Here is a 1,147,209-nt window from a genome sequence, read left to right as displayed (position 1 = left end):
GGAGTAGCTGCCTTCCAGATTGGAGACTTGCCTCGATTTACAGTGGGGTTACTTCTCGATAAACCCATCATAAATGGAAAATATTTTAAGTCAAAAATGCACTTTAAAAATACACCTAGGTCGGGCGTGATGGTTTACGCCTGTAATCCCAGCACTTTGGGAGGCCGAGGCAGGTGAGTCACCTGAGGCCAAGAGTTCAAGACCAGCCTGACCAACATGGAGAAACCCTGTCTCTACTACAAATACAAAAATTAGCTAGGCGTGGTGGCGCATGCCTGTAATCCCAGCTATTCAGGAGGTTGAGGCAGGAGAATCACTTGAACCCAGGAGATGTAGGTTGCAGTGAGCTGAGATCGCGCCAGTGCACTCCAGCCTGGGCAACAAGAGCGAATTTCCTTCTCAAAAGAAAAAACAAAAAAACACTAACCTACCAAACATCATAGCTTAGACTAGTGGACCTTAAACAGACTCAGAACACTTACAATAGCTTATCACTGAGCACAATCATGTAACACAAAGCATATTTTATAAGACAGTGTTAGATATAATTTATTGAATATTGTACAATATCTATTGAATGTCTATCACTTTCACACCATCATAAAGTTGAAAAATCTTAAGTAGGGCTGGGCGCGGTGGCTCACGCCTGTAATCCCAGCACTTTGGGAGGCAGAGGCGGGCGGATCACGAGGTCAGGAGATCAAGACCATCCTGGCTAACAAGGTGACACCCCGTCTCTATTAAAAATACAGAAAATTAGCTGGGCGTGGTAGTGGGCGCCTGTGGTCCCAGCTAGTCAGGAGGCTGAAGCAGGAGAACGGCGTGAACCCGGGAGGCGGAGCTTGCAGTGAGCCGAGATCACGCCACTGCACTCCAGCCTGGGCGACAGACCGTAAGTTGGGGACCATTTGTATTTAATATGTTAAATTTGTATTAATATGTTAAATATTAATAGTACATATTTAAGTATTATACTATATATATTAAATAAGATGTATTAAATAGGCTGGGCATGGTGGCTCATGCCTGTAATCCTAGGACTTTGGGAGCTTAGGTGGGAAGATCGTTCGAGGCCAGGAGTTCAAGACCATCCTGCGCAACATAGGGAGACATTGTCTCCACAAAACATTTGGGAAAACAAACAACAAGAGATATATTAAATAGTAAATAATATGTATTTAATACACCATAGGAATAACAGTCAGGACTTAGAAACACGGGTTTGGGACACAGGGAAAGGAAGAGTGGTAAGGGGAAAGAGGAGAGCTGATGGAATTAAGTCTCTATTCCCTCCCCACTTGCTCTGTTTACCTCCATGTTGTGTCAATGTTCTTTATTTTTAAAATTTAATTAATTAATTAGAGACAGGGCGGAGGGGGGACGGTCTCACTATGTTGCCCAAGCTGATCCAAGGGCTCATGTGATCCTCTCGCCTTGGCCTCCCAAAGTGCTAGGATTACAGGCATGAGCCACGGAACCCAACCGAGTCAATGCTCTTGAACAACTCATCTCAGATTGGTACCCTGAGTCCAGGAACGGGTCTACGCAATCCCACTACATAGCTGTGGGACTTTCAGCAAGTTCCTTAGATCTTTTCAGTCGCTGCTTTATCCTCTTTAAAGTGAAAACAATACCAGCCAACTTTAAGGCTATTATGAGGAATAAAGGTGATTGCATACTTAATGATTCAGCACAGTACTTGGCACATTGCTCTCATTTTCAGATCATTCATACCACATCCAACTTCCCTGCACCCATTCCTCAGCTTCTAACTTACCCCCTTACCATAATTTGAAGTCCTATTGAGAAGTTAACGCCCGATCATAGCACTGCTTTATTTTTTTTTTTAAATCAGGCAGAAATTAATTTTTTTTTTTTTGAGTCAGGATCTCTGTCACCTAGGCTGGAGTGCAGTGGCAAAATCATGGCTTACTGCCATGACATTCAAGCAATCCTCTGACCTCAGCCTGCCAAGTAGACGGGACTACAGGCATATGTTACCAGCCTAATATATATATCTATACACATATACACACATATATACATACATATATATATGTATATATGTATATTGTAGAGATAAGGGTCTCACTCTGTTGCCCAGGCTGGTCTCAAACTCCTGGCCTCAAGCAATCCTCCTGCCTTGGCCTCCCGAACTGCTTGGATTACAGGCATGAGCCACTGCACCAGCCCACCTTTATTAGTTTCTTGAATATTCCAGTATTTTATGTAAATACAAGCAATTATGAATATATATTCTTCTTACACTTAACAAAGTATCTTGGAGATCTTGGCATATCACTATGTTAAGAGCGTCCTCTTTTTTCCTTTTTTAAAGACTATTCCACTGTATAGACACACCATAGTTTTTCTTCTTATGAATGAGGTGGAGGATTTTTTCATACAGAAAGCCCTTATTTTTCTGTGGACTGTCAGATCATGTCCTTTGCCTATTTATGTGTTGCACTGTTGGCACTTTTCTTAACTCAAACCTACAATAAATGCGTAGGTTCACTGGAAAAGAATCAGGTCTGAGAGGAAAGACTTTGAGCTTGTTTTGGGCACAATTATGTTTGAAGCACTTTTGAGTCATCTTAAGAGGTAATGTGGGCCAGCCACGGTGGCTCACACCTGTAATTCCAACATTCTAGGAGGCTGAGGCAGTAGGATCACTTGAGGTCAGGAGTTCGAGACCAGCCTGAGCAACACAATAAGACTGGTCTCTACAAAAAACTTTAAAAATTAGCCAGGCATGGTGGGTTGTGCTTGTAGTCTCAGCTTCTTGAGAGACTGAGACTGGAGGATGGTTTGAACCCAGGAGTCTGAGGTCACAGTGTGTTATGATCGGGCCACTGTACTCCAGTCTAGGCAACAGAACAAAACACTGTCTCTAAAAAAAATTAAAAACAGAAAATAAAGAGATTAACAAAATTAAACTGGGTGCTGTGGTACATACCTGTAATCCCAGCTACTCAGGTGGCCAAGGTAGGAGGATTGCTTGAACCCGGGGGTTGGAGTCTAGTCTGGGCAACATAGCAAAAGCCTATCTCCTAAAATAAAAAAAGATTTTAAAAATTGATAAACTGGGCCGGGCACGGTGGCTCACGCCTGTAATCCCAGCACTTTGGGAGGCTGAGGTGGGCGGATCACGAGGTCAGGAGATCGAGACCATCCTGGCTAACACGGTGAAACCCCGCCTCTACTAAAAATGCAAAAAATTAGCTGGGCGTGGTTGCGGGCGCCTGTAGTCCCAGCTACTTCAGAGGCTGAGGCAGGAGAATGGCATGAACCCGCGAGGCGGAGCTTGCAGTGAGCAGAGATGGCGCCACTGCACTCCAGCCTGGGCGACTGAGCGAGAGACTCCGTCTCAAAAAAAAAAAAAAAAAAAATTGATAAACTGCTAGCAAGACTTATCAAAAAAAAGAGGAATTGCAAATATCTGATATCAAGAATTAAAAAGGGGATGGCTCTCAAATCCTACAGATATGAAAAAGATAAGGATATTTTGAGCAATTTATGCTAATAAATTTGATAATGTAGATGAAATGGACAAATCAAACTGACACAAACTGACATAATAGAAAAATCTGAATAGTCCTTTATCTACCAAATAAATTGAAATTCACAATGAAAAACCTTCCATGAAGAAAACTCCAAGCCTAAAAGACTTCACTAATGAATTCTTCCAAATACTTAAGTAAGAAATATGGGTATAGGTTGGGGGCGGTGGCTCACGCCTGTAATCCCAGCACTTTGGGAGGCTGAGGCGGGCGGATCACGAGGTCAGGAGTTCAAGACCAGCCTGGCCAACATAGTGAAACCCCATCTCTACTAAAAAGACAAAAAATTAGCCGGGCATGGTGGCGGGCACCTATAATCCCAGCTACTTGGGTGGCTGAGGCAGGAGAATCGCTACAATCCAGGAGGCAGAGCTTGCAGTGAGCTGAGATCACGCCACATCACTCCAGCCTGGGTGACAGTGTGAGACTCCGTCTCAAACCAAAATAAATAAATAAATAAATAAATAAATAAATAAATAAGGGTACAAACCTAAGAGAAAATAAATAAGAAGGAATACCAAACTTATTATTTCAACTCATTTTATGAGGCCAATATAACCCTGACACCAAAAATCTTACAAGAAACATTACAAAAGAAGGCCCGGTGCAGTGGCTCATGTCTGTAATCCCAGCACTTTAGGAGGCCAAGACAGGTGGATCACGAGGTCAGGAGATCAGACCAAGCTGGCTAACACAGTGAAACCCCATCTTTACTAAAAATACAAAAAATTAGCCGGGCATGGTGGCGGGTGCCTATAGTCCCAGCTACTCAGGAGGCTGAGGCAGGAGAATGGCATGAACCTGGGAGGTGGAACTTCCAGTGAGCTGAGACTGTACCAGTGCATTCCAGCCTGGGAGACAGAGCGACACTCCGTCTCAAAACAAACAAACAAACAAACAAACAAACAACAGAAAGAAACATTACAAAAGAAAATTACAGGCCGGGCGCGGTGGCTCAAGCCTGTAATCCCAGCACTTTGGGAGGCCGAGACGGGCGGATCACGAGGTCAGGAGATCGAGACCATCCTGGCTAATATGGTGAAACCCCGACTCTACTAAAAATACAAAAAAAAAAAAAAAAAAAAAACTAGCCGGGCGAGGTGGTGGGCGCCTGTAGTCCCAGCTACTCGGGAGGCTGAGGCAGGAGAATGGCGTAAACCCGGGAGGCGGAGCTTGCAGTGAGCTGAGATCCGGCCACTGCACTCCAGCCTGGGCGACAAAGCGAGACTCCGTCTCAAAAAAAAAAAAAAAAAGAAAATTACAGGGTGGGCATGGTGGCTCATGCCTGTAATCCCAGCACTTTCAGAGGCCTAGGCAGGTGGATCACGAGGTCAGGAGTTCAAGACCAGCCTGACCAAGATGGTGAAACCCCATCTCTACTAAAACTAAAAAAATTAGCTGGGCGCGGTGGCAGGTGCCTGTAATCCCATCTACTCAGGAGGCTGAGGCAGGAGAATTGCTTGAACCTGGGAGGTGGAGGTTGCAGGGAGTCGAGATGGTACCACTGCACTCCAGCCCGGGCAAGAGTGAGACTCTGTCTGAAAAAAAAAGGGAAGAAAATTACAGGTCAGTATTTCTCATGAATGGACACAAAAATGCTAAAAAATATATTATAAAATTGAATTCAACGTGTGTGTGGTTTTTTTTTTGTTTTTGAAATGGTCTCCCTCTATCGCCCAAGCTGGAGGCAGTGGTATGATCTTGGCTCACTGCAACTTCTGCCTACCGGGTTCAAGCCTCCAGAGTATTTCGGATTACAGGTTTGCACCACCATGTCTGGCTAATTTTTGCAATTCATTAGAGAATGGGTTTTCCCCATGTTGGCCAGGCTGGTCTCAAATTCCTGGCCTCAAGTGATCAGGCCGCCTCGGCCTCCCAAAGTGCTGGGATTATAGGTGTGGGCCACCGCACCCAGCCTTGTTTTTGTTTTATAGAGACAAGGTCTCACTCAGTCGCTCAGTCACTCAGGCTGGAGTGCAGTGGGGAGATCATGGCTCACTGCAGCCTCATCCTCATGGGCTCAAGCAATTCTCCCACCTCAGCCTTCTGAGTAGCCGAGACTACAAGGCGTGCACCACCATACCTGGCTAATTTTTTCGATGTTTAGTAGAGATGACTCCTGGCTAAATTGCCCAGGCTGGTCTCAAACTCCTGGGCTCAAGTGATCCTCCTGCCTCAGCTTCCCAGAGCGCTGGGATTATAGCTGTGAGCAACGGCATGGCTGAATCCAATGTTGTGTGTGTGTGTGTGTGTGTGTGTGTGTGTATAAATACATTATGACTGTGGTAAGATATGAAATATATTTGGTTTTTGTCCCTGGTTCCTGTCACAAAGCTACTAAAACCCTTAGAATATTCCAATAGAAATGTCTTTATTAATAATGAGCCTCTTTTAGAAATAATACCACACATCTACAGCCATCTGATCTTTGACAAATTTGACAAAAACAAGAAATGGGGAAAGGATTCCCTATTTAATAAATGGTGCTTTATTATAATAAATGGAAAACTGGCTAGCCATATGTAGAAAGCTGAAACTGGATTCCTTCCTTACACCTTATACAAAAATTAATTCAAGATGGATTAAAGACTTAAATGTTAGACCTAAAACAATAAAAACCCTAGAAGAAAACCTAGGCAATATCATTCAGGACATAGGCACGGGCAAGGACTTCATGACTAAAACACCAAAAGCAATGGCAACAAAAGCCAAAATTGACAAATGGGATCTAATTAAACTAAAGAGCTTCTGTACAGCAAAAGAAACTACCATCAGAGTGAGCAGGCAACCTACAGAATGGGAGAAAATTTTTGCAATCTACTCATCTGACAAAGGGCTAATATCCAGAATCTACAAAGAACTTAAACAAATTTATAAGAAAAAAATCAAACAACCCCATGAAAAAGTGGGCAAAGGATATGAACAAACACTTCTCAAAAGAATACATTTATGCAGCCAACAGACATATGAAAAAATGTTCATCATCACTCTCCATCAGAGAAATGCAAATCAAAACCACAATGAGATACCATCTCACACCAGTTAGAATGGCAATCATTAAAAAGTCAGGAAACAACAGGTGCTGGAGAGGATGTGGAGAAACAGGAACACTTTTACACTGTTGGTGGGACTGTAAACCAGTTCAACCATTGTGGAAGACAGTGTGGCGATTCCTCAAGGATCTAGAACTAGAAATACCATTTGACCCAGCAATCCCATTACTGGGTATATATCCAAAGGATTATAAATTATGCTGCTATAAAGACATATGCACATGTATGTTTATTGTGGCACTATTCACAATAGCAAAGACTTGGAACCAACCCAAATGTTCATCAGTGATAGACTGGATTAAGAAAATGTGGCACATATACACCGTGGAATACTATGCAGCCATAAAAAAGGATGAGTTCATGTCCTTTGTAGGGACATGGATGAAGCTGGAAACCATCAATTTCAGCAAACTATCGCACGGACAGAAAGCCAAACACTGCATGTTCTCGCTCATAGGTGGGAATTGAACAGTGAGAACACTTGGACACAGGAAGGGGAACATCACACACAGGGGCCTATTGTGGGGTGGGGGGAGGGGGGAGAGAAAGCATTAGGAGATATACGTAATGTAAATGACAAGTTAATGGGTGCAGCACACCAACATGGCACATGTATACATATGTAACAAACCTGCACATTGTGCACATGTACCCTAGAACTTAAAGTATAATAAAAAAAATAATAATAATGAGCCTCTTTTGATCACACTTGAATTTATTCCAATGAGGTGACTTAGAGTGGAGCCCCTACATAACTTCAGGATGGGGCTGGTTACCAGAAAAACCAAATGATTACGGAATTGTAACTTCCAGCCCCATCCACCAGCCTCTGGGAATAGGGGAAAGCTGGAGATTAAGCTCTATAAAAACTCTTGAGCCAGGCATGGTGGTCCACACCAGCAGTCCCAGCTACTTGGGAGACTGAGGCAGGAGGATCCCTTGAATCCAGTAGGTTAAGGCTAGTCTGGGTGACATAGTGAGGCCCTAGTTTTTTCTTGTTTGTTTGTTTTTTGTTTTTTTGTTAATTTTGAGATGGAGTCTCTCTCTGTTGTCCAGGAGGCTGGAATGCAGTGGCGCGATCTCGGCTAGCTGCAAGCTCTGCCTCCCGGGTTCACGCCATTCTTCTGCCTCAGCCTCCTGAGTAGCTGGGACTACAGGCGCCTGCCACCATGCCCGGCTAATTTTTTTTGTATTATTATTATTATTTTTTTAGTAGAGATGGGGTTTCACCGTGTTAGCCAGGATGGTCTCGATCTCCTGACCTCGTGATCTGCCTGCCTTGGCCTCCCAAAGTGCTGGGATTACAGGCATGAGCCAAAAAACACCATTCTTCCCCTACTGAATTGTAATGGAGAGTTCATTATGAATCAAGCAACTCTATGTGTGGGTCTATTTCTATACTCTTTATTCTGTTGCATTGAGTTCTAGCACCAATTCCACAGTATATTAATATATATACATATATATATTTATCTTTATAAAATATCTGTTTCTGGTAGTGTAAGTCTCCAACTTCTTCAAAATTTTGTTTGCTATTCTAGGTCTTTTGCATTCCATATACATTTTAAAGCCAGCTTTTCAATTTCTGTTTTAAAAAGGCTCGTTGAGATACTGATTAGGATTATAGTTCATCTACAGATCAACATGGGAAGAGCTGACATCTTTTTTTTTTTTTTTTTTTTTTTTTTTTGAGACGGAGTCTCACGCTGTTGCCCAGGCTGGAGTGCAGTGGCGCGATCTCGGCTCACTGCAAGCTCCGCCTCCTGGGTTCACGCCATTCTCCTGCCTCAGCCTCCTGAGTAGCTAGGACTACAGGCGCCCGCCACCGCGCCCAGCTAATTTTTTTTATTTTTAGTAGAGACGGGGTTTCACTGTGGTCTCGATCTCCTGACCTTGTGATCCGCCCGCCTCGGCCTCCCAAAGTGCTGGGATTACAGGCTTGAGCCACCGCGCCCGGCCAGAGCTGACATCTTAACAATACTAAATCTTCCAATCTATTAACATGGTATACCTATTTATTTAGTTCTTTTTTTTTTTTTTTTTTTTTGAGACGGAGTCTCACGCTGTTGCCCAGGCTGGAGTGCAGTGGCGCGATCTCGGCTCACTGCAAGCTCCGCCTCCCGGGTTCCCGCCATTCTCCTGCCTCAGCCTCCTGAGTAGCTGGGACTACAGGCGCCCGCCACAGCGCCCGGCTAATTTTTTTTTGTATTTTTAGTAGAGACGGGGTTTCACTGTGGTCTCGATCTCCTGACTTTGTGATCCGCCCGCCTCGGCCTCCCAAAGTGCTGGGATTACAGGCTTGAGCCACCGCGCCCGGCGCTATTTAGTTCTTTAATTTCCCTCAGCAATGTTCTTATAATTTTCAGAGTAGAGGTCTTGCACATATATCTTTCATTAGATTTATTCTCATGTGATTGAAGTTCTTACTGCTTTTGTAAATTGTGTGTGTATATATGTATGTGTGTGTGTGTGTGTGTGTGTGTGTGTGTGTGTGTGTGTATATGTATTATCTATATTTATTTTTAAATCAGGCAGTCTCCCAAAAAGAATAGGTTCAAAGAGATTCCCAGATTATATTTGTAAAATCTTACTTTCAGCCGGGTGCGGTGGCTCACGCCTGTAATCCCAGCACTTTGGGAGGCCGAGGTAGGTGGGTCACCTGAGGTCAGGAGTTCGAATCCAGCCTGACTAACATGGAGAAACCCTATCTCTACTAAAAATACAAAATTAGCCAGGTGTGGTGGCCCGTGTTTGTAATCCCAGCTACTCGGGAGGCTGAGGCAGGAGAATCGCTTGAACCCAGGAGGTGGAGGTTGTGGTGAGCCGAGATTATGCCATTGCACTCCAGCCTGGGCAACAAGAGCAAAACTCTGTCTCAAATTTTAAAAAAAGGAAAAATATTATTTTCCAGGTGTTGTTGCTAGTAATACCTATTATATAGTGTTTTTGTATCCAATTATCTTGCTAAATTCACTTATTCTAATAACTTATAACAGATTCTTTTAGATTTTTAAAAAGATTTGCTATGTATACAGTCATATCATTTGCAAATGAATTATACTTCTTCCTTTACATATCTATATACTGTATTTTTTTTCTGTATGCTGTACATCTCTATTTTCTTTATTTTCTTGCCTAACTGGACTGTCTAAAATCTCCAGTACAATGTAAAGCCGACTGGTGATAGCATACATCCTTGTCTTATTCCCACCCTCAAGGGGAAAGTGATTCAACACTGCATTACCAAGTATAGTATTAGCTGTAGTTTATTTATGGATATCCGTTATTAGATTAAGGCAGTTCTCTATCTCCTTTGCTGAGAGTTTTTATAATAAAAAGATGAATTGTATCAAATGCTTTTTCTGCATCTACTGATGTGTTCGTTTTTATCATTTATTCTGTTAATGTGTCTACTTATATTGATTGAATTTGAACCCTTCATTAAATAAAATTTACAGGAGCCCATTGGTTTGAACTGAACTCCTGCACTAGGCCCAGCACACCAAATCATAATGGAGCCACTCATGCTGAAGGTCCATGCCACCAAGCTGAAACTAAGATCTTTAACTGACCTTCTAAAAAAATGGGGACATAACTTCCGATCAGTGGTGTCAAAAAATACAAATAAAAAATCAGGAGAAGTAATAGCAAAATCCTGAAACAGGCCAAGTTTAGCAGCATGATATGGAAGTCCTCTCTGCTTTGCTCTTTACAAGAAAAGTAACTGGAATCTGAAATAGTCAATTAAGATCTTTAAATTTGTTGTAATTTTGGTTTTTGATGCTTTCATAACCAGGATATATCCCACTTTGTCATTAAAGAAAAAAACTTTTTTCTCTCACACACTTAACACAGAATATTTCTGTGAGAAGATGTGGGGAAGTTTTTCCCCACACACCAAAGTATTCTCCAGCAGACACCAACTGGGTGTACTGTAATTCATTTCAATTCTTGCCTGTAATCCCAGCACTTTCGGAGGCCAAGGTGGACAGATCACCTGAGGTCGTGAGTTCGATACCAGCCTGGCCAACATAGCGAAACCATGTCTCTACTAAAAATACAAAAATTAGCCGGGCATGGTGGCGCAGCCTGTAATCCCAGCTACTTGGGAGGCTAAGGTAAGAGAATCGCTTGAACATGGGAGGCAGAGATTGCAGTGAGCCAAAACGGTGTCACTGCACTCCAGCCTGGGAAACAGCAAACTCCATCTCAAAAAGAAAAAACCAAAACCAAAATAATTTCAATTCTTCATCTACTTGGAGTTAGAGTCAAATCCTACAGGTTAATGCTCAATCCCACAAGACTGCCCCCCACTTCAGATGCCAGTCACAGGTAGATTGTCACCTATATTCTGATTAACAAGCCAAAAAACAAGATTCCCATGCCCTCTGCTTGGATTCGATTAATTGGCTATGGTGGCTCACAGAACTCAGGGAAACACTTAAGTTGACTGGCATACTATAAAGGATATTACAAAGGGTACACATGAATAGCCAGATGGAAGAAATGCACAGGGCAACGTATGGGGAAAGGAGTGCAGAGCGTCTATGCCCTCTGTGTTCCACCCAGAAGCTCATCAAATTTTATTCAAGGGTGTCTTTCTAAAAAAAAAAAATTTTAAATAGAACCTCACAGCCGGGTGCGGTGGCTCACACCTGTAAAGACCTAGAATAGCAAACAAAATTTTGAAGAAGTTGGAGACTTACACTACCAGAAACAGATATTTTATGAAGATAAATATATGTGTATATATATTAATATACTGTGGTATTGGTGCTAGAAATCAATGGAACAGAATAGAGAGTACAGAAATAGACCCACACATAGAGTTGCTTGATTTATAATGAACTCTCCATTACAATTCAGTAGGGGAAGAATGGTGTTTTTTGGCTCATGCCTGTAATCCCAGCACTTTGGAAGGCAGAGGCGGACGGATCACGAGGCCAGGAGTTCGAGACCAGCCTGGCCAACATGGTGAAACCCTGTCTCTATTAAAGATACAAAAAATTAGCCAGACGTGGTGGTATATGCCCGTAATCCCAGCTACTCGGGAGGCTGAGGCAGGAGAATCATCTGAACCTAGGAAGTGGAGGTTGCAGTTAGCCAAGATTGTGCCACTGCACTCCAGCCTGGGCGACAGGGCAAGATTCCATCTCAAAAAAAAAAAAAAAAAAAAAAGTGGCCGGGCGCGGTGGCTCATGCCTGTAATCTCAGCATTTTGGGAGGCAGAGGTGGGCGGATTCCGAGGTCAGGAGATCGAGACGACCATCATGGCTAACATCATGGCTAAACCCTGTCTCTACTAAAAGTACAAAAAGAAATTAGTGAGGCGTGGTGGCAGGCACCTGTAGTCCCAGCTACTCGGGAGACTGAGGCAGGAGAATGGTGTGAATCTGGGAGGCGGAGCTTTCAGTGAGCCGAGATTGCGCAACTGCACTCCAGCCTGGGCGATAGAGTGAGACTCCGATTTCATACTATACAAAAGATTAGAGGTAGATAATAGACCTTAATATGCTGCTTCCCAGGTAATATGAAAAGTAAACAATATGAAAGGTAAACAATAAAGCTTTGAGCAACAAAATAAGGTAAAAATTGAACAAATCAAAGTATAAAGTAAAAACATAAAATACTGCATGTTCTCTCCTATAAGTGGGAGTTGAGTACATTGAGTACACAGACACAAAGAAGGGAAAAACAGATCACTGGGGCCTACTTGAGGGTGGAGGGTGGGTGGAGGGTGAGGATCAGAAAACTACCTATCCAGTTCTACGCTCGTCACCTGGGTGACACACAATTTACCTATGTAACAAACCTGCGCATGTACCCCTGAACATAAAAGTTTAAAAAACAAAGTACAAACATGTTCATACAGGTCAGGTGTGGTATATAATTACTCACATCCGTAATTCCAGCACTTCGGAAGGCCAAGGTGGGCGGATCACCTAAGGTCAGGAGTTTGAGACCAGCGTGGTCAACTTGACGAGAGCTCAGTTTTGCAAAAATACAAAAATTAGCCAGGCAAGGTAGTGTGCACCTGTAGTCCCAGCTACTCAGGAGGCTGAGGCAGAAGAATCGCTTGAACCTGGGAGGCAAAGTGACAGTGAACCAATTTTGCAACACTGCACTCCAGCCTGGGTCACAGAGCAAGAATGTCTTAAAAAACAAACAAAAAGAACAAAAAAACCAAACATGTTCTTTTTTTTTTTTTTTTTTTTTTTGAGACGTAGTCTCGCTCTGTCGCCCAGAGTGCAGTGGCCGGATCTCAGCTCACTGCAAGCTCCGCCTCCCGGGTTCACGCCATTCTCCTGCCTCAGCCTCCCGAGTGGCTGGGACTACAGGCGCCTGCCACCTCGCCCGGCTAGTTTTTTGCATTTTTAGTAGAGACGGGGTTTCACCGTGTTAGCCAAGATGGTCTCGATCTCCTGACCTCGTGATCCGCCTGTCTCGGCCTCCCAAAGTGCTGGGATTACAGGCTTGAGCCACCGCGCTCGGCCCATATTGTTATAAATAAATAGGAGGGAGAAGGAAGAAATCCTCCTTACAGAAGAATTCCAAACAATATGGACAGGTAGATAGTTCTCGCACCCCTTGAGAGTGGGCTGGAATTAGTGATGACTTCTAAAGAGAGTATGGAAAGAGTAGAATAGTAACTTTACGGTGGAGAAACCAGGCTAACACTGCCTTAACCAAGTGATCAAGGTTAATATTACTAGCAACAAGTCAAGTTGATACTATCTACCTATAATATTGTGTCTGGAGTTGGCCGCTTCTGGTGGGTTCTTGGTCTCTCTGACTTTAAGAATGAAGCTGCGGACCTTCGCGGTGAGTATTATAGCTAAGCTGGCATGAACCCAAAGAGTGAGCAGCAGCAAGATTTATTGTGAAGAACAAAAGAACAAAGCTTCCGCAACCGGGAAGGGTAACCGACCGGGTTCACACTGCTGCCCGGGGACGGTGTGGCGGGTCACCAGCTTTTATTGCCTTATTTGTCCCTGCCCAGGTCCTGCTGATTGGCCCATTTTAGAAGGTGCTGATTGGCGCATTTTACAAACCTCTAGCTAGCCACAGAACGCTGACTGGTGCATTTTTACAGAGCACTGATTGGTGCATTTTACAAACCGCTAGCTAGCTACAGAGTGCTGATTGGTGTGTTTTTTTTGTTTGTTTGTTTTGAGATGGAGTCTTGCTCTGTTGCCCAGGCTGGAGTGCAGTGGCGCAATCTCCACTCACTGCAAGCTCTGCCTCCCAGGTTCATACCACTCTCCTGCCTCAGCCTCCTGAGTAGCTGGGACTACAGGTGCCCGCCACCAGGCCTGGCTAATTTTTTGTATTTTTAGTAGAGACAGGGTTTCACCGTGTTAGCCACGATGGTCTGGATCTCCTGACCTCGTGATCCACCCACGTCAGCCTCCCAAAGTGCTGGGATTACAGGTGTGAGCCACCATGCCCGGCCTGATTGGTGCATTTTAAAATCCTCTTGTAAGACAGAAAAGTTTGCCGAGTCCCCACCTGACCCAGAAGTCCAGCTGGCTTCACCTCTCAATATGATGTGCTGAGTATACTTTACTTATGTGGTATTCTTCCCTAAAAAACATAACCACAGTCTAATCATCAAAAAAAATCAAACAAATCCAAATTGAGGGATATTCTACAAAATATCTGACTGCTACTCCTTGAAACTGTCAAGGTCATGAAAAACAGAAAAAGACTGAGAAACTGTCATTGACCAGGGGAGACTAAGGAGACATAATAACTAATGACAAAATACAATATGGCATCCTGGATGTGATCCTAGAACCCAAAAACTACATTAGTAGACAAACCAATGAAATCCAAATAAAGCCCAGAGTTTAGTTAATATTGATTTACTGATGCTGGTTTCTTAGTTTTGACAAATGTGTCATGGTATTGTAAGATGTTAACATTAGGGGAAGCTGGGGAAGGGGTATATAGGAACTCTCTGGACTATCTTTGCAACTTTTCTGTAAATCTAAAATTATTCCCAAATATATACACTATTATCTTTTGATACAGGGTCTCACTCTGTAGCCTAGGCTGGAGTGCAGTTGAGGTAGATCAGGTAGGATGGTCACAGCCTCACTTAAAGGGGAACAAGATACTTGCCAAACAGACAGATGGAGAGAACAGCTGGATGCTGCACAACCCGCCTCAGGAACTCATGGTCAGAACATCCTGCTGCAAGGAGGAAAAAGAGCAAAAGGGGACAAATCCTCCAGCTTGCACAGGCACAGAAACCCTTGGTCAGTGTCTTTAGGCTGACCTATACTCATTTTAACAGTAAACACACTCCCCGGGGTGGAGAATTACTCTGAAATTCTTTTGTGCACCAAAGTCAAGAACTTGAATCAGTCCACCACCAACACCATGGAGCCATCACAGTTCACTGCAGCCTCCTTCTCCCTGGTCAAGCGATCCCCTCACCTAAGCCTCCAGAGTAGTTGGGACTACAGGTGTGCACCATCGCATCTGGCTATTTAAAAACATTTTTGGGGCCGGGCGCGGTGGCTCAAGCCTGTAATCCCAGCACTTTGGGAGGCCGAGACGGGTGGATCACAAGGTCAGGAGATCGAGACCAGCCTGGCTAAATACGGTGAAACCCCGTCTCTACTAAAAAATACAAAAAACTAGCCGGGTGAGGTGGCGGGCGCCTGTAGTCCCAGCTACTCGGGAGGCTGAGGCAGGAGAATGGCATAGACCCGGGAGACGGAGCTTGCAGTGAGCTGAGATGCGGCCACTGCACTCCAGCCTGGGTGACAGAGCGAGACTCCGTCTCAAAAAAAGAAAAAAAAAAAAAAAGAAAAAATTTTTTGGTAGAGAAGAGGTCTTGCTATGTTGCCCAGGCTGGTCTTGAACTCCTGAGCTCAAGTACTTCTCCAGCCCCAGTCTTCCAAAGTGCCGGGATTACAGGCATGAGCCACTGTGTCTGGCCAAAATATGTATTTCAAAAAAGACTGACTAAATCTCCAACTCTCATACATTGTTGTGGTGGTATAAACGGTACATTTATTTTGGAAAACTGAGTTGCTTACCCTATGACTCAGCAGTTCTATTCTTGGGTCTCTATCCCAGAGAAACCAGTGCAGTTTTATTAATAGCCTAAAACCAGAAACAAATGTCCACTAGCCAGAGAATACTGATACATTCAACCATACAAATTATAGAGACACGTTGAGCTAAAGAAACCAAACACAAGAGTACATACTCGGCTGGGTGCGGTGGCTCAAACCTGTAATCCCAGCACTCTGGGAGGCCAGGAGTTCAAGATCAGCCTGGGCAACACAGTGAGAGCCCCCCATCTCTATAAAAATTTTAAAAATTAGCCAGGTGTGGTGGCATTCACCTGTAGTACTAGCTACTCAGTTGGCTGAGCCCAGAAATTCGAGATTATGGTGAGCTATTTTTGTGCCTCTGAACTCCAGCCTGGGCAAGAGAGCAAGATGCTGTCTTTTTTTTTTTTTTGAGTCAGGAGTATCACCGTGTCACCCAGGCTGGTCAAGAACTTCTGGTCTAAAGCTGTCTCTTTAAAAAAAAAAAAAAAAAAAAAAAGGGAGCTGGGCTTGGTGGCTCATGCCTGTAATCCCAGCACTTTGGGAGGCTGAGGCAGGCGGATCACATGAGCTGAGGTGTTTGAGACCAGCCTGGGTAACATGGCAAGACCTTATCTCTACAAAAAATACACAAAAATTAGCTGGGTTTGGTGGTGTGTCCCTGTAGTCCCAGCTACTTGGGGAGCTGAGGTAGGAGGATCACTTGAGCCCAGGAGGTCGAGGCTGCAGTGAGCCAAGATGGCACCACTGCACTCCAGCCTGGATGACAGAGACCCTCTCTCTCTCAGAAAAAGTGTATACTGTGAGTCCATTTATATGAAATTCTTGGAAGGACAATACTAATGGATGGTGATTTTGTAGAGTAGTGCTCACTTCCACAACAGCGACAGTAACTTACACTAGTTACTGTACACTGTACACTTACCTGTACACTTAAGGTTAGTGTACTTTAAGCCTCAAATTAAAAAAAAAAAAAATCTAGTAAAAGTTTGCCATTTCAACAATTTTATTTATTTATTTATTTATTTATTTATTTATTTATTTATTTAGAGATAGAGTCTTGCTCTTGTCACCCAGGCTGGAGTGTCATGGCGCGATCTTGGCTCACTGCAACCTCCGCCTCCTGGGTTCAAGCGATTCTCCTGCCTCAGCCTCCTGAGTAGCTGGGATTACAGGCGCCTACCACCACGCCCGGCTAATTTTTGTGTTTTTAGTAGAAAAGGGGTTTCATCATGTTGGACAGACTGGCCTCGAACTCTTGACCTCAGGTGATCTGCCCACCTCAGCCTCCCAAAGTGCTGGGAATACAGGTGTCAGTCACCGCTCCTGGCCTCAACCAATTTTATTTATTTTTTAATGGAGTCTCGCTCTGTCACCCAGGCTGGAGTGCAGTGGTGCGATCTCAGCTCACTGCAACCTCCACCTCCCGGGTTCAAGCGATTCTCCTGCCTCAGCTGGCCAAGTAGCTGGGACTATAGGCACATGCCACCACGCCCAGCTGATTTTTGTATTTTTAGTAGAGACAGGGTTTCCCCATGTTGGCCAGGCTGCTCAAACTCCTGACTCAGGTGATCCACCTGCCTTGGCTTCCCAAAGTGCTGGGATTACAGGCATGAGGCACCGCGCCCGGCCTCAACCATTTTAAAGCGTACAATTCAGTGGCATTAGGTATATGCAGAATGCCATGCAACCACCACCACTTTCCATTTCCAGAACTTTATCATCCCAAAGAGAAACTCCCTTCCCCTCCTGCTCAGTCCTTGGTAATCTATATTCTACTTTGGATGGATCCGCCTAATGTAGCTACATTACCATAGTGTTCCTATGTACTTTGAAGCCAGAATGGCAGAGAAAGAAAATGGTAAGGAAACAGCTTCTTGAGATATTTGGCTGTGAATATAGTGTATGTGGTAGGTGGAGGGGATGAGGGTGGGGTTTTGGCTTTATGTTTTAAGAAGGTTGTAATTTGAACTTAAGAGTCAAAGTTGAGAGTTCCCAGGTCAGAAGGAAGTTGAATTGAGGCCTGCAAAGGCATGGTAAGATCAGCAACTGTGTTTTGGAGTGGGGAGAAGGGGACACTGGAATTGAAGTTTGGGGGAAGTTTATGAAGGGAATCGTTTGCCAGGATAAGTTTTAAACTTTAATAATATCACCACCAGGATGTGAGTACCTTTGCTAGGCACTGGGTTAGGTACTGGACATAATTCTCTTTTATAACCACCCAGCAAGACAGGCATTATTGGTATGAACTTAGTTAATTCATACTTTTTTTTTTTGAGACGGAGTCTTGCTGTGTTGCCCAGGCTGGAGTGCAATGGCACCATCTCGACTCACCGCAACCTCTGCCTTCCAGGTTCGAGATTCTCCTCCCTCAGCCTCCTGAGTAGCTGGGACTACAGGCGCACGCCACCACACCCACCTAATTTTGGAATTTCTAGTAGAGACAGGGTTTCACCATGATGGTCAGGCTGATCTCAAACTCGACATCATGATCCACCCACCTCAGCCTCCCAAAGTACCAGGATTACAGGCTCACGTGAGCCACCGGCACCCAGCCTGTTCATACCAGTTTTACTGGTATGAATTTAGTTTGAGAATTTGCCAAAGACCAGTTTTTAGTGGATAGGCTCAAAATATTTGAAACATAACCAACTTTGTGAACTCTGTACGAGAAGGCAAACAATTGTGGCCCTTTAAGCCCGGGTTGGAGTGTTACTGGCTTCACTGGGTGTCTCTGGGCAGCCTTAAAGATGCTGAAGGGTGGGGGTGGGAGGGCTTGGTGAAGAAATTAGGAGGTGCAGAAAGAACAGGAGATGGCCAAAGTCAGCCTAGTTTGGTTAAGAAAAAAATTTGGCCATGTCTTTGGTGTTTACCAAAGTGGGGAAGCCTTCCCCAGTGGGGAAGCCTGTCATGGACTTCAGGCCATGGACTCAAGGATCTATGGGACCAGGCCTAGGATTGGCTGTGCAAAGTAAACAGCAGGCAGATAATCATGCTTAAGAGTGCAGGTAGGGCTGGGCGCAGTGGCTCGCACCTGTAATCCCAGCATTTTGGGAGGCTGAGGCGGGTGGGTTACTTGAGGTCAGGAGTTTGAGGCCAGCGTGGCCAACTGGGCAAAACCCCACCCGACTCTATTAAAAATACAAAAATGGGCCGGGCGCGGTGGCTCAAGCCTGTAATCCCAGCACTTTGGGAGGCCGAGACGGGCGGATCACGAGGTCAGGAGATCGAGACCATCCTGGCTAACACGGTGAAACCCCGTCTCTACTAAAAAATACAAAAAACTAGCCGGGCGAGGTGGCGGGCGCCTGTAGTCCCAGCTACTCGGGAGGCTGAGGCAGGAGAATGGCGTAAACCCGGGAGGCGGAGCTTGCAGTGAGCCGAGATCGCGCCACTGCACTCCAGCCTGGGTGACAGAGCCAGACTCCGTCTCAAAAAAAAAAAAAAAAAAAAAACAAAAATGGCAGGGTATGGTGGCTCATGCCCGGCCTCAGCACTTTGGGAGTCTGAGGCAGGCGGATCACGTGAGGTTAGGAGTTGGCCAACATGGGGAAACCCCACCTCTATTAAAAATACAAAAATTAGCTGGGCATGGTAAGGGGATGGGGCGCCTGTAATCCCAGCAACTCAGGAGGCTGAGGCAGGAGAATCGCTTGAACCCAGGCAGTGGAGGTTGTGGTAAGCAGAGATCACACTACTGTACTGGGCAATAGAGTAAGCGAGACTGTCTCAAAAAAAAAAAAAAAAAAAAAGGCCAGTTGCGGTGGCTCACACCTGTAACCCCAGCACTTTGGGAGGTCAGGGTGGGCGGATCATGAGGTCAGGAGACGACACCATCCTGGCTAACATGGTGAAACCCTGTCTCTTAAAAATTAGCCAGGCGTGGTGGCACGTCCCTGTAGTCACAGCTACTCGGGAGGCTGAGGCAGGAGAATTGCTTGACCCGGGAGGAGGAGGTTGCAGTGAGCCGAGATCACGTCACTGCACTCCAGCCTAGGTGAGAGTGAGGCTCTGTCTCAAAAAAAAAAAAAAAAAAAAAAAGTGCAGGGAGAACACAGGCAGCAAGTGGCCACAGACCTGGTGAAACCACTGCTACAAATGGGCAGCACCCTCAGGAGACTAGCCAATGCTCTTCGGAGACAGAGGGACTAGCCACAGGGTTCTTAAAGAGTAGCAGAAGAATATTCTAGATTAAGTCAGAATATCTTGGACTTGTTAACTAAATTAGTTCAATAATGATCAACTAACATATCTAGGTTAAAAGGTTATTTTCATTCCTCAGTGTTACAGTCAGAATATTTACAGAAGTATTTATTTTAAAAGTAGACTTAAAAAAAAAAAAGTAATTTAAAGCTCCAAGGTGTATTGTTTCATGTAGGTGTTACTGCTACCTATACTTTCACCCCATTTATTAAGCCCAAAACACTTCAAGCAACTTCAGGTTCATAAATTAATAAGGAGGTACAGAAGCCCAACCAGGATGGGACAGAATGTGTTCCAGGTTGGAAGGGGACAGCATGGCTCCTCAATGGTCTTGTACGGAACACTTGTGCTGTACTGTAATGAAGATTTTCTTCCTGAAAATCTGAATGTGACCTTTTAGATCCTCTGGTTGTTGGTTTAGTCTCCGGATTATAATGGTGTGCTGGAATCAGGTGGTTGACTAGAAGGTCAATCCAAGCTCCTAGGCCCCCCTCTCTTGTAGGCCTCAATTATCCACCTGTGAGGCTCAGGAGGGCTGACCAACCTGAAGGTTGGGAAAACTTGCTTAAATGAGGAATTGCCATTTCAGCATAAACTGTCCTTAATTCTACTGTAGAAATTGCTTTCATTCTGGAGATGGTGAGTCCCAGAAGATCATGGCCAAGATGATATCCTAAGTGGCTTCCTCTGAGAGTTTATGCCCAAGAGGGAGCCATCTGGCCACTTGCTTCTTCTTACATTTCTAATAGCTGCTCCATTTCCTTAAGGGCTGTTGTTAAATCATTTACTTGATTGTTACATAAGGTTTGCTGTTCTAGGAATCGGACTCTTTCTTCTTTCATCTCCAGCTTTACCTTTAAGGCCTGCATGGAAAGACATTCCAAAGGAAAACAACACATACACAAAACTCTTGACTAACAGGAAACACAATACCCACATTATGCTCCTGTTCCACTAAGGAAGACCGCTGGAGTATCAACAGAGACTGTATCTTCTATTTTAGATTTTGCTTCTACGTGCTGGTTTTAGGAATTGTCCCCCTAGTAGTAGAGAGGGACTAGACTCCTGTATCTCTAGGTTTGGGGCAATATCCCATGATTCATCCAAGCAATCTGAAGCAGTCCAGACCAAAGAATCTGTGTTTACTACAGGTCTCCTCCTCAAGTCATCAAGTTTCCATAGAAAGGATTACATACAGTTCCCAATTCCCAACTCTGAGCAACCTACTGTGTTACACATTGCCTCATGCCTTGGCAATGTGAACATTTCTAAGAGGCCTCGCTAACAGAAAGAAAAAAAAATTGGTGGAAAAAACTGCTAAAAAATCCAAATGAAGACTTGGAATATAGTTAATAGTAATGTACTGATGTTGGTCTCTTTTTTTAAAACAATTTTTTCCTGCCGGGCGCAGTGGCTCACACCTGTAATCCCAGCACTTTGGGAGGCCAAGGCGGGTGGATCACCTGAGGTCAGGAGTTCGAGACCAGCCTGGCCAACACGGTGAAACCCTGTCTCTACTAAAAATATAAAAATTAGCCGGGCGTGGTCACAAACGCCTGTAATCCCAGCTACTCGGGAGGCTGAGGCAAGAGAATCTCTTGAGTCCGGGAGGTGGAGGTTGCAGTGAGCCGATTATCATGCCACTGCACTCCAGCCTGGGGGTAAGAGCGAGGCTTTATCTCAAAAAAAAAAAAAAATTATATTTTTAGAGACATAGTCTCACTGTCACCCAGGCCGGAGTGCAGTGGCATGATCACAGCTCACTGCAGCCTTGCCCTCCTGGGCCCAAGTGGTCTTCTCGCCTCAGCCTCCTGAGCAGCTGGGACTACAGGTATGCACCATCTCTCTCTCTCTCAAAAAAAGTATATACTGTGAGTACCTTTGCTAGGCACTGGGTTAGGTACTAGACATAATTCTCTTTTATAACCACCCAGCAAGATAGGCATTATTGGTATGAACTTAGTTTATTCATACTTTTTTTTTTTTTGAGACGGAGTCTTGCTGTGTTGCCCAGGCTGGAGTGCAATGGCACCATCTCGACTCACTGCAACCTCTGCCTTCCACCACACCTGGCTATTTTCTAAATTTTATTTTGCAGAGATGGGATCTTGCTATGTTTCCCAGGCTGGTCTCAAACTCCTGGCTTCAAGTAATCCTTCGACCTCAGCCTCCCAAAGTGCTGGGATTACAGGCATGAGCCACCATGCCTGGCTGATTTCTTAGTTTTGACAAATGTACCAGGATAATGTAAGATGTTACTGTTGGGGGTTGGGGGAGGGAGTGCATCAAGAAGAATAGCTAATAGATGCTGGGCTCAATACCTAGGTGATGGGATGATCTGTGTAGTAAACCACCATGGCACATGTTTACCTTGTAACAAACCTGCACACCCTGTCCATGTACCCCTGAACTTAAAAGTTGGAAATTTAAAAAAAAAAAAAAAGTATCAGGGTAAATTTTCTGTATTATCTTTGTAACTTTCCTATAAATCTAAAATTATTTAGCAAGTTTATTAAAAATAAAAAGAAAAACAGGAAAGAAATCTACCTATCGTGGTAGAAAATGGTCAGGGTGATGTCTGCCTCTCACCTGTAACTCCTCCATCTGCTTTTTGGCTGTTTCATTAAAAAGCTTCAGCTCCTCTTGCAAAGTTTCTAACAGCAACTAAGAGGAAAGTACAATGTAGTAAACAAATCTTCATATAAAACCAGACCTGCATTAGATGATGGCTAACATCCCTTCCACACAGTTCTCAACAAAGGAGTCAGGAAATTTGATACAGTATAGAACAGAGGAACCAGAAAGCTCTCTCTACAGGTTTACCTATCACGTGTTTTAAATTTTCTTTTTTCTTTTTTTTTTTTCTTTTTTTTTGAGACAGAGTCTCGCTCTGTCGCCCAGGCTGGAGTGCAGTGGCCAGATCTCAGCTCACTGCAAGCTCTGCCTCCTGGGTTGACACCATTCTCCTGCCTCAGCCTCCCAAGTAGCTGGGACTACAGGCGCCCGCCACCTTGCCCGGCTAGTTTTTTGTGTTTTTTAGCAGAGACGGGGTTTCACTGTGTTAGCCAGGATGGTCTCGATCTCCTGACCTCGTGATCCACCCGCCTCAGCCTCCCAAAGTGCTGGGATTACAGGCGTGAGCCACCGCGCCAGGCCCCACGTGTTTTAAATTTTCAATTCAGACTTACCTATATTTGTAAGCACAAAGCTACCTTTCAAGTAAAATATGCTATTTTGAGTGCATGTTCCATTTCTCTTTTCTACCATCGCAGATAATCAAAGGTTGTTTCTTGGGGTTTATGGAACATATAGCAGAGACCTTCTTAGATTTACAGAGCCCCACAGTCACTCAGCCCTTGTGCCCTTTCGCACCCATTCCCTCACCATAGAGTCCATGTGATCGGTAGTAGATTCTTGTCGTGATGCCAGGGTCTCACTGCCTAAAGCTGACGGATACAACAAAGTCAACTTCACTTAGGGAACTACACACTTTAAACCAAAAAAAAATAAAAACCCTCCATGAACAAGTACAGAAATATTCATGAGGGGAATTTCTCTTAAGTGTCTAATCCTGGACTTTCTCCCAAGTTTTCACCTTGGCAGGGTCACCCACATCTGCCCTGCAGAACTGCATTTTATCTCCTTTCAATCTAGGTTTGGATATGGCCAAAAATTCTGTATACTTTCTCCTTAGGTCAGTGGACAATTTGTCCAAAGGAAATGTATAGGTTGGATTTTTTGGTTTTGTTCACAATTTAAGAGCCTTTCAGGCCTTAAAAATTATTACTTTTGGTAATATCACATGCATGTAATAAATTAAAATCATACAAAATATTTATGGTGTCAGTTGTGGTGACGCATACCTGTAGTCCCAGCTACTCAGGATTGCTTGAGCCCAGGAGTTGGAGGCCAGCCTGGGCAACATAGCGAGATCCCATCTCAAAAAAAAAATTTTAAATTTAAAAATATGTATTTTACAGTGACTATAAAGAATATCCCAGGTCGGGCATGGTGACTCATGTCTGTAATCCCAGTACTCTGGGAGGCTGAGGCAGGCAGATCACTTGAGGTCAGGAGTTTGAGAACAGCCTGGCCAACATGGCGAAACCCTGTCTCTACTAAAAATACAAAAATTAGTTGTGTATAGTGGTACATGCCTGTAATCCCAGTTACTCACGAGGCTAAGGCACAAGAATCACTTGAACTCAGGAGGAGGAGGTTTCAGTGAGCTGAGATCACGCCACTGCACTCCAGCCTGGGCAACGGAGTGAGACTCCATCTCAAAAAAAAAAAAGAATATCCTCACCTGTAACCTAAAGATTAACCAGTAACATTCAAAGTCAGTATTCCTTAATACAAAAAGGCCTGGGCCCATTTCCTGGGCATTCTCTAGCTCTTTGACTCAGGCTGAGGCCCTCTTACAGTCTTTGGACAATTCTTTCTACTGCTCTCTTTGCTACAGATTCTGCTCTCTGGGGGACAGGGTAACAGTAGTCATTTTTTAGTCACTGTAATTCTACTGATTAGCCAGGTTTAAGAATGCTTGAAGTAGTATTTTCTGTCTCTTCCCATTTGAGAAGTTACTAGTATGCTTGCGAGGAAGAACATGTTCAAACAAAATGTTCCTTTCAAGCACACTAGTAACTTTCCCAAATGGGAAGAGACAGAAAATATTCTCCCTTGAAAGGAACAAAATATTTCTCATCTACTTGCAAGGTCATACCTGTTGGCATAAAGTGTTCAGGTAAGAAAGAGATAACCTTCTCTCTATATAATCCTCTGAAATTCTATTGGCCAGGCAAAAATCAACATCACATGAAAACAAACAGAAGCCCTCCAAAATCTTTAGGGCTTTACTGAAGTAACCCCTGCACTTACTGGGCCAGCTGATGCCATGCTGCCAAGATCAACCCAGGAAGGGACACATGCACTGATCCCTTCAAAGACAGCTAGCTGTGTGCTATCTCTTACCTGGATCAAGGCCCTTGCTCTCCAAAATTGCCAAACAGTTGTCCCGAAACTTCTCCAGCAGCTCTACCTTTTGGGTCAGGTCCTTCAGCTCTCCCTGTTGGAGCACCGCACAGACAGATCAGGAACTGTCCCAATCCCTAGGGGTGGTCGCCCTTTCTTGCCCTTGCTCTTGGACAGCCATAGCAAAAGCCTGTTTTGTTTTTTTTTTTCTGCCCTTGGGCATTTGTGCATTAACAAGCTTGCTCACCCAAGGGGCCATCCATCAGGATTCCATGTGCATTGCCCAGTGGCAGCTGGTAACAGAGCTCTGGTGGGTCTCTTACCTGAGTTTCAGTCAACTTCTGGTGCAACTGCTTGTTGACGGCTTCTAAGAGCTGGTTCTTGTCCTTGAGCTCGTCCTCTGATTTTTGCTTACTCAGTGGTTTGTAGCTGTAATAACAGTTGTACTTACATGAAAAGACAAAAGGGTTAAGAGCATGGCCTACACCAGGCGCAGTAGCTCACGCCTGTAATCCCAGCACTTTGGGAGGCTGAGGTGGGCAGATCACCTGAGGTCAAGAGTTCAAGACCAGCCTGACCAACATGGAGAAACCCTGTCTCTACTACAAATACAAAAATTAGCTGGGCGTGGTGGCGCATGCCTGTAATCCCAGTTATTTGGGAGGTTGAGGCAAGAGAATCGCTTGAACCTAGGAGGTGGAGGCTGTGTGAGCTGAGATTGCACCATTGCACTCCAGCCTGGGCAACAAGAGCAAAACTCCGTCTCAAAAAAAAAAAAAAAAAAAAAAATGGCCTACAGAGTTACACAAACACGTCCTGTTCCTATCCTGGCTATTTACATAGTGGTTATGACCTTCAGTGAGTTGCATAAGCTCCCTGAAGCCCTGTTTCCTCATTTTGGCAATTAGGACAATACCTACATCTCATAGTATTATTATTAATAAGAGAGAAAACCCATGTGCATTTCTTAGCCCAGTAGCTGGGCTGATATGTAATAAAATAATATAATGTTTATCATCTAATAAACTCTAATATCACCAATATTAGAGTTTTTTCTTTTTTCTTTTTTTTTTTTTTTTGAGATGGAGTCTCGCTCTGTCGCCCAGGCTGGAGTGCAGTGGCGCTATCTGGGCTCACTGCAAACTCCGCCTCCCGGGTTGACGCCATTCTCCTACCTCAGCCTCCCAAGTAGCTGGGACTACAGGCACCTGTCACCACACTCGGCTAATTTTTTGTATTTTTAGTAGAGACGGGGTTTCACTATGTTAGCCAGGATGGTCTCGATCTCCTGACCTTGTGATCTGCCCGCTTCAGCCTCCCAAAGTGCTGGGGTTACAGGCGTCAGCCACTGCGCCGGGCCTAGAGTTTTTTCTTAACGTTCTCAGTCTTTTTTGTTTTGTTTTGTTTTTTTGAGATGGAGTCTCCCACTGTCGCCCAGGCTGGAGTGCAGTGGCCAGATCTCAGCTCACTGCAAGCTCCGCCTCCTGGGTTTCCGCCATTCTCCTGCCTCAGCCTCCGGAGTAGCTGGGACTACAGGCGCCCGCCACCTCGCCCGGCTAGTTTTTTGTACTTTTTAGTAGAGACGGGGTTTCACCGTGTTAGCCAGGATGGTCTCAATCTCCTGACCTCGTGATCCGCCCGTCCTGGCCTCCCAAAGTGCTGGGATTAAGGCTTGAGCCACCGCGCCTGGCCTCAGTCTTTATTGCTAGTATTTTGTCTTCAAAACTTTTTTATTTTTTTAAGTCAGAGTCTCGCTCTGTCTCCTAGGCTGGAGTGCAATGATGTGATCTTGGCTCACTGCAACCTCTGTCTCTGGGAATGAAGTGATTCTCCCGCCTCAGCCTCCTGAGTAGCTGGGATTATAGACATGCGCCACCACGCCCGGCTAATTTTTGTATTTTTAGTAGAGATGGGGTCTCATCATGTTTCCCAGGCTGGACTCGAACTCCTAACCTCAGGTTATCCACCAGCCTTGGCCTCCCAAAGTGTTGAGATTATAGGCATGAGCCACTGTGCCCTGCTATCTTCAAAACTCTTAGGATAAGCCCAAATAATAGATCTGGAACTAAAACCTATTTGTACAGACTTTTCAGCGTATTATTTCTATTTCTGATAGTGCAAAACTTCGAAGCTAGCCTCAAAGATGAGAGATGAACCTTCTCTCCCGGATTTCACCACCACCAGAATCTTCATCTCGAGATCACTAACTACAGGCAGCCCTTCCTCTCCTGAAGGCTTCACCCTCCTGTTGATGGGCCATAGCTAAGTGTGATTTCTGATCAACAGTGGTCCTGGCGTAGAGTCCAAAAAGCTCTTGCTTGAGACTCAAGATAGTAGCACCACTGATTCTTGCACTGACAATGGTTCTTACACCTAGCTGTGCCTCACCCCTGAAAATTCCACGCAGGTTCCTGAGGTGGAACCCAGACCCTAACACAGTAAACAAGTCCCACGAGTGATTCTGATGCAGAAACAAGGATTGAGATCCACTACCCTAGAACAGTGGCCAAGTTGATTTACCCTGATGCTCACCCTTTTCTGACATTCCTTCTGGTGGTGGTATCAGTAGCTTTCATTTGCCTAGGAGGGCAGAAACAAAGAAATGAATCAGAGACTCATAGTACTGTTAAGTGTGCAGTGAACAGGCAGAACAAAGAACTTGAGTTTCTGAGGAAAGAACCAGGGATGACATACAAGGCAAATGGCACAAGCTTGAGAGCTCTGAGGGACTATGCATTATTGTTTCAGCACAGACTATTGAAAAGGCTTATTAGTAGCACCGGGGCATGACCCCGACCACCCCAACATCCTGACAGAGCTGCTCCTCTCAAGATGGCGTGGCTATCTCATGTCAACCTCACTCACCTGGGAACTGAATGCTGGCTGGGGACACACACACACACTACGCTAGGGCTGGACTGTGGTCAGACCAGCAACCTAGGGTAACAACTAGTCCCCACCCCACATGACTACCCCTCAGGGTTGGCGTATGACTACAGTGCTGCCATTTGTATCCTCAGAGCAAGCGATGAAAGAGGAAAGAACACCTCTCATAGCCCTGGCTGTGTCTCTTCAGAAAGATCAACCCAGAGGGTTCTGGCAAAGAGCTCAGGAATGCTGCATAGCTCTGGGCCACTGACTGAAGGCCAGTTGTTCAGGAGCCTTGTATTCCCCAAAATCCTGTTTTCTAATTCTTTGTATTGATCAATTTCTAGGAAGATGTTCTAACTGGATACTAATGATGCGTTCTCACCCATTCTCTCGTCTCAGTTTGGTGATTTTTGTAACATCATTCTCTGGACCTCCTGAATGAAGCTGTTTGGAAACATCGACTTCTTTGGACCTAACAGGTAACAGACTCTTAGAAGTGGCCCGAGTTTGTGTGTCTGCAAAGGAAAACGAGAGGTAAAACTTCTGGCATCGTGAGCCGACAGCTGCAACCCTATAACAAACAGAGCCCCATTCTAAGTTGTCATAAATCTTTACTGTATTTTAAAAAATATTATTAATTTTTTGAGACAGAGTCTCGCTCTGTGGCCCAGGCTGGAGTACAGTGGTGCGATCTTGGCTCACTGCAACCTCTGCCTCTTGGGTTCAAGAGATTCTCCTGCCTCAGCCTCCTGAGTAGCTGGACTACAGGCACCTAAAATATGTTTTAAAATAAAATTTAAAAAATAGAGACAGGGTTTCACTATGTTGCCCAGCCTGGCCTCGAACTCCTGGGTTCAAGCAATCCTCCTGCTGTGGCCTCCCAGGCGTGAGCCACCACGCCTGGCCAAATCTTTATTTTCATTCTGGCAAATTTCAACATGTGATATTAATTCAAAAGAATAAAACTTCCAGGCTAATTGGCAATAAAAACCAAAATTCTTTAAATGGACAGTACAGTGTGTTTGAGGGTAGCCAAAAGTTTCGTTGAACTGAAAGGTGGAGGCTGTAAAAGTGAACATGGAGATGGACACCAGCAGAGAGCAGGGTGGAAGTAAAACACGGCTGAATCCTTGTACCATCTCGTTAAGCAACTCCAAGCACGCTGCACACTCTCCTAAGGCATGACTGAGCTGCTCTGAGTTTTTTTAAATTGTTACTTCGTTCTTTTTCCCAGAATATCTTCCTAACCACTCTAAGACATCTTTGTGTCCCCATCACCTAGAAGAATATTTGGCATATGAACAGGGGTTCAATAACTGCTTGTTGAATAAATCAAACACTTCACAGTTGCATAGGTTGTTTCACAGACCATCTCTAAACTACCTGTCTGGTCCCTTCCTCTTCCATGCTGACTGCCTCTACCACCAGCTCTTTCGTTTACCCTTCGTTAAGTTTAGAGTTTCGCTATTAGGCATTCTAATCTGATCTTCTTGCCAGATAACCAGAGAAATGGCCCTGCCATAACACTCTTCTTCCCCAAAGGTGAGAATTTTCCTTCATCCTTGTGCCAGCTCCCCAACCACACAGTCCATCATTCATGTTCTACAGCAAATTCAAGTAACTTATCTGGAGTTAAAAGCACCCCCACCCTCACACGCAGGCTTTTCTGGACTCATTCTCACTTTGTTCACTGTAAAATGGCCCCTTTAAGCTTGACCTAACTTAAGAGCCATTACAATCAAATCAAATTGAAGAAATGCGGTACAAATGAGGTATTAAAAGGGTTCTTTTTGAGGTGTCTGTCTGAAGTAAAAAGTAACCTTGGAGAAATATCATCTTCTCCTCTCTCAAGTATTAGCAAGTTATAAACAACAAATCTACTCCATGTAAAATGGAATTAACAGTCGATTGATCAAAATTAACACTCTTCATTGACTAGAATTGGTTCCAATAATTCGTATTTGCTAAAACCTAAGGATTGCAATGTAGAAAAACTTAGTAGGATTTCACAAAGCTGTCTCCTAAAAATGGGAGACACTGGGAGGGGAACTGGATGGCTGGTGTCAAGGAAGGGAAGGAAACTTGTTTATCATTGTATATGGTTTTCCAACTTTTTTTTTTTACATGTGCATAAATTACTTATCCAGCCCATGCTCAAAATCAAAACAAAAAACCTGGGAGGCAGTGTAAAAATTTGAAACTGTTCCAGTTACATATGATCATAAAGCTGGGACAGAGATGTAAACCCAAGAGATGAACACTCGCAGCTTGGCTGAGAGAGCTAGTCACTGCCCACTGACTGAGGGCACTGCATCTAAGGGAAAGACACAGCAAGCAGCTGAGACCTGGCTCCAGTTCTTCCAGCAACTCCTAGTCCCCGCTGGTGCCAGGATTACCATTCAGGTGTTCTGTGGCTACACAAGACAACAAACAACCCATTAAGCCTTTGGAGAAAAGCCTATTTACTTCAGAGCTCAATCCTGCCAAGGTTTATGTACCAGCTGAGTGGAATCATCTGGGAAGAGATCATAAATAGCTACTCCACAATCTCCCGCAACAGTTTTCTGATGTCTGAAGCTTATTCTGTACTATAATCTCTAGATTAGGCAGTTTCCCGACTGCAAACCCCATGAGATGACTTTGAACCACAAGCAAAGCAACACAAAGCAGATGGCAAAGCAATTAAAAACTCTATTTTTAATCATGTCTGTCTCTTCGCCCAAGTTTCTCAAATACTTTGCCTAGGTCTAACCCCTCTCTCCCACTTCACTCAACAAACGTGTATTGAGAATGTGGTAATTCTCAATAATTATCTCGAGAAACACGGCGCAGATGTAAAGGTGAACAAAGAACCCTAAGCATTCCACTTCTCAAATGATTCTCCTCTTTCCTCCCTGAAAACAAACCCAATCCCTCAAGATGACCCAAGTCTGGAAATAAGACGGATAACCGGTTAGAAGGGGATTCCTAGCTTAATGGGAATAACATTGTACAATAACCAACAACTTAAATCTAACTGATGAATACAGTACATACGCGGGCAGAAAAATGCAGAGCAGGTCTAAAATCCTACCACATGGCCCTTCCCCTAACTCCCATCATAAGCCTACACACCCTGGTTATAGGGCGCTCGCAGGTTTTCAGGGCCGGCGGGACACCCTCCCAGTGCCCACGCCACCCATTGGATCTCCACACTCCCGGGACCATCCCCGGCCGGGCCGCAGTGCCCCGGGCGCGGCGTGGGCACTCACCTGCGGGCTGGCCGCCGCTCAGCGAAGAGGCGGGCTGCAGGCTATACACTGTCTTAACCACACTGGTCATCGTAACGAGGCGGCACGGCTGAACTCTGGAAGGTACAGGATGAATGTTACCCAGCGCTGGACTACTGGGCCCGAGAGTGGTGGGCTTGGGGATAGCGCGACCCGACAGGCCTCGGCTCGGGGTTGGAAAAGAGAAAATCCTCCTTTCCCAGCTCTTTCCGTCCTTCCTCCCATCCAGCCCAGTCCCTCGCCCCGGGAGAGCCGAACCCAGGAGCCCGCCGGTCCTGCCCGCAGTCCTTGTCGCTCTCTTTCAAAAGATGCCCTGAAGCAACTGTCGCGCCGCCTGCCAAGTTGGCCGCCTCGGTTTCAAATGGAAACTTCCGGTAGCTGGGCGGAAGTGGGTGGGAATCGCACTCCGTAGAAAGCCATGTTGTACGGAACATTCTGTTCCCTGGCGGGGGTTCGGGAGCCGCCATGCTGTACGGAAGGTTCGCTCGGAGGCCAGAGGCAGACCTAGCGAAAGGTGTTGTAGCCCCCAGGTCTGGGCGGAGGAGGAGGGTGATGCAATTTGTAGGCTTGAATGGCGCTAATGAGCTACCAGCGTCATATTCCGGGATGGAGACGCAAACGTGGCCACATTAAGGGTCCGTGTCACAATCCTCTTTATTTAGTTTGGGATTGTTAGGGATATTGCCAGGAGCACAGGTTATTTGGATGAAAACAACACATTACAGGAGGAGAGTGGCAGGTGAAGCTTGAAGAAAAGGACCTATGGGCTGAGATACCTGAGGCACCTACCTGAGGTCCTAATTTTAATAGTACTTACCCAGATTTTAAGTAGCGATTCAAAGCTACTCCTAATAAACAGGGTAGTTTGCATCATTAAATGCACTAGTTCATTCATTTCATCCAGCATTTATTGAGCACTTCCTGATTACCCAGCAGTGTTCTCAGTGGGTGGGAGGGACTGAGGGAGAGCAAATATCAAGATTGACCTTGGCTCTGCCCTCCTGGAGTTTACGACTTAGGAAACAGACAGTGAACAAATAATCACCTGAATAAAGATATATTTACGGATTGTGGTGAAATTGTGAAGAAGGCTGGCCGCAGTGGCTCACAGCTGTAATTTCAGCACTTTGGGAGGTGGAGGCGGGTGGATTGCTTGAGTCCAGGAGTTCAAGAACAGCCTGGGCAACATAGTGAAACCCCATCTCTACAAAAAATACAAAAATTAGCTGGGCGTCGTGGCATGCTCCTGTAGTCCCAGCTACCCTGGAGGCTGAGGTAGGGGGATTGTGTGACCCCCGGGGGGCAGAGGTTGCAGTGAGCTGAGATTGCACCACTGCACTCCACCCTGGGTGACAGAGCATGATCTCAAAAACCAAACCAAAACACACACACACACACACACACACACTCACACACAATGAAGAGAAAGTACAAAATCCTATAAGATAGAAAAGCAGGGAAACTTAGATTATATTGGGGGCTCAGGGAAGACCTCTCTGAGATGATGTTCGATTAAGGAAGGAGGAGAGGGAGTTAATCATTGGGGAAAGGGGAAAATGCAAAGTCCCAAGGCAGAAATGGGTTCTTCCCTAGGCACAGAAAGATAGGAAGAGAGTGGTACAGATAAAACTGGAGAAATAAGAAGTCAAAAGACAAATTTTACAGGCTAAGGTATAGAGATTAGATTTTATCTAAAAGTAATGGAAAGTCACTGAAGCATTAAAGCAGGAGAGTGTCATCCAATTTATATTTTATTTTACTGTATTTTATTTTTTTGAGACAGGGTCTCACTCTGTTGCCCAGGCTGGAGTGCAATCATAGTTCACTGCAACCTTGAACTCCTGGGTTCAGGAGATCCTCCCACCTTAGTCTCCTGAGTAGCTAAGACTAAAGGTTAAAGGTGCATGCCACCAGGCCCAGCTACTTTTTGTAGAGATGGGGTCCTGCTATGTTGCCCAGGCTGGTCTTAAACTCCTGGCCTCAAATGATCCTCCCACCTCAGCCTCCCAACAGACATGAGCCACTGTACCTGACTCAATTTATATATATATATTCTTTTTTTTCTTTCTTTCCTTTTTTTTTTTTTTTTTTGGAGATGAAGTCTCATTCTGTTGCCCAGGCTGGAGTGCAGTGGTGTCATCTCGGCTCAGCTCACTGCAACCTCCGCCTCCTGAGTTCAAGCGATTCTCCTGCCTCAGTTACCCAAGTAGCTGGGATTACAGGCGCTGCTACCATGCTTGGCTAATTTTTTATATTTTTAGTAGAGACGGGGTTTCACCATGTTGGCCAGGCTGGTCTCAAACTCCTGACCCCAGGTGATCTGCCCGCCTCGGCCTCCCGAAGTGCTGGGGCAGGCGTGAGCCACCGCGCCCAGCCCTTTTTCTTTTCGAATAATTGGGCTTGAATAATTGTGAGGACAGAGCCACTATTTTCTGCTGGGGAAATTGAGAATTCAGTTTTGAACGTGGAAAACCAGACATATCTTTGAGGCATTCCAGTGGGGTGGTCATGTAGGCAATTGGAAATACAGGCCTTGAGCCCAGAAGAGAGCCTGGATTGGAGATACACTCTTGGGAGTTATTGACATATGAATGTACTTAAAATTTTGATATTTAGGAGTTCGAGACCAGCCTGGCCAACACGATGAAACCCTGTCTCTGCTAAAAATACAAAACAATGGCCGGGCACAGTGACTCACGCTTGTAATCCCAGCACTTTGGGAGGCTGAGGTGGGATCACTTGAGGCCAGAAATTCGAAACCAGACTGGCCAACATGGTGAAATCCCATCTCTACTAAAAATAGAAAAATTAGCCAGGCATGGTGGTGCATGCCTGTAATCCCAGCTACTCGGGAGGCTGAGGCAGGAGAATGACTTGAACCTGGGAGGTGGAGGTTGCAGTGAGCCGAGATGGTGCCACTGTACTCCAGCCTGGGTGACAGAGCGACACTCTGTCTCAAACAAAATAAAATAAAACAAAACCTTGATATTTGATGAGATCAAGGGAAGAAGTGTGCAGAGAGTCTTTGGGCCAAGGACAGGGACACCAGCATTTTGAAGTTGCAATGCTAATAAGGTGCTTGCCAAGAAACCTGATAAAGAGGTGCCAGAGAGGTGAGAAGAGAACAAAAAAAGGGTGGTGTTCCAAAATCTAAGGAGGAAGTGGCAAGCTGCTGAAGGAGGGAGTGGTGAACTATTGAAAATAGTTGACTTTCTAACTCCGCTGCTGCCATGGCTCCTGCGAAAAAGCTTGTGGCGAAGGGGGACAAAAAAAAGAAGCGGGTTCTGAAGTTCACTCTTGATTGCATCCATCCTGTAGAAGATGGAATCATGGATGCTGCCAATTTTGAGCAGTTTTTGCAAGAAAGGATCAAAGTGAAGGAAAAAGCTGGGAACCTTGGTGGAGGGGTGGTAACCATCGAAAGGAACAAGAGCAAGATCACCGTGACATCTGTGGTGTCTTTCTCCAAAAGGTATTTGAAATATCTCACCAAAAAATATTTGAAGAAGAATAATCTATGTGACTGGTTGCGCGTAGTTGCTAACAGCAAAGAGAGTTATGAATTACGTTACTTCCAGATTAACCAGGACGAAGAAGAGCAGGAAGATGAGGATTAAATTTCATTTATCAGGAATATTTTGTATGAGTTCTTGAATAAAACTTGGGAACCAAAAAAAAAAAAAAAAATAGTTGAAAGGGCAAGTAGAATGAGAACGAAAAGCATCCAATGAATTTAGCAACAGAGAAGTCATGATGAGTCTAGCAAGAGGAATGCTGGTGGAGCGTTTGCAGTGGCAGTCACATGGGCATGGGTTGAAGAGTACGTGGGAGATGAGGAAGCAGAGATGGCAGGTGTAACTCCAGGAGTCTGTTGCAAAAAAAGCAGAGCAACTGGGCAGTAACTGGAGATGGGTTATGGGGGTCAAAGAAAGCTTTCTCTAAAGCTGTGGACATGTGGGCCGGGCAGGGTGGCTCAGCCTGTAATCCCAGCACTTTGAGGGGCTGAGGCAGGCGGATCACAAGGTCGGGAGATGGAGACCATCCTGGCTAACAGTAAAAATACTACTAAAAATACTACTAAAAATACAAAAAAACTAGCCGAGCGTGGTGACGGGTGCCTGTAGTCCCCGCTACTCCAGAGGCTGAGGCAGGAGAATGGCGTCAACCTGGGAGGCGGAGCTTGCAGTGAGCCGAGATGGCGCCACTGCACTCCAGCCTGGGTGACAGAGAGAGACTCCGTCTCAAAAAAAAAAAAAAAAAAAAAAAAGCTGTGGATATGTGTGCCCATAAGAACGAGCCAGTAGAATGGATGGAAAGGATGCTCAGGAGCAAGGAAGAAGGAAGATGGGATCCAGAGTAGCATCTTTAAATTCCTTTATTCATATGCCCCTACAAAAAAACAAAAAACAAAACAAAACAAAACAAAAACAAAAAAACCCTCTTGCCTGTTTTTACTTGATACTTAATATTTAAGTTTACTTTTATTTTTATTTTTTTAGAGGCAGGATCTTGCTATGTCATCCATGCTAGAGTGCAGTGGCTATTCACAGGTGTGATCATAGATAGCGTAGTGCAGCCTTGAACTTCTGGACTCAAGCCATCCTCCCACTTCAGCCTCCTGAGTAGCCAAGACTGTAGGCATGCACCATCTCACCTGGCTTAAATTTTTTTCATAACTTTAAATCATTGTAAGGGACATACTTTCTGCCTGTTGTATATTGTTTACTTTTTTCTTTTTTTTTTGAGATAAGGTCTTGCTTGGTTGCCCAGGCTGGAGTGCAGTTGTGCAATCATAGCTCACTGCAGCCTTCAACTCCTGGGCTCAAGCAATCCTCCTGCCTCAGCCTCCCAAGTAGTTGGGGCTATAGGCACATGCCACCATGCCTGGCTATTAAAAAAATTTTTTTGTGTGGAGATGAGGTCTTGCTATATTGCCCAGGCTGGTCGGGAGCTCCTGGCCTCGACTGATTCTCCCACCATAGCCTCCCAAAGTGCAGAGATTACAGGCATGAACCACCCACCTGGTCATATGGTGTATACTTTGTATTCATTTCTTTTCTTTTCTTTTTTTTTTTTTTTGAGATGGAGTCTCATTCTGTTGCCCAGGCTGGAGTGCAGTGGTGCCATCTCAGCTCATTGCAACCTCTGTCTCCCGTACTCAAGTGATTCTTCTGCCTCAGCCTCCCGAGTAGCTGAGATGACAGGTGTGCACCACCACACCAGGTTAATTTTTGTATTTTTACCAGAGACAGGGTTTCACCATGTTGGCCAGGGAGGTCTCGAACTCCTGACTTCAGGTGATCCGCCTGCCTCAGCCTCCCAAAGTGTTGGGATTACAGGCATGAGCCACTGCGCCTAGCCCTTTGTATTCATTTCTAAAATTATTTCTCTTGGTGTTTTTTGGATAATTTATATTGTTATGTCTTCAAGTGCACTACTGTTTTTTTTTTTTTTTCCTGCAATGTCTAAACTGTTGTTATTCCATTCAGTGATTTTTCATCTCAGACTTTTTTTTTAAATTTTAAAGACACTTTTAAATTCTTTATTTTAGAATCGTTATAATTGACAGGAAGTTACAATGATAGTACAGGGAGGTCCTTTGGACTCTTTACCCAGTTTCCCCCAATGGTTTTGTTTCAGTACAATTTTAACAATTTTATTGAGATATAATTAACATTCCATAAACCACATATTTTAAGTGTACAATTTGATAAGTTTAGAAATTACATATACCTGTGAAACCATCACCACAATTAAAATAATAAACACACCCATCCGTCATACCCAAATCATTCCTCCTTCCCCTTGGTACTTCTTCCCATCCTCTTCTTTCTGCCTACCCCACCCACCCCATCATCTCAGACATTTTAGTTTTCGTCTCTAAAATTCAAAGTGGGTATTTAAAAATATATTCCTAGTCTCTACTTAGTACATATGGAATACAGTTATAATAATTCTTTTAATGTCCTTGTCCAGTTCTCACATAGGTGTCAGCTGTGGTGGTTTCAATTGATTTTTCTCCTTATGATGGGTCATAGTTTGCTTGACTGGTAATTTTTTTTTTTTTTTTGAGATGGAGTCTTGCGTTGTTGCCCAGGCTGGAGTGCAGTGGCTCAGTCTTGGCTCAGTGCAAGCTCCGCCTCCTGAGTTCACGCCATTCTCCTGCCTCAGCCTCCCAAAGCCTCCCAAGTAGCTGGGACTACAGGCACCCGCCACCACGCCCGGCTAATTTTTTGTATTTTTTAGTAGAGACGGGGTTTCACCGTGTTAGCCAGAATGGTCTTGATCTGCTGACCTTGTGATCTGCCCGCCTCGGCCTCCCAAAGTGCTGGGATTACAGGCGTGAGCCACCGCGCCCGACCACATGACTGGTAATTTTTTATTGGAGAATCAGGCACTGTGAATTTTACATTTTTGGGTGCTTGTTAATTTTGGATTTCTGTAAATGTTCTTGGGCTTTGTTCTGGGAGGCAGTTCAGTTACTTAGAAACAGCTTGATTCCTTCAGGTCTCACTTTTGAGATTTGTTAGGTAGGATCTAGCAATGTTTAAACTAGGGCTAATGAATCCCCACTATGAGGCAAGGCCCTTCTGAGAGCTCTGACCAATGCTCCATAAATTATGAGGTTTTCCGATCTGGCTGATGGGGACAGGCACTGTCCAGGCTCTGTGTGACTCCTGGCTACTGTTCCAGCCCATTGTTTCGGGTGGTTCTTTCCTTTGTCTCAAGTGGTTTCTTTACACTTATATGATGAATCATACTCTGTTGAACACTCAATAGGGGCCCTTTGCAGATCCCCAGAATTCTCTATGTATCCACCTTTCTCCTCTCCAGTACCCTGTCCTGAGCACTCTAGCCAGTCGGCTGCTCCAAACTCTCAGCTATCCCCTCACCTCAAAGTCACTTGCTTTGCCTAGGTTCTCCCTCCATGAAATACATCCTCTCAAGCAGTAAACTGGGCAACCGAGGGGTTCACCTTATTTGTTTCTTGCCTCTGAGAGATCACTGTCTTTTGTTACCTCATGTCCAGTGTCTTGAAACTCATTATTTCATGTGTTTTCTGTTTGGTTGGTTGTTTTAGGCAGGAGGGTAAACTTGGCCCCTGCTCCTCCATCTTGGCTGGAAAGGGAAGTTGTATCTGTACTTTCAGTCTGTTTCTGTTCAAACTGTGGAGCTGCAGATTAAAGTTATTCCATTTTAGGGAAAATGTCCACCATACATCCTACTTGCAAAGGCTATCCTCTCTGTCAAACCTGTGAGCCAAATCTGACCTTCTAACAGGAAAAGTCTGATTTTATTTTTCCATTCAAATCGATGTGCTTAATATGTATCCTGTGTCAACCATCTCACTTTCAGTTTGATTTCTTCTTTCTTTCTTTCTTTTTAGAGTTAAGGTCTCGCTCTGTTGCCAGGCTGGAGTGCCATAATGTGATTATGGCTCACTGTAACCTTGAACTCCAGAGTTCGAGTGATACTCTTGCCTCAGCGTCTGGAGTAGCTGGGTCTACAGGCACATATCACCATGCCCAGCTAATTTTTAAAATTATTTTTTGTAGATACGGGATCTTGCTATGTTGCCCAAGCTGGTCTCAAACTCCTGGCCTCAAGCCATGCTCCCACTTCAGTCTTTCAAAAGCACTGGGATTACAAGCATGACCCACTGTGTCTCACCTGAACTTGAATTATTTAAAAAATTTTTATTGTTTTTTCTTTTTTAATATATATATATTTTACAATATAACATGTTCAATGAATTTGAATTTTTTTTTTTTTTTTTTTTTTGAGATGGAGTCTCGCTCTGTCGCCCAGGCTGGAGTGCAGTGGTGTGATCTCGGCTCACCGCAAGCTCCGCCTCCCGGGTTCACGCCCTTCTCCTGCCTCAGCCTCCTGAGTAGCTGGGACTACAGGTGCCCACCACCATGCCCGGCTAATTTTTTTGTATTTTTAGTAGAGACGGGGTTTCACCGTGTTAGCCAGGATGGTCTCGATCTCCTGACCTCATGATCCACCCGCCTCGGCCTCCCAAAGTGTTGGGATTACAGGCGTCAGCCACCACGCCTTGCCTGAATTTGAATTCTTAAATGACGAAGGCACAGAACTGAGCCACAGGGCCGCCCCGTGAACCTTCTCAAAGAAGCTCTCCAGGCTTTGCTCTTTCGAGGACTTCCTCAAGCAGAGCATTCTCAAGTAGCCCTTTTATTTGTTTTTAACAGCGCAGAGCAAGGTGCCAGAGTAGGATTCAGAATGAGGGAGGGGAGACAACTGGTGAAAGTGGAAGTGGGGAAGGAGAGCTGTCAGGCCTCTGGCTACTTCTTAGGCCCACCAATATGAGGAGGGGAACATATGGAGAAGGCGGCTCTGGAAATGGATTACTTTAAAACTATCTGTGTCCACCTACCTTCTAGAAAGTCTTCATGTCCTTGTAGGGGAGTGCAAAGCCTCTGACACAAAGTGTGAGAAGCCATTGATGGAGCCATTACTGCTTCCTTCGTTGTAGCAGAAGGGATGGGGAGAGGAGCAGGCAGGAGCGGGGGTAGGTAAGTAGGGGCTTTGGTGCCTTGAAGGTGAAATTTCTATTTGAAGGCTTCAATTTTCTTCATGAAGAATGTATTTTTTTTTTTTTTTTTTGGTCCACTGAGGGGTGGGGGAAGTTGAGGGCATCAGATATTTGAGAAGGTGGAGAAAATATAAAAGAGTCGATACAAATAATCAAAACTAGTAGCTAGAATGAATACTAGCTAGGCAGAGCTGAGGGTCCAGTTAAGATAGGTGGCCATGAATTCAAATCTACATCTATCTGCTCAGCTGTGTGATTTTCTTCAGCAGCATTAAAGCTCTTGTTTGTTTGATGGTTGTGGATTTGGTAAAATGCTGATCTTTCCCCTATATTGAGAGAAATGTGAGTAATCACAAAGAGGCCTGATAATAATTATGAGTAATTTATCAAGGCCCTTCCAGGGTTCCTCTGCATAGGGTGGTTTTGGATGGCTAGACATTTACATAGCACATAGTGGCTTTCTTTTGTTTCCCATCTTCCTGGTGAATTGAGCCACAATTTCTTCTCCTAAGCATAAATACCTGCAGACCTTAGTTACAGTCATCCCTGTGAACAAGGGTGAGGGTGGAAAGGGTAAGGAATGTCTGTGTTTCCTATCACCAGGTAAATGGGATCTTGATGCTTGGCATGGGGTCCCAAGAGCTTGCCAATACCCATGTGTATTATCAAAAAATGAGATAATGCCGCCGTCAAATAAAAGATCAGGGCCGGGTGTAGTGGCTCATACCTGTAATCCCAGCACTTTGGGAGGCTGAGGTGGGTGGATCACAAGGTCAGGAGATCAAGACCATCCTGGCTAAGACGGTGGAACCCTGCCTTTACTAAAGATATGAAAAATTAGCTGGGTGTGGTGGTGAGCGCCTGTAGTCCCAGCTACTCGGGAGGCTGGGACAGGAGAATGGTGTGAACCTGGGGGGCAGAGTTTGCAGTGAGCCGAGATTGTGCCACTGCACTCCAGCCTGGGCGACAGAGTGAGACTCTGTCTCAAAAAAAAAAAAAAAAAAAGAAAAGAAAAGATCAGAAACTCTCTGGACAATAGGCAAAGGTTGTAAACCAATGTATCCTCTTTCTTAAAATCTGATTTAAAGCCTTTTTCCCTGTCCTGTCATGCATTGGGAGAAGGACGGAATGAGTTGGAGGGGGCTAGGAAAGTTTGGCTTATAACTCTCTTGAGAAATGTCTTTTTAAAAATTGTCTCAAGCTGTAATATTGCCCGAATATCATGGTATGGGATATGCTATATATCAGTAAAATCTAAGATTCAGCCAATAAAAAATCAATCTGTCTAACATTGTCATTCTAAAAGTCCCCAAATCACCACAGCCATGGAAGTCGTGGAAGCCAAGTTTTCCTATGGTAACAGACTATATCAAGTTTATATATACATAATACATATATATACATATATATTTTTTGGGGGGGGGGATGGAGTCTTGCTCTGTCACCCAGGCTGGAGTGCAGTGGCATGATCTCGGCTCACTTCAGCCTCTGCATCCTGGGTTCAAACGATTTTCCTGCCTCAGCCTCCCAGGTAGCTAGGACTACAGGCATCCCCCACCACACCCAGCTAATTTTTTTTTTTTTTTTTTTGAGACGGAGTCTCGCTCTGTCGCCCAGGCTGGAGTGCAGTGGCCGGATCTCAGCTCACTGCAAGCTCCGCCTCCCGGGTTCACGCCATTCTCCTGCCTCAGCCTCCCGAGTAGCTGGGAGTACAGGCGCCCGCCACCTCGCCCGGCTAGTTTTTTGTGTTTTTTAGTAGAGACGGGGTTTCACCGTGTTAGCCAGGATGGTCTCGATCTCCTGCCCTCGTGATCCGCCCGACTCGGCCTCCCAAAGTGCTGGGATTACAGGCTTGAGCCACTGCGCCCGGCCTAATTTTTGTAGTTTTAGTAGAGACGGGGTTTCAACATGTTGGCCAGGCTAGTCTCAAACTCCTAACCTCCAGTGATCCGCCTGCCTCGGCCTCCCAAAGTACTGGGATTACAGGCATGAGCCACCACGTCCGGCCTCAAGTTGTATTTTAATCACATACAGGATACATACTCGTACTCAGAATGTGAGTTCAAGGATCAGTGGCACAAATAGGGGAAATGACCTCAAGTTCCAAATGAGTGTTAATGTAGTTCTATTAAAGCGTCTGAGTGCGGAGAAATCATTTCTTGAATTTTGCAGGGCAAGCATGACTGCTTTGACTCCTTTTCGTGTGCCTCACAGCGTGCTTATAAGCCATGTCTCCAGGGACATACACTCATTGTAAAGTGCCCCTAATGATAATAAAGTGAAGGATCTGCTGCAACTCAAAGGAAATTGAAAGTGCTTTAAGTTCTACATTCCAAAGTCAGAGCTAGAGAGGCAGGCTGGATTTTCTGCTGATGTGGATTGCCTGCTGTTGGTTTGGGCCACGCTAGGTATGAGATAATGTTTTAGATTACTGCTGGGTTCTTCTGGGCCTGGCAACATAAAGAACACGTCTAATCAATGCATCAGCTGCTATGGCTCATTCACCTTCCTGCAGTGTTGTGTGGCCACAGCCTGTAAGAATGTGACCCGGAAATCCCCAAGTAGGGCCCTCGGGTGTGCCCGAGTCCCTCATGCCCACCCATCCACCCCTCTGCATTCTAACATTTCAGTGGTTGTGTTCAGGCAAAGTGTCTTCTGCTCATGCTCAGGAGGAAGAGTTCACTTGACCTCCCTGTGGCTCATTGCCCCGAGGATACCAGGGCTCTCTCAGCCTGGCTGCGTGACAACAGAGGGACACCATTATCAGAGAAACCACGGCTGATGAGCAGCTCTAGGCCAGAGACGCCAAATGCTACCTGGACATGAAGAGAGAAGTCCCAGCAGACCCCCGGGGGACAGGTTTAAATTAGGTTCCAGCCTCCCCTTCCTGGTGTCAGGAGTTACTCATCTTGATTTACTTATCTTGCAAAGGAGCCAAGGTATCCTGCTGTAGCTGCCTACTATCTTCTGTCTCTTCCACAACTCCCATGTCTCTTTTGGGTTTCTGCTCCACTTCTCATGGGCTACTTGGAGTAGGAAGTAGGTTTCAATAATAAAAAAACTAAATAAAACAAAAACATCATCTGATTTGCCTCCAGCTCTGCCACAGACTATTTGACCCTGGAAAAATCCCTTCCCTTTTCTGACACTCCTCTGTAAAATAGCCTGGATCAGTAGCTTTCATTTTGCATTCTGTGAAGCTGCCAGGAGCCTGAAGGGTTCCCCAGGTCCCCGGAGAGGCTGCAGTGGAAAGAGAGGCTGAGCTGACTCCACCCCCAACACCCAGCACCCACCAGAGTAGCTGCTTTTTACCTGTTTTATATATTGTTTTTCCACACAGAGCTTCTTTGAAGAAAGAGTCCTGAGGCTACAAAGTTTGAAAACTGCTGGAATAAGTGATCGCCAAGGCCCCTTCCAGTCTGAGATGCTTGGTCTTCTGAAGCCCAGCTCGTTTTTCCTCCTCCAGAAAGCCTTTCTTGTTACCCAGTCCTGGGTACTTGAGCTCCAACAATGATGATGATGGCAGGCATATGGTGCCGTTGGTGAGCCATCCGATGCCTGCGTGTGCATATAAGCTGTCTCCCCAGCTAGAAAGTGAGCTCTTTGAGGGTGGTGTTCAATTTTTCTTCCACACGTCTGTCCCCTTGTAGTATTATATGCAAAGTAGGTGTTCAATAAACGTGTTGATGCCACCTGATGTCATGAGCTCTCACATGGGATAAAACTTCCCCACCAGACTCTGCTTTGAGAAGGAGGAGCCAGTCTTTGGTCTGCTTAACGCTCCACAGAGAGACTTGTCCTTGAAAAGATGGGGACCCTGACCTGGGAAGCAACTCACACACTCCCCAAAGGGCAGGTCTGAGTTCATGCCTCGACTGGATTTGGCTTCACCTCTTCTGCCCCTCAGTATCTCTTCTGGTGGGGCCTCTTATACACTGTGGCCGTAGAAGAGGCATGGTCCTGAAGCCTGGGAATCAGGTCAGCCAGGACGCCCCAGGGCCAGCAGACATCTCAGCCAGATTCCAGAGGGAGGCACAGGGGAGATGGAGAGGAACTCCTGGGTTTGTTTGGAATACAGCTCTCTCAGGAAGTGGAGGCCCAAAGAGGGTGGCGGGGTTCAGTCAGAGACACCAGAGAAAGCAGATTGGAAGAGGGTGCTCGAGGTGAAAGATCAAGACAGCCATATGCCAATGTCCACAAGGCAGGTAGCCAAGGGGAGACTGGAGGTTGTAGTGGTGGAATGAAACCGCTCTGCCATGTAGTGGCTAAGTGACTCTGAGGTCAGTTCATCTTACTTAGCCTCAATGTCTTTACCTATAAATTGGGGGCAAAAGAACCTGACCAATGTCAGGCTACCCTGTAGTGAAGTAGTGAGATAGATTCCAAGGAGACTAAAATGTGCAGAGATGGAAAGGATTATTATCGTTTATTAACACAGGAGAGCACACGAGCCTGCTTCCAAAGAGGGACTGTCCCGTAATTTAGAGATGCTCCGAGGCTGACCATCCTCCTTCTCCTGCTGCATTCCCAGCAGCCATCTATGGCTGGATTTGGAGAATTTCTGGTCAAACCGGTGAGTATGAGGAGAGCAGGGCAGCTGGGGAGAGAGGCCCCAGCCCAATTCTGCCCAGAGAAGCTCCGGAAAGAGAGGGAAGTGTCCTGATGAAGAGCGTATGAAAGGGGTGAGACTCAGGAGGCTGCGAAGATTCCTGCGGGCTCCTCTGGTCAGTAAGAAACCCTGACAAGATCCCTAGGATGGGGGTCCCTTAGTCTCACTGAAGTTCTTGTAACTTGGGATGGGGGCCAGGTCAGCCTCCTCTGATACCCGAAGCTACACATCCGGCCTTCCCCACTTCTAGAGGAGGGGTTTTAGATGGTGCTGTGGGGGCAGACAAGCCCTCAGCAGGTCACAAGCAGGTCCCCTCCAAAACCCCTCCTGCTGGAATCCTCCAGGTGTGAGGAGTAAGAGCAGACAGATCAAGCCTGGGACATCTGGCAGGGTTTAACATCCACAGCTGGAGGGTGAGACCTCTCCCTGTGGATCTGGAGAAATACCTTCAGGCTCCAGCCTATTGCTGCCCTTGCCTTGTCATCCCTGACAGGGTTCCGTGCCCTGTCTGGCCTCCCCGGGTCCCCCTCAGCTGCTATAGCCCGACGTGTGGGTGCTGGGCCTGCGCAGCCAAACATCTGGCAGGTCTGGCTGGCTATTGGGCAGCACCACAGGGCTGCCATCCCCTGGCCCCCCTCGGCCCTTCCAGGACAAGCTGCTCTGGTGGGAGGCGGGCAATGATGGGTCATACACTGTCTCCCTCAGCGCCAGCCACAGGGTGTCCCGCTTCCCATTGAGCTGGCCCCGCTCAAGGACTGGCTGCCCAGTATCATCCAGGTCATCTGGGGACACACCCACGGAATCTGGTACACGAGCACTGGGCTCAGAGGTGCTTAGGCAGGTCTCATCAGAGACGCTGAGCCCCTCCAGGGTGCTGGCTGAGGAACAGAAGCCATCAGGAGGTTCTGCAGCCTTGGCCTTAGGGGAGTGGGCTGGGGCTTCTGGCGAGGCTGGCAGGGGCTCAGCCTCCTCCCCTTGGGAGTCCTGCCTGGCCCGGGTTTTGGGGCTGGAGCCAGCCTGCTTATAGGGGGAGGAGGTCTGCAGGGCAGGGCACTGGCTGAAGACTGCCTGGTGGTCCAGCAGCAGCTCCCTTGGGGAGGCAGGGGCTGGTGGGGGCCGGGAACAGCAGGGACCATCATGGAGCTGCAGATCCTCAGAGAGTACTGAGGGCCGGTGGGACAGCTTGCTGGTGGCTGTGCTGGTGTCAAAGCTGGGGCTCCGACGCCGTGCCAGGGGCTGTAGCTCATATTGCTCTGAGCAGGTCCCGGGCATCCCTCCAACTGACCCTGGTCGTGGGCGGCCTGCCTTCTCCCCACCAGGGTCCCCAGTACCAGCATCCCATGGTAGGTGAGCACAGGGCCAGAGGATCTGCCCACAGTTCTTCTCTGGCCCGAAGAAACAGCAGAGAGATTGGAAGAAGAAGCTGGCAAAGCCACAACTGACGCATTTGACCATCATGAGGATGATGCCCAGCTTGCGATAAAGCAGCACTGTGGCAGGCAGCATGAGCACGCCGGCCGCAAACAGGGCTGCAGCCCCCACTGCTGTGGCGCAGCTGGTCTGGCGCAGAGAGAAGGCCACACGGCTCAGGCGGTCAGGGTGTGGGCACAGGTGATAGGAGATGCAGTAGTTGACAGTGAAGTCCACTGAGAGGCCCACTGAGGCAGAAAGAAACAGGGCCTCGGCAGTGTTGAGCTGCCACTCGAGGAGAACCAGGAGTCCTACAGTGAGCAGCACGGTGCCTGCCACAGCTGCCACGGAGAATAGGCTGAGGGGAACATTCCAGGTGCCCAGCAGCAGTGTGGCAAAGGCCAGTGCCAAAGCCAGGCCCAGCACCACAGCAGGTTCAGTGCTCAGGCTGTGCTGCAGGCTGTACAGCTCTAGACGGCTAGTGAACCAACCACGGCGCAGGCCTGGAGGTGCCATGCCCAGCTCTGCTGCCAGCCAGTGGCTGACCTCATTGTAGAAGAGTTGGGTCTGGTTGTAGTCCGGACTATTCCGGAAGTTGGTCTGGAATTGCAGGACCAGGGCGGCCAGGCTGCCATGGGCATCAAAGCGGAGTCCCAGGTCCTGGGTGCCATCCGGGCCTTGCTCCAGAGCCATCATTTTCAGGCAGTGCAGGAAAAACTGGGGGGCCCAGGGGAAGTCCGAGTGGCCGCAGCAGAGGTCAGGCCCCAGGCGGGCGCAGCCGGGGCTCTCCATCCAGCGCTGGAGGGTCTCCATGAAACACAGCGTGGGCCAGCCTTCCTGCAGTGTGTCGAAGAAGCTCTGATTCCGGGCCCGGTGGCAGAGTGCCAGCAGCCAGCGCTGGGCTTCAGGGCCACTGGCCGAGAAGGCAGGGTCCCTCACCAGGCTGCTGTTGCTACGAGGGTCCAGAGGGTCGCCAGTGTCCACAGGCAGGACGCCCCACACCAAAACCACGGGCATGTGGCCGCCCTCGCCCTGCGGCAGCTGCTCGAACAGGAACAGCTGGCGATACTCTGCGTCGAAGCGCTCGAAGGGGTGGCTGGGCCGGAAGACCTGGCCGCCGGGCGGCGGCAGCGTGGGCAGCCGCAGGCGCGGGCTGACGCCGGCGATGTAGGCGCCCCCTGCCGCCAGTGCCGCGAACCAGCAGATCCAGATGTAGCGGAACTTGATGACGCCGCAGGGCAGCAGGCGCTGGAAGAGCAGACGCGAGGTGCCGGCCGCCGCCCTCCGCAGGCCCCGGAGCCGCCGGTGCAGCGCCAGCAGCAGCCGCCGAGGCGCGCTGCCCTCCCACCGGCCCCGCGCCCGGCGCACACAGCCGCGCGCCAGGTAGCGCTCGTGGAGCACGGCGGAGGCGGGCAGCCAGACCAGCGTGAGCGCCAGGTGCACCAGCACAGCCGTGCCCATGAAGAGGGCGAGGCAGCGCACGGCCGGCAGGCGGCTCAGGTAGCTGGCGTAGAAGGCCGCGCTCGTGGTGAGGCCGGAGACCAGCAGCAGGTAGCCGAAGTGGTGCATGGTGCGGCCCACGCGCTGCGCCAGCCCCCCCGACGGCAGCTGGCTCTTGCTGAGGCGCCACAGGTCGAAGAAGATGAGCGTGTGGTTGGCGCAGACGCTGCTCAGCAGGAGGAGGGCTGCCAGATTGACGAAGGGAAAGTAGGCCATGCGGAAGGCCACCTGGTAAAGGAAAAAGGCCACCAGCAGTGAGCCCAGCACCCCCAGCAGCACCATGAGCGTGAGGAAGAATGAGCGCAGGTACAGGGCGATGCCGAAAAAGATGGCAGCCAGAGCCAGCAAGGGGTACACTGTGTCCTGGACCAGGAAGTACCTCAGCAGCTCCTGCTTGAGGCCCAGGTCCATGCCAGTGACGGAGGTGTAGTTGTCAGCGAGCCCCCAGGGGGTGGCCAGTCGGTCCAGGTAGATGTCCATCAGGGAAGCACCCTTTGGGGTGGGCAGGAAGAGCAGGCTGTACTTGAGGGAGGGCACTTGGTAGTCAGTGGTCTGGGGACTCAGGAAGTCCCTGTCGAGCAGAAAGTGCAGGAGTTGGTAGATGGCGCTACTCTGGGAGCACTTAGTGGGAACCTGGGCACAGCGTGGGGACTTGTTCTTCCCGGGTCCCAGACAAGAGGGCACCAGGGCACCACTGTGGTAGTAGAGGGCACAGGTCCGAAGCAGGGCCAGTGTGCGGGCTGCGTCAGCTTGGGTAGTGTCCAGGCAGGAGGAGCGGTTGGAGAGCACAGCCAGATAGTTGCCCAGGGACCAGCTGGGGCAGCACTGGTTGGCTGCTGTCCGCTGGCACAGAGCCCCGAAGCTGGTATGGGAGCGGATCTGTAGGGCACACGCAGGAGGAGAGAGCTCAGGGGCAGCCCAAGGGCCCAGGTTTTCCCAGTCCTATACAAGGCTCTCTCACCTCCTTTCACACTGCAGGGCAGGTGCAGAGAGGGGATCTGGACAGCCTGGTGAGACCGGCTTGTCTCCCAGCTGCCTTTGGCTCCTGGCCCAGGTGCCAGCAGCTACATCTTGACTTCATCAAAGAGGAGCCTCAGGGATGCTGCCCCAGGCTTCAGCCTAAGAGACCCTGCTCTAAGGGTCCCTGTAGGTCATACGTCCCAACTCCACGAGGCCTGAGCTAGGAGTAAAAGTGGAGGTAGCAGCCACAGATAGAACAGGGCCAAAGGTCCAAGGAGCTGAAGCAAGCAATGGGAAAAGTGGAGACCAAAACATTCCGGGTTCAGGGTCACTGCCAAACCCCAGCTCCTGTCTGTCCACTGCACCGCTTAAACCCTCTTAGGGCCAGGGCTGTTTCTTTTTCAAATCTCATGCCTCTTTTTTTCTCCTTTCCTGTTGTTGACATCACAACAGCTGATGTAGTACAGAGAGCACTGGCCTGGGAGTCAGAGGCCCTTGCTCTGCCACTAACTGGCCGCGTAACCTTGGGCCTGAGATCATGGTGACAACACAGTAACACTTATTGAGAGATTACTATTGCCAGTCATTATGCTGCATTTTTTTCAAATTCTATCTCATTTAACTGTCACAACATCCCTGTGAGGAAAGTACTTTTATTTTCCCCATTTAACGCTGATGTAGCCTGAGGGACTGAGATGTTAAGAAACATGCCTGAAGTCATACAGCAAGACAACCTTAGAGCTGGCCTTGAATTCAGGCATCTGACTCTAGAACACATGTTCTTAACCAGTCTTTTGGTACTTAGAATATCCTCGTGTGAAGTGGGGGGCTGGGCTACTGCGTGGTTTTCACACCGTTTTTAGCAGCAAACCTTTCTTCAGATGTTATTGTGTATGATTCTCCAGTTAGCATAATTGGATTGGCACTGCTCAGGTTGATGGGGACTGAGGCCTTGAAGCCCACAGTCTCAGCTCCCTGGGCCAGGGCCTCCTCACCCACTCTGGAGGGCCCTTTCAGGACCTTTTGGAAACTCCCAGTCCCTGCATGGGCTCGCTTCCAGCACTTCTATCTTGGCTCTTCTAAAAACAGCCGACTCTTCTTTTCCCACCCCAACCTGGAGCCTCTCAGCAGGGTTGGAATAATTTTCTAAGCAGGGAATGCTCTTCCCCAGTCCACCCCCTGGCAGTCCTGGCTCAGCTGTATTTCCTTGGGATCAGTTCCCTCATGTCCTTAGTTCCCCCCAAACCCCTGGCACCTCCCCAGCCAGCTCACCTGGTCCTGTTCCATGCGACACATGGAATGGATGGCATGCAGGTTCCATAGGCTGCCCGAGGAGGTGGACATGAACACCAGCTTTGCATAGCTCTTCTCTGCAACACACCCACCCCCCCCCACCCAGAGCTCAGTCCTTTGGCCCCAGGTCCTGGGCCCTCCAAAGGGAAGATGCTTACTCAGGGCCACATGAAGTTCAGATTCTCAGGCATCTCAAGCCTATGCATGAACTGCCTGATCCTGTCCCTGTGCCTCACCCCAACCCAGCTTGACCCTGTCTGGCTGGAGCATCTGAGAACTCCCTCATCCTCCCAGCTGTAACCTGGCTTCCTTGGCTTGACTGTGGCCAGCTGGCCACCTTCCCTTTCTGTCTGCCCAGATTTGTTCTGGGCCTGCCTGTCCTACTTGGTGGGGTGGGGACCACTATTAAAACCAGGAACTGGCCAGGCTGCAGCTTACCAGGGGGGCCACAGAAGAAGTTCTCTTGCCTTCTGTCCTCCAGGGGCTCCACCATTCTGCGAGGTCGAACAATGCTCTCCTGGGCACTGCCTCTGGGTGCAGGCCTCAGAGTGTTGTGGGAGCTCGAGCTGAAGTGGAGAGAATATCTATGCCAGGCACCGTTAGGGTCGGAAGACTCAGAGGAGGCCAGAGACCACTCCCCAGGAAGTCCTGGCAAGCCCCTCTGACCTGCCTTGGGGTGAGTCACCCAATGTCCCCTTCCTGGAGATCTCATTCTTCCCTCTCCTACCCACAATGAAAAGATGAGAGCCTGTTACCTGTTCAGCTCAAGGTCTGGGGAAAGGAAAAGCAGCTTCCTGGGGCCTGTGAGGGCTTGTAGTGCTCTCCAGACCACTAACTTGCTCCCAATGTCCGTGTCCCGTGGCTCAAAGCCCTGCAGGGAGGAGGGTGGAGAAGAACAGGTGGGCAGGGTAGGAGTTCTCCATCTGGGTGCTTCTTAGCTCTGCCCCTTTGACTCCTTAGAGCAGGGCAGGCCAGCCTACCTGCCTAAATTGTAGATGTGAGTCTGAACTTTATAGCATCTCCCCAACTCTCTCTGGAGGTCAAGAGCCTACCGTGGCTACCCTATCCCCAGGCCACCATGGCTACCCTACCTCCAACTTTCTGCCCCAGGCTGGGCTGAGGTGGCCAGGCCTGGGGACCCCATCCCACCCCTTGGCTCCTCACCAGCAAAGGCTTGGAGAAGTCGGGCAGCCGGGCCCCCAGCAGTCCAGCCAGGGTGCAGAGGAAGATGGCAGCCAGACACAGCATCAGCACGGCCACTGGCCACTCAGCAATCAGCTGGGAATAGCTGGGAAAGAGGGAGGAGCCCACATGAGTCTCAGGCTCCACCCTGAAGGGGTGCTAGATAGAGCAGAGAGCACGTGGAACAGGGCTAAACTGGGCAGCAGCCTGGTCACCCCTAGAGGTCCAGGGAAGGCCCAGGCCTACCTCTTTGGCATCTGGAAGGCTCGTTCCTGCCTGTGGAAGAGAAGAAAAGATGATCGCTTGCCAGAGTCCTCTTGCAGGGCGTGTTTCGGGGGTGGAGGTGGGGTGGGAGTGGGTGGGTGAGGGATAACCGATGGTATTAACCCTTTTAGCGCTTTGCCACTCCCAAGTTCCAACCCTTACTTCCTACTGCATTGGGTTAACTCCTAAGAAAGGAGTCTAGAGCCCCGGGGGTCTGCCCCACTCTTAAGCCCCACCCCATTTTCCAGTGGCAGCTGGCAGGCTGCTGGACCCCTCCTTACCTGACACTGACCACATGGTGCTGCACAGCGGGTGGCTTCCAGGTCCCATCACGCTGTGAGGGGGCTGGGGAAGGGCTGAGGCTGGAGCCGTGGGAGCAGAGAGCTGCCCGATCCCCAAGTCCTGGCAGGGAACTGCCCCCCTGGTATTCCTGCAGTGCCTGGGGATAGGCGAAGTGGGCAGGGGCCAAGGGGCTGGATGGACCCACAGGCTGGAGGGTGGAAGTTGTTGGTGGGGGTCCCGAAGAATTGGAAGGGTCCTCCAGGGGGCAGCTGTGGAGGGAGCAGCTTCTCTCTGGGCTTGCCTCAGGGGCCACAGCCTTGGTCTGGGTGCTAGGAAGAGAGGAGGCAGGCAAGATTGGGGTGGGGGATGGTGGTGGGCCACCCCATGCCCCAGCATTATTCAGTTCAGTAAGACAAGGGGACAGGGACTCAGGGTTGATTTATTAGTAGTCCTGGGGGAGCAGTGAGAGGTGAGGAGGCTGGGGGCTCGAAGTCTGTGCCCTCAGCCTACCTCATGGAGACCATTATCTCATTCACTCATTTTCCACACTGTCAAAAAACAATTGGCAGGCTGCTACATGCTAGGCCCTGTGCTAGACGCTGAATGTGCTTTCACATATATGATTTTTTTTTTTTTTTTGAGACGGAGTCTTGCTCTGTTGCCTAGGCTGGAGTGCAGTGGCGTGATCTTGGCTCACTGCAACCTCTGCCTTCTGGGTTCAAGCCATTCTCCTGCCTCAGCCTCCCAAGTAGCTGGGACTACAGGCACCCACCACCATGACTGGCTATTTTATTTTTATTTTTAGTAGAGACGAGGTTTCACCGTGTTAGCCAGGATGGTCTCGATCTCCTGACTTCATGATCCACCCGCCTCGGCCTCCCAAAGTGCTGGGATTACAGACGTGAGCCACTGTGCCCGGCCGATCTTACTCACTCCTTACAAAAACCTCACAAAGGAGGTATTTTCTTCAACTGATAGATTTGAAATCAGGTTCAGTGACAGACAAGCTGGTGCTCGAACCCAGTTCTTCTGACTTACAGTCCTGTGCTCTTTGTGTGGCAGTCGTCTGCTCTTTCTCTTGCCAGACAGATTATTGAGCACGTGCTGCTGCACTCCTATTCTCATCTTAGAGCCTTGGAACTTTCTCTTCCCTCTGCCTGGGTTGCTCATCCCCCAGATAATTGCATGGCCCTCTTTTTTATTCTGGTCTTGTTTCAACTAGTACTTCCTCAGAGAAGCCTTTCCTGACTATTCTCCCTGAAATAGTCACCCACCAGCTCTCAATCTCCCTACCTTGCTTTATATTTTTTTCATAGCATTTGTTGCAATTGAATATTATATTATAGCGTCGTCATGTTTATTACCTGTCTTTCATGTGGAATGTGAGTGCTGGGAGAACAGAGGCCTATTGCATTTGTTCATCTCCATATCACCAGTGCCTTGAATAGTGCCTTGCACACAGAAGGCGTCCTGGAAATGTTTGTTGAATGAGTGCTAGGCTGGCTGCTAATAGTGGTGCTAGGATGAAGAAGACCTGGTCCTTGCCCTCTAGGCACTCACAGTAGTTGGGAGATGTGAACAGACCAACATGTTGAATGCTGTGAGTGGGGAAGTCACAGAGGGCTGAGGGAACTCAGAGAGGGCCCAACTTTGATAGGGGGTCGGGTGGTCGGGGAAAGTTTGTGGAAGCAACTGCTATCCTTCCACCTACCCTGTCATGGGCCATGCACGGAGCAGAAGATTTGCTTTGTAAGGATGTGCACGGTTGGGAGAGGGAGTTGGGACACCCCTTCACCCCAAGGAACTTGCCAGAAAACAGTTAGCCGTGGAGTCTTCTCCCAAAATTACTCATCAGGGCAATACTCCGTGCGTGTGCGCAACCCCACTCCTTGGGTATAGGGAGAGGTGGAGTCTCAACCCCAGTGGCAGGATTGCAGACCCAGATTAGGAAAAGATGGCCACAGAACAGAGTGCCCAGGGCCATGGGGAGTTCCCAGAGGGATTCTGGGCTGGTTAGCCTTGCAGAGCCCTGTCTCCTTCTCCCCTGCCTCTGCCTGGCTCACCCAGCCTGCTCGCCAGAGTTTGCGTAGCTCCCAAGGAGAGCCAGACCTATGCGGAGCCAACCCTGGCTTCCAGTCCTGGCTGCTGCACTGCTGAAGGGGCTGTGAGCTGTAGTCCCAGCCTCAGTGGCAGATGGGCATTGCCCACAGGGGCTGAGTTCAGCCCAGAGACCGAGAAGAGGAACTAGGAAGGAAAAACGTGCTCTTTCTTTCTTTCCCAGAAGGATGGCAGGCTGGCCCAGCAGTGCAGGAGAGAATGACCCTCATGCTGAGGGTGAAATGGGGGAGCAGTGGAGGTGGGCTCCTGACTCGATCACCTTTTGGCTCTGGGGACTTGGGAAAGACACACAATTCTTGGAGCATTGGCATCCTTGTCTGTTGAAAATATGAGATAATGCCCACCTCTTGGGTTTGGTGTGGGAATTAACTGATGTAACATATGTGAGGTTCTTGGCACAGAGTCTGTCATGTAGAAGACACGTTTGCTTTTCTGCCCCTTCCCACGGTCAGTGCAGCAGGGAGCATATACTTTTAGAAGTGTGTTTGTATTTATAATTTGTCCTCTTTTGGTACCTCAGATAATATATCTCTGTTTTAGAACTTCCCACACCTTGAGAATCTCACTACATATATAAATACTTTCCTTTTTGTTATCCAAAAGCTGTATCAAAATTTGATCTCATGATTTTAATCACTGATACTTATTTTTTACAAACTCAACATCTAGGAAAATAGGAATTTGACCAAAGTTGTTCTAAAGCAAGACCTCAGATGACTCCATAAAGTTAATAATGTAAGCAGCCAGTGTCTTGGCAGATCCCTGTGGGCCAGTGAGAAGGTGGATAAATGGCCTAGGTTGTGTGTGTAAGTGTGGACATCGACTTTAAGATGTTAAATTCTGCAGGTTTTTCTTGACCACCTGTCCTGTGCTTTAGCATTGTCCTTGCTCTGGGTTGGGTCCTAGAGGCCTAAAGATGACCCATCGGTCTTGGTCTCCCTCTTCAGAGCAGAGCTTGCCTTCTAGGGGTCAGGAGAGTGGGGCAGCCTGGGTGAAAGTGGGAGGCCTGTTCCAGCTGCCCATGGCCTTAGATAACTGATCACTGGGCTTGTCTTAGGAGTCAGGGCCCCACTTGGAGTGTCGGTTTCTTTTGCATTAGGGGAAGCCAGCATTCCAGAGGATACTGGAGAAGAGTGGGTGCACTCTTGGTTACCCAGTTTGCTAAAACCTCCTAAGTCCACCGTTTTCCTTAGCTGGCTCTTGTTCAAGGGGAATCTTAGCCTCCACCGCTGGTTTGCTTCTGCTGGAGTCTCCCTGGCCCCAGCTCCTTCTCTTTAACTCCTACTATTCCTCTTCAGGGACCTAGGATCAGCTGCCCCCAGTCTCACCCTTTCTGACTGTGCCCACCATTATCAATGTGGCAGAGTTTGAAACCTTCCATATTCTGACTGCTGTAGAGCGAGGACTTTTCTTCAAATCTCCCAATGAGAAAAGCCGACCTCCACTCTTCTCAGAATAAAAGCTTTCTCCTGTCACCTCCTGCTGCCCTCTGCCCTTAGGAGGCTCAGTAATAATAGGAGTTAAATACCCCAGGGCTACACAGGGTTTTTTTATTCTCACTCCCTCAGTTCCATGACCCTCACTGGGATAAGTAACTTCCTAGGCTGCCTGCCTGCGCCTGCAGGCCTGTACGTCTAGTGAGTAGGGCAGGCAGGGGCATGGAAAGTGGGGATGCAGGCCTCACTGAAGAGGCCAACATCCCAGCAATCAGGGCCTGACTGACAGGGTCCCAGACACAGAGACCCAGCCTGGAAGCCCCATAAGGGGCAAGTGTATATTGCATTAACTATGCCCCCAACCCCACAGACACACAGCCATGTCAACCTCAATGTGATCCCACAGAGTGGCCAGGACAGATGGGGGAGCAGCTCATATCACTAGGAAAATAAAAAGGTAATTTTAAAAACACAGTGTGAACTGTTTCAAATTCCTCTCTAGCCAGTGTGTTGGTAAGGATGTGCACATATGTGCATGTTGTGTGCGTGAGTTATTCACTGTATATCTATCCCCAAAGTGCTACTCAGCAGGAGCACTTTTGTGTTTCTTGAATACGTAAGCAAGTCCCTATGCCCGATTAGTGTCCATGGTCTCTGGAGAAGTCCAGAGAGGGGCCAGAGGCCCCAGGGAGTTTCTGAAAGAGAGCAAGTGGATCCTATGCCCAGGGGAAATGAGACTGGACACGGCTGATCCTTGGCAAGATATCCAAGACAGCAAATGACTCTCCTGCCCCTTCTAAGGATGCTTCTGGCCCCAGGCCCCCGCTCTGTCTTGTCACTGCTCCATCCCTGGTCTCTTTGATCAGGCCATAGTCCCAGGCAGGTCCCTGGTCTGGTGAATACACCCATCCTGTGTCTCACCCTCTTGAAGTCTTTGTGACTTTCAGACTGAAGAGTGGCTAAATCTATCCAGGCTAATGTGTTAACAATAAAGGGAAGAAAACATTTCTCTGTACTTGTGGGGCTTTCTCTTCCTCTGGGGTACAGAATGTACATTTTAACTGGGGTAGTCTGGAGATGATGTGTCCACCTCTGCTATTACTATCAAGGAATTCCTTTTATTTCAGTCCAGGCAGGAAAGAGGCAGTGTCATGTCAGAGGAGGGATTCTGGGGGAGGCAGAGCCAGGCAGGGCACAGAAATTGCGCCATATTGCTACCTAGCTGGGCTGTTCCCTCACACATATGGTGGAGGAAGGGAGAGGAGAGGTACAGAGATCTGGGTCCTCAGCAGGAAGGTGTCCCTCCTGTCCCACCAGTCTGGGGCTCCTCCAGGGGTGGTACAGGCCAGCGGCCTGAGCACCAAAGCCTTCACATTTTAGTGGCTCCAGCCAGTGTGGCTGCCATATGCAGGGACTGGAACCCACACGTGCACAGCTGGGGGCCATGCAGGGCAGGCAAGCGACTGATGGTGACAAAGACAGTCCCTGACGTGCCTGCCGAATGTCTGCCTTCCCCAGGACACCCGCCTTGGCGAGCCTCCCATCCACGATTCACGCACACCTTCATGCACACTGGCACGCTGAAACCCGGACTGAGGTTGCTGCGGGCTTGGGGCTTCCGGAGAAGACGCAGGGGCAGGGCCTAGAAGGAGAGGCCGGAGGAGCCAGGGAGTCTTGGCGTTAGAGGAGGGGTAGGAGCCGTGGGTGGGGCAGGTTCCCTAAGCGGGGAGGGCGATGGGGACTGACACTAGGGGGTGTCAGGGAACGAGGAAATTGACCCGGCAGGATGAGGGCGTGGCGAGGGGGGCCTGGAGCTTGGCGACCCCGGGAAGGGGCTCCGGGAGGGTCTGGGGAATTAATGGGGCAACATATGGCGGCTACTGGGGATACCTGGGGCGGGGAGGGTCTGGGAGGGTCTGTGATCTGGATCTGCGGAGCGGTCCGCCCTACCTGTCCGGGGAGCCGCCGTCTGGGGCCAAGGGCTCCCCCTCGGGCCGTTGCTCCCCTTCCGGACCCGAGCTGGGAGCCGGACCGCTGCCGCCGCTGCTGCTGCTGCTGTCACCGTCCATGCCCGTGGGCGGCACCGCTGTCCGGGCGCTGGTGCTGAAGCCGCGGCGGCGGCGGCGGCGGCGGCGGCGGCGGCGGCTGCGGCAGCGGGCTCGTGCGCATGCGTCGGCTCCGAGCGGGCCGGTCGCTGGGCGGGGCGAGGAGGAGCCCAGCCAATGGGCGCGGGGCCGCGGCGGGAGCCGAGAGCGCTGTGTCTAAGATCGCGGGGCTGCGGGTGTGAGCGCCCCTCTGCTCCCGCCAGGCCTGAGAGCCGCCGGTAGGAGTCAGGCCGTCCAACGCTTCCTAGCGGCCTCGGCCTTCCCGTAAGGAACCAGGGAGCGCGACTCATGCAGAGATCCTCACAAATCGAATCGCAGACCCTTCCAGCCGGATAGAGGGCGAGCTCTACGCCCGCACTTCACGCTGGACGCCCCGGGTCGAGAGGCGGGCGGCTTCAGGCCTGCGAGGTTCCCGGCTCGCTCAGCGTTCTCCTCCCCTCCCCAGTGGGGCGAGGCATCTGCTTGGGTCTTTCTTCCCATTCTTCTGGACCTCGACTTGGAATTGAATGTGCACCCCTCAGATGTGGATCCCTGACTCCGTTATTCAAGTGCGGAGTCTGGTGGAGCGGGGGTGGGGGGAAGAAGAGAGGCACTCAGATCATCCCCAGATCTTTCTCTTTCTTTTTTAAGATTTAAAAGGTTTATAAAGCAAACAAATCACAGTAGGCTAAGGTTAATTTTTGATTCAGAGGGTACATGTGCAGGTTTGTTATAAGGGTATATTGAATGATCCCAGATCCTTTTTTATAGTCACCCCTGTCCCCCCACCTCAGCCTAGGAGGTGCCCAATAGCCACCAACTCCAGGGCACTGGGAGGTGCCCAATAGCCACTGACTCCAGTGCCATCTCCCCCACCAGGGAGTAGCTGTGAGTAGAGCACATTTGGGTATGATGGACTGTGGACAGGCCTGGCTAAGGGGTCTAGAACTAGAATAGATATTGGCAGTGTGAAAAGCCGGCGGGGGGCAGGGAGTGGAGTGGATCCCGGATGTGGGATTTGACTAGGCAGAAAGGGTTTTACGGCAAGCAGGCTGTTCAGGGTCTGGTTACTTGTGCAGGGAGAGGCCTTGGTTGAAGACATGGGGCTGAGCAGAGAGTCAGGAACACTTGGATTATAGGTATCCCAAAAATGTGTGCCAATGCCAATCTGTGTAAGACACAGGTCATAAAGAATCTAGAGGTGTAGAAGTGTTGGGTCTGCCCTGAATAGCTTATACTTGGTTGGAGAGATAAAGGGCCAGCCTATAAATTGGTGCCAATAGGCAAGATATGATCAAGCCCATGAAGTGACTGCTACCATCTCTTTTCTGCAGCTTGCTGCAGAGAAGGGGACAGTATGCAAAGAGGAAGGACCTCTTTCTTCCTAAGAGGCCTTAGAGAAGGCTTCTTGGAGATGGTGGACTTCAGCTGGCTTGGAAGAAAGGCTAGGCTTTGAAATGTGGAGGTAGGAGAGAGGGAAGGCATTCCTGACCTGGGGTGGGGGCATTCTTCCTTACCTGTGCAAACAAAGGTAAGGAGGCTGGAAAGTTCAGTGTATTTTCAGAGAATGGTGAGAAATCCATCTGGATTGGAGGGAGGCCTCTGGTCTGTAGAGTGAGGCATGCAAGTTGCAACCTTGGAAGGCCCACCAGATCTGGATGTACAGGATGGCACAGGGGTAATGAGGCCACACTTGAGGTCCCTCGATGGGAGGGGACAGGAGTGAAAAGGAAAGGAGAGGTGACCTTACACAGCCATTTATAGTGAGCAACATAGCATTGAGCTTCTGAGAATGCCAGGATGGTTGCCCCATCTTCACAACTAGGGAGCTTGGAGACAACTGGGTCCTCTGACAGCCAGGTTGGATATGAAGGAAGACAGGCTCTTTAAATAATAGAACGTGACCTCTAGGAGGCTGTTTATTAGGAAAAGAAGATTGTGGTTCAGGCCTCATTCCAGGTCAGCTGGGCAATTCTCTCAGGCTTGCCATCTTGTGTCCTGTTTTCTTCTGCTTCCTCAGTGATGTGGACCAGGGTGTGGGTGCCCTGGGCCATGGCCAGGGGGAGGCCCACAGGGCCCTGGGCCGTGGCCAGGGGGTGGCCCGCAGGGCCCTGGGCCGTGGCCGGGGGGTGGCCCGCAGGGCCCTGGGCCGTGGCCGGGGGGAGGCCCACAGGGCCCTGGGCCGTGGCCGGGGGGTGGCCCGCAGGGCCCTGGGCCGTGGCCGGGGGGTGGCCCGCAGGGCCCTGGGCCGTGGCCGGGGGGTGGCCCGCAGGGCCCTGGGCCGTGGCCGGGGGGTGGCCCGCAGGGCCCTGGGCCGTGCCCGGGGGGTGGCCCACAGTGACCTGGAGGATGGCCATGCCCCCCACAGTGACAGTGCTCCTGTGGAAAGTCAAATGAACAATGTCAGAGTCTGAGGTCAGGGCTAAGCTTACCTGAGATAAACTCTACCTCACTCCACTTCCCCGGGGGACTCAGGACTCCTAGGCACCCAAGGAGTTGCGGTGGAGGGCTGGGGACATGGGTAGCATGTCCCATGCCTTTTGTCTTGGTGAGGCCAGAACACTGAGCAGATAAAAGGGGAGCAACCTAGATTTATTGGTTTCTATTCTTTGAGCCGAGATATGACTCCCACTCCCTGGACCTCAATTTACTTTATTTGCAACTAAGAAGCAGAATTATTTCATCTTCTCCTTTCTCTCACCCAGGAACCCTGGCAGAATGATTAGAGGTTTTGCCATGCTAGGAACTGCAGGCTCATTGTACTTAGGAGCAAGGGTGAGGCTGGAGGAGGCTACAGAAGAGCTCTTTGAAGGCCAGGGGCAGGGGGAGACAGGAGGCCGGGTCAGGGGAGATGAAAGAGCTGAGGAGGAGAAGGAGGACGGTTGGAGGATGAGAGGACACGGAGGGTAGAAGGTGGCAAGGTGAGGATGTATGTATTATTTTTATGGGTGTGTGTGTGTGTGTGTGTGTACAGGGTGTGTGCCATATTTATATAAAATAGCTATGTTTGTGTACACATGTGTGGGTGGGTTCATATTCAGGCTTGCTGTGTACACAGATACGTGCATGGAGTGCATGGTTCTGTGTACATGAGTATGTGTGAGCTCATACCTGTTCCTGAGTGGATGCCAGACCCGAGAAATCAGGAAGAATAGAAAGTAAAGTAAAAGCTTTTCTGCCTCAGCCAGAAGAGGCCTGGAAAAAGTGTGGTTTAACCTTCCATCTTGGCTGGAATCATTCCTGAAGCCCCAAGGCCAGAGGAGTTTTTTTTTTTTTTTTCCTCTTGCCACAAGCCCAGGGGGCAGGCAAGAGACACCACCTTGCTTCTGTGATAGGGGACTGGGGGTCTGGGGCCCTGTGGAGCAGAGTGAGGCTATGCTCCCACTGTCCAGGCTGGATACCTCCCCAGTCTCCTTCTGCCTCCTAGGGCTTGATTAGGGCTTGGTACCAGTGGGGAAGAGGCAGGCTCCAGGGCTGGGCGCTTTCCTGTGACCATGGTAGAGCAGCCCCTGCCCCATCCAGGCTCAGTGGTGCCTGGAAACAGCCACTTCCCACCCCACCTGCCTCTCCGCTTATGGCTCTTTTGTTTGGGGGTTGGCACCCAGACCCAGGCCTAAGAACTGAGTCTGCTGGTGGTAGCCAGTGGGTGAGAAGAGGTGGAGGAGAGGCAGTCTCCTTTCTCTGGCAGGAGTAGGTCCTAGGGGCCCCATAGTGTGCTTGGAGTTTGGGAGCAAGCCAGCCATCCAGCGAGGCTGTGGGGGTAGCCAGGAAAGCAGAAAAGCATAGAACAGGCGGGGAAGCAGCAGGAGAGAGGATGGGCTGCTAGGGCAGGGAGGGGACGTGAGGAAAGGAGAGAGACAGATGGGAAAACAGAGGAGAGAACGCCAAGAAGGCTGCAGCCAGCAGAGGGTGGAGGAGTGCAGCGCTGCCCCCTCCCCCACAGGGCTGATGCCTGAGCCTGCTCCCTTCTTTTCATTTGGGGGAAGTGGTGGCTGCTCCCTGAGGGTCTAGGAAGGAGGCTGGGGGTCTGGAGGACATTACAGTGGGGAGGAAAAAGGGGAGAACATTGGAGGAACTTTCGTACCTTCGGACCTGTGGGAAAGGAAGGGAAAAAAAGCAGCAGCTTTGGTCATTTGGTTCTGCAGTAAAAACAACCTGTCTTCTCCCTGGCGCTAAGGATTTCGTGCCCACACCCCTACCCGAAGAGGGCCTCTCAGACGTGGTCACTTGCCCGTCACTTGTCTGGCAATCATTCATTCATTCTCTCAGCAAAGATACATATTGGAAGTCAATGTAAGATTCAGCGGTGTGTCCCTGTGTGGTCAAGGGCTGGCTGAGTTCTGGGTGGAGCGGCGCCTGTCAGGAGGTATGGGTCCCAACTCTGTCAGCCTGGAGCTGCTCCATAATGGCCAACCCTGTCATTCACCTGATTCTTGCTTCTACCTCCGTGCCAGCCGCCCTGCCAACCTCCCCATCTGTCCTCTGCCCCTGTCACGCCCCGGGTATCTTGGGCCAATCTCTGCTCAGTCTCTCAGAGCTGTTTTTTGTCTCCTGTTTATGACCTTCTGTTCTCAGCTCTTGGCCTTTGCTCCTGCCTCCTGCCACTTGGAAATCTCCCTGGTGCAGCTGTGTGTTGCCCTCCTGCAGGAAATCCACACGGGGGCCATCCAGGCTGCCCAGCTATGGGTCCGGTGGGCTCCTTCTGTGGCACCCACCTGAGTGGTCCTGCGTGTTCTGAAGTGCCCCATTGGTGGGGATCACCTGCTACTTCTTAAAGGCTAGGACGGTCTTTTGTTCATTTCGAGGGAAGCCAATGGCACAGCTCCCAAGAGCTGGATTCTGGATTCCGACCCAGCCGCACCTCCATGGCCTTGCCCTGAGCATAACCCCTAGCTCCCTTGGGCCTCGAGTGTGCAGTGGGAGAAGCTCCTGCCCTGTTAAGAAACATGAGTAAGCATGTTTCTTAAACTGGAACATGTTTTACAGAATATAAGGGCTTGTCTTCATTGTGGATCCCTACTACCGCCTTCATACAAACACACACGCACATACATTTTTGGCATGCACTGGTTATGGCTGACTGATAGTCCCTGTCTTTACTGCTCTCCCCCTTCTTCCAATTCCCAGCCTCCCAGCCACAGTGCTTACCTGGGTGCATATTTTTGGAGTAAGAGCAGGGAATGACACAAGGAATACCTGTGTTCAAAAGGTAACTTTTAGTTTCCTGTCATCTAAATTGTAGTTGGTCCTTTCTCCCTCCCAGAGATGCACACACACACACACACACCCCCTTCAAAGGATGAAAGGGAAAAAACTGCTCCCTCTGGCTTAGCTTGGCACTGTAGCTTCCAGGCATGGGGGTTAAATGGACACAGCAGGTTCACCTACATGGTGGGTAGATGGAGACACAACAGTACCATGTACCAGCCCCTACACCCCATACTCTTACACTTGCCCCCTCTATACTCACAATTATGTGTTAATTCGATTCCACTTGGGAAGATTTCAATATCCATTCATTTGCTAATTATTCATGTTATGTGCCTGCCCTGTGCCGTGTCATGGTACCCCTGTCCCTACAGACTCTTGTCTTGTGTAAACAGCTGGCATGGTGTGGGAACAGGAATCTCGGAGCGATCAGTGTGCCCAGAGCAGGGAAGGGGAGGAGGGGTTGCTAGGACAGGAATGGGGTTGGTGGCCCCTGAGGGCACAAGTGAATGGATTTTTGCCCTGGGGCACAAGTGAATGGAAAGCCTTCCATGGGGTCCTAGTTGCTTATACCTGTCTCCTCCCACCAGGATTGGAACGGGGTGGGAGCTTGGAGTCTGAGCCAACTTGTCATTCACCAACAAGCCGTGCTGTCATGAGATGGAGCTGCTGAGGCACCCTGGTGCCAAGGCTGGCGATGTCTTGCTTGGGGCTGGCAAGTCACAATGGACAACCCCAGAATGGACCCAGTGAACATACAGTACATTCATTTTTTTTCAGTCATTAAATGGGAGTGTAGTATGTGATGCCGGGAGCAAATACTTGACATCAGGGCTTTCTGGTACTTACAAGGTTGCTGAGCATACAAAAATAAACAGTGCCTCCAATACAACAACGCTAGCCTCTTGCAAGACATGGCCCCCTGAACCTCTTTTTTTTCTAGGGAACCTTAGTGCCTCTTCAAAAATTTTTTTTGGGACAGAGTCTCGCTTTGTCATTGAGGCTGGAGTGCAGTGGCGTGATCACAACTCACTGCAGCCTCGAGCTCCAGGGTTCAAGCAATCGTCCCACCTTAGCCTCCCAAGCAGCTGGGACTATAGGTATGTGCCACCACACCCAGCTAATTTAAAAAAATTTGTTGGCTGGGCACGGCGGCTCACGCCTGTAATCCTAGCACTTTGGGAGGCCTAGGTGGGTGGATCATTTGAGGTCAGGAGTTCAAGACCAGCCCGTCCAATATGGTGAAACTCCATCTCTACTAAAAATACAAAAATTAGCTGGGCATGGTGGTGGGCACCTGTAGTCCCAGCTACTCGGGAGGCTGAGGCAGGAGAATCGCTTGAACCTGGGAGGCGGAGGCTGCAGTGAGCCGAGATCACAGCACTGCACTCCAGCCTGGGTGACAGAGCAAGACTCTGTCTCAAAAACAAAAATTGTTTTGTAGAGACAAGGTCTCACTATGTTGCCTAAGCTCAAGTGATTCTCTCACCTTAGCTTCCCAAAGTGCTGGATTACAGGTATGAGCCACTGCACCCAGCCTCCTGCACCTCTTGAGCTACCCATTTTCCCGTTTTCATTGGCTTCTACTTGTACTAAAATGTTCGGCTGAGGTCAGCCTGTGTTCTATACCCATGGTCCTTCCTGCTCCCTCATCCTTTCCCTTAGTGAGTGATTAATTAGACTGGAAGAGACCCATGGGGCTGGGTTTTGCAGGGAGGAGAGGTAAAGAAAACCTTAGGGCCAGTCAGGATCTGGGTAAGATGAAAGAGAAAAGACAATCCTCAGAATGTATCTCCCCAGTTCAGGCCCAGGTGTTTGAGGGGCAGGAGTTGGCAGCTCTGGAAGGGACCTCATGCAGTTTCTTCCACTCTCAGCTAAGCCCTGCTGCCTGGCATGGCAAAGGCTGTGAATCAATCATAACTGAAGAAGAAAGTGGAAGTGCAGGGGCCCAGAACGGGAGTGGGGACAGGGCAAATGGACAGACACACACTCCCACGCAGAGACACCGAAGCACAGATACCAATTCAATGCACATACACACCTAGAGAGACCCTGACCACACGGACACACAACATAGCCCACAGAGACCCTCCTGTCCTCAGCCAACAGCAAGCAGAGCCAGGTCCCTACCTGAGAGTTCAGAGCAGGGACAGGAAGTCTGGAGCACTGTCTGTCCTCAGGTGTATTTGTACAGGTCAGGGAGGGGCTGGGATTGACCAGGTGCACTGGGAGGGCCAGGTGCAGAAGGCTAGAGGGAATGAAGAGGGATGGGCTAATCCTTATCTGGGCAAAGGACAGTTGAAAGCAGGATGTGTGTGTGTGTGTGTGTGTGTGTGTGTGTGTGATGGGGAGCCTGGGGAACAAGCCGTTACCAGACTGGTATGGTAATGAGATGCCACAGAATCCAGGCAGAAGTCGCCAGTGCTGGCAAGGCTGTTTACACCAGGGACTGGCTCTGAACATTTGTAGAGCTCCTACTGAATGCCAGGCCAGGCATGCGGTGCTTCACATGCATTAGTAACCCAATGACTCCTACAAGATAGATAGGATGATTACCTCCTTTCAGCAGGTGGAGGAAGAAATAGTGACCCTAGTGGAGGACCTGGTGGAATCTTTGCCTTGGGCGCCAAGCCCCAGGCATGAATTGTCAGATGTGCTGCCCAGCCCAGGGAGCTAGCCTGAGAATGGAAATTAGACACAGAACAGGGAACTTTTGGGATGGATCTAGGCAGGCCGGGAGGGAGCCCAGGCTGCCAGCGTGCTCTGCACACCGAAAGCCCCTTGTAGCTGGTCTGCACTGACCCCTGTGGCCTCTGATGCCTGCCACAACCTCTTGCTTGGCGTGCTTTAGCCATGGTGGCCTTCCTTAGTCTCCTGCAGGCAGACCTGGTGCCCTTGCTCAGCTCTCCTGTCTCCCTGGATCCTTGCTCTTAATGTCTCTTACTCCCAGTGGGGATTCGGCTCCTCAGAGGCAGGGGCTATGGTGACTTCCTTCCTTCCCTCCTTCCCTCCTCCTCCTCCTCTCCACTACCTCCTCCTCCTCCGCCACCTCCTCCTCCGCTCTTTCTTTCTCTCTTTCTTTCTTTTCTTTCTGAGACAGAGTCTCGCCGTGTCAGCCAGGCTGGAGTGCAGTTGTACGATCTCAGCTCACTGCGTCCTGGGTTCAAGCGATTCTCCTGCCTCAGCCATCTGAGGAGCTGGAATTGCAGGCGCCCACCACCACTCCCGGCTAACTTTTGTATTTTTAGTAGAGACGGGGTTTCACCATGTTAGCCCAGCTAGTCTCAAACTCCTGACCTCAGGTGATCCACCCACCTCGACCTCCCAAAGTGTCGGGATTACAGGTGTGAGCCACAACGCCCGGCCTGTGGTGGCTTTCTTAGTCATCGTTATATCCCCTCAATTAGAGCAGTAACAGAACCACCATCAGGATACAATTTGGAAAATGGAGAGGAGGAAAAGTGCGATCCTCCTTTATCTCCATGGTGGGCAGGAAAGTGTTTGTGTGCCAGGTTCTCTTACAGTATCAGTTATCTCGTATCAGCTCTTGGAGGTAACAGTTATGATCTTCCCCTCTTTTATGGATTAAAGCATGCCAGGGTTCAGAGACATTAAGAAATCTGCTTGAGGTCACCCACCAAGTGTGTAGTTAGTCCCAACTGTGGACTATTTGAGTCTAGAGCCCGGGCCCTTTCTTCACCTTAGGTAATCTCTCCTTTTAGGAACGCTCTTCTGAAAAATTCCAGCCTGCTTTGCTAACATTGTTGGTCAAAGGACTTTGGTTTATGACTAGGTGGAAGGTTATTAGTCCCTTTTGCACACATTTGCTGTGGGTCTATGGGCAACCAGGACAGGGTGAGCTACTGGGGAGGGGCAGAAGTCCCAGGGGAGGTTTACAAAGGTGTGGTGCCTGCCAGGCTCCGACCCACGCTGTGTGAATGTTACCAACTGCATCCACCACTCGCCGCGCTCACCGCCCTCACCAGCCCTCTAAGCCTTATTCTGCCTCCTTTTCCCCTTCAGGGACCTTGACACTGCAACCTCTCCACCTCTGCCCTCAGCCTTTGGCAGGAAGCTGAGAGACCTGTGTCTTCACAAACCCCCAGGAGGAAAGCAGGGGCTGAGAGGAATGCATGGGGGCCCAGTGCTGTGGGTTCCAGGCTTGAGGCCTAAGTTCTCCATCTCAGGAATCAGGGTCTGAGCTCCAGTGGGTGCCAATCACAGAACCCACTACAGCAGCAGGCAGGCAGGGTAGTGAGGCCTTGGGTGGTGGCAGTAGGCCCTGCCTTGATGGGGTGGACCGAGAAGACAGGGCAGCCCCAGAAGCCCGAGTGGGCCCGGAGACCTTTGGGAAGTGAGGAGGGCACCCACAGCAGTGGTGGCATGTGGAAGATGATCTGTAGCAGGGTGTATGTGTTCATGAACTCTTCTCCTAAGATTCTGAGGGCAAGCAGGGCCTGCTCCGTGTGTGTGGCCCCGCTACCCCTCAGCAGGCACTGTGCCTTACAGATAGTAACCGCTCACCAAGTGCTTGGGCTTATTGCCTGGCTGAGAGTGGTGGCACTTCCCTACTAGAAAGTCACAGAGTGGAGAAGGGAGCTCTGTGGAGCCAGAGGAGATACTTCTGGGGTGAGGGGCTGGGATCTGGAAGAGGAGACAGGAGATCAGGGAGAGAGGCTGAAGGGCATCTCCTGGGGCAGTGGAGCCCATGGGGGGGCTCTGGGAGGGTGAGGACACACAGTGAAGGCCCTCTCTGGAACCCCCAATGCCTGTCAGCAGAACCAGGAAGGCCCCTCTGCCTCCTGGGCTGCCCTGCAGGGTGGGGAGGGAGGCAGGACAGCCAGGCGCCGCTTCTTGGGTGGACAGGTTTTCCACGGTATGAGGCCAAAGGTATGTGCTGGAGAGAGTGCTGCGGGGATGGGCCACCGGCCACAGTGATTCAGAGGCAGTTGGGAGGGCCCCGCCCTAGAGACTCCTGGGCAGGTCTCTGACCTTCATCTTCAAAGAGAAGCTAATAGCATCTGCCCCGGCTAATTCACAGGTTGCAGAGCTTGAAGAGATCCAATGGCATCACCTGTGTGAGGCTCTGGCCGTGTTAGACGTTGGAGTGCAGGGTGTTACTGTTATCAGTGTGAATATCAGTGGTGAGCTCTATGCCTCATCAGAGGCTCCCTTGCCCAGCCCTGGGGACCTGCCTGCAGAACACTTCCCTTGCACCCTTGGCCTTTGGTCCCTCAGAGCATTTCACTGACAGGCCCCCAAGAGGCCCCCTCCCTGCCCCAGCCTCCTGTAGCCCCTCTTCCCCCAGGGCGCCGAGCGTCCAGGTGTTCTTAGGACCGAGGCATGTTCCAGACTCAGGACTTTCGGTGCTAAAACTGAGAGAGTTCCAGGCAAATGGGGACAATTGGTCACTGTGCTGCCCACTTGCAGGTGTCCAGGTCCGGCCTTTCAGCGCGCTCTCTCACCCTGGTTGCCCTTTCCTGCCTAGCCACCTCTGGGCTGGGTGAAAGCCCCTGAGCTACACCGCCTAAGGCCACTCCAGAGGCCCATGCCCTCTCCTTAGTGGCCTGGGCTCTCACCCTTCCCTCAGCCTCCTACTTACCCTTCTCTCCATGCCTCAAAGCCACACTGGACCTTTTCCCTGCCCCAGAGATGCTGCCTTAGACCCATGTGACAAGCCTAGAGAAGGGGTAGAGACTGTCCCACCCAGACTTCTAGCCTCTGCTGCCCAGCGGGCACCCTTCCCGGAGACATCAGGCCAGGCCGTTCCGTGCCTGACTCTGTGAGGGCCCCCAGGCCTGAGCGTTTAACGCTGCCTAGGCCGTTTCTCTCTCCACTGTGTCACACCAGCCATGCCAAGACTCTGAGTCCTCCTGAAGGCTCTCCCGCTCACCTTTTCCCTGGACACCCCTTGCCCTGCTGGGCCCAGATGCCTCCCTCCAGTATCTGGACACAGCCTCCTGACTGCCCCCAACCCTACCCCTGCCCTGTGCGACCCATCTAGACCACTCTGGCTTCAGCTTCCTAAACCACGAGGTGGCCTCAGCAGCAGCTGCTGTAAAACTCTCAGCCCCTCTGGATGACTCCAGCTCCTCAGTCTGCCTTCCTAACCTCCCTAGTCTGGTCTGTACCTTCCTAACCTCATGTCCTCTTGCAGGTAAAAGCCACTGCCACTCCCCTGCCTCCTGTGATCCTGCTATCTCCTGTGCGTTCATGGAATGCCCTCTCCTCCCATCCGCCTGCCTGAATCTTGCTCATCCCCTTGAAGCTCGTCTCCTTCTGGAAAATGCCTGGTGGGCCTGAGCCCTGTGCTGGCTGGGCCTCAGGCCAATGCAGCCTGGTGTTGGCAGGTGCCTCTGAGGTCTTTCCCTGCTGGTTCCTACATCGCCTTGGCCAGGTGAAGCACGCAGTAGGTGCTCTGTTCATGGCATGGTATGGGCAAGCCCCAATAGGGCAGCACTCAGCCTCTGCTTGTGGACAGCTCTGGGCTGGGGGTCAAGGTGGGGCTTCTGGGAAAACACAATGAGTCCCCTTTGCACCATGAACAGATCCAATGTTGGTGCATGGGAACAGAGCACCAACAAACAAGGGAGACCTCAGGGGCTCAGGTCCACGCCAGCGTTCACCTCCTATTGCTGGGTCTGACGCTGGAAGGTTCGGGATGCCCCAGCCCTGGGTATGTCCTGCAGAGCAGAATGGAGGAATGTGTCCTTGGTCCAGCTTTCCTTCTGCTTCTAATGGCTCAAAGGACTTCAGCCTGGGCCCCACCCTGGTCTAGCATATGTGTTCTTTCGAAAGGTATGGCCCAGACTTTGTCCCTGGCAACTGGAGCCTGCCCAGGGCTGGTCCCTCCAGCCCCACCTCATGCAGTCTTGAGTTCTCCCCACCCAGGACCAGCCCTGGCCTGACCACACCTCAAGTCCTGGGAGCCAGGACAGCAGTTTCTTGAGATTAGAATCGCCATGGTGGGGCAGGGAGGGAGGATGGGTTTGCAGGAAGGTAATGCTGTGGTTTAAGCCACTCTCTGACCCCTTTCTATCTGGAGGTTCCCCTGCCTACTAGCTGGGCTCTCATGCAATCCAGCCTGGCTCACTGTCTTCCTCAATACTCACCCACACCCCCAGGGCTGGCTAGTGGCACCAGTGACCTCTAAGGGCTCGGCCCTCCACCAAGAAGAATGGTTCCTGAACACTGGGGTATGATCCTAGAACTGGGCCTAGGGGGATCCAGAGGCAGGTAAAGTGCAGGGAGTACTTCCAGAAGCACCAGTGCTGGTTGGGGACAGATGGCAACCAGGGCCTGGGACTTCAGAGGGGACAAAGAGGGACAGGGAGGACTCCCTGGAGAGGGTGTGCTGGGCAGGAGACCTGAAGGGAGGTGGCTGAGGGAGTGCCTCAGGGTCTGCCCCACCAGATCACAAATGGTCTCCATAACCCAGAAGTCTTAATGTATTCAGGCACCAGCAGGCCAGTAGCAGGCAGCCTTTGGGCCCCTCAAAGGATGCTGGAGAGGTAGCATCCAGAAGGTGGCCATCAGGAAGTTACCTGAGGCAAGAAAGCTGTTTTGAGCCTTACTCTGGGCACACTTTGTTCCAGATATGGATGGTTACCCATGTTATTTCATTTCCTCTCCAGATGATTCTGTGAAGCAGGTACACCTCATTTTATAGATGAGGGCCAGAGTGAGAAGGGACACAGCCAGTAAGGGGTGAAGTTCATTTGGAATCCACCCACTCCCCATCCCATCTTCTGACAAAGCTGAGGGGAAGGGCAGGGGCCAGCTTGCTTATGTTTCATTGATCCAGCTGCAGGGGCAGCATTCTGGAAACAGAATGAGGTCTGAGCAGTGCGGCTCTCGTGGGTGCAGCCTCTGCCAGGTCTGTGCTCCCAGGGGCGCAGTGTCTCCGTGTGTCGTTCGGAGGGTCTTTCCTCCCTGCAGCCCCCCTTCCCTCTTCTTCTCAGTGAGAATTCCAGCTTGCAGCCATCTCTTCCTCAGGGCTGGCCCCAGGTCTGCGCTCTGAGGACCACGAATAGGGTCCAGATACAGTCGCTTCTGGACCTCAGGGGTATCCCCTGAGCCAGCAGGTGGCCTGGGAGGGTAGGGGACCACAGGGAAGAGCCTGTGCCCGAGGTGCTGGGACACCCAGCCCAACCCCAGGTGGAGAGAGGGAGGGCACAGAGGGAAGGATCAGCAGAACGGCGTTGGCAGGGCAGCTGGTGAAGGCGCCCTAGGCAGGAGGCCGCGCCCAGGTGTGTGGCCTCAGTGGCGTCAGACAGGCTGTGCTACCTGGGCAGAGGGCAACACCTCTTTGGGCTTCAGCTTCCTCATCAATAAAATAAGTCTTCTACAACTGGATGGTTTCTCTAGTCTGATGGAGTTGGGAGGTGGAGGTTACAGGGACTTGGGGGAGGACCTGCCCAACAGCAGAGAAAGGGAACTGCCTCCCGCACCCAGAAACAGGCTGTTGTCACTCTGCTGCCCCTTAGTGGCGACACAGAGAAACAGACACACAGTCTCATGGGCATGGCAAGCTGATCCTTCTCCATCTCTTCTGCTTCCTGCGGGCTTCTCCCCAGGACAGAGGGGGGCACTCTTAGGGCGTCTTTACCACCCACCGGCTCCCTGAGGGCTACGTACATTCTAGGTGGACAGAAAGGCAGTCACAGCCTGTGCACGGGATACCCACAGCCATGCACAGGATGGCAAGCACAATTCACGCATGTCTTCATTCTGCAAGCCTGCAAGCGCTGATGGAGGTTCTTTAGTATGCAGGGGCACCGTGCCAGGGACTGGGGGTCCAGAGGCACTTGGCATGTCATTCCTGCCCTCAGAGAGCCTCTGTGTAATGGAGAGCAGACAGGTCAACCGCAGACTCTGGGGAAAGTGGGAGACTGTGGGGGCTGCTCAGAGGTGTGACGTCTTGTGTGAGTAACACTGGGAAACACACAGCCAGCAGCTGCTGGTACCCCCCGTATGACTGTTGGTTCGTCTTGGGCACATACCCCTCCAGCCTGATGGACCAGAAGGCCTTCGCCCTAGGTGAGGGGAGTGTGTTCCTGCAGGCCCTTCCGGAAGAGCTGAGTGGCCATCCCATAGGTGAGGAGCTTGTACCTGTACCTTTACTCCCCTGCTGCTCTCTTGCCCCTGCCTTGTCTGGAAATGGGGGAGGTGGGTACACAGACCTTGCCTCATCCCTGTAGCCTCCTCCATCTACACATCTCCTCCCCAGACCTGGTCTGGGCCTGAGTCCTGAAGAGGCTGGAGAGCATTCGGTCTCCCTCCCCAGCAAGTGCTCCGCAGGCCTCCCAGCTCCAACACAGTGCAGGGGACGCGAAGGGAAGTTTGAGACCTCTGGAGGCTTCTGAAGCCTCCTGAGGCTGTCCTGGAACTCAGTCCACTGTGTGGGGCAGGACGCAGAGCGGGTGGGAGAAGGAGAGAGAGTGTGTATATGTGTGTGAGAGAGGCACAGGGCACAGAGCCTGGGTGCGTCATGGATACTGGGAGAGGTTGACGAGTCTGACTCAGTGGGGACATCCGGCAGGAAAGGAAGGGAGAGCGCAGTGGCATTTGCAAGCAGGATGGGAACTCTGGGGTGGTGGAGATGGGGTGTGGGGCCAGGGGTGCTGTGCGAAGGCCTGGACAGGAAGGGGGCTAAGCCTGGCGGAGCTGGGGGAGGGAGTGGGGAGGAAAGGGCACTTCTGGAGGGGTGGAGGTTGGACCTCTGGCTGCCTGGGTGGGTCTGGGAGGAGAAAGAAGGCAGCAGCGGTTTCTGCTCTGGAGACAGAGGGGACAAGTTGTGGCATCTGGGAAACTGGCCTGCTCAATCAGGGATGTGGGGAATGCAGGGGCTTCCGATTCTCACCTGAGGGCCTGGAGGTCAGGGCCTTGTAGCTGAGGAAACAGACTCCACGAATTCCTAGTCCAGAAAGACCACCCTCCTCTCAGCACCCCCAAGCCTTGAGTCCCAGAGGCTCTAGGGTGGCACTGCCAGGCAGACCCTCCCCCTCATACCAGCCTCAGCTGTATGAGGAAGATATGGGGGAGGAGCTTTCCAGAGAAGGGCTGATTCCTTTGCTGGGTTCAGAGAGGCTGAAAAAGCCAGTCTTGGAGAGCAGGGCCAGGAAGGGCCCAGACATAGGGCCTGAGGGAGGAAGGCTGTTGACCAGCTCTGAGCTGCCATGGCAAGGCCCCTGGAGGAAGGCCGGGCTTGCCATACCGAAGGGCTAGAGACCCAAACAACAGAGCCTCCTGGGAGTGGCTGTGCTTTAAAACATAGTCACGCGTCTCCTAATGACAGGGCTATGTTCTGAGAAATATGTTGTTAGGTGGTTTTGTCATTGTGTGAACACCACAGAGAGCACTTACACAAACCTAGATGGTACAGCCTACTACACACCCAGGCTGCATGGTGTAGCTATTGCTCCTAGACTACAAATCTGTACCGCAGGTTACTGTACTGCATACTGTAGGCAGCTGTAACACAATGCTAAGTGTTTACATATCTAAACATAGAAAAGATATAGTAAAACTATGGTGTACAAGGTTTAAAATGGCACACCTGTATAAGGCACTTACCATGAGTGAAGCCTACAGGACTGGAAGTTGCTCTGATGAGTCACCGAGTGAGTGAATCTGAAGGCCTAGGACATTACCATCTGCTATGATAGATTTTATGAACACTGTACACTTAGACTAAATTTATAAGAATGATTTTTTGGTCAGGCATGGTGGCTCACGCCTGTCATCCTAGTACTTTGGGAGGCCAAGGCAGGAGGATCACTTGAGTCTAGGTGTTCAAGACCAGCCTGTGCAACATAGCAAGACCCTCTCTCTACAAAAAAATTGAAAATTAGCTGCACATGGTGGCATGTGCCTGTTGTCCAAGCTACTCAGGAGGCTGAGGCAGGGGGATCCCTTGAGCCCAGGAGGTTGAGGCTGCAGTGAGCCATGATCGTGTCACTGACCTCTGGCTTGGGTGACAGAGTGAGATCCTGTCTCAAAACATGAAAAATTAAAAAAATATATTTTTCTTTCTTCAGTAATAAATTAACCTTAGCTTACTGTAACTTGTTTTACTTTATAAACTTTTTAAGTAAAAAAATTTTTTTGACTGTCTTGGTAATAACACTTAGCTTAAAACACAAACACCTTGTACAGCTATACAAAAATATTTTCTCTTTATATCCTTATTCTGTAAGTTTTTTGGCTATTTTGAAACTTTTTCTTTTTTTAACTTTTTAAACTTTTTTCTTAAAAACGAACACACACACATTAGCCTAGGCCTACACAGGGTCAAAATAATCAACACCACTGTCTTCCACCCTACATCTTGTCCCACTGGAAGGTCTTCAGGGGCATTAACAGGCCTGCAGCTGTCATCTCCTATGATAACAATGCCTTCTTCTGGAATTTCTCCTGAAGGACCTGCCTGAGGTGGTTTAACAGTACACTTTTTTGTTGTTGCTGTAAGTAGAAGAAATACACTCTAAAATAATGATAAAAAGTATAGTATAGTAAATACATAAGCTGGTAACATAATTGTTAATTATCATTATCAGGTATTCTGTACTGCGCATACTTGTACGTGCCATACTTTTGTACGACTGGCATGCCGTAGGTCTGTTTACACCAGCATCGCCATAAGCACATGAGTAGTGCCCTGTGCTATTATGTTATGATGGCTACAATGTCACTAAGCCATAGGAATTTTTAGCTCCATTATAATCTTATGGGACCACCATTATATATGTGATCCATTGTTGAGTGAAATGTCACTATATGGTGCATGACTGCACAGAGAAGACAATGTCCAACCTAAAAGAACGAATGACTAGTGTTGTCATTTTAGGGATGTGGTAGTACTTGGTGGTCCAGGGGAGGTGAGCTTCTTGATCCCTTTGAATTACTTAAACCAAGGCTGATGAGGAGAAGGAGCAGGAGAGGGGAGCATTTGTGTGCTGTAGGCCTTTTCTACTCATGGGAGGCACAGAGGCCTACGCTGGCTGCCCGTCTTGTCTGCAGGCAGGCCCAGGCTAGGGTCCTGCTAGGGCCCAGGCAGCCAGGCCTCCTGTGTGGGCTTGACCCACCAGGGAGAAGTCCCTACCAGTCTGTCTGGGGACGCTGGGGCGGGGCAGGGAGAGGTGCTAGACAGGACCAGCCAGCTGCCAGTGCCCTGGTCCTCGCCCTCTGAGAGTGGAAGGGTGGGGGTGGCGGCCCGACGTTCCTGGCTGGGAGCCCAGAGGAGTCTTTTGTAATCACAACATGATCTCGTGTGCTGAACAGCGAAGCCGGCAGGGAGAGGCCGGCAGAGGCCCGGCTCCGGTGGCTCCAGCTTTCCTCCCACTCTGGCTCCCCAGGGGCTGCTCTGGAATTCTCTCGGTGCCCGCCGTTGCCATGCACTCGGCTGTGAGTGGCAGTCTGCCTTTGGCAGGGGGCTTCTTGGGACTGGGAGGGGGCTGGGATACCAGGCAGCCACCCTTTGGGGGCAGCTGGGGACAGCTGGGGCTGGGAGAAAGAGGGCTGTGACTAGATGGGTCACAACAGAGACCCTGCATCCAGACAGAGAGGAACCTGGAATCTTGATGCAGAGACATGGCTTGCCCAGGGTGACTCCCGGGCTGGGGCGGCCAGGGGAGCTGACTCTCTCCGCCCCGACTACCAGCAGCTTTCGGCCTGGAGAGGCTGGGCCCGTGGGAGCGGCTCTTTCCTCCAGGCTGGGCACAGGCCTGGGTGTGGGGTCCAGGGCCTGAGAGCCCAGGACGGAGCCAGGGCCTCTCCTTTTTCTCTGGTTGTGGATCTGGGAGTCAAAGAGCTCCCCCCTCGACCTCCCGAATCCCCTGGCAGCTTCCCAGTCACGGCAGGTTCCGCTGCCAGAGCCATTTATAACTCCCATTCCAGGCTCTGCTCAGCAGTGAAGCTCCCTGGAGAGCTGGGGGAGGGGCAGCCCAGTGCTGGGAGCTGTGGCTTGGGGTATGAGGCCCTGACCTGAGCCCCCCGAGGAGGTAGGGACAGGCAGACAGGCCTAGCTGGAATGGGGGCTTGGGGCCTTCTTTGGGCCATCTCCCCGAGCAATCCCCTTCCTTTCTGGGTGACCTTAGCTGTGGGTCTGGGATCTGTTCCTTGGGTGGTAAAAATGTGAAAGCTGGGGACTGGTGAGAGGGGGACGCGGAAGTCAGGGGCTTGGGTTCCCTGCCTCTGCAGGGGCCTGCCAGAGCTGAGTCCCCCATGAGCAGGCAGGAGAAGGACGCGGAGCTGGATCGGAGGATAGTTGCCCTGCGCAAGAAGAACCAGGCCTTGCTCCGCAGGTACCAGGTGAGTGGGCTGCCACAGGGCCGGGAGGACCCGCTTGGCTGCCACTCCCTGGTTGCCCCACACGTGATGGTCTCTCCCTGCAGGCTCAGGAATGCGCCTCTGGGGCTGGGGCCAGGGGTAGGGTGGGTATGGTCCCTCTTAGAGGCTTGGTCAGGGTCCTGGGGATGTGTGATGTGGCGCCTCTGCCCCCTGGTGTCCCACTGGTGTCTCTCCGTGTAGGCCTGTCAGCGTCTGTGTCTCTGTGCACCTGGGGGGCCATGGCGTGTGCTGACCCCGGGCCCTCCCACAGGAGATCCAGGAGGACCGTCGGCAGGCAGAGCAGGGGGGCATGGCTGTGACCACACCAGCACTCCTCCGGCCCGATGGCCTCACCGTTACCATCAGCCAAGTTCCCGGTGTAAGCCTCACCCTGGGAGACAGGGCTCGTAGCAAGGAGGTGGAGGCCCAGACCACGTCAGGGGAAGACAGCTGCCTCTGTTCCCCTCTTCTACTAACTGTTCCGGGGTGCATCCGTCAGCTCCCAACCTCCTGCAGTAGAACCACTGCTGTCCCCACCGAAGGGCCACAGCTGAAAGCTCCCCTACGCCCAGTAGAAGCCTCCTTATACCTTTTCCAGTCCACAGCCCTGCGCCTACGCCACAAAGCACAGGCCCCTCAGCACACGCCACTCCTAAACCTCAAGCCCCAGGGGCTAAAACCCTGCAGGAAGTGGGGGACAGAGAAGTTGGGGCTGAATGCCAGGAGCAGTGTCTGAGGGACAGAGACCCATTGTCTGAGTGCTCTGGGTTTCCCAGCTCAGAGATGACGGGGGCCACTGTGGCATCTTGGGCCTCTGGGTGGCCCTGGGCCCTGGATAACCTCATGCCATTGGCATGTGAACAGCCTGTGGGAGTCAGCTCCTCTGTGGGGAATGCAGGGAGGGCTGGGGTTGGCCTGGGGAACCACCGAGAGGACCCAGCACCCAGGTCCTGCCCAGCACTGCTCATGTGGCCTGAGGGTCTTCGTTCTGCAGGAAAAGCGGGTGGTTAGCAGGAACTGGGCAAGGGGCACCTGTGGACCCGGAGTGACCAACGAGATGCTTGAGGATGAGGATGCTGAGGACCACGGGGGTACTTTCTGCTTAGGGGAGCTGGTGGAGCTGGCTGTGACCATGGAGAACAAAGCAGAGGTGAGCAGGGTGGGTGGGGAGTGCAGGCATCGGCGGGCAGCCTCTTCTTCCCTGACTCTGCTGCACTGCCCATCTTCATCCTCCCAGGCCAAACGGATTGTAAGTGAAAAGCCCATCAGAGCAAGGAACCAAGGCACAGAGGGGTCACCTGGAGGGCGTGTGACCCGGAGCCCCCCCATGCAGGTGGCCATCAGCTTGGATTCTGCACGGAAGGTCTTCAAGAGGGGATGGGGACATGGATCTGAAGGTCCTCACTTAGGGGAGGTAGAGAAGCTGAGTCAGATATGTCCTTCATCTGCGGGGACGTGGCTGAGGGAGCACCTGCAGGAGTTCCTGCTCCTCCTTCCTTTCTCCGGCCAGTCTCTGCTTTGGGTGGGCCTTGAAGTGGGAGACAGTTTAAGCCAGAGATGTGATCCAGCCCCCTCCCCTATCTAGCCCTGCTGGTGGCACGGGAGTGGAGGAGGGGCCAGAGGGTGGAGTTGACTGGCCAAGTGCCAGGTGTGACCTCTAGGTGGCAGCAGCCCCTAGTCCTTGCCCTTGCTCACAGCCTCCAGGGCCCCTCCCACTCCGGCTCGTCTACATATCCCTGCAACAACCCTGTGGGTTGGTGCTCTGGAGATCCCTATTTTACAGATGAGGAAATGAGACACAGAGAGGTTAAATTACTTGCCTAAAACACACAACAAGTGGATGGAAGCCATTTCCATGGGAGAGCTGGAACACATCTAATTTTTAGCTGGAGATGTGGAAACCTTGAGAGGAAGCACCTGAGTCTCTAGACCCCACCCCAAGCCTCTTCCTGCTTCTCCCTTTCGCTCTGAGTGTCTTCTCCCTGCAGGGTGCTTGGGAGCCCCGGAGCCGGCCGGTGGGGGAGCCCCCAGAGGCGGGCTGGGACTACGCCCAGTGGAAGCAGGAGCGGGAGCAGATCGACCTAGCCCGCCTCGCCCGGCACAGAGACGCACAGGGTGACTGGCGGCGCCCGTGGGACCTGGACAAGGCCAAGCCCACGTGGGTGGCTGGGTTGGGCAGCTTGCTGGGCTGGTGATCCCGTGGTGTGGGGTGGAGCTGGCTGCGGGCACTGCTGGGAGGGCTGCAGGGACTCTCCTCGGGGTGGAGAGGACCTTGCTGGGCTCTCTGGTCGGGCCCAGAGTTCAAGGCTCTGTGTGCACACTGGGTCTCCCATCTTTCTTGGGCCCACCATCTCCCTGCTGCCTTCAATTCTGGGCCTGGGCTTGGGGGAGAGGGGTGTCAGGGTGGGGCCCACAGCAGCTTCTGTGCACCAGCAATCTGACTCCATCTGTCTACACAGGCTACAGGACTGCAGCCAGCTAAGGGGAGAAGGCCCAGCCAGGGCAGGCAGCAGAAGGGGTGAGCTCACACCTACCTCATCTCTCCCCTCCTTGGCTTTGTTTATCTTTCACGCCCTTGTCCTCTCTTTCCTCTGTCTCTTAGTTTCTTACTTATTTTCAGAGCTGAAAGGAAGCATTGGAGAACATCTTCCTTCCTCTCCCTCACTATCAGAGGAGGGCACCAAGAACTCCCATCCTCCCCTCTGAGCCCACAGCTCTTGTCCAGGTTCTGACCAGGAGGCCCCAGAAGGAGGCTCAGTGGAAGCCTGCCCAGGGGTCTCTTCGAGGCGCTGGTCCCTAATGGGTGAAAGTCCTGGTGGTCCTTCCCCAGACACCCTGTAGAAACAACTGTGGATTGCTGGCCCCCTTGTTTTATATGTAAAGAAGCTGTGGCCTGAGAGTTGGGGCCAGACACCTAGCCACAGAGTGGCAAAGCTAGCACAGGACCCGACTCTCCTGATCCCCAGGCAAGGGCGCTTTTGGGGAGGCAAAACCCACGACTGGCCCCGAGGACTGACAGCTTCCTGAGGCTGGAAGGACCAGTGTTCCTGTTTTGGATCCTTTGTCACCCCACCTTTCCCCACTTTTTTGTCCCCGTCAGGTCCCAGAAGCCACCGGAAACTACAGCCCCCACCATTGCTCCCTGATGGAAAAGGTGAGTTGGGGAGGAGGAGGGGCCGGGTCTCGAGACGAAGCTGGCTGCTATGGGCCTCTTCTCTCCTTGGCTTGTGAACCATCTCTTGCAGGTCGGGGCGGGCAAGCCAGCAGACCCTCGGTGGCACCAGCCACAGGCAGCAAAGCCCGGGGCAAGGAGAGGCTGACTGGCAGGGCCCGAAGGTAACAGGTGGCAGGGGACAAAATCAAGATGGGCATCTGGACCAATTTCCTGGACCAGTACAGGCCCAGGTGCCAGCTCCATCCCTGGGGCCCCTGCCTCCTGGCTGACTGCAGCCTGGCGAGAGGTTAATGAGAGGGAGAGGCCATTAGCAGAGGCTGCAGCGAGAGCCTGGGGCCTGGGGAGGCTGGTGGTAATTACAGCAGCTCCCTTCCCATGGGAAGTGAGGTATGCCTTTCCCAGGCATTGCAGGCAGGGACATGCCTGGAGTCCCCACAGAACTCAAGCTTGGCCATAAACAGCAGCTGGGGACCCAGGATAGGCCCAGAGTGCGTGGCATTCAGAGGAAATAGTTGGATTTAGGGAACAAGGTCAGGCTTGGGAGGGGGAAGCCTCCTGGAGCCACATTCTGGCTCTGATCCCAGTCTGAGACCCTTGGGCTTTGGCTTCTCCCAGGGATTTCTTTGGCAAGGAGATGGAGGCCCAGAGGAGGTGGAGGCCCCTCCTCTCTGGTCCTGCCATGGCTGCTCCTCTCTGCTGAGAGCTGTGGGGCTCTAGGGAGAGTCTGGATCACCCCTGGGATTTCTCCACTGCTCAATGTGAGGCCTAAACCGTGAGGTCCCAGCTCAGCCTTCCTCACGGGCTCTCAACTCCACCCCACCCCTCTATTCAGGCAGGGGGCATGGCTCTGGAGTGAAGTGGGGTGGGGCGTGCCATGAGCTGTGTTTCCACAGGTGGGATATGAAGGAAGACAAGGAGGAGCTGGAGAGTCAGGAGGTAGGTATTTGGGTATAGGATGGGGCAGGCTGGGGACGCAAGCCATGGATTCATCAGCCACTGGGGCTGTTCTCTTGTTTCAGGGAAGCCAAAGCACCAGAGAGACTCCCACTGAGGAGGAGCAAGCACAGAAGCAGAGCGGGATGGAGCAGGGCCGACTGGGGAGCGCCCCTGCAGCCAGCCCAGCCCTGGCATCCCCAGAGGGGCCAAAGGGGGAGTCAGTGGCTTCCACAGCCAGCTCAGTCCCCTGCTCTCCACAGGAGCCTGACTTGGCTCCTCTTGACCTCTCTCTAGGAGGGGCTGGCATCCCTGGGCCTAGGGAGAGCACGTGTGTGCTCAGTCTGAGGCCTGGGGCCCAGGAGAGCCCTGTGTCTTGGCCAGAGGGCTCTGAGCAGCAGCCCGTGGGGTGGAACGATCACCAGACTGAGCTGGAAGTCCAGACTTGCCCTGAGCCACAGAGAGGAGCAGGGCTCCCAGAGCCCAGAGAAGACAGGTCTGGCAAGGCTGGGGCCCAGCAAGGCCTGGCCCTGAGAAGCCGGCCCCCCAGAGGAGGCAGCCAAGGGCCGAGAGGCACAGCAGGTATGAGGCGCAGGACAGGGCGCCCTGGCCCTGCAGGAAGATGCTGAACACAGCTCTTGGGAGCTGGGGCACCCCGGGGGAGAGGAAGAGGGAAGCACTCCGTTAAGAGCCCTCCGCATGACGGCCATGTGGTTGCTGGTGGCTTGCGCCATTGTCACTGAGCAGTGTGGCAGACTCTCCAGCACGGCGACCGTGTGAGGGCAAGGAGTGGCCTCCCTGCACCTCACATGCTCATCCCCGTGCACATGTGGGTTTTCACACACGAGCCCAGCCCCTGGTCTATTCCCCTGGCATCTGAGGCTGGTGCACCCTGACCTGGGCCTACTGCTGCCCAGGCCACAAGCCCTCTCCACTATGACGAGAGAACAAGGCTTGGTGGCACCCAGCCTGGCTCTCCTGGCTCCCCTGGCTCCCTGTCACCCCTCAGGGCCTGGCCTCCCTCTCCAGCTGCAGGCTTTCACCTCTTGCCTGGGCTGGATTCCCCCAGTCCCAGATTCCCAGGATGCCCAACCAGAGGAATCCCAGTAGCCACGTGCCAGTCTCCTGCCTCTCCTGAGTGGTGGCTGAGGCCTGGAGGAGGGGAGGCCACACAGCTGGCAGGGTCTGGCCTGGGCAAAGAAGAGTAGTGCTCACGTCTTCTCAGTGAAAAGGAGGATCTCTGGAAAGTCCTCCTCTCTGAAATGGGGTGGGATGGGGAGGGACAACCTCCTCTCCCACTGCAGGATGGGAGAGCTTACTCCCAGGCCGCCACACCCAGGTCAGACACCACGTGCACCCTGAATGGAGGCAAGGGCCTGGCCCTGCAGCTCAGGGTCATTTCCTGCCCTTTCCACTTCCTCTTTCCCCACCGCCCTGCACTAGCACCAGGGCCAGGCCAAGGCAAGAATCAGACAGGGACTCCACAGACAGAGAAACAACTTCCAGCTAAGTATGACATCAGGACTTGTCTTTCCTACAAAGCCTCCATCCCCACCCCTCCCCTGAGGCCCACGTCTGCTGAATTATCCGGACTCCGCACAAGCTGTGGCTTCCTCTCAGTTCAACAAACATTTCCTGAGCACCCACTACCAGTAATCCAGCCGGTAGGCGACGGAGACTGCCAGCAGGAGGGGGGGAAGAAAGCCAGTCATCCGGCAGATCTGGGCTGTTCTGGGCGGGAGCTGTTCTGGGCCATAGGTGCCCTACAGGGCTGGGGGCAGGATGGCAGTAGGAGCTCCAGGGGACCCTCCCACCTCTGCTTGGCACAAGCAGGTGCCCTTCTTTCTTGTTATGTGTGCCTTCTGCTCCTGAGCCCTGGTGTGGACCTCACCGCATGGTCCCCTCTGCCCCCTCCTCTCTGGTCCTGCCATGGCTGCTGTTCTCTGCTGAAGGCTGTGGGGCTCTAGGGAGAGTCTGGACCACCCTGGGATTTCTCCACTGCCCAATGTGAGGACTAAACTGTGGGGTCCCAGCTCAGCCTTCCTCACTAGCTCTCAACTCTACCTCACCCCTCTATTCAGGAAGGTGAGGGGTGTCTCTTTAGCAGATGAGACTGTTTTGAGAAGTGTCTCTCATATTTTAACTGAAGAGTCATGCAGATTCTAATGGTCTGGGGAGGGTCTGAGAGTTCATCTTTTTTTTTTTTTTTTTTTTTTTTTAAGTTAGGGTCTTGCTGTATCACCTAGGCCAGAGTGCAGTGGTGCAATCAGGGCTCACTGCAGCCTCGAACCCTGCAGGCTCAGGCGATCTTCTCACCTCAGCCTCCTGAGTAGCTGGGACTACAGGCGTGCCACCATGCCTGGCTAATTTTTGTATTTTTTGTAGAGGCAGGGTTTCACCATGTTGCCCAGGCTGGTCTCCAACTCCTGGGCTCAAGTGATCTGCTCGCCTTGGCCTCCTAAACTGCTGGGATCACAGGCATGAGCCACCACCCCTGGCCAAGAATTAATATTTCTTTTTTTTTTTTTTTTTGAGACGGAGTCTCACGCTGTTGCCCAGGCTGGAGTGCAGTGGCGCGATCTCGGCTCACTGCAAGCTCCGCCTCCTGGGTTCACACCATTCTCCTGCCTCAGCCTCCTGAGTAGCTGGGACTACAGGCGCCCGCCACCGCGCCCGGCTAATTTTTTGTATTTTTAGTAGAGACGGGGTTTCACTGTGGTCTCGATCTCCTGACCTTGTGATCCGCCCGCCTCGGCCTCCCAAAGTGCTGGGATTACAGGCTTGAGCCACCGCGCCCGGCCAAGAATTAATATTTCTAAGAGGCTTCAGGTGAAGCCCATGCTGTTTCCTGGACCATGCTTTTGAGTAGTCAAGGGCTTGGACTAGAATATATGAAGGGCTGGGAGTGAAGACAGACTCTAGACTCTAAAGGTTGGTGGCTGGCCATGTAGGGGATGGGAGAGTGCTAGCCCTGTCAGGTGGTGGGGGCTTCCTGGCTTCAGAGTTGGGTGGGAGACTTGGGGAAGATGCTTTGGAAGTAAGTGAGTGGGTGGTGTCAACTTCTGGTAGTGCAGTGGGAGAGCTGGTCAGGGATGGGATGGGATGGAGTGAAGGGGGTAGAGGCATTTGGTATGGGGTTGATCAGAGGAATTTTGGAAAGGCTTGGAAACATTCCTATATATGTGAGACACACCTATGCCAGGGCGAAGACTCCAAGCTCAAGTTTTTCTCTTGCCTTCTAGTCACAAGAACATGGCTTTGGAGTGTGACACTGGCCTAGGGATCCGTGACTCCCAAAGGATGGGGCCAGGGGTAGAGGAGGTTCAGGCAAAGACCTTGGATTTTGGAGACATCAGGCAGATGTCTCCAAAAACGATTGTGATCAAGAATCTGAATTATAAGATTCACAATGTGCTCCCCAACCCAGTGCTGCCAACTGTACAGCTGCACCTCCACAAAGGGGCATACGCCAGGCTCGTCTGACCCTGGGATGAGGATGTAGGAAGCAGGCAGAGCTCCGGTTCAGCCCTCACAACGGGACTGAAGCAGGAGGGAAGGCTGGGCAGAAGGGCTGTGGGGAAGTAGGGCTTGTCTCCGTGGAGTGACATCTCGAAGGATGTTAGGAGGAGGGGTGTCACAGGAGTTATAGGCATTGGAGGGAACAGAGACTGGCGCAGGACCTCTTCATTGCAGGAAGATGGTAGTGCAGGCAGGTAACATTGAGCTCTTCTCAAAAAAGGAGAGCTCTTCTTCAAGATAAGGAAAGTGGTAGTTATGGTGGTAACCCCCAGCTATCTGTCCAGATGGGTGCCACCCCTCCTGCTCTAGGATGGAAGCAGCCATGGAGCAGGAGGGAGGCGCAAGAAGACACCCCTCCGCAGACCTTGGCATCATGGGAAGCTGGTTCTACCTCTTCCTGGCTCCTTTGTTTAAAGGCCTGGCTGGGAGCCTTCGTTTTGGGTGCCTTTCTCTTCTCCAACCAACAGACAAGACTACTCTTCAAAGGTGGAGGGTCTTCATGAAACACAGCTGCCAGGAACCCAGGCATAGGGCTGGGGGCCCGGAAAAAGGAGGGCACACAGGAGGAGGGGAGGAGCCAGTAGGGAGATGCTGGCTTTACCTAAGGTCTCGAACCAAGCAGGGCAGAATAGGCAGAGGCCTCTCCATCCCAGGCCCATTCTTGACAGATGGCGGGAGGGAAATGCAATAGACCAGCCTGCAAGAAAGACATGTGTTTTGATGACAGGCAGCGTGGCCGGGTGGAACAAGCACAGGCCTTGGAATCCGATGGACTGACTCAGAACCCTAGGTCTGCCATCTGTTAGCCAGGTGACCTGGGTCAATTTTTAGCCTCTAAAAGCCTCAGTCTCCTTATCTGCAAAATGAGGCTTGCGATACCTACTTTGAAGGGTTGCTGAGAAAATTAAAGATAAGAGTATCCAAAATAGTCTATGGCCATACCACCCTGAATGCGCCCGATCTCGTAAGCTAAGCAGGGTCAGGCCTGGTTAGTACTTGGATGGGAAGAGTATGGAAAATGTACCTGCCCGCAGGTGGAGTTGGACTCTCTCTTAACAGTCGCCTGGCACACAGAAGGCACTCAGTGAATATTTGTTGAATAAATGAAGTAGCGATTTGGTGTGATCTCCGTGTTCTTTGTTTTCTACCTTTTTTTTACATTCTCTTCTAGCCTCATCTTTGCTGGGTGTGGGGGTGGGGGGTGGTCAATGCACTTTCAGGGAAACAAGGAATGGTCTGTAAAGTTTATCCGGCCCACCAGGCAAGCTTCCTTCAGTCCCATGGGGGGGTCCGGTGGAGTCGCAGCCTCGAGCAGTGCCCCTGCTTTACCAGTGTGTTCTTTGACCTCCCTCACTGGCTCCATCACACTTACCCCCCTTCACCCTGCACGCTGTGCTGCGCTGGAGGCTCAGAGGGGTTCCTCCTCTCTTCTGTCTACCTCAGTAGCAATCTCACACACTCACACCACAGTGTTTTGCTTATTTTCCCCAGAAACAAACCCCCTTGAGGAGTTTGCTCTGTGTGTCCCAGAGTTGTTTTGTCACCCAAAGGAGCAGCATGACTAGAGTTTGCTACGATCAAGGGACAGGCACTGGGGATCCTTGGAAGCAGGAGAGCCTAGCTATCTAACAAGGCACAAGTTTGGAATGTTGGACCACCAGTCAACTCCAGCCCCAACCCTGTCAGGGACAAGAACAACAGGAAAAGATCGCACTAACCCCCCAAAAGAACAAGGAACTGTCAAAAATCCTAATACGGCCGTATTTTCTTATTTTAGGGACTAAATCAAGGGGAGGGGCCGAGGGAATAGGAGAACTAAAGACACCACGTCACTTCTGTCTCAAGTCACTTATCCATGTCCACACACCCCACACACATCTCTTTCTGAGCAAGGGTTATCAGGGCTCATGAGGAAGGGCTGACAGTGGTTGACCACAACCCCACCAAAGGGGGAGAACTCAAGGCTGGGAGAGGGAATGAGAGCAGCCAGCAAAAAGCATGGACTGCAGCTGCTTTCTCTCAAGTCTGCTGGGCCTTACGTCACAGCTGCTCATTAAGCACCCACTTGACGCCGGGGAAGTGAAATAGCACAGACCTGGCACCAGAGAGAACAAATGTGGCACCCAGTGCTCCTTTTAAGGACTGGCTCAAGCAGCAGCAGGCCTCAGGGCAGGAGGTGAGGCAAACACAGCAGCACCTTCGCGGGAGAGGGACGGACTCGCTCAGGGCTGCCTTTTTAACAAGCTCTCCAGGGCAAGTTCTGCGGCAACTGTCAAAAATAATGGACAATGCAGCCTTTTTCCCTTCTCTTACAAGCACTAGGGACACTGTTTCCTCTTCCCCCAGCAGGGCAGCTGGCTTTAACCGAGAGAAAGGGTCAAAAGGCACCTCGATGACCATCTGTCAAAACAGAAATACCCTACCCCTAAGTTACAGCATCAGAGGAAAAGGCTGGGCCAGTGGTTCTGACTTCAGTGTGTGTCAGCATCACCTGGAAGGCTGGTTAAAACAGATGCTGGGCTTCGCTTTCTGAATTTCTTCTTCTGTTGGTCTGGGATGTGGCCTAAGCTGTCATTATTCTAACACATTCCTGGGTGACGCTGATGCTGCTAGTCTGGGCACACTGGTGTAATGTTTACCACCTACCCCCTTCACATTTCTTTCTGTGCAGCATCATATTGCCCAAGGGACAGACATTCCCTTGAAAATATATTACTTCATGTGTACACATTGTACTTTTATTCCCAAGATCTCAAAGCCCTTTCATATCATAACCTCCATTTGCTCTCAGGAATTCCCATTTATTTAGCAGAAAAGAGAGAGGTCAAAGGCCTTAACTAACGCCATTGTTGAGTCCCCAGGCTTCCCATCTTCCAGTTCAGGGTCCCTCCCGAGAACACACAGTCTCCCTGCCCAGGGCCTTGTGATGCTGTGAGCTGTCTACACCTCTAAGCCTGGCTGCCGTGACTCTACACCACCCAGGCTACCAGCAGGGAGCTGAGGGAGCAGGTGGGTCTCCAGGACACAATTGTGGGGAGACCTCAACTAACGACTCTGAACACTGAGGTAGCAGAGAAAGGTATACGTATTTCAAAGGAAATCCTTGGTAATCAATGCAATTGCTTTTTTGTGGACAAGTTGGTTTTCGGAGTTTTGAGGTTCACTTAGAACACTGTAGACACCAAATAAAGATCTAAACTAAACTAAAATTCTTGAATTAAAGGTAATGGTTCGTGGAAAACATCCCTGCGGATATTAGCTAAAATCTTACTGTTATTTAACTGATAAGCTATTGCAAAAACAGAATACTGAAGAAAACAGGGTAGTTTGACAAGGGGAGACTTGCAGGCATGACTGTAAATTCCTTGTGGATAATTTTCTGGTCCTTTAGTGGTAGCTTAACAAAGGTTTATAGAATTGAATGAGGCACAGGATCCAGTGAGGAGCACTGACTAGGTGGCTCCCATGCAGGGTGTTTCTGCACTCAGGGTGGAAAGCCTGGCAGAGTCTAGGTGAGTGGGAAAGAGAAGTTTGTTTGTTTGCTTTTTCAATTAGCTACTGGAGGGGACAAAAAGCATAACACAGGCTTTCTGGCAGCAGAAAATCACAGGCTATGTCAGCAAGTAAAACAGAGGTAACCAAAAAACTGTCGACAGAGCAGGCATGTTTATAGCTTAACATTAGGCTGCAGGGCTGGCATCTAGGAGACAATGAACGGGTTACATATTCTACGGCATGTCCATTAAGCACCATATGGAATACCACTGTGGACTTCCGGCACCCGGAAAGAACAGGAAGGCCAAGGCTGTGTCCTTCGACTTGGAAATAAAAAAACTGAGGCCAGAGAGATCAGTGCAGCTACAATTTGCAGGGGTTTTCTTTAGCAACCCACCTTCTTGAACCAGATTATGGGCTGTGGATACGGGCACGCAAGTAGATTACGACAGGGACACCACAGTGATACTAAGGTTGATTCCATCAGCACCCAGCACCCACTGGGTGCTGATCAACCCAGAGATCAATAAATTCTGAGTACCCACTGCCAGGCACTAAGTGAGTGCTGGTCATGAGAAACAGGCAAAGTCACTGCAGTTTCTCCTTCCACTGAGGGAGATGGAAAACAAAAAGTACAGCTGTGGCCCTTTTGTTACTGAATTGCAATTCCAGAAATACCTCCATTCTCTGTAGACAGGAAAGAGAGGACAATTACTACCCCTTTTAAATAGCTGTGGTAGCCCTAAAGCTTGTGACCTGACCTTTCAGCTCTCCTTAAAGAAACATGTAGAAACAAGTAGATGCTATGCATTCAGCATTTCAAGACAGGATATAAATACTCCACGAAAGAACACGCTATCTCAGAATTCCCCAGTGAAAACTGAAAAGCAAGGTAGACAGAAAAGCTTCCAAAACATGGTCTCATACCATGTGGAAATCGAGGGCTGTTAGGAACAGAAATATTTCTTATGCTTAAAACCTCAGAGAAACACTTCACTGTACCTTAACATTAATGGGTAAAGTGAAGATACCCTCACAAACTCAGCCTAATGGGTTCCTTCACTGATCTTCCACCCCTAAAACCTTCACTTTCAAAACAGGCTTCTCTCTCTTCAAGTTCAGGCTGTCAGAGAATAAATGAATGCACACTGTAACTTCCAATATAAGCAAACACCTAGAAATGGTCCTGGTAGTCCTGGTGCAAAGCCATGGAAGGAAAGTAACCCCGTTTGCACAGATCTCTCCTTCTCGGCTTAAAACTTGATGGACAACTGTGCAGCCGATTTCTAACCCTTGGAAATAAAGCTATTCAGACCACTGCTTCTCAGCCAACCAGGCCCTGTCTCATCTGCTAAGCAGGCTCCCACTGTACATATTGCTGTATGTGCCCAACATGTGAAGCCACCGTGGGCAGCTGTAGAAGCCACATGTCACTGTCTGCAAAAAGGAGGGGCCGACCAAAAGAGCCTCGGAAACTCTTTCACTCGCCTTCTGCTCTGCCTTACCAAGCCCTCTCTCAGAAAGTCATTGTGTAGGCTGAAGAGGGAAATAAAAGAAGGGCGGACTTTTTCCATGCCTCCCCGCAGACTACAAGGTAATGTGAAAGAACAGTAGCTACCCCCCAACAGCTCTGCTGAAGTGCAGGCCTCAGGGGGCCCCACCGACACTGGCTTCTCACTCCGGATTTGTACCGAGCAGCATTGTCTAATAATGAGCTGAGCTCAATTGCTTACCATGTATTTTGCAGCATAACTAATCCCTTATATTTGTGCTTTTCACCCACATCTTTTTTGTTTGCTTGAAGGGAATAAAAAAGCCTCACCTTTGAAGCAACCTACACCTCTCAGCCATTTGGCTCTCTTACCTCCTCCATGGTAGACAAAGCTCTGACCAAGCACCACAGATGCACACTTGCCTTTCTGGTGTTACCACTTCTTGAGTTATCTAGAGGCCAATGGTTGAAAGGTGAGGACAGTGATGCTATCAGGCAGCTTATCCTCACCTCTGTGCTTAGCCAGCTAAATGTTTGCAGTAAATCTTAATATTCATGCTTACTGGGCCCTTAGCTTTGTCAGCTAAGCATCTGCTCCTGTAAAGCGGAACTTCTTCTCAGCCTGTTTTAAGGTTGGCAAAAGGTGGCTGAGCTAGAGATCACTTTTCTTCCCACCCCAGGATTGCTTCCCAACTAAGATGGATTCTGCCACCCTTCACTAATCAATTCATTCCAGCCATCAGGCACTGAGAACAGCAGGGCAATTGTTTTTTCCTCCTCAACCTATTCATCACCATCCATCCATCACACCTCAGACCAGTTACTCTTCCAACCTCTACTCCGTCCCCTTGAAGCACAGTTTAAGAGAAATGATCGACTTACACAGGTTTAGGCAGAGTTCTTAGGATGTATTTTTGTTCACCTGAAAAATAAAACTTTTAAAAAATATACAGGACTTTTTGAGTACAGGTATATCTTAAATGGCTGAATTATAAATAATGTCTCTGGTCATGTTCACAGCTAGGGCTGGAGCAAATGTCCCAATTCCAGTGAAGGCTTTGGAGAGTCAGGAGGCCAGCAGCTGGAACTATGAGTGGCCTCTCTAGACTCTCTGATCCATCCCAAAGAGGATTTAAACAGTCCAGAAAGCAGGGATCAGGAAGAGGACAGGGAAGTGGACTCCCAGATGTTCTATAAGTTCAAAGGATTCTTGGAATAAGAGATCAATTTACAAATTATTAAAATATAGGACTAAAAATTCACACAGTAAATATAAATTACAGGCTATTATTGAAGTTATAAAGTGGCATTTTATGTTTCTTCCCTGTCTCACACCAAAAATGTAAAGGCCTCACAGGCTTCCCAATGACTGAAGTCCGAGTCAGCTGCTAAGAAATCTGCTATAGCCAAGAGACCCTGGAGGTGCTACCAGCCTGCTGGTAGGCTGTGACAGCTCAGTTGCTATTATCGTGCCCACAACAGGACATGGCTTAAAGCAAGGCTGCTGTCCTGTAAACTTGGCTCAGAGCTAACCAGAGTATAGGCCAGAAAACTGGAGAGACAAACTGTTTCAGGACTCAGGTGGGTAAGTTGTCTTTTTTTTTTAAAAAAATAGTGCCTCATTTCCCAAAAAGGAAACACTAAGGGGTTTGATATCTCATCACTACCCACACTCAATTGCCTAAAAGCAAGTGGCAGAAGGAAATGGAATCCAAATTGACGAAGTCTAGTTCTTGCTACCCCAGAGCTACACACATGTCCACATATTTCTCTTGATGTTTCTCATCTCCTTTATACAATTACAGGCTGCATTTATGTAGGGCTTCTCAGGAAAGGTAAAGACAGCCAATTTAACCTTCCCTTGGCTAGTCTATTAGCTGGCTCTCAAAGCACAATCCTGAGTTTCAGTGAAGCCCACCTTCCAGCCTTTCTGATTCTGTAGTATAACTCAAAACCAGAGGATGTGTGTGTGATCAAAGCTCTGGGGTCACAACAGATTTCATCTCAAATCGCAGGGCTTTGTCACTACAGGCTCAGGAAAGAGGGAAGGCAAAAGTGATTGCCGGAACAAGACAACATTTTGAGGAGCAGGAAAAAAAAAAAAAAAGATAAAAACACTTGCCAGTCACTCTACTTACAAAAGCTTGCTCTTCCTAAAAGAATTCTGTGAGGGGAAGGCCAGGATTGAAGCACAGCAGCATTGCTCTTTCCCTTCCTTCCTCCCTGGCCCATATTCAGATACTGAGGGCTGCAACAAGCCTCTTTGGTGGGGGCACTAGGATGGAAAGAGGGGATGAGTACATTCCCCACCCCCCTAAATTGCTTCTACTTCTCCTAAGGCTTTCCACAGCCACATCAACAGTCTAAGAATGCTTATACTCTTTTGTGAAAGAACGTCATAAACTTATATTTCAGAAATAGGAGGGGAACAGGAGAAAGTGAGTGATTTAAGAAGCCGTGTTTGTGCCCTTCCGGCCAGGTGTACTTCGGGGGACAGCAAATAGCCCTTGCTTGACCCCTTCAGTCAGTAGCTACCCAGGGTGTGGGAGGATATACATAGAATTCTATGTGATTATAGCTTCTAGTGCATATGTCAACAACTATATACAGGGATCTAGAAATTTAATGCATCTCTGGCCACTGCAACTAGGTTGACGTACCTGAGCTCCACTACTTTTGGTGCCCTCCTCCTTTCGAGAGCTTCAGCTTACTTAAAAAGAGCCCCTACAGCTCCATCCTTCCCCTGAGTCTTAGGGGAAAGCCCCAGTCATCCCTGCATGTAGGATACACCAGAGCGAGCAGCGCAGAAGGGTTTGGTGCCGGGATCTCCCCACCCCTCCCCCCATTCCCCTACGGCTCAGGGCCCTGGTGCAGCACGGTCCTGGGCAGCAAACCCCCAGCGCCCTGGCGAATCGTGGTCCCTTGGCTGAAGATCTGGCTGCGGGCCTCCCGCTCCGGGGCCAGCCGGCGATGGTGGGAGTGTGGGGGGTGTTCACTCCCGTGGGGGTCACTCCCGCGGGCTCTCCACCCCATCCTGCTGCGAAGTCCTGCCTCTGGGCTTGGGGAGGATGGTTCCCGGCTGCCCCCTCCGCGGAGGGCTTCAACGACTCCCGGGCGCCGCCACCGCTTCCTCCTCGTCCTCGTCCGGCCCCCGAGGCCGCTCGAGCGGCCCGGCCAGGGAGCTGTCCGCAGGGGGCTCCGGAGGCGCCGGCCGCGCCGCCTGCAGTGGGGGAGCGTCGCGCGGCGCCTCGCGGCGGGACGACCCGGTGGTGTTGGGCCCCGCCGCCGCCGCCCCCGAAGTCCCAGACGGGCCGGTGGCGTTGGAGCCGCCGGGGGGCGGGCCAGCGGCTCCCCCCGAGGTCCCGGCGCCCACCGGCTGCCAGATGAGGCTGTAGTAGACGGCGAGCACGATGGCGGCCAGCGACACGGAGAGCACGTAGGCGAACACGGTGGCGAGCCGGACCCACTTCTTGTTGGTCTTGGCCGCCATCTTCGCCTTCTTGTCCCCGGTGTAGGTGGCCGGCTTGCCCCGCTCGGCCGGGGCCGCGTCGCGCTCCTTCATCGGGGGGCCCCGGCCTTTGCCCCGGTGCTCCACGGCCCCGGCTGGAGGGGGCCTGGCGGCCTGCAAGGACTGGGCAGGGGGCGGCCCGGCGCCCTCGGTTCCCGGCGGCCCCGCGTTCCGCCGCCGCTCCTCACGCTGCCCGCCCGCAGCCCGCCACCGCGTCGCTGCAGCCGCCGCCGGGGCCTGGACCAGTCACCGCCGCCAGCGCCGCCGCCGCCGCCGGCCGGTCAGCTGCTTCCCCGCCGCCGCCACAGCCACAGCCGCCACAGCCGCCCGGCTCCGCGTCCCCATCCGCCGCCACGCCGCCGCGCGCTCCGCCGCCGCCTGCCCGGCCGCCGGCCGCCTGGTCTCCAGTGGCCGCGCGGACCGCGCGCTCCGCTCCAGCCCGGCTCCCCCGCCTCGCGCGCCGGCAACAGGGGGCGGGGAGAGCGCTGCTGGGGGCTGCCTCTTAAAACGGCGACGCCGGGGTCCGGAAGCGCCGCGAGGGGAGGCGGCTGCTGCCGGGAGCCAAGAGCCCCGCCGGGACGCCCCGTTAAGAGAGAGTTAAGGGAGGCTGGCTCTTAAACGGGCGACGTCGCCGCGGCCCCTTGCGGGCTGGCGCGGCGTAGACTGGAGCTCCGGGCACTTCTTTAAAAGGGGGAACGGCGCTGTGTTAGGCGGAGTGCGGAGCTAGAAGGGGGCGGTCGGAGCGCGAGCTGTCAACTCTGGCGCCTCCCGGCTCCGCCCCGAGGCTCCGAAGTGACAGGTGGAATAGCAGCCCGGGCTTCGGACCTCAGGCCTCAGTTTATTCTCTGGGAGGGGACGGTAAGAGGGAGAGGGAGGATACCACGCTCCAGCTCCCAGCTCGCGCCCCGCTCCGCGTACCCCCTGGGCGGGTCCCCCAGGCCCATTCACTGCTAAAGAACCTGGTTGACGCCAGGGGTAGGCAGGCGGTCCTGGCACCTGGAGCGCGCACTGGGGCCGCAGCTGCTTGTGTTGCTTCCACCTGGTCCATGCTGGGCTTCGGAACTCTACTGAAGTCTTCCCAATTTCGTACCCCAGCCCGCCTCACCCCCCAACCCTGAGCCTCCGGGACAGAGCCACGGGACTGAGTTGTTCTCCAGACTCGCCTAACACCTTAGTCCCGAAGTTCGCAGCAGGTCGCAGGTCCCGCTTTTTGGGTCTTCCAATTCCTGGGTTTGGCCTGGATTTGGACCCAAGGGGCTGCACTGAACCTTGAGGAGTTTAACTCTCAGGGATCCTACAGCGTTTTCACTCTCAGATCCCCTCCAGACCTCAAGGCTTGGGTGGTTGTCCCCTCCCCACTTTCCCATGTGAGGTTTGTCTTCTCGGGCTCCAGGCCAGGGGCCAGGCAGTGGGCTCTGTGCCTGGTCTTGGGACCCCCTAGGTGCTAACAACCCTTCATGCTCAGACTCTCCTTTGCGGCTTTACTTGTGCCCTCCCCCTCCTACCGCTCTCCTGCTCTCCCTGCCTTCTCTCCTCCCCGTTCCCTCTCTATAAGCCTTTCCAGAATTCTGGTTCCCTCCTCCTTGGATGCTACTTCCTGTGTTCCCAGAACTGGGCATGTGAACTGACTGGGTGTCTGAATGAGTGAGGGAGACTTGCCTGGGCGTGTGTTGGGGAAGAGGACTGTGGTTCTGATGGGGTTCTGTGGGTGAACCTTCTCTCAAGCCCCTGCAAATGTGAGCCTGACCTGGCTTCTACCCTGTAGGGCAGGATCCCCTCTACCCTTCTCACTTCCCCCCCTCCTCCAGGAATCTTTGGCTTCCAGAGGACCCCCCTGCACACACACACACACACACATACACACACATAAACACACGAGGAAGCCCTCCCAACACTGCTGCCTTGCCACCTCAGTAGCACAGAAGTGGCTACCAGAACTGAGTGTGCTAGTGGACTGCTGGAACCACAGGCCTCTAACCCAGTCTCAGTCTCATTCCTGATTGAGGCCCAGGTGTGAGGCTGTCACTACTAATGGCTGGTCAGATGCTATTTAAAGGAAAAAGCTGCCTTTTTACTTTTCTGAGAAATTTCAAGGATATTGGAAGTGTGGAGTGTTTATGGCCTTTTGTGGGCTGATGGGGAAGAAACAACTCACTCTTCCACCCTGCTCCTAGGTCAGCCAGGGCAGCCTGTTGACTTAAAATTCTTGAATTGTCTCTGGAAGTTGTCTCTCTTCTCTCCCCTGCTCTAGGGCTTTCCTGGCAGGACATATCATACAACTATTCCATGGTGAATTATTCTTAACGATTCCAGGTGAGGCCAATACAAAGCTTCCTTCACTCCCCTTTCCTGAATGCACTCCATATTGCTTCTCCATATTTCTGTTGCAAATTAAATGCCTTTCTTCTTGCTTGGTTCCCAGTGGAGTGGGAAAACAGCATGTCATTCTTCTGTACCAAAGAATAATATACTTGAAGCCTTTATTCAATTCCTCTCACTCTATCTTCTCTAAACCAAACAGTGCCAGATTCTTTAACCTGTCATCAATAATGTCTATTTATTATCTGGATTTACATAGTGTCTTTTACCCCAGGAACTAAGAATGCTTTCAGATATAATTGAGCCTGATCTCCCTGGTGCCTGAGCCATTAAGAAACCATTAGTGTTCTCCTGTTGCAGAAAACTAAATGGCCCCCTAGTGGCCTGAAAGTGAATATGCCTCCCCCCACTAAGAACCAGGCAGGGATCAGAGAAATCAGAGAATCCAGGCAGCTTGGGGATAGAATGGGCCCAGAAGGTCATCTTTTGTGAATACCCCTGTGGACCCTAGAGCCTCCTCCACAAAATCCCTGGGGAGCACTCAGCAGCGTCAGTCCAAAGACCATCTGGGATGGTGGCATACTTATTGTTTGCTCCCTGAGGCAGCCCTTTTTGGCTTTGCAAAGTTCTGACCAATTATGACAATAACAGTGCCCTTAGAATGTGCTATAGGCATTAGACCAAGCCCTTACATTCCTTGTCTTATCTGTCTACCAATGACCTATCAGGTAGTACTGTTTATCTTCGTTTCATAGATGAAGTCCCTGCCTCAGAAAGGGCCAAGAACCTGCTCAAGGTCACATAGCCCTAATGCCTTGGAATTCAAAAGCCCTGATGGAATTCAGACCCCTGACTCCAGGGCATTAGGCTCTTGATCCCAGCTCTGCTCTGCCTCATAGGCAAAGCTAGACTTTGTCTCTTCTCTGTAGTGGATATTGGGGGTTACTACCCAGGTCACCCTCAGGAGGGAGGTGCTCATTCTTCCAGTTGTCAGGAGTGTTGGCTATGATGGCTCAGCTGCAACTGTCCCTGGGACTTGCCTTCTGACACCAAAGGAAGCTGCCGTTCTCTCCTGGCCTACAAGCCCAATACATAGAGCCAGATCACAATAAAGCCCAGTCAGAGATGGGCAGGGGCCCACGAGAGAAGAAGGCTAGACCATGAAGTCATTGTGGAAGCAGCCAGTATATACTGGCAGGATCCAGGAGCAAATGTATAGGCTAGATCAAGGTGGGGTGTGGTGCCAAACATTAAGTTGAACAAGGGAGACGTCGTTGTTATAGGAGTATTCTCCTGTGAATCAGGATGTGATATCCCAACAAGGATCCTGGGAGACAGGAGAAAGGCAATGGCTACCAGAGTGTAATGGAAATGCCAGAACTACCACAGCAGAATGTGGAAGAAGGGTTCAAAAGCTCAGAGAAGTGGGTATATTCTATGTAAGGCCAGAAACCACTTAGGTTCTGCAGGAAGGCCCAGAGGATACTCTGGTCATCAAAGCAACAAGGAACGCACTGTTGAGAGGGGTACCAGCATCCCTGAGAAGCTGAGTTTGGACTGTCCTCTGTAAGCCATGCCTGACAGCAAGAGGCCATTCCGGAACTGGCTCTAGATAGCAGTGGGGATGATAGGATGGTGAAATCATAGAAGCTAGACAGCACAACTGTTGTAATAAGCAGCAAGTTGGAGTGGCAGTGGGGGCAGTCCTGGCCAGTAGAGGACCGTGGTTGAAGATAGTTGATAGCATAGCATCCCTGGAGCAAGCTAGCTAGGCAGCCAGTAACAGTACTGCTCGGTCTATACCAGTGATTCTCAAATGTTTTAGTTTCAGGATCCCTTTACACTCTTAAATATTGAGGTCTCTAAGCCTGATGTGGTGGCTCACACCTGTAATCCCAGCTACTTGGAAGGCTGAGGCAGAAGGATCACTTGACCCCAGGAGTTCAAGATCAGCCTGGGCAAAATAGTGAGACCTCATCTCTACAAAAAAAAAAAAAAAAGTTGAAAATTAGCTAGGCAGGTTGGCGTATGCCTGTAGTCCCAAATACTCGAGAGGCTGAGGCAGGAGGCTCGCTTGACCTCAGGAGTTTGAGACTGCACTAAGCCACGATCATGCTACTGCACTCCAGTCTGGGTGACAGAGTGAGACCTAGTCTCTAAATATATATATATATATATATATATATATATGTATGTATATATGAGAGAGAGAGGTATCTAAAGGAATTTTATTTATGTGGGTTTTAGCTATTTTAATTTGACAGAAATAAGACCAAGGGTTTTGCAAAATATTTATTAATTTATCTAAAGAATAATAAACCCCACTACATGTTAACATAGATATATTATTTATTTATTTATTTATTTATTTTCCAAGACGGAGTCTCACTCTGTTGCCCAGGCTGGAGTGCAGTGGCACAATCTTGGCTCAGTGCAACCTCCGCCTCCCAGGTTCAAGCAGTTCTCTCGCCTCAGCCTCCTGAGTAGCTGGGATTACAGGCACAAGCCACCACACCCGGTTAATTTTTGTATTTTTAGTAGAGACAGGGTTTCACCATGTTGGGCAGGCTGGTCTCGAACTCCTGACCTTGTGATCCACCCGCCTCGGCCTCCCAAAATGCTGACATTACAGGCGTAAGCCACTGCACCTGGCCAGATAATATATTTTTATGACAAAAAATAGTGAAAAGAGTGGCTTTGCTTTGTAAATTTGCAGATCTCTGGAATGTGGCTTTATACTGTAGAAGACAACTGGATCCTTATAACCACTTTTTTTTTTTTTTTTTTGAGACAGACTCTCACTTTGTCACCAGGCTGGAGTATGAGTGGCGTGATTTCAGTTCACTGCAACCTGCACTTCCCAGGTTCAAGCAGTTCTCCCACCTCTGCCTCCCAAGTAGCTTGGGACTTCAGGTGCACACCACCATGCCTGGCTAATTTTTGTATTTTTTTGTAGAGATAGGGTTTTGCCATTTTGCCCAGACTGGTCTCAAACTCCTGAGCTCAAGTGATCCACCTGCCTTGGCCTCCCAAAATGCTGGGATTACAGGCATGAGCCAACATGCCTGGCATCTCATACCTGCATCTACATTTAATCTGCTGGCAATTTGTTGTTATGGTTAAAATATATGAAGAAAATCCAGCCTCATATAGACGTGTAGTTGGAAAAGAGAGGAGCATTTTAACAGCCTTTTCAGATAATTGTGGCTGTTTTTCTTTGATACTACACCAAAACCCAACAAGCAGTATTTTCTTAAATGGTAGTTGAAGTGTAGACTATAAAACTATATCAGTGAACTTTTTTTGTATTCAATTACCTTAAAGTCCACTGATCTAACTTGCCCTTTGAATGGCACTTTTACTCATGCATGATTTTATAATATCCCGCTTTGGTCATTTGGAAACTATTGGTTCACTGAATTAAACATATCTTTGCAATATTGATACCTTTCATTATATAATAGAAAAAAATCACATTTGATAATATTACAAAAAGTTTAAGTATTAGGAATCTAGGAAGCTCATGATAGTACATACATGCTTTCTAAAATTCTAGTTTTTACTTGAAAACTCAAATTTTGTAATTGGTAACAAACACTATCAGTTATTTCTTCTCAAAGTGACAGGCTCACTTGGTTCAAATGTGAGAAAACATCTGCCAAGTAACCAAGTCTGCATAGCCATGGTTTTCCAGTTCTTCTTTCAAGTAAAACTGGTGTTCCATGAAAAAAGTGGCTAGTTGAGCTCCCAACTCAATCGCAAAAGTGCTTTTCCCCAAGAAAACCGTTATACTTCCATATGCAGTAGAGTACTTTTCATTTAATCACATGGAATATTAAAAAGACATCTATTTAAGGATCATAACTTCATCCAATTTAACAATTGTTATTGTTTTGTTAAAGATACTCTAAAGTAAAATGACTTTCTCTCTTCCTTTTTTTTTTTTTCCTTTTCTTTCCTCTTGCTTTCTGCAATGAACTACTAGTTCAGTTTGGTGTCACTGCCTTGGTTGTTTAAGATGCCAGAGGTAGGCTGGGCGCGGTGGCTCAAGCCTGTAATCCTAGCACTTTGGGAGGCCGAGACGGGCGGATCACGAGGTCAGGAGATCAAGACCATCCTGGCTAACACGGTGAAACCCCGTCTCTACTAAAAAATACAAAAAACTAGCTGGGCGAGGTGGCGGGCGCCTGTAGTCCCAGCTACTCGGGAGGCTGAGGCAGGAGAATGGTGTAAACCCAGGAGGCGGAGCTTGTAGTGAGCTGAGATCTGGCCACCGCACCCCAGCCTGGGCGACAGATTTAGCACCTTCAGTGCAAATGTCAACACAGTTAAATAGGTAAATAACATGTTAGTATTATTATGAAAGGAATTTTGACCTTGTGAAACCCCTGAAGTGATCTCAGGGACCCCAAGGGGTCTGGAGACCACACACTGAGAATCGCTGAGCTATACAATTAAAATAAATCAAGGATGAAAGACCAGGAGGTTGATGGCAGCTGCTCCAATAAAAAGTCACAATATCTTGTTTGGTTTCCAGTCCTGATTCACTTTTCAGTTCAGGTTCCCAGGAGAAAGGTTTCTGCAATACTATAGCAATACAGTAATGATTTCCCCACTTCTTCCCCAAAGGGAACTATGCCGTTTGCCTGGGTAACTGTACACTGGGGAGAGTAGAATAGTCAAACACTTTAAGGTCTGCTGGATGCAGTGTCTGCATTGACATTGATACCTGACTGGGAACTGAATCATCAGCATGGCCCCTGGTAGAGCGGCCTGAGGTGAAAATGTCTATAGGCTCATGAGCTGTAGGCAAATGGCTTGACTAGTTGGTTCGAGGGCTAGAAAGAGAAATACTGGAAGATTGGGAAGAAGAAGGTCTTGGGAAGAGACATGCGGCTATATCTATTTGAGTGAGCACCAAAGTGTGAATATCTTTATTTTTTATTTTTTGAGACAGGATCTTGCTCTGTTGCCCAGGCTGGAGTGCAGTGGTGCGATCATGGCTCACTGCAGCCTTGACCTCTGGGGCTCAAGCGATCTCCTACCTCAGCCCCTGGAGTAGCTGGGACCACAGGCACACACCACCACATCAGGCTCATTTGTGTGTGTGTGTAGAGATAGGCCTCACTATTGAAGATCTTTATATTACATGTTAATACTCATCAGAGAGCACCTGCCACCGGGGAGACTGCATAACCAAGTACATAGAATGATGTGGAATTCATGTCAGCTTGCCTCTGTCATTGACCACCCCATGCTGGCACAATGGGCACATGAATAAAGTGGCCATGGTGGCATAGATGGAGGTGACACATGTGTCACCTGTGTGTGGTGGCAGGGGTGGCTTAACAGAATGGGCTCCCACTCACCAAGGCCAATCTAGCTATTGTCACTGCTAAAAGTCCAACCTGCCAGCAACTGATACCAGCCACGCAGTACCAAGCTGGCTACCTTGGACCTGTTCCACTCCAGAAGGGTGAGGGACTGATCTTGACCTGAATTGCCATATATTCTGGATATGGATTTGTCTTTTCTGCTCAAAGGCCACTCTCTGGGGGCTAAAAGAGTGTTTGATTCACTGACATGGGATCTCACATACCATTGCAGAAGACCAAGAGTCCCACTTTAAGGACAGAATGGGCACATGATCATGGGATGTTTTAGGCCTATTACATACTTCACCACCCGGAAGCTGAATAGAGCTGACAGAGTGATAGAACAGCCTTTACAAGCGCAGCTGAAATACCATGTTAGAGATGATGGGACACCGTGCTCCAGGATGAGGTATGCATCCTAATCAATAACTATCATATATGGTGCTATGTCTTAACGTGTAGAATAGAGGTTTAGGAAACTAGGGGTAGAAGTAGGAATGACTCCACTTACCATCACTCCCAGTGACCTTTCTGGAGGAATTTGTGGCTCCCGTTCCTGCAGTTCCAAGCTCTCCGGGTTCAGAGAATCTGGTTCCCAGAATGGGAACACTTCCACCAGGGACAGAACAAGAACCCCATAAACTTAAGTATGGCTGCTTTCTGTTCGTCAGGCTCTTTGTGCCAAGAAACCAGCAGGAAAGAAGAGGAGTCACTTCCTGGAAGGGGCAATTGACCCCGATCCTTTGGAAGAGATAGGGCTGCTGTTACATAAGGGGGTCAGGAAAGAATATGTTTGGCGCCCGTGATCCACTGGGGTGTCTGTTGGTATGCCCAATTTTGGTGGAAGGTGGGCACATCAGCAGCATGGTCTGAAGGCCATGGTGATTGGTGATTGGTTACCCCAACAGGCAAGCCACCTAGACCAGCAGAGGTGCAAGTTGAAGGTAAAAAGAATCTAGAATGAGTGACAGAGGAGGGGAATGATGAATATCAGTTGTGTCACCAAGACTAGTTGCAGTAGTGGGGGCTATAGTTTCTCCATTTAATTCTTGTAAGTTTCCCAGAATCCTGGAGGAGCTATTCCCAGGTAGAGTGAACTTACCACGTAAATCAAGTAGGTCTGGGCTATGCATGGGGGTACTGTCTAGGTTGCTGTGGTGCACCTCCCAGATACTGCCTTTAGGACCAAGGAGCTTATCCCTGAAGTTGCCAGAAGTGTTGGCTGCCCATGGCTCACACATGAGTCTTTCCCTTGGCATTTCCTTCAGCTGCCAAAGGGAGCTGTCTTGCTGGACTTCACAACCCTTCCCTAGGGGTCATCTGCCAAGTCAATGTGGAATTCAAAGGTACAGCCCTCTTATCTGAGTTGGGGCTAACTCTAACGGGCCAGCTCAACCCCAGGGCTTCCTGTGGAAGCATTCTGTGTTGTGACTGCATTGTTCACCAATTTCTTCCTCTGGCTTGATTCTGATTCTTTCACTACTCCAGAGATGTCATCTCTGCAAGCACCCCCAATAAACTTCCTACAAGCAAATCTCTATCTCGGCATGTTTCCTGAGAAACCTGACCTAAGGCAGTCTCCTAAGATTCTAACTTAAAAAAAAAAAAATATATATATATATATATATATATATATACACTTAAAAAAATTTTTTTTTCAGACAGAGTCTCACTTTGTCACTCAGCCTGGAGTGCAGTGGCATGATCTCGGCTCACTGCAACCTCTGCCTCCCGGGTTCAAGCAATTCTCCTGCCTCAGCCTCCTGAGTAGCTGGGACTATAGGCATGTGCCACTGCGCCTGGCTAATTTTTGTATTTTTAGTAGAGATGGGGTTTCGTCATGGTGGCCGGGCGAGTCTTGAGCTCCTGGCAAGTGATCTGCCCACCTCAGCCTCCCAAAGTGCTGAGATTACAGGCGTGAGCCACCGCACCTGACCTAGATTCTGACTTTTGGGACCCCAGAGGACAAGTCTCATCCATGTGAAGTTGGGCCTCCTGGCCACCTGTGTCTTCTATAAAGTAGTTCCCTTCAGAGTGTTGCCTGCATCCTGCAGCCTGGCTGCTTTCCACCAAATATCCTTCAACTTATGACCTTCCCTGCAACAAAGCAACCTAAACTGAATTCCTCAAGTATTTTGGGTGTGGTCTGTTGTGCTGACAATGAGAATGGGCCTGAGTGTTCCTTGGTTCAAAAGCCCTGGGTGCATCTTGGAACGAGCGGGGATACTCTTTAGAGACAAACAGCAGTGACTCATGCCTATAATCCCAACACTTTGGGAGGCCAAGGCATGAGGATTGCTTGAGCCCATGGGCTTGAGACCAGCCTGGGCAATAGAGTGAAACCCATCTCTAAAAAAAAAAAAAAATGCAAACTCCTCACCTTCCTTTCCCTCCCTCAACTCATCCCAGATCATGATTCAGAGGGTCTTGGTACAGCAAGGAATATGCAGTGTTACCAGAGCTTTGCAGGTGGTTCTGGTGTGATATCAAGATGGAGAACCACAGGGTTCAGTACCCGACTTCAGTTCAGCAGCCTGAGTCTGTCCGTTTTTATTGGCAGCTCTGTCATTTGACTGAGATGGAGCTGGCTGTCAGCGAAAACCCTCAGTTTTATTCACACATGCTTCTGCTAAGCTGCCACTTCCCCACCCTGTCCTTGTACAGTCGGTGTCTTGGCACCAAGCCCAGATCTCTCAGTTAAGCCCTGTTCATTTCACCTTGTGAGGTTTAGGCCATCACTCTAGAGGGTTAGGATGTTTTTGGATCCTGAGTCTGTCTCCCAACATATTCCTGTCCTCACTGACTCCTTGCTATTCACAAAGTTGAGGGGCTTGTTTTCTGTGGCTTTGCCCAGGTCTTGATAAAAAGGTGGATCAGATGCCAAGTTTAGTGGTACATGCCCGTAATCCTAGCTACTGGAGAGGGTGAGGTGGGAGGATTGCTTGAGCCCAGGAGTTCAAGACGAGCCTGGGCGACAGGATGAGATCCCATCTTATATGTTTTTGTTTTGTTTTGTTTTGTTTTGTTTTTAAAGCTCTCTCTCTGCGTCCTTGTGAAAATGATCTTGTCTTTAAACCCTGCGTGGCAATCCTTGATGCACCGCCGTGATGCCCAGGGAAGACAGGGCAACCTGGAAGTCCAACTACTTCTTTAAGATCATCCAGCTTTTGGATGATTATCCAAAATGTTTCATTGTGGGAACAGCAATGTGGGCTCCAAGCAGATGCAGCAGATCCGCATGTCCCTCCGAGAGAAGGCGGTGGTGCTGATGGACAAGAACACCCTGATGCGCACGGCCATCTGAGGGCACCTGGAAGACAACCCAGCTCTGGAGTAACTGTTGCCTCATATCTGGGGGAATATGGGCTTTGCGTTTACCAAGGAGGACCTCAATGAAATCAGGGATATGTTGCTGGCTAGTAAGGTGCCAGCTGCCTCCTGTGCTCGTCCCGTTGCCCCATGTGAAGTCATTGTGCCAGCCCAGAACACTGGTCTGGGGCCTGAGAAGACCTCCTTTTTCCAGGCTTTAGGAATCACCACTAAAATCTCCAAGGGGCACCATTGAAATCCTGAGTGATGTGCAGCTGATCAAGACTGGAGACAAAGTGGGAACCACGCTGCTGAACATGCCGAACCTCTCTCCCTTCTCCTTTGGGCTGGTCAACCAGCAGGTGTCTGACAGTGGCAGCATCTACAACCCTGAAGTGCTTGACATCACAGAGGAAACTGCATTCTTGCTTCCTGGAGGGTGTCCGCGACGTTGCCAGTGTCTGTCTGCAGATTGACTACCCACCTGTTGCATCAGTGCCCCATTCTATCATCAGTGGGTACAAACGAGTCCTGGCTCTGTCTGTGGAGACTGATTACACCTTCCTACTTGCTGGAAAGGTCAAGGCCTTCTTGGCTGATCCATCTGCTTTTGTGGCTATTGCCTCTGTGGCTGCCACCACCACAGCTGCTCCTGCTACTGTAGCCCCACTGAGGTTGAAGCCAAGGAAGAGTTGGAGGAGCTGGATGAGGATGTGGGATTTGGTCTCTTTGACTAATCATCAAAAAGCAACCAACTCAGCCAACTTTATTTGCAAAACAAGGAAATAAAGGCTTAAATTCTTAAAAAAATAAAAATAAAAAAGAAAGGTTGGACCAGGACAGGAGTAAGAACAGAGGCAATTGGCCAATACTGATGACATTCCCTATATGCAATGCACCATGCCCACCCAGAGAAGGACATCACACTTACTAAAACTGGCCCATTTCACAGACAGATTGAGAGAGGCAGAGGAGTGATTGTGCCCAAGAATCTTACACTGGGGTGAGAGCTAAGCCTCTCCTGCCACTACAGCTCTCATCTCTAGGTTTGTCATCTCTCAGAGGAAAGGCAGGAGAGAGAACTGACAAGATTGGACCTTCTGAGTGGAAAGAGATTTTTAGAGCTGGAAGGAATCTTAGAAATGACCAAAAGTTTGACAGATTCAAGAGCTCAGGTAACTTGCTAAGATCACAGAACAAATCTTTGCTCCAGTGGGGACTAAGCTCTGGGTTTCTTGAAGATGGACATAGGTAAATTTGATCCAAAATGGCACTTCAAAGAGAAACATACACGGACTGATGGTGTTCCACCTTTATTTATTTATTTTTTTTTGAGATGGAGTCTCATTCTGTCTCCCAGGCTGGAGGCAATAGCGTGAACTCAGCTTACTGCAACCTCCACCTCCTGGTTCAAGCAATTCTCATGCCTTAGCCACCTGAGTAGTTGGGATTACAGGCATGTGCCGCCGTGCCTTGCTGATATTTGTGTTTTTGGTAGAGACAGGGTTTCACCATGATGGTCAGGCTGATCTCAAACTCCTGACCTCATGATCTGCCCGCCTTGGCCTCCCAAAGTGTTGGGATTACAGGCGTGAGCCACCACGCCCAGTTTGTTTTCCACTTCTAAGTCCCAGATGGTTCCTCCTGGGGTTCTAGAGGGGCTTGGAATGGGAGGACAAGCAACATCTTCCTCCCGAGCATCTACAGGAGCCTTGATTGCCTCTCTCCTCCCCGAGGGATCAGTGTTGGCCACACAACCTTGCCCATGCCTCCACTTCTGCTCAGCTCTCAGTACGCAGAGGGTGGCTGGAGCTGGGGCCACAGATGGACGTACAGCTGGGCAGCTCAGCACTCTCATCTGTGCCTTATCAGCTGGGGGGCTGTGGTGGCATGAAGCTGGTGGGAGGCTGGCACTTGCCCAGGATTCTCGGAGCCCTTGTGCTCATCACTTCATGAGTTCAGGCTGCGTGGGGACAGCTTGCTTCAAGTCCACAGTCAGGCGCAACCCTAACTCAGTCTGCCCTGCAAAGGCGGGCCCAGCCCCTGATCCACATGAACTGCCGGAAGAAAAATCCAAAGGGAAAGTCAGTGAAGACATTTGTGGAAAGAACTGTGGAAGAAGGAATAAGAACCTACCATTTTTCCTGCCAGTGTCTGCTAATAAGTAATAATAAAATAACAATGATAACTCATAATGATAATGATAGTATTATTGAGCTCTTGCATAGGCACTGTATTAAGTACCATTCATTATATTATTTAATCCTTGCAACATCCCCATGAGGCATTATTATCCCCATTTTACAGGTGAGAAGGTTGAGGCCCAGGAAAGTTAAGTATCACAAGATAAACCAGCTAGTAAGTGGCTGGGTTCCTAGAGTGGTGAGTGTGGCTCCCTTTGCCAGACTGGGAAACAGATACCAGAAGAGCCATCCTCCCTCCAAAAGACAGCCAGCCCTTGGCCAAGATGGACAACAGGGTTCCATGCTCCTGAAACCCCTGCACACATCCTGACCTCCTGCAAAGCTAGCTCCAAAAATGCAGAAAATCCAGGCAGTCAGGAGAGCTGCTAGCTTTGCAGGACTGCTTCAAAAGTCGTGGCATCAGATAAGAAACCGACCTAGTGTGATTCTTTCATTTGGCTGGTAGCTGTGGTACCTGAAGGTCTGAGTTCAACTTCTGCCACTAAACTTCTCTGATGAGCAAACTGGGAAACCAATGCATGGGGTTCCCACATAGCACTGGCAAGTGAACAAATGAACTTGGGACATATGTGCTGGGGTCCAGGTCACAAGCATGCCCCTTGTGGGAGGGAGCACTTGATTGAATATAAGTTCTTACCACGTTCTATGGCCCAAGGCTCCCACCTACCAGTCTCTCCGGCATAGGTGTTCCCGTGGGTCACAAATGACAGACCCACCAGCAACTTCCAGGACATGCATACTTTGAGTGCACCCAGCAGGGGGCATCCTTGCCCTTCCACTGCCCGCCCTGGGGGTAATACTGGCCCACTGCAGGGGGTGCCCTCTACCCAGCTCAGCCCAGGAGCCCAAGGCCACATTTCCCAAATGGGGCATTCATGTAACTTCCCTGATTTTCTCTACTAATATTTACATAACATTTTTCTTTGTCAACACACATTTTACAACCTAAATGTGTTTTTTAAAAGAAAAAAGCCCTCTTTGATGAAGATTTTTGGCTCTCCTGACTGCCTGGATTTTCTGCATTTTTGGAACTAGCTTTGCAGGAGGTCAGGATGTGTGCGGGAGAGTACAGGCCCCCACTGAAGCTACAACTGGGGTCCCAAGAACAGTGAAGGCAGTGTCATCACTGAGTAAAGATAGTCAAGGCTTTTTGTTCTGTGGATTTGGAGCTGGAGATGGAAAGGAAGAGTGAGGAGCCCTGAAATCCTGCAATGAGGAGAGAAGCCTGTCCCTTTCCTCCTCATGCTGAGGGGGAGGAATGGATGGGTCTCTCCAGGCCCAAAGTGGAGAGGGGGCTGATGGCTACAGGACAGATGAAAGGGAGGGACTTCGGTGCCGGGACCAGGGTAGCGGCAGGTGACAGGTGCAGGGGCTTTGGGAAGGGACAGGGATTTGCCTTGCAAAATCCATTCAAACAGACATCCAGGGAACCTGACCCCCAGGGAGGGACCCAGAACAGCATGGGCCACCAGATGGTCCCTGAGGGGCCCCGGACTGGAGGGAGGGAGAGAGAAGAGATGACTCTGAGGGGTCGGGGAAAGGGAGGAGGAAGAGTCCTCCAAGTTGTTACCATTTCCAGGAGGCTTGGTCAGGCCCTGTTCTGGCTCCATCCCTCTGGCCCTAGAATTGCTCTTCTGCAGATTATTTCTGTGCTGGGAATTCCCTTAGCTCCAGCCTCCACTTGGCGGTTTATTGTCTTAATTCCCCAAGAAGAGTGTCCTCCCTCACCCTCCATCCTGCCCTGGACCAGACCTCCAGCCGAGACAATTCTAGGGCCTGGGTAAGGGTCTCCACCGTTGTCGGGGATATGCAAAGCCCCATGGCGGGGGACCCAGGGCAGAAAGCCAGGCCCCAGAGGGGAAGGAAGTCATGGGTAGAGTTCCCTACCTCCCCGGTTGGGCTAAGAAGGGCGATAAAAGGAGCAGATTAGGCAAGAGGAAGTGGGCTGGGTTCAGCTGGGCTGGTGCTGAACCCCCTGGGCCTGGGGCAGAGTGTGGGTCAGGCACCTGAGCAGCTGGGGCTGAGCCTTGCCAACCAGAGCAGCCATCCCTCCACCCCAGTCCCGCTGCAGGCCAGGGTGCAGAGCAGAGGCGGGCACCCGGAGGACAGCGCGGTGGAGGCAGGGGCAGGGGCTGCTCGGTGGGGGTCCAGGCCCCAGGCAGTCCCAGAGGCCCAGAGGTGGGAGTCTGGTGAGGTGGGTGAGGGGGTGATTGCCTTGCCTCATGTGCACCTCATTTTCATGGAGAGGAAGCATTGAGAAAGAGGAGCTGTGTGTTCAGCAAACTTTGCTTATTCAAAACACTCCATTCCAGCTGGGTCCTGTCCCCACCTGACCCCTGCCTCTGCGGTGGTCCCAGCTTTTGGGGTCAGACCCCCATGCTCTGGCCCCTGCCCAAGGACGTCTTTTCTCCTAGTAAGCTCCCTGCGCCTTTCCTCCGTCCTGGCCTGGGCAGCAGTCTCCCCAGTTGATTTCCATGTCGTCCTTCTCCAGCCCTCCTGGGCCAAATCTGACCGGGGACCACCGCAGGGACTGAGAGGCCCTGGCTCCAAGGCGACTGGGCCTCATGACCACCTGTCCGTTGTGAGCAGCGCAGAGAAGGAAGCCCAGAGCAGGAAGTGCTGAGAGGCACAGGGTGGGGGTGGGGGCGGGGGCTTCCAGAAGAGGCGGGGGCTTCCTGCTTCTGCCTCCTTGGGCAGAAGCAGTGACCACAGGCCCCCATGGCAGGCAGGGCGAGTGGGAGGAGGGTGATTTACAAGGCAGATGGGTCTCTGGCTAGAGCTCAGCCCTGCACTCAGCCAGGGCCACCCCAGGGGCTATAAGAGCACCTAGATTTCTGGAGCAGCTCAGGGACGGGTGCCACGTGAGCCCAGCTTGGCTCCCCCTCCTGGCTGGCCTCCTTCCTGCCCTTCTTCTGCCCGCCTGTGTCTGCCCAGACTCTCCAAAGAGGAAGAGTTGGCACCATGTCTCTGCTCAACCCTGTGCTGCTGCCCCCCAGGGTGAAGGCCTATCTGAGCCAAGGGGAGCGCTTCATCAAATGGGATGATGTAAGTGGGGCAGGGGCCTTGGCTTCTGGGGCACTCGGTCGTGGGGGCTGGGCTGCTCCGGGGCTTTGCCGGGACGGGAGGATTGGTTTATGTCTCCTAGGACCCAGGCGCCTGTGTGGTTTGGCCAGGCAGCTGACACCACTGCCTGGATAAACAAACCTGTGGTTAAGGGTGTATGTCCCCGGCTGCAGGGCTAAGCCTCCGTGTCTAGGTGTGAGAAGTTGGTGAGCTGCCTGGTTGGTCACTAGAGGTAGTTTATTTGGGTCTGCATCTCTTCTCCTTCAAACCCCCAAGAGAACAGGAGGAAAGTACAGCCCAGAGCAGAGGCAGGCCAGGAGGAGAGGTGAGCTCGTCCCTGCTCCCAGCACAGATGCTTTGCCCTTGCTCTGGCAGGGCGCTTAGACCCAGCTCCTTCACCCCTCCATCGGGCATCATCCCATCCAGGGAAGCCTTGCTCTCCCCTGCGCTGCTGTGGGGGCAGCCACGAAAGGCCCCTGGACCTAAGTGAGAACTAGAGGCTTCTGCTTCCAGGGGAGGAACTGATTTGACTTCTGCTACCCCTTGCTGGACTCAGCATTGCTCCCCGATGCATGTCTGCAGGGAAGGGGAAGGCACTGCTGCACCCTGCAGCCCTCTCTCTGCTGTGTCTGTTCCTTCCTACACGGGGCTGCTCCCAGCCTCTGGTTCTCCTGGCCCCTGAAAATGTTCCCTTAGGCCAGGGATTGTCTTAGGCTGGGGAGAACAATATGGAGATCCTCCTTCAGGGAGGGGAGGCTGCTGGGCTGGCCCAGTCTGAGAGTTAGAGTGCTGGGCTGGTCCCAGGAAGGGAAATGAAGGCTGGGTGGGGGAGGGAAGACGGCCCTTAGTGCTAGCTTGGAGGGAGGTGGGATGAGGGGGTCTGGGTCTAGGCCCTTTGGGGCTGGGCTAGGGGATCTCACTGCTCAAGACTACGGGTTGAGGCTCTGTGGTGAGAAGCTTCCTGCTTCCCTAGGAGCGATGTGGAGTTGGTGTAGCATGGTGGTGGTGGCATGGAGGTGACATGCCCCAGGAGCCTGTGGAATGAGGGAAGTGGCTCCGAATGAAAAGCGAAGTGGCCTCTCTCAGTTCCTCTGGGCAGTGTGTGTAACTTGACTGGGCAGAGGGTTACAGGGTGGCAGTGGAGGGGCGGGTTGGCGGCTAGTGGAGACTATCCTTCTTCCTAAGCTGGCACCTGTGTACCTGGCTGTTCCCTTCCCCTCTCCAAGGTAAGGTATTGGATGTTCCCTGGATGCCTGACCTGCACAAGCAAGAATGTCCCAAGCCTAGCCACAGGGCCCGTGCTGCTGTGAGACAGGGCTCTGCTTTCAGGCTGCTTTCGGCACAGTTAGTGGATGACATGGGTATGCTGTGCCATGTTGAATAGGCAGAATACATAGGATGTAACCAAATCCCCACTTTATTTCATCCCCATGGCCTCTTTCCAGTATATTTGGTAGGAGAAGCTCTCCTCCTGGCCGTGGAAAGAAACTCTGCAAGGCCACAAGATATTATTTACTCTCAGGTAACACAGTCCAGTGGTCACTTTTCATCACAAAACCCAGTCCGATGTCAGAAACTGGCTATAATCAAAACTCCAGCCTTTATTTACATTAATGTCTTCTACCCTCCTCCTTTGAGGAATAGTTTCAGGTAGGCTGCAGGCCCCATGGAAAGGGCCTTGGTGGGATTCCCTGCTGGTCCTGCTCAAGGCCCCTCTAGGCATGAGCTGTAGGGAGGGAGGTGGGAAAGGGGCAACCAAGTTCTATTTAAACAGGTGCTGTCATAAATTGGCTCATGCTTTCTGAGGCTGGCAGAAGCTTAAAGCTTATTCTTTCTCTGGAGGACATTTTTGAGGATTCTTGGGGGACCCTCCCCTTTGAATGGGGATCTCTTGCTTGAAGTCACCCCAGCATTTCCATTTTAGAGGTCACTCACAACTATGTCTTCAGCCCCTTGTTACTACCTTCAGCTTCCTGTGGCTTTAGGCCCTTTGCCCCCACTCTCCCATGGGCCCACCCTGGACCCCAGCAAATACCCACGCATCTGCTGTCCCAAGGGTGCAGGCTCGTCTGACAGGCCAGCACCCCCGCTCTGCCCCGCACAGTTAGCCCACTGTAGCCCACTAGGTCTCCTGGGCAGAAGTCCGACCTCTGTCTGTTATGCCTACAACTTCAAGGATCACAGGGGCCTGTTGTGAGGTTGGGGGCAAGGGGAGGGAGAGCATGAGGACAAATACCTAATGCATGCAGGGCTTAAAACCTAGATGACGACAGGTTGATAGGAGCAGCAAATCACCATGGCACATGTATACCTATGTAACAAACCTGCACATTCTGCACATGTATCCCAGAACTTAAAGTATAATAATAATAATAATAATAATAATAATAATAATAATAGATCACAAAAGCTCTCCAAGTAGAGATGAAACTCCTCACTAGGCTTAAGGTGGGGGATCAGGCACTCCAGCTCTCCCTTGGGGAGGTAAGAGAATGGAGCTCCCAACACAGCTTTCTCAAAATTGGCTTCCCCACAAAAATTTTCTCTTTCCCCTGTACTCTAACCACCCCTGAGCTGAGAACATTTTTTGGATCGTTTACTTTGTAAATGCTGCATTTGGTCTGTTTTAGTGTGTGGCAACTATTGTGCCTTGCTGGAAACCTTAATTTTAATATCTTGCTATATACACATACAAAGACCATTAAACTAAAAGGTAGCCTATGTGCTCTGTGAGTGAGTGGAACAGGATTTTAGAAGGTGAGTTCATTCATTCATTCATTCACTCATTCAGCAAATACCACATTCTAGCGCCAAGCACCAAGCACCAAGCTCAAGGTCTAGCACAGACTTGTTGTCCTGTTGTCCTGGAGTCCATGAGTCCCTGGTGATTTCCTAGGTGGGCTTCTAGGTCTGTGACCCACATCTCCCTGGTTACTATAGCACATTTCAGGAAGGGTTTTTGGAAGCTGGGGGGCTCGGGTTGTCCTTGAAGTTATTTCAAGCAGAGGAGATTTGGGCACTTAGGTTTGGAGGTGGGAAGGCTTGGTGTCTTTATGGGACAGTTGAATGGATGGGGTAGGAGGTGTTCATGGAGGGAAGAAGGGGCATATGGAAAGTTAGGTGGCATCTGGATTGTGCAGGACCTTAGATGCCGGTGCAGGAGTTTGGGCTCTTGGCTCTCGCTGTGTCAGTCTCTCCTGGGTGGCAGTAGGGAGTCTCCCTCTATGAGGTGAGGTAGGTGCCAAGATCCTGTTTAGGTTCTAGAGGGAGAAAGTCTATTTGGGCTTTAGAAGGGAAAACTCTTCTCTTCCAGAAATGGCATCCCCAAATCCTCTGTCCCTCCCGGTGCTTAGCTCTAGACAACTAAAGGAAATACCTTCAGATTTCTGGGATGGGCACCTCCTGGGAAGATGATGAGCTCTGAAACCCCTGGCCTGGACCAGGGAGGCTTGGCCCGAGGTCTCGGAATAGAGTGCTGGCTCCTTCTCTCTGCAGGAAACTACAATTGCCTCTCCAGTTATCCTCCGTGTGGATCCTAAGGGCTACTACTTATACTGGACATATCAAAGCAAGGTGAGAAAACCCTTGTGTGCCATGGCCCTGGACTCCCGCTTATCCACTGAGGTCAGGCAGCCTCCTGGCTGCACTGAGGTGGAGGCATGGATGATGGGGAGTACAGAATGGCCTGGAAGGATGGCTCCAGGGGCTCCCCTGTGGGTAGGGGCTGTTTGCTCTGGAAAGGAGGATGTAGTCACTCCAACCTGTGGCTACCCAAATGTTCCATCCTTAGCATCCCTTGGGGAGAGAGAGAGACAGGCAAAAGCGCTGCTGCTGAAGGCCGATGCTCTGCCTGTGGCTGTGGGTTGACTTGGGGCTCTGGGAGATGAGAGATAGGCCCCAGCTGTTGGGCAGGAGGACGGGAAGGGGAAGCCGAAGAGGGTCCAGGATGGTGGAGGAGACACTGCAGGCTTCAGCTCCCTGCCAGGGAGGAATGGACAGAGGGGAAGGGAGGAGGATCTGCATGAATAGAGAGAACCTGAGCCATAGGAAGGGAAGGTGGGGTCCAGGTGGACCTGGGCAGCCCTGGCATCTAGAGAGAGGTGTTGGCCAAGATTTAAAGGGCGTGGAAACTCCCTTCTCCCTGTTGCTCATTCTTGACCTGGACTTTTTGTCCCACATCCTTTATTTGCTCCCACCGGGATCCCCCCTACCCCCAGGAGATGGAGTTTCTGGATATCACCAGCATCCGGGACACTCGCTTTGGGAAGTTTGCCAAGATGCCCAAGGTAGGTGTGTCCAGTAGCAGCCCGGGTTCAAGCACAGCTACTAGCTCCATGGGGCAAGGGTAGGGGGTCCCTGTGGGGGTGGGAAGCCTGACTTCTGGAGCACGGGGAATGGTTCCTGGGCTGGACAGCAAGGACCGTGCCTGGAAGCCAAGGAAGGGGAGCGGCTGCTCCTGGGCTCGCCTGGGCTCTGAGCTTCAGAACTGGGCACAGTGAGCTGAGATGGCAGGGATCTGGGAGGAGGGGTCAGCTCCTGCCCCTAAAGTACCCCAGCTTGTCTGGGAGGGGTGGCTTACACCCCCACCCCTGGACTAGTTTGCCTATATTTGTCTAATGCTGGTAGGAAAATTGGAGGAAGGGATTGGTGGGAAGCAGATTTTCTGAGACTGGGAGCTAAGAATCCATCTTCAAACAAAAGTGGCAACAACACACACAGGACTCCCAGGCCTGCCCCCCGCCCGCCTGCCACCTTGGCTAACCTTTTCCTCAGGGCCTCTCCTTCCCATCCCAGCCGCTGGAGTCAGGGACAGGAAGATGCTAAGGCCTGTGGTTCCTGGGATGGGGATGGGATTCTGCCCAGTGGGCCATAGCCCAGGTGGCTGAGGGGAGGGCCAGAGAGAGCCACACTGGGCCTGGGCAGGGAGGGAGCATACCTCCATCCTAACCATGCCACCACGTGCTGCAGAGCCAGAAGCTCCGGGACGTCTTCAACATGGACTTTCCTGACAACAGCTTCCTGCTGAAGACGCTCACCGTGGTGTCTGGCCCGGACATGGTGGACCTCACCTTCCACAACTTCGTCTCCTACAAGGAGAACGTGGGCAAGGTGTGCCAGGGAACACCGGGCCTGGATCTGGGCCCTGGGATAGCCTGGACTTCCTGAGAGACACAGGCCTGGGCGGGGGTGCTCAGGAGCCTGACTGCTGCTCTCTGTGGTCCTGCAGGTCTGGGCTGAGGACATACTGGCCCTAGTCAAGCATCCGCTGACGGCCAACGCCTCCCGCAGCACCTTCCTGGACAAGATGTAAGCGCCCCCTGCCTGGCCTGAGCCCTGGTGCTAAGTGTGCCAGCCCTGGGCCTTGACGGGCTGCTTTCTGCCCCCCAGCCTCATGAAGCTCAAGATGCAGCTCAACTCTGAAGGGAAGATTCCAGTGAAGAAGTGAGACCCCCAACCCCTCCCCAGGCTTCCAGGGGCTCCCCAAAGCCTTTCTTCTCTAGTCCTGACTCCTCTCTCTACCTGGTGCCTTTCTCTGCCCCTTCAGCTTTTTCCAGATGTTTCCTGCTGACCGCAAGCGGGTGGAAGCTGCTCTCAGTGCCTGCCACCTCCCTAAAGGCAAGGTGAGTGGATCGACACCCCCCCATCCCCCAGTATCCTTGTCCCCACCAGAAAGCAACTTGGCCAGGAATGGTGGGTCGGGCAGCAGAGATGACATCACAGCCCCAGCCAAGAACCTGGAGAGCCAATCAACCCTGGAGCTGCTGGTTACTGACACTAGGCACGGGGGTGGAGCCAGGGCCAGGGGGTGAGACACTGGGCTCCAAGCAGGTTTGTCTGTATCCCCTACCCTGGGTGGTGGGGGCGCTGGGGCCGTGGTTGGCGGACTGTGTTCAGGGCAGGCAGCAGAAACGGCGTGCATTCCCGTCTAGTGTTGGGAATGGGAGCTGAGAGTGAATGTTTTCAGCCTGGAGGAGCGAGATAAGGTCTGCGGTGGCAGGCGGCAGCCTGCAGGGATCTGGAAGTCTGCAGGGTATCGGGGGAGAGGAACTGAACCAAAGGCGGAAGCTGCCAAGATGCAGACTTCTGCTCTGTACAGAAAAGCATTTTTTTCTTGTCTTTTTAGTTAAGTAATTAAATTTTAATTACAAGTTGTAAGCAGGGTCACCCTATGAGGCACCTTATGTGAATTACAAAAAGTAGCCCTCAGGGCTGATACGGCCCTGAGCCAGGGTTCAAGCTTGGCCAGAGGAAAGGACCTCAGCCCCTGTCCCTGCTTGGCCAGTCCTCTTGTGTGGGTCCCAACCTGTGCCCCATGGAGCATTTTCTCCTGGTAAGAATTTGGAACATTATAAATAAGCAAAACTAAGACCCCCATTGATCACCTGCCCACATGAATCCCAGGACGAGCCTTTACCCCACAGCCACAGCTCTGCGGAGTTGGTGACTCCTTGATGCAGTCAGTCACAGGGATCCAAATGTGTCATTGGGGAGAGGTAGGAATGGGCTCCTGCGGCTCCCCTACAGCCAGCGCCACTTACCCGTGGTCAGCACACATCCACCTTCCCTCTCTCCTGCCGCCTGAGTTCCTCCCTTGGCTAAGTCCTCCTTATCTATCTGCTTTCCTTGTGTCTCAGTAGAGGATACTGACCTAACTTTGCTTGGAGCTGAAGCTCCAGAGGCAGGGATGGGTCTGGGGAGATCCAGTTAGACTCTCCTGCTCAGACCCTCTGCTCCAAACTAAGACTGATGTTGGCCTTCCAGTGTGATTCTGAAAGACATTTAATGTTTTTTTGTCGGGGAGGGAAGGAATGCAAAGGTGCAGAATCCATGAATACCACAAATGTACTATTTGTTTCTATTTCTATAGATTTGCCTATTCTGGTGGTAAAGTAAATGAAATCATAAATATGTGCTCTTCAATGTCATAATTCATTTGTCATAATGTTTTCAAGGTTTGTCCATGTAGTAGCATGCATGAGTACTTCATTCCTTTTTATGGCCTAATAATATTCCATTGTATGGATATACCACATTTTGTTCATCTGTTTATCAGTTGGTAGATGTTTGGGTTTTTCCTACTTTTTGGTTATGAATATTTGTGTACATGATTTTGTGTGAACATGTTTTCAATTCTCTCAGGTATATACTCAGTGATGGAATTGTTGGGTCATGTGGTCACTCTATATTTAACATTTTGAGAAACCGCCAAACTGTTTTCTAAAGTGAGAGCATTGTGTGGGGATTTATTTATCTATCTATCTATTTATTTATTTATTTATTTTTGAGACAGAGTCTCACTTTGTTGCCAAGGGTGGAGTGCAGTGGTACGATCTTGGCTCACTGCAACCTTTGTCTCCCAGGTTCAAGCGATTCTTCTGCCTCAGCCTCCCAAGTAGCTGGGCTTACAAGCATGTGCCACCATGCTGGGCTAATTTTTGTATTTTTAGTAGAGATGGGGTTTCACCATTTTGGCCAGGCTGGTCTTGAACTCCTGACCTCAGGTGATCCACCCTCCTTGGCCTCCCAAAGTGCTGTGTGGGGTTTTAGTTTCGTCACATCCCACTAACACTTGTGATTGTCTTTTATTTTAGCCATCCTAGTGGGAGTGGTATCTCATTGTGGTTTTGATTTGCATTTCTCTAACAACAAATGATATTGAGCACCTTTTCGTGTGTTTATTGGTCACTTATATATCTTCTTTGGAGAAATACCTGTTCAAATTCAATGTTCATCTTTCAATTGGGTTGTCTTTTCGTTGACTTATCTCTTATCCGATATCTGATTTGCAAATATTTTATCCCATTCTGTGGGTTACCTTTTCACTTTCTTGATGGTGGCCTTTGAAGCACAAAAGTTTTTAATTTTGATGAAGTTTAATTTATCTTTCTTTGTCCCCGTGCTTTTGGTGTCTCCAAATATTATTGTTGAATTGTCCTCCTTTCAATTCTATCAGTTTTTGTTTCTTATATTATGGGGCTCTGTCGTTAGGTGCATATATGTTTGTATGCAAATTGCTTCTTTTTGAATATTTGTCCTCCACTTAAAAAAAACAGCCTACGACCCTGGCAAGCAGCACCATTTCTTCTGACCTCTTTTCTACCTCATTCTGCTCATTCTTAGTTCTGATCCTGCCCCAGCTGATGGAATAGCCACTGTACAAAATCAGGGTCAGAGCAAACCAGCTAAGCATGCTCTCTGCTCAGCAACCAGGGCCTTGAGAAGTGGGTGCTTGGGTGTCCTTGAAGTTCTGTCTGCCTTGAGCCTGCCTTCTGACCAGGTCCCCTTGACCAGGGCTGGGCCGAGTTTGTGGTTCTTAGCTCTGAGAAGGTGAGGGCAGGGGCAATAAGGTGACTATGCCCCTAGAATGACGCCATCAATCCTGAGGACTTCCCAGAACCTGTCTACAAGAGTTTCCTCATGAGCCTCTGTCCTCGGCCAGAAATAAATGAGATCTTCACTTCTTAGTGAGTTTCTTGGGTTGTGCTTTTCATGGGAAAAGGGTGGTGGCCAACGATCCCCTCCTCCCACCTGCCATGCTGGGAATCAGGAGGCTTCACTGGACAAGGGGGTTGTCTAAGCCTCTAGGCCCAAGGGATATGGACCTGTGCTCTTCTCTCTGGCCTGCAGCCATGCTAAGGCCAAACCCTACATGACGAAGGAGCACTTGACCAAATTCATCAACCAGAAACAGCGGGACTCCCGGCTTAACTCCCTGCTGTTCCCGCCAGCACGGCCTGACCAGGTGCAGGGCCTCATCGACAAGTATGAGCCCAGTGGCATCAATGTGCAGAGGGGTGAGAACTAAGGGAACCCCTTGTCCCCTGTGGTCCTGTCCTGCCTTGGCAGCGGGGCTGCAGCCCTGACAGCTATCTCCTGTCCCCCAGGCCAGTTGTCACCTGAGGGCATGGTCTGGTTTCTCTGTGGGCCAGAGAACAGTGTGCTGGCCCAGGACAAGCTGCTGCTCCACCACGACATGACACAGCCACTCAATCATTACTTCATCAACTCGTCCCACAACACCTACCTGACAGGTGGGCCCTGATAACCTCAGTGCCAACCTCTGCTTTCACAGGGGTTCCCTGCATCCTCCATAGGGGTTGCCCACATGCTGCTGGCCCTGAGAATAAATCAGACCATGATGGAGTGGGGTGGGGGAGAGCTGGGCTGCCTTTGGGTAATGCCCTCACCTCTTCCCCATCCTCTGGCTCAGCCGGCCAGTTCTCAGGCCTCTCCTCGGCTGAGATGTACCGCCAGGTGCTGCTGTCCGGCTGCCGTTGCGTGGAGCTAGATTGCTGGAAGGGGAAACCCCCTGACGAAGAGCCCATTATCACCCACGGCTTCACCATGACCACAGACATCTTCTTCAAAGTGAGACCCAGGGCACAGAGGTGGTAGTGACAGGAAGGGCTCTGGGCCAGAAGCTTTGAGGGGTTGGAGGGCTGAAGCTAGAGAGGAGGAATGGCTGGAAGGCCTCAGACCAGTGGGGACCAGAGGGGATTGGGGGCCAATGGCGGCCATCCAGTTATATGTGTGTATTGAAACTAGGCAGGAGGGAAAAGTGCCATCATGGGACAGGCGGTCAGAATGCTGACCTTCTGTTCATGGAGTCTCCTTCTCCTCCAGGAAGCAATTGAGGCTATTGCAGAAAGCGCCTTTAAGACCTCCCCGTATCCTATCATCCTGTCGTTTGAGAACCATGTGGACTCGTGCGTATCCAGGCTCATTTAGCCACATTCTCACGCAGTCCCCAGTCTCTTGCCTGCAACTGTCCTCCCCGCAACTGCCCCAGCCTCTAGCTGTTGCCTGCAGCTTCTCCCATGTCTCAATATTATCTCCCTAAGGCCCCATGTTCTCCTGCTCAAGTCCCTCCCTCCCTGACCTCCTGGCCCCTGATCTGGGTCATCAAGGGCACAAAAGGATGCATAAGAGGGTTGGTGCTGAGTGACTGAACCCCACCCCCACTTTTGCTCCCTGCAGACCCCGCCAGCAGGCTAAGATGGCTGAGTATTGCCGGACGATCTTTGGGGATATGCTGCTCACAGAGCCCCTGGAAAAGTTCCCAGTGAGTGGGCTTTGCTGTGGGACATTTGGGCCTTGGGCCTGGGAACCTGGGGCAGGGTGAGGACCAGGTTAGGGAGGGAGACACTCCCAAGGATGCTAGGGTTCACTTGGTTAGATGTGAGTCTGGGATCCTGTCACCTACCACGTGTCAGGCTCTGTGCTGGGCTTTGGGGTATGCTAGTGACGAAGACACAGTCCCTGCCTTCAGGTGTATTACCCTCTGGTGAGGAGACAGACAAGTAACCAGGCCATTACAACTCAGTGGTTGTTATGGGAGCACCTGGGGAGTTCTGATCTTGTCTTGGGGGATCCGGGAAGGCTTCCTGGAGGAAGTGATGGACAGGGCTCCTAGAGTAGCCTGTTAGGTCCTCCTGGTGCAGACGGCCTTGGGCCAGGGTCCTATACTCAGGGAGAGCTACAACAAGCGCCAGATGAGCCGCATTTACTCCAAGGGATAAGCTGGATTTATCTCGGTGAGAATGGGATGAGGAGCAGTAGTGAGAGGTGGATCAAGAGGAGTGGTGGACACCAAGGGAGCATGCTTGGCATTAAGGAGCTCAGGCTATGCCATGAAGGTGAGAAGATGGTGCTGACCTGCTCTCCACTCCATAGCTGAAACCAGGTGTCCCCCTGCCCAGCCCTGAGGATCTCAGGGGCAAGATCCTCATCAAGAACAAGAAGAACCAGTTTTCCAGCCCCACCTCCTCCAGTAAGGATCCTGGTGGGGAGGCTGAGGGCAGCAGCCCACGCAGTGCCCCTGCAGGTGAGGGCACAGGTGAGTTGGGGAGGACTCTGGTGGGGGTATTAGGAGAAGCTGGAACAGGAGAGGGGCTGGACCTGGAGGAGCCATGCAGGAGCCAGTGCCGACAGAGCTGTCTGTGGCAGTGTGGGCTGGCGAGGAAGGGACTGAGCTGGAGGACGAGGAGGTGGAAGAGGAAGAGGAGGAGGAGTCAGGAAACCTGGACGAAGAAGAGATTAAGAAGATGCAGTCGGATGAGGTGTGTGGGGGTAGCCCTGGGCCCCCCTGTGTCATCCTTCACTGCTGAGCCCCTGGGTAGGGGCCTTGGGCCACATTCCTGGGCTCTACACCGTCCTCCTCTTCTTTGCCCTCCCCTCTCCTCCTTAGGGCACAGCGGGCCTGGAAGTGATGGCTTATGAGGAGATGTCCAGCCTAGTCAATTACATTCAGCCCACCAAGTTCATCTCCTTTGAGTTCTCTGCTCGTAAGTTAGCATGAGTGGTGTTGGCGGGTAGTCAGACTAGCCTCAGGAGGAGCCTGTTCCGAGACCAAGCAGCTTGACGGGTGGGTAAGAGGAAGGGGGATCTCCCCCTTCCTTGGACTTGGGGCCCTGCCTATAAATACCCAGCCAGGGAGTCAGGCAAAGGGCTTGCTTAAGTGGCAGTGGCTCCCAGTTTCTCTAGTGAGGAACTTGGCACCAAACAGAATGCTCTGGAGTGTGTCGGTGACAGGCTGGGCGTTATGACAGGCCACCTTGGCTGGGATGGCCTGGGGCTCCTGCAGCTGCCTGCAGGCTCTGTGATTCCCAGGGCTGAACTGTGCTGCGGGCTGGCCCAAGTCCAGAAGCCCTGGCCCTGGGACATGAGACTTCCTGAGAGGGAGTGGAGGCAGAGAAAGTCACCAGAGCATACTGCGCCGTCACATTCTTCCCCTTTTGTGCACACCCCGGCTGTTTACCTTTATCTTCTCTGGACACAAGCACAGTACGTTCCTCTCACTCTGTGCATGTCCCGCACACGAGCACCTCTTTCTGTCTCCTCCTGCGCACAGTTGGACTTCTGTGGCACCGACTTCTCATCACTGAACCCACAGCCTGCATCCCCACCTGGGCACACTCATGACATGTACTACACTTAATGTGCCCCTCTCCCCAGACGCGTTCAGCCATAGCTTACACACCTCACTCCCTGTGCACATCAAAGCACGTGTTCACATTTCATGTGTGCACAGCATGTTACTGACCCCCTAGGCTCAGCCTGGCATGTTCCCCATGCCTTCTGTGTCCATCTATGGCATGTGGGCCTCACTCTCCACATCCACGGCACACACCCCACCCCTGTGCCTACACACTGAGAACACCTCTCACCCCAGCAGCACTGTGATCCATACACTTCTCCCAGAGGTCCCTAAACCTCAGGCCTCAGTGGAAATGCTGGGTTGGAGGCATCTCCATAGGCCAGAGGGAGCTGCCCCAAAGGCGAGGCCAAGACTGAGGGAGGGGACAGCCTGATAAGACTCCTCCCCTCCCTTTCTCCCCTATATAGAAAAGAACCGAAGTTATGTCATCTCGTCCTTCACAGAACTCAAGGCATATGACCTGCTCTCCAAGGCCTCGGTGCAGTTTGTGGAGTATCCTTGAGGCTTCCGTGGCCAGGGTCCCTGGCTGGGGTGGGGAGCTAGAGGAGGGCCTGGGGACAGGGCCCCCACGGTAAGCTGTTAGGTCCTCCTGGTGCAGACGGCCTTGGGCTAGGGTCCTATACTCTGGGACAGCTACAACAAGCGCCAGATGAGCCGCATTTACCCCAAGGGAACCCGCATGGACTCCTCCAACTACATGCCCCAGATGTTCTGGAATGCTGGATGCCAGATGGTTGCCCTCAACTTCCAGACGATGGGTGAGGGCATTCCCAGGCCCCTAAGAATCCTTCCCTGGTCCCTGTGCCCCCTACCTTTATATCCCTGAGGGGTCTTTGGAACAGCCTGGGGAGTCCTCCTGTTTGTGTAGACTCTGGGAACATGCCCGGGTATGTGAGAATTTGGGGGTAGAAATGCACTAGCCTGTGTGCCTGCGCATACGTGATGGATGTGAAGATGCCAGGCTGGCCGCTCCACCCAGGTGTGTCTGTGGGCCACCTGCCCCAGCTGCCCCAGCTCCCACAACAGGCGCTCGGCCTGGCTGTGGCTTTGCTCCTTGCTGCCTCGAGGCTATGGACCCTGCCTAAGAGAGGAGACACCCCAAGGAACCAGACTGGGATAGGAGAAGCCCTCATCCTCATGGTCCACCCAACCTCCCCATTCACCAGACAGCAAATGCTGGGAATGGAGGAAATGGAGACTGGGCACAGCCACAGAGCTGGGCCTTCCTCACTGAGTGTCCTTGTCCCTCCAGACTTGCCCATGCAGCAGAACATGGCAGTGTTTGAGTTCAATGGGCAGAGCGGCTACCTCCTCAAGCACGAGTTCATGCGCCGGCCGGACAAGCAGTTCAACCCCTTCTCAGTGGACCGCATCGACGTGGTGGTGGCCACCACCCTTTCTATCACGGCAAGGCCCTGGGACAGACAAGTGGCCGGGAGGCTGAGGTCTTGAGTAGAAGGGCACAGGAGCCCACCCCTCACTCAACTCCCAACCCCCTCCCCTGATATCCTGGAAACTTCAGCCCCAGCCAGTTCCTGCAGTAGCAAGTTGCCTTGGAAACTGCCTCCTCCTCAGCACTGGAGGCTGCCACTTGGTCCCCATGGAAACCAACGGGAAGGGCTGAGGCTGGGGTGGGGGAGGGGAGGAAGAGTGGGCAGAGTGGGGCAGCCAGAGCCCCAGGTCCTGGGGGAAGGCGTTGTTCCCTCTTTGACTGGGGAGGGAGGTGGGAGGCCCGCCTCTTCCCTTCATGCTAGAAGCACCCTGGTCCTCAGAGCTTAGCTGTAACCCGTGGGCTACACAGCCTCTACTCGTGGCCAGAGCTGAATGAGCTTCTTCATAACACCCAAGAACGAACGCTTCAGCTCTAGGGAGCCGGGGCCCCAGATGCTTGGGGAAGGGCCTGGGTGGGGATTTGATGCTGGTGTCCCTGGGCCTCCGCCCCCAGGTGATCTCTGGGCAGTTCCTGTCAGAACGCAGTGTGCGCACCTATGTGGAAGTGGAGCTGTTTGGCCTTCCTGGGGACCCCAAGAGGCGCTACCGAACTAAGCTGTCACCCAGTACCAATTCCATCAATCCTGTCTGGAAGGAGGAGCCCTTTGTCTTTGAGAAGGTGGGGGCCAGGGCATGGCAGGGCAGAGTCTGTCTATTCTCGGCCTCTACTTACAGACAAAAGGAAGTAAACAAGGCAGCTCCTTGACCTTCTTCCTCCTCCTCTTTCCACCCCTCACCCTGGTGCAAAACCCAAGTTTACAGAAGTTTCCTTGGTAGGCAGAGTGTGTGTGTGTGTGTGTGTGTGTGTGTGTGTGTGTGTGTGTGTGTGAGGATTAGAGGCAGAAATGTGAACTCAGGGTTGAGGGTCCCATGGGGCTCTTTTGCCCCACTGGATACCCACTAGCAAAGCTGCCAAGTGCTGTCTGCACCAGGTCCCCTCAGCCCTGGGCTGCACATCTCGCCCTCCTCCCCTGTGTGGAACCAGCCACGGCATGAGCTGTGGGGATGTCTTTGTATATGGCCTAGAATGTGCTGTCGGTCTGTCCCCACCAAATCTGGTGACACTCACCATGTTCTCACAGTGATGCTGAGACTTCTGGAGCCAGGGAGCAGGACAGCTTGGCTCCCTTTTCCCCTCCCAGCCTGTCATGTCCCCAACTCTCCCCAGATCTTGGTGCCTGAGCTGGCCTCTCTCAGGGTGGCTGTGATGGAGGAAGGCAACAAGTTTCTTGGACACCGCATCATCCCCATCAATGCCCTAAATTCTGGTAAGGAGCGGGGTCCTTCTTCACTGTTCCAAGATCAGCAGCAGGAGCCTGTGCACAGGGTGGGGCAGCTTCTGGGAGGGCGCCTGGAGTGAGGCCTTACCTAAGCCCTCACATTTCAAGCAGTAGGGCAGGAACAGTACCTCTCCAGGAACCTGACAGAAGTGGGAACTCTGCCCACCTAACAGAATTGCTGTAATTTTCTGAAACGGCTGGGGCAGTTTCTCAAGTAGCTGACACTTATGGGCATTTAAAATGTGCTAAGGGCTTATAATACATTCTCACAATAACCACATGAGTAGACACTCATCCCCTCTTCACAGATGAGGAAAGTCTCAGAGAGTTAAAGTAACTGGCTGAAGTCACACAGCCAGGATGGTGCAGTGCCAGACTCAGACCCTTGGGTCCTGGGCTGTGTGTGCACAGCACTGGCAGGAATGGGCTCTGGCTCACTGCCAACCCCGTCCTGTCTGACAGGGTACCACCACCTGTGCCTACACAGTGAGAGCAACATGCCCCTCACCATGCCTGCGCTCTTCGTCTTCCTGGAGATGAAGGACTACGTGCCTGGTGCCTGGGCAGGTAGGAGCCCATGGCATGCCAGGAGCCCCAGGGTGTCTGTTCCCCCTTCCTTCCCATCCAGCCAGCCTCCAGAGTGGGGTGAGATCCAGATGGGGCATCCTGGAGTGGGTGAGGACAGGGGAGGCTTCCAGGCACATCTCCATATACACCATGTTGTAATGTCCTGTGCACCCACCCAGATCTCACTGTGGCCCTCGCCAACCCCATCAAGTTCTTCAGTGCCCATGACAAGAGGTCTGTGAAGCTCAAGGACATCATGGGAGGGCTGCCTGAGGTCTGTGTTGCCTGCACTGCTGCCAGGGGCTCACCAGAGCTCGGCCCTATTTGTGGGAGAGGATGGGGGGAGGGCCGAGTCCCAGGCTCTGGGAGAGAGGGCTGTCAAGCCCCCTTCCTAACCTGCTCTCCCTACACAGAAGCCCTTCCCACTGGCGAGTCCAGTTGCCAGCCAGGTCAATGGTGCGTTGGCCCCAAGGAGCAATGGGTCACCAGGTATGAGCTTCGTTCTGCACACCTATTGGAGGCACCTCCACCTCTGCACCCACAGACACTTCCCTTTAAAAAATTTCACCTGGGGAAGGAAGGGCTGTGTCTGAAACCTCAGTGCCAGGAAAGTGCGGGGCAGGGGGCACATACTGCGACTCCCAAGGGGCGGGGTGGGGGAGGCGAATGGAGCCAAGGGGCCCCCCGGAGCACCTGCCAGCCCAGCCCATGGCTCTTGCAGCAGCCAGGGCCTGGGCCAGGGAAGAGGCTATGAAAGAAGTTGCGGGTAAGGCCTGCTGAGCCCGGTGATCTCGGGGATGAGCCTGGGGCGGGTCCGGGGCTCCTTGGGGGTTGGACGGGCAGGGCGGCCTGGCTGGTGGTGTGCTTCATCCGGGCCTCTGCAGAGCCACGGACCGCCAGCCTGGAGGAGCTCCGGGAGCTAAAGGGCGTCGTGAAGCTGCAGCGGCGGCACGAGAAGGAGCTGCGGGAGTTGGAGCGGCGCGGAGCGCGGCGCTGGGAGGAGCTGCTGCAGCGGGGCGCGGCGCAGCTGGCCGAGCTCGGGCCACGGGGCGCGGGGGGTGGCGGGGCCGGCAAGCTCGGCCCGGGCAAAGGCTCTCGCAAGAAGAGGTAAGGCCCGTGGCGGTGCCCTGCCCTCTGCAGCGCGGGCGGCGGAGGATCTCAGGGCCTGTCCCCACGTGGCCTCCCCAGGAGCCTGCCTTGCGAGGAGAGCGCCGGAGCCGCGCCGGGCGAGAGCCCTGAGGGCATGGACGCGCGCGTGCGGGAGCTGAAGGACAGGCTGGAGCTGGAGCTGCTGCGGCAGGGCGAGGAGCAGTACGAGTGCGTTCTGAAGCGCAAGGAGCAGCACGCGGCCGAGGTGGCCTGGAGGGGCGGGGCGACAACCCCACCAGCCCCACCGACCCCACCCCCACCACCCCATCCACTCCTCCCACCGACCCCGCCTCCCTACCGACTCCCCCGCCACCGACCTATCCCACCCTTCCACCGACACCCCCACCAACTCCCTCTGCCCAACAAAGGGCTTCTCGCCAAACCTGCTTCCTCTCCCCGCAGCAAATCTCCAAAATGATGGAGCTGGCCAGAGAGAAACAGGCGGCAGAGCTGAAGGCCCTGAAGGAGACGGCGGAGATGTACGACTGCCTCCCTCCCACACCTGCCTCACCTCCCAGCAAGGGCTCGGCCGCCCAAAACAGCTCCTTCATGCCTGTCTCTCTGCAGCGACACCAAAGAGATGAAGAAAAAGCTGGAGACCAAGAGACTGGAGCGGATCCAGGGCATGACCAAAGTCACCGCAGATAAGATGGCCCAGGAGAGGTGAGCCCTGGAGGGGAGGCCCAGGGCTGGGCAGATCCCACTTCAGGTGGAAAGGGGCCTCTCTCCAAGTGGATCCTGACTCACTTCCCAAAGATGCACCTGTCCCCTGGCTCTCCAAAAAGCGGATCCCACCTGTCACCTTTGACCAGAGTGTCCTCCTCAGACAAAACACGGAGGCCAACACTACATGGGCAGAGCCCTGGAGGCAGCCAAGCCTGCAGGGAGGGAGCTGAGGCCTTGGGACTGCAGCCTGTCCATTGTGGTGACACTGTTTCCCACGGAAGCCTTAAAGGACAGCGTGTTTTGGTGGGGAAATGGTTCCCTCAGAGGGCCCCATGACTCCCAGTGGCCCCTACGTACTCCTTGGGTCCCCACGCCTGCCCCCAGCTGGTTCCTGCCCTATGTTGGATTTCTCATTTGCCTACACCCTGCGTAGACTGCATGTTACCCTACTCTCCCTAGGGGCTTTCTCCCTTTTCTAAAACTCCAATTACACCAACAGGTTGAAGAGAGAGATTAACAGCTCCCACATCCAGGAAGTAGTGCAGGTGATCAAGCAGGTGTGTAAGGCCTGTGTTCTTCCTAAACACACACACACACACACACACACAATCTCGCTCTTCACGAGTGGGAAGGGGTGGCCCCAGGCCCTGACTTTGCCCTTAGGAGATGCACTGTCCAGCGCCGTCCATGCAGCTGGGGTGGAAGGGGACATCCTGGGGTTCTGGCCTGTGTATGGAGGTTGGGGTACCAGCCTGAAGGGGTCTATCTCTGGCCAGTTCTCATGTGTGGAAATGATATGGGCTAACGCCCGTATCAGGGCCAGGGGAGGCTGGGACTGGCAAGGGTCGGGGGATGAGGAGGGAGTGAGGAGGCTTCCTGAGGTGCCAAGGAGTTGGAAGAGAGAATGGACCTGAAGCTCCCCTGGGGATCATTAACCACAGAACACAGCTGCCACCTACTGGGTCCTGACCTGTGCCAGGCACTCTGCCAGGTGCCTCACATGAGCTGTCTTGTATAATCTTTTACAGTCCAGTGAGACAGGTGCTGCTATCCTTATCTTACAAATTTAAAAAACTACCTAAATGTTAAGGAATTTGCCCAAGGTCTTACAACTAGTTAGCTGGGATTACAGCTGGATTCTGACCCAGCTTGCCTGTCTATGCTGTCCTGATTCTCTGCCATCCACTCCCACCCAGATGACAGAGAACTTGGAGAAGCACCAGGAGAAGCTGGAAGAGAAGCAGGCTGCTTGCCTGGAACAGATACGGGAGATGGAAAAGCAGGTAACAGATTCACTACGGGGGCCCCCAGCAGAACTGAATGGGTTCTGGGGTGTAAAGGGGCCCTGCCCCAGGGAGCTGCCAGTCAGAGGGCAGGGAAGGGGCCATCATCCTTCACTGTGGGGTCCCGAGGCCCTTTCAAATGAGGCAGCTCTGCAGATCTCTGCCTGGCTGGGATCCCTTTCTTGACAGGCTCCTGATGGGCTCCACCACTCCCCCACCCCGCCTCTCACCCCAGTCTCCTAGGAGCTCCGAACATGGATACTGGGCATCTCCTTTTCCCACTGTCCAGGGAGTGAGGGTGGACAGGGGGCCCTCCTGAGCCAGGCAGGCATCCTTGCTGTCTCCACAGTTCCAGAAGGAGGCGCTGGCAGAGTACGAGGCCAGGATGAAGGGTCTGGAGGCAGAGGTGAAGGAGTCGGTGAGGGCCTGCTTCAGGACCTGCTTTCCCTCTGAGACCAAGGACAAGCCTGAGAGGGACTGCGAGTGCCCCCCAGAGCTGTGTGAGCAGGACCCAGTCGTAGCAAAGACAGATGTCCAGGAGAGCCGCCTTTGATGCCTCCATCCCACTGGGACATTTAGCAAGGATGTTCAGCGCCTTCTCTGGGATGTGCTTCTATTTCCCCAGGAAAAAGGAGCCCCAGCCTTCTGAGGCTGTGGGAACCTGTGGCTGCCTTGGACGCTGCAGCCCCCTCCTCAATGGCCAGGCCAGAGGCCGAGACAGGACCTAGGCACCCTCACAGCAGCGCCTCTGGGGCCTAGAAGTCTTCGCAAGCTGACTTCCTACCCCCACATCTCTAGATAAGTGTCATATATTTGTTGAAGGCAAAAGACTATGGACTTGGAGGCAGAAAGTGGGGTCCTGGCCCCGCTCTGCCTTTCCTATTGAGCAACCAGCGGTACCCCACTCTGGGCTCAGTTTCCTCACCTGGAGGGTTGGACCCACCCACCTGGAACCTCCACTCTAGCCCCAAACCCTCCTGCCCCAATGTTAGCAGCTCTGCCAGGCTTCCAGGCCCCATCAGGCCTGCCCTGAGTTGGCCTTGCCCACTCCTAGAGGCAGAGCCTGGCACTACCTCACAGCTCCCTGGGGACGGCCACTCCCCGGCTGAGGGCCCACCCCTCCCCTCTGCCTGTCCAGAACAGGAGGCTGAAATGGAAAAGCTGCCTCAGCCCTGCTTGGCTGAGTCACGCGGGGCAGTGGCCTCTCGGGTGCTCTTCCACCCTGAACCTGGCTCACCCCTCTTCCTAGGCCTGGGGGCAGACTGTTCCTAGCATGTACCCCTCTCAGGCTGCCTGCCTGACAATGTCAGCATCATTTGCTCTCCTGAATTTATGAGGTTTATTTATTTTTCTCCTTCCTGCTCCTATTAAAGAACCTCATCCCAGTGTTTCCTCCTTAAGCCTGGTCTCTATTCTACAGGTAGGAAATGGGGAGCAGGGTAGTGGAATGCCCCTGAAATGAAACAGGCTGGGGAAAAAATCTCTGGGGAGCTGAACCCAGGGTTAGGTCCTGTCCAGAGTCCAGTGAAACGGCCCTGCCTCTGGGCTTGAAGAGGATTCATTTCCCCTTCTGCTGGCCCTGATGCCACAATCACTGGAAAATTATGTCACTCCCACTTTGCCCCCACACAGATGTGGCCCTTCATTGTTTCCACTCTCAGGGTTGGAGCAGAAGAGCTGAGTACAAAGATGTCCCCTATTTTGGGGGCAACTCCAAACTTTTAGGCAATCTAGGCCCCTTTAGGAAGACAGAGTGGTTGGATGCTCAGGCCCCTATGGCAGCTTTGGTTGACCTCAAAACTTGTTGTAGAGGGGCTGGTGGGCAGCCACTCACTGCACCGATGACATGATCCCATGTCCCAGATAGGGACAGGCAGTGTCTTAGGAGGGGCAGAGGGGGTTGATTCTGGGAAGAGGTTGTGTTCTTATTAGCGAGTTACAGCAGATGCCATCAGCTGTGAGCACCTGTTCCTCTGGAAGGCAAACAGGTCCTCCTGCCCGCACCCTGCCATCCCATCCCTCTGGGAGTCTGACCTCAGGGATTCTGCCAGGCCCTGGCTGTAGGGTGAGGTGAGGGGGCCTGATCATTTACTGGGCTAAGGCCTAGCATTGATCAGCCTGCTCCCTACATCACTACAGACTGGATACACTGCGGCAGACCACCTACACCCCAGGGCAGTGCCCTATGTTCAACCTTTCTGCCGGGCACTGGGCTGTAAAGGTGAGGATTCAGGCCTAGAGGAACTCACTGATCCAGGCATGTGCACGTAAGCCAGAGCCAGAGCTCAGTGGAGCCCGCTGGGCAGCCCCCAGATTTTGCTGATGACTGTTCAGGAGAAGGAAAAGCTGCCTTCCCCTCGCCTCTGGGCCAGGTTATGCAGAGTCTCTGGGCTCCCAGTTTGGAGCTGGGTAGCCCAGGAATGGGGAAGGTGATGCAATTCTGCCCCTGGAGACAGCTCTGCACAGCAGACTGGGACCTTCCCATGTGGCCAGGCCTGGATACCTGCCTCCCTGCTTTCCTCCCAAAAAGGCAAGGTGTCCCTTGGGCAAATGCCATCTCTGGGCCTTGGAGATGAATTAGTCTCTTGCTGCAGGTGATGTACAGAGGAAGAGCTGACGCCCTCCCTTGGGGTACTGGGGCAGGTGAAGGACACCTGGGTTCCATCACTGCTATGTATCTGTGGGACTGGGGCAAGGCTCACCCCTCATGCCTCAGTTTCACCTTTTGCACAAAGAGAAGGGTCTCTACCCTTTTCCCAATCCCATTGCTGACTCAGACTCGAGTCCCCTGCTGACTCACCCCGCCCCCTGCATCCCCTGAGCAGCCCTCTGGATCTCCCAGACACGTGCCACCAGGCCCTACCCTGCCAAGCTGGTGCAACGTGACAGCGTGAGGGGGCTGGTGACACTTGAGGAAAGAAGGGGCCCAGGAAGGAGGCAGTTGCAGACACAGTGACAGACCACACTGAGGCATCTTGGGGAGGGAGCCCTTTTGCCAGCCTGGGGCCTGCTGGGGGGACAGGCCCAGCAGGTGGGATGCGAGGGGAGAAGAGGGGAGGTGAGTATGACGTGTCTGCCTGCCCCCTGCCTGCCTGGGCTCCATCTCCTGTCAGCCTTCAGCTCCCTAAGCGACAGCTTCTAATTCCGGCTGTTGGTGCCTCTGTGCTCTGCAGCAAAGTCTCAGCTTTTTTTCAGCTTTGCTGTTTCTTTTCTGTTCAGAACATACTGAGCCCACAGGGAAGTCAGAGCAAAGGTTCCAGGGCTCGAGACCTGGCACCACCACCCCCTTCCTGCCATGGGAACCAACTGCTCCTTCCAAAGGGTACCCAGCACAGCACTTTCTGCCCTAACTCTTCTTCCCTGGAACTGTCTCAGTCCACCACGGGGAACAGGGACAGAAATGAAGCTCAGCTGTCTCAGGGAGGAGGGGCTCTTCAGGACCAAGAAAGTGCCCATTCTGGGTTTCTACTGTTTCTCTCCTCCATCTGGGGGGTGCGAGTCATGGCTTGTCAGGCTGGTGGGCCACACACAGGTTCCAGGGTTTCTCCCTCCTCTGACCTTGGAAACAGAAGGGAAGAAAGCAATTTCCCTCACACTGCTGAAAAGAGAAGTTGAGTCATAAAGGGAAGAAAAGCCTTTCTTCTGCTGAGTAAAGAAGGACAGCATTCCTGCCCAGTTATTGGGGGTGGAGAGTCTGTACCCATTTCTGGGGGCCACCCCAGAAGGGGGCCCTAGCTCTGGGGGCGGGAGCAGCTTTGAGGGCTGCACTCTAAATAACTATGCAGTTCTAGAAAAAACAAAACAAAATTTAAAAAAATGAAATAACTATGCAGCTCTTTCCCTGACACTCTCTAACTTGTTCTTGTGTAAAGCAGGCAGGGCTGGTATTTATCAGTCTCATTTTCAGATGAGAATATGCAGGCTTGGAGCCACAATGCTAGTAAATGCCTTCAAGCTGGGACTTAACGCTGATGTCAGATCTGTGGCCTTTCTATGACACCAGGAAAGAAAACTGGCAGAGCCCTGACCAAACACTTAACAAATGCAAAAAGAGAAAAGGGGGGCTTCATAGTGGGTGCAGGTACACATCACATGCTCCTCACGTGACAGAGGGGAGTGGGAGCCTCTGGTCCATGGCCTGGGTGCCAAATTCAAGGTGGACATCACTGGAGCCTGGGAGCTGGAGAGAGGCAAGGGGCTCAGGGTGCAGGGCCATGAGCCCACTTTGCCACGCCCATCTATGCCCAGTACCTTTCCCCAGGCATCTGCTACTGCAAAGCATCTGCTCAGGCTGAGAACACCATCATTCTTTCCTTATTTCCCCTCTCTGATAGGAAGGGACCCCTTAAAGCAGCCCTCAATAGTGTCCCCTGAAGGTTTATCCTGCTTCCAAGCCTTTGCCTCCAGAACCCGTTTGGAATTACTTTCTTTTTTTTGAGACAGAGTCTGGCTTTGTCACCCAGGCTGGAGTGCAGTGGCGTGATCTTGGCTCACTGCAACCTCCGCCTCCCAGGTTCAAGCGATTCTCCTGCCTCAGCCTCCCAAGTAGCTGGGACTGCAGGCGCGTGCCACCACACCCAGGTAATTTTTGTATTTTTAGTAGAGATGGGGTTTCACCATGTTGGCCAGGATGGTCTCGATCCCTTGAACTCGTGATCCGCCCGTCTCGGCCTCCCAAAGTGTTGGGATTACAAGCGTGAGCCACTGCACCCGGCCTGGGATTCCTTCCTTGGAAATACCCCAGATCCCGCACATCCTTGAAGTCCTATCTTTAGAAGGCCCCAGAGCCCTCTCTTCCCCGCAACTCCATCTTTTCATCCAAGGACTGTGTTGGTAGGTATTTAGCAGATGTATTCAGCCCTCAGAAGACAACGTCCACTTTTTAAGTCCCAGTGTTGTCTTCTTAAGAGGGGGAACGTCTCGCATCCAGAACCGAGCTTCTGCCTCTCTCTTACCGCTGCCGGCAACAAAATGTGCGGCTCATGAAAAGTCTCAGTCAATTCTGCAGCTGATACCTGCTTCACTCCTTTACAAATACCCATTCCAACCTTACTCACTCCCTCCCCACCACCCACACCCAGGCTCTGATGCGCCCTAACTCCGCTCCGCCCAGGCTTGTGTATCATCCCCCTCCTCCAGGACCGAGGGGGACCTGCTGGCCGGAGGGAGAAGGAGATGCAGTGGCTTCTCTAAGCATCTTACAGCAAATGGAACTTGTGCTCGCCTCCTGTCCTTAGGTGCCAGCCAGTGGTCAGAGCCAGAACCCTGTGGCCTGGGGGTTGTTTTGTGCTCAAGGGAGAAGCGAGGGGCAGGGAACCTCGCATGGGTCCCTAGCTTGTTCCAGGGTGGCGGCGCCAGGGAACTCCTAACATGCCCGGGGCACTCCCGGATCCTAAGGAGCCCCTTCCTGGTTTGGGCGTCTACATTCTGCCCGCTCGGCAGCCACCGGGAGTTGGCACGCGGGTGCGTTGTCGGGGTTGGAGACGTCTGAAATTGGAGAGCGCACTCGGCCCCCACCCCTCGTTCCAGGGAGCGTGTGCGGGAGGAACAACTGTGTGTGAGTGCGTGATTCTCTGCACTTCGAGTAGCAGTTTCCAGCCAGGATGAGCGCCCCCAACCCGCGGGACGTATACCCCCTCCCCCAAGTTACTCCTCATCCGCCTTTCGCTGCCACCCCTAGCTCGCGCGTGGTCTAGTTCTGCGCTCATGGGGTCCCATTTCCTTTCACCCTGGACTGCTGGGGGCAGCTCTCAGTCTTCCCCGACGAGCCCGAGCTCCCGCCAGTTTCTAAGGAGCCGAGGGCACGGACTCGGGTGGGGGCGGAGGGCGGGGAGAGAAGACTGAGACTTTGGGATTGGCCTGGTCGGGTGCATGTGGCCCCCGGCGAGCAGCCCCCGCCCCCGCCCCGCAACCGCCGCCGCATTCCCAGCGGAGCGCGGAGGAGGAGCCGCTCCCCGACTTCGTGGGCCACGAAGGGGTGGGGGTCCGGAGCGGTCTCCCCCGCCCCGTCCGTCTCTGCCCTGACGGGGCAGTCGGCTCCCAGGGCAGCCATTGCCATGGAGACCCCCAAGGCTATAAAGTCAGGTATCCAGGCGGGCGGCAGCTCCCACGCCGCCGAGCCCCCCAAGTAAGGAGCAAGCGCCCCGGCGTGGCCCGGCCCCCGCGAGAGGGGAGGAGGCGGAGGAACGGCGCCAGCAGCTTGAGGAGCGGCGCGCCCCGCCAGGGCTGGAGGCAGGCGTGCACGGCGGGCGCCACCGTCGCTGCGGGGGAGCGGGGGCTGCCCTGGGTGCGGGTGAGTGGCACGGCTCCAAACCACGAGGACTGAGGGGCGCCGGACACGGGGAAAGCGGCGGGAGAGCCGGGAGAGGGTCGAGACTCGGCTGCCGACATCTGGTGGCGGGCCAGGAGCGGAGCCCGGAGTAGCGAGCAATCAACACCTCCAGGCGGGAGGCCCGGGGAAGGAGCGGCGAGACGCCAGGCGTACGGCCCAGCAGCGGCGGGGCAGTCGGAGCCTCCGGGACACCGGAGTAGGAACATCCGGACCGTCGGCTGCAGCCGCCCACGCGCGGAGGGAGAGGTATCACAGCGCGGGCGGAGGCCGGTGCCCCGTGGGGCGCGAGAACAGGGGCGCCCCCGTGCGGAGCTGCCAGGCTGCCCGGGCGCGGCGGTCGGGGCCATGCTCAAACCCAAGGACCTGTGTCCCCGAGCGGGGACGCGCACCTTCCTGGAGGCCATGCAGGCGGGCAAAGTGCACTTGGCCCGCTTCGTGTTGGATGCGCTGGACCGCAGCATCATCGACTGCCGCGCGGAGCAGGGCCGTACGCCGCTCATGGTGGCCGTGGGGCTGCCGGACCCGGCTCTGCGCGCGCGCTTCGTGCGGCTGCTGCTTGAGCAGGGTGCTGCCGTGAACCTGCGGGACGAGCGCGGCCGCACCGCACTCAGTCTGGCGTGCGAGCGAGGCCACCTGGACGCCGTGCAGCTGCTGGTGCAGTTCAGTGGTGACCCCGAGGCGGCCGACTCTGCGGGCAACAGCCCGGTGATGTGGGCGGCGGCCTGCGGCCACGGGGCAGTGCTCGAGTTCCTGGTGCGGTCCTTCCGCCGCCTAGGCCTGCGCCTCGACCGCACCAACCGTGCGGGGCTCACCGCGCTGCAACTGGCTGCCGCCCGCGGCCACGGGACCTGTGTGCAGGCCCTCACCGGGCCCTGGGGCCGCGCCGCCGCCGCAGCCGCGGCCCGGGGCTCCAACTCCGATAGTCCCCCTGGCCACCCCGCCCCCGCGCCCAGCCCCGAGCGTCGACGACCCAGCCCCCGCCGCCTCCCGCGGCCTCTCCTGGCGCGCTTTGCGCGAGCGGCGGGCGGCCACGGCCACGGCGGCGAGGCTGGCTTAGCGGGCAAGAATTCGGGCCGGCACCGGGCGCAGGGCAGTGAACGGCCCGAGCTGGGTCGGAGCATGAGCCTGGCGCTGGGTGCGGTGACCGAGGAGGAGGCGGCCCGCCTGCGGGCTGGGGCCCTGATGGCCCTACCAAACTCGCCCCAGTCTTCGGGGACTGGGCGGTGGCGCTCACAGGAGGTGCTGGAGGGAGCGCCCCCAACCTTAGTGCAAGCCCCCATTGGCCTCAGCCCCCATCCGGAGGGCGGCCCCGGCTCCGGCCGCCTGGGTTTGCGCCGACGCTCCACAGCCCCAGATATCCCCAGCCTGGTCGGTGAGGCGCCAGGGCCCGAGAGTGGCCCGGAGTTAGAGGCCAACGCTCTGCCTGTCTCGGTGCCTGGGCCGAACCCTTGGCAGGCGGGCACCGAGGCTGTGGTGCTGCGTGCTCAGCGGTAAACGGCGCCAAGGCCCGAGGCCTGCTTCCCCCACCCTCCCGTTTTTACTCCACTGGTATTTCTTCCTTATAGGTCCCTCACCTTTTCGGCAGCCGCCCCCCGCAGCCCATTTTGGAACCTGCCTCTCTGCCAAGGCGAGACCTCCACCAGCCCTAAGGGACCTCCATCTTTTTTGTGCTCCTCGGTATTCCCGGCCTAGGTCTAGAAGTGTCGATTGACTGGTTCCGTAGGCTACAGCCAGGAAGGTGGATTCCCCCTCCCCAGCCCTCAAGTTCAGTCCTGGGTCTGCCTAGCCACCTGTCGCTCCTCTCCGGCCCCCCTCCCCTCGCTGGGTTTCCTAACACCCGGGCAGCCAGGCAAATAGAAGGGTCCACCTTGGAGAATAAAGACCCAGCCTCCCCACTCTCTGCCTACTGATGCTGAGAATAATCCCGCAAACTACCAAAGTCTCCTTTCCCTCGAAGTGTGGGAGAAGGAAAGGACCGAGGGGGCCCTAGAGCCTTTCTGGACTGGAGGGTTGAGGAGGAAGGGGTCTGGCTGTTACGTTTTTCTAGGGTAGAAGCTCCTGCCTCAAGACAATGAAACCGTATTTTGGGAGTGGGAGAGTCCCTAGTGTTGAACACCAATTGTCCCTTAAATCAGCTCCTGGGTAACTCCAGCTCCCTCTGTCTCTGCCCCAGGATTCAGCTTCATTGATAATGTGGGGTCACTGCTCCACACAACCCCTACCCAGGCCAAATCCGGGCTCCTGAGCCAGCCCGCTCTTCAGCGCGGGTGCATTTGAATTCCATCATCGAGGTTCAACACCTCACCCCTGGAGGCCCAAGCCCTATTTCCGCTGGCTCACAGAGGCCTGAAAGGGAAAGGACTGAGCGCTTCCCCGCCTCCCCGCCTCCCAGCTCCCCCGTCCCGCACGTGGGTGCTCCCACGGGGTGGAACGGTTGCGAAGGCTGTGCTTAATTGTATTTCTTCCAATCCTCAAAGAACTCGTGTGTTAAGCCTTTGTATATGAAGCAGAAAGCAGCGGGTCTGATTCTGAGGCTTAAGAGCCTGACAATATCTCTTTAAATAGAAGCTCCGCGAGGGGGATAATTGACTGAAGTGTTTGCGACGTGAAACGGCGGCGCGCGGGAGTCGGGAGCCCACACGAGCCGCAGGCCCAGGTTTAAATTACATCAAACTCTGGCAAGAGCTGGAAGGGGCCTGTTAAACGGCTCCTGCTTCTCGCTGGGCCGTTAACGGAGGGCAGGGCGGATGATCGATGCTGTAGGTAGAGACCCGGGACTCCTGCCTTGGTCCCACCGCGTGGGAAGCAGGCCGGCCCAGGTTTATTATTGGGCAGATGAGTGAGTCAGAGGCCCTTTCCTGACATTGCCCCCTGCCTGCTCGCCCCCACCCCTCTGCCCCGTGCTAGCCTAGCGAGGCGGCGGGGTTGGGGGCGGGGGTCCGGCGGGGCGCGTGCGCTAGGACCCTGCGGAAGTGCTAGCACGTGTGTCATTGCGCCTGGCCCGCGGGGAGGCGGCAGGTGGGGCTGTTTTGTGAACCCTGAGGGTGGAACTTGAAGCCTTTCACCTGCCTGCAGTCGGGTCTTTGCAAGACGTCGATCTGTTTGCCTTTGCAGTATGGAAGGTTTCTCGCCAGTAACCCCCAGGGAACTGCCCAGAGCGAGAATGACTGTGCCGAGATACTGCTGGGCCTGGCGGTGAGGGGTGGGGGGCCAGGAGTGGGCCTCGTGCAGGTGTCAGGACACCTACCCAGTCCTTGCACCCCGCAGCCCGCATCCGCTAGGCCACGCAGGCCGGCGCACTGGACATGATCTCTGGTGCCCCCTGGTGGCAGCGTTGGGCCCTCCCCGCTGGGTCGCGGCTCGGAGCTCAGACACCTGGTTTTCTTTGGGATCACCCCTGTGTCCTTCTTCCTCCATGTGCATTTATCGTGGGATCCTCTTCCTCTTGTAGAATATTAAATCCGGATACTTGAAGTCACTTCACAGCAGTGAAGCGAGGGAACAATGAACAAAACACTCGCATCGAAAGTAGCAGGAGCCCAGACCCTTCACTAAGGACCCCAAGTTAAATCTTCCAAGTTAAGGCTGCGTGTCCTGAGAGCTACTGCTCTCTTCCGAAAAGTCGGAGCTGCCAACCCTTCCCTTGGGACCTGCCGATTATGCAGTTTTTTCTGATATTTGCTTTGGTTTCTGAGGTATTCTGCCCTCTCCCTCTCCTCTCCTCCCAAAACATCTGCCTCTCCTCAGTCCCCCTGTCTGGGTGGTGGGTGCACAATACCGAGTGCCTGAAAAGCCTGAGAGAGAGGGTCTGGGGTGGGGTGGGGACCACTGGACACCCCGAGTGCAAACTGCTGCTTTCTGATCCTTGCTTGCTCATGTACTCCCTTTTCAACTGTGTTGAATTTTAATGACGTTTTTAGTGGTGTAGGAATGCAAGTATTTTGGCTCAACAGCATGAAGTCTGGGTTACACATTGTATCAGAGGTGCTGTAATTTTTCCAGTATCTCTGATATGCGGCTTTCTGGTTGAATGTCACCCTGGGCCCTCTTGACTGGATAAACAACCATGAGGGCTCTTCTCTGTGGAGCTGCCGAGAGCTTGGTAGTAGAAAGTGACGTTCCTAAACGACTGCATCGTGTGTCTGACTGCCTTGCTGTCCGTACAGACTCCTTCCCAGGCCCGGCTCCGTGCAGAACTTCCACATTTTTCTCCCCTGAATTCCCTTTGTCAGCCCCAGGGTGTTGAGGCTGGGTCCTCTCTAGCAATCTCTACCTTCAGAAGAGACTTTTCTAAATCTTTTGCTTTTCCAATTCTTGTTGCTTTTGTCATTGTGAAGAGTCACCCAGGATGCTGGCGCTCGGTACCCTAAGATCAGAAGCGGTCTGTGTGTGAGCTGTGGGACATACGCACACCCTTTCAGAGTGATATTGTGTGGTGGAAGGACTGTTAGAACTCAAAGAATAGTTAATAAATCCAGTATTATTCCGTTGCGAGAACTGGCCTCTCTTTGCCTTATCAAGCACTCCTGACCCTCGGCTCCCTTTGGAGAGATGTACTGAGCCCTTGCCTCCTATGGAGGCCCCTGCCTTAGTGAGCCTCTGCCAGGCCCGTCCCACTGTGCTGGCTCCTGAAGGTAAGTCACAGGTGCTGCTTCTGCTGAGCTGGGTGGCGGGGCCAGGCCGGCAGCAACACCAGGGCACCTGTCAGGGTGTGAATGCACTGGGAAGTGAAAAAGGCTGCGTGGTTTCTTGCTCCTGGCTTGCTCCTGAACCCTGGGCAGTGGGAGATCTCAGGAAGGAAGTGCGGGAATCCGTTCGGGAGCTGGAAATCGCAAGATAATTGTATCCACCTCCCCAACCCCAGGACGAGAGCCCAGGCTCCCTGGTTTCCAGGCTCTGCTCCATTCTTTCTCAACTCCACACTATCTCCCTCAGTACTGAGGAGTGAGACAGGGACTGCTCTCCCACTGGAAGCAGTTTCAGACCACTTCCTGTGGACGCTGGAGGTCCGGGGTGGGGGTGAGGAGCCGCAGAGGATGGGAGAAGCCGACACGTAGGGTGGTCGTCAGCCACTGTGCTCACCCTTAGCAAATGCAGCGCAGGGCCCTGGCTTTCCTCGTGGGCTCTTCTCCCCTGGGAGAGTAGCCCCGTCTATTTTTCATCGCCTTCATTCCCAAGGGCCGTTCACTTCCTGTTTCCCTTCCTCTCTGCCTGCCTTTCGGGCCCACAGGTCACCAGGGAAGTTGGGTGTTCTGTGGCGTGGCTGCTGGAGAGCTCATGTGGGGAGGAGGGGAGGCTCCACGAGATTCACCCACCACAGGCGGCCCCCCCTCCAAGACCGCCGGTCTCCGCTCCCAGAGGCACAGGAAGCCCAATGGCTTTGAACACTCAATTTAATTTAAAACAGGCACAAGTGCAAACAATTCACAAAAATTTCTAGGGAAGATGCTTTTGTTTTGAAAACTCTGACCCTTAAAAAAAAGTCCTTGCAATTTCTTTGCCCCCATGTAGGTCACTAGGGAGCAGAAGAATCTAAAAATATTATCTAAATAGAAAGGGTCCAGACACCTGAAGTTCTTTCCTGGAATTCCATCTCACAGCAGCCCTGAAGTGGGGCGGGGCCGAGGAGGACAAGGAGACAGCCGTCTGTGGAGGCAGCCGGGGCAGATGGTTTGCACAAATGGGTGCCTGTGACCTTGACGTGATGGAAACCCGGAGGTGGTTCGCCTTCTCTCCCAGATAGGGTTCTGAAGAGAACAATGGGTCCCTGATGACCTGGTTATTGGGATAAACTTGAAAGGTAACACAGTTACCATTCCTTACATTCCTGTCTCTGGCCCTCACGCTGCACAGTACAGGAGACGCTCAGAAGCCTCCTGAGCCCCCAGGATGTGTTAGACTTAGCATGGACCACTCCACTGGCCAGGGAGACACAGGACTGGAGAGGTGGAAGCCAGGCCAAGAAAGCAGGTCCCTTTAGGCCAGAACTTAGTGGGAGAGAGGATGGGGCAGCCTTCCTGAAGCTGGCTGTGGGTGACCTGAAGGGACCTGGGCTGTCAAGGTGGCTTTCCTCCCCTTACACACACACACACACACACACACACACACACACACACGCACACACGATGTTCTCTCCATTCTGTAAAGCGAGAGCACCTTCACCACCGACCCCATTCTTTCTTTTTCACTCAGAAATTGTCCCCTCACTCCCTGCCCACAGCCATGGCCTGGAGCAGGCCATTCACAGTTCCGGCGGGGAGGGGCCGTACAGCTGGGACTGCACCTTCAGGACATCAGATGTGAGGGAGGAAGAGGGATTCAGGTCATAAAAATCACCCCGTGGCCCGTGGCCCGTGGCCCTCTCGAGACCCGAGGTTTGAAGCTGGAGCTGAGAACAGCAAGTATCTGTGGAGACCAGCAGCCTGCCCTCTGCAGTGGCCTAGGACGCTAGTGGACAACTACCTTTAAAAAACCACAGTAGCCTTTTCTACTGTGTTGGCTGCAGAGGCCAGGAACGCTGGTCTCTGCGTTTCTTAGAAATATCCCTGTGCAAATATCAAGGGGTCATCCTGTAGAAGGGGTCTCCATCTGGGGACTCAGGAGGGAGAGACACTGAGGGGGCAGGTCCGGCCTGGCCCAGTGGGCTGAGGGGCAGAGGGTGGGGCTGGGGCTTCACATTTCAATCTTTGGAGAGAATACTGAGAGGAGGAGGCAGGCAAGCCCTGCCGGCAGGCTGACTGCCCCGTGTGCCCTGCCTGTGGGCACAGGTGGCAGGTGTACTCAGGGTGGGCTCAGCAGGTGGAGGTCTGCTTGCGGTAGAGCTGGATCAGGGGCACCAGGCACTCGGGTAGCCCTGTCTGCAGCAGGAAGGGGTGGTCTAGGAGCTCCTGGGCTGTGGCTCTCTCTTGGGGGTCCCGCACCAGCATCCGCTCCAGGAAGTCTCGCAGTACTGGGGAGACCTGTAGAGACAGGGCAGTGAGATTAAGCCACAATTTGCAGTCACTTTGGGGTGACCTGATTGCCTGGCCCTGTCATTGTTTGAAAATCTTGAATTCGCTGGTTTTTTCACTTCCTGTCCCCTTGCCCCTCCCCACCCCCCAAGGCTCTCAGTATTCAGATGCTATAGCTCTGTGGAAGGGGCAGAGAATTGGCATCAGTGATCCAGGCCTGGCTCTATCCCTGATCTCAGGCAAGTCACACTTTTCTCTAGGCCTCAGTTTTCTCATCTGTAAAATGGGCTAGTGATAAAGTATGCTTGCCCTCTCTGCCACATAGGGCTTTTGAGAAGATTTTAAAAACAGGTCGTTGGGTGCAGTGGCTCATTGACTGTAATCCCAGCACTTTGGGAGGCCAAGTTGGGCAGATCACAAGGTCAGGAGTTTGTAGACCAGCCTGACCAACGTGGCAAAACCCCATCTCTACTAAAAATGCAAAAATTAGCCGGGCGTGGTGGCATATGCCTGTATTCCCAGCTACTCAGGAGGCTGAAGCAGGAGAATTGCTTGAACCCAGGAGGCGGAGGTTGCAGTGAGCCGAGATCACACCACTGCATTCCAGCCTGAGCAACAGAGACTCCATCTCAAAAACAAAAACAAAAAACAAAAACAACAAAAACAAACAGGTCAAGGATGAGGAAGTGCTCTGAAAAATAGAAAATAAAGTGAGACCTGAAAAGGAAGATTTCTTTGTTGCTCTAGGCCTTAGAGTCTAAGGCAAGGGCTTATCTTGGTTCATTTTGAGCCAGTATCTTGGCATGAGGCTCAGTCTTGGGCAGAAGGCTACATCCTCTGAGCAATTAGCCAACTAGAGATCTTTATATGCTAATTTTGGAGTTAGCGGTGCAGGCTCCAAGGAGCAGTTGTCCTGGAAGATGTTTCCTGTTGGTCCTCTCATCCAGCTTTGTGTTGGGGCCACAGAACTCTTTTTTTGCTATTTAGAGGCGAGGCTTCAGCCCCTGAGACATTTCTAGCTTTGGCCACCAGATGGCGATGCCACTTAGCAGCCTCGTGCTGACCTGCCAGCAGGGGGCGTCCACAGTAAGGCCTGCGGGGTTGGGGCGGATTTGGCAAAAAGGGTTACATGTATACACGTCAATGCACATATACTGGCTTTAAGGGGAATGCTGTGGCTCAGCTGTGTCGGGGTGTGCAACAATGGAGCATGAGCCAACTCGCTGTGATGGACAGGGACATCGAATCATGGTATGGATCTCCCGACACTTGGGGTAGAAAGGTTTGTGCTCAGTGAAGCTTCTCCGGATTCCTTCCGGGACAGCAGGGATTGCTGGTGTTCTGGCTTTCCCTGCTCATGGGCACCCCTGGGCTTCTGACCAGTGCCTGCCGAGTAGCAACCCTCCTGCCACAGCCGTGGGAGGCGACCTGTTGGAGCGCACATGCTAACTTGTGCATAGATGCGGCTCCACACCCAGGTGCAGGTTTTGTGTGGAGAAAGAGGAGCCTTTTCCAGGAGCCCAGACCGTGTAGCTTCTGTGGGAGGGAGATGCTAGGAGCCTAGGCTCTGGTCCTCTTGCCTCAGGAGGAATGGGGTCTGCGAGGTCGCACCCTTGTGTGCCAACTGACCTTGTGAGAGTTTTTCAGCTTGGGCGGGGGGCTGTCCCGGAGCCTCTTCATGGCTTGCACTGGGGAGTCACTGAAGTAGGGTGGCTCCCCATCCACCATCTCAATCACCATGATGCCCAGAGACCAGATATCCACCTGCAGGAGGAAAATGTCCCTGACCCCATGGCCAGAGCCTGGCCTGGCCCGTTGCTAGCCGTGTTCTGGTGGCGGCAGTGGTGGAGGGGGGACAGCTGGCCCCAGCTCTCCTTGGTGAGTGTGTCTCCTTCCTCCCCCGGCCACCTGCCCCGTGGCCAGTTACTGCCTGCATGAGTGACCACTGCCTATAGGGACACAGCTGTCAGTCACTCAGAGAAAGGCCATCATCCATGGGAGGCCTGGCCCTACCCCATTCTGCCCTTGAGCTGAGGAAACATTTGCAGGACTCGTTCCTGGCAGCCCGGCCATGGGCGGGAGCAGCCCCATGGAAAGGGGGAAGAGTGTTGACTAGGTGGGACTCTGAAAACCTGGGCTGCTTTTGGTGAGGTCACCGGAGGGGCCACAGCAGAAGGGCTTTTGGGAGGTCTGCGGGGTGGAGGGAACGGTTACCTCAGTGGCATACAAAGACCTGGAGATCACTTCAGGAGCCATCCAGTAGGGGGTTCCCACCAGGGACTTCCTCTTAGGGACGTCTTTGCTGATCTGAGCACAGAATCCGAAGTCCGAGAGCTTCACCTAGGGTTGAAAGCGGAGTGAGTGGTGGACCGGGAGGAAGTGGGAGCGTGGCTATGCCGGGGACAGTATGGAACCTACCCTGCCATCCAGGGTCAGCAGGATGGAGTCACTCTTGATGTCCCGGTGGATGACACCCTGGGCATGCAGGTAAGCCAGGGCCTGCAGCACAGCCTCACACACAGTGGCGATCTGCTCTTCATTCAGCCTGGATAGGGAGGTGGGGCCGCCCGAAGGAAGAGAGCGTTAGCTTTGGCAGGTTGTGGGGTGGCTGAGCAGAGTAGGAGTCCCTGGTGCTAGGCCCCATGGCTCCCAGGCAATCTGTTTGGCAGCACAGTCAGGCCATAGCCCTGGTGAAAACGGGCCTGAGCCTTGGATAGAAGCCACCCTTCTCTTCTCTATTCCCAAGACCCCTGGATGCCAGTTACCCCAGCAGGCAGGAGAGCCCAGGATGATTCAACAGGCATCCCAAGTCTTCTGGGCCACAGGCAGAAGAACACATTGCCCTGGCAGGGCCATGGTGAGGGCAGCCCGCACTCAGGATCCAGCCCTCCCAGCTGCCCACCTGACTTGGGAGACGATGTCTGTGAGGGCTCCTCCCTGCAGGAACTCCATGAGCACCCACAGCTCCTCGCCCACTAGGTAGCTCTTGTACATCTCCACCACGTTGAAGTGCTGGTAGTCCCGCATGATCACCACCTGGGGGCAGGTGGGGGCCTGAGTGCCGGGCACGGTGCCCAGAAGCATGGCCACCCACTGCCCCTGCTCACAGATGTCCAGCCTGGCTGGCTGTTCACTGCCCATCCCCAACGCCCCCGCCCGTCCTGCCCTGTCCTCCCACCTCGTTGAAGAGCAGCTCCCTGCGCTGCTGCTTCCTGAGGTCCATCATCTTGACGGCCACCTGGCGGCCCGAGTGCTTCTCCCGGGCCAAACAGACGATGCCGGTGGAGCCCTCGCCAATCTTCACGTAGCTGTCCAGCAACAGCCGGGGGTCACCCTGGTCCACCACCATCCTGAGTGCAGCCTTGAACTGCTCATGTGTCACAACACCTGTGTCCTCACCAGCCAGAGTGCCCTTGGCAACCGTGGGGTCCTGGGGCAGGTACAGGTTGCTGGTGCTGATCTGGGTGTGCCAGGTGCGGGGGGAACCTGCTGGGGAAGACCGGCCTGGAAGCGGACCTGTGGCCGGGGCTGTGCGGAGGGACTTCTGGGGGCTGCTGGTATCCGAAGTGGTCAGAGGGCTGAAGGTCCCCACCGGCTGGTCCGAGGGCAAGGACTGGGCCTTGGCCACCAGGCTTGGAGGGTTGTCTTTCTGTGGCCGTCGGAAAGAGGAGTTGGGCTGCAGGGACAAAGCAACAGGAAGGGGCATGGCTGTGGGAGCATTTGGAATCACCTTCCCAGAGGCAGGGACTGGCCGCCGTGACCTCTGGACTCTGGCAGGGTCAGGCAGGGTGTCAGATCAAACTAGGGAGGTGCTCTGAGCAAAGATTTTCAGACGGAGCTGAAGCCCAGCCACAGTCCTGTGTGAGCAGCCCCCCGCGGGGCGCCAAGCTGGGCAGGCCCAAGACAGCTGCTTACACTCGCCCTACTGCACCTGGGAAGACAGAGAAGGCCACCTCCCCGCGGGGTCCTGTGCTGGGTATTTCTTCCTTGGCGATGGACAGCTAGACCCCAGGGAGGCTGCTGTAAGGCAGAATCTGCCTCTGTGCTAAGAGGCTGCTTGAAGAATCTGGGTCAGAGGCATTCTTCACTCCCAAGGCTCCTCCACTCCAGAACCCATGGGGGCAGAAGAGGCCTGGCAGTGGGGTGGGGAGCAGTGGGCAGCTGTGTCTCCACTCCCCGAACCAAGGCAGGGGAGCCACACCTGGGGCCCGATAGCCCTGCTTCTGCCTGCAGCAGGTAGTCTGTGAATCTGTGCTGGGAGGTTATGTCCCTGACAGAGGACCACAGAGGTATGTCACCATCTGGGGGGTCCTCGGGTGTCTGCCCTGGGCTGGGAATCTGGTGCCAGAAAGAGCTGGAGTTAGGAGGGTAGGTCCAGCCAAACCCAAGCCTTGAGGCCAGGGAGGAGGAGATGTCTTAAAGACCCCATAAAGGAATCCTTCCACTTCCTCCTTGGCATGAAACTCCTGGCTAAGGAGCCCCCGGAGGGAGGAGAAGGTAGGGGCCTATCCTCATGGGCTCTGGCGGGGAGGGAGGGAAGCTGGAGCAGAGGGGCAGCCTGGGCGCCCGGTGAGCCCTGCTCAGGTCCAGCCCTGGAAGCCTGTGAGGCTTCTTGCTTTTCTGAGCCCAAGCCCTCCTGCTCTCTCTGGCAGGAAAGGCGCCCGCCCATCTTTGGGTTCCCCCCAAGGAGCGGTGATGTGCACCATGACCCCTCCCAGGGATTATGTGTTTTTAAAGGGCACCTGGAGAGGGATGCTTCAGGGGCTGCAGAGAAGGCCTTCTAGGAACTTCTGCAAACCCATCATGTAAGCCATTGTCTTAGGTGCCCAGTGGGTCCTGGTCCTGATCCCAGAGCTGAAACAACTTATAGGAAATCTCAAGCAGTAAGTTTGGGCTGGGATGCTTGCTCAGGGACCCCAAACCCCAAATCTAGGCCTTGGGCCCCACCAGAGTCTTTTCAATGTCTTTAGCAACCCTCACTCCCTTCCTTCCCCGACTCCCCACGGCTTCAGGGCTTCCACTCTCCAGTCAAGTCCCTGGCCTGCTTAGGGTAGAACACCTACTGGCCGACAGCCACGCTGGGACAGACTTCTGCCACCCCCACACCTGCCTGCACCCGAGTGTGTGCTTGACCTTCACAGGAAAGAAGCTAGAAATTCTCCCAGGACTGCCTGGACTCACTCCATCCCTAGTGAGTGCATTTGGACAGTAAACATTCTCCCATGTCGTCGCCAGCACCTGACTGTCACCATCCAGTGTGACACTGTCACCATCCACTGTGTAGTGGAGCAGTGGGACCCCTGGACTGGGCTGTCAGGACCTGGGGCCCGGCCCTGGGCTGCTGTGCCCTGCAGTGAGCCTTAGGCGAGTCATCTTCTCTGAGCCCCAGTCTCCGCTACGAGGCAGGGACATGCGCAGTGATGGGGGGAGCTAGATGAACTGCGGACTTCCCGCCTCACAGCCTGATTCAGTGGGGCTCTAGAGCAGAGACTCTGCATTTGAACAATGTCCCTGCGTCCTAGGAGGCTCATGGAACGTACTTTGAGAAGCTCTGCATGAGTGGGCAGTATGATCTTAGGGCCTCAGGGAGCCTCTGGGAGGGCTATGAGGGGGGTGGAGGGAGCATGGCCATGACTGAGGCTATGATGCCAGGTCCTGGGAACAGAGGTTCCATGAGACGTCACCAGGCAGGGACAGGGAGGGAAGTGGGGCAGGGCTCACTGCATCACACAGTCAACCTGTAGAAAGGCTCGGGGTGCTAAGGAGGCTGCCTGCTGGCCTGAGTGTGGACTTAACTCAGAAAACATGCTCTCCAGGCACCCATCCGTGTGGGTCGGGGCAGAAGCTTGGGGACCACCTAAAGCTCCTCTTGAGGTGGCTCTGATGACCTCTCGTCCTGAAGCTCCTAAGAAAGGCTCTAAAATGAGATCATTCCCCTCCTGGCCTCCAGGGCCTCTGCATGGGCCAGCTCTACTCTGAGGATGTGTGGGCCTGGGAGCGAGAGCCACGTGGACAGGCCGAGGTGGGGGTTCCTTCCCTGTCTCCACGGACCAGGTCCCTGTGCTGCTGCTGCTGCGGGTGCTGGCAGGGCTCAGGGCGGAGCCTGCGTCTGCAGACTGGCGGAGGGGTGGCCCAGCCAGGAGCCCAGCACCAGCAGAGTCTGGGACACAGGCTGGGGAGTCCCAGGAGCTGGCTCGGTCTTCAGCCTGGCAAGGTCGGGTCCCCAGTGTCCTTTCATTGGCTTCACTGCCTGTTCCACAGGGAGGGAGCTTTTATCAATGTAATCACAAGCAAGGATCAGATGAAACTTGTGAAGCCACACAAGAAAGGGAAAGGGGGACACGACAATGGAATTAATTAATTGTTATGGGCTCTGGATTAATTCTGAAGTTACTCATGTGACAGACCTCTTGGGAAGAAAGCCACTAGAAGAGTCATGCATACATTTACATCAGTGCCTCATTTCCCGCCCTGAGCCATGGTTCTCCACTGTGGGCTCAGGGGGCTGTACTATAAGTATCCTAAAGGGGAGAGGCCATGGCATAATATTTTTAAAAATAATAAAGCCGGCCTGGCATGGTGGCTCAGGTGCCTGTAATCCCAGCACTTTGGGAGGCCAAGGCAGGTGGATCACTTGAGGTCAGGAGTTCGAGACCAGCCTGGCCAACGTGGTGAAACCCCATCTCTACTAAAAATATAAAAATTAGCTGGGTATGGTGGAGCACGCCTGTAATGCCAGCTACTTGGGAGGCTGAGGTGGGAGGATCACTTGAACCCAGGAGGTGGGGGTTGCAGTGAGCCAAGACTGCGCCACTGCACTCCAGCCTGGGCAACAGAGGGAGATGCCATCTCAAATACTACTAATAAAGCCATTTATTGAGGGCTTAGCACTTTGACAAGTGCCTTCAATGCTCTATCTCATGTAATCCTCATAACCCTGTGGGTTGTCTGGTTGTCCTGTAGGCACTGGAACCCACGGACGCCTGTGTCTGCTGACTCCCCTGCTGCAATCCCACTGGTGCCATGTATCCTTGACATATATCGGAGTACACAGTGGGTGCTTAACCAATGTTTGCCCTTCTGACTCTAAGTGGAACATGTCTAAACCCTGCAAGCTCCTAACAAACTGTCTTGCCTCTTTGGCCTCTGTGCCCCCAAGCCGTGTCTTCCTGTTCTCTTTAGCTAGAGAGACTCCAGGCCTCCCTGCCTGGGGCTAGGTACAGGCGCCCCGGAGCCTATACTCAGACCCTCCTGCAGCCATGCCTGGCACACTGCATGGCCTCTGTCTATACCCAGGAGCCCCGGAGCCTATACTCAGACCCTCCTGCAGCCATGCCTGGCACACTGCATGGCCTCTGTCTATACCCAGGAGCCCCGGAGCCTATACTCAGACCCTCCTGCAGCCATGCCTGGCACACTGCATGGCCTCTGTCTATACCCAGGAGCCCCGGAGCCTATACTCAGACCCTCCTGCAGCCATGCCTGGCACACTGCATGGCCTCTGTCTATACCCAGGAGCCCCGGAGCCTATACTCAGACCCTCCTGCAGCCATGCCTGGCACACTGCATGGCCTCTGTCTATACCCAGGAGCCCCGGAGCCTATACTCAGACCCTCCTGCAGCCATGCCTGGCACACTGCATGGCCTCTGTCTATACCCAGGAGCCCCGGAGCCTATACTCAGACCCTCCTGCAGCCATGCCTGGCACACTGCATGGCCTCTGTCTATACCCAGGAGCCCCGGAGCCTATACTCAGACCCTCCTGCAGCCATGCCTGGCACACTGCATGGCCTCTGTCTATACCCAGGAGCCCCGGAGCCTATACTCAGACCCTCCTGCAGCCATGCCTGGCACACTGCATGGCCTCTGTGGCCTAACTGCTGTTATGGAAGCTGCTGCGAGTGTCCAGAGTCAGCTCCATTGCCAAGGGCTGCTGGCTTGATCTGGGGGCTCCTGGGGTAGGTGGTGGAGGAGGAGGAGGAGGAAGGCTGATGCTCCCCATCTGTGTTATTGAATTTGCTTAAGGCAGTGGTTCTTAATGGGGGTGCTCAAGTGACATTCGGCAATATCTGGAGGCATTATTGATTATTCCAACCGGGGGTACCACCAGCTTCTAGTGAGTAGAGGCCAGGGAGGCTGCTACAGTGCAAGGAGAGCGCACCACAAAGGATGGCCCAACCTGAGCGTCAGCAGTGCAGACACTGAGAAGCCCTGGCCCAGAGCAGCTCAGGGGGTCTCAGCCTTGCCATTGAGAGGTCTGGCTCCAGAGTAGCACTCTCAAAAGGTGTGTCTGAGTTACCCAGAAGGAAACCACTGCCCTGGATTTGGAAGTATGATGTTGTCGAGCTCAAGATAACTACCACCTGCTCCCGCAAGCATGGGGGACATTCCAGCACACCCCGCAGCAGTGGCCACGGTGAGTACTCAGTGCACTGTGCAGGGATGGACAGGCCTCCCCCATGCTGTGGGGAGCTGGCAGGAGCCCAGAAGGATGCAAATGAGTGCCCAGCCCAGTGTTGACAACCCCTTTCTCAAATCCCTGAGGCCTCCCAGCAGGACTCCTGAGAGACAGAGGGAGGTCAGGCTCCGATTCTCACCTTCCCAGCAGGGTGCACTGTCCTGATCTTACCTTAGTTTTCTGGCCGAGTCTCCCCAGGGGCACAGCCTTCCAGACACCCTGCAGCTCACAGATTCTCATGTTCCTCTCACAGGTGCATCAAGCCACACCCCATGGGGATCCCAACCCACTGTCCTTTAACCTAGTAGGGGACTGGAGTGCACAAAGCCAAGACCTTTCTCTGAGTACCTCAGCCGGCAGGCAGTGACCGAGAAAGGTTGTCGTCCAGGCCATCCCCAAACCCACACCCTGTGCAGGCCACACTCACCCCACTGATGACAGGGGAGGACCCAGGCTTGTCTTAAGGCCCTCCCAGGAGGGAGGGGAGGCTCTATTATCCATCCCCCTGTCGGCAGTCGTTTCTTAGGCCTGCCTTCCACCCTCCCAGGAAGGAGCTAAAGAACAAGTGACTGCAGTGCTTGTAAAGCCTTCGTACGTGAGAGTCATGAGCCAAGAGGGCCCGGGCCAGACAGGCAGCCCCAGAGTACTCCCCACCTTCCTTCTCTGACTCATTCTCCATCATGCCTGGGGGTGTCTCACCCTCTCTGTGTCAGTCTCCTCCTCTGCCAAATGGGGAAGGAGGTTACTGGCACTATGGACAGGATGCTGGAGAGCCTGCAAGAAGTGAAAAGTGCTCCACTCTGCCTGCCAAGAAATGTCACCACGGGAGCTCCCTTCACCTTTTCCTTTCTCACAAGAAAAATGCGCATCTGAAGCAGTCACGCATGCCACAAGTCGGCCTCCTGCTGCCCCCGGACAAGGCAAATCCGGCTTTTCCTATGGCCACACACTCGGGGACAAATAATGACAGAAATGGGAAACAACACAACTGCCACAGAGAAAAGAAGGAAAGGAAGGGAGGGAAGGAGGCGGCCAGCCACCCTCCTCAGAGGAGAGGTTACCGTGCACATTTCTGCCGCCTTAGGCGGAAGCAGTCCCGGGAGCCTCTTTGCAAGTCCTCCAAGGGGAAGGCCAGGCAGGGCCTGCATCCCTACACCCACTCCCCAGTGGACACCTGCAGACCAGGCTCCTGACTCACCTTGTTCTGTGGTGGAGGGCCTAGCTTGCTGCTGCTTGGAGGGGCCGTGGCAGCAGTGGACAGGAACATGCTTCGGAATAGCCTACGCTTCAGGCTGCTCTCCTGGGTCTTAGGGCTAGGGCTGCCTTCCCCACCTGGCCTGCCTGTGGCTGAGCCCACCAGGCAGGACTGTGGCCGGGCCTCCTCAGAGCCATGCTTGGCAGCCTTCATTCCACGCCTACCAGTGGTTGTGGGGGGTGAGGCTCCTGGTGGGGAGCTCTGCAGGCAAGCACCCAGCTGCAGACAGCGCGGTGAGGCACCCTGAAATTCGGTGGGGCCCAGGGACTGTGCCTTTGCAGCCAGCCCATTGGGCAGGACCCGTGGGCTCTGTGGCTCGGGCCACGGCATCTGCTTGTGGCCTGCTGGTGTGCCCCCGTTGCAGCTGAGGTAGAGGCCGTGGGGGTCAGTGCGCTCAGACTGGGGACTCTGGAGGTACATGTCTGGGTCGGTGGCCCAGTGCTCATCCCCCAGCAGCCCCAGGGACTGTGCCCGCCGCCGGCTGGTGGGACTGCGGCCGCGCAGGGTGTTGGAGCTGATGACCGACAACTTCTGGATGTCGTTGAGCAGCCCCGAGATGTAGCCATCCACTGGCAGCGCGCTGCCCCGCACCACTGTCTGTAGGGGGAAGAGAGAAGCATGTGGGACCCGCCTGATTGTGGCAGGGAGGGGCAGCCGGGAGATCAGGGTCAGAGAATGTCCTTGGGGGCCCTGGGGAGGACTGCCTAAAGACCTTCCCTGCTGTGTTGTCCGCCCATTAAGTTTTCCATAATTGATCAGGGCCACTGTGGGTCCCACCTGTGCTGGATGCAGGGATGCGGGGAGAAGGCCCAGCATCGGCAGAGCAGATGGTGAGTGCCATGGGGCTGCATCCGGCATGCCCAGGGCTGTGGTCGGCTGGGCTAGGGAGCTGAGGCTCAGGGGGCGGGGCTCCATTCTCTAGCTCCACGGGTGGCTGGGGGAGAGGTGCCCAGCCCACTGAGGAAAAGAGACCAGGCCAGGGGGCTGCTCCACACACACTGGCGTCGTGGCCTCCAAACCCTGATAGGGCCCCTGATCCCAACTTCCGCCAGGCTCTTGGGTCTACTAGTCCTGACCCTCACAACTAAAATTCTCCTGGTCTGGGAGAGCCCTCGGTCCCTATGGGGCTGCAGGTCCACATATTGAATGGGACATGTCCTAAAAGACTCTTCGTTGTCATCTGAAATATCAATGCAATTGAGCATCTTACATTTTCATATGCTGAATCTGGCAGCCCCACACCACCCTGCAGAGAGGGTCTTCCCAGGCCCCTTCACCCTGGCTTACCCAGGGAGAGAATGGCAGGCTGACAGGCAGGGAGTTAAAATGGCTGGTGAACTGATAGCTGTGAAGTAGGTGGTTCCTCCAGGGGCCTTTCTGAAGTTTAGCCAGGCATGGTTGTCTGTGCACTGGGAGAGGCTGAACCTCATCCCTGCCTGCCCCTCTTACCTTCATGGGCTGGAGCTGCACCCGTGTGATTCGCGAAGGGTCCACCACGGGCTTGGGGCGCCGCAGTGTGTCCAGGATGTTCTGCCATTGTGGGGGAAGGCCCACAAACTTGCCTTCTTTGGGGTCGAAGGAGGTGTGGACACGGTGCTGGAAGTTCTGTGGGGCTGAGATCTCAGGGCGTTTCTTCTTTTTCTTGCGGAACATGGTGCCTGTAAAGGTAGAGTCAGGTCGAGCTCCTGCAGGAAACGGGTGGCTGCAGCAGGGCTGGGGCACCAGGCTCAGGCTCCCTCCCCTCCCCCAGCAAAGCTCCCCTAGAAGCCTAGGGCTTCCCTCCACCTTCATCTCTGCTTCCTCAAGGAAATGGCTGGCTCCCAGCAGAACAGTCCCAGAAACAACAAAAGCGCCATAAATAAGCCAATGCAGACTATAAACAAGGAAAAGGTGTCTTCTTGTCTGTGCCAAGTCCCCTGCAAGCAGGCAGACTCGGGGCGTGTGTTTTGATAAAATCCAAAGCCCATTACAAGTATCATTCCACTGTCAACGAATTTTAAAAAGGGGGAAAGAGGGAGGAAAGTTAGCAAGCTTGTTTTATGAAATGAGTATGACCTTGATTCTTAAAACCAGATAAGGAGAGTACAAGAAAGGAAAATTTGACTCAATATCATTTAGGAACATAACTATGAAAATCTTAAACAAAACTGTCACATTGAATCCAACAGTATATTAAAGTTATTTTTTTGTTGGCTTTTTGTTTTTTTTATTACAACTCAGCTTTGTCCCAGGATGGCTGAACCTGTTAATATGATACATTAATAAAAAACCAACAAGCTGATCACAGACATGCCGCCTGGGCTGGGAGTATTATGCATCAGGGAGCCCCCAAAGGGCCTTCATGATTACCAGGTGCTTGACCTCAATTCCAGAAAGGCCTTGAGCCAAGAGGATAGCCTGGGGTGGGTGAGGAGCAGCTAACTTAGGGGTAAAGCTCTCCAGAGAAGGCAGAGAGCACCACCTCCCCTTGACACTCTTCTCTCTGGTGTTGGAGCTCTATGTAAAACATCACCTGGGCTGGGCATGGTGGCTCATGCCTGTAATCCTAGCACTTTGGGAGGCCGAGGCAGGTGGATCACCTGAGGTCAGAGTTTGAGACCAGCCTGGCCAACATGGTGAAAACCTGTCTTGACTAAAAATACAAAAAAATTAGCCGGGCCTGGTGACATGTGCCTGTAGTCCTAGATACCCATGGGGTTGAGGGAGGAGAATTGCTTGAACCCAGGAGGCTGAGGTTGCAGTGAGCTGATATTGCACCCCTGCACTCCAGGCTGGGCAACAGAGTGAGACTCTGTCTCAAAAATACAAACAAAACAAAAACACTTAACCTGCAATCAAGCCTGTGTCCCGTGTCTTGCTGATTCTGGCTTTGCCTAAGGTCGTGCTGAGCTCCATCCACAGATGTGACACAGGCTTGCAATGGATAGTGTGGGTAGATCTGAGAGCGGGGAACTGGGGGCCTGGGAAGGGGAGGGACACTTCCAAAGGGCTGCTCTAGTTTTGCCTTCAGGGGAGCCCGGGACCTGGGACCACATGTTGATGGCAGACAGAGTCAGGGCTGCCACTTGAATGCTTTCGGATTTGAAGAGGCTCAGAACAGCTCACTGGGTTCTTATGTATCTGAAAAGGTCACTTCCAGGCTTCAAGAAACAAACTGAAACGTGATTCTTGAACTGAATGCTTGGATTACTCATCCACCCGAAGATCTGGAGTGCAGGGCCATCGTGTTCTCTTTCGGCTCCTCCTCTGGAAACAGCATTTTCCTTTTGGCAGGTTCTGAAGGAGGTCGCAGACCTGGGAGGCAGCTGGCAGAAAAGCAGGGACCCTGGACAGCCAGTGGTTCCCCACTAGGAATTCACCGTGCATGACTCAATCAGAACCCACGTCACATCTCAATGTCAGTCGTGCTGCTGGGTCTGAGGTTCGGGAGTCCACCAGACACTCCCTAGAGGCAGAGCCACATGGGCGGGACCCTTACAGACCAAGCACTTTGCAACAAAATAACCTGTGTGAGTTGCAGGTGAGTTGTAGGGAGTCTCCCACTAATTTGGAGAGATTTTGAACAAGTTACTGAAATGATCTGAGCCAGTGGGGTTAATGAAACACAGCTCATAGGGTTTAGGGTGTGTGAAGTAAGCAGAGTCCCCATACATGATGGCTGTTTCTCTTGTGATGTCACCTCTCTTTGTACCCCTGGCTTGAAGGCCCTCCATACACTGGCACTTGGGCAGATACAAGTCTGGGAGTAACACCAAACCACTTTCTGCTTAGACTTACCAGTCAAAGGGGTCATGCCTGATGTCAGGGGTCTGGGACCTGGGGACCTTGCCATATATACATCATGGCTTGGTAAAATTTGTCCTCCTCCCTTTTGGCCTTTGCCTTTTTTTTTTTTTTTTTTTCCTAGAAGGAGTCTTGCCGCCCTCTCGCCCAGACTGGAGTGTAGTGGCACCATCTGGACTCACTGCAACCTCCATCTCCCAGGTTCGGGTGATTCTCTTGCCTCAGCCTCCTGAATAACTGAGATTACAGGCACCCACCACCATACCCGGCTAATTTTTGTATTTTTAGTAGAGACGGATTTCACCATGTTGGCCAGGCTGGTCTCGAACTTCTGACCTCAAATGATCCACCTGCCTTGGCATCCCAAAGTGCTGGGATTACAGCCTTTGCCTTTTGCTACAGAAGAGTCTTTATTCAGCAGGTCTATTCCCCCAGTCTCTTGGACAGACCTGCTATTCCGGGATTAGTTGAGCTGCTGTTGTGCCCTCCTCCCTAGCTCTGTGAAGTCTTCTGGAGGTGCAGGGACACAGACTGCAGCTGAAGAAGAGCTGGCGAATTCGCCCCCCACCACCCACCCCAGAACACCCCTCTCCCCAACTCCCCTGCCCCTCCCATGCACTCAGCTTTTGCTCTGGGGATGCACAGGGAGAGCATCTTTAGCAAATGGTCTCAGTGACTCTGGGGGCCTCTCCTGAGTCCACTCTAATAGCGAGCCATTCCGGAAGAAGTTCTTCTCAGAGGCGGCAGGGAGGCTGGAGAAGAAAGGACAGCCCAGAGGCTGTCCCAGGGCCAGGAGTGGTGATGGTGAGGGTGGGAGTCGGCAGAAGCAATCAGCTGAGCTCAGGCTTTGGGGGCTAGGGAGTAGAGCTTTAGAAACCAGAGGCCATCACTTAGCTCTGGAAAATCAACCACCTAAAGGGAGGCTGCCAGGACTCATTTGAAATGTGAGGCCAACACTGCGTGGGACAACATGACTGTGTAAGTAGGAAATGCGGAAGAATCTACATAAAACTGGGATTAAGGGAGTGAATTTAAAAGGTCCTTGATTCAAGGACTATATATATATAAGTCAAAAAGAGATATATATATCTTTTTGAGATGGAGTCTTGCTCTGTTGCCTAGGCTGGAGTGCAGTGATCTCGACTCACTGAGAACTCCGCCTCCCAGGTTCAAGAGATTCTCCTGCCTCAGCCTCTCGAGTAGCTGGGACTACAGGCATGCATCAACACACCCAGCTCTACTTTCTGTATTTTTAGTAGAGATGGGGTTTTACCATGTTGGCCAGGATGGTCTTGATCTCTTGACCTTGTGATCCACTCACCTGAGCCTCCCAAAGTGCTGGGATTACAGGCGTGAGCCACCGTGCCTGGCCTCAAGGTCAATATTTTAAAAAATCAACTGGATTTCTACATACCAGTAACAACATAAAATTTTTACAAAGGGCCAGGCACAGTGGCTCATGCCTGTAATCCCAGAACTTTGGGAGACCGAGGTGGGCAGATCACTAGGTCAGGAGATCGAGACCATCCTGGCTAACACGGTGAAACCCCGTCTCTACTAAAAATACAAAACATTAGCCGGGCCTGGTGGCGGGTGCCTGTAGTCCCAGCTACTCGGGAGGCTGAGACAGGAGAATGGTGTGAACCTGGGAGGCGGAGCTTGCAGTGAGCTGAGATCATGCCACTGCGCTCTAGCCTGGGTGACAGAGTGAGACTCTGTCTCAAAAAAAGAAAAAGAAAAGAAATTTTTTTTTTTTTTTTTTTTTTTTTGAGACGGAGTCTCACTCTGTCGCCCGGGCTGGAGTGCAGTGGCCGGATCTCAGCTCACTGCAAGCTCCGCCTTCCGGGTTTACGCCATTCTCCTGCCTCAGCCTCCCGAGTAGCTGGGACTACAGGCGCCCACCATCTCGCCCGGCTAGTTTTTTGTATTTTTTTTAGTAGAGACGGGGTTTCACCGGGTTAGCCAGGATGGTCTCGATCTCCTGACCTCGTGATCTGCCCGTCTCGGCCTCCCAAAGTGCTGGGATTACAGGCTTGAGCCACCGCGCCCGGCCAGAAATTTTTTTAAAAAGATACCATTTTACATTAAAAATACAAAATATCTAGAATAAATCTAACAAAAAGATATACAAAGTCCTTATATTGGAAAATACAAAACATTATTAAAGATATTAAAGAATGTTCATAGATTAGAAGATTCAATACTGTAAAAATGTCAATTATTCCCAAGTTAACCTGCAGATTTACTTAAATCTCAAACAAAATCCCAGCATATTTCCTTTGGTAGAAATTGATAAACTGATTCTAAAATGTATACAGAAACATAAAGAACTAGGAATAGCCAAGACAATCTTAACAAACAAAATTGGAGGATTATACTAAATAGATACTAAGATTTATTATAAAGTTACAATAATCAATTTAGTATGGAATTGGCAAAAAGATTGACAAATAGACCAATGGAACAGAAGAGAGAATCCAAAAACAGACCCACTCTTTTGAGGTCATTTGATTAATGACAGAGGTGACCTGCAACATGCTGGGGGATGGATGATCTTTTTAATAAATGTAGTTGAAATAATTTTATATCTGCATGGAAAAAAAAATGAATCTGGAAGAATGAGCTCATATCGTATTCCGAAATTATGCAGACAGATCACAGACCTCAGTGTGAAAGGTAAAATAATAAAGCCGGTAGGAGTGATGGCGGGCACCCGTAGCCTGGCTGTCCCTTCCCTCAGGTCCAGTGTGGTCATTCCGAGGGGCCCGGTTTGGTGGGCTCTCCTGGAGCCCACAACCTGCTGGGGCCTAAACCTGTCCACACTGATACGTCCCAGACACAAATTAAACGATCAAGGTTTTCTTTGCCCAAAGTGGAATTCTTGATGATATAGATTAGGGGTAGGGGATTTCTAAAGATTTTGCCTATGGTAATTTGTCAATGCAGTGTGAATACAGTGGCTATTTGAAGGAAATACATCAAAATATTAGTTGTCCCATTTTCCTGGTGGGGCTACAGGTGATTTCCTTCTATCATATCTTTCTACTCTTTTTCTAAGTTTTCCTTAAAGATGACGGATTGCTTCTCTTAAAAAAAACACCTTTTTTTTTTTGAGACAGAATTTTATTCTGTTGCCCAGGCTGGAGTACAGTGGTGCAATCTTGGCTCACTGCAACCTCTGCCTTCCAGGTTTAAGTGATTATCTTGCCTCAGCCTCCTGAGTAGCTGGGACTATAGGCACCCACCACCACGTCTGGCTAATTTTTGTATTTTTAGTAGAGATGAGGTTTCACCATGTTGACCAGACTGGTCTTCAACTCCTGACCTTAGGTGATCCACCCGCCTCAGCCTCCCAAACTGTTGGGATTACAGGCGTGAGCCACTGCGTCCGGCCGAAAACAAAGTATTTTAAATACAGAGAAGAGTGATCCATGGAGACTGAGTGCCTAAGAGACGCTCGCCCACCTGAATGGGACCAGTGTTGCCCAGGTCATCGTGAGTGAATCATCCAGGACAAAACATGCCGTGACTCTCCTCAGCATCAGGCCACGTCCTCAGAGCACACCCACCCGGTCAGCCAGGGCCTCCACTTGCCATTTCCAGGGCTCCTTTTCCCATCCATATCTCCAAGGCCGCCAGGCTGACGGAGGCAGGTGCTGCACCAGCCATGAGGCCCCAAGGTTAAGTCAAACAGGCCATGCCAGCTGTTACCTGTCACCCCTCCAGCATCTCCATCGGCACGCAATTCATCTAGAGGAGCAGCTTTCCTTCAAGAAGACACCCGGAGGAGGAAGGAGGAGGACTTTCCCTCAGACAGCCAGACCCTGCCATTTCTCCTGCCTAGCTTGAAGGAAGTGATGTGAGCCTAAGACCCTGAAGTGGCAACAAGCAGAGCGGGGCGGCCAGCTCGGGCCCAGCCCCAGCCCCAGCCGCTCCTGGCTGACACCTCGCCCTAACACAGGGGAGGCAGGCCACACTGAAGACTCCACCTCAGGCTGGAAATGCACCGCCGTGTGTGAGGACTGCTTTGAACTTCCCTCTTCTGGATGTCTGCGGACATCTTCCTGCTGGCTGACTTGTAACTCCATCGGGGGGATGCCCAGGGCTGGGAGGGAAGGGCCCAGCCCAAACCAGTTCAAGAAGGAAGCTCCCCTGCTGTGGGGCTTCCTCCAGCCGGAGCCTGGCCAGTGGGGGCCAACAGTTCCTGGCACAGGCTTTCTGAAGGAAATGCTGCTACTTCCAGTAAACCTGAGGGCAGAGCTGGTGGACAGTTCAGGGAGCCGAGGGGAGAGCTGGTGGACAGTTCAGGGAGCCGAGGGGAGAGCTGGTGGACAGTTCAGGGAGACGTGCACCTGGGGTCGCTGAGGAGCGGGACAGTGGTGTTGGAGGAGCGGCAGTCTCAGACACAGAAAGGGAAGGAACTTTTCTTGAGTACCTATTATGTGCCAAGCCCCTTCCGAGAGTTAACTCATTTAATCCTCACAGCGACCCTGAGAGGAGGAATTGTTATCCACAAATCCAGATGTGGCTCAAAGAGGTTCAACAGCTTGCCTGAGGGTGCAGAACCAGGAAATGACCGAGTTGAGGTTTGAACCCAGACCTGATTCCAGAGCCCCTGCTCCGTCCACCATGCTCACCCCAGACTGAGTTGGCTGTGGTTCTTCTCCCTCCCTGGAGGTCTTTATGAACAGAAGCGGGTGAGATATGGTGGGAGATGTAGGACGGGGTTGGCCCCTCCAGGGAAGGAGCCTGCTAAGTTCTTTCCTGGGCTGACCTGTGAGTCAGAGGCCACGGGGCCTGGGGCCGTCCGAACTTGCAGGCTGACCCTTACCTTGCAAGGAACCAGGTGTTTTTCCACCCAGCAAGGGGTGAGTAAAATGTTTCCAGGAGGTCATGGTGGGGGCTTGATGGTCAGGGGCTGGCATCTGGGAAAAGCTACAGGGACAGCAGGCGTGTGTTCTCTCCAGCACAGGGTGCGCCCACAACCCCTCTGCAGGGGCTCAGCCTGACGCCGGAACTTAGGAACACCAAGCCGAAGGCAACCTGTAGCCTTGGCTTGAAGCGGGGTAAGTTTTGTGGCAGACACTGCTGTTCCCCAGAGACAAGGGGGTTCCCAGAGCACGGCACTGAGGCCTGGCTGGTCTAGTGTCCACAGCTGAGAAAAGCAGCTCCGCTGTGGGTGGGCTACCCTCCCCAACAACGTCTCCTCCCTGGAGAGGAGACATCCCTGTGCCGGGCCCTGGGATGCCAGGGCCACCAGAGCCATCAGGGCCCCACAAATGCAGGGTGGCACTACAGAGGATGAGTCTGCCTTTAAACCTCAAGCCAGAGCGTGGGCATTCAAATGAGCGTCGCTGTGCGAGGCAGACCCCTTGGGAATGTACCTGCCTGTTTCAAACATGCTCTGGTATTTCCAGAACTCCTCTTTGGGAACTGCCTTTGGGGCCGTTGTGAGCCCACCTCAGCTGTCCTCCTAACCCGTCACCCCACTTTTCACCAGAAGTGGTGGTCTCCCACGTGGTCACCCACCTGGCCCTCCAGACCTGGCCTACGGTAAGTTTGGGCTGTTTGCACATATTGAGTCCCTTTCAAGGAAGGGACACAGCCCACCGAAGGGATTCCCAAGAACGTGCTGAGGCTGGGAAGCTGGCTTCCAAAAAGTGAGTCTAAAGGGGTTTGCAGCCACCTGGAGGGGTCAGCATTGGGTTGGCTGGGTAAGTGCTGGGATTGCCGGGAAGCTGTTAGAAATGAAGCTGGTGGAATTCCCTGCCATTTCCCGGTGACTGGGAAGAGAGGAGGCTGCTGCCTAGTGGGCCAGCTCCTGGGTTGCTGAAGGTGCCAGGGAGTGAGAGGGGGGTGTCATGCCCCGGCTTTCTCACAGCGAGGGCTCAAGGCTTATCAGGGCTCAAGTCCTGAGCCACAAGGCTGAGCGCCGGTTCAGCGTGGACCTTGGGCTTGCTGTTCCTAAGTTCCAGCCTGTGACCTTGGCCTACTTGCCTTCTGTAGCCCTCAGCATTTTTGTAGGTGACAAGGGATGGATTAATTCACCTTTGCCAGCTTCTCCAGGCACAGTGAGGGGGAGCATCTGTTCCTGCTCACAGAGGAGCTTTGGGTATTCCTCATGGTCGTCACTCAGGAAACGCCTAGTGTAAGTTGTAAGCAGCAGGCTCCGGGCTGAGCATTTCACACAAGTGATCTCCTCGCCACAAGCCTGTGAGGTAGCACTAGCACTGTCTCCATGATGCAGAGAAGGAGAGACGAAGTGACTTGTTCAAGCCGAGAGGCAAAGAAGGGGCAGCCACGAGTCTGACCCAGAACCGGATGTGAACTTGGCTGCAGTGGCCATCTGCTCCTACCACCACCCTCTTTTATTCTCAGGCCCACCCGAGACACTTTGGGGAAGGGCCTATCCTAGAATCACAGCCCCAAGACAGAGGTGAGCCCCCTGAGTGCTACAAAACTTAGGCAAGTACCCGACTACCATCACCATCTTGTCTGAGTGGCCTCCAGAGGACCCTGTCACCTCCAGGGCTGGGCCCTGACGCCCTGAGACCTGCAGCAGGGTTTTTTGACCTCTTCGTAACCCCCTTTGGGAACTGTCGTCCCACACACATTCTGACAGGTGACAGGCCTCACCCGACCCCTTGGCTGAGAATTACTGTGAACAGAAGACAGTCTTTCACTGGACTATTCTCATTGGCCAGAAGGATTTTTCTCAAACTTTACTTTCAGAAGTTTGTTTAAAAAAAAAAATTTTTTTTTTTAGAGACAGAGTCTCGCTCAGTCGCCCAGGCTGAAATGCAGTAGCGCGATCAGAGCTTACTGCAGCCTCGAACTTCTGGCCTCAACCCACCCTCCCACCTCAGTTGCTTGAGTAGTTAGGACTAGAGGAGCACACCACCGTGCCCAGCTGGGAAATCATACTATTCCTTTATTCAAACAGCATCTGTTATGGACCTACTGTACTCCAGGCTCTGGGGACCATGGTAAACGAGAGAAAATCCTCACTCCGGTGCGGTTGTTTGCTTCTTCCAGACAGATGGTGCTCTAGGCCAACCTTCCGCAGCCAGAAGAGATGGTAATGCAAGATCTGTGGGGCTCCTGACGGGGTCTGACCTTCCCCTCGGCCCAAATTTCAGCCCCTCTGGTATTCCCAACAGGAGGCTGCCCGCCCTCGGCTAGAACTCATTCAGCGATGAAAAGTTCCCCCTGCAGCCCCTGCCTTCTGTCCCCTCCGTCCCCTCGCTGATCCTTATGTGGAGCTGAACTCTGTCTCACCTCAGCCTCCACTGGGGTCCGAGTCTGCCATCTGCTACTCTTCACGTGACTCGAGAGTCAGGAGAGGCGGCACCCCAGCACCCTATCCTGGCCCCCAAAATACACGGAGGAAGGACATTTCATCTGCTTTTCTGCTCAGCTGTCACCTGCAGGGGAGGAGGGTGCTAGACGCAGGTCGTGGCCCTCATGTGGATGCCCACAAGCTTCAGGCAACCTGCCCAGGGTCACTGTGCTGAAGTGCGGAGAGGCCCTGGGAGGATGAGCGGGACCCTGAAGCTCTGCTGTCCCACTTGAGGGACCCAGAGAGATGCAGCATGCGCCAGGGCAGACAGCATGGCACGTAACCTGCCCAAATGTTTGGGCTGCCTGCCTTTGTCACCATTCCCATACCACTGGCCCCAGTGAATCCCCAGAGGAGAGATAATGGGCTGCTGTTTAAAAGAATACAATAATACAGCTCGTTCAGTCACTTGTGTCAACACTCCAGCTGAATGAGCTGCTGAAGAGCAGGCCGGCCAGCCAAGGAAGGTCAATATTGACTCAGGCCCTCCTCCTGGGCCCAGCTTCAGCCTGCACAGACAGTGCTGCGGTCCAGCAGCAGCTCAGGCCACACCAGCCCTCTGACCTCCGTTTACTGTACCTGGAATCCCAACCCTTGCCTATCCCCTCCTGCTGCACAGCACTGGGCTTTCCTGGGTGTGCGGTTATTTCTAAGGCAAGACCTGAAGAATGGCTTCCTGGGAGGGCTGCAAGCCAGGAACCTTCTCACTACCCCAGATTCTCAACAGCCTCTGCACACAAAGGTCTGAGTCCTCAGCATAGGGTCCTCAATGCCTAGGTAGAAGGAACCTCTGGCATCCCTAATCACAAGATTGCCTTTTTTTCCTCTAGCCCTTAACTTTCCAGACCTCTACTTCACCTCCTTATACGCACAACACCACTGTGAGTTGGGCTGAACCTGCTGGGCCCATTTTAAAGAAAGCAGGGAGCTGGAGAGAGGAGGAGGAGGTAAGAAAAGAAAGGTATGCTTATAAAGTGCCCACCAGGAGAGAATGTGCTAGGTGCTTTTTATTAGTGTATTTAATGGCCAATTGTAGCTATTGCAAGCTCTGTTTTACAGATGAAGAAACTGAGCCTCAGAGAGAAGTAACTGTCCAAGACATTAAGTGTGGAGCTGGGATTCAAAGTCAGATCTCTCCGACTCCAAACTCCAGGCTCATCCACAGTGCCCAGTGCCCAGAGAAGTCAAATGACCTGCCCTGGATCACACAGGTATGCAGAGCAGAGATGGGACTGGAAGCTCAACCAGAGGCTCCCTCTGTCCCAGGCAACAGTTGAGGTTCCAGGGTCACCCATGAACACATGAACATGTGTGACATGCAGGGGATGCTGCTGTTTCTGATGCCCAAGCCAGATCCTCTTCCAGAAATGGCCCCTTTCCTTGGTCACCACAAGGTCCAGAGACCCTGAATTAGGGTCTCTCACTGCTCGCCCTCCAAGGACCCCTACCTTTACTTTATTCCTATTGCTTTGCTCTAATACCCTCTGACAATAGCTTGCTGAACAGCCAGACTGCCCTCAAAGCTCTCCAGGATGGGAGAATTCAGAGTGATTTAGCCCTTCCCAACATAGCAGCCGGAGGCTGATGAGGCAGTTACTCCCCACAACCGCCTTATGAGGAAGGCATTCGAATTCCCATTTTTACAGATGAGGCCATTTATAAGTTTGTAGAGAAGTGAAGCAACTTGTCTATCGAGTCAAAGGCAAAGTCTGGATGGATTCAAACCCCACTCTCTGTGGTTCCAAATGTGTCTTTGGCCACTGTCCTATATACCATGTAGAATTCATGGCATTGCAGGCTGACTCTTAACCTTGCATGGAATCAGGCGTTTTTTTACCCAGTGTGGCAACCTATGCCACACCAGCTACGAAAATTGAGCATGGATACAGACCTGAGCCCCTCTGCCCCCTTCACCCAGAAAAACGAGTCAGAAAAGCCCCCGCTCCCCCCAAACAAAAACAAAAACACCAGAATGGGGCAAGATACAGAAAATGCAACCCTGGGAGCTCTTCATGGCTTAGCCTCCAGTGCTCCCAGCAGCACCTGCACTCCAGATCGGATGTCGCCTGAGCAGGTCTGGAGACCCGGGGAATGAGCAGTGGGCTGGGATGTGTGGAGTGGCAGCTTCACCTGTGACTCCTGCAGGAGTCTCCCGCGGCTGCCTCCCACCCTGCCCTGCACAGCCACTGGGCCTGCCACCACCCTTCCTGTTTGGGAACCTCTTCCCCAGCATGAATTCCCTGCACTCTGCCGCGGTGACACCCTCACCCAGGACTGGCATCAGACCTGATGGCAATCAGACCTGAAGATGGGCCCGGGGGCAGGGCGGGCCATTTGAGGCCTTGACGTCTGCCAGTCTACCGTTGGGCCATGGGGCAAAGTGGTGGAAGTGACTTAACATGCACCCACTAAGGATCAAGAGACGGCACTTGGAAGGGACCACCTCCGCTGCCTAGCAGTACCAGGAAGGAGCCAGCCCAGGAGGGCCACCTGCCTTCCCACCGTCCCTCCCTGCCTGCTCTTCAAAATGGGTGCAGAAGGCTCTAGGGCCGGGGGCCGCTCGCTCACTCACCTTCCGGCGCCTTCCGCCTGTTCCTCGAGACTCCTCACCCGCTCTGGACCGCTCTCTTAGGCGCTGAGGCGAGGGAAGACCTGGGACCTTCCCGGGCCAGTCCTCCGCAGGCCTGCGCGGAAACAGATCAGAAATGCATTATGGCCAGTGTAGCAAGTGTTCCCGCGGGTGTTGCGACTGGCTGGCGTCCAGGCGTTGGGAACCGCCCCGCGCCCGCCTCCCGACTGAACTCCTGGCTCAGGTGCAAGAGGCGGCAGCCTCCTTGCGGGGCTCACGGGGAGAAGGGGACGTTGGGCGCAGCACCGCTTCCGGGGCGGCCCCTCTCCCGCCGCACTCTGACCCGGCGCGGCCACCCGGGTCGCAGGCCCCACTGCTGCGCCCTCTCGGGGACGCGAATGCCCCGCGCCAGGCGGGCGCCCGCGGAGGGAGGTCCCGCTCCAGGGGCGCGGAGCTCCAGATGCTTACGCCCAAGGCCCCTCGCCTGGCGCCGGCTGGTCCCGAACTTCGGGGCATGGGCACCCAGGAAGGGGGCCGCACGTGTTGGGAGGCCTGTCCTCTCGCCGCGACCCTCCAGGGCAGCCGGGGCACCCACCTGCGGAGCGGGAAGCCCAGGAACGCTCGAAGAGACCGTGGGAGCCGGGCCCGCCCTCCGCGGGAGGGACCTCGGCGCGAGAACGCCGAGGAGGGGCCGCGCTTACACGTTGGTGCAGCGCCGGCTTCACCTGGCCGCGGTTTTGATTTCAGGGTGTGGCCTCAGGTAGGACGCGGCGGCGAACCCAGAGCGCGGGAGAAGTTACCGAGGGTCGCTGGGGCCTTGGCCAGGAGCCCCTCTGCCCGAGGGGCGCCCCGCTGCCTAACTCTCTCTCCACCTGCTTGCCCCCAGCTCCCGCCCGCCCTTCGCCTCCGGGACCTGGGGGGCCACTGCCGCGGAGACCTGCCTGCGGCTCCACGGCCTGGTGGCCGCCTCGCGGAGACCCGACCCGGAGAACCAGCTGGGTGCCGGCTGTGTGTAATCACCTGGCTCACTGGCATCGCAGATGCACGCTCCAGAGCCGCGGGCCGACTCTCCTTTGTCGCGGGGCCGCGTGTGCCCACCCACACATCCTGGAGAGCCCACGCGGAAGTCCGAAAACCTGTCACCTTGGATGATCTGTCCCATGTGGACAGGGCCCCAAGACTGTGCTGAGGTAGCCCCTTGCGCAGGCAGGCAAGTGGGATTTAAGGGATTCGAGTTCCCTTGTCAGACCTTGCGCAGTCCTGAGTCCTGAGGACTTTCTAGCCTGAGAGTCCTAGGGCAGGAGACTCGCACTCCAGACGGCTGGGGCCTGTTCCGGAGCTCTCCGCCTGTGATTTTGTTCCAGAGTCGGCATCCCCTGCTTGTCCTCAGCAGTCTCTGCCTAAGATCAGAATGGCCATTCCAAGGGGCTCACTCCTGGCTGCCCCCGTGCCATGTTTCTTTTGGGGTAGCGGGTGTTTTCTATATTGGGGGAAGGGACAGGGATCACCTGTCTCTTCCCCAAATAAAGAAGTGAGAAGACCTTTGCTCTCCTTGTCTTGGGCCCCCAGAGAGAAGATGTGTGCTCTTCTCTGTGAGTGCTGAGTGCTGAGTGCTGAGGAGGTTCTGGCTTGGAAACTCAGTACATGTGGCCTCTAAATGGCTGCCCTCAAGTGGTGGCTGGGTGACTGCCAGTGTCACAGAGCGGGGACCAAGGACAGTGCAGGGATTTAAAAAATCATTGTTGGGCACCTCAGACTTCAATGACTAACTGAGGTCACTATGGTCACTTATTTTTGTTCACTGATTCTTTAGACGTATCAATGCTACTCATGGCTCAATCTTTTGCATTACAGGCTGTATTGGTTACACACAGTTTACTCTAAGGCACCCACCAAATAGAGCTCAGGCAACCCGTGGGAACCTGCCAGCCCCAAACAGGTCTGTACTCTGTGTGGCTGCACCACAAGCCCAATGCCCTCTGCTTTCCTTGGAAAAGCATGGTGCCAGGTGCAGATGCTGGCCCTGTATGCCGTGGGACAGTGGTGTGGGAGCGGACAGTGGTGTGGGAGCCAGCCAGCTAACCATAGGTCCTCGCTGCCATCCCCAACATCCCCAACACAATATTTATATTTAGTTTCTGTTCTCCTCCCCTTACTCCGTCGTCTTCTCCTCCTCCTCTTTGTGTCTTTCCCACGCGGATTCTTTCTCTTTCCTCTGACTGGACAATACTGTAGGCCTGACCCGCTTAGACAAACTCTGACCTCCTGTGGTCACCCAGGAAGCTGACTGCTAGGCCTCGGATGAGGGGGCAGTGGGAGGGGGACCAGGTGCTACAAGAATGGCTCCCCCCACAGATGAGATACCAAGGACATGGGTGCACTGGCCGAATGCTGGCTGCAGAAGCAGAATGTGCTGCGTGGAGGTGGGAGAGATTGGTTGCTGAGGATTTGAAAGGAACCATGAACCAAAGCTAGAATGAAATGCATTATATTGTCTAACCTAGAATTGACACCCTAAATTATTTTTACTGATTCATGAATGCACATGCAAATTATTTTCTTTTTTTTTTTTTTTTTTTGAGATGGAGTCTCGCTCTGTCACCCAGGCTGGGGTGCAGTGGCCGATCTCAGCTCACTGCAAGCTCCGCCTCCCGGGTTTACACCATTCTCCTGCCTTAGCTTCCCGAGTAGCTGGGACTACAGGCGCCCGCCACCTCGCCCAGCTAGATTTTTGCGTTTTTTTAGTAGAGACGGAGTTTCACTGTGTTAGCCAGGATGGTCTCAATCTCCTGACCTCCTGACCTCGTGATCCGCCGGTCTCGGCCTCCCAAAGTGCTGGGATTACAGGCTTGAGCCACCGCGCCCGGCCGAATTATTTTCTTTTACTGCAAATGCCTTATATACCCAAATCACAGCTCCAAGCAGTACTTTTGAACAGAACTACAATGAAGTATGAATGTTAGAATATTACCAGAAATGAGCTGGTATTTAATTTGGTTTGAATTCAGGCTTAGGTGCCCTAGAATGGCTACTAGCCAAGTCCCATCCTCACCCTATAGAGAGTAACTCTAGGAAACCCTGGGTTCCTCCTACCCCTTGGGAGCTACAGTGGGTTTGGGGCCTTGAGAGAGGCAGAGGGTCAAGTTAGACTGACCAAGGAGGTAATGAGTCCCCCATCACTGGAGGTATTCAAGAATAACTGTCAGTCAGGTAGGCCAGAGAACTGGATACAAGACTACACTAGGGAATCCCTCAGGTCCATCACAACACCAGTTTTTTGCACTTCCAGTCTCATCTACGTGAAGTTCAGCTGCACTGGGTTGCACGCCCCCCCCCCATTGCCACCCCCCTCCCCACACATTGAGACAGCTGGGGATCCACACTGAATTGTCCATTCAGGGTAGGTCCTGAGTGATTAATTCCTGTGTGTGACTCTTCCCCTTCTCTATTCTCCTCTGATCCATGCCCAGCTCAGCCCTGCCCAGGAGAAAAGGGCAGAACAACAGCACGGGAAGCATCAGGAGCAGTCTGGGGACAGTGTCTCCTGCAGCGTCCACGTGCCACCCTCTGCCTTGTTCCCAGGTTGCCATGCTGAGCACGGGGGACTCCAGGCACATCCTCCTTTGAGGAGCCTTGGCTGCTGGCACAGACCTTCTGGTTGAAGGAATTGTCCAGGCACTCCCATTCTACAAATTGGGTAGGAGCTCTGGAAGAGACACCCAAAACAGGCATTTCACCACGGGACATGGCTCTTGGAGTGGTGCCATCTCAGAGGTATTGGCAGGCCAGTATGGTCTGGGAGGGCAGCAAGGCGGGCACGTCGGGTGGGGCAGGTACTTCCTGGTTCTCCCTCAGCCTGTGGCTGTCGGGGCCTGTTGTAACATCTGAGCGCCAACAGCCAGGGCTGAGCACTCGGGCTAGGGCCAAAGAGGAAAGATAGGGATCAGCTTGTGGTTTAGAAAGACAAACACATTATCCCTTCCCTGCATCTTTCTGCTCCATGACTTGAAAAGCTTCCTGGGGATGAGGAAGGCGACTAACAAGCTCTTTTACTCCTTCCAGCCTCCTTCCTCTGGGTGACTCCGCCCTCCCCTAATAATAGAAATAATAATGGCTGCCAATGATGGCATGCTTCCCATGGACCAGGCCCGGTACAAAGCTAGTACCTGTGCTATCTCCCTTAGTCTTCACAACAACCCTGGGATGGAAGTCCTGTACAATTATTATTCACATTTGACGAATGAGGAAACTGAGGCTCGGAGTGGTTAAAGAACAGCTGAAGATCTCCTAATTACTGCTATAGACTGAATGTTTGTGTCCCCCCAAGATTCATCTGTTGAAACCTATGTCCCCCCCAAGATTCATTTGTTGAAACCTAATCACCAATACGAGGGTATTAGGAGGTGGGGTTGTTGGCAGGTGATTAAGTCACAAAAGCAGAGCCCTCATGAACGGGATTCATGCCTTTATGAAAGAGGCCCCCAGAGAGATCCCTGGCCCTTTCCATCATGTGAGATTATAGCAAAAAGACAGCCACCTCTGAACCTGGAAGCGGCCCTCACCAGACACCAGATCTGCCAGCACCTTGCTCTTGGGCTTCTCAGCTTCCAGAACTGTGAGAAATAGATTTCTGTTGTTTATAAACCACCAGCCCACAGTATTTTGTTATCCAGCCCAGAAAGACTAAGTAAGCCAGTTACTGAGTGGAGGAGCTGCAATTTGAATGGAAGTGTATCTGACCCCAAAGCTGGTTCTCTCAATTCTGCTGCTTAGAGGCTGCTGGCGCCGTGGAATGTTTGAACAGGCAGTGGAGAGAGACCAACTCAGACCTTAATATAAGGCATTTGTATTTAAAAAAAATCACTGCCCAGGAAGGCTGTCACATGAGACACAAGAGGGCTGGGGGTAGGGGTAGGGGGACTCTCCCTCCCTATTTCTGAGTAACATATGAGGACTCCCACATGGCACTGGGTGTGAGGGGCAGAGGGGTCCTCAGGTTCCCCCACTCTGTCACTGAGTTCCCTGCTAGGAATCAGGTGCTAGGCTTTCCTGGCCACAAGCCAGCACCCTGCCTGAAGTTCCTGCATCCCACATCTGCCCTTCACAGACCCAGCGCCCCAGCCGCCTCAGGCCCTCAGGCAGGACCTGCTGGGGAGGTGGGGGCACGTGTGCTGGATGCTTGGCAGGAGGAGCCCTGAGGAGCCGGGGCTCCCAGAGGGTCCCCGCCCACTCACCCTGGAGCCCGAGGCCTGGGAGAGAGGCACTCTTGGGGGAAAATCCCTTCCTCCCACTCTCCTCCAGGCTGCCGAGCACCTGCTTCTTCCTGCTCCTCACCCCGATGGGACCACCCATCTCTCTCTGCTGATGGGACCAAGAGGGAGGTGCAAGCCTCCGAACCTCTGTGCATCTGGAAGTGTGAGCCTAGGAAGCTGATACTGCCAGGCCCTCGGGGCCCCCAGGCAGGAGGGAAGTTGATGGAGTCTAGCTGCAGAGCCGTGGAGTCCTGCGGGTGGGAGCCCTCTTGCCTCTCGAGACTTATGGCATGTCTCTGGCCTCAGTCTCCTGATGCGTGTAATGGAAAGAGTACCTCTCTCCCTTGGGAGGGTGGTGGAATAATGAGGTCTAGAGCATTGGGATACAGGAGTATGGAGGAGCAGCACCCCCAAATGGGTTGAGAGGTTCTTAACCCTCAGCCCGCACAGTTGCGGAAGGGACCAAGGAGAAAGCTCCCCTCCCCGCCCCCGGCGTGCACACTGGAGCTTGGTTTGATGGGCCACGGAGTAGAATCCCAGGATTCATCCAGAAAACAAGGCTACCACTTGCTACTAAATCAACCCAACAGGTCTGTTCGCCCCAGATTCCGGAAAGAGAGCCCAGCGCCAGGGAGTAGCACTGTCTGGGGCCTGGTTAGGTGTTTTGGAAAAGCCCATGGGTCCCTGCCTGGCTGCTGGACAGACGTGTCCTGCTGATACCCTGGGCCTCAGCAGAACCTCGAGCCTCTCTCTCTCTGCCTGGCTTTCCCTCGGGTTCCGCAAGTGTACTAGGCTTCCTGTGCCAACGGGAATATATAAAACCATCCTCCCCAAACTCAAGCTGACACTGGGGGCTAAACTTGCTTGACAGTCCCAAAGGGGCCTGGTGACCCGGGAGGAGCCCCTCAGATGCAGGGACCATTGCAGGCTGCGGCGCCCATCCCAGGTGCATCCTGGGCTACCCTGGGAAGGGCTGAGGAACAGCAAGAGCCAGGTCTGTGGTAAGGACACTCATTTTAGAGACATGATGGATTCATTTAATATCTTCTCGCTACAATTGCTTTGCAGCGCCTGCTCTTAATGGCCTCCAAAGTTTCATCCAAATATCTGTTGCTGGCAGTTTAGCTCTCTGGCTGGCATGTTTGCTGGCAGAACTAACAGCTGGATGCCTCCTTGAATGGGAAACTTTCATTGTCTTGTCTTCTCCCTTCTGAGCTTCCAGCGACTGCCCCAGGTCTGAGATTGGGTGTGACTGTGACAGTCCTGCGTGGAGCCCAGTGGCTGACTTTCAGGAAGGACAGGTGAGTGTGGGGGAGCGGAGGCCTGTGCCTGACTAGGTGAGGGCCCAGGCCCAAGCTCCAAGGAAGAAAAGGGTGTGAGAAAGCAGGGTATTTGTTGCCTGAGGCCCACCTCCAACACTTTGGGCAGAACACCTTAGTTCCAGATGCACAAAACACACAGACTCTGGGCTGTGCGGCCCCCTAGGAACTCTAACTAGCTGGTCCTAGAGTCTGTGGACCTCTGCACGTGCCCTGGGTCAGAAGGCATGGCCTAATGGCCACATGGTGGATCTGTGCTGTGCTGCCACGCTTCTCAGGGTCCTCCCTCCCCCAGTATTCTGGCACACACTGGACAGAGCCCCTGGACTACTGCAGGGGTGGTTGGCCTGCTGGGACATTTAGTTGAACGCTGACATAGCAGGGTCCTGGTAACACCGCTACCATACCCTCACCAGCGGCCGGTACAACAGCCTCTGCTGGGATGACGGACCTCATCGTCCGTGAGGCAGCCCCTCCTCCTGTCCTGACCACCCTCTCCTCGACAGGAGTCCTGAATGCCTGCTCACTCCTGGCCTTGCATTCTTACCCCCGGGGCCAGCTCCATCCGTCCCCAGGATCTGAGACCTCTACGTCTCCCCACCTTTCTGGATCCCAGACACATGGTCTTGAAGCAAGATCCACTCTAGTGGAATAGAAAAACTTTTCTTGTCTAGCTTGGGCCTGGTGACCGGCGACAAGTGACAGGCCTCCTGCCTCTGGGAACTGACCTCTGATGGTGGCTATTGGACATGTAAATGCCTGCCTGGGGTCAAAAGTCTACACCAATCAGAAGATCACCTGAAGAACAGGGCCTCCCAGGTGCCTCCCCTACCCTCCGCCCCAGAACCTCTGTTTCATCTCTGACACTCATCCTGACTCCCTTCTTTGGCTTAAGACATGAAGTTACCTGGGATAAAAAGAACTTGAATCAATCCATTCATAAATTAGTTAGATCTCTTCATCAGAGAGTGGCCTGGTACCCAAGAGTGGCCTGGGTGCCGTGTGCAAAGTTCATCCTTGGGAAGCACTTGACTGACAAGCATGGGCTGGGCTATGGTTTCAGGTCTAGCAGGATGCTGGGGGGATGGCAGGAGGCACCCAGGAGCGAAGTAGGGGCCTGCCCAGACTCCCAATGTGTCAGGCCAGGCTGCGTCTCCCAATCCATCAGGTTACCCAGTGGCTGCTGCCTCCTCCCGCACGGGCCCTTGGTAGCACGGGGGTGGGATGGGGGGCAGTCTGGGTAGCAAGAGTGCTGGGCAGGCAGCTGAGGATCTCTGGGCTGGAAACTCACCCTGCCATTAGTTAGCTGTGTGGCCTCAGTTCCCACTTTCCTTCTCTGGACCTGTTTCCTACTTTAAAATTATGGGGGCTGGATGAAACATCCTCTGGGGACTCCCGCTGGCTTGAATGTGCTACAGCAATCTGAGATGGCCAGCTCATTCCTGGGGCAGCCTTTCCCGCCTCAGAGCTCCTCCTTGCTGGCCTGGGACTGTGCTCTGGTGGTGCAGGAGGCTGTGGCATCACTGGTCCCCTCGCTCCCTCCACCCTCTGTGCTTTCTTGCACAATTCCATAAGCTGAAAGAAAGAAAATGGAGGCTGGAGCCTCTTCAGGCCAGGAAGCTGAGCCACATAACCAGTCTTCCCGGTTTTACAGTTTTAACTCTGCCACTGCTGCAGCCTTCAGGAGTCCTGGTCACCAGGCAGGCAGGTAGCAGGCAGGCAGCAGGAGGCCTCGGGCGAGGTGACTGGTTTGTTGCTGTCTGCCCTGAGTTGAGCGGGCTGGTCCCTGCTGCACTGGGATCAGAGATCAAAACACAGCCCCAGCTGAACTGAGCTTTCTGAACCTGCTTCCCTGGACACCCAGAGGATTCCCTAGCCAGGTCCTTGACAGCCTGAAGGACACAGCTCTGCTTCTGGCCCCATAGCAAGAGGCCCAAGGGGCTGAATGCATGGAGGCTGTGGGCACACCAGAGCACGAGAGACTGTTGCCTGGGCAGAGAGACACTGGGATTTGCTGACCGAGGCAGCACTTTTGGGGAACAGGTTGCCACGGAGAATCCACAGGTGTGCAAAAAAAGTCGTCACTGTCCCTCTGTGAATACTTGGGTCTCTGCCCTGCCTGATGTGTCGTGATGAGGTTTGGTAGGAAATGCTGGCCAGCAGAGGTGTCCCTTTGCTGGGGCCAAGGCGGTTGCAGCCTCTCGTGTGGTTATGAGGGAACCTGTTTTTTTTGCATGTGAGTTCCCCCAGCCCAAGAAAGCCTGTCATGCTCTGGGGTTGCCTCGTTGTTCTTAGGTGAATAGGCCTTAGGATTACCTTTCCTAAATTCACAGAACAGATAACCCTTTGTAGAAAAAACAGGTTGGGTGTGGTGGCTCATATCTGTAATCCCAGCGTTTTGGGTGGCCGAGGTGGGCAGATCACCTGAGGTCAGGAGTTTGAGATCAGCCTGGCCAACATGGTGAAACCCCATCTCTACTAAAAATACAAAAATTAACCGGGTGTGGTGGTGGGTGCTTGTAATCCCACCTACTCGGGAGGCTGAGGCAGGAGAATCGCTTGAACCTGGGAGGTGGAGGTTGCAGAGAGCCAAGATCGCGCCACTGCACTCCAGGCTGGGCAACAAGAGCGAAACTCCGTCTCAAAAAAAAAAAAGAAAAAAAGGAAAAACGAAAAGTTTCTGAGATGGAGCCTCACAATTACTAGGCATTTCTTTTTTTTTTTTTTTTTTTTTTTTTTGAGACGGAGTCTCGCTCTGCCGCCCAGGCTGGAGTGCAGTGGCCAGATCTCGGCTCACTGCAAGCTCCACCTCCCGGGTTCACGCCATTCTCCTGCCTCAGCCTCCCGAGTAGCTGGGACTACAGGCGCCCGCCACCTCGCCTGGCTAGTTTTTTGTATTTTTTAGTAGAGACGGGGTTTCACCGTGTTAGCCAGGATGGTCTCGATCTCCTGACCTCATGATCTGCCCATCTCAGCCTCCCAAAGTGCTGGGATTACAGGCTTGAGCCACCGCGCCCGGCCCCGGCATTTCTTTTTTTTGAGACAGAGTCTCACTCTGTGGCCAGGCTGGAGTACAGTGGCGAGATCTCAGCTCACTGCAAGCTCCGCCTCCTGGGTTCAAGCGATTCCCCTGCCTCAGCCTCCTGGGTAGCTGGGACTACAGGCATGCACCACCACACCCAGCTAATTTTTTGTATTTTTTGGTAGAGATGGGGTTTCACCATGTTGGCCAGGATGGTCTTGATCTCTTGACCTCGTGATCCGCCCACCTCAGCCTCCCAAAGTGCTGGGATTACAGGCGTGAACCACAGCGCCTGGCCCACGATTACTAGGCATTTCCAAACCACTTGCCAGGGTGGTCCGGAGCCTGCCGTGGCCCGGTCTGGCCCCTCTGCCTGCCGCATCACCAAGTGTAGGCTTTAGATGGGACGCAGCAGAACGCGGTTCCTCATGGAGTTAGGGCCAGTATGTGAAAAAAGCTTCCAGGCCCCAAAAGGCGTAGGGCCAGGGCCACAGCTGGGCTCTGGATCCCTTCACCAGGGGCAGCCCACTTCAAGTCCTCAAGATCTCCCAGTCTAGACCCCAGAAGGAGGAGTCTCAAGTTATTCCTTAGGAAGTCTCAGTGGACAAACAATGTGCTGTTTCGGGAAAAAATAGACCTGGCATGATTGTTTCTTCCCAGCTTTCCCGGGCATTCTGAGAGCTTTCGTTTCTCCTCACAGGAGGGTTCTTTCAAAGTCACCTCCTCCGTGAAGCCTTTCCTGATTCCCCTGAACAAGGTATGGTCTCTCCTGGCACTTTGTTCCTCTGACACCCGTTATCATCACAGTGATAATAGTTATCTCTTGCTGAACATGTACGTACGTGCCAGTCATGCCGTTCAGAGCATTCACTTATTATCTTATTTAATCCTCTCAACAACCCTAACTCATAGGTACTGTAATTATCTCTGTTGAACAGGAGAGGAAATTGAGACCCAGAGACATGAAATAACTTGCCCGAGTCACCAGGAAGAGGCAGCACCGGGCCTGAGGCTCACGCTGCTGACTTCATGTTAACCAACCACCGTCTTGCCTCTTCCCGCCCTGGTCTGTCTCCCCCAGCCTTCACCTCCTCCTGCAACTGCAGATAGAAGCTGCTGCTTCCTTTGTTTGTCATTCTCAAGTTGTCTGTTTTGTCCATCTTTATAAAGTTCTATGTTAAGAACCATCGCCCAGTGTTGGTGTAAATGTATAAATTATCTGGGCTGGATGGGTCATGGCTGCCAAGTTCAGCGATGAGTCTGGGACACAGAGTGGGCAAAAGGACAAAGCCACCCGGGGGCTGATCGTGGTTTTGTGGCTCCGCTTGTTTCTGGTGCAGTTGGCCCCACGCTCAGCTCAGCTTTCCTCTCCACTGCTCTGCTCCAGGGCTATAAGCATCCCCAGGGCAAGAGCTCTGTCCTGCCTGGTCCACCCCCTCTTCCTGCCACCAGTGCTTGCACCTAGTAGGCAGGCCATGGCTGTCATCTGCTTGGCAGCCTGTGCGTCAGAACAAGGTGCGGCGTGGACCCCACAACCTGCCAGGAAAAGACACGGTCCCCTTTATCTCACACCTCACTCTTCTCGCCTTAGCCCTTCCTGGGCCCTAGGGCTGAGCTCTCAGAAGGGGGCAGCTTCCCAGGCCCAGGCAGACTGCTCGCCCTGGGCAGGAGGGCCAGCCTTGGCTTCAGGAACTTGGGAACTCATTCTGCCCTCAGAAGCTTCCATTTGCTGCTCCACCCCAACCTGCTGGCTAGTCCACCAAGCTCTCTCCTTGAGGCCCGCTAGGTGCAGGCAGCCAGATGCCTCCTGATGAGTTTTACTGGCATCCTTCCTGCTGCTCAGGTCTCAGGCACTGCTTCCGCAGCCCGGGCCTTCCTGCTCAGGGTGACGAGGGCATCTTATGGGAAGGACCTTCTGCTTCAGTCCACAGGACAGCCTCCCATGAGTCCTTCCTGCCTTCCGCACCCAGGACACTGTGCAGTGGGCATCTCTGGGCCATTTGGGTGAGGAATTCAGTCTTTCAGTGTCTCAGCCTCTTCCCTGCCCAGTCCCCTATGCAGGGGGCCTCTCCCACAGAAGTGGGCTGGCATAACAAGGCCAGCTGTCTGGAGTCCGCCCTGAGCCCTCAGGACCCCAGGCACCTTTTCCTCTCCTGCCCAGCCTGCCCTGGCCCGTACTCTCTGCTCCCTCCGGCCCAGCCTGCTGCCCGCTGCTGGCCTGCTGTCTGCCTGGTGCTCAACAGCCTCGGCCCCTCTGCCCCCAACTGGGCAGCAGCCCCTGCTCAGCTCTGCATTCGTGGAAGACTCCTAGGCACAGAGTCACCTTTTGTGAGGCAGCAGGAGATACCCCCACAGCTGGGTCATTCTCCTCATCCAGGAGCCAGGTGTGGGAATTCACTGGCGTGAGAGACACTTACGGGTTCCTCCCGACTCCGAGTGCATGTGCTCCTCCAGGACAGGGAACTTTTTGGTCATCCTTAGGAGTTGTGCAGAGTGGGCTTTCCTTGGCTGGAGACCCCACCCACTGCATCCTCCCTGTGTCTGGCAAGTCTGGGAGGGGCTTCGGTTTGTCCTCGGGGCGCTGGACAGGCCGTGCAGTCCCCACACTCCCCATCTCAGGTGCACAGAGTTTCCGTCCAAATCAGCTGCTCCCAGAAGGGCTTGCCTCTGGCGCTGACCCTTCCCTGACCAGGCGCTCTGCTCACTAGGGCTCCCAGGTACCACCTCCAAGCCTGGCCAGGACAACCGCCAGGGAAGTCTGCTTGCAGAGGGGACTCCTTGCTTGCCCCAAAGCCCTCAACCCCAGCTCGATGGGCTCCCGTGGGGCTGAGTCCCAGGCCCACCAGGCCTGGGGGCCACACGGCTCCTAAGCTCATCCTCTCCTCCTGCAGCCCAGTTCCCACCAGAACCAGCCTCAGGAAGACCACAAGCAGAACCGCGCAAACCTCTTGGTGTATGATGCCAGGCAAAGGACAACTGGAGACCACAGGACATTAGCCTTGCTTCCTGGTGGGGCCCAGTGCTTTATAAACCCGAGCTCACTGGGCCTGATGTCCCCAAAGCTGACCAGGTCATCCACCCTGCAGCAGGGGTGGGGAGCCCAAGGCCTGTGAGGAGTGACCATGCTCGGCCAGGCAGCTCCCCGAACCTGCCCTGACACTGAGTTTCAGAGTCAGAATCTGTGCCAGGTGAAACCCAGCAAAAGGGTGTGACTTGGAGCCTGGAACCCAGCAGTGCTCCCTAAATATTTGTGGAATGAATACACAAGGGAAATGTCCCAGAGGCGGTAAAGTGAGAGGGGCCTGGTATAGGGGTGTCCTGGTGACACTGGGTTGGCCCAGAAGGGGCAGGAAGTACATGCAGGAACAGCAGAAACAAGCACCTCTCCCTCTAGCTAGGCAGCCAGCATCTAGCTGGGATTGGACTGTTTCACAGTCAATCTGGAAAGAGGGCGGCAGGTCGGGTTGGGAGTGGAGCTCCTTGACCCAGGAACCCACAGCTGTGGAGTTAGCCTCCCTGTCCCAGGTGGGAGGCAGCCTGGACACCTTAGCATCCCCGTCCCTAGCCCAGGAATCCGGAGCATGCAGCGGCAGGGGGAACCTTACCGTGGCCGCTCCTTCTGGGCAGCGGGGCCCCGCGTTCTCCACTGCAGGCTGGTGCTTGTTTCTAGCCCAGGAAGCGGCACTCCCTTCAGGCAAAATAGAAAAAAAAAAAAAGGAAAAGAAAACCTCAGTGCTTTTTTCACCCAGCCTCTTCTCCTGAAGGCTCCTGGTTGGTGTCGTCCTGCCTCTGTGGGCACAGAGCCTCCCTCCCTCTGGCAGCTTACTCACTGGTGCCCGCAAAGCTGCCAGCTGTGTGGGGGAGGTGAGACCTCCCCCCTCCTGACACACACTGGGGCATGCCCTGTGGGGACCAGGGGCTTGAGGGTGGCACCCACTGGGTCCTGATCGTGGGGAAGCTGTGCCCTGGCCAGCACCCTTCTCACATGGTGTCCCTGTGAGCTCAGCAGAGACGCACATGGGTGCTGACTGGCCCTGCCTGAGAGAGTGACAAGGTTCTTGGTAGGAAGCTGTTTCCTTGGTACCCAGACCTGCCAGAATGAAGGGGCAGCCCAGCCCCCCAGTGATGGGCTCTCACGCTGGCCAGCCTCTCCGGAAGGCTTCCTACCTGGGCATGTTGCTGTGTCTCGGTCCTGTGCACCCAGACAGGGCCTGGGCCTGCCGGGGCTGGCAGCTGCTCCTCACCCTGCTTAGGCCGTGTGTCTGGCGTCCCCTCTCCCTGATGCCCATCTCAGGGCCTACGCCCACCCAGCATCAGTTAGGATAAACTGCTGTCAGGCCCCCAGCCAGCTCTGCTGGACCCAGCTGCTGTCCCCAGCACACACACTGGCTTACACACTCTCGCACTCACACACACGTGGGTCCACGCCCAGCATAGAGCCACCTACCTGCCCAGGCCAGCCTAAGCCAATCCAGCCTCGGTCTCCAAATGCCACTCCGACCCCAGAAGCCACTCCTTTACAGAAACATCCCCGTGGGAGATGAGTTCAGAGCCAGCCCGGGAGGACTCCAGTCAGCTGGGACAAGACTGCCCTTCTGTCCTTACACCTCCAGAGGACACACACGGGCAGCCTGACCACCATATCTGCTATTGCACTCTGCCTGCTGCCACGGCCCCCCGGGCACCTCTGGCCCCCACAGCGTCTTCCATATCTTTAGCGGGTGGCAGCAGACTCACAGCAAGTCCCATCTTCCTGGAGCCCAAGGTAGGGAGGGGAGAGCTAGAAGGGGCGGGACTCAGGTGCAGCTCCAAGTTTCCAGCTCCCAAAATAATCAGATGCAAAGGAGAAGCAAGAACAGCTCCAGGCGGGCGGTGACTCAGTGCTAGTGGGCCGGCTTAGTCACCTGGATGGCTGCTGGCGGCTCCTGGTACATCAGGACGGGAGCAGCGCCCTCCCCCACCTGCCTGGACAGTGGCTGTCTCCAGAGTGTGGCCGCGGAGCCCAGCGCCCAGGGCTGCCTGTCAGGCGAGGCCGCTCCACCCCGCTCCCGCCCATCAGGGCCCGGCGGCCCCGGCTGCGGCGCGCCCCTCCTCCACCGTGCGCCCCGGCTCACTTTGGGATTTCTCCATTAAATCCTCAGGCAGCGACCTGCTCGTTTGGGGCGCCGAGCTGCTCCAACGTTGCTTGGCAATTTTGATATCGTCGGGGGTTGCCATGGGGAGGAAGGTGATGTCATTGACACAAAAAAAACCCACGGAATTTACAAATCAGCTGGGGCTGGAGCTATTTATAAAAACACGTTTTTCTCTGCCTTTCTTTGCTGAAGGGGAGGAGGAGGAAGGGCTGCCTGCGGGCTCAGGGTGAGCCTCCCTGCTGTCCTCCTGACCCTTGCCCTAGAGAAGCCAGACCTCCTTGGCTCACCCCACCCCCACACCCCAGAACTTGGAGCTGCGCATTCAGACCTGGCAGGTGCTGGCCTCAGCTGGTTTTGCTTCGAAGGCTGAGCGTGGCACATGGGATGTAAAGCAGGGCCGGTGCCGGCTTCCTGGGTTGGCAGGAACCAGAAACCAGTTACTTAACTGGATCCCTTTATTTCACTGCCCCTGGTCAAAAACAGAGGCATTTGCTGGTGAGGCAGCTTGAGCTCCTTGATGCGCCCCCCTACCCGCTCCCCAGAGCGCCAGGTGGAGCCCAGATTTCCACAGTGCCCTTCCCATTCCTAGCCTCAGTGTCTCCTCCGCTGGCTCCTTTTCTTCTCCCAGTGTCCAATCGTGGGCTGCCCAAGCTCCAGGCTTGGTCCCCTGCTCATCTTTCCCCACATTCAGCCACCACTCCGTCAAAACACCTCTTTTCTGTGGCTTTGACCATCACCCGGGCAAACGCTGGCCCCAAAACCCATTTTGTGCCTGCCCCACTTCGGGCGCCACCTCTGATGGCCCAGCTCCCACTGCCAGGACCCACTGGCTATTGACAGCCAGAGGGAAGCCTGGGAGTTCTTGACTCTTTCCGTCCCCCAGTCCCTTATATCCAAGGTGGCACCTGGCCCCACATTTTATTTTTGAAAACTCTTTCTAACTTTCTTCTGTAGCGAAGCCATGCAGTGTTTGGTTAAAAGCCCAGGCTCTGAGTTTTCAGTCTTCCGCATCTGAGCTCCACTGTTTGTCAGCTGAGTGACCTTTGGCATGTTATTGAACCAACTGAACTTCAATTTCCTCATCCATAAAATGGGGATGATTTCACCTGCCTCACAGGGCTGTGGGAATTAAATGAATAAAGTTTCTGGCACAGAGACTGCTCATCTTGATCCTAATAAACATTAGTTTTTATCCACCCCTCCACTGGTGGCAGATTAATCTTCCCAAACCATGACCCTAGGCACCTTCTGCGCAAAGGTCTCAGGCCGCATGCGTAGACATTTTGATTGAACGCAGTGTTAGATATCATGGCATTAAACATAAGAATTTCAATCTGTGGCCGGGCATGATGGCTCACGCCTGTAATCCCAGCACTTTGGGAGGCCGAGGCGGATGGATCATGAGGTCAAGAGATAGAGACCAGCCTGGCCAACATGGTGAAACCCCGTTCTACTAAAAATACAAAAATTAGCTGGGCGTGGTGGCGTGTGCCTGTAATCCCAGCTACTCGGAGTAGGAGGCTGAGGCAGGAGAATCGCTTGAACCCGGGAGGCGGAGGTTGCAGTGAGCCGAGATCGCGCTGCTGCACTCCAGCCTGGTGACAGAGCGAGACTCTGTCTCAAAAAAAAAAAAAAAAAAAAAATTCCATTTGTGGTCATCATGAAACATTTCCCTCTAACTAAGTTATCAGTTCGCTTTGAAGAGGAACGCTGTATTTTTCTTCTTTTTGTATCTCCATGTAATTTTGTGTGTAAACTTATATATAATCCACTTCTGCTCTGTCTCACTAACGAATGATCCAGGAAATGCAAACCAAAACAAAAGGGATATACCACTCCCTGCCATAATACAGTGGAAAAAAAAAAAAAAAAAAGGCAGGTGGGAGAGTGAATCGGTACATTCTTCTTGGGGGGCAATTTCACAGTTTTGACCAAAATTTCAAAATGTGTATGTACTTGATCCAGCAAATGCACTTCTAGGAATCCAAGTTAAGAAATAGTTGCACATCGGCCTGAAGATATTGGTATAAGAATATTCACGGTAGCACTGTTTGTAACTGCAAAGAACTGGAAGCCACCAAAATGCGCATCAATTGGGCAGATTAATTGGGTGACAGATTAATACAGGACGATACATCCCCATGCAATGAAGTATCTGTAGCCTTAAAATGAATGAGTTTGGTCAGTCTGTATGTATGAGGAAGGATGACCACCATAGTTGAGAGAAAAGACCAGGTTGATCAATGTTAACTTGAAAATATGAGATGGCATAATCTCATATAAGTTTTTTATTTAAAGATATTTCTATATCTGTATGTTTAAACCACAAACTGTCAATATGGTTATCCTTGGAAATAGGAGTGGTGGTGACAGGGGTCTTTCACCTTGGACTTTTTACACTCTTGCATTGTTTCAGTGAACATGTATTGTTGTATTTAAACAATACAAAATTAAAAATAAAGGAATGTATGTTTTTAAAACTAATAATAGGTCAGGCGCAGTGGCACACACCTGTAATCCCAGCACTTTCGGAGGCCGAGGCGGGTGGATCACTTGAGGTCAGGAGTTCGAGACCAGCCTGGCCAACGTGGCAAAACCTCGTCTCTACTAAAAATACAATAATTAGCAGGGTGTGGTGGTGGGCGCCTGTAATCTCAGCTACTCAGGAGGCTGAGGCAGGTGAATTGCTCGAACCCGGGAGGTGGAGTTTGCTGTGAGCAGATTGCGCCATTGCACTCCAACCTGGGCAGCAACAGAACGAGGCTCAGTCTCAAAACAAACAAACAAACAAAACCTAATGATAGAAACCCAAGAGCTATGGAGAGTACTTAAAACTTGTATATTTGCACATTTTCCTCTACAAATTCCACTTTAAGGCAAAAATGTGGGGATGTGGAAAACACTTTTTCTTCCCTCGTGTCTTTCCATTTTCAGAAATGTTAAGAGGGAGGGCAGCATGACGATGTGAGGGCACTAAGGCAGGAGGTAGAGTACATTACATTAAATTCAAACCACTACCATCTTTTTCAGATAAGAATTACCATGACTCTCTTAAAGAAATGTAACATTTCTAAGTTTCTGCCTGTTTATGAGAAGCAGGCAGAAATTCCTGAAGAAACATCAGTAATTTCATAAATCAAGAAAAATCATGTTTTCCAGATTTCTGCTATAGTAGTTAGCAGAGATAATAGCCATTTCATGAAAGGAACCGAGAACAAAACAAACCACCTCCCCTGAATCTGCATCAGTCAGGTTCTGTCAGCCTGCAGAATCAAGTCCAGGACAGAAGCCATGGCAGTCCTGGGGTCTCTTAAGCATCGGGACTGACTGCAGTCCCACAGATCACCCCTGCCTGGATGAGAGGTGCTCCCACCATGCTGTCCACCTAGTGCATCCTTGCAGGGAAGGAGTCTGATTGGCTGGCTCAGGTCGTATGCCTGTTTCTCAGGGAGGGTATCCTGGAGACAGTGCTTCCGTTATCACACGATATAGGGAGGAAAGTTAGGGTGCTGTTACTAAACCAAAGGGGGAATGGGTGCTGGGGACCAAAGGGGACCAGCCAATGGTTGCCACAGCATCTCTGCCACTTTTTCTAATTATTTTCAATTCCTGAGTGTGATAATCAGCCATTGTTGATATTTGATTCCTGTCTTGTGAACCTGATGGCCTGTGCAAACTGAGACCAGTTCCTCTATTATATCATGTTTCATGACTTCCTGATTTGATGAGAGGATCTGCAAATTTAGAACCATTTTTTTTTTCCAAAGGCTGTAGAAAGGGGGCTCCACCAGCCTGCAAAGGTGGCTGCTGCTGCAGCGGGCAGGCCAGCAGATGCTTGTGTCTCTGGGCCAGTGGTGGGCCCTGGTGCTTAGCACATGGCAGGTGCTCAAGTAAACTTTGTTGAAGGAACGAATGAACATCTTTAGAGGTTCTGTGCTCTAGCCACCCTCCTTAGAATGCGTGCATCCCAGAGCTGAAAGGCACTCCAGGGTCATCAGCCCTGGCCCTCCTTCTACAGGTGAGAAGACCACAGCCCCAAGAGATTAGGTGATTCAGCAAAGCCTCAGAGAAAATTAAAGGCAGTCAGGAACTCAGTTGCTCCTCCTCACAGACCCATGGAGTTCCCTTTGCTGCCGATGGCAGCCCCATGCTAGCAGCAAGCTCTGAGTGTGACAGATCTGTAATTTGGTCAAAGGCAGTGGTGGTGCTGTCACCACAGACATTTCTACCTTTGAATCTTGGCTCCTAGGGATTTGCAGCAGCGTGAATCAGCCAAGCCAGTGTCCTTACAATTTCTTAGTCTTTTACTGTGTTTTTGTTAATGGACATATACAGTACTTGCAGTCTCAAAAGTAATTTGCCTCACCTGCATCATTTTGGTGAGTTGGATTCAGCTGGAACAACTGTTTATATCAACCTTGTCCCACTGTATGGTTTTAAAAAAACCATCTGGGGATGTCTTTGGAAAGGCCATGTGGCAATGAAGTTCCAAAAATTTTCATACACCAGTGCTTCCCAAGTTTTCCTAAAGAATAATAAAAACTTCTAGAAACAAAGCCTAGGGCTCCAGTGTGTGGGTAAAATTCATTTGCTGCCAGATTTTTCTAGATCTTTAGATTCCTCCCCACACTGCACACCCGCTTGTGCTGCATGTTCAGAAGGTGCCTCACTCAGGCGTTCTGATGGGCCTGTCTCCACCCACCGACACTAGTCAGCGCCTCTCACCGCAGGGCCAGGAAGGGAGGAACAGATTCTGCCCGCCTTCCTTCCCACCATCCCAAGTCAGGGCAGGTTCCGGAAAGGAAGGGCTTGATTAATGAGGTGTTGCCACTGGAGGCCTGTATATCCCACACTCCAGAGCTGGCCTTACCTTGGCGGCACTCGTCAGCCCTGCGCCTCCAGGAAAGCTAGGCCAGAAGCAGGGCCTCTACCTTCAAGAGATTTTTCTCAAGTGCCTTCCTTGGCCGGGAGGGTACAGAGCAACAGATGCTTCCTGGACATCTGCCCCAAAGTATTGGCAGCAAAGTAGGGGATGACTAAGTGAAGTCCTGGGGTCCTCAGTGGGAGGGAAGTTTCAGGGCCTTGTCAGATAGGTCCCTTGCAAGCCCTCCCCTGTGGCCCTGCTCCTGCTGTCCTCTTGTGGGCAAGGTGTGTGGAGGATGCTGGCAGGGGCCAAGGGTGGGCACAGTAACTGACAAGAGATTCAAGTAGCCAATGTCAGCAGACAGCCAGAGAGGGTAGCAGGAGGGCACCATTTGGCAAGGTCTTCCCTTTTTACCCAATCTGTAGTCACAAAGCTATACAAGATATGAGGGAGGGGAGCACAGACCAGAATCTCATCAGTATTGGAAGAGGCCCTGGCAAAGGACTCTGCTGTTGACTTCTCGAACAGTTTTCCCTCAGGAGAAAGGGTTTTCAGGCTGGGCGTGGTGGCTCGCGCCTTAATCCTGGCACTTTGGGAGGCCGAGGCCGGAGGATCTCTTGAGTCCAGGAATTCGAGACCAGCCTGGGCAACAGCGAGACCTTGTCTCACAAAAAATAAACAAAATTAGCCAGGCATGGTGGTGCACATCTGTAGTCCCATCTACTTGGGAGGTTGAGGTTGCAGTGAGCTGAGATTTGGCCACTGCACTCCAGCCTGGGCAACAGAGTGAGACCCTCTCTCTCGGAAAAAATGAAGAGGGATTTTCAAGTAAGTGAACAGGGAATGCAATGCTTTTTTCCAGGACTAGGTGTATGAAATTGTGAAAATCCTTGATTTCACAAGATGGGGTGGCAGCAGCTGAAAACCCTTTTATGTGAAGTCTCCGACATGTCAGGCGTGGTACATCTAGGCCTTTCCATCTGTGATTCCATGGATTCCGTAAAACACCATGAAGTAGGTATCGTTACCCCAGGTTCTACAGATAAGGAGTCTGAGGCTCAATGTGTGTACACATCTTCTCCCAAATCAGGAAGTCGCAACGCCCGGGCTTTCCTTGTGACACCACATGGCTGAGGCAGGAACTCACTGGGAGCTTTGACTTGACTTGTTTCTGGGTGACTGAACAGATGGCTGAGAGGGAGCCACTCAATCAGGGTCTGGCCACAGCCTGCTGTGACCGGGGCTGTGGGTACTGCTGCAAGGGATGTGCCTCCCTCTGTGCTGGCTGGACAGAGGCCCACACCTCAGTGGGGAGTCAGCTTTCAATCTCCAAAGGCTCAGGGGCTGGCAGCAGGCCCGGCAGAGGCCTAGCCTGTGGATGAGCCTTTCCCCAGAGCAGCGCCTATGGGAGGGGCTGGCCCATCTCTGTCAGAGCAGGAAAACGGGGAGACTACCAAAGACTGGCTGGGACTTCACTAGGGATAGGACCAAAAGCCTTTTGTCAGTGAAAGGGTCACCCCTGCAGACTCTGACCAGATGACCTTAGGAGTGGGGCTGGTCCAAGCGGCGTCTGGGTCTTGACTCTGAGGAGTTAATGGCAAAGTGAGGAGCTGCCCAGAAGCCAGTCTGAGCAGAGCTGCAAACTGTAGAGTCCCAAGTCCTGGACTCACAGGTGTGTCCTCTTTCTGGCATATGATGGGATGGGCCTCTGCCATCTCAGCCCCAGCCCACCAGGAGCAGAGCCTTCTTGACACACCTGTTTCTAGGGCTGCTGCTAAGCCTGGCAGCATAGGTGGTGCAAAGGAGCCAAAAGACACACACAGAGCAGGGGTCCCCAACCCCTGGGGTGCGGACTGGTACCGGTCTGTGGCCTGATAGGAACTGGGCTGTACAGTAGGAGGTGAGCAGGCAAGCAAGCATTACTGCCTGAGCTCTGCCTCCTGCAAGTGGCATTAGATTCTCATAGGCATTCGAACCCTGTTGTGAACTGTGCACGCAAGGGATCTAGGTTGAGAATTTAGTTTCACCCAAAACCATCCCCCACCACCCCTCATCTGTGGAAAAACTGTCTTCCATGAGACTGGTCCCTGGTGCCAAAAAGGTTGGGGACCGCTGACAGAGGGTTCCAAAGGTCTCTACAAAGCCTGCAGTGAAACACTATTTTTTTGAGCACATACTTTAGATTATGTGCTGTGTTGAACCCTTGCCATACACTAACTCACTTAATCCTCACAATACAATTAACTAACCCATTCAACAAATATCTACTAAGTACCTGCTAGGTACAATGCTTTCTGCTAGGTGCTGGGGAGAACTCAGTGAGCAAGTTGAGACCCTGTCCCCATGAAATTTATAGTCTGGCTGGGAACCATCATAATCCCATTTCAGAGATGAGGCAACTAAGGCATTGTGATGTTAACTTACTCAGGTCATTAAATGACAGGACATGGGTTTGAACCCAGGTGATCTATTTCAGAGTCTAGGATGCTATTGTGTTACCAAATCCTTCCTTTTTTCTTCCCAACAACATACTACCTATATAGCAGACACTGTTGGTTACCTTTTTTTTAAAGAAAAAAAAAAAAAGAATGGAGTCTTGCTCTGTCACACAGGCTGGAGTGTATTGGTGCCATCATAGCTCACAGTAACCTCAAACTCCTTGGATCAACTGATCCTCCCGCCTCAGCCTCTTGAGTAGCTGGGATTACAGGTGTGAGCCGCCATGCCCGGCTTGGTTGCCTTTCTAAATCCATCTCACCTCCCTTGCTGGAAGAAACCCTGTTTATTAGAATGTACACTCCTCTCCTAACTGTGTACTCAGCGAAACGCCCCTCCCCAGCCCCAGCCCTTAGGGGTGAATCTTAAGTTTAAACTAATCTTGGTAACGCCCTTCCCTTTGCCAGGGATTGGTGTAGGCCCAGATATGTGACAATCTGGCCAAGAGACATGTGAGGAAGCCAGCTGGGAGGGTTTTGGGAGAAAGTTTTCTTACGCTGCTCCAAGTTGTTGTGGAACTTGGAACTGTGGTAGCCAACTGAGACCCACAAGGGAACCAGCTCGAGGACAAAAGCCAACATGCTGAGGATGGAGGAATAGGAAGGTGGAAACAACTTGGGCCCTACATGAACTTCTGAGCTCCAGGTTTGCTGCTATGTGAAATAACAGATATTCTTACCCCTTAAGATATTTTGGTTGTTCTTCTGTTTTTTTTTTTGGTTTTTTTTTTTTTTTTTTTTTTTTTTTGCAGCTGAAAACTACCTAATATAAGCCAGCTCCAGCCCCTGTCATGCCACACTAGCCCTTACTTCAGTCTAACACATACACTGCTCCACTCCATCGGCTCCTGCTCATGGCTTCCCTTGAGATGTCCGTTTTTAACTGACTTATTTCTCTCATATATTATCTTGGCTTTTAAGTGCTGTGGCCTGTTTCTCCAAATTATAAGCTATCTGAAGGGAGTGAGCATGCCTTACATTTTGTTATATTCTTCGTGGTACCCATCATCACTGTGGAGGCCACAGTAAAACTTAATATATAGGGGCTTTTTTTTTTTTTTGGAGGTAGAGTTTTGCTCTTGTTGCTCAGGCTAGAGTACAATGGCATGATCTCAGGTCACTGCAACCTCCACCTCCTGGGTTCAAGCGATTCTCTTGCTTCAGCCTCCTGAGTAACTGGGACTATAGGCATGTGCCACCATGCCCGGCTAATTTTGTATTTTTAGTAGAGACGGGGTTTCTCCATGTTGGTCAGGCTGGTCTTGAACTCCTGACCTCAGGTGATCTGCCTGCCTCAGCCTCCCAAAGTGCTGGGATTACAGGTGTGAGCCACTGCACCTGACCCTAGGGGCTTATCTTTTTTGCCACATTCCAAGATATTATTTGCTGCCCTGGAGGGCAAAAATGAACACATTTCTGTGTTCAACAAAGAGTAAAACGGGAGTCAACAGGTTGCAGCTGCAGGCCGGAGTGAATGAGAATGTCAGGCATCTCTCTCAACAGTGGCTTAGATTCACCAGTGGTTTGCACCAGCTCCTACTGCCTCCCATGTGCCTTGCCCTGGGCTGGATGCTGGGGAAACAGACACGAATCACTGCTTGCTCTAAGTCAGGGAACTTCCATGCTCACCTACTGTCTTGTGTTCATTCTCGTAAGAACCCTTTGAGGTAGGAGCCGTCAGTACTAGTTTAGATGGGCAAGCAAAGGCAGTGACCTAATCAGATCAAGCAGCTGTTGAGCCCAGGTTTTCCAGTTCCTGAATTGAGTTCACAGGGCTTCCTATTATTTCCCCTTTCCTTTTTCCTATTAAGCAAGTGATCACCTTTTATTCATTGGCTCAGGTGAGGGATGTAGCACAGCATAAAATAGAAATACAGTCAGGCATTACTTAATGACAGATACTAGCTTAATGATAAGAGACACATTCTGAGAAATGCGTTGTTAGGTAGTTTCATCGTGCAAACATCAGAGTGTAGTTACACAAACTTAGATGGTATAAACCTATTGTACACCTAGGCTATATGGTGCAGGCTATTGCCCCTAGGCTACAAACCTGCAAAGCATGTTACTGTACTGAATACTGTAGGCAGCTGTGACACAAAGGTGTGCATTTGTGTATCTAAACATATTTAGGCTGCAGGCAGTTGCCCACACCTGTAATACCAGCACTTTGGGAGGCCGAGGTGGGAGGATCCCTTGAGTTCAGGAGTTTGACACCAGCCTGGGCAACACTGTGAGATACTGTCTCTAATTAAAAAAAAAGAAAATTAGCCAGGTATGGTAGCACACACCTGTAGTCCCAGCTACTTGGGAGGCTTAGGTGGGAGAATCGCTGAAGCCTAGAAAATGGAGCTGAAGTGAGCTCTGATCATGTCACCACACTCCAGCCTGCAACAGAGTGAGACCCTGCCTCAAAAAATAATAAAAATAAAAAGTAAACATATTTAAACATAGAAAAGGTACAGTAAAATTATGGTATTATATCTTATGGGACCACAGTCAGATATGAGGTTCACTGTTGACCGCAACACTATTGTGTGGCTAGATGCGCTAGCAACAAGAGAGTCTCAGGAAGGGACTAGATGCCTTAAATGGGATCAGTAGGTCATGCCCCCATGCTAGAAAGCCATTTCTCCTGGTTGGGGAGAGGAAGACTGAGATGCACCTGTAAGTGGCTGGTGGACAGCAAGACCCTGCCTGGTACCTCGGAGCAAACAGGACCCAAGACAGCCTTTTAAAGATCTCTGCGCTCTGAACATGGCACAGAAGCAGCCCAGCTGTAAGCCAGAGGTCCTTTGGGCTGAAACGGCCTTGTGGAATGAGAATGGGGACTGGATGGACTTTCCTGATACCTTGGTATGTAGCTGATCTTAAGGACTATCTCTTTAAGTACAAATGTTTGGTTCCCTGAAACTTATCCTGATAGAAACAACTAATTTTCCCTTATCTTTAAATTACAGAATACTGCATTTCTTTCACTTACCTTTATTATATTACAGGTTTAGCTATACTGTGTACATTAAGTCAAAAGATAGTAAGGCTCCAACCAGCAGAGATCTCAAATTACTTGAGAGGTTTCCAGAGAACCTTAGACCATTAGAACTAAATCAATACAAACATCTACAAGTATGTGTACTTAAAAGCTTCAGTTCTCAATACTCCGTAAAGTAGGCACTTCAGTTAACCTCATTTTATAGATGACACTGGTTCAGAGAGGTGAAGTAACTTGTCTAGTGCTAAACAGCTAGGATTCAAGTCCAGATATTTTGGCTAAAGGCAGAATTTCTAGCCACCATGCTAGTGTTTGGTTTGGTACCATAGGCAGAGCACCATCTCAATGCTGAGAAAGTTCTAAGCAGACCTTGGGCCTGTAAAGTCGACCCCTTATAATGTGAGCACTATATTGAAATCCTAACCAGGGCATAAAAAGAGAACTTGCCCGCCGGGCGCAGTGGCTCATGCCTGTCATCCCAGCACTTTGGGAGGCTGACGGGGGCAGATCGCCTGAGGTCGGGAGTTCAAGACCAGCCTGACCAACATGGAGAAACCCCATCTCTACTAAAAATACAAAATTAGATGGGGGTGGTAGTGGGCTCCTATAACCCCAGCTACTCAGGAGGCTGAGGCAGGAGAATCGCTTGAACCCGGAAGGCAGAGGCTGCAGTGAGCTGAGATTGTGCCACTGCACTCCAGCCTGGGCAACAAGAGTGAAACTCCATCTCGAAAAAATAAAAGAGAACTTGCCTCCAACAAACTCATATGAGTTGGAGAGGTAAGTCCATACATATAGACAAGTCCAAGGCAATTCATAATAAAATGTCACAGAGGAATGGTACAGGGAGGAGCTGTGCAGCTGCCCCCAAAGGCCTATACCATGGAACCTTGACCACTGGTCCATATGCTAGGATATTGAACATGCCTGTCTGAGTGAGTCCTGAGCAATGGCCTTTATGCCTGTTCAGTGATGGGGTACACTTGATCTGAAAAGGTCCCTCCTGGCCATGCTAGTTAGCTTTTGTCTACTCTGTCTCACTCATATTTCTGCCAGCCTGACCCCCTTGACTCGCTGGGACTCTGGACTCACTGCACACTCATTCACCCTTAGCTATCATTTCCTTGAATGAGAAAACATCATTGAAGATTCATGCATGTCATCTTTTTAAACTGTGTGATCATTTTGTTCTAGGGTTATCAGATTTTTCAATTTTGTTTAGAATGCAAAAGGAAACAAATAAGGGCCAGGATGGTGGCTCATGCCTGTAGTCCCGGCATTTTGGGAGGCCAAGGGGGGTGAACTGCTTGAGCTCAGGAGTTCAAGACCAGCCTGGGCAACATGGTGAAACCCCATTTCTTGGTGGGAGCGTGCGGGGGTGTGGGGAGCCAGCTAGGCTTTAAAATGCCAAAAAAAAAAAAAAAAAGTTTTAAAAAAGAAAACAAATAAGATGCATATCTATCTTTTTGTCCACAGATTTTAATTGGTATTTGTTTTCATGAAATGCCATCCTCACTTTAATTTCAAGACTGATGCAATTTAATAGGAAATACAGTACACATTTTGGTGGAATATACTTGTGAAAATAACATTTAATTTAAAAAGGTGTAAACAGGACGGTGAAGTATATTGCAATGTAAGGTCAGCAGTCAATTATTACATGTTAAAGAAACATGTATAAACTGGCATGCTAAAAATGAAAGTGAGATTACACTTTCAGCTACACCTAGAGCCTTATTCAGATATTTTTCCCTCTCACCAAGGCTCCAATGTAACTACTTTCTAAACTTGTGGCTCCTCCTTTCCAATATTTTAATTCACGACTTATTTTTAAGAACCATGTGCTCATTTCTGGGAGTATATAAAATTAATAGACACATAGTCCCCTGCTCACAAGGGGCTTAAAAACTAGCAGTTTGGCGGGACAGCCACAGTTTCCCGTGGAAAGGCTAACATGAATTTACAGGACAACACTGCTCATAAGCCGAAGGTTGGCCACACGAGCCTCTAAGGAGCAAGATTATCAGAAGTAATATGCTTTGAGGGAAAAAGCACATGTCTACAGAAGTTTAGCCTAAGTTCATCACTGTTTGTTCTTTTCTTAAACATACGTCACTTTGTGAAAACTCAAGTTTTTATACGAAAGCCATAAAAAATGTATTTTGTGTTGAAAATAGTTGGATTTTATATAATTTTATACTTTGTTCACAGACACAGGAAGTTGTAATAGTAGGAAGATGGTAATTTTACAAAGCACATCTCTAATAGAACATTATAAAACATTTAAACATGACTTTTCATATACTAAAAATAAAAGCTCAGATATATTATCTTCAATGATTTAAAATTATTTTTATTCTCATTTGAATTCCATATCAACCTTGCTTTCATGTTTAGATAATAAAGCTTTCCAATGTCCCAGTTTTTTAAAAAACGAACATTTAACAAGGCTTATTTTTTATAACATAGAGGAGGGAAAAGATGACAAAAACACGGCCTATAATTTCTTAGCCTAGATTAACCCAGTATGTTTTTTAAAAAAGCAATTCATGTACGTGGTCAGAAAATTCAAAATGCTTATAAATGTACAAATTGAAAAGTAAGAGCCTTCATTCTTTCCTCTCTCCACTCCCATACACTCTCCCCACGAAAGGCAATCACCTTTTCCCCACAGCTTTTTTCCCTACATCGGCTGAAAATGTCTGCCTAGCTCAGGTTCTGCCATCTACAAGGGCTCATGGCAAATTGGAAGGGCGTTCCCTGCCAATGGCGAGGCACCCTGAAGCCTGCAGAGATGGTCTGCCAGTGCCTCTGCACTAGTGCCAGGACTATCTTCCTGGGGTCTGTCACGTGGATTATCCCTCTGGGGACTGTCGAGTGTTGGAAGCGGAGAGGACAAGTGTTAGAAACAGTGCTTTCTCTGAGCTCCTGTGTCAATGCTTTTGTGAGATAAATTCGTAGAAAAATTTCTCAGCTAAAGGGAATATTTAAGTGAATTTTGCCAAATCAACTTCTAATAATGTACCAATTTGCGTCCCAATTAATAATATATGAGTGCCTGTTTCTTATCATCCTTACAAATACAATTTTCAGCCATTTAGAGTGAATGACAATTTCTCATTTATTTTGCATTTTATTTAGTTAAGAATGAACATCTCATGTATATGAGCCATTAAAATGTTTTAGTGGATTGTTCATGTCCTTTGCCTGTTTCTTTTGGTTTTCAATTTTTTATTTTTAAGAGTTTTTTGGACTTTAGGTAAAACATTTTTATTCGTTCAGGTACTGTTCCAGACAGTGCAGTCAAACAGGAAACAACGAAAATCCCTGCCCTTAAGGAGTTCAAATTCTAGTAGAAAGATAAAGAAAAAAAGTGTATGTATACACGCACACACACAACACAGACACACACACGAGGCGGTGACAGGTGCTATAGAAAAAAAATAAAGGAGGGTAAAAAGGGATAGAAAGTGACAGCAGTGTGTGTGGGATGGGATGCTATTCTGTACAGTGTACAAAATGGTCAGGGACAGCCTCTCTGATAGAGTGGAGATTTGAGAAGACACCTACCTGAAAGGAAGAAAGGGAGTAATTTACCTGAAGATCAAGGAAAAAACTTTCAGGCAGAAATGTTTTTTCTGCCAAAAAACATCTGGCCTTTAAAGCCAAAAGTCTTTAAAGAGAGGGAGAGGGAAATTAGTTGGCACATTTGAGAAGCAGCAAGGAAGCTGACTACAGCAGTGTGGGTGAGGAAGAGGGGAGTCAGGGAGGAGGTCAGAGGAAGAGTGGGGTCAGATAGGGTAGGGTCTTACAGGCCATGGTAAAGTCTTTGGAGGGTTCTGATTTGGCTGGAGGTGGGTACGAACAATAGAGATGAGTCATGAGACCAGATGAAAGTCGATGCAAGCCTGGACAACACAGTGAGACTTTGTCTCTACTAAAGATTAAAAAAATTAGCAAGGTGTGGTGGTGTGCACCGACACTCCCAGCTACTTGGGAGGCCCGAAACCAGGAGATTGATTTCACCACTGCATTGCAGCCTGGGCGACAGAGCAAGATCCCTGGGTCAAGGCAAAAAAAAGATGTAAATATTTGTTGCCAGTAAATGTTCCTAGTTTGAATTTATGGTGTTTTAATTTTTTTGGAGGGGAGGATAGGTGGCCATGCTATATTTAATTTTTTTTAATCTACTATAGTAATAGTAATCTTCTTGTTTATATCTTGCTTTTATGTCACACAGGCAAAAGATTGCAAAACCATCTATTACACTGAATTCTGATTAAAATTTCTGATTTCTCCAAAATTATTTTGGGGATAAGCAGTGAAACAGGCAAGATCAATGCATAAGACTGCACAGTGTATTTGCTGCACAAAGGTACCAGGCTGAGGGCGTAAGTGGGGACTGAAGTTCAGTCAAGCTATGGTGCATTGGGAGGTACTGAATCCACTAGAGGAAGGGGCCTTTTCTAATTTGCACAAAGGTGCTATATGAACTAGTAGTGGCACTGGGGATAGAGTTCAAGCTTTAATCCATTGTGGGTTTCCTTTCTTTCTTTCTTTTTTTTGAGACAGAGTTTCACTCTTGTTGCCCAGACTGCAGTACAATGGCATGATATTGGCTAACTGCAACCTCCACCTCCTGGGTTCAAGCAATTCTCCTGCCTCAGCCTCTCAACTAGCTGGGATTATAGGCATGCGACACCATACATGGCTAATTTTGTATTTTTAGTGGTGATGGGGTTTCACCATGTTGGCCAGGCTGGTCATGAACTCCTGACCTCAGGTGATCCACCCGCCTCAGCCTCCCAAAGTGTTGGGATTACAGGTGTGAGCCACTGCACCCAGCCTAATTCACAGTTTTAATACCAGTTATTAAATAATCTTTTCATATACTGACTTAAAATGCCATCTTTGTCCTATTAAATATTCATAGCTTCTTATGTCTCTAGTAGAACCAAGGACCCCATTAAGGTAGAAGTTTGCCGTATTACAAAAAAAAATTTTTTTTTTTTTTTTTTGAGATGGAGTCTCGCTCAGTCGCCCAGGCTGGAGTGCAGTGGCGCGATCTCGGCTCACTGCAAGCTCCGCCTCCTGGGTTCACGCCATTCTCCTGCCTCAGCCTCCCAAGTAGCTGGCACTACAGGCGCCCGCCACCACGCCCGGGTAATTTTTTGCATTTGTAGTAGAGTTGGGGTTTCACCGTGTTAGCCAGGATGGTCTCGATCTCCTGACCTCGTGATGCGCCCGCCTTGGCCTCCCAAAGTGCTGGGATTACAGGCTTGAGCCACCACACCCGGCCACAAAAAAAATTTTTTTAAATGCATTTTCCTCGCTAGGGAAACCTTAATTTTAGGAGCCAAATTAGAAGCTAATTTTGGCACATTAGAAGAACTGGTGCAGTTGGAAGAATTCCTTATTTTCAGATGCAACAGAAAAGCACTTCTTTGCTGTCTTTGCTTAAAGGCTTCAGCTTAAAGACACCAATGAGTTATTTCAAAGAACCTTGTGCTAACCTTCTCAAAGGCTTTCTTATCCATCTTGAGATAAGCTCAACCAACAGTCTGAAATCCTACTGCTCCAGGAAAATCTTTTTATTTCCAGGTTCAGGTTTGGCATCAGTTAGAGCACTATCAGTGGGTGTACAAACACTTTGTGAATGGTGAGATGCTATATGTTATGTGGTCTCTTTTCAAACAAAAGTAAAACTCCTGCCTTTTCAGCTGTCCCTCACTACCTAACCAGGTCCATCACTACACTATTACTGCCTTAGTGAGACAAGAAATAAGAACCATTTGAAACTTCTGCCAAAAAGGAAATGCTTCCTTCTCCCAAGACAAATAAGCATAAAATATAAGGTAAATAGAAAGGATCTCACTTTGTGGTTTTATGCTTAGGCAAACAGAAAACCTAAGACATTGTAAGTCCTAATTGGTCAGGTGCCTTTTCTTCTCTCTACAAAGAAGGGCTGGGGTTGGAGGAGATTGGAATGCAAGGAGGGGTGGCAAAACAGCAAGTTCTCTAACAAAGTAGCTTCCTCAGATTCTCCTCCCTTTCCTCACAGCCTACTTTCAGAAACAAAGCTTTACTTAACACAGCACCCTGCTGTCAAGGTTGCTAAAGAATTCACTACATAGTAGCTAAGCCTATATTAAGAATAAATCTAAATTTACTGTCCAGTCTCAGAGTAATAACTTCATGTGTCAACAGAGTGAACTGAGAAATGAGGAGAGCAGAGAGGAGAGGGGCTTGATTATGTAAAAGATACAGATATATCATTTTACATCATCAGTACGGGAAGCAAATGTGAGAATGTTTGGAGAGCTGTATTTTGGTTAAGAGCAAATATTTCTAAGTTGATTATCTTTCAGATCCAAGTCATGTTGCAGTGCTTCAACTATATATGCTTAAATATTTTTAGTTGAGACATACGAAGGATTTTTTGCTTTCCAGCAATCTTAGAGCAGTAACAGTGACAATTAAAGTAAAAAAAAAATAAGGCACTAGCATGGAGGAACATTAGGTAATTTTGATATTTAGATATGAAATTATTAGATAATTTTCTTTCCTTTTTTTGTTAGAGGCAGGGTCTTGTTCTGTCGCCCACAGCAAGAGTGCAATGGCGCAATCATGCTCACTAAACCTTGAACTCCCAGGCTCAAGCAATCCTTTCGCCTCAGCTTCCCAAGTAGCTAGGACTATAGGCATGTGAGACCGCACCCAACTAATTTATATTTATTTTTATTTTTTGTAGAGATGGGGCTCACTTTGTCACCCAGGCAGCTCTCAAACTCCTGGCCTCATGTGAATCTCCCTCCTTGGCCTCCCAAAGTGCTCGGATTACAGGCATGAGTCACGGTGCCCAGCTGATAGCTGGATAATTTTCATTGCCTTTTTCTACCAATTTTCTTCCCTATCCCTGAAGCCAGGTGTAATTCATGCTTCCTTTTGGGAGTCCAGTACTTTATCTAGGCCTATTCTCTTCCAAACTATTTCATACTTCAAAGTTATCATTTTATTCTGACCTCCTGCTTCCTCAAATCTTTCAAACAAAATTTCCTTTTATTCTTTCACTGACCCTTGCCCCCTCCAAGTCATTCTGCATGTAATAGAATGGTGATTTTTCAATTTCTGAAAGGTTGCTAAACCCTCTTTAACACATTTGCTTTTATTTTCTAACAGTCAGATTCCTAATCAAGAGACCCAGTAGCAGCGCCACTAGATCATATAAATAGACCAAGGGGCTTGGTGGATAAAAGTGAAAGCATTAGGGGCGGGCATGGTGGCTCACGCCTCTAATCTCAGCACTTTGGGAGGCCGAGGTGGGCAGATCACTTGAGCCCGGAGTTCGAGACCAGCCTGGGCAATGTGGCGAAACCCCATCTCTACAAAAGTACAAAAAATTAGCCAGATGTGGTGGTGTGAGCCTGTGCTCCCAACTACTTGGAAGGCTGAGGTGGGAAAATTGCCAGAGTCTGGAAAGGCCAGGTGATAGCCTGGGCAACAGAGGACACCCTGTCTCCAAAAAAGTGAAAACATTAAAACATAAGCCACATATACAATCATGCCACTTGAAATTGAAGGAAATTTGGTCTTATGCATATCATCTTACCTACTTTTCAGTCTAGACCACTTATTTGAAGGTCAGACCCACCTAAAGAAGTAGTTGGCTATTCTGTCTCATCACAACCCTATTGCAACAATTCTAAGTCTAGGATATATAAATTTCCATGGCAAAATAGCCCCTCTCTGCAAAATTAAGCCATTTGTTATTTTAGTTTGCAAAAACTACATGACATGTTAGAAGCACAAATTTAACAGATACTATTTTATTATTTACAAAATACATGGTGATCGTAAGAGAACATTTTACAAATTACAAATGGGAAAAGTACAGGGAAAAGTAGAGACAAATGGGTTAAATAACAAGGTAACCATTTGTAATGAGCCTGTTTAGAATAAAATAGTTCTTCTTAAAAGTTAGACAAGGCCATGAGTAAGCATATCACTGTGTAAAAAATGTCAGTTTTTCGTATATTCGAAATATACGTCTACCAAAAAGCAGAAAAGCAATGGTAGTGCATCTAAATGTGTCCTAAATTAAATTACAGCATATACAGTTCCAGTGTTCCACAATACAACCATTGCTCTGAGGCAGGAATCTGTGAGACTTCACTGCCTAGCTCACTGAAAGAGCAAAGCCCCAGGACTAGTTAACTTCCCTACCTTCCATAAGGCTTTGTTCAGGTGACTTTGGAATGTAGTGTCAAAAACCCCATTCATTTCTGCTGCAAGCTCCCTCAGAACAGACACTGTGGCCTCATCATTGGCATTCAGAATCCGCACAAAGAATTTATTCCACAATTCACCATCTTTTAGCCTAAAAATATATAAAACCATTTCCATCAAGATTAGGCATATGAAAATTATAATTTCTTTTAGTTTAACTCAGTGGTACATTTATGCACCAAAATGGTGTAAGGTAATACCTAGAACTCTAGGGTTAGAGATCATTCAAATAGTCCTTTGAAAGCCCAGGGAAGAACTACAAAAAAGGGCTACCATAGTGGGAAAAGCCAAGATACAATGCACATAAAGGGAAAGAAGTTCTCTCATCTAAATCTATAAATTTCCTCTGTGTACTAAGGCATAGCACTTTTCTTCTACAAATAGAAGAAAAAGGAATTTTATTTCTTCCAACTTTCCTAGAGTCTAGGTCATCAAAAAGGCTATAGCTCCTTTCTCCCACCCAAGTAGTGGATCATCTTTACAATTCTCTGAGAATTGTAAGCTTGACTAAAGTAACTACTGCTTAATATGTTTGTACCTTTGCTTATTATTATTTTCTTTTGATCAGAGAAACTTCCCTTATTAGATAAGGCAGGGCTGTTAGGAAACCCCACCTGACCCCACTTGTTTCTGCTTGTGTTAGCCAGACCTGTCTGGCCCATAGCCAAGTGGACATACCTATATCTATCCTATATGTCTTACATTGTATTTCAAGCCTATTTTAAAAAGTACATGTAAGAGATAACACTGGCCAAGTTCTCAATTAAATAAAGAGAAAACTATAATTCAATTATTCAAAGAGGAAAATAGAGAAGGGGCATTAAATCTTCAACACGGATTTTTTTTTTAACCAAAGAATATAACAATAGGTGACAGACTGGCAAACTTATGCTGGGAACTTATTTGCTAAGCTAAGCTAAAATGGAACATAGATACTTAAGTTGTTTGTTTTTGTTGTTGTTGTTGTTTTTTTTTTTTTAGATGGAGATCTCACTCTGTTGCCCAGGCTGGAGTGCAGTGGCACGATCTCAGCTCACTGCAACCTCTGCCTCCCGGGTTCTCAGGTTCAAGTGATTCTCGTGCCTGAGCTTCCCAAGTAGCTAAGATTACAGGGATGGGCCACCACACCCGGCTAATTTTCTTGTATTTTGAGTAGAGACGGGGTTTCACCATGTTGCCCAGGCTGCTCTCAAACTCCTGACCTCAGGTGATCTGCCTCAGCCTCCCAAAGTGCTGGGATGACAGGTGTGAGCCACCATGCTCGGCCAACTTAATAATTATGAGCAGGCTTGAGGGAGTACTAAGGTTCTGAGACCAAGCAGTGCTTATTAAGAGACCATTTACTTCTTCACCAGGAGATTCAATTATCTGGTTCGGTTCTATCCACTTATTAAATACATAATAGCCTAAAATTAGCATACAGTTTAGAAATGTAAGTCTTTTCAAGAGATGCTTATTAACTTTTGGTAATAATCGTTATTAAAAAGCAATTTAGGCCAGGCGCAGTGGCTCACATCTGTAATCCTAGCACTTTGGGAGGCTGAGGTGGGCGGCTCACGAGGTCAGGAGTTCGAGACCATCCTGGCCAACATGGTGAAACCTTATCTCTACTAAAAATACAAAAATTAGCCAGGCATGGTAGTGCACGCCTGTAATCCCAGCTACACAGGAGGCTGAGGCAGGAGAATCGCTTGAACCTGGGAGGCAGAGGTTGCAGTGAGCTGAGATTGTGCCACTGCACTCCAGCCTGGGTGACACAGCGAGACTCTACCTCAATAAATAAATAAATAAATAAATAAATAGGAATTTAAGGCTAACACCAATTGATTAGGAAATTATTCTCATGAAATGTTTATTTTCACATATCTAAACTGGGAAGCTTCCATACTATAGCTGTAGTCTGGAAGATACAGCTACATTCAGAAAGAGGTCCTGAAGTCTGAATAGTTTTGAATCTTATTTTTAATGAGCAGTTCTTTTATCCTGCACTAGATGCTCTGCTGATACTCTAATGAAAACTCGCTGAAACTACTGGAATCATGGCATTTGGGTTAAAAAAACTAAGGCTGCCAAAGCAGAGATAGCACCCAAGAGAAACAGAAAATTACAGGGACGGGCAGAGACCCTGAAATTCATCAATACTTACTCAGAAATATTTTGGCTAAGTTTCCAGAAGGACCCATCCCAGAAGACCTGTAGGTGTTCCTTGAACAAAAGTAAATGTGCTAAATCTGCTATACCAAACAGGTCTACCTGAAATCACAAAAAGCACCATCAGCTAAAATAATTCTCTGCCTCTACCATGGCAGCTTATTTCGGTAGGAAGTTGAAAGGTATTACAGTGCTTAACTAAGTTTATTTTATGACATACATTTTAGTAGACTGTTCCTCACCCTTACAGTAAAGGGAGAAGCTCTCCAAAGAAATGATCAATAGAGCCAACTCTAGGAGATCTCCTTAAGAACAAAAGATGAAATATTTGGATTATCACATTCAAATCTGTAGACCTACTGAGTTTGCATGAACTCCAACTGTGATCTAAATGGGGTCCACATGATTAGTTCAGGTTTGTGCTACATATTCAATCAGCAAATGTCTTATGTCTAGAGCTGAGTTAGAGTGAATTTCTGCATATAACGCCACCATACAAAAGACTTTACGTTTGTGCTAATGTTCTTTTTATATACATTACTTCATTTACTCCTCACAACAATTCTGATAAACACACAGCAGAGACTGTTATCCCTTTTTTACAGAGAAGATCACAGAAAATGACTTATAAAATATTACATGGGTGGTAGGCAGTAGGAATGGCCCTGGCACTTGGTTACAGTTAGTCATGTGTTTGCACGTGTATGTGTATATTCGTCAATGCTGTAACACAAAAATGTTACATTTTACTTCACTTGGTGATATTTGAAAACTAGGTCATCTATTCTGGGAGAGTCAATATCAGTAAACACCAGCTTTTATAGCTTATCCAGATAATAAAGAGATTAAGAAACGCTCTCCATATTTGCTCAGGCTTGTTTTACACTTACCTGGTAGGGAGAAGAACAGTTAGCCAGGATCTTTTGTCCTTCCAGGATCTGTACAGTCCGAAAGCCGCTGAGGGTAAAAACATCTAGCTGTACCCTAAGGTCAACACTGTAGGAAAAGTCCACTATCTTCAAAGCTTGATTGTTCTCGTTACAATCATAGGGATCGTGGATTCTGAGCCCAGATTTAAGAGAAGGAGATAATAAAAATAGGCCATGAAAGAAGCTGCATAGCTGGTCTTTAAAAAAAAAAAAAAGGTACCTTGAGTACATCTTAGCTATGCCGACAACTCCCTCCAGTGGTTAATTTTGAAAATGCACCTGTAAGACTCAAGAGTAGTGGCAGTGTCCACCCAATGCGGAAGGAATGTCACCAGTTTGGTGACACAAAGTATATTTCAGTCACCATGCATGGCCACCATTAAACATTTATCAAGCTTCCATATTATATAAAGTAAGTATGGAGGCAGAGCACAGGCTTCTTCCCTGTACTGTACACATTAACACATACAATTGCAATGATTTATACACTGACAGGAATTACGATGGAGGAAATTAAAATTTTATAGGTGTCATAGCCTTTCTTGTTTACTATTCCAGATAGGCTTTCCAGGTATTGTTCAGATTCTTCCTTCCAGACTTTAATGGAAAACAATGCAAGTCTGTTTCATAAAGTCCTACCTATATTGTAAAACACCATATTTTATCTTACTCTTATTCGTAATTCCAGTTCTTATTTACTAAAAAAAACCTTTATAATACTAATTAATTATCAATTAATTTTGTTTTCCTTGGGTTTATCTATCCTAATAACGCTATTCTCCATGGAGACATAGGAACTGTTTATAAATGAAAAGAGTGGGTTTTCATGTGCTCCTTTTGTCTCTGTTTTTCTCAATTAGTTCCCTCAAACTCCTGATATTGGTGCAATATTCCTAAATACAGGCTTTAACTACTCCAATTACATACCTCCACAGCACAGAATGATCTATGTATTTTACTTTAAAATTGACAATTGCTCCCATTTTTCCTTCGCACAAGATCCAACCTTTTTTGGCCACCATTAAACTATGCTATAATTAAAAAAAAAAAAAATATATATATATATATAGTATATATATCTATTGTTACAATCATAGGGATTGTGGATTCTGATATATAAAAAATATGTGTGTATTTTATATATATATAAAATATGTGTGTGCATGTGTGTGTTTTGTTTGGTCTCTTAGACAAGCTCTCACTGTCACTGAGGCTGGAGTACAGTGGTGTGATCTCAGCTCACTGCAGTCTCTGCCTCCTGGGTTCAAGCGATCCTCCCATCTCAGCCTCCTAAGTAGCTGGGACTACAGGTGTGTGCCACCACGCCTGGCTAATTTCTTAATTTTTTTGTAGAGATGAGGTCTCATTATATTGCCCAGGCTGGTCTTGAATGCCTAGGCTCAAGTGATCCTCTGCCTTGGTCTCCCAAGGTGCTGGCATTACAGATGTGAGACACCATGCCCAGTGTAATTGTAAAATATTTATATAAATTTGGAGGCACAGGAAAAAATGTTTCATAGATTAATAAAAAGAAGCATGCATGAAGGTGTCCTAGTCCTTTAATCAGCTACTAACTCACTGTTACTTTGGGTAGGACATTCCATTTTTTTGGATCTCATTTTCCTCACAAAAGATATGTAGAAACTAAAGTAAGCAACTAAACTAAGCAATTTCAAAAGGTTCTTTCTGGCTTTTATTTATTTTTGTAGAGATGGGGTCTTGCTATGTTGACCAGGCTGGTCTTGAACTCCTGGCCTCAAGAGATCCTCCTGCCTTTGCCTCCCAAAGTGCTGGGACTGCAGATGTGAACCACTGCATCCAGCCCTTTCTGGCTTTTGTTGTTTTGTTTTGAGATGGAGTCTTGCTCTGTCACCCAGGCTGGAGGGCAGTGGTGCCATCTCGGCTCACTGCAAGCTCCGCCTCCTGGGTTCACGCCATTCTCCTGCCTCAGCCTCCTGAGTAGCTGGGACTACAGGCACCTGCCACCACGCCTGGCTAACGTTTTGTATTTTTAGTAGAGACGGGGTTTCACCGTGTCAGCCAGGATGGTCTCGATCTCCTGACCTCATGATCTGCCCGCCTCAGCCTCCCAAAGTGCTGGGATTATAGGCATGAGCCACCGCGCCTGGCCTCTGGCTTTTTTTTTTTTGAGATGGAGTTTTGCTCTTGTTGCCCAGGCTGGAGTGCAATGGTACGATCTCGGCTCACTGCAACCTCTGCCTCCCAGGGTCAAGCAATTCTCCTGCCTCAGCCTCCCAAGTAGCTGGGATTACAGGTATGCACCACCACACCTGGCTAATTTTGTATTTTTAGTAGAGATGGGGTTTCTCCATGTTGTTCAGGCTGGTCTGATCTCAGGTGATCTGCCCACCTCGGCCTCCAAAAGTGCTGGGATTACAGGCATGAGCCACTGTGCTCGGCCCCTTTCTAGCTTTAAATTCCTTATCAATCTATGTGAAATTTCTGATTAAATTTGATAAGCAGTGACAAAGTAAAAAGCAATGCCTCTTTAATACTATGTGCCTTCCTAGAGCCTCTGGTGGCTGAGAGAAGGGTTATCGTACTCCATAGACCACAGATGCCTAATTCTAAAAGGCTTAGAAAATACCTCTGCTTCCAATTTCCGTAGCCCTGGGAATTTCAGCACTGTCATTTTAATGTTGTTAAGTAGAGTGAAAATATACCAGGGGTTCTCATATTTGGAAATTTTGGGGGATTTTTGGTGGTCACAACGGCTTAGGGGATTGTTACTTGCACTTAATTGGGTGGGTGGGGGGAATAGGAATATGAAACATCCTGCATTGCTTAGAACACACCTGCACAAAGAATTGTCTCATCCAAAATATCTATGGTGCCCTGGATGAGAAATGCTGCTACATTATGTCTGGGAAAGACTTTGACTCTGCTATCTCAGGGGAGAAGGTGGGATTCTCTAGTTCTTTTGGTTACAATCATGGGAACACATTGAGGGTTCTTTTAATTTCCATGTTAACTGTAATTTAGAGTCTAATTCAATCTCTTCTTATAGATTAAGTAGTCAGAAGAAATGTAAAGAATAAGTCCAGCTATTAGTATATACCAGTGGCCTCAGAAACAAAGTTAACACCTCATCCAAGACATCTGCTTGGGCAGACAAAGCATCTTTAAACCAGGTTGCTTTTACTCAAACACTATAACACCAATGATCACTAAAAGAACGTAGCAGTCCTCTAGTCCTTTTCACAAAGCAAAAATGTTGGACTGTTTTTGCCTAATTAATGCCTGAATGTGATCTATATTTTCTCAGTTCTTAGTATTCATTTATCCTGCTCTGTGCTCACTCCTTGAACCTGATGGACACACTGGGTTTAATTTGAACACTAAGCCCCATTCCTTGGCATAGTTTGTATTTGAACTCTGGTTTTACCCACTTCTCTTGGCTAACACGTCAGTCAGGCCTGATTTAAGCTTTGGTCTATGAAACTGAGCAGTGCCTTGATTTTGCTGGCATCCTCGCTAGATTGGCACGGGTCCCACTCAAAGAATGACTAAACAATCCACTTTATATTCCTCAAAATATTCATATTTTATATCTTGTCTTGATGTATATCATCACAATACTCAGTGATTAATTATTTTATCTGATTTAGTCTATTTCCTCAATGTGTTTATTTCTTTGAATTATTTCAAATTATTCTCAATGATTTTTTACTTTTAGGTAAATATTCTCTTAACATAATGTGTTCCTCCATATGGCATTTATCAAAATGCTTTAAAAACTGGCAACTTGGCCGGGTGCAGTGGCTCACGCCTATAATCCCAGTACTTCGGGAGGCTGAGGTGGGCAGATCACTTGAGGTCAGGAGTTTGAGACCAGCCTGGGCAACATGGCAAAACCTCATCTCTACCGAAAAATACAAAAACTTAGCCGCGCGTGGTGGTGCGCGCCTGTGGTCCCAGCTACTAGCAAGGTTAAGATGGGAGAATCGTTTGAACCTGGGAGGCGGAGGCTGCAGTGAGCCGAGATCATGCCACTGTACTCCAACCTAGGTGACAGAGTGAGACCCTCGCCTCCAAAAAGAAAAAAAAAAAAAGTGGCAACTATCCATGTTTTAAGAGAAAGCTGATAGAATTATAACAATGAAAAGGACCAACCTGTTTCTGAGAATCAGACTCCTTGGACTCAAGTCACCATGGACTATTTCTGCTTTGTGAAGCTTCTCCACTATTGTCAAAAGGTTATAAATAATCAACACTGCTATTTCATGGGTAATATATTCACTGTGTTGGAGAAGATCCTGGAAATTGAAGGACAGAAAACTCACTATTTCTCAAGTTTGGCAGATTGTAGTTATACTCAATACCTTGGTCACTGATGGTTTGTAGTCTTCCTTGTTCTCTACTGGAACACAGGCACCTCTGTAGACTGAGTCTATGTCCCAGTTTTAATAATACTGCAATCTCCCATAAGATTGTTTGTAAGGATTTAATGACATAATGATGAATGGCATCAAGAGTGAGCTGGCCCAAAATAGGTACTTAATAAATGTTTTAAAATACCCTCATTCCAACTGTTTTTGAGAATTTATATTATCATCAAAATCTGTAGCAAACCTTCTTAAGAAGAAACCAAAGAGTAAAATGACATATTGTGTCTGGGTTTAAAAAATTATCCAGTGGGGGTAGCATACCTAAAACAAGAGTGGCCATGAGCTAAGATTATCATAGATGACTAGTTCATGGGAGTTCATTGTACAATTCTACTTTTATTTATGCTTGACAACTGACCAAAAAAAGTTAAAAGAATACCAAAGAGATCTTTGGTCAAAATAACTTGAGAAAATGATCAATGCTTTTAACTTATAATTGAATTGGTCTATTTCTAGAAGATTGATAGGTTTTTTACTAAATTCCTATGAGAAATGGAGCACAAATCTCTCTACTGGAGGACTTTAAATTATATTTTTAGTATTACAAACCTGAAGGGTGAAGCAGTTTATATATTGGTGCCAAACAATACAGCCATCTTGATATTGATAACAGCTGCACAAATGATCAAAGGCCTCATTTAAACGTTCCTTTAACTTGAGGTTGATATAAAAGTCCCATGGGACAGGTTGAGAAGATACCTGTAAGATATTGTATTTTAAAAATTAAATTCAATTAAGTATATGGTTATGGCTGGCAGGTTGAAACACATTCCTTCCAGCCCTTCTGATAGAGAAATAATAAAGAGATATTTTTAAAGGCATAAATCTACTATAAAAGACACAATAGCAACAAATTCTGGAAAGAGAATAAGTTGGAAAGAGAAGAGGAGGTAACAATCCAGTTAGAATAAAAACTGATTTTGGCAGAGGAGAAAGCTGAGCTACATTTACACTACAAGGCTATTTCCCTATAGTATATAACCGCCAGCACCAATTACCCATGGAAGTGACGCTGAGGGTGGAGCTAAGACAGGAGTGACTGAATCCCATTTAAGAGGAAGGTAGGCCTAGTGTAGTGGCTCATGCCTGTAATTCCAGCACTCTGTGGCCGAGGTATGTGGATCACCTGACATCAGGAGTTCAAGACCAGCCTGACCAACATGATGAAACCCTGTCTCTACTAAAAATACAAAAAATTAGCTGGGTTTTTGGTGGCGGGTGCCTCTAATCCCAGCTACGCGGGAGGCTGAGGCAGGAGAATTGCTTGACCCTGGGAGGCAGAGGCTGCAGTGAGCCAAGATCGTGCCATTGAACTCCAGTCTGGGTGACAAGAGCAAAAGTGCGTCTCAAAAAAAAGAGGAAGGTAGACCCCAGCTTCCCTCCTCTGCTCCAATAGCCCAGCCCAGCAACTACCTCTCCGCTATTCTCGAAGACCAGAAGTTTATTACCTAGTGAGTATAAAACAGAAGGGCGGCCGGGCGCGGTGGCTCAAGCCTGTAATCCCAGCACTTTGGGAGGCCGAGACGGGCGGATCACGAGGTCAGGAGATTGAGACCATCCTGGCTAACACGGTGAAACCCCGTCTCTACTAAAAAATACAAAAAACTAGCCGGGCAAGGTGGTGGGCGCCTGTAGTCCCAGTTATTCGGGAGGCTGAGAAAGGAGAATGGCGTAAACCCGGGAGGCGGAGCTTGCAGTGAGCTGAGATCCGGCCACTGCACTCCAGCCTGGGCGACAGAGCGAGACTCCGTCTCAAAAAAAAACAAAAAACACAAAACAAAAAACAAAAAAAACAGAAGGGCTCTGGACTACAGAGCACTAGGCACCACTGAGGGGCATAGAAATAACATGGAAAACAGGGAAAAGTGTATATATCGGATGTTATATATGCAGCGGTTAAGATGTTAAGATGTACCTCCCTGCCCTTCCATTCTTCAGACCAATTTCCTTACTCAGCTTTCAGAAAGCTAGAAGCCAGGCTTATATGCTCCAGGCAGAAAATCAGAAGTCTCCTCTGAGGGAGAAGACTTCTCTGATCAGCTCAAGAGAAAAGATCTAAAGATTGGAGGGTTTTCCAATGCCGGGCGCGGTGGCTCAAGCCTGTAATCCCAGCACTTTGGGAGGCCGAGACGGGCGGATCACGAGGTCAGGAGATCGAGACCATCCTGGCTAACACGGTGAAACCCCGTCTCTACTAAAAATACAAAAAAAACTAGCCGGGCGCGGTGGCGGGTGCCTGTAGTCCCAGCTACTCGGGAGGCTGAGGCAGGAGAATGGCGTGAACCCGGGAGGCGGAGCTTGCAGTGAGCTGAGATCCGGCCACTGCACTCCAGCCTGGGCGGCAGAGCGAGACTCCTTGTGGAGTCTCAAAAAAAAAAAAAAAAAAAAAAAAAAAAAAAAAAAGATTGGAGGGTTTTCCAATAAAATGGCCAAGCTAGATCATTCTACCTTGAGGTCCACAGCTGTCAAGGTCTTTCCATATACACAGAGCTTTCAATTAGCTTTCAGTGTCCCATACTTAAATATGAATAGAGAGTCAGAGACTTGAAGAAAGCCTGTAGTGTGAAAGAGATCAAAACCGCCAAAAAAAAAAAAAACCAAAAAAAAAAAAAAAACCAAAAAAAAAAAACCAAAAAACAAAACAAGAAGAAACAGATGACAAAGGGAGAAAAAAATGTTAAAGTATCATTAGTATTTTCAGAAAGACAAGGAATATGGTCTTTGAAATAAAGAATAGAATGCTACAAAGAAAATTCTGAGAATAAAAAAAGCTCTTGAAAATTAAATATAGAAATAAAAACCTAGTAAAAAGATCAAAAATATTAAGCTGATAAAATACTCAGAAAGTAAAAAGAGAAAACATAGGAGAAAAAAAGTTAAATTTTTAGAGGTTCTGTCCAAAAGATGCCATATGTACCTCTAATAAAAGGAATTAGAGAATAAGAGAACAGAGGAAACTGAGAGGAAAAAATAATTTCTCCATTGAAGAAAATTTCTCAGAACTGAGGGAACTGACAGATTGAAATGGCCATTGAGTATCTAACACATAAGTGACAACAAACTTATGAAAAGGCATGTAATTGTGACATTTCAGAATAGTGGGGACAAGAATAAGATCCTATAAGGATCCAGAAAGCGGGAAAAATAACTTCACACAAAGCTTTGAGACTCAGAATGGCAAAAAAATTCAAAAGCAAAGTTAGATGCCTGTAATCCAGTTCTTTGGGAGGTCAAGGTGGGAAGATTGATTCAATTGATTGAGTCATGAATTCAAGACCAGCCTAGGCAACACAGGGAGGCCCTCGTCTCTACAAAAAATAATTAGCTGGGAGTGGTGGCGTGCATCTACAGTCCCAGCTATTCCAGAGGCTGAGGTGGGAGGATTGCTTGAGCTCAAGAGATTGAGGCTGCAGTGAGCTGTGATCATGCCACTGCACTCCAGCCTGGATGACAGAGAGAGACCCTGTCCTTAAAAAAAAAAAAAAGAAAGAAAGAAAAGGATAAAAAGAAACTAGGTATCCAATATAAGAAAAAGGTAATGTGAATACCTAGGATGATAATAAATGGAAATTCCAAGGTGACTGTGGATGGTGATTGTGTGAAAGTTAATGTATAACTTGTACAGATTGGAGCAGGCCAGAAACTATCAGCAGAGATTTCCTCAAAAAAATGAAACTGAAAGGATACTTAATATATTTGGACATATTGAGAGAGATTATTAGAAAGATGTGATGGTACCATAAGGACAGTTATTGCTTCAATCCATATTATTTACAAAGTAACTGAAATTACAAAGAATCAGTCCCACCTTTATTATGGTTAATTCTGCAGAGTTTCTTGGTGCCACCCAGAATAACTTGTAATCTTCACATATTAGGTATTCTCGTTTAATGCAGTAATCCTCATTACCTGTTGATAAAGTTTGATTCCATTTAAAAATCACTGTGAACATATACAGCCCTCTAGCTTTTACCTCCTGGTTTAAGGAACAGAGGCACTGGTATATTTGCCAGTTAGTAGTATCTAGAATACTTTTAAAAATAATTTGTTAAAAATTGTAAGAGGAGAAGACATAATTCCTATTATTAAGACATGAAGTGGCGGGCGCGGTGGCTCAAGCCTGTAATCCCAGCACTTTGGGAGGCCGAGACGGGCGGATCACGAGGTCAGGAGATCGAGACCATCCTGGCTAACACGGTGAAACCCCGTCTCTACTAAAAAATACAAAAAACTAGCCAGGTGAGGTGGCGGGCGCCTGTAGTCCCAGCTACTCGGGAGGCTGAGGCAGGAGAATGGCGGGAACCCGGGAGGCGGAGCTTGCAGTGAGCTTGAGATCTGGCCACTGCACTCCAGCCCGGGGGACAGAGCGAGACTCCGTCTCAAAAAAAAAAAAAGACATGAAGTTACTGATGTGTCATCCTCTGTATTGCTTTTTTAAAAAATACAATCTAGGAATATTTACACTGCTCAAGCATCAAGCTTAAGTACAAATAATCACTTATTTGTATGCTGTCATACACCAGAGGACATGCGTTCAATGGTACTTACCTAATTCAATTTCCTTCTCAATTTCCAACTTAGGCATTGGTCTGTCTTCTATACACAACTCTGCAGAGGCACTTAACTCTGGTAGGGACTTCAGTAGTTGTCTGCGATACTGTGAACACCATGGTGACTGAGTAGGGTTTTCTGCTAGTGGGAGGGAAAGGTGAAAAGATATCACCAAAAAAAAAACCTAATGCTTCAACTGGATATTATAACAGAGTAGAAGAAAAAAAAAAACAAGGTTACACAGTCAGCACTGTTAATTTAACTACACTCACCTGTCTCAGGTGTTTATGAAACTGTGTTCACTTCGTACTAATCTATTCTAGAAATTTCACAAAGGCAACTTCTGTCTTTTTTTTTTTGAGACGGAGTCTCGCTCTGTCGCCCAGGCTGGAGTGCAGTGGCGCCATCTCGGCTCACTGCAAGCTCCGCCTCCCGGGTTCACGCCATTCTCCTGCCTCAACCTCCCAAGCAGCTGGGACTACAGGCGCCCGCCACCATGCCCAACTAATTTTTTGTATTTTTCGTAGAAACGGGGTTTCACTGTGTTAGCCAGGATGGTCTTGAGCTCCTGACCTCATGATCCACCCACCTCGGCCTCCCAAAGTGCTGGGATTACAGGCGTGAGCCACCGCACCCGGCGGGCAACTTCTTTAAGAAAAACACCTAGGCTAGGCATGGTGGCTCACACCTATAATCCCAGAGAGTGGGAGGCCGAGGCGGCAGGATCCTTTGAGGCCAGCCTGGGCAAAATGGCGAAACCCCGCCTCTACAAAAAAATACAAAAATTTGCTGCGCATGGTGGTGGTGCAGTTGTGGTCCCAGCTACTCGGGAGGCTGAGGTAGGAGGATCACCTGAGCCCAGTAAGTTTGAGGCTGCAGTGAGCTATGATTGTGCCACTGCACTCCATCCTGGGTGACAGAGTGAGACCCTGTCTCAAAAAAAGAAGGAAAGAAAAACATAGAGCTCAGTTTGCTGAGATAAACAAGTGTTCGCTAGGCATGGATATAGTGGTATGTATGATCCTACCTGAAGTCTCATTAGTAAGTTCTAGTTTCTCAGGAATCTGAAGACATTTGATGGAGGAGGTGCTTGCAACCGAGGCAGAAGAACCAGAGAAGCCAGAGGAGTGTGTGGCTTCACGACTGTCTTCAATAATTGGGCTAAAAGAATCACAAATAAGTTAATTCTTATAGGAACAATATATATTGGCGGCCGGGCGTGGTGGCTCACGCCTGTAATCCCAGCACTATGGGAGGCCGAGGTGGGTGGATCAGGAGGTCAGGAGATCAAGACCATCTTGGCTAACATGGTGAAACCCTATCTCTACTAAAAATACAAAAAATTAGCCGGGAGTCGTGGCAGGTGCCTGTAGTCCCAGTTACTCGGGAGGCTGAGGCAGGAGAAAGGCGTGAACCCGGGAGGCGGAGCTTGCAGTGAGCCGAGATGGCGCCACTGCACTCCAGCCTGGGCGACAGAGCAAGACTCCGTCTCAAAAAAAAAAAAAAAAAAAAAAAAAAAAAGGAGTAATATATATAAACTTTGTTATAATTTCATAAATTCTTAATGTATAATTTTTTTTTTTTTTTTTGAGACAGAGTTTTGCTCGTCACCTAGGCTGGAGTGCAACTGCACGATTTTGGCTCACTGCAACCTCTGCCTCCCAGGTTCAAGTGATTCCGTCTCAGCCTCCTGAGTAGCTGGGATTACAGGCACCTGCCACCACGCTGGGCTAATTTTTGTATTTTTAGTAGAGACAGGGTTTCACCATGTTAGTCAGGCTGGTCTTGAACTCTTGCCTTCATGTGATCCACCTGTCTCATCCTCCTAAAGTGCTGGGATTATAGGTGTGAGCCACTGCACCCAGCCTTAATCTATAAATTTTATAATTTTATGTTATACTTTTATTTTTAATACAACTTAATAAAATTTAGGTTTAAATAATTTATAATTTGTTATCAATTTATTTGATACTCATTTTTTTTTTTTTTTACTTTTCATTTTATTTTTGAGACAGGATCTCACTCTGTCACCCAAGCTAGAGTGCAGTGGTGCGATCATGGCTCACTGCAGCCTTAATTTCCTGGGCTCAAGTGATCCTCCTACCTCAGCCTCCCAAGTAGCTAAAAGGTTGTAAAACAAAAAAGCTAATTTCTGCGACTACTTGGGAGGCTGAGGTGGGAGAATCACTTGAGCCCAGGAAATGATAGCTGGGTGAGTACTACCATGCCTAGCTGATTTTTTTGATTTTTATTAGACATAAGGCGTCACTTTGTTCCCCACGCTGGTCTTAAACTCCTGGCCTCAAGGGATCCTCCCACCTTAGCCTCCCAAAGTGCTGGGATTACAGGCAAGAGCCAATGCACTCAGCAATAATCTCATTTTTCAAGTCCATTATTTCCCCAAATCAGAATCTAGGTAACCTCCTCTAAATCTGGTGAACAAGCCATGTCCAGCATACATTTCTGGATTTATGCTTTATTTACCTATAGTAAATAAAGATATTACCTATAGTAAATATCTACTCTATATTCCATAATATTGAGAAACACTGACTAACATTGACACTTTCTTCCTCTTTATCCTTTCTCTGGACTTTTTTTTCTTCAATAAGAAAAGATTAGGCAAAGAAAAGAGAAACCCAAATCATGCAGTGTGAATACATCCTAGCAAATGTGCTTAAAAGCTTGTAGGGAAAAAGTTTCAAAAAAAATGTTCTTTTGAGTAGAGCTCAAAAATTTTTTTTTTTTTTTTTTTTTTTTTTTTTTGTTGCTGTTGACCAAGCTGGTCTTCAACTCCTGGCCTCAAGTGATCTGCCCCCTCCCAAATCCCAAAGTGCTGGGATTACAGAGGTGAGCCACTGCATCCGGTCTCTCAAAATGCAGCTTTAAAAGCAAAAATTAGCAAATTAAAAAGTATTCTTAAAACTGGAATTAGTTTAAATTAGCTGACCTAAAACAAGGCTCAGACCCTGGCTGTAAGCCATTCCCTCATATCTATTCCATAGTTCATTTTCACCTCTCTATCAAAAGATACTTTTTTAAAAAGCACATCTCTAGTTGCCTATTTAAAATTCACATAAGCTGGTCGGGCGCAGAGGCTCACTCCTGTAATCCGAGCACTTTGAGAGGCCGAGGCGGGTGGATCATCTGACATCAGGAGTTTGAGACTAGCCTGGCCAACATGGTGAAACCCTGTCTCTACTAAAAATATAAAAATAAGCCAGGCATGGTGGTGCGCGCCTGCAGTCCCGGCTACTTGGGAGGCTGAGGCAGGAGAATCGCTTGAACCTAGGAGGAGGAGGTTGCAGTGAGCTAAGATAGCGCCACTGCACTCCAGCCTGGGTGACAGAGACTCCGTTTCAGTAAATAAATAAATAAATAAATAAAATTAACAAAAGCTATCCTACCACTATTTTAAACTCAATATTAAAGAAAAACTAAATGCCTCCTTTTTGACAATCATGTACACTTTGCAAAGTTTCCTCAGTGGTACAATACCCCTCTCGGACCACTTAGTTTCTTCACCATCAAAGTTTACTTTTAACCCTCACATCCAAATCAACCATTGACACTTTATCTGGGGCAGCCCTACTCTCATATAAAGCACTTAGCACAGTACCTGGCAGTTAGTAAGAACTTGATAACTGATTACTATAACTGACAAACACACACAGAATAAGAGAGTAAACAATCTGGTTTGTAAAACCTGTAAATTCCCAATCACCTCAGCTTCTTGATGCTGAGAGTCTGACTGTAGATAGTGCCACAAGCTGCCTGCTGGTCCTCAGAGGTCTTTACATCTAGATCCTCTTCCTGTAACAGTCTCTCAGGATCAGAAGGGAGATTCTTCAAGGACATTATCTCATGAAAAGGAGTGGATACAAAACGAGCTGCTCTGGCAAAGTCACAAGTGTCTTCTGGGTTAGGACAAATTGTTACATTTCTGAAGCCTGTGATAATGGCATCCTCACTCAAGGGTTCAATTTCCGTAAATTCATCCTGAAGTGAAAACCATATAAAGTTTAGCTAAACTATTTCAATACATGAAGAACTTTTTTACTGAGAGAGACACATTAGCTCAGTGACATAGGATACAGAAATAGCATATCAGAATATCTAGGCAAAGATAAAAAGGTTTTTATATCATGAACACAGTAAACTATACTTCATCCAAAAAATGTACCAGGAAGATTCTCCATATAAAGAAAAATATTGGGCAATGTTTTGTTCCTCAACAAATTTCACCTATGAACTAAAGCACAAATACTATCTTTCTTCTGGCTTTCACTTAGTAAATATTCTAATAATCTGCTATCCTCCTAGTTTTTAGGTCTTCTTCTTCTATGCTACATACCTAATTTTTATTTATTTCTTAAAGATAATTCATGTATGTCTGGTAGGATACATGCACAGTATATTCTATGCATTTAAAAAGGAGTTTTAAAACCAGGGAAAATGTAACATTCATGATACTGTGTATTGCTGTTTCTCATACTTTTTGTATTTTTTCCTTCCTATGCTATATAAAATTCTTTAAAAACATAATGGCCACACTGTGGGTCTATAAGAAATTAACCAACTTTCAGGCTATTCTGTTTTTTACTCGTTTAAAACTACTTTAAATATACATAAATCTTTAGAAACACTTTAATTTTCTTAGGATTAATTCCTAAAAGTAGAGTTATCAGGTCAAAAGGTTATAAACACTAAAGTTTATATGTATTACTTAGCTGTCCTCAGAGAAATTACACCACTTTACATATTTACCTGTAGTATACAAATAGTGCCTATTTGATTTAACCCATATGGATACTAGAGATTAATCTTCTAGATCATTACCAATTTGACATATACTTTGAATTTCTGACTGAGTAACTAAAGGTGGGCGGTACATCTGGAAGAAACAAAGTATAGTTAAAAAAAATAATAGGCCAGGTCCAGTGGCTGTAATCCCAGCACTTTGGGAGGCTGAGGTGGGTGGATCACCTGAGGTCAGGCACTCGAGACCAGCCTGGCCAACATGGCAAAACTCCGTCCCTACTAAAAATACAAAAATTAGCTGGGCGTGGTGGCAGGCGCCTGTAATCCCAGCTACTCAGAAGGCTGAGGCAGGAGAATTGCTCGAACCCAGGGGGCAGAGGCTGCAGTGAGCTGAGATCATGCCACTTCACTCCAGCCTGAGGGAAAGAGTGAAACTCAATCTCAAAAAAAAAAAAAAAAAAAAAAGATTTGGCCAGGTGTATTGGCTCACACCTGTAATCCCAACACTCTGGGAGGCAGGCTGAGGCAGGAGGATCACTTGAGCCCAGGAGTTTGAGACCAGCTTAGGCAACATGGCAAAACCGTGTCTCTCCAAAAAATAAAAAATTGGCCAGGCATGGTGGCTCACACCTGTAGTCCCACCTAATTGGGAGGCTGAGGTGGGAGGAATGCTTGAGTCCAGGAGGTAGAGGCTGCAGTGAGCTGAGATCACGCCACTGTACTCCAGCCTGGGTGACAGCCTATCTAAAAAAGAAAAAGAAAGAAAGAAATAAAAAAATATATATATATATATGTATTTATATATGTGATTAAAGTAAAATAGATGTTTATAATCTATACATTTTATGCAAATACTACTTATAGCCCTAGTAGCTTAGATATTTTAGGTACCTAGTAACAAAATTCAAGTAAAAGATTGGTTAAAAAAAAAAAGGTAGATGAAGTTGGACTCCTTTAACAAATAAGCGTATCATTGAACAGCTGAATCTAGAACCACTGCATCCAAATCCAGCCTGTTAATCATGTTCTCTGGTGGTATACTCCAAAACACAGTATGTAATCAATTACTCTTACATCACTGTCTTTTCATAGCAGTCAGTAGACTAACTGTATCAGAATTATCTGAGAAAGTATTTTTTAAATGACAAAAATACATGGTTGGACTTCTTCCCTGGAAATTCCAATGGCACATTGATGGAATGGGGCTTAAGCACTGTTAGTCACAAAAGACTCCCTAGTGTCTTCTGAGTTGATGGAAATAATTCTATATCTTGATAGGAGAAAAAATTGCATGGAAAAATTCACCCTGCTGTACAATATTTGTGCAGTTTACCGGATATAAAATATACCTCAATAGAGAAGAAACTAAAATGAAAAAGTGTTTTCAAAAAAACTTCCTCCAAATGATTCCCTAGGATGTGGAAAACGCTGCTTTAAGTCACTAAAGCTACTGCTCACATCACCCCTTAAAAGCCTTCAGATTAAACATACTCAATTCTTTTCAGTCTCATGACAAGCTTCCAGAGGCTGGTTTGAAGAGAATGATTTTTCCTCCTTAAAACTTTAATAAAATGCCAATGATAAAGGTTATTTTGACTTAAATGTCTACACAGGGTCTTTTCACCCTAAGCATTATGTCATTAGTCTACAGCGGTTAATATAGAACATTACTGAAGAAAAATGATTGGCCCACATAACTTTTGCATTGCCAGAAAAGGTATTTTATATAAAAAAGAACAAATGTCTTTTGCTATGTTGGTTAAAAAATTAAAAGTGCAAAAGGCTTTAAAATTAGTGATTTATCCTCACTTATAAAAATTGATATATAATTCATACACCATAAAATTGACCCTTTTGAAGTGTATTTCAGTGGTTTTTGGTATATTCACAAGGTTGTACAACCATCATCACTATCTAATTCCAGAATACTTTCATCACTCCAAAAAGAAACCCCATACCCATTAGCAGTCACTCTCCACCACCCTCTCCCTAATCCCCTGGAAAACTTCAATCCATACCTTTGCCTATTCTGGATATTTCATGAAAATGAGATCATATAATATGTGGTCTTTGTATCTGATTTCATTCACTCGACATAACGTTTTCAAGGTCCACCTATGTTGTGACATGTATTAGTACTTCATTCCTTTTTATAGCCAAATAATATTTCATGGTATGGATATACAACATTTTGTTTATCCATTCATCAGTTGATGGACATTTGGGGTTGTTTCCACTATCATGAGTAATACAACTATGAACATTTGTGTATAAATTTTTTGTGTGAACATGTGTTTTCAATTATTTTGAGTATATACCTAGGCACAGAACTGTGGGATCATATGGTAACTGTGTTTAACATTTTAAAGAGCTGCCAAACTGTTTTCCAAAGTTGCTACACCATTTTACATTCCCACCAGTAATGTATGTTCTAATTTCTCCACAACTTTGCCAACACTTGTTATTGTGTATAATTTTTTATTATAGCTATCCTAGTGGATATAAAGTAGTATCTCACTGTGGTTTTGATTTGCATTTCCCTGTTGAGTAATAATGCTGAGCATCTTTTCATGTGCTTAATTCAAGTCAGTGGTTTCAATTTTAACCTTAAGCTTTTGTGGATTTGAATAAACAATCCACTAGCCCGTTTACATTAACTTAAGGATACTGCTCCTTACACAAACATCTGGAGACACATCTTCATTTGAGGTGATGCTTTCTGAGGTTTTGAGAACTGCAAGGGGTCTTCGTTGAGTTAAAACTCGTGGGGGATCTGCAGGAGGACTGGAAAAAGACATACCTCACTTAGCAATTTTTTTCATAACAGTAGCCCCTAATTTATCCTCACTTATAATAACAGAAAATTCTTAAGTTAAAAACAAACAAACAAACAAACCTTTTATTCTTCTTTTCTGAAAGAAGAAACTCATCAAAAATGGAGAAAGGTATACTGGGACCTAGAGAAAGAGAGACTAGATACATACTCTAGGAGTAAATGCTTTACTCTTCAAGACAACCAGATAAATTAATCAATATTTTGTATTGTTTGAAAGCAGCAAGGCAATGTTTTTTTAATAACAAAAAACTTCAAACATATAAAAGGTCATTAAACAATTTAATAATTACCTAAACATAGATGATCATGTTCCGTTTAGATTCCCTACCACTGTCACTACTCCCCAAACCCAATCCAACAGGATTATTTTAAACCAAATTCCAGACATGTCATTTTATCTGCAAATATTTCCGTACATATTTCTAAAAGAGGCTTTTTAAAAATCCCAATCCCAAAACATGATACCTACCTATAAAATGAGCAATTTATGAATATCAAATGTCCAGTCAGAAATTTCATATTTTACCAATTAAAAAAATGTTTTGGCCGGGCACAGTGGCTCATGCCTGTAATCCCAGCACTTTGGGAGGCCAAGGTGGGCGGATCACGAGGTCAGGAGATTGAGACCATCCTGGCTAATATGATGAAACCCTGTCTCTACTAAAAATACAAAAAAAAAAAAAAAAAATCAGCCGGGCGAGGTGGCGGGTGCCTGTAGTCCCAGCCTGTCAGGAGGCTGAGGCAGGAGAATGGCATGAACCCGGGACGCAGAGCTTGCAATGAGCTGAAATCGCGCCACTGCACTCCAGCCTGGGTGACAGAGTGAGACTCAGTCTCAAAAAAATATAAATAATTTTTTTTTAAAGTTTGTTTGAATTGGGAATGCAGAGTTAAGATCCGTATACTGTGATTGTTCAAATGCCTCTTAAATCTCTTTTATTCTATAGAGTTTTGGGGGGAGTTTTTGTTCAACAAACTGGGTTGCTAGCCCCATGATGCTGGATTTTGCCAATTTCATCCCCCTGTGTTATTAACAATGTTCCTCCATGCTTTACATTTCCAATAAATTGTTGGTTAGAAACAGAGGTTTAATTAGATTTTAATGTTTTTTATTTTTATTTTTGCAAAGCCATTTCCAAGTAGATATTCATGTTTCGCCACTTTTAACATGTTCTGAAGAAAACCAATTTGAATATAAAGTAGCTTCAAATTTTTTTTTCCCTGAAAAGAAACACCTTCCTTAGTGTCTTGGCTGTTTAGTGTACAGTAACTAAAATATAAGATTTGGTGGTTAGTGTAAATTTAAAATTACAATTAAACCAAATATTTTGAAACACTGAGGAATCTTTAAAAAAAACTCTTTCAAATGTCTTTCCTATCATAAAGCATATGCCTACACTAAATTCCTAGCATCCTAGTCCCCCTCTTTCAATCCCTTTATCATAATAAAAATATTTACCATTTATTACATAATACATTTGTTATCAGCAAGTTCTTCTCAAGGTTGTCAAATACAACTCACCTTTAGAATGAGGTTGTTCCTGCCAAATGTTCTCCGCAAGTGAAGTTTCTCTGTGAAGAAACTTGTTTTAAATCATGTGCTCGATACCCACAGAAAGAACTGTTTAGTTTTTAAAAGTCCAGGAGGTTTTTCCATTAAATATAATATTTACTCTAAGATAAATTATTACTGTCAATCCAAATTCTCTTAAAGAAGATGGAACCTTTGGTTATCAAAAATGTTGCAGAAATATATTTGATAATAGATGTCAAGTTGCATTAATAGTATAAGCAGATTACAAAATGGTAAGCTGACATTTTTATAAAATAAAACAAAAATGCAACACAAAAGAAAAGACAGAACAGTGTTAATGGTAGTCATCTCTTGGTGGTAGAAATGGGTGATTTTGTTTTTTAAAAACATTTAATGTATTTGTTTCTATAAGAAACATGTTTCTTCAGTGGAAAATAGTCAATGCTCTGTCCTCCCTAATCAGAATCAAAGCTTATGTTGTGACAGAGACTTATAAAAACCATGTCTCAATACTGTAAAAGAGACTTCAAGGCACTAGAGAATCAAGGGTTGTGTCTAAATGCCCTCCTATAGGCACTGTCCCTTCCACCAATGTAATCTTACTTGGCACAAGAGTTTACTTGACAAGCAGAACTGGATAGAGTCATTCCTGGCATTTCCTGAGACTCGGAAGCAATTCGCAGTTTAGTTGTCTCCTTGGTAGGCATCGTCTCTTCTTGCTGTTTGCATTAAATAAACAAAATCAATGTCGCTTGCACCCAGAAAATACTATTTTCAAGCTCTAACATTAGCTTTACTGTACTCTTTCCCTAGACATCCACTAACAAGATAAGATGAGTATACCACAAAAGTCATTTCCAATAATTTATATTCCTACTCTAAACCGGTACTGTTGTACTCAACTGAGCAGTGCCAGGCATATACTAAATTTCTTTAGGCAATCCCATTTTAATGGAACATAGCTAGAATAAATAGCTTAAGCCAGAATTAACAACATAATGATTTGGAGTATAACTAAGAAGTCAATAAACTGCACCACTTATTTCACATGACACAAATTCTATTTGAAGTCACCTGTTAAATTACTTTCCCGCTGAACTTTCCTGCTACTAACAGCTAGGAAGCTACCAGAAACTCTAAATGGGGGTTGGGAGGATTTTAACCTTCTATATTTTTACAATGTTTAAGTTTGTTTCAATAAATTTTAGTTTTGTGTATTGAAAAAAGAAAAATTACCTGATCACCTGTTCTTTCTTGCTGAGTAGTTTGGATTTCTTTTAGCTTCTTTTCCATCTCTTCAATCTGTTTCTGCATTTCTGCTCTCTTCTCTGCACTGGTCAATAGCTCGGCTAGAAACAGTAAAGTTGCTTGAGGTATTATTCCTCATAGTAACTCATTCTGTCCAAAACTGCCTTTGGAGCTCATCTCCTCAACACATATGTTACTAATACAGATGAAAATGATTTAAGTGGAACAAGGTCCTCAACTTGTGGTCTAGGCCTCTATTCTTTTATTTATCCATTCAATAAAAAAACAGAATACCTTTGAACAACACAGGTTTCTACTAAAAGGAAAAAAATATTGAATACCTACTATGTGCCAAGCACAACTCTGAGTACTTAGGTTTCAGTGGTACATAATACAAAGTCCTTGGTTATGTGATGCTAACAATCAAATTTGGGGGAAACACACACACAAGAAAATCAGTTTAGAAAAAGAATAAAATAGATGACGTGAGAATGTGTGAATGGGTAGACAGATGGAGGTGAACCAAGGGAGGGCTACTTAAGACCAGTGATCAGGGAAGATCATTCTGATAAAGTGACATTATTAAGCTGTAACTTAAATGATAAGGGGCCAAAGTTCTGGGGTAAGATTCTAGGCTAACCAACTAGGTGGCACAAAGGCCCTAATGCAGGAAAAGACCACTGTGTCTAAGAATCCAAAGGAAGTTCAGTGTGGTTGCAGCATAGTAAGAGGGTGAATAGAAAAAGATGGGTTTGGAGAGATAGGCAAAGGCTAAGTCACATGGGGTTTTGTTTGTTTTCGGATATGAGGTCTTGCTATATTGCTCAGGCTGGTCTCAAACTTCTGGGTTCAATCCTTCTGCCTCACCCTCCTGAGTAGCTGGGACTACAGGCACATGCTACCATGCTTGGCCATGCAGGGTTTTGCAGGTTAGGGTAAAGAGGCATAGATAGTGAACCATGTGCTTATTAGTCAATTAATGAATGATGGGGTGTGACTGAAAAGTCTGAGGTGAGTACACTAAGGAGGCTCAGGAAATAGAAAAGAATTAGAGGATAGAAATCTGAAAGAAGCCAGAGTTTTTGAAAGAAGAGGGAAAAATGATTTGGAAGTGCAATGCAAAGAAAAACAACCTTTGTTTAGGCCCTGATTGTGGCTTCTTCTTTTCTTGTATTCTTCCCTGAGAGTAAGTAGTTAGCAAGTCTTCGAAGCCAGTTTTTGACAATAACTAGAAACCACATTTATTGAAATGAGGATTTATATAAGGGTACAAACTTATACACAGATGGGAATTTATACAAGCTCATGAAATAGATTCAGAGACCAGCTGAGAAATGAGTATTAAGGTCTGCATGCTAGCTCATGCCTATAATCCCAGCACTTTGAAAGGCCAAGGTGGGAGGATAACTTGAGCCCAGGAGTTTGAGACCAGCCTGGGCAACACAGGGAGACCCCGTCTATTTAAAACAAAACAAAACAACACAACACAACACAATAGAAATGAATATTAAAAAATTCTCAGAGGTCAGTGCCTTCTTATTCCTAATTAAATCCCATCTAATCTAGAGTAGGTCCTTCTCTGGCTAGTTGAAAACAAAATGTACTTTTTCTTTTTCCCACAGAAATGAAAATTCACCAGGTTGCCCAGGCTGGTCTTTTTTCCCCCAAAGTGCTGGGATTACAGGTGTGAGTCACTATGCTCAGCCCTAAAATGGACTTTCATTTTCCTTCTATATACCTGGTACAGACTAAGCTTTTCCCTTAGGAAACAGTTTTTATCTAGATACCTAGTTCCTTTTCTGGTTCATATTTGGCCACCCTTCTAGCCTATTTCTTTGCTGGAGTGGTTCTCCTTTTCTAAAACCCTTACTCAACTAACACCTTGCTTTGCAACTATCCCTCTCTCCTACCTAGACACACAGGTTCAATTTGAACCCAGAGCACTTTTGACAATCTTGGATGACACTAATTAGTGTAACAAATGAAAACAATTCCAAACTTACTAACAGTCTGCTTTACCAAAGTTGTCACCTGGAACTCAGAAAAGATTGCTCCTCAAAGTATAAGTGATGGTTAAGTTTCCCAGCTAACCCCACAAACACTACATCCTCTTAAGAGAGCTGAGCTATATTAGTAGGTTATTCTGGATATCCATGTATAAAAGAAACATTACTTTCGGCCGGGCGCGGTGGCTCAAGCCTGTAATCCCAGCACTTTGGGAGGCCGAGACGGGCGGATCACGAGGTCAGGAGATGGAGACCATCCTGGCGAACACGGTGAAACCCCGTCTCTACTAAAAAAATACAAAAAACTAGCCGGGCGAGGTGGCGGGCGCCTGTAGTCCCAGCTACACAGGAGGCTGAGGCAGGAGAATGGCGTAAACCCGGGAGGCGGAGCTTGCAGTGAGCTGAGATCCGGCCACTGCGCTCCAGCCCCGGCGACAGAGCGAGACTCCGTCTCAAAAAAAAAAAAAAAAAAAAGAAACATTACTTTCTCCTTATAGATCCTAATAAAAAATGTCTAAATGGAAGTGGACCCTCCCCTACCTCATTTTCTGTACCCTTCTTTACTCTCCTTCACCTTCTCAAGCCTTAAGCCTCATATGCCTTACTTCCCTACTTTCCAGCCCATTCTGCCCCACCTCTTGCTTTCAAGTACTCAAGGCTCCAGAATCAGAACTGTTTCCTGTTTCCCAAAAATTCCCATATCTCACTTTTTAAACCTTTTTAATTTATAATGTCTTTAAAAAATATGAATATCCATAATCTAAATCATTGCAGTGTGACCTTAGGTTAATCTAAATAAGCTCCTGGAGAAATTTCAGACAAAATATCAAAGGTAAAGTGGAATATTTCAAGCAATAGCATTAGGAAAGTACTTAATAGGGATGCATGGAATGCACATATATGCATGTCAGGGATCACAGCCACCTGCTTATTGTATTGGGGAACATAAATTGTTCACACAGTTCAGAACTTCTTCCTTTACTTCTAAACATACTCAGTACCCCCACACCTCAAGGAGTTTTCGTGGAAGGCAGCAATGGGAGTTTGGCTGATACACAGAAAGAAACAGTACAACCATAGAAATATCACATAAAGGTGCAAAGTATAAGGTTAGTTTTCTTCAGACGTAGTAGATCAGCTCAACCTTCACACAACTAAGTTAAGTCCTTTTCACAAACTTGAATTACACACACCTTCCCTTTGCTCTTTTAATTTCTTCCGGAAAACTTCAGCCCGGATTTCTTCAAAGGAGAATTCCCCCACTCCTGCATAAATCTTCTCCTTACAATACATCATTTTCTCTTTCTTCTCCTCAGATGCTTGCTGATGGCTCTGAACCCTTTGTAGAGGATCTCCTTCTTCCTTTCCAGGCTTTCTGGTGCTGAGGATGTGGTTTATACTAGGTTCAATTTTACATGGTGTCCTAAAGAAGCAAAATTACTATTATTCATATGGGTAAAAATAAAAAAAATAAGATTGATAAAATAAAAAATAATTTACAAGGGCCATCAATAATTATGTTCTGCAAATCTGGAGGCATTATATTACCTGACTTCAAACTATACTGTAAGGCCATAGTCACCAAAACATCATAATACTGGTATAAAAACAGGCATATAGACCAATGGAACAGAATAGAGAGCCCAGAAATCAAGCCAAATACTCACAGTCAACTGATCTTTGACAAAGCAAACAAAAACATAAAGTGGGGAAAGATACTGTATTCAACAAATGGTGCTGGGATAATTGGCAAGCCACATGTAGGAGAATGAAACTGGATTCTCCTCTCTCACGTTATACAAAAAGTCAACTCAAGGTGGATCAAAGACTTAATTAAATCTAAGATTTGAAACCATAAAAATTCTAGAAGATAACATTGGAAAAACCCTTCTAGACATTGGCTTAGGTAAAGACTTCATGACCAAGAACCCAAAAGCAAATGCAAGAAAAACAAAGATAATTAGATGGGACTAAACTAAACTAAAAAGCTTCTGCACAGCAAAAGGAAACAGACAACCCACAGAGTGGGAGAAAATCTTCGCAATCTATGCATCTGACAAACGACTAATATTCAGAATCTACAAGGAACTCAAGCAAATCAGCAAGAAAAAAACAAACAATCCCATCAAAAATTGGGCTAAGGGCATGAATAGACAATTTTCAAAAGATATACAAATGGCAAACAAGCATATGAAAAAAGTTCAACATCACTAATTATCAGGGAAATGCAAATCAAAACCACAATGTGATACCCCCTTACTCCTGTGAGAATGGCCATAATAAAAAAATCAAAAAATAATAGATACTGGCATGGATGTGGTGAAACGGGAACACATTTACACTGTTGGGGAGAATGTAAATTTGTACAACCACTATGGAAAACAGTGTGAAGATTCCTTAAGGAACTAAAAGTAGATCCACCATTCGATCCAGCAATCCCATTCCTGGGTATCTACCCAGAAGAAAAGAAGTCATTATATGAAAAAGATACTTGCACATGTATGTTTTAGCAGCACAATTCACAACTGCAAAAATATGGAACCAGCCCAAATGCCCATCAGTCAATGCGTAGATAAAGAAAATGTGGTATATATCTACCATGAAATACTACTCAGCCATAAAAAGGAACAAAATAATGGCATTTGAAGCAACCTGGATGGAATTGGAGACCATTATTCTAAGTGAGGTAACTGAGGAATGGAAAACCAAACATCGTATGTTCTCACTCATTAAGTGGGAGCTAAGCTACAAGGATGCAAAGGCATAAAAACGATACAGTGGACTTTGGGGATTCGGGAGAATAAGGGTTAAAAGATTACACAACGGGTACAGTGTACACTGCTCGGGTGACGGGTGCACCAAAATTTCAGAAATTACCACTAAGTAACTTATCTGTGTAACCAAATACCACCTGTTCTCCAAAACCTATTGAAATTTTAAAAAAAGGAAAATAAAATTATGTTCTGAGTACCACCTCTGCTATGATAAGGAAGGAAATCAGCCACAAGTGGGATCATCAAGTAGCTTACATTATTTATAGGTGAAAATAAATCTTAATACCATATCCTAATGATACCCAGTATATAAAAAAATAAGTTAACCTATGCAATACAAACCATTTTTCATGGTTTAGTATCCAAAAGAATTAGAGTTAAGAATATAGCAGTAGGAACCCAATAATATTAAGTCCAAGGTGCTCAGTTGAGGGGGGAGAATCAGAGTGGTAGCAGAGATTTTAAAAGAATGAAGTATAAGATACTTCAACCATGATACAGCAGATATTTTCAACCCTGTGGATCAGAATAACTTATATATCTTTTCTTTTCTTTTTTTGAGACGGAGTCTGGCTCTGTCGCCCAGGCTGGAGTGCAGTCGCCGGATCTCAGCTCACTGCAAGCTCCGCCTCCTGGGTTCACGCCATTCTCCTGCCTCAGCCTCCTGAGTAGCTGGGACTACAGGCGCCCGCCACCACGCCCGGCTAGTTTTTTGTATTTTTTAGTAGAGACGGGGTTTCACTGTGTTAGCCAGGATGGTCTCGATCTCCCGACCTAGTGATCCGCCCATCTCGGCCTCCCAAAGTGCTGGGATTACAGGCTTGAGCCACCGCGCCTGGCCACCTTTTCTTATATACCTTTGTACAACAAAAGATACCGGTCCTTCCCAGACTCAGTGAATCAAAAACTGTAATGGTAGGGTCCAAGCATTTATATGCTTAAAAAGTTTCCCCAACTTGCTCAGCCTGCTAGAGGACATCTATGAAAAACCCATACTAACATCATACTCATGGTGAAAGGCTAGATGCTTTCCCCCTAAGATCAGGAACAAGACAAGGATGTCCATTCTTGTCACTTTTACACAACATTGTACTAGAAGTTCTAGTCAAGGCTATTAGGCAAGAGAAACAAATAAAAGGAGTCCAGATGGGAAAGGAAGAAGCAAAACGATCTCTTTTTGCAGAAGATATGATCTTAGATAACAAACGAGTTCATCAAAGTCAAAGCATACAAGATCAGTATACAAAAATCAATGTATTTTATCCATTTGCAGTGAACAATCTGAAAATAAAATTAATCTCATCTCAAGGCAGCATGTAAAGAAAGGGAAAAAAGAAAATGAAATTAAGAAAACAATTCTATTTACTATAGCTTCAAAAACAGTAAAATACTTCACAATAAATTTAAAATAAGGAAGTGAGAGAAGACATATAGATGGAGGTTGGGCACAGTGGCCTGTAATTCCAGCACTTCGCGAGGCTGAAGCAGGAGGATCACTTGAGGCCAGGAGTTCAAGACCAGCCTGGGCAATACAGTAAGATCCTGTCTTTTTTTTTTTTTCTTTTGAGACAGAATCTTGCTCTTGTCACCCAGGCTGGAGTGCAATGGCACGATCGCAGCTCACTGCAACCTCCGCCTCCCAGGTTCAAGCAATTCTCCTGCCTCAGCCTCCCGAGTAGCTGGGATTACAGGCGCCTGCCACCAGGCCTGGTTAATTTTTGTATTTTTAGTAGAGATGGGCTTTTGCCATGTTTGCGAACTTCTGACGCCAACATGGCTGAGACCCTGTCTTTAAAAAAAAAAATTAGGGCCGGGCGCTGTGGCTCAAGCCTATAATCCCAGCACTTTGGGAGGCCGAGATGGGCAGATCACGAGGTCAGGAGATCGAGACCATCCTGGCTAACACGGTGAAACCCTGTCTCTACTAAAAAAATACAAAAAACTAGCCGAGCGTGGTGGCGGGCGCCTGTAGTCCCAGCTACTCAGGAGGCTGAGGCGGGAGAATGGCGTAAACCCGGGAGGTGGAGCTTGCAGTGAGCTGAGATCTGGCCACTCCAGCCTGGGTCCGTCTCAAAAAAAAAAAAAATTTAGTCAGGCGTGGTGGCATGCACCTGTAGTACCAGCTACCAGGGTGGATAAGGCAGGAGGATTACTTGAGCCCAGCCTGGGCAACAGAGTGAGACACTATCTCTAAGGGCGAAAAAAAAAAAAATATATATATATATATATATTTTTTATATATTATATATTATATATTTATATATATTTTATATATTTATATATATTTTTAGAGACACTGTCTCTAAAAATAGTATATATATAGGTGGTATATATATAGATACATATGTAGATGATAATAAGCATATGAAAAGATGCTTCCCATGTCATTAAGGAATTGCAAATTAAAACAATAAGATACTGCTGCACACACATTAGAATGGTTAAAATCTAAAATACTGATGACACTGAATGCTGCCAAGGATGTGGAACAATAGAAGCTCTCATTCATTGGTGGTAGGAATGCAAAACAGTATAGCTACTTTGAAAAATAACTTGGTACATTTCTACAAAGCTAAAATTAGTCTTATTATGCAATCCAGCCAAATGAGTTGAAAACTTACGTCTACACAAAAACCTGGCTGGGTGTGGTGGCTCATGCCTGTAATCCCAGTGCTTTGGGAGGCTGAGGCAGGAGGATCACTTGATCCCAGGAGTTCAAGACCAGGCTGGGCAACACAGTGAGACTCTGTCTTTAAAAAAAAAAAAAAATAAGCCAGCCATGGTGGCACGCACCTGTAGTCCCAGCCACTAGGGAGCACGAGGTGGGAGGATCACTTGAGTCCAGGAGTCAGGACTGCAGTGAGCCAGGATCATGCTACTGTAGGTGAAATAACAAGACTATTTAAAACAAACAAACAAGCAAACAAACCTGCACATGAATGTCTACAGCAACCTTATTCATAATTGCTAAAACTTGTAAGTCACCAGAATGACCTCCTGTGGGTGAATGGATAAACAAATCGTGGCACATCTATACAATGGAATATCATTCAGCACTATAAATGAGGTATTGTGCCAGAAGAAGATGCAGAGGAACCTTATTGTTAAGTGGAAGGAGCCAGATTGAAAAGGCTATATATACTATGATTCCAACTACATGACTTTCTGGAAAGGGCAGAACTGTAAAGACAATCAAAAGATCAATAATTCCCAGGGATTTTGGGAGAGAGAGAAAGGGATGAACAAATGGAGCACAGGGATTTCTGGGACAATGAAACTATTCTGAATGACACCGTAATGATGGATATATAACATTATGCATTTGTTAAAACCCACAGAACTGTAAAACACATTAGAGTGAATCCTAATGTAAACAAAGAACTTTAACCAATAATAATGTATCAATATTGGTTCATCAATTATAACAAATGTACCACACTCATGCATGATGTTAGTAATAGGAAAAACTGTGCACAGGGTTGAGGGATGGGGAGGGAGTATATGGGAACTCTCTGTGCTTTCGACTGCATTTTTCTGCAAACCTAACACTGCCCTAAAAAATAAAGTCTATTAATTAAAGAAAAAGAAGTGCAAAACTTGTATTCTGAAACCTACAAAACATTGAAAGAATTTAAAGATATACATAACTGGAAAGACATCCCCATGTTCATGAACCAGAAGACTTAATATTTTTAAGATGTCAATATTCATTAACTTAACCTACAGATTCAACAGAATCCCTATCAAAATTCCAGCTGGTTTTTCTGCAGAAATTGACAGGTTAATCTTAAAATTGATAAGGAATTACAAGGGAATCAGAACAGTCAAAACAATCTTCAAAAAGAGGAACAAAGTTGGATTCATCCTTCTCAATTTCAAGTTACTACAAATCTGCAGTAATCGAGATTGTGTAGGGGGAAAAAAAAAGATTGTGTGGCCGGGCGCGGTGGCTCAAGCCTGTAATCCCAGCACTTTGGGAGGCCGAGACGGGCGGATCACGAGGTCAGGAGATCGAGACCATCCTGGCTAACACCGTGAAACCCCGTCTCTACTAAAAATACAAAAAACTAGCCGGGCGAGGTGGCGGGCGCCTGTAGTCCCAGCTACTCCGGAGGCTGAGGCAGGAGAATGGCCTAAACCCGGGAGGCGGAGCTTGCAGTGAGCTGAGATCCGGCCACTGCACTCCAGCCCGGGCTACAGACCAAGACTCCGTCTCAAAAAAAAAAAAAAAAAAAAAAAAAAAAAAAAAAAAAAAAAGATTGTGTGGTATTGACATAAGGACAGACGAATAGATAAATGGAATAGAATTAAGAGTCTAGAAATAAATTCATACATTTCGGTCAACTGATATTTCAACAAGAGTGCCAAGACCATTTAATGGCAAAAGAGTAGTCTTCAACAAGTGGTGCTGGGACCACTAGATATCTACATGGAGAAAAATGAATTTGGACTCCTTCCTTATACCATACACAAAAATTAGCTAAGAATGGATCACAGACCTAAATGTAAGAGCTAAAACTATAAAGCTCCTAGAAGAAAATGTATAGAAGTACATCTTCATGACTTTGGATTAGTCAGAGCCTTCTAAGATATGACACCGAAAGCTTAGGGACAAAATTTTAAAAAACAGATAAATTGCACTTCATCAAAATTTTAAATAACTTTTGGTCTTCAAAAGAGATCACTGAGAAAATAAAATGACAACCCAGAATGGGAGAAAATATTTGCAAATCATATATCTGATCAGAACTTGTATCTAGAATACCTAAAGGACTCTTAAACTCAACAACAAAAAACTAAATAGAGTAGTTTCTCCTTACTCATGGTTTCACTTTCAGCAGTTTCAGTTATCTACGGTCAATGATGGTCCAAAAATATTAAGTGAAAAATTCCAGAAATAATTCATCAGTTTTAAATTACAAGTCATTCTGGCCAGGCGCAGTGGCCCATGCCTGTAATCTCAGCACTTTGGGATGCTGAGTCGGTCGGGTGGATCACTGAGCCCAAGAGTTGGAGACCAGCCTGGGCAATATGGCAAAACTCCGTCTCTACTATAAACACAGAAATTAGCTGGATGTGATGACACAAGCCTGTAATCTCAGCTACTTGGGAGGCTGAGGCACAAGAATTGGTTGAACCCAGGAGGCTGAGGTTGCAGTGAGCCACGATGGCACCACTGCACTCCAGCCTGGGCAACAGAGTGAGACTCGGTCTCAAAAAATAAAAATAAAAATTACAAGGCGTTCTGACTATCCTGATGAAATCCCATATACTCCCATTTTGTTCCACCTAGGATGTGAATCATCCTTTTGTTTAGCATCCACATATTAGTCACTTAGTAGCTGACTCTTATCAGATCAGCTGTCCCAGCATTGCAGTTCTTGTGCTCAAGTAACCCTTATTATACTTAATAATGGTCCCAAAGCATGAGAGTAGTGCTGCTGGTGATTTGGATACGCCAAAGGTGAAAGTTCTTAACTTTTATTTTATTATTTTATTTCATTTTTAGAGACAGGATCTGGATCTGTTGCCTAGGCTGGAGTACAGTGGCGTGACCCTGGCTCACTGCAGCCATGGACTCCTGGGTACAAAAAATCCTCCCACTTCATCCTCCATAGTAAGGGAAACCAAAGGCAAGTGCCACTGTGCCCAGCCAGTTTATTTTTATTTTTAGTAGAAATGAGGTCTCACTATGTTGCTCAGGCTGGTCTTGAACTCCCGGTCTCAAGCAATCCTCCTGCCCCAGTCTCCCAAAGACAAAAAATCATACGCTGAAGTTGATAAGATTTACAGTAAGAATGAATCTTCTATCGGTGAAATTGTGAAGAAGGAAAAAAAAACTTAGTTTTGCTGTTATACCTCAAACTGCAAAAGTTATGGCCACAGTACATGTATAAGATAACATAGTATATAAACGGTTTGGTACTATGAAGTTTCGGGCATCCACTGGAGTCTTGGAACATATCCCCTACAGATAAGGAGGGACTACTGTAATCCAAAGGAAAAATAGGCAAAGGATTTAAACAGACATTTCTACAAAGAAGATATACAAAAGGCCAATAAACCTATGAAAATAGGCTCAACATCATTAGTCATTGGGAAAATGCAAATCGAAACCAGCGAAATACCACTTTACATCCGCTAGAATGACAATAACCAAAAAAGGCATAATAACAAGTGTAGGGAAGGAATTGGAGTACTCGTACATTAGGGGAATGTGGGAGTGTAAAATGGTGCAGCTTCTTTGGAAAACAATTTGACAGTTCCTCAAAATATTGAACATGGAGTTATCACATGATCCAACAATTCCTCTCCTAGGTATACAGCCAAGAAAAATGAAAACACGTGTCCACACAAAAATGTATATACAGTATTCACAGCAACATTATCCATAATAGCCAAAAAATGAAAACAATTAAAATTTCTATCTACTGATGAATGGTTAAATAAAATGTTGTGGATCCACACAATGGAATATTACTTGGCAATAAAAAAGAATGAAGTACTGATACATGTCACAGCGTGGATGAACCTTGAAAACATTACCCTAAGTGAAGGAAACCAGTTAGAAAAGACCATACACTGCCCGGACGCAGTGGCTCACGCCTATAATCCCAGCAGTGTGGGAAGCCGAGGTGGGCAGATCACTTGAGGTCAGGAGTTTGAGACCAGCCTGGCCAGTGTGGTTAAAGCCTGTCTTTACTGAAAATACAAAAGTTAGCCAGGAGTGGTGGCACATGCCTGTAGTCCCAGCTACTCAGGAGGCTGAGACAGGAGAATTGCTTGAACCCGGGAGGAAAAGGTTGCAGTGAGCAGAGATTGCGCCAGTGCACTCCAGCCTGGGTGACAGAGCAAGACTCTGTCTAAAAACAAAAACAAAAACAAAAACCACATATTATATTATTTACATGAGATGTCTAGAATTGGTAAATTATCTAGAGACAAAAACAGTTGGCCAGGCGCGCAGGCTCACGCCTGTAATCCCAGCACTTTGGGAGGCCAAGGTGGGTGGATCATGAGGTCAGGAAATCGAGACCATCCTGGCTAATACGATGAAACCCCATCTCTACTAAAAACACAAAAAATTAGCAGGGCGTGGTGGTGGGCGCCTGTAGTCCCAGCTACTCGGGAGGCTGAGGCAGGAGAATGGCATGAACCCAGGAGGCAGAGCTTGTGGTGAGCAGAGATCACACCACTGCACTCCAGCCTGGGCGACAGAGCGAGACTCCGTCTCAAAAAACAAAAACAAAAACAAAAACAAACAAAAAAACAGTTGATTGCTAAGGTGGGGATTAGGATAATGGTGGGGAATTCAGTCTTACAGGATTGGGTACAAGGTTCTTTCTGGAGTGATGAAAATGCTCTAAAATTGATTGTGGTAAGGGCTGCACAACTCTGTGAACATACTAAAAGCCACGGGATTATACTTCAATGAAGTTTAAAAAAAAAAAAAAAAAGCTCTAAAAGGCTGGGTGTGGTGGCTAACGCCTGTAATCCCAGCACTTTGAGAGGCTAAGGTGGGTGAATCACGAGGTCAGGAGTTCAAGACCAGACTGGCCAACATGGTGAAACCCCGGCTCTACTAAAAATACAAAAATTAGCTGGGCGTGGTGGCAGGCATCTGTAATGCCAGCTACTTGGGAGGCTGAGACAGGAGAATCGCTTGAACCCAGGAAGCAGAGGTTGCAGTGACCCAAGATTGCACCACTGCACTCCAGCCTGGGCAACAGAGTGAGACTCTGTCTCAAAAATAGTAAGTTTAATATTTCCTATACCATATTAATTTTAACATAAGTCGTATTTCTACAAAATGACTTGAAACATTAGAAAAACCAGACATCGATAAATGTATGTTATCAATTTCTATAAAGGCTCATAGGATTTTCTTTTTTATTTTTGTTATTTATTTATTTTTGAGACAAGGTCTCACTCTGTACCCAAGCTGGAGTGCAGTGGTGCAGTCACAGCTCACTGTAGCCTAAAACTCCTGGGCTCAAGTGACGCCTAGCCTCCCAAGTAGCTGGGACCATAGGTGCAAGCCACCACACTTGGCTAATTTTTAAATTTTTTGTGGAGATGGGGTCTCCCTGTGTTGCCCAGGCTGGTCTTGAACTCCTGGGCTCAAGCAATCCTTGCACCTCGGCCTCCCAAAGTGCTGAAATTACAGGCATGAGCCACCATGCCAGGCTGGTTTTTCTTTATTATTACAATTGATTTATTTTTTAGAGATAGGTTCTTGCCCTGTTGCCCATGCTGGAGTGCTGTGGCATGATCATAGCTCACTGTAGCTTCAAACTCTTGGGCTCAAGTGATCCTCCTTCAGTCACTCGAGTAGTTAGGACTACCAGCACCCACTGCCATACCCAGATAATTAAAAAAAAACTGTTGGCCGGGTGCAGTGGCTCAAGCCTGTAATCCCAGCACTTTGGGAGGCTGAGGCGGGTGGATCATGAGGTCAGGAGATCGAGACCATCCTGGCTAGCATGGTGAAACCCCGTCTCTACTAAAAAATAGACAAAATTAGCCAGGCATGGTGGCGGGCCCTGTGGTCCCAGCTACTCCAGAGGCTGAGTTAGGAGAATGGTGTGAACCTGAAAGGTGGAGCTTGCAGTGAGCTGAGATTGTGCCACTGCACTCCAGCCTGGGCAACAGAGCGAGACTCTGTCTCAAAAAAAAAAAAAAAAATTGTTTTGTAGGGTCAGGTTTTTGCTGTGTTGCTCAGGCTGGTTTCGAACTCCTGGCCTCGAGTGATTCTCCTGCCTTGGCCTCCCAAAGTGCTCGGATGGCAAACATGGGCTGCCATGTCTGTTGAACCAGGAGGTCAAGGTTGCAGTGAGCCAAGATGGTGCCACTGCACTCCAGCCTGCTGGGCAACAGAGCAAGACTGTTTAAAAACAACAAAAAAAAATAGCCTTCCCCTTGTCCTGAGCACTTAGGCAGAACAGAATTTTTGCTCAAAATCTTAATTATTATTTTTGCATTCCTAGCATGTAGTGGGAGTTATAAATTAGTTATGAGGTAACTCTTGGAATGGGACAGAATTCAACCTAGTATTAGAACCAGGGCCGGGGGTGGCTCACACCTGTAATCCCAGCACTTTGGGAGGCCAAGGCGGGCGGATCATGAGGTCAAGAGATCGAGACCATCCTGGTTAACACGGTAAAACCCCGTCTCTACTAAAAATACAAAAAATTAGCCAGGCGTGGTGGCGGACGCCTGTAGTCCCAGCTACTTGGGAAGCTGAGGCAGGAGAATGGCATGAACCCGGGAGGTGGAGCTTGCAGTGAGCCAAGATCACGTCACTGCACTCCAGCCTGGGCGACAGAGTGAGACTCCGTCTCAAAAAAAAAAAAAAAAAAAAAAAAAGAACTAGGCAATGTTAAGCATTAGACTAAATCTCAGGCTGGCTTGCTGACTTGTTTATTTAACCACCAGCTACTATACTTTTTCTTAAAAACAGAAACGCTAAGGATTAGGAAGAAAGGAGAAAAATATGTCCAGAAGGAAAAAGCAGGATAAAAGGGAAAACTATCATCATTTCTCATTACTATCAATGACAAAATGAGAACGTCTCACTTAAATCACATTATCTTTTCCCTACATCCCCATTATCCCATCAGACAAATCTTCGAACTTAACTGCTGAAGCCTCTCCCATCCATGCTCCCTTCTGCTTTCATTACCTACCCTGCCCAAATACCACTCCTTAACATCCTTGCCTGAACCATTCCAATAGCTTATTTATCTGTGTTCAATCCATCTTCCAGAATAGCCGCCATTAATTTTCCTAAAGCAATGTTCAGTAATGAAAATATAAACCTAATTAATAAGTTTATTCCTTAATAAAATATTAACAAATGGTCTTTTAACCCTAACATACTCAAAGGAATACAAACATGAAGTATATACAAAACTTTGGTTACTATTTTCTAATAAATAGAGACAGGGTCTCACTAGGCTGCCCAGGCTGGTCTTGAACACCTAGGCTCTAGGGATCCTCCCGCCTCCACCTGTGCTGGGATTACAGGTGTGAGCTACTACACCTGGCCTGGTTACTTTCATCTTCACAAAGAAGAAAATGCCTCTGGGAAGTAGAATAGGTGCCTCTGCCCACTCTTAATAATTCTCACTTCAAAATATCCAAAAATCACACTCACATAACTGGCTGTTGTGCAGTCTCTTCCACATATGGTGTAAAACTGGGAAGCACAGCGGGTACAGCCATCAGTGACGCTGTATTGCCACGAGGCTGGAGATGAAGAAGAAAACTAAAATTACCATAGTTTTATGTTCTGAGACAGCATATATAGACCATACCTAAATATTCAAGAGGACTTAAAAGAGGTGGTAAAAATACTTCTCTACTCTAAATGTGAAGTCTTTGTTGTGTCAGCAAAGCACTGGATCTAAGAGTCCTTACCCTGTATTCCAAGGACCTGCCTGTGTTCCAAGGGCCTGCTTGCAGCTCATTCTCTTTGGCCCTGGGCACCGGGGGTGCTATCCATGGCTGGACTGTAGGCTTAGACAACTCTGCTATAGAAGCCTCATCAGCATTTTCATCAAAAACAGTAATTCTACTATTACTTTGCATCTGTTGAGGAAATGGATTTTGGAGTCCTCTGTTCTGGCTTGGAGCTAGGAGCAAAAATATTAAAACTTCATGTAAAATGTTTCATTATTAACTTAGATGCCAGATAAAGTATACCTATTCTTCCCCAACTCAAGGAGAATATTTCCACTACAATAGAAAAAAATATTTTTTTAAATAAAAAACTTAATAAATCAAATATAGAATCGTTTTATCCATTCTTTGTTACTTATATTCTGCCTTTTCCCTCCTCCAGTCACCCCCCATCTTTTATTCACAGATTTCCAAAAAAGACATTCTACATCTTCCTTCAGTCATCATTATAACATTATCTAGTTTTATCAGAAACTAACCTAAGTTTTATTCTTCAGTTTTAAACTTTCTCTCAATGGAGTATATCCAGAGATATACTGGAACTAGAGAATACAAAATTAACCCATTTATTAGGGGTTTTCTCTGTTGTGGGGCTGGTTATTAACCAAGCTTCATCACAATCTGGATGAAATAGCCTTTGGGACCATACATTTTCTATATCCTAATTCTAGAATCACCAAGCAACATTCTGATTATTGATAAATTGATACCAGGAAAGAAATAAGAGATTTTAAAAAAGTCTGGTTTACATGTCTAACTGCTATAAATATAATAAATAAAAGCTTATTATTCTCTGTACCTTCTGGTCGATTTTGCTATGAACCTAAAACTGCTCTAAAAAATAGTCAGTGTTGTCCAGATGCAGTGGCTCACACCTATAATCCTAGCTACTTGGGAGGCTGAGGCAAGAGGACTGCTTGAGCCTAGGAGTTTGAAGCTGTGGTGAGCTATGATTGCACCACCACGTTTCAGGCAACAGAGCGAGAACCTATCTCTTAAAAAAAAAAAGTCAATGTTAATTAAAACAAAATTATTGCTGATCTTTGGGTATACAGAGAGTCTAATGTCTGGTCCCAAAGGGCTCTGAAGGCAGGGTTCTTAACCATATTAGTATCATTCTCTGAGGCTTTGGTATACATAAGTTTCACTTTAACAACACCTGCTATGTTACTACATATCTTCTTTCAACTTACAATTCAAACTCAGAAAATCTTGATGCTTCCTAAATATTAGGTCTTTCTTAATTAAGACACAAAGTTACTGATGCATTTTGATTTTACTGTACACTGTAATATTAGCTCTCCTTTGACTTCCTTCTTTGTGCTACTCAGTATTCAGCAAACTAGAACAGTGCCCACAGGTATACTTATGTATTATCTGCTTACATGAGTTTACCACTTATGTGATTTTACCACTAAAAACTAACAGTTTTCCGAAATAACATTTAACAAACTTACCCTTGAGAGCACCTCCTACACGGATGATTGGAGCTCTTGCTGTCTTTTTCCCTTTGCTCTTTAGTTCAGCTAGTGTGCTTCGTTGTGGTACAGAAGACTCAAAAACTTCCTCCTCTTCTTCTTTCTCAAGTGCCAACAGAGTTTGTCGAGACACTCGAGCTTGGAATTGTCTAAAGCAGCAGAATGGACAACTAACTTTTAGTGAGGTGACCACGACTTTACCAGACTCTAAATTTCCAATTTGTTAAACTAAACAAATTAGAAGAATAGGCTGGGGGAAGAATGCAGAAATATCCCAAAGAACATGTTTATTCTCTCGGAAGTAAAGAGAGTCACCTTAAGATCATGAAAAGTTTTGGCTAGAATGATTTAACTTTCCCTTTAAATGCCCAAGTTTGACCAATTTAAATTATTCTGAAAATCACCATTAAGTTGATCTGAGGATCAGGTTAGGGTTATTAAGACTAAGATCACAGAATTTATTAAGATTAGAGTTTCCCCACCAACTTTTTATTAGAAAACTGGACCCACCAATTGTTAATATTATGCCACATCTATTTTATCACTGAGTGTCTTTTTCTATACACATGCATGCGCACACACGCACATATACAGTTTCTCCTGACCTATATGAAATGAAGTTGCATGTGACATGACATTTTACTTTAGCAAAGCTGGCAGAAGTTTGAAAAGTAAACTTCCTATGCTGCCGCCACAGTTTTAAGTATTATCAGAAAAGATTCTCCATTCCTACCACTGCTTCATTCAACCAGCCTTGAAAAGTATTATCATAAGGGTAAAAAACCCCCAAAAAACCCAGAATAAATTGCAGGTGCTGGCCAAGATGGAGTATGCCCACTATACCTTTTTTCTCTCTCTCTCTCACTGATAGGATCAAAAACTGTAGACAATATACAAAAAAAGCAACTAACTGAGGGCTCTGAAAAGTCAACAAAAGCAAATGGACTGTGGAGAGGGGTCAAAACTTGAAGAAACAACCCACGCAGGATTGTTTCCTGTTTTTTATTCTTCTATTTTCTCTTGTGGTTTTGAACTGTTGCAATGGTGGTATGTGAATCTGAAACTCCTAAAGAAACCCCAATCCTTACTGGCATAAGGACTGGGAAAAGAGGACTCTGAAGGCCAAAGAATATGGGAGGAGAACTGCAAAGGAATGAGCTGAACAAGAGGATCTCCTAATTCTGTATGTGAATTGGCACACATCTTAGGTTCCCTCTTGAGCTGTGCATGCACAGGGTAGATTCAAAGCAGCACAGAAAAGGCTTTGAGAACTGAACTATGATTAAACCACTGCCCAAGCCCCAGATTAACCCTTAAGCAGGACGTGCATGGGACAGACCCAAAGCAATATAGCAAATGACTTGAAAACTGAACTGACAATGGAACGAATAGCCACACAAGATGACAAAGAACTTGTAATATCTGAAGTGTGGTTGTCTACTAAGACAAAAACATAGATATTCTCCAGAGAATATCAGCCAACAGGATCAGAGTCTTATAACATAGGGTCAGGATAAATGTCCAGGGTACAAGAATTACTTGACACACAAAGAACTAGGAAAATGTGACCAACTTTCAAAGGAAAAAACAATAAGCGAATGCAAACATAAAATGACCCAGATGGTATCGTTTTCAGATGGAGATTTTATTTTATTTTTTTGAGACAGAGTCTCATTCTGTCACCCAAGCTGGAATACAGTGGCGCAATCTCGACTCACTACAACCTCTGCTTCCTGGGTTTAAGCGATTCTCTTGCCTCAGCCTCCCGAGTGGCTGAGATTACAGGTACCCACAACCACGCCCAGGTAGTTTTTGTATTTTTAGTAGAGATGGGGTTTCACCATATTGGCCAGGCTGGTCTCTCAAACTCCCGACCTCAAGTGATTTGCCCGCCTTGGCCTCCCAAAGTGTTGGGATTACAGGCGTGAGCCACCGTGCCCAGCTTGGAGATTTTAAAGTACCTAATATAACTATGTTCCATAAGATAAAGGTAAAAACATTTGAAATGAATGGAAGGACAGAAATTCTCAACAGAGAAACAGAAATTACAAAAAAGAATGAAATAGAAATTTTAGAATTGAAAAATACAGTATCTGAAATAAAAAATTTATGTTGAATGGTTTCAATAGCAGGATGGAGATGGAAGAGAAAAGAATAAGTGAACCTGAAGACAGAGCAATAAAAATGGGCCAATCTAAAAAACAAAAAGAAAAATGGCTTAACAGAGCTTCAGGGACCTATGGAATGATACCAAAAAGTTTAATTTGGCAGATTCTTGGTAGCAGAGTGGGGAGAAATGATCTAAAATTTGTGCAACTGAAGTCCCAGAGAGAGAAAGAAGAAAGAGATGTAGGTATAAAAAAGCATTTAAAAAATAATGGCTGAAAACTTGTCAAATTTTGTGAAAGGCATACATTTGCAAATTCAAAAGGCCCAGTGAACCCCAAACAGATGAAATGTAAAGAAAATCACATCTAGGCAGGGTGTGGTGGCTCATGCTTGTAATCCCAGCACTTTCCAAGGCCAAGGCGGGTGGATTACCTGAGATAAGGAGTTCCAGACCATGCTGACCAACATGGAGAAACCCTATTTCTACTAAAAATAGAAAATTAGCTGGGTGTGGTGGCGGATGCCTGTAATCCTAGCTACTCAAGAGGCTGAGGCAGGAGAATCGCTTGAACCCAGGAGGTGGAGGTTGCTGTGAGCTGAGATTGTGCCACTGCACTCCAGCCTGGGTGACAGAACTCGACTCTGCCTCAAAAAAAAAAAAAAAAAAAAAAAATCACATCTAGACACATCACAATCAAACTTCTGAAAGCCCAAGCTAAACAAGAAAAAATCTTGGACAAGGCCAGAGAAAAATCAACACATTATGTATAGGTCAGGAACTACTAAATGACTACAGATTTCTTATTAGAAACCATGGAGGGCCGGGCGCAGTGGCCCATGCCTGTAATCCCAGCACTTTGGGAGGCCGAGGCATGCGGATCATGAGGTCAGGAGATCGAACCATCCTACCTCAGTGAAACCCTGTCTCTACTAAAAATACAAAAAGTAGCCAGTTGTGGTAGCAGGTGTCTGTAATCCCAGCTACTCGGGAGGCTGAGGCAGGAGAATGGCGCGAACCCGGGAGGCAGAGCTTGCAGAGCGCCAAGATTGCGCCACTGCACTCCAGCCTGGGTGACAGAGCAAGACTCCGTCTCAAAAAAAAAAAAAAGGAAAGAAATCACAGAGGCCAGAAGACAGTGGAATAACATCATTAAAGTGGTGAAAGAAAATAAATGTTGGCTGGGCATGGTGGCTCATGCCTGTAATCCCAGCACTTTGGGAGGCCAAGGTGGGCAGATCATTTGAGGTCAGGAGTTTGAGACCAGCCCAGCCAATGTGATGAAATCCCATATCTTCTAAAAATACAAAAATCAGCCGGGTGTGGTGATGCATGCCTATAGTCCCAGCTACTTAGCTACTCGGGAGGCTGAGGCAAGAGAATCACTTGAGCTTGGGAGGTGGAGGTTGCAGAGAACCGAAATCGTGCCATCCATTGCACTCCAGCCTGGGCGACAGAGCGAGACTCCATCTCAAAAAGAAAAGAAAAGAAAAGAAAAGTGGACCCAGAATACTATATCCAGTAAAAATATCTTTCAGGAAAGAACATGAAATGAAGACATTCTCAGATGAAGAAAAACTAGGAGAACTGACAACAGTCCTGCTCTGAAAGAAAATGGCTATAAGAAGTTCTTCAGGCTGGGCGCGGTGGCTCAAGCCTGTAATCCCAGCACTTTGGGAGGCCGAGACGGGTGGATCACGAGGTCAGGAGATCGAGACCATCCTGGCTAACACGGTGAAACCCTGTCTCTACTAAAAAATACAAAAAAAAAACTAGCCGGGCGAGGTGGCGGGTGCCTGTAGTCCCAGCTACTCGGGAGACTGAGGCAGGAGAATGGCGTGGACCCGGGAGGCAGAGCTTGCAGTGAGCTGAGATCCGGCCACTGCACTCCAGCCTGGGAGACAGAGCGAGACTCTGTCTCAAAAAAAAAAAAAAAAAAAAAAGTTGTTCTTCAGACTAAAGGGAAATGATACTAGAAGGGAACTTGGAGCTTCAGGAATGAAGAAAGAACAACAACAAGAAAAAAGGGTAAACACAAAAGACTATTTTCCTAAGTTATTTAAGATATATATATGGCTTTTGAAAGCAAAACAAAATATTGTCTGGTGGGGTTTTTAATGCATATAGATGCAATACATATGGCAAGTATACCAAAAGAGTAGGGAATATAAAGGAACCTTTATGGTTATAAAGCTTCTGTATTTTACTTTAAATGGTAAAATATTAACTCTAAGTAGAATGTGAAAGTTTAGGTATATTATATACCTTATAGCAACCACATAAAAAGTTGTAATAGACAAAAAGCCGATAATACAATTTAAAATGAAATACTAAAAAATATTCAGATAATCCAAAAGAAGGTAGGAAAGAGGACAAAGAGGAACAAAAGACATGGAACAAATAATAAAATAGTAGACCTAAACCCAACAACATTAAAAATTCTATTGAATGGTCTCAACATAACAAAAAAGATATTGTTAGAGTTCATGGAAAAAACACGATCCAACTATTTGCTGTGTATAAGAAACCCACTTAAAAAATATAAAGACATAGACAGGTTATAAGTTAAAGAAGTTAATTAACATAAGTGTCACTAAAGTTGGTATATAACCCTCCACTGCTAAATTCGACTGGCTTAACAAAAAGGTAAAAAGAAAATGACACAAAAACCTGTTACACAAATGTTCACACAGTACTATTTTGTAATAGTCAAAAATTGCAAACAACCTAAAGGTTCACTAACTGATGAATGGATAAATAAAATGGATAAATAATATTCATATGATAGAATATCATTCGGCAATAAACAGGAATAAAGTACTGATACATGTCGCAACTATGTTCATTTATGATGAACCTTGAAAATAGTATGCTGAAAATCCCCGTTCCACCCTCCCCTCCCTGGAAAAAAAAAAAAAAAAGGAAATAGTATGCTAAGTGAAAGAAGCCAATCACAAAAGACCATGTATTGTAGGATTCCGTTTAACTGAAAAGTCCAGAATAAGCAAATCCATAGACACGAAGAGCAGAGCAGTGGTTGCCTAGGAGCGAGGTAAGTAGGAATGGGGAGTGACTGCTACTGGGCATGGGGTTCATTTTAGGGTGTGAAAAATGTTCTAAAATTAGATTGTAATGATGATTACACAACTCTAAAAGTGTTTTGTTTTTTTTTTGTTTCTTTTTTGTTTTGTTTTTTAAAGTAAAGAAAGGGAAAAGATGTATCACACAAACAAAAAGGAAGCTGGGGTAGCTGTACTAATATCAGACCAGGTAGACTTCTGAACAAGGAGTATTATCAGGGATAAAGGGAGACATTATATAATGATACAGGGGTCAATTCTAAATGTTTATGCATCTAACAACAGAACTTCAAAATATATTAAGCAAAATTGATGGGACTAAAAGAAATAGACAAAATCACAAAAAGGCTTCAAAACCCTTCTTAGTAATTGATATAACAAGTAGACAGAAAGTCATCAATGATACAGAAGACCAGAACAGACTACCAGTCAACTTGCCCTAAATTATATTTACAGAATATTATACTCTAAAAAACAGAATACACATATTTTTCAAGTGTACATGAAACATTCAACAAGATAAACCATAATCTGGGTGATAAAACAAATCTTAACAAATTTAAGACTTGAAACCATATACATTATGTTCTCTGACCACTATGGAATTAAACTAGATATCAATAACAGATATCTGAAAAATCCAAAAACACTTACTAACTTAAGTAATACATTCTAAGTAACTTATGGGTCAAAAGGAAGACACAAGACAAGTTAGAAAATATTTTGAACTAAATTGAAATGAAAATACAGTATATCACAACTTGTGGGATACAACTAAAGCAGTGCTTAGAAGGGAATTTAGAGCATTAAATGTTTATATTAGAAAAAGAGAAAGGTCTAGAATCAGTGATCTAGGCTTTCACCTTAAACTACAAAAAGAAGAGCAAGTTATACCCAAAGTAAACGGAAAGAAATAAAGTGCAGAAATAAAATTAAGAACAGAAAATCATTAAGAGAAAAAAAAAAAAAAATCAATGAACCCAAAAGCTGGTTTTCTAAAACAATCAATAAAATTGATATCTTAGCTACACTGAGAAGACACAAATTACCAATATCAGGAGAAAGAGGGAGAATCACTACATAACCTGCAGACATTAAAAGCATAGTAAGGGAATATTATGAACAAGTCTATGCCCACAAACTCATTAACTTGGATGAATGGATCAATTCCTTGAAAGACAAAAATCTACCGAAGTTTACTTAAAAAAAAAAAAAAGCCTAAATAAATGGAGAATTATACCATATTCCTGTATAATCCTAATCAAAATCCCAGAAAGCTGATTCTAAAACTTATATAGAAAGTCAAATGAACTACCAGAGTTAAATGTAAGAACAAAGTTAGAGGACTCATTTTATCTGCTTTCTAGACTTACTATAAGGGTATAGATAGCATGGTAAACACTAATGGATAGACACAGACATTGGTAGAAAAAACAGAATAATAGAAATAAACCTACATAAATATGATCAACTAATTTTTTTTTTTTTTTTTTTGAGACGGAGTCTCGCTCTGTCGCCCAGGCTGGAGTGCAGTGGCGCGATCTCGGCTTACTGCAAGCTCCGCCTCCCGGGTTCATGCCATTCTCCTGCCTCAGCCTCCCGAGTAGCTGGGACTACAGGCGCCCACAACCGCGCCCGGCTAATTTTTTGTATTTTTAGTAGAGACGGGGTTTCACCGTGGTCTCGATCTCCTGACCTTGTGATCCGCCCGCCTCGGCCTCCCAAAGTGCTGGGATTACAGGCGTGAGCCACCGCGCCCGGCCAACTAATTTTTTTTAAATCAAGGTATAAAGGCAATTCAATGGAGAAAGATTAGTCTTCTCAACAAATGGCATTGGAGCAAATGAACATTAAAATGCTAAAAAAAAAAAAAAAAACCTCTATCTTCTACAAAAATTAACTCAAAATGGATCAGCGATCTAAATGTAAAAAGTGAAATTATAAAACTTGAAAATGAAAATCTCTACGACAACCTTTGGCTAGATAAAAAATTCTTAGACACATCAAAAGCACAATTCATACAAGAAAATCTTGTAAATTAGACTTCTTTAAAATTAAAAACTTCTGTTCTAAAAAAGACAGCTAAGAAAATGAACAGACCAGGCTTAAGCCAAGAGAAAATATTTTCAAATCACATATCTGACAAAGGCTTATATTTACAATCTATAAAGAACTTTTACAACTCAAATGCATTATGCTAAATCAAAGAAGCCAGACTCAAAAGGCTGTATATTATATGACTCCATTTATATGGCACTCTGGAAAAGGCAAAACCACAGGGCTGGAGAATAAATCAGTGTTTGCCAGGGGTTTGGGTTAAGCAAAGGCACTAACTACAAAGGGAATTCTTCTTCTTCTTTTTTTTTTAATTATACTTTAAGTTCTAGGGTATATGTGCACAACATGCAGGTTTGTTACATATGTATACATGTGCCATGTTGGTGTGCTGCACCCATTAAATTGTCATTTACATTAGGTATATCTCCTAATGCTATCCCTCCCCTCCTCCCCCTACCCCACGACAGGCCCCGTTGTGTGATGTTCCCTACAAAGGGAATTCTTTTAGGGAGTGTGAAATTATTCTCTATCTTGGTAGTGTTGATGATTACAAGTCTTTTTACTCATAGTACTGTATACCAAAGAGTGGATTTTACTCTATGATAAATAAAATTTTTTAAATATATCTTTAAAAAAATTGAATAGTAACTAACTTAACATGCCAATCCACCAGAAAGCACTTTATTCAGACGCAAAAAAGAGATAATTTATTTCTATTATTTTTAAAGAGTTAAGACAAGCTCCAAAGAAAGTTTACCGGTGCTGGGACTGTAGTCTTTCTAGTGGTTCAGCCTTCTGTTGAATCCCTTCCTGAAATATCGCATCTGCTTTCCTAAAGTTTTCTCTAGCTTCATATTCTTCTGCCCATGAGATATAGAACTGAGCAAGTGAAACACCAATCCCTTGGTTGTGCAAGTAACTGTACATATCCAAAGGCTCATTGCATAAACGCCCCTGTAACAAAAGTGTTAACAGTTAACTAATTTCTATTCACATATTGAATGCCTATTAGATGCCAAACAATCACTGGAGATACTACATGCAATTCCTGTATTGAAAAAAAATCCATTATTACAATGTGATAAGGACCATACACTGGGAGGACCTAAAAAAGAGACAAAATTGAGAGATTTGTAAGAAGAAGAGTTGGAGAGTAAAGGCTTCAAGAAGGAGTAATAAGCCAGGTGCAGTGGCTTACGCCTGTAATTACAGCATTTTGGGAAGCCGAGGTAGGAGTAGGAGGATCGCTTGAGGTTCGGAGTTTGAGACAAGCCTGGGCAACATAACAAGACCCTACAACAAAATTTAAAAATTTAGCTGGGCATGGTGGAAGGTGCCTATAGTCCCAGCTACCCAGGAGGCTGAGGCAGGAGAATCACTTGAGTCCCAGAGTTTGAGGCTGCAGTGAACTATGACAGTGCCACTGCACTCTAGCCTAGGTGACAGAGTGAGACCCTGTCTCTAAAGAAAAGAAAAAAAAGCGGGGAGGAAGGGGTTAACATTTGAGCTTAGCCCTGAAGGAGAAATGGACTTTCATCAGGTGGAAACTGGGAAGGGAAGGGTATTTCAGCCACAGAAAATAGCATAAGCAAAGATACAGAAAATAGCATAAGCAAAGATACAGAAAATTAAAAGTTATGCAGGGGTCCAGGTAAGGTAGCAGTCTGGAGAAAAAGGCTGTGATAGGCCTTGAATGTCAAGCTAATCAATTTTGAATCTGCCTAATAGTAATTGTTATATGTGTTAAGGGTGGGTGAGCGATAAGCAAAGGAATGACATAGTCAAATCTGTGTTTTAGAAGGGACATTATGAGACCATATACAATGTAGATTATTAGCAAGAGGGAGGAAAATATCACTAAAAACCTCACATCGTAAACATTTTGATAAATGTTTTCAGTCTTTTTTTCCTTAAGGATAAAAGGTTATATATTATCTTATAAAGTTTTGATCATAATAAAATTTGCTTTTATTCCACTATAATACTGCATCATTCACTTTTCCATGCTGCCTGCTTACACTTAACCATTATTTTTTATTTTTATTTTTATTTCTAGAGACAAGGTCTTGCTCTGCTGCCCAGGCTGGACTGCAGTGGCACAATCATAGTTCACTGCAGCCTCGAATTCTTTTCACTATTATTTTTAAACGAACGCATCATGTTTCATCTAATAGAGCTTCCATAATTTAACTGTTCATCTACTTCTGGATATTAAACAACTTCTAATTTTTACCCAATTATAAATAATTCTAAAATAAATAACTTCATGCATACAACCTTTCACATTTTACATTATTCCATTAAGAGAAATTCCTAGAACTATGTTAAAAGGTAACAAATTGCTTTCTGAGATGGTTGTAAAAATTGTTAATGCTAAAATTTAATAATTCGCAAAAATACTCATTCCACCAGACTCTAATCAGCATTAGAAGCTATTAAAAACAATTCCTAATTTTACATAAAAATAGCATTTCTTTTTTTTCTTTTCGAGACGGAGTCTCGCTCTGTCGCCAGGCTGGAGTGCAGCAGCGCAATCTTGGCTCACTGCTACTTCCGCCTCCTGGGTTCAAGTGGTTCTCCTGCCTCAGCCTCCCAAGTAGCTGGGACTACAGGCACGCGCCACCACGCCGGGCTAATTTTTGTATTTTTAGTAGAGACGGGTTTTCACCATGTTGCCAGGATGGTCTCTATCTCTTGACCTCGTGATCTATCCACCTCAGCCTCCCAAAGTGCTGGGATTACAGGCATGAGCCACCGCTCCCGGCCAAAAATAGCATTTCAATGTTCTAGTTAGGAGTTCTTTTACTACTAGAGAAGCTACCATTTGTTACTTTACTAAATGTCTCCTATTTATCTGTTCCTAATTGTCTAGCCTAGATTAAGTCCTTCTTGTATGTGTTCCTACAGAACTCGTAATTTTGTTTTTGTTACAGTTACAATTAATGGCTTCACATTTGTCTTTCAGATAAACTAAGCTCTACAAAGTCAGAAGACATTGCTATCTATTATATGCTAGCCCTTAATCATGGTCTAGTACAACAAATGCTTAAATAAATGAAATGTTTTATTTATATCTTTAACAAAAATGATTAGTATTTTATAGTTTAATTTTGCAGTAATTCAGTAAACGGATTTTTCTTGCTTATTTAAATTAGCGATGTTTTCTCATATGTGGTGGTGTTTCAAGAAAAGTTATAATTCTGAATGTGCTACCAGCATAAGATCCAATCTTTGATATCTGTCACTACATAAATATAGTTTAACAGTGATTTCACTACTTTGAGAGCTTTCTGAATGGTTCTGGTGTTCTTGTGCATGGGACAGCCAGTAAAGATCAGGTTATTCAGAGTGCTGAATGAGATCACTTAAGAAATAACATAAATAAAAGGACTATATGGTTAGATTAATAGATCTAAAAGTTAAATAAACCTTTTTTTTGGTAACCCTTAAATTGCCAAACTAAAATAATTTTATACCTTTAAATAAAAATACCAGATGTTTTCCAGAAACAATTTTTTCCTTAGCTAGACTGTAGGAGTCACATAAAATAACTCACTGGAGAAATCCTTCTGCAAAGCAAAAGAAAGTAGTGTGAAGAATTAATCTGTTACTCCTCTTGACCAGAACCACAAAGAAAAAGCAATAGTTTAATATGTACCAAGTTAGCCATATACAAAGTTCAGATTATTGCTGATCATTCTAGTGCTGATCATTTGAATTTGATAGTTGTCTATACCAGTGCTTCTCAAATAATCTGTGGCAAAGGGGCCAGTTTTATTGTGTGTATGTGTGTGTTCCATTATGGACTGATATAAAATACAATAAAAACAGAAGTTACTCGAAGAATGATGATGTGTTTGGATGTCCCGGCAACATCAAATTGTTACCAAAGTTTCTAAAGCTCACTTTCAATTTTTGTACTTATCTCACACAGTATGCAAACCCTTCTTTCAGTAGCACTGATCTAGATTATGCTTTTTATGATACTGGCTTGTTTTCCCTATTGATATGTAAGAATTCTTGATAAATGTGTCCTGAGTTATTAGTAGTTTATGTGGAGGTAGGTATGGTGGCTTATACCTGTAGTCTTAGCACTTTGGGAGGCTGAAGTGGGAGGATCGTTTGAGGCCAGGAGTGGGAGGCTGCAGTGAGCTATGATCCTGCCTCTGCACTATAGCCTGGATGATAGATTGACACCCCATATGTTAAGAAAAACAAAAAAACAAAAAAACAAAAAACTAATAAATAAACAGTTTAGCTGTTTAAATTTAGCAACTGTTTCTTCTAAGTTGTTCCTTGTCTTTTTTTTTTTTTTAGAGGTAGGATAATAATCTGTGGCAAAGGGGCCAGTTTTATTGTGTGTATGTGTGTGTTCCATTATGGACAGGGTCAACTGTATTGGAAGTTTAAAATAGTCCTCCTCAAGACTTATTTTAGTAAGAAATTTATTTCTTACTTTATTTTAGTAAGAAATCTTATCATTTTTAATGTCGAGAGATTTGTTTTAGAAAGAAATCTCATCAGTTTTAATGTCAATATTTCATCATATTGCAGTGGTTGTAAATAATTCCAAATATTTATTTTTTCTATTTTAGAATAAAAGCAGTAATATTAATGTCTAAGAAACCGTGGTCATTTTTTAAATGAAAAATATGCTTTTCCTACATGTCAAGTGAGACAGTACAAAGTAGTGCTGGGATTACAGGCATGAGCCACCATGCCCAGCTGAGGCAGACATTTTTGGCTGTAGCAATACACTAGGTGAAAAAAGTCCAAAGACCAATAAAAAACTAAAATATCACTTCTTTATGTTGATGACTTTCATAAAGGGGTAAAAGGGATACCAGAATCACAGAGGGAAGTTTTTCCCCAAACAACCACACTGCTGCCAAATGTTAGTTCCTGCACCTTCCCATCCAGTACAGTTGAATGGCCCAATTATGTTTTTCTGCTTTGGTTTTTGTTTTTTTGAGACAGGATCTTGCTCTGTCACCTGGGCTGGTGTACAGTGGTGCAATCTCAGCTCATTGTAGTCTGGACTTCCCGGGCTCAAGTGACCCTCCCACCTCAGCCTCCTGAGGAGCTGGGACTACAGGTGCTGTGCCACCACACCTGGCTAATTTTTGTACTTATTGTAGAGATGGGGTTTCACCATGTTGCCCTGACTAGTCTTGAACTCCTGGACTCAAGCAATCAGCCCACCTCAGCCTCCCAAAATGTTGGGACCAGAGACATGAACCACTACACCCAGTTATGTTTAGAATAAATAAGTAAGTAATCTGGGCTAGGGGTGTTGGCTTATGCCTACACCCAGCACTTTGGGAGGCCCAGCACTTTGGGAGGTCAAATAATTCCAGCACTTTGGGAGGAGGCCAAGGTGGGAGGATGGCTTGAGCTCATGAGTTCGAGACCAGCCTGGGCAACAGAGAGAGACGTCATCTCTACTAAAAATTGAAAAATTAGCTGGATGTAATGGCATAGCACCTGTAGTCCCAGCTACTCAGGAGGCTGAGGTGAGAGGATTGCTTGAGCCCAGGAGGTTTAGTCTGCAGTGAGCCATGATGGAGCCACTGCACTCCAGCCTGGGTGACAGAGTGAGACCCTGTTTCAAAAATTAAAATAAATTAATAATCCATACTCATTGAGAGATCTACAGACTTTGCAATCAATCTTAAAAGGGCGAAAATACCTTATTATACTATATTTAAGTCCACCTTTAAGTAGAACCAATTTAAGAAGTATTGCATATTTATTAAATGTTTCCAATCTACTAAATGGTTCAAAATGGCTCAGGTTTTACTTTCTCTTAGTTTAAAACTCAGATGACACTTGAGAAAGACTTACTAATTTAAGCCAGAGATTGAGAAATCGAGGATCACTATAATATCGTTTTTCTCCTTGTAGTGCTTCTACAGCTCTTTCTAATAACGTTGACATATTACTCTCCTTCCCACCTTGAGGATAGTTCTGCTCTGTCCAGCTGATATACCTAAATGGGAAGAAAAAGATAAGAACACATTTTAAACTGAACAGATACTTTTGTTCCTGCTCCAAGACCCATTCTGGATTTAAGCAGAAGTAAAGCATGTTTCTTTTGAGGTCCTCAATGACATACCCTAAGCCTGTATCCCTCAAACTTCTCCAAAGTATCTCTAATACATGCTTCTGGGAAAAACTGAGGATAGGGATACAAGGGTGTAGTTCAAAGGCATACATCATAAACTCGAAATTTTCTGAATCTTAAACACCTCAGGAAAATATATTATGATTATTCTGGATCTCTGTGCCGCCAGGACACCACTCTCTACTCTGACACACACTCCATATACCCCAATTTGAGAAACATGGCCATAAGGACTTATCTGTTAATGTTTCTATTGTCCTTGTGAAATAAAAAGACCCACCTATCCCAAACATCCAGAGGGTCATGTCCAGTGTAAAATCGAATTTCAGATTCAAATGCCCTGAAATTTAAACAGAAAAAGTTAGCATATGCAATAGTGACAACAGCCAATGAACAAGTATCACTTCCATTTTTATTCATGTAATAAGTAGGTCATATTGATCTAAATTATTGCACTAGAGTTTATGGGTTTGTTAAATAATAGAAAAAGGCCAGCCATGGTGGCGAATGCCCGTAATCCCAACACTTTGGGAGGCCAAGGGGGGGTGGATCACCTGAGGTCAGGAGTTTGAGACCAGCCTGGGCAACATGGTGAAACCCCGTCTCTACTAAAAATACAAAAATTAGCTGGGCGTGGTGCCAAGCATCTGTAATCCCAGATATTCGGGAAGCTGAGGTGGGAGGAGCGCTTCAACCCAGAAGTAGAGGTTACAGTGAGCAGAGATCGCAGCACGGCACTTCAGCCTGAGCAACAGAGCGAGATTATGTCTCAAAAAAAAAAAAAAAAGAATAGAAATAAGATTCTACTTAACATAAGAAGAGAGAGAAAATATATAGAAATAAGAGAAATAAATTTCAAGACAACATACAGAAAAGTAGTATTAATATCACACAGCAGTTAAAAACTCTGGAACAAGACAACCTAGATTCAAATTCAGCTCCACCAATCACAAGCTGAGTAACATGGACAAGCTACTTAAAACTCTGTTTTCAGTTTCTTTATTTGTAAAAGGGGATAATAATAGTACTTTTTTATTAGGTTGACCAGTCTTAAATGTAAAGGGTTTACACACATGAACAAATATATAAATAAGAATTTTAAAGTTCAAAAAAAAAATTCCATGGGTAACATTAGTCAGAGAAGAATAATACCATAGATAATTTGGAGAATACCTCAAAGAAAGGGTAACATATGACTATAAAATGCTGGCAAAGGCAGGGAGGGCTAAGACCAAGTTAAGACTGACCAGTTAGAATAGAGGAGAAGAATTAGGTAATAAGCCATAATTTGGATAAATGATTAATAAAAATTGGATAAGAAGTTATGTTTGATCTAAAAATAATAAATTAGTTCCTGTCACATGGGAATCTATACTCTAATAAGAAAAACAAAGTACACAAATGAAAAATGAACTAGTAATACAAAGCGGTATACGAAATTATAGTTGCCAAGAATGGATAGTAAAGGCTTTAAGAAGTCAAAAGGAGGTATCACAGAAGTAGCCTCAGAAGGTGAGACTCTGAAGGAACCACGGAATTTGAAAGAAAAACAGTTTTTTCAAGACAGAGGGAAACTAATATTGAATAAAATTACGAAGGTGGAAGAGTTCATCCAAAGGAAGGTGAGTGGACCCTAAGCTATAACATAAAGTCAGTACCGAGAACAAACGGAGACCCCTGGAGAAGTAAGAAGCATATGCTTTAAATGTAAATTTAAAGACTTTGGATTCCATCTACTCCAGCCACTATTGGAGGGCATCTTAAATATAAGATTTCAAAAAGATTAATCAAGAACTTTATAAGGATAGCCAGGCATAAGAAGAAGGGACCACAATTATGAGGCTAATATGGCAATTAAAGTGTGAAATAATGAGATTATCTGCAGAAATGGTGAAAAAATAAAATCTAAGATGTTACTGATAAAAATCAGCAATCTTATCAATTGATCTGTAGATTCAAACCAACGTAATCAAAATCCCAGTAGGTTCTTTTCTTTTTTCTCTCTTTTTTTTTTTTTTGAGACAGAATTTCGCTCTTGTTGCCCAGGCTGGAGTGCAACGGCGCGATCTTGGCTCACCACAACCTCTGCCTCCTGGGTTCAAGCGATTCTCCTGTCTCAGCCTCCCAAGTAGCTGGGATTACAGGCATGTGCCACCATGCCCGGCTAATTTTGTATTTCTAGTAGAGATAGGGTTTCTCCATGTTGGTCAGGCTGGTCTCAAACTCCTCACCTCAGGTGATCCGCCCGCCTCAGCCTCCTAAAGTGCTGGGATTACAGGCGTGAGCCACCACGCCCAGCCTTTTTTTTCTCCTTTTCAGTATGCTCTTTTCTAGAAATTGCCAAGATGATTTCAAAAGTTGTTTGCAAAGGCAAAGGACCAAGAATAACTAAAGCAATTCTGAAAAACAACAAAAGCTGTAGAACTCACTCTGCTGGACTTGCTATGTAAAACTAATCAAGACAGTGTATTATTGGTGAAAGGATAAACAATTTGATCAATAGAACAGCATATAGAGTCCAGAAATAACTCACACATATGTGGTCAAATGATTTTTGAAAAGGGCCCCAATGCAATTCAATGAGGAAAGAAAAAAAAATCTAACAAATGGCGGCAGAACAACTAGAAAGATAACCCATATGGGGGGAAAAAAACTTTTTTACTCCAACCCCACACCATATACAAGGATAAATTTAAGATTAAGATAAATCATACACCTAAACGTAAAAGCTAAAACAATGCTTGGCCAGGCGCAGTGACTCACGCCTGTAATCCTAGCACTCTGGGAGGCCGAGGCCAGTGGATCACCTGACGTCAGAAGTTCCAGACCAGCCTGGCCATGGTGAAACCCTGTCTCTACTAAAAATACAAAACATTAGCCAGGCATGGTGGTGTGCGCCTGTAATCCCAGCTACTTGGGAGGCTGAGGCAGGAGAATCGCTTGAACCCGGGAGGCGGAGGTTGCAGTGAGCTGAGAGCATGCCATTATGCTCCAGCCTGGGCAACAAGAGCAAAACATCATCTCAAAAAAAAGTTGAAATAATGAAACTAGTAAGAGAACATAAGAGAGTATTTTTGTGACTTTGGGGTAGGCAAAAGTCTCCTGAAGAGGACACAGAAAGTACTAACCATAAAAGAAAAACACTAATTAATTGAACTTCATCAAAATTTAAAACTTAGCAGTTAAAAAAAAACACCCAGAAAATAAACAGCCATGGGTGAGGGAAAAAAATATTTGCAACACATATTTGATAAAAGACTAATACGGAGACTACAGAGACTAAAGAACCCCTACTGGGGAGCATAGATTCAGGGAATCTTGAACTATGTTCCTGAAACTTGTATCAGGGAAAACTTGAATCTATGCTCCTGAGAAAAGTAAATAAAGAACCCCTGCAACACAATTTGAAAACTGGGCAAAATATCTAAACAGATACACCACAAAAGAAGATATACAAAAGGCCAAAAAGCATGTGAAAAAACGTTCACCATTATTAGTCACCAGGGAAATGCAAAGTAATGAGACACAACTCCACAAAACTAGAATGGCTAAAATGAAAAAGATTGACAACGCCAAATACTGGAGTGGATTTGGCACAAATGAACTCTCACGAGTTGCTGGTAGGAATGTAAAATCTTACAACCACTTTGGTAAACCAGTTTCTTCAACAGTTAAACTTACATCTATTCTATGGTTCAACAATTCCATTCCAAGGGAAATGAAAATTATGTCTACTGCCAGGCGCGGTGGCTCACGCTTGTAATCCCAGCACTTTTGGGAGGCTGAGGCGGGCGGATCACAAGGTCAGGAGATGGAGACCACCCTGGCTAACACGGTGAAATCCCGTTTCTACTAAAAAATAGAATAAATTAGCCGGGCATGGTAGCAGGCACCTGTAGTCCTAGCTACCAGGGAGGCTGAGGCAGGAGACTGGCATGAACCCAGGAGGTGGAGCTTCCAGTTAGCCAAGATTATGCCACTGCACTCCAGCCTGGGCAACAGTTTGAGACTCCATCTCTGAAAAAAAAAAAAAAAAAAAAAAAAAAAGAAAATTATGTCTACAAAAAGCCTTGTACAAGAATGTCCATAGCAACATTATTCATAAAGCACAAAACTGGAAGAATCTAAATATTCATCAACTGGTGAATAAATAAATGAAATCCTATTCAGCAATAAAAACAGTAATCTACTGATGCATGTAACATGAAAAAATATGATGAATGAGGCTGGGTGTGGTGGCTCACGCCTGTAATCCTAGGACTTTAGGATGCCAAGGTGGGTGGATTGCTTGAGCTCAGGAGTTCAAGACCAGCACAGCCAACATGGCAAGGCTCCATCTCTACTAAAAATACAAAAATTACCCGGGCATGGTGGTGCATGCCTGTAATCCTAGCTATTTGGGAGGCTGAGGTGGGAGAATCACTTGAACCCGGGAGGCAGAGGTTGCAGTGAGCTGAGATCAGGCCACTGTACTCCAACCTGGGTGATAGAGGGAGACCCTGTCATATTTAAAAAAAAAAAAAAAAATCCAAAGAGATTAATAAGAATAGTCATTACATTATAATCCCAAATTATGATAATTTGCCTGTAATGGCAGTATTTCTTTTTGTCAGAGATTGAAGGTAGAAACTGATATTTTGATTTACCTTTTTTTTTAAAAAAGCATATTTATCAAAACATGTATTAAAGGAGAACAAGATCCACAGGTCCATTTGAATAACGTAAGAGTATTTTTCAGCTTTTATTTATCCAGAGTTTGTTAAATCATTATTGAGAACTTTCTAGTATAAATTCAATTGTTCTGAGGTTTACATGTCTTTGGAGACCACTATTTTTTTTGTCATACTCTCAAAAATAACTTCCTAACATAATACTTTTGGGAAGCATTGCAATGTAATACTTGCTTTACTATGTTTATCACTGTCCCCTGTATAAATTGCATTTCTATTGATAAAAAGAGTTTGGCTGCACCACAATGAAATGAAATCCTATAGCCTTTGTTCTTAATTATACTTGAGGATATCTTCAGATGGCTGTCATGTGATATGAAGGCAGATAGAGAACAGATTTTCATACTACCAATTTTTGAAGAGTACTCATTATGCCATCCCTCACGGATCCACACCCACGTTATCTACAACATTTGGGATGAATGATGACAGGTTGAGACTCAGCCATTCTACACACCGTTTCTGCTGCTGAAGAGTATTGTTACAGGCAGATTCTTGTGCCAATGCTCCCTGAAGTGTGGACATGATCCGCCCTTGCCTTAAAGGTTGTACATTTTCTTTACTCAGTTCCCATTCATCTCCCTCCAGGGACATGGCTTCACTGTGAAGAAGGAAACAAATGTAAATCTCATACCAACATTGACTATTATAGCACTAGATTATTGTAAATGTCTTCCGATAGGTGATTATTCACGGTCTTGGGTTGAATATAGTGGACTGACACAGTATTATTATTATTATTATTATTATACGCCTAAGCTTCTTTGTTAGCTGTTTTTCAAGTTTATGGCTACAGTATTGCCCAATGGAAGACAACTTGGCAAGGATATTGTAGACAGCACTATAAGAATAGGGCATTGCCATGTGTGGTGGCTCACACCTGTAATCCCACCACTTTGTGAGGCCAAAGTGGGAGGATTTCTTGAGCCAGGAGTTTGATACCAGCCTGGGCAACATAGCGAGACCCCACCTCTTTCTTTAAAGAAAAGAAAAATGAATAGGGCTTAATGCAGAAAGAAAAGAAGAGAACAAAAGTGTTATAAATTTGGCAAAGTAGACAAAAAGGCAATAAGTAATTCTATGCCTACCACTGAATGCATCATCTAGTTTAATTTAAAATTAGTGCCGGACATGGTAGCTCATGCTTATAATCCTATCACTTTGGGAGGCTGAGGCAGGAGGAGTGCTTGAGCCCAGGAGTTCAAGACCACCCTGGGCAACACAGGAAGACCCCCATCTCTACAAAAAGTGAAAAACTAGCCAGGCGTGATGGTACATGCCTGTGGTCATGGCTACTTAGAAAACTGAGGTGGGAGCATTGCTTGGGTTCAGGAGGTCGAAGCTGCAGTGAGCCATGATCACACCACTGCACTGCAGCCTGGGCAACAGAGCAAGACCCTGTCTCAAAAAGAAAAAATTAAAATTAGCAACGTGTGGGTGTGACTAATGTCCCATGTTTCAATGATGACTCAAAACTGAAGTCTGTACATATAGGTAGCCAAAAGCAGAAGCAAACACACACAGTTTACTAGTCACAATCCCCTGTATCCCCACACCCAATTCTATCAAGCCTACTGAGAGAATCCCCAAAACGTTTTGGAGGTCATTGCCATTATGCATTCTGCACTTCAGAGGTTTGCAATTGTTAGATAGAAGACTACTTCTAAGAGACATCATCTCTGGACTTAAAAAGAGAGACACATTGGAACTAATCTTTGAAATAGAGTGAAAGTTATATGGGACTTCAGTCTAGATGAGCGCTGAAAACTTAAAGTTAACTGTGATGAATAATTCGAGTTGTAATCAGTTACATCTTTTTAACTACAATAAGTTCTCACTTAACATTGGAGACAGCTTCTTGGAAACTATGACTTTAATCAAAATGATATGTAACAAAACCAATTTTACCACAGGCTGATCGACATAAACAAGAGTTATGTTCCTATGGCATATTTCTGGTCACAAAAACATCACCAAACTTCTAAATAAAGACTCGAAACACTTTTAATATTAAACATTGAAATAAATGTGAGCTATCCATACACTTAAGAACAATTAATGAAAACAAAAAATAATCATTTACCCAATTTTTCGTGAATCCGTGAGTGACTGCAGTCATAGTGTTGGTGGGTTAACTCAAGGAATAAACATTTGAGAGTGAAAATTTCAAGAAGTACCTCCTACCACCACAAAGTTCAAAAACAAACAGTAACATTATAGCGGGCATGCTGGGCACTTTCATAAGGCATTGTTTATTGTCATGCATTTGTATGATTATCATACACACTTTCTATAAACTTTTTAAATAGAGACACGTCTTACTATGTTGCCCAGGCTGGTCTTGAACTGCTGAGCTCAAGCAATCCTGTTGCCTCAGCCTCCTGAAGTGCTGGGATTATAGGTGTGAGCCACTGCGCCCAGCCTTTACAGATTTTTATTTTACAATAATTTGTATTCATTCCTTCATTCATTTTCCAACTCACTTATTCTAGTTCAGGGTCGAGGGTGGCCAGAGCCCATCTCAGCAACTCAGTGAGGAACCAACCCTAGACAGGATACCATTCCATCACAGGGAGCACTCACATTCACACTCATTCAGACTGGGATCATTTAGACACGCCTATTAACAGGTACATCTTTGGGATGTAGAAGGAAACTGGAGTACCTAAGGAAACCGATGCAGACATGTGGAAAACATGCAAACTTCACATACACAGCAGCCCCGCAATGAATTTTTTTTTCTTCTCATCAACATAATAACAAAACGACATTATACCAGGACCTGCTCTATATTGTGTGAACCCTGTAAAGGTAAAGGCTATGCCATTTATTTTTGTATGCCCACGATCTAATACAAAATATAACACTATTATGCCCTGAATGTTTGTTGAATTCATCTGAACTTTCTTCTCTTGCTCTTAAAAATAGTGATTACATTATCTCAGTTAAATATCCCAAATTGAGCTAAGACTGCCCCCACTTCCTCCCAGACCTGCTCCTCCCACAGTCTTCCTTTTTCTCAAATAAATGGCAATCCCATTCTTCAGTTGCCCAAGCCAAAAATCTTAGTGCCAACTTTGATGCCCTTCTCATACCCCTCAGTCAGTCAGCAAATCCTACTGGTTCTACCCTCAAAATATATACAGAAATCAGCCACTTCTCATCATCTCCACTGTTTTCCACCTGGCTCAACTCACTTTTGGGCTGAATTATTTCAGGCTGAATTATTTCAACAACCTCTTAACTAGTGTCCCTTGCTTCCATCCTTTGCTGCCTTTAGTGTATTCAACACTACAGCCAAAGTGACCCCACTTAAACCCAAGTCAGATTATGTCCTTCCTTTGCTCAAAACCTTCCAGTGACTTTTGATTACAACTAGAGTAAAAGCTAAGTCCTTACAATGTCTGCATCTTCACCATTTTTATGTAATATCCTTTTTACTCTTCTAGTTAACTCTGCTCCAGTGACAATGGCCTTGGACATGCCAGATGCAACTTCCTTCCCCAGCTCTCACCCTCAGCCTTTGTACTTCCCTCAGATATAGAACCGCTAGCTTTTGAGATTCCTTCACATCTTGACCAAAATGACATCTCAGTGAGGCTCCAGTGTTCAAGCTAAAATTGCACCAGTCTCCACTCCCAATATTCCCTACCCACACTTGCTTTATTTTTTTAAATACTGACCACCATCTCCACCTAACAGTTTCCTTATTGTCTGACTCCCCCACCTTCATCCAACCCAGAATTTAAGCTTCATGAGGGTTGAGATTTGGGTGTCTGTATATTTGCTGCATTCAGAGCTTAGCCAAAAAAATACTCGTTACATGAATGAAAGAGCCCATGACATAGCACTTATCTAGGTATTGTGGGCACCATGGTGAACACACATACACATTTCCAACCTAGAACTGCAATATAGTTTTTTTTTTAATACAAGGAAAAGCCGCAAACATGCAGAGAAAGGCTTTTTAGATCTCTACGCTATTGGCATAATTGAGATGTCTATGATATTGGCTAAAGGCTTTTTAGATCTCTGTGCTATTGGCATAGCACCTGCCTTTTGTTGATGGCTTATTTGGAAGCAGTTACTTAACAAATACTTTGAATTCCCCCAGAACCACGTAAGGCAGCATTAACATCAGCGTTTTCCATACATACGATTTGCCCAAGGTCAAACAACTAGCAGGTGGCTGAGCTGAGTTACAAACAAGACCACATTACAACTTCCAAAGTCTTTGTTCCGCTGGGGTCCCGCAGCCTTCTTCGCTTTGAAGCTGGATGAGGCAGGATTCGCACGTGCCCTCAGTCCACTGCCTTTTCCCCTCCACCTCTGGCATTCGACTCCAAAAGGAAGGAGGCTCCGGCGGGGCCTGTTCTGACAGTGCCGATCTCCCCCTCGACTACTCCGAGCGGAACCTTCTATCACCTACCAGGCACCTTTGGGGCCTCTCAGGCCCAGCCCCCAGCAGCTCTTCTCCCGTATCTACCTCAGAGCACCCCCTTCCTTCTTCACCGCCGCCATCCTGCATTCCTGGCTCAGGTCCTCGTCCTGCTGCAGGTCTTTCCTCCGGGCCGCAGGCCGCCTGGGCTTTCTTCCGCAACCTGCCCTCGGAGCTACAGAAACGACCAAGGCACGCACTCGACTCCCTTACAAATCAGCCACCTCAAGCCCGCACCCCTAGCCGCCAAGTTTCAAATTTAACGGTCCCGCGCGGTCGACGTGGCCACGCCCCTTCGCTCCTCCGTGCTCTAGCCTCTCGCCCAAGGCATTCTGGGGCTTGTAGTTTATACCGGTGTAGTCTGCGAAGTCGCGGTGCATAATGGGAATTGTAGTTTCCCGGAGTCAATGGCCGCGGAAGTACAATAGGCTTAGGCGAAACATATTCTCTGCAGGTGCTGTCTTGAGTCGTGGCTGGAAGGCGAGTCTATGAGCTGAGCGAGGAACACTTAAAGCACCAGAATTTCTTTGCTGTTTTGAGTGCTGGGAGATGTCTCTGAGTGCTTGCACTTGGCCTGACTCTTCTAGAGTGACTACCCCTGCTGTCTGCCCCAAATCTCACCCGTGCGGGGTTCTTAGGCCACGGACCTAGCTGTTTCCTGCCCCACCCTTGAATTCAAAAAAGCTGGATTCTAGTTCTGTAAAATTATACCAAATGTGCAACTTTAGGCAAGCTATATAATCTCTCTGACCGTCAGCTTTCCTCATCTATAAAGTGATGATATTGTCTTGCTTTCTCTTCTGCTCAGTCCACAAGCAGTAAACACAGCCATGCTATGGTTCCCAAGGTTTCACCTCTTTTCCCCTTCAGGAGACGAGCCTTGACTGACATTAAACTGTTCGTCGCAATTTCAATTTTCTGAGGAAGAAACTGTGATAGATCAGATGTGACCGGGGAGTAGGGTCTTTTTGTTTGGTTGGTTTTGTTTTAGAGACAGGGTCTTCTTCTTGCTCTGTCGCCCAGGCTGGAGTGCAGTAGCCTGATCATGGCTCACTCCAGCCTCCAATTCCCGGGGTCAAGTGATCCTCCCACCTGAGCCTCCCCAGTAGCTGCGATTACAGGCACTAGCCACCTTGAGGCAAGAACAGGGTCGTTTAAGAAAGCACAGGTACAGGGGATTTCTCCTTTATGACTGTGGGGATGGTCGGAGAAGCAGCAGTTCCCAGAGGCAGGTGCTGAGGATACTGTCCACTACTCCCTGTTTCTTAGTTCCCAGCTTTCTGTCTTTGTTCACGTTATGTAAGTCATTCTTTCCTCTGAATCATCAGGACTCTTGATTCCAAAGAAATAGAAATCCAACTTAAACCGGCCTACTCAGAAAAGGGAGTTTACTGTCTTTTATATATAAAAGACTTCAGATAAAGCTTAACCCAGGAGTCATGTGGACTGGGCTTCTCTCCACCTCGCCTGTACTCTTGTTGTTGGTTTATTGTCATTCTCCATTAGGCAACAGATTCAGGACTTTATCCTTACAGGTTCAAATTCAGACTTAGGAGTCACCCTGCTTAACCCCTTCCTCCCAAACAGTCACTGGGGATAGTAGATTTCAGGGCTTTGATTGTTCAGAACCAAGTCATGTGTTTCACCTTGGGACTGAGAGAGGGGAAGGGGTGATTCCTCATAGGAAATTTTGGTTACTCTTTACATCCTAGTCCTCCACATCCAGGAAGCTTTCCTGGATCATGTGAGATGTGGTGCATGGGATTCTCTCACTGGCTCATTTTATCTCTTACCTTATGCCAGTACTGGCCTAGCACTTCATTTCCTTTCAACAGGGTGTCCTGTTCATATCTACGGCTTCTCAGTTTTGACTATTTCCTACAAACGATCTTGGAAATGTAGCATTTGGTCTTTTGATCTCAGTCTTTCCTATAATCTAGTCGGATTTCCCATAAACTGTGGTACAATGTAGAACTCATTCAGGCTAAACCCCTTGCTTGTTTCACTACGGAGAAAGAAGGAGGTAGGTAAAACAAAACAAAACAAAACAAAACTCCAAAATGTATGACAGGAGGTGCTCTGTGGTTTAATTTGGAAAATGAGTTCTTAGGCTGGACTGTAGCTTGGCAGCCAACATAGGGCCTGGGTGGGGATAGGCTTTAACTACACCTGCCAATTCTAAGAAAGTCAGGATTAAGCTCGTACACATGTAAGGTCTAATGAGGGTGAGACAAAGGCTCACCCCAATGTGCTGAACCAGGATGGGACACAGAAGATGAGAACAGTGAACTTGCCCTCTAGAAACTTCAGGCCAAGGCCGGGTGCCGTGGCTCAAGCCTGTAATCCCAGCACTTTGGAAGGCTGAGACGGGCGGATCACGAGGTCAGGAGATCGAGACCATCCTGGCTAACACGGTGAAACCCCGTCTCTACTAAAACAATACAAAAAACTAGCTGGGCGAGGTGGCGGGTGCCTGTAGTCCCAGCTACTCGGGAGGCTGAGGCAGGAGAATGGTGTGAACCCGGGAGGCAGAGCTTCCAGTGAGCTGAGATCCGGACACTGCACTCCAGCCTGGGCGACAGAGTGAGACTCCGTCTCAAAAAAAAAAAAAAAAAAAAAAAAAAAAGAAAAGAAACTTCAGGCCAGTAGGAAAGACAAAAACAGGCAATTTCAGCTGGAGAGAAATAAACTCAGGAGGCCATGGAAGCATATGAGAGAGGCTTCCAACCTAGTCCTGGGGAGAGGTCAGGGGAAATGTCCTGGAGAAGATGGTCAGCCTGAAGGGCAAGGAGGCCTTGGCACAAACTATTGAGCACAACAACACAAGTTGTGTAGCAGCCAAAGTTCATAGCATGTGCCCACCTATCCATTCACCGCTCTCCCATGAGTTTTCCAACCCCGGCCTCGCCTCTTTAGACCTCCATGCTGGGCCATCAAAACTTATCTGTCCTGTGTCCCATTCTTTCACTTATCACATTGAAAACATTGGAACTAAATCACACTCAGGTGTTAAAAATAGTTAATGCTGAGATGCAGTATTTTTCACATCATGTTCTAAGATGCTAATACATGTTACGGTGGATTAAGAGTTTGGTGTTCAATTAAGTCTCTAAAGTGCTGGGTTAAATGAGAAGCTTCGTGGAGCCCTTAATATGCCAAAGTGCACCTGAATCTCCAAGGATGGGGGTGTGTTTGTTTCCTAATGATACTGTAACGCATTACTACAAACTTAACAGCTTAAAACAATACACATTTATTATTATCTTACAGTTTGATAGGTCAGAAATTTGACGTGGGTCTCATTGTGCTAAATAAAATATTGGCCGGGCCGGGTATCTATCAGAAGGCTCTTTGGGAGAATTTGTTTCGTTTTTTCCAGTTTCTAGAGGCATATACTGGCACTCCTTAACTCATGGCTGCCTTCTTCCATCTTCAAGGCTAGAAATAGAGTATCTCTCTCACCTGGTTTCCGTTGCCACATCTCTTTCTCTGAGCACAGTCAGGAACGTTTCTCTGCGCGGGTGATGAATTGGGCTCACCTGGATGATCCAAGCTAAACTTTCCATCTTAAGGTCTTGAATCTTAATCACATCTGCCGGATCCCTTTTGCCACGTAAAGTAACATCTTCACAGGTTCTGTGCATTAGGACACAGACATATTTGAGGGCTGTTATTCCGCCTGCCACAGGGGGTATTAAAATATGTTTGCATCTCTAAACTTACTTGACCATAAAGAAACCTTTCCACACTCCTTTCAGAACAGATTTTGGGACGTGCTACTCAATATATTGCCCCTCCAGGGCTCCTTGTATTTTAACAGGAGGCTCCAGGAGAAGAAAATTTATGAAGAAATACATCTTTTTATTTTTCTCTTTTCTTTTTTTCTTTTTTTTTCAAGACAAGGTCTCACTCTGCCACTTGGGCTAGAGTGCAGTGCTGCAATCTTGGCTCTGCAGCCTCTACCTTCCAGGCTCAAGAGATCCTCCCACCTCAGCCTCCTGAGTGGCTGGGACTACAGGTGTGTGCCACCATGCCCAGCTAATTTTTGTATTTTTTGTAGAGATGGGGTTTCACTATGTTGCACAGGCTCGTCTTGAACTTCCGGGCTCAAATGATCTGCCTGCCTCGGCCTCCCAAAGTGCTGGGACTATAGGAGTAAGTTATCACGCCTGGCCAGGAATAAATCTTAATGGTGGAATTTCAGGCACAGTGGCAACTAGTAGCATTATGGGACTGTTCTAGGAAGCTCCTCAATTTTATGTATTTACTTTACATCAAAGCCAACCCTACCTTCATCAGTGGTTTTTAGATGGATTTAGTTGTCCAAAAGTCTATGATCTGTTGCCTGGGCTTGTGGATATGTCTGTGTTCTTAATTGTGTGAAGCCTGATTTCCCCAACTTTGCCTTGCCTTCATAGATAATACAAAATTCAGCTTTAGCAGGCCAAACACTCCAAAGATGAAGATCTCTGGGTCTCCAGGGAACTCTTGGGCTGACTGCTTGTTTACTGCATAACCACAGAAGGAAGGAGGGGCTATCTGGGGTGGGAGGAGGGTCAAGGGGGACAGAATTGAAGGAGAGGGGTGGTGTTCAGGACTAGAAATATGCCACATCTGGGAAAGCATGCTGTTCTTTTACCTTAGCGGTTAACAGATCTGCCCATCAGAACAGCAGCTGCATCTTCAATTTACCCATGATTAGGTGTCTTGAGGTGGAAGAACCAATGAGAAGGGGGCACAATAAGCCAAACCAATTTGTGTTGCCAGGAGGAAGGGAGATGAAAGGTGAAAAGATGCCTTGGCCCAAGGCTGGGGGCTGCTGGCTGCTGCCCAGTTGCATCTCACAGTAGCTGTTGCTAACAGGGTTCTAGGGAACTCTCCAAGGAGCTGAGTTTCTCTCTTCAGTTCCATGAAAACTCCTTTCTGGACTATGCTTCTGCTTTTAGGTAGAAGTACCCGACTTTTCATGGTCTTCTCAAAACATTGGAAATTGCCTAACCGAGAATTTCCACACTGATACATGCAATAAATGGAGAGATACCAGGTATCAACTGTTCTGCATTTGGCAAAAAAGAACCAAAAGGTCAGAAGTGACCACAAACTCAGAATAGAAGCAGTCATATGGCAGGGCTGTTAAGAAACAAGGGCTAGGCACGGTGACTCGCACCCGTAATCCCAGTACTTTGGGAGGCTGAGGTAGGTGGATCACCTGAGGTCAGCAGTGTGAGAGCAGCCTGACCAACATGGTGAGACCCCGTCTCTACTAAAAATATAAAAGTTGGCCGGGCGCGGTGGCTCACGCCTGTAATCCCAGCACTTTGGGAGGCTGACGCGGGCGGATCACAAGGTCAGGAGACCGAGACCATCCTGGCTAACACGGTGAAACCCCATCTCTACTAAAAATACAAAAAATTAGCCGGGCGAGGTGGCGGCGCCTGTAGTCCCAGCTACTGGGAGGCTGAGGCAGGAGAATGGCGTGAACCCGGGAGGCGGAGCTTGCAGTGAGCCGAGATCGCACCACTGCACTCCAGCCTGGGCGACAAAGTGAGACTCCTTCTCAAAAAAAATAAAAATACAAAATAAAAAAAATAAAAGTTAGCTGGGCATGGTGGTGGGTGCCTGTAATTCCAGCTACTCAGGAGGCTGAGGCAGGAAAATCACTTGAACCTGGGAGGTGGAGGTTGCAGTGAGCCGAGATCGCACCATTGCACTCCAGCTGGGTGACAAGAGTGAAACGCCATCTAAAAAACGAAACAAAACAAAGCAAAAAAAAAAAAAAAAAAAAAAAGAGAGAGAGAGAGAAAGAAAAGAAACAAGAAAAGATGTGGAGTAAATGAGCTATGTAGCTAATAGGAAGTGCAAAATGAGACTGTTTTGCCCTGGCGTTATTCTGACAGGAATTTTCTGTTTCAGGAAGGTCTTGGAGAATCTTAGAGTTTCCAACTACTCATGATTGTGCTCATTTTACACATGAGGCGATCCAAACTCTAAGAAGCAAAGAGGAGTTGAGTTGCTTATGGAGGAAGAGCAGAGTAGGATCTAAATGCTGCCAGCTTCTTACTTCAAACTCTGGGTGCCAGAAACCTCAGCTCTAATTTAAGAGATTTGACCAGTTCTGACGTTTAATAAACTTCACCATCTAGGCACCACATTCTGAGGGAGAAGCGAATTCAGGGTCTCTCAACACCATAGGTAGCGGGGGCTTCCACTCACTCCCGTATATAAGGGATGTCCCATGGACTGATGGGCGGAGCTCCCAGCAAGCAAGGTTTGCCTTTGAGGAAGAGGAATGCTGAAAGCAGCAGGGTTTGTCTGTGGGCTTGGGGGGAACTGGAGTGATGGGGGGCACAGGATATCCACCTTGGATCGTGACCCTTTCTTGGCCTGGCCCCAAGGACTTACGGTGTTGTGGAGTGAGGGCCTGAGGCAGTGGCCATAAGAGCTGGTTCTATGTACTTTGGGAGGCTGAGGCGGGCGGATCACTTAAGGTCAAGAGTTCAAGACTAGCCTGGCCAACATGGCGAAACCCTGTCTCTACTAAAAATACAAAAATTAGCTGGGTGTGGTGGTGCCTGTAGTCCCAGCTACTCCAGAGGCTGAGGCAGGAGAATCGCTTGAACCTGGGAGGCGGAGGTTGCAGTGAGCTGAGATCATGCCACTGCACTCCAGCCTGGGCAACAGAGTGAGACTGTCTCAAAAAAAGAAAAACAAAAGCTAGTTCTGTGTGATGCCAGCCTCCAACAGCACTGCCTTCGTGCCCAGGCGCCGAGGGCACAGTCTCACTTGGCCATTCTGAGAGCATAGGGAGGCCCTCCCTGGAGCTAGGACGTCAGCACCCCACAGAAGACACCAGCAGAAGCAAGTCATCCTCCAGTAGCCTTGGAGACAGAGGCCATCAACCAGAGAGAGCTTGAGCAGGACAGGAAGAACGTGGCAGACGCTCTGAAAACATCCAGACCCCCTGGGGAAGGCTTCAAAAGGAGGGACTCATTCAGGGTCACACATACAGTTGCATCAATATTGCTGCATCCAAGAGTGCCTGTCAGGCAAATGGGGACATTTTTCTGCTTTGTCTACTCAGAGAAGACACCTTCAAAAGTGCCCAGAGGGGCCACTTTGCACACAAAGCCCTGTGTGCAGCGGCCCTGGGGGCCCATGGAAGAGCCAGTGGGATTCTCCTGACTAGTGCATGTGACGCCATAGCTCTGAGGCCTGAGGAAATGGTGTACATAATGCTCTGTCCTTATTTGAGGAGGTGACAATTCTAAGATAGCTGAATGGGGGTAGGGATGGCTCCTGGCAGAGCCAATCCACTGTGGGGACACTGGCAGGAGAATGGAGTGTCTGTGGGTGGATATGTCCGAGCCTCCATTGCTTTTCTGCCAGGCAGGCTTCCTCACTTCCTCTCTGACATTGCCTCCTGGGGCTTGGTGCAAACTGTGGAGAGTTTGCTTCTTCCCTGCTAGGGGGCCCAGCTGGGAGCTACTCCTGCAGATCTGGGCTCTGCATTGCTTTTCCAAAGAAAGGCCAGAGGTCAGAGGCCCCCAGGCTGGGAGGGGCCAAATGATTGGAAACAACTTAGTCTGGCTGAATGTGGGAACGAAGCTGGCTACAGCTAGGTGCGAGAAGAGAAGATTGTTAAAGAGAGGTGACAGCTGTTTTGCCTCTTTCCCATCTCTGCCTTCTTCTCTAAAGGCTGTCCTTTTAAAGTTTTACCTGGAGGTGTGGGTCCCAACCAGAATTGGCCAATATTCTCCCTTTCTTAAAACAGCCTTAGGAGACTGAGGGCCAGTGGGAAACTTGAATTTGGGACCCCCCAGAGTAACTTTGGAGGAACTCTTTACGTTTCAGAATTTCAGGCTCACCTCTGGGATGACTGAACATACCAAAGATGAGGACCCCAGACTCTTTTCTGAGACGGAGTCTCACTGTCCCACCCAGGCTGAAGTGCAGTGGTGCAATTTCTGCTCACTACAACCTCCACCTCCCAGGTTCAAGAGATCTTCCTGCCTCAGCCTCCCATGTAGCTGGGACTACAGGCACCTGGCTAATTTTTGTATTTTTAGTAGAGAGTGGGTTTTACCATGTTGGCCGGGCTGGTCTTGAACTCCTGACCTCAGGTGATCCGCCTGCCTCGGCCTCCCAAAGTGCAGGGGTTACAGGTGTGAGCCATCGTGCCCAGCCAACCCCAGCCTCTTGAGCCCAGACAGAAAGGCAAGCTTCCCCTGTCCATGTAGGTCTTCGACACTTGTTGCTCTAAGGCATTTCAGTGCCTTTCTTCCAACATGGGCTCCCAAGCTAAAGCAGGGAGAACAGAATCCGGACAAGCAGAGTTAGAAACGTCATCTCCTAACAGCCAAAGATGGCGTGGAGGGCTGCAAACCTCTCTGGATCTATCTGAGCCTATTTCTAGTTTTCCATCCAACCCCTTTGTAAGGAGCTATTGATATGGTTTGGATGTTTGTCCTCTCCAAATCTCATACAGAAAGAAGGGGCTTCTCTCTCCATTGTTGGAGATGGCGCCTGGTGGAAGGTGTTTGGATCGTGGGACAGATCTCTTATGAATGTCTTAGCACCATCCCCTTGGTGATAGGTGAGTTCTCATTCTGAGTTCACCTGAGATCTGGTCGTTAAAAGTATGTGGCACTCCCCCTTCTCTCTCTTGCTCCTTCTTCATCTTCCACCAGGAGTAAACGCTCCTTGAGCTCCTTGCAGCCTCACCAGAAGTCAAGCAGATGCTGGTGCCATGCTTCCTGTGCAGCCTGCAGAATCTCTAGCCAATTAAGCCTCTTTTCTTTATATATTACCCAGCCTCAGGTATTTCTTGAGAGCAATGCAGAAACGGCCTAATGCAGCTATAGAAGGCAGTGGGCATTCCAAGAGAAAAGGCTTTTTTTTTTTTTTGCTAGCTCTGGTTCCCTTGTCAGTGAGGAAGATGTGGCATTTCAGAGGCTGACTGCTGCCAGCTGTGGGATGTGTGCCTGGAACAGACTCCCAACAATGAATATGAGTGACCTATGGCAGCTGACATGAGGAAGACCCCACTACACAGACAAGCATGAGAAAGGCCCATCCCTCTAGCCACAGGCTGCACCTTCCTCCTCAGTGGGAAACAAAGATATTGGACCCGTTGACCTGTTTCTAGCAAAGGCTCCAGTTGGCCTTGTTTTCTTCACTGGTGTATAAAAGCTATGAGAATGTGGGTTCTAACTCTTCATCCCTAAGTCCTGGCCCGAGGCAGGCGCTCAATCAATACTGGTTAACTGACTGATTGACAGTAATGAACTAAAGAGAATAGCTAGCACATGACCTCGTTAGACCAAGCACTCTAGGATGTCCCCCATTCATTTGACAAACATTTCTTGAATATTTTGTGTTGGGTGCTGTGCCAGGCACCAGGGATATATATATGAAAAAAGCACCAGTCCTATACTCAAGAAAAACAAAGCAATCTATGATATAACAGCTTATGAGCTGTAGCCCCAGCAGGAGCCTGGAGTTAGCGGAACTTGAAAGAGGATGGAGCCCCTCCCACACCCAAGCATGGAGGCTGAGAGAAAGGGAGGTTGGGAGTGCTGCCAAGAGGGGTCTTAAAAATGAGTGGGAGTTACTAAAAGGAGAGAAGGGGCTTTCCAGGTGGAGAGAACAGCACAGGAGAAACTGGGAGGCAGGAGAGTGAGAGTGCATTCGGCATCTGGGGAAGTGCAGGTGGTTGCAATGGTAGGAGCCTAGGAGAGTTGTGAGGACCTGAAAGGAGACCCTGGCTCACTGTGCCTGACAAGCAGCAAGCGGGGAGCAAACCCAGCCCCTTCAGTTTTGAGTCCAGCTGCATTCTCAAAGCAGGGGCTTTTCCCCCTAAGCTCTCAAGTTTCCCAGCTGTGGAGCCACCTATTCCTCCCACTTCTGGGAAGGGCCTGCAGGTGAGAAGGGAGTGAGGCACAGAATGGGCACCTCACCCACCTGTATGCATTTCCTTCCTCACCCCAGACACAGCTCTGGGATGCCAAACTGTTTTCAATCATTTGCTTTATTCTAACTAGCCCTTGGGGCTGCCAGGACTCAGGGGAAACGGGCCCAGCTGGTCTGACTGGTTGGGCAGCACTTTGTAATTCCTGCTTCTCCCAGAGGGCTCCTGTATCTCCTCTGTTCCACTCCTCAATGCTCCTAGCTCAGACATTGCCTGGGATATGCCAGGCTTATGGCCCTGGCTCCCCTTTGGTCAGTGCTTATCACCTGGCACTTCCTAGCAAGCCCCTAACCCCTTGAAGCCGTGATGAAGAGCACTGTGATGTTTTAACTTCTGCATCTTTCCTTTCCTCCCAGACCCATCTGTGGACAGGCAGTCCTATTGTCAGGCAAATTGCATTCATCCAAGGTCTTTTTTTTTTTTTTTTTTTTTTTTTTTTTGAGACGGAGTCTCGCTCTGTCGCCTGGGCTGGATGGAGTGCAGTGGCCGGATCTCAGCTCACTGCAAGCTCCGCCTCCCAGGTTTACGCCATTCTCCTGTCTCAGCCTCCCGAGTAGCTGGGACTACAGGCGCCCGCCACCTCGCCTGGCTAGCTTTTTGTATTTTTTAGTAGAGACGGGGTTTCACCGTGTTAGCCAGGATGGTCTCGATCTCCTGACCTCATGATCCGCCCGTCTCGGCCTCCCAAAGTGCTGGGATTACAGGCTTGAGCCACCGCGCCCGGCCTCATCCAAGGTCTTAAGAGTGGAGGGACTCTCCTCTTCTGGGGTTCACACCCCAAGGCAGCTGTACTCCACCAAGAGTGTTAGAGGGAATGTCTAGTTGTCTTGGGCACTGGGGAGCATTGTGAGCATTTAATGGGGATGGGATACTCTGTCCTGCAAAGCATGGGACAATCCCACACAACAACACATTGTCCCACCCAAAATGGCAGTAATCCCTCTCCCACCCTTGAGAAACACAGCTGGGCCCACTTTATTCACACACAGATGTGCAGTTTGTATAATCTCTACGAATGTGATTCTCAAACTTCATTGTGTAGACGAATCACCCGGGATCTTGTTGAAATGCGATCCTGATTCCTAGATCTGAGTGGGGCCTGAGATTCTGTATCTCTAACGAGCTTCCAGGCATCCTTCAGGCTGCTAGTTTGAGGACCACGGGTTATGTAGCTAGGCCCTACAATACAGACTGTACTTGTATTTTCTTTCTTTCTTTTTTTTTTTTTTTTTTTTTGAGACGGAGTCTCACTTTGTCGCCCAGGCTGGAGTGCAGTGGCCGGATCTCAGTTCACTGCAAGCTCCGCCTCCCGGGTTCACGCCATTCTCCGGCCTCAGCCTCCCGAGTAGCTGGGACTACAGGCGCCCGCCACCTCGCCTGGCTAGTTTTTTGTACTTTTAGTAGAGATGGGGTTTCACCGTGTTAGCCAGGATGGTCTCGATCTGCTGACCTCATGATCCGCCCGTCTCGGCCTCCCAAAGTGCTGGGATTACAGGCTTGAGCCACCGTGCCCAGCCTTGTATTTTCTTTTATGGAGGGGCATTGTATTTTGGGGAAACTTTATCTGCAGAATTTGTTGAACTGGGAGTGCTACCGGCATCTACTGGGTAGAGGCTAGGTATTCTGTTAAGCATTCTACAAGGGTCGGGGCAGCCCCTCACAACAAAGAATTACCCAGCCCAATGTGTCAGTAATGCCGAAGCTGAGACACCCTAGCTTAGGTGAAATTTCAAAACAATGTGAAATATATTTGTGGACAATCTTACTTCACTGCAAGCTGGGGACTCCAGCCACAAGGCTGTGAACATGTGTCATTGACTGACGTTCTGGTCCCTCTAGGCATAAGCAAATTCAGCCAGTTAGGACTTAGAAGCACTGGCTCAGGTCCTGATGACTAAACTGCGGTAGTAGGTGTGATCCTTTATAAGCCTCACACCGGCTCACGGTTTCATAGCTCACACAGTTTAAGAGATCAAAATTTTTTAATAATCTAGGCTGATGGCCAGGCTCAGTGGCTCACACCTGTAATCCCGGCACTTTGGGACGCCGAGGCAGGTGGATCACTTGAGCTCAGGAGTTCAAGACCAGCCTGGGCAACATGGCGAAACCCCGTCTCTATTTTAAAAAGTTGGCCGGGCGCAGTGGCTCACGCCTGTAATCCCAGCACTTTGGGAGGCTGAGGCGGGTGGATCACCTGAGGTCTGGAGTTCGAGACCAGCCTGACCAACATGGAGAAAACCCATCTCTACAAAAAATACAAAATTAGTCTGGCATGGTGGGGCATGCCTGTAATCCCAGCTACTAGGAAGGCTGAGGCAGGAGAGTCAATTGAATCCGGGAGGTGGAGGTTGCAGTGAACCCAGATCACACCATTGCACTACAGCCTGGGCAACAAGGGCAAGACTCCCTCTAAAAAAAAAACAAAACACACACACACACACACACACATACACAACGACAACAATTAGCTGGGTGTGATGGCACGCGCCTATAGTCCCAGTTACTTGGGAGGCTGAGGCAGGAGAATCACTTGAACCCAGCCAAGAGGAGGAGGTTGCAACAGAGGTTGCAGTGTGCCGAAATCAGGCCAGTGCACTCCTACCTGGGCAACAGAGCAAGACTCTGCCTCAAAAAAAAAAAAAAAAAAAAAAAAAAAATCTTGGCTGGGTGCGTTGGCTCATACCAGCACTTTGGGAAGTTGAGGCAGGTGAATTGCTTGAGCCCAGGAGTTCAAGACCAGCCTGGGCAATATGGCGAAACCCCATCTCTACAAAAACTAAAAAAGTAGCTGGAGATAATGGCGTGCACCTGTACTCCCAGCTGCTCAGGAGACTCAGGTGGGAGGACCACTGGAACCTGGGAGGTCGAGGCTGCAGTGAGCTGAGATCACGCCACTGCACTCCAGCCTGGGCAACAGAGTAAGGCCCTGTCTCAAAATAAATGAATAAATAAAATAATAATAATCTATGTGGGGTAGCAGGACAACAGACAGGGATAGAATGGATGAGGAGCATATAGGTACATGTGGGTCTGCTTCATATTTTAGTTCTAGCCCCGGGTGGTAGTTTGTGAGTGTTTCTTATATTATTTTGAAATAAATAAATAATTAAACAAAAAGAAGCACAAAGATGGGCCAGGCCTGGATCAGTAAAAAGAGAGTGTTATAGACCAAAGACTATGGTTAATCCAATGTACCTGAGGTTTTAAAAAAAGTAAATTACTCATGAAGATGATTAATAATAAATTAATACCATTATATTCATGGCAAAAATATGTATGAGGGGGAGAGCGCATGACAGGTTATACAAAAAGGCAAAAGTACGCACCTTGGGAAGAATGCCACTCGCCTTGTGTGTGACTTTCTCCCTGCGCATGCCGTGGTGCAGGCTGAACGAAGGTACAGACTGCATGACAAAGTGATAGGCTCTTCCCTCTTTCATTCTGTTTCAGCCATGCAGGGAAAGGTCTGTCCCATGGGGTATCGCAGTGGAAGACAGATGGCCGCAGACCACACCCTGACAACCTGCCCAGAGGAGTCTCCCATCAGGTCCTCTGGCCATCCTGATTGGATCAAAGCATCATTTTTTGCTCCATCCCTGTCCCAGTGCCCCTCTGCAACACGCAGCCTGGCTCATTCATGTTCAGCTATTCTGCTAGACAGGCATGAACAAACGAATGGCACTTTCTTTGGCACCTTTCTGTGCCTCCGTAACTCCCCACTGTCCTTATGTCACCTACATGCCAGTTACCCAGGCTCCCTGTCTCCTCTTGCAGAATCTCAACGAGTCCCAAAGTGACTGGACAGTATATCTCACTTCAGACTTTCCTGTCCACATCAAAGCTTATCTCTCTGTGCTTCACTCTCTCGAGACACTTCACTCTAAGACCTGCTAATCATAACGCCAGAGATTTTTCCACAGTGATGCTGATGGAGTTCTTATTTGGATAACTTCCTCATATGGTTTATGTACATTTTAACAGAGAATATCTGGATAGCTAACACCTCAAACCAAATAAATAACTCCAGAGGTGGGAGTTCTATGGTTCTATGGGAGTTAAAAATCACCAAATGTCAGAGTGAGAAGGGGTCCTGGAGATGTTCTAGTGCACCTCTCCCAATTGACAGATGAAGTACCCAGATTCAGAAAACTTATTTGCCTGAGGTCACCCAGTGTATTAGGATAGGCAGCACAACCCAACTACCATTCCTTTATTTAGTCAATCAGTTGATCAGTCAACAAATCCTTATTGAGCATTTGTGGGTCTTTTTGTTTTTGTTTTGTGTTGTTGGAGACAGGGTCTTGCTCTGTTGCCCAGGCTAGAGTACAGTGGCATAATCATGGCTCACTGCAACCTCTACCTCCCAAACTCAGGTGATCCTCCTACCTCAGCGTCCTGAGTAGCTCGGGCCACAGATGCACACTACTATGCCAGGCTTTTTTTTTTTTTTTTTCTGTAGAGACAGGGTCTTGCTATGTTGCGCAGGGTGGTCTTGACTGCCTGGCCTCAAGCAATTCTCCTGCATCAGCCTTCCAAAGTGCTGGGATTACAGGCATAAGCCACCGCCCCTTGTCCTTATTGAGCATTTGTTATTGTTATTGTTATTTTATGTCAGGCACTAACTGGGCAAGGGATCACAAATACAAACAAGACAGAATCTCTGTCCCCAAGTAGTCCCCGGTCTAGTGGGTGAGGACAGCCTTGTGTGGAAAGATAATTGCAATACAGTGGGTCAGAGGTTTAGCAGGAGCATCATATGAAGCCGGGGCACATGGAGGAGGGAGAGAGAAATGCTGAGGCGGCTGTGGAAGATTTGCAGAGGAGTCTTCTGACTGTGTCTAGGGTTTGTCTCTACACCATGTGGTCTTGATAATTCTCACTGAGGTGGGGAACTGGGCATGAGGTAGTTTCAGGGACAGTGTATCCCTAAAACCTATCTCTGGATACAGACACTGCTCTCCACCAGCTTGTCTCAGTTTCTGTTCACTGTCACATTGTACACAGGCTGCCTCCCCAGCCTTAGGAAGCTTCACTGCAACTGTTAGTATTCGTGGCCTGCCCAAAACCAATTCTCCCTGCTCTCCTTTGTTAACAGGGTGATTGATTGGGATGGCAATGTGCCATGAGTGCCCCAAGTAATGAGTCATGATTTGCCCAACTCAGTCATGACAAATCTGTTCCCCGATTTCTCGGCCTCCCTTGCATCTAGGCGTAGCCCTGTGATCCAGCCATGACCCAAATGGAAGTCTGGAGAAGACTGGGCAGAGGAGATATGGTTGGCATGGCCCTTTTGCCCTTCTTCCTGTTTTGGAGATAGGTGAAATGTCTAGAGCTGGGCAGCATCTTGTGGCCATGAGATGAAGGCAGAAAGACAGACGCCTACAGGTTAAGGAAAGGAGAGTGGAAAGGGAGAGCCTGGCTTTATGACAGCATCATGGAGCTTTTGCACCATCCTGGAACTGCCACCCCTAGACTTCTCATAATGTGGATAAAAATACCTATTTGCTTAAGCCACTGTTTGTAAGGCTTGCTGTTATGGAAGCCAGATTCATTTCTAATGGAGACACCTTCTGTATCCTCAGGGTCCTAGCAGGAAACCAATGACTCACTGTCCGTGAAATAAATGAAGGGATAATTTACTATGGAAGGGATGGGATTAAAGGGAACAAACATGAGTAGTGAAGAACTTAGAAACTGGCAGCAAGGGGAAGCTGCTACCCTTAGTTCTGATGGGGAGAGAGTTAAGAGTTGCTCTTGGAGCCCATGGGGAGACTACAGCGATGGGAGAGCCTGAAGAAAGCTGCGTCAGGAGTGCAGCCACTGGCGAGCACGGCACCACAGGAGCATGAATGACCAGCCTCCCCTCCCGCCTTCTCATGTCCTGCCAGGGCTCCCCATTGACCAACCCAACTGGAAGTCAGAGGGGAAAAGAAATGATGGGCACAGTGCTTCCAGGACACTGTTGAGAGAAGAGTGGAGAGTGGTCAGGTCGGGCAAGTGGGGAACACACAGCATGCCATCCAGTGCGGGTTTCTAACTCACATCCTTGCTGTGGGGTGATGCTATTGATAACAACAGATTTGCTTTGTAAGATGCCAGTGCTGGCCCCAGAACTAGAATCTTGTTCCTTCACCACCCACACGGATAATAAGGAATATGTAAGTCATCAGGTGTTCCTTATTTCACTTTGCTGCTAGGAAGTGAGATGTGAAATATTGCACACAGTTATAATAATGACCCCTAATTCACATTTTCTGGAATAACTGTCACCCTATTTTTATTTTATGCCTCTTATTCATTTATGCTTGTTTGAATGATTCTATCGTATCTTTTTCATTTACTATAAATTGTCTCATTATTTTTGGAAATAATTGGAGTGTAAACAGTAAATCTTAACATACTGATATCAGTTAGGATTAGGTTTGGCTGTGGTAGACAGACAGATAAAATAACTATGGTTTCAATAAAACAAAGGCCAACTCTATCTTAAGTGAATGTCTGCAGGTAGGCAGGCCTTGCCTGGCATGGTGGCTCTGCTCTGCAAAGTCCTTAGGAGTGCAATTCTCAAGGGTGCTCAACTGCCAGTTGCAATTTGGCCTTCTTCTCAATTATCTGCCACGACCAGCCAAAAGCTAAGTGGAGGACTCTTCAGCTAAGCAGAGACACTAGCCCCAGTCCTCACCCACCATCTTAACTTGGGCATTGTCACACCTGCTGCAGTAAGAGCCCTCCTTGAGGCCTAGGGACCCTCTGGAAACTTGCAACATAGGAACAGTTCAGATGTGGAATAAAGTCATCCTCCCACCTTGGAGAGCAGTGTGTGATGATGAAGAGAGGCAGGGAAGTTGGGACCCCAATTAGCCTACATGAAAGGAGGAAAATGTGGCTCATTTAGAGGTGTCTTAGTCTGTTTGCTGCTACTATAACAGAATACCACAAACTGGGTATGGTTCTAGAGACTAGGAAGTCCAAGAGCATAGTGCTGGCATCTGGTTAGGTCTTTCATGCTGTATCATCCCATGGTAGAAGTGGAAATGAGCACATGAGACAGAGGAGATGGGGCTGAACTTGTCCTTTCATCAGGAAACCCTTCTCATGATGACTAACCCACTTCTGAAGGTATTAATCTATTAATGAGACCAAAGCCTTCATGATCTAATCACCTCTTAAAGGTCCTAGATTTTAAAACCATCACAAGGGCAATTAAATCTCAACATGAGTTTTGGAGCAGACATTCAAACCATGGCAATGAGGCAAAGACCCAGACTGAGATCCCATGGGAAGGCAAGTCTGGTATGTAATTCCCTGGGATATAACCTCCTCAGATACCTGTTGCTGAATTATACTAGAGCTAGCCCATAGGTAAAGAAAGGCAGCATGCAACAATATAAGTAGTCAATGAACAGTGTTATTGTAGTTTTAATTATAATTCGTTAATTTACCTTGCCTTGGGGTAGTGTCCTGGCCTTCCCGGGTTCATATTCAGCACTATACAGGCCTTGCTGTCTCCTCAGCCCCATCCCATGAGGGGAAAGTGTAACTTCATGGTGCAAATATCCTGGAAGTGTGTGCCCTGTCCCAAGCCCTGCTTCTTCCCAGCAAGGGGCTTTGAGTCAGCTTTAGAACAGGCCTGGCTGGAGCCTGGGTGCAGTCAAGGAGTATCTCCAGCCATCTCAGATGTTGAGTCAGCCCCAGAGTGCCTCCAGGCCCCTTCTCTACCCTTCTGGAGCTGCCCTGAGGCCAGGCTGAGCTTCTAGGGCTTCTGAGAAGACTGATCTCCCTATAGGAATCCTATTCCTACTTGTACTTGATCCTGGAGGTATATCTAGAATGATTCAGAGCAGAGGAGCAGCAAAGGAGGAAGGCCCCACAGGGCCAGGACAGGGCTCAGCAACCCCCCCTCTTAGCCTTGGTGGTCAAAGTCTTGGAGTCACACTGGAGTGACCATAGAAATACTGTCTAAAACAGAATAGTTTGGGTAGTGAAAGGGGGAACCTCTAATAGTTATGCTCACATAAAAGTTATATTTTATATAATGGGTCCGTCCTAAGCAAATCCGGACACATGGCCTTTCTAAGTTTTGGGGGTGATATCCATTGGACTCCACTCTTGCTGGCCTTCTATCACTCTAGGGGTGGTGTTACACTCCAGGTTAATTTCCACCATTCTCAGCAGCCAAGTGCCCCGGCCTTCCTTCTGGTTCTGCTCCTTGGGGATATTCAGGCACACAGCCCTGCCTACTGGCCTCTGAGAATGGCCTGAAAGCTGAGCAGCCAGCCTTCCTCACCCCTGACCCTCCACCCCAGGCAGAAGCTGTACCCCCTTTCTCTTTATCCCTGCTGCCTTGCTGAGGGCTTAGTGGTGGGTTTCTACAGGGACTGGGGAGCAGTCTTCTCTAGGGGTCTAAACTCCAGAGTAAGGGGAGCACGATACCAGAGTTTGAGTTTGGGGCGTTTCCTTACCATAAAGAGAAGGTGTTGGGCCACAAGAAGGGCCTACAAGCTCTAAAATCCCATGATTCTCTGATCTGGCCTGTGACGGTTAACACTTAGTGTCAACTTGGTTGGATTGAAGGATGCAATATTGATCCTGGATGTTTCTGTGAGGGTATGGTATTGCCAAAGGAGATTAACATTTGAGTCAGTGGGCTGGGGAAGGCAGACCCACCCTTAATCGGGTGGGCACCATCTAATCAGCTGCTGGCAAATATAAAGCAGGCAGAAAAAAGTGAAGCAGTGAGATGGGCCCAGCCTCCCAGCCTGCATCTTTCGCCCGTGCTGGATGCTTCCAGCCCTCGAACATCAGACTCCAAGTTCTTCAGTTTTGGGACTCGGATTGGCTCTCCTTGCTCCTCAGCTTGTAGACAGCCTATTGTGGGACCTTGTGATTATGGAAGTTAATACTTAATAAACTCCCTTCTCTCTATATGTGTATACATATATAACACACACATATGTATCTCTCTCCTTATTAGTCCTGTCCTCTAAAAGAACCCTGATGAATATACTACTCTGCGCAGACACTGAGTGAGGGACCTGACTTAGCCCTGCCTCAGGGAGGGTGTTAGATTTAAGATTGTACCAAAATCTGTAACCATCAAAGCAGACCTGATTCAAAAGCAGCAGGCAGAGCCCTCTGCTTAGAAAGGACCATAATTCAAGACAACTCATAATGAGTCATGCTCTTGTGTGGGGAAAAGAAAGAGAGATCAGACTGTTACTGTGTCTATATAGAAAGAAGTAGACATAGTAACCGTAGTTGAAAGAACTAATAGAACACTCAAAACTCAGTTAGTTAAACAAAAAGAAGAGGGAGACAGTAAGGAGTGTACCACTCCTCAGATGCAACTTACTTTAGCACTCTATACTTCACATTTTTAAAACATTTATAGAAATCAGACTGCTATTTCTGCAGAACAACATCTTACCGGTAAAAAGAACAGCCCACATGAAGGAAAACTGATTTGGTGGAAAGACAACAAACATAAGACGTGGGAAATAGGGAAGGTGATAACCTGGGGAAGAGGTTTTGCTTGTGTTTCACCAGGAGAAAATCAGCTTCCTGTTTACCCACTAGACATTTGAAGTTCTACAATGAACCCACGGAGACGGAAACACTGCAGTCGAGCACAATTGACTCGCAAGATGAACAAAATGGAGTCTCTTATGTCTACTTCTTTCTATATAGACACAGTAACATTCTGATCTCTCTTTCTTTTCCCCACACTCTTGCTTGCTGCTTGGCCCTCTCTGCTTGCATTGCCCTTTGTAAGAAGAGTCCACACCTGAACTGGTCCTCAGGGCCTATTTTTCCGAGGTGCCTCACAGCCAATCCTGGGCCGCCTTTGCCTACAGTAAAACACCCATGTTACCCATGCCAAGACTGGGCCATGTCTCTTCCCCTTCAGCAATTTCCATCAGAATAAAGAGAAGAAAAGTAAGGATCCCAGTAGCATATTCTTCTGGGTTGCACAGACACTGGCTTCATCTACACTTCTCTGACTTTTGGTGTAGCCCAACTCTCTCTCTTACCAAATGGCCTTACTCATTAACTCTGTCAAGTGTCTACCAAAATCGTGCACTTTTTTATTGAAACCAGTGAAATTCTTCCTCTGCTGTCTTTCCACCAGCCTTTGGGCACTGCTCACTTTCTCCCCCATGCTGTTTTGTATGGATTTTAAGCCAAATGAAGAAAGGGACCTTGTCTTGATCATCTCTGAATCCCCTACCTTGATAGTCAAATAGGCTTGATAATCAAAATGTAGTTTGCATTGTAACAAGATCTCCAGGCAATTCATTAGGGTTTGAGCAGCACTGTACTAGGCCCTCAGCATAGTGCTCTTCAAGGTTTGGCCGAGCCAGGGAAGTGGGTATGGTTAAAGGCAATGCAGATGGTCAGTGGCAATGCACTGTTTTCTCTTTTGAGACAGAGCCTTGCCCTGTTGCCCAGGTTGGAGTGCAGTGGTGCACTCATGGCTCACTGCAGCCTCGACTTCCTGGGATCAAGAGATCCTCCTGTCTTGGCCTCCTAAGTAGCTGGGGCACATGCCGCCATGCCCAGCTAATTTATTTTTTATTTTTTGTAGAGACAGGGTCTCACTATGTCGCCCAGGCTGGTCTTGAACTCCTGAGCTCAAGTGATCCTCCTACCTTGGTCTCCCAAAGTGCTGGGATTATAGGCGTGAGCCTCTATGCTCAGCTGTATCAATTGTTTTTCAATATCTAATTTTGTTGCCTCTATTGGCTTTGTGTGTGTGTGTGTGTGTGTGTGAGAGAGAGAGAGAGAGAGAGAGAGACAGAGAGACAGACAGAGAGAGAGAGAGAGAGAGAGAGAGAGAGAGAGAGACAGGGTGGAGTCTAGGCTGGAGACTCTACACACTACTGCACCTAGGCTGGAGTGCAGTAGTGCAATCATGGGTCATGGCAGCCTCAACCTCCTAGGCTCAAGCAATCCTCCTGCCTCAGCCTCCCAAGTAGCTGGGACTACAGGAATGCACCACCATGCCTAACTAGTTTATTTTTTATTTTTTGTAGACTGGGTCTTGCTGTGTTATCCAGGCTGGTCTCAAACTCCTGGCCTCAAGCAGCCCTCCCATCTCAGCCTCCTGAAGTGCTGGGATTACAAGTGTGAGTCATCACATGCAGCCTCTATTAGCTTTTTAGCTATACCTCTTTGTTTTATTTTTAGTAATTTCTCTAGGGATTATAGTATGCATCTTTAACTTGTTACAGTTTATTTCGGATCTACATTATACCATTTCACAAATAATTTAAGAAACTTACATTTTACTTCCATTTGCCCCTTCCATCTTTTGACTATTACTATTATCTATTCTACTTCTACACATGTAATAAGTCCCATAATATATCGTTATTATTTGTGTTTTTAAAAGCCAATTGTCATTCAAAATAAATTAAAATAGTCTTTTATATTTACCCACATACTTACCATTTGCAATGTTCTTCATTCCTTCTGGTAGATCTGAGCTTCCAACTGCTATCATGCTATCATTTCTCATTAGCCTGAAGAACTCCCTTTAGTATTTCTTTCTTTTCTTTCTTTCTTTATTTTATTTTATTTTATTTATGTTTTGCTTGCTTGTTTGTTGTGATGGAGTCTCCCTATGTTGCCCAAGTTGATCTTGAACTTCTGGGCTCAAGTGATCCTCCTGCCACAGTCTTCCCAGTAGCTGGGACTACAGTTGCACCCAGCTTTTTTAGTATTTCTTGAAGTACATGTCTGTTGAAAATTATTTCCCTTAGCTGTTGTTTATCTAAAAATATCTTTATTTCTGTTTCATTTGTGAAAACTATTTTTCTTGGACAGAGAATTCTGTATTTTCTGGGTTTTCTTTTCATATATGTCATTTTACTGTCTTCTGGTTTGCATTGTTTTTAAAGAGAAGTTAGGCATCATTTTTATCATTGTAATGTTCCTTTTTTCTCTGGCTGCTTTCAAGATTTTCATTTTATCTTTGGTTCAACAACTTGACTACGATGTGTCTAGATGTGTTTTTCTTTGTATTTACCCCACTTGGGGTTTGATGACTTTTTAAAATCTGTAGGTCGGCCGCGTGCGGTGGCTCATGCTTGTAATCCCAGCACTTTGGGAGGCCAAGGTAGGCAGATCACTTGAGGTCAGGAGTTCGAGACCAGCCTTGCCAACATGGTGAAACCCCGTCTCTACTAGAGATGCAAAAATTAGCTGGACATGGTGGCGCACACCAGTAGTCCCAGCTACTTGGGAGGCTGAGACAGGAGAATCGCTAGAACGTGGGAGGCAGAGGTTGTAGTGAACTGAGATTGCACCACTGCACTCCAGCCTGGCCGACAGAATGAGACTCCGTCTCAAAAAAAAAAAAAAAAAAAAATTAGTTTAAATCTGTAGGTTGATCCTTTTCATTGCATTTTAATTTTTTTGCTATTATTTCTTCCTGTAGAAAAACAATTGGTGCTATTTGTTCTCTTTCTGAGACTGCAATTACACAAATCTTAGGACACCTGCTGTTATCCCACAGGTCACTGTACTCTGGTCATTAATTTTTTTTCTCTCTTCGTATCAGTTTGTATGCTTTTGATTGGCTTGTCTTTAAGTTCATTGATCCTTTTTCTGTGGTGTCCAATTTGCTATTAAGCTAGTCCAATGAATTTTTAATATACATATATATTTAGTTCTAGAATTTCCATTTGGTTCTTTTTCAGAGTTTACATTTCTTTACTAAAATAACCCTCTCTTCAACCATCATAGCTATGTTTTCCTGTGAACTTTAACATGTTTATATTAATCGTTTTAAAGCTTTTGTCTGCTAACTCCAATAACTGGATCATGTGTGGATCTGCTTCTCTATTTTCTCTTGATTATGGATCATATGTTTCTTTTTCTTTAATCTCCTGCTTCTCAAAACTGTATTCCAGAAATTTTGTATAAAAGAACAGTAGAAACGAAAATATATTTTTTTGTTTACTTCCCAGAAATTGCAATTCCTTTCCCCTGTCTGGTGGTTAGGTTGAAGCTGATCATTGGGACTCCTCCGACAGTGGAATTGAGTTAAGGCTGGATTGCAGCTTTAATCAGATTGTGTTCACTTGTAAGTAGCCCAGTCCCAAGCTTCTGCCTCCTTTTCAAGTTGTCAGTAATTGAGCTGGGTGGAGGTGGTGTACAGATTCAGATCATTTTGATTCGACTTTGAACTCGACTCCAGCAGTGTCCCAGAATCTAAGCAGGATTGTGCCATTACTCTGCTTTCCAGCCCCTTCTCCAGTGCCACTTTTGTGGCAAAGTTCAGGAATGGGGGTGGGTGGAGAACAGAGAATTATCGGCCCAAATGACCTGCTTTTATATTGGGCCTCTTCCAGACTGTCATCTGTCTTGCCAGCCCATACCGCGGTTCAGCTGATTTCTTCTTATCCTTACAAAGCCCCTGCCTATGGCACGTTTCTCCATTCACCTGTAGCCAGACTAGGCACATACTCAGGTATGGAAGCTGTGCTGACCTTCTGCTCATCTATAAAGGGCTTATTTCTTCCTGGAATTCAACTCATCAAGGCCATGCATGCACTGCTCAGTAGAAAAGTACAATTTTTATTTTTGTCTGGGTTTTTCTTGTTGATAGTATTGTAGCAAAGGCTTTTCGTATGTTTCTACATCCTAACCAGAAGCAGAGCTCTCCCAGATATTAGAGGAGCAGGAAGGAGGTCAATGTGTCTGGAGCAGAGTGAGTGAAAACAGGAAGAAGAGATGAAGTTGGAGAGGTAACCAGGAGTCAGTTCATGCTCAATCTCACAGGCCACTGGAAAGATCGGCTTTTACTTTGTGTGAGATGGGAAGTGATGGCTTTTGAGCAGAAGAATGACAGGGTCTTGTATGGGTTTTAACAGGATCACCATGGCTGCTGGGATGAAAATAGTCTGTAAGAGGCAAGGGAAACAATAGAGGGATCAGTTGTTTCAACAATCCAGGGGAGGGATGGTGGTAGCTTAGACTGGTGTGGCCATGGTGGAGTGGTGAGTCTGAGTACATTTTGAAGGCAGAGACAGCAGGGTTTGTTGACAGGTGATATGTGAAGTATAGGGAAAGAAGAGGATGACTCTAAAGTTGTGGTCTGAACAAACAGAAGGATGGAGTTTTCTACTGAGATGGAAAGATTGAGGAGAATCAATATCTTGGTCCATTTGTGCTGCTATAATAAAATACCACAGACTGGGTCATTAATGAAGAACAAAAGTTAACTTTCTGACAGTTCTGGAGGCTGGGAAGTCTAAGATCAAGACGCTGGCACTTGGCAAGCGCCTTCTTGCTGCATCATTTTATGGAGGAAGGCGGAGGGGCAAGAGAAAACAAGAGTGGGTCAAATTTGCCCTTTATAATGGCACCAAGTCTACCCATGAGGTTGGAACCCCCATGGCCTAATCACCTCTTAAAGGTCCTACCTCATAAGACTGTTACAATGGCACTTGAATTTCATGAGCTTTGGAGCAAACATTCAAACCATAGCAAGTAGGTTTGTGGGAAGTACTCTTTATTCATCCAAGCAGAGATGTTGAGTATGTTGTATGCATGAGTCTGTAGTTCAGGGAAGAGAACTCAGCTAGGCTTATTCATTAGTTTTTCTTGTATGAGAAAGTGAATGGATATGATAAATCCCATTAGTCTGGTTTTACATCGTAATAGCTAACTTTCACTGAGTGCTTACTCTGTGCCAGGAACTGCATTCTGTTCCTACATATGTCAACCCATTCAAACCTCACAACAAATCCAAGAATTACATTCTATTACTATCATCCACAAAACAAAGGTGTTACTAGTTTGCTAGGGCTGCCATTACACAATACCACAGACTAGGTGGATTAAACAACGGAAATTAATTTTCTCCCAGTTCCGGAGGCTGGAACAAGGTCACGGGGTCAACTGGTTTGGTTTCTCCTGAGGCCTCGTTCCGTGGCTTGCAGACGGCCGCCTTCTCACTGTGTCCTCACGTGGCCTTTCCCCTGTGCATGCCCCATGAATGATTTTACTTAATCACTGATGAGATACACTGCAGTTTGTCCCATGATGGCCACCAAACATGTACTGTGTGAAGCCCCTCCCATGACAGAGGGACACAGAGGGAAGTAACACAGAGGGCAGGTTTTGGTCCATGTCTTTGGTCACAGGAAAAAAAACCCTTGTGGCAACACGTTACACCGGAGAAGCTGGAGCTCCTCCTAGGGAAGGTCACAGCCTTTCTCCAAAGCGGTTTTCTAGCAACAGCTTAATTTTTTTTTTCTTTTTTTTTTTTTTTTTTTTTACCTTTTTTGATAGAGACGGGGTCTCACTGTGTTGCCCAGGTTGGTCTCAAACTCCTGGGCTCAAATGATCCTCCTGCCTCAGCCTAGGATCATTTGCTAGGATCAAAGTGCTAGGATTACAGGCGTGTCCCACAATGCCCAGCCTACAGTCACATCTTAAGAAGGCCTTCTGGATACTCCAAAGAAAGGATTCCAGTTGTGAGATCTACAGGACCCAGCACAGGCTGTGGGAGCCCAGGGGTTTGGGGCTCCATCTCAAGCCATTCCAGTGGACAGTCCTGTGAAGAGAGAAGGTGAGCAAGGCCAAGTGGCGTCTCTGGCCTGAGGGTCATGCAGGATCCAGAGACCTTGCCCACAGCTGGACTCTGCCCTAGGGAGACCAGGTGACTCAAAGGCTAAATTGGTCCTTGAGAGTGGAATTTGGGGCCAGAGTATAGGGCAGCCCAGACTCCCTGCTTGCCCAGCAAGGCTCAGGCCCAGCTGTGGATCCTGCCACACCTACTGTCCCCTCCCACTTCTTCCAGGCATTGCCTGGCTTCTGAGGCAGAGTTCTGAGCGACAGCTCATTAGATGCAGAGAGCCAGTGGAAATCCACCCTTTAGAACAATCTGTCTGGCTTTGACTGGGAGCCAGGCTGGTCAGCAATGGCCAGAGAACAAAGGGCTCTGCAGACATGGGAGGAAAACAGCATGCAACTTTGATGGTGCACTTTAAAGGCAGGTGTAATGAATTGGGGCCAAGTTTCCCCAGACTCCCAGATCTGTCCCTCTTCCTGTCCTCTTGGAGATTTCCTTACAAGGCTCCATGCTGTTGGCATGCTCCTGTATGTCTGCCCCACTGCTGTGGGGATTCTCTTGGTGTGTGTGTGTGTGGTGGGGAAGGAGGGGTATTACCGAAGATGTATGTGTCCAGCCTCTTATTCCTAGGCTGGGCAGCTCTCTGAAGATCCTCTGGGGCTCAGGTAGGGAGTCAATGAGCCATGGCGTCCCCTGGATATGAGGGAGGAAGGAGCGGGAGTTGAGAGGGGAGAGAGTTCAGAGGCATTAGGTCTCTGAGGCACTGGGCCTCTGCCCGTTACTTCGGGAAGGGTCCCAGAACAGTAACTTCATCTGGGCCGCAGCTACTGTCTTGTCCTGGGGACCTGCCCTGCTCTACCCTGTGGTCTGCAGAGCTGACCTGTCCTGGGCCCTGCCCTGCCCTGCCCTGTGGTCTGCAGAGCTGACCTGTCCTGGGCCCTGCCCTGCCCTGTGGTCTGCAGAGCTGACCTGTCCTGGGGCCCTGCCCTGCCCTGTGGTCTGCAGTGCTGACCTGTCCTGGGCCCTGCCCTGCCCTGCCCTGTGGTCTGCAGTGCTGACCTGTACTGGGGCCCGGCCATGCCCTGCCCTGTGATCTGCTGTGCTGACCTGTCCCGGGGCCCTGCCCTGCCCTGCCCTGTGGTCTGCAGCTACTGTCCTGTCCTGGGGCTCTGCCCTGCCCTGTGCTACGTTCCTGCCATCTGCTTCCCACCGGACAGCTTGTAACACTGGGGTTGATCGCAGTCACTAGTGGGTGCCAGAATTAATTCATTGTTTATGTTTGCTTCTAAATGTATGAAAATAAGTGCAACATATGTGGCTATTCCAAGAGGCCTTAGGTTATTTTTATTCAGATTCCCAGGCTGGGAATGTGGGGTCTCTTTGGGCTTTCCAGAGGGCCTGGGTCATTGAAAAGATGGGACCCTTTCCTTTGTAAGGACAACAGCCCATTTTCCTTCTACTTCCCCTTCTTCTTTAGAAATTCAGCCATAGATCCTGTGAGGGGATGGAGAAATGTGAGCCCAAACCCACAAAGGAAGCCTAGAAGAAAGCCCCGAGCCTTCAGAGGAATGGGTCCAGCCCGTGAGATGCTGTCTTCCCTGTGAAGGAACAGAGGTCACAGGATTGTCATATTCATTTTTACAATAATAATTTTAGAATTAAAATAAACTTTATTTTCTGCTACTTGAGTTTCTAAGTTATGCACTGGAAAAGTAGGTAGTAACTAAAAGTGGATTCAACCACAAATTTGCTGCAGCCCTGGTGGGGGATGTATCAGAGAAGTATTTAACATGTAAATCTTATCCTGTTTTTAACTAGCGATAGCTCTGAAAGACAGTGACACTGAGTGGCAGGTTCACTAGAGGTTCCGGGGGGTCAGAGAGTAGGTTCAGGCAGCTGACTGATCACACTCCTGCCACTCCTTCCCTTTTCTGGGAAAGGGAAGGGAAACTAACATTTCATAAGACTCTGTGTAGTTGGCACTATGCTTAGGACTCATACATTTGTCGTCTCGTTGAAGCCCCAATTTTTATAAATAGATGAAGAAATTGGGACTTGTAAGTTTAAGTAACTTATAAGGTACACACAGAAGGATTTCTATCTGCCTGAGGAGTCCAAATCTCACCTTTCTTTCACTCCTAGCTACTTTCCTAAAACAGCCTGTAGCAAAGGAACTTTCCCAGCAAGCACAACTGAGGGGCTATTCCCTCTAATCGCAGGCATGGCTGGGGTGAAAACCCACTGTTTCCAGACACCTCATCTTGTACAATCACTTACACAGGATGGCACATGAGGTCTAGGTTATCCTGCCTTCCATTTCACTCCATCTTCTGCTAAACTCCACACCAAGTTCTCTTTCTGAAATATCATCCTGGACTTTGGAGACACCAAAGATAAGCCAGGTTGGGCAGGTGTGGCCAGGTAAACAGGCTGCATCTAGGGACAACTGGATCAGGCTCTTGGGGTGCATGGTTGGGACTGATAAAGGATCTTCCTTGTTCCATGAATAATTAAAGGATTTGGGTGACACAAGAGCCTCTTAACGTCAAGGCAGATGCCTGCTTGTCCTCCAGAGGGAATTTATAGCACGGAATGATTAAAGATTAGTATCGGGCTCAAGCTCTCCATGTCTTTTCCCTAGGATGGCAGTTCTTCTAAAGGGAGGAAGCAGGATGAATTGTTCCATGACCCTCTGCTCAACCTCAGGTTACAGAAGGGGCTCTGTCTTCTTCCTGGGTCTTTTTTTATAGGGCAGATTTGGGAGGAGGGGTGAAATGATGGAAAAGGGTATTTTAGGGTCCTTTCCATAATTTACGTTAGAAAACTTACTCATTGGAAAGATTGAATAGTTTTCTTCTTGTAAACTCAGAGCTCTATGTACAGATATATTCCCAAATCCCAGATGTACATTTGAATAACATGGGGGAGCTTTAACAAATCCTAATGCCTGGATCTCACCCCTAGAAATCCTGATTGGTCTAGGTGAAGCATGGCCATCAGGTTTTTTTAAAATTATTTTTATTATTATTATACTTTAAGTTCTAGGGTACATGTGCACAACGTGCAGGTTTGTTACATATGTATACATGTGCCATGTTGGTGTGCTGCACCCATTAACTCATCATTTACATTAGGTATATCTCCTAATGCTATCCCTCCCCCTCCCCTCTCCCCACAATAGGCCCCTATGTGTGATGATCCCCTTCCTGTGTCCAAGTGATCTCATTGTTCAATTCCCACCTATGAGTGAGAACATGCGGTGTTTGGTTTTCTGTTCTTGCAACAGTTTGCTGAGAATGATGGTTTCCAGCTGCATCCATGTCCCTACAAAGGACACAAACTCATCCTTTTTTATGGCTGCATAGTATTCCATGGTGTATATGTGCCACATTTTCTTAATCCAGTCTGTCGCTGATGGACATTTGGGTTGATCCCAAGTCTTTGCTATTGTGAATAGTGCTGCAATAAACATACGTGTGCATGTGTCTTTACAGCAGCATGATTTGTAATCCTTTGGGTATATACCCAGTAATGGGATGGCTGGGTCAAATGGTATTTCTAATTCTAGATCCTTGAGGAATCGCCACACTGTTTTCCACAATGGTTGAACTAGTTTACAGTCCCACCAACAGTGTAAAAGTATTCCTTTTTCTCCACATCATCTCCAGCACCTGTTTTTTCCTGACTTTTTAATGATTGCCTTTCTAACTGGTGTGAGATGGTATCTCACTGTGGTTTTGATTTGCATTTCTCTGATGGAGAGTGATGATGAGCATTTTTTCATGTGTCTGTTGGCTGTATGAATGTCTTCTTTTGAGAAGTGTCTGTTCATATCCTTTGCCCACTTTTTGATGGGGTTGTTTGTTTGTTTTTTTCTTGTAAATTTGTTTGAGTTCTTTGTAGGTTCTGGATATTAGCCCTTTGTCAGATGAGTAGATTGCAAAAATTTTCTCCCATTCTGTAGGTTGCCTGCTCACTCTGATGGTAGTTTCTTTTGCTGTGCAGAAGCTCTTTAGTTTAATTAGATCCCATTTGTCAATTTTGGCTTTTGTTGCCATTGCTTTTGGTGTTTTAGACATGAAGTCCTTGCCCATGCCTATGTCCTGAATGGTATTACCTAGGTTTTCTTCTAGGGTGTTTATGGTTTTAGGTCTAATATTCAAGTCTCTAATCCATCTTGAATTAATTTTCATATAAGGAGTAAGGAAAGGATCCAGTTTCAGCTTTCTACTTATGGCTAGCCAGTTTTCCCAGCACCATTTATTAAATAGGGAATTCTTTCCCCATTTCTTGTTTTTGTCAGGTTTGTCAAAGATCAGATGGCTGTAGATGTGTGGTATTATTTCTGAGGGCTCTGTTCTGTTCCATTGGTCTATATCTCTGAGACAGAGTCTTTCTCTATTGCCCAGGCTGGAGTGCAGTGGTGTGATTTAGGCTCACTGCAACCATCGCCTCCCGGGTTCAAATGATTCTTGTGACTCAGCCTCCCTAGTAGCTGGGATTACAGGTGTTCACCGTCACACCTGGCTAATTTTTGTATTTTCAATAGAGATGGGGTTTCACCATGTTGGCCAGGTTGGTCTTGAACTGCTGGCCTCAAGTGATCTGCCCACATTGGCCTTCCAAAGTGCTAGGATTACAGGCATGAGCCACCGTGCCCAGCCAGCATCAGGATTTAAAGAAACTCCCCAGTAATTCTAATGTGCAGTCAATATGGAGAACTATTGCTTCTGAATCATCCAGAGAGCTTATTAAAACACAGATTGAGCTGGGCATGCTGGCTCACACTTGTAATCCCAGCACTCTGGGAGGCCAAGGCAGGAGGAACACTTGAGGCCAGGAGTTTGAGACCAGCCTGAGCAACATGGCGAGACCCTGTCGCTAAACAAAAGTTAAAAATTAGCTGGGTGTGGCGGTGTGCACCTGTGGTCCCACTTACTAGAGAGGCCGAGGCAGAAGGATCATTTGAGCCCAAGAGGTAGAGGCTGCAGTGAGCTGTGATGGTACCACTGCACAGCAGCCTGGGCAACAGAGCAAGACTTTGTCTCCAGATAGATAGATAGATAGATAGATAGATAGATAGATAGATAGATAGATATAGATTAAAACACAGATTTTTGGGTCCCACTCTCAGAGTTTCTGAGTCAGTAGGTCTGGGAGGGAGATCAATAACATGCATTTCTAACAAGTTCCAGGTGATGCTGATGCTGCTGAACCAGGGATCATGCTTTGAAAACTACCATTCTACAAAGAATCTAGGAGAATGTTATTGTTAATAACAATAACTACTGTACTACCATTTATTGAGTATTTACTATATGTAAGGCACTTTGGTGTCAAGCATTTCACATGCATAGTCTCATTTTATTTCTATAGTCATTATATTCTATTATAGTCATCTCTCAATATCTGTGTAGAATTGGTTCTAGGGCCTCCTGTGGGTACCGATAGCCACAGGTGCTCAAGTCCCTTATATAAAATGATGTAATATTTACATTTAACTTATGCACATCCTCCCATATACTTCAGGTCATCTCTACATTTTTATAATACCTAATACAATGTAAATGCTATGTAAATAGTTGTTATATTGGATTGTTTAGAAAATAATGACAAGAAAAAAGTTTATTCATGTTCAGTACAGAAGCAATTGTTTTGTTCCTGAATATTTTTGAACTGAGGTTGGTTGAATCCACAGATGCAGAGCCTATGGATACAGAGGGCTGACTGGAATATGATTTTTAAGGTAATTTATATGCTTTTTTTTTTGAGACACATTCTTGCTCTGTTGCCCAGGCTAGAGTACAGTGGCACGATCCCGGCTCACTGCAACCTCCACCTCCCAGGTTCTAGCGATTCTCCTGCCTCAGTCTCCCGAGTAGCTGGGATTACAGGCATGCACCACCACGCCCAGCTAATTTTCATATTTTCAGTAGAGACAGGGTTTCACCATGTTGACCAGGCTGGTCTCAAACTCCTGACCTCAAGTGATCTGCCTGCCTCGGCCTCCCAAAGTGCTGGGATTACAGGCATGAGCCACTGAGCCTGGCCAACACTGGCTTCTTAACTGAGTCACAGTGTTATCTCACTGTGGTCATAGTATTATTTCACTGTGTTATCTGTGGCCACCCAATTAAATCCCCAAGGAATCTTGGCTCCTTCAGTGACCCTTGGGCATGATGAAAGTGGAGGAGGGGTGGGGCGGGCCAGCGGGAAGGCAGGCAGGAGATGTGTTTTATACCTCATGGCCTTCCTAAAATTCCTAATGTGGTTTGATGAGAATAGCACGTAGTATGTACCCTATAAATACTTAAGGTAAAGGAAATAGTTTTTTTCACAGAGGAAGTAATAATTATTTCACTTCAACCTGTAGGGAATATGTAGAAAGAGGAAGGGACCCCATTGCCAAGGGGAAAATGTGATCAAATGAAACAAGGTCCCCAAAATATAAGACTAAGTTATTTTTTAAAAATCGCATTTCAAAGAAAATGACACAAACTTTATTGTAAGTACCAAAGAAATGGAATACAGAAGCTCTCTACCGACAGGGAATATTTGAGCAATAAATATTTAAGCAAAAACTTCCTGCAGACAAGGAAACTAGTAAACTCCAAAAACGCTTTACTGAGGAACTACGTTCCATACCCAAAGCAACATCAAGATTCTTTTCTCCTCGCCTCTGAGAACTTCTCCAAACCGTAGTAAAGGTCATAGTCTATGATCTTGTCTTGATGGTGATATAAACTGGAGAAGTATTTTCTCCCTCAGGTCAGTAAGAATCTATGCCACCAGCTTGTACAGGGGTCACTTTTGTATATTTTACATTCAAAGTCCTTGGGTTCCCCGTTTGTTTCTTTAGGGTTTATTACATCTAGTACAACTTTGTGACCTGATAACCTTTGGAGTGATTCTGAAATAGTCCTATCATTATCCAGGTTCACACTGCAGTCTGACATTTTTTTAAACAGAGTAAACCAGTGTTGGTAATTTAAGGCTGGGCTGGTCCTAAAAGAACAACTTGATATTTATTCAAATCACTGATCCAGGTGCCTTAACCCCCTACCAAAGAGTCAGTCAGGTTGAGCATTTGAAGAGCAATCTGAGAGCTGGGAGAAACCCATATTGGTCTCTGGCTTAGGGTAGATCTCTGTGTGAAGAGACAGTGATAACCCCACCTGCAGAGGCATTTAAAATGTCACTCAGGCTCAAGTGAACCATTTTCAAATGGGGATGATAACATTAAAAGAAGCAGCCTTTCCACACAAGATGACTTCCACTAAAATGTCGAGTATTTTACAAGCCCATAAAAGGCTGACTGCTGTTGCTGTGACCCAGGGTGAGGCCAGAGAGAGGTGGTGCATACAGGAATAAACCAGGGTAGGAAGAGAGATGAAGAGATAAAGAAAGAGTGCTACGTGGGGAGGAGGGAGACAGAAGTTGGCGGAGAGGGAAAGAACATCCAGGACAGGCAGAAGAGAAACTACAGGGACAAGGATCTCTCCTCAGTTCCAGAAGATTCCATAGCAATAGAGGGAGGAAAGTGGCCAGGCGTGGTGGCTCACGCCTGTAATCCCAGAACTTTGGGAGGCAGAAGGGGCAGATCACCTGAGGTCAGGAGTTCGAGACCAGCCTGGGTACTATGGTGAAACTCCGTCTCTACTAAAAATGCAAAAATTAGCTGGGCGTGGTGGCTCACACCTGTAATCCTAGCTACTGGGGAGGCTGAGGCGGGAAGATCACTTGAACCCAGGAGGCCGAGGTTGCAGTGAGCCAAGATCCCACCACTGCACTCTAGCCTGGGTAACAAAGTGAGACCCTGTTTCAAGAAAAAATAATAATAATAGAGGGAGGAAAGCAAAGCCCAGTGTAGCGTGTCTGCCAGTCTGATGGGCTGAGACCCCACATCAGAGACGTCCTGGCTGTGTTGGCAGGCTCTTGAGGGCCTTCTTCTCGCTGGCCCATGTCCTTGAAAGGTAGAGATAAGGTTATGGTACCTGCCTGGGACTCCCTTCCTTCCTTGTCTCCTGCAACCGACAGGACCTTCCTCTGAGCCCACAGGATCTCTGAATGGTCCTTAGCTGAGAAGCCCCCTTTAGCCGGACCCCCATCACCCACCTGGCAGTGATCAGAAAATGGACCTGTACAAATCTCAACTAAGTAGCAGACTGCAGTCCCATGCCCAGTCATCACCTTAGCCTAAAACTACAGGGCCAGGGCAGGGGCTGGAAGACAGGGCAGCCTGTTGAATGTAGTGAAGGATAGAAGTAGGAACTGAAAATGTGCCTTAGAGCTGATGCTGGGCCGCTGGACCGCTTCCTGAGGGTGATGCAATAGCTTCTGCCGCAGGTGGTGGTGGTGGTGGGAGTGTTTGCAACTGAGAGAGCTGGAATGTACCTTGCTAGGCTCCCTCAGGCTTGGCCTTCCTGTTCAGGGGGCAGACGGGGACAGTGTGTTACTGAAGGGGGAAGGGGAGTGAATCTTGTCTGTGTGGAGGGACTGAGTGTGCCTAAAGGCAGTAGAGGTAGGGGATGTGAGTGCTGGCTTTCATGCTGGGGTGGCTTCAGACCGTGCTTCTGTTGCTGTGTGCCCGTACTTGGAGAAGTAACCTTAGTTTTCTCAAGTGTAAGACGTGGCTGATGGTAATAGCTCTATCTTGAGGTTGTTAAAGCCTGAATGAGACCCCGTTTGACACAACATGTCTGGCACATAGTAAATGCTCAACAGGTGGGAGTTGTTTACATCACAGCCCAGGGACCTGGGCAGGATTGCGATAAGAGGCGGGTGTCAGCCCCAAACTCTAACCCCTGCTGAGCCAGACTATTTACCCGAGTTATGCCACCTCAGCATAAGGGCACACAAATGCATGTTGGAAAAGATCGCCTGTGGTAGCAGAGCTGGGAGCTGAATCCAGATCTCCTGACATCTAGCCTAGAGCTCTTTCTTTCTTTCTGTTTTGTTTGTTTGTTTGTTTTTGTTTTTAAAGAGACCGGGTCTCACTCTGTCACCCATCCTGGAGTGCAGTGGTGCAATCGTATCCCCCAACTCCTAGGCTCAAGTGATTCTCCTGTCTCAACCTCCCGAGTAGCTAGGACCATAGGCGGGCACCAACACGTCCAGCTAATTTTTAAATGTTTTGTAGAGAAAGGGTCTCACTATGTTGCCCAGGCTGGTCTTATGTGATCCTCCTGGCATCAGATAATCTTCCCAGCTTGGCCTCCCAAAGTGCTGGGATAAATAGGCATGAGCTACTGTGCCTGGCCACACTAGTCCAGAGCTCTTTCTACTCCACCTGATGACAGGTGGGCTTTGAGAGCGGGGAAGTGGGGCTTCAGACATTTCCAGATGCTTCTGTGTGAGGAAAGGCAAGACCATTTGGGAGAAGGCTGTTTTTCCTTAGCTTGTTTAGTTCCAGCTCTTCCTGCCATACCCTCCTCCTATCCTGTGTCTCTTTGAGTGTGTGTATAGGTGTGTATATGAAAGTTCATGTTTGAGAAAAAAGGGTTCTGATGTGTTCAATGATCCCCACAGGGACTGTGTCTGTACCTCCAGCCGCTGGCATGGAGCCTAACGTATGGCGAGTGCTCAGTAAATGTCTGATAAACTCACACCTGAGTGATTGAACTGCTCTCTCATGAAGCCCCTTCCAGAGAGAGACCCTGTTCCCCTCCAGCACAGTGGGGACTAAGGAGTTGGCTGAAAAACAGCTGATCTAACTCACTTCTCAGCCCAGATCATCTTGAACACCAAGTTCAAAACCTGGGACACTTGAAGCCAGGAAGGGACTGGTCCTCAGCTCTTCTGGGTGGCAGGTTTCCTTGATAGCAATACATCTGGCTTCAGCTAGAAATTTCTGAGATTTCCCTGCCAATCCTGAAAAGAAGTATGTACTGTTGTAGTGATGTACATTTGACCAGGAAAAAGGCTGCCATCCTGGGAGAAGTAGAGTGAAAGAAAGTGTATTTCTGTTGGATTTCTTCATTCCTTGGCAGGATAAAGCCAACTTTTTTTCCACCGGCTGCACAGTGGGTTGAGGAGAGGGGAGCTGAGGATACTGCCCTGAGGGCCTGGCTCATAGTTTTTCCATAAATTTGTCTCCAAAGACTTAGTGAGTGACTCATGTGCCAAGCCTGGAGCAGAGCGGTTGGAGGGTATCAAGGAGTAGATGGCATCACCCTCGTCTTCTAGGAGGATTGTCTCGCTGGTGAGAAGAAATTCAGTCAGATAAGCAGGGTGCAGTGGCTTGCGCCTGTAATTGCAGCTATTCAGGAGGCTGAGGTGGGAGGATTGCTTGAGATCAGGAGTTTGAAATTAGCCTGGGCAACTTAGGGGGTCCCCCGTCTCTATTTATTAAATGATTTTTTTTAAAGAAAAAAAAAAGAAACTAAGATAAGACCAGGCATCCCAAATGGCAAACCCAATGTAGAGAGGACATTTATCGGGAATGCCCCTCTGTAGCTTTCTTCCCACTTCCTAATACAGAACTACTTGTACTTCTTAAACGTGGGAATGTACGTTCATTTCCTCATTCAACAAATATTTACTGAGTAGTCCCCCGAAATGAAACTGAACATACGCTGTTGTCATACATCATGGGATCTTGGACTTCACACCTTATCTTCCCAGTTTTCCCAGACTGTAGCATGCCAGCTTTAGTCCTTGGTTTCAGTATTTCCCTTTACATCCCGGTCTCTGAATTCCCAGATGCCTTCTCTTTAGCAGAGTACCTGCTTTTTCTATTTGAATCCCTCTGAATCAGTGATTGGCAAGTAGTGAGCTCATTGACTAGGCAATCAAATTTCTTAACTTGCCCAGTTAGTAGAAGCCAATCTGTCTGTTCTGGCGCGCACACACACACACACACACACACTCTGCGACTCAGAAGAGAGGAACTATCCTTTGCAAACAGATGGATAACAGAGATAAATTCCCTTTGATAGGGCAAGTCCAGCAAGGGAAGGACACCCACGTCTTGCAGATCCCTGGTCTTTCTTACATATATGAGCTCTTCTGGAAGTAGTTAAGGGGGTCAGGCACCATGTGCTCCCCCAGCAAGACCCCAACCTTACCCATAAATCAGTTTCCAATTCTAACCCCTCCCTGGGGGTTGAGTTACAAACCTCAGTAACCCCAGGGCAGCCTGCCTGGTAATTCCTATTATTCAGCTGTCAGCTGGTTTTTTAAAAACCGCCCTCTCCAGTGATCCAGTTACTGGAGTTTTAGAGCCATTTCTTGTCTCAGAGAGAAATCCTATAGCCAGGTGAGACAATGGAGAGGGCTCCTGCCCGCTTTCTACGGGAGCTGGGTTTTCTTTCTGGTTGAGAGCAGCCTCCCCTTAACTCTTTGTATCCCTCCACGATTGTCAGGGAGGGCCCTCCTCCCTATCAGCCTCCGTGCTGATGCCTTTCTCTGGGGATGCTTCTTCCAGAGCCAGCACCAGTTAGCAGAGGAGAAAACAAATCGAGGCAAGGGACGAGAAGAGAATGAGAGAAAGGAAATTCTCCAAAACAGAGGTTGCTGTGACTGCACTGTGTATTTGCTCCGAGCCCAGTCAAAAGCTCAGGGTTCATCTGTTCCCAGGGCATTGCTATTGGTCAGGGGGCTCAGAGCCCAGATCTGCAGCGCAGCAGGTCCTGATACTGAGTCCATGCTGTGCTGAAAGGGGGAAAAGGGCATAGAGGGAGGAGTCTGCTTTGACAGTGATGAGAGGTGGGGGTGAGGCTCCTGACCTCCCTGACCCCTTTATCCCTGACAGTCCTTCTCTGGTCCCTCGAGCTCTGAAGGCTGGGCCCCTTGCTGCTTGACCTTAGAGACTGAGAGTGCAGGAGGCAAAGCCACAGGTGTCTTTCAGAACCAGCCGGAGGGAGCAGGCTGTGAAGACCTGGGAGAAAGGTCCTAAAATAAATATCACTGGTGATGTGACCCTCCCCATATCTTGCAAACTGCCAGACTCACTGAGATACCCCTTTCTGTTCCTCAGCCCCATTCTGTCACAATGACGATTTTCTGAAACCTTTATAGGGTCACAGACCACTTTATGAAAGTGTTATAAGCTATGGATCCACTCCACTCACAAAAATGTTTGTGCATACCCACAAACACAGTTTAACCAGTTTCAGGGGTTCATAAACCCTAAAGCTCAGGACCCTGATGAGCCTGGTGAGTACATAGATCCCATGTCAATATCCCATCCTTGGCTGGGTGCGGTGGCTCATGCCTATAATCACAGCACTTTAGGAGGCCGAGGTGGGAGGAGTGCTGGAGGCCAGGAGTTCAAGACCAGCCCGGGCAACATAGTGAGACCCTGTCTCTACAAAAATAAAAATTTTAAAACGTTGCTGGCTGTGGTGGTGCACACCTGCAGTCCCAGCTACTTGGGAGGCTGAGGTGGGAGGATCACTTGAGCCTGGGAGATTGAGGCTGCAATAAGCTGTGATTGCACCACCGCACTGCATCCTGGGAAACGGAGCAAGACCCTGTCTCAAAACAAACAAAAATAACCCATTCTCTCCGCTTCTTTGCCTTACGGACCCAATTTTACCATGCAGGGCTGTGATGAAGCAGACAGAGCTTTAGCATCTCAGGTGGGTCAGGAGAGCTACGATGGCCCCAGCCCTCAGGGCCTGTGCTGTCCCAGAGGGCAGATTCAGAGCTGCTGTGTCCTTTAGTTCCACTCTTGAACCTAAGGAATGCTTGGGGCACCACTGGCCAGCCTAAGACACTGACCTGATAGGAAAGCAAATGAGAAGAGAAGGGTGGAAGGAAGGAGTGGAAGGAAGTCGGTGCATTGGAAACCACGGAGGGCTCCCAGTACCTTTCACAGAGGCTGGGTTTGGTTTCCGCATCTCCTTACTTGTAGCAGAAGGGTAAGGTCCCTCTGACCAGCTCAGATATGCACTTTTGGCCAAGCCTCTGGGTAAAATAATATACCTCCTTTTGGCTTAGCGCCTCTTGCTGGACATCTATCAATTTCTGGGGGACTGCGCTACTGGCCAGCCTTGACTCCCCACTCTTTCCCTTTTCCCTCTTCTCTGTTCTTTGGAGACAGCATTTTTCTATTCTAGCAACCACAGCCCTCAATATGGCTGGTTCATTCTCTTTCAGGTGCCTTGTGAGGGAGCAAAGGAAAGAATGGATGGGGAAAAGGTACAAGGAGACTTCAGGCTCTATTGGGCTGAAGGTCCCAGCTCCACTGACCTTAAATCTGAGTTTACAACTCAGAGAGCAGCTCAGTGGTCAGAGCACAGCTGAGCCCTACCGCCCCTGGTGGGTCAGGATTGTTGCGGGAGTGGCTCCCTCTCACTGCTTTCTGGACTCATCATTTTATCTTTCCTAAAACGCAGGCTTGGTCAAGTCGCTCATCTCCAATAAAATCTTTGCCGCCTCCCCTTTATAAAATACAGATTCTTCAGTCTGGCATTCCAGAGACACCTCTGTAATCTGACCTGAACCCACCTGCCCATGCCCACTGTTCCTAAATCTCAGTGTGCACCCAATGATCCAGTCACCAAGCCTCCCTCTGCTCCCTGCACAGGCAAGCTCTCCAGCTCAGCACTTCAGCTGGCTACCCTTAGGCCTGGGCTATTCTTTTTTTTTTTTTTTTTTTTTTGAGATGGAGTCTCACTGTCGCCCAGGCTGGAGTGCGGTGGCGCTATCTCGGCCCACTGCATCCTTCGCCTCCTGGGTTCAAGCAATTCTCCTGCCTCAGCCTCCCAAGTAGCGGGGATTACAGGCATGCGCCACCATGCCTGGCTGATTTTTGTATTTTTAGTAGAGACAGGGTTTCGCCCTGTTGGCCAGGCTGGTCTCCAACTGCTGAGCTCAAGTGAACCACCCGCCTTGCCTAGGCCTCCCAGTTGGGACTACAGGCGTGAGCCACGTGCATCTGGTTTTCCTTATTGAAAAATATTTCCCATTCAATTTAAAAGCTGTCTCCCTGAGGCCTTCTCCAGCCTTTGTATTCTGAATTTTTCTGCATTCCTCAATAGTCATTATCCTTGGAACGGATACAATTCCTATGACTTTTCACTATTTTCAGGGCTACCTCTCCTAGTAGACTGTAAGCTCCTTGAGGGCAGACGCCAGGTTTCTGGCACTCAGCCCAGTATCTGGCACAGAGTAGGTGCTCGGTAAATGTCTGTGAAGTAGCCTACAGATTCCCTTGCACGGTCTGCAGGACATGTTGCTCTCCTGGCAGCACCAGCACAATCTCTAAACGCTGCCATATGCGAGATATGTGTCAACCGCTCAAGCAGCCCCTGCCTTCTTGAGCGCTCCTCTTCTCAGCCAGATCCTTATTTTGCCAGTGCCCACTATGCCCAGTCAAGAAGAGGACCTAAGGGTTCCTCTGGATGTGTTTGTTTCAAACACACCTTCAGCTTTGGGGCTGCAGTTTTCTTCTGACCTGCTCGGCAGGCGGGAGGGAGCTTTCCCCTGAAGCTGGGATCCCACAGGGACCCGCACCCTGCACCCTGCACCCACTGGACGCATCAGCCTCATCAAAAAACTCCCCGCCTCCTTCCCCCCTCCCTTTCTGGACGCGCAGCAATTATTCTGCCCATTCCCGTGAAAAAGAAGACAAAAGTTACTTTGGCGCCCCCTCTCCGACACCTAATAGAGGATTCAGGGACTCTCTGGCGCTTCCAGAGCCTGTATTAGGGACAGAATCCGCGCTGGCGACGGCGCTCCAACTGCGCTTCTGGCGACGGTCGGAATTTTGCTCGGTCCCTTGCAATGTTTCCAAGGGAAGGTTCGTACATTCGTGACCGTCCCTGGCAGCTGCCCAGCCCGGGACTTGGCGCTTCACTCGCCATTGGCCAGTCCTCGGCGTGACGCGCAGGGGGGCGGGGCCTCATCAGCTGTTTGCGGGATGCCCCGAGCGGGCGTATTTTGGAAACAATACCGCACCGTGCGGAGTGGCCTCCTCCCGCCCCGGCCCGCGCCCGCTATCGCCGCCGCCCCTGCCTGCGCCTCCCGCCTCCTGCCGCAGCCCGGTGAGCGCCCGGGTGGCGGCCGGGGTCCGGGCGGAGTTGGATCGCAGCTCCCTGGGGAAGTGGGGAGCGGAGTCGCGCTGCGCATGGGGGCCCGGGAAGGGTTTGGGCTGCGGGCGTCTGGGGTGACCATGAAGAACTGGGGCCCTGGGGTGAGAGAACGGGGTGCAGAACCCACAGCTGGGTGCGCTGCTCCAAGAGGGAACTTGGGGGTAGCATTTGGGACTCGAAGGAGTTGGGTCCAGGTAGGCAGGGGAACCTGAGGTGCACTGCTGAGCAGACCTGGGCGCCCGAGAACGGCCCAGCCTCTGGGTCTGACTTTGGGGTAGAACAGGAATTGTGGGGCATCCTGCCTCCCTGCGGAGTCTGAAAGCTTCTCTCCTTAACAGCTGGGCTTTTTCCCTCCTTCCCAATCGAGTCTGGGCGTCAAGCCCCCGAGTGCTCGTCACGCTGGACCCTGGCGCGGAGCCCTGGCATCACGACTCGGAGGCTGAGACTCTCTCCTGGAGTCACCCAGGTCTGGGTGTGGGTGTGTGTGTGTGTGTGTGTGTGTGTGTGTGTGTGTGTGTGTGCGCGCGCGCGCGCCTAGTCACTGTCGAGGCTCTGGGTGTCTGGCTGCTGCCTTCTCCTAAGAGGAGGAGGAGTCTTAAGTTCAGCATCCCTCTTCCAGCCCTTAGGGGCTGGGATGGCTGCAGCGGGGCTTGAGTTCCTGTGCTAGGAATAAAGCATTCCCTGGCCCTGTTCTCAGTGCCCTCCTGCCGCCACTCTGGACATCACCTCTTAAGCTCAGGAGAAAAGGGAGGAAAGGGTTTCTTCACCCTCTCTTAGTTTACCCTTGACCTTGCCCAGCACCCCTCCAGAGGCGCCCACCTACAAGCAAGCCACCTACAGTTTGTGGAGCCTGAGAGGGGTCCCCGGGGCTTGCAGAGCCACACCTTCTGGCTGCACCTCCCCCACTGTCCAGTCCAGGCAAGGGTTGAACTTTGGGGCTTTGCTGGGAGGGGGAGGGGAAGGTGATAGGCTTCAAAGGAAAAACCAAGACAATGACCCCTGCTTGTGATTGGCTTTGAGGGCCCCTTCTTAGGTCGGGATTGCCAGCCTGAGAAGAGGAGGCTGGAGAGCTGGAGGGGAGCCCCTGCCAGGTGACTGGCAGGACAGCACTTGGTCCTTTCATCAGGAAATTTTGTTTCCTGTTGTTAATAAGCTGGAGTGCACCCCCTACCCCCCTCCCCATACACACACACACACACACACACACACACACACACTTGGGAAACACTGTCCAAAGAACACCACGTGCCTGCTTGCCATCCTAGCAGGCATCTCTTCACTCTCCAGGGAAGAGGACAGAGACAGGACCATAGACAGCTCAGGGACAGGGATGGGATGGGACAAGGGAGGGCCCAAGCAAGCACCTCACAGAGAGCTTGCGTTTGGCAAAGGCAGGATTCTGAATTGAACTGAGATTGTTTTAGCTACTTCCCCAATCCATAGACCATTTGGCATATTCTTCAACGGCAAGGGACTGGGGGACAGAACCCCCAGGAATCTCCAGTTGAGTCTGACAAGAATGAAATTCATCCCTTTATCCGTAGCTGTTCAGGTGGTGGCTGCTTCTGGCTGCTGCTGCAGAGGCCCTAAGGGGCTCCTGGCATGTGTAGGGAGCTGGGTTGGAAGCTTAAGATGCTGAGTAGCTCCAAGCTCAGACTTCCAAGAGCCATCAGGTGGAGCAAGAGGAACTTCTTTATCACCAAGAAACTCATATCAATAACCTGAGTAGTATAGGCAGTGAGTGAGGTCATAGGGAGAGGGCTGAATTTCACTTCCTTCTGTAAGACCAGTTGTACCAGTCTCAGGTTCAGAGCTGGCAGGAGCGGGAGGCTGTGGAAACAAGGATTTGAAATCGTGGAGACTAGTGAGGAAACTTAGTTGGGAGAGGCTGAACCTACCCTCCGGGCCAATTTTGGTGGGCAGACAGCTCACCTCTGCTCAAAGAGAGCTGAGATGGCAGCTGCAATGACTAGCTTGGGTCTTTATCCCCTCTCCCAGGACACACTCTTACCACACTGCAGAGCCTGTTTGTTGTGTTGTGCAAGCAAGGGGTGGAGATTAGAGTAGATGGGCAGCAGGGCGGGGCTTAGAGGTTTGGAGGGAACCTGGCTGCTCTAGGATTGCTGGCTTTTGTTTTTGCTGCTGAGCCTGGAGCTCAGCTCAGACTGAGATAAGAGTTTCCTTGGGACAATGACTGTGTGTGTGTGTGTGTGTACGCGTGCGTGTGTGTGGTGAGCACTGTATGTATAGCCCATCACAGCACCCTTGACAGCAACTTACCAGAGGCTAGTCTTCTTTGTATTTTCCCAGGTACCCTGCATGCATATAGCTGCTGATTCTACTCCTGCTATCGCTCACAACCCTCAGAGTCAAACTTTGTGCCCGGCCTAGGTCAGAAAACGTGATCAGGAAAAAGGGTGGTTCCAGGCGGGCCCAGGGAAGAGGTGTGGAGAGCCCCTGAACATGTAGGCAGCCCACACTTTGGGAGTGAGTGTCACCCTTGGCAGTGCTTTATTACCAGGGTTGTATGTCATCAGTATGTGGTCCGGCCACCTCAAATAAGAAGGGGGAGCACGGAAGAAAGAAGGGGAGGGGAGTCCTTCCAGGTGTGGCCCTGGTGGGGCAGCAGCCCACATGACTGCATTGCCCCCTCACAGGAGAGATGGAGCCATCTCGGTGTGTGGAGGAGCTGGAGGATGATGTGTTCCAGCCGGAGGACGGGGAGCCGGGGTCCCAACCCGGGAGCTCGCTCTCTGCCGATCTGTTTGCCCAGAGCCTACTTGACTGCCCCCTCAGCCGACTTCAGCTCTTCCCTCTCACCCACTGCTGTGGCCCTGGCCTTCGACCCACCAGCCAGGAAGACAAGGCCACCCAGACCCTCGGCCCAGCCTCCCCCAGCCAAGGTGTCATGCTGCCCTGTGGGGTAACTGAGGAACCCCAGCGACTCTTTTACGGTGAGTGCTCTCAGCCTCAAGACTCCTCCCACAGATACTGGGGGAAAAGAGGGGCTTTCCCTCCCCAAACCTGCCCTTTGCTGTTTCCTTCCCCAAAGTGATCGGCGGCGCTGTTGATTCCTTGACTTCCACCTGCTGCCTCTCGGCTTGTTATTCCTCCTCACCTGTGCCTCAGGCCCCCCAGAGGGCAAATTGTCCCCTCCTGGAGGGATCCTTGTGTCCATGGTATCTCCTTTTACATCCTGTGCCCCTTGAGTGGCCAGGTCTTTAGTGTCCTAGCAGTGACTTGCCTACTATGAAGTGGCTCCTCTTGCCCTGGAGAAGGCTGGGGGATCTGTGACCGGCTGTTGACAATGAAGGGGGAAAACCCAGCTGGTTCTGGGAGGGAGGGTTCCCAAAGGCAGAAGGTGGCCCCCAGTTGTCACTTGGGACTTTCTGTGTGTGAAGGGGAAACTGGAGAAAGAGGTTGGGCCGGCCTGGGCCCAATGCCAGCAGAGGGGATGCTTCCAAGGCTAAGACAAGACCCCTTCATTTGTGGGCTTAAATAGTTTGTTTTGTGAGAAATATGCCCTCCTCTGGCAAAAGGGCAGGTTAGACGGTCTGTTTTCTTCTATTAGCACTGCAGCTTATGGAGGGAGGGTAAAGGCTAGGAGGCTGGCTTACTGTGTCTGACGAGCAGATTGAGGAGACACTGCAGTCACTCCCAGAGGGAACTGCCCCTGAGGGCAGTTCTGGCAAAGGGGTTCTGGCGGGCGTCTGAGAAGCTGGATGAGGCGGGCAGGCGGGGAAGAGGGAAAGGAGCGAGGAGGCCGGCGGACTGGCGCCCCTAGCGGTGGCTCTAACGCGTGCACTCGGTGAGTGTGGAGCGCTGGTCTGGAGGTCTTGCCTGGGGCTGTCTCCAGAGAGGAACTTGGCAGCTCCGTGCGTCTCAGGAGTTTTCCCTGCCTCGTTTTTGTGCTGCTGCCCAGGAGCTTCGGGAGACTAGCATTTCTCTACTTCACTAAAAAAGTGGAGACACTTTTTTGATTTTTTCTTTCTCTGCCCCTTACTTTGCTCAACCCAGAAACTGGAGAGGTACCTCCAGTGCTTTTCCAGAGAAGAGCTTCAACCTGCTACTACGTGAATAACCAACTGTGGTTAAGGGTGGCTTGACAAATAAGGACGGAAGGGGTCATGTTCGCCTGCACACATTACCACCTGCCCTTTGTCATGGCACTGTCGGTGAATGGAGAAGCGAAGGGGAGGCTGGGGCCACTCTCTCTGTTCTCACTTCTGTTCTGCAACTTCTGTGCACTTGGGCAGCAGGCTGTCCCAGCCTGGCAGAGTGCCCTGATAGAGGCAGGCCGGTTCCTATCCTTTCTCATATGAGGATTTACCCTCAGCCTCCGGTCTTGGCCAGGTCAGGCAGGCGTGGGGAGGCCGGAGCAGTTGTGGAGAATGCTGAGATGTGGGTCCTCTATCTTTGCAGGCAATGCTGGCTACCGGCTTCCTCTCCCTGCCAGTTTCCCGGCAGTCTTGCCCATCGGGGAGCAGCCCCCCGAAGGGCAGTGGCAACATCGAGCAGAGGTACAGATTGCCCGAAAGCTTCAGTGCATTGCAGACCAGTTCCACCGGCTCCATGTGCAGCAAGTAGGCACGGGGGTGTAGGGGAGGAGGGTTGAGTCTGCTGGGGCTTGGGGGCCAGGGCCTGCCTGTCTCCTCTTGTCAGCAACTCTGTCTCTGCCAGACCTCAAAGATATGGTCCCAGAGTTTTGGTTCTTGCGGTTGCCATGGGCAGGATGGGCCCAACTGGATGAGCGTCTTGCCCTCATCTCTGAGCTCCACATTGGTAAACTGCCCGCTCTCAACTCATGTTCCATAAGAGCCCTCTGGGGAGAGGCTGCAGTCCCTCCCTGGGAATGGGATGGCTTTCTGCAGCCCTGCTTGACAGCCTGTCTCTTCTTATGGCTGTGGCCCGGGGGTTGCCCCTCACAGACCTAACAGGAAGATTTTCAGGGTGCTGCAGTGAAACCGGGCAGTTGGGGGGTGCCTGGCTAAGGTACAGTGGGAAACGGGTAACCAGGCCAAGGGATGGGGCCTGAGTGGGGGAAAGTGGTGGAACCAGTTGAAACCTGACACTTTCCAGCTGGGGAGGCCGCTCCTCACTGTCTCTGTCTGGGAACCAGGGTCTGGGACTCCAGAGTGTACCTCGGAGAGGCTCCCCAGACCGGCGGCCAGCCGGGCGCTCAGCCGGCAGCCTGGCACCAGCCCCGCCAGGGCGGAGCATCGCGTGTCAGCCGAGCATGTGGCAGAGTCCATCAACAAAGGCGGCGGCTGGCAGGCTCGTGCTGGAGGAGCCCTCTGTGCCATGGACTGGAGGCTGCCCTCCCTGCTCCAGCAGCCGCTGTCTGGGCTGGGCCCCAGGCACTTAACCCTTCCTCTTCAGGCTGGCTTTCTGGATGGCTGCCAAGGCTGGGAGAGGAGCCTGAGGCTGCATCCGTGCTGGTACAGCCACAGCTGAAGCACAGGCATGCCACCTGGAAGCGAACACATTCTGTACTTCTGGGACTGTGTCCCCAGCCCAGCTGGCTCTGTATGTGCGTATGTGTGTCTGACTGTCAGGAAATCAAGGGAATACATAGCTTGACCATGACTGGGCAGACTCTGAGGTGAGACGGGTAGCTGCAGGTGGCCGGAGGAGAGCTATTGGTAATAGTAGGTTGACTTAAGTGTCAAACCATTGCCAGTGCCAGGGGAAGAGGAATTGACCTTGGGTTTCCTAAGAACAGGCCATTGCAGGTTAGCTATGGTTAGTGCCCTCTGCCAAGGAGTTCTGAGGACAGTTTGGGGCTAGGCCTGGGCCTGGTAAGTCCTCCCAGTCCCTTAGTTATCAGGAAGGGAGGGTGGCCCTATGCTTAGATAATAGACTTACGCTCCAGTTCTTATTCTCTCCTTTGATTATTTGGTGGAAACTTGGCTTAGAGTTTCCCCTTCAGTCCATATGTGGACTCGCTCCGATTCTTATTTTCAGTTTCTTGGCCTCCTTCCTGCCCATTCACTCCACCCTGGTTGTACAGGCCTGTGGCTGAGCCCAGCTCACAGCTTCCAGTTCTGGTACTGGAGAGGATGGGAGGACACAGTGGCTGTGGCTCTCCTAGACTCATCTAGAGGGCTCCATGGAAGGCAGCTTGCTTCATTTGCAAAAATCTGATCTCTCTCACCAGTTATTCCCCAGAATATTCCCCCATCCACTGGTGAGCCTCTATAGGCTTGGGAACAGGCTGGGAGCCCTCCCTGGCACAGGACTAGGATACAGTCCTGGGGACCCTCCTAACTTGGTCCTGAACAGGAGGAGGAGGAGGCCCTTCTCCGAAGGTCTGGCCTTGCTTTTTTTTTTTTTTTGAGGCAGAGTTTGACTCTTTCGCCCAGGCTGGAGTAAAGTGGCATGATCTCGGCTCACTGCAACCTCCACCCCCCTGGTTCAAGCGATTCTCCTGCCTCAGCCTCCCGAGTAGCTGGGATGATAGGCGCCCACCACCACGCACAGCTAATTTTTGTACTTTTAGTGAAGATGGGATTTCGCCATGTCAGCCAGGCTGGTCTCGAACTCCTGACCTCAGATGATCCACCTGTCTTGGCCTCTCGAAGTGCTGGGACTACAGGCATGAGCCACTGTGCCCAGCCTTGCCTTGCTTTTTGCTGGTCGGCATCACTTCTCCCAGTTCAGAGCTGCCTCTTTGAGGGCACAGGTTAGTTTTAGACAAGGTGCCGTGCTTTTAGCCACAGCCATCCAAGCTGGGGAGAAGGAGAACTGGAGGAGAGCTTCATGAGAGCCTCCTCTGCCTCACACTTCACTCCACACTGGCTCCCAAGTTCCCTATACCCCTACCCTCCTGCCAGCTACCTACTTCTTCTTACTCCACACTGGCTCCCAAGTTCCTATAGCCCTACCCTCCTGCCAGCTACCTACTTCTTCTTACTTACTACTTACTTCTTACTTCCATACCCCTACCTTCCTGCCAGCTACCTACTTCTTACTTCTTACTTACTTACCTACTCTTCTTACTTACTTACTTATACCCCTACCCTTCTTGCCAGCTACCTACTTCTTCATCTTACTTACTTCTTACTTGCTACCTACTTCTTTACTTACTTGAGTAAAGCTACAATTCATTGCAAGGGTAGGAGGCTGGCCAGTGAGCCCTTTCTAGCTCAAAGAGCTGATTTTCCCAAATTTTCCAGTACAAAGAGCCAGGCTTTTTGTCTTCTCCTTGAGCTGTTCTCCCCAGAGTCTTCTTGCTTTTAACCCCCTCCTCCCCACTGACCCTGCTTATAGACCTTCACCAGGAACTCATCCTGCAGGAAGGGCTAGGGCTGGGGGAGGGGGCTTCAGACAGGTGGAACACTGGTACTCCTGGAGCGTTTCAGTGGCTGGTTTTAAGAAGTGAGTCATTTTCTAAACTTGATTCTTATATAAACTACAATCTAAGATTTCGTATCTAGAAAGTACTGTTGTTACTCCTCCATTCTTATCCTTTATCTTCTTTCCCTATTCCCTTCTCTCACTTTTGCGGGCAGAGAAACTGAGGCAGTGGGAAGGAGGTTGTTTAGGATTTAGTTTCTAGGCTTTGGGTTCAGAGTCACAAAGTCCAAGTTTGAATACCAGCTTTGCCACCTACTAGTTTTCGGGAAGTCACTTGACTTCACTGAGCCTATTTCCTCTTCTATGAATTAGTGCTAATACCACAGAATTTTACTGTGATAATTGAGAAAATACCTATGAGAGTTCGGGACACCTAATAGATGTTCTTTAATGCCTGTTTCCTTCTTTGTGTTTATGATCCTGATCACCCCCCATGTTTGTTCTTGTTGGTTCACAATTCATTTCCCACTCCACCTGGTAGGGGACTCCCTGAGTAGAGCTGCTTCCCCTGAACTTCCCTCCACCTGCCTGGTCCAGAGGAATTAGTGTCCAGACTGATCATTTGTGGACCTTGGCCTTATCGATTTCCCTTCAGGGAAAGACAGTCGTTCCCCATCATTGCGGGCTGGATTGAGAGAGCCAAGGGAGGCAACCCAATAGGCAGATGGGGCTTGAGGAGGCCTGACCACCACCTTTCCCTACATCTGGGATAGTGTCCTGGGGCCAGACAGTGGCCACTGGTCCATAGCTCTGTGGAGAGTGTGAACTCCCCCTTTTAGTCCCTGGTTACAGACCTGAGTTATTTGGTTTTTTTTGCATCAGAATAATCTTCTCCCTTGGAGGTACGGAGCAGAGGGAGGGGGCGTGGTGATGCGATAAAATGGAATTATGGCCAATTGAGTGTATCAGCCTGGCTGCAGATGCAACAGGTTCCAAGTTTCCCTCGGTGTCATTTCACGCAAGCCATCTGCGCTTTCCGCACATTTCCCGAGAGCCTTGCTAGGTGGAAGACTAGCCTGGTTACCCAAGTTATCAGTTCAGGGTGGCTCTTCCAGACCCACAGGCAAAACACTGGAGGCAGAAGGTCAGAGTCAGCAGGGTGCTCCGCCTCAGCTCTGTGTCTCCAAAGCAGCAAGAGAGTTGGAGGCAGAGTGAGTGGAGGTGAAAGCCTTTCCCAACCTCACCGCACATCCCACCTTCCTTTGGCCGGGGCAGGAGTGAAGGTTCCCCTGTTTGCTCCTCTGTAAGCTGACACACTGTGGCAGGGACCCCCGATGGTCTGCTGATAATGACTTATCTTGAGGGTGGTGCTGTGTTGCTTCTGTGTCCAGCTTCTGTGCGAAAGAGCGTGGTACAGATGTGCTTCCTCCCTGAGCCCCTGGGCTGCCCTGGTCAGAAGGTCTGAACCCCAGCTTTCCTGTCCTTGTGCCATGGCCTCCTTCAGCATGAGCCTAAGGAGGGACAGGAAGTGGTATCCCCTCCCCTTGGGAGAGTCTCTTCTGTCCCAGTGGCCCATCATGACATTTGTGGGGGTATTTCTGGGCAATATTAAGAAGCCAAGAATCCTCAAAAACAGTAGTTACTGTAGACAGTCGAATGAGTAAAGCTACAGGAGGGTTGGAATTCTTCATGTTGGAAATGGCTTTTTCACTTGGATCAGGAGTGGCTCCATTCAGAAAAGCCGGGTTTGAAAATTCCCTGAATAGTAATTAGACTTTTTGGCAAATGAAATCTGAGAAAACTTTCAGCCACTCGGTTGAAACCATCTTTAGCTGTAATGTCACAAAAATGATCCTAGACTTGTAGGCAGATCTGTGTTCAAATCCCAGCTCTGCCACTTATAAGTTGTGTGTCCGTGGGCAAATCATTTAATCTCTCCAAGCCTTGATTTCTAATACTTACCTTGCAGAGTTGATGTGAAAGGCCTTTAGGAGTTGTGATACAAATAACTTGTTAAGTCAGGGACAGTTGAGTACTTTTAGAAATATGTTAAAAGATGACTTTAGGATTTTGTTTGTACCTGACTTTGTAATTTGGAGAGCTCTTTTGGAAGTTGTACCCAAGTTGGTGTTTGCATGGTTTATTAACTAGCAGCTTCTCTGCCTAGCAGACTGGATTCTTTGTTCAGGGAGCCCCTGACTGCTTCCTGACACTGGGATTCTCTCGTTATTAGTGGTTTTCTGGAACTCAAGCTGGCTAACTAGGTTGCTCAGGGTCTAGATGGGACAGCCCCGGGCAGGGGCACCAGAGGTTTGCTATAGAGTGAGAAGGGTCCCTAGGAAGCCAGCCTCTGTCCCAGGAGTGGGAGGCCCACCTAGGACGGTGTCAGGGGAAGAATGAGGCTGGGGGAGGGCCTGCGGAGAGCCAGAGTGCGTGAGAGCCAGCGCCAGGGCTGGGGGCCCTGTGTTTGCTCTGTGGCTGGCTCTGTTTATATCGCTCGCTATATTTAGCTTCTGAGTCATCAGCGTGGCAGACTGGAGGCTGAGTTCCCCACACACTCTGCACCTGACTGCTCTCTCTTCCAGGAGAAGGGCTCATAGTTCCGGAGAGTTCATCCCCTCCCCACCAAGGCAGGCCATGGGATGGAAACTGGCTTTTTTTTTTTTTTTTTGGAAAGTGGGTGATGGGAGGAGGGGACTAAGGGAGACACAAAGAAAGAAGGTTAAAGAGAAATATCTGGTCTGCCTTTTGATCCATATCTGGCAGCCAAGAGGTCCTGTTCCATGACCAGAGCACAATCAGTCCGTGTGTGAAGGAGAGGGTTCCAGCTTTCCTCCTTGCCTGGTTTGCCTTGACCTGGTCCTGGACAGGACATGAACAGTCAGCTGAAAAGACCCCAAGTTGAGAGTCAGAACCTGGGGTTATTTTGCATAGCATCATACACACAACAGGCTTGTCCCCCCCAACCCCCTCCCTCTCCCTTCTTTAACCAGGGCACACACCGTCATGCCCTCCTGAGCTCTGCAGAAGTTGCCCAGTAGTTTGATGGAGCTGTTCTCAGCTGGAGGGAAACTAAGGGTCTCGGTAGTTCCTCCCTCCAGGCTGTGGAGGTGCAAAACAAGGGTCTGGGGACATGGGTGGTACAGCACAGCTCTGTCCCCCACCCGTACCCCTCAACCCCCAGTGGCTGGAGCCAGTGTCTGCCAGTTGTGTTAGAGGAAGCCTTGCCATCTTCCACTGAGAGCTGGCTGGCTTCAGACTGCTCTTGTCCTTAGAGCATCTATGGGCGTGGCCATGGTGGCTTCACCGTTCTGTTAACACTGCTGGCTGGGCTGAAGAAGCTCTTGGCAAGGAGCCTTTTTTTCCTTTTCCATTTTGCCACATTGCTTGCTCCTCGGGCCTCTGGGTCAGAAGCAGTCTGAGGCAGTGGGCCCACTGGTCCCAAGGGTTGCCCTCTGGGTTTCAGAATCCTTGGCTTAGCCTGGCAGCCTAGAATCCTGAGCCCCATGGCCTGTGGCTGCGGTGGCCAGTCTCAAAGCAGACGTCAGGGATCTCCAAGGGGCTTCATGAGTCCACCGGGAAGACGGTGCTCCCCAGGCAGGCCCTGTTGCACAGCATGTTGAGAGAAGTGCTCTGCAAAGCCAGTGGGTCCCAGGTTTTCCTTGTGCTCCCCAGGGAAGAAGGAGCCTGCTCATTGCTGCCCCCAGGCCCGGTGCTTCGTGTATATTTTTCTCATGTCATCACCACAGCAACCTTGTACTTTTAGACGCCATTGTCCCTGTGTTGTAGGAAACTGAGGCTCGGAGAAGTGAGGTAACATGCTTAAGTCACACTATAGTTTGCTGAGCTAGGCGCCATACAGATTTGATGGATTCTGGAACCATGGTCCAACCGCCCTATACCTGCTACCCAGCAATCACATTCCAGAAAACAACGGTACAAGGGAGCACGCATTTGCTGCCTCAACCCACTCTGCCTCATGTGATACTTAGCTCTGTGTTCTTGTTCTTCTCCCCATTATATTGTAAAACAATTGAGAACCAAGTTTATATTTTAGTCATCTTTGTATCCACATAACTCTTAGCTCAGTTGGGTGCTTGGTAGCTCAGTTAGGTGCTTGGTAGCTCAGTTGGGTGCTTGGTAGTTCAGTTAGGTGCTTGGTAGCTCAGTTGGGTGCTTGGTAGCTCAGTTGGTGCTTGGTAGCTCAATTAGGTGCTTGGTAGCTCAGTTGGTGCTTGGTAGCTCAGTTAGGTGCTTGGTAGCTCAGGTGCTTCGTGGCTCAGCTGGGTGCTTGGTAGCTCAGCTGGGTGCTTGGTAGCTCAGCTCGGTGCTTGGTAGCTCAGTTGGGTGCTTGGTAGCTCAGTTAGGTGCTTGGTAGCTCAGTTGGGTGCTTGGTAGCTCAGTTAGGTGCTTGGTAGCTCAATTAGGTGCTTGGTGGCTCAGTTGGGTGCTTGATTAAAATGTGCTGATTTCAACAGAAAACATCTTCCTAGCTTCTTTCAAGTGGAATTTTCCAAAAGTCTCTCTTATCTCAGTGTTCCTGTTCTCAACTGCAAGGATCTTTCCTTCAGCCCTGGCCTGAGTAGGTTTAGAGAATGACAGGGAAAAGGGAAGAGGGAGGAAAACTTCACATCGTAGACTGTGTACCTTCCCCTTGAGTATAGACAATTCTGCATTTTGAAGAGATGGAGTGTGCTTTCAGATCATGGTCTGAAGTTGTAATTTCAGACCAGTTTTAGCTTTATTTCTGTTTGATCTTCAGTTAGCTCTGCCTCTGAAAGGTTTATTTTTTTCTGGTCTACAGCATCCTTACTAAATAGTTAATGATCTGGAAACAATGTCTTTAAATATACTAGGGGAGCAGATCAGTGGTGATTTGCTTTGAAAAGGTAATACAATTTTCATAATGCGAATAAACACACTGCAAAATTTTAGTGAAAGAACATAGCTTTGGAGTCAGAAGTCAGAGCCTCAAATAACACCCCTCCCAACTAACTTGGGATGACTTTTCTGAGCCATTGTTTCCATGGCTCTAGAATGGGTTGATAATACCTGCTCTTCCTATTGTGAGGATCACATGAGAAGAAAGGAAAGTGCTCTGTTCTATATCTCAGATATTATAAGTTGCTCTCTGTTTGGTAAATTTGCATTCTGTGAGTTAGGTTCTTTTAGAGCTGCACACGGCTTGGCTTTGCTTCTTCCTCTGATGCTTTGGGGTGACTTAGCTCTAGCTGGAGCATCTGGAACACTGGTGACACACAAAGCCCCCAGAGGGTGTGAATTGGATCTGAAAGGGGGAGAGGCAGAGGGAGATTCTTATCCAGGGAGCGTAGGGAACATGCTTTGTGCTTAGGGCAGAGGCTGTGTGGGATGAAACAGAGTTTGATTTATGTAGTCCAACCTTGTCAGACACCACAGCCAGCTCTTTAGAGGGAAAAAAAAAAAAAAAAAAAAGGAGGCCTTTTACTAGTTGGGCCTCTCCCCAGGTGAGAGGCTGATACTATGACAGAAAGTACATCTTTAGACCTGGCCAGACATCAGTTGTTGCTGGCCTCAGACAAGTGGGTTATCTTTCAGGGCTGACTCCTCTGTAGTCGGTCCAGCGTGCCCTTGTTGAGTGCCTACTGTATGCCTTCCATGTTCCCCTTTATACAGGATGAGCAGCTGTGCGTTCAGGCATAGGGTGTTGCACACAGTAGGGATGGAAACATTTGTCAGCTGACTGCCTTCATCCCCTGACCCCGGCAAGAAAATGAGACTGGGCCAAAGAAGGGGCACGGGGCTCTGACGCCTGGCTGCGCTCTCTTCACTGAAGAGAACACTGTGATCTACCATGTTAGGACGCCTGCCCTGGGGGCGTTGACCTCTGTTCATTCCCTCCATGCCTTGGCCCTGGCTTCTAAATCATGTGAGTCTGAGGGCTCTAGGGTGAGCTTCTGCTCCCCTGTATCCCAGCCCCCACCCTTGGGTCACCCCGACTGTGTATTCTGGGAACCCCCATTCTGTGAGGGGTGCCCTAGCTGAGTCTAGGAGAGCAGGCCTGGTTCTGCGGGTCTGCCCTCGTTGATCTCAGATTGTGCACCGGGTGCTGTGCCAGGTGCCTGAGGGGCAGAGGCCAAGTGCACTCATTCCTGGTTCCCCTTCCTTGTCCCCTTCTCCTCCATATCCTCCTGTGGAAGGACCCACCTTCTCTGGTGTTTTGGTGTCTTTGTGTTCTTAGTCCTGTTCGGTGAAGGCCGACTTCCTTCCTCCTCACCGTCTCTCCCACTGGCCTCCCTTCAAGCCCTTTTGCTTTCCTTTCTAGTCAGGCCCTTTTGTTAAACTTTTAGGAAAGATTTTATTTATTGTTGTATTTTGTAATCAGGGCATTCTTTGATTCTCTTGGTTTCCTCGTGGAAAAGGGTCTTGTGAGGGCTGCCCTGAGGCAGGAGAAGGCCAAAGGGAGCCTGTGTGGTATCTGCTTATAGTCGAGAGAGGGCTCCTGGGCCCATGGGTGGTTCCCAGGCCCTACACCCGGCTGACAGAATTCAGTTGTTGGAGCTCTGAGTTATAATCCTGAAGGTAGTTGTGGATGACTAACTCCTTAGGGTTGGAGAGCACCTCTGTGGTTTCCAAAAGGCTGTGGCCTGGCTGCCACAGAACCACCTGGGCAGGATTGACCTTTGGCTTGGCCAATGGATAAGACATTACTTTGGTGGGAAGAGATCGAAAGGCACTGGAGAGAACACCAACACGTGAAGTGTTTTCTTCTAGGCTGTTGGATCATGAGTGACTTTATTTCCTCCTCTGTAATGTCTTGTATTTTCCAATATTTCCACAATTAACATGTATTGCTTGTATGATTAAAATACACAATAAATGATTTCTGATCTCTAAAATGTCACCCAGGGAGCTTGTTCAGTACACAGATTCCTGGGACCCTTCCATGAAATTCTGACCCGGTGGGTCTGGGAGAGGCCTGGAGACTGTACTTACAACAGCACCTCAGCTGGCTTAGTGACACAGTTGGGTTTATAAACCGTTGATCTAGTACAATACCTGCATTTTCCTTATAAGCCAAGAGGGAACTCATGAGCAGGTTGATGGGAGATCCACCCCTAAAGCCAGGTCCTCTGATTCTTTGTCCCTGGGGATCCATACACCATAGAGCCTTCCTTGCCAATTCATGAGCCCTAAGGACTGTCACACACAGAGGCCTGGAAACTAGATGCTTCCCAAGGGCCGGCCATGTACCCTGCTTCCTGTGCCTAGGCCTGCCTGGGTCCCCTGCAGGACCTCAGTCTTCCTGTCTGAAAGCTCTCTCTGGCCCACAGCTGCTTCTCAGTCCCCCAGCACTCCCAGATGATGGAGTCTGTGCCTCATCTTCAGAGATCTCAAGTTGCCCGGGCAGTAGATGGCCTCCATTAGTGGAATTTGGGAGAAACTGAAACATACAGAGATGGGAATCGCCCCAGCCCCAAATCATAGAATTCTCACCTGCTTTCCTTGGCCATTGAGCTGTTTTGAGATGATTTAGTGAAGGGGAGGCTAGAGGGTCTGCTTTGTATAAAGAAAGGTAGTGGCACTCTGAGCACAGTGATAATGGGAAGGGACATTGCTCTAGGGCCAGATGGCCTAGGTTTAGTCCAGTCCCTGCCACTTAAACTAGCTGTGTGGTAGCTACGTAATGAGCATGATAATGTGCCTCAAAATCACCTGGGGAATCTTCCGATGCGGGGTCTGCGTTTCCAGGCTGCTCTCTGATGATGCCGAGGCTGCTAGTCCATGGACCACCCTTTGAGAAGCAAGGATGCAGAACACACAGAACAGAGCCTGGCTCCTCCCCATCCCCCGCTGCCGCCCTACCCCACGTTGCTATGATGGTGATGATTGTTCTTGCCACCAGTCTTCTCAGACAAGCACCTGAGGAGCTCTGGAATTCCAGCAGACTGGCCTTTCCAGGGCTGTGTCTGCTCCTGGATTCTCCTCTTGTTCGGCCACATGACCTCTGCACCTGTCTCGGGCAGCAGCTGGGGAGGGGAGGAGAGGGGTCTTTGGCCCAGCTGCCGCAGGCCCGAGGCTTTGGGTTTGCAGCTGAGTCCATTTTCACGCTGTTTTACTCTAACCAGATTTTGTTAAGCCGGGTGTGTTTCCTCTTTTTACTCATCTTTGTTTACAAAACACGAGGAAGCCATCCATCTCCCCACCCGCTGTCTGCCAGGCCTCTTCTGTGGCACGCCCGATTTCCCTTCCCCTCCAAGCAGGAGCTGTGTCTCCATTTTGCTGGCTTGTTTTCCAGGCTCTTCCACGGGGGAAGGAGGAATGCCGTTGCCATGGACCGGGGCACTCTGTGTTCACCTGGGTTGTCAGGCCCGAGGCCAGCTGCCTGGATGCCTCTCTTTTTGTGGCCTAGGGCAGCATGGAGGGGAAGCCGGCAACCTGCATGGTGGCCCTGGGAGAGGTCAGGGAGGCCGGGGCTGGACGGAACCTGGAAGCTCTGGGAGTCCAGGCAACCTGGGTCCCCTTTCCAGCTGTGCCACTGGCTTCTTCTCTCCTCAACTCATCTGACCGGAGTAGTTGCCTGGTGGGGGCTGGTGCTGTGGTTGAAGACAGTTTAAGAGAGGGCTCCAGCTCCCCCGGACACCTCATGTAAACTTGCTTGCTGACGGGGCCACTGAAGTAATCCAAGTCCAGCCCGTGCTGGCTCCTTTCTGCACACTAGGTTTTTATTCCCCTGTCCACTGAGAACCCTGTGGAGAGGCCCCCGCCCAGTCCTCCTGCCCTGGCAGACAAAGAGAGAACAAAGACCGCCTCTTCCAGCACCCCTCAGTTTCTCCTCCCCCCCCCGCCCCGCCCGGGCCTCTCCTGGGAAATGGTACCTGCGTGGGCAGGGCACCAGCCCCAATCTGGTGAGCCACTGACCCCTGAACTTTGCCCCTAGCTTCCCAGCCTGACAGTAGGACCTGGGATAACCTCCAGAGCATAGTATATATTCTTTGTTTTTGTTTTGTTTTCAAGTATGTTCTTGCTTAACGTTTAATTGGCTCCAGTCAGTAGGAGAGTGCTCCAAGAGGGATTATTTATGGCTTACTGTCAAGAGCATCTATAAAAAGGGCAGCACCGAGCTGGAGATGCTGGAGAGGGAGAGCGGGCGGGCGCACAAGAGTGTGTGTGTGTGTGTGTGTGTGTGAGAGAGTCTGTGTGTGTGCGTGTTTGCACTGGATGAAATCAGATTTTTGCTGCCTCAGCAGTGTGGTTTAAATTGAAGATTAACCCTTTGACCTTCACAGTGTCAAATCACTTGCAGATGGAGGCCCCCCCTTCCCCCTTGTTCTCTATGTTACTTTGGAGTCGGGGGAGAGAGGGGGGCACTTCTTCTCTTTCTGAAGCCAGTTCGTTGTTCATGCAGCTGAGGTTTGAGGGGCTCGGGAGCCAATCTGATTAAAAGCAGCACTTGGCTAAACTCTGGAAAATCCTGCAAGCAGGGGAAAAAGCTTAATCCTCTTGTGCATAGTGCATATAGAGCCTAGTCTTTTCTTTTTAATGTTAAAACTGCAATTGTTTTTGGAGAACTCTACTATCTCCTCCACATGGCAGTGTCTCTTTCGCCTCCCCCCCTCCCTGCTGTGGGCTGTACTGATAGGATTAAAGTGCCAGCCGTGAGACTTGGAGATCTGAACTTTTATTGGAAATGAGAGGGAGTCGTCTAAGGTTGTGTTTGGGAGTTATGTTGGTCTTTTTTTTTCTCCCTTCAGCACCAGCAGAACCGAAATCGCGTGTGGTGGCAGATCCTCCTCTTCCTGCACAACCTTGCTTTGAATGGAGAAGAGAACAGGAACGGGGCGGGCCCTAGGTGAGGCTGGGCTGCCCGCTTCACATGGGGCACCAGGAACACCGTCAGGAAGGACATCGGGCAGGACTGACACTGTGTCTTGTGAAGTTGTTTTTTTGTTGTTATTTTGCGTTTTAATTTTTTTACATTTCTCCCTGTGTGTACATACAACATACTGAAGTGGGACCTTCTTTCTCTGTCAGGCCCCTGACCTGGAATGGGGCTGTTGTCAAACCCTGTTGAAGGGGAGGCTGATGTGTCTGTGATGGTGAGAATTCCCAAGGCCTCTGACAAGTAGATTCTTCGACCGAGGAATCTACCGGTTGTCGAAGATGATCCGTTAGTGATGTTCTCTGGGAAGTGGACTGTGGTTTTTCCAGAGGAACTCAGTTAAGAAATCGAGTGGATTAGACTCCCAGTTCCACCACACTTTTGAGCCTTCCACTGTGGATGGGGACCATGATCCTGATGGGCACATTGCTTTAACCCAGCAGGGCCTCGGCCAGGGGCTTTCCACTTGAGGATAGCAGCTTCACTAGGCTGGCCGGCCAGCTGCACATCTGTCTGGTTCTCACTTGCCCCAGCCAGTACCTGCTCCAAGGGCTCAAGGATTCCTGGCCAGCTCCTGTCAGACCTCAGGGAGGGCTGGGTTTCTCTAAGGACCCCTCACACATGTCGCAAAATGAACCAGACTTCTGGCTAGGCCTCAAAACTGACTTGGTCCCCCTTGGAGGCCCCAGGATTGGTCCTGAGGTACAGAGCCACTGCCACCACTGGCGGCCTGGGACCAGCTGGGTGTCAGCCACGGATGAGCTGAATAGCCAGTCAGCGTGCTGCTGCCGGCAGCCTGTGCCTTCGTTGGCTCTTCTTTCAAAAGACCCCACCGACAGACCGCATTCCACCCCCAGCATCAGCACCGAGGGACATCAGGGGGCAGGTTTGCAGTGGGGCTGGAAAATGTGGTGGCTGCTCCACCGTAAGAATCAGCCCTAGCGGACCCCAGACCCTTTGGTTTCCTTGGAAACAACATACCTCTTCCCCCTCATCCCCAATCATTTTTCACACCTAGTGGGATACAGAAGAAGCCAGGACAGTGGCTTTGCCAGCTGAGAAGTGACTTTTAGAGTCACAGATAATGATTAGAGTGGGGAACCGTCAAAGCTGGGTACACACTTCCTGTCTTCCTCCAGCTTCCAGCTAGGCTGGAAGGGCCTGCTCTGGAAGCAGCAGGATCACAGCTGCCTCTACATGTCTTCCCTTCTCTCCCTGCTGCGGCACTTATGGAGAGGATCTAAAGCAGCCGGTGTGGCAGCTCCAATAGCAGGCGCGGGGAATCTGTTAACCAGACGCTGGAAGCTAAATTATAACTTTTGCATCTGTGAGAAAAGACAACATTGGTGCTAACAGTGAAGTAAGGCCCAAAGAAAAGACGGCTTCCCTGGACAAAGAAGACCTCAGGGCTACCCAAGGAAATAGGAAGAGTCCAGAGCAGACTCTCAAATCTGAACAAGCCCAAGCTCTTCCAGTTCTGAAGAGAGGAGGTCTTCAGTACTATTGAAGGAGACGTTGATCTTCTGGATGTACAGTTGTGCAGGTTGTTCACTGCACAAGGGCACCTGCAGAGAGAGCTAATGGAGGCTGGAATTCAGCTTGTGTTCTGCTCACTAAGCTGTGTGCCCTGGTGTGGGGCTACTTCTCCCAAGAAGAAGGGGTGCCTTTCCTGATTTGCACAAAGGTGCCATATGGGCTCACAGCACCCTGGAGGAGAAGGGCCTCAAACTGTGCGTGTAAGCCTTTGTTTTGTTCTGCTCAGATATTCTGGAGATATTACCTCTTCTTGGTCAGAATTCTATTCTCAGGGTGTGTACCATGATTTGTCTGCTAAGAAGACGGGTTCCTGCTCTGCAGAGAAGGAGCCGGGGACCAGCGTGATGAGGACTGGCTCGGGGACACACTGGCCGTTGTGGAATTCGGCCTTCCCTGTGGGTCTCCATACCATTTTATGATGTGTATGGGACATATGTTGTTCTCCCCTGCCTGGATCAAGGTGGTGACAGGCAGGCTGCTGCCGTATGCTTCAGTGGCACACACCAAAAAACCGGGGTTATTTACAGCAGCCACTGTTCACCCCTCTTGGCAGACTCTCCACCTGAGCTCAGTGAGAGAGAAAACGATTTCGATCTTGGTGCTAAGGCAAGGCCATCAGCTTCAGAGACCTTGCTGGGCCCAGGCTGGGTGCCCCGTGGCCTGAGAACTGAGCCCCGACTTTGACAAACCCACCTCAACATCGAGCCTGGGGCAGGTGGAAGGTGGTCTGACTGCACTGTCTCCATATTATGCAAAGCCAGGGCAAAATTTACACCCCTCACTTTTCCCTCTCCCTTCTTCCCCACCAAAAAAAGCACAAAAGACCCAGGAGGTAGCTGGCGGAGTAGCTGGCAGGAAGGAGAAAGGTTCTTTCTGGCTGGTTGTTTTTAATTGGCTTAGTGATCTAGACTGGCCCCTTCCTCCTCTGCCTGTTGAGTTGGCCTAAACATTCCTCAAGTCTAGCCTCAGGAGACCTGCCCCTCCCCCCACCTCCACCCCCTCAGACTCCATCCTCCACCCCCAGGAGCCTGGCTGTCTCTAGCGAGGGGTGGAGAATCAGATTTAGAGGGAGGGAGAGTCTGACCTGGATCCTGACCTGTAACCAGCTGAACACGGTGGAGGCTTTGTGGCTTGCTGAGGGTGGGGGTTGGGAGAGGGCCTGGAAAGCTCCCTCCTCGTGGAAGAAATGCCTGGGAGGCAGGGAAGCCTGATATTCGGGGTCAAAACAGTCCTACCAATTCACGGCGCCCAAGCAGGGGTTTCTAGAAGTTGGTGGACAGATCTGGTGAGGGAACTCCCCAGGCCAGACGTCGGACTCCTGCAGTGAGGGTGGAGGACTCAGCCTGGCCTCTGCCTGGCCTGTTTCAAAGTCCGGGCCACTGGAGCGCTGCTCCCTGGCAGCCTCCTCTTGCTCAGTCCGAGGTGGAAAAGGATCACCTCCCAGTGACCTCCCTCAGCCCCCGGGGAGCAGGTCTGTGTTCAAAGCTATGTGGCAGGCTTGTTTCAAGGGCCAGAGGGGCCCAGCTGCCCCGTCTCTGCCCCTGGCAGCCCAGCCCCATCGCAGGTGGCTCCTGCCTGGGGGTTGTTCGGGACAGTTCTGCCAGGGCCTCCCGGGAAGAGTGCTGTGGATCCGCTGTGACTGTCCTGGACAGCAGGGAGCACGCTACTGCAGTGAGTGCTTCTTTGTGAGGGACTTGATGGGGAGGTGGGGTAGGGAGAAGGGAGGTGGAAGAAGCAGGAAGACTGGTCACCATGGCTCTACAGGCCTTCTGCAAATCAGTGCTGGCCTGGCCTGGAGACAGCTCTCTGTGTGAAGGTGAGGACTTGGAAGCAGGCCATCCTGGCCAGACACCCTAGCAGGAAGGGGCTCACCTGTCACCCTCAGGCAGCCTGAGGGCAGGTGGGGACTTTGAGTCTTGAGGGAATAATGGAGAAAGCTGAGCTCATAGCTGCCCAGCCAACCTCCCAGCTGAAGGTGCTCAGAGCCCTGTGCTGGCTCCCAGGCCTGCACTGCCCCTCTCTCTGTGCAGGTGGCCAGTACCCCTCCCTGCTCTGGGAGCATTGCTAGCCTTCTACCCTATCCCTAGATCCACGGGGGCTGTCGGGGAGACCCAGTGAGAATGTAGCATTTTGTTCATCCCCAGGGTAGCTGCCCTGGGGTCTGGGCACTCTGCCTCTGGGAGAGAGGAAGAAGATAGGGGCCCCATTTTTAAAAAAACTGTACAGAGCCTTTGGCTTTATGTGTTTATGTTCTTCACATGCATATGTGTGTATGTGTGTATATCTTCCCCCCATCAATTGGTACAATTTTTAATAAAATCATTTAAAGCAAATCTGGTCTTTTATTTTTCAAGGTATAAAAATGCAAGAAGATCAGTTAGGAAATTAGAGGCTTCTAGCTTTCTCAGCTGCCAGCCTGAGTGACCCGGAGGCTCTCAGCCTTCGTCATGACTTCCTTTGCCCTCCTGGAGTTGAGAAGAGGGATTCCCACCACACGGTAGGCAGCACAGCAGAGGCCCTACGAGGGGGAAAGATGCAGGCTTTGGACCCAGTTGCCTCCTCCTCCAGCTGAATGATCTTGGGCAAGTTACATCACCTCTCTGAGCCTCCAGTTCTTCCACGTGTGAAATATAACTGTGCCTGCCTTGCCCGATCAAAGGGAATGTGTCAAAAGGGCCTGCCTGCCGCTGGGACTCAGTGATGGAAAGGACCGCAGCAGCGCCTCCCGCACGCACTCCCTCACCCCTCCGTTCCATCAGGGTAACCCCTCAGGAGGCAAGCTAGTCATCGGGGGACTTCCTGGCTTGCATTTCTTTGTGGATTAACAATGTGTCTGATTCAAAGCCGTGATTTAAAACTCTGTGAGTTCTGAAAATCCTTGGGAAAAACTACGCCTGATCCTATCAGCAGTAAGTTGTGAACTGAGGGGCCAACCCGCCCTGCATCTGTTGGGCTCTCCTTGATTTCGGAAGTTGTCAGCTCTCAGATCTAGCCTTGGCCTCCAGTTCCGACCCTCATAGAGGGCTGGAGCTTGTGTGACATTGGATCTTTTGTCCAATCTCTCTGTCTTACGGGTGAGTAAACTGAGGCCCAGAAAGGGGATATAATTTTCTATTTGGATTCTTTAAATAGCTGAGTCAGTCTTGAGGGGGGGCTCACCCCATCCATCTGTTTCCATTTGGGAACTGCACTGCTCATGCCCAGATCTTCAAGTAAGCCAAAACGTATCTATTTTTAATGCCAAATAACTGCCTCTTCTTCTGTAAAGTATGACACTTCCCACCACTCTATATTTGGACGAGGAGGTTTATTTTTACTGGAGCGTGGTATAAGTGGGGCCTGGTGCCATGTCCGGATGTTATTCTACATTTCACTTGCTGGGTTGTAGTGGAGTCCATTAAGCAGTTCCTATGAGGTTCACGGAGGATTAGTAGGTGACTGGTGATAGTGATGCCTTTCATGTCATCGAGGCCTACCTTGGGTAAGGCTGCACTCGGTTGCCCAGGTTAGAAATCCCAGAGCGCGCCTTTGTTCCCCTTGTTCCCTCCTTTCTCTCTCTGATCCCTCCAGAGGAAACAGAGACATTAAACGCACAGCTGCCCAAATGTGAACCCAGACTGTGCTGCTCACCAGTTATGTGGCATTGGGAGGCCACATAATCTTTCTGTGCCTGTTTCCTCATCTATAAAATGAGATAGTAGTACCTCCCCATAGGTATTGTGAGAATTAAATGTGCAAATATGTGTAAGGTGTTTAGAAGAGTGCTTGGTACATATTAAGTTTTCAATTCATGTTAGCTATTAATGATACTATTATTTGTGGGCAGTTAGTCAGTAAGCTCTGGCCATTCTTACTTGGAAGTGTCTCTTGCAGCCTGTCTTCCTTCTGTCTCTGCTGCACCGTCTTAATGTAAGTCCTTCTGCCTGAACAACTGCGGAGCATCTTAACTGTTCTCTCGTCAGCCTTGCGCCTTCCACAGCGTGGTCTTCTGTGCTGCCAGGGAAACTTCCTAAATGGCAGACTCAATCCCATCACGCCCACTGGAAAACTTGTCCTACTGGATCATTCCTTAGCCTGCCTCTCCAGATATCTCCTTTGCATTAGTATTCTGTACTTGTATTCTGCAAAACAAATTACCCCTACATTTAGCAATTTAAAACAACAAACATGGCCGGAGGCGCAGTGGCTCACGCCTGTAATCCCAACACTTTGGGAGGCTGAGGCAGGTGGATCACGAGGTCAGGAGTTCAAGATCAGCCTGGCCAACATAGTGAAACCCCATCTCTACTAAAAATACAAAAAATTAGCTGGGCATGGTACCTAGCATCTGTAATCCCAGCTACTCGGGAGGCTGAGGCAGGAGAATCGCTTGAACTTGGGAGGTGGAGGTTGTAGTGAGCCAAGATCATGCCATTGCACTCCAGCCCGGGCAACAGTGCGAGACTCCATCTCAAAAAAAAACAACACAAAAACCAAACAAAAATTTATTATCTCACAGTTTCTGTGGGCCAGGAATTTGGGACTGGCAACCCAAGGTGGTTGCATGATGAGGTGCTGGTATTAAGGTGGAGATTCCTGAAGCACCCATTTAATTTTTATGAAGTCAACTGCAGGAGCTCCGCTGAGAGGTGGGGAGAGCGGGAGGGACACGTACAGTGATATGCTGATGTGTGGTGATATAGTGCAGCAGCAGGCACGGCTGCAGGGCCTGGAGGGAGCACGTGCGGCCCTTCCCTGGTCTTATCTCATATCTCAAGGCAGCATCTCACCACACTGAAGATAAGTTTCTCTGGCCCAGCACAGCCCTAAATGCCACCCATGTTTTCCTCTGCTGCTCAGCTGAGGTAACAGGACTGTCTTCCAGCCTGAAGGCAGAGCTGACTGACTGGGATGTCCTGTGGAGGGATCCTGTCTGCTTGTTGTACTTGATAGGCATTTTAAAGGATTTTCAAGGGAAATTTTCACTTTATGTGATTTGGCTTTAAAGGAGGTCTTGGAACTAGTCCCTGTGTACAATGAGACTCCTTTAGACCCTTAAACCCAACCACGCTGCCCTTAATGCCCTGCTTCCTAGGAGACGCTCCTGCCTCCTTAACGGGGAAGGCTCCGTGTGGAGGTGGAATCGGAATTGTCCTAAAGGGAGGGTGAAAGTAAGTGATGCTAGTGATGTCCTGTTTGGCCACTGCTTTTGCTACCATTCACATGTCCCCTGGTTCCATGCTACTCTGCGGGGGGATCTGTCGCCAGCAATCGAACGTTCAGTTGAGTGCCAACCCTGCTCCCGAGAAGATGAGGTACACTGAATGAGTCACTGGCACTGACAGCCCCTCGCCAGGAGCAAGGCGCCACCCTAAGCCCAATGCAAAGATTGGAAAGAAATAAGCTACATGGTCCCCACCCTCAAAATTATGCCCTACAAGAAATCCAGGTGGTGTGGAAAAGTGGATAAGACACCCCGTGGGGATTAAGGAGACTGGGTTTTCTGGCTGACTGTATCGTTGGCTGACTGTATCGTTGGCTGACTGTATCGTTGGCTGACTGTATCGTTAGCTGACTGTATTGTTGGCTGACTCTATCATTGGCTGACTGTATCGTTAGCTGACTATCGTTGGCTGACTGTATCGTTAGCTGACTGTATTGTTGGCTGACTGTATCGTTGGCTGACTGTATCGTTGGCTGACTCTATCGTTGGCTGACTCTATCGTTGGCTGACTCTATCGTTAGCTGACTGAATGACTTTGGGCAAGGATGTGACTTCACCTCACTGGTCCTTGGGGTCCTTATCTGTCCAATGGGGCAGGACCAGACTGCATCTCTGGGACCTGCCCCAGCATTTTATTCAGCAGGGTTTTTTTTTGTTTTTTTTTTTTTGAGGTGGAGTCTCGCTCTGTTGCCCAGGCTGGAGTGCGGTGGCACAATCCTGGCTCACTGCAGCCTCCGCCTCCTGGGTTCAAGAAATTCTCCTGCCTCAGCCTCCCGAGTAGCTGAGACTACAGGTGCCCACCACTACTCCTGGCTAATTTTTTGTATTTTTGGTAGAGATGGGGTTTTGCCATGTTGGCCAGACTGGTCTCGAATTCCTGGACTCAAGTGATCCACCCGCCTTGGCCTCCCAAAATGCTGGGATTAGAGGCATGAGTGGTGGGCCCCCGGCCTCAGCAGGTTTTTGGCTTTTTTTTTGTGTGTGTGTGAGGTCTTGAACTCTTTTGAGATTCTGCTGAATTAAGGTAGGAATCCTCTCCTAGGGAAAAGGCATGTGATATGCTCAGACTCAAGAATTTTTGCATAAGATTTCAGGAAAATTATTGAGTCTGAACCTGTCACTTGGTCCCCAGGCTTAAGGATTATGGTTTTCTTTGTAAAGTAAAAAGCAAAAGAACAAGTACTGCAAAAACTTAGAAACCAAAGCAAGCTTTTTCTCCATTGTGCTCCTGACTTTCGTCATACTCCAGGCAGTTACTGCTGTCACCTGTTCATTTCACCCTGTGTACACGGTGACGGAGGATGGTGCAATCTCTGGAGGCACGTGTGTTTATTGTACTGCATTCTTGATTTTGGAGATGTACACTTCCTGTCAGCACATTCAGAGACTGAGGCTACGAAAATGGGCCTGTCCTTTTGGAGGTCACAACTTCAGCCCAGAGAGAGTATCTGTAGCCTTTGATCATATCCAGCTGGAAGATGGGCAATGAACCTGGGGTCTTTTCCATGAGCTCAGAAAGGGGCTTCAGAGGTTCATGCGAAATGAGCGGGTGGGGAGTGGTCAGCCGTTGGAGGGTAGGAAAGCATGGCTGGGGGCTGTGGAAGACCCAGTAGCGGACAGGGGCAAAGGCCTGGGAGTTCTGGGCAACCCTGATAAAAGCTGCTTGTTTTGCACCTGAGTGAGCCCAGGGATTTGCCCGTGATTCTGTCTTTGAAGTGAAGAGGGTTTGGTGCCTGGTGGCAACCTCATTTCTAACACGCCATTACTTTTGCCCCGTGCCCTTGAGCCCAATTTCATAGGTACGGAGCCCTTGAGTGCCAATTTCATAGGTGCGAACACACACACACACTTGAGAGGACTGGCTATTCTAAAAAGCAACCACGGAATAAATTCATCAGCCCCCAAGTCTGGTAGATCAAAGGCTGGAGTCATGAGCCTCTTGCCCGAGCACCAGGGCTTGGTACTGCCTCAATATTCTGCAGTTTACGGCCATTCTAGACCCATCATTTCCATGACTCCTTTGTGATGTGTAGAGAAGAACTGATGACATTTCACAGACCGGGGAAACCGAAATACACCTGTAAGACTGGATTTCATACCATTAAGGACCGGCACATTTCCCTTTTACCTCTTACCACAGTCAGTCACCATTTACTCAGGACAACTGTCACCATTTTCTTGACCACCAATGGACATTATCGTGGGAGTGGCTTTTCTACGTGTCTGGATGGACCAAAGGCCCCCGGTGGGCAGGCACTCATCTGTCTCCTTTACCGCCGTAGCCCCGCTATCCAGCACAGAACCTGACGCTTGCAAGGAGCTCAGCAATCTTCATGTAAGCAAAAAGTAAAGAATACCAGTGGGAGGAAGGGTGAGTGCTCGTGGTGTGATGTTCAGCAAGGCGTGCCACTCACTGCCGCCCTCGCTTCTGAACTCCTGAGCAGTCCCACGGGGCGAGGGCAAAATGAACCTTGTTTCCTTTCCTCCTCCTGCCAAAGTCTGAAAGTCACATTCTGTAGACTTTCAGGAAATTTGACTTGCTCACTTCAGTAGAGTTCAATGCAGCAATTTCTGGGTGGAAGTGGAGTTGGGGGAAGGGCACACTGGCACTGGGGCAGGTGGGCTCTGAGCAGTGTCGGCTGGTGAGCCAGGCTGAGAGCCACCTCCTTGCTCAGTGCCAGCAGAGCCCACGCTCACCAAATGTCCATGGGTAAAGGATGACACCAGTGGGCTCTGGTGCCTGAGGGTGCAGCCAGGGTGGGCTGAATCAGCAGCCTGGCAGCTTCCCTGTGGCAGGGTCCTGCCAACCACCAGCCTCCCCGCTCCTGAGGAAGCGGAACCAGGAGAGGTGTGGTCCAGGCTGCCCTGCTGTCTCCTGCGGTTCGTCGCAGCCGTCCAGGAGAAGGGGTGTGTGTGAGGGGAGCACCATCACGGGAATAGCCTGCAGTGTTTAGATGGGAGGACCCCAAGGAAGTACCCAGGCTAATCGACCAAAAACTCCCACTGGGACATTGCTGTTGCTCCTGCTTGCTTCGGTCTGCCTCTCCTCTCAACTCTGGCTACAGAAATATGTGTGTCCCTTCGCAAGCTCGCTGTTGTATTTTTAAAAGTATTCTGCTCTGCTGTGAGCCATAAACAGAAGCTCCCCTTGTGGAACAAAGAGTTAATCTCCCTGCAGTGGCATCCTGTCGGCCCCTCGGAACCTGTGTCAGCGTTCTCCTTCCCGCTCCCCCTGTGTTTAGCCTCGGGACTGCCTCTGGCTCACCCACTGCACACAAAGGCTCCTCTGTTTCTGGCCAGGCTGGAGTCACATGCTTTCACTCTTAACCCCGGAGCTTTAAAACTAAACACCCACCCTCTTTGGCCCCAGATGACCCTGTTTACGTCTGCTGAGCCAATTCCAAACAGCAACAGTAGTGAAAACTTTTGTCGGGAAAGACTTCTCAACTACTGGTGTAGAGAGAACAAATCTTCACTTTGTATAACGTGAGGACTTTAAGAAGTTTTGGGAAATGGCTGAGAGGAAAAAAACACAAGGAAGCCAGCAGCCTGCCCCAACTTCTCTATTTTCTAAAGTATCTCTTACCAGAGACCCCCGGGGCTCGGGATAAAGCTTGCAAGAAACAGAAAATGGTGAGCAGTTTTCATGGCTCAGGGGAAGAACATTCTAGATTTTCCTGAGATCCTGCTTTGTTTAACCCTTAAGGAAAGTGACATTTTCTTTTTTAAGTTTTTTTTTTTTTTTAATTTTATTTTTACAAGGGCTATTCTCTTTGTTCCATGTCACTGAGGATAGGAAAGAAATATTCCCTTTCCTGGGTTTGGGAATGACCTGTGAAACTGCGGAGGCTTCTGGAGCGGAGGGCTGGGCCAATCCGTTTCAAAGTTCTGGTTGGGGAAGACTTGTGTTTTTGTTTTTACCTAAAGTTTCCTTTTTCTTTTCTTCTTCTTTTTTTTTTCTCTCCCAGTTTATGGGTAGTAGCCCATGTTAGCTGTAAAGGAAGTCAGGTTTCCTTTGATTGTTCTTACCCTGATCAAAGTGGTAGAGAGTGGAAGGGAAAATACCAGAGCCCCAAAATGATGGTAACTCTGGAGTCCCGAGATTAGGTATTTGTGAACAGTACAGATAACAGAATTGGTCAGGTGCCTGCTAGTTTTCATGTCCATCCCTGAAGAAAGTAATGGAGTAGTGTAGATTAGAACCAAGCAAGTCAGTTCCATGTCCTCGGGGCTAGTGGAATTCTTAGGCAGGGGATGACAAATAAGTTTCATCTCTAGCGATAATGAGAAACTGGCAGCCGGCTGTAGTGGGAAGGTTTCTGATGCTACATCCAGGCTTAGCCCAAAAGAGTACCATGATCAGAGAGCAATGTCTACTGGGCATGGGAGGAGGAAACAACCACACATATTTGATGTCCTGTATCTAGCACAATTTCAGAAAGTTAGATTGTTATATACATGCAAAGATAAGTAGAAAACAGTCAGCCCCAGAAAAGAAATGGTAGACAGAATGAGAAAAGTAACTAGAGACAGTGGTGCTTGCTAAACATTGTATTTAGTCCTGTATATTAGGTGAGTCATTTGACAAGTTCCAGGCAATGAAATATAAGCAGAGATGATGCAAATCACCTCTGGGCTAAGACAGAAAATGCCACGTGCCCTTCTTTACTTTCCTCTTCCCTTGTTCCAGTGATTGAAGAGGCCGCTTGTTCCAATAGCACAACTACAAAATGAAACAGCCTTTTTCACCCTGTGTCCCTAAGTGACTATGTGGAGCCATGTCCCTGGCCAACCTGGAATGAACATGCAGCACAGAGAGAAATCAACCTTTTTTTGTGTCCACTGAAATATGGGGGTTGCTTTATTACTGCAGCATACCCTAACCTATCCTGACTAATATAGTAGTCAAAGAGGAACAATTTTTTTCTCTTTACATTTTGTGTCCATATTAACTATTTCAAAAACTGAAAGATAAAACCTTGAAAATCAACTCTGGTATATACTATGACTCATCAGTCTGAAAGATGCTATTTGACATAGAGATTATAATTATCCAAAACAGTGGCAATATATGTGAAAGTAATTTGAAAGTATAAACATATTCAATTTTATATATATATTTTATATATATATATACACACACACACACACAGACACATATGTATATTTTTTTGAGATGGGGTCTTGCTCTGTCACCCAGGCTAGAGTACAGTGGCGTATTCTTGGCTCACTGCAACTTCCACCTCCTGGGTTCAATTGATTCTCCTGCCTCAGCCTCCCAAGTAGCTGGGATTACAGGTGCTTGCTATCATGCCCAGCTAATTTCTATATTTTTAGAAAATATGGGGTTTCACTATGTTGGCCATGCTGGTCTCGACTCCTAACCTCAAGTGATCTTCCCGCCTCGGCCTCCCAAAGTGCTGGAATTACAGGTGTGAGTCACCATGCCCAGCCCATAATACATTTTTAACATAATTTCTGGTAGTAGCACTTACCTTACCCATATTACCATCACTGCCTGAGGCCAAGAAGAATGGTGAGAAGGATCAGCTATGAAGAGAAGAAGAAAAGCCTTCAAAGTTATGAAAACAATAATGTTAGGAGACTTGGACTGGAAAAATCTACATATAAAAGGTAGAAGAGACCTTGGCAACTGGCCAGGCGTGGTGACTCACGCCTGTAATCCCAGCACTTTGGGAGGCCAAGGCGGGCATATCATGAGGTCTGGAGATCGAGACCATCCTGGCTAACATGGTGAAACCCCCTCTCTATTAAATATACAAAAAAATTAGCTGGGCGTGGTGGTGGGCACCTATAGTCCCAGCTACTTGGGAGGCTGAGGCAGGAGAATGGCATGAACCTGGGAGATGGAGCTTGTCGTGAGCCAAGATTGCACCACTGCACTCCAGCCTGGGTGACAGAGTAAGACTCCGTCTCAAAAAAAAAAAAAAAAAAAAAAGAAAAGACCTTGACAATTTAATCATATGTCAAAGAATTTCTTAGAGAAAAAGAGTTGATAACCCTCTGATCACAATTAACAAAGTATTTCCATGCCAGGATCCATTCACCAAAATGTTTGTGCAAAGGGGTCAGTGTATGCACTTATTAAACACCAGGCTTGCTGATCAGTTTTTCATTTTCTTCTCAACTATTGTTCTTCTTAATTCCCATCACAAATACTGTATTTGTACTGCTGAGCAATTGTGTAATTTATTTTCTGTCCTCTGCTGTTCACTTTCCATTCCCATGTTTCAGAGGCCTTTGCAGCATTCATTGTGATTATAGCTGTTTCGGGTTTTGTCCATTGTTCTTAGATTCTATCAGTCTTTGCCTCTCTGATAATTTCTTTAGGAAACATTCCTAGAAGTGTAATTTCTGGGTCATAGTAAGCAACACGAATTGCTGTTATAGATAAGGCCCCAAATCTCAAAGACTTCACACAATAAAAGTTTATTTCTCACTCACAGAGCTGTTCAATGTTGAGTATTTGGTGGGTGGCCTTCAATGTGGTGATTTAGGATCTAGGTTCCATCTAGCTTGTCACTCTGCTGTCTTCAGCATGTGCCTTCAAAAGCCACTGTACACAGAGAAAGAAAGGGTGGCGGAGGCACATCTTTACCATGTCAGCTTGGAAGCGACACACACCACCTCCATTCATTTTTCATTAGCAAGGGCTGATCGCATGGTGCCACACCTCCCGCAGGGAGAACTGGGGAATATAGTCCCTGTCTGGGCAGCCACTTGCCTGCATCACCTGCACACTATGGAAGGAAGCATGATTAGTGGACTGCTAACCATCTCTGGATACAGAGGGTATGAATTTCTCAAAAGCCTTTGATTCCTGTCCCTAAATTGTCTTCCAGAAAGTTTGTATCATTTTATACTTTTGTTTACAGTATATGAGAGTCCTACCTAACACAAGGTCACCAAAATTGCATACAGCACAGTCCACCCTTGAACAATGTTGGGGTTAGGGGCACTGACCACCCCCACCCCTAGTAGTTGAAAATTCACATATATAACTTTTGACTCCTCCAAAACTGAACTACTAATAGCTTACTGTTGACAAAAGCCTTACTGATAACATAGTTGATTAACACATATTCTGTGTGTTATATGCATTATGTTCTGTGTTCTTACAATAAACTAGAGAAAAGAAGATGTTATTAAGACAATCATAAGGAAGAAAACATATATTTACTATTCATTATGTGGAAGTGGATCGTCATCAAAATCTTCATTCTCACCATCTTCACATTGAATAGGCTGAGGAGGAGGAGGAAGAGGAGGGGTGGGTCTTGCTGTCTTAGGAGTAGCAGAGGCAGAAGAGATGAAGGAGGTAGAAGGGGAGGCAGGGGAGGCAGGCATACATGGTGTAACTTTTATTGAAAAAAATCTGGGCTGAGCACCATGACTGATTAATCCCAGCACTTTGGGAGGCCAAGACAGGAAGATTGCTTGAGCCCGGGAGTTTGAGACTAGCCCGGGCGACATGGTGAAACCTTGTGTCTACAAAAACTATATACAAATTAGCTGGGCATGGTGGCACATACCTGTAGTCCCATCTACTCGGGAGGTTGAGGTGGGAAAATCACCTGAGCCCAGGGAGGTTGAGGCTGCAGTGAGCCGTGATCATGCCACTGAACTCCAGCCTGGGTGACAGAGTGAGACCCTGTCTCAAAAAACAAACAAACAAAACAAAAAACATGCACATAAGTGGACTCACGCAGTTCAAACCCTTGTTCAAGGGTCAACTGTATTATCATTTGAAACTTTTTTTTTTTTTTTTTTTTTTTTGAGACAGGTCTCACTCTGTTGCTCAGGCTGCAATGGCGCAATCATAGCTCACTGCAGCCTCGACGTCTTGGGTTCAAGCTATCTTCCCTCCTCAGGGTACGAGGTCTAGCTTGTTCAACTCAACAGACCCCGGATACTAAATCACCATGTTTCCACCTAGTGCTGGGAATATAGCTGTGAGCCACCACGGCCAGCCTGAAACATTTTTATTTTGCTCATTTTATGAGTGAAAATGGACTTTCGTTTTCCTTCTTTCCCCTCCCTCCCTCCCTTTTTTTCTTCCTTCCTTCCTTCCTTCCTTCCTTCCTTCCTTCCTTCCTTCCTTCCTTCCTTCCTTCCTTCCTTCCTTCCTCCCTCCCTCCCTCCCTCCCTTCCTTCCTCCCTCCCTCCCTCCCTCCCTCCCTCTTTTCTCTTTCTTTTTTTTTTTTTTTTTGACACAAGATCGCACTCTGTTGCCCAGGCTGGAGCATAGCGGCACGATCGTGGCTCACTGCAGCCTTGACCTCCTGAGCACCTGGGCTCAAAAGCCCCTCCTTCCCCCCACCCACCGCCAAGTATCTGGGACTACAGGCGTGTACCAACACGCTCGTTAATTTTTTTTTTTTCTTTTTTTTTGAGATGGAGTCTTGCTCTGTCGCCCAGGCTGGAGGGCAGTGGTGCGATCTCGGCTCACTGCAAGCTCCGCCTCCCGGGTTCACGCCATTCTTCTGCCTCAGCCTCCCGAGAACAGTTGCTGGGACTACAGGCGCCCGCCACTATGTCCGGCTAATTTTTTTTTTTTTTTTTTTTTTTGTATTTTTAGTAGAGACAGGCTTTCACCGTGTGTTGGCCAGGATGGTCTTGATCTCCTGACCTCGTGATCCGCCCACCTTGGCCTCCCAAAGTGCTGGGATTACAGGCATGAGCCACTGCGCCCGGTGCTAATTTTTTATTTTTTGTTTTGTAGAGACGGGGTCTCCCTATGTTGCCCAAGCTGGTCTAGAACTCCTGGGCTCAAGCAGTCCTCCCATCTCTGCCTCCCCAGTCGCTGGGATTACAGCCATGAGCTATACTATCCACCCAAAATGAGACATTTCATTGTTTAACTTTCACTTTCTTATTTTCTGAATTAGTAAGAAATATTTAAATAGTTAATTGCCATTGTTTCTTCTGTGAGTTGTCCCTTCCTTAGTATTTGGCTGTTTTTAACTTTTGGAGTTAGCATTTTGTTGTCTATGAGAATTCTTTATAAACTGCTATTTGTCTTACAATTTCACTTATTTGAGTCACAAATTCTTTTCAATGCAGCCAAATCAATCAAGCCATTCCTTTGTGACTTCTGTTGCTTTTATGCTTGTATAACTTTTCTTTTTTTTTTTTTTTTTTTTTTGAGACGGAGTCTCGCTCTGTCGCCCAGGCTGGAGTGCAGTGGCGCAATCTCGGCTCACTGCAAGCTCTGCCTCCCGGGTTCACGCCATTCTCCTGCCTCAGCCTCCCGAGTAGCTGGGACTACAGGCGCCCGCCCCTGCGCCCGGCTAATTTTTTCTATTTTTAGTAGAGACGGGGTTTCACCATGGTCTCGATCTCCTGACCTTGTGATCCGCCCACCTCGGCCTCCCAAAGTGCTGGGATTACAGGCGTGAGCCACCACGCCCGGCCGCTTGTATAACTTTTCATATAAAAATGTTCAAGAAGGCTGGGCGCAGTGGAATGCACTTGTGATCCCAGCTACTTGAGAGGCATAGTCAGGAGGATCACCTGAGCCCAGGAGTTCAAGGCTATAGTGCACCATGATAGTGCCTGTGAATAGCCACTGCACTCTGGCCGGGGCAGCATAGCAAGACCCTGTCTCGACTATATATATATATATATTCAAGTCTTTACCTATACATTCTTCTTGTTTGTTTTTTTTTCTTTTTAAATTGCTTCCTTTCAAAAATAGTAATTATTTAGCCTAACTGGCACGTGTGAGGTAAGGAGCTACCTTAAGTTTTTGTTTCCCAACAGGTAGCTGGCTCCATGCACTGACCACAGACCCAGAGTGTGGATCGTCAGTCAGGACTTCCATCTTGCTCCCGCAGCCCATCTGCATGAGTGAAGTCAAGTGAGCGTGAGGCCATTCGCCACTCTCCTGGTCTTTTCCATTTCTCACTTGGCACTCCCCTCAGTCGCAGCACGTCTCTAAGCCCCTGTGTATTCATTCTGCCAAGAAAATCCCAACGCTGTTGTGCCACGCGATTGGCCGAGATGACTAAGATCCTCCAACTCACTCAATTCCCTCCTTCTCTTATCACTAGACTCCAGGGGAACCATTTTCATTCCAGTGGTGTTATTTTCCTGCCCCCTGTACCTCTTTCCCCTTCAGCTTTTACCCAACATCTTACCAGTCTTTCTTTTTTTTTTTTTGAGACGGAGTCTCGCTGTGTCGCCCGGGCTGGAGTGCAGTGGCCGGATCTCAGCTCACTGCAAGCTCCGCCTCTGGGGTTTACGCCATTCTCCTGCCTCAGCCTCCCGAGTAGCTGGGACTACAGGCGCCTGCCATCTCGCCCGGCTAGTTTTTTGTATTTTTTAGTAGAGACGGGGTTTCACCGTGTTAGCCAGGATGGTCTCGATCTCCTGACCTCGTGATCCACCCGTCTCGGCCTCCCAAAGTGCTGGGATTACAGGCTTGAGCCACCGCGCCCGGCCTTACCAGTCTTTCTTACTGGAAGTTCCCATCTTCACCCCCCTCCCCTTTGGGAGGCAGGAAGTCATTTTTGCTGACTCATTGTCCTCTGCCCTTCTGCTGCCCCACGTTGCTTCCCCCTTTCTCCAGAGCCGCTGGAGCCTTCTCCACAAGGTCTACTTTGCGGCCTTTCTGGAAACCAGCCCCTCTACTCTTTTGGGATCTGGAGTTTGAGAGTGAGTTCCTGGTGGCTCTGGGCCCGCTGTTCACCTGGGCTTCTGGCTTGCTTACGGTCCTACCTATTTAGACTTGTTCCTCGGGTCTGGGGTGGTGCATGGTTGGTTTCTGGCTGCCTTCAGTGCTGACCTCGAAAGGGAAGGCCCGGGACCAGGCGTGGTGGCTCATACCTCTAATCCCAAAGCACTGAGAGGCCAAGGTGGGAGGATGGTTCGAATCCAGGAACTTGAGACCAGTCTAGGCAACATAATGAGACCCCGTTGCTGCAAAGAAAAAGGGAAGGCGTGGAGCCTTGGGCTTGTCCCTGGGCCTGGCAGGCTCTCCTCCAGTGGGTGGAGGCAGCAGCAAGCCTCCTCTACTCTCAAATCCTGTGGATCCCTTTTAATAGAGGAGGAAAGAGGGGTGGAGGGGCGGACGGAGAAGTGATGATAATGGGGCATGAGCACTCCCCGAGCCCTTCACTAGGGTTTCAGGGTACAGTTGATGCCTTGGGAGAACTGGAAACTCCTGATTTGGGAGAGTGATGGTATTGGCTGGGAGTGACTGTCATACATTCTGAACTCTGATGCCCCTTCCGAGACCCCTGGGATGCCAGGCTCTTCCCAGGGAATAGCACTGACAGCTACGCTTCTTCAACAGAAAGGCCACAGAGGGGACACGTTCCCGTTTGTCCCTGGCCACTAGGAAGTATCTCCACGAGAAACAGGTTATGAATGATCCATCTTCTTTCCAATGGGGTACTGTGGGAGCCCTAACGAGAGGTGCTAATGCTCTTCCAACCCCAGGAGCTGTCTTTTTCCCTGTCTCCCTCCCGATCCTCCAAACAGTCAGCCTCCACAGGTGGCACTGGCAGGGAGGCCCCAAGCCAGGTGGTTGGCCGACTTCCGACCTACCTTGTGCCTCAGATCCCCCACCGCCCCGCCCCGGCTTGATGTCAGGAGAACGCTCAGGAATGGACCTTTCGGGTGAGGGGGAGAGGAAAGAGACCGATTTCCTCGAGAGAGGTGGGGCAGGGGAGCAGCTGAGAGAAAGCTGCGCCGTCTGGAAAGGAAGCCAGAAAGGAAGACAGAGTCTCTTTGAACTTTTCCCACCAAGCTGACAGGAAAATTGCAAAAACATCATTGGACTGGATCAGGATGCGAAGGGAGCAGCCAGGAAAGTGCGGCCTCTTTGAAGGCTTCCTGCTCTGCGCGAGGCGTGGGTCCTGGAGGGGTCCGCCAGCTGGAGTGTGGAGTGCGGAGCAGGACTCGACGCCCGACCGACCGACTGACAGCCACACAGGAGCAGGCTGTGTTTGGTTGTGTTCCCAGTGGTCCCCAGGGCCGAATGGGAATGTAAGGAGATGCTGTTGAGCTGGCCAGGGACAGGAGGCTTGAAGCGAGGCACGCAGGCAGGCACTCCTGACAAGAACAAGCAGGAGTTACACAAGGGCGAAGGCCTCCTCCTATTGGAGAGATGACACTGGTGAGGCCTGGGGACAGCTCCGAGGGCTGGGGAAGGTCAGCGTTGGCTTCAGACAGGGGTATGAGCAGACCTGGCTACTTATCCTGTGGGGCTCAGTGCAAAGTGAAAGTACGGGCCCCTTGTTAAAAACTTATGAAGCATTTGCTGGGTGTGGTGGCACGTGCCTGTAATCCCAGCATTTTGGGAGGCCGAGGTAGGAGGAACACTTGAGCCCAGGAGTTCAAGACCAGCCTGGGCAACATAGTGAGAGCCTGTCTTTACAAAAAATAAAAAATTAGGTCAGGCACAGTAGCACGTGCCTGTAGTGCCAGCTACTCAGGAGGCCGAAGTGGGAGGATCACTTGATCCCAGGAAGCAGAGGTTGCAGTGAGCCAAGATGGCACCACTGCACTCCAGCCTGGGTGACAGAGCAAGACCCTGTCTCAAAAAAATTAATAAAATAAATAAAAAATTAGCGGGCGTGGTGGTACATGCCTGTGAGTTCCAGCTACTAGGGAGGCTGAGGTGGGAGGATAGCCTGAACCCAGGAGGTAGAGGCTGCAGTGAGCCAAGAACATGCCACAGCACTCCAGCCTGGGTGATAGAGCAAGACCCTGTCTCAAAAAAGACATCTATGTATTTATGGTGGCAACAGAGTTTTAAACCAAATGCAAGGCCCTTCTAAGCACCAGACCCTGTGCTGCTGACTGCCCAGGTCAAGGTGTGAGGTTATCCGGTATGAAGGGTCTCCAGCCTACTTCATGAAAGGCCACCAGAAGGATGAGTCCAGATGAAGGCCAGGGGAAACAAAACAGACAGACAAAACTCAGACTCCTTGAGGAGTCTTTGGATTTTAAAAAATATTGGGGAAGAATAAAGAGTCTCCATTAACAGCGTGTTTCTAACTTTTAAACAGACCCTCATATCTCTGGAACCATATAACAAAGGTGACAATTTTATGAGCCAAGTTATGCATAGCACATTTTATGTGCCTAAACGACCTAAGTGATTTGTGTAGGTCCTTCAAGGACAATAAAAAAGTAAGTATAGTAGAGGAAAAGATTTGAATGTATTTATATTTCGCCACCAAATGTCAATATTTCTTTTTGAAAAATTCATCCCTCCCACCATCCCTCTTATCTGTTCAAAATGTCTGGACATTTCACATCCCTAGTCTAGGCCAGTTTTTAATTTTAATTGTTTTCATTTTTGAGACAGGGTCTTGCTCTGTTGCCCAGGCTGGAGTGCAGCAGCTCAGTCTCGGCTCATTGCAACCTCTACCTCCCAGACTCAAGCGACCATCCCACCTCAGCCTCTCGAGTAGCCTGGTCTACAGGCGTGCACTGCCATTAGCCCAGCTACTTTTTGAAATGCTTGTAAATACGGGGTCTCCTTATATTGTCCAGGCTGGTCTTGAACTCCGGGGCTCAAGTGATCCTCCAGCCTTGGCCTCCTAAGATGTTAGGATTACAGGAGTGAGCCACCACGCCTGGCTCCAGGCCAGTTGTGTTTGTCACCTGACACTGTGTCCTCTTTCAGTTTGGAGACCACAACGCCACAGGGTTGTTGGGTTAGTGTCCTTTGGTGGACCACACATTTACCCGGCCCCCCAAGCCCCACCCCACCCTACTAGTCAGTCAGTTGGTATTATACACGTATAGAACAGAGCTCACAAAAAAGTAAAGATCCGAGAGCTTCCGGAGGGGGACAAGGGAAACTGAGGGCAGGCGCAGAAGCTAGTGCCAAGGTGAGAGCCCCAGCTGCCGTTCCTCTGCTCTCCCGCATTTCCAGTGCCTCCTCACCCTTGTGTCAGCTTCCTGCCCGCGGAAGCCGGGTTGGGTGGGGATCACCCCTGCCTACTGGGATGGGCGCCGGCTTCATCTGCAGGGATTATCAGGCCTGGTGGAGCTGGCTCCAGCAGCCACAGCCTTCAGGGCCTGACCTCCCCTGCTCTCCACCTGTGACCTCAGAGAGCAGGGGCTGTCACTCTGGGTATGTGGCCTGGTGTTTTCTCTCCTCTGTGGGGTTTTCTGGACCTCTCGGGGGAGAGAGATACTGACCATCCCCTAAAATGTGGAGACTCTGCCCAGTGGAATGATCTGTCTGCCAGCGGTCAAGCCAAAGAAACCTTTGCTCAGCCAGACTGTGGGTCCGTGGAGCTCCTCAGCTCCAAATGGAGCCGTTGCCTGCCCTGAGGACGTTATGCCACAGCCCGTCGCCCAGGGGACAGGGACCCAGAGAGCCTGGGAGGAGCAGTGAACCCACAAAGCAAGAAATGTCCTTTCCCCCAGGCCAGCCCCCCTTGCAGAGCCTGACTAGAACAGCTTCTCAGCAGGGACGCAGCGAGCCCTCAGGTGGTCCCTGCCACCTGCCAACCCCCCTGCAGGGTGGAGCTGCTGAGCCAGAGCAGAGCCCAGGCCCACGAAGCTTTCCGAGGCACAGGGAAAGAAAGGCCCTGTCCTCCATCTGGACACCAGAAATGAGGCTTGCTTCACCTGCTCTTCCTGCTGACCAGCACCAGCCGACTCAGTAGCCTCCCTCTGTCCTGGAGGGGCCGGAGGGGGCGGCGGTCACAGACGCATCCCCCAGCCCAACCCTCAGCCTCCCCACTACCCCACCCCTGCTCCGCACCCAGTCTGTGGGGCCACAGCGCAGCCTCAGAGGCAGCCTGGGACAGGAAGAGGCCTGACCAGGGACAGTCCCCTGGGGAGGACCAGAAGTCAGGGCCCGGGGGCTGAGTGCCTGACAAGAGGCCCTGCCACACTGGCAGCAAAGGCGGTGGCAGGGAGCGCAGCCGCGGTGGCAGCCGGCGCCCAGGGCAGGCCTCGTGCCCTTGTGGCCAGGGTGACTGAATCTGCCAGCTGTGGGGCCCGTTCGTGCCAAGTCTGCCCTGGCTCCGTCTGGTCGTAATCGATGCTGGCGCCAGGCCAGGCCCCCTGCCAGCTCCGGTCACACTCGGCTAACGAAAGAGGCCCAGCCCATTAACTCCTTGCCAAGGCCCATTGTCTGGGTCCCTGCCCAGTGGTTTATTTACTCCAGGGCTGGCCGGGCCAGGGCTGGGAGGTGACAGCGGGGTGGACTGCTGGGGCAGTGGAGTGGGGGTGGGGAGGGCTAGGGAGGCTTAGGCCTGAGGAGGGGGCTGAGAGCAGGAGTGGGGCAGGCAGGATGGTGGTTTCCAGAGCCCAAGGGCAGCCCACGCTGTGAGGGTTTTTTGTGTTGTGTGTGTGTGTGTGTGTGTGTGTGTGTGTGTGTGTGTGTTTTGCTACATCAAAGATTCCCTGTATAGGCAGATGCACCTCCAGAGGCCCACCCGATACCTCAGGGGTGAGAGAGGGCACAGGAGAAACAAGACCTTAACTCCCCAGACAGCTGCCTTCAAAGCCCCTTAAATGATTTTTACATGACCTCCCCTCTTGTATGTAAGTTGGCATTTGAAATTTTCCATCACAAATTTGTATAGTTCCAAAGGATATCCTTTTAAGCACTTTATGAATATTTTTTCACTTTCTATATGCCTTTATTATATTTTATAGTCAAGAAAATTCAAAGAAAAATGAATATTGACATTTTCAAACAAAAATTGTATCTTTCTTGTAAATGTCCAGTGGAATCTGAATGTCAGAGCAATTCTGTGTCCAACATTATCCATTTAAAAAAATAGGAGAACAAACTCTAATTAAACAGCTTAGAAGTTTACATTATTCTGTTCTCTCCAAGAACTTGTATTTCCTTTCTACTCCTGTTACAGATTTTATGCTAATGTAAGGTTTTTTATTTTTATTTTTGATAGGGTTTTGCTGTGTCGCTCATGCTGGAGTGCAGTGGTGTCATCCTGATTCACTGCAGTGGTGTCATCATGATTCACTGCAGCCTCGACCTTCTGGGCTCAGGTGATTCCCCCACCTCAGCCTTCTGAGCAGCTGGAACTATAGGCCTGTACCACTATGCTGGGCTAATTTTTGTATTGTTTGTAGAAACACAGTTTCACCATATTGCCCAGGCTGGTCTGGTCTCCAATTCCTAGGCTCAAATGATCCGCCCACCTCGGCCTCCTGAAGTGTTGAGATTACAGGTGTGAGCCACAGCACCCAGCCTGTATTTATTTTTTATGCTTGAAAATCTTTTATTGGCTAGGCATGGTGGCTCACGCCTGTAATCCCAGCACTTTGGGAGGCCGAGGTGAGCAGATCACAGGGTCAAGAGATCAAGACCATCCTGGCCAACATGGTGAAACCCGGTCTCCACTAAAAATTCAAAAATTAGCTAGGCGTAGTGGCACACGCCTGTAGTCCCAGCTACTCAGGAAGCTGAGGCAGGAGAATCGCTTGAACCCAGGAGGCAGAGATTTCAGTGAGCCGAAATTGCGCCACTGCACTCCAGCCCGGGTGACAGAGCGAGACTCTGTCTCAAAAAAAAAAAAATTCCTCTGTTCCCAAAGCTGAGCATTAATTTTTGTTATGATTTTAGTGTTAGAATAGTTTATACCCAATTGATCAGAGCAATGTAAATAATTATGAAATGTGATAAACAACTATTAAACATAAAAGGTAAATTTTTATTGGAAATGCATCTCTTTTTTTTTTTTTTGAGATGGAGTTGTTACCCAGGCTGGAGTGCAATACACCATCTCCGCTCTCCGCAACCTCCGCCTCCCAGGTTCAAGCGATTCTCCTGCCTCAGCCTCCCCAGTAGCTGGGATTATAGGCGTGTGCCACCACGTCCGGCTAATTTTGTATTTTTAGTAGAGACAGGGCTTCTCCATGTTGGTCAGGCTGGTCTCGAACTCTTAACCTTAGTTGATCTGCTTGCCTTGGCCTCCCAAAGTGCTGGGATTATAGGCGTGAGCCACCGCGCCCAGCTGGAAATGCATCTCTTAATAAAATTGTTGGGGGCTGAGACAGGTTTCCTTCTCAATTAGTGTATGTATATGTGGATGACTTATTGCTAGACCCACACAAGGTTCAACATGAATTTTATTCCCATGTTTAGTTTTTTGTAGGTTTAAACATGGAGAAACACCGTCCACGTAAATAAATAAATGGAAGCCAATGAGTTTGTTATGAGAATGTCATTCAATTCTTTGAACTTCTTCCAAGTTATATGCCTAATAACATTATTATCAAAATGTTTTTTATGATCCGCTGACAATTTGATTAGTGCCTCTTTCAATTTTGCTGAAAGCAGAGCTGGAAGCCACTTGACTTGCAGAAAGACTTTGCTCCTCTGTCACTTGACCCCCAGGAGTCACTTTGTTTGATGACTTGGAGATTTCTACCCCTAGGGCAGTGCCCCAGAGTGGGGGGTCCCACGGGTGAGAGGGGCAGCTTTCTCTTGTAAGTCTGCCTTCCCCAGCAAATGGGGAAGGGGATGCCTTGTCTTAGATGCCTTTTTAGGAAGATTGCTTTTAGGAAAAAGAGCATAGAAAAACTGAGGATCAGAAAATGGATTCTCCTCAAACTATCTTGATTCACAAACCCCTTTGGGCACCCCTGGTGGTATGTCACAATCTTATGAGTAAGAGACTGGAAGTGTACCTGGGGGCCAGAACATAAGTTTTGACTCCTGTGCTAGGAGTGAGCTAAAAAATGGATATGATTCAAATACGTAGATGCCTGTGGCCAATATTCCAGTTCTTCACAGTCCTCAGAATGCCCTGGCAGTGCTAACCTCCCTTTAGCCCAGGCCTCCTCAAGCTCAGACCTGCAACTTCTTCATTCTTACTGGGTATTGAGGGTTCCCTGAACTGAAGGAAGAAAGTGACTGGAGGCTGGGAAAGACCCGGTTCGGCAGAGTTAGAAACATCATTCTATCTCAGGGTTCTAGGCAAGTGATCTCCACATAATCAGCAACAGATGGACAGGCAGCACCTCCAAATATTTGTGTCCTTGTCAATCATATTTATGTGTGACTGTCAATCCATATGTCATGTGTATTGAGATTTACTTTAGATTTTTTTTCTTTTTTCTTTTTTTGAGACGGAGTCTTGCTCTGTTGCCCAGGCTGGGTGCAGTGGCGCCATCTCGGCTCCCTGCACTTCTGCCTCCTGGGTTCAAGTGATGCTCATGCCTCAGCCTCCCAAGTAGCTGGGACTACAGGCATGCACCACCATGCCTGAATAACTTTTGGTAGAGACAGGGTTTCACCACATTGGCCAGTCTGGTCTCGAACTCCTGACCTCAAGTGATCCATGCACCTCAGCGTCCCAAAGTGCTGGGATTACAGGTGTGAGCCACCATGCCCAGCCTGTATTCCCTACTCTTAATAGATTATCTTGTAAACCTTTTTTGTAGCCCATTTCTGTAGACTCAAGAGCTTTCATTCAAGGTCATTTTTAAAGCCCCAGTGGATGTGTGAAAGGGCGGTAATGGATGTCACTGACCTCTGTTCTGGCCTTGGCAAAAGCATGTGATCTTCCAGTGTTTACTAAGATTATGTGCCAGACACTGTGCTGGGCCCTAAGAATGTAAAAAGACACAATCTTTTGTTGTATCACAATGTGAGTGTAGTTAATACTACTGACCTGGACTCTTAACAGTGGTGAAGGTGGTAGATCTTATGTGTTTTTGTCCAGAATGTTTTTTTTTTTTTTTTTTTTTTTTTTTTTTTTTTTTAAGACACCATCTCTGCCCTTAAGGAGGTTGTGGCATAGTGGAGGAAACAGAGAATCCACTAATTCATTTACCTGGGAACTTTTAATTAATAGAGTGCCAATCATATTCTAGACTGGTGCAGGTGCTGAGGATAAGCCTAGAAGCAAACCAGGCACAATCAGCCTCTTATGGAGCTTACTGTCCGTGGCCAGGTAGGAAATGTGCACCTGCCCTGCCCAGTACAGAAACTAAAATTAAATTAATTATGATTAAATACAATTTAACATAGTCTCTGCAGCCACAGTTTAAGTGCTCAGAAGCCACAGGCAGCTAGTGCCACTATAGAGGACAGCACAGCTAGAGAAGTTTTCCAACACTGCAGACAGCTCTTAGCATGGTCAGTGTGCAGATGGATGAGCCAGATCGTCAAGTGGGGGCCTTGCCAGTCTCTCCAGTGCCTTTGTGCCAGTTTCAAAAGGTTTTCTCTCTGGGCAGGTGCAACTCCTTGCCAAGGATGAAGCTTGTGGAGCAGGATATGGTTCCGGGCCTAAGAGAAGTCAAGGTGTAGAGAACAGGAGATGCAGATCACCACGTGGTCACCAGGTCCCTGGAGTAAAGGACTCCAGACTCTGAAGCTGTATGATCTCATCTCCCACGACACACTCCCACAGTGCACCACGTGCGCTGCTCATGCTGTTCTCCCAGTCTCGTTCCTTTTCCCATCTCTGCGCCTCCCAAATTCCCCTCAAGGCCCAGGTGAAATTCCACCTTTTTCCTCCTCAAAGCCTTCCCTGAACCGTTTGTGAGGCAGACTGACATTTACTGAGCATAGTATTTGTACTACAGTATTTGTGTTATTGGTGGGAGTCTGGTGAGGCTGCAAGATGAAAAGGCCCTTAGACTTTCACTGTGGGTGGTTCTAACTCCCTGTCCTAAATTTGGGCCTTCACAGCCAAGTACACGCATCGCCAGTGCACATCCCCCAGGTGAAGAAAGGCTCTAGAACTCTGCACACTTCCCCTTCCCACCCCACGACTTCTGGCAAGCAGTGCCTTACATATCTTTGTCCCCACTTTTTTCCTCACTAAAAGATACCCAAAAAGGATTCTTGCCTCAATGATCCAACATGAGAAGTAGTGAGACCAACTCTTACCAGCTGACAATGACTTAATCATCTTCAGAGATTCTCAAAAGAAGCCGGAATGTAAAGAGCCGCTCAGCTGGTATTGTTCTCAAAGAAGACTTAAATGGAGACAGTTCTCACTCTTCATCTGCGTCAGAAAATCCACTTCCTCTGGGTGAGTTTCAGAAGGGGTAAATGTTGTTGCTCAAATTCCAGAGTGATGAAGATGTGTCAACAAAATGCTTCCTGTGGATCTCTGGCCAGCTGCCTCTTCAGCCCTGTAGACCCCCTCGCTGAGCCTGCGCCCTGCCTAGAGTTAGGCTGCCGTTTCCTATCCTGTTTTCACAGATGGGGCCTTGGCCAGTCAGCCTGAGGAACTGTCCCTGTGCTGATGCTGGGGGTGCAACCCAATGAGAAGAGGACTGGCTTTGAAGTCGGGCCTGGGTTCAAATCCTGATTCTGCTACAGTCAGCCAAGTGACCCTAGGCAAATAACTGAAGACTTCTGAGCCATTGCCGTGTTTGTAAAATGGATGGTAATACCTGCATCACAAGATTGCTGAGGGACCTCAATGATAATACATTTCCAATGTATGATTTAGGGCTAAGATCCTGGCCCTGCCACTTATAAGCTATGGAGTGTTAGGCAAGTTACTTAGATGTTCTATGTGTCACCTCCTCCCTAAAGCGTGAAAATAGTAGAGGCTAATTTCTAGGGCCATTGTGAGGATTACTGAATGCCTGACTCATGATGAATGCTCAGTGAATATTGGCCTCCAGCAACTGGGGTAAGCAAGGTAGTTATAGTCCCTGCCCAGAGGGCCAGGGAGAGTCACACATTTGCTATGGGTGAAGCCTGGATGAGAACCCAGCTCCCTGCATCCTAGTCCCAGGCTGCAAATCAAGCCTCTGGCCACAGCCTCCTTCTGGCTGGCTCCCTGGGCTCACTTCCAGGCCCATGGAGCTGCTGAATAGCGGACAGCCCATCCCAGGAGCCAGGCTGCTGGCTTCGCTCCCTTCCAGAGGGCCTGGGAAGCCTCTTCATGTCAGTCTGTGGCTTTGTCACTTGCCCCTGATGGAGTCTGCCCTCTCTGTGGGCAGTTTCCTCTCCCTACTCATGGCTGATGTTCACTTCCATGCCCAAAGGAGTGTCAGCCTGCCCACTTGGCTGCTTAGGATCAGAGTGGCATGGGACAGTGCAAGCAGCATTTTGGAGCCATTGAGGAGGAAGAGGGCAGGCCTTGGCTATGCCTCTCAGTGATGCTGACAGAAGGAGGGTGGTTAATACAAAGCCAGGGCTTAGCTACAAGTTGGGAGGGCTGAGGACACAGGAGCTAGAAGAAGTCAAGGAAAGGAGGAGACAGAGGCTCGGATTTGCAGAGCTAAAAGAGACCTCCTCTCCTCTCCATTTTGTAGATAAGGAAAATCATGCTCATTTTGCCCAATGTTACATCATGGTTTGTAGGAAAGATTGGGATGACAATCCAGTCTCTGGAGTGCGTGCTTGACTTTCCTTCCAGTGCCCAAAGCTGCCCTCTCCTCCCACCCCGAACACTCAGTGTCTGGCAAGTCCCCTCCAACGCCAACATCACTGCCTCACTGTGGTCCACGGCCCATGGGCCCTGGCTGGAGGAGGAGCCGGCATGAGCAGGAGTACCCACCTACCCGAGAGAGACCTTCAGGAGAGCCCATGATGCCCTGTGGCCTTGTGTCCCTAGACACCTCCAGAAGCCTGACACTCTTGGTCATCCTTCATCCCCAAGACTTTCACCCCCATATAGCTCTGTTCCCCTAATTTGACCCAATCCCCCAGATTCTTTCACTCTGCTCTAGGGAACTTGTGGTTTGTCATCAGCAAAATCTCCCCATACTCTTGACTTTCCCTTTGAACATTCCTTTAACCGTCCTGTTCTACTGGAAACCTGCCTGACCCCCAGACACAGCTTCCTTGCAGCCACCTCCTGTCTTGGATCTTTTTTCTTCTTCCACATCCCTCACACCAGTATGCCTGGAGGCGGCGAGTTGTTCTCCTTGCTTTCATGGCCACCTGTAGGTTTCTCCCCCTTCCTCCTCACCCTGAGTCTGCATGAGGGACTCCTTTGCAGCTATGCCATCAGACCAGACCAGCCGCCATCCCTTCTAGTATTTACCATACTCTAGGCCACTCCTGCTCATTCACAGATTTTAGTACCTGGTCCATGGTCTTCCTCTCCACCACCACTCCTCCATGCTTTTCCTAGACCTTAACATTCATTCTTTTGTCCAGCACATGTTTCTGAGCACGTAATATGTGCCAGGTACTGTTCTTAGAATAGAGTTTATAGGTGTAGACCAGAGAGAAAATGTCCCTGCCCTCAGATGCTTACATTCTGATGGCAGCAAGGATAATTAACCAATGAACCAGTCCTATGTAAAATAATGTTAGGCAGAGGGGCCATGAAAGGAAAAGGCAGATGAAGGGGTAGTGGCAGGATGGGGGAGCTGTTTAAGAGATGGTGGACAAGGAAGATCGTCCATGTAGATGTCCACCCAGCACCTCCCACTCTTGGTCTTTGGCCTCCTCACTCTCCACCTCTCGTTCTGCTGCCTCTGCCTTCCACTCCCATGGCAAGGGTTTTGCCTTAGCACTTCTGAACCCCCTGCTCCCTGACCACCCTTCCTGGGCTCTCAGCTCATCTACTCTATTACCTCCATTCAATGATGTGTCCCCTGTGGAAACTCTCCGCCTTTGAACTCGTCCTCTTTCACTGCCTTCAACCCCCTTCTCCAGCTGGATTCTGTAGGTCCTGACAAGAATCACCCATTTGCGGAAGCCCCCTCCTCTCTTGCTCCTTTGCCTGCAATTGGAATCTCCTGACACAGCCTCCACCCTGCTTAAACCCAACACCCCGCACCTGCACTGAGTAGCCAAGCATTGCTGAGGAAACTCACAGTCATCCTGAGTAGCCGCACTGGACGCTTCTGACCACAAACTTCAAGTGAGCACTCAGCTTGCCCAGTCATCCTACTATATTTCTCTATTAAATTCACTGCACCACTCTCCAGATGAGTGTTTCACATCTTCTCTAACCCTCAACACCTTCCCTTAGCTTCTCGCTGTTAAAGATCTTGCTTCTTATTTTGCTGAGAAACTAAATGCCATCAGCTGGAATGTACCTGCCTCTCACTGTCAGATCTCCCAAGGTGCCTGCATCTGCGCCCACTGGTGCCTTTCTTTCTCACAATGGATGCATGCATGGATGGATAGATGGATGGATGGGTGGATGGATGGATGGGTGGATAGATGGATGGATGGACGGACAGATGGATGGATGGATGGATGGATGGGTGGATGAGTGGACAGATGGACGGACAAACAGACGGATGGATGGACAGACAGATGGATGGATGGATATATGGACGGATGGATAGAGGGATGGCCTCCTCTTGCATTCCTGGCCAATCCCTTCATTTTGTGCACCACATCCCTTCACTTGCTCAAGACTTTGCCTGAAATCATCTTTCTCCCTCCTGCACTATCCAGCTCCTTCTCTCTACCAGACCATTCCCTTCAGCACATAAACGCACTATGATCACTCTCATTTTCAAAACAAACTCTTCCTTGACCCTAAACCCTCTTCAGCTTCTGCTCCACTTCCTCCTCCCTTTTACGCACTCCTCCTTGAACTGGTTGTCCCTGCTGGCTACCTCTCCGAATCCTCACCTCCACTCCCTCTTAGCCTGCACCAGCCAAGCTTTTGTTTCTGTCACTCCACTGAAATTGCCCTTGTCCAAGTCACCAGTGACCTCCTATTGGCGCATCCAAAAGGTCTGTCTCCTAGTCTCACCTCCTCAATTTCTCAGTAGCGTTTGCACAGTAGGGCACTCGCTCCTCCTTGCAACGCTATCTTTTCATGGAGTCCAGGACTCCACACTGGTCTGGCTTCCTCCTACCCCGATGGCAGCTCTTTCTCTGCCTCCTTCGCTGGCACCTCCTCTTCTTGATCTCTAAATGTGAGCGTGGTGTGGGGACTTTTTTCTTGTTTACAGTCTCTGCTGGTTAGATGGTTAGATTCCATCTAGGCCTGTGCCTTTAAATGTCCTCTAGAGGTTGGGATCTTTGAGAGGCAACATGGAAGCGAGTGGAGAAGCTTGCTGGGGTGTGAACCCCTGCTCTGCCCCTGGTGTGATGTTGTTGCTGTTAAATTCTTCACGTAGGATCGGGTCTTACATGGGGCCTGAGACAAAGGCTTAAGCATGAGTAGTTTATTTGGGAACATGATCCCAGGGAGCAGGGTGAGGCGGAGGAGGAAAGAAACAGAGAAAGCGGGGAGTCAATGTGGGAGTGTTCTCTACGTGAACACCACTCAGTCTTTCAGTGAAGCTTTGTGAAATGTACTTCAGAACCCACTGGAAGAAGGAGCACAGTTATCCATTGGCTCCTCTCGAGTCATCCCACGGAACGTTAGCTCCCCTTCACTTCTGGCCGGCTCATGTGTCAATGCCAAGCAGGTTCCACGGGTATCCCCCCATCATGGTGTCAGGCGAGAGGCATGTGGAAAGGCCCTGTCAGGCCGCATTTACACGGCGCTGGTCAAGACCTGTGCAAAACTGGTCACTGGGGCAATGGCTGGAACAAGAGGTCAGGCTGCGGGCATTTGAAGTGGCACATAGGATTCGCCCCGTATGGACAGGAATAGCTACAGCTCTCGCCTCAGAGGTTACTGAGAAGACTAAATGATTTAATGTATGTGTTTGGAGGAGTGTCCGGCTCTTGGCAGTGATCATCTACATGGTGGTGACCCTGCCCTGACGTCCCCTCTGCCTAGCAGACACCTCGGAGGCCTGTCATGTCCAAAACAGCTCATATGCCCCATCCCTCCCGTTGTCCAACTATTCCTCCAGTCTTTTTACTACAGTTAAATGGCTAAGATTCATCTCTCTCTCTCCCACCCCCCACATCCAATTAATTATCAAACTCTAGCTTCAGAAAATACCCCAGTCTGGCCTTCTCATTAATCCTCATTGCAAAGCGACTGACCCAGGCCAAGTCACTATTGCTTCTTGCCTGGTCCACAGCACTAGCTTCCCGACCATCTCCTGCCCCCACTCTCCCCTCCCTACAGTTTGTTCTCCCACAACAGCCTGAGGGAGGATGTTACTGCTGATTAAATCACCCTCTAACAGCTTCCTATTATCCTTTTTATATTTTTAATTTTTAAAATCCTTTTTAAAAAAATAACAACGCTGGGCATAGTGGCTCATGCCTATAATCCTAGCACTTTGAGAAGCCAAGGCAGGAGCATCACTCAAGCCTAGGAGTTTGGGGCTAGCCTGGGCAACATAGCAAGACCCCTGCTTCTACAAAAACAAACAAACAAACAAACAAACAAAAAAACCTTTAAAATTAGCTGGGTACAGTAGTGCTTGCACCTATAGTTCCAGTTACTTAGGAGGTTGAGGTAGGAGGATCACTTGAGCCTGGGAGGTCAAGGCTGCAGTGAGCTGTGACTGTGTCATGTCACTGCACTCCAGCCTAGGTGACAGAGCAAGATCCTGTCTCAAAATAAATAAATGAATCAATAAATAAAGCAGCTTTATTGAGATGTAATTCCCATATCATATAATTCACCCACTGAAAGCATACAATTCAATGGTTTTTTTTTTTTTTTTTTTTAGTCTATTTGCAGGGTTGTGCAAGCATCACCACAATCAATTTTAGAACATTTTAATCATCCTTCAAACGAAACCCAGCACCCATTATTAGTCACTCCTCATTTCCTCCCAATCTCCCCAGCCCCAGCCAACCAAGAATCTGCTTTCTGTCTCTCTGGGTTTGTTTATTTTGGATATTTTGTAGAAATGGAAAAATGCAATATGTGGTTTTTCTGACCAGTTTCTTTTTCTCATTATTCTTAAGATAAACCTCAAACTCCCTGCCATGGCCTTCCAGGCTCTCCATGGTCCAGCACCCCCCGGGCTCCCAGCTTTGCTGTCCCTGTCCCAATTCCTCCCATGTCACTCACTGTCTTGAGCAGGCCCCTCTCCTCTCCTTCCCCTCAGGACCTTGACCCTTGCTTGTCCCTTTGCTGGAACTTTTCTTCCCAGATCTATGAATTGGATTCTGCTCAAACGTTACCTCCTCAGAGAAGACTTTCCTCTTCTCCACCCTCCTCCACCTCTCCCTGTGTCTCTTCCCCTGACTACTGGAAATGCGTATGTATTTGCTGGACATTGTGGTCTGCACTTTTATATGCCACCTGCTATGTTCTGAATGCTTGTGCCCCCCACAGTTCACATGTTGAAATCTTCACCCATGAGGTGATGCTGTTTGGGAGGTGCTTAGGTCACGGGGGTGGGGCCCGCACAAGGGCGTTAGTGCCCTTACAAAAGAAGCACTGATAAAAATGAAGACACTCAGTCCCCAGTGACACCCTTCCACCAGGTGAGGACAGTGAGAGGTGCGGTCTATGAGCCAGGAAACAGGCTCTCACCAGACACCGAATCTGATGGCACCTCAATCTTGGACTTCCCACCCTCCAGAACATTGAGAAATAAATTTCTGTTGTTTCTAAGCCACACAGTCTATGGTATTCTGCTATGGCAGCCTGAAGGGACCAAGACACAGCCTCGCACCCCCAGGTACCAACTACACTCTCTTCCCTCAGGCTCTCCTCATAGACTGTCTTCCTAGAATCCCGTGCTCCCCCAGGAGAAAAAAACCCATTTATCAGCTGTAAGGCTTACTGCTCAAACACAAATAAAACATCATGGCCCGAAGGCACTCAGTCCCCAGCCATCTGTGCAGCCTCATAAGCAAAGCTGCAGTCAGTGGCTGCAGCTCTGTGTGCTCCAGGCTTCCGTCTGGGCTTCACCTTCTTCCTACCTTTCTTCTTTAGAGGCCTCATATTGCCTCCTTCCTTTCTATTTAAAAATATTAGCTTATCCCAATACTTTGGGAGGTGGAGGCGGGAGGATTGCTTTAGGCCAGGAGTCAGAGACCCCCCTACCCCGGGCAACATAGTGAGACACTGTCTTTACAAAAAGTGAAAAATTAGTAGGGTGTGGTAGCACAGGGTGTGGTAGCACGTATCTGTAGTCTCAGCTAATCAGGAGGCTGAGGCAGCAGGGTTGCTTGAGCCCAGGAGTTTGAGGCTGCAGTAAGCTATGATCACGCCATTGCACTCCAGCGTGGGTGACAGCGTGAGACCTTGGCTCTAATAAATAAGTAAATAAATACATAAATAAATAGCAGCCTGTTAGGGAAAACAGGAAACAGGTCTTTTCATACGTTGCTGGTGGGGATGAAAGCAGTGCAACCTCTATGGAGGACAATTTGCAATCTCTCTCAATTACAAACCCTTGAACACATCCTACAGATGTACCTGCCCACGTCTGAAAGGACATACATGGCACAGTCTGAGAGCAAAAGATTGGGGACCAGCCACCCAGTACTATCAATAGAAGACTGGTTTAGAACAAGGAACACTTTGCGGCGGTAAGAAAAAATGGGGAACCTTCTCTGTGTGGATATGGGACAATCTCCAGGATGTATGAGCAAGAAAAAGCATGTTTGCAGTAAACAACCTTTGGAATAATGAAGAGGAAAACTAAGAATGTGTATTTACATAAGTAAATCCTGCAAGGACATAACATTTTTTATATCAGAAATTGGGAACTGTTAGGGAAAAATTAGGAGGAAAACTTCTCACTGAGCCATTGATGTCATTTTTGTATTTGAACCGTATGACTGTTACATATTAAAATGTAAAATTTTAAAATATATGAAACAAATTAAAATCCTATTTGGAGGAGTTCTCATTTTCTGAAGATTTTAAAATCTTTCTTCCAAGAAACTGAAAGTGTTCAGTAGTCAGGGTTGGATGCAGATAGTGTCCTCCCTAAGATGTCAGCTGACAGGTGGGGTGTGGCCTCTCAGCTCACCCAGGACAGGGGCCTTGTTTTATTCATCACCGTGTTCCCAACACTGTCACAATGGATGACACACAGCAGGCACTCACTGAATGTCTGGAATGAAATACTAAATAAACGCATTAATAGAAAGATCCCTAACTGAATAACAGAGATATTTCAGTCTCGGTGAAGGGTCCACGCTGATACAAAATTGTCAAAATGGATGACTTGGAGCAAGGAGGAAATAGCAATGCTGTTTAAGTCCCAGATCAGAAGGTAGCACCCCACATAGTGCTGCCGCTGTCCCAACAGCAGATTTCCTGTACTTTTCTTGATACGTGGGGTCTGGATAACAATAATGAGGAAATGCCAAACATAGCGTCATCACAGTGATGAAGCCACAAATAAGCCACTGTGGGCAGATCACCTGCCTCGTGCCCTCTCCCCAGGAGTGCCAAGCTCGTCTTTCATAGGCCTTTGCCTCCACGCACCTGAGGGCAAACTGTGAATTGGCAGTGACTCCCAGCCAGAGCTCTGCGCCCGTGGCCCTGTGGCACTGCTGCAAATGGGCCAAGCACGGTCTGAGTACACAGTGGACTCCTGGCCACGGCCCTGGGTGGTTGGCATCAGTTATATCCTGAAAGGAGCATCAAGCTGTGTGGGAGCCAAGAATGAAGGCTGCTGGGTGCCGCGCCGGCATGCTCCCTCACCTCCTCCAAGCGCTGGCTGCCACCCTGCAGCTGGTCTCCGCCTGAGGTAGAGGAGTGTGGTGCAAACGGTGGCTTCTGCTGGGCCCTGCCTCTCCCTCCTCCCACACCTGACTCAGGGGCTCCTGTAGAGGGGTGTCTCTGTTTCCCCTCAGGCCTCCTTTGCTCAATCGTCCTCTCTCTTCCTGCTCTGGGGTGGGGACTTGTCTCTGAGTGGGGAGTGGGGCTTTTCTGCAGACAGGAGGCCACCAAAGTCCCGAGCCCAAGGCCCCGCGGCCCCGCAGGGAGAGTGCTGAACTGAAGCATTGCCTGGAGCTGGATCTGAGAGAAGCCAGAGCTCTGGGCCCTGTGAGGCTCGTGCCTGCCAGATTCCTGCATCTCCCTCCCTCTTCCCAGGTCCTGGCTCTGGACCCAGTGAGCAGCCCTTTGCCATGACCCTGTGTGCCATCCACCTGTCCCCGGGGGATGTGAGCACTTGCCCGGCAGCCCGGGGCTGGGGACGTGGGCAGGCTGTTAGGATGGTTCAGCCTCTGCTCCAGGCTAATGCTCCTGAAGATGTGTCCCAGCCAGGAAGCTCCTGGCACTTTCTGTCTCATTGTCTCAGCATAAGCAGTATTCAGAGGTGTCCCTGGAACACCTGGCTCAGAGGGCAGCTGGGTATTTGCCCAGGCTCTGTGGCAACCTGCCGTCTTCTGGGATAGCCAGAGGGCTGAGCCTGCCAGAGTGCCAGCACCACGGCTTCAAGGCTGTCTTGACCAGCAGAGGCCTGGTCCGGCCACACCTTACTTCCTCCTGTTCCTCCCGGTCCTTCCCACTCACCTCTACCCTCCACTCACCCTCTCTTTCTGGAGCACTGCGTCTTACCCCAGGGGAATGCCCAGCCCACACCCAGGCCAGTCAGCTTCTTCCAGAAGGCAGCAGAGCCGGAGCAAGCCCAGGGCTGAGGGGCCTCATGACTGATTTCCCTTCTCAGAAACCTCTCTGACCTCCCAAACTGGAATCTCTGCCTTTGGTTTGCAAGCCAGGAATCACAGATGGGTCACTCAACCAGAGCACTCTTGTGGTATGTCCAGGTCAGAGGGCAGCCAGGCCCTCCCATGCCATCCCCAGCAGCTGGACGGAGGGCGAGAAGCCCCTCCTGGCGCCTCAGGCCCTGAGCCTCTCAGGTTCCCTCAAAGGGAGGGGCTCTGCAGAGCCAGCTGCAGCTGTGGGAAACCACACACCGCAGCCTGCAGGTGCAAGGGGCCTGGGGGAAGGGGAGAGGATTAACTGTTTCTTGGGAGCAGGCCTTTTCCATCCCATCCCTTCCCAAATGGGGGCTCCCCCAGGATGTGGCGTAGCATGCCCCGCAGGGGTGTGGGGTGGGAAGCTGGCTGTGGAAGACTCACAGGCCTTGTGATCCAGGGATCCCAGAGACAAACCCCTGCCTCAGAGGCCCTGAAGCCCACAGAGAGAGACCAAGATACTCTCACTGACTCTGGGCGGCTTCAGAGGCCACTGAGAAACCCCGGGCACCGTGTCCCACTTCATGTCTAGTTGCCACTCTCTGGAGAAACTTCCTCCAAGTCATAGGACCTGCCCAGGGGAGGCAGAAGGGAGCTTCATTCTTGGACTGTGCCACTCACCCCATCAGGGGTCTGCCCCCTGAGGATGCGCAGAGTGCTGCCAAGAGGAGCACCGGGCCGGCCTCAGTGGGGGCTGAGCAGGCGGTTCCTTCCCCCTCAGCCTGGGCCTCTGGGTGGTGACCGTGAGTGTGAGTGGGTAAACCCTAGCTCACCGAGGCTGGGACACTGCTCTGGGGTTGTCAAAGGGGCTGGAAGCCATTCAAGGGGAAAGCCTTCACAGGTTCCGAGAATGACTCCTTTCTGCCAGGCTGTCCCCAAAGGCTAGCGGGATGCTCATGCTGCCCGTGTGCCCGCCTGTCACAGGTCCAGGTTGGTCTGACCTCTCATCCCGCCAGTTACCTGCCTCCTGGTGGAGCACCCACCGAGAACAGTGTCCTGACAAGAGACCCAGGGGGCCCCGGGCCCTGTGGGAAGAGGCCAGAATTGCCTTTGTGTGAGTCCTGCTTCAACCCCTAACTTTCTTCTCACTCTCCCACTCTTCCATGAGAATAAGTAACTCATTCCCTTACTCTTCATTTTCCCTAAATGTGAGAAAGGTGACGCTGTCTAGGAGAAAGTGACTGAGTTCACTCTGCACACACGGGCACCAGCTGCTTGTCAGGGTTGGAAGGTAGACACACATTCTTTTCCTGGAGGAGCCACAGGCTGGCAGGGCAGACGTTCACACGCTATTCAGAGGCAGGGCTCTGCAAGGGAAGGCAGTAAGTTCATGGGGCAGAGGAGGAGCCGATGATGATGGAGGTTGTCTGCAGAGCTCACAAATGTTCTATGAAGCACATAGTGCTGGCTGTTTGGAACGAAGCAGAAAGGGGTAAGGCAAAGGGCTCAGGATCAAACTGGGGAGACGGGAATGAGCCACAGTAAGTTGTCTTGACGTCCCCGTGGGGCAGTAGGGGACTATTTCAAAGGGCTTTCAGAATTCAGGGCAGGGTCATTTCCCACGTGGGTAATCAGGGAAGCCTTCTAGAAGGAGGTGGTATTTGAACCGTGGGGAATGTCAGGAGGCTGCACGAGGGAACCTGGCCCTGAGTTGTGGGGACCTTGGTGCCAAAGCCGAGACTGAAGGATGCCTCCTCCTGGATGAACTACCTGGGGGAAAATTAAACTTACTGGAAGAGTGAGAGTCTGCCAAGACACTCAAGCGAGGGAGTGGCGTCTACTGCTTCTCCTCTGCCTGCACTTCCTCGGGAGGCAGCGGTGATTTCTCCTCCCCGTACCCATCAACCTGACCTTCTCCATCTGGCCCACCTTGCCTTTCCATCCTCAGCTCCCACTTCCTTTCCCTAGGAACTGTCCATTACAATCTCTGGTATGACTTTTTTAAAAGCCCATTCAGTCTTTGTCCCCCTTTCCTGGCACAGAGCTTTAAAAACCTTTGGGATCTCCTGAGTGACAGGAATGCCTTTTGTCATTCGTAATGAGCATTTTCATCATACCTGAGGTTATGATAAGAAGGCAACTCAAGGTGGGTCCTTAATTTTAAGGGAGACTGGCCATGACAGAAAGACCAAGCATGTGATCAGAGTGGAAATTTTGTCCCTACTCCCATCCCCACCGCACCGCCAACTTCTGGGACTAGAGATTGAGTTCCTCATGTGGTTAATGATTCAATCAATGGTGCCTATGGAGTAAAGCCCCATATAAAAGCTCGACATTGAAACCGAGAGGAGCTTCCCGGTTGGTGAACACACCAATGTGCTGGGAGGGGGACATGCCCATTCCACGAGAGGAGGGTGTGGCAGGTCTGCACACATACACCCCCCACCCCGCCAACACCTTGCCCTACATAGCTCTTCCCTTTGGCTGTTTTGAGTCTATATGATAATAAAATTAATTGTAAGTTTAGCATGCTCAGTGAGTTCTGTGAGCCACTGTAGCCAACTACTGAACCCTAAGTTTGGGTGGTGAGGACTCAAATTTGTAGTCAAGTCAGACAGAAGTGCCAGTAGCCTGTGGACCCTGCGTGCGCCTGAGTTCTGAAGTAAGGGTAGTCACGGGGACTTTGACATTTAACTTGTGGAGTCCGACACTGTGAAAAAACCAAACTCGGTTTTTCCTCCTATACTCTCTCAACACGTTCCTGACACCAGATGTGGGGGCAGGGGTCTCCCCCACCCACCAAGCAAGCCGTCATTTCTGCAGCAGACACCAGTGGGGCATCCTCCAGTTCGATTCTGACTCTACCTGCCAACAGTATCAGATCACACAGGTTGAGAACTCAGTCCCCTCTCCTCACTTCTGATGCCAAGTGCAAGCCCTGGGTTGTTTCTCCACTGCTCTGTCTGACCAGCTAATTGGGGTTCACTAAAGCAGCTCACAGAACTCAGGGACAACTTACTTACGTGTGTTAGCTTATTATAAGGATATTCCACAAGATATACATGAAAAGATGCATAGGGTGAGCTATGGAGGAGGGGTGGAGCTTCTTCAACCTCTGTGGGTGCTCCACCCTCCAGGAATCCCCACGTGTTCGGCTATCAAGAAATCCTCTGAACCTTGCCCTTTTGGGTTTTTATGGACGCTTCATTACGTAAGCCTGATTGACTAAACCATTGGCCACTGGTGATCAACTTAAACTTCAGCCCCTTTTCCCTCCCTGGAGGCTGAAGGGTGGGGCTGAAAGTTCCAATCTTCTAACCTTGTCTTGGTCTTTCTGGTGCCAGCTCCCATCCTGAAGCTACCTAGGGGCTTAGTGTGTAAAAAGACACTTACCACTTGGGAGATTCCAAGGATTTTAGGAGATGTATGTCAGGAATGAAGACCTAATACCTGTTTCACAATATCACAGACGCTAACTGCAGGTAGTTAGTGTCAGAAATGACACTGAAAATCCAACTGCAGGAGGCCCGCTGGTGTCAAGGAATAGTTGTCAGAACGTACAACCAAAGAGGCCTCTCTTCCCTCAAACCCACATCACTCTCCTTCTCCCGCCTGAAATGTCTTTCTGCTCCCCGCATTAACTAGTCCACTAGTCTGTTTTTCTAAATTCTTTCTGCCCTTCAAAGTCTACCTCCTTCACAGCGAGGAACTAGTGATGCTGTCCTGTAGCCCTTTCTTGTGTGTGTAACTCCGCACCTCCCACTAGGTAGCATCCGCTTTGGAAGACAGACCTGGGGAAGGCTTGCTGGGGACAAAGGAGTTGCTCACTAAATGCTCATCGCTGGCTAGAAGGGGAAGGCTGCACTGAAGTGAGGAAGGCTGCTGGCCTGGCCAGCACTCCTCCAGAAGAAGCCTCCGCTTCAGGCCTCTCGCCCTCCCTCCTTCTCCTGTTGGCTGTGAGAAGCAGTGTCTTGGGATGGGCCCGGTTTTGGGGGTGCTGGCTCTGCAGTTTCCAGCATCATTGGCCCTGACAGTAAATACAAAATTTTGGCATCTTCTCTACTGGGATTGGCAGTGCTCACCCAGGCCAACACCCGCCCCGTACACACACCACACTCCACACACACACCACACACCCCCACACCCCACACACACATCCCTACCCTCCCCACACACCACACATTCCCCCACACCACACACACACACATCATCCCCTACCCCCACACACATCCACACACCACCCCTACACACACACCCACACACCACACACACACACACACCACACACCCCCACACACATCCACACACCACCCCTACACACACACCCACACACCACACACACACACACACCACACACCCCCACACCCCACACACACATCCCTACCCTCCCCACACACCACACATTCCCCCACACCACACACACACACACACATCATCCCCTACCCCCACACACATCCACACACCACCCCTACACACACACCCACACACCACACACATACCGCACCACACACAACCCCACACACCGCACCCACATACACCACACCCCCCCACACCACACACACACAACCCTACACACACACCACACACCACACATGCACCACAACCCCCACACCACACACACACCACAACCCCCGACACACACCACACACTACACCACACCCCCCCACACCACACACACCGCACCACACACAACCCCACACACTGCACCCCCATACACCACACCCCCCCACATACCACGCACACACCACAACCCCACACACAAACCACACACACCACAGCCCCCCACACCACACACACATCACCCCCCACACCCACACACACACACACCACCCCCCACACCACACAAACACACCAAACCCCCCCACACTACACACTCCTCACACACACATCAAACCCCCCCCACACCACACACATAGATGCACACACCACACCCCCCACACCACACACACACCACCTCCCACACACCACACCCACACACACATCACTCCCCCACATCACACACACACCACCGCCCCGGCACATACCACACCCCCTGCATACCACACCCCCCACACGCACACACACCACACACACCAACCCCCCACACACTACACACTCTTCACACACACACCACACCCCCACACACACCACACACAACCACACACAGACGCACACACCACAACCCCCCACACTACAAACACACCACCCCCCAACATGCCACACACACACACCACCGCCCCTGCACACCACACACCCCCGCACACCACACACTCCTCACACACACAACCCCACACACCACAAACACACACACCCTACCCACACCACACACACACACACACACACACACACACACACACACACCATGCCTAGCCTATATCTGCCTCATTTTGGGCCACAGTTGAAAATCACTGAACGTGGCCGTAGTCTGGCCTTGTTACTCCTCTCTCCCTTTCTCTCCATTTGCTGTTTGGCAAAGGGCCAGTAGAGAACAGTGCATTCCCTCTTACACACTTTCTCACCCGCCTTCCACCTCACACACTCCACCTTTTCCTGAAGCTGCCTCCAAAAGCCGAGGTCTGTGGTTCCTTAGACAGCTCTGACAGAGTCTAGTTGACCCAAGCCATGCGGGTAACTGGTGGGGGCAGAGAGCCATGTTACCCGTCCCCTCGACACCCTGGAAGATGAGCCGGCAGTAGAAAGGTGGGGGCTACACTGGGCTCCTCCTCCCAGGGAGGCCAATGTGAGAGGTTTCACAGAGTGACCTAGAGGCACTTAGGAAGCCCAGGGCCTTCCTCCACATCACTGCCCATGGGCAACTGCTCTGAGCTGCTAAGCCTGGATCTGGCTTCAGAAAAAGCATGACTCCTGTGTGATCTTTGGGCCTCCACCTTCACTCCTTCTTCCAGCTCCCACCTCCTCTGAAGGTCTCTCTCAGCACATGCTGGATCTTAGAAGGAGAGAATATTAGACATTTTTACCTCATGGAAATTTAAATGGCCATGTTAAGTTTTAGCTGTAACTGGAATGAAAGGCCTGGTCCCCAGTTATAGGAATTTTAAGGAGCAGCTTAAGTGGAGAGGGTTGGGAGGAGGGGATGTGTCTCTCCTGGTATTGCTGTGCCCCACTCCCCAAGTTCTGCTCATCAAGCAATCTGGAAGAATTCTTCCTCTTCCCCACCAAGTGTTGGGGCACCTTCTTCTATAACACTTCCTCTTCTTAAGACATTCTCAGTCCAAATCTCCCAAGATTTTCTCCCAAATCTCTTTACGGTGAGGATCTGGGGGAAACAAAATCTCACCCTGTTTCAAGGTCTGAATAGCATACAATTCCATTTTATCTTGCCCTCAATTGGATTCTCATCCCAATTTCTCTCCCAGCTATACTAGCCCCCAAACAGTCACTACGGCAGTCCCCAAGTTACCTGAGAGCACCGGAGTCTCACATTTAAAACTGGAAGGGACTTTACAGCTCAGTCCCAACTCCCCAAGTTACAGAGGAAGAAACTCAAGTCCAGTGAAAAGTTACTTGTCCAAGGTCCCATGCCAATTAGTGGCAGAATTCAGATTAGAACTCAGTACTTCAGCTGCCACTCTAGTGCTGTTTCTGAAAAGCCATAACCACTTCACATGCCCATTCAATTTAGGGTTTGAGGCCTGGAGTTTAGGTACTATTTTTGGAGACATTGTTGGAAGTTCTAGGATGAGGTATTTATGAAGATTCGGTTCTCATTTCCCTCTCCAAAGCTCTTGGTTGGGTAACGTGGCTCATGTCTGTAATCTCAGCACTTTGGGAGGCTGAGACAGGAGGGCCACTTGAGGCCAGGAGTTTGAGACCAGCCTGGGCAACATGGTGAGACCCAATCTCTATAAATAATAACAATAATAATAACAATATAAAGCTCTTGTTTTGTGTTGTATTGCCATAGTCAACTGCAACCTGGTCTGGGGTAGGAGGAGGCAGGGGGCTGGGGGTAAGGAGGGCTGCTGAGCTGTGTGATGTCTTTGCTGGGCTCCCAGCCTGGCTGATGGGGGTTTATCCACCCCGACCTGAGAGCAGGTGTGGGCCCTCTGTCCCCAGAGCTTCTTGAAGAACAGTTTGTTCTGCAGGGTGCAGCCAGGGTAGGGGGAGAGTTGCAGATACCAGCACAGCCCTGGAGCCTGTTGCAGCTGCTTCCTGTTGTCAGAGGGCTCCTCTACCAAGGGGCTGAGCTCCCTGACACCTCCACACCCTTGCCTAGTTCTCTGTGTGGTATCCTGCCTCAGTAGGCCAGCAACTTCCCACGGATACCAAGGAAGGCTCTGTTCAAGTAGCAAGAGCTCTGAGTGAGGAAGTGCCCTGTGGCCAGGCACATTTCCAGCCTCGTGGCTGACCACCCCCGGTGCAAACAGGGTCCTGTCCTCACATATGCGGGTTCATTTCTGCCTTGTCTTCCCTTCCCTGTCTGAAAGATCTTTCCCATCCCGTCTGCAAAGTCAAGTTCTCCCCACCATTCTCGGTTCCATCTCTTCCCCGAAGCTTTGTCTGCAGCGACTCTCCCCACCCCCGCTCCACTGGCCGTACTGGACTGTCCGGCATGAAAGTGTGGGCCCTCGCTTCACACTGCCTTGTCTTGTGGTTTGACATTTCACCTAGGTTTGCTTTTTCTCCTCTTCAAGACTCGAAGACAGGATGATTTGGGTCCTTAACCACTGCCTCCTACTTCAAACAAGATCCCTTACAGAGCTGAGCTCAAAAGCCGACCCTGAGTAGTAAGGCCATAAGAAATCCTGGCTGAATGTCCCGTCTCAGTGTCTCTGTCTTGGTTCCTGCCTGAATTTCAGTCAGCTGAGCCACAGTTCACCCCAGACCCTGTAGCATGTTGGGAGGAGAAATTTGGGCTCCTCTGCCTGGTAGTCACATTGCCTCACTGCAGGAAGTGACCCAGGCCTTGCCTGTCTCCCAGCTTGTGGGCCTCCTTGCCTCCAGGTTCCCCTCTGACTAATCATGAGAGTGCTATGGGGCTGACTGGAAGCCACCACTCCTGTCCTAGAAGGGACTTCCCCAGCCTGAATGCTTGCAGGTGGATGGCAAGGGAAGGGGGAGAGGGCTGGTAACATGCAAGGTGGTGCCCTGGTCCAGCTCCAGGGACACGGCTCATAAAACACTCCCAATAGGGGCTGTTCAGCCTGTCTCCATTCTTGCGGCTCTCTTCGCCCCAAGCCTCAGGCGGGGCCTGGCTCATTCTCCCTGGGGGGTCTGAAAGGGGCTGGAGTGGGGGTGGAGTGAGCAGCAACCCGGGACTCTCAGCTCAGCGCTCTTCCCCCCATTGTGAAATGGCCTTGGATAAGGGCCAAGCAGGAAGCTGCCTCCTATAGCTCCGCGGCCTGGCGCCTGGGGTGTGAGGACGGCCCCAGGCCCTTCCCTTCCCAAGGGAGGGCTGAAGCTGACACGGGGAGTCCACCTGCACGGAGACACTGAGCTGCCCTTGGCTAAGTCATGAGGGGCCTATGCCCTCCCTCCTGCTCTCTGTGCCAGCCAGGTGGTGGCAGGCAGAGGGGTGTGTAGAAAGTGCACGGGCCTGGGGCTCAGGGCCCAGGGCTTCCAGTCTCGCCTTTGGCATTACCAAGCTTTGTGATCTTGGTCCAGTCACTTTCCCTCTTTGGACCTCACTCAGTTTCTATTCACTTGTGAATAACTAGAAGGTAAAGGGTTGGACTAAAAAGGTCTTGGAGGCCTCTCCCAGCTCAAGATTGTGACTCACTGAAGTTGATGATTCATTGATGTTATTACCGGGACTGGGCTCTGATCAGACGGGAGTTTGTTCATTGTGTCTGCCTAGGAGTCCCTGTGTAAATCTGCATCTGTGGGTCTGTCACAGAGGTGGAGTGGGCTTCCCCAAACAATCAAGGATGAATGACGACACAGAGGCCAAGAGATGAACACCATCTGTTGCTCTGGGGAGTTGAGACACCTGTTGGGTAATTTGTACAGAACTCTGGCTATATAATTTCCTGTCCTTGACTTTCAGACAGGAAACTTTAAATTTGGGATCCCTAACCATCATGAATAAGGGAGCCCCTCCCACCCACTAAACCCATCAAAGTGTGGGGAGGAGGAAGGCAGGAATAGGTGTTCACGCCCCAGACTTCCAGCCTGGCTGCGAATGCTTGAGCAATAACTATGCTTGCCTTTCATGGTCTCAGTTTCCCCTCGTACAATATGGGGTATGCTAGCCCGCTTCTTGAGGTTCAGCAAGGAAGGAAATCCTAGATGAGAAGAGAAGAACCTGTTAAAGTTCACGCATGTTTCTTGAGTGCCACCACCTGATTCTGTACCAGGATGGCCTTCCAGGCATGTGGGGCCAGGGGTTGCCCATGGGGTGTAGCCTAGAGGGTATTGGCAATTCCTTTGTATCTCCCCAAAGCCCCATACCAGAAATCCCACCATTAGAGTCTGTTCTTTGTTTTTTTTTTTTTTTTTTTTTTTTGAGACAGTGTCTTGCTCTGTCGCCCAGGCTGGAGTGCAGTGGCCGGATCTCAGCTCACTGCAAGCTCTGCCTCTGGGGTTCCCGCCATTCTCCTGCCTCAGGCTCCCAAGTAGCTGGGACTACAGGCGCCCACCACTGCGCCCGGCTAGTTTTTTGTATTTTTAGTAGAGATGGGGTTTCACCGTATTAGCCAGGATGGTCTCGATCTCCTGACCTCGTGATCCGCCTGTCTCGGCCTCCCAAAGTGCCGGGATTACAGGCTTGAGCCACCGCGCCCGGCCAGAGTCTGTTCTTTGTTTACCATCACCTAAGTTTCCTCCACAAATGGAGGGCGGGTGACATACTGTTTGTCCTGAACATGTGTGTGATTTGGCTACCAGATGGGCTGCCTCCACGCAGCTGGCTGAGCTTGGTGAGAGCCTGGGATTCTGGTGCGGATGGACGGGAGGGTGTTTTGTGGGACTGAATATTTCTTCTCAGGGTACTGCTTGAGAAGGAGAGGAAAAGAACAATGAAACCTAGCTTTTCTGCCGCGCTTTCTCACTTATAAGGTATTTATATTCACGTTGTCACACTGAACTCACCACAGCAGTGTGAGGAAGATACTCCCATTTTACAACTGAGGAAATGGAGGCTCACAGAGATTGAGATGACTTTCCTTCAGAGATACAGCCAAGAAATGCGAAGTTGGGCCTCGAATCCAAAGACAGAACTAAGGAGACAGGATTCTGCCTGGGAGTGAGAGGGGGACGGGGATTGGGATAGGAACCCACACCCAGAAGGAAGGAAAGATGAGGAGTGGAGAGAGAGTCCCATTTTGTTCCACTGTGCCTAGAGCTGGCCTCTTTTCTGCCTTCCCTCCCTTCTTGTCACCTCTTTGGACAGCTGAGAGACAGCTGAAAGCTCGGCACTCCTGAGCTGCCCGCAGGCTACACTCATTTGCAAGTTCTTCTCTGCACAGAGGTGGCTGGCTCCTCAGTAAAACAATGCTCACCTCACAGGACTGTTGGGGACTCAAAAGAGGATATATGTAAGCACCTAGAAATGAACCGGGCACTTAGTCACTTCTCGAGAAATATAAGCAAGCTATTGTATGAGAAAAAAAAAGTCTCTTCTCTAGCGGAGAATTCAGTCAGCTTCTCGCACCTAGAACAGTGTCTAACACCGCTTGTTTAGCCTTGTTCAGTGAATGGACGAATGATAATCTTTCTGTAACATGGAAAGTTCTAGTCTCCACAGAAGTAGTTTTGAAAAATAACGACCACAATCTTGGATATTCTTAGGGTTGATCTAAGGTAAATGATAGGGCAAGATCTGGGAGCGTCTGAGGCTGCGCCCAGGGCTGCGCTTGTCTGGTGAGGCCAGGGCGTCCCCTGCTGGCCGAGGCGCGCCGCAGGCAGGTTGAGGCCACTCCTCACCTCTGCGATGGCGCCTGGAGGGAGGGCGTGGTGGCGTTGCCTACTTCCTTGCCGTGAGCGAGGGGAAGGCCAGTGCTAATCACTGACACTTGTGGGTTCTGGAAACTTCCCTAGGGCCCCCAGAAGGGGCTGCGGGGGGAGAAAAGCAGCAGTTCTCAGAATTTTGGAAGTAGAAGTGACATTAGCAATCTAGCCTAAGTCCTGAACGTAACAGTGAAAAAACTTTAAAAAATACATCAACTGGGTGTTTACTATGAGCCCTTTACTTGGATTATGTCCTTGAAAGCTGACAACAACCCTCTGAGGCAGGTTCCCTGTGGAGGATAAGGCACAGGCAAGCACCTCGTGCAGGGCCTCACAGCAAGTGGGGGAGCAGGGTGAGCCTGGGGCGTCTGACTCACAGTCCAGGACACCTGTGCTATCTCTCTAGGGCACTGGGGCTTGCGATTTCAATCCAGGACTTCATCCTGGGGTGGGGATGGAGAGAGTTCCTGGGGCCCTGAGTTGGCTGAGCAGATACAATGCACACTTGTTGACCAACTGCAGACAAGAATAAAGGAATTGGTAACTGCCAGTGTTGGAGTGGATTCAGTCCAGGGAGTGTGTCGACGTGGCTTCAGGGTGGTTACTCTCTCTGGGCATCCAGGCTTCCAGGACACACTCTCACCTCCCTCTGGCCACCCCTGTGGCCCTCTCTAGGATGACTCCACCAGAGCTACCCACCTCCCGCTGGCGTAGGAGGTCTCCCAGCCTTAGGTTCTAAAACTTGTCATGCCGAAGCCAGACCTGCCCAGTGCCATTCCTCGATGTGTTTAGATGACACCCTCCTTCCTTCATCCAGAGCTGACCCTTAAATCAGCACGCTGGAGCTATGGTGAGGCAGCTCAGAGCCCAACGTGCAGTTCCCCTCAGACTGAAACTGAAAAGTTAAACTAGCTCAGAGGCCAGTCCTCCGTAAGGTGCACAGTGTCTTGTTGCAATCTGCTTCTGTAGTGTGAATCCACCTTGACAAGGAGGACATGGGAACAGCCCACTCCCATCCAAGGGACTGCGGTGTAAAAATGCATACCTTAGCTCATTTACTCCTCCCTTTGACATGAGGTAGGCACTTTTATGACTTCCCCATTTTACAGATGAGGACACTGAGGCACAGAGAGACTTAAGCAATTTTGGAATATGCAAAAAAGATTACTGGAAACAAATACATTAAAGAAAAAGATAAACTCAAAAACAACAATAACAAAAAACAAAATGAAACAAAAAATAGTGGATGTTTCCAATGAAAAATTATACATTGTTTAGAACACAGCCTTCTGGATTAGCTGATTTCTAGCCTTTCATTTCCTTTGCACTATTTTACAACTCTGTAGGTTGTAGAGACTCAATGGCAATGCAGAGGATTTTTGTCTATGGACATACAAATGCTTCTGTTCAGTGAAGGGACAACTCTGGGTCCCTCCTGTGCAAAATCCAATTTTGCTTAACAAATTCATTCCAGAATTCCTGATGCTTACTGGATTCTCCTTTGAATGGACTGTAACATACATCTCGTTTCCTTATTTATAGGTTAAATACAATAAAAATTTTTTTGAGACAGCATCTCGCTGTTTCCCTGGCTGGAGTGCAGTGGCACAATCATGGCTTATTGCAGCCTTGACCACCCCAGCTAGGAACCCCATCCAGGAACTAGCGACTTTGTTTTTAACCATTGTACTTTCCAGGCACTGCAAAGTGTAATTGCATTAGAGTAACTGCAGCTGTAAATTAATCAGCCCTAACCTGAACAAGATCCTTGACCCTAATTCAAACCCTAACTGAATTCCTGACCCTAATTCAAAACCAACTCTAATTAAAACCTAATAAAGTGTGCTCTGTCTGAGGAAAAAACACATTACCCCGCATTTCGGGAGAGACCATCTCAGGCTGCACAAACAAGCCTACTTACTCAGGTCCCTTGGGTGGGCCCGGCCCTGAGGAGCAGGAGGTATTTTTCAGCGCCCATCTTCCTGTAGTATCCCCGCCCATGGAGAAGTGGCCAAAGCTGGTACAGTGTTTTGTGCCCAGGGCCTTCATTTTGCTCTTGGTGCTGCCTGGGCCTTTGATGAAGCCCCCATGATATCGGAAGGGATTTGGGAACCATTTTCATGTCATGCTTCTCCTAGAACTGTGAAAGGGAGAGGAAAAACTGAGGGAGAGGGAGCAGGAAGGTGTGTGGCCTGCATGACTTAGAGACAGTGACCCAGCTCCATGCCTCACATACACACTACTCTGCTCCAAGGCCAAAAGCCATTAACCTCTATTATGCATTTAGATTACAATTTGATTAATGATATGTTACCCTAATCACACATAATTGCAAGTTAGGATTTGGGGTCCTGGAAAACATCAAAATTTAACCATGTTATATTGACATAGACTCTCAATTTCATTGTATCCTGAGCTACCTTTATTCCTGATTGATCACATACAACACCATTTTTCTCACTGAGAAATTTATTTTCAGATACAGTCTTTTAAATCAATGAACTTTATCTTGCTTTTACTCATTGTTTTAATTCTTTTAAGCTCAAAAATTTAAATTTAGCAACATTATTTTAATTCATTGTACTTCCTTTTATGATCCCTTTTATTTATGGCAAATGATACTGGTTTTCCACTTATGATCATGATATTAAATACACTTAAGTATAAAATGAGTCAATTTAAAGAAAAATATTAACTAACAGTACAGGTGGTATTAAGATAATGGCAGAAATCAGGATGGTGATGTTGAAATGATGGAAGGTGTGTGGCCTATAAATAATAACACTATTTGATACTGTACTGTTTATTGGGCATTTACTATGTGCTAGGCCCAATGTAATCAATGATAGCACTGTTCAATAGAATTAGTGATGAGGGAAATGCTCTACATCCGCACTATCCAAGCCACATGTTGCTACTGAATCCCTGAAATGTGGCTAGGGTGACTGACGAATTAAAATTTTAAAATTAATTTAAACATCTATATTTACCATATTAGAGCAAGCCTAAAGGTCTTACATATAGTATTTTATAAAATCTTCATAACATCAATGAAGTAAGCATTATTATTGTTATTTTGCTAGTGAAGAGACTTAGGCCTTGAGAGGTTGCCTGAGGCCACATTATTAGTAAGTAGTAGAGGTAGGATCTGAACCCCGATCACTTTGACTTCTGAATAGGTGCTCTTGGTCATTTCCCACAGAAAAACAAAGCCCAAAGAATATTCTGTCAGTAGTTGAATTGTACTGGCTCCAGTGCTATGCACACATTCCAGGTACTAGGACATAGACATCTCTGGGGGATCATCCAGCCGGCCACCGACATTTTTGCAAAAGTCCAGATGCTAGTGTGATTGCAATCACATTAAACTTTGAAGATAGCCAACAGGACTCATGCAGGTGTAGATGTGAAAATTAAAAAGAAAAAGAACAGCTGGGGGCAGTGGCTCATGCCTGTAGTCCCAACTACTTAGGAGGCTGAGGCTGGAGGATAGCTTGAGCCTGAGAGGTGGAGACTGCAGTGAGCTGAAATTGTACCACTGCCCTCTAGCCTGGGTGACAGAGTGAGACCCTGCCTCAAAAAGAAAAAGGAATCTGAGATGACTCATGGGTGTTTTTTTTTTGAGTAACTAGGCAGATGGTGGTGCCATTTAATAAATAGCAAAGATGTGGGAAGCAAAAAGTTTTGATTTGGTCATGTAATATCCGAGATGCTGGTTATACATCCAAGTGGAACTACCAAGTAGACAGCTGAATATGTAAGTTTGGAGCTCAATACAGAGGTAAAAGCTATAATTAAAAATTGGGGAGTCATCTTCGTACACCTCAGGACTAGCAAAGGTTAGAACAGTCTGGTGAAAACCCCTGCTGTAGGGCCACCAACACACGAGCACTCTGTGATTGGCGCCGTGTGAATAACCTCTAGCGTGCACGTCCAACCGTTTGGCTTCCCTGGGCCACGTTGAAAGAAGAATTGTAAGAATTGTCCTGGGCCATATGTAAAATACGCTAACACAAATGATAGCTATGAGATAAAAAACTTTTTCAAAAAGGGCCCATGCATAATTTTGGTGGTATCTGCCAATACAGATGAGCCAAAAAAGTCCTCACATTCAAATGGCTGGACACCCATGCAAGAGCCCCGGGCCTTGGCATTACTAGCTCAGAAGCTGAAGTCCTGGTTGCGAGCACCAGATTGACCCACGGTAGGTCAATGCTTGAGCCCCGCTGCTGAGGGCAGGTGAGTGACTCTCTGACCCTTTTATTTAATTATTTATTTATTGCCTCTCACCAAAACCCACACAACAGGGGACTGCAAACAGGTTCAAATCCTGGAGAACCAAAAGCCAATACAGGTTGGCTATACAAGGTCATCAGCCTAGGGCAGGAAGTGGGCAAAGGGCGCTGGCCATTTGGAAGAAAATGTGAAATCAGAGAGTGAACATATTTAAGCCATTAAGTTTGTGAATCTCCTAACTGGGCTCCCCATTTCCTGCCTTGTCTCTCTACAGTGTCTTCACAACCCAGACAGGGCCATCTTTAAAAAATGGTAAATCCCATTTTCAGTGTTCTCTTGAAAACTTCCTTAACAAGAGTCTTCTCTTTGTATCTAGAACAAAATCCAAATTTACCATGGTCACAGGCCCTACATAATCTGGTTCCCAGCTACCTCTCCATACTCCTTCACTCCTTGCTCCACAAGCCCTCCTCACCCCCACCCGCACCTGTCAGTCTTAGACACAGGGCAACTTGTTTCCCCTTTGGGGGTTTTGCTCTAGCCATTCTCTGTGTCTGAAACACTGTGTCCCTAGATCTTTGGATGGCTGGTCCTTTCAGCTTTCAATTCAAAGCTCTCCTCTTCGACGAGAACTCCTCTGACCCCAGCCCAAAGCAGTCCCCTTCCCACTCATTATACAGCCCTGCTTAGCTGTCTTCACAGAGCTCATTATCTGAAGCTGTACTACTTACTTGTTTGCTTCATTGTTTATTTCCTCCCTGCCCCTTTTAACCCAAGTTCCAGGAAACCAGAAACTTAGCTTGTCTTATCCTGCAGCATCCCCAACCTCTACAACAGTGCCTGGCACAGACTGAGAGGCACTCAGCGAAAACCTCTTGTGTGGTAGAATGCTTGACTTTATAGAGGGCCCAGGGTTCAAGCTGGCTACTGGCAGAGAGGGCTTACAACCCAGTTCTCCTGACTAATCAGAGGTAGAACTAAAAACTGGGCTCCAGCCCCTCTTTTTTTTTTTTTTTTTGAGACGGAGGCTCGCTCTGTAGCCCAGGCTGGAGTGCAGCGGCGCGATCTCGGCTTGCAAGCTCCGCCTCCCGGGTTCACGCCATTCAGCCTCCGGAGTAGCTGGGATTACAGGCGCCCGCCACCACCCCCGGCTCTTTTGTATTTTTAGTAGAGACGGGGTTTCACCGTGTTAGCCAGGATGGTCTCAATCTCCTGACCTCGTGATCCGCCCGCCTCGGCCTCCCAAAGTGCTGGGATTACAGGCGTGAGCCACCGCGCCCGGCCCAGCCCCTCTGGCTACAGCTAAAGGGCAGCGTTTAGGGAGAATTTAAAGGATCTACAGGAACTTATAATGATGACAATAATTAAAAGAACAACAGCTGATACCTACGGAACACGCTCTATGTGCCAGGCACTGTTCTACGTATTTAATCTGAGTTTCATTTACGCTTCACGACCACACTGCGAAGTAGATACTATCATTACCCTCACTTTATGGATAAGGAAACTGAGTCACTGAATTGTTAGGTAACCTGCCCAGCATACAGCTGAACATAAACTATACGCTGCTATCAAAACTTTCTTTTGCTCTCACTCCCTCACCCTGGCTGGGGTGAGAAGTTCTCTCTCAAGCGACGGCCCAGGACAGCCCCAACGCCTCCAGGTCACTGGCCCCCGGACGTCCCAGGGCGCCGGCCAGGATTGGTGGAAGAGAAGAGATTGGTGGAAGACAATGGAAGCGTAGTAGCGGAAGTCCCGCCCAGCCTAGGCCGAACTTCCGGCTCTCACTGCTAGGGGCTTCAGCGGAGGGAGTGGAGCGAAGCGTCGCCGCGATGGTGTTGTTGGAGAGCGAGCAGGTATGGCTAGGCCTGGCCGGCAGAGAGACGGGGGCGGCTCAGGCTTTGGTCGAGACCTCTGCCTCCTTCTGCGGGAGGACCAGGGCCTTGACGCGGCGGGGCGAGGATTTGGGGCTGGCTAACGGGGCCGGGCCTGTTGTTTTTCAGTTCCTGACGGAGCTGACCAGACTTTTCCAGAAGTGCCGGACGTCGGGCAGCGTCTATATCACCTTGAAGAAGTGTAAGCAGCGGGAGGGGAGCCGGGCGATGCTCCCCGGGTGCCCGGTGTCTGGGAGCCACCGGAGTCTGTCTGCCGCGGACCGCCGCCTTCCTCTACCGTCCGTCACTCTGTACTGGGCACATTCGGGGCTTCGGGCCTGGAAAATGATGGGGATTGTAGCGGGCGCAGTCCCCAGCGCTGAGCCGCCTAGGTTGCTTCTGGTAACAATGGGTCCCAAGCAGCCCAGGGCTCTTTGTCAGGGATCCCAAACGCCGCCACTTTGAGTGGGAGTTAACGTGCTTCGCTATTCCATGTTTCCGTCGTGGAAATAATAGTTTCTCCAGGGTTTCGCCAGACCGTGGTAGCAGACGAGGTGTTTAACAGAACTAGAGCAGCGGGGCTGGATTAGGTCATCACTTACCCCCTCCTCTGTTTTAACTGTTTGTCTGCCGCTCAGCCACGTATGCGGCCGTGTTCACCAGGATGCATTTTTCCTTCAGATGACGGTCGAACCAAACCCATTCCAAAGAAAGGTACTGTGGAGGGCTTTGAGCCCGCAGACAACAAGTGTCTGTTAAGAGCTACCGATGGGAAAAAGAAGATCAGCACTGTGGTGAGCTGAGTTCCTAAGGCTATCTTTTGAAATGTAAACACTCGAATTGAAGAGAGGATGGGGCGTTTCTGAACCAGGCTTTAATTTACTTTTCCCTTTTGCCCTGTGTGGCTATTTCTGAGACCAGGACCTTCCTATACTTCAGTAGTAGAAAACTCAAGAATAAAATAAAATGAAGAAGGTAGAGGTCAAACAGTCGTTAGTTCTGCTAAAATTTTTGCGGAAATGAATGAAAGTAGCGTATTCGTCCTTATTCGTAGTACTGTAAGGAGCCGTTGGCGTAAGTATTTGATTCCTTAGCCCCTTACTGTGTTGGGCCTTCAGTAAGCAGTTTCTTGGCACCAGGTGATGCTATTATTTCCTTATCTTTGTGGTTCACATGGCGAATGTGCAGCTAAATGTTAGGTTTCACACTTGAGAAAATATGCATTTTAGTCAAGAGCCCTAGTCTTTCCTTTCAGTGGAGGTTGAATAATGCAAAGGAAGAGTCTTCTTGAGTTGAGTGAATACTACTTTATTCTGCTGTGGCAGAACCAGACTTACTCTCTAATCACATTAGTGTAGGATACTGACTGCATGAAAATGTAGACTAGACTTAGTTGGTAAGCCTCCCGTGACAAGTTATCTTGAGAGGACTTTTACAGTAAAACAAGCTTATGTGGTTTTTACAAATAAAGTTAGATATCATGAAATAACGAAAACCTAAGGAGTCTTCTTCAGAGGTAGTATTTTGTGGTAGCTTGCATTGTGCTTAAATATGCTTGAATTAATGGAAGGCAGGTTTAAAAATAAGATGGGAAGGGAGTAGTTTAAATATATCTTATATTAATGTATAAAAAATTAATACTGAGAAGTCCTCTGACTTTTCTCAGAACCCAGGGAGAACACTCAGTGCCACCTTTCTAAGGGATTTCAAGAGGTGAGAAACAAAGCTTTTTTTTTTTTTTTTTTTTTTTTTGAAGGAGCCTACTGCCTTTCACCTCTTGGTGCAATTCTCATGTGGAAAAAGATGTAGAGCTCCTTTTCTTGTTCTCTAGGCAGAGGAAAGCAGAGTAGAAAAGTAACCATTCATGTATTACGAACCCCTGAAGTTGGGAAGAAGTATTTTAAAGATAAGGATGTTGTCTTTCAGAGGCTTTTGAGATACTGTCTGGGGTGGAGAAGAGGATGCTTATATGGATAATAGGTGTGACCTCTTTTTTCCTTCTCTTTCAGGTGAGCTCCAAGGAAGTGAATAAATTTCAGATGGTGAGTTTTGGGTGTTCCTTATGTCTTCCTTCTCAGGGCAAGAGTCAGCATGATAGTGAACACTGGGTAAGATTGATACTTGGGTTCACTGCTCTCTGGAGATAAGTTTTACTGGTATTTTTCAAGTAAAAGCTGCCAGGGTGTGAATTTCAACGCTAATACGCTCTTCCTTTCTGGTTTTTTTTAGTTAGATTTTGTCTTAGGCTGTAGATATATGCTACCTATAGTATAGTTGAACAAGAAGTTGCCTGCAGTTTTCCATTGAAAAAAACGTAAAAAATGTGTGCAACTGTCTGTGGGTGTTGCAGAAGCTATTATAATGTGAAAGAGTGTTTTATGCTTATACCATTTTCCGGTACAAGTGTCCAGTGGTGCTATATTCTTTATCAGGTAGGCTTCCTGATTTTTGGCTACCCTAAATCCATTATGCAAATAGGGCTGCTGTTCTGCTAAATGGCACATCTTCCCACTAAGGTATGCTCTGTTGTATCTTTCAGGCTTATTCAAACCTACTGAGAGCTAACATGGATGGGCTGAAGAAGAGAGACAAAAAGAACAAAACTAAGAAGACCAAAGCAGCAGCAGCGGCAGCAGCAGCGGCAGTAGCAGCAGCAGCAGCACCTGCCGCAGCAGCAACAACAGCAACACCAGCAACACCAGCAGCAACAGCAGCAACAGCAGCACAGTAAAGGGCACAAATTTCCTGCTTTCACCAATTAACCACTGAATTGCTATTTTTTCCTTTTGGCCACATAGCTAGGTTTCTGGTTCCCCCATAGTAGGTGTTTTCACATAAGATTAGGGTCCTGTTGGAAAGAACAGTTGCAGTGTTTATAGGGTAGTTGTGGTAAGAATCTAGTTTATTTTGCATTTGGCTAATTGGTCTGTGTTGCATGGTTATATTCTCCTGGATTATAGATTAAGTCTCTGTAGACATCTCTGTGAAGAACAAGCTATCATTAAACATGTCTGTTTATCAGCACTGTCTCTTTATTCTTTTCCCATCTCATTTTAACAGTTCTGGCAATAACTGTTAATTCTAGAATGATGTGATTAATGAATAGGCTTTAGCTCTGTAATATCTTCTAGGTTATTAGAATTGAAACCTGACAGTTTTATAAAAAGTCATGTTATCTCATGAGCTGCTTCCTACCTGGCTGTATAATTTTATCATCATGGTTCCTCAAGTGCCAATGAGTTCTCATAGTCAAATGAGAGTTTGTTTAACCACCTTAGGATAAACATATTACAAAGTCATCAAGAATAAAGGTTCCAAAGTAATAATGATTTTTGGTTTCTTTATGCCCTTTAGTTTGGATATTTTCATGTGCTTAGTCATTATAGCCAAGGGAAGAAAAGGCTATATCTTAACGTTCTAAGAGCTCCCTAAAACCTTTAGTGTTAATAGATTTACAATTAAAAAGCAGCAGGTATATGAAAGCATTTATTATATCCCAAAAGATAAATTTATAATATATTACACATGAAAAACTAACAAAGCTCAACTTTGTAGGACAGCTTCTTAGAAAATTTTTTTTTTTTTTTAAAGACAGGGTCTTGCTCTGTTGTCCCAGGTTGGAGTGCAGTGGCGCAGTCACAGCTCACTGCAGCCTCAACCTCCTAAGGCTGAGATGATCCATCTCAGCCTCTGGAGTAGCTGAGACTACAGGCATGTGCCACCGTGCCCAACTAATTTTTTCAGTTTTTATAGAGATGGGGTCTTGCTTTGTTGCTCAGGCTGGTCTCAAACTCCTGGTTTCAAGCAATCTTCCTGCCTTGGCTTCCCAAAGTGCTGGGATTACAGGTGTGAGCCACTGCACCTAGCCTCTTAGAATTTAGTTTTAAATTATTATGAATGTACAATATTCCGTTATTCCAGTATAAGCCTCTGTTTGAATGAGGTTAATGACAGTTCTTTAGGGTTAAAATAAGATTCTGTAGTAATCATCTCTATAGCTATACAGAAATAGCACAGATACCCTGCAAAAGAAAGGAAAAGGTTATAAGGACAGACTCAGTTTAATGAGTGAAGAACAGAGCTAATAAATTTTTATAAAAACCTGTAGGAGCTTTATTTAAGGAAAAACGAGGGAAGGCTAGTCACTAAAAAATTATATAGGTTTTATACAAGGTGTGACTGATGGGGGTCTGTAGTATAAGGTCCTAATAAGGAGATAACCATTCACCTCATAGGCTTCCTTGTTGCCTTTTAAGTGTGTCATAATGTGAATGATTGATTGGTATTTTGACATTTGGTATTTTGACATAAGGACATACAGCAAAGCAGTCATGGTTATTTTCTTTCATTTAAACATACTTCTTAGAAACTGAATTACCTGGGTGAACAAAACTGTAATTGGGACAGCTACTCCTAGGACCCCTGTGTTTTGTTATTGATGAGATCATGACTGTGATTCACAGTCCAAGCAAGATTTATTGGCTGTCAGCTGCAGTTCTAACAACAGCTTACCAGGTGCCAAACCTCAGCAAGACAACGAAATAATGTCACTCTGAAACCCCTCCCTGAATTGTAACCATGTGAAACCTGCTATGCCCACCCAAGTGATAACTTACTTTTTTTCTACTTTGATGTTATAAATTTCATCACAGACTAATTTGAGGTATCTTTGCTTTGGCAGGCGTGACAGCAGCTGCTTCACAGTTGTGTTAAATGCCTGTTCATCAGCATCCCACTAGGAAAAAAATAGATAAGACTTAACAGCAGGGCACTAGGGTTTACTAGCTGGCTTTTTCTTGGTCACTAATGAAATTCCAGTGTCATTCCCCTCTTTATACCAGGGGAATCAGTAATAGGGAGATAGCAGAACTGGTTAGGAGACTGCCGGGGTTCCTTTGAAGCACCAATTTTTCTTAAAACAAGACTCCCTAATTAGGGCCTGATTCATGATGCTGCAGCCCTAGTGTGCTGATGTGACTGTAGACCAGTTATTTCTGCCTACTGCTTTTTTTTTTTTTTTTTTTGAGATGGAGTTTTGGTCTTGTTGCCCAGGCTGGAGTGCAGTGGCGCGATCTCGGCTCATCACAACCTCTGCCTCCTGGGTTCAAGTGATTCTCCTGCCTCAGCCTCCCAAGTAGCTGGGATTACAGGCACGTGCCATTACGCCCAGCTAATTTTTTGTATTTTTAGTAGAGACAGGGTTTCACCATGTTGACCAGGCTGGTCTCGAACTCCAGACCTCGGGTATCCACCCACCTCGGCCTCCCAAAGTGCTGAGATTATAGGCCCGAGCCACTGCACCTGGCCTCCATTTACTTTTTGTACAATGGTGATAGCAGCTCTCAAGTATGTATATCCATTTGACTGGATCATAAATCAGTACACTGCCAGTATAGTGGCATATGCTTATTTGTAAGAACAACAAATGAAATACAAAATATTAGTTCTAGGGCCAAGTTCACTATTAATGTAGTTTAATCTGTGACTAAACACTCTGGATAGACAAAAAAGTATTCTTTGATATGACATGTTGTAAAAGTCACCTATAGCTATGACTATAGTTAAGTGTTCTTAATAGCAAAGATAACTATTCAAATTTTTAAAGTTCTTATTTAGGCTATTTGAAGATAAAGGGATGTACCTGTAAATATATATATATATATTTATAAAGGACCTAATTAATTTTTACAAAAGGATTTTTTTTTTGTATAGTACTCATCTGCAAATGAGCTTCTCTAGCTGGAATGGAGGTTTGTTTGAGAGACAGTATATAGTATAGTGGTTAAGAACACAGATTCTGCTAGTGTGCTTAGGTTCGAATCCTGGTTCTACTACTTACTAGCTGGGTGACCATGGGTAAGATATTTAAGCTCTCTACTTCCATACTCTTAAAGTGGGGATAATAACAGTATCTACATTTTGGGGTGGTTATGATTAAATGAGTTACTACTTGTAAAATGCTTACAACAAGGCCTGCCAGACCCTGACACGTAGTAAAAGCAGTATGTGTGTGTGTGTGTGTGTGTGTGTGTGTGTGTGTGTGTGTTTAAATAAAATAAGTATCTCTGAAAAAATAAAAAGTCACCAGAAAAGTATAAGTTCATCAACATAGGATTTAGGAATGTATGTGTCACATAAAAGGAAAAATGTTACTAAATTCCTGGGACTGCCAGAAAAATACTATCACGAATGAATGCCATCTTCAGTATTCTTTTGGCAAACTAACAGCAAAGATTTGGGATCTTAAAGGCCACAGTGCAGAAGAGTTCGTATTGCTTACCTCTAATGATAAAAACTGTAATATTGTTTCTTTGGGTAGATCCACCTGTGAATACACAGAAATGTACATCATCTCTCAGGGAACTCTCAGCAGCACAATACTGCCTTGTGACCATAGTGCCACGTGGGATGCAGCAGTATGAATAGGGTTTGCAGAGTCTGAGATGCTATTGTGCTATAAAAGGGCTTAATGAACTGTGCAGTGATAAGATCTTAGCACTGGAGAATTAATAAGCAGTGGCAACTGTATTCCCTTTCCTTCTATACCACATCCAAAAGGTTTGACACTGCTACATGTATTCGGTGTAAGCTTAGTAAGGCAAAGGCCTGAAATATGTAGGAAAATGATTTTTGTTTTCATTTTCCTTCCTCTATCTTTCAGAGGAACAAAGAGGAGAAACAACCTTAAATTCTCCCCCTAGTTCTTAATAGTTTTAAATTGCATGTAGTTCACATCAGTGACAATAAGGCCTGCACCCAAATTCTGCTGACACTGAGCAGAAAAGCTCTGAACCCCGAGGCAACTACTTTGACAGTATGGATGGAAAGAAGCCACCTTCAAAATATGAAAGAAAGCCACTTACAGCCAGAATTTCAATTTCACTGCTTTTCTGATGTAAGTTGGCAAGGGAGGTCTGAAGTCGAGTTTGTACCTAATAATAAGAAAATGGAATTCAGAACATGTTAAACCAAGCCATCTTTCTTGCCATCTTATTTCCTATCCCAGGACACAATCACAGGGTAACACACCAAAGCCTAGAAAGGATTCCAAATGGTGTCTAAAAGGTTTGCCCTTGGCTGGGTGTGGTGGCTAATGCCAGTAATCCCAGCACTTTGGGATGCCAAGGCTGGGGGATCACCTGAGGTCAGGAGTTGGAGACCAGCCTGGCCAACTTGGCGAAACCCTGTCTCTACTGCAAATACAAAAATTAGCTGGGCATGGTGGCGGGCGCTTATAATATACTAGCTACTCGGGAGGCTGAGGCAGGAGAATCATTTGAACATGGGAGGCAAAGGTTGTGGTGAGCTGATACTGCGCTACTGCACTCCGGCCTGAGTGACAGAGCGAGACTGTCTCAAAAAAAGAAAAGATTTGCTCTTAATCCATTCAGAAAGGGGTGTCTAGCAATATGATCTCAGAGGAAATGAGGTTTTTATGACTTATCTTGACCATCTGTTTAATAATCCTTGTCAATTATCTCTTCATAATTTTGAAATGATGCCTTGTAAAGGCTCAGTGCAGTGAAACAGGGCACACAGAGAGATGATAGTATGAAGCTAAACTGGGAAAAAGGGAGAGGTGGCAGCAATGAGGACATGGCATGAGAACTGAAACTTGGTAGGTGATGAAGGCTGTAGGAAGATGGGAAAAATAGGTTTCCACCCAAATCCTGAGAAACAGCTAGAAGAGCTTACAAAAATAAAGTACCTGATCTTTGTATTTCAGTCTGATTACATTTCTAAAATTGACTGCGCTTTTAACACTCACTCTTTCACATATGTCCACAGCATACTCTAACATTCTTATTCTATACATTTAACTCAGAGTTCTACTATAGTTATTTTATTTTATTTTGAGACAAAGCCTAGCTCTGTTGCCCAGGCTGAAGTGTAGTGGCGTGATCTCGGCTCACTGCAATCTCTGCTTCCCCAGTTCAAGCGATTCTCCTGCCTTAGCCTCCTGAGTGGCTGGGATTACAGGCATTTGCCACCACGCTCGGCTAAGTTTTGTATTTTTAGTAGAGAGGGTTTCACCATGTTGGCCAGGCTGGTCTCGAACTCCTGACCTCAAGTGATCTGCCCTCCTCAGCCTCCCAAAGTGCTGGGATTACAGGCATAAGCCACTGCACTTGGCCTATGTTTATTTTCTTTTATTATTCTCTACATAATACATATGCTTCTAAGTTATAAACTCTTTTGAGGACTGGGGCCATGTTAATGTCTTCTACATTTTACACAGCTTTTAGCACACCATTAGGCATATAGCAAATGCCGAAACCATGTATGGAATGAGAAACCTGCCTTAAGTCTTGTCATCGGCCTCTTCTACTTTGCTGTTTAGAGCACAAACAAACCTCAATTACCTTTAGAGCCAGATTAGATAGTTTTCGTTTAGGTGCAATAACTCTGACAACAGCTGCTTCAAGGTGCCCACAGGGCACAATGGCCCCTCTCTGGAGGACAGATGGGAATTCTGGAGCCAGAGAGATGCTTTGTATTGATAATGCTTTCAGAAGCCACCCAGTTAGGGAAGTTGGAAAAAAAAAATTTTTTTTTTGGAAAAAATATTTCCAAGAAATTCCATGTTTCTTATTTTCCTTTCCTGTTATTGTTTTTCTCTTCTGTAACTCACTTTAGAAAGCCAAAGACACCCTGACCCAGTGTACCTGAGTTTCATACCGCCTCCTAGTGCTGGCTGACAGCTTCTCTGGGGCTAGCACACTCACGATGGGAACCACTGTTGCTCCATGGATTTCAAACAAACCTGAGACAGAGAGTTTCAGAATTTACGGCCTTATCTGGTCCCACTTTCTACAACATACTACAGAGAGATGGCAGAGTTTATTAGTAGACATCCTGTGGTGATTCTAAGGGCTAGATCATGGCTGGGCTGTGTTTTCCATCCCTGCAACCATCTGCACCGGATAGGTGAGGCGCCCAGAACCCCAACACCCAGCAGTTTTGATGCATCTCTCCTCAGGCAGGGATTGAGGGGTGGTGGGAGGGGCAGGGAGGCAACATGAGTCATCAAAACCTCAGGGGCCTAAGAAAATCAAGCTGAATATCGCCAAATCCTAATACTTCTTTAAATTCCTGCAAGAATTGGAAATCTGATGGCAACACAAAGTTAGTGCTAACAGAAATGAATGGGAAAGACTCAATTCTGTTAAAAGCCAAATATGTCTTCTCATGGCCTTAACTGGAACCCTTCTTTTTCAGTAAGGTTGCTAGAGGTGATGAAAGTAAAGGCATAACTATCACCACTGTGCCCTCTTGGCTTTCATGAAAACAAAATGTGTATAGTGTCTTTCTTCAAGGGATTTCAAAATACTTCCTTCAATCCTCTGTATGAGGAAAATCTCCAGGAAAATTATCCACATTTCACTTGTACAATAAATTGAGTAAAAGGAAGATTAAATCACTTGTAAAAATAAGAGTAGAAGAGTCGGCTAAATTCCAGTTGTTTTATCATTTTCTAGGATGTGGATTTCAAAGCATAGGGATGAATCCCACGTGGTACAATTTATTGTGTATATGTTATTTTAAAAATAGATTTCCAATGTCACAAGCAGTTAGCCACAGTAATAAGTGCTTAGAGCAAACATATAAGCATCATTATGTTCAGATTATAATGAGTAATTATACCTGAAGCATTAGAAAATGACCCCTTCAGATTTTGCACTGCAAGATTATCGGAAGCTTCTCTAAAAACAAGCAAACGAAAACAATTAAAGAACAGTCAATAAGGCACAAGCAACACATAACTTACAGTGAACTACATGTATAGTGAGTCACTTTTCCATTAAATATAAAAACATCTTCTTCTTGGTTATTAGTGGGTGGAAACACAAAAACAAAAAATTTGCATTTAGTTATGCTTTGGTCAAGAGCAAGTAAAAAATTATAAAGGATGTCTTTTTAAGTTAACAAATGCCTAAAGAAAACATTCTGATTTATTCAGCTGGGCTTGAAATCTTGGATCCACACAAGAAGCTGATTTCAATGAAATATAATGGCTGTTCTTTCCGCCCCCCTCATAATACAAGGAAACACGAGCAACAGCAGCTCCACCTTCATTATGGCAGCAGCCTTGGCAACCACCCACAGGAGAACATTTGGCAAATAAGGGTATTCTTTAAAAAGCTGTGAATGGATGTTCTTTCAAATGCTGTGAATTAATTTATAGCCTTTGAGAGAGACAACAGCACTCTATCTTGGGAAAGCAGGGAAATAATCATTTGCATGGAGGAAAAACTCTGAACCTTTCCCTGCTAAAACTAAATCCCATGTAGCCTTTTAAATGTCCCAGTAATGTTCCCCCATACTCACTACTTGGCTATTTCTTGGTTTCTCTTCTAAACCTCTGTCTTTGATTTAGATCTATAATTCCAATACTGGTGATTTCAAGAACATTATGTTCCCTCAGAAACACCGAATGGTGAATTTATTAAGGCTAGGTGCAAATAAGAAGGGGTGGGGGCATGAGAAGAACAGAGCAAGGTTTGTTTTCTATAAGCCAGGATTTCTTAATCTTGGTACTACTGAAATTTTAGGCCAGAAAATTCTTTGTTGGGGGGTATTAGTCCTGTATCCTTTAGGATGTTTTCACAGTATCCCTGGCCTTTCCTAGATAACAGTAGAATTCCCCAGTTATGACAACCAAAAATGTCTCCATATATTGCCAGATGTCCCCTGGGAAGCAAAATCATTGTTGGTTGAGAATCACTGATATAAGCCAAAAAAATTACAGTGTTGTATTTTCTGATAATGAGCATATATATAAGAATTGCTTTAGGCGGGAGAATTGCTTGAGCCCAGGAGTTGGAGACCAGCCTGGGCAACATAGGGAGATCCTGTCTCTACAAATAATTTTAAAAAATTAGCTGGGCAAGGTGGCACATGACTATGGTCCCAGCTACTCAGGAGGCCAAGAAGGGAGGATCACCTGAGCCTGGGAGGTTGAGGCTATAGTGAGTCATGTTCACACCACTGCACTTCAGCCTGGGCAAGAGTGAGACTCTGTCTCAAAAAAAAAAAAAAAAAAAAAAAAAGAAAAAAGAAAAAAAAGAGTTGCAAAATATAGAAAGCTTAACAAAGTAATTTCATATCTCTTGTGACCCCACTAACCAAAACTACAGTTAAAAATTTGGTACATTCTTCTAGACTTTTTTTTATGTACAGGTTGTATATTTTGTTTAAAACAAAATGGCATTATATTATACATCCTATTTGTGGACATCCTTCCATGTCAATGAACTCAGCTTTGGTAGAATCATCATAAAGACTGCACAATATTTCACCAAATTATCATAATTCAAACAATCTTCTACCAATGAATATTTTGAAATTATGTTCTCCAAGTGTGGTCTAGAAACTCTTGAAGGTCCCTCATATCCTTTCAAGGGGTCTTGCATGGTCAAAACTATTTTCATAATAATCCTAAAATATTAATTGCCTTTTCACACTCATCCTCTCACAAATGTGCAATGGAGTTTTCCAGACACTATATGATTTGTGGTATCACAACAGATTGAATACATAAACAGATATGAGAATTGTTTTTTCTACTAAAGCGTTAAAATAGATAACAAAAATGTAAAACAGTGCACTAAAAAGATTTGCAAATATTTTAAACAATGCCATTTTCCTTACTAAATTAATTTTGTTTTGGAAAACACAGTTGTTTTTCAATAGAAATAGGTTAGCATGTAATGGGGTTATTGTTACTTTTAAATGAATAAATAGTTTTTAAATGTTTATGTTTTAATATTTATAGATATAACTCACATAAACAAAAGTTCTTGGGGATCCTCAAATAATTTTTAAGGGTGTAAAGGGGTTCTAAGACCAAAAAGTTGGAGAACTGCTGTTATAAATGAGCCTTGATAGACATCTTTAAAATAATTTTTACTATAAATTCCTGAAAGTGGAATTGCTGGGTCGATTTTTAAAAAATGTTTAGTTTTAAGGCTTCTAATTTACTTTGCCAAATTCCTACCCAGATGGTTGATACTCCCATCATGAGGAAGTGAGATCTTTTCCCAGAACATTACACCTTTCAAAGTACATGGACAAAATATTATTGAAATTCACTGATAAGCAGACTGAATAAGATAATGACAGATAGATTTTGGCTCCTGAGGCTTTTCAAAATGATAAAATATTCTTGGAAATGTTATGAAGAACAAATGTTGAATGTAAGCTATGATTAGTCTTATCATACAATAAGATGGTCATACAATTAAACTGCTGTTGAGTTATTAAGAAACAACAGAATGGTTCATTAAAAGTAATCCTGACCTATCTTTGTTTCTCAAAAGGATCAGATTGATTTCTTTCTTTTTGTTTTTTTGAGACAGGGTCTTTCTCTGTCACCCAGGCTGGAGTGCAGTGGTATGAACATGGCTCACTGCAGCCTTGACCTCCTGGGCTCAAGCAATCCTCCCACCTATCTCCTGAGTAGCTGGGACTATAGGCATGCACCACCACGCCCAGCTAAGCAAAACATAATTTTTTTTTTAGAAACGGGGTCCTGGTATGTTGCTCAGGCTGGTCTTGCATGTGATTCCCCAAACTTGGCCTCCCAAAGTGCTGGGATTACAGATAGGAGCCACAGCACCTGGCTCAAATTGACTTTTAAAATAAATTTATGTAGTTTCCATATAGGTAACTGAAGTCAGTTTTCTCGGCTGTTGTTTCCTAAGTTACCTGCCATTCCTTTCATCACTGACTTTAGCCCTCAGTTTCTGCAGTACATGGTCCACAAGTTCAGTCTCCAGCACACGCTTCTCTGTCTGCCTTTCCTTCTCGAAAGACTTAACCTTCAAAAGAATGAAACAGATCTATCATTTGGAGGTTTCTGAACCTAGAAGAGTAGCTCAGAGCACCACAGTAAGACTACTAAATCAACAGTTTGGGTCAGTGGTTCTTAACCAGGGTCAATTTTGCTCCCCAGGGGACATTTAGCAATGTCTGGTGACATTTTTGGACAGTGCAACTGGCATGTAGTGGGTAGCGGTCAGGGATGCTGCTAACGCACAGGACAGCCCCCTAAAACAGAGAATTATTTGGCCCAAAATGTGAACAGCGCTGCTGTTGAGAAACCCTGGTCTGGACTAGTTTATCATAGATGATAGAATTTTTTTTTCTTAAGGCCAAGATGAATGGGCTCTCATTTCATGTGATTCATTAACATCTTCCCCTTTAAATCTGGTCAGCCACCAAGGTTTCTGAGATCTCAGCTTTATCTACCACTCCTCCCTCTCCTTTCTAAACCCAAGTCCTGTCATCCCACTTTTATGCATCTATCCCTTCATCTTCACTCCCCTGGCCAGCATCCAACCTTGGCCTAGGCTAGTATTCTTTATACTCCTTCCACTGTCTTCAGTCTCTCCCTCACTCTATTCCATGCTACGCATCCCTGCAGATTAATTTTTCTCAAACACAGCTTGGATGTCTCCTGTTCAAAACATTCGGGGCCTCCCCAATAACTGCTAAATATAAAAAACCAGATTTTTTGGTTGGTATTTGGGCTCTCCATGATGTAGCTATAACCATTTTCTGCTTCTGATCCATCTGTCTCACCAAAAATAGACTATTCAGGGTTGTACCAGAATGGTTCTCTGCCGGCCTGCCTCTATCTTTGGGACAACTACTGAAAGAACTACCATCTCCTTTGCAGTTCCCTCTTCTTAAAAGGCCCTTCCGGGACCTATCTATATCCTATGAATTCTTGAGGGTAGGATAAATCCCAGCACCCCCCCTACAGACTTCATTGCTTCCTCTTATGTAGTCTCCTAGCCTGAGGGACCTTCGGAGAAATTTATCTGTAGGACTCTCATGGCATTTAGTATTTTTGAGCTCTTAATCACGCACAAATGTCTCAAGTTCCTTACCAGATTACAGAATCCTTGACAGCAGGAGCTATGGATTAAATGTTTCTATATCTTCAATGGCCCCAAGTTCAATCCCTTCTACATTGTGAATGCTTAAAATGTGTTGGCTGAATGGATAAATGAAGTGATGTCTTGCTTTTGAAATATGAAAATGTTGCTACTGGCTGGGCGCAGTGGCTCACACCTGTAATCCCAGCACTTTGGGAGGCCAAGGTGGGCGGGTCCCTTGAGGCCGGGAATTCAAGACCAGCCTAGGCAACATGGGAAGACCTCGTCTCTACTAAAAATACAAAAATGAGCTAGTCATGGTGGCATGTGCCTGTAGTCCCAGCTACTCAGGAGGCTGAGGTGGGAGGATCACTTGGTCCTGGGAGACAGGTTGCAGTGAGCCGAGATCATGCCACTGCACTACAACATGGGTGACAGAGTGAGACCCTGTCTCAAAAAAAAAAAAAAAAAAAAAAAAAAAAGAAGCCAGGATTCTCAGAGTTAGAAAAAACAAAAAAACAAAAAAAAAGGAGGCCGGGCACGGTGGCTCACGCCTGTAATCCCAACACTTTGGGAGGCCGAGGTGGGTGGATCATGAGGTCAGGAGTTTGAGACCAGTTTGACCAACATGGTGAAACCCTGTTTCTACTAAAAATACAAAAATTAGCCGGGTGTGGTGGTGTGTGCCTATAAACCCAGCTACTCAGGAGGCTGAGGTAGGAGAATTGCTTGAACCCAGGAGGTGGAGGTTGCAGTGAGCCGAGATTGCACCACTGCACTCCAGCCTGGGCAACACAGCGAGACTCCGTCTCAAAAAAAAAAAAAAAAAAAAAGAAAAGAAGAAAAGTCAACCTAGTGACTGTGTATAAGAAACTCACTTTAAATATAAAGATAGCTAAGTTAGCCCGGTGCAGTGGCACACACCTGTATCCCAGCTGGAGACTGAGGTGAGAAGATCACTTGAACCCAGGAGTTCAAGGCCAGCCTGGGCAACACGATGAGACCCCATCTCTTTAAAAAAAAAGACAGGTTAAAAATAAAAGGATGGAGAAAGGTAGTGATATAAACACTAACCAAAAGATTTCAGAACAAGAAATATTAGCAGGGATAAGGAATATTTTATAATGATGAAGACAATTCATCAAGAAGATATAAAATCCTAAATATGTATAATAACAAAGCTTTGAATTTCTTTCTGTAAAGGACCAGATAGGAAATATTTTAAGCTTTGCAGGCCATACATACTTTGAGTCACACACTCTCCTTTGTTTGTTGTTGCTTTTTAACAAAGAATGTAAAAACTTTGGGTTCACAGACATATAAAAGTAGGCTACAGGCTGAATTTGGTCCAAGTTGTAGTCTGTCAATTCCTCCTCTAAAGTTCTATCTGAAAAAACTAAAAAATGAATCAACTAAATCCAAAATGAGCAAAAGGAAGAAAATAGTAATGGGCAAGAGTGGAGATGAATCAAAGAGAAAACACACGAGCAAATAAAAACTCAGAAAAACCAATGACACCACAAGCTGGTTCTTGGAAAGACAAAATTGATCAATCTCTAGCCAGGCTGATTAGACAAAAAAGAGGGAAGACACAAATTACCCGTATCAGGTCTGAAGGAGAGAGCAACACTGCAGATCCTGGAGACAGTGAAACAATAACAGGGAAATATTTGAAAACTCAGATGAAATGGAAAAGTTCTGGGAAAGATATAAACTACCAAAGCTGCCTCTAGAAGAAAGAGGTGACCAGAATAGCTCTCTATGTAGAAATACTTGAGGTTGGACTTCTAATATCAATCGTATACAGTATCTTACAGAAAACAGAAGAGGAGAGAACGCTCTCCATCTCATTTTATCAGGCCTGCACTACCCTGATATCAAAACCAAACAAAAACATTAGAAGAGAAAAATATTTTTAAGAAAGTTTTTTTTCCCTTTAAAAATAATTAGAAATAAAGGTTAAGAGGTGGTATATTTAGGAACACTTTTAGTTGAGTACAAAAAAGTAAAACTGGTTACAAAGCAGTGAGAGGATATGCCTATCAGCAGAAATCAACTTTACTTATTCTTATTTTCTTAGATGGAAAAAGAGAACAAGAGAAGAAAAGTAGGAAAAAACCACAGCCAGTTTTTTTGTTTGTTTTGCTTTTTAAAGTTTTAATGAAGGTGGACTCTCTTTCTTATTTTATACACATTTTCCTCAGTAAGAAACCCAACAATGGAAAGGGAGAGCAGAGGGAATAGATTTCCAGCCACCTACACGGCCCGGCGCCTCAGTGTGAAGGCAAGTGTTCCACAGGTAACACCTGACTACTGAATTGTAAAAAATCTCTGGCGTCTGTTGGCTGCATAAATGTCTTCTTTTGAGAAGTGTCTGTTCATATCCTTTGCCCACTTTTTGATGGGGTTGTTTGTTTTTTTCTTGTAAATTTGTTTGAGTTCTTTGTAGGTTCTGGATAGAACCTACCCTTTGTTAGATTCTACCCTTTGTTAGGTTTTTGTTAGGTTTGTTAGAACCTACCCTTTGTTAGGTTCTGGATAGAACCTACCCTTTGTTAGATTAGTAGATTGCAAAAATTTTCTCCCATTCTGTAGGTTGCCTGCTCACTCTGATGGTAGTTTCTTTTGCTGTGCAGAAGCTCTTTAGTTTAATTAGACCCCATTTGTCAATTTTGGCTTTTGTTGCCATTGCTTTTGGTGTTTTAGACATGAAGTCCTTGCCCATGGCTATGTCCTGAATGGTATTGCCTAGGTTTTCTTCTAGGGTTTTTATGGTTTTAGGTCTAACATTTAAGTCTCTAATCCATCTTGAATTAATTTTTGTATAAGGAGTAAGGAAGGGATCACACATGAAAAAATGCTCATCATCACTCGCCATCAGAGAAATGCAAATCAAAACCACGAGATACCATCTCACACCAGTTAGAATGGCAATCATTAAAAAGTCAGGAAACAAAAGGTGCTGGAGAGGATGTGGAGAAATAGGAACGCTTTTACACTGTTGGTGGGACTGTAAACTAGTTCAACCATTGTGGAAGACAGTGTGGCGATTCCTCAAGGATCTAGAACTAGAAATACCATTTGACCCAGCCATCCCATTACTGGGGATATACCCAAAGGATTCAAAATCATGCTGCTATAAAGACACATGCACATGTATGTTTATTGTGGCACTATTCACAATAGCAAAGACTTGGAATCAACCCAAATGTCCATCAATGACAGACTGGATTAAGAAAATGTGGCACATATACACCATGGAATACTATGCAGCCATAAAAAAGGATGAGTTCATGTCCTTTGCAGGGACATGGATGCAGCTGGAAACCATCATTCTCAGCAAACTATCACAAGGACAGAAAACCAAACACCACATGTTCTCACTCATAGGTGGGAAATGAACAACAAGATCACTTGGATACAGGAAGGGGAACATCACACACCGGGGTCTATTGTGGGGTGGGGGGAGCGGGGGGGATAGCATTAGGAGATACACCTAATGCAAATGACGAGTTAATGGGTGCAGCACACCAACATGGCACATGTATACATATGTAACAAACCTGCACATTGTGCACATGCACCCTAGAACTTAAAGTATTAAAAAAAAAAAAAATCTCTGGCGTCTTTACCTTGACATGGCTTCCTTCTTTATCCGAGACAAGGGCCACATAGGTGATTTCATGATGTCTGCAGTACTCTTGTAATTCCTCTTGGGACTGAAACAAACAAACATAGTGTAGAAAATAAACACAGAGCACCTGGAACAGCTTTAAGTAATTAAGGAGAATGAAAATACTGTTTCCAATTATATTCTCAATGTGAATTACTAAATGTGCTGACTTCAGGGAGATAGAAATATTAAGGAAGAAGCATACAGAATTCAAGGGAGGAACAAGGCCTCTCTTGCCTTCCTTACCTTCATGATTGTTCTAAGGGGCCATGAATAATCAATCAATAGTAAGAGGTTTTCAAAAGCTTCAAGACTTAATAAAAGATGCCCCAAATTATACAACACAACACAACACACACACACACACACACTGAAAAAGCCTCTGAGGAAAATGAAGGAAACGAAGGAAATAAGGGAAGGTGAAAAGCACAATTGAAGAAACAAACCAGGACAGGGCAGAGAAGCCTGCGGGATGCCACTGTACAGGACTGAGGTCACTGACCACTAGGCTTGGATTTTACTGCAGGACAGAACACTTCTCTAATGATTTATGAAACAAGTGAACAAGTAGAAGAGGACATTGTTCTGTCAAATGATTAAAAATTGTTGCTCAAGGCCGGGCGTGGTGGCTCAAGCCTGTAATCCCAGCACTTTGGGAGGCCAAGAAGGGCGGATCTCGAGGTCAGGAGATCGAGACCATCCTGGCTAACACGGTGAAACCCCGTCTCTACTAAAAATACAAAAAACTAGCCGGGCGAGGTGGCGGGCGCCTGTAGTCCCAGCTACTCGGGAGGCTGAGGCAGGAGAATGGCGTAAACCCGGGAGGCGGAGCTTGCAGTGAGCTGAGATCCGGCCACTGCACTCCAGCCTGGGCGACAGAGCGAGACTTCGTCTCAAAAAAAAAAAATTGTTGCTCAGTACACTTCTGATATGAATTTTGATACAAACCACACACACACACACACACACACACACACACACACACACAAACACACGAGTAAACAGCAGCAGCTTCAGAAGCCTCCCGGCAGGTGATGTAAACAGAGCAGGTGGGAGGGTGGTGGGTCTGTGTCCCTGGTCATCGCCATGCTCTGGGGCACCTTTAGTGTGGGCGAATGTGGGTACAACCTGGATGATCTCCTGGAAGTGTACCCCTTCTATGATCTGCTTACACCCCCCATTCCAAAGGGCAGGCATGTGTCCTGGGTGCCACTTTCCACACCTCCACACCCATGGCAAGTGTCAGGCCTGCATGCTGTGGGAGGTCTCAGGATACAGAGCTCAAAACACACTAAGCACCGAGTGCCTTCACAAGTGTGGTAGGCTGGTGTACAGCCCTGCAAAGGTGTCCATATCCTCATTCCTAGAACCTGTGAGTGATCAACCAGGATTATCTGGGTGGGCTCAGTGTAATCACAGGGTGCATATATGAGAGAGCTGGACAGTAAGAACAGAAGCACAGGTCAACGAGGAAGGAGGTGCTTCATTGTTGAGTGTGATGATGGAGGAAGAAGCCATGAGCCAAGGAATGCAGGAGGCCTCTAGGAGCTGGAAAAGGCAAGGACACAGATTCTCCCCTAGAGCTTCCAGAGGAGCCAGCCCTGTTGAATTTAACCCAGTGAAAGTGCTTTTGGATTTCTGACTTCCAGAAATGTAAGATAAATAGGTGTTTAAGCCAGTAAGTTTGTGGTAATTGGTTACTGCAGCAATCAGAAACTAACACAGGAGGCGACTCGAATTACAGAGATAAACAGAGTCTGACAGTCTAAAGGTGCAGAGGATATATGCCATGAGAGCCATAGCTGTTCGCACTTCACTCACAGGTGCCTTTTGTCCCATTACCTGCGACCAGTCGTACATGATTTCTGCTGTGATGCCTGCTGTCCAGAGTTTCTGGGTTAGGTTGATGGCCCTGGACATGGACATCTGGCCAACACTTACAACCAGGAGGTCACAAGAGCCTATTGTAACCTGGATCAGAAACAGAACGGTTACAGTTAGAGGACCAAGACTGCAGGCATGGAAGTGAAACCAGCATCAGGAGAGGAGGCAGCATTCTTGGGAGGATGGGCATTCCTGAAATCCTGTATAGAAACGCAGCGTGCCGAAGGCCTGGCTTCAAAACAACATTGTAAAAAAAAAAAAAAAAAAAAAAAAGACACAGTCAAAAAACTTTTTCTTTTTTTTTCTGAGACAGAGTCTCGCTCTGTTGCCCAGGCTAGTATACAGTGGCACGATCTCAGCTCACTGTAACCTCTGCCTCCTGGGTTTAAGCAAGTCTCCTGCCTCAGCCTCCAGAGTGGCTGGGATTACAGGCGTGCACCACCATGCCTGGCTAAAATTTTTTTTTTTAAATATTTTTAGTAGGCATGATGTTCTGCCTTGTTGGCCAGGCTGGTCTCAAACTTCTGGCCTCAAGTGATCCACCTGCCTTGGCCTTATTGGGATACAACTGGGATTACAGGCATGAGCCACCATGCTCAGCCATAGTAAAAAAAAAATGTTATATTAGTCTTTCAAGACAGAAATTATTTCAACTACCTTGAGCCATTTAGGAAAATACTATTTTTCTCTGGGAAAACTAATCTTGCCTGAAATATAAGGGGGGAAAAAAGCTATTTCTAGCTTTGCAGACCACAGCAGGATTTTTTTTTTTTTTTTTTTTTGGACAGGGTCTGGCTCTGTTGCCAAAGCTGGAGTGCAAGTGGCATGATTTCAGCTCACTACAACCTCCCCGTCCTGGGTTCAAGCGATTGTCCCATCTCAGCCTCCTGAGTAGCTGGAACTACAGGTGCATAGCTAATTAACCACGCCTGGCTAATTTTTGTATTTTTTGGTAGAGATGAGGTTTTGCTATGTTGCCCAGGCTAGTCTTGAACCCCAGGGCTCAAGCGATCTGCCTGCCTTGCCCTTCCAAAGTGCTGGGATTATAGGCATGAGCCACCATGCCTGGCCTGAATAAGAAATTTTGATAAGAGCCTGTCAATAACTCTAACATCTCACTTTTATATGGTACATTACAGATAAGGAAAGTGAGGCTAGGGAAGGATGAATTAATTGTCTAAGGCAGAAGTCTTTAACCTTTTTGGCACCAGGGACTGGTTTCACGGAAGAAAATTTTTCCATGGATGGTGCGGGGGTGGGGAGGAGATGGTTTTGGAATGAAACTATTCCACCTCGGGTCATCAGGCATTAGTTAGATTCTCATAAGGAGCGTCCAGCCTAGATCCCTCGCGTGCACAGTTCACAACAAGGTTCATGCTCCTGTAGACTCTAATGCCACCACTGATCTGACAGGAGGTGGAGCTCAGGTGGTAATGTTTACTAGCCCGCTGCTCACCTCCTGCTGTGCAGCCCAGTTCCTAACAGGTTCCTAACCCAGATGGGTACTAGTCTGCCGCCCGGGAGTTGGGGACCCCTGGTCTAAGGTCACCCAGCTAGAGAACAGATGATAAGGACTGAAATGCAGGGATTGACATCAAGTCTTAGGCTTGTCTACCATATTAAAGGTAAGTTTCAAAACCCTGGGTCTATAGCTTTCACATCTGAAGCCCCATGTAAATGACTGCAAAAGGCAAATCGTACTTTTAGAAAAGAAAGACACCTCGAAGCATGCTGGGAAGCCAAGCCAGACTTACAGGTTCCTCCATGTTGAGGACAGCAGCAGATATCTTGTCTATAGCTATGCTGACCCCAATGGCAGTGGGAACTGGCCCCAGAGCTTGTGGCCCTCTAAACTGGGGAATCTGTGGAGAGACATAAACAGTTACGGTTATGAAATAGCAAAGAAAATGTGATTACGGGGAAAACAATGATTAAAGAGTGAGCACTCTGTCAGCAGCTCATCATCAAAGAGTTCAACAAAAAGAAATGTGTGTGTGTAGTAAAAGAGAGAAGCAAGCACACATGCAAATTTAGAAAAATATTAACAAATGTTACATCTAACTCTGAACTGTTCAATATGGCAGCCACTAGTCACAAGTGACCACTGAGCATTTGAAATACAGCTAATCCAAATTGACACATGCTGTACATGTAAAACACGTACTGGCTGCAAAGACTTTGAAACAAATGTAAAATCCTTGTTAATAATTTTTAGAAGTTTGAGTACATGTTGAAATAATATTTTGGATATACTAGGTTAAATAAAATATATTATAAAATTGATACCACTTGTCTCTTTTTGCTTAATGTTACTAAATAGTTAAAATTCCAGGTCAGGTGTGGTGGCTCACACCCATAATCCCAGTGCTTTGAAAGGCCAAGGCAGGAGGATTGCTTGCAGCCAGGAGTGTGAGATCATCCTGGACAAAAATGTCCCATAACCTCAAGGACATTCATGTCACTGGGGTCATAGAAGGAGAGAAAAAAGAGGGTGAGACTGAAAAAAAAATTCAAAGAAATAACGCCTGAAGAAATCCCCCAAATTCACGAAAGACATACACCTATAGATTTAAGAAGCTAAGCAAACCCTTAACAGGATAAATCCAAAGAAACTCATGCCAAGACACATCATAATTTAACTTGAAACTAAAGACAAAGAAAAGAATCTTTAAAGCATCAAGTCAGAAATACCTTCCCTATAGGGGAAAAGTAATTCAAATAACAGCAAATTTCTCATCACAAACCAGAAATTTGGGGTAAATACAACAGACTTTCTCCTCCCCTTGAGTTTTCTAATTATATTTAATAGTAAAGTAAAAAATTTAACACTGTTTGATGTGGATCTCAATGTATTAGAAGAAATATTTAAGACAATTATATTATAAATGGGGCATGAGGTAAAGAGACATACAGGGAGGTAAAGTGTCTACATTTCATTTGAATTGATAAGATGTTGATACCCATAAATCTTTGTGGTGATAGAATAGTTCTGTACCTTGATTATGGTGGTGTTATGGGAATGTACACATGGTAAAATGGAAAAGAATGATGCACATACATTGTACAAATGTCAGTTTTCTGGTTTTGATATTTTACTATGCTTATGCAAGGTGCAGTGCGGTGGCTCACGCCTGTAATCCCAGCACTCTGAGAGGCTGAGGCGGGTGGATTGCTTGAGCTCAGGAGTTTGAGACCAGCCTGGGCAACACGACAAAACCCTGTCTGTACTGAAAATACAAAAAATTAGCTGGGTGTGGTGGTGCATGCCTGTAGTCTCAGCTACTTGGGAGGCTAAGGTGAGAGAATCGTTTGAGCCCAGGGAGGTTGAGGCTGCAGTGAGCCAAGATTATGCCACTGCACTCCAGCCAGGGTGACAGAGCAAGGCCCTGTCTCCAAAAAATAAATAAATAAAAATAAATAAATAAATAAATATATATACACACACACACACACACACACACACACAGAGTAAATGGTACATGAGACCTCTCTATACTATCTTTGCAACTATCCTGCAAAATAATATATTTTGTTTAAGTTTAAACAACTACAAATGTGGTTCACATTATATTTCTATTCCTAGATGAAAGATATATTAATAGAAGTATCCAATGATAATACTGGTTCAAATTTTTGGTGTTAGTTTGAAAATTTCAAAATAACAAGTTGAGAAGAAATAAAATTAAGTCAGAACAAATAAATAAAGGGCAAGCCCTCACCAGCAGGTCATATCTGCCTCCAGCTGCGAGGATTTCAGGTACAGCCCTTTGCCTTCGTTTGATGAATGCCACAAACTGGAAGATGATTCCATTGTGCTGTTGCACCTTGTAAACCAAGCCCAAATTAATCAAGACCTATAAAGAGAGATGCCATACAAATGTGTCAAGGGTTTGAAAGTTAGAATGTGGAATACAATGCTGAAAACGGTGTTTCCCATCAATAGCATCAGAACAATCTATTTAGCATAAACAAAATATTTAGTAAGATCTAGCACAAAGTCTGTTTAACAATAGCCTGACATGTAAAATAAATTCTCTTCTCTTTAAGAATAACCACCTCTCTGAGGCTAACACAGTAAGAACTGCTTCATGATAGGAACAGTGGCACTTGCAAAGAAATCCTGATGTAAGCCAAAATTATTACTAAATATCAAATGCTCCAAAACACAGAAAGCAGTTTTTCTGGAAAAATAAAACACTAACTAGCATTAGTGAAATGAAACACATTTCCTCCCTGTGCTATTAGTAATGCTACACATTTGTACTGCCAGTATCAAACTGTTGCCAAACCTGTAACTTGATGCCGAGTTTCTTCAACAGTCCAACAACCTCCTCTAGGTCTTTTAAGCCATACTTCACCAACTGCGCAATACTTGTTTTCTGTTTTATTAATGAATTGATTGTTGGCATTAGATCTTGCAAATCTCCCTTCTGTTCAATAAACTTGTAGAGTCGACACAGCTGGAAAGCAAAGGGGCACAGTTAGCTGCCCATCTATGGCAGGGGAAGACTCCCTTTGCACCGACTGTGTGCACCTGCAGGAGCGGGAGCACATGGGACCATACGATTATCTTTGTGGTCAAAGATTATTTTAGCCTTTGCTACAATCCTGACTAAGGATTATCCTCTTCCAACAACTCGAAAGCACCTTAGACACATACTAATGGTTCACTTTTATTCAGATACATTTACTCACACTTAATGCTGACTCAGCAAAGTAGACCCTGGCACTAGCAGAGCTTCCATTATCTATTTTCAGGCCAGTATTTTTCCTCTTTACCCTTCTCATTCTCATGAATTCCTGTTACCACAGGCATACACATGGGGGGATAAGGAGGCAGAGTCTGACTTGTTTTAATTCAGAATTAGCTAGAAATTCCCTTCCTTGGCTTGAATCCTTCCTATTTGCAACCTTGAGATGTCTTCTCCTGTGGGCAGCCTCCTGATCCTCCCCCCTTCCTTCTCCTCCCACCTGGATGCCAGATCCTGGCTCTCACCAGCTGTACTCATTGACTGCCCAAGAAGAGGGCAGTGCAGGAAACAACCATAGTCATGAAGCCAGAAAGAAAACTCACAGCAGCTAAAGTAGAAATTATTAAGAAACAAAATTATAGCCATTTTAAGACTGTAGGCAAGTAGAACCTAGTTCATCCATAAATTGGCACATGAAAACTAAGGGCTGAATGAAGGCTAAGCTTGACATAGCTTAATCTTAGAGTTAATCATAAATCACTTAAATTTTTAAAAAATCCAAAAAATGTTAAAGCCTCCTATAATCTTGATATGGTTTTGCTGTGTCCCTACCCAAATCTCATCTTGATTGTAGCTCCCACAATTCCCATGTGTCATGGGAGGGATCCAGTGGGAGGTAATTGAATCATGTGGGCGGGTCCCTCCCATGATAGTCTCATGATAGTGAATAAGTCTCACAAGAGCTGATGGCTTTATAAAGAGGAATTTCCCTGCACAAGTTCTCTCTCTTTGCCTGCTGCCAACCATGTAAGACATGACTTGTTCCTCCTTGCTCTCCACCATGATTGTGAGCCCTCCTAAGCCACATGGAACTGTGAGTCCATTAAACCTCTTTCCTTTATAAATTACCCAGTCTCGTGTATGTCTTTATTAGCAGCACAAGAGCAGACTAATACAGTAAATTGGTACTGGTAGAGTGGGGCACTGCTGTAAAGATACCCAAAAATATGGAAGTGACTTTGGAACTGGTTAACAGGCAGAGACTGGAACAGTCTGGAGGGCTCAGAAGAAGACAGGAAAATGTGGGAAAGTTTGGAACTTCCTAGAGACTTGTTGAATGGCTTTGACCAAAATGCTGATAATGATATGGTCAATGAAATCCAGGCTGAGGTGGTCTCAGATGGAGACGAGGAACTTGTTGGGAACTGAAGTAAAGGTGATTCTTGCTATGTTTTAGCAAAGAGACTGGCAGCATTTTGCCTCTTCCCTAGAGATTTGTGGAACTTTAAACTTGAGGGAGATGATTTTGGGTATCTGGCAGAAGAAATTTCTAAGCAACAAAGCATCAAGAGGTGACTTGGGTGCTGTTAAGAGCATTCAATTTTAAAAGGAAAACAGACCATATAAGTTCAAAAAATTTGCAGCCTGATGATGAGATAGAAAAGAAAACCCCATTTTCTGAGAAGAAATTCAAGCCAGCTGCAGAAATTTGCATAAGTAACAAGGAGCCAAATGTTAATCACCAAAACAATGGGGAAAATGTCTTCAGGGCATGTCAGAGGTCTTCATGGCAGGCCCTCCCATCACAGGCCTGGAGGCCTAGGAGGAAAAAAAAAATGGTTTCATGGGCTGGGCCCAGGGCCTCCCCGCCCCGCCCGCTCTCTGTAGCTTAGGGACTTGGTGCCCTGTGTCTAAGCTGCTCCACCCATGGCTAAAAGGGGCCAAGGTATAGCTCAGACTGCTGCTTCAGAGGGTGCAAGCCCCAAGCCTTGGCAGCTTCCATGTGGTGTTGAGCCTGCAGGTGCACAGAAAACAAGAATTGAGGTTTGGAACCTCCACCTAGATTTCAGAGGATGTATGGAAATGCTTGGATGCCCAGGCAGAAATTTGCTGCAGGGGTGGGGCCCTTATGGAGAACCTCTGCTAGGGCAGTGCAGAAGGGAAATGTGGGTTTGCAGCCCCCATACAGAGTCCCTACTAAATGCCAGCCCATGAAAGCATCCAGGAGGGAGGCTGTACCCTGCAAAGCCACAGAGGGGGAGCTGCCCAAAGCCATGGGAGCCTACCCCTGGCATCAGCGTCACCTGGATGTGACACATGGAGTCAAAGCAGACCATTTTGGAGCTCTAAGATTTGACTATCCCGCTGGATTCTGTACTTGCGTGGGGCCTTTAGCCCCTCTGTTCTGGCCAATTTCTCCCATTTGGAATGGGTGTATTTATCCAATGACTGTACCCTCATTGTATTCAGGAAGTAACTAACTTGTTTTTGAGTTTACAGGCTCATAGGTGGAAGGTTCTTGCCTTGTCTCAGATAGGACTTTGGACTGTGGACTTTTGAGTTAATGCTGAAATGAGTTACGACTTTTGGGGACTGTCAGGAAGGCATGATTGGTTTTGAAATGTGAGGACATGAAATTTGGGAGGGGCCATGGGCGGAATGATATGGTTTGGCTGTGTCCCCACCCAAATTTCTTTTTTTTTTTTTTTTTTTTTTTTTGAGACAGAGTCTTGCTTTGTCACCCAGGCTAGAGTGCAGTGGCCGGATCTCAGCTCACTGCAAGCTCCGCCTCCCAGGTTCACGCCATTCTCCTGGCTCAGCCTCCCGCGTAGCTGGGACTACAGGCGCCCGCCACCTCGCCCGGCTAGTTTTTTTGTATGTTTTAGTAGAGACGGCGTTTCACCATGTTAGCCAGGATGGTCTCGATCTCCTGACCTCGTGATCCGCCCGTCTCGGCCTCCCAAAGTGCTGGGATTACAGGCTTGAGCCACTGCGCCCGGCCTCCAAATTTCATCTTTAATTGTAGCTCCCACAATTCCCTTGTGTCACGGGAGGGACCCAGTGGGAGGTAATTGAATCATGGGGGTGGGTCTTTCCTATGCTGGTCTTGTGATAGTAAATAAGTCTCAAGAGATCTGATGGTTTTATAAAGAGGAGTTCCCCTGCACAAGTTCTCTCTCTTTGCCTTCTGCTATTCATATAAGACATGACTTGCTCCTCCTTGCCTTCCACCATGATTGTGAGGTCTCCCCAGCCATGTGGAACTGAGAGTCCATTAAACCTCTTCCCTTTATAAATTACCCACTCTCAGATATATCTTTATTAGCAGTGTGAGAACAGACTAATACAAATCTGCTTACTATATTAAAGATAAAAATTTTGGCTGGGTGCAATGGCTCACGCCTGCAATTCCTCTATAAAAAAGAAAAAAAAAATTAACTGGGAGGCTGAGGCAGAAAGATCTCTTGAGCCCAAGAGCTTGAGGTTACATTGAACTATGATTGTGCCACTGTAATTTAGCCTGTGTGACAGTGCAAGACCCTATCTCAAAAAAAAAAAAAAAAATTAAATTTAAAATCATGTATTTAAAATATTTTTTCAGAAAATAAAAATGATTTCTTCCCTATAAATTTGAACATTAAATTACCTCAATAATAAACTATCAGAAGCACTGGAGTCAGTGTCTCCAGATTTTGGTCCTCACCCTATCATCAACTAACTCCATGTGACTCAGGACAAATCACAACATCTCTTCAGGCCTCAGGTGTCTCATTTGTGAAATAAGAGGAGTGGGTCAGATATGTGAAACTCTTTGGCAATATTTCTACTCCCCTTCCTAATACCCTTACAGTACATTTCAAAATAATCAAAGTACCAAATGCCTTTATTAGATACTATTTTTCTGTTTTTAAATGAATCAAACACATGTCTAATTAATGCTTAGCATCATCAAATAACCAGTGGTTAGAGATTAAACAGAAAGAAAAGTTGACATGTGAACAACCAATGTGGTTATTACGTCCAAACGTATATTTATAAGACTTTCTTAAAAAAAGAAAAGACGTTCTGAAATGTGACTTTAGTTCAATTAACCTTTTGGGTTGGAAACTTTGGGTATAGAATCATTGAACTGGGTAGTCTTGTGCAGATTCTCTGTGCTATTTACACATGGGACTATTTCTGCACATAGGTGTGTGCTGTGTACATGTTCAGATTATATGTAAATACTGTATATTGTTCTTCATATTTGGATATTTAGCTGTTGGGTTACTTTGCATATCATTACTATCTCCCCCAATATTAAATATTTAAGATTTAACCTGGCTCAATTTTCAGAACTCCTAGTGCTATGCATCTGGTTTAGTTTCCCTACCTGCAAAGGGGAGATTTCTTTGAACTGTGGTTTCTGTGTGCCCTTTGAAAGTTGTTTTACAGAGTTGAGGGCAGATACGTGCTGCGCATAGCCCCTTGTGGCTTTTTAAAGGCCAATATGAACTAAGAACTGAATGCAGTGTATGGACTCCTCTTTGCATCCCTGCCACTGTGCCTGTCACACTGTAGGTGTCCGAAAGATTGAGTGACTCTGCCTTCCCTGTGTACAATCATATTTTAATCTATCCCATATGTGAATTTTGCTGATCAACACAAGATCATATAATTGAGTGTCAGACAAGAGGCTAGAAGGGTTCTGGGAAATTAAAAAAGAACTTTTCTTATTTAAATATTCAGGAAAATGTACAAAATCCCTGTTGTCTTCTGTTGTTCAGCTACTCAATTAAGTGTGGGTTACTGTACCAAAGATCTGGGATCAATCTGATGCCTATGGAGAGAATATGACCAAACTGTTTACTCCATAAGATCTCCCTTACTGATGATGGGATCAAATGTAAGATTTTAAGATTAAGAGACGTACCAGAAAAGCAAGAGCTTTATTTCAACTCTGAGGAGTTAGAAGACATGGAGGTAGGGGAAGGGTAGCTCCCCAGATGAATTTGCAGAATTCTGTGCCTCCTTCTAGTCCCGTATAATCTAATTCAAAAGAGGACAACTGGTATTAGGTCTGTTCAGCAGGAGGCTCTACCAGGCACAGTTCTATAAGGGGTGTCAAAGAAAAGTATTTGCTGATCAAGAAAGAGCAGGATGATTACAGCATATCAAGAAGAAGCATGGAGAGACACTCTTTGATCACAGCATTAGTTTCTCCCTTCTAAGCCCAGAGGTTGCCATGGTACCTAACACTCAAGGGGAAAACCGCATCTGCGAGGCAGTAGGAAGCGCTGCTGCCCAACTGCAACGAGAATTTGGTGACATTTTCTGGTAGCACAAAATTACAGAGAAAGCTGTAATAATACCATTAGAAGGTACTTACACTATTAGAAGACAAAGACAGATTACAAAATTTAGCTTCCACTTCTCTCCTCGTCAGCTTCTCTGTCTAATGTGGAAGAAAAAGGTAACAATGAGAGTCGCCAAATGTGGCCCTGAACAAGACACAATTTCCAGGCTAATTCTGAGAATTACAGCCTTCATTTTGAACAAACTGCTCCTAATGGTACAGAATAGATTTAATTCTGTGATTAGAAAACGTTTTTCCCCCAATTCACATGAAACCATAATTAACTTATTATAAAATCTGAAAAACCGTCACATAAAAGAATTAAAAGGGGAAAGTTGTACTTGCTGAATGGTGAGGTGACCCAGATCTGGACAGGCTTAATGAGGGCATTTGTTTGGGCAGGGAGGGAGTCATTTTGCTCTGGGCTCCCCTAACAAAGGCCAGGCTCTGGGCATTTCATCCCATGCTGGCAGATGTGCTGTAGCCGTGGGACATGAATCAGTAAGAGCTGAAGCCCCTCGCACAATCCCTGGGGTTTCTGCCAGTGTCCGACTGACATCATATTGTATCTGTCACTGACAAATAGCAGCAGAGCTTTAGTGGGAGTAAAGAACCACTAAGAAACAAGCAGTAAATTCTGGGCCATTGATATGTACCTGCCAGATGAAAGAAAAGCTAGTTAATCCTTTTGGTGTATAAAAACAATAAGCCATTATGTAAGGACTTCCACTACTCTGTCTTAACCATAGACTTTCTGGCACTGTTAGTTCTTACATCTCCTGGATGCCTCTTATTCAATATGAGAACAAAACTTAACATGAAAAGATATTAGAAAACATAAGCATTCACTTCCATCCTAGCATCGTAATATAACACTAATTCATTTTTTCAATGCATCCCCCTCCAAGCTCTGTACCTGCACATATACTATAAAGTAATGAATACTATGATGTGACTAAATTAGGGAAGAGTAACTGGAGGTACCATAGCCTCAGTCCCACAGGGAGGAGGTGGTAAATGAGGCCCCGCCAGAGGTCGAAGCCATTCTCCCCTAATTTAATCAATGCAAATCTACACATGACTTTACTGATAAGCACAGGAAGACTGGAAGAATCAAGAGCAAGGCGAACAGTCACTCTTCTTGGTCGCTGTAAAGGAAAGGTAATAGCAGCACTAGTGTGAGAGTGAAGTGAGTGCATCCATCAGAGGAACTCAGAACAATGCCTAGCTCACAGAGTGGGGCTCAGTCAATGTTAACTATCTTCGAAATTATTATTGGCAAGTATCAGGACCAATTACTTAGTGATTTCTTGCCTTAATAAGTAGGTTAGTGAAGAACTTTACTATCTCACAAATTAAATAATTTGATCTTTTAAAATTAGAAGTTAGCCTTTTGAAAAACACTCCAGCGGTTATTAGTAGCACAGGGCTGAGGATGGAACAAAAGCTCAACCAATACTTGTTAACTGTTGATACAATTAAAGCCAATTGGTTCTTTCACTTTAGAGCAATGAGGGAAAGAGATAAGACTCCCAATTCAGTTTCATGGCTGCATCGGTAAGAAAATCATCAGGAACTATTGTCATTATCTTTCAACATTAAGGTATTCTCTTTCAACATCGTAAGTAATTAAATGCTTACCACAGCATCATACAGAATAATGTAGACTTGACTGAGTTTGTCTTCTGGGATCCCACAGTGTAAGAGTATTGCTTTCAATAACATGGTATGGTTCAAATAAATACTGTAATTTCTTTCCTGGGATACGGAGAAAAATTACTATTTTCATTATAAAAGCAATTACTGGTACATGACCAAATCTGGGAACTTACCACGAATTTGTCATCCTAATACAATGGAAGGATTGAATTTAGCATATAGCTTCCTAGTTTATTTATTTATTTTTTTGAAATGGAGTCTCGCTCTGCTGCCCAGGCTGGAGTGCAGTGGTGAGATCTTGGCTCACTGCAAGCTCCGCCTCCCGGGTTCACACCATTCTCCTGCCTCAGCCTCCCAACTAGCTGGGACTACAGGCGCCCACCACCATGCCTGGCTAATTTTTTGTATTTTTAGTTGAGATGGGGTTTCACCATGTTAGTCAGGATGGTCTCGATCTCCTGACCTCATGATCTGCCCGCCTCGGCCTCCCAAAGTGCTGGGAGTACAGGCGTGAGCCACCGCGCCCGGCCCTAGTTTATTTTTTTACATACATTCTTTTTGCACTGTTATAGTCAAAATATACTCTAAGTTAATACCATATTATATACATCCAAAATACTCAGACTGGCTGGGGTGGTGGCTCATGCCTGTGTAATCCAAGCATTTTGGGAGGCCGAGGTTGGAGGATCCCTTGAGCTCAAGAGTTCAAGACCAGCCTGGGGAACATAAGGAAACTCCATCTCTACAAAAAAAAAAAAAAAAAAAAATTAGCTGGGGTCAGTGGCACATGCCTGTAGATCCAGCTATTCAACCGGCAAGGCAGGAGGGCTGCTTGTGCCTGGAAGGTAGCGGCTGCAGTGAGCCGTGATAATGTCACTGCACACCATCCTGGGAGACAGAGGGAGACACTGTCTCAAAAACAAAACAAAACAAAACAAAAACAACTCTGGTCTTCAGCTATGTTAAAAAGCCCGAGATAGTTGATTTCAAAGACAAAAGGATCTGATCCAATAGTAATTGACTCATAAGCACAGGCTGGTGGAATAGTTATCTTAACTTTTGTCCACGCAAATTGATTAATGAGTATTTACCGAGTGGTGAGCCATGTGCCAAGCTGGCTGCAATAGGGTATATGGCAAAGAGGACTCATAGGCTCTGCCCTAAAAACATATGCTTTGCTTGGAGAAAACAATGAACATAACTCCAGGTAGTACATGGCTGTCTCAGATCAAGACCTGTGAGAGTTGAGAAGAAAAGGTGGCCAACTAATCAATGAGGGTGCAGTCAGGCTTCCTGGGGAGAAAGGGCCCAAACCATGGCTGGGCAAAGACTTTCTAGACAAGGGAACATTTGACTGACGGTGGCAGGAATGACAGGGCGTGTGTGTGGGGTGGGGAGGGAAGCCTGAGAAGGGCTGGCAGCATGCAGACTTGGTGAAAAGGGAAGTTGGGGAGTGAAGAGATTGGGTATAGAATGGAGCCACTGAGGGTTCCAAACAGGGTATGAACAGGCTAAGAGCATCTTAGGAATCTTAGCCTGATATCTTGCATTTTGGAAAAATGGGTAGAGAACACCCATCCCCCAAAACAAAACCAGTTCCTGTGAAGGTAAGAGCCTGAGATGAAACTCAAAAGCCACATCATCAAGCTCTTCTCAGTTACTTTAGTAAAGATGTGATTCATCTCCAGGACAGACTGAGAAGCAGGTCTGTAGCTGTGGTTTTCCTCACCACACTTGGTGAAGAACTATAGTGGGGAATCTTGGAATGTTAAAATATGGAAAGGAACCTGAAGTGCTGGAAACTCTTGGATGATTTCATAGATAGTGTAGATAATTTCAGCAGTGGGCAGAAAGCTGTTGGTGGTAGAAGTGACAATATCAAATGCACACTCCAGAAGTTCTTTGGGATGAAATCGATCTAACTTGCGCGGCCTGAACACACGTTCTATGCAGTATCTGGAGAGAGAAACCCAGATTTCTAAGGTCATTGCTTACTAGAAAGAAATATGTATGAGAAATTGTTGAACAAGATATAAGAAACAAATATGAAAAAAAATTAATCAGTGGTATGATCAAGAGGACTGAAAGACAGATTTGCCCTGGAACACCCCTGCTTTGTGATCTAGGTTCCAATTCTCAGTTTTGCCACTAGTAAGCTATGGGGCTTAAGGTTTTTTAAATGTCTGAAACAGAGATGAAATTACACCAAAAAATTTTACCTTACTGATTGCTTTCTACACAGGGATACCAACACCATAGGGCTCTGATTATTAATTGTTCACTTGTAGCTAGAATAAAAACATGTAAAGAGCTTTGTTTTCAGTTGAAGAAGGGAGCTTTAAAGTAGGGTGCCTCATTGACAACAATACTGCTCCAAATTATGAAGATCTCACTGTTGGACCCCTGTGGTATTTGAATGTACAGAAAGCCTTTTTTCAGGGCTAAGTGCCTGGAGGTCCTCAGCGCTCAGCGTTCCTGCTGGGTTTACTCCACTTCTCTACAAGCAGCTTTTGTTCGGTTACCTGTGTAGGCAGTCTTCACATAGAGACCATTGGCCACTTGTCCCACCAATTAAGTTTTAAAAGGGGCCATCTGTGATCATGAACAGCCAGATGTTTTTACGAAGCAACTGTTTGTGGAAATAATTAGCTATGTTCCTTGGGGACATTTAGAAGGTACAGAATAGACTGTGGGAACATGATGGTACCTACCTGCTACATTCCTTCTAATAGTCCTAGTTACCTTACAGGAAGGGGTACTGTGGCTGGGCTTCTGGATCGTATTCTAAGCTCAATATTCTGAACCCAGAATTCTTAACTGTGTAAGGATCACAGGAAATAAAATATTCTTTCTTGGTTGACAAATTATTCAACTATTTTTTCCTATGTCTACCAAATGGAATCCCCTATTGTTTCTTACCGTTTTAAATTCAATATATTATTTCTTGCCACATATCTTGCAAAAGGGATCTGAAAAATAAACAAAATACTAAAGGTCAATGTCAAAATGTGCCAGCTACCACACTCCTTTTGTTAATAATGGCTTTATTGAAACCTAACTCCTGTCCCATAAAGTTCACCCCTTTTAAAGTACGTACCTCAGTGGCTTTTAGTATATTCACTAAGTTATGCACTGCTCACCACTCACACTCCCTGAAATGTTCTTCAGTGTTTCGGTTAGTGATGGACTCTACTGCTAGATATGCCAGGAACCTTATTCACTGTGGCATTTCTTAGGTTTTTTTTAAAAAGTTCACTTTTAGTTAAATATTCTCTGTGGAGCTTTTATTATGTCCAATTAAAATTAGTGCAAGTTATTTATTTATGAATTTTTTAAAAATGTCACTTTTATAGTAATGTAGTCAAAATGGGTATTCTCTCTTACGGTGAATTTCCTGATTTTCCTATCAATCTCTTAGAATAAATTCTTAACAACCACCTTCAAATAGTAACCACAACTAGTAAAACCATTGTCAGATTGCCCCAAGAGATCCAGCATAGTATCATTAATACTGATGGGCCAAATTATCAACATACATTCACTTTTTAATGTTTTGCATTTGAATATCAGCTTATAGAACGGGAGCTGATATTTAAAAATCTGTACTTTAGTCTCCTAATATTTAGAGAATAAGAAGCTGGCTTTAAGTATAGCTATGTAAGTATTTGCACTTCTATTCTTTTTTTTTTTAACAAAGCGCAAATGTCTGATCTGATTTGCTGTTTATTTATCTTCACCTCAGAATAATCCCACGTCACTTTATTCACTATAAATGAAAAACAGAAGCAAGGAATGTGGAAGGAATTTCTTCTTAGATTATAAACGCAAAACCTGTTTCACCATAAGCCATATGACACAGATTTAAAAAAAAGATTCCACTCCCCCCTCCAAAAAATATGGTCGAAATGAGTGTATTCTTTGACACTTTACTCTTTGGTGACACAAACAACCTGATGTGCATGGTCATTCACACACGTGAATGTGACAAGCTCAAGTTCTGCTTTTTGGAACTTTGTGAAAATTTTTTTTTTTCTGAGTATCTTCCATCCTCGGTTGGATCCATGGATGCAGAACCCACCCAAGGATGTAGAGGGCCAAATGTGTGTATCTACACATATGTCAAGTGTATGCAAACACACACAGTATACCTTATATACACAGTTTTTTATTTTTTGTTTTGTTGTTGTTGTTTTTCAGACAGGGTCTTGCTCTGTCATCCAGGCTGGAGTGTAGTGGTGCAATCTCAGCTCACTGCAACCTCCGTCTCCTGGGTTCAAGTGATTCTCCAGCCTCAGCCTCCTGTACACATACAGTTTTGTTTTTTTTAAAAAAACTTTTCCTTCTCTATAATAAAAATGGGATAATAGAGTTCCCTTGAAATTTACTTTTTAAAAAAAGCTAACAATATGCCATGCACATTCCTACAAATCAAGTATAAATATGGCTATATCTAAATATGTATATCTGTCCCTCAGAAATTGGTTCCAGGACTCCCCCAAGGATACCAAAATCAGTGGATGGTTAAGTTCCTGATATAAAATGACAAAGCATTTGCCTACAGCCTATGCACATCCTCCTGTATACTTTAAATCATCTTTAGATTATTTATAATATCTACTACTATGCCTATACACCCCTTCTTTTGTGTGGATTCAATGCAGTGTTTAGCACATGGTAAATTCAAGTTTTGCTTGTTAGAATTTTTTTTTTTTTTTCTGAGTATTTTCCATCCACAGTTGGCTGGATATGTGGATGTGGAATCCAAAGATATGTATGAAGGGCTGACTATTTTCATCTTATATAAAAATATATATTTATATATAAAATATATATATAAAATACATATTTGATCTATATAAAAATATAGATTGGCTGGGCATGGGGGCTCACGCCTGTAATTCCAGTATTTTGGGAGGCTGAGGCGGGAGGATCTGCTTGAGTCCAGGAGTTTGAGACCACCCTGAGCAACACAGTGACAGCCCATTTCTACAAAAAATTTGTTTTAAATTTTCTTTTTGAGACAGAGTCTTGCCTTGTTTCCCAGGCTGGAGTGCAGTGGCACAATCATGGCTCACTGCAGCCTCGAGTTCCTGGGCTCAAGCAATCCTCCCGCCTTAACCTCCCAAGTAGCTGAGACCACAGGCACGAGCCGCCACACTGGGCTAATTTTTAGTAAAGATGGGGTCTTCCTATGTTGCCCAGGCTGGTCTTAAACTACTGGGCTCAAGCACTCCTCCTACCTAGGCCTCCTAAAGTTCTGGAATTACAGGCATGAGCCACTGTGCCTAGTTCAATGTTCTTTTCAATAGCTCCTTAATATTCCATAATATTGTTGACAAATTATTCAACCATTTTCCTATTGATAAACAGGCAGACAGTTTTTGGCTACCTCAATAATATGACAATTAACATCCTTTTAACATTCATATACTAATGTGTTTTTCTTTCTTTGAATAAATTGCTCAAAGTGGGATTGCTGGTTCTAAGGATAGAGAATGTGCATCAAAATTTTAAAAGTTTTATTATAAACTTTTAGGTTACGTTTCTAAAGGTTTAGCAGTCCACATTCCCATCAGCAACATATGGAAGTACCTATTTTCCTACACCCCTGTCATCTCTGGATAACTTTAATTTAAAAATGTTTCCTGTCTGATGGGTGAAGTTGAGATAGCTTTGCACTTCTTTATTATTGGTGAGGTGGAACAGCTTTTCAGAAGTTTATCAGCCATGCACATTTTCTCTTCTGAGAGCTGCCTGGTTATATCCTTTGCTCATGTCTCCCCTTGTCAGTGCTTTCTGCACATGAGAGGTATTAAGCCCTTGTCTGTCACACGCATTTCATGTTTTCCTTGCTCTATCATACAGCACCACAGACAGCTTGTTAGCAGCCAACACTGTGTGAGTGAAAGACTAGTAAGACTGCTGCTGCTGTCGGGATCCCTGGGGGTCAGAAGAAAGCAGGACAGGCAAAACTCAGCATACCCAGTTAGGAGAGACACTTGCTGTTAGAATAATTTAACTGTTCTAGGCATTAACATGTTAGGATGTTTACTGAAGATCTAGCCAGGAGGTTAAAAAAAACCAAACAAACTACATTTATTTGTCTGAGTGGGTGGGGTTAACCTGCTGTGGTCACTCAACACTGAGGTGCACATGTGGCACCTGCAATGCAGGGTTCCTCCAGTTCTAGAGTCATAAACACCTGTGCTATTAGGAAGGTGGAGGCATTCAGGACCAAACATTTCCTCCACTCCAATAACGCTCTCGCTCTGACAACTTCCTCAAGAATACATTTCCTACAGGTGATATTTATAAGCCTAGGGAAAAAATCCTTTAACAGAGATGCCATCCTGTGACTAGATACAGCATCCTGATTGTCAGCAGTGTGTTCCCAGCCTCACCCGCAGGTCAAAAGGAAGCATCACCAGCATCCCACTGTGGTCCATGAATAGGGCAGCTTCGTTGTGCTCATATATTTGTCTGTTTCGGGGAAGCAGTAGTGGGGTACACAACTGAACAGCTCCTACACCAAATGAGAAAAAATAGCTCATCATCAGGTTCACATTCTTCTTAGGAGGCAACCTAAAATTAACACAAACCTGACAGTTTAGTAATTGCTGCTGGGACCATTGAAATCATATCAGTTTTTCTTTAGTTCTCTAAATTTATAAATAGAGAGCTCACCTAGAGTTAAGTTTGACAGTTTGGTCATATTTCTGACTCCACAAACCAATTGCATTTTAGTATTAACAGCGAGGCTGTAGCATTCAAATCAGTTTCAAAAATAAGCTTAAATTCCATATGATGTCAATTATTTATAACTGAATTTGAAAGTAAAATATGGTATGCCCAAACTCTAACAGCACTTTCTAATGATGAAAAAAGTCTTATGAGAAGAAATATCATTTTTAAAAAGGGCGTACATACCATGTCTTTTAAAGATGCGGATGATGGTTTCACATACATACTGCTGCATCTTGGCTGTACGGATTGAGAAGTTGCCCTAAAACAGGACCGATTAAAACGTCATCATTGAAGGCTTATCAAACGGATCCTTTAAGATATTAACCTGTGGCTTGCAGTAGGCACTACATGGCTTATTTCCAGGTTCAAAAAAGAAGTCTCGACAAGTCCCTTCCTCTTTGAACACATCAGGGAAGAGGACACATACCTTTCATGGCCTGCTTTGGAAAGCAAGAGCTAACCTTTCAAGCAATGGGAAGGTTGCCTGGGTTCAAAGTCCAAATTCTTGGCCACACTTATACTGCCTTTCAGAGGGAGCTAATCAAATAAACACATTCTCCCTGACTCAGGAATACTGTGGCACAACAACCACCTAACAGCATCAGGCCCCTCCTACATACCAAGGTGATTCATGGCAGGCCTGTTGAGAACTACATGGCATTTACATATTTTGCCAATAGCTTTCTTTTTCATTTGCTTTTGTATTATAAAAGTAGTACCATTTCACTGTAGAAAATTTAGAAACAACAGAGAAGCAAAAAGACATCTATAAAAAAGTCACCTATAATCCTGCAAATATCTTTCTATAATAATATTGCCAGCCAGTAAAAACTGTGTTTGGTCTCTAAAATCTATACTGATCTTCCATAAATTTTACTATGACTTCCTCCACTACTCTATCCTTTAAAATTATATCATATTTTAAGCATACAGAAACATATAGAGAATATAACAAATACCTGTTAGCTACTTTTTTTTTCTTTTTTTTTCTTTTTTTTTGTGATGGGGTCTTGCTCTGTCTCCCAGGCTGGAGTGCAGTGGCGCGATCTTGACTCACTGCAACCTCCCTGCCTCCTGGGTTCAAGCGATTCTCCTGCCTCAGCCTCCGAGTAGCTGGGATTACAGGTGCATGCCACCACGCCCGGCTAATTTTTGTATGCACTACTTCTTAATCTCTTGCGGGGGTAGGGAGGAGGAAAGATCAAGGACTCCTTCAAGTAGGTGATTGAAAGTATGGATCCTCTTCTCTGAATGCATATACCCACATTTTGCATGTACTTTTAGGGGCTTCCAATACCTCACATAAGAACTTATGTTGGAGGCATTAAAAGAATCTATGAGAAACTGGCTTGACCCTTTTGTGGACCAGGTGAAGCTCCCTTTGTGCAGCGTGGTTTAAGCCCACCTTCAGTATGTCGCTGTCATAGGTGTAATCGATGGCAGGAGAGATGCGTTGGGAGAAGATCTGAGCCATCATGGTGCGGTAGGCCTTCCCATCCACGTTGGTCAGCGTGTGGTGCAGCACTTCATGCAGCTCTGACTCCTCCATCTGGGGCGGGGGCAGCAGCTCACTCTTGAGCAGTTCTGTGGCTGTAGGCCGTTTTGCTGGATCGTGGTTTAACAGCCAGGAGATGACGGATTTCTACAATAAAACCCAGGCACACTGCTGATGAGACGCAATGGATAAGGCTCAGCTATTCTCTGGACAAGTCAGTAGTCAGTTCAGGTCAAAGAAAAGGTACCACTATTCTTTATTCTTACACTTGACTGGCATTCTGAAATTTCTGAATAGATCATTATTTTTTCTGCTTTATTATGACAACAGAGTTGTGCAACAATGTAGTATGAACATTTCTTAAAAGGAGGCCCCTTCTTTTTATACTTTATTGTCACAAGCAAAAAAAAATCAACTCGACAACTACATAGAAGCAGAAATTAGGCCTTATAAACACACAAAATATCATATAAAAAGGTGTAAAAAGATAAAATAAATAGCTTCACATGCCTAATTTTAGTAGAAATTGTAATGCTGCTGCAATCCTAAAAGCAATGTAAAACATCTTGTTTTAATGGTTTCTTCTCCATTTATGTTATTTGTATCGATACCATTCCCTTGAATTCTCTTGATTTATGTTACTCATTTGTTATATCTCCATAGCCACCTCATTAAAGCAGTGAACAATATGAAGGCAATCTAAACCTTTGAGAGGTTCCTTAATGATACTTAATCCTCTTGTTTATAATAAAGATTTATAAAGAGTTAGAGAAATATTTGAGATAAGAAAACCTCAATTATTAGATGGACTTTTATTAAGCATTTTCTAATTATAAATCTTTAAAATATGTCCCCCCTCCCCACTCTCCTTCTAGTCGTACGGTAAAATAAAAACTCAGGCAATTACTTTGTATGGGATATAGGAGTATTATATAGAAAGAAAATGACATGATACAACTTTTATGAAAGGTATATTCAACTGACAAAAACAAGAATACCCTACTGAGCATAACAGACCCTGCTATACTGGTAAATGTGCATGGCAAAAAGTTACGTTATGTACATTCTATAAGCATCTTCTACGTTTGCTCCTTTCAGCTAAAAAGCAATGACTATGACATGGGCAGTGGTTGTGGTTTTGTTGTTTTTTGTTTTGGTGCCAATTTGTACAGCCCAGACTCAAATGCTCAACGGTAGGAGTATATATCTGATGGCAGGAGGGCAGTCCTCATGGTGAAAAATGGTTTGTATAGTTCTTGGGCCATTATAGCTGTCAACAAGGGGAAAGACCAAGTAAGACTGACCTTGTTATAAGAAAAGGCTATGAAATGAACATTTACTTATGACACCCAGAAACAATAATAGCTACCAAAAGAAGCAGAAACATGACTCAATGTATTCCTAATGGCCTTCACCAATTAAACAGATGAGGCAGAATGGGTCCCTACAGCCATAAATAACCGTCATGTTAAACATTACCAAATGACACAGAGTTAGTGCTAATATAAATAAGGAGTATTTCATCTTTTTATTTTATAGGTGAGGGAAATTAAAGTCTAGAAAAGTGGCTTGTCCATTCAGATACATAACCAGCAAGCAAGAAGCACCAAATTAATACAATATTCTATCTATGCTTCTGTACTCAACATTAATGATTTAAATTTTAACTGTCAGTAAGTCAGTTTAAGAAATAAACTTCCATATGACAAGAGTATTAACCACTGTACCAAGACAAACAACTGGCATTCAGAAGAAAGGTGTACCAGAAGCCCAATACACAAATTCACTAAAATAGTTTTAAAAAAATATTTGCTGGATGCCAGTATTAGCCTATGTCATGAGTCACACACACATACACTCAGATATTTATGGTATATAGGATAAATTATTTTGCTTTAAAATACTGTAACAATAGACTGTCTAGAATGTGCAGCCCTTGCCCTATAATCTGAGCTACTGCAACCACAAAACAGAACAAAATTATAGTTTTAAATTATATTTTTTTCTTAAAGCCCCAAGCTTTATCAAAAACAATAAGCTGTAAAAGGATTCTTTTTTTTTTTCTCAATAGCTAAGCCAAGGGTCCAAATAGCACTTCAAAAGCACAATGAATTGCACAAAAGAGCCCTGTAGTTTGTTCATTTTCTGTGCCAGCCCTTGGCATTTTTATGGTGTAGATCAAATCTAATAACATTTTAAGTGCTTCATCTTTTGCTATTTTTTCCCCACGTTGTTCCCAGGACACAAGAGAATGAGTGGCAGAAGATTACTAATTGAAAAAGAAGAAAAATAATAATTAAAATGCAAGACGGAAGACATTGTAATTGACGCATCAGAAAATTACCTGCTTTGCATGCTCTCCATCATCAAAGTCTTCTGGAAACTTAGGCGAAGTGGGCTAAAAAAAAATTCAAATCAGCAAGGTTTTGGCAGACTGCCACAGAGAAAGCATTTATTCACCATAAGAAAATCAAATACAGAAATAAAAATTTGCTAGCAAGGAAAGCTAGGTGATACCTTCTTGAAACCTAACGCTTATTCTTCCAATTACATACATATTATTTTAATATAAACTTTATGCAAATGACATCCTCATCCAAACCTCCCTCTTCACTTTTGTCCTAATGCTGTTCGCACCTTTGACCTCACATACTATAACACTGGCCCCTTTTAGTTCAGGCAATAACAGAGGCAAGGGCTAACCCCAAAAACATAAATGGAAATTTCATTGAGAAAAAAATTTTAAGGGGCAGAAAGCACATCTGAGTACAAAGTAAAAATCTAATGGCTTCGGAAAACAACAAAGTAGTTTTATTAAACATGTAGATGAAAAAAGGCAAACAAACAAACAAAAAAACACCCATCTACCAACACAGATGGAGTAAGAGAAAAAAATCTCTACTTCCCTAAAAGTTGTCACCTTTCTGGTAAATAAACATGAATTTTAGACTAAAGAAAGGCACTTCGTTAAGGACACAATCATCTAAGAGTATTCCAATCAAGGCAAGGCAATAGTAATCACTTCACTTAGTCCTATACTTTACGAGCACAGCTGTCCATGCTGTACTGACAGTAAAATAATTTAATTGTTTTCAAGACTATCCAGAGAAGTATTCTTTCAGTGGAATACAGGAGTATTCTTACTGCATTCTAGTTACTATGTTTATGAATTAACTTAATAGATATTCCTGCTTCACTCTGCTCAGTAAGAAAGAAGGTGGCTCTCCAGATGTCTTGCTCATAAATATGTGAATTTAAATTACCCTCACCCAAACCTCATTCCTCACTTTCATCTTAATGCGTTTGCTCATGGGCACCTCTGATCTCGCACGTGTAATGTGGGTCCTTTTTTAGTTCAGGCAGAAAAAGAGGCAAGGATTAATCCCAAGAACACAAATGGAAATTTCACTGGGAAAAACATTTCAAGGGGCAGATATTTTTTTCAGACTCATTTTGACTTCTGGTCTCGGTAGTTTTCTTTAGACATTACTACACCTGGTCCACTCAACAGGCATCTTTCACTTCTAGAACTAAATACCCATTATTCTTACAATCTACTCCCTTGTTATAACCATATTAATATCAAATCCAATTTTGTGGCTTCTTCCTTTGTTTTAAAATCAAGAGTAAATCTCAGAATAATTTTTTAAAAAGCAACTATAACCTAGCAATTTCTCCAGGTAAGATTTCCAAAAACAAACAAAACTGGGGCAAGTTTTTCATCATTGGAGGTGGGGTTCCATTAATCTCGCTGTAGAAACACAGTAGGGAGACCAGTAAGATCCTCCTCCTACACGCTGATATTTGGCTCCCAAAACTGCTATTTCAATAACTTAACTGAGGTGACTTCCTTTGCCCAGAAAAATGTTTCACTAAAAATGGGAAAACTGGTTAGTCTCGCATATCTGAATACATGAGTCATTAAAATTACAGTAGGACAGCCTTTTCTATATTATAAATACCAGAGAAATATCCTGCTTTGAATTCTGATCTCTGTGCTAAGATTCGGGTTACTGAAAATGTAGGGACTGAGACACCTGATACATACATCTCTGAGTTGGTTGAGAACAAAGATCCTTTCTGAAGCCGTGACCATGGGGTGATAGGACATCTCAAAGAAGATAATTCCCAGGCTGAAGAGATCCACTTTCTGAGAGGGAAAAATACTTGCATTTAGAGAGCCTTGACATGAAAGCATAATTTACCAGGGAATTATAGGATAAGCATTGTTAGCTGAAATAAAGTTTGTATGAGTACAAAACAGGTCCCACTGGAAAAATGTGAAGATTTGTTCTAAAAAATTATGGTTATAAAGGCTAAATGATATATTTTGTATTTAGATGATGACAAAATATTTGGCATGATGTCTTTAAACATTTTCACAGAAGTTTTTTTTCCTTTTTGAGGCAGGGTCTCACTCTGTCACCCAGGCTGAAGTGCAGTGGTACAATCTTGGCTTACTGCAACCTCTGCCTCCTGGGCTCAAGCAATCCTTCCACCTCAGCCTCCCAAGTAGCTGGGACTACAGGTGTGCACCACCATGCCCAGCTAATTTTTTTGTGTGTATTTTTTGTAGACACTGTTGCCCAGGCTGGTCTCCAACTCCTGGACTCAAGTGATTCACCCACATTGGCCTCCTAAAGTGCTGGGATTACAGGCACGAGCCACCATGGCTGGCCTTCCTAGAAAATTAATGGTAATTGGTTTAGTTGTATCCACAGACAATAGAAAACCACTGATTGAAAACTGGAAATAATGGCTGAAGAGCAAGGACAACTGAGATTGATTATAAGAATTTGCTTTGTTTTGGGCCAGGTGCAGTGGCTCACGCCTGTAATCCCAGCACTTTGGGAGGCTGACGCGGGTGGGTCATGAGGACACGAGATTGAGACCATCCTAACACGGTGAAACCCCCGTCTCTACTAAAAAAGACAAAAAATTAGCCAGGTGTGGTGGCGGGCGCCTGTAGTCTCAGCTACTTGAGAGGCTGAGGCAGGAGAATGGCGTGAACCGGGGAAGCACAGCTAGCAGTGAGCCGAGATCGCGCCACTGCACTCCAGCCTGGGTGACAGAGTGAGACTCTGTCCTAAAAGAAAAAAAAAAAAAAGAAAGAAAAAAGTTTGCTTTGTTTCGCATCTTGGCTAATCATCTTAAAAGTGAAACACAGACCAAAATCCGCAGCTGATAGAAAAGGCCAGTTCCTGACTACAAGGTCATATGGCCTTCAAAAAGAAGAGAACTTTGCCATTTGTGACAACATGGATGAACCTGGAGGACATTATATTAGGTGAAATAAGCTAGACACAGAAAGGCAAATACCGTATGATCTCACTGGTATGTGGAATCTAAATAAAAGTCAAACCCACAGTAACAGAGAACACAGTGGTGGCTACCAGGGGCTGGGGACGGGGGTCAAGGGGAGATGCTGGTCAAAGGGCACACATTTTCAGTTATCAAAAATGAATACATTCTGGAGATCTAAAGCACAGCATGGTGACTATAATTAATAATAATGCATTGTATTCTTGAGGTTTGCTAAGAAAGTAGCTCTCAAGTGTTCTTACCACACATAAAAAGTGGAAACCAGGTGAGGTGATGGGAATGATGGGAATGTTAGTCAGCTTCGTTGTGGTAATCATTTCACAACGTATACATACATCAAAACATCACATTGTACACCCTAAATATAGACAAGGTTTGTCAATCATACCTCCATAAGCTACAAAAAAAATAACAAATAAGTAAAAATAAAACAAAAAGCTAGAGAAAAAAACAGTAAAGTCAAAAAACTAGAAGGATATAAATAATCAAGATAACTATTAAATAATTGACAAAAACAAAAAAAGTATCTATAATAAAAAGAAAAAAGAAGCAAAAAGGCAAGTCAGCGCAGAGGAAATTTCAGTAGGGTGCTATGAAGGAGAAGATGGCGTTGGGAAGGGAGTGCGTCTGAGGAAGCCAAGCATGGCACGGCTGCCGAGGAAAACACTGCACATGGTCAGGGGCACAGAGGTGCAGAGCCGCTTTCAGGACAATGGAGGCCATTTTCAAGAAATACTCTCGACCTCTGATGTCTTAAAAACATTCGCTGTGGCATTGCCTATACACGTTGGCTACAGAAAGCATAGAACAAAAGCACCAAGAATAAAACAGCAATTTGATGATCCCACCACTCAGGGATATTTACTACTGATGTCTAAGAAGCACCCGCTTCGGTTTTTTAAAACATATGTATGTATGGCCAGGTGCGGTGGCTCATGCCTGGAATCCCAGGACTTTGGGAGGCCGAGGCAGGTGGATCACCTGAGGTCAGGAGTTCGAGACCAGCCTGGCCAACGTGGTGAAACCCCGTCTCTACTAAACATACAAAAATTAGCCAGGTGTGGTGACCGGCGGTCTGTAATCCCAGCTACTCGGGAGGCTGAGGCAGAAGAATTGCTTGAACCTGGGAGGCGGAGTTTGCAGTGAGCTGATATTCTACCATTGCACTACAGCCTGGGTGAAAAAAGCGAGACTCCATCTCAAAAAAAAAAAAAAGAAATAAAAGACGCTAAAGGTGTCTGCCCACACTCACAGTGTGTGCAACCCATCTCCCGATACTCTAACCCTTACCCTCACCAGGTACTTAGAGGTCTGTTTCAACTTTATGTTGTTGTCCAATGCTCCCTGTCAGAACCAAAACCCAGGCTTGAATCTCCACTGCAAGCCTGAGCATTTGCTTTGATGCAAATTGCTTTCCTAACGTATTTTCTTTTATACATATATGATTGATTCAGACAGGGTCTTGCTCCACTGCCCAGGCTGGAGTGCACTGGCATGATCATAGCTCACTGCAGCCTCAATCTCCTGGCCTCAAGCAGTCCTCCCACCTCAGCCTCCTGAGGAGCTGGGACTACAGACGTGTGCCACCAGGCCAGGCTAATTTTTTTGATATTTAGTAGAGATGAGGTCTCTACTATGTTACCCAGGCTGGTTTTGAACTCCTGAGCTCAGGCAATCCTCCTGCCTCAGCCTCCCAAAGTCCTGGGATTATAGGCATGAACCACCATGCCTGGCACCTAAAGTGTTTTTAAAGTTTACCTTTACACTCTTGCCCTAAGTGATCTCATCCAGTCTCATAGCTTTAAATCCTATCTGTGTGCTGATTTCAAATTTATACTTCTGATTCTCACCATTCCTCTGAACTCAAGTGTTGGGTCTCTAACAGTCTACTTGACATCTCTAATTGGATTTCTTACCAGATATTTCAAACGAACATGCCTCAAACTGAATTTTTCTGTCATCTTCTCCTCCTTCCCCTTATGTCTTTCCCTAGGTTTCTTCACTTCAGTCAACTACTCCTCACCCAGGTGCTCCAGGAAGAAACCTCAGCCCTGGACTTTTTCCCTTCCTCGTTCTCACCCAACATCCATTCCATTGGGGAAATCTCTCAATTCCCTTCCTAAATCAGCACACTTCTCTCCATTTCTACTGCTAGGAGTCCAGTTCCAGCTGCCAACTGCCCTCCCTGGACTTTCTGCAGAGCCTCCTCGCAGCAGCCAGAGTGAACTCTCCTGCTCAAGATTCTTCAGTGGCTCCCTGTGTACTTCAAATTAAATGCACACTCCTTATCCAGGCCAACCTGGCCCTGTGTGATATTTCCCTGCCTTCTTTTCCAGCTTCACTTCATGCCTCTCTCCCCTGTTGCTTGCCAGACTGTGGCCACACTAGCCTTCCTTTTGACTGTCTTAAATGTACCAAGCTCTCTCTCACCCAGGGCTTCCTCTTTATGTGTGCACTTTCCTCTGCTTCTCACCATCTCCCTGGCATGTGTCAGCCCCCAACTCTGTGTGGCTTGTCCTTTCTCATCCTTTATCCTAAACGCCATCCTCTCAAGAGATCTTCTTTGGTTAATCTGTTCTCTTTGTCACTCAGCTCCATTTCTTTTCTTCCTAGCCCTCACCACAATTTGTGATTATATCTTTCATTTTTTACTTATTTGCTGTCTGTTTCATCCACCAGTGGACAAGCTCCTTGAGGGCTGGAGCCACATCTGTTCCTGGCACCTTGCCCAAGATAGGGGTTAGTTCTCACATTCTTTGGATGGATGGATGGATGGGATAGATGGATGGATGGATGGGTAGATGGATGGGTGGATGGATGGGTGGATGGACGGGTGGATGGGTGAGTGGATGGATGGATGGATGGATGGATGGATGGATGGATGGGTAGATGGATGGGTGGATGGATGGGTGGATGGACGGGTGGATGGGTGAGTAGACGGATGGATGGATGGGTGGACGGATGGATGGATGGGTGGATGGACTGTAAGCTCCTGGCAGCAGCAGTGCCAGTTTCAGCCACTATCCTTGGGACCATGAGTCCTTCCTGGAGTGTGAACAAGTGGATGTCCTGACTATTTTAGCTGAGACTAAACCCGAAATTCTGTGATCTAGATGTCCTATTACCTTAATTTTGAGGTTCCTTTTCCCCACAAAACCCCTTACCTGGTTGTATGCAGATTTGGTGCTTCCTTGGACCTCTGGGCTTACATAGAGAGCAGTGCCAACCATCCCAGTTAAGTGACCTGTGTGGAGGAAAACAGAGGAAAAACTTCCCAATAATAGGACTTACAGATGACACAAACTAAAACAAACAAACAAAAAAGGTTTCTTAAAACTGAGGCATGATCTGTTAACTGTCTACGCCACTCACAGGAAGCAGCAGCATGCATTGTACCAAATGAATAACCATAAGTCACGTATGGCCACACACTCTGTTCTACACAAGGATGTCTTTGCTATTGCAGAGGAGGGACAGTGCCAGGTAAGAAGACTCCAGATGGATCAGGTTATGAGGTAACCTCACATTACCAACGGAGGTTAGACAAAATAAAACTGTCTATGCCTGGGAGCCAATTATTCTACTCACTGAAGCTCTAATTTCTTAAAGTTCAAAGAACAATTAATAAATTGAAAAGGAAAAAAGATTAAAGCATTTCCATAATTTTGTTAACGTAAGGAACAATTAAAATCTGCTGTAGAATAAAACCTTTACAAGTAAAAAGCAGGTTTCAGGTTAAGAAATTCTGGGGTCTTTAACACATGGATGAAATATATAGTCTTCTGGGTTTACCTGAAGGGTCTGACTTAATCAAGTCTCCTGTCTGATCGTCTTGTTTGCTGTCAGCCTAAAAACATAAGTAAGCCAAATATCCAATCAAAACATGATATTATTCCATGAGAATGGCTTGTCCGTTTCTAAATGAAGACTGAGGAAATATTACGTGGAAATCAAAATAATATAATAATGCTTTGAGGTTTAATTTTTTTTCTAGTTTACTCAACCCACCAATGCAAGGCTCTCAGAAAACCCAATGAAATCAAGAGGGAGGGGGGCAATCATTATACAACTCTTTCTTTAGGACAGAGATATGCAAACACTTAGAGAAACCAATTTATTTTCATGTTGCAAATGCCAAAAACAGAATCTATTTTCTAAGAAGAGTAAGAGTCTATTAAAAACAACAAATTCATCTTTCAACTTCCTCACTGCTGTTACTTTCTCTGCATCAATTTTTACTCTTCTTTCCTAGAGGCTGCTCAGCAAATGTGTTCCACCCTCGCTCATGGCTAACACCTCCCAGGTAGCCTCACCTCGCTCCACTATGTGCCACAGTGTTGTCAATCCCTAAGTCACTATTGTTATGTCTGCATTTGTAATAGGTGCTTCCCATTATAAGCCATCACCATCAGTAACACCGGCTTCAACATTCTTAGTGCTGGGCACTGTTCTAGGTGCTTTACCTGCATTCTTATTTATCTTGCTGATAACTTTTTGAGCTAGGCACTAGTATTAGGCACACTTTACAGATGAGGTATTGAGAAGTTAATTAGTTGTCCAAGATCATGCTACAAAGCAGTGGCAGAGATAGGATTCTATTCCAGGTCGGTGAGACTCCAGAGCCTGAGCTCTTACCTATCTCACTATGCTACAGCCTTCCAGACATCAAGTTAAATTCTTTAGTTTGGGGATCAAGATTCCCACCATCTGGCCTGTGCTTGGTCTCAGCACTCTCCCATATGCTCCATGGGGAGCATGATCGGGACCGTGTCCTTACTGTCCGCCTTCCTTCTCCTCCCTTTCTACTCCTAGTCTCACCTTCTAACTTGGCCCCAATGGTTGTTCTGACCATTAACACAAATCCTACTTTCCTTTCCTGATCACCCTTGGAATTAACTGCATTTCCTACAGATCTTGGTGCCTAATAAGTTGGGTTTATAATGTGAAGTAAAATTCCTCCCCCGGCATTCAAGGCCTACCACCTATAAGACTGCCCAATCTTCCAATGACTCCTCAACTGCCCTGCATCCTCTCACTCTCCCCTGCACCTCACAGTTTTGGCCAGTCAGACAGTATGCTAGTCTTCCGACAGCCAAGTCCGCTTACCCTGGGGCCTCTGCTTAGGCTGTGCTTTCTCTCTGGAATCCCCATCCTGGTGTCACCAGGCCCTGCCCTCAACCTCCACCTTTTGGACTCCCACCCACCATTTAAGGACATCTGAAATGCTACTGACGTTATCCAGCCTTTCTTGATCCTCACAACTGTATGCTCTCCTGGTGTTTTATGTTTTTGAGCCTCATTTCCCCAAACCAACAAAAGCCTCTGAGGTATAAAGCATCTAGTCCAGGGCCAGGCATGGTAGACGAAAATACCAAATGATTTCATAAAGTACTGTATGCCTTTGACCACAATATTGTTCCCAAGCCAATAATTTTGTGTCCCTCAAGTGGAATGTACTCAAAAAAATATACTCACAATTTCAAAGCCTACAAGATCATTTGCAGCATGCCCCTTCAGGTTTGTGTAATCTCCTGAGGATTAGATAGCATGGTTCTGTGAATGCACTATTCTATCTGCTAACACTTTCAGGATTATCAAGGCATCTGAGTCTGTTTTTAGGTACAGTCTAATTTGTAAAATACTTACAGAAAAGGCTAGATGGTCTGTCGCCAAACCAAAATCACCTATTTTCACATGGTCATCAGAATCCAAAAAAATGTTGACAGGCTTCAAATCCCGGTGAATCATTCCCTGTTGAAAGAGAGTGTAGAAATAAACAATGGTTTCCCATGCATAAAGTTATACCTACTTCCTAATTTAGAAGGCCAACCTAGTGATGAAAATCGTACGAGGTGTTCTCCCACAGGTCCAGGCTGTCTGGCCTCTGCAATGTCTCCTGACTGTCCTATGACCTCTTTACCATCTCCTAGTTCTACCTGGTGGTATCCTGACCAGGTGAATTCTAAATAGTTCCCTGTGGCATCTAAGGCCCCTTCCACTGGGTTCACCAAGTTACCTTTACCCCTGCTACATCACAAAACCTCTGCTCTGGTCAGAGAGACACACCATTTTTACTCCTTCTTCTATTCCTTTCTTTGTATCATCTCTCCTTCATAGGATACTCTTGCTTTTTTCCATGCATTTGCACTGTACCAACATTTGCAAGTGCCAACTCATTCGTAAGCCTTCTACAATAATTCTAACAGTTCAACTTGGCATCCCCAGCACACACAGTCGGTGTGCAATAATTACTTGTTTACATAAGACTGCTTTCTCATTTCCCTAATGGCTTGTAATGTGTATTGTTTCATGCATTATAATATAGAAAATAATGATCTCTTTTACCATTACATGAAGGTAAATTCTGGCTCCCTCTAGAAGCAAGAAGTCCCTCGCGAGCATGGGTCACACACTTGTGCCTCCTTGTATTTCTAGGTATGGCACAGTGTTAGATGCCAGCAAATGGTTAGCCAATACTGAGCAAACTGGATGGAGTGGAAGCAAGCCCAGGGGGCACTGTTCTAGCATCCCAGGATAAAATCACAGTAATACAGCTTAAATGGCCCTCATCAGAACTCATTTTCATTTCTAACCTTGCAAATTCTGCTTCTACCAAATCATTTATAAACTACAAATTACAGCCCTTGCTTCTCAGTATAAATATGGTACAGCATAAACATTTTAAGGTTAAAAAAATTTGAGGCAAAGGAAAAAAATGATGAATTTATATTGGTTAATGCATTAGACAATTCCATTTTAAAAATGTAAGCAGTGTTTCATCCTGAAGCTAGGCCCATTAGCATATACATTACAATGGCAATTTCTAGCTTTAAAATCACATTTTAGACATGTGACAAGCTACTTTACTCAGAAAGTCTCATTTCTCTTCTTGCTAGATGACTTTCTGGTTTCTCCGTGTTCCTATGAAGGGCGGCACTAATTCTGTTAGAATCAGATAACTTGGCAAATATTAATCACATCCTTGCTTAATTCCTTTTTTCTCTTTTTTGAGACGAAGTCTCTTGCTGTCACCTAGGCTGGAGCGCAGTGGTACAATCTCAGCTCACTGCAACCTCCACCTCCCAGGTCCAAACAATTCTCCTGCCTCAGCCTCCCAAGCAGCTGGGATTACAAGTGCGCACCACCACACTCAGCTAATTTTTGTATTTTTAGTAGAGATGGGGTTTCACCATGTTGACCAGTCTGGTCTTGAATTCCTGACCTCAAGTGATCCACCCACCTCGACCTCCCAAAGTGCTGGGATTATAGGCGTGAGCCACCGCATCTGGCCCTAATTCTAAAGCACTCAAGGAATCATCCTCACATTCCCTACATGTTCAAATATTTTCTCCTCTCCCAGAGATCAACAAATTTTTTCTGTAAAGGGCCAGAGAGTAAATACTTCAGGCTTTACAGCCCCTGTTGCAACTACTCAAATCTGCTGTTATGGAAAAAAAACCACCATAGGCAATATGTAAACAAACGAGCATAGCTATGTTCCAATAACCTTGGGAGCATTGGAATTTGAATTTCATGTAATTTTTATGTGTCATGAAATGTCCTTTTAATTTTTTACAACCATTTAAAAATGTAGGAGCCATTATTAGCTTACAGGCCATACAAGAACAGGCAGTGGGTTAGATTTGGCCTGTGGGCCACAGTTTGCTGATCCCTGTCCTAACCTTTAAAGTTTTCTTAACATTTTTTAATGTTATACTCTGATACTTTGTAATATTTTATTGTCTTTGACACTTTGTTCTATTAGCTTTCCCTCTATTTCAGTTTTTCTGCAATCTTACATTTGATATTTTTATGCAGTCATAAATTTTTGTAAACATAAGTCTTCAGATATGAAATGTTGTAAAGTTTACTTTCTCATGGATATAAGCTAATCCATCCAGAATCTCTCGAAAAAGTCTCCAGAGTCTGATGGTGTCTTGATACAGTCCCTGGTCAATGGTGTCCCGTAAAGTGCTCTTCTCACAGTACTCCATCTATGTAAGACAAGGACAAACAGGAGAATCTGATTACGCGACAGGTTTAAGTTAAGGAGTATAACTTCAATTTACATAATCCTCCATTTTAAAACTTGTACCATGGGTTTTAAACAGTTATGGGAAAGACTTGGTTTTTTACACTGAAAAAGAAACCAACAGTATTAAAAAAATACCTTGGGGGTAAATATGCATAATCTTAGCACTCCAACATAATCATTTTTAATTTTTTATATTATTGCTTATTTAAAAATATGACTTGTTTAAAATATTTATCACGATTAATATAAAAAAACTGAGAATGTAGTAAAATTTTACAAGATGGCTTCCAAACCCAAATTTACAAGGAGAGTTAGTTAATCTAATGATGTCATTAGCTTTTCTTACATTAAAGACGACCTTCAAGTTTAGAGCAAAAATATTGTAAATACTGAAACATTCGAGTCTTCTTGGAACAGTGAGACAGCGGCTCTGTCTCACCCCTTTTTGAGTGTATTCATATATCAGAAAACAGTGCAACATGACTTAAATCTTCAATCGACATGCACCATCTGATTTATGAAACTAGCCTATATGCTTCAACTGGTGCCAGAGTTGAGATTTCTCATGAAGAAAGGTTTTATTGTTTTTAAAAAGAGGAAGATTAGCTTTTGCTCTATCATCTTCGGAATAACTGTCAGTAAACTCTGGCTCACCCTCCGGGCCTCACAAGGCCTTCTCTGATGCCCACACTGTGATCCTGATGCATGTCGGATGCAACTCCTTTGTGTACTTCTATTTCATTCTAATTGTGTAGAAGGTAATGGAATAAAATAGAGAATAAATAGTAGTTTGGGGGACCAATGCTTTATTAACTGTGTAAGTGGTACCTCAAATATATTTATGTTATAGAATACCTAAAACCAGCTCCAACTCCAGGAAAGCAAATACTTAACTCATCTCATTCAAAATGCTGTAACTTGTCTGAGGGTTCCTTTTTCCGCACAGTTCTGTAGCTCACATTTAAAGATCTGCCTGCTGGCAGTTATGACTGAAATACTAACAGTGACCCACAGTCTTGTTCACTTGGGGCGGAGGAAAGGCTTCTTTGTTTTATGGCCACTCCTCTACTAGCAGAGCCCACCCTTGTTTAGGATACTGCTGCTCTGGCAGGTAGGCAGGCCAAAGCCCAGGCTTCTTAGTCATGCCCCATTGGAACTGGCTTGCCTGTGCGCTGGTCTCCAGAGGTTCCAGGACAAGCCACTTCGCCTAAAGTCACATTGGTGTTACTTTTGCATGTACAGGCATGTGTGCATCATATCTTACTTGTCCAGATTCAGTTGGTTAGGCAAAGTGGAGTTTCTGTGCTCATGCAGTCTAGCATTTATGGAACTCAGATATGGTTCTAAGTACGTCACGTGTTATTTATTCTTTATTAGTGTATAAGAGTTACTATTATGTAATTTATAGATGGGGAAACTGAGGCACAAGATGCTGAAGAACCTTGCCCAAGTTCACGTAGTCCTAACAGGTGGATCCAGGATGTGAACGTACACAGCCTGAGCCCAGAGCCACCCTATGGCACCTCCTGACAAGCTGCAGGAAAGCAGGAATTCCAGGCTGGGGAAAAGGGCCTCCACATGGTAATCCTCTCGGCCAATTAATCTTTGGTAGTGGCAGTAAACCCTCCTCTGTCCATTATCTTGTTCCAATACCCTGAAACAGGCCCATCAGCCACTACTGGGTGTTGCTGTGTCACCTAACTACACACCACGACCTCACCTGGATGTAGAGGTAGTGCACAGCCTCGGTCGTCACTGATGGCTCACTTTCATGGCAGCCATTCTTTTCACTGCAGTCTTCATCCTAACCCAAAAGGAACACACAATAACTCAAAATGGAAGCCAAAATTAAGCACAATCATCATCATCATCATCAAGTATTTGTGCCCACCCCCAACACAGGGCCACCCTGTTGCCTTAGGGAGAAGTCAGTGAGCAGAACATAACCACTGTCCTTAGAAGCTCAAAGCATTTGGCTGTGAATCCTGGTCTGTTTTGGGTTGGTAGGCTATTAATTACTGCCTCAATTTCAGAACTTGTTATTGGCCTATTCGGGCATTCAACTTCTTCCTAGTTTAGTCTTGGGAGGGTATATATATCCAGGAATTTATACATTTCTTCTAGATTTTCTAGTTTATTTGTGTAGAGGTGTTTATAGTATTCTCTGATGGTAGTTAGAGAAGCCAGTACCATTCCTTCTAAAACTATTCCAAGTAATAGAAAAAGAGAGAATCCTCCCTAACTCTTTTTATGAGGCCAGTATCGTCCGAATACCAAAACCTGTCAGAGACACAACAACAAAAGAAAATTGCAGGCCAATATCCCTGATGAACATCAATGCAAAAATCCTCAATAAAATACTGGCAAACCGAATCAAGCAGCACATGAAAAAGCTTATCCATCATGATCAAGTTGGCTTCATCCCCAGGATGCAAGGCTGGTTCAACATAAGCAAATCAATAAATGTAATCCAGCATATAAACAGAAGCAAAGACAAAAACCACATGATTATCTCAATAGATGCAGAAAAGGCCTTCGATAAAATTCAACACCCCTTCATGCTAAAAACACTCAATAAACTAGGTATTGATGGAAAGTATCTCAAAATAATAGGAGCCATTTATGACAAACCCACAGCCAGTATCATACCAAATGGGCAAAAGCTGGAAGCATTCCCTTTGAAAACCAGCACAAGACAGGGATGCACTCTCTCACCACTCCTATTGAACATAGTGTTGGAAGTTCTGGCCAGGGCAACCAGGCAAGAGAAAGAAATAAAGGGCATTCAATTAGGAAAAGAGGAAGTCAAATTATCTCTGTTTGCACATGACTTAATTGCATATTTAGAAAACCCCATCGTCTCAGCCCAAAATCTCCTTAAGCTGATAAGCAACTTCAGCAAAGTCTCAGGATACAAAATCAATGTGCAAAATCACAAGCATTCCTATACACCAAGAACAGACAAACAGAGAGCCAAATCATGAGTGAACTCCCATTCACAATTGCTATAAAGAGAATAAAACACCTAGGAATACAACTTACAAGGGATGTGAAGGACCTCTTCAAGAACTACAAACCACTGCTCAAGGAAATAAAAGAGGACACAAACAAATGGAAAAACATTCCATGCTCATGGATAGGAAGACTCAATATCGTGAAAATGGCCATACAGCCCAAAGTAATTTACAGATTCAATGCTACTCCCATCAAACTACCATTGACTTTCTTCACAGAATTAGAAAAAGCTACTTTAAATTTCATAAGGAACCAAAAAAGAGTCCATATAGCCAAGACAATCCTAAGCAAAAAGAATAGGAGGCATCGGTCAGGCGCGGTGGCTCAAGCCTGTAATCCCAGCACTTTGGGAGGCCGAGACGGGTGGATCACGAGGTCAGGAGATCGAGACCATCCTGGCTAACACGGGGAAACCCCGTCTCTACTGAAAAAGACAAAAACTAGCCGGGTGAGGTGGTGGGCGCCTGTAGTCCCAGCTACTCGGGAGACTGAGGCAGGAGAATGGCGTAAACCCGGGAGGTGGAGCTTGCAGTGAGCTGAGATCCGGCCACTGCACTCTAGCCTGGGCAGCAGAGCGAGACTCCGTCTCAAAAAAAAAAAAAAAAAAAAAAAGAAAAAAGAATAGGAGGCATCACACTACCTGACTTCAAACTACACTACAAGGCTACAGTAACCAAAACAGCTTGGTACTGGTACCAAAACAGATATATAGACCAATGGAACAGAACAGAGGCCTCAGAAATAACACCACACATCTACAAACATCTGATCTTTGATAAACCTGACAAAAGCAAGCAATGGGGAAAGGATTCCCATTTAATAAATGGTGCTGGGAAAACTGGCTAGCCATATGCAGAAAGCTGAAACTGGATCCCTTCCTTACACCTTATACAAAACTCAACTCAAGATGAATTAAAGACTTAAATGCAGTGAGCTGAGATCGCGCCACTGCACGCCAGCATGGGTGACACAGCGAGACTCAGTCTCAAAAAAAAAAAAAAAAAAAAAAGAAAAAGAAAAGAAAAGACTTAAATGTAAGACCTAAAACCCTAGAAGAAAACCTAGGCAATACCATTCAGGACACAGGTATGGGCAAAGACTTCATGACTAAAACACCAAAAGCAATGGCAACAAAAGCCAAAATTGACAAATGGGATCTAATTAAACTAAAGATCTTCTGCACAGCAAAAGAAACTATCATTAGAGTGAACACGCAACCTACAGAATAGGATAAAATTTTTGCAATCTATCCATCTGACAAAGGGCTAATATCCAGGCCAGGCACGGTGGCTCATGCCTGTAATTCCAGCACTTTGGAAGGCCGAGGCATGGGGATCACCTGAGGTCAGGAGTATGAGACCAGCCTGACCAACACGGAGAAACCTCGTCTCTAACAAAAATACAAAATTAGCTGGGCGTGGTGGCGCATGCCTGTAATCCCAGCTACTCGGGAGGCTGAGGCAGGAGAATCGCTTGAACCCAGGAGGCGGTGTTGTGGTAAGCCGAGATCGTGCCATTGCACTTCACCCTGGGCAACAAGAGCAAAACTCCATCTCAAAAAAAAAAAAAAAAAAAAAAAAAAAAAAAAAAAAAAAAAAAAGCTAATATCCAGAATCTACAAGGAACCTAAACAAATTTACAAGAAAAAACAACCCCATCAAAAAGTGGGCAAAGGATATGAACAGACGCTTTTCAAAAGAAGACATTTATGCAGCCGAGAAACATATGGAAAAAAGCTCATCATCACTGGTCATTAGAGAAATGCAAATCAAAACCACAATGAGATACCATCTCACTCCAGTTAGAATGGTGATCATTAAAAAGTCAGGAAACAACAGGTGCTGGAGAGGATGTGGAGAAATAGGAATGCCTTTACACTACTGGTGGGAATGTAAATTAGTTCAACCATTGTGGAAGACAGTGTGGCGATTCCTCAAGGATCTAGAGCTAGAAATACCATTTGACCCAGCAATCCCATTACTGGGTATATACCCAAAGGATTATAAATCATTCTTCTATAAAGACACATGCACACGTATGTTTATCGTGGCACTATTCACAATAGCGAAGACTTGGAATCAACCCAAATGCCCATCAATGATAGACTGGATACAGAAAATGTGGCCCACATACACCACGGAATACTATGCAGCCACAAAAAAAGAATGAGTTCATGTCCTTTGCAGGTACATGGATGAAGGTGGAAACCATCATTCTCACTAACACAGGAACAGAAAACCAAACACTGCACGTTCTCACTCATAAGTGGGAACTGAACAATGAGAACATATGGGTACAGGGAGGGGAACATCACACACTGGGGCCTGTTGCGGGGTGGGGGCTGAGGGAGGGATAGCATTAGGAGAAATACCTAATGTAGATGACAAGTTAATGGGTGCAGCAAACCACCATGGCACATGTATACCTATATAACAAACCTGCACGTTCTGCACATGTATCCCAGAACTTAAGTATAATTAAAAAAAAAAAAAAAAAGAAAAGAAAGAAAGAAAAGAAAAAGAAAAAAGAAAAAAAAAAAAGAAGCTCACAGCATCATTGCAAGTTTGCTATTTCCAGAATCCTCCGTGTGGTTTACAGGTCTGTTGTTACGCAGAACAATGATGGGGTAAACAGATAATAGATGTGTAATCTACAGATAGACTCCTTGTCAAGTCAATTCTTTCTTACCACTGATATCCATCTATGGCTAAGAAGGTCAGAATGCATACAAGCTAATATTTGAAGGGTTCAGTTTTACTGGAATTCCGTACTTTTTGGTGGTAGGCTTATTTCAGAAACAGAAGACTAGAAATCCACCTTTAGCTAAAACAATTTAAAAGTGGCCAGACTGTCAAAGGGCACACTGCCCTCAGAGGTACATGCTTGAAGAACATGCCTTCAGCTGCCGCTTGCAGTGAATGACCCTCTGGAACACTTCCCATACCATTACTCTGTCCCCAACAGCTAATTTTCTTTCTCATACACGATACTTTTCTTAAAAAGTCTTTTTTCCCCAATAGATGTATTTGAATACTTATAACCCCAAGTGCAGAAAAAGCATTAGTTAGTATTTGACCATTTCTGATTTATAATTTTTTTCTGAGGAAGAATTTTTTTAAACTTTTTCCTTTATCCAAGGAAAAAAAAAGCTCCACTCTGGTAACAATCAGATTCTACTCCTGAATCATTTATGGATGCTGGGGATTATCTGTATTACACTGTTAATCTCTTGGAGACTTCTACCCATCAAATTAGGATGCCCATGGATGCTGCCCTTAACTGAGCAAAACCAGGATTTGGTGCCCCTGTAACAATTATGTGCATGACAAATGCTAAAACCAAACATTAACTTGGCTTCAGCAGTAGTTCAGACTTTTTGTTTTCAGAGAGAGTTTTGCTCTTGTCGCCCAGGCTGGAGTGCAATGACGTATCTGGGCTCACTGTAACCTCTGCCTCCTGGGTTCAAGCAATTCTCCTGCCTCAGCCTCCTGAGTAGCTGGGATTACAGTCACCTGCCACCATGCCTGGCTAATTTTTGTATTTTTAGTAGAGACAGGGTTTCACCATATTGGCCAGGCTGGTCTCAAACTCCTGACCTCAGGTGATCCACGTGCCTTGGCCTCCCAAAGTGCTAGGATTACAGTTGTGAGCCACCGCAGCCAACGTAGTTTATTTATGCTATTATTCCTGGTTAAATTTATAACTAATTTTTATTATTAGTGGTTTGACAAGGAAAGTACTTATAAAAAAACACACTGGCTAACACTCAGATCTCCTTCAAATCAACTGAACTGCTTATCTAAGAGTCTACACTTAAAATTTTCTTTATCTACTATGAATGAACCCTTATAACCGCTGGCAATTATATTTTTATTCCTGGTAATAAAGTCATTGCAGGCTGGGCATGGTGCCTCACACCTGCAATGGCAGCACTTTGTGAGGCTGAGGCAGGAGGATCATTTGAGCCCAGGAGTTCTAGGCTGCAGTGAGCTAGGACTGCACCACTGCACTCCAGCCTGGAAGACAGATGGAGACTCTGCCTCTTAAAATAGTAGTAGTAATAAAGTGGTTGTGTTCAGTCCCCAGTAGTAGAATAATTCCCCACAGCCACAACTGATGACCCTGGTAGTTTCTGGTGACCTCCCTTACTGGGCTAATCAGCACTTGATCAGAAGTCCAGGTTAGTATGTGAAGCCAGGAGTACTATTATTACTGTGTTAGCAACAGTTGCGTTAACTACCTCAAAAATTACTGCCTTTAGAATAAACAACCTCAAGCTGTATTTGTATTCATAATTGATATGTGGATTGGGTTTATGTTTGATGCATTGTTTGGGAAATTTGCAACACAAACTGGCATAAGAATTACTTATTCTGATGATGAACTTTTATGTATTTTTTATTAGAAAGTAGAACTAATTTTAGATTTTCAGCTTGATGGATTTTCAGTTTTTCCTGAAGAATTTTGTTTACCATTAGTCTTCAAATTGGATACCGTTGTGCAGTGGTATACTGTTATACTTCAGAGAAAGAGTAAGAGTACATCTAGTTCAGTTCCTATGAGGTAGCTGTAACCCTTAAAAATGAAACGTCAACTCTAGGGTACATTTGACATTGAAAGAATAGTTAGGAAACAACTTGGTTTTGATGGGGTCATGATTAAGGAATTATACATTGGTTTTATTTATGGAACTGTTTTATAGTGCATACAAATCAGCGATCAGCCAACAAATATTTTTCTTTGAGCTTATGAAAGCTCTGTATTGTTTTGCCTTCAATCTGTTGTCTTCAAAACAAACAAACAAAAAAGCTTCTTGCACCTTCCCCTCCCCTCTTTTCTTTCTTTTTCTTTTTGCTTGTATGTACAAGGTAGGACTTACTTCGTAAGAAACAAAATGCCAGTACTTTCTTAAGCCATGATGTGAAACCAATGACCCTGTGACCACATGGCACAGAACACTAAATTTTGGTTCCATGACTGAAACTTGAGGGTGACTAAAAGTAATGCCTATGAAACTTGATATCTATCTGTGATGGCCATTTGATCTCTAAGAGGAATTCTGTACACTCCACAGAACTCCTATCTATAGTAAAATTGATTCTCAGTTTTAAATGTGGGCAAAAAGGCATTTTTCCAAGATTTAAAAACTAATTCTTATTTTTAAATGGTTTACCAAAATTTGTCAGTACATTTTACATGTAGAAGCATTTTAAAAATCATTTCTAGCAAGCACTTGACATCTAGTCAACTCTCTACTCCTTATTTAGTTTTATCAAAATATTAAGAGTTCCTTTCTTTGAATAAAATAATTTCTTATAATTAAGCAGCAGAAGATCAATCTTTACAAAGTATGAGGGATGCCAGATGTTGATAAACTTACTCTTTCTTAATCTGGACAAAGTAAACTTAACAGATTTTTCTGATGAGCATGTTTTATGAATCCTTCATTGTGCTCCATTCTATCACATGCGCATTTTTCATGTTAAACTGCAACTACTTAATCTCTTCCCCTATCCTTCTATATTAATTTTCTGTAGTTGGAGTGTAGTCTTTTCCCCCTTAGGCTATGCATTAATCGAAGTTTTCTTTTCACCATGACTTTACAATGCCTAGTAAACAATATTTCTACTTCCCACATCTTTGCTTTACACAGTCACCTTGCCCTTCCTCCCAGCACCTAAGAAAAAAGATGGTCATACTAACAGGTGAAGTGTACAAGGTGTCTGTGTGTTTTGTGTAGCTTCAGAGTTAGATTGAAATTACCAGGCACAGATTTAGTCTTCTCATTTTGTTTACACACTGGGGAAAACAAACCAGTTTATTAAACATTTCATGTAACTACACCCAAGTTCTGCCAAGCTGGAAACTTGGACCTTTTCTGTGTAGTGACTTTTTTAATTGTAGTTTTTATAACCTGGAGATCAGACTGTTGCTTTCGCATGATGTATGTAGGGTCTCATGACTGGAGTTTGCTTTGTTTTATAGTATCTGTACTCCTTATATTTTTCAAGGGCTATTTTGTAAACAGATGATGTATTTCTCCATTGAAAACACAATAAAAAAACACAGCACAATCTCAAAAAAAATTATGAGATATTTTTGTGATTTTTTGCTTGTTTGTTTAGCTCATCAGCTATCATTAGTATTAGTGTATTTTATGTGTGGCCCAAGACAATTCTTCTTTTACCAATGTAGCCCAGGGAAGACAAAAGCTTGGACACCCCTGCATTATAGGATCATGATACACAGTGTGAAATCACTGTTCCAGAGATGGGCTATGAAAATAAGGAATCAGGATTAATTGATGTGGGACAGACCAAATTAACTCCATGATGAGGCTGTTTAGTTCATCAATTTGCATTCAGTTCTCATCCCCAACCACAGAAAGTTTCCAAAACTCTTAGAAAACTGTTTTCATCACATACAAAAATGCAGTGTCTCAACTTCTAAAAGGTTGAAGAACTTCTAAAAGGTTGAAGTTTTATTATTATTTTATTAATAATAAATTATTATTATTAATTTATTACTATTATTATTGACAATAACAATATTATTCTGTCTTCTAAAAGGAGGTATGTTTTGCTATGTGGATAAATAAAGGTCTATAAATAAACACAGGTATAATATATTTTAAATGAATAATCATATTTTAAAATGGATGGTTTCTGTATTTGAACATCAGATTAAAGTTTTATAATTTACCTAAGGTTTATGACATCAGATATCAATTATATCATGAATAAAATGGTATAATTTTTATTCATATGTATACCTGATTCTGACTTTTACTGTTCTCATCTTCATTGTCAAAGATAATATCACTTTCAGAATCTGAAGCAGGCCTGAAAAAGAGAAACAGAGAAATACAAAAGGAACAGAAATCGCTATTATAATTATAAACATGGACACTTTTAAATACTAGAAAGCACAAGAGGCTACAGACATCACACAGTGAGCCCACAGCCATCAATGTATACTCTACACTGTGCTGATTTGTACTTGCTATTATGCAAAACACAGAACTCTGGATTTAATAAAAATGAGCCAGATTAAGTTTCCTGAAAAAATTTAATAGCTAAGAGTAATCACGAACTGTATCCACCTGGATAAAATAAAACAAAATCATGAAAGTAAACACCCAGGGTGGATTCTGAGAAGCATAAACTTTAGGATCGTAATTATTGGTCCTATGAGAAATTTGTCCTATGAGAAATTCTATTAAATGTATAAGATGAGGTATTGGATTTTCCTTTTTCCAGGGCTTGGATTTTGGAGATCTTTTGAAAATAGCGGGAAAAAAATCCTTTAGGTTAGGGGCCCCAAACCCCCAGGCCATGGACAGGTACAGGTCCACGGCCTGTTAGGGCCACACGGCAGGAGGTGAGCGAACATTAAGGTCTAAGCTCCACCTCCTGTCAAATCAGCAGCAGCATTAGATTCTCAGAGGAGCGCAAACCCTATTGTGAACTGTGCACACGCGGGATCCGGGTTGTGCACTTTTTCATCAGGCATTATGAGAATCTAATGCCTGATGATGTAAGGTGGAACAGTTTCATCCCGAAACTATTCCCCTAACACCCGTCTGTGGAAATGCTGTCTTCTATGAAACCAGTCACTGGTGCCTAAAAAGGTTGGGGACCGCTGCTTTAGATTGCATTTGGTTACTCTCTAAAAGTGGGTTTAATTTTTTCTTTTTTTTAAAACATGGTCAACACGTCTGGGTTTCTAAATGAATCTCCTTTTCCCTGGCTTGGACTTGGTGGGGATTAATGTTGGGGGGCATTCGCTGGCCCGGGAGGCAGAGGTTGCAATGAGCCAAGGACATGCCACTGACCTCCAGTTTAGGTGACAGAGCAAGGCCCTATCTCAAAAAAGGAAAGAAAGAAAAGAAGGAAAGAAGGAAGGAAGGAAAATGAAAGGAAAAAGGAAAGAAAAAATAAAGAAAGAAAGGAAACTAGGGGGCGCGTCAGAGGCAGCTGGTCCGCGCCGTGCGCTTACAGGAAGGACTGGGAGAAGACGCCACCGTGCTCGTCCTCGTCGTCGTCCTCGTCGTCGCTGGAGCCCGGGCCGGTGGCGGGGAAGCGGGCACTGGCCGAGCGCTCGCCCGAAGTACTCCACTCCACCGAGCTGCTGAGGATGGGTGGCGGCGCGGCGGCCTCCACGCTGTCCGGGCCGTCCGTGTCGCTCGCCAGCTGCCCGCGCGCAGCTCGCTCATCCTTGGCTAGGGGCCCGGAGTCCGGGGGCGGCGTCCCCGGTCCCGCCGGCCGCTCGTGCCGCTCGATCCAGGCGTTGTAGTAGCGCACAATATTCTCATGGTGCAGCCGTGACAGCAGTGTCACCTCGCCCTTGATCCTGCGGAATTGCCGGCTGGCCGGGTTGATCGGGATGCGCTTCACCGCGTAGCAGCAGCCGTCCAACTTGTTCTGCACCTGCGGTCAGCCGGGGGAAGGTCAGCCGCTCGGCGCCTTGCACAAACCGGCATTTGCACCGCGTCACCCCATCCCCTCCCAAGGAAAGCGTGAAGTTCTAAATGAGTCCCACAGCTACAGTCAAGAACCACACGCCTGAAATTCTTAAACTGAAGAAAGCTTTGACTGCCACAAAATTCAGAAAACAGCCCACTCAACTCTAGATGTATTTAGCTTGCTGGGAGACCCTGGGGAAAACATCATCTCCATTTTAATAATTACTTTTACTGACAGTTACTTTCCTGCTTTTCCAGTGTATCTGCTATCTAAATTTCTGTCTTGATTTTAAGATAAAGATTATTTTCTAAAGTCAGTGTAAGGTTTCAGATGATTTTAGTTTCTCTCTGATTTTTTTTTACACTTAAAGTCACTAAAAACAAATTAAACTCCAAAAATATTAACGGACCTGAACACAAAGGTTAATTTCTTGATTTTTAAAGCCATGTGAACTTGGGAAAATTACTTAATTTCCTTGATACTCTATTTTCTTATCTTTAAAATGGCATTTATACCATTTCCACTACCCCAAATGGTGACTGTAAAGCACCTGTATCAAGGCCTTACAGAGAAAAGTGCTTAGCTTAGTAAATAACAGCAATTGCTATGAACACAATCACTGTCCACTGATTTTGTTCTATAATTAAGATGATGTGTACTGAAACCAGAACAATACAATCAACAACACAGTAAAATAATAAAAAAGCAAGAAAACGTTGCAAAGGCAAGTCCCCCCATCCTACATAGAGGCATCCTGATGCCAGGCAGTTTCACTATGTAATTGGGGTGACTGAATTATAGAGTCTTATTCACTGGAACATTGTAGTCCCATCCATGCAGGTCAACTGAGGTGATGATATACTTTAGAAAAGCAAATGCCATGTGGCCATGGGTGGCAGGAGAAATTAGTTCATTACAAAACACAAAACAGAATATCATTCTCTTGTTTGGCTAACAAGTTTCAATTAAACTAATGAAAGTCTAAGTGAAGTCCTGGGAATAAGGAGGGAGTACTACAAAATTGAGTTTCAGATTATCCTTTTTTGTATGGAAATAGTGACAAGAACACACACTTTGTAGTACAACAGAGGTGGGTCTGAATGCTGGTTTTATCTCTTAGTAGAGGTGTGTCATCTCAGGCAAAGGACATAACTTTATCTGAGCTTCAGTTCCCTCATCTAGAGAATGAGGATCATACCCATCTCGTAAGAATGTCCTGAGATTTAAAGACAAGGTTTGTAAACCACAGGGCACAAAATCTGAAATATGGCAGGTGCTCCAAAAAATGATAGCCCTGTGTTCTTCTACTGCCACATTAATAGGGAAGAGGACAGTGTAGGGCGGGAGGTGGGGGTCTTGGCATTGTCTTTCAATCTCCTGTCTCAGTACACATCACATACGAATTGGGTTGGGGGTAAAGCTTGCTATACTGGAAACCCCCAGGAATTCATTTACTGAAGTGAAAAGGTGCAGAAACAGTAATGGGTCCAACTGCTAATGAATGCCAGATCGCTGGGCAGACTGCCCTACTCTCACCCAGAAGCACAGAGATGGGAGGTAAGGGCTGTGGATTCTCACAGGGAGAAACTACTGGAAACGTTGGGGGCTTAAGTTACTCAGATGTTTTTGTTATATGAGCTTACCTATTATTATTAAGTACTTGTAGGGAGATGAAATTTGTTACTGTTCTAAGTTCAAGAATCTAAAATACAATGAAGTTAAAGGATTTGATCAAAATGATACTGTGTTAAAGGAACAGTATATGCTTCAATCATCCCCTCCTCTTAGACATAATTATGATCTTTCTGATCAGGACATCTGTCTTGCTTGTCTTTCTTTTACCACAGGAAAACCAATTTAATTCCTTTTTCAGTGTAAAAGTTTTTCTACAGTAACAGTAATGCTTCCTAATGATACTCTTAGAATCCTAAATAGAAAATATAGTCCATTGATGGTGGGTTACCCTCATATGTGAAAGATGACATGTACTGTATATGGACTTAATATAATAATCTGGCTTTCCTAATTTCAAAGAAATACTTCAATTATATAAAAACAGCTGAAACCTCTTTCTACAAGGGGCAGATAATACTAAAAGTCACCCAAATAGACTGGAACGAAGAAAGGAAGACCTAACACCAGCGCACCTTAATAATACATCACTATTTTCCTGTCCCAATAATAGCTGGAAAATAAAAGCCATCGAGACCTGCTGGGGCCATCTCCCAGTTTGAAGTCCATCTCTCTTTTAACCTTAGAACCTTTTTATCTACAGCAACTCTAACACCAAACAGGAGAAAAAAAGAACAATTTTCTTTCTGAACCAAAGCACACAAAAATGTTCTTTCTGTGGAGGTCTTGATTCCACTTGAAGTGCTGTTATAATCATGTGTGTTTCATGTTAATGCTCCACAGGAAGCAAGGAAAGAGTGGGACATTCTCAACTGTGTCCAGCATAACTTAAATAAAACCTTTAACTCCAGGAAGGTGACAATGAGCATAGTATCGAACATCCATATTCACTTCCCTCCCCACTCCCAAAATAGAAGTCAAGTCCATGAGTCTTTGTGGAAATGGAACAGAGAAGGAGCTCTAAAGGGGGTGGGAGGGATGACTCTGTACCACACCTTGATGACAGCTCCGAACGCTCCTTTACCAAGAAGCTGTAATTCTTCAAACTCAATGAAGTATCGGGAAAACTGTCTCTGTGTCTCACTAAAGAAGGCAGCACTGGGTAGCCGGTTGCTAGGAATGACAGTCTCAACATAATCTTGTCCTCCAGAATCTGAGATAAAACAGAGAGTAAGAGGCACATGAGGCATTGGAAATTTAGGAAGAGCTACACAGCCAACAATGATGGAAGCCCCGGAAGAAGAGCCCCAACCAGTAGTTTGAAAAATTATCTTAACCTGAGTGGCCTTTTAAAACTTTTCCTTGGCCGGGCATGGTGGCTCACACCTGTAATCCTAGCACTTTGGGAGGCCGAGGCGGGCGGAGCACAAGGTCAGGAGATCAAGACCACGGTGAAACCCCGTCTCTACTAAAAATACAAAAAATTAGCTGGGTGCAGTGGCAGGCGCCTGTAGTCCCAGCTACTCAGGAGGCTGAGGCAGGAGAATGGCATGAACCCGGGAGGCAGAACTTGCAGTGAGCCGAGATTGCGCCACTGCACTCCGGCCTGGGCAACACAGCAAGACTCCGTCTCAAAAAAACAAACAAACAAACTTTTCCTCACCTTACCCTCCTTAAAGTAGGCAGAAATATATAATTAGCCCAAGTTTATAGGTGGGAGGTTATACAGAGTAAGTGACTTAACTATAGAGTTAGAACCCAAACCCAGGTCTCATGATCCATCCCAATCTCTAATGACGTTCCTTAATCTCAGGTGCAGCAGGAAAAATCTAGTTACATGGCACTACGGGTGACTAAACACTACAAGAGACTACAGCAATGGACAGTCCATCAGTAGAGACTAGAAAAATCAGGGTGGTAAAACAGTCCCATGCACATGGCACACATCAAACTAATAGATTTATGTGTAGTTCAGAATAAAAGACATAAAATAATACATGCAGCGCCTTCCAATTTTAGGTTTATGTACACTTTCAAAATAATTTAATGTCAAACAGGATATGAAATAAAGAATGGTAATAGACTCACCTTCAGGACTTTGTTCCACTAGAGGCGTTTTTGGCTGAGGATTTATAAAGCTGTGTTTCAACAACTGCTGGGGACTCCATCTTTCCTTGTCATCCAAGCACACACATCTCAATGAGAGGGAAGGAAGAATCTCAGCATCACATACAATCAGTGCTAAACTAGTTAATCCAAGGTATTAACTATGGGTTTTTTTTTTTAAAGATACACATTAGAGAGTTCATGTTACTCATAGACCAGAATGTACTCTCACAGGTGAATTTAAATAAACATTCCTGAAGGATTTACATGCTATGAAACAGGCCAGGTACAAGAGGCGAATCAAAAAAAGGCGTCTCTAGATGCAGAAGACTTACCCTCACGGAACAATTTTTTAAAAGTCTAAGGTAGTGCAAGTAGGCTATAAATTTTCACCTCGATTAACAGTTTAATGCCTTGTCATGCCAAACTAAGCCCTTCGGGAACTGGTTATAAATAAAGCCTTCTAAAGACAAAGCAAATCAGAGAGTTGGTGCAGGAGAGCGGCTCAGTATGACGAGCTTTAGATTACGCCTGCTCATTACAGGATGAAGTAAGTTGGAAACATTTAGGGAAGGCTTTTTAAAAGTCCCATATTCTATTACATACTTTTTTAAGAAATTGGTTTATGCTTTTTTTTTTTTCTTGAAACAGGGACTTGCTGTATCACCCAGGCTGCAGTGCAGTGGTGTGATCTCAGCTCACTCCAACTTCTGCCTCCCGGGCTCAAGCAATCCTCCCATCTCAGTAGCTGGGACTACAGGCAGGCACCACCAGGCCTGGCTAATTTTTATATTTTTTGTAGAGAGGGGGTTTCCCCACGCTGACACAGGCTGGTCTCCAAATCCTGAGCTCAAGCAGTCTGTCTGCCTCGGCCTCCCAAAGTGCTGGGATTACAGGTGTGAGCCACTGTGCCCCGCCTCACATACTTTCTTTTAATCTTCATTCCTTGAACCCATTAACTTACTGTTTAATGGTATAATAGACAATTCTTGTTTTGTTTTTTAATGAAGAAAAACAAGCCATACCTTTAACCCAGGGCTTCTGAAAGTGGGGGTCCCTGGCCAGTAGCATCAGTATCCCCTAAAAAATGTTAGAAATACAAATTCTACTGCACCCCTGACCTAGTAAATCAGCATCTCTGGGGGTTTGGACAGTGATCTGTACTTTAACAAGAGCTCCAAATGATTTCGATGCAAGCTAAAGTCTAAGTTAAAGTCTAAGTAGTTAAATTCTAACTGATTTAAGCTGGCCTTTTAAAAAAAATTTTTTTTTTTTTGAGATAAGGTTTTGCTCTGTCACCCAGGCTGGAGAGCAGTGTTGTGATCATCACTCATGGAAGCCTCGAATTCCCATGCTCAAAGCATCCTCTTGCCTCAGCCTCCTGAGTAGCTGGGAGTACAGACATGTACCACCATGCTGGAATGCTTTATTTATTTTCATTTTATCTATTTATTTATTTTTTGAGACGGAGTCTTGCTGTGTTGCCCAGGCTGGAGTGCAGTGGCACTACCTTGGCTCACTGCAACCTGCAACCTCCACCTCCCGGGTTCAAGCAATTCTCCTGCCTCAGCCTCTCAAGTAGCTGGGACTATAGGCGAGTGCCACCATGCCTGGCTAATTTTTATATTTTTAGTAGATATGGGATTTTGCCATGTTACAGGCCAGGGTGGTCTTGAACTCCTGACCTCAAATGATCTGCCTGCCTCAGCCTCCCCAAATGCTGGAATTACAGGCGTGAGGTATCGTGCCCAGCTGTGCTGGAATACTTAACAATTTTTTATTTTTATTTTTAGTAGAGATGAGGTCTTACTATGTTGCCCAGGCAGGTCTTGAACTCTTGGGCTCAAGAGATCCTCTCACCTAGGCCTCCTGCAATGCTGGGATTACAGGTATGAACCACCATGCCAGGCTACTTTCATTACAATGGCACAAGTAGTACTTGACTTGGTAGCACTTCACCTATAATTATAAACAATATACTTAAAAGAATCAACTGTCATTGTGAGTTCTGGACTTAAAAATCTGTACATATAAAGTGGTGACAGCAACTATCATAAATGGTAACTTTTTTTTATGTTGCAGCAGTAAAAAGCAAAGTACTCCTAATTTCATAGCTTGAACAGGCAAAAAAAATTCTAATAAAACCATTTGTATAAGATACTGTATTTCCTTTAAATTTAAAATTAATTTTTAATTATATCATTCAAACATAAATACCTTCTCCTTGCAAATATTAAAGCATTACTGATAACGATAAAGCCTTTGACCAGCCTCCCCTTCCAATTCTTTCTTCCACTTAGTGTGTATCATTGTAGAGATTTTTCTATGCATTTACACACATAAACATACAATGATCCAAACAAAATAGTATTGTTTTTTGATTTTTTAAAGCAATATCATCTTGTATATATTATTCTTCAACTTGCTTTTTTCATTCCACCATTTGTCTTGGAGTTCTTTCTAAGCCAGTACTTAAAGATTTTTTTTAAACTTCTGTATAGGCGTGGACCTACCAGAATTTATTTACACATTCTCCTACTGTTGAGATTATTTCCAATTTTTCACATTTTCACAAAATGTTGCAATGAGCATCCCTATATATGCCCTTTTGGGTTTCTGAAGTGCATTATCAACTGTAACTCAACTGTGACATAAATGCTATTAACTTGAAAGAAAATCTGGATCAGAAAAATGTTAACGCCTACCTAGCATGCACAGTATTTTTAAGAGATTTATAGCCACCAAGATCTCACTTTAAAAATGAACTTCTCTGAACCAATAATTTTGGCAACAGGGTAGCCGTATATAGAAAAGGCTCAGCTTTGAACAAAAAGGGGTAAAACGCCTGGCAGCATCCACATTTCTTCATAGTTCTCACTCCTGAGGATGGTGATGAAAACCAGCACTGACTCAGTCTGGGCCAAGTGCCAGAAACTTTATGGGTGTTAACTAATTTAATCCTCACAACCACCTCATGAGGTGGGCAGTGCTATTATCCCAGTTTCACAGAGGAGGAAACGCAGGGCAGGGGGTTAAGTCGCTCAGCCAGTAGGGCATAGAGGTGGGACCTGAACCCAGATGTTTTGACTCCAGAGTCTTACCCATCACAGAGGCTGATTTGAAACAAAATCTTTCTCCAAAGGGTGTTCAACAATATGTAAAAATATAACTACAAATGGAAGGTTGCTGTTTTCATTCTTTGTGAATGGTGTTTTTCTTTTGTTAACTAGGGCTGGACAGCAAAGTTCCTAAAACAGTTCTTGGCAGCTCCTTAACCAACCACAGTCTATCAAACCACTCCAGGGAGAGAAGTATACAAAATATTCTAAAGAAAAATCTTGTTAAAAGAATAAGAAGGCCATGAGCTGTGGCTCACACCTGTAATCCCAGCACTTTGCAAGGCCAAGGCGGGTGGATCACAAGGTCAGGAGATCGAGACCATCCTGGCTAACACGGTGAAACCCTGTCTCTACTAAAAATACAAAAAATTAGTCGGGCATGGTGGTGGGCACCTGTAGTCCCAGCTACTTGGGAGGCTGAGGCAGGAGAATGGCGTGAACCTGGGAGGCGGAGCTTGCAGTGAGCTAAGATTGTACCACTGCACTCCAGCCTGGGTGACACAGCGAGACTCTATCTCAAAAAAAAAAAAAAAAAAAAAGAAATTGTGTGATCTCAAGTTTGAAATTGACAGAGCGTAGAGCTATTTAAGAAGAAAACTAGGAAAGTTTTAGCTACCGAGCCCATTCATTTTGCTACTAAACAGGAAAGGAAAGGTACTTCTACTTAAACCTCCCAGTGCTGTTTATAACAATACATAACGCTATTGCTAACCTTGACTAAATTACTCTTCATCAATGAAGAAGGCAGAACACTAAAGGTGACATTTTGAAGATGGAAACGAAACTTTCCATCTGTGATTCTATCATCATATTTGTCATTTTAGCCAACCTCATTGTTAGGGTGCATTTAAATAAATACTTTTAAAGTTCCATTGCATTAAAAAGATACCATAAAAGATTTCTTTAGAAATCTTAATATTTTCATACACTTTAAGGAGCAAAACCAACACAAAGAATCAAAGTTGGCCCCTTTCCACAACTGTGTATGTGTGTGTGTGTGTATATATATATATCTCATATTCACTTTACACAAAAACAATCTCATTCAAACACAAATGCAGCTACTTTCACATCTATAATGGTAAGATCATCAGTGACAGGGCATAACAGTGTAACCCAGGCCAACTGGCTACTGGGATAGATGGAATAGGAAAGAAATGTGAAGGGTAAAATAAATGTTGCAAATGGAAGAAGTGAATAAAAGCAAATGATTGGGAAAAAGAAGGTAAAAAACAAAGAGCATCAGAAATGGAAGAAACCAGCCCAGGTCAACTCCTGCAGGACAGCTGGACAAGAGGAGCATCTGGAAAAATCCAGACTGAAGGGATCTTACCTCCCAATTAACAGAAACTGAGAGAACTTAGCTGTGGCTTGGACTGAAAACAGAGGCAGCACTAAATTCGAAAACACTTAAGTGAAGGACCTGGACAAACATGTTAGGCCTGAGGAAACATCTCAAGAAAGGTTCTCCCAAACAGGATAAAACTTGGCTTTGTAATTAAACATGCACCTGTGATTTACAGGTATTGAAAATTCTCTAGCTAGAGTAAGTAATTTATTTGGATTCTACAACTTAGTTGAATGAGACAGCCAATGAAGAATGGTTAAGAAGCACAAGGGGCAGAATCTCACTCCCAAAGCTATTACTGAAGTAAGAAGCCTCGTCTTTGACCCTTTAGGAACCAGAGCAAAGGTCAGTATTTGGAACACCTAGGGCATTTCTCACCGTAACAATCTCTATTGACTTCCAAGAGTATACCAGCAGTCCCCCAAAAGGAGTTTGAAAATCAAGTGTGAATTCCAAGTGAATTTCAGAGAATGTGGTAGTTAAGAGAATCACAAACCTACGTGAGAAAGCAGAACATATAAGACTAGGACAGGACTGGAAGAGCAAAGAATGAAGTCCTTTTCCTCACTTTTCAGCTTCCATATCACTTAGATGTCTGGCACACTCCAGCACAATCAAAAGTACAGGAGTTAAAGTGCTATTAGAGAGAATCTCAGTGATACTCACTTCTTTAGAAAATCTTGAAAGTCAGCTGGTAAGTCACTAGGGATGGTCACAGGGTACTCTCCACATTCCTGTCCTTGGCTGAGGGACAGCAGCAGGAGGCCAAGACGCCAAACATCTCCTTTCTTCCCCGTTTTATAAGGCAGAGCATTGTCACTAAAACGAACTCGGGTTTGCTCAAACACATCCTCCTTGCAAATGTCTGCGAGGCGCTTAGAAATGCTATAGTCCGTAATCTTGACGGTGCCTTCTGCATCCACCAAGACATTAGATGCACTCAGGACCTTATGCACCACAGAATTGCTGTGCAGATAATCAAGGCCTGACAGGAGCTGAGCTGTGTACCTGCGAAGCTGATGCACAGGGATGGCGCCTGAGTGGCTCAGGTGTGCAGCAAGAGAGACCCCACTAATGTGCTCCACTAAAATGTCCACCACGATGGAGTCGTCTTGCTCTTTGAGATTCATTGCAAGGTAGCGTACTACATTTGGATGGCTCAATTTCACCAGTGAGTTGAATTCTGTTTCTGTTCCTTGAATCTGATAAGTTAAAAAAAAAAAAAAAGAATAATATTGGGCCAATCAACATTAACTTGGGTTTCATTTCAAAAGTGAAGTATTTGATCACACAAGGGAGGCAAAAAAAACCAAAACCAAAAACAAAAACAAAAAACCAAAAACAAAAATGAAGTATTTGATAGAAAATACACTTTCAAATGAGAGGAGAACAAATATGCCCTGAACTGAATTCTCCCCAAACCATATGGTCAACCTAATAGTTCATAAAGATGGAAAAAATTTAGTTAATTCTCAACTTCTCTAATCTCAAAACCTACTATGCATATACTATGGAATTAGTGAACAGTTTTTAAAATAAAATTCGTTTGAGGTATGGCCACCAGAAAAAAACAAACTTTAATTTAAAAATAACCTTTTCTGATTAGCTTTGTATTTGGGTTTTTAAAAATACAGTATACAATTTGAGCAGCAGAATAATGGCTCCTCAAAGATGTCCACATCCTAATCCTCAGAACCTCACATGGCAAAGAGGAGTTAAGGTTGAAGATAGAAAAAAAAAAAAAATCTTTTCTGATTTAATAAAGATCACTGTCAACATTTAAAAAATTAGTTTGATAGAAAATACCCACACGTTATCTATCTGGTCACCACACAAAGATAACTCAAGATTTTGTCACATTTACTTTTGGTTTTCTTTCTATACTTAAATACACACACATTTCTGAACACCATGTTTATCTACGATTTTTGTAAACCTTGTTATTATGTAATACTATAATATGCAATAGTGAATGTTCTCCTTATGCTTGGTTATAAATCATTAATTTATAAATTAACTTAAAAATCCTCCAGTCCCCCAAAATTCAGTTTTGAAGCAGTACTTTTCTTTTTTTTGGAGACAGGGTCTTGCTCTGTCACCCAGGTTGCGGTGCAGTAGCATGAACATAGCTCACTGCAGTCTCAACCTCCTGGGCTCAAGCAATTATCCCACCTCAGCCTCCCAAGTAGCTGGGACCACAAGTATGTGCCACCATGCCCACTAATTTTTAAATTTTTTGTAGAGACAGAGTTTCACCATGTTGCCCAGGCTGGTCTCAAACTCCTGGGCTCAAGTAGTCCTCCTACCTCGGCCTCCCAAAGTGCTGGGATTACAGGTATGAGTCACCACACCCAGCCCTGAAGCAGTATTTCAAGAGTAGGGAAAAGAAGAATTGCAAAAAACCCCAATTTTTAACTAGTATTTAGTCCCAGTTGGAAAGATGACTGTTAATGCCATACTAAGGGCTGAGAAAGGAGGTTAAGAAGGCAGCTAGGGCCGGGCGCGGTGGCTCAAGCCTGTAATCCCAGCACTTTGGGAGGCCGAGACGGGCAGATCACGAGGCCAGGAGATCGAGAGACGATCCCGGCTAACACGGTGAAACCCCGTCTCTACTAAAAAATACAAAAAAAAAACTAGCCGGGCGAGGTGGCGGGCGCCTGTAGTCCCAGCTACTCGGGAGGCTGAGGCAGGAGAACGGCGTAAACCCGGGAGGCGGAGCTAGCAGTGAGCTGAGATCCGGCCACTGCACTCCAGCCTGGGTGACAGAGCAAGACTCCGTCTCAAAAAAAAAAAAAAAAAAAAAAAAAAAAAGAGAAGGCAGCTAGAAGTGCTTTGACCATGTTGTGAAAGTTCTGAAACCAGAAGCAAGGGGCAAAGAGGTACTGGTCCTTCACGGTGTTCTCTGGTCAAACAGTTCTCATACTGCTCTGGATCATCTTTGCAGGACAATCAAACGCAGGGCTATTTTGTTCTGTCATCTCCTAAAGCCTGAGAATAGGCCTTTTGCTCAGTCAGCCACCTTGAATGCTTACCTGCTTTTTGCACTTATCAATCTTCTCTTTTTCTTGACTGGTAAGGAATGGACCCATTTTTTTCTGCCACTGAAGGACCCACTCATACAACAAGACAAAGCCGCCAGTGGCTGTTTCCAAAGCATTGTAGACTAATTTCCCAAGTTGTTCATCACCGCCTGCACATTAAACAGAAAGTATAATTAAATTCCATTGATACGTTTTCTGTGGGGGGAAAGAAGGGAGGGGGTAATACACATTCTTTAGTTCAACAATGGATACCATGTGCTAACTATGGAAAATATGACTTTATGTAATAATGTTCTTTTGTAAACAGTTTTTGATATTTTAGCAATATACCCTGAGTCCTAAAATAATTTTTTATAAGGGGCAAGAATCAACAATGAGATCTTAGTATCAGACAAATAAAGAATCAATGTTTGGCCAGGTGCAGTGGCTCACACCTGTAATCCCAGCATTTTGGAAGGCCAAGGCAGATGGATCACCTGAGGTCAAGAGTTCGAGACCTGCCTGGACAACATGGTGAAACCCCCTCGCTACTAAAAATACAAAAACGTTAGCCAGGTTTGGTGGCAGGCACCTGGAGTCTCAGCTACTTGGGAGGCTGAAGCACGAGAATCACTTGAACCTGGGAGGTGGAGGTTGTAGTGAGCCTCGATCACACCATTGCACTGCAGCCTGGGCGACAAGAGCAAGACTGTCTCAAAAACAAAAGAGACCAGTGTTTTATACTACTAGCCATTATGCACAATGTTATTTTCATAACGAGTTTACCTTTGCTGACTGTGTCTACTGGTGTACCCTCATACAGCTAAATACCAACTAAAATGACAGAAAGAATATGAAAATAGAGAACAAGTCATTGAGATTAACGTAGATTAGTGTGCGCAGTAAAACAGTAATTTGAAAATCTGAATACATCTATGACTTTCTAAATGCAAAATTTGAATATGCTCAGTAAATACAAACTGGTCAATGCTTTGGAAGGAAAGAACAAGAGATGTCAGTTTAGATTGAAGCTAGAAAATGAGACACATTTATTTAGTGATAGTCATATGGTTCTCACACAGGGAAAGCTAAATTCTGTAGCACCAAAAATTTTCTTATAAAAATCTCTATTTTCATTAAAACAATAATAGAAAATTCTAAAAAACTGGAAAAGGAGAAAAAAATTACCATTTGTTTTATTTTTCTTTTAGTTCCCTCTATTCTCCTTTACCCCATAATTTACCATATCATAGCACATATGTAGCACCTTGACACTATGACATTTTGGACCAGGTAATCTTTGTTGTAGGCAGCTGTTTCGTGCACTGTAGGATTTTAGTAGCAATCCTGGTATCTACCCACTAGATGCCAATAGCACCCTGGCCCCAGTGTTAGCCATCAAAAACGTGTGCAGACATCACCAAATGTCCCCCAGGCTACAAAATTGCCCCCAGCTGATAACCCCTGATACATGGTATTCTGCCTTTTTCTCTTATATAAGTAATAGTTTTCCATGATGCTATACTATCTTCATAATGAAAACAAATTTTTAAAGAGACCTTGATACTTATCTTTTCTATTTGAATAATCAAAAGTGAAGTAACCTGTGTATATATGATAAAGATGTCTCAGCAAAAATACTTTGGAAAAATATGGCTGAACTAGCTCACTTTGACTTCTTACCTGAGAAGCAGTTTTTACTTCATGGGAATACTGATAATTTGGAGATTTTAATTAAAATGATCTATTATGTTAGTCATAAATAACTCCTGACAGTCTTTGCCTAAGGGGAAAAATCCTGCTGTTTAAAAATTTGTCAACCAAAGGAAGCAACCTAAGAAATGTGGGATCTAAGCAGTCTACTAGAAACACAAGGCATTAAATGTTTATGGGATGGAGTATGAAGTTATTTACATAAAGCCTAATTAAATTTGTATATTATGCAGTACAGTGTTTTGCAATATTTGTTTCCCTAATTGGGACAAGGCAGGCATTTCATAGTTGCTGGGGTTTAAAAAATTATAATTTTAGTATTGCCAGCCTCTTCTTGTCAGTTTTTCACGATGGGGATTATAAAAGGGACAAAAGAATATACTGTGATGAGGATAAGGGAAAATACATTATCAAGAGAACTCTAACTCAAACTCTGGGATATGCCCACAATGATGGTTCATGCAGACAGTCTCTATAGTGCTGTAGCCATATCTATAAGTAAGTGCTCTCTTCTCTCTAGTTCTAACAACTTTAAAATGAAAAACAAATACTGTTTTTTATAAAAATACTTCACCGAAAATAAAAAATTAGTAATCTTTTATGGAAACAATTCATAGACAGGGCATATTTAAAAAATCAGACCCACTGTGAGAAAACAAAATAAATAATTTACTTGGTGATTTTATTAAAAATTCTCCAACTGAAAATGTGCCTCCTAATAAGGGTATTAACTATGGTGAATCTGTCTAATGAGTACCAGTGAGAATAAGAGACCAAGTTAAGGTAAGAAGAATTGTATTAATTTGCCTTCTTGATTTCCCCAGGTTATTGGAAGTAGTGAGTTCTATGTTATCACTTCGTGAATCTGAAATGTCTGAGTCAAGGACAGTCTCAGGTCCAAAGCCAACCACCACTACCAAGGTCTCGAACCCGCCCAATGATTCCTTTGTCTAAATACAGCTGCTCTGTGTATGTGCAGGATCCTCTACTATCCAGGCTGCTGTTTGTCTGCCAAGGCTAAGTATCCAGCTCATAGATTATTGAGAAGTTTGGTTTCTTCTCCCTCCACCTGCTGCCTCCTCCCTGGCAACTCTTTTGCTTATTTGTATCACCTTAAAGACGAAGGGGAAAAGATGCCAAAAGAAACTCAATTCACATAATTTGGCTACCTGTTACCTCGGGCAAAAATATTCACGGGATTGAAAATTAAAGTTAATTGACAAATTCACCATGTACAAAGATTTCTATACCAATTACTGGTTTTATCTGTAAGGCTAGGTAAAGATGACGCACATTTAGGGCAAAGGAAGAGACATCAAAAACTTGACTTTAGTATGAGCAATTCAAATTCTGATTTGCTGAACCAGCTTCATTCCAAACAGCCATGAGTAGACAAAACTTCTAAATAAGGCATATAGAAAATAAGGTGGTCTTCCTGGTCAGGTATAACATGCCAGGCAGGAAACAGCCAAATGGATGGATATCCACTTAAGAAAATGAGATCTGGTCAATAAAGACCACAGGCGTTACTGTAGTCCTAGCTACTAAGGAGGCTGAGGCAGGAGTATTGAGTGAACCTAGGAGTTTGAGGTTACAGTGAGCTATGATTGTGCCACTGTACCACTCCAGCCTAGGTGATGGAGCAAGACCCTGTCTCAACAACAAAAAAGGTAATAGGCATTAGAATACATTTTGTTACACATATTTTATTAGCATTAGATGTATATGATGCAAAATTCTTACTAACATTTTAATTACGTTTTTGTTTCAATAAGCTTTGATAATTATAATGACAGATTTAAAATTATCTTTACTTTAATAATATTTCCAAGAGCACGGGTTTTTAAATTTCATTTTATTTTATTGAGACAGGGTCTCATTCTGTCACTCACACTGGAGTGCAGTGGCTTGATCATGGCTCACTGCAGCTTTGAACTCCTGGGCTCAAGCAATCCTCCCACCTCGGCCCCTCAAAGTATTGGGATTATGGGCGTGAGCCACTGCACCCAGCCAAAAACACAGGTTTTTATTTCCATCTGACATGAGGGGAAACCTGAGTGACTTCTCATTCCAGTCATTAAGGATGGGAGCCAGAATGACTACCAGTTTGATGGTCTTCCTCGGACTGCACTGGTCTGAATGCCATAGTGTCTAATCTATCCCATTCCTTCGTGATTAACTTTTGCCATTACAATAATATAAATAGATTTTGTTAGTTTACTTACCAATACATTTCCCTTTGTGCACCATGAGCTGATCAGGACTCCCCATATTGAAATACAGAACTTCACAAGAGCCAGGAGAATCTTCACTATTACATACCGAATACTGTCGTTCTCGCCTTAAAAACAAATTCAAACAATACGTTTGAACAATCATTTTTTTCTTTAAGATGAACATAGGAATGTTATAGATTAACATAGGCAAGAATGCCCCCCCGTTTTCTCCTGTTTGTTGTTACTGTTTATCAGCCCACTCACAGTCTAACATCTGTTTCTACTGGGAATTGAGTAGGAGGTGCTAATGAAAAAGGCATTCGTTTCCCCACTTCCCATCATCATCTTCTCCACAGGAAAACCACAAACCCTTAACTCCAGGTCTGTGCTGCCCAACGCTGTGGCTACTAAAATAAAACTGAAAATTCAGTTCAAGTGCAGTAGCCACATTTAAGTACTCAATAGCCATACATGGCTAGTGGCTACTATATTGGACAGCACAGATACAGATCATTTCCATTATCAGAAAAAGTTCTACTGGTCAGCGGTGATTTAGATCAATTCCACATGTATCCCACATTGCTTCATTCCCATGCACATGCACATCTGGAGAAAGCTGCAGAACAGAGGGGGTTGGAGCTGCCACAAATTCCTGGTTTCCAACTGGGCCTCCAGTCATTGAGTGCACATTCCTTCTCTTGCTTGTCTTTGGTAGATATTGCCATCATTCCCTTCCATGACTTCTCCGAAACACTTAAAACCCAACCTCTCCTCTCTTTCTGTTTTTGTACTTTTTTCCTGGTGGGGAGCAATAGCTAAGAAACTAGATCGTAACGCACAAATAATAAATCAGGGGAGAGGGTGCAGGGGAGAGGTAAGGGAGAGATCTCTCGATGGTCAGGATCGAACACTTACCAGAAACACTTTGAGGAAGTGCATGGACGGCTCTCTAGAGAGATCACCCTCTCATTCTCAGCATGATTTTGACTTTTACTTTCACTGATTACATGATGCAATGAGGAATGCAGTCCACAATTTCTATTTTTCCACCTATAAAGTTACTTGACATTGGCACTATTCATTCTTTGTGAGTGACTTTGAGGAAGGATGGCTACTCCTGTCCTCAGTTCCATCCCCTACAGAGGTCTCCTCTGGGATCTTAGTCTATTAGTTAGTCCATTTCTCCTGTATGTTCAATCAGCCCCTCTCTCTGGGCTCCCTCCCCCCAGCCTATAAATCTCTCTGATCCACACATTCCCCTCTGTCAACCCGGCACCACCCACCCCGTCACCCCTCATAGTCACACTCCTGCACTTGCTGTCTCCACTTCTGCACTATTTACCCCTCACACCATTGCAATGTCAGTAAAACTGCCACCTCCCTCCACTCGCTCTAAACCTGATTTTCCTGGCTCTCTAATTTTGGTTAGAGGCATAATCATCCATTCTGTCTCACAGGTCACCTGTGAGTCTCCGTGGGCTCCTAGATCTGCATCGAATTGGTCTTCAAGTACGACCCTCTCCTCTCTGTTTCCCCTGCCCTGTTTAGTTCATCTCCAACTTTCTCCTGGACACATGCAATACTCTGTTATTATCTGGTCTTTCTGCTTCCAATCCTACACATCGTCTCTTTCCTCAAAACCCTCCCACACTGGTGACAAGATTATGTATTATGATACAGATATCTTACACCACACATATGTCCACATATTCTTTTTTTTTTTTTTTGAGATGGAGTCTCACTCTGTCACCCAGGCTGGAGTGCAGTGGTGCGATCTTGGCTCACTGCAAGCTCCACTTCCCGGGTTCACGCCATTCTTCTGCCTCAGCCTCCTGAGTAGCTGGGACTACAGGCGCCCGCCACCACGCCCGGCTAATTTTTTTGTATTTTTACTAGAGACGGGGTTTCACCGTGTTAGCCAGGATGGTCTCAATCTCCTGACCTCGTGATCCGCCTGCCTCAGCCTCCCAAAGTGCTGGGATTACAGGTGTGAGCCACTGCGCCTGACCCATGTCTGCATATTCTAAACATCAAAAAATAACAAATACGTTGTAGTTCTGTTCAAATTTCTACTTCTAAAGTTACATGTGCAACTAGGAACACACTGAGATTTATGAAGAAAAGGATAAAAGGAAAGGTTCAAAATTACATGCCAGACTTAGTAACATAAATTATGCAGAAGCATCTCTGCATCAGCTCTGGCCTCCTCAGCAGATGGTGCTAATGGTCATTTTAGTCTAGGCCATCTTTCTGTTCTTTAGTTTACAATGTGTAAATGCTTGGTTTTAAGGTGTTTTAGAATGTGAATCATCCTATTATGACTCAAGCACAAACACAATGAGTGTTGATGGCTGTAAGATTAAGGAATAATTAGTACTGAAGGAAAAGTAGACATAATCTTAAAAGTGAAAGTAAGAAAAGGACAAATGTGGTACATGCTGCATGGCATAGTTTGTAGCAGAAACAATTCTGAAGGATAAAAAGCTAAATCACAGAGTTTGAAAAGAAGGAATAAAGAGACAAGTGCAATGTCATCAATGTCTATTGTTTTCGCCAAAAAGATTCATATATATTGGATGCTTATACTGTCTACTCGGGACTCATCAAGAACTGGGTTTGGAACAACCTTTCGGATTTGAATCCATTCCTAAGTAAAACAGCTTCTGTACTCCAGCAGAAACAGCCATTCCAATGCAAACAAATGGTGTTCAGAAGTTATGACTCTGGTCTCATCAGCAACGATCTATTCTAGACTATGGATGTTCATGAGGTTTGCAATATAATATTAGAGATATCACCCATGTTATCAGTTTTGCCAAGTAACTGTGGCAGTTCCCAACCTATATAGATGAAGGGTGTTTCAAATAAAATTACCAAATAGTATTAACCTAGGTCTTTAAAAAGAACAGAGAATTAAACATAATACAATTTTAGATGACTAAATTAGGCAGCTAGGAACTTGATACCTGAAAAAAGAAAAAAGGATAATCTTTTTTTTTTTTTTTTAAACCAAGTGGCAAGAAGAGAGATGGCAATTTTTCAAGTGGGGACTTGAGAATTGGGCTACCATTCAAAAGATTGCTCTACCAATATGATCAATGTGTAGATGAAGGGGCAGGATGGAGAAAGAGGATCTCATCTGAGACACAGTGGCAGGGATAGTCTCACCTTCCTGCCTAACTCACCAAGATGCCACAGAAAATGCTAGCTCTAGGTCCCTTAATTTGAAACTCAGAGCCACTTTGTAGAGACAACGTTAGTAAGAATTCCTGGTATTGTTTAATTTGAGGTAAACCAGTCTATGCCTCCATGGAACCAACCAGAGAAAGTGAACAACAGAGGACCATGTCTGGAGAGACATATCGAGGATCCCCTCTCCCCTACATCTTTATACTTCGATGGTTCCCCAGTTTTTTGCGGAGAGCGGAGACAATCCCATGTCTTATGCCCTTAATGATCTCTTCTCTGTAAGGATGAGGAGCCAGCAGTTGCCACACCTGGCTTTAGGATAGCGAAAACAAACTAGATAACCTAATCCTGTTGATGGTGGATATAAATAGGTGATATATTCTAGATTCTGGGCTACACTACGGTAATTGGCAAAGACAGCAAGTCCGAATATGTGAAGGCAATTTTCTACCATGAGCTATTTTATAGAGGTTTTTTGGTTTTTAGTTTTGCTTCTCCTACAAAATTCAAATTGCCCACTTCTCAGGAGCAACATCCCGGAAGCAAGGCAGGGGGTTAGGGGGACTAAGTCTGCACTTCACAAATATAGCCTCACACTGAACTGTACACATTGAAATGGCTAATTTTATGTTTTTTGATTTTTACCTTAATATTCGAAAAAGTGAATCCTTCAAGGTGGGAAAAGAAGGCTTGAAGGATAGAAAATAAAGTTCTTCAACAAAGGCAAAGACTCATCAGTGAAAAGCCTTTGAGTATCAGGCCTTTACGTTCTTTCCACTAGAATAGTGAGTGGTTTTCTTTTCTCTCTTTCTCTTCTTTTCAGCAGTGAAAATCTTTTGTTAAATAAAACCTCACTGTTTTTTCACATGCCCCACAGGTCAAGAGAAGCAAAATTGCCCTGGTTAAAGAGGCTGTAGACTCTACAAACACCAGAAACACAGTGTACCACTTTCCCTGTGTCGTCTTCCCTTCCTTACTCCCTCCCTGCATCAGATGTTTACCAGGCATCTACCACGTGTCTTCCAGGCACTGTTACAGGCTTTGAGGAAAACACAGACAAGGGCTTTGCTCTCACAGACCTCACATTCCAAAACAAACAAGTGAATAACAATTTCAGCAAGTGCTAAGTGTTATGTAAAAAATAAAACAGAGGATTGGAGAGCAAGGGACAAAGTAGGGAAATAGGGTAGAGGGGGGCTCAGGAAGGCATCCCTGAGAAGGTCGCATTTGAGGGGAGAACTGAATGAGAAGGAGCTCACCAAGCAAAATGCCAGAGGGAGAGTAGCCCCGGCAGAGGGGTCAGCAGAGGCTCTGAGATGGGAAGGAGCTTTGTTGCCCAGGCTGGTCTTGAACTCCTGGGCTCAAGTGATCCTCCAACCCCAGCCTCCCAAAGTGCTGGGATCACACATATGAGCCACCACGCCCAGCAGGCTATCTTTGATCTCAAAAACAAGCCTAACCTTGGATTCACTGTTTATAGTCAGCCACAAAAATAGAAATGTTTAAACTTAAAACAATCGTTTTCCATGTATCTGAAAAGACTTATTTATATCATTGATTTAATTCAAGGGTTCTAATACAATAAAAATTTGTTAGATATTTCCTAGTGAAATTCTCTGACAACTTCAAACTCTGTTGCTTATTGGATGCCCAGATTCAAAAATAATTTAAATTGGGAAGGAGTTATAATCTTAAAAAGGAATGGTTACCAGAAACAGTATTTTTAAAAACTTTAGTTAACCCTAATAGTAGGTAAACATTAGTGTCAAAATGATTTCTGAACTGTTTTTTTAATAGTAGATAATTAGGGAAAGAACTAAAATGGTTCCTTCTAATAAACAAACCATACAGAAGTTTATATAAATCTTGTTTGGTGCCTAAAATGTTTCTTTTCATAGAAGCAAAGTGGTGATTTTAAGTTCTGCTCAGAGTCTCACAAGAGATAATTTAAACATACAATGAAGGCTGAAGTCCCCACACTATTTAGTAACCCACCCCACTCATAAACGGTTTCTGCACTAAAATTCCTTTCTGGTCTACAGGGGCCACAGCAAATAGAGAGCAAAGTCACAATTCTTCAGTGAAAAAGATATAGAACAAGTAGTATCTTTTAAGTGACCAGTGGTGACAGGGAACAGCCCAGGAGCCCACCTCAGTACTAGGGAGGGGACCCCTGGTAACCAGCTGGGGCTCCTGCTCTCACGTAACAGATGTCCCACCTGTGCTCATTTTCAGGCACTCCTTACATCTGTGGTGGGACCTAATGCGTTGTAGACTGAAACACTGGATGATGATGATTCAAATGGAAGAAAATTTTTAAAATCACTTACTGAATTTAAGTTATTAAATGTTAAATCAAATCGTACTAAGGCAAGTTTGTGATGGTTATAGGCTGTTATAAAGGGGAATGAGGCTGGGTGCAGTGGCTCATTCCTGTAATCCCAGCACTTTGGGAGGCCGAGGCGGGTGGATCACGAGGTCAGGAGTTCAAGACCAGCCTGGCCAACATAGTGAAACCCTGACTCTACTAAAAATACAAAAATTAGCCGGGTGTGGTGGCACGTGTCTGTAGTCCCAGCTACTTGGGAGGCTGAGGCAGGAGAATCGCTTGAACCCAGAAGGCAGAGGTTGCAGTGAGCTGAGACCACGCCATTGCACTCCAGCATGGGTGAGAGAGTGAGACACCGTCTCAAAAAAAAAAAAGGGAATGAGCAACAAAACTAGATTCATGATAGATACTTGGAAAGTGTTAAATGCAATTTTGTTTCATATTGCTAAAAATATACTCAATATATTGCTAATATATTAAGATATATAAGGTTTAAAAAAAGTTATTAAGACTATCGCCTTAAATTTCCATCATATTTCACTACATCTTTAATGTAGTGAAATCCTTCTACATCTTTCATTCTCCCAGATCAGAAATCCCAGGGACTTACCTAGACCTTCCTGAGGAATTTGCCCGATGTTTACCATTTCCTACAAAGTCAGGAGAGCCTCCATGTAGAACGGCAGCCGTTCTGTGTCCTCCTGGGTCCTTCTTAGAGGTATGATCTTGGTTTGACAAACTAGCAATTTCCAAACGTTCCTAGAACAAGAAAAGTAAAACCTACTTTAGATGTAAGTCACAAATGGAAGACAATTATGGTACATAATTATTAATTCAGCATAGAATGCAAATTTTAAGCTGAATGTTTACAAGTGAAATAAAATTGAACTCAACTTTTAATAGTTTAAAATAGCTAGAAGGAGGACATTGAATGTTTCCAACACAAAGAAATGATAAATGTTTGCAATGATGGATGTGCTAATTACCCTGATCTGATCACTATACATTACATGTATCAAAACGTCACTATATACCCCATGAATACATACAACTATTATTTGTCATTAAAAAATAAAATTAAAAAAATGTTAATGCCTAAAAATGTACTGGCTCAAAAACTGAAGTCCAGGTTTTGGTTTCAAGAAAATGTAAATTTTATAAATGAAAATGCTTAGAATCTTGCAATAGTGTAAAAAGTTAGGGAGAAGAGTAATAGGAGACGAACAGAAGAAGGGGGAATCAAAGAGAAGGTAGAGAGTGGCTGACAGGAAGGCAGGTCAGGCGCAAGACAGGAGCGCTGGTGGAAACGGGGATCTCATCTTACGTTTCCACGCAGGTTTAGTTTCACATAGGGCAGTACGCTTGTCTGTGGAAGTGATTATACAAGACAGAAAGAAAGGCATTATCAGTCCCATTTTAAGGGACAAGTAAAGTGAGTCACAGAGAATGTCACCTTGCCAAGGTCACAGAGCAAGGCAGTAGAAAACCTGAAGCTTTAAACCAGGGGAAGCTTGCTTGTGCTTCAGCTTCCTGCTTCCTGCTACCACATCGTGTCCCTTAAGTTTAATGCTATAATTATGTAAAAGAGAATGAGTAACATTTTATCTGAATTTCTCCAAACATGTCTGACTGGTTTTTTGCTTGAGCTAGACTCAGGAAAAATAAAGGAAAAAGTACTCTATCCTTTTTCACCACTGCCTTTTAAATCTGCTCTGTTGAATAACTCTTTTTCATCACTGAATGAAATTTCAGGCAGCTCCATATGGTTTCTATTCCCTCTTCAGTATCAACAAATCATTTTATTTTCCAGGTATTAAGAATTCTTGGTCGGGTGCGGTGGCGCACACCTGTAATCCCAACACTTTGGGAGGCCGTGGTGGTGGGTGGATCACTTGAGGCCAGGAGTTAAGGACCAGCCTGGCCAACATGGCGAAACCCCATCTCTGCTAAAAAATACAAAAATTAGCCAGGCGTAGTGGCACACACCTATAATCTCAAATACTCGGAAGGCTGAGGCACAAGAATTGCTTGAACCTGGGAGGTGGAGGTTACGGTGAGCTGAGATCGTGCCATTGCACTCCAGCCTGGGTAACAGAACGAGACTCTGTCTCAAAAAGAAACAATTTTAGTCTAAGTTAATTATTAAAGCCGCAATCTCTTCCTTCCCTCATTTGATAAATTATAGTAATTATGTAAGTCTAAATCATCTACTGACAACATAAAACTCTAAATTTTGCCACCTATTTGGGGAGTCTGAAATACATGGTGAATATTTATTTATTTTTAGTGCTTCATTTTATTTTGTATTACTGACAGTAACACAGATGTCATCAGTGGAAACAAAAACACTTTGTTTTGCAAAATGTAAATTATTTTATTATGATGGAGTTGATAGGGTACCTGCTTAGCCATTTCTTTCCTTTTTTTCTCTTCTTTTATCTCTTCTTTCCTTCTCTGGATCTCATGTAGGATTTCACGTTGCTGAAATAAATCAAACCATCATCAAAAGGCAATCTCTGAAATCTATACAACATATAAATTATGGAACTACAGAAAAATCTTTTAACTTTCAATAATTCAAACCCTCTTTTCCTAAGAGATCTTAAAATACAGCATCTTAGTACAAACTGCAGTTCTATCAGTTTTATCAGAGTTCTTATGCAATAGGCATTCCCATTTAAACAGGTTTGAGAATGTGTGGGGAGGGGCATTTACTCCCCATTCTTCATGTTTCCACATGCAGGAGACTTCCACTACAGCAACACTGTTGGCTTCTCACTTCTTCTCACATTTGTCTTAGCCCCTCCTGTTTGATATCTGTCTATCTGCAGAGAACAAGCACTTGTGCCTGCTCTCTGCCATGGGGATCTAGGTCAGCTTGGTGAAGGTGGGCTGAGCAAGCCTCAGTGCCTGGACCTGGGGTGGCCATGGCCCAAGTACCACACCTACCTGCCATTCTTTAATCACCTGCATTTTCCAATCAGCTTTCTCAATTTTTTTTTTTGTTTTTTTTTTTTTTTGAGACGGAGTCTGGCTCTGTTGCCCAGGCTGGAGTGCAGTGGCCGGATCTCAGCTCACTTCAAGCCTCGCCTCCCGGGTTCACGCCATTCTCCTGCCTCAGCCTCCCGAGTAGCTGGGACTACAGGCGCCCACCACCTCACCTGGCTAGTTTTTTGTATTTTTTTAGTAGAGACAGGGTTTCACCGTGTTAGCCAGGATGGTCTCGATCTCCTGACCTCGTGATCCGCCCGTCTCGGCCTCCCAAAGTGCTGGGATTACAGGCTTGAGCCACCACGCCCGGCCCAGCTTTCTCAATGTTAAAAGTGGTGTTTTGATCTCTATTTTGTATTATTCCTCTAAAATTCCAGATTATAAATATCAAAACTATTAAGAGATTCACCAAAAAGCATAATAGCAATAATACAACATGTAAAAACATACCTCAAACTTATAGGTAGCTATAGCAGTAGATGAAAACAAAATTGTTAGCTAAATAATCACTATCTTCTAATAAAAATTAGCCTTCCTAACAACAAGGACAATAATAAAAACTACAAACTCCCAGCAGGGCGCGGTGGCTCACACGTGTAATCCCATCACTTTGGGAGGCCAAGGTGGATGGATCACAAGGTCAGGAGTTTGAGACCAGCCTGGCCAACATAGCAAAACCCCATCTCTACTAAAAATACAAAAATTAGCCAGGCATGGTGGTGGGTGCCTATAATCCCAGCTACTCGGGAGGCTAATGCAGGAGAATCGCTTGAACCTGAGAGGTGGAGGTTGTAGCGAGCCAGTATCGTACCACTGCACTCCAGTTTGGGCAACAGAGCAAGACTCTGTCTCAAGAAATAAAAATAAAATAAAATAAAAATAATTAAAAAAAAGAACTACAAACTCCCAACAATAACTAGGCTACACACTTAAATAGAAAATAAGTAACAAAATCAAAGGCACCTAAAAAAGACAGCGTTAATGTAAAGCACAGGATAAACAAAACGAAGCAGAAACAAAATAAAATGAAGAAAGAGGCATAAGAACCTAAGAACAAAACGCTAAAAGTAACTTTAAGAGACCCTACTATCTAGAAAATTAGAACGCCTCACCAAAAGATAAAAATAGATATACAAATGGTGCTGGGCACGGTGGCCCATGCCTGTAATCCTAACACTTTGAGAGGTCGAGGCCGGAGGATTGGTTGAGCCCAGGAGTTCAAGACCAGCCTGGCAACATAGGGAGATCTTGTCTCTACAAAAGAATTTTAAAATTAGGTAGGTGCAGTGGAGTACACCTGTAGTCCCAGCTACGCAGGCAGCTTAGGCGGGAGGATCCCTTGAGCTGCAGTGAGCCAAGATCGCGCCACTGCACTCCAGCCTGGGCGACAGAGCAAGACACTGTCTCAAAAAAAAAAAAAAAAAAAAAAAAAAAAAAAAAATCCAAAAAGCAGAAAACAAAAACAAATAGTACTGGTTGGAAAAAGAAACAATCCTGGATGGGAAGTCTAAATACTGTGAAGATACCAATTCTTCCTAAATAAATATGTAAGTTTTAAAAAACTCAATAGAAATCCCAGGAGGTTTGTTTTGTTTTGACTCTGGGAAAGCAATTCTGTAGATCTTCTGTAAGAATAAATGGGTGAGAATGGCTGAGAAACAAAAACAATGGAAGACGAAGGGATGGGGGGGGGTAGGCTTGATTTGTCAGATATTAAAACATTATAAAGATATAATAATTCAAAGAGTGTGGTAGAGATTCAAGAAAAAACAGATGAGTTGAACAGATCATTGACAAACAGAATCTAGTATAGGTAAGCAGTTAAGATGCACTTAAGAATTGTGTCTGCAGCTGCCGCTGCACCATCTATAACTCCAGCAGAAGGAGAAGTGGGTAAGTAAGGAGGTCTCTATACTATGGCTTGTATAATACAAAGGAGACTGCTCACAAATCCACAGGTGGTAAAGCACCTGGCTCATTGCAACCTCTGCCTCCCGGGTTGAAGCCTCTGGCTACAAAATGCCGCTTGCAAGACTGCATCTTCTACTGGAGGAGTGAAGAAATCTACCGTTTCAGGCCTGATACTGTGGCATTCCGGGAAATTAGATGTTACCACAAGTACACCGAATTGATTCACAAACTCCCCTTCCAGCATCTGGTGAGAGAAATTGCTCAGGATTTTAAAACAGATCTGTGCTTCCAGAGTGCAGCTATTGGTGCTTTGCAGGAGGCAAGGGAGGCCTATCTGGTTGGCCTTTTTGAAAACACCAATCCGTGTGCTATCTATCCATGCCAAACACGTAACAATTGTGCTGAAAGATATCCAGCTAGCATGACGCACACGTGGAGAGCGAGGTTAAGAATCCAAAATGGATTGGGCATGGTGGCTCAAGCCTGTAATCCCAGCTACTTGGGAGGTTGAGACAGGAGAATCAATGGAATCTGGGAGGTGGAGGTTGTAGTGAGCTGAGGTCACACCACTGCACTCCAGCCTGGGACTACAAGAGTGAAAGTCTGTCTCAAAAAAAAAAAAAAAAAAGAATCCACTATGATGGGAAATTTCATTCTCCCCTCACCCCAAAAAACAAAAAAAAATTATCTTCTTATTCCTAATAGTTCTAAATGTTACATATTTTTTTCCCATGGGGTCAAAAGGTACCTACATATATGATTGTGAGTGGAAAAAGGGGACAGAAATCACGTATTGGCCGTTTTTCTATTTTCATTCATGTGTGAATTTTTAATATAAATGGGGGGATGTAAAGCATTAATGCAAATCAAAACGTTTCAGTGAACAAGTTTCGGCAGTTCAACTTTATAATAATTATAGATAAACCTGTTACATATTTCTGGATAATGCTAGTATTTAGATTTTTTTTAAAAACAAGTAAATTCTTTTCTTTCTTTCTTTTGCTTTCATGTCAGATGGGTAATGTGCTGATGTCCTAACAAGGTTCAAGGGTGGCGTATCTCACCTGTGTGTGAACACCCAATCATCAAGCTTATCAACTACAGAAGGATCAAAACAAGTACATTTTTTATTGATGGCAACTAAACGGTTTGTGGCATTCTTATCATACAGTAGATTACACCCATTCACTATGTTTTTCTTTTTTTTTTTTTTGAAGACAGAGTCTAGCTGTCCCCCAGGCTGAAGTGCAATGGAATGATCTTGGCTCACTGCAACCTCCACCTCCCGAGTTCAAGCAACTCTTGTGCCCCAGCCTCCTGAGTAGCTGGGATTACAGGTGTGAGCCACCACGCCCGGCTCATTTTTAAATTTTTAGTAGAGATAGGATTTTGCCACGTTGGCCACGCTGGTCTCGAACTCCTGGCCTCAAGTGATCCACCTGCCTCAGCCTCCCAAATTACAGGCGTGAGACACCACAACTGGCCTCACTATACTTTTCTAACTGAGTTGTCCTAGATGGAAGTACATGTTTTTAACGTTATCTGTCTTCTATGCAGTTCTTGCAAGTTTGCTATTAATATTAAAATACATTAAACTATTTTTAAACATATAAAGGAAGTATTACGAATCACTTAAAGAATTATTATTTAATAAATGTGTTAGGAAAATGCCTAAGAAAAATACACTTAGGCTTTTTTTAATAACCTGAATCAAAATAAGCTCTAGATAAGTTGATTAAAGTACTAAATAGAAAAAACAAATACAAATTTAAACATTTGGAAAAATAAATTAAAATCAAAAAGGAAATTTAGATGCATATATTATCTTTGATTTAAAAGATTTTAAAAATAAGACAGGAGTTTATATCCTTATGCAAACAAATTAAAGAAAAATACCAATGGTAACCATTTGATGTATATATTATCTTTGATTTAAATACAAATGGCAACTATTTGTATTTAAACAAACCTGTATTTAAACAAAGCTTTAGACTGTCAGCACAGGATATAAACAGGAGTTTATAAAATACAAATGGTAACCATTTAGATGCATATATTATCTTTGATTTAAATACAAACAGTAACCACTTGTATTTTTTCTTTAATCTGTTTGCATAAGGATGTAAACTGTCTTATTTTTAAAATCCTTTAAATCAAAGATAATATATACATCTAAATGTTTGAACAAAAAATTTATTATCTGACTTTTGCTACTCATTTGGGCATGAGATACTTGTCTCGCACAGGGAAGAAGAAAATAGCCTCTAAAACACAGTGAATTCCTGTACACCCTCACAAGCTCCAAAAGACCACAGGTGGTTTGGTTAAACAGCTTCTTTTCTCTTCTCTTTTATTTCTTTAAGACCTGGACTGAGGGCTCTAAGGGGCAGTATTGATAAGTGTCAAGAGGGAATCACTCATATTATTTTTTTTTTGAGATGGAGTCTTGCTCTGTGGCCCAGGCTGGAGCGCAGTGGCGTGATCTCGGCTCACTGCAAGCTCCGCCTCCCAGGTTCACACCATTCTCCTGCCTCAGCCTCCCAAGTAGCTGGGACTACAGGTGCCCGTCACCATGCCTGGCTAATCTTTTTTGTATTTTTAGTGGAGATGGGGTTTCACCATGTTAGCCAAGATGGTCTTGATCTCCTGACCTTGTGATCCGCCCGCCTTGGCCTCCCAAAGTGCTGGGATTACAGATGTGAGCCACCACATCTGGCTCACTTTTTCATACTCTCACATGCATCTACCTTTCTTGAATGAAAGGTTGGGCAAAACTTAAAGATAAGTTTGTAGGCAGAGACAGATGAAACCTACAGTAGTTTGCAATTCTCCAGGCTGGCATGCACACAGACATGGACAAGGGCATCTCACCTCCTGCTCTTCTTTCCGTTTGGCCTCCAACAGCCTCTGCTGCTCCTCCTGAGCCCGCCTTTCCAGCATTTCTTCGTGAAAAGACTTGGGAGGGGGCTTGTTATGCTCACTGAGAAATGACTGCACGTGGTAAGCCAGTTCAAAGATCATCACCTAAATGCATAAAAATCAACCACAAATGATCAAACAATGGGAAGGCCCAAACAGGAGAGGCTACAGAACAGGAAATCAAATCGGCAGTCAGAGGCCCACTTAGAATGCTATTATTCTTTTCGATATGACATATTCTGAATTTGGTATATGAGACAATCACAGCAGGAAAAAGCTTTTAAAGGGCCCATTGCATTGTGTTATTATCAAGACAGATGATTACCTAGGTAAATAAAAAGCTTCACTTTTCTTTTGTAGACCTATTCAACTTATTGGCATTTTCTCTATAATAAATCCAAAAAAATATTTTTCTTTAGAAATAAATCTGATAAAACATTTAAGACTGCATGAAAGTAAAAGCTGTCTTCCTAACTAGAAAACCTGTCTACATAATGAGAGTTGGGCAGAGAATACTCATTGCTAACATCAGAGCTTTATCTGTCTATGCAACATACTGAAAATATTCTGTTGGGAGTACAGAGGCAAATATTTAAAGGCCTCATTATCTCCTTGTTAGTAACGTTTCAATAAGAAGCTGATAAATACTTAGAAAGTATTTTATATAAGAGGCTGATAAACACTTAGAAAGTACTTTATTTCCACTTACAGAAGCATTCACATCTAGAATGAGGAAGAAAATAGTCTCCCTTTCACACATTCTTTATGTGAACATAGGAAGCCCCTTTCCCTTACCCCCAGGAGACGCAAGTCATACTTGGGTTGATAAATCAATGGAATAAAGGTTTCTGAGACCCCTCCCTGAGTGATTACCCAACCCCAAAGAGGTAAAGAGTGCCAATCCTTCTGCAGATGAGGAACATAACATTGAGATTTTTTTCTCAGTTACAATGAAGCAATTTTAAAATTCTTATTTTCATTATATGTTTGAAACCGTTTCTAAAGGGACTTAACAGGGTGGTAAATAATAATAGAAGTCATTGTACACAAAAATATAAAGTTAGTTCATTTGGTATCCTGCCTTTCTTTTGGGGAGCAAATACAAAGAAAGCACAGCTCTTGTTGGGTGATGTTAATGCATTTTTTCTTACACCACAAGCTGTGCCATTTACTGGATATATTTCACTTTAGAGTCAGAAACACTAGTCTACAGTCTAAGAGGCAGGTTATTCTAAGAAAAGCTCTTCTAAGGAAAGCTGGGGAAAGTAGGCAATTTCTATCATGTCAAAGAGAAACCACTTCTAAACCAAAAAGGAGGCAGAAGCCAAGATGTGGAGGGTTTTTCTTTTGCTGTTCTATTTACTTTGCTAGAGTTTTCTGTACAAATCGATCTGATAAACCTTCTAAGACTGGATGAAAAGAACTGCTTTCCAAACTGGCTCTTGCCTCCTACTTGCCTGGTGCTACAGGGCTCACTGGCCTCCTTCAGACCTCTGCTCAAGTCTTGAAGGCCTCTCCTGAACGCCTTGTAAAGAACAGCCACTCCACCGTCACACTCTCTAGACCCCTCTCCCCGATTTTCTTCATGGCACTTATAACTGCCTGGTTGGTTGTGCAGTTATTTGACTGCCTTCTGTCTGTTCCCTTCCCACTGCAGCCCACGGTGTGGTTTGCTCACTGTGGTTTTCCCAGTGCTGGAATAGCACTTGACACATGGTACACAAACAATAAATATTTGTTGAATAAATTAATAAAAAAATAAACTTGGCTTTAAAAATTTGAAAAAATAGAGTATACTTACGTTTACTTTCACATGACAAAGAGGTGTGTATAGATTAAAAATCATTCATAAGCAATTGGAAGTGCTTAAGAACAAGCTGTTTCTGAGTACTTATTTCCATTCAAATAATTAAATGACTCCTAGTTTTAAAAGGCAAGTTTCAGTGAATGCCATACCGCAATGAATCCCTATGCCATGCTTTAGTACCTAATTATACTCTATTTTACTTGAAAATAAAAAAAATTTCTTTAGAATTATGTCTATTTTAGACTTTCCAGTACTTCAGACTTAATGGAAACGAATTTTAGATAAACAAGAAGAGATTTGCGCAGTGCCTTCCCATGTTTAATGTCCATTCAAATCTCATTATATGACGATGACTCAGATGAACGCTAGCACAGGCGGCCCTCGGAGACATTACAGGTTCAGTCTCAGACCACTTCAATAAAGCAATGTCACAATAAAGCAAGTCACACACAGTTTTTGGTTTCCCAGTGCATATAAAAATTATGTTGGCCGGGCACGGTGGCTCAAGCCTGTAATCCCAGCACTTTGGGAGGCCGAGATGGGCGGATCACGAGGTCAGGAGATCAAGACCATCCTGGCTAACATGGTGAAACCCCGTCTCTACTAAAAAATACAAAAAACTAGCCGGGTGAGGTGGTGGGCACCTGTAGTCCCAGCTACTCAGGAGGCTGAGGCAGGAGAATGGCGTAAACCCGGGAGGTGGAGCTTGCAGTGAGCTGAGATCCGGCCACTGCACTCCAGCCTGGGCGACAGAGCGAGACTCCGTATCAAAAAAAAAAAAAAAAAAAAGTTATGTTGATACTGTATGGTAGTCTATTAGGTGTAAAATAGCATTATGTCTGTAGAAATCAATGTATATACCTCAATTTTAAAATACTTTATTGCTAAGAAATACAAATGATCATCTGAACCTTCAGGACGACATAATCTTTTTGCAGACAGAGGGTTTTGTCTTGATGACGGCTGCTGACTGATCAGGGTGTGGCTGGTGAAGGCTGGGGTGGTTGCGGCAATTTCTTAAAAAGACAACAATGAAGATTGCTGCATCGATTGACTCTTTCTTTCATGGAAGATTTCTCTGTAGCATTCAATGCTGTTTGATAGCTTTGAGTCACGGTTGAACTTCTTTCAAAGTTGGGGTCAATCCTCTCCAACCCTGCTGCTGCTTCAAAACAAAGTTTATGAAATATTCTACATGCTCGATTGTCATTTCAACAATGTTCACAGCATCTTCAGGAACCACTCAAGAAACCACTTTCCCTGCTCATCTATAAGAGGCAACTAATCATCTGTTAAAGTTTTATCATGAGGTTGCAACAAATCAGTCACATCTTCAGGCTCCACTTCTAATTCTAGTAATAGTCCTCTTGATATTTCCACCACTTCTGCAGTTACTTCTTCCAGTGAAGTATTGAACCCCTCAGAGTCATCCATGAGGGTCAGAATCATATTCCAAACTCCTGTTCATGTTGATATTTTGACCCCTTTCCATAAATCATGTATTTAATGGCACCTGGAATGGTGAATCCTTTCCAGAAGGTTTTCCATTTACTTTGCTAAGATACATCAGATCAAAGGAATCACTATCTATGGCAGCTATAAGTTTGTAAAATGTATTTCTTAAATAATAACACATGAAAGTCAAAATGACTCCTTCATCTGCAGGCTGCAGAATGGATGTTGTGTTAGCAGGCATGAAAACAACAATAATCTCCTTGTACATCTCCATCAGAGTTCTTGGGTGACTAGGTATGCTGTCAATGAGCAATAATATTTTAACGGGAATCTTTTTTCTTCAGGGCAGTAGGTCTCAACAATGGTCTTAAAATACTCAGTAAACCCTGCTGTAACAGATGTGCCATCATACAGGCTTTGCCTTTCCATTTATAAAGACAAAGGAGATTTAGCAAAATTCTTAAGGGTCCTAGAACTTTGGAATGGTAAGTGAGCACTGGCCTCAACTTTTGAAAAGTCAGCAACTGTATTAGCTCCTAACAAGAAAGTCAGTCTATCCTTTAATAAGGCTTTGGAGCCACACATTGACTTCTCCTCTCTAGCTGTGAAAATCCCAGATGGCATCTTCTTCCAATATAAGACTGTTTCATCTACACTGAAAATCTGTAGCTAACTTTATCAATTATCTTAGATCTTCTGGATAACTTGCTGAAGCTTCTTCATGACCACATGCTGCTTCACCTTGCACTTTTATGTTATGAAGATGGCTTCTTTCCTTAAACCTCAGGAACCAAGCTCTGCTACCTTTTAACTTTTCTTCTGCAGCTCCCTCATCTCTTCTCAGCATTCACAGAATTGAAGACAGTTAGGGCCTTGATCCGGATTATGCGTTGGCATAAGGGAATGTGGCGGCTAATTTAATCTTCTTTCCAGGCCACTAAAACTTTCTCCATATTAGCAATAAGGCTGTTTTGCTTTCTTATCATTCATGTGTTCACTTGAGTAGCACTTTTTTTTTTTTTTTTTTTTTTGAGACGGAGTCTCGCTCTGTCACCCAGGCTGGAGTGCAGTGGCCAGATCTCAGCTCACTGCAAGCTCCGCCTCCCGGGTTCACGCCATTCTCCTGCCTCAGCCTCCAGAGTAGCTGGGACTACAGGCGCCTGCCACCTCGCCCGGCTAAGTTTTTGTATTTTTAGTAGAGAGGGGGTTTCACTGTGTTACCCAGGATGGTCTTGATCTCCTGACCTCGTGATCCGCCCGTCTCGGCCTCCCAAAGTGCTGGGATTACAGGCTTGAGCCACCGCGCCCGGCCTTGAGTAGCACTTTTATTCTCCTTCAAGAACTTTTCCTTCGCATTCACAACTTGGCTAACTGTTTAGTGTAAGAGGCCTTTTGGCCTATCTTGGTTTTCAACAGCGTTCCTCATTAAACCTCATCATTTCTAGCTTTTGATTTAAAGATAGACATGCAACTTTTCTTTTTATTGAACATTTAAGGCTATTGTATGGTTATTAATTGGGCTAATATCAATATTTCTGTGTCTCAGGGAATAGGGAGGCCCAAGAAGAGAGGGAGGGAGAGAGGGGAATGGCTGGTCAGTAGTTAGAACACACACAACATTGATCAAATAACTTTGCTGTCTACATGGGCAGAGTCTATGGTGCCCCAAAACAATTACAATAGTAACATCAAAGGTCATGGATAACAGATCATCAAAACAAATATAGTAATAATGAAAAAGTTGAAGCATCGTGAAAACTACCAAAATGTGACACCGAGACATAAAGTGAGCACATCTGTTTGGAAAAATGACACTGATAGACTTGCTCAATGCAGGGTTGCCACAGACCTTCCATTTGTAAAAAACACAATAATCTGTGAAATGTAATAAAGTAAAGCACAATTAGAGGTACGCCTGTGTTTTTTAAATTGTGGCAAAATGTACACAGCATATTTACTATTTTAACCATTAAATATATGCTCAGTAGCATTAAGTACATTCACATTGTTGTACAACCATCTCCATCATCCATTTCCAGAACTGTTTCTTCTTCTCAAACTGTACTCATTAAATAACTTTCCATTCTCTCCTCCCCATAGCTCCTAGCAACCACTGTTCTACTTTCTGCCTCTGTGAACTCGACTACTCAAGGTACCTCATGTAAGTGGAAGCATATAGTGTTTGCCTTTTTGTTACCAGCTTCTTTCACTTAGCATAATGTCCTCAAGGTTCATTCATTCCGTAGCACGTGTCAGAACCTCCTTCCTTATTAAGGTTGAATGATATTCCCTTATATGTATATACCACATTTTGTTTATCCATTCACCTGTCAGTGGACCCAGGGTTGTTTCCACCTTTTTGTTCTTGTGAATAACGCTGCTATAAACACGGGTGTACAACACTACCATGTCTTTACCAGTTTCTGCCTCTTTCAATAATCAGGACATGTTCCCTTCACAAAAGGCAGCTGCAGTGGAACAGACAGGAAAGGCATGGGACTCTTACTAGTTACTGGGACCATAGTAAATATTAAAAATCACAAATCAGGACTTCCACTTCTGGGAAGATGGAGTATACCTACTTTTTCCTATTCCTCCTACCAAATACAACTAAAAAACCCCGGACATTACAAATAAAACAAGTGTAAGATGACCCTGAAAGGTAAAGAGTAGAACGCACACTGGCTAGGGCCTTAGGACCCAAGGAGCAACGCAGATGTGGAGAGGGTAGAGTTTAGGGAGTAGCTGCAGAAGGGCAACATGAGAGATCCTTGTGGTGAGAACAATATTCTGTATCTTGATTGTATCAATGTCAATATCCTGGTTATGACATTGTACTACAGTGCAGCAAACTGTTACTGTTGGGGCAAATTGGGTAAGAGGTATATATAAATATATAATTATCTCAAAATAAAAATTTAAATCAGGCTGTGTGTGGTGGCTTGGGCCTGTAAACCTAGCACTTTGGGAGGCTGAGGTAGGAGGATTGCTTGAGCCAGGAGTTTGGGACCAGCCTGGGCAAGATGGTGAGATTTTGTCTCTCAAAAAAAAAAAAAAAAAAAAAAAAAAAAAAAAAAAAAAATTAAACACAAATCAAAAATCCAGGAAACCAGAAGTTTCTCTGTAGTTGAATTTTCCATATAACTTCATATTTCAGTTAGACACTGGAGTCCCGTATACTAGAAAGAACTTTGGAATCATTCCCAAGGCCTAGTTTTTTAATCCAGGCTGTTCTACACTCACTTTCTATATCTCATCAATCACTGAAGTTCTTGGAAGCAGCAACTTCAATGGACACAATTTTTACAGCTAAAACGCAGTCCATGGATTGTACTATGACTCATTGTGTTATGAAAAGCAAGTAAAAATCTGTCCAGTTACTTTCTGTGAGGTGAATGTTACCTGTGGTTATCTCTAATAAAAGTCTGAAACAGACATGGAAGCCGAGGGCACCTCTTCTCAGCTTTCACATAAAGGGATCGTTAAGCATGAGCTGCCAGGTAAAAACACTGAGTGATTTTACACAAAAGTGAGGCAAACAAGTGTTATACTTCGAGGGAACTGGTCTGGCCTAAGGAAAGCACAGCCATACTCTGCCTCCAGAAGACACTTAGTCTTGCCTTCCAGAGAGAGCTGTGCCACCCAAGAGAGAACTCATATGTAGATCCTAATGTTCAGCAGATTAAAAAAGAATGAGTACTGAACTCAGTGTAAATGCTCAGGTATATGATAGACATTGAAGGAGTAGAGTGTGTCGCTAATTATTGAGAAAGAAAACAACAAATTCCTCTGATATGCAAAGGGGAGAGGTAGTCAGAAATTGCTTGTCTGACGCATTTTTCCAACAAAAAGGTTCAAGTCAAGATCAAGTCATGATGCCAGATCCAAAGTGTACAAAAAGTGTGGCTGGGTTCACATCAACTGTTTTCAGAAAAATTCTTCTTTTTTTATTTTTAAGAGACAGGATCTTGCTCTATGGCCCAGGCTGGAGTGAAGGGGTGTGATCATAGCTCACTGTAACCTCAAACTCCTGGGCTCATGCAATTCTCCCACCTCAGCCTCCTGAGTAGCTTGCACTATCGGCATACACCACCACACTCAGTGAATTTTTTAGAGACAAGTGCTCGCCATTTTGCTCAGGTTGGCCTCAAACTTCTGGACTCAAGTGATCCTCCCACCTCAGCCTCCCAAAGTGCTGGAATTACAAGTGTGAGCCACCATCCCCGACATGGGATGGGGCCCATGTTTCTGAATGTTTTCAGAAACATTCTTCAGCATCAATAGTACCATCTATAGACTACACATTTCATTAATCCTATTAAATAAATAAAAATCACAATGTTCCCTTTTGTAGAACCAATAAAACACAAAACATGCTACTCAAAATTGGATTTGAGGTGCAATGGGGAAGTTTACTGTCTTAATTCCAGTTTAACAAATCTTACCTCCCCACAGTGTTTCTTGGCCAGTTCTTCTAGGCGAGATTTTAACAAATTAACACTTTCATTTGATAGACCTTTGGCATTTTTTAACTCTATTGCAGGAACTCTGGAAAAGGCAAAAAAAAAAAAAAAAAAAAAAAAAAAAGAGTTACTCCAGAAAGTATAGCCTGTTTGCATCAATATTTGCTAAACTGAAAGCACTCTGGGCCTGAGGTCCTTAATCTCAAAGGGACTTCAACATATCCCTGTAACTCCAGTTGACACAGTGGAGTCACCCGCATCCTACAGGGAAGAACTGGGCTGGCCAAAGCCTTCTGTCTGAGCTGTCAGACTTCCTTGACCCCTGTATCTAATTTCAGCTTTACAATCCGATTGAAATTTCCCAACATCAATTACTATTTATTTCCTGTGATTTGCCCTGGATCCCTAACTCTGAGTTCTTCGCTTAAAAAACAAACAAACAAACAAAATCATTCCAGTTCTGTGGCTGACTCTAGCCTAGTAACTTAACCATGTGCTCCTCTGTATGGTAATTCTCTACCCTAGCTTGCAGCCGATGTGCATTAACCTAGCTCTGACAGCTCACTGGCAAGGCCAAGTGCTCTGCACTCAGGTGTGCTCTAGCATAAAGCAGAACAAGAATAACTAGGTGAGACGGAGCCCTGGCGATCCCTCTAGTATTCCCACAACACACTGCTGCATCCCAATCACTCATTCTGATGGAAACAAGGTGGAAATGCTCACTTCCTGTGTATAAATACATCTAGTCATGTACACTCTCTGCAACTCTGCCTAGAGCTCATCTAAGTCAACATTTTCAACTCAAGGAAATTACACAACCAGCCCTCGGATTTCATTTCATTCCCAACCAATAAATATCCAATAACAACTCTCTGAGATTAAATAGGAGTTATTTAATTTTAACTGAAGAGATGATGACTCATCACTTTTTACCAAGCATTTCTGAGTAATTCATGCCATTTCACCCCGTGAAGTCTTGAGTATGCACTTATCTATGCGTTCTCTCAATGCTTCAGTATGACAGGGTGCTATGATCATTATCTATTTCTGTAGATAAAACTTGACAGAAAGTAGTTTATATGAGGGAAAGAATAGAAAAACCAACCATACAGTCCTCAGTCTACGTATAGAATCCAGGGTTAGATTCCTCCCTCCCCAAAGAGCTGGGATGGGGCTGAAATTTCCAGAATTTAGAATTTCCAGAATTCCTCCCCAAAGGTCTGGGATGGGGCTGAAATTTCCAGAATTCCAGAATCTAACCCAGGAGTCTCTCTTTCACAGTGGTATCAAGGACTATTCTGCAGAAAAGCAATGTTTTCCTGTACTGTATTCAAAAGGGTAAGAATATTACCCTAAATTCAGCTTTTTGTCATAATTTAAAAAATAAGTAATCATTATACAGCAATATTAACAGAATGGTGAAAAATTCATCAATGATGCTAATTAAACTTCAAAGAAAATTCTAATGTTCTCTTTATTTCCTTGCCATATAATTCATAGTTTATGTAGCTGATATTATAATGCTTGCTTTTTAACTTTTTATCAGCATTTCAATGTTAAAAACAATCATCCCATAATATTTTTATTAAGTGGACACATTAAGATTTACCTGAATAGTTATCTAGTGCCATGATTCTTAACCAGGGGTGATTTTGGCCCCAGGGGATATCTGTCAACATCTAGAGACTTTTTTTGATTGTCACAACCTGGGGAGAAACGTACTCCCAACATCTAGCAGACAGAGGTCAGGGATGCTACTAAATATCCCACGAAGCCCAGGACGGCCCCCACAACAACTGCCCACATGTCAGTATTGCCAAGGTGAAGAAACCTCGCTCTAGTGTTTGACATTTAGACTGCTTCCAATTGCTTTACTTTCACAAATAATGCTATAATTAATATTTTAGCACTTATATATGTATAACATTATAGCACATATAACTTTTTCTTTATTTTGATTTTTCAAGAATAAACACTTTGAATTCTTGAGGCTATGGTATAATAAAAAATTATATATTTGGTCTTGATCCCTGTTCCTGGCACAGAGATCCTGTCACCCTTGGAATTTCCTGAGCAACAGGGGTGAGAAGAGCATCTTATGTTTTTCATAACAAATCCCTTCCAACCATACTGGAGTTAGGGCTCATGAGGTAACTCTGGTCAGTACCTGGGTAGCTTCAGGATCAGGACTGGTCACCAGAAAAACTAAGCCTTGATTACAGGGTGAGAAATTTCAGTCCCATCCCAGATCTTTGGGGAGGAGTAGAGGGCTGAAGATCAAGTTCAATCACCAGTGGCCAAAGATTTAATTAATCAATCATCTCTACATAATGAAACCTCCGTAAAAACCCCTAAACGACAGGGTTCAGGGAGATTCTTGGTTGAAGAACACAGGGAGGTGCTGGGAGGGTGCCGTGCCTGAAGAGGGTGTGGAAGCTCTGTACCTCTTCCCACACACCTGACCCTTCATAATTCTTCCATGTGGCTCTTCCGCAGCCGTATCCTTTATGACAAACTTCATGACAAAGTAAATGCAACTCACAGAAACTGAGTTCTGTGACGCATTCTAGCAATTATCGCAACTTAGGAGGGGGCGGTGGAAACCCCCAAATTTATAGCCAGTTATAAATACTGGCTATAAATGGTCAGAAGTATTGGGACTTGCAACTAGCATCAGAAATGGAGGCAATCTTGTGGAACTGAGTCCTTAATCTGTGGGGTCTATGCTAACTACAGATAATGTCAGAACTGAACTGAACTATTGGACACCCACACGGTATCAGAAAAGGCGTAATGTATTTGGTGTCAGGAAAAAAAAAAAACCTAGAGAGGCACTGTCTTAATTTCCTTTCATAAATTTTTAATGATCTTTTTCCATTAATGCTTCATTAATATTTTTATAGTAGGTATAGTATACCTACTATAATACTCTCAGTACAGTTTTGGGGGCTAAGAACGGTTACTGACTTCAAGGAGCTCAATTTTGACCTATCTGTCTTTTCATATCCTCCCTATCACTTTTTAGGATAATAAATTCCATAAATTTACCACCCACTGTGTAAAGCACAGTTTCCTTTTATTTGTCCCTTTCCTTCTCAGAAACCTTCACTGGTTCCCCATCCAGTAAGTTCTAACTACTTAACGCCATCCAGGCCAACCTGCCTTTGCATGTGGGATGTATGGGGAAAGATTACACCAAATATACATACTTAAGGGCTGATGGCTGGCTGGGTGCAGTGGCTCACGCCTGTAATCCCAGCACTTTGGGAGGCTGAGGCAGGCGGATCACGAGGGCAGGAGATCAAGACCATCCTGGCTAACACAGTGAAATCCCATCTCTAACTAAAAGTTCTCAACCAGAGGTGACATAGCCTTCAGGGGGAATTTGGAAATATGCAGGTTATTTGGTTGTTTCAATGCCTGGAGGACACTCGTGGCATTGGTAGGTGGGGGCCAGGGATGCTAAGCATCCTGCAGTGCATGGCACAGCCCTGCACGATGGACACTCGCCAGCAGTACCCCACTGAGAGGAAGGACAGCTCCAAATACTCTCCCTCACTCTAGGCAGCGAAAGGTCATCTCAGGCACAGACTTGCTGAGTTTCTAATACCAACCATACTCTAACTATGTAAGTGCTTTCAATAGTCACCATGCCTCTATCGTTTTCTTCCAAATTTTTCCTCTTCCTAACTTATGAAGAAATAAATAAACAAAAGTTAACACATCAAAGGAAGCAAAATAGTCACTGGGCAAATATTAGTATCTGCAGTGACAATTCTATAGCTACAAACAGGCTTAAAATGAGACAGGTTTCATGAAAACATCTATTGCTGATGTAGTTTTGTTGAAATATAGGAAATGAAATTTTATGTGGAATGGGAGCAGGAAGGAGAAAATACTACTAATTTCAATCTGTTTCTATGTTGTCAAAACAGAAAACTGAAACCATGTCAAAGTTATTTATAAATGTACTCACACATCTGGATAGGTAGGTGGGCATTTAACCCTCAAATCCACTTTTACATATACTTCTTCACCAGTTAGGCCTTGGGGGTACAAAACTAAATTGATTTCAGGGGGCTCTTTGACCTAAAAGAGGAAAAACAAAAACTTTTTTTCATAGCTGTAGAGCCAATCATTAATGATTAAGATAATGATCATTTTAGATCAAAAGTTCTACTTTAAAAATATTTGCAATTATATTTTACATAGATAATCTGGCATACTTTCCAAAAGCATGATTTAAAAACAAAACCTGAGCCAGAGAAAATGCATTTTCCTTTTTTAAGTTATCTAAGGAACGAACCAAAATGTTCCACTCAGCTTCCATTCATTCAGATGTTACTGAGTTATGATGTCTGGGTGCTCTCCGGGAAGCTGGGAGTGCAGAGGTAAATTTAGACAGACACAGTCCCAACCAGCTGATACAAACTGGAAGACAAGTGATTTCAAATAGTGATGAGTGCTGTAAAGAAAACAAAGCAGAGTAGAGGGACACAGTGGTGGGCAAGGAGAAGATATCCAGACAGGTGGGTTAGGGAAGGCCTCTGTGAGCAGGGGAGATTTTAATTGAGATCTGAATACTGAGATATTAACAAATGAAAACCCTTGACAAGGACAGAACTGCATGTTTTCAATCAACTGCTTTTCATCAAATCACCAAATACCCTTGTTCTTCAACTTATATACCCTTTTTCCAAAGTGGGTTTGAAGTAGTTCATATTCTATGTATATAATGAAAAAGGGGAGTCTTGAGAGAAAAAATAATGGCTGAGCACTCCCATGGCCCAGGCACCTTACCAACTTTGCAAGGCAGGTGCCATCTCCATTTTACAGATACAGAAGCTCAGGTTCAGGGAGTTTTACATTCTTGCCCACAGATACACAGGGACAGAGCTGGGATTCAAACCCGCCTTGACTCCAAACCCTGTCTCCTCCCATAAGCCACTCTTTTATTATGCCATCCTAAGTTGCTGGGATCGAGCCTTGATTTTTTTCTCAGAATGTCCTGGCAGGCGGGGCAAAAAGAGAAACGTGGTATCATCAGAAAAGAGAAAACCCAAAAATTATTTCAGGGAAGCAAAGTACTTAGCAACACTAAATGCTAACAGAAATTTATAACATGAACCTTACAAGGAGTACCATATAATAAACACTGTTCTCTTCTACCATGTGTACAAATTTCATAAGATCACTTCTTATACGGCTTTATAATAATCCTTGATAAATGTGTGGGTCCTTCCATAAAGCATAATTCTGCAAATGTGGTCCCAGCAGGGTTAGGCACTCTTTGGTCCACAGGCCTTGCATCCACTCATTCACCCATCACACATCCATCACCCACATTTGTTAAGCACTGACTCTGTGTCAGGCACTGTGCTTAGTCCACAGAGGTGAGAACACGGATATGGTTCCTGCTCTCAAGGAACTTCAGTCTGGTGGGGGAAAACAAACATCATAAACATGTAAGTGCAAGTTTAGAGAGTGCTGTTGAAGAGATGACGTGGTGCTCTCCTTAGCGAATGACTTCGGGTGTGAGGGTATGTAATTAAATGTGGTTATCAAAGAAGAAGTATCTGAGGAGGTAGCAGGATGTAGCATTGAAGCTAAGATAAGCCAGAGACCAAGCATTCCAGACAAGGAAAAAAAGAGACTCAAAATACATTTGAGAATTATTTCATTCAATAACAATTTTAGAAAGTTTTTTGTTTGTTTTACCAGGCATTGGGCTTGTAGGAATGGCATTTCAAATGAGTGGAAGACAATGAAAAATTCAACTGCCTGTATTTGTCTAGCTGCTTAGCAGGAAGAGGAAGGATGCACACGGGGAGGTGGCCTAGGCCCATACTTCGATGGAAAGAAGAACTTAAAAAAAAAAACTACTTATATCTTTATTTGATGAAAATTTAAAAACAAAGTCATGAACAAGTTGAAAGTAAACTTTGAAGAATTTGGTTTTTAGTAACATTGGAGCAGAGGGGGAAAAAAAAACCCCACAGGGACCATAACACAAAAAAATAAGTCATTTTGACTCTACTCACATTTTAAAAATCACATAAATTACGTAAATAAATGCATATGATTAGGAGAAAATATATGCATGATAGACCCAAATTGCTAATTTTCTTACGATATTTAGCTCTTACAAATAAACAAGAAAATGGACCACAGGGTGGAAGAGTAAACCAAAGAGCATGAGCAGTTCACAGGAAAAGAAAAATCAATGGTTTGTAAACAAAGGTGTTCTAGATAATTTATAAATAAATAAAAATTAAAATGAGATATGTTTCCTTTACCTGGCAAGGATGAAACAGTCTAACACATATAGTATTGTTGAAGATAAAGGAAAACAAACACCACCATACACTACTGGCGGATCCAGGGATTGAAGCAAGTTTTTTGGAGGGATGTTTCTAAAAGCTATCCAATTATCCTTTTGCTGTTGTGGAAAGCTAGCCAAAATAAGTTAGCAATTTGTAACTATCTATAAATTATAGATACTTTAAACTGGCAGTATCCAAACTTTTTACAAATGAAAAAGTTTTTAGCATGCACCTCAAAATGTTATTTATAAATGATATACATATGCTACTAAACTGAAATTTATATTACAACACATCCCCACTAAAAGAAGTTGGAAAAAAAATCTAACCTGAAATTACTGGCAGTAAATTTAGCCTGAACCAACATGAGGTTAGTAATAGTTTATCTGTTTATCTGTTCAGTGTGAAATTTGAGTATTTCTATGCTTCATTGTGTTTGATTTTCGATGCTGCCCCAGACACTGAGGAAGGTATTAGGTAACGTGTGTAATGTGCACACAAAAACGTGAACAGAAGCACTTCTGAGTTCTGAAACCCATCAAGTCTCAAGAGTTTTGGATAAAAGGCTGGGCATGGTGGCTCACACCTGTAATCCCAGCATTTTGGGAGGCGAGATGGGAGGATCACTTGAGGTCAGGAGTTCGAGACCAGCCTGGCCAACACAATGAAACTCCGTCTCTACTAAAAATACAAAAATTAGTCACGTGTGGAGGCAGACACCTGTAATCCCAGCTGCTCAGGAGGCTGAGGCACAAGAATCGCTTGAACCTGGGAGGTGGAGGTTGCAATGAGCTGAGATTGCACCACTGCACTCCAGCCTGGGTGACAGAGAGAAACTCCCTCTCAATAAAGAGTTGTGGATAAAGGATTTCGGACCTGCATCACTTTTCCCTGGCAAATAGCAGGTGATAGTAAGTGCTTGTTGAATGACTAAACTCTGATTCATCCTTGAGACCATCAATTACTTGCCTGCCGGGCCTATGAATGTGTTGAGGCCATTTGCCCTGTGTACAACAGGCCACAGACAGCTATTTAAATTCTTCTGCCTGCCTTCTATAGTTTTTGCTTTGGTTTGTCTAGTCTTTCATCTTGTTATGAAAGCCACCAGCTATAAATTCTTGGGGTTACCAATATTCCGACCTAAAAGAAGTTGCTTTTTTCTTCCATTTTTCTGCAGCCCTAGGAGCAGACAACTAAGCTTGTATAAAGTAAACAAACTGGTTCAGAACGAAGCCTTAGGGACTTTGTGTTGAGTCTGGTGTACACTTCAAGACACCTATTTTGGCTGCCTGTTGGGCCTACTTCCTGATTCTCAATGTTTGGGAACATTGAAGTTGCCCAATCACCAACTTCTCTGTCATGTTAAGGGGAATATTTATACTTTTACTATTTCAGGTTACAAATAACTTCATATTAAGCATTAGAAAAGTAAGCTCCCTGAGGGCAAGGATTTTTGTCTGTTTTGCCCACAGCTGTATTCCTAACGCCTAAAACAAATTTCATGAAGGAAGAAGAACCCTGAGTTTGAGGGAGAATATTTTGCTCTGATAGCTCCAGCAGATGGTATTTCTTGAGGAAATCCTGGATGTGTAGATAAAGCAGATGTTGTGAAATGCCAGAGTTAAAAGTAGATGAAGACGCCAGGCGCGGTGGCTCACGCCTGTAATCCCAGCACTTTCAGAGGCCAAGGTGAGAGGACTGCATGAGCTCAGGAACTTGATACCAGCCCGGGCAACAGAGCAAGACTCTGTCTCTATAAAAAATTTAAAAAATTAACCAGGTGTAGTGGCATGTGCCTGTAGTCCCAGCTACTTGACAGGCTGAGGCAGAAGGACTGCTTGAGAATAGGCCGCAGTGAGCCGTGATCATGCTCCTGCACTCGGGCCTGGGTGACAGAGCAAGACCCTGTCTCAAAAAAAAAAAGCAGATGAAGTTAGAAGTATGTTTTAAATGATATGATAACATTCAGAAACAGTTTGGTAGATCAACTCTTCAAGGATGGGGAAAAAACTGTCAGTATAAATAATTTATAATGTGCCTTAATTTCCAGACAAAAAGGCAAAATAATATTTTAAAGGCAAAATAATATTTTAAACAAAATGCCATTTTAAAAAGTCTGAAGCAAGCTGGTTCAACCCAAGGCCCATGGGCCGCCTGCAGCCCTGTATGGCGCTGAATGTGGCCCAACACACATTCGTCAACTGTCTTAAAACATTGAGGGTTTTTTGCGATTTTTTTTTTTTTTAGATGATCAGCTATCGTTAGTGTATTTTTTGTGGCCCGGGGAAGCCAAAAGATTGGACACTCCTGCTCTAGACTCAGTCTAGAACCCTCTCTCCACTACAGCTAAGATGAATGTGTGCTACATTCTGAGCTAAATGTCTTAGAGGAAGGTGCAGACGTATGCAAAGTTCCTCCGTATCGGAAAACACAGTGAGGATACCTGGGGAGTACAGCGGGAATTATGCGGCGTGCAGATCTGAATGCATGGATGAAACGAGAATTCTGATTGAGGACGTTAAGGCCTGTGCGAGCGCCCAAAAAGCGTTCTCAGAACAAAGTAGCAACGGGTGCGTATGAATGTGCTGTTGTATCATCCGCGAGGGCTTTCAGGGGGGAAAAAGCACAAGGTTGGAAGGAGGCGGATATGTTACGGGATGCAGGCAGGAATAAGAAGCACTGTCAGGTAAGAGAGAGGAATCCCGGGGAATTCCTCTGGGGAAATCATGGGGAAAGGGCTGTGGAAGAATTCGGCCTAGGTGGGGTTCTGGAGACCAGCTGCAGGTGCAAGAACTAAAAGTGAGCATGGGTGGAACCTGAGGGACGAAAGACTGCAGGATCTTAAAGCGGCGGTCCTATCTGGAAGTGTCTGGGCTTTGGCCCAGGGCCGGGGGAGGCCAGGGCACACCAGCCCGGGCCTGACAAGCCACGTTCCTACCGGTCCGCAAGCGTCCGGCCGCAGGTCTTGGAAGTCCGCGCCGTAGATGGCCTCCAGGGCCTGTAGTTCGTGGTCCTGTCGTTGCGGGTAGCTCTCCGGAGGCTCGTCCCGGCCGCGCCCGGGGGCCCCACGGCCCCCAGCCATGGCAGCGCTGAGCCCAAGGCCGGGCGGCCTTGCTGGGGAGGCGGTGGGCCCCCGGCAGCCTGCGGGGCGGGGCTCCGCGCTGGGGACAGGCTGTGGGCGGAGCTCCGCGCTGGAAACGGGCTCGTGGGCGGGGCTCTGCGCTAGGACGGGATCGTGGGCGGGGTTCCGCGCCGGGGACTGGCTGCGGTGAGACTCCGCGCGGGAGAAGGACTCGTGGGCGGGGCTCGACGCCGCCGGGCGGGGCCAGGCTCGGGGGACGGGCCGTGGGCGGAGCTGCGCGTCGGCCGGAGGCTCCAGAAGCCCAGGCGAAGGAAGAGGGCCGCAGGACAGCTTTGCCCACATCCTGCTGGGGGAAGGGGAGCAAAGGAACTCCACGAAACTAAGAAATGAATCACACAGATAGGAATGAAAACGCCACATTGTATAGTTTTCACGAAACAAGTATCTTTAACAGAAGTGCTTGCTGGAACTTCTCCACCCTGGCATGACTACTGCGGGACACTCTTTTTTTTTTTTTTTGGCAAGAGTTTCGACTCCTGTTCCCCAGTCGGGAGTGCAGTGGCGCGATCTCGGCTCACTGCAGCCTCCGCCTCCTGGGTTCAAGCGATTCTCCCGCCTCAGCCTCCAGAGTAGCTGGGACTACAGGCGCGCGCCACCACGCCCGGCTAATTTTTGTATTTTTCGTAGAGACGGTGTTTCACCATGTTGGCCAAGATGTTCTCGATCTCCTGACCTTGTGATCCGCTCTCCTTGGCCTCCCAAAGTGCTGAGATTAGGGGCATGAGCCACCGCGCCCAGCCAGGAAACTCTTAAAGGGCAGACGTCGATGAGTTCTGAAGTCACTTCTAGTTTCACCTTGAACCTCCTCAGAACAAGACTACTGGGAGTAAAAATTGTGACCGCCCCCCACTCTCCTTCCTCCACTTTAGTACCCCCAAACTTACTCTCTTAACCACAGATTCAACACCCCCACGTATGTTTTCTGTCCCTACATTCCACAGCTTTGGGGATATCCAGTACCACCTTGAAAATTCCACTGAAAACTGTCTTTCCACTCAGGCATCTTTGTGAGCTACCTTCCCGTGAAGAGAATTATGTTCCCTTCCCAGTTCACTCAATGTGAATTTAGGCAGTCTTTGTGTTATATCCTGCCTCAAGTCGTCGTTTTTCAAGTTTATAAAATAACCTGTCTACCCAGACAGTGTTACTGCATTTCATCTTCAGTAACTTACTAATGCTGCATATCCATTTAGAATAATCCTATTGTACTAACCCAAGTTAGGTTTAAGTGACATGTTTCTTCTGTCTACCTTGCTTACTCCTCCACTGTTCACTAAATAATGATTGTTTAAATACCTTGCTGCCATTTATCCACTCAGTTCTGGCCAGATAACTGCACTAGCTTGACCCAAGGCCAATTTAAATCATCATCTTCCCTCTGCTGGAGACCTGTTCCTTCTCCAGTGATCTCTGACTAGGCAAATGGCACCATCCAACTGAGTGGGATTCTGAATTCCCTTTCTCTCAACTCACATCCAAATAGTCACCACTTCTTCTGTCCATCCACTACGCTCTAACCCATTGCCATTAACTTAGTTCAGGCTACTGTCACCAATTCCCTGGGTTACTTCAATAGCTCTCTTAATTAGTCACTGTCTTCATTCTTGTGCCACATTAAGCTATTCTTCCTATTGCAGCCAGAGTAATGTTTCTAAATTGCAAATATGGCCATTGCACTCTAATCCTTAAAATTATTCCATTTCTCTATTGGTCTTTTAAAAAAATTTTTTTTAAACCTATATTTATGAAAATGTCAAACATACATAGAAGTAAACTCTTCTGTACTCATCATCCAGCTTCAACAACTATAGATATTTTGTCAATCTTATTTCATCTCTTCTCTCTATCCCTCAGGAGTGTTTTTTAAAATCTCAATCATATAATTAAAAAATATAAATACCTAAGTATATATCTCTAACTAGAAAAGGAACCAACATAACATACTACTAACCTTATGCCCTAAACATGTAACCATTTGGCCAGGTACAGTGGCTCACACCTGTAATCCCAGCACAAAGTGGAGGATCACTTGAGGCCAGGAGTTTGAGACCAGCCTAGGCAACATAGTGAGGCCCCATCTCTACAAAAAATAAAATAAAAAATTAGCTGGACAAGGTGACATGTAGTCCCAGTTACACAGGAGGCTGTGTGGGAGGATGGCTTGAGCCTAGGAGTCCAAGGCTGCAGTGAGCTATGACTGCAGCACTGCGCTCCAATCTGGGCAACAGAGTAAGACATTGTCTCTTAAAAAAAATTAACAATTTCTTAACATCATTTAATACCTATGTTCAAATATTTCCATTGTATAAAATTAGAGTCTATACTGGATGCTGGAGCTATAAAAGATATAATTAAAACAAACAGCAAAATTTGAAAGGAGTCTGTGGATTAGATGGCAGTATTATACCATTGTTGATTTTCTGACTTTGTTGTACTGGTGACATGTAGAATAGTGTCTTCTTTCTTAGGAAATTTCCAATGCAGCATTAAGGGGGCAGTGATGTATTAAATATGCAGTTAGCTCCCAAATGATTCAGGAAAAAGAAGAGAGATGATGCTAAATCAAATGTGGAATGTTGAACATTGGAGAATTTAGGTGAAGGATATATGAGAGCTCTTCAAATGACTCTTGAAACTTCTATGTAAGTTGGAAATTATTTTAAAGTCAAACTTCAAAACAAAAATGAAAAGAAACCATCAAAGTGTTTTCCAAAGTGGTTGTACCATTTTATATTCCCATCAGTTTATGGGAGTTTCAGTTGTTCCACCTCTTTGCCAGTAATTGGTATTGTATTGTTTTTAATTTTAAACATAGTAATTGGTGCTTAGTAGTTTCTCAGTGTGTCTTAACTTGCATTTTCCTAATGATTAATGATGTTGGGCATCTTTTCACATGATTATTTTCCATTCATATATCTTCTGTCTTCTGTTTTTGTTCACATCTTTGGTGCATTTAAAAATTTTGTTTTTGTTTTCTTACTAACTTTTGAGAAATATTTTTATATTCTGGACATGTCTTTTTTTTTTTTTTTTCCTGAGATGGAATCTCGCTCTGTCACCCAGGCTGGAGTGCAGTGGCATGATTGTGCTCACTGCAACCTCTGCCTCCCAGGTTCAAGCAGTTCTCCTGCCTCAGCCTCCTGAGTAGCTGGGATTACAGGCACATGCCACCACACCCAGCTAATTTTTGTATTTTTAGTAGAGACAGGGTTTCACCATGTTGTCCAGGCTGGTCTTGAACTCCTGACCTCATGATCCGCTTACCTTGGCCTCCCAAAGTGCTGGAATTACAGGCGTGAGCCACTGCGCCAGGCCGGACATGCCTTTTATCAGATACGTGATAGGCGAAAATATTCATCCAGTCTGTAGCTTGCTTTTTCATTCTCTTAACTGTATTTCAAAGAGCATGTTTCTTAGAGAACATTTAATTTGTCATTTTTCTTATATGAAGTATGTTTTATAGTCATATCTAAGAAATATTCACTTATCCCAAGGCCACAAAGGTTTTCTTCTATGTCTTCATCTAAATAGTGTTAGATTTTTACCTTTCGGCCTATCATCCATTTTAGTTAAAAACTTAAGCATATACCTATTATATGAAACAGTAATTCTATCCCAGGCATTTACGCAAGAGAAACAAAAGCATATGTCCATGCAATGACTTGTATGTAAATATTCATAGTACCTTAATTTGTAATATCCCAAACTGGAAACAAACCAAATGCCCATCAACACAAGATGGACATACTGAGGTATAAACAAATTGAGGTATATCAATACAATGAAATACTATTCAGCAATAAAAAGAAATACATTACAGATGTAGCAACAACATAGACAAACTCAAAATAATTATGCTGAGTGAAAGAAGCCAGATGTAGAGCACATACTACATAATTCCATTTATATAAAATTCTGAAAAATACAAATTTGGTAACAGAAAGAAGATAAGTGGTTGCCTGGGGATAGGGAGGACACAGAAGAGCCAGGTAGAGGGATTAAAGAGGAACAAGAAGAAACTCTTGGTAGTGATGTATGTATACATTCATTATTTTGATTGTGGTGATCATTTCACAAGTCTGTGCATATATCAAAACTTATCAAACTGTGCAATTTAAATGTATGCAATGTGTTTGTTACATGTCTATTATACCTTAATAAACTGTTACATGAAAAAAGAAAAGGTCTTTTGTTTTGTTTTGTTTTGTTTACAGTGGTTTGTTTGAATCAAAATTCAGACAAGGTCCACACATTGCATTTGGTTGCTGTATGTGCAATACAGGGTTAACTAAGCAGGCTTGGGATGTATACACTCTGTATATTTAAAAGAAAAGATTGACCCTTGACTGGCTCCTGGGAGATAACCTCTAAGTCCTTGAGACATTCTGCCTCATAAGAATGTCTTTGTATACTTGGGGTTCACAAACCAACTCATCAGGACACCCCAACATTTCCTTATTATCCAAGTACTTCCTAAACGTTTAGATCAGTACTCCAAAGAGGAGTCTCTAATCCTATATGTCCTCCTTGCTCCCCCAAACTACATCTCCCGGTCTTGCTGCTTGCCCTTGACGTTCCAAAGAGAAGCTCTCAGATTTCGATCACAGTTTCCCAAATTTTAAAACTGCAATCCCTTTCCCCTTCATTCTTGAAAGATATTTTCATTGAATATAGAATTCTGGGCCAACAGTTATTTTCTTTCAGTACTTGACAAATATTGTGCCATTTCTCTCTGACCCACATGGTTTCTGAAATCTGTTATCAATTACATTGTTTTCCCAGTGAAGGTAATGTGGCACTCCTCTTTGGCTACTTTCAAGATAGCTTTTTGTTGTTATTGTTTTGTTTTGTTTTGAGACTGAGTCTCGCTCTGTTCAGGCTGGACTGCACTGGTGCGATCTCGGCTCACTGCAACCTCCACCCCCCGGGTTCAAACAATTCTCCTGCCTCAGCCTCCCAAGTAGCTGAGACAACAGGCACATGCCGCCCCGTCCGGCTAATTTTTTTTTTTTTTGTATTTTAGTAGAGATAGGGTTTCACCATGTTGCCCAGGCTGGTATAACTCCTGGGCTCAGGCAATCCGCCCACCTTGGCCTCCCAAAGTGTTGGGATTACAGGCGTGAGCCACCACGCCCAGCCCTTGAGATAGTTTTCCATGTCTGAGTTTTCAGAAGTTTGACTATGACATATCTTGTAAATTTCATTGGGCTTATTCTGTTTAGAATTTGCTTAATTTCTTGAATCTCTAGGCTTATTATTTTTGCCAAATATAGGAAGTTTCCAGCCATTACTTCTTTGAATACTTTTCCAGCCAACTCCTGTCTCCCCTTCTGGGAGGTAAAGGCACTTGTTCTTGCAGCATGCTGTGACTTGGAGGCCAGGACCAGACAGGCAACACTGTTCCTGCTGCTCAACAAAGTCTGAAATAAAAATTGTTAGTGACTTTTGCATTACTTCGTGGGTGTTTGTGTGCATTTACATATTTCTGTACCCGAATGAGTCTTGCCTTTTAAATTTTGGAATCGGTATATACCTTTATTCCACAGCCGTGTCATTACTTCCAAGTCAGACTATGAGTCATAGTATTTTATATCCATATTCCACCTTTTACTAAAGAATATTACTATCTTAATCACTTAATTCACCAGAATTAGTCTTAGATAACTTTTGGCTCTTTAAAATAAATCCAATTTATTCTTAAAGGACATATTTATTATGATAAGTGATACAGGAAAAAAATGTGTCAGCTTCCAAAATTAATTATAAAAGAGAAGTCCTAAAAAGGTGCTGAGAAACCATGATAATCTTCAGCAGCTAAATACCTTCCCAAGGTGACTCCTTTGAAGGTGATAATACTCATGGATATTTTAGTTTGACATATTTGCTATTAAAAATTAGGCTTGGCTAGCTGGGCATGGTGGCTCATGCCTGTAATCCCAGCACTTTGGGAGGCCAAGGCAGGCGGATCATGAGGTCAGGAGATCGAGACCATCATGGGTAACACGGTGAAACCCCGTGTCTACTAAAAATACAAAAGCAAAAATTACCGGGCATGGTGGTGGGCGCCTGTAGTCCCAGCTACTTGGGACGCTGAGGCGGCGGCAGAATGGTGTGAACCCGGGAGGTGGAACTTGCAGTGAGTCGAGATCGCACCACTGCACTCCAGCCTGGGCAACAGAGCAAGACTCTGTCTCAAAAAAATTAGTCTGAGCCAGGCACAGTTTCTCACACCTATAGTCCCAGCACTCTGGGAGGCCAAGGTAAGTGGGTTGCTTGAGCCCAGGAGTTTCAGACCAGTCTGGGCAGTGTGGCAGAAACTTGTCTCTACAAAAAATATAAAAATTAGCCAGGCATGGTGGAATGCACCTGTAGTACCAGCTACTTGGGAGGTTGAAGTGGGAGGATTGCTTAAGCCCAGGAGGTCAAGGCTGCAATGAGCTGTGATTGCACCACTGCACTCCAGCCTGAGTGACAGAGCAAGACTCTGTCTCAAATAAAATGAAATAAAATTAAAAATTAGTCTGTTTGCTTTATGATCACTATGTGTGTGTGTCTGTGTGTATGTGACTACTGAGGCTTCCTGGAGAGGGAGGGAAGAAATATTCAACTTCCTCCTTCCCAGATATTCTTGATTAATTTAATAGGAAGTCTGTAGGTACAAGGACTACTAGAAACTCCTGATATACCTTCTAATGCCATTTTCCTGGGAAACTGCATTAGGAGATATATTCATAGACTCATATCAGTAGAAAACTGTTTGCCAATCCACATATTGGGATAATTTGGAATACATGAAGGGCTGTCTTATTGTCTTTTAAACAGATAATTGCTTTGGATGGTAATTTAACATGCCCAAAACTAAGAACCGTAAAAAGTAAACATATTTAGCCCAATGATGCAAAGGCTAAATTCTGGACTTCTAAATCTTCAAGTCAAAATTCCCCCAAAGCCACTCTGTCCTTTGTTAATTGCAAAATAAGTGAATTTTTTTTCATTTTTGAAATATAAAGCTTGTATTTTATTTAAATCTATAGAGAGAATGTTTTAAAATCTTGGATGGTGACTTTTCCCCTTTGTGATATTTGATTTCTTTAAACATTAACAAACAGGAATTGATCTTATATAGACACTGTCAGAGGTTTTCATTGATTCAATATTTTGTTGTCCTCAAAACAGCCTTGCAAAATAGGCATCTTTATCTCTAGTAGAGGAGAAAACTGAGTTTAGAGAGGTCAAGTACCTGCCCAGTGTGACTTGAACACAGTTGGAATGGTTCTATCTTAAATGGTTCTATCTTCGAGAAGATAGTCATCTACTTCAAGCAGTGCAACAGCACCAACGAGGAGATTACCTGTGACTACGAGTTCCCCCATTGAAGACATCAAGATCCCCTGCCTCTGTAGCTCTAAGAACTACCGGGGACCCTCAACCAGGCCCTGGTGCCAGACTCAAAGGATGTCGGCCGCAGCCTGGGGCTCTGGAGCATGCAGCCATGGCCCAGGGTCCCAGCCCCACCACCCACCCCCATTTCAGGTGCTGTCCTCTATCCAGTGGCCATGTCAGGGCCTGACACCCCCACACTACACCCAGGAGCCCTTAGCTCCGGCCCCACAGCAGGAAAGGGCTTCTCTATCATCCAGCCCACATCTCTCTCATTTTTAAAAAATGCCCCTTTCAGAATTTTGTTTAACTTCAACATCAGCTTGTCTCTCCATCTCTCTTCCTTTCTTCCTCTTTCTCTCTTTTCTCTTTCTGGTGGTTATCCTTGGCCTCTTACCGTCAATACTGCTACATTATTTTGTCTTCTCTATTTTCTTCCTCATTGTGAGAAAAGATATTTTAACCATTAAAACCAATAACAGCAACAACAAAATATTCAAGAGGTACAACTGCCATCAATATTCATACTCCCTTATCTCTCCATATTAGGTTCTTTATCTTGAAAGCGTTAGTAGAAACCTGTGTAAAGAGACAATCTAGGTCTCGAAGAAAAGACAAATGGGTTATTGCCTACCCCAAGCTTAAGTACTCTCCAAAATACTGTTTCAACAACATAAGTTTATCAGAGACCAATATGCTTTTTTTGATGTGAAAAGCCCAATAGTCTAATTCAAAGATGCCCAGAGGCTCTACTATCAGCTACCACTTTCATTTTATAAGGATAGGATATCCTTATTGCCACTACTAATATACACAGAAAAGTTTTAAAGTCCTGACTTAAAACCTTCCATTCCCCAGAAATACAATCTGTGCTCTCTTAAATATGCAGGCCCCAATTTTCATAACAACGTCTGCCAGGATAGGCTGGGTTATGCTGTGATAATAAGCAACTCCAAAAATCATGATTGCTTATACAACAAAGTTTTATTTCTTATTCACACAAACTTCTTGTGTGTCTGGGTAGTTCTCCATGGCATTTGCCCTCCCATATGGTGACTGAGACATAGACTACTTCAATCTTTTGGCTCTTCCATTTCAACATAAATCTCCTTCCACAATGCAATGGCAGAACAGAAGAGAGATTTGAGAATCACAAACAACTTTTCACTGCCTCAGCCCACAAGTGACTCGTCCCTTTTGCTCACATTTTATTAGTCATAATAGTCACATGACCCTGCCCACCTGCAAAGGCAGCTGATAAATATAGTCTTCTGTATGCCTGGAAGAAGAGGAAAATGAGATATTGTTGAATATTAGTAATGTCTACACAATAATCTGCATTATCCATGTCTTTTTACATTGGCATAGACATAGCCATTTGGAAACAGAGCTACTTACTCCAGATGGGTAGCCAAGGGCCATAAAAACTCCTCTTTTCTCAGCATGCTGCTGCTTGGGCTTACCAACACAAAATACTTCGTTTTCTCCACCTCTTCTCTTCTCTCCCTGTTTAGTAAGAGGCCACATCGGGGCATGTGAGGGTGTATGATGGGGAGCCAGAGGGAGGAGGAAGAAGAAAGGCACATAAAACCTTTACGTTCCCCAACTATCTCGGTCTTTGCAATGATCCTAAATCCTATTCCATCTCTTCTTCCCTCCACCCAGCCCTCCTCCTGCTCTTCAATAAATATCTAAGAAAGTTGGAATTGGGAATTCTTCTGAATACAAAGGTAAGACAAGTGATTATCACCTAAACAAGGTTAAGTACTTGTTGGAAAAGTACTTATTAGCACCTATGTGATTTTGCCTATCACTACACCACAAAAGTATAAGAGAAAAACAGAGAAGGAAAGAGTTTTTTTTTGTTTGTTTTTTTGTTTTTTAAATTACCTATGGCATTAGGGTTCTCCAGAGAAACAGAACCAATAGAATAAATAGACATATAGAAAGAGATTTATTACAAAAAATTGGTTCATGCAGTTATGGAGGCTGGAGGCTGACAAGTCCCAAGATTTGCAGTTGGCAAGCTGGAGACCCAGGAGAACTGACGGTGTAGTTCTAGCCCAAGTCGAAAGGCCTGACAACCAGGAGAGCCATTACTGTTGTTTCAGTTCAAAAGCCAGGAGGCTCAAGACTCAGGAAGAGCTGATGTTTCAGTTCAAGTCCAAAGGCAGGAAACAGCCACTGTCCCAGTTCGAAGGCAGTCAGGCAGAGGGAATCCTCTCTACTCAGCTTTTTTGTTCTAATTTGGCCTTCAACCATTCAGATAACGCCCACCCACATGGGGCAGGATAGTCTGCTTTACTCAGTCTACCCATTCAAATGTTAATCTTATCTTAGAAACACCCTCACAGATACACCGGGAAATAATGTTTTCCTACCTATTTGGGCATCCCTTAACCCAGTCAAGTTGGGACATAAAATTAACTATCATGACAACTAAAACTTTGGAAACACAAGGTGCCAGTAGGTTTGGAGGATACCTTCTTATACTATTCATTACAGGAGAGGACTGGGAGGAAAAATTACTTTTAACAGCATTATCTAGAGTGAGAGATTGCCTAGTTTTTACTCTACTCCATTTCCCATTAACTGCTTTGGTTGTAGCTTCAGAAAGTTTTGAATAAAAATTAGCTAGCACATAAATGTGTTGGCCGGTAATTCTAATCACCTGCCTTCACCTATGGCTGTATAGCCAGGTGTTAACACTTACCAGCTCATATCAATGTAACACCTACTATGGTGTGAATGTTTGTGTCCCCAGCCCCCCAAATTCATATATTGAAACCTCATCACCAATGTGATGGTATTAGGGGATGGGATCTTTGGGAGGTAATTAGGTCATGATGGCTATGGTGCCATAGAAGAGATTAGTGCCTTTATAAAAAAAAGAAGCACTAATAGGAACCAGGTGTTTTAATGTGTGCCTGTAGTCCCAACTACTTGGGAGGCTGAGGTGGGAGGATTGCTCAAGCCCGGAGTTTGAGGCTAGCCTGGGCAACACAGTAAAACCCCTGTCTCTTGAAAATAAAATAAAATAAATAGAGGTACTAATAAAAAAGGCACCCTTCTACCACATGAGGAGACAGATAGAAGGCACTATTTGTGAACCAAAAGCAGTCCCTCAACAGGCACTGAATCTGCCAGTAACTTGAACTCGGACTTCCCAGCCTTCAGAACTATGAGAAATAAACTTCTGTTTTTCATAAGCTGCCTTGTGTAAGGTATTTTGAACTACTATAGTCCGAACTACTATAGACTTAGACAATACCTGTACATGGTAAGTAATTGAAATGGACTGTAATTTATGTGTTTTTTGACCTTTTCAGGTTTAATTTCAGAAAAAAATTTGAAAGGGTACGTTTTAGTTTTTGTTTTGTTTTTTTGAGATGGAGTTTCACTCTGTTGCCCAGGCTGGAGTGCAATGGCAATATTGGCTCACTGCAACCTCTGCCCCTGGGTTCAAGTGATTCTCCTGCCTCAGCCTTCCAAGTAGCTGGGATTATAGGTGCCTGCCACCACACCCGGCTAATTTTTGTATTTTTAGCAGAGATGAGGTTTCGCCATGTTGGCCAGGCTGGTCTCCAATTCCTGACCTCAGGTGATCCACCGGCCTCAGCCTCCCAAAATGCTAAGATTACAGGTGTGAGCCAACACGCCCGGCCTGAAATGGTACATTTTTTTTTTCTTTTTTTTACAAAAGGAAAATATATCTTAACATTATGGGAGGTTATATTTTCCTTAAATGACTGCAATATCTCTACTATCTCTCTTTCCACATGCTCTTCTTATAATGTGACTAACACTCCTCCCAATTAGTGTCCCCTTTACTTAAATATGGTGTGTTTGTAGCTGCTTCAACAAGTAGAGGACAGTGGCAGTGACACTGTACAACCTCTGAGATTAGGTCATAAAAGTCAGTGCAAGCTCGTCTGAGTCTGAGTGCAGTGGTGTTTACAACTAATTGATCACAACTACTTTACAGATTTCTTTGTTCCTTCTCCACTACCACTGCTTCACTTGGCTAACCTAAAAAGAGAGAGAGAGAAAAAAGTATCAGTGCAGCTTCTGCCTTGTCCTCTTGGGACTCTTGTCTCTCTTGGCATGCTCACTTTTGGAGCATAACCGCCAGGCTGTGAGGAAACCAAACAGCCACATGGAGAGGCCACACACAGATGTTCCAGCTGAGTTCCCAGTCAATAGCCAACATCCACTGCCAGACATGTGAGTGAACAAGCCTTCAGATCCCAGACCCAGGCAGCAACTCTGAGCTACACTTGTGGAGTCATGCTCTAAGCCACTAAATTTGTAACGGTTTGTTGTGCACTGGTAGATGACCAGACAGTTATAAAAAACACTACCATAGACATTTAATACATATTTAAATTGTGTCCAATCTTTGACATCACCAATTTTAAGATCTTCTGACTCATCCTTAAAAAAAACTCACACAGCACACAACTATTAAGAATTGTGCTACTCTCTGTTCCTGTCCTTAGCCCTTCATTTTTGAGAGGCAATCCTTTCTCAAGTCTGAGAATCATGGTGATCTCAGCTGATTGGGTTATTTCTTGATTCTACTAACCATATACCCTAACACCAATTGAGGGGTTGTTGAGCATTTAGCGATATCTTCTCAGAATGAAAACATGAGAGTGGTTTCTTGCTTTCTCCATTCTTTACACCTGCAAAACTGATTCTTTTCTATACCTTTATCCCAACTCTTACTAGTTTTGAATTCGGGATGGAGGGTGAAGGTAGGTAAAGGAGTATTTTTATAACTGTTATCAAGCAACTCTATTTACACACATTCTTCAACCCTTCCTCAATGAATATGCTGGATGTTGGTGAATTATTATAATTTTTGGTTTCTAATGATTATAGTGTAAAAGGGTTTCATCTTGAAAACTATATTTGGACTCTTGGAACCAATGTTAACCACTGGTAATGGCGTTCTTGGGGGAAAAATACAATTAGTGTAATTAGTAATTTTCTGTCTTTTTCTCTCTCCCCTTTTCGGTCTCCAAAATGTTTAAAATAATTCTCACATAGATTACTATGTGAAGATATTGTGAGACTCCAAATATGTACAAGACACGGATTTTTTTACCCTTTCAAGAGTAAATAAGGGTTACCAGTGAAAAGGAAATAGCCATATTATACCAGGACCATCCTTGGGGCAACCAAGGAATAACTGTAATTTTAATCAATTCTTGAGTTACTGTCCTTTGTCCCAGTCCCATAATCAACATGTCAAAGTCTTCTACCATGTACTTCACTTATTAAAAAGAAATGAGTTTCCATAAAGTCGACCATGCATCTTTTTTCTCTTTACCCCAGATCCTCTCTCTGCATCCATACAGTTTCCTCTCCCACTTGGCATCTCTTACTTTACTATTTCTTCTTGTTTACTTGACTATCCCAGCTCCCAACCTTTTCTGTCCTGGAATCCACTAGGCCTGGGTTATATTGTGTACATTTTACAAATGATATTCAATAAAAAGGCCCAGAAAACCATGCACTGAGTTTCTATATTTCATTTCTCTTAAATGCTCCAGCTACACCCAAGGCCTGACTGAGGGGCCGGGAGACTGGGCTTCCTGCCCAGGTGGCAGGGACGTGTAATTCTAAGACCGCAGGCAGCCCCTGCTGACGAGATACAGAGAAGTAACGACAGTTAATAGTAAATGGAGCGAAGCTCCGGGAGGTGTAGCGAGCGTGTCCACGACAGCCAGTCACGGATCCTCCGGCCACCCACGCTTCCAGCCGAGACAGTCACGCTCCGCGGGGCCAAGATGGCGCCCTCCCCGCGGCAGCCTGGGCGCGAGAGGCGGGGCCGCGAGTGCCACGTGACCATCCTCGCCAGCCGCGCGTCCCCGGCTGCCCCAGGCGCGCACCAAGAGTCTAGCAGCCGCGCAGACGGTGCCACTGCCCCGCTGGGGGCGTCCTCCCTCTTCCCCGCCTGGCTGTCAAGCTCTGTTCTAGCGGCCGAGGGCCCGAAGGGGGATAGGAAAGGGGGCGCCCAGCCATGCAGAGGCAAAAAGGCGCTGCGGAACGGGGTCCCCGCTGCCGGTGCTGAGGCAGGAGGTCGGAGCCCCCAGTGAGGGGCTGGGAAGCAGGACCCAGCACGGGCGTCTTGTCGGGAGGCTGGGCGCGCAGGGCCAGGCTGCTGTGGGCACTCAGGGCTTTCCGCCCAAGCCATGGGCACTGTCGGGCACTCGGGGGTCCCCTCGTGGCTCCGGCCACTCGGCGTGGGCATTTCGTTGGCTTCACATCGCCATCCAGCTTCGAAGCCAGCAGGACTGAAAAATAGCTTCGGCCAAACGTTCTCCTCCCGCTGAGGAGAGGGGCCCAGTGCGTCAGCCCGAGGGGACTGGAGAGGGATGCCCTAGCCCTCGGGGGGCGGAGGACCCGCGGTTGAAGGAGGCAGCGGGAGCGGAGAGCGCCCTCCTTGAGCATCGAATGCCTCCTTCTGTGTTTCCATTCCTGCCGAGTGGGCTGGGCCACGCTGACCACCCTGGAGGAGGGACGGACGACGCTCGGCGGGCTCTGACCGTGCTGCCTTCATGTGGCTGCTGACGGGGATCCAGGAGGGAGTGGGCATGGGGCGCAGCCGCTCCTCCCTCCCTCCCCGCCTCCTGGGCGCCGGGGTTGGCGATGTGGAGACGTGAGGGGACCCGTCGGCTGCCCCGGCTCCTCCAGGACTCCATCAGGCGCCCGCGCGTCCCTCCTCACCCGGAGGAGGAGAGGCTCCGCGCGGGGCTCCGAGGCGGGCGGCGCGCGGAGCCGGAGTCTCAGCCTCGCCATGGGACATAACGGGAGCTGGATCTCTCCAAACGCCAGCGAGCCGCACAACGCGTCCGGCGCCGAGGCTGCTGGCGTGAACCGCAGCGCGCTCGGGGAGTTAGGCGAGGCGCAGCTGTACCGCCAGTTCACCACCACCGTGCAGGTCGTCATCTTCATAGGCTCGCTGCTCGGTAAGCCTCCCGCGGGGTGCCTCCGGCCCGGGCCTCCCCGAGGGTACAGGCTCGGAGAGCCGGGAGCAGGGCCGCCCAGCCACCGTGGGTTTCGGGTGCCTGGCAAAGTGCAGAGTTGGAGGAGGCTTAAGGATCCCGGGTAGCTGCAGTGTAGTTAAGCGGGGACGGTGGACTCCAGCCTCCACGCGGGAGCAGAAGAGTTCCAACAGGGCTTCCTCGTGGCCCGAGGATGGAGCGGGATCCAGGCGGGGGTCCCCCTCCTCAGATGGCCCTCGCGGAACGCTCCTGGGTGCCCGGCTGGCTTCAGCTCTTGTTTACAAATAGCGAGGAATAAAGATCCTGTGGGAATTTGTTACTGATGATTGAAAGGAGTGTTACCCATTCTGTTAAAGATGTTTTGCCATCCCATCTTTCCATATATATATCGAAATAATAATATATACGATTATTTTGATAGACCCTTATTCTGTGCATGTTTTACGGCGTGCTTCTTCAGAACACCGACCTGCTGGTAAACAACCCTGTGAAGTTAAGCTATATGTCGCCTGTAGATGATTTTAAAACAACAAAATAAAACCCACTCTACTTCCCCATCTATGTGTTAAGGTACAGAATAAAGGTAGGATAAAATACACACACACACATCCCAGATTTAGGTATAGTCGTTCAGGGAAGAAAAGATCAACGAATTGAAATGAGTGAGTAGTAACATATTAGCCTCCTAGCGTGAGAACTACCTGTACTTCTCACTACTCTTAAATGACAATAGTCTTTATCGCTCCTCTTCAAACATTAAATGATGCAAGCAATATTCATTTCTATTGAGGTCTTCTGAACATATTGCATACCACTTGGATATATGTGGCTTCCTTTCCCGTGTCCCCAATGTGGCGTTTATAAGGATGTGATGTTATTGGCAAGAACAGTCGTAAAGTTTCAAAGTAGGAATAGGTTACTTTTTGCAGACACTTGTGAATTTCTATGGAAACCAAGATAACTGACATTTAATAGACTATTTTTAGAAGAATTTCAAATGTTTGGAATTTCCCTTCATACTTTCTATTATTGTCATCATTCCATTCTACTCTATCATAGTATTTCTCTTCCATTTGTTTGTCACGAGGATATTTTCAGGAGTAGATATTAGTATTGCTATATCTAGGTGTGTGTGTGTGTTTTAAGATGTGCTTTTGTGACTGGGATGTTAAATGCACATTAGCAAAGCAAAAGCCTATGTTCAAAATACTTTCAGTATTCATGATGCATTGTAGGTTTTTGGGAGTTAAATTCTGAGTATTGTCACACTTAAAGTGTGGGTTATTGGAGAGGTAGTAGAAGTTACTGTATTTTTATTTCTGCAGGTTTCCCCCCAATATACATATACATACATACATCCATCCATACATACATATTTTTTTTTCTATCCCCACGGATAACTTTAACTCTGAAGAAAGATGGTGTTGGGAGGAGAAATTCTGAGAAATTTTCTCATGGTTTGAGTCTAAAAATTTGAGTACTATTGAAATAGAAGACAGGACATGTATGTAAAAGACATAGCAAATAGTGAATATTTAATGAATGCTACTTCTGTTACTCATGCCCTTTCCGTTATTGTAGGTTGCATTCGATTCAGGAATTTCTAGATAAATCTGCCCTTATTTCAGCTTTTGTCCACATAGCACTTGTGAGTGACATGCAAAACCTTCTTTAGTAGATGTCTCCAAAGGACAACCTGATTTCCTCTTGATCTTTGGTGCCTGATAAGCTAAGGAGTCTTTTTTTTTTTTTTTTTTTAAGACAGAGTTTCACTCTTGTTGCCCAGGCTGGAGTGCAATGGCACGATCTTGGCTCACTGCAGCCTCTGCCTCCTGGGTTCAAGCGATTCTCCTGCCTCAGCCCCCCCGAGTACCTGGGATTACAGGCACCCACCACCACGTCTGGCCAATTTTTGTATTTTTGGTAGAGACGGGGTTTCACCATGTTGGCCAGGCTGATCTTGAACTCCTGACCTTGTGATCACCTGCCTTGGCCTCCCAAAGTGCTGGGATTACAGGCTGAGCCACCGCGCCCAGCTGGGAGTCTTCTGTTACCCCTTCAACATTACATGGACTCTCCTAAAAGAGAATTAAATTTGCTCCTTTTTATATGCAGAAAAAACCCCATAAATCTGGACAGTATGTCTGGTTTCCTTAAAAGTTTAGCTGGGCTGGGCGTGGTGGCTCATACCTGTAGTCGAAACACTTTGGGAGGCCGAGGCTGGTGGATCACTTGAGATCAGGAGTTTGAGACCAGCCTGGCCAACATGATGAAATCCCAACTCTATTAAAAATACAAAGATTAGCCGCGTGTGGTGGCATGCACCTGTAATCCCAGCCGCTCAGGAAGCTGAGGCAGGAGAATCGCTAGAACCCAGGAGATGGAGGTTGCAGTGAGTCGAGATTTTGCCACTGTACTCCAGCCTGGGCAACAGAGTGAGACTCCATCTCCAAAAGGAAAAAAAAAGTTCAGCTGAATCACAACATTATGGTATACTATATACTTGTTACTTATTTATTTTATTTTATTTTATTTTTTGAGACGGAGTTTCGCTCTTGTTGCCCTGGCTGGAGTGCAATGGCAGAATCTCAGCTCGGCTCACTGCATCCTCTGCCTCCTGGCTTCAAGTGATTCTCCTGCCTCAGCCTCCCGAGTAGCTGGGATTACAGGTGCCTGCCACCACGCCTGGCTAAGTTTTTGTATTTTTAGTAGAGATGGGGTTTCACCATGTTGGTCAGGCTGGTCTCCAGCTCCTGAGCTCAGTTGATCCACCCGCGTCAGCCTCCCAAAGTGCTGGGATTACAGGCGTGAGCCACGGCGCCCTGCCTACTTAGTGGTATTCTTGATTCATTGTTCTCTAAGGACTTGTCCCATTCAAGCGCATCTGTGTACATTAGAATTCTGATAATGTCTGTTGAGGCTCAGAGCTTAAGTTTCAAAGCCATGTGCAGTCAGATGCAAGGCAAGTAAACTTGGGAAGCACATTTCATAAAGCCTCCAAATAGAGAAAAATCATAGATTAGGAATAAAAGAAAAGGAATCTGTATGATTGAAAAGTAAATTGTGGGAGGATGGAATAGTACCTGGATAAATAACTGATTTAAGTAACTTACTTTAGTTTACTTATTTCTTCTGCTCCCAAACATAGACAAATTAGTTTTTTTTCCCTCTTTAAACAAATTTAAATATACTTATATTCTCTAAATAGACTTCTTTTTATTGAGATTTCCAGAGGCCCATTATTATGTGAAAATAATTCACTTGTACTACTGGTGTCTTGTACCTCTTTTTGAAAACTATTTTAGTGTCTTGTATTAGGAAAAATCCCTAAGAACTTGGAATAATTGTAATATTCCAACCGGAAGATACATTATTTGCTGTGTTGAAAATGAACGCAAGACTTGTACATAATATTATTCAAATAATATGTATTTTGGGGGTTTGCATAAACTAGTGTTTCTTAGCTTTCTTTATACAACATCTTGGCATATCTTTAGGGTATGTTGTAGATACTGAAATAGAGTAAAATAATTTAGATTCCTCTTCAGTGGCACCAATCACTTTTAGTAGTCAAAAGTGTGAAATCAAAGACTCCAAAAGATCTGGAATCACCGTTTCCAATTTAACTGGAAATTGGAAGACAGGAACTTCCAACTGGAAGTTGCCTGTCATCTGTGCCAATCATTATCGGAGGTATAAGAGATTTTTATAAATGAATTTGCTTTTATTTAAAGAAAATTAACATGGTGGGTAATAACCCACAAGTATGTATCCTACATTGCAATTTATTTTTTACTTTTTTTTTTTTTTTTTTGAGACGGCATCTCGCTCTGTTGCCCAGGCTGGAGTGCAGTGGCACAATCTCGACTCACTGCAACCTCTACCTCCTGGGTTCAAGCAATTCTCCCTGCCTCAGCCTCCCAAGTAGCTGGGATTACAGGTGCCTGCCACAATGCTCAGCTAATTTTTTTTGTGTTTTTAGTAGAGATGGGGTTTCACCAAGTTGGCCAGGCTGGTCTTGAACTCCTGACCTCAGGTGATCCATCTGCCTCACCCTCCCAAAGTTCTGGGATTACAGGAGTGAGCCACTGTGTCGGGCTGATTTTTAACATTTTTAAAATAGAGAAATCAGCTTCCCTTTGTCTGGCTAGACTGCCAAATGTATGGTTCTTATTCTTAAGCTATATTCCCTTTCCTTTATAGACTGAATGTTTATATTCCCCCTCAGATTCATATGTTGAAGCCCTAACCCCCAATGTTATTAGGATGTAGTACTTTTGGGAAGTAATTAGGTTTAGATGAGGTCATGAGGATAGAGTTCTCAAGATGGGATTAGTAACATTATAAGAAGGAACCAGAGAGCTTGCCCTCTCTTTCTTTGCACCATGTGAGGATATGGCAGAAGGCAGCTGTTTGCAAACCAGGAAGAGGGCCCTCTCCAGAACCCGACCATGTTGGCACTCTGATCTCAGACTTCCTGACCTTTAGAGCTGAAATAAATGTCTATTTTTAAAGCCACCCAGCTTTTGGCATTTTGTTATAGCAGCTGAAGCAGACTAATACACTTATGAATGGTCTATAGTGAGCATGTGAAATTGATGACCCTAAGTAAAGATCCACCTTGCCTGTGGCTTGATTCCATGAGGTGGTTATTGAAGTATTCATTTGAAGGGAAAGGTGGGAAATCGACTTGTTAAATCTGTTCAGCAGATCTGTTGGATAGACACTAGTTTTGCTCATGCTTGCTTATAGTCTTTGAGCAAAATCATATGGGGTACCAGGAAGGTTCATGGTACTTGTTTGATAGAGAAGTACACTTGTGCTTTTGATAGTGTTTGAAATTAACCAGATAATACCTAGATAATTCTTGGAGTTCCTTAGTTAAATGTTTGATAGAAGATGTGTTAATACTATAATACTAGTTTGTGCTTATAATTTATAATTACTCAGGATCATTTTTAGTTAACAGTACTTACAGCCGATAATAATATAATATCAACAGCCTTACCTCTACATGGAGTTTCTGTCTTTTGTATGCCTAAAAACCTAGCAGACTACATTAAGAATAAGGTATCCTGGGCCAGGTGTGGTGGCTCATGCCTGTAATCCCAGCACTTTGGGAGGCCAAGGCGGGTTGATCACTTGAAGTGTTCGAGACCAGCCTAGCCAACATGGTGAAATCCTGTCTCTAGTAAAAAATACAAAAATTAGCTGGGCATGGTGGTAGGTGCCTATAATCTCAGCTATTCAGGAGGCTGAAGCAGGAGAATGGCTTGAACCCAAAAGGCAGAGGTTGCAGTGAGCAGAGATCATGCCACTGTACTCCAGCCTGGGTGACAGAGTGAGACTCCTTCTCAAAAAAAAAAAAAAAGAATAAGATATCCTGAATTGATGCCTGAGGAGGCAGGAGGTGGTGGGATCAATAGTTACTAGCTTAATGTATTGAATCAAATTGCCTTACTTTGTCTTTTATTTCTATATGTCTATATGATAGAATTCTTCTTGGAAATTACATTCTGTGGTGAAAATTTAAAAAAAAAGCTTTATTGAGATAACATTCATACAATATAGAATCCATCCAATTAAAGAGTACAACTCAATGGTGTTTTTTTTTTGTTTTTGAGACAGAGTCTTGCTCAGTTGCCCAGGCTAGAGTGCAGTGGCCGGATGTCGGCTCACTGCAAGCTCCGCCTCCCGGGTTTACGCCATTCTCCTGCCTCAGCCTCCGGAGTAGCTGGGACTACAGGCGCCCGCCACCATGCCCGGCTAGTTTTTTGTATTTTTTAGTAGAGACGGGGTTTCACAGTGTTAGCCAGGATGGTCTCGATCTCGTGACCTCGTGATCCGCCCGTCTCGGCCTCCCAAAGTGCTGGGATTACAGGCTTGAGCCACCGCGCCCGGCCTTTTTTTTTTTTTTTTTTTTTTTTTTGAGACGGAGTCTCGCTCTGTCTCCTGGGCTGGAGTGCTGTGGTGTGATCTGGGCTCACTGCAAGCTCTGCCTCCTGGGTTCGCGCCATTCTCCTGCCTCAGCCTCCCAAGTAGCTGGGACTACAGGTGCCCACCACCACGCCTGGCTAATTTTTTTGCATTTTTAGTAGAGACGGGGTTTCACCGTGTTCGCCAGGATGGTCTCGATCTCCTGACCTCGTGATCCACCCGCCTCGGCCTCCCAAAGTGCTGGGATTACAGGCGTGAGCCACCGCGCCTGGCCAACTCAATGGTTTTTAGCATATTCACAAAGTAGTACAACTACTACTACTATTGAATTCCAGAAGATTTTTATCATCCCATAAAGAAACTATGTATCCTTCGGTAGTAGCACTGCCTTTTTCCCCTCAATAGTTTGAGTCCTAGGCAACCACCAACTCATTTAGTCTCTCCTTCCTTCCTTCCTTCCTTCCTTCCTTCCTTCCTTCCTGCCTTCCTTCCTGCCTTCCTCCCTCCCTCCCTCCCTGCCTTCCTCCCTCCCTCCCTCCCTCCCTCCTTTCTTTCCTTTCTTTCCTTTCTTCCTTCCCTCCTTCCCTCCTTCCCTCCTTCCTTCCTTCCTTTCTTTCCTTTCTTTTCTTTCTTTTCTTTCTCCGGACAGAGTCTTATTCTGTCTCCCAGGCTGGAGTACAGTGGTGCGATCTCAGTTCACTGCAACCTCCACTTCCAGGGCTCAAGTGATTCTCCCCTCAGCCCTCTGAATAGATGGGACTACAAGCGTATGCCACCATGCCCAGCTAATTTTTGTATTTTTTGTCGAGATAGAGTTTTGCCATGTTGCCCAGGCTGGTCTCAAACTCCTGGACTCAAGCAATCTGCCAACCTCAGCTTCCCAAAGTCCTGGGGTTATAGGTGTTAGCCACCAGGCCCGGCCCTACTTTCCGTTTCTATAACTTACCTGTTCCATAGATCTGTCACACAATATGTGGACTTTTGTGACTGGCTTTTTTCACTTAGCATAATGTTTTCAGGATTCATCCATGTTTTAGCATATATTAGCACTTTTTTATTGCTGAATAATATTCCATTGTATGGATATATTACATTTTGTTTATCCATTTGTTTGATAGACATTTGGGTTGTTCCTACTTTTTGGCAGTTATGAATAATGCTGCTCTGAATATTTACGTACGAGCTTTTATGTGGACATATGTTTCAGTTCTCTTGAGTATATACCTAGGAGTGAAATTGCTATATCATATGGTAACTCTATTCTTTTTAGGAACTGCCAGACAGCTCCAAATACCCCTGGTTCTGCCATGAATATACTTTTGTTTTATTTGGTGACATTTTGTAGACTAGGAGGAAATTTGTCTCAAAATGGGAACATAGAAACATAGCTGTGTTTTCCTCTGGGGTGTCCAAGTCTCAAAGTCTCTTGTCCCTAGATTTTGCCAGTTTCTGCATATGTCACTTATCTGAATAAACCATTTAGATTCTATAGTGACTGGAAACTGTTGTGAAAGTTTGTTTTTTTCTTTCTTTTTTTTGAGACAGGGTGTCACTCTGTCACCCAGGCTGGAGTGAAGTCGTGTCATCACGGCTCATTGCAGCCTCAACCTCTCAGGCTCAGGTGATCCTTCTCCCTCAGCCTCCAAGTAGCTGGGAGTATAGGCGCACTCCACCACACCTGGCTAATTCTTTTTTTGGTAGAGATGGGGTTTCACCATGGTCCTCAGGCTGGTCCAGAATTCCTGGGCTCAAGTGATCCACTCACCTCAGCCTCCCAAAGTTCTGGGATTACAGGTGTGAGCCACTTCACCTAGCCATGAAAAGTTTTATTGTCAGAGAGTTACCACATTAGCTGGGTGGAAAATTGTTATCAGTCATATAGCACAAAAACATAGAGGCATTTTTGCCTAGCCTGGAAGGTAGGAGTGGCTCTAGGCAAAATTTTGTAGTAAGGATTTACCCTAGGCAAAACTAAAAAATAAGAAAACTTTATCTTAAAAAAAAATCAACTCATTTTCAGTTTTTATTGCATCTCTTCTCAGAAACCTCTTGTTTTCTTGTTCATTGTGGATGCCCAATGACCTTCTTCTGAGTTGCTGACTTGTCCTCTCTCTTCCAAAGTTAGCAGTATCTGTATTCTATTCCTTCATGGTAGCTAAATAAATCATGTTAAATGCAGATGTTAACAGATGTTAGTGTATTAAAGTATTTTAAAATCGTGATCTTTGAAGGTTTTTTTTTTTTTTAAGAAGGTATCTTAAGCAAAAAGGATGACTTGAACATTTCATATATTTGACAGGTAAGAGAGAGAAATGGGTTGGATGGATCTTTTAAGTTTAATTCTACTAAAATTGTATCATGAAGCTAGGGATTATTGACAGAAGGAAACTAAGTATAAATAAAACCTCCCTTAACATACTGTAAGGCATGACCAAAACTCAATAAGCTAAGCATATAGCCCTGAACCTTCTCAGTTATCACTGTATCAGTGTTTTTACAAAGCATCCTCCCCCTGCAGCATATATGGAGACGTTTCTTCATGGCTTCTCTTACTGAAAACTTTTGAATGCCCCTGCTCAGGGTGGAAATTTGTTGTTGTTACTATTGTTTTCATTTGTTTTTGCATTTGCAAGCAATTTCCAGAGAAGTGCCTTCAAACTGACCTGAGCGATATTTTGATCAGTGGCCACATTTCATTCGGAAGAATCGTAGGAAACAGTTCTTTCTGGTCTGTACTGAAAACTTGCTTCACCATAAATGAGATACTAAAAAACTTTCAGATTAAGCCACAAGTGTTTAGGTATGTTGGCACTAAATAAGTTTGTAACAGTGGTTTATTTTGGAATAGTTTAGTTTTGGAATAGTTTATTTTTTGTTTTTTATTTTCTTTTCTGATTAAAGTTCCTCGCTAGGGGCAAAATTACCAGAGTTAGGGGCAAAGCATGAAACCTGTCCAGTCTCTCTGATTTACCCACTTTTTTTCTTTTGCAGAGTTTAAAAAAATACAGAAAAAATTAACACATTATTAAAAATCTACCACTCAGAAATAACAGTGTTAACATTTTGTCATGTTTCTTTCATATTTTATTTTATTTTATTTTTTTGATACAGAGTCTTACTCTTGCTCAGACTGGAGTGCAGTGGTATGATCTTGACTCACTGCAACCTCCACCTCCTGGATTCAAATGATTCACCTGCCTCAGTCTCCTGAGTAGCTGGGATTACAGGTACATGCCACCATTGGCTAATTTTTGTATTTTTAGTAGAGATGGGGTTTCACCATGTTGGCCAGGCTGGTCTCGAACTACTGACCTCAGGTTATCCATCTGCCTTGGCCCCCCAAAGTGCTGGGATTACAGGTGTGAGCCACTGCGTCCGGCTGTTTTATAAAAATAAAATGTTGCAGGTACAGTTGAATCTTCCCTGTGCCTCTCCTCAACCTTTTCTATCTTGTCTATTCCAGAGCTAGTCACTGTGCTGAATTTGATGTGCAGTATAAACTTCTTCCTGTCTTTGTCCTGTTGTTTCTGCCTGTTGCTTGCCTGTGATCATGAAGTTTTGTTCTGTGTTTTTCTTTTTGAGATGCAGTTTGCTCTTGTTGCCCAGGCTGGAGTACAGTGGCGTGATCTCGGCTCACTGCAACCTCCCCTTCCCAAGTTCAAGTGATTCTCCTGCCTCAGCCCCACCAGGCCCAGCTAATTTTGTATTTTAAGTAGAGATGGGAGTTTTACCATGTTGGTCAGGTTGGTCTTAAAACTACTGACCTCACATGATCCACCAGCTTCGGCCTCCCAAGGTGCTGGGATTACAGGCATGAGCCACCATGCCCGGCAGAAGTTTTTACCAATTGATACAAATGCTTTCTGTGTAATTAGGTACCTTTGACTTATCTTCAATGTGGTAACTCCCAACCAAGAGTATTGCATTAGCCTTAGATTTACACATTTGTAGTTTACAACATATACCACATTATTTCATTCAGTCATCATAATAACCTTGTGAAACAATGTAGGGGACGTTTTCTGTTTTTATTTTCTCAGCACATCCTTTCCTCCTAACAATATTGCTCTCCCACAACACATGCACTTCCACTGGTGACATTCCCTTCCTGTATTCATCAGCGTTCTTAGTTGCAGACAACAGATCCTCCTGTCAAAAGAAGACACAGCTATAAAAGCATTTAAAGAAAAATGTTTCCTTGTGAAGATGGATTGCAAGGGAGTTCAGGCTTTAAAAAGACTGGCTTGCCAAATGAAATATACAACAGGTAATTAAAAGAAAACCTCAAGATTACCAAATTTACAGTTATTTTGGTTGTAAAAAAAAGCTAGTTATTTCATGAGTGTTATAACCTCAAAGATTGTATCATCCCTTCAGATATCAGCATTAAAAGAGCAATAACTTTGTGAAACAACAAAGTTGTTTTTATCGGAAAACAGTAGCTTACAGAAAAGGCTCAAGATTTCATTTATTTTGAGAACCAGAACTAGATAGAATGGCCTTAGTTTTTTTTAAAGTAAGTCTTTGTTTTGGGAGAGGGAAGGGGTTCCGGCTGTAAGTGCTTTGTTTTGTTTTTCTTCTGGCTGTGGGGTGTAATGTGCACACACTTGCATAATGCGGCAGGGCAAGGCATTAGTTTTACTTCTGTATCAAACTAGCCAGTTTATGAAGAAAGAAATTTATTACAAAGATTATGTTGCTTTTAGAATTTATGAGAGGGTCTGGGAACCAAGCTTAGATGCCACGGAGCCAGGGACACAGTCAAGAAATATGTACAGTCATTTCACTGTTCTGGCAGAAACCATGAAGCTGTTGCCATGTACCACCTATTATGTGAGGGATTAGGCACATAACCCTAGGACACAGCTGGTCCAGAAGAACCAGAGGCATCCATCATCTCCCCGTCCTTACAGAAAGAATCTGATGGCTCTGCATCCAGCCCCTACCCCACTTTAATCATGTCCACTTTCCTTGGGAACATCTGTTGGGCAGAACCTGGATCATAAGCCTGCACCCTCACTGCAAGCCTGTCTGCAAAGTAGTGTTTTAAGCTTTCCAGCCTTTGTAGCAGAAGGTAGCAGGTGGTTGAAAGATTACAGAGGGAATATTGAGTGAACTAGAATATGATATCTGCCACTTTCTGCTTTGTGTGTGTGTTTTTTTTAAATATAACTTCCCCTCACAGTACTCTGTATAGCCCCACTCCCAGGCTGGGATACGAGGGTGAGCACATGATTCAGGCTTTACTGATCCCAGTATCCTATTTCCCTGTCCATGAGGATTAGACCAAGAATGGTCATAGGATCAAAGCTTGATCAATCAAATCAATCAGCATCCTTGATATAGAGATATTGCTAAAGGCGCCATCTTTTTCCACAGGAGTGCTAAGCAGGGATAATGGAAGCCAGGAGTATCTGTCTGCTTAGGAGAGAATGAGGACAGAGAGGTATTGTTTGTATCCCTGGAGGGCCTGAGTCTAATTCTGCCCCCTGCATTTTCCAATTACATGAACAACAACAACAAAAAATCTCCTTTATTGCTTAAACTTGTTTGAGTTGGGTTTCTGTCACACAAATATCCTGACTGATAACATATAGTATTTTTGCGCTGTTGGCAGATAAGTCAGATGTACGATTCATATCCTACATTTGCATGAACAAGTTCAGGGGGTTAGTGACTCATTTAATAGCACATTCTCACAGCCCTGCAGGGCCTGATGCAATGGAAATCAGATGCCCAGAAGAGCAGCTGCAATCCAGAGCCTGGAGAATTGAGCAGGAGCTAGGGATGGCCTGGCCGCTGAAGAGATGCTTACACTGAGGAGGATCATAAAGTCTGGCAGTGGAAGAAGTTGGAAGGAGAAAGTCACGCTTAGGCTCCAAGAGCCCAGGCACATAAAGAAGGTTGGAAGCTGCGGGATTGGCAAAGGTTCATGGATGTGCAGAGGCAGAGGTCCAGGGGAGATTTTATTGAACCAGGAAATACTGTGGCAACTGTCCCAAATCAGCACACAGCCTGTGATTCTTTTTCTCTCTTATTTAAATGTCTATTTTAAAATTTTGTTTTGTTTTTTGTTTTTGAGACAGGGTCTCACTCTTTCACCTAGACCGGAGTGCAGTGACATGATCTTGGCTCACTGCAACCTCCACCTCCAGGGTTTGAGCGATTCTCCTGTCTCAGCCTCCTGAGTAGCTGGGATTACAGGCATACACCCCCACTCCTGGCCTAAACATCTCTTTTTAATCAACAGCTTTTTATAGATAAATAGTTTCTGATAGTTAATTAACATAAAAACCTAGTGGCAAGAAAAAAAAATCTAGCTGTGTTAGAAAAGGGAAATATGGGCACTGTTTGATGTAGCCACCCAGAAGATGATGAACTCAATAGCCTCTAGGTCATAAACCGGCTTCAGTTTTCCTGAATGTTTTAAGAGCTTCGGGGGAAGTCAGCAGGCAGGGAGGGCTAAGGGTCAGTTCTGGAAACACAGCCCTTGCTACAGTCAGTTATGGGGTATGGATGAAATACTGGACATATGGCAGGTGTGTGGTTGGGAAAACAAGCTGCTTCATGTTTTCTGGTTTAGACGGCTAGTGGCCAGCTCTCAGGACTGTGAAAACAGAACTCTCCTGTGGGGGTGAATTGAGTGTCCTCAGCTGATCCAAGCTCAGGGCTTGGAGGGGTGAGTGGGACCTTTGTTAGCACTAAGCCCAGGCATCCAAATGCAGATAAGAGTCTGGGCTCGATCACACGGGCATTGTCAAGTTAAATAGACAATGGAAAGGCAGAAGGCACCGAGCAAGAGGTGAAAGGTGGAGAGGAGCAAAGCAGAGAGATCCTGCACAACCTCTAAACTCTTTTTACACTTCTTTAACACATCAAGCTCAATACTTGCAAAGACCATTGACTTTGTTGTTCTCTCTGCCTTAGAATGTTCTTTCCTAGACACTACTCATGGCTGGCTTGTACCCATCCTTTAAATTGCAGCTCAAATATCACCTCTAACGGGTCTTCCCCCATCACTTCTATCACACCACTCTGTTTATTCCCTCTGTAGCAGTTATAACCCCAGAAATCATTTTGTTTGTGTAGTGTTCTCCCCTGCTCCATTAGAATGCAGCACCTTGAGAACTGGGACTTTGTTTCGTGCACTGCTGTGTCCCCAACATCTAGAACAGTGCCGGGTGTGTAGTCGGTGCTCAATACATAGTGATTGATTGAATGAAATGTTTGGGGACAATTAAATAAGATGATTAACTAAATAATCAGTATTTTGATTTGCATGAGACTTAGGGCCCTTGTGAAAATAAACATGAATCTCATCCATAGCCAGGATTCAAACACACATGGCCATGCCCAGTGAGCTAAAGTGGTGCTTACAAAAGCCAGATATCTGGAAGGACAACAGGTCTCTTGATAGGAAATCCACAGGGGCAGAAGGTTTCACCTGATTTAAATAAGAATGAGCCTATGAGATAAGACAGGCAGCATTTTAAACCAGGCAGCATAATGTGTGTGGGATGTCCTTACAGCTTTTGGAGGGTTTGGAGATGTCTTAGGTCAAAAGTATGGCCAGAAGCAGCCTGGGGACACATGCATTCTTTGCCCCCATAAGTTTGGGGAGTGCAGGCTGCCCACTGTAGCCTTTTCTTTGCACAGCTTATTAGCCCATATCTTGCTCTTTAGGTTTCTCAGACAGAAAACAATCACAAATTCACAGTGAACCCCAACTGCAGGGGACACAAATCAGGTGTCTGCATGGGCTTGTTGAAAACCCCTAACCAGGCCTGAGGGCTTTGATGGGCACCCCCACCCTTCCTTCCTGGGCAAGTAGGACTCACATGCACCCACAGCTGTCTATTCCATTATATCCTCCAGGTTGGTGAAGGTTTGAGTCTTATACCTCTTGACTACACTTTTGAAACATTTACATCTTGATCTGATACCTTGCTTTATATCTATTATATCTTGATGCCTTGGTAGAATTTTCTGATTCCAGTTATCAAAAGCGTGTGAACCAGAGCAACTCCATCTTGAACAGAAGCTGGGTGAAATAAGGCTGAAACCTGCCGGGCTGCATTCCCAGACAGTTTAGGAATTCTAACTTACAGGATGAGATGGGAGGTCAGCAGAAGATACAGGTCATAAAGACCTTGCCGATATAACAGGTTGCAGTAAAGAAGCCAGCCAAAACCCACCAAAACCAAGATGACAATGAGAGTGACCTCTGGTCGTATTCACTGCTACACTCCCACCAGTGCCATGACAGTTTACAAATGCCATGGCAACATTAGGAAGTTACCATATGTGGTCTAAAAAGGGAAGGCATGAATAACACACCCCTTGTTTAGCATATCATCAAGAAATAACCATAAAAATGGGCAACCAGCAGCCCTTGGGACTCCTCTGTCTGTGGAGTAGCCGTTCTTTTATTCCTTTACTTTCCTAAGAAACTTGCTTTCACTTTACCCTATGGATTCGCCCTGAATTCTTCCTTGCATGAGATCCAAGAACCCTCTCTTGGGGTCTGGATTGGGACCCCTTTCCTGTAACACAATGACCGGACACTATGTTAATTTAGAAGTGTTTTTTTTTCCCCCTACTTAAAATTCATGATGCAGTTTCGTTCAAAGTCTCCACATACCTCTTCAACATCAGCATCTGCTTTGGCTAGAAGCAGTTCAGAGCTGTCTCATACAGTTTTTTGGAGGCCCATCATCATTACTTCAACCTCTGTGAGTAAGATGCCATACTTAAAAAAACTCACATAGGATATAGCCAGTGAAAATAGGATGCTAAGCCACAGGTAACGAGTCTGATTTTTTTAGGACTGTTTTTCTTTCTTCTCCTTGTTTGTCTGGTTTCCATTCACAAATGCCATGACATAATCATGTATGGTTTTTAAAGAGAACTTATCAAACTTGCAGTTGTGAACTCACACACCCAGGAATGATGAATAATTTGCTTCTTTTTAAAACTTACTGCATCAGATGACCTCGACAGGAAGCCCAAAGTAGCATGGACAGAGATAATTTCAGGTCGTCGTGCCTTCTCCAAACAAAGTTCCAAATAAAGTAATTTATTATTTGTTTCAAATAAAGTACAGATGCTCCTTGACTTATGATGAGGTGTCCCAATAAATCCACTGTAAGTTGAAAGTATCATAAGCTGAAAATGCATTTAATACATCGAAACTGCCAAACATCATAGCTTAGCCTAGACTACTTTGAATGAGCTCAGAACACTTACATTAGCCAACAGTTGGACAAAATCATCTCACACAAGGCCCATTTTATAATGAAGTGTTGAATACCCCATGTAGTTTATTAAATACGGTGCTGAAAATATATTGCTTTTGCACCATGGTAACGTTGAAAAATTGAAAGTGGAACTATCATAGGTTGGGATCATCTTTAATTGAGAGAGTGCCTTGTATTAGGAGTGACTTTGTATTTTCTGAGCAAGAATTTTTGAGGACTTCTCTGCCTTGTGTAGAATATGTGATATTTACTCCCTGGTTCCCTGGGCATCCCCTTACGTGCTCATTTGCACCTTTATTAACAACTACTTTTTGTTGGGGCTTCCTGTGCAGTTTCTTAGGGCAAGAAACACTTTCAGAGGCTGCTAACTAGAAAGGAAAGAATAACTGTCTGAAGTCAACCTGAGTGTTAATTCAATTTCCAGGAACACAGAATTCAAGCGAGACTCCAGCAGAGACAAAATAATCAAATCTCAGCTTCCAGACCCTTTCATTGATTGATGAGAATAGCACCTTTTGTATTTGTCCTGTTGTTTCTGTGGCCTGCTCCCAAGGTTGCAAGTCTTTAGCAGCAATGAATCTACAAATGACCAGAGAAGACTTAAGATGAAGCTTTCTGCCTCTGCCACATGAAAGGCAGGATTAGGGACTAGAGAGCTAACTGCCTATTTCTTTGCAGGATGCTATTATTCTTAAGATTGGATGGAACTTTTCCCTGAAGAGTGCCAAATCATTTTCCTTGTTAATAACAAATCAATGGGCTCTAGCAGGTAAGGATCACACTAGGTGCTTGGGAAGGGTAAATTCTAGCCTGGCCTTGCTGTCAAATGGTGGGTTGAGTGCTGGTAAATCACCTTGCCTCTTTTGTGATTGTACTTGCAAGGCAGAGATTCTTCAACCTCGTGTGCATAAAAATCACTTGTTAAAATGCAAATTATTGAGTTTTACCAACAGAAATTCTGTTTTAGTGGGTTTGACATGGGGTCTTGGAGTCTTTTTTGGAGACTCTGTCTCACTCTGTTGCCCAGGCTGGAGTGCAGTGGCACAATCTCGGCTTACTGCAACCTCTGCCTCCTGGGTTCAAGTGATCCCCCCACCTCAGCTTCCCAAGTAGCTAGGATTACAGACATGCACCACCACGTCCGGCTATTTTATTTATTTTTATTTTTAGTAGAAACAGGGTTTCACCATATTGGCCAGGCTGGTCTCAAACTCCTGACCTCAAATGATCCGCCTTCCTTGGCCTCTCAAAGTGCTGGGATTACAGGTGTGAGCCACCGTGCCAGGCCTGGAGTCTATATTTTTAATGAACATGCTAGGTGACCTTGATGCAGGTGCTTCACGCTTTAACATTGATCTAAGGGATGCCTGAACAACTTCTTAGTGTCGGTGGAGATGACAGGTGAGCATCAGGGATACTCCCAGGTTATAGTGCCAGGAGAGATGGGAAGGGAGAAAGCTGTTTAGGGTAAGTGCTGAGGTCATTAGAAGACTTTTTTGTTGTTCGTAGGGGAGTAATAGCATTGCCCAAAGCCAGCTTATTCTTGCAAAGAGAATGGTTGGGACAGAGAAGAAGTAGAAATTTAATTTGGGGGTTATTGGTACCAGTCCTACCCATCTTTTAATAACTAGTGTTACTTAAGGGGTGAAGGTAAAATGGAAAAATATAGAGACTTTGATATGAATAGGGAGGGCCCCTTCCCTAATCTGACTTATAGAAACTTTCCTCAAAATTTTATACCTAAGATCATTGAATTTCCTAGTTCTGCTTCTGCCAACCATTTCCATATCATTCCATATCCTATATGTAATAATTAAATTATTTATTTAAAAAGGCAGGAAGGGAGTTCTATTTGCCTTTTGGGTACATCTTGTTATTAATATAAAGGTAGTGTTGGGTATTAATATAAAGGTAAAGATCATTGAATTTCCTGGTTCTGCTTCTGCCAGCCATTTCCATATCATTCCACATCTGATAAATAATAACTAAATTATTTATTCAAAAAGGCAGGAGGGGAGTTCTATTTGCCTTTCGTAATATAAAGGTAGTGTTGGGGTTAGGTGACCACTTCCCATTCTCTTCAGGCGCTTGTTCTCTGCCTCACAATCTGATATCTCACTATGGAGGATCAGCTGGAATACTTGGCTGTCAGAAACATGATAGAACTGTCTGAAGCTTTCTTTTTTTCTACTTCTGTTCTAATTCTGTTCTTGGCAGTTTTTTAAAAATTCACAAAACTTTCACTGAGATAGAAGTGAAAACATGAGATCATGTGCACCGTGTCAGGGGACTTGTCATCTGCCACTCCTCATGTTGCGGGCTCCTCTCCCCTTCAGCCATTTCAGTCATGCTGTGTTCTGCCTTCTTCTGCAACGGTGGTCAAAGGTTGCTTTCAGCTGGGCACAAAAGAGAACAGAGGAGGCAAGTGGGTGATCAGAAGGGCCGATTGAGGGCTGTTTGGCTTTGGGGATAATTGTGACTGATTTAGCATGCAAATCTCTTGTCAGAATATGGACAACAGGGGAGTACGTGGGCAGCTTTAAAAGTAACTGTACTTCCATTTGGTCTCTTTATTAGGCATTCTTATTGTTAATATCAGACATCTTTAATTTGTGTACTTTTTCAAGGCATGAATGCAAAGGCTACATGAAATCTCCATGGCCAACTTGTAATTTTAACGTGAGTGTTACGTTGTTGCGGTTGAAGAATGTAGGTTTAACTGAATTCACATATTATCCTTCATGTTAACTTCCATATGTTGACTAATTGAAATTAACCTCTACTACCATCCTCAAGTCTTTAGGAGCCAAGATTAGCACTTTATCTTCATCATTTAAATTTACCTAGATTTTATCCTTTAAATTTATCTAGATTTTATTTTAATTTATCTAAATTTAACCAAAATGTTTTAATTTTTTGTATCAACTTGTTAATTTTTTTGGTGGGGGAGAACATGATTATATTATTTAACATTATTGCTGTAAGTGATATTACCTTTGTATCTTGTATTTCATCTAAATTATAATTTTTAAAAAAGAGTTTCATGGTCAGGAAGAGAAGATTGGAAATCTTGCCATTGGAGACCTGCTAGAATCTAGGTTGATTTTAATTTACTAGTCAAAACCATTTTGGAATGATCATTAAGCCAGTTGTGAATACATTCAATAGAACTATCACCCAGCCCATATTTCCTTATCCTGATAACACCTTGTCAATACTTTAACACATTTTGTCAGATACATTACCAAAAGCCAGATATGCTATGTCTACTGCATCGTTTAGGCTTATTGATGTAAGAAAAGAAGGAGAATCTACATCTACATGATTTATTCTAGTGTATCCATGCTGGCTCCTAGTGACTACTTCTTGTCTTCCTGTTAATCATTCATTCTAGCATTAGGTTGACCAATATGAATTTTGCTATATTTTTCTTGTTCCCCCTTTCCTTGTCTCCAGGCTTCTGGTTCCTTTCTTATTATCTGTAATTCCTTAAAGTTCTTCAGAGTTGATCTGGAACTTCTCATACTTCAATGTGTAAATGAATCTGCTAGGAATCTTGTTACACAATACAGGTCCAGGAATCAAGGGGTAGAAACAAGAGTGGCTCCCTTTACTGTCACTCCTAGTGATCCACTAGGAAAATTGTTGTTTTCCATGCTTAGAGACTTAGTTCCAAAGGGAAGGACAGTGATTCCCTTGAACTGGAAGCTGAGACTGTCATCCAGTCCCTTTGGGCTCATGCCTCTCAGTCAACAGGCAAAGCAGGGGGTTGCCGGACTGGCTGGTGTGATTGGTCCTGATTACCAAGGGTAAGCTACTACTACACAATGGAGGTAAGGTAGAGCATGCCCAGGAGGTCTACGATGGAGTCTAGGATTCTGTATTTCCTGCAGATGTCTAGCTGATGTTGATGCTGCTGGTCCACAGGCTATACTTTGAGTAGCTAGGGACTAGAAGACTTGGTGTTTTAGGTAGGAGATCAGCTTTGAGTGCCCCTCTAGAACAGGAAGGAGGTCTCTAGTGGGTAGTGCTCTCAATTTCTTATTCCCACACTTACAAACTCACCAGTATCCTTATCTTCCAACAGTTATGTCCTTTATTCTTTCATCTTCAAGGTCTCCTGCTCCTTGACCCCTTCTCTCCCACCCACACAGTGCTTGCTTTCTTCTTCCTTTCACAGTCATCTTTCTTGGAAGAGCAGCCTTAAATTTTATACTTCCATTTTAGCCCTCCCCAGTTACTCCACAATCAACAACTCTGATCATGTCTCTTTCCTCTTTGAAACCCTGCCCTGGCTCCTCATTCCCTCTAGTTTCTTGTAGTGACATCCCCTACATGGCTCCTGTTTCCCTCCCTAGCTCGTCTCTTTACACTCCAGGAGTTCCAAATTATGCTTGGCTCCTAGGGTACATTATTCTCTTTCCAGTCTTCTTGCCTTAGCTTTTGCTCTTCCTCTGTCCATAAAAGCTCTTCTCTGCTTTGTTCACCTGCTATCTCCTCTCATTCTTCAGCTGTTCTTTTCACTCTCTGTCTTTGCTTAGGAACCTAAGTTCCTTTCTTTGCTTATATGTAGTATTTGTATAATTCAAGAACAATTGAAAGGAAGGACACCTGTGTTTTCCCTCTCTGGGGTGCATCTAACTGTAGAATTATTTTAAGGGGGTATTATCTTGACATGGTAGTGGTCAATCTTACTGAAGGGTTTTAAGGATACCAAGTCACTTGGCAAAGTCACTGTAAATCTTGTTTGAAAAAAAAGGGGGAAGACTTAATCATCACTCTGTATGTGAAGAAGAATATTTTTAATTACTTTATCATTGTGTGAGTTACTCTACTTGATCTATACGATATTCACTGACATGGTTTCATGAAAATGAAGCAATAAAATAAAGATAATAAGTTTTATCAGATGAGAATATTTTCACTAATGTGGTTCCCAGAGACAGTGATGAATGGTAAGGTTTTCAGATGATAACTCAGAATTTTGACAACTTCTTGCATTGGTCACCCTTGGGAGCAGTGACAGATAGGGTCACTTGCTGGCTAAGAGAGTGGCCTTATGCAAATCACTACGCTAATTGGGTTTTCTCAACAATAATAGGGAATAGAGATGGAGAGCTGCCAGAAAAGATGCAGACACTGAGGCCTTGATGGATTATTAGCTGGTTATTCAAGCTATAGAGGCTCAGGACCTGAGATAAATTGAATTAAGTCCAAAAGAAACTAGGCTATGGTCAAATAATTTTTTAAACATAAAATTTGGATGTTTCTCATGATCTCTCAGGCAACGAGTGCAATTTGCTATCAGCTGCATTGTTGCAATGGCACTTGCAGATAGCAGAAGGGATGGTGAAATGTGGGGGGTGAGGCACTCATAGACTTAAAACTTCATTTGCAAAGTGGCCTTAATGTGTGTGTTTGAGAGATAAGTCTTAATCCCTTGCATACAATAAGTGTTTTGTAAATGTGTATAGACTGACTATATGTTGTGTGAAATATTTAAATTAAATGAAAGGATTGCCCTTGCTTTCAGGAACAGTTTTTTATAGTGTGGTTTTGTGTCTGCTGTATCATGTGGTGTCCTAGATTCCTGTCACTATTATAGAGAAAGGCATGCAAAAGAGAATCAGAATTGCTGGCTTCATTAAGGATATAGCACAGATATAATTTCGTTTTCCTCAGGGTCATGGAACTGTTGATGAGTTATTTTCTAGCTGACATGCTTGGAGTGGGAGCTCTGGCCTCTTTTCACATTGCTGATTTCCTGGGCAGTCTGTCTCTGGGTCATGACTCTCTTGGTTTGTGTTGCCTTTCAGCATAATGCATTTTTCCAGACTGAACTCTGTCTTTTATATAGGTTGTACCAGAAAATGAAGAAACCACAACCAGAGACAGAGGCAATGTTTTAAATTGTGAAAGCTCATAGTCATAATAGTTTATTTTGTGAGAAAGTACTTGGTCAGTCAAATCTATTCCTTTCTCTCTCTTTATAGAGACAGGATCTTGCCATGTTGCCCAGTCTAGATTCAAACTTGGATCCGCTGGCTTCAGCATGTGGAGTAGCTGAGATTATAGGCAGGTGCCACCATGCCTGGCTTAATCCTCTTTTGAGGATGATGTTCCTGGGACTTTGCCTAAGACCTTTGTGGGGTAGTGGATCAAAGGGATTTGGAATCAGCCAGCTCTGAGTTTAAGTCCTGATTCTGCCCCTTGATTGTGTTTTGTCTTGAGCCAGCTTTGATTATTTTAAAAATAACTTTTTACTAATTATAAAATAGTACAGAATTTAGAGAACATTGAAAGTTACAAAGAAGAAAAGAATATTCATGTAACAATAAGATAAAATGCTCATGAATTAACATTCTTTGAAAGTATGGTTTTATACATTTATATGAGATTCAATTATGTAACCATGTAACCATTCTTATATTTTTTGACATTGAAGATGTTTCTTGGTTGGACCATTATAAACAGTGTTGTCATGAAGGCCAGTTGGGTTAGCTCACTCCTTTAATCCCAGCACAGGCTGAGGCGGGATGATGGCTTGAGGCCAGGAATTTAAGACCAGTCTCGGCAACTTAGTGAGACCCTGTCTCTACAGAAAAATGAAAACACTAGCTGGGCATGATGGCATATGTATGTCTATAGTCCTAGCTACTCAGGAGGCTGAGGTGAGAGGATTACTTGAACCCAGAGGTTCGAGGCTGCAGTGAGCCATGATCATGCCACTGCACTCCAGCCTGGACAACAAAACGAGACCTTGTCTCTAAAAAAAAAATAGTAATATAAAAAATTCTTAAAGTATTGTTGTGAAGAATCTCTTTGAATTACAAAAATTTAAGTATCTTTTTCAATGGGGTAGTTTTCTAGGAAGAGAGTTTTGCTTGAATATTTTAAATATTTGCTATTGAAGCTTTTAATACTGGAAAGTTTTTCAGAAAGGCTTTGATCGTTTATAGTTTTACCAATAATTGTGGAAGAGTAAAGGGTAAGTAATTTAACTGAGCTTCAGTTTTTAAATCTATTTGCATCATAACATTGGGAGGATGTGGCCTAACGTAAAGTACCTAGCCTAGCAACTGGCAAATATTATTAACGTTTTTAGTGTCTGCTTTAATATATTAAGTGTCCATACCATATCATTAGATGCTCTATGGCCCTCATCAGCCATTAAAAAAAAGGAAAATAAACTTTTACAGAGTTATATTTGTTGTGATGTAGAATTATGTGTGAGTACCTAGCCTAATGTTCTTTTTTTGAAAACTGCCTTTTAAAGTAAATGTATTTATTAAGGTGAAAAGTAGAGGGGAAAGACACTGTGGTATTTATTAAAAGTATTTCTTTTGAATTAATTAAAAAAACCAGGAAATTATTGCAGTTCATTGAAAGCTTAGCCCAACTGGCCATTGTATTTATACTGGTTTTAATATAGTATCAAATCTTATATTGCGCAACTGCTTGAATTCAACGTGTGTTTCAGTCACATGTTTATTGGCTGATGGGAGAAGCAAGAGAGTCAGAGATCAATATTCTCGGTATCCCAAATTGTCAGTGTTAATTAAAATGACTTGAGGGCTGTGAGCCACCTTAAAAGAAGGCATAAAATAGTATGGTAATTTTAATAACTAAATCCAGAAATAATGAAACTTTGTATCTTATTTTTCTCATTTCTACCTATTCTACAGCATAGAGCTTGGCTGCATTAGTTTCCTAAGACTGCTGTAACAAACTGCTACAAACCAAATGGCTTAAAACAACAGAAATGTATTTTCTCACAGTTCAGGAGTCTGAAATCAAGCTGTCGGCAGGGCTGGTTCCTTCTGAAGGCTCTGAGGGAGAGTCTGTTCATGCCTCGGTCCTAGCTTTTGGCGGCTGCCTGCATCCTTGGCCTTCCTTGGCTTGTAGCTGCATCACTCCAGTCCCTGCCTCTGTGGTCACAGGGGCCTCTTCCATATGTTTCTTCTGCCTCTGGGTGTTCTTTCTTCTTATAAGGAACCCTAATGCAATGTGACCTCATCTTGATGACCACATCTGCAAAGACTGTTTCTAAAAAAGGTCATATTCGCAGCTGGCCGGGGGAGAGGGTGAGGAAGAGGAGGGGTTATTACATGAACATATCTTTTTGTGAGGACACAGTTCAACTCTTTACAGTGGCAAACACTAAGTTCAAACAGAAACTCATAATCCCTCCTTCCTCCACATCCACTGCTGTCGTCTCTAACTTCAGTTTATTGAGTCATATTTACCTAATCACTGGCTTCCCATGCCTACTGTATTTGGTTTAAGTTTTTCTGCTTGGCTCTACCTTTGATAGACAAGATAATTTCTGAGAGTAAGAAATTGCTGTCCCTAAGCTTGAATCTTATTTTTTTTTCTCTCTTTGTGCTGTCACCCCTGTAGGGAAGGTCTCCTTTCTTCATCTAAGTAAGTCTTATTCTAAGGGTGGGATGCTTTATACTTTCTTTTTCCCTATAGCACCTGGCACAGTGCTAACACATATGTACTCAATAATTATTTTAATTGATTTTCAGATAAAGTAGAAGGATATAGATTATAGATTGGAAATAAAAGTAAATAATGGCTTTATGTGCTTGAATCCCCAAATTCAAGTTGCTTCAGAACAAAATTCAAGTTGGTCTGTCTTGATAGCTTCAATCAATCAAGTAGAATATTGTTTTCTCTTTGTTTTAGAATTTCTACCTGGAGTACTAGTGTCATTTTTTAATTTTAATTTTGTTTTTTTTAGAGACAAGGTCTTTCTCTGTCATCCAGGCTGGAGTGCAGTGGTGCAATCATATCTCACTATGGTCTCCAACTCCTGGGCTTAAGTGGTCCTCCAACCTCAGCCTCCCCCACAAGTAGCTGGTGGTACAGGTATGTGCCACCACTCAGTACTGTATTTTAGTCTCATTCTGGTGTTCATCCGTTTTGGCTCTAAAATAGCATGAACATGCCAGGCATGGTGGCACATGCCTGCAATCTGAGTGCTTTGGGAGGCTGAAGCAGGATCACTTGAGGCCAGGAGTTTGAGACTCAGACTGGGAAACATAGTGAGACCATGTCTCTCAAAAAAGTCGGGCATGGTGGTGTGCACCTGTAGTCTCAGCTCCTTGGAAGGCTGAAATGAGAGGATCGCTTGAGCCTAGAATTAGAGGCTGCAGTGAGCTACTGCACCACTGCACTCTAGCCTGGGTGACAGAGCAAGAACTCATCTTTAACAAAAACAAAATAAAAAATGTCATGAGCAGATGCTCCTGTTAAGAGCATCTCTTGAGAGCGGCCCTTTGGAATTGAGTAGTATAGAATCATATACTTTGATTTTGACTGTAAATTATACTTTTTATTTTATTTTTAAACAGGTTTGTGGCATTTATTATGTGCCAGGCTCTAGTCTATTTGCTTAGCAAATAGACTTGAAGTTTTTGTTCTATATTGTCAATACTGAGTTCTGTGTCTGAAAGATAATTTCTTATCAGTGATGTAATATCTAAAAGCATAAATGAAACCAGCATGTAGTTTGTTTCATCTTTATTATCATCATTGTTACATAGCTAAAAAGATTTAAGAGGTTTTGCTCATCTGGACTTCTCTGCCTCTTCAAAAAGGAGGTCCAAGGCAACACTGCTACCTCCTCCTTGGGTTCTGTCTAATTCCACTAAACACCACAGTTATAAATTTGAAGGGATATATACCAGGGTACCAAATTTAGTATATGGCCTTATGGAAGCCTAGTCAAGCCCAACTCATCCATAGTCTGGTGGACCTCAGCTCCAGCTCAGGTTCTTACCGTTACCAGGTCCAGAGCCATTAACTGGGCTCTGGTGGTGAGAAGATTTATTTTTCTGTTTTGTCATGGGAAAAGGATAGGAGTCAGCAAGGGTTCATTTGGGTGATAGTGAACACTTGTGCGTGTGTGGTGTTTGTAGCTAGAATGAATGAATATTTGCTAAGCAAATAGACTAGAGCCTGGCACATAATAAATGCCACAAACCTGTTTAAAAATAAAATAAAAAGTATAATTTACAGTCAAAATCGAAGTATATGATTCTATACTACTCAATTCCAAAGGGCCACTCTCAGCATCTCCATAGTCTCCCAGTGGTCTGAGCCTAAGGCTTATCTCCTCAGCCTTCCATTCACCTCTGTTTTGAGATCTTTGTCCTTGGTCTGTTAAGTTTCATGAACTGTAACTTTTGGCAAATGGGAAACGTCCTCACAGAGGAGTTCCTTCAGTTTTCAGTGCAATCTCTTCTATAGTGACCTGCAAAAAACCTGAATTAGAAACTTAGCGTGAATAGGTATTTTTACAAAATAAGTTGACGCTTGCTGAGCTTAATTTTTTCCTGCCTTTATGTTCACAGAAAAGAGACATTGTAAGTCTTAAGGGCAGTGGTGTGTTGGTAAATGTTTAACATCAGACTCTCTTTAAGAAAACCCATATTTGTAGTGGTTTGTGATTTTCATAGGCTCTAAAAAAAGCCAGGCATAGTGATATTTTCGTATCATCATATTGAAAATGATGACTGAAATTTTCGTCATTTTGAAATTGGCCATGATGAAAATATCATCATTCAAACTCCCAGTGTGACCTCACTGAAGTGGAGTTGGGCAGAGAAATGGACATACGCTCTAGAACACCTCTGCAATAGGCATTGGGTACATGGAGGATTGAGGGGATATGCCTTAGGTCTGGCCCTTAGAGAGGCTATGAAGATGCTGAGACTAGCTTTTCCCTGTGTTTTCATTTGTCCATACATTCATTCTACAAATATTTACTAAGCACCTGCTATGTGCCAAGCATTGCTCTAGGTACTAGGGATATGGTAGGGAACCAGACAAAGTCCTCGCTTCCAAGGAGCTTGCGTCCCAGTGAAGGTATTCACAGACTTCCAATTTCACCTCCGTGGGACCCTAGCATTCTCATATTTTAGATAGTTAAGAGTCAAGGTCCCATAACACTTTAATGTTTTATTTTATTTTATTTTATTTCTGAGATGGAGTTTCACTCTTATTGCCCAGGCTGGAGTGCAATGGCACAATCTCAGCTCACTGCAACCTCTGCCTCCTGGATTCAAGTGATTCTCCTTCCTCAGCGCCCTGAATAGCTGGGAGTATAGGTGTGCGCCACCACGCCTGGCTAATTTTATATTTTTAGTAGAGACGAGGTTTCTCCATGTTAGTCAGGCTGGTCTTGAACTCCCAACCTCAGGTGATCCACCCGCCTCAGCCTCCCAAAGTGTTGGGATTACAGGCTTGAGCCATCGTGGCTGGCCAACACTTTAATTTATTAAATGAAGAAAATAGCATGGGCCCATTTCAGTTTTCCTAGATATAAAGCAGGGATTATGGAGGAGGAGGTAGAATTGCTCTTTGAATTGTCTCCATGTTGGAGTCACAGAGACCTAAACCTTGCAACGTCAGGAGCATTGGCTTGTCTTACATGGGAAACTCATGGTAGATAAAGCTTCGTTAGAAAGTTTGTTGTGTAGATTCCTCTGATGCGCTTTCCAGGCTGATAAGGTTCTAACTTCATCTCTGGTGATCAGCTTTTGTCCTTCCTGGACTCCTTTGCAAATAGCAGGTGCCTCAAGGGGGAAAGTTGGAGAGCAGGGATAAGAGTCTTGCTGGGAGTTCCAGTCCCCTACCTAACCCAGAGGAGGTGACTGTTGCAAACCATTACCTGTCTCATTAAAGGTTATGACAGCTAGAAGCTTATGGAGTGGATAAGCTTCTGGAAACTGAAATTGTGTCTAAGAATCAGGAAGGTTCATATCCTCAAGATGGGTAGGAAAGGGGTTGATGAGGCTACTCTGATGGTAGAACTCTGGAGAGAAAGATGATTTACACATTGGAGGGGAAGAAAAAAATGTTCTCTTTACCTTTCCGAATTCTCAGCTGGGACCCTTGTAACAAAAGGTAGATGAAGAAGGGAAAAGTAAGCTGGGCAAGGTGGCTCAAATGTGTAATCCCAGCACTTTGGGAGTCTAAGGCAGGAGGGTCAGTTGAGGCCGGGAGTTCGAGGTTATGGTGAGTTATGATCACAGCATGGCACTACAGCTTGGGTGACAGAGCAAGAGCCTTAGCCAAGTGTGATGGTCTGTGCCTGTAGTCCTAGCTGCTTGGGGGGCTGAGGTGAGAGGATTGCTTGAGCCCAGGAGTTCAAGGATACAGAGAGCTATGATCATGTCGCTGCACTCCAGCCTGAGCAACAGGGTGAGGTCTCAAAACAAACAAACAAACAAATAAAAACCAGATTCCCTTCACCCCCCAAAAAAACCAACAAGAGAAAAGCAAGAAGTTAACACATGTGTGTTATATGTATATGGGAGATACCAGAGAAGTGAGTACATCTCAAAGAGGTGGCTTAGTACTCTGGCTTTACAGCATCTTCAACAAAGAACAATAATTATTTATAGAAATGACTGCAGCAAGGGAAAGGACCTTGAGTCTCTCCGGGTGGCAAACTCTGGGGAAACAAATAAAATACATGGGAAACTCCTGGTAGATAAAGCTAAGTTAGAAAGTTTGTCGTGTGGATTAATTCCTCTGGTGCCCTCTCCAGGCTGGTGATCAGCCTTTGTTCTTCCTAGACTCCTTTGCAGATTAGGGGGATGGCAGAGAGCTTCTTTTATATCTGCATCTTCCCCGTTGCCTTCAACTCAAAATAATCCTTATGCCAAAGTGGCATATTTTGGGTTGGCATATTCACCTACCCTTCAACATACTCCTCTGGAAGAGGATTTAGGATTCTCAGTGAAGAACTTTGAATCTTGCTGCTTGAAAATCATTGTGCCAGGCTTACTAATAGGTGGTATGATTTGAGGGGGTGAGATTTTCTTCTAGGAAAATAGGTCCTCAGGAAATTCCAGAAGCTTTAGATAAGTAAAAGCAGGAAGGAGACAAACTTTTTTAAAATTTAAATTAACTGTTGGATGCTGCGTAAATCCTGGTCAGGTTTGCGTGACTCTGCAGAGCCTCTGCCCTTGCTGTTTTTCACCTGTTGGATGAATGATTCATTTGCCCCTGCTGTTTCTCACCAGTTGGATGAATGATGCTGCTGTTTTACACAGCGGCATTCCAGCAAATGTGGGTGGTGGACCATTCGCCTCTTTGTGTTTATCTGGAGATATGCATCGTTCCATTTATGCCTAAGCCACCTAAATCTTCCTCATTAGCAAGGACTTACATATGCACTGTGCTGGCTTGGAATTTAACTCTTGACTCTGCTGTTTTTAACCAAATAAAGAAAACCCCAGCCTTTTTCTGCTTCTAGGACCCAACCGCTTTGGAGTCGTCAGTGTGTTTCCAAGTATGGGTTTTGGATTACCTGCATCAGAACCACCTTCCTGCGCTTGTTAAAAACACCCATTCCTGGGATGCACTTCCAGTCTGCTGAACCACAGCCTCTGGAGTGAGGCTTAGGAATTTGCATTTTTAATGAGCTTCTCAGGTAATTCATAGGTACATTAAAGTTTGAGAATCACTGGTTTAGACTCAGAATATTAGAGAGGAAATAAACTCGTGTTCCCTTGGAGTCCCAACCTGTGGCCCGTTGGAACAAACGCAGACTGCTTGATGCTGGAGTTAAGCCTGGGAAAGGTTGGTAGCATAATTTTTCTATTTAAATTAGGAATTAGGATGCCCACATAATCTGGTAGGTGAGAAAGGACAAAGCCCCTTCTTAAGGATCACCATTCTGTGACACCTTGCTATTAGCAGGTCCAGGTCTGTCATTCCAGTTGAAGGTGAACATAATTAATTACAGTCATTTCATTTTCAGCTGTTAAAGTTTAATTCTCCTAATGTTATATTATGGAACCTGAACATTTGCATAATAATTGACAAAGAAGATCAGTATGAGTAAGCACTTTTTGTGCCTTTGACTCATGCTTTGTCACTCTAATTAGTATTTGTGTGCCAAGTGTGGATTCTCTCAACTCATTAAAATTTTTGAAATCATTCAGGCTCCACACTTAGATGTGTCAGACCATTTGGCCCACTGTTGAGGGAAAAACAACACAGATATCTTAACTTGGTCCAATGCTGTAATTGTATAGATGTGAAAATCAAGGTGGGGGTGGGGGATGAAGTGACTTGTGCAAGCATGTCAGGGCTGCAACAAGTCCCCAGGTCGTGCTGCTTCTAGGTGGGCGTTCTTTCCTTCTTAGCGCTGACACTCAGCAGCAGGCAAAGTATACCCGTAAAATTCTGTGCTGAGTTTCACAGTTCTTGGCAGACAAAGTCTAATATTCCCGTTTCTTTTTTCTTTCTTTCTTTCTTTTTTTTTTCTTGAGACAGAGTTTCTCTCTTGTCGCCCAGGCTGGAGTGCAATGGGGCGATCTCAGCTCACCGCAACCTCATCCTTCCGGGTTCAAGTGATTCTCCTGTCCCAGCCTCCCGAGTAGCTGGGATTACAGGCGCCCACCACCATGCCTGGCTAATTTTGTGTTTTTATGAGAGACGAGGCTTCTCCATGTTGGTCAGGCTTGTCTCCTGACCTCAGGTGATCCACCCACCTTGGCCCCCCAAAGTGTTGGGATTACAGGCGTGAGCCACGGTGCCTGGCCTAATATTTCCATTTCTAAAGACACATTATTTAGTGTTCCATTGTGAAAGCAGGGAAATTGCATTGAGCTTTCTATTCAGTGTGAGACTTGGAGAAACTGTCTAGTGTCTTGTTCTACATTACTTTTTGGGAGAGGTACAGTGCATGGCTGAAGCAATCTGGACCAGGCGACTACCCTCAGTGCCTGTGAGAGCAGGTGTGTTGTAATTATCAAGTCCTGTGATAATTGTGCTACACTTAATTAATTGGAAGATTTGTCTCTAATTTACTTTGGAGACCTCCAGGTGATTCAGTTAATGGGGTAGAGCAAGGAGGTGGGGGATGGATTTGTTTTTATTTTGCATTTCCATTTTTCCTTCTTACTCCCTGATTTGCTTTGAAGGCCATCCTGGCTTTATAAAGGGCACAGATATATTTCTTACTGTGTAATTAGCAGGAAAAACATTCTGTTGAACAGAGCAATGCTAGAGGGTTAGCTTGATCGCCTCAGAGGTTGCTGAGGAGCTGGTGTATCTTTATGTCTTCTTTTCAAATGCTCTTTGAGATTGTTGCTAAAGTAGTTTTCTATAATAGAGTGTGTGGTCAATCCTTTTGGGGAAACATGGGTAACATAAGTCAACTGTGAAGAGTAAGTTTGATGACAAACGATTGGGAACTTAGAGCTATTTCTTGAAGGGAAAAAAACTGAAGTTAGTAGACAGTTTGAGGTTTAAGGCAGTGGTTTTTGACTTGTAGAACTTGAGCAAAAACTTAAAAATGTCCCTTATCGTGTGGCAACCTCTGCTCCTTGCCTACTCAGTATCCATGCTTTTATTGTTCCTTATTTAAAGGACCCTGCTTTTGTTTAGGGCAACAATGTGCCCAGATAAAAATACCTTCCAGACTGCTGTGCAGCTGGGGGTGGTTGTGTCACCAGGTCTGACCAGAGGGTTGTGAGTGGAAGTTTTCTGGGTGGAGCTCTGAAATGCTATTTTTCCTGGGAAAAATGAAAAGCTGGGGCATGTCTTTTGCCCTTGACCTTGACCCTTTCCCCCTTCTGCCTGGTATACAACACCTAAGGATACATTCTGCCTGGATACAACACCTAGGGATAGAATAACCATCTTGCAACTATGAGGACACAAACCATGTGGGAAGTATGGCAGGGAGGAAATGTGAAGTCGAGGTTCTTGCCATAATGACTTCTTTGAGCAGCTGCCCCAGCCCTCTTCTGGAATGTGGGTTACGTGAGAAAAACAACCTTTATAAATTAAGCCATTGTAGTTGGATTTCTGATACATAAATCTGATACATAAACTTAGAAAACTGCTAGTTAGGTGGTCCTTATACAAGGTGTGTTTAATCATATTATATTCCAATGGACAGTGTAACTTATTATATAGAGGTGGAAATTTTAGATACAGAGAGATTCCCATGTCTACAAGGCTTATTTTGTTGGAAATTATAATGCAGAAACTTGCCAAATATTGGTCCACGTAAGGCAGTGCCTAATAGCAATTGGGTCTTACCTGCTCTGTCTGCAGCCCTTTGCTGAAGGAGGATTATGTCAAAAGTCAGACGGATCAGGAGCCAGCAAGTTAGTGTGACCCCTTGTTTGAAGGGAGTGGGCCCAGAGGGGTTTGCCTACAATCCACAGGTAAGCTCTGTGAGCACAACCTGGTCATTGCTTCTGAGAGATGTTTGGAGTTCTTTTATTTTTCCTCTTCTGGGGTGGAGACGTTGGTCCAGGATCACATCCATCCATAAATCTGTTACCTTATTTGAGGCAGTTCCACTGAGCAGGCTTTCTTGAATACATTCATTAATCAGCAAATAACCATATTTCTGAATAAATATTTATCATAGGAATTTTGTAATCACACAATGTTCTTTTTTATTGCTATGCATATATCTTCTGGTTCTTGTTATATGTAAGAAAAATAGAAAATAATAGATTGCTGATTCAGTTTGCTTATGGTGAGAAAGGAAAATAATTACATGGTGAACATTCCAGGACCTTTAGGCCTATGAAGAAGAAAATTGTCCAAAGACCACACAGAATATTGTAGTGTTTGTTTATGTGCCATCGTGATGTTTCTCAGACTTTGAGCAGCTGCAGACCACTTAGACAGTGCTTTATGTACAAGTAGACCATAATTTGAGGTAAATTTTTAAAAAGTAAAAAAATTTTAATAATGAAAAGCTTGTTTGACAAATGAGATAGGAGGAAACTTTGGGAGGTGATGGATATATTTATATCTTTCCTTCATGGTGGTAATGGTTTCGTAAGTGCATACTCCAAACTGTTTGAATTGTGTACATTAAATATGTATAGCTTTTTTTATGTCACTCACACCTCAATGAAGTTTTTTTTTTTTAAAAAAAGCATGTTTGAAAATTAATAGTAAATGTTTCTCATATCAGTGAAAGATACTATAATTCTAAAGTAAAATATCTAATATTTAGCTATATGATGAGTTCCTTATCTAGTGTTTTTTCCTTCTTCATTATTTTACCAAAACAGAAAATACTTCTTTGTAATTAGAGCCTGTCAGGAATGGCAGTAAATGTGTGATGGCTCCATCAGTTTGGGAAGTTTGGATAATTCAGATTGAAACTGTCTAGAAATGATGGCAAAATTTCCACCTGAAAATCAGAGTCAGGGCTTCTTCAGGTACGAAGTCTACAAGTCTGTAAGCACATCTTCAAACTCACTGTTCAGTCTTCTCAAAGAAGCTCTATACTTACTCTCAGTGTTCAACATAAACCATGTTTGGGTTCTGGATGAGAGGATCAGGAATTTCCAGATACTAACTGCATTGCCGACATTTGCCACTTGAAGCTATGGAACTGCTCCTTCCTGACATTATCTGTGTGGAACAGGAATGTTCCAGTCTCATTCATCATTTCAAGTCTACATGAGCACCCTTGATGACAACCACAGTGCTTCTGGGGGAACAATCAGTCTCATGCCCTCCGCCCATTTCTTTGCAGAACATGCTGAGAAAACATATACTCAGATCTGATTATAGTCACACTTGAAACTATTTTCTACAACACCACATTCAGATTAGGATCCATATTGTTGTGTGTCATCTGTTTTGGTGAATAAAGAAGTGGGTGTTTTGGCATAAAGGTCACACTTTTATTTGTATCACACCTTCCTTGCTGCAGACATAGCTGGTTATTCTATCAGCACTGATCCTAATGCACCTTTTCTGATTTGTGTTATTGCTTACAAAATAAATGTTAACTAATGAAAAGTCTCTTCTGTAGATTGGGTTATTGGTAACACATAGAGCCAAGAGTTTTTAAGTACTTCTCCCTCAAATATGTTCCACTAATATGCTAGTTGGTATGCACAGGCATATCATTGGTTTTACTTAACTACAAGGCAAAATACATGCTAGTGTACATATGTGGTTGTAATTCTTCCACATTACACGCCATTGATATGTGATGTTTGATAGAGCCATCAATAATTTTGCCAATACTTGCATAGTCAAATTTTCCTCTGAGCATGTGATTTGTCATTAACCTTGTGGCTAGTTTTATTGGTTTCTTAGAAATAGAATAATCTTTATTTGTTTTGTGTCAGGAATGTAACTTTGAGTAATGCCCTTAGTGACAAAATGAGTGAATTTAATACCAGAAAGCGTTATTTTTTACTTGTTTTGGAACAATTCAGAAAGTTTAATAGGGAGGTTGCTGTGCACATTTTGAAATGTAGTTTGAAAATATTATGAAATCTTTGATGCTTCAGTTTGCTCTTTGATAAGGGTTTGTGACAGAAACACATTGGCAAATGGAATAATTGTCCAATATATTCCTTGGCAGTTGCTGGGACCAACTTCACTTGTGAGAAACCATCCCAGTTGCATATTCACATTCTCTACTTGTACTAGAGTGAGATTCACTGTTTGTGTTTAAAACATGATTATGAGGTCTGGGATTTTTGTTCCTATATTCATTACTATGTTTATGCTGTAAATGAGCACTTTTGAACCATCCATTCATTTGTGTGAGCTAAGGATAAAATACAACACATTAGTAATAGTGAGAAATGTAATTTTTATTAACAGACAGTAACACACAAAGATGTTAAACTATGTTAAAAGGGGCCAGCTGCACCCAGTACTGCTTTTAGGATTGTGGTGAGTGTGATGATTAAGAACATAACTGGATTGCTGTGAAAAATCCTAATCAGTTTTGCATTCAAGTGTAAGGTATATGGGAATAAAACAATTTCTCCCAAACAGCCACATCCCCACTGGACACTTGACTGACTGATTGCCTGAGAACTCTATACTGTTAGGTCCTTTAGTGACATAGTAGGTAGTAGGTAGACAGTCATGCCTTTTAATAGGAAGTTTCTAAATGTACCCATTCATTCATCAGCAATAATTGAATGCTAAATATATGCCAACCACTTTATTAAATGCTGGCGATATAAAGATGACTAAGATTCAGTTGCTTCTCCAGGGACCCAGTTTATAGTCTGTTGGGGAAGACACAAATATAAACTAAGTTATAATTCATTATGCTAAGTGCGTGCTGGAGACAGGCCAGTGAGAGCACAGCATGGTACTTGGAGATCATAGACAGGGTTGTGGGAGCATACATTATAAGGTGAAAAGTGAGGCTGAAGGGGTGGGCAGAAACTAGATCCCACAAGACTGAACTGGCTGGTTAGGAAGCTTTGAGTTTGTCTTCTAGGCCTCAAGAAGCCATGGAGTAGTTTTAAACAGGGCAGTGATAAGGACAGGTTTATGTTTTAGCAAGAGAATTCTGTGGGCTGGGTGAAGGTTGGAGATGATGGAGGTAAACCCAGAAGTAGGGAGACTATGAGGCTGTCCTGATTTCTAGGTAAGATATAATGAGGGCTTAGGCAAGGGCATGGCAACAGGGTTAAAGAGTTTGTGACACATTCAAGAAGTAAAGGAGATAAAAGTTTCAGGACTTGGTGATTGACCAGGGGTGAAGGTTGGGTTAAGACAGAGCGAAGGATGATGCTTAGTTCTCTATATTGGACTTCTGAGGGGGTGGAGGGGAAAGAGTAAGTGAGAGGGAGAGAAAGAGACAGAGAAAGATAGAGAGAGAGAGACAGAGAGATTGAGTTTAGGAGAAGCAGGTGGGGTAAAATAGGGTATATAGGAGATAAAGCATTAAGTATTAAGTTTGGTACAAATTGAATTTAAGGTACCTGTGAAATACCCAATTAGATCTAAGAATCTAAAGCTGCTGGAGGGTATAAGTATGGAAATCATCAAAATGGGTGGTAGCTCAAACCATGAGAGTAGATGAGTTCGCCTGATGTTGAGTGGGCATTTTAACAAGCAGGCTGGAGAAGAGGAGTGTCATATAGGAGACAGCAGATAGTAAATAAATGGTCAAAGAGGTGGCAGGAGAGCTGTGGTAGTGAAGTGCCTCAGAAGCAAAGGGAGCAGAGGGTTTCCGGGAGGGAGTGATCGATAGCATCCGACCCAGCAGGGAGAGACCAGACAGTGTCCACTGGATGCAGAGGAATCCATGATGACTTTGAGAGAGAACTGTTTCAAAAGAGTGGCGGGGGCCCATTGCTGTATTTTTGGAAGTGAGTGGAACGTGAGAAAGTAGAGAGTGAATTTCTCCCTTTGAAGCCATTGTACCAAGAGTTTAAGATTTCCTAGCCAGAGAAGTTCTGCGTCTTGAGAAGGTTGAAGGTGTTTACTATGTGCATGAGTAAAGAGAAGTTTAAGTTCATTGGAGTTGATAAGCATAGGAATTGTGAGTCTTGTCACCCACATAGGACTTTGAACTTATCCTAAATAATGGCAAGGCCTGGGTGGGAAAGAGGCTATGAGTCAGGTACTAAAATCTTTAGCAAATGAGAAGGAGTTACCCGGAGGCTGATAGGTTACAGAAACAAAGAGGGAGTAGAAAGAGTTGTAACCAAATGACAGGAGTTAAAGGAGTCAGAGTTTTAGATTAAATATAGAAGGGCAGTGTGTTAGACGTACAAATGGGGAGTGAGTGAGGAATAGGATGACCTTATCCCCAACCTTGAGGTAGGCTGCCCAGGAGACTGCACAGCATCCAGTGGGGAAGTGGTCCATTGCGTTTTGGTTAAGGCCAAGGTCTGTGAGGTAGGCAGGATGTTGCCAAGTGTTAGTCCTATCATGCAACAAGTTGCAGAGGGTCCAGTAAGAGGTTGGAGAGGAAAGGGGAGTAAGGTCAAGGAGGGGAAGCTCTGAACATCATGGGTAGGAGGGTGTGAGAGTACAGTTTTGGACATATGACAAGGATGTGAAGTGTGATGGGATTAACTGGCCTAAACATTTCAATAGACCTTTGGGATGAAGTTGCTTTAGGTTTCCCACAGGCATCTAAATATCAGCTGATGACCACTGACCTGTTCCAGTCAAGGCTGTGTGGCTCCTGGGACCATATTCTTCCAACATTACAGAAGGAGGTTAAGTGAGCTTCCAAGCAGCAACACCGTCATTGGTCAAGGTTTTAGTACTGGACAGGGAGTTATGAAACAGGGTTTTAGTCCTAGCTTTGCCTCTAACCTACTTTATGGACTTGGGCAAATCACTTGAACTTTTAAGGCCTCACTTTCCTTATTTTTAAGTGAGGGGTAGGCCCAATAGTCTCTAAAATGATAGTTGATCCCATTTATTCTCTAGTTTTGTTCCATTAAATGTGGCACTTATGGTACTATTGTGGTATTATCACAGCACTCAGTAACCCCTCGGTAATCTTCACCGAGGTGTACCACCCTTCAGGCCCAGCCACATACACATACATCCAGCAATGCCTACTCTCGTCTTACCCCATCTATGATGTTCAGGAAGGACCATGTCCTCAGTGCCTAAATACATAGGGTTTCTTCAGTGTTGGCCTTTTGGCCAGCCAACCCTCCCTGACTGTCACTCTGGTCATTTACTTTTTGTTTTATTCTCTTCTTTAGAATAATAGTGAGCTTTAGTATCCAAAGAGCTTTAAAGTGGTTTTACAACTAAAGGCAGGAACCCTTGTACACTGGTATGAATGTAAATTAATTGGAACAACCATGTGGAAAAGGGTGTATAGAGGTTTTTAAGAAAACTAAAAACAGAACTACCATATGATCCAGCAGTCCCACTTCTGGGCACGTATCCGAAGGAAATAAAATCAGTATCTCAAAGAGATACTGCATTCCTATATTCATTGCAGCATTGTTCACAATAGTCAAGATATAGAATCAACCTGTGTCTGTCGACAGATGAATGGATAAAGAAAATGTGATACGCACACACACACAAACACACACGAATATTATCTGGTCACAAGAAAGAAGTCTTGTTATTTGCAACAGCATGGGTGATCCTGGAGGACATTGTGCTAAGTGTAATAAGCCAGCCACAAAAAGATAATACTGTATGATCTCACTTACATGTGGAATCTAAAAACATTGAACTCATGGAAGCAGAGGGTAGAATGATGGCTGTCAGGGGGTGGGAGAAATGGGGAGATGTTGGTCAAAGGGTAAAAAGATTCGGTTGTACAGGATTAATATGTTCTGGATATCTGAGGTACAGTGTGGTGACTATTGTTAGTAATACTGTATTGTACACTTGAAATTTGCCAAGGGAGATCTTAAATGTTCTCAACACACACACACACACATGCACACACACAAAGATAACTATGGGAGGTGATGGATGTATTAATTAGCTTGAATGTGGTAATCATAATGTACATGTATATCAAAACATCATGTTGTATACCTTGAATATATATAGTTTTTATTTTCAGTTATACCTCAGTAAAGCTGGGAAGAAAGAAGTGCTTATAGTGAAGGAAAATGTGGCTGTGTCATTGTTTTGAACATCTCTGTCAGGAAATACTGCATGAGTAATGGAAAGAGCATGGAGTTGGGGCCATGTGCGGTGGCTCATTCCTGTAATCTCAGCATTGTGGGAGACTGAGGCGGTGAGGTTAGGAGTTTGAGACCAGCCTGGCTAATATTGTGAAACTTCATCTCCGCCAAAAAAATACAAAAATTAGCCAAGTGTGGTGGCGTGTGCCTCTAGTCCCAGCTACTTGGGATTCTGAGGCAGGAGAATTGCCTGAACCTGGGAGGTGGAGGTTGCAGTGAACCGAGATCCCTCATTGCACTCCAGCCTAGGCAACAGAGCAAGGCGCTGTCTCAAAAAAAAAAAAAAAAAAGAAAAAGAAAAAGAAGAAGAGCACATAGTTAGGAGCCAGGAGACCTGGGCTTAATGCATCTGCAACCTAGTTCATAGGTGGATGCTAATTTAATACAAGCAATAAAATGCCTAGAAAAGTATTTGCTCACATTTGATGGAACATCTTTTCTGTTTGCCTGCCTTTGGATTTGGGGGAATTTGGGGTGAATATGACTGCAAATGAGTGTGTTTGAGGATGTTCGCTTGAACGTATCAGTGTGGCTGGGGTTGGGGGACAGGAGAAACTTATTCTTCTCTTAGCTTTGTCCTCCATCTTGTTTTTATGTTTTCTGGCAACAGTAACTTTGATAAAAGAGATCTTCCAAAGTCTGATGAGACAGCAAACTAAAGAATGAAAGAAGGGAGGATATAAATAGCACTGAGGACCAACATGGATTTTTTAGGTGTTTTCAGAGCTGCTAGACTCAGTAATTGGGTTTTCTTATGAGACTTTTAATTGCTTTATTAAGAAAAATAGGATAAAATAAAATTGAACAGATTAGGCAGCCAAGCTCTGGAACTAGTAAAGAAGGTTCTATTTATGAGTTGAAGAGGTAACCTTATTTTTTCCCCCTGATTCTAAGACCACGTTGAAGGAACAGAAGATACTGTAGATCACCTGTTCTCTTTCATTCATTCTCTCTCTCTCTGTCTCTCTCTTTTTGTAACAGGGTCTGGCTCTGGAGTACAGGTGGGATCTCAGCTTACTGCAACCTCAGCCTCCTGGGCTCAAGTCATCCTCCTACCCCCAAGTGGGACTACAGGTGTATACCACCACGCCCGGCTAATTTTTGTATTTTTTCGATAGAGAGAGGGTTTCGCCACATTCCCACTACAAAAATTTACTACCAGAAAATAAGCTAAGAAAAATGATAGTTTTCATGAGATACTGGATAGGCCATTCCATAATAACAGCAATAGAAATTAAATTATAAACATTAACATCAACATCAACATCATTAACATTATACCCCTTACACTGGAACAACTGGTAGAACAGCACTTTGAGAATTCAGCTCATACTGATCTTGTATGCAAGAAGATGAGAGAGAAGGTGTGTTTAAATCCCATTTTATTAGGCCTTAATTCGCTGTGCACAAGAGGGTAGTAGCAATGGATTTAAGTTCAAAGGAAAAAGAGGTTCCTGAAATTCGCTCTTAAGTATAGCATCTGTTATTTATTTCACGTTTACTATCAATTTTAGATATACGTTAGTAGGACCATGAAAGAAGTTATGTTTATGAAGCTGAGGCACTTATTTTTATTCTTCTGCTCAATTCTTTTCTTCCTCTTCCTCCTCTTCTTCTTCTTCCTTCTTTCTTCTTTCTTCTTCTTATATATGTATTTCTTGAGTCAGGGTCTCGCTCTGTCACCCAGGCTGGATCACCCAGAGTGGAATGCAGTGGCAGGATCATGGCTCACTGCAGTCTCAAACTCCTGGACTCTAGTTATCCTCCCACCTTAGCCTCCTGTATAGCTGGGACTACAGGTGCATACCACCACACTCAGGTTAAATATATAAATATATGTATATTTAATTAATTTAAATTAAACATATACATATGTTTAAACTCATATATATATGTTAAACATTGGGAGGAATATAGAATAGATTCCAAAATATCTGCAAAAAAATACATACCAAATAAGTCAGATGATGACAGATGGTGGTTTGTGTATGTGACTTTGAGTTAAGCAAGATGATAAAGAGAGTATTTTAAATTTTTATCATACTTCATAGTTTTAAAAACATTTTCACATATGTTATTCACTTTTCTCAACATACCCATTAGGTAAGGAGGATCGGCATTAAAACCTCATTTCCTACATGAAGAAATTGCGAGTCAGGATTTGACCAAGCTCATGGAACTGAGTGGTAGATTGGATAAAAATCTGTTTGCTGACTCTTGATCCGTTGGGCTTCCTAATACTGCCTGTTGTCTATAAATAGATAACATTGAAAAGCCCAATATTTACAAATGAGTCAACTTTGCTTGTATGTGAGAACATATGCAATTCTCCAGGAATGCTTTAAAAGTGTCAGCTTCAAGAGTGATATTGAAAATATTTGTCCATCTAGTGTAGATTCTGCAAAGACAAATATTTCTCTGAAAACACCTTACCAAACAAATTATTTCTTTGTAGTCAAAGGAACAATAGAAATTCAAATTTGTATTGTCATGATAATCTAAGACATTTTTAGAAACGGTTGGTTTTTGCTTTTATCAGGCTTAAAAAGCGAGATAGTGGCTCCCATATTTAGGAATTTTGAAACTATTAATTTTGACAAGTAGAAACAAAGCCACTATTCCAAACAAAAGTGAGTCAACTTGGTCTGGCACCAACAGATGGCGGTATTGGTTGTGTACTGGGCGCCATTTTCTGTTGTTGGTCTATGGAAGACTCATATTTGCTGGAATTGCAGTTAATTTTTTGTTTGTTTTTGTTTTTGAGACGGAGTTTCACTCTTGTTGCCCAGGCTGCAGTGCAATGGTGCCATCTTGGTTCACCTCAACTCCCGCCTCCCAGGTTCAAGTGATTCTCATGCCTCAGCCTCCCAAGTAGCTGGGATTACAGGTATGTGCCACCATGCCCAGCTAATTTTGTATTTTTAGTAGAGACAGGGGTTCTCCATGTTGGTCAGGCTGGTCTCGAACTCCCAACCTCAGATGATCCACCTGCCTCGGCCCCCCAAAGTGCTGGGATTACACACGTGAGCCACCGTGCCCAGCCGGAATTGCAGTTAATGTTTAAGGGTTTTATGACATTATTAACCTCATGTAAGGTGTATGGAAAGCTATGATAATAAGAAACATTCTAATACTCCAAGTCTTACCGACTTTTAAGAAAATAAAGATGATAAAAGGTGAAGCAACAATGATGACTTCCCTAAGTATGCAAGAGAAGAATCACTTGACACCAGAATGTTTCTGAATGACAAACTGCAGACCATGTAACACATGTAAACCACTGTCCCAATGCAGCTAACAATACATAGCAAGATGAGAGAAATGTGATTGAAGAGAAGGAAGAACTTTGGAGTTTGTTACTGCAAAAAGGTCTGTCAATATAAAAAAAGGATGCCAATTAGGCTAATATTAGGAGAAGATGAGGAGAAGGTTTGGTCTGGTGAAAATGGATGGTATCGCAGGCTTTATGATGGCTCCCATCAGCAAATCATCCATGTGAGATGTCATTGGTAAGCATCTGACATACCCCCTGAGGGGTTGTCAACTCTTGGGGAGTGACTATTGAGGCGAGTTGTTACTTACCACGCTACAGGTCAGTTTTGGAAAGAGATGCCCAAATCTAAGGAAGATCAATAAAAAGAAGAGGAAGATGACTGGGTTGCAACTCTGAAGTGTCACCTACCTATTTGGTGGAAACTCATTACAGAGACTGCAGACTTACATAAGTCACTTGAGACTTACAGACATCTTCTCGATACCTAACCTTTATATAATACATGTTGAGTTCTTCATGTCATTAGGTTTTGGGGAAAGCATGGCTAGTTTATTTCATAGATTTCCTTTTTTGTGCAGTAATTTTAATACCTGCCCTTGAAAATCTTTCATCAGAAACATTTAACAGGGGCAGATTTTTATCAGCTTGAATTTCACCATCTGCCTTTGTACTTTTCTGCTTGGTGATAAAGATGTAGTGAATGAATAGAGTGACCAAAAGGGGGACAAGAATAGAATAAGATGAAAGGCAAATGACCAGTTGGCAATTGTGGGGGCTGACTTGTGATGATGGTGAGGGTGCAGGGTGCCCATAGATAGGTGTCAATGCCTTCCACTTCGTTGGTCTACTAGGAAGTTACTTCACCTTCTATTGAATATATATTAATAAGAAAAACCAGCCCATGGCTAGTTAACTTCTCATAGAATGAGGTGCTAGTGTATGAGCTTAGGTCACCCATGAAATTCACAGATTTAGTAGCTCTTCATTTGCTGCAGCCGGTGTTGGAGTTTTTGATTCTATGCTGTCATCTTGGCCTGTGGTATCCCCGCCTGCACACAGCTGGGCCAGAAATCTTTCAGTTACATTTGATTTCTCTCTCTTCCTCTTTCTCATTCTCAAATTGATTCTGCCCCTGAAATGTTTCCCATTATCACCTGCCACTGCTCTCGTCCAGACCTTGTTATCTGAGAAACAGTGTAGTGAAAATTTGGGCTTTGGAGTCAAACTTGATTTAAGAATCTGTTCCTTCCACCCACTAGCTTTATGACTTTGGGAGAAGCTGCTTAACTTTTCTCTAAGCCTCTGTTTTCTCAGGCAGAAAATGTGGTTAGTTATAGTACCTAATTTGATCGGATAAGACAATACAAGTATAGTGCTTAACGTTTAAAACATGTTACCTATCAGCATCTGTATTTTTCGAAGGGACTCTTAACTGTTTTTCATTTCTCTGATCTTTAGCTTCTACAAGCCATTTCTCCTATTGCTACCAAAGTTATTTTCTTACAGCACTGTTTGGACTCTATTACTCTCATGATCACACACACACACACACACACACGCACACACACAGATATTTTGGATATTTGTCCCCACCCAAATCTCATGTTGAATTGTAATCCCCAGTGCTGGAGGTGAGGCTTGGTGGGCGGTGTTTGGGTCATGGGAGCAGATCCCTCATGGGTTGGTGCTATCTTTGTGATAAGTGAGTGAGTTCTTGTGAGATCTGGTCTTTTAAAGGTACATGTGGCACCTCCCACCCAACTCTCTCTCTTGCTTTCATCATACTATGTGCCTGCACTCCCAGAAGCAGATGCTGACATTATGCTTCCTGTACAGCCTGCAGAACTGTGAGTCAATTAAACCTCTTTTCTTGTAAATTACCCAGTCTCAGATATTTCTTTACAGCACTGCAAGAACACACTAATACACGCTCTAATACACTAGCAGCAGCAACAACAACACAATGAAGTCCTTTCCTGGTATCTCATTACGTAGAGGATAAAGTTGGTCTATTTTGATCTCTTATAATTGGGTCTCATCTTGCAAGGGATGTCCTGTTGTGTCCAGCCTCATGTCCTGTTGTACCCAGTTGTCAGCCTGTACTCCTCCTCATACTCCCCATCTTCTCTGCACACATTATGTATGTTTAGTTTTCTCTCTGTCGTTAACTTCATCCTGCTTCAGTTTGGAATGAACATCCCAAATGCCCTCCCTCACCCGTTCATTCTTCAAGGCTCACCATGTCAGACTTCATACCTCCTCTTTTCTCCTACAATGTTGTTTGTATCTCTATTATATAACTTATTTCTTCTTGCCTTAAAAGAGTTTTACTGAGTTATTTTCATGCCACTGCCACCAGCGTATTCTAACCTTGGGAATGTAAGGAACTTGTTTTAGGAATCTCTGTATTCTCTACAGAGCCTAACTCAGTGGGTTGCATATTTGTAAGTGCTCAGAAAACAAATGCTGAATTGGATAAAATTGGCCTCATTATCCCTTTCCCATTAAAAAGCAATCTAATTTGCTAATTCAGGGTTTATTTATGAAAGTCTTCCCATTTTAGCTTTTAGGTCACTCAGTAGGGATCAGTACATAGCATGGTGTTGACATTAGATGAATGTATGTGCTTTGAATTCAAATCCTGATTCCTTAGGTTCCCAGGCAGGTTGACTTTGTTGGTTGCTAGGAAATCAAGTAATAGAAAGGTATCACTCCGTCAGTCATCGGTCACCTGCACGGGTGGAAAAGTTTGTGCAGACACTCTTGAGATGAAGAGTGAGGACTTAGTTTATTCAGGGAAGCTTGGGAAAGGGCTTTAAAGCCTTTAGCCATAGAACAGTGAGGAACTACAGTAGAGTGTTAGGAAAGGGACCATGAGGATGAGGTCAAGGTGACAATCGAGGAAGGCAACTTTACCATGTGGTGAGCACTGTCTGTTGTGTAGTAGTTCTGTTAAAGGCAGTGAATCCTGCCCTGAGGGATGGAGGAAGTACTGTATTTCTCTCTACAGAAATACTGTGCAATGAAATGTACTCACACATCTCCACTCTCTACCTTGCCCTAGGTGATAAGAGATGGAAGGATATTAACAAAGAATGGTTTATTAGTCCCCACTTTTTCTTTATGGAACTCTCTTACTCTTTGATATCATGTCAGATTGGAACCTCAAAAGATTATTTTTTGACTGCTCCATTAGACCCCAATTTAGTGTTCTTCATCTGTTTTGGGCCACTGGCCTGTTGAGGATATGATGCAAGTTATGAACCCATTCCTTGGTTAAATGCACACGTATTCTAAAATTTTCACATAATTTCACATAGTTTATCGACCCTCCCAAAGTCTGTCCTTGTAATTCCCTGTTTAAATTCTGCGCTTGCCAACTGTATTAGTTTTCTATTATGCTTAACAGTTAGTGACTTAAAACAACACAATGTATTATGTCAGTTTCTGTGGGCCAGGATTCTGTCATGGGTAAACTGAGTCCTCTGCTCAGGGTCTCACCAGGCTGAAATGAAGGTGTCAGTGGGGGCTGCGATCTTATCTGAGGCTATCTTAGCTGAGGTCCTCTTCCAAGCCCATTCAAGTTGTTGGCAGCATTCAATTTCTTGCAATTCTAGGATGGGGTCCCCATTTTATTGCTGGCTATTACCTGGGACTCTAAGCTCCTAGAAACCCATCCTCAGTTTGTAGTGAGAGGGCCCTCTCACAGCATGTCACCTCACTTCAAAGTCAGCAGGAGAATCTCAGTCAGTGGGCTCTGACAGTCTTGTATATTATGCAGTGCAATCAAGGGAGTGGCATCGCATCATACTTGCAGGTCCCACCCACACTCAACAGGAGAGGATTATACAGGGTATGTAGACCAGGGTTTGGCAATCTGGGGGGCTCAATTTAGAATTATGCCTCCCACACCAATGATCCATTTTGTTAGTTTTCTGGTTTTGGTGTTATGACACACTGATAAGTAGAGATACATTGTAAGATATCACAAATAATATGTTATCAATAAAGTACTGGAATTTATCATTTTCTTCTAATAGGAAGAGATTCGTGGTTATCCCTTAAATGATGTCATTCCCTTTTGCTGCTCTCTTGAAGGGAATAGAAATGATGAAGTTGCTATAGCTCCCCTGTAGTAGGCCCCCGAGATATCCGTGTCCTAATTCCTGGAACCTGTGGCTATTACCTTATGTGGCAAAAGGGGTTTTGCAGATGTGATCAAATAAAGGATCTTGAGATGGGAGATTTTCCTGGATTATCTGGGTGGGCCTTTAATGTCATCACAAATGTTCTTATGAGAGCGAGGCACAGGGAGGGAGATTTGACTACAGAAGGAGGAGATGTGACAATGGGGGCAGGAGGTTGGAATTACACAAGGAAGGGATCATGAGCAGCCTTTAGAAGCAGAACAGCAAGGAAACAGATTCTCCCCTAGAGCTGCCAAAGGAACTGGCTCTGCTGACGCCTTGACTTTAGCTCAGTGAAACTGATTTTGGACTTCTGGCCTCCAGAACTGTAAAAGAATAAATGTGTGTTGTTTTAAGCCATGAAATTTGTGGTTAACTTGTTTTTTAGCAGTCTTAAGAAACTACCCTTTAATAACTGTGTTTACTTCTAGATATACTAATGGGACACCACCACCTCACATCTATGATGTCTACATTTAAAAAAATATATGCACTGAGACTATTTGGGGATAGAGTTGGAAGAGGTCAAACAAGATGGGGAATATTTCTAAGGATCACTTGTGATTGGGGTAAAGGATTAATATTGGACTATTGCAAAGAGGCAGTAGGCCTTTGAACAAGAGTTCAAAATAAATAATAAAATAATAATAAATAATTGAGAGAAACAAAAGAACGAAGGGATTAAAAAGGGAACAAAAGGTGAGGAAATGAAGATGAGGAGAAGAGAGAAGAAAAAATTAAGGAATGGAGAAGTACAGTTTGGCCTCATAGATGTGCTCTGTAAACAGCTTGTGACAAGTGGCTCTTGTCTGGGAAGATTGATGGCTCAGGGCTGCACCTCTGGGAGCTGAGACACCTGCCCGAGGTCGGCATCGTGACAAAGCTGTTTCTTCTCCACAGCTCGGCAGTGATGTCATGAGCAGCTTGCTGCCGCTTTGTGTGGCTTCAGCTGCTGTGTCTGGGACTCCAGATCCAAGAATCTCTGCCTTCTTTTAAAATAGTTTGATGGAGGAAAAGATGTAGAGTATTTTTTATTTCACCAAACCTAAGTATTTTCCAAAATACCCATGATAGAGTCCTTTTTAAAGAAAAATGATGGACCGTAAAATAGCAAAATAAAAAGCTCACCACAGGGTTCTTTAAAAAAAAAAAAAAAAAGCAGTTGTGGGGATGAAGGACAGTGCTGCCGCTTGAAAAGAATGCAGAGGGGAGTGTGTGCACAGTACTTTTGGAAACTTAGATGTCTCAGAAAATGTTCTGTAGGACTAAGCACTTATTTGGGGGAATTTTTTTTTTTTTTTTTTTTTAGACAAGAGTTTTGCTCTTGTTGCCCAGGCTGTGTTTGGGGGAATTCTTACTTCACTAGCAAGCCCATTTCCAGTGACCTCGGACTCTTCAGATCTGTTACCTCATCGGACAGGTCATTCAGGTGAATATCAAGTGTCTGCAGAGGACAGACACTGGCCTGGCTCCTGCCCTTTTGTATGGGCACAAGACTGTCCAGGTAGCCCCTGCACAAGGACTGGCAAGCTGATGGTTACTGAGATTTAGGTCTATGCCCACATTTCATTGTAACTGCTGGGTTAATGGGCTAACGTTAGCACTAGTTAAAGATATCTCTCTTAAAGTCCTTATCCTGAGCATTCTTAAAAGTCCAATAAACAACCCCACAGCAAGCGTTTTGGAAAAGTAGTTTTATTTATTTATTTTTATTTTATTTTTATTTTATTTTATTTTTTTAATTTTTTTTTTTTTTTTTTTTTTGAGACGGAGTCTCGCTGTGCCGCCCAGGCTGGAGTGCAGTGGCCGGATCTCAGCTCACTGCAAGCTCCGCCTCCCAGGTTCACGCCATTCTCCTGCCTCAGCCTCCCGAGTAGCTGGGACTACAGGCGTCCGCCACATCGCCCGGCTAGTTTTTTGTATTTTTTTTAGTGGAGACGGGGTTTCACCGTGTTAGCCAGGATAGTCTCGATCTCCTGACCTCGTGATCCGCCCGTCTCGGCCTCCCAGAGTGCTGGGATTACAGGCTTGAGCCACCGCGCCCGGCCGGAAAAGTAGTTTTAAAAATGACTGTATGCATAAAGCATTGCTTTGTCTTTGAGTGACCTTTTTGACTGACCTAGATACCGTGGTTAGCCATGTGCCAGTTCCAGGGAAGACGTGCCCAAGTTGCTAATAACTACATCATATCTCATTTGTATGTCTTACTAAAATCGGAAGATCCCCCTTCTGCCCCGCCTTCGTTTAGAAGCTACCTGATACTCAGAGTCAGCATGGGGGCCTGCTTGTTCTTAGGCTGGTTTATGGACTGTCTTTGTTGAGAAAAACCACTCTGCAGCCTGTATTCTGATCACATCACCAATCACATTACTCCTGACCATCAGTCACTTTTGTCAAAAAAGTGACAAGGACTCCAAGAGCCTGGAGAAACCCATTGGTGGGTGGCTGTTTGTGATCCCAGACTTTTGTTCTGCTGCTAGCTTCCTGCTCCTCCTTTCTCCTTGCACCAGTGTAAACCTCAGTTCATTCATTCCTGGTGCCCTTTGGACTTAGCTATCTCATAATGATGGTAGAAGGTCCTTCCAGCCCCGTCCCACTTCTCTAGTAAGATGTCATTTATTGTCTTAATGGGTGGCATCATGGCTTAGGCTTTGGTTGGATCAGCCTGAGTAAATAGCTGGAATCCAGGTAATAATGTAAACATTGGAAGAGACTTCAAAGCTCATGTAAAATCTTGCCCTCCAGCCACTCAAACTGTCTCCTATTCCAAAACCTTGAGCAGAGATGCTGTAGTTCACATCACTCATCATAGATGGTCCTGAGCCATCTAGATGGTGGTCGGGATACTCCAGGCCTCACTCTGCCTTAGCCTTGTGTCCACTCCTCACTTCACCCTTTTCCTCTTTTCTTTCCTGTCGGTTTGACCTCATAAATATGTCTCCAGGATCTGCTCTTTCTCCGCTGTTTACTCACGTCTTGTGGAGAGGTGCTAAGTAGATTTCTGTCCCTCCTGTCTCTTGCTCCTCCAATTCTAAAATCCTCCCCACCCCGCATCTGCTGATTTCACTCAGCCACCTAAAATCCTCCCTTGGCTCTGAGTAGCCTCCAGGGTGAGGTTCAAACCCTGGGGCCTCTGAGGTGTTTCCCAGCTGGCTTGCCCCTCCCCTCCCCTCCTGCCAGCCATGACCTTGGCGTTTCCTGGCCAGCTGTGCATTTCCTGATGTCCCCGTCTGTGTGTCTGCTGTCTCCTCTCCCATCCTTCTCTGCCTAACTCATTCTCATCCTTCACATTTGGAATCTGAACCCCTAGTTTGAGTCCAGTGCCCCTTTTCTGTGGGCCCATTGCACCTTCTAGCAGAGTCCTTAAACCGGACACAGCATGATGGTGGTAGAATCAGTTGGCCTTGGCCCCACTAGACGTGTAGCCCATGTATTATGGGTCTGATTGGCATCAGCTGGCATGAACCCCTGCAGATTCGTTCTGCACTTTATAGCTTCATTTCAGGACATCACCTGCCACTTTCCTCTCTACTCTCAGAGTAAGAACCAATTTCCAAGTGAAATTAATCTTTCACTTGGATTCTGGACTCCTCATGACTCTGTTCCACATGTTGATTATACCTCGTATGAATTCTCTTTCTCCTCTCTGGATGCCTGCCCACACCTCAGGTTTCCATTCTTTCCTTCTGTCTGTCCCTTGCCTGATCCTGCTGCTCCCTCTTTTTCCCTCAGTTTTAGAACACGGGCACCACTGCCCACTCCACGTCGCTCCCCCTTTGTATGCTTTCCAATCTGACTTCTGGACAGTCCACCTTCCTCATATGTTTCAATGATTTATTTCTTCACACATTTATGGTATCATTTAAAATAGTACATTTTAAAAATTCAACTTTTATTTTAGATTCGTGGATACACATACAGGTTTGTTACACAGGTGTTTTGCATGATGCTTATGTTGTTGAAAAATGTTTTTCAAAGTAAGAATTACCACATTTCTGAGTTGGTAGTTTTATACATATATTTTTCTCTTAGAATATCTTGGTTCTTAAAAATTAACATACTCACTTAAAAATCCTATAATATACTTAAATTAGTTTCAAAATTGCTACTGACAGTAATCCTAGTAGTGAAGTTTGCTATTTCTTACTGTTTTGTCCTTAGAATATATATTTACAAGGATGTACAGTGTTCAAAAGTTTCTTGAAATTATTCTTTCTTTGTGTGATTATGTTACTAATATGAGACACAATTACATTTACTTGTTTCTGTTTTGTTCAATCACAGGGTTTGTTTTTCCCCATTTTAGTTTAATGCAATTTATTAAATATGTTAAACATTTACCTTGTTCAAAATGGAGAAGTATATTAAGAGGGATACTTAGAAAAGTCCAGCCTGTTCTTTCCACAGCATCCATCTCACCCCTTATAGATATCCATTTTTCATACATTTTAAAATTTATATTTCTGGTATTTCTTTTGCAAAAATAAGACAACATGTAGTATATATATTCTTATTTTCCACTTTTTCTTATACAAAAAATAGCATACCATATATTCTTTTCTACACTTTTCTTTTTCACTTAATAATATATCTTGGAAGAAATCCTTTCATATGTACTCACAGAGATCTTGCTCATCCCTTTTTATGATTAACAGAACTCCACTGTGTGTACATAATTTATTTAACTGGTTCCCTCTCGGTGGATATCTGTTTTGTTTCCAGTCTTTCACTATTACAACTAGTGCTACAATGAATAACTATTTCATATATTGTTTTATATTTGTGAAAGTGTATCTTCTAGATGGGTTCATAGAAGTGGGATTGCTGGGTCAAAGGGAAAATACATATGTAATTTTGTTAGATGTTGCCAATGCATATGTAAATTTGTTAGATATTTTTTCCATAGGGTTTAAAGCAATTGGTGGAAGATGGCACTTTGATATAGTCCTTTTTTGGTATAAATTTATGGGGTACAATTGTAATTTTGTTACATGCATAGATCACATAGTGGTGAAGTCAGGGCTTTTAGGGTATCCGTAATCCAAATAATGTACATTGTACCCATTAAATAATTTTTTATCATCCATCCTCCTTCCACCTCCTCACCTTTCTGGGTCTCCATTGTCTGTCATTCCATGCTCTACCTCCATGTGTACACATTATTAAACTCCCACTTATAAGGAAGAACATATGGTATTTGTCATTTTGTGTCTGACTTGTTTCACTTAAGATAATGATCTCCAGTTCCATCCATGTTGCTGCAAAAGACATAATTTCATTGTATTTTATGGTTGAATAATATTCCGTTGTGTATATATGTAACATTTTCTTTATTCAGTTATCTGTTAATGGATACTTAGGTTGATTCCATATCTTTGCTATTGTGGATAGTGCTGTGACAAACTTATGGGTACAGGTATCTTTTTGATAAAAGGATCTATTTTCCTTTGGGTAGATACCTAGTAGTGGGATTGCTGGATCAAATGATAGTTCTATTTTTAATTCTTTGAGAAATTTTCATATATTTTCCATAGAGGTTGTACTTATTTAAATTCCCATCAGTAGTGTGTAAGAGTTTCCTTTTCTCTACATCCTTGCCAACATTTGTTATTATTTTTTTCTTTTTAATAATAGCCATTCTGACTGGTGTAAGGTGATATCTTATTGTTGTTTTAATTTGCATTTCTCTGATGATTAGCGATGTTGAGCATTTTTGTTTTTCACATGCCTGCTGGCCATTTATATGTCTTCTTTTGAAAAATGTCTATCATGCTTTTTGGTCGCTTTTTAATGGGATTGTTGGGATTTTTTTGTTGCGCTGTTTGAGTTCCTTGTAAATTCTGGATATTAGTCCCCTGTCAGATGCATAGTTTGCAAATATTTTTTCCCATTCTGCAGGTTGTTTGTTCACTCTGTTGATCATTTATTTTGCTGTGCAGAAGCTTTTTTAGTTGGATTCAGTCCCATTTGTCTATTTTTGTTTCTGTTGCCTGTATTTTTGAGGTCTTAGTCATGAATTCTTTGTCTAGACCAATGTCTGGAAGAGTTTTTCCTAGGTTTCCTCTTTTATGTTGTCTGTCCTCACAATCTCTTCCCATTTCCTAGGTTTTCTTCTAGTATTTTTATAGTTTTTAGGTCTTAAGTTTAAGTCTTTAATTCATCTTGAGTTGATTTTTGTGATGGGAGTCCAGTTTCATTCTTCTGCATATGCCAATCCAATTTTCCCAGCACCATTTGTTGAAAAGGATATCCTTTCCCCAGTGCATAGTCTTGTCAATTTTGTCAAAGATCAGTTGGCTGTAAATGTATGGCTTTATTTCTGGGTTCTCTATTCTGATACAGCCCTTTTGATGTGGTGACAGTTTAATGATCTGTTCAACTTTCAACCTTAAAAAAAGAATAGGTGAAACAAAGATTTGTTAGTTCATCTGAGCCTTATTCCATTGCTGGTCTTCTGATCGTTGCTGGTCAGGAGTTGGGGATCTGAGTACCGAGTGGTAAGAGAGGGGGTCAAATCAGGCAGCATCTGGTAGGAAACCACCCTATGTGACATAGGGTCACATATTTACCACACTTTTCAGCTTAGTAGGGGTTGTTTTGTATACATGCTTATTTTCTGAGAGTTCAAAAATTATTCAAGGGAAAGAATATTTGAACTATGATGTGAGCCCATATTCTCAACACCAGACTGCAGTGGCCGTCTTACACTCAGTAATATACAAGCCTTATATTCATTACATAGTCATGCTTTGCTTAACGATGGGGATACATTTTGATAAATGTGTCATTAGGCGATTTCATTACTGTGTTAACACCATAGAGTGTACTTACAAAACCTAGATGGTATAGCCTGCTACATACCGAGGCTAGATTATTACACAGTGGTTAAGTATTTATGTATCTAAACATATCTAAACATAAAAAAGGTAGAGTGAAACTACAGTATAAAAGATAAAAAATGGTACACTTGTGTAGGATACTTAACATGAATGGAGCTTGCAGGACTGGACATTTCTCTGGGTGACTTGGTGAGTGTGAAGGTCTAGGACATTACTCTACATTACATAGACTTTATAAACACTGTACACTTAGGCTACGCTAAATTTATTTTTGAAATGTTCTTTTAATAATAAATTAATAAATTAACCTTAGCTTACTGTGGCTTTTTAACCTTATAAATTTTAAATGCTTTAACGCTTTTGGACTCTGTTGTAATAACACTTAGCTTAAAACACATTGTATAGCTGTACAGTTTTTTTCTTTATATCATTATTCTTTAGCTTTTTTCTGTTTAAAAAATTTTTATTTTTTTAAACTTTTAAACTTTTTGTTAAAAACTAAGACATAAACACACACATTAGCTAGGCCTACACAGAATCAAGATCATCAGTATCACTCTCTTCTACCACCACATCTTGTCCCATAGGAAGATCTTCAGGGGCAATAACAGGCGTGGAGCTGTCATCTCCAAGACAATAGTGCCTTCTTCTGGAATACTTCTTATAGAACCTGCCTGCAGTTATTTTAGAGTAAACTTTTTTTTTTTTTAATATAAGTAGAAGTGATACACTCTAAAATAAAGATTAGAGGTATAATATGGTAAATACATAAGCAAAAAGTACCGTAGTAGTTTATTTTCATTATCAAGCATTATATACTGTGCATAATTGTATGTGCTGTACTTCTATATGAATGTCAGTGCAGGTTCGTTCACACCTGCATCACCACAAACACATGAATAATGCACTGTGCTGTGACTTTAAGATGGCTGTGATGTCACTAGACCACTAGGTGACAGTCTTTTTTTTAGCTCTATTATAATCTTATGGGACCACTATTGTATATTCAGTCTGTCATTGACCAAAACATGCTTATTTGGCACATGACTATATTTATAGAATTGTTGCAAATGTGTGACCTGAAACTAACTGTAGTGGTCTACTGACTTTTGGAAAGGATTCTTAGAATCTGTCTGATTTTCACCTCTGTAGTTTTTATTTACATGAACCAGCTCACATGCCAACAAATGCATCAAAGAGCCTGCTTTTCCTGATGGGGAGAATATCATCACTTATTTCATCAGGTAGGATATCATGTTTAAAAGTTCTTACCTTTTATTCTTATAGGTAAGCTTGGGCTTTTTACATTTTTAGCAAAATTACTCGTAATACACATTTTTCTTTTCTTTTTCTATTCCCTATACCTTACTGCTCAGAATAAAACATAAACTTTTGATAATTCTGTTTTTAGATTGTACCAGTAAAAATTTAAGTTTAAACAACCAAACACTGAGAGTGGAACCAGGAGAAGTGGATTCTGACTCCAAGGGCAAAGGCAGGGCCAGAAATGGGGGCTAAGCCAAGAGATTCAGCAGTTCTAGTCAGGCAACTACTAGAATGGCAGTTTCTAAAGGGCTCCGGAGGAGAAAAGGGTCCTACACAATAACCTGGAACAGAGAGGGACCCAGCCATGGTACTTGGGTATGTCATCTTGTTAAAAGGCACAGGATTCAATTGGGCTGATAATTCAACATTGATTCTAAAGACCTGGAAAAGTCATCTTAAGATTTGCTATGCAGCTACTGCTTCCTTTGTAAAATAGACCTTTAACATTTTGATGAGAAAGTTCTGAATCGAAATACTAGAAACTTTCCAGCTGGCAGCCAGCTGATGTCTCTTTGATGTGAACCGATGTCAGATTTCCTGCTGGGCACACTGTTTATGTCACTCTTAAAGAGTACAGAATATTAAATGGAGATTGTCACAAATCCTGAACAAAAAAGAAAGATTTATCTTGCAAAGCCGGGTTAAAGATACAATTTCTTAGACACATTGACACTAAAATATAGGTTTTTTTTGTTATTTTGTTTTTTTTTTGAGATGGAGTCTCACTCTGTCACCAGGCTGGAGTGCGGTGGCGCAATCTTGGCGCACTGCAACGTCCGCCTCCTGGGTTCAAGTGATTCTCCTGCTTCAGCCTCCCAAGTAGCTGGGACCACAAGTGCGTGCCACCACACCCAGCTAATTTTTGTATTTTTAGTGGAGATGGGGTTTCACCATGTTGGCCAGGGTAGTCTCGATCTCTTGACTTTGTGATCTGCCAGCCTTGGCCTCCCAAAGTGCTGGGATTACAGGTGTGAGCCACCATGCCCGGGCTAAAATATAGTTTTATAATTAAATTATTTCAGACACTCTGCATATTATAAGTAAAGTAGTTCCTAAAAAGATCTGCCATGGTTATATTATGTCATGGTTGATAGACTTGGCTAGTGGTCATATTGTGTGGCTTTTTTCCTTAGATAAGTAGGGTGTTTGGAGGCTTTCCATCTAGAGTTTGTTGACTCTAGATTGTTTAGTCAGTCAGCTTGGTGAGATATTGGACTCTTAGGACATTTAAGGGATTTATTGGTGGTATGAACAGAGCGCTTGCAGTCAGTACTATCTCAGAACCTCCATTAGTAATGTTTCTCTTCTTCAGAGTAATTGATGCTAATTCTTTTAGCCTTTCCAGCTGATACCACCTTCCCAAATGGAGCCAGTGAGTGGGCATTCCATGGTGCCCAGCACCATATTAATTGAGAATGGAACTTACGTTTCATTTTCAGGTACGGTATCAATATTGGGAAAGTTGTAAAAACCAGAATGTAAGTACTCACAGAAGAGCAAAGTCAATCAGGCTCTTCATGACTCGGAGTAGTGTCAGCCTAAAATCCTCATCGGCGAGCAGATCTAAGTTAGCTTCTCCTATACATACTAGGGTAAGCCTGTGTTATGAGCCTTCAGGTCTCTTTTATTTCCCTGATTTAGCCAATCACGGGATGGATAGTCAATGACAAAAATAATTATAAACTAAGGCATTTTCTCAACAGACACTCTAAAATTACAGCTAACAGACGGAGTAGAATCTGGAGGACAAAATACATGATTGGGAATATTTGCCATTGCCACTGTGTGTGATGCAAGAAGGCCATTGAACTCCCCTAGAAACTGGAAGCAGTCAGCCTTGCTTCTGTTCTCCTTTAAAGGGGACATGGAGAATGCACATAGGGTACACCCTTCCAGTACCCTGGGCAGGGGAGGAATGTGCTGTTTCCCAGCATCGATGCTGGTGGAGAAGCTGTTTCTTGGCTAAGGATAGCCTAAAGCTCATCAGCCTGAACCCCTGCCTTTACTGGGACTTGAAGCATTTATTTAAAAATCCTCTGTCGCCGGGCGCAGTGGCTCACGCCTATAATCCCAGCACTTTGGGAGGCCGAGGCGGGCGGATCACGAGGTCAGGAAATTGAGACCATCCTGGTGAACACGGTGAAACCTCGTCTCTACTAAAACTACAAAAAAATTAGCCGGGCGTGGTGGCGGGCGCCTGTAGTCTCAGCTTCTCGGGAGGCTGAGGCAGGAGAACGGCGTGAACCTGGGAGTCTGCGGAGCTTGCAGTGAGTGGAGATCGTGCCGCTGCACTCCAGCCTGGGCGACAGAGCCAGACTCTGTCTCAGAAAAAAAAAAAAAAAAATCCTCTGTCTACATTCTTTGCATTGCCCATCCTCTCATCCACTAATGAAAAGCATGTATTCACGCTGTTGTTAATTCATTCATATGCATAGACTTTTTATTACTCTAGTATTGTTTTCAGTAGATTATCACCTTGAAATCTGAGGGCCAAGGAATTAATACAAGTGGCCTATATGTTGAGTTTTAATAATTTCTGTAATTTGAAGAAGTAATAATGGCTTTTTTGGGGGGATTTAGGCCTTTTTTATCGTGGCAAAAAAACACATGCCACATATTTACCATCTTAACCATTTTTAAGTGTGTAGTTCAGTAGTGTTAATTACGTGCACATTATTGTACAGCCAGTCTCCAGCACTCTTCATCTGGCGAAACTGAAACTCTACACCCATTAAACAACTCCCCTTTTCTCCCTCGCCCCAGCCTCTGTTAACTACCCTTCTGCTTTCTGTCTCTACGAATTTGACTACTTTAGATACCTCATATAAGTGGGATCATACAGTATTTGCCTTTGTGTGACTGGCTGATTTTACTTGGTATAATATCTTCAAGGTTGATCCATGTTGTGGGATTGCTAGATCCTATGGTAGCTCTACTTTTAATTTTTTGAGAAATCTTCATACTGTTTTCCACAGCAGCTTTCACAATTTTACATTCCCACCAGCAGTGCACAAAGGTTCCAGTTTCTCTGCATCCTGCCAAATACTTTTTTTTTTTTTTCCACAGTGGCCATCCTAATGGACATGAAGTGATAGCTCATTGTGGTTTTGATTTGCAGTTCTCTGATGATTAGTGATGTTGGACATCTTTTTATATGCTTGTTAGCCATTTGTATATCCTCTTTGGAGAAAGTTTTATGCAAGTCCTTTTCCTATATTTTAATCAGTTTATTTTTGTTGTTGTGTTGTTAGGAATTCTTTATATATTCTGGATATATGTATAACATATATACATACATGTTACTTTTTCCTCAGATATACCTTTTTCAGTGTTCATTCCTATGTTACGATTCTATTCCTTCTTAAACATCTTTGATCATTTTAAACATACTCATCTTATAATCTTTTAAAAGATTTTTCTCTCCTAGTTTTGGGTGCCAGTTTTCACATTCCTTGTGTCTGCTGATTCTCATGATGATTTGTTTTCTCACAAAATTTGTATTTTGTGGCCAGGTGTGGTGGCTCACACCTGTAATCCCAGTGTTTTAGGAGGCCCAGGTGGGCAGACCACCTGAGGTCAGGAATTCAAGATCAGCCTGGCCAACATGGTGAAACCCTGTCATTACTAAAAATATAAAAATGAGCTGGACATGGTGGCGTGCGCCTATAATCCCAGCTACTCAGGAGTCTGAGGCAGGAGAGTCTCTTGAACCTGAGAGGTGGAGGCTACAGTCAGCCAAGATCACACCACTGCACTCCAGCCTGGGCAACAGGGTGACACTCCATCTCAAAAAAATTGTATTTTGTTTTTAATCATGAGTTATCCTTTTTTTTTTTTTTTTTTTTAGACAAGGTCTCACTCTGTCACCTGAGCTGGAGTACAGTGGTGTGATCACTGCTCACTGCAGCCTTGACCTCCTGGGCCCCAGTGATCCTCCCTCTTCAGCTTCCCAAGTAGCTGGGACTACATGTGTGCACCACCACACCCAGCTGATTTTTTTGATTTGTGAAAACAAAGTCTCGTCATGTTGCCCAGGCTGGTTTCAAATTCCTGGCCTCAAGTGATTCTCCCTCCTTGGCCTCCCACAGTGCTGAAATTAGAGGCATGAGCTGCTGTGTGCAGCCCTTCAATGGTATTTTTTTTTCTCTAGGGATTTAGTGCATTCTGAGTTGCAATGTTTCCTAGAGCAGTTTTGTATTCATTTCTGCCAAAGCCTCAGGGATTCCACTCATTCAGGACTAAATTTTATATTTAATTTCTTGATTTGGGATTCCCATATTATGCTTGGTGCAATATTGGGTTTTATTTCTAACAGGAGAATCTATCTTCCTACCCAGACCTTCTGTCTTCGTGCTTGCTTCTTTTTTTCTGTCAGTAAGCACCGTTTTTCTAGTTCCCTTTTCAGATAGGTCAACCTTGTTTGGGTCATAGCTTCATCCAGGTGTCTCATTTCCAGCTCCCAGGTTTGCCCTTCCTCCGCATGAGCATGAAAACTCGGCCCCCAGGTCTTATGGCCTCTGTAGAGCTGGAGATTTCAGTACTGGCTTCGAGTTTCCTTTTTTTTTCTTTTTTGAGACAGGGTCTTGCCTTGTCACCCAGACTGGCATGCAGTGGTACAATCACGGCTCACTGCAACCTGGACCTCCCTGGCTCAAGTGATCCTCTCACCTCACCTTTCTGAGTAGCTGGGTCTACAGACATGCACCACCACACCCCACTAATTTTTGTATTTTTTATAGGTTTTGCTGTATTGCCCAGGTTGGTCTGTAACTTCTGGGCTCAAACAGTCCTCAGCCTCCCAAAGTGCTGGGATTGCAGGCGTGAGCCACTGTGCCCAACTGAATTTCCTTTTTAAGGCTTCCGTTTTTTTTTCTTTCAGGCTCAGTGATTCAGCATTATTATTTTTAATGTGTCATTTGTGTATGTTTGTATTTGGGGCAGGGGGAAGTAAGGTTTGGGTTACTGACTTTGCCCTGCTGCCAGAACAAGAAGCCAACCTAAATTCCCTCTCTGAACATTCATGGACTTTGACATTCATGAAGATTTTGTCTACTGCTCCTTTTTGTCTTACCTTTTTCTGGATGATCTCATACACACCCATGGCTTTGCTTACTTGCATGTGCTGCTTATTTCACATCTATGTGAGCTGTATACAGTGACACAGCTTCCCCCCAAACTCAACCAGTAAAGACACATGGAATGCCTACTGTGCACCAGAATCTCCCCCAAACTCAACCAATAAATACATAATGTGTACTGGAATCTTCTGCAAACTCAATAAATACATATGGAACACCTGCTGTGTACTAGGTATTGCAGATATAACAATGAACAAGTCATAGTCCATGTTTGGTAGCCAGTCTCCAAAATTGCTTCCAATCCACCCATCCCCAATGTATTCATCTCACTGAGTGTGATTAGACTTAGTGACTCACTTCTAATCAATAGAATATGGCAGTATGTGACTTGGAGACTAGGTCTTAAAAGACATTGTGGCATTATTTTCTTGTCTTCTCTTGGATCAGTCTCTCTGGGAGAAGTCAGCTGCCATGTGTTCAGACAGCCCTGTGAAAAGGTTCACCTGGCAGGAACTGAGGCATCTTGCCAACAGCCCTGTGGGTGAACAGAGCATCCTCCAGCCCCTGTTAACCTTCAGATGACTGCAGCCCTGCGCCGTAGCTTGACCATAGCCTCCTGAGAGACCCTGAGCCAGACCACCAGCCCAGCTATTCTTGTATTCCTGACTCCCCCATCCTACATATTTGTTGTTTGAAGCTGCCAAGTTTTGATGTAATTTGTTATGCAACAATAGATTACTCATGTACCATCTAAAGATTATATTCGTATGAGGGATAGACAGTAAGCAATAAAATGACATAATTGAAGAAAGTAGTGAGTGCTGTGAAGAAAACAAAGCAGCATAGGGTAAAGGTGTGTGGCTATTTTAGATATGATTGTCAGAGAATGTGCTTTGTTTGCCCTGCACAGTATGTTTTGAAGAACTTTAATTCCAGACCCTTTAATTCCAGACCCAGTTGTTGACCAGAGAGATGGCATACTGTAGTAGTTATGAGCATGGTTCTGGAATCAATTGCCTGGGTTTGAATCTTGTCTCCTTCACTTACTAGCTGGGTGATATTGGTCAAGTGATATTTCTGGATTTGTTTTGGCATCTTAAAATGTAGTGAATAATGATATCTACTCTTATGGTTTTTCTGAGTATTTACATACGTAAGGTGAATTTACATATGTAAGGTGGTTAGAACTTAGTAAGTTTAGTAAGTGTTACTGTGTTATTGCTGTTAATTTCCAGGACAATCCAGCTATCCCCTCCCCAAACTTAACTAACTGTCTTTGATTAGAGTTTTTGGTTGCAAATAGCAGAATCCACTTTGCTCAGCTGATGGGTATTTTGTTAGAGGCTATTTGGCAACTTACAGAATCTTAGAGATGGCCACAGAACTCAACTGAGTTACAAACAGAAACAATTCAACCAAAGGCAGTGCAGCCCAGAAAATCCCCAGCCACACTATTCTAGTGGCCTTTATGATGTTGGGGCTTGGATGCCAGAAATTCTGCCACAGCTGCTTGCCAGAACCAAAGCTCCTTCTGCTGTGCTCATCAGAGGCTCCACTCTTCCCACAGGTGCTGCCCTTTCTTGCCACTCAAACCCTTCACACAGGTCACACAGGTGTCTTCTTGCTGGAACTGAAATCACGCCTCTGTACGCAAGTGGCAGGAGATGCTTGGGAAATACATGATCTCTAATCTCTGCAATTATTCCTAAACGTAGTGTAGCATTTTAGGTGGGCTGTGCATTGACAAGAAATAGGACCAGGCTTATTTGAATTCCTCATGCCTTCACTGTAGTTGGGACACAGGAGACGAAATTGGGGGAAGAGTAAAATGGGGAATGTGGCTTCTTTATTGGAAGGTTCTTCATGCATAGTTTTGGAGGAAGGATTTTAAAATACCATTGGCGATATACTTTGTCATTGTAAAACATGGAGAAAATAGTATTCTCTTAGCAGGTACTATGAAAATTCCTTCTGGGAAAGATCCATCTTTGTTAAGAGAGTTTTTTGATGAGTTGGCATAATAAGACCCTTTGGGACAAGTTTCAAGATTTCCAAGGAAGGGAATGAATTATTTATTTATTTATTTATTTATTTTTGAGACAGGGTGTCACACTGTTACCGAGGCTGGAGTGCAGCGGCATGATCATAGCTCACTGCAGCCTTGAACTCCTTGACTCAGGTGATTCTCTCACCTCAACCTCCCAAGTAGCTGGGATCATAGGTGTGCACCACCACAACTGGCTAATTATTATTTTTTTAGAGACTAGAGGTGTGGTGGGGGGATGTCTTACCATGTTTCTCAAGCTGGTCTTGAACTATTGGCCTCAAGTGATCCTCCCACCACAGGCTCCCAAGGTGTTAGGATTACAGGTATGAGCCAGTGTGCCTGGCTTGATTTACTTCTGAGTGGGAGGGGAACCAAGGAGGGAGAGGGGAGAATGACCACAACAGGAGACACTGTTGAGTCTTCCTCTATGTGACTGATTTCTATGCTCCCTACGAAGATTTCAGAGAAGTAACCCCAAATCTCAGAACTCTTGGTGTGGCTAGATTTTTGTTATTATTTTATTTTGTTTTAATGGAGATCAATAAAGAGAAACTAAGACTATGTCAGGGAACACGATAGAGTGAGCACAAATGGCTACAGGCCCTGAGATTCTAAATTCATAGGACATGATTCATAGAAGTCTTAGGTAATACTTTGGAGTTTTCTATACCATAAAGGTAAGGAGTTCAAGGAAATTTCCACTCCTTATGATATAGTATTAGAGAGACCCTGGACACCATTTTGGTTGTATAATCATCTAAAGGAACTGGTTCAAACCTCAAACAAATGGCCTAATCTTTGGAAAGAGACGCTAGAATGAGAGGACATCTGAGATTTTCTTTTGGTCTAGAGTTTACATCACAGGTCCTGATTGCCTTGGGAGAACCTTATTGTCTGGGGATCCTTATTGTCTGCTTTTCTGAGCAACTCAGGAAAATCTTGATCTGGGCAGTGCTCTGAGATTGGGTTAGCCAGAAGCATGAGACTTTTGAATGTATTACAGACTCTCTCTCCCTTTCCCTCAATAGTTTCCTGATGGAAGTGGAAGGATGTATAGTAGACTCATTTTGTAGGCAACTTGACCTCAGTTTACTGTGTCAAATACAAGTTAAGGAAATAAAAACTTCTCAGTCTTAACCTAGAGTTAAATAATAATAATTATGATGATGATTATTATGACTAACATTAAGGCTCTGAGCTATGCATTTTATATAGATACTCTTATTGAACAGAAAACTCTTGAGCAGGATTTATCAACCTGACACTATTAACATTGTGAGACCAGATAATTTTTTGTTGTTTGGGAATGTCTTGTGCTTTGTAGGATGTTTAATAGCATCCCTGGCCTCCATCTTCTAGATGCCAGTAGCCACTCTTACTCCCAGCTATGACAACCAAAAATGTCTCCTTACATTGCCAAATGTTCCCTGGGGCACAAAATCACTTCTGATTGAGAGCCACTATTCTAGAGGAGAAAGAAATCTTTCAATTCATTGATTTAATAGGTATTTTTAAAAATTGTGTTAAAATATAACATAAAAGTTACCATCTTAACCATTTCAAGTATATAGCTCAGTAGTGTTAACTGTATGTACATTGTTGTACAACTAATCTCCAGAACTTTTCATCTTGCAAAACTGCAACTCTACATCCATTAAACAACAACTCCCCTTTTCCTCCTTCCCCCAGCTCCTGGAAACCACCAATCTACTTTCGGTGTCTATGAATTTGACTACTTTAGATACCTCGTATAAGTGGAATCACATTTGTCTTTTTGTGACTGGCTGATTTCACTTGGTATAATGTCCTCAAGGTTCATCTATGTTTTAGTATATGTCAGAATTTCTTTTTTTCTTAAGGCTGAATAACTTTCCACTGTATGTCTATATCATGTTTTCTTTATCCATTCATCTATTGATGGACATTTAGGTTGCTTCCACCTCTTGGCTATTATGAATAATGCTGCAATGACCATGAGTGTGCAAATATCTCTTCAAGATTCAGATTTCAGTTCTTTTGTATATGTACCCAAAAATTAGATTGCTGGATCATATAATGGTTCTATTTTTTAATTTTTTTGAGGAACCTCCATACTGTTTTCCATAGCAGCAATACTATTTTACATTGTCATCAAGAGTGCACAAGAGTTCCAGTTTCTTCACATCCTTACCTTGTTATTTTCTGTTTGTATATTTTTTAATAATAGTTATCCTAATGGGTGTGAAGGTAACAAGTACTTTTTGAGTGCCTATTATGTGCCAAATATTACTCTAGACATTGTGGATATAATGGTAAGTAAGACACATAAACTGTGTTCCTAATGGGCTTGTATTTAAATATGTACTCTAAGTTGCTTTTCTGTTAGTAATGATAGTTTTGAGCTGATATTCATACATACTTTAAAAATCTGACACTTAAAAATGTCTGATATAGTATATACTTGTGGCATAGCTGGTTAGGCTAAGAATACAGTCAGTGTTCCGGCAAGAGCGAAAGGCTGAGAGATCCATCTGGGATTCCTCTGTGACTTTGCATTAACATCATATTCTAACTGCCTGAGTTGATGAGTGTGGACTAGTTCACTTTGCAAGTGAGTTATTCAGACTAGTTTTCAGATTGTTTTGCAAAACCTTAGCTCTGTGTAAGGATTAGTTTTTGACTCCTACAGAGTGCTGAACCTGACATTTTGAAACACTAGCGAAGATTCTAGCCCCCAGATGGCAAATTGCTCGTGCCTGGAATGTTGTCTTGAGAAAGATTCTGAGGTTTTATACTGGGCTCAGAGGGAAAGAGGGCTGTTGTAGATTTTCAGTGTTTGCCATGGATGAGATAGAGGGAGTGGTAGTGTAGGTGCACTCTAAGGCCATTTGGAAACCCCTCAAACGACAAACCACTGCCTTCATGATTTTTTCCCTATTTCTCATAATATTACAATTGAGAAAATTCATCATTCTCTTTTTTTCTTTTCTTGGCCAGCAGGAAGCACTAGACTAGAAGAATAAGAGCATGAAAGAAAGGGATATGTAGGACCTTTCCTTCAGGATATTTCAGTAGATTATTGTTGCCTTGTAGGCTGAACCTGATGACCTGTCTTTATGATATTCTTGGGATACAATACCCAAAGCAGACTGTTCAGGAGCCGATAGCAGCCAAGGAAGCACTTACAATCAAAGGTCTAATTAAGGTACAAAGCTGGAAATCTTTTTTTGGTCTTGGTCTTTAGTCACTGTGACATTATATAAGCAAAACATATCTCAGACAAAAGAGATGACTGGAAATGGCACCAAATTCTTCATGTGCTAAAATGTATGTTGGGAAAAAAGTGCTACTCGAAGTCTGTGTTCTGAGAAAACCATTTTGGTGCGTGAAATTGCAGTTGCTATGACAACCAGGGGCTGCAGCCCACTGACTCGCATTTGTGAGGAAAACAAGAGTTGATGGTAATGGATGAGAACCAAGCATTGCCTTAAAAGAAAAGACTGAGTCCTGGATGTGTTCATTTAAGCTGCAGACCCTCATCACGTGTTTCAGGGGAAATAAGTTTTCTAAGGTCATCCAATTATGTCTAACTAGGTAAAGCATCCTTGTCTGACCTCAGGAAGAAAACACCTACATGAGAACATCAGTTCGAGTGGAAAAAAAATATTTTAAGTAGACAGTTTGTTTACAATTCAGGGTAAGGAACCCCATCTTACTGTGGTATTAAAATTCTTGAAAAAATGATGGAATTGAGAATTTGTGACTCAGCAGTACTTTCTTATTTTTGAACTTTTTAGGCTTATGTTTTCTTCATAGATTTTATTCAAAGTACTGTAGCTTGTGTTAAACCTTGAAAGCTCTTCATGTGTAGGGGCAATTGTAACAATCTCAAATGTTTTAAATCTTTAATCTCAAATGTTTCTGTAGAACAGAATTGTCCTTATCTCACTAAATGATGGCATTATCTGTCTAGTTGTTCAAGTAAGAAACCTTGAAGTCATTTTCGACTTTTTCTTTCATTCTCCACAGCTAACTTATCAACAAATATTGTTGATTCTGCTTCTCTGTATGTCCCATATCTATCTACTTCTCCTTGTTTCAACTTCTAGCATGTTAGTTCTAGCATGGTCATCTCTTGCCTGGATAACTTTGTGTTTTCCTAATAGGTCTTTCTTTTGCCACTATTGTTTTTTGTTTGTTTGTTTGTTTAATCATTCATTCTCCCCACAGCTGACAGGGTGATTTTTTTGTTTTTAAATTAAACATTCTATTTTGAGCTAACTGTAGATTGACATGCAGATGTAAGAAATAATATACAGATCCCATGTACTCTTAACCCATTGTCCTCCAATGGTAACATCTTGCATTATTGTAGTACAATATCACAGCCAGGATATTGACATTGATAGGTCAAGACACAGACATTTCCATCACCACAAGGAGCCCTCTGTTGCCCTTTTATAACCACACCTACTTCCCTTCCACACTATGTTCTCTTTAACCCTCTCCTTAACCCCTAGCAACCACCAATCTGTTCTCCATTTCTATGATTTTTGTCTTTTCAAGAATGTTATGTGGAGAGAATCATAGCATATGTACGTAGAACTTCTAGCATTATTTTGAAAAAGGGTGTTGATAATGGATTTCCTTGAATTGTTCCCAGTCCTGGGGAGAAAGCATTCAGTCTTTCACCATCATGTATAGTCATGTGCTTAGCAAAGTTTCAGTCAGCGATGGACCGCATATATGATGGTGGCCCCTTCAGATTATAGCTGAAAAATTCTTAACCCCTAGTGACACTAGCCATTGTAATGTCATAGCACAATCACTCACTTTGTTTTTAAAATAAATTTAGTGTAGCCTAAGTATGTGATGTTTGTAAAGTCTACAGTAAGCATCATGTCTTAGGCCTTCACATTCACTCACCACTTACCCAGTGACTCACCCAGAGAAACTTCTAGTCCTGCAAACTCCATTCATGGTAAGTGCCCTATACAAGTGTACCATTTTAAACATCTTTTCTACCATATTTTTACCATATCTTTTCCATGTTTAGATATGCAAATATTTACAATTGCCTTCAGTGTTCAGTACAGTGACATCCTGTACGGGTTTGTAGTCTAGAAGCAATAAGCTGTATCATATAGCCTAGGTGTGTAGTAGACTGTGCCATCTAGGTTTGTGTAAGTATACTCTGTAATGTTACACAGTGATGAAATTACCTACTGACACCTTTCTCAGAATGAATCTCTGTCATTCTGTCAGTGATGCCTGACCATATAATGTTAGCTGTCAGTGTTCTGTAAATGTTTATCACGTTTAGGAAGTTTCCCTCTATTCCCATTTTTCTGAGTTTTTGTATGAATAGGTGTTAAAATTTGTCATGTGCTTTTTCTTCATTGACCTAATTGTGATTTTCTTCTTTAGTGTGTTAATAGAGTAGATTATGTTGATTGATTTTCAAATGTTGAAAGCAGGCTTGGGAATGGTGTATAATTATTTTAAAGTATTGTTGAATTCTATTTGCTAATCTTTTGTTAAGACTTTTTGTGTATCTATTCATGAGGGATATTGGTCTGTACTCTTTTTTTGTACTTTCTTTGATTTTGGTATCAGGGTTATACTAGCTTAATAAAATGATGTGTTCCTTTCTCTTCTGTTTTTTAGAAGAGAGTATGTGGAATTGGTGTTAATTCTTCTTTAAACGTTTGGTAGAATTCACCAGTGACACTGTCTGGACCTGGAGATTTCTTTTTGGGGAAGTGTTTTAACATATTAAGTTTTCTTAGTAGTGACAGGATTGTTCAAATGATCTGTTTCGTATTGTGTGAGCTGTGGTAGCTTATGTTTTTCAAGGAATAGTCAAATTTATGTGTGTATGGTTATTTCCTTATTATACTATTGATGTCCGCAGGATCCATATAGCTATCCCATTTTGTTCCTGACACTAGTAGCTTGTGTCTTCTCTCTCTTTGTCTTTGTCAATCTCGCTAAGGGGTCTATCAATTTCATTGATCTTTTCAAAGGACCAGTTCTTTATTTCCTTGATTTTTATCTATTGTTTTTCTGATTTAAATTTCATTGATTTCTACTCCTTAATATTTCCTCTTTTCTGCTTTCTTTTCTTTTTTTAGGTTTTCTTTCTTTTTTGCTTTGCTTTTTTTAGGTTTTTGAGTTGGGAGCTTATCTGAGACATTTTCTCCTTCCTAATTATAAGCTTTTAGTAGGTAAATTTCTCTCTCAACACTGCTTTAGCTATGTCCCACAAATTTTGATACGTCATACATATTTTCATTTTTGTTAAGTTCAACATATTCTTTGATTTATGTTGAAACACCTTTTCAGCCCATGAATAATATAGAAATACGTTGTTTAGCTTTCAAATACTTGAAGATTTTTCTGTTGTCTTTCTTTTACTAATTTCTAGTTTGATTCCATTGTGGTTGGAGAACACACTTTGTATGATTTCAATTTTTAAAAATTTATTAGGATTATTTTATGGCCACAGATGTAGTTTATCTTGATATATATCCTGTGAGCATTTGAAAATAATGTGTATTCTCCTGTTGCTGGGTGGTATGTTCTATAAATGTCAATTAGATATTGTTGCTTGATGGTGTTATGGAATTCTTCTCTTTCCCTGCAGATTTTCTGTCTAGTTTTATCAGTTGCTGAAAGAGGGGTGGGTTGACATCTCCCACTATAACTGTGGGTTTATCTAATTCTGCTTTTAATTCTAAGCTTTTGCATCACACATTTTGTTGTTTGATGCATATACATTTAGGATTACTATATCTTCTTATTTGATTGACCCTTTTATCACTATATATGCCTCTCTGTGTATCTGGTAATTTTCTTTGTTCCAAAGTTTTTTTGATATGGTTTGACTCTGTGTCCTCATCCAAATCTCATGTCGAATTGTAATCCCCAGTGTTGGAAGAGGGGCCTGGTGGGAGGTAATTGAATCATGAAGGTAGTTTCTAATGGTTTAGCACCATCTCCCGTGTGCTGTCTTGTGATAGAGTTCTCATGAGATCTGGTTGTTTGAAAGTGTGTAGCACCTTCCCCTTTACTTTTTCTCCCGCTGGCTATGTAAAGATGTGCCCACCTCCCCTTCACCTTCCGTCATGATTATAAGTTTCCTGAGACCTTCCCGGAAGCAGAAACCTGTACAGCCTGCAGGGCTGTGAACTGATTTGAACCTCTTTCTTTAAAAATTATCCAGTCTCGGGTAGTTCTTTATAGCAGTGTGAGAATGGACTAATACATTTATTTTATCTGATATTAAGATAAGCATGCCTTCTTTTTTTGAGACAGAGTCTTGCCTTGTCACCCAGGCTGGAGTGCAATGGGGTGATCTTGGTTCACTGCAACCTCCACATCCCAGATTCAAGCAATTCTCATGCCTCAGTCTCCCAAGTAGCTGGGATTACAGGCACATGCTTCCATGCCTGGCTAATTTTTGTATTTTTATAGAGATGGGGTTCCACCATGTTAGGCTGGTCTTGAACTCCTGACCTTAAGTGAGGCCTTCCTTGGCCTCCCAAAGTGCTGGGGTTATAGGTGTGAGCCATTGTGCCCAGCCTCATGACTTCTTTATGTTTGCGTGATACATCTATTTCCATCCTTTTACTTTCAACCTGTGTATAACATTATATTTGAAGTGAGTCTCTTGGAGATAGTGTGTAGTTGGGTCATATTTCTTGATCCGCTCTGTCAGTCTCTTTCTTTTAATTGCTGTATTTGGACCATTTGCATTTAATGTGATTATTGATATGTTAGGGCTTAAGTCTGCTATTTTATTTTTTGTTTTCTGTTTATTCTCTCTGTTTTTTATTTATTTTTCCTGATTTCCTGTGGGTTAGTTGAACTTTTTCTTAAGAATTCATTGTTGTTTTTTAATGCACCCCCTATATTTATTTATTAGTGGTTGCTCTAGGCAATCTATTAAATACACGGAACTTATCACAGTCTGCTGGTGCCATTGCTTTACCAGTTCTTGGTATAGAAACTTTTTCTCTCTTTATGTCCCTTTACCCTTTCCAGTTTTTTAGTTGTAATTATTTCCTCTATCTGCATTTAGAACCACATTAGACAGTGTTATAATTTTTTGCTTCAATTATTAAATGTAATTTAGAAAACTTGAGGAGAAAAAATTATATTTTTTGATAATTTTACTATTTCTATTGTCTTTCTTTTTTTTTTTTTCTGATATCCCAGTATCCCTCCTTTTATAATTTTATTTCTAAGAGACTTTTTGAAAAATCCTTTCTTTTAGGGTAGGTCTGCTTCTCCTTCATTCCTGAAGAATATTTTCACTGGATATGCAATTCTGGTTTGAAAATTTTCTTTCAGCACGTGAAAAATGTTGTGTCACTTCTTCCTGACCTGTATGATTTCTGGTGAGAAATCTACTCTCATTCTAGTTGCTTATCCCTTATTGGTAAGATGTCATTTCTCTTGTGCTTACTATTTTCAAAAGTTTTTTTCTTTGTATTAGTTTTTATTGTATTGAGTTTTAGTTGGTGTTTTGTGATACCACCATGATAGGGGATGCTTTGTTAGTGTCAAATGAGGATCGATGTTCAGGTTCCCCATCTGGCCTCTGTTGATATGGAAGAGGAGCTGGGTAGCGGTGGCAGTTCTAGCTCTCTGCTAGGCCTCTACTGATGCCTATTACCATCCTTTCTTCAAAGTTAAACTATAAACGAAATTCCTCTCATGGTTAGCTTGGCCTTTGCCCAGGAATGAGTGAGGATAGCTAGCCTGTGAGGCTGGAAGCAAGATGGAGTCAGTCATGCTAGACTTCTCTTGCTGTCATAACCTTTGCAAAGGTGCTTTCATCTCTACTTTCAGAATCTTCTCATGTTTGTTGTATATAATGCCCAGAGTTTTAAATGGTACCTTAGTGGGACAAATAGGGAAAAGTATATCTACTCCATTTTCACAGATGTAGAAGTCTAGAACGATCTTTTTAAAAAGCAAAATGTTGCTCTCCTGTTTGAAACCCTCCAGTGGCTTTGATTATACTGAGAGTAAAAGCTCATCTGTGGCCCACAGGGCACAACCTTGTCATAACTTGTTTTCTATCCTTTGCCTTATGCTTTTCTCCTGTTTTCTCACTTTGCTTCAGGTACACTGGACTTTTTAAAATTAACGCTCTCAACAAAAATACATTAAGACTCTATTATGTTTCAGGTACTGGTCTAGGCCTCAGGTTGTAGGCACAAAGTCCCTGCTCTCTAGAGCTTACGTTGTTTCTGTTTCTAGAACACCAAGCTCATTTCTGCTTCAGGGCTTGCACTTTCTGATATACTCTTTGCCCAGCTCTCTCCTGCTTACTAAGGTCTCAACTCAAACGTCTCCTCAGACAGACCTGCGCTTCCCACTTGCGGCGGGGTTTTCACCCTTGGCTTATATGTCGGAATCACCAGGGCAGTCTTAATGGATCCCAAAGCCCGTTTTCACCCCAGACTAAATTAAATCCAAGCCTCTGAGTGTGGCCCAGGCATCAGTGTTTTTAAAGCTTTAAAGGGGATTCCAGTGGACAGCCATGGTACTTAAGAGCCATTTAAGGTTATCCAGTAGTACTGTCCCTCCTTTTCTTTATCTCTTCTTATCACTACCTGAAGTTCTTTTCTTCATTTGTTAACTCTTTAGTTTTCCTCTATTTTCTAGACCTTATCTAGTAGATAAAGTGAGTTTAAATTCCTTGAATGGAAAACTCAATTGCTTATTTGCAATTCTGCTTTAGATTCTGGAGACTGAGATTTATATGAGAGCAAGGACTTCATGTGAATTGATCTCTGTGAGCTCTTGGTTTAAAGGTACCCCTCAAGGACTCTGAGTTTTCTGTTTTCAAACCCAACCTTATGGGCCTGAACCTGGCTGGGCCTGGCCTAGGTAGGACTAGCCTCTCAGTGAGTGGTGTCCTGGCCAGAATTCTTCCTCCTCTGAGAGCCTTTTGCCTGGCCAAGCCCTGCCGCCTCTGTCTGAACTCCCCCACGGTGTTGCCTCCGTGGTGCTGGTAACACCTATGCTCTAAGGAGGTGACTCTTGAGATACTGTTAGAATTGGGAGTAGGGGACCATTTTATCTTGGTTCGCCCTGGATTTTCTTATTTTCATCCTTGAAAGTCCTACATCCTACTAACTTTCCCAGTCCTGGACAAACCAGGATGGTTGGTCACCCTAGGAGAGTCTGAGAGTCACCTCAGTACGTTTTCTGGTTGGATGTCAGGAGGGAAGAGGTTGAGAGGACATTTAAGTGGTTCACAACCAGGGTTGGGCTGCCCAGGTTCGATTCTTCAAAGCCTTGTACTGTTGAGGCCTTGTTAGAACGTGTCCTCTGTAAGGCAGCAAACCCAGGAAAAGTATGGGCACTTATAGGGCCTGGATCTATGTAGCCTATAGGTTCTTGTCCCAAATTCTCATCTGATCTTTTTTTTTTTTTTTTCACTAGGCAGTGGGGGCAGATGGGGTTGGGGGCTCCCATTAGGTCCTCAGAACAGGAGTCCCCTTGGCTGATCCTGTGACTGTGGTGAGAACCATGGAACACTGTCTAACTGTGGTTTGGATTCTGGGGTAGATGAATAGCTAAACTGACAGCTATATAATGTAATTGAGGATAAATACATGTTTTACAGCAGTATTCCAGGTGTGTGGTTGGAAACTACCTTTTTCAAGATCACCTGGGAGCATATTAAATACAGATTCCTAGGCCAAACCCCCTTAGATTATGAATCAGCATGTTTGGGGTGGGGACCAGGAAACTACATTTTTACAAGCACCCCATGTAATATTCATGAATCCTGACATTTGAGGACCACTGTTCTTGTGATGATGTCCAGAGGATATCAGGGGAATTTTGTATCTGATTTTACTTTTTGTTGAAAGGGACATGGAGAAAAATATTTGGGACTTTGAAGAGTTTTATTTTATATTATTCTGCTAATTGTGTGGCATTAAGATTTGGGCGAGATTTAGAACGCTAGTAGCAATCCTCTTGACGCTTTACAAAGGCTGTTCTTTCTACCTGTAGTAGTAGAGAGAGAACTTGGGTGGAAAGTGACAAATAATATTGTCATAGCAGTTTAACAGATTTTTCTCTAAGGTTTATAGGCCTCCCCTAGGACTGAAGAGGAAATTAAATGAGGGAAGTGAGTCAAAATCACATAGAAAAGAAGATAGCACTTGTTGCCTGCATTCTGAAAGTGGGATAAATTCCCACGAGATCTTTAAGCTATATTTTGTTGAAGTCAGCATTTTTCCCTGTTAAGTGCACCTGCTACCATCAAATGTCTAGAATTCTAAAATAATATCTATTCTAGAGAGAGATTTATTGTATTATAAGCCCAGATGACATCTTAGCTGGGAATTTGGCTTTCTTTCCTACCTCAGGCATGGCTATGCCTGTGTAATAATCTCTTACACTGGCAGAGAGTACTATTGATCTGTCAATCAACTGGCATGTTCAAGCTCCAGATGTGGGCTCACTTGCAAAACGCGATTCTGGGAGTAGCTCTTTGAGTTATTGTAACTGGGACTATCTGGGCCTCTTTTGAAGGGTATGCTTCAGTCAATAGCAGTTTTCATTATCGTGTGTATGGAGTGTGAGTGGCTGGATACTAGGTCTGCAGGATAGTAAAAATAATGATCTTTTCTTGATTATAAGTTACCTTTTAAATACATATGATTGAGACCATTTCGTACTATCTTTTGTGCCCTACTTGGAGGACATCAGCCTCTTCAGATTCTTCTCCTACAATACACTACAAGTATTTCTAGGACTTGCATGGTACATTACACACATGCTCTCAAAAGTCTAGATGCCCATGTGACAGCCACTCTTATTTCCTCTTCTGCTTCAAACAGCAGGCTATCATTCCATGTCTGCTGGCCACCATGGCTCTTCCCTCCTGCCCAGTACTCACGTACAAAGTACAAAAGAAAACTCTCTCCACCCCCGCTTTTTTAATAGTGTGAACCCAGTGCTTCTTTTAGTGTTGTTGGTGACAGGCCCTTCTCTTTGAGTATGATTCCAAGAAGTTGCTGAGCTGGGGATGAAACCCACAGGGTGATGGCTTTCTGTATTCAGAATCTGAAGCCTGTCCTAGGCAAGTCCTGTCATGCCTGGCTTTCCTTCCTCTAGAGCAAGTTCTCCCTCAGTCCCTTGTACAGACTTTTGGTGGGCCTACCTCACTGTATGAGTCCATTCAGGCTGCTATAACAAAATACCATAAACTAGGTGGCTTGTAAACAACAGAAATTTATTTCTCATAGTTCTAGAGGCGAGAAAGTCTAAGATCAAGGCATTGGCAGAATCAGTATCTGATGAGAGCCCATGTCCTGCTTCATAGATGGCCAGAATGTCTTTTCACTGTGTCTCTTATGGTGGAAAGGGTAAGGGACCCCTTTTGGGCTTCTTCTTATAAGGGTACTAATCCCATTCATGGGGCTCTGCCTAAATGACCTAGTCACCTTCCAAAGGCCCCACCTCCAAATACCTTCATACTGAGTTCTGTGGTTTGGCTCTGTGTCCCCATCCAAATCTTATGTTGAATTATAATCCCAGTGTTGGAGGAGGGGCCTGCTGGGAGGTGATTAGATCATGGGGTGGTTTCTAATGGTTTAGCACCATCCCCCTAATGCTGTCTTGTGACAGAGTTCTCCCAAGATCTGGTTGTCTGAAAGAGTGTGCAGCATTCCCTACTTTACTCTCTCTTCCTCTTGCTCCTATCCTATAAAATGTGCTGGCTTCCCCTTTACCTTCTACCATGATTGTAAGTTTCCTGAGGCCTCCCCAGCCATGCCTCCTGTACAGCCTGAGGAACTGTGTGTCAATTACACCTCTTTTCTTTATAAATTACCCAGTCTCAGGTAGTTCTTTATAGTAGTGTGAGAATAGACTAATAAACGGGATTAGCTTTCAACATATGAATTTTTGGGAGAGGGGGACAGAGACATTCAGACTGTAGCACTCGACATTAGTGAGATGAGCTCAAAAGGGGCCCGGTCCCCTCAGTGGGTTCAGTGTAGTCTCCAACTGAGATCCCTACTGAGAGCTTTAATCTTAATGTATTAACTTGCAAAACTACCATGTATGTAGGATTATAACTACTGACTATATGTTGGAGACAAAAAAGCCATTGTAATATGTCTGCCAACATTTATAAGTAAGCCACATTTGGTCAGGTAGCCTCCTAAACCTATCATTTGGTCAAAATGATCAGAAGTTATGTTAGTTTCCTGGGCTGCTATATCAAAGTACCATAAACTGGGTGTCTTAACACAACATAAATTTATTATCTTACAGTTCTGTAGGCGAGAAGTCTAAAATCAATGTTGGCAGGACCACGCCATCCCTGAAACCTGTGGGGGAACCCTTCCTTGCCTATTCCTCACTTCTGGTGGTTTGCTGGCAATCTCTGGCATTCCTCAGCTTATAGATGCATCACTCTAATCCTGTCTTCACAAGGCCTTCTTCCTGTGGGTCTTCCTATCATCTTCCCTGTGTGTGTGTCTGTCTCTGTGGACAAATTTCCCCTTTTTATTAGGACGCCAGTCATATTGGATTAGGGCCCACTCTAATCATCTCATTATTACTTGATTCTCTCTGCAAAGACCCTATTTCCAAGCCACATTTGGAGATAGGACTTCAATGTATTTTTTGGGGTGGGTTGGGGTGGAGACACAATTCAACTTATAAAGAAGTGTATGTGAAATGCTCAGCGTAGAGCCTCACGCCTAGACATGATCAATATGCATTGGTCATTATTATGACCATTGTCAAGCCTTAATGGGCAAGGGACAGCTAACTAGCAAGATTCATCCTTAATAATTGCAGCCATATTCAGAGTCTAGGTATAAGTGTTAAATGATCAACTGCAGTTCCTTTCAGGGCTAAGTGGTAGTTGGGTAAAAATGAGGTTTTAAGGACAGCTGCATGAGGACCCAGGGCAGCAGAGAGCTGGGGAAACAACAGGTAGTTAAGCCAGAGGATCTGGAGTCAAGTTCAGGTTCCATTAATTACTGTGTGATCATGTGCAAATCATATGGCTTTCTTTTTCTGTTTCCTCGGGGGGCAACTAATAATACCTGCCTCAAATTCAGATCAACAAAAATGTATTACCACACATTAAATGTATTACCACACATTAAATGATAGGACACATGTAAAACACTTGGTAAATATTAAAATGCTATTGCCCTTCCAACTTCCTCATGGGCTATGTTTTTAAAATTTTTTCTGTGGTTTTATTTCTGTATTATTTTAAGTCAAATTTCTTATTTAAAATCTGAAATGGTTAGATCTGTATTTAAAGTTACAATTGGCTTGGTTCTTACATCAAAAATGTCAAATATGTCTGTCTTACTACCGTTTTTTATATTATTATACTTTAAGTTCTAGGGTACATGTGCACAACGTACAGGTTTGTTACATATGTTTACATGTGCCATGTTGGTGTGCTGCACCCATTAACTCGTCATTTACATTAGGTGTATCTCCTAATGCTATCCCTCCCCCCTTCCCCCAACCCACGACAGGCCCTGGTGTGTGATGTTCCCTACCCTGTGTCCAAGTGTTCTCATTGTTCAATTCCCACCTATGAGTGAGAACGTGCGGTGTTTGGTTTTCTGTCCTTGCGATAGTTTGCTGAGAATGATGGTTTCCAGCTTCATCCATGTCCCTGCAAAGGACATGAATTCATCCTTTTTTATGGCTGCATAGTATTCCATGGTGTATATGTGCCACATTTTCTTAATCCAGTCTATCATTGATGGACATTTGGGTTGGTTCCAAGTCTTTGCTATTGTGAATAGTGCCGCAATAGACATACGTGTACATGTGTCTTTATAGCAGCATGATTTATAATCCTTTGGAGATATACACACACACACACACACACACACACACGCACACATATACATACACATACCCAGTAATGGGATGGCTGGGTCAAACAGTATTTCTAATTCCATATCCTTAAGGAATCGCCACACTGTCTTCCACAATGGTTGAACTAGTAGTGTAAAAGCATTCCTATTTCTCCACATCCTCTCCAGCACCTATTGTTTCCCAACTTTTTAATGATTGCCATTCTAACTGGTGTGAGATGGTATCTCATTGTGGTTTTGATTTGCATTTCTCTGATGGCCAGGGATGATGAGCATTTTTTCATGTTGTCTGCATAAATGTCTTCTTTTTAGAAGTGTCTGTTCATATCCTTTGCCCACTTTTTGATGGGGTTGTATGATTTTTTCTTGTAAATTTGTTTAAGTTCTTTGTAGGTTCTGGATATTAGCCCTTTGTCAGATGGGTAGATTGTAAAAATTTTCTCCCATTCTGTAGGTTGCCTGTTCACTCTGATGGTAGTTTCTTTTGCTGTGCAGAAGCTCTTTAGTTTAATTAGATCCCAGTTGTCAATTTTGGCTTTTGTTGCCATTGCTTTTGGTGCTTTAGTCATGAGGTCCTTGTCCTTGCCCATTCCTATGTCCTGAGTGGTATTGCCTAAGTTTTCTTCTAGTGTTTTTGTGGTTTGGGGTCTAACATTTAAGTCTTTAATCCATCTTGAATTAATTTTTGTATAAGGTGTAAGGAAGGGATCCAGTTTCAGCTTTCTACATATGGCTAGCCAGTTTTCCCAGCACCATTTATTAAATAGGGAATCCTTTCCCCATTTCTTGTTTTTGTCAGGTTTGTCAAAGATCAGATGGTTATAGATGTGTTGTATTATTTCTGAGGGCTCTGTTCTGTTCCATTGGTCTATATCTCTGTTTTGCTACCAGTACCATGCTGTTTTGATCACTGTAGCCTTGTACTATAGTTTGAAGTCAGGTAGCGTGATGCCTCCAGCTTTGTTCTTTTGGCTTAGGATTGTCTTGGCAATGCAGGCTCTTTTATGGTTCCATATGAACTTTAAAGTAGTTTTTTCCAATTCTGTGAAGAAAGTCATTGGTAGCTTGATGGGGATGAATTTGAATCTATAAATTACCTTGGCCAGTATGGCCATTTTCACGATATTGATTCTTCCTATCCATGAGCATGGTATGTTCTTCCATTTGTTTGTGTCCTCTTTTATTTCATTGAGCAGTGGTTTGTAGTTCTCCTTGAAGAGGTCCTTCACATCCCTCGTAAGTTGGAATCCTAGGTATTTTATTCTCTTTGAAGCAGTTGTGAATGGGAGTTCACTCATGATTTGGCTCTCTGTTTGTCTGTTCTTGTTGTATAGGAATGCTTGTGATTTTTGCACATTGATTTTGTATCCTGAGACTTTGCTGAAGTTGCTTATCAGCTTAAGGGGAGATTTTGGGCTGAGACGATGGGGTTTTCTAAATATACAATCATGTCATCTGCAAACAGGGACAATTTGACTTCCTCTTTTCCTAATTGAATACCCTTTATTTCTTTCTCCTACCTGATTGCCCTGGCCAGAACTTCCAAGACTATGTTGCATAGGAATGGTGAGAGAGGACATCCCTGTCTTGTGCCAGATTTCAAAGGGAATGCTTCCAGTTTTTGCCCATTCGGTATGATACTGACTGTGGGTTTGTCATAAATAGCTCTTATTATTTTGAGATATGTCCCATCAATACCTAATTTATTGAGAGTTTTTAGCATGAAGGGCTGTTGAATTTTGTCGAAGGCCTTTTCTGCATCTATTGAGATAATCATGTGGTTTTTGTCTTTGGTTCTGTTTCTATGGTGGATTACGTTTACTGATTTGCATATATTGAACCCTCATGGCTATTAATGTAAAACTTCACATTTTATTAACAATAATCGCTTCTTTAGCTAAAGAAAAAGTGTTTTCTTTCTTTAGACTAATTAAGAATTAGCAAGTCATCTTAGAATTTAAAACTTTGAAAATGTTATTTTTTCTTCCTTTAGTCTACAAATAATAAGATGAAGGCTGAGCAGCAAAATACAATGGAATGTTTTAAGTTTTACCTACGTTTGATTTAAGCAAATGGGGCATTTATTTTGAGGGAGCATCAGAAGATGAAGTGGAAAAGGTCAAATTCCTTAGAGATTCATTTGTTGGCGTTAGATTTAATTCTTTAGAGTATCCTACATTTAAATTGTTGCTTTATTGAAAAACCCAGCATATTTGTCCATAAATAAAAATATTCAGAATGCAGAAACTTAATGAATATATGACAGCCTAATTTTGTTATGAGTCATTACTCACTCAATGAGCGAGAACATTTTTAAAATTATTACAGCAGCTGGTACCTTTAGACTTTTTTTTTTTAATTAATGGAGCTGGGATCTTGGTACGTTACCAGGCTGGTCTCGAACTACTGGCCTCAAACCATCCTCCTGCCTCAGCCACCCAAGTGCTGGGATTACAGGCCTGAGCCACCATGATTGGCCAGAACAAGCACGTATTAATCAGCTACCATGAGCCAAGCACTGTGTTGTACTCTGGTGATGAAAAGACAAAGATAAATATTGTTCTTATCCTTGAAGAGTTCATGAGCTTTTGGAGGAGTTAGTCTTATGACCTTATGAAGGCCTTAGCTCATAAGGTTATAGCTGAGATTAAATGAGTTAATGTTTGTAAGATGCTTGGCTTGTAATTATTGCTCAGTAAATGTTAGCTGTTACTGCTACTACTGTTACCACTGCTAGTATCACCACTACTGCGCTAAGTGCTGTGTTAATTAATGTAAACAAAGTATAATGGAGAAACAGAAGATTAAATTTGCATGAAATCTGTGGAATCAAAGAGGTCTTCATGGAGAAGGTGATATTGGAAATGGATCCTTAAAGCTTGAATAGGATTTTCCATGTATATACAAGAGGCAAGGGAATTCCTACACAAAAGAAAGCGATCAGGTAAGGACATAAAGGAGTTGGAGTAAATGGCACACTCGGGGAGTGAGAGGTGATCCAGGAAGCTAGAATCCAACCTGCAATCATGGTAGGCAGTGGACAGAGAGAATCTTGGGACGGCTGGTCAGGCACTTACAGCACTGTGCAAAGGAATTGAGAGTTTATCCTGTGAGTAGAGAAGAGGCATTGGAGGATTCTGGTCTTTAAAAGATGACTGGCGAAAATGGAAAAGCTTAGGAGAGATTAGAGACAGGCCCCCCGATAGGCAGTGGATATTGTGAAAGTCCTTCTCTAGACTGATAACTCAACTTGTTATCAGTTTGAATAGACTTCAACATTTTTTAAAGAATTGACTTTACCTCTTTGGCACCTTCAGTTAATTACCCTCTGTGTGTGATGACTTCTGGGTTTAGTCAGATGTCCCCAGCTATAGGATCAGAAAAATGTCTAGAATGCATTGATGTAGTTGAATGTAACACTTTCTTATTGTTATTTGCCACGAATCCAGTTGCTCGTTGACAAACATTCAGTAAGCATCTCCATGTGCCAAGTACTGTGCTTGACTCAAAGAATGGGGACATTTGCAGAACGAATTTTGTTGGTTAACAAACTAAAGGGGACCCTGAGTAAAGGGTTTTCCCTTTCTCCTTCTCTTAGAACAAATTTATATTAACTTTATAGCCCTGTCCCCCTAGAAGTCTCTCTCAGTCTCTTTATAAATTTTATAAAGAAGAAGTACCTTCTGAAGAGTTTGCCTACATTAAGGAGGTGGGTGTTTTTGTTGTTCTCTTTATGTTGCTATAAAGGAATACCTGAGACTGGGTAATTTATAAAGAAAAGAGATTTATTTGGCTCATGGTTCTGTAGGCTGTACAAGAAACATGGTGCCATCATCTGCTTCTGGTGAGGGCAGCAGGAAGCTTCCACTCATGCAGGAAGGCAAAAAAAGGAGCAGGCATGTCACATGGCGAGAGAGGAAGCAGGAGAGAGAGGGAGGCAGAGGTGCCAGGCTCTTTTAAGCAATCAGATATCACATGAACTCATTACCACAGGGGAAGGTACCAAGCCATTTATGAGAGATCTGCCCCCATGACCCAAACACCTTCTACCAGGTCCCACTTCTAACAATAGGAATCACATTGCAACATGAGATTTGGAGGAGACAGACTTCCAAACAATATCAGTGTTGATGGCAGTGGCCAAGACCCTGGTATGTTTTCTAGTATCCTTTCCCACTTTTTCCAGAACAATAGAAACCCTCTTTTTCTATGTATTTATTTGTTTGTTTGTTTGTTTTGAGACAGGTCTCACTCTGTTGCCCAGGCTAGAGTGCTGTGGCACGATCTTGGCTCACTGCAACCTCTGCCTCCCAGGTTTAAGCAATTCTTGTGCCTCAGCCTCCTGAGTAGCTGGGATTACAGGCATGTGCCACCATGCCTGGATAATTTTTGTATTTTTATTAGAGACTGGGTTTTGCCATGCTGACCAGGCTGTTCTCGAACTCCTGGCCTCAAGTGATCTGCCCTTGTGGGCCTCCCAAAGTGCTGGGGATTACAGGCATGAGCCACTGTGCCAGGCCTGAAACTCTGTTTTTAGATGGATATATCGTTTTCCAGAATGAAGACAGGCTCCATGGTAACCAGTATGATCACATGACTGATGCAGAGTGTCACATAAGAGTTTCCTGCAGTTTTCCTTAAAGACAGGTGATACTGTCCTTTCTCCAGCTTCTTCATCCCCTTTCCACCCTAATTCCTGAAATACAGATATTTTACTGGAGTTCTAGTTTCCACCTTAGACTCTGAGAATGGGGTCCCAGTATCTGGGTTGGTGGAATAATGAGCTAGAAAGATGCTGAGAATTTTGTGGGATAGAGCGCCTACAACCAGTCCTGGACTGTCTCTTGGATTTTTATGAGAGACAGAAAAACTTCTTTGTCTTCCTTAAGCTGTTGTTTAATGTTTAGCAAAATCGAATCCTTTTGCTTTGTTTTTGTTTTTTTAATAAAATTTTAAACTTTTCTTTGTTGTGAGTACATAGTAGGTATATATATTTTGGGCTACAAGATATTTTGATAAGGCTGGGCACAGTGGCTCACTCCTGTAATCCCAGCACTTTGGGAGGCCAAGGCAGGTGGATCACCTGAAGTCAGGAGTTTGAGACCTGCCAGACCAACATGGAGAAACCCCATCTATACTAAAAAAAATACAAAAATTAGCTGGGCATGATGGTACACGCCTGTAATCCCAGCTACTCGGGAGGCTGAGGCAGGATAATCGCTTGAACCCAGGAGGCGGAGGTTGTGGTGAGCCGAGATCACGCCATTGCACTCTAGCCTGGGCAACAAGAGTGAAACTCTGTCTGAAAAAAAAAAAAAGATATTTTGATATAGGCATATAATGTGTAATAATCACATTAGGGTAAGAGGTATACATCACCTGAAGCATGTATCCTTTCTTTGTGTTACAAACATTCCAATATTACTCTTTTTTGCTGTTTTAAAATGTACAATAAATTATTGTTGATTATAATCACCCTATTGTCTATCAATTACTAGATCTTATTCTATTTTTTGAACCTATTAATTATCCCCACTTTTCCTCAGCCCCACACTGCCCTAACCAGCCTCTGCTAACCATCATTCTACTGTCTATCTCCATGAGTTCAATTGTTTTAATTTTTAGCTCCCACAAATAAGTAAGAACATGTGAAGTCTGTTTTTCTGTGCTTGACTTATTTCACTTAACGTAATGACTTCCAGTCCCATACATGTTGTTGAAAATGATAGGATCTCGTTCTTTATTAGTGGCTAAATAGTATTCCATTTTGTATATGTAGCACATTTTCTTTATCCATTCATCTGTTAATGGACACTTTACCCAAATCTAATCTTAAGTGATATAATGACAAATCTTTACCCAAATCTAATCTTAAGTTTGCCCAAATCCAATCTTAATCTATAATGACTCTTTAGGGTGATTTCATAACCCTTCTTGGAAGCTTATTATAGGGCTTGCTCATCCTTAAAATATTCTTTTTTATTTTTGAAAAAGTATCTTTGGTATAATCTGTTTCTGTTTTGTCCAACTCTCTGAAAATGGAGAATAATTGATTGGCTTCTTTCTCATAATAAATCTTCATGGAATGTAATATTTTTAATTTGCATTAATTTTATAGCTTTTGTCAATCAGTGGATTTAAAACTTCTTAAATTGAAAATATTCATAGCTGGATTCTTTTTCTTCATAAGAGATTTTTCTGTGCTAGGTTTGGGATCTAATTATGCCTGTGATTTGTTATTAGGGATTACAACAAGTTTGCTCTTAGCAAAATGAGTAAACTATTTGCTGAGCTGTGAAAGGAGGGAACAGAGAGAATGCATTTATAATATCTGGGGAGAATTAATAGAAAATGGACTTTCTCTGTGTGTGTGTACATGTGTGTGAGAAAGAAAAAGATAGAATGTCACCAAAGCAAAACACTTCTTGTGTTTAATTGCTGCCCTGTTTCATGCTTCCTGGGGAGCAGGAGGCACATCTCAATAGGGGAGCAATGTCGGCTTTCTCTGGTGCATGAAATTGGTGCCACTGTCGGAGGTGCCAGACTCATCTCTGTGCCAGCTGTCTTTATTCTTTGACTTATTTGGGAGACTACAATCCCAGCAAAACAGTCACTAAAAAAAACCTTCAAGGGAAATGTAATTAAATAAATATTAGGACTTTCCTCAGTTTTGTGCTCATATCTTCAAAAATGTACTGAGTCATTTTTTAGAAATAACAGCTTTATTGAGACGTAATTCACTTACCATACAAATCACTCCTTTTTGTTGTATGATTCACTGGTTTTTAGCATATTTACAAAGTTGTACAACCATTACCAAATCATTTTCAAATGTTTTCGTAACTCCAGAAAGATACTCTCTTCTCATGAGCATCTGCCTGTCCCCCTAATTCCCTTTGCCCTCAGCTCTAAGCAATCATGAATCTACCCTCTGTTTCTAAGGATTTGCCTATCCTGGACATATACAAATGGAATTGTACAATATGTGACCTTTTGTTACTGACTTTTTTATTTAGCATGATATTTTTGAGGTTCATCCATGTTGTAGTATGTATCAGCACATCATTCTTTTTTATTCCTTTTAATATTTCATTGTATGATTATACCATATTTTCATTGTCCATTCATCTCTTGATGAACATTTGAGTTGTTTCCGCTCTTTAGCTATTATGAATACGGCTGCTATAAACGTTTTTGTAGAAGTTTCTATGTGGACATGTTTTCCTTTCTCTTGGATATATATACTTGGGAGTGGAATTGCTGTGTGTGTGGGAGGCAGCAGAATAATACTCCCAACCCCACCGTCTCCCAAAGATGTTCATTCCCTAATCCTTGGAACCCGTGAATATGTTAAGTCTCATGGTAAATGGACATGAAATTAAGTGTGCAGATGAAATTAAGCTGCTAATCAACTCACCTTAAAATAGATTATTCTAGATCATCTGAGTAGGCCCTCAGTGTAATCCAAAAGGTCTTTAAAAGACAGAAGATAGAGGCAGAAAGAGCCAGAGTAATGCACTTAATGCACTGTAATTAATACTTGACCAGCCATTGTTGGTTTTAAAGGTGGAAGGAACCACAAGCCAAGGAACGGGGACACCCTCTAAAACAAACTTGCCTAACCCATGGCCCGTGAGCCGCATGTAGCCAAGGATGGCTTTGAATGTGGCCCAACACAAATTCGTAAACTTTCTTGAGACATTATAAGATTTGTGTGTGTGTGTGTGTGTTTGTGTGTGTTTAGCTCATCAGCTATCATTAGCGTTAGCGTGTTTTATGTGTGGCCCAAGACAATTTTTCTTCCAGTCTGGCCCAGGGAAGTGAAAATATTGGACACCCTTGCTCTAGAAGCTGGAAGAAGCAAGGAAATGAATTTTCCCCTAGAACCCCCAGAAGGAACATAGACCTGCTGAGACCTTGATTATAGCCTTTAGAGAATCACTTTGGACTTTTGACCACCAGAACTGTAATGTAATAATTTTGTGTTGTTTTCATCAGCAAGTTTGCAGTAATTTGTTACAGCAGCAATAGGAAACAAATATATTGAATCATATGGGAACTCTATGTTTAATCTTTTGAGGAACTGTCAGAACATTTCCTAAAGCGGCTGCCCCATTTTGCCTTCCCACTAGCAGTCTGTGAGGGTTCCAATTTCTCCACATGCTCACCAGCACTTGTTATTATCTGTCTTTTTTATTGTAGCTATCCTAGTGCGTGTGAAGTGGTTTAACATTGTGGTTTTGATTTGCATTTCTCTGATGGCTAATGATGCTGAGCCTCTTTTCATGTGCTTATTGGCCATTTGTATATCTTCTTTGGAGAAATGTCTATTCAGATCCTTTGCCCTCTTCATTGCACTGGAGCATGGGGTGTGTGTGTGTGTGTGTATGTGTGTGTGCATGTGCATGTGTGTAATGTTAGAGGGAGCAGGACCAATTCTGGGACAGTTCGTGAAGAGCCTTGTGTACCATGCACCAGGGATTTAGGATAAAATACTGAGAGTGATAAGGGAAGTCAATGATGGATATAAAGCCAGGTGGCATCCTGATCAATTCTGTATTTTAGGAAACATTCTGAGGATCCGGTGGAGGATGGATACTGAGGGCTGATGGAAGGAGGAGATAGAGGACTAGTGGCTGAGAGATATTGGGCCACTGGAGTGATGCAATCAAGAAATGACCAGGATTGAAAGCAGGACTGTGGTGGTAGGGCAGAGAAGAGTTTGCAGATTGAAAGGTTTTAGGGGAGATAATCAAATCTACAGTATTTTTTTGGATGTGTGAGTTTAAGAGCAAAAGTCGCTTGAGAAAATCCTAGATATCTGTTTTGGGCCATTGAGTGGAAGGAGGGACATTTTATGGATATAGAGAGCCCTGGAGCAGGATCATTTGGGGGCAGGTAGGAAAGCAACAATGGATTTAGTTTTAACCTTGTTGACTTTGAGGTGTCTGTGAGACATCCATGGGGAAATGGGTTGTTTGACACAAGTTTGAAATTAAGGAGAGACTTCTCGGCTGGACAGACACATGTGGACGTCGGTACCAGGTCAATTTAGCTGAAGCTGTGGTGTGGCTGAGATTACCTGGGAAGACTATGTGGTGTGAGAAGAAAAGAAGGGTAGGGATAGGAACATCTTTTGAGGAAACAGACATGAAGGAGGAATCAATGTAGGAGATGCAGAGAGGTTGGCAGAAGATTCTTCATCTGCTGAGGTTTGGCAGTTGTAGAAACCAAGGCAACTCCAATTTTCCATTGTATGCTCAAGTACCTAAGAACCAAGTTAACACATGCTTCAGTGGTCTCCGAAAGGTTCCCCCATTCCAACCTTAAGCTGAAAAGAACTGTTTCCATTTTTAATGACTCTAAGTTAGCTTAATCAATTTAAAACTTTCAAAGATAATGCTCTTTGATCTTGAAGTGCTTGAAAACTAAACATGGAATGTAGTGGAGGCTTTTGCTTATACTGACATTGACTCTGGGGCAAAGCAGAAGTCCACTTTTACGTAAGAGTCTCTGTTTATATTCTCCTGGATGAGGCCTTCTCGCAGTTGTTACTGACTTATTTCCTTCATCCTTTCATATTCTGACATTTCTTGAATTGGGTTATGTTTTACAATCAAGTGTTATTTAAATCAATGAGGTATTTTAGAATTAAGAAAATAGAGCGTTAAAGTTTAAATCTCATGTCATTTGTGGACATTTTTGCTGTTTCTATTTTGCAGAGTTGTAGCTATTAACATTTAGCACACACAGTGGAGTCACTTTAATTGGCAACTCATTGGCTGACTCTCACTTTTTTCTTCAAAGTGATTCTAGCCTCTGGCCTCACTAAACTCCTTGCTATTGCCATATTCATGCTGTGCAACGTGCCTGCATGCCCAGGGTGCTCCCTCATCTGTTCCTGTCTCTCCCTCTTGTCTGCCTGGGCCTCCATCCAAGACTCAGATCAAGTGTATCCTATTGTGGTGCTCCACTTCCCACTCCAGCCCATTGGGTCCTCCTTCCTCTTCCCATATATTCCTCCATCATTTGTTCAGTAACTACTTATCTATCTCTCAAACTCATTTGTCAACTCCTTGAGATTTTGTCTTATTTGTTTTTGTAAACCTGGTACTTAGCTCAGAGCCTTGCATTCTAATAAATTAATAAATGTTTGTTGAATAAGTAAACTATTTTTGCTATTATCTTTTGAACAGTTCATTGATTATTCAATATCAAAGAATGGTAGTTTGTAACTCTTTTTTTTTTTTTTTTTTTTGAGACGGAGTCTCACTCTGTCGCCCAGGCTGGAGTGCAGTGGCTGGATCTCAGCTCACTGCAAGCTCCGCCTCCCGGGTTTACGCCATTCTCCTGCCTCAGCCTCCCGAGTAGCTGGGACTACAGGTGCCCGCCACCTCGCCCGGCTAGTTTTTTGTATTTTTTTAGTAGAGACAGGGTTTCACCGTGTTAGCCAAGATGGTCTCGATCTCCTGACCTCGTGATCCGCCCGTCTCGGCCAAAAATGAGCAAATACTGATAATATGTTCTCAGCACTGCCTTAGGATTTTCTTTTTTTAAATCAAATTAATAACATATATTGAATTTATTATTATTATTATTATACTTTAAGTTCTAGGGTAGATGTGCACAACATGCAGGTTTGTTACATATGTATACACGTGCCATGTTGGTGTGCTGCACCCATTAACTTGTCATTTACATTAGGTATATCTCCTAATGCTATCCTCCCCCCCCCCCCAGGATTTTCTTCATACTAGTTGTCTTATGATGCAGAACACACATGGTGATTTGAATTCTATGAATTATTCAGATTTATGTATCTAACTGGGAATGTGTGTATATATATATATTTATATAAATCAGATTATATAATTATAACAGTACTGGTATTAAGAATATACAAAGTTATTTGAGTTGTTCTAGACAGAGAAGATAAAATATACTCTCCAATTAACACTTATTACCCATCCTTGTATGTACCTTGCAGCTTTAGGTAGTAGAACAACTAAGAGAAAGAAACTGTTGTACTCATGCCAACTCAGAGGCAGCAGCTATCCTATTTGGGAGAGGCTTCCTCCCATTTCCCAGCTCAGAAAGGAGAGACGGACTGAGGAATGGGTGAATGTTGGCCTTGAGGGTGCAATTTAAAATCTTCACATTGGAGCTGTAAAGCCAGATAACCAGGCTTTCAGGTGGGTGGCAACAGTACCAATAAAGTGAAAGCAATAAACATCAGTGTTTTATAACAGAGAAAGTAGTCAAAAACAAATTAGATCATATAGATGTGGTTTAGCTATTTCCACTTGAATTTTAAACCATAGTCTGTTAAGCGCTAATGGCCTCAAGTCCTTTCCGGGTGTGTCTGCAAGCCCACCCTTTGTTCCTGAGATGACTTGCTTTTCCCTGTAGATCCTGCAACCTCACTCTACAGTGCTTTCCTAGATTTGACCCCAGAGCATTGTAAGCTCCTTGCGTCCTGCACACACATTGCCCCCATGGAACTTTGGCATTCTTTATGACCTTATGGCTTCCTTACTTTCACCAAGTTTTTTCCCTGATCCATTCTGATGCCCAGGTCCAAATGGCTTCCAGTGACACATCTTTGATCTTTGTTCTCAGTGTTGGGGGTTGCGTTGTCAGGTGTTGTCTCTTCATGAGAAGGCATGTGTGACGTAGTGATCACATCCGAGGCTCTGGAGTTCAGCTGCTTTGGTCTGAATTCCAGCTCCACTGCTTCTGATTTCTAGAACCTTGGGCAATTACTTAACCTTTCAGTGCCTCAATTTCCTTATTTGTAAAATGGGATTGAATCACTGAGTTCTTGCAAATATCCTATGATACACATACTTAGACAATAAGTATTCACTAAATTCTGGCTAGTAGTATCATTCTTTCTAATATTAGCACCCTAAATCTGCTTCCATTCCAGCTACTTCAGCCTGGACAGATAGGTCCACGTGCACTGTGATGGGGAGGGCAGTTTTGCTGTACTGTAAACTCATCCAAGCCAAAGAGCATCTGCCCTGAAGTTCACATTGTGGTGAAAGCAGTAGTTTGTTTCCAGGGCTTTGCCTGTGAGCATGTCGATGTCTCCTGAAACCCTTATTGATTCTCTTGGTACTTTATAACAAGGGCAGGCTTTTTTTATTGTATTGGAGCAGAGGAAAATCACACTTTTCTGATTACTTGTTCTGCTCCCTGAGTGAATTGCATGAAACCATGTCTGGCACCTTTGATCCCTGCTGGTAAAGCTGCTCTCTCAGCCAGTTATGCTGATTCTTTGACCCCTTGGCAATCCCTGTTGGCTGCCCCTCCAGCTGGCAGAGGGCCAGCTCAGTGCTTGTGCTAATCCCCAAAGAACCAGGAAGGAAACCTGAGCGGCATCCTAAGTAGCACTGGCCTCAGGCAGCAGGCAATGGATGTGCCCCATCAGCCCCTCCACACGTGTCTTTTCCTGTCCTTTGGTTCTCCTTCCTCGACAAGATGTTAGTGTCAACGAGATGCATGTCAGTCAGGCCATGAGCTGGAGGCCCTTCCTCCCGCCTTTCCTGCACAGACACTTACCTGTCCTAGTTAAGGATGCTTCTGTCAACTTGCTTTCGGGGCTGGAAAGCAACCATAACATTTTCTCTCTCACCTCTGGGTGTTAAGGGCTGAAAAACAACTTCAGGAATATTTGTGTTTTAACAACTGACTTTTAGAAATAGAAAAATTAATCCCTAAAGATGACATTTTCAGCATCATACCCGGCTAGCCAGGGGTGGAAAGTTGTTTATTTCATAAACAAATTAAGTCACACATTTATTATACCATCTCCCAATACCACTTCAGTTGAGATAATCCATGTTGACAGCCTGGGATGGAGCCTTCCACATATTTCTCTATGTCCGCATAGGGACATGCCACAATTTATCCTAATGAGGGACATTCAGATTGTTTTCATTTGGGAGTCACTGTCAACAATCCTTCAACAAACACATTTGAACACACAGCTTTATACATTGATTCTTTTATTTGTAGGATAGTTTTACAAAAGTAGGATTGTGCAAAGTACATGCATTTAATATTAGATTGGTGCAAAAGTGATCGTGTTTTTTTCCAATAAAAGTAATGGCAAAAACCACAATTGCACCAATTTAATAGATACTGCCAAGCTACTTTTCAGGTATCTGTAGCAATCTACCTGTCCACTGTAAAATAAAAATAAAATTCTAAGCCCCTCAGCTGACTGAATGGACCTTCTTCGGCCAAGGGGACCCAAGAGTAACCTTGAAAACTGACTGACTACTTGGCTGCACAGTGGAATAGAAGAAGATGGGGCATGCTTCATTATGCCCCCTCCTTCGTTAATTTCTATTAGACTTTCTTCTCTAAGGGCTGAACAGAAACTAACCCTTTCAAAAGACTCCACGCTGATATCAACTAACCACCTCATGCTGCCCCTCCTTTTTTGCCTGCTAAGAGACCACTGACCATGAAGTGGCTCTGGCCAGTCTGGAGAGGGCACAGTAAAGGCCTACGTGTCCTCTGCTTCACCTTTTGACAGCAGAGGGCTGAAAACTCCACACTCAGATCATGCTAATGCTGCTATTTTTGTCACATGAGACCCATGAAGGAGTGTGAAGCTCAACTGCATGTGTGTACATGTCTCCTTTCGTATATCTTCATGCTCCTCCTATAGCTTGTTGAATATGTATATTTGAGCACATCATTTAGTATAAATTCCTGTTCCTTTTTTTCCCCTCCCTTGAAGTATCTGTTTTTAGCATAGCCTCCAGCCTGTCAAAATGGCACCCTGAAGGCTTCAACCCTTTGTGAGAAATAAAGCTCCCCTTTCCAGATTTATGAACCTCATCATTCTTCAGTTGACACCACCCAAAACATATAAGGATGCTTATATCTTCATACCCTTTAATACTTGATCATATTATTATTATTGTTATTCTGCCAAGCAATGGTGGAAAGTAGGTTCGCCTTTTGGTTTTAGTTTGCGTTTTTCCCATTCCGTTAGGATATACTGTGTCAGTGGTCAGGGTTCTTCCTTGGAGGCTGACCCTGACGGCGTCTTTGGGACTGTTTTCAGGCCCCTTCTGGCTTCTGTTTTCTCCAGGCAAGAGCTGAAGAAGCAGCTTCAATGAGCAGTATGGATTTTAATCATAGGAGCTGATGTGTGCTGTATGAATTTAAAATAATCAAAAGATGGGTTTCAAGCAAATGGCATTTGGCATTTGAAAAGGTTACAGGAATGTAGAGGAAAGAATAGCTAATGTGTGTTCACAGTTCCTAGGGGCATTGTGGCTTTGCCCAGCTCTGCAGTGGTCACCTTGCTGTGCCCTGCACACTGCAGAACCTGCAGGAGCCCCCTGTAGGTGGGGAGGACCTTCTACTCAGCTATCCATATTTCTCTGTGGTCCCCCTTTCCTGAGGTTTTTGTGACTTTTAAGCACCCCTGGAGTCCTGTCTTTACTCCAGTTGGAAACCTCTCAACCTTGTTCCAGAGGTGGACCCCTTTTCAGTGTGCTTTGCTGAGTTGTGAATGGGTTTTTCTAGAAGTGATTTTCCATTTCTACTTCTAGCCTTCACTGTCAATTCCCTCATCTGCTGCCCTGCTCCAGCTTGCCCAGATGGCATATCTCTTGGGGATTTGTTTGTTGTGGATGGAAGCTTTCCTCTGAGGCATAAGCTTCGTTTTGTTTCCCTCTCCTGCCACACTGTCCTTCTCATCCTGCATGCTATGAAATAGGCATCCCAGAGCAATGCATGCTCACACCCTGTTAGGGGTTCTTCCCCCATAACAGCAGTGAGTATGATCTGAGAGACAGGGCTCTGAGGTAAGAGGACCTGCTTGACTTACTTGGACCTGTTGCTGCACTTATGGTGGACTCAGAGAACCATCCAAACCTGAACCGGCTGGATTACTTTTCAGAAATGTTATAGTAATGCATTTAGAAAAGCATATGCCCTAAAAATGATGCCTCATCCATGAAGCACTGGGTACTGGCCACAGGACTACTCCTTCTGGGTCTCCGTCAAGGTTCTCACCCACTGATTGGCAAACATCAGTGAGATGTGATAGCACCTGCTGCAGGCAGGAATTTTTTGGGAAAAGCCTCTATAAATATTGCTGGTGGAAATGAGAAATCAATATCATAGATAGAAAAACACCAGACAAGAAGCTTATGTATAAAACAATGATTTTGTTTATAATGGCAAAAACCCACGAACAAAGCGAGTGCCCATTTGTAGGACAAAGACTGAATAAATTGTGATATATTCATACCATGGAATAGGGAGATTTTTCCCATTATGTAATACATATATATAAAATAAAATTATACTTTTACAAAATAAATAATAATACCATATGTCTGTAAATATAATGTAAATGCTTATGTGTGATGAAATAATGAGAATGGAGAAAGGTATTTTAACATTATATATATAAGAAGATGGTGTCCACAAAGAAGAGCATGTAAATGCTGTGTAAATGATAGGCCACTTTCATAAAATTAAGTATGTAAGTGTATATATTCACAAAGACATGTATGAAAATGTGATGTCCAGAATATTTACCATGCTTTTCTTAAGATGGTGGGATTTCAGGTAATTTTTCTTTCTTCCTATACTTTTCTAAACCTTTTTTCTTTTTTTGAAACAGACTCTTACTCTGTTGCCCAGGCTGGAGTGCAGTGATTGCGGTTCACTGTAGCCTTGACCTCCTGGGCTCAAGTGATCCTCCTATCTCAGCCTCTCAAGTAACTGGGACTACAGGCATGTGCCACCACACCTGGATAATTTTTCTTTATTTTTTATAGAGACAGGGTCTCCCTATGTTGCCTAGGCTGGTCTCAAATTCCTGGACCCAAGTGATCCTCCCACCTTGGCCTCCCAAAGTGCTGAGATTACATGCATGAGCCACCACATCCAGCCTGAACCATTATAACAGTAAACATGTGTTAGTTTAAAAAAATTCAGGAAGAAACTAAAACTATTTTTATTGTGAAAAAGCAGAGAGGTAGAGGGATGAAATGTTGAGCTTGTGGATATGTAGCTCAGCATCTTATTTCTGGGCTCCCCTCAAACTTGGAATCCAAGTAGGATTCTACATAACTAGTAAGCATGGAGCTAGTGGAAATATGCTTCCCAATGTTCATTTGCTTTTTCATTTTTTTCCAGTTAACAAATGCATGTTTAATATTCATGATTACCAGATACTGTTCTAGACATTGGAACTATAGTGGTAAAATACCTGATGAGAGCCCTACCTTCATAAAGCTTACAGTTTAGTGGAGAGTGGCACAGATAGTTGACTAATCCTCAGTATAATAAGTGCTACAAACAAGAAGTAATCAGTATGATGAGAACTGATGCCAGGAAGGCCTGATTTGGATTGGTGGTTCTGGTGGTGAGGGATGGTTTCTTGGAAGAAGACCTGAGAAGTGAGGTCAACTTAGTGAGGATGAGGTAGAGGACAGGAGGAACGGTTGTTTGGGAGTCTGGGAAGCCTCCTTTGTTACTCAGTTTGCATTACTGTAAAATAATACCTCAGACTAGGTAATTTATAAAGAAAAGAGGTTTATTTGGCTCACAGTTCTGCAGGCTGTACATGAAGCATTGTGCCAGCATCTGCTTCTGGCAAGGGCCTCAGGAAGCTTGCCATCATGGCAGAAGGTGAAGGGGAACCAGCCAGCATGTCACATGGCAAGACACAGAGCCAGAGAGAGAGAAGCAAGTGCCAGGCTCTTTCAAACAACCAATTCTTGTGTGAACCACCAGAGTGAGAACTCACTCATTACCACGGGGATGGCACTGGACCATTCATAAGGGATCCACCTCCATGACTCAAACATCTCCTACTAGGAACCACTTCTAACAATGAAGGTCACATTTCAACATGAGATTTGGAGGGGACATGCATCCAAACCATATCAGCCCCCCAGGCAGAGGAGAGCTTTGAAGTTTTAGGGATTCAAATGAAGGCCCATGGGGCTGCTACTCTCCCTTGTCTGTAGGATAGCAGTACTCTAGGGCACGCCATTCACATTCAAAGTCATAGACTTGTCATCTATTACAAGGAACAGGAAGGGACAGCTTTCCTAATTCTCACAGTGTAGTGGTGGGCAGGCTAGACTTTTGGGTTTTGCCTTTACAAACAATGGGAAGGCAATGGAACTTTCAAGAAGGGGAGTGTTGTTCCTAATTGCTGTTAAAATGGTTGGTCTGGTTGTGGTGTGGAGAGTGCGTTAGATGGGCTGGAGGAGCAGTGTGGGGAGACCAGTGAGGAGCTGCAGCAGTGGAGGTGAAGGGTGACAGGCCAGAGTGGTGCTGGTGGGGATAGAGAGAAGCAGCTGCACTATGCATTCATTCTGTAGGTAGAGTTGACAGGACTAAATATCGCATTGGATGTGGGGCTGAGTGATAAGAAGGTAGCAAGGATTCCCATGTTTCTAACATGAGCAACCAGGGGGATGGAGATGCCATTTTCTGAGATGGATAATATTGGTGGAGGAGGAGTTTTGGGAAAGGTCAAGTGCTTAGGTTGGACATGTTAAGTCCAAGATACTTGTGAGAGTCCAAAATAAAGAAGTCAGGTGGGTGTATGGATATCTGGTTGGCTTATATATATTTGGGTCTGTAGCTCAGATAAGAGGTAAAGTCAAACAATATACATGGAAGCTATTAAAATTTCACCTAAAATAGTTTAAAGAAGAGGATAGCATGAGAAGGGTCAAGACTGGGGCCTGATGAAGGAAGAGAAGCTAGCAAAAAGTACTGAGAAATGGCCAAAGTAGTAGCAGGGAAACCAGAAGAGCATACTCTGGACATAAGTGTTGTTGGAAGTTTCTAATGTCCAACTGGGAACAGACCAAGGCCTTTGAATAATCTGGTTAAGGTCATCCCATAGGGTAAAGGTAAATGCTACCATCCTTGAGTCCTTACTGTCATTCCATAGGCCTAGCCCTCAGTGTTAGTGACTGATGTGCCTTGACTATGGCTTTTGTGGTCTTTCCAACAGCTACTTATCAGGGAAAATCACTGTTGGACAGTCAAGGAGCTACATTTTCTGATTTCATTAATTTTACTGATGAAAAGAAATTAAGCTGATAAAATTATTTTAAGGACTGTTAATTGGGTTTTGGTGTTCTTTACATTTCTTAGAAAGTCAGAGAATTAAAAGGAGATTTACTCTCAAGAGTTAAAAGAGCTTAAAGTTTATGTGATTTTTAAAAATTTTTTGTCTCAAAGGAAGGGTAAGTAAAATATGACACTCTGAAAAAACATTATTTTGTGGTTGCTCAGTGACTACTGTGATGCCTTTTGTGACTTAGAAATAAGTCTCACTAATTTATAGTTACATGATCAGCAAAATAAAGTTCACACATAATAATGCTTATGTGGTATTATATTTAACACGTAATGAGTAAGGCAGTGTTTGGCACTTTTTGTATATCTCATTTAATACAACAGCTCTAAAAGGTAAATTTTATCATTTTCATTCTGAAGATGAAAGAAGTAAGAGTCTATGCAAAGTGTCTAAGTGGTAGACCTCCACACATAGCAGCTTAAAGCAACAGTTATTATCTCTCATAATTTCTGTAGATAAGGAATTTAGGAACAGCTTAGCTGGGTATTTCTGGGTCAAGGTCTCTCATAAGATTGCATCAAGATGTTGGCCAGAACCGTGGCCACCTGAAGGCATGAGTGGGGCTGGAGGATCTACTTCCAAGTTGGTGCATTCACATGGCTGTTGGCAGGAGGCCCCAGTTCCTTACCACATGAGCCTCTTCATAGGACTGCTTGGGTTTCCTCAAGACATGTCAGTTGGCCTTCCCCAGAGCAAGTGATTCAAAAGAGATGAGGACAGAAGTAGCAATGTCTTTTATGACCTAGCCTTGGAAATCTCACAGACATTTCTGTCATGTCCTGTTGTTCATACAAGTCGACTTCATTGACTATGGGAGAGGCCCACACAGGGATGTGAAGATCATTGACCATCTCAGAGGCTGATGAAGAGGGGCTTACGATATTTGCTTTTGCCAGAACTCTTAACAGTTAGCAAAAATAGCTGTTCTTTCTGTTACATAAGACTTACATAATCTTATCTGGAAACAAGAAAAGTGTAGATAACTTTTCGAGGCTCCTTCCATCCATATATGAGTATATAAAATCTGTTTGGTGTTGTAGATTACGTTCTTACTCCTATTAAAAAATTTCAGAGTTCTTATACTGGAAAAATAAAGAGTTGCAGCATGTCACTGATCTTTGCATATATGCTCACTTTTGTTTCCTTAGTTAGGGTAATATTAAAATTTATTGGCTAATATTTATTATCCAGTGATCAGACTTCAGCCGTGGTATTTGCATACTTAAACCTTTACAAGAATAACACCAAGGGCAAGACTAATGGAAACTGTGGCTTAATGAAAATGACCAGATTTTGTATTTTATCTTATTTGCTTCATCCACATTGAGTCAGTGATATTGATTGCACCATGAAAGCCAGTATTTTACAAACTTAGAAAGTAGAAAATCGATCTTTCCCAGGATAGAAAATTCTTTCCCCTGTGTTTTGTTTCATAATGAGAAAATAAGAGGTGACATCTCCTCACTGATCTTACTGCTTTAAACAGGCTAATAGCATTTTCGAAATTGCATTTTTTGAACCAGCAGGAAAATTACATGGTAAATAACTCAATGTTATTCAAATCAACTAATATTAGAGTGAAAATGCAGAAATTGGAAACTGATTATTCATGGAATGCTAAAATATTAGGTGAATTCTCCTCTGCGTATCTGTGTCACTGTGGCCATCACCATCATGAATCTTGGATGCTTAGAAAATGTTACAAAGCAAAGAAACCTTTGTCCAGTTTTCAGCAACGTGACTAATGAAGATTCAGGCACAGAAAGTCTCCGTTGCTTAAAGTCACTGGGAAATACACATACAAAATAGCTCTTAGCATGGGGAGAGAAATGGAACTGAAATAAGTCTCCCTATTGTTTTGCTCTCTATTTCTGCCCTCTTCTCTTCCACTCTCTCCATGTTTACTTGAGGGAGGGCTGAAGAAGAAAAGAGAGAAAAGCAAGTATTAGGATTTGCTTTCCAAAAGGTGTTGTTTCTGCCCACCCACATGCACTTCATTACAGACAAGTACTTCCAAAATCATGTTACATCTGCAAGGCCCTTACATACGCTTTGCCAGTTTAGTTCTTACCTCAAAAGCAATCATAGATAATTCTGCTAGAATTATATATATTATTATAGATATTATTCTGGGTCTAGAATCATAGATATTCTGGGTCTAGACCAGAGTGTCTTAGTTATCAAGCTCCTTCCATGTTACCAATGTGCCAATCTGTTATTTTGTTTACTTTGCCCCTCTCCCTCCTTCCTACAGAGCTCGTGGCTCCCAGCATTCTGTTTGAGCATTTATTCCATTCTCTTATTGAGCTGGCTGGCTCTCATGGCCTGTGTGCTATAACTCATTCTTTCAGGTCAGAAGAAGGTTAAGTGTTCTATTCTTGACCTTGCTGTGACCTTCAGATCCATCATTTCCTTCCAGAGCCTTCCATGTCTTGGCCAGCTATCTCCGGCCTCATCCTGGATCTGGCTACCCCCAGCTCTTGCCCCATCTGCTATTCTGGCTCTCACAGCTCCTCACTGCACAAACACTCCTCTCCTGCTGGCCTTCTCCTTCCTTGCAGGGAGAGGAGAGAGTGGTGAAGGACACACAAGGGGTCTGCTCTAGAGAAACTGAACCTCCTCAGTAGTGGGAGAGTGTCCCAAAATCTGTTAGAAGAATTGGAATGCCATTTCTAGTTCCTTCCCCTTAGGCCTCTCCTTTTTCTCCTGCCTTGCCTCCTAAATTCAGCTATAGAAAAATGAATGACATTTTCAGCTTTTAATTAATGTCATTGTCAGATTGTGTCAGATCGTAAGGAGTAAGAAGCTCTCATTTCCAAAATCTTATTTCTCCAGTTCACATCAGCTATGCTGGGTCCCAGTAGACTGAAGCAGGATCAGGCTCACTTTCCTTTCTTAGTCCTCTAATTATCTTACCCTTGGGGTCTTTGGAAATACTGCCAACATAATTTTTCCTTTCGGACTGCATAATTATAGTTACTGGAACAGAGGAAGTAGAATAGAGTGCATGAGTATTCCCTGAACGTTCACTAGACTAATTACAGTGTAGTGTGATGTATCATTGTTGAATACATCTCTCTAAGCAGCTCTGACACTGTGTGTTGGCAATGGGAAGATAGTAAACATTCAGCTTGTTGGTTGAAGGTAGTTATCGTCAGTAGGTATACTTATAAAAGTGAGTACACAGGGAAAAAATGATGATTCCATTGTTATATTAAACTTCAAGTTTTAATGTATTCATCTGTTTAGGTCTTTATGAAGCAACCCCTAGATATAAAACCATGTCTGTTGCTTATGAGGGTTGACAGAGTTTTCAGATAAGGTTCTTTTCAGGCTTCATAATCTTACAATAAGCAAGGGGAGAAATAACCCAGGAAGCCTAAGTGCAAGATGAACGGTGCAGAAGATACGGACCCTGCTTTCCCAGGCTTTAAAGATTGCATGAGTAATTTGATATGGGCAAGAACCTCTTAGTAAGATGGCCTGTGTGGTAGATATTTCACGTCCACTCCATCAAGCGTGGCTTGTTCGGATGGCCATCCAAAGGGAGCATGCTTAACAATGGGTAGAAGTAGGTAAAACTTTTCCTTCTTTTCCCTGGAAGTTTTCTCCATATACCTATGGAAAGGGAAGTAGGGAAGTAGGGAAGTGGAACCTGTTGCTATTAAAGGGTTTCAACACTGCCACAGCTAAGTGGGGTCCATGATTTCAAGACTCTTGCTTTTCAGAGAATAATGTACTTCTCAAGGAGGTTAATAGACCTAATGTGAGCGACCAGAGAGAAGGTATCTTGTGAAGCCATGAAAGTTTTCCAGTTGATTTATATGGAAAATATTCAAGTCACTGAAAATATAAGGAGAAGAGTTAACAATTCAGATTCTGACTGTATTTTTCTTCTTACTTTATGTCTCTGTATCTGTCTTGCTGTGTGTTGAAAGACGTGAATGACTAATTTCAGGGGCTTTGTGAATTCCATGAGAGAGCCCCAAGGATGGGGCAGACTTGACTGTGGTCGCTGAAATAGTTTTGTTTTGATCATGCTATACAGTTTGCCTTACCCTTTGGGATACCATTCTTGCTAAAAGATATGTGCATTTATTATAGACTCACCTAAAATCCATTGTGTGTCGCCTCACAGGAGCTGACTGGATGAGGCTATTGTTGGAGTCTCTTTATATATATTTTGTAATATAGAGTTACAAAAGTGAATCTTGCTAATATTTTATCTGCATTCTTCTTTGAGAACAAGTATTCTGAGAAGAAACCATCCATGGTTAGAGTGGGAATATATATTTCTTAAGATGCTTTTCATTCAAAGTAATTGTTTAATATTCACCATGACTTTTAATGAACTTACTACATAGCTTCTTCCTGTGAATTCAACTCCTGCTTAGTTTGAACTTTCTGCATCATTTCAGAAAAAATCCTCTGGAATCAAATGAATTGTAGCTAAAATAACATGATTTTCTCATGCCAATAGCAATCAGCTTAAACTGAGTTGGGCAGGTATTAGTTTAATCATAAGTTACAGCAAACTGACACTTCTTTAGTGAGGAAGAGGCTCAAACCTTTATAGACTGGGAGGTAGAGCAAATTGTACTGAACACCGCGAGGCATAGCCCTATGGCTGCAAGCTGATTTTCCCCTACATTCTTTGGCCATAATTCTGCTACCAGTACCAGTAGCATAATTCTGCTACCAGTAGCAAAAATCCCGAAATACAAAAATTTCTTATCACCCAGTCAGCACTGACTCTCTGGTCACTTGGAAAATGTTATCTGCGTAGTTTCAAGAACAACATTGTTAAAAATCAAAATAAGATAGAATCCTTTTTAGAGCTATTTAGAACTTTTTATAAGTATTTGCTTTGGAAGTGTGAACTGTGAAACTCAGTTGTTTAATGTTGGTTCCCCACCCTCTATCATACTTCCTGGTCCACAGAGCTTCACAGTCCCTTGTTTTGAACTCTCCAGGTATCATTTGACTTCTCTACACTGAGGAGTTCTGTATTCCTATCTTGTCTTTCCCTCGCTGTCTCTCTTACTCTTTCTCATTCTCTTTGGAGGTTTTGCTTGGGTAGCAGCTTTAAGGACTCAGAGAAAAACATGAATTTGACCTTTAAATTTCCAGGGTTATCCTATTCCATCACAATACTGCAACGTTAGTTAGTAGGTGTGCGGGTAACCAGGGGTTATATCTTAAAGGGTGTTGTATGATGTTGAGAAGTTTAAACTTGTTTTTTTCTTTAATGGCAGTAGGGAACCATTGAATGCCTTTAGTGAAATCAATCAAGTTACTTTTGTACCTCTACTATTCTTTAATATGGATTTAATTTGTTAATCTCACAAATAATGAATATTCTCTGGCAATATTTATTTATTTACAAATAATGAATACATAACCAACTCTTTTCAAAAATAAGTGTCATAGTGAAACTACATTTGAATTATACTTTAAAAAATAGAGCAATGCCCTCAGATATTCAGGAATGCTTTCACTGCTTTCTAGTTATGGTGGCAAAAAATGGAATAGTTTTTTTCCATCTTGGTTAAAAATTTTAGTTCCTCATCCTGTGAGCCTAAATGCACAAGAGTGCTTGCTGGCTACCTATTGGGAACATGTCTTGGATTGATTAATATTTTTCAAAGCTTTTTTTTTTTTTTTTTTTTTTTTGAGGCAGGATCCTGCTCTCTTATCAAGGCTGAAGTCCAGTGGTGGGATCATAGCTCACTGTAGCCTCCAACCCCTGGGCTCAGGTGATCCTACTGCCTCTGCCTCCTAAGAGGCTGGGACTACAGGTGCATGCCACCACACCAGGCTAAGCTCTCTTATTTTTTATTTTTATTTTTTGTAGAGATGAGGTCTTGCTATGTTGACCACGTGGGTCTCGAACTCCTGGCCTCAAGCAATCCTCCTGCCTTGGCTTCCCAAAGTGCTGGGATTACAGGTGTGAGCCACCACACCTGGCTAGTTGTTGTTTTTTATTAAACAAGTAACCAAGTATAGTTAGAATCATTGTTTTATTATTTGTAATATATCCTTGGTCAGATAACATTTTAGAAAACTCTTTTCATAATGATGAAATAATCTCATGGCTGTTTCAAGCTGTCTAGCTAAGTGAGTTTAAAACACTGTCAGTCAATTATCATTACTTTGAGATTTTTACTTTTTCTTAATAAAACAATGCCAAGGTCATTGATATCTTTTTTGATTTTTGTAACCTTGTGTGGTTTTAAATTCATATTGGCATTCTATTAAGGCGTATCGTGTTTGTGTGCTGCTGCAAGAATTCTGTGAGGCATTTTATTTTGTTGTTGCTTTTAAAAAATATTTTTCATTGACAAAAATGGTATATATCTGTGTTATACAACATGTATTTTGAAATATGTATACAATGTGGAGTAGCTAAATCAAGGTAATTGACATGTGCATTATCTCACATTTTTATTTGTGCTGAGAACACTTAAAATCTACATTTTAAAGCAGTTTTAAGTGTATAATATATTGCTTACTGTAGTCACCATGTTGTACAGTAGACCTCTTGAACTTATTTCTCCTAACAGAAAGTTTGTGTCCTTTGACCAGTATCTCCCCAATGCTTCGTCCTACTGGCAGCGCATTCTACACTCTGCTTCTATAATTCCGGCTGTTTTAGAATTCACATGTAAATGTGATCATGTGGTCTTTGTCTTTCTGTTCCTAGCTTATTTCACATAATATAATCTCCTCCAGGTTCATCTGTGTTATTGCAAATGACAGGATTTCCTCCTTTTCTTAAGGCTGCAGTATTCTGTTGTGTATATATACCATTCGTCCATTTATCCATTCATCCTTTGACAGACAGACAGGTTGATTCCATATCTTGGTGATCAGCAATGATGCTGCAATGGGCATGGGAGTGCAGATATCTCTTTAAGATACTGATTTCGTTTCCTTTGGATATATACCCAGTAGTGGGATAGCTGAATCATATGATAGTTCTCTTGTTACTTTTTTGAGGAACCTCCCTGGTGTTTATTATAATGGCTGCATTAATTTACATCATCTGTGGGGTATATTGAATGTTTTATAGTAGACTTCATAGATACTAGAAGCAGGACCTATCTGGAGAAGGGATATCCTTAATCTGAGATGTTTCATGTTTGCTTTGAGTCAAGGTTGGACATTCTTGGAAAAGCAGGCCTCACAGTGGTTCCTGCCCTCTCTGCTAGAGAGAAAGAAAGGCTTTTGTGAAGCCACTGAATCCAGATGACAGCAAGGAGGAGAGAGGCAAGTTATGTCTACAGGTCTGAAGAAGAGCACTGAGTTTGCCATAGTCGCCCAAACTCCATGGTCCCGGGGCACCCATTCTGACCACATGAGACAATCTGATGTGATTCTGCCCGAGGAGCACCACTCAAGGGGCCTTCACAGGGCAAACCTGGGTGATTCTCCCTTGGGAGACCTCAGTGTCCTATTTGGAAGCTGGGGCCAGTCAGTCCTACCATGTCACATTCCTAGCTGCTTCCCAAGGCCCTCGGTCTCCCTTCTGAGCTCTCCCCTTCTGTCTCCTCTACACACAGCTCCATGTTCCTTTTCCTCTGGCCAAACCTCTCTCTTTTTCTCTCTTTCAGACCTTTTCTTGGTTCCCTCTGAAACCTTCATGTAAATAATAGTAACAGTAGTGTATAACATTTAAACAGCACATACTATTCACAAGAAGCAGTTCTAAGCACTGTACATATATTACTGTATTGACTAATTTAGCCCTCACAATGCCTCTTGCACATAGACTTTGTTATTACATTCACATTATAGATGATGACACTGAAGCACAGAGAAGTTAATTTACCCATAATCACATAGCTGGTAAGTGACAGAGCTTGGTACTGAGTCTGGGAGTTGGGTTTCAGGATCTGTGTCCTTAGTTATTAAAATATCCTGCATCTCCCTAGGATAAAAATTTCACTACAAACTTAACCTTTCTCAGAATGATCTGTCAACCATCTTGTCTTTTATTTGCTCACAAAAATGCAACAAAGTACTAATGTATGCTTGGCCAGCCACTTAGAACACTTCTATAGCCAGGTAGTATAACCTCCCACAGAAAAACAACCCCCATAAACTATGAGCTCATAATTGAATGTTAGGAACCATCTGAGAAAAACCAGAAAGGACAGCAAGCCGACCCAACAGATGGCAAAATTAATCCTTCTAGAACTAGATACAACAGGATAATCTGAAAGAAAACATAAGCATTTAAAAATGATTACAGATTAAAGAAGGACTGGAAGCCATAGAAAATTGAATACTAGGAATAAAGAACAGGCCAATTGAAGTAGATGCAAACACAAATTTTAAATAAAAGAGGGGATGATATGATTACTTCCGGATGAATAGAGAATGGATTAAAAATGGAAGGTAAACTTGAGAAATATCACCCAGTTTTCAGAAGAGGATGAATTGGTGGAAAATAAGAATGAGTGGTTAAGATATAATCAATAGAATGAGGTCTAACATAAGTCTAACAAGAAATCCAGAAAAAGAGAATAAAGAGAAAGAGGTAGGATAAAATTCAAAGAGGCAATGGATGAAAATTTTCTAGAACTAGAAAGACATAAATCCTAGGATAGAGGAAACATGCACAGTTGCAAACATTTTAGTGAGGCTGCAGAACTTTTAGTGAGCATTTGGGGAAACCAACTTTCTCACATGCCATTTGTGGAGAGTCCTTTGGTAATATATATTAACAATGTGCAAGCTGTTTAACCCAGAAATTCTGCTTCTAGTAATTTATCCCTAGTAAGTATTCAGTTCAATTCCCAAAGATTATACATATAAGGATGTTGATCTCAGCGTTGTATAATAATGAAATATTGGAAACAGTTTTAAAAAACCATCAATATACAATAGATAAAATGAATTAGGGCATGACCATGAAAGCACTGTTGCCTTTATGTAGCTATTAAAATGATGATAAAAGACATCAAACCATAATCCTAACCAACGTGTGCGTGCACGCATACACACACACACCCCTAGACACATCATATTTAACTACCTAGACACATGATATTTAAACTGCTGTAAACCAAAGAGAAAATCTTTTGTTTTTCTTTTTTTTTTTTTTTTTTTGAGACGGAGTCTCGCTGTGTCGCCCAGGCTGGAGTGCAGTGGCCGGATCTCAGCTCACTGCAAGCTCTGCCTCCCGGGTTTTTATGCCATTCTCCTGCCTCAGCCTCCCGAGTAGCCGGGACTACAGGCGCCCGCCACCTCGCCCGGCTAGTTTTTTGTATTTTTTAGTAGAGACGGGGTTTCACCGTGTTAGCCAGGATGGTCTCGAACTCCTGACCTCGTGATCCGCCCGTCTCGGCCTCCCAAAGTGCTGGGATTACAGGCTTGAGCCACCGCGCCCGGCCCAAAGAGAAAATCTTGAAGGAAGGTAGAGAAAAAAAAAAAAGACACATTATACACAGAGAAGCAAAGGTAAGAGTCAGGAAACTTCTTATCAGGAACTGCAATCCAGAAGACAATGGAGTGACATCTTTCAACTGCTGGGGGAAGAAACCCTCTCAACTCAGAAAATTATCCTCAGCAAAAATACTCTTTCAAAAATGAAGAAAAAAGAAAGACATTTTTCAGACAACCAAAAAGAGAGGAAATTCATTACCAGCAGACCTGTACTACAAGAAATGCTCAGGGACATTCCTTAGTTGGAGGAATATGAAACCAGACAGAAACTTCTATCTACACAAAGAAATCAAGATCTCCAGAAATGATTGAAATGGAAGTAACTATAAAAGACTTTTTCTTATTTTTAATTACTCTAAACGTTAAATGACTGCTGACAGAAGAAATTGTAGCAATGTATGTTGAATTACAGTTTATATAAAAATAAAATGTATGACAATAAAAATGTAAGTATTCTAAATATACCAATTAAAAGACAGATTGTCAGATTAGTTCAAGAAGCTGAGAAGAGGCCCAGGCACGGTGGCTCATGCCTGTAATTCCAGCATTTTGGGAGGCGGAGGTAGGCTGATCACTTAAGACTAGGAGTTCAAGACAAGCCTGGGCAACATAGTAAGACCCTGTCTCTACAGAAATTAGCCAGGCATGGTGGTATGCACCTGTAGTCCCAGCCACTTGGGAGGCTGAGGCAGGAGGATCACTTGAGCCTGTGGGTAGCGGAGGTTGCAGTCAGCTGGGATCATGCCACTGCATTCCAGACTGGGCAACAGAGCAAAACCCCATCTCAAAAAAAAAACAAAGCTTAGAAGAGAGGAATTAGGAATATACTTGTATTAGTCAGGGTTCTCTAGTGGGACAGAACTAATAGGATAGATACATATATGAAGGTGAGTTTATTAGAAGAATTGACTCACACAATCACAAAGTGAAGTCCCACAATAGGCTGTCTGTTAAGCTGAGGAGCCAGGAAGCCAGTTCAAGTCCCAAAACCTCAAAAGTAGGGAAGCCAGTAGTGCAACCTTCAGTCTGTAGCCAAAGGTCCAAGAGCCCCTGGCAAATCACTGGTGTAAGTCCAAGAGTCCAAAAGCTGAAGAACGTGGATTCTGATATTTGAGGGCAGGAAGCATCCAGCACAGGAGAAAGATGGAGGCCAGAAGACTTAGCCAGTCTAGTCGTTCCACGTTTTTCTGCTTGCTTTTATTCTTACCATGCTGGCAGCTGATTAGATTGTGCCCACCCAGATTGAGGGTGGGTCTACCTTTCCCAGTCCACTGACTCAAATGTGAATCTCTGTTGGCAGCACCCTCACAGACACACCCAAAACCAGCACTTTGCATCCTTCAATCCAGTCAAGTTCACATTCAGTATTAACCATTACAATACTGTTATAAGATTCATATATTACATGTAAAGCAGTATAACAGTATTTGAATGTAGATGATAATTCATGATGTATGTTGTAAATATAGGGCAACCACTAAAACAATTTAAAAGAAGTATAAATAATAAGCGAACAGTGGAGATAAAATGGAATCATAAAAAATATTTAGTCACACTGTGAGCATCCTAAATCTGAAAATACAAAACTGAAATGCTCCAAAATCTGAAATTTTTTTTTGTGTGTGAAATGGAGTCTCACTCTATCACCAGGCTGGAGTGCAGTGGTGCAATCTTGGCTCACTGCAACCTCTGCTTCCCAGGTTCAAGTGATTCTCCTGCCTCAGCCTCACGAGTAGCTGGGACTACAGGCACACGCCACCATGCCTAGCTAATTTTTATATTTTTAGTAGAGACGGGGTTTCATCATGTTGGACAAGATGGTCTCAATCTCTTGACCTCGTGATCCGCCTACCTTGGTCTCCCAAAGTGCTGGGATTACAGGCGTGAGCCACTACACCCAGCCCAAAATCCGAAACTTTTTGAGCACCAACTTGATGCTCAAATGAAATGCTCATTGAAGCATTTTGGATTTTGGATTTTGGATTTTTGGATTTGAGATACTCAACTGGAAAATATAATGCAGATATTCCAAAATCTGAAAAAGTTTGAAATTTGAAACGCTTCTGATTCCATGCATTTTGGATAAGGGGTACTCAACCTGTAATCCTAAGTCAGAAAGATAAAAAGGAAAAAAGAACAGATGTGATACAAAAAGCTTATCCACTATGATCAAGTGGGCTTCATCCCTGGGATGCAAGGCTGGTTCAACATACACAAATCAATAAATGTAATCCAGCATGTAAACAGAACTGAAGACAAAAACCACATGATTATCTCAATAGATGCAGAAAAAGGCCTTCGACAAAATTCAACAGCCTTCATGCTAAAAACTCTCAATAAATTACATATTGATGGGACATACCTCAAAATAATAGGAGCTATTTATGACAAACTCACAGCCAATATCACACTGAATAGGCAAAAACTGGAAGCATTCCCTTTGAAATCTGGCACAAGACAGGGATGCCCTCTCTCACCACTCCTATGCAACATAGTGTTGGAAGTTCTGGCCAGGGCAATCAGGCAGAAGAAAGAAATAAATGTATTCAGTTAGGAAAAGAGTAAGTCAAATTGTCCCTGTTTGCAGATGACATGATTGTATATTTGGAAAACCCCATCATCTCAGCCCAAAATCTCCTTAAGCTAATAAGCAACTTCAGCAAAGTCTCAGGATACAAAATCAATGTGCAAAATCACAAGCATTCCTATACACCAGGAACAGACAGAGAGCCAAATCATGAGTGAACTCCCATTCACAATTGCTTCAAAGAGAATAAAATACCTAGGAATCCAACTTACAAGGGATGTGAAGGACCTCTTCAAGGAGAACTACAGACCACTGCTCAATGAAATAAAAGACGACACAAACAAATGGAAGAACATTTCATGCTCATGGATAGGAAGAATCAATATCGTGAAAATGGCCATACTGGCCAAGGTAATTTATAGATTCAAATTCATCCCCATCAAGCTACCAATGACTTTCTTCACAGAATTGGAAAAACTACTTTAAAGTTCATATGGAACCATAAAAGAGCCCACATTGCCAAGACAATCCTAAGCCAAAAGAACAAAGCTGGAGGCATCACGCTACCTGACTTCAAACTATACAAGGCTACAGTAACCAAAACAGCATGGTGCTGGTACCAAAACCGAGATATAGACCAATGGAACGGAACAGAGCCCTCAGAAATAATACCACACATCTATAACCATCTGATCTTTGACAAACCTGACAAAAACAAGAAATGGGGAAAGGATTCCCTATTTAATAAATAGTGCTGGGAAAACTGGCTAGCCATATGTAGAGAGCTGAAACTAGATCCCTTCCTTACACCTTATACAAAAATTAATTCAAGATGGATTAAAGACTTAAATGTTAGACCTAAAACTATAAAAACCCTAGAAGAAATCCTAGGCAATACCATTCAGGACATAGGCATGGGCAAGGACTTCGTGACTAAAGCACCAAAAGCAATGGCAACAAAAGCCAAAATTGACAACTGGGATCTAATTAAACTAAAGAGCTTCTGCACAGCAAAAGAAACTACCATCAGAGTGAGCAGGCAACCTACAGAATGGGAGAAAATTTTTGCAATCCACTCATCTGACAAAGGGCTAATATCCAGAATCTATAAAGAACTCAAATAAATTTACAAGATAAAAACAAACCAACCCATCAAAAAGTGGGCAAAGGATATGAACAGACACTTTTCAAAAGAAGACATTTATGCAGCCAACAGACACATGAAAAAATGCTCATCATCACTCACTGTCAGAGAAATGCAAATCAAAACCACAATGAGATACCATCTCACACCAGTTAGAATGGCAATCATTAAAAAGCCAGGAAACAGCAGGTGCTGGAGAGGATGTGGAGAAATAGGAACACTTTTACACTGTTGGTGGGACTGTAAACTAGTTCAACCATTGTGGAAGACAGTGTGGCGATTCCTCAAGGATCTAGAACTAGAAATACCATTTGACCCAGCCAACCCATTACTGGGTATATACCCAAAGGATTATAAATCATGCTGCTATAAAGACACATGCACATGTATGTTTATTGCGGCCCTATTCACAATAGCAAAGACCTGGAACCAACCCAAATGTCCATCAATGATAGACTGGAATAAGAAAATGTGGCACATATACACCATGGAATACTATGCAGCCATAAAAAAGGATGAGTTCATGTCCTTTGTAGGGACATGGATGAAGCTGGAAACCATCATTCTGAGCAAACTATCGCAAGGACAGAAAACCAAACACCACATGTCCTCATAGGTGGGAACTGAACAATGAGATCACTTGGACACAGGGTGGGGAACATCACACACCAGGGCCTGTCATGGGGTGGGGGGAGGAGGAGAGGGACAGCATTAGGAGATATACCTAATGTAAATGACTAGTTAATGGGTGCAGCAAACCAACATGGCACATGTATACATATGTAACAAACCTGCAGGCTGTGCACATGTACCCTAGAACTTAAAGTATAATAAAAAATAATAATAATAAAAAGCAAGAGCCAACTGTATGTTCTATATAAGAAAGCTAATTTATATATAAATGCATAGTTAGGTTAAAAGTCATTCCTGTTGTTACCTGGCATATTAATTAAAAGCCTTTCCTAATATGCCCTTCACACAGTTCTTTTAACCCAAGAGACTCTTCTTGGTTTCATTTTGGACTGCAAACTGAAGCAAAGAAGGCATTAAAAAATCCAGTAACACAAAGTAGTTGTCGGCTGGTTGTTTCTTCTATTATGGGGTTACTGTTACTTGTTTAAACTTCCCTCTTGCATCGCAAGGTGTATACTGAGTGTAAAAGTTCCTTTGTAGGCTTTCTGACCCTTGTGGATCCACTTTGGCCTCTCTCTTGGCACAGTCTGTCATAGACTTTTCCTTGTAATTTAATATCACCTCCAGTTTGCATTAGCTTTTTTCAAGTTCTAGTTTTTAGAATATTCTGGGTGGTGTGTTATCTTTCTGTAAAAGCATGGCCATGGATCTTTTACTGCTTTAAGTCTGGGGAAGCTGGTAGTTTTCAAAGGGGTAATATGTCTTTTTTTGCCAGGAGGATTCTCAGATGCACACGATTTCCCAATGCTCTTTTGGAGTATCTTTTTCATTTTAGTTGCTAGTCTCTTTAAAAGGCCAGAATTGTTGCTCTCAAAGATGCAAAGCCAATAAACCAGTTGAAAAGGACAACCAAAGCTAAAATTTTGCAGAGGCAAAATTTAGTTGGAAAAAGGTTCTTCATTATCAATCAAGCACGGTTTGTCAGAGTTGTGGTTAATTCACATGTTTTGGCTTCCAAATCCACTCTCTTTGACTATTATGTATATTACAGAAAAAGAAATCTTAATTTGCATTTTTTAACTTTTATTTTAAGTTCAGGGCTACATGTGCAGGATGTGCAGGTTTGTTACATAGGTACATATGTGTCATGGGGGTTTGTTGTACAGATTATTTCATCACTGAAGTCTTAAGCCTAGTATCCATTAGTTATTTTTCTTGAGGAATGACAGAGTTACAGCAGTCCCAGGGAGGGCAGACTTGTACCAATGTCACCACTCTCTACCTCTTATTTCCTTTTTGGTTGTATGGGCTGTGAGTATATCCTAATTGTGTTGCTGTGTCCATAGCTACGGCATTGGGTATTGTCATGGAATTCAACATTAGAAAGTATAATGGGAATACATAAGCAATTGGAATGGTTCCAGAACTTAGATCATTTCTAGGGGAGATTAGGTGACTTACAATGTGACCTCTAAAATAAAAAGTATATGGAGGTTGAAACTTTTGTTACTTAAATATATACTGAATTATCCTTACTTGGTATGCCTTGTAAAACGAAGGAGAATCTGAAGTGCTAATGAGGTTAAATAATCATATAGTTATCTTGCTGTGTTGCTGTGTGGGCATGCACGTGCACACACAAGCACACACACACACATATTTATTTTTAAATGTGTAGCCAATTGGGTATTGGGTATGGGTGCTTCTCTCCTGACATATTGGTCCAATTCAGGTTCTTTGAACCAAATGAGTCAGTTTTAAATGAGGAGAGAGAACGAGAGGAGAGGTTTAGAGAATGGAAAGAACACAGGATTCTTTAGCCTCAGGTTGTTAATAGCAGAAGAGATTAGGCTCTGGATGCTGCCTAGAGGCATATAAATAGATAGAAATAAAATGTGATTATAGCAGTCTCTGGTTTTAAAAAAATAACAGCATGAAAACAACTTTCCTCATTCATGAGCATGTAAATGCTAATATAACCCCTCGGCAGGCAGGCCTGCACACCTGAGGCCTGGTTCCCTGTGAGAGTCTGGGCATGGGGCTGTGGACTCTGTCTAAAAGTGGTTTAAAAGCAACTGTAGTCTGGGGGCCAGCTGGACCAATGTGCTCGTTACAGTTGCAGGTTCCCAGTGCCATATTTATGCACTTGTATCTGGTACAGTCATTCCGATGTATGGCGAGATTTGGGAACTGCTTGCTGACTTAGAGTATCTTTACATGACATACATACTACAAAAGACGTTCTCTTACCACAGGGACTTTTGATTACTGTGTGTCTGCTTATTTTACAAATTCATTTCTTCAGCAAATATTTATCGAACGCCTACTCTGTGCCAGATACTGAGCTAGGCATGGAGTTATAACAGTGAACAAGATTGATACAGTTTTTCTTCATGAAATGGAGAGATAACAAGTCAACAAATGAATAATTGTGATGAGAACTATGAAAGATGCAATGGGATATGATAATGGAGCATAATGGAGGCAGGAGCAGTTAGTGTTTAAAATAAAATGATGGTTAGAGAAGGCTTTTCTGACAAGGCAGCATTTAAACTAAGACTGGGATTTAAAGTAATCAGCCATATGAACAACATCCCAAGCAGTATAAAAAAACATGTACAAAGGCACTGAGGCAGGATTAGCCCTGATGTGTTTCAGGAATGGATCAAAAGCTGGAGTGGCAGGAGCCCAGCAAGCCAGGGGAAGGAAGGTATGAGATTAGGCAGTAGGCATCAGAGTAGGCATCAGAGTCCCTTGAGGAACATGGTGGGGATTGAGAGGGGTATCAGAAGTTTATCTGGAAAAAGGAGTCTACAGCTGAGAGGAAACGCCTACTTTAGGACCTGAATTTGGGAGTCATTAGCATTTTGATGGAAAATTACCAGAATGGGTAGTCTAACGTAGGGAGAGGCTACTGAGAGAGGATAGAGGGGGCAGAGCTGTACCACGCTCTTCTGCAAAACCTGGTAAGAGTAGACGTGCAGCAGCCAAGGATAGGCGGAAGTGGGAGGGTGGAAGGAAAGCCAGGAGGTTGTAGGCCTGTGGAAGCCGCAGAGGACAATGCTCAAAGAGAGATGGTTGGTTGCATCGCCACTGCTGACGTCTAGAATGGTGCTGTCCAGTATGGTGGTCACGAGCTGCCTGTGGCTATTGAAAGGTGACTAGTGCAAACTGAGATGTGCTGTCAGTGTAAAATAAAATGCACACTGGATTTTGAAGACTTAGTATAAAAACAAGAATGCAAAATATTAATTTTAAAGTAATCATTATATGTTGAAATATTTAGGATCTGTTGGGTTGAATAAAAAATATTAAAATTTCACCTGCTTCTCTTTACTATTTTAAAACGTGGCTACCAGAAATTTAAGATGACATGTGTGGCTTGCACTGTATTTCTATTGCAGAGTTTGGCAACGTGGAGGTCATTGGAAAACGTGATAAGAGCAGACTGCCTGGGATTAAGTAATAACTAACAAATTGTTTATATGCTGATGAGACTAAGCTATTGTTATAATACTATTTTGCCCAAAAGTAAATAGAGAATCTCACCACTAAAATTTTTTCTAGACTTATTGATATGTAAGTGATTTAATAATGTCACCTAATTGACATAATATATCATATAATATGTTAAATTTAAATTGTAATAGGATTTAAATTAAATCTTTTGAAATCAACTCTCAAATGTGGTTTTTTTTTTTTACATTTTTTAACCTGTATTTTTTTCCTTTTTATGGTTTTTAAATTTTTATTTAAATTATTTTATTTTCTTTCATATCTGGCCAGGAAACTTCATGGTGTTATGGTCAACTTGCCGCACAACCGTGTTCAAATCTGTCACCAACAGGTTCATTAAAAACCTGGCCTGCTCGGGGATTTGTGCCAGCCTGGTCTGTGTGCCCTTCGACATCATCCTCAGCACCAGTCCTCACTGTTGCTGGTGGATCTACACCATGCTCTTCTGCAAGGTCGTCAAATTTTTGCACAAAGTCTTCTGTTCTGTGACCATCCTCAGCTTCCCTGCTATTGCTTTGGACAGGTAAGATCAGGTAGCCAGGAGCTAACTTTCTTTTGAGTTGTATTAAAAAATTAGCATCATGAGGCAAATGAGTAGTCAGTGTTCCGTGTACTGCTTTTTAGTCTGCTTGTGATGAACAGAAAGAGAATAAATGTCCAAAACAGATGCCTCACAAAGGACAGGTTGATTGAGCAACAGCCAGGGAAAACAGAACCATTGAGAGAAGACCTGGGGGTGGGAGTTCCATGGTGAGGATGCTGGGGCGGAGCTGCTAGATCACGGTGTCACTTCAGCGTGGTTGCAGTTGGTGGTATTTGTGTTGTAATTTGCAGTAGATTTTTCATCTGATCGGTAACTCTGCAACGAGGGCTTTTTGATGCAGTATGGAACATCTCTGAAAGAAAAAGGGAATGATTCAGTGGTTATTTAACAAATGATTAGATGGTCCAGTTGGATCTGGCCAAGTAACACCAGAATTCCTCTGGAGGATTGATTTCCAAGGCTTCATATTGCAGTGGTTATTGCTTTCTCTTCACATCCTCTTTAAAAGGATGTTCATTTGGAAGTGAACCTTACCTCTCAGTTACTGCAATTCTACATAATTTGATCAATTTTATGAAAATTGTGTAAAGATCTCATAATCAGCAAATTCCTGCCTTTTTCTTTTCTAGCTAGTGCTTCATGAATACAGTTTAGATAATATATTCTAGAGAATTGAATTAAGTAAGCAAGCAAAAATTGAAAAGTATTTTATATCCATGAGTACTTTTGATTTCAAGATTAACAGAGAGGAAACGTTGCTGAAGGGAAAGTTCTGGCTGTTCTGATTTTATGCCCTATGTTAAAATTTAACTACATTTTAGATTAATGTGAAAATTTAGAACTCTTTGTCCATTCAAAACATAATACCTTAATGACCTGTGAGGGTATTGATTGTATAACTCACCTGTAGAGTCATTTCAGCCTCTCAGGCCAGGGACCCTGATTTCTTCAGCTGCCTGATGCTGTCTGCATGGAGGGACACAGAGTTACATGAAGCCCCCAGCATACTGGGAGAAGTCATTGCCGTTGTGGTTAAGAGAATGGATGTTGGAATAGAAGCCTGACTTTGAGTCCTGCCTACATAGGTTTCTAGCTGAGTGGCTTTGGGTAAAGTTGCTTAAACTTTCTGAGCCTCAGATTCCAGAGCAGTAGAAAGAATTAAGCGAATTATTTATGGCCTGTGTTTGGATGGGCTGCACCAATATTTGCCTCTCTTTCTCAGGCTTCCCTTCTGATGGCACATTCTTCCTTAGATATATTTCTGCAATCATGTTACCATCAAATCTTGCCAGGAGCAGCTGCAGCTCTTTAGAAGGGACTGGAATCTCACCATCCATGGAGCCAAACAAGGCAGGTGACAAGTCAAGCCATAACAGGCCAGGTTGCAGTTGTGGCCTGTGAAGAGTGTGTCCACATTTCCGTTCATGGGGATCAGCCGCTCAGCAGTTGCAGCTAATAATTGCTTTGTAGGAGTCTAGATTCAGTGGGCAGGACTTTTCTATTCTTTCAGAAGAGGAATAAAAAAATCTAGAATTCCATAATTTAAAATGTTGGCAATTAATATTTTTTCAAAAAGTATTATGTGGGTCATCCGAATCCCTTTAGCAAGGTGAACGTATGCCCTGAGATGCCAATTTGCCACACCTGCTTTATGGTGACGTTGCATGTCTCTTCCATTGCTTTTTGAATATCTGGAAAGTGCCATTGCACAGGACTCGAATATAAGAGTGAAGTCAGAGTCCTTTCTCAAGAGTGCTTCTGGTGGGTACGCTAATGCCTTTTATGTCGAACCATTTTGTGTTCAGTGTCCTGCTGAATTCCCCCGGTACTACCTGCTCTGGTAAAGTCTTAAGTCTTCAGTTTGATATTCTGGACTGAGATATAATTTACATATGATAAAATTCACCTATTTAAAGTATACAAGTCAATGAATTTTAGTATATTTATAGAGTTGTACAGCCACCGTCACAATATAATTTTAACATATTTCCATTAACTCACGAAGAAACTTGTGCCCATTTACTTACAGTCACTCCTTGTGCCCAGACCACAGCAGCCATGAGTCTACTTTCTTTTTCTGTATGTTTACGTTATTGGACATTACATGTAAGTGGAATCGTACAATGTGTGTTCTTTTGTGTCTGGCTTCTTTCACTCAGCATGTTTTCAAAGTTCGTGTTATAGAATGTATCAGTACTTCATTCATTTTCATGGCCAAATAATATATTCATTCAATTTTAGGAGTATACCGAATCTGTTTCTCCATTTACGAGTCGGTGGATATTTAGGTTGTTTCTACTTTTTGGATATTGTGAGTAATGCTGCTGTGAATCCTGAAAGGTTTTCTTTTTTTAAATAAGACTCAACAAGAAGGAGAATACGTTATTCTGAACAGTTTGCTGTTACACCTGGAAGTAGTGCAATAATCCCTGTGGGTTATTTCTGGGGCCTTGGTCTTAAAGAAATACGAAAACAGTAAGAAATTCTCATTTTCTTTCCAGCAGAAAAGCTATTGTAATTTTACCATAATTTTAAAAAGTAAAACAAGTCCTTTTAGTAGGAAAACAGGGCTGATAAATTCCTATTTTGTTATTCACAGATGCAAATTACTCGCAAGCATCTGCATGTACACCTGAAGAAGAGAAGACAGTCTTTTCTCTCACTTCCTTCATAACTATTTGTTTCATGGCACTAAGTCAGCAGTTTAATCGGGAGGTCATCTACACTTCTTGCTTCACCGTTTAGAGGTGTACACACTCCAGCCTGGGCAACAGAGCCAGACTCCATCTCAAAAAAAAAAGAACATTATTTATAGTGAGCCTGTGTGCTTATGTTGCAATCTGCTTCCCAACACATAACAGGATTGGAAATTAACGGAAGCCTGGGTTTGTTACATGTCAGTGAGCAAATGGCAGTCAGAGCCAGTGAACTCCTAAGCATGTATTCACGTGTAGGGGTGTGTAGGACATGTATTCATGTGTAGGACTGGCAGTCAGAGCCAGTGAAGTCCTAAGCATGTATTCATGTGTAGGGGTGTGTAGGACATGTGTTCATGTGTAGGACTGGCAGTCAGAGCCAGTGAACTCCTAAACATGTATTCATGTGTAGGGTGTGTAGGACATGTATTCATGTGTAGGGGTGTGTAGGACATGTATTCACGTGTAGGGGTGTGTAGGACATTTATTCATGTGTAGGACTGGCAGTCAGAGCCAGTGAAGTCCTAAGCATGTATTCATGTGTAGGGGTGTGTAGGACATGTGTTCATGTGTAGGACTGGCAGTCAGAGCCAGTGAACTCCTAAGCATGTATTCATGTGTAGGGGTGGGGCCATCACATATTTACTGAGTCGTCCTTAGAAAACTACCTATATTCAGAGAAAAAAAAGTGAAAGCATGCATCACTTAGGTACTTCTTTCTCTTTTTCCCTCCTCCCAGAAAGAAATCTAGAACACATCTTACCATGCTCCCTCCTTCCCCGATTGTCCGTGGTCACTATTGTGTTTACATCCCATCTCTCTCAGCCTGGAATGTTCCCCTTCTGCTGGTCCCCCTGCCAGACTCCACTGCAGTGTCTCCTTCTCTTGCTATTTTCCCAGGTGGCTTTAGGCGCTACCTGTACCTCCTTTGTGCCTGCGGCTAGTAGAGCTGTCATCTCCTTGTTCGTAATTGTTAGTGTGTGTATCTTTGTCCCCATTGGGTTTAGAGACATTCCTGTGTCTTTTCATTCTTATAACCCAGTGCCAGGCACAGGACCTGGTGCATAGGTGGTGCTCAGAAGTACCTGTTACAGGAGGCTGGGCACAGTGACTCACGTCTGTAATGCAACCACTTTGGGAGGCCGAGGCAGATGGATCAACTGAGGTCAGGAATTTGAGACCAGACTGGGCCAACATGGCGAAACTCCGTCTCTACTAAAAATATAAAAATTAGCCAGGCATGGTAGTGCATGTCTGTAATTCCAGCTGCTTGAGAGACTGAAGTAGGAGAATGGCTTGAACCCAGGAGGCGAAGGTTGCAATGAGCCTAGATTGCACTACTGCACTCCAGCCTGGGCGACAGAGTGAGACTCTATCTCAAAAAAAAAAAAAAAAAAAAAAAAAAAAAGAAGTACGTGTTATTGGAAGGCTTGCCTGCTTACTTGCCCTATAAGTGAATGGGTGTCACTAAGGTTGTAAGGTCAACCCTAGCATTAACTGACTGCACAGATATGGCCAAACTAATGTGAAGAAACTGACCATATCTCTGAGGGCTAGTAGCAGCCCTTTTACTAGGGTGGTTCTAGGGTCCAAAGAGTTACTCGGTTCCCTCAAATCTCTGGTGATACTGAAACAGCGTGCTTTTGGAATTCTGTTTAGGTGGTTACAGATGATCAAATTAATGGTTGGAAGGAAAACCAATGTCTCATCTGATTTTAACAAAAATCTAATTGTGCAGGCATTTTAGACCTATTAATTGCCCTGAGGATTACTGAGTGATTATCGTGGGAGCAATGACTGTTGAGCAGGCATAACTCTTGTCAGCTGAATTGATTTTTGTGAAAGGACCTTGTCAGAATCCATTCTTCATCCTGGGTTCTTCTGCCCTGAACAGCTGTAATTGCTAATGATATCTGGACTGTGGCGTAGTCTGCTTTAGATATGTGTGTAGACAAACTGATTTCTGTTGGTAGCTTTGAAGATTGCCCTAAAGCTTCTTTAGCCCACGTAAAATTTTTTACCAATTACCCTTTACCCTCAAATTGAAAAGTAGATATCTTTATAGCAGATGGAGAAATCTTTTATATTGAGAGCACTCTTTGAGATTTCATCCTGGTAGCAACAGTGATAAAGCTAGCTATGAACTGAAATTGTTTCCTTGTTTTCCTGTAACGCCTGGTGAGGACAGGGCTTTCCTCTGCTGCTTTGGAAAGGTTTCTGTTTTCTCGTCTAGTGACGCTTCTTATTGTACTTGCAAAGTCCTCAAAACTTAAGGTCTGGCTTCTGGGATTCCCTCAGTGTTTCTTTATCTTAGGCTGAATAAAAGAACTTGACCTTTCTTCCCTCTCACCTGCTTTTGGTGATATAGATTCCGCTAATTTAAGAAGTGTCTTCTGTGGAATTAATTTTGTTTGTGTATCTTGCAGGTACTACTCAGTCCTCTATCCACTGGAGAGGAAAATATCTGATGCCAAGTCCCGTGAACTGGTGATGTACATCTGGGCCCATGCAGTGGTGGCCAGTGTCCCTGTGTTTGCAGTAACCAACGTGGCCGACATCTATGCCACGTCCACCTGCACGGAAGTCTGGAGCAACTCCTTGGGCCACCTCGTGTACGTTCTGGTGTATAACATCACCACGGTCATTGTGCCTGTGGCGGTGGTGTTCCTCTTCTTGATACTGATCCGACGGGCCCTGAGTGCCAGCCAGAAGAAGAAGGTCATCATAGCAGCGCTCCGGACCCCACAGAACACCATCTCTATTCCCTATGCCTCCCAGCGGGAGGCCGAGCTGCACGCCACCCTGCTCTCCATGGTGATGGTCTTCATCTTGTGTAGCGTGCCCTATGCCACCCTGGTCGTCTACCAGACCGTGCTCAATGTCCCCGACACTTCCGTCTTCTTGCTGCTCACTGCCATTTGGCTCCCCAAAGTCTCCCTGCTGGCAAACCCTGTTCTCTTTCTTACTGTGAACAAATCTGTCCGCAAGTGCTTGATAGGGACCCTGGTACAACTACACCACCGGTACAGTCGCCGTAATGTGGTCAGTACAGGGAGCGGCGTGGCTGAGGCCAGCCTGGAACCCAGCATACGCTCGGGCAGCCAGCTCCTGGAGATGTTCCACATTGGGCAGCAGCAGATCTTTAAGCCCACAGAGGATGAGGAAGAGAGTGAGGCCAAGTACATTGGCTCAGCTGACTTCCAGGCCAAGGAGATATTTAGCACCTGCCTGGAGGGAGAGCAGGGGCCACAGTTTGTGCCCTCTGCCCCACCCTTGGGCACAGTGGACTCTATATCCCAGGTGGCACCAGCAGCCCCTGTGGAACCTGAAACATTCCCTGATAAGTATTCCCTGCAGTTTGGCTTTGGGCCTTTTGAGTTGCCTCCTCAGTGGCTCTCAGAGACCCGAAACAGCAAGAAGCGGCTGCTTCCCCCCTTGGGTAACACCCCAGAAGAGCTGATCCAGACAAAGGTGCCCAAAGTTGGCAGGGTGGAGCGGAAGATGAGCAGGAACAATAAAGTGAGCATTTTTCCAAAGGTGGATTCCTAGCAAGGATGGTCTTGGAAGCAATGGGGAGCTTCCATATCCCACCAGAGTGTGGGAATACTGTGGCCATATGATTGTATGATCTCCTTGCAACTCAGTATGAGTTGATTCCTGCAATATGGGCCAGATGCTTTTGAATGATAGGGAAATCTACATAAAATCCAGTGTCCTCTTTATTGAGGGAGTATACATATCCATCTCAGTGGTCCGTGTCCTTAGTGAAGTCCACATTATTCTCTGTGGGGACAAGAGCTGGGCAGTTTCGAATGGGTCTTGAGGCGGGTATTCCGTGTACACTTTCTGGGGATGCCTCGCTTCCCTGGGCTCCGCAGAGAAGACACGGAGAGAAGACTTTCAGAGCTCCCAGGGAGCAGGAACACTCTAAGGGAATTCCAAGATCATGATGGAGCAGGGTGGCCCCAGAGAAAATGCCTGTTTGATTAACTTAAACATGTAAAACATTTTCTATTGAGAAGATAGGGATTTGGCATCTTACACCATTTCTCTGGAAGCCCGAGTCATATGACTCAACTGTTTCTCCTGATACCCTTCATCCCTTTCATTGGGATGTAGGTGAGGGATGACGATTCCACACCTATGGTAGACATGACAATAGATGTGGCCAGGAGTAAGGGAGATATTTCATCCTTGATAATTCTGATTTTCCCTTGGCACCACCAACGCCTCAGAGAGATCCACCTGCCCCCTCCGGTCAGGGTCAGTGGTGGTTGGAAAACACTGAAAAGTCTTCACTATGTGTTTCACCTTAAATTGTGTTTTCTCAACAAATGAGAGAGGAGCTTACAGGGGGAGATGCCTGAGAGATGCCTCTAGCGCTGTAGTTTTTTTCTCTTCCCTATGATCTCGCATGAAGGGTGCTATGTAACAACCAGTATGAGTCAAGTGTATTGAAAAAATCATCTTCTGCAAACTTTTGGAATTAAAAGGTATTTTTTAAATGGAGAGTTAGTGTAAGCTGGGTTCTTTGGAAACATCAAACTGAAAAGACCTGATTTGGAAAGGTGATTCTGCCCGAAAGGTTGGCAAGAATCTGACAAAGATGGTTTCCTTCCGAGGAAGACTCCAGAACTCAGGTATGGCCAGTCTCCTTTTCAGTCTGTTTGTACAACTGTGGTTCTCTCTTAATTTTGGACACAGAGGAGGAACAGAACAGGGAGAAATAGTCATTGTAGAGTGCCAAGGCAACATCTGGCCCAGATGAGCTCTTCACTTCCTCCTTCCCTGTCTTTGTAGGAGCCAGAGTGGGTAGAAGAGGGAGGGCAGTGTCCTCAACTCATCAGCCTCACAAGCAATTTGGGACCCCTCTGGGGTGGATTTCACCGGGTTGATTTAGAACCGCCGATAACACTTCCCTGTTAGTGAGGACAAACCAAGTGCCAGCTCTGCCCTTTTCTCTAGGGTGTTTTGTTCTTGCTCTTGGTACTTAGGGGAGCTAGTCTGGTGCCTTGAGCAAGCTTGAAGGGAAGTGGAAACTTCCGCATCTCCATTCGTCCCCTCTTTTGACCACACTGGCCCTGTCTCTTGGAGGAAGCCTAGACCCTGTAGGGAGTTTTGTTTTCCTTACTTCTCTTGGGTGTGGTGTCTTGTGTTTCCTGAACGTTAACCCAAAGACCCTGCCCCTGGAGAGGAAGCACCTTCCTCTTTGTGTTGGTCTCCTCATAACACTGTTTGCTCACAGCAGAAACGGGGCTGCCACACCCTCCCACGACTCCACTGCCTCCCGGGCCCTGTGTGCATGGCATCTATAGCTCCTTGCCCTGATAGTGAGCGCTGTGGCCCTTCAAGCTTATCTTTCAAAACTTTCACAATCATTACAACTTTTATCAAGGGGAATAATAATCTCTAGGAAAATTGTGTCCACTTTAGGAGAATCTGTCAAGTGTAGCCACTTTGGTGTTGTTCTGATAATATACTGTATATGTACAACTTAATAAATTTTGATGAGGCAGAATCTGGTTGGGTATGTTTCTTATGTATGTTGGAAGCAGATGGCTGACTTCTAACAGGTCATTGCCAGGTGTATTTCTATACTCTTTGAAGAATAACATTTTAATAAAAAAAAGAAAAGCAGTTTCTGAAATCAAGAAAAGTTGTATGAGCTATATTTTCTCCCCTTTTTATCTCCCTCAAGTGATATACTGTTGGAACCTGTCTTTTCCTACAGGGTCTCAGATGAAAGATACTCATTTTTTTTTTTTTCCTCATGAATGCAGATGTGGCATTTCAGTAGCATTTTCTTGTGTTGTTGCAACTAAAAGAAAATAAGTTCCCTAAGGAGAAAATGCAACATCTGAAAAAATATCACCAAGATGGGTTCCAGATTTTGGCGATGGACACCCAAATCTCTAGGCGGAGCTACACAAGGGAAGCCTGGAGTGCAGCCATCGTCACCCCTCCTGTGCGGGAGCGGCGTCAGGAGCACAACAGTTAGGGCCGTGAGCTCTGAGGTCAGATGGCCTGTGTTTAAATCCTGGCCCCACACTGACTAGCCTTGTGACCTTGGGAGGATGAAGTCACCTCCATGTACCTCAGTTCCCTCTCTGTAAAATGGGAGGATAATAATTGTGTCAGAAGCTTCTGTTGCCCCTACTCACATATTTCACCTATGACTTTGGCTGTGTCCACAGTGGGCTGTTGCTGGCGGCATCTACTCACTTCCCTGAAAGCAGAGCTCCCTGTGTCTGGGAATAATCCTTGGCCTGTGGGGCATGGGAACCACTGGATAAATGCCCCTGCTTCCTGTCCTGCTGGACAATTGTAGGAGGCCTCTGTCCAGTTCTCAAGAGGTCACTGACACAGAGTTAAGTCCCTGTGGCCCTCCATGGTGCTTCAATAGCGCAGCCTTCTATTGACTCTGCTTTCTCCTTCTCCGATTCGCTTTCTACAGCCCTCATTCACACCCTCAGGGATCACCTCCCAAACATCCTACCTGCACAAAGCCCTCGTCTCAAGCTCTGTTTTCAGGGAGTCCGAGTGAGGCATGGAGCGCCTGTTAGGATTACATGAGATAATCTGTTTAACACAATGCCTGGCACAGAGTACAGCTGTATCAGTGTTAGCACTTACACAGTACATAAAAAAATAAAGTGGCTAGGCAGCTTATGTGGAATATTCTTGGAAAACTACAGGTCTTTTCCCCAGTTATTCTAACAGTAATTCATATTCATAATGATGATACTTTGGGGTAATACATAATGCCAAGGGACTATTAGATTCCCTAAAGAAAAAATAACTGTGTAAGCCAGAGTATTTCTTAACTAGACAATTCCCAGTTGAAAAAAAATAGGATGTTCAAAGAAGGTTCACCTTGGCCACTAACCTGTAGGCCATATCTGAATATGAATGCACTCAATGACTGTTTCGAAGTAAGAGCAGAGCGCAGAGTACACAGGATATCGAACGACAGATATACAAATCCGAAGTGGCCCCAGCTGTAGGAAAGAAACTGCAAGTTAGTTGGTGGGCTAAGTGAACATCTGGAGTTCAAGCACCGGTCTGATTCATCTGAGGAGAAGAGCCACTCCTGCATCCCAGCTGGGTACTGCTGAGCTCTTGGCAGACCTGCGCCAGAGGTGAGGTGGTTCTGCGCACATGCAGCTGCTGCTACAGGTCGGATCAGAGATGCACAAGGGAAAAAGTTTATTACGGGCGGAATTTTGGTGGAGGGAAAGGGTTAATGCTTTCATGGTGTAGTCTACCAATGTCTCAACATACAATGTCAGTAATACCATAGCAGAGCGATGCACTTTCCCCAAATAGTTGTAAGTATGTCGCAGATTCATATCCCAACTAATGTGCCACATTAGAGCTCTGTAACCAAAAGAGAAATGAGTCATGGTAAATAAACTGGGGATCTGTGAATGAAATAGGAATTGAAATAAGTATCAATGCCCAGGGCAGCATCAAAAGCATTTTTGTGCAAGACGTATAAAATAAATGGAAATGAGCTTAGATTCCCCATACGTGAGGTTTCAGAAGATAAAACAGCTCCCTTTTTCTTAGCCTCAGTTTCAACCCGTCTCCCCGCCATTTGTGCGAAAGGTATCCGTTAGTTGATCAGTAGAATAAAGGTCTGGCAACCTGTATGGAAATGAAACTCTGATCTCCAGCATTGTTTATGCAAACCTCTATAGCACTTCATGTCCTGGGGATTCAGGGGTTCTTATTGCCAGATTGAAATGAGTGAATGGTGAATGAATACATAAGAGATACAGCACCTGGAGCAGGGGCGCGGTCTCTGTCGTGTAGGAGTGATGAAAGATTTGCTTTCAGTGGAGTTATTGCTGGCTCTTATTGATTTCCTTGGAATGACTCCTGCAGAGTTAAAAGGCATCAAATGCAAGGCCTTTGATCTATCTCCTTCTTCAAACACCCAAGCCTCCTTTTAATTCACTAGGAGTGTAAGTTCCAAAGTTGGAGGGGAAGTTCAATACTGAGAAACACAGTTCCAGGCATGTGTGTTGGGCTTGAAGAATAGTTCTTTTATCAGCTATTTCGATCAGAACTTAGTGATGAAGTCTTTCTGCCTCCCTCAGATTTCTTTTTATATGTGTATTCATTGCAGTCCGTATACAAAATGTAATATACACACAGAGGAGTTACTAGAATACACACGTGGTACACATTGTAAGGCAACAGGTGAGAAAATAGAACACACGGCATGATGCTCTTGCTGTATTAACCATATTCCCTGTGCATCTAACTTCTCTTCTGCCTTTGCCTGGCCCCTCTCATTCACATGCATTGCCTCAGGGTAGGGGATGAGGCTTTCACTGCCTCAAGGAAAAGCAGATATCCTTTGAATCTCTTCCTAGCTTTTGTGTCTCAAAAACCAGGTTTTAGGAGAACAGAGGGGACTCTTGGGGTTAAGCCAGTGAAGTTTTGGTCATAATTATCAAGAAGTGGGGCATGCTCTAGGCATCTACTGGATAAAGGTCAGGAATGCTGTCAAATGCCCTCTAACGCAGAGGACGGCCCTCACAACAAAGAATTGTCTGGTCCAAAATACCAGCAGTGCTAAGGTTGAGACACTCCGGGTTAGACAAAAGTTTGAGGTGATTTGAGGAGGGTGGGACCGTCTCCCTAACCCTTACCTCTGTCCTCCATGCAAACCCAGGTTATTTATGGAGAAAACAGAAGAAATTTAAAGAGAGTTGTCTAGGTCATGAGACATCTGCTCGAGGGAAAAATGCCAGCCTGGCTGCTTTTCCTCAGTTGGGTATCTGCTTCAGGATGGACTTGCTGATCTGCCCTCTGAATTTGGAGGTGTGAGAAAGGAACTGGAGAGAGATGACAGAGTAAACAGAGAGGGCATCCTGCACACCCACCCTGTGGCATGGTGAGAATGGGTGATTTTTCTCAATGTCAAGGAGACACCATAGAAACTCGACTTGAAAGCTGGCCAGACTTGGAGGAGGCTGCGGCTGGATGCTGAGTGGGGTTGAAAGTGGTCAGTCCAGTGCTGTGTCTGGCACCAGAGACGTGTACAATGAGGGCCACATGCCACACCTCTGGCGATTTCCCCCCAAAGTACCAATGAGAGAACAATGGCTGCACCATTCAAGGAGAAGGTGTTTCCTCCTTTTGCCCATCCTTCCTCCTACCTCCGTGGAGGCAGAAGGGAGACCCGCAAGAGGAAACATCAAGCTATAGGAGGAGAGGATTCTCATCCACTCATGGTGAGTTCCTTATCAAGCCTGAGTTGGGGCAGAGGAAGAGCATTACATTAGGCATCATCCTGAACTTTACAACTGGACCAGACTCTTTCATATCTCAAAGTGCCTATAGAGTGTTAGGATCTCCCTGGGCAGCAGTTAAGGAACAAGAAAGGAAGCTTCCATGGATTGTTTACCACTTCTAGGTTCAGACTCTACAGTAAATCATGATGACAGTGAGGGGAGCCAGCCTTGGAATGAAGGTGACAAAGAAGACAGCACAGTACGGACAGGGCAACGTGTACTTGATGATGTCACTGAGCTGCTAAGTCACATGTCTCTACCTTTGAACTTTCAGTTAATGTGAGACAATAAATTTCATGTTGTACACGCAAGTTTGAGTCAAAGTTTTGCTATTTTCTGCAGAAAGCACCCTCATCATACTTGATATGTGAGCTAATTTATTATTTACAAAGAAGAACACATCAGAAATTGCTCCTGTTTGGGGTACAATCTCAATAAAATAAAATAATAATCTCAGATAAATTCATTGTTTTCCTGCCTTTTAATGTTGTACCTGAAGTTTTATATTAACTTAATGAAGAAAACCCCGCAAAGGAACCATGTGTGGTTCCTGATAAGAAATGGCTGATTGTTTATACATATCCAATTCTATTTCCTCCTGAAATGCCACTAAAACCCCATGTAAGGGGTTAAAAAGAAATGTCATAAATCCAGAAGGATGCAAGGAATAGGAGAGAAGACAAAGCGCTCTATGGTTCCAGGTGAGTCTATAACCGCAACAAATTTTAGAAGCTGGAAAGAAGATGGATGGTGATAACTGATTGGGCAGCAGAGTTAAGAATTTCCCAAGAGCTTCTTTTCCTTTCCTTTTTTCTTTTCTTTTCTTTTCTTTTTTTTTTTATTGTGTGTGTTCTTTGGATCTTCATTTTTAAGAGCAGGAAACATTTCCTACTATCTCACTGAGGATATTAAGGATAATTCTTCTCTATGGGTTTGTCTTAAAGTCTACTTTTCACGCTAGAGGTTTTTTGTTTGTTTGTTTGTTTGTTTTTTTGTCTGTCAATGATAGTTCTTAGCTAAGGTACTGGCTTCTCTAAGTACCTTCGAAATGAAAGCTCAGGTTGGGGAGGTTGACAGCTGTTTGAGAAGTAATTAGAGCCCCAGCTAGATCTGCTATTGGTGCCACGCTGCTGGGCCAGCTGCCTCTCCTTAGTCCAGCTTCCCCACCAGCCTGCACTTCCAGATCTTCTCTCCACACTCCATTCCCAACGCCCTTCCAGTCGGGACTTTACCTTCCTAAGGACTGGAAGTACTGCACAAGAGAGCGATATCCTCATCTACCATGACAGCAGGCAATCAAATTATGCTCAAAATGTGTGATGCGAAACAGTAAAATGTGAGTTATTCAGAAATATCGGGATGTGTGATGACTGCCAGAAGAGGCGGCTAAAATTATTGCAGGTCCTTGTCTCTGGGACTGTAATTGTTTGTTTTGTTAAGTCTTTTAGTTATATTTTTAAAAGAGTCTACATGTATTCTTTTGATAAGAATACAAATTAACTTTAAAAGGCTTCTGAATTTTGCAAGGCACCATCAGACTAAACAAAAGAAAAAAGAAGAAACTATATACATTATTAGAGGAAATTTAGAAAATAAGGCAATTTAGGCTGTCAGGGTCAGAGAAACCAATGGCTTTTGCTGATGTACTCAAATCATGTCAGATGTACTCAGATAGTACCTTTGGCTTGGCTATACGAACTAGGCAATCATGGGCTACTCTGAATTCTACTTTTCTCCCTGTATCTTCTATAGCCAAAAAGAAGGATTTCTTCTTTCTTCTTTTGTGTATTTTTACAGTGTTTTTAAGAATTATTGCTACTTTGTTATATAGATGTAATTTAAGTAATGCTGGTTTGCTTTAGAAATTAATTTAGAACCCACAAAATATTTTGGATTAATATGTCTAAGATACTGAGTTTAATGAGTCAAAGCATCCAGGATTTGTTTATTTATTTATAATTTATGTTCTCATCTACTTTTAAAAAATCTAAAGTGTATGCAATACAAGTACCTTTGCATCAACCAAAGGTCAGTAGAATATTACTTAGAAGTTCTTAATTAATTTTAATTTATAATACTCTGTCTTAGAGTTTATTCCCTTGGTAACATTTGGCTTCTTATTGCCTGCTTTATATTTAGATACGATGTTTCACTGGAGGATATTAAACACAGTCCACAGGCTTTCTGTAGGAAATGATACAATCTCTTTTTTGCAGATGGGGAAACTAGAGACACAGATGGCCACGTCATTAGCCCTAAGAGATGAAGCAAGTTAGAGACAGAGCTAAAAACAGTACAGAAAGCATTAAAGCCCAATTCTTCCAAAGCACCCTCTAAAGTACTGATGATCATTATCATCTATTATTATCATGACTATTTTTTGAATACCCACTTGGCACATATCATTAAACCATACTGGGGACTAGATGAAAATCCTTGATGCTTGGCAGCTGTTTTGCTCAATGTTATTTTCCCAATTTACTTCTTCTGCCTCATGATTTCCCCTGTTTTGTTGTAGAGGCGTTCAGTTTAAAATAAATGTTAAGATACTCTTGAAGGGATGCCAAGACTGAGGTCGCTCTGCGGAGAGCACTCAGAGGCATCATCTTATGTCTTGCATCCTCCATGTTAATATCTTCGCTTTTTTGAGACTTTTAAACATGAGCAGACAGCCAAGGATGACCAGTCCTCTGAGGACAGTATCTAACATACAGGCAGATGCCAAAACAAACACACAAGAAAAAAGAAATTTGGAGGAAAAACAGGATATATAAAAAGAAGAAAACTTAAAAAAAAAAAAATCCATTCTTAATCTCCTTGGAGAGACATAAGAAGATGTTATATGGCCTTAAAAGGACATTCAAAGGTTCCTTCAGAGGGCCTCACTCTGTCACCAAGGCTGGAGTGCAGTGGCACTATCATAGCTCACTGCAACCTCAAACTCCCTGGGTTCAAGGGGTAATTTTAAAGAATTTTTTTGTAGAGATAGGGTCTTGCTTTGTTGCCCAGGCTGGTCTTGAACTCCTGGGCGAATCACTTTCACCCCTTGCCCACATTCCTGAGAGTCACTTGATACTCTTCCCTGTAAGGATATGAAACATTAACAAGATTCATTTATTCATAACAGTAAATATTATTGCATTTAATACATGCCATTGTAATGGAATATAAAGTGTTCAAGATACCATCCCTGCTCTCTCAATGATTTCTTTTGATGAATGACAAGTCTTTCTTAAATTCAAAAGCTTTCTTTCTCCATAAAATTCTCATTTACTTTATATAGTAATAACATTTTGAATTTGGAAAATCTTAGCCTAGTCATATACCACCCCTGTAATTTAATATAAAGAAATTGAGGTCCAGGAGCTTTGTCCAACTATGGATCAGAACTTATGATTCTTTTTAAATTTTTAATTTTTTTAACTTTTAAGTTCAGGGGCACATGTGCAGGATGTGCAGTTTGTTACGTAGGTAAATGTGTGTCACAGGGGTTGGTTGTACGGAGTATTTCATCACCCAGGTATTAAGCCTCGTACACATTGGTTATATTTCCTGCTTTTCTCCCTCCTCCCACCCTCCACCTTCCAATAGGCCCCAGTGTGTGTTGTTCCCTTCTGTGTCTGTGTGTTCTCATCATTTAGCTCCCACTTACAAGTGAGAACATGTGGTATTTGGTTTTTTGCAGAACTCATGATTTTTTTTTTTTTTTTTTGAGACAGAGTGTCCCTCTGTCACCCAGGCTGGAGTGCAGTGGCGCCATCTCGGCTCACTGCAAGCTCCGCCTCCCGGGTTCAGGCCATTCTCCTGCCTCAGCCTCCTGAGTAGCTGGAACTACAGGTGACCACCACCACACCCGGCTGATTTTTTTGTATTTTTAGTAGAGACGGGGTTTCACTGTGTTAGCCAGATGGTCTCGATCTCCTGACCTCGTGATCCGATCCGCCTTGGCCTCCCAAAGTGCTCTGATTACAGGCCTGAGCCACCATGCCTGGCCTTCAATAGAGGATTTAACTCAGAAAAAGTGACCAATGAATGATAGGAAATTGAATGCATGGATGCAGGTATCCACCCGAATACAAAATTCTCACAAATTTGGGTCCAGGTAATGATCTCCAGATTCATTTAAAAAATGTGTTGGTAATTTTCACAAAAATACCATCATCTGTAGCAAGCAATACAAGATAGATGAGCATTTAATGCACACCAGATATGAACTGAACCTGATAATTCATCTGCTTTTCTTTCATTCTCCAGCATGGATTGGATGGTTGCTGTAATTTGACATAAAAGTACTCATTTTATTAACAAGTGCAATGAAAAATTCAGTATAATGTCTCAAGTTTCTCTGTTTCAACAAAATAAAGAAGAGTGCTAGAGAGTTATCTTCCCATTGTTTGACAGATAGGCTGGTAAACTGAAGTCTGGAGAGGTGAAGAGGCTTGCCCTTCCATAACAGAGGTGGGATACATGCAACTCTCATAAAACCTAAACCAATTCTGAACCTGTTCTATTGCATCGTTCTATAAAAATAGGGCACTTCTCTTGTGGTTTTGCTGTGCTTCATTCTTTGTTCGACAATTGCAGGGACAAGACAGATGGCTGTTACCATTACCCAGATATTTCTAAACAAGCAATTCTTGCTGCCATGCACGTTGAGCAGACGGCTTTTCCATTGGTATGAATGCTGTTTCAGTCCAGGCTGGGATACATGAGCAGGTCCTTTCCAAAGAGAGCAGAGACTGCTTAAATCAGAATATCACAGGGTCTCAGAGCTGGAAGTAGTGGTAGAAACCTTTATCGACCTCTTATTTAGTAGACGAAGAAACTGAGGTGGAAAGAGGTTAAGAGACTGGGCCCAGGCCACACTGTTCTTGGCAAAGACAGCACAGAAAATCCAGAGATGTGGCTGGGTGTGGTGTGGTGGCTCACACCTGTAATCTCAGCACTTTGGGAGGTCGAGGTGAGTGGATCACCTGAGGTCAGGAGTTCGAGACCAGCCTGGCCAACATGGTGAAACCCCATCTCTACTAAAAATACAAAAATTAGCTGGGCGTGGTGGCGTGCGCCTGTAATCCCAGCTACTTGGGAGGCTGAGGAAGGAGAATTGCTTGAACCTGGGAGGCAGAGATTGCAGTGAGCCAAGATAGCGCCACTGCCCTCCAGCCTGAACAGCAGAGCAAGACTCTGTCTCAGAAAAAAAAAAAAAAAAAAGAAAATCCAGAGATGTGTATTTTAAAATGTGTGTCAGTGATGAATTACAAAAATATAAAACATAACAATTTTTCAACAAAATTAAAACATAAATTCTAGTTTGCCTATTATGGCAAAATGAGGGGAAAATAAGCCAGCTTCTATTAAGAAAGGAGTTTGGATGATCAAATTTTAAAAATATCAACAAGAAAACCAATAGTCATCAAAATGATGACCAGTTCCTTGTATAATAAACACTGTATGTTCAGATAGGAAACATTACTTTGAATTTGAGCTAAGAAAAAGATCGTGTAAGAAATAAAGTGAGGCCTAGCGTGGTGGCTCAAGCCTGCAATCCCAGCACTTTGGGAGGCCGAGATGGGTGGATCACGAGGTCAGGAGATCGAGACCATCCTGGCTAACCCGGTGAAACCCCGTCTCTACTAAAAAATACAAAAAACTAGCCGGGCAAGGTGGCGGGTGCCTGTAGTCCCAGCTACTCGGGAGGCTGAGGCAGGAGAATGGCGTGAACCCGGGAGGCGGAGCTTACAGTGAGCTGATATCCGGCCACTGCACTGAAGCCTGGGCGACAGAGCCAGACTGTGTCTCAAAAAAAAAAAAAAAAAAAAAAAAAGTGAGAAGCTAAGAATGCCAGGATGAGGCTTAAACATTGTGGCAGCCTGACCCTTGACTGATGAACAAACCCCTGTGGTGGTTTCCTTCTTATTTCTTCATCTCTGAGATGTTAACTCTGAGAAAAATCATTTCCGTACATTGCTGCTTAACACCCTAAATATTTGGTTTGAATGTGTTTCTAATACGGCATCTTAATTGTTTTAGCTTCCTTTACTTTTTGTTAAAATATGTACAAAGGTTTACATAATAATGAAGGCTTACATAACTTATATGAAGTTTTAGTATTGTAGGAAAACAGCCTGTTGCATAGCAAGATGACCAGTGTGTTCCTGTAGCATAGATAACCCCCACAGAGATGCTTATCTAACCACCCCAGGGGTCATGAGTTTTGCAAGAAGGCCTGAGGCATGACTGGCTGCACATCTTTCCCTAAAATCTTGCTATATAAAGGATGCTTTCTGGAGGGCAGGTGCGGGGATCCACTGTCTCTCTGGCTACCAGAGACACGGCTTCTGTTTGTAAGCCCCCTACTGAATGTTTCTTTCTGAGAAAATGGACTTGTCAGCTTCTTTCATTGGCCTCTCAGCTTCCTCGGCCTTTGGGGGTAGGTTTGCACAGACCTGCTCACCTCAAGCAAGTACATGGATCAGGAGATCCAATTTAAAACAACAAACGAACGAACCCCTGTGGGATCAGAGAGACCAAGCTCAATACTGAAGTTAGATTTTAGACTCAGAGACAAGCTTACTGGTAGGTTGAAAACATGAAGCATGAAACCCAATGCATGGGCAATGTTCAGATACTGTTGGTTTCAGCCCAGGATTGATAGTTGCAGTGAAATTTCAGCCATGATCCGCAAGCAGTGTCACATCCACTCAGCTGACAGGGGCGAGATGTCAGGAGTAGAATACTAATCTCGGTGGGCATCTGGCAACTGAAACTGCAGCTGGCCTTGGGAAGTGTCTGCCAACTCTTTAAATCTTTGCAGGTACAGAGTTGCTGCAGGTGACCAAACTTTGGAGCCAGTAAGATCATGAGAAAGTTCAGCAGTCTGTTACTTTGAGGGAATTTCCTCAGAAAAGAAGAGAAACTGATTTTTTTTCCCCTTTCTGGTGAGAATGACTCACTTGGCAGAGCCGATTGCTTTAGGGCCGAGTTGACATGATACCTTCCCCCTGCAAATGACTCCGGGTATTATAACATACCTTTGTTTTCACTGATTTACTTTACTATCTTTAAAAACAACCCTCTAGGCCAGAAACATGTAGCTGCACTGCTGTGTGTGCGTGTGTGTGTGCGCGCACTGATTTTTACACAATTTCACAACGTCCTGGAAATTTTTGGCCCCCTGTGTTGACATGTGGATCGCTCGAGCCAGTTAAATAGAGTTATATGACAATGCATGACCTAACTTCTTTACTGAAAGCAAACCTAAAGTCATCGTTGATTTTGGACCAATAGGCATTGAGAAATTGTAATCTTCTAAAAAATGGAGACATCCACTGACCAGCAGCTAATTCTGCGGAGCACTCCACAGCAGACCGGGAGAGGAGGGAAAGAGTTCTACAGGGAGAGCATTTTTCAGTGTCTAGCCTGCTGTTTGCAAAGCAAGTGCTGGATGTCACTGTTTACAGCTTCCGGGTAGAATGGCTGCGGGAGGCTCCACGGTGCCTCCGGGAGCAATGTCCTCGCCAGTATTTACCCTCTAAAACATTAACTTGAAGTCAGGGGTTCATCTGTACCACAAGAACCAAAGGACTTGTTAAAAATGCAGATTCCTGGTCTGTGTTCCAGACCCACTGAATCATGTAATAGGAACTAGAGTCAATATTTTAAATCACACCTGAACTGATCCTTCTGAACAACAAAGTCCGACAACCCATTCGAATCGGGTTTATTTCACAGCTTTTAAGTTCTAAAAAATGTACTCAAATAAGGTACTAAGCACACACTAAACATAGGCTTAACATGTATTTCACTTTCAATAAAAACAGCATTAAGCCTGGGCGACATAGGGAGACTTCACCTCTTAAAAAATAAAATAAAATAAAAAATAAATTCATCTGGGTGTGGTGGTGCGTGCCTGTAGTCCCAGCTACTCAGGAGGCTGAGGAGGCTGAGGTGGGAGATTGCTTGAGCCTGGGAAGTTGAGGCTGCAGTGAGCCATGATCATTGTGCTATTGCACTCCAGCCTGGGCGACAGACTGTGACCTTATCTCAAAGAAAAAAAAAAAAAAAAAGGGTTACCCGTTCCGGAACCTGAATGTTGCTTTTTCAGGGTTTATTTACTTCCCTGTTCATGACCCTTGCTGGCATGGATGGCACTGTGCCCAAGCAGGATTGGGAAGTGCTGGAGAGAGTACAGTTGGTATAAAAGGGGTAAATGCAATAAAACATGTACCTCTTTTTAAGTCTACTGATTGAATGTAAATACAGATGTGTGAGAACTTTCAGTGTCTCAAAGTCACCATGGTTTTTAGATATTATTTATATGTACTAACGTTTTAAAAAATGCATTTTTTTTGAGATCAAATTTTCACTTTTCCTATTTGGGTGGCTATTTAAAGACGTATCCAAGCACAGTTCAAACATACAAGATACTTCAGTTCAGTGGTTTCTTGGATTACACCTAAAATCCAAATGAACTTGTTTCTGAAAGTGGCTACCGATTTTTTTTTTTTTTCTTAAAGAGGACAATCAGCACCATCTAGTGGACACAAATATCTCCTCTTCTTGAATTCAGACCCATGAGGAGATCAAGAGGGCAGGTTTTGGAACCTAGGTTGGAATCCCAGTGCCAGTTAGTTTCCCAATGACCTTGGGACAATTACCCTTTAGGTGCTCTGCTTCTCAACTCTAAATCCAGGTAATACTAGTGCCGACTCAGAATGGTACAAATGAAGTGAAATGATGCTTTGAAGGCAAGTCTGAAACACTTTGTAAATGTAATTTTTTAGTAACACTAAGCATAGATTCACAGGAGATGGGAACTGTCCAGTGGCAAACACTATTATCTGTCTCCAGTAGAAATGGCTATTCTACACAAAATCCAGTGTGTAGCATCTACCATATGAGGCTTAATGACATCCCTCTCCTACCACATTGTTACATTTGGTTGAAGTTGATGGTGAGAAAAGGGAAACTGGGGCAACAAGGCTGAAGGTAGTTGGTGCCCAGATGGCAAACAATGCTCTTGCTTGCTTTCATTCATTCAAATCTGACTCCACTCAGAAGGAGGATGTCAAGAGTAGGGAGAGACTGCGAACAAAAACAAAAGCTAACTCCGAAACTAACACTGCCACTGCCATCTGTCACCAACCTGGAATGAGACCAGGGAAATTTTAGCTTAAAATATCTTGACTCTAGAAAAAATTTTTATGAATGACTTTGAAAGGCACAACACTTTCCAGGATGTGTTTGCGGTTTTTGAAAATGGAACTGCAGAAAACACAGTATAGACACGTGGTGCTCATGGACTTATATCCCAATGTTGTTTTGAGGGTGTCACCTGCAATTGCTGACACAGAAGTATTTGGGGAAATTAAAAGCAAATACACAACAAATGCAGTTTATTAAAGCTGGCCCTTAAGGCACACACAGCCTCTCAGCGGTTTACAAAACGGAAGCATCAGGAGGTAAACAAACAACGTGAGAGTGACACAGAGACAGAAAACAATTCAAAATGAGATAAACAGTTTTATGCAAAATCTAGTCAATAGGGACTTAGTCTGGAAAGGTTACAAACCGTGAAGAGATGCAAGTGTACATGGAACCTGAATTTATTTTCACTGGCTTTATATGCATCTTCTGTTGCCTGTATTTCAAAAGCAACAGTTAAAAAAAGAAAACAGTAGTAATCATGTGCACTAATCACAGGTCTGCTTTTTCTCAGTTAACCTCCCCGCCCCAAGAAATTGGGAAGGTATTGTTTTCTTAGTGGACACTATCAGTCACCAAATTAAAAACCGGAAAGAATGGCCTTCGTTTATGGCGTATGAGAATTGTGCAGGCACTTGGCAATGATCTCGTCTTGCCCCTCAGTAAACAGTGGTTGGTGGGCTCGGAGCACTGGCATCATATAGGAGCCTGTTAGTCTCTGGTCTCACCTGATACTGAATCAGCAATTTTTTTTTCTTCTTTTTTTTTGAAGCAGCATTTTAAACAAGATTCCTCGGTGATTTGTCTGCACATTAAAGTTGAGAAGTACTAGATTCATTTGATCTCAGGTACATCCCTGGTTCAATATTTGATGAAATCTCCCCAGGTGATTGTAATGTGCAGTGCAGTTAAGCACTGCAAAACTAGTCCAACTTCATTTTTCAAACGAGGAAACTCTGGCCCACAAAAGCTTATGTATTTACCTAAGATGACCTAACTGTTTAGTATCAAAATCCAAATAATGTCGTCTCTTTTCTTCGTAAAAAAATAAAGCAGGGTCGAGGGGACAGAGCGTAGGCAGCGTGGAGATGGGAATAATTATTTTATATAGGGTGGTTGGGAAAGGCCTTCCTGAGGAAGCAGATGCCTGAGCAAAGAGAGGAGCAAACCATGTGGATAGCTGGGAAACTGTATTTCAGGCTGGTGTGTGTGTAGGTGTATGTGTGTGGTTATTTGGATTGGAGGAACAAGTGTTACCAAATTCCTGACAGATACTGCTCTGTGGGATGCAGAAACAGGCAATCAGAATTACCAGCTGTTCTCAAAATCCGATTCTCAAAATATTCCCTACCTTCTTCATATTCTTTACTCATTATTATGAGTATCTAAAGCCTTTGTTTAAAAAATGAGAACTATTAAATCTAGAAGTGTTTACAAGAACTGAAGTTTATAGCAAATATTCAAATACTGGAGAACACAGAGAACATTATTGAGTAGTATTCAAATAATAGATCTCCTAGCAGGGTTAACTGTACTACCCAGACTCATGGATTGGAAACTGCCAATTTAAGGATTTACTTTGAATCCAAAACTTGTTACTTTTTTGAACACTGCTCATAGAATTTGTATAAAGTATACAATGAGTATCAACCTATTTATATTTTATTTGCAAGAATGACTCACTGCCAGCAGCACACACGGCCAGGAACATACACTTACATAGCACCAACTACAAGCAAGACTGACTGATGAGACTGTAGCCATGTCCCTCCCAAGTGCTCTTGTCCTGGTTCCTGAAAATGATGACCTCAGCCTCGAACTCGGCATTTCCTGGGCTGGTTTTCAACTTGACATTGGTGAATTTCTTCAGTAACATCCCTAGGTTGGCTGCTAAAAATTTTAATTCTCACAGGAGAATTAGGATACTTTCTCCTATTTTCTTCATTTTGCAACTTTTTTTCTTTTGAGATTTGGAAAGCCACATAAATTCCCTGAGAAATGCTGGGAAGAAATCCCTGCACAGAAACACTAACAATGAGGACAGTGAGGCTGGAACCAGGTTTACCACGGGAAGCAGTAGGTAGGAGTGGAGGTCAGAGAGCCAACGGAAAGCCTTATCATTCAGAGATGATGTCTGCGTGGACCTGAATGGAAGCACTGAACTTCTGACGAGTGTTTGGGTTCTGGATATATTCTGAATGCTGAGCTGATAGGACGAATTGACTGTAAAGTGTGAGAGGAAGAGGAATTGAGGACAACTCCAAGGTTTTTGGTTTAGGCATGACACGATGAAATTACCATTTACTGAGATGGATAGAGTGGGTGGGGACTCTGGAGAAGTTGTTTTTTCCTGTGTTAAGTTTGAGATGTTTACACATCTAAGTGGATATGTCAAATAGGCAGTTAGGTAAAGGAGTCTGGAGTTCAGGGAAGTCTGGGCTGGTGATAAGATGCAGGATTCAGGAGCATAGGGATGACATTTACAGCCAGGTTTTTAATATCCAGCACTGGCCTAGACCGCAGCTGTGTTCTTTCGGCAACTCAACCTATGACTATTTGCTTCGCTGAAAAAAACCACATCTTATCTAGTTAAAACAATGAGGACAGAGGAGCCATGAATGCGAAAATGCTCTGTAAACGGTAACGTGCTGGGAAGCAGGAGAAATCTGATGGCACTGGAGGTGAGGAAAATCAGTTTGTGGACGTAGGGAAATAATTTTCGTGCACTGAGAATTAGAGGAACTGCGAAATGAAAGAAGGTGCAACAAGCAATTATAACTTTTTGGACTGTAGCCAAATCTGTGCAAAACGAATATTTTTAAAATTTCCATAGCACCCCAAATTTACTAGAGCTTCACATACATGGTCTTTTTGAGTTGCACAAGTCTTGTGAGAAGATAATTATTATTGTTCCCATTTTGCGGAGGGGGAAACTGCTCGGAGAGAATAGCTGACCTGTAAGGCATCACAGCAACCTGAGGGACAGAGATACACAAGCATTCAGACGTCCCCATTCCGAATCCAACCTAAAGACGAACAAATCGCTCCCCACGCCCACGGTCGGCCGCGAAGACGGAGGGACACACCCAGGCCGCCCAGCTCGCGGACCTCCAGCAGCAGCCGGCCCCCGTCCCATTTCCGGATGGTACAGCCCTTTCCCCTATCGCGAGACCGCAAGCGTCGCGCATCTGGTTGCCAGAGAAACAGCGGTGCTACAGGCAGGAGGGCTTTGAACTGGCGGCTTCTTCCACTACCAGAGAGGCTGAGGTGGCGGGAGAGATCCCTCTTCTCTGTGGGGAAGTGGCTGGCTCGGCGAGTGTCGGCGGCGCGCTTCTGCGGCCGTCTGCGCTCTGACTGCCGGCGGCCAGTTCCTCGAGGAGGCCCGGCGAGAAGGTGAGGGGCCGCGCAGACGAGGGCGGAGCTCGGTCGCGGGGCGGTGCGCCGAGGAGTGGGCGGGGTGGAGGTGCATCGGGCCGCTTGGCTCGTAGATGGACTGTCAGTGAGAGCGGACATGGCCAATGAGAGGGCGGGGGCGGGCTTATTGGGGGCGGGGCCCCAAGGGCTTCTGCCTCCGCGGAGGCTGTTTCTCCAGGAATCACCTAACATTAGGACCTGTAACCAACCAAGGCTTCCACTTTCCCGAGATCTAGATCTTCCCACCAAGATCTATAACTGATCACCAGCCATTTAAACTAGACCGTAAACGGCAAAGGATGCAAATAGGCATTTCACAGGTAAAATAAAAAGATGCAAACAGCAAACAATTGATTAGAGACTCAACTTTTCTCGTGAAGAAATGTAAACCAAATTCACAGATACCTTTTACACCTCTCAGACTGGAGAAGATGAAACAACTTTGACATAATCAGATGGGCCCCAGTCCACTGTTGGGGAAGTAGTGTAATTTGGTGCAGCCTTTTTGGAGTACAATTTGGCGAACTACCAAAATTTGAAACATAATTGTTCTTTGACTCAGCAATTCTAATTTATTTTATGGATGTATTACCATAGCTAAAGAAATATTGGCACAAAGATATTAACTTACAATTGAGGTATAACTTATGGTAAGCCTCACCCATTTAATCTAAAGTTCTATGAGTTTTGACAAATGCATACAGTTATGTAATTACCAGCCACCACAATCAGAATATGGAAGTTTCGTCATGAACCCCAAATTCCCTAGTGCTCTTTGTAGTTAACCCCTCCCCTAACCCTATTGCTGGCAACCACTTAGTTTTTTGTTCCTGTAATTTTGCCCATTCCAGACTGTCATATTGATGGAAGCAAACACCCTGTGGCCTTTTGAATCAGGTTTCTTTCAGCTTAGCATCATGCATCATGCTATTCATTCATGTTCTGTGTATCTGTTGTTTGTTCCTTTATGTTGCTAATAGTGAGAGATGAAGCCGGCTGGGCTTCTGGGTTGGTTGGGGACTTGGAGAACTTTTCTGTCTAGTTAAAGGATTGTAAACACACCAATCAGTGCTCTGTGTCTAGCTAAAGGATTGTAAATGCACCAATCAGCACTCTGTAAAAATGCACCAATCAGCACTCTATGTCTAGCTAAAGGTTTGTAAACACACCAATCAGCACTCTGTAAAAACGGACCAATCAGCTCTCTGTAAAATGAACTAATCAGTGCTCTGTAAAATGGACCAATCAGCTCTCTGTAAAATGGACCAATCAGCAGGATGTGGGTGGGGCCAAATAAGGGAATAAAAGCTGGCCACCGGAACCAGCAGCAGCAACGTGATGGGGTCCCCTTTCACTTTGTGGGGGGTTTGTTCTTTCATTCTTTGCAGTAAATCTTGTGGCTGCTCACTCTTTGGGTCCGCACTACTTTTATGAGCTGTAACAGTCACCAGGGAGGTCTGCAGCTTCACTCCTGAAGCCAGCGTGACCACGAACCCACCGGGAGGAAGAAACTCTGGACACATCTGAACAGCTGAAGGAACAAACTCGGGACACACATCTTTAAGAACTGTAACACTCACGGTGAGGGTCCGTGGCTTCATTCTTGAAATCAGGGAGACCAAGAACCCACCGGAAGGAACCAATTCTGGAACCAGTTCTGGACACAATAGTCCATTGTATGGATGTACAGTCGTATATTTATGCATTTCCTACGTGTATGTATCCATTTCCTACTTGAGGCACATTCGGATGGGTTCTTTCCGGTTGTTGGCTGTTATTAATGAAACTGGTATAAATATGCATGTATAGTTTTTTTTTGTGTGTGTGTGTGTGAATATGTTTTCGTTTCCTGGGTAAATATGAATGAGATTGTGGAGTCATATGGTAAGTGTATGTTTAACTGTAAGAAACTGCCAAGCAGTTTTGAAAAGTGATGATTTTGCATTGTCACTGGCAGTATGAGTGTTAAAGTTGCTTCCAACTTTGTCAGCACTTGGTATTGTCAGTTTTCAAAAAAATTAATTTTTGTCATTTAAATAGGTGTGTAGTGGTATCTCATTGTCATTTTTATTTCATTTTTTTGAGAAGTAATAATGATGAACATCTCTTCATGTGCTCTTTTGACATCCATACATCATCTTGGGTGATGTGTGTGTCCAAATCCTTTGTTTTCTTGTTAGTGAGTCTTGATACTTGTTTATATATTCATGATGTGCGTCCTTTGTCAGATATGTGTCAGATACCCAAAGACTCCTAGTCTTTGGGTTTTGTTTTCCTTGTCTTAACATCTTTTGAAGAGTACAAGTTTTACATTTTGATGCCTTCCAATTTATCAATATTTTCTTTTATGAATCATGCCTTTGATGTTGTATGTAAGAAATTTTTGCCTAACCCACAGTCACATGTATTTTTTAGAAATTTTATGGTTTTGGCCGGGCCTGGTGGCTCACCCCTATAATCCCAGCAGTTTGAGAGGCTGAGGCAGGCAGATCACTTGAGGTCAGGGGTTCGAGGCCAGCCTGGCCAACATGGTGAAACCCCGTCTTTACTACAAATACAATAACAACAACAATGACAAAAAGAAAATTTTGTAGTGTTAAGTTTTACTTTAGATCTGTGATACATCTTGAGCAAGTTTTAGAATTGCTTTTAATAGCAAATATTCTATATACCACCAAAGTTAACTGATTAAAAAAGTGCTACACGTATGGGATATTATGCTGTTGTTTAAAAGCATGACGTATATCTATAAATGGTGATATAGAAAATATATGAAATAGATTGTTAATTGTGAAAAAGCAAGTTGCAAAGCACCATGCCGTTTGCATGTGTTTGCATTGGGGAGGAGTCGGTGGGTATAAAGGATAGAAGGTTTGCATATGCCTAAAACAGTGAGACTTGCAAGTCTCTATTAACACTAATTCTTGGGGTAAGCTGAATTTTGACTTAAAACATTTTTTATGTTCACCTGTATTATTTGATGTTTTTCTGCATGGGCAAGTATTCCTTACACAATACACAAATATATAAAGGAAAAAAATTGACAATACATAAATAATTTTTAGACATAAAAATAATGAAAATAAATTAGTCCCACTCTTTAAAGGCTTGCTATTCATAATGACTCAACAGAGGAGGATTCATTTTCTTTTGATTCTTTTATTCATCCCAAAATACCAAATTATAGCAGCCATATGTCTCCATGTTGGCTTTAATTCATCTATGTTGATTGCATTTCTCACAAGCCTGTATGAAAAACTTTAAATTAATCTTATTTGAAATGAATATTACAAAAAGTTGGCACTTGTTACAATTTAGGATCTGGTCATATATCTAATCTGTCTATTCAATCAAGTATCGTGAAGTAAATACGATTCTATTTTGAAGTGTTTTAATGTCATAAGAAAATGCTCATTATGTAGTGGCGAGAAACACGTTAGTCCAATTTTGTTGAAAAACACGTAGAGTAAAAATGGGAAAGAGATGTACCAATAGTGTTTAGCTCAGGGTGGTGGGACATTGGGTGATTTTTAATTTATTTTCAAATACCTTTTAGTACATTCTAGAGATCTTTCTATAATAAATGAATTCTTTAGTTATAAATACAAGATATAGTTAATAGCAAAACAGAAAATAAGATAAGCAAGGGTACAAGAACATCCAGGAACCCACCAATCCAGAACCCACTACTCTTACTTCCTTGATGTGTCATCATCTTTCAGGTCCCCTTGTGTATATTCTTTTAATTAGAGAAATTGGACTTTTTAAAGTGGGATTGTCGACAATTTATATGTCTTTCTCTATTTTTTTGATATGTGCATTTCATTTTAAAATCTTTACCCAGTTTTCTATTAGAATTTTTTTTTCTTACTGATTGGTAAGAGCTCTATAAATATGTGAATGTATTAAACTTTTGTATGTCATCTATGTTGCATTTATTTTCCCCAGTTTCTCAGGTTCCTTTTAATTTCACTTAAGAGTTCTTTTTCATGTTTGAGACTCAAGAGCATTATTATGTAGCCACATCTGTTATTTTCCTTTTTGATTTATGCTCTTAGTGTCATGCTTACTAAGTCATTAATTCTATGATTATGAAATTTATCTTTATGTTTATAAATTTATGTTCCTTCCAGTCTGTTGGAGATTTCATATTTTTTATTACTTATAAAATTAGTTTTTACTTTCATTAAAGTATTATATTTAACTATTGTTTGGCTTTATCAATTTCTGGACAGTCTCTTTGATTTCCTATGATAACAGATTACATTTCTGTTACTACTCGCTTCCTTTTGTGCACTCCTTGCATACGCTCAGTATAATTAAGGCATAATATTTGGTTAAGTCAACATTCAATGCTTACATAATTATAACTATTTACATATTGTTTGATTGCTTTTTTTCTTGTACAGGGCTTTATTTTTCTTCTGGAATTTCTATGTGGCAGTTACAATTTCTTTCCAAATGCTTAAATACATCTGTAAGATCCAATTTTAATACCCTTTATCCATACCTTTTTCTAGATGGCCAAATTCATAAGATAGTCTGTTACTGCATCCCCACCTACCTCAGGAACTGCATTTTATTTAATTTATTATTTTCAGGAGTGAACCTAATAGAACAGACCTATTTCTAAAGCAGAATGAAAGATTTGTGGAGCCCTTTAGCTGATCCAGGTCATTGTTTGTTCCTTGTGCCTCTGCCGTTATTGACATGTATTATGCGGCTCTGCGCATGCTTGCATCTCATTGCTCCCTCTGCAAGCAGCAATAAGTCTCCCTTGACAGGCTGCTTAGGGCGTTTACAAGACATTTGGCCTTTTGGTGACTTATGCTTTTTGGTTGTGATGTGAGGGGCCAGGGTGATTCATCATCCCACAGTAATAATGTCAGTGCTTTCCTGAGTGAGCCCAAACCCTTTTGCAGAGTTTGAATAATGTTGAGATCAATGCCTTTTTCATTTGCTGAGATGGGAAGAGCTGACCTCCTGGTCTCTTAAGCATAAGCTTTGGCACATTGAATGGTTGGAAGCCAAGCCATAACATCGCTCTGTGTACCTAGGTGAAGCCTCAGGTTGTTTGTATTTGTGCTTTCTCCTGTGTCCACAGCTTCTCTGGACCCTGCCTCTGCTGTTCAACAAGCAAAAGAAAGATGAGTCATTTCATAGGATAAGAAAAGAACATTGTTGGGTAGAAGCAATTGCCTTTTTCATTCTGTTATGGTTGAATGTATAATTGGTAGGAATTTAGGAAAGGATTTGTTGGAAGGCACCCATTCACATGCAAAGCCGAGTATGAGAGGGCAAAAGCTGGAATTCTCTCTCTCTTCCCGTTTGACTCAGCATGCGTGTTGCCCCAGTGTCACAGGACAGAGCTGGAATGGTCTTGGTAGGCCACACGGTTTGGAAGGATCAATGTGCAGCATCACTCACTGTGTCTCTAGCTTATGCCACCCCTCCTAGTATTTCCTGCTTCCGGAAATAGCACTAGATATAGAACAGCCAGGGTGGTGAGAGGCCTGTGGATAATATCACATGAAAAATAGTTAAATAGATTGGTAATGTGTAGCCAGAAAATGAAAATCTGTCCTCTAATGAGGGAAGTAGATTTTGTTCTCTTGCTTCAGAGGGTAGAACTAGAATTATGGATTTTAGAAGGAGAGAGTTGATAAAATGAGAGCAGTGCTTAGGTACTCCATGAAAATGCAGCACCACAGGGGAGAGAAGAAATCAGAGCTGAGAGGGAAGAAGGCTGAGCTAGAGTGGGCAAGGCTACAAAAAAAGAAGGCAAAACTGAAAGAAAGTAGCAAGGGGACTTTGGGAGGCCGAGGCGGCAGATCACATGAGGTCACCCGTCTCTACTTACACACACACACACACACACACACACACACACACACACACACACACACAAGCTGGGTGTGGTGGTGGGCTCCTATAATCCCAGCTACTTGGGAGGCTGAGGTAGGGAGAAGGGAGAATTGCTTGAACCTGGGCGGCAGAGGTTGCGGGGAGCCAAGATCACGCCACTGTCCCCATCCAGCCTGGGTGACAGAGTGAGACTCATTTTCAAAAAATAAAGTAGCAGGAGGGACTTAGCAATCACTAAGATGAAGTGGATCTTGCTTGAGAGACAGCGGTGCCCCTGAATGTTCCCTCGGGGAAGACCAGGGACACAGGAAGTGTTTTTTCCTGGAGGCCCAGGAAGCAACCGAGATGGCATTCACTTCTGCATTCTCTTTTAGCCGTATTCAGTATCTAACATCCTGGGCAGTATATTTTATGTATACTGTGGCATAAGATTTAACAATCCGTGTACACAAGATGTCTTATGGTGAAGCTGGGGAACCCTTAAGTGTGACTTCAGTAGCAACATAATCTTTAAAACAAAGCCTCTGAGTAATTGGATATTAACACTAACTAATGAAAGATTTAAATATCCAAGTCGCTTGGTATTAAATATTTTATTTGTTGTCCCAGGATTTCAATGGATATTATAAAGGGAAACCTAGATGGAATTTCAAAACCAGCTTCAAATTCAAGAATACGCCCTGGGAGCAGAAGTTCAAATGCGTCTTTGGAGGTGCTCTCAACAGAACCAGCATCCTGCAAGGTAATTTACTGTTTAGAAAAGATTTAAACTCCTTCCCCCAACTTCTCAGCAATTGATGAAACTAAGGTGGTTTTAACATCCCATTTTAAATTTTCTCCTTAGACAGTGTGTTCAGGGAGCACTTGCAGATTTCTTGGGTTTAATCTAGATTAATATGAGAAAAACTCTACTCCATTCCTTCCCTCTCTCTCTCTCCTCCCTCTGCTCCTCCCCTCCCTCCCGCTTTCCTGTTTTTCCTTTCTTTTTTTGGAGTGTAGTTTATTTCTCTACATTGTACTTTGTTAAAACTTGTGCATTGACTCTTTTTTTCTTTATAAGGAAGTTTTGTATTCTAACATCTAATATGCCACCATTGACTTTGACTAAAAACACTTACTTAAAAAGGTTCAGTATTTTTAAAAAATGGTTTAGTAAAGGTCATGTGATGTATATTTGGTAGGTATATTGTATTAGTCCTTTCTCACATTGCTGTAAAATAACTACCTGAGACGGAGTAGTTTATAAAGAAAGGAGGTTTGCATGGTTCCACAGGCTGTACAGGAAGCATGGCTGGGGAGGCCTCAGGAAACTTACAATCATGGCAGAAGGTGAAGGGGAAGCAGGCACATCCTACATGGCTGGAGCAGAGGAGAGAGAGAAAGTGAAGGAGGAGGTGCTACACACTTTCAAACAACCAAATTTCGTGAGAACGCTATCACAATAACAGCAATGATTCAGTCACCTACCACCAGGCCCCTCCTCCAACACTGGGAATTACAATTCGACATGAGATTTGGGTGGGGACACAGAGCCAAACCCTATTAGGTATTATCTGGCTGTGACCTTTTTTTTTTTTCTTTAGCTGTCCCTTTTTTTTCCCTTAAAATATCTAGACTTGATTTTTTTTATTTAAAGCATTAGTTTTCTCATTTATTTCTTTTAAGGTGTTAGGAAATGAATAATTTGAACATTATAATGAAAAAAATTTTTGCAAGTTAATGAATTCATACTCTTTTTTTAATCTGTAGACTAGCTTCTCCATTATGGAACTCTTAGAGTTTTGTCTGTCATGATGTGGTTCAGGAGTGGCACTCTAGGTATTTCAAGCAGAAAGGGATTGAATATAAGAGTTAAAGCCTGGGCAACATTACGAGACCCTAACTCTACAAAAAATTAAAAAAATTAGCAGGACATGGTGGCACATGCCTGTAGTCCCAGCTACTCGGGAGGCTGAGGCAAGAGGATAGCTTGATTTCAGGAGTTGAAGGCTGCAGTGAGCTACGATTGTGCCACTGCACTGCAGCCTAGGTGACAAAGTGAGACTGTGTTCTCCCTCCACCTCCCCCACTGCAAAGAAGAGTTTAATTCCTCGAAATCAACAGAAGACCTCAAAGTCAACAGACGACCAGCAAGAAAGGGAGTTCAGGGAGGGGGCTTCCCCTGGATTATGGGTTCTTAGGTCACGCCACCAGAGCTGTAATCCAGAGATCAGAAAGTTGCTGCTGCTGCTTCCGCTACTGCCCCGAGTCCCTCAGAACCACAAAGCTGGTGACTAGACATGCAGAGATGGCTGCCTTTGATATTTTTCTGCCAGCTTCCTATCAGAAACTTAGGAAGATGCTTCTACTTCACATGTGCTTTCTAAATCTTGTGCAGGTTCATCTAATCAGATTATCCTAACATATGTCCAGAACCCTAGCTGTAAGTGACTTTGTACAAAATGCAGTTTTGTTTCATCTAGTCCTGCATCACTACTATATGGTGTGTTAACTATTACAGCTTTGTAATAATTACTGATATCTGATAGTGGCTTTTCCATATTATTTTTTTTTCCGGACTGTCTTAACTATCCTTGACTTTTTGCTCTTCTATATGTATTTTTTTTTTTTTTTTTGAGTCTCACTATTTTGCCCAGGCCGGAATACAATGGTGTGATCTAGGCTCACTGCAACCTCTGCCTCCTGGGTTCAAGTGATTTTCCTGTCTCGGCCTCCTGAATAGCTGGGGCTACAGGCACAAACCAATAGACCCACTTAATTTTTCTATTTTTGGTAGATATGGGATTTCACCATGTTGGCCAGGCTAGTCTTGAACTCCTGACCTCAGGCGATCCACATGCCTCAGCCTCCCAGAGTGCTGAGATTATAGGCGTGAGCCACCGCGCCTGGCCTGTATGTACTTTAGATCAGTTTTTTAAGTTCTGAAAAATCCGGTTGGGGTTTTGATTGAAATTGCTTTCACTTTACAGATTAATTTGGGGAGAATTTCTAACTTTGTGATATTAAATCTTCTGATGTATTAATATTGTATCTCAATTGATCTATTAACTTTTAGTTATTGGTTAAAAAATTCACATACAATAAAATTCACTTTTTGGTGTACAGTTTTGGCAAACAGATTGAGTGATATAACTACCATTACAATCAAGATATAGAACAGTTTGTTCCATCATCCCTCAAAACATTTTTTCATTCTTTTACTTTGTAACTAATCCAATGTCACTCTTAATCCCTTAACATTACTGACCTATTCTCTGTCCCTTTTTTTTTTCCTTTTCCAGAAGGTTGTATAAATGGAATCATACGTGTGTAGCTTTTCACACTGGCTTTTATATCCTAGCATACATAATACATTTGATATTCATGCATGTTAATACACGTGGCTAATTTCTTTTTTAAAAAATTTTAAGTAGAGACGGGGTCTCACTAGGTTGTCCAGATTGCAAATTTTAGAATAGCATAGAATTAGTATTCCTGCTTATTTATTTCTGGGTGACAATTTTTTTTAAGTAGCAACTTCATGATATTAATACTTATACATGTTTTAATACACAAGATTAATATTACTTCATTCAAGACTTATTAAAACCAGAATATCAGTGATCACGTAAACTCAGATTTTATTTCAACCTGCTAAGCTACAGGTTAAACTCTAGAATATTTATTAGCCAGTCTGAACTTTGACAATTATATTGAAAGCAGAGTTTTCAAAGTTGTGATTTGTGTTAATCAAGTTCATAGAAAATCAGCAAGGTTCACCTTAGATTGGGGAAGAAAGCTACAAATATATTGTATGCTGACTGCTGATTGCAAATCATTCAACGTCTAGAAAACCTTACATATTGTTTGAATAATAAATCTTGGTGTGCTGGTTAGTTTTATTGCTCAGATTTATCTTTTATTAAATTCTTACTGAATATTTTTTTTCACAGCAGAAAATGAGATTAAAATATTAGTGTTTTAGTGACATGTGTTTAGTGATAATATATTTCTCATTCTAAAAATTTTGGCTTGTTGTTGCTTATGAATTTTTTTTTAAAAGAGCCAGTGGTTGTACTTTGTGTGAAAATCTCATGGGTTTCAAGTAGGAATCTAAATATTAGGAAGGGGTTTCATGAGGCATTTGTGTTTCCTGTGATTAAGGTAAAGGTATGGAGTAGGGGACGTGGAGCCATGAAAAATGGAGGTGGGGCTGGGCGCGGTGGCTCACGTCTGTAACCCTAGCACTGTGGGAGGCCGAGGTGGGAGGATTGCTTGAGCCCAGGAGTTCGAGACCAGCCTGGCCAACATGGTGAAGCCCCGTCTCTACTAAAAATACAAAAATTAGCCGGGTGTGGTGGTGGGCGCCTGTAATCCCAGCTACTTGGGAGGCTGAGGCAGGAGAATTGCTTGAATCCGGGAGGCGGAGGCTGCAGTGAGCTGAGATCACAACACTGCACTCCAGCCTGGTCAACAGAGCGAGACTCCATCTCAAAGAATAAAAATAGATTGGGCATGGTGGCTCACGCCTGTAATCTCAGCACTTTGGGAGGCCAAGGAGGGTGGATTGCTTGAGCCCAGGAGTTTGAGACCAGCCTAGGCAATGTGGTGAAACCCCGTTTCTATTAAAAAATACAAAAATTAGCTGGGTGTGGTGGCATGCACCTGTGGTCCCAGCTAGTTGGGGAGGCTGAGGTGGGAGGATTGCTTGAGCCCAGGAGGTTGAGGCTGCAGTGAGCCGTGATCACGCCACTGCACTCCAGCCTTGGCAACGGAGTGAGACCCTGTCCAAAAGATATATATATATATACACACACACACACATATATATAGAGGTGGGATGTGGTGTTAAGAATGAGGAAGAGAGAAAAATCATACATATAGACCACAGGACAGAAGAGCAAGGGGGTTAGGAATAGAGAGGCCAGTGGGCAATGGGTTGGGGAAGACAGTTGGTAGCTAGTAGGGTGGGAAACTATGGGAATATTTGTGAAATTTGCTTAGTTCTCCAGCTTCACCTTTGTGCCTCATTACCTTCTGCTCTTTCTGAGTTAGGATCATATGAGATGATGGGTGTGAAAGGTCTTGGGGTACCCTGAAGTATACTATCCATCTAGTTCCTTTTTGTGTATTCTTTATTCCCCCATGTGAAACCCAGCCTCAGAGGAACGTCTGCTAAGTTCATTTATACCAACATAAATGATGGACAGAACTTGTGCAGCTTCTCCCAGAAATGTTAGCATTTTCACAGGACAGAAGGCCTTAAGGATTAACTGGATATTGTGGAATTCCAGGCTTTTTCTGCCTTTGGCAGAAATATGTTTTTGATTAGGGAACCCTGTTTAAGCACCTCCCAGATTACATAAACTAAACACTATTTTGCTTATTTATAAATGGGGCCTTCACTAGTTTCATTTTCGGCTAGGTCTGTTTTCTGCTCTGTTAATTCATGGCGGTGAAACCTACACCATAGGGTCATTGTGAGGAGTGAATGAGGCAGGCCATGGCTGATAGTAATTCTTCCATAAATGATGGCTGTGATTATTACCACCAAGTCAGCTCAGTTCTGCTGGGTTTATGTCCTGGCTGAGGCAGGGACATACCCATGCAGGCCTGCATTCCTGGCAGTTTCATTCTCAGCACTGCCCGTCTTCCAACCTGGGGATTCACGAGGGGACTGCAGATTGTGGTGGATGGTTGAGCATGTGGTGCAGAGAGAACACAAAACCTACCGAGGGCTTAGAGCAGATGGGCTGGAGGAGACATTCTGTCTGTTGAGAAGGGAAAGGTACTCCTTTGAGAAGGGGCTGATTCTCTCTCGGAGGCCTTGTCTCTCTCCCTGGGGCTGTGTTAACTTCTGAAGTGATTTTCATCACAGTTTACCAACCCCAGGGTCTCTGATCCCTGGTTTTCCCTCACCCGGCCACAGAGGTCCTTTTCTGTTCTCTTAGGAAAACACAACTGTGTCAAGTGGTGTTTTCAAAATGAACTTTGCTAAAATGTAAAGGGATACTAAAATGAAATAGAAAAACTGTGAATATCATAGAAATAAATAAATGACCAAAGCACAGGGTTCTGATTAGGAGACTGTCACTAGAAAGCACATCTCAACTCAGACTAACCACTTTTCAACCGTTCTGTAGCCACATGTGGCAAGTGGCTGTCGTATTAGACCTTTAACTGCCCATCCCAGTGTAAGCTCAAGGAGCAGGCCCGGTGTGCCTTATCCCAGAGCCCGGCAGATAGCAGTTCCCTTCAGGACTGATGTAGACTCTTCTCCATTATTGCTAAGGATTGCTGGAGAATGGTGCAAATGTTATTACATGGAATTGTAAATTATGTTTAATTAGAGTGTTATATTTCTAGAATACTTTAATGCTAGTGTATTGCATTTATGTACATTCTCCATCTGCTTCCATTAGTGTCAAAACTTTCTAGAAATGTGAAGTTTTAAAAAATACAGTAGTTTCAGAAACTGTTTTTTGGAAATTATTTTTAGGTTGATACTGCAAGCAACTTGAACTCTGGTAAAGAGGACCACTCCGAAAGCAGTAATACAGAGAACAGAAGAAGTAGTAATGATGATAAGCGTGAAAGCTGCTCTGAGAAAATAAAATTGGCTGAAGAGGGGTCAGATGAAGATCTGGATTTGGTTCAACGTCAGATAATCCCTGAGTGTTCAGGTAGGATAATCACTAGGTGATTGGCTAATGATAATTACAAATGTTAATGATAATTACAAATGTCATATTGAAGGTGTTAGTATTACCTGTGTTTTTATCAACTGAGTAGAAATAATAAACCGAAAAAGACATACACTATTTGTGAGCAAGTAATCACCACTTTTTATTTATAAGAATATTAAGAGCCCTTAAATATACCTATATTAGAAATATAACAAAATATGTTATTTAATAAAATATTGTGGTCATTATACATTAATCAAGTAGGGAGTATTTCTGCATTTTATGATGCAATTTATTGATTTTTTGATGACTAAAATTGTACAATAAAATATATGCTATAATTTGTGGGGATAGTCCCACCCAATAACATTTGGATTTTAAAAAAATGACGTTTTTTATAGTGATAAATTAATTCTAGTCAGATTGAATTAGAATAGTGTTTCTCAAAAAGTGGTCTGCAGAGCCATGGGGATATGGTGGGAGATGGTGTCCCTGAGACCCTTGCAGGGGCTCTGCAAGGTGAAAGCTGTTTTCATAGTAATACTGAGATGCTGTTTGCCTTTGTGTTCACCATACTGACATTTGTACTGATGGTATAAAAGGAATGGTGAGCAAAATTCCTGGTGCTTTATCATGAATCTAGACAATGGCACCAAAATGCACTAGTAGTCATTGTATTCTTTGCAACCAGGCACTGACAGGAAAAAGAAATAGCCAGTGTCACCGGCTGTGGATCAGTAAAAACTTTCAATTTTATGAAATTTTTACCCTTAAATATGCATCTTCTTAACATCCTGTGGGGCAAAATGGGAAGTATACATAAAGCAATTATGCCGTATGTCAAAGTTTGAAGGTTGTGTTGAAGAAAAGTACTTTTGTGATGGTTGGAGTTGAGAGCTGAACTGGCCACTTTTGTAATGGAACACCATTTTTACTTGAAAGAGTGACTGACAATTATCATTCAGATGGGTATTTGGTAGACTTCTTTTTAAGAAAATAAACATGTTACTTCGAGGATAACTACTGACAGTATTTGTTGCCAATGGTAAAATTTGAGCTTTCGAGTGAAAATTACAGTTTTGGAAAACTGCATATGTCACTGTGAGGTTGATAGCTTTCCAATACTTAAGACTTTTCTTATAAAAACTGGTGGCAATATTAACTGATGCCTTTGTGTAATGAAATGTATTAACAGGTTGAAGGTCTGCATAATTTAGTTAACCACTGTTTTCCAAATGATCAATGTAGGATAAAAGATCCATTCAACATGAAATATAGATCCATGGATTTTAATGGAACAAATACGTAAAGCTCACTGATTTGATTACAGATTTCACTTAACAGTTAACCTGTAAGAAACCACCCCTGTTAAGTTTTGGTGTAGTATCAAAGAAGACTATCCAATTATCTGACTAGGCTATTAAGTTTCTTCTTCCTTTTTTAACCATATATCTGTGTGAGGCCAAATTTTCTGCATATACTTTAGCCAAAACAACAGATTACAATAGGATGACTGTCTTCCTATGAGAATATGGGAATCCAGCTGTCTTCCCTTCATCCAGATATTGCAAATTTGAACAATACCACTCTTCTCACTAATTTTTTGACAATATAGTTATTTGTCATAAAATGTGATACTTATGTTAACATAATTAGTAATAGCATGTTTTTTTAATTTTTGAAAGTGAATTAATAAGTAAATATTTACAATACTTTTCAGTGTTGATTTCTAATATGTTCATTATCAATAGCTACAACCCACATAAGAAAAGTTACTATAGGTTCTCAATAATTTTTTTTTTTTTTTTTTTTTTTTGAGATGGAATCTCACTCTTTCACCCAGGCTAGAGTGCAGTGGTGTGATCTCAGCTCACTGCAAGCTCTGCCTCCTGGGTTCATGCCATTCTCCTGCCTCAGTCTCCCAAGTAGCTGGGACTACAGGTGCCTGCCACCACGCTTGGCTAATTTTTTTGTATTTTTAGTAGAGATGGGGTTTCACTGTGTTAGCCAGCATGGTCTGATCTCCTGACCTCGTGATCCGCCCGCCTTGGCCCCCAAAGTGCTGGGATTACAGGCTTGAGCCACTGTGCCCAGCTGGGTTCTCAATAATTTTTAAGGCTGTAAAGGGGAGCTGAGAAAAAGTTTGAGAGTTGTGATTTAGAGTATGTTTGGGATGAGATCAGCTCTCACTGTTAGGTCAGGTGACTCAGGATTATGGTTTTCAGGAAACAAAGTGAAATGGGAGAGTTCCCTTATCCCCCTTGCAGGATGTGTGACAGGGGTGCGGCTCACTTCTTCAGTGCCTTGCTGCTCAAACGCCTAGAGGGGGGTGCAGAGGCCTTGGGGAGTGCTTTTGGGCTCTGACCCCACAGCAGCGTCTAAGGGTGAATGTTTACAACTCGCAAAGCCCAAGTGGGAGTGTTACAGTGTGCTTTTTCAGCTTTGCTGTCTGCCGGCGGCTTGTGTTAATCAGTTCAGTTAGACCCTCTGCCTTATCACAGGGGCAGAGGACTTTCTGTATCCTGGGTTCTTGCTCTGGTATACTGGAAAAATTGAATCACATGTTGGCTTGGAGGATGAGTGCAAGGTTTTGTTGAGTGGTAGAGGTAGAGGTAGCTGTCAGTGAGATGGATGGGGAGCCGGAAGTGGGATGGAGTGGGAAGGTGGTCTTCCCCTGGAGTGGGGCTGCCCGGTGGTTGAACTCTCCTCCAGCTGCCTCTGACTGAACTCCCCTTGGCATCTGCATCGTTCCGCAGTCACTGGTTTGCCGGTGTCTGCTGGTGTGTTCCTCTATTCCTCAGCCACTTGTGTCGTGTATGCTAAAGGTCTCGGGTTTATAGGGGCACAGGATGGGGGCATGGTGGGCCAGAGTGGTCTTGGAAAATGCAATATTTGGGCGTGAAAATAGGAGTGCCTGTTCTCATTTAGGTCCGTGGGTACAGGCCCAAGGGTAGAGCCCTCACCAGGGACCCTACCTTTTTCTACCCAGCACTTCCCTGTCCCCTTCCCGTATCTAAGATATTATAATTGAGGTTAGCTGTTGACACAGTTTACATTGGATTTGTTTATATGGTTTTAGTACTGAATGGGTTACTTCAAAATGCCTGCTATATAGACTACCTATGTTGACAGAGCCTGAGAACGCTAGGATTGGCAGTTGGGAATGAGAACTAGAAGGTGTTGCTTTTGAAGTACATAAGCAATAAGATTCCAGGAACCTCCTTCTTAATAGTATCAGTATTCTTTTTGAATAAGTTGCTTTCCTCTTTCTTTTTTTCCTTTAGAAGGAAATTAGGAAGTTAAGAGCAGTAGCTCGTACCTGTAATCCCAGCATTTGGGAGGCCCAGGCAGGAGTATCACTTAAGCCCAGGAGTTTGAAACCAGCCTGGGCAGCATAGTGAGACCCCCATCTCTACAAATTTTTTTTTTTTTTTTTTTTTTTTTTTTAAATTAGCCAAGTATGTTGGCATGCACCTGTAGTCTTGGCTCTGGCTATTCAGAAGCTGATGTGGGAGGATTGCTTGAGCCCAGGAGTTCAAGGTTGCAGTGAGCTATGATCATGCCACCACACTTCAGCCTGACAGAATGAGATCCTGTCTCTCAAAAAAAAAAAAAAAAAAAAAAAGAAGAAGTGATGTCCATTATAGGGAAACATCACTGAACTCTTTGGGTTTTCAAAAGTTGATAAATTTGGCCTTACTTAGCACAATATGCGACTTCTAATGATCTATCCTGGGGTGGCTGAGACTTACTGTTTGAGCATTCATGCTCATTCATTGCTGGATTATCAGCTTTCATCAGATTTAAAAAGAGAGAATATCATCTGTGGCTAAGAGGCTAAGAGCTTTGGCTCTGCAGTCAGACAGATTTGGGTGGAATCTGACTGGCATTTACCTGTTATATGACCTTGGACATACGTGTAACTCAGTTACAAAATAGCTTCAGTTTACTAATTTGTAAAATGAGAACAGTGATTATACCACCTCAGAGGGTTAATATGAGCATTAAATGATATAATGCTTAAAAATAAAGCACTTAAAACTGTGCCTATCAGGTAACTCTATAAATGTTAGTTATTATTATCATTAATCATAAGTTAATGACAGAAGTTCTAAAGTGTCCTTAATTTCAAATAAGTTACTATGGATTATCTAATTATCTACAATTCAAGAACCTTTTTAGGTACTTCAAGAAATTAGAATGAAGGAAGCAGCACAGAAAAAAGATACAAGCTACATGGAGTACTTGTTTGAGTTTTTCTTCTTTCTATGTGTTGCAACCACTTTGTGTCACTGAAGACATACGGCTTTTTACTGTAGCCATTTGTGTACACGCCTTCTCTTTCAGTTAGACTGAAGCAGCTTTAGGACAGGATTCTTGTCTTATTCTTTATTTTCTGTTTCTTAGTCATGAACATAGAAAGTGTAACAGAATGAAGGAGAAAGAATTTGGGATTTAAAATCATGAGAATCACTTCTGAGTCCAGTGCTATAATATGTTACCTATTTGAAAGGACCCAGTTATCTCAACTGTAAAATAGAGATAACTGTCTATTTCATAGGGTTGTTAGGTAATTATATAAACAAATACATGTAAAAGCACCTTGTAAATCGAGATACATGGTACCAGTATAGTAGTTATTACTATAAGCCATAAATATTTGTTGAATGAAAGAACAAATTGTAAGAACGAAACAAAACTTTATAATTTTACTATACTTCAGACCTATTTTTACTTTCCACACAATATAGATGAACACAAATTAGAAGAATTAGATTCTCAACTTCAAGATGCTATTCAGAAGATGAAAAAACTTGATAAAATATTGGCAAAGACACAACGCAGAGAAAAAGAAATTAAGAAGCAAGGTCTAGAAATGAGAATAAAGCTGTGGGAAGAAATTAAGGTAAGAATTCTCTAACCTTATGCTGACATGTAAGAAACAAATTCTCCTGGCTGGGCATGGCGGCTCATGCCTGTAATCTCAGCACTTAGGGAGGCCGAGGCAGGAGGATCGCTTGAGGCTGGGAGTTTGAGACCAGCCTGAACAACATAAAGAGACCCCATGTGTACAAAAAAATTAAAAAATTAGCCAGGCATGGTAGTGCGTGCTTGTCGCCCTGGCTACTCGGGAGGCTGAGGTGGGAGGATTGCTTGAGCCCAAGAGTTCAAGGCTGTGCAGTGAGCTATGATCATGTCACTGTACTCCAGCCTGGCTGACACAGTGAGGCACTAAAAAAAAAAATATATATATATATATATAAAAATATATATATATTTTTATGTACATATATAATATATATTTTCTATATGTACATATAGAAAAAAAGAATTTCCTCTATAAGTTGAGTAAGAAAATCATGGACCATGGTGTTACTGTGGCCTGCCTTTATTGCTTTATTTTGTGGAGGTGGTGGCAGTGATATGTATATGTGTGTGTATGAAGGAGTTATAGGGGTGGTATTTTTCTGGAACCTGAGAAGAAAACTTGGTCTGTGGCATTCAGATTTCAAGCACTGCACTGGCGTGTTCATCTCCCCAGGGACAGGCCCAGGGTACCAGTCTCTTACCAGCAGCAGGCTGGTAAAGTGCTGGGCCCCTCCATCTCTGGAATAGGAAGAGGTATAATAGCTGCTTTCATCAAGTACGTATGTCTGCTTTCTCTTCAGCAGCCTTATAGTTTGGAGATAAATAGACACAGTTTAACCCTCTGGTTAGCTTCATTATTTGGGTAAACCTTTGTGACAAACAAGTTTTGGGGAGTTGACTGTTTCCTGTGCTGGTCAAGATCTTTGGGAAGCTGTAAAGTGCTTGAAGTCCAGGACTACATTTGCTCCTATCTCAACAAATTCCTGGTGCTCCATAACTTTCCTTGGCCTTCTTGGACCTCTTATTCTCTATAATATTGAGGGCTTGAAGTTGACTTGATGTTGGCATTGACTTGGTGTATAGCCACTGACTCATACTTGAATTTTGACCCTCAAAGCAAAGCGCCTTTAAGGTAAGGAACCGTGTGTAATAAGAGATTGGTTGTTTTTGAAAAGCCCTCCTTGAACAGTTGACTGACTTCTGGGAAAGTTTCCTAGACAATAATATGAATTAAAAATGTAGTAGTTAAAGATACATTTTTATGAGGTTCCCAGGAAGTCCATTGGGATTGAAAGAAAGAAACATTCACAATGCAATGCTTTAAACTAGATAAATCGTTTCTGGAAATTTTAGCAGAAAAAGTTAGCCTATCACTTTTTCCTATTGAATCTTAAAGCAAGTTTTTATTTCCTTTGAAGCAAGAATTATAAATGGAAACATAATAAAATAGAGTAACAATCTTGAAATGTCTGAATTTTTTTAATTTGATGGTGTATCTTTAGGTTACTCACTAATTATAAAAATATCAAGCAGAAACTTATGATACTTTAAGCAAGGTAATTATCATATAATGATAGGTGTATACTCTGACTCTATCTGGGAATACCGGTTGACAGAATTTTGTGAGAACAGAGAACATTTACAGATTTCCTCAAAAAAAAAAAAAAAAGAAAAAAAGCCTGAGACTTCTCGTTTGTATGTATGTGACTGGGAGCTGTGTTGGAATTAAAAAAATCAATGATTATAGTTGCCTTCTTTTCCCATGTTTAAATTTAAATTTTTCTTTCATTAGTCTGCAAAATATAGTGAAGCTTGGCAAAGTAAAGAGGAGATGGAAAATACAAAAAAATTTTTATCTCTGACTGCTGCGTCTGAAGAAACTGTTGGTGAGTAGATGGAGATGTCATTCAGCTTTGTTTTTATCTGAGTCATAGAATGTTTGGATTAAAGTAAAATTCCCAATCCAGTTTTTCTGTCCTGTTCTTTGTGAGTTTGATTGTTCTTTAGGGAAATAATTGATCACATTAGGTAGGATTATATGAAACTACTCCAAGCTTAGGTATGTTTCGGTGTCTTTAAGTGTTTGTGTCTGCTTGACAGTAAGGGAGACAGGGCAGGGACAAACTGGGAAACAGACAGAAGTATGTCATTGCCTTTACTTCCTGTCTCTTTTAGGTGTCTCTAGATCCCACTTTCTGCATACAATTCCCTAACTGCTTAGGAGCCTGTGGAACGCCTTTTGTTAAAATCTATGACTAATTTTTCCTATTTCCTGGTCTCTCACAGTCCTGTTTATTTGAGATGAACCAATTCTGCACATTTATTTCTACCTTTCTCATTTGTTTCTATGTATATTTGTGAATCTTCTTTTTTGAAAACAGAAATATTATGGAGTCATGTAACCTTTAACCCATTTATATGATGGTGAAAATTTTAGGGATTAGAAACATTTTGTATTTTTATATATCCTAGTTGAAACATCAAAAAATACTAGTCTGGCCTATATTAAATTCATCGATCATTTACTTTTTGCATCTTCTGTTTTGTTACAGAAGTAACACATGTGTAATCTACATAAGAAAATATTGGTTAAACAAAAATATTGCTATCAGCTAAATTCTCAACTTGTAGAGATAACCACTATTAATATTTTAGTTTACTGTTTACCTTTTGAGATGTGTTTAATGCAAATATCCATATATATATTTTGAGAAGAAAAATAGGATCAAATTATATATGTATATGGTATTTTGTAACCTTTTCCCGACTAATTTGTATTTCTGGAGCACCTTTAGCTGTCAGTAATAGATGTCTGTGGTCGTTTGTTTCCAAACAGCTGCCATTAGTTCCTTCTCTTTATTTGTATTCATTCTCCTCCTCATTTAGAGATGGAGTCCTTTTCTCCCTCCCATTTCAGTCTTGGCTAGCCTGGAACAACTTTGATTGATATACTACAGCAAAAATGACACTATGCCATTTCCAGGCCTTGTCTTTAAGAAGACAGGCAGTTTCTGCTTCTCGTCGAATGCTCACTCAGAGGAAAGCCAGCCACTATGTAAGAGGTCAGGTTGCCCAGGGTTGCCATGCTGTGAGAGGCCCCAGGCAAGCCATATGGAGGGGCTATGCAGAGAGAAGACGACTGTAGCCAGTTCCTGGCTATCGTGATTTTGGTAATGTCTCTCTCAAATTCATGTCCACTTGGAACCTCGGAATGTGTCTTTTTTTGGAAATAGGGTCTTTGCAGAGACTTAGTTAAGATGAAGTCTTATTGGATTAGGATGGGCCTTCAAAAAAGAGGAGAGGACACAAAGAGACATAGAGACACAGGGAAGAAGGCTGTGTGAAGATAGAGGGATGTAGCTACAAGCCAAGGAATGCAAGGATTGCTGGAACCCAAAAGAAGCTAGGAAGATGCAAGGAACAATTCAGAAGGAATGCTCTGCTGACACCTTGATTTCAGATATCTAGCTTCTAGAACTGTAGGGAATAAATTTCCGTTGTTTGCAGCCACCCAGCCTGTGGTAAATTGTTATAGCAGCCCTAGGAAACCGATACACTGACTATTCAACAGTTTCAATGCAGACACTGAATAAAGGAGCAAGCTTGGACATTTTAGCTCGACCAAACACAATGCAGAGAATAACCAAGGCTAGATATATGGCCCCCTGACCTACTCCAAACATCTCCAGCCAAAGGGAGCTACCCAGCCATCTGAGGCCCCATTCATAGTGGAGCAGAGATAAATTGTTCCTGCTGTGTCCATCAAATTCCTGACCCACAGAAGCAAGAGCATAATAAAATGTTCACTGTTTTATGCCATTAACTTAAAAAATTTTTTATTGTAAATTGACAATTTATGTTTATGGGGTACAAAGTGATATTATGATTTATGAATACAATATAGAATAATTAAATCGAGCTAATTAGCCTATCCATCACCTCAAATACTTAACATCTTTTATGGTGAGACCATTTGAAATTTAGTCTCTTAGCAATTTTGAAATGTACAATACATCATTATTGATGCCATTCACCATGCCATGTAATAGATCTCAAAGAAAAACTCTATTCCTCCTGTCTGAGACTTTGTACCCTTTGGCCATTATTTTCTCATTTTCCCATCCTCCAGCTTCTGGTAACCACCATTCTACTCTGCTTCTCTGAGTACAATTGTTCTGGATTCCACATATAAATGGGAACATGTAGTATTTGTCTTTTTGTGTCTGGTTTATGCTTGGCATAATGTTCTCTAATTCTATTCATGTTGTTGCAGATGATAGAATTTCCTTCTTTTGAAAGACGGAAAAGTACTCCATGGTGTATATATACCACATTTTCTTTATCCATTCATCTGTTGGTGGATACTTAGGTTATTCTGTAACTTGGCTATTGTGAGTAGTGCTGCAGTGAGCATGGAAGAGCAGACATCTCTTTGACAAACGAATTCCAAAGCTTTTGGGTGAATGCCCAGAAGTGGGATTTCTGGATCATATGGTAATTCTATTTTTAGTTTTTTGAGAATCCTCCATACACTTTTCCATAATGGCTGTAGTAATTTACATTCCTACCAACACAATGCAAGGGTTTCCTTTAATCCACATCCACACCAACACTTTATCTCTTGTGTTTTTGGTGATAGCCATTCTGACAGGAGTGAGATGATATTTCATCATGGTTAATTTATATTTCCTGAATGATTAGTGACTTGGAGCATTTTCTGCGTATTTGTTGTATGCCATTAAGTTTTGTTTTTTACTTTTTATTTTGAAATAATTTTAAATTTATGGGAAATTTGCATAAGTAGTACAGAATTCTGTATACCCTTCCCCCCAGCTTCTCCTAATCTTACATAACCATAGTGATCGAAACTCAGAAATCAACATTGGTGTAATACCATTAATTAAAGTATAGACTTTCTTAAACATTTACCAGGTTTCCCACTAATGTCCTTTTTACTTACTAGTGTCCAATCCAAGATCCCATGTTACATTTTGTTGTCATGTCTCCTTAATCTCCTCCGCTCTGTGATAGTTCCTCAGTGTTTCCTTGTCTGTCGTGATGTTGACCCTTTTGGAGAGTATTGGTCAGCTGTTTTGTGAAATATCCTTCAGTTTTGGTTTATGTGATGTTTTCTCATGATTAGATGAAAGTTATGAATTTTGGCAAGCATGCTCTGGAAGTTATGTGCCCTTCTCAGTCGATCACACTTGGTGTACCTGATGCTGTTAGATATCGTTATTGGTAATGTTTCACCTTGATCGCTTTGTTAAGATGGTGTCTGCTGGTTTTCTCCACTGTAAAATTACTATTTTTTTATTTTACAATTAATACATATCTTGGGGGAGATACTTTAAGACTATGCAAATATCCTGTTTCTTCTCCAGCTTTCACCTACTAATTTCAGCATCAATAAGTATTATTGCCTGAAATAATTATTACCGTATGCCACTAGATTTGGGGTGATTTTTTAATGCAACAATAGATAGCTGGAACAATGTGCGTCAGCATTACTTTTAATGATTATACATTAATTCATTAGATGGATGTGCCATTATTTGTTTAACTAATACCCTTCTATTGAACATTTAGATTATTCCTTTAGGTTTTCAGTTTTTAAAATTGCACATAATGTTGCAATGACGCCGTTAGTCAATTATTGCAATGATTACCTTCTGTGGTACGCTGAAAAACATCCACCTCAATCCCCCAAGAGATTTCTGTGTCCAATCTCTAGAGCCTGTAAATGTTACCTTATTTGGAAAAAGGGTCTTTGCAGATGTGATTAAGTCCTGGAATATTGAGATGGGCCCTAAATTCCATCATAGGTAGCCTTATCGGAAAGAGATGGAGGGAGAAGAGGTAGATAAGGAAGAGGAAAAGGTGCTGCAGAGACGGAGGCAGAGATTGGAGCGATGCAGCCTCAAGCCTGCTGGCAACCACCAGAAGCTGGAAGAGGGAGGAACAGAATCTCCTCTAGAACCTCTGGAGGGAATGTGGCACTGTTGACACCTTGATTCTGGATTTCTGGCCTCTAGAACTGTGAGAGAATAAAATTCTGTTGTTTGAAGCCACCAAGTTTGTGGTAATTTGTTAGGGCAGCTATAGAAAATGGGTATACTTTGGAATACATTCCTATAAGAGAAATACTTAGTCCAGGGTTGAAGTTTCACAAGATTTTTATTCACATTGACTTATTGAAATCAAGTTAGATTCTTACCACATTGTATCTGAATGGTGTTTTCTATGCCAACAACAATGGATTTTGTAGTTATTTTTAAGCTTTTTTTTTTAAAGTGGAATCACAATAATTTGTATTTCTCTGATTATCAGGGAGGTTATATATTTCTTTTGTTTAGCCAAGTTGTGAGTTACCTAGTCATGTCTTAGGCTCTTTTATAAAGTGAGGCATTCTTTATTGATTTGAAAGACGTTTTTAAATATTAAGGATATTAATTCTTTGTCACAAATACCAAAACATTTTTCTTTTTTTTAATTTAAATTTAATTTTTAAAATTCTTGCTCTAGTCATTTCTTTTATGTTATCATTCATTGGTACTCTACTTTTAAAGGCCTTTTATGTCTCAAGATTATATAAAAATATATATTTTCCTTTCATCAGTTATAATTTAATGAAAAAATTTAAATATTAACCCACATGAAATTTATTTTGGTATTAGATATGAGGTAGATAGTTGATTTAGTTTTTTCCCCCAATTTGCTAACCAGCTATTCCAAGACCTGTTATTAGATAATCCATCATTTCCCCACTTATTTGAAGTGCTAACTTTATCATGTACACACTGGGTTTGTTTCAAGGTTTTCTATTCCGTTAAAATTTCTGTCTGTGCTGATGTTAATACCACTCTATTTTGATTATTGTGTCTTTGTAATACATTTTATTAGGGCAGTATTTTGGAATAACATGTTTTTCTCAAATCTGTTTTTTTTTCTGAGTTTAGCAATTACATTATTTTTTTAAAAAGATAGTGCAAGAGCACCTCTAAAGCTATAGCTTATGAACTGCTTTTTAATTTATTTAAATGTCTAAAGACCAGTATATGAACGTAGCCTGTTTGGAAAAGTAAAACTTACTAATATATTTCCTTCAATGTTTATCAGGAATTCTACACCTTCCTAGAAATGAGACTACACCCCTTATTCCCAAAAGCAAAAACAAAAACAAAAACAAAAACATGGACAGTGTCAGGAATGAGATTCTGGATGTCATAGTATCTCAGCATCTATAGTTTGGAAACCAGGAGTCAAATACTGATTTTTCCAGTGGATGGGGCTTTTCTGAAAGACCACACCTGCTTGTGGTTGACTCTGGAGCAAGCAGTGTAAGACAGGCCACTCTGTAAGTGGATCTGTGGTGGCCTTTTAACATTAACCTTTTCGGTCACAGAGTTCACTACCCAGTGAACTTTTGGTCCTGGAAGGCAAGACATTTGTTTTCAGTTGCCCTTTTTTCAAAATCAAATCAAAACTATACAATATGTTTAATTTTTAAAGCTCCTGGCATGTATATTTGGCTTAAATCTAGGTTCACATTGTATTTCTGGAGTCACGTGACTGCTGCAGGCCCTTTAGACACTTCCCATAATGTTAGATTAGTCCTCATGTTCTAACATGGAAATTAAGTGGACTTAAAGTTATGAAAGCTGGAGCTACAAGGGGCTCAAAAGCTATGTTAGGAGAATCATTGTTTTAAACATGATGACATTATTAAAGCGTCAGATTTTAGATTCTGACTTCTTGGTTATTATGTATTGGCAGTGTGTACAAAACAGGTAAGATGCTCAAAAGCAGGGTCAATGTTAAAGGAAAAGGGAATACAAGATACTGTTAGGTGAACCAGATGTCTGTTTCCCTTCACTCTTGCTACTGACTATCTTAATTAGTTCACAGTTGACCGGTTCACCGAAATAAAGAGGTAACATTATTGTATTACTGGCTTCTTCAGATTTAAATAGAATCTCTTTTTGATGATTGTTCTTTTACAGAAAAGCCAGATTCCTTAATGAAATTTCCTGCTTGCTGTTTACTTCATAGACATATGTTTTGGAGTCACTTATTGCCATACATATCTGTTTTTTTTTTAATCTTAAAAAAGTAGTTAGCATTGGCCGGGCGCGGTGGCTCAAGCCTGTAATCCCAGCACTTTGGGAGGCCGAGGCGGGCGGATCACAAGGTCAGGAGATCGAGACCACAGTGAAACCCCGTCTCTACTAAAAATACAAAAAATTAGCCGGGCGCGGTGGCGGGCGCCTGTAGTCCCAGCTACTCAGGAGGCTGAGGCAGGAGAATGGCGGGAACCCGGGAGGCGGAGCTTGCAGTGAGCCGAGATCGCGCCACTGCACTCCAGCCTGGGCAACAGCGTGACACTCCGTCTCAAAAAAAAAAAAAAAAAAAAAAAAAAAAAAGTAGTTAGCATTTTACTTTAGGCTGCATTATTAACCTAATTACATTAATTTTTTTTTGGACTACATGACTATTACCTTATTCTAAAAGAGGAAACTTTTGGAATAATCAGCTTAAATTTGTTGTTATTAGTAGAATATTTTCACTGCAAGTATGAAAGAAATAATTAGAAACACAAGAGTCCAGTTTGACCTCATGCCATGGATTTTTTGAAAGTCTCATATTCCTGCTATTTCAACATAGGCACTATCATAAGGTGGTATGAAACTACTTATATCTGTTCTACACTGAGATGAATTTCCCATTACTCATTGGATCTCAGCTACTGTTTTAATGAGAAATGTATAAAAATTTAAAAATACTTTAATCAATCATATATAGTCATAAATTTCTAAATAAAATATTTTTAGAAGTGTTATTAGGAAAACAGGAAAATTTTGCCTTTTTTCCCTCTATGATAATTTTTTGTTACCAGCACAGTTTAAGGCACTTGTAAATTGCCAGTAGGTGGCAGCATCTAGTTACAATAAGTACTTTAAAAAGCCTTAAAGCACTTTTAAAAAATTTGAAGCTCCTGGATTATATATTTGGCTTAAAACTGTAGAGCTCACATGGTATTTCTGGAGTCACGTGACTGCTGTAGGCCCTGTAGACAATTCCTGTAATGTGAGATTAGTCCTGATATTCTAACATGGAAATTAAGTGGACTTAATGATATGAAAGCTGGAGCTGCAAGGGACTTGAAAGCTATGTTCAGAATCATTTTAAGCATGACCACATTATTAAAGCCAGACCTATTTCAGCGTATCTACCAACATACCCAAACATACTTTCTTTCTTTTCATTTTTTCTCTTTAAACGAAGGGAGAAATTCTTAGGATGGGTATTTTTCTTTTCTAGTCAGTTTTTCTTATCCTCTTATTTAAGAGTTAGCTTCAGGTTGGGTGTGGTGGTTCATGCGTGTAATCCTAGTGCTTTCAGAAGTGGAGTCAGGAGGATTGCCTGAAGCCAGGAGTTTGAGAGCAGCCTGGGCAAGATAGCGAGACCTTGTCTGTACAAAATGTTTAAAAATTAGCCAAGCATCAGGAGGCTGAGGTGGGAGGATTGCTTGAGCCCAGGAGTTTGAGACTGCAGTCATGCCATTGCTCTGCAGCATTTGTGACTGTGTGAAACCCTATCTCCAACAAACAAACAAACAAACAAACAAACAATTAACTTTAAGGACTTTGGGCTGATGGCTGAATGACAATTTCCAACCTGTTTTCAGCTTCCAAAACACAAAAACCATCCCAGTTCGCTTGTAGCATCACCAATAAGCAACAGCAAATAAATGAAAAAAATAACTGTGTTTGGATAGTGCATTTACTTTTATTTATAGGTACTAAACACAAAAGAGGCCTTGACTCCAAGAGAAAGTTGAAAACAACATTAAATTGATTTATATCACATTTGAACCTTATAATCCAGACATATTAACCTCAACTTTACTGGGATTTTGAAGTAAACAATATTGTACTTGCTAGAGATCTCTGAAATATTTTAAAAGTCTGTCCCATCCCATTACTGAGGGGTCACTTTTGGGTTTTCTTAGAGGCATGTTGCAAAAATCAAAACTCTTTACATCGCCAGGAGTCTTCCCTTAGTTTCTATCGTTTATCTAATGAATACAGGTAGAATTCAATATTCTTTGAGACAAATACATCTAGTGACAGGGTTGCTTACTGTCTGCTTTTGATAGAGGTTATTCTTTTTGTCTTTGTCACATTTTTCTCTCGTGTTTCTAGCTTCAAATATATAAATGCATATAAACACAAAACATAAACATCGTAACCAATTAGGCTTTTTAAAATTTGAGAATACTTCTTTCTAGGTGCCTTTTCTGTGAGATTCATATATGTGATACTTCTGCTTTTGGATGCTTGGTTAAATACTCAAAGAAAATTTGGTAGTCTCTTTCTACTCTGATATGCAGAGGATAGAGGGAGGAAATCACGTAACTGTGCTGACTGACACAGGTAAGGATGTTGGTTTTTGGTTTCGTTGGAGTCTCAGCATTGCTTAGCAATCTCTGTTACATTCTCCGAAATGGTGATTCCAAACTGTTACTAACTGCTTCGTCTCCCATCTTCTGCGAGACCTTCCTTCACTGTGTTGTTTGGTCTTCCTTTCCAGAGAAAATGAATCTACAGGGTAGGAATCCCTTCAGATTCTTTCCTTCTGTTTCTAAGCTTCATCCTGACTATGCTCATCCATCCCCTGCCTCTTCCCTCTAAGTTTACATGAAGGGAAGTTACTCTTATTCTCTGAGGCCAGAATCAGTAACATCCCATCGCTTTCACTGGCTGTTGGTTTGTCAGCCATTCCATTTTTCATCTGGAGCTTTTTTAGAGTAAGGTTTAAAAAAACGAGGAAAAAGGCTTCAATCTCTCTGGCTCTTTTCCTTCAACTTACCATGTTTAACTCTTCTAGTCCTAAAACAGAATCGAAAAGCCACTGAACCAGTGAATGACCAGCAAAACATACAAATAAGCCTTTTTCCTCATTTTTTTTTAAACCTTACTCTAAAACAGACACCACTCAGTTTCCCTCTTCTCCTTAAAGGTCAGACTTGTTGAGAGAATAGTCCACATCTCTTGGCGCTACCTGGTCAGCTTCCATTTACTTCTTAACTTTTCCATGTCTGTATTTTCTACTGTCACACTATGGAAGCTGCTTCATCAGTCGTCCTCCTAAATTCAAAATCTAATGGCATACCTCCAGTTTTGATTGTACTTGACATCTTTAAAGAATCTGAGACAATGACCTCTCATAGCATAGTACATTTTTTACTGGATTTATTATTCCCTGCTGGTTTTCTTCTTTTTCTTTCCTTCTTCCTCCCTATTGTTGAAACCTATTCCTTCTTTTATATGTTTTCTCTGCTTTGGTTAATGGTTTCATCACCCACCTAGTCTTCTAAACTGGAAACTCAAGAGCCAGCCTGAGTTCCTCCCTCATTGTTCCTTTACACTTCTTCCTTGAGTTCCCCAAATGAGTATTTTTTCTGCCCTATCTGTATCTGACCGGTTTTTTTTTTTAAACCCCCATTATTAAATGGTTTGATCTCAGCATTTCTCTATCAGACTATTCAAACAGCTTTCAGTCTTGCCTCCATGGTGTCATTATTTTCCTGCAAGATCATTGTACTGGTTATCTAGTGCTGTGTAACAAATTACCCCCAAAACATGGCAACCTAAGCCAACAAACATTTATAATCTCATAGTTTCTGTGGGCCAGGAATCTGGGAGCATCTTAGCTGGGTAGTTCTGACTCAGGATCCCTCGTGTTAAATGGTTGCCCGGGCTACAGCCATTTGAAAGCTTTACTGGAGTTGGGGAATTAGCTTCCAAGCTCACTCACATGGTTGTTTGCAGACCTCAGTTTCTTGCTACCTATGGGCTGGAGACCTTAGTTTCTTACTACACGAACTCTTCCATAGGATGCGTGCGTGTCCTCACAACATGGTAGCTGACTTCTAGAGCATGTAGTAAGTGCTCAACAAATTGAGTTATTATTAGTATTCCTGTGATTACTAGACATTACTGCATCAACAGGGACACGGTATGTGTCTCTTATATTATCGTTTATATGTCAAGGAATTTCTGCAGGTTTCATACATCTATTAGCTATGCATAGGTCTTATATATCTTTTTATTATTACCCTCATTGGTGTTTAGCCCATCATATTTATAAAGGGTTATTAATGACATAGTGACTTCTTACACATTTATAATTTGTTTTCTATTTGTACATTTAACTAAATTATATTATTAATTCTAATTATTTTTACTCGTTTACCTTGTTTTAGTTTGTGAACATATGATCAGGAAATAATGTTAATGTTTGTGTCCTTTTTAACAGTTATTCCTATGCTGAGAACTATAAGAACTAAGTGTTGAAATTTATTGAATGCATTTCAATATATATTTAAATTATCATAAATTTTTATTTCATGAGCAACATATTTAATGTTTTAAAATTAATAGCTTTAAATACTAAATGAGTCTTTTATTCCTGCACCAACCCTTCTTAGTTATGGAAGATTATCCTTTTAATTTAGTACCAGATTTAAAGGGATGAATTTATTCAGATTTTTTGCATCTATATTTATAAGCCAGGTTAGTTGTATTTGCGTGTGCACACACAGGTGTGTGAAATGTTTGTTATGGTATAGGAGGTGTAGTTGGGGGTGGAGAGTAGATGTATGTATGTTTGCTTTGTCAGGCTGTGTGAACTTCATAAAATGAATGGGGGTGGCTGCTCACTTATTTCTATGATTTGCAACAGTTTATATAACACAGGGATTATCTGTTCCCTTAAAATTTGAAAGATTTCACTGGAAAAACCATCTGGTTCAGATAATTTCTTGGAGGCAATTCTCTAACTCTTTTCTCAGCTGCTGTCATATTTACTATTCTATTTCAGGTTACTAGCTATTCTGGAGTCAATTCTGGCAGTGCATCCATGTCACTAAGATTTTAAAGTATCCACTTCACGAAGATTTAAAAATTTACTAATATACAATCTCAGATAGTATTTTAAATAATAATTCTTTTTCATATTGTTTGTACCTTCTCTTTATCTCTAATTTTGTTCATGTTTTCCTCAATCTTTTTAATCTGGAAGTTTTTTCTAAACTTTTTATTTGGGCACAGTTTTACATTCACAGAAAAATTATGAATATGGTGCAGAGATTTCCCCTATGCCTACCCCTAGTTTCCCTTATTATGAATATCTTGCATTTGTATGGTTCATTTGTTTCAATTAGTGAACCAATTTTGGTACATTCACATTTCCTTAACTTTTACTTAACGTCCATTTTTTGTTCCACAATCCCATCCAGGATGCCACATTCCATTTAGCCCTCATGCCTCCTCCTCAATCTACTGTTGGCTGTGACACTTTCTCAGACTTTTCTTATTTTTGATGGCCTTGACAGTTTTGAGTAGTACTGGTCAGGTATTTTGTAGAATGCCCAGCAGTTGGATTTTACCTCATGCTTTCCTCATGATTAGACTTGAGAGTGTGTGTTTTGGGGAGGAAAACCATGGAGTTACAGGGTCATTTTCATTACATCATATTATTAACACTGCTATTCATGTTAACTCTGATCACCTGGCTGAGGAAATATTTGTAAGATTTTTCCACTGTAAAGTTACCGTATTTCCCCCTTCTTTTCCACACTGTACTCTTTGGAAAGAAATTGCTATTTGCAGCCCCTGCTTAAGGAGTGGTGCTGGGAAAACTGGCTAGCCATAGGAAGAGGGATAAAACTGGACCTCTACCTCTTACCATGTACCGAAATCAACTGAAGATAGGTTAAAGATTTAAATGTAAGACCCCAAACTGTAAAAATTCTAGAAGAAAACCTAGGAAATACTCTTCTGGATATTGGCCTAGGCAAAGATTTTATGACTGCATTCTCAAAAGCAATTGCAACAAAAACAAAAATTGACAATTGGACCTGATTAAACTAACTTCTGTGCAGCAAAAGAAAATATCAATACAATAAACAGACAACCTATAAAATGGGAGAAGGTATTTGCAAACTGTGCCTCCAACCAAGGACTATTATGCAAAATCTATAAGGAATTGAACAAACAAAAACCAAATAACCCCATTAAAAAGTGGGCAAACGACATGAAGAGACACTTCTCAAAAGAATACAAGTGTATGAAAAAAGCCTTAACACCACTAATCATCAGAGAATTGCAAAGCAAAACCACAATGAGATACCATCTCACACAAGTCAGAATGACTATTATTAAAAAGTGAAAAAATAACAGGCATTGGTGAGGCTGCAGAGTAAAGGAAATGTTTGTACACTGCTGGTGGAAATGTAAATTAGTTCAGCCATTGTGGAAAGCAGTTTTGAGATTTCTCAAATAACTAAAAATATAACTACCATTCAACCCAGCAATCCCATTCCTGGGTGTATACCCAAAGGGAAATAAATTGTTCTACCAAAAAGACACCTGCACACATATGTTCATCACAGCACTATTCATAATAGCAAAGACGTGGAACCAACCTAGATGCCCATCAATGGTGGATTTGATAAAGAAAATATGGTTTATATATACCATGGAATACTATGCAGCCATAAAAAAGAACAAAATCGTGTCCTTTGTGGCAACATGGATGCAGCTGGAGGCCATTATCCTAAGTGAATTAACACAGAAACAAAACTAGACATTGCATGTTCTCACTTACAAGTGGGAGCTAAACCCTGGGTACCCATGGACATAAACATGGGAACAATAGATGCCAGGGACTCCATAAGGAGGGAGGGAGAGAGGGGCAAGGGTTGAAAAACTTTCTATTGAGTACTATGTTTACTATCTGGGTGATGGGATCAATAAAAACCCAAACCTCAGCGTCATGCAGTATACCCTTGTAACAAGCCTGTAGTGTACCCCCCAAATCTAAAATACAAATAAAAATTTAAAAAATGATGAAAGCATCATTGCTATGAATTTGTTTCTGAACATAGCTTTATCTCTATAGCATACTCCTGTATGTGGTATCATCATTTTCATTATTTTCCACAAGACGTTACCATGTTTTTATTTCCTCATTGATCTAATAGTTACTTAGAAAATGATGATGACTTTCTTTTCTTCTCCAGAATTTTATATAAGTCCTATATTTTAAAAATGAATATAGAGTCTCATAATATTGTCATGGTTTTGATATTTTTAAAAATAAATTTTACTGTGTATATTTAAGGTATACAACATGATATGAGATACATATATGTATATCTATAAATATATATAGTAAAATGCTTACTATAGTGAAACAAATTAACGTATCAGTCACCTCACATAGTTACCCATTTCCTCTCCTCAACCCCCCATCATGGGAAGAGCAGCTGTAATCTACTCATTTAGCAAAAATCCTGAATGTAATACACTATTATCAATTATAGTCCTTGAGCTGTACATTAGATCTTTAGACTTGTTAGTCCTACATATCTGCTACTTTTTATCCTTTGACCTACATTTTCCCATTTCCTCCCAGTGTTCCCTCCCCAGGTAATCATTGTTTTATTTCCTTTCTCTGTATATTTGACTTTTTCCTTTTTTTTTGAATTCCACATATAAGTGAGATCATGCAGTATTTTTTTTTCTGTGTCTGCCTTATTTCACGTAGTATTATGTCCTCCAGGTCTACCCATGTTGTGGCAAATGGCAGGTCCTCCTTTTTTAAGGCTGAATAATATTCCTTTGTGTGTGTGTGTGTGTGTGTGTTACAGTTGCTTTATCCATTCATCTGCCAATGGCCACCTGGTTTGTTTCCATATCTTGGCTATTGTGAATAATGGTGCAATAAACATGGGTGTGCAGATGTCTTTATGAGGTGGTGATTTCATTTTCTTTGGGTATATACCCAGAAGAGGAATTGCTGGGTCGTATGGTAATTCTTTCTATTTTTAATTTCTTTAGAAATCTTCATACTGTTTTCCATAATGGCTCCACCAATCTATATTCCCTCAAACAGTATACAAGGGTTCCCTCTTCTCCACATCCTCACCAATAATTTGTTATCTCCTGTCTTTTTGATAATAGCTTTCCTAACAAGGTGTTATCTCACAGTAGTGTTGATTTACATTTCCCTGATGATTAGTGATGTTGAGCACCTTTTCATATTGTTGGTCATTTTTATATTTTCTTTGAAAAAGTGTCTATTCACCTTGCCCATTTTTAATCAGGCTATATTTTCTTGCTATTGAGTTGTATGAGTTCTTTATAAATTTTGAATATTAACACCTTATCAGATATGTGATTTGCAAATGTTTTTCCCAATCTGTAGGTTTTTTTCTTTTATTGATTGTTTCCTTTGCTATGCAGAACTTTCTTAGTTTGATGTAGTCCCATTTATTTATTTTTGCTCTTTTATTCTGAACTTTTGGTGTGATACCCAAGAATCATTGCCCAGGGCGATGTTAAGGCACTTTCCTTCTGTGATTTCTTCTAGGAGTTTTATAGTTTCAGATTTTATGCTTAGGCCTTTTATTCATTTTGAGTTGATTTTTGTGTATGGTGTAAGATAAGAGTCCAATTTCATTCTTTTGGATGTGGAATTCCAGTTTTCCCAGCACCCGTTTATTGAAGAGACTACCTTTTCCCCTTTGCGTCTTCTTGGACCCTTGTTAAAACTTAATTGACTGTATATGTTTGGATTTATTTCTGGGATTTGTATTCTGTTCTGCTGGTCTGTGTGTCTGTTTTTATGCCAGTATTATACTGTTTTGATTACATTGCTAATACTAATTTGATTACCTTTCTGTGTGATGCCTTCAACTTTAGTTTTTCTTTTTCAGAATTGCTTTGGCCATTTGGGGTCTTTTGTGGTTCCATATGAAGTTTAGGATTTCTATTTCTGTGAAAAATATTTTTGAGATTTTGATGGGGGTTGCTTTGGGTAGTGTGGACTTCATCACAATACTAAATTTTTTGATCCATGAGCATGGAATATCCTTCCATTTATTTGTGTCCTCTTGAATCTCTTTCACCAGTGTTTTATAGTTTTTAGTGTCCAGGTCTTTTACCTCCTTGGTTTAATTTATTCCTAAGTATTTCATTTGATTTTTTTGATGCTATCATAAATGAGATTGTTTTCTTGACTTTTTTAGGCTAGGTTGTTTGTGTATAGAAATGCCACGGATTTTTATATGTTGATTTTGTACTTTATAACTTTTCTGAATTTATTTATTACTTCTAATAGGTTTTTTTTTTGGTGGAATCTTTGAGGTTTTCTACATACAAAATCATGTCATCTGCAAGTACAGATAATTTTGCTTCTTCCTTTCTGATTTGGATGCTTATTATTTCTTTTTCTTGTCAGATTGCTCTTGCTGGTGCTTCCAGTACTATGCTGAATAGAAGTGGTGAGAGTGGGCATCCCTACCTTGTACTAGATCTTAGAGGAAAAGCTTTCCGTTTTTCCCCATTGATTATGATGTTAACTGTGAACTTTTTATAAATGGCCTTTATTATGTTGAGGAAATTTTCTTCTATACCTAAACTCTTGAGAGTTTTTATCAAGAAAGGATGCTGAACTTTGTCAAATGCTTTTTCTGCATCAATTGAAATGATCATGTGGTTTTTGTCTTTCAGTCTGTTAATGTTATTTATGTATCACATTGATTGATTTACATACGTTAAACCACCCTTACCTGCCAGGAATAAATCCCACTTGATCATGGTGTGTAGTCTTTTTGATATATTGTGAATTTGGTTTGGTAATATTTTATTGAGGATGTTTACATCAATGTTCATCAGAGATTCCTGGCCTGTAATTTTCTTTTTTGTGTAGAGTCTTCGTGTGGCGCAGGTATCAAGGTGATACTGGCCTCATAAAATATGTTAGAAAGTATCCCCGCTAGCTGATTTTTTTTTTTTTGGAAGAGTTTAAGAAGTATTGGTATTAATTCTTTGAGAGTTTCGTGGAATTCAGCCATGAAACCATCTGGTCCTGGGGTTTTCTTTGCAGGGAAATTTTTAATTACTACTTCAATCTCTGTGTTTATTATAGATCTGTTCAGGCTTTCTGTTTCTTCCTGATTCAATATTGGTAGTTTATATTTTTTCTAGGAATTTATCCATTTTCTCTAGGTTATCAAATTTGTTGACACATAATTATTCATAATAGTCCCTTTTGATACTTTTTATTTCTTAGGTGTCTGTTGTAATTTTTTTGTTTTCATTTCTGATTTTAGATATTTGAGTCTTCTGTTTTTTCTCAGTCTAACTTTTGTTGATTTTGTTTGATTTTTCAAAAAAACAACTCTTAGCTTTATTGATTTCCCCTTCCTGATGGCTTTTCTATCCTCTGTTTGATTTATTTCTGTTCTGATCTTTATTATTTTCTTCCTTCTGCTAACTTTGGGTTTAGTTTGTTATTTTTCCAGTTCCTTGAAGCATAATGTCAGGCTACTTATTTGAGATCTTTCTTCTTTTATAATGTAGGCATTTATTGCTATAAACTTCCCTCTTAGAACTGTTTTTGGATATTTTGAATTTGTTGAAATCTTTATAGTCTAGTAGAGAGGTTCTCATTGTAGGAGACATTTGGATGTGTGCATTTTTGGCTGTTGTAAGGATGTGCCGCAGGGGAGAATGAGGGAATTACTGGAATTTATGCCACTATGCCGGGGGCCAAGTTTGCTAAAGGTCAGGACTTGCCTAAGGGAACTCCACACAAAGAATTGTTTTGCCTGTAATATGATTAATACCGCCAGTGAAAATTCACCTAATATATGATTAACTTTTAAAAGTGTTCCATGGGCACTTGAAAAGAAGGACTATTTCTCTCTCTGTAGAACAAATTTTGAAATATGCAAAATGTCCATATTACTTGTCTACTTGATTTGCATTCATCTTAGAGAGTTCTGTTAAGGTCTTTCAATATAATTATGCTTTTATTAGTTTCTGAAAACTGATTGGACTCCTTCAATACAGTAGAAAATGCATATTATTTGTGAAACCAAAAAAGATGACCTTGAAGAAAGAGTATACTAACATGAAATGACAAGAGGATGATTTAAAAAAGAAGCTAAGATGAGAAAGGATTACATGGAAAGATAGGAAAAATGTACCTATCAGAGTAACGAGCACAATTAAGACTGCAGGAGAATCAAGGCAGTGAAGGATGCTCCACAACACGAAGGAATAAATAGTTGAAGAAATGATGAAGTAAATGATAAGTGTGGAGATAGGGAATAGGAATTCCAGCTAAAAATTATAGAAATTTCTGAGAAAGTAAACCAGTATAACTCTTACAGAAACAATGATCAAAGGAAACTTGTGATTTAAAAAATATTATATATGCACTATTAATGATAAAAGGCCAAGAATTCTGAACCGTGGGAAGGCCCGAAGAAATCTTACAAGCATCCAGGCGCAAATTAGAATAATCTTATTTTACCTATAAAAATGGAAGCTGAATTCAGATTTCTTTCTTGCAATAAAGGAAAAACATAGTAACTAGGGATTACATATTGCCTCTGTTACTGTGGCGTGAAGACAGCAGAAAGACATTCTTAGATATGGTAGAGTGGATAATGCACTGCTAATATTGTCTTTGGAATAAATATACTTGAAAACACACTCTAGGCAACCAGCAAATGAGTCACAATGTACAATCCAGGATTAGAGAAGTTGCTATATAAAGGAATTATCTGTGAGCATTATAACCAGCCAAATACAGAGGTGAACAGAAAGAAACGTATGTTTATAAATCTAAGAATTACTCTACACTAGAAGATAAGAATAACAATAGGTAGGCCTAAAAGTCCAGATTATATTAACAGAGGCTGAAAAGTGGGAGAAAAAGGTGAGGGTAAGTAAAACAATTCTAAATTCCCTGTGTTACTTTAGAGGAGGGGCAGAAAACCGTTTTTTTGTTCTTGACTTTCTTAATATAGAAAAAATACGTTTATATAACTTAGACTTCAAATTAAAGTGCAAACCTTCCAAATTGTTGTATAGTTAGGATTATGGTTTATAAAGGAGAAAGGAAAAATAAAAGACAAGAAAATGAGCATTAAAAGAAAGGAAGAAAGGGAGGGAGGGAGGAAAGAGGAAGGAAGAAAGCAAGAATGGAAGGATGGAAGGAGGGAAGAAGTCCAAACAGGAAAACCATTAGGGTCTAACAGGAAAATCACTGTTATGTCTAGTGATGTACATGTTAGGTGAGGCAATGAGTGTACTCTTTTAAACTAGCTTATTAAAAGATACACTCTCACACTGGTTTTCTTACAATCCCTCATTTCACTCAGTTCCCCCCTCCTTCCCCCTTTATTTTTATAATCCCATCCTCTTGTCTTTCTACATTCATCAGTTGTTTCCTGTGACTTACTCCTCTAATTTCACAAATGTCATGTATTTTGATATATTGAGGATGCCAAAATGTTTTTAGAAATTGTATGATTTGTAGAAGTATTTTCAAAATGTCTGCTGTCCCATTGATGACCAGGCTGCTGTTTCATTTGTTTTTCATGTTTTTCCTTCTGTGTCTTCTCATCCTCCAATGAGGTAAAATCCATCCACACCTGCCATTTGCCAACAGAGCAAAAAGGCACATCTGCCTTGAGTCTGCTCGTGGTCCATCTGGATGCTGGTAAAATTGTGATTTTAAATCTCTGGTTGCAGCTTAGGTTGCTGTGCCCAGCTGCCATTTCAGTTTTGAGTGTCTAGCGGACATTCACTCCTGAGGCTCTGCTGTGCTGGTTCGGATTTGATACCTATAACTGATGTAGTTCTGGGGACAAGCCTTTCAGGGCTCTTAGCATCACACCTCTGTCTCCACTGTGAGGATTTGCTTGCAGGAGTACATCTTTATTGCTCGTATCTGCCTCCTTTCTGTGCAGTTGTTTTCTAAGAGTTGCAGCCTCTGAAGAGATGCAGAAAGAAGTCTGACGGCAGTTGAGTAACGCATTTGAACTGCCTCAAGAAACAGTGTTGTTGCTCAAGGAGATGGGGACTCTGGTTTCTGGGTGATTTTTTCCTTTTATCTCTGAGTCAAGGGGCTGCCTTCCGTCTAGATCTAAGTCTGCCCCTGCGCTGTTTCAGTACGCAAAGCTTGCATGGCCGCTGATAACAGTAGGTCCTCAAATGACATCATTTCATTCAACATCGTGTTTTTTTATTTTTAATTTTTTTAATTTTTATTTTTAGAGACAGGATCTCATTTTGTTGCCCAGGCTGGAGTGCAGTGGCATGATCACTGCTCACTGCCACCTTGAATTCCTGGGCTCAAGGGATCCTCCCACCTCAGCCTCCTGAGTAACAGACTACAGGTGCATGCCACCATGCCCAGCTAATGTTTAAATTTTCTGTAGAGATGGGGTCTTGCCATCTTGCCCAGGCTGGTCTTAAACTCCTGGGCTCAAGAGATTCCTCTCGGCCTCCCAAAGTGCCAGGATTACAGGTGTGAGCCACCACGCTGGGCTCAATGTCATTTTATCATAACATCGATGAGAAACAAAAAAAAGGATTCCCAGCTAGGGCCACTGTCTGTATGGAGTTTGTTTGTCTTCCTCCATCTGCGTGGGTTTTCTGCAGACACTCCGGTTTCCTCTCCATCTCACAGATACGCATGTTAGGTTATCTACGTGGTTCCACTGTGAGTGCGTGTGGGTGCGTCTGAATGCACCTTGCCATGGCATCCTGTCCAGGGTGCGTTCCTGCCTGGAACTCTGAGCTGCCAAGAGAGACTCTGGCCACCCGAGACTCTGAATTGGAATAAGCTGGTAAATAATTACCTTATTTATTTTTATTAATTTTTCGTAATTATACTTATAGCCCACATTTATGTCAGTGTTTAATATTAGAAGTGTTTTGGTCTTTTATTTAGAAGTTTAATAATGTTTTTGTGACCAGAAATGTGCCATAGAAACTTAATTCTTATTTATATTTATAAGACTGTGGTAAAATTGGTTTTGTTATATGTCGTTTTGCTTAAAGTCGCAGTTTCCAAGAATCTATAGATGATGTTAAGAGAGAATTTACTATACTTGTGTAGGACATCTAAAAATTGTACAGTTCAGTATTCAGAAATGAGGCTCTTTTTCCCTTTCTGTTTCTCCCTGCCTTTTCTCAGGGTGGTGTCTGGGTTCGGGAGGACGCCTGTGTAGCATCATGGCCTGGTGGTGGTGGCGGGTGGCGCGTGCATCTGGTCCTTGCTGTTCTCTCAGAGGCATCCTGTCCCGCTTGGTCTGTGGATATGGGAAGCCAGCTGGGGCGTCTGCTGACTTGTAGCTGGTCCCATTTAGCCTTTGCCATCTGCCAGCAGATGCTGATGTTCTGTGTGGTCCCTGCCACATCCTCTCTGGTGGGAGGCTGTGTGCCACCCCCTCATCGCGACCCCAGTCATCTTCACAGGGGCGTGTGAGAGCTTCTGGTCTCCTTCAAGCACAGGCCAGCCAACCATGGGGAACTGTGTGTGTGTGTGTGTGTGTGTGTGTGTGTGTGTGTGTGTGTCTGTGACTGGGGGAGGGGGGAGAGAGAGACAGATGACTTCAGCCCCTGTCTCGCTGTAAGCATGCCACACTGCCTTTGCTTCTCTGCAGCTGTCATGGGTGGATCGAGAGCACCGTGTTCCTGTGTGCGGGGTCTCCCTTCAGTTCCAGGTGTACAGTGAGGCAGAGCTCACTCTGCTCTGGGTTTCTCCGTCCTCTTCAGATTCTCTATGCACCTCCAGGATTTCACCTCCAGGGGCTGTGCCGGGGAGCAGCTTAATACCTGTATCACTTGTGTCTGCTCTAAACTCATCCCCTCTGCAGTCTTCTAGGTCCTCTAGATCCTTATTTGGGATGGGTTTTAATTTCTTCCATGGGTGGCAGTGAGCAATTTAAATCACATCCTGCAGTCATCCTTTTTCAGGACTCACATGAAAAACTGCTCAATCATCACAGTTTTGGCTCATGATCTCTAAAGGGAGATTTTTTTTTTCCTTCTCACATGAATGTTTGTAGTGAAGAGAGGAATTTTAAAAATTTTCTTATTAACTTTTAATTTTGATGTAACTTCAGATTTGAAGTCAAAGGAAAAGTACAAAGGATTCTCAAATACTCTATATCCAGAGTCTCCAAATGTTGAAATTTTACCACATTCTCTTTTCTCTCTCCCTCTCCACATAAGGACACACATATACACGCATACATGCACGATTATACATATAAATCAGGAAATGATTGTTATGCAATTATCAATAGGCTTTACTGAGATTTTGCCAATTGTCAGAAGAAAAATCTCAGGCTATGCATTATAATTCCCGTCATACCTTTTAGTCTCTGTGTTTTATGACATAGACATTTTTGAAGATAGTAGGCCTATTATTTTGTACCATGTCCTCTAGTTTGGGTTGGTTTGTTTCTGCTCGGTTAGGTTCAGGTTATGTGTTTTTGGCAGGAATCCCACAGAAGTGATAGTGTCCTTCTCAATGGATCAGATCAGGAAATGCGTGATGGTGATGGTCCCGATACTCACAATGTTAACTTTAGATGAAAATGGTGTCTACCAGGTTTCTCCATGGTAAAGTTACTATTTTTCCTTTGGTAATTAATAAATTATCTTGTGGGGGAGATAGATGCTTTGAGGCTATTATCCTATTATTCCTCAAACTGTCACCCACTAGTTTTATCGTTCATTGATGATACTTACCTGAGTCAGTTATTATGATGGCTACTAAATGGTTAATTCCATAATTTCTTCTACATTATTTCTGAAAAAGAAGGAAGAACTTTCTAAAGGGAGACTTTTGGAATTCAGAAATTTTTTTTTCCCTCAAGGGTTAGCCTCTTGCAACTGAATGCCCAACTTTTAAACTCTTGTCTTTTAAACTCAAAGCTGATCGATGGCACCCTTGTTGTAGGTAGTACCCATCTCTCTCTGAGGCAGTGAATACCACTGGGATGATGGGCAAAGAGCCACAGGGTCACAAGAGTAATTTCACCTTCTTCTTTACCACCTGCGTGACACTGGCCTGAGATAGTCGCTGATCACCTGTGAGGGTTTGCAGTATTGTAAATTTTCATATTTTTATGTCTTTACAGGTATTTTAGTATAAAATTGAGTGAAATGGTTATCCTAAAGGAATTATGGGATAGAAAATAAATGTATTACCACTTCAGGACTGTGATGTAAATGTAACTTAAACTGATATTAAAATGTTGCCAAATTACTGACTTGCTGAGCCTACTTTTAATGAATATTGAAGATCTCTTAATAGTGGTTGCACCAAAAAAATGAAAGTTCAAAAACAATTTTAAACCTTTTTGTTTTCTAAGTAGTTTACCCCTCTCTCCCCAGGCTTACACCACAAATTTGCTTGATTAACTCATCAAAGATTGTACAAAGACTAACAGTATAATGTCAACCCCAGTTCCTAATTCATTATTATGAACTCCAAATTAGGGAATTGGTGTTGATGAATTAGTGTTTATAGCAGAAGTTTTGTGTTTTGAATTTGGTGGTTGTGTGTTGAGGGTAAATGTATCTTCTGCCTGCTTTCTTTGTCTGTATCAGCTCATAGGGGGTGTCTGAACTTGGTTTGCTTTCTGGGAGAGGTGGTGGATCCTGTAATATCCTCGAGACTTCCCATGTTTTCTGAGGCAGAACCATTTCTGTGCCACAACGTAGCAGATTCTCTCACGTTAGGGTATAGAGACACACTTGTAATAAAATGTTTATGTTAGCAGCATCTTGCAAATATACAGTGTCCAAATTAGCTAGTAGGAGATCATAAAAATAAACTACATTGAAACAAAGAAGTTGAAAAACACAATGTCCTATTTTCTTTATGGAGGTGCCAAGAAAATACATCAGAAAAGAAGAAAGTTAATTGCTAAGAGTCTCCCAAGTTATCTCTCACATGCTTTCATCTTAATGACTGATCACATATTTGAAGTCTCCACCCTGAGGACCTAAAGAAAATCACAATTATATTTACTCAGTGTGCATATTCTCTGTATTATGAGCATCAAGATTTGGGTGCATTGTCTCTGGAGAGTTAATGTGATATTTTAGCACACTGTTACACGTTTTTTTTTTGTGCTTAAGTTCTAGGGAAATGCTGTTTAACTATCTTAGCTCCTATAGTTTGTTTCATTGGCTCGTCTATACAAAGATGATTGTCATTTCTACTTGGAGGTGACATTGACATTGTCTTAAGAAATTTGTATGTCTGGAGGGGATTGAGGAATACTGGAGAGAATATTAAATGTTATCTTTTAAAAACAACTTTGTAGACAACTTCTTAATTTATTTTGTGAGCATTGAACAGATGATTTTTTAAATCAACAGGTCCTTCTCATGAGAATGAAGACAGCTTTTCCTCCGTGTTTCATACTCAGATCCCTCCCGAAGAATATGAAAAGCAGATGCAGAAACTCAGTAAAGGTATGTTTTAATTTGTGTGATTATACATATTTTCACAAGGGAATACTAGCTGTATACAGAAATATTCATAAATGAAATAAGTTCATGTAATTTAATCCAAAGGTAAGTGGAAGCAAGTAGGGTTCAAGATGACACAAGACTGGTCATTGTTGCAGCTAATTGCTGAGAATCTGTTATACCCTTCTACTTTAGATGCTTGACATTTTGTATAATAATAAAGAGTTTTTTTAAAAGCTGGCTGCAAGTAATAAGAACCTGGCTTCAGCAGAAACAAACCTGTGAAAAGGATTTTGGTGGGAGGCAGCTTTCTTTGGTTCCCAAGAGCATATGCTGTGGTTAGTCATTCAGAGGTTGGCTCAATTCTGCAATCCTAGAGAAGAGCCTGAGTGATCCAGCTGGGTCAGGGGCCTACGCCTGGCTCAACCAACTTGTCCAACCCAGCAAGGTTTGGGGTCATTCTGGGAACATGGCAGCTATATCACTGCCAGACTGGAGAGGAGAAGAGGACATTTACAGTGAAGACAGTTCTGGCCAGATAACCCAATGTGTTTCCCCTGCTATTTATTAGAAACGTATTTTAAAGAAGCTCTATGATAAATATAAACATGGCTGTGTTCAATTTGTATTTTTTTAAATGTTGTATTGCTTACGAGTATATGAAACTTCAGCTGAATGAATAAACAAACCTCATATTTCAACTTAAAAGACAGTATACAACTTGAATTATGGGAAGAAGTGTTATATCTTGTATCTATTAGGCCACTTACCAAAAAAGTAACTCATACTTTAACTATTGGTAGTTGATTTAAAAGATAATTATGTGACTGTTAAAAAATAAAACCCCAGGTTTAAAGTGTAGGTTTATTTGCCTATAAGCTTATATAACTTAAATTTGAGTAAAATTTTTTTTTACTCAAATTTACTCAAATTTTTTGTTTAAAAATATTTTAATGTGACACAGAGAAAATGAGATATTTTATAAAGGGGAATATGAATCCACAAGTATTTTTCTTATTCTTATTTTGAGCACTCAGTGTCTGAATATCTCAGACATTGACTCAAGCCTCTTCCGAATGGTTGAGGAAAATTGGCCAACTGAGATGGGCTCTAGGGGTTTGTATAGATGGGAGCCAGGACATGGGACACTAATTCCCAGACCTTGCTCAAAAGACAGTCTAAACAAAATGCACTGTTCAGAAGGGGTGATGGCAAATTAATAGAATAGCAGGGATGACCTAGTCGTTAGGGAAATTTTTGTTTTGTGTCAAGACTGAAATAAAATATATATTTTAAAGTCTCCCTAACATCAGCAATTTCTTCATCTCATGTCTGTCTTGAAGTTCTATTGATATTTCCCATCATTCTCATGGAATCAACAGGAAGAAGTTTGATACATGATAATGAATTACACAAGAAGTTTTATGAGAACTTCATTCGAAGTTACAGTAGCACATTTATCTTTTCAAGAATAGATCTCCATTATATATGAGGTTTCTGGATCTGGAATGTAGAAGTTAGTTCTTCTGTGTGTGTTTTATTTCTTACATACTTTAATATATGCTTAAAGTGGGCTTTTAGCATAATTGACACTTATAATTACGAAAAATTTTTGAACTTTCTTAATATTAGATTTTACCTGTGATGTGGAAAGAAATGAGTCATTGATCAAAGCAGGAAAGAAACCTTTCTCAAATACAGAAAAGATTGAGCTCAGGGGTAAACACAACCAGGATTTTATTAAGAGAAACATTGAGGTATGTACTTAGAAATTCAGAAGCGAGAATTTGGGGCTAAATGAGCTGAAAAAATGGCAATGGTTTTTTCAGTTCAGTGTCTTGAAATATTTTTTCAACCATCATAAATGTATAAATGATTGAATTAGTAAATATAATAAAAGAAAACTTTTATAAACCAGTACTTCATTATTTCTATGTTCAACCCATTACATCCTATCCTATCCTATCTCCTTTTAAAATTGCTAGGTGCATCTATCATTTATTTCACTATCCAGAAATAGTCTGTTTCCTGCAATTTGCAAAACATTTATTTAGATAATAGCTTTGGACAATGTTTCTCAGACTTTAAATTGCGTATTGGTAAAATTTTTTTTTTTTAAGTAATAAGACTGATTTTATAGCTAGTACATTTACAACTTTGAATGGAAAATGCTCCTGGCAGCAGCTGGGCTGGAGAAGCCAACTGGTTGTCTGCCTCTTCGCTGAACCTCCCAGCAGCTGGTCACTGGCCTTGATTAGCTTCCACTTCAAGCACCCATCTTTGGTCTTACAGGCCTTGCAACCTGACTTGGTTTGTCTTTAAGGCAGACTTACACTAAACAAGGGCAAAGGGGTTGCTGGGTTAGACCAGAATGCGAGTTAATTAATTTGCAACAAGAAATGTAGTGAGGAGGACAGAAGCTCTGCACACCCCTTAAACAGCGTCACTAGAAAACTGCATGGGCAAGTGTGGAGTATTGACAAGAGAGAGTTAAGTAATTTTTTACACTTCAAGCCTGATGCTTTCCCCATAATTGGCAGATCATTTCCAGGCAGACTGGATCCATGGGACAGCCTGCCACTGCCAGGACTGGCCTCTGGGACGCTCGACTTTTGTGCTCCACGTTCATATGATCTTCTTCAGGAAACCTTCTCCATCTCGATCTGTCTCTGTCTTTGCATTGGCCAGTTGTATGTTTATTTACTGCTCAATTTTCCTAGAGCAGTAGAGTTCCCCCCTTATCCAGGTTCTTGCTGACACAGCAGGTCTACTGTAGATTTCTCTTTCCCCTTTTTAATAGTAACTGAATATTTAAATTCCTCATATGGTAGTCTTGACATTTAAAAGCACTTTCATTTAGTGGATCAGTACCCCAAAGAAAGTGGCAAGAAGATTTCTTCCAAATGTCTCAGCAAGGATGTTTTTGCATTTATATTTTTTTATCTATGATAGAGAGGTTTGAAAACTGCTCATATTAATTTTTAATAAAATGTCTGTTGGAATGGTTAACAGGAAGGCCTGCTTATAGGGATATCTTTGAATATTAGAGAATGGCCCTATACAAAAATTTTTGCGTCAAATAAAATTACCTAGCAAATGTAAAATGCCTAATCTCGCAACTTTTCTCTTTGGGTATCTGTAGTGTAGAAGTCTCAGGTTCCATTTTTATTTTCCTGAACTGTGATTTTCTTTGATTATATAATATTTCCATTAATAAATTCTGCAGTTGGCCAAGGAATCAAGAAACCCAGTAGTTATGATTGAGAGAGAGAAGAAAAGGCTGGTTGAGCTTTTGAAGGACTTGGATGAGAAAGATTCCGGGCTCTCCAGTTCTGAGGTACGTAAACTCTGATAGAGAACTCTACACTTCTTAATTTTGATTTTAAAAAATCATGTTATTGACCCAGTAGCACAAATTTACAATAATTTTTCAGATTCTGAGACATTATTCTCTGACTTAAAGAAAATCCTGTTTTACTAACACAGAACAGATAACAAAATACCGCATATTCTCACTTTTAAGTGGGAACTAAATGATGAGAACACATGGACTCATAGAGGGGAGTGACACACACTGGGGCCTGTTGGAGAGTAGAGGTTGGGAGGAGGGAGAGGATCAGGACAAATAACTAATGAGTATTAGGCTTAATACCTGGGTAAAAAAAAAATCTGCACAACAAACCCCCATGACACAAATTTACCTGTGTAACAAACCTGCACATGTAACCTCTGAACTTAACATGTAAGTTAATTTTTTAAATCCTGTTTTGTACAATTATTTTTATTGAAGTTTTCAAATTTATTCTTGGTCAATTCTTTATTGACTTTCGGAGGATTATTTAATGTCATTTTAAGAGTGTTTACACATTGCTTATCAAAATAACTTCTGCCTGTGATGTGATGTACTTATTACTGATGACATATGAATGCGTTTTTCTGTCTCCTTTTCTTACTGTCCCTAAACTGGTTTTGTGGTGTTTCAGTGTAGTCTTCAGTAATCCCAAAGAATTCCATCCTGTTCCTGCCCAGTTAACTTTGAGCAGCCACTTCCCTGGAGAGTCCTGGGGTTGACAGGAGGGCCTGCTTATGGTGATAAGTCTGGGTGGGGACAGACTACACTGAAAGAGGGGAACAGCATGTAATGGGGGTGGGGTGGGGCAAATGCAGGTATTTATAGGGCCCAGGAAGGTCACCTAAAGAGTGCTGTGCCACTGTTTGCACTTGTTTACATATTAAACTTGAGGAATATTCTTTGCTTCCATGAAGAAATACACTCTCCTATGTTCCTTGAAGCACTTAGCTCTTTTGTATATCTTGTATTCCCCTGCATTTAATAAGGACATGATGGATTGAATGCTGCTGGGACCTTGCCCATATCCCCTTTCCCTGACACCTGTCTGTGCATCCATGCCCCAGCCCTGTGCTAAGGGTGCACAGCTGTCCCCTTCCCCGGAGAATTTCTCTGAGCCAGACAGCCCAGGATATCACTCCCTCCTCACCCCGGGCCCTTTATCTAAAGGTGAGAGTAGCTCTGTGGGGCATTGTGTCCTCCAGAGCTTCCCCAGGGATCAGACTGAAGCTGGTCTTCAGCTGAGACCACATCCTCGCTTGGCCCTGTGCCCTTGCCCTCAGCTGTTTTCCTCACGTCCCTGGTCCCAAAGGCACTCTCCCAATAAATCACTTGAACAAGAATCCTTGTCTTCGTTTCCACATCTAGGGACACAGAGATTCAGAGCGTAGTTTTTTTGCTGTAGGTCCAAAAGCAGTGCGTGTGCAGTGATGCCTGTGGCCCACAGGGGAGGGCGTGCCCATCCAGCGGGAGCTAACAGTCTGTCCGCTGGTGGCTGCTGCATGGAAATCTCAGGCCAGGCCTGCCTGGATCCTCCAATTTTTCAAGGAAAGCTAGAAATTCAGATTTTTTTTGTGTGGGAAATATTAAACTTGTAACATGTTCACAACCGCTCCTATTTAAAAAAGTTCTGCGTGGGCAAACAAAATATCCCTCCCTTCCACCAAAAACCAAACACATATCTACAGAATATCAGAGATAATAATCTTCTAAATAATCCTTCCTGAGATGGTGAGGTCCCAGCGGGGGCTGTGTCTAGGAGCAGGTGAAGGTGTTGCTATGCCTGGGGCTGATGCAGTAGGGGAAATGGGTGGGTGAGGGAAACTGCTAAATGCCCACATAATTCTGAGATATTTTAGCTTCGCTGATTCATGGTATAGTCATGTGCCACATAATGATGTTTTGGTCAACATTCTTATATGGCAGTGGTCCCATAAGATAATAATGGAGCTGAAAAATTCCTGTCACCTAGTGACACGGTAGCTCTATATTTTAGAGTGTGCTCCTTGTACTTATTATAAAAGAGTGAATTGTAAAACAGCTTCAGGCAGGTCCTTCAGGAGGAATTTCAGAAGCAGGCGTTGTTATCATAGGAGATGACAGCTCCATGCGTGTTACTGCCCTAAAGACCTTCCAGTGGGACAAGATATGGAGTGGAAGACAGTGATATTGATGATCCTGACCTGTGTAGGCCTAGGCTAGTGTGTGCATTTGTGTCTTAGTTTTTCACAAAATCTTAAAAATAAAAAAAGAAAATTTTAAAATAGGAAAAAGCTTATAAAGAAAGAAGATATTTCTCTACAGCTGTATACTGTGTTTGTATTTTAAGCTAAGTGTTATTATAAGAGAGTGAAAAAGTTAAACAAATTTAAAAGTTTTAAAAGTAAAAAAGTTATACAGTAAACTAAAATTCATTTATTATTAAATAAAGATATTTTAAAATAAATTTAGTGTTGCCTAAATGTACAGTGTTTATAAAGTCTACAGTAGCAGCCAGTAATGCCCTAGGCGTTCACATTCACTCACCACTCAAGCACTGACTCACCAGAGCAGCTTGCAGTCCTGCAAGCTCCAGTTATGGTTAAGTGCCCTATACAGGTGTGCCATTAAAAATATTTTTATACCATATTTTTATTGTACCTTTTCTATGTTTTAATATGTTTAGATTCACAAATACTTCCCATTGTGTTACAATCACCTACAACACAGTAACTACAAAACATGCTGCACAGGTTTATAGCCCAGGAGCAATAGGCTTTACGATGTGGCCCAGGTGTGTAATACACTCTACCGTCTAGGTTTGGGAAGGACACCCAGTGATTTCTGCACAATGACAGAATTGCCTAGTGATACCTGTCTTAGAACATATATCCCTGTCATTAAGCGACACATAACTGTAATGTGTCTGCTTTATTAACAAAAGCTTAGATACCAGTAAGAATTAAGGGATCTGGGTTTCATTCTGGTTTTGTTATTAATTGTGAAGTTCAGTACTGCTACCCATGGTCTCACTGCATATCGAACTATGGCGATAGATTTTCTTTATACATTCTAGGAATGCTTTCATAATGACTTTTTGTTAATAATACTGCCTTTTGCACATTATTTTTGTTAGTATTTATGTCGTCTTTCTATTTTAAAGTCATGTCTGTCATTTTAGTTTTTGATCTTTTACAGGTACTGTGTAGCTGGGCGTTTGCTGTTGCTTTTGTGTCTTTATCTTTGTTTTGTCATCCTTTATCTTTTGTTATTATCAATATGAGGATATTTAATTTACTCATAATCATTATGACCACATACTTTTTGAATCTTTTCCTGACATCAAACTTTATATTTTATTTATCATATTTGTTTTTGTTTATCTCCCTATTCCCTTGTGGTTTGGAAACTTAATATCCTATTTCTGATCTGGTGTACTGTTAACCTTCAAGTTTTAAAAATATATTACAATTCATATTTTCTTTTCAACTTCCATAATTAGTTTCTAAAATTTCATATTTTAACAAGATTGGATCTTTGGTGTACTTTTATTTCCCTTGTGTTTCATTTTCTTTCCTCCAGGATATATTGAAATCATCTGGAATTTTAGTTCTGGAATATTACGCATTTTAATCTTAACCTTTAAAAATAGTATGCTTCTTGTATGTTAGGAATCTCTCTCAACAAAAGTTAGCCAAAATTTTTAGCCGCACCATTAACTGTGTGTTTGGACTCAACAAATCATTTATTTGTATAAGTCATTCCTTGAATTATTTTTCTGGAACTTTTTTGAAAAATTTTGCACCAAGAAATAGTGGAGTGTGGATAATTTTTGAGTGTTTGTGTATTCAAATATTTATTTTTTCCTCATTTGAATGTTAGCTTAGCAGATAACTAAATTCTGCATGCAAAATCCTTTGTTTATTGAAGCATGTAGAATTTCCCCCTTATTTTGGAGCTCACAATTTTATCAGATTGTATTTGTGTGTGTCTTTAAAAACATTTCAGTTCCTGCTTGGTGCCTTGTAGGCTCTTTCTTTTTTTTTTTCTTTTTTCTTTTTTTTTTTTTGAGACGGAGTCTCGCTTCGTTGCCCAGGCTGGAGTGCAGTGGCCGGATCTCCGCTCACTACAAGCTCCGCCTCCCGGGTTCACGCCATTCTCCTCCTCAGCCTGCCGAGTATCTGGGACTACAGGCACCCGCCACTGCGCCCGGCTAGTTTTTTGTATTTTTTAGTAGAGACGGGGTTTCACCGTGTTAGCCAGGATGGTCTCGATCTCCTGACCTCGTGATCCGCCCGTCTCGGCCTCCCAAAGTGCTGGGATTACAGGCTTGAGCCACCGCGCCCGGCCCTTGTAGGCTCTTTCTATCTGAAGGTTTAAATCTTCCTTCAGCTCAGAAGTTTATGTTTTTTATTTCTTCCTTTCCATCATCTCTTTTTTCTCCTTTTGGGATACCTGTAAATGGGGTAACAAGAAATCCAGGGGTGAGCAGCTTATGTTTTTCTGTCCTCGGGTTCTGCGTTCCTTTGTGGATTTTGTCTTTAGGTTTGCGAGATTGCCGCTGCATCTGTAGGCAGTGTGTCCATCTTCCAGGCAGACAAGAGGAGGGAAGGATAAAGAGCGAAGAGACTCTCCTCTGAGGCTTTGCTTTTTCACTGGGGATGGAATGGTGTCCCCAGGACTTCTACCTGCATCTCACCGGCCAAGCTGTACACATAGCCGTTTGTTCAGTATGTTGCTGCAAGTGAGAAGGGGGAGTCAGGTATATGGCTTTCTCTTTTTTTGTAGTAGAGGTAGAAATGGGGATCATGTCAGTCAGTAGACAGTGTCTGCCACAGATGGCTATAGGACCTCTTGGATCTCTCTTCCAGGTCTTATAACATCTTTCTCATAATGTTAACCTTTTTTGCCATTTTGTACATATAAGCTCATTATACAGTTTTCTAAGTTGGGTTTCAACCATGTCTATTCTGCTGCTTAGCTACGCAGCTCTCTTTTGAGATTTTTAAAGACAATTGTTTTTAGACCCAGCGTGGTGATTCACGCATGTAATCTCAGCACTTTGGGAGGCCAAGGTGGGATGATCACTTGGGGCTAGGAGTTTGAGACCACCCTGGCCAATATGGTGAAACCCCATCTCTACTAAAAATACAATAATTAGCCAGGTGTGGTGGCGCACGCCTGTAATCCCAGCTACTTAGGAGGCTGAGGCAGGAGAATCGCTTGAACCTGGGAGGTGGAAGTTGCAGTGAGCCAAGATTGTGCCATCGCACTCCAGCCTGGGCAACACAGCGAGACTCCATCTCAAAAAAAAAAAAAAAATATATATATATATATTTACACTAATATTTACTGAGCGTTCTTTCTGCAAGTCCTCTTATCTGATGTGGGAGGTGAACGTAGAAATTCTAGAGTCAGATGGATGGTGGCAAATGTTAGAATAGAAATTCAGAGGAAGAAGCAGTGCAGCAGGAAAAGTTTAGGAAAACTTTGAAGAAGGAATCTATTTACTATATTCTCAAATCATACCAAACTTCTTGCTGTTCCTCAAATTCTCTGTGTTCTTTTAAATATCTGTGTTTTCAAATGTGCCCTTTCCTTTATGAAGTGCCCCACAATCTCATCTTTGACAAATAAATGCACAACTTAAAGAAAGTGACTAAAATGATAATTATGTTTTAATTCCCCCTGAACTCCTCTTCTCTGGTTGTTCTTTTTAGTGGCATGCATAATTTTTTTTTTTTTTTTGAGATGGAGTTTCACTCTTGTCGCCCAGGCTAGAGTGCAATGGCACGATCTTGGCTCACTGCAAGCTCTGCCTCCCAGGTTCAAGTGATTCTTCTGCCTCAGCCTCCCAAGTAGCTGGGATTACAGGTGCCTGCCACTGCACTATACTAATTTTGTATTTTTAGTAGAGACAGGGTTTCACCATGTTGGCCAGGCTGGTCTTGAACTCCTGACCTCAGGTGATCCGCCCACCTTGGCCTCCCAAAGTGCTGGGATTATAGGTGCGAGGCACCGTGCCCAGCCGTCATGCATAATTTTATGGATGTAACATTCTCTTGAATCTCTCTAGGATAGGGGACTGGTACCTGTTGGTCCCATGGCCTGTTAGGAACTGGGCTGCACAGCAGGAGGGGATGAGCGGTATGCTAGCGAGCATTACCACCTGAGCTGAGCCCCCTGTCACATCAGCCGCACATTAGATTCTCACAGGAGCACGAACCCTATTGTGAACTGCACATGGGTGGGATCTAGGTTGTCTGCTCTTTTTGAGAATCTAATGCCCGATGATCTGAGGTAGAACAATTTCATCCTGAAACCATCCTTTCTAACCTTGCCCCCCAGTCCATGGAATAATTGTCTTCCAAGAAACCTGTCCCTGGTGCCAAAAATGTTGGGGACTATTGCTCTAGGATACTTATTTAGAATTTAAAAAATATTTTCATCTGTGTTGGGAACTCACACTTGCAATGAATGGCACCCCCTAAGCTGTCTCTACTACCACCCTCACCAGTGAAATGGGTTTAGATCAGATCTCAGGTCACTCACATCTGGTAGTACTGAGTCGGGGAGTCTGGTGGTGTGGACCCTTAGTTACCTGCATGAACCCTACCTGTAAAGGATGCTGGTGAAGAGCATTTTCTGTTCTATCTTGGAAAGGTAAGATTCCTAAAAGCTAGAAGTTCCCCACACATAGCAAGGGTGTGTAGAGGTGCTACACAGATAGAAAAAAAGGATGCCATTTACTACCTCTTACATACATTATTTCTGTAATGGTGTAGTGCATGAAACATTTACATTTCTGTTGAATTTAATCTGACATGCTCTTTTAACTTCAGCGTCATTTGAAAATAATCCCATTCAGACAAGAATTTAAAATCTATTAGCCGCTATTTCATCATCGGTTTCATAGCTTTACTTTTCTGTGATTCTTTGTTATTTATCATTTGGGCTATATGGTATTAACATCACCTTTATTTAGGAAAAATTACTAGAGTTTGTGAGTAATTAGGTAATATATTTTAAAAATTATGCATAACTTTTTTTTTTAAGCTGTTCATGTTTATTTTCAACGGAGAGCAATGGAATTTAAATCAGAACCTGGACTTCTGTCAGTTTATTAGAGTTGTGTGCCTTTAGCTACCTGAACCTCACTGAGGCTCAATTTCTTTATACCAACTTACAAGTGTATTTAAGAACATTCATGACTATATCATAATCCTTATATTGATATACTACAATCTACCCACTTTCCCCCTATTTTTAGATGTTTTATTATAAATAGCATGGCAATAAATTTTTTATCAGTCATTGTTCTGGGTTGCAAGTAACAAAGATGGACTTTGGCTAAAGCAACACAAAATGAATTTATTGGGAGTTGTGAGTAGTCCATAGACTCAATGGGAAGTTTGGGGAACCAGGTTTGTACACCAGGCAGATGTCCAGGCAGCCATAGACATGGCTTTAGGAACAGCCTGGTTAGGGGCTGGCTGCCCCTGGCTCCACCAGACGTTTGTTCTCCAAGAGATGCTCATTGCTGCTACCATCACTGTCTCCATTAATCATTTCCCTGCAGCTTTGCTTCTGTCCCTCAAGGTTCGGGGTGTTTGCTTTCGATTAGCTGAGTCTAGGTCATCTGTTTGTCTCGATGTCAGAGAGTGGAGAGGAGTGTCTTGTCGTGATCCTTCCCTGCCAAGACCCACACGCTGTTTGGTTTCACTGAAACAGGGACTGTGAATGCCAGGGTCAAGAGGATAAAAATATAAAAGTCTTGCTGCATAAAGTTTTTACCTGTAATGCCTCTGATTATCACCTAGGGCTTAATTCCTGGTATTAGCATCTTGAAATCAAAATGTATGAAATAAGTTTCGTTGCCCTCTACTTGCCACGTTATTCCAAATATTCTTCATGATGCTTCTGTCCTCTTTTTGCACTAATGCTTCCCTTTATGACCTCATCCATTCTCACAGCCCCCAGGGTTTGAACCACTGTAGATATGTGGGTAAGTCAAGTGTATTTATTTCAATCCCAAGTCTCTATCTTGAATTTCACATAAAAGTATTTAACTGCCTAACGTAATCTGTGGATATCCTAGGGGGATGTCTGCCAGTTTCAAAAGGTCCCAAACAATTCATTAGCTTTCTCTTCAAACCTACTGCATCTATATAATCCCTAGTTTGGATAACGTGACCACCATCACACCATCACCGACTTCACAAAATCAGGAACTTGTTCTTTTTATTTTTTTGGTAAGGCCATAACAAAGTTTATTATTTTTTAAGTTGTTTATTTTAAACAAATAAAATACTTTTATTTTAGCTTCAGGGGTACACATGCAGGTTTGTTCTGTAGATAAATTGGATGTCACAGGACTCTGGTGTACAGATTATTTCATCATCCTGGTAATAAGAATAGTGTCCAATAGGTAGTTTTTTGATCCACTCCCTCCTACCACCCTCTGCCCTCAAGTAGGCCTCAGTATCTGTTGTTCCCTTCTTTTTGTCCATGTGTACTCAATGTTTGGCTCCCACTTATAAGTGAGAACGTGCAGTATTTGGGTTTTCATTCCTGTGTTATTTTGTTTAGGATTATGGCCTTCCGTTGCATCTGTGTTGCTGCAAAGGACGTTATCTCATTCTTTTTTATGGCTGCATAGTATTCCATGGTGTGTATGTCCCAAATTTTCTTTATCCAGTCTATTGAAAGGCATTTAGGTTGATTTTTGTGAATAGTGCTGCGATGAACATATGCATGCATGTGCCTTCCCCCACCCCCCCACCCTTGGGACATGGTTTTACTCTGTCACCCAGGTTGGAGTGCAGTGATGTTGTCATGGCTCACTGCAACTTCGACCTCCCAGGCTCAAGTGATCCTCCCACCTCAGCCTCCTGAGTATCTGGGACTACAGGTGCATATCACCACATCTGGCTAATTTTTAAAATTTTTTTTGTAAAGATGAGGTTTTGTCATGTTGCCCAGGCTGGTATTGAACTCCTGGGCGCAAGCCATACACCTGCCTTGGCCTCCCAAAGTGCTGGAATTATAGGCATGAGCCACTGCACCTGGCCTGCATGCATGTGTCTTTATGGTAGAATGATTTATATTCCTTTGGGTATATACCCATTAATGAGATTGCTGGGTTGAATGGTACTTGTGTTTTAAGTTCTTTGAGAAATTGCCACACTGCTTTCCACAATAGCTGAACTAATTTACATTCCTACCAGCAGCATATAGGTGTTTTTCTCTGTAGCTTTGCCAGTATCTGTGATTTTTTTGACTTTTTAGTAATGGTCTTTCTGACTGGTGTGAGATGGTATCTCATTGTGGTTTGATTTGCATTTTTCAAATGATTAGTGATGTTGAGCATTTTTTTCATATGCTTGTTGGCTATGTATGTGTCTTCTTTAGAAAATTGTCTGTTTGTGTCTTTTGCTTACTTTTTAATCGGGTTATTTGTTCTTTGCTTATTAATTTGCTTAAGTTCCTTATAGATTCTGGATATTAGACCTTTGTTGAATGCATAGTTTGCAAATATTTCCTCCCATTCTGTAATTGTGTTTACTCTATTGATAGTTTCTTTTGCTATGCAGAAGCTCTTTAATTAGGTCCTATTTGTCAATTTTTGTTTTTGTTGCAATTGCTTTTGGCATCTTCATTATGAAATCCTTGACGGGGATTATGTCCACAATGGTATTTCCTAGGTTATCTTCCAAGGGTTTTATAGATTTAGGTTTTACTTAATTTTTGTATATGGTGTAAGGAAGAATTCTGGTTTCAATATTCTGCATATGGCTAGCCAGTTATGCCAGCAGTGTTTATTGAACAGGGAGTCCTTTTCCCCATTGTTTGTTTTTGTCAACTTTGTTGCACATCAGATGGTTATATGTGTGTGGTTTTATTTCTGGGCTTTCTCTTCTGTTCCATTGGTCTCTGTGTCTGTTTTTGTACTAGTACTATGCTCTCTTGGTGACTGTAGCCTTGTAATATAGTTTGAAGTTAGGTAACGTGATGCGTCCTTTGTTCTTTTTGCCTAGGATTGGCTTGGCTATCCAGGCTCTTTTTTGGTTTCATATGAATTTTAAAATAGCTTTTTCTAATTTTGTTAAAAAGATCATTGGTAGTTTTTAGAATAGCATTGAATCTGTAAATTGCTTTGGGCAATATGGCCATTTTAGCAATACTGATTCTTCCTATCCATGAGCATGGAATATTTTTCCACTTGTTTGTGTCATCTCTGGTTTCTTTGAGCACTGCTTTTTAATTCTCATTGTAGAGGTCTTTCACCTCCCTGGTTAGCTGTATTCCTAGGTATTTTGTTCTTTTTACGGCTCTTGTGAATGGAATTGCGTTCTTGATTTGGCTCTCAGCTTGGATGTTGTTGGTGTATAGAAATGTTGTTGGTTTTTGTACATTGATTTTGTATCCTGAAACTTTGCTGAAATTGTTTGTCAAATATAGGAGCTTTTGGTCAGAGACTGTGGGTTTTTAGGTATAGAATCATGTCGTCTGCAAACAGAGATAGTTGAACTTCTTCTCTTTCTATTTGAATGCCTTTTATTTTTTTCTCTTTCTTGATTACTCTGATTAGGACTTCCAGTATTATGTTGAATAGGAGTGGTGACAGTGGGCATCCGTGTCTTGAGGAACTTGTTCTTCATCCTTGATCTTTATGTCTCCCTGTACTGTTCCACAAAATTACCTCCAGGTTCTGTAAATTCTACTTCCTATATATCTCTGGATTCTGTTCTGTGTTCCCAGAAAACATTCCTTAGTTCAGTCATTCAGCACTTTTGTTCTAGATTATAACTATTGCTTCTCAACTGGGCTTTCTGCCTCCACTCTTGCTCTCAGTAGTTCCAGTTTTAAAATACAGACCTGATCATGGTGTTTCCTTGATTAAGGTCCTGTTTTCTCCAGCCCTTTCCTGCCCACAGAGGTTAGTTGATCCTCTCTGGTTCCCGTGGTGCCCAGGGCTTACCAGCACTCTTCATACCTTGTTAAAATTGTTGCTGCCAAGAAATTGAGAACTCCTCGAGGGCAGAACCTTGTGATATTCTTATCGAATCACCAGTGCCTAGCATAATATATATGTTCAGTAGGCGTTTAGTGTGAGATTTTTGAATGAATGTAATGAATGGGTTTTATGAGTTAATATGGAACAAATATTAGTTGAATGAAAGATGATCAGTTACGTTTGTGAAACCAAAGCAACTGATTTTATAGACCCTGTGTTACTTTTAAGGAACAGAGTTTGAAAATACCATGTTCCATTACAGGGTAAACCTGCTTTCTTCCTACTTAACATGTCACAAAACATTTTTTGAATGTAGATAAATGAGAATGTCATGAGAACCAGACTGTGAAACTAAGAGATTTGTTCCACAGGGGAAACCCCCATCAAAATATTAGGAGATACTTTATGCAGGCTGGCAGATAACAAAACCAGAAACTATTTCATATTATTCTTTTACTAACCCAATGTTAATTCTGTTTGTGTGTGTGTGTTTGTGCATGTGTGTGTGTGTGTTTGTGTGAAGTCCTGGGCATTGTTGTAGCCCCCTGAAAGGTATATTTTGGCAAAAATATAGCCTGGGAATGATCTGGTGACCCTTGTTTCCTCTTAGGGTGATCAGTCTGGCTGGGTGGTCCCAGTAAAAGGATATGCACTGGCAGTCACCCAGCATCAGCAGCTTGCTGAAATTGATATAAAACTCCAGGAACTCTCTGCAGCCTCCCCAGCAATTTCCAGCTTTTCTCCAAGACTTGAAAATCAGAATAATCAGGTATTTGAAGAACCCGTAGACTGTTCAAGTTAATGTGTGCTAAAGCTAGTTCACATAATTTTACAATCTGGTTGTTAACCAGTTGCTTTTTCCAGTGATCATAGTTTCCTAACAGTGTGTATATTCCTTCGATTACTTCCACTTTCTACTCACTTTTCTTTCATTTGGGTAATTTTCTGGGATGGGGTCGCTGAGGAAATATTTATTTTAATATTATTGTATCTGTATGATTTAAGCTAAATCTCGATCATGATCAAGAGTGAGGGGAGGGAATAAAGCTGATATGGCACTCATGAGTCCTTTGAGAGCCTTATTTTTCTTTATTCCTCTGGCACTAGGTGTTAGCAGTGGCAGCCCTTTACTCCGTCACATTCTTTTCGCTCGTTTAATTTGACATCAAGTAGTGAAGCTCATTATGTTGACTTCTTTCCTATGAGAGTTTTGAAATGAATTGTTTCTTCTCTCAGTAGTTCCCTCAAATATTCTTTTACAAAGCAGATGTGGTGGTTCATGCCTGTAATCCCAGCACTTTGGGAGGCCAAGGTGGGTGGATCACTTGAGGTCAGGAGTTCAAGACCAGCCTGGCCAACATGCAACATGATGAAACCCTATCTCTACTAAAAATACAAAAATTAGCTGGGTGTGGTGGTGCATGCTTGTACTCCCAGCTACTCGAGAGACTGAGGCAGGAGAATCACTTGAACCCGGGAGGCGGGAGGTTGCAGTGAGTTGAGATTGTGCCACTGTGCTCCAGCCTGGGCAACACAACGAGATTCCCTGTCAAAAAAAAAAAAAAAAAAAAAAAAAATATATATATATATATATATATATATCTGGTAGAAGGTGTGGCATATCAGAAAAGTAAATTTCTCCCCCACCCCTATATTTTAGTACTTCATGGAGTCTGGTTTGGTTTGGGTGGTAGACTGAGGAGAAAATTTCTGATTGCATAAGAGATTAATAACTCTGTAGCAGCTTTGTGAAAGTTTTCACCAGATCATTTTCTCTACAATCGTAGATGGCTGTGATCTTTGTAGAACATCCAAAGATTTAAATATCAGTAGCCTATAGGTAATCCTTCTGATTTATAGTAAGCACCTTCTCTAAGCTGTCAGTTGAAGGTTAGGGATCTAGCTTCATGCCAGTTGAAGCAACCTGAGGGGAAAGGAGCAGTAGGAAGGTGTTCCTAGGAAACAGTTTTGTAACTGGTTGTATTTCTAAAGGACAGAACAGCTGCTTCTGATCCTTTAAACTGCAGTAGTGGTGCTGTTGTTCCCACTATCGATTTGAAATTCTGCAGTGGGATGAAAATATTTGGAAAACAGAGATAATTGGAATCTTTGTCCTCACTTGAATGTGTCCCAGGACTTTGTTTTTTATTTTATTTTATTTTATTTTATTTTATTTTATTTTAAGATGGAGTCTTGCTCTGTCACCAGGCTGGAGTGCAGTGGTACAATCTCAGCTCACTGCAACCTCCACGTCCCAGGTTCAAGCGATTCTCCTGCCTCAGCCTCCCAAGTAGCTGGGACTACAGGTGCCCGCCACCACGCCCGGCTAATTTTTGTATTTTTAGTAGAGATGGGGTTTCACCATGTTGGTCAGGATGGTCTCTGTCTCCTGACCTCGTGATCCACCTGCCTTGGCCTCCCAAAGTGCTGGGATTACAGGCGTGAGCCACCGTGCCTGGCCATATCTCAGGAATTTGACATGAGTTAGGCTAGTTTATTTATGTTACTGAATTCTATTTTTCAAAAAGTAGGAACCCTACATAGAATAATAAAATGTTTCAGAGATACTCTTTGTTCTTTTCATGTTTCAGTTTATTTTTGTTGTTGTTATTAGATTTCAAGGGTAGCTGAAATCTCAGAGCTGAACTATGGTCTTAAATATGGAAAATGTGTTTTTCATGACTGTCAAATGAAGTGAAGTCTGTGAAGTCCGAGGCACTGATAGAGCCATCCAAAAGGTGCATTTTTGGCAAAAATATAGCACGGGAATGACCTGGTGACCCTTGTTTCCTCCTCTTCTTGAAAGAGACAGAGAATTCAGAGCTTTATTGGGCCATTAGGATTTCAAATAAAAAGCATGAATATGGTCCCATTTTCTCATCATCAACAAAATCACATTTTCAGAGTTCACATTTATGGTTCAGATAAGATATTTTAAAAATAATGAAAGGGAAAACCAGTACATTACATTTTTGTTACATACTGAGATTATGTGTTTTTATGTGAAACAACATATATTTGGAAAGAAAAGGGAAAACAACATTTTGGGATTCCCATTGGATGTAGAAACAAAAATGTAGTTGTTAAAAAGAAATAATTTATGCTTTTTGCATGTAAAAGAAAAAAGAATATCTTTTGAGCTTTTGTTCAATTTCCCTTTGGCATTTCTTCATTTCTAACTAAAACCAGCATTGCACATTGAATTTTCAAAGCAAAAATGCTAACATGGCAAAGTATTTTAAGGATATTATTTTTGGATTGGACTACCTTTTGTATAAGTACACTGTATCTTGAATAAACCCTGTGTATCTGTGTAGTTGATGAATGAGTTCCAATCAATTGCTAATCCACAAATATTCATAGTTCATATTCACTGTAACTCTTCTGCAAACCATTAACTCACCAGTAATTTTTCTACGTCCTCCTTAAGAATTTCTTTTAAGTGGAATATAAATTTCTGTTTTTGAACAATTGATTCAACACATACTGAGTGCTCCTGGATATAAGGAATTGTAGAGAACTTAAAGGTGAATCAGGCAAATAAAATACTTTGGAATCAGAAAGTCTCACTTCAGCCTGGGCACAGTGGCTCACGCCTGTAATCCCAGCACTTAGGGAGGCCAAGGTGGGCGAATCACGAGGTCAGGAGATCAAGAGCATCCTGGCTAACACGGTTAAACCCCGTCTCTACTAAAAATACAAAAGAAAATTAGCTAGGTGTGGTGGCGGGCACCTATAGTTCCAGGTACTCGGGAGGCTGAGGCAGCAGAATGGTGTGAACCTGGGAGGCAGAGCTTGCAGTGAGCCGAGATCGTGCCACTGTGCTCCAGCCTGAGCGACAGAGCAAGACTCCGTCCCAAAAAAAGAAAAATAAAAGAAAAAAAAAGATGGAAATTATCTGCACATGTATGCATATGTAACAAATCTGCACGTTGTGCACCTGTACCCTAGAACTTAAAGTATAATTAAAAAAAAAAAAGTCTCACCTCAAATTTGGCTCTAACATTTACTAGTTCTGTGGACTTGGGCACTAATTAGAAGCTCTCTAAACCTCGTTTTCCTTGTTTATAAAATAATAGTAATATTCTTTAGGGTTCTTGTAAAGAGTAGCTGAGTTAATATACATAAAGTGTTTAGCACAGTGACACAGAACTCAGCGAATTATATTATTATAAGTGACATAAAGAATGTATTTCTTTACGGGAGGTATTGAGTATATGTAGAAAACTGTGGACAAGACAGCACAGGCAAGTGCCATAGAAAGCTTTTTTTTCTTCAAGAGACAAGGTCTCGCTCTGTCACCCAGACTGGAAGTACAGTGGTGCAATCATGGCTTGCTGCAGCCTTCACCTCCCGGGCCCAAGTGATCCTCCAACCTCACCCTCCCCAGAAGCTGGAACTACAGGTGCACGCCATCACACCAGCTATTTTTTTTTTTTTATTTTTTGTAGAGATGTGGTCTCACTGTGTTGCCTAGGCTGGTCTTGAACTCCTGGCCTCAAGAGATTCACCTGCCTCAACCTCCCAAAATGCTGGGATTACAGGCGTGAGCCACCGTGCCCAGGCTCATAGAAGGCTATAAGTAAAGTGCTGTGGTGGTTCAGAGGGGAGGGAGAGAGCACATCCAAGGAATATCCAGAAAGTCTATTTCCATAAGTGAGGGGCAGGAGGAGGAAGAGGAACTAGGGAAGGAGGCAGAGGGACCAGAGACACAGAAGAAGACCACCATTGTGTATCACGAGGCTGAAAACTGGTGGCTTACAGCAGCGGTCCCCAACCATTTTGGCATCAGGGACTGGTTTCATGGAAGACAGTTCTTCCACGGACCCAGGGAGAGGGATGGATTCGGGATGATTTAAACATGTTACATTTATTGTGTACTTTATTTCTATTATTATTACATTGTAATATATAACAAAATAATTATACAACTTACCATAATGTAGACTCAGTAGGAGCTCTGAGCTTGTTTTCCTGCGACTAGATGGTTCCATCCAGGGGTGATGGGAAACAGTGACAGATCATCAGGTATTAGATTCTCATAAGGAGTGTGCAGCCTAGATCCCTTGCATGTGCAGTTCATGATAGGGTTCACACTACTGTGAGAATCTGATGCCGCTGCTGATCTAACAGGAGGCAGAGCTCAGGTGGTGAGGCGAGTGAGGGGAGTGGCTGCAAATACAGATGAAGCTTTACTTGTGCCTGCCACTGACCTCCTGCTCTGGGGCCCGATTTCTAACAAGCCACCTACCAGAGCCGTCCATGGCCTGGGGGTCAGGAACTCCTGACCTACAGGAGAAATTAATCTCCCAGATGGGTCTCCTTTTGCTTACAAAGTGTTTAAAGATTTTTCTTAGTCAACATTTAAAAAATTAGGTGAATTCCTATAAAAATCCAAATTTCTAGTTCTCTCTTGAAAAATTCAAATTAGAAAATATGTCAGCATTAGACCTAAATTCTTGCTTGGCAATTACTGGATTGAGCTGAATAGCAACTGCTCTTTCTATGGGGCACAGATTCTCCAGTTTGCTGCAGTATCCACCACTTTATATTGCATGGCAGGCCCTGAGGCCCACTTCACGCATTTATGTTGCTTGTCCAGCCTTTGCAGAGATCATCAGTACATTTTTGAATGCCTGCTTATTTCGTGGGAGATACTGTAGTGGCTGATGTAGTGTCCAGACTAGTATGAAGCTTGATCTCTGACCTCAAGGTAGCTTGTAGGATACCAGAGGATGTGATGTAAACATAGAACAAGTTGTGGAGTGACTGTGCAGTGAAACAGGAACCACCACCAGATGGGCACTGATCGGATGAAAAGTACGGAAAGTGTATGCTGCGGGAGCACGGGGAAAGGAAGGGTTATTTGATGAAGGCATGATATTTTAAAAATTCCTTTGAAGATTTATTTTTGTTGGTCAAGAAAACAGTTTTCTGAACAAGCTGAAACATAGACTTTCTGACTTATCTGTGTATGGTAACTATAAGGTAGTAAGTTGGTATCCACATAGATTTAAGATGATAAATGTGGTTGGGTCAATGTGGTTGAGTTAGAATAGTTTGAGGAACTCTAGGAATGTGGCTCAGAGATGAAGGAGGTGTTGGTCTTTGTGAAAAGGGCAGATAAGAAGTCTTCTTCTCTTTACGGGCTCGCTGATTGTGATGTTCTCATATAGATGCTCTGGCCCAGCACTTAACTTTATGGCAATGTTTTAAAAGCGGCATTTGGCTTTTACGCATCTGATTTCCTTAGCATAAAACAAAGCATGTGGTCACAGTCAAAAGAAAGAATGGCATATTACTGCTCTTTCTGTAATGTGAATAATATGTGGTTGCAGTTTTTACATCTGCTTTTTATTTTCATTTTGTCTTAGCAAGAGAACTAATTGAAGCAATTTTTTCTTAAGATCTGTGGTTTAACTGTGCATACTTTTCTGTATCCATCTCCTAACCCTCAACAAATCAGTTCGTTCTTTCCATGTATTGTAAATCCCATCATAAAACTGAGTGATGTTCTATAATTTAGTTACCATACTTCTTATTTGTAGATGTATTAGATTCCAGTTCTCTCCAGAAATATCTAAGATATAGGAGTTATGTAAGCATTCAGTTTCTTAAATCCTTAGCAACTGGATTCAATAATAACTTCTATTCCATTTGGCTCTTATATACAAGTACAGTTTATTCATCTCTCATGAAATCAGTTTTACTAAATCTAGAATTCCAGTTCACCATTAGATTTTTTTTTCTGATTGGGGAGGGCCTCAGAAATGGCTCTCCTTGACAGGCGGCATCACTGTGTTCTTAAACTAACTAGTTTAATTGAATATAAAGGTCCTCCTTAATTTGATTTATTTTCTTGTTCTTAAAATATTGATTCAGTTGTACACAATTTGGTAAGCTCCAGAAAAAATTAGCAATCATTTGATTGAGGAAAATTGTAGTTTATATTGATCTCCTTTCTTGCCAAGCTCATGCTATTATTGCTGACAGCAACAATTAATTTTTTTTTGGTCTCTTCCTGTCTCAATATTAGCTGAAGTTGAGGAAATACAGACCATTGTTTGACATGTAATTCTGAAAGATGTTTTATTATTGGGTCCAGGGATTTGTATAGTTCCAGTAATGGCCATGGACTCCACTTGACCCCAGATGTACTTAAAGTGTTGGTTGAGGGCAGGAATTTAGGATTTTTTAAATGTATGCTAGTTACAGGCACAGAAATCTTATTGACCATCTGTTCGTTTCCAAAACCCATAGAAGCCACAGGAGCATGGATTTATGGGTTTGAGGAACAAACAAGAAGTTACTTCAGAGCTCTTTACCTCCAGTGCCAATCTGTTAGATCTCCAGTTAAATCTGGGAAACTACCCTTGCCACCTCCATTTTACAGATTACTGTGAAGCTTATATTTCTTTGCTTCCCTCTGTTAAGCTTCTGATGTAGTCAAGGTTTCCTTCATTTTATGGCATTATTCCAAGGTGATAAAAACAATCTGCCTGAAATATCGTTTTCTCTACTTTTGGTACTGCCAGGCACACGATCCATCTGATGACAGGAAATAGCAGGAGCCTATGGAAATGTATAGCACTAGCTTGAAAACATAGGCCAAACTGGCTTTTTTTAGACAGGTTTGTATTTTGCCAATCCTTAACGCATGCCTTATTTGCATATCAAATAACTTATGAAGCTGTGGGTAATTTCCTCTGTTTTTGACTTTTGAAAATGAGTTTATTTTGCTTCAAAGATCCCTTTTGGCCTACTCAACACCACACATACTTTTTCTAAGGATAAACTCAGAATCTCTTGGCAAGCAATTAGTCAAATCAACAAGTATCTATTGATCTTGGCCTCAGGGACAGTTCCCTTCTTGTGGCATATCGAGTACAGCTTTTATTGAATTCTCCATAAAAGCATTCCTGTATGACTCAGAAACACAGAAATGATATGTCGGTCAGAGAATCTGATTAAACATTTCTCCTATGAGAAATCAAGATACTTCCCGATGATTACAAGGACAGACAGTCCTGGTTGGCACTTTGTTGTGAGAAAAGGATCTTTCCTGGCACCACAGAGCTTTTTGAGTTTGCAGCTGGGCAATTTCTGTCAGCATCAGTGGCTACCTTTCCTTGCCCCCTCTTGGCCTCTGCTTTCATCATACAATATTTTTCAAATATTTGAACTATACGGTTATGCTATTGGAGGCCATGACTGAAGAAAGCTGTTGTATATCCTTTGGGTCTAATTGTAGAGAATTACAGACTCATAAGCTATTAGAAGGGGAAATAACTTTCTCAGAAGTAATTGAGACCCAGAAAGAGGAGGTGACTTCCTTAAAAGTACACAGCTGATTGTTCCAGCAGAACTGAAGCTAGAATCCAGCCTTCGGGTCTATACCTCTCAGGTATGGAGAGTCACATTGTCAGAACAGAACAAAAATGGCCTTGGTAGAAAAATTTGTTAAAAATAAAAAATTAGTGGCTCACGTCTGTAATCCCAGCACTTTGAGAGGCTGAGGCAGGAGGATCCCTTGAGCCCAGCAGTTCAAAATCAGGCTGGGCAACATAGTGACATCCATTCCTTCTTCATACACAAAAAATCAGCCAGGCAAGGTGGTGTGCGCCTGTAGTCCCAGCCACTTGAGAGGCTGAGGTGAGAGGATCGCTTGAGCCTGGGAGGACGAGGCTGCAGTGAGACGTGACTGCACCACTGCACTCCAGCCTGGCTGGCAGAATAAGACCGTGTCTCAAAAAAAAAAAAAGGCCTGTCTGCTTATGAAATTGATACATGTTTATTGTAGGAAATTCAGGAACTACAAAAACAAGAAAAATAAGATTAAATAATCAGGATTTTTACCAAGTTAATTATTGTTAAATTTCCTTCCAGTCTATTTCTCTCTACACACACACACACTCACACACACACTCTATATATCAGTTAGAGTTTTTGACAAGAAACAAAAGGAATACCTAGCTTGTATTTTGAAGATAATTATATGAAGGGACTATTTATATAGCTTTAAAGGAGCTAACAGTGGATGTTGGGACACCAAGAGACTAGCCACAGTGGACAGGGGGAAGAAAAAGTGTGTGGGAGCTCAGCAAGAGCTGGAGCTGGGGGAGAAGAACTGGCCATCTGAAGTTGTAATAATAGAGGACATGAGCAAAGGGTTAGCCAACCCCAGCCCCCTCAGCATGAGCATTTGAGCTGTAGTTAGTTTCCTAACTCTGTTTCCTTGGCAGTCTGAGAAAAGTTGGAATGCCAAATACGTTAGGAGGCAACTTTGCTTATGCTTAAAATGATCCCTGGATTGGGAGAATTATAAAGACCTGATGGAGAAGCCATATTTTGGGCATCTCTCACTGCAGTGATTCTTGTGGCTGGGCACATTTCTTGCTGGGTCCCTGGACTCAGTGTGCCTGTGGGGGCATTTCAAGATATAATGGCTCCTGTAGGATAGGCGGATTTTAAGACAGGCAGCTTATAGCTGTTTTGCTCTTTATACCTATATTGTTTTGGCATGGACTGTAGCAAACACTCCCATTGAAAAGGGATACCTGATACTGCCCTGCTGTGTTTCCTGTTTTATATCCTTCTGAGTAGAGTGGCTCTAAGTGTGTCCTCTGTTAGTCTTTGAGCATGAACATGCAGTTGAATCTAAGAAAACTCAGCACATCTCAGGGATACATCACTGCCCAAACTGTGATGCAAAAGTGTGGGGGGAAGGGGAAAAATACCCCAAGCTCTCTCTCCTTCTGTCCTCTACTCTCCTAGAACTCCTCTCCTTACTTTGACTAAACCTAACCGGAAGATGGAGCTCCAGGAGAAACGCTCTGATGGTCCCAGCTGTGGCAGGTACTCACCAGAGTTTATCATACTTCTATTGATGGACACCTGGGCTGTTTTCAGTTTTTAGCTGCCATGAACATTTGTGTACAAGGCTATAGTTACATATTTTAATTTCTCTTTGATAAATTCATAGGAGTTGAATTTTTGGGTCACAGGATCGACAAACATTTAACTTTTTAAGAAATGGCCTGTTTTGGCATGGTGGCTCACAATTGTAATCCCAGCACTTTGAGAGGCCAAGGCGGGTGGATCACAAGGTTAAGAGATCGAGACCATCCTGGCCAACATGGTGAAACCCTGTCTCTACTAAAAATACAAAACTTAGCCGGGCATGGTGGCGCATGCTTGTAATCTCAGTTACTCAGGAGGCTGAGGAAGGAGAATCTCTTGAACCCAGGAAGCAGAGGTTGCAGTGAGCGGGAATTGTGCCACTGCACTCCAGCCTGGCAACACAGCGAGACTCCATCTCAAAAAAAAAAAAGAAAGGGCCTGTTTTTCAAAGTGGTTGTACCATTGTATAGTCCTGCAAACAATGTAAGAGAGTCCCTCTTGTTTCACACATTTCCAGCATTTGGTGTTCAGTTTTTCATCTGGGCCATGCTAGTGGTTATGTAGTAGTGTCTCGTTGTGGTTTAATTGAATTTCCCCAATGACTAATGATGTGGAGGAGGTTTTCATGTTCTTATTTGTCATGCACACAGCTTTTATGAAGTATCTGTGCAAGTCTTTATAGAATTTGATTGTCATTTGATTGATTGTTATTGTCTATTTGATTATTTTTATTATCGAGTTGTAGGAGTTCCTTATGTGTTCTGGATACAAGTCCTGTGTCAGATATGTGTGTTATGATCATTGTCTCTCAGTTAGTGGTTTATTCATTTTCTCAATGGTGGCTTTGATTAAGCAACATTTAAAAATGTTGTTAAGTCCAACTTATAATTTATTTCTTTTTGTTCCTTCTCTTTGCTTGCCCTAAGATTTAGAAAAAATCCTAGTTGTAGATTATTAAAATAATTTCAATTTAAAAATGAAATCCAGGGTGCTTTTCAGATTACCATGTGTCCTACTTCATAGCAGGTGTGTCTTCATAAAAGTTTATAAAATGCTGACTGCTTAGCATTGCAAAGAGACCTTGATACCATTTTTTCCAAACTCCTCCCTAACATTAGATTTCCTTTAAAAAATATTTCTGATAATAATTCAGCCTCTAGATGTATATTAGACTGTTCTCTCACTGCTATAAAGAAATACCTGAGAATGAATAATTTATAAAGAAAAGAGGTTTAATTGGCTCACGGTTCTGTAGGCTGTACAAGAGGCATAGCAGCTTCTGCTTTTGGGGAAGCCTCAGGAAACTTACAATCATGGCAGAAGGTGAAGGGGAAGCAGGCACTTCTTACATGGCCAGAGCAAGAGGAAGAGAGAGAGAAGAGGGAGGTGATACACACTTCTAAACAACCAGACCTCGTGGTAACTCACTCACTCACAATCACGAAAACAGCACTGAGGGTATGGTGCTAACCCATTCATGAGAACTCCACCCCCATGACCCAGTCACCTCCCACCAGGCGCCACCTCCAACGCTGGGGATTACAATTTGACATGAGATTTGGTAGGGACACAGAGCCAAACCATATCAGGATGCTTCTAGAGATTGAAAGCTACCAGAAGTGAGAAATGAAGCCAAATATAAAATAATCACTTCTTGAAATTGACACACTCTTTTAATAATTTGCTAAGTAGAATTGTATGCAATAAAAATTGGGTTCCTTTCCTGCTTTTTGTATGTACAATTGGACCTTTACCTCCTAAAATGGAAAGACTTTAAAGCATTATAAAATATTGTTTTGAAGGGAAGAAATATTGTTCGAGAAGCAAAGCTAACCCTCAAGGCTCAGTTGCTTTGAGGTTGGTATGTGACAGCACATTTCCAGCCTGGAAATGATGTTTTGTTTTTTTTTTTTCTTAATTAGGAACCTGACCTTGATGGTGAAAAAAATATGGAAGTAACTCCAGGAGAAAAGGTACTCAGGAACACCAAAGAGCAACGGGATCTGCGTATTCGGCTGAGAGAGATTGATGAAAAGCTGAGAATGATGAAGGAAAATGTGGTAAGTCTTTCTTTTTTTTAAATTAACTTTTTTTTAGACAAAAATAGAGTTGGGGTCTCTCTATGTTGCCCAGGCTGGTCTCGAACTCCTGGGCTCAAGTGACCTGCCCCACTCAGCCTCCCAAAGTGCTAGGATTCCAGGTGTGGGCCACCACACCTGACCATCTCTCTTATTTAAAGATGGTATAACCAAAATTTGTACCAAAAAAGGTTTCAGTCTCTTCTGACTATTTTATGACTCTTCTCATGTGTTAAATCAGCCATGTGAATTTGTCAGTCACAATGTGAATAAAAGCTAAACATATAATTCATAGGACTTTGATATTATTCTGAATTTAAGCAATTTATATAATATAAAACATTAATTTAAATAACATAAAGCATATTCTGACTTCAGATAGTGTGTAAGATACTTCGGATAGTGTGTAAGATACTATCTGAAGTCAGAATAATTATCCTTAATCCTAATATTCTGACAGTGACACAAATACTCATTTTTTTGTGGAAAAATTTGGTAGTTCTCCCTAAAATCATCCTTCTGTTTTGAACTTATAGCTTAAATTCTCTCACTTTTTGTTTGTAATTACTAATATATTATTAGTAATTAATGAATTTTAATGCATTCCAAGTCTTTCTTGGCCTACTTCATGTTTTTCTTGCTCAACATGAAGACATGTCATTACTGATGAGTGAAAACTCTTAGAGCAACCCAGTTGTGAGCTGGTTGATACTCTGAACCTGTTAGAAATGCTCTATTGTATTATGATTTTCCAGCTACCTACAGCATGTTTTTAGCTGGATACCTGGATTTTCCCTAAAATTAAACATGTCAAGGCTGAGCTTGTGACTGTGGTCTTGTGGTAATTACCTGCAGTAACCCCTTTTGGTTTCCTGCTAAATTCTGTCATCTTGGGTGATCTTCAAGCCTCTTTGAGTTTTAAACAATGTGACTAATTTGTTGCCAAATCCTTCCTGAGTTTCTTATGACTCAAAGTCTTTTTTTTTCTGTCCCTACTTTTATCACCCTTCTCTCAGTGTTGTCACCTCATGCCTTAGCCACTTATAACCTGGTTTTTGTAGGATTTCTTGTTTCCAGTCACTCCCTCTGTCATTATTCCACTTAATATACTGCACTGTGGAGTAAACATCAGGTGAGTGATTTTAAAATATGCTCCCCTTCAGAGCCCCTGAGTGTGTGTCACAATCCCGTCTTCACACCTTAATGGTCAAGCCCAGCTGAACTGCCCTCACTGCCCGCAGGCCACAGATAGCAGCACTGACACAGAGCCTGATGGAGATCAGGGTCACCTCATGAGAGTTGGCAGCAGATCTAAAGGGAATGAATACATGGTGCTTCTTTTAGAGCTCATTTTTATTTGCTTTGCATGGAGAATCTCACGGGTGTTATATTTCAGGGAGACCTCTGTTTCCATTTTCAGAGAGATTTCCCTGATTCTGTTGATGGGATGAAGTAGAAGAAGTAGGAATGGGCCGGGGGCAGTGGCTCACTCCTGTAATCCCAGCACTTTGGGAGGCCGAGGTGGGCGGATTGCCTGAACTCAGGAGTTCGCGACCAGCCTGGGTAACAAGGTGAAACCCCGTCTCTGCTAAAATCCAAAAAAAATTAGATTGGTGTGGCGGCGTGCACCTGTAGTCCCAGTTACTTGGGAGGCTGAGGCAGGAGAACTGCTTGAACCCGGGAGGTGGAGGTTGCAGTGAGCCCGAGATTGCACAACTGCACTCCAGCCTGGGTGACAGAGTAAGACTCCGTCTCAAAAAAAAAAAAAGTAGGAATGGTAGGGAAGTGTAAGGGGGCTCTTGGCCATTCATTGTAGTGGTAATGATGGTACATTGTGAATTCAATATGATAAATGAAATGTTTGTGGTTTGATTGGTTTTGAAAACTGTTGGTACCTCCTCTCACCCCATATCTGCCAATCCAAGGTAGGCTAAGCCTGTCACTCCCCATGATCCATTCTCCTGATTTCTGACTGCTGTGGTCTGGAGGTTTGTGTCCCCCCAGAATTCCTGTTGAAACCCTAATCCCCAAGGTGATGGGATTAGGAGGTGGAGAATTTGGGGAAGCGATTAGGTCATGTCAGTGAAACCCTTGTGAGTGAAATTAGTGCCTTTATAAAAGAGGCCCAAGGGAACTCATTTGCCCCTTTTACCGTGTGAGGATGTAGTGAGAAGTCACCCCTATCAACAAGGAAATGGGCCCTTACTAGGCACCAAACCTGCCAGCTCTTTGATCTTGGACTTCCCAGCTTCTAGAACTGTGAGAAATAAGTTTCTGTTGTTTATAAACCACCCAAAATACCATTATTTTGTTGCCCAAACAGACTAAGACACTGGCCATTTATCACATACCTTGAACCTGTACCTGTTCTTTTCTACCACGTCTCTACCATTATTTAATTTTTGGCTGAAAACCAGGATCCTTTAAGAAAGCGTATGTCATTCCACTGCCTTATGAAGTTTGGCTACACTTAAAAGGGATATAATAAATGTCAAGAGTTGGTTGTTATCCAAGTGGAAAAGAATAATACATGAGTAGATAAGAGCAGTTATTGAATACCAACTATGAGCCAGGCACTGTCCCAAGTATTTTACAGATACTAAAGTGTTTAATCATCACAGCTGCTCCATAAGGTAAATACCAGTCCTCATTTTGTAGATGAAGAAATGGAGCGAAAGAGAGATTGACTAATTCCTTAAGGTTATACGGCTAGTAAGTGAGGAGATAGGATTCAAATGGTTAGCATTTAACAACTATGCTATTACTGCCTTTCTGGGACTTGCTTTTCTTTTCATGATTAATGTTGTTTTTTTGTTAATTAAAGTGTGATAAACTTGTTATAATCAGTAATATTCATGAGTGAAATGTTTGGGTTCCCCTATACAAATTTTATTTTCATAGTTTTGTCTTTTACAGTTAACACTTTCAGAGGCTGTTATCTGCATGATAAAGGCCCACGAATATTAATCTGTACTATTTTTTTTTTTTTTTTTCTGAGAGTATCACTTCCGTTGCCCAAGTTGGAGTGCAGGTAATCCTCCCACCTCAGCCTCCTGAATAGCTGGGACTACAGGTGTGTGCCACCATGACCAGCTAATTTTTTTATATTTAGGAGAGGCAGGGGTTTACCTTGTTTCCCAGACTGATCTGTCACTCCTGAGCTCAAGCAATCTGCCCACCTTGGCCTCCCAGAGGGCTGGGATTACAGGCCTGAGCCACCGCGTCTGGCCCTGTTTTATGTTTTCATTGCTTAGTGTAGATTCATAACTGTAGATTCCTAACTGAGTTCATAATTGTGGATTCCCATTGTGTACCATGTGACCTGTTGAGGGGAAGATACAGTGTGTTTCAAATTCTGAAAACGCACTGTACCTCATAGATGGCTAGATACTATTTCCACCGGGAATCTGGAGACCTGAGTCCTTGTTTCAGTTTTGTTTATAGCCTTCTCTGTGACTTTGAATAAATTACATAGTTTCTCAGAGCAGGGGTCCCCCACCCCGGACCAAGGACCAGGTACAGGGCCGCTCAGCAGGTGGTGAGCAGCAGGTGAGGGTGGCTTCATTTGTGTTTATAGCTACTCCCCATCTCTTGCTTTACCTGAGCTCTGCCTCCTGTCAGATCAGTGGCATTAGATTCTCATAGGAGCATGAGTCCTATTGTGAACTGCACACGCCAGAGGTCTAGGTTGCACATTCCTTGTGAAAATCTAATGCCTGATCATCTGAGGTGGGACAGTTTCATCCAAAAACCATACCCCTCCCCCACCCCTCCCCCTATTGACAAAAAGGTTGGGGACCACTGTCTGAGAGACTTCATTTCATTGCTTTAAAGTCAAGAGAGTAGTGCAAGATGACCTCTGTTCTTTTGCCAGAGATTGTTGGCACACTTACTTTTAATAAGAAGTGATGTTATTTTTAATATATAGTATCTAAAACTAGTTTGTGTGTTTCCTAAATATTTGGTATTAATTGGATTAAATCTTCTATTGAAAGTTACTTTTGGAAGTTTAGTAACACTGTTTAGGAGAATGCGAGATTGTCTTTTCTATATACAAAATTAGTCTACTGCCCTCCAACCAGAGAATGTGGTTTCTGAATGATAGGAAATGGCCAACTTTGCAGTTTTGCCTTATTCTGCCTCCTGCAATGGAACATCCTTTCAGGATTACTGGTGGAAGACGTAATCTGTGGCCATTGAATTGGTGATCTAAGGATCAAACCCATAGCCTGTTTTAGGGATGAGAGAAAAAAGAGTGAGCTAAGGGGCAGTATAGGAGCCCTAGGGGATACTGGAAACGCCTGCATCCAGGATTGATTTGTCAGTAAAGGCTGGAAAAGCAGCTTAATTCTGTGTTTCAGGGTTAGGCTGAGGCTGCTGATGCACATTTGTCTTGGTCAAGACTGGTTGAGGAAGTGGGATTTGATTTAGTCCGTAGGAGGTGGTAGTGTTGTTGGCATCAGTGGATTTAGCTATTAGGAGCTAGGGAAAGTAGACAATGAAATGAGGTTGAAGCTCACACACTTAATATGAAACTCAGTAGGCATCAGGGGCCTTGAAAAGCCACTCTGAGAGTGGAGGAAGGATGAGCCGTGGGTGCTGGAAGCAGCATGTGTGAAGCACATCTGTAGGATTTCCTTAGTGTGAGTTAGCCGTGTCATACAGCTGCTCTGGGACACATTAAGAGAGAAGTAAGCAAAATGGATCATCTGTAGATATTAGAGTGACCAAGATGAGGAAGAGATGTAAAACCAGGTCATATGAAGGATCGTTAATGGGGCTACATGTATTTATTTAGCCCAGCAAAGAAGAGACTAGTGCATGTATGTTTTGTATGTGTTTGTTGGGGTAGGAGGGAAGGGGAGTGGTTTGGTAGAAAAATCACAGATGGTCACTTCCCAAAGAGATTTAAAGGGCTGACATGTTAAATGTTAATTTGATTCTTTATAGTGGAGGAGGAAAATGCATGGTGATTGGGAAGCCAAAAAGAGACATATTTCTGGTAAATATTGAGGAAGAAAGTTAGAATTATCTCATTGGAAATGGTCTGTCTGGGACTAAGTATTCAAACTAGACTGGAGTGACACTGGCTGGGTAGAGAGTGTTGAAGTATCATGGGGTGCCTGGATGGTTTAGGTGAGTGTCTCAGGCTGTAGGTGGTGAATAGGTGGAGGAGCTGCGTTTGAGCTCTTTTCACATGTCAGGGAGTTTGTGCTGAGCCACCTGCCGCTTGCCTAGTTGGTTCCCATGGGGTTAGGTGTAGTGGCTTTAGCTATGGATAGGAGTTTTTCCACCAGGTTACTTGTATGGAGACAACTTGAGATGTTCGAATGAAGAGATAATGGGAGTATCTGTTTTCATAGAATAGGCACCATAAGACAGCCCCCACAGACAGTCTCTCCATCATTTGCCATACAAGTGATGTCTGTCTCTGGTACTTCAAACCAGACAAAGAAGAGAGTAGTTTTCTGTTGGTTTGGGTGCTCTGCAGGCTTCTCTGCCCATCCAGTCTTCTAACCCCACTCTGCCCTAAATCACTTCCCCGGTCCTAGTATATAAGCTTTTTATAGGGGGCATGGTGGTTAAAGGTCAGACTGCTTGGGGTTTGAATCTCAACTGTGCACTTAGTAGCTGTGTGACCTTGGCGGGTCCCCTGAGCCCTCTGTGCTTCAGTTCGTTAATCTGTAGAATGGAGATAATTACAATTACTGTAACACTCACCTCATAGGGCTGTTACGAAGTTTAAATTAGTATATATAAGGTACTTAGAACAGGGTCTGGACATTTTAAGTGTGATATACATTTGTTTTGCTATTTTTATTATTAACATAATTAATATGACATTTACGTAAGCTTGTTTCCAGGGGGGAAGGACGTCTTATGGAGGGCAACATTGAAGATGGAGGGGTAAGCCTTGGAGAAGAACCAGGGTACCCTTTTCCTTATTCAGGATGAAAGAAAGGAAGGGTGGGCCACGAAAGGCAGGCTGAGAGATGAAGAAAAGGTGTGAGAGGCCATGTTTGAATGTTCTCTACTTACCCTGTAAATTAGTGACCTCTCCATATGGTCAGAGTGGGAGGGTAGAGTGGGGATTGAAGAAGGGTAGGAAGGGACTGGAATAGAGCCAGTGAAAATAAGATAAAAGCAATGGTAAACAGTCAGGTAGCCCAGGGGAGGTTGGAAACCCTGCTGTGAAATGGAGCCAGCCAGCAAGGCTGAAGGGTTTCTCTGACAGCTCTCAGGAGTCCACGAAAGCTGGAGATGAGGGGTGATGAGTTGAGGCAAGGGTGAGGAGAGGTTGGGTGATTGCAATGGAAGATCAAGGTGGCAAAGGAACTGGTGGCAGATACCTATGGGGGCAAGGGAACTGGTGATGGTTACCTATGAGACCATAACTGAAAAAATGTAATATATATACCTCAGATATCAGCTGGGACCCTTTTGCCTTGCTTTAACCCAGTGTTATAACTTATTGTACTGACACAGACTAGAATACCATCTGCCTATCAAAAGAATGAGGTAAGTCTATGTGTCTTGAAAAGATGTCTGTGATTGAGCATTAAGGAAAAAGAGCCTGTTGCAGAAGATAGTGATCAGTGTGATACCATTTTAATAAAAAGAGTCATAGGAAAATCCTGGAACAATATACGTATACCAAATGCTTACCAGCAGTTACTTTTAGCAGGGATTGGGATGGATGGGGAGGCAAAGAAAGGAAATTAACTTTTTGTAACACACACTATTTAAAGGGAAAAGTGTGTTGGGATTATGGGTGATTTTTATATTATTATTGTGCTTTCCTTTATATCTCAGACTTCTGTAATATACATGTGTTGTGTCTATACAGAAATAAATTAATGTTTAAAAATGTGGAAAGCATCTATGTGTACAAGAGATCATTGCTTATTGTATCTCAGTAAATGGTTTTTATGTATTTAGAAAAATAGAGTGAGTCATCACAAGGAATAATATTCAGCCTTACCAGCAATTAAAATTCATATTCATACAACTTGTAGGAACTATATACACCTGTTAGGCCAGCCAAAAGAATGACAAATATGATATCATTATGTGTCAGTAAGAGTGGTGTAAAGATTGGGACAGTGATATTTGGACATTATTGGTAGCTTTTTGAATGGTTTATTTTTTCTCCTGGAAAACAATTGGTCAATGAATGTAACAACAGCTATAATATGATTCATATTTTTGAGCTGTATAATTCTACTTTTCGGAATATTTTCAAAGTAATAATGCCCAAGGAAACCAACCAATGAACCAAACAAACAAAAAAGCCCCAGGAAATAAATGTTCTCAAAGAAGGGAATGTCAAAGCAACTTATATAATATTAACCCATTTAATACTATGGTAGGATGATAAAAATGACAAGGACCTGGACTTTGTCAGTAGAAGACTTTTTGTTTTTTTTTTTGAGCCAAGTCTCGCTCTGTTGCCTAGGCTGGAATGCAATGGCGTGATCTCGGCTCACTGCAACCTCTGCCTCCCAGGTTCAAGCGATTCTCCTTCCTTAGCCTCCTGAGTAGCGGGGACTACAGGCATGTGCCACCACACCCGGCTAATTTTTGTATTTTTAGTAGAGATGAGGTTTTGCCATGTTGGCCAGGCTAGTCTCGAACTCCTGACCTCAAGTGATCTGCTTGCGTTGGCCTCCCAAAGTGCTGGGATTACAGGCGTGAGCCACTGCACCAGGCTAATATAGGACTTCTAATTGAAAATATATGATACAAAACATAAAAATAAACATTTAAGATAGATTTTATCAACTGTGTTATATATGTATATTCATATATTGGCGCATATATACTAACAACCACCTGAAGGGAAATAGAATATGTGCTATAACTTACCTTTATTAGATAATTTTCACTTTCTATTAAATTGCCTTTATTTCTAAAGAAAGGGGAGCCATAATTGAGGCAATTTTATTATATCATTTTTTAATTTAAGGATATTTTAATCCATTAACATAATGATGGACTTTTTGAATAATTTAAATGAATAGCAACAATAATTCATTATTTGTCTCATTTTTCAGAGTTGTGAGTGTTCCATTGTGACAATAAAGATTTTTTGTTTTTTTTAAAAAAATAAAGAACATTTTTGACTTCTAGAGTTAGGTAAAAATACCTTTGATGAAGTTGCATAATGATCCTGTCTTTCACAAATCAAAAGAATTCCATTTTAAAAGTTTTTGCATTTTAAATAGAAAATCATCAATCTGACCTTATCCCATTGATCCCACTAATGATAAAATACTCTCAAAGATGTTTTGTTAGTATTGTTAGGAAAAACTTTCTCTCGTTCTAGTCATTCCAAATGCTTTGACCACAATTTTTAGGTCTTTTTTGTGTCTCTTTTTGATTCTCAGTTTGAATTTCATTCATTTACTCCATCATTTGAAGTCTCTACTATTTCTATCCACATTCTTTCTCTTTTCAGTTTCCTGGAAACCACTGAGCTTGGCCTTGTTTGGTGAACTGCATTGTCATTATTGCATCAAAATGTTAGCACTCTAAGCCCTGTTGCTGAGCACTGAGGATAAGAATGTGGCTCACAAAGGATGATAAATCCTCACATTCTGATTCTTATTTCGACATGCTCTTGTCACTTAACCTGATATAAGCATATATGAACCCCAGTCAGAAGACTGGAGTGCTCCTTCTGCTTAAAGAATGGGTTGGAAAGTCTACCTTCAATTGTTACACATGCTATAGATTCAGAATTCTCGAATGTGAGAGCTAAAGGGGCTTAGAGGTCATGTGGGGCAGTTCCATGGATTAGAAACCAAAGTCTTGAGCAGCTAAATGATTTTTCAGAAATAATCGAAGCCCAGCTCTTCTGACACCTCAATCTGTGAACATTTCAATAAATCCAACCTCTCTAAGTCACATCTGTATAGTTCAGCCAATTTTCAGCTAAGATTTGTGGCCACCCACAAATGTAGGCTTTATTCTAAAACCTTTAAGCTATTACCAACCGGATATTCATCTTTTCCAAATTCAGCACTACTCCAAACAGACCTGACATGTTTATGGTTAAACAGGAAGACCAGATAGTGTGCTTTGGTATTCATACATTAATGAAAGTCTGAATTGGAAAAATAGTTATACTTTGGTGTCACTGTTTATAACTGCAGAAATTATTTTAATCTTTTTTTCACTTGTAACAGGTTTTAGAAATGTGGATAAAATAATAACACTGCCACATACAGTTGGTATTTAGAGTATACAACTTTTGTTCTTTCTGTAGGTGGTGGCAGGTATGTGTAATAATGATGCAAAACATTTGGTTTTAAACTTTGGAGAGTGAGATTTGTACGTTAACAGAGAAACGTTAAAAAATGTGTTCTCTTAATCATAGGCCCATTTTGAAACAAGCAAGTAGAGCATAAAATTTTCAGAAGCACTTATATATTTCTACATCATTTAATGCAGAAATCTTAACAAAACTCCTTGCAATGGAATATCACCATTTAATAGTTGAGAATGTAGAACAGTTATAGTTACATGGCTGATGTTCATGAATTATCCTGCAATGAATAAATGACCCAGTAACCTTTTAAAAGTTATTGACTTCATAGATCAATATAATTTATGAGAAATTTGAAACATAATTAGCTGGAGTTCTTTGAGAGGAAAATGTTTTTATTTATTTATTTATTTATTTTTAAATTTTACTTTAAGTTCTGGGATACATGTGCAGAATGTGCAGGTTTGTTACATAGGTATACATGTGCCATGGTGGTTTGCTGCACCTATCAACCCGTCGTCTAGGTTTTAAGCCCTGCATGGATTAGGTATTTGTCCTAATGTTTGAGATGAAGATGTTAAGGATAGTTGGATATTTTTTCATGAACTTACTTTGTTTCAACTATCCTTTTAAATCAATTTGTAAAATATATTAGTAGGTTTCAGTTTCAAACTCATTTTGGAATGAGAGAGGTTATAAATAAACTTTGTATTCTACCTATACTGTAAACATTTAAAAAATTATTAAAGATGTTTGGTTCTAGATTATGGTTTTTCACATGTGTTATGATAATGCAGATGATATGTTATAGAAGGTGTAGGTATTGTGCTGTTTCTGAATAATAACGTGCCATATCTTGAGAGGCACCTTAAAAATGACAATTATGGGCTGGGCACGGTGGTTCACGCCTGTAATCCCAGCACTTTGGGAGGCTGAGGTGGGCAGATCACCTGAGGTCGGGAGTTTGAGACCAGCCTGACCAACATGGCAAAACCTCATCACTACTAATAATACAAAATTAACCAGGCGTGGTGGTGCATGCCTGTAATCCTAGCTACTCGGGAGGGAGAGGCAGGAGAACTGTTTGAACCCGGGAGGCAGAGGTTGCAGTGAGCAGAAGTAGCGCCTTTGCACTCCAGCCTGGGCAATAAGAGTGAAACTCCATCTTAAAAAAAAAAAAAAAAGGACAATTATGATAGTAACTTTGTTTTATAATACTGCTTATTTTTCCTTAAATTCTTATTGTTGAGCAGAGGCTCTAGAAATAGGTAATAAGACTAGCTAGGTTTTAACATAACTTGCCATTTGCTTTCTGAATTAGTTTTTAAAGTTCACTGGTAGCGGCCATGTGCTGTAGGTGTGATTACATGGAACAAGGACAGATACATGCTTCAAGAAATAAACAAATGTGAATATGATTATTAAGTATAATTATATAAAATAATTATTGTAAAAATTATAATATATGATGCACACACACCATATTTAAGCAGTATAGCATTGAGGTAAAAGAAAAATGTGTACATAAACATTATACTGATTTTAGAGGTTAAAATGAAGCCTATTATTTGGATGTTGACACAGGGTAGTAACATGCCACATGGAACTGTTTCCAGCCCCTATGCAAATCTCTGGATGGGAGAGTTCTAGTTCTAGCTGTATGGCAGACTAGATGTTAAGAGAGACCCTGCTTGGGAAAGCAAGCCTGAGCATGCTAGATAAAATATGTTTTTTAAAAAGTAGTTTTAAAAGCATGGCTGAGCTGGCAGAAATGTGTAAGGGAATTCCTTGGAGGGTAGGAATGACGACACTGTGTGTTAGGCGGGGTAAGTGACCACTGGAACAAACATTGGTCCCCATGGTATCTGTTGACCTCTGAAGGCCTGAAGTGTGGGTTTAACCAGGCATGTGTAGAGGGAGCACAGGAAACAGAGCCCAATACAGGGTAGAGGTCAAGTCAGAGCTCCCACATAGAGTCAGCACACCAAATGGTTCTTCCGAGTGGAAAAACGAAGAAGAATCTTCTCTGGAGAGGGATTGGTGGGGACATGTGTAGCTGTCTCTGCTTTGGTTGTGGGTGGAATGGAAAAGAAAAGACCCCCATGAGAATTACTAATGATAACCCTGCATGAAGCTAGGCTTTGGGTTTGAGTTAATACCACCCGTGGGGCCAAGTTGAATGTTCAGTTGAAAATGGTCTTAGATTGGAGTAATCCTAGCTCCTGGTAGAAGGAAAGGGGAATCTCTCTGGAAGAACACAATAATTTAAATCTAGACCTTAATAAATTCCCACAAATAAAATTTAAGGGCCATGAATCCACGATAGAGGCCTCCCCCGACCCCCAACACATAAAGAAAGAAACTACCATGAGCAGTGGTTAATTGAAAAAACATGCTATAGAGTCAGTTCCACGTAGACTCAGAGTTTGGAGTGGTCTGTTTCAGAATGTAAAATATGTCTGTTTAATATATTTAAAGAAAGAAAATGAGCTTTGAGAATATGACAAAGATTTGAAATGAAACCAGATAGAATTCATAGAAATGAAAATATAATGTTAAGTGGACATTCTTGGAGTTAGACCTTCCTTGATCCTTTAAACAGGATCCTGGCACTTACATCTATTTTCCCTTCATCATTCTATAGCTTTTTTAAAGCTTTGCACCATCCCTCCAGTGAGAACAACAACAGTTTTTCAAACCAGTCAGAGAAAAGTTGTTAAACAGTTTTTGTAAAACAGCACATTAGCCTCTGAGACCTAGGGCAGAAGGAAGACAAAGAGATCGATTATAATTACACACAACCTACATATGCGGGAATATATTACTGTTATCTTTTTGCCAGTAAGATGGATTTTTTTCGAACTTTTTTTGCCCTTCTTATTGCCCTTCTTAGCTTCTGCTCTTTGTTCCTTAAAATGTTAACTCTTATCTTACCCCAAGTTTTTACATTGAACAGTTTGGAACACATACCAGATTTACTAAAGAAGTGTGCTCCTTGATCCATTAAAAAAAATTTTTTTAGGATGGGGTCTCACTCTGTCACCCAGGCTGGAGTGCAGTGGTGCAATCTTGGCTTACCACAACCCCTGCCCCCTGGGCTCAAGTGGTTTTCCCACCTCAGCCCCCTGAATAGCTGGGACTACAGGCCTGCATCACCATGCCCAGCTAATTTTTGTGTTTTTTTGTAGAGGTGAGGTCTCACTATGTTGCCCAGGTTGATCTCGAACTCGTGGGCTCAAGCAGTCTGCCTACCTCGGCCTACCAAAGTGCTGGGATTACATGAGTGAGCCACTGCATCCAATGAAAGCTGTATTTTAAATGGAAACTGGAATGGCACAAAAATTCTGTGTCCCAACTTTTGGGTTCAGGAAATCTATTCATCCTTTGCAGATGCTCAAGAATCTTTGTGTAACTGGATTCTGTGCTAAATATATATGGGGACCTATGGGCTGCATAGTGGAGTAGTGAAAGCCTTGTATAGACACTGGTGGGCAATCTTTCCTCCCTCCTCAAGGCCATAGGACATCTCTTCATATATTTGTAATAATTTTCTCTGGAGCTCAAAATGGAAAGCAATGGGCTGATTACTATTTTGACAGTCATAATTTGTGACCAGACTTTAAAAAATATTGTGGTCAATGATGTTGCACAATTACTTTTGTCTGTCACATAGAAAAAACAATCCAGATTTAATTCAGTGCAAACAAATAAATAAAATGCTCTGCTAAGAATATAGAGTCAAGCTTTTGGTCTAGTGGGAGAGGCTGGGACTAGTCGACAAATATAAGGCAGAAATAAAACAAATGACATGAGAGAAATAGAAATCAAGTGCTATATTTGATCAAAACAGAGAACAGTTACAGCAGAGCGATGTGGAAAGGCTTTGTGGAAAATGTGAAATCTGAATTGAGCCTTGAGGAATGAGCCGGGTTTCATTTGGTATAGATGGGGGTGGGTGTTACAGAAAGAAGACACTGTGGAAAAGGGCCAGCTTTTGGAAAGCTTGGATCATTACAGGGAACAGAATGATCAGTAACGTTTATGAATTAATCATAGAAAGGTCTGACTCTTTGCCAATGCCATAAAGATACATGACATCTTAGAAACTTGAATTTTGCTGAACCGAGAACTTGAATCAGGCTTTCTGCAGGGCTCTTGTTTGGGAGTAAGTCACTTGGTGAGTGAGTGAGTGAGTGCTCCCAGCGGAGGGCCTGGCATCCTCAGCTGGTGCAGCTCTCCCATTCTTAGGTTGGCATGGTGTGGGCCTTAATACTCGTGAATTACTGAAGCTATGTTTCTGTGTCTTTAACAAAAAATCTAGTGGTAGTGATTGAAAAGCAGACAGCGATTCTTATTAACGACAACAATGCTTCAGAAATTTGAGTGGAATGCTGAATTTGGTATTGGATCAGATGGGTGACAGGAGTGTGGAATTTTGCAGACGACTCAGGAAGAAACTCCTTTTCACATTGGAGGTCTGCTTTCATCCACTCCGGATGAAAGGAAATAGAAAAAAATAAAATTATAAAAGTAGAATGAGGCCATCTTGAATAGCAGGCTGTGACTGGTGGATACAGTTTTCTGAGCAGCTGTTTAATATGAACTAAACTTTTAGAAAAGATATTATTGGCAGGTTGATCGTACTTTTACTATCAACGAAGATACATGGTGAGAGTTGTTATAAGAACTATTCAAAAAAGTGGAAGTTCAATAAAATGAAATGATCTATGTAATAGATATTATGTTCTCAAAGTTTCCATTCTCCCAACTTTTGTGTCCAACATTAAGATTGTGAATTTTGTTGAATTTTTCTTTAATCCCCATATCTCTAGGCATTTATTCCTATCTCTAACAAAATTGCAACAATATTTGTGAAAATAAAACTAGGGTACACATTAACAACTGCCTACCCCAAATCCATTTGCTGTTTTTCCTTAGTGATAAAATTCTAGTTAAACATACTATCCCAGACTCCCTTGTAACTAGGGTGACATGCAAGTTAGTTCTGGCCAGTCAGATACAAGCAGAAGCCTCTTGATAAAAAGAAAAACAGCTGACATATGCCTCTCGCCCTTCATCTTTTCCCTTCTTGGTGGGAGCATAGAAACACTGCCTGAACCTTCAGGAGGCGTCTTGAGACCACAAGGGCAGGTCAGAAAGAGAGGAGGCTGGGGCAGTTGTCCCGTCATAAAGTTATTGCATCACCTCTTACCTGTTTACCTCTGACCAATTTCTTAAGTTGGAAAAATAAACCGACCTTGGTTATGCCAGGCGTGTCACTGGGTTTCTTTTACGAAAGCAATCCTAACTGACACAGTAGCCCACTTTGGGCAGGTATAAAATGGATAGCATTCCTTCTGGTGCACTGGGAGAATTCAGGGAATGAATGAGTTTTGCGAGGGAATTGTGGTGACACTTTAGTGTGTCTGCCCTGTGGGAAGCGAGTTTGAACCCCAAACTGAAAGTTATACCATCCACCAGCATTGGCAAACTATAATGCCGCTCCACTGCTCACGTGTATGTGGCCCAAAGGGGCAGAGCAGCCCTGGGGAAAACACTGATCACGAGGAGTGCAGAATGCTCAGATCAGCTTCCAGTAAGCATAGACTTTAATTTCGGGAAAAGGAGTAACTAGTGGCAGGTGTTTTACCGAGTGTGGTGGAGGGAGCAAACCTCTTGCGTAATGCCACTGATGAAGACCTATTATTGAAAGAGAATACTGAGTATTTGCAGAGTTACAGAAATGGCAATAAGAATCTCGACAAGATGAAGTAGCATTCCAGACCAGCACTGTCCAACAGAAACACAATGCAACCACATAAGTAATTTTATATCTTTTGCTAGTCACATCAAAAAGGTAAAAAGAAGCAGGTGAAATTGTATTTAACTCACTATATTCAAATATCATTTTGACATGTAATTAATATAAACATTATTAATTGTATATTATATATATATATGAAATCCAGTGTGTTTTGTACACTTATAACACATCTTGATTTGGACTCAGCCACCTTTCAAGGTCTCCATTGCCCCATGTGGCTAGTGGCTATTAACAGAGCAGTTTCAGAGAAGAAAAAGGTGATTTATGTAGTACTCGGACACATTGGTTTATTTATTTTTTTAAAAAAGTAAACATTTCCCCAACATTCTAATTTTCTAGGGGTGTAGAAGAAACAGGCATTAGTAAGATTCTAGGAGAGTCTAAAAATAATGAAGAGAGAGGTCCCATAGTAGTGTCTAGCTGTGTGTTTTTAAAGTGAGTCTGACATGGGTTGTTAGATTTGATCTAAAAAATGAGGGCCAAGAAATGGAAATTGAAACAAAAGACTTACTGAAACCATATGTGTAATCTTGGAAAAGAAAGAATATGCTCAATTTCACCTCTTGGACATATTGAGAAGTAGAAGTGTGTCTTTGTAGAATTATTCACAATGTCTCTCTCAAATGATGGAAATTTTCTTGTTTTACCATTTTTCTGTTACAGGCTCTTCCTTCCTTAAATTGGAAGTGATGAGAGAAGACAAATTTGGGGAGCACAGGGCAGAATGTCTGACTTCATTCTTATAGCTGCTGAGCTTGATGTCACCTCAGCTTGTATTTGATTCCTGAAGTTAGAATATTTCAGAAATCTTTCTTTGGGCACTATTTGCTAATGCAATTATTATTATTATTACTTTTTTTTCAAGTTTCAGTTATTAATCAGTGTAATCTCCAATAGAGATTACAATAGGGATCTCCAACATGATTTCATGCATTTAGAGGAGAAATATTTCCTGGTTAAGTGGAAAATTGTGCGGATGTGGCTTCTGGAAGACCTTCATTCTAAAGCAGCGTTATAGTGAAACATTTCATTTAGAAATCTGGACGTTCCTTCTTCAGTTTGCTGTAATCCACATTCACTGAGTAGAACTTGTATTGATCATTGGGACCCAGTTTGTTCCAGGGCTCTGGGTTATTTCTGTCCCAACAAACATCTGGATTGAACAATGCCAGACGCAAGAGATACAGTGTTGCTGCAGTAGCTCCAGTTCCAATAAATACAAAGAGAGGGATCAAGCTCCGCTCTGGCGGAGCATGTTTGCAGCAGAGGCCTCCGACTGGAAAGGAGAGAACCTGTCTAGCCACCAGGCCCTGAGCTAAGTAGTATCTGCCTGCAATTATTATTTATCCCAGTTCATTCCATGCATGAAGTATTCTGGAAGGGTTTTTAACTCTTCACATTCTTACTGGCCAACCAGTATCAAATACACGGAATGAGGTTTCAGGCTCTGCCTCCATTGAGGCGCTTCCCTCTGGAAAGTACTAGAGAATATTTTTGAAGAGTCTGTGTGGACACACAGCAAGTTTTAGTTTGTTTTTGTTTTTGTTTGGTATACCTAGAAACACACTTTGTGAATGTGAAGGGTTCTCTTGTGCCCAACTAGAAATCGCTGACTGCCTCTGAAGATAAGGATGGAGAATTTGTTGAAAGATTTCTCTTTAATTACCGAGTGGTTATGCAAATGTGATTATGGTTGAAATTTATTTTCATAGTGAAAATAGCTTTTGGGGACATTCAGGCAATCTAGAAAAATATAAAGAAGAAAAGAAAAATTATGCATGCAAGCATAGTTAACCCTTGGTCATTATCCTGTCTGACGTTTTCCCTATCCACATGTACCCCAAATGCTCACTTCCCCCCATCCCAACACACACACACACCCCTTCCCCCTCCTCTTTTCCTCTCTTCTTCAATCTCCTTCCCTCTCCTCCCCTTCCTTCCTCCTTTTTTGTCTTTTTACAAACCAGGATCATATTCTACATAGGTTTTGTAGCCTGCTTTTTACTTAACAATAAATGCATTATGATACTATGTGAGTGCGTCTATTGAATGAGGCCTCTCTGTTCATTTCTAGTAATGTCCAATTTTATTATTATAAACCATGACGGAGTAAGCATTTGTTTAATCATTGTCTTAGGATGTATTCTTAAGTGGAATTGCTGAGAGTGTGTGTGTAGGGTTTGGCTGTGTGTTGCCAAATTGTCCTCCAGTGAGGATGTGTAATTTATTCTTGCACTAAGAATATTCCAGAGTGCTATACCTACAGTGGTAGTATTCTTTTTTTGCCAGTCTCAGGGTTTAAAAATGATATAGTTGCTTTAATTTATTTTGTTTTGGTTACTAGCAAATTTGGACATATTTTCGATTGTTTATTGGCAGTTTGTGTTTCTTCTTCGGTGCATTGACCATTTGTGTCTTTGTTCATTTATGTATTTTATTAAGGTATTCTTTTCGTTTTGTATTGGAAAGCTGTCTTTATATATTTAAAACATATGCTCTTTGTCACGTATATTACAGATTTAACTACCTCTAAAGTGTTAATTTTATTTACTGTTCTACAATATTGAAAAGTTTTGTGAGGTGCTGCTGCTTTTCTATCTGATTTTCATATGGAGTCATTTGTGAGAAATATGTTCTGGGTATTGTGCAACCTGCTTTTTGTTTGTTGAAGTAATCCATCAAAAGCATTTATATACTTTCATGTATAAGCCCTGCATCATCTCTAGAGTGTATTTTGAGTAAGTAATGTCAATGAAATCACCATCTAATTATGTTCTTGCTTAAGTGCCTGCTATTACCTTTGAAGTTTGCTGCTAATCTCTTCTTAGCTTCATTGCTTAGTATCTAAGGTTTAGATAAGCAGTGACAATTAAAAACATAGAAGAATGTAATTTTTTTCTTGAGTGAGTCTCCTTTTAATATTTGAATTGAACGTTAGCTAAGAAGTAGTAAACTCACTGTTTTAATTTTTATTTATCCTATCTCTACATTGTGTGCAGACACACATGATCAACATCATATAGCCTAAGATTATCCTTCAGAAAATTTTCCTAACAACTCAAACAATGTCCTATAGTCAGTGGACTCCTAACAGTGTATTTTGATTTAAATGTCTGTTAAAAAGCAGGAATTTGCATAGTTTGGGAAGTCTACCCATTGTCATACTTCTGCATATGAAAGTAATATGTTAATGTTAAATTTGTGAAAAATAGCAACATTAAATTTGTGTCTATAAGAATTTAAAATTAAGTAGGGGACACAAGACAAATAAATATAACTTGTGGGAGTACATAAACAATAATTTAAAGGCTTTGAGGGGTAAAGTATGTAAAGCAGAATGTGATACTTTGGCAAGAAAGCTTTAGAGGCAGAGCTTGAGTTACCATTCAGAGACAAGGAGCAGAGTGAGACAAGCAGAAGAGGAACAGTTGGGTATTGGGTGTCACAGGGTATGGATGGGGATTAGCAGCCATGGAGGGCCGGCTGGCAGAGAACACCAAAGGCAGTGATACACCAAAGGCAATGACCAGAAGTGTATCTTGATGTAGAGGTCAAGAACTAACCCCAGGTGGGCAGCTAGTACCTTTTCAAAATGGTGGGCATGGCATGGCTATTGCATGCAATTTAAGAAAATAGGTGAAATCCTGGCATATGCAAATGTTAGGGAAGTACAACTGACGTAAAAGCAAGAGAGCTCTAAAACCCTGTTGTTCTATGATTCTGTTTGCTGGGAAAATGTAAACGCCACTGACAGCACATCTCTATTACAGATGTATGGGCAGATAAATGGGCTCAGAAAGAGATTATGTGATTGATTATGACCTTTCTATAGTACCTGACTTACATTAAGTATGTTTTTAATACATAAAACTAGTTGACCAAAAATGCCTTTAAAATGAGTCATCATCATATATATATATATATATATATCTTTTTTTTTTTTTTAAGATGGAGTCTCACTGGCTGGAGTGCAGTGGCGTGATCTTGGCTCACTGCAACCTCCACCTCCCAGGTTTAAGTGTTTCTGGGATTAGGGGCACCCACCACCACACCCGGCTGATTTTTGTATTTTTAGTAGAGACAGCGTTCCCCATGTTGGCCAGGCTGGTCTCAAACTCCTTACCTCAAGTGATCCACCTGCCTTCACCTCCCAAAGTGCTGGGATTGTAGGTGTGAGCCACCATGACCAGCCAAAAATGAGTCATAATATAGTTCAAACTTTGCACATAAATATGTATAAAGTCATGAACTTACATAGTGACTGAGGATTTTGCATATATAATTTGAGTCTTTTAAAAGTTGAGTCTTTTAAAAGTTTAAAAATTATTTTATAATGCTTGCTGGCTTTAGCCATCTATTTTAAACCATATGTTCCCTTTAAACAAATTTCATAATTCTTAAAACTTTGATATTCTGATTTCTATATTCTTGATACTGAATTAGGGAATTCCTAGTGATAACTCATAGTAAATTAGTAAATGCAATTAGATTTCAAGGTCTCCATGGCTATGATGGTTACATACTAAAATCCTTGAATTAGAGTGACAAAAAAATAAAATAAAATAAATCACTTGGTATCATTTGCAGAGAATAATTGTTCCTTTATTTATATAATGCATCATAGTTTGCAAAGTGCTTGTTTCTGCAGTTTTTAAATTTATTTGACAAATAATAGTTGAATATATTTGTAGGGTACAATGTGGACTTTTGATGTGTATATACATTGTAGAAAGATTAAATCAAGCTAATTAATATATATTCATCACTTCACCTCCTTATTTTTTTTGTGATGAAAATATTTACAATCTATTCTTCTATGTTCCTGCAGTTTTTGTTTCATCTTCGTGAAAACCTTGGAGGCAGGTGGCATAGCTATCACTACCTCTTTGTTACAGATAAGGACACCAGACATAGGGCTTTGGTGACTTGTCCATAACCCACATCTGACTTCCAGGAGAGTTCTTTAAACACATACAGCCTCTATCACCGTTATTTGATTACAACTCCTCAGTTAGATGATTCCCGAAAGCAGTTTTCTTGATTTTCTTCTCCTTCGTATATGGTGTTCTATTCTGGGGCTTAGCAGAGTTGATATTCAAATACAATATTTGAATGAATTATTTTACTGAGAAAGGTAATAATATAGTGCACCTTAAATAGATTGCTAAAATACTTAAATCTTACTCTGGCTGAGGTTTTGGAAAAATTAGATGTAGGGACAGTTCAACAACCATGGGTTCAGCTTGATTCCTTCGCAGGGACTTAGTAGCAGTTAAGCACAGCGAATAAGGTGGGCAGACAAATCTTTTAATTGGCCCGTGATCATGGAGTGTGCCTCAGTCATTAAATAAATCTGCAAGGGCACAAAAAGTGGTTGCTTCAAATCACTTTTATACTGTTTTTGTGGCTTGTATACTTGACTGTTCAGGAGCTACCAGACCATAAAATCTAGCCAGTGAGAGCACTGGAAGTCACGGAGCTCAAAGGTTTATTACGTGGTGTGAAACTCTATTGTTTTGTGCGTGTGTTAAATAATTGCTGTCAGTGCAAGACTGTTAAAAACTCCCGGCTAGTAATAACATGAATGCACTTTATGGCTTCAAAAGGAGATAAAAGAAATTTCTTAGTCAGCACTTTGACGGCATCACAGCTAATGTCAGTTTTGTTATTGTGAGGACTTTACTTTTGGCAGATGCTCTCCCTTCTGGCAGCAGAGCGCTAATTACCATATAAATGAAGCTGGGAAGTGAGCGGAGGGCATGCAATCAGCCCCTTCTGCCTTGTACCCAGGTTTCCAGGGCTGCAGTGCCAGGCAGGCATAGCGTGGGCTGACGCCACGGAGAGGGTTCCACTCCCCTTCTCCCTTTCTTCCCATTCACATCCATTAGAGGGACATTAAGCGGCTTAGCTGCTGTGCAAACACAAAGATCATTCTTTTTTCTTCTTTTCTTTTCTTTCTTTTTTTTTAAACCTAGGGTCTTCTCTCTAATAGCATTCCAGGAATTAGCCTAATCCATCCTGCTTTAATTCATAGGCACTAATTATATTTCAGCATACATTCTTACACACTAAATTATAAGTATCCTTACTTTAATCAGTTGTAACTAGTCCTTAAATTGAGGGTTTAGTACTCTCCTTTTATCGGATAACAGGCTTTGCTGTGTTATGTGATGGGATTAAACTGTTTATTTAGGATGTAGAATTGAAGACGTGGATGATGTGTTCGTTTTTTTCCTAAAGTGTATTTTCTTCAGCCAGAGTGTATTTCAGAACTTCATAATGACCTTTTAAAATTTGTAAAATGGTGTCTAATGCTTAGGTCCTTTTGGGATGTGAACTGACAAGCACAATTTGTAGAAACATAATTATAATGCAGGTGAATAATCATTTATAGTTGCAAAGCATTTCACACATAAACTATTCTGTTTGGTATTTAAGTCGCCCTCCAGGTGGGTAACTGAAGGATGCCTGTGAGGTGGTCACTGAAGGCCACACAGTTGGCAGTGCAGCTGGTGTGGAGTACAAGTCTCATCTCCCTCTGGGGGCTCTTTCCTTCCACCTCACTCTGCCTATTGACTGGAGTTCCCTCTACGTTACAAAGCACCTAGTAAGATGATCTTTTCCTATCAGCATTTCAATTTTTTTTTTTAGACTTTGTGGAAAATAATCGTTTTGCAGCACTTAAAGAGAATCCCTTGCGGGCATTCCGTAAAATTTTACATTTTACTGACAGCACAAAAAGAGGAAATTGTTTTTTCTTTTTGGCAAGTAATTGCTAGTCTAGCTTTTAAAATTATCTGTCTATATAACTATTACTCATTATCTATCTATCTATCTATCTATCTATCTATCTATCTATCTATCTATGTATCTATCTATCTATCCATCCCCTCACAGGGCTTTAAGCCTCTTGAAAGAAGTGTAAAGAAGATAGACTGATGACTGCCCCCCTGGTAACTGGCACTTCAGAGAGGGTGAGAGAATTCACAGATAATTCTCTTTTCTGAGCTAGGAAAGAGTCAAATTAGTTGAGAGACTTCACTTTCAGTCCAGTACTTCCTCCAGCCCCATGAAAAAGAGTGTACCCATCAAAGAATCCCCCTCCTGCCATCTTTATCTTAGCAGGATCTCGCTACTTTAATAGATGAGACTCTTTGGAAAGGACTTTAATTTGCTGAGGTCACAGACTCATCCCGGAGCCTAACTTCTTGAAGAACATTCCGCCTTAGCAGTTTCAGGCAGGCCCACTGGGTCACTGTGCACTGTCCAGAGGTGACTGGCTGAGGGAAAGAAGGGGCTGAAATCTGCTGTGCTCCATTTGATGAATGGTGCTTGCTGGCACACCGCTTCTTCTTTCACAAGAGGCTGCAGTCACTGGCCAAGTCTTGCAGTGGGGCAGCTGTCATCCGGGGCCGCTGCCCTGTTGTGGCACTCAGAGCGGGAGCAGCTGCATCCCCATCTACCTAGTCACCAAAGACAGACACTTCACTTCTTTTTTTCTTTTCTTTTCTAAATTGTAAGGAATGTCCAGGCACTTGCTCTTTAGGTGGACATGGAAAGTCACCCTTCCCTAAAGACTGGACTTAACCCTATTAATTATGCAAATATAATGCAAATGAGTAACCATGATTCTGGGAGAAGAGTGACAGGAAATGTTGGCGAGACAAAGTCTCACAGTGCTGACTGCCTGTATAGGGGCCACGGAACGTCCTGGAGGAAAGGGAGTCCAACTGTAACCCCTTTCTCTTTTTTGGCTCAATTTTACTTGAACCTCTCTCATGGATTGATGTTGCTCCAGCAGAGGTCCCTTGGAAAGAAAGGACTCCAAGGGGCCCAAAGGGAAACTCACTATGGAGAAAGGAGAAGGTTGAACTGGCTAACATTAGGGTCTTTCTAGGCTCATGAGGGAGGGCTCGTGGCTGAGCCTGGGTTTCTGGCACAGCATTGATCCCTTGACAGTGTGTGTGAGTTAAGGTAAAGCAGCAGTTCCCTGGGATCCCAAGTGTGAGGCATCACTGTCATTTTTGCAGGGATCTGGAATACCAGGGTTTGTGGCAGCAATGGACAAAAGTAACAACTCTATGGTTTTACCAGGGGCTGCAGCACCTAGAAGTGTGGACTCGTCTTGGACTGATCAGGCTTTCTATTCTGTTTTGACATGGCATTTGGAATCAGGACAGACCTCAACATTTTTCAACAATTTGGGGTAGGGCTGGGGAGCAGCTTCAGGAGGGAGATACTGGAATTGCTGCTAATAACATAGACTAATGGGGTCTCAAAACCAATGAATTGGGAAAAGAAGAGATTGGACTATATTTTTACCCCACAGTTATGAAGGGAGTCATATCAGTGTATTCTTCCTCCGTAATGTCTTTCAAACTCCGTAATGTCTTTCAAATCCTTTATCTCTGTCTTACCACATTAACTAATCCTTCTGCAGCTAGTCTCTCCAGTCCATTTCACACTGCTGCAAGAGTGATCTTTCCAGAATGCAAATGTGATATGGCACTTCCCTGATTAACATTCTATAATGGCCCTGTAACCTTTAAGATGAATCCAGATTTCCTGGCCGGCTGTACGCTTTTCAGCCTCATCGCTCGCCGTAGCTCCCAGTCCACCCAGCGTGCCCACCACTGTGAATGACTTGCTGTTCCCTAACATACAAACCTTCTTTATGCCACTGAGTCTTTGCACATGTTATTCTTCCCTGTTTTTCACTTTCTCGTTCTTAAAGGCTTATTCAAATATCCTCTCTTTTATGGTAGAAAAACTCCACTCCATATCATCTGAATCCCAACATGGAAGCCTAATACATGGGTACTGGCCTTCTTCCTAAAAGGCTGGTTTTGAATGAGTGATTTTCAGCATGAAAAATGAATGATTCAAGAAAACTCATATCAGAAGAAGAAAGGTAGAAGTAAAATGGTAATGGACTCAAATGGTTCTGCATTTGCTGCTTTTTCCTTTTGAAGGCTTCAGTGATTTATGCTGTTTGGGCATTTAGATAACTAATCTTAACTATTATTATAAATATAGTAATTGGATTAAGTATGTATGATATTGTGATATAATAAGAAAGATATATTTAGTCTTTGTCCCCAGTTCCTGGCACACAGCTCCTAAAACCTTTGTAATATCCTGAGTGAGAGGGGTGATAGGAGCAACTTTTGTTATAATAGTTGGTCTTGGTCTTCGTTTCCTGACACGAGACTTTCTAAGACCCTTGGACTCTCTGGAGGGAAAAGAGTGTCTTGTTTGCTAATGAGATGACTGGTGACTCGAGGCTCCTAGATAGTTTCAGGATGAAGGCTGGTCACTGGAAAGACCAAAGCGTGATTAGAAGGTTGGAATTTTCAGTCCACCCTAGATGTCCAGGGAGGGGAGAGGGTCTGGAGATTAAGCTCATCACCAATGACCAAAGAATTAATCAATCATGCCTATATAATGAAGCTTTCATAAACACCCCTAAATCATGGGTTTTGGAGAGCTTTTGGGTTGGTATACATGTAGAGGTGCTGGGAGGGTGGTGTGCACAGAGAGGACAATGACATTCTGTGTTCTTTCCATGTACATTTCCCTATGCGTCTCTTCTGTTTGGCTGTTCCTCAGTAGTATCTTTTATAGTAAAGCAGTAATAGTAAGTTAACTATTTTCCAGAGTTCTGGGAGTCATTCTAGTTGTTGAACCTGAAGAGTGGATCATGGGAACCTGATTTATAATTGGTCAGTCAGAGAGTCCAGGTCAGAGAGGCCTGGGATGTGTCTAATTGACATCTTCATATGTCAAATAACTCATCCAAACTATTAACGCCACTGAAAATTCTTGGTGAAACAGACCTCTAGAAAATACGCTTCCCCATTTTTAAATTGTTCTTAGTAATTCACTAAAATTTAGCCTATGAAAATTTTTCCAGTGGTGGGCTCTACTTAGCAGGCACAAAACTGGAGAAGGACACCACCTCACCCACAGGTGTTAGGCAAAGGGATTGGGTGCTGGGTCAGAGCTACATGAAGTAGGGTTTTAGAGGGCATAGGCATGTATGTATTTGGAACATGGAACAGAGCTGTGCTTCTGCATAGGACTTAGAATCTGGAATAAAAATAGATATTTTTCTCTGCAGTCCTATACCTTTGCTACTCAGTTTTAAAAGTTTGTGACTTTCTAGAAATCATAGTACAGATGGTCCCTGACTTATGATGTTCAATTTAATGATTTTTCAACTTTATGATGGTGCAAAAGCCATATGCATTCAGTAGAAACCATACTCGAATACCTATACCAACATTCTTTTGTTCACTTTAGGTACAGCATTCAAGAAATTACATGAGATATTCAACACTTTATTATAAAATGGGCTTTGTGTTAGATGATTTTTCCCAACTGTAGGCTAATATAAGTGTTCTGAGCATGTTTAAGGTAGGCTGGACTAAACTATGATATTCAGTAGGTTAGGTGAGTAAATAAATGGATTTTTGGCTTACTGTATTTTCAACTTACAATGGGTTTGTCAGGATGTAAGCCCATTGTAAGTTGAGGAACATCTGTATTCTGATCATTATCATTGCCCTGAAGTTGTGGTTTCTTTTAGGTATGTGTTTTGTGAATGCATATGATTGCATCGACTGGTCTGATTTCTCAGCAGAGACTAGTCTGTCTACTTCTATTTTGTATTCAGAGACATTACCTATAAGCAGAGTTGGTAGCTTCCTACCAATATAGTCCCATGATGCTTGGCAGGCCCCTTAGCCTAATAATACGTCTCTCTTCTGATTCCTAGTGCTTGAAGTTCTTTAGCTTGGTTTGGTTCCAAATTTTGAGAGTTAGAGATTCCTTTAAGAATCTCATTAAGGCTGTGAACCTCTTTACTGGAAAAATGCTCATATAGATGTACATAAAGACGTGCTCTTGAACTCTAAAATTAAGAACTCCTGTGTTAGGTAGAGGTAAAGCCTTTCCACAATTAAAGAAGAGGCTTAAAATGTAAATCAGGCAAGGCAAGAGGATACATTCATTAAACAAGCGTTGATTAAGGGCTTACTGTTTACAAACACCATAGGTAGGTTTTGGGCATACAGATTAAGACCTGGTCTTCTTTCTTGACAAACTTTTAGCTTGGTAGAGGAGGCTTTCATGTAGACAGAGAGTTACAATGTGAGGTATTCAGGCCTGAAAAAGAGGCAGATATGAAGTGCCAGGGAACCACATGGGAGGTAGGGAGCAACTCTGCAAGTGACTGGCATGTTTACCTTAGAATGGAAATGGCTGATTCTAGACCCTTGCCTCAGTCAATTTAGAAAGGTGAAAGCCGGGTGCAGTGGCTCACGCCTGTAATCCCAGCACTTTAGGAGGCCGAGGTGGGTGGATCACCTGAGGGCAGGAGTTCGAGACCAGCCTGGCCAACATGGTGAAACCCCATCTCTACTAAAAATATAAAGTTAGTTGGGTGTGGTGATGCATGCCTGTAATCCCAGCTACTTGGGAGGCTGAGGCAGAATTGCTTGAACCCAGGAGGCGGAGGTTGCAGTGAGCCAAGATTGTGCCATTGTGCTCCAGCCTGGGCAAGGAGAGCAAAACTTCATCTCAGAAAAAAAAAAAAAAAAAGTAAAAAAAATAAAGGAAAGAAAGAAAGGTGAAAGGGCATTGGGGGTGTCAAAAGCAAGAGTGTTATTGAGTGAGAAGCTACAAAGCAGGGAAGGACACAAACTGGAGAAAAAAGGAGAGATTGAGGTTGCCAAGGAGAAACCGCACATTTAAAAAGTTTACTTGGGACCCTGCCATTTGTAACTACCTGAAACAGGGGTGGTATTTTGCAAATAGATACAGACAAGTTGGCAGAACTGTCTACCCCATGCCCCTGCCAACAACAAACAAAACATAAAACATAATTCCAAATAAGCAAAATGCCCATTACTCAGACTTTCCCTTTGTTGTTGTTGTTGTTTTTTTTTTTTTGAGACGGAGTCTCGCTCTGCCGCCCAGGTTGGAGTACAGTGGCCGGATCTCAGCTCACTGCAAGCTCCGCCTCCCAGGTTTACGCCATTCTCCTGCCTCAGTCTCCCGAGTAGCTGGGACTACAGGCGCCCGCCACCTCGCCCGGCTAGTTTTTTGTATTTTTAGTAGAGACGAGGTTTCACCGTGTTAACCAGGATGGTCTCGATCTCCTGACCTCGTGATTCGCCCGTCTCGGCCTCCCAAAGTGCTGGGATTACAGGCTTGAGCCACCGCGCCCGGCCCAGACTTTCCCTTTGAATCTAATAATGTCACCCAAGTCTTGGGAAATTTGCTAATTGTTTGTTGATCCTACAAGGTCATAATCTAGACCTGTTTTAAAAAATCTTCTAAAACCTCAGTGTATTTATGTGAAAGGTATGAAGAAATGGTATACATTCTACCCAGTCTGCAGGATTACTTGACACTTGCCATCATAGGCTGGGACTCGAGAAATATTAGAGCCCGCCATTTGTTTTTTCAGTTAGGCACAGCCTTTGCTCACAGGGATTTTACAATTGTTTTAATTCAGTTACACATATAGTTGAAGCTACTATACCAGACCAAGTTCCGTAAGATGAGCAGTCTCTAGAGTCATTTTGGTGAGTCCTTTTGTGTTTATTTATAAGTAAAGAAGTTTAGTTCAGTTAATGGCCTTTGTCAAAGCATTTTGAAGACAGTGGCACTTTGTATGGAAGACGTCATTCTCAAATAACCACCTTCTATGGGAAGGGGCAGAATAGACTCCTGTTATGTACATTTAGAAGATATTTGTGATAAAAAGAATGAAAACAAATTTATCTCAGTTCTATGTTGTAATATTAGAACAATGCATTGCCAAGGGGCGATAAAGTCAGAATACCAATTTATATTGACAGTTTGGTGAGATATTCTTCTGTGATTATATACCAAAGAATTATATGTAGAAGTTAATGGGAAAAATTTTTAATTAAAAATATATTTTCTAATTTATTTATTTAGTTTTTGTTAAAGTGAGGCACCTGTGTTTTGAATTTTATACTGCTAATACTTTGGGAAGGCCATAGTAGAGGTGGAAATAAGGTTTTGAGATGAAGCAGTGTGAAGGTGCCACCTAGTGGTCGCATGATCACGTCTGTGTTCTCTTTCTTGCCAGTGGAAATTGGATACCGGTGGTGGGTTTCCTAGAGAATCCCCTTATAGGTGGTGAATTCGGTTAGCATATTGTTGTCCTTGATAGGATAAAGTTTTTACTTTTACTTTGTGGTCACTGAAATTATCCTCCTCCAAATTTGTTATTTGAAATTAGTTTTGTTAACTGAACAGCTCTTGTTACCCTTTTTGCTATTTTTAGCTAATTATGTCAGCAAAAACTTGGGTTAAATGTAAAAATTATAGTATAGTCATAGTTTCTCATTCCATTGGAATGGTCTGACATGTAACATACAGAGAACATGCAGAATGTCTGGAGTGTATCGTGGGACACAGCTAAAGCCTGGGTGCTGGCCAGCTGTGGTGAGCTTTCATTAAAGGCCTTTCTTGTTGTTTTAGGATTAATCTCTCTTTAGTAGAATGCTGTAGAAGAAAAAAGATCAATGGAAAAACTCATCTTTTATAAAAAAAATTTGTTTTAAGATGAGATATGTTCAGTAAGCACATACCTCATTAGAGAGATGACTGTGGATGACTGACTACAGTCATTTCTTTTCTTTACCCTTAAACCACATGTAACCCAGAATTGAAACAAATACTCCTATTGAGGTTTTCCAAAAACAATTAGTGATAGAGATCTTAAGAAGGACCAGAATTCCTGGAGGGCGTTGTATATTTTATCTTCTCAGTGCAAGACATCTTTGAGGTTTCATTTGCCATCAAAGGCTTTCTATGTGTGTTTGTTGGGAGTGGCAGGGGGATTTATAGGAAAGTACTTTCACTGAGATATAATTTTCCCCAGGAGGATTTTTACTTTGCTAGTGTTGTTTTGGTATCTATTTTGGGCAATATTTACATTAAAAACTTAACATCTGGTGAGTACTAATATCTTATCTTTATCACACATGAACAATTTTTTTTTGTCATGGAAATCCTCATGGTGGAATTAACTAAAACATTATAGAAAGTTAAGGAGGGTTCTTCAGAACAACACAGACTTTAGCTAAAAACTTTCCCTAAAGATGCTCTTGGAATTTGCAAATACAGCCCAGATAGCACACCAGCCATTTAGATTTTAAAGTGTGTGCTGCATACCCATCATTGTCCTAGGTGGACACTGCTGAGAAAAATACACAAAATAGTGTGATTTGTAGGAGTCTGGGTTCTCAGGGTCCTCAGAAGAGGCAGTACCGAGGCAAGTATGGAGCCACATTGCCTGTGTTTGAGTCCTTGCTCTGCCCCGGACTAGCAATGTGACCTTGGAGAAGTTATTTGACCCTCTATGCCCCAGTTTCTTCATCTGGGGGAGGGGATACTAATAACTTGCTTTGCAGGGTTGAGTGGAAAGCACTTACAACAGTGCCAGGATATATGGCGGGAACTCCATCAATACATGTCAGCTATTTCCATCCTAACCACATGGGAAAGCCCCGGCACCACACACAAGAGTGCAGTCCAACGCTGTATTTGATTGAGTAAGAAATGTTAAGGCCACCTACTAGAGGAGTTCATAAAAGAGAAACCAGTGTAGGCTGGGGTATTTTGGAAGAGAGGGAATAGGGACTAGATCTGGAATTTGACATTCTAAAATAAAATTTAGTTGTAAACCAGCCTTCTCTATTTGGTTTTCAATTAAGGAGATCAATCCATTATGATTCTTGGTGCTATTTCCTTCTGTAGGTTAAGAGTAAGCTTACAAACAGTGAGCTTTCCCTTGGTGCATCATTCACTTTTTATTCATTGAGCAGCTATTTATGGACTGTGTGCTCTATGCCAAGCATTGAGTTTGAGTGAGTGAATGAGACAGGCAAGAATCACAGCTGTAGTGTCTGTTCTCCAGCCTTTTAATAATGTTCCCCATGTGCCTCAGTGACCTTTCCAGATTCCTCATATTTGGTTTATTTTAAATTTTATTTTTAACAACCGTTTATGATGAAAAATTTCAGACACACGTGTGTCTGTTCCTTTGCCAGTACCACACTGTCTTCATTGCTGTAGCTTTATATTAAATTTTAAAATCAGCTCATACGATTTTTCCAACCTCATTTTTCCTTTATCAAAATTGTTCTGGTTATTCTAGTTCTTCTGTCTGTTCATATAAATTTTAGAATCAGCTTGTCTGTACCTACAGGAAATCATGCTGGGATTTTGATTGGGATTGCATCAGTTTATAGATCAGTTTGGTGAGAACGGATAGCTTTATTATGTCGAATCGTCCAATTCATCAAAATGGTATGCCTCTCTATTTATTTAGTCTTCTTTCATTTCTTTCAGCAGCATTTTGTCATCTTCAGCTTATAGATCCTGTATGTGCTTTTTGAGACCTGTACTTAAGTATAAATTGTAACACTGTAAGTGGTATTTTTTCTTGGTTTCCAATATGTGTGTTTTTTCTTTTGGTTTCTGTGTATACAAGAAGAGTATATATGGAAAGATGGTTAATTTTGGTGTTGAACTTTATCCTGTGAACTTGCTAAAATCACTTACTAGTTCTAGAAATTGTTTTCCCCTTGATTCCTTGGGATTTTCTCCATAGCCAGTCATGTTCTCTGTGAATAGGAACAACTTTATTTTAAATCTGCATGCCTTTTATTTCTTGTCCTTGATTTTTTTTCTTGCATTGGCTAGAACTTTTAGTCCAATGTCAAGTAGGTGTGGTGGGAGTGGACATTTTTGCCTTGTTTCTGGTCTTGGGGGGAAAGCAGTCAATCTTTCACCATTAAGTATTATGTTAGACGTAGGTGTTACCAGAATGAAGAAGGTCCCTTCTATTCCTAATTTGCTGAGAGTTTTTTTTTTTTTAATCATGAATGTATGTTGAATTTTGACAAATGCTTTTCTGCATTGATTGATGATGACTTTTTTTTCCATTTCATCTGCTAATCTGGTGGATTACATCGGTTGTCTTTTGAATACCCAACCAGTGTTGCATTCCCATGACAAAGCCCACTTGGTCATGGTTTATATCAAGTTTTGAAGTTCCAGCTGGAAATCTCTAGTAAGGGACCAGCCAGCAGAGAACAAGTAGGCTTGTGTTTGGACCAATGTTTTGGAAACAGTTGGTCATTGGGCTAGTGACCACCCTGTTAACTTCTGCTGACCTGTTTTCCAAGAACCCGCCTGGTACCAACGTGCCTTTACTGCCAGTGTATTTTGCTTCTACTCTTCTTTTAACTTATGTTTATTGTTATTCTCTTTCTTTTTCTGTACTGGACCAGGAACTTCCATCAGCTGGAATCATTTCTGGGCATCCTCGTCTTCCATTTGTGTTTTAATTTATAGCAAGAGAGTCTGGGAATAAATTGTATTTTAAGAAACAAACATTTATTTAAATATAAACACGTGTGATTTGAGTATTAAAATTTAAATGCTATTAAATAATAGTTTTTGCAATTTTTGTCATTTCATGAGGCAAGAAAAGAAAACATATGGGTGTCTTGTTATATGTAGTCTTATAAGATCTGATTTTAAATTGCAATTTATTTTAGAAGGTAATGGAAACTAACCAGAGAGTAATGTAGATGTTTGCTTGTGGTTAACATAATTTGCCTGCCTCCTCAGAGGCTAAATTCCAAGGAATTTTGTTTTCTGTATTCTTAAATCTAGAGACACAATGGTCCAGAGATCCCCGTGAAAGGGAGCCCTCATCCGGGGTGCCCTAGCTTGCACAGTCACCCCTCACCCCTTCCTGGGGAGCAGTGAGAATGCCATGGGCTGTGCCTGCACTGCGAGTGCTGCTTTTCTGTGAAAACACAGTCAAGTACACCTGATGGGTCTTAGTTCCCAAGCAGTGTTAAAAGCAAATGTGTGGGGTTTTATATTTCCAGCGGGGTTTTTTTTTTTCAAAGTAAAATATGTAGGTTTTGGTTTGCAGCAGGCCACATTTCTTCTAATAAAAACAGTTAGAATAAAATGTGTTTTATAAGCATATAAAAGTGTCAGACCATAATGATTTTAGTGCTGCATATTTAAAAATGGTCAGTAATATTTAAGATATTAGTATCTGCAAAGGAAGTGAATTATGGAAAGTAAATTACAATATATCATTTATATAAAGGAGAAGGTGGTTGGAAGCTTGTCCATGAACTATATTGAGACCATTTTATTTGCATTTCTATATAATATGCATGCCTTTCAGCTTTCAGTTAAATTTTGGCCCCTAAATTATTAAACTTTTATACTTGCAACTGGGCCCCAACATTAAAAAAAAATCCTGTTTGTGTTTGGATACACAATTCATTTTGTGAAAAAGCACCTTCATTCTGTGGACTCATTAAAGAAAGCATCTCAGTAGGTCCTGGTGCCAAAATCAGTTGTGCTTCCTTCTGAACCATTCACTTCCTTTTATCTGATGAACACTCTGAGCTCCTTTTTGCCTTGTCTGCTAGGAAGCTTAGAAAAAATATTTCAGCGAATCTGTAACAAAGGCTACAGAACCTTAGCCCATGTGTTTTGCACGCTGTACATCTGGAATCATTTTCATCTTATTTCTTTCACCTTTACTTTCCTCTTTGCTTTCAATTTTTTTCACTTAACTCTCCTCCTGTGTTGTACTGTAGTTGTTGTTATAAGCTGCTTTAAATCCTTATTGGAATAATATGGTTGGAAATAGATTTTGATACTGATTTTGAAACTGATATGTTTCCTTTATTATTTTATCTCTATAATTACATTTCTCTAGCACTTTGACACTTTTTATTATAACTTACAATTGCATTCTCGTAAATAATAAAATTCCAAGCAGGAAAATTTCTGATACCCATTATGACATATTTTAAAAAATCCTTATTGTCTTTTTAGATGATAAAAGTAATACTGGATGATTATAAAAATTTCAAACCTTATAAAAATATGTAATGTAGAAAATAAAGGTCCTCCATAATCTCCTCCTGCTAACAACAACAACAACAACAACAACAAACAAAAACCCAAAGCCAAAAAACTATAAACCATTTGGTGTATAGCTTTATGGCATGACTTTTAAGTTGCACTGTATTGGAGTGGCAGTGGGAATGATTTTCTTTTTCCTCTGTGAATCTTGCTATATAACTCTTTCTTCATTTCTGTGCTGTGCTGTGATTTTTTTTTCATTCTTCACAGTCCTGAAGATATGCCAGTTAAATCTGGGGGACATAAAACTCAACGTTCTTGGAATGCTTTGTAGGAGGGAATCGTGGCTGCTCTCCATCCCAGGCAAATGGAATTTATCGTGTATGTGGTTGTGGCTCGCAGCCTGACCATGGCATCGGCATCAGATAGGCCTATGTTCAGACCCTAGGAGCTGAATGACTCTGAGAAAGTTATCTTTTCTCCTTATGAAGAAAAGATAGGAATAATTGCTTGAAATTTTTACTCTCTTGAGCAAATGAGAGAGTTTATATAAAGCACTTAACACAGTGTCTGGTATGTAGTAAATGCCAAATAAATGTTAGCTATTGTATTATTTTGACTAATTGTTATTTATAGAGAAAACCCAAGTAATCATGGTGCAAACAAGATAGATATTTATTTACCTACTATCTACATGGCTAGAATGAAGGTCCAGGCCTGACTGTGGTTCTTCAGTCACCAAGGACCCAGGCTCCTTGTACCTTGATGCTCATGTATCTACTATTTTATGGCCTAAGATGGCTCTGACCATTTCAATCAGATTCTAACCAGGGCAAAGATCATGACAGAAGTTGTGTGTAATATGTATACTCACATCCCATTGGCCAAATCTTAGTCATATGACAATACCCAGCAGTAAGGGAGGCTGGGAAATGAGTCTTGAGTTAAGTGACTGTATGGGCAACTAGAAATTATGATACCATGTCAAAAGAGAACAGACATTGGGAGGCAGCTCACAGTCCCTGCCACCCCATCTATAGCATTGTCTGTCAGATGCTCTGAATAAATACATTTTCTTTAAGAACTGGTTCCTGCTCTATTATCTATGCATTTATCAGATACTTTTGTAAACTTGTTTATATTCTCATCTTTTATTAGTTTTTGAGATAGTGATTGCTAGATGTTTATTAATAGAATCTTTTTTTCTTACATTACTTTTTATTTTTTTTGAGACAGAGTCTCGCTATGCTTTAAGATCTCCCCACAGACTAGAATTTCAGGCCTATTCTTTGCATTTCCCCAGTTCTATCACTGCATGTTTTAAGAGGTGCACTTTCATTCCTGAAATTAGTTAAGTACTGTGGGAGCTTGCTCAAGAGTTCACTACTTCAGATTAATGTTGTATATAGACTTCAGTTACATGATTATAAACATTCAGATGAATGCTAAGTTTCAGACCTGAAAAAGCTGAAGGCTTATAATCTGTAAATAATATATTTGGTACCTTGTGGCTGTTTCAAATAGTAATGTTAAAATTTGTGTCTGTGACAAGTGGAAAATTATGTAGCTAGGGAGATGCGTATGATGACGTTGTTTGTGATAATGTTGTTTTCCCCCCCTTAATCAGTTCACACTTTTTTGGCATTGAATAATCATTAAAATGCTTTAGCATAAATATTCCTGTCAGTAACTGCCATATTCTTGCATATAGTAGTAAATTCTCCTGTTTGATCGGGTTATCTTTACATGAGGATTTTTGTTTTTGGTTTGATTTTGTTTTCAGACACAGGGTTTCATTCTGTTGCCCAGGCCAGAGTGCAGTGGCCTGATCATAGTTCACTGTAACCTCAAGCTCCTTGGCTCAAACGATCTTCCCACCTCAGCCTCCCAAAATGCTGAGATGACAGGCATGAGCCACCATGCCTGACCCAGAACTCTTAGTTTTAAGTTACATTCCAAGGTTGTCTCAGCTGAATAGTAGCTGAGCCTATGACCAGAATTTGGGTATTAATTCTCTTCCCCTGTCATTTTGCCAGGGCAACAGGTCAGACAAATGTACAAGGCCTTGCAGTATTTGTCCTGATCTCTTTGGCTCCTAAAGCTAGATTTTAAGATATTTAGGGTTCCTTGTTCCTTAGCCATTAGCATTTCTGGACTTCTTGGCTACTGTAATAATTATTCTGAACCATTCTCCATCTTTCTTAAAAGTTTAATGTAGGTTATCTGAGAATAGAACTTCCTAAGATTTCAGAAAAGGCAATTTAGCTTGTTTTAATTAACAAAGATAAAAACTGATTCAAAGACGCTAAAGAGTTTAGTAAATTCTGCTGAAGAATGAGCCTGTGCATATGGATAGCTGAACACCCAGACAAGATCCATTCTTGCTTTTAAACTCTGCTTTGAGACCTTTGTGGTAGAGACTTTCCCTGGATTAAAGAAAAAAAGATAATGACAATAACAAAACAATGCCCAAAGAATTAAAAAACCTAAAATCCTTTTGCTGGCCTATCAGTGAATCAATTCTCCACTGTTTAATTTTAGTAACTTCTGTGGTTTGGTTTGTATGGAGTACACAGGGAAGCAGACTCAGGCTATGTGATTTCAGATTGTTTTTCAATAGGGATGGAATGTTTTCATCAGATGAGCCCAGAATTCTGATACAGTTATTGACTTTAGGGAGTGATAACATAAAACAGCATTAAAAAAGGAAAATACCATACCCTTGTTAAGAATTAGTAGTAGGATTTTATTTTTAGAAAGTAAAATTTGGAAACAACTGTATTTGTTTTCTAGTGTATATTATTCTAAAATATTTTAGAATATTTTTGTAAGGTATGTTTCCCTATTACATTACTCTAAATATGAATGTTTTTATATTTCCAATAAAATATTCACTAATATTTACCTTTCCAATGAGATATTTTACTTGCATGACTATTTTTAAAGTATGTGCTCATTTTGGTGGAGTTGCTCTTGTGGTGTTTAAACCATATTTGCGTATTTTCCTTTTCCTTATGAAGGTCTCATTTTTGAATTATAAGACTAAATATCAAATGCTTTTTTGTGGTTGTTGGGTAGTTTCTAGATAGAGCACACATGGAAATGGAGTATGTTTATTAACTAAAATTATTTATATTTCATTTTAAGTATAAGTTTAGTTTACTTTTGTAAATGTTAAGGTATATCAACTAAGTTATATTTATTAGCAAAGTATGTTAACAATTTGGTGTATTTCACAAGTTGTTTTTCTATAGATATAAATATGCTCATGCATATGTATATAATACATTAGAATCTAGGTGTATATATATGTATTAAATATACTGGACATATTATGTTGCATTATGAAAATTTTCCTTGTCAATAATTATACTTTGTAAACACATTTTTTTTTTTTTTTTTTTTTGAGACGGATTCTCGCTCTGTCACCAGGCTGGAGTGCAGCGGTGCAATCTTGGCTCATTGCAACCTCAAACTCCCTGGTTCAAGTGATTCTCCTCCTCAGCACCCCGAGTAGCTGGGATTACAGGCATGCACCACCACGCCCAGCCAGTTTTTGTATTTTTAGGAGAGAGGGGTTTCACCATGTTGGCTAGGATGGTCTCGATCTCTTGACCTCTTGATCCACCTGCTTCGGCCTCCCAAAGTGCTGGGCCACTGCGCCCAGTCATAAACACACTTTAAAATAACTGCCTAGTTCCTTGTGTGATTTATGACATTTTATCATTTCTCTGTGATTGAACATTTAGATTTTGTGCTATTAGATATAATACTGTAACAAACATCCTGTATATGTGTCTTTGTGTCTCTGGTTACTTCCTTCAAATAAATTCCTAGGGGGTAGAAATACTGTGTTAAAGGGGTGTGAAAATAATTTTAAAAGCACTTGGTATATAATACCAAGTTCATTCATTCAGTCAAAAAATATTTTCTAACCACCAAAATTGAATCACACACTTGGGATACAACAATGAGTAAGACAGTCCCTGTTCTTAACTCACCACCCAGTTAGGTGGACAGACACATATATGGTGAAGCTCAAGCCTATTCTCTCCAGAAACTTCATATTAATTTATATGTCATCAACATTGTCAACACATGCAAGTGGTTTTGGAATGTGTATGTTTGTTCTTTTGAAATTAGTATATCATGGAATACTTTTCTGAAAAGAAAAATACTTTTACTTTGGCTATTGCATTTAATGGATCACATACTTAATAGTTTTTGACATTATTGATCTAAAAAACCTAATTCATTTTGATATCCTTATTTCTGTAACAAGGAATTTGTCTACCTTTGTACCATATTCTCATTTCCACAGTTTTATGGGGGCCTTCTTAACTGCCCTCTCCTAGTGTCTTGATACTTTCTGCCACTCACAAATAGAACACTACTCTGACACTTGCAACAGTTAATTGAGAACTCAACTCATATTGTTTAAAACTATCTTACCAGTATTTTGTTCTTTATCAAAGGCAGAAAAGACCCTAATTTTATGTGTATTCTTTATCAGTGTGGATAAGTCATGTAAGAATGGAATCTAAATACCTATAGCAGTGAAAACTCATGGTAATCCTATTATATTTAATTTACAGATTCTCCAGCATCTGCTATGTACTTCCTTAATATTTAGGACAGGAGGAGCAGATTTTTCCAGTTTTCAGGACAATAGGCTGAACGGCTGCATCTATATATATGTATAACTACTATATTAAATATCTGGCTATTAAAGACAATTGTTTATTATCAGAATATGCTAATGACATTTAGGAGGGGAAAAAACACATTTTTAGTATATTCTGAGGGTTGGGAAGGCAAATGTGCCTTTCGTGGAGTACTGAGTGTCGTGCGTTCCTATATCCACACACAGCCCTCAGGAATAATTATTCTATTCACTGCTCAATAGGTTTCCCACATGTGAAGGCTGTCAAGCTTCTCTGGTTTCTAATTTAGGAGCTAAAGAGGTTTCCTTACTGGGCTCAAAAATTATCTTTAAGCAAATGTATGACCTTCCTCATTCACTCAAAAATGGTCACAGATGGACACTGTACTGTGGCAAGATGAATGATGTGACTGAGCTGTTTTCCAGAGTGTGCTTTTTCAGGATAATACACCTAATATTTTTCTGGTCCACTAGTTTCTCAAGACTCTTTATGACTGAGTGTATGATGTATGATACTCATTCTTTTTTTTTTTTTTTTTTTTGTGAAGACGGAGTCTCGCTCTGTCACCTAGGCTGGAGTGCAGTGGCACGGTTTTGGCTCACTGCAACCTTCACCTTCTGGGTTCAAGCAATTCTCCTGCCTCAGTCTCCCGAGAAGCTGGGACTACAGATGCCCGCCACCATGCCCAGCTAATTTTATTTTATTTATTTATTTATTTATTTATTTATTTATTTAGTATTTTTAGTAGAGACGGGGTTTCACCGTGTTGCCCAGGCTGGTCTCGAACTCCTGAGCTCAGGCAATCTACCTACCTTGGCCTCCCAAAGTGCTAGGATATTCATTCTTAAGTGAGCAGGCAAACTGTTCCTGATAAGTAATGAGAGAGGGTGTAACATCTACTACTGTACACTTTTGGTTTTATCCATTTGCATTTCATTTAATCTTGATGAAATGCAGAACTTTATCACATGAAATAAATGAAGTAGACTGCATATGACACCATGGAAATTCTGAAAGTTTGTACTTTTAAGATAAGTTTTTATTGAGGTAGGGATTTCAATTTGATTGTTAAATTGATTTCTGGTTTAATATAGCCTTACATTTTATACTGAAGTTTATATTTGATAAAAGAGTATCTTGGTATTGATCATCTTTCAGGAGTTAATTTTTCAGTCTGTATTATGCTGCCAAGATCTATCTATATTTTTGTATGCAGTAGTGCACCCTTTTTTAGGACTGTGTAATATTCCATAGTGAGAATGTACCTAAATTTATTTCTGCATTTTCTCAAATAGACATTTGGGTTATTTTCAGATTTTTGTTATGAATGCTACTGTGATAAACATTCTTGTACGTGTTATCTGCTATACATGTACAAAAATTTTCTCTAGTTTCCACAGAGGAGTGGTGTTGCTGGGTTATAGAGCATCTGAATGTTATAAGATAATGCAATAATGCCTCCAAAGTAGTTGTACCGGTTTATATTCCTACCAGCAATATTTAAGAAATCTTGTTCATCCATATTCTCTTGAAACACAGGCTACTATCAGACTTAAACATTTTTGCCAATTATGTGAGTTTATAATTGATGTGCATTTCCCTGATCACTAATGAGGTCAAATATTCATTCAAATACTTATACCTAATATATTCCGCCCCCCCCTTTTTTTTTTTTTTAAAGCCTATTCATGTATTTTGCCCAGTTTTTTTTTTTTTGAATTGTCTTGAGTTTTTCTTGTTATAGAAGTTCTTTATATATTCTTGATTCTAATCTTTTGGTGATTATACAGATGGGAGCTATCCTCTCCCAGTTTGTAGCTTTTTTTCATTTTTTATAAGATGAGTTTTGATGATCACATGTCCTTGTTTTTAAGAGTCAAATTTACTGTATCTTGTTTTATAATGGGTACTTTTGTGTCTTTAAAAAAATACTTCTTTATCAGATTCACAAAGAAGTCCTTAAAACATATTTTCCACTAAACATTTTAAAGATATGCTTCTGGTATTTTAAGTCTGTAATCCATCCGGAGTTAATTTTTGTATAATGTAAAATGGAGGTTCAGTTTTCATTTTTATCACACAAACTCACCATCTCTGTCATATATTAAAGTTATGCATATGTGTGGGATTTTTGTTTTTTTTCTGGACCCTCTTCTACTCCATAGGTCAGTATGTCTCTCCTTGTCCGGAGTTAGATTGTCTTAGCCTTGTAAGAAATGCTGATATCTGCTAGGGTGCAGGCCCCCTCCTTGCTTTTCTTTTTCAGAAGTATTTTACCATGTGAATTTTTTTTTTTTTTTTGAGATGGAGTCTCGCTCTGTTGCCCAGGCTGGAGTGCAGTGGCGCGATCTCGGCTCACTGCAAGCTCCGCCTCCCGAGTTCAGGCCATTCCCCTGCCTCAGCCTCCTGAGTAGCTAGGACTACAGGCATCCGCCAACATGTCCGGCTAATTTTTTGTATTTTTAGTAGAGACGGGGTTTCACTGTGTTTGCCAGGATGGTCTCAATCTCCTGACCTCGTGATCTGCCTGCCTCGGCCTCCCAAAGTGCTGGGATTACAGGTGTGAGCCATGGCACCCAGCCAATTTTTAAAAAATCTATAACAAGCTTCACACTTAATGGGAAAACATTAAAAGCACAGCTTTCAAACTCAAGAATTAGAAAAGAATGCCTATTATCATCACTTGTTAACATAATCATAGAGTTCCAAACAGTACAAGAAAAAAAGGCAAAAGGAATGGAAAAGAGGACATAAAAATGTCAACTATGACTGTATACAAAGAAAGTTCAATAGAATCTACCACTAAGTTATTATTTTTAAAAAGGAGAATTCAGCAAGATGGCTAGATACAAGATGAATGTACAAAGACTAATCACAGGCCAAGAGCGGTGGCTCATGCCTTTAATCCCAGTACTCCGGGAGGCTAAGATGGGTGGATCACCTGAGGTCAGGAGTTTGAAACCAGCCTGGCTAACACAGTGAAACCTCATCTCTAATAAAAATACAAAAATTAGCTGGGTGTGGTGGCAGGCACCTGTAATCCCAGCTACTTGGGAGGCTAAGGCAGGAGAATCGCTTGAACCCAGGAGGTGGAGTTTGCAGTGAGTTGAGATCCGGCCACTGCACTCCAGCCTGGGTGACAGAGCGAGACTCTGTCTCAAAAAAAAAAAAAAAAAAAGAATCACATATCTATACCCTAGCAATAAATAGCTAGAATACATAATTTAAAGATATGACTTTAATAGCACCAAAAAGTATCAAGTAATTAGGAATAAATATTTTTTAAAAAGAGATGCAACAGTGAAACTGGGGAATTTTAAAGACTGTATTAGGAGACATTTTAAAATGACCAAGTAAATCGAGAGATATACCAGAATCATAATTAGGAAGACCTAATATCATAAAGATGACATTCTTTCCAAATTGATGCAAAAATTAAGTACAATTCTAATCAAAATCTTACATGGGTTGTTCATGGAACTTGAGAAGGTGATTTTAAAATTCACATGGTATCACGCCTATAATCACAACTCGGCCTCCCAAAGTGCTGGGATTGCAGGTTTGAGCCACTGTGCCCGGCCCATTGTTATTCTTAAAGTTTCTGTTTTTCAGAAACTGTTTGGGCAGTTTTTGGTTGTGAGACTTGATGTCGTGACTGACATATGCGTTAGAGTCCGTACATTCTAGGACTGACAAGTTTTGTGATTATCCTATGGTCTCAGTTGTTTGATCTTAATATTACCAGATGATTAATGGCCCTCATTTTAGATTGACACTTTGTGCAGAATGTTCTGTAGAAGGCCTGACCATTTCTTCTGGCTTTTTAGGCCACATAGTTCTGTATTGAGCATACCACGAGTTTCCATCCTACCCCATCTCATCCACCTCATTCCATCATGTAGTAGTTTTGTATGAGGCCTGTAGCTTGTTGGGAGGACACTTGGAACAGATTACAGTGATTATGAACATTTGGAATGAAACAGACTCAGATTCTAATTTTGGCTCTTCTCCTTACCAGCTATGGGGTCTTCAGAAATTTTAATAACTACTCTGGGTTATCTGAAAAATCTGTATGATATTTTCTCTGAGGTTGTTGTGTTCAAGTGTATCTTTATTACTATTTTTATTATTATATCGCCATCATGTATAATTAATTTTTGCATCTCCATGTATATGCTGGATGCACTTTCAAGCCACTGATCTGATTTTCCCTTGAGTGCACTCAAGGTACCAATCGCTTCAATTCCTAAGTGTTAAAAAGAACCACAGTGCCAAAATATTCTTACCTCTTCGTTCGCAACTACTGACTGTTCTGTCTCGTCTGTTCTATTCCTGGAGAGAAGGGAGGGACAGGCAATTGTGTTGCTCACAGCCAAGCCCTTTCTAAGCGCAGCTGACAGATGGAGGTGTTTGGGCTCATCACAATGTTGGGAACAACACTAATCACAGCAGGCGCCTCTTCGTGGAGAACTGCTGTGGCAGCCACTGTACTGAATGCCCTACCCTCAGCATGCCCTACCCTGGATTCTCACCAAATTCCCTAAAGTAGATCCTCATCTCGACACCTTCTTCTTGACATAGGGAAGCTGAGCTTGGACAGAGTCAGCAACTAGCCCAGTGTCATACAATTAGTAATTGGCAAAACCAGAAGGTAGTCGCTGGTCTCCCTGACTCCAAAACTCACAGTCATAACCACTGCTTATGCAAATGCTATTTCCCCCAGGTCTTTATCTCTTCCTATTTTCTGGACGCAGGAAAGTATGTAGAACCTGTATCTGGTGGGACCTGGCGGGTAGGTGACTCTAGTTGGATTCTCTGTGCTCTTTGGGAAGGCTAACTCCCTGCTGAGGCAAGAGGTTCTGGAAACTTTGGGGGCTATTTGGTCATTTTGCACTGAAAATTAACTCTAAAATGATTTAATGCTGAGAATGATAACTTGGAGAGATTCTTGCATTATTAACTTTGGAGCAGGAATATTTAGATACATGGACTTCATGACTGTATTTTGGGTTTTTAAGTCAGAAAACTAGAAGGTTTATGGAAACCTTGGAAAATATCTGTTGCATGCTGAACTAAAGTGAGAGCTTAATAAAAATATGCATTAATGCAGGACTCCACTGCCCTCAGACTAAGCACAAGAGATCTCTGTTGAACCTTGGGAAAAATAAACTTACTCCCTTGGCATTTATGACGGTGGCACTAAAATTTGGTGGTTGCGCCCAGGAGTGGGGTAGTAGCACAGAATGAAAACAGTCTGCAGGAGCCTTCAGGTTCTTTAAAATATAACCAAATTAAACATTAACATAGTCTTTATATAATTAGTCTCTGATTCCCTCATTCCACACAGTTGGTTTTTTGGAAAAAAAATCAACATGAAAAGATAGTTTACTTTTCTCCTTTTATCAAGTATTTAATTCATCATAATGAACTAAAGGATAAAATAATAAAATGTTCTGTTTAAAATTCTTTGGGAGTGATGGAAAATGTGAAAAAAATAATTCTTTTTCTTCTACAGCATACCAAAAAAGTGACAAGTAAAGTTTAGGAAGAATTGTTAAATTTTGCCTTTTGCCCTTTTGCTAGTTCCCTACCTTAATCCAGTTAATATAAAATGCTCAAAAAGCGATTATCATTCATCTTTCAACTTGATGAACAAGTATTTTCTTTGCAAATGAAGTATGTCCTGTAAATGATTAAACATTAATAAAAACAAGAATCAACCTGATTTGTTTTAACACCTCTGTTTCTCTGCAGGAGGTAACATTTTTCTGTCAGTTTGTCAAGTGTTATTTTTTCAGCCTCCCTTTGACCTGAGTGGTATGTATTTGGTTTGGTTTTGAATTTAGTGAAGAATATGACTGAATTCTAAAATGAAAAATAATATCATACTTCTCAGATTTTGCTTATAAAAATGTTGCGTACGTGCTTATGACACATTTAGAAGTTTGTGACTCTCCGGAATTTCTGTGGCATTCCTAAACACTCAGTATTTACAATGAATTTTAAGTGACTGGTAACATTTGAATGACATGCAGTAGAACATGGCAGCCCTATTGGGCTTTCCATTTGGCAGCCTTAGTAAGACAGCAGTTGACCAAAAGCTGCCAGCTGTTTCAGTCTATGAAATAAGTAGGTTTCAGTATTCCAGGCTGACCTTTTTTCAGTATTCTTTTGGATACCATTAAGAAAATAATATTGAGGCTGCAGTGAGCTATGATCGCACAATTGCACTCCAGTCTGGGCTACGGATGAGACTGTCTCTAAAAACAAAATGAAAAAGAAAAAAGAGAAAATAATCATGAATCTTTAGTTTGATCTAATATATGGTTCTTTTCATTTATTTTTAATATGTAGGAGTATATTTTTTGCCATTTCTTAAGTGCAGGGATCTTTTGGCAGAGTTTGTTTCCTGCGTTCCTGTTTCTGCTCAGCAAGCAAGATAACCACTATCGGAAAAGCTCTGCCTACCCGAACATCGACTGGCACATAATTGGTGCTCACTAAATCATATCTGAATGAAGACGTGTTGGACATTGAATGAAAGGACCTTTTGGGCTCTATCTAATTCAGTGGTCATATTATTTTTAGGGGTTTAGAATGACCATTTCACTTCTTATCACTGCTATCCATGTAATGTTTTAAAAATTATCCTCACTTGGATAGCTTAAAATTCCAGTCTTTAAACATTACCTCCAGATTTAGATAAAAGTAAAATTGTAGTGTTGGCTATAAGCAAGCAGAGAAATATGTTAATTTTCAATTTCCAGGAGGGTTGGAAGAAATACTTTTCCAGAACGAGCACAATTCCACTCTGATATGAGAACTAAATTAAGTGACACTAGTTGTATAAAGCTTTGGCAGTGGGCCTAATATCCCTTGTTGGTTTTATGTGCATGCTGCTGACTTTGCTGGCAAAAATACTGGTTGTTAATTTATTGATGCCAAGCACTTATAGAACCAGCTTTGTGTAACACATTAAAAACTAGACTGAAATGTATTTGTTGTCACTGAAGTGACACTCTAATTATATTAGATATCCCAATTTAGTTTTATCCTTTTATTTTTAGCCTCATAACTTTCTTCCAAAGTTATCTGGGATAGAAACTTGAATGTTCAAACTTGGCATATAATTAAATTGAGATTTAAAAAAAACCCTATCAATTAGGACTTGATTTGTTTAAAATATGAAATAAAGATATATTTCTGTTAAATAATAGAACAACTTCAAATCAAGTTACTCAACAGGCCTGTTCTTGGCACTTCAAATATGTAATTAAGTTTTATGATGACCTAGTTAATATCTCCAAAGTAAGAAAGTACAGTGTCATGGTTTTGGTTCTTTAGAAGCACTGCCAAGATAGAATTCGGGGTACAGGATATGTATTAGGAGTCATTACTCCTAAAGGGAAGGGGAGGAAGCAGTTTTGGGTAGAGAGAGGAGCTGTCCTGCCATGCAGGCCTGGCAAGCCTTGTGAATACAGCAAGGGTTTCTAGTCAGCGGCAGACTGTGTAGGCCGAAGTGGACAGTCCTTCTATCATCCTTGTTCAGGTACTGAATACGGGCCACCTTGAAAAGTGGGAGATCTCAGGCAAGCAGCACTCTGCAGCTGGGGCTGGCCCTAAGGTTGCTGCCTCCTGAAGGCTGTCTGCTGACTACCCACCCCACAGCTGGGCACAAAGGCCTTTCTTGGAGGGCATGGAGTGGCACCTCTCTGTGTCTACTGCTTCGAACTCTCATTATTAACAACAGTACTCATAATTCATATACTTATATCATTGTCTTCATCTGACCAGTGAAAAAATGAAAGCAGAATACTTTGTTTAAGATCTTATGGTTAATTCTGGGCCACACTAGAAAGAATAACCTGTGTCTTATTCCTAGCTTTCAGCAAACTAACATCATGCTGCAGTGTACCTATTTATTTTTAAATGGGTGGCCAGCCAATGTATGTAAAGAAAAAGCGAGGGGAAGGAATGGTAGATACTTGACAACTAGTGTAGTAAGCAAACAAGAAAAGGCTGGGTTTAGATTCCAACTGACCTGACCTCCCCGTTCATGTTCTCCCTGGCTCTGTGACCAGACAAGTGACACGGTCACTCTGACCTCTAGGGAGCTGATCTGGCAATAAAAGGAATGAAGTTGGCATGTCATTTACATAGTGTAGATGAAAGATAGTATGGCACCTGGTGTTCATAGCAGGAAACACAATACAGGCTAATTTTCTTAAATACCCAAAAGAAGTCAAGCTGCAAAATGCTAGTTAGAGAAATGCAAATTTGAACTTGAAGACAGAGAGAATTTTCCTCCCTAGTATTTTTCCTTTGTATCCTCTTATTCCTTTAGTGTTGACCTATTAAAATATGAATTGACAGATTTTTGTTCTGGAGAAATTGCTTCTGCAATGTGGGTTCACTCCAGACAGACATGGGGAGGGGACTTCATAAAAAAGGTGAGGAAGAAGCATGGAATGAAAAAGATTAACTGGATCAACAAATATTCATGGAATGCTTATTATGGGCCAGGTTTTTTTTTTTTTTTTTTTTGAAATTTAATGATATAGTTCATTAGAAGATCATCAAAAGCACTGTATCTGAGATCATTAAGTTTAGGCTACCATTATTATCCTAGGTTTACTGCAATAGGCCAGCCACTGTTTTCCTCCTGTCTGCTGTAGGTTTATTTTCAACCCCATTTTTCACTCTACAGAAATTCTGGTCATGTTATTCTCTGCTTCTTGGGACTTTAATAAAGCCTGAAAGACTAGGCATGAACTGTTGCCCAGCACCCACCAGCCTCAACTCTCACTAGTTACATTACTAGACCCTAACCCTCAACACCTGCCTTTTCAAACTCACTAATTCCTCTGACAGGCTTTGCCCCTCTTGCTTCAGGCCTTTGCTTACATTGATTTCTAGTTTTGGAATGTCCTTTCCCTTTCCTTTTATGCCTGGTTAACTTCTACTTGGTGTAAACATTACTCCCTTTGGGAAAGCATTCCCTGATCCCTGGAATAGATTGGGTTTCTCTCCCTCACTCTCCCCTGAGACTGCCTCCAAGAACTGCTCACGGGAGGTAATAATGTGTTCCTTTGTGTGACTGTCTGTTTCCCTCAGCAAGCTGTAGCTCCACAAGGGCGGTGACTGGGTCTGTTTCAGCTTACAGTTGCCAAGCACAGTCCTGACACAGAGTAGGGATCTGATAAATCTTTTTGAATAAAGAGCTTAAAAGGGTCACACAATCCTCTTCTGACCAGCCTATGCTTTCCATCTCACTCCTGGGGGCATCTAAGGATAGACAGAGACCGGTGTAAATCCCACTTAAACTCTACATGTGCTACCAGAGACTAAGAACCAGGCCTTTACTCTGATGTCTACACTTAAACTCTTTAAGCTTTGTACTCTTCATGATATTTTAGTGTATGCTCTTGTGTCATGTTAAAAAAAAAATCATGGTACTTTTGATTTATTAAAAAAATTATTTTCTTAAGTCATTGAGTTATGAGAAGTGATAACCTTTAAATATAATATCTGTTTTTTAAAGAGGCAGTTTATTGGGAGGGGGACGGGAAAGTCAAGCACTCATCTTGTTTGTCCTCAGAGCTTTCTTAATCGATGGTTTTTCCTTGAATCACTAGGCCATCTTTTCACAGCACCCACTGTCTTGTGATAGTAAGGAAGAGCTGAGAAGCAGATTTAGGGTGGAGCTGAAGAATGGAAATCTCTAGAGTTTGCTTACAGGAGCAGATGTAAACCTCCCAGTAATAAGTGTGCTTCTTGGCTGTTTTATGCTGCTATGAGTTCAGGCTGGCCTACTTTAACATGGACATCAATTTTTATAGGAAACTCATGGAATGTCTGGAATTCTGCTTAGAAAAAGGAATCTGCATCCTGCTGTGAAGGAGCAAAGTACTCGCTTTTTGTTAGTTGTGGTCTTAAGACTTCAATTCCAAAGGCATCCTAAAAATTGGACGTGATTGACTCTGAAGTTCAGTGCTGCCTCTAAGAAAACATGAGAACACTTAGACGTGGAGCAGTGGAAAATGAGGGACTCTATATAGTTTGAAAAATTTAAAAATTTGGGTTCATTCACTTTAATATTGTGATTTAACTGGTTGTTTTGTCATTCTGTTTTATTTTGAAACTATTTACTTTATGAAGCTTACCTATGAATATTTATTTTCACTTTGAAAAAGTTTAAACAATTGGGAGTTTAATTATTACCTCTGTGACATTCTAGTACTTCCTATAAATGAGTGCCAGAACGAATGGATGAAAAAATAGTTCATAATCATTCATGAAAATAACAATATTGAAATCATAAGAATAACTTTATTTGGAATCTTTTCTTATCTTTTTCGTGTCACTGTTAAAACTACTTCTTGTAAATTGCAGACTTACAGATAATGTTAGTCTTTCCAAGTCTTGAATATGCCATTCTGCCATATATGCTAGCCAGAAACTCAGCTGGCTAGAGTTTTAGTCACACACAGAGGTTTATCTTATTTTGTTTTTCAGCATAGTTCACCATTTTCACTTTAAGGAAACACAGAATGACAGATTGACATAGTTGATTAACGCAGAGTTTCTTGCTTTACTGTTTATACCCTTTATTATTAACCAGAGGCTCCAAATTGCTGATGCAGTATTTTATTTAGTTTTTAAGTTTACTGGAGTTAATAAGTGAGATTCTTCTAACAGTTTCATTTTCCACGTTGTGAATATAATCTCTCTGGGAAAATAAGAATCCAAGAAAAAAAGAAAATTTGGTGTTTTTCTTGCTTAATCATTATCTTGTAAGAATCTACAGAGAAAAGCAGCTCTTGTACTCTGAGGGAGTTTTTTTTAAAGTGGCTTTTGTTTAGCTCTCTGTGGTATGGCTCAGAAGAAAACCTGTTTGTTCTTTTAATAGCTCCACCCACCCCTGCACTTTTATTCAGTATAATTAATTAAAACTTTACTCTTTTTTTACTAGTAGACAAAATTATCGAATATCCATAGTAAAAATCTTGAAATCTATGGATGTGGGTTGGTGGGAAAGGAAAGCTCTTTTTGGTGTTGGTAAGATAAAGAGTAGTTAATTGACTTTGCCACTGCCTTAGTCTGTGACCTTAGGGAAAAACCATTTTCCGTTTTCTCATGACAAACTTAGACATCTTTCCATTAAATTAGTGTTAAGTGGTACCCTGCGTGTCTACTTCATGACTAAATAACTTCTGCAAATAAAGAAAAGTAGTATTTTGTTATTTATTAAATAGGTATTTTATCTTACATATTTCCTTTGGAAAAGTAGGGGATGAGTTAGAAATCAATTCATAAAGTAGTTTGGACTTTCTCCTCAGTATAGTTAAAGAAACGCTTTTGAGCTCATTCAGGCATTGATTTAGGATCTAATAACCAATAAATAAGGCAGTCTTTCCTCTTAAGTACCTTGTTTTATAGTGTGGAATGAGAATCAGAGTAAGGAAGAATGTGTGTGAAAATGTCTCGTCTGTGCTGTGGGAGGGATTCAAATGTTACGGGAGCCCAAAAGATGTAGTGATTAATTTTCCCTGGATGTAGCTGGGATCATGCTAATGAATGAAGCTTTCAGTGGGAGTGGTGGGAGAAGGGGAAGGCTTAATAGAAGGTGTGACTTGCAACAAATATTTAAGGAATTTTTGTTGCACAGCTCCAAAAATGGACACCCTTGCATATGTTAGGGAGCCGGGTAAACAACATGATGTCTGTGCTCTCATGGAGCTTCTATTCTAGTGGGAAGAAATAGCTACATTAAAAAATTAGGTAGTATTTTTACAGTTAGAGAGAGGGAGATCATTTCCAGTCATCCCCTTTCCCCTAGGATGGGTCTTCTGTGCTTTGAGGAAGGTCAACAAGCACATGTGGCGGGGGTGGGGCTTAGTATTGTTTGGAGGGAGGGACACCTCTCCCTGGTAATAGGAGGGACAAAGGGACACTGGAAATGGATGCTCCAAGGTTTGTAACTTGATGGCGGGGCTTGGGCAAGCTCTTACCTAAAGGGTTTTGTTTTTCCAATGAAATCTAGGGTCATTGTCCGAGGTTGGGGTCAGGAGTATGTGTTGGGGTGGCTGAAGGAGAGAAGAGCAGGTATGAAATAGCTATCTGAAACAGGAGTGCACACTTATGAGAAATATAGCAGCCTTACTTGTCCATTTGGGGTAGTGATAATGAATCTGAAATAAAATAAATCTGCTTGCTTATGTGATTTTTCTCTATGAATATTCATCTCCTATGCTACAGGTTGATTGCTGGATTTTGCTGTAGTCCTAAAGGACTGAGCTTTTGATTGGCTGCAAATACATTTGATGAATGGATGGATTCTTGACCAATTTTATATACGTCTGAGGGAGCTTAAATTTTTCTTTTAAAAACCCTTTAAAATGTGCTCATTTAGTCAAAATTTTAACAGATTTCTTAATTCTAATTCTTTTCAAACATAAAGAATTTTGCAATTTGACATTAAAAATATGACTCACTCACTTTTCAATTGACTTATCAATTCATTAGTTGCTTTTCTAACTGGAATTAATTACCTTAGGTGAAATAGCTATTGCAGAATATTTTTAGTTTTTGAAGACTAAAATAATTTTAGGAGTATTAAAAAAACCCTGCTTTCTTGCCAGTGCTGTCTAAATGTGAAGACCCTTCCCCCACCCACCCTGGCCCGTTATGCTGCCGGCTGTACTGCTCTCTGCATTTGTTTCTTTTAACAGCCCTTTAATGTTTTCAATTCAAAAAGCTTTTAGTTACCATTAGGAATGGATCCAAAATCAGTGACAGAAATTAATAAACAATACCTTTGAACAATGCTTTGTTACATTCCATTGCACAATATCTATCTGCATGAAATTCTTTTCTTGCCGATGAAGTCGAGTTTAAATAGAGCATAGTATCACTGAATAATGCCTGTAAGAAACATTTTAAAAACCTAGTTATCCCTTTGAGACTTTTGTCTATTTCCTTTTTTATCTCCCCTTGGACAGTATTTTATCCTGGAAATTAATTCTGCAACCCCTTTTGTTTCACACCTTATTTTTCTCAATACGTTGCACATTGTTACTTCTGCCCAAGTTACCTTCAATGAAAATGGTTTAGTCCATTTTTGTTCCTAACCTTATATTATAAGGCTGTATTATGAGTGTGCCAAGTACAGTTCCTATTGTTTTGATTTGAATACAACTGCAGCTACCATAGAGGTCTAAGGGAATTTTCATTACCTTCCGTTTACTCCATGTAAGAGTTAAATTGGACTGGGTATTGAGTTGGATATATTTACCGTAGATTTGAATACACATAGACAGATATAGAGGTTATTTGTATCTGTTTAGATACAATTAAGATTTATATACTTATTTATATTTATATCTTATGTTCTCTGGGGAGTAAATTTCTTCCCTTGTGATATCAATTATTTGTGGTATACTTAGCAATTCACTGTTGGTGAATCTGTAGGTTTTTTTGAAAACATATACACAAGCGTCAGTGTGTTTAGTAATGTCCTCTACTCATTTTGAAGTAGGAAGAAGTCGAATTAAATTTTGTCACTATTATATGATAGTTAGAGGATTTGAAAACAACAATAATAGATAACAATAATAAACAACAATAGACCAGTAAGGGATTTTTTATTTTGTGCCTTATGAATCTTTTTATTTTGGGCAGAACTAATTTTTTCAGAAGAAGATTTTAAACAAGAAAGCTAGTTTGAGTTTAGCAAGGTTTGAGTTTAGCAAGCTTTAAACATGTCATTTTGGGTTTTTGCTAGTTTTTTTGCCAGTGAGAAAATGCATAGAATATATGAGGCAGTAATGCTTTAGCTGTGTTTTGATTTATGGTGTCTTATTTTATGACATCATATTCGTTTGTATATGCAATCAGCAGTGAATTGTTTGCCTATCCTGAGTGCTATTTAATAGGATTCACACTTGCATTCTGTTACCAAATTAATGGACTTTCTTTTAAAGTTAATACAAAGCATTAATTGTAATACTTTTTTTTTTTTTTCAATGACTTAGTGGGTTTTTCTTAACCTTACAGTCTAGTGTTGGATAGTAAGATAATCATCCCTATCTAACTGAGGCAGAAGGAAGTCGATTTGATTTCTCAGTACTGTTGAGTACTGTTGAGTGTGGAAGGCTGGAGAAGACCTCACTGCTGATTAATGTATCCACCTCATTATTTTTCATTGAGCAACATTGTGCAAATTAATTGAGAGTTGCAGGGCCTGTGACTACATATCCTTAATTTCCAGAACGTCTGTTACTTCAAAACATCTTACGTGCTAAATCTTTCCTCCTCCTTTTTTGGGTAGATAATGGAACTATAAAAGAACTCTTCTAAAGAACCCTTCTAGATGCTGGGTTTTCAACTTCCCTAAACTTTATACTTGTAGATAAGCTTTAAAACTTTATAATTTTGAGAGGCTTGATTACGTTTATTTTAGGTATGGCACATCTAGACTCTTGCTAACTAGTATAACTTTATTAATTAATATTTTAAAATAATACAACTTGCCTAGTTTTTTGCTTGAGTGCCTTTGTATAACGATCTTCCTCCCCTCCTCGCAGCCCTTTCCCCCACTCCCACTTTAGCCAGAAAGAGATGTAAAAGCAGTTGAACATTAGAAAAGAAGTCTTTTAATGTTGTAGTCAACTATATTTCTGAAGATACTGCCCTGCTTCTAGTTAGTCCTGTGACTCATTCATTTGCGTTATAGTACTCTTCTGGGGGTGATCTAATAATTTTTCAAAGACATTCTGGTCTGTCCAAGAATATAACCTTTGCAATGTTTATGCTGTATTAGAAGGTGTTAATGGAATGCAGGAGAGTAGGCTCCTGAATGGCTGATTACATAAATATTTTTATATCCTCAAGTAATGTTAAAACCATGCAGTCTTAGTGGAAAAAGAGGGTGACTTCCAGCTGGGCAGAACTCTGCTTGATATGACCCCAAAATTGTGTACTTAGGAAGCTGTATCTTCTTACAGAGGCAATTTTACTCTAGTGTATGACTTGAGGGAAAGAATAAGGTAATAAAGTTAATTAGTTCTGGAATCTATAACCAAAGCCATAGTGCTTTAAGTCTAGATTGTCATATTTTCAGCACTTTGGGCAAAATGAATTTCCACCCATACTGTCCAGAAAAATATATGGTCATCTTTGAATTCAAGGTGAACGAGCCAAATCCATTTGGAATTATTTTCTAATTTTCATATAATTCATATTTTTTCTCAAGGTAATCATGTTATTAGGTCCTAGTATAAAAAATGATCCAAGTAGTAAGATTGTACAAAATAATCTGGGATTGATTTAAGTGGTAAATTTTTTACATTAGCTAAACTAGGCTCAGATGAGTCAAAATTTGTAGCAGATGCTCTGCCTCCCAATTATCTATCCAGGCCTACTGTGTACAGAAAGCCACCTCATCATTTGGATGTGACTTAAGTAGAAGTTAACCCTGTTCTATATATTGAAATAGAGTTCGTTAAGAAAATAAATGGGAGAAAAAATTGCCAGGGAAATATTTAGCTCCTTAATATTTTAAAGTCCCTAGTTTGCATACCAACAATCTAGTGTGTTTTTCCACTAGAGAAGTCAAAAGCTGTTCAGATGGTTAATTTTCTTATTATTGCATTTAATTAATTAATTAATTAATTGGAGACGCAGTCTCTGTTGCCTGGGCTGGAGTGTAGTGGCGTGATCTTGGCTCACGCAACCTCCATCCTTGGGTTCAAGTGATTCTTCTGCCTCAGCCTCCTGATTAGCTTGGATTACAGGTGTGTGCCACCATGCCCAACTAGTTTTTGTATTTTTAGTAGAGATGAGGTTTCACCATTTTGACCAGGCTGATCTCGAACTCCTGACCTCAGGTAATCTGCCTGCCTCCACCTCCCAAAGTGCTGGGAAAATCACAGGTGTGAGCCACCATGCCCAGCCAATTATTGCTTTAAGATTAAGGTGTGTACTTCACATAAGAAAATTCACTAAAATTCAGCATGCAGATATTAAAAATTTAGATAATACTAATTTCCAGTTTTCTTATTCTAAATAAATAAAATGTTACTCTAAATAATCTTTTGTTTTAACCCAGTAAGTTGTTACTTGTGTACTTTATCTTTTGGACTTTTATCAGCCATTTTTCATTTAGGCTAGAAAGTAACATTAATTTTACTGAAATCTGCCAAAAGTTACTTGCTGATTGAAGAAATCTAATTGTAAGATTTATAATCAAGGAATTGATCCATTGACTTATATTCAATTAAAACTATTGCAACATCATAAATACTCAGTGATCTCTCCTTCCCCTACCCTTTTCTGATGAATTCAATTCAACTAACCTTTCTTGAGCCCTATTGGAATGTCCTGTGGGGTAGAGAATATATAAGAGGTGCCTGCATTTACTGAGTGCTTCTGTCTGGGAGGAGGTTGTTCTTTCTCTCTCTAGCCATGGGGACAGAACTCAAGGACATGTTGCCCCTTTCTTCACCCTCTCTAGCCTCACCTAGGAGGTGGGGCTGCTAATCCACTGGTTGAAACTACAGGCAAGCAGTGTGCTACTTTTTACTTACTACGTTGTCAAGGCAGAAATATAGGCCCTTCCTTCTCTCTTTCCTCTCTCAATCCTAGGGCGTGCTGGTCATTCTTGCCTTTGGAGTTAGTTGGAGGTTGGCCATTTTTCTGTTTTCCCATAGATGGGTACAGGTTTTGTGAGGATGGGGTAGAGGGATAGAAGTAAAAAAGAAGTCACACTAAGTCTTGTGTTTATTTCATATTTCGAAATGATCCTTGGACTTAGAGATACTGCATATTTAGAAAACATTTCAGAATTATGATTAAATTCCTGCTATCATAACAGTACCCATAACGACACTGGGTTTTCTACATTATTACATTCCAATTTTAGAAGCAAAATTGCAGTAAAAATTCCAGAATGGACATGTTATAGTCTTATACACACTGATAAAGCTTTCATATTTATTCCTGTAATTATTTTTATTTATTATATATGAGGAAATTAGCCAGTCACAAATAAAAAGGGGGCAAAAAGAGGCCAAGGAAGTCCAGGAAGCATTTGAAAAGCCATTGCTTTTTTTTTTTTTTTTTTAAACAAATAACAGCTTTATTGAGATATCTCAAATACAGTGAAGTTCACTTTTTAAAAAGTGTGCAATTTAGTGGTATTTATTGTACTCACAGAGGGGGCATCCTTCACCACTATCAAATACTGGAATAATTTTTTTACCCTCAAGAGAAACCTTATATTCATTAGCTGTCACTCCCCATTTCATGGCATAACCACTGAGTTTTCTGCCTCTGTGGATTTTCATAGCCTGGCCATTTCATATCCATGGAATTATACAATATGTGGTCTTTGGTGTTTAGTTTCTTTCACTTTGCGTAATGTTTTCAAAGTTCATCAATTTTGTAGCATGTATTAGTACTTCATTCCTTTTTATTGCCAAATAATATTTCACGGTATGGATGTACCACATTTTGTTTACTCAGTAGTCGCTTAGATGTTTGGATTGTTTCCACTTTTTGGCGATTATGGGTAATGCTGCTATGAACATTGGTATACTAATTTTCATGTGGACGTGTTTTTAGTTATCTTGGGTGTATACCTAGGAGTGGAATTTCTGGGTCATATGGCAACTCGATGTTTTGCTTTTTGAAGAATCCATTGACTTTTTTTTTTCTTTCTTTTTTTCTTTTTTTTGAGACAGAGTGTTGCTCCGTTGCCCAGACTGGAGTGCAGTGATGCGATCTCGGCTCACTGCAAGCTCCGCCTCCCGGGTTCACGCCATTCTCCTGCCTCAGCCTCCCAAGTAGCTGGGACTACAGGCGCCCACCACCACGCCTGGCTAATTTTTTGTATTTTTAGTAGAGACGGGGTTTCACTGTGTTAGCCAGGATGGTCTCGATCTCCTGACTTTGGGATCCACCCGCCTTGGCCTCCTAAAGTGCTGGGATTACAGGCGTGAGCCACCGCGCCCGGCCAATCCCTTGACTTTTAATACAGCTTCTAAATAGGAAGCAGTCAAATATATGCAAGATTTTGGAATTAGATCATTTGGGATGAGCTACGTATTGCTATATCTATCTTAAAAATCTGATTTTAATATAACATTCTTATTTTGTAATTATAGAGAATTTAGGCAAACTTGAGTTATCTTTATTAAATAAATAGATTATCATGTCTGCTTAGGCCAGGTGCAGTGACTCACACCTGAAATCCCAGCACTTTGGGAGGCTGAGGCAGGCGGATCACCTGAGATCAGAAGTTCGAGACCAGCCTGGCCAACATGGTGAAAACCCGTCTCTGCTAAAAATACAAAAATTAACTGGGCGTGGTGGCAGGCACCTGTAATCCCAGCTACTCAGGAGGCTGAGGCAAGAGAATTACTTGAACCTGGGAGGCGGCTGCAGTGAGCTGAGATCGCACCACGACACTCCAGCCTAGGTGGCAGTGAGACTCCATTTAAAAAGCCGGGCGCGGTGGCTCAATCCTGTAATCCCAGCACTTTGGGAGGCTGAGACGGGCGGATCACGAGGTCAGGAGATCGAGACCATCCTGGCTAACATGGTGAAACCCCGTCTCTACTAAAAAAAAATACAAAAAACTAGCCGGGCGAGGTGGCAGGCGCCTGTAGTCCTAGCTACTCTGGAGGCTGAGGCAGGAGAATGGCGTGAACCCGGGAGGCGGAGCTTGCAGTGAGCTGAGATCCGGCCACTGCACTCCAGCCTGGGCGACAGAGCGAGACTCCGTCTCAAAAAAAAAAAAAAAAAAAAAAAAAAAAAAAAAAAATCCTGTCTGCTTAGGCTGAAAGATAAGTCAGATTTCCTTATATAATATTGGTTAATTTGCATTGATTATTCATATTTAATTGCCTAAAATGGTAACCTGAAAACTAATGTTAATAGGTTCCTCATTTTTTAAAGGATAAGCTAAAAAACACAGATTATTAAAAATTGTGGAAATGTAGTCACCCATTTTATTTTATATTAAAAGTACACAGTTAATACTCTTGTTAAGTTGCAAATTAAGTTAGTGTCACAGCATTTTTGTATTGACCATCCCTCACTGGCCCTACTATGTATACTGTTCTCAAATGGATGTCCCAAACCTTGAGGCATTTTTAGAATTTTTTTGTTGAATACTTCTTTCCTGTGTATTTGTACAGTCATCCCAGTCTTCAGTAACTTTCTTTTTACCCCAAATTCATGATTTTTGACCTGGTCTTATACTCTTCAGTCCACATCTGCTCGCTATGATTTTTATTAATACTGATTTTATGATCAGAAGGTAGAGACTTTGGTGGTTTTCATTTTCATGTCCTCCAGGATAACACAATGGTGGCATATCCTGGGTGCTACCAATGTGTGTGTTTTATGAACAAGTGAAAGAATGAATGGAATTTGGTACTGTACCATATTATTTTCAAGAAGGAGGAATGGTGGAGTAACATTTTATTTGCTATTTTTATAAACATTATTTAAGCCTCCTCAAAACTGGGAAGTTGATTACTGCTTTAAAGATGTGCCAAGTTTTTCTCCAAGAACAGAAGAAATAGAAAAATAGATTAAAATTTTTTGCTGAAGATGAAGACAATAGAAATAAACATGTTGTTTTGGTTGCAGAGTGTTTTTGGGTCATAATATCAATTGAACGTGGTGACCATGTGGATCAAATATGATGTGTGCGAAGTCACTTTGTAAATTGCGTAATCTTGTCCCTGATATTTTCTTTGAACTTCTTTCCAAGTTGAAGACATGAGGTCTTTGGTATGAAATAGATCTACATAGGAAGACTGAGTTGATTCTTTCTATTGATCCTGAGCTGGATTACTGCTCCCCTCTCTCCACTTAAGTGAGCTCTCTCATATGGAGAGTGAGCCTTGTCTCAGAGTGTAGCAAAGGTCCTGAGGTGTGGTGTCCTCCATCTTCCCTGGGAAATGCCTAGTCTTTGAGACCTGTCTTAGCACATCGCAGAGAGTTTGTGGAAGGGTCCCAGGTGCTGCTTTCCACAGAAGATGCTGTTTTGGCTGGCTATAAGCATTATCAGTGAAATTTGTAGCTTTTGATTGGTGAACAGATCTGGGAGCCACAAGGCCTGGGCTCAGTTTGCCTTTGTCAGCAACACACACGGGCCCTCAACCTGTCTCCTTTTTCTCCTCTGCACATGATGGCATGAAATGGAGGCACACATGATCCTCTGAGTTTGAGTAGTTAAGAAAAAATGATTGCCTTGTTCTTATAAACATTTTTTGATTTTTCTCTTTTAAAATATTAATAGTTCAGAACATTTCCAAAAAATGTCACTTCCTTTAGCAAATTTCTGTTGTCTTTTGCATATCAATGCAAGTCCCCAAGATTGTGTCAGTGAGAACTCATGGGTAACAGAGTGCTTTCCACATAACTCTTTTGATACTCACAAAAACTGTATGGGGTAAGTTATTCTGCTGACTTTATAGATGAAGAAATTGAGGCTTATATTGGTACAAACAATTTCCCTAAGTCTCCAGCTAGTAAGAGGCAGAGTCAGAGTTTGAACCCAGGTCTTTTGCTTTCAAGTGCCACACTCTCAGACAATCGTTAGCTTTACAGGAAGGAGGTTGGAAGTCTTAGAGGTGTCAAAAAGCCAGAAAGAGGACAAGATTTAGAACAAGATTACCTAGGTTTGTAACTTTGTTTTGATTTTACTTTCATTGGCGCTGTAGGTATAAAGAATATTGTACACCTTTAAGTAACACTATGATAACAATAACTTAACTTTGTAAGTTGTTTACAAATGGCCTATGGAATACTCAAGGCTGAGAAGCATAGTATTAAAGCATTATGCTATTGAAGCCTTTTTCTTCCTTGCATTCTTGTCTGAACTGTGACCACAAACTTAACTGGCTTCCCAGCCTCCACTCACTCCCTACCCCAGTCCACTCTGCTTGGTACCGACAAACATCTTTTTAGGGGTCAGACCTATTCATGTCTTCCCCTCCTTTGTGTACAGATATTTTCATCTGGCATTCAGAGCCCTTTGAAATACGCACAACTGCCCTTTCAGCCTCATCTAATTGATAGTTCCCATTCTAGTTATGTGATTCTATATTGAATTCTTCCCGAACACATATTTTAATCATGTTACATTTATTAATTTTCTTTGTCTATATGCAACAGAAATAGTTGCATTTAGTGCCTTGGTGAGTGATCCTTTTTCTTGGAACAGTGGAAAGATCCAGAGAAACCTGCCTGAGAGTCTGTGTCCTATCCTAAGATCTTTTCAAAATATATCATAGTCTTCCTCTAGGTTGACCCATGCACCTTCCTCCCAGTAGAGCATCTGAATGAGGATGGAGTTTCTCTAGGTTGGTTCATAAAAAGTAGCTGCATACTAGCAACTAGGATTTTAAATAAGGATATTGAAACTTGAGAGTTTAATAAACTTATCCAAGGTTTCACAGGTTTTGAGTTTTGGAGCCATGATTTTCAGAACCTCAGTGATTACAACACTGAACTTTGTAGTGGGCATTCAATAAATGTTTGCTGAATGAATGAATGAATGAATGAATGGATTGTCAGTCTTATTAGAATGTTGGATCAGCAGAAGAATTGATTGGGTGATTGCATCTGCACAGAAGAGTTACATTTTGAGGCTTGTTTTTCTGAAAAATATTCTAGGATGAAAATGTCCTTTTGATATAATAGGTCTCTAGTTCAGTACATTTGTACATAAAAGCTAACTGCTACTGGAGGAGGGGGATGGTGTCTATCCATGAAGACCCTTAAGAAATCCCTATAAGTTTACATTTCTTTTCCAGAAGGGAATGTTTTCATATAACAAAGTCTACGATAGGTTTTAAATTCTCTTTTCATATAGTATTCCTTCTCACCACTGCCAATAAGGAGAAAAAAGGTACCGGGAAAACTTCAGTTTGAGGGAACACAAAAGACATGGAATTTCCTTGGGATTTTTCTCTAAGTTTTACCAACTTCCATACCCTAATATACTTTGGTCGATGAAAGTGATGAGAAATAGAGAATGCCAGCTTAAGCAATAGCACATAATTATAAATGTTTTGATGTTTTTCACTGATTACTGGAGAAACCATCTTTTTATCAGCTGGTGTGTCTTTTTCCAGAAGACACGTGATTTCATGATTTGCCTTTAAGCCTCTGGGCAGACAAATCTCCCTTTAAAGGAAAGGAATTTACATGATCAGAAGATAAGCCAGTTTTTTTCTTGCCATTCATCATTTACCATACTTGGGGTCGGGGAATTTTGTTTCCCATTTAGTCCATGAGCACATGAGAGTCACTGGTCACAGGTCTCCCTGACTGATGCGGTTGTCCTTGTGAACTAGCTCTACCCAGCCAGTAGTCCCTGCAACTGCTGGCAAATGGACATACGTGTTATATCTGAGGGAATATATGCTCTTGCTTCCTCTTAATACTTCTGAAGGGGTTGTCTTTGCTCTGCCTGGGCAGACCGAATTGGATTTATTATCTCTCAAAGGGGTCTAGCAGTTTGTCTATAAATGATCCATTTAAAATTTCTGCTGAGTTGCAGTATTTCAAACATTTAGTACACATGTATCACATAACGATGTTTTGGTCACTGATGCACTGCATATACGATGGTGGTCCCATAAGATTATAATGGAGATGAAAAGTTCCTATCACCTAGTGACTAGGTAGCTGTTGTAACATCATAGCACAACAGGTTACTCATATGTTTGTGGTGAAGCTGGTGTACTATGCTGCCATTCGTATAAAGGTATGGCACATACAATTATGCATAGTATGTGCTTGACAGTGATAATAAATGACTATATTACTGCTTTATGTATTTACTATACTATACTTTTAATCATTAGAGTCTTTTACTTATTAAAAAAATAAATTAACTGCAAAGCAACCTCGAGCAGGTCCTTCAGGAAGAATTCCAGAAGAAGACATTGTTGTCATAGGAGATGACAGCTCCAGGCCTGTTACTTCCCCTGAAGACCTTCCAGTGGGACAAGATGTGGAGTGGAAGACAGTGATATTGATGATCCTGACCCTATGTAGGCCTAGGCTAATGTGTGTGTTTCTATTTAGTTTTTAACAAAACAATTTAAAAGTAAAAAAAAATTTTAAAATAGTGTATTAGTCTGTTTTCACGCTGCTGATAAAGACATACCCGAGACTGGGCAATTTACAACAGAAAGAGGTTTAATTGGACTTACAGTTCCACATGGCTGGGGAAGCCTCATAATCATGGCGGAGGGCAAGGAGGAGCAAGTCCCATCTTACGTGGATGGCAGCAGGCAAAGCGAGAGGGCTTATGCAAGGAAATTCCCCCTTTTAAAACTATCAGGTCTCGTGAGACTCATTCGCTGTCATGATAACAGCATGGGAAAGACCTGACCCCATGATTCAATTATCTCCCACCAGGTCCCTCCCACAACAGGTGGGAATTATCTCCCACCAGGTCCCTCCCACAACAGGTGCGAATTATCTCCCATCAGGTCCCTCCCACAACAGGTGGGAATTATCTCCCACCAGGTCCCTCCCACAACAGGTGGGAATTATCTCCCACCAGGTCCCTCCCACAACAGATGGGAATTATGGGAGCTACAAGATGAAATTTGGGCAGGGACACAGAGCCAAACCATATCAAATGGAAAAAAGTTTATTGAATTAGGATATAAAGAAAGAAGGTATTTCTTTTTTTTTTTTTTTTTTATTTATTATTATTATACTTTAAGTTATAGGGTACATGTGCATAACGTGCAGGTTTGTTACATATGTATACTTGTGCCATGTTGGTGTGCTGCACCCATCAACTTGTCATTTACATCAGGTATAACTCCCAATGCAATCCCTCCCCCCTCCCCCCTCCCCATGACAGGCCCCTGTGTGTGATGTTCCCCTTCCTGAGTCCAAGTGATCTCATTGTTCATTTCCCACCTATGAGTGAGAACATGCGGTGTTTGGTTTTCTGTTCTTGTGATAGATTGCTGAGAATGATGGTTTCCAGCTGCATCCATGTCCCTACAAAGGACACAAACTCATCCTTTTTGATGGCTGCATAGTATTCCATGGTGTATATGTGCCACATTTTCTTAATCCAGTCTGTCACTGATGGACATTTGGGTTGATTCCAAGTCTTTGCTATTGTGAATAGTGCTGCAATACGAGTGCATGTGTCTTTATAGCAGCATAATTTATAATCCTTTGGGTATATACCCAGTAATGGGATGGCTGGGTCATATGGTACATCTAGTTCTAGATCCTTGAGGAATCGCCATACTGTTTTCCATAATGGTTGAACTAGTTTACAATCCCACCAACAGTGTAAAAGTGTTCCTATTTCTCCACATCCTCTCCAGCACCTGTTGTTTCCTGACTTTTTAATGATTGCCATTCTAACTGGTGTGAGATGGTATCTCATTGTGGTTTTGATTTGCATTTCTCTGATGGCCAGTGATGATGAGCATTTTTTCATGTGTCTGTTGGCTGTATGCATGTCTTCTTTTGAGAAATGTCTGTTCATATCCTTTGCCCACTTTTTGATGGGTTTGTTTGTTTTTTTCTTGTAAATTTGTTTCAGTTCTTTGTAGGTTCTGGATATTAGCCCTTTGTCAGATGAGTAGATTGCAAAAATTTTCTCCCATTCTGTAGGTTGCCTGTTCACTCTGATGGTAGTTTCTTTTGCTGTACAGAAGCTCTTTAGTTTAATGAGATCCCATTTGTCAATTTTGGCTTTTGCTGCCATTGCTTTTGGTGTTTTAGACATGAAGTCTTTGCCCATGCCTATGTCCTGAATGGTACTACCTAGGTTTTCCTCTAGGATTTTTATGGTATTAGTTCTAACATTTAAGTTTCTAATCCATCTTGAATTAATTTTCGTATAAGGAGTAAGGAAAGGATCCAGTTTCAGCTTTCTACTTATGGCTAGCCAATTTTCCCAGCACCGTTTATTAAATTGGGAATCCTTTCCCCATTTCTTGTTTCTCTCAGGTTTGTCAAAGATCAGATGGCTGTAGATGTGTGGTATTATTTCTGAGGACTCTGTTCTGTTCCATTGGTCTATATCTCTGTTTTGGTACCAGTACCATGCTGTTTTGGTTACTGTAGCCTTGTAGTATAGTTTGAAGTCAGGTAGCGTGATGCCTCCAGCTTTGTTCTTTTGACTTAGGATTGTCTTGGAGATGCGGGCTCTTTTTTGGTTCCATATGAACTTTAAAGCAGTTTTTTCCAATTCTGTGAAGAAACTCATTGGTAGCTTGATGGGGATGGCATTGAATCTATAAATTACCTTGGGCAGTATGGCCATTTTCACGATATTGATTCTTCCTATCCATGAGCATGGTATGTTCTTCCATTTGTTTGTGTCCTCTTTTATTTCACTGAGCAGTGGTTTGTAGTTCTCCTTGAAGAGGTCCTTTACATCCCTTGTAAGTTGGATTCCTAGGTATTTTATTCTCTTTGAAGCAATTGTGAATGGAAGTTCATTCCTGATTTGGCTCTCTGTTTGTCTGTTACTGGTGTATAAGAATGCTTGTGATTTTTGCACATTAATTTTGTATCCTGAGACTTTGCTGAAGTTGCTTATCAGCTTAAGGAGATTTTGGGCAGAGACGATGGGGTTTTCTAAATATACAATCATGTCATCTGCAAACAGGGACAGTTTGACTTCTTCTTTTCCTAACTGAATACCCTTGATTTCTTTCTCTTGCCTAATTGCCCTAGCCAGAACTTCCAACACTATGTTGAATAGGAGTGGTGAGAGAGGGCATCCCTGTCTTGTACCAGTTTTCAAAGGGAATTTTTCCAGTTTTTGCCCATTCAGTATGATATTGGCTGTGGGTTTGTCATAAATAGCTCTTATTATTTTGAGGTACGTTCCATCAATACCGAATTTATTGAGCGTTTTTAGCATGAAGGGCTGTTGAATTTTGTCAAAAGCCTTTTCTGCATCTATTGAGATAATCATGTGGTTCTTGTCTTTGGTTCTGTTTATATGCTGGATTATGTTTATTGATTTGCGAATGTTGAACCAGCCTTGCATCCCAGGGATGAAGCCCACTTGATCATGGTGGATAAGCTTTTTGATGTGTTGCTGAATCCGGTTTGCCAGTATTTTATTGAGGATTTTTGCATCGATGTTCATCAGGGATATTGGTCTAAAATTCTCTTTTTTTGTTGTGTCTCTGCCAGGCTTTGGTATCAGGATGATGTTGGCCTCATAAAATGAGTTAGGGAGGATTCCCTCTTTTTCTATTGATTGGAATAGTTTCAGAAGGAATGATACCAACTCCTCCTTGTACCTCTGGTAGAATTCAGCTGTGAATCCATCTGGTCCTGGACTTTTTTTGGTTGGTAGGCTATTAATTATTGCCTCAATTTCAGAGCCTGCTATTGGTCTATTCAGGGATTCAACTTCTTCCTGGTTTAGTCTTGGAAGAGTGTAAGTGTCCAGGAAATTATCCATTTCTTCTAGATTTTCCAGTTTATTTGCGTAGAGGTGTTTATAGTATTCTCTGATGGTAGTTTGTATTTCTGTGGGGTCGGTGGTGATATCCCCTTTATCATTTTTAATTGCGTCGATTTGATTCTTCTCTCTTTTCTTCTTTATTAGTCTTGCCAGTGGTCTGTCAATTTTGTTGATCTTTTCAAAAAACCAACTCCTGGATTCATTGATTTTTTGGAGAGTTTTTTTGTGTCTCTATCTCCTTCAGTTCTGCTGTGATCTTAGTTATTTCTAGCCTTCTGCTAGCTTTCGAATGTGTTTGCTCTTGCTTCTCTAGTTCTTTTAATTGCGATGTTAGAGTGTCAATTTTAGATCTTTCCTGCTTTCTCTTGTGGTCATTTAGTGCTATAAATTTCCCTCTACACACTGCTTTAAATGTGTCCCAGAGATTCTGGTATGTTGTATCTTTGTTCTCATTGGTTTCAAAGAACATCTTTATTTCTGCCTTCATTTCGTTATGTACCCAGTAGTCATTCAGGAGCAGGTTGTTCAGTTTCCATGTAGTTGAGCGGTTTTGATTGAGTTTCTTAGTCCTAAGTTCTAGTTTGATTGCACTGTGGTCTGAGAGACAGTTTGTTATAATTTCTGTTCTTGTACATTTGCTGAGGAGTGCTTTACTTCCAATTACGTGGTCGATTTTGGAGTAAGTACGATGTGGTGCTGAGAAGAATGTATATTCTGTTGATTTGGGGTGGAGAGTTCTATAGATGTCTATTAGGTCTGCTTGCTGCATAGATGAGTTCAATTCCTGGATATCCTTGTTAACTTTCTGTCTCGTTGATCTGTCTAATGTTGACAGTGGAGTGTTGAAGTCTCCCATTATTATTGTATGGGAGTCTAAGTCTCTTTGTAAGTCTCTAAGGACTTGCTTGATGAATCTGGGTGCTCCTGTATTGGGTGCATATATATTTAGGATAGTTAGCTCTTCCTGTTGAATTGATCCCTTTACCATTATGTAATGGCCTTCTTTGTCTCTTTTGATCTTTGATGGTTTAAAGTCTGTTTTATCAGAGACTAGTATTGCAACCCCCGCTTTTTTTTGTTCTCCATTTGCTTGGTAAATCTTCCTCCATCCCTTTATTTTGAGCCTATGTATGTCTCTGCATGTGAGATGGGTCTCCTGAATATAGCAGACTGATGGGTCTTGACTCTTTATCCAGTTTGCCAGTCTGTGTCTTTTAATTGGAGCATTTAGTCCATTTACATTTAAGGTTAAGATTGTTATGTGTGAACTTGATCCTGCCATTATGATATTAACTGGTTATTTTGCTCGTTAGTTGATGCAGTTTCTTCCTAGCCTCGATGGTCTTTACATTTTGGCATGTTTTTGCAACGGCTGGTACCGGTTGTTCCTTTCCATGTTTAGTGCTTCCTTCAGGGTCTCTTGTAAGGCAGGCCTAGTGGTGACAAAATCTCTAAGCATTTGCTTATCTGTAAAGGATTTTATTTCTCCTTCACTGATGAAACTTAGTTTGGCTGGATATGAAATTCTGGGTTGAAAATTCTTTTCTTTAAGAATGTTGAATATTGGCCCCCACTCTCTTCTGGCTTGTAGAGTTTCTGCCGAGAGTTCTGCTGTTAGTCTGATGGGCTTCCCTTTGTGGGTAACCCGACCTTTCTCTCTGGCTGCCCTTAAGATTTTTTCCTTCATTTCAACTTTGGTGAATCTGGCAATTATGTGTCGTGGAGTTGCTCTTCTCGAGGAGTATCTTTGTGGCGTTCTCTGTATTTCCTGGATTTGAATGTTGGCCTGCCCTACTAGGTTGGGGAAGTTCTCCTGGATGATATCCTGAAGAGTGTTTTCCAACTTGGTTCCATTTTCCCCCTCACTTTCAGGCACCCCAATCAGACGTAGATTTGGTCTTTTTACATAATCCCATACTTCTTGCAGGCTTTGTTCATTTCTTTTTCTTCTTTTTTCTTTTGGTTTCTCTTCTCGCTTCATTTCATTCATTTGATCCTCAATCGCAGATACTCTTTCTTCCAGTTGATCGAGTCGGTTACTGAAGCTTGTGCATTTGTCACGTATTTCTCGTGTCATGGTTTTCATCTCTTTCATTTCGTTTATGACCTTCTCTGCATTAATTACTCTAGCCATCAATTCTTCCACTTTTTTTTCAAGATTTTTAGTTTCTTTGCGCTGGGTACGTAATTCCTCCTTTAGCTCTGAGAAATTTGATGGACTGAAGCCTTCTTCTCTCATCTCGTCAAAGTCATTCTCCGTCCAGCTTTGATCCGTTGCTGGCGATGAGCTACGCTCCTTTGCCGGGGGAGATGCGCTCTTATTTTTTGAATTTCCAGCTTTTCAGCCCTGCTTTTTCCCCATCTTTGTGGTTTTATCTGCCTCTGGTCTTTGATGATGGTGATGTACTGATGGGGTTTTGGTGTAGGTGTCCTTCCTGTTTGATAGTTTTCCTTCTAACAGTCAGGACCCTCAGCTGTAGGTCTGTTGGAGATTGCTTGAGGTCCACTCCAGACCCTGTTTGCCTGGGTATCAGCAGCAGAGGCTGCAGAAGATAGAATATTTCTGAACAGCGAGTGTACCTGTCTGATTCTTGCTTTGGAAGCTTCCTCTCAGGGGTGTACTCCACCCTGTGAGGTGTGGGGTGTCAGACTGCCCCTAGTGGGGGATGTCTCCCAGTTAGGCTACTCAGGAGTCAGGGACCCACTTGAGCAGGGAGTCTGTCCCTTCTCAGATCTCAACCTCCGTGTTGGGAGATCCACTGCTCTCTTCAAAGCTGTCAGACAAAGTCGTTTGCGTCTGCAGAGGTTTCGGCTGTGTTTGTTATTGCCCTGTCCCCAGAGGTGGAGTCTACAGAGACAGGCAGGTTTCCTTGAGCTGCTGTGAGCTCCACCCAGTTCGAGCTTCCCAGCAGCTTTGTTTACCTACTTAAGCCTCAGCAATGGCGGGCGCCCCTCCCCCAGCCTCGCTGCTGCCTTGCGGTAGATCACAGACTGCTGTGCTAGCAATGAGGGAGGCTCGTGGGTGTGGGACCCTCCCGGCCAGGTGTGGGATATGATCTCCTGGTGTGCCTGTTTGCTTAAAGCGCAGTATTGGGGTGGGAGTTACCCGATTTTCCAGGTGTTGTGTGTCTCAGTTCCCCTGGCTAGGAAAAGGGATTCCCTTCCCCCTTGCGCTTCCCAGGTGAGGCAATGCCTCGCCCTGCTTCAGCTCTCGCTGGTCGGGCTGCAGCAGCTGACCAGCACCGATCGTCCGGCACTCCCCAGTGAGATGAACCCAGTACCTCAGTTGAAAATGCAGAAATCACCGGTCTTCTGTGTCGCTCGCTCTGGGAGTTGGAGACTGGAGCTGTTCCTATTCGGCCATCTTGCTCCGCCCCTCCGAAAGAAGGTTATTTCTGTACAGCTAATGTGTTTGTGTTTTAAACTAAATGCTATTACCAAGACAGTAAAGTTTAAAAAAATTTAAAAGTTTAGAAGGTAAAAATGTTATGGTAAGCTAAGGTTAATTCACTATTGAAGAAAGAAATATTTAAAAAGTAAATTTAGTGTGGCCTAAATGTACAGTGTTTATAAAATATACATTAGTATATAGTAATGTCCTGGGCCTTGACTTCCACTCACCACTCACCCAGCGCAAGCTCCATTCATGGTAAGTGCCCTAATCAGTACTCAGGCATACCATTTTTTGTTTTTGAGGTGTTTTTTTCAGACAAAGGCTGGTTCTGTCACATAGGCTACGGTCTGGTGGCATGATCTCCACTCACTGTAACCTCTGCCTCCCAGGCTCAAGCCATCCTTCTACCTCAGCCTCTCAAGTAGCTGGGAGTACAGGCACACACCACCATGCCTGGGTAATTTTTGTATTTTTTGTAGAGACAGAGTTTTGCCATGTTGCTTAGGCTGATTTCAAACTCATGAGCTCAAGCGGTCCACCCACCTCAACCTCCCAAAGTGCTGGGATTACAGGCATGAGCCACTGTATCCAGCCTGCATACCATTTAAAAAAATGTTTTGACTGTACCTTTTCTGTGTTTAGATACACAAATATTTACCATTTTGTTATAATTGCCTACAGTAATCAATGCAGTAACATGGTGTACGGGTTTGTAGCCCAGGAGTAGTAGGTTATATCGTATAGCCTAGGTGTATAGTAGGCTACACCATCTAGGTTTGCGTATAACAAATGAAATAACAAAGACTTAGAAAAAAGTGTTTGAGAAATTTCACAGATAAGATTACTTTGTGTTTGCTTTTGAAGTTATTGAAATTATATCCAGTAGAAAGGAAGCCTGCTAGATAAGTAGGATCCAAGATTAAGAAAAAAAAAAAAGTTTAGGTAGATGAAATCTTTTGATTAATCACCCGAAATGTGCAAAATCCACAACAAATTTTTATTTTAACAGCTCTTAGTCCTATATATATAAGTTGAACTTGCTTCTATACATACAGATGCAAGTTCAAAATATATAACTAACAAAGTACTGCTCTGAATGTAGCAAATGTTTAGAATTAACTTTTAATCAAAACATCCCTTCTTTCTCTCTTAATAAATGTACTGGAAAGCATTTATCTAAGTAAACGAGTTGAAGTTTTATTCGAAAGGACTGAGAATTAAACTTCATTCTTGAATAGCACTAGCATTCTTTTTTAAAATGGTAATATTTAGCCCTATCCTCCCCTTCAGACTTAACTTTACAGAAAGCTACAGTGTGGGCTCTGAGCTGGGCTGGAAGGGAACTATGGAGGTCATCTCTTCTAATAGTTTCTCAACCCACTTAGAGCCACACAGCTGGTTATTGACATTTATGGGAGTGCAACTCATGCCTCCTGCCTGGGAAGGAAAACATGTCTTGCACTCACCCCTTTGTTTGGCCTCCAATCTGTGTGTCAAGACTTGAGCTGACTGCTTTAATGTGGTTTTGTCTAATTTCGTCTTGACTTCTTTCCCCATTTAATTGTATTAAGCTCTCTTTGATGATGTGAATTGGGGGAGATAGATATGTAGTCGTTGAAAGGAGGAATCTACTAAAGGCAAAAGAGACCACATGATTTTCTGGGCTTTTCCAGCTTGTATCTAACAATTTGTATAGGTTGACTTAGAACAGTGCAGAAAGAATTGGCTTTCAAATCAAAGCGAGGTAATCTGCAGAGGTTTAATAGAATCCTTTCTAACTATCCTTTTTATAACAATAACACTAGTCAAACAATAATAATAAACAACACCCATAACCCAGAAAGCAATAACAATCACAACAATGATGTGTTAAGTGTTTTGAATACATTATTTTTCAAATACAGGACAACTCTATGAAATAAACCCCATTTTACAGATGAGAAAACTGAGGCTTAGAGAAGTTAACTTACCCAAAGTTACACACCTGCTGTGTGGAGGAAATAATGCACTTTTCATTCATTAGAGCTTGGACCAGATGTCATATTTATCTATTTTTTATAGATGGTTAAAAGAAAAATATGGAAATTTGAGTTGCTTGTCATTTTGCATTAAACGTTGTGTGAAAACCACATCAATGTCAAGAAATTTATTGGAATAATGGAATAGAGATTGTTTTGACATTCATCATTTCCAGAATCTTAGAATTGTGATGATCTTTTTCCAGCGGGCTCTGGAAACTTAAGAAATTTAAGATGTGTTAACTTAGGAAACCCTACATTATAAAACAAATCGGTTGGTTGGTTGTTTATCCACTAGAACCTGAAGTATAACTAGATATGGAGACACATGACTGTTGTTTTTCTTGGGTTCATGCCCATAGGTTCATGCCCACCCTCCTGTCAGACGACTTCCTCTCTCCGTGGCCCATGCCCTCTAGGACTCCGTCTGGCCAGTTACTGACTGCACTTGGTAAACAAAGGAACACTGCAAGTGTGGCTGTTGCTGTGATTGCCGAGTCCCTGTCAAGTAAAGCCTTTGTTAACTCAAAGCCAAATGACAAGAAACCTAAATCAATAGGAATTGTTAATATCCAAAGGAGACAAATCATAAGAAAACAAGCTATTATTGTATTAGTAAGAAAGCAGAGCACGAAGACTTCCGAAGAATGTTCTGGGGGTGATATCTGATTGTTTAGCTCTTAGCTTTATAGGATTGTACAGTGAATAGTCATTTAAGAATCACAACACTGAGATGCTGTACGATAGACTGTCAGCACTGGGAAGTCCCTTGTTGTTCAGGTGAGGACACACTGAGGCCAGGGAGGTGGTCTACATAAAGTCATTTTCAAAAGTGGTGCTGTTGTCTTTTTGCTGTTTCAACCTGTCTCAGCCACCAAAGATCCATTCATTGTGCTGCTTACTAAGGCAGGGAGGTAAATAAATACATATTAGAAAACTTTCCCCAAGGGCTGAGACAGTATTTTTTGGTTTACTCCTTTACTTTTAGTCATAAGGGAGGACTTAATATTTTGGATATTTGAAAAGGACAAAGATGTATAGAAAGAAGGACAGAGAAGTAACAGGATAATACCATATAGCCAGCAATGTAATTAAGTGATAAATCATGTGGTACCAATTTTAAATAATAGTAGGCAACATTTCCAAATAAGATTGTCCTGGGATTTCAGCAATTATGCTGTAAAATTTTCATGGCCAAGGAATTTTGTGAAATACTGAATATTATATAACTCTCAGAGGACTTCACAACTGATGGTAGCTTATTAAAGCCTCTGAGAATTCCATAGTAGAGAAACCTGTCCAACTGAGTTTGAACCAGAGTTTCCTAATTTATTTGAAATAGAATGTCTGAAAGTATTCTAGAAGAGTGCTGTGTGAGTTCAGGTTGCGAGTGCTGATGTGGGGAGTCCCGAGGATAAGGACGCTGAGTGGTGGGTCAGCACAGCTGAAGAGAGCTTTGGTGGGGGGGGACTTGGCGTTTGAGCCAGACCAGCATGAACAAAAGTGTGGGGCCAGAAATGAGCACGAGGCCTGATGCTCAGCTGGTGCTCAGTAAGTGTTTACTGAATAAGTATGTGAGTGAAAACATGATTTCTGTGGAAGGCAATCGGGATATTGGCTTAATTAGAATGAAAAGGTTGGGGAACGTGGAAATAAAGTTGAAGAGGCAGATTCATCTGATTAGAGAGGGTCAAGCTGAGTATTCAGGACTTGATCCGAAGGGGAACGCTTTGTTGGTTCCTGGGCAGAGGATGGCGCAGTAGAAAAAGTGTCTGGGAAGAATAGCCTGAGAGTGGTGTGGAGTCAGGCAGGGATGGAAAATACCAAAATACAGTGAAGAGTGAGGAGCCTTAGAAAATGATGCTAACCTCTGCCTGGGTAGAAAGTAGGTCACATACTGATTAAAAAAAAAAAATTTTTTTTTTTGAGATGGAGTCTTGCTCTGTCGCCCAGGCTGGAGTGCAGTGGCGCGATCTTGGCTCATGGCAAGCTTTATTTACTCCCAGGTTCACGCGATTCTCCTGCCTCAGCCTCCCGAGTAGCTCGGACTGCAGGCGCCCACCATCACACCTGGCTAAGTTTTTTGAATTTTTAGTAGAGACGGGGTTTCACTGTGTTAGCCAGGATGGTCTCAATCTTCTGACCTTATGATCTACCCCCTTCGGCCTCGCAAAGTGCTGGGATTACAGGTGTGAGTCACCGTGCCCGGCTATACTGATTTTTATATGTGCCTAGATAAATGCAAAAACAAGAGATCTTTTTAAATATAAGAAGTAAGCTAGATTAAATTCCATCTCAGTCATTTCTGATATCTTAACAAAAAGGGATAGTAAAGTATTATCAGAATAGGTGGGACAAATGTTCTTGGAGATTGAAAACTTTCAGCATTTCTACTCAGAAACTTATGTCTTTATTACTAAAATATATTTGACCCTTATGCTTGCAGGATGTGAAATTTAGGATGAATTACTCTGTCAGGAAACATTACCAGCTAGAGTTCCTGGAGTGGGAGCCACACTGGCTTTACAGGTGTTTTTGGTGTTTTCATATTGCAAAACAGTTTATGTGAATAAACATAATTTATCCTTATACATCTTATTCCAGCTGAAAACTCTTAAGACTCTTAAGTCATTCCTCATTCCTCTTAAAGAAGACTGAAATCGTGTTCGGTCAAATGTGTAGGTGCTTACGGTATTCAGCTTTTGAGCTATCGGTTGTTTCTGTTTGCTCTGCTTCGTTCTCTTCTACTCACTCTTAGGCTGGACAGAGATTTCCGTTCCTTTTTGGGTGAAATATTTTCCATAAGTTACGAAAACCCCCCCAAAAAAAAAAAAAAAACTTTGCACAAGAAATCCCAGTCTGAAATAGCTTTCCTTTTTAAATAATGCTACAAAATAGAGATAAAACACGTGATAATTACAGCCATTATTACTTGGTGGCTTGAATGCTCAGATTATTTGAAGGGGTCATCTTAAAAATGCCTGCCTCTTTATTCTGTGATTTACTGACTCTTGACCTTTATAATTCAGTTTATAATTAAGACTTTCCCAGGAAGTCTCCCTGATAGGCCCCAAACCACTGATTACATCACACTTTTCACCATTTCCAACCTACCTTTACTTTTGTGCACAAATATTAGTATCTTATTTACATCACTATAATTTAAAAAATCTGCTTAACTTACTTCTTCTGAGCTATTCCTGGGTTCGTAACTGCTATATGTGTCTTTTCTTTTCCTAACAAGGTAGGGTCTTGGAAAGCATTGGTCTGCATCAGTGGTTCCCAACCATGGCAGATGAGAATCACCTGGAGAGCTTTTACGAACATATGCTGCGTATGTCTCACCTTCTAAGGTTATGATCTAGTTTGTGGAACCACTGGTCTACATCAAACCCAAGTTAAGCAAACAGTATATATTGTTAGTGAGTAGTACAAAACCTTCAATTCTATGGACATTTGGCAAATGTCTTATATTAAGGTAGAGACTAAAATTAAAATTTTCTAGAAAATTTCAAGCTGCCAGTATAATCTCAAGTTTCTCGTTTTTCTTTCTTGTTTATTTTATTTTATTTTTTTGTAGCAATTTTGTACTAGATTCTTGTGTGCATTAAATACCAGTGACTAACTTCTTACTTTTGATTAAAGGGCAAAGCATAGTGATATTAATTTGTTTTTAGATTTCAGACATTCTATGTCATTCAGTATTTTTTCCAATATACCAATTTAATATCTATATGTCCTTATGCAGTAGATTCTGTTAGAACATTTAAACATAGATCTTTTGGCAAATCGACCTTAAGAAGTCTTTTTTTTTTAATGCCTCCCCTCTCCCGTTCATGGTACATGTGTATTTTCATTCTGTAAGTGATAATTTTTTGAATGGCTGTTCTGAAGTTGTAAATTATTTTCCTGTCCTGAGACTGTTAGAAAACACCAAAATCTGAGTAACATACCAGTGATGTCATGGGGTAGAAAAGATGTGGAAAGGGGTAGCACAAGTCTCTTCTGGGTGTAGGTTTGGCCAGAAGGGACAGAGGTGGATACTCGAGCCCTAACAGAAGGCAAAGTCACACTTGTAATGTGGAATAAACCCCAGATGATGCATCCACAGGGCTTTTGTTTTTGTATGTCTTTTTCTGACCACACACACACAAAAAAAACCCACTTTATTTTTTATTGGTTGTAAGGTATACTGGTTGTAATGTATACAACACGATGTTTTGATATACATTGTGAAATGGTGATTATAGTCAAGCAAATTAACACATTCATTTCACATAGTTACCCTCTTTGTATATGTGTGGAAAGAACACATAAAATCTACTCTTTTTGCAAAAATCCCAAATAAAAGACAGTATTACTAACTATAGTCCACATGTTATATGTTAGATTTCTAGTCTTGTTCATCTTCCATGTCTGCAACTTTGTATCCTTTTACCTACATCTCTTCATTTCCTACCAGTCTCACCGCATCCCTGGTCACAACTACTTTATTCTATCACCCCTGGTAACAACCACTTTACCACTTTATTCTATCTTCGTGTATTCAACTTTTTTTTTGTTTGTTTTTTTTAGATTCCATATATAAATGAAATAATGCAGTATTTTTCTTTCTGCATCTGGTTTATTTCACTTAGGATAATGTCATCCATGTTCATTCATGTGGCAAATGGCAGGATCTCCTTTTTTAAGGCTAAATAATATTTGTGTGTATGTATGTATCAGTTTCTGTATCCATTCATCCATCAACAGACATTTCAGTTGTTTCAATATCTTGACTATTGTGAATGATGCTGCAATGAACAAGAAAATGTGGTACCTCTATGAAGTTAAGTGGTGATTTCATTTCCGTCAGTCTTTTTTTTTTTTTTTTAATTTAAGAGACAGTGTGTCACAGTGTCACTCTGTATTCAATGCTGGAATGCAGTGGTGCAATCATAGCTCACTGTAAATAAAGCTCAAACTCCTGGGCTCAAGTAATCCTCCCATCTCAGTCTCCAGGGTAGCTGAGACTACAGGCACACATCACCAAATGCAGCCTTTTTTCTTTTTAATTTTTTGTAGAGATGAGGTCTCACTGTGTTACCCAGGCCCGTCTCAAACTCCTGGCCTCTAGCAATCCTCCTGCCTCAGCTTCTCAGAGTGCTGGGATTACAGGCATGAGCCACCTGGCCCAACTCAGTAGTGTTAGGAGATCTCTCAGGTGTCGATTTTTCTGGCGGGAAACCTCTGTGGCCGCAGTGCCTTTGCCCGAGTTCTTTCCTGCATCCAGGAAGAATGAGGTACACAGACAAGTGGCGGGTGAAGAAGCAGAGTTTTATTTAGTGTTAGAACAGCTCAGAGGAGTGGGTAGCTCCTCTCTACTGGCAGGTCATCTCTGCAGCTCTCCGCAGAGAGGGCACTCCTCTCTGCAGCTGGTCTTCCCGTCGTCTCCAGCTATCAGCAAATAGGGTACTCTTCTCTGCAGCTTGTGATCTGGTCCCAGTCTCTCTGCCCTCTTCGTCCTTAGCCATCCTCTGCCCTGCTCTGGCTGAGTACAGGGCGTTTATGGACCTCAGAGGGGACAGAGTGCATGCCAGCTGGTCCGTGGGCAGGCCAAAGAGGCACCATGAGTCTCCACTCCGGTTCACAGGACTGGCAGCCTGGCCCCCAGTCTTCAGGCCAGGGATGGCCTAAAAGTGGGGCCTTACTGGGGACCCTGCCCTCTTCCGCCCCAGACTCTGCCTCCCGCTGCCATTCATGGCCCTGGGGCTTGGCCAGAGGCCGGGAGCGGAGAGAGGCCAGGCAGTGGGAGCAGACACCCCTGAGCCTTCAGGGACAGGGGGAGGGAACCTTCCTGGGGTGCCCTAGGGTGCCCGCTGCAGAGATGCCCCAGTCCTGCACCTGGGAGGGCGGCCGCAGCTGCACCAGGGAGCTCCCGCCCGGCCAACTCGGAAGAGGTAGGACTCCCGCTTGTCCCAGGCTCTTTCCTGTTTCCCAACTGGGAGGCCCAGATCTGCAGCTGCCAGTGCGGTGGCTCCAGCGGCACCCAGGAGGGCAGATCCTGACTGTTCCTGGCTCCCGCAAGAGCACGAGGGCGGCTTGGATCCACAGCTGCAGTTTGGGTGGCCTGTAGCCCCACCCAGGAGGGCAGGTCTCCTGCTTGCTCCCTAGAGCAGGAGGCCTGGGTCTGTAGCTGCAGTCTGGGCGGCTGCAGCGGCACAGGGAGCAACTCAGAAGAGGCAGGGCTCCCACCGGCTCCATGGAGTGTGCAGCGCCAGCCAGCTTCCCTGCTGCAGCTGACATGATGGCAGCAGCCACTGCATCAGTAGTTCTATTTTTAATTCCTTTAGGATCCTTCATACTGTTTTCCACAATGCCTGTACCAATCTGCATTCCCACCAAGAATGTAGAAAGGGTCTCTTTTCTCCATACCCTCATCAAGACTTGTTATCTCTTGTCTTTTTGATAACAGTTATACTAACAGGCATGAGGTGATATCTCATTGTGGTTTTGATTTGCATTTCCCTAATAATTAGTGATTTTGAGCACTTTTTCACATAGCTGTTGGCCATTGTTATGTCTTCTTTGGAGAAATGTTTTTAGTATCTCTTAATGACAGCTTTGTTCTGAAAAGTTTCTTTTGACTATAACTGCCTGCTAATTGTTCAGCTCACTTATACCTGGATGAGAAATGGGATGATACCATTTTACATGAGCAATGTGAAAACTTGAATTAAATCATTTTTTCTCAACCTTTGATGACAGTTGGCCTTGAAAAGGAGTTTCCTGAACAATGAGAAGCCAACTACAAAACAGGTTTACCTTTAGTTACAAATTCAAAAAATCCTCGTGGCTGAGTTTCTTTTCAGTACTTGCCTGGAAATCTCAGTGCCGAAAAGTGCTTTTGAACACTGTGTATCTAGATACTGCTCCTCTTCCCTGGTGGAGGTGCTCATTTGTCCCAGCTTCTGAATTGGAAACTACTTTGGCAAAAGTTCTCATGAGTTCTTGGAGACCATAAAGCAAATCATGGGCAATTAAAACAAAAGTCTCTCCCCTTGTGTCACAGATGCACACCTGAAAAGAATCATCCTGGCAGGTTTGACTGATAAATGGGCTGGAAAGGGGATGCATGGCAGCCTGGTTCAGCAGGACGCCTTGACTGGTGGCGATAATACAGGGTCTGGGGTGACCTGTCCCTGGGAAACGAAAGGTCTTCTCATTTGCAGTCATTAATCACCTTAGGAACAGCCGTTTTAAATGCTCAAGCCTAATTGATACGGACATGGCACACTCAGCCGGCTGGCTGGAGGTTAATGCATTTTCCTGTAGCGAGGGGAAGTGTTCGGGACAGTCGCAGGCGTTCAGCTGTGAGGAGCATGACATTCCAGGAGGGAGGTGTGTTTGGAGGGATCGAGTATATAGGCGAAATTTCAGAAATTGAGTTTTTTAAATACTCAAAGCCTGATGAGAAATCTCAAAGTGTAACTGGATGTCTCACAGACTGTTTCAGGTGATAGTTTCAGCTAAGGAAAATTACTGTCACCAAGGTTTGTTACTCATAAACCTCATAAACCTATAAACCTTTGTAGGCTTCTAAACTATGTAGGGTACATTCAGATGTTATTTTAATTTATGGTTGGCACACTTCCTTAGCATTGCAGAATTTTCCAGTCATACCAAAACTAAACTGGAAGGTTGAAAAATGTGATTGATGCTAAGTTTTGAAGCTGAGATTCATTTTGATTACCTTGCTTATGAAATAATAGATGCTGAAGAGTAAACTGCAAAAGCACTTTTGTTAAGGATGTAGCAGCTTGCAGGCAACCTCAGAAACAAAGACCAGACTTGATGTTCCTACTCGTTTGGGTAACACCTACGGGTTTTTTTTTTTTTTTTTTTTTTTAACAAAAAGAAAGAAGCACATTGTCTCAATTTCCCCAGATATATCTAGAAGCTCCAGAATAAATTCAGGCAGTTTGAGCCTCGCAAGTATTAAGCAGTCTCTAATGGGTAGTTGGCAGGCTTATTTCTGATCAGAAAATAGTGTATCTTGTTTGTTTCTCCATCTTTTATTTTTATGTTAACTTTTCTCTGACAACTCCTTTTAGGTACCTCAGGATTTGGTGATGCCCACATTAACCTCGCTGGGCAGCTACAGATAAGAACATCATCTGGAATAGGTCTAGTCAGGCTTTGTGTGCACAAACATTTTCTAGAATTACTCTCAACACTTAAAAACTCATTTTTCATTTTCTCTAACAATTTCAGTTTTGAAACCTGTAAGAAGGAAACAAACTTCTTGTGATACATCATTTCATTGTTGTCTACTCATCTTTTAAATATTTTCCTATACATATAATCAATGATGAAATAAAATAGCAGCCACTTCATATGTTGGATCTTCCTTTTTTTCCTTTTATCTTTCCTACTTTTTATTGAACTCAGTTCTGCTCTGCCAATGCCTAAAAATGATGCTATTATTCTGCCACATTTTTAACCTCAGGTGCAAAGGATTAATTATAATGCCACAGGATTTTCTCTGAAGGCAGAGTCTGAATATGAATTTATTGATTCAAATGTGTGGCTACCGCCTAATAATGAACTGCTTTGAGGACTGAACAATTGTGTCAAACTGTCTCCATTAGAGGAATTTTATTTTCTCTCTAAAACTCCTGGGAAAAAAGTATAGTACAACATTGTTTTAGAGACGTGCTCAATGAAAGTGGATGAACACAATGACAATAACCACTGAGTTTATACACTTTACCATAGGAATCAACTCATAAATAATTTTAGAGTCACTAGTGGAGCTTAATGGATGTCGTCTCGTGATACTGACCACTACTTAGCAAAACAAACAAAACAACCACAAAAAAACTTTGAAAGTTTGTTTCATATCTTCCTTGAAAAAAGGTTTCAGGTTTTCTTACTTTGACTGAGACATTTTCCCCCAAGAAATGAAAAATGACTTTATAACTTTGATCTTGCAAGCTGAGTCACAGCAGGCCAGCATGTGAAGCAGCCGAAAACACGTGTGTGCATTCCTACCCCATGCAGCATTCTTTATTCTGCAGTTCCCTGTCACTAAAGAATTCAGTTAAATACAAAGACCCTCAGGTAGAAACGGGCTGCTAAGAGCCGCCCCCAAGTCTGTGAGTGAGCTGGAGACAGCCACTCATGTATGTCAGCCCTGCTGGAAAGGCCATTAGTAAATGCCTAGCACTCCAGGCTAGGAAATGGTTTCTTGGACCAGAAGCAGGTTAAAAATAATTAAATAAAAAATAGGGGTGGGAGAGGGGAAAGTTGCATTAAGACTCTCCTGTCCCATTAAAATTAGCAAGCATGCTTAGGGCTTTATTCATTGTGATGTCTGGCTCTACAGGGAAGTTCTTTTGTCCTATGGCATTCTTTTTTTGTACCATGAATACTTGCAGTATTATATAATTGTGATATTATAATAATGTGAGTCATAGATAGTATCTGTGACTCATTTCAGTTTCATTAACTCTGACAAGTAGAACATTCAAATTGGAGGCAAAATATCAAATGTCAGGTCACAAATGAAGGTTGATTTCAAGAGTCCCAACCCACATCCTATTCTTGTGACTGCAATTTGCATTTCTATAATACACTATAATCAAGGACTGCTCAATAATTTGATAAATATCACTAATATTATGAAGGCTTATAGACGGCTGTAAATTTACACAGCAGCTGGGTAATCTGTTCAGAGCTCTGGTGTTTTCCGTTTTTACATTTGCTGGTTGGTGCAAAGCTTTAGGATACGGGTGGTGAGGCTTGCATTATAGTCTTGTGCAGTCTTGTTATGACATAGGAAGGAGAGCAGAGTTTGGCCTTAAATCATGTAAATGGTAAAGTGGCAACCAGAGACTTGAAACTATGACTCAGTTCATTCAATGAACCTCTGAAACATTTCATCAGGTAAACCAGGAAAATGACTTTCATTGGAAAGTCAGATAGAACACCAAGTCGGTTTTACATCATTTTTATGCATCATATTTTATTGTATTTGTCATAGTGCTTATTTGCTTTCAAATACCATAAACCCTGTCAATTATAGTCAATAAACAGTTTCGAGGATTTTTTTACTTACTTATACAGCTGGTTACTATGCGATGAGAGGCAAATGACAGGCATCCAGGGAAGTCGTGTGTGTTTACCCATTGGTGAAATTAACAGTCACCAGCCACCCATGTTGCTTCTAAAATGAGGGCCTGAGCTTTGCTTTTGTGCTGTATGGTGGGCAATATGCTGATAACACATCTCAGATGCTGTAGAGAACAATTCTTGCTTTCCTCTCTCTGGAGAATGATAAGATTTAAAACAACTTTTTTTTTTTTTTCAGTTTGAATTAGGCATAGAAAAATTTTGCATTTGTAATGTGTTACCTTCCTTATGAATTCCCTTCTGTGGCTATTTGAAGCATCTTTGTCTCCAAAGATTTCCAGGTGTCTAATAGATCTTTATATTGAGTAACAAATCGTTTCTGTCCATGAGCCTTTGGGGATGTATAATTTAGTATTCTTTGCCGTATGTTAAAGCAAACTAAATATGGCCTGAGAAGGACTCTGTACTTCTATATTTCAGTGCTTGTGGTGAACTATAACCTAGCTTAATAGGCAGACAAGATGAAAACCTAACTTAGTAGTATGCACCTGTAACAACAGCTAAATCTTGGCCAATCCCAGTGGCCAGACTTCAACCTTTCATACACTGCTCAGTGTTCAAACTATGTTTACATAAGGCATATACACTGACCTGTAACCAACCGGCTGTTCTGTACCTTCCTTCCAATTTCTGTATGTCATTTCCTTTTTTTTTTTTTTTTTTGTCTATAAATCTTCTTCTACCACGTGGCTGCACTGGAGTCTTTGTGAATCTGCTGTGATTCTGGGGGCTGCCCGATTCGTGAATTATTCATTGCTCAATTAAACTCCTTTAAATTTAATTCGGCTGAAGTTTTTCTTTTATCACGTACTCCAGAACTCTGCAGAACAGAGGAAGTTTTCTGTCTGCTGCCAACTGGGGCAAGGCACTCAGAACCTCTGGGAAATTCCTCATCAGTGAAGTAAGGAGGTTGAATTAGATGGTTTGTATGTAAGGCTTTCTGATTCTATGACGTTACCACAGGGCCCAAACGTAATGCAGGCAGATGAGACCTCACTGAATGTTATTAGGATAATGGAGCAAGGAGGAGACCATTAATTATGCCCAGAAAAAATGATCTCTCCGGAGGCTGCTGTGGCTCTTCCCGCTGAAGAAATTCTAATAGGTTAAGGATGAGAATTTTCAAGGTGTCACGAACAATGGATAACTGCTTAGAGGAATTTCCAGAGATTAAGTGATAATTCTCTCTTTGCCTATTTTATGCTTTCATCTCTCCTCTTTTCTCATCTTTCAACCTCTCCTTGTTAATTGACATTATTTGGGTCCTAAGCAGGTTTTAGTGGATGTTATGTACATACATGGGGTTAACACAAGTATTCATTTAATCATTGTTTTACACATTAAGTATTTATTTGTTTAATCAACAGATATTTACTGAGCATCTTCTCTTTGCTGGGTACCCTGTTAGGTGCTAGGATTACAATAATGCAAAGACAAATTTGGCCCTTGTACAAATGAGACTTACAGTCTAGTGGGAATAAAATACTATATTTGTTGTTTTGAGATGAATTTGAAATGACTAAAATTTTATAACTAAATTACGTTACTCTGCTTATTTATGGGCTTTTATTTTTTTCCTTTTACAGATTGTTAAGAATTTGTATGAAAAAATAGTCCCCGTTCTTCCCTGTTGTACATTTTTGGGTATTCAGAGTGTGCTATTGAATACTCAACCCTGTACAGTATGTTCTTGTTTGCATTTGTGATTTCAGACAGTAAAAATGCTCTCCATATGCTGCTGTATACTTTAGGGTAGAATCAAAAGAACTATTTGGAAGACAGAAGGTTTCTGAGAGTCACGGGACTCATGAGAAACCCTGGCACATTCACTTGTGTTGCAAAGTTCCTATATAAAATATATTGTATGTAGTTCCTGACTGTAGCCTTTTAAAGAAACATAATTGTAGAGTTTTGTATACCAACTTCGAATCCATTTTTGTTGTTACTGCTTTTATCGCCTTTAACTAAAATTGTTTGTTTCAATGACAGACCAAGCTTGTGGTTTCCTAGATTGCTTTTCACTTGCTGGCAAGGGCTGGCAAAGCAGACCTACAAGAGCCATGTTAAAAACACTTGGAAAAGAAGGTAGTCAGAGGAACAAGGAAATGCTGTTTCTACTTCATCACCTCCAGTGCTCAGAGTCATTTCTCTTAAATTCCTCTGGACCCCCGACAGGCCTTCTAGCTTTGGCAATGACCATTGTATCTGTAGCCTCAGAAAAAAGCAAAATGGTGAACTTTGGTCTTTGGTGTTAGTTGGGAACCAAGAGAATTCAGTAAATTTTTAACCTTTATGTAAAAGCCATTTGCTCTTTTTTTCTCTTTGTTTTCCTTTATTGTTTTCAATATTACTTCTGGTTTCATAATACACCTCCGATTTCATAGACTGCATTTCAAATCTAAATGTATACCTTTATATTTTTCTTAAAATAAAGCACTGGATCTTAAATATTAGCTGTTATACTTAGAAATCAGAAAAAAAGGAATTTTGAAGTTTAAAGTTTCTATTGAAATGGAGCAAATTTGCTAGGCAACCCCCGCCCCCGTGCGCACACGCATACACACACACACACACACGCACCCACATGTGCATGAAATAGGAAAATAGCATAGTCTCTTTGGTTCCCTCTTTGCCTCCTTGTTACTACCTACTTCTCCCCTTTCTTCTTTTTCACTCCTCCTTATGGCCCATCTAAACACATTTTGTTAAGTCATTTGTCTTCTCGATGTTTGTTGTTGAAACACACACGGTGAAATGAATGCGTATATCCAAATGTTAACAAATGGATCAATAAAATGCTTATATAATACTCTGAAGATTGTAGCAAGAGAGAAGACTGCATACCTGCTTAAGGTGAGAAATCACTGTGTATTTCTACAGCTTCCAGATCCTTTTTTTTTTTTTTTTTAAACAAGGAGAAAGAACCTCCCTGCTCCTCACCAATGGCAAAGTGTCTGAAGTCACTGAGTACTCACTAATTCCTTTGGACACTCACATATTTCCTGTCATTCTCCTAGAATTAAAATTCTGGTTCTCCAGTGTTGTTCCATTGGTTCTACTCTCAGTTGCACTTTTTGGAGGGCAGATTGCTTTAACATGCTTTGCTGTAATGTACTCTAAACATGCTTAATGGGATGTGTGAAATCAGGTTATTATAATAATTTTTCTGTTCTTTGATGCTCAAATCCATTCTAATTGGTAGGAAATGTTCTCTTGTAGGTCCTTGTAGAATTTTATTTATTATTTATTTATTTATTTATTTTGAGACGGAGGCTCGCTCTGTCGCCCAGGCTGGAGTGCAGTGGCCGGATCTCAGCTCACTGCAAGCTCCGCCTCCCGGGTTTACGCCATTCTCCTGCCTCAGCCTCCCGAGTTGCTGGGACCACAGGCGCCCGCGACCTCGCCCGGCTAGTTTTTTGTATTTTTTAGTAGAGACGGGGTTTCACCGTTTAGCCAGGATGGTCTCGATCTCCTGACCTCGTGATCCGCCCGTCTCGGCCTCCCAAAGTGCTGGGATTACAGGCTTGAGCCACCGCACCCGGCCCAGAATTTTAAAATATTCTTGGGAAATACTAACAAATATTATAAATACTTTTTCTGAATCAGCCTTGTTGAGGGCAGAAAAAAGAATGAGGGATCAAGAGTATTATTTCCAGATTCTCTAATTTGTATGGTGAAACTCAAGGGAGTCTTTTCTCTTTACTTGCTTTCTTTTTATTCACTATAAAATATTCTTAACTGCCATAGATGCAAAACACCTACAAATAAATGAAACTTGTGCAATATTCTGTTTTTCCCTTAGCATGAAAGTTTTCCAACTTTGGCTTACATAAAAATCCATCTTCTTTTTCTGTAATGATGCTTCCCCCAAATACAAAGAAGATACTACAGTGGGTATTTGTCTTTTTTTTTTTCCTGGTTGCCTTACATATGATTTCTCTTCCCTTGTTTGGGAAGTTCCCCAGTTTGTGAATCTTAGCAGGATTCAGAGCTTGCCTCCCATCATTGAATCTAGGAAGTACCACTATTCAGTATCCCAGCCACCTTGGCTACAGGACATGTGCTAGACCTAGCCTATCAGGCATACCCACTCTGTACTAATGGACAGACCACAGAGAATGGGTGATGGTCCACTCAGTGTGCAGTGATGATAGAAACATCAGTTTACTGAAGTGGCAGTGGTGGCAGTTCCAGCAGTCGCATCCTGTCTCTGCTCCTGATGTTGGTGTAGTTAGCTCAGCTAGCTGACCGAGTGGTCCAGTGGAAGGAGCAGCCTTAAATTCTATGGCATGATTTTGGTTGTGATTGGGTAGCCTACTGTTTGTTGTTCCTGATTGTTTTCCAGTACCTTCCATAGCCTTCTCAGTGATTATGTGGGAATATCCACCATCGTTTCAATTAATTCAATTTCTGCTTAAAGCAGCCGGTCTTAGTTTTGCTATTTCTGTTATTTGCAAGTAAGAACCCAGATTAATAGGGAGTTTGAAACCAGGAATGGTTCTGGGAGATAGAACCACAGAAAAATTGGGGGAAGCTGGGATTGGTTGTCTGGGTTAGTTGGAGCTGAAGGTAGTGAAAAATCCAGCTGCATAAGCGATAAGACTGACACCTCATAACATTTGGTGGAAAATTAGCAAATAAATCATCTGTGAACTTCTAGAATGAGTTGCTAATTGAAAGAAAACGTTTTGGGAACCAAGTAGGAATTTCCATGCAACAATGCATAGGAATGAGGACTTGAAAAACTGGGCTGGTATGATGGCTGCATGTAACGGTGGCAGACAGCTTAAAGAAAGGGAATATAAGCTCAAATTCCTAAATTTTCTTAGACCTAAGGATGGCTTGAAAAATAGGGACTTTCTATGAGCACACTAAAAGAATCTCTTTTGTCATTCAGGGTTAAAAAACCAAAAGCCAAATGCAGTAAGGCACGTTGTCAACTAAGGATGTCATTTGAATTCACAGCTAGATCCCTTATTTTGGTATTTGGTTTGGGTATTTAGAGAAAGAGTGGGACTCTGAGAACTAGAACAGGGGATATGGTAGGATTTGGTGAATTCAGGGCACCTTGAATCCCTAAAGTCCATCAAGCCACCCTTGCCAGTTGGAGCAGCCCTGTGGCCTTCTCTGATGAGGCTATTCATGTCTTGATGGAGTTTTCTGCTCTCTGAAGGAGTTGCATTACAAAGGCAGGTCAGTTCTCCTTCTGCCCTACTCCCAGATGTATAACTAAATGTAGATCCGAGAATACCTCAAAACACCAATGACAAAGTCAAAGGTAGGAGGTGATAGCTTATGGTGCTAAACAGTTGCAAGACTTTCCCAACTGATACTGAAAACTATTCTGCGGGAATATGTGTAATAATGGATTTTGAAAGTTTTAGGTCAAATAGAGAAAAATACCACTTTAGATGGGTTGAATTTATTGCTATAAGAGCACTTCACAGAGGTTCTGAATTCAGTGTACTAGCATAAATAGATGGCATTGATCTGTTTATGTTTTCTTGACTGGTTGACCAAAACTTGGACTGTGGTACCAATGAGCTGCTAGAAATTCTGTCATGTACTACAATGAGAGCAAGCAGTCCAAGCACTTAGGGAGATAGGATTGTTGGAGGGGATATATCATGGGTATGGAGATCTGTATTCCAACTGTTTTCCTTGAGAGGGTCCTAATGAGATGCTCTTCAACAAGAGCCTAACAGATACAACTGGCCTCACTGGAAAAAAAAATTTGGCTGTTCTCTGTAGACCTCTGATGCTTGTGAAGTATGGTACCGTTGAAATGGGACTCCCTGGTCTTACTAGGGATATTAGGATCCTGGGGTAATAGAGCTTAAGCAGCAGCACCTTACCATCAGAAGGCAAGGTAGGTAGGCAGCATGGCTTCCATAATGGGCAGCAGGATGGGTATTTAATCAGGATGACCAGGCATCTTTGGGAATGGCTATTGATAATGGGATTCCTGTGACTGAAATGGGTAGGTGCTTAGCTATGCCACCTGATTTTTACAACCAAAAATCTCTGGGTCTTCTGGCAAACGGAGGCTTGATTTAAGCTGTTAAAATAGGAAATCATTGCCCCTCATCCGATTATTCCCAGACAGGTCAGTTCATAAGCCCAGCATCCCTTACATGGAACCAAGGTCAAGAACTTGCTAGATTGGGCCCTTTGAAAGAGACCTGAGTGTACTTACTAGAGTAACTGGGGAAATGGAAATATGGAGACCTTACAGAGATTACTGGAACATGTGTCCTGTTCAGGATACAGTCTCTAGCAACTCAACATATACCTTGATCTTTGGTATGCATTTATCTATCTGGCGAATGCTTTTTTTTTTTTTTTTTTTTTGAGACAAAGTCTCTCTCTGTCGCCAGGCTGGAGTGCAGTGGCATGATCTCAGCTCACTGCAACCTCCGATTCCCTGGTTCAAGGAATTCTCCTGCCTCAGCCTCCCGAGTAGCTGGGATTACAGGCATGCACCACCATGCCCAAGTAATTTTTGTATTTTTAGTAGAGAGGGGGTCTCACCGTGTTGGCCAGGATGGTCTGGACCTTCTGACCTTGTGATCTGCCTGCCTCGGCTTCCCAAAGTGCTAGGATTACAGGCGTGAGCCACCGCGCCCACCCCAAATGCTTTTTTACTAAAGGCACATAAGCAGAGAATAAACAGTTTGCTTGTACCTCATAGGGGCAGCAGAATAACTTCACTGCCTTGCTTTTAGGCTTCTATCTTCTTTTTGGCTCTATGTTACCATTTTGTCTGCAAGGTTGTCACACAGGGTACCATGTTAGTCTGATATATTGTGACATCATGCTCATAGGATCCTGGGAGTAAGATACATTAGGCACCACTGATGTCTTGGTGTAAGATGCACATGTACTAGGTGGGAAGGAGACATGGCATCCGCATGACAGTGAAGCTTCATTCTCACCATTTTCACAGTAATGATCACTGTGTTTTAGATACTTTATTTTGTTCTGAGAAGTAGCTCAAAACAGGTCACATGCTAGTGTGTGGATGACAATGAAGAAAGGGGAATATGGTTTGAGAAAGTTACAGTTCTTGGCCAAAAAATGAAATTGCTGGATAAATCAAAGTAGAAAGTTACGTTGACAAATAGGGCTGATTTATGAAATGTATAATATGCTCTATCCAGGTGTTGCCAGGTGAAGAGTGTTCAGCTGTGCTATACACTGCTGAGAGGTCTGGTAAGATGGAGACTGAGAATTAACTGCTGCTGTAGAAATGTGCAAGGCATTGGTGCCATAGACAAGAGCAGTTTTAACGGAATGGTGGACTAAACCCTGTTGGGGTTGAGTTTAAGAGACAATAGAAGAAGAGGGATTTGGTGATAGTAAGACCTATTTTAAGAAATTTTATTGTAAAGAAAGTAAGAGAAATGCAGTGGTGGATAGAGAGAGAAACAGGATCAAAAGAGGGCTTTTCCTTAATATTGGAGAATAGCAGCTTTTTGTATGCTCATGGGAAAAATCCAGTAGAGAGGGGGAAAGTGGTAATGCAAAAGAGAGTGGGGAGATTGCCACAGCAATGACCTTGAGTAGGCAAGACGAGGTGGTCTCTAGTGTTCAGGCAGAGGGGCCAGCCATCAAGAGGAGCACAGGGAGTCTGTCTAGTGACATGAGGGATGGTGGGGCACTTGGTACAGGTGCTGGTAGATGGGTGGTGGAGCTTGTGGAAGAACTGAGGGCCTATATGTAAGTTTCCGTATCTGCAAATTTGGAGGCTGTGAGAATCTTTTGATCTTTTAGGAATGTTGTTGGTTTACTCTGCTGTTGGAGTTTTTTCACCTATTGTCCAGTATGTATGGCAGCAAAGTCTGGTGTTTCAGTTTACATGAAGATGATATAATCAGCATCTATTACAACATTTTAATATATGGCACTTAAATATGAACTGTAGGTTGAAGTAAATTAGATTAATAGTATGTGGTGGCTTCAGTTTTGAAACAGAATGTTTAAATCCCTAATGAATCTTCAAATTTATATATTTATTCAATTAGCTATGTCTAAATATTTTTCTCTCCACTGGCTTCACAGTTCATATTGCAAGTTTTAATGTAGAAGTTATAATACAGTAATTATACCATGTGTTAATAGGTACATGGTAATTTATAAATACAAAAATTGATTTTAACAGGTCAGTCCTGAAGAAGTCACTTGGCTTAATTAACTGGTGAATTCAGTTAAGTAATGCATTTTATGAATTAAAAAAAACTAGATTAAGTTAATTAATTGTTTGAACATTTAAAAAGTATAGCCAGGCCGAGCGCAGTGGCTCACGCCTGTAATCCCAGCACCTTGGGAGGCTGAGGCAGGCAGATCGCGAGATCAGGAGATCAAGACCATCCTGGCCACCATGGTGAAACCCTGTCTCTACTAAAAATACAAAAATTAGCTGGGCGCAGTGGTGCGTGCCTATAGTCTCAGCTACCTGGGAGGCTGAGGCAGGAGAATGGTTGAACCCAGGAGGTGGAGGTTGTAGTGAGCTGAGATCACGCCACTGTACTCCAGCCTGGCGATAGCGAGATTCCATCTCAAAAAAAAAAAAAAAAAAAAAAGTATAGCCTATGTGGGGAAGATTTTGGACATTAAAAATGAGAATTATAGGAGTGAAATTTTTATCTAGCAAAGGGAAGCACAATTCTGAATCCACATGTCTGTGTTTTCATTTTTGTGCTCCTTGTATTTTGGCCTATTACCCTTCAATTAATTCTTATTACCTGATTTGAGAGAAATTGTGTTTTTGCCCTGCCTACTTGAAGTTAAGACATTAATTTGAAATTAGATGAAAAGGAAATGAAGACTGTTTATTATTTTGTCTGACTTCCAAAGACAGTTATTTATTTATTTTTTTTGAGACAGAGTCTCACTCTCTCACCAGGTTGGAGTGTAGTGGCCGATCTTCGCTCACTGCAACCTCTGACTTTCTGGTTCAAGTGATTCTCCCACCTCAGCCTCCTGAGTAGCTGGGATTACAGGCATGCACCACCACGCCCAACTAATTTTTGTATTTTTAGTAGACACAGGGTTTCACCATGTTGACCAGGATGGTCTTGATCTCACGACCTCATCATCCGCCCTCCTTGGCCTCCCAAAGTGCTGGGATTACAGGCGTGAGCCACCACGCCTGGCCAAGACAGTTATTTCTGTATTACAAAATCAGAAGTTGCCAGGCATGGTGGCTCACGCCTAAAATCCCAGCACTTTGCGAGGCTGAGGTGGGAGGATTGCTTGAGCTCAGGAGTTCAAGACCAGCTTGGGCAACATGGCAAAACCCCATCTCTACAAAAAAATTAAAAAATTAGCTGGGCGTGGTGGTGTGTATCTGTAGTCCCAGCTACTTGGGAGGCTAGGTGGGAGAATAGCTTGAGCCCAGCGGGCGGAGGTTGTAGTGAGCCAAGACTGAGCCACTGCACTCCAGCCTGGGTGACAAAGCTGGACCCTGTCTCAACAACAACAAAGAAAATCGGAAGGTATAAAAATTAGAAGATTTAAAAAATTTTTTCAGCCAAAATATTTTAGCATATTTAATTAGGCGACATTTCCAACAACTACCACATTGAACATCTGTTGTACTTATCAGTCTTTATATGATCCATAATTCCATTCTAAATAAGTGACTCAGCGCCACCATCTAGTGCAGAGGCCAGAGCTTGTGCCAGCTCATTGGAAATCAAAGGAGAAAATACTGACATGACATGATTAGAAAATGTTCACATGAAAGGTGGGGCCTGTCTTTTGGTTTGCTGATTCAAAGTATTTATTTACTAATAAAGTAAATAAGGAGAGCTTTCTCTGTAAATACGTATGAATAGAAATGGTTTTCTGCCATGTTTGTGAGGCTTTCTATTAATATATGTGTACTTGAGTAAGTTTCTATAATTAAACCTAACCACAATCAAAGACTGCGATTATTATTCAGTTCTATTTTCACAGCAGACCAAATTAAACCTCTATGTCAGACTTGTAGTGACTCTCACAGCAACAGGCCCAGAATGCAGGCTTTTTATTGCGCTTGGGAATCTTTGCAAATCTGAAGCATTTTTTCCATGGTGAGTGGACATGAAGTCTGGGAAGAGGTACTTCGCCTCTGCCCATAGGTGGGGTGAATCATTGCCTGTACAGGGTGAAATGGAGAATATCTTCAGCACCCTTCCTTTCAACCAATTTGTCTGTCTGTCTTCCCGTGCTGGGATCTGAGGTTTCTCGCATTAAGGAGCTCTTCAGGAGTTAAAGCATTGCTATCTGCTGTGCCCAAATCATAAACAAAGGTTCATTAATTGATTAAACCATTGTCATCCAAAGTCATGTGGGGAGTGCAGGCTCTGAAGGGAACAAGACATAGGGGAGAGAAGAAGAGTTGGGCCTAGGATGGGCCATGGCGTAGGACCACTGGTCAGTAAGGGGACAGACTAAAGCACTGAGTTTTTAGGGGCGCGATGTCACTGCAGAGGGTGGAGGAGCACCCAAAGAAAGCGTCATGTTGTCAACGAAGTTTTGCCACATGTGCATCTTGTACCAAGGCTCTGTGCTAGGTATGGGAACACAGAGATGAGGAGGACCTGGTCCCAGCCCGAGGAACTTACATCCAGCAGGGAAAGTAGATGCAGAGGGTACTGGGATGGCACAACCTGATGCCCCAGGTGTGGGAGACACAGAGGGCAGCCGCCACCCACTGGTGAGGGCTTATTTATACATTTGCCTCAGATTTATGAGTTGAAAGGGGCTCCCCTTACGAGGCTGCTCTGTGGTATCACATTTTCAGATGCCGGATAGAGTGTGGAGGGGGCGTGTTATGGTACCATGCTGCTGCCAGGTGCTCCCCCTTGAAAAAGGAGTTTAACCAACTCTTGTAAGCATCTGTCTGAACACAATTAGTATGAAGAGGCTCTAACTTTATAGTCTGGCTTCATTTTTTTAATTAGTTCTGGGCCCTGGACTATTCAATTTCTCTGAGGCTTAGTTTCCTTATTTGTTCAATGTGGAGAATGATTTTCCAATTTTCCCCACTAGGTAGTTGGAAGAGGTAAATGGAATAAATACTGTATATGGAAACTCCTGGTGCATAGTAGATAGTCCAGGGCTATCAGTCCTGTTCACTCCATGCCCCGCCCCCAGTGCTGACTAATGACCTGGGCTGGTCTGGACACCCACCTAATGTGGGACCCGCTGACACGGAGGGAGGTGGATGATTCATCTCTCTCTTAAAGCCTCTTGCTCCGTGTGAAAGGGAAGCTATTTAAATGCATCATTTAAGAGAGGCCATGCATCAGGCTATTTAGATTCTTCTGAATTTGGATTCAGTTCGCTACACAGCTTTTTTTTGGTTTGCTGTCTAGATAATTTAACTTTCATAATTTGGATCAGAGCACAACTTGGAACTTCTTATTCACAATATATTATCCTTATTCTCAGCAGCAGCGTGATTTCACGTTCAGATTGGCAAATGTAAAAGGACAGTTCACTGAGCAAATATATTAATATGGAGCTTTATGTTTATGTAATGACGTTGGACTTTGTGTGCTCTGCAGAATGTACAGGGGTAATTAGATATTTCAGATACGTGTCTAGACAGGGCAGAGCTTCAGGAGCACTTGCTCAACCCTGGGAAATGCTGCAAGTCACCCGTTTGTGACCAGGGAAAGCTCTCTGTGGTTAACAAGTTAAATGTGCAGTTAACTGTATCACACTAGATTTATAGCCAAGAGGAAAATGAGATCTGATGAAATTTGTCAGGACTGACCATTTGTAGAACGAGACGAGGCCTAACTTTGCCCAGTGTGGCCTGATTTGAGGGTGCTCAAAGTGGTATCTTTCAAATATCTTTCTACCATCCAGCTGTGGGGCTTGGATTCCATTCTTAGAATCACCTCTTCAGGTTAAGTCATGCTGATTCAACAAGGCTCCTGTAAAATGTGTTTGTTCCTTGAGAGAGTTGTACATTGACCTAGATTGCTTAGACTCAGGGACAGTAGTGAGGAAGCACACCTCAGGATGTGATGTGAGGGCAACAGGAAACGAGTAAACGTTTGAAACAGAGTTTGCTTCCCGAAGAGGGTGTGCACAGGTGGAGAGGGCTGAGGGGCAGCCTGAGGAACAAGAGAAAAACTGACTAATGGGGCACGTGCCCCTGTGCGTGGAGCATGGGATGAACCTGGCTTAACTTCAGCCCTGCGCTTTACAAGACTCATGTGGCGCCCTGACGGGGCTTATTTTAACCAAACGTAAAAGTATCTAGAAGCCAGCCCCTTTCTGGTTACTTTGTGGTTACCACATACAGTACTTTCTGATGCTGAAGACTTATTAGTGTCAGCCTTGAAGTATAAACCTTCCGACGGCAATGACAGAGAATCACATGCCAACCTTCCCCTCTTGGGTGCCCTCTCCCAGCATCTCACAGCCTCTGTGGCACCCCCTCCACGGCCCCATGAATCTACAAGAGTACACATGACGGCTTACTCCTTGTGAATTGTTAGTTGTGAGATCGTCCATAAAGCTCCGTGCCGGGTATCTGAGAGAGATCTTCAAAAGTTGGAAAGTACAGGCTTCAGCGTACAGCTGCTGAGAGGCCATCTGGCTGCTGCTGCTGCTGCCAGCTTCCAGACGGAAGCTGCGATTTGCTATTGGTGTTCCAGCATCGATCGAACTCCTGCCTCGTCTGCATCAGGCATGGTCCTTGCAGCTTCACGCAGGTATTTAATACTATTGCAAATTGTTACTTGTTAGTGTTCCTCCCAACCAGTTGTTTGGAGTCAGCTAGTTGTTAGTATTTCTACTCTACTGATTAGAAATCTGAGACTTTGAAAGGTTAAGTCATTTGCCCAATACCAAACAGCTGGGGAGTGAGAGCGCTGGAGTCTAAACTGAGAAATGTCAGCCTCTCCCCGCTACTCTCTGCTGTTGGTAAGGGTATTTCCTCTCCCTCTGGGGCTTTCTGTTGCTTTCAGAGAGAGAGTGTGTAAGCTTAAGGAACACTTAACTTGAGAGGCTTTCCCAAATGGAGTAGAAAATGCCACGAGGAAGCTGGGGATGCGTCTAATATGTGAAGGAATGTCACACGTGCATAGCTCACCTTGCACGTCATTTTGATTCCTCGGTGGCTTTTAGGGTCTTCTCCTGCCTCACTCCTTTTAGCCCCCTGGCCTGGTCTTACACTCTGCCCGTCCAGAATGAAAGCAGGCCTCCTACGTCTTTGCAGTGGACATGCCTTGGCACTGAACAACATGCCGTGACCTCTTTTATACCCCATACTTGTCATTCTTTCTGTTTATCTCGACACTCCAACCTAAGCCGTGACTTTGGCTTTCTCCCCCGGGCTCCAATTCATATTCTCCCTCTAGTGGTGCTGACTCTGGCTGCCCTGGGCAAATTCTAGGCCTCCAAAGGATTTTTCTCCTTTGACTCTGTCTTCTTGGACAGTACTCTGCTGCTCTGGTCCCAGTTACGCCAGTAGAAACCAGCTATTAAGCCACGAGCCCCAAGGATTCTGAAGCATCACTTTGCTTCCTATCTCCTATGGCGTTGACAGTACTGGCCATCACCCTGAACCTGCACCCAGCCAGCGCCAGCATGTGAGCGTTGTTGACAGTCTGCAGAGGCTGGTTGGAGCTGCTGACCCTGTGCTTCCAGGCCCTCTCTGTTTGGTTCGAGTTGCCCCCTTCAGAGTCCTGCCCAGCCGCGACTTGGAAGCTGTTGCTTATTGCGAATGTCTTTGTGTGGAGCAGCGGGGCCTGAGGCAAAAGTGTATATGCTGCCGCTTCATTAGCGAAAGCATCACCAGAGAAGCAGAAGTGGGGAACAAGAGAAGTGAAGCAAAGAGAGCGAGTAAGTATAAGAGCTGTGTCACTGACCTGACTACTGCTTGCTAGCAAGTACAGCTGATTGTTTGATCTTGTGGGATATATTCAGAGAAATGTCATGTGGGTGACTGCATTTCAGGGAGTCCTTCTGGGGGGAAAGTAAGTCCTTCACTGCCTACCCTCTCCCCTTGGTCAAAGTCTGCCCCAAGGGGCATGAATTATCTTGTGCTTGTGGTTTTTACAAGCCTAGAAGTGGCCAGCTGATCATCCCACACCTTATTAGCAACTCACACCTCATCAGCAATAGACAAGAAATCCTGGGAAGGAGCCAAGAGGGGCTTGATGTGCCCATGGGTGACTTGAGGGGCTATGGCAGTGGTATCAGAAGTGACATCCAGGTCTACACCTGTGAGAACAGCACAGGCCATGTTAGATCTGCTCAGCCCAGCGGCAGGCAAGTGCTCAGCCCAGCAGCAGGCAAGTGCACAGGTCTGGGTGATGGGTAATCTGAATCCAGTCATGTTGAGCAGTGTAATGTCAGTGAAGCTTGGCTGTTTGACTCGTGTATGCTGCTGAAAAACTTCTTGGCCATGTAAGGAAATACTCGGTTTTCCAGTTCCCGGGGGTTGAACATCTTTTTGAGGGGTCTCTCTTATATGGGTGGGGACTAGCTGAGTGTTCTCTCTGATTGGGGTGAGGTAGCAGGGTCCAGATAGTACTACACTAGTGAGATGCTTCTCACAATAAGAGGCAGAGGAGCTGCTGGTGATCTTCGCACTGATCATGTATTAAGGGCCCATGTCTCTGGAAAGCAGAAGTACTGGTAGTCAGAACCTGAAGCCTTGTCTGACTGTATTCATCTATTTTCACACTGCTGTAAAAATACTACCTGAGACGGGGTAATTTATAAAGAAAAGATGTTTAATTGACTCCCAGTTCCGAATGATTGGGGAGGCCTTAGGAAACTTAGGATCATGGCGGAAGGCAGAGGGGAAGCAAGGCACATCTTACATGGCAGCAGGCAAGAGAGAGAGCACACGGGGGAAACTGTCACTTTTAAAACCATCAGATCTCACTCACAAGATCTCACTCACAAGAACTTTCTCACTCACAAGAACAGCGTGGGGGAAACTGCCCCTGTGTTCCAATCACCTCCCACTAGATCCCTCCCTCAACACATGAGGATTACAATTTGAGATAAGATTTGGGTGGGGACACAGAGCCAAACCATATCACTGACCTATGCGCAGGCCGTGCGAGGCCAGGTATTACCTTCCAGTCCATGCCACATCTCCACCTTGTTTCAGCACCAGTACAAGGTGGAGGGTGTTAGATACACTCCCCTGACCTGACCTTAAACCCTGTTTGGGAAGATTCTTTACAGACCACAGAAACTCCATCTTCAGGCCAGCCCAACACAGAAGATACGTGTTGAAGATCCCAGAGACAGAGTTCTGAGGATACCTTCTCTACAGTTGTGAAGTTTAGATGATATCAAGCAAAGTATTTAAAGTTCTAGAGACCCCTGTGGGCATACATAAGTTCTTTAGGTTTCATTTATACCAGATTTCTCCAATGTGACTCATCTATCAGCTGATTTCCTGCAAGAGGGTGAGGGTTAATCTGGATCCATTGGAGGTTCGGGTATTTAAATAGCTAATGGCCTTCTTGACTGGTGACCCCATCACAACCTTCCTTGACCCAACTTATCTCTACACGGTAAAAATAGGCATCATCACACTGAGAGTACAGAAGGCCTTCACCCATGCAAATGATACTCATAACTAATAATGGCCAATAAATAGTCTTGCAAAGCAGTGGGAGCTCGCTGCTGTAAAGTAACAGACTGGATCTACATCCTGGGGTAGGGGGTGGAGGAGATTCCAGTTCCCTTGGACCATGAGAACTACTCAATCAGGGGCCTCTTTTTAGGCACTTTATGCAAATCTGTGCACCTCATCTCCTGGCCAGGCTTTTTTAGCTGGGAGTTCGGGGCAGGGGTGCCAGGCCCCCTCCAGCTGTAGATAGAGCTGGGCCCCAGACTTGTTTAGGGAAAGGAAGTGATAGACATGTGATAACAGGGCCATTCCGGCAACTTGCTCAGAACAAAGGGCATCTGATCCAAGTGGACTTGCTGTCTCTACTGCTAGAAAACAGCTACTGTTGGCAATCCTCAAATGATAATTGTCCCGCAAAATGAAAACATAAGAGTCCCTTTTCACCAGTCACCCTGTTAGAAAGCACAGTTAGAAAGCACAGTCACCCTGTTAGAAAGCACAGTTAGAAAGCACAGTCACCCTGTTAGAAAGCACAGTCTGGCTCTCCTGCCAAGCACCTCCACACTCTTCTGCTTATGTCCCCAGCAAGCCACGTTTCTAGCCCTTTTTCAAATAATAGGACTTGAGAATCCTACCTCTAGCTTCTAGCTCCCTCGATCCATGCTCATCCCTAACTTACACACAGGGGTCTCGCTGGCAGCCCACCTCTCTCATTCTGGTACATAGAAACAGAAAGCCTGGATCCTTGAAGCCTGGGCACCTGGGCCACACAATAAGAGCCATCACAGACTGCCCAGGGCCACAACAGCCTCTCAACCAGGCAAACCCATAAGGCAAGCCCTGCCTCACCCAGCTGTTTGGGGAAGATGGGTAGCCTAGGCATGGGTAGGGTCTGATTCGGCACAGTGACTTTGCCATGCCAGGCCCCACATAAAAAGGGCTTCCCACACCACCACAGCGTTCATGACCTCGCTTCAGAGCTGTTTGCCTTGACCTACTTCACACTCAGTATTATTCTGTCCACTAAGCCTCCTGGCTGCTGACCTGGGGGCTGACTCACTTTCCTGTTTACAGCCTTGCCTCAACCCTCACTCTTGATGGTGGTTTACATAGTTTCTCTGGCAATGATATTTGCTTCCTTTTTGACTAGAGTTCAGATTCTCTTCTGGCCAGACAGCCTCTGACTATTCTGGTGAAAAATATGCCAGATTGTCCCTGGCCCCCAGGACCCTTTGTCCTTGGTATGGCCTCCTAAGAGCAGTCTACCTGCTGAACTTACCTTTATATGATTGGGGTAGCCCCAGTGTAAGAAAGGAAGGTGGGAGAATGGAATAGGGAGGGAAGGAGCTAGGAGAGGAAGGAAGAATAAGCCCTTTTCTCCTATGAATCCTTAGCACCGTTGATACAGACATTAAAATGAAAAAAAAAATTATTTTTCTCCATTGATTTTTAGATGTGTTTAATCCAAAAGAGCTATAGCAAGTGATGTGAGCCTATTGGGAGCATTCAGACTCGATAGTGCTGTTCTGTAGCCTAACTGGAGTGCCTTTATTTTTCTATGCATAGGTAGATATTTTCTGACAACTAGTTCTACATTTACATCTCAAATAACTCTTCAGTGAGTACCCAGATTTAATGAGATTGGTGAAGTTTGGAAACACTTTGATCATTAAAGCTTTAGTTGACTATAGAACTAGATTAAATGACAGGTTCTTTCTGATGGTTACTTACTTCATAGTGATTGTAGTTCAAATATGTGATAGATTTATTTTGGAATCCCTGCTCTGTTGATACCTTCTTGTTTGGGAAATCACCTTACCCACAGCCCTGCCAAAACCTTGGGCTTGGATGGTTGTGTTTCTGCCATGTGACCCTCAGTTCAGATATTTGGACCAGTGGTGGACACTTGAACCTGACACAGGCAGTCCATCAACCTGGCCAGTGACCAACCAGGTTATCTTGCTTGAAAATTTAAGCAAAAGAATATAGAGAGCTAAAGGACATAGTCAGTTGTTGGTGGGTGTGGTACTCTTACGGAGTCAGTTCATAATACATAGGCAAGCTGAGGTTGTGAAAAAGCAGAAACCATTAATAAGCAGAGAAAGCGGGTTTGCAGAGAGGAGGATGCATCAGGCAGGCAGTGAGTTAAGAGATGACATGGACCAAGAAAGACGGGGCACATGACTTTGGTTCCCGGTGGCTTCTCAGCTCTCGACTCCGAAAGGCCAGTCTATACTCTTACTTCCTGCTTCTGTTGTCCATGAAATGACTTCTTTGATCTTACAGCAAACCTCAACCCTACCACCTCTTGTTTTTGACATAAGGGTTTCTGTTCCTTGTAGCCAAAAATCCTTGACTAAAATAAACTACTACTGAGGTGTTGCCAGCAGTGGTTGCAACAGAGAGCTATAAACTTATATCTTCGTCATTAAGCAAATGGTGGAATGTTTTTTAGTTGCTTCTTTGGAAGTAGAACTCGATGTCATTAAAATCTGTGTACATCCATATTTTCCTTGTTAATCATTTAGAACATTCTAGCTTTCCACCCTTTTCTCACTTGTGATAATGGTATTGGTTTCGTAGGGTGGGTCTTCAGGAATGCTGTTTGGGGGAAATAAAAAACACCCGAAGTAAGCTTACATCAAAGGACAAGATTGCTTCTGCTGGTTTATAATGGGTAGACTTTCTGATTGTCTGCATCAGGGACATAATCTTGATTGCCTTGTCAACAAAATCCATTGCCCAATTAACTGGAGATTTTTATGGCTGGAGAAACTCCGGATATATAGCATAGGAGGTGGGGCAGGGATGAGAGTGAGATAATCCACAGTCTGTGTTCCATCTCCAGCAATTACAAGTTGCATTCCTCATCAAATTTAGCTTCTACACCAAACTGGCATTTATCTGGGTGGAGATGTGTAAACAGTGGGCATCCTGGGAATGGAGCTGTGGCTGGGTTTTTTTTTTTTTTAATGAGCTCAAAGAGAGGGCACTATGTATGTTTGCATAAAACATACACTGTATACATTTGCATAAAACATACATACAAAAGCTAATCTGGGTAATAAAGTCCCAAGTTAAGTAAAAAAGTTTCTATATCTGATAGAATGGACAGAAAAATGAGCAGCAGTTGGGAAAAGGACACTTGGAGGGTGGTAGAGGGAGAACTCATTTACAGCGAGTGGCAGTGTAGCCACGTGGCTAGACACTTAGGCTCTGGACCCAGACTACCTGGATTCAAATTTCAAGTCCACCATTTAGAAGCTATATGACCTTGGAGAGGTTACTTAATTTCTTGGTGCCTCAGTTTCTTCATCTACAAAGTGGAAATAACAATAGTATCTACCTCATAGGTTTGTTGCAAAGATTAAAGGAATCAATACATGTAATATGCCTAGAGCAGAGTCTAGTCTGCTTAGTGAATGCTACCTACTTCTTATTATTCTGTAAGACATAACCTAGTGGCCCAACCAGATCAGCAGGATGCAGCAGAACTAACACCGCATGTGTATTCTATTCTTTTCCCGATGAAAATCCAATAGATTTACTCTTTTACCATGAAATGTGTGTGTATTGGCTGAAACAAGAAAGAAGATTCATTAAAGAGCTACTAAAATGAAGGTGGGAAGAGAGGGGCTTTCATATACAGAGTGAGAAGAGGTTGGGTTCTGGCCTGGAAAAATGAAGACTGAGATGCACTATGTTGAGTTTTATGAAGGATAGGAATAGTATGAATAATAACTTGTTTATGGAATACTGGGAAATTAGAGCTGGCATGAAAGATGAATACTTTGAGGTGAATACTTGAACAGATGGTTACTTGACAGTGCCTGCACAGTGAGTGGTTCAGTCATGGTGCTTATTAGCTCAGAATTTTTGAGAGCAATCTGGAAAAAGGCTGTGGGTTAGATGGTTCCTTAACTATTGAAGGTAGTTGGGGATGTTTGTGATGGAGCCGTAGTTTACTTCAGTTCAGTATTTGTAAATAAATTATATTAATATAATACCTTAAAAAACGGTTTAAGCACTCTAATCATTCAGTTCTCATGATAGTCATTTACTGAGCTTTGACTGTGGGAAAGACTCTGCTGGGAATCAAAAGATGGGAAAGATGGGTCGTGCTGAAGTTTCCAGTCTGTATCGCCACCCAGAAGCACTGTCATTAAATTAATTTGACGGCGTAATGTGTTTCATTTGCTTTTACTTATATTTTGAGGCCAGAGAATGTTTAGTTATTTTATAAGAGTTCAGGATTGATATTGTGAAGGAGCTGAATAAATAAAAGTTCTCTTCTTGCTATTATTTTGTTTTCATATCTCTACCCAGGCTACACTGTAAAGTCAGTAGAAAAGTTTACTTTAAAATTTATTTTTAGTTTTAGAGTAGTTGTTCATAAAAAGCAATGTTAGAGTTAGAATTTAATGTAGAGATTATCTTCTAAAGTTCCTTATTTTACAGATAAAGGAGATGGGCCCCTGAGAACTCAGGTGACATGCTCAAGGCAGCAAAGCTTGGATGGAAGCCCAGGTTCTAGTCTTCTGTGTTTTCTTTCCTATCCAGCTGCTTCCCCCAGGAGGATCAGGGTAATTGTAGTCCAGATTATTTCTGTGTACACACAAGCTGTAATGTGTAATGTTTTATCCCATAGTACCCAGAAGCAATTTACCATGAAGCCCGTAAAGATTCAGCTCAGGGCCTCACTTATAGGAGCTTTGGGGTGGGAAGGAGGAAGCCAGTTTGCAATCAGCAAACATTTCTGTAAGCATGTCTGGTCAATGACCTAAAGAGATACTGTAAGAAATGGACTCAGCCCTCCCCAAGATCCTAGTAATTTGTTGTTATCTTTTTCACATACTAAAATAAAAGAAATTCACTTTTGTACCTAATTTTGAATTTGTAATTTTGTATTTTTTTTTTTTAAGAAATGCCCTTCTCTTGCTCCAAGATTATATACATTTCTGGCTCCATGAAACATGGGTCAGCTTCTGATGTCCAAACATACTATCACTTGGGAATTTCATTTAAATATTCTAAATTTTATTTCTAAGTGCATTTTTATTAAAAAATTTGGGCTGGGCATGGTGGCTTACACCTATAATCTTAACAATTTGGGAGGCCGAGGTGGATGGATTACCTGAGGTCAGGAGTTCAAGACCAGCCTGACCAATATGCTAAAACTCTGTCTCCACTAAAAATAAAAAAAAAAATAAAAAAAAAATATATATATATACACATATTTATATTTATGTATGCCAGGTGTGGTGGTGGGTGCCTGTAATCCCAGCTACTGGGGAGGCTGAGATGCGAGACTCGCTTGAACCCAGGAAGCAGAGGTTGCAGTGAGCCACGATTGAGCCACTGTACTCCAGCCTGGGTGACAGAACAAGACTCCATCTCAAAAAAAAAATACATTTAAATTACTTTTATTTTTATATTTAATTTTAACTTTTGTTATAGTAATAAAGAAAAAGTTGTGTTAAAATGTTTTAAATAAAAATGGCAATCCCTCGCCTCAGCCTTCCCTACCCCTTGATATTTTCTCCAGTTAACTACTTTTAAATCTTTTATGTTTTTCTGAATTTTACCTCTATATTATTTATTAATGACTTACTTTCTTAATTGATTAGTTTTAGACATTATGTATTGGGTTGCTATAATGGTAGGCAATAATTTAACTAATAAAGTGCAAACACCCCTTGTTTCTCCTCACATTTCCCCAAAATAGTTAAGTCACAATTTTTGCTTACTTTAGTCATCAGTATTTATATTATCATTGACTGTGTAAATATTGTTCACATCAGAAGCAATTATTAGCCTATGGCATCCTTTCTCATGTAACTTTTTGTTTGTCCTAGACTTTAATAATTATCTTAGTTTCTTCTGCCTAATTTTCTGTGTATATGTCACTGCTTTTCCTTTTTTTTTGGTAAAACTTTTTGTTTTCCCCAGAGTTCACAATTGCTTTGATTTTCCTTTTGCTTCATTTTCTGTGTATTTAGCCAAATATATCATCAGAACTGCCAAACATCTATCATATCAATATTACTTTTGGAAATGCTTAAGCATATTGGATAATCTACCAATCCTCCCTCCTACCCTTTTTTCCCTAGAGACCTCCTCCTGCTCTAATATGGACTGATTTTTTTCTAGTGTCTAAAAATTACATCATAATAAGGCTTTGATGAGGATGTTTGGTAAGGATGACACTCAGCGGGCTCTTTCTAAATCCTAGGGAATTGTCTACACATTATAAGTAATTTCACATAAGCCAAGTTTGAAAGTGTGTTTTAGGTGTCTAATGTCATAGAAGGACTTCCTTCATTTTCTCCTTGACTAGGTTTATATAGTAGAGTGAAGAGAATGCTCCTGATTCTGGATAAAGATGGATAAAGTACTATATCTGGATGCCTGAAATGCCTAGTGACTAAAAGTAGAATTTGCTAATATATAATTCTAATCCTATTTCTTGACATATATATTAACCTTAGGATCAGTCACCTGAATTTTGAATTCCAAAAAATTACTAAGAATATATTCCCAGACAATTTCTTATTATCCTCATGCTCATAGTGACACTTGCTGCTATAAAAACTAGTTTTAATATAGGTAAGTTAAATATAATTTTAAACAATATTTTTTAAACATGGCACAAAATTGTTTTACATACTAGTATTTATTAGTTGTATTAGAAGCTTTACGTAATAGTGGAGAATTAACTATACTAGTTTCAATAATAGCTTTTTATTTCAGTACTTTACATATGCAGAATATTTAGTTATTTTTTACTGTGTACTTTCAGAGTAGGCCAATAGCGTTATTTTACTTTGCTGAAGTAGAAATTAAAGTCATTGAAATTCATGATTAAGTTTTCTTATGGGAACTTCTTGTTCTCAGATAATTCATCCCCCTGTAAAGGAGGATTAGTCTTTTCCTAGATAATCCACATGTAAACCATGGAAGACAGATTTTTTGGGAAGTAGACAATTTTTTTTTCAGTGTGTTTCACTATATTTTAATCTTATTCCTTTTTGAGATTGATGCAACTCAAATGTCATGCTATTCAGCTGAAGTCTTGTAGAACATGGCTGTCTACTTTCATCTGGTTTTTAAAAATTTACTTCCTGAGAATATTGCTGGAAGAAAAAAATGTTTTTAAATATTTACAGTCTTGGTTGAAACACTCATCCCTGGTAACCTTTACAAGCAGAGATTAAATATGTATGATCAAATCATTCTCCCCAAATGCACCGCCTCTGGAATGCCCCTGGCCTCTGCCTAGACCTGTAGCTTTGAAGCAACGACACATCTCAGGATGCACCACCCTTCATCCTTCCTTTTCTGCCTTCAGCAGTATTGTCCACTGAGAGTTGTGGACAGACAAGGGAGGGCTGAATCCCCAGGGGTAGGGGTAGTCTGCCTTGTATGCCAATTTTTTCCCCAGTTAAGGAATTGGGTGGTGGTGGGGTTCATGCTGAGGGATGGGTGGGGTCAGAGAAACACCACCCAAAGATTTTGCCAGGATTATGACATTTCCCCTACAGTTTTGGATACTTTACACAGAATTATTTTTCTATTTTTATGTGTTGTATAAGGGGTTACTTGCATTTATATTGTATAACTGGATGCCTCCCAAAAATATATGTGTTTACTCAGTCAATTGACTATGTAAACTTTTGGTTTATTTCATCAGTTACAGTCCACATCGCGTCTCTCTGAAGAACAGTTAAAGTGTCTTCTGGATGAATGCATAGTTAAACAAAAATCCATCATTAAACTTTCTTCAGAAAGAGAAAATGAAGACATTGAGGATGTAATACCTATGTTCCCCCAGCTTTCCAGGTCCATCATCTCTAAATTACTAAATGAATCAGGAACAAAGGTCCAGAAAACTGAGGCAGAAGATGCAGATATGCTTGAGAGTGCAGAACGTGAGGCTTCTAAAGGCTACTATCTCACTAAAGCTTTGACTGGACATCGCATGTCAGAAGCTCTTGTCACTGAAGTAGAGAATATGAAATGCCTTCAATTTTCCAAGAATGATATTATTAGTGACACAAAAGACTATTTTATGTCAAAGACTCTTGGCATTGGGAGACTGAAAAGGCCCTCCTTCTTGGATGATCCACTGTATGGTATCACTGTGAGCCTTTCATCAGAAGACCAACATCTGAAACTCAATTCTCCAGAGAAAACAAAAGCAGGTGAGGCTTGGTGAACATGTGTTTTGCTAAATAAGTCTCAAAAGCACCTCAATATAAAGGTATTATTGTTTAAATTAGAGTAGGATAAGAAGGTATGTCTGTAAGTCACAGGTAGCATCAGTAAGAGCATGCAAACATAAAACCTATTTCCCAATGGTCTTATGAAATCATATAATTTTCATATAAGGGGTAAGGAAAGGATCCAGTTTCAGCTTTCTACTTATGGCTAGCCAATTTTCCCAGCACCGTTTATTAAATAGGGAATCCTTTCCCCATTTCTTGTTTTTGTCAGGTTTGTCAAAGATCAGATGGCTGTGGATGTGTAGTATTATTTCTGAGGGCTCTGTTCTGTTCCATTGGTCTATATCTCTGTTTTGGTACCAGTACCATGCTGTTTTGGTTACTGTAGCCTTGTAGTATAGTTTAAAGTCAGGTAGCGTGATGCCTCCAGCTTTGTTCTTTTGGCTTAGGATTGTCTTGGCAATGTGGGGTCTTTTTTGGTTCCATATGAACTTTAAAGCAGTTTTTTCCAATTCTTTGAAGAAAGTCATTGGTAGCTTAATGGGGGTGGCATTGAATCTATAAATTACCTTGGGCAGTATGGCCATTTTCACAATATTGATTCTTCCTATCCATGAGCATGGAATGTTCTTCCATTTGTTTGTGTCCTCTTTTATTTCACTGAGCAGTGGTTTATCGTTCTCCTTGAAGAGGTCCTTTACATCCCTTGTAAGTTGGATTCCTAGGTATTTTATTCTCTTTGAAGCAATTGTGAATGGAAGTTCATTCCTGATTTGGCTCTCTGTTTGTCTGTTACTGGTGTATAAGAATGCTTGTGATTTTTGCACATTGGTTTTGTATCCTGAGACTTTGCTGAAGTTTCTTATCAGCTTAAGGAGATTTTGGGCAGAGACGATGGGGTTTTCTAAACATACAATCATGTCATCTGCAAAGAGGGACAATTTGACTTCTTCTTTTCCTAATTGAATACCCTTTATTTCTTTCTCTTGCCTGATTGCCCTAGCCAGAACTTCCAAACTATGTTGAATAGGAATGGTGAGAGAAGACATCCCTGCCTTGTGCCAGTTTTCAAAGGGAATGCTTCCAATTTTTGCCCATTCAGTATGATATTGGCTGTGGGTTTGTCATAAATAGCTCTTATTATTTTGAGATACGTTCCATCAATACCGAATTTATTGAGCATTTTTAGCATGAAGGGCTGTTGAATTTTGTCAAAGGCCTTTTCTGCATCTATTGACATAATCATGTGGTTTTTGTTTTTGGTTCTGTTTATATGCTGGATTACATTTATTGATTTGCATATGTTGAACCAGCCTTGCATCCCAGGGATGAAGCCTACTTGATCATGGTGGATAAGCTTTTTGATGTGCTGCTGGATTTGGTTTGCCAGTATTTTATTGAGGATTTTTGCATCGATGTTCATCAGGGATATTGGTCTAAAATGCTCTTTTTTTGTGTGTGTGTCTCTACCAGGCTTTGGTATCAGGATGATGTTGGCCTCATAAAATGAGTTAGGGAGGATTCCCTCTTTTTCTATTGATTGGAAGAGAGTCAGAAGGAATGGTATCAGCTCCTCCTTGTACCTCTGGTAGAATTTGGCTGTGAATCCGTCTGGTCCTGGACTTTTTTTGGTTGGTAGGCTATTAAATATTGCCTCAATTTCAGAGCCTGCTGTTGGTCTATTCAGGGATTCAACTTCTTCCTGGTTTAGTCTTGGGAGAGTGTAAGTGTCCAGGAAATTATCCATTTCTTCTAGGTTTTCTAGTTTATTTGCGTAGAGGTGTTTATAGTATTCTCTGATGGTAGTTTGTATTTCTGTGGGGTCGGTGGTGATATCCCCTTTATCATTTTTTATTGTATCTATTTGATTCTTCTCTCTTTTCTTCTTTATTAGTCTTGCTAGCAGTCTGTCAATTTTGTTGGTCTTTTCAAAAAACCAGCTCCTAGATTCATTGATATTTTGGAGGGTTTTTTGTCTCTCTCCTTCAGTTCTGCTCTGATCTTAGTTATTTCTTGCCTTCTGCTAGCTTTCGAATGTGTTTGCTCTTGCTTTTAAGCTCTTGCTCTTCTCTAGTTCTTTTAATTGTGATGTTAGAGTGTCCATTTTAGATCTTTCCTGCTTTCTGTTGTGGGCATTTAGTGCTATAAATTTTCCTCTACACACTGCTTTAAATGTGTCCCAGAGATTCTGGTATGTCATATCCTTGTTCTCATTGGTTTCAAAGAACATCTTTATTTCTGCCTTCATTTCATTATGTACCCAGTAGTCATTCAGGAGCAGGTTATTCAGTTTCCATGTAGTTGAGCGGTTTTGATTGAGTTTCTTAGTCCTAAGTTCTAGTTTGATTGCACTGTGGTCTGAGAGACAGTTTGTTATAATTTCTGTACTTTTACATTTGCTGAGGAGTGCTTTACTTCCAACTATGTGGTCAATTTTGGAATAAGTGCGATGTGGTGCTGAGAAGAATGTATATTCTGTTGATTTGCGGTAGAGAGTTCTGTAGATATCTATTAGGTCTGCTTGGTGCAGAGTTGAGTTCAATTCCTGGATATCCTTGTTAACTTTCTGTCTCGTTGATCTGTCTAATGTTGACAGTGGGGTGTTAAAGTCTGCCATTATTATTGTATGGGAGTCTAAGTTTCTTTGTAAGTCTCTAAGGACTTGCTTGATGAATCTGGGTGTTCCTGTATTGGGTGCATATATATTTAGGATAGTTAGCTCTTCCTAATGAATTGATCCCTTCACCATTATGTAATGGCCTTCTTTGTCTCTTTTGATCTTTGATGGTTTAAAGTCTGTTTTATCAGAGACTAGGATTGCAACCCCTGCTTTTTTTTTGTTTTCCATTTGCTTGGTAAATCTTCCTCCATCCCTTTATTTTGAGCCTATGCGTGTCTCTGCATGTGAGATGGGTCTCCTGAATACAGTAAACTGATGGGTCTTGACTCTTTATCCAATTTGCCAGTCTGTGTCTTTTAATTGGACAATTTAGTCCATTTACATTTAAGGTTAATATTGTTATGTGTGAACTTGATCCTGTCATTATGATATTAGCTGGTTATTTTGCTCGTTAGTTGATGCAGTTTCTTCCTAGCATCGATGGTCTTTACATTTTGGCATGTTTTTGCAATGGGTGGTACCAGTTGTTTCTTTCCATGTTTAGTGCTTCCTTCAGGATCTCTTGTAGGGCAGGCCTGGTGCTGACAAAATCTCTAAGCATTTGCCAGTCTGTAAAGGATTTTATTTCTCCATCACTTATGAAACTTAGTTTGGCTGGATATGAAATTCTGGATTGAAAATTCTTTTCTTTAAGAATGTTGAATATTGGCCCCCACTCTCTTCTGGCTTGTAGAGTTTCTGCTGAGAGATCTGCTGTTAGTCTGATGGGCTTCCCTTTGTGGGTAACCCGACCTTTCTCTCTGGCTGCCCTTAACATTTTTTCCCTCATTTCAACTTTGGTGAATCTGACAATTATGTGTCTTGGAGTTGCTCTTCTCGAGGAGTATCCTTGTGGCATTCTCTGTATTTCCTGAATTTGAATGTTGGCCTGCCTTACTAGGTTGGGGAAGTTCTCCTGGATGATATCCTGCAGAGTGTTTTCCAACTTGGTTCCATTTTCTCCGTCACTTTCAGGCTCACCAATCAGACGTAGATTTGGTCTTTTCACATAATTCCATATTTCTTGGAGGCTTTGTTCATTTCTTTTTACTCTTTTTTCTCTACACTTCTCTCTCTTGCTTCATTTCATTCATTTGATCTTCAATCACTGATACTCTTTCTTCCAGTTGATCGAGTTGGTTACTGAACCTTGTGCATTTGTCACATAGTTCTTGTGTCATGGTTTTCGTCTTTATCAGTTCTTTTATGGTCTTCTCTGCATTGATTCTAGTTATCCATTCATCCATTCTTTTTTCAAGGTTTTTAGTTTCTTTGCACTGGGTACGTAGTTACTCCTTTAGCTCTGAGAAAGTTGATTGACTGAAGCCTTCTTCTCTCAACTCATCAAAGTCATTGTCCATCCAGCTTTGTTCCGTTGCTGGCGATGAGCTGCGTTCCTTTGGAGGGGGAGATGCGCTCTAATTTTTTGAATTTCCAGCTTTTCTGCACTGCTTTTTCCTCATCTTTGTGGTTTTATCTGCCTTTGGTCTTTGATGATGGTGACGTACTGATTGGGTTTTGGTGTGGGTGTCCTTTCTATTTGTTAGTTTTCCTTCTAACAGTCAGACCCTCAGCTGCAGAGTTTGATTGAGGTCCACTCCAGACCCTGTTTGCCTGGGTATCAGCAGCGGAGGCTGCAGAAGATAGAATATTGCTGAACAGCAAGTGTTGCTGTCTGATTCTTGCTCTGGAAGCTTTGTCTCAGAGGTGTACCCAGTTGTGTGAATTATGAGGTGTCGGTCTGCACCTAGTGGGGGGTATCACCCAGTTAGGATACTCAGGGATCAAGGACCCACTTGAGCAGGCAGTCTGTCCATTCTCAGATCTCAACATCCGTGCTGGGAGACCCACTGCTCTCTTCAAAGCTGTCAGACAGGGACATTTACATCTGCAGAGGTATCTGCTGCTTTTTGTTTAGCTATGCCCTGTCCCCAGAGGTGGAGTCTACAGAGGCAGGCAGGCCTCCTTGAGCTGCGGTGGGCTCCACCCAATTTGAGCTTCCTGGTGGCTTTGTTTACGTACTTAAGTCTCAGCAATGGTGGGCGCCCCTCCCTCAGCCTTGCTGAGGCCTTGCAGTTAGATCTCAGACTGCTGTGCTAGCAATGAGGGAGGCTCCGTGGGCGTGGGACCCTCCGGGCCAGGTGTGGGATATAATCTCCTGTTGTGCCGTTTGCTAAGACCCTTGGTAAAGCAGAGTATTAGGGTGGGAGTTACCCGATTTTCCAGGTGTTGTGTGTCTCATTTTCCCTTGGCTAGGAAAAGGAATTCCCTTCCCCGTTGTGCTTCCCAGGTGAGGCAATGCCTTGCCCTGCTTCAGCTCTCGCTGGTCGGGCTGCACCCACTGACCAGCATGGACTGTCCGACACGCCCCAGTGAGATGAACCTTATACAGAAGAAATCACCTGTCTTCTGTGTTGCTCACGCTGGGAGCTGGAGGCTGGAGCTCTTCCTATTTGGCCATCTTGGGCGCCTCCCCGACATAAAAGAATTTAAATGTATAACCAGTTTTCGAATAAAATACTGAAAATATGGTTCACATTTATTCTTTACATTACCAATGAAAGTAGGTAATTTTGCTTAAGAATTATGTAAGTCGCATATTCTATATAAGATTTGAGTTTTTTGTTTCTTACATGAAATTTCACAAGCTGTAATTAAAAAAATTTTTTTTTTAAATTGGCATCATAATTATATAAATTTTGGGGGTAAAGTGTGATGATTTGATGTATGTAAACAATGTGAGATGAGTAAATCAAGCTAATTTACATATCTATCACCTCACTTACCATTTTTTTGTGGTAAAACACTTGAAATTTACTCTTATTTTGAAACATATAATATGTGATTAGTGACTGTAGTTGCCCTACTGTGCAATTCATCTCAAAATTTATTCTTCCTAAGTGAAGCTTGGTACCCCTTAGCCAACAACTCTCTGTTCCCTTTTTCCCCGTCTTCATCCCCTAGCCACTGGTAACTTCCATTCTGCTCTCCACTTCCATGAGTTTGACTTTTTAAGATTCTGCATATAAGTGAGATCATGCAGTGTTTGTCTTTCTGTGCTTGGTTTCCACTTAGCATAATGTTTTCCAGGCTCATCAATGTTGTCAGGAATTAAAGAATCTGTCTTTTTTTTTCCGTAAGGCTAAATATTATTCCATTGTGTTTATATACCACATTTTCTTTATCCATTCATCCATTCATGGACACTTAGGTTGATTCCATGTCTTGGCTATTGTGAGTAATGCTGCAGTGAATATGGAAGTGCAGGTATCTCTCTGACATATTGATTTCAGTTCCTTTGGACATATACCCAGCAGTGGAATTACTAGATCATATGATAGTCCTATTTTTAGTCTTTTGAGGAGCCTCCAACAGTTTTCCAATAATGGCTATACTGATTACATTTCTGCCAGCAGTGTCAGGGTTCCTTTTTGTCCATAGCTTTGCCAAAACTTATCTTTCATCTTTTTTTTTTTTTGAGACGGAGTCTCTCTCTGTCACCCAGGCTGGAGTGCAGTGTGTGATGGCACAACCTTGGCTCACTGCAAGCTCCACCTCCTCGGTTTGAGCAATTCTCCTGCCTCAGCCTCCTGAGTAGCTGGGATTACAGGCACGTGCCACCACGCCCAGCAAATTTTTGTATTTTTAGTAGAGATGGGGTCTCACCACGTTGGCCAATCTCGTCTGGAACCCCTGACCTCAAATGATCCACTTGCCTTGGCCTCACAAAGTACTGGGATTACAGGCATAAGCCACCACGCTCGGCCTCTTTCATCTTTTGATAATAGCTGTTCTAACAGGTGTGAGGTAGCATCTCATTTTGGTTTTAATTTACATTTTCTTAATGATTGGTGATGTTAAGTATTTTTTCATGAACCTGTTTGCCATTTTTATGTCTTCTTTTAGGAAATGTCTGTTCAGGTCTTTTGCCTATTTTTTAAATTGTGTGTGTGTGTTTTTTTTTTTTTGCTATTGAGTTGAGTTCCTTATATAGTTTGGATATTAACCCCTTATCAGATGTGCAGTTTGAAAATTTTCTCCCACTTCACACATTGTCTCTTTACTTTGTTCATTGATATAATCCCATTTGTCTATTTTTGCCTGTATCTTCAAGGTCATATTAAAAAAAAATCACTACTTGGACCAATATCATGGAGCATTTCCCCTGTGTTTTATTCTAGTAGTTTTATAGTTTTGGGTCTTATATTTGGGTCTTATATTTATATCTTTAATTCATTTTGATTTGATTTTTATACATGGAGTGAGATAAGGATCAAATTATATTATTCTGCGTATGGATATTCAGTTTTCCCAACACCTTTCCCCATTATGCGTTCTTGGCATCTTTGTCAAAAGTCAATTGACGATAAATGCATGAGTTTATTTCTGGGCTTTCTGTCTTGTTCTGTTGACTGAAGTATCTGTTTTTATGCCAGTACCATGTTGTTGCAATTATAATTGTGTTATACTTTGAAATATATATTATATATTTAAAAAATATATATTTTAAAATATATATTTTAATATAATATATTATATATATTTAAAAATATATATATAAATAAATATATATTTCAAAGTATATATTTCAGTTGGAGGGTGTGTGATACCTCCAGCTTTGTTCTTTTTGCTCAAGATTGCTTTGGCTATTCAGGGTCTATTGTGGTTCCATGCAGATTTAAGGATTGTTTTTTTCTATGAAAATGACATTGGAATTTTGATAGGTATTGCATTAAATCTATAGATGACTTTGGATAGTGTGAACATTTTAACTATTAATTCTTTCAATTCATGAATATGGTACATCTTTTTTTTTTTTGAGACAGAGTCTCACCCTGTCACCCAGGCTGGAGTGCAATGGCATGATCTTGGCTCACTGCAACCTCCACCTCCCAGGTTCAAGCAATTCTCCTGCCTCAGCTTCCTGAGCAGCCAAAATTACGGGCGTGCGTCACCACGCTTGGCTATTTTTTTTCTATCTTTAGTAGAAATGGTGTTTCACCATGTTGGCTAGGCTGGGAACATGGAACATCTTTTAATTGATTTGCATTTTCTTTACTTTCATCAGTGTTCTATAGTTGTCAATATATAGTTCTTTCAACTCCTTGGTTAAATTTACTCCTAAGTATTTCTTTTTTATTAGAGACAATTGTTAATGGGATTGTTTTCTTAATTTCCTATTTGGATAGTTTGTTCTTAATGTATAGAAATGCTCTTGATCTTTGTATGTTGATTTTATTTCCTATTAGGATGCCTTTTGTTTGTTTTTCTTGCCTAACTCTGGCCAGGACATTAAGCACTATGTTGCAAAAAAAGTGGTCGGAGTGGGCATCCTTGTGGAGAAGCTTTCCACTTTTCACTGTTGAGTATGATGTTAGTTACAGGTTTATCTTACATGGCCTTTATTATGTTGAGGTACATTACCTCTGTACCTAATCTGTTGAGAATTTTTATCATGAAATGGTGTTGAATTTTGTCAAATGCTTTTTCTGCATCTATTGAGATTATCATATGGTTTTTATTCATTTTATTAATGTGGTATATCCCACTTATTAATTTGCATATGTTGAACCATCCTTGCATACTAGGGACAAAGCCCACTTGATCATGTGAGTGATTCTTTTAATTGCTTTTGAATTCGGTTTGCTAGTATTTTGTTGAGGATTTCCACATCTGTGTTTATCAGGGATATTGGGTGTAATTTTTTTATTTTTCTTGTAGTATTCTTGTCTGGCTTTGGTATTAGGGTAATGCTGGCCTTGTAAAATGAGTTCAGAAGGCTTTCTTCCACTTCAATTTTTTGGAAGAATTTGAGAAGCACTGGTATTAGTTCTTCTTTAAATGTTTCGTAGAATTCAGTAGTGAAGCCATCTGGCCCTGGGCCTTTTTTTGATAGGAGGCTTTTTGTTACTGAGTCAACCTCCTTGCTCATTAGTGGTCTGTTCAGATTTTCTACTTCTTGATGATTCAGTCTTGATAGGATATATGTGTCTAGGAATCTGTTCACTTCTAGGTTATCCAATATAATATCTAGGTTATTATATGTTGGCATATAATTTTACATAGTAGTTTCTAATTATCCTTTGTATTTATTTGCTATCAGTTGTAATGTCTCCTCTTTCATTTCATTTTTGTTTTGTTTTAAATAAGCAGAAGTTTTTAGCTTTAAGACTTTAAAAAGTAGTTGTTATTGCTTTCTAATAGCACAACAAATGTAAATTTGTTGAGGGATATTTGAAACATACAGAAAAGTGTAGAAGATAAAATCATTGTCCAGACCTATTCACTGCTAATATTAACATTCATCTTTTTTCTAGTTGTATATTTTAAATTGTCTTCATATTCTTCTTACAGTATATTCTTCTATTTTTTTCTTTTATATTTTGAACATTTTGTTACTAAATATTCTTCTAAATCATTCATTATAATGGCTGCAAATGTATCCTATTTATGTATCATAATTTAAGCATTTCTTTATTTTTGGTCATTTATATTAATACTTTTTGTATAAGCTAAAACTATCATGAGACAAAAGTATGGTCATAATCATTATCTTCCCATTACATGATGATATGATGAGTTCAGAGGATTTTATTTATTTGAGTTTTCTTTCTTTCTTTTCCTAGTTAGTCTAGCTAAGGGTTTGTCAATTTTGTTTATCTTTTCAAAAAGCAAACTCTTAGTTTTGTTGATTTTTTTTCTATTGTTTCTAGTCTCTATTTCATTTGTTTTGGCTCTAATATTTGTTATTTTCTTTCTTCTGCTAACTTTGGACTTAGTTGGTTCTTTTTCTAGTTTTTTGAGGTTTAACATTAGATTGTTTATTTGAGATTTTTTCTTTTTTGATAATAGGCATTTATTGTTATGTATTTCCCACTTAGAACTGCTTTTGTCAGCATCCCATTAGTTTTGATATGTTGTGTTTCCATTTTTGTTTGTCTCAAAATATAGTTTGATATCCTTTTTTTCCCCTCTGACCTATTGTTTGTTTAGGAGCATGCTGTTTAATTTCCACATATTTGTGAATTTTCCAAGATTTCTTGTTATTGATTTCTAGTTTTATGCCATTGTGATCAGAAAAAATACTTGATATGATTAAAGTCCTCTTAAATTTGTTAAGACTTGTTTTGTGGCCAATCCTGGAGAATGTCCCATGTGTGCTTGAGAGGAATGTGTATTTTCTTGCTGTAGGATGTGAAGTTTTGTATATGACTGTGAGGTTCATTTGATTTAAAGTATAATTCAAGTTCAATGTTTTCTTGTTGATTTTCTATCTAGATGATCTGTTCATCATTGAAAGTGGGGTATTGAGGTCCTCTACTCATATACTATTGCAGTCTCTCAGATCATGTAACAATTGCTTTTTATATTTAGGTGTTCCAATGTTGGATGTGTATATGTTTACAATTATGTCCTCTTAATGAAATGACCCCTTTATCATTATATAGTGACCTTCTTTGTCTCTTTGTGTAGCTTTTGACTTAAAGTCTATTTTGTCTGATATAAGTATAGCTACCCTTGCTCTCTTTTGGTTTCCATTTGCATGGAATAAATTTTCTATCCCTTCACTTTGTCTATGTATTTCCTTACTAGTAAAGTGAGTCTCTCATAGATAGCATATAGTTGGCCTTTTATTTTATTTTTTTAAAACTCATTCAGCCACCCTACGTGTTTTGACTGGCGACTTTAATCCATTTACATTCAAGGTAATTGCTGATAGGTAAGGACTTGCTACTGCCATTTTGTAATTTGTTTCTGTTTGTTTTGTAGATATGTTTTTTCTTCCTCTCTTGCTACTTTCCTTTGTGGTTTGATAATTTTCTGTGGTGGTATGCTTTGAATCTTTTCCTTTTATTTTTTGTGCAACTATTATAGGTTTTTGTTTGTGTTTACCATCAGGTTTACATAAAACATCTTGTACTGGCTGGGCATGGTTGTACGTACCTGTAGCCCCATCTACTTGGAAGCATGAAGTGGGAGAATCACTTTGGCCCAGGAGTTTGAGTCCTGTCTGGGCAATATAGCAAGACTCCATCTCTTTAAAAAATAATAATAATAAAAAAAAGACCAAAAATATTATTATAACAGGCTGTTTTAAGGTGATAACAACTTAACTTTTATTGCATATAAAATCTCAATACTTTAACTTCCTCCCCCCAAATTTTACATCTTTTTGTAATTTGGATTCCTTTAACGATTTATTATAGCTGCATTTGTTTTTAATAGTTTTGTTTTTTAACTCTCATAATATAGAGAAAATTCCTTTACACATCATCCTTACAGTATTATTCTGAATATGACTATGTCTTACTTATACCATTTAGTGCTTTTTGCTTTTATAAGTTTTATGTATCAATTAGGAGCCTTTTATTTCAGCTTAGCTCCCTTTAGCATTTCCTGTAAGGCAGGCCTAGTGGTGATAAACTTCCTTAGTTTTTGTTTGGGAAAGTTTTTATTTATCCCTTATTTCTGAGGAATAGCTTTGCTGAGTGACATATTCTTGGTTGCTAGTTTTGTTTTCCTTCTGCACTTTGACTATATTATCCCACTCTTTTATGGCTTGCAGGGATTCTGCTGAGAAATCTACTGATTGCTGTTTTGGGACTCCCTTGAATGTGATACATTTCTGATCTCTTACCACTTTCAGGATTTTTGTCTTTGTTTTGTTATTTTAATTTAATTTAATTTAATTTTGAGGCAGAGTCTTGTTTTGTCACCCAGACTGGAGTGCAGTGGCATGATCTCGGTTCACTGCAGCCTCTTGGGTTCAAGCGATTCTCCTGCCTCAGCCTCCTGGGTAGCTGAGACTACAAGTGTGCGCCACCATGACAGCAAATTTTTGTATTTTTAGTAGAGATGGGGTTTCAGCATATTGGCCAGGCTGGTCTTGAACTCCTGACCTCGTGATCTGCTTGCCTCAGCCTCCCAAAGTGCTGGGATTACAGGTGTGAACCACTGCACCCAGCCATCTTTGTTTTTCAGTAGTTTGATTATAATTGGTCTTGGTGCACCCATCTTTGGCTTGAATTTAATTGGAGATCTCTGAGCTTTCTATACCTGAATGTTGTCATATTTCTACAAATTTTGGAAACTTTCAGCCATATTTTCTTAAATATATTTTCTGGGCCTTTTTCTTCATCATATCTTTCTTAGAATTATATTAGAAGAAAGTTAGTTCTCTTGATGGTGTCCCATAATTTATGTAGGCTTTCTTCATTCTTTTTTCATAGATCTCCATTTTCTTCAGGGTCCATTATTGGAGCTTTATTAGTTTCTTTTTGTTGTGTCACATTTCCCTGATTCTTTCTAAACCTTGATGTCTACACATTTGAAGAAATGGCCACCTTTTTTGGCCTTGAAGGTTTTCTTTCACAGTGGTAGAGCTTCACTAGTTAGTTTAGCATTTGATTATGGATGGGCTAGCTGGTAGCAACCCCAGACAGGTAGACCTTGCTGTTGGTTGCTGTTGGGCCAGCCTGCTGCCTGTGCTTTGAGGTCGAGTGGTACTTCTGGCTGTGCTCTGTGGTCTGATAAGACAGATCACTAGCTGGACTCCACAGTTAGGTGGAGCTACTAACTGGGCTCTGTGATAGCCTCTGATTGCACAGGGTTGCATGTTGTTTTCCCTGGCTGGGAAGTACTGCTGTTTTTAATCTATAGCTGGGCAGGGCTGTGTGCTGGGCTCAGAGACTGGGCGAGGTTTCTGTGGTTCTGCTCAGCCATTCAGGATGGGCCAGGCTATGATCTAGAGAAATGCACGGCACTTAAGCACTCAGTGCTTAAGCAAAGCACTGAGTTTTTGTGGGGTCACCATGCAGCTGCTGGGGTTGGGTGGGGCCAGGTAATTTCCTCCACAGATATTCATTCATTGGCCTGCACTTGCCTCCCAGCCTGGGAAGCCTTAAGCAGAACATGAAGGCTTGGTAGGGTTAGGCTAGTTGGCTGCTGGGGTTGGGTGGGGCCAGTTGCTACCCTCCTTAGGTAATCACTGACCTGCCCTTGCTGCCTGGCCTGGGGAAGGCTTAAGGAGCACCAGAGCTAGGTGGGGAAGCTGGCTAGGGAATGAAGCCTGGCAGATCAGTTGACTGTACTTCCTGCAGGACAATGCTAATGCTGTTGGCTAGTTTCTCTGGTGGAGTGCCTCCATTGGCTAGAATGCAGAGCCACTGCCAAGATCCATGTGCTTGCTTCTGTGAGTCTCACTTTTGTTCTTTATTTCTGGCTGATCCTAGGTGGTCTAGCCCTGCCTGCACTCCCCGTGTTTCCTGGGAGATAATAATGAGTGGGCTTCCTGCTCAGTGTCCCAGAGTGTTGGGGAAGCTGAATGTTTGCCTCTAACTCTCTTTTCCCACTGTAGAAACTGTGGGCCCAGGGCAGTCCTCTGTGTGTGGTACTGTGCTAGCTTGAGATGTGGCAGGGTTTGGGGGAGTGGTGATGTGGTTAAAGTGAAACCATTCCTCTATTCCACTTACCCCTTGAATGAGGCTTTTTTGCAGTTATATGGTCCAAGGGGGTGTCCCAGCCTTTCAAGTTCAAGGAGTTCGGGAGTATTAATGAAGATATTCTTGTCTGTAAATAGTTAGTTGTTGGTTGGATTTTTGTTGGGGGTATGGGAGCTGAGCAACTCCCATTGTGCCATCTTGCTGACTGGAACTTCCAGCTATAATGTTTTTATCTAGCAGCAGAGTTCACTTACAAATGCAATTCAGTTAGATGGGTGTGGCTTGCTTTCTCCACACCAAATATCTTCATTTAATAAATGAACTATGAAAACTTTGTTCTACTCTGAAATTGCAGTATATTGTCCTTCTTTTCAGGTAAAGGGTTTTTATTAGAGAGAAAGTATCTGAATCTCCTCTGACTTCTGTAATCAAACTTACTAAATGGAATGCAATGGTTTCTTGTGTATGGGATCTCATTCCCATGGAGTCCATATGTAGGGGGGTTTAGAACAGTAATTTGCTAAAATATGACTTTATTTTTATGTGAACATGAGTCACACTGATGCATATCTGTCACTGGGTAGAGCGTGACAAGATGCAATGAATTGGAACTTAATGTGACTTAATGGAAAGAAGCTATGGAGACATAGAACATGGCTCTGATTATACCAGATAATCTTAATATGCAATTATAACAATTAACCCTATGAGTATGGAGGATTAAGATGTCATGCGTGTGAATATGTGAACCATATTTTACTTTCTGTTTATTACATAATAAGCTCTAAGGAATAGATCCTACATTATTACTTTGAGCATGTTAGAATATCTGAAGTTGGAGTTTTACTAACCTCATTATTTATAATTATTAAAATAACTTGCTGATCAATTTTTTTCTAAAATACTAAATTGTACATTATGTGCTGTCTACAAAAGTGTGCATCAAAACTGAATGCTGTGTCAGTTTTCTTGACAAAAAGCCCTTTGAAGAGGTAACTAATGAGGAGTTGCTGCGTGTTCGGCTGTTACATTTCTGTTCTACCTCCTCGGCAAATAGATACACAACAGTGTGATTCTGATTAGATTTCTGGAAGCAGAGAGGAAGAAAATAAGTAAAGCCATTTATTGTTTTCTCTTTCAATAGCAAGTATTACTGATATGTAGTTGTCTTTTCCTTGATGTGCTGAGGTCTGTTCCAGCTATTTCAATTCTGCTTCTAAAAGGCAGAGTCAGATAAGGCTTCAAAATAAGAACCAATCTCAGTGACCTTGAAGACCAATTTAAATGGCGGTATTAAAATAAGGATTTGCTTATCAGTTGTATTCAAAGTTTTCAGTGTGAAACACATTATCAATATTTGTGCTTTAAGCTTCATGGTAACCATTATTATTTGAATTTCTGAATACAAGCTTCAGTAAATTCACCATTGTACTCACTAGTTACTGGGGTTTTAGGGGATCAATAAATAGCACTCTTCTCTTCCCCACTCGGGTCAGAACCAGAGAGAGAGAGAGAGAGATTCTGACAAATGGCGATTAAGGAGGTTTGCTTTATTGCTGATGAAATGTAGAGGATTGTCATGATCCGGGTGGGCAGCCAGACAGGCTTCTAATGCTATGCCTTTAAAATAAATGTACCCAACCAGTCACTGGCAGAGATCAGAGATGGAAAACCTCAGGTGTCATCTGTGGAAACCTGTCCATGTGAAACCAGTGGGATGGAGGAGCAAAGCATGGAGCTCTGGGGAGCAGGGTCAGGTGGGAGTTGGGTGCTGACTCCTGAGGAGCTGAGCTGAGCATACCATTTCATCCCCCAAACTTAGCTTCCCGCAGACAGTGTGGAGCGTGTGAAGTGAGGCCAGGATGCTTCCAATGCAAGTTCCTCCTTACGGGAGCATGAGGAGAGTGGGGAGTAAGTGTTCTCAGGTCACACTTAACCTCAGAGACAATCCTGAATGTACTGGCACTTCCGAAGCAAAAAGCATCAGGTCTGTGGGTTAGTGTGGTATTTAATTAAATTATCTTGTACTGAGTTGCTTTCTAGGTAATCAAAGCAAAAGCCATCGGTGCTTGTATAGTATTCTCCCTTCCTACTGAGCATTTGAGCTAATTCTTAACAGAAATTCATAAAATAAAGATGAACATGGTATTAGCAAATAACAGACATAGTAAAATAGGGCAAAAAGCGATACAAAATCAGTTGTGCAGTAAAAAACAGGGGACAGAACTGCACTAATTATTTAAGAAAAACAAAGTGGAATTTCTCATAGGACCTGCTGAGTGAACAGTATTCTTGAAAAATTCTAGAAGTTAGCAGGGAGGAAGGGATAGGGAGTTACTGGTTAAAGGATACAAAATTACAGCTATATAGGAGAAATAATAAGTTCTAATATTCTATAGCACTATATGGTGACTATAGTCAACAATAATATGTATTTTCAGATATCAACTAGAAGAGAGGATTTTGAATGTTCTTAACACAAAGAAATGATAAATGAGATGATGGGTATGCAATTTACCTGATTTGACCCCTAGACATTGTATGTATTAAAATATCACTGTGTACTGCATAGACAGGTACAATTATATGTCAGTTTAAAAGTCTATAGTAAATGCAATAACAGTCATATAAGTTTTGTTTTCTTTTTTAAAATAATACCTCTGAATGAAAACTGGAGTGACCAACTGTCTTGGATTGCTCAGAAGTATCATGGTCTTACCATTGAACGTTCCATGTCCCAGGAAATCCTCAGTCTCTAGCAAACTGGAATGGTTGGTCACTCTAAATTGAAACTGTGAACATAAAACCAAAGAGCAAATTAGTTACTCAAAGGACCAAACTAAGGGAGTCCAAGTAAGTAGCAGAATCCCAAGCTAGAATCTAGATTAGCAGAGGGAGGGTGGCCTACCACCCACCAGTGGGGTGTGGCCTAGTGGTTAGGAACAGTGGTTCTGGGTAGGGAAGACCTGGGTTTGAATCCTTGCTCTGCTGCTAGATGGAGATCTTAGGCAAGTTACTTAATTTCTCTCTCTCTGCTCTACACCTTGATTTCCTTATCTATAATATAAGATGGCTTAATACCCTGGAGGGTTGTAATGAGGATCAAATGAGAACATTCACATAAAATCATTAGCTCTGTGACTGGACTTGGTTGGCTTACATGGCATTTAACATTGTCATGAGATTTTTCCATAAAAGCCTGGATCTCTGACATTTCTGACAAATCAGCAAGTTCTACCGCCACCCACGGGAGCTGAGTAGCAGATGCTCCCCTTAGAAGGCATGTGTATTCTCCAAGAGGACACAGCCCCCACCCAGCCCTCTCTACTTCATGGGCTTGGTCCTTTGGAGACACTGAGTTTCCATTCCATGTTGTGAGTCTCCTCTGCTTGTAGTGCAGCCCGACCACCACTGGAAGCTTGTTAGAAATGCAGGGCCCCTAAGGGCCCACCCACAACCTGAGGCATGAGAATTTTCATTTTAATAAGATCCCTGGTGATACTTCCCGGCAATAAAGTTTGAGAAGCACTGTTACAAACCACAGAGCATTGTTCCTAACCACAGTGAGTATCAAGATCATCTGGGGAGTTTTCTGCTTCTTTGTTTTCTAGCTGTGTCCAAGGACCTATCCAGACTTGCTGAAATCAGAGTTCCTGGGTTGGAATGTCCAGGCTGCTAAATTAATGCTAGCGACAGGATTGTACTGTGAACACTTGAGAACTATAGATTCCAGTTTAGATGAAAGATAGCTAATTATGTTATCTTATTGGGATCCTCAGATTAAAAAAAAAGTTTTACTAATAATGACGACTATATAATCTGAATATATTTGAGGTTGCAATTTTGCCTATTGATTGTAACTTGCTAGATGAGGCCTGGTTGCTGGCGGATTGACTTTTGGTAAGGGTGTTGCAGTGGTTTGAAGGGGGTATGTGTTGGTGTATGTCCTTAGTCATACCACCTGAACAGTTTCAAGGGAACTAGATTGTTTCAGAAAATTTTCTTCATTATAATGTAGTCTTACCGGTTTGCAGGAGAGCAGTGAGATTCTAGAAACAGTGACCCTATTAGCTGATTTTTTTTCCATTAAAAATACTTTGGATAGCTCTTAGGGAAGTCCTTAACTCATCATTGCCTTAATAGTTTTCCGATTGTCTCAAACAGGGTGTGCCTTCAAACCTAATAGTTATTATTTCCTAAATTACTTTTCCAAGGCTACACATTGCTTCTTCAATGCCCTTAGTGACTTAACCTCCCTTGGTATGGTCAAACCAACCCTCTTCTGGAGTTTATTTGGCCAAGATATCAGAGATGCCGTATTAGAAATTTCTAGTGTTAATACATTTTTTAATATAAAACCTTACTGTAGAGTAAGTTTATATTTGATTAATTTACATTTTCAATTTACTTTCAACTAATTTTCTTTAATTCTTCTTAAGGTAGACTTTTCATATAAATATTTGCTATTGATCATTTTCTTTATCATTTTGTTTAGCAGTATGAAATGAACAAAGGCATGCTTGAGAGTTTTGATATTTAATTGTAATGTCCTTATCACTTTATCAATTATTGGAAACTTTTGATTCTGTCGCTTCATTCAGATTGGGTAAAGTAAAAAGTTACTGAAGATCCGCTATTGTGACTGTAAACTAGATCTATGGACTAGTGGTGTCAGCATCAGCTGGAAGCTTGTTAGAAATGTAGAGTCTCAGCCAGGCACTGTGGCTCACGCCTGTTATCCCAGCACTTTGGGAGGCCCAAACGGGCAGATCACCAGAGGCCGGGAGTTCGAGACCAGCCTGACCAACATGAAGAAACCCCGTCTCTACTAAAAATACAAAATTAGCCGAGTGTGGTGGCGCATGCCTATAATCCCAGCTACTCGGGAGGCTGAGGCAGGAGAATCGCTTGAACTTGGGAGGTGGAGGTTGCAGTGAACTGAGATCATGCCATTGCACTCCAGCCTGGGCAACAACAACAAAAAGAAAAGTAGAGTCCCAGGCCCACTGCAGACCTACTGAAGCAGAGCCTGAATTTTAAGATACCCCAGCAGGTGATTTGTGTGCATGTTAAAGAGTGAGAAGCTCTGGACTAAATGGTTTACTACTTACTTCTACTTTAGGATGATCAAAAATAGATGGTGGCAGTGAAAATAATGTACAGAAAGTATCTTCTTTCCCGTCTGCTGAATCTCTGCTTTTTTCTTCTTAAATTTCTTTTTAATGAAGATACTGCTGTATCTACATTGTCTCATGATCTCTCCAACCATCCATATTGTCATTCTTTTGGACAACCTAAGCTTGGGGCCCTCCTTTGAGTTCTCTACTCTTTCCTCGTTAGTATTTTATTTGGAGACACATATAGCCAGTATGGAACTATCTGTACTTTGCATACTTTTGATTGTCCAGTCTCTCTACTTGCATCTGCCGGGAGCCGGTCTGTCATTTAAGCTACACTGAGTCTGTTCCTTAGCTGGCGCTGCCTCTTACCTCTGGCTACATGTTAGAACCACCTGGTGAGATTTAAAACAGATTAGCACCTCGGTTCCATCCCAGATGAGTTAAATCAATTTCTAGAGGTGGGTTCTGGCAGCGGTCGTTTAAGTCAGTTTCTGAGAACAGGGTCTGGGTGATTCTGATGGGCAGCCATGCTTTAAAACCCCAGGGCCCCATGATATTCATTCTTCATCCATCTACCATCCATTCATTCATCGATCTACCCCACAAACACTTCATGAGTTTCTACTGTGTATTAGATGCTTTTCTAAGTTCCAAGAGTTTTTCAGCCTCAGCACTGTTAGCACTTTTAGCTGGACATTTGAAGGGCTCTCTGGTGCACTGTAGGGTATTTAATGGAATCCCTGGCTTTTACTCACTTGATGTCAGTAGTGACCTCTGCAGTTATGACAAACAAAAATCTCCCCAGAAATTGCAAAAAAAGTTCTTTGGGGGCAGAATTTCCCCCAATTGAGGACCATTGTTCTAGGTCTATTGATGGAAAATTTTATTATTCAGTCTAGGTCTATTGATGAAAAATTTTAAGTGCCTAAAGATGCTTAAAACAGATAATTACAGTAGGGTGGGACAAGCATAGTAAGAGCTTTAGAACAAAGTACATAGACAACACTACAGAGGGATGGGAGTGGCGTTTAAGCTGAGCCTCCAAGGATGAGTGGTTATATGCTGGGTGTGCAAAAAGGAGAATACTGCATAGTGAGAATAGCACTTACGAAGGTGTGGAATTATTATGAGATATTGTGATCTACTTTTCATTCATCCCATCTCCCTCTACCTCGGCTGTTTAATATTTCTCCTTGTGTTGACAGTATCACTACATTTATCACTTTGCTATGAAACTGTAAGTCATCTGCCCTTAATTACAAGGTTGAGTCTTCTTTTAATAACAGCTTTATTGAGATATAATTTATGTATTTGTATTAGTTTCCTATGGTTGTCACAACAAATTACCACGACAGAAATATATTCTGTCACAGTTTTGGGGCCGGAATTTTGAAATCAAAGTGTCACCAATGCCACACACCACCTGGAGGTCCTAGGAGAGAACGCTAGAACACTTACGTGCTTCTTTCAGCTTCTCCTGGCTATGGGCATTCCTGGCTTCGTGGCCACGTCACTCCAGTCTCTGCCTCCCTCTTCACATTGCCTCCCTCCATCTGTGTGTGTTAATCTCCCTCTGTCTTTTTTGTATAACAGCACTTCTTATTGAATATAGGGCCCACCCAGAGAATCCAGGATGATCTTCTTATCTCAAGATGCTTAATTTAATTGCATCTAGAAAGACCCCTTTCACAAGTTACAGGGATGAGGATGTGAGTTTTTGGGAGCCACTGTTCACCAGCTTCCTACAATTCATCCAATTAAAAGTGTACAATTCAATGGTTTGTAGTATATTTACAGAGTTGTACCTCCATCACCACTATCAATTTTATATTTTTTTCACCCCCCATAATGCAACATTGTAGGTATTAGTAATCACTTCCCATTTTTCCCCAACCCCAGCCCTAGGCAATCACCAGTCTTTCTGTGAATTTGCGTAGTCTGAACATTTCATATAAATGGAGTCATATGGTATATGGCCTTTTGTGACAGGCTTCTTACACTTAGCATAATGTCTTCAAGATTCATCCATGTTGTAGCATGTATCCATACTCCACTCTTTTCCATTGTTGAATAAGTCTCAATTATATGGATATATCACATTTTCTTATCCATTCATCATCTGATGGACATTTGGGTTGTTTCCACTTTTTGGCTATTACATCCAATGTTGATGTGAACACTTGTGTACAAGTTTTTGTGTGGATGTATGCTTTCATTTCTCTTGGACATATACCTAGAAGTAGAATTGCCAGGTCTCTGGTAACCTCAGGAACTGCCAGACTGTTTCTAAAGCTGCTGCACCATTTTCCATTCCTACCAGTCGTGCATGAAGGTTCTAGTTTCTCCTGTTTCTTTTTGTCTTTTAAAAATTTAGTTCTATTGTCAATTCTGCATTTTCTGATAACCTTCTCACCAAGGGTAGAAAAATATTTCCATTCTGTTTCTGTTAATGTCACAATTCTTTTTCTCACTTTAAGAAATGAAAGGCGATCAGTTCTTATCTATTCTGCATATAACGTTTACTTTTGGTCTCACTCTACTTCCCAGAAACTTAGTAGAAAGCAAAATATTAACTTCTGTGTGTGTCTCCACATCCATAGTCATTTTAGCTCCAAAACCTGTAGTGTTCTCCCTGAGTTGTAAGCTCAATGAGAGTAGGCGCCCTGATCTTTCTATTTTTCTTGTAAACTCTCTGCAGCTTGTGGTGACTATTCAATAACTATTAAATGAGAGTGAGATATTGCCTCATGTGTAAAAGGATTTAATATTTTACAGGCTGAGTTATTTTTCTTAATTATGCATACATTTGTGAATCTCTAATAACTGTGGTTATTGTTTTTATGTGCAGATGAGCAGGAGACTAAAGATGCAGCAGAAGAATGTAAAGAACCCTAATCAAGGACTTGCTGGGTGTGCTTTTAAGAAAGTTGGTAATTAAGTTAAATTACATTTTTGATTGAATTATTTGAATTCAATGAATGCATTGTAGAGACTATTCTTTACTGATTTTGACATTTGGAGTCACTCTTTGTGGATTATATTTCCTTGACACTTTCGAGACTTGGAGTGTAATTGTTCAAGGGTTTTTGCTCATTAAAATTTCTGGAACCATTGTTTATAAATTTGTTGCAATCTTACAATGTGAGGATTCATTATAAAAACTGACATTTTAATGTATACTTGTCAGGGTAAAACTTGTTGAAGTGCTGTGATTGTCCTGTATTCAATTTTGTATGTTTCGCCTCTACTGGGATTCAGACAGATCATGGTGGTCACTGGGAATTTTTGCTGTGGCCATGCTTTTCCTTCTTCCCACCTGTGTCATGCCTGTGAAATTGGTACAACCTGCTATAAGATGAAATGAATTGCCGCAACAAAGCAATGTCAGAAGAGCCTTTACTATCTTATTGGTGATGACACGTTTATTAAGTAGGAGTTTGACTGAATTATTTGATATATTACTTTGTTAATAATAGTCAACAGTAGTTTCTTATTTTCTTTCAGAGTTTGGGCCTTTTAGATTGCATCAAATAAAAATGAGCTACTTAAAAGAAAGTCTGCAGTACTATTTTAAGAAAGATAGTTTAGTTACAAGTCAGTAACTTAGACTCACGAGAAAGTGTTATGTTGACATTCCGTAAGATGAGTTGGCATTAGAATTGGAAGTCCAGTTTGTTTCTGAATGAAAAAAATGAGCAGGCTATTGTGCTGCCTTTAAATAAAATGTGGAGTAATGTATACATAACATTATTTTTGCTGGCACATGTTCATCCACTGAATAACATTAATGATTGCTTATATGGAAGTTCCTTGACTTTTTAAAATGAGGAATTCTATAGCTGCTATTTTCAGAGGTATTGATAGGCAGTTTCTTTTTCCAGACACTCTATTTCAGTTTACTATTTGTTCATTTAAAATAGCAATTGTTCATGCTGATGTCAGTGTGCTACATACAACTTATCTTGATGCCAAGAGTTTTGCTGTGGGATGGAAGCGTAAGTTAAAAGTCATGATTTTAGATTCTCAAAGGAATGAAATGAGGTGCACTCTGTGTTTTAGGGTTTGGATGGGAAGAATCAGAGGGCAAAAGTGATACGGGTGAGAATTTGTTGTGGGACAGAGAGGGGCCAGTGCTGTCCGTCAGCCTTTCAGAGTTCAGCTTTCTAAACCTATGCTTTTCTGGTATTTGATGTTTGTATGTATGAGAGAGAGAGAGAGAGAGAGAGAGAGACCAGAGAGAGAGGGAGGGGAGTGGAGGGGAGGGAGGAAGAAAGGGAGGGAAGGGGGAGAGAGAAAGAAACACAGAGTAAAATTATTTCTAGACTTGCTCTGCAAAGGGCTTGTGACTTCATAGTTTGCTTCTGCCGATGATATTTGGGACATAGTGAGCGTTTCTGTTATATAGGTAAGGGAGAAGAAAATAGAGTGTTTTAAGTAATGAATTCTGCCATAAAAGAAGTGAGACCATTCCATAGCATGTCAACGGAAGTAACTCTAACAAGGACTGGTAACTAAATCTGTAATATAATTCAACACGAAGCTTCTGGATTTTTTTTTTTTAAGTCACCCTGATTTAGATAGAAAGTGTTCTTATTAAAAATAAGTGTTTATATTTTGGATTTCCCTTTAGGGCTTAGTGTTTGACCAGAACAAGGTGAAACCCCATCTCTACTAAAAATACAAAATTAGCCGGGTATGGTGGTGCGTGCCCTTCGTCCTAGCTGCTTGGCAGGCTGAGGCAGGAGAATTGCTTGAACCTGGGAGGCAGAGGTTGCAGTGAGCTGAGATTGTGCCACTGCACTCCAGCCTGGGTGACAGAGCGAGACTTTGTGTCAAAAATAAAAAGAAGAAAATTATAGAAGACAGAGAGGGCTAATTAATTTAAGGAATGAATTTAGGAGCTTAAAATTGGAGGCTTTTCTACATGTGACTCTTTAGAAAAAAAACTACTGGCACCACCTTTATTGTACATTCCTATAAGACCTAGAGTTTATTGCTCTTCAAGTTAGCTCTCCCACAACACATGACAATAAACTGTTGGAGGAGGAAAAAAGCTATCATCTTAATGACATAATTTTAATTTTTAACAAGTCCTTTATTTCAGTACAACCTGATTATTTGAAGGTCAGCCCTAGGGTGCAGCTGGAACATGCCTGGAAGAAAAGCTCCTCTTTCCAGTCGCTTTTTCTGTCTTATTTTGGTATTTTCAATCAGTTTTGCTTCACTGTCCAAGAATGAATTAGAATGATCTCCTAGCACTTCACACGTTGAACTCGTCTGAGAATGAACGATGCTATTTAATTCTTTGCCATTTGAAAGAATTATTTCCTTTAGATCAGTTGTCCTAACTCCACAGCGATTATCAATACTTCCTAGTTCTTGCTTCTTCACCTTGGTACTATAAAATGATTTGGCAATTTCCATTTATATGTGATCATTGCTACTCAGAAAGATGAATATTTATAGAAGGAGAGTGAAAAATCAACAAGGAAGATTTTCTCTCACCCAGCCAGTCCTTTCTAGTGTTTAACAGACCTCAAAGCCAGACCTTTAACCTACTCATAAAATGTCTTCTTTGATCTGTTTTCATTAAGACTAGAAATTAGTCAGTACTCCACATTCATGATGGGCCCATCCAAAAGTCAAGGTCTGCTTACTGGTACAGTTGGGCCTTTTCTTCACACGATAATTTGTATTTAGACACACACGCATTTATGCAGTCCTTCCAAATTTTACATTTTTTAGTCGTCTTTTCTGATTAAACTTATTATTCCTTCTTCAAAAGGTGGTAGCTGTAATGCTTGGCTCAACTTTGCAAGGACAGCTCCTCCCTTGTTCACATTTACTTCCGAAGTGTCTCCACAACATACAGTCGTGTTGCCCACCCAGTGCATCATTCCTGGGTCAGAAAATGTCACTGCAAGAGTTGCGTGTGCTTCAGTGTTTTTCCCTTTGTTTTGATACTGCACTTTGAAAAGGATTCAGTGACATCTAATGACATTAATATGAAATTTTGTTCTTATGGGGCCCTTGACTTAGGGATAATTTCTCTTTTATATGTTTCTGATATGGCAGGCTAATGTATCATTTTGTTCTTTTATTCGACAAACCCAGCAAATTCTAAGCCTAGGCCTGAGCAACTCAGTCTTTCTAAAGCACATACGAACTGTGAATGTTGCTATGATTTACTGTAATTTTTTTGTATATGCTATATTGATTTATGAATGGTATTTACCTATATACCTCATGACATAAAGCCAGTAGAGAACAAATAAGCATGGATACATTAAGTATAAATATAAATTTCCATATGATTTATTGTTGTTCCTTGTACATAAGAAACAGTAATATACAACTTACACTGCTTTAGAATGTAAAATGGATAAAAATGTGTACAAAAAAAGCACATTCCTAGAAAAAGGTATTGGCAAATAGTAAAAATAGGGGGAGGTCAAAAGCAAAAAAAAAAAAAAAAAAAAAAATCAAAAAAAAAAAGGAAAAAACCAACAATTCTTCAATTCAGTGTGCAAACATTATATAAAAATAGAAATAGTAACGCTACAGGCAGTATTTCCTGATAAATTATTTAAATAGCATATCTACACAATCTGAGATCTCTATTCCAATGGCAATGAGAAAATAATTTATAAAAATAAAGCAATGGTATACAAGATGATAGAAAAAAAAACACGTAACTTTCAGAAATTGTATTTAACATTTCAATGCTATTTCCTTATTGGGAATACTTCTCTGCAGAGTTTTTATACTATGTACAACATTGACTTTTTAGGTACTACAGTAGCTTTAAGTTTGTTAGACACTTAAACTCTTTCTGCTTGATCCAAAAATTCTTTACTCAGTCACACAACAAATGAGGTAATATTTGTATGTAAGTTTCACCTTTGTCATTTTTTTCTCTTTTGGAAAAATCAAAGAAAAAAGTGTATATGCTTTCCTTCTCCCTGGAAATAGGCACAAGGGATGGGGTAAAACAGGATTGAAGACCTCATGGCTTTCTTTGCAATTTAAAACATTTGCAAATGGATAACCAACTAATTCCACTTGAAAAGATAAAACAAAGAAAAAAGAATCCCAGAACATCCACTCTGGGCACAAGGGGCAGAGCAGCTCATTAGGCTGATTTTCCTTGTGCTGTTCTTGCAAGAGATTTGCTGATAAATGTCAACTACTTGCTGTCAAACACTTTCCATATGAAGCCTAAATTCCAGGCAGAACAGAGTTAATAAATAATCTGTATTTACAATCTTACAGTCACGAAGACTCTCAACAAAGATGACATGGATAGTCTTTACGCTTCTTCCTGTTCCTTGAATAATCCTTCAGCCAGATCTTCCAGAATAAGTAAAAAATAAATATTTTACATCGTAAAGCATTTTAAAAAAATCTACACTCCAAAAGAGAGAATTAGAAAACTCCATGATAATTCAGGAAAAAAGAGAAAAGGAATGTTTTAGTTAGGTTGACAATAATTTTGTGCCTTTGTAACCATTAAAATACAAGCGTGGCTGCCCCTCCTTTGGGAGGCAGCTGGTGCTCACTGAGATGGTAGATTTTCCTATTTTCCTGCTACATCTGCATAAGCTACTTCCAGAATGAAAACACCAATTTCAATGTGACCAGGCAATGGCAGCCAGCACTGCCTTACACTGGTTTGATTCGGATTCCCTAATTCTGGCCACTGCAGGTGACAAGTAAGGGGTGGGGATCAGGGAGGAAGTCCAGAAGCCAGTCTTTCTCTCCCTTTCCTGCTTCTATTTAAGTGTCTATTTACATGGGTTAATCAGCTAACACCAGTCAGCATCATGAAATCCAGCAATAGTCTTTCAATCCCCTGAAAACGACTTAGTACCGAACACGTAACAGTTCCTCCATATTTTCTTCATACAATCGTCTCAGGTATGCGCCCTCCCCTTAGTGCTTTGGCCTCTGCTCCCCGTGTTCCTGAAGGAGGATGTCAGGGTGGTTTTGTTTGCTAAGTCTAGTGAGTCCTCCCTTCTCTGACATGCCTGAAAATGCTTTTGAGTCCACTGCTCAGAGATGGCCTCACAATAGCACCCTGCTCTGTGACACAGGCAGAGTGGAATGGGCACCTTCCCAACGGAAGCAAGTAGATGCTTTTTCAAAAGGAAACCAAAGCAATTGTTTGTATGCTTGGAAGATGTCTTATTCATTAGAGGCTGCACGCTGAGTCTGTTTTCGAAAACTGCATTTTCTTGAGGCAGGTCGCATGTTCTAGGAGTCCACACTGATGAAAGCAGAGAAAAAAAGGAAGGCAAGGAGAAGTGATCCTGGGGGTTTTCTCAAGCCCATAGTTCCAGAAGGTGCAATACCAGCATTGGTTTATCATCAGTCTTTCAATCAACAGTTTGATGATTAGGGATCTGTTAAAATAAACAAATATAAATAAATATACAAATGAAAACTAATTCATAAAAGCACAGACATCTTAGTATCAGTTAATAAGTTAAACCACATAGGAATAGCTCTACTTTTCTAATGACAAAAGCCTAATTTAAGATTGTTCAAGCATATTAGCATTTAATTTTGTGAGCTGACATCGATGCTAGGTGACCAACATGGCATGAACCTTCCAGAACGTATATTATGCTTTCCAAGGCTTTCAATGTTAAAAGTTTAGGGAGTCTTATTTTAAAAATTCAGACTCAAAAATTACATTAATAATTTAGATTTTTTTTTTGTGTGTAAAATCAACCATCTTTCTCTACTCTGATTGATCTTTTCAGTATCTGGCCTTGGCCCAGTAAATATATATTAAGTGCTTATTTTGTGGTAGAGCCAGTGTTGGACTCAGCAAGCTTAAGTAATCACTGAGTAAAAAAGAATGAAGCAAAAAAAAGCTAAGTTTAATAGTAAACATTAATTTAACATGCCAATATGAAAGCAACATTCCTCTCCCTTCTTTATATACAGGGAAAAGTTGGGAATTCTAACTTGTGCTCTGATGGCATGAATAAAACACCAAGCAGTAAGATATATAAATACATAATTGTAAAGAACAGTATTATTAATGAAGTCCAAATTGTATAGGAGCTTTTCTGCAGCCTACCTTTGCACTGTGTATGAGCAGCGCAGAAACTGCTAAGCAAACTAATATTGTAACTAAGGACTCGGGAACTCATAAGCCACAGTGCCTAGGCATTATTCCATTTTTGTCCTTGTGTCCTCACAAGCAAGATAGAAATAACCCTGTCTCCAAAGCAGTCTTTACAATGGACTTCCCCATAACTGTCATCCTTGGTATTAGTCTGCAATGGAGATGTCCGGTGTACATTCATGGTGATGTTGCTCTTACCTCTACATTCGTATTTCAGGTCGGAGAAGAACACCATTTCTTGAGAGAAGACGAACAACCCTAGTCTACCACCAGCATAGGTTTTATCATAGATGGGTCCTGAGTCAGCCATGATTTTCTTCCCTTCATACATCACCACTCTGCAGGGGAAAAAAGTCTTGTTTAGTGACAGTGCTATTTCATACTTTTTGTCTTTTTGTCCATTAGTGTGACTTTAAGTGAAATTGAATCAGTACGATCATACCTAATGAAACCCGTCTTTGGCCTGTGGCTGAGACGCCATCTGTAGGCGGTGAAATCTTTCCAGCCTATGTGACGAGGGTCATGCCACAGGGTGCGCACCTGAAGGAAAAGGAAAAGGAAAAGGAAAAGGAAAGGTTGAAACACAGCTCCTTCAGGTAAAGATTTCTGTTTCATTCCATCAGAAACAACGCTTGAAAGGTACCGAGCTGATCTAAGTTAGAGGGCTGCAATGGGGAATTGTTCCAAGCCCTCTCACATCTGTTGTGTGCCACTGAGCGCACACATAAAGCAGACAGAGAGGAGGGAAGGAGGTTTTTGTTTGAAAAGGCTGAAGGCACCTTAGGATCTGCGGGGCAATTCTTGGTCAAGCTCCCTTTTCAACACTGTTATGTTTTCACAAAGCAGAGCTCAGTGCTGCAGCTGGTGATGCCGGGAACTCTCTAAGACTCCCTGGTCAGAGTCTTGGTCAAAGCACAGTGTCCCCATCGCTAGTCAGGCACCCATCAGCTCTCTCTCTGCTGTAGGACTTTGCTTCTTACCTGGCCAGGGGTGTTTCCTGTGTGCCACAGGGCATTCCGCAGGTGCTCGCCAGGCCCCGTGGTGGAGTTCACAACTTTCACAGAAAGGCCTGAGTACCCCTGAGCCCTCGTGGGGTTGGTGTCCCAGTAGGACTGGGTGACTTGCTTCCACATCACAACATAGAAGCGGCTGCTGGACTGGTAGCCAAAGACAAATCCAGCATAGTCATCGTCCCTTTCGGTGTTGATGAAGAAGGTGCCACTGAAGTCCACAGCATTAAACTCGTCATAACCTGGAAGATGAGCCCAGAGCCAGGTTAAAACCTGCAGCCTTCAGAAGGTTCTCCATCATGTTCCCAGACATCCTCAGCACCCGCACGGATAGGTACAACTGCCAGGTTTTCTATTTGTTTTTCCCCATGTATGCATCAGCCTCTTGACCTAAGAACTCACTACTCACCTACAGCGAGTCCAGGGTCACAGTTGACAGTCTGGACGAGTTCTTTGCCCTGATGGCGTACAACCCAGTTAGGGTCATTTTGGGATGTCCCTTTGGGATCCAGAGGAATCATCTGGAATCGGCGGAAATCGGTCTCACTGATGTCAACATTCTCAGGACAGATGTCATCAATGTCTGGCACATTGTCATGGTCAAAATCATCTTTGCAAGCATCACCTCGACCATCACCTGGGGTCAAAAAAGCAAGAGTTCAGCAAAATTCTGAAGTGCTATTATTGTTACTGGTGTCAGAAATGTCACTATCTTGTCTAAGTTGGCATTTGGTCCCTTCATCCTCTCAAATGCTTTCAGCCTTGTTTTCATTTCCTCAATCTACACAGCCGTGCCAGCAGTCCCTCTCTTAGAAATTGACTCCCCTGACTCACCGTCAGAGTCCTTCTGGTCGGGATTGGGCACGAGTCTGCAGTTGTCCCTGTCATCAGGAATGCCATCGTTGTCATCATCGTGGTCACAGGCATCTCCCTTGCCATCTTTGTCATGGTCAGCCTGGTTGGCATTGGGCACATAGGGACAGTTGTCCAGATTGTTCTGGTGGCCATCTTCATCAATATCCTGATTGTTGTCACAGGTATCTCCAATGCGGTCTGAGTCAGAGTCCAGCTGAAAGAGGGATGTAAATGGAGGGTAAATTGCATTATAAACCATTCATGTTGAGGATAACTTATGCCCCCACCACAGGGAAAATTCTTCATTGTTTGATATAGCCAGTGGGGTTTCATGTCTATTTATATACTCCTGCAGAAAGATAGCAATAGTAGCCATTACATTTTAAACTTTTTTTCCTTCGTCCTTGTTTTCCTACAAAAATCTGAGAAGGGATAATTAAAAATGTTTTAAATATAAAACTTTCTAAATAAAATCAAATAGAGTTATTTAATTTTTAAAGATGAAATGAAATGTTAACTGTTAACTGTTAAATGTTTAATGTTAAATGAAATTCTCTGGATACTTTAATAGAGAATTTCCTTAGAAGGTTTCAGTTGTAAAACTGTTGACATGTCAATTTCTCTAAGTCCTGAAAAGATGGCAAAAGATGGTCTCTGCGTTGTATACTGTCTGGGTAGCGTGAATGACAGGGATAAATTACTTTGGCTTTTTCTTTTACGCATTTGATTTTATACACCTAGTATCTATAAGGATTGTCACCTGTAGGCTCAGGTAAAGTCAAACTCTAAATTTTTCCAAAACAGTTTTTCTCAGAGTATTTTATTCAGTATGCATGGGCTGCTTAGGGACTGTTTATATACACACTGGAATTCTTCTTGCCAGTATTTATGGTCTTTGCTTACAAGATTTTTACATCATGCTTGAATTTTGTTGTAAAATTTATTTTTATCTGAGGAATCAAAAACTCATCCAGTGAGGTTACATGATATTGAAATTTAATTTATGGTAAGTTTCAAACTCAAAATAAATGATTATCAATGCCATCTGATCAGCAAAGCTAACCCAGATCATTCAAGCTTTTGATGGCCCCAGAGCCATTCATCCTATTGTTTTATGTTTGACAAGACTTCACAGGAACAAATCTTAGGAGGGAGAAGCTGGATTTCCTCATTTCTTTAATCTTATAAAAATTTATCATTAAAAAAAGCTGGTTTCTAAGCTTCCAGAACAATTCATTTTAGGGGGAAAAAAGCCTTAAATTTTATCCTTAGAAAATGATGGGCAGTTACACAAGAAAGAAATACTTTCAGACAGAGAGCCTGTTCTGCGTAATGTTGATGTGTAGCACTCCTTAGCATAGGTAAAGAACGTTCGTAATGCCAGAAACTTTTGAAGAATGACAAAGAAATGGGGTTTCTCCAAGTTTTGGACATATCCTTAGTTTGATGATTTTCTTAGAGCTAGATTACATCATTAGCCATGAACATGGTTATTTTGCTTGTGCACATTTATTTTTCCATCTCTTAGTATTATATATGATTAATATTACTGTACAGTTGTCAGTCACAAATCTCTGCTTTGTATAATTTATCGTAACAATGGTAGACCACACAGAGCAAGTCCAGTAGCCCTTCTTACAGAAGGTAAGGCTGAAGTTACGAGATCTTCATGCTAAAGATCTGTGAGACTCTGTGCAAGGAGCTCACATCAGGCAAATTATTTACATGAACATATTCCACTTGGCTATGAGAACCCAGGGAGCCACGGTCATGACAATGTTTGAACTTCGTTAAGCTCAGTTTTCAAAGGCCATGAAAGGGCTATTCCAACAGTTTACTGAAAGACTCTGAAAGGAGTCCACCTACCTGATCTGGATTGTGTTCCAAGGGGCAGTTGTCACACTGATCTCCAACCCCATCCATGTCAGTGTCTCTCTGGTCCACATTGTAGACGTACTGGCAGTTGTCCCGTTCATTGAGGATACCTGAAGAGAACAAGGGACAAATAAGAGCTGGGCTCTCCAGCCTTGGATATGTCCACCAAAGTGCATACTAATAGCCAGGACTAGACAGAAGTAAGTTTGGAAAGCGGTGTCATGTCCCTGTCTCCCGCAGGCCCACTGATCAGGCAGCACCTTACCGTCCCCGTCAATGTCCGCAGCACAGGCGTCTCCTTCCCCATTGCTGTCTGTGTCTGCCTGATCTGGGTTGTGGTTGTAGGGACAGTTGTCACAGCGGTCTCCCACGTCATCTCTGTCATAGTCATACTGAGCTGGGTTGTAATGGAATGGACAGTTGTCCTGCAAAGAGAAGAAATGGAGCACTTAACAGTGTTGTCCCTGAAAAGAGCTCAAGCCTCAAACCATGTGCATAATATGTCTAAAGCTGCGAAAATCGGCAATAATTACTTTCTACTTTGTGGATAGGCTAATTGACTACTCAGTGTAAAATCATCACTACAGAAGTTAAAAGGACATAGTTAAAAAATGGATCCCCATTTTAGGTTAGAAGTTAGTGAGATGTAGAATATAATCCCATCATCTCAGTTCGTAGTGTGCCCAAAGTCAATTTTACTGTCATTTCGATGTGACATTTGAAATGAATCTAGGGAACAAAGTGACATTTGTTTATGCACTATAATTTCTCAAGTGCAGAGAAAAACAGTTCTGATGAAAAACAAAACCCTCATTTAAAAATTTTCTTGGCAACATCTACATCCTTAAACTACTGGAACACAATGAATAATTTCTAATTATCCTGTGTATTGATTTGGTATATTTTTTGCTATAGCCATGTAATTTCCTTGAATCCTGAAGTGCTTCAGGCTGTTGCTGAATTAAAAAGATGAAAACGGGATGGAAAACTGTTTTTACCCTGTCATCTGGAATTTTATCATTGTCATCGTCATCATCACAGGCATCACCAATTCCATCCTTGTCATAGTCTTCCTGGCCTGAGTTGGGGAGGTTGGGGCAATTATCCTAGGAAAGAGAAGACATATATCACTGCTTCAGTTGCCTTCCTCATGCTCAGCTCATGCACGAGGAGTGTACCTGGAATTCCAAATAGAAAAAGAACAGAGTTTGGCTCAGTAACAGCATATGTTTTTTTATGGGAAGACAAGAAAGTAAAACTTTTCTTGGGGGATATACATACAGAATTTGTGTAAATGCTCTAGGCTTTATAGATGTTGTGAACACAAGTCATGTTTTGCTGGTGTTTGGATAGAGTACTGAACTTTGTTTTGGACAGAAGAGTTGACTGTGGAACCCAGGTGCCCAAAAGAGCCTGTTCATGTTTTTGGCACCAAGTGGTATTAATTTTCATAGGAATTAGTGCCCCTCTACCTTTGGGAGATTTAATCTTTTAGTTTCATGTCCAGACTTTAAGTATTTAAAATTCCTTAGCCTGTGTTTTGATAAGGTGATGGGCCCTCTTTCCGGAGGCACACAAGGGACCTGGCAGTACCTTTTTGCAGTGGTAAGTCGCATTGGCCACGCACACCAGGTCCTCATTGGGCCAGCCATCCAGGTCTGTGTCCTCCCCGCAGATGATGCCATTGCCAGCGTAGCCGGGCTTGCACTCGCAGCGGTACATGGGGTCGCTGTAGTGGCCCAGGTAGTTGCACTTGGCGTTCTTGTTGCAGTCGTGGGTTCCATCCGTGCAGGGGTTACGGGGCTTGCACACCTAAGGGCACACCATCCTCCTGTTACCCAGAGCTTTCGAGGATCCCCAGATTTCATGGAAACAACAGTCCAGATCCCTGTCATCTCTGAGCAGACAGAGGCTCCATTTGGAAGAGTGTGGGTAATTACCTCTGTTCCTCCCCATTCTCCCTGAGGCTGTAGGCAAACTTTGCTTTATGTTTCTTTTTCTTGAATTTGCTCAGCACCTAGGCGTTTACAAGTCCATCTGCTCACAACTTATTCCAGAGCAGCATTGTTAAATATGGTAGACTATTTTTCCCCTGCAGGATTTACCATGCATTTTCTAGTCACATTTCTAAAACTAGACCATACATTCATCTCCTTGCCCTTTTTTTTTTTTTTGTGAATGGTATGAAATTACATTCCTCCCTCTCCTAGTTGTTTTGGTCAAGGACAGCTCTCCTCTCCTCTGGTTTACTCGTCTAGTTGACTGTACCTGTTTGTTGGCTGTGGCATATTCGACGCCCTGGCCAAAGGGCTGTGAGCCGGTGAAGCGCGGGGGGCAGGGCAGGCAGTTGTAGCCGGGGTCCGTATTCTTACACCTGTGCTCTCCGTTGTGGTTGAAGCAGGCATCAGGCACTTCTTTGCACTATGGAGGAAATAAGAGCGTGCTTCGTGTTCGGAAGTCACTGCCATAAGGAAGCGACTGCACAGGTTAGCTGCTTTCCTAGATCCAGAAACTCGGAGTGCATCAGTTCCTCACCTCATCAACATCTGTGCACTGGATGCCATTTCCACTGTAACCAGGGGGACAAGCACCACATTTCCAGCTGCCATCAGGGTAGCTAGTACACTTCACACCGGCAAAGCAGGGATTGGACAGGCATCCATCTGAGACAAGGAGAGAGAGACAGGCACAGTAAATGGTTAGTCTAAGCTGCCGTACTGCCATGCTGAACACTTAACACAGTGTAAGGTATTATAGGGTATGGGGAACTGATAACTTGTTGGGATTATGTTGTCCATCTGCATCTTAGAATCAGATCACTCAGGACTAACCAAGCTGGAATCTCCTCGAATGCTGACTGCAGCATTCAGTAAAATAGCAAAGCTCCTAGGTCCTTTCATCCTGGGCTGCGTGGCTCACCAATTGGACAGTCCTGCTTGTTGCAGATCTGGTTTTCTGTCACGTCACCAATGCAGTCCTTGCCTCCAAACTGGGGTGTGGGGTTGTTGCAGAGCCGGCTACGTTTCTGTACCCCTCCTCCACAGGTGACAGAACAGATGTCCCATGGTGACCAAGGACCCCAGCCTCCATTGACTGGAAGAAAATGAACCACAGGCAACAATTAAGATCAACTTTCAAATCCCTCCCTTGTCATAGGCTCTCCTAAGCCCGTTCAAGAAACCTCTGCTCCTGACACACGGAAAGAATGCTGGGGAAGAGGGTGAGTTTGTTTTTCATTAAAAGAAGTTGCTGAGCATGCAGGACTTTGCTTCTGTTTGTTTCTCTAGTAGGTAACCTTCCTGCTCTATGACCCACTGAACTGCAGGCTGCAGATGCCAGGCAACCAGCTGGGCGGAGCTGCTGCCCATGCTCAACCTTGCAGCTGAGCTCACACTTACTGGGGCAGGCGTCTTTCTTGCAGGCTTTGGTCTCCCGTGCTTCGCCTTCACAGGGTTTCCCGTTCATCTGGGGGCTGGGAGAGTTGCAGAGCCGGATCCTTGTGATCACACCGTCACCACAAGTCACAGAACAAGATGACCACGGGGACCAGTGGCTCCAGCCACCATCCTGTTTAACTAAAGTACAAAGTTGATGGTCACAAATGGTTTTGGCTTAGAGATAACCAAACAGAATCCCTCATCAGGAGCACACACGTTATTTCCAGGAAATGGTCAATGGCAACTAAACCCAGTGTATGGCAGAAATTGGCTCCTGGCCACAGGCCCAAATGTCAACATGGAACGTTTTCTACCAGAGAACGGAGAAGTGAGCTGTTTTTATGGGTTGCTGTTAATATCCTAACATTTACAGGGTGCTTACCATGAACCAAACGCAATGTTAACTGCTTTACATGCAGTAACTAAAGAAAATGCTCAAGATAAACTTATCAAGAACTATTATCTCCAAATTGCAAATGAGGAAACAGCCTCAGAGAGGGTAAGCTGTGCTCAGGTGTGCACAGCGAAGCAGTGGGATCGGGATCCAGAGATCCTAGAACCCGTGTTCTTAATGTCCATGCTGTGGAGCTGCCCTCGGTGATGACAACAAGGACAGGTCAGTTCTCCATGTCCCTAAGAAGCCAAGATGCTCACATCTCTTGTCGCACTCCTGAATGTGGCAGGTGCGTGTCTGGACCGAGGAGCCCTCACATCGGTTGTTGAGGCTATCACAGGAGCGGCCGCGCTGCTGAATTCCGTTGCCACAGCTCGTAGAACAGGACGTCCACTCAGACCATGGAGACCAGCCATCGTCCGCAGAGTCGCTGGCTGCAGGGGAAACAGAGGTTCATTAGGTACATGATGGTTAGGACAAGCTGTTCTTCAGAGGGCTCTGTTCAGGGCCCTCCACTTGCCAGAGGGTGAAAAGCAATACATTTCTTTCTTTTTGGCTTTACTGAGGTGTCACTGACAAAGACAATAGACATTTAAGGTGTATAATATGTTGTTTTGATACACACATATATTGTGATTACCACTGTCAAGCTAGTTAACACACCTCCATCATCTTACAGTTACTTTTTTTTGATGACTTAAGATCTACTCTCAGCAAATTTTAAGCGTATAATCCAGTATTATTAACTACGGTCACCGTGCTGTGCATGAACTCTCTAGAACATGATATGAGCCGGCACAAAGTTGCAGTTATACAGGATGAAAAGCAACATACTTCTTAGGCCAGCGGCCGAGGGGTTTACCCCAGGTCATGATGTGTACAGCAGTGGGGTAATCGGATGCTTTGCCTGGCTCAGTACAGCTGAGCCTTCCCAGTGTACGCTCTCCTAGTCATTGCTTTTCCTTTCTCCACTCAGCAATGCAAATGAGTTTTCCTCTACTGACTTAAGATATCTGGGTAGGCATTTCCAGTCTCAGCCTTCCAGGAATGCGTGAGTCTGAGGAAGCTTATAGGAGCCGTTTCTGTCAGGGGAGCCATACACCATGTGTTTGACAGATGAGTTTGAAGGCAGCCGAGCTGTTGTTGGCTCTGGCTCCAACTCGGCCATGAGTTAGTCAGTTTGTTGTTCCTCTCACCCCAGCATTTGGGGCCTTCTCTGCACATACGGTCATAAGAGGACAGCATGTTTGTTTACCATCTGCCCAGGCAAAACGGCTACAATCACATCTAGCTGTATCTGACAGAAGACAAAGGACTTATTTTCTTTGGACATTAGTTGTAAGTTTTCTTAGCAATCCCTGATTCAAGTTCAGAACTTTGCTACCTCCAGCTAGCTTTGTTCCTTTTAACGCACATCTCAAGTGAATGCGGAACAGAAAATAGATGTAAAAACGATCATTACAGTGCCAGTATCGCGAATATGATCCCTGGATGGAACTGGTTATTCTGAGCTGTGACAAGGGTGTGTGTGTGTGTGTGTGTCTGTGTGTGTGTGTGTCTGTGTGTGTATGTGAAGGACACGTGCTGTTTTTCTGTTTTCTTCCTCATCTCAGTTGTGATGAATCACTTTTATAACTTGTACCTGCTACATTAAATATTGTCTCAGCAGAGTCATTAATTTTACTGGTAACAAAAGCCAGGGATAAGGTGCCATGGAACAATACCATGCCTTATTTCTTTTGGTGCTCTGGAGCTCAAATTGCTGTTACTCTCTCAGGCCCTCTTATCCCTACAGATAAAAGGGGCAGAACTTCCAGGCCTCATCAGGCCAGCTCACACAATAAGCCTGTCAGTATCTCTGGTGAGCAGATTTTTCTTAACTCTGTGCCACTACGGTCAAATTCTAAAAGCAGTCAACTTAGAGCGGTTGCTGCCACGTCTTCATCTCTTTTCCTCAAAGCAAAAAATCGGAATGAATGAGCTATACCAAGATCTTCACTGCCATTACTGCAATCCAGATGGGGTAATTATGATGTACTGATAATGGAGTTTTGGGCTGTGTACAGCAGATAAGCTGTCAGTTAAGCAGCTGCTGCAGCCAGAAACTGAATGAAAGCATGACGGAGATGGGGGTGGGGCTCCAGTGTTGTGCTCGGCTCTCTAGGATGTATGTAGAACTGATCTAGTCACTGAAGAATAGTTACGCCATTTGAGGAACTTACGCCAACAGCGAGGACAGCATTCTCCATCGGGAACTGTGGCATTGGAGCAGGGCATGATGGGACAGGACACCTTTTTGCAGATGGTAACTGAGTTCTGCAGGGCAAGAGAGTGAGAGGGGAACAGGCTGCTGAGCATGTTGCGTTCAGAAGTCTACATCCTGTAACATTTCCTTTACAAGCCAAAACATGGTCGGGGCTGTCAATGCTCTAGTGGAACGATTTTCATAGAAGATCTGTCTGTCAATATTTGCAACCACCACTATCGTAGAGACAGTTCTAGGGCTAGTTGACGTGTCACTCCATTGCTTGGAAACTTCTTTTTAATTGCTACTTAGTCAAGGGTGGAAGTTACAGTATGAAGAATTTATAGCAGAGGAACCAACCAACATCATGGGCCAAATCTATGTCTGAAATCAAACTCAGGAAATTCAGCCAGGACTTTTACATTTTTATATTATGTGTTTGGGGGGAGGAAGGAAGATGTACAAGCATTTTTTTTTTCTCATCTATAGATCTGTGACCTGTCTCTATATTGGGAAAGAACGGGAATTTAATGAAGTTGGTTCCCAAAGCCAGTCATCTGTGATTTGTATTTAAGCAAATTCAAATACTTTGCTATTAATGGATAAGCCAGGTGAACCTCCAAACTCACTGACCACTGGCATGGGGGAATGCTAGAGTGAATAACACACAACTGGCAGTGCCATCTGAGCCAAGTAGACAGTAACATCCTAACAGCGTCAGGCTAAGTGATTTGAAAAACAATTGCTACTCTACCAAGAGAACCTATGCCAAAACTGAATATAAATCGGGGTTGGGGAAAAAAAAAAGAATGTTCCAACCAGGTTTTATGTACTTGACATTCAACACTTAGTCTTTGAACTAAGGTAGGTAAATTATTCAGATGTCTTAGTAGATTCATTCTCTTAGATACTTAGCCTAGGGTGTAATTAATACTTTGATAAACCATCTGAGAGTTTAAAGAATAATTTATAGATGCCATAATTGCATCTTAAAGAAAAAGAAAAAAACACTTTGGTATCAGGCCATGGAACATAAAAAGAATCTCTGTGGCGATGTGGGTATTTCCCCAAAGATGCAGGTTCAAACAAAAGCTGTCGACTCTTATTCTGGTTGGTGAAGACTGCTTACCTGACAGCGACACTCGGTGCAGCTATCAACAGTCCATTCCTCGTTATTTCTGTACTGAACTCCGTTGTGATAGCACAGGGGAGGCCGCCTCAGCTCATTGGCCAACTCTTTGTTCTCTTCAGTCTAAATGGGAGAGAATATCATTAGTGTCCACCCTCATTTTCAGTCATTTGGGGCCACCTGTGATAAACCTGCCAGGGTTCATGCTAACGGGCTGGGTGTAGAGGTCACTGACCACTTTGCGGATGCTGTCCTGCAGCGTGGTCACGATGGTGCGCAGGCCCCTGAGTTCCAGGACCATGCTGGACAGCTCATCACAGGAGATGCCGCAGATGGCTTGCAGGTCCTTTGTCTTGTGGCCAATGTAGTTAGTGCGGATGGCAGGGCTGGAACCATTCACCACGTTGTTGTCAAGGGTGAGGAGGACACTGGTAGCTGGCAAGAAACAAAATGAAAACTTCAAAGAGAGACTCTTACCAACCAGCCTCTTGAGCTGTTAGTGGTAGAAGACATTTCATTTGGTGTGAAGGATGCACGTAGAGGGGTGGCGTGTATGCGCACGTGTGTGTATACATGTGTGTGTGTATGATACCCCTTGAGATCACTTTTGTATGCCTCTTAATGATTTTACTGGGGGTAATTTATGTACAACCACTATTGCTAAATTCCTCAGCTTGTTTTTGGTGGAATTTCCCCCCGATTTCCCTATGTGCTCTAAAAATAGAGGGGTACTCACAGCTGGAGCAGCCTTTGTTCCTGAGGATGTCTTCTGGTGTGGTTCCAAAGACGAACCTCACATTCTGCAGCACCCCCTGTGGGCAGAGGATACACATTACTTGTAGAAAGCTGAGCGGGGTGGGGATGGGGTTGGGAAGGACTGTCTCTATGCTAGGAAAAGCATACAATAGATGTTCTAAAAGCTTCAAAGAGCTGTCTGAAGATCACTATGTCAAAATAACACAGCAACATAAATTGCCAAAAACTTCAAAATCTTAATTGTGACTTCTGCCAAGTCTTGAGTATTTTACAAAGAATTCAGTTATCAGCCTACTTGGGTACACAGGAAATGGAATCTGATCCTAAGCCCAGAGGATATAATGACACTTTCCAGTGTCAAAGAGTTAAATGTGGGAGTTCAAAGCCACCCTTGCAAAGATCTAGAAGTTAAGGCGCAGATGAAGCTGTAACAGCAACAACTAACTGCTATTTTAACCTTTTATGTGAGACCAGCTGCATCCCCATGAGGAATCCAATAGCAAAGTGGTACTGATTCTGCCCATAGAAAGTATCCATTTCAAACAACATTAAAATTGGGGGAATGCATTTGAAATAAGCTATTTTCTTAAGAGTCTAGGGAGTATCTAAGGCTTGAACAGGCTGATTGCTAAAGGAAAACCATTTCTTGTTTCCTTGAGTAGTTTTCAAAGTGTGCTTCCCAGACTACCAGCATCAGCATCACCTGGTACTTGTTAGAGTTGCCGTTTTACAGAATCCCAAACTCTGGGGCTGGGGTGCCGCAGCGTGAGCTTTCACAAGCCCTCCAGGTGATGCTCATGCTGCCTAAAATCTGAGAACTGCTGCTTTAGTTTACAGACAGGATTTCCTGTAGCCCTCCTGGCAGGTCACCTGTCTAGCAGATGATCCCACGGAGCAGGGCTCACAGAAGAAGCCTCACCTGGAAATTGTCATTGACGCCCCCCTTTGCGATGCGGAGTCTGGCGATGCTGGCCAGGTCTCTGGTGAAGACGCTTTGGATGGGGACGTCCAGCTCGGCATTCTCCATCTTTTCACAGTCGATGTACAGCTGGGCCCTGTCTTCCTGCACAAACAGGGTGATGCTCTTCCACTGGCCGGTTGCCAGGAGAGCTTCTTCCACAGACACCACGTGCTGCTTTCCTTGGACGGTCAGGCTGAGGTCCAGGGTGCCCGCCTTGCCGTTGGACACCACGCTGAAGACCTGGCCAGAGTGGTCTTTCCGCTCCAGGGCCAGCAGCGTGCCCCGGGTCTTCTTCATCTGCCTCAGGGAGGCCAGAAGCAGGAAACCCTTCTCGGCCCGCACAGCATCCACCAGGTCTTGGAACTTGTCATCAGGCACAGGGGGGATCAGGTTGGCATCCTCGATGCGGAAAGCTGGGCTAGAAGGGTCAGGACCCTTCACCAGTCGGCGCCCAGACCCCTTGCGGGCAGCCCCGGTGAGTTCAAAGATGTCAAACACGCTGTTGTCTCCCCCAGACTCTGTTAGGCAGAAGAGAACACATGGTGAGCTTTGGAGGCTGGGACCAGCGGTAGGGGGCTGAGTCCTCAGGGGTGGAGACAAAGGGCTGGGGTGAGAACTCCTGGCAGCCACTGAAAGAGCTGAATAAACACCAGGATCAGAGTGAAGCTGCGTCCTGATGTCCAGTCAGGCTCAAGAGCAAAGGAGCTGGGAGAGGACAGCATGTGAAGGGGCACACTTGGGGTAGCCAGCCCCTCTTCTTCGTCCCTCCTTCCCCTAAAGGTGCCACACACTCACCTGGAATGCGGTTGGTGCCGCACACATGCAACAGGAACAGGACGCCTAGTCCCCAGGCCAGCCCCATGGTGGAGCTGTTGGTGCCCAGCAGGGATCCTACAGCAGGAAGCACAAGAGCCCAAGGTCAGAGATCAGTTAGGCAGGGAGGGTGGGCAGAAACAGGGCTGGGCATGGGGACAGGGCCGGTACCATCCCTCTTTGACCCCGCGTTTGCTGAAATGAAGGACAACAGGATTACTTTCCAGAGAGCATGAGAGAGAGAGAGAGTGAGAGAGAGACGTGGAGGAAAGAGATGCTGGTTTTAAAGTGTGGGGGGCGCAAGACCAACAATTCGGGGGCTTTTGGAAGTCGAAGGTGAACAAGATCAGGAATGTAGTTTGGAGTTGCAGGGAGGGCACGGGGAAGTACAGACTCTCCCCTGGAGTGCTGATACAAAGGCTTAAGGAGGACTTCAGAGAGTAAAGAAATCTTGGGGTGTCCTGATCAGTTGGTTTGTGAACCCCAAGGCTGGAGAGGATGGCTCTGGAGCCTTGTCCCGAAGAGTCCTCCAGCGGCCGAGAGGGGCGAGCTGGGGCAGGAGAGCGGGGAGAGTGTGGGTTCCGGGGTCCACCAGAGGGACTGAAGCCTCAGCGCTCCAGGTGGATGTCCCCGGCAGCTTTGGTCCTCGGCGGCCGCCGGGGGCGACTTACCTGTGTGGACCGGAGCGCGGCGGCCGGGAGCGGTGGAGAGGGCGGCGAGGGCTGGAGGGACGCGGGGACCGCCTGTGCGTCCGAAGTGGAGGTTGCACCGGGAGAGAGGCAGGAGCCCTGAACTCGCAGACCAGCTCGGGCGCAGTGGCTGGCAAGGCGGAGGAGCAGCGCGCTTTTAAAGGGGCGCTCGCATTCCTGGGGATTCCTCCGGCCAATGGGCGGCGGCCGGGCAGGAAGCGGGAGGGGGGCCAGTCTGGGCTCCTCTCTCCGCCCCCCGCTGCCTGGCGCGCAACTTTCCAGCTAGAAAGTGAAGGGGGCGGGGGTCGGGGCTTGGGAGCACTGGAACTTCTCAGAAAAGTCGGTGCCCGCCCACGCAGCCTTGGCGCGCACGGGCTAGGCGCTAGCGCTCTTGCGCCACGCGGGCTCGGGGTGATCAGCGAGCATCCCGAGCAGGGACGGGGCTGGGGCGACCACCCAGGAGGGCCCGCGGGGTGGGGCAGGGGCTTTCGGGCGAGCCGGTCTCCCGGAATGCCTGGGTGATGGCTGAAAGGTGAACACTAGAGACTGGGCCCAATTTGTGAAAAGAAAAATGGGCCGACGGGGCGCAGGGGACCCCAAGAGAGCCATTCGTTAAAATAGCTGCCCCTCGGGCCCTCGCTGACCTTCTTCCACCGTCCCGGTGGGGTGAGGACACGCGTCCCCCTAGCGCCTGTCCTGAGGTGGCCCCACGCCCGCCCCCGCGGGAGGTGAGCGCGGCGTCGGCGGGGCCGGCGGGTTGTTGCGCCGCGCTGGCCTTCGCTGCCTTCGGGCGCTTTCCTGCAGCGGCTGCCGGGGGCCCACAGAGGCGCCTCTCCCGCTGCCGCGGCGCTCCCTCGGCCGGCCGCTTGGGGGCGGTGTGCGTATTCTCATCAAGGGGCCCGGGGAGGACAGCTGCTTTCTACTCGAATTTTAAGGAACCTTACTCGTATCCAGTTTCCTCAAGCCAAATTGAAATTGTGTCTTGAAAAACAGTTTTTGTGCCCACTCGTGCCTCTTAACGTGACTCCTGTTTGGAGAATTTGCAGAACCATCTGGCTCCAGAGTCTTCAACTATTTACAGAACAGACCCATAGAGTAATAAATTACTCTCTGCCTATTATTGTATTTCCCTCTTTCCTCCCTAAACGTTCTTTTCATTTTTCGGCTCCTGAAACCGAGGTGTGGGTTACATTTCTGTGGGTGCACGCATTGCCATGAGTGCCGCTGCCTAGTGCTTCTGTCATTGAAGTCTGGTCTCCAAGCCACTGTCCCAAGCCAGCATGACTCCAGCTGCCTGGAATTCCATTCATGTCTTCGAGATGGGACGTCAGCAGCATCACTCCCGGTGCTGTGGTCCAGCGCTATCGGGCTGGCTCCGAGGCCAGGGCATAGGTAGAAGCTTGACCAAATAAGGATCTCAGCACAGCCAGGGGAAACCCCTGGGGTTCACCTCCCATCTTAGCAGTTAAACCTGGCAGAACTCCCGACTGCTGCAAACAGCCAAGGGTTTACATTCATCAAAGAACAATTTCGCTTTTCTTGCGTGGGAGTGTTGTATGACAAGATGGTGTGTGTGTGTGTGTGTGTGTGTGTGTGTGTGTGTGTGTGTGTATTACGGAAAGAGTGTTTGCTAATTACTCAACATGCATATCAAGAGCCTTTAAAAGATGACCAGTATGTTGCTAAGGCACATGTTTGTTTGTTAGATTTTAGATGTTGGGAGGCCGTAAGAAAAGTTTCTGTTGGTTGATGAGTAAAATTGGATTCTTGTCCCGCAAATCATAGGTAATGATTCATCCAAGCAGATCTAAAGATTCTGGAGTTGGCACCCATCCCTCTCTCTCCCCTTCCTTCTCCTTCTACAGCATTCACCTTGCTCTTTGAAAAGTGATTGGGTTTTTTTCTTCTTTCCACTTGCTCCATGATATTGGACAGAGACAGTTCTTGGAGGGATGGGCAGCTGATGGCTTTGGGTTCCTCTGGCCCACTTGATCATTGTGTACAGATCAGATGAGGGCTTGAGGGCTGCAAGAGGCCCACAAAAGCAGGATGCATCTTGTATGAAAAGATTATCTCCCCTAGGCTTAGCTGTGCTGAGAGAGTAGAAGCCAGCACTCACTGCCCCTTCAGGATTCATGCTGCCATGGCCATGGCTGAGGGGTTGGAGGAATGCCTCTGGACATTTCTTGGAACTTGGCTTCTTTCAACAAAACAAGGAAAACAGTTTCCAAACTTCATCATGCTTTACCAATAAGACCTATATGGTGGCAGGAAAGAGCTCTCTTATTAGAGAAAGCTGACGGGTATAGGAGCTGCTTATCTCAAACACAAAGCCCTTCGTCTTTTCATAATACTCCAGTTGTTCTGGGTGGAAAGGAAAGGTCATAGAAGAGGGGGTGTCTGTGCACCTTAACAGGAATTCACCCAAATTCTTGCCAGCCAACGTGTGCTGCAAATACTCCCCGGAAACCTCATATACCTCTGTGCAGCTTTGAGAGAAGCAGGGATGGGAAAAGGGAAAAGAAAACCTATCCCCTTTAATGTGAGGGCAATAGTCCGTTTTGAGTGTGTCTCTACAACCTGGACGCACTGTGATTTTAAGGCGATCAATTAACATGGGCTGAAGTGATGGACCTTTCAGGGAGCTGGTCCAGTTCTCTTTTTTGCCAAGTTGTCATCCTTGAGGATTACTGAAAATTGTAAGGCATATGGCATTTCACCGTAGGATTTCCTTTTTCTAGGTTTCTCTAATTGGAGGTGGGATTGACCTAAATACATTGCCAGTAAATATGAGGAAAGGACTGTCAGTTACAGCTAGTTTTAAAATTGCATGTAATTAAGGAGAGCAACATAATTGAGAAAAAAATATTTCGTTTATTTAGCAAAGACCAGCAAGGTGGGCTGCGATTTTTGTGTAGGAATTTTTTAAGCATTGCCAGTTTTCAGTAGTGGAACATTTCTTACAAGTGCGAAGCAACCAAAAATCATTGTGTTCTAGAATAGTCTAAAATCATAGCATCTTCAAATTGAAGGCATCATAAATTCATTTCCCTCTGAAGATGTTCCCTAGATCATGGTTCTAAGTTGCTTTACTGTAACTGCGTCAGAGGTCAGAGCCGGAGGGAAGTTACAACAGCTTTTTCTTGTCCTTCAGTCAAACACCAATTCAAGCTCTCCCTTCTCCATGAGGTGTTTTCCATCTGCTTTATGCTATGTGGTTTCTTCTTTCTGTAAAGTTTTAAAGCATACATTATCTCTATCATATAACTTATCACCTCACACTCTTTATTATTTAGTTTTTAAAAAATCAGCTTTTATCTTTTTACTTGTAAAGACCAGATTTTTTTTTTTTTTTTTTTTTTTTTTTTTTTTTTGTGATGGAGTCTTGCTCTGTCTCCCAGGCTGGAGTGCAGTGGTGCAATCTCAGCTCACTGCAACCTCTGCCTCCTGGGTGCAAGCGATTTTCCTGCCTCAGCCTCCTCAGTAGCTGGGATTACAGGTATGTGCCATGACCCCCAGCTAATTTTTGTATTTTTTCAGTAGAGATGGGGTTTCGCCATGTTGGCCAGGCTGGTCTCAAACTCATGACCTCAGGTGATCCACCCTTCTTGGCTTCCCAAATTGCTGAGATTACAGGTGTGAGCCACTGCGCCTGGGCAAGGACTAGATTTGAAGTGCCCAAATCCTTGGGCTTTGGAAGAGAGAGTTCTTATGTTTAAATTTCCAAATCTCTTTAGGTACAAGTCAATTATGTCACAGAAGGATGTGACTACTCACCATTTCCCTAACCAGCTCTACCATTTTACTCAGTTATCCTTTAGCTCTTGGGGTAAAGGTGGTGAGTGACTCACAAACATTGTATCCGTCTTCAAAGAACTGAAGAAATACTTTTATGGAATTGATCTCAGTGGGCAGGAGTAGGCATATTGGTTAAGGGTAAACACCTCCGCCCCTTCTCCCCACTTCCCTGCCAGTGACTGATTTAGGAATTGGCACGTGATCCAGTTCTGGCCAATCAGAGGTTTGTGGAAGGCTTCTGGGAAAAGTCCTTTGTTGCTTTTAAGGAAGAACCACGTGAAATCAGGCTTTCTCCATCTCTTTTGGATACTAACAAGAATGCCGATAAGTGCTGTTTGGTGCTACTGGCCACTGGGGAGCCAAGTTTAGTGTGAAACCAGCTGGAGAAGGAAGAGCAAAAGCATGGAAAGAACTCGTATGTCAGGTCACATTTTTGAGCTGCTGAATCTCTCAACCCTTAAGGGCATCCTACTTCTAGATTTCTCTGGTTATGTGCTTATTATTTAAGCCAAGTTGTTGTTTTCTATTTCTGAGAACCATAGACATTGTAACAGCCCCTTTTCCTCTGTTTGGATTGCCTTTTCACTCATACTTTGCTCAAACCTCTTCTTATTTCTTTAGAATAAAAGAAATAAGGATAGATCATAGGATAAACACATTGTAAAGGCTCTTCACCTATATTACTAAGATGCTTTCCAGAAAATTTGCACTGTTTGCTGTCCTGCCCATGGCATGAGGCAGCCGTTCTCCCTGTCTCTTTGCCTGCAGCCACCCTAGTTCCACACACTCTTCACTGCAGGCTGGTGAGTGTGAGCATTATTTCTGATTTTGTTGTGTCTTTGTATCCTTCTTTTGGGTAACTTTCAGATGTAGTCCAGCAGGTTCACAAAGAAAATAATAACCAGGATGGATGGATTCTAGTGAAGGGGCAGGGACATTCACCTGCTAGGAAGCCAAGGGTATGGAGGAAAGAAGATGGGAAAAGGGGATAGTAAGGTCTCACACTGGGACAAAAGATGGAAATGGGGAAGAATAGCAAGGTAGGAAAGTGAGGACATGGAGAACAGGCTCTTAGCATGTAATAATGATAAACCCCCACAAGCCATCTTTGGCAAAAGTCTTTTTCATACTTTGGACGATAGGTGCACGCTAATGCAGTGTTGCTGATGGGGAGGTCTGTATTTGGGAGCAGCCTCTCTGACTCCACCAATGTTTATCCTTTATCATCTTAGTAAAAAATGCCACCTTATCGGGCATCCTATATATGCTCTGATTTGGGTTTCAGTGTGGCAACTTTTTCAAGTGTTTGCCATCTTTCAGGAAGGCCACACGCCCAAAGGCAGCCTTACAGATCGGGGTTGGGGGGGACTGGAAAGTCACCTTTGATTTAATTTGATGAGTCTAAACCATACCTCTTGTCTCTCAGTTTCTTCTCTGTCTACCAGTGCTTGAAATTCCTCCACAAATGAAATCACAGAATTTTTAAGCTAAAAAGAGCCATCTGGTTCAACCACTCAGTTAATAGATGAAGTCGGTTCAAAGAGGTGAAGCAACTTGAAACAGGTCCTGGAGACTGTTGGTGGTGGGAGTCCGGAAGACAGCACAGGTGTGCCGAATGCCAGCCCACAGTCCTTCCCTTCGTATGGTTCTGCTCCTTGAGACTCATTCCATAAGGTCTCAATGATGTTTCAGGATTAAAAATCAGCAGAAATGTTTACTAGTTTCCCAATTAAGAGCAGGGTACGTGTTTCAGATAGTCAGACAGAAAAAGGTGGGGGGCTCAAGAGTGAGGTAAGGAGGCGGAAGGAGAGACAGAGGCAGCAGAAACTGGACACCGCCTATCAACCAAGGCCAACCCATGTTATCCCACACCCTCTTCTCCCCATCACATGCAGCCCTAACCCCCCTAGTTCCCCAACTCTCTTTTGAGCCTCCTCAAACACTTGCTGTTGCTCCTGGGGGCAGTGCTGTGTTCGGCTTACCGCTGGGGTTGTCAGTTGCCATAGAATTACACTGTTCCTTCACATTTACCCAGCCTAGGATATGATGGAGCATCTCTTTTAATTCTCAAACAGGTTTTATAGAACTGGAAGCAATCTGGCCTCCCAGGTTTCTAGGCACTGTGGAATAATACTTCATCTGGCCGGCACCAACCAGAGTGAGGTGTTTAGTTGTTCGGCCCACAACGGAGGGGCCCAGAGAGCATGTTGTTATGTACAGGGTCCACACACATCATTAAAGGACTGAAAAAGATATAGACATGTTAGTTTGCAGAAGAAGAGAATGTGGGCTGGGCGCAGTGGCTCACACCTGTAATCCCAGCACTTTGGGAGGCCAAGGCAGGAGGATCACTTGAAGTCAGGAGTTTGAGACTAGGCTGGCCAACATGGTGAAACCCTGTCTCTACTAAAAATACAAAAACTAGCCAGGCATGATGGTGGGTGCCTGTAATCCCAGCTACTCAGGAGGCTGAGTATAAGAATCACTTGAACCTGGAAGGCGGAGGCTGCAGAGAGCTGAGATCACGCCATTGCACTCCAGTCTGGGCTACAGAGTGGGACTCCATCTCAAAAAAAAAAAATAAAAATAAAAAAAAAATAAAAAAGAGAGAGAGAATGTTCCTTAATTCTTTTCTTTTAAAAAAAAATTGTAAAGGTTTTGATCTTGTTTTCACAAAGGCTGTAGAGCAGTAGCAGTATCTTTGGAAATAATGAAGGATTCCCTAAAAGCAAGGATTATAACACATTGGAATGCTGCTGAGATAGGTTGTGAAATGTTCCCTGGGTGTCTTCACCAGTAATATGGACTAGGCAGCTCATCTGGAATCCTGGGCTAGGTGTGGTCTCACCCAGTAACTTGGAGATTCATTGAGAGACCTCCAGAAGTTTCTGACAATAAATAAGGAAGTCTTTGAGTCTGCAAATCTGTGAAATAATGGAGTTTCCAGGACTTCCATGACAAAGAGTCTGCCTCTGATTCTAATTAAAGGCATTCCTCCTAAATAATTTAATTTTTCTGAGGTTCAACTGGTGCTTCAAGTCACCCATTTGTGAATTATAATTTTTCAACTTTTCTAAACAGTCTTAACATGTGCAGTACAGATTAAGTGATATTTTCAAGTTTTCTGCTATTCCTTTTTCCTTGGAAGAAAATTATGAGTGTCAGTCAGTTAAAAGACAAGCAAACATAAAGAAAATCAACTCTTCCTGGAAAGTGTTAGAATTGTACAAAAGATTTTGAAGATTGAACATGACATGGAGCTTGGCATCGGATTGCAGTCTGGGTGAAAGGCTCACATGCCACTGGAAAACATGGACAGCAACCAAATGGCTGGCCCACGGGGCATTCGCTTGAAGTGATAGCCATCTCTTGGGCGGTTGCTTTTTCCCTTTTTCCTTTTTTTAAGAGTGAGATCATGACAACTTGCATTTTGCAGAACTGAGCCAAAAGAAATTGTCACTCTTTCTAATTTAAGAGGAAGAGTGTATAGTCTGAAAAAAAGCTTTTAATTTTATTATAACACCAAAGATAAACCCTCCTGCTTCCTAGGGAAGAGGAGTTCACGGAGCAAACTTTCTCTTTTTTCTTTTATCTCTCTCTGTCAGCTTACCTTTTCTTCTTAGCTCTTTGCCTTCCCCTTCCCTTTTTCTCTTTCACTTGATCGCTTTCTCTTCTTTCTCTTCTTCCTCTGTGTCTCTTCCTTCCTGTTCTTATTCTCCTCCTCCTGCCCCTCTTCTTCCTCTCTTCCTTCTTCTTTTTCACATTCTTCTTCTCCATATTCTCCTTCCTCCTCCTCCTTCTCATCATCACCCTTTCTCTCACCTTTCTCCTTCCTCTTTTTCTTTCTTTTCTCCTTCCCTCTCTCCTTTTCCTTAGGGTGGTAGTGAGGATGAAGCAGTAATCCATGTGAAGCACTTAGCTCATGGTTATTCAATGAGCTGGTGTCCACTTGCTTGAGTTCAAAGTCCCGGCTTTGCTCAGAACTCTAACCCCTCCCTCCATCCCTCTTTGTCCCAAGACTTGAAGGCAGAGGGCATCTGTGTGATTTATTCTTCCTGGTGCCTTTGCCAGTTTGTCCATCCTGCCCTAAGGCATGGTGCTCAGTGCCTTGAGCCTCATTGCCTTGCTGGACGCAGAAGCTTGGGGACTGGAATCCATGGGAAGATGTGTGGGAGGAAGGCAGAGGTGGGATTACCAAGAAGCTGATGAGGCTTGGGTGTCAGGGTCCCTTACATGCCTGGGTTCCTTCCCAGGCCCCAGAGAAGCCCTAGTGATGCGTTCGTGTGGTCATGTTTGGCAACGTTTGCACAAGTAAGACGTGTTAGCTACAACTGCTTACGTCCTCTGACTTTTCCCTGTTAACTTGCCTCAGTCACACTGCTCTGTTAGAGAGTTAGAGTGACTACAGGCGATTTTTGGATCTAGCTGAGGGGGCAGGGTGTGAAGATATATCTGTGTGGTTCGCAGTCACTGTGTGAGGTAACGGCTAGCCCTCCTTGCGTTGGAATGGCTTACATTCATCTTCCTGTTGCCCACGTGCTGTCCTGACCTGAAGATGCAGTGCTAGAGGTCGTATCATGATGGTCATGTCAACCTGCAGTGGGTGCCCCTGGATGCATGTGGGTCATGGAGGAGAGACAAAGGTTGAAATATACATGGCATAGTCAGAAGGCAGTCCATGGACCAGTGCTACAGAAAGAACTATCTAATACGTTTATTTTGAGATTTGTTTTTCCCTTAGATTTTGTGATATTTGTTACTTTGTTTTTTAGTTTGATGAGACTTCTCATTTTAAATAAATATTTATTTCTACCTAATTTTTAATTTTTTTTTTTTTTTTTTTTGAGATGGAGTCTTGCTTTGTCGCTGAGGCTGGAGTGCAGTGGTGCAATCTCAGCTTACTGCAACCTCCGCCTCCCAGGTTCAAGGAATTCTCCTGCCCCAGCCTCCTGAGTAGCTGGGATTACAGGCATGTGCCACCATACTTGGCTATTTTTTTGTATTTTTAGTAGAGACGGGGTTTCACCATGTTGGCCAGGCTGATCTTGAACTCCTGACCTTATGATCCACCTGCCTTGGCCTCCCAAAGTGCTGGGATTACAGGTGTGAGCCACCGCGCCCAGTAGAATTAATAATTTAATATTTTTTTGAAAATAAGAAACCCTAAATGGTATATGTTTCAGTCCCATCCAATGTGAATCCTCCCTTGAAGGTAGGGAAAAAGAGAGAGAATGAAGAGGCAGAGAGCCTGGGAGTACTGGGGAGCACCACCCGGGGCCATAGCAGAGGCAGGGGTGTGAAGAGGCAGGCGAAACAGGGTGCACAGGATTTTAATCTTTTGCTGCCTGTGCTTATGTGCGTGTGTGTGGTTGGCATTAATAATCCATGGTGTGGGGAACACAGTAGACCAGACACTTGTACACATATTAGAGAATAAATTAAGCCAGAGGTGGAAAAGGAAAGTAACTTAGTTGTGCTAATTATTAAAATAACATACATGAATTGCTTACATCTGATGCCTTGTTATTATGTGGCAGAATAATTATGTACACTAATTAATTTTTCAGATGAACCTAAGTTTTGTTTGACTGCAATCTCAGATGTTCTCTAAGTATAATAATCTTGCAAAGTTAGGAGTATACATTCCAACAACTAAAGCTTTAACGAGTTCAAGGTTTCAGTAGCTCAAATTGTGTGCCTTCAGTGTGTGTGTGTGTGTGTGTGTGTGTGTGTGAGAACATTCTATTCTGAAATGCTCCTCACTGTTAAAAATAAACGGACCCCCCACCTTTAGTGGGTAGAGTTGGGAGTTAACTTTAGGCAAACTATCTCTCTTTTAGCAATTTGGAAAATGTATGGTGTTACATATAGCATGTGGGATAGGTCATTATTTCTCTTCTAGTATAAGTCAGTCTTTTTCTGTTTAAATATGTGAACTTTCCTTTATGTATTATTATTATTTAAATGTACACTGTGGGTATTTTTCTTTTATGTTTTCCCTTAAATTCATATGCTGAAAATTGTATAAACTATGTATTACAGTCCTTCAGAAATCATTTATGAGGGGCCTATAATGTGCCAAAGATACCCCAAGTGTCCACCAGGCTCATGAGGGATGCTGATAACGAGGCTGGACCATGAGAGGTAATGCAGATGTGTGGGAATGCTAAGGAAGATCTATGGTCTAGCTGGAGTGATTGTGTGTGTGGGGTTGGGGGCAGAGAGGTCACAAAAGGTTTCCTTGAAAAGGTAGTGTCTGAGCTGAGTCTTGAAAGACTCCATTCAGAAAGGCTTAGACTTTTGGATACAGAAGAAAGACCAATTAATAATGTTCACATTCACAACCACCATTTTTGTTTCCGCTAAGCCCTCTTAGGATCTGGGCAAGAGGATCTGACCAGTCACAAGGGCCCTGGAGAAGAACATCTGTGTTTTAATTCTCCCAAGTATATTTTGGAAGGATGGCTTTTTCAGCCCCTTCTTGCCTTCTCTTGCCTTCTGTGTTAAGATAATACTGCAGAGCCAGGAATGCAATCCACCAAAGCCAGTAATTAACTTTCTGTTTGGAAGGGGAGAATGAATTGTGATTTCCTGGCTGATGAAATGTTCTGTGGGTTGTTCTGCCTGGTGTCTTCCTTGTTGGCTGTTTTGCCAAATAGATGCCAATTTCCTCAGCTTTAATTAGTCCAAATGTCAGCAGCTCAAATCATGGTACCTTCAATGTGTGTGTTTGTCAACATCCCGCTCTTAAATGCTCCAGGCTTCTTCCTGTATATTTCTTTTAGCACAGTGCCTTGAACCTGATAGATACACAGTCTTTTGTGAATGAAGGAGTATAGGAATGAATGAATTAATATGCATGATGAGCTTTATTTACATGAGTAAACCTCAAAGCCTGAGGATCATATAAGAAATAGTTAAATGATTTTCTTTTTTTCTTGATCTGCTTAATTATGCTAAACTTCCTCTCCTCCACCACCCAAAAATACTCCACTCAAAAAACACTTTAAATTCCAAAGAAAGGGAGCTTAAGAAATAGTTCTTAATCTATTTTTAAGCTCACAGGGGTTTTAAGACTAATTCTCTGTGAAAATGCATCTAATCGAGAAACCATGCTTGGTCGAGGGACGAGAACAACATGCATTTTCTTCGAACAGTTTAGGTTTGAACACACACACAAAACTCACAGGAAAACAACAACAACAACAAACCGACAACCATAGATATGACCGGGTGGCAAACACAGAACAGTGAATTACCCCGGATGTCACCCACAACCAAACAGCAGTGCCTCTCTCCTGTCTGGCCTGGTCTGGTTAGGCTGGGAGATCTGGTTGCCCTCTCCATACCCCAACCAGAGAGGCCGCCGCAGCAACCTAAAAAGATGCTGACGTAGGCCGGGTGCGGTGGCTCAAGCCTGTAATCCCAGTACTTTGGGAGGCCGAGACGGGCGGATCACGAGGTCAGGAGATTGAGACCATCCTGGCTAACACGGTGAAACCCCGTCTCTACTAAAAAATACAAAAAACTAGCTGGGTGTGGTGGCGGGCACCTGTAGTCACAGCTACTCGGGAGGCTGAGGCAGGAGAATGGCGTGAACCCAGGAGGTGGAGCTTGCAGTGAGCTGAGATCCGGCCACTGCACTCCAGCCTGGGCCACAGAGCGATACTCCGTCTCAAAAAAAAAAAAAAAAAAAAAAGATGCTGACCTAAAGCCTAGCTGAATTGTATAGTCTGCAACAGAGAAAAACATGTGGAACTGAGCCTGTCGTGACTCATTGCGGAGGCTGGGGGATAGGTTGCTCTGCGAGGCCACCTGGGCTCCAGCGTGTCTGTGATGAAGGCCTGGCTGTGCTGCTTTTTCCTGACATCGTCTCTGCCATCTTGGGTTATGGGTTTCAACAGAAATGGAAAATTGTTTTCTCCTGAATTACAACCCCAACAACTAGGACCACCTATTGTATTCATCTTCCAGGCTGACATTAATAGGTTTAGTTATTAAACCTAAATAAAAATAGTCCCCAGGCTGAGAATTGTTCCAGGGGTTATTTTAAAACATCCTTTTCGGGGTAGGGATAAAAATGGATGTGGCCTGGAGCAATCTTTTCTCTCTAGGACTATTTCTTCATCTGTATTAGATGATTGCTACCGTCCCTTCTAGTTCCAACATGATATGACTGTAATTCTCCTGCTGTAGGTATAGAGATGTCTAAATTAGGCAGGTCAACTGGTCAACCTGTGATTCCCTGGTTTTATGAGAGAGGAGATCACTATACCATAACATATCTTGTATATTCTTTCTGAAAATCTAAGGATTGGTAACTGTATCAGGTGTGTTGGCTGCAAAGAAATGAATTCTGGCTAGTTTAAGCAGAAAAGGGATTTATTACAATAATTACCTGTGAGGTAACACAGAATCTCCAGCAGACAGAGAACCAGTTGAAATAATGACATATGGCCAAACCCCACCCAAGGCTGCTCCTATGAGGACACTACTCAGTTTATAGGTATAAATGGAGCATTTATTGAAATCTTCTGAGTGTTGCTACATAGGCAACCCTCTAGTGTACATTCTCTATTAAGACATTTGGCTGCCCTTAGTGTTGAAGCTGGCATACAGATACTATCACACTGTCTATGCTGAAATATGCAAAGAAATATAGATACTGTAAAATAGAGCCCAATTATATGAGTCCTTTCCTCCCAGGATAAAAGCCAAAAACATACTTCACCAGCCTCCCTTGCTATTAGGCTCAGTCAATCAGATGCCCTTGCACCTGACTGATTATGGAGCTAGTGATGTGAGGAAGTGAGTGAGACAATAGTGAAGACATAGAACCAATCTAGGTGCCCATCAGTGGTGGACTGGATAAAGAACATGTGGCACATGTATACCACGGAATACTATGCAGCCATAAAAAGAACAAAATCATGTCCTTCACAGCAACATGAATGCAGCTGGAGGCTGATATTCTAAGTGAATTAATGCAGGAACAGAAAGCCAAATACCGCATATTCTCACTTATAAATGGGAGCTAAACATTTGGTATACATGGGCATAGAGATGGCAACAATAGGCACTGAGTACTACTAGAGGGGGAAGAGAAGGAGGGGAGTAAGGGGCCGAAAAACTACCTATTGGGTACTATGCTCCCGTATCTCAGTGATGGATTCATTCATACCCCAAACCTCAGTGTCACACAATATACCCATGTAACAAACCTGCACATGAACCCCCACATCTAAAAGGAAAGTTGAAATTATATTGAAAAAAAAGAGAAGTGTATGAGACTTTGCTAGTTAGCATAGTGAATATCTGAAAGGAGTCTTCACTGTGGAAACTAGTGACATTAATTAGGAAAATGAACATTAGATATGGGATATCATTTTGATAAAAAATCAGTATTTAGGATACTGTTATGGGCTGAATTGTGTCCCTCCTACCAATTCATATGTTTAAGCCCTAAGCCCCAGTACCTCAGAATGTGACTATATTTAAAGATAGGATCTTTGAAGAGGTGATTACCTTAAAATGAGGCCGTTCTTGTGGCCCTAATCGAATCTGACTGAAGTCCTTATAAGATGAGGGGATTTGGACACTCAGGGACACCAGGAATGTGCATGTACGGAGAAAAGGCCATGTGAAGACACAGTGAGAAGATGAGCATCTGCAAAACAAGGGGAGAGGCCTCAGGAGAAACCAACCCTGCCAACACCTGGATCTTGGCATTCCAGCCTCCAGCACTCTGGGAAAATAAATTTCTATTGTTTAAGTTACCCAGCCTGCGGTCCTTCACAAACTAATACAGCTACCTCGATTGGCTAAAAGATTAGAGCCCTTCCCTGTTTTTAACAAAGAGGGTATAAGGTTCCAGCAAAGACTGCAGCCTTTTTCTTAGGGATAGTGTCTGAGATTTGATCGCTAACTGGCCCTATGTCCACCCACTTAGCTGGAGAATTCCAAATTGTCCGGCATGGCCTAGGAACCTTCCAGAATCCTGCCTTGGGCATGTTGCCATGTCTGCCTTGAGGAAATGTTTCAGTCAAGGTGGTGCTGAGAGCCCCTAAAAGGACAGAAAATGGGACTTCTTTGAGCTTACTGAACATGTTGTATGAAATGTTAATGAGCGATTGTAAAGTAAATGTCTGTATATGGAGCAAAAAATTGGTTTAAGACTTGGTTTCCTTCTTTGGTAGTGCGATGACGGGCATGCCTCGCCTCATATGTGGCCACACTGGTTTGGGTCAGTTCACGGCAGGTGTTCACAGGTGCTGAGCAGCCGTTACAATAAGTCTCTATATTAGTGACCAAATGGGGACATGAACTCCATGACAAATCTCAGGCCTTAGTTTTCTGTGACCCAAATAATGGCCTCTATGTCAACTTTTAAATGAGGTTGTCCTTTCAATTAAGCCATTATTTTTTTCTTTCCTTTGGAATTGAGATGCTCAAAATATGTGCAACAAAACATTCTCAAAAGTGGGTTTCTGTGATTAAATAAATTTGGGAAACAGTTAAATGCCCTCTCTCCTTTCTTGGAGATACAGAGCCTATTAGCATCACATTAGATCCGCGGTAGCTCATGTCTGTTATCCCAGCAGTTTGGAAGGCCAAAGCAGGTGAATCACCTGAGGAGTTCGAGAACAGCCTGGCCAACATGGTGAAACTCCATCTCTACTAAAAATACAAACATTAGCCAGGCATGGTGGTGTGTGCCTGTAATCCCAGCTACTCGGGAGGCTGAGGCAGGAGAATCACTTGTACGTGGGAGGTGGAGGTTGCAGTGAGCCAAGATTGCACCACTGCACTCCAGCCTGGGTAACAGAGCAAGACTCCATCTCAAAACAACAATAAGAACAACAAAAACAAAACAAAAAACAAACAAAAAACCCAAAACAACATCAACAACAAAAAGATCTAGAGAAGTCTATAGTGAAGGAGCCTCTTCAGATTTACTTAACCTAGCATTACCCACGTGACCACAGATCATTTTTTTTCCCCTTTTGGAATACACTGTTAAGTTGGGGGCTAGGAATGGGTGGAAATGGTTAATGGGTACACAAAATAGAATGAATAGGGTGAAAATAGTCAATAACTTAACTGTACATTTTTAAATAACATAAGGAGTGTGATTGAATTGTTTGCAACTCAAAGGATAAATGCTTGAGGGGATGGATAACCCAGTTGCCACGGTGTGCTTATTTCACGTTGCATACCTGTTTCAAAACGTCTCATGTACGCCACAAATATATACACCTACTATGTGCCCATAACAATTTTTTTAAAAAGAAATAAAATTTGCAAAAAAAAAAAAGAGAGAATACCTGTTAGTATTCCAAGGAACTGTTGTTCTATGGGTCACTCTTATCTAAAATGTGGTTCTAGAAGGGTATTTGTGCCTGTGATTAGATTTGCTCCTTTTTCTCTTCACACAGTATCTTTCACTATTCAAACATGCAGTCAAATTGAACTCAGCAAGACATAGTTTTAAATCTATGTGAAATAAGTAATTGATGAAATGACTCATATGCCATCTCTTTTGATTCGGTGGTTTTTCTTTGAGTGGCCAAGAGTTTGCTTGGGAGTCACACAATGTGTGATATATCAGAACCCAGGAAGACATCCCTGCAGGCATGCTGGAAAGGTTGGTTTCAGGCTGCTTAATGATTTCAAATGGCAATCCCAGGCTCTACATGCAGTAATCCTACTCCTAGTTGTTTAAATTCAAATACTTATTCTCTTAAATACTCATTATTTTCTAAAATTCAAATGAAATAAAGTAAAAGTATATAAAATTAAAATGGCACAAACCAGAAATTTCTGGATGCAGACAAGACAAGAAAAACAATGAAGGAAACCCTCTTCCTCATTGTTCCAAAGACAGGGGCACGCCTTTGGAATTATCCTTGAAGATGGGCACCCAGTTAGTGTTAGGAAAATCCTGAGCTGGCAAAGGGTGGTTGCATTTCAAGTGAGAAATGTGTTCCAAAGAAAAGACAAAGAATAGCCATTTCTAGACAGTGCTGTAGCTAAGGCTTATATAAACCATGGGGGGTAGGGTGGCATTTAACCATGTTGCCATGCCAGATTTCTCAGCAGTGTGTGCCTTCCTTTGATACACCGAAGCATTAGCAAAACCCCAAGCAAACAGCTGACTTCAAAGTCCTAATTGTGGGTCTCCCATGATAGGACGGTATGAAAAACAGCAAGAGAAAAAACACCCTCCTCTAGGACCATGTTTTAAATATGTGTAGATACATGTGTCTGTGTGTATAATTATATGTTTAATTTGTAGATCGTGACCACAGTGTGTTTTATTCTCCTCTTGGGAACACACATCAGCCTACTTTTCTCATATACATAAATGCCATCAGGGCAGCTACTCAAGCAGAATCCTAGTAGCCACCCTGATTACTGCTACTTCTCCACCCGCTACACTCAGTCTATCAGCAGCTGCTGTTGCCTGCAAAGTGACCCCAGATCCACTCATTTCTATTTCCACTGTTATGACCTAGCCCCAAATACCAACACCTCATGTAGATCACTGCAGTTCCTAATTTGTCATTCCGTAATGGCAGAACCAATTCAACGTTGTCAGTAACAAAATGATTAGCTGTTCTTCAGTGCAATGGACCCCCAGGTTGCCGGTCACATTACCTGAGCATGCCTAAATGAACTAAGGGTGCCTGATTCAGGACCCTGGAGCCAGCTGTAATAAAAAAGTCAACCATGTGCGGAACCCAAGTGCTCAGACCAAGGAACAAGGGCCAAATTAAGAAGCAAGGGGTACCCTGTTTTGCTGCAGTATGGACTTAGCCAAAGACCTGGCGTCACTTCTTTGCATGATCCAATCAGATCATGCCTTGTTTCATTTTCCTGTCCCTTGCATTGTCGCTGTTTGCCTGGAAAACCTGCTCTCAAACCCCAGTTCAGGAAGACAGATTTAAGTGTTGGCTCCTGTCTCCTTGCCAGTTGACTTGCAATAAAGCCCTTTCTTTTCTCAAAAGCTGGTGCCATAGTATTGACTTCTGTGTACCTTGGGCAGTGAGGCCATTGTGTGGCAACATTCCTGCTGATGATTTTGGGTAAAACAGCTACTCTCTTGACTCAATTTGCTTCTGGTAAGATAGGGGTAATAATAATTTCTATTTCATAGGATAGCAGTGAGGTTTAAATGAGAAAAGGATATCCAATATTTAGCAGAATGCCAGGGCTACGGTGAGTTCTCAACAGATATTAATTTTTTTTTTTTTTTTACCACTACTACTATATATCCTCAATTCCAAGGAGAATTTCCGCTGGAGATTTTAATGTCGGTAGTTAAATCTCTTAAGGAGCAAGTGATATAATATACCTTATTTTTCTGTGTAGCTAATAAGATATTAAGTGCTATGATTGTATGTTTACAGACTCATAGTTCACTGACATGTTTTGGGGATTCATGAGAGAATTTCTATAACTGAAGTTTAGGGATGACAAATGCTAAATATACATAAAGTATCACTCCTAAAATGTTACCGTCTTTCACCGGGGAATAGTAACTAACTCATATATTGACTTTTGCACAGGCAGAAGCCAGGTTGAGGATTAGAGGAGTTCATATAAAAAGATTAAGATAAACTGGAGAACTCAGAATTAAGGGCATCTTCCAAATGCTACTCACTATGCATCTATGCATCTTTATTATAAATTTAGGATTCTGAGGCTAACAAGATTCCAAGATCCCAACTCAGAAGTCTCATGATAGGACTGAATTCGCAAAGCGGTATCTACTTCTTGGAAGAGTCTATTAGTTCTATAAGGGACTATTCTAACGTTATCTCGACAACTTCCAGGGTTAGGAAATTGCAAATTACATGCTTATCAGTTAAACGCTGAATCTTGTCAGGCTGCCCATGTTTTGAAGATCTGATAATCAGATTGTTGTTCTCCTACAGTCCAGATATGTTTTGAGAAATGTGTCCTTAGGCGATTTCATCTTTGTGTGAACATCACAGAGTGAACTTACACGAACCTAGATGGTATAGGCTATTACATGCCTAGGCTATATGGGATAGCCTGTTGTTCCTCAGCTACAAACCAGTACAGCATGTTACTGTACTGAATATTGTAGGAAACTGTAACACAATGGTAAGTATTTGTGTAGCTAAATATACCTAATCTTAGAAAAGATACAATAAAATACAGTATTATAATCTTATGAGTCCATGATTGGCCAAAGTCATTAAGCAGCATATGAATGTCTTTTGCCAGAGGCCTTCCTCGTCTAAGGTGGCATCTTGGCACTTCTAAGCAACTAAAATGATGATAGTTTTCAAATGCTATTCATCAATGAGGATGGATAACTTTGGTTTATGGACTGTGGATAAATGATGTCAATCAAACCAATTATGAATTTATTTAGTGTTTACTCAGAGCTCTGTAATGTAAAATAATTCAATCTTAAAGAACAAGACTTTCAATTAATTGATTTTATTTTATTTTTCGAGATGGAGTCTTGCTCTGTTGCCCAGGCTGGAGTGTGGTGGCGCGATCTCGGCTCACTGCAAGCTCTGCTTGCCGGGTTCACACCATTCCCCTGCCTCAGCCTCCCGAGTAGCTGGTACTACAGGCGCCCGCCACCATGCCTGGCTAATTTTTTGTATTTTGTAGTAGAGATGGGGCTTTACCATGTTAGCCAGGATGGTCTCGATCTCCTGACCTTGTGATCCGCCCCTGTCGGTCTCCCATAGTGCTGGGATTACAGATGTGAGCCACCGTGCCCGGCCTCAATCAATTGATTTTTATCTCAAAATGCCAAAAACCCATTTGGGATATTTCTTATCTTAAATTGACTGGTTTAAAAAATTGATGTATTGAGTACATATTTTGGCTCTTTACTATGGATATCGGAAGCCAGAAAGTAAGTTCTAGGACGTGGCCGTACTATGGCCTAGCTCAAACAATACATGAATGAAGCTTGGTGTTGTATATTGATTATGGAGCAGAGAAAAGAAGAAACAACTTCTTTATTTTGATACATTTAGAAAAAGCACACAGACCAAGCCCCTGGCTAAGATGATCTATTGCTTATTTGTAGGCTTAGAGGAGGTACAACTATAGCACACCAACTATAATACTGTTGACAGGATTGTTGTGTGTTTCTATGAATGGCCCAAATGCTCATCTGTGTATTAAAAGCAATTCCTCATGTTCTCATTACAGAGAGGTAGAAAATGGAGATATAGGGGCACATGAGTGAGCTTATTGCACACTGCAGACCAGTGCACTGGTTCCCAACCTTCTCCATCCAGAGTCCACTTTATGTGATTTCATGCCCCAGGCCTGCCAACAAGGGCCTGATGGAGACCATGGCAGAAGAGCCTGTTCTGTTTGGGCTGGTGAGGATCGAACGACTCTATTTTCTTCACAGTAAAGAGTTGCCTTGTGTAATGTATTAAACAGGGTTCTCCAGAGAAGCAGAACCAATAGAATTTCTCTTTCTCTCTGAGGGGTGTATGGGAGCTTTGACTCACGTTATTCTGGAGGCAGGGAAGTTCCATGATATTCCAGCTGGAAGCTGGAGAACCAGGGAAGCTAAAGGTATAATTCAGTCCGAGTCTAAAGGCCTGAAAACCGGGGGAGATGATGGTATAATTCTCAGTCCAAGGTTAACAGCTTAAGAATCTGTGGGGTGGGGGACACTGGTGTAAGTCCCTCAGTCCAAAAGCCCCAGAGCCCAGAGTTCTGATGTCTGCGGGCAGAAGAAGGTGGATGTCCCAGATCCAGGACAGCAAATTCACCCTTCCTCTGCCTTTTTGTTCTACTTTGGCCTTTGATGGATTGGATGATGCTCACCCATCTTGGTGAGGGTGATCTTCCTCACTCAGTCCTCTGATTCAAATGCTAATCTCTCAGAAACACCCTCGCAGACATACTCAGAAATACGATTTTACCAGGCACCTGATTATCCATTAATCCGGTCAGGTTAACACCTAAAATTAACCATCACATATAAGAAATGCAATACATCTCACATGAGGAAAGATTGAATGATACCTTTGACTATTGACACCATTGAAAATGATTTACCAGGCTGAATTATTTAGTAATTACTTACTATTTATTGAATATATGGCCATTTTGTTATTATTCAATGTTATAAAGGACAGTGTCTTTTCTAGACCATAGATTACCCAAATTTTGTGAAATGGGTAAGATTTGACGATGAACCATTGGCCTCTTAGGACTTGTTTACACTTACAATTAAATTATTAGCTATGCTGTATGTGATTATAAATCTAAATCTGGAATTCAGCCACTAGTAATCATACTAAAATTTAGTTAATTTATGCTTTCCAAGGGGAAGAGAAGAATTAAGTAAAAGCTCTTAACAACTCATGCATTTAAAAAATTTAATCTTTGAGTTGACTCTAATCTTTACAAAAGGTGAGTATTATTGGATGAGAGTACACTTAACAATCATCTAGTGAATCTGTGCGACTAGTTTAGATCACTCTGTCCCCTCCAAAAATCCAAGACATATTGAAAACCTATCACCAACAGTGAAGGAATCTCGTCTGTACATAAAGAATGTGTGTGCTTTAGTGATACGGTAACTTATTAGCTCTGTCCACCCATATTTCCCAGTTGTTCTTTTAGGCAAGTGATAGGAATGAATTTCTGTGCCTTTTTGGAACATGGCTAAGTGACTTGATTTGGCCAGTAAAATGTGATTGGAGATGATGAGTGTCACTTCTGGACAGAAACCTGTAAAAGCCAGGGCAAAGTTTTCCAGCTTTCCTTCCTCTAGCTTCAGTCACAGTAAATGACAGCCTTTGATTGTATAAGCTCTGGTGGAATGGACCTGAATCTAGGTGACCTGACCTGACCTTTCCAGGGCCCGTGATTAACTTGTAGCTTAAGTGATAAATAAGTTTTCATTGTCCCAAGCTTTTGAAATCTTAGGGTTGTTTTACTAAAGGCAACATAGTTTAGCCCATCCTAACTAACATAAATGATAACAGCAACTGCAGATGTGGCACGGCCATGCCCTTTAAGAACTAGAAAAGATAGATAACAATTATGATTAAAAATTATAAATAGTGCTAATTATAAAGCCATCACAAAGTAAAATGGTGGCTTATTTAGATGAAATAAAACAAGAACTCTAATAATAACATATTATTTGGAAGTAGAAGACAAAATTATCAACATGAATCATAAAAATGATATCATTGTCCATCTAAAAACCCGAGACAATCAACTAAAAAATTACTAGATCAACAAGATGAATGTAGGCAAAATAAAGGTTCAGAAATCAACAGTTTTCTTTGATATCAACTGAAAACAATTAGAAAATTTAATGGAAAAAACAACTTTTTCAAAATGCAATACCATGTACCAATTCCAGAAAGATCAACTAGATAATTGGTTTAAAGTTTGCAAAAAGATGCATTAGAAGGATCAGTGGGACACAAATCAAATTGGTTCCCTACAGGGGATGAGGACAAATGAGGTGCAGACGGTAGGGGTAGAGGCAAGGCCTGTCGATGTATTTCTATCTGTATAGATTTGACCTTTTCATCATGTAAGCACAAATAAACTTGGATCATCCGGGGAAATAATTTCAGTATTTAAAAACATAGGGATAAACTAAAAGGGAAAAACTGGATAGATTTGACTGTATAAAGCTTAAAATTTCTGCATGTTAACACCATGAACCAGATAAAAATTAAATGACCAACGATGAAAATATTTACAATGTGTAAATAATCAAGGAGGTATTATTATATATTCACAATCTTTTCAACTCAAGAAAACTATAAGCAGCCCAGCAGAAAAGTAGGTAAAAGATGCAAAAGATAATTAATTATGATTACGTATAGATAAAATACAAGTAGTCATTAAATTGGAGAAGAGTAAAGACCAATTTCAATAGTAATCAAATAAATAAAAATTAAACGAGATATAATTTTTAATTGAGCAATTTGGCAAGGATTAAGAAGAAAGCTAATATTTAATATTGAGAAGACTGTGATAAAATAATTTGATAATAGAAAAGTGAAAAAGTAGATTACAAAAATATTTGTAAATTATTTTTCAAGTAAAAAATGCATGCATATATATTTAGAATTAAAAAATCTTGGACAGAAATACATATTAACTTTTAATTTTGTATTTCATATTAAATTTTATTTTTTATATCTGTATTTAAAATTTTAATGTATTTGCCAAAATTTCCACAAAAGCATGTAATATGTTTACAAAGAGAAAAAGTTTTTAAAGAATGTGAGATAAAAATCTAAAGTCCCTGTGAGTCCAGTTTCCTCATACTTTCTCCAGAAATCTTTCATTAAGTTCTAATTACACATTATTTCCCAAGGATGTCATCACTAAGGATAACTGCTCAAAAATATTTTTGAGTTATTTTAAATGTAATTATAATAATGTAGCAGAAATGTTTTCCTTGTTTTTATGGCACATGTGTATAATTTTAGCTATATTGTGAATTTATTAGGTTTAGACTACACACCTGATGACTATTTACAGCACTGTCCCTTTGGAAAATGTGTTCTGAGCTCTAAACTATGAATTTAAAAGGAAAGTTTTGAGCTACAACCCATTTATGCGTATCTTGTGCTTCTAGATCTTGTAATTTGAATTTCTCATCATTTATTGTTGTTTAACATTCTGCAGGCGACTTGACGGGTGTCTTATGATCTCAAACGAGATTGGAAACTGGTCTGGAATGACAGGAATACACACTGCTAGGCAGGTAGGATCATTTCTTCACACTTCCAAGAGTATACAGTAGGCACTCAACAAATACTTGTAGAACAAAATAGAAGAGAGTCTTGGTTTGGAAGAAGGCTGGGCATCAGCTTGCTGCAGAGGGCTGAGCCTGAGGCTGACAGACTGCGTCCAGCACGGGTGAGGGCATGGCACTGTCTTCCTGGTTCCTTGGTCTAGATACAGGGTGCAGATTGCATTCCACTTCATTGGCTTTAGGTTGGGAGCTAAGCTTGCTATTAATAGTCCCTCCTCAGTCCTGTGTTTAGTTTCTTCACTCACACACCTGGTTCCTTCTCCAGAGAGGGGCTGTTTCCGGAACTCAGAGTTTTGTGTGTCTTGGACTTGGGCTTCCAAGAATGCACCCCCGTTGGGATCAGTCAGCTTTGCGGTGGATGCCTCTCAACTCTGAAGACAGTTCTCTCTCCTGCTGTTGGAGCACTCAGAAAAATGTCTTTTATTATTTTGTTCCTCCTAAAAACCCACCATTAGAATCAAGTCGGTAACAATGTAAAATTATTTTTATGATGCTTTGCAGCATACTATGCTCTCAGTTTACCCATATTTCGTAGTAATGGGGGGATTGACCCTGTCCCCTTTCTAAAACTAAGCAGTGAAAACCTCTGTGTTTTCCAGGAATGTTCTCTCCAAGGGACACACGCTTTTATGCAGAAGGCTCTTACTTCATGTGATAGAAATTTTAGTGGGGCATAGACTGGTTCAGATATTGCTACTCCTCCTTTCTTGCCACTGGCCCCACCAGGAACTTCTCTTACAAATAAACCCGTTGTTGATGAGTGGGTTTGCCTGTCATCTCCTCCGGAACATAACATGGCACGTAGGTCTTGGAGGCTGCTGGTATCCATTAGTATTTAAGAGGCTAAAGAGACCCCCTTGGGGGAAAATATGGCCAGCATGTTGATCATCTTTGAAGCTCAAGGTAAGGCAACCATTAAGTGGGACTTAGAACAGTTGTTCCTTAAAACGTGAACCACAGGCCACCTGGATCAAAATCATCCCAGGAGCTTGTTAGGAAAGCAAATTCCTGGGCCCCACTCCAGAATTTCAGTTCCTGGAGAGGGAGGACTTAGGATCTGCGTTGTTTTGTTTTGCTTTGTTTTGTTTTTTTGGAGATGGAGTTTCACTCTTGTTATCCAGGCTGGAGTGTAATGGCGCCATCTCGGCTCACTGCAAGCTCCGCCTCCCGGGTTCAAGTGATTCCCCTGCCTCAGCCTCCCTAGTGGCTGGGATTATAGGCACACGCCACCATGCCTGGCTAATTTTGCATTTTTAGTAGAGACAGGATTTCATCATGTTGGCCAGGCTAGTCTCAAACTCCTGACCTCAGATGATCCACCCGCCTCGGCCTCCCAAAGTGCTGGAATTACAGGCATGAGCCACCACACCTGACCAGGATCTGTGTTTTTAACCAGAGCCTTGGGAAATTCTTTTACATACTCATTTAGAGGCTGGATGCCGAGTCTGGTTCTCTTTCTACCTTGTGGGGTGCCTCTCATCGCTGTGTGCCTCAGCAAATGCATTTTCCCTGTCTTCTCTGGGGTAGACTACAGTGACCCAGTCATCCCTTTGAATGCACACTTTTACTTTTTCATTCTGCAGATATTGTGTGAGAATCTACTATGTTCTACATATTGAAAAATCGTGAGAAATCCAAAAATGGCATCCAGAGCTGCCTTTGGGGGCAGTAGCTATAACAAAATAGTGTATACAATCATTTAGTTGGCTTGTCCAACCCACCTTATTTTGTTGTTCTTTTTATTTTGTTTTAGGCTTTTAGCAGCGTGAAGCCGTGGTTTTTAGTTTCTCTCTCTAGTGATAAATGGAAAAGAGGGACGAGGAAGGGGCTTTACTGGCCCAACCAGAAACAGCAACTAAGAACCTGTGACTGTATTCTCTCCCTTGGAAACCCCTGAATTGTTCCCTGCCTTTGCCATTTCTCATGCTTGAGCCTGTGTGTGGCAGGAAACCCTTCCACGTGGAACCTGCCCACTGAGTAAGCAGGACCCTCATCCAGTTCTTTCCTTGATGGTCGAACACTGCTCAGATCCCACCCACCTTGTGTTTTGGCAGCAGCAGCAGTGGCAGCTGGCCTAAGTAGTGGGTGTTCGAGGCATGGGGAGATGTGATGGGTAGTGGGGCCGGCAGGCTTGTTTGGGCTTGTTTTTCTGCTTGGGTTCAGGCATTTGGTGTTTAGATTTAATTTTTCAATATCCAACAGCTTCTCAGTTTGCCCAGAGGTCTAAATCATAGAAGTCTTATCTAAAGTAGCCAAAAAGCATCTGTTATTGCTGGAAATGTTCATATTGAATGCTTTGGAATCCAATTTTATGGTCATTTCTCCTTCACCCCACCCCACAGCTCCTTCCCTTTTTGTTCCCACTCAAAGAAGTCCATTGCTTGCAGCCACCCAGCTTCAGTGCATGTTTTGCTTGTTTGTTATCTCTCATCTACTTAGGGGAAATGGTTGCAAGAACAACTTCAGAGGTACCTTAGTCTACACAAGACAAGAGAAGCAAGGACTAGTCCCTGGATAAGTGAACAAGGGAGATAAAGTATATGAAAGTTCTTCATCTAGAGATTTGAAAGTGCATCCTGAGGCTCCTGGAATCTTTGCCTCTGCTCTGTTTCGGTTTCTCTACCATCCACTGAGCACTACTAAGTGCTTTACCCTGTTGCTCACTACGACCTATTTTGCTGATATGAAAACGAAGGCTGGGCGAGGTTAGGCGGGTTGCCCAAGTGCACATAGAACATGCTGGGGCCAGGATTTATACCCTCATCACACTCTAGCTCTAGCAGGGGCACTTCTAGCTGCTCTGCTATCTGCCCTTCTCAAGGGGTCCTGAGTTTTTCTCTATGGCCTTTTAAATGTCTGCTGGCCATAGAGCTCCTTTTCAATTCCTTCTACCTGATTCTTAATCCAGGGGGCCAGAGATTGACTCACCAGTAGTTGGAAACCACAGAATTCTATGTGAAGCATTTCCAAGGAGTAGGATCACTCCCAGAAGAAGGGGATCTTTGCCCTTCCTGACTCCACAGGGAGCTAGAGGGACAGTGAGATAGGTGGAGACTGCCACGAACATTTCTGTATAAAAGAAAAGCTTGCTTATTGGCCAGGCCCCAGTGAAAGGGTCTGTATGCCAAGGCTGTCCAATGATGCTCTCAAGGCTGTCGAGGCACAGAAGCAGAGTAGAGGGCAGTGGGGAGCTGGGGGAACTGGGGAGAAAACCCTCTTAAAGAGAACAGGGGGTGATTGAGCAATGCAGGGAAATAGCATAGACTGAGAAGTCCGAGGGACACAAGTTCAAATCCAGGCAATTGCACTGGCTAGATGTGGATGGAAGTTGCTCAGTTTCTCCAAGTCATAAGTCTAACAACTGCCTCACAACTCTGCCATTGCAGTTAAAGCGAGCAATATGAATGATGCGTCTCATACAGGGCTAGACCCATATCAGGCACTCAGCTCATGGTGGCTGTTATTAGCCCAGGGGCAGATACAGGGAATGAAAATTCCTTTCTCCCTTTGCCACCAACCCAACCTCCCCTTTTTCTTCTTAGATTAGGCTGCTGTAGAGGTATGGATGTGTTTCGGGTTTTGGCTGTTTGCACATGCTGATCAAATTATGACAGTAGTGTGAACTTCATCTGAAATTAGAAAGAGAAACCAAATCATGATAGCAGTTGGGTAAAAAGATCTTCAAGTGGATTATTTGGTTAATAGACCTTCCCTATAGCATTTCATTTTGTTTTTTTCTAGAGAGAAACCATCGATAGCTATTAATGAGTATTCTGAATGTGCTTTGTCTTGGCAATGCCTCTGCTGATCCTGATCTGAAGGTGGGTTGGCTGTTTCCTGTACAGCCTGACCTCCTCGCCAGGGTGCTGGCCACTCTTACCCATGTTGATAGTTGAGACATTTTTGTGGTCTGTGTCCTTTTGTTTCTAAAATATAAGGGGTTCTAGTGGATTTTCCTCCAATGAGCTAGTTTGCCTTCTTATAAGTAGTCTCAGCTATCTGCTGTTTTTGCCTATAGATTAAGCCTTGTGGGCTCACCTGTCTCATTTTGCTCTTCTCTCCGGGGGTTGCCCTCATCCCCCTTTGCAAGCCTTCTTCTGGCATCTTTCAGGGGTCTTTTGTTCTCTCTTGCACATGGTTAATTAGAATGCAGAATCCAATCTGGAGTGAGCAAGCGCTGACCTCAGGGCACCCTGCTAAGCACCTCTTCTTGCTGGAGATGTGCCACAGAGCCTCACCTTTCCTTCGTAATCTTTTGTTAGTGTTCAACCCATGTGACTTGCTCTCCCTGCCAATTTGAACCTTTAAATGTTAGCAATTAAAATTTCATGAGCTGTTGTATGAAATGCTGCAACTCAAGCCCCAAACACAGCATCTGCTGTGTTTCTTTTGTCTTCTCATGTGTTTACCCTTTCCAAAACAAGATATCATGTTATTTTGGATTTTTTTGTCCTTAAGAAAGCCTTTTTGCTTATTGCTTGAGACATTCCACTGTCCTTGATACATTTACAAACTACATTTTTAGCCACAACTATCCTTACTTTGCTAATTACAGATTTACAGGTGCTGGTTAGTTTCAGAACAAATGTCTAGACATTTTCAGTTTCCACTCCCCTCCACCCATCTGCTCCCCAGTAAGTTGTGAGAAATAATGAAACTTTTCACTGGTTTCTTACTCAGATCTTTGAATACCCTGAACTACTTATTACCTGGCCCCTTTGATTTGTGAATGTTCAGGTTGTCCAACTACTACTTTTTGTATCCTTTTCCATCAGCTCTATTTATAGAGTCTTTGAAGTCATGCCATAGTATCTAGTTTCCTTTTTCTAGAAGAGTTCCTACCTGTGAGCCATGGTTTTCAGTTAAGGCCACGCATTAGAATCAGGGTGGAGTCTTTAAAAAATTCAGATGCCCAGGTCCCTCTCTCACCCCCTAAGGAAAACTGATTTAGAAGGTTTAGGGTGGCAATATGAGTGTCTATGTGTTTCTAAAAGCTCCTGAGTTAATTTTAAGGGCACCCTGGTTGACAGCCACATTATGGTCCACATTATGGACATCCCAGGTCTGTGGTATCCAGACCACCATCCTGACTGGCCCCAGCAGGTCCCGGGGCCTGGTCTATGGACCCTGAGCCTGGGCTCTAGCTTCTGTTACCTCTGCCTGATGGAGACGGTCCATTTGAGCAGGAGCTTGGCTATGTGGAGAAGGTTGATGGGAAAACATGAAAGGAGTGCTTGGTAGGTGGAGAGAAGAGCAGGGAAGCAGAAGCCTGTTGCTAGTATAGGGAAGACACAGCTGAGTTATAACTTAGCCCAGAATGCCTGAGAGAGAGTGGGGGGAGTCCAGGTTAGATGTGGGTTAGGGCCTTGAATGACAGACTTTACATGTACTTTGCATAAAAAGCAGTGGTGGAGGCCAGCCCTAAGGTATTGCCAGGTAATAATAGATGGTGAATCCCCGTAACGTCACCTCTGTAAATAAAGCCAAGTTTTGTCTTTCTTCTCTTCATTATTTCCAAGACAGATTATTTAGAACCCGGAGCTCTTTGAAATAATTAAGAATGCACTTTGCTCTTCATGCTCTTTCTTAGGAGGATTATAGAACCCATGGCTTGTTCCACACATTTTGCCTAGAGGCCTGGGTCCTGCCCAGGCGATCCCCTGGATTTCTTCACATTGCACCAGGAAGCTCTTCACATCTCCCAGCGAAGGCAATCAATTGCAGCAGACTACCGAAGGTGCTCCCTATTCATGATGGGGTTTCTGCCAATGCCTATAAATAAATAAAATCAATGTCTTTATTGTGTTTTTGCTGAGCTTTATTGGTTCCCCTTATGAGATGAGGAAGGATAGGATAAGCAATGAAGAACTTGTTTGTATTTAATTTTCCCGAAATATATTTGGGCAGGCATTATTATCTGCATTTTGTGGCCAAGAACATTGAGGCTTAATCGAGGTTAAGTAACTTGCCTGTGGTCACAAAATAGTAAGTAGTGAAACTGGGGTAGAAAACCAGGTCATTCTGGCCCCAAACCCATGCTTGCTCCATTACAGCACCTCTTCCTGTCTGGGTAGATGGTCTGCCAGGGGATGTTGAGGCATCCCTGGTAAGGTTGAACCTCATTTACATTTTAAACCAGACACTAGTCTAGAGGCATGTCTAGGCAGATTGAAGGATTTGGGGCAGATTTAGGGTAGGCTATGTGCATGTGATGTCTGGGAGATTGATAATGGGCTAAAGTTGGGATGGTTGCAAGATCAACTTTGGCTGCTTTGCAGTTTTGCCCAGAACTGTAGTAGCACCCAGGGAGCTGGTGCTAAAGCTGAGATACTAGCCCCTTTTTGGAGTTATTGACATATGTGTTCTCCAATTCAATGTTGTTCTCCCGCTTGGCAGAGGAGGAGAGGTAAACAGATGCACCTGGGCAGATTTTCTTGAGTTGTTCCAGGTAATCTTTTCACAGGATATTTCTGGCTGGTATTTCCCTTTTTTAGTACTCCTGGGAACATGTAAGGGATGGGTAAGCATATGTCACTACTGTGCCTGATATTGTTGTGCAGTCTATCCAGTGTTGTGGGACAATCTTCTGATAAATCTGAGTTGCTGGAATATAATTTCCATGAGGGCAGTGTCTAGGTCTACGTATATTCAGCATCTAGTACAGTGCCTGATACATAGCAAGTGCTTTAAAAATATTTGTTGGATAAACCCAAGTGCTCTGGTTTCACATGAGCTTTTCTTCAATCAGTGGTTCTACATCAAAGAGATTTCCCCAGTGCTCTAGACAGTATGGAGAAGAGTTCCTTATAATGCCTTTATTTTTTCACTGTTAGGTTTTTCTTTAACCATGAAGTCATTTTAGGGTCTCTTTGTTTTGTTTGTTTGTTCGTTTTTTAATTCTCTAGCCAACTCCTCTTGGGATAGCCCTGCATTTTAATCACATATTAGAGAAAAACGAGGTGAAAAGGGAAAACAAAGCTATCAGCACACCTTGATGACCTCCTGAGAACACAAAATCATGGGCTCCATTTGCTCCGAGGAACTCCACATCCACGGCCAGGCTAGGACATCTGTGGTTAGAAGGGGCAGGGCAGGGACAGACAGGGACTGACACTCTTCATTGAAGGAAAGGCCACAAAGAACGTAAAGACAGGGCTCATCTCTGCATGGAGCTTAAATGTCATCTCCACTGTCTATAGCATGGGCCAAGTTGCCATGTGAGTGTGGAGCAGTGGTTGGGGAAGGAATGTCTTTAATCCTAAATTTCACTCCGTTAAGCCTTCAAATAATCAATTTCAGGTGTTTGAAATATCTTGGGTGGGAGTAATAAATTGGGAAAATGAGAGTGTTTGGTTTGTATTCAGGTCTAGAAAATGTTAAGAGGCTTGGTTGGTGGAAAGGAGTGAGATTCTTTGACCTGCTTTGGGGTGGTTGGACTCTGATGAAAGTGAGAGAACGTGCACCTGGGATTATTTAAAGATGTGACATAACAACATCACAATTAGTTTGTCCCAGTATACAATCTTCTTTTCTTTTCTTTTCTTTCTTGTTTTTTTTTCTTTTTCTTTTTCTTTTTTTTTTTTTTTTTGAGACAGAGTCTTGCTCTGTGGCCCAGGCTGAAGTGCAGTGGCGCAATCTCGGCTCACTGCAAGCTCCACCGCCTCCCGGGTTCACACCATTCTCCTGCCTCAACCTCCCGAGAAGCTGGGACTACAGGCGCCCGCCACCTCCCCCACCTATTTTTTTTGTATTTTTAGTAGAGACGGGATTTCACTGTGTTCGCCAGGATGTTATCCATCTCCTGACCTCGTGATCCGCCTGCCTCGGCCTCCCAAAGTGCTGGGATAACAAGTGTGAGCCACTGCGCCCGGCCACAATCTTATTTTCTAAAAGCACTCCCCTTCCCTTAGTGGTGGGTCTGGGTTACTCCTTCCTATTGCCTAGAGATACTTGGTAGTATCATCTTACACGAGTTTCTTTTTTTTGAATTCTTTTCCTCTATGCTTGTGATAAAGGGTTTTGAGGTGGAGATGATCAAACAAATTCTTTCTCACCGAATTGTCAAAGTTAGCCAAAGAAGTCAAATGTCTTCAAGAGTTAAGTTGTTAACTAAGAAAAATCAACCAAAGCCAAGCCAGCCAAGGGAAAGCAGAGGCAAGCCGACCAAAACCACACATCTCTAAGACACCCACTGCAGAATGGAATTCCAGAGGGCAAAATGGTACCTTAAACATTTTAAATTCATGCTTAATTCCACTCTATAGCAAGCCAAGTGTCATTTAGCTCTTCTTCAAATATCTAGTGCTAGAGAATTTACTATCTTTATTTTACCTAAAACTAGGTCTGGCTATGAGATCAAATTTTACTCACTTAAACAAAATTTGACGATCTCCTTAGATTTTTAAAATATATTTACCACTGGGGTCTTTGAATTTCTCTTTAAGGTGATAGTTCTTTCAGTAATATGTTTGCAAACCATTTATAATATTATAGTTCTGTATCCTGCTGTTTTCACTTAAAATTATATTGTGAACATTTTCCTATGTCACTGTATTCTTCAAAAATATGAATTGTAATGGCTGTAAAGAATTCTATGCCATTATGTTAGCAATTTCTTTCTTTTTGAACATTTAGGTTCTTTATGGTTTTAAAAATATAATGTTACAACAGCAAACTCAAAACTGTGATTTAATCTCTCATTTCCTTATACTATCTTAGGTATGAGTGTATAGGGCTAAAGTGGATGAATATTTTCAGGGATTTTTGATATATACTATGTCTTAGATCATGTTCCAAGGAAATAGACTCAGAGACAGAGAGTCTCTGTGTGGGAATTTTTTAAAGGAGTGCCCTCAACTCCCTTGAGAGAGTGAGGAAAAGGACTGGGCAAAGGAAGAAGATGAACTATGATGTATTGCAACAATGGCCTCAGCTGATCCTGAGGAGCTCTGGAGTTTGGAGGTCTCTTGTGAGTTGTCCCAAGCTGAGGCAAGGGGGCTGAGCTTTTGTGCTCTTGCATTGACCTCTCATTGGATGCAGGTTGTCTCCAGGGAGAGGTCATGACCTTGGGTGAGGCATCTCCCTTTGGCCAAGGGCAATTCCAAAAGAAAGACTCAACAGCTAGCTGTCAGCAGATAACACATCTGGCAGCTGGGGGAATGAGTCCTCAGAACTGAAGGGGGGAAGCTTGTGGTGCATCAAAGTGTCTATTCAGTTACCTTTTTCAACTCTTGGACCACATATTTCTTATTTTTAAAAATCACCCTATCTGGGAAGAGCTCCTCTAGAACTCTGGTTTGTTTCTTTTCCTAGGGAAATGTAAAAGAGGGAGCTTAATGGGACAAACTGTTGCTCTCAACAATGTAGCTATTCTCGGAGACAGAACTGACACTCATCAAATCTCTTCTTTACTACCCAGTGTACAGTTTCCTCCCCCTTGGCTGAAAGCTCTGCTCCAGGTGGCTTACCTGGTAGGTGACCCAAACCTTCATACATGAAGGATCTGAGTCTGTAGTCATCATGCCCTTCTCAAGCCATAACTGCTACTTTTATCCACTTACCATTACAATTGGCTAGGGCATTAACAAGAGATGCCCAAGAGGTCCTTCTGGGAGCGTGATGGTCTTTTCTGTCACCCTTGTGTAACAATAGCTCAACCTTCTCCTGATCAATTACCACTGGCAAAATGGTGATGCCTTTTTTTTTTGCCTGTTGACATTTTGGCACAAGAAACATAAAGTGCCAACAGCAATACCTTAAAGTTTAATGGGATTCTTGTAGTGTCCCTGGTATAAGTGTTTCTGCTCTTGAAACCAGACTCTCTAGAGCTGCAGAGTTCAGAGTTGTGGGGATGGAAGAGATGAATTCCTCGGGTAGGTTATTAAGTGAGATGGTAAGAGGGACTAGCCCTATTTCCACCCTGAACCATGTAATCTATACACAGTACCGTATAATAGTCACTTATTTTTAAGAGTGGACGCTGCATCCTGGAGAATGCAGGATGCTTAAGCACTCCACCTTAAGCATTATCTTGAATGTGGTACTTGAGCAATACCTTCAAAAGGGTGTTCATTTACCCTATAAAGTCAGCAGCTTCTGGATGGGACAAAAAGTGACAGGACCAGTGGACACCATGGTCCTGTGCTCCTTGTTGCACCTCTTTTGTTCTAAAGTGAGTTTCTGGGTACAACACGACGTTCTGTGGGCTCCTGTGTTAGTGAATTGTGCATGAAGCAAGTCCTTAGATAATGGTGCTGGCTGAGGATCTATGGGCAGGAAGGGCAAACCTGTATCCTAAGTATGTGTTGATTTCCTTCAAGATGAATTGCTGACCCTTCCATGGAGAAAGAGGTTTAATGTAATTGCTGTGCCACCATGTGGCCTATTGGACTCTTTGAAGAATTGTTCTTTGTCAGGGGCTTGGCAGTAATCTGTGTTCCTGGTAGTCTGGACATTCAGCAGCAGCAGAAACTAGATCAGCTATTTTGAAAGCTGCCTTGCACAGCTTCCATGCCTGCCACCATGATTACTCTGTTCATATGCCTGCTGTGCCAGCACTGGGGTGATTAATGAGAAAGCCTGTCTGACATCACCTGGCCAAATCAGTCTGTCCATTTGATAGAAAGTGCCTCTTCCATGGTGGGCGTTAACATGGTATACAAAGATCTTCATGAAGCTCTTTGCACTCCATGTCCACTTCCGTATTCCTCTTCCCCCGACCTCCTTATTCCTCATCTTTCAGTCTTTCTCCTTCCAGGCCACTAAGCAACCAGCCAACCCATTTACAATTGCCCATGAGTTTAGATATATTTTACCTTGAGCCACTTTCTACACAAAGTGGGTGGCCAGGTGCATCACCTAAAGTCCATTGGGAGGATGTCCCCTCACTGCTGTCTTTTAGGGTCACTCATGAGTGGGACTGAGAACACTAAAGACCTTTTTCTGGTTTGTATTCCTATATCAAACTGGCCCATCTGTTTTGAACAAAGCTTGGCTTTTCCCCTCCTCTATCAACTGAAATAAGTGGTCCCCATATAGCCATAGCTGGTGCAACAGTGGTAAATGACATGAGGACTTGGGTCATTAGCTCATGCAATTTTTTTTGTTTTTCCCCCACCACTTGTATTGACATATAATTGACAAATAAAATTGTATCTATTTAAGATGTACAACATGATTATTTGATATAAGTATTTATTGTAAAGGAAGGATGATCACAATTACATTAGTTAACATATCCTTCACCTCAGAGAGTTACCACTTTTGTTTTTGTGGTGAGAACACAAAGTCTATTCTTAGAAAATTGCAAATACACAATACAGTATTATTAAATACAGCCACCATGCTGTACATTAGATCCTCAGAGCTTATTCATCTTGTATTTGAAAGTTTGTATCCTTTGACCAACATACTATTATTTCCCCTAACCTCCAGCCCCTGGCAACCATCATTCAACTTTCTGTTTCGGTGAGTGTGACTTTTTTAGATTCCATATGTGAGATAATACAATATTTGTCTTCATTTTTCTGGCTTATTTCAGTTAGCATAATGCCCTCCCAGTTCATCCATGTTCTCACAAATAGCAAGATGTTCTCCAATTTTATGACTGAATAATATTTCCCTACACGTACACCACATTTTCTTTATTCATTTGTTGACAGGCAGTTAAGTTGTTTCCATGTCTTGGCTATTATGAATAACGCTGCAGTGAACACAAGAGTGCAGATATCTCTTTGAGAAATTGATATTATTTCCTTTGGATATATAGACACAGAAGTGGGATTGGTGGGTCATATGGTAGTTCTTTTTTTAATTTTTTGGGCAACGCCATACTGTTTTCCATAATGTCTGTGCCAATTTACATTCTACCAAGGGTACACAACTTTTCTCTTTTCTCTACATCCTTACCAACACTTATCTCTTGTCTTATTGATAATAGTCATACAAACAGGTATATGGTGATATCTTATTGTAGTTTTGATTTGCATTTGCCTGATGGTTAGCAATGTTGAACACCTGTCTATGAACCTGTTGGACATTTTTATGAATTTAGAAAAGTGTCTGTTAGGTCTTTTGACTATTTTAATTAGGCTATTAATTTAATAAATTAAAATTACTTGGGTTATTAATTTAATAAAGTGAAATTTAATTTAATTTTAGTTAAATAATAATAATTATTTGTTATTGAGTTGTATGAGTTCCTTATATATTTTGGAAGTGAACACCCTAACAGATACATGGTTTGCCAATATTTATCCCATTCTACAGGTGTCTTTTCATTTTGCTGATTCTTTTGTCATGCAGAAGCTTTTTAGCTTGATGTAGTCCTATTTGTTTTTGCTTTTGTTTCCTGTGTTTTTGGTGTCATATCAAAAAATAATTGTGAAGCCAATGTCAAGGAAGTTTTTTCTGTGTTTTCCTGTAGGAGTTTATGGTTTCAGATCTTATATTTGTGTTTTTGATTTTGAGGTTTTTTTTTTTTTGTTTGTTTGTTTTTTAGTGCTATAAGACAGAGGTCCAGTTTCATTCTTTTGCATGTGGATATCCAGTTTTTCCAACACTGTGTATGAAAATGATTATTCTTTACCCATTGTGCATTCTTGGTACCCTTGTCAAGTATTAGTTTACCCTATATGTGTGGATTTATTTCTGGGCTCTCTATCCTGTTTCATTTGTCTATGTGTCTGTTTTAATGTTAGTTCTATACTGTTTTGATTACTATAGCTTTGTAATATGATTAGAAATCAGGACATGTAATGCCTCCAGCTTTGTTCTTTCTCAAGAGTGCTTTGGCTTTTTGGGGTCGTTTGTGGTTCCATACAAATTTCAGGATTGTTTTTCCTATTTCTTTGAGTAATGCCCTAAGAATTTGGATTGGAATGGCATTGAATCAGTAGATTATTTTGGGTAGTATAGACATTTTAATAATATTAATTTTAAAAAATCCATGAACATGGGATACCTTCCTATTTATTTATGTCTTCTTTCGTTTGTTTCATCAATTCCTTACAGTTTATGTACAGTGTACAAATCTTTTATGTCTCCTTAATTAAATTTATTCGTAAGTACTTTATTGTTTTTGACTGTATTGTAAATAGCATTTTTTCTTTATTTCTTTTTCTGATACTTTGTTGTTATATAGAAACACACTGATTTTTATGTGCTGATTTTGTTTTCTGCAACTTTACTGAATTTGCTTATTAGTTCTAATGTTTTTCTGGCCAAATGTGTAAGATTACATCATCTGCAAACAGAGACAATTTATTTTTTTTTCTTGCCTAATTGCTTTGGCTATAAGTTTCAATAATATTGGTAGTGGTGGGAGTGGGTGCCCTTATCTTGCTCCTGATTATTCATCATTGAGTATAATGTTAACTGTGGGCTTGGTATATATAGCTTTATTATGATGAGGTATATTTCTTCTGTACCCAACTCGTTTAGAATTCTTATTATAAAACAATGTTGAGTTTTGTTGAATGCTTTTTTTAAAACATCTATTGAGATGGTCATAAATCTTCATCCTGTTAATGTAGTATATCCCACTTACTGATTTGCATATGTTCAACCATCCTTGCATTCCAGGAATTATCCCACTTGATTATGGCATAAAATTCTTTTAGTGTGCTATCGAATTTGGTTTGCTAGTGTTGAGAATTTTTGTGTCTACGCTCATTAGGAATATCGACCTGTAATTTTATCTTGCTGTAGTGTCCTTAACTGGCTTTGATATTGGTATAATGCTGACCTCATTAAAATGCATTTGGAAGTGTTTCCTTCTCTTCATGTTTTTGGAAGAATTTGAGAAGGATTGATGTTAATTCTTTAAATGCTTGGTTGGGTTCACCATTAATGCCATCTGGTTCTAGGATTTTCTTTGTTGGGAGGTTTTCGATTATCGATTCAATCTCCTTACTTGTTATTGGTCTGTTTAGATTTTCTATTTCTTCTTGAGTCAGTCTTTGCAGGTTGTATATTTCCAGGAATGTATTCATTTTTTCTTGATTATCCAATTTGCTGGTGTGTAATTGTTCATCGTAGTCTCTTGTGATCCTTTGTACTTCTGTGCTATCAGTTTTAATACCTCTTTTCATTTGTAATTTTATTTTTTTTGAGTCCTTTCTTTTTTCCTTGGTTAATCTAACCAAAGTTTTGTCAATTTTGTTTGTCTTTTGAAAAAAACAACTGTAAGATTCATTGGTCCAACTTGCCCAGCTCTATTATCTGCCCCCTTTATGCCCTCTAACAAGGGAAGGATGATGATGCTTCAGTTCCCTAGATATCCATGTTATTTTTGACCCTGCCTCCATCAACCTCAAAGTGTCAGGATATTCCCTTTTCCTCAGTTTAGAGTTACTTGAGTAAATGGCTATAGGTCCTTTAGGAAAAACTGAGGCAGTCATTACCTTACACACTTGCTGTGGCACCGCAGAGCTGTTCTTTCTGGGTACCTGGTCTCTCCTTCAGTCAAACACTGGAAGATCTGAAAACTGGTTTAGTCCTAGAAACTGGGTAAGGGATTATCACTTTTTAATTTTTATAATCAGCTTGGCCTACAGAGGACAGGCACCACTGAGTTTCTTGATGCTGTTGCTGCTGTGCTCCCATTATATCTCTCATCATTCTGGTGAGCACAATGTCTTTCTGATATGTCTTAGAACATCATCTGCTGGTAGGTTTTCCAGCTTCCATTTTATCTCTACATTTTATGCCCACCCCTTCGAGCCTTTTGGTTTCTCCTTTTATAATTTATTATGGTAGAATATGGTAGTTTCCAAGGGCTGTGCTAGCAGAACGTTAACCACCATCTGCCTGGGTGTCTACCAGAGTTAAACCCTGTATTGTAGGAGGGTATCTTCACAGCAACAATCTCTCCCTTATTCAAATTTGTATTCTACTACCCTTGATCCAGACTTCTCAGACTTTAGTCCCGTTTACAGTTTACCTACCTCTGCTGGCACATTTTGGCTGGGACCTACAGCCCCTTTGGGGTATGGGCGCTTTATTTTCCTAGCTGACTCAGCACTTTCCTGGCCAGCTTCTATTGCAGCTGACTCTAGTGGGCAGGAGGGTAGATGTGAGCTAAATCCCAAGGGAAGACATATTGTTTTACAGGCAGAGAACCCTCTGTTGTCTTCAGCTAAGGGGTCTTTACTTGAAGAGGAGTGCATCACTTCTATAGGAGCAAATGGTTCTGAGGGGATCTGGAGTTTCAAGATTTGCTAGGATTGAGAATTCTACCTTTTTTTGAGTTGTACTACACTTATAATTAAGTCCTTGACTTGCTTCTCAGATTTTTCTGCTTTCAAACTAGACAAGATGAGAGTCACGTTTTAGTGCTGACAAGGAAGTCCTCTGGCTATCACAATTTGATTTCAATAGACAATTGATCAACTCACCTTTCCCAGATTTCCCTTCTTTTTTCCCAGTACATAGATAATACTCAGCATCTGCAATCCCAGTTTCCCCAGAATGGCTCAAATGTCAAAGATATTGCATCTTTTGGTGCATTTCCTTCCACTTGTATCAAGGAATATTTTAACATAGCAGTATACCATATGAGGGCCATACATACTTCAGTTTTCACTAGTGATGGGATCCTCATTGTTAATGGGCTGGCAGGTGCCCATCTCTTAAGTTCTATTTTAGAGTCGGCTTCCTCTGACCATTCCTGACATCTACTGCCTTAGGTTGGGTTTCCCGTGAAACACTTTGAGACGGAGATTTGTTACCTGGAAGATACTGGAGAGAGCTCTTGAGAACAACAACTTGGTGGGACCTAAAAGAACAAGGCTAGTCATGAACAAAAGCTGGATTTTGGAATACATTGCAGCAATGGCTTCAGTTGATTCAAGGAGGCCCTGGAGCTGGGATGGCTAGTGAGGAATGTTCCATACTGAGGCATTGGAGGGGCTGGGCCTTTGGGCCTTCAATCAGCCAGTCATTGGATGCCAGTTTTTCCTGTGGAGCATAACCTTGCCTGAGGCAGCTGCTTTCAACCAAAGATAACTCCTGGGGAGAGACTCAGCTGTGAGTGGCTGTCAGAAATGGTGGGTAGAATAACAGCCCCCAAAGATGTCTATATCCTAATTCCTGAAGTCTATGAATATGTTAGATTACATGGCAAAGAATAATGAAGGTTGCAGATGAAATTAAGATGTAGATATTATACTGGATTATCCAGGTGGGTCCAGTGTAATTACAAGGATCCTTATAAAAAGGAAAGCAGAAGGGAGAGGGTGTCAATAATGTAATATAAGAAAGACTCAACTTTGAAGGTGGAATGGGGCCATGAGCCAAGGAAGGCAGGCAGCCCCTAAAGACTGGAATAGACAAAAGAAAAAGAAGGTAAAAAAAAAAATCCCAGAAAACTCCGACAGAAACAAAGTAGATTCTTCCCAAGAACCTCCAGAAAGGGATGCAGCCCTACCAACGTCTTGATTTTGGTCACACAAGACCTGTTTCAGACTTCTGATGCCTAGAACTATAAGATAGTACATTTGTTTAAAACACTTTTAGCATTTGCCTAAAACATAAGCCATGAAATTTGTGGTACTATTTGTAACAGTAGCTATCAGAAACCAATGCAGCAGGCTATCCTCTTGCAACTAGGAGAATGGCTCCTTGGTTCTGAAGGAAGAGTCTGATGGCACCTCACAACACTCACTACATATTTTCAATTACCCTCCATGAAATGTGTACCATTTTATATCTGTGCCTACAGTTTGTGAGTAATGCCATCAGCAACACAGAGCATTATTTAGGTCTATAACTACTTTGTCTTCCCTTCTCAGCAGGTTTGCAATATTTCAATGTTGAGCTCCATTCCAAAAAGTTCTGGTTATTTATTTATTTATTTTTGAGACAGAGTCTTACTCAGTTGGCCAGGCTGGAGTACAGTGGCATGATCTCAGCTCACTGCAGTCCCAACACTTAGGTTCAAGTAATTCTTGTGCCTCAACCTCCCGAGTAGCTGGGACTACAGGTGTGTACCACCACGTCTGGCTAATTTTTGTATTTTTAACAGAGATGGGGTTTCAGCATGCTGGCCAGGCTAATCTGGAACTTCTGACCTCAGGCCAGATCTGCCAGTCCCGGCCTCCTAAAGTGTTGGGATTACAGGTGTGAGTCACTGCACCTGGCCACTGGTGAAGCTTTTGAGATCAGATTTTCCATTCAGTGTTGGAATCTTGTTTTTTGTCGTCCATGCTCTGACATTGGAACATAGAGATCTGAGTTAATTAATATTGTTTGTGCCTGATTTTTAGTTATTTCTTCATGTGATTCACTGATCACCTTTCCAACTTTATATTTCTTGCCACATCTCTTATTCTTTATAGCTTCTCTTCATTGTTTTATCTGGTATTTCTTTCACATTAGTTAAAACTTCTGGATTAGTTCATTTGGTCTCCAGGCATTGTGAGAGATGGTCCACTCTTAACTAGAGGCTGTACATTTAGTGTCTGAGATCCAGAACCAGAAATACACAACTGGTTTTGAATTCCATTTGTCCACTGTCCTTTGTTTCTCATCCCTTCCTTTCTTGTCCATTACACCCAACTGTTCATTGCAAGAATCAGTGGGTAAAGCCACTGATTATCTTATGCCATTTACATTTTTTGTCTCTAGAGAATGTGTCTCAAACTTCTTCTTCTGGTACTCTTTTATCTCGGCATGAAGAGGAAAAGAGAATAAATTAAATCTAAAGAACATCTATTATGTTCCAGGTGCCATTTCATTCTAACTCTGTAGCCAAGATTGAGGTAATAAGTATTATTCCTGTTGTATACACAAAGAAAAGTTGTGTCTGTTTGACTTAAGTTTATACTCTTTTCATTACAACCATTGGTATAGAAATACCTAAGCACATCTATCATTAGGGGACAATAGTACTTTACTAAATGATGGCTGCCTCCTTATCACCTCTCAAAGGACAATGTACCTCCTCATTGTCTACAGCATTCAGAGAGCCAACTTCCCACCTGTCTTCCAAACCTCCTCTCCCACAGCCTGCAAGGGGTGAATTATCATCATGGTTCCTCTTCAGTGGTTTACACATCTTTTTCAGAAGGACTGGACTTAACTTCCAAAGAATGAGGCTCAGACCAATTGTGTATTTCTGAGAAAGCAAAATTTCCTTTTTTCTCATTTCACTTCTATGCCAGGTGTTTTCATTCATCCTTGTCCTATCCCTGGTTTTGATTTCCCTTTGCCTTCTTGAAAGTTTGACTTCTTGTTTTCCTTATTTTGTGTATTACAGACAGTGACTCTTCCTGCTCTACAATAAATCAGAGAGAAGAGAGGCCTTCCTCAACCCTTTCACCTTCTCTTTCGATAGGATGACCTACTTTATCTGTCTCTCTCTCTCTCACGCACACACACCCCTATCCACAGTCCTGATGAAAACAAATAGCACATACCTTGGCAGGCTGCTGGGGCAGTTGCTCAGCACCCATACCCTTTGCCTAGAGTTGGCTTCTCAAATGAAATTACCACCCCTTGTATCTCTAATTGACACCACCCTTGGCTAATTTCCCTACTGCAGTAGCAAGATACTTTTGGCTGCGCTGTCCACTTCAACTTTATATTGCTAAGGGCACCAATAAGTCATTTTTTACTTTGCTCCCTTCTTTCTCCTTTCCTGGTACCTCCCTTTCTTAGGCCACGTACTGCTATTTGGAAATTCTTGGAAAATTGCTCCAGCCAGCTAGCTCCTCCAAACAGCTATTGGTTTGTTGCCTATCCAGTAAATAGAAAACCTGGAAACATTTTAGAGAATTTTTCACCTTTTCTACCTTCCAGCCTCTGTAGCCAGGCCAAACTGGGATTCCACTCTTAAATCTGAACACAGGAAATAAGCTTAGGAACCACCTATGTCTGTTGGTTCCTGGGCATTCTTGGGATTAGAGAGTGTTTCTGTCTCGCCAAAAATGCTTGACTGGCTACAGGCCTTGGAGGGCAAAGCAAGGACAACTTTAAAGACAGAAGCAAAACTGTACCCGGTGTTCTGAGTCTGCCATTAAAACAAACCAGGAAAAGGCACACATCTTTCAGGCCCGGAGTTAATTCTGTGTAAAGATGAAGCACTGTAAAGGCCACGTATTCACAAAGGAACTTTCTCCATGAGCCGCCAGACTTCTTGTGGTTGCCTTTCTGTTGAGAAAGTTAAAGTTCATTCTTTGGGATATTTGGGTGGCCATTCAACTCAACAATACAGAGTCTTTGTTCTTTTCATTTATGTTTGCCCTTGTGGTCTTTCCTCAAGACAGGGCAATTCTGTTCTCTCTCTGAGATACCTAGTTTGCCAAAATAGCAGACACTTTTCTCTCTGGGACAAGGCCACAGATTATTTATGGGACACAAAAAGTTAGGAAATCTGAAGATTAATTTGCTTCTACAACTCTTTTTACCTCAGTACATTTTGAATCAGTTTTGTTTTTTCTTTTCCTGGGAGAAATAACATGTCGCCCTATTCACAAAACACAACCTATCTGGGAAGACAAGAACATTTTAATATATGTTGGCTTTCTCCTGCTTAGAGGGTTTTCTCTTCCCACAAGGTTTTCAGCCAAACTTCAAGAATCTGGAATCCTGTGGGACTGGCCCAAATCCTGGACAAGCCCTTATGAAAAAGGTCTCCTGAAACCTCTCATCCTCGTGCAAAGGAGGTAGGACCATAGCCCCATGAGCTTTCTCATGAAGTCTCTGCTGCCATCCAATGATAATGAGATGATTATAAGGAGGGAAACAGCTGTGGGCGACTCAGGAAACGTAAAAGAAACAACGGGGACCTCAGGCAGACACTTTCTGCAAATCTTTATCAATGAGAGGTTCTTGGGAAAGTGAAGAGTGGCTTTTCTACAATTTTATAGAGTAGATACAATAGATAATTCTTACCTATCCTTACTTTCCTAGCCATTGCCACACTCTTCAATCTAGGCTATAGATCTCCAAGCCTCCAGGGGCTGGATTATGGCTGGTGACTGCTGGCCAGCCATAGCTTCTCTCTATCACAGAAACTTAGCATAAGGTAAAATTAAGGAGATACAAGACTTGACAAGTTTCTGTTAGTCTCTTTGCTTGATTAATTTGAGGCTGTGAGGTAAGGGGCTTATGGACATCTGTGGGACTGCATCCCTATGAGACAGACCCTGAAGATATTCATACCTGGCAGTCTTCATGGATCCTCCCACAGCTCAGATCTGTAGCAGCATCATTTACTTTACTATTATGAATGCTGCTTGTTAGTGGGATTTTTTGAAGACCTACTGTATGAAAAGATTTCTCCAGGCATTGTGGAACATGAATATGGAATTATTCTTGCCCTTAGGCAGTTCAAAGTCCTCTCTGTGTGTGTATATGTGTGCACAAGCACTTGTGTGTGTGTGCACCTGTGCATGTGTGTCTGAGAAATAGAGAGGTTGAAATGAGAAGAAATAAACTATATAACTCCCTAGAGCATCAGATTTGTCTTCTACCAGTGAGAGTGCAGTGGGGTGTTCAGAAGATGGGTTCTTACATGGAACATGATTCCTTTTGGTCCTTTTGTTCACCGCAATGACTCAAAGGAATCATGTTCCATGTAACATGTGATGAGCCTAAGCAAGTTGGGGGTCATGTGGAGACCAGACTGCAGAATATTCATTGATTCTGAATCCCCAAAGGCTTTGGGGCCACAGACGAAGCTTAGCAAGAACATGCCTCCAGGAACCTGGCTCAGGTGAAGATCAGGCCAGGCCACCGAAGTTCTTCCACTAATGCTCAATCTCACCAGACTTTCCTTTACATGTCATTTGTGCTTCAGCCTCCACCTTCCCATGAGGTTCCATCAAGATGTAGAAGGCTGTGCTTGCCTAGTGCTTCAAGCCAAAGATTACCTTTATTTGAGCCCAGAAACTACAGATCTCTCCCTTCCAAATAGAGTACTTGAGATTAGGAAGTATCCTGATTGAGAGGGAAGATGTTATCGTTGATCTCAAAATATGGGTTCTCCTGTCTGACTGTTGCTCCTTATCTTCCATCTCTCCTTTCTGCCTTCATACTCACCCCATTTGTTCTTTCCCTTCATGAGTGCATGAATTCTCTGGGACTGGAAAATTCCCATGGAGCTGCTGCCCGTGGAGATCATACCAAGGTACAAGGATACAAGGATCAGGGGCCAGGTTGGATCAGGGAGCATGATATATCCAAGGTGGCTGGAGGGAGTTTGCAAATCATCACTGTGCCATGAGTGGGGAGAGAGAGTGTAGTAAGAGTCAAAACTGGAGTCGTATCTAATGTCATGTTCAAGGGCATGGCAAAACCTTACCAGGGAAGATGGAGTATCAGAAGATGAGAATAGGAACAGGGCAAGAAGCTGAATGTGGGTCCCAAAAGCTGCAAGGTGAGAACTAACACTGGGAGGGGAACGGGGAGCTGCAGTGTATTTTCAGATGGTGTGAATTGCATAGAACATAACATGGTCAGGCCTGCTGGAAAAAGGGGCCATGCAGTAAGAATTATAAGGGCTTTAAATCACTTAGTCCCAACCCTCTGCCTACTCTGTGAGCTTTCTCCTGGCTGCACAGGACCCACTTTGTACTCTAGATTGCAGTCAACTGCTTCAATACTATCCAGTATTTGGGCTTACTTAACTAGACCATTTTTCTAAAGTGCTTTATGATTATATCATAAGCTCTTTGACAATAGAGCTGTGTCATCTTTAGAATTTCTCATAGAACTAGCATTGTCCTTGCTGGGATAATAGATGTAGAGCAATTGAACTATGGCTTCCTTGCAACACCTACGCTTACCATCGTTTCTGTTGAGGCAAGGTAAAATTCCCTAATGGACCCATGCTTCTAAAGGACTCTGCCCGTTAACTGTAGATTTGGAGGGGCCAGGCCTCTTGCTTAGGCTCATGTCTTGTTTTCCTATAAGTAATACAAACCTTATGCATTTAGGGTTTACCTGGTATGTACCATCTGCCATACTATCGTGTGTGTCATCTGCCAGATCATGGGCTTCCAGAAGCTTCTCTGAGCCTTGTTCACCACAACGACTCCCTTGTGCCTTTGAACCTGTGCTTCCTTTGGGCCTCCCAACCTAACCTTTAAGCTGTGAGTGTGTTCATATTCATTTCTCTAGCCCCTGACCTTAAATTTGTCAGAGCTTTGAGCAAGCACATTCTTTTTCGAAATTACCTTGGCTAATATCTCCAGTCTAACTGAACTTGTTCTACATCAGTGTCTCTCAAATGGCAATCCGGAGTCCATCTACATTAGAAGCAGCTGGAAAAACTGGAAAAATGCAGATTCCTGCCTGGTCTTCATCCCAGGCCTGCTGGATCGGAATCTAGAGCTGAGCCTAGAATCTGCCTTTTAACAAGTTTTCTGATGGATTGCTGATACACCCTAAAGGCTTGAATGACCATCTGTTCAGTCCTACCCAGTTGGTGTGGCTCTAAGACATTGCCCTCTGTGTATCCTGTGTTTCAGCTACTCAGGACCTGGCTGCTGAATGCCCTCACCGTGGTGCATCAGACCCCACTGCTCATGCCTGTAAGGAGGGCTCCAACCCTTTGGGGCGCCTCTCACCTCCGGTCCCATGATCTGTCCTCAGCCACCCTTCAGGAACTCCCTGTTCTTGAATGTGTGCCAGCTGCTCCCAGAGAGTCTGAGAACCACACTAGACCTGCACTGCCTCGGCCATGGCTTTCTTTCCACTGAAAAGAGGATGGAATCTTGTGAGGTACAACAGGGTAACTGAAAACAGGTTGAAGTGTTTGCAGCTTCAGTCACAAGTGGGAAAAATTTCTAGTGTCCATTTCTGAATCAAAGAGTAGGGGGAACTGGTAATGCAGCAGCCCAGTTGTTGAATGGGAGAGCAAATAAATAAAGCAGCGCCTCCTCACGTTTCTACTTACTTTTGTGATTTTAAAAGGACAATAAAATGTAGAGATTATAAAATAGTAAAGGCAAGCTTTGTAAAGGCCTTCTCAATATAAAAGACCTTTTACCATCTTTCATTCCGACCAGATCTTAGCACAGGAAGCAGGATGCGAGCAAGGCCGGAACCTCCCCTGGGATTTCTGCTGAGACCGGGCTGAGCCACAGGTCAGAGGCGGGAAGTGCACCTCCACTGCCTGGAGAGGGGAGAACAGACCCCTCTGTCAGTTCCTACTGATAATAATGCAGCCTGCGTGGGCAGACGTTGCGCATCCCCTGGCTGGATAGAACACGTGTCTCAATGCCTTGCTTGTTCTTCACTTTTGTGTAGCATGTGGCTTGGCAGGCGAGAGGGGATTAGGAGGCCTGTTGACAGAAATCCTGGTAGAATTCCATGTTTGAGAAACCCATCCAAAGGTGATAGCTTTGGGGCTTCATTAGGGTGGTTATCAGATCCAGAAATGTTTTCCAGAGTGTGGACCCCTCCCTCCACGTACCTGTTCCTATCTCTCTAATCTCATGAAAGTGGGGAAGGGCTAGAAACTCTTTCTCAAAAGAGACTTCCGAGAAATAGCTCCCAGACTAAACACTTTGCTCTGTGTTCACTTATGTACTTGTTTTCCAAAATCTGCCAATTAAAAGAAAGAAAATTGTATGTGTTCAGACAAGTAGGGACACACAGGCTGATGGGGTCAGAGGGCCACTGATGCTGAGGTTGCTTAGAGACTGGGAAGGTGGCTTAGGATGGGGTGAGCCCCTGCTTCTCAGGGGTGCTGGCCTGGCCTATTTACTCCAGAACACTTAGGCCCATAGAGGCCAGGATTTTGGGGCCGCTGTGACAAATAGCCTTGGGAAGGTCATGCAGATGCATCAGTGGCATGCAAAACCTGCCGTGAGTCTTGGATATAGTTGGTCTTCAAAATATGATTCCTGAACATATACCATTGCCTTTTAGTGGGCTTTTTGTTTTTTTTAACCAATGCAGAACTATGCCTTTGTTCCATTCATTCATACATATGGCATACATGAAAGAATAGGTGTCTTGCTCTATCTTGCCCCTAATATTGAGTCAGAGGAACTCCGGGGACAAGGTCCACTCAAAAGAGTGGTTCCCCCAGGTTCATGGACATATTATTTCTGTGCACAAAATGAATTAATGAATGTGCCTAAGACAAGGCCAGCCATCTAGAGAGTATTACCTTGTTCCTCATAAGCTTCCTTTTGACTTTTGAAAAACATGCTGCTTGTCTAGTAAGCAGTAAGTACTCACTCTCCTCTACAAAGGAAGCTATAAAAACTGACTAGCCTCAAGGTGATTTTTCCCTCTCTTGCCCTGGGAATACAAGCTCCTTTATCTCAAACATCTCTGGTCAGTTGAGGCTCACTTGAGGTGCTGTAGCAGGGAGAGGTCAGGGCTGGAGATGTAATGTTGGAAATCATTAGTGGTTTTAAAGCCATGAGATGGGTGAGATCACCAGGGGGAGTAGATACAGAGAGAAAAGAGAAGAGGTCTAAAGTCCAGGGGCACTGTAACACTAAGTATTTGAGGAGGTGGGAAGAAACAAACAAAGGAGACCAGGAAGGAGTGGTCAGAGAAGTAGGTGCAAAATGAGGCACGTGGGGTGTCATGGAAGCCAGAGGAAGATAATATTTCAAGGACGCTGGAGGGGTCAACAGTGAGGAATGTTGCTGAGAGATGTAGTCAGCTAAGGGTAAGCTCTGCCACTTTTTTAACAATGTGAAGTTGTTGGTGACCTTGGAAAGGGCATATTTTGGTGGAGAGGTGGTGGTGAAAGCTTGATTGGCCTGGGCTCTAAAGATTCATTCATCTCTGTTGCTCCATGAAGTGAAACAAAACAAGAGCATCAGCAACCTCCAGTCAGGGCTGATGATACCCCGTCCTGCCTGTATTATCTCCCCTAACATCCTCTCGGGAATTTTCTACACATGCCTTAGTTGATGGACATACGGACCAAGTTCCAATCAGGAGGAACTATGTCACCAAATTTTGGGATTGTAGCAGTTATTGCAAGTGTTTAAAATTAAAGCCTCAGCCTTTAGGTAGGACCATACGCGGTTTAAATAGGAAGGTGCCCCTTACAGATAATTGCAACTGAGTCTCCCTATTTTACATATTGGGAAGCTGAGGCTCAGATCTGGGAGATGACTCATTGAAGGTCATACAACCGCTCTGAGGCATTGCCCCCTTTCTTCCTCCCAAATGTACCTGGTGGATGAGAACCTGTACTTTTAAAAAAGATTACTGGGGGACAGATCTCCTATTTCTTTCATTTCCTTCAGACACCCATTTTGGGGTAAATTTTCTTTACAATAAATACATAAAACTACTCAGATTATAATATAAGCCAATTTTCCATATAGAAGATTAAGCCTACTTGGGTCCAAAAATCTGGGAAGGCCCTAGACACGCAGCCTATTCTTTGAGAAATGAGAGGGACCCTGTGGCCCAATAAAGGGCTCACATTCAGCAAAGACTCTGGACTGAGGCTTCCCACCCTCCTTCTTGGACTTTTTTTTTTTTTGAGACGGAGTTTCACTGTTGTTGCCCAGGCTGGAGTGCAATGGGACGATCTCAGCTCATCGCAACCTCCACCTCCCAGGTTCAAGCGATTCTCCTGCCTCAGCCTCCTGAGTAGCTGGGATTACAGGTGCCCACCACCACACCCGGCTAATTTTTTTGTGTTTTTAGTAGAGACGGGATTTTTCCATGTTGGTCAGGCTGGTCTTGAACTTCCAACCTCAGGTGATCCGCCTGCCTTGGCCTCCCAGAGTGCTGGGATTACAGGCTTGAGCCACTGTGACTGGCAGGACTTTTTTTTGATGTAAGCAGAGCCCCTTTTGCCAGCTTCCTTGGGATCCCAGCCTCTTGCCAGTTGGTATTGTCATTCTTGGAGGGGGACCAGGTTGGGCTAATGCTCAGGTAACTAGAGCTTGCTGGTGTTGAGGGTGTTCATCTGAAGTTCATCACTACTAGGCTTGACCTAAAAAAAGGGACGGAGCTTAGCTCCTCCATTGGGGAGTTATCGATTCTTAACCAGGAGCCCAATACACCCTTCAGGCTAGTCAACTGCCTGCTCTGCCCCTAGAATTCTCCTTCTGTCCAGATACTAAAGGACAAGCCCTTGCTCTACCCTCGGAGGGGAAACCAGGATGTGGTTGAAAAGCTGTCAGTTCCTGGACTGGGCCTGTGTCTGCCACCACTTTCTGCAGACTTCCTACCTCCATGGAAGATAAAAAATATAAGCTCTGGACTCATTAGAATTAGCAGCACCAAGCTTTGATTTAAAATCTTTTTATAACTTGGTTTATTAAAAACAGAATGTTAACCATTCGACCCAGCAATCTTATTACTGGGTGTATATCCAAAAGGTAAAGAAAGTTCTATTGAAAAGACACATGCACTCATATGTTCACTGCAACACTCTTCACAATAACAAAGCTGTGGAATCAACCTAGATGTCCATCAACGATGCAATGGATGAAGAAAATGTGGTGCATATACATCATGAACCACTACAAGGCCGTAAAAAAGAACACAATCACGTCCTTTCCAGCAACATGGATGCAGCTGGAGGCCATTATCCTAAGCAAATAAACACAAGAACAGAAAACCAAATACCTCATGTTCTAAGTGGGAGCTAAACATTGAGTACACACGGACGCAATTAAGGGAACACTGGGGACTACTAGAGTGGGGAAGAAAGACGGGGGCAAGGGTTGAAAAACTATTGGGTACTATGCGCGTTACCTGGGTGATGGGATCATTAATACCCCAAACCTCAACGTTATGCAATATATCCAGGTAACAAACATGTACTCCCTAAATCTAAAATAAAAGTTAAAAATAAAATTAAATAGAAAAAGAGAGCTTATAATTTGCTTTGTTGAATAACTGGAAAGAGAATCAATGAACAGATAGAAGATCCAAGTGGTAGAGAAGTGAAGCATTGGTTCTCGAGCTATGCTCCCCAGTCGAATCATCTAAGGAGCTTTTAAAACCCATAATCCTTTGATCTCACCCTGTGTCAGTTAGATCAGAATTTTGGGAGGTGGGAGGTAAGCATCAATATTTTTAAAAACTCCCCAGGTGATTCCATTTACACCCAGTTTGAAAAAGAAGTGTATCTCAAACTTGACTCTGTCTCACAGTTGTCTGGGGTCTTGTTGAAAGGCAGATTTGGATTCAGTGGGTCTGCAATGGAGCCTGTATTTCTAACAAGCAACCAGGTGATGCTGAAGCTGCTGGTGTAGGGCCCACAATTTGAGATTTGAGTAGCAGGTTGTTAAAAATGCTAAAGTCTTTTCCACTCAGAGCCCAGCAGCAGGACCTCAGTCTGCAGGGAACGGGCTGTGTGCCCTGGAGCAGGTGGATATGAGAGGTAGGGGCTGTAGAAATATAGAGAGAAGCTATAACCAACAACACACTCACCGAACTAGTTAAGGGATATTTCAGCCCTCAGCTAGAACGGGGAGAGAAACATCTGGCCTGAAGGAGGTGGAAAGCCTGTGCTTACTTGTTGTACTGCCTTGGAGGGGAGTGCTCTTGTGGGCTGAACTCAGGGTCCTCACTGCCTCACTGCTGTTCTGGCTCCCTTGCCCTCTGGCTTCCATTTGCTTTTCCAGAAATGGTTCTGTGGCTTGAGGATACCAGTGCCAAGTCTCATGCACAGTCCTAGCAGGTCCTGGGGCTCTCTGCTGAGATTTGGCATGGGCTCCACTATCAGATCCTGATGTTATCACTTCCCCAAGAGCTGTTGCTTGCTTGGCTCTTGTGCTAACAGCAAGCTCCCTTTCACGATGAAAGAGGGTCATTTGGAGAATGCTTTTGATATGCGGTTGTTTTGCATGCATTAGGCTTGTGCTGTAAAAGTGGGAGTGCACAGATTAAGGGGTGCTATGGTTTGATTTGTTTGTCCCCATCAAGCCTCATGTTGAAATTTGATCCCCAGTGTCGAGGTGGGGTAATGGGAAATATTGGGGTTATGGCGGCAGTTGAATAGATTGGCGTCTTCCCTGGAGGTGAGTAAATTCTCACCATTAGTTTCAATGAGTGCTGGTTGTTAAAAAGAGCCTGGCACCTCCTCCCTCCCTCTGTCCTCTTCTCTCACCATGTGACCCCTGCACATGCTAGCTCCCCTTCACCCTCCACCACAAGTGGAAGCAGCCTGAGACTCTCGCCAGATGCAGACACCCAAGCTTGAACTTTTCAGTCATCTAAATCTTGAGCCAAATGAACCTTTTTTCTTTATAATTTATCCAGCCTAAGGTATTCCTTTATAGCAACACAAAATGAACTGAGACATTGGAGAGGCCAGGAGCGGTGGCTCATGCCTGTAATCCCAGCACTTTGGGAGGCCAAGGCGGGCGGATCACAAGGTCAGGAGATCGAGACCATCCTGGCTAACACGGTGAAACCCCATCTCCACTAAAAAAAATACGAAAAATTAACCGGGCGCGGTGGCGGGCGCCTGTGGTCCCAGCTACTTGGGAGGCTGAGAATGGCGTGGGCCCGGGAGGTGGAGCTTGCAGTGAGCCGAGATCGCGCCACTGCACTCCAGCCTGGGCGACAGAGTGAGACTCCGTCTCCAAAAAAAAAAGACATTGGAGAATGGTTAAAATCCAGAGGCAGGTTGGGAGGCAGGAGGAGAGTACAGGAGGAAGAGCAAGATGGGCTTGGGGTTTCACAGGAAAGCACTTGTGAAAGGGATGATGTGATGGTTAATACTGAGTGTCACCTTGATTGGATTGAAGGATGCAAAGTATTATTCCTAAGTGTGTCTGTGAGGGTGTTGCCAAAGGAGATTAAGATTTGAGTCAGTGGACTGGGAGTGGCCGACCCACCTTCCATCTGGGTGAGTACCATCTAATTAGCTGCCAGCACAGCTAGAATAAGGGAGGCAGGAGAAAAATGGAAGAGTAGACTTACTGAGTCTTCCGGCCTTCAACTTTCTCCCATGCTGGATGCTTGCTGGCCTCAAATATCGGACTCCAAGTTCTTCAGCTTTTGTACTCTTGAATTTACACCAGTGGCTTGCCAGGGACTCTTGGGCCTTTGGCCACAAACTGCAGACTGCACTGTTGGCTTGCCTACTTTTGAGGTTTTGGGACTTGGACTGGCTTCCTTGCTTCTTAGCTTACAGATGGACTGTTGTGGGACTTCACCTTGTGATCATGTGAGTCAATACTCCTTAATAAACTCCACTTTATATATACATCTATCCTATCAGTTCTGTCCCTGTAGAGTACCCTGACTAATACAGATGAGGTAGGGAAAATGGCCAGTATGGTCATGGCCACATAGTTGAGATTTTATGTAAGGTAGGTTTGGGTCAGAGTAAAGGTATCTACTCAGGTATATTGAAACCCAGTCTAACATCTGTGCAGATGTTCCCATTAGTGTTCACCTCATTCTTGATTTCATATCTACCTCTGTTCAGGGTTTAGATTTTTAAATGTTCCCCAAAATGTCCTCTCACTTGGTCTCTGTAACTCCATTTCCCTGTGTAGGGAACTGGAGAACAAGGGCTGACAATTTTATATTACTAATTGGATGTGCAAAGAAAATGTGAATTTTATTTTCCATAATGGAGCTAATCTTGCTCCAGTACCCTCCCCCAGATGGGTAGAAAAGAAAACATGTTTCTAGTTTTTCAACTTGCCGATTAAAGCATCTCAGACTCACTCTTTTGGTTTGAAAGTGTCTTTCAGTTTAAAATAGTCACCTTTGTGGAAACATCTCCTTGGGGTAAATTCTCAACATTTCAGGCTCCTATCTCTGTTTTTTCTCCTCTCCAAAAGGTGGTTGTAGGGCCTTATTTGGGTGGGGAGGGGCCCCAGATGGATGCAAGCAGGCTTGTATTGACACCTGTGTTCTTTCTGTTCTCTGTAGCCAGACCATAGATGGGTCTGGTCCCTGGGTTCCTATGCAGAGCCCTTCTAGCATTTGAGGGCCATCTATGGATAAGTCCATTAATCTATGATATGGTGTGAATGTCTGTGTTCCCTCCAAGATTCACAGGTTAAAACCTCATCTCCAATGCAAGTGTGCTGAGAGGTGGGGCCGAATGTGAAGTGTTTAGGTCATGAGGGCTCCATCCTCATGAATGGATTAACGATTCTATAAAAAGGGCTTGGAAAAGTGGGTTTGCCCTCTTCTGCCATTCTGCCATGTGAGGAAAGAGTTCTTCCTCTCTGGAGGTTGCAACATTCAAGGCCCCACCTTGGAAGCAGAGACTGGGCTCTTACCATACCCCAGACCTACTGGCACCTTGATCTTGGACTTTCTAGCCTCTGAAAGTGTGAGAAATAAATCTCATTCTTTATAAATTACCCAGTCAATGGACTCATAATCTGGCCATTTGCTGAAGAACTCAGAGTCTTCCTATTTTCTCATTTCTAATTGGATGTGCAAAGAAAATGTAAAAGTTACACAGGACCTTCTTCTTGGCTGGATTTCTAGAGCCTGTCTCTCTGACTGAATCCCTTCTCCTAGTGCCCCCAGTGTGCCTTATTCATGAGAAGGTATTAATTCTGATGCTCTTTCCCTCCTTTAGAACTATGGAACTAGATTTTGTGGAAAGGGAGATGTTACAGGTTTAATTGTATTCTCCTCAAAAAAGATATGTTGGAGTCCTAACCTCTGGTACCTCAGAATGTGACCCTATTTGGAGGTAGGGTATTCACAGTGGCAACCAAATTAAAATGAAACTCTTGGAATGGGTTATAATTCACTGTGACTGGTGTCCTTATAAAAAGGGATAAAAGGGAGAAATTTCAGATGCAGAGACACACATACAAGAAAGATGACTCAGGAGTTTGAGACAAGCCTGGCCAACATGGTGAAACCCCATCTCTACTAAAAATACAAAAATTAGCTGGGCATGGTGGCATGCACCTGTAATCCCAGCTACTCAGGAGGATGAGGCAGGAGAATCACTTGAACCTGGGAGGTAGAGGATGCAGCGAGCCAAAATCTTGCCATTTCTCTCCAGCCTGGGCAACAGAGCAGGACTCTGTCTCAAAAAAAAAAAAAAGAAAGAAAGAAAGATGACATGAAGATGCAGGAAGAAGACAACCATCTGCTAGCCAAGGAGAATGGTCTAGAATGGATCCTTTCCTCACAGTCCTCAGAAAAAATTCAACTCTCTGGACACCTTGATTTTGGACTTTTTGTCTCCTGAACTGAGACAACTAATTTCTGTTGCTTAAACTACCCAAATTGTGGTACTTTATTATGTCAGCTCTAGTGAACTAATACAGTTGACCCTTGACCCTCCAACATAGGTGTTGGGGTGCTGACCCCCAGCTCAGTAAAAAACCTGAGTATAACTTTTGACTCTCCCAAAACTTAACTACTAATATCCTACTATAAATAGCTGATTAGCACGTATTTTGTATGTTATATGTAATACACACTGTATTGTCATAATAAAGTAAGCTAGAGAAAGGAAAATATTATTAGGAAAATTATAAAGAAGAGAAAATATGTTTACTATTCATTAGGTCTTCATCTTGTCCTCATAGTGAGTAGAACGAGGAGCAGGAGAAAGGGGGCGAGGTTGATCTGCTGTCTCAGGGGTGGCAGAGGAGGACAAGGTAGAGGAAGTGGAAGGGGAGGCAGGAGAGGCAGGCAGACTCGGTGTAACTTTCATTGAGAAAACATCCATGTGTAAGTGGACCTGCATGGTTCAAACCCCTGTTGTTTGGGGGTCAACTGTGTAGGAGGAATTGTCCTTGCTTTTTTTTCTTTTAAACCCTGAGTAAAGTCATCCTCCAAATTCTAATATTCAGCTCTCCTAGCAGAACTGGGTGTTCTCAATACTGTATAATAAAACCTCCCCCTAGAAGTTTTGAGGGGTGTGAGTGGCTAGAGATTAATACCTTTCCTATATGTTAAACAAATAATTTAGGAGGGCTGGAAGGAGCATTACTCTTCCATTTCATGGAGGATGTAGTTCCAGGTCTCTCCATAAAGAATATTATTGATTGTTGTTTTGGCTTTGAATATATTTCTACTTAATCTAGATTCTGCCTTGATCAGATTAGACCTCTCCCATTTCCAAACCGGGATGGCAGAACCACAAGCCCCAGTCCTCTGTTTGCCACCGTGTCTGAAACAATGCTCCTCCAGCTTTCCATAGCCCACAGAAAGGATATTGTGACAGTGTGACATACACTAGACTTTTATAACAGGTGCTTAAGTTTTTCTCAAAGTCGGAATGCTTCCAGTTGGCCACTGTTAAGTCTAAAGAGCACATCCGCCGTTCCTGGAGCTCAGAACGTGTCTCTTAACAGAAATCCTGGGCTGGACAGCTTTCAAATATGGACTTTGGCAGATGGGTGTGGTGGCTCACACCTGTAATCTCAGCACTTTGGGTTTGGTGGGTGGATTTCTGCTTGGGAGGCTGAGGTGGGAGGATTTCTTGAGCCCAAGAGTTTGAGGCCACAGTGAGCTATGATCATGCCACTGTATCCCAGCCTGGGTGACAGAGAGAGGCCTTGTCTTAAACAAACAAACAAACAAACAAACAAACAACAAAACCAATAAAGACTTTGGAAATCTCTCCCTGAGGATGGCTGCCAGATGCTCGGTGCCCTCAGAGGTCGCAAGTGTGCAGCCACACCTGACCATCATTCTGCTGGAGCCTGGCTCCTTCCACTGTGGCCTGGGCTTAAGTTGCTTCTGTGCACAACACTTCTGTGGCTTCAGAGCCTTCCAAACCTTCCTGCCGAGTCTTGCTGGAGAAGGCAACACTAAAGACGTTGGATAGAGATGAGCTTAAAGAAGGAGAGGGTGGAAACTCCTGAAAATTTGGCGTTGCATGACATATTAGCAATCGTTCTGCTCCCCCACCCAACCTTCCCCAGCCAGGGCGAGATTTTACTGATGCTGAACTTGAACTGAGGTTCCAAGATGTCAAGTGATTAGCTCAGAGTCACAGAGGAGTTAGAGGCAGAGTTGGAAACAGATCTAGATCTGCTTCCCAAGTCAGGCCTCCTTCCTTTCCAGGAGAAATATGATGAGGCAGCTGGGTTTGTTGATTGAAAGGCCAGTATCTTCTTAATTTAGTGATCTTTTTCCTCTACCAAAGCTAGTCCCTTCCTAATACATGAAAATACTCTGGCTTCTGGGACACCTCAAGTCCTTTCCTCTAGTCCCTTTCCTGTTATCTCCAATCCAACCTCATTCAGTGTCCTCCACCACCTGGCCCTCCCTCCCTCCATCCTTCCCTCCTTCCATTATATTTGCCCTGTATTGCTGGGGTTGAGCTATACCATTCTCTTGGCCATGCCTCCTGCCAGTATTTCCTAGCTTTTGGTGTTGGTAAAAATCTTCTGAGGATCTGAAAAAATGGAGATTCTCTGGTGTGTGTTTCAGCTTGACACATTTCGGAAAAGGAATCTGAAGTTTAACGGGAGTCCTCTGTGATTCTGATGCAGGGGAGCCAGAAATCCTGCTGGAGAATCACTGCTTTACAACTTCCCACCTCCGTTTGGGTGTTTTTCTGCTAGTGTGGTTGAGGGCTTTGGGATTCCTACTCTGTCAAGTATGAGCTAAGTGAGCTTGGTCAAATCAAATCACTTTATTGCTCTACAGCTGTGATGGTTAGTCTTGAGTGTCAACTTGGTTGGTTTGAAGGATGCAAAGTATTGATCCTGGGTGTGTCTGTGAGGGTGGTGCCAAAGGAAATTAACATTTGGGTCATTGGGTTGGGGAAGGCAGACCCACCCTTAATCTGGGTGGGCACCTTCTAATCAGCGGCCGGCACACCTGGCTAGAATATAAAGCCAGTAGAGAAACATGAAAAAGCTAGACTGGCCTAGCCTCCCAGCCTACATCTTTCTCCCATGCTGGATCCTTCCAGCCCTCGAACATCTGACTCCAAGTTTTTCAGTTTTGGGACTCGAACTGGCTCTCCTTGCTACTCAGCTTGCAGATGGCCTATTGTGGGACTTGTGACCATGTGAGTTAATAACACACACCGTGTGTGTGTGTGTGTGTGTATATATATATATATCTCCTATTAGTTCTGTCCCTTTAGAGAACCCTGACCAACAATGCACCTCATTTCACACCTGTGAAATCTGGACATCAATTCCTATATTCTAGGGGTGTTATGGAAGATTAAAAAGCAATGCTTTGAGTAGTAGCATTACCTCTGATCAGTTGGTAGCCACAGAGAATAAGGTGTAAAGTTTTCTTCCTTAGGGTAGATATGGTCTAAAAAGTGGTTTGCAGAAGATCAAAAAGCTCTTTAAAGTTTGAAGAAATTTGAGAAAAAATCTTAAGCAATCAGCTAGGTAGAGAAAAAGTGGGATCTTGATGAAGACCTTACGCAGTCCCCATAGGTACGGAGGGTTGGGACCCAAGTCTGACTCAAGCCAGGTGACCTGGGGCAAGTCACAGGATCTAGCTGAAGCTCAACTATCTCACCCGTAAAATGGGGATAATGATAATACTTCTGTCCCTACCTGCCCTGGGAGATGGTAGTGCTGATCAAATGGGACACACAGAGAGGCATTTTGCGAATTAGCAAGTGCTATGGGAATAGAAGCAAGTTATTTTTTACACTGAAAAGGCAGCGGCCTTGTCCATGAGGTATTTCTCTCAGAATCAGAATGAAGCAATTGGTTAAAAATCGAATCATTAAAAACACCAACTTAAAATACAGCCAGAATGGAATCTGTGTTTCAGGTGGTCGAGAAAAGTGTTCAATTACTATTCTTACATTTACCTGTTCGGGAATTATGTTGCTGCTTTATCGTGTGATTAAGGCCATGGAATTCCTCTCATCTCCCCTATTTTTCCTAATTGCTGATCGTATCAAGTTCAAATGGTGTAGACCTGAAGGTACAGCCTGTCAGGAGTAAAAATCCAGCCCCCCAAAACCAAAAACAACAACAAAAAGAAATGAAACACTCCACCGGGATTTCCTAAGTTAACACTGACAGAAGGTAGATGGAAGTTTAATAAAGGGGCACCGGGTTGACACTTGGCGCACACAAGCCTGGCTTTATGACCTCTGCCATCTGTGCCTTCACTTGCTTCTTTGCCTTCACCTCCCAGTCTGTCCTTTACGAATTCTCTCATCCTCCTTAAGTGAGGTGCTTATTTCCTCAATCCTGTGTGCACTTGCCAACCACTGCCTTTGTTCAAACCATCAAACCACCAGCCCACCGTGCGTCTTCTCTGCAATGCTGTCCTGTGTCCCTGCCTCTCCCTTCTTTAAGGATGCAGGTATCCTCCAGCAAACGGGCCAGGAGTCTCGGCCCTCTGCAGAGGAGCTCTGCCTGAGCCTCTTGTGTGCTCTTGGCTCTAGTTGCCCTGCATTGCATGTCGTGTGTTTGGGTAGCTGTTCTATAAACTAAGACCCTTAGGGCTGTGTCTCTTCACCTCTTTCCGCCCTCAAGCCTGTGTCTTTCAGCCTCCCAGAGTCTAGCACAGGTCTGTAAATATCAGAGCACAACACTTTCTTATTGTTGATAAAGATTCTGAAATACTAGTCTCTTCGATAAGAAAGAGTAAACAGGCCAAAGTGGGTGAATTAGCTGAGGTCAGGTGTTTGAGACCAGCCTGGCCAACACGGTGAAACTCTGTAGTAAAAATACAAAAAATTAGCCGGGCATGGTGGTGCATGCCTGTAATCCCAGATACTCGGGAGGCTGAGGCAGGCAAATTGCTCGAACCTGGGAGGCGGAGGTTGCAGTGAGCCAATATTGTCCTATTGCATTCCAGCCTGGGCGACAGAGTAAGACTGTCTCAAAAAATAAATAAATAAATAAATAAATAAATAAAAATAAAATAAAAAAAAGAAGAGTAAACAGGGATGGGTACTAACTTTTACAGTGAAACCTAATGTGCGATGAGTGTATGAGCGGAGGATGGTTAGATGCGTTGGCTCTGGAATGAGACTGCAAGCCCATTTCTTACTTCCAATCATGTGTAAGTGTTGATTAAAAATATTAAATATTTGGATATTCATCTCTCTAATAATCAAGTTTCTTACTTCCTGACTTAGCATTCAAGCTGTACACCCACTGACCCATGAACTAAAAACGTCTTTTCCTTCAGGCATTAGAAACAGATGTAGAGCTGAATTTTGAACCCATTTAAATGATTTTGACTTTGGAACAGAAGATATTTTGCTAAAAACTATTCTTAAACCCAACAAGAGAGGCTGTTCCTTCACAGGTAGAATAGTAAACTCACATCTCTCATAAAGAGAATTTGTAAGTGGCCTTTCCCCCGGACCATTGAGACCATAGTCACATTTAAATCATTTCATCAAATGAAGGAATTTTCTTATGAGACAAATTCTAAGCACTCAGGCCATGCTACAGTGAGTTTTTCAAAGGAGACCACATTCCCCGGGTATTTGGGGGCTCTTGTGCATCTATTTAGGGACTCAGAAATAACTTACTTCTGGTACGAACTTAAAAAGAGTGTCTTCACAATCCAAGTGCAACTTGAATCACAAAAAAATTAAAATATCTTTTTTTAAACCTCAAGGTATTAGAGACCTAAATTAAATTGAAGAAACACACATTCACAGTGCGTGAGTTTTGTTGCCAGCCTTTGTTTGATAATGCTGCCAAATACACCTTATTTCAGAAGACTATTGTGAGATAGCAGAGAGATGAAAGTTAGACCAAGAACAATGCTGCCATGGAAGGGGCAACTGTGTGCTCATCACCCTCGCCCAGTGGTGACAGGTGGACACCTGGGTAGGAACCCTGCTGCTGGGTGGCTGGTAGGAGGTGCTGCAGAGAGACCCCTGCCTGGCTCTCATCCTCCATCAGTCGCAAGTCAGTCTAGGTCAGACCCAGACAAGTGGAAGAAGTCAACTCTTAACTAGGGTATAATGAAGCATGATGGAAGTATTTGACCCAGCAACTCTTCTATACCCGGGAGGCCCTGACTGCCACATTCACCAGCTGATTTTCCAGGTGAGGACAAAGGGAGACTGAAAAAGCTGTGTTGGGATGAAACAGCTATTGATGGGATAGACTCATTCTCTATCTAGAGCTTCATTCTGATATCCCCCCCTGAGCAGGGAGAAGGATTAAAATTCCTGCCTTAGTAAATGACAAATCCCTAAAAACAGATCATGAAAGTGGATCATAAATAGTTTTCCTCTGGAATACCAAGATACCCTGGTATTCCAGAATAGAATATTTCCCCCACTCGATTTGTTTCTGGGACATGATGCTCAAGAGTTAGTGTGTTCTGGTAGTATAGAAGGCACATAGTCTTGTCTTGGCTCTAGGACCGACACCATCATGAACACCTTGGAAAGTCACTGGGCTGTATTTGTGCCTCACCTTCTCCATCTATATACTGAGCGCTTTACACTTTGGAGAAAACAATGTGTTTGTCAACATGACTCTGCCCTGAATGACTTCTGCCAGTGTCTGCAGTTCTTGGTGTTGAACCTTCTTGGATTTACCCTTTCTAAGGGTATGGCTTCCAGTGGTTCAAACCTGGTACAAATCACCCCTGTTCAGAGAATCATCCCCAAACTTCGGCCTCCGTTGCTCCATGAGACATCAAGTAGACAAGTAGACTATGCTCTGGGGAAGGTATTTTGAGGAAGAAACAGTTCTACTCTATGTTTCTCTGTGCTCCTCCTTCCTGGCCCAGGCAAGTGGGTGCTTCTTTCAGGCAATTGGAAAATAGCTGAAGAAATGCAATGGCAGCTCTGTGCAGAGGCAGAGTTGCTTAAGAGCCATCCTGAACTCAGGCCCGAAGAGCACTTTTAAAGCTAGTGATCTCGGCAGGAGCTGGCAAGATAAGTGTTGTTGGAAAATCTCTGTGTTTAGTTTTAAGTCATCTTCTCTTAGTTTCCTCCCTTAAGGAAAGGAATGCAACAGAAGGGAGCAAATGTGTTTATTTTCCTGACATTTCTTCATCTGCAGAGCATTAGGAACCTGTCTGTTATGGTCCTGGTTTGCTACTGGACCAGAAGGGAGGAAATTGGGGTAATAGGTAGAAGGATTCCTCTGATATAAAAAGATAACAATGCAACTAAACAAAATCCACATACCAAGCCCCCAGCTGGTGCCTATTGGATGAGGGTTGTAAACAAGAACCTAAACTGCCCAGATTATAATGTGACTGGGCTTCACTTCTCACTCTGAAATGCATATACAACCAAACAAAAGACATTAGCATCTGTGCTGTGCATCCCTCTTAACAGTCACTCATCACATTTCTGACGGCCCTATGAGAGCTCAGGATCCCTGATCTTCCCTGATTCTTGGAGCCTTCCTCTATGCTGCAACTGAGTTTAGTGAAAGAAAGAGTGAGCACAAACATTGGTACCCCAAACATGGCAGCTTAGGTTGACCCTTCCGCCTCAGCCAGGGTAATGGAGATTGCTACCAAATTTGTAAAGTTATATGTGTAAATTTGTCATCCTAAACTTGTGTGTCTTCTTATAGGAGGGAAACTCATTAAGGATAGGAAACATGTCCCTATAGAAAGCATAACGTCCTCTTCCCTCAAGTGTATGCCTCCTAACTGCCCACGGTAACCAGTCCCTTAGCCTCCTGTCTGGGCCAGACATAGAATGACTTCTATCCTAGCTGTCATACCTGGGACAGTGACATTGGTTAAGTTTTAATTGGTTTAGTGCTGAGACCCTGTCAGTCGGGTTTTGGGCAGTGACTAGAGTCCCTGTCATCTTTACCACTCTTTGAAAAATGATTTCTGGTGGCAACAAACATGTTGGTTAATGAACTGGGGACAGTTTGTTTTTAGACCTTCAGAAAGGCAGTTATCCTTAGAGGTTATTTTCTTCAAATCCTCCACCTATCCATGCAAAATGTTCTAAGATCCCTAGAAGAAAGTTCATTCTCTCTGTTTTAGTTGAAATCTCCCAGTCTTTGTTAAAGGCTGCAGTTGTAAAGATGACAGAGTGTATACAGATGGCTGGGGAGTGCCTAGCTCATGGTGTTTTAGATATGTACTCCCTTGCCTCTGGGCTGAATGGAGACTCTCTCTGGGATGCTGGCTCCTCTGAGTTTGTGGAATATATCTTCATAATTTAGCCTTATCTGTATCCATTCTTCTGAAAGCTTGGATAACTGACAGCTTGGTTGTCAATTAAAGTAAATTTTGATTATGATTAGTGGGTAAGAGTCACAAGACTGCCACATTTGGTTTAACATATTTTCCTTTTTAGAGAAGAAAGAGCCAAAAATTATTAGCAGCAGTTTTGGCTTCCATTGTGAAAATAAGTTATCTTCACTGTGAGAATCCTCCTTGGGACTCAGGGCAAATCCAGGCCATAGTAATGCCTTTGTCTGATAAGCAAAATGGCAACATGTGGAGGTGGTGATATGATTCACGGAATACTAGACTTGCGGTCTGAAGACCTGGGTTCTGGAAAGGAGGATGTCCCTTATTCGCTGTCTAACTAGCAAGTCACAATCTCCCTGAGGCCCTGTTTCCTCTTCTGTCAAGTGTGGATAGTATTTTCCCCGGCCACTTTATGGGGCTATTCTGAAAACCCCAAAAGATACAGTAAATTTGATCTTACATGGGGGTTGTAAAATCATCACCTATGATGCAAATCAAGTATAGTAAAATTATCCTCATGAATTGTAAGATTCCATGTAGGAGACGAATATTCTTTTTCCTAATAAATCCAATACAATCAACATTTTTCCCTTTCTGGACAGATCATTGTTTCTTCAGTTGAGTATAAAATGAAGCACTGGAAAACTGCTGGGTGCTATGCTTATTACCTGGGTAATGAAATAGTGTGTACACTAAAATCCTTTCGACACACAATTACTTATATAGCAAACCTGCACCTGTACCCCCGAACCTAAAATTTGAAAAAGGAATATATTAGCATTTCCATTTAAGAAAGCATGGTTAAACTGGAAATAAAACTGAACCTAAGTTTCACCCATGTTGCTTTCTTTTCTTGCTCCTGTGTTCATTGTTTCATCACTCATGCAACAAACTTAATAAATAAAATGGTTTATCAAAAAGTAGGATTTAATGTAACTGAGAGCAACACAAATTCAACACAACTTAAAGTTGATGTGATTATGAAATGCAATTATCAGCAAAGGCAAGAAAAAAAATCCAAAAAGTGAACAACAACCACAACAACAGATGAAGCCCTCGGTTTGCATTTAGAGGCTCTGTTGTACCAAAAAAGGTGTCTTTTAAACAGTAGAAACCAGGTTTGATGGTGTGCACCTATAGTCCTAGCTACTAGGGAGGCTCAGGTGGGAGGATTGCTTGAGCTCAGGAGTGTGAGGTTACAGTGAGATATGATTGTGCTACTACTCTCCAGCCTGGGTAACAGAGTGACACCCGTCTCAAAACAAACAAATAAACAAACAAACGAACAGTAGAATTTTACTTCACGTGATGAGATTCTCCTAAAATGACATAGGAGACATAGGAACAGTGGAACCAGCTGGAGGAAAAGCAGTCACATCACCCTTCTCAAACTCTTGGAATGAAATGGCAGGTGGAACCAACCACACTGTGTACATTGATTCTCTTTCTTGTACATGCTATAATTGCTTTTCTTTATTGCCTTGTGTGTGTATACTTGAATTCTTGTAAGTTAAATGCATTCATGTGACTACAGTGCAGTAAAAGCTTTGAAAAACAATCAAAGGGCTATACAAATGAAAGTCGAAGGGTTGTAAGACGAAGAAGGAAAAGGAGTCTTCTCAGAATGGTGAGTCAGAACGGCCATGATAAACCCAATGGTTGCTTTATGGGGAAGAGCAAACTAGGGTGCTGGGTGCTGAGGCTACAGCTGCTGTCTAGTTCCTAGGACAAGGATCTCAGCAGAAAAGATATTTTTGAAAGCAACTTTGAAGATATACAACAAACTTCATATATTTAAACCATTCAATTTGATGAGCTATGATGAATGTATATGCTCATGAAACCATCACTATAACCAATATAACAAATGTTTCCATTTTTCTGAAAAGATCCCTCATGCCTCTTTGTAATCCATCTTTCCCTCCACCTTCACTTCCAGGCAACAAATGATCTACTCTTTGCCACCATATACTAGTTTGCATTTTTTAGAATTTTATATACATACATAAATGGAATAATACAATATGTATTCTATTTTGAGGGGGATTTTGTCTTCATTTACTCAAAATAATGATTTTGAGATTCATCCATACTGTATCACCAGTTTGCTCTGTTTTGTTTCTGAGTACTATTGTACAGATATATCACAATTTGTTTATCTAATCACCTGTTGATGGACACTTAGGTTGTTTCCAGTTTTTGTCTATTACAGGTAAAGCGGCTATGAATATTCATGTATGAGTCTTTATGTGAACATATGTTTTTATTTACTTGGTGTAGAATTCCTGGGTCATTCCAAACATTGCATGGTAGGTTTATGTTTAGCTCTAGAATCTGCAAAACTCTTTTCCAAAAAATTTGTATCATTTGCTATTTCCACCAGTAGTGTATGAGAGTTCTGTTTGCTCTGCATCATTGCCAACGCTCAGGATGGTCGGTCTTTTTAATTTAAATCTTTCTGGTAGATGTGGAGTGACATTTCACTGTGGTTTTCACTTACATTTCCCTGATGACCCATGATTTCAAACGTCTTTATATATGATTTTAGCCCTCGATAGATACTCTTTGGAAGTGTCTATTCACCTTTCATTGCCCATTAAAGAAGATAGGTTGTTTGTCTAGTTCAATAATTGTAAGTATTGAGTTGTAAGAGTTCTGTATACATTTTGGTTACAAGTCCTTTGGATGTTTTCTCCTAGGCAGTGACTTGCCTGTATGTTTTCTTAATGGTATTTTTCAGAGAATGAAAGTGTTTGTGATGAAGTAGCATTGAGCAAACAACATTTCCAATAAATGCTCCATTATTTTTATTTTCTTCCTAAGAAAAGTTTGCCCACTCCAAGTTTACAAAATGGTTCTCCTTTAACTGTTTTAGAAGTTTTGTAATTTTATATTTTGCATGGAAGTGTGTGATCCATTTCAAATTACTTTTTGTATATGATGAGAGTTGGGGGTCGATATTCATTTATTCCTTTATGGATAGGTAATTGATTTGGTAGCATTTGTTGGAAAGGCTAGTCTTTCCTCATTAAATTGCCTTGGCACCTTCATTGAAAATCGATTGCCTATATACATGTGGGCCTATTCTTGGCTTCTATTCTGTATAGGGTTCGCATTTGTCATCTGCAAGAGGGCGAGGCTACAGGGGACTCATACTTTCATAACAGAACCAGATTCCTCCAATAGGTTTTTGACATGAGGTTTACATTTTCCATTACGAAATTAATATATTGACTCCTAGATAAAATAAAGAGCAAAAAAGTAGAAAGTAGAGAGAAACATTCATGTGTTATGTCACTCTCTGAAGCAAGCTGCTTTTAAGTTGAAAAATACATGTTCTTCCAATTTTTTTTTCTCTCTCTCTGAATATTTAAGGAACATAATCAGAGGCAGAATCATCTGGTGGTTAAAAGTACAATCTGGAGTTAGATTGCTTGATTTTCAATCCCAGCTCTTCCACTCATCAGCTTTGTTATCTTAGGCAAGTAACTTAATATCACTTGGTTTTGTGCTCCTCATCTCTAAAGGAAAATCTACAACATATGCTTATTTGCGAGGCAGGGTAGGGGGGCCATGGGGTTGAGTTAACCTATGTGAGTCAGTTAGTGTAGTGTCTAGAACAAAAGAAATGCTGCAAAATTCTTGGCTGTCCTCATCATCACCTTCATTGCTTCTATCCATTTCTAAATACTGCTGTTTTCTTAGGGCCAGGTAACTAGATTGAAGCAGAGTCCACAAAGAACTAACCATGCCTCACTTTGAGTATGCTTTCATTTTAACATGGTTATCATCTTGCTTTATGCATTTTTGCATATACTTAACAGATGAAACTGACCCTCTAGAGGGCTAGTGTTCAGATACCAGCACTGAGTTCCACATCCAGTGAAGGCATTGGGCCTCTTGGCAGCTGTTGGGCAGTGGGGCTGAATGCCAGTTAGCAGGATGTCCACCCAACCTGCGCAGTGTTGGGAAAGTGAATGCCACCCTTCAAAGACCGGGGGGCGGGGGGCGTCTGCAGAGCTGGCTTCCGATTGCTATCCAACTTATCCCCTGCCACAGATATGCCAGCACTTTAGCAGTGAACTTATTTAGCTCTTCAAGCCTAGAATCTCTTGTTACAAACACAATACGCAACACAAAGATGATAGGAAAATGTCAGTAGATTTTAATTATTATGTATTTAAAAATACCCACATATTGCAAACATAAAAAGTTACCTATAGGTTATTCATGCCTGGATTCACCTTTTATTGTTTTCAAGGCATGGAAATATATCAATTTCTAGATTTTCCATGTAGAAATTTGTAGTATGAGAAAGGGCAGCAAAGGTGTGATACAGCTGTGGAACCAGCTCCATAGAATAGCTGTGCTCCAGTTGTTTAGATTCCCCCAACAGGAAGAAATACAAGGTGAAATTTCAGTTCACATCATCTTTGAATCTAAAGTCTCCTGTTGATCTCAGCTCTTTTGAGAAGATACTGTCTTTCTTAGCGTAAATCTGCTGAAGAACCTATGTAGATGAGGAAAGAAGACTATTCACATAAATCCTTGGAGATTTAATGGCTGTGCTAGATTTTCTCCATTTGCACCGCTAGATCCAGCCTACCCTGGATCTAGCTGCTCTGTGGAAGCTGATTTACAAGGTCTCATCAGCGGATATTGGGCTTGGCCATTGGGAGGCACCAGCAAGAGATCATAGGGTGGGAGGAGAGGAAGGCTGGGGTGTTAATTCCCCCTTCTCCCTCCCTGCTCTGCTGTTCCCTAAAGGGTTTGGATCCTCTGCAGCTGGCCTCTCAGCTATAGCTCTCTCACTTAGGGCTCTGGTAGCAGCTCCCTGCTTGACCCTCCAGGGAGAGGGCAGTTGGCACCTTTCTGCTGTGGCTACTTCTGGAATGCTTAACTCTCCCTATTGGTTCCCTCAGTCACCCCTGCAGATGGCTCCTTCATGAAGATCTCCCCATTTGGAACACAACATCTGTTTCCTGCTGGGACCCTGACTGACACAAGGGTCAAAATAAGCTCCTCCATGGGAAGCACTGAGAGAGGCAGAAAATAAAGAGAAGGAAGATAATACTATCCATTCATTGCAGTCGTCTATGTGCTAAACACTGTGTGAAGCATTTTGCATGTATTCAATAAATATTTACTCCATGCTTTCTGTGGGTTAAACACTAGTAAATAAGATAGTTTCTCTGCTCTCAGAGAGATGACACATGTAATCCTTATAACGACCCTACTATTATTATCATGACTTCTAGCATAGGAAAGATGAGTCTCGGAGAGGTTAAGTTACTTTCCCAAGGTCACCGGCAAGTAATTGCAGAACTGGAATTTGAGCCCTGGCTGGCTGACTCTAAAGCCCATGCCCTCCTGTCTCCACTGGAACAACAGCTGCTCATGCGCCCTCACAAGTCGGCAGCTGGATGAATTCCAGGAGTGGAGCTGTTTCGTTTAGCTTGGTAATGACAGAAGTGTAGGGAAAGCCTGGAGTCCTCCCAAGAAAAGGCCATGGGGCTGAACTGCTTAGGGACAACTGCATCGAGGATGAGCTTCTGGAGGGCTGTGATTGATGGGTGGTGACAGGCAAAGGCGCTGTTGGTCTCAGTAGGCTGAGGACGAGGGATTCAGATTCTTGTCTCTGGACCTTCCCAGTTCTGCTAGGAGCCAGCTGTCGACAGAAGGTAGAGATGCCTCTTTTGTTGAAGTTGAAGCATTTTCCTCTGCCTTGCCAGAGGCATTTGTGTGCCATGAAAGGACTGTGTCTCTTACGGGCAGGAACCTTCACGACGAGGTCACTCTTCTCTGCAGTTTCCTGAAGGACGAGCTAAGTCCCAAGAGGAAAAATAAACTGACTGGCATATTGTTTGGGGCTTCAGGATTCAAACCTTGGGTCCCCTTCATTTTTGTGAGGCTTGGTTATTAAATCCTTAAGAGAATGACCTTGGAGTGAACCAACTTCCTGAACATTCCTGACCAGCAGCAGGAATGGTCTGAACGCCCACGGCCGGCCCTCCAGCACTCCCTCAGAGCAGCCCACTTGCAGCGCAGCCCATGACTCACAACCCATTGGGACTGCAGGCTGAAGCCCCTGACGGCTGCCTGATTCTCCTCAGTCTTGAGGCTGGTTGAACCAGGATGAAGTCGGGGAAAGTGGGAACCCTTTTCAGAAGAACCAGGCTTCATTGTTTCTGTGATTTATTTACAGAATCCAGTGGGCTCCTCACTAGCTCAAGTTTTCTTCCCCCCCTTTCCTCCTTCCTTCCATCTCTTCCTCCCTCCCTGCTTTCCTTCCTTTCTTTTCCCTTTCCCCATACCATCTCTCCATTTCTTCTTTCCATTTCTCCTGCTTTCCCTCCCTCCTGTCTTCCTTGTCTCCTTTCCTTCCTTAAACAGCCACCTCAGTTGGCTTCCGGAATTAGATTAAATGCTGGAGTCAATGCTTGACGGGACTTCTTCCTTTTAAGGGTACATCTTTCTAGGGTAACCATGTGAGTGTCCCTGACACGTCATCTGTCAGGCAGATCAACAGTCACCTCCTGACACAGAAATACCTTGGCCTTCAAAGATTCCAATGAGGAAGTTACAGGCAATTTAAATGTGGGTGTCAAACTAGAACCTTTTCTTTTGAGGGATTCAAAGAAACACACTACTTATATTCAAGCCCATTTCCTATTTGTGATGAGAAAGCAGGGTATAGTCAGGCCAAGTGTATCAGCAATTGAACAACAACAAAAAATCTCGTTTTTCATGGAATCAAAATGCAGGGTAATTTTGAACTCTCTTTGCCACTTGGCTTTGGACAAAGCAAAGTCCGGAATAGGGAAGCCCAGGTTAGGTGTCAGGTTGTCCAACTTGTTGTGTGGGCTTCTCTCCCATTCTGTTATAACTCTGTTCAACTTGCCGAGAGCCAATCAGTTCTCTTTCCACTTTTCCACTCCATCCCCCTGTGTGACCAACAATGCAGGATTTTCCATGACCCAGAGAATAGCAGTTGATGATAGAAGTGAGAGCCTATTGCCAGGAATTTTATTTGTACAGAAACCTCTAGAGAAGCCCTTCTCCATCCCCACCCTACCCCAGTATCTATCCCATTGTGATTGGCCCCACATTCATGTAACACAGTCCAAGAAAATGGGCGAGTCAGTCCCCCAAAGGCTTATAACTTGAAGTGAGGGAAGGTCTAGAGCTGATGTCCCTCTCCCACGCTGCCATCTGGTGTGAACTAGGGGGTGTCCATGAATGAAGCACCTGCAGAGTGTCAGAATGCCAGGACACTCACCCTGACATCACCTGGCATGCACATAGAGCTGGACCCCCCGCAGTTGTGAGCTCATTCTCTGGGGTGGAAAGAGGTGGATTATTTGTGTGTTTTCTATCCAAAGATGGCTGCTCTGGGCCTGACCTTCTTGGCTTAGGGGGAGGTGATGTCACCCAGCGCTTCCTGCAGCTGCTGGAGAATGAGGAGTCGCCCTCCACCCCCAGACCCCAGAGAGGTGCTGCAGTTTAGAGCCAGTGCATGTGGGTTTCATGACCAAAATGTCACTGACTTGCGGCTGCAGGAAGAAAGCCGTATTCATCACAGCAAGTGAGTTGCCGGTGGTAGCCTGAGGGCTAAAAAACCCAAGTGACCTGAAGTGTGGCCACGTCCAGATCCTCTGCCCTTTGGGGTGTGGTTCACGGGAGGCCAAGCCTCAGACTCTTTTGTGTCTGCATAGATCCACTGATTTGTTCTTAGAAAAGGTTAAAAGCTCCAAATACAAGCATTGTGTCCATCTTGAAGGGTTTTTGTTGTTGTTGTTGTTTTAAAAGTTATTTTCTTATGAGCAGTGACTAATCAAGGATCCTGTATTCTACGGGCTATTTCTCCCAATTGGTTAACTATAGAATCTCAGTCTGCAGAACAATTAATGTGTACTAAACAAACAAACAAACCCAAACAGAAATGTAATCAAATACATTTAACAAGTGCTGAAAAATGTAAAATATAGTCCCATGGCCCATAACTACATTTTCATCAATGATGGGCTGTATATGCCACAGTGGTCCCATAAGATTATGATATCTTATTTTTACTGTAGTTTCTCTATGTTTAGACATGTTTAGATACACAAATGCTTCCCATTGTGCTACAGTTGCCTACGGTATTCAATACAGTAACATGCAGAGCAGGTCTGTAGTCTAGGAGCAATAGGCTACACCATCCAGCCTAGGTGTGTAGTAGGCTCTATCATCTAGGTTTGTGTAAGCACAATCTGATGTTCACACAGGACAACATCACCTAATGACACATTTCTCAGAAGGTATCCCTGTTGTTAAGTGATGCCTGATTATATATATATTTTTTGAATATTTGAATTATAGTAATGTATATTAGAGGATCAAAATGTCCTGCTTAATTATTTTTAAAATCTAGTATTTGGCAAGCATACTTGCCCACACCACCGTCTAGCACACCTGTTCTATCTCGTGGAATCCACTGTTTTTTTGGTTATTTTCTAGCACATCCTGTCTCAGGTGAGAAGACGAAGCTACATATGGCTTCTCCTTTTCAAGTTTTCTTTCTCTTTTTAACTTAATTTGTTTTTCATGAAACAGACAGTAATTGAACCCACTTATTCATTCACTTACATATTTATATATTATATTTTAAAATGTATGAAATACAGGATGCATGAATCTGAGTGAGGTGTGGTCCTCATCTTTGAGGACCTCACAATCCAGTGGATAGGCCGAGGTGGCCACAGGGAAGGAAGCAGCTGTAGTTACAGAACCTGAGATCAGGAGAAAGATCTTGCCGGGAGTCATGGATGGGGGTGGTTTGAGCAAAGAGTTGCGTGTGGGTGGAAGCTAAGGGTGGGGAGGAAAGCATGTAGGGTAGGAAGAAGACTGGGCCAAAGATGGAATTCCAAGAACCGAACACACTCATGCGGTGGACAAAGGGAGGAGTCTGTGAAAGAGACAGGAGACGTCAGAGGGCGGTAGGAAGCTTCCCACTGTTAGAGCCAGGCTGGGCTCTCTGGGCAATGTGATGATGGCGTTGAATTGTCTCCCTGGGCAGGGAGAAAGAGTGAGGCTCAGTGGTGTGTAGTGCTGTGTGTGTGTGTGTGTGTGAATGAAGGGCATTTAGGGGGAAACTTGCTCATAAATTTTAACCCAATGTGTAAACTGTTCAGGAATATGACTCTGGAACCTGAATGGTCTTGTGTTTAAGAGCATGAACTGTAAAACCAGACAAATCTGGCCTTTGAATACTGGTACTGCTTCGCAGTGACAACAACCACAGCACTTTTTAAAAAACATTTCTTTCTGGTTTTATTAACAAGTTTCACAGACACCTTCCTTGAATGAGGGGACATCATACAAATTATGATTACCTATATATAAAACCTGATACCAAATTTGGACTTTTGAGAAAATGTTTATATAAAAATATGCCTTAAAATCTGCACCAAAACACAGCGCAACAAGTAACCCACAACCCCAACAGGAGTGGCCGCAGAGGCAGGTCTGGTTTGTGGACTCAGGGAGCTCTTGGTCCCGCAGCCTCACAGGTGAGCCCTGTGTGAGAATGGCCTTCTCCGAGGAGGAGCCGGGAGAGCTTTTTCTTTGAAGGCAGGACCTCTGTTAGTTCCAAACGTCACAAGTGTGGCATCAAACAAAAGTGGTGCTGAGAAGAAAGGTAGGAGGGAGAAGAGCTGTCCTTGCCCTGACAACGATTTTTAAGAAGCCATATACCAAGGCCTCATACGATGATTGGCACATGGTAAATGCTGAATTAATGCTACATCATCATCATAACGGTGAGGAGATCACATATGAACTGTTCTTGAGATGCAGACATAATTTCCCAATGACATAGGTGGTATGCAACTTCAAGTCACAAAAGCAAGGGTAATTTTTGGGTTTTCCCTGCTGTGGAGTATTCCCTGCCTCCTGCCATTATAATTCCCTTTGGCTTTATCCTATGTACAAATAAACTGTGCTAATAAACAAAACTCCTTGTCCTGGTAGCTGTTCAAAAAGCAAACAAACAAAAACAGCCACCACAACATTACAAAAAAAAAAAAAAAAAAAAAAACAGCAAAAATGAGAACTTTAAATATCTCTAATATCTCTATCCATACCATCATAGTCCTATCTTTTTGCCCTTGGGTAACTGTTTTGCCGCAATTTTAACCTCATGAATGTTCAAAGTGGCTTTAGATGGTATTGATGAAATGCTGTTGTTTTTTGCACTTTTCTGATTCTAGAGGGAAGTGCAGAATGGATGGTCATTCGAGGCTAGAGTGGCTAGTAAGGCTTCTGCAATCCGAGGGGGCTCAGTTGGTGTCTTCAGTTTCCTTCTGAGAGAGGTGGCTCAATATTGGAGCCCTAGTCTAGTCTGGACTCTGCCTCTCCGGATCTTCTCTTGAGCAGAGGCTGACCTCACTGCAGCAACAACCATACATTCGCTGTCCCATCAGAGCATCTGGTCGAACCACCCAGCTGGGTTAAACACCAGTCCTCACTATTCCCTGAACACTAGGGGGACTCAGATGAAGCTTTTCAAGTTGCTTTGGGAAACTCCTTTCTGTAGGTTTGAGGCGATGAACAAACCTACAGAAAGGAAGCCTCCCATACTTTCTCCCATAGAGTGGGGTAGGGCGCATAGCATACCAACAGCTCTCTCCAAAACACCTCATCTCCAATAACCCCTGACCTGTTTAGAGTCTGACGACAGGTGAAGAATTATAAAAAGGTTATGCAACTGGTTTAGGAACACCTCCTTTGATCATTTGCCTTCTGTTTGGAATGTTCTATCTGTTGCTTTGGTATTTCATTCAAAACTTCCAGTAACAATAATGCTAATACTCGAACTTGACTGCTCATCTCTAGCCACTGCCTTATCTCCTCTCCATCATGACCGAAATCACCAGCCAGGAATTCTCTTCCTCCCCACTTTTCTTACTGGAATCCACTAACTCGTCATTCAGGTCTCAGGCCAAGTGTCCCTATCTCCATGCCCCTGTGACTCCTCCATATTATAGACTCTTGTGTCAAGAATCTTTCTTTTGAGCCCTTGTCAGTTTCATTCTTACATTTATTTATACGGTCATTAATGTTTGTCTATTCCTCATCGTATTGCTGGCCTATAGTGACACTCAGTGAATAGTTTTGAATGAATGAATGGATGTCTGTATCACCCACGAGACTGTGGTATCTGTTGAAATCCTTCCCCGCAGACTTCAAGACAAAAATATCATTGTAGTTGTTGCTGAATAATCTTTGTAGGCCTTAATCTGCTTTCAGTGGTTTTCCATAAGATAAGAACATTCTTTCCTAGCTTCATTTCAACAAGTATTTATAGAGTGTCTACTACCTCCTTGGCAGTGTTTTAGGTATGTTCTGTACATTATTTCATTTGTCCTCAGAGAAACCCTATGTGGTTGGCATTAATACCTGTACTTTCCAGGTGAGGATGCTGAAGCTCAGGGATGCTAAATGACTTGTCCAAGGCATCTAGGTAATAATATGTGAATTCGAATTTGATCCCAGGTGTGTCTGACACAAAATCCGTTATCTCTTTATTATATTATTTTTCTGATATTTAATATCCCTGTAGTTAGGTATAAAATAGTGTGCTCTGAAGAAATGGAAGAGCAATCAAAGAATAAGCTATGAATATTCATGTTAGAAATACAAGAGCCAAGAGATATGTAGCCGAACCTTGTATTTCATGTTGGTGTGTGTATGCTGCTCATTTGTGTTCCCAACTCAGTAGTAAGCTCCAAATTTTTCTGCACTAGGCAGGTGAAGTTTATTATTTGCAAATACATCAGAGTTTATTTTCCACATAAGCATTATATGCTGATTCTAAAAGGGGGCCTGCACTAGCAGTTTGGCCAGTCTCTCTATAGAAACCCAGTTTTTAATATATGTATTTTTGGGGGTCTGTTTACAGACCCCATGGGGAGGCAATGAAAATTGTATACCTTCTCTCCAGTAAAAGGCACACATTGATTTTGAGTATTATTGTAGAGTCTTAATACTTTGAACTATATAGAACCAACTTAATTACCTGTAGTCTGTTAGGAAAGTCTCAGAATTCATCAGTTTGATACTGACTGAGCACCAAGCATACGGCAGGGTGTAGAAATGAGCACTGAAGATGTTTACAAGAAATCAATATGCTTTTATTAAAGAATCATAGAATATTAAGGTGAAGGATCCTCAGCTCACATTTCATCTAACCACTGCAAACATTAGGAGGGTATTTGCATTAGGTGATCTTTAGGACTTCTATGTAGTTGTTCCCAGTCCTAAAGTTCTGTGAAAATGCTAACACCTTTTTCTACTGTGAATGCACCTATGCATACAATATCAGTTCCTCGTGAACCCTTTTTCACTTCCATGGTATTTGGTCATTGTTTGGACTAGGATGAGACTTCTGTTGCTAATAAGAGGGCTCAGTCATCTTATACAATCCAGAGCTCTTCAAATTTCTCTAGAATTGTAGTGATACCAGCTGCTAATCTCCTTGGTTAAATTAATGACTGCACTTTCTGGTATTTTAAAGTAAATCATTCTGAGTTGAACGGAAGGTCTGGAAAATTAGGAAACTGGCTTTTACCATGGGATGCAGATGAATCAGACATGCTAATTTGTGAATCGTCACAGCTTTGAAGCATCTCTGGATAACGTGTGACTTCTTGGATGAACTGTAATTGAAACTCACAGGTATGGAATGAACATCATAGTCAGGGAAAACTGCTCTCTCCGAGGCAAGGAATTCCGTGTAGATTTCATTTTTATCTCATTTAATCCTCACAACAATCTTAAAAGTGATCGCTAGTACTTTTTGACAAATGAGGACACAGTGACTCGAGAAGTTAAATAACTTACCAAAATCACACACCACTGAGTGGTAGGATCAGGATCCAAGTTCAGGCTTTCTGGTCTAAAATTCCTGCTACATCACCAGTTTATGCTGCCAAAATCACAGACGTCCCCCTTTGGAGCTACAGGGAAAGCCAGGCTACCGGGGCCCTTTGCACAGACTCAGTTCAGTCCACAGCTCTGCCATGAACTGTGTGACCATCAGCATGTTATCTAGCCTTTCTGTGCCTGTTTCTTCCTCTGTAAAATGAGGCTGGTAGCAGTACCATTTTATATGGCAGTTGCGAAGATTAATGAGTTACGATGTAGAATACTGCTTAGAATAGTACCAGGTACATAGTAAACCCCCGGGAAATATTAGCAATTACTGATTACTTGAAGTTCTCTGCCCACTTCCCTGAACTCACAGTTTTCTGCTGCACCAGGCCTACTTTTCTGAATTGAGACCATGACAGACACATGTTTCGTTATTTAGTACAATCAATTTCTGGGGGGACCGTGGTCTAATTAATTACAGACTATTTTTTAAATGCAAGATTTTTAGATGCTTTTGTGGCAAGTTTTCTTTCCCACTTATATTTAATTTGGGCAATCAAAAAGTAAAATTAGCTGATTTTTCTTCATTCTTGCCTGCTGACAATAGGTTGATGTCTGCCAGCCAGACCGAGGGGCCAACTTTTTATGTATTTATTTTTGAACTTCCATTTTGATAAACCTAGTGGCACTTTTTCAGCTGTTAATGCAGTGATCTGCCTTTATTGCAGGCCCACCAAATGGTCAGTCATCTCTTCTGGTTTCTGGACTCTGACTTCCCTGAGGACAAGAACCACTGACATTTAACTTGTCTCTGTCACACCCCTGCCTAGACACGGCCTGGCATGTAATGGGCAGTAAAGTGATGCCTGTAGAATGAACTAATGAGTGAATGAATGAATGTACCCACAATCAGAGCACCCCAAACCTGGCTCTTTTGGGGAGCCAGGCTTGCTTGCCATTTGGACCCCACAAAGCAAGAATGTTGACAATGAGAGACAAATCCTTAAGGTCCTATGCTCAGGGCTTTCTCAGCTCATTGCCAGTATGTTTGAAAGCAGCCGAGTAGGCCAACCTGGGGAATGTGCCCCATTTCTCTCTGATAATGGTTTGGCTCTGTGTCCCCACTCAAATCTCATCTCGAATTATAATCCCCACCTGTTGAGGGAGGGAAGTGATCATGGGGGCAGTTTCCCCTGTGCTGTTCTCGTGATAATGAGGGAGTTCTCACGAGATCTCATGGTTTTTCAAGTATCCGGCATTTCCCCTGCTTGCATTACTTGCTTCTGCTGCCTTGTGAAGAAGGCGTCTTGCTTCCCCTTCGCCTTCTACCATGGTTGTAAGTATCCTGAGAACTCCCCAGCCATGCGGAACTGTGAGTCGGTTAAACCTTTTTGCCTTATAAATTGCCCGGTCTTGGGCAGTTCTTTATAGTAGTGTGAGAACGGACTAATACAGCCTCTTATCTGTGTGGATTTTTTGCCAGGTAGGCTCCAGAGCTGTCTTTCCCCACCCCTCTATCACCTATCTGGTGTCACTGTGTGACCCAAATGGCTGGCTGAATGACACTCTATCTTGTTAAATCATCATGACTCATTATTGAAAATTTTTGCTTGCCTTAAACATGTGCTAACTGGATTGGACTTGTAAGGGCCCTGTACTGGATAAAGCTAATGCTTTTACTATCTTATTTATATTACCTTCTCGAGGGTGGTTACTTAGCTTACACTTTCTCTGAGGAAGGAGTAGCTAAATTGCCTCAAAGGAACATTCTTTTTCCCAAATAGGAATTCCCTAGTCATAGCTTATCTCAGCAAGAACCGTATACTTGTGAGGACATGAGCCAGCTTCTCCTACTGTGTGCTTTTACTGGAATTCTTCACAATTCACATCAAAAAGGTACCTTGATGCTTACCTATGTTTCTTTCAGAGATGATACTCTGTAGTCTCCTTTTGAGTTTGGACACTGGCAAGAGAAACTTAAGTGGGCTGAATAACATAGGATGAAAGTTTGCAAGTGGGAGGAAAGTTTCACCCAGATCTGGAAAAACTCAGAATGTGTTTTTAGAAAAGAGTGGCAAATGTTCCCAAAGCATTGTAAATTGAGTTCACCATTTGGATGGCATTGATTTATATTAAGAATTCTACTCAATAGTAGTTTGGAATGCAAGGCAAAGAAATCTGACCTCTAGCTGTATGAAATCGAAACAGAGACATACACCATCTCCAAAATGTTCTGTCTCTGTGCAGATGAGGCTCAAAGCCACATCAGCAAGCCTATTCTCACACCAGCTGCCTTTGCTGACTAACCGTGCAAACCAATACCTGGAGAGCCACGTGTCCTGCCTCTAAAATGCCTCAGATGTATCTGCTGCCCTCATTAGCACTGCTATACCCCCAGGCCAGAACTCAAAGCCTCCACCTGGCAGCATGAAGTTGTTTTCTGGCTCTGGTGTGGGTTCTGATCAGCATCAATCAGCATCACCTGGGAACTTGTCAGAACCGCAGATTCTCGGCACTACCACAAATCTACTGAATCAGAAATTCAGAGGGTAGGGCTCAGCGATCTGTGCTCCAGCCAGCTCCTGCACGTGATTCTAAGGCATGCTGAGATTTGAGAATCTTGGCTCTAGGCTCACTCCCTCTTAGAACTCGCAGTCCTGATGCCTATCAGAGTCACCTGCAGTACTTAACACTCCAGACCAATTAAACTGATGAAGTCTAGGCATGAAGTTAAACAAAAAAAAACTCCCCAGGTGATTGTACGCCCAGGCTGGATAACTAACATTAACTCATCACAGCTTAAATGAAAGTATCAATTACACACTCCTATTGCTCTTTTCAGAAACCGTGATCGTTTCTGGCTTTCTACTGCTCAACTTCAAAGTGAGCTTTCTAAAGAATCCTCAAGTATAGATCAGGAGAAAAACTGCCTACATCTGGGGCCTGCTTTGTCTCAAGAGTCCATCCCCTCAGTTCCGTTCAGGATTAGGCTGTGCTTGGCTGGAGGACGCCAAGCATATCGGGAGCCCTCCTTTTTCATGAGTCATCTCCTCGCCCTCTTTCCCTTTCCCAGGACCCCGATCCTCAGGGCTGTCCACACCAATTTGTGTGAGCAGCCAAATCCAGTGCTGGTCATGAGCCCTGAGGCCAGGTCCAAGCAGCGGCAAGAGAACGGGGCTGGAGGAGGGGCGGGATTTGAGCACAGTGTGAACTGGGAAGACTGCTTCAACCTGCCTGAGTATCAGCAAACTGCACCAAAGCACAGCAGAGCAGCTACACCCAGGTCAAGCATTTGTGGAGTGGTGGGTGGGGGCAGAACTCTCCATTTCATCTTTCCTGAGTTGCCAGACCTGGGCTTAAATACCTAGATATGATTCTGTGGCCCCTGTGAGTGCTGGGCGCTGGCGGGAAGACCAGCTCCTGGGGTGGGATAAGTTACATAAAGCATGGTGTCTGTGTCCCTGCCCAACTCGTAGGCCCAAAGAAGACACTCCCTGGCCGCAGTGGTGACCCTGCAGCCCGAGGCCAAAGGGAGGTGGCTACTGCTTGAGATGGAACTTCTCACACTCCCAATCACAAAAGGTTCTAGTTTTGGTTTTGTTTCACAAAATCTAAGTCTAAAAAGCCGTTCTTGCAGAGGTTAAACTGGTACTTTTCTAGGAATTTTGACTGTTCAAGTTGTGAGTTTCAGATTTCTTTCAGTCACAATCTGAACGTTTGAACAACAGTGGTGATTAAAATAAGTTTAGTATTGATTGGGGAATTTGGGGATAATCTTTATAAAAATCAAAGTTGCAAAAACGCTATTCCTCACAAAAATGTAATTTTACCGATGAAGACACTGAAAGTCAGGAAAGGTGAGGGATTCACCATGTTAGAAAGTGTGAAGCTGCGTTTGCAGCCTCAGATTGGGGGACAGGACAGCTCTTTTCAAGACTGTCTAATGCCCCTGTGCCAGCCAGCCACCATTTGCCTTGAATGCTTGTTAGAGGAAAGGTATAAATAAGGTAATAGTGTTAATATATAGATTAAACATTTTTAGAATTGCACTAAAGCCCACAGTTTTCAACGTGCTTTTATTTCATGTATCTTATTTGTTCTTTCCAGCTAAGCCACCATATCCCTATTTTAGAAGAAAGTTCCTATGCTATTATAGGGAGCTCCGGAGGTGACTTGCCTGAGACTTGATAGCAAAGGGCAGAGAGTAGACCCAGATCTCACACCACACCGGGTCCCTCTTCTCTCCCTGTTATATAGACTATCCTTCCCTGTGACAAGCATTATGGAGACAATGATAAAAATTGGTCCACTCCAAAGTCTTCCCTGGTCTGCTCCAGAGTTTTCCCTCTCTGTGTCCATAACCCTTGCAACATAACTTTGCTGTTCTCCTGTTAAGTGGTAGAGCCTCTCTCCCCACATTGATTCCAGCTGGTCTTGGGACTTGCTTTGTCCAATAGAATGTGATGGAAGTGAGGTTCTGGGGCTTCCGTGCCCAGACCTTAAAGAGGCCTTGCATCCTCCACTTTCCCTCTTGGATCCCAACCATCATGTACAGAAGTCCAGGCAATTCTGCTGGCGGGGGAGGCCACGTGGAGAGAGAGGCGCTACAGTTAACAGCCAGCGCCAAGGCCCAGGCGTGCGAGTGAGACCTTCTTAGATTCTTCAGCCCCAGCTGAGTTGCCTCGGCCAACACCATGTGCAACACAGATGAGCTGTTCCTGTTGAGTGTGGCCCAAATTCCTAACCTTCAAGACGTTTATGCAATAAAATGGTTGCATTTTAAGCACGCTGGGGGTAGTTCGTTACATAGTAATTGATAATAGATACACAGTGGTTTTAGTACCATGATACTGTAGAGTAACCAAGCTATATACTTCTAAAACTGGTCAGTTTATGTGTCTATCTGCTAATTTGGTTCATATTATTAATATTCAAGAACCTAGGACAGATCAGATGAAAATGGAAACTGAGATACATTTAGGGAGGATGCTACTTTATGTTTGGATTATTCTCCTAAACTCCATCCTAGCTCAAACCCTAGCCCTTGCCCTAAATCCAGCCATAGCCTTAACTGCTACTCCTGCGGGGTCCTATTCAACTGAAGTCATTTTTGGTGACTGGTTGGACTCAGAACAGACATACAAAAAAAACCAAGATTATCTGGACACTCATCTCTGGATACTTTAAGGTATCTGGAATATGGGGTTGGAGGAAGTCCCAGGGCAAGGTAAGGGAGAGAGAAATGTCACATTCACTACTTACGGTTAGCTGACAGTGTGTTCCCAGACAAGTTCATTACCATGTTGAGCCCTGGATGCCTCATTTGGAAAATAACCGGTTGGAACGTTCATTTTTTAAGTACAAGGCACAAGCTCTGGGAGATCCACCCCACCTTGTTCTAGAGCCTTGTGATTCTGAAAAGCTCCACCAAAGTTTTCAGACAAGTTCTTCCAGGCTAGTTGGGTACTACGGGTCTTGGCAGCTCCCTGGTAGCATCACCTTGAGAAAGAAAAGCATGTCCTAAGTTGATGAGGGACAGTTTTCAGGCAGGATTATTTGGAAAATGTTTATTCAGAAGAAATTGGAAGCTCCTCAAAAATGTAGATGGAAAAACTGTTGCAGCCCAGCCCAGCCTGGAGCACAGCTATACATACTGAGCTGAAATATGCTCTTTCTCCCCTGCCAGTCACACAGCCAAGTAGGAGGCCCCTTGTTTTCTTCCTCAAAGAGAAATTCCTGGACACAAGAACTGCTGCTTTATTTCAGAATGTCATCATTTCTCAGTTATTTTGTCCTGGATTGTTTATCCAACAATGGTGGGTTATTGCTGTCTCCCATGTGGCCTGGAACAGCTTCCCGCTAAGGACCCCTGGGGCTGCTGTGGGGGACTGTCCTTGGCACGTGCTGGGAAGGGAAATGAGGCCCTCAGAGGTCTTCCCGCCACAGCCCCTCTTTCTGTTTTATCCTGAGCTATGGCACACATTGTGACCTCCTCGTAGGAGCTGGCAGCAGGAAAGTACCTCAAGCAGTGATCCCAGCCAAACTCCTACTCACAAGCTGGATGAGGCTGGAGTCATCAGAAAGCATCTTCTTTTAAAAAGAAGGCTTTGCAGCTTTCTGCAGGTGTTACCAAACCCAGTGTGATTCTCACCCAGTTGTGGACATTTTTCTTTAGGACTGATTCAAATCCCCCTAGTTGCAAGGCAAGTCAGTGTCTATTGCCTTGTGTTCAGGAATGATGGTGCCAAGTTGCCCCTCCTCCTCTTCCTGTGCTATCCACAGTGGCTACAAGAGACTCTTGGGTAGGAAGATGGGGGTCAGAAGTAGATTGCATTCTAGCTGATTTATTTTATTTTTATTTTTGTTTTTGCCAGTGCTCTCCCGTGTCTATGATCAATGTTACTTACACAGCTCTGGATTTGGGTGGGTCCTATGAAAGAACAACTAGTGACTCAAATGGTTGTGGAGGCTTTCCCTGAGCGTACAGCTTAGCAGAGAGCGAGCCTCACAGATCCTGGCGTGTAGAGCAGGAGGTCACAGCTTTCTAGTAGCACTCAATGCTGTTTCCCGAACTGTGTGTGCCCATCTGCAAGTTTGGAAGATAAGCCCAATTCAGAGTTTAGGTAGATAGCAGTTGCACTCACGCTGCATCCCCACTGCCCACATCCTCTGGCAATATGACTCTATAGGGGATGTATGATAATGAGGCCAGTGTGCCAGTTATCAGCTTATTACTGCTCAGCTCCAAATCCAGTGTTCGTGGCCTTGCTTGTCATATTGGAACATTTCTCCACTGCCAGCTGGCAGAGCATTGGAGGGACCCTGGGGCACCGTATCTCTGGTTCTGATGTGCTGCTTTTGGCTTGCTCCCGAGGCGTGCAGTGGCCAGCAATGCATGGACCCCCACTGGTGCTCATCCCAGCTTGCCAGTACAGGTGTGTGGTTCCCTGACAGGCAGCCTCTCAGCAGGAGGCGAGGTTTCCTTCTTGTGCTTTGCTGCCCTGCTGCCTGCTGACCCGTTCTGGCCGACGGTTTCCCTGCCATCCATGTGCTGCAGTCATGCCTTCTTCAAGGAGGTCTGAATCCCAGCCTAGGGAGCAGGGTCTCCCCTTCCAAGTTTGTTTCTTGGGTTCTTTCTCTTTAGAGGTCTTTTTAAATTCCCTTTTCTTAGCTAACTTCCCATTAATAGTTCTTTGTGATAAACCTTTGCAGTTCATATTGCTGCGTGCTTTCTGTCTCCAGATGGGATCCTGACTGCCACGCCCTTTTACCAAGGTCGTCTCATTTAATCCTAACAATATCCTTGTGAGGTAGGTATTATCAGTAGCTTTATTTTACAGGTGAGTAAACTGAAGCTTAGGTGGCAGTCCTGAGCTGCCCATCCAAGTTCCTGACTTGAGAGAAAATGATGTGGAGACCAATAGAGGTTCTTTCCCAGTTTCCCAAAGACATTTCCAAAAATCCCTCAGCTAGTCACCTTCTTATTGGCTTCAGTTTCTTTATATATAAAATTGGCATTTTTGTCCCCAGACAACTCCAAGGACCTTTGAGAAACCTTGCAGGAGAGCTGCAAATGGTATTTCTAAATCTGTTCATGAGACCGAGTGAAAATAAAATATTCTAGGCTGAGACACAAGGTCTTGCCAGGCTTATTGTGTCTCTTTGCTTTTCCCGCCCCCAAGGGGTCTGAGCTTTCTGACTCTTCTCTGATGACCACCACGTCTACCCAAATAGGCATCCATGCCTGTGAGGGGGACTCTGGAATAAAAGCCTCATGCTATAATTTTGGAATCCTGTGTTTCCTGTCTTCTCTCCATCCAGACTCAAGTGATGTTGTAGGAGCTGCTGGATTATCCTTTCATTAGGTGAGAGATCTCTGGCTTACCTCTGCCGGGGCAGGGTCTGCTGGATGGAGCTACCTCCAGCCCAGCTGGAGAAGAAGTAGTGTTTAGGACACCTTGAGGGTACCTTGGGGAGAGCATGTTCGGTGGCTTTTGCTTGGGAGAAAGTCTAAGCAAAAGAAAACCTGAAAAAGGCAAAGGATATGGGTTAAATCCATTCTTTCGATGGAAGAGATTGATTATTTTCTCCCAAAAGAAATGGAGCTTCTTTTGGAAGAAACGAGAGCAAGAGGTTTATTTTCCTCTTGAGGGAGGCATTTGGAAGTACAGTATCTATGTTTTCTGCAGAGGAAGGGGAGTCCTTGAAATACTATAGGGCTAAGGTCATGAAAATGTTGTCACCATGCAGCGTGGAATTTGAAAATGTGCTGGATTTGTCTTTTGATGGCACCAGAAGGAGCAAGCTTTCTCTCTTGCTGTGTGGTCTCTGGCAGCCGGGCTCCTGGGTGAGAAATAGGAGGCTGGTGCCTTAAGAGCCTCTGTGTGCCACAGCCTGTGATTGGCTTTCAGGGTGCTGACCTGGAGCAGACAAAAGGCTCAGCCTCAAATTCTTGCCCTGTCACCTGCTAATCGTGTGATTCCAGGCAAGTTATTTCATGTCTCTGGGTGCTGGCTTCCTCAGGTATAACACGTGGCAATAATACCTGCCTTCAAAAGTTGCGAACATTAAGAGAGGTGGCAGGGATCATGGGGTAGCACTTCGTGGCTATTCCACTAGCCATAGTTTCCCTCCCCGTGTTCCTCTTTGTCTGAGCTTAGCTGAGGTGTGTCTTGAAGAATGGGGTTCAGTGTAGTGATTTGCCAGCAATGTTTCCCAATTAATAAAAAATGAAGGGTGGATGACTAATGAAACCATGTTATTTTCATCAACTTGGATGGAACTGGAGGTCATTAAGTGGAATAAGCCAGGAGCAAAAAGACAAACATCACATTCTTAGTAAAAATTCTGGTCACCTGGGCGTTGAGAGTGGAAAGATAGAGAACAGATACCAGGAAGGGTGGGTGTGAGGGGTTGGGGGAGGATGAAGAGAAGTGGGTTGAAGGGTATAAACATATGGCGAGATAGAAGGAATAAATTAGATGTTTAATAACAGAGTAGGGCGACTACTATAGTTAAACAAAAATGTGTTGTACTTGGGAGATGAATGCCCTAAATACCCTGTCTTGATCACTACACATTATATACATGTAACAATTTCACACGTATCCCATAAATTCGTATCAAAAAAATCTCAATGAAAATTCTAAAAATTAAAAAAAAGAGAGAAATGTTAGATTTGGCCATTAGCATGAAATAAAAAGCACAAACTTTATTCACACTATATTCAGGTCATATTCTGGTCTTACTGCTCATAATTCCTCATTAGATAGTAGCTGCTATTTTTACAAAAAAAAAATCTTCTTACCACTATAGAAACACTCAATAATTGTTAGAGATAGGCCAGATAATACTTAGATTTTCCGCTGCTCCGTCTGCTGGATACTATGTTGAGTGTTTGCTTTTTCGTTGAACGAACGTATAAATATCTGTTAAACCTTTGCTACATTAATGTCTTACATAATTATATTAATAATGATACTTTGCCTTTTAAAAAAAGTGCTTTTGAATGCTTACTATGTGCCAAGCACTGTGTTAAAATTTTTACACTAATTACTTTTATTGTCTAGTAACAACTACCCTTTATTGAGGGCCTATTGTCTGCTGGGAGTAGTGTCTGATTTAGAAACACTGGCTTAGCCCTCCAAAGGTATACTTAATGATAGCTGTTGTTTATTCAACAAAGATACGTGTGGCCACTATGTCAAACTGTTTTCATACATTATAGTGGCATTGGACCACACCTGCCAACCACTTTGCTCTGTTTTCCGGTATCATCTGGTCATATTGAAATACTTTCCAATTCGTGGAGTACACCATGCTCTTCTAACCTCAGAGACTTTGCGCTCACACTTCCGTCAACCCATGTGTTTGCTTGGCTGCTTCCTTCACACCATGAAGACCTCAGCCCAAGCGTCACTTTTCTAGTAAGCTCTCCTCTGACCACATTGACTCAAGTAACTACCAACCCCACCACCAAGTCAATTCTCTCTCCTGTCACCTGCATTTAAATGTTATTTTTAGCCTGGTTTTTAAAAGCAGATTTAATTTACCAAAAGGTTTTCACAGAGAACTTACCTGCAGTCCTATTCCCAACATGTAAAGCTGAGAATATTCTGGAAAACGGTTCCTGCAAAAATGTGACAAGCTTTAATCAATTTCCAGGGAATACCTTAAAAGAATGTAATTATAATTCACTTTCTGTTGGAGTTAAGGTGGTATCAAACAAATATAATTGAATGGTTGTTTTAGAACACTCACTGGACAGCCCAAGACTGGGCTCTTTCCCAGATCCTGCCCATCTGTGTAGTTGGCAATTGATTGTCCTAGTGCCTCAGCTGCTTCATCTGCACAATGCGAGGGTTGGGTTGATTGATCACCATGGGCCCTTCCAGAACAATCTTCTAAATGTGCATATAGACACCATTTATTAAGGTTTGATTATGTGCCAGATGCTGTGTTAAGTGCTGTCCATATATTATCCGATTTAATTCTCACAGTACTTCTAAGAGGTAGCTGGTTTTAATCTCATTTTATAGATTAAAAAACTGACTCAGAGGAAATGGACCTTGCCCACCAAGGTCAGTCACACAATTAATAGGACTAAAGAACTGATGGATTTAAGCCTATATCTGTCTGACTCAAGTAGTAAGCTCTTACTTGTGTTGGAGCGTCGTCTGTCTCCGGGTTTCTGGGGGCTGAAGGTTTATCTTCTAAGTAGGAGGTTAAGTTAGTGTCAGAAGAGAGAGCTCTCTAAGGAGAAATCATGGAATTATTTATAGTTTTTATGAGAACTAGAAGCTGAGGCAAAGCAATCTACCTGAGACTTATGTCTATTCCTCCAAAATCCCATAAGGCATTTCTTGTAAATTTGGGTCACACTGTCTCTGAAATTCAAATTTAGTATTTTCATAGCAACTTTGCAGAGTTCACATTAATTAATTAGCTAATTAGTTAAGCTCTGCACTACTGTCATGGAATCTTCACTTTCAAATGCTTTTTCTGATCATATTTGCAATGTTTTCTTGGTCTTTTTCAAATAGACTATACCCCTCCCTATAACATGAACTATGTAATGTTCAGCTCTGTATATTGGGGAGGTAGAGCCCATATGTTTACAGGTTATAAGGATTCAATGATATATAATGCAGACATAGTTCAAATGTTTTTTTAGTGCTAATCTCTAAAATTAGATCAACACGCACACACATGCACACATATTTCAGCTTTGTTCCTCAGTTTCTAAACACATTGATTGGCCTAGTCTAGTGTATTCCAGAAAAAAGCTTTTTTTTATTTTTTGAGGACAAGAACTATGTCTTTGATTCTACATCTGTGCACTTAAACTACTGCTATGTGTGGAGGAATGATTAGTTTGTATTTGTTGACTCTGCAATTGAAAGGATCTCAGAATTCACTTCAATGAGTGTGGCCCAAACTTGCCTGAATGTAAGAATACAAATATCTTCTCGGGGCCTAAGTCAGAACTTTGGACTCAATCTACAGAGAAGGAGCCTGGCAATCTATATGTTTTAACGCAGCAAGTTACTTCTATCGTGTAGATTTGGGAAACATCTCCATGCGTACAAAGGGGTAGAAGTCGCTTCCACAGCATCATAAGTGACGTTTTTTGGTTTTAGTTCTCAGGTTTGAAGACACAGAGACACACTCATTGTTGTCCATGGAAAGGTGGATTTGTTATAAGGACACAAAGCATTCTTTGGGGAATCCAGGAGTAGGCAGTGGAATACAGCCTGGCCCCATGGACTAGAACAGAGGGTCCGTGGTCTTTCATTCATGACGTCCCTGCTTTTCTCTGTGCACCAAGTTCATTTTCCTGTTTCTACTGGTCAGGCTTCCCATGCCTTCAGCTTGTCCATAGTCCGTAATAGCCCTCTGGCCCTGAGTCACCTCACCCTCAGTTCCTTCTCCAGAGCCCACCGATTCAGAGTTTCCATTGCCTGATTCAGTATTTCTAAGTGATCACTCATCAGCTCAGCTCAGCCTTCTGAGCCAGATCACCAGAGACATCATTACTGGCAACCTGTGGATACATTTAGAAACAACAGTGCAGACGTGACTGGGGAAAGACAGCATAATTATTTTACTATTTAATTATACTGATATTGGAACTATATCTCCAGGTTGTAGTTAACATGTGTTAAGCCACATGATGAACATTTTGGACTGTCGGTGAGGTGTTTGAGACTGTTTGCGCTATGGCTTATTCAACAGTGGACAGACATGCTAGTTGTAACAGTACAGGTATACAAATGACTAAACAGCAGCAATACATTTTTTTTTAAAAGAGAATTTGAATGACAACAAGGTGTTGCGTAGTCAGAGTTCCCAGAATTTTCCATTCTATTTTGACTTTCGCTTAGAGGGTTTAAGTGGCCCTTCCAGAATGCACTCGGCAGCTTTGGGAAAGGATCAGAAACGGAGGCAATGGTCAAGGTGAGACCTGCTTTTTGTAATCTTCTGCTTCAGTTAGGGTGGGTCATGTGGTTTTTCAGTTCCTAGAGATCACATTAGCAGTTAGGGACCAAGCCAGGTTTATCTTTTTTGGTCCCTATTTTCCAATCTAGGTGAGCTGCCATCCCAAAGAAGAACAGTGTGACCTGACTCCATTTAAATCACACAGCTTTTATTACGGGACTTGAACACACAGGATATGGCTTTCCCTGACTCTCTCATTGAGCGAAAGTTTAGATCAAAATAAAATTCCCTCTGTCTGATTTCAGATTAACTGTTGTTCTGGGAAATGTCACAGAAGCAGAAGCAATGTTATTTCACTAAAAATAGTTGTGTCAGAAACTGAGTCATGTCAAAAACTTCTGGAGGTTTTAGGTCCAAGAGTCCACATGACGTCTGGTGACAAGTTTATTTCAGGCCTGCATGATAAAAAGTTAGAGGTAGAAACAAAGGACTCTGTAATCTACTTCATATGTGAATTGCCCTTCGCTTTTTTACCACGTTCTTTTTGCCTGTCCTCTTGGCTGTAGGCAGGAAAGGCTGAAGAGAGGGCTAAACAGCGTCTGATTTTCTTCTAGTTGAAAATGTTGATGGATGTTGAAGTTCAAGCCTGCCATACTGGGTTTTTGGAGTACTGAGGTTGAGTTTTAAATTATACAGGTCTGTTTTTAAGTGTGAACATAATATCCACTGTGGCTTATTTGTGAAGCTCACTCGTTGCTTTATTATTGTCAGGGCTACACAAGAAGCACAGAGCCAAGCTGTGTGTCTCTATTTAGAGCCTATGTGTCCACAGGGCAATAAGCGATCATACACAAAACAAGAGGGTAACTAAGCACTGGACGAAGGACCATGGATATTCAAAGAGGGAAAATTCCGTAATGGGTGAATTTTAAAAATAATTTTGTTTTATAAAGCTTCCTGGGGGGGGTGATGATGCTATAAGGAAGTTTAACATTCTATTGTTTCTTTTATGTTACCTATTTTTGGAAATCCATTTCCAACCAGATTAGAAAATGTTTTAAATTTACATGCATATTTACATAAATATTCATTCAATTTACATACTTTACATTAAATTTAAATACATTACTTTAATTGCTTTTGCTTGTTAAAAATGTTTTTCTTTTTTTAAAAGAAACTTTTCATCTACCAGGTTTTCAAAATATAAAGCATGAGGAAAGGATCAAAGTTTTTCTTGGGAGGTGGGCTAATTGTTGCAGCACTAGATGTAAGCCTCCTGAGGGCAAGAAATGGGCCTGTCGTGCTCTCTGTTGTGTCCTGCTGTCCAGAATAGTGTGTCTTATTCTTATCTCGTGGATTGTTGCTGAATACTTGACTAAATGAATCATGTTCCTGGACAATGGCTGTGATTTGGTGAGGTGGAGGACAGTTTGAACAAAGGCATTGAGATGGTAAGAGCCTGACTGGAATAGACTAGGATGATAGGGATTGGTTGAAATACCATTATAGAGCCAGAGAAAGGTTAGGCCATAGAGGATTTTGGAAGAGTGTATGTTTGACAAGACAGACAAAAGAGAGAGCCATCAAGTTTCATAAATAGGAAAATAATGATGAATGCTTTTAGAAAAACATAGTTTCCAAAGTTATGCAAAAAGGAGTTGGAAGGGGCAAAGAGGCCAATTTCTTCTTTTTGAATTAATAAGGCATAGATTTAGGTTGAAATAGACCTAAAAATTGCTGATGGGACAGATGCTAGGACTTGGTGACAGGATAGAAATAAAAGGCTGAAGGAGAAGTAGGAGTAAAAAGTAGGAGACTAGAAGAGTGGAGCTGGTATGGCAGGGAGGGAGCTGCCGGGAAGGAAGCCCATTTGGATGGGTGGAAATCGGACAAAGGAAGGTGCCTGACTCAGTTCATGCTTGAAGCAATGGAAAGACATCCACCTGTAGGTGTTTGGATTTATGCAAATCCTCCTGGGAGAGGTCAGGTTTATAGATCCAAGGAAGCATTAACAAGGTGGTGCCAGATCAAGTCATGTAAGGGTGGAGAAAAATGCACAGAAGGCAGGAATCCTTGGGGCCAAAATGAGGGGAGTAGCTGGTCACCTGGATGAACTTTACCTAACGAATCCCTTAAGATTAGAAGACATTTCTTTTTTTTTTTTTTTTTTTGAGACGGAGTCTCGCTCTGTCGCCCAGGCTGGAGTGCAGTGACTGGATCTCAGCTCACTGCAAGCTCCACCTCCCGGGTTTATGCTTTCTCCTGCCTCAGCCTCCCGAGTAGCTGGGACTACAGGCGCCCACCACCACGCCCGGCTAGTTTTTTGTATTTTTTAGTAGAGATGGGTTTTCACCGTGTTAACCAGGATGGTCTTGATCTCCTGACCTCGTGATCCGCCCATCTCGGCCTCCTGGGATTACAGGCTTGAGCCACCGCGCCTGGCGGCATTTCTTATTCATCTTTGCACCCCCAGCAGGAAGTACCATGACTAGTTTACAGTAGGAATATTCAGGAAAATAATGTAATTTCTGCCTACCAACCTGAGAAACTCAAGAGGGCAAATGTCTGCAGTTCTCATTGGGGTTGTGATACTAGAGCAGGGGACACAATTTTCCTTTAGGCTACCTTAATGATTCATTTGACCTCTGTTTCCCTGTATGCCACTTTTTCTTGTTACATAAAAAAATAAGGCATCAGCACATCTCTGATGTGTAGTGTGTTCTGGGTGTGAAAGAACAAGTCAAGCACCAGCATTCTTTTTTCTTAAACAATAAAAAGAAACAAACTCAACAGCAAACTTACGTATTTGTGGTATGCTTGGTGTTATGTGGACCTCAGTCCTGTCCTAGACAGTGTATAATCAAAGTGACAATAGGTTCCATAAAAGCCAGCTCTGACTCTGTTCCACGGGCAGCATCATTCTCTCTGTGGGTTAGCATCCTTCTTCCATCGTGGACAACAGTATTGCTTTAAACAAATTAGCCTTCTAATTTGTGGTTTTTAGGAGCGGTCATTTCATACATGAAGGTACGAGTAACAATAGCCAAAGACTCTACCATAGCATTCTCCAGTAGACTAGATTCCAGTGACGTTCAAAAACCATGAGATAGTTGAAAACATTTTGGAATTTCTGTAAACACTTACTTTATGAACTCTCTATACATCCTGTCAAATAGATGTTGGCAGTGGCTTTGCTTATGGAATTCCTGAAGTCTAGGAGCTGCCAGAATATTTCCTTTGCTTTTTCCTTCTTCCTTCTTCCTTACCAGGCTTTGAGGGGAGCCCGTGAGTGTGTGTTTTGTACAACAGCCATCTCGGGTGGATGTGAAGTTTAAATGGCCCCTTTCTTTGCAGGTAGGTTGGCAGACAGAATACTGCTGGCAAAATGGATGATTTCAGATTCAGCCTAGGGCAGAAAAGCCCACTTTGAATTGCTTATTCATTCTTCCTTCAGGGGCTAGTGTCTTAACACTCTACTCAGCACCCAGTGAGTTGGGGAGATTTTATTTGCTGCTTCTAGAAGAGACTTTTTTGTGAAAAGGAAAAATGAAGTTTATTTTTTCTTTCTCTTTTATCTTCTTTTTTTTTTTTTTTCTGTGACAGGGCGTAGATTCAGAGCTCAAAGCCCTTTGACTTTCTCAGGCTTGGCCTCTCTCCATAGGGCCTGCTTGTCCTATCTGTCTCTGTATTTATATTACTGTGGACACCCTGGCTTCTTTCTCCAAAACAACATGTGATGCTTTCAGTTTGGACTTGGCTGCTGGCTCCTGGAGGACTCAAAGGCTTAGAGGCTGTATTAAGAGGTGTGTTAGGGAGCTGAAAGGGAACTTCTTTCTCTTTTCTCCTTTATCCATGGCCAAATGAGCATGATAAGCATCACTGGAGCACCTACATGATTACATGATGCATAGTTGCAGTATACCAAAATTGGGGCATGGTTACAGAATTCATATAGTACCTGATGAGTTGGATGCATCTGGGAAACAAGGCTGCCTTTACAAATTCCAGTTTGAAGAATAAATTCTCTCTCTCTCTCTCTCTCTCTCTCTCTCTCTCCCCCCCCCCTCTCTCTCTCTCCTCTCTCTCTCCCCTCTCTCTCTCTCTCTCTCCTCTCTCTCTCTCTCCTCTCTCTCTCTCTCTCTCTCTCTCTCTCCTCTCTTCTCCTCTCCTCTCCTCTCTCTCCTCTCTCTCTCTCTCTCTCCTCTCTCTCTCTCTCTCTCTCTCTCTCTCTGCTCTCTCTCCTCTCTCTCCTCTCTCTCTCTCGTGCAGGGGGTGGGGATAGTAGAAGGTTTCTTCAGGTTGTCGTTCGTTCATTCGTTCACTGTATGTTTACTGACTACCCACAACTGGCCTGCCACTCAGGATTCAGAATTGAAGCATGATTCCATTAGTAATATTGCATAGTAGGCAAGGGGTTAAGTAAAGACCTTGGAGTCAGAAGACCAGGGTTTGAGTCTTGGCTCTGTCATCTGTTGAGCTGGGAAAATCAGTATAAGTGCAATAGACAGTCACGGAGGAAGGGACTGGTTAATTTGGCCTGGGATGGTCAGGGAAAGCATTAGAGGGGTGAGAACATTTTAGCTGGTTCTCAAAGAATGATTGGGAGTTTGTCAGGTGAGTGAGGTGAGGTGGGGGATGTATTCTAGATAAATTGAATCGTAACACAAATCACATATAATGAAAATGTGCACCATCTTCAGGGGGCAGTGAGTTACCCGGGAAGGCCCAGGGCTCCAGTGTGTGGGAAAACTGTTCAGGATATTGTTGAAATCAGGTTGTGAAGGCCCTTGAATGCTGTTAGAAGGGGTTTGGACTTCAATCTGCTGCCAGAGGTGCTCCAACTTCAGTTTTGAATCAGATGGGTCAAAAAGTCAGATTCGCATTTTACACGCTGCTGGCAGCAGCTCTGAGATGACTTCGAGGGACTGGGCCCGGAAGGGAGAGAGGAAGACAGAGGACTTTTTCCTAGTGTGGGTGTGAGATGAGACACTATTGTTTTTCCTGTCTATTTTAATAAAGAGTCATTGATACTTCTGCTGCAAGGCAAGTTTAGTGAGCATGCGTGGACAGGTAGGAGTAAGAGACTGTCCTAGATGGTAGGTGACAACTGGCTGGGTATCTGGCTGTGTCATGGGTACCTGAGAAGTTCCAGGGGAGCGGGCTGGAGAGACACCCCTGGGGTTTCTTGTGCAAGGTTTCAAAGGCCTCAGTGATGAGGGCCCAGACATCTTTCTAAGGCCGGGATGCCAGCCCCCTGGGGGAGTCCCTTGTCCAGATAGCATGACAGAGCACTCAGTTTTCTCTGTGTGTGAGCCTTTGAACCTCTTCAAAGTCAAGAGTATTTTCTCTCTGCCACAGACAGAATATTTGTCCTCATTTATGTGCTTTTGTCATTAGAATACACGAAGTATCTATTCTTATAAAAACCTCAGTTGCGCTTGGCTGGAAGCCACTGTTGTTACATTTGTTGGACATAGCTGGCACTCTATCAAGCCTGAAGAATAAAACTAGTGATAATCATGATTCCAATCAGAGTTAATTGATGGAGAAATAATATTATTCTATATAACCTTAAAGGAAAAGACCACTGGTCTGGCCATGTGCTTTGGTAGTGAAGTGGGTATTTGTTGTAGGGTTATGCAGAGGTTGAATGGTGTCACTGGGGAGAGTGAAAGGGTCTATTGTGGTAACTAGATGGGAAAAGGAACAAAGCCAATATGATCCCCCACAAATGTATGACTTTGTATTTACATGAGAAAAAAATGACTAAGTAGAAGGAATACAGGGTCAACTGTCAGGAAATTCTCCTGTCCTACAGTTGTTATGGACTTGTTGAGTGAGTCACCCGAGCTTTTGTGCTTGAGATATCACATCTGCCATTTAGAGAGAATAGTCTCTCTTATTTCTCTACTGATAAAAATACATGGAGTGTCATTCCAATGCTTTCAGTGGTGAGGATTAGAAATAATATGAAAAATAGGCATCCATGCCAATCCAGCCAGTGAGAGAGCACTGTTAACTTCTGTAAGTAAAAATAGCCTTGATCTGTGAAGTGGGATTAATACTTACCTTTCTGAATTGTCATGAAGATAAAGTGTGATGAGATTTGCAAAGTGACCAGCACACCTGGCATGTATCTATATCAGTATATCTAATGTGTATGTGTACACACACAAGTATAATAGTTGGATGCTTTTATTCCCACTCCAATTACATGTTCTCTTCAGTGAGCCCAGTTCCAATTCATACGTGGGTACTTGCCATTTTCATACCCACACGTTAACACTGACATTGACCTGATCTCTTTGAATTGCAAGAACTGGAACCAGGTAGGAATGTCATGGGCTGAGTAGAAAGCTATACTAGTTACAATAGAAATTACTTTGAGCTTACACATCCTATAATCCCGGATTGACCGTATCTTCCAATATGGAGAGTAATTCCAATACAAATCACTGTTATGGATTGCTAGATTGTGGATTACTACCCTTTGGAATTAAACCCAAAGGCAAGAATTCTTTAGATTATCTCTGGAAACTAACTTCCTATTATAAGGCCTAGACTCTCTACTCAGGGCTTGCCAATCAGTGGTTCCCCTTGCCTACAGGTTAAAGTCCAAAGTCCTTGGCATGACATGAAAGGCTATACATGGCAGGATCCCAGCTTTTCTGCCACCCTCAGCTATCATTAATTTTAACTTCACACCCAGTACCACAGCCATATCAGACCACTTACAGTTTATCAAACATCTTAGGTAATTTTAATCTCTGCAGAAGCATGGAATATTCTCCCACCCTCTACTGGCCTTACCTTCCTACCCAACCTATCTCATATGTTACCACATCAGAGCATGACTCCACCACATCTGAATGGTAACTCTCTCTTTTATGCCTCCAGTATAGCTTGTACATATGTCCTTCATAGCAATTACCTCACTGATTTTAATCATTTGCATATTTGTTTTTCTCTGAGTTATGAGCTCTTGGAGGACAGAGACCACATCTGTAGAAATTGGCTTCATATCATCTGATTATTCTTTTAGAATTAAGTGTCATGAAATAAAAACTTTCTTTGTATCTTACCGTATTGCCCACTCTCTTCCTATTTTCTTGGCACCAGAAAACTCAGAACAAAATTTAACTGTAGTGTACAGGAATTGATGACATATATCTTGACATTGCATTCTCTCTAGGCCTTTTTGTCTCAATTTTATATTATCCATGAATATTTCCAACTTTTATTGTATATATTCAGGTAATCATCAAATCATTTGAAGAATGACTTGTAGATTACATTAAAAATGCCATCTGATCTTTCAAGTTTCCTCTAACCTTCTCAAGGTATGGAGCATCTGGCACTCTGCCTTGGTTTGTGATTTTGATTTGCTTTTCCCTGATAGCTATTGATATTGACATCTTTTCAAGTGCTTATTGATTGGCCATTCATATGTTGTCTTTGGAGAAATTGCTATTTAAGTCATTTGCTCATGGAAAAAAATGGGCTGTTTGTCTTTATTGAGTTGTAAGAATTCTGTATATATTTTGTGTGTAAGTTCCTTATTAAATATACAATTTTCAAAAATTTTCTCTCAATCTGTAAGTTATCTTTTTACTTAATATCCTTTGAAGCAGAAAAATTTTTAATTTTGATGAAATCCAACCTAGTCATCTTTTATCACCTGTGCTTTAGGTATCTAATCTGCAGAGTCATTCCCTAATCCAAGATCATAAAGATTGAATTTTGTAGTTTTTTTGAGACGAGTTTTGTAATTTAGCCCTTATATTTAGATCTATAATACACTTGGAGTTAATTTGTGGTATTGTGAAGTCGGGGTGCATAATTCATTCTTTTGCATGTGGTATTCAGTTGTCCAGCACTATTTATTAAAGATTATTCTTTACCTATTGAATTGTCTTGCCTATTTACTGAAAATCAATTGAACATAAATGTGAGGATTTAGTGGACTCTTAATTCTATTCTGTTGATTAATATGTTTATCCTTATACCAGTACCATACCGTTATGATCACTGTCGCTTTGTAGTACGGTGTGGAATTGGGAAGTGTGAATCCATCAACTTTATTCTTTTTCAAGATTGTTATAGTGATTCTGGATCCCTTGCATTTTTATATGCACGTTAGGGTCACCTTGTGAATTTCTGTGAAAATACCAGCAGATTTTTGTTAAGAATTGCATTGTTTGTACATTAATATGGGCAGTATTGCCATCTTAATGATATTAAATCCTCCAATTAATAAACATGGTGTATTTTTCCATTATTTCAATTTTCAATATCACTCAACAGTGTTTTGTAGTTTTTAGCATATATCTTTTATACTTATATTGTTAAATTTATTCCTAAAAATTTTATTCCTTTTGATGTTAATTATAAATAGTTTTCTTAATTTTATTTTGGTTTTTCATTGTTAGTATATAGAAATACAATTGATTTTTCTATACTGATCTTGTATCCAGCAAACTTGATGAACCCATTTATTAGTTGTAATAGCTTTTTGTTGTTGTTGTTGTTGATACCTTGGAATTTTCTACATAGAATATTTTGACGTCTGAGAATGAAGGAAGACCATTTGATTCTTTACAATTTAGTATGATCTTAGTTGTAAGTTTCTGATAGGTTGAGGAAGTTACTTTTTGTTCCTAGTTTGTTAAGTGTTTTCTTCTTCTTTCTTTTTTTGTTTAATCATGAAAGGGTGTTGGAGTTTATCCTTTTCTTATGCATCTATTGAAATAATTGTGATTTTTGGCCGGGCGCGGTGGCTCAAGCCTGTAATCCCAGCACTTTGGGAGGCCGAGACGGGCGGATCACGAGGTCAGGAGCTCGAGACCATCCTGGCTAACACAGTGAAACCCCGTCTCTACTAAAAATACAAAAACTTAGCCGGGCGAGGTGGTGGGCGCCTGTAGTCCCAGCTACTCGGGAGGCTGAGGCAGAAGAATGGCGTGAACCCGGGAAGCGGAGCTTGCAGTGAGCCGAGATAGCGCCACTGCACTCCAACCTGGGCGACAGAGCGAGACTCCGTCTCAAAAAAAAAAAAAAAAAAAAAAAAAAAAAAAAAGAAATAATTGTGATTTTTTTCTTTATTGTTGTGGTATATCATATAAATTGATTTTCAGATGTTAAACCAATCTTGAATACTTGGAAGAAATCTTTCTTAGTTGCGGTGTGCTTTATTTGTTTCGGGATTCATCCTGGAGTTTTGCATGTATATTCATAAAGGATAGGGATGCATAAATGTGTGCAGTTTCTTTTTCTCATGATGCTTTTGTCTGGCTTTGGTATCAGGGTAATAGTAGACTCAGAGAATGAGTTCCCTTTGGTTCTATTTTCTAAAAGCGTTTATAAACAATTGGTATTAATTATTCTTTAAATATTTGGCAGAATTTACCAGTGGAAGCCATCTAGGCCTGAATTTTTGTGGGAAATTTTTATTTACTAACTCAATCTTTTTACCCGTTATAGGCCTATTTAGATTTTCTATTTCTTGAGTTAGTTTCAATAATTTGTGTCTTTCTAGGGATTTGTCCATATCATATAGTTTATTTAATTTGTTAGCAATAGTGTTTTTTTTTTTTTTTTTTTTTTTTTTACATTTTATCCACCTTGAACTCTTTTTTTCTTTAAAGTCCATAGTCAAGTTCCTTTTTTCTTGCCTGATGTTAGTAATTTGAATCCTCCCTCTTTTTTGCTAAAGTTTCACTAAAGATTTGTCAGTTTTGTTCAAGAACCAACTTTTGTTTTATGTATTTTTATTCTTTATTTCATTTATTTCTACTGAAATGTTTATTTTCTCCGTTTTGGTTGCTTTCAGTTTCATTTGTTCTTTTCTAGTTTCATAAATTGAAAGGTTAGATTCTTAATTTGAGATTTTTTAAAAGAAATAAGCATTTATTGCTATAAATTTAGTTCTAATGCTGCTTTAACTTCGTTCCATGGTCTTTAGTATGCTGTATTTTTATTTTCATTCATCTCAAGTTCCTTCTAACTTTCCTTGTGCTGCTGTTTCCCTTGACCTGTTTGTTATTTATGAATGTGTTGCTTAATGTCCACATATTTGCATATTCCCCACATTTCTTTTAGTCATTGATTTCTAACTCTGTGGGCATAGAGCCTAATTTACATGATTTCAGTCTTTTAAAATCTATTGTGGCTTATTTTATGGCCTAGCACATCATCTATTTCTGTAGAATGTTCCATTTGCACTTCAGAAGAATGTATTTTCTGCTGTTGTTGGGTGGAATTTTCTATAGACATGTGTTGGTTCTACTTGGTTTACAGTGTTTTTCAAGTCTCTGTATCTCTGTTGGTTTTCTGCCAGTTTTTCTGTTTATTATTGGAAGTGAGGTATTCCCGTCCTCAACTATTATTGTTGAATTGTCTATCCGTCCCTTCAATTTTGTCAGTTGTTGCTTTATGTATTTTAGGATTTTGTTATTAAGTGCATATATACTTGTTATACTTTTACATCTTCCTTATGGAATAAATTGTCATCACTTCAAAATGTCCCTCTTCATCTCTGGTAAGTTTTTGTCTTACAGTCTATTTTATCTAATATTACTACAGCTGCCCCAACTCTGTATGATTGCTGTTTTCATGGTATATCTTTTTCTATTCTTTTACTTTTCTCTTAATAATTTTAAAAATTAAATTTACATACAATAAAATGCAGAGATTTTAAGTGCTCAGTTCAGGGACTGTTGACAATTATACACAGCTATGTATTTACCCCCCAAAACAAGATACAAACCATATATAATATTTCATACAGTTTTCTCATGTCCCTTTCCAGTCAATCCCTATCTCCTTCCTGTAACAGGTAAGTGCTTTCTGATCATAATGATCTTTTTAAAATCATAGTATATTCATTTGTCTGTTCTAGGTTTTATAATAATGAAACCATACAGGAGGTATTCTTTTGTGTCTATCTGCTTTCTTTCCATATTATGTTTTTAAGATTCATTTATATTGTTGCACTTACTTTTTATTGCTGAGTGACAGCAAATGAATATAACCTAGTGTAGTCCCAGATCAGCCCTCTTCAGAAGGACTCTGCAAAGGTTCACTCCACTTTGCAGATGATCAAATTGAGAAATCTTCAGGAGCATTAGTTCTTCTGTTACTGCCTTTGAATTAACATGTGAGAGAAGCTCTCAGAGCTTGGAGGAGGATGACTACATGATGAGTTTGGAGTGTCCTTATTCCCCCAAGCCCTCTGCTCCTTACCTCACATATCTTCCTAGTCATATACCTAGTGTTAGGTTTAGTGTAAAAAATGAGGAATTAAGAGGCAGAAAATATACTACCCTCTTCTATTTCCATCACTAGTTGAATATGTCTCATCCCTTTTCTGGATGCTTTTCTCCTTTGAGTAGTGAAGAACTTGATTTGGTCATCTCTCAGATGCCTTTCATCTCTGATATACTATTTATGTTGATCAATGACATCTAAGTATGAATTCATTTATGAAATGCTTTAAAGGCTAGTAAAAGCAATTTTAACTATGCTCATCTGCAATGTTAACCATCCTCTCAAGAGAAAAGGGACAAAAAGTGAAGTGATTCAGGAATCCTAATTTTGCCCACCTCACAGTTACACACAGCACTTGGCCTCACTTATTAAGAAAAACAGAAAACAAAAACAAAAAACAAAAACAAAAGTCTCCCCATTAGCAGGGCAGGAAAGAGGACAGTCTGTTAGGAAACCAAGAAACCAAATGACCTGACAAAGGGATTAAGATTGTCAATGTCTGCTATGCCTTTTAGGTTTGGAAGTTACAAAGTAAAGAGTTTAGACTAAACTAGAAGAGGATCAAATTTAAGGATACGTGTATATAAAAGTAGCGGGGAAAGCACTGGATATGATTGACTGTGATACAAGTTCTAGTCTGCACATCCACCTACGAGATGTACATCCTTGCCTTGATCTCTTATTCCCTTTTGAGCCATAGTTTCATCTGTGCAAAAGGGGGGGTTGCAGGATTTTGTACATTTTGTAATTCCTATACCTACCTTGTAACCACTGTGCAATGTTTATTAACAGAAACATAGAATTGTTTAATAAGTATAAGGTCTATTTAAAAAATTTTAAGTACTTCCTCTGTTTTTATTTTTGTAGAGTTATGTTAATGGAAGTAAAATACTGTATTCAAACAACTTAAATAATTAATTCACATGCCCAAATCTCTAGCTCTAGAAATAAGGGAATAGGGTAATTCAGTTGAACTAAGAAAGCAAAGCAAAGCAAACCAAAGGAAAGAAAGGAGAAGAAAAGCAAGGATGGGGGCATATTGGTTTAGGTTTTGAGGATGACGGTAGTTAGAATTGGCCAAATAATTGTGCGTTAATCAATAGTATATATGTCACGCCAATAGTTTAGAAGCATACATTGCTCTCAAATTACTGATTCAGGTTCTCTTGTTCAGTAGCATTTTCATCAAATATCTTATTCATGGTCTCTCTTTGAGTAAACACTTCAAAAAATATTTTTCATTTCTATCAAGCAAACAATGGTCTTTGCATTTCTATTACCTTTGAAAATGTTTGGAAAGGATTTATTCTTTCTTGGAAAAAGTATAGACTGAAAAAGAGAAAAAAGAGGATTTGAACAAGGTGATCTGTAAGGTAGACCCTCTTTCAGTTCTAACATTGGGCTTCTATGATCATAATGTGCAAACCTGTCAGAATCTGTAAGGCAAACAAAGAGGTGCAGTGACCAATCCAAGAGCAGCCTCTAGAAAAGCAGCTGCAATGTCCAACAACACAGGCCCAGTTAAAACCATCATGGATGATTCATACAATTGACTATGTAATAGGATGGCAAAGTGGTCATGACATACTACTAACTGAAAGAGCAGACCACAAAACATCACAATGTGGCTTAACTTTAACAATGTACATGCATGTGTTACATGCACGTGTGCACACACACACACAAAATTCTGAAATAATAGACACCAAAATCTCATGTCCGAATGGGGTGTTAACAGCATATCTTCATTTTTTATGTATATGTATTAACAATAAATGTGTATACTCTTAAGTGATAAGAAAAATAAAGATTGTTTTTTAGTACGAGAAGCAGCAGCAAGGAAAAGTTTTGGGTTAATGGCTTTAGTGTTCACATGGACTTGAGTACCAAATTGGAACTGAGAGGTAAGAAAAGGTTTTAATATATGCCAAGTGCTTAGAAAGTGGAAGGGGTGTGGGGATGGACTGCCTGTGTGCGCCATCTGTTTTTAAATAGCAGGCCTCAGCAAGCACCTGAGAGAAGGGCTTCTTCCCTCCAGCCTGGTGCAGAAATGCTCTCTGAGCTAAGGGCCTTTGATTAAAGGGGATCCCAGGGCTCTTCATCTCCCTGCCTACTAGGCAGTACTACACTGGCTCCATCATGGGGTTCTCACTGGCTCACCAAGAAGGAAGAGCATTGCTTGAATGGAAACATGTCCCAGACACTTTATCATTGGTGAAGAGCCGAGCTCATTGTCTAAACTTGGTTCCTTATTTTAAAAGTAAAAAACGAGTTATCAAAATGATTAACTAGTTATCCTTGAGTCTCACAGCTAGTTAATGGCAGAGCTGAGATTAGAATCCAGGTCTCCTGATTCTCTGGGCAATGACTTTCTTCCACATCCATCTTTCTTCCTTTCACATCTGGTGCCTTACAGATCCTCAGTACAGCCAAGAACTATACCTGGGAGTGGAAACCAAAACCAATGTTTTAGAAAGCTCCTAAGAACAAATACTACATACTATTACATGTAGCAGAAATGATAAAAAATACACAGTGAACTTTGTCATTATAGAGTCTTATTATAGTTTTTTTTTTTTTTTTTTTTTTAACTCTTAATTGTTCCCTTAAAAGGTATAACACTGTCATGGAAACATAAACCATTGTGAGTAAACAGCCATCAATACATGGGGAGAGTTTTCTTGTTAAGAATTCTTGTGAAAAATGGCCATTATCCCAACATCTGTTAGCCTTGCAAATAAGCTAGTAAACATTAATCTTTTCCTGGGCTGTAGATATAGACAAGTGGTATTGTCCCGATCATGATAGAAAATAGTCCCATTGTACTCTGCACTGTAAGACCATACCCAGAATCTTGTCCCCAGCCATAGGCATCACATAAGACAGATATCAAGAACTTAGAGAGCCTCCAGAGGGTGCAAACCAAGATGCTAATGCATCACACATCTGTAGTCTTTACACTGAACAGTGGGAGTTTGGTGGGAATGCAGTGCGTGAGTTCAGGTAGTGGAAGCAAGAAGAGTAGAAAGGAGAAGAGAAGGCAGGATAATGGCAAATGGATGAAACTTTCTGAGAGGGAGATTTGACTCAACCAAGGAGGGCATTCCTGTTAACTGGTGGTGCTCAGCACTTCTATCATAGAAGGACTTGGAAAGACGTACGTGACTTTGGTCAAAGATACTGAAGAGCGACTTCTGGTACTGGGAGGTGAGGACTTGAACTACATCACCTTTACTCTCCCTGCCAACCATGAGAGATTATGACTCTTAACTGAGGTTGTGGGCTGAGAAGGGATTTCTAAGACAAGGTCAGAAACACTGGACCTTAGGGCCAGGAGAAAGGAAAACACTGCAGTTCGGGTTAATGAGAATGGTGGGAGAACACGAAGAGGAAAGGGTCTTGAGGTCTCTGACCTGGTTGCTTTGTGTGGATTTCTTCTCTTGCTCCTTGTTAACAAGTTAATTCCTGCATGTCTAGGTTATTTACCTTTTCACAAAAGAGGGAAAATACAATGCAGTCCAACAAACAAAGCACAATCTGAAAATATAACAGTTTATTGTAGCTGCCTGATAAACCGCTATTTTGCCTGCTATATATATATCCCATCTTTTAAACTCTAGGAGGATTTTTGATCAATGCCTGGCTCTTCCGTAATCACTTATCAAGCACATAATATATACCTGAGAAGACTTGGTCAATACAAACCTATCAGGATAGAAGCGGGAGGAGTAGACTGATTTGCAGGGGAGGGTGTTGCAGCCTCCTCAAACTTCTCTCAGAGCTGATAGACTCCAAAGAGATTGAGACTTGAAGGACGGCTGGCCATTCTCAAATTAAACATAGTACCCACATTCGTGTATGGAAATGTTCAATATTTCTTAGGCTTTGAACTTGATCATGTAGTGGACTATCAGCCCTAGGGAATAGGGAAGAAAAGGAAGGTATATCAAATCCTTATCAGATGTAAATTCCAACTTGTATATAAAAAATTGCCCCATCGGTTGAATGGAAAAATGAATAGAAATATGATTTCCAAACCCTATTGCTGTTGGAATTCTCTAGGGACTGATTTAATCAGGAATATCTCTGTCCTCAGGGAGTTATGTGAGCTCTTAGTTTAGATGACTGTTACGCAAAAATGTTTGCCATCCTGAAGACAACCATACAGTTATCACCAAATTCAGTGAAACAGATATTTAAATCACATGGCAGAAATGATACTAGTGAAACAAAATGTCTGCTCAGAAAACAAACAAACAAAAAATCAATCCCCAACGTTATCGGTAACAGAGTAAGAGGACTCAGGGCTCCAGAAACCATGGGTGCAGAGGCTTGGATCTTTTAATATTGCTTGGGCCTCTGGATTTGACTGGGGTTTAAATAAAGCAGGTGATGGGAAGAAGACAAAAATCATATGATGCAATAGAGCTAGTGTCATGTCTACATGTCCTACTAGTTTATTTTTGGTGAACTGGTAGAAGTTTAGAATCTATTTATGGGACTTAGTTATTACCCAGGAGAAATGGACATTTTTGCAGCAGGAACAACATAAATATCTATGGATTTAGTGAGTCATACATTTTCTTGCTGAAGGCTGGTTTTAGAGCTTCCCCGCCGGGACCTCTGTCCAGGCTAGTTAACCATTACAGGGAAATATACAACTTCCTGAGGTCCCTATTGTCACCCTCTTACCCTAACCACCAGTATTTTGGGATAGGAAAGGGAGTTATGATAATGATAATTATTATTGATGATTGCAATAATAATTGCTTTCGTTTTGAGGGCTTACTGTGTGTCAAGGGCTGTTTAAAAACTTTGTAAAACTAAGAGCACTCGGCAGTTATTTTTGAGTTCATGTTTCATAATCGTGGAAGCTACTGGTGGCTCGTCTTTCCATTACAAGCTTTAATCAGGTTGTTATTTTCACACATATTGCTGACAGCTTCATAAGTTTCCATGGATAAGCCCAAGCAAGACTACACTATTTGTTCTGCCTGAACATTTTCTTTCCCGTTTATGCAGCAAATACCCTTGGAAGAAACGGGACCTCTTCAAGGTCTTGGTCCAGGCATACACTGCTCAGGAATTAAGGCCCCCAGGCAGTGCCAGCCTCCTGAAGAGGAGAGGCAGAGGGGCTTTGCATTGCTTCAGAGGAAGCTCGTAGGCGTTGGTGGAGGTCAGGCAGTGTTTGGTGTAGGTGTGTGTTGTGGGTGGGAAAGGGGGAAAAGAACTTTTCTAGCACAGCTAGCTCTTTTTCACCTGTTGGGTGGCTCCTCTACACCCCAACAATTAAATTGGAAAGGCCACAAAGGGTGTCAGCAAAAACGGAACCCAGGTTTTCTCTTTGATTTTAGAAGGTGGGAAAATTGTGGAATCCACCATGATGGCAAAGGCATAATGGTTAACAACATGAGTTTCTGCTTGAGATCCAGTTGAATATCTAAACTTTCTGATTTTCAAGTTCTTCCATAATAGCAGGAAGATGCCTTCTGCTTCATGGGTTTGTTATGTGGATTAAAGGAGATTAAATGCACTGTTCACAGCTTCGACTATTACACAGTGAACTCCTCAATCCCTTTAGATCTCTGCTAGTACGCTTCCTCAGAAGGGCTTTCCCTGCCTACTCTTCATAAAATAGACTCTCCCTGTTTGCCTATAACTTCCTAGCACCTTACTCTGCTGCTTTAGTTTTCTTTATAGTTTATATCATTACCCAAAACTTATATATCTATGTGCTTTTTTAAATTTCTCTTTCTCTTCCCCACTAGAATATGAACTTCATAAGAGCTAGTGTGTTTTAGCCTTGTTTGCTGCTCTATGTATAGCTCCTCGGGGAGTGCTGGCATGTAGTAGAAGCTCAATAAATGAGTTGAATGAGTAAACGGATGAATGAAATGAATGTAAAATGCTTTGCCCATGATGAATACTTGATGGATTAAAATTTATGTTATCAGTTATATGTAAATGGGGCACTGGGTGGAAAGTGAAAATCTCTGAGATTGCCTTTCTCTCTAGAAGAACGATATCATTCTACTCCTCGTTGAGCCAGGCAGAATGTGCAAGGCCCAAGGACTAGTGGTCAATGCAGCAGCATCTGGAGAACTTTTTCAGACCTCTGGAAGTGTAGAGTCCAGCCAACGGGATCTGGAGGAAATTCCTCAACTCTCATCACATACAGAAATCAAGCAGTGCTTGTAGGTCACAGGGGATACTGTGAATGGATGCCCATTGCATCTAGGAGGTCACCATGGCCAAGACAACATTAGCCTGTTTCCAGGCATGTGTTATCTGCTTCCATTTTTCCTCCTGCTATGGGAGTAGGCCTTTCACTTGGTATCTCCTTTCTGGCCTAGACCTGTATAGTGGAATGAATATATATATATATATATATCTCACAGATGCAATTAATCAACTTGAACTCCTCTACAGTGCTCTCTGGCTTCCACACTTATGATAATCTTAAGAAATCTAGGGAATAATCTGAGTCTCTTCCACTTTGCCCCAGCAGACATAGTTCAACCATTCCTCCTTATGTTAGGGTCCTCCAAAGCAGATACCGAGATAATAGTAAATGTTCCAGGAGTTTATTAGGGGAAATGCCTGTGTGGAATGACACGGCAAGAGGGGTGGAGAAGGCTGGGCTAGCAGTCAGATGACTGTGTGAGCCTGACCCTGAGTGAAGGGGGACTGAAAGAAGACTGGGTGGAAGCCTAGAACACTAGACTGCCCCTCAGTGGAAGGAAGCTCCAGCAAAGCCACTGGGAAGTCTGTGTGCCAAAGTCAGCTAACAAAGGAGCCCTGCTTCTCAGAGGTGGGGGTCCCCTCACAATACCACATCATTGGCCAGCAGCAGCCCTTGGAAAATGAGGTCAAGTTACAAACACAGCAACAGACTTAAAATACAGCAGTTGGACCCTGGATCAATTCTACCTTCTATAGGAGGAGGTCTGTGTGGCATATTTTCATGGCTATCATACTCCATGAAACTAGAAGATGCCAAAAGCATCCCTGAAGCTGGTTGCTTTACAATGCAGTACCAGACTGCCAAGTGGGAGAGCTGGTGTCCAGCCTCTTACTCAGGAAAATGCAAATTAAATGGGTTAACCCTTCATGGCAACGGAGGGAGGGGTAGTAGAGCACCTTTTCCCAGCAGCCCCCTAGCCACAGTAGCTCTTCCCTATTTCCTGACCCAAGAATGCAGCTTTCAAAAGTTGGTCTGTGTTGCATTTGGTTCCCCTACATCTCCCTTCTCTAGGGAACAAGCTTGTGTCCAGTAGGGCTGGGTCAGTACCAGTCCTGATAGTTACGGCCTCAGAGAATCAGAACCACTTACTACTCATTCTCAGAGGTCCGTCTTGGTGTACGGGCCTGCCCACTAGTCCAGTCTCTTTCTACCCATGATGCTATGGTTGTTATTGTTGTTTTAAAGAAGCCAGTAGTTCCTTCTTGTCTTGGGCCCTGGTTGGGGTCACCTAAATGTATCCTGATGACTTTCCACTAAACACTTGCCATCTCGTTCCTCTCAGAAGGCCACTGGGATCTTTATAAAAGTTTCCTTACCTCTCCTAGCACCTTAAAAGTCATGCATCAGTCATTTACCTCTGGGAGAGAGTTCTGAACACATGCCTCGCTACAGCTTACTCTCCTCGCTAGCTGAGAACGGAGCAGTTGAAATAACAGCTCAGACAAATATTTTCCATAATCTGTAGAGAGTAATCAATACTTAGAAGGAACGTCACTTGGCAACTGTGTGAACATTCCATTTTCGAAAGCATTCTTGTGTGTTCAACTTCACAGGTTCATGCCTTTTTAATATTTCTTAATCCCTGGTGAATGTGAATTCTCAGAACCAAAAGGTTCTTCTTGTGTAGCTGATGTCCGCTGAGTTCCTTCTTTTTTGGTATGACAGCGCTGTGTCTAACGAAGCAAGTCAAATAAACGGCAGATTCTGTTCCCTAAAGTCCTCTTCATCCTTGGAACATTGACTGTCTAATTTGTTCATGGGAAGACCCAGCTGTTAGCAGACAGCCTGCGGGCCCCAAAGCAAAGGAGGAGAAGCCTTCCTGTGAACTTCAGAACACATGCTGGGGTGGGGGCTGTGCGGAGACACTGTTTATCACTCATTTAAAGCATGTTGCTCCCAAATAAATGGCTGTAAATGGAGATGAAGGGATAAGACTTGTGACTAATTTCTCTGGGGAGCCTAAGTATCCCCACTCCTGACCCCAGTGTGCTGCCTCCCCCATCTTCCCATTGCAAGACTCACAGCAGCTTTATGACAAGGTAGGTGTTTATGATCCAGTTCAGGATGGGGACTAACCCAGTCCTCCCTGGCGGGGACATTCTTTCCATGACGGGGCTGACGCTCTGCCAATAGGATCCCAGTGAGCTCAGGGAACAGTGTCAGGTTGATTCAGCTGAGGAAGTCATGGCCTCGATTTAGCCTTAAAAGGCTGAGGTTCCGGTGGAAGCGAGTCTGTCTCAGCATGAAAGCCCAAGGCTCTGAACATTCCCAGATGACATCTGTGATTTTTCCAACACACATTTGGCTTCCTTGGTTCCTTGCAGTGCTTTGGTTGTGCAATCACCACTTGGCAGGTTCCTCGTCCTGTGAAATCTGTACATTTTCAGCTCTGACATCTCAAAAATAATCATTGGAGCCTTTTTTTTATCAAAGTGGTTTATCGTAAAACAACCACTCCCGCTCACATTTCTTGTAACCAGTACTAGGAGAGTGATGGCTTAGAAGGCCTTTTGAGGAAGGTGTAGTGGAAGAAGGGCGGGTTTCAGAATTGAACACACCAGGGTTCCAATTCTAGCTTCCTTTTTTTACATGTTGCAGGACCTTAGGCCTTCAGGGACTCAGTTTCATCTTCTGTAAGGTAGAGAAAATAGTGTGTACCTTGCAATGTAGTTGTGAGGATTAGATATCATTAATGTAAGCTAAGTGTTAAGTAAATAGATGGACTCAGTACATTTTGTAGGAATATATGAGTGGTGTGTGTGTGTTGTGTAGTGTTGTTCCTAGTTTAGAGGTGAGAGTGGTTAGAAGTTTATCATATATGGAGGGAATACCAGCTCTCTTTTTAGCCCTCAATAAATCACACACAGGCACATACACACCTCACGTGTGCATACGTTCTTGAAAACCTCGGCTTTTCTTTTTGTTCCTTGATTTTGAGATAGCTGAAGATTCCTTTCTTTAGATTTTTTTTTAATTTGTAGTCATTATGGATACATAATAGTTGTACATATTTATGGGGTACATGTGATATTTTGATACAAGCATACAACATGTAATGATCAAGTCAAGGTCATTGGGATATCCCTCACATCAAACATCATTTCTTTGTGTTGGAAACATTCTAATTCTTTCAGTTCTTTTGAAATATACAGTAAATTATTGTTAACTATAGTCATCCTAATGTGCTTTACTTTGACAAATAATTTGCTTCTGAGGTTGGTCCAAGACCACATGCGTGTGAGCTAGTCCTCAAACCTCCATGCTTGCACGCTGTCTGGGAATGTCTGAATTGAGTTCTCTGATGATATCCATAGGGACAGTCCTAAAGCTTTTCCTTTTCAGCCATCAACTGGCAGCATGCACAGTTAAGAGACATTGCTTCTTACTCTCACTAATGTCTAAGATCTGAAGACAGAAATAATTCTGAATCTTAGTTTTAGAGGTCTGGGAGAGAAATACTTTTCCTCCAACTCTTGGACTATTTCCCTATTACTGTAGTATTCGTGTTGTTTCTGAATAGAGTTTATGACAGAACTTCTTTGGCATAGTGAGAAAATATATTGTCCTTTCCCTTAAAAAAGATCTATGACAAAACATTGGTCACCAGCTTCTTAGCACATTAGTAAAAGGCTTGATGTCTCATAATCATAAAATGGAACCCAAGCAATATATTGAAAACAAAAACAAACAAATCCCACCTGGCACAAACTTTGTAAATCTGCCTTGTAACTTCTTTTAGCTATTGATGTGTTGAGCTTCTAGCAGTGGGGAAGATATGAAAGATTCTTTTTTTAAAGACAGGATCTTGCTCTGCCACTCAGGCTGGAAGGCAGTGACATGATCATAGCTTACTGGAGCCTCAACCTGCTGGATTCAAGGGATCCTCCTGTCTTGGCCTCTCAAAGCTAAGACTATAGGTGTACACTGCCATGCCTGCCTAATTAAAATTGTTTTTCTGGTCAAGATGGTGTCTTGCTATGTTGCCTAGGCTTGTCTTGAACTCCTGGCCTCAAGCAATCCTTCTATCTCAGCCTCTCCAAGTGCTGGGATTACAGCTTTGAGCTATTGTCCTTGGCTATATATGAAGGGTTTAGAGTGTGTTTATGTAGGGGAAGGTCAGCAATTCATTTCTGAAAGATCAGTCTGGTGGCAATGTAGAGAATGGTTGGAGGGCCTTAAGTCTGGACACTGGGAGGAGATTTGGAGTTCATTGCCATGAATCAGTGGAGATGGTGGTGGTCTCACTTTGGCAGGGGAATAGAAAGAAGTGATGGATCAAAAATATTATTTAACAGATAGAATCAGTAGGACCTGGTAATATATTGGCTAGATAGACTGAAGAACAGAAAGAAGACAAGGATGGTGTAAATTTTTCTATTTTGACCAATTGGTTATATGGTGGTGCCATTTACTGAGGAGCATAGAAGGACAGGCAGTACAAGGAGAGGAGCAGGCTTAGGGGAAAGAATAAATTCACTCTGGACATGCTGAGCTTGAGATGGCTGTGAAATCAAGTAGAGAGGTTGACTATATAGTTGGATATTCAGACTTGAAACTGCAGAAATGCCAAACCTGTAAATATAGATTTGGAAGTTACCAACATAGAGTTGGTAATTTACATCATGTGATTCACCCACCAAGAGATGAGTGAGAAGTGGAACAAGATCTCTGAGGAATGCAGCACCTCAAAGCTGGGCAAGGGGAGAGAAACAGCTGGAGGACACAGAAGAAACAACCAGAGAAGGAGAAGAATGGGGAGATGTGGAGTGCTGGATAGCGGAGAAGACAGGGTTTCAAGGATGTGTGTGTAATGCAGGATAGAGATCCAGTAGGACACTGACTGAAGTTTCCTGTGGACCCTACATATGGGGGCCATATGCATCTTGGCAGTGGTGCTTTAGGTGAAGTAGTAGTGATAGAGGTTAGATGCCAGTGGGCTGATGAGTGAGTGGGAAGTGAACCAGTAGATGAGCTTGTGAGGGTGAAAAGATAGGGCAGGAGCTATAAGGTCACACGGGAGAGCAGATTTAGAGTTATTTCCTTCTTTTCCTTAATCTATTTATTTTCTAAATTCAGGAGAACCCAAGGTATCCTCTTACCTCAGCCTCTTGAGTCACTGGGATTACAGGTGTGAGTCATCATGTTAGGTACAAGGAGAGGAGCAGGCTTAGGGGAAAGAGTAAATTCACTCTGGACATGCTGAGCTTGAGATGTCTGTGAGTTCTTAAACATATATTTTATTATTTGGAAGCCATTGAAATTTAATTGACTTTTATATTTCTTTTTTTTCATGGCTGAATTCATGTTTATTTCCTGGAAACTCTTTAGGATAAAGGGTTAATTCATTACTATGGTTCACTACAATTAGTGTTTGCTACCCCAGCCATATTCAACAGTGTGGCACTTAGACAAAAGAAAAGGGGCTATCTCTGGGGGAAACAATTTGGTTTCCATGTAAGTATCCCCTGTGGAGAAGATGGAAACCAAGGAAATGTACTACTCTGAGGAGTCCAAACCTCATTTCAATAGTATATGAAAGCATGTTGTTTAAAGATGAATTTAGAAATGGTTTCTTTGTAGGATCAGCATGACTGAGGAACTGGGAGCTAAGGAGGGACCTCATGTAAGTCTAAAATATCTAGAACGGTGTGTTCTAATTCTATATTGCCTAATTTTAGCATGCCCATGGAAATGAATCAAGTAACTCTGTAGTAACTCCCAGGTTTCAAATGTTAGCATGGCTTGAAGTCTTAAAATCTGTATGGGCTCTATAGGAAAGAACTGAGAGCCATTTCTAGTATAAAGTGATGTGAGCTTTTTTTTTTTTTTTTTTTTTTTTTTTTTTTAACAGTGAAGTAAATAAAACTAATGCATATTTTCTTATTTCTCAATACTCAATACCAGAATACATTCATCTGGTGACAGTGTGGCATCTGGAGAGGGAATCAGGGAGGACTTAAGGTCTGAGAAGCCTTCTTTGTGACTTGAATAGGTCTTGTGATAAGCATTATGCTTGAATATTCTCCCTTTGCCTTCATCCAGGCCCCATATTTCTTCAAGGCTCTTCACAGCTTTAATAAAATGGTGGTGAGAAGAAGCCTTAGTATTTTTATAGATAAGCTCTTCCAAACTGGTGGTTCCTCAGAAGAAGATCTTCATATATGGAAAGCAAGAGCTTTTCCTTGGTGGACAACTCTTTTTGTTGTTTTAAGTTCCAGATTGTTTATCTGGTCACGGAGTTATTTAGTTTCCTTTTCTTCTGTGGTATGCTTATGGTTGATTTTGTAATTTTCTCAGCCTTCATCATTCAGGGCCACATTCACATTTAAAAAAGAATGAGGTCATTTTACAGCTCTTCTAGTCTTGCCCTCTAGGATTTACAGTAATCCATTTCTCAAGCATACTTAGAGAAAGAAGACATGGCAGCTCATTAGCTCCTCTACTGCACACAACTCCAGTGCCTTTGGGAGCCTTGGACTAAATGTGGTGCAGACCAGTGCTCCTGCAAATATGATCAACTTGAAAATTCTTCCTGATGGAATGGAGATTGGGGTTTTGCACAGGAAGGGACTGCTCTCATTTTATGTATAATTCAACCTGTAGTGTCTCATGAACTGTCTCCTGGCAGCCATTCAACATTAGGGCTTTCTGTAGAAGAAAACAGGGTCAACACAAACATCTCCCAATTCATTGAGCTAGAAACCTTGGCAATTTGGACTTATGGGAGGTCTTTTAGGTTTCTCAGAGAAGGGGCCTAGTGGCTGGGGTACAAGGCAAGGTCTGAGTCACAGAGGAACTGTGGGAGCAGGCAGCAATCCAGTTACAGGAAATCCATAATTCAAGGCAAAAACGGAACTTGCAACAAGATCAACTTGTGCTGCACTGATGAACTCTTGAACTTCTCTTCTTTCCTTTGGTACATGTTTAAGGTAGATTTGACTCTACCAGTGGGGATTAAGTGGTCCAGTGGTGAAGGTCAGGAGATAAGTAAATCCATATATATCTGTAATTGAAAGGTTCTTAATCTTCTTTGTGCTGTGGACTCTCTGATTTTGGAGAGGTCTATAGTGCCCTACTTAGAAAGATTTTTAAAAACATTAAAATAACATACATAGCATTGCAAAGGATAATTTTACTGAAATACAGTTGTTGAAATTAAAAATTGTAATATGGTAATATAAGTACCTCTTCATTAATGTATAAAATAGCAAGATCTTTCAGTGCATCTTGTAACTATTCTAATTTCAAAATAATGATACAGAAACATGATGTCGAAATTTCTGTGGCAACTGTAATGTAATGTGAAAATACCTATGATTTTCATTGATGATAAAGTCACAAGGACTATTAATACTACTAGGGTGCACTGCCTACGCTCATCATGGAAAGAGAAATGTTAAATTTCAGGTAGACATTAGTGAGGAAAAAGGTGTAATAGATATTATTATTTTGAGACAGAGTCTCACTCTGTTGCCTAGGCTGGAGTGCAGTGGTGTGACCTCGGCTAACTGCATCCTCCGTCTTCTAGCTTCAAGCGATTCTCCTGCCTCAGCCTCCTAGGTTCAAGTGATTTTCCTGCCTCTACCTCCCAAGTAGCTAGGACTACAGGTACACACCACCACGCCTGGCTAATTTTTGTATTTTTAGTAGAGACGGGGTTTCACCATGTAGGCCAAGCTGGTGTTGAATTCCTGACCTCAGGTGATCCGCCCACCTCAGCCTCCCAAAGTGCTGGGATTACAGGCATGAACCACCGCGCCAGGCCTAGATATTTTTTTCATCCAGGTTTGTAGCCCTCCTCAATTCCATCCATGGATCCCGTGAGATCTGGCACTCCAGGTTAGAAATCCCTGCTCTAGTTTAAGCCTCTGGTTTGCTCCCTGATTGGGATGGCCAGCTGGCCTGCTGACCTGTGCCATGTGCATTTCTTAGGGACCAGGCTGGGGAGGGGGCTGTTGGGGGTCACATCCCCCAGCAGGGGGGCTCTGGGCGCAGGAACAGGATGGTAGAGTTAGGAGTAAAGGTGGCTTTCTGAACCAAATGTCTGGCCTGACCCCTGTTTTGGTGTTGGAAATGCCACCGTTGTCATTCAATCCTTCAGGTTATGAAGGATCTTAGCTTTAGGGTCACCATTTGAATTCAGTGTTTCTATGTAGGCCAGGCCCTTCAGTCCTTCCAAAGAAGGTAGGAAAGAGCAGATGGGAAGCGAGGACCTGGGACCAGGACACACAGAGGCCCAGGCCCAGGGAAGGAGACGAGAATCAGATGAGGGAAGGAAAGTAGAGAGTTTAGAATTTTGCCTGAACAGCATCTTTTTCTACTATGAAATAAAGAACTTTTGAATAAGCCTAGGATTCTTAATATTCCTGGAATCATTTTCTAGCCTCATTTTCCCAGGATTAATGATTTGAGATTCTCTTCAGAGGACCTGTTTCTTCTTTCATTCGAGGGTTATTTCTGCTGCTTCCCTAACAAAGCCCAGTTTAAAGTTCAGGCTTTACTCTGAAGACAGATTCTGGAGCAGAGAGAACGAGGCTCCTGTGGCCCTAAAACTGAGCCAGGCCTGGAGGTGGCTCTGAAAGCTGCATTGCAGAGACATGGCCCATCCAGAGCATGACTGGGCCTGACCCTTCCAGCTGCCGCTTCAGAGCGTCTGTGAGGATGGAGGCCTGAGCAGTGGCCTAAGGTCAGGGCTTCCGAATACAGTTGCAGTGATATGTGTGGGACTGCGGCCTCTTGGCCTGTGACACAGGCTGTCTCATTCAATGGGCTGGGATGTACGTGTGCTGAAAATGTTTGATAGTTTCATGCCAAATGGCTACATTTGCCATTTGGTTTCCTAATCTGGGGAGGGATTTCTTTAGTTTATGGTTTGATTTTAACAAGACATTTGGAAAAGATTAACAATTAGAAACTAAGCCCCTTGTCATTGACAGTTAAGTGAAGATGATCTCTTCCCTTGAGAATGCTGGCTGCAGGGACACAGAGCTGAGGGTTCGAGCTCCTCTGTTCAGAGGAACCCTGATAGACAGAGTAGTTGACCCTAATATCATTTAGCAAATAATTTCTCTGGATTCTGTTCACTGAAAAACATGGGTAGGCATAAAAGAGTTGGGAAAAGTAGCTCCAGCCTGCAGTGTCTTTGTGCGGCTCATGGGGAGACAAAATATGCACAGGTTAGCCACGGGGAAAAGCGAGGCAAGGCTGTTTAACACTTGCAAACAAGGATTTGTTGACTTGAGGTTCACATGACCTGAGTTGATTGGGATTTTGAAGAGAAAGAGATGAGTGAAAGAAGAAACAGTTGGAGTAGGCCCTCCAAGCCACAGCTAGAAGGGAGTTTTGGGTGTAGCCAATGAGGAGAGGCCAAAACAAACCAGTTCCCAGCCCTCTTAGAGCTGTAGACCATAGGAGTCAGAGGGAAAAGCTTCTAGACCCTCCAAACCAACCCCTCACCCTCCAGGAGAATACTAAGCACCAGGTAGGTGCAGTGCAGTCCCCAAGGTCACAGGCATAGAATCAGGTCTCCTGAACCTGTGCTTATTTCTATGTCAACATGGTTTTGCTGCTGTGCATATTGGGGTACTTGTAGGAAATGAGGTTAGATGATGTGGTGGTTTTAAAAAGAGCCATGTCCACAAATTCTTCAATACTGCTCCTTTCAAGAGGTGGAGTTTAGTTCCTCTCTCTTTAAATGAGGGCTGACATAATGATTTACTTCTAGTGAGTAGGATGGAAGAGATAATATATGATTCAGAGACTAGGTCATAAAAAGGTGTTGTGTCTTTGGTCCTATTTGCTTTCTGTCTCTCTCTTGTTCTCTCTCCCTCTGATCTAGAGAAGTAAGCTTCTAGAGAAGCTTGCTCTAGAGAAGTGAGCTTCAGCTATCACACTGTGAGGATACTTAAGCAGCCTATAAAAGGGGCCATGAGGGAAGGGATAGAGACCTCTTGCCATTATCCATTTGAGTGAGTTATTTTGGAAGCAGATCCTCCAGCCTCAGTCAAGCCTTCAGATGACTGCAGCCCTGGCTGACCTCTTGATTGCAACCTCTTGACAGAGAACCAGAACTGTCCAGCTAAGCTGCTCCCAGATTGCTGAATCTCAAAAACTGGGAGAAAATAAATGTTTGTTTTTTAGGCTGCCAAATTTTGAGGGTAATTTGTTACACAGCAATAGATGTCTGATACAGATAGTGAAAGGGAAGGAAGGTAAGGTAGAAGCCTGAAAACCAGCCTGCAGGGTTTAGATTTGATCTATAGGGAGACACTGGTTTTGAGTAAGACATTTTAGGAAGGTTAAGCAATTAGCAAGGTTACAAGTAGTTGGAAAGGAAAAAAATTGCACTGAAGAACTATGTTCGAATCTCCTAGTGATGTTTTTTGAATCTGCATTGAATAGATAGCTTGGATGGTTGTTTAGTTCTTCCCTTTTCCTTGTCAAGAAAGGCAGCATAGAAGAACATACTTCTTAGGGAGAGGCAGTTCAGAGTACTGAATACGAAGATGAGCTCTTGGGGGCAGGGAGCTCGGGTCCTAATCTTGGCCCCCTTACTCTGTTTTGTCATCTTTAAAAGGGGGAAAATAATAGTGCCTAATTCATAGTTTTAAAAAAATGAGAATTAAAGGGTTATTATAAAGCGCCTAAGAAGAGTGCCTATACATTATAAACACTATCTGTGTTTATTAGACAAATTTCACACATCTTCTAGTTTAACTTTTCAAATTGACAAGTAAAAGTTATATATATTTATGGTGTACGACATGATGTTTTGATCTATGTACACATGGTAGAATGGCTAAATCAAGCTATTTTACATATGCCTCACCTTACATACTTATCCTTTCTTTTTGTGGTGAGAGCACTGAAAATCTAAGCAATTTTCAAGTACACAATAAGTTATTAGCTGTTGTCAACGCTGATGTACAACAGATCTCTTGAACTTTCTCCTGTCTAACAAAAATTTTATATCCGTTGGCCAGCATCTCTTAATCCCCTGAAACCGATCTTGTGGTAACCACAACTTTTCTCTCCTTTTCTGTGAATTTGACCTTTTTTTTTTTTTTTTGATTCCACATTTAGATGAGATCTGTGATATTTGTCTTTCTGTGCTTGACTTACTTCACTACTTAATGTTCTGCAGGTAAATCTATGATATGACAGGATTTCCTTCCTTTTTAAGGCTAAATAGTATTCCAGTCTGTATCTGTTGCACATTTTCTTTATCCATTCATCTGCTGATGGGCGCTTGGGTTGATTCCATGTCTTGGCTATTGTGAATAGTGCTACAATGAACATGGAAGTATAGATATCTCTGACATACTAACTTCATTTCCTTTGGATATATATTCAGTGGTGGGATTGTTAGAATTTTTGAAGTCTTGAGTTCTACAGCTTTAGTCTTCTAAGAAACTGCAAGGATTGATATTATGGGCTGACTTGTGCCTGCCCTCCTGCATCAAATTCACATGTTGGAATCCTAAAAGTCTTAACCTCCAATACCTCAGAATGTAACTGTATTTGGAGATGAGGGCTGGGAGAGGTAATTACAGTAAAATGAGGTCATACGAGTAGGCCCTTATTCAATATGATCGATGTTCTTGTAGGAAGAGGAAATTGGGACCCAGAGACACACAGAGGGGAGACAGTGGGTAGATACTGGAGGAAGATGGCATCTACAAGCCAAGGAGAGAGGCCTCAGACAAAACAAACTATAATACCTTCATCTTGGACTTCTAGCCTCCGGAATTGTGAGAAAATAAATTTCTGTTGTTTAAGCCACCTAGGCTGTGGTACTTTGTTATGACAGTCTTAGCATACTGGTACAAGTATCTCCCTGGTCTCACTAGAAGCAGTCCCCAGGTCCCTCTCCTCCCCATGAAAGAGCAAGATATTCACAGAAATGACCACCTGCCTATTACAAGCATGGCTCCTTCTGGGTAGTAGTAGTGGTCTATGGATGAATGTAACTTTTTTTTTTTTTTTTTTTGGTATATTATTTCTTCCTTATTTTTTTTTTTTCTGGTGAGAGAGTCCAGGGCTTCAAGATTCTCAAAGGGGTTAATGACTTTTCCAAAAGTTTAGAGTTGCTATTTTAGACTGTGTCTTATCATTCTGGGCCTTTCAACCTTGGCTCCAGCTGCACATAGAATATACCTTGGCACTAGGGATCATCCCTGCAGCTGAAATAGTCAGTTTATGCATTTCCTATATGTGGGGCTTTCCTCATGATCTGGAAAATATATGAAATCCAAGAGAACAAAGTAAAGGCATTCTTTCAGCTGTAAGTGTAGACATGGGATTAGGCATAGGGAAATATAAGGATGTGTAAGGTAATATTCCTAACTTCGTATTTTTAGAAAGTTTCAAACCTAGACATTTTCTTTCATGACTCATGGTGGGTCATGGCTCTTTTTGGCTGAGGCTAGACAGACAGCTCTAATGTTCCTGACCCTCTGATCTGCCATGAGCTTGCCAAGCCTACAGCCTTCCTGTGGGTCTATGGAGTCCCACCCCTTCCACAGGAGTATCTTTGGATAGGCAGCTTCATGATTGTGGCTCGTCTCGGTGAAAGGATAGAAGACAAAAGAGAAAAAAATTTCTGACAATACCAAGAAGTGGTGAGGATGTGGAGCAACCAGAACTCTCATATATTCCTGGTAGAAATGCAAAATTATGCAGCCACTTTGAAAAAACAGGTGGTTTCTTATAAAATTAAATGTACACCGACTATATGACCTATCAATCCCAATCCTGTTTGTCCAAAAGAAATAAAAACAGATTTACATTATACTTGTATGCAAATGTTTACAGAAGCTTTTTTAATAATCACCCCCAGATGCAAAACCACCCACATATTCTATAACTTGAGAATGGATAAAGAAACTGTGGTACTTTCATACATAGCATACTATTCTGCAATAAAAAAGATGAACTAGTCATATGCAAAATGGCTTGGATGAATCTCTATTGCTTTGTGTCACATGAAAGCAACCGGACTCAAACTTCATACTGTATAATTCCATGTACATGACATTCTAGAGCAGGCAAAATTGTGGAAACAGAGAACTGGTGGTTGGCAGGGCTTCAGAGTGAGGGGAGGGTTTGACTACAAGGGGGAATCATGAGGGAGCTTTTTAGGGGTTAAGGGAATGTTCCGTATCCTGATTGTGGTGGTGGCTACCTGTCTCTAGGCATTTTCCAAAACACAACTGTACACTAAAAAGAGCTAATTTTACTGCATGTATATTTTAAACATAAATTCTAAAGAAATCAAACAGGAAAGAAAAAAGTGGAGCAGAGTTTATTTCAGAGCCAAGACAAGGAGCTCAAGGTCACTAGGGATGTTCCACTGGCTACTGCATGTTCCACTGGCCTTAGCCCAACCCGTGGGAAGACAGTGGGAAGAACAAGGCTCTCTTCAGGGTGCAGGAGCCCAAAGTTTTGACTCATGAAACCAGGAATAGGGATAAGTCTTGGGAAAGAGCTGTTGTGTTGAAGTTGACAAATTAGTCTTCAGAATGAAGTTGGGGACAAGTATTTTGGTGTTGCCTCTTTGAGAGAGAATTATGCAGGCCAGGCTTCTTGGTATTTGGCCAAGAGATCCAGACAGCTGCTGGATGACTTCTAAAGCTTGGACTCTTCATGTCTTTCTTCTCTGCTAGCAATTCAGTAAGTAAAGGCTGTATCCATCAAGGGAAGCAGCCAACTCTTTGGAGCAACCAGGCTTTATAGCAGCAGTCTTTATGCATTTATGTAAGAGTTGATGAATTCTGCTTTTATCCTCAATATCAGGCAGGCAGTAAACATGGTGGAGAGAACAAAAGGTTTAGCTTATCTGGGTTACAACAGGCTGTGTAACCTTAATGGGGTCACTTACCTTCTCTATGCCTTCGTTTCCACCTCAGGGACATACAGTTTTTGTGAGAATCAGAGATGAGGTAGAATGAACTGAGAATGAACGCATTCCTCCCCCCAACACTGTGCAAACATCTGAGATGTCAGGAGAGTCATCCTCAGCCAGTGTGCATTGGGAACAGGTTGAGAGCAAAGCCACACTCACAAGAGGAATAGCCGTTCCTTGCATAGGGCCAACACAGGGGTAAGTGGCGTCTCCAGAAAATGCAGTGTCCACCATAGTGCAGCGGCATGCTTCTTAAGGTAACTAGTGAGATCACTGTAGCTCTTTCCAGCAGAGCGTTGGACGATAATGAGAGCCCCTGTTATCCCTTTATTCTTAGGAGCTGCGTCTACTCATTCGATTTTGGGTTTGGCAAAATTTGGGCAGAGGCAGGACCTCAATTTGTTTCCTGACCAAGCTTAAGGACTAGAGTCTGGAAATCCCTGTCTTGTATGGAGGGCTGCAGGCTCTCTGGATATGGATGTAGGAATGAGGGAGTGAACTAGTGGTGGTTTATGAGAGGAAGAGACAGGGGGTGTGTGTGTGTGTGTGTGTGTGTGTGTGTGTGTGTGTGTGTGTGTGTGTGAGAGAGAGAGAGAGAGAGAGAGAGAGACACCCTTTGTAGGCCTGAGTGTTTTTAACCTCTGCATCTGTCTTCAAGCTCTCTTTCCTTTGTGTGTTATAAGGAAACTAACAAGCCAGAAAAAAGGTCGTTTCTTTTACAATGACTTGCTCAGCATAGGGGTATGAGTGATCCTTCATCTCTGTTTCCACACTTCCATCACAGTTCCATGGTGTGCTGGGTCTGAGGAAGATTAATTAGGCAGAAGTACCTAGTGACAGGGACCTGAACATTGACGTACTCATCATGATCATCATAGTTAAGGTTTACTGAACACTTACTACGTGCCAGGGCTTGTTTTAAGCTCTTTAATCATTTAAATTTGTATTTAATCCTCACATGAACCCCAGCTTGGTACTTTTTAGAGATGAACAAAGGTGCTAAGTGCCTTGGCTTTGGTCACATGGTGAAACCTAGGCCATTTGGACCCAGAGCCTATGCTTGGATCGCCATCCTATACACAGTGCACCCCCAGCTGCCCCTTCCCCCACATGAGAAGCCGCAAAATTCTAAGACAGGTATTCACAGGTTATCAAGGAACCTCCTTTGGCTTTGAAGCCAATGAGATGGATGTAGCAATAATTCGTGGCGTAGAAGGGTGCCCAGCACATCATCAGTGCTATTAGGGTCAGTATGGCCACTGTAGTCATCACTAGCTCTGTACTTCAGAGGGGCAGTGATGTGGCCTTTACTCCCTGTATTATTTTCGGGTTGTCTCCATGGCTATAGCATAACAAATTGCACTTTGGTTAGTTTTTGACAATACAGATGAACTTTTCATTAAAATGAATTGACTCAAAAACAAGCTGAATAAAATGAGAGCTTGTTTGATATTGGCAATTAGTGCTATGGACTGAGGGTTTACATTCCTCCCCACCCAAATTCATATGTTGAAATCCTAATCCGCAGTGTGATAGTATTTGGAGATGGGGCCTTTGGGAGATGATTAGGTTGTGAGGGTGGAGCCCTCATGAATGGGATTAGCAAAGAGATCTTAGAGAGATCCCTCAATCCTTTGGTAACGTGAGGACACAGTGAGCAGATGGCCCTATATGAACCAGAAAGTGAGTCCTTACCAGACACCTAATCTGCCAGTGTCTTGACCTTGGACCTCCCAGATTTCAGACTGTAAGAAATAAATTTCTGTTGTTTATAAGCCATCCTGTCTGTGTTATTCTGTTATGACAACCTGAACAGACTAACAGATGACATAATAATTCCACATTCAACTGTAATAATTAGTAATAAAATAGAATAAAATATCTAGGAATACAGCTAACCAGGGAGGTGAAAGATCTCTACAAGAATTATAAAACACTGCTGAAAGAAATCAGAGATGACAAAAACAAATGGAAAAATGTCCCATGCTCATGGATAGGAAGAATCAATATTGTTAAAATGGCCATACGGCTGTAAGAAATTTATAGATTCAATACTCTTCCTATCAAACTACCAGTGACATTCTTTACAGAATTAGAAAAAAGCTATTTTAAAATTTGTATGGAGCCAAAGAGACCTTGAATAGGCAACGCAGTCCTAAGCAAAAAGAACAACGCCAGAAGTATCATGTTACCCAAGTTTATACTGTAATAAAAGGCTACAGTAACCAAAACAGCATGGTACTGGTACAAAAACAGACACATAGATCAATGGAACAGGATTGAGAGCCTAGAAATAACGCTGCACTCCCACAACTATTTCATCTTCTACAAAGTTGACAACAACAAGCAACAGGGAAAGAACTCCCTATTCAATAAATGGTGCTGGGATAACTGGCTAGCCATGTGCAGAGGATTGAAACTGGTTTATACAAAAATATAGAAAAATCAACTGAATATGGATTAAAGGTTTAAATGTAAAACGTAAAAGTAAAAATCCTGGAAGATAACCTAGGAAATACCGTTCTGGATATAGGACCTGACAAAAATGTCATAACAAAGAAGCCAAAAACAATTGCAATGAAAACAAAAATTGTCAAATGCGACCTAATTAGAGTTTCTGCAGAGCAAAAGGAACTATCAGTAAACAGACAACCTACAGAATGGGAGGTGTCATATCCAGAGACTATAAGGAACTTAAGCCAAAAACAACCCCATTAAAAAGTGGGCAAAGGACATGAACAGATGCTTTTCAAAAGAAGATATACACATGGCCAACAAGTGCATGAGAAAATGTTCAGTATCATTAATCATTAGAGAAATTCAAAGCAAAACCACAATGAGGTAGCATCTCACACCAGTCGGGTTCCCTATTATTAAAAAGTCAAAAAATATGCTGGTGAGGTTGTGGGGAAAAAGGGAACACGTATACGCTGCTGGTGGAAATGTAAACTAGTTTTAGCCACTGTGGAAAGCAGTTTGGTAATTTCTCAAAGAACTCAACGCAGAATACCATTGGACCCAGCAGTTCCATTATTGGGCATATACCCAAAGGAATAGAAATCATTCTACCATAAAGACAAATGCATGTGTGTGTTCATTGCAGCACTATTCACAACAGCAAAAATGTGGAATCTTGCTGCCCATCAACAGTAGACCGAATAAAGAAAACATGGCACATATATACTGTGGAACACTATGCAGCCATAAAAAGGAATGAGAACATGTCCTCTGAACAAATGTGGGTGGAGTTGGAGGTCTTAATCCTAAGCAAACTGACACTGGAACAGAAAACCAAATATCATGTGTTTTCACTTATAAGTGAACCTAAACTGAGTACACAAGGACACAAAGAGGGGAACAGCAGACACCAGGGCCTACTTGAGGGTGCATGAAGGGAGGAGGATGAGAATCAATAAACTGCCTGACATGTGCTATGCTTATTACCTGGGAGCAAAATAATCTGTACACCAAACCCTTGTGACTTACAATTTACCTACAACAGACCTGAACATGTACCCCTGAACCTAAAATAAAAGTTAAAAAAATTGCGATTACACACACACACACACACACACACACACACACACACACAAATATTATTCAGCCTTAAAAAATAAGGAGATTCTGTCATTTGGAACAACATGGATGAACCTGGAGGACATTGTGCCAAGTGAAATTGGCCAGAAACAGATATAAAAATACTGTGTGACTGCACTTACAGGTGAGACCCCAGAAAAGCTGAATGTATAGAAAAAGAGTAGAATAGTGGTTACCATGGGCAGCAGGGAAGGGGATGGGGAGATGTAGGTTACAGTATATGAAGCTGCAGTTATGTAGGATAAAGAAGTCTAGAGAGCTAAAGTACGAGGGCTATAGTTAGTATTGTATAGTATAGTATAGTTAGCACTGGAAATTTGCTAAGAGAATAGATTTTAGGTATCACAAAAAAACTAACTATATGGGACAATAGGCATGTTAACTAATTTCACAATAGTAATGATTTCACTATGTAGATGTATATCAACATGTAAAAAATTCTGAGGAGCCTTGTTTCCTCCCATTCATAGAAAGACCTCAGTTTGTTTCTTAAGGCACACTGAGCATTACATTTCTTATTTCTTACAAAGAAAAGATTCTTGGTGGCTTTCCTTCTACTCACACACCCACTTTGTGCCTGGTGTGTGCAGAGCAGTAAGCTTGTGGGGCACAGTCCATCCCTTCGGGAAGATGCTAGAGGTAAACCGTGAAGAGTGCAACATGGATATGAGGCAGAATGTGATCAGGCTCTGGGCAAACAGGATGAAATGTAAACTGAGTGTCCAGTGGCCAGGTCAAGGCCTTCTCTTCCCAGCTGGGCCTCAAGTCCCTGCGTGGACAGCTGGTCACCACCACTCTCATATCTTCAGAGCTGTGAGGATGGAAGTCCTGTTGGGTGGTTTCCGGGAGTCTGTTGATAGAGCCCTTGCCTCTGTAGCTTAAAGTAGAGTCCAAGCGTGAGCCAATCTTCCTGATGGTTAATACGTAGATGCAAATCCTTTTTTCTGAACTTACTGTCAAGTGTTATACACCAAGAACTCTTTGTCTCAGGGCTGCTTTACTAAGAATATATTAAGCCCTTAAGGACTACTGATTTATAATATTCAAAACATGATTAGGTAAGAATTCTTGATGCCATACGTATTGCAAAGTTCTCACTGGGCCTGCCAGATCAGAACTATAGTCTCTGCCAGAAAAAAACAAAAAACCAAACCACTCCCACCACTGCCATCACCACCGCCAACAACAAAACTCCAGAGTGCATGCTTGCTCTATTGCAACGGAACAGTGCTTCTTCAAATAAGAAGCAATGCCTTCACATAACTTCACCTTCAAAATCTGGAGATGTAGGTCCGATTATCTCTAGACTTTATTCTTGAGATGAAACATTTGAAACTCTTCACAATAGTAGTTGACTTTGCCGGGATTTAAATTCTGCCACTCTCCCATCATGTCACACTTTGGCTTGCTGACTATGTCTGCCTCTCATGCTCATTATGCACGCAATACCTTCTTCATGCTTTGCTGAAGCTATAATCTCCATGTGGGAGTGTCTACCTCGTCTTACATCTTCATGCATGTGCCTGAATGTATACACACACACATCCACATGACTCCTGACTCCGGGGAGCTTGACTATGTGGTGACAACACATACAAAGATGTAATGCAGCCTCTTATGGTCCTCTTGTATAGCTTTTACATCTGTGTGAACTTCTGGTTCAGGAGGGCTGGGTTTTTCTGATTTCCATTGTGCAATTGGACAAATCCTTACTTCTTTTCTGTAAAATGACAATAATCCCCTTCATCAGGTGAAGTTTACTAAGTATTTGTGGGAATTTGCAGATAAAAGAATTAATTTAATGGAATGAGTGTTGTGTAACTTGCCTAATGAGCCAAATACCTTCTTGCCTTTGTTTCTGATTTTTGTGTGGTACATGTGTGTAGGTGTTTGTGAGAGAAAGGCATAATGTGGAATGTATGTTGTTTCATGCTTTCCTGTGAGCTCGGCCAAATGGACTTTGTGTGATATTTACATTTCATTATGTGTGGTATAGAAAACACTGACTGGTCAGTGACACATTTCCAACAAGTGACAGCTCTGGGAGGAACATGTTTTTAGTAATGTACAAGATCACACAGGAGAGCTATAAAGTTCGATTAGTCCATACAGTACATTGTGCACTTTGCAAACAGAGACAGATGTTTGGCTCAATTTCATTTAAAAGGTGTTTTCCTCAGATCTATACACTGAACCATATGACTATGTTTTTTCATAACTCTCTTCTCCTATGTGTTATCCATTATGGATTGAGAGGACTGCAAACCCCGAAGCCAGCGTGAGTCAGCAAAATTTATATGCAGATCGTACACCCATTCAGTGGGGCTTTCCCCAGTCTGTCCTGACCATCACACCCAAGATGGCCCTCCAGAATTTGGAACTAGATTCTTGTACTCTTGCATGTAAATGCTAGGCCATCAAACTGGGTCTCTTGGCTACTATTCCTTTTGGGCCTTTTAGTTACAGTCTTATGCCGGGAAGCATCCCATTATTGACCAGAAAAAGACACTTTTTACAAAAGTTTGAGATAAATTATTTATCGTTACTCAAGAAATATTTGTGCATCTCCTATGGACTAGGCACTGTGCTGGGTACAAAGGACATAAAGGTGAACAAGAAGAATCTTTGTTCTTCAAGATGTGTGGCTAACTGATGGGTGTAGGAAAGGCTCATTGAGAAGGTGACATTTGAGTTGGGTCTCGAATGGTGAGGAGTGTTTCACTGGTTCTAACCTTATAGACAGAAGCTAAAGATGATCTTGCTTCATTGCAGATAGAATAAATTGATGTCCCCAAATCTAACTTGTTTGGCAGAGGGTAAAACATGAGATTTATTGGATAGTTCCAAGGCAGTCAGTGATCAAATATCAACTACTCTCTGTGTTACAGTTATAAGCAAATATTGATAAGACATGTTTGTGTTCCTATCTAAGAATTTCCCAAAAATAGGGCAATAAAGAAGTCATAAGAGGTGTCAGGGCCCATTAAAAGGCTTCTAGCAGAATATTTCATGGTACAGGCAGCTCTCACTTTGCACAGTTCTGATATGTGTGAATTTCAGTTACCTCAGTTTGCTTCAATACCACCAGTCCCTAAGAGCATGGTTCAAATTTCAGTTACCATGGTATATTAACCATGAGTGATTGCGTGAAGACGACTTTGCTGCTGCCTCTGCAGAACAAAAATCACTATCTCAATGACAGATGCCCTTCATGATCCGTCACCAATCTGTTAACTCCTTGCCACTAGTCATAAATTCATGTGACATTTTATAAAAATGAATGTTAGAAAATAGGAGTTGGCCACTAAAGATAAAAATAAAGCAAAGAACAAAATTTGATAATGATGAATGTAAAATTTGAATCAACTGTCAATGGAATTCGAAGAAATAGCTGACTGTGGAATTGGTGACCTCGCTGCTGACACTCTAAACAAGACACTCACAAACTTAGTAAAGATGGACTTAGGCACGTAAAGGAGGAGAGTGGCTGTGACGCAAAAGATGAAAATGTCCCAGAGGAAGTGATGGTCAAAAGAAATCACTTCACATTAGAGGAACTCTTGGAGATATTTCACAACACTGAAAGCACAAAGGATAAAATGTTGGAAACTAACCCAAATTTAGAAAGAAGCATGACACTTTGCCAAGGCATAGAAGTGATGCTCACTCCTTAATTGTACTATGAGAAAAAGAAGGCAAGTCCTGTTCAAACTACTGTTGGTAACATTTTTTTGCAAAGAAATAAAATATTTCAATTCTCATTATTTCTAATATTTAAATAATGTACTAAATAAATATTAGTTTTATGTTTTCATTTACATATATATAACCAACAGGAGGGGTTTTTTAATGCTTTGACAACATTTTTTAAGGGCTGTGGAATAATTATAATTTTCCTCATTGATTATTCAGATCACTTTACGTGGTTTCATCTTGCACAGTCATTTCTATGGCCTGTGCTGTCGTGCAAAGCAGGGACTTCCTGTATTTTGATTAAGACCAAAGACATGAAGTACCAGTAAAAGCCTGTAATGGGGAAATATATGAATCTGCTTCTGTTGACAATTTCATTTGTAAAATGAAGTCTCTGTTTATATAGGGTGCCTTGCCTTTACATTTCAGAGCTCTTGCATTTCACAGAGCAGGGGACACGTCCCCGATGCAACACCAATTTTAACAAATTGTGTATACATTCTGCTGAATGGACTGTTTTAATTTGGTTTCCTAAAGACTTTCCCAGTTGCTATTTGGATCTGTTACCAGTGCTCACCTTCATGAAGGGCAGCTATATGTTCTGTCCAGGATGGAATTTGCTTTTCTAATTGCAGGTCATGTCCTTGTGGAGTCACTGTTGTAAGGGACACCTGTTCTTGCCTGTTCAGGGTCCATTTTCCAATAGGCTGGTAATAGTCACCCACTTTGGGATATGTGTTAGTCCCTGTCTGCCTCACTCTGTTTGCAAAGTACACAATGTTTCTCCATTGTTTACAGTACTGGTGGGATTCTGTCCAAGTTCCTCACACTTCCTTAGCCTTTCTGTCTGGAATTCCAATACTGAACAGATTGACCACTGTGGCTTTTTCCCAAGCAGATGTACCCTGCAATGCTATCCGTTGCTTTTATTCCCTAGATCCCCAGAAATACCTTAATTCCCTTTCCTTCTGAATCCGTTCTTCAATTTTCCCTTAAATTTTCTAGGCTATCTTGTGTTCTTCCAGTAGATTTCTATTTTTGTTTTCCCATCTTGGGAGGCTGAGGCAGGAGAATTGCTAGAACCCAGGAGGCGGAGGTTGCAGTGATCCAATATTGTGCTACTGCACTCCAGCCCGGGAGACAAAAGCGAGACTCCATCTCAAAAATAAAAGTAACCTGTGTTTTGTTCTTAAACTGGACCTAGTTAAAAAGTGAAGGCAAAGCTTAAAACTTTCATATAAAATAATAAGCATGAGATATGTTTCAAAACCTTTTTTTTTTTTTTTGAGACGGAGTCTCGCTCTGTCGCCCAGGCTGGAATGCAGTGGCGCGATCTCGGCTCACTGCAAGCTCCGTCTCCCGGGTTCACGCCATTCTCCTGCCTCAGCCTCCTGAGTAGCTGGGACTACAGGCGCCGCCACCACGCCTGGTTAATCTTTTTGTATTTTTAGTAGAGACGGGGTTTCACTGTGTTAGCCAGGATGGTCTCGATCTCCTGACCACGTGATCCGCCCACCTCAGCCTCCCAAAGTGCTGGGATTACAGGTGTGAGCCACCACATCCGGCCTGTTTCAAAATCTTAACAAATCAAAGGTCAAGAAAATATCAGAGATATCTGGCTCAGTTCAAGAGATTTCATCCTCTTTCTCCAAATGGAGAGTTTTGCTCAGGCAATAACCCCAAATTCACAAAAGTGTAACTACATTCTGAAAAAATGCGAGCATACTGGAGATTCAGTCTTTTGTTCACTCAAGGTCCAAGTGACATTAGAAAGAAATATCCTGCCACAGATTTTACTTACTTATTAAACTTTTTGTTGAACACTTGCATGGCAGGCACTGTTCAAGGCACTCGGGAAAATTCAGTCAAGAAACCAGACAAAAATCTCTGCTCTGTGTTAGTTCCCTTTATAGTTGAGTGAAAACCTAAATGGAAATTTTCCTGGTCATCATTAATTTGATCTAGAAACTAATGGGTGTAGACCAACTAAAATATAGATAAGATATAAGCCAAGTAAAATTTTACTTGAGATTTTGACTTTCACTTCCAATAGAAACCAAACCCAAACTAATAGCTTTCAGAAGTGTCAAATTCTCTTCACGTTTCTGACTTTTCCACTGATTTTTCCCTTTTATCAATCATGGCCAAAATTGGAAGACAATCATGTCTACCCCGGGTGAATTTAGAATCTCACTAAGAGATTCTACAGTGTCTGGTGCCTGGGGCTTGGCAAAAGGCCCTTCACACTTTGTTGCTCAATCAGCATTGAATGATGGATATTTCTGTTCTGAAGATGGATTTCTCAATAGTGGATACTAGTAATCCTGCCCTGGGAGGAGAAAAGGGATTTTTCCTGCTCTTCCTTCCCCAGTTTCTGGACTAAAGGGAAAATGACTATGGAAATTAATAACCAGAAGACATTTACTGGCTCAATTTCAAGATATTTAAATAAGGGATGGGTTCTTTGGCATTTAATAAGAATTCTAACATCTCTGACTGCATGTGGACAGTTAGCTCTTGCTATTAAGAGACAGCTGAATATAAACAACTTAGTTTTTCTGAAGCTGCCAAAGTCCATTATGAATACCTAAAGGTATATATTTTGAAAACAACCCATTGCCCTGCTTGTAGAATCGTGTTACTTATACCTTGTTCGGTAGAAACTGTGAAATCTGATGTAAGACACCGAAGATTGGAAGCTAGTGGGCACCTAGAATTTAGTTCTGGATTTGACAGTAATTGACTCTTTGATGTGTGGTGTGTCCTTTACATAATCTGTGTTTTAAAAACCTCCTCTGCCAAATGAATATTTTAAAAAAAATCCTACTCTCCTATTAATGTTCTTGTGATGATCACATTAAGTAATAGATAATGCTTTGAGAAAGTGCCAATAAAATGTAAGGCATTATTTTGCTATAGCTTAATGTTGTCCTATTATGGTGAAAAAAAACCACATTTTTTTATGGGAAACAATATAAATCAACAGTACAGAATTATGTGAAGTCAGGGTGCCCAGGCAAAATGGCTGTTGCTATGAATGTGTCAGAATTCAATCTGGGTGGAGTTTGCTATACACAAACACATTCAATGAAGCCTAGTTATCTTGGAATAGATGTAACCTTCTGGGATTTTAGCTTATGTGAAGGCTGCAGAAATGAAACCTTGCGGGGCAATTTTTCAGTTCATTCAGTGGAACTTTGGAAATCTGGTTCTCACGCTATAAAGTAATCAAATCCAGTGGAGTATTTACACTATTTCTCTTTGCTTGCTTGCATTTCTTCCATCTGAGTTTCCTTTAGGAGTTTGGCCACTATGAAAAGGATTATCTTGTGGATCTATTTAAACTAGATGGTTAGACTGTTGTCATCTTGGGCTGACTGTCTGCTGTCTAGGCACATTACTTTTCCACTTAGTTTTTCTTACTGATTTGTAGAAGTTCTTTAGAGCTTACTGATATTTATATTTTATCTGTTTCTTTGTGCTGCAAATACCTATGTTGTCCATTTGATATTTTACTTTTATGTGTATGTAGGTCCCTTTTTCCAGTTTTAGTCAAATCTGCCAAGCTTGCCTTTTTTATTATCCCAAATGATCTCAGATTTGAGTTATACTTAGGAAAGCCTATTTCTTCACAAGATTATCTATAAACATTTTTTCCTACTTTTACTTGGCTCTTACTGTTTTTATATTTGTATATTGAATTCATTTGACATTTGTTTCTGTGTAGAATGTGAGGCGGTGTATTGAATGTAGCTCCTGGGCTTCGCGTATTCTCTCAGCCTCACCAGTCTCTGGGACCCCAGCCACTCCCCACCTCAGCTGTCATGGCAGTGTTTGTACCGTCTTCGAGGCTCGCATTTGGAGCCTGAGTCTCTGGCTTCTCCTTCACTCCCAGACTAGGAAAGGAGTATAACTGGTATCCCCAGAAGTTGTAGGCTTGGCCAGGGACACAACCCAGAAGCGAGGAGGGTTAACCCCCATGGGTAAGAGCAGAGAGGAGGAAGTCAGAAGATAAACTCTCCCTCCATGTGTTCTTCCAATGGGCTGATCAGAGGCACTGTTTTTTATGTAGTGGGTTTGTGGATGTCCTGCCTGGCTGTGTGACCAGCTGTGTCTCTTCATAAAGCAGTGGCCGTCTCAGTATCCATTGCCTCATGTTGGCCTTCCATCCTTCCTTATCTCACCTCTCTTCCCTTACCCTTTCCTGGAGTTGCACCTTGTAACAAATACTAGCACTTAAGCCTTGCTTCAGGTACTGTTTCTAAAATGCCCAAGCTAAGACAGAAAGTGATCCAAATCTATTTCTTTCCACATGGATAGCCATTTGTCATCAAACTATTGTTAGATAAGCCATCCTTCCTCATACATAGACCTGGTACTATTCCTGGGTTCTGTTCTGTTCCATTGATTTATTTGGCATTTTCTGAATTGTTATCAACATTTTAATACTGTGGATTTAGGGTTTGATGTCTCGTTAGGTTCTCAATAATTCTTAAATTCACTATCAGCTTCTTTTCTTCACTCATGCCCTTGCATTCAGCTTTGTTTGTTTTTCTCTTTCAGCTCATTCTCTTTCTCAGCACACAGTCTGCCACCTGCTGCTGTGATCTACTGCTGGCCTTTCAGCCAGCCTCATCTCTTAATTCAAAATTCACTGTGATTTGAAAATGTATGAGAATAGCTGGTCATGTGAAAGAGATTGCTGGAAATCCTCTAATATCTATTCTCTCCTTTTTCCATGATGAGAGAGCCTCTGACTTTTGACTGGACCTGTAATCTCCAGAATGGTGATACCATTTCCTAGACTCTCTCATATCTAGGTTTGGCCAGGGAACAAAGTTTTGTTCACTGGGATTTTAAGCAGAAATGTCACATGAACGGTCCTGGTGAAATTCTTAAGAGACAACATGAGATGCCCTTTGTCTCTCACCTGTTGCCTGAAGTGTAACAGCTGCCATCTTGGATCATGAAGCCAAGGCTGTGGGGCCGTGAGCTAAAAGGGACCTAGAGCTCTGGTTTTGTGAAGAACCAGGCCAGTCTTGAACCTCTTACACAGAGACATAAGTCAACTTTTATATTATTTTAGACACTGCTATTTTTGGTTTTCTGCCATTCACAGACAAATGGAATCTGAGCTACTATGTTGGAAGAATGCAATGAAGACTGAAGGGCAGAAGGAAGGTATTGGCTGGAGTTGTGAGTTCAAATTTCCTCTCAAGTCTTGTTTAGAAATTTAGAAGAAACTTTTAGGTTTGGTCTAGTATGACCCTTGTAGACTTTGAGAAAATAATTTGATGAAACAAATGATTAGAAGACTTAGAAAGAGTCATCTAAACCTCACAATAGCCCAGAAGCTTAGAAATCTATACCTCTAACCCCACACTGAATCTAGTTATTGTTTCACAGAAGTTAAGTACCATTTTTACATGAATTCTTGACAAAGGTCAGTGAAACGGAAGTACACATTTTCTGGTTATATGATTAAAATATTCCAGAAAGCTCTGTGTGTGTTGGGGGATGGAGACTGGCTGATAATTGCTATTAGATACTTCTGTTGTTGAAGTTATTATACATGTACACTTGGCTGTTGAAAAAGAAAAAGAAAAAATACATTAATGAGGATTATCTTCTTATAAAATCAGCACTTTTTTGGTCTTTGTAAGTTATCTCAAAGATGAGCATTCTCTTCAGCCGTGATGCTTGGCTCAGTGGTGGGTCAGCACATGCTGGTGTGAGACTCCCTCTGCAAGGTTCAGGAAACCTTTTGTGACAAGTGTGAAGGGTTTTGCCTAGTGAAGGGAAAAAAGTCCTGGCTCTAGGGTCAAGGAGAGGGAGGTTTAGTTCCTTTCTTTGGAGCATATGTTTATGTGGACTCACACAAAGGCCTTGATCTTCCACACACCTGCAGATCTGGTTACACAGAAGATTCCAGGAAACCAGAGCTAAATATTTTCCTATTTATATAATGACCATCCGAGTGAAAGTACTGGATGCAGGAGAGAAAGAAGGGCCAAAGCTCCACAGCTCTGGACTCGCTGGAGAGTTCATTCAAATATCAGAATTATTCAAGTTGTGCCTGGCATAGGAAAAATGACAAGGGCCAGGAACATGGGATACATAAGAGTACCAGTTGAAATTAAAACCACCAAAAGTAAAACCAAACAACCAAATGCTTGTTTTGGTGATTTTTTTGTTCACTTTCTCTTAAAAGGCTGCTGGGCATAAGAAGGAAGAAATCAAAATAATAGGACAGGACTCTGCAGTCATAATGTGGCGGTTGGTGGGCCTCTGGGAAAGTCCATCCCTCCCTGATCTAGCCTTGCACCATCCCCTGCATGGAACCTCATCCATGGGATCTTTAGGTTAAGTTGTTACTCTAGAGTACTCTGTTTAAAGGTAACAATGGAAACTGAGAGGATTATTTCATCAGTTCCCTCTCACAATGAGAGAGGAACTGGCTAGTTTAGGAGTTTGGGGCCTGTGGGAGTTGAATCTAAGATATGTTTTGAAAGGTGTTGAGGGCCAGGCCACTGCTGGGTTAAGACACGGAGGTCAGGGCAGTGCCCCTGCCAAAGGCAGGGTGAGTAGTAAGGCACAGTTTTGTATCATGGCAGCTTTATATTCAACACTTCATTGAGAAACCATATTCTAAATCCCCAGCCCTTTATTTACTAGTTTACACCTTTAAAATGATGGGCTTTGGGGATAGTGAATATCTGTTCTTTTCATTTATGGTGTTCATATTCAGAGTTTGAGAAATCAGTTGGGAAGCAAAGGAGCTGGAAAAGTTTATTTGTATGTTTGTGCATGGGGAGGTCCCAGTTTGATTTTAAGCAGTGTTCATTTCTGGAAGACAGGTGAGGACTCCTGGTGAGACAGAGTCTGCAAGGAATGTATTTGTGTGAATGCTTGATGAGGCTGCTAGGAGACAACTCATCCTAAGGGGAGAGGAAATCAGATATGCTTGATCTAGTGAAAGAGCATGCATCTTTGGCTTTCAGAGGGGAGGAGAAGGCTTTTGAATAGTTTACTCTGTATAGTACTTGGCTTTTTTTCTTGCCCAACCTTTCATGGAGTACTTCCTTAGTCCCAGGAGAATGAGACAGATGGTGAAAATGGAGTCTTTCATTCAACTCTCTGTAAGCTAACCTTACACAACGGTATTGTGTTAGTCTTCAGCTGGGCAAGGATTGTCCACAAAAGAGGTGTGGATCTCATGTCTATGTGGAACACGGTGTGGCTTTTGTGGACTGAGGACACCAGAGGATACTGGTTTGGAAACTTGAGAATTTCAATATATTGGTCCCTGCATAGGTGGTCCTCCAAGGAGGTGGCTGCAGTGCTCAATAGAAACCACAGAGGAGAAAGTAATATTCAGGAACCATGCAGGTAGAGGCTGGGTAGGAGAGAAGTGGAAGAAAAGTAGGAGATACCACATGGCAGAAGACCTGACTTGTTTGTGATCAGAAAAAGTGGTAATCTGCCCTCTTTATGTATAAAGATACAAAATCTGTCAAGTAAACATTCAAAAGCTTGTAGTCCCAAAAGTAAAATGATTTATCTGGCATACTCATCCCCCAACACACATACTCACACATTTTCATTGAACCCCTTGCTATGACAGCACCCATCTGTAAGAAGGTTACAGAAATTGGCCATGAGATCTTTTGAGACAGTTGGATCTTGTGAGCCTGAGACCCCTTGTTATTCTTGGGGAGAGGGCATCAAAGATGCTGGTGTGATGCAAAGGTCTGTAGAGCCCTCTGTGTGTGTGTGTATGTGTGTGTGTGTGTGTGTGTGCACGCGCTAGAAACAAAATAAGATTTGATTTTCTTACTGGTTTTATTTAGATCAAGATAATTGATCATATTTTTCTACTGTAACATACTGTCATCAGTTACAGTTGCTCACCATGACAATGATTGTCAATTGTTGCCCATTGAAGAGTGATGGGAGAATTCCTCCTTCGGTGAGAGTGCAGCCAACTCTCTAGTGAGATGTATGTGATCAGGAGAGTCCCTGCAATACTTCTGTTAAATTTTCGTGTGTGTGTGTGTGTGTGTGTGTGTGTGTGTGTGTAATCTCTATCATTGATAAAGTTGCTAATTGCTTAAAGTATCTGAGATCCTTCCTAAATCCAGATTTCCAGGGATGCAAAGTCATAGAACCCATCTCCACAGTCACAGATTTCAGATAACTAGTGCTCATAATGTCTGTCTGACTCCTGCCCGATGGCAAGAGGTGCTAATGAGCACAGGGTTATGGGTTCAATTCTTGCATAGGCTCATGAGATACAACTACCTCCGTAGATCTCATGCCCCACCTCTTTAACCTTCTTACAGATATGTGCTGTCATAGCAAGGGGACTCAGTGAGAATGCATGAGTATGTGTGTTGTGACATGGGTATGCCAGATAAATCATTCTACTTTTGGGACTACAAGTTGTTAAGTGTTTACTTGACAGATGGTGTATCTTTATACATAAAGAGGCCATGTTACCAATAATAAAACCAGTGTGCAATTTATTGAGCATCTGTATAAGTACTTCACACAGGTTGCATTATTCCTCACAAAAACCATATTACATAGGTACTAATATTATCTTCATTTTATAGATGAGGAAAGGGTAGTTTAAAGTGATTAAATAACTTGTTCCAAAATGCTCAGCTAGTCGCAGCAGAAACAGGTGTAACTGAACCCGTACTTCTAAAGTGTGTTATGTTCTTAATCTTTGTGCCATGCTACCTCATTTTTTAAAAAGAAAAATTTAATCTTTAGTTTGTTATTACAGAATCTTAAGTTAAAGTTTTTAATTAAAATTTTTATTTTTAATGCTACCTCATTTAAAGTAATTTTTAAAATTTTAAAATAAGCAAAACATTATCTGGTCTATAAATATGAAAATATGGACTAACGAAAGAAGAACATGATTTTTAAAAATCTTCAGTTTTACTCTCTCTCTGCATAATTTTGTGAGTGTTTGAGTTCTAATGTGCTTTGGTGAGCTACTTCATGATTTGCTTTGGTTGATAGATGGATTAACCAAAGGCCAATGTGAGGACATGAAGGATCATCACTAAAGTCACCCTTGCAAGTGATGCCAGGACAGGATTTCTTGGTTGTTCAACTACTGAGGAAATTAGATAAGACAAATAAAATTCTGCCAGGAAGCTGGGTTTGGGGCCATTTCTACCACAGCTAAGACCAGAAAACAGCAGGAATTGGAATCAGTTCCATCCCTCAGAGAGCCCCAGAGAGGCAGCATTTTTCCAGTCTGCTGAGGAGTCTAAGGGACCACAGCTTAGGGACTTTTCAGTACACGAAGAAGCTGTTTACAGGCTCTCCCATCCCAGGTAATGCTACTTTTCCCTGGGTCCCAGCTTGTTGGAATCTACTTTTCTGTATCACCATTATGAATGTTTGTTCCTGGATTCTTTTTACCAGATCTTTTTCTCGTTCCCTTTTGGTAAGAACTTTGCAATTGGGAGCATTCCAAGCACTGTGCAGCTCTGTAATTCTTGAGAGTGTGAGAAAAACCATATCTCAATGATGAAATGCACATGCTCTGCCATCTCCCCCAGCAGCAGGCTCTGTAAAATAGAGTCTGACGCTCCTGTTGGAATGCATGTCCGGAGCTGGAAACAGTGCTCTGTTTCCCAGTGTCCACTGGGAAAGCAGTAAACGTCCTCTCCACTGAGACGTGAAATCTCAACATAACGGGCAGATTGGGATTAAGCTGGGCTCCTGGTAGCAACGGAGCAAAATAACTTCACTAAATAAATGGAGATAAGAGGATGAAACTGGCGCTCTTTCCCTGGCTGTCACTGACGGCCTTGGGGAAAAGATCTCAAAAGTTGCTGGGCTCTTACCTTTTCACCTCTTCTGAAAATTGGAATCTGGACTTCCTTAATAGGAATACTTTTGGATTAAGAGTTCTCCTAGGGCTTTTGGGGGGCTGACATGCCCGCCTGTTGCCACTCCAGGCCATCAGAGAAGTATTTGTATAGGTAGCAGCACTGGTAGGAGGGTTTTTCAGAAGGTAATCTCCAGACCACCTGGACATATGTCATTGTTTCTGTAAATGAATATTCCTGGAAGATACAAGAAGAGTCTTGTATCAAATGAATCAGAGGGCTTGAGACCTGGGAATTTGTATTTCATCAAACTGTAGGTGATTCTTATGTCAATTAGAATTCGAAAACCTTTGACGTATGTTCATAACACGCACCAGATGCCAGGTGCTAAGGTGTATCACGTGTATGATCTTATTTAATCGTTGAAAATCATCGTATGTGGTAAGAATTCTCATTGTCTAAATGAGAAACGATGTGCAGAAAGTTTAAGTAACTTATTCTAGATTGCACACCAGCAAGTGGTGAAGGCAGAATTGGCACCCAGATGTTTCTTCGTGCTCATGAACATAACACTGTATCATTAAAAGCCACATTGAAGAGCAGGCAGCAATGTGGGGCAGTCAGGGTGACTCTAAATATGGGGGAATGTGAAAAATGTACATAGGCATGATGAGTGTTCTGCCTTTTGAAGTGATTTTAGAAAACAGGAGGACATTACTCAGTAAGTTTCCTTCAATTGTATTAATTGCCCTAAATATTGTCTTGGTTGCATCCCATCCGTGGCTGGCCACTTGTAGAAGAATAAGTGATAATTTCAGGCCTTGGAGAGCACCAGGGAAGGGAATGAGGGAAACTGGGGACTCCCACTAGGGTAGGTAGGGGTAACAGAGCCTTGGTTGAGTTTGATTTTATCCTACACTTCCCATGTTGTTGAATATTTAGAACCCTTTGTACCCTGTACTTTTGGGCTTTAAACTTATTATGGACATGCTGTTGTCATGATAGTATAGTTCTAGACTCCCAGATATGAGAATTCAAGGGATAGTTGATGTTTCATTTTTTTTTCCAGATCCAGGTTAGCACCAACCATGTATCCTCATGGTGGGATTATTGATCACCACTCTGAGATGAGAGTCTGATCCTAGAAGACAGAATTTGCATCTAGATCTAGGATCACCTTGAGATTACTGGCTTCCTATCTTCTCTGGCCTTGTCTATTTGTTGTCATCAATATCATTTTGGAAAATACTTAGTTCTCAAATACTGCACATTAAGGGGAAAATGTCAAGAGGCAGCCTGTTTTCTCCTTCCTGCTTCCTGCATTCTTCCTTCTTTCCTCTCTCCATTCTTGTCCTTTATTTTTTTCCTGCCCTTCCAAAACAGTGATATTAGTTACGGCTTCCCTATAGTTAATGCTATAATGTGGGGTTTAGATAAGGGGAATGATGTCAAGTTTATCGGCAATGAAATAATTTTTAGGAAAATATTTCTGACTCATCTGATAGAAATTTAAGAGCAAGTGACAAAATACCATGTTCTGAATATTGTGGAATCTTCCTCAGGTCCTGCATAGTTAGTATGAAATCAAATACTGAATAGGATAGATTTTGGTGGTCACAACTCCTTTGTCATTTGTGGGTATAGGTTGGAGACGCAGGATAACTGAGGCTTCTGGATTTCTGAAGGACTTCTAATCTCATAAGGAATCTCAAAAGTACACAGAATTCACACACACACACACACACACCCACACCCACACCCACACACACACACACACATACTCTTTACTTCAATGACCCAGGCCTTTTGGGAAAGGGAAGAAAAAAGCAGATTTAGAGATTCATATTCATCTTGACCATTCATGCTATGAAAATAAAGTCTTCATGTCACTTTGAGGAATCCTGTTTTGTTCCTCCTGCTGCTTTGTAAATATGTGAATTCTGAGTAGGATCTGCAGTGCCTTCATGCTAACCTTCTCTGTATTCTTCAACATTTGTACTCATAAGAAGGGCTCACCCTTAATCATTCCTGAAGATTATTTTGCAGTGAGAGGTGGTCAGAGTCTGTCCTATCAGGTCAGCATGTAATTGTTGCTGGCTGGGTCTCACATACCTTAGCCACAGCCTACTAGCATTTAGAAATTCCATCCAGCAGAGTGAAGGACACTGAGTTGGGAGTTCGGAGACCCATGCTACAGGTGGGTCATAGTGCCAGCCTAGGCAGGTGTATTCTTCTCTCTGGGTCTTAATTTCCTCCATTGTTTCAATGGTCCTTTCCCCCAGGATAGTTCCACGCAGCTGCCAGAGTAGCCTAAATCACATAAACTCTTTGCTTCAGAAGCTCCCCATAACCTACAACAGTGGCTTTCAACCCTGGCTGTGACCCTAAACCAATGGTGAAGCAAATCACAACTTCTGAACATGGCTCCTGGGCACCTAAATTTGCTCAGAAAGAAATCTTTTAGATCCCTGGGTGACTGCATTCCAAAGACATTCAAATCCCTCCCCAGTCTGGCAGCAGATTCCCATGCCAGCTTCCTAGCCTGCAGGGTTCCCCAATGGGTGCCAAACTCAACAGTCCCTTGGCTCTCTCTTGAAAGCCACACATCCTCAGACCCTCCCTAAGCTTGGATGAGCCCTGCCACCTTTCTCCCCCAGAAAGCCCCACTCTGGCTTCATATACCAGCTTATGTGTTTCACAGGCAGAGTGGGGAGCCCCTTCCTGCAACCCTACAGCACTTCATGTTCATATTTTTATTTAATATTATAACTAATATGTACTTTATCAAGCTTTTTCATTTTTATATCTATTTCCCTTAAAAGAATGGGACTTACTTGGGAATAAAAATATCATAAACAATTGTATATGCCTTACAGCCTGCACCAGCAACACATCGTTTTAACATTCCAATTATAGGTCATCGCATGTGTAAGTCCTCCCTCATTATATGTCTTTTTTCATAATTTTTATGGTTACTTCATATATATTTTTCACTATGAATATCATATTCATTTTTAAAAATTCAACAGCCACAGCAAAGAACAATTCAAAACAATAGATGGGGCGTGGTGGCTCATGCCTGTAATCCCAGCACTTTAGGAGGCTGAGGCGGGCAGATCACCTAAAGTCAGGAGTTTGAGACCAGCCTGACCAGCATGGTGAAATCCCATCTGTACTAAAAATACAAAAATTAGCTGGGCATGGTGGCAGGTGCCTGTAATCCCAAATACTAGGGAGGCTGATGCAGAAGAATCGCTTGAACCCAGGAGGCCGAGGTTGCAGTGAGCAGAGACAGCACCATTGCACTCCAGCCTGGGCAACAAGAGCAAAACTCCATCTGAAAAAACCAAACCAAAACAAAACTGAAACAATAACAAAAACAGCAGCTTGTTGGGGTTTGGATGGACTTGTGTAATATTTATTGTTCAGTTTATTAATAATGGCATGCTTTCGGTATTTTTTCATCTTGAGTATTGAGCGTTTATGCATGAGTTCAATTCTCCTTTTATTTCCTTCAGTTATTTACAGTTTCTTTTTTAATAAAAAATAGGTATTTTACATTTCTTGTTGAGTTTATTCTTAGCTAGCTTCTCTTTATTACTTTTTAAATGGATTTTTCTGTCTGATTTTTAAATTTGTTATTGCAAGTGTGTTGAGGAGGTACTGCGTTTTATTTTCTAACCGGCCTCTGTCATGAAATTGTATTCATTCTAATGGTCTTTTAATTGATTCTCATAAATTTTCCAGATGAATAATCCAATCTTCTGCGGAGAATGTTGCTTTTATCTTCTTCTTTCCAATATTAATATCTCATTTGACAATTTTTATTTTCTAGCGATATATAATAGAGCTTCTGAAACAATGTATGATAATAGGTGTGGTGGCAGGCATCATTGTCTAATGTGAGACTTTGATGGGAGTGCCTCAACTATTTTAGCTTGTTGGTTTTCAGTAGATAGACTATCATTTTAAGAAATGTCTTCTTCCAACTTCACTATAATTTTTTTTTTAAGACAGAGCCTCACTCCATCACCCAGGTTGGAGTGCAGAGGCATGATCTTGGCTCACTGCAACCTCCGCCGGTGGGGTTCAAGGAATTCTCCTGCCTCAGGATTCTCCTGGCAGCTGGGATTACAGGTGTACACCACCACACCCAGCTCTTTTTTTTTTTTTTTTTTTTGTATTTTTAGTAGAGACAGGATTTCACCATGTTGGCCAGGCTGGTGTGGAACTCCTGACCTCAAGTGATCCACCCACCTCGGCCTCCCAAAGTCCTGGGATTACAGGAGTGAGCTACCATGCCCAGCCTAATTTTTTAAAATGGAGAAATGAAAGTTATGTTTTGTGAAATGTCCGTTAGGCATTTGTTGAGCTGGTCATCTGTTTTCCTTTGACCTACTAATGAATTATACAAATAGAATTCCTAACACTGAAAGATCTGTGTATCCTTGGAGTAAAACTTACTTAACCATTTTGAATTATTCTTTTAATACTTAGATTGATCACATTGAAAGACATATTTATGATCTCTATATATTATACATTGTATTAATGGTGTCTGTAGTATGTGGCCTGTCTGTGTGATGTGATGTGTATGTGTGTGTTGACTTTGCCAAGTTTTGAATATCAGGCTTCTTCTAACTTTTTAAGATTAATAAAAACCTTGCCATCTTTCCAAATTCTCTGAAATAATCTCAAAAGCGTAGGAATTACATACCATCTAGCCTGGTAATTTTTTATCATATTATTTTAAACTTTTTTTCCTCCAATTTCATTTAGCATATTAATGTTTCTATCTCAGTCAGTCATTTTGTCCATTTAAATGTTCTAGAAAATTTTCTAATACTTTAAAATGTGTAGAATTTAAATAATGTAGAATTATATGCATTATTGCCTTGTAATATTAATTTTTTAGTTATAGTTATATATCTCTTTTCTCTTTCTCAAAGTTATTCATAAATATTTTTCTTCTATTTTCTGCTCAGCTTATTTCAATTCTTTTTAGTTCAATATTTAAGGCATGTATAAAATCGCAACTTTTTTCTAAATAAATTTTGGTTGCAGACTATGCATTTTGATATACAGTTTCGTAAATGTCCCTTTTTCCCCCCCCTAAAAACTCTTAAACTGCAAATTTGATTTCCTCTGTGACTCAAGAGTTATTCAGGGAAGTGTTTTTATCATCATCTTTCTAACACAGACCGTTTTTCTTCAGTAACATGAAAGGCACAGCACGTGCATTTTCATAACGGAGGATGTTGAGGGAAGTCTAGACTCAGACAGTACTGATAAGGGTTGCGTGGGCGAGGTGGTGGATAAGCAGTCTGGGATTCCTCAGAGAAGGATGCAAAACGGAGGGCAAAGGACACTGAAAGTAAACTTGAGACAATTAAAAGAAAACTCCAAGATTTCATCAAGGGCTGGCCTTGGTTCTGGCTACTCCACAGGTGCTGGGTGATAGGTGCAGTTCTCCTCCTCGACCATCTCTCTGGGCTTAGCAGCTTGGAGAGCTGCAGGGGGCATTAAGATTCATGCAGTCACATCTCTCCTTCTCAGAATGTGCAGCACCCACTCGGGAAGCCAGCATGACAGGGCCAGGTGCATTTGTCACCTGGGCAGAGGAAAACTTAACCACACCTTCCTTCTTTCCCCACTTGAGGGATCTCCTCACAGGAAATATGAAAAGGGTCTCCCCGTCAGTGGCACAATGTGGAAAAGCTGGATAACAAATTTCTTTCTCTCCCATACTTGGATTGGACCAGCAGCACCTGTGCCTGCTGCTACACAGGACGGTGCAACTCCCTTTGGCAAAGATGGATTTCATTTTTGGGTCCTGTTTTTTTTTCTTTTCTCTTTTTGGTATGGCTGAGAAATGGACTATGTGCAGTTTGACAAGTAAACCTTCAAAATGACAAGCAGTGGCTTGGAGGAAGCCTGAAATAAATGGAATGTGGGGTCAGCCTGTACCTTTTTCTTTGCCACAGGTGTCTGAATTCATTTTTCCTTTTGTTTTTGTTTCGTCTGGCACAGGTTTGGTGAATCCTGGGTGTGGGGGGAGCAGGTCTGCCCACCTCTTTCCTGTCGTTTCTGATTTGCAGACTGGGTAGAGCTGTCCGAGCTTTGGCTGAGGCAGCACTGTGCTCTCACCCCGTGTGAATGGCTTTGGAAGTGAGCTTCCTGGTTATTCTGCCTTGCGCTGGCACTTCTGTGTCGCAGACGCACAGCAGGACATCACATGATGGCTGGTAGCCCACGCCAGACACAATCTGAAGTTTAGTAGGAAGGTCATGCCCTTTGATCTGGAACCAGACTAGGGACTATATGAATTTTGGAAAAAACAAAACAAAACAAACCCAAAACTGTATCAGGTAGTGTTGGTCCCAGGAGAAGTTTGGGGAAGTCTGTTGCTGGCTCATTCACCTCTTTTTTGGATATTTTCTCCAAAGATGATGGTGCCTTCATTTTCCCCTTAGAGAATTCATTATTTCTTCTCCCAGTTCACATCTTTTCTCAAGAAATGATATGTTAGACTCATTCATCCTGAGGCAATATTTCTTCATTGTAGTAGAGGATGCTAGTCGTCTCCTGGTACCAGTCCTTCAAGCACCAGATGCTTGAATTTTATCTGGGCCCATGGCTTCCTACAATAAAAGACGACATTTGTCAGCCTCTCCTGCAGCTCCTCATCCCCAAGTGACTCAGTTCTGGCCTGTGCTGCCTCTTCCCTGCCCCACCCCTCCTGTCCCTCTGAACTGAGTGCAGACATGCTGGGGCCTTCTTGGGCCATGTGAAAGAGGACAACAAACTAAAGATGCCAGAACAATAAGATGGAAGGGGCCTGGGTCTTGCCACGGAGGGCTTCCATATCAGCCCTGTTTATGCTTAGTCTCTGGGGTTTGGGATCTGTTCCAGAGTTCATCTTGATCCTGATGAAAGTGCCTATGAGATGTGACGTATGAGTGGTGCAGCAGCTCCTGTTCTGCCAAAGGGAATCAGCGAAGGCAGTTGTCTGGCTTCACTCTGCTGCTTCAGACACTTTGTCACCTAAGCACACCTGTGTCCAGTGACCCCTTTCACACTTTACATTGATAGACTTTACTTGTAAGTTTTCTGATTCTGAGCTTCCTCCAAGTCTTACCCAACATAGCATATATTAGCAGGAGAAAGCTCACTCTCCTTTCTGAGCAAACATTTTGAGAAATATAGCTGTCCTTTAAAACTGTGTTCTGTACGCTTTTACACTGTTGGTGGGAGTGTAAATTAGTTCAACCATTGTGGAAGACAGTGTGGCGATTCCTCAAGGACCTAGAACCAGAAATACCATTTGACCCGCAGTACCAGAAGTACCATTTGACCCAGCAATCTCATTACTGGGTATATACCCAAAGGACTATAAATCATTCTGCTATAAAGACACATGCGTACATATGTTTACTGCAGCACTATTTACAATAGCAAATACTTGGAACCAACCCAAACGCTCAACAATAGACTAAAGAAAATGTGGCACATATACACCATGGAAAACTATGCAGCCATAAAAAAGAATGAGATAATGTCCTTTTCAGAGACATTGATGAAGCTGGAAGCCATCATTCTCAGCAAACTAACACAGGAACAGAATGCCAGACATCACATGTTCTCACTTATAAGTGGGAATTGAACAATGGGAATACATGGACACAGGGAGGGGAACATCACACACTGGGGCCTGTTGGGATGGGAGGCAAGGGGAAGGTGAACATTATGACAAATACCTAATGCATACGGGGCTTAAAACCTAGATGACGGGTTGATAGATGCAGCAAACTACCATGGCACATGTATACCTATATAACAAAACTGCACGTTTTGTTATCCCAGAACTTAAAGAAAAACTATGTTCTGTGTGTTGATTTTAGAGTTGGCAAGAAACTATTTTCCTTGACTATGAAGATCAAGTGTTCTGTTTCTATAAAGAGAAGTTGCGATTTTGGATACTTTTCTGGCATGAGATATATTAGGTAGAGATAAACAATTAGAGACCACTTGTTTGAAAATAAGCCTGTGAAATAATTTAGGGCAGGGGTTGGGAAACTCAACAGCCAGCTAGCTAGTCAGTGCTTTAGGCCTTGTATGGGCAGTATAGTCTCTGTTGCAAATATTCAGTTCTGCCATTGTAGAGTGAAAGCCGTCATAGACTGTATCCTAGTGAAACTTTGTTTACAAAAACAGGTAGCAGACTGGATTTGGCCTGTGGACCGTAGTTTGCTGACCCCTGATTTAGGGCCCTTTTAAATTATTCACTTTTTAAGGAAGTTGTATACAAGGTAATTTAAATGGTTTTGAAAAAAATACTCTGCTTGTCTTGAGTCAGAAGTATTTTGACAATTGCATCAATAATCTTCTTTAAAATATGTGAGCATTTTGTTTGGCTCTTTGCTTGGACAGCGACTGTCTTACTATTTGCAAATTAGAAGAGCTGTCTCTGACAGCCCAACTCCTCACACTGACGGCATGATGTAAACACTCGTTGATAAACCAGCAAGGGAAAGGCAGAAACTTGGGTCAGGAGTCTAGGCTCCTAGATGTTTTGGAAATATTTTGGAGGAAAGTAGATTGACTGAAGACAACAAACATGAATTTTCAGATCTAGATGTTTTTTATCTTTAATGTTACTTCCAAGAGTCAACCAGAAGATACTGAGGATAGAGAAGGGTTCAGTGATTTGTGTGTGTCTTCTTTGCTTTCATAGTTAAAATTTTAGTATACGCCTTCCAAAGTGGGAAATCAAGGATTATTTCTAGGACCTTTTCCTCACAAGGGAAGAACCAGAGATGATTGGGAATTTTTGTGCTTTCTTTTACATGTAGGAAATCCTGACAGGAAAGAGGCACACCCATGAAGAATTTAGCAAAACAGAGAACCATGCCATGTAATGGATGATTTATGTACGTGCTTCTGAGGTACTTTTGACGAGATGTTTATTTTCCTCTTGGAAACCTGTGCCCATGCTTTAATTTTAATTCCTTTAAATTCAACAAGTCTTCATTGAATACTTTCTTTTTTTTTTTTTTTTTGAGACGGAGTCTTGCTCTGTTGCCCAGGCTGGAGTGCAGTGGCCAGATCTCAGCTCACTGCAAGCTCCGCCTCCCGGGTTCAGGCCATTCTCCTGCCTCAGCCTCCCGAGTAGTTGGGACTACAGGTGCCCGCCGCCTCACCCGGCTAGTTTTTTGTATTTTTTAGTAGAGAAGGGGTTTCACCATTTTAGCCAGGATGGTCTCGATCTCCTGACCTCGTGATCCGCCCGTCTCGGCCTCCCAAAGTGCTGGGATTACAGGCTTGAGCCACCGCGCCCGGCCTCATTGAATACTTTCTATGTGCTCATGCCATATAGACTGGAGAGGAAAAAGAATGGGAAATCCAAGAGCTTCCTTAGAGAAAGGAGGCTCCTGTTTTTGGTTTGAAATCTTGTTTGCATAGATCAGCATCCCAATGTAGAATAACCCTGGTGGTTTCCTCCGCTGTTATTTATCAGTAGCTAAAAAGAACATATGCAACTTTGGTCCCTCATTCCATCCAAAACGGTTAAGACTTTTCCAGGTGTCCTCTTTCTTTCACATGTGACCTGGAAGCACATAGTTTTTTTAAAAAAAATTAATTTTGTCACAGGTGCCCTCAGAAAAGCATCTCTGTGGTAGTCAAAGGGATCCAGGCTCACTTCATCAAACTCCTGTTTCAGGCCCAGGGAAAACAAAGTGTGTGGACACAAGATAACCCCTCTGCAAACAGGGTGCCCTTTGAAAGTTAACACAGCAAATATTCGAGGCACTTTCCTTCCCGCCTTTCCTCACCTAAGCCATATATGGTAGAGGGACCCAAAGGAATAGCCTTGCTGCTTTAATGAAAGGAATTCTTTGATGTGGGAGACTGAACTGGGCTGTTTGCAGTCTGTGGTGGGAGGGAGTCAAGGAAAGGGGAATTAAAGTTCATGGAGGAAGCTGTAGTCTTAGGTCAAGCTGAGATGTGACCTTTGGAGCTTGCCAAGTCCATGAGGGAACATAAGTTGCCTTTGGACAGCTTCTCAACGGCCCCTCTGTGGCCCTGAGTCTCAGGCCCTGGTAAGACGATGCTCTCTGATCTGATCTTGGGGGATCAGCCCACTCAGCAGGGACCCGCCCTATCGACACGGGAGGCTAATCAGTGGCATCTTTTGAGCAGAGGCACAAGACTCTTACTTCAAAACTCTAGCTACTTACCTCTGATAGTTGGCTTTTTTGTTAACCAATAAAGAAGAAGAATTTTTTTTTAATGTTTCTGTTCCTACAGAATTAACTGGGGCAAGGTAAATGATCTTTTACTACTTTATTTGGAAGCTTCTAGTCCTTCCCGAGCTCTGTCAAAATATTTCAAAATGTGTCTTGCTGATCCCAAATCTCTGAAAATGACCATTGCTTTCTCTGACCCAAACTCTTGTTTGTTTAACCCTCTTGAAAGTTGGAAGTGTTGCCAAGCCATAGTTTTTGTTTGACTTTGTTTTCTATTCTCCCAGAGACACGAGCAACATCAATTTTAAAAGGGACCGTGTTTATGGTTATTGTCTAGTTGGTTTGCCTTACTAGTTCTCAGGCACTGACCTAAGACTGTTGTGTTTGGGTTCCCAACACTACCAAGAATGTTGACATTTTAAAGTCCCTCTCAACTCTCTCTCTTGCTCCCATTCTCCCTCTCATACACACACGGGCATATACACTGAATGCTAAAGGAAAAGAGGCTTTACTTAAAATATGCACAGAAAAATAGATTTATTTTTAATTTTGTCTTTGTGTCACTAGCATATTTTTAAGGCAATGTTTTCTTTTGGAATATCAAATTAGTTTCTGGAGCCTCGACGTTTGTGGTGACATGTTGGTGGCCAGTCAGAATGCCTGGGAGAAATTTTGAATCAACAACCATCGTGTTCTTCCAATTTGGTTCTTTTCCAGGTCTCTTGAGTTTGGAAGCCAGGTTAGAAGTCTTCTGAGCCTTAGTATTATTTTCTCAGGAAATTTCATGGGTGAAAACAAAGACCTTGAAATCAGAAAGTCTTAGGCTAAAATCCTCCCTTACATTCTGGCTGTGTGAACTTTAAAACCTTATTTGATTTCTCTAAATCTCAGTCTCTTCATGTGCAGAACACCCTGCTTCTGATCCTTCTGAAGATTAAATGCATTAATATCTACAAAACGGCCATGCCAGTGTCTGGTGAAAGTGCACAAGTGATGTTTCCTGCTCTTCCCCAACTTCCTCCATGCCTGTCTATTGGCTCCTCTGCTTGTGTGGGATGCAGAAGAAAGGCAAGCTAGCCTATTGCTCTATAGCAGCTCCCCTGAGGAAGGGAAGTCAAGACTCAGCATCTGAGGCTGCATGTCCAACTGAGGGAGGGCAGAGAGTCTGCCTCCTGGAAGTACTGAAGGCAGGGAAGGCAAATTCACCTTTGCTGAGACCTCTCATGCACCAGACTCTTTAGACCTTTCATCTGTACATTCATTCATCCTAGGAATCAGTTGGGAGACTGAGCTGATGGAGAAACTGAGCATGTGGTCGGGTTTAGCTGGGTGGTGCCTGGCTGCTGGACACAGAACAAGAGTGAAGGACAGTACCTACTCCTGATGATGAGGTGATGCCTACAGAATGGACCTTGAAGGTCAGCTATGTAAGAGGCCCACCTGTTCTCTTTTGACCTTCCTTACTTGTAGGGTGTGAGAAACGATACCACACACAATGTCCTCTAGAGGCAAGAGGCCAGGTTTTAGGAACTTTGCCAGTTCCCTTTGAACATTCAACGTGATCATACTTGAGGACAGACTCTTTGGGTGTTTTCCACAGTACTGAACACATTGTTGGCATGAAAAAGATGAGTTGTGTTGAATAATGGAAAGACTAATCCCTCTTCCTAATGCTGCAATGCTGACAGCTCCTCTTACCATACACTATTAACAGGGTGGCATGCTTTCTTTTCATCTTCGTTCTCAGTCTTTCGGAGCGCAGTGTTGTAGCTAGCAAGTCATCGGCCACTATGTTGAGTGGCCGATGACTTGCTAGCTTAATTCACAAGAAGCCAGTTTTCTGAGGTAGGTGTACTTATGTTTGCTCAAAAAAGCAACAGTGGTATTCTGAGAGAACTTTATTCATTGTATCTGGCCCCTATTTGCCCAAATTTATGGATTTTCTTTAAAATTCCTTCCATAATTCTTGACCTTTGGACTATAACTTCAAATGATTATAGACACTGGCCTGTGCTGTCTCAGCTTTCTTTTTATATATGAAAGCAAAATTAACAGTGCAGACCACAGACCCAGGTCTTAAAATAAATAAGCTCATTCAAAAGAAATCAAGCTACCATTGAGTGAAGACATTACAAATTTAAGAATATCACCATCACACTAGCAGCACATTAAGGCCACCAGTGCTCAAGGATCTTGGCTGTTCCATTGCTTTGACATTGATGTATAGGCTAAGAATGTTGACTAAATTAACAGACTTTTTAAAAAGTATATTTTAATGTAGGATGCTATCAAATACTTCCACTGAGCTTGTAAAAGATCCCCGGAGTGCTGATCCTGACAATCTATTAATGGAAATGTACACATGAAATGACTTGCTTTCTTTATGTAGATGCTTACTCAAGAAGATGTTGGACACTGGGGACGTTTTGTGACCAGGAAAATACAGTCCTCTGAAAAGACTGGCAGAGAATACTGCCTGGAGGGGGATGTGCTCCTTGTGTGACTCCTTTGAAGATCAAAAAGATAGAGGGAGGATTGGGAGAGGGCTGAGCAGGAGAGAGCAGGAAGGAGACACACTGAACTGGTACACATCATGGGATGAAGGCCAGGAGAAACCAGGCTGCAATAAGTTAGGAGTCTACAGAGAGGGAGACCCTGAGAGTCATTTTGTGAAACTTTCCCCTAAGAATCATGTTCTGTGAGGTAGACTAATAGGGGGATACCACAGGTTTAATGGGAGATCTTTCAAGGACCTCTTGACTTGGTGCACCTATTCATCTCATCAGTGATTATTCTGTGCCCAAAATACCATGGTGTCCTGGATTTACAAAAGATAGGCATGAGACTGTCTCTACTTTTGTAGAATCCACAATACCTCTGAAGGACCAAACCTACGCAGAGACATGCTCAATTTCATTTATTTAGTGATGGAACTTCCTGGAAAGATGGCTAATGCAACATAACATACACTACATGAAGCATGAAGGATGAATCAGACTTCCAAAACATAGTCTAATTCACTACTTGAAAATATTCTTTTTTCTTTTTCTTTTTCCTGTGGCCCAGGCTGGAGTGCAGTGGTGCAATCATACTTTTGTAGTAAAGTGTCCCTGTGGTTTTAGAATGAGGAATGAGATGTTTGTTTTCCTCAAGTCACTGCAACCTCAACCTCCTGGGCTCAAGCACTCCTCAGGCATGTACCACCATGTCTAGATAATTTTCTTTTTCTTTTTTGTAGAAATGGGGGTCTCACTATGTTGTCCAGGCTAGTGTTGAACCCCTGGTCTCAAATGATCCTCATGCCTTGGCCTCCCAAAGTGCTGGAATTATAGGCATGAGCCACTGTGCCTGGCCAAAATATTTTTCTTAAACAATGAGTTCTTTTTCAAATTACCATGAATTTAAAATTTCTCTGAAATGACCAAAGACTACATTTTGTTTTCAAAAGATAAATATATAGTACATCCAGGGAGCTGGCTTCCAAGTTCCTTTTTTCTTTGCTCTTAAAGGCAACAGTGGAATAAGACTTCAGAGGGTCTGTGTGCTCAGGATGGCGAATGATGTAGGGAATAACTCCATACTAGGGACTCTGGGGCAACTTGAGACATTGGTACATTGCTTGTCCAGCCTAAACCAGTGGGAACTATTCTCTGGATGCTTTTCCCCTTACATTTTCCCCTTTATTGCCCTTATGGACAAAATCATGCATTGACTTATTCAGCATATATTTTGACCTCCACCTATGTGTTAGGCACAGTATCAGGCACTGGACACCCAATTACATACAGGTCCAAGCAGTCCCTGACCTCAAGGAGTTTAATATCTAGCCAGAGAGACGTTATTTAGTTTAATAATAATTATACACATTATTTTTGTTGTGTAATATTACTGCTTAAAGATTACAATTAGCTCAATTATAAGATAATTTACAAAATGCGCAACGATTAATGAATATGGGTAGTCATTGTCCAAATAGCCGTGCACACATCATCATTTAATTATAGCACTGATGAGAGCTGTGCTGGCAAAGTGCAGGGTGTGATGAGAGTGGATAATGGGGCAACCTGCCCTAGCCGCAGGGGTTGGGGAAAGCTTTCCTGAGGAAGTGGCTGTTAGCAAAAGACTTGGAGAGGGAATCAAAGTTGGCCCAGGAAGAGGAAGTAGAGAGGAAGGACAGAAAGTGGTCCAGGCAGAGGCAACAGGACAAGCAAAGGTCCTGGGGCCTTTGAAACCCAGTTCCACTCTTGATTTGCAAACCTTTTTAGGGATACTACAAACTAGTCCTCTTACACTTTTCAAACAAAGAGAGTTCACAGTGCTTTCAGTTGCCCACCTTCATATGCTGTCCACATATTCCTAGCTCCCCCCATTTTCTTCATTTCCCTCATCCTCATTCCTCTGCCCACAGTGTTCAGTCACACAAAAGGGTCTACGTGTTTACCAGCCTTTTCCATGACCCTGATCAGCAAGCTTTGGTGGAAGACATCTGTGTCTAGACAAAAGACTGGTTAGTCTTTGTGAAAGTAAATGTTCCAGGTCTGACTCAACCTGACCAAGAGCCAAGAAAAGGATGATAAGGCTGATGGAAAAGATTTTCTTAATGAACAGCAATAAAAATCAGCCCAAAGGTGAAGGCAAGAAACAGCCTTGGTGTTTCCTGGGGCTGCTGGCCCCAGACAGGCTCTTGAAAGCACTCAAGGATAAGCGGTAGGAAGGTTATTTCATTTCCTCTCTGCCTCTTTCTATTTTAACGCTTTCCTCCCTCTCGCACTAATCTCTATTCCCCACACCTCATGCACAAAACAGTCACCCTTTAGGCTTTGGGGGGTAAATATTATCCCTTTCAAGTGGAATAAAATGTCTGGAATGGAGATTATTAAAGAAAGCTAACTTTCCTGGTTGTACTTTTTTTTTTTTTTTTAACTCTTTCAACCTCAGTATGTTGGAAAGTTGAGCCTATGGTATCACCATGAGGATTGAGAGTTTAAACAACAGATTACAAATTATGTGGAAAGTTGGACATTAGAGAGGAGAGTTCCATCTATTCTTCCCTGTCATATCTGGGTGGCTGTTGTCCACGGTGGACAAGTTGTCACCTTATGTGCCCTTGAGGGGCCTCCCCTCAGGAATCAGCAGTGGGATATAACCTTGCTGGTGTTTTTTGTTTGTTCCTGGAAATAAGAAACATAAGCAAGGTTTAAATTAGTAGCTAAGTAACATATTTTGCTGTCAAATTTAATGAGAAAATTTAAAAAATTAAAGCCACATCTAATTTTTAAAATACATGATTATGTACTGAGTTCTTTCAACACAGAATCGTATGTAGGTCTTCTTTTGTTTTACAATGATCCTTGTGAGGTAAGTCACACAGCTGTTTATTTTACAGAAAGGAATTTGAGGCTCAAAGAAATTAAGTCTCTGGCTCAGGATCGTATAACTGGTAAGCGGCAGAACTGGGATTTGACAGGTGTTTTGATTTTAGGTCCAATGAGCTGTTTGTTACACTCACTTCCTCACCTGTGGGCTGTGAGGGACTTTGTTGCTTAAATAAGCCAGGGCTCTGAGAACCCAAGCTTCTAGGATAAATAATAACCCAACCAATGCAGAGTGTCTGCTATGATGCACCATGGTATCCTCACATATTTTGGAAGACAGCAGTATTAGAAGGACAAGATTTTTTTTTTCCCCTCTAGGAAGGATCCTCTAGGAGGGCAACTCAGGTCCTATAAAGAAGCTCCTGGTTTTCACCCAGTGGTGGGAATTTGATAGGTACCCCTAAGATCTGCAAAGGGATGAGACTGGAACTTATCTCCAGTTCTATGTCTAGGGTGGGTGGAGATCCATATTTTGGGAGAAAAATGGGAGCATAATGTAGAGGAGAGCCCCTGAAGGTTTGGGTTCCTTGTGCCAAGACCTAACATCCTACAACACCTTTCTCAACTGGGCGCACTCCTGAATGTTTAAGAACATGTGCTCCAGCTGAGCAGTCGAGGCTCAGAGGACACTCTTGCATGAGGTTGAAAGGCAGAAAGTCCTGGTCTTCCATCTCCTTGTCTCTTGACTTCTTACTGCAGGGGGAGAGATGGTGAAGTGGAAGGATAATGGATCTTGGGGTCAGACCCAGGTTCAAATTTGCGTTCTACCATTTTTTTGGTGTGTAGCCTGAACTTCAGTTTTCCTGTTTGTCGAGTGAAGCTTAATAGTACCTCCTAAGAGGATTTCTTTGAGGACTGCATGAGCGAATAAGGGTTCTACACACTTTGTCAGAGCTGGTGCTCAAACATTGTTGGTCCTCACATCCTGCACAGAGGACCTCTTCATATGTGATTATTTGTTTTATTTTACTATCACTTATTTGTTTATCGTGTGCACCCCATTAGAATGTAAGCCCTAGAAGGAGTTATATAATATTTGTTGAATAAATAATATTCAAAGTAATAAGTTCCAGGCACTGTAACAGTTGCAGCAACAGTTCCAGGCATTGTTCTAGTGCCCAGAACATGGTAGATATGAATAAATATTTGTTGAATAAATAATATTACTGCAGTAAATGCATGTGGAGAGATAGAAGCACTCAGGAAGCATAAAGAAAATTCAGCCTCTTAAAATCTGGGACACCTTGAAACCATGAGTGGCTCAGAAAGAGGCAGCAGTCTTGGGCTGTTGCTGGCTCTGCTGGGCTGCCCCCCTAGAGGTGCTAGGTTAGGACATTCTGTAATGACAGATGACACAGAGGGGACTACTGCCTGTTCTGGCTCCTTATCTAGAAGCCCTGCACCTCTACAACCCCAGGGCTGCTCTTGGAGCTGGGGCTCAGAGAGTCAGGCTAACAGCACAAGGACAGGGAAAAAGGAGGTCCTATTCTGACATTCAGAGGATCTGTCTTTTCTCTCCTGGGTCTCCAGGACCCTATTCTGAGCTGATGCACCTATGTTTTGAAAATGAAGATGGGTAGCTGTGCTGAGGCTCTTGCCAGCATGCAGTTGAGATACTCTTTGGCCAAAGCAGAAATTGGTTGGAATTATGGCATCCTTGACTTAGAAGAGATCCTGAGCAGGTAGATTTTCTGCTTGTGGTTGCTTATGAGAAAGCCCAGAGTCTCTGCATGAGCTTCTAAAATGCCTAATACTTCTTACACAATTCGAGTTGGAGGGCAAGCGTCAGTGGTGCAGGACCTTCAGACAGCATTTCCCAGAAAGTGTGCTGCAGATTCCGTGTCTTTGTAAAGGCGGCGGCACGTGTGCAGCTGTGATGACATATGCAGCGGGTGTTGCTAGTTGCTGAAACACAGCTAGGGGTTTGGTTAACCACAGGAAAGCTGGGGTGAGGGGCAGTCCCTCCCTGCTTGTGTTCTCTCCCTAGATGATTCAGGGTGGTCCCTAGTTCAGCCTCACACATGAAACCCAGATCTCTGCAGGCTGCCTGTTGCCAAGCGACGGGAACCATTTGGCACCAGCCATAGAGAGCGACTAGAATGGGCAGAGCAGAGAGGTGGATCCCAGAGGACTGGAAGATTCTGCCACAGCCACATGCACTCTAGCCTGATGCTAGAGGTCTGTCACTGATGATCCTAAAAGGCATGTGGTTGACAGATGCTATTTACAGTCAGGAATGAACAAACTCAAAGAAACCCAATTCTATGCCAAACAGTCAGGGAAAACAAAGAACACCAGCAATTCCCATGCCATACCATTTATACATATCTTTGTGTTTGGAATTCACTTCCTCTTGTGGGCTGGCCGGTGTAAGACATAAAAGTGAGCTCTGGGTTGCTTTGGTCTTTTTTGATTCAATTTGAGTACCTTCCACGCCATGATTGTCCTAGTCATTGGAGAGAATGTCTGTGCCCCATATCAGACGGTGAGTTCCCTGAGGATGAGACCCTTATGAATTCATTGGCGATGTCTCCCCAGCCCATCCCATCCCATCCCACACACACAGTGCCGAGTGCACCACTTTGGGCATTTTGGCACTTGGTAAATATTTGCTGAACTGAAGAAAGAAACTCTTTTTTCAGTTCTCTTCTGCTGTCACTGCTAGGCATTGCGTGTCTTAACAGGTAAGTGTTTCTCCTCTTCTCCTGCTGTGTGTTGCCATAGTGCACTGAGTTGGCTTTTTGTCCAGGATGCCCCTGAGTTTGGTATTAGAAAGTGATTTCCAAAGAAGAATTATTTGACACTAGTCATGGAGGACGATGAAAATAAGGACTCTGTGATGTGGTCCTTAAATCAGCCATTCCCACCGTGTCTCCTGTCAGTCTGAGTCCAGCAGCAGCTGTCACAGGACCATCAGCACCAGAAATGGAAACAGCAGGACTGGGATTAGGACACCCAGGCCCTGGCAGGGGCCCTGCCACTGACGTTGGGCAGGTCCCATCACATCTATGGGGTTCAATATATTCATCTCTATAAGGAAGGCATGGGGTTGATGATCATGATGGTGTTTTTTAGCTGAACTATTGAGTGTGCCATCCCCCCACTCAACACTCCACCTCACCTCATATGAGTATCTGCCTACACTTCTTGGCATGATGATTTCCTATGAATAGCTGCGGTGACTTTTAGAATTATCTAGCAAATGACTTGATTCTTTTCCTCTTGTGTCTCATGGAAAAGGGCTAAGTTTATGAATGCAGGCCTAGTGTTGGGAGAGGATCTGTGGAGGAGGAACGGGGACTTACACAGCATGATTTGCCCTTGCTGTCACTTAGCAAAAGAAGTTTTGGAATTCTCAGGGCTGTCCCCTTTCAGCTGTAGAATTTGTATATGCAGCATCTGATTGGGCCTGTCATGCCTGCATGAATCAGACTAACCTACCACAGCAAGGTAGAAACAGCAAGGCAGAGACTTTGAATCCACATGCCTATTTCCTTTTGTTAAGCTTGGAGAAAAAAGTCTAATGGGATTTAAAATGATACAACCCATCTCTTACCTTATAGAAAAATCAACTCAAGATGGATTAAGGACTTAAACCTATGACTTGAAACTATAAAAATTCTAGAAGATAACATTGGAAAAACCCTTCTAGACATTGACTTAGGTAAGGATTTCATGACCAAGAACACAAAAGCAAATGCAATAAAAGCAAAGATCAATAACTGGGACCTAACTGAACTAAGAGCTTTTGCACAGCAAAAGGAACAGTCAGCAGAGTCAACAGACGACCCACAAAGTGGGAGAAAATCTTCACAATCTATACATCTGACAAAGGACTAATATTCAGAATCTACAACAAACAGAAATCAGTGAAAAAAAAATCCTATCAGAAAGTGGGCTAAGGACATAAATAGACAATTCTCAAAAGAAGATTTACAAATGGCCAACAAACATATGAAAAAAAGCTCAACATCACTAATGATCAGGGAAATGCAAATCGAAACCGCAATGTGATACCACTTTACTCTTTACTCCTTCAAGAATGGCTATAATCAAAAAATTAAAAAAACAGCTGTTGGCGTGGATGTGGTCATAAGGGAACACTTCTACACTGCTGATGGGAGTGTAAACTAGTACAGCCACTATGGAAAATGGTGTGGAGATTCCTTAAAGAATGAAAAGTAGAATTACCATTTGATCCAACAATCCCATTACTGGATATCTACCCAGAAAAGAAGTCAATGTTTGAAAAAGATACTTGCACACACATGTTTATAGTAGCACAGTTCATAATTGCAAAATCATGGAACAAATGCCCATCAATCAATGAGTAAAGAAACTGGGGTGTGTGTGTGTGTGTGTGTGTGTATATATATATATACACACACGTGTATGTGAATAGCTGTGGTGGTATATGTATATATACACTCACATACATACAATGGTATACTACACAGCCATAAAAAGCAATGAATTAACAGCATTTGCAGTGACCTGGGTGAGACTGGAGACTATTTTTCTAAGTGAAGTAACTCAGGAATGGAAAACCAAGCATCGTATGTTCTCACTAATATATACATGGGAGCCAAGCTATGAGGATGCAAAGGCATAAGAATGATACAATGGACTTTGGGGATTTGGGGAAAAGGGTAGGAGGGGGCGAAGGATAAAAGACTACAAATGGGGTGCTGTGTATACTGTTCAGGTGATGGGTGCACCAAAGTATTACAAATCACCACTAAACAACTTACGTAACCAAATACCACCTGTACCGCAATAACTTATGGAAAAAATAAAAAGTATAAATAAAAATAAAATAAATGCACACTCCAACCCCATGCCAAAGAAAGAAAGAAAAAAGATACAATCCTACAGACTTAGATTCCCTAGAATTCTGTGTGTGATCATGGTTCATAGCCTTCTGATAATATGTCCATTTTAGTCCACCTGTGGTTCAGATTTCTCTAGGCGTGGATCCATCCACCCCATGCACCCCTCCTTCGTGTCTGCTCTACTTGCCTTCGTTTGTCAGATGGAAACACAAGTGAGAGTGAAGACCCAGGGACAGGCAGCTTTGCTTCTCCCTGAACCTCCCTCAATTCACTGGGGAGAGAAGTAAAGAAAATTTCTTCCCTCCAACACTTTTGTTATGAGTAGTTTATACAAAATCTGCAAGGCAATTTGCTGCTATCTAGTTCTTTAATCTGCCTATTTTGACTACTAAGGACCATTGCCAAGAAGCGCCCATGATCTGAAATGTTTGAAATGTTTCAATGCCAATGCAGAGTGACTCCTCAGAGAACCTGTGGTCACGTGCGGATGGTTGGATCAGGTCCCCATGTGCAGAAAGGCTGAGTGTACATCCCACTTCTCCAGCAGCATTCTGGCTCTCCATGAGACGGAAAATGCATTGTTGCTGAATTGCCAGTGATAGGATGAGTGTGTAGTAGGGGTTCTGTCCAAAGTGGGGGTCATTCCAGGAAAACTCTGCTTTCTGACTTAAGTATTACGAAGCTTGGCATTTGATTCAACACTTCTCTTTGTTCTATTGTAACACCTGGCAGAGATATAGTGAATGATCATCTTTTTTGGAGTTTATTAATTCCATAAGCCTCTGTTTATAAATGGCTGCTTTAAATAAAGAGCAAAGAGATAAAAGTGAGAGCTGACAGATGGAGCATCAATCCTTTGATGTCATCCTTGGATCACACAGGCAAGTCCTCATGAGTAACTTTCCAAATTAGCCCAGCCAGGCTTGGTGGAGCAGGGCATTTGGGCCTTTAGGGAGGAGAGCTAGCCCTGTTTTGCAGGCCCACACCAAAGCCCAACTCATACCCACTCTCTGGGGACCTATTGAAAATACAGATTTAGCAACCTCTTGGACATAATGTTAGGGCTGTTTTAGACTCTTCTGGAAGTCAAGGTAGGTTTATTGGTGGTTTATGAACTATTAACATTTCACAGAGTTGAGAAGTTATACAAATTCATCAGACACATGCACAGACACAGACACAGACACACACACACACACACACACAGAATCTAGAAGGTACGTCTAGGTTGGCAGAGAAAACTTGCTGTGTCATCTTTGAGGTGTGGTCTGCCTCGACATCTGGAGGTTTTTATCTCTTGCCAAGAATTCTCTTCAGGTCTTTGGAAAAGCCATCTGTTCATTTGTCTTGAGCCTTATCTTCCCATCAAGACTATAGCCTTCTTGAGGAACAGTGATCTTAATCTACATTCTCCAATGAAGCAAGCATAGTGCTTTGCAAAGAAGATGCTAGGTGATATAATTGAGGCATAATAAACCTGCTGTTTCTTAGTATCCCCAGTGAGTCCATGCAGATGCACCAAACATAACTCGGACATGTCTTTGACACTGTGTCAGCTGGATTCTCTGGGAAGAAAATGCTGAGATGGAGTTAGAGGTTTATGGAGTGGAGGTATATGCCTATAAAAGGGGAAGAACACTGGATTGGTCAGGGGATGTCTTCAGAGACCCATGTGAATATTATACCTGTGGAAGGAAAAGGGGAGGAAGTCGGACTAATAATCAGAAGTCTCAAACTATAATGCAGATCTGACAACATCTGGGGAAACCCAAAAGGGAGCTCCAGAGAAAATGATTACAGGAGTCCCGCCTTAGATAGAAAGGAATGGGCCCCAATATCTCTGCTGTGTGCAGTCATTGGCTAAGAGCTGCCTGGGGAAAGCGTAGCTTCAGCACAAAAGCTGAAGCAGATCCTGAAGGTGCTAATGGCTGGAGCTTATCAGCTAGCTGCACTTCTTGCAGCTGAATAGCAAGCTCTTTCTTGAAGGGACACCTGGCAGCATGCCTCCATGCACACACAGGCATCCTTCCGTATTTCCCCATCTTGCTCCGTCATACCCATTCTTATCAAATCCATGATATGAAGAAATAAACCAACTTGAAAAATGTTTTGGAGCTAAAACAACTTCATATCTTAGACTCTAGACCAAGTTACTATCCTCTCTGTCCTGGACCCATGACCAACGTGATAAGCATGTGACCAGTGCACTTGTACAGGGACCCTTACTCCAAAGGACCCTCCACTTGGGGTCTTATGCTCTGCATGAGCTGTCTTGCACTGCTTAATGCCAATTTTATCTCTGAATTTATATTTTGTAAGAGGTGGGTGATGGGACCATGTACCTTGGCTCATACACTGTTCCATCTCCTGCTGTCTCTCCACTTACCTTGAGGGTTCTTGGCTACCCACTCCCTGGTTCCTGGTGCCCCAGGCTACATCTAACCTCCTCTTGCCCACCTCCATGGCTGCTGCCTCCTCCTGCCTCTGACAGGTACCTGGCCACAGGTGTGAGGAGTTGGGTGTGGGTTCTTGGGGCAGAACATGGTGATGACCATCCCCACCAGGGACTGGCAATGCCATGGCACATTTGGCAGATAACTCAGCGGAGGTGTGCTTCTTGCACATCCCAGATATACATCCTAATGTGGAGGTTACAGTTCTTTGTGAGTTCCCCTCTCCTGTGGGTTGGGGAGGCAGGCCCACGGGAAGGGGAGACACCTGGCTCAACTTCCCCACTTCCAGCCAGGGCATGGGACTTCAAGCTGGTGGCTGGCCCTTCAAGCAGTTGGGCCGTGTCACAGGGTGGTACTCCCTCCTGGGTGCCAGTGAGAATCTGCACTCACCCCAGGAGTATTCCTGTGTCCAAGAGAGCATAATACTAAGTAGAAACTTAAAAACAACAAAGGACCTATTAGCACAGGAGAAAGGAATAAACTTAATGTTTTCATACCTTTAAAAACACGTTTTTCCTGCTTTGTGAACAAGGGGACATTCATTTTGTTTTGCACTGGTCTTTACACATGATGCAGCTGGTCTTGCCTGTGGTAACTTCTAGCTGCCTCTTGACATCCGCCCTTCCCTCCCTCCAATCTGTTGTCCACATTGCAATGTTCCAAACCTATATCTGATCAGAATACAGCCTCACCCCAGGTAGGGTTGCTGCATAGCTCCCCATCACTCTTAGGGTGGAGTTGCCTAAGGCCTGCAGCACAGGCTGACCATGCACCAGCCTCACGACGTGTGTGCCAGTTCCCCCACATGCAGAGAGCTCCTGCCCTGGCATGCTGTCTCCCAGGAGGCACACTGAGGTCTCCAGGAGCACCCCTGAGCCTGGGGCTTGGGGATGAGTGGCCCACCTTTCTTGTCCCTCAGTGAGACAACTCTGAAGTATGTTTTACATGGGATCTCAGAAGTCCTAGCGGGATTGAGGCCCAGTTGCTCAGGTGGAAATCCACTGTTACTGTCCTCCTCTCTTCTCTCACTTTCCTCCTGCCTCACAGAGTTCTCTGAAATCATCTGCTAATTAAACTACACTTGAACCCAATCCTTGTCTCAGAGTCTGTGTCTAGTGAACCCAACTCAATCTGGCCCTATCTGCCCTCATCCTGCGCTGTTCTCCCTCTCGAGGTCCCTCTGTGTCTATTGACTGTGCCACGCTCCTTCCGGCCATGGCCTCTGCAGGCGCTGCTCATTCTTTGAGATGTTTCCCAGCTTCTGTCCCCCCAATTCTGCATTAATCATTAATTCCCAACCACCCGCAAGCCTTTCCTAATACTTTCAGAGCCTCTGTTTCTTGTGCATCAAGGAACAGCTTGTACGTTTATGGTCATTATGAGAATTTGATTAACATCTACCTTGTCCAGTAGCTGTCAGCTTCCTGAGAGGAAGGACCACATACCTTATTGCTTTCTACTTTCTCTCCAAAGCCATCACAAAGCCTGAGTCATTACTGGTGCCCAATAAATATTTACTAGAAGCTTGATGAATTGAAAGACATTTTAAAATGGTCACAGAGGCTACTCACAACTTGCAAAACTTCTGAGTCATTTAAGCTGTGTGACGTGGGGCAAGTTCCTTAAATTTTCCAAGCCTCAATTTCCTAATGTGAAAATGGGATAATAATCATACCAGTCTTTTAGGGCTCTCCTAAGAATTAAATGAGATAATGCATGTAATGGGCTTAGCAAGGTGAGTGCTAATTAAAATGCTGTTTGTTTATGTATACAATTGGTGAAAACATTAGGGATTATATGGAAGGATGAAAATAAAGTAGAAAATAAAACCTATGAGAAAAGAGAAAAGGGAAGGAATCAGTGTGTCTGGTAAAAAAGATGAGGGACTGTGAAATGCTATCCTAAAATATATAGACTTATTCCCCAGGATTGGGGCTCTGCCCCATCTTCACTGAGTATAGGCTACAAGAAAATGTTGACAAACTGCAGCACATTAGATAAAAATTAGCTGTAAAGTTGAATTTCCACTAGGGCCCCGAGTTTACCGTTGTCTCCCAGTCAACTCTCTCTATTCTTAAATATTGTCATTATAATTTGGTCATGTTTAGCCTGCACTTTGTGTTGCAACAGGTTTGTGATGTGTCACTAGAAGCTGAAATCAGTGTTTCAGGGCAGTGTATTTGTTTCTACTCAGGCAAAACTAGCAACACATCCTGTCTTTGCGTGTTTTCTGTTTCATGTGCTCTCCAGATGAGCAATTAACATTTAAATGCTCATTTTGGCATTCTTTTTAAAAAATGAGGAACTGTCAGACATTGGAACATACTTGTGACATGATTCTTAGAAGTAATTGAAAATTGAGATGGCTGAACTGTTGCCCAGGACTTGAATTCCTACAGGCCAAGCCTTATTTGTGTATTTATATAATATGTAATATATTTATTTTTGTATTTACATATTTAATATTTCTATTATACTCTGTGTATTCATTTAAATATTTAGATATATAAGCAGTGTTCATTAAGCACCTTCTAGGCAGAAGTGATACAAGATTCAGAGAAGAGCTAAAGATGTTTCCAGTTCTAGAGAACTTTGATAGGAGAGTGGTGAGTTTGCAGCATAGATAAACCCTCATTTGATCAACAAGTATTCATTAGCACTTGCTATATTCCACTCTTCTAAGGTACTTCTATAGCCTTGAGCAAACAAGAGTTTTACTTTCTTAGAGCCTATGGTACATAATTCCAGATAATGGTGATAAATGTCGTAAGAGAGGAATAGCAAAGCATTCTGTAAATTTAGAAGGAGCAAGGAACACATCCATCCAGGAAGCTTTCAAGGAGAAGATGGGCCTTAAAGTAAAGGCAGGGGTCAGACAGCTAAAGAAGTCTAAGGCTTCCAGGTGGAGAAGGGGGTCAAGGAGGATGTCCTAGGGTTTGAACACATAAACCATGTCTAGGTATAGGGCATTGCAAATCATCTATTAAAGAGTCAATTGAAAAAGAGAAAAACAGAAACCACAAAGGAGTGGAGAGAAGCCTGCAGAACAGGATTCTTTAGCCTCAGCAGTACTGATACGCTGGATTCAACAATTCTTTGTGGCAGGGGGATGTCTCGTGCATTGTAGGATATTTAGCAGCATCTCTGCTCTTTATTCATTAGATACCACTAATACCACTAGCATACCTGGAGTCATGACAAAAATGTACCCTGGATGCAGGCACAATGCACCTCTCCTTCCTCTTGGGGACCACCACAGTAGTGTGTGACCAGATTGTGAGGATCCTTAACTAGCACAGTGAGGAGTACTGATTTTAACTGGATGTCAAGAGTCCACCAGTAACAGCTGAAAGGTTACGCTGTTAGCTTTGTGCATCAGATTGGAGTTTGAAGATATTGAAAGGCAGAGGGGAGATTTTTGAGGGAGAACTAGTAATAAGAGATTAGTGAGAGAAAGGACAGAAAGAAGATAGTAGAAACTGTATTATTAATCTGACTTTGCCACTTGTTTCCAGGTCTCTTCCATCTATTGTTAGTTTGTGTTATTTTTCTGATTGTTGAAGTGCTCAAAGCCTAAACTTGCTCTTTGAGGGGTGATACACGGTGTTATAAAACTTCAGATCATTTATTTGTCATAGGTGAATTAAGTTCCTCAAAAGATAGTTCTCTCTGGGGGAAGTGAAGGATGTGAGGAAACTTGTAATAGTCTGAGTTGACTTTGGATTATGGAAAGTTGAAATGCAAGAGGTTTAGCTCCTTTCAGTGCTCCCTCGAGATAGTTTCAGGCTGGCAAGAACTGAAATGATATGCTCAAAGATAAGAGAAATAACTAAACCTTCAGCAAGTTTATAGAGGAAAGAACACATTCATCCAGGAAATTTTCAAGGGGAAGACTGTGTATTTATGCACTTTTATAGACAACTTGGGAAGGGCAACTTAATGATGCCCACATTTTTCAGTAGTATGTGGGGTGTGTGCGTTTGTGTGTGTGTGAGAGAGAGTGAGAGAAAGACAGAGAGAAAGAGAATGAGAGAGAAAGTGTGAGTTCGCATGTGTGATTCCTTCCTCCTACCTTACCATCAGGGCTTGAGCTTACTCTGCGTGCCTCTTGAGGATTCTCACTCTTAGTGTAGTTATAGGCAGGAAATGGAAATCTAGTGGTTTCCAAACTCATCGCTTTTGCTGATACACTGTGGGATGTTGGGCAAACCATTTCACCTCCCTGTGCCTCTGCTTTAGGTCATTGAGAATGAGGAAGCAAGATTCCATCAAACATTTAACTTTCAAAATCAGTTGTGGTCCAAGAGGTTGAGTGTCCTGGCTAATTGGTTTCCTCTTAGTTAATCTCCCATTTCTATGTTATGATCAAACTTTGATTGTGGTAGAGTCAATGGCTGCTCCGTGTCTGTCTGTGGTTTTAACACAAGTCTGATCTTGAGTCTGGGTATGTGCATAGGTCCAAATCTTAGCCTGTAATAAGCCCTCTCCAAATCCTTCCTGAGGCTCTGGGCTAAATATGCCCTGGAAGTGAGTAGAAAGGTACAAGATGCCAGGGCAAAAAGAAAACACCACCTGAATAATCTGGTAGGTAGAGTCAGCTCTTAAAGATAAGTTTGCCTCCCTGCTCAGACAATTGATCTCTGCAATCAAAAGCAAATAAGTCTGTCTCACACATTTTTTTTCTTTTTTTGTTTTAACTCGAAATATGTTTTGATGAAGTGCTTCCTAGGTCCGGGGAACTGGGCAATTGCAGAAAACAAAGTTCCTCTTGCCAGGGAGGTTACATTCAAGTGTAACCTGGGAGGAGACCAAAAATAGAGAAAGATTTTTTTTCAGGTGATTAGAAAGATAAAAAAATAAGATAGAGGAGTCAGGGTGATGGTGAGATTTTAATCTTTTAGATAGGGTGGCCAAGAGAAGCATTTCTGAAAAGGTGGTATTTAAGCAGCCATCTGAATGCAGTACAGAAAGGAATGCCACAGCCGTTTTTTGGGGGAGCACCCCAGGCGCAGGGGAGCAGCAAGTTAAAGATTGTGAGAAGAAGTGAGCCTGGAGTATCACAGAGCACAGACAGCCTTTGCTTGAGATTTAAACTGTCCAGAAATAGGCTGAGGAAGACCCGGTGGTGCTGGGATACAAGAAGAGGTATTCAGTTATTTTGTTGTACCTTTCCGCTTTTATCACTTTCAAGTCAGAAGTGCGCAACAATGCTAGTTGCCCTATAGTTTACTAGAAAAAGCTAGATTGTACTTCTGGATAAATCAACCATCTTGAAAAGAGAAATCTGCAGGGAAAAACTTGAATGAGGTAGCTCTGCACCTACTGGAATGGGAGCCAATGCAAATGGATTGTGTGATTGGGGTTGGAGCACTGGGGCCTAAAAGATGCTTGAGAATCGTAGTTACTGTCTGTGATATCAGCTCCAGGACACTGTGAGGCTTTGGAGTGTCCTCTTGACCTAGGGACTCCAGAGAAGTTTAGCAATAATTAACACGTGGCTCCAAATCCATGATATTTCATTTCCTTCCAGATGGGGACTGTGTCTTCATTTATTGCCATTCCTCATAGCAGAGAACACAGCAACAGGAAAATCATGTGCACGTAGTCAATATTTATTGAGCATGTTGTAATTGAGTCATAGACCTTGGAATCTGGTGAAACTGGGAAAATCTTGGAGGTGCTTCAGGTCCTAGCCCAGCTCCTGCTGATGAAAGTATGAGTTTCTTCAAGACCAATATGAAAAACATCTTCTAAACTCATATCAGGATGGACTTAGCAGTCATAAACTAATCACTTGCCATAAACCAGTGAGAGAGATTATTCTGAAGGAGATTTGTTGCTAGAGTTGTTGTAGTCACAGGATTCTAGGCTCATATTAACAATGACTTTTTGATGGCCATATCCATAAAACATCCATATACTTGCCAAAATTGAGAAACACATTAGAGAACATGGCTTTTCCATTTGCGTAGGCTGTGAGATCTCACTAAGGTATTCTAGATAATATTCATTGGAGTTGAGTATCTCTATTTCACATTTACCTATCTATCTTTTTTGGAAAAATCTCGAGATTCCATAACGTCACTTGCAAATATGTAAGGAAATCCTGGCTCTTCTTTATTTCCCTTAATTACTCTTCTATCATCATTGTTGTTATTATGATTCCTACTAGTATTATTTAGCGTTTTTATTGCTTGTAGTGATCTTTTCTTTATTTTCCTTCCAGATATGTTACTGAATATCCTATGCCATGGGATAGGTTAGTATATTCCTAGTTTTGTTTCAAAGGAGAATTAATGATTCAAGTTTTATTTATAGGGATAATAGTCCATATATATATGATACTATCATCCCACTGTCTTGCAAAAGTAACAATGCATTTGTTTGTTATTGTTTGAAATATCTTACTTGCTTTGTGATTTGGGGCATATTTCTTAGCTTCTTTAAACCTAATTTTCATATGTAAAATGAGGGAAAATTAATAGTAACCATGTTAAAGGTTGTTCTTAAAATTACCTGAGATTTTATGTATATTTATATCATTTTATCTATATTTATATCATTCTATCTATCTACCTACCTACCTACGTACCTACCTCCTTTTTTTTTTTTTTTTTTTTTGAGACGGAGTCTCGCTCTGTCTCCCGGGCTGGAGTTGCAGTGGCCGGATCTCAGCTCACTGCAAGCTCCGCCTCCCGGGTTCACGCCATTCTCCTGCCTCAGCCTCCGGAGTAGCTGGGACTACAGGCGCCGCCACCTCGCCCGGCTAGTTTTTTGTATTTTTTAGTAGAGACGGGGTTTCACCATGTTCACCAGGATGGTCTCGATCTCCTGACCTCGTGATCCACCCGTCTCGGCCTCCCAAAGTGCTGGGATTACAGGCTTGAGCCACTGCGCCCGGCCGTACCTACCTACTTATCCACCCACCCATCCATCCACCCACCCACCCTCCCACCCATGCATCCACCCACCGTCCCACCCATTCACCCATCCATCCACCCACCGTCCCACCCATTCACCCATCCATCCACCCACCGTCCCACCCATTCACCCATCCATCCACCCACCGTCCCACCCATTCACCCATCCACCCACCCACCCTCCCACCCATCCATCCACCCACCCTCCCACCCACCCACCCACCCATCCACCCACCCTCCCACCCATCCACCCACCCATCCACCCACCCTCCCACCCATCCACCCACCCATCCACCCATCCATCCACCCACCCTCCCACCCATCCACCCATCCATCCACCCACCCTCCCACCCATCCACCCATCCATCCACCCACCCTCCCACCCATCCACCCATCCATCCACCCACCCACCCACCCACCCATCCACCCACCCACCCACCCATCCATCCACCCACCCTCCCACACATCCACCCACCCACCCATCCACCCACCCTCCCACCCACCCATCCACCCACCCTCCCACCCATCCACCCACCCACCCATCCACCCATCCATCCACCCATCCATCCACCCACCCTCCCACCTATCCACCCATCCATCCACCCACCTTGCCACCCATCCGTCCATCCATCCTACCAAACCCTGTGTCTGGAAGAAGTTGGTTTCAGTTAGAAAGAGTTGGAATCATTAGCTATGATAATAAATAGAGCTGGAAAAAAATAGAAAGTAACTTTAAGATACAGCATGTCTACATCAATAAGCTCACTGCTTAACTTTGTATAAATTCAAAGAACTCCTAGGTAGACTAGGTTCTTCAGAAATAGGACTTATCTCCATTTGTTTGGACCAGTGTAGGTTCAGTGATTTAAACATTTTTTTCCTTCTAAACAGTCCTCATATCCGATATCCCAGTTATATATTTGTTCTTTTTTAGCATTGTCATCCAAGGTATTTAATTTTTTAAAATTTTACATAAGAAAAGATGATCTCTACAACCATGATTAGATGGTCACTTGGATAATCTAAGGGCTGCCCAACTGTGAGACTCTGTGAGCCTCAACCCTCATGTAGTACCATTGGTTGGTATATTCAATCATAGCAATTATTATACTCATTTTATAGAAAGGCACACTGAGATGTAAAGAGGTAAAGTAATACCTCACAGCACAAGTTTGAATATTTAAGTGATATTCATACTCAAGTTTACCTGGCAACAATCTCGTTTTCTTAAATACAGTACTGCCCATATCGGTGGAAATTATAAAACCCTTAAAACCTCTCAAACAGTTCAAAATAGCAATGTAATCTTAAGTCACAAAATAGGGATTTAGAATAACATATTTCATATAATACCTAGAGATAAGGATGTGGGGTTGGAGAGAAGTAACAAACCAAATAATATCAAGATTTTTCAATAATGTTGTCTTCTATTACTTTAGGAACAAATTGACAACTACAAATTACAAGCTAAGAAGAATAAGCAGTTCATCTTAGCATTGTCATTTAATAAAACTAACAATTTGGTCACATTAAATTATACATTACTTCTGTTGTATTTGCTTGGCCATACATTGATGGGTGTATGGTTATATTTCGTATTGCAATGGTTACATTTAGTATTACTTTTATGGAAAAAATAGAACTATTTTTCTTCCGTCATTTAGTCCACTGGTACTAATAACTTGTCTCATCATGAATAACTTTCCCTAATGCTGTGTTCTTTTTCTTTGTTATCATCACCACGTATATGATCACACTCAGATTCTAGATCTTACTCCCAGTAAGATTCGCTTGTCCTTGATCTTGGCTTTCTTTTCCTTGAGCAGGGCTGGGCTTTTTGGACCCCACCCTAATGCTTCAAGCTGCCTGGTCTTCTACTCAGTTGGAGCGTGCCCAATATTACGATGCAGGCATAATTTCAAACGTTCTTTCAGTTTTTTTAGATTATGGGTTGGCCATGGATCTCGTGCAGAAAACTAGAGTCACCATGCTAGACTGGGTTTAGTCCTAGAGAACTAGGTGATTAGGAACCTTAGAAGCTGAGCTTCCCTAAGGAATAATGTTGCAAGGAAAGCCCATGACCCTTTTTGAGGGAATTGGGTTGTCCTATTCTGGGATAGTGGCCCAGGAAAGGTAAAGGGCTCAGTCAGAGCAAGCCCTGCACCCTGAGCCTGGCCATGCAGTAGGAGGAAGATAGAAATAGACCAGGCACCTCCTTGTTCCTTTCAGGTAAGCATTCTGTCACTTGTTGCTGCACTCCAACCCCTAGACCACAAAGCACAGGAAAAGTTTGTATAGGAAGTTTTGGTTTAAAACCAGTTTTAGGTGTAGTGAGGTGTTAAGGGTATGAAGATTTCTCTGCCTTTCACTGAACTCTCCTGCCAGAAATCTCCCCATCTGTTTTCTATTGTCTGAAATTCCTTAGACATATGTCTTTAATTGCACAATACAAGATTAAAGACTTACACATGCAAATATGGTAAATGATGAGTCTTTTGTTGAATTTGGGAAGGAGACTGGAAAGAGAACTTTGGAGATATAGAAACAAATGCCTGACCTTTGCGATGTTCTTTGGGCTAGTACTACCTATTTTTATCTTGGTGAGAACCTCTGTGTAGCAACCCAGTTTTTTTGTAGAATGTTTCTTCACCTTCAGAACCTCTAATCACAAGTCACCATCTATCCTGATGCTCTTCTCCAACAGTGATTTCTGTTGTCACCAGTGAGTATGTCTGACACATTGTATTATTCATATGTTTTTTCTAAAGGTCCTGTTAGATGACTTGTATTATCTCTGATAGGTGACAATAGAACTTAAAGCACCAGCTAAGTAAATCTGGTAAGGGGGCAATTTGGGGTATCATCTAGGAAGTGGAGACAAAAATGAGGGAAAAGAGGGACATTGTCCTACATTATATGAACTAGCTGCAAATTTTGGGTTGAACTCAGCATTTTATTTATTTGAGTGTTCTTACACTTAAAAATACCCATTTCAGTGCCTGTTGTATTCTAGAAATTGTACTTGGTGCTAGACTTACAACAGAACAAGAAAGATGTGGTTCCTCTTTGCATAGAGCCACGGTCTAGGGGCTAGAAGTGTAGCCACAAGAGACCACAAGATCATCTAGTAAAAGCCACCTCATTTTACATATTAGAAAATGGAAGCACCAAGATGGGAAGGAAATCACCCTTCGTTACAGCTGATTAGTAGCAGAGCCAGGATTCTAACTTGGCTCTTCCGAGTCACAGCCCCAGTTACCTGGTTAAATTAACAGAGTGAATTAATGCAGGTCTGCAGATATGATAGCTACAATCCCCTCAACAGTCTCCTGTCTGTGGCCTAAAAGTCTCTGCCCTTCCGCTAGCCTCACAGATACCAGATAGGGACATAAATATCGAGGTGAATTTTAGTTGTGATGTTAAATTAGATCATGTTCCTGTATGAAGAAGAAGCAGAGTGATGGAGCATTGTTCCCTTTGGGTGAAAGTTGTCTTCTCCCTCTACCCCTCTGTGCATTTCTGGGCCTGCCTGAGCAGAGAAGTTTGGCCAACTGCTGGATTTTTATTAAAACTGATAATTAAAGAGGAAGCAGGAAGGGAGTACGTTCCAATATGATCCAGAAGAGTCAGCACTTGCTCTGGATAATAAATTCTTTATACTTCAGGTTATTACTCAACCTGTATTTCAGGTTCCCTTCTGGAATCAATAAAGGGACATTCTCAATCTGTGGATTTAATGACTGACTTTTTGCTTATAGAGCTAATATGTTAGAACCACAGGAAGGTAGGTGGCAGTCTGGAATCATCCACAGTGTATATGCTCCTGCTTTTTGTAAGACTTTTGCAGGCAACTTTTAACCTTCTTTCAGGATTGTCTTTAAGAGAGATCCATATTTCTGGAATTTTCCTGGAAAATAAGAGTTTTAAGAATTTATTGGGAGTTTTTAGACTTGTTTCATATGACATTGGAAATGCGTTTTAATATGGAATGCTGGGGTTGTTCCTGTAGGCCTCCCAAAGTCACCAAAAAGAAGCATCCTTCTTCAAGGTTGCTGACACATTTCACTGATGGTCTTAGCCTGTGTGTGGTGTCCACCCTATGTGAACCCAGGGCTCCTGCAGTGACTGGACTGCAGTTGCCATTTTCCTCCTTTCTCTCCCATTCAAGGAAGCATATGACCATGTTACCATGTTTCCCAAACTCTTTTCACCTGGAAACTTTTTTTTTTTTTTTTTTTTTCAGGGATTCCCTGTTAATAATTTATAGAACTATTCTGTAGAATAAAACTTGGGAAACAGTGACATATAGACAGGAAAATGAGTGAATGCAATGATGTTGCAGGGCAAATCTTGCCACAGTTCAATTTATAAAAGCAAAGTATGTAATTCCTCAAATTCTATACTTTAATTTTTATTGATAATCCAGCACTGGAGTTAACATAGATTTCAGGAGTGAACAGAGTGTTGGTTCTGTTCCCTTGGTTCTGACTGGAGAAGGGGCTGAAGAGAATGGTGAGCCCACTGAGCTGAGGGTAGCGTCTACTTCTGCCCCAGAGAATTTGTGCCAGGGAGAATGCACCTCAGAACAGCAGGTCTTTCTTAAGTGTGTACTTTCATTGATGCCTCATTTCTGGTCAGCATGAGGGGAAAAGCGGCAAAAAGATAGTCACTCAAGTTAGTCATGTTGGGAAACTTATCTGTTTCAGGCAGTGGTTCCTCTCAGCAAGGGGTGGAAGATACGTGGTCCCGCTTCAGGCTAAAACCATTTCCCAGTACTATCACTAATACTAGTCTTGTGCTATTTCCAGCTCGTCATTTGTCTATTGGCTTGTGAAACTACCATCTAAGAGGGCAAAAGCATTTCTACTGCCTTGAACCATTTCCTCCTGACATTCTTTACCGATGACCTCTGAAGCAGCTGTGATCACTTCTTGGCATGTCTATTGGCTCTATGTCTCACCAGAAACAGGCCAGTCCCAGCTGGTCCCAGCAATATGCGTGTGGGTTAACTTCAGTGATACAGGGTCCTGGGCTGGCTCCCAGCTAGTCTGCATTTAACAAAGCAAAATTGGGGGTTGTGATGATCTGGAGGTGTTCTGAAGGGATGAACTGGTGGAATTACAAATTACTTAGTTCATTCCCTGCCCTCTAGTAGAAATGAATCTAAACGAATCCAGACTGGTAAGAAGAATAGATACATAGTATTAAAGGCCTATTGAAAAGAAGATTCTATAGCTACTTTCCTTCATTTTGGTGACCCCAAACTTTGATGTTTCTTGGTGATGGAAGAACCATGACTGTCCATCTTCCATAGAGTTTTCCTTAGGGTCCACTGAATTAACGTACACATGCATGCACAAACACACACACAGGTTACTATTACCATTACGCACTGTGGTGCATATGGCTATGTGTGCTGAGAGAATAAAAAATGCATAATAGTCTGCCTCCAAAAAATGTATTAGATATAAAACATCTACAAAGACGTATATGATAAGCACCGTGCGAGTATGGACCATGAATTAGAGTTATGAGTGTGAGGTATTATGAAGGAGGTGTATCTTCAGCTGGGCATCACAGTACAACAACAACAACAACTACTACTACTACTACTTTTTAACATTTATTAAACAGTCACTACATTCCTGGTATGGTTTTAAATACATTGACACAGTCTTCTGAGTGCTTTATATATGTGTTTAATCATCACATTCCTCGAAGGAAGACAGAGGAGGAGATTGAAGCACTGAAGTAACTTGCCCAAGGTCACACAGCTGGTTAATGGTGGAGCTAGATTTAAATCCAAAGCAGTCAGGTTGCACAGCCTTGCTCCTGTCTCCCAAATATGCTGTCAATAATTGAGGAATTTCAATATGCACAGAGAAGAGCAAAGGCTTTCCTGCTGAGAAGAGACTGGTCAGTAAAGGAGTAGGGGTAGTAACGTTTAGATGGGAGCAGCCTGGCTTGTGGGTGCTTAGTGTAATGATGGGCACAATGCCCGGAATGGAGTAAGTGCTTGTTTGTTGAATTATATGAATTTGAGTTATTGACTGAATGGCTAGAGAGAGAGAATGTTAGAGAAGTAGGCTGTTATCAAATTGTGTAGGGTTTTGAATTACAGGCTAAGTGGTTCAAACTTAGTACTGTGGATGATATCTTCTCTACAATGCTGGATTTCTGAAGAGGCCAACACACTAGTCTATAAATGTGCTATTCTATACATTCTTCTTTGCATTTTCTCTTTTTCAGTGCTTTGTATACAGTTGCTAGAAAAAAATGGAAACTATGCTAATCGAGCCTATTACCAAATGCTCACTAAATTTTACTGAGTATTTAACTATAGAAGTTATAGTTTAGCTCTAACTTGACAAGTCAGTCTATGCTTGGGATGCCCATAGTCCCTTCTAAATGTATGCTAGTGGACAAGTCTTTAGCCCAGTTGTATATGGCGTGGCCCTACTCTCTCTCTGGCTTCTGGTGGGCACCGTGACATGACAATGTACTTGCTTTTGAAATATCAAGAGTATGGAAGCATGAGCAGTGGATGTGGAAACTGAAAGATTATGCTGAAGAGAAGAGCCAAAGAGAAGGCAACAAACTACATATGTAGTGAAGTTATGAGGGAGGAGAGATAATGTGTAGGGAGAAATTATTTTATGTCTCTTGAGCCCAGATGTTTTGATTCCAAACTCAGTTCTGGATGCTTCCTGAAATTTTCTCTATAGTTAAAAGTCTTACCGCCCCTTTTCAATATTCATTCTCCTTGACTTCTGCTTTTTACATAATTGCTTGTTCACTTTTTTTTTGGAAACTCTACTGAAATGCAATATTCTGCTGGGTCTTTCCCTTCTCTACCGCGCCTATTCTCTTCTTAAGCACCTCTCCTTTTGTGCTCATGCCTTTGCTGAAACACATTTCTTTTCTGGCTTTCTCTCTGCGTAATGTTATCCATGTCCAGGCTTTAAACGTTCATCACTTTTCATATGGTACCCCAAAGTATGCAGACAACAGAGGTATCTTTTCCAAGCTGTCATGGGAGGGCTTCCATTTCTAGTTCTTTGCACAGTGCCTCCAACTGGATGACACTAAATCAATTCGAGAACGCTCCATGTAGATCCGTGGATGCGTCCTTGGTTCAATACTGTATTACCTTTTACCTGGCATCTTTATTCCCAAAGGATTTTATATGCTGCTGCCAGATGAATCCTTAAATCACAGCTGTGATTTTGTCACTGAAGATTTTGGGTCCTAAATCTTCAGTGACTCCTGATCCACCAGAAAAAATGTGCATTCCTTAACTTCATACTTCAGTGCATCTTCAATATGGTTCCACCAGATGATGCCAGAATGTCTACATGTTTTTGCTTTTGCAAGTAGAATCCTTTCTATTCCTCCTCTAGGTTTTGAAATTCTATTGTTTTTCTCCAAATTTCCAGAGCACTGCCTCTTTCATAAAGCATCAGCCATTCTAAGTGTAATTGATATATCTTTTTTCCAAATGTCACGAGGTTATTATGTTGTTGTTGTTGTTGTTTGTAATTCAGTTAAGGCAATATTATAAGGTTATTGAATATTTATTTTACTTTCACTGTGATAGCACTAATTTGAATTTGGCTGTTATACAGTTGTCAAAGCTCTCTATGTATGGCCTGCTTGCTCTCAAACCCTGGCCTTTCCCTGCTTTGCTCTGTATGACAGGGGCCGACCCTAGGGCTAAGCTGCCCAGACTTTTGTGTCAACTGGTTTCATACTGGGTGGTAACAGTGGCAGGTGCTAGCATGAGAAACCAGGGTCTTCTCCCACTCCCCTCTGCCTTTTGGAAGCTGTGTCAATGGAGCTGAATCTCTTTTGAGACTCCACCGTGCACCTGACGGTTCCAGCCTCTAATGGTGGTCCCTGCCCTTGGGTTCTGGGAGCACAGTCTCCTGTTTTCCTGCCTAGAGATGACAGTGGTGCCTGCTCTTGTTTATTTCTGGGCTCCTTGTTCTTGCAACACATGTGTAATCAATTCCCATATATTACGTTTCTTTTATTTTGAAATACAAATGGTTTCTGCTTTTCTAGGATAGACGATGATGAATGCACTCCCCTTCTAATTTTCATACCAGATGCTGTCTTATTCTTATACATGTGCCATGGTGCCTGGTTCCATGATTTGCATAGTGTAGGTGCCAAAAAATATTCAATAAATTCATAAGTAGAGGAAGAATATTGCTGTTTAAAAATAGCTTTTAAGTTTTAGAGAAATCACTCAGAAAAATTTAAGAGGCACTAACTGTATTAGTTGCCAAGGAGAGACACCAAAAAACAAAAAATTGAAGACAACATCCATGTCATCGAATATTTAAAAGGCTACTGGAAGACTTAAAAAGGACGTTCAATTTTGCAATAGAAAATTTAGTGGACTGGAAAATATCTACTTAAAATTTTTCTTTGTCATGTTTTCTTTTCCTGAGCATTGAGGAATGCTTGTGAAGTTACGGGCTTGAATTGTCCTTAAAATTAGCTATCCAGTGTCTTTTTCTAATCCCAAATGTCAGTATTCTCCAGTTTGGCCCTAGGAGATTAGGAAGGTGTTAAAATGGTTACTGTGTTACATATTACATTGATTTTGAGTATTTTGTTTCTTGAGGTCCTTGAGCCTACCAGAACTCATGTGTTCTCTGAGTGACTGTCATTGCCACTGCTCGGTCGGCTTCCCACTCCCAAGAGCTGCGATAACAGGGATGACTATGCAGCAATGTGTGGGTCGCAGCTGGAGTAACAAGCCAGCACTTTCAGACTCATCCTCATGGCAAAGGAAGGTAGATTTGTGCTTTAAGTTCTTAGTGGAATTCCCTACTCTGTCTTTGGACTGACTCATGGCCTTGAACCTTCTCTCCCAGTTTTAATTTCCTCACTCTTTTAAGAAAGTACACCAGTGATGGAAAGAATTCTGTGAGGAAATGACTTGATAGAATACAGGATGAGCTCCAAGGGAGGGAGAATTTAACCATTGCCATAGATAGGTGCTGCCACACAAAGTTGTTTTGAGAAGTAATTAGTTCGGTGGATCTGGGGAAGAATGTTGATTTGTTCAATCAACAATTATTTATTGGGTATCTACTACATTACCAGTGACAAAAACTTTCCCTTGACCAAAACTTTAGTCAGGCTCCTCTGAGTCCTCTGATTGACCTTGAACTCTGCCTCTGTCCTTATAGAATCCCATTTAAGCAACAATCCTCGTAAGTCAGGTTAGAAAAAATTATCCACCCTTGGAATCCCTTGATGTCTTATCACCCTGACCTGCCTTCGGCCATAATCCTATCAAGTTGATTTAGCCAGAACCCCCTTATCCTTGATATTTCCTGTCCGTAATTCTATCCACTGCCCCCTGTCCACCCTGCTCCTTGGTGATAAATCCTCTCGTATATTTGTTGGAGTCAGAGTTGAGCCAGCCTCTTTCCCCTACTGCAAGACCCCACTGTGGTGGTTTCTATACTTGTAGTCATGCCCCCTGCCCCTTGAATAAAGTTTGCATTACCATCTTTAACGAGTGTTAAATGTGTGGGAGGCCATTGATTGGACTGAGGTCCTGAACCAGGCTCCAAGAGACCAACTAAAATGGAGTCACTCAAGCTAAGGTTCCATGTCACTAAACTGAAACCTAAGCTGTTCACTTGTTTGGAGAAATCAGGAGAGATTATAACCAAATCCCTAAGCAGGAAAGTTTTCTGAAAAAATAAGAGATTCACAGCAACCAATCAAAAGGAGCCCAGTCAACCTAAGCCAGCGTGATAAGGCAGTCTCCACTGCTTTAACCCATAAAGGAAAGTAACCTATAGAAAAATAAAGGAAAGTAACTTGAGGTAACCTGATGTTAACCAAGTTTTTGCATTAGGCTGTTGCCTTGTACCTGCTCAAGCTACCTTACACAAACTGACAGTTCTGCCACCTCCGATGGAGCCCTGTCTATTTCGTAGACTGGATGCTGCCTAGTTCATGAATCACTAGTAAAAGCCAATTCGATCTTTAAAACTCAATTTGTTGAAATTGTGTTCTTTGACACAAGTGTCATAAGCCATTTTTTAAATTTAACACCAGTGCTGTGGTTGGCAGTAAGAATTCAAAAGAAGTTGCCAACAAGCTTCTGCTTTTATCATAAGAGAATAATATTATTCCTGTTGTCCTATTGTTAATCTTTGAAGACAAAAGATCAGAATAACCTTTTCTGTTTGTTCAGATTCTTGGAGTTGAAAGAAGTGGGGAAAAGCACACATTCGCCCTATTGGAGTTAGTATCTCTTACCGCTTTGCATGCAGATGTGGTTAACTTTTTATTCATGTCATAATGCATAGTGTCTAAAGTCTCCTTAAATGTCTGCCTGAATTGACTGGGAACACAGACATTTTAAAATAAGTTAGTTTCCATTTGGGAGAGGGTCCTGAGGGAGTAGAGTCAGAACCTCTAGCCTGGAAGGCTGGCCTGGTAATAATTTGTTCATTGCTGAGTGTGTCGGAAATCAGCTGGGACTTTAGTTTTAGTACAACTTTTTTCTTTTTTCTTCCAGAGGAGAATGTGTCCATGATATTCACCTTAAAGGCATATGGTTTTGATATTAGATATTTCAGAGAGTTTGCTATTCCCCACAGCAGAGAAACCTCAGCTGCCCTTATCATCATGAGAATAGTAGGCTTAGTTCAGCAGCCTGGGACCTCACACCTTGCTTGGAGTCTCTGCTTTTTCCTAGGCAACTTTGGGAAGGGTATGATTCCCTATCTAGCACAAGACACAGCTTACATGTGCTCATTTAGAATTGTTTGCTTAGAGGTTACTGGATCTTCATGGCAAACATAGCTCAAGGGAGAAGGCTGAGGGTCTCCAAGCACCTGGGCATGGCTTAGCTTTTCCTCTGCCAGATCACTCATTTATTTAAGGAACGTATCTTGAGTACCTATCATATGCCAGGCCATTGCTGCTGTTAAGAACAAATAAATGACTCAAAGATGGTGTTAGACTCAAAGAATTGTGGCTATAATATACATGGCTTTTAAATTCCAATCAGGTAATTTTATAATTTTTAACATCAGCTAGAAGATGATGGATTTTAAAACCCCCTCTACGAATACTCTTCATATGGTAAGGTCAACCTCATGGGGAGGTAACCCCATAATAGGAAGAGAATGGATGTCACTGATAAAAGATCCTATTCCCAAAAGTGACTCCCTTAGATTTCTCAAGTTCTCAGTATTTTTTCAATTTCTGTTTTGGGCAACAAAGATTTTAAATCTGCAGATATCTTTGAGTGACCAATTCATTAAGCTTATTACAATGGCAGTTCAAGTTTAACTTGAAACAATTATAAGTTAAGTTTAACTTAACTATTAAAATGTCAGTTCATCAGTTTAACTTCCTGTTAATGCTCTAGAACTTTCCTTTCTGAGCCTGAAGAATTTTTCTTTTCCTTCTTCCTGCCCTGTGGCTCTCCTTCTCCTAGGTGCCTACTTTCTGCTAGGCAAGGGAACAGAAAAGCTCTAAGCAGGGGTGGGGGCTCCCCGAACTTGAAGTGGAGGAGGAGAGAATTGAGACAGTACCCCGTGTGGATTTGGTCACAGCGTTGTGGTGAGAATTGTGACCATCTGCTAGCGGTGAGTTAGCTGCTTAGTCAGGTGCCGAGACCAGGTTGGGGTGAAGGGGTTAGCAACATCAAGGGCCCAACCATGGCTGCAGAAAATGGAATTTGTGGTTGAGTCAGTACAATTTGGTCGTTTCTGGTACAAACAGGTAGCTGGCTTGTGTATGTGTGTGTCCATGTGTATGTGTGTGTTCAGGTTTCTGAGCACATGCTTGTGCGTGTGTGTGTGTGGGGGGGGTGTGTGTGAGAGAGAGAGAGAGAGAGATAGCTAGAGAACAGAAAAGGTGTAAGATGCCTGGCCATTACTTATGCAGTTGTGGGAGCCTCAAATAATGGAGCTCAAATAATGGAATGACTGAAATAATGGAACTTTCGAGTTAGAAAAGAGAGGAGGTTGTTGACTTGCCCGGCTGGCTAGGAGGTGCTTCTGGAGCAGTTGTGACTTTATGGTGCCCTGAAAATACTGCTTGAAGCCCTCTGAGAGCTGAAGATACCTGAAGGTTTTCTAGATTGAAAAAGATGAGGATCATGTTGGACCATCTCAAAACCCTTGGGCCTAACGTAATGTAGGCCTCGAAGAGCTTGTCTGAGCCCAGTACATTGGAGTGATACCAGCAGAGCTATGGTCACCATATTGCAGGCCAATTGCATGGCACACCCCAGACTAAGGCTTGTATCTACATGATTTCACTGAATCCTCTCAATAAGCTCATGAAGTAAGTATTATTAACCTTGGTTTATGGATGAAGAAGCTGAGGGTCAGAGTGATGAGATAACTGTGTAAGATCTAAAATCAGAGGGTTTTGATGTCTCTATTCTTCATTGACTTGTGATTTTGCTTTAGTGACTGGATTTATAATAATGATTCTCTATTCTGTCCTATGAGAAAAGGTCACAGGGCCTCCAGGTCTTGGAACTGAACACTCCAATATGACGCAAACTAACGGCCTGAACTTCCACATTGCTGGCTCTCCTTGCGTGTTAGATTGCTATCGTTGGTTCTGTGACGCAATGTCCATCTTCTTACTCTGCTCATAATTTGGGTGATATCAAGGGAGGGGAGTGAAACATCTGCCCTTCAAAGACCACAAAGGAAGCTATCATGTTCTCGATGGCAGCACAAGTGGCAGTGGAGAAAGCTAGGAGCTGCCCCAGCCTGTGGAATCACAATGTTAAGTATTAGAGAGGTTAAGAATGAATTTCATTGATTTTGATATAGAAGTTGCTGGTTTTGTCAATTTTGGTTTCCCAGTTGACTTTTTATTCTATATAAAGAATTTGTCTTTTGTACAGAGCTTGCACGCATTTTCAATTGCTGAATTTGCACACTTAGTTGATAACATTGAAAATGATCAATCTACTTAAAACAGCAAAAGTCAACCCATGTTCACATTCACAGCTGAAATTATACCTCTTCTCAAATTATGCTTATTGTCCCATCATTCATACATAATTACATGCTATTCTTTATTCTGGTATAACAGATTTTATTTCTCTTTGGGTTGTACATGTTGAAAATTGTTTTTAATGTAACAGTAATAGCTGCAGTAGCAACAATAACAATAAACTCTCTCTGGTCCCATTCTTTCATCCCTGTGTCCATCATCAATTCTTCCACCCCAGTCTTCGTACTCTCTTTCCACAAACACTCCCTGTGGTGCCTCTCTTCTTCAGCCTTCCAGCATTGCTCCCTTCTTGGTTTTCTTATGACATTTTATATTGGAAAAATGCCATATTAATAGTTCTGCCTTCCCACCCATTCGCACTTTAAACTCTGAATCAATTAGAGGCCTGCCACAAATAGAATTCGCTCACATGGTTGAACAGAAGAAATTTTAATGAAAACGATGCAGAATGCTTTAGTGCAGGTTTAAAGGAAGTTGAGGTAGTCAGACACTAGCAGAGTGAGCAGTCATTGGCACATGTGGGTCTGGAGGAGTAAGTGGGGAAAACGGTGTTACTGAATCTCAGAGAGGCCTGGAGCCACAGAAAATGGGTTGCTGGGCAGGAGCTGTACCTGTGGAAAGAGGCTGTGATCATCATAGCCAGCATCGGAGATGGAGTAAGGAGGAAATAGGAAGGGAAATGCCCCAACCTCTCTCTGTTGCTATTTCCAGCTTCTCACAGTTGCCTCCCATTGCATGAGTGGAATAGATGACCAAAAGGCAAGAATGCCTGGCTGATGCAGGGCACTTGGGCTCCTGGAGAAGGGATGAGAATGGATTTGACATGTGGGAGCAGCAAGCGGAGAATAACGAGGACAATATATTACTTGTCTTTGGATCCCTGGTGTCTAGCATGGTGCCCAGCACTGAGTAGAAAGTTAGCAAATGCTTTTAAAACTGAACAGAATGGAAAGAGATCTCAGAGCTCAACAGGTTTAGCTCTCGTATTTTAGAGAAGAGAGCACTGGAATTAAGAGATATCAAGATGACTTACTGAAGGCCATGCTAGCAGCTAGTGGCTAAAGGATCGTGGAAGAGTCTCTGGACTTCCTCCATGCAACCTGCTATGCCATGGCCAGTGCTGGTCTCAATTATTTTCCTCATCTCATGCCTCTGTTCCTTATGTATTCATCTCAGGCTTCTTCATTCTGTGATCCTTCTTCTCACTCTGACACCTGGAACAGCTTTCCTCTCCTTCCTCTCAATCACACACATTATGAGTGATGAGCACCAGATCTGAGTGTTTCAGGTATTGCACTCAGTCCTAGACTCAGAAGTGAGAAGACATGCCAGCTGCCACACTCCATTCACATCTCCTTTGTACCGGCCCTTCCCTGTGCTTGGAATGGATTTCGTCTCTGTGACTTCCTGGTCAACTTTTGTCCACCACTCAAGGCTCCACTGTTGGTCCATGCCTTCTGAGAAGTAGCCTTGACACCTTCTTCCCTTGCTTTGAACTCATCACAAGCTATTCTGTATGCAAGTCTTGCTCCTTTCTTTAAAGATGAGCTCTCGGACTCTAGCTTGATTCCTCTCACATAGGGAGTGACTGAATAGAGGCTGAAAGAACGGGTCCATATAGGAGCTGCATTTGAGACCGTTTCCTTCCTCTTTCGGCTGCCATTGTTACACTCTCAGAAGATCAACACATTCCATTTTTAGTGGCGTTTCTGCTGATTGTGGGGCACCTATGCCAAAAGCTGCTGTATTCCCCATTTGACAGGTACAGATGCTGAGCTGCAGAGCCAACCAGCTTGCCCCAGGTCCCATGGCCCAGGGATTTGTGCTGAAATTTGACTACAAGACTGCCTGACTCTGCACATATTAACCATGCTGCATTGTCTCATATGCTTGATGTTTATAAGAATACATTCATTTATTACCTAGTAACATTGAAATGATTAAAATGATATATGAAGAGCATTTTCTTCAACTCACACTCATCTCTTCTGCTGTAAATGTAAGCAGCTGCCTTTCATTACATTTTTTTATGGCACCTAGATGCTGACCATGCCCCTTGCTAAATTACTTTCAAACATTAAGGGAAATACCATGTTTTATATTTTCTTTAATTACATCTGGTAGCTCTATGTACACAGTGAGCAGATTTTATGATCTTGTGATATTGGCAAGAGATTGAAATCTCTGTTTTTGAAAGACAGCCAGATTGAGCTTGGTGCAATTAAGCAATCCACCCAAGGTCTCACAATGAATAGTGGCATAATTTTGACCACAACTATGAGAAAAAATTAGAAGTAAACACAATTTGTTTCTTCATCTCCTTATCTCAGTATCAGACCTTTCCAGGTTTCAGTTAAACATTGAATGAAGCTATGAGGTGTGGTCCCTCCTAGGACAAAATGCACTTTTATGGGTATCTTTAAGACTGAAAAAAACATTAAAAGTCAAAAGTGTTAAACCCTAATGGTGGAAATAGAATGACAGGTGATTCCATCAGTAATTTGGGCAGCAACCAGCTGCTGGTATTGTGGAGTGATAACACAGGCTTTCCTAATAATAAGATCCAAGTTTCTCCAATTATCTGATTTCTTACCTCCAAGGGGATGACGATGATCCCAGTTTCCACTCCTGATTCTCTTTTTCCACGTCTTTCTGGATGTACACAGGTGCTGTGGGGTGACCTCCAAAGTAAACTCAGGACTGTCCATGGCCTAACCCAAGAGACCTAGTTGGATTTGGACTTAGAGGAGATATGAAGCACAGTCCTGCAGGAGCAAACTGCAGTGTGGACAAAGTTTACTTCAATCGTTTGATCCTGATTGTGACTCATATTTTATGTGGAAGACAAACCCGGAGATAAGGTATTTGATAAGACCTTGCTTTCATGTATTCTGAAACTGTAGTTGGTTATATAATTCCAGGAAAAGCACAGAGACTCTTCAGGTTTTCCGATGTGTGTATCCTTAGACAGAGAAAGAGAGAAAGAGAGAGAGAAAAGTCATTTTTGATCAGTACTCCTCTGGTCCTTAACATTGAGGTATTATATTGTCATTTTGGGGGGTCGCTGACAGCTGCATCAGACACCAAGTCAGCTGGTGCCATGCAAGGATGGTGCGTCTGTGAAAACTCACAGAGCGGGTTCCCAACCATACCTCTGGAGCAGTGGACACTCAGGATTGGTTGCTCTGTGGGGAGGATGAGGGAGTCTGATGTGGCTTGAGCAGGAAAGGGTTTATATACAGGTGTGAGCTATCACTGACTTGCTGGCCTGTTTGTTCTCTGTGGCATGTGCATATGTGTGTGTGCATTTTATCTTTCTTTCCCTTAATATTTTAAGTAATTTCTTGTGTATATTCTGTCCCTAAAACTGCCACAACACTAAGCTTATTTTTCCATATCTCATCTGCACTTCACATTACTAGGTATTAGAAAATAATAAAAATGCAGACACTGGTGTTTCTTATTTACTCAGCTTCCTTACTGTCTTAATGCTTTTCGGGGCTTGTCCTTTATTTGCATTTCCCCGCTATCATTTTATGTTGTTGTTTTAGCATCTGGCAAACTCTCCTGCACACTTGTGGGATATATATTAAGAAAATGGTAAACATGCTCTTAATTGCCATTTTCATATTTAAGTGCTATCCCTCTATCATTGCACTACAATGGTGTATCTGCAGACTATGGCTGTGGTTATCACTGGTACATGGACAGAGCAGAGATCTGTGGGCTAGAAGCCAATTTCCAACAATGTCCACACCTTCTCTGGGACTCCAGATTCCTGGAGTACAGACAGAAACTTTTGCTTCATTACATACAGCTTAAACCTCTCAGAGTGCTGTTTTATTTTGGTTTGGTTTTGATTTGGGAGGTTAGAGGTAGATTCTAACTAAGATCATTATATTTTCTCAACTAACATGTAAAATGCACTTTTTAAAAGTCAAAGACATATACTACTTTGTAAAAGGTGGGTTTCAATATTTGAAGTCATGAACTAAACTTTTAGGCGTAAATGCAGGACTTTTTCATAGGCCTTGTTCAATTCTCAGATTATAATACAACATTTATTGAATGCCTCTTTTTATGCAAGGCAAGCAATTTATTTCTTATTATTTGGTATCATTTCCTGAGGAGATGAGTTCTGTCCTTATAATCCAGATTGTGGGTTATCCTGCAGATGAGGTGCTGCAGATGCATATAACCCAGATTGTAGGTTATCTTGTAGATGAGATGTGAGTCATCTTGCAGATAAGATGCTGTGACACTAGGCTGGCATCTGATAGCAGATGGGAGTATCCACTCAATGCAATGGGTCGTTCTGTGCCTGGGAGTGAAAATTTGACATGTAGGGATAAGCTGTCAGTCCAGCAGGAAACTTATTTTGAATTCTCTCTAGATTTTTAGAATTTTAAAAAACGTTTTTCAGAGAAAGGTTAACCATGTTTATCCATTCTTATTTGCTCAACGAGTATTGACTGAACAATTTAATGTACAAAACAGGAATAGAGCAATGAATAAGATGGTCATTTTCTCCTATTCTCATAGTTTACATTCTAGTAGGAAAAACAGACATTAACAGAGATCTGAATGCTTATTACATTTTAATTGCAATTGTCTTAAAGGTGAAACAGTGAGTCCCATGAGAAAATATAATAGGAGACAATGTATTCACAGCATTTCATAATTCTGCAAAACTGACATTTAGACAGAAATACGGTGAGTGAAAAGAAATGAGCTAAGATGGCGGGGTGGGGATGGGGAGGAATATTGTTATTCTGGCAAGGACATGACATGTGATAGGGTCCCGATGCACGCAGGTTTTAGGTGAGGGACCTAAAAGAAGGACAAAGTAGAGCTTAGTAGGTGCAAAGGAGAGTGGAGTGAGATGAGGCTGATGGGGGCAGCTGGTCATGAGTTTTAACTTTATTATTAGAACATCAGGAAACCACAGATGTTTTTGAGTTGTGGCACAACATAGTCAGACCTGTGTTTCAAAAAGAAGGGCTGGCTGCTGGTGGAAAGTGGGTTGAAAGGTGGTAAAGAATGAAGGGATAGCAGGAATGGGGCTGCTTCAACAGTCTAAGCTGGAGATGAGGTGGTAGTTTCTGTGTGATTTAATGCTTTAAATGCCTACTGTATTTGGGGTGTTGGATCAGCCCTAATTGGTACTAGCTAAGCTGTACATCTTCTGGCAGTTTCTCAGTGTTAAAGTGAGGGCACCCAGTCCTCCACACCAACTTTGTTTGTCTCAATTGGGTGTGTATTTAAGGACGGTAGGTGTAACGCTGTTTCCTTAGGGCTTAGAACCCTGTAAAATTGAAGGCAGCAGCTTCGATGAGCTCTGGCTTTTGTAAAAGGCAGTGAAGATTTGACTTTTTAACAACCTTCTGGCTGCACCCATTCTTGCTCTTGTTATTTATTTATTTATTTTTGACAGTTAGCGTGCCATGCTTTGGAAATGCCGTATCTGTTGTGCAATATCAGGGTGACTAAGTGAGGCACGGTTTCTCACATTAGGGGAAACAGTCCAGCTCGTGGGGAACATGCCAGCCAAAGGATCAGAGGCATCCCAGTCCTGTAGGTCAGGTGCCCTGTCTTCTTGATTATTTGCCAGATGCTGCTGCTAATGATATGAGCTTCACAGTTCTGCTCCCAGAAGCTGCTGCTGAAGCCGCTGATATGCCTCTCTCCAGATACAGAGGCCATCTCATAATGGGAAAGTCTTTTCACTTAGTCATTTATTACATTGCACCAGGTTTTCACACCTTTTGGTAGGCTATAAGAAACATTAAAAAGTGGAAACTTTGGAGACAGACATATCTTCATTGTACTATGTGGAGCTCTATAGCTTTGGGCATTTTAACCTCTGTGAACCTGATTTTCCTCACCTGTGAAAAGGAGGTAATTACCACACTGGCCTTCTGAAATTCCCATGGGAACTAAATGTGATGATGTATATAAAGTGCCCTGCACACGATGGGGCTACCACACTGTAGGCATCTGATAAGTATAAGTTTCCTTCCCGATATTAACCACGTAATAACTAGCTTGTCTGATGTCACACAAGGGGTCCAGAGTCTTTCTGCAGTAACGGGACCATCACCACATCTCCATATTTTGTAGCTGGTTTAGTTGTTTCACTTGTCTGTGCTGTTTCTCTTTTCTGAGGGCAGAGATAACTAAATTTTCAGTAGAAGGATGAGGAAGGTAAGACTATAAGCTCTGAGTATACCTGACCATAACTTGTAGACAATTAGCAACATAATATATGCAGTCTGGTATTTGGTCTCAGACACATGCATGAGATGACATGGTGGTGTTCTCAAATAGTAAAGAGAATGGATCCTTCATCTATGAATTTACTTGAAACCTCATTTGAACCATGGATGATCATCTACTACATCTTTGGGTTAATAGGTCCATGAATGTCTTAACTATATTCCAAGAAGTGCTTTTTCATTGTGCTTCAATTTGTCCTTTTGCTAACCTTAAATGGTGCTTTTCTGTTCTATTGTTTGAGTTGGGCAATAAATTGTTTTCACCTCAAATCCCTGTTTTTGGTTTAGGCATAGTCGAGCCTAAGTGAGCCATGGTGGAAAAGCACTGGACCGGGGCTCAGAACATTGGTACAGTCTCATTTCTGCCACCTGCCTCTTGGATGGATGCCATTTCTTTGAGCCTCAGTTTTCTTGTATGTGAAATGGTGATAATTGCACCCTGACCCCTTTCTGTTAGCTGTAAGGATCAAAGGGTATCATTGAAATGTTCATAACCTGTGAAGCACCATACAAACGTTCTCCTCCAGTTCTACTGAATTAGAGTCTCTGGTGATGGGACCCAGACACCGTTACTAAAAAAAAAAATTTACCCAAGTGATTCTGATGTGGAATAAAGTTGAAAATCCACTGCTCTATAAAAATATACGATGATATCCCCATTGACAAATTACAGACGTCATTTGTCTTAGATGGACTCAAATCATTTTGGTGATTTGATGAATCTGGTGTTCACTCCTTACCCCTTCAGTGATTATTTTCAGGCCTGCCATTGTCCTCACCTGTATGATCTTTCCATAACCTGGTTCTCCAGCCACATCAGACTACCTGTAGTTGCCAATCACTGAAAGTCACATGACTTCCCTGCCTTTGTGATTCTGCTCAGTGATTTCTCAGGAGAATATTCTTCCTGTAGTGCAGGGACCTGGCCTTCTTGTAGCACTGATAGAGATACAGACATAGGCACATAGGAAGTGATCTTATGACCATTCAATTTATCTTCTGCTTTATAGAGGAAAACTTTGAGACCTAAAGAATGTCAGTGTTTTTCCTGAGGTTACACAGTTAATGATAGAGTCAGTATTAGAATCCAGGTCTCCTGACTCTCAAGCCAGTGCTCTTTATACTATACATCCTTCTAAAAATACTAACTGAAGCCGGGCATGGTGGTTCACGCCTGTAATCCCAGCACTTTGGGAGGCCGAGGCAGGTGGATCACTTGAGGTCAGGAGTTTGAGACCAGCCTGGCCAACATGGTGAAACCCCATCTCTGCTAAAAATACAAAAATTAGCTGGGCATTATGGTGCGCACCTGTAATCCCAGCTACTTGGAGGCTGAAGCAGGAGAATCACTTGAACCTGGGAGGTGGAGGTTGCAGTGAGCCAAGATCGGCCACTGCACTCCAGCCCAGGTGATAGAGCAAGATTCCATCTCAAAAACATAAATAAAAAATAAACATACTAATTGAGCACCTATTATACACTGGGCACTGTTGTGTAGTTGTGCTAATAAATAAATATGCAAACGCTCATGTATCCCATGCCAAATTTAAGCAAGTGCTTGTAATTTAGCACCAAATTGAAACAAGTGCTTGTAATTTAGCACTTGTGATTTTTAAAACGATCTTTTCTAGTATACTGAAACACATACTCAATCTTCAGATCTTTTCAGGACATTATACTTTCTCCTCTAGTGTGTCCTTCTACCACCCACAACCCACGCGTGTTTTCCTTGCACTCCACATCTGACCTGAGCTGCATGAAGTCAGGGCTTCCCCCAGGGATTGCGGTCACCCTCCTCCTCCAGGCTCAGGGCACCAGCAGGCTGCTTCGGGCCTATTTCCCTCATCTCAATGCTCACGTTTGGCTGCCTCACCGTGGCTCCCTTGGGTCGCCAGGGGTAGTCTTTAGATGGATCCTTTAAGTTCACGTCTGATGTCCTGACATCTGTTCCTTAGGACCGTCATTTACCTGGGATTTGTACTTGGCGTTTCACTTTGGGAGATATTTTTAAGTTGTGATCGGATACAAGGATTTTGTTAGAATTTACAAAGCACGTGCTTGGGCCAACATACCCAATCTAATCTTCAAAGTGTCCCTGTTTACAGTTACGGAGCCAGGCAGCAATCTGATTCTCAGCTAGCTCAAATGGCACCCAAAAACTCCTACTGAATATATAAAGTGTGCAGAGGGATAAGTGCAGAAAACTGCAGTTCTCTTCTCTTCCTCCTTCTTAAATTTGATTTGAGAGCAGAGATTGGAATTGCTGATCACTAGAGAGTTCCTCCTGAAAACAAAAAGAGTGGCCCACACTTCTCTATTTCACAACCCAGTATCCGAAGGACTACATGAAGCAACATGAGCAAGGCTCATTGTCCTTTCAACATTTCCTCTGTTTCTCTGCATTTCTAAGGCCCCTTTATTTCCAGCATATCAGCAACATCAGATTAGAATACAAACAATAGTGATGGATCAGCACTCTATGTCATAAGATCAAATATTGACTGAAGTCTACAGTAGCGAAGAAAAGTTGGCAAATCTATGATCTCCCTTGTTTCTAATGCCGGAGCCTATCATGTGTTGTTGAAAATAAAGTTCACTTTATGAAAACCACTACAAATTGTAAGGAAATTATTATGTGTGAAATCTTTCAAGATCTGTATTTCCTTCTAGGGAATCAGAATTAGGCAAATATTGAATATTGTTATAAACAAAGGATATACTATCTTAAGCTATTATTTACTTTTTCTTCTGGAAAGAACTATGCATTTAGTAGACATGTATATTTTTGCTATGGACATTAGTTAATGCTTGGTCTTTAGCTACTTCTTTCTTATGTGGCTAAAGACCGCCTCCATCTCCCCTGCCTTTTAAGTCCAAAAAGCACGTACTGAGTATCTACAACACGCCAAGCATGTTTCTAGGTGCTGGGGATACCATGATGAACAAATGTGTTTCTGCTAGTGCAGGAGACAAAGACTGTACCTTTCAAAACATTTAATGGAATTGAAAAACTTTTTGAAAGAAATGATGAAGGGAGAATAGAGGGAGTAAATGAAATGAAAAGGAACTATAACCGCACATTCTGCATTTATTAAAATAATACTTTGTATACCTATATACCATCAAATTAGGAAAAAACTAGATGAAATATATACACATAGATTTTTAAAATATGATAGTAAAACTGACTAAAGAGAGAAAAAGTCTGAATAATAATGTAACTTTTAAAGCAATTGAACTAATTATTTAAAGTCTTCCTACAGTGAAAACATCAACCCCACTAGTCTTAGAGGTGAGCTCTACCAACCATTTAAGGGACAGGTAATTTCATACTTTCAGGTAATAAAAAAGAGGAAATACTCCCACCTTATTTCATGATGTGGGTAAAAATTTGCTGTCAAAACCAGATTAGGACAGACAAAAAAGGAAATTACATAGCAGTTTGTTTTGCCTATGAACAAATATAAAAATGCTAAATGAAAATGTTAGCAAAATGAATCCACAATATATTAACAAAATATAAATTATGATCAAGTTGGATATTTTCCAAAATGCAAGGTGAGTTAATGTTAGAAAATGTATTAGTGTCATTCACTATCTTAATGTGAACAAAAGTATGGTTATCTTGATAAATATAGGAAAAGTACCTATAAAGTCTAACAACCATTCACGATAAAGATTTGTAGCTACCTAAGAATCCAAATTTCCTGAGCCTGTTTGAGAGCAGCTAAAAAAGACCATCAGCAAACATGATACTTAATGGCAAAATGTTAAAAAATATTGTTTAGGATACAGAATAAGACAAAAATGCCGGGTATCACGGCCTTTATGCAAATTCTAAAGCAAGAAAAAAATAATAAAAGGTATTATAAGGATTAGGAATAAAGAACAAAAAGCCATTATTTGTGAATGATATAAATTTTTGCATAAAAACGAATAGAATCTACACAGTTTATGGTTGTATTTCAGGCATATATTAAAGTCCTTGGATTCTCAAATGTAGCCTGGTTGATGGAAAGGTTAAGGGTTAATATATGTTGAACCTTAGCAGTCATGAGGTTCAGTGCTAGATTGCTTATTTAAAATATTAATAACAATTATTATTGCAGCTACCATTTATAGAACTCCAACTTCCCTGCTGAGAACTAGATACATTTTTACAGTGAATATCTCTAATCCTCACACATACTTCAAAGTACTATTCAAGGTATCATTATCCTTCTTTCATAGATGAGAAAACAGATTCAGAGAAGCAAGATAACTTACGAAAGTTCACACAGCAAGAAACCCAGTACCTCAGAAACCAACAGGACATCCCCTCCTCCTCATTTTCCCTTCTTCTTCCAAGAACTTGCCAAGGCTTGCTGAGTGGGAGCTGTAAAACGCCTACCAAGCTGGCCATGCATTAGTCAATTCCGATAGGACAATAGAAACTTAGAAGCAGTCTCAAATTCTCAGATGGATTTGTACAATAATAAAACTTTGACATTTCACGAGAGTATTTTTAAGCCTGTGTTTTGGCATTGCAGGGGCCACAGAGAACAGAACATGGGGATAAAAACCTGCATTATCAAGCTGGACTTATCTCTCCTGCTGCCCTCCCCAATTCTTAGCCCCTCCCCATGTTCCTTTCAAAAGAGAAACAGAGCTTTCTTTTTGGAAAATAAATCTAGAGGCAACTTTGAATCCAATCCAAGGGCAGTTTCCCAAAAGAGCCAAGCCGCCATTTAGTTCCTTCCCAACCCTTCAATTTAGTGAAAATGTTGCAAGCCACCTTTACCTGATACATCGAGACTGTAGTTCTCTAGGTTACTGCTGTGGTCATCACTTGAATTGCTGTTGACTTTACATCTGGAATTGATGAACTTGTATATAGTTGCATTTTAACTGCCTTGGGATTGTACTCACAAAAAGGTTCACAAAGTGTGGGGGAATTGGGGCTGAATAATAGAGTAAGGTTAGAATAATATTATTTTCATATTATTTTCTAATCTCACATCTCTGGAATACACCCACCTTTGTCACAATTCATTGTGTCTTTTGACTCAGGGCTAGACTCAGAATACAGCATGGCCCTGAATGTGGCAATAATACTTAAAGCATCCCAATGATATTAGAAGGGAAATAGTTACAGTTTCATTTGATGGCGAGGGCATGAAGGGCAGTTAACATTTATCAAATGTTTGCTGTATGCTTGGCACTATGCTACTAATTTTAAATTATTTTATATAAAACAACATGGTGCTGGCAGCATGTATCACTAAGACGTACCACCAAACATGGTTCAAGGCTTGGAGCAAGCCACATGAAATGCAGGGTCCATGATCCACTTACATTTTCATGTCTCCCCTTTTCCCACCTTACCCACTACAATGGACTGAATGTTAGGGTCCCCCCTGTCCAAAATCCACATTTTGAAATTCTAATTCCAAGTGTGAGGATATTAGGAAGTGGGGTTCCTTGGGAGGTAATTAGGTCATGAAGGTGAAACCCTCATAATGGGATTAGTGTCTTGATGAAAGAGACTCCAGAAAGCTTTCTCACCCTCTTTCTGCCACGTGAGGATACAAGAGAAGTCAACAGTCTGCAACCCAGAAGAGGACCCTCCAGAACATGATCATGCTGGCACCCTGATGTAGGATGTCTCTTTTCTAGAACGATGAAAAATACATTTCTTTCGTTGATAAGACACAAAGTCTATGGTATTTTGTTAGAACAACCAGAGCTAAGATACTCATGTTTCTCAAAGTATTGCCTTTTGCTTGCAGAATATAATACCAAAAACTGTATCTGCCTTTTTAGTTCTGATTTACTGTTCACAATGAGGAAGCCACTTGCTTAACCTGTTTTGTTCCCTCTAACATAAGCCTCTTGACCCCCTTTCTCCCCTTCCCCACTCCCTCGGTCTTTCTTTACTGGGGATATCATGAGGATTGTGTGAACACTTTATTAACAGAACTTTTGTTCCTTGGAATTAGAGTTCTTTCAATATATAAGGAATAATAATTGTGTCTTTGAAGTTTGTTCACTCAGATATAACCTCTGAAAAGTCATTGGTTGGTATCTTTCTGTCTCTGCCAAACAGGTCACTTCTCCATGCCTCAGTTTTCCATATCTATAAACTGGGAATAATGATACTTATGCCATAGGGTTAGAGAAGATTAACAGAGGTCTCATATGTGAAGCAGTTAGAACAGAGCCTTGTGAATTTCAATGCTACATATGAGTTTGATATAATAACATATTTTTACTGCTGCTGCCAGATGTGAGACATGCAATTTAATATCACAGTGTTTGCCGCAATACACACTACAAGTGTAAGTGTGCTATCTTGGATTATAGCTTTGCAAGTAAAGATCAGATAAATATTATCAGAAAAAATTTAACTCAGTGGGGACATTTTAGGAGCACAGGCATGGTGGTCATACCTCAGTCACTCTTGAAAATAGTTCCTTAGAACAGACAGTCTTGATTATTTTTTTCTTTCCAATTTTTATTTTAGGTTCAAGGGGTACATGTACAAGTTTGTTACATGGGTACATTGTTCATTGTGGGAGTTTGGTATACAGATTATTCATCACCTATAGGTAATCAGCATAGTACCCGATGGGTAGTTTTACAATCCTCACCCTCCTGCCACCCTCCACCCTCAGACAGGCCCCAGTGTCTATTGTTCTCTTTGTGTCCATGTATACTCAATGGTTAGCTCCCACTTCTCAGTGAGAACATGTGCTATTTGGTTTTCTGTTCCTGCATTAATTCGCTTAGGACAATGGTCTCCAGCTGCATCCATGTTGCTACAAAGGACATGATCTCATTTTCTATAGCTGCCTAGTATTCCGTGGTGTATATGTACCACATTTTCTTGATCCAGTCTACTGTTAGTGGGCATTTAGATTAATTCTATGACTTTTCTATTGCGAATAGTGCCAGGACGAACATACGCATGCATGTGTCTTTGTGGTGGAACCATTTATATTCCTTCAGGTATGTACCCAGTAATGGGATTGCTAGGTCAAATGGTAGTTCTGTTTTAAGTTCTTTGAGAAATCTTCAGATGGTTTTCCACAGTGGCTGAACTGATTTACATTCCCCCTAGCAGTGTTACGTGTTTCCTTTTCTCTGCAACCTCATCAGCCTCTGTTATTTTTTGACTTTTGGGTAATAGCCATTGTGGCTGGTGTGAGATGGTTTTTCATTGTGGTTTTGATTTGCATTTCCCTAATGCTTACTGATACTGAGCATTTCTTCATATGCTTGTTGGCTGTGTGTATGTCTTTTTTTGAGAAGTATGTTCATGTCCTTTGTACCCTCTTTTTAAACGGGTTTTTTTTTTTGCTTGTTGATTTGAGTTTCTTACAAATTCCAGATATTAGTCCTTTGTCAGAGGCACAATTTGCAAATATATTCTCCCATTCTGTAGGTTGTCTGTTTACTCTGTTGATAGTTACTTTTGCTGTGTAGAAGCTCTTTAGTTTAATTAGATCCCACTAGTCAATTTTTATTTTTGTTGCTATTACTTTTGGAGTCTTTGTCATGAAGTTTTTGCCTGGGACAGTGTCCAGAATGGTATTTCCCACATTTTCTTCTAGGATCTTCATAGTTTTAGGTTTTACATTTAAGCCTTTAATTCATCTTGTGTTGATTTTTGTATATGGTAAAAGGAAGGGGTACCGTTTCAGTCTTCTGCATATGTCTAGCCAGTTATTCCAGCAGCATTTATTGAATGGAGAGTCCTTTTCCCTTTGCTTGTTTCTGTCAGCTTTGTCAAAAATCAATGGTTATAGTGTATAGCATAATTTCTGTGTTCTCTATTCTGTTCCATTGGTCTATGTGTCTGTTTTTGTACCAGCACCATGCTGTTTTAGTTACTGTAGCATTGTAGTACAGTTTGGAGTCAGGTAATATGATGCCTCCATCTTTGTTCTTTCTGCTTAGGATAGCTTTGGCTAGTTGGGCTCCTTTTTGCTTCCAAATGAATTTTATATATTTTCTTCCTAATTCTGTGAAAAATTTCATTATTAGTTTAATGAAAATAGTATTGAATCTGTAAATAGCTTTGGGTAGTATGACCATTTTTTACAATATTGATTCTTCCTATCCACGAGCATGGAATATTTTCCCATTTGTTAGTGTCGTCTCTGATTTCTTTTAGCAGTGTTTTACAATTCTCATTGTAGAGATCTTTCACCTCCCTGGTTAGCTGTATTCTTAAATATTTTATTCTTTTTGTGGCTATTGTGAATAGGATTGCATTCTTGATTTGGCTCTCAACTTGGACATTATTGGTGTGTAGAAATGCTACTGATTTTTGTACATTGCTTCTGTGTCTTAAAACTTTGCTGAAGTTGTTTATGAGATCTTGGAACATTTGGTCAGATACTGTGGGGTTTTCTAGGTATAATGTTATATCATCTGTGAAGAGAGATAGTTTTCCTATTTGGATGCCTTTTATTTCTTTCTCTTGCCTGATTGCTCTGGCTAGGACTTCCAGTACTATGTTGAATAAGAGTGGTGAGAGTGGACATCCTTGATTTTTTCTGGTTTTTCAAGGGGAATGCTTCTAGGTTTTGTCCATTCAGTGTAATGCTGGCTGTGGGTTTGTCATAGATGGCTGTTAGTATTTTGAGGTATGTACTTTTGATGCCTAGTTTGTTGAGGGTTTTTAACATGAAGGGGTGTTCAATTTTATCAGAAGCCTGCTCTGCATCTGTTGAGATGATCATGTGGTGTTTGTTTTTAGTTCTGTTATGTGATGAATCATGTTTAATGATTTGTGTCTGTTGAACCAATCTTGCATCTCAGAAATTTGAACCTGGTGGATTAACTTTTTTGATGTGCTGCCGGATTCCAGTTGCTAGTATTTTGTTGAGGATTTTTGCATCTATGTTCATCAGGGATATTGGTCTGAAGTTTTCTTTATTGTGTCTTCGCCAGGTTTTGGCATTAGAATGATGATGACCTTTAAAAGGTGTTGTGAATTTGAAAATCACCTCTACTGATAGGCCTTCCTTGTCCACTCCCTTTAAAGAAGCCAAGCAGTATCACTCCACCAAATCATTCCATTTCATTATCTATGTAGTACTTTTCACAATCCTGTATTTTTCTTGTTTGTTACTGGATCCACTTTTGGAATGCAGTCTACCTTGTTTTCTGCTGTATCCACAGGGCCTCAACAGTGATGAACACAGAGTAAGTTTCAATGGTTATTTGTTACATGAATGTGTTTATAAAAAGGCAGACAAATGATGGTAGCCCCACTAACGGCTGACTGATTTGGATTAGATTGTGATATCTGAATCAAAGCCCTTGCTGATGGTGGCAGACATCTCAAGTTTTTCCCATGAATTCACGATGATATAAGACTGAACTTACTTCTGACTGCCATTGTAATGCACAAGGTATTATCAGCTCACTAAAATATGCTTTCATTTACCCGTAATTGAGTAGGGCACTAGCATCAGAAACAGTGCAAGGTACTGCAGAAGCGGGAGTAAACTGTTGAAAGGGCTAACATTTATGGAGCACTTATTATATGTCATGAACACTTGTGTAAATTTTTCTACTATATTTTATTGCTTGGCTATTACACAATTTATTGATCTGTTCTTCTTTTGATGAACATTTCCTATTTATACTGATAAACATTTTTACTCATGTCTCCTCATGCACACGTGCAATGATTTCTCTTAGGGTATTGGTTCTTCATTTGTAGTCCTTGACAAGGAGCTTAACCTCCATTAGATTACTGAGTCAGAATCTCTGTGGATGGGACCCGGGATCTGGGTTTTAATAAGCTCTCCAGGTGATCATGGTGCACATTAGAATCACCTGGAGAGATTTTAACAAAACCTAGGGTTTGAGCCCTACCCAAGACAATTACGTCATGATCTTGCAGGATGGGGTGCTGTGAGTCTTTGGTGTTGCCGGAGTTGAGAGCTATGGCTAACAGTTATGTAAGTAAAAGTTGGATTTTCAGGTCCTAGGGGATGGGGTTATTGAATTTAACTAAGTGAATTCGAATTGCTTTTCCCAAGTGGTTGTTCTGATTTATGCTCCCACCAGTTCTTGATGAGTATTACCGTTGCTCCACGTCTTTACCAAAACTTGTATTATTTGACTTTTTAATGATTGGTGTTTTGATAGGTGTGAGATGGTATAATTTTAATTTGTTCGTTTGATGAGTAATGGGATTGAGCATCTTTTTGTATGTTTAAAGGCTACCAATACTTTTTTCTTCTGTGAAATGCCTGTTCATGGTCTTCTGCTATTTTTTTCCTACTGAATTGTCTTCTTACTGATTTGTGGTAATTCTTTGTGTCCTGGATACTAATTCTTTGTTCATTATGTATGGCGGAACTATCTTCCTTTTCTACATTTTGGCTTTTTATTTTCATGAGGAGGTACTTTAACAGAAATTGTAAATTTTAAGTAACTGAATGGTTTTTTGTTCTGTTAGTGTTTGTGGCTTTCTTTTTTTTTTGTATCCTGTTTGAGAAATCTTTCCATATCCAAAGTTCAAAAGAGATTCTTCTACACTTTCTTCTAAAAGTCAGAATTTTACCTTATACATTTAGGTACTTAATCCATTAGTGGTCTGAAGTAGGTCTCTGTTTTCACTTATTTTCCTTATGAATTAACAACTGTTAACTGTTTACTAATTAACCCATCTTTTCCTTGCCAAACTACCATGCCAACTATGTGTATGTATTTGTTTTAGATAAATGCATGTGTCTGTTTCTAAACTATCTATTCTATTGATCAATTTGCTTATCCAAGAGCTAGTGCTTCATTATTTTACTCAATATAAGTTATGGATTATAATCAGCCCTGAACCATGATAGAGCAAATCCAACTACTTAGTTTTTCTCCAAGAACATCTTGCATTTCTTTTCTTTTTCTTTTTTCAGAGACTGGGTCTTGCTCTGTCACCTAGGCTGGGGTATAGTGGTACCATCATAGCTTACTGCAGCCTTGAATTTCTGGGCTTAAGTAATCCTCCTGCCTCAACCTCCCAAATAGCTGAGATTACAGGCATGCACCACCACATCTGATTAAGTTTTTAATTTTTTTTTGTGAAAATGAGGTTTCGCTTTGTTGATCAGGCTGGTCTTGAACTGGCCTGAAGTGATCCTCCCACCTCAGCCTCCCAAAATGCTGAATTACAGGCATGAGTGAGCATGCCCAGTCACATCTTGCACTTCAATGGCTTAACAATTAGCTAGTCAGGTACCGTGAAAAGTGTTGCTAGAATTCTGACTAAAAAAATGCATTGAATCTTTAGTTCAATTTGTGAATATACATCAACTCTAAAAATGTTGAACTTCCCAATTAATGAGGATAGTATGGCTCTATTTAGGAGTTCTTTAATGTCTTTTCATACAGTTTTATATTTTTCTACATATAGTCCTTCCAAAATTTCTGTTGGATTTTTCTGAATTTCTTATATTTTTGTTGTTACTGTAAATAGTATCTTTACTTTTTAGTTGCAATTTCTAACTGCTGGTATCTGTATATGAAAATGAAATCGATTTCTGAATTAATCTTATGTGTGGCAACCAACATAAATTCTTTTATTCCAATAATATTTTATAGATTGTTTAGAATTTTCTGTGCAAACAATTACATCATCTGTAAATAATTGTTTTCTTTTTAACCCTTTTACAGTGTGTATGTGTGTGTGCACGTTTTGCTTTACTACTTACTGGGGCACTAAGTTGCATAAAAGTAGCATAAATGTAGTAATAGTGAACCTTTGCCTTGTTCCTGATTTTAAAGGCACTGATGTTTTCAACATTTCATCATTGAGAAATATATTTGTGGCAGGGATTTTTGTTATTTTTTCTTCTCTTGTTCTCTCTCTGTTTTTAGCTAGTCTTGAGCAGTTTAAGAAAGTTCCCTGCTATTCCTAGTTAGCTAAGAAATTTATCTTCTGTGGTTGAATTTCATCAATTGTTACTTCTGCTTGTTTTGAGATAATTATTCAAGGTTTCCCCCCACCTTTAGTCCATTAATAGGTTGAATTACTTTAATACATTTTCTAATGTTGACTCAACTTTGCATTCTTAGAATACACCCCCACCTGGTCATGATTCATTTTCTCTTTTTACATTGAACAATCAGTTTTTCTAATGTTTTCGTTGAGGATATTTTTACTTTATTTTCATAGGTCAGATCACCATGTAATTTTTCTTTTTTGTACTGTTCTGTCTCATGTTGGTATTAAGGCTTTCCTCACCACACAAAATATTTTAGGAGAGTAGCCCATTTCCTATTCACTGAAAAGCTGGTATGAGATGGAAATTATCGGCCGCACCCAGTGGCTCACATCTGTAATTCCAGCACTTTGGGAGGTGGGCGGATCACCAGGTCAGGAGATCAAGACCATCCTGGCTAACATGGTGAAACCCTGTCTCTACTAAAAATGCAAAAAAATTAGCCGGGCGTGCTGGCGGTCGCCTGTAGTTCCAGCTGTTCGGGAGGCTGAGGCAGGAGAATGGCATGAACCTGGGAGGCAGAGCTTGCAGTGAGCCGAGATCCAGCCATTGCACTCCAACCTGGGCAACAGAGCGAGACTCCGTATCAAAAAAAAAAAAAAAAAAAAAAAAAGATGGTAATTATCTCCTTCTTAAGGTTTGCTAGGATTCTCCTCTAAAATAATGTGGGCCTGATTCTTTATTTTTATAAAGATTGTGCTTTTGCTCATTTTACTGAAGTATCACATATATCCAGAAAAGTTTAGCATTCAGTGAATTATTATAAATTGAACACACCCCTTAGCACCCAGATGGAGAATCCAAACGCTGCCAGCACCAGAGAATTGCCCTGCCATACCCTCTTACAGTCAGTCCTTCCTCACTCATAGTTTGAAGTAACCTGAGTTTTAACACCAGGTATTTTTAGTTTCGCCTGCTTTTAAACTTTACATTAATGAAATTATATAGTTTGCATAAGTCAAGATGTTTTGAGAACTCACAAATTTCTTTAATGGCTATGGAGTTATTCTGACTTTTTCTTCTTTGTCTTTTTTGATAATGTATATTTTTGCTCACTAAGTTTTCAACTTGTGTGTACAGCTGTTCAAAGTATTTTTTAAATCAATGCATTATCAGTGGTTGTTTCCATTTTATTTCTGCCATTTATTTGAAAAGATCAGTTTTGTTAAGTTCGCCTATTTTTATTAGTCTTTTAAAAAGCCAACTTTTGACTTTCTTTGCTGTATAGTTTCTGTTACATTAAATTCTGTTTGTTATATTTTTCTTTCTACTTTCCTTAGGTTTATTCTATTGCCATTTTTGTCTCATTAATTTTAACTGTGTATTTTCTGCATAAAGATAATTTTAAAATAATGAGGTTTTCTAAATATCATTTTAGCTGCATCCAAAGGATTAAGGAGTATTTTTATTATAATTTAGTTTTGTGCTTCCCCTCCCCCATTCTTATCTCACTAATTTTAACTGTGTCTTCTTTTTTACATACTTAAAGATAATTTTAAAATGAGCTTTTCTAGATATCATTTTAGCTGCATCCAAAGGGTTTTATTAAGGAGTATTTTTATTATAATTTAGTTCTATGCTTCCCATCCCCCAAATTTCATTACATATTCTTTGACATATGATGTGTTAAGACATTTTTTTCAAAATAGAATTATCTTTTTGATTTCTAATTTTATCATGAATATATGTGGGCTGTGCAATACTGAAACTGCAAAATTTTGGGATTGCTTTGTGATCTAGAATGTATTTAATTTTTAAAAATGGTTTATGTCTACTTATGTAGCATGTCTGTTTTCCAATTGTTGAGTGTGGTGTCCTAAATACTATATTCACTAGATTTATCTTTTTAGTTGTGTTAATCTCTCTCCTTACTGTAATAGTGAGAATGGGTTAGGTTATGCAGCAGTAACACACAAACTCACAATTAAAGTTTATTTTTGGTTCCTGTTCAATATTGTCTTTATTGAGGAACCAGCCTGACAGAGGATCCCATTCTTTGCTTTCAACAGGGAAAAGACTTCTACAGTCTCACCCCAGTCACTACATGCTTTTCTCTGGAAGCAGCACATATACTTTCTGCTCATATTTCATTGGCCAAAGCAAATCATATAGCCACAAAAGCCCCATCTGACTTCAAGAGGGAGAAAAGTATTTTCCTGTCATGTACTATGAAGGAGTAATTTTTGTGAATAACACAAGTGACTACCTCACTTTCTGATTTATTGTGTTCGCTTCATCTATTGACTACTGAGAAAAGGGGTTTTAATCTCCATATCATGATGATGGAATCATCATTATATTCTTATATATTATTACTTTTTTCTTCATATAGTGTAAAATGATATTGAGTTGCTGTAAGTTAAAATTCTACAACTTTCAGGGAGAATCGTATAGTGATCATCTTTGCGTTTCAAAATGTTCTTTCTTGAAATCCATTTTGTTTGTTATTAATAGATCCCTTTGCCATTTGGGGAGCTCCATAGCTGCCTGGCATATAGTTCCCCTCTCTATTTTCAGTGTTTTTATTTCAAGTGTGTATCTTGTTAAAAAGTAATATAAAAAATAAACTATTCTTGGATTGTTTTATTGTCCTAAAAATCTCTACCCTTCAAGAGAAAGTTTATTTCATGTGCATTGACGGGTTTTGCTGGTATGTTTAGAATGTTTCTACCACCTAATTTTGTTTTCTATTTATCTAGCCATTCCTTCCTTTTCTTATTTCTGTTCTCCCTCCCTGTTCCTTCCTTCCCCTATTTTCCTCTTTGTTTTCTTTTTTCTCTTCTCCTTTCCTTCCTCCTTTCCTTCCTGACTCCCTGTCTTCTTCTTTGTTTTGGATCGATTGAGATCTTTTTGTTTTTTTTTAAATGCATTATTTTTTTCTCCATTAGTTTGGGACTGTATAGTATTTTAATCTTTTAGTGTTTACTGTGTTTATTTTAACATACATATATGCTAACAAAGTATGAATTTAACAATCTTGTAACCCTACTATTCACTAATAAAAGGATCTTAGTACCTTGATAGTCAAAATTTGAGTCATATGTATCTGGGAAGTTTATAGAGATAGACAGTTTCCACCGTAGCCCTACTGACTCAGGATCTACATTTTATCAAGATCCCCTGGTAACTTGTATGCATATTAGAGTATGAGAATGTCTGCCTTAGAATATATTAACTTCAATTGTAGTCCTTCTAATTTATATGCTTTTGGTATCTAGAATTTAACTCTATCTGGATCATTTTTCACTCTCAAATTAGACTTTATCATTTCCATTTTATACAGTTAACATTTGTTTACCACAAGTTTGCCATTTTACTTGCTCAGTATTCCTTTTTGTCACATTAGATCTTCTCAGAGCCTTCCCTCCTTTCTAAGGCACATCTTTTAGTCATTCCTTTCGTAAAGTGCTGTTGATATTTTAACTCAGTTTTGTTTATTGAAAATGTCTTTATTTTCTATTGTTTTAAAAGTATCTCTTACTGGATAACATTTCAAGGTCAACAGTTATTTTTTAATTTTTTTTTCTCAGCATTTTGAATATTTTTTATTGTCATTTGACTTTCTTTATTGTTTAGAAGTCGGCTGACAGTCTAATTGTACTTCCTTGGTAATTAATCTCTCTCTCCCTCTTCCTGCCTTCTTTCTCTTTGCCTTCTTTGAAAACCTTTTAATACACACACACACACAATTTTCCAGATCTGATGAAAGATACCAATTCCAAGGTTTAAAAAACATAATAAATTGTAAATCTGAATATATATATCCATTAGGTTTCCTGAACCTAAGCATAGGTATCTTTCATTGAGTCTCAAAAGTTTCCAGTCATTGATATGGTTTAGATCTGTGTCCTACTCAAGTCCCATGTTCAACTGTAATTCCCAATGATGGAGGTGAGGCCTGGTGGGAGGTGATTGGATCATGAAGGTGGTTTCTAATAGTTTAGCACCATCCCCCTAGTGCTGTTCTCATGATAGAGTTCTCATGAGTAAGATCTGGTTGTTTAAAAGTGTGTAGCACCTTCCCCACTGCCTCTCCTGCTCTGGCCATGAAAGATGTGCCTGCCTTCCACCATGATCAAAAGTTTCCTGAGGCCTCCCCAGGAGATGAGCAGATGCCAGCATTATGCTTCCTAACAACCTGCAGAACTGGGAGCCAATTAAACCTCTTTATAAATTACCTAGTCTTGGGTATTTCTTTATAGCAGTGCGAGAATGGACTAATGCAGATAACTGGTACTGAGGAGTGGGACACTGGTACAAAGATACCTGAAAATGTGGAAGCGATTTTGGAACTGGGTAATGGGCAGAGGTTAAAAGAGTGTGGAGGGCTCAGAAGAAGACAGGAAGATAAGGGAAAATTTGGAGCTTCCTAAAAACTTGATAAATTGTTTTGGCCAAACTGCTGATAGTGATATGGACAATGAAGTCCAGGCTGAGGAGTTCTCAAATGGAAATGAGGAACTTACTGGGAATTGGGGCAAAGCTCACTTTTATTATGTGCTAGCAAAGAGGTTGACTGCTTTGTGCCCCTGTTCCAGGAATCTGGAATTTTGAACTTGAGAGTGATGATTTAGTGTATCTGGCAGAATAAATTTCTTTTTTAAATTGCTTTTTCCTTTATTATTATTATTATTATTTTTTGAGACGGAGTCTCGCTTTGTCGCCCAGGCTGGAGTGCAGTGGCCGGATCTCAGCTCACTGCAAGCTCCGCCTCCGGGGTTTATGCCATTCTCCTGCCTCAGCCTCGCAAGTAGCTGGGACTACAGGCGCCCGCCACCTCGCCTAGCTAGTTTTTTGTATTTTTTTTTTTTTTAGTAGAGATGGGGTTTTGCTGTGTTTGCCAGGATGGTCTCCCTCTCCTGACATCATGATCCACCTGTCTCGGCCTCCCAAAGTGCTGGGATTACAGGCTTGAGCCACCGCGCCCGGCCTCCTTTTTTATTATTATTATACTTTAAGTTCTAGGTTACATATGCACAACGTGCAGGTTTGTTACATATGTATACATGTGCCACATTGGTGTGCTGCACCCATTAACTCATCATTTACATTAGGTATATCTCCTAATGCTATCCCTACCCCCTCCCCCTACCCCACAACAAGCCCCAGTGTGAGATGTTCCCCATCCTGTGTCCAAGTGTTTTCATTGTTCAGTTCCCACCTTTGAATGAGAACATGTGTTTGGTTTTTCTGTCCTTGTGACAGTTTGCTCAGAACGGTGATTTCCAGCTTCTTCCATGTCCCTACGAAGGACATGAACTCATCCTTTTTTATGGCTGCATAGTATTCCATGGTATATATGTGCCACATTTTCTTAATCCAGTCTATCATTGATGGACATTTGGGTTTGTTCCAAGTCTTTGCTATCGTGAATAGTGCCGTGATAAACATACATGTGCATGTGTCTTTATAGCAGCATGATTTATAATCCTTTGGGTATATACCCAATAATGGGATGGCTGGGTCAAATGGTATTTCTAGTTCTAGATCCTTGAGGAACTGCCACACTGTCCTCCACAATGGTTGAACTAGTTTACAGTCCCACCAACAGTGTAAAAGTGTTCCTATTTCTCCACATCCTCTCCAGCACCTGTTGTTTCCTGACTTTTTAATGCTTGACATTCTAACTGGTGTGAGATGGTAGCTCATTGAGGTTTTGATTTGCATTTCTCTGACGGCCAGTGATGATGAGCATTATTTCATGTGTCTGTTGGCTGCATAAATGTTGTCTTTTTTTGTTTTTTTTTGAGACGGAGTCTGGCTCGGCCCCCCGGGCTGGAGTGCAGTGGCTGCATCTCAGCTCACTGCAAGCTCCGCCTCCCAGGTTTACGCCATTCTCCTGCCTCAGCCTCCCATGTAGCTGGGACTATAGGTGCCTGCCACCTCGCCCAGCTAGTTTTTTGTATTTTTTTTAGTAGAGACGAGGTTTCACCATGTTAGCCAGGATGGTCTCGATCTCCTGACCTCGTGATCTGCCCGTCTCGGCCTCCCAAAGTGCTGGGATTACAGGCTTGAGCCACCGTGCCCGGCCATAAATGTCTTCTTTTGAGAATTGTCTGTTCATAACCTTTGCCTACTTTTTGATGGGGTTGTTTGATTTTTTCTTGTAAATTTGTTTAAGTTCTTTGTAGATTCTGGATATTAGCCCTTTGTCAGATGGGTAGACTACAAAAATTTTCTTCATTCTGTAGGTTGCCTGTTCACACTGATGTTAGTTTCTTTTGCTGTGCAGAAGCTCTTTAGTTTAATTAGATCCCATTTGTCAATTTTGGCTTTTGTTGCCATTGCTTTTGGTGTTTTAGACAGGAAGTCCTTGCCCATGCCTATGTCCTGAATGGTATTGCCTAGGTTTTCTTCTAGAGTTTTTGTGGTTTGGGGTCTAACATTTAAGTCTTTAATCCATCTTGAATTAGTTTTTGTGTAAGGTGTAGGGAAGGGATCCAGCTTTAGCTTTCTACATATGGCTAGCCAGTTTTCCCAGCACCATTTATTAAATAGGGAATCCTTTCCCCATTTCTTATTTGTGTCAGGTTTGTCAAAGATCAGATGGCTGTAGATGTGTGGTGCTATTTCTGAGGCCTCTGTTCTGTTCCATTGGTCTATATCTCTGTTTTGGTACCAGTACCATGCTGTTTTGGTTACTGTAGCCTTGTAGTATAGTTTGAAGTCAGGTAGTGTGATGCCTCCAGCTTTGTTCTTTAGGTTTAGGATTGTCTTGGCAGTGTGGGCTCTTTTTTGGTTCATGTGAACTTTAAAGTAGTTTTTTTCCAATTCTGTGAAGGTCATTGGTAGCTTGATGGGGATGGCATTGAATCTATAAATAACCTTGGGCAGTATGGCCATTTTCACAATATTGATTCTTCCTATCCATGAGCATGGAATGTTCTTCCATTTTGTTTGTGTCCTCTTTTATTTCGTTGAGCAGTGGTTTGTAATTCTCCTTGAGGAGGTCCTTCACATCCCTTGTAAGTTGGAATCCTAGGTATTTTATTCTCTTTGAAGCAATTGTGAATGGGAGTTCACTCATGATTTGGCTCTCTGTCTGTTATTGATGTATAGGAATGCTTGTGATTTTTGCACATTGATTTTGTATCCTGAGACTTTGCTGAAGTTGTTTATCAGTTTAAGGAGATTTTGGGCTGAGATGATGGGGTTTTCTAAATATACAATCATGTCATCTGCAAACAGGGACAATTTGACTTCCTCTTTTCCTAATTGGATACCCTTTATTTCTTTCTCCTGCCTGATTGCCCTGGCCAGAACTTCCAACACTATGTTGCATAGGAGTGGTGAGAGAGGGCATCCCTGTCTTGTGCCAGATTTCAAAGGGAATGCTTCCAGTTTTTGCCCATTCAGTATGATATTGGCTGTGGGTTTGTCATATATAGCTCTTATTATTTTGAGATACGTCCCATCAAAACCTAATTTATTGAGTTTTTAGCATGAAGGGCTGTTGAATTTTGTTGAAGGCCTTTTCTGCATCTATTGAGATAATCATATGGTTTTTGTCTTTGGTTCTCTTTATACGATGGATTGCATTTATTAATTTGCATATGTTGAACCAGCCTTGCATCCCAGGGATGAAGCCAACTGCCCATCAAAAAGCTGGCAGAGTAAATTTCTAAGCAGCAAAGCACTCAAGATGTGGCCTGGCTGCTTTGAACATCCTATAATCATATGTATGAGCAAAGAAATGACCAGAAATTGAAACATATGTTTAAAAGAGAAGTAGAACATAAAAGTTTGGGAAATTTGCAGTCTAGTCATGAGGTAGAATAGAAAAACCCATTTTCTGGGAGTGAATTCAAGCTGGCTATGGAAATTTGCATAAATAAAGAGGAGCCAAATCTTAATAGCCAAGACAAGAGGGAAAAGGCCTCTAAACCACTTTAGAAACTTTCACAGCAGCCCCTCCCATCACAGGCCTAGAGAACTAGGAGGAAAGAATGGTTTTATGGTCCGGGGCCAGGGTGCTGCTGCCTGTACAACCTCAGGACACTATTGCTTGCTTCTCAGCCGCTCCAACTGCAGTTGTGGCTCAAAGAGGCCCAGATACAGTTTGGGCCACTGCTTCAGAGAATGCAAGCCATAAACTTTGGTGACTTTCACGTGGTGTTAAGCTTGTGAGTGCACAGAGTGTAAGAGTTGAGGCTTGATAGCCTCTGACTAGATTTCAGAGGATATATGGAAAAGCCTGGATGTCCAGGTAGAACCCTGCTGCAGGGGCAGAGCCCTCATGGAGAACCTCTTCTAGGACAGTGTGCAGGGGAAATGTAGGGTTGGAGCCCCCACACAGAGTCCCCACAGGGACACTGCGTAGTGGAGCTGTGGGAAGACGGCCAACATTCTCCAGGTTCCGGAATGGTAGATCCACCAATGGCTTGTACCATGTGTCTGGAAAAGCTGCAGCCACTCAAGGCCAGCCTGCGAAAGCAGCTGTGGGTGCTGTACCCTGCAAAGCTTCAGGGGCAGAGCTGCCCAAGGCTTCAGGAGCCCACCCCTTGTACTGGTGTGCCCTGGATGTGAGACATGAAATCAAAGGAGATCACTTTGGAGCTTTAAGATTTAATGACTTCCCTGCTGGGTTTCTGACTCGCATGGGACCTGTAGCCCCTTTCTTTTGGCTGGTGTCTCTCTCTTGGAATGGGAGTATTTATCCAATGTCTATACCCCCACTGTATTTTGGAAGTAAACAACTTGTTGTTGATTTTACAGGCTCATAGGCAGAAGGGACTAGCCTTGTCTTAGATGAGACTTTGGAATTTGGACTTTTGAGCTAATACTGAAATGAGTTAAAACTTTGGGGGACTGTTGGGAAGGCATTATTGTATTTTGCAATGTGAGGAGAAGGGGTAAGGGGTAAAATGATATGGTTTGAATCTGTCTTCCCACTCAAATCTCATGTTTAATTGTAATCCCCAATGTTGGAGATGGGGCATGGTGGGAGGTGATTGGATCATGAAGGTGGTTTCTAATGGTTTAATACCATTCCCCCAGTGCTGTTCTCATGATAGAGTTCTCCCAAGATTTGATTGTTTAAAAGTGTGTAGCACCTTCCTTGTCCCACTCTCTTGCACCAGCCATGTAAGACATACCTTCTTCCCCCTTTGCCTTCTGCCATGATTGAAAGTTTCCTGAGGTCTTCCCAGCAGGTGAGCAGATGCCAGCATCATGCTTCCTCACAGCCTGTGGAACTGTGAGCCAATTAAACCTCTTTTCTTTATAAATTACCCAGTCTCAGGTGTTTTTTAGAGCAGTGTGTGAACAGACTAATACAGTCATTATGTCTTTGAATGTTGTCTTTCCCCCATTTTTTCTCTTTTCTCCTTCTAAAATTCTCATTATGTGATTGTTGACTCTTCTACTCTAGTTGCCATGTCTCTTACTTGTATAGTTTCCATCTCTTTGTGTGTAGCTGACCTCTGGGTTATAGCTCATATCTGTCTTTCAGTTTACTAATTCTCTCTTCACCCATATCTTCTGAATACAGCCTGTAGCCCCACTCAAATGTGCAGGTACTCTCAAAGAATATGTCAGCCCTAGCCTTGACATATTCTCTAATCTCTATTTCATGTCACTTTGGGGCAGTATTTTCCCTTTATTTTATGTCCCAGTTAACCATGACTTTGAGAAATGTTTATTATATTTTATCCAGTATTTTTATGTTCTGTACTAGATTTTTCTACAAATCTATTTCACCATATTTTTATATATGAAAATTTAAATTTTTCTTGTCACTTATTCTATTATAGCTAGTATATTAATTTGCTTTTTGAGACAGGGTCTCACTCTGTCATCCAGGCTAGAGTGCAGTGGCATGATCACAGCTCACTGCAGCCTTGACCCTTTGGGCTCAGGTGATTCACCCACTTCAGCTTACCAAGTAGCTGGGACTACAGATGCATGCCACCATGCCTGGTTAATTTTTTGTATTTTTTTTTTTTGTAGAGACTGGGTTTTGCCATATTGCCCAGGCTGGTCTTGAGCTCCTGGGCGCAAGTAATCCACCTGCCTTGGCCTCCCAAAGTGCTGGGATTACAGGCATGAGCCACCATGCCCAGCCTATTCATTATTTTTATACTGTGATTTATCATTTTTGTTCAGTTTTATCTCCTTGTTGGCAAATTCCTATCTGATTCATTTTGAGGTTCCCAAGTTAATTTACTTAAACAATATTTGTTAAATGAATGATGACAATAGTTGATTGGATCTTATTATATTATCTAAGACTTCATTGTGGGGAAGTACTCAAAAAGGTAGTCCCATAAATTTAACCATTAAGGACTCAAGCAGATAGCCAGTATGGTAGGAGGAAATGCCAGTTCAAGTCCTAACTTTTTTCATCTCCTGTTGGACATCTTCCTAGATTGCAGAAAATTAGAAAAACAAGATATTTTCTCTAGATGCTTCCAGAATTGTAGAAAGATTGTGTTCCATGAATTTTTTGTCTTGAATTCTTTTAAAGAACTATTGAAATTATGTTCAAGTTCCAGACCACAAGAATGAAAATGCAAATAAATAATGTGATTGAAGAAGACACTGAAGGATAGATGGCAAACAGTCTCAGAAAATTATCCTCTCTCTCTTACCGCTCTTATCACATAGCAGCTGTTGGTCATATAAATTCTAGTTGAATATGGGCTTTCCAGTTTTTCCACATTTAATCAATTAAAGAATAAAAACTAGACATGTAATATTTGAGCCAAATATGAAAATTTATTATGGTCAAAAGGACAACTTATTAACATTATCCAAAGATGACTAAGCCACTCAAAAGACTAGGTGCATCTGTCTCCTCATTCCATGATTTAGAGGCTTACATAAGTCTTAGTTCAAAGTGAATATCCACCCTCAATCTCCAAAGACCACCACACTTGAAGGTCATTTCCATGCATGAGGAAACAATAACATTTTCAAGGCTACAGTTATGGCAAAAATAAAAATTATATACAATCCTTAAGATTGGGAAGGGTTTTTACCCAGTTTAAGGATGAATCCTTGATCTAAATGAACACAAGGTGAAGCATTTATTAAGACTGAAAAGACATCAAAATAACATTGATGAGTCTGTCAGTAATGATATTTATGTTTCTATGTATTTCCTTCTGGCTAATTAGATTTTAGGATGCTTTGCAAAGTGAAGCTTAGCACTCCACTGACAATATTGAACCTTTGATCTCTCCTTCTATTCAGTTTCTGCAGTATCTGACAATACTGGTGAAGACCAGCTCATCAAAGATATTCACTTCTTTCCTGGTTTCTATGTTGGTAAACTCCCCTGGCTCTCCTCCAGTCTTTCTGTTTGCATCTTCCCCCTCCTCCCACTCTCCACACCCCATTCCCAGCCTTCAAATTTTGGGATAATATGAAATTTTGAAGTTGGCCATGAGTCATTTCATTGGATATCACACTCGAATTAATTCCAAATATTTACCTCTATATATTATCTCTCTCGTTTCTCTAGGTCCACGTTTTTAATAGTCTACTTAATACTTCCAGCAGGACATCCCACAGAAAACCTTAATTCACTGCACAAAACAGAAACCATAATTTTCTCATTTCAAACCTATTTGCCCCATCTAGAAATCTTAGCTTTCTTGAAGTCTCACCTCATGTTCCTTACCATTCACATATAATTATGAATAAAATCTACTTAAATATACAACCAACAGTTGTATTTCTCTGTTTTGCTTATGATATTTCTTCCTTTTCATACTTTAATAAAAATCCAGCTTATTGTTCAAGAGTTAACCCCAAAACTGATAGTTCTGTAAGTCTCTCTTAATATCCCTCAATGGAATTAATCACTTATTTTTAGCTTTCCTGTTTTTTTTTTTTTTAAAAACATATTCCTCTTAAGTAAAATATAATTGACACACTTTAGGTATGCAAGCACATATAAATCCTTTCGGATGAATTGTAAGATTAAAGGCTGTCTTTTATTTGTTTGTGGTATGTAGTATTAGGATTTCAATAAATATTTTTTAGGATGAAAAAAGTTATGCATGGTTATATATATTTTTTCTATTTCAACCTCAACTAGAAAAATCTCTCCTGAAAAAATAGAAGACAGGTCTTAATGGGAATTACTGTGTGACTGCTGCTTTTAAAAATGCCTTCATTTATTACAGGCTCTAAAGTAAATAGAAAAAGCATGTTTAATGTGTATCAGCTCTTAAACAGTGATGAAGCAAAGCAGGTAGAAACCAAAACACCGCTCACTGCCCCCCCAACCCCCCCACTCTTAGTTTGGCCAGTGCAAGACAGACCAGTATCAATTTCAGTTCAATGTAACATCTGTTTAGCATTTGTTATTTACAAGGCATAAAGGCAGAAAGTACAAATGAGACACTCTTTGAAAGAGTTCTTTTTGTACTTTTTGCTTTACCATTTTTTTTTCTTAAACTCAGAATGACTCTTGTCCATAACCAAGCAAATTTTGACATGACATTATTGGCTACTGACAAGATTTTCATTGATAATGTTACTGGCTACTTGCAATATAGTTGCATTTTCACAGAGACAAGCTTGAAGGTACCGTTGAAACAGAATGTATAAGGACAGAAATCATATGGATAGTTCTGATAACCTTAGGAATGTTTCAAGATAATACAGAGTGATAAAGATTCATTTATTATTCATAAAAGTATCCCAAATAACAAACTTAATTGAACTTGAATACTTTTAAAGTAACTTGTCCAAAAGAAGTAAGCCACAAGCTTTCTTTAATGACTCCTAAAGCATGGGCACAATAATCATAAAGTTCTCATAAATTCTCAGAAAATTCTCATAAAATTCTAAGTTACATACAAAATCAGAAATAAAAATAATCCTTTTAAATTTACTGTTTGTATTTGCTACCTACTTTCAGGATCTAACAACATAACACACTTTTATTGCCTCTGTGAACCACAGTGCACAGGCCGTACTGTCTACCTTCAACAGGAAAAAACTACTTCTTGACACATGCAATTTAACAGTAATTTCAGGGACCATTCATGTCTGACTCCTAGAACTGGAATTTCCTGCATTATGGATAATTCTTGTTGGAAATGTTGCTAGTTTGGCAGAGTAAAAAATAGACAGCTTTGGCTCTGTTGGGAACTAACACCCTGAACGGGATCACTGTGACATTCTAGAGGTTTAACCTCCAAATTTGGTGAACTGAATTCTGGAAGATGAGAATCTTTGGTAGATATCTGTAGATGTGCTATAAAAGAAAGTTATAAATTGGCTGTACATTTTTAAATGCTTCTTGGGAAAAAAAATGAAAAAAGCATCTAAGCTATTATGTAACAATGTATCTTACATGATGGTGGTATCAGTAGTTGTCCAAGAAGAGACAGCTATGTCACATGTTATGTCTATCAATAATCAAATAATTCAGTCAAATACTTGTGATATGATGAGCCTGTGCTAGGGATGAGAACACAGTGTCCAATAAGATAAAGTGCAGTGCTCCAAGAGATGATACACGAGTGAGTTTAGCCTCAGCAAATCTTTCAATAGTCATCAAGTTAGATATTACTTGTGAAGGTGGGTTGTATTCTAATTTAAAAGATAATTGAGCTCCTAAACTTGCATAACAGTGTGGCAACTTCTACTTGGCAGATATTTAGAACTAAGGTGATCATATAAGTTATCATCTAAACTGGGGTAGTTTTGGATAGAAAGGAGGGGCTACTCATAATTATTCTGGGGTAGGAGGCATAAACCAGGAAAGTACCAACTTACATATGGTCACCCTATCGAAAACCAGAGATCTTTGTTTAACTAATAATATACACTACTCAATTTGAAACTTTCAACAGGCAGGGAAACACCAATTTATCTGTTTTCCTTAGTGACTGGCCAACAGAAGTGACATTTGATAGAAGTATGATACTCATTCTTCTAGGTGTCTCAAGTTCATCATTTCCCGATGATCAGGAAAGATCAGAAATCCACATAAATGAATCACATTAGCTGTCTTCTTAGATGATACTTTCCTGCTTGGAGCCTGTATTAAATGTCAGTGTGAGAGAACGGTGCAACCATGTGACTTTGCATCTCTGTTTGTGATAAAAATATTGTTGAAGATTTTTCCCATTGTGTCATTTAATGGCACTTAAAAGAGTCCACATGATTTCTCCTAGAATGTTTGTTCTCTTTTCAAGAATAAATGAGCTTCTTTCTGTCAGATAATGATTTATATAGGCTTCCCGTTTGTCCTTTAATGCCTGGCTCCCGGTGGGCAGTCATAAGAATCCATCGCTGAGGTGAAGCATTCCTTTTTTGCTAATCTGTGTTTGGCTCTCTCTCTTTTTTTATGGGTCATTGTGTTTCTTCTGAATTAGTTACATTCCTGAAGCTTGACCTTTAGTATTTAATGTTGCTTCATCATCAAATAAAGTTTGAACTTTTTGACCTGGTACTCATGGTCCCATGTGTCTGATCCCAAACTCCTGGTCATTCTTATTTGCTACTACTGCTCCTTATGTGCCCTTTCTCCAACTGAACTATTTGCTCTCCCCAGCACCTGCCTATATTTTCTTGCCTTCATGCTGATGTTCAAGTTATTGGGGACCTGAGGAAAATTGAAAAGTGTATTAACAGCTACAGCCGGGTGTAGAGCAGAAGGTTTGCTGGGGAAGAATAAGATTGTCCATCAGAACATTTGGAACCCATTGGAAGAGAAAATGTGTAACACCCTGAGTCCTTCTTTACTGCACATGCTGTGGCATGATGCCATTATCCTTTCCATGTGGGAAGACTTGTCTTTGAAAATTCACCTTTTGAGTGTGCAGAGACTCATTTTTGTTCTTATTTGTCTGGGGTGTGGGAGAAAGGGAGCGGCACAGAGATGGTGTTGAGAGGGCAGGAGTCACACATCACGTGTTGGGCACAGGTCTGCTAAAGCCATCTGCTTCTCTTTGGATAGTCATTCAAAACCTTTTAGGCATTTGCCACCCCACACCCCACCTCCCAAAGCCAAAAGCTTGGGCATATGCCCCAAGGAATAGGATCACAGGAATTTACCTCATGTGCATAATCCTATAATCTTCTTGGGTGGGGAGGAGAGAATGGGAAGCCATTGGAGTTATTCCTGAATATGATCAGGCATTTGGGGCCTGAATGTTTTTGAGAAGTCATGAGAGAAAAATGTAAAAAGAAAATATGTATGGGGCAATATTCACAAACCCTAATTTTTTCCATGACCCCTTCTTTATTTATTTCCTCCCTTTTTGTTTTTCTTGTGCATTTTGTAGGATAGGATCTTGGCTCTATTTCAAGCACATTGCAGAGGAATGGTGGAAAGGGATTGCGGTTAGCTAGGTTATCCTGAAAAACAACAAAGAAATTGAATACTCAACTTGGCAGTGGCCCAGACGTCTTCCAGTGGATACTGGTCTGCTATAAGCACAAAAGACCCACGCACAGGGGCTTGAAAATGTGGTTAGGCCTATTTACTTTCCAGCACAGAAGGAAATTAGAAACAGAAGTTTGGATTGCCACTGAGAGGCAATTTTGAGTTAATTAATCAAGTGAGGGAATCCAATGGCAGTAACAGAGTCAGTTTTCCACTTTGGACTTGGAAGCAGGACCTCAAGTGATTCTAGTAATCTGAATCTTGTGTGGCTGCCCAGGGGGCTGTCTGCCATTTCAACACACCTGGTTGCAAGATTGTAGAATGCAGACCTCCTTACCTGTTTTTGCATTGTGCTGTCACTAGTGGTTAGAAAATATTTTGCGAAGGTAGCTGTACAGTGACAATGGCACTAAGAAATATTTACATGTTAATTATGATGACAGCAGTTAGGGTAATGGTTAAATGTTAGAAGTCATAAGACCAAGACTGTGAAATAAGATGACAATATTGATACCGAGAGATAAATCTTACTCTTTCTACTAGTTTGGCAAGTTCACTGTAGATAGAGGTCACGTCCTGCTCAGCTTTGAGCCGACAGTGCCTAGCGCCCTGAAAGCATGAATAAATCAATGAAACTCTTCTCATTCATCTCCTGGTCCTTGAATTGTCCTTTTACAGGTGTGCATCTAGTGGTTAAACTACCTATTTTTTTTTCTTAAAGACAGTCTTTGTCACCCAGGCTGGAGTGTAGTGGCACTATCTCGGCTCACTGCAACCTCTGCCTCCCAGATTCAAGCGATTCTCCTGCCTCAGCCTCACTAGTAGCTGCCACCACGCCCGGCTAATTTTTTTTGTGTGTTTAGTAGAGACGGGGTTTTACTGTATTGGCCAGGCTGGTCTCGAACCCCTGACCTTGTGATCTGCCTGCCTCGGCCTCCCAAAGTGCTGGGGTTACAGGCATGAGCCACCACGCCCGGCCCGGTTAAAACATCTTAAAAATATCTTTGAGAGAATATTTTATAGCCAACTCAGTAACTTCTACTCCCAATGCTTATATTCTTAAAGCATTCATTTTGCATTTTAACCTACATCCTACCTGCCGTTATTCAAAACTTTTGTTTTGTTCTGTCCTTCATGAAACTGAATGTCTCCATCTTCCACATAAAGTGGTCTCCTAAGGAAGTAAATGGTCCAAGTGAGCCACTGCTGTCCTCAGACAGTGAGAAGACCCACTATACATGAGTCACAAAACCACATTAATGACACACAGACACATACACATATGCACAGCGTATTCTAGAGAAGTAACAATGAAAAACACATACATGACTATGTGGATATTTCCTTGACCAGTGTATTTTCCTGTTGATGCTTTGCTTCTAAATAATACTGAGCTCCTAACCTTGCATATAGCAACCTTTTAACTGTGAAAAGTTAGTTTTTAATTTTCTTGTACCTTTTTAATTTGAAAAATGTCAAACTTAAAAGAGGAAATCCCTATATACTCTTCCTCTCCCCAGGTTATCACCATTTCATTTGAGTTTGTTCTCTCTCGTGTCTGTCTCTTTCTCTGCCTGTGTTTTTCAATCTCTTTTTTTCATTATTGCTTCCTCAAGGAGGCATTTTAGACTTTTTTTTCCTAATTACCCCATGGAAGTTGAAGACCACAGACATATTGTGTATCTGTTTGTACAGTATGGCCTTTTGGGGAGCCACAAACCATTGTAATATCTAAGAAATTTCTGCCCCACAGAGCCAGTGTTTACCCTCTAATTTTTCTGTATCACTTGAGAGTAAGTTGGAGACATAATGTACTTTCCCCTAAATATTTCAGTATTTATTTTCTAAGAACAAGAGCTGCTGCTTACATAACCAAAATACAAATATCAAAATCAAATTGAACAGGGACATAGTATTGACATAGTATTATTATTGAACCCACAGTCCATATTCAAATTCTGTCCATTATCCCAATAATGCCCTTTATGGCTATGTTTTTCTCAGCCAGGATTCAATCCAGGATGCATACGGCAGTGAGTAGTTGTTGTGTGTCTTTAGTCTCTTTTATTGTAGAATATTTCGTCAGTCTTTCTTGATCTTGACATTTTAAAAGAGTACAGAATATTCTGTAGAATGCACCTCAATTTGGGTTTGTCTAGCATTTTGTCTGGATTAGATTCAGGTTATACACTTTTGGTGAAAATGCCATTAAAATGATGTTATGTCTTTCTCGGCACATTGGGAGACACATGATGTCAGTGTGTCCTGTTACTGGTGATGTTGACTTTGATCATGTGCTTAAGGTGGTGTCTGCCAGTTTTCTCCGCTGCAAAGTTACTATCTTCCCCTGTAATTAATAAGTAATTTGTGGGGGAGATACTTTGATACTGTGTAAATATCCTGTTTCTCATAAAACTTTGCCTGCTGGGTTTAGCATCTATGAATGATCTTTCAACCCCGCCATCCTTCTGTAGTTTTTAGGTGGAATTCTGCTGGAGGAAAGAACTTTTTCTTTGCCCTGCTTATCTATTGGACTCCTGAATTCTAATTTTATTCATTAATTCATGACCTGGAACAGAAACCTATAGTAGTGAACAGAGGCTAAAGGCAGTTAGCTCATAAGAAACACACAGAACATATCCACACACACTTACTAAATGTGTGTACACACAGGATATATACATACACATATACTAAGCGTGCACACACACACACACACACAGACTCAAAAACATTGAAGACAGCTTCTAAGACCATTTGCTGATGAAGGCGTTGCTTATTCCACAAAAGGCAGAACACCTGTGAAGGACTTCTCAGCGAAAGCTGAAATCAGTGTTCACAGCTTCTAACAGTAAATTGAACATGAAAAGCTTCACTCACTACCCATTATTGGGCCTGATTGCTTGTGGTTCTGGGATGGAGAAGAGACATCTGCACAGGAATCGGAGCCAGGCCCTGCTGCACGCAGCCACCAGCCTCAATGTGGCACTGTCAGTGTTGGCTGGGAATAAGACACTACATCTTGGCTTGGGGACACAAACCTGGAGTGCCAGGGTAAGGCAACCAACCCAAAGGCGACTTGACAGGGAGGGGAGTCTACCAAAAAGAAACAAAACTCCCAAACAAGGGAAGCTTTCAAGAAAAATTACAACGCACACAAGAATATTTTCTGGCATGAGGATAGTCAACAGACCTAAGAATCTGTGGACTACATGCATGAAGAACCAGACATAATGGTGCAATATAAAAAAAGGTTAAAATAAGAATTCTTGAATCATCAAATAAGTAAAAGAGGGAAAGGGAACAAAGAATTCTTAAGAATAGATAGGGATTAATATACAGAAACCTTGGAAGTGAAAAGTGTAGTCATTGAAATAGAAATTGTAAGTGATAAGGTGAACTGTAGACTAGACATCTGGGCCAGTCTAGGGTGAGGCAAGGAAGGTATCCAGGGTGCAAAATGTAAGAAGGCACTCACTGTCGCTGCCAACCCTGAACTAGCGCAAGCCCAACAGTGAGTGACTTCTTATATTGTATACTCAGAGTACCTTGCTTGTCTTACCCTTGTACCAGCACTGGTTGACATGGTGGAAGGGAAAATTATAAACTGAAGATAAAACTAAAGGAATGACTGGGATAGCAGATAAAGAGGTTTAAAAATGAAAAGAGCAGCTGAGAGATCTGGAAGAAAGCTCCAAATTACATTTTTAAAATCCCAGAGAAGAGAAAATTAAAGAGTAAAAATGTATTGAGAGATAACCTGAAAAGTTTCTAGAAGTAAAGAAAGAGGTTAATCCTTTGATTGGAAAATTGCATCCTTATAAGTGAAACTTTAAACGATTCATGATTCATTGCTGAAAATATGAAGGGCCCAAATTCCTAATGATCCCCTGACCCTGGCCTGTTTAATTGGGTTGGGTAAATTATATTTAATCTCAGGGCATTGGCTTATTAAAGAGAATTATGTATGGTACAAAGATTATATTCTCAGTTCTACTTGTCTGGTTGGTAAACAGTCCGTGACTGGTTTTCAGTACTCAGCCACTTCCTAGCAGCAGTGGCTCTATAGTGACTCGACTGTATCACCACTCACTGAGGGGAGGCAAAAGCCTTTTGTTGGCAGCTGTAATTCGGAGTTAGGCTAGATGCGTGTTTGAAACCACCCACCTCCAGGTCTTTCCTCCTTGCTACTGTGTGTGAAATGTTTTCAGCTTCCTGTGCCTCTGCTCTGGTAATAGGCCTCCTCTGGCAAGGGAAATGTGTTTTGCTTATCAGACTGCAACACTAACAGCACAAATCATTCAGTAGAAAGTATGCTTTAGTCCTTGAAGCTGTTTGGTTTTCTTTGCTCCTTATCACAACTAACTATGTAGCTACAGGCAGGAAGCCTGACCATTTGGGCCAAGTCAGTGCACACTTAGCCAAAGAGATGGGTCATTGCTTATTTCTGGGTTCTCTTGAGTCCTCAGGCCAATTTAGGACTAGAAATGGATGCAAAGTTTACCTCCCCATTTTTATGGGATTTTTATCACATGGGTGGTAAACAAAGGCTCACTTCATGAAGAACTTTAGGGCAGGTGGAAATCCTTAGGTATAGGGGAGGGAAAATTTTGAAAGAACAATTTGAGTAACCCTTGTAAGGCTCCCTGTTTACTTCAAGATAATTAAAATGTCCTGGTTGAAGGAGAAAAATATGCTTTGAGAATTACTCATTTGGTGTTTTTAAATTAAAGGTTTGGCATCTCTTTCCACCAGTGAGTAATTTCTTTTGCTGTGAGTGTCTGTGTACAGATAACACACCAACCAAAATAATACAGAGCCTGCAGTTGAAACGTGCCTGGGAAGAAGTGCAGGGTGTCACATGTGAATTGTGGCTCAGATGCTAAGTCAAAAATCTCACTGGAAGGCTTAGGATCTAAATTATGACACTGAAGGATTGGATCAGGGTGTGTGTGTGTGTGTGTGTGGTGTGTGTGTGTGTGTGTTTGCATAACAGAAAAACAAACAGAGGAAGAGAGACTGAGAAACCGAGAGACAGGGAGACCAAAAAACAAGAGATGGGAATAAAAACAGATTACTCTTGAGAATTCAGTTAAAAATTAGAAGACTGAACTAGGTGAGAGAAAAATTGCCTGGTCATCATCGAAGTACAAATATAAACCTAAAATAGAGATCATCCATGTGTCAGCTGTACTAAAAATGTAGACATTATACAAAGGGCTGTCCCCTGTTCTAAGCAAGTGGAATGGGGTGTGGAGAGAAGGAAGGTTTGTTGTGGTTGTGTAATACACAGGATTACAGGGAAACGACCTTTTCTAGTGAGATCCTGAGATCTTACTTATGAAGTCTCAGGTACCCATTGTGTGCAGCTTCACTGAGTGTCATCTTAATGCAATGGTGTGGTCTGGAGAGCCTCAAAAGAATTTAGAGACAAACACTATTTAAATGTTCACCTTCCTAACTTATCCCATCTCAAATAGAAAATGGATATATGCCAACTACGCAGTATATTCATTTGGACTCGATACAAATAGGATATTAGGATAAAGTTTTTACATTTCAAAAGTTGCTTTCACTTCTGGTATCTTCTTACATTTTTAAAACAAGTCTGTGCTGGGGAGGTATTAACCTTTCTCAGACAAAGAAACTGAAGCACAGAGATGGAAAGTTCCTTGTGTAAAGCCACAGAGCTAGAAAATGGCCAAGCAGGCCTTGAATCTAAGTTCACTGTTCTACTGTGCCATGCGTCTGATTGCCTGCTATGTGAAATGTTATTTGTGGTTCTGCATTTTGTTCAATTTTCCATTACAACTGTGTTAACAAAAGAATGTTAACGTCCAGGTTTATAGAAAATTACCATATCCAAATCCTCTGCTGGAAGTTGAGGGAGATCCCTAATTAATTTTTCTTCTGCTACACCTGTGGCTAGGGGGCAAAGAGTATGCATTTGGGAGGAATTTTCCCAGTGTTCTAGGCTGAATGAGTAAATTCTAAGGTTTGGTGACCTTACATGTTGAAAATCATTGCTCGATTAATTATGTAAATTTAGTAGGTTTTAGGGGGCGTCTTCTGAGATTCATTTAAGATTGTTTCTTGTCAGTTTTGTGAGAATTAATTTGACTTTCTGTTAAACTTCATCCAACCGTGACAGAGTGGCCAGTTCCTGGCTAAGCAGAGTGGTCAGGCTGGGTTTAGCTCATCTCTGGCTTGTTGGTATAGTTGGAGGGAACACAGCTCAGAACGGAATGTGAGAAGAGAGCTCCACATGATTCCACTTCGAGAAGGTTTATTTGGGGATTAGAACGAGCCTCATTCCATGATACACTCCCTAGCTCCATAATCTCAAAGTCCATTTGAAACTCAGAAATAGACTCAGAAACAGATATTTTTGAGGATCGGAAGAGGCTTAATGGAGATATAATCATCTTCAATTTGGCCTAGCACATCTTAAATATGGAAGTAATAGATGAATGACTGGGTGATTAAAAACTAATGTTGGCCTATTGTGTGGTATTACAAATGAAATTTCCCAAATACTTATTCCATGGGCTATGGTTTCATTCTGATGGATACTGATGATAAATATTATTGGACAATTATTTTTCTTTTTGATCCAGTAGCTGATTTTGGATAAATGGCTCTCACAGAAACAGGGAAGAAGAAGCAATCTTTTTTTCAAATTTCCTGTGTTTAAAGCTTTGGTAGAGTCGTCACCAACCCTGACATTCAAGTCCTCTAAAATCATTTTGCTTGCTATGGGGTACTTTTTAGAAGACAAGGTTTCAGAAGGCTCACAAATTGGTTCCATGTATCCGAGGAGTCTGCATTCATATTTTTAAGAGGGTTGTACGAATGTTAAGGCATCTCAAAGTTGTCTTGCCAGAGAGCTGGCTCAGGAGGAGTAAGTTAATGCTTTTCAATTCAGTAAACAGTAATTCCGTATCAGTTATATGTCTGGATCTCTGTTAGGTGATTTGATATTTCATTTTCTCATTTCTTGTTGGTATTTTGAATGATATCACTGCTTCCATTTCATAGAGTAAGAATGTATTAGGCCGTTCTTGTGTTGCTATAAAGAAATACCTGAGACTGGGTAATTTATACAGAAAAGAGGTTTAATTAGTTCACAGTTCTGCAGGCTGTACGAGCCTGGCACCAACATTGCTAGACTTCTGGGGAGGCCTCCAGGAACTTTTACTTGTGGCAAAAGGCATAGCAGGAACAGGCATGTCACATGGTGAAAGCAGGAGCAAGAGAGAGAGTTGGGGAGGTGCCATGTACTTTTAAACAAGCAGATCTTCTGAGAACTCCCTCACTACTGTGAAGACCGCAGTAAGTCATGAGGGATCCACCCCCATGATTCAAACACCTCCCACCAGGCCCCACCTCTGGCACTGGGAATTACATTTCAACATGAGATTTGGGCGGGGACAATAAACTATATCAAAGAGCAAAGAGGCTCAGTGATGAGTCCTTCCTGGCATAGGTTGTAAGTGGCAGAGGCAGGATTCAAATCCAGCCTTCAGACATGAAGTCATCTATACTCTCTGTTACAGCCGTATGGGCACACAGGTCAGGGGACTCTACAAGGTCTCAGGCCAAATGAGCTCTAAGTCACTAGAGAATCCTTATTTCTTCCACATTTATTTTTCCAGGCTGGAGAATAAGTATCGCTAGCATTTGTGCATCATGACATTCTTTTTCTATAAAACAGACTTCTGATGCAAGGCCTGGGAAACAGGTTTACAGGTCTTTACCTTTATAATCAGGGGAATTCAAGTTGCCGCCAAGTACGATCTTAAAAGCTCCCCAAGGGATGCTTGTAGGGAAAAAATAGAATCAATAGTTTATTTAATTTATCCAAGCAGAAAATGATGTTGAGAAGCAGTTTACAAAACAGTTTTAGGGTATAGGAAGACTTTGTATGTGATTCAAATAGCCAAATAAGGTGGGGGGAAAGAGTTAATTCTGGGAGGGGAAGTCTAAGAAATCAAAAAGCTCAAAAAAGCTCAGCAATGAACTATGTTTACATGGTCATAATAATAATGATGATAAAACTCTATTAGGAAGATGTGTGTAGAAACGAAGGTGGGGAGATGACACTTGGGTCCCTGAAGTGGCTGCTTTTATCCAAAGGACTTGCTCTATGAGTATGGTTTTTGGGCAAAATGTCACCCCCAAAGAGTCAGCAGCCTAGTCTCTACATGGCTCAGGAGAATTCTTCTCTTTTATTTTGTAATACTCTTCAAGGCCATTTAATCCTTAGAAAAGGATCTATAATTTTAAACTTATACTCCGAAGCTAGAAAAATGCCTTTAATGTAATTTCTCTACAACTTCCATTTTCAAAAACTAACCAGAGATATTACTATAAAGTTTGTTATTTGTTTATAAAATAATACTAGATCTTTAATTATTAAAATGGGTACAAACTCCAATTTTACAAATGTGCTGGTTCTGATGAACTTTTCTGATGGAAATTTGAACCATGAAGTAGCCAGGACAGTGATGGGAGACATGGCCTCTGCACAGGCAGGTCACGTCCTCTTTCCTGGACTAATTTCCTCATCGGAGGAGCAGAGGAGCTGAATTGAAAAACTTTACAGATCTTTCCAGCATCACAATTTATGGTGGTGGAAATGGAGACCCCTCCCCCGCTACCCCGCTCCATGTTTCTGCAGGTCCGGTTCCCTGAGCGCCCCCTTAGTATACTTCTGTGGGGGAGTACACTCTGGTCTTGGCAGCTCCCAGCCAGCAGGACGGATTCCTCTGAGGGCCTGTGAGGAGGAGGTATCCCATGAAAGTGGAGCTGGATTCCTACCACAGATATGACTGTTGTCTGAAGGATGCTTGTGTCCTAGCAGGCCAGCCTCTGGGGCAGTACTTTTCTGGAGAACAGTCTTCCTTGTTATCAGGAAAAAGAGGCTAATGATATCCTCATGTGTTCATACTTGGCCTCCATCTGGATAAGTGATCCAGCTTGCTGAGAGTGTTTACAGTCCACTGAGACAAAAGAGTCTTTTGGAGCCTGAGGTGAACACAAAATGGCAAAAGGCAAAGCTTTTCAGAATTCCATTGTCAAATCTGGGGCTAACAGATGCAGCCAGGAATGCTTCCACCTGCCAAGCTGAGGATCTCACAGTCTCTCAGCTCAATTCTTTTGACCGCTTGCATCCCAGCAAAGGCTCAAAGTGACCTGTTGGTATCGAAGACTCTAGTGCTGTGCTGGTCCCAAGGCCCCCGAGCCTGCCATCATTTGAACTCTTCTGCTAATTTTGTTACTGCTTTCAAACGGTTTAACTAGAGGAGAGGGCTCCCTCCAGTGCTCTCTCCTGAGGCCTTGGAGAGCTGAGTCCCTCTGGGTTGTGGTGCTGATTTTCTAAAAGTGATTGAGAGCTGGTGTTTTGATTTGCAGGGTCATTCCTCAGAGATGGGAGAAGGCAGTGGGAGCCAGGGAGGCCATTCCTACCTGTGGTTCTAGAAACAACCATCCTGATGAAGGACTCTATTTAACTTTCCTTCTTATCTTTCACATCCGCCATCTTCCTCTCCCTATCCTTTCTGTGCGTGCTTCATTAAAACAGGATGACTTCCTGTCCCCAAATTCCCTTGGCATTTCCCACGTTAGAACCTTTGCTTAGGGTAGCCTCCGTGCCTGGAATGCCTGGAATTTCTTCCTCTGCTTTCAAAGTCTCTGATTCCCTCCAAATTTTAACTCTTTCTTTGTTTTTTATTTTTTTGTTTTGAGATGGAGTCTCGCTCTGTCGCCCAGACCGGAGTGCAGTGGCACGATCTCGGCTCACTGTAACCCCCACCTCCTGGGTTCAAGCGATTCTTCTAACTCAGCCTCCCAAGTAGCTCCCAATTACAGGCATGTGCCACCATGCCCAGCTAATTTTTGTATTTTTAGTAGAGAGGGGTTTCACCATGCTGGCTAGGTTGGTCTTGAACTCCTGACCTCAGGTGATCTGCCCACCTTGGCCTCCCAAAGTGCTAGGATTACAGACGTGAACCACTGTGCCTGGCCAAAATATTAACTTTTCATGGAGGTTTAGTGCTTCAGGCTATTGGAGCTTGTGTCAAGCAGCTGGCCTAATGTCTTTCGCCTCTCTGCTTGGGCCCTATGCTGTCTTCTAGCAGTCCCGCAAAAGAACCACATTAATTCCTACCTTTTGTGACAGGTCCTTTATTTTATACATGGTGTTCTCCCTGCCTGAATGCCCTACCCTCACCATTCCCACCATACTCCTTTTGCCTGGGAAATGATGGCTTGTCCTTCACTTCTCAGTGTCAAGGTGACTTTCTCAGGGAAGTCTCCTCTGAAGTCCCATCCTCCAGCTCTGTGCTTTCATAGGACCCTGTACTTCCCTTCATTGCATTTATCAGTATTTTAATGAATTACTTAATTTTGTGCCTGGTTGCTTGGTGACTATGTCCCAGACTAGATTAAACTTCATAAAGACAGTAGTGTATATTTTCATGGTCTTCCCTGAATTCTCAGTGTTTAACATGTATTAGATGGGCAGTAAGTTCTCCCCGAATTAATGAACGTTAAATTGTGTTTCTCCTGTTTGAGTCTGAGTTCCTTCACCACAGGTGACTGCTTCTGCTGCCAGGGCTGGGTCTAGGGGCTCTGGCTGGGCTTGGGGGATGGATATATATGTATATATAGTATTGTGATGGTAAACATAAAATTTATCATTTAACCATTTTTAAGTGTCCAACTCAGTGGCATTAAGTACAACCATGTTGTACAGCCATCACCCGACCTGAGACTCTGATAGCCAGACTTGTAAGAATCTGTATGGAAGAATAAGACCTGTAAGAATTTATATGGGAGAAGCTGGAGGCAAAGGGGAATCAGAGTGCAAGGTCAAAAGAGAGCTTTTGGAGTTAAGGAAGAAGTGAACAATGCAAAACATTAAGTCAGTAAGATGGGCAGTTCATAAGAAAATCTAGATCTTGGGATGGGCACCATGGTTCATGCCTATAATCCTAGGACTTTGGGAGGTTGAGGCGGGTGGATCATTTGAGGTCAGGAATTCGCGACCGGTGGTCTGGGCAACATGGCGAAAATCCCATCTCTACTAAAAATATAAAAATTGGCCGGGTGTGGTCATGCATGCCTGTAATCCCAGCTACTCGGGAGGCTGAGGAGGGAGGAAGATCACCTGAGCCTAGGAGGTAGAGGTCGCAATGAGCCAAGATCACGCCACTGTGCTCTAGCCTGGGTGACAGAACCAGACACTATCTTTTTTTTTTTTTTTTTTTTTTAAAAAAAAGCTCTAGAACTCTACAGAAGTAAGGTCAGAGAGGCAAAGAAAGTGGGTTCTACAGGGAGTTTATCCCCAGAGGGATAAATGTGGTGATGGGAAGCCTTCTGTGGGCTTGTAACTGAGTTCATGGGTGGATGTGCTGGGATGCCAGGGCTGCTGTGACACCAGAGGCCACATCTTCTTCACCTCTCTATACTTAGAATCTCTCGCAGAGTTTGGTGCTTGAGAAGGCATGTAACAAAATGTTTTAATTAAACTTATGCTTTATGGCAATTGTGAAGGATGGGGTAGATGTTTGGGATGTGGCTCCTGCCTCCTTAACCCATAGGTGAAGGGTTTCTGAAATGATCAGATGCCTCTAGCCTCAAACACATTGGCTGTAGCATCCCTGAAAAGCTGTTCCAGCTTCTTAGCTTTCAGATGGTAATAATGCTTAGGGGATTGAAGAACCATTGTTGACAAAATATAGGTTTGCCAAATTTGCAATTTTTACCCAAGAAGCAGTTTGGCTGGGGAATTAGGCAGTGAATGCATGCTGGTGTCCTTTTGCTAACCTCTGGCGTAGCAGAGTCTGTGAGCCTCCTTGCCCTTTTCCCCTCCTGCCCTGCTGAACTTGGGTGTTGTGGGGTGGTGCTGGACGAAGGACCTCTTTGTAGCCTCTGACAGGTTTTGCTTTCTGCCCTTTGGCTCTGTTTGCATCGTTGACAGACTTGCATTCAGTTGCCAGAACCTTAGGATGGAGAGAGCACATCCTTTCTCTGACACTGTGAGAAGGGAGGGGGCAATGGAGGCTTCTCTGAGAAGGCAGCGAGAGGGATGGCTGTCATTCTGCAACTGCCCTCTTTCTCTAGTTGGAAAAGCTGCTGCAGCCGAGTGCAGAGTCAAGGCCCTCTGGATGGGCAGGAAAAGACAGGCATTTCAGGCAATAGGACAGTGGGGATAAGTTTGTGAAGATGGGAATTAGCATAGAGTGAGGAAATGAGCCTGAGGAATATGGAGGAAGAAGGTGGTGAAGAAATGGGAAGTATGGGTCAACAGACAATCTGTGGCCACACGGGAACTAAGCAGAGATGTAGAGGTTTGATGCAACAAGTTATAGGGAGATGTTGAACATTCTCAAGAATTTATTAAATGAATTTTCTTGGAAGCTATTATATTTCATACACTGATATAGGCTCTGGGATATGATGGTAGGAGAGATTAATGTGGGCTTTCCCTTAAAGAGCATAGAGTTTAGAGAGGGGGGTAGTTAAGTACCAGAGAATTGTAATGCAGTGCCTACATGAAAATGTACCTCAAAATTAATGTAAAGAAATGAATGAATTAAAAGGTATAGAAATCAGAACCATGGAGGCCTGATATGAAGCTTTTGCAATAATTGGATACATGTTATGAAGACCTTGAGTGTATAGTGGTGGGAATAAGTAGGAATGAACAGAAAGAAGGTGCATTTCTAAGAAGGGATAGTACCTGAAATGAGGTTTTGTCTAAGTTTGCATTCGATATAATATTTGAATGAATGAATGCTGAACTTTGTGACTCTGGGTTATTTTAAGAAGGTGGCAAAAATACAGCTGCATGATTTTGAACTTGGGTGACAGAACGGAGATACCAGTAACAGAATAAAAAAGCTGGGAGAGAGGAAGGGGAGTGGGAAGAAAGGAATATGCTGTGGTCTGAATGTGTCTGCCAAAATTCATATGTTGACACTTAATTGTCCATGTGATAATATTGAGATAGGGCCTTTAGGAGGTGATTAACTTGTGGGAGCAGAGTCGTCACAGATGGGGAATAAGACCTTATAAAAGAGGTTGAAGGGGAGCACTCTTCTGCCCTTCCACCCCTTCTGCCATATGAGGACACCTAGATTGTACCATCTATGATGGACGGGCCTTCGCTGAACACTGAATCTGCTGGACCTTGATCTTGGAATTCCCAGCCTCCAAAACTATGAGAAATTTCTGTTATTTATAAATTACCCAGTTTAAGGTAGTTTGTTGTAGCAGCAGAAATGGACTAAGACAGAAGGGAAAGGAAGGTGTTGGATTTGGCTTAAGAAGACATGTTGAGTTTAAAATGATGGTGGAACATCCCAGAGGAAGTGTCTAGTTTGTAGTTAGAGAGCAAAGCAAACAAGCAAAGAAATAAACAAGTATTGGAAAGGAGTGTTGGAGATTGCATGTTAGAACAGGCTGCGAGATACTCATTTGGAGTAATTAGTCAAGTAATAATAATGGAATACATCAGACTGAGTTCTGTGAGAAAGAAAAATAAGACTATAAAAAAGCAGAGAATTAAGGCTCATGACTTAGAAATTACTCACAATGATTGGGTTCTGGATTTGGCCTTGCTGCTGGACTTCTTGGTCCCATATGTCTAGTGTGAGGTCTTCTCCTGGTTGCTCACCAAGTTCATCCTCACCTCCTACGTCTTTCAATGTTGTTTATTCTACGCTGGGGCTTCAGCCTCTACCCAGGTTTACACACAGGTAGCTGAACCTCAGCTAGTGTTTTCTAGGCTTTTCTTCCCAACAGCTAGACCCTAGCCCAGGGTCACTTAGCTAAAACTAGAATCCTAATTTAAATTAGATTAAAACTCTCTCCCCACAAATTGTCAGACTGTGCCAATTCCAGACACCTGTATTTCACCACGGCCTAGATATTTCTTCTGTTGTTCTTTTCACACCAGACCAGATCGACTGGACACAAATGCTGGGACACACCAATATGATCTGCCTGCCTTACTGCACCCTGTTCCTTGCCCCATTGATGTTCACATCCACGTTTCAGACCTACCCTGGTTTTTCCTCGTATCTTTTCCTTCCACCCCCGTTGAACTGCTCTCTTACCTCCAAGGTAGGGGGCAAAATAGAGAATACATGATTCTTGGCATGACCTTCCTCTGGTTCTAGAGAAATGAGTCCCCACTAGGATTCTGTGAATCTGTCTGGATTATTTTATCTTCTTCCTTTTTTAAATTTGGTAGTCATCTCAGTAGCTTTTGAGAAGAACCACCTTTTTATGATGTTCCCACACAGCCTGGAAACCTTTGCAAAATGTTGTGGCCTTTTTGACTCTCAATTATCATCTGAAAATTCCTCAGTGCTTGTCACAAATGAGATGACAATCTAATTTGGAAGCTTGAGTGTTCCAAGGATGTCAACTTTCCAGAATAGAAACAAAGGAAATCATCATGGAAACAAAAAACCATTATGTTTTAGATTTTCTGAAAAAGAAGGTGTAATGTAATTTTTTAAATTAGTTGTGAATTTTTCTGAATGTTCCAGTCATTATCCGTCAGTGAAGTAACCTAAAGTTGTGATAGGAAATCTCATTTGTCAATTTTGCTTATAGAAAATTATTTTTGAAATATGTTTATGAATAAAAATTCAAAATGAATAAAAGAGTATAAAATAAAATGTAAGTCTTGTCACATCCCATCCTCCGGTTTCCTAGTTCCCTGCCCCACCATTGTTACCACTTGTATAATTCTTTCAGAGATGGTCCTAATGTGCACGCACACACACAGAAACACAAACACACATATCATCTCTTTATTTTCCTTTAAGTAGTGTATTATGCAATATTCTGTTTGTTTTTGGTTTTGCTTTGTTTTTACTTTCTGGTATCTTAGGGGCTATCATTAGTAGGTTTACACAGTGCTGCTTTATTGTTTTCAAAGCTATAAGAGCATTCTGTTATTTGAATACATATAATTTAACCAATTAATAAATGTATGTGTTAATGTATTGAAGAGCATTTATATTGTTTACAATATAGGCTATTAAAATAATACTATAATATTTTTATACTTATGAAGATGACCAAGGGAAAGTGAAAATAGTGTACCTATGCAAGTGTTATTATAGGATAAATTCCCCAAAGTGTAATGTTTGAGTACAGAAATGAGGACATTTCAAATTTTCATGAATACTATGATTACCCATTTATACTCCATCAGTTCCTTCTGATGTATGAAATCTGTTTCTTTGCACCACTGGACAAATTTACAACACAAAGAAGCTTAACAACAAAGTTTCTATATGAAACTTTATCTTAGTAGAATAAGCATTAATATTGCCAAATAGCAGAATATTTCCATTAAAAAAAGTTAGACATTTGACCTAAGACCATACAGCCTTTCCCAGATAACTGTAGGGGACCCCTGTGGATACCAGAATTCATGGATTCTCATGTCCCTCATGTAAAATGGCCATAGTGTTTGCATGTAACCTACGCACATCCTTCTGTATATTTTAAATCATCTCTAGATTACTTATAATACCTAATACAATGTAAATGCCATGTAAATAGTTGTTATACTATAATATACTTCTAATTTGTATTATTTTGCATTGTTACTTTCTAAATTTCATTTTCAATTTTTTTTCTTTTTTTTTTTTTTGAGATGGAGTTTCGCTCTTGTTATCCTGGCTGGAGTGCAATGGCACGATCTCAGCTCATTCCAACCTCTGCCTCTCAGGTTCAAGTGATTCTCCCGCCTGAGCCTCCTGAGCAGCTGGGATTATAGGCATGCACCACCATGCCTGGCTACTGTTGTATTTTTAGTAGAGATGGGGTTTTGCTGTGTTGGCTAGGCTGATCTGGAACTCCTGACCTCGGGTGATCCGTCTGCCTTGGCCTCCCAAAGTGCTGGGACTACAGGCGTGAGCCACCATGCCCAGCCATTTTCAAATATTTTTAATCCATAGTTGAATCCACAAATGCCAAACCTGCAAATATGAACAGCCAACTCTAATTAACTGCAAGCATGAAAAATAGAATAAGTAGCTGTCCATAGTTTGATTTGAGGGGCTCAGAAGACATACTTGGTATTTTTTTCTTAATACCTTATTGGTGTTTTCTACCAATATTGTCTAATAAATATTTGATGGTTTTCAATTAATAAAATCCACTTAACCTATTTTATGTCATATTTTCCTCACAAGAGTCCTTGGAAATAAACAGGGCCCTGTATTTAAGTTCTTTTTACCCAGATCAAGCATTTTAAATGCTCATTGATTTGTTGACGGTCAGCAGACCAAGGATTCAGGAATTCTTTCTTCTGTGTCTGCGTTCCATGCCCTTTTCCTTTTGTGTTTGGGATTAGACTTGCCTGAAGCATGCGAAAGGAAAGAAAATATTATTTCCTAGTTATTTTCTTCATCTTTCCCCTAAGTTGTGACTTTAACATATTATATTTTAAGGTATACTTTTCTTTTTCTATTTTTGAGACAGAGTCTCCCTCTGTCACCCAGGCTAGAATGTAATGGTGCGATTTTGGCTCACTGCAACCTCCACCTCCTGGGTTCCAGCAATTCTCTTGCCTCAGCTTCCAGAGTAGCTAGGATTACAGACGCTTGCCACCATGACCAGCTAATTTTTGTATTTTAGTGCAGACAGTGTTTCACCATGTTGGCCAGGCTGGTCTTGAACTCCTGACCTCAGGTGATCCACCTGCCCCAGCCTCCCAAAGTGCTGGGATTACAGGCATGAGCCACTGTGCCTGGCTTAAGGTATAATTTTCTTAATGCGCAAAGTGTCCTAAAAGGTTGAAAGTAAATGCAAATTTTATGAATTGAATAAAAAAGCTATCAGGGTTGCTCGTTTTTCTAAACAAAGACTCTAGTAAATCTTTTCGGAAAGAAATATTTTCCAAAGAAAAAACTCCCTATTTTACTTGTAGTGCAAATCTGAATTATAATATGTATGTCACTTAAAATGTTTTTTCTTTGTGCATTTTTCTAATGTTCCCAATATAGTCCTTAGAAAAAAATGGGTACTTATTAAACATTGTCTGACTCCCTAGATTATTTTATGGTTAATTATTCTCTATTCTTTTGCTCTTACATATATTTAACTTTTGGGACTATTTAGTGCATTAAGAAAAATCTGTCTTTTAATTTAAAATAATGATTAGATATCATCATATTGAAAGACCAGAAAAACCCCACCATTTGCCACATAAGAGGGATTCACTAATTACTAAGTTTTGTTGACTAGCGGAAGACTGATCCAGTATCATTTGTGGTGTTATCTTTTTTTTTTTCTTCTTCTCGGAATAGATGCAGATTTTACCATTTGTTTCTCATGACATGTTGATATTCTTTGTGTACTATGTCATGCAGAAAAAATGAATAGCAGTATGAAAGCAGCATATTTATGTGTTTAAAAAGTAAGTTTTGGTTTTCTCCAAATTACTTTATCCTTTGGTGTTATGAAACATACTGACACTAGAATTCTTTCTAACAAGAATTTCCTCCTTAATGGGGAGAAAGCATAATGGCAATTGAAAACAAATGTTGCTTAGGCATTTTACAACATTGTAGAATTTCCACTTAGGGGCACATTGGATTTTTGACCAATTCGGCTCAAGAGTTAGGGATGCTTTCTTTTGAGAACAAAGACATTAGGAGAGCTTCACGTGAGAGACTCTTTGTTATGGCCTAAGCATCTGCTGAATTGTCACAATCCACTTGGCTAAATCACTGTTTTATGTGAGTTCAGTAAACTTCTGTTATTAAAAAAAGAGGCAATGAAAGCACTGAAATTTAGGAAAAGATTTAACCAGAGCCTCTGGGAGACGGGAAAAAAATGGAGAACACAAGGTGATTTAGAAAAGAGTGTCAGCTCTGGAGAGTTGAGCCTTCTCATTGTGACCTTTGACTATAGACTTGACCATGTTTCCTCATGAAACAAAACAAAACAAAACAGTTGCTTTTGTTACCTGATGCCCCTGGTATCAACCCTTTCCTTCAACAACAAACTTGAAGAGATTTCATTTGCATACTCGGTGTGGGTACCTTCTGGCTACTCTCTAACTATTTATCAAACTTTGTGTTTTAGAGCAGGGGTTGGCACACTTCCTGTAAATGACTGGACAGCAAATAGTTTTGGTTTGTGGGCCATATAGTCCCTGTTGCAACTCTTCAATTCTGAAAGCAGCAGACATTGAACTCTGAAAGAGATGATTTGTAAACAAATGAACCTGTCTGTGTTCAATGCATATTTACTTACACAATTAACGAGTGAGCTGGATTTGGCCCACAGGGTATAGTTTGCCAACTTTTGTGTTAGAGGATGGGTAACTTTCCATTTATTCATTGTTGACTTATTCATTAACTTAACAAGTGTTTATTGGGCATTTACTAATTGCCAAATACTGTAAATAACTGTATTCTAAACTTCACTTTGCTTTAACAGAAGAGAACCAGCAAGGCAAACTTATCAAGCAAATTAACAATGGCAACACTACCTGAAATATTTAATTTTCACAAAAACAGAGTGTAGAAAATGGAGTATTAGCCTGCATTTATATTGAAATAAGTTCTTTGGGTAAAAACATAAAATGATTCTCTATATAGTCAGAATACCATCAATCTGTATTGAAGGTCTGCTTGAATACAGCAGAGCAGGATTAGATATTTTGAGCATAACCTATATAACTCAAGTGTAGGTATACTGGTCATTGGAGTTAATAGGTATGAAAATGCAAAGACAATTTGCAATAAAATACAGTGTTATATTTTAAGTCTATTCACGTGTTACTATTAAGGACAAAGCATGCACACACATACAATCACAGATTAAATAACATGCATGTGAGGCTTGTAATGCAAAGCTGGTGGACATATTACTAAATTAAGTTTTCGAGAGTGTTCCATATCCGTGAAGTTGGTTTTATCTCAGCCACCTTATCCTCTTATAGATCAATGTGTTTCCTCTGAAAGGTAAGGTGTGTATGAGAAAAGAAAAGGAAGGAACATCTCCATTTCTGTGTAAAATGGAGAGGATTGAATCACAGTCTTTCCAAAGTAAAAAAGGCAAAACTCTTGTCAACCTTGTTATAAAAATGGAGTATTAAAATGGATTTCAGCAAACCTTGATATAAAAATTTTACAAATATGCTAAAAAAAAGTCCCAGGCTAACTTCTCTCGTTCATAAAAATACTGAATAAAATATTAGCAAAATGAAACTGTGACATTTGAAAATGATGTTGTGTCATGAACAACTTGAGTTTATCTTAGGAATGCAAGGTTGGTTTAACATTTAAAAATTGATGTAATTTATTACATAAGCATGTATTACAAAAGAAAAGAACCATATGATCCTATTAGTGGATGCAGAAAATATTTGATGAAATTCAATACCCATGGAAATGGCTAAAATTAAAAAAAACTCTTAGCTTGTAAAAAATCTATGGGAAACATTAATTGTGGTTAATTGTGAAATAATAGATATTCTACCTGAAATTGGGAATGAGAGAATGATGTAAATTGTCACTATGTCGATTTAACATTGTACTAGAAGTCACCAGTGCAATAAAGCAAGAAAAATAAAATGTATAAAGAGTGAAAAGGGAAAAATAAGCTGTTACTATATGTGTATGCAGAGAATTTAAAGAATCTGCAGATAAACTATTAAAATGACCAAGTGATTTTAACAAGGTCACTGAATACAAGGTGAATATATAACAGTTAGTGTATTTCTATGTATCTACAACAAACAACTAGAATCTGAAGCATAAAGTAATTAATACCACGCCAAAACCAGTAAATATCTAGGGACAAATGGAATAAAAGAAATGTAAAACCTCTAACCAGAATATTTAGAAACTTACAGAGAAATTAGAGACCTAAATATATGGGAGGAAATAGTTTGTTCATGAATTGAAAGACTCAATCACTTATGTATTTCCCCAGTTATATATGCCTTTCTTGAGGGTGAGAGAAAAAATAAGTTTTTTTTTTTTTTTTTTTTTTTTAAAGAGAAGGGTAAAGGAAAGATGTTACATGCTTTATCTGTGCAATTTGAATATCCCAAGTTCAACTATCATATTGATAGGATGCTTACCAAGTTTTGGGCATTTGGAATTTAGAGATGAATAGGATATGGCCCATACCCTTGAGAACCTCAAGAAGTATGTATATGTGTGTAAACTCAAATAATATAATAGATAATAGAATGAGATTGGTGAGACAAAGTGGGATGGAAGGTTCCTACTTTGTTATGGGGCTTCATCCTTGTTGGCAAACTTTTCTACTCATAAGCTGCTTTTCAAATTGGAATATACCTAAAAGTTATTCTAAAATGTGTTTAATGTGCAGATTCCAAGGCCCTATCCCCAGAGATTCTGATTTGATGGATCTGGAGGCTCAGCAAAATTAGACCTCAATGGCTGCTGAAGAGCAGTTTGGGAACTACCCTTGCAGGTGTTTTTCCAGGCTGGTATTTTAGAGATAACCCTCACAATGGTGTGGAAGATGAACTGAAAGAGAGGAGGAAAAGGGGGTACAGGGAGGAATCTCATGCAAGAAGGAACGTGAGGAGATGATTGCAGAACATCAAGAGAGAAATGACTTTAATGGATCACTTCTCCTAGAATTCCCTGTGTCTGTGTGAGTCTGGTGGTGCCCTTTGTGGTGAGCATCCTGAGTATGGGAAGCTCACCTTTTTGGTATTTTGTAACTTTCAGTGCCCAGCATGGTGTCCTGTGATTCCTCAGCTGGTGATTATGAGTGAGTGAGAGATCTGGCCTACCCATGCAACATTTCTGGGGCATGTGCATTTTGTTTTTGGGATGCTTCAGCTCCTCCTCATTTCTCTTTTGCCATCTTGGATTCTTTGATACCACCTTCCATGCAAGAATGCCATCAGGTGTCCCTGGTTTGTCCTGGCCTATTGTGTCCTGGTAAGTCTCTCTCTGTTTCTGTCTCTGTCTCCGTCTCTCTCTCTCTTTCTCTCTCTCTCTCTCTCTCACTCACTCACTCACTCAGAGAGTCACACTCTCACTCTCACTGATATAGTATCCTCAGTGTCTAGCTCCATGCCTGGCTCATAGGTGTTCAAGGAAGACACAAAGAATTCATGATTAAAAATACGAATGAGTAAATGAATGAGGGCAGGCAGGTGGCAGGCCTTTGAGCATGTAGACTTTCCTCCTAGGAAACCAGCAAAACGTCTGCTCTGAAGGCAGTGAGTGAGAGGATTAATTCTAGCAGCAAGGCTACCAGTGCCCCCAGCCCAACTGAGCTAAAATAGCTCCCTCCTGCCAGTCAATTAGATCCAAAACCAGAGAGGGGAGGGCATTCACTCCAGACTGCTCCCTGAACAGACACACGCGCCTGACTTTTGGAAATGACAACTTGTCTATGAGGCAGGACATAATTTATGGAGATTCGCTGGGTTGGATGTTAGATATTTCCTAGGATTTTGGAGTCCAACATTTGTCCTTTGGATTTAAAGGAAAAATAATGAAGTTATAATTCAGAACAAAGCTCTGCCTCTGGGAGAAAAATAGATGCAAAAGATCCCTGGGTAAGTGCTGGAGAAGGCAGGGGCCGGCACGCTGGCTCTTGGCAAAGCCAGCTTGGCCCCCGTGCCGGGATGAGCAGCCAGGGAGACCTGTGCAGGATCTCAGACCCCAGCTTACACGGGAGAGGCTGAAATGTCCCTGGGCTCCTCTCTGCATTCTCTGTGGCAAATTCAGAAAAGGGATTAAGTAAGAGTTTCATCCTCTTCTTCCTGCTCCCCAATTTAGCCACTGATATGGAAAAACGATCATTTGAAATGAAAGCCCCTTAATGAATATTTAGCTTTCTCTGTTTTGCCACAAATTATTTTAACATTCCTTGGAGCCTCCACCTCCCTCCTTATTTTACGAACTTTCACATTTTAATGTCAAAACAACTCTAAGAAGTAGAAACATCTTGCCCATAGAGCCTGCTCTGGGAAGCTAACGTATTTTGCAGTCACACTCCTGTGGTTTGGTGATTGGGGTCAGTTTTAATGCGCTGTGTCTTGCATCCACATGGGGTTTAATTTTCCATTTCAGAGCATATCACCAGTTTCATATGGATTTAATGTTACCGATCTTTCATATTACTTTGATTTTCTTTCTCGAGTAATTTGTCCTCTCTTGGTTCCTACTCGTAATCCTGTTTTTTAATATATTGTTTTATTCTTTACCTATATGATCCTCAATTTCTCCATCTATGGAATGTAGACAACATTGCCATTTTCCTAATTTGCTTTGAGGATTAAACTAAATTAATATATTTAGAGCACTTAACATAATACTTGGCACACATAAGCTTCTCACCGACATTGGCTCTCAATTTTGTCCATTTCTACCTAATAGAGACACTGAGCCGAACACAATACTAAATATAAATTTTTCATGAAGAAAAATATTATACCAAGTTTTATGGTATGTCCTCAAAGCTCATGCCACTTTGTCATATACTTGTTTGCAAAAATGTGTGTGTGTGTGTGTGTGTGTGTCTCTCTCTCTCTCTCTCATCAGACTGTCTTCCTTCTGGGCAAGACAGCATCTTACTGAGTCCTGAAGGCCCAGCAGGTACATAGAGCCAGCACCAGGTTCGCATATAACAATTACTGGGTTACAAGCAGAAGTGCAGGCATCAGAAAGGCCTGGGCTTTAATCCTGGGCTGTGGATTCCTTGGTTAGTTAATTCTCTGCATGTTGATGTTCTCATCTGTAAACTGGAGATAGTAATGCCTGCCTTTCTAAGTTGTTCTGAATATTAAAGAGGCAATCATTGGGAATGTTTAGTCAGGCACTGGCTCTTAGGGTATGTGCTAAATAAATTATAGTTTATTAAGACATAAGTTGATAGCATATAATTTTTTTTTAAACCAGTATGCACTTTCCACTCCATAACCACTTTATTTTCATTGATATGAGAACCTGTCAGAGTCCTGCCTAGTAACATGCTACACATACAGGACCTCAGGGGTCCTTGGTGCTGACCAGTGAAGTGTCTGCCTCCAGCCTCCTCCTCCATGATGGGCCCTTCTCCATATAGCAGTCAGTATGGCCTTTGCAAAATGTCGATCTGGTGATGCCACCACACTGCTTTGAATCTTGGAGCGACGGTCCATTGTTTTTGAGATGAACAGAACTCCACAAGGCTCCACATTGGCCCTATTCACCTTCCTACTTCCTCTCAAGTTACTTTCTTTCTCATGTCTCCTCTCTAGCCACACCTCTCTTCTTTCAGTTCTTGCTGACACAAGACATTTGCATGTTTTTCCTTCTGTTCAGAATGCTGTTATTCCCTCAGTGACTTGCTAACTCCCAGTCATCTCAGCTTTGCTTAGCCTAAACCTTGCTTCTTGGGAAGCCTTTCCTGAGCCATCTAATAGGGTCAAATCTAATATCGCATTCTCTCCTTGCAATGAATGCCTTTCTTTGTAATATTCTGTACAGTCACAGTTTTATATTTGGTAATCTTTATCCCCACTGAGACCTTACAAAAGCTCGTGTGATTATTCAATTAATATATATCGATCTCCTGCACTGTACTGTGGGGTCCAGGAGGTAAAGGACCTCCTTCTGTTTTGTGCATTATTGTGTCAAGGACTCCTATTCAGTTGGTTTACACTGGCCTGGCCCTGCCAGTTACTAAACTGACACAATTCCATATGAGTAGGCAAATAACTGACTCCTATATACCCTGAGTTCCCCTTCTGCTACCCCAGCTGCCCACCTGAAAACTGTGCCCACACCCCCCCCACACACAATTCAGAACAAAAGGTGCAATACGTGGCACAGCAGGGCTCTTTGAAACCCTGCTTCAGCACCTTGACTGGCGCCCGTGCAATGCCCAAGGTCTTGCCGTTCTGAGCTATTTTGAACATCACATGGCAAGTATTTGGTAATGTCACTTGATAAACATTTATTGGATGAAGAGGATGCTTACTGAAAGGAAACTCAGCTGTGGTTTCAGAGTGGGGCTCAGCTTGCCCTGCAGCTGTGGCCTGGGCTGTAGTCTTGATCCTTTATTCCCAAGTGCCCAGGGAGTTTCTTCACCAGAGGCCTTTCTTCTGACTGAGTGCGCCATTCTTGTGATGGTTGGGATTCGAGACCTGGGATCCAAACTAGAAAATGTGGCAATTGGGGAAAAACCACCCCCAAACAAGTCCATATTCTCTCCTTCTCTGAACCTCCGAACATTTGCTCCACGATGGATGGGTCGATAGAAATAAGGAGAAATATGGTTGGCAAGAGTTCACAGAAGCACTCACTGTGTCTTCTGTTTCCACCTTAGGCCAGCCCTTTTCTTTTCCTGTGTAAAATAATTAAATGTTGAGATAAGAAATGAATACTTTTTTCTTGTTTCACGAGACAGGGTAAACCCGGAGCCCTTGCTACCCAGGGGGTGTTGAAGATGGGAAAATAAAGGATGGTGCTGGGCCCATGATAGGGAAGTATGCTAATTGTGATGGCATGGAAGACAGAGGCAGGGAAGGAATTTGATTGCTCATCAGGGGAATGTCTATTTCACAATTCCAAGAAGCAAAGTCCCTTTCCCTCAGCCCTGCTGGCCTGCCGTGGCATTTGGGAATTGTGCAGTGGTAAGGCACACGTCGAGGTCAGTGAGGGGCCCCAGCTCTCAGGGCTTTGACTGTGATTCACCAGCATGGGGTGAAGCGGATGGAAGGCATAGGTCAAAATGAAACAACAGCACCTGTGCAAAGCAGTATGCCACCAGGTTAAATCTTTCTAGAATGTTATTGATTCCTTCATTATTTTAAGAGGGGATAAAAAGGTGAATGGCATACAATGGTTTCCCTTATTTTGGCTTCAAAGAGAAGATAAAAGTGTGCAGAAATAACAATAATAAGTAGAATAGAAAAGTACTCAGGGAATTTAGAAAAAGAGATTATTTTCTACAGGGGTAGACACTGTTTCATGGGGAAGGTACAATTTGGGGTTTGAAGGGCATATAGAACTTGAACACAAGAAGATAAAGAAGAAACGATTTATCACAAGTGTTTAGCAGAGAATGATCTAATCAGAGCTGTGACAGTGGTGTGCTGGGTGAGTTCAGGACGAGAGGTGAGGGAAATTTGGGCAAGGGGATACAATTCTATTGTTTGGGGCCATGATGACTGAAGGCCTAGAAAGGTGATGGTCAGCAAGAGAATTGTCTGTTCACAGCCTCTGGAACGTGAGTAGACTTGGAAGGCAGGCTGCGGAGAAGTGGGCAGAGGAGGGAGGATAACAGAGCCATTAGCATAGAACTGGTAAAAAAAGAATAGGTAAAGAGGGAACATCGGGTTTAGTTTAGTTTTCCTGAGCTTAAGAAGCCAACAGGAAGGAGGATGCGGACATGAGATGGACAGTTAGAGAGAAAGATTAGAGCTGAAGGTGAAGGTCACGACCAAGCTATAGATTTGGGGGTGAAATTTATGAAAGTAAAGGGAAGCCACAGGCAATGATGAGATTGCCTGCAGACAGACTTTAGAGAGAAACTGGGCAGTGAGGGAGTACTGACAGCAATCCAAAGGAAACAGGCATAGTGATCGGGGAATCCCCTGGGTGCCAGCAGCTCCTGACTTTGCATCCAATGATGCAGTTGAGGTGAGTAGAGAGAGGGAGGCCTGTGTAAAAGGGTGAACGTTGACTTTTAGACTCTGCCAGTCTGTGTCTAGGCAATGTCTAGTCCCAGGGTGCTGAGGACTTTCCTGATTTTAGCATGGAAAGGCCCCATCTCAGGCAAACTGGTACAGTGAATTACCCTATATATCTCAAATCTTCCTGCCGTGAACTTACTGCATACATAATCTTTTTTTACTTTTTACCAGAGGATCAAATCTCTCCCGTTGAGGCATCTGTGCATGGGAAGAGCACTGTCATCTGCAGGTTGCTCAGCAACCCTGCTGTGTGTTCAAAACACATGGTTTTACTTGGACCAGGCTGGCCAACTTTGCCCCCTAATGGGCCATGTTTATACCTAAAAGTAGTCCAGTGAGCTTCAGCTTTGATGAAAAATGGACAAACCATTTTGGTGCGGAAGTTTGAAGCTATGAGCTCGACGAGAATGGGCTCTATCACTATTGGATGTTCTTCATTTGCTGTGCATGTGACCTTGGAATATGGGCTTTGGTCATGGGTGAAGACAAAAGAGACAGAGAAACATCAGGGAATGCCTAGTTTGATACATTATTCAAGGCTTCATCTTGAAACTGGAAACAGGTGTCCTTGAGTCTAAGCAGACATATGTAAACCAAGGCCCCAAATAACTGAATGCAGATACACCATCAACTCCCCTGTATGGACAGTGGCTCTTGGGAAAACTCAAGTCAAATTATCCACCAAGGTATACCCTAGATATTTATGAAATATTCAGCTCTGAACTTGGCTGTGCTGGAGAGTCCAAAGAAAAAGCCATTACAGTTCTTGTTTTAGGGGCATCAAAATTCAGTCAAGAAATAGAGGCAAATACACCTGAAAAAAAATCTGAAAAAGCTTCACATTGTGAGGCATAAAAGTAGGTATTCTAGAAATTCAGAAGAGGAGATATGGGTGTGGGCAGGAGAAACTTAAGAGGGCTTCATGGAGCAGGGCGTGCTTCTGTGGGGGATTGAGGAATAGAGAGGAGACAGTGTCTTCACAGAATCACAGCCATTAGTGAAGGGTGAAAAGTCAAGTCTCTTTCTCCGGGAGCCCAGTATCACCTCCATTACTTTACTCTTGCTTCTGTCGCCAAAGGCTGTATTTAAAACATGATAGGTGAGCAAGAGGACAGACATTTCACCTTCTTTCCTCTCCTGTAGTCACTTTTTGATTGCTGATGGCAACTGTCGTTGGTTTCTTGCTCAATTTCCAAATTCTCAATCCCATCACGTGTCTCTGGGTCACGTCACTGGTGTCCTGAGTTGTGGTATTATATTATAGATTATGGACCAGGTGCGGTGGCTCACGCGTGTAATCCTAGCAGTTTGGGAGGCTGAGGTGGGTGGACTGCCTGAGCTCAGGAGTTCGAGACCAGCCAGGGCAACACGTGAAACCCTGTCTCTCCTAAAATACAAAAAAAACTTTCCTGGGCGTGGCGGTGTGCACCTGTAGTCCCAGCTACTCAGGGGGCTAAGACAGGAGACTTGGTTGAACCTGGGAGGCATAGGTTGCAGTGAGCCGAGATCATGCCACTGCACTCCAGCCTGGGTGACAGAGCAAGACTCTGTCTCAAAAAGAAAACAAAAAAATAAAATTATGAGGGCTATCAATGTTTATCTTTTCTTTTTACTTTTCTCATGTACTTGCCAAGGCAGAGGAGCTGAAATAATTTCTCTAAGAACTGTTAAATTTTCTGCTACAGTCAAATAAGGTGTGGTAGGCTTTACTCTTCATCCTGTCAGTGTGTGGTAATTTTCCAAATTCTACCAACAAAAAGCATGGGGTTCTGTTTGACCTGTTTGGCTAATGTTTCTAGGTGCCCTAACATTTAGGAAGGACCTCCTCAAGCTTCTCTGCTTGGACCTTGGTTGGACTCCTTAGGGTTTTGGATTTAATAGCCTGAAATGCAAAGGCCAAGAGCTCCAAGTGACTCACCCTGATTTCCTTACTGGGGGCCAGTTTGCAGCACTTTCCTGGCAAAGCAAACCTCTAAAGCATGTAGCAATTGCTGTGTACTTAACTTTTTGCAGAAAAGGGAAATGCAATTGGATGGGTAGCTTCTTGGAGGGAGGTTTTGGAAACAGATTGAATACATAAAGATGAGTGGCAGGAGCCAGCTTGGCGATGGATGAGGATGGCAGGTTGGGGTTGCTGGGAGAGGTGAGGGGCCATGAGGAAGAGTGGTGGGAATGAGATGGCAGCACCTCCGTCCCAAGGAACTTTGCACATAGTGATGAAACAGTCTACCAGTGATGACATAGTCTACTGTGCTATGTCTTGTACTGAACTTGCAGTTGAACAGATGGTACAGTTCCTCCCTGCAGGCTGGTGTCCCAACTTTTGTGTTAGTCCAGTGTGGCTGACGTGGGGAAATATTAAAAGTAAAGAACTGTGAGAAATCTTGACTCCAGGGACTGCTCAAAAGCCACCCTGACCAATATCCCCGTTTATGACATTGCAAATTCTGTTCTATTCATCCTCAGTGCCTGACACATAATGAGTGTTTGTTGATCAAATGAGTGACCACGTGGGACTCACTGAAGAGTCGTTTTGTGAGAGAAAGGGAATACATAACAAGCTTTCCCTTGTCTCGGCAGGTCTTATCATGACAAATCTCAAACATGAAATTCAGGCTGGGCACGGTGGCTCATGCCTGTAATCTCAGCACTTTGGGAGGCTGAGGTGGGTGGATCACCTGAGGTCAGGAGTTCGAGACCAGCTTGGCCAACATGGTGAAACCCTGTCTCTACTAAAAGTACAAAAAATTAGCTGGACATAGTGGCGGGTGCCTGTAATCCCAGCTACTTGGGAGGCCGAGGCAGGAGAATAGCTTAAACCCAGGAGGCAGAGGTTGCAGTTAGCCAAGATCGTGCCACTGCACTCCAGCCTGGGCAATAGAGTGAGACTCCATCTCGAAAAAAATAAAAAACAATCATTCCAATCTTTCAGCTATTTTAGTGGCTGATCATTACCTTCCCCATCACTGCCTTCCCAGTCTCCAGAGTTAGGCATGCTTAGTTAGGCAAGTGAGGATAACTTGCAGTATCTCAAAATGTGATAAATGGGTCTTTGATCTAAATATTTTCTTGAGCTAGAAGGCTATGGGCAGAGAGGATGGAACCCTGACTTCTCCATTGCTGCTTGCCACTGGGGAAAAGCATTAGGAATTCAATGCCCTTTGTGTTCACTGCAGGAGTCGTCCTGCTGCCATGTTATGTTCCTGTCTAGAATTGCAGAGAAGAGATGTCAGGACTTGAAAAACTGCATATGCCGACATGTTTGGGGTAACGTTATCACTCTGTGGAAAGCGTTCCACTGCTCTTAAAGTTCGTAAAAAACTATGTTTTCATCACCTCAGAGGGACCAAACCAAACATTTGGTAAATTTCTGCCTCAGTCTGTTTGTAGACTGTTGATGAAATGAAAGATGCCTGCTTCAAAACCTCATCACTACTGGACCTGAATGGGGATGCATTTTGCAGTTTCAGTACACATACACACACACAGACACACACACACACACATATACACAGACACATTCAGATACACACAAAGGCACACAGAGACACATACACAGACACAGACACACACACACACAGACAGACACATATTGATAAATATGCAGGTGGAAATGGGGAGCGTAATCCCTGATAAATACAGAAATTTTGTTGAAAGGTCTCCTTATGCAGAAATAACTCCTACAGATAAATAAATATCAAACAAATCTGAACAGTTGGTGAGATACAGGCTTGATCAAAGTTCATTGTGACCTAGCAGAGCAGTCCTTCCATTGGATTCTGGTGGATTTAACTCATATGCAAGATGACATGGGCTGGATATGTGTGTGCACCCTGACTCGTGTTATGAGCCTCTGTTTCTGCAACAAAACCTAAATCAGGGAGAATGGAAAGCTCTGGGTCTGAGTTTAGTGACTGGGCTCAATCTATACATGAATAACACTGAATTTATGTCCAAATTTTGCCAGAGACAATCAGTGGTTTTTAGCAAACGCCAAACTAAATAAGCTCTTGATAAAGGGTTTTGCAAGGTATCCCCCTAATCTCTTACCCTTTAGAAAGGACTTAACATTTTTTCAAAGGGACCTGATCCTATTGGCCTGAAATTACCACATAGGTGACACTTTGACATGCTATATTACCCTTAAACAAATTTATTTACTTCTAATAGAACAAAACTAAAATATATCCAGTGCCTGAGGGCATCTACGTAGGAGATAATCAGAGCAATGAAAATGAATCTCTCCCTTCAGTCTCCTTGGATTGAAGGAAATGGCTCAGAACAATGCCTCTGAAGGTTGCCAGACCAAAAGGATGAACCTTGTCCATTGTTAAAAGCCTCCCGGTCTGGATGTCTGTTTATATTTTTCATGTGTGAACTTGTGACCCAAGAATAAACTACCTGGCTCTCAAATCCATTTCCTATCGTAAACCTTTCACCTGGGCCAGCCGTGGGCAGGTGCGCTTCTGCCAGTCACCTACCCCTGCTGCTGATTCTAGCCATGAGCATTTGTTCCAGGGCGCAGCCAGCACCTTTTAAATTCCGTCTGAACACCTTGTGACTGGCTGCTGTGTGAGGAACAGGACAAAAATCCTCCCAGCTGCCTCCAGCAGGGCTGGTTCTGACCCATGTTTCTCCTCTGGGCATGAGAAGGATGCTTTGTGTGTTCAGTTGAGCAGCCACAGTGGCCTTTCTATGTGAGGGTGAGCCGATCACGGGTTCTGGTTGGCTCTGTGCCATTCTGCCGTACCCAGAAACCCATGAAGACCCTAATGCCTGAGAGTTACAAACACGCCTCGAATTAATTTTCTTTCCTTTTCTTCCAGTTCACTTTCAGGCCAGGCTGTGCAACCCTTGAGTGTGCACATCTCCTCTGGGGTCAGGCTCTCAGTGTTTTCTCCTGGTGGACTCCCAGACTCCTGAGGATTTCTCAGGCTGCTTCCCTGCCTGGAACAGTCTTCCTAGCTGCTCTTCTTCTGGCCATATCCCTCTTTCCTTCAGGTCTCAGTGTTTTTCTAAAAGGCTTTGAGCTACCAGCGTGGTTTGTAATTTTCTACACACACATCATACTCATTTTCTGCAAAAACACTTACCACAATTAGTAAAGATATATGTGTACTTATTAACTATCTTTCTCCCAAAATAAAGAGTAAGCTCTATGAGAATTAATACCACATCTTTATTATTACTTTACATCTAACACTTACATTGCTGTAGATTGTCAATAGATAGACCGCGATTGAATCAATGAGTGAGACTATTGTCAGATCCTGAAAATGCCCAGGACTCTGCATTAGTTTTCCCAGAAAAGGTGAGAAAACAACAGCTTTGCCTCTCTTCCTCTTGGAAAACTAGGAGAGTCAAAAGGAGAGTTAGCATGACAGGGAATAGAAAGATACATCCAGTAAGAGTTTCGTTATTGTCCAAGAAAAATATCAGTAGGCTAAGCTAACACCTTTGTGCTGAGCCCAGACATGCCTGGTCCTACCAGCTACCTTGCCAGCATTTCCCACTCTGCCTGGTCTGGCAGCCCGGGTCAGAGCCTCCATCTCCCCGTATGGTTAACTATTAGAGTTACTGTAGAATTGTTGGCACATCATTTATCCCCTGGCATCTTCTCAACAAGGATTAATCATCCCCATGGGACTTGTTTATGTACTTGATTGGTTTTGATAATTCTTAGTGCCTTTTGCAGGGGCAAGTCCTTTGCATAGAGCTTATGGAAGGCTAGGATATCTGCTAGCTAAGTTGCTCTCAGTAAAGTCAATTCAGTTCCTTTCAGTTCCATTCCACGCAATCAATCTTTGCTTAACTACAATGTAGATAAGTAGTGGTTAATGAAACCATTCCCTAAGCCACTTAAGGAATTTCCTCTAATAGGTGGCATTGGTGTTTTCTGGTCTCTTTGGGAACCTCTAAGTGTTGCTGCACAGGTCTCTAGATCTTTTTTTTTTTTTTCCTGTTTCCTTTTACTTTTTTTTTTTTATTTTTTTAAATTTATTTATTATTATTATACTTTAAGTTGTAGGGTACATGTGCATAACGTGCAGGTTTGTTACATATGTATACTTGTGCCATGTTGGTGTGCTGCACCCATCAACTCATCATTTACATCAGGTATAACTCCCAATGCAATCCCTCCCCCCTCCCCCCTCCCCATGACAGGCCCCTGTGTGTGATGTTCCCCTTCCTGAGTCCAAGTGATCTCATTGTTCAGTTCCCACCTATGAGTGAGAACATGCGGTGTTTGGTTTTCTGTTCTTGTGATAGTTTGCTAAGAATGATGGTTTCCAGCTGCATCCATGTCCCTACAAAGGACACAAACTCATCCTTTTTTATGGCTGCATAGTATTCCATGGTGTATATGTGCCACATTTTCTTAATCCAGTCTGTCACTGATGGACATTTGGGTTGATTCCAAGTCTTTGCTATTGTGAATAGTGCTGCAATAAACATACGTGTGCATGTGTCTTTATAGCAGCATAATTTATAATCCTTTGGGTATATACCCAGCAATGGGATGGCTGGGTCATATGGTACATCTAGTTCTAGATCCTTGAGGAATCGCCATACTGTTTTCCATAATGGTTGAACTAGTTTACAATCCCACCAACAGGTCTCTAGATCTTTGGAGATTTTTGATGGGGTTGGGGAGGAGTGATGCTGGAATGGCTTATTCACCTGTGGCTTCCAGAGTGACCATTTCAGGCAGGACACCACCCAGGCGAGGTTACCTTTGCCAACAACCTCTTAAATCTTTTTTAGTAGTCCTTTTTGTCACCATTTATCTTTCATGTGTTGTCTCCTGTCCTCATGTCTTTCTCTCTCTCTCTGCTGTGCTGGTAAGCATGGACACTGACAAACTCAGGGGTATCAGTTTCTACCTGGGCTCTGGATCTAGACTGTTGGTAGGATCTGATTTGAGTCAGGGGTGTTATTTCAATACCTTTTGCAGTATTTTCTTTATTATTATTTCAAGTGATTCCTTTTGTTATAAACTTGCTATGGTTGCCTTAACTGAGCACCTACTATGGGCCAAGTGCTCTGAGCCCTGCTTTCAAAATAATTCATAATTCATTACAGAAAACAGATGCTTGAGTAAACATAAAGCAAACTGACATCTCATGTTGCATACGTGTGTGAGTGTGTATGAGTGTTGTATAGGGATTGCTGTCCTACCCTGATAAGGACCAAGTCCCTGAATTAGTTCTTGTTGTGTTTCTGATTGGTAAGAATTTATACATTTACATCAGGGGTTGCAAATTCAAATGTCTATGTGATTCAGGCAGAAAATATGTATGAAAGAAACTGTGGGACTATGATATATTTGAGAGAGCACGCCTACTCTAAGGAGGCTAGTGGCTATGCAATATTTTCTGATTACTGCTATTCAAGAATGAGGAACCAATGTTGCCTGCTCTTTTGATTATTCAAGAGAACATAAAAATCCACATTTCTTACGTGACTTTTCCCAATGTCTAAATCATGCTGTTGGCCAAAAAACATCCAACCTACTTCTGAATGCAGCTCGCAGCCACCAATTTAAAAAACTGGTTTGCACCAGGAATGCAGACTTTTTGATGAATATCTTAGCTGAACTGAAATTGTTGGGTCTAATTTTGGGGGCTTTTAGCTACTGTATTAGCAGTTTATCTCCTGTGGTGCTGATGGCCTCAGCTACCATGGGTCGCCGTGTACTCTCTGATGATCCATTATCCTCTGGAAGATTCACCGTATTTGTTGCTGTGCATGTGGAGAGAACTTCACAAGATGCCAGCAAAAATCACTGAATTCTGTCGCTTTGAACGCTGCTGGGTTGCCCTGGTTTCTGTTTCCTCTTTCATCCTCTCTGCCTTTATGTGAATTCTGCCTTCCTTAAATTCTGTTCTTTAGAATCTCCTTTTCTTTGTCACATCTCTTCTGTTCTCTTGACTCTCTGGCAGAGACTAGTTTAGTTGTTCATGAAAACAGTTTATTCTTCTTCCTAGGCATATAACTGGATGAGACCCCCCAGCCTTCTCCCTGCGGCCAGGGAAGACCATATGACTGACCAGTGGAGTTCGCCTGGACTAACATCAACTGCCTCCTACGTGCAGGCTTCCCAGTCCTGTAGTTCCTTACCCAGTAGCTTGATGCAGATAATCACGGCGATGTTAAAAGCCAGGTGTTGCATACAGCAGACCACCAAGATGGAAGGACGATGAATTCCTGCATTAATACCTGGGGAGAGTTTTCTGTTTGCTCAGAAACCCCTGTACTTTACATGAGTGAAATGAACTGATAGTGCATTTGAGTCATTATCTGTTTTGGTCTGTGCTGTGGTTTGGATGTGGTTCGTCCTGCCAAAACTCACACTGAAATCCGCAGTGTGGCCATGTGGGGAGGTGAGGTCTAATGGGAGGCGGTGGGTCATTGTATGGATCCCTCATGACTAGATTTATGCTTTCCCATGTGGGTGAGGGAACTCTCCCTCTAGAGAGATTGGATTAGTTCCCACAAGAGCAGGTTGTTAAAAAGAGTCTGGGGCGTCCTCACTTTTTCTCTCTGGTTTCCCCTCTCACCATGTGATCTCTCTGCCTATGCCCCCTCCCTTTCCACTTTCTACCATGGGTTGAAGAAGCATGAGTCTGGGGACAGTGGCTCATGCCTGTAATCTCAGCACTTTGGGAGGCTGAGGCAGGAGGGTTGCTTGAGCCCAGGAGTTTGAGACCAGCCTGGGCAACATAGTAGGACCCTGTCTCTACGCAAAATACGAAAACAAAATTAGCTGGTCGTGATGGTCTGTGCCTGCAGTCCCAGCTACTTGGGAGGCTGAGGTGGTAGGATTGCCTGAGACTGGGAGGTCGAAGTTGCAGTGCATCATGAATGCACCACTGCATTCCAGTCTTGGTGACAAAGCGAGACCTTGTCTCAAAAAAACAAAAACAAACAAAAAACAAGAAGCAGCATGAGACCCTTACTAGATACAGCTGTTCAATCTTAGACATTTTAGCCAGCAGAACTGTGAGCCAAACAAACCTTTTTTTAAAAAAATAAATTTCTCAGCCTCAGATATTCTGTTGTAGCAACACAAAATGGACTAAGACAGGGTATGTTAATGGACTATTAGATGTCTGCTAGACTGTAAGCCACATAAAATCAGAGTGAATTCTCTAATTGTCTTTTCCAAGCTGTGTTCCAAGAACCAAGCATAGAAGCAAACACACCATAGGTGTTCAGAAAACGCTTCTGGAATAAATGAATGAAAGAATTTCTTCATAGAACTTTGTTAGGGACTTAGCCATCATACATCCATCATATAGATGAATGAATGAAAGAATTTCTTCATAGAACTTTGTTAGGGACTTAGCCATTATACATCCATCATATACCTCAGTCTTCACAGCATAACAAATGAAGAAATGGAAGCTCACAGAGAGGAAGTGACCATCCAAGGCCAAATATCTAGTTAATCCCAGGACACAGATAAGCAAGCACAGAGTTTCAGTCTGTTGCCTTTTTTCATCCCATCTTCCATTCACAGTAACCATATTTACATCCACAGATGCTAAGGAAAGAAAAGCAAGATTTCATGCCTTTGCTTCCAAGCCATTAATCTCAACTAGAATGAGTTGCTTATTAACACAGTTTATATGTGAAATAAGTTCTTAATGGGCCATATGATTTGCTGGGGATTCATGGGAAATCTGTTTTGGAAATCAAATGGCAGGAGAGACATGTAACTGTCATTTGATCTGTACCTTATGAAGTTAAGAAAGTCCTGCAAGAAGCGAACTTGAACTGGAGTATTTTAGAATGGGATGTGTTTTGTTTGGAGAATAGGGTCTTGGAATATGATACCGGGTGTACCGAAGCTCAGAGTCAGCAAAGGGTACAGTGTGTTACTGGGTGGTCATAGCCAGACTGAGGTACAGGTTGAGAAAAGCCGAAAGGGCTTTTGGGAGCTTAGGAACAAGAGGGCAGGTGGATAAGCAAACCTGGAGATTGTATTTGATAGTTGGTGCTTATATTTCTTTTATTTGAATTAAAATACGATGCAGGTAAATATAAACTCCATTTTTAAAATGTTTCTATAGAACAGCTTCCCCACCACACACAAGTTTATCCCAGCCCAATCAGTGACAAACTCTGTTTTCCACACAGACCTTTCAAAATTCGTTGCCATGATGGAATGACTGAAACGGACTCCTCTGGGTGGCCATTGCTGTTTGTTTCTGGTTTTATAAATCTGTGATTCTGTGCTATATGCCTTTGCACTGTCTTTCACAAGCAGGCATATCCCAAGAAGTCCTGGTTTGTCACATTAACTCTCACGGTGGCATTCGCTGTGCCTGGCATAGAACCTGTCTGGATGGGCAGGTTTAGGTGATGGAAGAAACACTCATACTATCCTTGAATGAGGTTTGAATGAGTTGAGGTTTCATGGAATAAAAACTTTGTCAACTTCTTCTCCAAGAAAATAACATCAATCTAAGAATTCAATGGGGGGGAGGGCAATTTATTTTTCCAAAGTTGCTTTGTGCTTGCAAGTTATTCTTTTGAAGATGCAGTGATTCTATTCTTGATCAGCAATGCTGGAGAATGAAAGAACACAAGGAATAGGGATTGTGAGTCCTCAGAAAAGAAGACTATATCTTCTGTACTCAATTTCAAAGTCTTGTGGGCCAAGATTAGGCTGACCTCAACGGACTGGCATTTCAGCCCTATTGGAGGAATGCATAAGCCCTGTGTCACTTGTCACTGTTTGCCCTAAGTCAATGGTCATGCTCCCAGGAAGCCAGAGTACAGTCTGGCCTCCAGAAAGGCCTTCCCAAGACAGCACAGGTGAGGATGCCTGAGAGTGCTGCCATCTGAGCCATCACACAGGATTGCTTTAGTTCTAAGACTAACTCAAATGCTGAGTACAGCCCTGGACCGTGAGAGTCTGAGGGACTGAGTTAAGGGGACTGTATGCAGTCCCATTCCTGGGAGGACTACTCTCATCGTTTACCCTAAGAATAACAGTTGTGAAATAAGTGCATAAAAAGCTAGCTTCCAGATCCTCAAAACATGTAGGATTTTCCTAGGAGGACCACTTGAAAAAGAAGACATAGTTGAACTTTGGGAGAGAAGTACGAAAAGAGAAGCAGGTCTTTGCAATGCTGTGGAAGTGTTTCCAGCAGCCAGAGTTGCTCTATGCTTATGGGCATCATGTTATGTGTCCACAAGGGAAGTTACCTTTCCTGTGAATGTTGGTCTTGACTTGTCCTTTTGGACGAAGGGGTGGGTCCTGGAGGGGAGCAGAGGACTGAAGTAGAAGATCTTAGAAATCATATTTTAAAAGGAGTTTTTAATATTTGTTTTTAAACAAAATGCATAGAAAGTTAACCAATTGCACAGACGAAAAGGGGAAATCCCTACGTCCAAGTTTTGTCACTGTGGTATTGAGCAAAGTGAAATTTCTGCAATTTCAAGGGGGTATGTACAAAGCTCTTCTCTCTATGTATGGGACAAAAGCTGCTTCTGCCTAAACCGTTTTGAGTTGCTTCATAATTTTCACACATACCCCTCTCTCCCCATCAGATACAAGCTGCAGCACCACATGATTGGGCAATGACCTTTTCACACTTTCGAGTCATGCTGGCCATTTGGCAATTACAAATTTAATAGATAACATGTGCATCAAAATCAGCTTTGAGCCTTCCTGTTTGACGGAGTTTTTGGACAAAGAGCTGTTCTTCAGAACTAGTAACATGCCAAGTATGCAGGTAGCATCTAAAGTTATTTTCACCTTATTTATTTTCACAGACTGTATTTTTTTTTTAAAGAATCAAGTTAAAAAAGAATACATTCTGTCACTCTTACCTCATGCCAAAGCACTGCAGGCTCTACAGTGTAATCTCAAGACAGAGCTTGAGAGGTTGAGCTCAAAGGGAAAAAAAGGTTTGTGAGAGTTATGAGCAGATGGAGGGAGGGTTTTATTTTTAATTAGGAGCTCATTTAGAATGGAAATCTGTATGTAATCTGAACTACAGTGTGTATGGTGGTGGACATTAACTGGGAGAACAATGAGAACCTCTGTTGAAGCTTTATCTGAACTGCAACTCTGTTTTCCATACCTCAGTTGTCCAGGTAACGATATTGTCAAATCCAGTGACTTAACCATAAGGGGACTCTCAGATGGGGCACAGGAAAAACGTGTACACAATGCCTGATGATGGGGAAGTGAGGAGAGAGAGTCTGTGAGAAAGAATGAATGACAGCTGCAAGCTGAGATGCTTTTGTCCGGCCTGCATTAAATGTTTGTTTCCAAGTCTGGAGTAAGTTTTTAGAATTCTCTTAGTCTTTTCCCTCTGCGCTCTCCTAGTTCTTTGTCATCTTAACAGCTTTTGGAGGAACCAGTCAAATATTTAAACTGAGAAATGGTTCTTCTTCTTTTCCCTTCCACAGGAACAAGTTGCACTTGGTAGCCATGTCATAAACCAGTGTAAACACATCTCCTTTTCTGTCTTAAAGTTCACATAACTTTCTTGACCTACTTTACATACAATAACATTAGAGCCAAAAATGTACTTTGCCTCATCAGATAGGGGCTTTGCTTGCCTGGTCCTGCCTCTTTTCTGTCTATCAGTATCTCTTGGCAGAGGTACTTCCATTACAACCCGGTGTCCTGGGACTGGAGATAAAAACACCCAACATGTAGCAATAATGGATGAGCTAAGTCTGACAGATTACCTCATCAATGTGGGAGTTTGGGTGACGATGGTAAACATATAGCTGTGCTTCCTCAATCCCATTCTCTTATGAGCCCTTCTCTTCTCTTGAAACACTTGAGTTCTTTCTAAATAATGTGGAATGTGAGAAGAGAGCATAAGACACCATTTGAGAGAAATCCATCAAGGTACAGGCAGACCTTGAGAAGAATTCAAAAAGTATAATTTCAGGGTGGTGATTGTAAGTTTTTAAACAACTTTTTTTTTTGTTTTTGTTTTTTTTTTTTCCAAAAGAGCTTCAAAGGAGATGGTAATATTTTTAACTGAATTTCATCTAATTCTTTCTTGAAGCTCACAGAAGAAACTCAGTGTGAGATCCAGGAAAAGAGGTGTTGCCCCTCTGTTGGGGAAGGAGGTACATGGGACATAGGATGGCAGCCTTTGATGGAGCTTAAGAATGGTACCAATGAGATGCGAAGGGGAATGGGGGAGGCATGCAAATGTCAAAGGGAAAATCAAGACTACATATGCTTTTAAAAATTACTTATGGGCCGGGCACGGTGGCTCACATCTGTAATCCCAGCACTTTGGGAGGCCAAGGCAGGTAGATCACCTGAGGTCAGGAGTTTGAGACCAGCCTGGTCAACATGGTGAAACCCTGTCTCTACTAAAAATACAAAAAAAAAAAAAAAAAAAGAAAATTAGCCGGGCGTGGTGGTGGGTGTCTGTAATCCCAGCTACTTGGGAGGCTGAGGCAGGAGAATCGCTTGAACCCAGGAGGCCAAGGTTGTAGTGAGCCGAGATTGCGCTACTGCACTCCAGCCTGGGGGACAAGAGCAAGACACCGTCTCAAAAAAAAAAAAAAAAAATGTTTTTTAAAAAGCATTTTTTTCACATTATAAAAATGTAATATAAGAAACATTTTTTGTATTATTGTCCATGGATTGGGGCCAATTAACTTATGACAGGTAGAATGAAGTGGAGTAAAGAAAGCGCCAGTGGAAAAAAGAACAACCCTTGGGAAGGAGGGGAAGACTGAAAATACATTCATCTGTGAATAAATCCTCCTGCTTATGAAATTTAAAAAAAATTTCACACATTATTACTCTCTTTGCACAACTCAGACACAGTTATTATTCCTTGTGGTATGTAGGAAAGGTGGGTCTGAAAAAGGTATTCCAGATGTGAAATTCAGATTGTGTTGGCTGATAATTCTACCAAAGGCATTTACTTTCTGTAGTTTTCCAAGCCATTCTCCTGGAAGGACACACCTGAGGGTGGGCAGACGCCAAGCGTGAGGTGAGAGGAATATGGAAACCCGGCTGGTTTGTCAAGAGAAAAACAGTCTCCTTTAGAATTTTGTTTGGGCATATTCATAAGGGCAGCCCTGCCCACCTTGGGGGAAATCTTGGGAAGATAAAGTGAGGAGTGAATACTGGGTATTTTTATATGGCAGTATACCCTCAGGGGCAAAGCAGATATGTCTTGTGGGATTGGATTATAACATCAGATATACTCAAATATCAAACAGAATTTCATGGGTCAATGTCCCATTTGTGTGCATTAACAAAACAATTAAACGTTATAAATAGTGAAGGCGGAGGCTAATATTTTCATGTCTTCATTGGTCAGTCCACAATGTTTATTAATATAGTCATGTTTGGAGGTGGAGAAGCCAGTAGATGAGGGAATAATTTAGATTTCAGTTTTGAATACAACTTTCTCTTTATTTAAGTCTTTCAAGGCTTCTGTGTTTCCTTTATGATCTGGACACTTATTTGTATGGCCTCTTGCATTTATTATAATTACTAGTAACTGTTCACTTTTGTAAGATCTTGTGTTGAGAGAGAGTGAGAGAGAGAATGAGATCAACGATGAGATCCTTACCTATAGGCCAGACCCAGGTCAGCACCTGGACATCTTGTGATCAGTAAACTCAACCAAGTTTGGGACTGAAGGCTTTAGCTGGCTTTAAGGATAATCATGAAATCAACTGAGTATTTATTATGTGATAGGTGCTTAGTGTATTATAGGTACTATCTCTTTTAATCCTCCAAAGCCACCCCAGAGGTAGAAACATTATTCTTCCCATTTCACCTGCAGGAAAATTGAGCTCTAAAAGGCTTTAGCAACTTGTGTGATGTTACACTGCTGGCAAGTGCAGGGTTGGGATTAGAATCCTGCTCTGTCTGATTTTAAAGTGTGAACTGGATTCCAGGGGGTGAAATCACTGTACTTCTAATTTTATGAAGATTGATGTAGAAGGCACCAACTGCCCATAAAACACCTTCAGATAAATCCTCTAAGCAGGGATTTAGTTCTCTGCTAAAGTTCAGTTACTTAGGTTATGGAATATTAATTACTGACATAGCTCTTCTTTTCCCTGTTCTTCTTGAGCAAAATCCAAAGGCAAGTGAGAGCCAAATAAAATCTAGGCACTAGAATGAGCCCCAGTTAAGTACTACCCCTTTCTTTCTCCTGAGAATGTGCCCCAGCTTAATGTATTTCTACAAATATTAATTAAAAAATAAATGCACCATCCTGTACTATGATAAGTACTATGGTTAGTGTTGTTAAAGAAAATTAATAAAATCAAAATACACTTGAGATAATTAGGTAAATATAAGAGACCACATTTGTGTCAAAATAAATGATATGATTTTTAAATATATTAATATTAATTAAATTTTTATAATTAGTATTAATTAACATAGTAATATCAATATATTATAACTTGTGTCAAAATAAATATAATTCAGTGCTCTGCTGAATTATATGTTGTGAATTCAACACAATTATTCTGTTGAAATAACATTTCTTTGATTTCTGGATGATCTGATAAAGAGATACTTTTTCAAATATTTGATTTGAATATTCACTTTTACCACCACTGGACCAATAGCCACAGGGAACTAGCTGAACCATGCTCTCATCCTCATACATGGTGCTCAGTAATTATGAGCCCACTAAAGAACATCTCATAGGTCAGAATAAAGCTCATTCTGAAATAGCAGAGAACCTTAGGACAGACATCAAAGGTATTTTCTTTTCTCTCTGGGATGGTCAATATCTGAGTATACTCAGGTTGTACACATATCACTGTGATGAACATAGACTCCTCAAAGTAGTAGAGATCAGTTCCCTGCTAGACATACAGGCAGCATGGAGTAGCTGCTTTGCGTATTCACAAGAAATTTGCAGTTAATCTGTGGGAAGAAAATGGGTGATCATTCTCCATTTAAGCAGGATTATGTCCCTCTCCCAAGACCAGGTCTGGCTGTAATAACTTTATAATTCAGATAGTTAGTTCACTTTTAAAATCTTGTAAATGATTTCATCTTTCCCCCTCCACATGCCCCTTTGAGTATGATTCAAGATTCCTTAAATAAGTTATGCTATCAAATGTCCATTTGACATTTACAGAAATGTCTTCCTCCCAGGGCAAAGACAGGTACCCTTCTCGTATCTTCTAGAACACTAGACAATAGGAGAAATGGGATCAGATTCCAGTGAGAGAAACATAGCAACGAGCTGGATTAGTGTTTTCCACATGGAAGGGCTTGGGGTCAGAGCTGTGTAGCTATGAGGGTATATCCTTAAACTCTGCAGTGCGGTGGAGGGAGAGGGGGGCTTTGGGATCCTGTGGGAAACCCCTGGAGCTATATTGGGAGTGAATGAATCAGTAGGAACCCGGTTTCCAGTGTGAGAGATCCTGACTTGTCAGAAATTCTGTCATTGTGCAGGCATATTCCAAGGCATCTGTTTATGCCTGAGCCCTCAGTGGGCCCTTCCCTAAGTTCTTGTCACAAAAGCCAAAAAAGCTGGGGAAGTATATCAAAAACTATGTGAAAAACCACTCCAGATAATTTGCATTTTTAGATCACCCATTCAAATGCAACCATATCTGTGTGTTGACTTTGGACCCTAGATGAATTCCTGTGCTTCAGGGTTTGAGTATCTTTGGCATGATCTTTAGAGGGATAGATCATTAGAGGTTGTCCTAGCAACGAGGGGTTCTGTGTTTGTTTACATTTTGTAGTGTGTCAAAGCAGAGTACAAAATTGTCTATATTTTATATCTTATATCTGTTTTTATTTTTTTTAAGTGGTCTGACATAACATACATTCAAGAATATTCAAGAATGTTCTCCTTGGGCTAGAGTTTAGTTGCAGCCATCATTATTCATACTCAAAGTGACCGGGAGGAACTTCTCCATACCCCCACGATAGACCAATTGACAAATAATAACTGATACTTCTCCCTGAAGAGCAAGATTCCACGAGGCACGAGTTGCCAACACCCAGATTGATTTTGCCTTTTCATTATTTTGACATTGATTTTATTGACATATACTTAATAACTGATTTTGTTGAACCAACACATAAAGCTCCACAATTGTGGATCCCTTTGGTATTTCTTCCCAAAACAATTATGGAAAATCAAATAAAAGGAACATTAGATTCATTGCATTTAGGAAAAAATGGTCCAGGCTCTGTGCTGGGGTTGAGGATATAAAGATAAATAGGTTGTGGCCCCATTTTCATAAAGATCATCATCCACGTGAGGAGGGATAGAGGGTTGAGACATATAAATAAACAATCTTACAATGAAGGAATAAGCCACAAAGAAGTATGGTTAACCAAAATGGAGGTTGATTATGCTGGGATGAGGGAAGCTATGGCAAGTCCAAAAAGTGACACAGTGGTTGAATTTTAAATATAACAAAGGCCCTGACAGATGCATAATGTGATGAAGACCATTCCAAGCAGAGGGAAAAACAAGAACAAAGGTACATGTGACATACGTGGAAACTTCAGAGGTATGCGAACATTGAGACATAGCCGAGAACATAAAATGTGTTGGGAACTAGATGGAGGCAAGACTGAAAAAGTCAGGGAGGGTGAGATTGTGGCGGATCTTCTATGCCTGTACTTAGAATTTTGAACTTCATTTTCTAGGCAGAGGGTGGTCATCACAGGGTTTTAAGTGGGAAAATTTTGTGACTACTGTTGTGCTTTGTATGACTGACTTGCCATTATTGACATTTGTCTTAGACCAGTTAGTGTTGCTATAACATAATACCTAAAGCTGAGTAATTTATAATGAAAAAAAGTTTATTTGACTCATGATTCTTGTGGCTGCAAAGTCCAAGGTTGGGCAGCTGCATCTGGTGAGGAATTCATGCTGCTTCCATTCACCAAGGAAAGTGGAATGAGAGCAGGCATGTGCAAAAATCTCACATGGCAAGAGAGAAAAACCAAGGAAACCAGACTGTTTTAAACAGTCTACAATTGTGGGAACAAGTCCACTCCCCCAAGAGAAAGAACTCCCTCACCCCCGTGGGAAGGCAGTAGTCTTTGCATGAGGATCCACCTCTATGACCCAAACACCTTCCATTAGGCCCCACCCCCTAACACTGCCACCTTGGTGATCAACTTTTAACATGAGTTCTGGCAAGGAAAAACTACATCCATACCACAGCAACTTCAGCCTTTCATGCCATCCAAAATCTGAAGGAGATACGAAAACTTTATGGACTCAGTCATCACAATAAAATTTAAAAATAGCCTTTCTCATGTGATTCCATTCTTATTTTTCTTTTTTGTTTGCTTGTTTTTTTGAGACAGGATCTCACTCTGTCACCCAGGCTGGAGTGCAATGGCACAGTCATGGCTCAATGTAGCCTCCACTTCCCAGGCTCAAGTGATTCTCCTGCCTTAGCCTCCAAAGTAGCTGGGATGACAGGTGTATAACACTATGCTCAGCTAATTTTTTATTTCTTTATGAAGTTGGGGTTTTGCTGTGTTCTTCACACTAGTCTTAAACTCCTGGGCTCAAGGGGTCTTCCTGCCTCCCAAAGTGCTGGGATTACAGGAGTGTGCCATTGCACTCAGCTTTATTTTTCTTTTTTAAGAAATGTAAATAAATTATTTTTATTTTGATAACATTGACGCACTAATTAAAATTAATATTGACAGTAGTTGGGTACTATTGGCAATAGGTAACCTTTTCTTTTCTCTTTTGTGTTCCTACCAACTCTTAAGATTGAATCAAAGGAAGGTGAGAGGCCACTTGATGCCCTGAGGTAAATCTACCATAGGTTGATTCAGAACAGAATGTGCAAAAGGGCTCAACATTTTCCCATCCAACAAAATCAAAGCAGGAACTAATCCTGAAGCCTTTTGCTTTGTATAGCTGCCACCAAGAGACCATCCTTGTCTTTTTGTAGGCGAAGGAGCATGAAACTGGGTGTCGAGGCTGGTATCCTAATCCTATTTCTTAGGTTGACTTGTGTAAGGTTGGGCAAGTCTATTAATTTTTATGAATATCTAATGTCTTTATATTTAAAGTATATAAAATACTAGCTGGTCTTACCCACATGATAGTGTTGTTTTTAAGGGGCCAGAAAGATAATGTTATTTTCAGAAACATAAGTCTTTCTGTAAACACAAAGTATGTATAATGGTCATTGTCAAGGTCAAATGTATCTGACTGAGTCCTCCATCTGGTTTGATGGTCTGTTCCCTTCACTGGCCTAGATAGCACATGTGAGTCTTTAGGATTAATCTTTTTCTTAAATGTAGAGCAACCCATTTTTGATAATCCACTCTTGTGTGTGTTAACCATTATATTATTTTAAGGTTGATTATAAACATTTCTAGATTTTACCACTATCTTTCTTCTCTACTTGTGGACACATAGAGTACTTTACTTGTGAATCCCCTTGCATCTTCCCCCATTATTAGATCAGATATTCTTCTAAGGATGTAGAAAAATCTGTGAGGAAAGTAGTGAGCCCAAGAGTCCTAGAGAAGACCATGCATTGGTAAGAGGTTAGAAGGGATTATGTATTAGTGTGTCTATAACTTCAGAGGGTAGTCCATAACCACCACTTCTGGGGTCTCAAATGCAGGAGGAGAAGGCTGTCCATGAGTTCCTTGTATTCAGACATGGGTGAACTCAAATGCCCACTGTCTGTCTTTTACTAGCTCACTCTCTCTCACCTTCATATACCATCAAGAAGCCCCTGTTGTAGTCACATTTTGCTCACACAACCCTTCAGTCAGTAAGCAACTATTTTAAAAACTGCCTTACTTTTTAGTTTCTCTTGCTACGTGTTATTTGTATTCATTGTCTAACTTTAGCATGTTGTTTAATAATTCTTCTATATCAGAGTTCATGTTTGTTGAAGTGTAGAAGGAAGATGTAGTAATACTCAAAAACTGTTTATTACTGTTCGTCTGGCATATAAACATATCCACTAAGGAGCATATTAGGTAATAAATAATTAGACAATTGGTGAATTGTTAGGTAGATGTTGCAAAGTGTTTTAGTGATGCTTGGGGGCAGTTGGTTGGAATTTTTAGAAGAGTTGGGAACACATTGCTGTTTTATTTCCACTTAATGAAACATACAGTCCTAATATGTAAATTCACTAGCAGGCTTTCTAAGATAGTTTAAATCTGGATATCAAGGCATTCCTGCATTCAATTTATGAACTTAAAAGCTGTAAGCAACACAAATCTGTTGCTAGTTTCAACTTTTCCTAACAATATATTTAACTCAGTTACGTCAGAAGGGCTAGGAGCAGAATGAAATCCATCAAATGTATTTGTTATTTTGCTTGTCTTGTGAAGAATATTTAAACAAGATCTGTGTTGGGGAAAAGTAAAGAGGAGGAGGAGGAGGATGGGGAAAGGGAGTGAATTCTGGTAATCATTCTCAAAATAACTGAGGACAGAGCTGACATTATAAAGTTTCAAGGATATTAGTGGAGAATATATACAGTGGGTCCTTTCCAACAACTCAAACATTCAACTTTATTTTATTTTATTTTATTTTTGAGATGGAGTCTCGCTTTGTCACCCAGACTGGAGTGCAGTGGCGCGATCTTGGCTTACTGCAACCTCTGCCTCCTGGGTTCAAGCAATTCTCCTACCTCAGCCTCCCAAGTAGCTTGGATTATGGGTGCCCACCTCCATGCCTGGCTAATTTTTGTGATTTTAGTAGAGACAGGGTTTCAGCATGTTGGCCAGACTGGTCTCAAACTCCTGACCTCAGGTAATCCGCCTGCCTTGGCCTCCCAACATGCTGGGATTATAGGCGTGAGCCACCGTGCCCGGCCTCAACTTGATTTTAATGTGAACTTTCTTTAGTGACACTGGTTTGGGAAGTATGTTCTGGCATCCTCTGTTTAAGGACTTCACGGAGTTTATACTATTAATAGTCTCTATGCTTATTTTATTTTATCCTTTTCTGTGTACATTCCCCAGTCAGTTTGTGGAAAACACTTATGGGAAGACATAATGTTTCTAACATGACTAATAAGTTAATATCCTATTTTGAGTGGTTGGGATTTTGAGTATTGCCAAGGTTGTTAGCCCATGGTTATTTCTTCCCTTTCAGCCTTGTTTGGCTTTAAGCAGGTGGCTACTTTGACATACATATTAAATCAAGACTATCAGCTTGTCAGCTTGTTAATGAATGAGAAGTTTTGTTGAATGTGTGAAGTCAGGTTTTGTCTGTCGACATTTCCTCCTGGTTATTTTTGACTTTTATATTCCACATCAGCCTCATTTCTCCTCCAACCTTCTACATTGCCCAGTGGCATGAACTCTGGGAAGGAAGTTTAGTATTACCTCAAGCAAATATCATAAAAGGTTGAGGCAAGATTTGTGGATAGGAAGCCTGGTTATGAGAAATCAGGTTTTAAAAGGTTAGATAATTGCTCAGAGAGGAATGAAGGAGTGACCGACCAAATCGATGGCACTTAGGAAACTGGCCTAATAAAGGGTCCTTTTCCATAGGGAGATGGCTACCTCTCCTCCTATTTATTACACTATGTGGCTAATGAGTCTTTATTTCCACTTGGAAACAAAAATCAAATTCAGAGTCATGGGTGAGATAATAGTATAATAGTGCATTATATTTATACTTGCCTTTTATTTTAAAAGATATTGCATATTTATTATACCTTTTTGAGCCACTTTGATGAAGTGGAAAGAGCTAAATGATCTGTTAAAATCAGCTAGTGCATTTCTCACTGGAGCATCTTAAGAATCTAATGAAATAAAGTTACAGTTCTTGTAGTTTTTATCAAGCTGAAAGCTTTGCGTGGGTCCCTTAAATTCACTGAGCTTTGATAGCTTGGGGTTAGGTAGCAACTAGACAATCTCTATCTTTCTCACTCTAGTAGTTATTGTTATAAACTTTGGTTGGTAAGTAGAGTTGGATTGAAAAAAAAAATTATTTCACTAAAGAGGAACTAGAGCAAAGAAATAATGCGAGTGGCCTGACCAACTGAGGAGGAAAATCTGAACAGTCCAATACTTTCCCTACAGCTGTGCTTCCCTCATAGGTGTTAGAGGCTGATGGGGCCAGTTGTGGCCCATGAGAAAGGCCCTGTGGCCCCAGACATGGACAATCATTCACTTCCTACAAATTAGGGTAGAGAACAGTAAATTGAGGCCCGAGCTGCACCGTAGGGGAGCTCTGATCTCAAAGAGAAGTTACCAGAGCTGCTTCTCTGGGTGAAATGGAAATTCTTGGAGGTCTGAGCTGCTGGTATGTTGTAAAGAGCTGTATGGCACATGAACAAGAAGGAAGAATGGCCTCCCAGAGAAGGCAAGACTTACCAGTCATCCAGGAAATGGGACTCGGATAAATTTAAGCTTTGTATTTTGATTCAACTTTATGTTCCTTTAAAACAAGTGGTTCTTGTCATTTCAAACTATAGATTGCTTTAAGACTTTGATGATGATGAATAGGGTCATTTTAGAAAAATGCACTTTGAACTATCATGTATTTTTGCAAATAATTTCAGTGGATAAGAAAATCCCCTAAAGACCATATGTTGGCCTCTTAAGTCTAGGTTCTGAAGTTTTATCAACCACAATAATAGTGGGACTCCATTCTTAGAAATTCTGATTCATCAGATATTAGAGAGTTAGTCCCAGGATTATGAATTTTTAATAAGCACTCAAGAGAATTCTGGTTTAAGTGAGCTGAACCAAATACTGAGAAACATTGTCATAGGGATCTCTGGCTCCTAGTTAAAAGACATTGCCTCAGACTGCCTTAGAGCTCCAATGTTTCTGTATATATTTGCAAAATTAATTATTATCTTTCTCAGTTTCACTCTATAAAGAAAACTCAAGTTCCCCATCAAACGAATTAGCCATTTTGGAGCAAAAATCAAATGAAAGGAAAGAAGATTTTCGTTCTGACTGAACCGGCTTGGCTGGCTTCCTATGCTGGCATCACCAGTTAAGTATTAAATTTCCAAGTCACTGGGTGACAGTATGCCTGACTTCATCCCAGTATGGGCATTTACTGACTGCATTGTATAGTAAGTACAGTAAGAACTGTCTTGTAAGAATGGGCTAGACTTAGTGAGACAATCCTGGTTTGTTCTGAAGAGCATAATCAAATGAGTGATTGCAAATGGAAGCTGAGATCAGAGCCAGAAAAGGGATCTTGAGCAGCAGATTTGTGATCAAGGCAATGCTGCCGATAGAGGGCAAATTGAGGTTTCAGGAGGACTAGCATTCAGGAAAACATTAGGTAATGGAGCTTGAGTTGGATGAAGGCAAGCAGTTCAGGATGGAGGCTGTGAAGAGACGAAGATGTTGGTCGTATGAAATACTGGCCAGTTTAAACACTGGACAAAAAATGTTCTACATGGACATTCACTGATGAACCCTTATTACATAGAAGTCCAAGAAATAAAAGCTCATGGATGGTAAGATATGTCCATCTTATTCTGATGATCATTTTTTTGACAGTGAATTTGCATAGAAATGATGAACAGCTCTATGTAGTTTTCATTGGTAATATTCTTTATTAGGGTATTATCTGGTTCAGTGGTTGGAAAACTTGACAGAGACAGAGGGTAGAAAATTTTAGACTTTGTGAGCTATCATACTGTCTCCATTATAAATTCATTTTTTAAAATAATCTTTAATAATGTAAAAACAATTCTTAGCTCTCAGGAAGTACAAAAACAAGGCAATAACTGGATTTGGCCCTAAAGCTATGGTTTGCTGACCCTCTTATAGATTATCTCAACAGTAGGGTTATTTTATATTTACATAGTATTAGGTGTTTTCTGATAGGAAATATAGGTCAGTGGAAGAACAGCTATATTTACTTAAGTTTCTCACTGAGGATATATCCCCTTCCTTATTTACTGATAAGGAGGGCTTAATACCATAAGCATGAGAAGTAGTGTTTTCTAAGCCTGAGTCCTCCTGTAGCCATCTAATATTAAAACCCATAAGGAAAGAGTTGGATTTCAACTTGGTTTGATCTATAAATTCAGGTATAATGGTGGTCTGGCCCTTTTGGGATCTAAATTTAGCAATTAGCTTATTTTTATTTTTGTTTATGTTTAACTACAATAAGCACCTTCTGGATTATCTGGATCTGGATTATCTGGATCATTATTTTATTGCCTGTGTACTAAAATGAGATTTAAGTCCAAGTAGACATTTGAACATAAGATTCTTTGGGTTCCAGTAGGACTACTTTAACTGTTTCCACATAATGAGACTAAAACAGACGTAAACTTCATAATGGCCAAATGATGCCACAGACAGTTTGGAAGGACTTTATCAGAGAAAACATTGATTGGATATTGAGTCATTGCATGACACATGGTCTACATAGTACAAAACTAGATAGATCTTGTAACATAGCTGTCAGCTCCTTATCCTCCCTGGAGCAGAAGAGGTTCAATTTCAGTCAAACAGCATGTTGGTCACATTTGATTAATGCTGTTAATTTGAATTTCGATGATGGCACATTTAATTTGTAAATTTGCATAAAGCTTGTTCAGCTGTGAATATACGTGTGTATATGCAGTTTAAATTACCTCTAGGAGTGTTAGGAGATGGTCATAGTGGTCAATGTATAAATAATAAGGGCCAAGAACAAGGCGGTTGCAGTTAAGATGGTTAAAGCAGGTCTGTGCTGGTCCACAGGAGCCCATTCAGCGTCATAGAGAGATGCCCCTTCCTAAGGCAGGTGCAGCCTGGAGCCAGGGCACAGGGCCTGGCCAGTAGTGAATGGCTGGGTTTTAGCCTCACCCCCTCAGCTGAGCACTGTTGTTGAGGGGTATGTTCCTGTCCTGAGTAAGAGGGGGTATGATTTAAGAGATAATATGGGATAATAATCTTTGGGACTTAGTGGCCAATTAAGTCTGGAGATGAAGAATTATTTCGTAACTTCCTCATTGACTGTTATAAAACAATCCTCACTAAGCCACGTGGCTTTGGTGATGATTGTTTTAAAACAATATCTGATTTACTGAATCTTTCAGAAAAGTTTAAATAACTGATATGAATTTTTCACAAGCTTTGATACAGTTAAGAAAAACAAAATGTAAGAAAAGAGTATTGAAAGAGCTAAGCAGCGGCAGCAATAGGCATGGACAAGAGGTAGCGCACTACAAACTCGAGACCCGTGGACTTAGGCACTTCCTCTTTCCCATGGGTGTGCTTATTTGGGGGTGTCATGGGCATGAGTCCACAGTGCCCTCTACTGCCTCCCAGTAGGTCTATTCTAACATGCAAGAGCATGGTGGTCTCTTGTCACCAGAATGAAGCAACTTTTTTTTGTAATTTATAATTTTTTTTTTTTTAGACTTTAAGTTCTGGGGTACATGTGCAGAACATGCAGGTTTGTTACATAGGTATACCTGTGCCATGGAGGCCTGCTGCACACATTAACCGTCACCTACATTAGGTGTTTCTCCTAATGCTACCCCTCCCCTAGCCCCTCACCCTGATGTGTGATGTTCCCCTCCCTGTGTCCATCTGTTCTCATTGTTCAACTCCCACTTATGAGTGAGAACACGCGGTGTTTGGTTTTCTGTTCTGTTAGTTTGCTGAGAATGATGGTTCCAGCTTCATCCATGTCCCTGCAAAGGACATGAACTCATCCTTTGTTATGGCTGCATAGTATTCCATGGTATATATGTGCCACATATTCTTTATCCAGTCTATCATCGATGAACATTTGAGTTGATTCCAAGTCTTCGCTATTGTGAATAGTGTCACGATAAATATATGTGTGCATGTGTCTTTATAGTAGAATGATTTATATATAATCCTTTGGGTATATACCCAGTAATGGGATTGCTGGGTCAAATGGTATTTCTGGTTCTAGATCCTTGAGGAATCGCTACACTGTCTTCCACAGTGGTTGAACTAATTTACATTCCACTAACAGTGTAAAAGCGTTCCTATTTCTCTTGATTTTATCCTCTTGGCTAAAATCAAGTGTAGCACCTGTTCTTATCAGTTTAATGGAGCAACTTTTAAAGGCAGTTTCCTTCTAGGTGGACCCTTCGCTATGGTGCAGAGAAGCAGGGAGTGACTGGGTGCAGCTGCAGGACTGCTTCAGTGGGCAGGGAGACAGCATCAGGGAAACTACTCAGAATGCTGGCCTACTCATCTGTCTCTCTGTTTCACAGGAGAAGCAGAGAGCTATTGGTTTGATTGACTTAAATAAATTTTTATTTATTTAAATTATAGTAAGTGCTGGGCATTGCTAGGCCTTGCAAAGTCAAGGGTATCAGGAATATAAGGACTAAAAGCAATATTCCTCATGCTTCCAGAGCAGATGCCTAACTGGGGAGGAAGAACTCAAGTGTGGTACACTGAGAACACCTAGGATGCAAACACAAGTGGATTCGTTTATTACTAATGTGGCCCAGGGAACCTTCCCACAGTGAGAACATATTTTGTCTGTAGGAGGAGGGCCACATTAGATGAAATCAGACTGTACACTTGCATGAGTGTTTTCTGTTTAACTTGGGGGTGAAGATTAACTTTCAAAGGGGCCTTAGAGGCATGTATATGACATCCACATTTTTGAGTATGAAGAGGAAGGGGCAAGCAATGCTTAGTGGAAACAAGACAAAATTCAGAGACGAGAATGCAAGTGGAGTTGAAACATAGTAAGAAGAGAGGTTAATGGTATGTGTCTCTTGGCAGGGAAAACACTACCACACTCTTGGGAAATGTTGCCCTAGGCACCGGAGCATGGAGGTGTGCTGCCCCGCTAGTGGGGGTTCTCAGTATTGAGCCAGGCTGTTGCTTGCTTGAGGCCTGATTACTGTAATACTTGGTCTAATTCTTCTCATGTTGGGCCACAGCCTTAGGCATCGCTGAGCAGCTGCTGTGTGTTTTTGTCCCCTAGCAATGGTGAGCACTTTAGCCATGATTCTTTGAAGCCTAAAAACATATAGCAACAGCTCCCAATCAATGTCCTGGAGCTCTCAATCAAGCTGATGTTTTGTGTGGCTGTATTAAAAATGGATTTGGCCGGCGTGGTGGTTCACACCTATAATCCCAGCACTTTGGGAGGTCGAGGTGGGTGGATCATGAGGTCAGGAGATCGAGCCCAGCCTGGCCAACATGGTAAAACCCCGTCTCTACTCAAAATACAAAAATTAGCTGGGCATGGTGGCAGTTGCCTGTAATCCCAGGTACTCGGGAGGCTGAGGCAGGAGAATCGTTTGAACCTAGGAGGCGGAGGTTGTAGTGAGCCGAGATTGCACCACTGCACTCCAGCCTGGGCGACAGGGTGAAACTCCATCTCAAAAAAAAAAAAAAAGGATTTAAGGACAGTTTTCATGGCATCCTTTCCCCATAATTGCAGATATTAAATGCGGCCTGAGAACAAGTGTTGAAACATCCTCAGAGACGGTTTAGTAATGAAACACCGAAGTCTTTCTGACATTAATAGGCTTTAGTGGGATTAGCTTAGTAATAGTTACATAATGTGTGATTTGTGGCAATAAAAATGCTAAAAGGGCCAATTATTGCATCATAATGGACACACCTTTAACATGAAGATACATTTGTCATTTTGTGGTGTTCATCTATAAGTAAATGAGGGATAATAATCATCATTGTAATGGCAACTTTAGCTGTCAAGGATCTTGTTGCAGCTCTGCCTCAGCCGGTCTGTACACAGAACATGGAGCACCAGGGCCATGGAGCATGTGGGCTGTGGAATAGGGTTGCCTGTTTTCATCTTGACTCCATCACTTTCTGGGCAATTTTGAGTAAGTGGCTTAACCATTCTCTAAGCCTCAATTTCTTCACCTATAAAGGCGGGGGAGGGGGAAGGTCATACTAGTGTGTCCCTGTAATGATGGGAATTAATGGAGATAACATGTAAATCACACATAGCAATGTTAGGCATAAAGTAAGTGCTTAATAAGTATCGGTTTCTATATTCTTGGATTTGTTGCCATCTTGAGCTCCATATATCCAGAATTTAAAATGGAGGTCATTCTTCCCAGCAATGTTTTAAAACTTGTAGAGCTGAGTTCTTCTAGGAAGACAGAGTAAAAGGACACCATTTCAGAAGAATTATTATATCTCAGGAACCTAGGACCTACGCTGGTCATGGCTTCTGTCTATTTCTGCTGTCCAACACGCATTCCACGTGTGTCCAAATTTTCTTCCTCCACCTCCAGGAACATCCACATATTAGGAGGCCTAAATTGAATTGTCATCATTATTTTGCCAAGGCCACCACTCCAACTAAAAATTCATTAGTACCAAGGGCCTTAGTCTGAAAATCTGACATGAATCTTTTTGGTAAGAGAGAATCTTTGAGATGTTTTCTTTGATGGCCTCAGGCTGGGGCAGTAACATGTGTCTAAGTCCTCCTCAGTTCGATGTGGGCCAAATATAAGATACTTGAGGATGTCAGCCAGACTGAAGTGAGGATTATTCTGGGCAATCCTGATCATAGGGTCACATCCCATTCCTTTCACCATTGGAGTTTAGCACACATCTACCTTCTGGGTAGAGTTTTATTCTCACTACATAGTGGACAGCTCTTCTGCCTGCCAACAGGCAGACTTTGACATTGCTGGTTCTGAATGCTTGAAAGGTTTGGCTTTGCAGTCTGCTTCTGCTGAGGATTTCCTACTCCTGAGCCCTAGAACACTCAGATGTTAAGATGCCAGGAAGATGAGGAGGAAACAATAAAGAAAACTGAGAAGCAACCAGTCAAAGGAGGAAGATCAAACCCTAGGAGAATGTAGGATCCAGGAGGCCAAGGGAAGAAAATATTTTGAGAATCAGAAGAGGGGTCAAGGACGTCAAATGATGTTAATAGATAAACTAAGAATGAAGACTACACATCATCTGTTTTTGGCAATATTGATTATATTAGTTTGGTGCATTAGTTTTATTCTCCCTTTAATTGTAAAATCTCCATGGCATTAATTATTATGAAATTTTTTGCAAACAAGAAGCTAAGATTCAGGATATATAAACTGTCAAGATTCACAAAGATGGGGGAAAATCACAGAATTGAGGTCTGAACTCAGGTTTTCTAACCATGATTTTCACTATCTCTGATATCAGATATTTATACTTTGGTTTAACTTTAAATCATAGATTTTCTAGGAAATAACATTTTAAGACTCATTATACATTGTGGATATAAGATTTTGTTCAACTTTTAAACTTACAAGTGTCAGGAATCTGATGGGATAGTATTTTTAGAAAATTCCTGCTCTTGCTGGGAATAAAGCTAGGCCTGAGCATGACCACCTTCAACATTCGGCACTTCTGAGAATGTCTGAATATTTTGTGGAAAGTAGAATGGGAAGAGAAAAACAGGAAAAGTAGAGGCCTGATACGTCCTTAAGTGAGTCCTCTCCCTGATCATGTTTAGCTAGCTTCCCCTGAAGAGACTTCTGAGCAAGTCAACATGTATCAGCCAGGGTCATTCAGCATTCTGGGCAATGCCACAGGCATTAATTCTGGGACAGATTAACTCAAAGGTTATTGAAGAAACAAGACCTGGGTACAGAATCAGATTCTATTGTTTCTGTTTTGCTGTAAGAAAGCACTTGTATGTAGACTATATCAGGATCACCTCAATTCTATCTATTGGTCACTTAGTTTAAGATTATTTTAAGTATTTTTAAAGAGTAGTGTACAGGGAAAAAGTTTGGGTGAGAATCTGTGTGCCTCATTAAAGTACTGGAATTTGGACACTATCATCAAGTGGTTCTTTTGTAGCTCAATGAATGACATCATAAAAATGGAACATTCAAATGAGAATGTCCAAGGACCTGCTGACTTCACTGCTGAATTCTACCAAATATTTAAAGAAGAACTCACATTTTCCAAAAAATCAAAGAGGAAAGAGTACTTCCAAACTCTTTTTACAAGGCTGACATCACCCTGATAACAAAACTAGACAAGTACACTGCAAGAAGAGAAAATTATAGTCCAATATGCTTCAAGAACATAGATGCAAAAATCTTCAACAAAGTACCAGCAAACCAAATTCAATAGCGCATTAGAAAGACCATTCACCATGATTACATGGGATTTATCCCTAGGGTGCAAGGATGACTCAACATATGCAAATCAATAAATGTCACACACCATATTAACAGAAGGGCTAAAAACCATATGATCATCTCAATAGTTTCAGAAAAAGCATTTGACAAAACACAACATCTTTTCCTGATTAAAAACTCTCAACAGATTCGGTATAGAAGAAATGTGCCTCAACACAGTAAATCCCATATACTGCAAACCCACAGCTAACATCCAACTCAGTGGTGAAAAGTTTAGAGCTTTCTCCTTTAATATCAGGATCAAGACCAGGATGACCACTCTCATCACTTCTATTTAACATAGTACTGGAATTTCTAGCCAGAGCAATTAGGCAAGGGAAAGAAGTAAAAGGTATCCAAATTAAAAAGGAAAAAGTTCATTGTCTCTGTTTGCAGACATGATCTTATATTTAGAAAATCTAAAGATTTTGGCAAATAACTACTAGAACTAATAAGTGAATTCAGTAAAGTTGCAGAATACAAAAATCAATACATGAAAATCAGTACCATTTCTATACACTAACAAAAAAATTGCCTAAAAAAGAAATCAAGAAAATAATCCCATATGTAATAGCTATAAAAATATTTAGGATTACATTTAAAGAGGTGAAAGATTTGTACACTGAAAACTATAAAACATTGATGAAAAAAATTGAAGACACAAATAGATAATCTGTGTTCATGGATTCAAAGAATTGATACTGTCAAAACATCCACACTACCCAAAGTGATCTACAGATTGAATGCAATCCCTATCAAAATGTGAATAACATTTTTCACATCAATAGAAAAAAATCCCAAAATTCATATAGAACCACAGAAGATGTTGAATAGTCAAAGCAATCCTGAGCAAAAAGATCAAAGCTGTAGATATCACACTATCTGACTTCAAAAATCTACTACAAAGCTATAGTAACTAAAACAGTATGGTGCTATTATAAAAGCAGACACATACACCAATAGAATGGAACAGAGAGTCCAGAAATAAATCTATGCATTCATGGTCAATTGATTTTTGACAAAGATGCCAAGAACACACAATGGGGAGAGAAGATTTTCCTAAATTGTGCTAGGAAAACTGGATATTCACATGCAGAAGTATAAAATTAGACCCCCATCTTACATCAGACAAAAATCTACTCAAAATGGATTAAAAACTTAAACATAAGACCTGAAAATGTAAAACTACTAGAAAAAACCTTAGGAGGAAAGCTTCATGATATTGGTCTGGGCAATTATTTTTTAGATATGAAATTAAAGCATAGGCAACAAAATCAAGACTAGACACATGACATTATATCAAACTAAAAAGCTTCTGCAAAGGAAAGGAAATAATTAACAGAGTGAAGGAATGATCTACAGAGTGGGAGAAAATATTTGCAAAGTATACGTCTAATGAGTGGTAATATCCAAAATATATGAGGACCTCAATAGCAAGAACACAAATAACTTGATTCACAAGTGGACAAATGACCTGAGTAGACATTTCTCAAAAGGAGACATACAAATGGCCAACAGATATATGAAAAGGTGCTCAACATCACTAATCATCAGAGAAATGCAAATTATAAATGCACAATGAGATATCATCTCAGAACTATTAGAATGGTTATTATCAAAAAGATGAAAAATAACTGTTGGGGAGGATGTAGGGACAAAGGAACCCTTGCACACTGTTGTTGGGAATGTAAATTCATATAGCCATAATGGAAAATAGTACAAAATTTCCTCAAAAAATTTAAAATAGGATTACCATATGATCCAGTAATCCCACAACTTGGTATATATCCAAAGGAAATGAAATAAGTATGTTGAAGAGATACCTGCACTCTCATTTTATTGCAGCATTAGTCCCAATAGCCAAGCTATGAAATCATCCTAAATGTCTAAATGCATCAATGGATTAGTGGATAAAGAAAATGTGGTATATATACACAATGGAATACTATTCAGCCTGAAAAAAATAAGAAAATCCTGTCATTTACGACACAAAGATGGACGTGGAGGACATTATGTTAAGTGAAATAAGCCAGACAAGGAAAGACAAATACCATATAATCTCACTTATGTGTGGAATCTAAAAAGGTTGAACTCATAGAAGTAGAGAATACAGTGATGGTTACCAAGGTCTAGAGGATGGGGGTATAGAGAAGATATTGGTGAAAGGGTACAACATTTCACTTAGGAGAATAAATTCAAGAGATCTGTTGTACAACATACACTGGAAAATCACCAAGAGAGTAGACTTTAAGTATTCTCAGCCCCTAAAAATGATAAGCATGTGAAGTAATGCATATGATAACTAGCTTGATGTAGCCATTCCACAATGTATACATATTTCAAAATATGTTGTATACCGTAAATGTATTCTATTTTTATTTTTTAATTTAAAATAACTTTTTAAAATTGAGAATATATGCATGGCTTTGGAAAAATGTGAATAAGGTTTCTTTGTTAAGGGACTAATGAATATTTTTGTTCATGGGCCCAGATGGTTAGGTGGGCTGAGGAATTCCACAAAAACGAAATACCTGAGAAGAACTGAGAGCACAAGGGAGATTGATGTGGCTGACCCATTGTTGTCCTTGCTTTTGTCCAACGTGTAGAGATTTATCATTACTTATTTTTCACACTGAGAAAGACAACCTACAGTGATATTAGAGACGTAGCGATGGTGCAAAATTGCTGGAGAAAATAACCTGAAGGTAATTGGAATATGATTTGCTTCACACAGATATCAAATTCACATTTACCCACCAAGTAATTGCAGATCAGATGCCTTTTTTCCTGCATTTCCTTTGCTTTTCTACAAGCCACAAAAGACAGCTGTCATCATGAGCTTCATCAAACCTGAAAAAAGTCACTAAAAATATGGCATCATTGACATCAACAGTAACTTGTAGGCTATTCAAGATGGAAAAGAATCTCTTAAAATTTAACTTTATTTTGAGACATAAGGTAGTGGAATTCCTGAATTTCAAAATGCTAACAAACAGAATTTATTAAAAACCCAAGGTTAATTAAAACAACCCTAGTCATGAGCCATTGCTAAGTTTTACAGGGCTGTTTTGAATAGTTTAAAAGTAGAGACTGGTGCAAAGTCAAAGTACCTGGTCCATTTGGATCCCTATGAATGTCCAAGACAACCACAAAAATGCTGAGAAGAGTCCACAGCTTTGCATTCAGAGCCTCCATGACTGTGCCTATTGTTTGAAAATGTGGGTGGAAACTAGAGCCCAAACCTCAAAGAATAAAACCTGCCTGATACAGAAGGTACCTTGAGTGGATTCTGGAATGGCAGTGACCCAGACAAATTCTAGAGGATTGAGAAGACTCCAGGATACACAGAAAGTTCAAGGATGTGTGTTAGGTAGCTTTATTCATTAGGGCTTGATGAATTGGTGTGCGTGGGGCAGGATGTAAAGTCTTCAGGTCAAGTGGAACGAGGAATTTATCTGCGATCTTGCCATCAAGTAACTGCACATCCTCTTGGGTCACTCTGAATCTCTCTGTGGTTCTGTTTGGTTATGGGTAAAATGTGGGGAAAGTGATTATCACTGCCTCTCCCAGAATTAATGAGGTGGTATTCACAAAGAGCATTGTACTGTTAGGAAGGAATGCTCTGTGGCAAGACATTGTAGGGCAGTAACATCAAGCGTGTTTTAAACGTGTCCCTGCTGTTACCAAGTGGGTGCTACGACTCAACAGTCTTATATATCAAATATAAACCCACTGTTTAGGAATAACAGATGATGAGCTGAATAAATGAGATAGTTGATTTTATACTAAAGGTAGTTCATGCTTAAAAAATGCCTTGTGGCTGCTATTTCATCTTCAATACAGTAAAGACATACTTGAGCACTCTCATTTAGATAATCACTGGCCGTTGATGGTGGAAATTAGAAATACAGAAAAAGATTGGGTCAGTGAGTCTGTTTCCTGGGAGACAGCAGGGAAGAAGCAGTTTCAGCAACAATGCTGGGATACTCCTGCTGTGTGTTAAGCCAGCTTCAGAGACTTGCCTCTGTAACTGTGGCTGTGATACATGCCCAGATAGAACTCGGGATTGGCTACCCCTGGACTCACTCTTCACAGTCGCCTAGAATCTTTTATACCAGGACCATGTCAGAAACCTCTGGGATCCATAAGGAAATAACAAGGCTCTGCACTCAGAGTGGCACCTGCAGATTTTCCACTTTGCTTCTGCAAGTTATTCAGACACAACATTTCCATTCATCAGGAAAATAAACCAACTGCCTCCTAAAGAGCATCTTTTCCGATATTTGGGGATTCTGGGATCCACTTGCTGAAATCAGATAACTTCACTACCTTAACTTAAGTTCTCCAGTGGATTCCCATTACACTCAGGACAAAGATCTCATGTCTTTACCACAGCTCGCTTCTAACCTCTTGGACTAGGGATGCCCCTTGTTTGCCATGCTCTAGGTGTAGTTTCAGACTCATTTTTACCCCAAGCCTTAGCTCTTGCTGGTCTTTCTGGCTAACGTGCTCTGCCCCAAATCTCCAAGTGCTGGTAACCTCATGTCCGGTTCAAATGTCACTTACTTAAGGAGTCCTTCCCTGATCACCTGATCTAAAGTCCTCTTCCCTACCTATTCTTTATCTATCATCTTGTTTTATTGTGTTTTTGCACTCACACTAACTTCTATTATCTTGCATATTTTTCCTTGGTTATTATTTCCTCCTCATGAAAGTGGAGAGCTTGACTGTCTTCACACTCTTGGGGCTCTTGTGTCTGGAAGAGCACCTGGAACATAGTAGATTCTAAGTATTTCAGTGGATGAACTCATGGACAATAATTCACAATTTGGGCTTCCAAATTCTGTCTGGGATTTTTAATACTAGTAGCCGTGACTAATTCTACATAGTGATATGTTTGCTGGGAGGAAGTCTTTTGTCTAATGTGTAGTAAAAGTAGTCTAGAATTATTACATTGATTATGACTTAGCTTTAAGGGCAAGTGAAATTCTAGAATTGCAAAATGCTAGCAGAATTTATTAAAAACCCAAGGTTGATTAATACAACCTTAGTCATGAGCCATTTCTAAGTTTTACAGGGCTGTTTTGAATAGTTTAAAAGTAGAGACTGGTGCAAAGTCAAAGTACCCGGTCCATTTGGATCCCTATGAATGTCCAAGACAACCACAAAAATGCTGAGAAGAGTCCACAGCTTTGCATTGAGAGCCTCCATGACGGTGCCTATTGTTTGTGAATGTGGGTGGAAACTAGAGCCTAAACCTCAAAGAATAAAACCTGCCTGATACAGAAGGTACTTTGATTAGATTCTGGAATGGCAGTGACCCAGACAAATTCTAGAGGATTGAGAAGACTCCAGTATACATACAAAGTTCAAGGATGGTTGTTAGGTAGCTTATCCTTTAGCACTTGATTATGTTCATCATCCTCAAGCAAGATGATGTATGTTGGTCATCATCAAACACTAACAAACAAGCTACCTTATAATTATCATCTTTTTGTGTTGAATCACTCCAAAAATAGCCCTAATACACTAATTAGTGCAGACTATGGGATCTAGAGGAACAGCTATTTTTGGAGTGATTCAACACAGAAATATTTCTTACTAAATTATGTTTCATTTTCTAGATACATAGAGAGTGGCACAAGAATCCAGAGTTTCAATCTCAGTTCTCATCCTTATTAACAGAATGTTTGAAAGAAGCTTAACCTTTCTGAGTTTGTAGTGTCATATGTTACCTGCCTGATCTATATCTAAAGGATGTTATGAGGATCAGGTGAAATATGTGGCTGAAAATTTTCTGAAGCCTTCAAAGTGCTATTTGGATGTAAGATATCAGTTTATACATGAGCACCTAGAGTGATACATTTCTTGATTCCTGTATTTCTTACCAGGTGATATATTTTATTCCTTTCTGTATCTGCAGTTCCCCGTGTAGTAGGTATTTAATGCATTATTGAATGAATGAATGAATGAATGAATACTATTATGATTTATTTCTTTTTCTTGGCCAACTTCTCTTTCCCCATTGTAGTAATCATTATTAGCTTTGTATTTATTTTTCACTCTCTTTTATAAACTGTTGGCTGTTAAAGAGAACAATTTCATAAAGTTTATTTCAGTGTGATTTTCTTTACTTTTGTCACTGCATATGGTCTGGACATGGGTCTTCAGCATCGCAGTGCATGGATGAGAGCGAGAGAGAGAATACATCTGTTCAACAAACAGAGTGAAGGGTAAGGATCACAGTGACGGTGGCCATACCCTTCTGGGGTGTGGACTCAGGCATATTTGAGACTTTTTACTATTAATACTAATCACAACCCTAGCCCACTCTAATCTGTGCCATGGCCATTGGTGTAACTCTGAAGTCAAGACCTTAGTGAATCATGTCCTAGTCTGTTGGGCAATACCTTTATTTTTGGATTTGGGTTATTTGTAGATTGCCCTTTTTTGGTATAAATGAGCAGTACTGTTTATTTCCATTTTGCAATAAAAAGCTACTGGCTATTTAGCCAGAAAGCAAATATTTTCACTCTGAATTGCTTTCTGGACATTTTTTCCAACAGTGTTTGATTTGAAGCTGTGAAACACATTACTCCCCTTCCCTCCTCCCATCCCCTGCCCCTGCCATTTCCTCTTAGGTGGATCAAAACCAGTGCTTCAAAAAATAAAGCCAGTATTCTTTGATTGCTCCTTTACCGTATGAAAGCATCAGAGAAGCTGAAATAAATGCCTGTTTGGTCCCAAAACACTGCCATCCAGGAAAGTCTGCCAGCCAACCAGGTGTTCCAGAATATTTTGCCTGAGGGCCAGCCTGCCCAGGAACTGGCATTGAAATATGTCTGGGCTTTGGTATTTTCTGTGTAGCTGAAAGTGCTACCTTTGGGCACATTTATTGGGATGCATAAGAAATAGTGTACAATCTGCATAGTGATAAAGTTTTGTGTGTCTTAGACATGTTCTCCAGTTGTAGAATATTTCTTTTACAGACCTTTGGATCCCTCAGGTTGTTTTTTAAAGCTAATTTTGTATTTTTCCACCTGAATGTCTTCTCCACTCTCCATTTATTTAACTAAATTTTAAAATCTTGTTTGTTTCCTTATCCATTGAAAACTTTACCCCCAAACCTTTACCCTTTATGCAATAACATACCTATCCACTCACATACACGCACACCCCCACCCACTCACCAACACACCAAAACAAATTGTAAAATCTCAAAAGTTTAATTTCATTTCCAGCTGTAATGTACTATCAGTAGCCTGGTTGTCCTTCATTTTAGTCATTTCCAGCCCTGCCTGGTTAAACTCAAGGCGTTCAACTCCCGATTGACTCATAGTCTAGGTATTTGGTAGGAAGATTTGAATCTTTCTTTTTCATGTCGGTGACATTGCCTAGTTGTGCTCTGCCAATCTTTAGGTAGCTGATAATAGGGCTTTTTTCTTTTTAATAACAGCAAATGACAACAGTACAATTAAAAAAAGAATGAAAGAAAAATAATAATTTCAGAAAGAACCAGTATCAACAAAATAGCAATGAATTGCAAATGTGTAAAAATAACTTGGGTATTAATATATCAGATTCCTAAAAAGTGAGTGAATGTTTTCTTCTCATTTTTTCCCAGTGTCCTGTAAGTAGAAGATGGAGGCGGCTTTGCAGGTGACTAAAATGCACTGCCTTGTTGTTACAGGGAGCTGACTCAAACCTTTTAGCTATTTTGAGTGGCTGGAAAAAAACACAAAACAATTCTATTTTCTGAGTTTTAAAAACATCTGAACCCATGGAAGACCCAGTCAGACCAAATGCACTGGATCCACAATGTACAGTGGCAAATTAAAGGGTTTTGAGAAGCTTTGTAGTAAAGAACTCTGTTTAACCTGATATTTCACACATTCAGTAGACCATGAGATTGTCTTCTTGTAGAATAAGAATTAACATCTCATAGAAAATTTCCAGAGACCACAGTTAAAGAAAGGTTCTCTGAAGCCTTTTAAAAGCAGAGAGTTGGCAGCCTGAGGTACCAACTCTGTAGTGTGATCAGCAGAGGAGGACAGAATTGGGAGAAGCAGCAGAAGTCTATGACTTCCAGTTGGAACCTACGGATAAAAGCACAAGAGATGCTGAGTGGTGAGCTTCCGCCCACAGAGGGGACAAGACTGAGGGAGAGTAAAGGGGCTAAGATGTCCCATGTGACCTGAGCAGGTATGTAATAGGCTCATTCCTCAGTTAAGCCAGGCTTTTCCAACTTTGTTGGATATTTGAATCATAGTTGTTTTATTCAGCCATAAAGACAATTGACTGAGTTTTGATTTCCCAATGTATATGGAGAAAAATAACCTTCCTGACTAATTAATTCAGTAATTACTCAGTATATCTCTGGTGAGTATTCATAATCATATTGTAAATAGGTTTGAATGTCTGTCTTATTTTCAGTGGAAGTTACATCAATTAGGTTTCCTACAAATTACACCCCCCACCCTCTGCTGCCCCAACTCACACACACGTATCTGTTTCTCATTCTGTGGTGACACGTAATGAAAGCTTATTGAGAACCTGGTCTGTGTAAGATAGCTGCCCTGCAGATGTTCCAGAATTGTATTAAATGCTCTACACATTAATGTTGACTTACAGGAGTCTGAAGTTTTCACCCCAATCTGAAGTACTGTAACTCTTCATTCCTCTTCGATTTACTTTCAAACTGAATGATTAATAAACAATATAGAAACCACATGTAAAATGCCAAGTGAGTTTTCTTTCTTTTTTTTTTTTTCATGTACAAAAACAATGGAGAAAGCCAATGTAGAAATATTGAGGCCAACCGGTGGTTTACTTTGATGCTTACCAGGGAACACTAGGGAAATTTGCCAGTACATGGATCCTGTTTGGAAGAATCAGATCAAAGGAAGAAATACAGAGTGTCAGATGCTGGCACTTCCCAGGTTTATATGTTCAAAGTGCAGTGTCTAAAGCAATTTTCATTCCTTGTCCATGTGGCATTGTGTGTCACTCTTCTCTCTTAAAAAGTCCTCAAAATGAAAGGCCATATGTTCAATGTGAACAAAGATGTGACAGAAATGGAATTCTCAGGTAGCCTTGGATTTACATTTTATTTGGGGATTTATTGATCTTTGGTAAAGGTTTAAATCTCTAATAGTAATATATTTCATGTCCTTCACCCTTTTTAAGAATATCCTGAATTTCATTTCATTTTTAATTATCATTTTGTGGTTATATGCAAGAGCCCCTGAAGAAATAATTATTCATGTAATTAGAGTCTATATAAATAGAGTTTATATATAAGCAGAGTCTATAACTCTACTCTTCTCAGAGGAAATGAAAGGTTAAAAGGAACTCTGGAGGGACTGTATGAAAAATGGACTGATATACAAGTGGCCTAGACTTTGTAGCTGCTGAGATGTCAGAGCTCGTGGGATGATACAGGGATTTATGAAAAGCCTGTGATCTTTTGAAGTTCCAGATGAGGGTGTGGAGTGCTCTTGGTGGCCACATTTCAGGGAGGGTGCTTGACATTTGAACTTCAACCTCTAAACTTGGCAAAGAGCTTGAGTATGATGAAGACACAGAAAAAGGTCTGCATCTTCATCATCTATGGTTTTCTGCCCTAATCACAGACCCTAAACCTGTAAACAAGGAGAGCCACCTCATGTCACCTTCTACTATCTTCTACTTCTGCTCCTTAAAGAATCTGGGAGGAACTCCTAAGTCTGGTAAAAAGGGTGGATGGTACATATGCTTCTCACTTTGTGTCTCATAATAACATTCCTCAGGCTTTCTAAAAGGCCAACACCTTGAAAAAGTATGTCAAATGGCTTAGCGTTTTGAATGTTTTAAATGTTGGAGGCAGCTTTACTTGGTTCTGATGGCACATTTAGCATTTAATAGGAAACCAGTTTCCCTCCTTATTTTCTTGAAGGAGATTTGGTCCTAGACAACTGTACTGCAGAACTGGGGGGACTTTCAAAAAGGAAACATACTCCCAAGATTTTGTTTCTACTCAAATACCAGGGCAAAACTCTGACCTCATACAAATCATTTGAGACAAGTCCATTTCTGGCTGTGTATTTGGATCCCAGATATTATTTCCCCTTGCATTTCATGATCCCACCCCTCCAGATTTGGAGTCATTCACTGTATGATATTCATGGTGACATCTTAGACTTCAGTTTCCGTAATGAACCCATCTGAGTTCCAGCGCTAATTTTCTTTTCCCTGGGAAAAATAAAAAACACAAAACCATTTGTATGGCCCCTTGAGTTGTCACTTCATCAATATGCGAGGCTCTGTGCTTTGGGATAGTTCAACAAATAGTTTTGCCACTGACCACAGATTTGGATGAAATGATCCTTTACTGCAGACAGCACAGGAATGATCCAAATCAGGACATATGGGGAATGGTTTTTCTTGCCATGTGGCTTTTGCATAGGATCATACAACCACCAGGCCAACAGGCCCACTCATTAACCCCATCAACTGCAAATAGAGTGAATCTCAGGAAAAAATAGCTAAATTCAAACTACACAGATGGCTTCTGTTTTCTCTTGTCATTACATCCTTGGATCTTAGGCATTACATTAAAATCGGTTGGGTTTTGTTTTTTGGTCAAAAACCTCCTCACATATTTTCACTTTAAAAGTTTCCAAAGCCTCTTTACATGTCTATGGTTTTTGTTTAGGAATTTAGAAAACAATGACAAAAAACTTTCTCCCCACCCAGTTCAAACTTTTTATTTTGTTAAACTTGTAAGTGCTAGGGTTTATTTAAATTAAGCCTCAATGATTTGGAGTGAAATTAATTAATAATATAAATATATAAAAGATCATGTCTATATATAAATCTGTTTGACTGTTTTGACTAGATGAAACCTACTTAGTAAATGGAATAAAACTTTTGAACTCACTGAATAACCAGTTATTCGAGGATGTATATCTTGTTAAGTGTTTGGATGAAACCTCTACTTTTCTTTTAGGTTTCACAAATAAATGAACAAACATAGGAGTGAGAGGGAAATGCAGCTGAGAATAGTTACATATTTTGTTGAATTGCTAGGAAACATGGCATTGTGAGACTAGTGCTGTACTCAGATCTCATTTGCTTTTTCATGTCTTCAGAATGCCTAACACATTACTCCGGTGGATATTGTACTCATTAATACTCCATTCCACTTGGTATTTGAGTCCTTTGAAATTCAATTTCATTTTGTGACAAGGCTACTTACGGTGGCAGCCGACGTGATGAGAAGAATGAATTGTGTACATAATGTTTGATTTGTACCTTCGTGTATTCTAATAGTCAGTGTATTGACGAGTGGTGAGAAACCAGAGCCAATGGCGAGTGGGAGTTGTTGCCTGCTGCTGCCAGTGTAAATTCTCCCACAAGGGGCCCTTGTAGCTAGCAATTTTAAGTGATGTTTTATTTGTGATTGTGGAAAACCAGAAGGAGCATCCACTTGGAAATCTCATAGCAACAGCTTCTTTTTCACTTGTTCTTTTCCTGGGAAGTTCTAGAAGAAAGGGATAGGAGAGCATGCTGATTTTAAAGAGGAAAAGTGTTCAGTCTGTCTATCAGCACCTCAAGAATCAACCTGTAGTCTGTCTTCTGTACCCTAAAATATCTTAGCACCCATGTGCTTAGTGATACTGAGTTACAAAAGTTAAAGTCAGGTCTGGCATAAATGTGCATTCATCCTTTCTTAGATTGTGAGAGTTTTGGGGGCAGGATTTGTGTTTTATTTTCTCTGAATCCTGCAGAGTGCTTAATAGTAAAATAATGACAATAATAGTAATAATACTGGCAGCTAACAATTGTTGAGTGTTCACTATAAGCCAAGCAATACATTAGGCACTTTACATACATTATCTTGTTTAATCTTGATTATAATTCTAGTGTTGTTATTATTAACACCTTATAGATAAAGAAATTGAGGCTTAAAGTTTGCATAACTTGCCGAAGGTCATGCAGCTGGTGTAGTGGGTTGAATAGATTCCCATAAGATATGTGCAAGTCCTAATCCTTGGTACCTGTGAATGTGACCTCATTTGGAAATAGGGTCTTTGTTGATATAATTAAGCTAAGAATCTTGAGATGAGATTATCTTGGACTTAGGGTAGGCCCTGAATCCAGTGATTGGTCTCTTTTTGAAAGAAGAGAGAGGGAGATTTGAGACAGGTGCAGAGAAGAACACCATGTGAAGATGAAGACAGAGATTAGAGCAATGCATCTACCAGAGAAGGAATGCCAAAAATTGCTGACTACCACCCAAAACTAGAAGACAGGCATTGAACAAATTATCCCTCAGAAGCTTCTGAAGCAATCGGCCCTTCTAACACCTTGATTTCAGATGTCTGGCCTCCAAAACTGTGAGAAAATAACTTGTTTTTAAGCCACTTAGTGTGTAATAATTTGGTTCAATAGCTGTAGAAAATCAATATAGCTAGAAAGTGATGGAATTTACAGTCCATTACTTGAAAAATGGCCCCAATGCCTATGTTTTCCGCCCTAGCCTTTATATGCTCCCAGTATCGATTAGGCCAATGTTATGTTTATAATAAATATTTAATAAACAGTGCTGGATTTTTTTTTTTTTTTGAGACGGAGTCTTGCTCTTGTTGCCCAGGCTGGGGTATAGTGGGGGTGATCTCAGCTCACTGCAATCTCCGCCTCCCAGGTTCAAGGGATTCTCCTGCTTCAGCCTCCTGGGTAGCTGGGATTACAGGCATGTGCCACCTCGCCTGGAAATTTTTTGGTATTTTTAGTAGAGATGGGGTTTCTCCATGTTGGCCAGGCTGGTCTTGAACTCCTGACCTCAGGTGATCCACCTGCCTTGGCCTCCCAAAGTGCTGGGATTACAGGCGTGAGCCACTGCACCCAGCCTAGTGCTGGATTTAAGTTTTTTAAAATAATACAGATAAATAAATTTTGATTCTTCTCATTTCTTTGGAAAAATGTTGGTGTATCGAATGCATATGAAGTAAGAATAGCTGTCTTTTTTGGTGACAGCCATTTGAAACAACTATGGACGTGCTCCCAGAAAATTTCACCTTAGTTCACATATATAGCAGACAATTATAATCCCCAATATTTAGTATTTTAGATTCATTGATCAAGTGTTTGCTAAAATCCTCCTAAAATCATAAGGCCATCCTGAAGCCCACCAGCCCCAGTTAGTCCATTGGTGCAGTCCCAACCCAGGAGGCTCCCCAAAATATCTCTCTAGGAGCATCCCTCCCACAGATAGCTTATTATTACTTCTTTTTGGTGGAGATGATTATCCAAATGAGGAGTTTAGAAGCTCCCCATTTTAACTGGGCCTGCAGTTTACTCTGCAGAAATATAAAGGGGTGGAATAAGTTAATATTGAAGTGAACATGGAGAGGGAAGACAGAGGACAGAATCTCAGATGTTTCCCACAACTGGAAGGCAAGTGTGAGAGGAGAAATCATTGCCCAGAAAAATCACTGAAAGAGAAATATAACATTCTGCTTGTGGTACATGTTTAACTAAAATAGTTGACTGGAATTTTTTCTGTAATCAATGATTACGCTAAAAAAAAAGTGGATTTTTTAAAAGGTAGTTCTTATTTTTTCTTAAAAGAACTAGTCCTGACAAATTCACAGTTAAATTCCCCTGGATGTAAAAAGAAGAGCTGGTACCATCCCTACCAAAACTATTCAAAAACAAATGGAAGAGGAGGGACTTCTCCCTAACTAATTCTATGAGGCCAGCATCATCCTGATACCAAACCTGGAAGAGACACAGCAAATAAAGAAAACTTCAGACCAATATCCTTGATGAACATTGATGTAAAAATCCTCAACGAATACTGGCAAACTGAATCCAGCAGCACATCAAAGGCTAATCCACCATGATCAAGTAAGCTTTATCCTCAGGATGCAGGGTTGGTTCAACATATGCAAATCAATAAATGTGATTTGTCACATCAACAGAACTAAAGACAAAAACCACATGATTATCTTAATAGATGCTGAAAAGGCTTTCAATAAAATTCAACATCCCTTCGTGTTAAAACCTCTCAATAAACTTGCTATTGAAGGAAAATACCTCAAAATGAGCCCTCTGTGACAAACCCATAGCTAACATCATACTGAATGGGCAACAACTGGAAGCATTCCCCTTAAAAACTGGCACTATACCAGGGTGTCTCTCACCAGTCCTATTCAGTGTAGTATTGGATGTCCTGAACAGAACAGTCAGGCAAGAGAAAGAAACAAAGCACATCCAAATAGGAAGACAGGAAGTCAAAATATCCATGTTTGCAGACAACATGATTCTATATCTAGAAAACTCCATAGTCTTGGCCCAAAAGCTCCTTCAGCTGATAACTTCAGCAAATTTTCAGGATACAAAAATCAATGCACAAAAATCACTAGCATTCCTGTACACCAAAAACTGCCAAGTTGAGAGACAAATCAGGGATGCTATCCCATTCATAATTGCTTCAAAAAGAATAAAATATCTAGGGATACAGCTAACCAGGGAGTTCAAAGAACTCTACAATAAAAAAGGATGCTGAGGCAGGCAGATCACTTGAGGTCAGGAGTTCAAGACCAGCCTGGCCAACATGGTGAAACCCAGTTTCTACTAAAAATACAAAAATTAGTTGGGCATGATGGCAGGTGCCCATAATCCCAGCTTCTTGGGAGACTGAGGCAGGAGAATTGCTTGAACCCAGAAGGGGGAGGTTGCAGTGAGCTGAGATTACACCACTGCATTCTAGCCTGGGTGACAGAGTGAGCCTCTGTCTCAAAAGAAAAAAAAAAGAATTACAAAACACTGTTCAGTGAAATCAGAGATAACACAAACAAGTGGAGAAACATTCCATGCTCATGGATAGGAAGAATTGATACCATTAAAAGGGCCATTCTGCACAAAGTAACTTATAGATTCAATGCAATTCCTATCATACTACCAATGACATTCTTTACAGAACTAGGAAAAAACTATTTTAAAATTCACATGGAACCAAAAAAGAGCCCAAATAACCAAGGCAATCTTAATAAAAAAGAACAACCTGGAAGTATTAACTTCAGTGTTGAATCATACCCAACTTCAAACTATAATACAGGACTACAGTAACCAAAACAGCATGATAATGGTACAAAGACAGAAACATAGACCAATGAAACAGAGAGCGCAGAAATTAGGCAGTACACTGACAACTATCTGATCTTTTACTAAGTTGACAAAAACAAGCAATGGAGGAAGGACTTCCTTCAATAAATGGTGCTAGGGTAACTGGCTACCTATATGCAGAAGCCTGAGACTGGACCCCTTCCTTACACCATATAAAAAAATCAACTTAAAATGGATTAAGGACTTCAATGTAAAACCCAAAACTATAAAAACCCTGGAGGACAACACAGGCAATACCATTCTGGATATAGGAATGGGCAAAGATCTTATGACAAGGATACCAAAAGCAACTGCAACTAAAGCAAAAATTGACAAATTGAGTCTAATTAAACTTAAGAACTTCTGCACAGCAAAAGAAACCATCAACAGAGTAAATAGAGAACCTACAGAATGGGAGAAAATTTTTGCAAACTATCCATCTGGCAAAGATCTGTTATCTGGTATCTGTAAATAACTTGAATTTACAAGAAAAAAAACAACCAAATTAAAAAATGGGCACAGTGCATGAACAGACATTTTTTGAAAGAACAAGTTCTTTTGTAACCAATAAGTATATGAAAAAAAGCTCAATATCGCTGATCATTAGAGAAATGTAAATCGAAACCACAATACTACCTCACACCAGGCAGAATGGCTATTACTAAAAAGTCAAAAAATAACAGATGCTGGTGAGGTTGTGGAGGAAAGGGAGCACTTATACATTGCTGGTGGGAAGGTAAATTAGTTCAGCCACTGTGGAAGGCAGTGTAGTGATTTCTCAAAGAGCCAAAAACAGAATTGTCATTTGACCCAGTAATCCCATTACTGAGTATATTCTCAAAGGAATATAAATCATCCTACCATAAAGACACTTGCATGTTTATGTTAAGTGCAGCACTATTTACGCTAGCACAAATATAGGATCAACCTAAATGCTCATCATTGACAGATTGGATAAAGAAATGTGGTACATACACATGATGGAATATTATGCAGTCATAAAAAAGAATGAGATCATGTTCTTTCCAGGGACATGGATGGAGTTGGAGGCCATCGTCCTTGGCAAACTAATGCAGAAACAGAAAACCAAATACTTCATGTTCTCACATATAAGTGCGAGCTAAATGATGAGACACATGGACACAAAGAGGGGAGCATCAGACACTGGGGCCTACCGGTAGGAGGAGGGAGAGGATCAGAAAAAATAACTTACGGGTGCTAGGCTTAACATCTGGGTGATGAAATAATCTGTACAACAAACACCTATGACACACAATTACCTGTGTAAAATACCTGCACATGTACCCCTGAACCTAAAATAATAAAAGAACCAGTCCTGAAAAGACTTAGAACAGAGGCATGGATCATCGTCCTCAATTTATATCAGATTTGGTTTTGGTAAGAAGTATTCTTGCCCTGTGCCACCATCCAGTGGCTTGAAACATCAGGCAGAAGAGCCACCAGTAACTAACCCTTGGAAGAAGCTGGAACTTTGTCTGAATAAAGACTATGATATTTCATTCTGCTAAAACCAGTGACATTTTAAGGTTGGTATTATTGAAATGGTAGGACATTTGGGTAGTTCTGCCCACTCCAGAGCCATTTCATATCCTTTTCTGTAAAGTGTATTCCTCTTTGTAACTCCATAAGTTTGGCATTATTATCTCTATTTTTCAGATGAGAAATCGAGATGTGGGGAAGTTAAGTACCTGCTGCAGATCATATGGCTTTCAAAGAACTCCGATCTCTGAGGATATTTCTTAATACTTCGCTAAGTAGATGAGTAGTTGGGAGCTGAGAGCCTCTGCTTTACCCCCTTGGCCACGTGAAGCTTATCTAAGACTGGTGCCATTCCTGACCACTAGCTGTGGAAATGCTTTAAGGGTTGCATGCTCTGGTAGACTAAAAGCACAGGGAAGGAAAATGGATTAAATATCCGTTTCATTCCAGGACAGTTATGTGTCTAGTTATAGAAAATGCCCTGGAGCCGCCAAGAGTTAGTTTTTATTCCTCATCTCCTTGGGGAGGATAAACTAGAGATTTTTAAAAAAAAAATACCGTCGACATTGTTGAATTCTAAACCTTCCTCTGCTTTCCAATAGCTAAATATGAGTAATTTAGGCATAGGTTCATAAGACAAAGTGAATCCACTAATATACAGTTGTCCATTTTCCCAGCTGTTAAGGTGCAGATTTCCAGGAACTAAATTAAAATTGAAGATTGCCAGCAACTATTTCCAACCAACTGTGTTTTGGTGCTTGAGTTTAGGGAGGATGTGGCTAAAGAACTGTGAGAATATTTGTTATCCTAGTAGAGGAATGCCTCTTTAGAGACATAGAGAAAATACTTTATTGCTTTTAATTACCTTACTCTTTATTTTAATAACATTTTATTCAATTAAAAAGTTAAGCTATTTTAGATCTACACAAAATGATCTGGCTTTTATAACACACAAAAGCCTAAGGAAGAGAATGAAAGTTACTTGTAATTCCACCATTCAAAGGTAACTACTGGTAGAATTCTGAGATATATCTATCTAGTTCTTTGTAAGTGAATGTGTGTGAGTGTATGTGTGTATGATTTTGTGAAATCAAGACCATACTATTTTTAGAAATGCCTTTTTTCACTCAGCCATATATTATGAACTGTGAGCCATATATTTTGATTTTTCCTGCATCATTATTGTTCATTATTATTATGGCATTAAGTGGCTTCATCAATGTACTCAATTTATAAGTGGTTTTGCATTGTTTTGAAATATAAACAACATGCTATTAATGTCTACATATATAGATATAAAAGAAAATGTATCTGATTAATTTTCTTGGAGGAGCTTCTGATTAAAGTACATTTTTAAGGCTTTACATCCATATTCTACCCTCCTAGAAAGCAGGAAACATTTTCACTTTTTACCCATAGCAAATTAAAGTCCCCATTTCCTTGCACCCCGATCAGAACTTCTTGTTTCAGTCATTGTTGATTTGGTAAGCCAAATACAGTATTTCATTGTTTAAATTTGTCTATTAGGAAGGATAATTCATTCGTTATTCTGTCATTTCTTCATGAATTGTTTGTTTATTATACTGAGCATATTTTTGTCTTTATTTTCATTGTGTCTGTTGCTGACTTCTAAGAGCTGCATAATTAAATACCTTAACTCTTTTCATCATGAATTTCTTTTTCATTATTCTTTTTGTGAATGCATGTGAAGTTCCCATTTGTTTTAAATTTTATTGATGGCACTTTAAACGTTCAGAAGTTATGCTTTTTAGGTAGTCAGATATAAGCTAATTTTGTCTTTAAATGGTTGCTTACTCAGAATATCCTTCCTCCAAGATCATAAAAGTGTTCATAGTATTTTCTACCAGATTTAAAAAAATGTGCTATTGTTATATTTAGTTCTTGAGTATGTCTGGAATTTGATTTGGTGTACATTATGAGGGAGGAAGTTAACATTCTCCCTTGTATCTAGCCCTTCACCTAAATAATATACTAGTCTTCTAATGATTTTACGTAAAACTATCACAAACCATATTTTACATGCACTTGCATTAGTTTAGAACTTTATATTTTGTTCTATTGATCTTTTTATTCCTAGACTTCTACCACGGTATTTTAATTGTTACTGTTTTATATGACTTGATGACTAATGAATTCCCTCCCTTGTTGTTTTACCAATCTTATTATTTAAAACTTTTTTTCTTGGTTACTTTTATAGTTTATTCTCCTGGAAATTTTAGAATATTTTGTTAAACATTTTTGAAAAAGAAATATGTCATTGGTATATTATAACTGCATTTAATATATTACAGGAATCTTGGGTAATCTGAGTTCTTTTCAGGATTTAATCTTCTTATTCAGATGTGCTTTTTACTTGTGAAGAAGCTTTACTTTCTACAGACATTTTCTGAGGTTATAATAGTTATGTCTTTTTTATTACATTTCTTTTATTTCCGTAGGTTATTGGGGAACAGGTGGTGTTTGGTTACAAGAGTAAGTTCCTTAGTGGTGATTTGTGAGATTTTGGTGCACCCATCACCCGAGCAGTATATACACTGCACCCAAATTGTAGTAGTCTTTTATCCCTCACCCCCTTCCCACCCTTTCCCTCGAGTCCCCAAAGTCCTTTCATTCTTATGCCATTGCATCCTCATAGCTTAGCTCCCACTTATGAGTAAGAATACATGGTGCTTGGTTTTCCATTCCTGAATTACTTCACTTAGATGGTCTCCATTTCCATCCAGGTTGCTGCGAATGCCATTAATTCATTCCTCTTTATGGCGGAGTAGTATTCCATTTTGTGTGTGTGTGTGTGTGTGTGTGTGTGTGTGCGTGCGCGCGCGCGCATGTTTATGTGTGCCTGTATACACGTATGTGTATATATGTGTATATATGTGTATACACTATATATATCACAGTTTCTTTATGCACTCATTGATTGATGGGCATTTGGGTTGGTTCCACATTTTTGCAGTTGCGAATTGTGCTGCTATAAACATGCATGTGCAACTAATTCTCCACAGGGTAAAGATGTAAAAGGTTCTATATTTATCATTTTTTTTTTTTACTATAGTAAGTATATTTGTTGTTCTTACTGCCAATTAATCATGGGCTCATCATCCAGTAAGATAAATGTTTAAAGGGTGATTGGGAGTGGGGGTTGTATAAAGCATTAATAAAAGAAGTAATTTGTGACTTTACTGATTTTTGTTGATCTTTACTTGAGTTTTACTATGGCTATTATAACATGGGTTTACACATAATATACTATGAGTATTTTCTAAACTAATTTCTGCCACGATAATTTTTATCTTGTGTTAAACTACTATTTAGAAAATGGGTATTAATTTCTCCTGTTACTTGGTGGAAACTATAAATACAAGATTTCTCCCCTTAATCCATCCCTTTGCCATCTGAAACCTCACATTTTTGTAGCTTCTTGCTTTTTGCTTTCCTGGCACTGAATTGCCCTCTAAAGGGATATTCAGAACATAATGTTGTGTGCCCTGTACCGTCCATCAGTCATTCTCTCCTGAATGATTTGCCTGGAAGAAAGGTGCAACTGTTATGTTACTACTTCTTAAAGGGGAAGGGACCTTTATCCTTTCAATAATTGCAGATACTTCTTACAAAATAAACAGGTAACAAAGTGAAACTTGCTTTTCATGTATTCTCTAGGATTTCAGAAAAATATAACACTAGCATAGTTTATAGGGTAACAAATTTCTCCCTGAACAAGAATCTATTAAAAGTAGTACTGCATTTTCATGTCTCTCAAGCAGTGTCCCGACAGATGCTTAAGCGTATGAAGGAGGGTGGAAATGGCAGGGAAGCCACAGGAAGTATAGCAAGTCATGCCACTCCAATTGTGAGCCCTCCATAGAATCCTAAATAAATATAGTTCACATACTTTGCACACTAATCACCTTTAGTAGTGATATGACTTTTGGATATTTTTAGAACCCTTTTTCTAGGGCGCGTTTCACCTGGGCACAGTAGAGCCAGCATTACCTGGCTATATGCCTTGTCCTGTTCGGAAGACAGCCGTGCGGGTGGCTAACAAAGGAGCCTATGTCTCTTGGCCTTTTCCGTGGGTCCTTGCCCAGGGCTACCTGTTACTGTATTTGAGTAATTTTAAACAATGCACGATGTCAGGATTTTTCCTGAATGGTCTCAAAAATTGACTCATTCCCTGCCTTTCTCAGTTATTCTGGAGAATTGGGATGGATGGGTAGATTTGGAAAATACAGTCCTTGTTTTCTGCCTGGAAATAGTCCTAAAACTGTCTTACTGTTATCAAATTAGCCATCTGGCCACTTTTATCTAGAGGACATGATCACTGAAGGTTAAGAGTTAAGCTAAAACTGTATAAAAGTTGCCGGTATTTTTTCCCATAGTGCCAAAATGATTATGAGAAACATCATGTATTTTATCTTTAAGGGAGCCCACATGAATTTGGGCATCTCAGATTTGTTTTTCTGCTCTGATGCTGTATTCTAGAGTCATTCCTGGCCCTTAAGAAGAAGATTTCAAGGCCAGCAACCACACAGAAAAGAATAACCAGTCTCATGAATCAATTCCATGGAAATGTTTGTTTAAATTCTATGCTTTTAGAAATACAAACCAATTAGTTGTTTGAGAACAGTTCTGAGAAAAAGGAGAATCATGGGGATATGAGGAAAGAAGGATGTGGTGACAGATTTGTCTCTGCTCCTTTTTCTACTCTGTTTGGCATAGACGATACTTTTTGAAGTTCGTGATATGATAAATCACTTAAATGTTTTTCATGTTGTGTTTATCCTCTGCTCAATGTTTCTGCTAGTTGGATTGGAGTCTGCTTTTGTGAAGAGTTGATTCTGGGGTAAGATGCTCAACATTTGTAGGGTAAGTGCACTGGAGGAGATGCAGGATGGAGGACAGTTTTCTCCATCATAGCCAGGGAATCAGAATAAAATGAACATTGCTAAATTGCTGTCCTTCTGGGCTAGAGTCTTACCTCTGCCTTTCTGAGGTGTATAGAAGAGTCATTGTTTGATTTTCTGAGCTGTGAGCAGCTCTCAAAAACCGGGATTTATATTTTTGGTCTCTGCAATCTCCTCATTACAGCATGAAAACAAAGTAAGGTCACAAGACATGGAAAATGTGTTTCTCTGGGAAATTCTGGATATGAAATAAAAAGAGAAGTCCTAGATCAGGAATTTTTAAATCTTCTTGAACAAAACATAACTTGAGATATCAGAAGCAAAATAATATGGTTCAAACCCAGTCCTACTTCCATGTGGTCTAGGAAATTTCTCAATGTGGAGCATTGAGAAACTTCATGCATTTCTACTGGAGAAAAGGAATCATAGATTTGAAATTAACAATGATAAAAAGGATAGATAGGTGCAAAATAGACAAAAATACGTTACACAAGTGGAAGCGGGATCCATTCATTCTAATTGTAGGGAGTAAGGAAGCACTCTAGAGAGGAGGTGGCATTTCAGTAAGATTCAAAATATTTCAACAGGTTGAGAATTGGAGAGGGGGAGGTATTTCAAAGGGAGGCAATACTTAAGCACCAAAGCATGAAAGGCCTTATTGCTGAGAATACTCACTTCCCAGAGGCATTGAATACAAGTGGAATAAGTCCAGGGTTTCTTTCTCAGACCTGACCTAACAGCAAAATATGTGATCTGCATCAAGTCAGTCTCTTACGTGCAAACTCAGATGCAGATCGCTGGCTCAGGGTGATACCTCAAAGTCTTTAGACATCACAAGACATATGCAGTGACTAAAAAGGAACAGAGCCCTGGGAGGGAGAAAAGGCTTCAGTCAGATTTTGTCCTATTCTATAAATAGATTTTTCAGATTACTTAGAATCTTGGAGTTACCTTTTTTTTTTTTTTTATTTTGAGTATCATTCATAGAGGTTGAAAATGAAAAAAGTGTTTCTTAGAATGTATTACATTTGGAAAGAAGCATCCTTTTGCGGTTATTAGTGATCCTGATTATTGATTACTACTCTGAATTTTCAACAGTAGGCATACTAAACTTTCAGTACTTGTTAACATTTCAGTTAAAACAGGCTACGCAGAGTCCTAGACAAGACAGAGTTGCTCTGGAGTATAGATGGCTTTTAAAAGCATCTCTTGCTTTATGTTTCCGTAACAGAAAATCCAGGAGACAGTTTTTACCAGAAAATGAGATATCTGCCTTATGGTATCCAGATGTCATTCTTGTTTTACATGAAGTGTGTGAGCAAGATTGCTTCCCTCTTTTTTTGTGTGTGTGTATATTCATCATCTGGCTGTTATCTTTGTAGAGGCGCAATCTCCTTAAAGGTTTTCCAAAAATAACAAATGAATCAAGGGAAGAGGAGGAGGATTAGAAAAGTTTTCTGGGTTAACCACTCAGCTATATCAACACTTGAGTACTACATTCTGGATCAGGGAGAAATATTGAATGCATAAGCAAAGAAGCAAAATGGAGTATGGAAAATGAGTGCCCACACACTTGTGAATGCAAAGAAGTGACTACCTGCCACAGGTGACAGAGTGGAGGAAAAAGTTCAGCTGAAAAGCCAGTGAAAATGCCTATCTACCTACCTGTTTGGATTTCTTTCTTCACTAGAGATGAGTGGCTCCAACAAAATCCTACCGCCCTCATGCAGTAAGGGATCTTTGGGTTAACTAAGTTCTCCTATCAACTAATGACTAGTTCTGAAAGAGTTGAATATACCAAGTGCATTTGTTGCAATGACGAACACTGTTCCTCTTTTATTTTTATTTGGTGACTCAAAAGCAACTTAGTTGGATGATAATATTTTGTATTGCATGGAGTCATCAGTAGGAACATTAAGATAGTTGTAGTTTTAAAAAGGAATGCAGATTTTTATGCAAAGGAGGTTTAATTTTATTGCCATAAAATGTCAGAACAACTTGAATTTGGTAAATGCCTGCTTCTTCTGAAATTTAAAGTTTACTAGTCCCTCACTGCTTAGTGCCATAGGGAAGAAGTATTATCTCACCAACTCAGGGGTGAAAATACTTAAAATGCCTCTTCAATTGGTGTGCAGCAAAGCTAAATAAAAAGAAGGAAAGATTTGGGTTGTTTACATCTTGATTCAGAGAACTAACCACAAAAATGCATTGTCTTTGACAAAATTTGGCATTAAATTTGTACATCCCCTTATAGAGTACAAAACACTGTCATTCATATTTATTATTTTTTATATCAACTCTCTGTGCTGCATTTCATATATATAAGTCTTGAGAAGATTAATGATGGAGCCAAAACTAAGCAGCTATTAAATGGCCATGATGTGACTTGAAACAGTTACTCTCACTATAGGTACCATACTTTTTCTACTAAACCTCATGCTTTAACTTCAAGTTTTCAGCAGAGATTTGTAAATTTTAAGAAGTTTTCCAATGGAGAAGATCTTGGGGGCAAGTTCATGGACTAATGAGGCAACCATCTTCTATTTCCTGTTTTGATTATAGTTTTATTGTTAATTTTCTCCTTCACCTCTTCCTTCTTCTCTTCCTACTTTTCCATCATGGTCATGTCATCATCATCATCATCATCATCATCATATCTCATCATCAAGCTTAGCTTACACATGGGGCAGATTTTGTGATGATGAAGGAGTAATCATTCCATGCCATCTCCTTTCCTCTTCATTTGTGTTAAAATGTATCTAGTTATTATGGATAAAGAAGAAGAAAAATATATCTCTTTTATTCTTTCTCTCTCTCTCTCTCAAATAATCCTCTTTCTTTGCTTATTCACTTTATTCTTTATATCTTCCCCACTTTATCAACTCTTCCACCAAATATCTAACCACAGAAATTCCAAAGCAGCTGTTTTCTGGGACAAAATGATCCTCTGCCTCCCCATTTGGGCACCACCCTTGCATACCAGAGATAGACAGGCTGTTCTGATCTCCCTTTGCCTAAAAATCCAGTTAACCACCTTCACAGGCTTCATTCCACAGGCCACACATCAGCCCATGGCTTCAGTAATATGGAAAGGCGTAATTGTTAAATTTCAGTGCAGAAGCAGAAACCAGTATATTTTGCCCATAATGGCAGTAAATCTAACCCCTCTACCACCACACACACAAAATCACTTTCAGCTGTGTCAACAAACAGAGCTTTAATTTAAAATCCAAACTCTGAGATCACAGTTTCTCAACTTTAGGAAGTCTTCTCCTAAACCAGGCAATATCAGGCTAGAAGGAGCAAGGTGGGTGGGGATTCTCTCTGCGTAAGGAAAAAATGTATTCTCCCACAGATGTGGGATTGCCCTTCATATCCATTCTAAGCAGCGCCAATGATCCATGTAAAAAGATAGACATGATAGACATACTTGAGGGGGTAGAAATTCAAATCTTCCAGAGAGTCACAGGCAAGCTAAAAATAGTAGCAAGAACAGAAACAAATGATAGTTTAGGTTAACGTTGGTATTGTATATCAACTGCTGTGGCTATGTAGTCATTGGCCAGTCTCAAAGAGAGGTTCAGAATCTCCGAAACTGTGGCATGGAGGTGATGGTGATCTACTCAAGTCCCATGTCAAAACTGAGGTACTCATTCTTTCATCTGTAGGAGTGTGGCAGTGGATGGCTCCCAGTTGATTCTCCTCCAAGAACTGGCCTGGGCCATCAGTGCTGCCTTGCCCAAGGTCATGTTCTATTCCCAGGGTCTTCCCACACCAAATGGCTGTCCTGCGTATGTCAAGGCAGCACAACTATAGGGGCCACCACAGTCCCAGGGCTTCCCGTAGGATGGCTGGGGCCCCTGCTTTGCATGCATCACAGTCCAGCCTCTCTTGGCCCAATCCTAAAAGCAGTCCTCTATAAAGCTTTTACATGCAATCTCAGAGCCTCAGAGTCTGTCCCCTGGAGATCCTGATCTACCACAAATTCTTTCAAAACGGTTAAAGTATGTTGGGACATGCTGGAGAGAACAACCCCTGGATATCTGCCACAGCTATTCTCCCTATTCCAGGAATAAAACAAAACCACCTCACCAAGAATCCTTAGAATGCCCCTTGCTATGAAAGAACCAAATTTTATCTCTAAACAACCCACAGAGGTGAGATGTCAATGGCTCCACCAGGTACACCAGTAGTATGTGTCATTTTCCCACTTGTCCTTACCAGTTCCTTTAAGTGAGGAACATTTTGAGCAACAGTTTTTTTAAAAGAGTTGGAGAGTATTCTCACATTAATATCTATAGAATGATAATTCTATAGAAAAGAATTTTTATCTATAGAAAAGATAAAAGGTTACTTTTATCATATGGATTAAGAATGATTTTCTCATCTGAACATGACTACAAATGCGTTCACATTTTTGTTCCTTCTGTCCTGATCCCTGAGTCCTTAGCACATTGGCAACAATGATTGGCTTAATTCTTTCACAAAGTTTATTTTGATTAACTGGTTAAATTTTTAATACATTGGATATAGGTTTTTTTTTTTTTTTTTTTTTTTTTTTTTTTTTTTTTTTTTTAAACACAGAGCCTCGTTCCGTCACCCAGGCTGGAGTTGCAATGGTATGATCTCAGCTCACTGCAACCTCCACCTCCTGGGTTCAAGCGATTCTTGTGCCTCAACCTTCCGAGTAGCTGAGATTACAGGCACATGCCACCACACCTGGTTAATTTTTGTATTTTTTGTAGAGACGGGGTTTTTACCATGTTGGTGAAACTGGTCTCGAACTCCTGACCTCAGGTGATCCACCCGCCTTGCCCTCCCAAAGTGTTGGGATTACAGGCGTAAGCTACTGCGCCCGGCCATATTTATAGTTTTAAAATCCTTTTTAGTCACTGTGAAGCCCCCATGATCCCATGTTCTGTAGCTGACTAGAGGTTTATGAACTTTTTTAAAGGTAAGTTAGGATGGCTATTAGTTGGTAAAACCTTCTCTTCCAAACTCTGTGGGTGCTGCTCATAATCCATGGGACTTGTTCCTCAAATAAATGCTCAATTTCTTGATTTGCAATTTGGGATTTTCAAATTTATGGCTTCCAAGTTCTACATCAAATACTAAAATCAGGTTATCAGATAGACAGGTAGTTTAGCAAAGTACATATGCTTATTTTATTTCTTAGGTTCTAGAAAATCTGGTCTAAATCTAAACCTGGTCATTCGTTTACATTCGGAAAATCCTCCTACTTCAGGAGTTGGGGGATGACCATAGTCAAGAACTGAAAAGAATGTTCAGAGTTGGGAGCTGAGTAGAACTTGTGGTATTGAATCTATACCTTCCTTTCTTCAGTAGCTTTGAAGGGAAGTCACAGTCAATGAAATGAAGAAAAAAAAGGAAGACTGTGGGGTTTGGGGGGTATTTTTATTGAAGTTTATTAAATTACATTCCTTAAAAGTAATTATAGTAAGATGCACATTTCTCAAATTTTGATGATCCCAGTTGAGACACAGGACATTTACATAGAACTTTGCATCACCCAAGAAAATTCCCTCAGGCTTTTTCCCAGTCAGTCCCCCACTCCCTGCCCAGAAAGTTAATCTCTATTTCCATATTATCCTGACAAATTAGCTTTGCCTGTTTGCCTATTCTTTTTATTTACATATTGTTAACTTTTCAATTTTTAAAATTTTTGCGGGTACATAGTAGCTGTATGTATTTATGAGGTGCATGAGATATTTTGATACAGTCTTTGCCTATTTTTGAAATTCACATAACTGGACTCATGTGTCTGTCTTCCCCATCCCACCTCTGACCTCAACGTATTATCTTTGAGATTCATCCACGTTCTCACATGTATCAGTAGTTAGTTCAGTTTTTCTGCTTTGGTTGACTCATTTTCCATTGTATAAATATCCCACAATTTGTTTATCCATTTTCCTTTTAATGGACATCATGTTGCTTTTAGTTTTTGGCTATTGTGAATAAATCTGTAAAGAACATTCTTGTACAAATTACTTGGTGGACATATGTTTTCATTTCTTTTGGGTGAACACCAAGGAGAGGAATTGCAAGATCATAAGTAACATTTGGCATTTTTAGGTTTTAAAATTTTAACCATTCTAGTGGGTGTATAGTGGCATTTCATTGTAGCTTTAACTTTATTCCCCTGATTACTCACAGTGTTGAGCGTTCTCATGCCTTCTTTTGTGAAATGTCTGTCCAAACATTTTGCACATTTTTATTGGGTTGTCTTGTTGTAAAACTACTTAATTGCAAGAGTTCTTTATATTGCCTGAATACATATCCTTTCTGAAACATACGTATTTTTAGTGTTCTATTTTATACCATTTCTTGGCTTTTTATTTTTATCCTTTTGCTTTATTCTTCAGTAGTTGATCTAGGGATCTATCTATCTACCTACTTACCTACTTACCTGATATGGTTTGGCTGTGTCCTCACCCAAATGTCATCTTGAATTGTAATCCCCATAATCCCTACATGTCTAGGGAGAGACCTGATGTGGGGTGACTGGATCATGGGGGTGGTTTTCCCCATGCTGTTCTCATGATAGTGAATGAGTACTCAAGAGATCTGATGGTTTTATAAAGGGGTCTTCCTTCTTCGCTCCTCATTCTTCTCTCTCCTGCCGCCATGTGTAGAAGGTCCTTGCCTCCCCTTTGCCTTCTGCCATGATTGTAGGTTTCCTGGGGTCTCTCCAGCCATGTGCAATTGTGAGTTAATCAAACCCCTTCATAAATTACCCAGTCTCGGGTATTTCTTTATAGCCGTGTGAAAACAGACTGATACACTATCTATCTGTATTAGTTTGTTCTCACACTGCTATAAAGAAATACCCGAGACTGGGTAATTTATAAAGAGGTTTAATTGACTCCCCATTCTGCAGGCTATATAGGAAGCAAGGCAGCATCTGCTTCTGAGGAGGCTTCAGGGAGCTTTGACTCGTAGCAGAAGGCAAAGCAGGAGCAGGTGTATTACCCAGCAGGAGCAGGACCAAGGTCGGGGGTGCCACACGCTTTTAAACAACCAGATCTCATGAGAACTCACTTACTGTCACAAGAACATTGCCAAGGGGCATGGTGTTAAACTATTCATGAGAAACTACCTCCATGATCCAATCATCTCCCACCAGGCCCTACCTCCAATGTTGGGGATTACAATTCAACATGGGATTTGGGTGCGGACCCAGATCCAAACCATATCACTGTCTGTCTATATATCTCTTACTATAGTACGTCTTGAACTTTACATGTAATGTAAGAGGCTTACAACAGTATAATGCCATTTGCCTTCCCAGTCTTTTTTGCTATTACTGTCATATAATTTGCTACTATATAGATTACAAACCCCAAATTACAAGGCTTTTATTTTAACTTTAAATCTATTTTTTCAAAGATATTAGGAAAAAATGGTATTGTGTATTTATCTACTTCTTTACCATTTCAGGCACTTTTAAAGCTTTCCTGTAGAACAAAGTTACCAAGTTTCAGACTAGTATCATTTCAGCATGAAAACTTGTTTTTTTTAGCATTTCTCACAGTGTAGGTCTACTGGCGAAGGATTCTCTCAGCTTTAGTTGGTATGAACGTGTCTTCATTTCATCTTTGCTTTGAAGGGTGTTACTATTAGATATATGTTCTTTTTCTGGATATAGAGAACTCTAGGTTGACAGACCATTTGTGTGTGTGCATGTGTGTGTATGTGTGTGCCTGTGTGTGTGTGTTTTGAAATGAGACTGCACTGTTTTCCTGAAAAGTCAGCCATTATTTTTATTGCTATACTTCTACATATTGTTTATTTGTCTGTTTTTAGGATATTCTTTCTGTTCAGAGTGTGTTATTATGTGCTTACAATGTGTGGCCATTATTCCCATAGGTTTTTTATTTTTTCCTATCACCTTCTTCTTCTTCTGAGACTGAGTACAGAGACAATTACAGCTTGCTGTTTTCTCATAGGCCTCGAGTACTTTGCTCGGTATTTTCTTCAGTCTTTTTTTTTTTTTTTTTTTTTGCTACATTTTGGATTGTTTCTTCATGTGCTAAATCCAACATTAGGGCCTGCTCCAAGACAGTTTCTGTTGACTGATATTTTTCCTGAATATAGGTTATACCATCTTATTTCTTTGCCTATCTTATATTTTGTTGAAAACCAGTCATTTTAGCAAATATGTGATGTCAAAATTCTGGATTCTGACTTTCCCCTCAAAGGTTGTTGTCAGTTTGTTGTTGCTGCTGCTCTTGTTGTTTTAGTAAGTTGCCTAGACTTATTCTGCAGAACTTGTTTCCCCACTGATGTCAGGCAGCTATTTTTTTCTTTTTTTAAAAATTCCTATTTTCATTTTACTAGCCTTGGTTCCCATGGGATTCCCCTGCATCTCATAGTTCAGTGGTCACCCAAATGTTGTGCTCAAACACCTCAAGCCAGCAGAGCTTCCACCTTCTGCTGATAAGCCTGTGTGTGTAACAGGAGCATGTTCCAAATTCAGACAGTTTTCAAGTCTTCCCTCGATTTTGCTTTCAACTGGGCACTTCTGGGTGTCCCCTGAGTATGTGTGTAGCATCCCATCTCAGTGTGCCTGGGGTCTTATCTAGGCTTTCTGCAGTGCTCTTATTTCTAGGATCTCCCTGCTAAGTGTCTGGCGAGTCTGCCAGCCTGAAATGCACCCCGTCTGTGAGAGCAACCTCAGGCTATGAGGTGTGTGGGTTACTAGCCTTATTACTTTTACTGACAGTCCCACTAGACACGAGTGAGCCCTGCGAGCAGTGAAGCTGCTGGTTTTCATGACCAGCCCTGCCCTGGTGGAACTACCAAGACCCTGAGCTGGAGAGATGATGGGAGCAGCCTCAAGCAAGAATGCTATGGAGGCCCACAGTCTATCTGTCTTTTATTTAATGAGTAAATGCTTCTCAATTGGTTTGTTTGCTTATTTTCTTGTCTTTGCTTAGTTTCCAAAGGCATCAGATTATTATTTTTGACAACGTTATCCAATTTTATAGTTGTTTCTTGGGGAGATTTACTGATGATCATGGTGAGAAATCTTGCTCTGACAGATCTATCTTGACAAACGAGAGACGGAAAAAGACGAAGGCTATGATAGCATGAGAAAGCTACTAGGAACAGTTTTCCCTGTGATTTGTAAACCAGTAACTAAACCTCCAGGCTTTTGGTTCAAGGAGCTGTGAGGATTAAACGTCCCTGGATAGAGTTATTTTAACTAAATGACTCAACGATGAGACATGTTTAATGATATGCATAATTATTGTGTCATGGGAATTAAATACTAGTGATAATTTATAGAAAATATATAACTATATTTTATACATATGTATATGTATCTTTTTGTAATATACATGATATATACTATGAAAATTATAATTATTACCATATCTAGCTCAGAAAAATCTTTATTTTTTAAATTTTGAGAATGATTAAGGATCCCAGAGACTATCAATATCAGCATTTTCCCTTGATACTTAATGAAAATTGATGCCATCCTAAATTACATGTTCAAAGGTAAGTGTTCTATTCCATGCTCTTTGTTTCTGTCTGATATTAGGGACGGAGAGAAATTATCGGCCCCTCCATCTCTGCTCCAACTCTCTGAAACCTTTACGAGGACCTCATGTTCCCTTAACTGGAGGCAAAGTCCTTTTCTTCCAGCAGCAGCGAGGAGAGGTGGTGAACACGCAGGGTGATGGCCTCTCAATCCCCTGCCATGTGACTGGCTCACAGCCTTCTCAGCCTGTCTGTAAAAACGGAGTTTATTGGCCACCTGATGGCTCTGGCTCTGAAGAGATGAAAGAGAAAAGGGGTCTTCTGAGCATCAGGAAGCTGAGGCTGTCTGTTGGGAGGCTTCTCTGACATCACTCCCTCACTTTCTACCACCCTGCTCACCTGCCTCCAGGCTCTGGCAACTGGGCTGCTTGCCATGGGTCTCCAGGCCAGCATGGAAATCCCCACAGCAGAGGGAAATCCCAGCAGAGGCCAAGGGTCCCAAGGATAGCACGTAGGCTTGGAAGGGCTAGGGAGATGGGCAGGAGGGCCAGCTGCTTGGGGCAGAAGTAGACTAGCCTAAAGACCTTACTGATTTTCGCTGTACTTCTGCTCAGCTTCTGTTGGCCCCTTATCTTCTGATCTCCTGTAAGGTTTTCTTTTTCTGGACATCAAGGATTGCACTAATCAAGCTTCACCTTTTGTTTTTGTTACTTGTGTGTTTCGTCTCTTTCCTCAGATAGCACATTAGGATGTGTGGTGGTGGCATTACTTCTTCAGCCATTTATCTTTCTATAATCTTTCCATAGTCCCCTCCCTATTTCTCTGCAGGTTCAGTTTTTTTTTTTTTTTTTTTTTTGTTTGTTTGTTTTTTGAGACAGGATCTTATTCTGTCACCCAAACTGGAGTACAGTGGCACAATCATAGCTCACTGCAACCTTTGCCTCTGGGGGCGCAAGCCATCCTCCCACCTTAGCCTCCTGAGTAGCTGGGACTACAGGTGCATATCACCATGCCTGGCTAATTTTTGTATTTTTAATAGAGATGGGGTTTCACCATGTAGCCTAGGCTTGTGTTGAACTCCTGGGTTAAAGTGATCTGCCTGCCTCAGCCTTCCAAGGTGGTGAGATTACAGGCATGAGCCACTGCACCCGGCCTCTGCGGGTTCAACTTTTAATATGTTACACGGGTTCATCAGGTCAAATTTTAAGTGTGTTCCAAATAGAATACAAAACATTCTGGTAATTGACCAGTATAGTGTTTCTCAATCATAGCTGCTCGCTAGAATCACTAAGTGGACGAGCAATTTGAAAATCCTGGTACCCAGGCTGTACACTCCTATCCAGTGAGACGAGAATCTCTGGTGGTGTAATCCAGGTAGTCTGTACTAAGAAACAATGCTCTCATGGCAAGTAATACCTTTATGTGGCACAATAATATTTATCTTTGCTGTTTTATCTTAAACCAACATTTACCACATCCTCAAGGGATACATTAGAATATTAATTAGCAAAGACTATGGCCATGCAGAAACTGAATTATATCATGGTCTCCATTGTAGTCTGTAAATACTTCTGAGGTGTTGGCAGAATGCCTTTCAGTGTCCTTGTATTTGCTAGCCGCTTTGGTGGCTGACAGCCTAAGAGAGACTTGCCTCAGGAGAGCAAATAAGAAAAAACAAATAAAACTGTAGATATGAATGTCGTCACATTTCAAAGACTGCTGGCCCATTATGTAAAATGCAGTGACACATTATTACAAATATTTACCTTAAGTTTTCCCCCCTGTAGTCTTTGTTCTCATTTAAACACTGAATGGCCATTGACTTCTTTTGAAAAAGAAAAAAGTGGTAAGTCTTTCACTACCTTTCTTTTAAGACTTGACTTAGATTTCCTAGTCCTGCTTTTTGAGATCACTTGATTGCCTCTGTTTCAAGCTCAGTAGTTCATTTCTTCAGCCTGTAAGCCGTTTCAGCTTCCTTTAGGCCATGGATAGAAAGCTGGTGAAAGTCAGCAAATATTTTGCGTAAATAGTTGCTGGACCCCAAACCTCCAAAAACCAACTTTTGAGTTTTTTTCTTTTTAAGGAGAAATGGGTAGAGAAGTGATAATCAGTTTTAAGGATTTGGTGCGTAGCAAGGTGCCAGCAAGCAGTCTGAAAGCCCCAGATATTTGTTGAGAACCTGAAACACAGTGCTTGATGGAGTTCTCCTCTATTTCTAATCGAGGATGGTATTTGGGGGTTAGCAGTCAGAAAGAATTTTCCGGTATGAGAGAGGTAAAAGGGAAGAATGTGTCATCCAGTAGAATTTTGGCAATTCCATTTTAGAATTTTCTTTTAATTGGAGAGGCATATTGTTTGTTTGCTTTTTAAAGAAAAGAATCACAGTTATTTTAGGATGTGTGATCCTGGAAGATACTATATTCAGATCTATTTAAAAGAAAAACATTTAACATTTTTTCCAGACTCAATCCCTGCTTCAAGTTTTCTCACAGTGCGTAAGTTTGTCGGGCATGTTTCTATATTCATTGGAAAGAATAAATGACAATTGGAAATAGAAGGACCAGGGCAGCTGCAAATGACAGGCAGGTTGCACACTGGAAATGCCATGGTGTACCATTCCAGAGACTGCAATACAAGCAGTATTCCCTAGACCTGTGAACTTCAGTGGTCCTGAGAAGCAGACTGGACCTTCTTCATGCCAGTAATGACGGTGAAGAATCACAGTTGTCATTTCCACCTCTGCTTACAATATTCAGTTGACTAGTGTTTAAGGTTATTTAGTGTTTTTATTTTCAGATCTGGTCTATGCATTGCTACGTTAGTCCATTTGGGGGGTAATAGCATAGGAATAGGAAGAACATCTACTGACCTGGTAGAAAAGATGCTCTGATAACATATGCATCGTTTATTTGGACAATAATAACATTCCTAGGAGCAAAGGTCAGACTGTGCCTTTCATAATTTTCTCAGATAGTCTTCTTTTAGCCACAGCACCTCAGCTGGGGCAACCATGAAGTACAGCTAATTTTCCAGTAGAGGACAGAATTATGGTTTGCTATGTAGAATAATCTCAGCCTGCTATAATTTATGTTATTTTTCTCCCAGTTCTTCCTGTCATTCCCATCATGATACAATAGCTCGGTACTACCCAAGAGTCATGGAAAACTAGATGGAATTGCTTGGCCTGGTCCTCTGGATAAACATCTCTTGCCATTGTCAAACTGAGGGTTCTCTCTTAGCCCAGTCACCTGGATTCTCCATATGATTCTGGAATCTGGGTGTCTGTTGAACTCTCAAAGAAGATCCTCTGGAGGGAAGACCATCCACTCAGTCCACAGCCAAGCCAGGATAGGATAGATATGGAGAGTGCTGGGTTTTCAGGAAGCAGGAGAAAGATCACCAGGCTGAAGGGCTTCTCCAGGTCCTTTCTGAAAGCAGATGTGCTAGATCCTCATGTCAGTTCAAACTGTTTAAGGACTTTTACTCATACACTGAATATTATAAGTCTCTATAATATTCAGGGGAGTGGACAAGGTATAGAACATAATGTCAGACACAAGTCTCCCCCATTCTGGGAAGTTATAGCCTGTTGAAAAAATCTCCATGAAATTATTAAACACAAGTGTCTTGGAGGATGTGTCCAGTGTATTTGGAATGAGCAGGAATATGCTGTGGAGGAAGCAGGATTTGAGTTGGGCCTTGAAACCCGCACAGACTGTGCCTGGGTGGAGGGAAGGGAAGAACTAACTGCATAGTAGTAGACTGCAATAGCTTGGACCAAACCTGAGGTTCAGAGCTCATGCCAGGAAAGGACCCACTATCATGACTTATACACCTTTGTCCAGGGAGAGAATGACTGTGCCTAGAGGACTGGCAAGGCTTCTTTGGACTTTCACTAGAATATGTCCTCGGACCCACTGTAAACCTATTTCAGCATGTTTTGCTAAGGGCAGGATGTCCTGGAGCATGTATAGCAACAGACAGAATGACAGAACAGGACACAGGGAGCTGTCTATTACCATTCATACTAACAGCATCCTGCTTGCCATTTGGCTTGACTTAATATCTTTCGACCTCTGTGCCTATCTGTGGGTTGGAGACAGTTTGTGCTGTTGCTCCTTTGTGGAGCTTCTCCTCCCCCTGAGGAAGAAAGCATATCATTTATACCCAGGACAACTCTCCAGATTATTCTGGAGACAGCTCAAAAGACCTGTCTCCTCGGGGAGGATGCCTGACAGGGTCCTCTTCAGGGAAGGGCTTCTCAAATTTTACCATGCATAGGACACAGCTGGGGGTCTTGTTAGAAAGGTCTTAACTCATTAGATCTGAGATGTCACCCAACATCCTGCCTTTCTAATAGGCCCTCTGGTGATGCTGATGCTGATGGTCCGGGGGCCACACTTAGTAGTGAGGCTTGTGGCACCGTACAGATGTTTATGGCAACAGGATGGCTCAGGAAGGTTGAGCATGGGAAGGAGCAGGATGGAGCAGAAATACTTTTCATATGAGACTACAGCCGCCCAGGCTCCCACATAGACTTTTCAATGAGTCATGGGCACTATCCACCCAGGCTCACACTTCCCATTAGAAAGTGCTCCCCGAGGACGTGCCTACGCCGAAGCCTCAGGAAGACCATGCCTTTCTCATAAGAAGCCCAGAGAAGAAGCTTATGCCTTTCCAGCAGGGAAAGGCAGCGGCGAGCTGAATGCTCAGGTGGTTTCGCCTTTTCTCCCCATCAATGGCAGGTTGGAAAGTGGAGCTGGTGGCTTGTTCCGTTCTGTTCAGCTCAGCTGGTGTTTATTGCCTACCTGCTCTGGGCCCAACACTGTGCTAAGTACATGGATCTCTGGTGAAGGGTGAAAAGTGGTCTCTGCTGCCCAGGGGCTTACTGTATGATTGGGACAAATAAACTCAACACTTACAAGCAATGAAAGAAAAACATGGGTAGGGATATAATTATTTGCTAAATTGAATATAATCAAGTGCCAAACCCATGACACAAGCAGTGAATGCTGTGAAAAGTCAGGGAGGGTTTGGATGTTGGCTTAGCTCCCTGAATCCAGAGTTACAGTTTCTAAATTGAGGGTTCTATTGTTTGGCTTGCATTGGGTTTGAAAGATCTTATGGATAAAGAATTGAGAGCTACTGGGTGGGGCAAAAAAAAAAAAAAAAAAAAAACAGAGTCCAGCACAGAAACACAAGCCACTTGTTTTAGGTACTAAGAGTCCCACAATGAATGCAAATCATACCCCCACCCACCACCCCAGACCTCCCCATCCCTCCAGTGAATGAAACATTTCTTTAAATGGAACCACCACTAGATAATGATGTCATTGCTACACTGTGCTGGGGTTGACTGGACACTCTCATAGCTTGTAGAGGATTCAGCCTAAAGTGAGTTCTTCTCATAGAAGGTGAATAATAATGAGGCTTAAAGGGAAAGGCCATCTTGGGATCTCAGGGCAGATACCTTATAGTTTGTGGATGGGACAGACAAAATAAGAAGGGGCTGGAAAGGGCCCTTGAAGGCAGAGAGGGAATTCCTGTCTTTCATCTTGTTCATGAAAGCCCTGTGGAAGAACAATGCCATTCAGCACTTATTCGGCGCTCTAAACTCTTTCATAAACATCAGGCGGTAAAGTCACTTGCTCCTCCTGGAGCATGAATGCACATTGGTCTCCTCCTATTTCTGAGAATGATTAT

General features: G+C 43.2%; 16 protein-coding genes, 3 long non-coding RNA genes, 1 other non-coding gene and 3 pseudogenes across 67 annotated transcripts; 11 read left to right on the top strand and 12 right to left on the bottom strand.

Moving 5' to 3' along the window:
• Window positions 1-19,977: 19,977 nt before the first annotated feature.
• On the bottom strand, window positions 19,978-31,617 carry KNSTRN (kinetochore localized astrin (SPAG5) binding protein). Of its 3 annotated transcripts, XM_045395290.3 has the most exons (9): window positions 31,254-31,617; window positions 30,978-31,072; window positions 28,109-28,241; window positions 27,388-27,435; window positions 25,179-25,284; window positions 24,856-24,949; window positions 23,269-23,330; window positions 22,474-22,548; window positions 19,978-20,747 (listed from the first exon to the last, which is right to left on the bottom strand). In XM_045395290.3, the coding sequence occupies exons 1-9, from the start codon at window positions 31,460-31,462 to the stop codon at window positions 20,619-20,621; spliced, it is 951 nt and encodes a 316-aa protein (XP_045251225.2). In that variant the 5' UTR covers window positions 31,463-31,617; the 3' UTR covers window positions 19,978-20,618. The 3 variants fall into 3 exon arrangements, with proteins under 3 accessions (XP_045251225.2, XP_045251227.2, XP_073851623.1); XM_045395292.3 differs by lacking the exon at window positions 23,269-23,330; XM_073995522.1 differs by lacking the exons at window positions 19,978-20,747; window positions 22,474-22,548; window positions 23,269-23,330 and adding an exon at window positions 24,049-24,163.
• Window positions 31,618-34,208: 2,591 nt separating this feature from the next.
• Window positions 34,209-34,682, top strand: LOC102139793 (large ribosomal subunit protein eL22 pseudogene; annotated as a pseudogene).
• A 9,269-nt stretch (window positions 34,683-43,951) lies between these two features.
• DISP2 (dispatched RND transporter family member 2) lies at window positions 43,952-56,722 on the bottom strand. 3 transcript variants are annotated; one of them, XM_073995510.1, is made up of 9 exons: window positions 56,557-56,722; window positions 56,168-56,248; window positions 51,052-51,381; window positions 50,753-50,782; window positions 50,489-50,612; window positions 50,080-50,195; window positions 49,763-49,890; window positions 49,304-49,401; window positions 43,952-47,950 (listed from the first exon to the last, which is right to left on the bottom strand). In XM_073995510.1, the coding sequence occupies exons 4-9, from the start codon at window positions 50,761-50,763 to the stop codon at window positions 44,690-44,692; spliced, it is 3,738 nt and encodes a 1,245-aa protein (XP_073851611.1). In that variant the 5' UTR covers window positions 50,764-50,782; window positions 51,052-51,381; window positions 56,168-56,248; window positions 56,557-56,722; the 3' UTR covers window positions 43,952-44,689. The 3 variants fall into 3 exon arrangements, with proteins under 3 accessions (XP_073851611.1, XP_005559230.3, XP_073851612.1); XM_005559173.5 differs by lacking the exon at window positions 56,168-56,248; XM_073995511.1 differs by lacking the exons at window positions 49,304-49,401; window positions 56,168-56,248.
• Window positions 56,723-74,171: 17,449 nt separating this feature from the next.
• On the top strand, window positions 74,172-81,851 carry CCDC9B (coiled-coil domain containing 9B). Of its 11 annotated transcripts, none has more exons than XR_012414786.1 (11): window positions 74,172-74,303; window positions 75,099-75,209; window positions 75,499-75,606; window positions 76,222-76,377; window positions 76,465-76,590; window positions 77,216-77,342; window positions 77,687-77,745; window positions 78,328-78,381; window positions 78,473-78,563; window positions 79,296-79,338; window positions 79,422-81,851. XR_012414786.1 is itself a non-coding variant. In XM_005559171.5 (11 exons), the coding sequence occupies exons 1-11, from the start codon at window positions 74,292-74,294 to the stop codon at window positions 79,962-79,964; spliced, it is 1,443 nt and encodes a 480-aa protein (XP_005559228.3). In that variant the 5' UTR covers window positions 74,172-74,291; the 3' UTR covers window positions 79,965-81,851. The 11 variants fall into 11 exon arrangements, 9 of the variants coding, with proteins under 9 accessions (XP_005559228.3, XP_005559227.3, XP_065403829.1 ...); XR_012414785.1 differs by having other exon boundaries at window positions 76,465-76,641; XM_005559171.5 differs by having other exon boundaries at window positions 76,465-76,560; window positions 77,216-77,385.
• Window positions 81,852-88,728: 6,877 nt separating this feature from the next.
• Window positions 88,729-91,780, bottom strand: INAFM2 (InaF motif containing 2). The gene has a single exon (XM_045395288.3). The coding sequence runs from the start codon at window positions 91,401-91,403 to the stop codon at window positions 90,942-90,944; it is 462 nt and encodes a 153-aa protein (XP_045251223.1). The 5' UTR covers window positions 91,404-91,780; the 3' UTR covers window positions 88,729-90,941.
• A 281-nt stretch (window positions 91,781-92,061) lies between these two features.
• On the top strand, window positions 92,062-103,150 carry LOC102138166 (large ribosomal subunit protein uL10 pseudogene; annotated as a pseudogene).
• A 4,107-nt stretch (window positions 103,151-107,257) lies between these two features.
• PLCB2 (phospholipase C beta 2) lies at window positions 107,258-127,380 on the top strand. Of its 5 annotated transcripts, none has more exons than XM_005559167.5 (32): window positions 107,258-107,601; window positions 111,115-111,192; window positions 111,837-111,905; window positions 112,588-112,728; window positions 112,847-112,926; window positions 113,008-113,061; window positions 113,165-113,240; window positions 115,984-116,084; window positions 116,248-116,414; window positions 116,505-116,651; window positions 116,831-116,988; window positions 117,244-117,326; window positions 117,598-117,682; window positions 118,294-118,444; window positions 118,567-118,679; window positions 118,808-118,904; window positions 119,965-120,049; window positions 120,191-120,315; window positions 120,810-120,964; window positions 121,503-121,667; window positions 122,217-122,316; window positions 122,791-122,895; window positions 123,075-123,169; window positions 123,309-123,384; window positions 123,617-123,661; window positions 123,780-124,002; window positions 124,084-124,249; window positions 124,447-124,523; window positions 124,612-124,707; window positions 125,210-125,267; window positions 125,907-125,993; window positions 126,343-127,380. In XM_005559167.5, the coding sequence occupies exons 1-32, from the start codon at window positions 107,518-107,520 to the stop codon at window positions 126,544-126,546; spliced, it is 3,546 nt and encodes a 1,181-aa protein (XP_005559224.3). In that variant the 5' UTR covers window positions 107,258-107,517; the 3' UTR covers window positions 126,547-127,380. The 5 variants fall into 5 exon arrangements, 4 of the variants coding, with proteins under 4 accessions (XP_005559224.3, XP_015308133.3, XP_005559223.3 ...); XM_015452647.4 differs by having other exon boundaries at window positions 118,294-118,456; window positions 123,620-123,661; XM_005559166.5 differs by having other exon boundaries at window positions 118,294-118,456.
• Window positions 127,381-132,194: 4,814 nt separating this feature from the next.
• ANKRD63 (ankyrin repeat domain 63) lies at window positions 132,195-136,818 on the top strand. The gene has a single exon (XM_045395286.3). It carries the CDS (start codon window positions 132,670-132,672, stop codon window positions 133,816-133,818), a length of 1,149 nt encoding a protein of 382 aa, XP_045251221.1. The 5' UTR covers window positions 132,195-132,669; the 3' UTR covers window positions 133,819-136,818.
• An 881-nt stretch (window positions 136,819-137,699) lies between these two features.
• Window positions 137,700-177,448, bottom strand: PAK6 (p21 (RAC1) activated kinase 6). Of its 3 annotated transcripts, none has more exons than XM_005559161.4 (11): window positions 176,719-177,448; window positions 175,877-175,959; window positions 162,682-162,793; window positions 150,437-150,645; window positions 148,931-149,584; window positions 142,453-142,950; window positions 142,177-142,310; window positions 141,693-141,819; window positions 141,489-141,614; window positions 140,904-141,038; window positions 137,700-139,283 (listed from the first exon to the last, which is right to left on the bottom strand). In XM_005559161.4, the coding sequence occupies exons 4-11, from the start codon at window positions 150,638-150,640 to the stop codon at window positions 139,116-139,118; spliced, it is 2,046 nt and encodes a 681-aa protein (XP_005559218.2). In that variant the 5' UTR covers window positions 150,641-150,645; window positions 162,682-162,793; window positions 175,877-175,959; window positions 176,719-177,448; the 3' UTR covers window positions 137,700-139,115. The 3 variants fall into 3 exon arrangements, with proteins under 3 accessions (XP_005559218.2, XP_005559219.2, XP_015308128.2); XM_005559162.4 differs by having other exon boundaries at window positions 177,386-177,448; XM_015452642.3 differs by lacking the exon at window positions 176,719-177,448 and adding an exon at window positions 176,439-176,667.
• Window positions 177,449-195,554: 18,106 nt separating this feature from the next.
• On the bottom strand, window positions 195,555-257,988 carry BUB1B (BUB1 mitotic checkpoint serine/threonine kinase B). Of its 8 annotated transcripts, none has more exons than XM_073995501.1 (23): window positions 257,438-257,988; window positions 253,738-253,881; window positions 248,831-248,890; window positions 248,271-248,415; window positions 243,184-243,380; window positions 235,161-235,330; window positions 233,662-233,876; window positions 233,399-233,490; window positions 221,662-221,891; window positions 218,451-218,563; window positions 217,818-217,933; window positions 217,203-217,252; window positions 215,741-215,801; window positions 215,523-215,628; window positions 211,808-212,082; window positions 209,111-209,244; window positions 208,081-208,224; window positions 207,341-207,441; window positions 204,082-204,231; window positions 203,258-203,400; window positions 199,085-199,256; window positions 198,190-198,296; window positions 195,555-196,134 (listed from the first exon to the last, which is right to left on the bottom strand). In XM_073995501.1, exons 2-23 carry the CDS (start codon window positions 253,872-253,874, stop codon window positions 195,939-195,941), a joined length of 3,114 nt encoding a protein of 1,037 aa, XP_073851602.1. In that variant the 5' UTR covers window positions 253,875-253,881; window positions 257,438-257,988; the 3' UTR covers window positions 195,555-195,938. The 8 variants fall into 8 exon arrangements, with proteins under 8 accessions (XP_073851602.1, XP_005559212.3, XP_015308126.3 ...); XM_005559155.5 differs by having other exon boundaries at window positions 215,741-215,816; window positions 257,767-257,988; XM_015452640.4 differs by having other exon boundaries at window positions 208,081-208,221; window positions 215,741-215,816; window positions 257,767-257,988.
• Window positions 257,989-283,799: 25,811 nt separating this feature from the next.
• On the top strand, window positions 283,800-284,951 carry LOC135971637 (uncharacterized). The gene is made up of 2 exons (XR_010587881.2): window positions 283,800-283,933; window positions 284,746-284,951. It is a non-coding gene; the product is annotated as an uncharacterized lncRNA (long non-coding RNA).
• A 13,167-nt stretch (window positions 284,952-298,118) lies between these two features.
• On the top strand, window positions 298,119-319,333 carry BMF (Bcl2 modifying factor). Its single transcript, XM_015452635.3, is given in 6 exon segments — window positions 298,119-298,258; window positions 298,645-298,683; window positions 298,686-298,772; window positions 300,964-301,260; window positions 302,729-302,889; window positions 315,337-319,333. Coding segments are annotated over 6 exon segments (810 nt in total). The 5' UTR covers window positions 298,119-298,134; the 3' UTR covers window positions 315,439-319,333.
• Window positions 319,334-340,997: 21,664 nt separating this feature from the next.
• Window positions 340,998-342,169, bottom strand: LOC107130186 (uncharacterized). The gene is made up of 2 exons (XR_001491990.2): window positions 342,068-342,169; window positions 340,998-341,461 (listed from the first exon to the last, which is right to left on the bottom strand). It is a non-coding gene; the product is annotated as an uncharacterized lncRNA (long non-coding RNA).
• On the top strand, window positions 341,410-349,815 carry LOC141407182 (uncharacterized). The gene is made up of 2 exons (XR_012414784.1): window positions 341,410-342,212; window positions 349,395-349,815. It is a non-coding gene; the product is annotated as an uncharacterized lncRNA (long non-coding RNA).
• Window positions 349,816-368,481: 18,666 nt separating this feature from the next.
• On the top strand, window positions 368,482-371,597 carry SRP14 (signal recognition particle 14). The gene is made up of 5 exons (XM_045395283.1): window positions 368,482-368,558; window positions 368,706-368,778; window positions 369,258-369,370; window positions 370,586-370,618; window positions 371,116-371,597. Exons 1-5 carry the CDS (start codon window positions 368,535-368,537, stop codon window positions 371,305-371,307), a joined length of 435 nt encoding a protein of 144 aa, XP_045251218.1. The 5' UTR covers window positions 368,482-368,534; the 3' UTR covers window positions 371,308-371,597.
• A 454-nt stretch (window positions 371,598-372,051) lies between these two features.
• On the bottom strand, window positions 372,052-478,202 carry EIF2AK4 (eukaryotic translation initiation factor 2 alpha kinase 4). Of its 11 annotated transcripts, XM_045395279.3 has the most exons (40): window positions 477,978-478,202; window positions 473,023-473,147; window positions 472,693-472,805; window positions 468,699-468,801; window positions 460,944-461,096; window positions 455,571-455,651; window positions 453,781-453,929; window positions 447,662-447,777; window positions 443,736-443,893; window positions 441,370-441,905; window positions 436,219-436,325; window positions 435,186-435,343; window positions 432,092-432,522; window positions 430,866-430,935; window positions 422,799-422,882; window positions 420,915-421,037; window positions 418,690-418,794; window positions 416,836-416,890; window positions 416,208-416,287; window positions 411,770-411,871; window positions 410,066-410,119; window positions 407,632-407,868; window positions 406,410-406,485; window positions 405,884-406,005; window positions 402,402-402,451; window positions 401,270-401,438; window positions 399,465-399,581; window positions 397,857-397,922; window positions 392,306-392,476; window positions 391,736-391,870; window positions 389,771-389,878; window positions 387,975-388,103; window positions 386,092-386,178; window positions 381,285-381,397; window positions 378,222-378,280; window positions 377,243-377,340; window positions 375,440-375,508; window positions 374,857-374,901; window positions 373,193-373,311; window positions 372,052-372,598 (listed from the first exon to the last, which is right to left on the bottom strand). In XM_045395279.3, the coding sequence occupies exons 2-40, from the start codon at window positions 473,044-473,046 to the stop codon at window positions 372,541-372,543; spliced, it is 4,830 nt and encodes a 1,609-aa protein (XP_045251214.2). In that variant the 5' UTR covers window positions 473,047-473,147; window positions 477,978-478,202; the 3' UTR covers window positions 372,052-372,540. The 11 variants fall into 11 exon arrangements, 4 of the variants coding, with proteins under 4 accessions (XP_045251214.2, XP_045251212.2, XP_045251213.2 ...); XM_045395277.3 differs by lacking the exon at window positions 473,023-473,147; XR_012414777.1 differs by lacking the exon at window positions 473,023-473,147 and having other exon boundaries at window positions 372,428-372,598; window positions 378,222-378,397.
• LOC123575028 (small nucleolar RNA U13) lies at window positions 459,081-459,182 on the bottom strand. Its single transcript, XR_006700198.1, has one exon. It is a non-coding gene; the product is annotated as a small nucleolar RNA U13 (small nucleolar RNA).
• Window positions 478,203-487,496: 9,294 nt separating the features above from the next.
• LOC141407181 (uncharacterized) lies at window positions 487,497-492,159 on the bottom strand. Of its 2 annotated transcripts, none has more exons than XM_073995498.1 (2): window positions 490,697-492,159; window positions 487,497-489,590 (listed from the first exon to the last, which is right to left on the bottom strand). In XM_073995498.1, the coding sequence occupies exon 1, from the start codon at window positions 491,818-491,820 to the stop codon at window positions 491,239-491,241; it is 582 nt and encodes a 193-aa protein (XP_073851599.1). In that variant the 5' UTR covers window positions 491,821-492,159; the 3' UTR covers window positions 487,497-489,590; window positions 490,697-491,238. The 2 variants fall into 2 exon arrangements, with proteins under 2 accessions (XP_073851599.1, XP_073851600.1); XM_073995499.1 differs by having other exon boundaries at window positions 490,725-492,159.
• Window positions 491,477-612,154, top strand: GPR176 (G protein-coupled receptor 176). 6 transcript variants are annotated; one of them, XM_065547753.2, is made up of 4 exons: window positions 491,477-492,538; window positions 516,515-516,642; window positions 603,529-603,781; window positions 608,925-612,154. In XM_065547753.2, the coding sequence occupies exons 3-4, from the start codon at window positions 603,537-603,539 to the stop codon at window positions 610,045-610,047; spliced, it is 1,368 nt and encodes a 455-aa protein (XP_065403825.1). In that variant the 5' UTR covers window positions 491,477-492,538; window positions 516,515-516,642; window positions 603,529-603,536; the 3' UTR covers window positions 610,048-612,154. The 6 variants fall into 6 exon arrangements, with proteins under 6 accessions (XP_065403825.1, XP_073851596.1, XP_073851597.1 ...); XM_073995495.1 differs by lacking the exon at window positions 516,515-516,642 and adding an exon at window positions 501,623-501,738; XM_073995496.1 differs by lacking the exon at window positions 516,515-516,642 and having other exon boundaries at window positions 603,590-603,781.
• Window positions 612,155-625,392: 13,238 nt separating this feature from the next.
• LOC141407180 (uncharacterized) lies at window positions 625,393-628,740 on the bottom strand. The gene has a single exon (XM_073995494.1). The coding sequence runs from the start codon at window positions 628,611-628,613 to the stop codon at window positions 628,008-628,010; it is 606 nt and encodes a 201-aa protein (XP_073851595.1). The 5' UTR covers window positions 628,614-628,740; the 3' UTR covers window positions 625,393-628,007.
• FSIP1 (fibrous sheath interacting protein 1) lies at window positions 628,198-823,077 on the top strand. 5 transcript variants are annotated; one of them, XM_065547751.2, is made up of 13 exons: window positions 628,198-628,400; window positions 629,810-630,002; window positions 634,896-635,028; window positions 640,765-640,948; window positions 645,703-645,857; window positions 647,613-647,706; window positions 671,092-671,187; window positions 672,817-672,941; window positions 674,411-674,521; window positions 686,140-686,298; window positions 697,352-697,489; window positions 800,580-801,090; window positions 822,181-823,077. In XM_065547751.2, the coding sequence occupies exons 3-13, from the start codon at window positions 634,903-634,905 to the stop codon at window positions 822,225-822,227; spliced, it is 1,746 nt and encodes a 581-aa protein (XP_065403823.1). In that variant the 5' UTR covers window positions 628,198-628,400; window positions 629,810-630,002; window positions 634,896-634,902; the 3' UTR covers window positions 822,228-823,077. The 5 variants fall into 5 exon arrangements, with proteins under 5 accessions (XP_065403823.1, XP_005559201.3, XP_065403822.1 ...); XM_005559144.5 differs by lacking the exon at window positions 629,810-630,002; XM_065547750.2 differs by lacking the exons at window positions 629,810-630,002; window positions 686,140-686,298.
• Window positions 713,436-713,936, bottom strand: LOC123574384 (cytochrome c oxidase subunit NDUFA4 pseudogene; annotated as a pseudogene).
• Window positions 823,078-825,625: 2,548 nt separating the features above from the next.
• On the bottom strand, window positions 825,626-842,764 carry THBS1 (thrombospondin 1). The gene is made up of 22 exons (XM_005559147.5): window positions 842,615-842,764; window positions 841,926-842,021; window positions 841,089-841,648; window positions 840,150-840,225; window positions 839,649-839,848; window positions 839,414-839,536; window positions 838,262-838,355; window positions 836,300-836,473; window positions 835,607-835,783; window positions 835,128-835,301; window positions 834,744-834,871; window positions 834,477-834,629; window positions 833,802-834,020; window positions 833,207-833,314; window positions 832,474-832,633; window positions 832,200-832,318; window positions 830,313-830,547; window positions 829,888-830,115; window positions 829,449-829,720; window positions 828,911-829,008; window positions 828,667-828,806; window positions 825,626-827,734 (listed from the first exon to the last, which is right to left on the bottom strand). Exons 2-22 carry the CDS (start codon window positions 841,990-841,992, stop codon window positions 827,727-827,729), a joined length of 3,513 nt encoding a protein of 1,170 aa, XP_005559204.1. The 5' UTR covers window positions 841,993-842,021; window positions 842,615-842,764; the 3' UTR covers window positions 825,626-827,726.
• Window positions 842,765-1,147,209: the final 304,445 nt, after the last annotated feature.

Source organism: Macaca fascicularis, chromosome 7 (assembly GCF_037993035.2).
Source record: "Macaca fascicularis isolate 582-1 chromosome 7, T2T-MFA8v1.1".
Classification (NCBI taxonomy): Eukaryota; Metazoa; Chordata; class Mammalia; order Primates; family Cercopithecidae; genus Macaca; species Macaca fascicularis.
The sequence above is the reverse complement of the archived record's forward strand: the minus strand, read 5'-3'. Positions and strand labels throughout refer to the sequence as shown.

Excerpts from the sequence above, each read along its gene's own strand:
- SRP14 (XM_045395283.1), top strand. The coding sequence starts at position 368,535 with ATGGTGTTGTTGGAGAGCGAGCAG. Across the intron at positions 369,371-370,585 it reads AAAAGAAGATCAGCACTGTG|GTGAGCTCCAAGGAAGTGAA; the intron begins GTGAGCTGAGTT and ends CTTCTCTTTCAG. Across the intron at positions 370,619-371,115 it reads AAGTGAATAAATTTCAGATG|GCTTATTCAAACCTACTGAG; the intron begins GTGAGTTTTGGG and ends TGTATCTTTCAG.
- DISP2 (XM_005559173.5), bottom strand. The coding sequence starts at position 56,675 with ATGGACGGTGACAGCAGCAGCAGCAGCGGCGGCAGCGGTCCGGCTCCC. Across the intron at positions 49,891-50,079 it reads CCAGACCTTGAGCTGAACAG|CTCGAGCTCCCACAACACTC; the intron begins GTAACAGGCTCT and ends TCTCCACTTCAG. Across the intron at positions 49,402-49,762 it reads CTTCTTCTGTGGCCCCCCTG|AGAAGAGCTATGCAAAGCTG; the intron begins GTAAGCTGCAGC and ends GGTGTGTTGCAG.
- KNSTRN (XM_045395290.3), bottom strand. The coding sequence starts at position 31,462 with ATGGCGGCTCCCGAACCCCCGCCAGGGAACAGAATGTTCCGTACAACA. Across the intron at positions 31,073-31,253 it reads CAGGACCGGCGGGCTCCTGG|AGTTCAGCCGTGCCGCCTCG; the intron begins GTTCGGCTCTCC and ends TGTACCTTCCAG. Across the intron at positions 25,285-27,387 it reads AGAAGGAATGTCAGAAAAGG|CTACAAACCACTGAGTAAGC; the intron begins GTGAGCATCAGG and ends CTGTTATTACAG.
- THBS1 (XM_005559147.5), bottom strand. The coding sequence starts at position 841,992 with ATGGGGCTGGCCTGGGGACTAGGCGTCCTGTTCCTGTTGCATGTGTGC. Across the intron at positions 839,849-840,149 it reads GAACAAAGGCTGCTCCAGCT|CTACCAGTGTCCTCCTCACC; the intron begins GTGAGTACCCCT and ends GTTTCTTGCCAG. Across the intron at positions 833,315-833,801 it reads CGACTTACCACTGCAAAAAG|GATAATTGCCCCAACCTCCC; the intron begins GTACTGCCAGGT and ends TCTCTTTCCTAG.
- FSIP1 (XM_005559144.5), top strand. The coding sequence starts at position 634,903 with ATGGATATTATAAAGGGAAACCTAGATGGAATTTCAAAACCAGCTTCA. Across the intron at positions 640,949-645,702 it reads GATAATCCCTGAGTGTTCAG|ATGAACACAAATTAGAAGAA; the intron begins GTAGGATAATCA and ends CACACAATATAG. Across the intron at positions 645,858-647,612 it reads AGCTGTGGGAAGAAATTAAG|TCTGCAAAATATAGTGAAGC; the intron begins GTAAGAATTCTC and ends TTCTTTCATTAG.
- LOC141407181 (XM_073995498.1), bottom strand. The coding sequence starts at position 491,820 with ATGCCCACGCCGAGTGGCCGGAGCCACGAGGGGACCCCCGAGTGCCCG.
- GPR176 (XM_005559148.5), top strand. The coding sequence starts at position 492,367 with ATGGGACATAACGGGAGCTGGATCTCTCCAAACGCCAGCGAGCCGCAC. Across the intron at positions 492,539-603,528 it reads CTTCATAGGCTCGCTGCTCG|GAAACTTCATGGTGTTATGG; the intron begins GTAAGCCTCCCG and ends ATATCTGGCCAG. Across the intron at positions 603,782-608,924 it reads CCTGCTATTGCTTTGGACAG|GTACTACTCAGTCCTCTATC; the intron begins GTAAGATCAGGT and ends TGTATCTTGCAG.
- CCDC9B (XM_065547757.2), top strand. Across the intron at positions 77,746-78,327 it reads CAGGGCAGGCAGCAGAAGGG|GTCCCAGAAGCCACCGGAAA; the intron begins GTGAGCTCACAC and ends TGTCCCCGTCAG. Across the intron at positions 78,564-79,295 it reads CTGACTGGCAGGGCCCGAAG|GTGGGATATGAAGGAAGACA; the intron begins GTAACAGGTGGC and ends GTGTTTCCACAG.
- PAK6 (XM_005559161.4), bottom strand. The coding sequence starts at position 150,640 with ATGTTCCGCAAGAAAAAGAAGAAACGCCCTGAGATCTCAGCCCCACAG. Across the intron at positions 149,585-150,436 it reads TGCAGCTCCAGCCCATGAAG|ACAGTGGTGCGGGGCAGCGC; the intron begins GTAAGAGGGGCA and ends TTCCCCCTACAG. Across the intron at positions 141,820-142,176 it reads GACATCGTCTCCCAAGTCAG|GCTGAATGAAGAGCAGATCG; the intron begins GTGGGCAGCTGG and ends CTCCCTATCCAG.
- PLCB2 (XM_005559166.5), top strand. The coding sequence starts at position 107,518 with ATGTCTCTGCTCAACCCTGTGCTGCTGCCCCCCAGGGTGAAGGCCTAT. Across the intron at positions 120,965-121,502 it reads CCACCACCCTTTCTATCACG|GTGATCTCTGGGCAGTTCCT; the intron begins GCAAGGCCCTGG and ends CTCCGCCCCCAG. Across the intron at positions 123,662-123,779 it reads GGCTATGAAAGAAGTTGCGG|AGCCACGGACCGCCAGCCTG; the intron begins GTAAGGCCTGCT and ends GGGCCTCTGCAG.
- INAFM2 (XM_045395288.3), bottom strand. The coding sequence starts at position 91,403 with ATGAAGGAGCGCGACGCGGCCCCGGCCGAGCGGGGCAAGCCGGCCACC.
- EIF2AK4 (XM_045395277.3), bottom strand. The coding sequence starts at position 478,121 with ATGGCTGGGGGCCGTGGGGCCCCCGGGCGCGGCCGGGACGAGCCTCCG. Across the intron at positions 436,326-441,369 it reads TTTCAAGATTTTCTAAAGAA|ATGTGTGTGCTTGGATGACA; the intron begins GTGAGTATCACT and ends CCTCTCATTGAG. Across the intron at positions 392,477-397,856 it reads TGTCTTTGTCTTCTAATAGT|CTGTGTCGACTCTACAAGTT; the intron begins GTAAGTACCTTC and ends TTTGCTTTCCAG.
- LOC141407180 (XM_073995494.1), bottom strand. The coding sequence starts at position 628,613 with ATGTTAGGTGATTCCTGGAGAAACAGCCTCCGCGGAGGCAGAAGCCCT.
- ANKRD63 (XM_045395286.3), top strand. The coding sequence starts at position 132,670 with ATGCTCAAACCCAAGGACCTGTGTCCCCGAGCGGGGACGCGCACCTTC.
- BUB1B (XM_005559155.5), bottom strand. The coding sequence starts at position 257,801 with ATGGCGGCGGTGAAGAAGGAAGGGGGTGCTCTGAG. Across the intron at positions 218,564-221,661 it reads ATTAAAAGAGCAAAGGGAAG|CCGAGCTATTGACCAGTGCA; the intron begins GTGTGTGTAATT and ends TACTGTTTCTAG. Across the intron at positions 209,245-211,807 it reads CTCAGCATCAAGAAGCTGAG|CCCAATTATTGAAGACAGTC; the intron begins GTGATTGGGAAT and ends TGATTCTTTTAG.